The 1,153,433-nt window shown below is 42.6% G+C and overlaps 6 protein-coding genes and 2 non-coding genes across 8 annotated transcripts; 5 read left to right on the top strand and 3 right to left on the bottom strand.

The window, feature by feature from the left end:
* Nucleotides 1–173,768: 173,768 nt before the first annotated feature.
* On the bottom strand, nt 173,769–251,562 carry LOC126159970 (uncharacterized). The gene is made up of 4 exons (XM_049916777.1): nt 251,473–251,562; nt 212,597–213,173; nt 204,937–205,107; nt 173,769–174,150 (listed from the first exon to the last, which is right to left on the bottom strand). The coding sequence occupies exons 2-4, from the start codon at nt 213,160–213,162 to the stop codon at nt 173,769–173,771; spliced, it is 1,119 nt and encodes a 372-aa protein (XP_049772734.1). The 5' UTR covers nt 213,163–213,173; nt 251,473–251,562.
* Trnas-cga (transfer RNA serine (anticodon CGA)) lies at nt 204,481–204,555 on the top strand. Its single transcript has one exon. It is a non-coding gene; the product is annotated as a tRNA-Ser (tRNA).
* Nucleotides 251,563–292,114: 40,552 nt separating the features above from the next.
* LOC126159969 (uncharacterized) lies at nt 292,115–372,641 on the top strand. The gene is made up of 5 exons (XM_049916776.1): nt 292,115–292,213; nt 325,977–326,553; nt 334,000–334,167; nt 372,257–372,405; nt 372,505–372,641. The coding sequence occupies exons 1-5, from the start codon at nt 292,135–292,137 to the stop codon at nt 372,639–372,641; spliced, it is 1,110 nt and encodes a 369-aa protein (XP_049772733.1). The 5' UTR covers nt 292,115–292,134.
* Nucleotides 372,642–454,998: 82,357 nt separating this feature from the next.
* LOC126159966 (uncharacterized) lies at nt 454,999–946,751 on the top strand. Its single transcript, XM_049916772.1, has 4 exons — nt 454,999–455,117; nt 904,207–904,783; nt 912,579–912,746; nt 946,367–946,751. The coding sequence occupies exons 2-4, from the start codon at nt 904,218–904,220 to the stop codon at nt 946,749–946,751; spliced, it is 1,119 nt and encodes a 372-aa protein (XP_049772729.1). The 5' UTR covers nt 454,999–455,117; nt 904,207–904,217.
* LOC126159968 (poly [ADP-ribose] polymerase tankyrase-like) lies at nt 461,661–517,534 on the top strand. The gene is made up of 5 exons (XM_049916775.1): nt 461,661–461,749; nt 505,888–506,461; nt 510,594–510,740; nt 517,147–517,213; nt 517,280–517,534. Exons 2-5 carry the CDS (start codon nt 505,899–505,901, stop codon nt 517,532–517,534), a joined length of 1,032 nt encoding a protein of 343 aa, XP_049772732.1. The 5' UTR covers nt 461,661–461,749; nt 505,888–505,898.
* On the bottom strand, nt 722,896–766,121 carry LOC126159967 (protein roadkill-like). The gene is made up of 2 exons (XM_049916774.1): nt 765,556–766,121; nt 722,896–723,280 (listed from the first exon to the last, which is right to left on the bottom strand). Exons 1-2 carry the CDS (start codon nt 766,119–766,121, stop codon nt 722,896–722,898), a joined length of 951 nt encoding a protein of 316 aa, XP_049772731.1.
* Nucleotides 913,365–913,439, top strand: Trnas-cga (transfer RNA serine (anticodon CGA)). Its single transcript has one exon. It is a non-coding gene; the product is annotated as a tRNA-Ser (tRNA).
* Nucleotides 946,752–1,075,017: 128,266 nt separating the features above from the next.
* Nucleotides 1,075,018–1,152,927, bottom strand: LOC126159965 (uncharacterized). The gene is made up of 4 exons (XM_049916771.1): nt 1,152,835–1,152,927; nt 1,117,717–1,118,293; nt 1,109,746–1,109,913; nt 1,075,018–1,075,402 (listed from the first exon to the last, which is right to left on the bottom strand). The coding sequence occupies exons 2-4, from the start codon at nt 1,118,280–1,118,282 to the stop codon at nt 1,075,018–1,075,020; spliced, it is 1,119 nt and encodes a 372-aa protein (XP_049772728.1). The 5' UTR covers nt 1,118,283–1,118,293; nt 1,152,835–1,152,927.
* Nucleotides 1,152,928–1,153,433: the final 506 nt, after the last annotated feature.

The following is a 1,153,433-nucleotide window of genomic DNA, read 5'->3' as shown; positions in this document are numbered from 1 at the left end:
GTGTTAAAGACTGCGATGGAGCTTCGTATGCCATGGCAAACTGGCTGACACTGACGGCGGCGGTGCACAAATGCTGCGCAGCTAGCGCCATTCGACGGCCAACACCGCGGTTCCTGGTGTGTCCGCTGTGCCATGCGTGTGATCATTGCTTGTACAGCCCTCTCGCAGTGTCCAGAGCAAGTATGGTGGGTCTGACACACCGGTGTCAATGTGTTCTTTTTTCCATTTCCAGGAGTGTATATATAAACTATTAATGAATTGCTTATGCATGTTGGTGAAGGCGGATCGCTCTCCAATTGTACCGCCTCCATTTTTCCGTTTGTTTAACAGGCTGTACCAAAGCTCCCACGTCCGCACTGGTGTTTGGTTGCCTGTGGCGATGGTTCCATTCCCCTTTGTGGACAGTCCACCTACGAACATATTCCCTGGCTCCTTACCCTATTTGTTGTCGACCATCCGTCGGCTTCAAATATTTTTGGACTAGATGCATTTCGACAGTCTGGCTTTTCAATTTCCGATGAAGTTATGGCCATTTCCACGGCTGTTCCTTTTCAGGACATGGACGATCTGTGCTCGGCTTTTGCATCATTGTTTGTGACATATCTCGGTTGTGCTTCACGTTTTGAGGCACACATCACACTTCGGCCGGATGTGCAGCCTTGCCTTTTTCCAGGCCAGACCCATTCTGGTGGCCTCACAGCCAGCAGTCATGCAGGAACTTCATCGGCTCTAGGCTGCTGGCGTCCTCGAGTCTGCGACATACAGTGCTTGGGCGACACCTTTGGTGGTCGTACGGAAACCCAATGGGTCCCTTCAGCTGTTTTGGGACTTCAGTGCTACTGTCAATGCTCAGTCCTTAGTAGACACTTACCCCATTTCCCGACAGGAAGACCTTCTCGCCAAACTTGTGGGGACGAGTACTTTTCTAAGATCGACCTGGCTGAGGCATACCACCAGTTACCTTTGGATTCCAATTCCTTGAATATCTTGGTTATCAACACACCTTTTGGCTTATACAAGTACAAGCGCCTTCCATTTGGTGTCTCTTCGGTGCCAGCTATTTTGAAAATGGTTCCTGTAGCAGCTTATGCCGCAGCCTATCCCAGCCTGCGTTAATTATCTAGATGACATATCAGTCACCGGGCGTTCCCACCAGGAACATTTGCACAACCTCAGCACCTTATTTCACGCTCTGCAATCTGTGGGTTTACGCTGTCACCTGGACAAGTGTTGTTTTTTTTCCAACTAGAAGTGGAATACTTAGGCCACTGGCTTAGCAAAGATGGCCTTCACCCTTCGGATTGCAATGTCGCGGCCATTGAGGCCCTTCCTCATCCCAAGGACTTATCTGAACTCCAGGTGTTTTTGGGAAAGGTTACTTATTACTTAAAGTTCTTGCCCCAAGCTGCCTCTGTTGCTCAACCCTTCAATCACTTGCATCACAAAGGGGTACCTTTTGATTGGACTCCTGCCTGTGACCAGGCTTTTCTCCATTTAAAGGTGATGCTGAAGTCCGCCCCTTGACTTACTCCCTTCTCTCTGGATCGCACCTTGGTTGTGGTGGCTTATGCGTCGGCCTATGTCATTGGGGCAGTCCTCACACATCGGAATACCAATGGCTCAGAACAGCCCATCACTTATGCATCAAAGACGTTAAGAACAGCACAACAGAACTACTCCCAGATTGAAAAGGAGGCCCTGGCGATAATGTTTGCAGTCCAGATATTTCACATCTATCTCTTTGGGGCAAGACCATTAACTCTTAGTTACCCTTTTCGGACCCCACTCTCACTTTCCAGAGAGGATGGCTCAACGTCTCCACTGCTGGGCATTATTTTTACAGAATTATGCTTACACCATTCGCTATAAGCCCACCTCTCACTGTGCTAATGCAGACACTTTGTCACGTCTCCCATCAGGCCCCAATCCTGCATTTGACCAACAGGAGGTCCTCTGCTTTCACATTGATTCCGCCCGCCAGGATTCGCTGTACGGTCTGCCTCTTATGGCTGCTCACATTGCCACGGCTATGCACCGAGACTCTATCTTGCGGCAGGTTCTCTGCTACATGATCCATCTTTGGCCCTCCAATATTACTCGTCGGTTGAGGACTGACTTCAACACCTGGCACCACCTGTCCCACTGGCTATCCATGGTTGATGGTGTCCTTCTGTTGGCCACGGAGTTGGATGCCCATCGGGTGGTCATCCCTCCAGATTTTCGACATCATGTGCTCAGTTTGTTACACCCTGGGCACTGTGGTATGTCCCGCATGAAAGTTTTGGCTCGCCAGCATGTGTATTGGCCTGAAATTGATGGCGATATTGAACGCCTGGTTTGCGGGTGCACTGTGTGTGCCTGTCACCAGGCAAGCGCCCCCTCAGTCATTCGCACCCTAGCCTGTGCCTCGCCGGCCCTGGGATAGCATCCATTTCGGTTTTGTGGGCCCATTTTTGGGGTCCATGTGGTTACTTATCGTTGATGACTACTCCAAATACCCATATGTCATCCGCATGGCAGCCATGACCATAGAGGCCATGCTCACGGCCCTCACCTAGGTTCTCGCCATTGAGCGCCTGCCTCACATGTTGGTCTCCGATAATGGCCCCCAATCCACGACATTCTCCTTCCACGACTTCTGTCAGGTCAACGGTATCAAACATATCCGTAGCCTACCTTTCCACCCTTCCTCCGATGGCGCAGTGGAGAGGTTTGTCTGCACATTTAAACAACAGTTGACAAAGGTAGTGGAAACATCTCTAACCACATCAGCCCTCACCCTGTTCTTGAGCACATATCCCACCACACCAATTGACGGACATAGTCTGACAGAGCTCCTCCATAGGCGACAGCTGCAGACCCTGCTCCATTTGCTGAAGCTGTCAACTTCCCACCCCACTCCTAGCCATCTCAGCGTTACGCCCCCAGCATGGCCTTGTGGGCCCGCATGTAAGGCGCAAAGTGGGCTGTGCTCCTGCCATGGTCATCACGGCCCATGGTCAGTGTGTGATGTCAGTGCACATGTCGAAAGGATTCTAGCCCCACCATCATAACCAGCTCCATCCATGTACCCCTGTGGGACTACCGCTGCCATCTCCTCCTACACTACCTCCTTCGGGTACAGACATGGTCATCGAGTCGTTGCCACCGCCCTCGGTTGCTACATCCCCGCAAGCCTACCGCCAACCCTCCCCATCCTGAGGTGGATCGGAAGCTCCTTGTAACACCCTGCCCTCTGGCTTGGCTGACATGGACATCTCGGATGTCCCTTCCTCCCCGACAATGGCAGTTGACAAGCCTGGGTCTTCCCCCATCTGCCGAACACCGCAGCACAGACTGGGGCATTTTCACCCCAATGCACAAGTTTCAGGGGGGAAGGATCTGGTACCAAGCTCCACGCGTTTCAAATCCACAGGAGACCGCATGGAACTTGATGACCACTAGAGGTCTCTGGAGCAATCACCCCAAATGCTGTGGCTGCGCGTGCTCCTGGCCCCGAGTCTAATGTGGGGGCGCCACTGTGGAGCATGTGGCCCACTGGCCAATAGAAAAATACCCTGTCTCTCACTCAGTCAGGCAGTCTGGTGTTTGTATTGAGTCAGTTGACATCTCGCTTACAGACATCGTGTTTACATTGTGTGTGCTTGCTTCCCGTTTATGAGGGGGCATAGTTTGATTTCGTGAGGTTATCTCTTATGACCCTGTTCCTTAATACTTTGTTGTTGATCTTGGTATCCTGCTTGGTTGTCCGTCATCTTGATTGTCCTTCCATTCCATTCCTGTTTGTTCGCAGCCGCTCCAGTCGATACCACCACATTTTCATTAGCGGTAACCCGTGGCATTCCTGTTGCGGTTACAACAGGTGGCAATGTTTATTTTCACATCCACTGGGTGTTTGGTGTAAGGGAACCATCACATCCAGCATACTGACTACTGGAGAGACTGGGAAAATCTTCTTTCTTCTGGTATGTTCTCATTTACTTACATTCTTATCAGTTATATTCATCAAGTTCACAGTAGAATAATTTATTTGTTCTTTGAAATTTTGTAAATATTTTATCCTTTACAGCTGGGTAATGTTGTTGTTTGGCTACAATGTTTATTCTCACTTCAACAGGTTTTCAGTGGAAATGAGACACCACATGTACCATACTAACAGATTTTTTAAAATTGATAAATCGGCTTTGTTTAGGTATGTCCTTACTTTGTATTGTATTTTTGATAGTCATATCCCTATGTACACCAAGAACAATGTATTTGCAATACAAAACATAGTAAATGGTTCTTTCCTCACAGCAGGGAGATTCCATTGTATGGGTGCAATGTTTATTTTCCCATCGACTGTGTTTTGGTGAAGGGAACCACCACATCCATCATACTGACTACTGGAGATAACTGGAAAATCTTCTTTCTTCTGGTATGTTCTTCTTTTGCTTGGCATTCTTATCAGTTACATTCTTCCAGTCCACAGTGGAAAAATGTATTTGATTTGTGAAATGTTCAAAATTTTTTACATTACAGCAGGGTGATGTGGTTGTGTGGCTAAGTTGATTATTCTCTCTTGAATGGGTTTTGTGGTGGTAATGACATACCACATTCACCTTACTAACTAACAGATTATCAGAGCTTGATAAACAAGCCTTGATGAATTCTTCTCTGGTTATCAGCCGAGTGGTGGCATCATCTTGTCGCAACGTTTCAATGAGTTTCATACCCATCATCTTCTGGCAAAGTGACGCGATGCTGTGTTCTGCATATCTATATAGCTGCTTGGCTGTCATCCACTACTGCACGCCGGCCAATCACGTTCTTCCGGCAGGGAGTACCGCGTGGGTATTAGTGGGGGCAGGGGCTGCAGCGCCGCCCAGTATCTACACCAGGTGGCTATCCAATCTGTCTGCGGATGCCACTGCCTTCAGATCAGAGTGTTCCTGAGGTATTTTGTCAATTGTGGGATTCCAAGCTGCACTGAGCTGAAAACCGCTACCCCTGTTTACTAAATTGTTGTGCAGACGTATGTCCACTGCCTCTTTGAAGATCGAGCCCCAGAAACTGTTGGTGCTGCACAGCTTCTTCGAAGGTGTGTCCCTTGATAATGCTATGTTTTGCTACCGCAGACGTGTTTGTCTGTCCTAGTCATACATTTCTGATGTATCATTGTATCAACCCGACATATTCCATCCCACATTCGCACTCAATACTGTAAATGCGCAGTGTCTTCAACCCCAGCTGATCTTTGGTCGAGCCAAGAATATCTTTGACTTTTTAGGTGCACGAAAGATGGTCGTTATTTGGTGCTTCTTTAATATTTTTATGATCTCAGCTGTTGGCAGTCCAGCAAACGGCAGAAACGCCACACGTTCTGCTTCGTCTACTTCTTGTTTCTCCTCCCGCCTCTTGTCTGCACGCAAGGCGTATCTTATTTGTGTCTCAGTGTAGCTCTTAAAGAAGGTTTCCCGCAGATGTGCTAACTCACGCGGCAAACTCTCGCTGTCGCAGATCGACCAGGTTCTTTGTACTAAGGTGTTCATTACTGTGTTACATTTTGCTGGATGGTGGCAACTCCAAGCATTGAGATATAAGTCCGTGTGCATCTTCTTCCTGTAGACCGAATGTCCCAATGTACTGTCTGGATTTTTCCTGATCAAAATATCCAAGAAGGGAAGGCAGCCATTCTCTTCTACTTCCCTGATAAATTTGATGCTATCATTTACGTCACTGAGATGGTGTAGGAACTCCTATAGTTTTTTCTTGCAATGGGGCCACACTACAAAAGTGTCATCTACGTATCTGTAGAACACCTTTGATTTATGGCAGATGGTGTTCAATGCCACATTTTCGAAGTGCTCCATGCACAAGTTGGCATACCTGGGGTCAGGGGGGAACCCATGGCAACACCATCTGTTTGTTGATAGAATTTCCCACCACATTTGAAGTACATTGTGGATAACACAAGATAAAAGAGTCTGAGTGTGTCCTCATCGAAGTGATCTTCGAGTAGAGCTAAGGAATCATCCAGAGGCACACGGGTGAAAACAGAGGTGACATCAAAGCCAGCTAGTAGATCCTTCTCATCCAGGCGTAACCCTTGGAGTACCTTAACAAATTCGGTCGAGTTCTTGACATGGGGAGGGCAATGACCCACGAGTGGTTTTAACAGGTGTGCTAGGTGCTTGGCTACACCATACATCAGAGAATTTATGGTGTTCAATATAGGATGTAGTGGGACATTCTCCTTACGGATCTTTGGGAGGGCATACTGTTGTGGTGGAGCCGGTGCCCGAGGGTAAAGCTTCCTGATGGTGTTTCTGTAAAGTCCACAGCTATTGAGAAGATCGATGGTCTTGCCTGTAACAGAAGCAGTTGTGTCTTTCCCCACTTCTTTGTATGCTGGATCTTGTAGTAAGATGTAGATCTTCTACCAGTAATCTTCTGACTTCCGTAGGAATGTCGCATTCCTTTTGTCTGCTGCTAAGACCGCTATACCCTTGTCATCGCGTAGGTTCATCAGTGCCTTGTGCTCTTCTGCTGTAATGTTGTTCTTAGGCATTCTTGCTTTCTCGAGTACCCTGCTGGTCTCCCTCCTCACTTCCTCGGCTGATCTCAGCGGGAGTCCACATGTGGGTTGCTCGACATATAGATATACAGAACAAAGCACCCCGACACTTCACCAGAAAATGATGGGTATGAAACTCACTGAAACATTGCGACAAGACAACGCCACCACTCGGCTGATAACGCAAGAAGAATGCATCAGTGGAATACGCCAAGAAAGACTGCAATCGCATAAATATGCTTTGTTTAGGAATGTCCTTCCTTTGCATTATATTTTACATATTCATATCCCAATGTTCACTAAGAAGAAAATATTTCTCTCCTTGAAGCAGGGAAATTACATTGTATGTCTGCAATATTTTTTTTTCTATCAACTGGGTTTTTGGTGGAAAGGAACCACCAAATCCAGCATAATGCCTATGGGAATGACTAGGAAAATCTTCTTTCTATTGGTATATCTTTATAATGGGACACCACATGTACAATATTAACCAACAGATATTCCGAACTTGTAAATCTTCTTAATTAGGTATGTCCTTCCATTGCTTTATATTGTTATCAGTCGTATCAGTATGTTCACAAAGAAAAATTTATTTGCTTGACATGATGTAGTAAATCTATCTATCCTCACAGAAGCAAGATTACATTGCATGGGTGCAATGTTTATTATACCATAGAATGGGATTACGGTGAAAGGGAACCACCACATCCAGCATACTGAACACGGGAGATACTGGGAAAGTCTTCTTTTTTTGGTATGTCCTTCTTTTGAATTATAATCATATCAGTTATATTCATCAAGTTCACAGTGGAATAATTTATTTGAATTGTGAAATGTGGGAAGGTTTTGTTCTTTACAGCAGAGTTATCATGTTGTGTGGCAATAGAGTTTATTCACCATTCAATGTGTTTTCGGTTCAAATAAGACATAATGTGCACCTTACCAACTAACAGACTCTAGGATCTTAATAAATACATTTTTAGGTATGTCTTTCATTTACTTTATATGTTTAAAAATCATGTCAGAATGGTCACTAAGAACAGTCAATGTACATTACAAAATGTAGTAAATCTTACTTTCCTCACAACAGGGAGATTCCACTGTACTGGTGCAATGTTTATTTTCCCATCGTCTGGAAATCTGGTGGAAGGGAACCAAAATATGCAGCATACTGACTATGGGAGATACTAGAAAGCCTTCTTTCTTTTGGTATGTCCTTCTATTAAATTTTATTCTTGTCAGATATATTTTTCAAGTTCACAGTTGAATAGTTCATCGAACTGCAAAATGTTGTAATGTTTTATTTCTTTATAGCCGGGTGATGTGCTTGTTTTGCTACAAATATTGTTTTCCATTCAATAATGTTTTATGCAAGTGAGACATGGTGTGCACCTTACCATCTTGCAGACCTTCGGATCTTAATAAATATACTTTTTAGGTATGTCATTCATTTTCTTTATATATTTATAAATCATATCACAATGGTCATTAAGGACAATCAATGTATATTACAATATGTAGTAAATCTTTATTTCCTCACAGTAGGGAGATTCCATTCTACAGGTGCAATGTTCATTTTCCCATCGACTTGCAACCTGGTGGAAGGGAAACACCACAACCAGCATAATGGGTGTGGGAGATACTAGCTACCCTTCTTTCTTTTGGTATATCCTTCTTTAAAATTCAATTCTTTTCTGATATATCTCTCAAATTCACAGTTTACTAGTTTTTTCGAATTACCAATTGTAGTAAAGTTTTTTTTTTCTTTACAGCAATGTGATGTGGTTGTTTAGTACAATTGAGACATAACATGCTCCTTACAAAGTTACAGATTTCTGATCTTAATAAATATACTTTTTTAGATGTTCTTCATTTACTTTATATATTTGTTATACATATAAAAGGATCACTAAGAAGGATTAATGTACACTACAGTATGTAGTAAATCTTGATTTTTTCACAGCAGCGAGCTTCCATTGTACAGGTGCAATGTTTATTTCCCGATTTACTGCGAATCTGGTGGAAGGGAACCACCAGAACCAGCATAATGAGTGTGGGAGATACTAGCTAGCCTTCTTTCTTTTGGTATGTCCTTTTTTAAAATTTTATTCTTATCAGATATATTTCTTAAGTTCACAGTTTACTAGTTTATTGTAATTGCAAAATGTAGTAAGTTTTGTTCTATACAGCAGGTTGATGTTGCTGTGTGGCTACAAAGATTACTCTCCATTCAATGTGTTTTTGGTGAAAGTGAGACACAATGTGCACCTTACCAAATAGCAGATCTTCTGATCTTAATAAATATACTTTTTTAAGTTGTTGTATTGTTGTTGTTTTTGTTGTGGTCTTCAGTCCTGAGACTGGTTTGATACAGCTCACCATGCTACTCTATACTGTGCAAGCTTCTTCATCTCCCAGTACTTACTGCAACCTACATCCTTCTGAATCTGCTTAGTGTATTTATCTCTTGGTCTCCCTCTACGATTTTTACCCTCTTCCATTTCCATAATATTGTCCTCAAGTATATCGCCCTTGTATAGACCCTCTATATACTTCCACCTTTCTGCTTTCCCTTCTTTGCTTAAGACTGGGTTTCCATCTGAGCTCTTGATATTCATACAAGTGGCTCTCTTTTCTCCAAAGGTCTCTTTCATTTTCCTGTAGCCAGTATCTATCTTACCCCTAGTGAGACAAGCCTCTACATCCTTACATTTGCCCTCTAGCCATCCCTGCTTAGCCATTTTGCACTTCCTGTCGATCTCATTTTTGAGACGTTTCTATTCCTTTTGCCTGCTTCACTTACTGCATTTTTTTACTTTCTTCTTTCATCAATTAAATTCAGTATCGCTTCTGTTACCCAAGGATTTCTACTAGCCATCATCTTTTTACCTACTTGATCCTCTGCTGCTTTCACTACTTCATCCCTCAGAGCTACCCATTCTTCATCTACTGTATTTCTTTCCCACATTCCTGTCAATTGTTCCCTTATGCTCTCCCTGAAACTGTACAACCTCTGGTTTAGTCAGTTTATCCAGGTCCCATCTCCTTAAATTCCCACCTTTTTGCAGTTTCTTCAGTTTTAATCTACAGTTCATAACTAATAGATTGTGGTCAGAGTCCACATCTGCCCCTGGAAATGTCTTACAATTTAAAACCTGGTCCCTAAATCTCTGCCTTACCATTATATAACCTATCTGAAACCTGTCGGTATCTCCAGGCTTCTTCCATGTATACAACCTTCTTTTATGATTCTTGAACCAAGTGTTAGCTATGATTAAGTTATGCTCTGTGCAAAATTCTACCAGACGGCTTCCTCTTTCATTTCTCACCCCCAACCCATATTCACCTACTATGTTTCCTTCTCTCCCTTTCCCTACTGTCGAATTCCAGTCATCCATGACTATTAAATTTTCGTCCCTTCACTACGTGAATAATTTCTTTTATCTCATTATAGATTTCATCAATTTCTTCATCATCTGCAGAGCTAGTTGGCATATGAACTTGTACTACCATAGTAGGCATGGGGTTCGTATCTATCTTGGCCACAATAATGCATTCACTATGCTGTTTGTAGTAGCTTACCCGCACTCCTATTTTTTTTATTCATTATTAAACCTACTCCTGCATTACCACTGTTTGATTTTGTATTTACAAACCAGTATTCACCTGACCAAAAGTCTTGTTCCTCCTGCCACTGAACTTCACTGATTCCCACTGTATCTAACTTTAACCTATCCATTTCCCTCTTTAAATTTTCTAATCTATCTGCCTGGTTAAGGGATCTGACATTCCACGTTCCGATCCGTAGAACGCCAGTTTCCTTTCTCCTGATAATGACGTCCTCTTGAGTAGTCCCCATTTAGACATCCAAATGGGGGACTATTTTACCTCTGGAATATTTTACCCAGGAGGACGCCATCATCATTTAACCATACAGTACAGCTGCATGCCCTCAGGAAAAATTATGGCTGTAGTTTCCCCTTGCTTTCAGCCGTTTGCAGTACCAGAACAGCAAGACCGTTTTGGTTAGTGTTACAAGGCCAGATCAGTCAATCATCCAGACTGTTGCCCCTGCAACTACTGAAAAGTCTGCTGCCCCTCTTCAGGAACCACACGTATGTCTGGCCTCTCAACATATACCCTTCCGTTGTGGTTGCACCTACACCTATCTGTATCACTGAGGCATGCAGGCCTCCCCACTAACAGCTAGGTCCATGGTTCATGGGGGGGGGGGGGGGGGGGGGGACTAGTATGTCCTTCATTTACTCTATATATCTACAAACCATATCAAAATGATTTACTAGGAACAATCAAAGTACATTTCAATATGTAGTAAAGCTTTATTTCCTTACAGCAGGGAGATTCCATTGTACGGATGCAATGTTTATTCTCCCATCAACTGGGAATCTTAGATTAGATTAGTTTTTCGATCCATAGATCCATGCTGAGGAGATCCTCATGGATGTGGATCATGTCAAATATTTTTTATATTTTTTTATTTTATTTAAAGCTGAAATAACAATACTAATAGTGTGAGTATATACAAAACATCATTTGTTTCTATTAAAAAATTTGTCAATGGAGTTGAAAGAGTTGGCCACTAGTAAATCTTTCAGGCTCGTTTTAAACTGATCCTTATTTGTAACTAAATTTTTTATTTTTGCTGGCAAATTATTGAACATGAGTGTTCCTGAGTAGTGGACCCCTTTTTGTACTAAAGTAAGTGATTTTAAGACTTTGTGCAGATCATTTTTGTTTTTGGTATTGTATGTATGAACTGAGCTGTTTGTTGGAAAAAGACATAAATTATTTAAGACAAATTTCATTAAAGAGTAAATATACAGAGAGGCAGTAGCCTTTGACAAATCACAGAAAATACCTGCAACTCATAATTTGCTATTTAATGAATTAAGTACATTTTCACTGTAGGTGTAAATAGCCTTCTCGATTTCAGAACCCTTCAGAAATCCAAAGTATGTTCTTGATTATATGTTATTTGTGGTCAGATGGTTGAGAAGCTGCCTATACATTACTTTTTCTAAAATTTTTGAGAATGCTGGCAAAAGTGAAATCAGTCTGTAGTCTGATGGTATCTCTTTATCCCCACTCTTGAATAGAGGCTTAAAATCTACATATTTTAGCCAATCAGGAAATGTCCCAGTTATAATAGACTGGTTACACAACTAACTTCGAATTGTACTAAACTCACAAGAACATGCCTTAATTAACTTTGTTGATATGAATAGATTATAATTTCCTGCAGGTGCTTGGTAAATAGTCACTATTATATAGGATCTGTTATGGAACTCTACATCTGTTGCACATGCTTCTAGATGCTGCTCTAAATAGAATTTATTAATGTCATTATTCTTGAATTTATGGCAGTTTTTAATGAATGTGGCAACTCCTACTCCATCCATATCTACTCTGCAGAAGTAGGAAGCTAGCATAAATCCTTAAATCTGGTGGAAGGTAACCAACACTTGCAGCGTACTGAATATGTGAGATACTAGAAAGCCTTCATCCTTTTCGTTTGCCCTTTTTTAAAATTTTATTCTTATCAGATATATTTCTCAAGTTCACAGTTGAATAGTTTATTCGAATTGCAAAACGTAGTAAAGTTTTTTTCTTTACAGCAGGGTGATGTGGTTGTGTGGCTACAAAGGTTACTCTCCATTCAATGTGTTTTGGTTGCAAATGACACTCAATGTGCACCTACCAACTAACAGATCTTCGAATTGTAATAAATATACTTTTTGTAAGAATTTCCTTCATTTACTTTATATATTTACATATCATATCAAAATGGTCACAAAGAACAATCAATGTACATTACAATATGTAGTAAATCTTTATTTTCTCGCAGCAGGGAGATTCCATTGTACGGGTGATATGTTTATTTTTCCATCAACTGGGAATCTGGTGGAAAGGAACCACCACATGCAGCATACGGTCTATGGGAGGTACTAGAAAGCCTTCCTTCTTTTGGTGTTTTCTTTTTTAAATTTTATTCTAATCTGATATATATCTCAAGTTCACAGTTGAATGATTTATTCGGGTTGCGAAATGTAGTAAAGTTTTTGTTCCTTACAGCAGGTTTTATGTGATTGAGTTAGTGCAAAAATTATTCTCCATTCAATGTGTTTTTTGTGCAAATGTGCCACATAGTTGTAATGTAATGGACTACTGAAACTATCGATACAATCCACTGGCGAGCTACGCATTGCTGTGAATCGACATGAAAGAACAATTATATATAAAATTACAGTGAACTTTAATTACGTTAACGTAGACAGAAATATTATCGCTCTATTATAAAAACTAATAATTTTCAGGACAATAATATTATGTATTGCTGCAGAACTATTTGAGAACTCTATTCAATTTTCGTACTGTTTCCATAAGTGTATAAGTGTGATGTAAAAAATATGTATGCTCAATTCATGTTGGCACACCTGCGTACTATGAAAGGTCGTGGATTGTTGAGGCAGAAACAGTTACGTTATAAACAGTATCAGTCACGTAGCATACTACAAACCCAAGGACCCATTGTAGTAACAATTACATCAAATCCAGAAGTTACCCCTAGACAACGAGTATTCATGGTGAGGTAATTAAATTATTTCATGTTCGTACTGTGAAGTTACCTTCTCTTTGTCAAATATTAAGTCTCTTATGCTCTGTTAATAGAGTGAACAGACTGACGGGGACTTGTGGTCCACTATTGAAACCAAGAAGACCTCACAGGTTTTTAAACACGTGTCATAATTTGATATAAAATAATTGATGATATTTAATATTTGTTCCCCGGACGAGAGAGGTACAATACATATGGGAACACTCTGTCCGGGATTCAAATTGCATTGTTCGAACTGATACTTGTTCTATGTTCACAGATAACAATAGGTACAGTAACAGTAAATCGGCCAATAAAGAGGAAGAGGAAAAGGTATTCAATGAAGAAGGCAAATAACATATATTAAAGTATGGAAACAATTAAGCAACAACAAAATTAGGCCTACACTTTACGGCGGACGCAAGACCACGCGGAAAACAAGGTAAGTGCATATATTGATTTGTTCATATTGTTGACTTTTTTAGACGTATTTTGCGGGTTAATAAGTTTAAAAATCTCTTGCTTTAAAATGGCGATAACGGAGGATATTACAAACAATCTTGGCGGGGGGGGGGGGGGGGGGGGGGGGGTAGGCAAATTCGAATGCAAGTGGCGAGTTTAGTACCAGTACAGGAATGAATTGAAGAACGCAATTGAAAATAAAGTGTCTCGAATTGTTAGAAAACGCAAAATGTGTAGAAGAAAAACTTTTGAAAGAGGGGGGAAATGATTACCGGAATTGAGTTGCATATGAAAAATTTCTGTGGCAAATTGTCAATGCTTGAAAACAATGTTGTGGAAAAAGTAAAGACTGTTGGGAATGATGTAGTGTTGTAACGCTGTAATTAAAGACAATGAGCATGAGGTAGTACGATTAAAGCAACAACTGAGATTCGGGACAATTTAGTCATGAAATCGGTGGCGACTTCATTTAACGGATTTTGGCCAGGTGTTGTGCGTAATTTTCCAGGGGTCGGAAAATTACACCCGGTTGACTTGATTATGAATTGTAGTGACAATTTTCGTATGAAATGAAAGAATGAAAATTATCGAAGTAATTATAATAGGAACAATCAAAATTATCAGCAAAATCGACATGATAACTGTCAGGGAAATTCCAATACTCAAGACAAGTGCAAATGGAGACGAAATGAGAACAGGGCAAGAAATAATTATGGGTGAAACGGGAATAGACAATGGGAAAATTCAGAGAGAAGACAAGATGGGATTTTGCAAGGGCGGTTAAACAATGAGCCATCCCGATGAGGGCCTGTCAGTTTGGGACGAACAGATATAACTTCAGAAATCAGGCTATTAGAAACCAAAGTAGGCATATACATACTAACAGGTGATTACACAAGTAGGGCACCGGATGTTGTAAGAGACCATTTGATAAACAATTTTGGCACCAAATAAGTGATAGGGGGACAAGCAAAGATAATTGTAGACACATTAGTATTAGGAATCAGTGGGGATGTAACAAAGAATTTGTTTATGGAGAAAGAAAATGATATATGATGTGGGGGGCTGTTGCTATGTTAATAATACTAATGACACCTATGATAATTATGGAATTAATGTATTGTGATAAAATTGTAGTAAATTGTGATCTGAATTATGTGGAGGCTTCTGTGGCTTTGAATTAGGAAAAAGTACTGAATAATAGAGTTGCAGAATTGAAGGAAGGAGATCGTGTTGATGATGTGGGAGATAATGTTTGATAATGTAGATGTGGTTGATGGTAGGGAAGTTGAGTCATGTGTTGTGGTATTGAAGGATTCTGACGAAGAGGCTGTTGATGGTTGAAAAGTAGGTGCTTCTTTCTATTGAAATTCTTATCAGTTTAATTCATCATATTCACAGTGGAATAATTTATTTAAATTGCAAAATATGGTCAAATATTTGTTGTTTAGTGCAGGGTCATCTGGTTGTATGGCCACAAAGCAGATTCTCCATTCAATGGGTTTTTGTGCATATGGGATTTCACATGCACCTTACTGAATAACGGATGTTCGGAATGTGAAAAATCTCCTTGTTTAGGTATCTCCTTCAGTTGCTTTATACGTTTTAAAATCTTATTCCAATGGTCACTAAAAATAATCAATGTGCTGCACAAATTGTGGTACATGTTTCTTCCCTCTCAGCAGGGACATTCCGTTTGATGACTGCTATGTTTGCTCTACCTTTGAGTGTCATGTTGTTGGATGGGAACCACCACTCCCAGCATTCTGACTATTGGAGTTATTAGGAAAGACTTCTTTCTTTTGCTAGGTGCTTTGTTTGATTGATACTGTTATCACTTATATTCATCAATTTCACAGTGGGGTAATGTATTTGAATCGTGAAATGTGGTTAAGTGTTTGTTCTTTACAGCAGGGTCATCTGGTAGTATGGTCACAAAGCAGTTTCTACATTCAATGGTTTTTTTTGTACATATGGGACTTCACATGCACCTTACTGAATAACGGATGTTCGGAATGTGAAAAATCTCCTTGTTTAGGCATCTCCTTCATTTGCTTTATACGTTTAAAAATCTTATTCCAATGGTCACTAAAAATAATCACTGTGCTGCACAAATTGTGGTACATGTTTGTTCCCTCTGAGCAGGGAGATTCCATTTGATGACTGCTATGTTTGTTCTAAAATCGAGTGTGATTTTGTTGGATGGGAACCACCACTCCCAGCATTCTGACTATTGGAGTTATTAGGAAAGACTTGTTTCTTTTGCTAGGTGCTTTTTTTTTAATGATACCTATCGCTTTTATTCGTCAATTTCACAGTGCAGTAATCTATTTGGTTCGTGAATTGTGGATAAGTGTTTGTTCTTTACAGCAGTGTTATCTGGTGGTATGGCCACAAAGCAGATTCTCCATTCAATGGGTTTTTGATGCAGATGGGACACTTCATGCACCTTACTGAATAACGGATGTTCGGAATGTGATAAATCTTCTTGTTTTGGTACTTCCTTCATTTGCTTTATATTTTTAAAAATCTTATTCCAGTGGTAACTAATAACAATCAATATGCTGCACAAATTGTTGTACATGTTTCTTTGCTCTCAGCAGGGAGATTCCGTTTGATGACTGCTATGTTTGTTCTAACATCGAGTGTGATTTTGGTCAATGGGAACCACCACTCCCAGCATTCTGCCTATTGGAGTTATTAGGAAAGACTTCTTTCTTTTGCTAGGAGCTTCTTTTGATTGATACTGTTATCACTTATAATCATCAATTTCACATTGGAGTAATGTATTTGAATCATGAAATGTGGTTAAGTGTTTGTTCTTTATAGCAGGGTCGTCTGGTTGTATGGCCACAAAGCAGATTCTACATTCAATGGGCTTTTTGTGCATATGGGACTTCACATGCACCCTACTGAATAACGGATGTTCACAATGTGATAAGTGTTCTTGTTTAGGTATCTCCTTCACTTGCTGTATATTTTTAAAAATCTGTTTCCAATGGTCACTAAAAATAATCAATGTGCAGCACAAATTATGGTACATGTTTCTTCCCTCTGAGCAGGGAGATTCCGTTTGATGACTGCTATGTTTGTTCTACCAATGAGTGTGATTTTTTTGGATGGGAACCACCACTCCCAGCATTCTGACTATTGGAGTTAATAGGAAAGACTTCTTTCTTTCTCTAGGTGCTTCTTTTGATTGATACCTTTATCACTTATATTCATCAATTTTACAGTGGAGTAATGTATTTGGATCGTGAAATGTGGTTAAGTTTTGTTCTTTACAGCAGGGTCATCTGGTTGTATGGCCACAAAGCAGATTCTACATTCAATGGGTTTTTTGTGCATATGGGACTTCACAAGCACCCTAGTGAATAACAGATGTTGCTTTTGATTGATACCGTTATCACTTATATTCATCAATTTCTCACTGGAGTAATGTATTTGTATCGTGAAATGTGCTTAAATGTTTGTTCCTTAGAGCAGAGTCATCTGTTTGTATGGCCAAAAATCAGATTCTCCGTGCAGTGGTTTTTTTGTGCATATGGGACACCACATCCACCTTACTGAATAACGGGTGTTCAGAATGTCATAAATCTTCTTGTTTATGTATCTCCATCATTTGCTTTATATGTTTAAAAATCTTTTTCCAATGGTCACTAAAAATAATCAATGTACAGCACAAATTATGGTACATGTTTCTTCCCTCTGAGCAGGGAGATTCCGTTTGATGACTGCTATGTTTGTTCTACCAATGAGTGTGATTTTTTTGGATGGGAACCACCACTCCCAGCATTCTGACTATTGGAGTTATTAGGAAAGACTTCTTTCTTTCTCTAGGTGCTTCTTTTGATTGATACCGTTATCACTTATATTCATCAATTTTACAGTGGAGTAATGTATTTGGATCGTGAAAAGTGGTTAAGTTTTGTTCTTTACAGCAGGGTCATCTGGTTGTATGGCCACAAAGCAGTTTCTACGTTGAATGGGTTTTTGAGCATATGGGACACCACATCCACCTCACTGAATAACGGATGTTTGGAATGTAATATACCTTCATGTTTAGGTATCTCCTTCATTTGCTTTATATTTTTAAAAATCTTATTCCAATGGTCACTAAAAATAATCAATGTGCTGCACAAATTGTGGTACATGATTGTTCCCTCTCAACTGGGAGATTCGGTTTTACGACTGCTATGATTGTTCTACCATCGAGTGTGATTTTGTTGGATGGGAACCACCACTCCCAGCATTCTGACTGTTGGAGTTATTAGGAAAGACTTCTTTCTTTTGCTAGATGCTTCTTTTGATTTGGTACCGTTGTCACTTATATTCATCAATTTCACAGAGGAGTAATGTATTTGAATCATGAAATGTGGTTAAATGTTTGTTCCTTACAGAAGGGTCATCTGTTTGTATGGCCAAAAAGCAGATTCTCCATTCAATGGTTTTTTTGTGCGTATGGGACACCACACACACCATACTGAATAACGGATGTTCAGATAGTGATATATCTTCTTGTTTAAGTATCTCCTTCATTTGGTTTATATTTTTAAAAATCTTATTCCAAAGGTCACTAGAAATAATCAAAGTGCTGCACTAATTGTCGTACATGTTTGTTCCCTCTCAGCAGGGAGATTCCGTTTGATGACTGCTATGTTTGTTCTACCATCGAGTGTGATTTTGTTGGTTGGGATCCACCACTCCCAGCATTCTGACTATTGGAGTTATTAGGAATGACTTCTTTCTTTTGCTAGGTGCTTCCTTTGATTGATGCTGTTATCACTTATATTCATCAATTTCACAGTGGAGTAATGTATTTGAATCGTGAATTGTGGTTAAGTGTTAGTTCTTTGCAGCAGGGTCATCTGGTTGTATGGGCACAAAGCAGATTCTCCATTCAATGGGTTTTTGGTGCAGTTGGGACACCACATACACCTTACTGAATTACGGATGTTCAGAATGTGATAAATCTTCTTGTTTAGGTATCTCCTTCATTTGTTTTATATTTTTAAAAATCTTATTCCGACGGTCTCTAAAAATAATCAATGTGCTGCACTAATTGTGGTACGTGTTTGATCCCTCTCAGCAGGGAGATTCCATTTGATGACGGTGTCACGAACCCGCTCTACTGTTCAGGAAAAGTTACCTCCATAAGTACACCGTTGCAGTGTGGCTAATGACTGTATAGTACTTTAGTAGAGCTGGCCATGATGTCTCCTTTTTTGATGCTGCTGAGTCTGCGTTGTCCATGTGGTTTCTCGTTTTGTAGGCGATGATTCCTTTGCTGCTTTGGGTCCAAGAAAAGGTGCGGGTTTATTAATTATTTCTGGACTATCGACAAATGACGCAGTATTCCACGGTTTCTTTGTATCAAAACACATTTATTGCCAAAACTATATACACAACTACACTCAACCGCGGCCAACACTCTAGTGCCGAAAACCCGTTGTAGACGAAAGATCATGGTCATAAGCTACAAAGAACATACAATTCCAATATCGATTATTGATCGCAACACCCAACTTAGTATTATCTTAAGCAAAAGCTTTTTTTTAACACGACTTTAGTGTATAATAAAATAAAAATGACGTCTATTTGTCAGTTCCATTACAATAGCCCCCCAAGAATTTTGTAAGTATGAAAATGCGAACAAAATTCTGACACCAGAATAATGGAGCTGCCAAGAATATGTTTTTAAATAAATTAAAATTTTTAATAGGACTGTTTCCTTTGAATTATGCTAACACTGAAATTGTTATACTCAGTAAAGGAAAGCATACAATTTTTTAACCTTAGAGTAAATGAAATACGAAAGAAGATTCACAATTTTCACTTAGAAGGGTCCATAATGTTGTAGCACTTCACATGAAACCAGTGAAAGACTGTAACTTTTAACTGCAGGCTTGTTTTATTTTCTTTTGTTGCCCACTTTTCACACTACTCACAGTCTGCCCCACATTGTCCATCTGCACATAGGTGACGTCCGTTAGAAGGTCTGATTCCTGCTGGTCCTGCAGTGCGTCTGTTTCCAAAGGTTAGCTGTTTGTATTGCTTTGTTGACTATAATGCCATGTTATCTAAAAATCACATACAGAGATCACCTTTTGGTTACATAATGTTTATATGTAAGTACATGGTTAGGATGCATAGTTAACCTTCTGGTAATGTTTATCTAGTGGGAGAAGTTTACAGTATCTGTCTGAGTAATACTACACAGATATGAACTGGTCAAAAAAAAGATTCTTTAAATACTAATAAATTCTATAAACATGTAATACAAATGCATTAACATATTGGGTGTAAAATATCTTATCACAGAGACATTACTCCAAGGATAAAAAAATTCAATTGTTTTCAAAAGTAAAGTTACAGGCAGTTTGTTACGAGGGTTCATATTCACGGTAAAAGTGCAAAGGTAGAATCATGGATGAAAGTTTTGGAATGGTATGTATTTATCAAAATTAAAAAATATTACTGCCTTTGCATTTGCAGTGGCTGAGAGAGAAATATACAGTAATTCATGTGGTTTACTGAAAATGATTGTCTCCTTGTAGAGTTGGACATTTCAAGCACTTAAGTGTGTAGTAATTAGGACTCTGCCTTTAAGAGTAAAAAATTTAAAAAAACTTAATTGTTGCAAGACAGATTTAGTGCCGATTAGTGGCTTGCATTTTAAATGACGTCTCAACAAGTGTGGTGTGAGAGTTACACAAACTAAAATTACACAAATTATTAAACATCAATCAAATTGCATAAACATACAGAAATATCAAAAACTAACATGGCTAGCATATTACACAGAAAATTGATTGCAAACACTTCATACAGTGAATACATATTAAACAAATAATAAACATTTTCAAGGGCACAAAACTGTATCAAAATCAGACAATTTTTTACATACAAAATTTCTAGTGAAAACTTTTGTTTGAGTCACCTTTTAACTTTCTCAGACTAGTCTTATCCCTTTTGTTTATACAATTTCAACGAAACAATATTCCTCAGCCCGAGAACTTTCCTGGATTTAGGATACACCAACCGGTATGCATTTGGGTGTGGATGCTCTACAATCTCGAATGGACCCATGTATATATCAAAGAATTTCTTTATTTCAGAAGTTAGAATTTGATCTTACCATCATGTCATCTTTTTCTTTCCCCCTGTTTTATCATTGTTTCTTTGACTATAGCTTCACGTTCATGCATAGTGATCATTGTGCATGGTGGAAATTCTACGAGTTCAGTGATAATGTTGTCTGGTTTTAGATGAAATATAATTTCATAAGGTGAAAATCCTGTGGTAGTGTGTTGCAAGCTGTTCATAACATCTTCAAAGTCTCGTACATGGTCGTACCATGTAGGATGTTTATGACTGCAATATGTACGACATAAACGACCAATCTCGCGCATATACCTCTCAGCTGGGTTTGACGATAGATTATATACAGATATTTGAACATGTTTGATTCCCGATTTATCAACAAAGGCTTTCCAAACTTTTGACAAAAACTGAGAACCGTTATCTGACAAGATTGCTTTTGGTTTCCCAACATTTAAGAAATAGTGTTTTTCAACCTTTGTAACTATCTCTTTACCTGTGGCTTTTCTAACAGGATACAACTTGATTAGTTTAGAAAATACATCCACCATGACAAAAATGTAGCAGTGGCCACTCCTGCTCCTTGGAAGTGGCCCACAGAAATCAACAGCGACTAAGTCTAGAGGTTGTGCAGGAATAATGTTATGCATTTCACCTTGACATTTTCTGTTACTTACTTTGACTCGTTGGCACTTATCACAAGTTGACAATTCTTTTCTGACTTTCTTGGACATATTGTAGAAGTATATGTTTTCTTGTAATTTCTGCATGCACTTCTGTATGCCACAATGACCATAGCTCTCATGAGTATATCTAATTAACCTCTCAGCTTCCTCCTCAGGCCAGCATAGTTTCCAATTGTCCAAGTCTTCGTCAGTTCTCCTAAACAGAGTACCTTTAAACACCTTATAGTACTTATCTAATTTTTCATAGTTCTTTTTCCCTAAACAGCTCTTTACTAATTTCCAATTTGCATCACGGTTCTGGTTCCTCCTGATTTTATCACACAATGATCCAACAACTTTTTCATCTGTGACCCCTTTAATATACCTCATTTTAAACTGTTTTTCTTCATTCTAATCAAAAATTTCTGTTTCCCCTCCTACTGGTAGCCTTGATAGAGCATCCGCAACTATGTTGTCAGTGCCTTTAATATACTTAATTTCAAAGTTGAATTGTTGTAAATACAATGCCCATCTTGTAAGCCTATCATGATAGAGCTTGCATTCCTGTATATAGCAATTGTAGCATGAACTGTCTCCCCATTGACTTCTTTTACTTGAAATAATTCAGCACCTAGCCCATAATCACTGCTGTCAGTATGTAAACAGAAAGGTAAATTGAAATCTGGTCTATGTAACAGGTTCTGGTTATTCAGTTCCTTTTTTACTATGTCGAAAGCCTCTTGACAATCTTTACTCCATATCCAAACAGTGTCCTTCTTTAACACATTACTGAGACAGGGTGTGTTTAAGCTTTGTTTACTTACAAATTTTCTGTAGAAGCCACATAGCCCATAAAATGATTTCAGTTGTTTTCTGTTACGGGGTATAGGAAACTCTGCAATAGCTTTAATTTTGTCTGGATCATCCAAAATTCCTTTTTCTGTTATGACATGTCCCAAAAATTTTAACTCAGGTACTGCAAATTTGCGCTTTTCTAGTTTTAGTGGCATTCTCACTCTTCTAAGTTTCTCACATGCCTGTCTTAAAAGCCCAAAATGCTCATTCCAATCTTGTCCCGTTACTAAAATGTCATCTACATAAATCACTAATTTGGATACAAGTTCCTGCCCAAGAACATGGTCTAAAGCTCTAATGAATTCTGCTACCATTGAGTTCAAGCCAAACGGGGCTACACAATACTGATAGCAACGGCCGTTGTAAAGAAAAGCAGTGTATTTCCTAGATTTGGGTGCCAGGGGTACTTGGTGAAAGCCTGACGTTAATTCTAGACTTGACATTAATTTTATGTCCTTGAACTTGTGCAGCAGCTCATCAATGTTTTCAGGGTGGTCTGTTTCCCTGTATAAGATCTTGTTTAAAGGCCTGGAGTCAAGAACTATTCTCACTCCCCCATCCCTCTTTGACACAACTACCAGTGGGTTATTATAAGCACTGATACTGCTTTCAATAATGCCACACACTTCCATCTTATGTAATTCTTTCTCAACTGCTGTACGTTTTGCAACGGGCACACCATATGGTTTTATGAAAAATGGGTCATGTGGTCTTACTAGCAAAGTACATTCGTAACCCCTAACTTTCCCTGGAATATTGCTAAAGACATCACTGTATTCCCATAACAAAGACTCTAGTTCCTGTTTTTGCTCATCATTTAGACTGCTAGCTTCTGAAATCTTAGTGTTTACCAGAGTGTTGAAATCTACTTCACTTAAATCTAGCTCTGTTATGTGTTTGTCAACATATCTTTTCTCCTTTACAAGATTTATAGTGTTAAATTTATCATTACACAAAACTGTATTTGATCTGACAAACTTGGTGGAGATACACCCCCCATTTGGTGTTGTTATGATAAGTTTTTGTCCTCCCCAGTCAAATCTTGCATCTACACTCCGAATCCATGACATCCCGAGAATGCAGTCCTCACTGAGGCCTGGTATAATTAGGCATCCATGTGTAAATGTGACTCCCTCCATTGTAAAAGATAACAAAGTTTGTCTTTTCACAGTTTTACTATGTTTTCCTGTAGCCCCTCTTATTTTCACCCCAATGACTGGCATTTCAATGTAATCTTTCTCGCACTTCAGTTTTTTGCTTAGAATTTCAGATATTCCTGACACCTGACTCCCTGTGTCTATAAGGCACTTGCCTTCCCAGGTACCAACTTTTGCTCTAATGAACGGACTACCTATGTCACCACCTTTTTCAGGCTGAACATATTCATACAATAAATCATTTTGAATTTCACTGAAACAATGACGTTCTGACTTACAAGTACCTATATTACTGTCACCTTTATTATCTACGGTCATTACATTAACACACACATCATTAGCACTGTCACTTGCATTGATAATTTCCTTAATTCAAGTATTTTCATCCATATAACATTGTTCACCACTAAGGTATTTATCCTTCAGTTGTTCAACAATAATATGTTTAGTGTTTTGCGACCAATCAGGATATAAAATTTGAGACATATTAAGAATCACTTTTCTAAAATAGCTATCATTTTTAATTGCATCACTATTTAGCCACATATTATAAAGAAATAATTCACCTTTGTTCATTGCAAATGGTAGCCTACTTGCACAGTCAGTTTTACTGTTCAGGGAATCTTTATCAACTGCCCAGGTTCCTTCATAAGATGTTGGATTACAGAGCCTCTTGGTTGTGACACTGGCATTAACACCATTTAAACTGTTAATAACATCCTTGGGTACATTTACAACATGCTTATCGGTATCTCCCGCAACACCTAATGCCTCCATTTCCTCTTTCAAGCAAACAAAATATTTTTCACCATCATCATGTATCATTAAATCTTCATTTTCCCAAATACTACAATCATCAACCTCTCTCTCCCGAAAACTTAAAACGTTGCTTTCACACCCAAGTGTTTTTAATTCTTTGCTCGTTAAATCAGTGTCAACAATTTGCTCACTTGGTTCCCTCATCAGTGCATCAGTTCCTAAATCATTTAAATCATTAATCTGCATGTCCTCTGACAAACTACAAGCTTCTGCCCATTCATAAAATTCAACTAAGTCAATTATTTTCTCTGGCTCTTTATTACAACCAATGTGTTCATTCTTGACAGGTACTGTGTTTAGAGGGTAGTACACATTCATAAGATAACTACTCATTACTTGAGACGTATCTCTTGGTGCAACGTAGTCACTGTTATTGGTCCATCTATTATCTATGCTTTTCGCCCCTACCTTGTGGACCGACAATGGAGCACACGCTAGTTTTTTACTTCAGGACTTCCCATAGCATTTTGACCCCTGGTATCACTATGTTCACGCCAATTCCTGTTTTCGGAATCCCTGTAATTACTTCTGTTCCAATTGTTCCCAGATTGTCCTCTTGAATGGAAATTATAGTTTTCCCTTGAATGGAAATTATTATTAATATTGTGACTATTTTGTTCCCTATGATGAAAACTATGGTTGTTGGGCCTACTGCTTTCCCTCCTGTTAAAATTAGTGTTTCCCCAACTATGATCCCCACCTCTTTGTGCGTGATTGAAATAGTGTTTTGGTTTCCCCACTTTGTCTATAATCCTGTCAAGCTTGTCCACATAGTTTAGAAATTGTTCAATGTTGTCATCTGGTCTGTACACTAGGTCCCATTGCACATCTGTTGGCAACCTTCTCTTTAAAGCATCTATCTGTGTGAGCTCATTGAAGGGTTTACTCAAATGTACAAGTTTCTTCAGTTGATTCTTACAAAACTGTTTCATAGTCCCCTGTGTTTCTCTATAATTTGGCCCATTCAGGAACTCGCTCTTTATCCTGGCTTGTTCAGTTTCAGACCAGAACCGTTTTAAGAACTCAATTTCAAATTCTGCATAAGACATGTCCATAGAAAAATTTTGATTGGCCCATGACAAAGATTCCCCCTCCAAAAATTTTTTAACAAACTTAATTTTGAAACTTTCACTCATATTGGGCAAAAAATTGTCTCTACAACTCTGCAGAAAGTCAACAGGATGCAAACTACACTCATTAGAAAAGTTTTTAACTGGAATATTGGATAATAAGGTACATGTGTTCATAGAAAAATTTTTGTTAGCTACATCATTGCTAAATATTTCAAACTTTTGATTTAACTCTGATACTGTAATTTTTAATTCGCTAACATCTGTCTTAGTTTCAATCTCGTGGAGTTTTACTGTGTTACTGACTGTTTCCACTTTATCATTCACAACATTTAGTTTCGAGTCTACTCTCCTTTCAAGATCTACTGCCATAGCTTTTACATTTACACAAACTGTATCTATTTGGCTATTAACATTAACAAAACACTTTGCATTTTTCTCTTTGTCTGTGACCAGTTCATTTTTTACAGACTGAATTTTGTTACTCAGACTAGATTTTACTTCTTCCACTTTAGATTCTACTGCTAATATCTTTGTTTCTGCCTTGCTAAGTTTCTTGTCTATCTTTGATATATCGTTGCGAAGTTTATTACCCCAAAGTAAGACATTATCAAATTTTTTGTTCATAGCTCCCTCTAGACGCGACACTTTCTGATTTATAACCCGAAAACTGTCCGTGACCGTCTGATTCATGCTTTGCAATTGTTCTTCATTAGCTTGTAAGCAGGCTGCAACAGTCTGATTTAAAGCTAACGATTGTTCCATCATTTGTAACAGTGATTTAATGTCTGATGTCTCACGTTCTGATGAATTAAGACTCTGATCCGCTTCTTTGACTGACTCATCTTCCGTTTTTATCGGCATGTCTACGTCCCCAAAGACTAACAAATTTTCACAATCCTGTTCAGATTCAGCACCACTTTCCTCTTTGACAATGGCCATTTTCGTGGAATTTCACACACAAAACAATAAAACGAATAAACAGCACTAAACAAATGTACTTATCTTTTCAGTCTTGGTCCTCACTCATGTGGTTAGTCCACTTTACTGTTTCGTTTCGTCTCCCTTTACTTCCATGTATAGCACTTCTTTGTACCATGTGGTCATTAGATTTCGGCAAAACAGATTTCGTCAATCCAGTACATATAAATGTCTTGATCCTGGACGAGCCCCCAGTTGTCACGAACACGCTCTACCGTGCAAGAAAAGTTGTCTCCATAAGGACACTGTTACGGTGTGGCTAATGGCTGTATAGTACTTTAGTAGAGCTGGCCATGATGTCTCCTTTGTTGATGCTGCTGAGTCTGCGTTGTCCATGTGGCTTCTCGTTGTCTAGGCGATGATTCCTTTGCTGCTTTGGATCCAAGTAAAGGTGAGGGTTTTTTAATTATTACTGGACTATCCAAAAATGTCGCAGTATTCCACGGTTTCTTTGTATCAAAACACATTTATTGCCAAAAATATATACACAACTACATTCAACCGCGGCCCACACTCTACTGCCGAAAACCCTTTGTAGACCAAAGATCACGGTCATAAGCTACAAAGAACATACAATTCCAATATCGATTATTAATCGCAACACCTAACTTAGTATTATCTTATGCAAAAGCTTTTTTTAACACAATTTTAGTGTATAATAAAATAAAAATGACGTCTATTTGTCAGTTTCATTACAACTGCTATGTTTCTTCTACCATCGAGTGTGATTTTGTTGGATGGGAACCACCACTCCCAGCATTCTGACTATTGGAGTTATTAGGAAAGACTTCTTTCTTTTGCTGGGTGCTTCTTTTGATTGATACTGTTCTCACTTATACTCATCAATATCACAGTGGAGTAATGTATTTGAATCGTGAAATATGGTTAAGTGTTTGTTCTTTACAGCAGTGTCATCTGGTTGTATGGCTACTAAGCAGATTCTCCATTGTATGGTTTTTTTTGTGCATATGGGACTTCACATGCACCTTACTGAATAACGGATGTTCGGAATGTGATACATCTTCTTGATTAGGTATCTCCTTCATTTGCTTTATATTTTTAAAAATCTTATTCCAGTGGTCACTAAAAATAATCAAAGTGCTGCACAAATTGTGGTACATGTTTGTTCCCTCTCAGCAGGGAGATTTGCTTTGACGACTGCTATGATTGTTCTACCATCGAGTGTGATTTTGTTGGATGGGAACCACCACTCCCAGCATTCTGACTATTGGAGTTATTAGGAAAGACTTCTTTCTTTTGCTAGGTGCTTCTTTTGATTGATACCATTATCACTAATATTCATCAATTTCTCAGTGGAGTAATGTATTTGAATTGTGAAATGAGGTTAAGTGTTTGTTCTTTACAGCAGGGACATCTGGTTGTATGGCAACAAAGCATTTTCTCCATTTAATGGGTTTTTATGCGTATGGGACACCACATCCACCTAACTGAATAACGGATGTTCGGAATGTAATATATCTTCTTGTTTAGGTATCTCCTTCATTTGCTTTATATTTTTAAAAATCTTATTCCAATGGTCACTAAATATAATCAATATGCTGCACAAATTGTGGTAGATGTTTCTTCCCTCAAAGCACAGAGATACTCCATTCATGACTGGTATCGTTGTTCTACCATTGAGTGTGATTTTGGTCAATGGGAACCACTACTCTCAGCATTCTGACTATTGGAGATATTAGGAAAGACAGCTTTCTTTTGCTAGGTCCTTCTTTTGATTGATACCATTATCACTTATATTCATCAGTTTCACAGTGGAGTAATGTATTTGAATCGTAAAATGTGGTTAAGTGTTTGCTCATTACAGCAGGGTCATCTGTTTGTATGGCCACAAAGCAGAATCTCCATTCAATGGGTTTTCTGTGCATATGGGAGTCCACATCCACCTTGCTAAATAACGGATGTTCGGAATGTAATATATATGTTCTTGTTTAGGAATCTCTTTCATTCGCTTTGTATTTTTAAAAATCTTATTCCAATGGTCACTAAAAACTTTCATTATGCTGCACAAATTGTGGTACATGTTTGTTCCCTCTCAGCAGGGAGATTCCGTTTGATGACTGCTAGGTTTGTTCTACCATTCAGTGTGAATTTGTTGGATGGGAACCACCACTCCCAGCATTCTGACTATTGGAGATACTAGGTAAGCCTTCTATCTTTTGCTAGGTGCATCTTTTGATTGATACCGTTATCACTTATATTCATCAATTTCTCATTGGAGTACTTTATTTGAATCGTGAAATGTGGTTTAGTTATTGATCTTTACAGCAGTGTTTTCTTGTTGTATGCCCACAGAGCAGATTCTCCATTCAATAGGTTTTTTGTGCATATGGGACACCACATCCACCTTACTGAATAACGGATGTTCGGAATGTAATATATTTTCTTGTTTAGGTATCTCCTTCATTTGCTTTATATTTTTAAAAATCTTATTCCAGTGGTTACTAAAAATAATCAAAGTGCTGCACAAATTGTGGTACATGTTTGTTCCCTCTCAGCAGGGAGATTCGGGTTGACGACTGCTATCATTGTTCTACCATCGAGTGTGATTTTGTTGGATGGGAACAACCCCTCCCAGCATTCTGACTATTGAAGATACTAGGAAAGACTTCTTTCTTTTCTAGGTGCTTCTTTTGATTGATACCATTATCATTTATATTCATCAATTTCACAGTGGAGTAATGTATTTGAAGCGTGAAATGTGGTTGTGTTTGTTCCTTACAGCAGGGTCATCTGTTTGTAGCAGATTCTCCATTAAATGGTTTTTTTTGTGCATATGGGAGACCACATGCACCTTTCTGAATAACGGATGTTCAGAATGTGATATATCTTCTTGTTTAGGTATCTACTTCATTTGGTTTATATTTTTAAAAATCTTATTCCAATGGTCACTAAAATTAATCAATGTGCTGCTCAAATTGTGGTACATGTTTGTTCCCTCTTAGCGGGGAGATTCCGTTTGATGACTGCTATGTTTGTTCTACCATCGAGTGTGATTTTGTTGGATGGGAACCACAACTCCCAGCATTCTGACTTTGGAGTTATTAGGAAAGACTTCTTTTTTTTCTAGGTGCTTCTTTTGATTGATAACGTTATCACTTATATTCATCAATTTCACAGTGGAGTAATGTATTTGTGTCATGAAATGTAGTTAATTGTTTTTCTTTACAGCAGGGTCATCTTGTTGTATGGCCACAAAGCAGATTCTGCATTGAAAGGGTTTTTGTGCATATGGGAAACCACATCCACCTTACTGAATAATGGATGTTCGGAATGTAATATATCTTCTTGTTTAGGTATCTCCTTCATTTGCTTTATATTTTTAAAAATCTTATTCCGGTGGTCACTAAAAATAATCTGCGCGCCGCACAAATTGTGGTACATGTTTGTTTCCTCTCAGCTGGGAGATTCGGTTTGTTGACTGCTATGATTGTTCTACTTCGAGTGTGATTTTGTTGGATGGGAACCACCACTCCCAGCATTCTGACTATTGGAGATACTAGGAAAGACTTCTTTCTTTTGCTAGGGGCTTCTTTTGATTGATACAATTATCACTTATATTTATCAATTTCACAGTGGAGTAATGTAGATGAAGCGTGAAATGTGGTAAAGTGTTTTTTCTTTACTGCAGGGTTATCTGTTTGTATGGCCAATAAGCAGATTCTCCATTCAATGTTTTTTCTTGTGCATATGGGAGACCACATGCACCTTACTGAATAACGGATGTTCAGAATGTGATAAATCTTCTTGTTTAGGTATCTCCTTCATTTGGTTTATATTTTTAAAACTCTTATTCCAATGGTCACTAAAAATAATCAATGTTCTGCACAAATTGTGGTACATGTTTTGTTTGCTCTCAGCAGGGAGATTCCGTTTGATAACAGCTATGTTCGTTCTGCCATCAAGTGTGATTTTTTTGGATGGGAACCACCACTCCCAGCATTCTGACTATTGGAGTTATTAGGAAATACTTCTTTCTTTTGCTAGGTGCTTCTTTTGATTGATACCGTTATCATGTATATTCATCAATTTTACAGTGGAGTAATGTATTTGAATCGCGAAATTTGGTTAAGTGATTGTTTTTTACAGCGGGGTCACCAGATTGTATGGCCACAAAGCAGATTCTCCATTCAATGGTTTGTTTTGTGCATATTGGACTTCACATGCACCTTACTGAATAACAGATGTTTGGAATGTGATAAATCTTATTGATTAGGTATCCCCTTCATTTGCTTTATATTCTTAAAAATCTCTTTCCAGTGGTCACTAAAATTAATCAAGTGCCGCACAAATTGTGGTACTTGTTTGTTTCCTCTCAGCTGGGAGATTCGGTTTGACGACTGCTATGATTGTTCTAAATCGAGTGTGATCTTGTTGGATGGGAACCACCACTCCCAGCATTCTGACTATTGGAGATACTAGGAAAGACTTCTTTCTTTTGGTAGCTGCTTCTTTTGATTGATACCATTATCATTTATATTCATCAATTTCACAGTGGAGTAATGTATTTGAAGCGTGAAATGTGGTTAAGTGTTTGTTCCTTACAGCAGGGTCATCTGTTTGTATCGCCAAAAAGCAGATTCACCATTCAATGTTTTTTTTGTGCATATGGGACACCACATGCACCTTACTAAATAACGGATGTTCAGAATGTGATAAATCTTCTTGTTTAGGTATCTCCTTCATTTGGTTTATATTTTTAAAACTCTTATTCCAATGGTCACTAAAAATAATCAATCTGCTGCACAAATTGTGGTACATGTTTCTTCCCCTCTCAGCAGGAAGATTCTCCATTCATGACTGGTATCGTTGGTCTACCATTGAGCGCGATTTTGTTGGATGGGAACCACCACTCCCAGCATTCTGACTATTGGAGTTATTAGGAAAGACTTCTTTCTTTTGCTAGGTGCTTCTTTTGGTTGATACCGTTATCACTTATATTCATTAATTTCACAGTGGAGTAATGTATTTGAATCTTGAAATGTGGTTAAGTGTTTGTTCTTTACAGCAGGGTCATCTGGTTGTATGGCCACAAAGCAGATTCTCCATTCAATGGTTTTTTTTGTGCATATGGGACACCACATACACCATACTGAATAACGGATGTTCAGAATGTGATAAATCTTCTTGTTTAAGTATCTATTTCATTTGGTTTATATTTTTAAAAATCTTATTCCAATGGTCACTAAAAATAATTAACGTGCTGCACAAATTGTGGTACATGTTTCTTCCCTCTCAGTAGGAAGATTCTCCATTCATGACTGGCATCGATGTTCTACCATTGAGTGTGATTTTGTTGGATGAGAACCACCACTCCCAGCATTCTGACTATTGGAGATACTAGGAAAGACTTCTTTCTTTTTGTAGGTGCTTTTTTTGATTGATACCATTATCACTTATATTCATCAATTTCACAGTGGAGTAATGTATTTGAATTGCTAAATGTGGTTAAGTGTTTGTTCTTTACAGCAGGGTCATCTGTTTGTATGGCCACAAAGCAGATTCTCCTTTCAATGGGTTTTTTGTGCATATGGGACACCACATCCTCCTTACTGAATCATGGATGTTCGGAATGTAATATATCTTCTTGTTTAGGTATTTCCTTCATTCGCTTTGTATTTTTAAAAATCTTATTCCAATGGTCACTAAAAATAATCAATGTGCTGTACAAATTGTGCTACATGTTTCTTCCCTCTTGGCAGGGAGATTCTCCTTTCATGACTGGTATCGTTGTTCTACCATTGAGTGTGATTTTGTTGGATGGGAACCACCACTCCCAGCATTCTGACTATTGGAGATATTAGGAAAGAAATCTTTTTTTTCTAGGTGCTTCTTTTGATTGTACCGTTATCACTTATATTCATCAATTTCTCAGTGGAGTAATTTATTTGAATTGTGAAATGTGGTTTGGTTATTGTTCTTTACACCCGGGTTTTCTTGTTGTATGGCCACAAAGCAGATTCTCCATTCAATGGTTTTTTTGTGCATATGGGACACGACATACACCTTACTGAATAACGGATGTTAAGAATGTGATAAATCTTCTTGTTTAGGTCTCTCCTTCATTTGCTTTATATGTTTAAAAATCTTATTCCGGTGGTCACTAAAAATAATCTGTGTGCTGCAGAAATTGCGGTACATGTTTGTTCCCTCTCAGCAGGGAGATTCCATTTGATAACTGCTATGTTTGTTCTACCATCGAATGTGATTTTGTTGGATGGGAACCACCACTCCCAGCATTCTGACTATTGGAGTTATTAGGAAAGACTTCTTTCTTTTGCTAGGTGCTTCTTTTGATTGATACCGTTATCACTAATATTTATCAATTTCTCAATGGAGTAATGTATTTGCATTGTGAAATGTGGTTAAGTGTTTGTTCTTTACAGCAGGGTCATCTGGTTGTATGGCCACAAAGCAGATTCAACATTGAATGGGTTTTTTGTGCATATGGGACTTCACTTGCAACTTACTGAATAACGGATTTTCGGAATGTGATAAATCTTCTCGTTTAGGTATCTCCTTCATTTGGGTTATATTTTTGAAAATCTTATTCCAATGGTCACTAAAAATTATCAATGTGCTGCACAAATTGTGGTACATTCTTGTTCCCCCTCAGCAGGGAGATTCCGTTTGATGACTGCTATGTTTGTTCTACCATCGAGTGTGATTTTGTTGGATGGGAACCACCACTCCCAGCATTCTGACTATTGGAGTTATTAGGAAATACTTCTTTCTTTTGCTAGGTGCTTCTTTTGATTGATACCGTTATCATGTATATTCATCAATTTTACAGTGGAGTAATGTATTTGAATCGCGAAATTTGGTTAAGTGATTGTTTTTTACAGCGGGATCACCAGGTTGTATGGCCACAAAGCAGATTCTCCATTCAATGGTTTGTTTTGTGCATATTGGACTTCACATGCACCTTACTGAATAACAGATATTCGGAATGTGATAAATCTTATTGATTAGGTATCCCCTTCATTTGCTTTATATTCTTAAAAATCTCTTTCCAGTGGTCACTAAAAATAATCAAGTGCCGCACAAATTGTGGTACTTGTTTGTTTCCTCTCAGCTGGGAGATTCGGTTTGACGACTGCTATGATTGTTCTAAATCGAGTGTGATCTTGTTGGATGGGAACCACCACTCCCAGCATTCTGACTATTGGAGATACTAGGAAAGACTTCTTTCTTTTGGTAGGTGCTTCTTTTGATTGATACCATTATCATTTATATTCATCAATTTCACAGTGGAGTAATGTATTTGAAGCGTGAAATGTGGTTAAGTGTTTGTTCCTTACAGCAGGGTCATCTGTTTGTATCGCCAAAAAGCAGATTCACCATTCAATGTTTTTTTTGTGCATATGGGACACCACATGCACCTTACTGAATAATGGATGTTCAGAATGTGATAAATCTTCTTGTTTAGGTATCTCCTTCATTTGGTTTATATTTTTAAAACTCTTATTCCAATGGTCACTAAAAATAATCAATCTGCTGCACAAATTGTGGTACATGTTTCTTCCCCTCTCAGCAGGAAGATTCTCCATTCATGACTGGTATCGTTGGTCTACCATTGAGCGCGATTTTGTTGGATGGGAACCACCACTCCCAGCATTCTGACTATTGGAGTTATTAGGAAAGACTTCTTTCTTTTGCTAGGTGCTTCTTCTGATTGATACCGTTATCACTTATATTCATCAATTTCACAGTGGAGTAAGGTATTTGAATCGTGAAATGTGGTTAAATGTTTGTTCCTTACAGCAGGGTCATCTGTTTGTATTGCCAAAAAGCAGATTCTCCATTCAATGTTTTTTTTGTGCATATGGGACACCACATACACCTTACTGAATAACGGATGTTAAGAATGTGATAAATCTTCTTGTTTAGGTATCTCCTTCATTTGCCTTATATTTTTAAAAATCTTATTCCAATGGTCACTAAAAATAATCAATGTGCTGTACAAATTGTGGTACATGATTGATCCCTCTCAGCAGGGAGATTCCGTTTGATGACTGCTATGTTTGTTCTACCATCGAGGGTGATTTTGTTGGATGGGAACCACTACTCCTAGCATTCTGACTATTGGAGTTATTAGGAAAGACTTCTTTCTTTTGCTAGGTGCTTCTTTTGGTTGATACCGTTATCACTTATATTCATTAATTTCACAGTGGAGTAATGTATTTGAATCTTGAAATGTGGTTAAGTGTTTGTTCTTTACAGCAGGGTCATCTGGTTGTATGGCCACAAAGCAGATTCTCCATTCAATGGTTTTTTTTGTGCATATGGGACACCACATACACCATACTGAATAACGGATGTTCAGAATGTGATAAATCTTCTTGTTTAAGTATCTATTTCATTTGGTTTATATTTTTAAAAATCTTATTCCAATGGTCACTAAAAATAATTAACGTGCTGCACAAATTGTGGTACATGTTTCTTCCCTCTCAGTAGGAAGATTCTCCATTCATGACTGGCATCGATGTTCTACCATTGAGTGTGATTTTGTTGGATGAGAACCACCACTCCCAGCATTCTGACTATTGGAGATACTAGGAAAGACTTCTTTCTTTTTGTAGGTGCTTTTTTTGATTGATACCATTATCACTTATATTCATCAATTTCACAGTGGAGTAATGTATTTGAATTGCTAAATGTGGTTAAGTGTTTGTTCTTTACAGCAGGGTCATCTGTTTGTATGGCCACAAAGCAGATTCTCCTTTCAATGGGTTTTTTGTGCATATGGGACACCACATCCTCCTTACTGAATCATGGATGTTCGGAATGTAATATATCTTCTTGTTTAGGTATTTCCTTCATTCGCTTTGTATTTTTAAAAATCTTATTCCAATGGTCACTAAAAATAATCAATGTGCTGTACAAATTGTGCTACATGTTTCTTCTCTCTTGGCAGGGAGATTCTCCTTTCATGACTGGTATCGTTGTTCTACCATTGAGTGTGATTTTGTTGGATGGGAACCACCACTCCCAGCATTCTGACTATTGGAGATATTAGGAAAGAAATCTTTTTTTTCTAGGTGCTTCTTTTGATTGTACCGTTATCACTTATATTCATCAATTTCTCATTGGAGTAATTTATTTGAATCGTGAAATGTGGTTTAGTTATTGATCTTTACAGCAGTGTTTTCTTGTTGTATGCCCACAGAGCAGATTCTCCATTCAATAGGTTTTTTGTGCATATGGGACACCACATCCACCTTACTGAATAACGGATGTTCGGAATGTAATATATTTTCTTGTTTAGGTATCTCCTTCATTTGCTTTATATTTTTAAAAATCTTATTCCAGTGGTTACTAAAAATAATCAAAGTGCTGCACAAATTGTGGTACATGTTTGTTCCCTCTCAGCAGGGAGATTCGGGTTGACGACTGCTATCATTGTTCTACCATCGAGTGTGATTTTGTTGGATGGGAACAACCCCTCCCAGCATTCTGACTATTGAAGATACTAGGAAAGACTTCTTTCTTTTCTAGGTGCTTCTTTTGATTGATACCATTATCATTTATATTCATCAATTTCACAGTGGAGTAATGTATTTGAAGCGTGAAATGTGGTTGTGTTTGTTCCTTACAGCAGGGTCATCTGTTTGTAGCAGATTCTCCATTAAATGGTTTTTTTTGTGCATATGGGAGACCACATGCACCTTTCTGAATAACGGATGTTCAGAATGTGATAAATCTTCTTGTTTAGGTATCTCCTTCATTTGCTTTATATTTTTAAAACTCTTATTCCAATGGTCACTAAAAATAATCAATGTTCTGCACAGATTGCGGTACATGTTAGTTCCCTCTCCGCAGGGAGATTCCGTTTGATGACTGCTCTGTTTGTTCTACCATCGAGTGTGATTTTGTTGGATGGGAAACACTACTACCAGCATTCTGACTATTGGAGTTATTAGGAAAGACTTCTTTCTTTTGCTCGGTGCTTATTTTGATTGATACTGTTATATACCTATATTCATCAATTTCACAGTGGAGTAATGTATTTGAATCGTGAAATGTGGTTAAATGTTTGTTCCTTACAGCAGGGTCATCTGGTTGTATGGCCACAAAGCAGATTCTCTATTCAATGGTTTTTTTTGTGCATATGGGACACCACATACACCATACTGAATAACGGATGTTCAGAATGTGATATATCTTCTTGTTTAGGTATCTACTTCATTTGGTTTATATTTTTAAAAATCTTATTCCAATGGTCACTAAAATTAATCAATGTGCTGCTCAAATTGTGGTACATGTTTGTTCCCTCTTAGCGGGGAGATTCCGTTTGATGACTGCTATGTTTGTTCTACCATCGAGTGTGATTTTGTTGGATGGGAACCACAACTCCCAGCATTCTGACTTTGGAGTTATTAGGAAAGACTTCTTTTTTTTCTAGGTGCTTCTTTTGATTGATAACGTTATCACTTATATTCATCAATTTCACAGTGGAGTAATGTATTTGTGTCATGAAATGTAGTTAATTGTTTTTCTTTACAGCAGGGTCATCTTGTTGTATGGCCACAAAGCAGATTCTGCATTGAAAGGGTTTTTGTGCATATGGGAAACCACATCCACCTTACTGAATAATGGATGTTCGGAATGTAATATATCTTCTTGTTTAGGTATCTCCTTCATTTGCTTTATATTTTTAAAAATCTTATTCCGGTGGTCACTAAAAATAATCTGCGCGCCGCACAAATTGTGGTACATGTTTGTTTCCTCTCAGCTGGGAGATTCGGTTTGTTGACTGCTATGATTGTTCTACTTCGAGTGTGATTTTGTTGGATGGGAACCACCACTCCCAGCATTCTGACTATTGGAGATACTAGGAAAGACTTCTTTCTTTTGCTAGGGGCTTCTTTTGATTGATACAATTATCACTTATATTTATCAATTTCACAGTGGAGTAATGTAGATGAAGCGTGAAATGTGGTAAAGTGTTTTTTCTTTACTGCAGGGTTATCTGTTTGTATGGCCAATAAGCAGATTCTCCATTCAATGTTTTTTCTTGTGCATATGGGAGACCACATGCACCTTACTGAATAACGGATGTTCAGAATGTGATAAATCTTCTTGTTTAGGTATCTCCTTCATTTGGTTTATATTTTTAAAACTCTTATTCCAATGGTCACTAAAAATAATCAATGTTCTGCACAAATTGTGGTACATGTTTTGTTTGCTCTCAGCAGGGAGATTCCGTTTGATAACAGCTATGTTCGTTCTGCCATCAAGTGTGATTTTTTTGGATGGGAACCACCACTCCCAGCATTCTGACTATTGGAGTTATTAGGAAATACTTCTTTCTTTTGCTAGGTGCTTCTTTTGATTGATACCGTTATCATGTATATTCATCAATTTTACAGTGGAGTAATGTATTTGAATCGCGAAATTTGGTTAAGTGATTGTTTTTTACAGCGGGGTCACCTGATTGTATGGCCACAAAGCAGATTCTCCATTCAATGGTTTGTTTTGTGCATATTGGACTTCACATGCACCTTACTGAATAACAGATGTTTGGAATGTGATAAATCTTATTGATTAGGTATCCCCTTCATTTGCTTTATATTCTTAAAAATCTCTTTCCAGTGGTCACTAAAATTAATCAAGTGCCGCACAAATTGTGGTACTTGTTTGTTTCCTCTCAGCTGGGAGATTCGGTTTGACGACTGCTATGATTGTTCTAAATCGAGTGTGATCTTGTTGGATGGGAACCACCACTCCCAGCATTCTGACTATTGGAGATACTAGGAAAGACTTCTTTCTTTTGGTAGCTGCTTCTTTTGATTGATACCATTATCATTTATATTCATCAATTTCACAGTGGAGTAATGTATTTGAAGCGTGAAATGTGGTTAAGTGTTTGTTCCTTACAGCAGGGTCATCTGTTTGTATCGCCAAAAAGCAGATTCACCATTCAATGTTTTTTTTGTGCATATGGGACACCACATGCACCTTACTAAATAACGGATGTTCAGAATGTGATAAATCTTCTTGTTTAGGTATCTCCTTCATTTGGTTTATATTTTTAAAACTCTTATTCCAATGGTCACTAAAAATAATCAATCTGCTGCACAAATTGTGGTACATGTTTCTTCCCCTCTCAGCAGGAAGATTCTCCATTCATGACTGGTATCGTTGGTCTACCATTGAGCGCGATTTTGTTGGATGGGAACCACCACTCCCAGCATTCTGACTATTGGAGTTATTAGGAAAGACTTCTTTCTTTTGCTAGGTACTTCTTCTGATTGATACCGTTATCACTTATATTCATCAATTTCACAGTGGAGTAAGGTATTTGAATCGTGAAATGTGGTTAAATGTTTGTTCCTTACAGCAGGGTCATCTGTTTGTATTGCCAAAAAGCAGATTATCCATTCAATGTTTTTTTTGTGCATATGGGACACCACATACACCTTACTGAATAACGGATGTTAAGAATGTGATAAATCTTCTTGTTTAGGTATCTCCTTCATTTGCCTTATATTTTTAAAAATCTTATTCCAATGGTCACTAAAAATAATCAATGTGCTGTACAAATTGTGGTACATGATTGATCCCTCTCAGCAGGGAGATTCCGTTTGATGACTGCTATGTTTGTTCTACCATCGAGTGTGATTTTGTTGGATGGGAACCACCACTCCCAGCATTCTGACTATTGGAGTTATTAGGAAAGACTTCTTTCTTTTGCTAGGTGCTTCTTTTGGTTGATACCGTTATCACTTATATTCATTAATTTCACAGTGGAGTAATGTATTTGAATCTTGAAATGTGGTTAAGTGTTTGTTCTTTACAGCAGGGTCATCTGGTTGTATGGCCACAAAGCAGATTCTCCATTCAATGGTTTTTTTTGTGCATATGGGACACCACATACACCATACTGAATAATGGATGTTCAGAATGTGATAAATCTTCTTGTTTAAGTATCTATTTCATTTGGTTTATATTTTTAAAAATCTTATTCCAATGGTCACTAAAAATAATTAACGTGCTGCACAAATTGTGGTACATGTTTCTTCCCTCTCAGTAGGAAGATTCTCCATTCATGACTGGCATCGATGTTCTACCATTGAGTGTGATTTTGTTGGATGAGAACCACCACTCCCAGCATTCTGACTATTGGAGATACTAGGAAAGACTTCTTTCTTTTTGTAGGTGCTTTTTTTGATTGATACCATTATCACTTATATTCATCAATTTCACAGTGGAGTAATGTATTTGAATTGCTAAATGTGGTTAAGTGTTTGTTCTTTACAGCAGGGTCATCTGTTTGTATGGCCACAAAGCAGATTCTCCTTTCAATGGGTTTTTTGTGCATATGGGACACCACATCCTCCTTACTGAATCATGGATGTTCGGAATGTAATATATCTTCTTGTTTAGGTATTTCCTTCATTCGCTTTGTATTTTTAAAAATCTTATTCCAATGGTCACTAAAAATAATCAATGTGCTGTACAAATTGTGCTACATGTTTCTTCCCTCTTGGCAGGGAGATTCTCCTTTCATGACTGGTATCGTTGTTCTACCATTGAGTGTGATTTTGTTGGATGGGAACCACCACTCCCAGCATTCTGACTATTGGAGATATTAGGAAAGAAATCTTTTTTTTCTAGGTGCTTCTTTTGATTGTACCGTTATCACTTATATTCATCAATTTCTCAGTGGAGTAATTTATTTGAATTGTGAAATGTGGTTTGGTTATTGTTCTTTACACCCGGGTTTTCTTGTTGTATGGCCACAAAGCAGATTCTCCATTCAATGGTTTTTTTGTGCATATGGGACACGACATACACCTTACTGAATAACGGATGTTAAGAATGTGATAAATCTTCTTGTTTAGGTCTCTCCTTCATTTGCTTTATATGTTTAAAAATCTTATTCCGGTGGTCACTAAAAATAATCTGTGTGCTGCAGAAATTGCGGTACATGTTTGTTCCCTCTCAGCAGGGAGATTCCATTTGATAACTGCTATGTTTGTTCTACCATCGAATGTGATTTTGTTGGATGGGAACCACCACTCCCAGCATTCTGACTATTGGAGTTATTAGGAAAGACTTCTTTCTTTTGCTAGGTGCTTCTTTTGATTGATACCGTTATCACTAATATTTATCAATTTCTCAATGGAGTAATGTATTTGCATTGTGAAATGTGGTTAAGTGTTTGTTCTTTACAGCAGGGTCATCTGGTTGTATGGCCACAAAGCAGATTCAACATTGAATGGGTTTTTTGTGCATATGGGACTTCACTTGCAACTTACTGAATAACGGATTTTCGGAATGTGATAAATCTTCTCGTTTAGGTATCTCCTTCATTTGGGTTATATTTTTGAAAATCTTATTCCAATGGTCACTAAAAATTATCAATGTGCTGCACAAATTGTGGTACATTCTTGTTCCCCCTCAGCAGGGAGATTCCGTTTGATGACTGCTATGTTTGTTCTACCATCGAGTGTGATTTTGTTGGATGGGAACCACCACTCCCAGCATTCTGACTATTGGAGTTATTAGGAAATACTTCTTTCTTTTGCTAGGTGCTTCTTTTGATTGATACCGTTATCATGTATATTCATCAATTTTACAGTGGAGTAATGTATTTGAATCGCGAAATTTGGTTAAGTGATTGTTTTTTACAGCGGGATCACCAGGTTGTATGGCCACAAAGCAGATTCTCCATTCAATGGTTTGTTTTGTGCATATTGGACTTCACATGCACCTTACTGAATAACAGATGTTCGGAATGTGATAAATCTTATTGATTAGGTATCCCCTTCATTTGCTTTATATTCTTAAAAATCTCTTTCCAGTGGTCACTAAAAATAATCAAGTGCCGCACAAATTGTGGTACTTGTTTGTTTCCTCTCAGCTGGGAGATTCGGTTTGACGACTGCTATGATTGTTCTAAATCGAGTGTGATCTTGTTGGATGGGAACCACCACTCCCAGCATTCTGACTATTGGAGATACTAGGAAAGACTTCTTTCTTTTGGTAGGTGCTTCTTTTGATTGATACCATTATCATTTATATTCATCAATTTCACAGTGGAGTAATGTATTTGAAGCGTGAAATGTGGTTAAGTGTTTGTTCCTTACAGCAGGGTCATCTGTTTGTATCGCCAAAAAGCAGATTCACCATTCAATGTTTTTTTTGTGCATATGGGACACCACATGCACCTTACTGAATAATGGATGTTCAGAATGTGATAAATCTTCTTGTTTAGGTATCTCCTTCATTTGGTTTATATTTTTAAAACTCTTATTCCAATGGTCACTAAAAATAATCAATCTGCTGCACAAATTGTGGTACATGTTTCTTCCCCTCTCAGCAGGAAGATTCTCCATTCATGACTGGTATCGTTGGTCTACCATTGAGCGCGATTTTGTTGGATGGGAACCACCACTCCCAGCATTCTGACTATTGGAGTTATTAGGAAAGACTTCTTTCTTTTGCTAGGTGCTTCTTCTGATTGATACCGTTATCACTTATATTCATCAATTTCACAGTGGAGTAAGGTATTTGAATCGTGAAATGTGGTTAAATGTTTGTTCCTTACAGCAGGGTCATCTGTTTGTATTGCCAAAAAGCAGATTCTCCATTCAATGTTTTTTTTGTGCATATGGGACACCACATACACCTTACTGAATAACGGATGTTAAGAATGTGATAAATCTTCTTGTTTAGGTATCTCCTTCATTTGCCTTATATTTTTAAAAATCTTATTCCAATGGTCACTAAAAATAATCAATGTGCTGTACAAATTGTGGTACATGATTGATCCCTCTCAGCAGGGAGATTCCGTTTGATGACTGCTATGTTTGTTCTACCATCGAGGGTGATTTTGTTGGATGGGAACCACTACTCCTAGCATTCTGACTATTGGAGTTATTAGGAAAGACTTCTTTCTTTTGCTAGGTGCTTCTTTTGGTTGATACCGTTATCACTTATATTCATTAATTTCACAGTGGAGTAATGTATTTGAATCTTGAAATGTGGTTAAGTGTTTGTTCTTTACAGCAGGGTCATCTGGTTGTATGGCCACAAAGCAGATTCTCCATTCAATGGTTTTTTTTGTGCATATGGGACACCACATACACCATACTGAATAACGGATGTTCAGAATGTGATAAATCTTCTTGTTTAAGTATCTATTTCATTTGGTTTATATTTTTAAAAATCTTATTCCAATGGTCACTAAAAATAATTAACGTGCTGCACAAATTGTGGTACATGTTTCTTCCCTCTCAGTAGGAAGATTCTCCATTCATGACTGGCATCGATGTTCTACCATTGAGTGTGATTTTGTTGGATGAGAACCACCACTCCCAGCATTCTGACTATTGGAGATACTAGGAAAGACTTCTTTCTTTTTGTAGGTGCTTTTTTTGATTGATACCATTATCACTTATATTCATCAATTTCACAGTGGAGTAATGTATTTGAATTGCTAAATGTGGTTAAGTGTTTGTTCTTTACAGCAGGGTCATCTGTTTGTATGGCCACAAAGCAGATTCTCCTTTCAATGGCTTTTTTGTGCATATGGGACACCACATCCTCCTTACTGAATCATGGATGTTCGGAATGTAATATATCTTCTTGTTTAGGTATTTCCTTCATTCGCTTTGTATTTTTAAAAATCTTATTCCAATGGTCACTAAAAATAATCAATGTGCTGTACAAATTGTGCTACATGTTTCTTCTCTCTTGGCAGGGAGATTCTCCTTTCATGACTGGTATCGTTGTTCTACCATTGAGTGTGATTTTGTTGGATGGGAACCACCACTCCCAGCATTCTGACTATTGGAGATATTAGGAAAGAAATCTTTTTTTTCTAGGTGCTTCTTTTGATTGTACCGTTATCACTTATATTCATCAATTTCTCAGTGGAGTAATTTATTTGAATTGTGAAATGTGGTTTGGTTATTGTTCTTTACACCCGGGTTTTCTTGTTGTATGGCCACAAAGCAGATTCTCCATTCAATGGTTTTTTTGTGCATATGGGACACGACATACACCTTACTGAATAACGGATGTTAAGAATGTGATAAATCTTCTTGTTTAGGTCTCTCCTTCATTTGCTTTATATGTTTAAAAATCTTATTCCGGTGGTCACTAAAAATAATCTGTGTGCTGCAGAAATTGCGGTACATGTTTGTTCCCTCTCAGCAGGGAGATTCCATTTGATAACTGCTATGTTTGTTCTACCATCGAATGTGATTTTGTTGGATGGGAACCACCACTCCCAGCATTCTGACTATTGGAGTTATTAGGAAAGACTTCTTTCTTTTGCTAGGTGCTTCTTTTGATTGATACCGTTATCACTAATATTTATCAATTTCTCAATGGAGTAATGTATTTGCATTGTGAAATGTGGTTAAGTGTTTGTTCTTTACAGCAGGGTCATCTGGTTGTATGGCCACAAAGCAGATTCAACATTGAATGGGTTTTTTGTGCATATGGGACTTCACTTGCAACTTACTGAATAACGGATTTTCGGAATGTGATAAATCTTCTCGTTTAGGTATCTCCTTCATTTGGGTTATATTTTTGAAAATCTTATTCCAATGGTCACTAAAAATTATCAATGTGCTGCACAAATTGTGGTACATTCTTGTTCCCCCTCAGCAGGGAGATTCCGTTTGATGACTGCTATGTTTGTTCTACCATCGAGTGTGATTTTGTTGGATGGGAACCACCACTCCCAGCATTCTGACTATTGGAGTTATTAGGAAAGACTTCTTTCTTTTGCTAGGTGCTTCTTTTGGTTGATACCGTTATCACTTATATTCATTAATTTCACAGTGGAGTAATGTATTTGAATCTTGAAATGTGGTTAAGTGTTTGTTCTTTACAGCAGGGTCATCTGGTTGTATGGCCACAAAGCAGATTCTCCATTCAATGGTTTTTTTTGTGCATATGGGACACCACATACACCATACTGAATAACGGATGTTCAGAATGTGATAAATCTTCTTGTTTAAGTATCTATTTCATTCGGTTTATATTTTTAAAAATCTTATTCCAATGGTCACTAAAAATAATTAACGTGCTGCACAAATTGTGGTACATGTTTCTTCCCTCTCAGTAGGAAGATTCTCCATTCATGACTGGCATCGATGTTCTACCATTGAGTGTGATTTTGTTGGATGAGAACCACCACTCCCAGCATTCTGACTATTGGAGATACTAGGAAAGACTTCTTTCTTTTTGTAGGTGCTTTTTTTGATTGATACCATTATCACTTATATTCATCAATTTCACAGTGGAGTAATGTATTTGAATTGCTAAATGTGGTTAAGTGTTTGTTCTTTACAGCAGGGTCATCTGTTTGTATGGCCACAAAGCAGATTCTCCTTTCAATGGGTTTTTTGTTCATATGGGACACCACATCCTCCTTACTGAATCATGGATGTTCGGAATGTAATATATCTTCTTGTTTAGGTATTTCCTTCATTCGCTTTGTATTTTTAAAAATCTTATTCCAATGGTCACTAAAAATAATCAATGTGCTGTACAAATTGTGCTACATGTTTCTTCCCTCTTGGCAGGGAGATTCTCCTTTCATGACTGGTATCGTTGTTCTACCATTGAGTGTGATTTTGTTGGATGGGAACCACCACTCCCAGCATTCTGACTATTGGAGATATTAGGAAAGAAATCTTTTTTTTCTAGGTGCTTCTTTTGATTGTACCGTTATCACTTATATTCATCAATTTCTCAGTGGAGTAATTTATTTGAATTGTGAAATGTGGTTTGGTTATTGTTCTTTACACCCGGGTTTTCTTGTTGTATGGCCACAAAGCAGATTCTCCATTCAATGGTTTTTTTGTGCATATGGGACACGACATACACCTTACTGAATAACGGATGTTAAGAATGTGATAAATCTTCTTGTTTAGGTCTCTCCTTCATTTGCTTTATATGTTTAAAAATCTTATTCCGGTGGTCACTAAAAATAATCTGTGTGCTGCAGAAATTGCGGTACATGTTTGTTCCCTCTCAGCAGGGAGATTCCATTTGATAACTGCTATGTTTGTTCTACCATCGAATGTGATTTTGTTGGATGGGAACCACCACTCCCAGCATTCTGACTATTGGAGTTATTAGGAAAGACTTCTTTCTTTTGCTAGGTGCTTCTTTTGATTGATACCGTTATCACTAATATTTATCAATTTCTCAATGGAGTAATGTATTTGCATTGTGAAATGTGGTTAAGTGTTTGTTCTTTACAGCAGGGTCATCTGGTTGTATGGCCACAAAGCAGATTCAACATTGAATGGGTTTTTTGTGCATATGGGACTTCACTTGCAACTTACTGAATAACGGATTTTCGGAATGTGATAAATCTTCTCGTTTAGGTATCTCCTTCATTTGGGTTATATTTTTGAAAATCTTATTCCAATGGTCACTAAAAATTATCAATGTGCTGCACAAATTGTGGTACATTCTTGTTCCCCCTCAGCAGGGAGATTCCGTTTGATGACTGCTATGTTTGTTCTACCATCGAGTGTGATTTTGTTGGATGGGAACCACCACTCCCAGCATTCTGACTATTGGAGTTATTAGGAAATACTTCTTTCTTTTGCTAGGTGCTTCTTTTGATTGATACCGTTATCATGTATATTCATCAATTTTACAGTGGAGTAATGTATTTGAATCGCGAAATTTGGTTAAGTGATTGTTTTTTACAGCGGGATCACCAGGTTGTATGGCCACAAAGCAGATTCTCCATTCAATGGTTTGTTTTGTGCATATTGGACTTCACATGCACCTTACTGAATAACAGATGTTCGGAATGTGATAAATCTTATTGATTAGGTATCCCCTTCATTTGCTTTATATTCTTAAAAATCTCTTTCCAGTGGTCACTAAAAATAATCAAGTGCCGCACAAATTGTGGTACTTGTTTGTTTCCTCTCAGCTGGGAGATTCGGTTTGACGACTGCTATGATTGTTCTAAATCGAGTGTGATCTTGTTGGATGGGAACCACCACTCCCAGCATTCTGACTATTGGAGATACTAGGAAAGACTTCTTTCTTTTGGTAGGTGCTTCTTTTGATTGATACCATTATCATTTATATTCATCAATTTCACAGTGGAGTAATGTATTTGAAGCGTGAAATGTGGTTAAGTGTTTGTTCCTTACAGCAGGGTCATCTGTTTGTATCGCCAAAAAGCAGATTCACCATTCAATGTTTTTTTTGTGCATATGGGACACCACATGCACCTTACTGAATAATGGATGTTCAGAATGTGATAAATCTTCTTGTTTAGGTATCTCCTTCATTTGGTTTATATTTTTAAAACTCTTATTCCAATGGTCACTAAAAATAATCAATCTGCTGCACAAATTGTGGTACATGTTTCTTCCCCTCTCAGCAGGAAGATTCTCCATTCATGACTGGTATCGTTGGTCTACCATTGAGCGCGATTTTGTTGGATGGGAACCACCACTCCCAGCATTCTGACTATTGGAGTTATTAGGAAAGACTTCTTTCTTTTGCTAGGTGCTTCTTCTGATTGATACCGTTATCACTTATATTCATCAATTTCACAGTGGAGTAAGGTATTTGAATCGTGAAATGTGGTTAAATGTTTGTTCCTTACAGCAGGGTCATCTGTTTGTATTGCCAAAAAGCAGATTCTCCATTCAATGTTTTTTTTGTGCATATGGGACACCACATACACCTTACTGAATAACGGATGTTAAGAATGTGATAAATCTTCTTGTTTAGGTATCTCCTTCATTTGCCTTATATTTTTAAAAATCTTATTCCAATGGTCACTAAAAATAATCAATGTGCTGTACAAATTGTGGTACATGATTGATCCCTCTCAGCAGGGAGATTCCGTTTGATGACTGCTATGTTTGTTCTACCATCGAGGGTGATTTTGTTGGATGGGAACCACTACTCCTAGCATCCTGACTATTGGAGTTATTAGGAAAGACTTCTTTCTTTTGCTAGGTGCTTCTTTTGGTTGATACCGTTATCACTTATATTCATTAATTTCACAGTGGAGTAATGTATTTGAATCTTGAAATGTGGTTAAGTGTTTGTTCTTTACAGCAGGGTCATCTGGTTGTATGGCCACAAAGCAGATTCTCCATTCAATGGTTTTTTTTGTGCATATGGGACACCACATACACCATACTGAATAACGGATGTTCAGAATGTGATAAATCTTCTTGTTTAAGTATCTATTTCATTTGGTTTATATTTTTAAAAATCTTATTCCAATGGTCACTAAAAATAATTAACGTGCTGCACAAATTGTGGTACATGTTTCTTCCCTCTCAGTAGGAAGATTCTCCATTCATGACTGGCATCGATGTTCTACCATTGAGTGTGATTTTGTTGGATGAGAACCACCACTCCCAGCATTCTGACTATTGGAGATACTAGGAAAGACTTCTTTCTTTTTGTAGGTGCTTTTTTTGATTGATACCATTATCACTTATATTCATCAATTTCACAGTGGAGTAATGTATTTGAATTGCTAAATGTGGTTAAGTGTTTGTTCTTTACAGCAGGGTCATCTGTTTGTATGGCCACAAAGCAGATTCTCCTTTCAATGGGTTTTTTGTGCATATGGGACACCACATCCTCCTTACTGAATCATGGATGTTCGGAATGTAATATATCTTCTTGTTTAGGTATTTCCTTCATTCGCTTTGTATTTTTAAAAATCTTATTCCAATGGTCACTAAAAATAATCAATGTGCTGTACAAATTGTGCTACATGTTTCTTCTCTCTTGGCAGGGAGATTCTCCTTTCATGACTGGTATCGTTGTTCTACCATTGAGTGTGATTTTGTTGGATGGGAACCACCACTCCCAGCATTCTGACTATTGGAGATATTAGGAAAGAAATCTTTTTTTTCTAGGTGCTTCTTTTGATTGTACCGTTATCACTTATATTCATCAATTTCTCAGTGGAGTAATTTATTTGAATTGTGAAATGTGGTTTGGTTATTGTTCTTTACACCCGGGTTTTCTTGTTGTATGGCCACAAAGCAGATTCTCCATTCAATGGTTTTTTTGTGCATATGGGACACGACATACACCTTACTGAATAACGGATGTTAAGAATGTGATAAATCTTCTTGTTTAGGTCTCTCCTTCATTTGCTTTATATGTTTAAAAATCTTATTCCGGTGGTCACTAAAAATAATCTGTGTGCTGCAGAAATTGCGGTACATGTTTGTTCCCTCTCAGCAGGGAGATTCCATTTGATAACTGCTATGTTTGTTCTACCATCGAATGTGATTTTGTTGGATGGGAACCACCACTCCCAGCATTCTGACTATTGGAGTTATTAGGAAAGACTTCTTTCTTTTGCTAGGTGCTTCTTTTGATTGATACCGTTATCACTAATATTTATCAATTTCTCAATGGAGTAATGTATTTGCATTGTGAAATGTGGTTAAGTGTTTGTTCTTTACAGCAGGGTCATCTGGTTGTATGGCCACAAAGCAGATTCAACATTGAATGGGTTTTTTGTGCATATGGGACTTCACTTGCAACTTACTGAATAACGGATTTTCGGAATGTGATAAATCTTCTCGTTTAGGTATCTCCTTCATTTGGGTTATATTTTTGAAAATCTTATTCCAATGGTCACTAAAAATTATCAATGTGCTGCACAAATTGTGGTACATTCTTGTTCCCCCTCAGCAGGGAGATTCCGTTTGATGACTGCTATGTTTGTTCTACCATCGAGTGTGATTTTGTTGGATGGGAACCACCACTCCCAGCATTCTGACTATTGGAGTTATTAGGAAAGACTTCTTTCTTTTGCTAGGTGCTTCTTTTGGTTGATACCGTTATCACTTATATTCATTAATTTCACAGTGGAGTAATGTATTTGAATCTTGAAATGTGGTTAAGTGTTTGTTCTTTACAGCAGGGTCATCTGGTTGTATGGCCACAAAGCAGATTCTCCATTCAATGGTTTTTTTTGTGCATATGGGACACCACATACACCATACTGAATAACGGATGTTCAGAATGTGATAAATCTTCTTGTTTAAGTATCTATTTCATTTGGTTTATATTTTTAAAAATCTTATTCCAATGGTCACTAAAAATAATTAACGTGCTGCACAAATTGTGGTACATGTTTCTTCCCTCTCAGTAGGAAGATTCTCCATTCATGACTGGCATCGATGTTCTACCATTGAGTGTGATTTTGTTGGATGAGAACCACCACTCCCAGCATTCTGACTATTGGAGATACTAGGAAAGACTTCTTTCTTTTTGTAGGTGCTTTTTTTGATTGATACCATTATCACTTATATTCATCAATTTCACAGTGGAGTAATGTATTTGAATTGCTAAATGTGGTTAAGTGTTTGTTCTTTACAGCAGGGTCATCTGTTTGTATGGCCACAAAGCAGATTCTCCTTTCAATGGGTTTTTTGTTCATATGGGACACCACATCCTCCTTACTGAATCATGGATGTTCGGAATGTAATATATCTTCTTGTTTAGGTATTTCCTTCATTCGCTTTGTATTTTTAAAAATCTTATTCCAATGGTCACTAAAAATAATCAATGTGCTGTACAAATTGTGCTACATGTTTCTTCCCTCTTGGCAGGGAGATTCTCCTTTCATGACTGGTATCGTTGTTCTACCATTGAGTGTGATTTTGTTGGATGGGAACCACCACTCCCAGCATTCTGACTATTGGAGATATTAGGAAAGAAATCTTTTTTTTCTAGGTGCTTCTTTTGATTGTACCGTTATCACTTATATTCATCAATTTCTCAGTGGAGTAATTTATTTGAATTGTGAAATGTGGTTTGGTTATTGTTCTTTACACCCGGGTTTTCTTGTTGTATGGCCACAAAGCAGATTCTCCATTCAATGGTTTTTTTGTGCATATGGGACACGACATACACCTTACTGAATAACGGATGTTAAGAATGTGATAAATCTTCTTGTTTAGGTCTCTCCTTCATTTGCTTTATATGTTTAAAAATCTTATTCCGGTGGTCACTAAAAATAATCTGTGTGCTGCAGAAATTGCGGTACATGTTTGTTCCCTCTCAGCAGGGAGATTCCATTTGATAACTGCTATGTTTGTTCTACCATCGAATGTGATTTTGTTGGATGGGAACCACCACTCCCAGCATTCTGACTATTGGAGTTATTAGGAAAGACTTCTTTCTTTTGCTAGGTGCTTCTTTTGATTGATACCGTTATCACTAATATTTATCAATTTCTCAATGGAGTAATGTATTTGCATTGTGAAATGTGGTTAAGTGTTTGTTCTTTACAGCAGGGTCATCTGGTTGTATGGCCACAAAGCAGATTCAACATTGAATGGGTTTTTTGTGCATATGGGACTTCACTTGCAACTTACTGAATAACGGATTTTCGGAATGTGATAAATCTTCTCGTTTAGGTATCTCCTTCATTTGGGTTATATTTTTGAAAATCTTATTCCAATGGTCACTAAAAATTATCAATGTGCTGCACAAATTGTGGTACATTCTTGTTCCCCCTCAGCAGGGAGATTCCGTTTGATGACTGCTATGTTTGTTCTACCATCGAGTGTGATTTTGTTGGATGGGAACCACCACTCCCAGCATTCTGACTATTGGAGTTATTAGGAAATACTTCTTTCTTTTGCTAGGTGCTTCTTTTGATTGATACCGTTATCATGTATATTCATCAATTTTACAGTGGAGTAATGTATTTGAATCGCGAAATTTGGTTAAGTGATTGTTTTTTACAGCGGGATCACCAGGTTGTATGGCCACAAAGCAGATTCTCCATTCAATGGTTTGTTTTGTGCATATTGGACTTCACATGCACCTTACTGAATAACAGATGTTCGGAATGTGATAAATCTTATTGATTAGGTATCCCCTTCATTTGCTTTATATTCTTAAAAATCTCTTTCCAGTGGTCACTAAAAATAATCAAGTGCCGCACAAATTGTGGTACTTGTTTGTTTCCTCTCAGCTGGGAGATTCGGTTTGACGACTGCTATGATTGTTCTAAATCGAGTGTGATCTTGTTGGATGGGAACCACCACTCCCAGCATTCTGACTATTGGAGATACTAGGAAAGACTTCTTTCTTTTGGTAGGTGCTTCTTTTGATTGATACCATTATCATTTATATTCATCAATTTCACAGTGGAGTAATGTATTTGAAGCGTGAAATGTGGTTAAGTGTTTGTTCCTTACAGCAGGGTCATCTGTTTGTATCGCCAAAAAGCAGATTCACCATTCAATGTTTTTTTTGTGCATATGGGACACCACATGCACCTTACTGAATAATGGATGTTCAGAATGTGATAAATCTTCTTGTTTAGGTATCTCCTTCATTTGGTTTATATTTTTAAAACTCTTATTCCAATGGTCACTAAAAATAATCAATCTGCTGCACAAATTGTGGTACATGTTTCTTCCCCTCTCAGCAGGAAGATTCTCCATTCATGACTGGTATCGTTGGTCTACCATTGAGCGCGATTTTGTTGGATGGGAACCACCACTCCCAGCATTCTGACTATTGGAGTTATTAGGAAAGACTTCTTTCTTTTGCTAGGTGCTTCTTCTGATTGATACCGTTATCACTTATATTCATCAATTTCACAGTGGAGTAAGGTATTTGAATCGTGAAATGTGGTTAAATGTTTGTTCCTTACAGCAGGGTCATCTGTTTGTATTGCCAAAAAGCAGATTCTCCATTCAATGTTTTTTTTGTGCATATGGGACACCACATACACCTTACTGAATAACGGATGTTAAGAATGTGATAAATCTTCTTGTTTAGGTATCTCCTTCATTTGCCTTATATTTTTAAAAATCTTATTCCAATGGTCACTAAAAATAATCAATGTGCTGTACAAATTGTGGTACATGATTGATCCCTCTCAGCAGGGAGATTCCGTTTGATGACTGCTATGTTTGTTCTACCATCGAGGGTGATTTTGTTGGATGGGAACCACTACTCCTAGCATTCTGACTATTGGAGTTATTAGGAAAGACTTCTTTCTTTTGCTAGGTGCTTCTTTTGGTTGATACCGTTATCACTTATATTCATTAATTTCACAGTGGAGTAATGTATTTGAATCTTGAAATGTGGTTAAGTGTTTGTTCTTTACAGCAGGGTCATCTGGTTGTATGGCCACAAAGCAGATTCTCCATTCAATGGTTTTTTTTGTGCATATGGGACACCACATACACCATACTGAATAACGGATGTTCAGAATGTGATAAATCTTCTTGTTTAAGTATCTATTTCATTTGGTTTATATTTTTAAAAATCTTATTCCAATGGTCACTAAAAATAATTAACGTGCTGCACAAATTGTGGTACATGTTTCTTCCCTCTCAGTAGGAAGATTCTCCATTCATGACTGGCATCGATGTTCTACCATTGAGTGTGATTTTGTTGGATGAGAACCACCACTCCCAGCATTCTGACTATTGGAGATACTAGGAAAGACTTCTTTCTTTTTGTAGGTGCTTTTTTTGATTGATACCATTATCACTTATATTCATCAATTTCACAGTGGAGTAATGTATTTGAATTGCTAAATGTGGTTAAGTGTTTGTTCTTTACAGCAGGGTCATCTGTTTGTATGGCCACAAAGCAGATTCTCCTTTCAATGGGTTTTTTGTGCATATGGGACACCACATCCTCCTTACTGAATCATGGATGTTCGGAATGTAATATATCTTCTTGTTTAGGTATTTCCTTCATTCGCTTTGTATTTTTAAAAATCTTATTCCAATGGTCACTAAAAATAATCAATGTGCTGTACAAATTGTGCTACATGTTTCTTCTCTCTTGGCAGGGAGATTCTCCTTTCATGACTGGTATCGTTGTTCTACCATTGAGTGTGATTTTGTTGGATGGGAACCACCACTCCCAGCATTCTGACTATTGGAGATATTAGGAAAGAAATCTTTTTTTTCTAGGTGCTTCTTTTGATTGTACCGTTATCACTTATATTCATCAATTTCTCAGTGGAGTAATTTATTTGAATTGTGAAATGTGGTTTGGTTATTGTTCTTTACACCCGGGTTTTCTTGTTGTATGGCCACAAAGCAGATTCTCCATTCAATGGTTTTTTTGTGCATATGGGACACGACATACACCTTACTGAATAACGGATGTTAAGAATGTGATAAATCTTCTTGTTTAGGTCTCTCCTTCATTTGCTTTATATGTTTAAAAATCTTATTCCGGTGGTCACTAAAAATAATCTGTGTGCTGCAGAAATTGCGGTACATGTTTGTTCCCTCTCAGCAGGGAGATTCCATTTGATAACTGCTATGTTTGTTCTACCATCGAATGTGATTTTGTTGGATGGGAACCACCACTCCCAGCATTCTGACTATTGGAGTTATTAGGAAAGACTTCTTTCTTTTGCTAGGTGCTTCTTTTGATTGATACCGTTATCACTAATATTTATCAATTTCTCAATGGAGTAATGTATTTGCATTGTGAAATGTGGTTAAGTGTTTGTTCTTTACAGCAGGGTCATCTGGTTGTATGGCCACAAAGCAGATTCAACATTGAATGGGTTTTTTGTGCATATGGGACTTCACTTGCAACTTACTGAATAACGGATTTTCGGAATGTGATAAATCTTCTCGTTTAGGTATCTCCTTCATTTGGGTTATATTTTTGAAAATCTTATTCCAATGGTCACTAAAAATTATCAATGTGCTGCACAAATTGTGGTACATTCTTGTTCCCCCTCAGCAGGGAGATTCCGTTTGATGACTGCTATGTTTGTTCTACCATCGAGTGTGATTTTGTTGGATGGGAACCACCACTCCCAGCATTCTGACTATTGGAGTTATTAGGAAATACTTCTTTCTTTTGCTAGGTGCTTCTTTTGATTGATACCGTTATCATGTATATTCATCAATTTTACAGTGGAGTAATGTATTTGAATCGCGAAATTTGGTTAAGTGATTGTTTTTTACAGCGGGATCACCAGGTTGTATGGCCACAAAGCAGATTCTCCATTCAATGGTTTGTTTTGTGCATATTGGACTTCACATGCACCTTACTGAATAACAGATGTTCGGAATGTGATAAATCTTATTGAATAGGTATCCCCTTCATTTGCTTTATATTCTTAAAAATCTCTTTCCAGTGGTCACTAAAAATAATCAAGTGCCGCACAAATTGTGGTACTTGTTTGTTTCCTCTCAGCTGGGAGATTCGGTTTGACGACTGCTATGATTGTTCTAAATCGAGTGTGATCTTGTTGGATGGGAACCACCACTCCCAGCATTCTGACTATTGGAGATACTAGGAAAGACTTCTTTCTTTTGGTAGGTGCTTCTTTTGATTGATACCATTATCATTTATATTCATCAATTTCACAGTGGAGTAATGTATTTGAAGCGTGAAATGTGGTTAAGTGTTTGTTCCTTGCAGTAGGGTCATCTGTTTGTATCGCCAAAAAGCAGATTCACCATTCAATGTTTTTTTTGTGCATATGGGACACCACATGCACCTTACTGAATAACGGATGTTCAGAATGTGATAAATCTTCTTGTTTAGGTATCTCCTTCATTTGGTTTATATTTTTAAAACTCTTATTCCAATGGTCACTAAAAATAATCAATCTGCTGCACAAATTGTGGTACATGTTTCTCCCCTCTCTGCAGGAAGATTCTCCATTCATGACTGGCATCGTTGGTCTACCATTGAGTGCGATTTTGTTGGATGGGAACCACCACTCCCAGCATTCTGACTATTGGAGTTATTAGGAAAGACTTCTTTCTTTTGCTAGGTGCTTCTTCTGATTGATACCGTTATCACTTATATTCATCAATTCACAGTGGAGTAAGGTATTTGAATCGTGAAATGTGGTTAAATGTTTGTTCCTTACAGCAGGGTCATCTGTTTGTATTGCCAAAAAGCAGATTCTCCATTCAATGTTTTTTTTGTGCATATGGGACACCACATACACCTTACTGAATAACGGATGTTAAGAATGTGGTAAATCTTCTTGTTTAGGTATCTCCTTCATTTGCTTTATATTTTTAAAAATCTTATTCCAATGGTCACTAAAAATAATCAATGTGCTGTACAAATTTTGGTACATGATTGATCCCTCTCAGCAGGGAGATTCCGTTTGATGACTGCTATGTTTGTTCTACCATCGAGTGTGATTTTGTTGGATGGGAACCACCACTCCCAGCATTCTGACTATTGGAGTTATTAGGAAAGACTTTTTTCTTTTACTAGGTGCCTCTTTTGATTGATACCGTTATCACTTATATTCATTCATTTCACAGTGGAGTAATGTATTTGAATCGTGAAATGTGGTTAAGTGATTGTTCTTTACAGCGGGGTCACCAGGTTGTATGGCCACAAAGCAGATTCTCCATTCAATGGGTTTTTTTTGCATATGGGACACCACATACTCCTTACTGAATAACGGATGTTCGGAATGTGATAAATCTTCTTGTTTAGGTATCTCCTTCATTTGCTTTATATTTTTAAAAATCTTATTCCAATGGTCACTAACAATAATCAATGTGCTGCACAAATTGTGGTACATGTTTGTTCCCTCTCAGGAGGGAGATATCGTTTGATGACTGCTATGATTGTTCTACCATCGAGTGTGATTTTGTTGGATGGGGACAACCACTCGCAACATTCTGACTATTGGTGATATTAGGAAAGTCTTCTTTCTTTTGCTAGGTGCTTCCTTTGATTGATACCGTTATCACTTATATTCATCAATTTCACAGTGGAGTAATGTATTTGAATCGTGAAATGCGGTTAAGTGTTTGTTCTTTACAACGGGGTCACCAGGTTGTATGGCCACAAAGCAGATTCTCCATTCAATGGGTTTTTTGTGCATATGGGATTTCACATGCACCCTACTGAATAATGGATGTTCGGAATGTGATATATCTTCTTGTTTAGGTATCTCCTTCATTCGCTTTGTACTTTTAAAAATCATATTTCATGGGTCACTAAAAATAATCAATGTGCTGCACAAATTGTGGTACATGTTTCTTCCCTCTCGGCAGGGAGTTTCTCCTTTCATGACCGGTATCATTGTTCTACCATTGAGTGTGATTTTGTTGGATGGGAACCACCACTCGCAGCATTCTGACTATTGGAGTTATTAGGAAAGACTTCTTTCTTTTGCTAGGTGCTTCTTTTGATTGATACCGTTATCACTTATATTTATCAATGTCACAGTGGAGTAATGTATTTGAATCGTGAAATGTGGTTAATTGTTTGTTCCTTACAGCAGGAACAGCAGGGTTATCTGTATGGCCAAGAAACACACTCTCCATTCATTGGTTTTTTAGTGCATATGGGACACCACATACACCTTACTGAATAACGGATGTTCAGAATGTGATAAATCTTCTTGTCTTGGTATCTCCTTCATTTGCTTTATATTTTTAAAAATCTTATTCCAATGGTCACTAAAAATAATCAATGTGCTGCACAAATTGTTGTACATGTTTGTTCCCTCTCAGCAGGGAGATTCCGTTTGATGTCTGCTGTGTTTGTTCTACCATTGAGTGTGATTTTGTTGGATGGGAATGACCACTCCCAGCATTCTGACTATTGGAGTTATGAGGAAAGACTTCTTTCTTTTCCAAGGTGCTTATTTTGATTGATACCGTAATCACTTGTTGTTGTTGTTGTTGTGGTCTTCAGTCCTGAGACTGGTTTGATGCAGCTCTCAATGCTACTCTATCCTGTGCAAGCTTCTTCATCTCCCAGTACCTACTGCAACCTACATTTTTCTGAATCCGCTTAGTGTATTCATCTCTTGGTCTCCCTCTACGATTTTTACCCTCCACGGTGCCCTCCAATGCTAAATTTGTGATCCCTTGATGCCTCAAAACATGTCCTACCAACCGATCCCTTCTTCTAGTCAAGTTGTGCAACAAACTCCTCTTCTCCCCAATCCTATTCAATACCTCCTCATTAGTTACGTGATCTACCCACCTTATCTTCGGCATTCTTCTGTGGCACCATGTTTCGAAAGCTTCTATTCTCTTCATGTCCAAACTAGTTATTGTCCATGATTCATTTCCATACATGGCTACACTCCATACATCCATCTAACTGAATAACAGATGTTCGGAATGTAATATATGTTCTTGTTTAGGTAATTCCTTCATTTGCTTTATATTTTTAAAAATATTATTCCAATGGTCACTAAAAATAATCAATGTGCTGCATAAATTGTGGTACATGTTTGTTCCCTCTCAGCAGGGAGATTCCGTTTGATAACTGGTATGTTTGTTCTACCATCGAATGTGATTTTGTTGGATGGGAACCACAACTCCCAGCATTCTGACTATTGGAGTTATTACGAAAGACTTCTTTCTTTTGCTAGGTGCTTCTTTTGATTGATACCGTTATCACTAATATTCATCAATTTCTAAATGGAGTAATGTATTTGAATTGTGAAATGTGGCTAAATGTTTGTTAGTTACAGCAGGGTCATCTGTTTGTATGGCCAAAGAGCAGATTCTCCATTCAATGGTTTTTTTGTGCATATGGGATACCACATACACCATACTGAATAACGGATGTTCAGAATGTGATATGTCTTCTTGTTTAGGTATCTCCTTCATTTAGTTTATATTTTTAAAAATCTTATTCCAATGGCCACTAAAAATAATGTGCTGCACAAATTGTGGTACATTTTTGTTTCCTCTCAGCAGGGAGATTCCATTTGATGACTGCTATGTTTGTTCTACCATCGAGTGTGATTTTGTTGGATGGGAACCACCACTCCCAGCATTCTGACTATTGGAGTTATTAGGAAAGACTTCTTTCTTTTGCTAGGTACCAATTTTTGATTGATACCATTATCACTTATATTCATCAATTTCACAGTGGAGTAATGTATTTGAATCGAGTAATCTGGTTAAGTAATTGTTCATTACAGCGAGGTCACCAGGATGTATGGCCACAAAGCAGATTCTCCATTCAATTTTGTTTTGTGCATATGGGACGTCACATGCACCTTACTGAATAACGGATGTTCAGATTGTGATAAATCTTCTTGTTTAGGTATCTCCTTCATTTGGGTTATATTTTTGAAAATCTTATTCCAATGGTCACTAAAAATAATCAATGTGCTGCACAAATTGTGGAACATGTTTGTTCCCTCTCAGCAGGGAGATTCCGTTTGATGACTGCTATGTTTGTTCTACCATCGAGTGTGATTTTGTTGGATGGGAACAACCACTCGCAACATTCTGACTATTGGTGTTATTAGGAAAGTCTTCTTTCTTTTGCTAGGTGCTTCCTTTGATTGGTACCGTTATCACTTATATTCATCAATTTCACAGTGGAGTAATGTATTTGAATCGTGAAATGCGGTTAAGTGTTTGTTCTTTACAACGGGGTCACCAGGTTGTATGGCCACAAAGCAGATTCTCCATTCAATGGTTTTTTGTGCATATTGGACACCACATTCACTATACTGAGTACCGGATGTTCAGAATGTGATAAATCTTCTTGTTTAAGTATCTCTTTCATTTGCTTTATATTTTTAAAAATCTTATTCCAATGGTCACTAAAAATAATCAATGTGCTGCACAAATTGTGGAACATGTTTGTTCCCTCTCAGCAGGGAGATTCCGTTTGATGACTGCTATGTTTGTTCTACCATCGAGTGTGATTTTGTTGGATGGGAACCACCACTCCCAGCAATCTGACTATTGGAGTTTTTAACGAAATTGCTGTGTAAATTTCGTTAAAGAATTTTATTTGCTTTTAAGTTAATTTTCTTTACCTTACTTTCTTTGCGTGCGAACTTTGTTGTAGAACCTCTCTCTTATTTACGTGTGGTAATAAAAATTTTCAGTTTCAAAAGAATTACGTACATTAACAAATTACGTGAACTCATATTAACTGATTAAGAATATTTGGTTGAAAATTAAATTCTATACATCATTCGGCCTTGGCACACATTTTCTAAATGCAGTGGATATTTTTTTGTTAAATATTTTTACTGAATTCTTTCCCGGCGTTAGCCTTTGAACACAAGATTATCGCTATTAGCAGAAAATGGTTAATTATTACCAAGCCAACATTTAATTATCACTGATCAAACCTACTTCGCTATACATTAAAGTTATTTGAAAGAACCAAAATTGTTAAATTTCAATGTTAACTATCCGTCTAAGAATGCACAAATGTGTAACTTTTTTTTTTTTTTTTTAAATCTCAGTCAGTCTCTGGATCGCTGTAAAAGTAGAACATTCTCTTAGTTCACTGTTAATGTTTATGTATCTGTTTCCGATTTAGGGGTTTGGTTGATTTTTCCTTTAGCGGAACAATTTTTTAAATGTGCCGTCGCTGCAAATCGATCGGTCGCGGCACAGCCTAGCATCACCGCTAAAAAATGCTGAAAACTCTTTAAAGAAATATTATAGATGACAGGGGCATGCTAATTTACATTAATAATAGACACTTTTTATAAATTCTGATATATTTAGATCAAGCAATAATTCAACTCACAATAGTTCGTAATTTCTCCTTCAATGGCGGCTAAATCTAGATACAGACAAATGACGTCTACCCAATCACCAAATACATTGTTACAGCTTCCTACCACTTTCAGCTCTAAACGAGGAAGACCAAAGAATACATAGTGCATTGTGCTTTTATAGTATTGCTGACTATTAACATTTCTTTGTAATTTCACGACATTATTTCCCTCTGGCTGAATTTCACATCTCTGTTATCTCAGATATTGCCACATTGCACAATTACATATTTAATATAGAAATATTACCATCCTAAATACAGAGAGAATATCACTACAAAAAATATTACAATAATAACAAATGTCTTTTACGCAAAATTCAATACTATTTTTTGTTAAATAATTACATTATATACAAATTGCTCAGAGTGGCGTATATGGTACAAATAAATTTCAGTTTGTTAATGTGTGAGTTTGGCAGGGAACGTTACATTGCCCCCTGGCAGCATTTGGCAAAGAGTTTCTATACTTTGACACAATGGTGCCAGTAACGTTTTTTACAATTTTGTATTTTTATGGAATGGCTCTTTTAATTAGTCCCAGGTTTATATATGTTCATGGCTCCCCCATTTGGGCGAAGGCAGACAGAAAACCTGGGCAAAACTGTGCCGGAGCCCAGCCATCCCAGTTGGTTCATGATTAATCTTGTCTCCTTAGCAGTCATTCTTTTGAACTGATTTAACAGTTTGTCATCAACGGTTACATAATATCACTGTCACATACAGTTCAACGATATACTGCAAGGTCACTTGTCCTAGGATATATCACTTAGTTTTTTGAAATCATTTAGCACAGCATCACTTTTTATAATGTTCCCACTACCTACGTGTCACAAATCCATCTCCTACACTTGTTAGTGTTCATTTTCTCTTATCAGTTCACAGGTACACATAATAAATGTTCAATGTTTATCAAAAATGGAGTCATTGATATGTTATGCAGTTTGTGTAAATATTTTGGAAAATGACAACAATGCTATAGTCGGTGAGCGGTGCGGAATGATTGTTGAGCAGCGCTCGGCGCGGCGCGTCGGGTCCGTGTAGGTCACCGCCCCCGGTGTTGACAGCTACGGCGCGGAGGGGCGTGGCTGTCTGGTCTGCTACGGGCTGCTGCGGCCGCTGCATGGCTGATGTAGCCAGATGCGCGTTGGATATCAGCTCGCCCGTGTGACGTCTTCTTGCAGTGCTCCAGCAAACATGCAACAAGTTCACAAACAGTGTACTATCCTTATGGGCATTTTTCCTGCTGTGGGAAAGAACGCACACAGTTATTGGCAGTTATTATTCAGTAGGCCTTCACTAGTCTGGTTTGCACAATGTTTCGTTGTCACAGTAACACGTTTTATGGGCACACAATATTTTTCACCATGTCATGACTTGTCATTAGTCACACGCAAGTTTCACCTTAGGACAAAATGTATCTCTGTAGTCAATGCGCTTTTCTGGCGTCCCTTGGCACACAAAGAATTAAAGTTTGACACTAACTTGGTCCACCGTCCGTTATCGGCTCACTGTTCGTGTCGTGCAAGTTCCTTGTCCACTTGCACACACGGCGATTATACAGTTTTTTATTACTTATACACAACAACTTCGTGACGTATTGCTGCAGGTTTAACAGTCACTGTCTGTCTCTGCCACACAATACTGCACTTTTGTTTAAGTTCCTTTATTTTTATTTACAATGTCCACTGTGTGAATTTTTGTAACAGCACATTCGTAACTCTTTACCAAGGTGTGTGATATTTGCGGACATGGTAACAAATATTAAAATTTCGTATTAGTTTGCCCAAAAATCATCTATATTCATGTTTGAGTAGATTTTATTTGTGCATTCTAGCCGGATTCAGGCATATTGTTCAATAACTCCTTTGAAATCATGTCACACTTTACTATCAAGGTCCTACGTAACTACAGTGTAGTCTCTGTAGGTTAAAATTGACTTGGACTGTATCTGGCTAGTTCCCTTTTTTTTTTTTTTTTACTGATTGAATCTGCACATGCTTCAATTGAAGCTTCTCTGTGCGTAACTTTGTGTTACTTAAATTTGCAATAAGTTTGCCTCCCATGGTGCCCTCGGGTCACTACTGGGTGCATTATTCTCTCTGATAACATTGGTTAGATAATAAAGTTCTCAGGGCCTCATATTATTGATATTATTCTGGATTCGAATCTGTCAATCTGACAGCTACACATATATACATACATACATATATAATAGAAAAGATTGTGCCAAGAAATAATTCAATTTTGACACACATATAGAAAATTATGCAGTACACTATCTAATCATTACTAAAATGTTCCTCTTGACTGAACTCTGTCACAGCTTAACACTACAAATAATTGCACTAATCAGATTATCTGTGCAGACATTTAGAGCATGTTTTAGATAACACAAATTAAAAGAAGACATAACACAAATATTCATAAACAAAAGAGAAAGTCAATCATATTCTTATAACTAGATACTTCTACACTAGTACATTATGTCTACAGATCACACATCATTAATGTTCATTATTTACAAAAGAATGGTGTCCTCATAGGACTATGAGTCATTTACTGTAGGAATATTTTTTACATCCGTACTCTCCATGAGTGGGGATCTGCTAAGAGATAGCTACTATTTCCTTCTTGGACTAAGGAATGGAGTATGAGGCTCGACAGTAGGTTTTGTAAGGTTTCACCTCGATATTGTACTGATATCCCTTAACAGTTCCTGGTCGTTCTGAAAATACATCTGCATAATTAGATAATAACTGTACCAAAACCTGCTTTTGCATTGAATTCAAACTTTCGGACTGTGATACTTTGTTCACAAGTGCGTCCACATTTGCTTTTAATTGATCACTTTGTACATCTGGATAATAGAGATTTTGTCCTATAGAATGATTGTCTAAATGTAGTATCCACTGATTCCTACATTTTATGTTAATAGTATTACAATTAGGCACAGGTACCTCTTCAGATCTGAGCATGGGCAATTCTATCCTCCTACCAGCGTTCATCAAACTTAATTTTCCCTGAGAAAGGTCGATTACTGCGTCCCTTTCTCTCAAAAAATCTACCCCCAAAATGCAGGCTACCTTTAAACCCTTTACTACCAGGAATGAGTACGCTATGGCTTCTTCCCCTAAATACATCTCTACCCGCACTTGGAGTTTAATTATTTGTCGCTGTGCACTTATGGCTCCAGTGACTTTACAATTATTCACGGGAAAAGTCAGCATATGCTTTTCTTTCCCCAGTACTCTGAATAAGTCCATACTCATGACACTGACAGTAGCACCTGTATCTACGATTGCTTGCACATCAATATTGTTAATTTTGATCTCTATTATCGCTTGTACTTTGTCTTTGTGCTCCTTTATGCACGTGAATGGTTCAGTTATTAATTCATGTCCCATCTGTACCCCGTCATTATATCTAAGGATACAGATTCCCGATGTTTTGTTCTGTGTCGGGCTGCTCTCACTCCAAACCTCAGCCGACGGTGGAGAGCGTATCTCGGCTGAATCTAGTTTGTTGGATTATTGCTGGTGGATGGGTGTGGCTGCTCTGTGTCACTGACCTCTACTATGTGTAAGTTGTGTTGCGTCGGCCGCCACGGTTGCGCAATTGGCGCATTTTGTGGTGGCGGTCGGTTATTGTCATATCTTTCACTGTTTTGCTGGTCCGGACTGGGCCTCTGGTTCTGTGGCCAAGTTCGGTTTGCATCATTATAAGTATTAGTGTTCCACGGCCCCCTGGCATTTTTCCATCTACTATTGCTTGGTGGGCCTGTTTCATATCGGTCATCTGACCTCCTTTTCCGGTCATTATTCACCGGCGGACTATTGCCGTTCCGGTCTCTACCTCTATTCCCGTTTTGTACATAATCTTGTCTCCTATTGTTACCTCCGCCGTTTCCATTACTTGGTGGAGGCGTGTTATTTCGACCATTTCTGTAACCGTTTCCGTTACTTCTAGCCTGTTCAGAGGCTGCCTTAACATCCTCCTGAATCAGGTCAATTGAGTCCAGAACAGACAAGAAATGTTCCATATCGTTTTCGGGCACGTGTATAAGTTTTTCCTTTACATGTATCGGCAAGTGTGATTTCAAAAGTCTGATCAAATCCCAGGATGAAATCTGCTCGTCCCAATAACGGGTCTTATTAATGTACTTCTCAAAATATTTTCGCAAATTGCCTAATCGTGGAGAATACGGCTCTGGATTATATACCTCCTTCCGTAATCTCTCCTGAATACATGTTGACCAATATTTGGCCAAGAATGCCTTTTCAAATTGCTCATATGTATCGCAACTGTCAGTTGCTTCGGTTGCCCATAATGTAGCATCTCCTTGTATGTAAGACATAACGAACTGTATTTTCTGTGTATGACTCCAAACGCTAGGCAAAATGTTTCTAAATCCCTTGATAAACACTACAGGGTGAACAGATTTCTTCTCCGTTGTAAAGATCTGAAACTGTCGGTTTCTAATCAGACTTTCTTCAATCACTACTTTGGAATGACATTTATTTGTTTCGCTTACATTGGTTGCCTGTTCTGTCTCGCAGTCCCAATTTTTTACTGCTGTATTTATATGCCTATCATTGTTGGACCTGGCTGGCGTGACACACTCCTGCGCGTCGCCGTGCAGCAAGCTGATCTCCAGTTCGGCAAGACGACGGCTGACATTCCGCTGCCATAGCGGAATGTCAGTGTGCACCGCCTTTTTAAGGTCCTTTATTTCCACATTGGAGCCCACGTCTTTGGCTTCAATCGCGGCGTGCACTTGTTCGGGCACTTTGTGCTCAATTACTTGATTTGTGTCAATCTCTAATTGTTCCACCCTGTTGGTCAGTACACTGATTTCCTCTACGATACTGGCGTTAGCCACTTGGATACTATCTACTCTTTCGCTTAGTTCTTTCACCGCTTTGGGTAAGGTTTCATAGTTTTGCTTCATACTAACAATCTCACTTTGCATAGCTTCTAAAGACTGCATTAACTGCAAGTCTCTCTCATGCATGCGTCGATCACGCTCTGCTTGTTTAGCATCACATTCTCTATCACGCTCTGCTTGTTTAGCATCACGTTCACTATCGCGTTCTGCTTGCATACATGCAAATTCAGCTACCAATCTGGTCACGCTCTGCTTGCATACGTACAAATTCACTTTGGAAATTGAACATGCGCTTGAACATAACTCTTAATGATTGCACTTCTGACATCTCACCACTGTCTGGTCCGTGTCCAGTGCTTGCGGGTGGCACAGTATATCCGCTATCAACTGAATCACTGGGTGGCAGTGGCAACATTTCTTGCCCTTCTACCCCCAGATTCTCACATTGTACTTACTGAACTACGTCACTAACATTACTTTGTGTCCCACTTTCTAACTCGGTATCACTACTTACTAACTGTTGTTCATTATCCATGTTGATATCCTTCTTACTACGCAATCTAACCATAATAAACAAGAGAAATAAAATCTGAACTAAATATCCTAACACTCAGGTTTCACTGACATAATCACACAAGAAATGGTCATTTGTTAAAACACACTTATTATATACTACAATGACTAACTACTCAAATGTCCTGTTATTTTAAAACAAAGCACTAACAACAAGCACACCACTAATGATCCGAGAACACCGCACTGAGGCTACTTTACTACCCACAGGACAACTACACTGTAGCTTTACCTTTTGGTGATCTATCTTGGGTGCAGCTGCCCCCTGGTATTGTGGTAGCTAATTAATTTTTCGAAATAATGAGCTCTCTTCTTCAGCTTGCCTCTGGGTATATAGTGTTCTCATGCAAAAAATCATATACAGGTATTACCACACAATGTTGGTTATGCAATACATACAATACATGGAAAAATTATTAAATGTTCTCCAACAAAGTTCGACTATAATAATTCCCTAGTTATCTCATGGGTATTTAGTGGCCACTGCATATTCGGGCCCCACGTTGGGTGCCAATTTAACGAAATTTCCTGTGTAAATTTCGTTAAAGAATTTTATTTGCTTTTAAGTTAATTTTCTTTACCTTACTTTCTTTGCGTGCGAACTTTGTTGTAGAACCTCTCTCTTATTTACGTGTGGTAATAAAAATTTTCACTTTCAAAAGAATTACGTACATTTACAAATTACGTGAACTCATATTAATTGATTAAGAATATTTGGTTGAAAATTAAATTCTTTACGTCATTCGGCCTTGGCACACATTTTCTAAATGCAGTGGATTTTTTTTTTGTTAAATATTTTTACTGAATTCTTTCCCAGTGTTAGCTTTCGAACACAAGATTATCACTATTAGCAGAAAATGGTTAATTATTACCAAGCCAACATTTAATTATCACTGATCAAACTTACATCGCTATACATTAAAGTTATTTGAAAGAACCAAAATTGTTAAATTTCAATGTTAACTATCCGTCTAAGAATGCACAAATATGTAACTATTTTTCTTTTTTTTTTTTAATCTCAGTCAGTCTCTGGATCGCTGTAAAAGAAGAACATTCTCTTAGTTCACTGTTAATGTTTATCTATCTGTTCCCGATTTACGGGTTTGGTTGATTTTTCCTTTAGCGGAACAATTTTTTAAATGTGCCGTCGCTGCAAATCGATCGGTCGCGGCACAGCCTAGCAACACCGCTAAAAAATGCTGAAAACTCTTTAAAGAAATATTATAGATGACAGGGGCAAGCTAATTTACATTAATAATAGACACTTTTTATAAGTTCTGATATATTTAGATCAAGCAATAATTCAACTTACATTAGTTCGTAATTTCTCCTTCAATGGCGGCTAAATGTAGATACAGAAAAATGACGTCTACCCAATCACCAAATACATTGTTACAGCTTCCTACCGCTTTCAGCTCTAAACGAGGAAGACCAAAGAATACATAGTGCATTGTGCTTTTATAGTATTGCTGACTATTAACATTTCTTTGTAATTTCACGACATTATTTCCCTCTGGCTGAATTTCACATCTCTGTTATCTCACATATTGCCACATTGCGCAATTACATATTTAATATAGAAATATTACCATCCTAAATACAGAGAGAATATCACTACAAGAAATATTACAATAATAACAAATGTCTTTTACGCAAAATTCAATAATATTTTTTGTTAAATAATTACATTATATACAAATTGCTCAGAGTGGCGTATATGGTACAAATAAATTTCAGTTTGTTAATGTGTGAGTTTGCCAGGGAACGTTACAAGTTATTAGGGTAGACTTCTTTCTTTTGCTAGGTGCTTCTTTTGATTGATACTGTTATCACTTATACTCATCAATTTCACAGTGGAGTAATGTATTTGAATCGTGAAATGTGGTTAAATGTTTGTTCCTTACAGCAGGGTCATCTGTTTTTATGGCCAAAAAGCAGATTCTCCATTCAATGGTTTTTTTGTGCATATGGGACTTCACATGCACCTTACTGAATAATGGATGTTCAGAATGTCATAAATCTTCTTGATTACGTATCCCCTTCATTTGCTTTATATTTTTAAAAATCTTATTCCAATGGTCACTAAAAATAATCAATGTGCTGCACAAATTGTGGTACATGTTTGTTCCCTCTCAGCAGGGAGATTCCATTTTACGACTGCTACGTTTGTTCTACCATTGAGTGTGATTTTGCTGGATGGGCAACACCAGTCCCAACATTCTGACTATTGGAGATATTAGGAAAGACTTCTTTCTTTTGCTAGTTGCTTATTTTGATTGATACCGTTATCACTTATATTCATCAATTTCCCAGTGGAGTAATGTATTTGAATTGTGAAATGTGGTTAATTGATTGTTCCTTACAGCAGGGCCATCTGATTGTATGGCCAAATAGCAGATTCTCCATTCAATGGTTTTTTTGTGCATATGGGACACCACATACACCTTACTGAGTAACAGATGTTCAGAATGTGATAAATCTTCTTGTTTAGGTATCTCCTTAATTTGCTTCATATTTTTAAAAATCTTATTCCTATGGTCACTAAAAATAATCAATGTGCTGCACAAATTGTGGTACATGTTTGTTCCCTCTCAGCAGGGAGATTCCGTTTGATGACTGCTATGTTTATTCTACCATCGAGTGTGATTTTCTTGGATGGGAACCAGCACTTCCAGCATTCTGACTATTGGAGTTATTAGGAAAGACTTCTTTCTTTTGCTAGGTACTTCTATTGATTGATACCGTTATCACTTATATTCATCAATTTCACAGTGGAGTAAAGTATTTGAATCGTGAAATGTAGTTAAATGTTTGTTCCTTACAGTAGGGTCATCTGTTTGTATGGCCAAAAAGCAGATTCTCCATTCAATGTTTTTTTTTGTGCATATGGGACACCCCATACACCATACTGAATAACGAATGTTCACAATGTGATATATCTTCTTGTTTAGGTATCTCATTCATTTGCTTTATATTTTTAAAATCTTATTCCAATGGTCACTAAAAATAATCAATGTGATGCACAGATTGTGGTACATGTTTGATCCCTCTCCGCAGGGAGGTTCCATTTGATGACTGCTATGTTTGTTCTACCATCGAGTGCGATTTTGTTGGATGGGAACCACCACTCCCAGCATACTGACTATTGGAGTTATTAGGAAAGACTTCTTTCTTCTGCTAGGTGCTTCATTTGATTGATGCTGTTATCACTTATATTCATCAGTTTCACAGTGGAGTAATGTATATGAATCGTCAAATGTGGTTAAGTGTTTGTTTTTTACAGCAGGGTCATCTGGTTTTATGGCCACAAAGCAGATTCTCCATTCAATGGAATTTTGGTGCAGATGGGACACCACATACACCTTAATGAATAGTGGATGCTCGGAATGTGATAAATCTTCTTGTTTAGGGATCTCCTTCATTTGCTTTATATTTTTAAAAATCTCATTCCAATGGTCACGAAAAATAATCAATGTGCTGCACAAATTGTGGTACATGTTTGTTCCCTCTCAGGAGGGAGATATCATTTGATGACTGCTATGTTTGTTCTAAAATCGAGTGTGATTTTGTTGGATGGGATCCACCACTCCCAGCATTCTGACTATTGGAGTTATTAGGAAAGACTTCTTTCTTTTGCTAGGTGCTTCTTCTGATTGATACCGTTATCACTTATATTCATCAATTTCACAGTGGAGTAAGGTATTTGAATCGTGAAATGTGATTAAATGTTTGTTCCTTACAGCAGGGTCACCTGTTTGTATTGCCAAAAAGCAGATTCTCCATTCAATGTTTTTTTTGTGCATATGGGACACCACATACACCTTACTGAATAATGGATATTCAGAATGTGCTACATCTTCTCGTTTAGGTATCTCCTTCATTGTTTTATATTTTTTAAAATCTTATTCCAATGGTCACTAAAAATAATCAATATGCTGCATACATTGTGGTACATGTTTGTTCCCTCTCAGCAGCGAGATTCCGTTTTACGACTGCTATGATTGTTCTACAATCGAGTGTGATATTATTGGATGGGAACCTCCACTCCAGGCATTCTGACTATTGGAGTTATTAGGGAAGACTTCTTTCTTTTGCTAGGTGCTTCTTTTGATTGATACTGTTATCAATTATATTCATCAATTTCACAGTGGAGTAATGTATTTGAATCGTGAAATGTGGTTAAATGTTTGTTCCTTACACTTTTGTGCATATGGGACTTCGCATGCACCTTACTGAATAATGGAGGTTCAGAATGTGATAAATCTTCTTGTTTAGGTATCTCCTTCATTTGCTTTATATTTTTAAAAATCTTATTCCAGTGGTCACTAAAAATAATCAATTTGCTGCACAAATTGTGGTACATGTTTCTTCCCTCTCGGCAGGGAGATTCTCCTTTCATGACTGGTATCGTTGTTCTACCATTGAGTGTGATTTTGTGGATGGGAACCACAACTCCCAGCATTCTGACTATTGGAGTTATTAGGAAATACATCTTTCTTTTGCCAGGTGCATCTTTTGATTGGGACCGTTATCACTTAGATTTATCAATTTCACAGTGGAGTAATGTATTTGAATCGTGAAATGTAGTTAAATGTTTGTTCCTTACAGCAGGGTCATGTGTTTGTATGGCCAAAAAGCCGATTCTCCATTCAATGATTTTTTGTGCATGTGGGACACCACAACACCTTACTGAATAACAGATGTTCAGAATGTGATAAATCTTCTTGTTGAAGTATCTCCTTCATTTGCTTTATATTATGCAAAATCTTATTCCAATGGTCACTAATAATAATCAATGTGCTGCAAAAATTGTGGGACATGTTTGTTCCCTCTCAGCAGGGAGATTCCGTTTGATGACTGCTATGTTTGTTCTACCATTGAGTGTGATTTTGTTGGATGGGATCCACCACTCCCAGCATTCTGACTATTGGAGTTATTAGGAAAGACTTCTTTCTTTTGCAAGGTGCTTCTTTTGATTGATACCGTTATCACTTATTGTTGTTGTTGTGGTCTTCAGTCCTGAGACTGGTTTGATGCAGCTCTCCATGCTACTCTATCCTGTGCAAGCTTCTTCATCTCCCAATACCTACTGCAACGTACATCCTTCTGAATCTGCTTAGTGTATTCATCTCTTGGTCTCCCTCTACGATTTTTACCCTCCACGGTGCCCTCCAATGCTAAATTTGTGATCCCTTGGTGCCTCAAAACATGTCCTACCTACCGATCCCTTCTTCTAGTCAAGTTGTGCCACAAACTCCTCTTCTCCCCAATCCTATTCAATACCTCCTCATTAGTTACGTGATTTACCCACCTTTTCTTCAGCATTCTTCTGTAGCACCACATTTCGAAAGCTTCTATTGTCTTCTTGTCCAAACTAGTTATTGTCCATGTTTCACTTCCATACATGGCTACACTCCATACAAATACTTTCAGAAACGAGTTCCTGACACTTAAATCTATACTCGATATTAACAAATTTCTCTTCTTCAGAAACGCTTTCCTTGCCATTGCCAGTCTACATTTTATATCCTCTCTACTTCGACCATGATCGGTTATTTTACTTCCTAAATAGCAAAACTCCTTTACTACTTTAAGTGTCTCATTTCCTAATCTAATTCCCTCAGCATCACCCAACTTAATGTGATTACATTCCATTATCCTTGTTTTGCTTTTGTTGATGTTCGTCTTATATCCTCCTTTCAAGACACTGTCCATTCCGTTCAACTGCTCTTCCAAGTCCTTTGCTGTCTCAGACAGAATTACAATATCATCACGAACCTCAAAGTTTTATCTTCTACTCTACGAATTTTAATACCTACTCCGAATTTTTCTTTTGTTTCCTTTACTGCTTGCTCTATATACAGGTTGAATAACATCGGGGGAGGCTACAACCCTGTCTTACTCCTTTCCCAACCACTGCCTCCCTTTCATGCCCCTTGACTCTTATAACTGCCATCTGGTTTCTGTACAAATTGTAAATTCCCTTTCGCTCCCTGTATTTTACCCCTGCCACTTCAGAATGTGAAAGAGAGTATTCCAGTTAACATTGTCGTAAGCTTTCTCTAAGTCTAAAAATGCTAGAAATGTAGGTTTGCCTTTTCTTAATCTTTCTTCTAAGATAAGTCGTATGGTCAGTATTGCCTCACATGTTCCAACATTTCTACGGAATCCAAACTGATCTTCCCCGAGGTCGGCTTCTACCAGGTTTTCCATTCGTCTGTAAGGAATTCGCGTTAGTATTTTGCATCCGTGACTTATGAAACTGATAGTTCGGTAATTTTCACATCTGTCAACACCTGCTTCCTTTGGGATTTGAATTATTATATTCTTCTTAAATTCTGAGGGTAATACACCTGTGTCATACATCGTGCTCACCAGATGGTAGAGTTTTGTCATGACTGGCTCTCCCGAGGCCATCAGTAGTTCTAATGGAATGTTGTCTACTCCCAGGGCCTTGTTTCGACTCAGGTCTTTCAGTGCCCTGTCAAACTGTTCACGCAGCATCTTATCTCCCATTTCTTTTCATCTACGTCCTCTTCCATTTCCATAATATTGTCCTCAAGTACATCGCCCTTGTATAAACCCTGTATATACTCCTTCCACCTTTCTGCCTTCCCTTCTTTGCTTAGAACTGGGTTGCCATGTGAGCTCTTGATATTCATACAAGTGGTTCTCTTCTCTCCAAAGGTCTCATTAATTTTCCTGTAGGCAGTATCTATCTTACCCCTAGTGAGACAAGCTTCTACATCCTTACATTTGTCCTCTAGCCATCCCTGCTTAGCCATTTTGCACTTCCTGCTGATCTCATTTTTGAGACGTTTGTATTCTTTTTTGCCTGCTTCATTTACTGCATTTTTATATTTTCTCCTTTCATCAATTAAATTCAATATTTCTTCTGTTACCCAAGGATTTCCATTAGCCCTCGTCATTTTACCTACTTGATCGTCTGCTGCCTTCACTACTTCATCCCTCAGAGCTACCCATTCTTCATCTACTGTATTTCTTTCCCCCACTCCTGTCAATTGTTCCCTTATGCTCTCCCTGATACTCTCTACAACCTCTGGTTCTTTCAGTTTATCCAGGTCCCATCTCCTTAAATTCCCACCTTTTTGCAGTTTCTTCAGTTTCCATCTGCAGTTCATAACCAATAGATTGTGGTCAGAATCCACATCTGCCCCAGGAAATGTCTTACAATTTAAAACCTGGTTCCTAAATCTCTGTCTTACCATTATATAATCTATCTGATACCTTTTAGTATCTCCAGGATTCTTCCAGGTATACAACCTTCTTTTATGATTCTTAAACCAAGTGTTAGCTATGATCAAGTTATGCTCTGCGCAAAATTCTTCAAGGCGGCTTCCTCTATCATTCCTTCCCCCCAATCCATATTCACCTACTATGTTGCCTTCTCTCCCTTTTCCTACTGGCGAATTGCAGTCACCCATGACTATTAAATTTTCGTCTCCCTTCACTACCTGAATAATTTCTTTTATCTCGTCATACATTTCATCTATTTCTTCATCATCTGCAGAGCTAGTTGGCATATAAACTTGTACTACTGTAGTAGGCATGGGCTTTGTGTCTATCCTGGCCACAATAATGCGTTCACTATTCTGTCTGTAGTAGCTAATCCGCACTCCTATTTTTTTATTCATTATTAAACCTACTCCTGCATTACCCCCATTTGATTTTGTATTTATAATCCTGCAGTAGATACTGGGAGATGAAGAAGCTTGCACAGGATAGAGTAGCATGGAGAGCTGCATCAAACCAGTCTCAGGACTGATAACCACAACAACAACAACAACCCTGTAATCACCTGACCAGACGTCTTGTTCCTCCTGCCACCGAACTTCACTAATTCCCACTATATCTAACTTTAACCTATCCATTTCCCTTTTTAAATTTTCTAACCTACCTGCCCGATTAAGGGATCTGACAATCCACGCTCCGATCTGTAGAACGCCAGTTTTCTTTCTCCTGATAACGGCGTCCTCCTGAGTAGTCCCCGCCCGGAGATCCGAATGGGGGACTATTTTACCTCCGGAATATCACTTATATTCATCAATTTCACAGTGGAGTAATGTATGTGTGTCGTGAAATGTAGTTAATTGTTTTTCTTTACAGCAGGGTCATCTGGTTGTATGCCCACAATGCAGATACACCTTAGTGAATAACGGATGTTGGGAATGTGATAAATCTTCTTGTTTAGGTAAATCCTTCATTTGCTTTATATTTTTAAAAATCTTATTCCAATGGTCACTAAAAATAATCAATGTGCTGCACAAATTGTGGTACATGCTTCTTCCCTCTCAGCAGGGAGATTCCATTTGATAACTGCTATGTTTGTTCTACCATAGAGTGTGATTCTGTTGGATGGGAACCACCACTCCCAGCATTCTGATTATTGGAGTTATTAGGAAAGACTTCTTTCTTTTGCTAGGTGCTTCCTTTGATTGATGCTGTTATCACTTATATTCATCAATTACACAGTGGAGTAATGTATTTGAATCGTGAAATGTCGTTAAGTGTTAGTTCTTTACAGCAGGGTCATCTGGTGGTATGGCCACAAAGCAGATTCTCCATTCCATGGGTTTTTTGTGCACATGGGACTTCACATGCACCTTATTTAATAACGCATGTTCGCAATGTGATAAATCTTCTTGATTAGGTATCTCCTTCATTCGCTTTATATTTTAAAAAACTTATTCCAATGGTCACTAATAATAATCAATGTGCTGCAAAAATTGTGGTACATGTTTGTTCCCTCTCAGCAGGGAGATTCCGTTTGATGACTGCTATGTTTGTTCTACCATTGAGTGTGATTTTGTTTGATGGGAACCACCACTCCCAGCATTCTGGCTATTGGAGTTATTAGGAAAGACTTCTTTCTTTTGCAAGGTGCTTATTTTGATTGATACCATTATCACTTGTTGTTGTAGTTGTGGTCTTCAGTCCTGAGACTGGTTTGATGCAGCTCTCCATGCTACTCTATCCTGTGCAAGCTTCTTCATCTCACAGTACCTACTGCAACCTACATCCTTCTGAATCTGCTTAGTGTATTCATCTCTCGGTCTCCCTCTACGATTTTTACCCTCCACGGTGCCCTCCAATGCTAAATTTGTGATCCCTTGATGCCTCAAAACATGTCCTACCAACTGATCCCTTCTTCTAGTCAAGTTGTGCCACAAACTCCTCTTCTCCCCAATCCTATTCAATACCTCCTCATTAGTTACGTGATTTACCCACTTTTTCTTCAGCATTCTTCTGTAGCACCACATTTCGAAAGCTTCTATTGTCTTCTTGTCCAAACTAGTTATTGTCCATGTTTCACTTCCATACATGGCTACACTCTTTACAAATACTTTCAGAAACGACTTCCTGACGCTTAAATCTATACTCGATGTTAACAAATTTCTCTTCTTCAGAAACGCTTTCCTTGCCATTGCCAGTCTACATTTTATATCCTCTCTACTTCGACCATGATCGGTTATTTTACTCCCTAAATAGCAAAACTCCTTTACTACTTTAAGTGTCTCATTTCCTAATCTAATTCCCTCAGCATCACCCGACTTAATTTGACTACATTCCATTATCCTCGTTTTGCTTTTGTTGATGTTCATCTTATATCCTCCTTTCAAGACACTGTCCATTCCGTTCAACTGCTCTTCCAATTCTTTTGCTGTCTCAGACAGAATTACAATGTCATCGGTGAACCTCAAAGTTTTTACTTCTTCTCCATGAATTTTAATACCTACTTCGAATTTTTCTTTTGTTTCCTTTACTGCTTGCTCTATATACAGGTTGAATAACATCGTGGAGAGGCTACAACCCTGTCTCGCTGATTTCCCAACCACTGCTTCCCTTTCATGCCCCTTGACTCTTATGACTGCCATCTGGTTTCTGTACAATTTGTAAATTCCCTTTCGCTCCCTGTATTTTACCCCTGCCACCTTCCGAATTTGAAAGAGAGTATTCCAGTTAACATTGTCGAAAGCTTTCTCTAAGTCTAAAAATGCTAGAAACGTAGGTTTGCCTTTTCTTAATCTTTCTTCTAAGATAAGTCGTAAGGTCAGTATTGCCTCACCTGTTCCAACATTTCTACGGAATCCAAACTGATCTTCCCCGAGGTCGGCTTCTACCAGGTTTTCCATTCGTCTGTAAGGAATTCGCGTTAGTATTTTGCATCCATGACTTATCAAACTGATAGTTTGGTAATTTTCACATCTGTCAATACCTGCTTTCTTTGGGATTTGAATTATTATATTCTTCTTGAAGTCTGAGGGTAATACGCCTGTGTCATACATCGTGCTCACCAGATGGTAGAGTTTTGTCATGACTGGCTCTCCCGAGGCCATCAGTAGTTCTAATGGAATGTTGTCTACTCCCGGGGCCTTATTTCGACTCAGGACTTTCAGTGCTCTGTCAAACTGTTCATGCAGTATCTTATCTCCCATTTCGTCTTCATCTACGTCCTCTTCCTCAAGTACATCGCCCTTGTATAAACCCTCTATATACTCCTTCCACCTTTCTGCCTTCCCTTCTTTGCTTAGAACTGGGTTGCCATGTGAGCTCTTGATATTGATACAAGTGGTTCTCTTCTCTCCAAAGGTCTCATTAATCTTCCTGTAGGCAGTATCTATCTTACCCCTAGTGAGACAAGCCTCTACATCTTTACATTTGTCCGCTAGCCATCCCTGCTTAGCCATTTTGTACTTCCTGTCGATCTCATTTTTGAGATGTTTGTATTCCTTTTTGCCTGCTTCATTTACTGCATTTTTATATTTTCTCCTTTCATCAATTAAATTCAATATTTCTTCTGTTACCCAAGGATTTCTATTAGCCCTCGTCTGTTTACCTAGTTGATCGTCTGATGACTTCATTACTTCATCCCTCAAAGCTACCCATTCTTCATCTAATGTATTCCTTCCCCCATTCCTGTCAATTGTTCCCTTATGCTCTCCCTGATACTCTCTACAACCTCTGGTTCTTTCAGTTTATCCAGGTCCCATCTCCTTAAATTCCCACCTTTTTGCAGTTTCTTCAGTTTCAATCTGCAGTTCATAACCAATAGATTGTGGTCAGAATCCACATCTGCCCCAGGAAATGTCTTACAATTTAAAACCTGGTTCCTAAATCTCTGTCTTACCATTATATAATCTATCTGATACCTTTTAGTACCTCCAGGATTCTTCCAGGTATACAACCTTCTTTTATGATTCTTAAACCAAGTGTTAGCTATGATTAAGTTATGCTCTGTGCAAAATTCTACAAGGCAGCTTCCTCTTTCATTCCTTCCCCCCATTCCATATTCAACTACTATGTTGCCTTCTCTCCCTTTTCCTACTGGCGAATTCCAGTCACCCATGACTATTAAATTTTCGTCTCCCTTCACTACCTGAATAATTTCTTTTATCTCGTCATACATTTCATCTATTTCTTCATCATCTGCAGCGCTAGTTGGCATATAAACTTGTACTACTGTAGTAGGCATGGGCTTTGTGTCTATCTTGGCCACAATAATGCGTTCACTATGCTGTCTGTAGCAGCTAACCCGCACTCCTATATTTTTATTCATTATTAAACCTACTACTGCATTAACTCTATTTGATTTTGTATGTATAACCCTGTAATCACCTGACCAAACGTCTTGTTCCTCCTGCCACCAAACTTCACTAATTCCCACTATATCTAACTTTAACCTATCCATTTCCCTTTTTAAATTTTCTAACCTACCTACTCGATTAAGGGATCTGACATTTCACGCTCCGATCTGTAGAACGCCAGTTTTCTTTCTCCTGATAACAGCGTCCTGAGTAGTCCCCGCCCGGAGATCCGAATGGGGGACTATTTTACCTCCGGAATATCACTTATATTCATCAATTTCACAGTGGAGTAATGTATGTGTGTCGTGAAATGTAGTCAATTGTTTTTCTTTACAGCAGGGTCATCTGGTTGTATGCCCACAAAGCAGATTCTCCATTCAATGGTTTTTTTGTGCATATGGGACTTCACATGCACCATAGTAAATAACGGATGTTGGGAATGTGATAAATATTCTTGTTTAGGTATATCCTTCATTTGCTTTATATTTTTAAAAATCTTATTCCAATGGTCACTAAAAATAATCAATGTGCTGCACAAATTGAGGTACATGTTTCTTCCCACTCAGCAGGGAGATTCCATTCGATAACTGCTATGTTTGTTCTACCATCGAGTGTGAGTTTGTTGGATGGGAACCACCACTCCCAGAATTCTGACTATTGGAGTTATTAGGAAAGACTTCTTTCTTTTGCTAGGTGCTTCCTTTGATTGATGCTGTTATCACTTATATTCATCAATTTCACAGAGGAGAAATGTATTTGAATCGTGAAATGTCGTCAAGTGTTTGTTCTTTACAGCAGGGTCAGCTGGTGGTATGGCCATAAAGAAGATTCTCCATTGAATGGCTTTTTGGTGCAGATGGGACACCACATACACCTTACTGAATAACGGATGTTCAGAATGTGATAAATTTTATTGTTCAGGTATCTCCTTCATTTGCTTTATATTTTTAAAAATCTTATTCCAATGGTCACTAAAAATAATCAATGTGCTGCACACATTTTGGTACATGTTTGTTCACTCTCAGGAGGGAGATTTCGTTTGATGACTGCTATGTTTGTTCTACCATCGACTGTGATTTTGTTGGATGGGAACGACCACTCCAGGCATTCTGACTATTGGAGTTATTAGGAAAGACTTCTTACTTGTGCTAGGTGCTTCCTTTGATTGATAATGTTATCACTTATAATCGCCAATTGCACAGTGGAGTAATGTATTTGAATTGTGAAATGTGGTTAAGTGTTTGTTCTTTACAGGAGGGTCATCTGGTTTTATGGCCACAAAGCAGATTCACCAGTAAATGGTTTTTTTTTGTGCATATGGGACTTCACATGCACCTTACTGAATAACGGATGTTCAGAATGTGATAAATCTTCTTGATTAGGTATCTCCTTCATTTGCTTTGTATTTTTAAAAATCTTATTCCAATGGTCACTAAATATAATCAATGTGCTGCACAAATTGTGGTACATGTTTCTTCCCTCTCAGGAGGGAGATTCTCCATTCATGAGTGGCATCTTTGTTCTACCATTGAGTGTGATTTTGTTGGAGGGGAACCAACACTCCCAGCATTCTGACTATTGAAGTTATTTGGAAAGACTTCTTTCTTTTGCTAGGTGCCTCTTTTGATTGATACCGTTATCACTTATATTCATCAAATTTGCAGTGGAGTAATGTATTTGAATCGTGAAATGTGGTTAAATGTTTGTTCCTTACAGTAGGGTCATCTGTTCTTATGGCCAAAAAGTAGATTCTCCATTCAATGTTATTTTTGTGCATATGGGACTTTATATGCACCTTACTGAACTGAATAACGGATGTTGGGAATGTGATAAATCTTCTTGTTTAGGTAAATCCTTCATTTGCTTTATATTTTAAAAAATCTTATTCCAATGGTCACTATAAATAATCAATGTGCTGCACAAATTGTGGTACATGTTTGTTCCCTCTCAGCAGGGAGATTCCATTTGATGACTGCTATGTTTGGTCTACCATTGAGTGTGATTTTGTTGAATGGGAACCACCACGTCCAACATTCTGATTATTGGAGTTATTAGGAAAGACTTCTTTCTCTTGCTAGGTGCTTCTTTTGATTGATACTGTTATTACTTATAATCGTCAATTTCACAGTGCAGTAATGTATTTGAATTGTGAAATGTGGTTAAGTGTTTGTTCTTTACAGCAGGATCATCTTGTTGAATGGCCACAAAGCAGATTCTGCATTGAATGGGTTTTTATGCATATGGGACACCACATCCACGTTACTGAATAACGGATGTTCGGAATGAAATATGTCTTCTTGTTTAGGTATCTCCTTCATTTGCTTTATATTTTTAAAAATCTTATTCCAATGGTCACTAAATATAATCAATGTGCTGCACAAATTGTGGTACATGTTTCTTCCCTCTCAGCTGGGAGATTCTCCTTTCATGACTGGTATCGTTGTTCTACCATTGAGTGTGATTTTGTTGGATGGGAACCACCGCTCCCAGCATTCAGACTACTGGAGTTATTAGGAAAGACTTCTTTCTTTTGCTAGGTGATTCCTTCGATTGATGCTATTATCACTTATATTCATGAATTTCACAGTGGAGTAATGTATTTGAATCGTGAAATGTGGTTAAGTGTTTGTTCTTTACAGCAGGGTCATCTGGTGGTATGGCCACAATGCAGATTCTCCATTGAATGGGTTTTTGGTGCAGATGGGACACTACATACACCTTACTGAATAACGGATGTTCAGAATGTGATAAATCTTCTTGATTAGGTATCTCCTTCATTTGCTTTATATTTTTAAAAATCTTAGTCTGATGGTCACTAAAAATAATCAATGTGCTGCACAAATTTTGGTACATGTTTGTTCACTCTCAGGAGGGAGATTTCGTTTGATGACTGCTATGTCTGTTCTACCATCGACTGTGATTTTGTTGGATGGGAACCTCCACTCCCAGCATTCTGACTATTGGAGTTATTAGGAAAGACTTCTTACTTATGTTAGGTGCTGCTTTTGATTGATAACGTTATCACTTATATTCATCAATTTCACAGTGGAGTAATGAATTTGAATCGTGAAATGTGGTTAATTGTTTGTTCCTTATAGCAGGGTGATCTGTTTGTATGGCCAAAAAGCAGATTCTCCATTCAATGTTTTTTTTGTGCATATGGGACACCACATACACCATACTGAATAACGAATGTTCAGAATGTGGTATATCTTCTTGTTTAGTTTAGATTACATTAGATTTACTTTCATTCCAATTGATCCGTAGTGAGGAGATCCTCCAGGATGTGGAACATGTCAGAAAAACAACAATACATGACAAATATTTACAACTAAAACAAATAAGCTAATGTACCATTCCACAGGTCCCAAGTGGAATGATCGTCATATTTTAATGAACACTAAGAGTCATTTTACAAATACTAATGCACTGAATTTAAAATAAAGAAGTTTTTTAATTATTTATAAGGTAATAGACATGTAATACAACTACTGAAATACTTATTTACAATGAACACATTACTGCACTGAAATGGTGCAGAAGTTAGATTATACTTACACACAATCACACACACACACAGACACACAAATTTTCAGTGAACACATTACTGCACTGAAATTGTGCAGAAGTTATGTTGTACTTATATACAAATCAGTTGGTTTTACTAAGAAATTCATCAATGGAGTAGAAGGAGTTGGCCACCAATAAATCCTTTAGGCTTCTCTTAAACTGAATTTCATTGGTTGTTAAGCTTTTTATGGCTGCTGGCAAGTTATTGAAAATGTGTGTTCCTGAATAATGCACACCTTTTTGTACAAGACTAAGTGACTTTAAATCCTTGTGAAGATTATTCTTATTTCTAGTATTGATTCCATGAATTGAGGTGTTGGTTTGAAAAAGTGATATATTTTTAATGTGAAATTTCATTAAGGAATAAATATATTGGGAAGCTGTAGTTAGTATCCCTAGTTCCCTAAACAGGCTTCTGCAGGATGTTCTTGAGTTCACACCACATATAATTCTTACTGCACGTTTTTGTGCCCGGAAATCTTTAGCTTGGCTTGATGAATTACCCCAAAAAATAATCCCATATGACATTATGGAATGAAGGTAAGCATAGTATGCCAGCTTTTTCATTTTTATATCCCCTATGTCTGACAAAATTCACATTGCAAACAGAGATTTGTTAAGACACTTCAGCAGTTCTGTGGTGTGCTCCTCCCAGTTGAATTTATTATCAAGCTGTAATCCCAAGAATTTGACACTGTCCACTTCTTCTATCTTCTTGTCATCGTATGTTAGGCATATACTCTTGGGACACCCCTTACAAGTTCTGAACTGCATGTATTGTGTTTTTTCAAAGTTTAGTGACAATGAATTGGCTAGGAACCAGTGATTAATGTCCACAAATATTTTATTGGCTGATCTTTGTAAGACTACACTTGATTTGCTATTTATTGCAATGTTTGTATCATCGGCAAACAAAACAAACTGGGCGTCTGGTAATGTTACTGATGAAAGGTCATTGAAATACACAAGGAAAAGTAAGGGCCCCAAAATGGAACCTTGTGGGACCCCACATGTAATTAGCTCCCAGTTGGATGATGCCTGATAGCTTGATACATGTCTCTTTCCTAATAACACCCTTTGTTTCCTGCCAGAGATATAAGATTTGAACCATTTTGCAGCATTTCCTGTTACACTATAATATTCTAGTTTACTTAAAAGGATATTGTGATTTACACAGTCAAATGCCTTTGACAGATCACAAAATATGCCAGATGCCTGCAATTTCTTGTCTAATGAATTAAGCACATTTTCACTGAAAGTGAAGATAGCCCTCTCAATATCAGAACCTTTTAGAAATCCAAACTGTGACTTTGACAGTATGTTATTTGAGATAAGATGGTTATAAAGACGACTGTACATTACTTTTTCGAAAATTTTTGAGAATGCTGGCAACAGTGAAATTGGACGGAAATTTGATGCTATTTCTTTATCTCCCTTCTTAAACAGTGGCTTAACTTCAGCATATTTAAGCCATTCAGGAAATATTCTACTGATAAACGACTGGTTACACAGATAGCTTAATATGTTACTTAGCTCAGAATCACATTCTTTAATTAACTTTGTTGATATTTCATCATACCCACTAGATGTTTTTGATTTTAAAGATTTTATGATGGACATTATTTCTGTTGGGGTAGTGAGGGTCAAATTCATATTATGGAAGTTACTTGAAATGTCTGGTCTAAGGTAATCCATAGCAGCATCTACCGAACCTGACAATCCCATCTTTTCAGTAACAGTTATAAAATGTTTGTTAAAAAGTTCTGCAACACTATGCACATCTGTCACCAATGTATCATTTACTCTTAATGCTATTTGTTCCTCTTCATGTCTGGTTCCACCGGTCTCCTCCTTCACTATATCCCATATTGTCTTTATTTTGTTATCTGATATGACTATCTTTTCCTTGTAATATATTTGCTTTGACATCCGTATTACAGTCTTTAATATTTTGCAGTATTTCTTATAATGTGCTATAGCATCAACATTGGAAATGTTTCGGATTGACAGATACAGTTTTCTTTTTGTTTTACAAGATACCCCTATTCCTCGAGTAATCCATGGCTTCTTTGTAGACTTTGCTCTAACCTTGGTAAATTTTGGGGGAACGCAGTGTTCAAATAAGGTAAGCACTTCATTAGCAAAAATGTTATATTTTTCATTCATGCCATGAGCACTGTAAACATCAGTCCAGTGAATGTCTCTGAGGAGTGTCCTAAAATAATCAATTTTTGGCGTACTGATTACCCTCTTGAGCTCAGATTTAACAGATTTTATATCCTGTTCAGTATTAACATTTAACAGAAGGAACTGCATGTCATGGTCTGAGAGGCCATTGACTATTGGTTTTGTAATATAATTTTGTTCATTGGACTTTTCTATAAAGATATTATCAATGGCTGTTTGTGAGCAAGTGGCTATCCTAGTGGGGAACTTTACTGTGGGAATTAAGTTGAATGATAGTGTTACTAACTCAAATAAGTTCTTATTGGGAGAGTCTTTAAGGTAATCTACATTAAAAAAACCAGCAACCACTATTGCTTTGTTATTGGTTTTTAAATGGGCCAGTACAGCTTCAAGGTGGTTTACAAACAGATTAAAGTTACCTGCAGGTGCTCGATATACACTTAATATTATGAAAGATTTTTTGTGAAAATCTAATTCTGTTGCACATGCTTCCATATGCTGTTCTAGGCAAAATTTATGAATGTCTATGTTCTTAAATTTACGACAGTTCCTGATGAATGTGGCAACTCCTCCATTCTCCATTTCTGATCTACAAAAGAGAGATGCTAACCTAAACCCTGTAACACTTAAAAGTTCTATACCAGTGGTCACATGATGTTCCGAGAGGCAGATTATGTCAGCTGGGTTTGAAGACTCTAATTCATCTATGCAGATAGTTAATTCATTAATTTTATTTCTCAGTCCTCGAATATTTTGATGCAATAAAGATTGCTGACATTTCACTTTGACTGAGTTAAAATTGGGTGGAGTTAAAATATCTGCTGACAGTTGAAAATTCTTAACCAATGGCTGTTTATGTTGATGTAATAAGCTGGAATTGTGTTTTTTGATTTCTTTCTCAAACTGAAGGTTTGTCTCAGTTCTAACCTCTCTTAAAATTTGCTTTCTTTCTGTCCTCCCTACCCTAAAAGAGGGTCTTTTCTGAATCCTATAACCACTGGTATTTTACCACTCATGACAGTGCCTCCCCCCTTTAACTTTCCTGCTATTTCCCCAGCTAATTTACCCTTCCCCTTCCAGTTGAGGTGAAGGCCATGCCTAGTATAATCCCACCTACTGATAGAATCAACATGAACCACGCCAATGTGCGACCCCGCACCCGACATGAGTAGCAGTTCCAGCTCCAAATTAACTCTCTTGACAGAAGAGTTCAAATGAGGTCGGTCATGGCGCCCAAGAACAGATACAAACTCAACACTGGTATGCTTCGATGCTGATGCAATCTTCGCCAGGTCACACTCTATACTGTACCCAGGATCTCTGTCAATACTGTTACCTGCCCCACCCACTATAACCACGGTGTCTTCCTTAGTGAAATCTTTGCAAAGTGATCCTAAATCCTCTGTCACCTGCTCCAGACCAGCACTAGGTTTAAAAAAATTGGTGACCTTGTATTCTGATCATAGTTCATCCTGCAAGAGTTGGCCAACACCTCTTCCATGGGAACTACCTAACAACAACACCTTCTTTCTCTTTACTGATTTCCCTACATTCTTACTTTTCAATTTGCTGCTGAAAGTTTGTTGTGCCCTGTCTACACCTGTAACTGCTTGAGGCTCACCAGCTTCTAACTGAAGCAACAGGTCAAATCTATTTTCCACATTCACCATAAAGCTGTCAGACAAAGTTCTAGGCCTGTTCCTCCTGTTGCCTGTTGCCACTTCCCACCTATCTTTACCCTTCTCCCTCCTTAACCTGTCAAGATCTCCCCTGGCCTTGTCAAACTCAGCCTGAAGGGCAGCAATTTTCCCCTCCTGTTCCAGTATCTTCCTATCTCTACTACAAATCCTACAAAACCACAGATGAGTCTCATTTACTTCCCCTATTCCCACGCCACTACAGTCACCCACACGGAAAAAACTACAGCACCCATCACACCAAAGCCCCGACCTAACAATTCTACGGCAAGTCAAGCACTTTTCACTCATGATGAACGTAATAGTTTATTAAGAATAAGTCAGTTAAATTAGAGATAAACACGAAAATATGGTTACACAAATTTGGCCTATACGCAACTGTGTGTCAACAAAAACAAAAGTGCAAAGTTTCTAAAACAACAAGTTAAACATTATGCTACTTTCCGGAAATGCTAGTTAAATAATGAAGAGGTACGCTAAGTTACATTGCTGGAGAGAGCAAGGAACAACTAAACGAAATTTTATAGATTTGCTGCAGCAGAACGTAAACAGAAAATATGACTGTACGGTCTTTTTGCGTTTTCTGCTATATTACGTAAAGAAAAATGAAGCATTCAATGGTACACTTAAACGGCACACTAATACACTTATTTACCACGTAATCAGTACTAATCTATATGTTTTATAATCAAAAATAACATATCTTTACGAGAACACCAAAAATCACGTTAGTCGCCTGGCTGCAAGGCTCTCCTTCATTTGGTTTATATTTTTAAAAATCTTATTCCAATGGTCACTAAAAATAATCAATGTGCTGCACAAATTGTGGTACATGTTTGATCCTTATCAGCAGGGAGATTCCGTTTGATGACTGCTATGTTTGTTCCACCATAGAGTGTGATTTTGTTGGATGGGAACCACCACTCCCAGCATTCTGACTATTGGAGTTATTAGGAAAGACTTCTTTCTTTTCCCAGGTGCATCTTTTGATTGATACCGTTATCTGTTATATTCATCAATTTCGCAGTGGAGTAATGTATTTGAATCGTGAAATGTGGTTAAATGTTTGTTCCTTACAGTAGGGTCATCTGTTCTTATGGCCAATAAGCAGATTCTCCATTCAATGTTTTTCTTGTGCATATGGGACTTCACATGCACCTTACTGAGTAACGGATGTTGGGAATGTGATAAATCTTCTTGTTTAGGTAAATCCTTCATTTGCTTTATATTTTTAAAAATCTTATTCCAGTGTTCACTAAAAATAATCAATGTGCTGCACAAATTTTGGTACATGTTTGTTCACTCTCAGGAGGGAGATTTCGTTTGATGACTGCTATGTTTGTTCTACCATCGAGTGTGATTTTGTTGGATGGGAACCTCCACTCCCAGGATTCTGACTATTGGAGTTATTAGGAAAGACTTCTTACCTTTACTAGGTGCTTCTTTTGATTGATAACGTTATCACTTATATTTATCAATTTCACAGTGGAGTAATGAATTTGAATCGTGAAATATGGTCAATTGTTTGTTCATTACAGCAGGGTGATCTGTTTGTATGGCCAAAAAGCAGATTCTCCAATCAATGTTTTTTTTGTCCATATGGGACACCACATACACCATACTGAATAACGAATGTTCAGAATGTGATATATCTTCTTGTATAGATTAGATTAGATTAGATTTACTTTCATTCCAATTGATCCGTAGTGAGGAGGTCCTCCAGGATGTGGAACATGTCAGAAAAACAAATCTACATGACAAATATTTACAACTAAAACAAATAAGCTAATGTACCATTCGACAGGTCCCAAGTGGAATGATCGTCATATTTTAATGAACACTAAGAGTCATTTTACAAATACTAATGCACTGAATTTAAAATAAAAAAGTTTTTTATTTATTTATAAGGTAATAAACATGTAATACAACTACTGAAATACTTATTTACAATGAACACATTTCTGCACTGAAATGGTGCAAAAGTTAGATTATACTTACACACAACCACACACACACACAGACACACAAATTTTCAGTGAACACATTACTGCACTGAAATTGTGCAGAAGTTATGTTGTACTTATATACAAATCAGTTGGTTTTACTAAGAAATTCATCAATGGAGTAGAAGGAGTTGGCCACCAATAAATCCTTTAGGCTTCTCTTAAACTGAATTTCATTGGTTGTTAAGCTTTTTATGGCTGCTGGCAAGTTATTGAAAATGTGTGTTCCTGAATAATGCACACTTTTTTGTACAAGACTAAGTGACTTTAAATCCTTGTGAAGATTATTCTTATTTCTAGTATTGATTCCATGAATTGAGGTGTTGGTTTGAAAAAGTGATATATTTTTAATGAGAAATTTCATTAAGGAATAAATATATTGGGAAGCTGTAGTTAGTATCCCTAGTTCCCTAAACAGGCTTCTGCAGGATGTTCTTGAGTTCACACCACATATAATTCTTACTGCACGTTTTTGTGCCCGGAAAACTTTAGCTTGGCTTGATGAATTACCCCAAAAAATAATCCCATATGACATTATGGAATGAAAGTAAGCATAGTATGCCAGCTTTTTCATTTTTATATCCCCTATGTCTGACAAAATTCGCATTGCAAACAGAGGTTTGTTAAGACGCTTCAGCAGTTCTGTGGTGTGCTCCTCCGATTTGAATTTATTATCAAGCTGTAATCCCAAGAATTTAACACTGTCCACTTCTTCTATCTTCTTGTGATCGTATGTTAGACATATACTCTTGGGACACCCCTTACAAGTTCTGAACTGCATGTAGTGTGTTTTTTCAAAGTTTAGTGACAAAGAATTGGCTAGGAACCAGTGATTGATGTCCACAAATATTTTATTGGCTGATATTTTTAAGACTACACTTGATTTGCTATTTATTGCAATGTTTGTATCATCAGCAAACAAAACAAACTTGGCATCTGGTAATGTTACTGATGAAAGGTCATTGAGATACACAAGGAAAAGTAAGGGCCCCAAAATGGAACCTTGTGGGACCCCACATGTAATTAGCTCCCAGTTGGATGATGCCTGATAGCTTGATACATGTCTCTTTCCTAATAACACCCTTTGTTTCCTGCCAGAGATATAAGATTTGAACCATTTTGCAGCATTTCCTGTTACACTATAATATTCTAGTTTACTTAAAAGGATATTGTGATTTACACAGTCAAATGCCTTTGACAGATCACAAAATATACCAGTTGCCTGCAATTTTTTGTCTAATGAATTAAGCACATTTTCACTGAAAGTGAAGATAGCCCTCTCAATATCAGAACCTTTTAGAAATCCAAACTGTGACTTTGACAGTATGTTATTTGAGATAAGATGGTTATAAAGACGACTGTACATTACTTTTTCGAAAATTTTTGAGAATGCTGGCAACAGTGAAATTGGACGGAAATTTGATGCTATTTCTTTATCTCCCTTCTTAAACAATGGCTTAACTTCAGCATATTTATGCCATTCAGGAAATATTCTACTGATAAACGACTGGTTACACAGATAGCTTAATATGTTACTTAGCTCAGAATCACATTCTTTAATTAACTTTGTTGATATTTCATTATACCCACTAGATGTTTTTGATTTTAAAGATTTTATGATGGACATTATTTCTGTTGGGGTAGTGAGGGTCAAATTCATATTATGGAAGTTACTTGAAATGTCTGGTCTAAGGTAATCCATAGCAGCATCTACCGAACCTGACAATCCCATCTTTTCAGTAACAGTTATAAAACGTTTGTTAAAAAGTTCTGCAACACTATACACATCTGTCACCAATGTATCATTTACTCTTAATGCTATTTGTTCCTCTTCATGTCTGGTTCTACCGGTCTCCTCCTTCACTATATCCCATACTGCCTTTATTTTGTTATCTGATATGACTATCTTTTCCTTGTAATATATTTGCTTTGACATCCGTATTACAGTCTTTAATATTTTGCAGTATTTCTTATAATGTGCTATAGCATCAACATTGGAAATGTTTCGGATTGACAGATACAGTTTTCTTTTAGTTTTACAAGATACCCCTATTCCACGAGTAATCCATGGCTTCTTTGTAGACTTTGTTCTAACCTTGGTAAGTTTTGGGGGAAAGCAGTGTTCAAATAAGGTAAGCACTTCATTAGCAAAAATGTTATATTTTTCATTCATGCAATGAGCACTGTAAACATCAGTCCAGTGAATGTCTCTGAGGAGTGTCCTAAAATAATCAGTTTTTGACTTACTGATTACCCTCTTGAGCTCAGATTTAACAGATTTTATATCCTGTTCAGTATTAACATTTAACAGAAGGAACTGCATGTCATGGTCTGAGAGGCCATTGACTATTGGTTTTGTAATATAATTTTGTTCATTGGACTTTTCTATAAAGATATTATCAATGGCTGTTTGTGAGCAAGTGGCTATCCTAGTGGGGAACTTTACTGTGGGAATTAAGTTGAATGATAGTGTTACTAACTCAAATAAGTTCTTATTGGGAGAGTCTTTAAGGAAATCTACATTGAAATCACCAGCAACCACTATTTCTTTGTTTTTGGTTGTTAAATGGGCCAGTACAGCTTCAAGGTGGTTTACAAACAGATTAAAGTTACCTGCAGGTGCTCGATATACACTTAATATTATGAAAGATTTTTTGTGAAAATCTAATTCTGTTGCACATGCTTCCATATGCTGTTCTAGGCAAAATTTATGAATGTCTATGTTCTTAAATTTATGACAGTTCCTGATGAATGTGGCAACTCCTCCTTTCTCCATTTCTGATCTACAAAAGAGAGATGCTAACCTAAACCCTGTAACACTTAAAAGTTCTATACCAGTGGTCACATGATGTTCCGAGAGGCAGATTATGTCAGCTGGGTTTGAAGACTCTAATTCATCTATGCAGATAGTTAATTCATTAATTTTATTTCTCAGTCCTCAAATATTTTGATGCAATAAAGATTGCTGACATTTCACTTTGACTGAGTTAAAATTGGGTGGAGTTAAAATATCTGCTGACAGTTGAAAATTCTTAACCAATGGCTGTTTATGTTGATGTAATAAGCTGGAATTGTGTTTTTTGATTTCTTTCTCAAACTGAAGGTTTGTCTCAGTTCTAACCTCTCTTAAAATTTGCTTTCTTTCTGTCCTCCCTACCCTAAAAGAGGGTCTTTTCTGAATCCTATAACCACTGGTATTTTACCACTCATGACAGTGCCTCCCCCCTTTAACTTTCCTGCTATTTCCCCAGCTAATTTACCCTTCCCCTTCCTGTTGAGGTGAAGGCCATGCCTAGTATAATCCCACCTACTGATAGAATCAACATGAACCACACCAATGTGTGACCCCGCACCCGACATGAGCAGCCGTTCCAGCTCCAAATTAACTCTCTTGACAGAAGAGTTCAAATGAGGTCGGTCATGGCGCCCAAGAACAGATACAAACTCAACACTGGTATGCTTCGATGCTGATGCAATCTTCACCAGGTCACACTCTATACTGTACCCAGGATCTCTGTCAATACTGTTACCTGCCCCACCCACTATAACCACGGTGTCTTCCTTAGTGAAATCTTTGCAAAGTGATCCTAAATCCTCTGTCACCCTCTCCAGACCAGCACTAGGTTTAAAAAAATTGGTGACCTTGTATTCTGATCCTAGTTCATCCTGCAAGAGTTGGCCAACACCTCTTCCATGGGAACTACCTAACAACAACACCTTCTTTCTCTTTACTGATTTCCCTACATTCTTACTTTTCAATTTGCTGCTGAAAGTTTGTTGTGCCCTGTCTACACCTGTAACTGCTTGAGGCTCACCAGCTTCTAACTGAAGCAACACGTCAAATCTATTTTCCACATTCACCATAAAGCTGTCAGACAAAGTTCTAGGCCTGTTCCTCCTGTTGCCTGTTGCCACTTCCCACCTATCTTTACCCTTCTCCCTCCTTAACCTGTCAAGATCTCCCCTGGCCTTGTCAAACTCAGCCTGAAGGGCAGCAATTTTCCCCTCCTGTTCCAGTATCTTCCTATCTCTACTACAAATCCTACAAAACCACAGATGAGTCTCATTTACTTCCCCTATTCCCACGCCACTACAGTCACCCACACGGAAAAAACTACAGCACCCATCACACCAAAGCCCCGACCTAACAATTCTACGGCAAGTCAAGCACTTTTCACTCATGATGAACGTAATAGTTTATTAAGAATAAGTCAGTTAAATTAGAGATAAACACGAAAATATGGTTACACAAATTTGGCCTATACGCAACTGTGTGTCAACAAAAACAAAAGTGCAAAGTTTCTAAAACAACAAGTTAAACTTTACGCTACTTTCCGGAAATGCTAGTTAAATGATGAAGAGGTACGCTAAGTTAAATTGCTGGAGAGAGCAAGGAACAACTAAACGAAATTCTATAGATTTGCTGCAGCAGAACGTAAACAGAAAATACGACTGTACGGTCTTTTCGCGTTTTCTGCTATATTACGTAAAGAAAAATGAAACCTTTAATGGTACGCTTAAACGGCACACTAATACACTTATTTACCACGTAATCAGTACTAATCTATATGTTTTATAATCTAAAATAACTTATCTTTACGAGAACACCAAAACTCGCGTTAGTCGCCTGGCTGCAGGGCTCTCCTTCATTTGGTTTATATTTTTAAAAATCTTATTCCAATGGTCACTAAAAATAAGCAATGTGCTGCAAAAAATGTGGTACATGTTTGTTCCCTCTCAGCAGGGAGATTCGGTTTGACGACTGCTATGTTTGTTCTACCATCGAGTGTGATTTTGTTGGATGGGAACCACCACTCCCAGCACTCTGACTATTGGAGTTATTAGGAAAGACTTCTTTCTTTTGCCAGGTGCTTCTTTTGATTGATACCGTTATCACTTATTGTTGCTGTTGTGGTCTTCAGTCCTGAGACTGGTTTGATGCAGCTCTCCATGCTACTCTATCCTGTGCAAGCTTCTTCATCTCCCAGTACCTACTGCAACCTACATCCTTCTGAATCTGCTTAGTGTATTCATCTCTTGGTCTTCCTCTACGATTTTTACCCTCCACGGTGCCCTCCAATGCTAAATTTGTGATCCCTTGATGCCTCAAAACATGTCCTACCAACCGATCCCTTCTTCTAGTCAAAATGTGCCACAAACTCCTCTTCTCCCCAATCCTATTCAATACCTCCTCATTAGTTACGTGATCTACCCACCTTATCTTCAGCATTCTTCTGTAGCACCACATTTCGAAAGCTTCTATTGTCTTCTTGTCCAAACTAGTTATTGTCCATGTTTCACTTCCATACATGGCTACACTCCATACAAATACTTAAAGAAACGACTTCCTGACACTTTAATCTATACTCAATGTTAACAAATTTCTCTTCTTCAGAAACGCTTTCCTTGCCATTGCCTGTCTACATTTTATATCCTCTCTACTTCGACCATGATCGGTTATTTTACTCCCTAAATAGCAAAACTCCTTTACTACTTTAAGTGTCTCATTTCCTAATCTAATTCCCTCAGCATCACCCAACTTAATTTGACTACATTCCATTATCCTCGTTTTGCTTTTGTTGATGTTCATCTTATATCCTCCTTCCAAGACACTGTCCATTCCGTTCAACTGCTCTTCCAATTCCTTTGCTGTCTCAGACAGAATTACAATGTCATCGGCGAACCTCCAAGTTTTTACTTCTTCTCCATGAATTTTAATACCTACTCCGAATTTTTCTTTTGTTTCCTTTACTGCTTGCTCTATATACAGGTTGAATAACATTGGGGAGAGGCTACAACCCTGTCTCACTCCTTTCCCAACCACTGCTTCCTTTCATGCCCCTTGACTCTTATAACTGCCATCTGGTTTCAGTACAAATTGTAAATAGCCTTTCGCTCCCTGTATTTTGCCCCTGCCACCTTCAGAATTTGAAAGAGAGTATTCCAGTTAACATTGTCGAAAGCTTTCTCTAAGTCTACAAATGCTAGAAACGTAGGTTTGCCTTTTCTTAATCTTTCTTCTAAGATAAGTCATATGGTCAGTATTGCCACACGTGTTCCAACATTTCTACGGAATCCAAACTGATCTTCCCTGAGGTCGGCTTCTAACAGGTTTTCCATTCGTCTGTAAAGAATTCGCGTTAGTATTTTGCATCCGTGACTTATGAAACTGATAGTTCGGTAATTTTCATGTCTGTCAACACCTGCTTTCTTTGGGATTGGAATTATTATATTCTTCTTGAAGCCTGAGGGTAATACGCCTGTGTCATACATCGTGCTCACCAGATGGTAGAGTTTTGTCATGACTGGCTCTCCTGAGGCCATCAGTAGTTCTAATGGAATGTTGTCTACTCCCGGGGCCTTACTTCGACTCAGGACTTTCAGTGCTCTGTCAAACTGTTCATGCAGTATCTTATCTCCCATTTCGTCTTCATCTACGTCCTCTTCCTCAAGTACATCGCCCTTGTATAAACCCTCTATATACTCCTTCCACCTTTCTGCCTTCCCTTCTTTGCTTAGAACTGGGTTGCCATGTGAGCTCTTGATATTGATACAAGTGGTTCTCTTCTCTCCAAAGGTCTCATTAATCTTCCTGTAGGCAGTATCTATCTTACCCCTAGTGAGACAAGCCTCTACATCTTTACATTTGTCCGCTAGCCATCCCTGCTTAGCCATTTTGTACTTCCTGTCGATCTCATTTTTGAGATGTTTGTATTCCTTTTTGCCTGCTTCATTTACTGCATTTTTATATTTTCTCCTTTCATCAATTAAATTCAATATTTCTTCTGTTACCCAAGGATTTCTATTAGCCCTCGTCTGTTTACCTAGTTGATCGTCTGATGACTTCATTACTTCATCCCTCAGAGCTACCCATTCTTCATCTAATGTATTCCTTCCCCCATTCCTGTCAATTGTTCCCTTATGCTCTCCCTGATACTCTCTACAACCTCTGGTTCTTTCAGTTTATCCAGGTCCCATCTCCTTAAATTCCCACCTTTTTGCAGTTTCTTCAGTTTCAATCTGCAGTTCATAACCAATAGATTGTGGTCAGAATCCACATCTGCCCCAGGAAATGTCTTACAATTTAAAACCTGGTTCCTAAATCTCTGCCTTACCATTATATAATCTATCTGATACCTTTTAGTACCTCCAGGATTCTTACAGGTATACAACCGTCTTTTATGATTCTTGAACCAAGTGTTAGCTATGATTAAGTTATTCTCTGTGCAAAATTCTACAAGGCGGCTTCCTCTTTCATTCCTTCCCGCCAATCCATATTCACCTACTATGTTGCCTTCTCTCCCTTTTCCTACTGGCGAATTCCAGTCACCCATGACTATTAAATTTTCGTCTCCTTCACTACCTGAATAATTTCTTTTATCTCGTCATACATTTCATCTATTTCTTCATCATCTGCAGAGCTAGTTGGCATATAAACTAGTACTACTGTAGTAGGCATGGGCTTTGTGTCTATCTTGGCCACAATCATGCGTTCACTATGCTGTCTGTAGTAGCTAACCCGCACTCCTATTTTTTTATTCATTATTAAACCTACTCCTGCATTACCCCTATTTGATTTTGTATTTATAACCCTCCGATCACCCGTCTTGTTCCTCCTGCCACCGAACTTCACTAATTCCCACTATATCTAACTTTAACCTATCCATTTCCCTTTTTAAATTTTCTAACCTACCTGCCCGATTAAGGGATCTGACATTCCATGCTCCGTTCCGTAGAACGCCACTTTTCTTTCTCCTGATAACGACGTCCTCCTGAGTAGTCCCCGCCCGGAGATCCGAATGGGGGACTATTTTACCTCCGGAATACCACTTATATTCATCAATTTCACAGTGGAGTAATGTATATGTGTCGTGAAATGTAGTTAATACTTTTTCCTTACAGCAGGGTCATCTGGTTGTATGCCCACAAAGCAGATTCTCCATTCAATGGGTTTTTTGCGCATATGGGACTTCACATGCACCTTAGTGAATAACGGATGTTGGGAATGTGATAAATCTTCTTGTTTAGGTAAATCCTTCATTTGCTTTATATTTTTAAAATTCTTATTCCGATGGTCACTAAAAATAATCAATGTGCTGCACAAATTGTGGTACATGTTTCTTCCCTCTCAGCAGGGAGATTCCATTTGATAACTGCTATGTTTGTTCTACCATCGAGTGTGATTTTGTTGGAGGGGAACCAACACTCCTAGCATTCTGACTATTGGAGTTATTAGGAAAGACTTCCTTCTTTTGCTAGGTGCTTCTTTTGATTGATACCGTTATCACGTATATTCATCAATTTCGCAGTGGAGTAATGTATTTGAATCGTGAAATGTGGTTAAATGTTTGTTCCTTACAGTAGGGTCATCTGTCCTTATGGCCAAAAAGTAGATTCTCCATTCAATGGTTTTTTTGTGCATATGGGACTTCACATGCACCTTACTGAATAACGGATGTTGGGAATGTGATAAATCTTCTTGTTGAGGTAAATCCTTCATTTGTTTTATATTTTTAAAAATCTTATTCCAATGGTCACTAAAAATAATCAATGTGCTGCACAAATTTTAGTACATGTTTGTTCCCTCTCAGCAGGGAGATTCCAATTGATGACAGCTATGTTTGGTCTACCATCGAGTGTGATTTTGTTGGATGGGAACCACCCGTCCCAGCATTCTGACTATTGGAGTTATTAGGAAAGACTTCTTACTTTTACTAGGTGCTTCTTTTGATTGATTACGTTATCACTTATATTCATCAATTTCACAGTGGAGTAATGAATTTGAATCGTGAAATGTGGTTAATTGTTTGTTCCTTATAGCAGGGTGATCTGTTTGTATGGCCAAAAAGCAGATTCTCCATTCAATGTTTTTTTTGTGCATATGGGACACCACATACACCATACTGAATAACGAATGTTCAGAATGTGGTATATCTTCTTGTTTAGTTTAGATTACATTAGATTTACTTTCATTCCAATTGATCCTCCAGGATGTGGAACATGTCAGAAAAACAACAATACATGACAAATATTTACAACTAAAACAAATAAGCTAATGTACCATTCCACAGGTCCCAAGTGGAATGATCGTCATATTTTAATGAACACTAAGAGTCATTTTGCAAATACTAATGCACTGAATTTAAAATAAAAAAGTTTTTTAATTATTTATAAGGTAATAGACATGTAATACAACTACTGAAATACTTATTTACAATGAACACATTACTGCACTGAAATGGTGCAGAAGTTAGATTATACTTACACACAACCACACACACACACAGACACACAAATTTTCAGTGAACACATTACTGCACTGAAATTGTGCAGAAGTTATGTTGTACTTATATACAAATCAGTTGGTTTTACTAAGAAATTCATCAATGGAGTAGAAGGAGTTGGCCACCAATAAATCCTTTAGGCTTCTCTTAAACTGAATTTCATTGGTTGTTAAGCTTTTTATGGCTGCTGGCAAGTTATTGAAAATGTGTGTTCCTGAATAATGCACACCTTTTTGTACAAGACTAAGTGACTTTAAATCCTTGTGAAGATTATTCTTATTTCTAGTATTGATTCCATGAATTGAGGTGTTGGTTTGAAAAAGTGATATATTTTTAATGAGAAATTTCATTAAGGAATAAATATATTGGGAAGCTGTAGTTAGTATCCCTAGTTCCCTAAACAGGCTTCTGCAGGATGTTCTTGAGTTCACACCACATATAATTCTTACTGCACGTTTTTGTGCCCGGAAGTCTTTAGCTTGGCTTGATGAATTACCCCAAAAAATAATCCCATATGACATTATGGAATGAAAGTAAGCATAGTATGCCAGCTTTTTCATTTTTATATCCCCTATGTCTGACAAAATTCGCATTGCAAACAGAGGTTTGTTAAGACGCTTCAGCAGTTCTGTGGTGTGCTCCTTCGATTTGAATTTATTATCAAGCTGTAATCCCAAGAATTTAACACTGTCCACTTCTTCTATCTTCTTGTCATCGTATGTTAGACATATACTTTTGGGACACCCCTTACAAGTTCTGAACTGCATGTAGTGTGTTTTTTCAAAGTTTAGTGACAAAGAATTGGCTAGGAACCAGTGATTAATGTCCACAAATATTTTATTGGCTGATCTTTCTAAGACTACACTTGATTTGCTATTTATTGCAATGTTTGTATCATCGGCAAACAAAACAAACTTGGCATCTGGTAATGTTACTGATGAAAGGTCATTGATATACACAAGGAAAAGTAAGGGCCCCAAAATGGAACCTTGTGGGACCCCACATGTAATTAGCTCCCAGTTGGATGATGCCTGATAGCTTGATACATGTCTCTTTCCTAATAACACCCTTTGTTTCCTGCCAGAGATATAAGATTTGAACCATTTTGCAGCATTTCCTGTTACACTATAATATTCTAGTTTACTTAAAAGGATATTGTGATTTACACAGTCAAATGCCTTTGACAGATCACAAAATATACCAGTTGCCTGCAATTTTTTGTCTAATGAATTAAGCACATTTTCACTGTAAGTGAAGATAGCCTTCCCAATATCAGAACCTTTTAGAAATCCAAACTGTGACTTTGACAGTATGTTATTTGAGATAAGATGGTTATAAAGACGACTGTACATTACTTTCTCGAAAATTTTTGAGAATGCTGGCCACAATGAAATTGGACGGAAATTTGATGCTATTTCTTTATCTCCCTTCTTAAACAGTGGCTTAACTTCAGCATATTTCAGCCATTCAGGAAATATTCTACTGATAAACGACTGGTTACACAGATAGCTTAATGTTACTTAGCTCAGAATCACATTCTTTAATTAACTTTGTTGATATTTCATCATACCCACTAGATGTTTTTGATTTTAAAGATTTTATGATGGACATTATTTCTGTTGGGGTAGTGAGGGTCAAATTCATATTATGGAAGTTACTTGAAATGTCTGGTCTAAGGTAATCCATAGCAGCATCTACCGAACCTGACAATCCCATCTTTTCAGTAACGGTTATAAAATGTTTGTTAAAAAGTTCTGCAACACTATACACATCTGTCACCAATGTATCATTTACTCTTAATGCTATTTGTTCCTCTTCATGTCTGGTTCTACCGGTCTCCTCCTTCACTATATCCCATATTGTCTTTATTTTGTTATCTGATATGACTATCTTTTCCTTGTAACATATTTGCTTTGACATCCGTATTACAGTCTTTAATATTTTGCAGTATTTCTTATAATGTGCTATAGCATCAACATTGGAAATGTTTCGGATTGACAGATACAGTTTTCTTTTTGTTTTACAAGATACCCCTATTCCTCGAGTAATCCATGGCTTCTTTGTAGACTTTGCTCTAATCTTGGTAAGTTTTGGGGGAAAGCAGTGTTCAAATAAAGTAAGCACTTCATTATCAAAAATGTTATATTTTTCATTCATGCCATGAGCACTGTAAACATCAGTCCAGTGAATGTCTCTGAGGAGTGTCCTAAAATAATCAATTTTTGGCTTACTGATTACCCTCTTGAGCTCAGATTTAACAGATTTTATATCCTGTTCAGTATTAACATTTAACAGAAGGAACTGCATGTCATTGTCTGAGAGGCCATTGACTATTGGTTTTGTAATATAATTTTGATCATTGGACTTTTCTATAAAGATATTATCAATGGCTGTTTGTGAGCAAGTGGCTATCCTAGTGGAGAACTTTACTGTGGGAATTAAGTTGAATGATAGTGTTACTAACTCAAATAAGTTCTTATTGGGAGAGTCTTTAAGGAAATCTACATTGAAATCACCAGCAACCACTATTTCTTTGTTTTTGGTTGTTAAATGGGCCAGTACAGCTTCAAGGTGGTTTACAAACAGATTAAAGTTACCTGCAGGTGCTCGATATACACTTAATATTATGAAAGATTTTTTGTGAAAATCTAATTCTGTTGCACATGCTTCCATATGCTGTTCTAGGCAAAATTTATGAATGTCTATGTTCTTAAATTTATGACAGTTCCTGATGAATGTGGCAACTCCTCCTTTCTCCATTTCTGATCTACAAAAGTGAGATGCTAACCTAAACCCTGTAACACTTAAAAGTTCTATACCAGTGGTCACATGATGTTCCGAGAGGCAGATTATGTCAGCTGGGTTTGAAGACTCTAATTCATCTATGCAGATAGTTAATTCATTAATTTTATTTCTCAGTCCTCGAATATTTTGATGCAATAAAGATAGCTGACATTTCACATTGACTGAGTTAAAATTGGGTGGAGTTAAAATATCTGCTGACAGTTGAAAATTCTTAACCAATGGCTGTTTATGTTGATGTAATAAGCTGGAATTGTGTTTTTTGATTTCTTTCTCAAACTGAAGGTTTGTCTCAGTTCTAACCTCTCTTAAAATTTGCTTTCTTTCTGTCCTCCCTACCCTAAAAAAGGGTCTTTTCTGAATCCTATAACCACTGGTATTTTACCACTCATGACAGTGCCTCCCCCCTTTAACTTTCCTGCTATTTCCCCAGCTAATTTACCCTTCCCCTTCCTGTTGAGGTGAAGGCCATGCCTAGTATAATCCCACCTACTGATAGAATCAACATGAACCACACCAATGTGTGACCCCGCACCCGACATGAGCAGCCGTTCCAGCTCCAAATTAACTCTCTTGACAGAAGAGTTCAAATGAGGTCGGTCATGGCGCCCAAGAACAGATACAAACTCAACACTGGTATGCTTCGATGCTGATGCAATCTTCGCCAGGTCACTCTCTATACTGTACCCAGGATCTCTGTCAATACTGTTACCTGCCCCACCCACTATAACCACGGTGTCTTCCTTAGTGAAATCTTTGCAAAGTGATCCTAAATCCTCTGTCACCTGCTCCAGACCAGCACTAGGTTTAAAAAAATTGGTGACCTTGTATTCTGATCCTAGTTCATCCTGCAAGGGTTGGTCAACACCTCTTCCATGGGAACTACCTAACAACAACACTTTCTTTCTCTTTACTGATTTCCCTACATTCTTACTTTTCAATTTGCTGCTGAAAGTTTGTTGTGCCCTGGCTACGCCTGTAACTGCTTGAGGCTCACCAGCTTCTAACTGAAGCAACACGTCAAATCTATTTTCCACATTCACCATAAAGCTGTCAGACAAAGTTCTAGGCCTGTTCCTCCTGATGCCTGTTGCCACTTCCCACCTCTCTTTACCCTTCTCCCTCCTTAACCTGTCAAGATCTCCCCTGGCCTTGTCTAACTCAGCCTGAAGGGCGGCAATTTTCCCCTCCTGTTCTAGTATCTTCCTATCTCTACTACAAATCCTACAAAACCACTGATGAGTCTCATTTACTTCCCCTATTCCCACGCCACTACAGTCACCCACATGGAAAAAACTACAGCACCCATCACACCAAAGCCCCGACCTAACAATTCTACGGCAAGTCAGGCACTTTTCACTCATGATAAACGTAATAGTTTATTAAGAATAAGTCAGTTAAATAACAGATAAACACGAAAATATGGTTACCCAAATTTGGCCTATACGCAACTGTGTGTAAACAAAAACAAAAGTGCAAAGTTTCTGAAACAACAAGTTAAACTTTACGCTACTTTCCGGAAATGCTAGTTAAATAATGAAGAGGTACGCTAAGTTAAATTGCTGGACAGAGCAAGGAACAACTAAACGAAATTCTATAGATTTGCTGCAGCAGAACGTAAACAGAAAATACGACTGTACGGTCTTTTCGCGTTTTCTGCTATACTACGTAAAGAAAAATGAAACCTTTAATGGAACAATTAAACGGCACCCTAATACACTTATTTACCACGTAATCAGTACTAATCTATATGTTTTATAATCTAAAATAACTTATCTTTACGAGAACACCAAAACTCGCGCTAGTCGCTGGCTGCAGGGCTGCCAACCTGCTTTGATACTGCCGCTACTTCTACTGCCAGTGCCGAGCCGACAGAAGTGTGCTGATTGTTGAAACACAGCGACTGGCGGCTTGGCCGGTCAGCAGCGCCTCGTGAAGGCCCCATTAGAAGCAATGTTCCGCCAGCGGTGGCCCAGTGCGGCGACTACAGTGGGAAACTTGGTTTGGGAGTGAGGGGATGATGCAGACAGTTCGGTTAAGCGGTTGTTCGGTTGACCGACGTTCGGATAATCGACGCTCTACTATATTATATTACGGCGAACCATGCTAAAATACATGTTCTTGTAATCCCATAGTCTGGAGATGGGTGTAGAAAAACAAGCAAGCAAGCAGATCTGGACCATAGACAGTAATGCGTTTGTGTCATGGGGGAAACAAGCCCTAATTTGTAGAACAGTTCTGACAGTGACTTCGGTCCTCTGAGGGTACTCTGGTCACCCGTTGGGAGTGGATGACAGTCAACCTCACGGTAAATATCTAGTGCCATGGGTATATTCTAAACTCAGATTGGAATGTATACCGCAGAGACAGGCTGGACAGTGAAGGGGGAGGCCTATTTATAGCGATAAGAAGTGCAATAGTATGGAAGGAAATTGACAGAGATCCGAAATGTGAAATAATTTGGGTGAAGGTCACGGTTAAAGCAGTCTCACACATGGTAATTGGATGTCTCTATAGGCCCCCTGGCTCAGCAGCTATTGTGGCTGAGCACCTTCAGGATAATTTGCAATATATTTCGAGTAGATTTCGCCACCATGTTATAGCTCTGGATGGAGATTTTAATTGGCCAGATATAGACTGGGAGACTGAAACGTTCATAACGGATGGCAGGGACAAAGAATACAGTGAAATTTTTTTAAGTGCTTATTCTGCAAACTACCTTGAGCAGTTAAACAGAGAACCAACTCGTGGCGATAACATATTAGACCTTCTGGTGACAAACAAACCGAACTATTTGAAACAGTTAACGTAGAACAGGTAATCAGCGATCATAAAGCGGTTACTGCATCGATGATTTCAGCCGTAAATAGAAATATTAAAAAAGGTAGGAAGATTTTTGTGTTTAGCAAAAGTGACAAAAAGCAGATTTCAGAGTACCTGATGGCTCAACACAAAAGTTTTGTCTCATGTACAGATAGTGTTGAGGATTAGTGGACAAAGTTCAAAACCATCGTACAATATGTGTTAGATGAGTATGTGCCAAGCGAGGTCGTAAGAGATGGAAAAGAGCCACCGTGGTACAACAACCGAGTTAGAAAACTGCTGCGGAATTAGAGGGAACTTCACAGCAAACATAAATATAGCCAAAGCCTTGCAGACAAACAAAAATTACGCGAAGCGAAATGTAGTGTGAGGAGGGCTATGCGAGAGACGTTCAATGAATTCGAAATTAAAGTTCTATGTACTGACTTGGCAAAAAATCCTAAGAAATTTTGGTCTTATGTCAAAGCGATAGGTGGATCAAAACAAAAGCCCAGACACTCCGTGACCAAAATGGTACTGAAACAGAGGATGACAGACTAAAGGCCGAAATACTAAATGTCTTTTCCCAAAGCTGTTTCACAGAGGAAGACTGCACTGTAGTTCTTTTTCTAGATTGTCGCATAGATGACAACGAAATAGACGACAGAGGGATAGAGAAACAATTAAAATAGCTCAAAAGAGGAAAGGCCGCTGGACCTGATGGGATACCAGTTCGATTTTACACAGAGTACGCGAAGGAACTTGCCCCCCTTCTTGCAGCGGTGTACCGTAGGTCTCAAGAAGAGCGTAGCGTTCCAAAGGATTCGAAAAGGGCACAGGTCATCCTCGTTTTCAAGAAGGGACGTCGAACAGATTTATTGAACTATATACCTATATCTCTAACGTCTATCAGTAGTAGAATTTTGGAACACATATTATGTTCGAGTATAATGACTTTTCTGGAGACTAGAAATCTACTCTGTAGGAATCAGCATGGGTTTCGAAAAAGACGATCGTGTGTAACCCAGATCGCGCTATTCGTCCACGAGACTCAGAGGGACATAGACACGGGTTCCCAGGTAGATGCCGTGTTTCTTGACTTCCGCCAGGCGTTCGACATAGTTCCCCACAGTCGTTTAATGAACAAAGTAGGAACATATGGACTATCAGACCAATTGTGTGATTGGATTGAAGAGTTCCTAGATAACAGAACGCAGCATGTCATTCTCAATGGAGAGAAGTCTTCCGAAGTAAGAGTGATTTCAGGTGTTCCGCAGGGGAGTGGCGTAGGACCGTTGCTATTCACAATATACATAAATGACCTTGTGGATGACATCGGAAGTTCACTATGGCTTTTTGCGGATGATGCTGTGGTGTATCGAGAGGTTGTAACAATGGAAAATTGTACTGAAATGCAGGAGGATCTGCAGCGAATTGACGCATGGTGCAGGGAATGGCAATTGAATCTCAATGTAGACAAGTGTAATGTGCTGCGAATACATAGAAAGAAAGATCCTTTATCATTTAGATACAATATAGCAGGTCAGCAACTGGAAGCAGTTATTTCCATAAATTAACTGGGAGTACGCATTAAGAGTGATTTAAAATGGAATGATCATATAAAGTTGATCGTCAGTAAAGCAGATGCCATATTGAGATTCATTGGAAGAATCCTATGGAAATGAAATCCGAAAACAAAGGAAGTAGGTTACAGTACACTTGTTCGCCCACTGCTTGAACACTGCTCAGCAGTGTGGGATCTGTACCAGATAGATAGAAGAGATAGAGAAGATCCAATGGAGAGCAGTGCACTTTGTTACAGGATCATTTAGTTATCGCGAAAGCATTACGGAGATGATAGATAAACTCCAGTGGAAGACTCTGCAGGAGAGACGCTCAGTAGCTCAGTATGGGCTTTTGTTGAAGTTTCGAGAACATACCTTCACTGAGGAGTCAAACAGTATATTGCTGCCTCCTACGTATGTTTCGCGAAGAGACCATGACGATAAAATCTGAGAGGTTAGAGCTCACACGGATGCATACCGACAATCCTTCTTTCCACAAACAATACGAGACTGGAATAGAAGGGAGAACAGATAGAGGTACTCAAGATACCCTCCGCCACACATCGTGAGGTGGCTTACGGAGTATGTATGTAGATGTTGATATATGTACTGTGCTGTTTGTCTTCACATTACATGTACGAATGATGTAAAAGGGCGATTTTTGTATGGTGAAGGATAGGAATTGTATGTTTACGACATCGATACAGTATGCAGTGATATATTGATGGGTTGGAGATTGGCTCCACGTTCTAATATTCAAGTTCCTGTCCTGCGTGGGAGGGCAGTGTAATTGAGTAGGAATCTTTCTGTATTTGACAATATGTAGGGTACACTGTGATAGATTGATGGGTTTTGGGTCGGTTTCACATTCTAATATTCAAGTTCCTGTCCTCTGTAGGAGAGCAGTGTAATTGAATAAGTGTCTTTCCATATTTGACGATATGTAAGGTAGTTTGTAAGATTTAATTGCTGGTGCAATATAGCGATCTGTGTAAAATAACTGCTGAAAGTCTGGTCTTCAGAAAGATAGATAAAAAGGTAGAGGGTGCTTCCACACCTGCAGCATCAGTAATTCATAGTGTAAATTCGATAAGAGCCAATCATAGTTCTCTATTTATTTACATCCTTTTTGCTGGGATATAGGAATCTCTACACAGCGGTGAGAACGTTTGTGTATGTTGAAAGCAGGAAGGGTAAGACATAATGGTTGGGGTGCCATGTTAGGACCATGAGGAAGACCGCATTCGACGTTATTCTGCGTTATTTTCGTAAACAGGTTCTGTTAGGGCAAGACTTTCCGTGCATACAAGCTGGGACATCAAAAAAGCGAGCATCAACTCTTTCTGGGACACTATACAATTTCCGAGAGGTCTACCTGGCTGTTATTTTGCATAGCCATGTGACATCAGTATAACATTGAGAACCTTGTTAAATGCGCTTGTGATGGTTTGTAGCTATGCACGCACAATTCACGGCATTGCATCAGTCATGCTGGGTGGTTAAGCATGGTTACATGCATCTCACATGTTGTGCTAGGAACAATGCACCCTGTGCTATATGGTGATGTTAGTATCCTCAGGTATCACATTAGTAATGGGAAAACACGTTTGCTACCCAGAGGTGTCTTGCATATGGGAATGGCATGAACGCATGCTGGAGTTCTGTGATGTTAGTATAACACTTGGAGAACTCTAACTGTATACTCGAAAATATTCGCAACTTTCACCCGGTCAGTGTAGGCAGCAGCAGTGAGGGAGTGATGGATCGCACTGGCTTGCATCTGGTGGTGGCTTATGGTGGTGTGGAGGTGCATGCACCCCTGCGGTGTCTTCACTGTGCAAATAGGTCTTCGCTCCCATCAGGTCGTGTCAGCAACAGTGTCTAGGTGTTCACTTATTTTCAGGAGGAATTCCTTAGGTGTCAAGTATGAAAGGGATGTCGCTGCCTCATGCTTGAGGGCACCTGTCCATCGCTTGACAGCACACTCTGGTGGCAGTACTGTGTACTAGGTCAGTTGAACTCTAGATCTTGTGATGGACACACTTTCTGCAAAATAGAGACTTATGTACAGCTCAGACAGAGTCCTTTTCCCACCATTTCCCTCCCCCCCCCCCCCAGACCATCATCTTGGCTTACATCATGGAATGTATGACAAAACACTCTGGTGGTGGTACTGTGTACTAGACCCAGACCTTGTGGTGGACACACTGTTTCCCACCACATCATGGCAGTCATCTTGGATTATGGCATATATTAGAGCGCTCTCTGGCGGTGGTACTGTATACTAGATCAGTTGGAATCCAGACCCCATGGCGACCCCATTGTTTCCCTCCATTCCCTCCCACCATCTTCGATTATATTACAGGAGGATGACAGCACCCTCTGGTGGTGCTACTGTGACTAGGTGAGATGAAGTCTGGACACCTTGGCGACCACACTGGATGGTGGTAGTGCCTCTAATTGTTTAAATAAAATAGTGCTTGCAGAATAATAAAGACTTACATCAAGCACAGGTCGTGTCCACTCCCCACAAGTTCCTAGGAAGAGGTGGTGGTCAGTTGACGTAGGATAGTGGAGGTAGCCCAAGTGACCTATCTTCCTGCCATTTTCTTAGATTAGTATAGATAACTTTGGTGTGATGTGTTCGTTATCCTGTTGGAATCTGAACTTCCCCCCATTTTTCGGGGGGTTATGTCAGTGCAGGTAGCCCAGTTGACCATCTTCTCACTAAAATTCAAAGTTCCCACCCAAATCCGCCATCTTTGATGACATCACAGCCATCATCTTGGACGACGTCATCGCCGCCATCTTCGATACATCTGGCAACAATGGAAAGTGGCACAGAATGCAGGTTGTCTCAATACTCTTGTCTGCTTCATTCAGTTATCACTGTATGGTTTGCCTCATCTGGCAAATATGGACAGATGTTTAGTTAATATCTAACACAAAAAATATCTTTTCTCTCTCTTTTTCATCAGTTATTTGGTTTGTGTGTCCGTCTTATGAACCGTTTTTCCCTGGAACAATTTGGTGTATCAAGTTCAAACTTATGTCACAAACTGAGGTCGATGGTCTATTGGCGGTGTAAGAGTTTCGTGCTCCTAAGTGAAGTCAATCAGATGTGACTGCCACTTATGTTGCATGTTTTAAAACACGAAGAGACGCGCCATTGACGCCAGTAGTATGCTTTCTGTTGATCTAGAAGTATGAGACATGGATAGAATCAAGTGTTCACATTAAGGCAAATAACGGAAAGTTGTTAGCTTGCAATTATAGAAGACACAAAAAGCCAAGTGTGGGCATGTCACATACTTTGTCATTAAAAGTTGTGGTGAATAGTCTCTAAGGAATGTAAAGTAGAGTTGAGAGTGTGTCGTGCAGTAGGTTCGAGGTGTTTGAGACATGAGTTTCTCTCGCAGTCAGTTGCTTTTGGTGGTCAAATTGTTAGGGGGCTGGTATCAAGCAGAGCACAGGGGACAAGTCGCATGACAACTCGAGAATCCGTGAAAGGAACACTTCCTGTGCTGGGTAGCATGGAGTGCAACTATGAGCGGGCCAGAGGGACCACCACATATCCTGCCACACACATACTGTTGGCTGCAAAACTGTATTACGCATATATAGCAGGGATGGTATATGGTGCTCATTGTTGGACACACAATGCCATTAGGCGTATCTAGAAGGACTGGTATGTCATGCAGACTGTTGGACACACAACACCATTCGGCATATCTAGCAGGGCTGGTATGTCAAACACACTGTTGGACAAACAATGCCATTAGGCACATCTAGCAGGGCTGGTATCTCATGTGCATTGTTGGATGCACAATGCATTAGGCATATCTAGTGGGGCTGGTACACCTGTCGCTCACGTCCCACATTAGAGCAAATTGATTACCATCGATTCTCTTCTGAAAACTTCTCCACTGGCGTCACACAGCAGTGCTTGTGGTTTAAATACTGTAATGCTCCAATCTATGGCGATTTGTGCGTGTTTGATCTGTAAATTTCTGTTGCTGTCGTGACAGATAGCAGTTTGCAGTTTGGCACAGCTCCTATTCTACAACTTGGTGTCAACACTGTATTAATCGATGTCTCCCAACTTCATGGAAGATCACACTTTCGTATCACCAGAGAATTAGTGTGTGTTTGCTCCTCATCAGTCTCCATTTAGTTGCCTGGAAAACATGTTTGCATGACCGCAATTATAGTAAACATATTATTACCTACACTATATAAAACATATATAAACACTGTGTGAGTTATTTGTTAGTATACAGAATAGCAAGCTCAAATAACGGTTAATAATGACATGTACAGTATTGTACGCTTAATCATTGTACATATACATACATTTTGGAACATACTAGTATCGTTCCTATTTATGTAAACCAACGTTACCTGTCGAAGCAGTCCTACTAAGCACGCCAGGTGGCGCGAGTAGACCGCATGGCTATGCAGAGGTACGATGTTTATATTTCTGTTCACTTGTTGATGTGTTTGCATAAAGGAATAACACGCTGCGAAAGTAATTGAAAATGACCACAAAGTGCCAGATTCCTTATGTGCCAGAGTGACCGTTACAGTCTGGACCCACACGATAGCTATGGTCGCTGGTTCGAATCCTGCCTCAGGAATGGATGTGTGTGATGTCCTTAGGTTAGTTAGGTTTAAGTAGTTCTAAGTTCTAGGGGACTGATGACGTCAGAATTTAAGTCCCAAAGCGCTCAGAGCTATTTGAACCATTTGAACCTTATGAGTAACGGGTAATGATTATCACATTCCAGCAAGATGTCAATCGTGTCCGACAAATAGCAAAGAAACTGATGATTTACATCACCAGAGTTGTCAAACCCATACACCAGCGTCAAGAAACAGGCTCCTATGGAGATCGTCCTCGCTCACGAGCACTCAGGAAGATATCAGAAAGCCAAGGAAAGTATTTGGTAGTGACCAGAAAACGAAACAGGTTAGAAACTGTCCCTGAATTGACTGCTGAATAAACGTAACGAGAGATACTCCAGTGGGTGAGTCAACAGTGAGACGACGACTGGCAGATGACGAGGCTATGTAGCAACAAGGAAACCACTGTTGCGCCCTGTTAACAAGAAGAAAAGGCTTCAGTGGGCTAAGACACCCCAACATTGGACAGCGGAGGATTGGGAAAGGGTCTTACTAACTGATGAATCCAAGTTCCAAATATTTGGAAGTAAACTCCGTCAGTTTTTAAGCCATTTACGCCAAGAACGCTTGAATCCACAGCGCGTAATTCCAACTGTAAAGCATGGTGGAGGTTCTGTGATGGTATGGGGATCCTATGGAGGGAATAAAGTCGGATATTTGGTGAGAATAGATGGAAAAAATGATCCAAAAGGATCATCATGCCATTTACCAGCGACATGCTAAGACATCTGGTTTGTGTCTGATTGTGCAAGGGTTTAACTTCCAGCATGACAATGAGCCAAACCATACGTCTCGCTTGTGTCAGAACTATGTGAAGTCTCTATGGGTTCATAAAATATTGAAAAACATGGAAATACCGCCACAATCCCCTGATTGTAATGCAATCGAACTGCTATGGGATGAATTGGACAGGACGAGCCTAAAATGGGAAATCATGAGTGGATCACAATTGTGGGGGTTCCTACAGAAAGAATGGAGATTAATTCCAACTGAAATCTTGGTAAAACTGATGCAGCACATGCTGAGAGTGTGCAAGGCAGTGATGAAACCAAAGGGTGGCTAATTTGAGGAAACGAAAATTTAATGGTTGCACCTTCCTGTGTATTATTTGAGCTTAATAAACATTTGCAAAACAACAAAATGAATTTTTATACTGTTTTTTCTTTCTGTTGTCTATAATTACTAGGTGTTTCCAAGTTTCCAAACTAATGGAGGGTAGTATATATATATATATATATATATATATATATATATATATATATATATACACACTCCCTCCCTAAGTTCGGAAGCACCTAGTAATTATAGACAACAGAAAGGAAATACGGTATAAAATGCATTTGGTTGCTTTTTTCTCTATATCCCTCCATTCAGTCCCCCATCTGTCTTCCTGCTTCTTTTCCTCGCCCATTCCCTCCTCTACATCTACATCTACATGATTATTCTGTAATTCACATTTAAGTGCTTGGCAGAGGTTTCATCGAACCATAATCATACAATCTCTCTACCATTCCACTCCCGAACAGCGCGCGGGAAAAACGAACACCTAAACATTTCTGTTCGAGCACTGATTTCTCTTATTTTATTTTGATGGTCATTCCTACCTATGTAGGTTGGGCTCAACAAAATATTTTCGCATTCAGAAGAGACAGTTGGTGACTGAAATTTCGCAAATACTCGTAGATATCGCCGCGACGAAAAACGTCTTTGCTGTAATGACTTCCATCCCAACTCGCGTATCATATCTGCCACACTCTCTCCCCTATTACGTGATAATATAAAACGAGCTGCCCTTTTTTGCACCCTTTCGATGACCTCCGTCAATCCCACCTGGTAAGGATCCCACACCACGCAGCAATATTCTAGCAGAGGACGAACGAGTGTAGTGTAAGCTGTCTCTTTAGTGGACTTGTTGCATCTTCTAGGTGTCCTTCCAATGAAACGCAGCCTTTGGCTCGCCTTCCCCACATATTATCTATGTATTCTTTCCAACTGAAGTTGTTCGTAATTTTAACACCTAGGTACTTAGTTGAATTTACAGCCTTGAGAACTGTACTATTTATCGAGTAATCGAATTTCAACGGATTTCTTTTGGAACTCATGTGGATCACCTCACACTTTTCGTTACTTATCGTCAACTGCCACCTGCCACACCATACAGCAATCTTTTCTTAACCGCTTTGCAACTGATACTGGTCTTCGGATGACCTTACTAGACGCTAAATTACAGCATCATCTGCGAACAAACTAAGAGAACTGCTCAGATCGTCACCCAGGTCATTTATGTAGATCAGGAACAGCAGAGGTCCCAGGACGCTTCCCTGGGGAACACCTGATATCACTTCAGTTTTACTCGATGATTTGCCGTCTATTACTACGAACTGCGACCTTCCTGACCGGAAATCACCAATCCAGTCGCACAACTGAGACGATACACCATAGGCCCGCAGCTTGATTAGAAGTCGCTTGTGAGGAACGGTGTCAAAAGCTTCCGGATATCTAGAAATACGGAATCAACCTGAGATCCCCCGTCGATAGCGGCCATTACTTCGTGCGAATAAAGAGCTAGCTGCGTTGCACAAGAACGATGATTTCTGAAACCATGCTCATTACGTATCAATAGATCGTTCCCTTCGAGGTGATTCATAATGTCTGAATACATTATATGCTCCAGAACCCTACTGCAAACCGACGTCAATGATATAGGTCTGTAGTTCGATGGATTACTCCTACTACCCTCCTTAAACACTGGTGCGACCTGCGCAATTTTCCATTCTGTAGGTACAGATCTATCGGTGAGCGAGCAGTCGTATATGAGTGCTAAGTAGGGAGCTATTGTATCAGCTTAATCTGAAAGGAACCTAATCGGTATACAATCTGGACCTGAAGACTTGCCCGTATCAAGCGATTTGAGTTGCTTCGCAACCCCTAAGGTATCTACTTCTAAGAAACTCTGCTAGCAGCTGTTCCTGTTTCAAATTCTGGAATATTCCATTCGTCGTCCCTGGTGAATGAATTTCGGAAAACTGCGTTCAATAACTCCGCTTTAGCGGCACAGTCGTCGGTAACAATACCATCAGCACTGCGCAGCGAAGGTATTGACTGCGTCTTGCCGCTTGTGTACTTTACATACGACCAGAATTTCTTCGGATTGTCTACCAAATTTCGAGACAATGTTTCGTTGTCGAACCTATTAAAGGCATCTCGCATTGAAGTCCATGCCAAATTTCGCGCGTCTGCGAATTATAGCCAATCTTCGGGATTTCGCGTTCTTCTGAACTTCGCATGCTTTTTCCGTTGCCTCTGCAACAGCATTCGGACCTGTTTTGTGTACCATGGGGGATCAGTTCCATCTCTTATCAATTGAGATGTGAATCTCTCAATTGCTGTTGCTACTATATCTTTGAATTTGAGCCCCTCACTTCTTATCATCCATTTGCCCTATACCCTTCCTCCATCTTCTCACCATACCTCCGTCTAACTCCCCTCCTCCTCCCCTTATCTCTGTCACTTTCCCTCTCTCAAACCTCCCACCTCCTCTCCCTCTCTCCCTTCCTTCCAACCTCCCTCCCCACCTCCCTACCTCCCTCCTTCCCACCCTCCATCACGCCCTCCTACCCTCCCACCCTCCCTCCATTCTTTCTACTTCCTACTTTTCTCTCTCTGCATCTATTTCTTTCTGCATTACAGCATGCAAAGCAATTAATGCAAGCTCCATAGTTATTGCACACACATTAACTGAAAACAAGAGACTTACTGTACATGCAAGAGTCACTGTGCATGAAGGAGTTACTGTGTATCCAGGAGCTACTGCACAAGTGTGACTTACACTGCCCATTAGAAATACTGGGCATGCAAGAGATCCTGCACACACTATGGTTGCTACACTAGCTAGAATTGCTGAATGTGCAAGAGTTCCTGCACATTCCAGTGTAATTCTACATGCAAGTGTTACTGTGTACAGAAAAGTTGCCGCAAATGCAACAGTTACTGCACACCCAACAGTTACTGACTGCATTATAGGTATGGCATGCAAAAGAGTAACTATGAATGAGAGTTACTGCATGAACAATAGTTGTTGCACACACAAGACTTTCTGTATGTACATGATTTACAGCATGCACAAGAGTTACTGCACATGCAAAAGTTACTGCACCCATGAGAGTTACTGCACATACAAGAGTACAATTATTGTGCATGCAAGAATTACTACATCCACAAGAGTTACTGCATGTCCAAGAGTCATTGTGCACAAGAATTACTATGCACACAAGGCTTACTCCCTAGGTTACTGTATACCAGATAGATATCCAGATACAAAGAGGAGTTGAGGAGTTGATATCACACTATGCATCAGTCTCTGAGTCATCACTTCCACATCACAGAAGCAATAAAATTATATCGTCTTTACTCAGAATCACAGCAGCAATCCTACCAACACAAATTGTGTTTCATTTTCAATGCCTTGAGAACTGTCGAATGGTGCATAGTCCTTCGTTTCATTAATACCGATGCTGTAGGGTCTCATATGTTGCCCATAGTAACTGGACGTACCCTTTTGTCACGACATTTATACGTTCACTATTTCAGCTGATAACTTTCTGTAATGAAGAAACATATTTTACAACTTACATCGTAGCACCTTGGTTAAACGTATCTCATTTTCTGTCACGTAGTTACCATCTGGTAAATTTCAAAGCTATAAATCGCCATGAACGCATTATGTCATTTTGCCGTTTCCAGCACTTTCTATGGTCTCCTGGCAATTCGACCATCATTCTGTAACATCTAGTCTGGTATATGCAGTGTGCGGAGAAACAACATGACCAAAGGTGTGGGCAGAAAGACGGCATCAAAAATAATAATAATAGTCTGAGTATGGAAACTAGAGATCGTAGTTGAATATTTACGGCGCTATGCCAGCATAAAGTGGTAGTCTGTTTCAACCTTTGTTACAACATACTTAGTTAGGGGGACGCTTAATTATTATTTACTTCGAGCTTGTTAAGACATCTTGAAACATAAAACATGGACATGTGGTTGTTTCTAAAGAAGTGCTGTCTGGAACGTCAGCTGAGTATGTGATGTTTGAAGTTTTTCTTGATATCATCCTGGAGACTGGTTAGAGTGTGTTTGCGCATACATTTCATTTCGAGTGAAGATGTCAGTATGTCAGATTTTAATTGCGTTCCTGTAGCGCCGTAAATATGGATTTGCAACCGCTAGTTGCTGTACTCGAATTCATGTCTTTCATACTGTCTTTCCTCCCTACTCTTTTGGACAGATTGAATTTTCGCACTTTGTATAACTTTGCCGGATGGCAAACCTTGCTCAACCACCACTGCTTAAATTATACATTTTTTACGTACGGTACACATACGTCATTGAATGACTTCCAGCCCGGTCGTCTGGCTATTCGTCACTGCAAAGCCAACACGCGAAAAACAAAGTCACGAAAGCACCATCTGACCCGCATAATTACACTACTGACTGTGAGCACATTTAGACGTTAATCACAAAAGCCGATAGCAATAATGTAGAAGCTGATTTTGTTGTTGTTGTTGTGGTCTTCAGTCCTGAGACTGGTTTGATGCAGTTCTCCATGCTACTCTATCCTGTGCAAGCTTCTTCATCTCCCAGTACCTGCCGCAGCCCACATCCTTCTGAATCTGTTTAGTGTATTCATCTCTTGGTCTCCCTCTACGATTTTTACCCTCCACGCTGCCCTCCAATACTAAATTGGTGATCCCTCGATGTCTCAGAACATGTCCTACCAACCGATCCCTTCTTCTAGTCAAGTTGTGCCACAAGCTCCTCTACTCCCCAATTCTATTCAATACCTCCTCATTAGTTATGTGATCTACCCATCTAATCTTCATCATTCTTCTGTAGCACCACATTTCGAAAGCTTCTATTCTCTTCTTGTCTTACCTATTTATAGTCCACGCTTCACTTCAATACATGGCTACACTCCATACAAATACTTTCAGAAACGACTTCCTGACATTTAAATCTATACTGGATGTTTACAAATTTTTCTTCTTCAGAAACGCTTTCGTTGCCATTGCCAGTCTACATTTTATATCCTCTCTACTTCGACCATCATCAGTTATTTTGCTCCCCAAATAGCAAAACTCCCTTACTACTTTAAAAGTCTCATTTCCTAATCTAATTCCCTCAGCATCACCCGACTTAATTCGACCACATTCCATTATCCTCGTTTTACTTTTGTTGATATTCATCTTATACCTGTCCATTCCGTTCAACTACTCTTCCAAGTCCCTTGCTGTCTCTGACAGAATTACAATGTCATCAGCGAACCTCAAAGTTTTTATTTCTTCTCCATGGATTTCAATACCTACTCCGAACTTTTCTTTTGTTTCTTCTATTGCTTGCTCAATATACAGATTAAATAACATCGGGGATAGGCTACGACCCTGTCTCACTCCCTTCCTAACCACTGCTTCCCTTTATTACCCCTCGAGTCTTATAACTGCCATCTGCTTTCTGTACAAACTGTAAATAGCCGTTCGCTCACTGTATTTTACCCCTGCCACCTTAAGAATTTGAAAGAGAGTATTCCAATCAACATTGTCGAAAGCTTTCTCTAAGTCTACAAATGCTAGAAACGTAGGTTTGCCTTTCCTTAATCTTTCTTCTAAGATAAGTCGTAAGGTCAGTATTACCTCACGTGTTCCAACATTTCTACGGAATCCAAACTGATCTTCCCCGAGGTCGGCTTCTACCATTTTTTCCATTTGTCTGTAAAGTATTTTGCCGCTGTGACTTATTAAACTGATAGATCGGTAATTTTCACATCTGTGAACACCTACTTTCTTTGGGATTGGTATTATTATATTCTTCTTGAAGTCTGAGGGTATTTCGCCTGTCTCATACATCTTGCTCACCAGACGGTAGAGTTTTGTCAGGACTGGCTCTGCAAAGGCTGTCAGTAGTTCTAATGGAATGTTGCCTACTCCGGGGGCCTAGTTTCGACTCAGGTCTTTCAGCGCTCTGTCAAACTCTTCACACAGTATCATATCTCCCATTTCATCTCCATCTACATCCTCTTCCATTTCCATAATATTGTCCTCAATACATCACCCTTGTACAGACCCTCTATATACTCCTTCCACCTTTCTGCTTTCCCCGATTTGCTTAGAACTGGATTTACATCTGAGCTCTTGGTATTCATACAAGTGGTTCTCTTTTCTCCAAAGGTGTCTTTAATTTTCCTGTAGGCAGTATCTATCTTACCCCTAGTGAGATAAGCTTCTAAATCGTAACATCTGTCCTCTAGCCATTCCTGCTTAGCCATTTTGCACTTCCTGTCGATGTCATTTTTGAGACGATTGTATTCCTTTTTGCCTGCTTCATTTACTGCATTTTTATATTTTCTCCTTTCATCAATTAAATTCTATATTTCTTCTGTTACCCAAGGGTTTCTACTAGCCCTCGTCTTTTTACCTATTTGATCCACTGCTGCATTCACTATTTCATCCCTCAAAGCTACCCATTCTTCTTGTACTGTATTTCTTTCCCCCATTCCTGTGAATTGTTCCCTTATGGTCTCCCTGAAACTCTGTACAACCTCTGGTTCTTTCAGTTTATCCGGGTCCCATCTCATTAAATTCCCACCTTTTTGCAGTTTGTTTAGTTTTAATCTACAGTTCATAACCAATAGATTGTGGTCAGAGTCCACATCTGCACCTTGAAATGTCCTACAATTTAAAACCTGGTTCCTAAATCTCTGTCTTACCATTATATAATCTATCTGATACCTTTTAGTATCTGCAGGGTACTTCCATGTGTACAACCTTCTTTCATGATTCTTGAACAAAGTGTTACCTATGATTAAGTTATGCTCTGCACAAAATTCTACCAGGCGGCTTTTTCTTTCATTTCTTAGCCCCAATCCACATTCACCTACTATATTTCCTTCTCTCCCTTTTCCTACTCTTGAATTGCAGTCACCCATGACTATTAAATTTTCGTCCCCCTTCACTACCTGAACAATTTCTTTTCTTCTATCTCATCATACATTTCATCAATTTCTTCATCATCTGCAGAGCTAGTTGGCATATAAACTTGTACTACTGTAGTAGGCGTGGGCTTCGTGTCTATCTTGGCCCCAATAATGCGTTCACTATGCTGTTTGTAGTAGCTTAACCGTACTACTATTTTTTTATTTATTATTAAACCTACTCCTGCATTACCCCTATTTGATTTTGTATTTATAATCCTGTATTCACCTGACCAAAAGTCTTGTTCCTCCTGCCACCGAACTTCACTAATTCCCACTATATCTAATTTTAACCAATCCAATTTAGTTTTAAGTTAATCTTATGTATCCTTCAACCGATACAGCATTGTTGCTGTCTCAGCGACTGACTGTTGCTACCAGCACCGCGGAATGATGGCAGTTTTTAATTTTCTCGTGAGTAATGGCAGTTTTCTGAAGTAAATGAAAACGGAGAAATCATTCACATGCAAGTGTTCATCATCGAAATGAGAGTGAATCCCTACTTTGTGCGCGACTTCCCACATGAGAAGCTCGCGTATCCCTACAGTTGCGAGATGAGATGCGTGTCCGTTCCCACATGGGAGTCACACTCCTAGTCGCTGGCCAGTTGTACCATTTTAATGGATCCGGAGTGTGCTGTTTCGTACTCCGCACATTCATGGATAGCCTTCTGATACAGCTGCCTCCTGCTTATGTTAACTTACATGAGACGGAGGCGAGTGTATGAGAAAACCTTACGGAAAACTCGTAAATAAATCGTCAAAACTATCTTTAAAACGTTTTTATCCAAGCCAGTTAACTCACGTGATACTGTTTTATTATGCTCACCTTATTATGCTCACCTGGATGACATGCGTTGTGCAGAATATGCGAAGCGGTAAAAGGGGAAACGTGTTGACACTCCATGGTTATGATGTTTGGAGTGGCTAGAAATAGCCCTCTCGATTCAAGCCTATATCTTAGTAATGTATGTAGAATTAGTGTATTGTATAGACCCAACAAACAAGATAACAGTATCATGTGTTTTGTATCGATGCGAAATATAAACTTAGTGTGAGAACCAGTTTTACTTTGTGGCAATGTGTCCCGCTGTTCTCCCTCTGATTCTAAAAAAAGCATTCGTCAAACGGCAACAGATAAAAAACGATGTGTCGAGGGCCTTTACACAATGGAGGAGGACCGCATCCAAGTCGAGAATTAATTCACTGAAAAGGCGATGAAAAGAAAAAGAAACTTGTGTCAGCGATATTATTCGATCGTATCGCTGGGCAGCAGCGACAGCGAGAACGAAGGCCACCAAAGCTTTATTTTACGGTGCTTGACTGCGTTATACGCCCCTAGTTCTCGTATGTGGACAAACACCACCCTTCATGCCATGCAGAAACAGAAGACGCATGCTTCAGTCCCTGCTTGATGGTATCTGAAAGCAAATAGATCAGACAGTTGTAGTCTCTGTACCTCTGTTCCTAGATAACAGGACGCAGCATGTTATTCTCAATGGAGAGAAGTCTTCCGAAGTAAGAGTGATTTCAGGTGTGCCGCAGGGGAGTGTCATAGGACCGTTGCTATTCACAATATACATAAATGACCTGGTGGATGACATCGGAAGTTCACTGAGGCTTTTTGCAGATGATGCTGTGGTATATCGAGAGGTTGTAACAATGGAAAATTGTACTGAAATGCAGGAGGATCTGCAGCGAATTGACGCATGGTGCAGGGAATGGCAATTGAACCTCAATGTAGACAAGTGTAATGTGCTGCGAATATACAGAAAGATAGATCCTTTATCATTTAGCTACAAAATTTTGTCAGCAACTGGAAGCAGTTAATACCATAAATTATCTGGGAGTACGCATTAGGAGTGATTTAAAATGGAATGATCATATAATGTTGATCGTCGGTAAAGCAGATGCCAGACTGAGATTCATTGGAAGAATCCTAAGGAAATGCAATCCGAAAACAAAGGAAGTAGGTTACAGTACGCTTGTTCGCCCACTGCTTGAATACTGCTCAGCAGTGTGGGATCCGTACCAGATAGGGTTGATAGAAGAGATAGGGAAGATCCAACGGAGAGCAGCGCGCTTCGTTACAGGATCATTTAGTAATCGCGAAAGCGTTACGGAGATGATAGATAAACTCCAGTGGAAGACTCTGCAGGAGAGACGCTCAGTAGCTCGGTACGGGCTTTTATTGAAGTTTCGAGAACATACCTTCACCGAAGAGTCAAGCAGTATATTGCTCCCTCCTACGTATATCTCGCGAAGAGACCATGAGGATAAAACCAGAGAGATTAGAGCCCACACAGAGGCATACCGACAGTCCTTCTTTCCACGAACAATACGAGACTGGAATAGAAGGGAGAACCGATAGAGGTACTGAAGGTACCCTCCGCCACACACCGTCAGGTGGCTTGCGGAGTATGGACGTAGATGTAGATGTAGATGTAGATGGAATCAAGAACTGATTTCAACAACTGATCTCGTTGTTGTATTAGTGTCACACATGTAGTAATTCAGTTAGCCAAATTTCCCCAAGAGTCGCAGTATTAGTCCGATAACTATCCTTGTTACGTTTGGCTAGGTGTAACGACAGCAAACGTTTCAAACACTGTCCCGACAATTCGTTTTTTACACAAACGATACAACTGCAGTAATTCGACGATTTTCTGTTCTTGTTGAACTGTGGCTCATTTAGCTGGCCGTTTTCACAGGAGACCGAATATCGGTTTGACGGGAAGCACATGGTTTTCTGGCCATTTACTGAGGAGTACGGGTGATGTGTTTTGTTATGCTTTGTGAAGTAACATCCGTAATGTCTGATTTTTACAGGGAATAAAAGGGTGTGACTTCTCCTTAATCGAATACGGCTAACGATATAATATCGAGATAAGAAAGATGTGCCAGGATACGTTACTTGTAGAGGGAATTCATAATACTGGGTTAGAGATTGTTCTGTTGTGTCAAAAATTTTCGCCTTTCGTAGAGTTTTAGTTCTGACGACCGACGTAGCCTACATCTCTACTTTCATCGAAGCAAGGATTTTGGAATATGATGGCTGCGTAGGTCGTGCAGTCATTTAGCTCGAAATCCTCCCTTTTGAAAGAGAGTGACCAAATGTTCCCCGGTGCTTCGTCACTGGGCAAACTGTAACCACTTATGTTACACGGGTGCTTCTGATGGTCGGCGAGCGCTCGCACCTGTAGCAGTGTCGACAACTCACCGCTGTAAACCCAGCCCCGGAAACGCGTATGGAGATGTAGTCACTTACCTTAGAACATTTACACATACAATTCCACACTTCGCGGCAGATCTCGTTGTGTGATACAAAGCCGAGTCGTCATAACGTGGACGCTGTCGTCGTGTTTAGTACGACCGACTCTGCAACGCCACATACGCGGCCCCTACAATTGACAGAGCTTTTCCTTACACCCTTCTCACTGAAACAAGCCCTAATCGCAATTAAAACATTTAAATAGTGTACATTTAATCGATCGTTAGGGACAGGTTGGTTTACAAGTGACAAACGTAGGGATTTCCTTCGCTTTATTTTATGCTCGGCATTCGAATCGCGCAACTTCTGTTGCCAAAGTGGTTTCTTTCTAGTTGTTTCTTCCTCAGTGAAGTAGGACTGCGACATCGTTCACTCTCTGGCCTCGTACTTAAGCAGCACCGGAGTAGACTTGATGACGACAGAGGAGAAATCTGTCATTAGTAGCTACTCAAGGGGAATCTGATGTGCGCGTTTGAATTCTACATGATAGAAAACTACTAGGAACTGAAGTGAACCTAATCTTTGAAAACCGTGACCAAATTATGGCAATGACAACTGCTATGCTACAACTACTGTCTACTATTAAAAACTTTACTTTCTGTTCAATACACTGACTTCATGTACGAGAGCGTGTCATATACGTTGCCTTTTGGTGAGAAGAAACTGCTAGCACCTATTTCTCCCGGCGCATTATCCTTATCATTGCTGGAAGTAGACGACAACGTTAGGCAGATTATGTTACTCTTGTGCCATAAGTATATGTTGAGACGAGAAAGAAGGAAACGGTATCACGTTATATAACGCTTTCTCATTCATTTTTGGTTGTTTAACATTAACCAAAGTAGGTGAAAAACAATTAGAATGAGAGACTTGAAATTCTGTTCAACGCACAAGAGAGGGTACATCTTGGTCGACAGGCAGGACTTCCTGGAAACAGATACCCTCGATGGGAGTAACAACAGAAGGTCGGTCCCACGTCGCCTGAATGGGGGACGTCAACGGAACAGATAAATTTAGGAGCGCCTCGGTTTTCTGCTGTTTAGTCATTGCAACACCAGAAGGCTCAGCGACTTCCCCACCTTCGTATGTTTGTGCAGGAGTTACTGCAGCTGTGGGAGGGATACTAGGAGAGACGCTAGCCACCTCAGCTTCCATTTTCGCACCATCGACCCTGTTAGTAGTGCAGGAGTCAGCAGTACAGGATGCAGCAACCAACAGACTCACTTGAGGGGGCGGTGTGTGAGGGGTAGATGTATCCGACTCCTCACTGTCCTGCACACGACGTCTCCCATGTTGCACTGTCTGCACTGCCAGTTTGGCAACAACAATTTCAGGGCTGTGCTGTGATGGTGAGACTGCAAAGTGTTGTTCCATTGCCCACGGAGAACAGGTGGCACCAACCTCGCGAGCTGTAGAAACGAGACCAGCCGACCCCAGTTTCCGATGCTGTTCAGAGGAGACCTTCAACAAAAATACCTGCCTCTGAACATTAGGTCTAAGGTTCGTTGCAGAGAAAGCACGTCCCTACTTGCCCTTATTCGTTGCATGAGCGCGTAATCAGAGATCTGAAACGATGAAATCGCGGTCCATCTTAGCAGATTTAAATTTTTGTGCTTTCGGCAAACCACTGCAGACAACCAGCGTGGCTTTTCCATGAACACGGGTTCTCTTGATTCTTGCCCCCATCCTTGTCTAGTCAGAAACCATGTCACTGTTCGAATGGTCTCGATGACAAGAGAACTTTAAAGCTCAAACTTTCCTCCTTTTCTTCAGGAACAAATCTCGCTGTTTCGTTCGATACCTGTCACAGGCAATATGGTTTCGCTGAAGTAGCTACACTTAGTAATCCGTATATCAGCTGAGGGTCCTGCTCAAACTAAGTATACGAGAGCTTAGATTATGTAAGGGCCTGTGGAGACATGTCGGCTGATGCAGACGACCCCAGTTTTCTAAAAATATATATTAGTGCCCAAGAATGTCCATCTCCGCCTTAACCGTTAGTTTACGTCTGCCACTTCCCTCAGACAGCCCCTACTGGCCTATTCTATGTCAACATCAAGAATTTGTAGTTCCAGTAGGACTGAGGCACGCCTTACGGTGCTGGACAATCGACAGTAGACATTCATCTGATGTTTGGAGGGGGTGTCATAGGAATATCGGCGACACTCCAGGCCCTGGAAAATGAGACAAGGCAATTTCCAGCTTAGCAGGTGTGGAGTACACTACAAAGATCCAATTCTCATGTTTGATCGGTAAATGGCTACAGAAGTATTCGTCTGTTGTATAATTTTCCTGTACCATTTGTATGTGCAGATTTCATGTTAGTTTCCAGTCAATGGTTAGTCCTGTGCATTTTAGTGAGTTACTAAACTGGATAGGATGGTTTCATGAGGCAGTAGTTGTGGGGGTGAAAAGCGGCGATTTGTCATATTCAATTGTACGGACCTTGGTATGGCTGGTTTCAAGGTGTCTTTGGTTGCACCTGGTTGAGGTGGGGTCGTCAACAGATTGGAGGAAACGAGCAGGGTGATTGAACCCACCCGCTCCTACCATTTCCATAAAGAGTACATTTTTTTGTCAGCTTATCCACTAACTCAATATTAGCAAATTCGTCATCTCTGCAGCTCTTACCATTCTGTGTGTGTGTGTATAGAGGGTGAGGGACTAGTGTCTGTGCCCCTAGAACAGCATTGCACAGTTCCTCGTCTGCAGCATAGCGACGTGCAAATGCATGTGCCTCAATGACTCCCCATCACGTGTTGTCAGGTTTGGTGAGGTCAGGACTTCTTGGTGGCCATTTCAAAGGAGCCAGTGTTGCTGATGAGCCACGACCTGTCCAACAAATTGAGAAATTGTTCTATGTACACTTGTATTCGCAAGAGTAGCACGCGGCTAGAAATACTAAACAGCAACAACTGTGTACTGGCCTGCACCCTTTCCAGGAGGATATTGCAGCACCGACAGGCGTTACTCAGCCGGCCCACTGTTTCCGTGCTGACAACAAGACAGCGTCCCTGCACTCCGCGCAGCCGCTACGACACTGCCGTCGCGCTGCCGTCAGCTTCTTCTCGACTAATTTTCTTGACTACCACGTGGCAAGCTCACAAGCCCTCTCACTGCGCTCTCAGTGTGGTCTGCTAGCGTCGGTGTGATGGTGTATAACGTGGTCAGGTGCTGGGCTAACACTGATTCAGACGTATATGTGATTTCAGTCTTTCTCGGCGTATTCCACTGATGAATTCTGTAAGTAGGCTGTTTATGTTTTCTTTATGTAAGTAGGCTATGTAAGTAGGCTGTTTATGTTTTCTTATCGGCAACGTTACGTAGCGCTCGGTATGACAATCACTGGCTGTGCTGTGTGCAGTCTGTGGCTAGTTTGCATTGTTGTCTGCCATAGTAGTGTTGGGCAGCGGCAGCTGGATGTGAACAGCGCGTAGCGTTGCGCAGTAGGAGGTGAGCCGCCAGCAGTGGTGGATGTGGGGAGAGAGATGGCGGAGTTTTGAAATTTGTTATACTGGATATTATGAACTACTATATATATTATGATTATTAAGGTAAATACATTGTTTGTTCTCTATCAAAATCTTTCATTTGCTATCTATCCCTAACAGTAGTTAGTGACTTCCGTAGTTTGAATCTTTTATTTAGCTAGCAGTAGTGAGTGGCGCACGCTGTATTGCAGTAGTTCGAGTAACGAAGATTTTTGGTGAGGTAAGTGATTTGTGAAAGGTACAGGTTAATGTTAGTTAGGGCCATTCCTTTGTAGGGATTTCTAAAAGTCAGATTGCTTTGCGCTAAAAAAATATTGTGTGTCAGTTTAAGCACAGTCTTGTATAAATTTTTCTAAGGGGACGTTTCATATGTCGACCCTTAGCCGAGGATACCTCACTGGAATCTTCTGATTTTTTCTTGTAGTTTGTGTAATTAGTGTAGATTTTGTTTATTGCTAGCGCGTAATCGTAGAGAGAATCTCCTTTGTCGTTGCAGCCTTTCATTGTTGTACTGTAAAACACTTGTGGCATGCATGTAGATTTGCACCAAGTATTTCGCAGCTGCGCTTGCAATTAACTACATATTATTTTCAGTGCTATGTTAATGTGTTCTCTTATTTTTGCTCTTCAAATTGTGCTTTTCTGTGTAGTCGTGTGAAATATTGTGACAATAATGGCGTGTGAAAAACGTAATACTAGGCTCCAAAGTAAACTGAGAAATGACAGTGAAGACGAAAGCAGTGTGTTAGCGCCACCGTGTAATGAATTAACTAATGTTCAACATAGTAATTTGGTAATTGTGCATAGGGAAATGGAGCGGGCGGCAAACAATGGCGTAGGCAGTGAAACAATTAGTGAACAGGGAAGCATTATCGATCGATCGGTCGGCAACAGCTTGCCTCAGGAATCCGAAATGACAGGACACAATCTTGCAAATACTGTAGATTCAGGTTTTGCGTCCTCGCCGTTTTCTCAAATTAGTCAAGACACATTTTCTGCTTTTCAAAATGCGAATATTGGCGGTTCAAATGCATTTCCGAATAGCACTGAGGAACATGTTTCAGACACCAGTGCATTGTTATTACAATTAATGCAACAAATGGGACAAAAGCTTCAAAAGTTAGACACAATGGAACAAAATCTTCAAAAGTTAGACACAATGGATCAAATCTTCAAAAGTTAGACTCAATGGAACAACGCCAGAGGCAAACACAGCAACAGTTAGACACACTGGAACAAAAGCTTCGAAAGTTAGACTCAGTGGAACATAAGCTTGAACAAACACGTGAAGATTTAACTACTGAGTTACATAACATTGAATCGAAATGTCAAAAAGTCTGTAATGACGTAAAAAAACAAATTTGTGAGCATTTTCAACCTATTTTTTCGCGGCATGAAAATGCATTACAGAATCACGAAGCAGCCATACAAGAACTGCAAACCATTGTTCATGAAAATCATGAGACCTTGCAAGCTAAAATTGACTCAGTTGCATCTACCGATTTGGTTACGCAACTTTCAAAAACTCAAGAAAACTTAAAGGACACAGTAGATACTCTGAAAATTGGTTCAGAAAGACACATGGAGGAAATTAGTTCATTATCTGAGAAAGTAGTTGAACTTTCGGATCAGCTAAATAATTTATCTACGAAGGTAGATGATAATCTGAATGACACAAAACCGGTAGTCTTTAATGACACAGAAGAGTGCGAACAAATTAGGAAACTGAAACAAAATCTGAATCAAATTAATACGCAACACCAAAGAGAAATCCGGGAAGTACAAGATCAGCTGACTCAGGTAATACAAGAATTACGCATTTCTGAGGACACTCGCGCCCCAATATGGGAAGAGGGACATAGAAATACGGAACAGCCACAAAATAATAACACAGGGCACTTCGGAAATTATGAAAGAAATTGGCAAGGTACACCGAATTTTGAGATGGAACCGCCGAAACGATGTAACAATGACCGTCATGTGACTTTCTGACATGATGATTTTGACTATAAGCTGTTCATTACTACACGTAAATTCAAAACATTTAAGAATTCTGGCAACGACATTCATCCACAAGCATGGCTTCATCAATTTTCTCATTGTTTTCCTCCCAACTGGTCATTGGAGCACAGGTTAGAATTTATGTGTGGCTACTTGGAGAATGAACCAGCTGTAAGAATGCGATCGGTCATTCACGATTGTCACAGTGAAGGAGAATTTTATCATGCCTTCCTCTCAGCATATTGGTCTCAAGCTACACAAGACCGAGTAAAGCATAGCATCATAATGATGAAACATTTCGAACAATCTGAATTTTCCAGTCTTGTGAAATATTTTGAAGACATGTTGCACAAGAATCAGTACCTGTCAAACCCATACAGCCCCTCAGAACTCATCCGCATTTGCTTACTCAAATTACCTGAACATTTACGACATATTATTTTGACAGGACGGTGCAAAGACGACATTGAAGCCTTTCAGGGACTGTTACAAGAACTGGAAATTGACACTGACAATCGCGGAACGCGAAAACAGGGAAACAATTACAGATCACATCCGTCACAATTCCGCGATGACAGAAATAATATACGGCAAGGCTATTTTTTCAATGTAAATCGTGACCCAAACAGACACCACCCGTTTGACAACCACTGGCAGAGTAATAGTTACAGAGAAAGATCGCATTTCCGTAGTAATGAATATGACAGAGACAATCATAGAAACAGACAATATGGTAACCAGAACTATTATTATCAACGGAGACAGAATAATTTCAGACGCAACAGTTCAGCGGGCAGTTACGATTCAGGGAGAAATTCTCCACGACGTGACCGACAAGAAAGAAACTGTGGGATCTACCGACATGACGACAGACGATATAATCATAACGACAGACCTGAATTTTATCAGAACTGGCGGGATTCAAATAGAGCAGGGCACTTTCGACAACGTGAATTTGTAGAAGCTAGGTCTCCTAATCCCAGTAACGACGCGCGCCAACAAAGAAACAGACAATGACTTGCACTGCAGGCAGCCACCTGCGCCCGCTGGCTCAGGGAAAAATAACATAGACGCTAACCTTGAGAAAAATTTCAGTATTCTTTACCGACGTATACCACATGATAATTGCGTTAAAGTTGAAACTCTGCATACTAAGAAGAGCAAAGGTTTACACCACATTTCACATGTAAAACCGTTTATTGAAAGATAATCTGCTTTTTAACTTTGTCTTTGCCATAAAACGTTTCACTTCACATTTCTAGTATGCATTGTCAGACTTAGAAACTGTTACCATGCAACAATGTTTGAAGTTAAATATCCAGTCAAGAACCAATTAAAACTGGATATTATGAACTGCTATATATATTATGACTATTAAGGTAAATACATTGTTTGTTCTCTATTAAAATCTTTCATTTGCTAACTATCCCTATCAGTAGTTAGTGACTTCCGTAGTTTGAGTCTTTTATTTAGCTAGCAGTAGTGGCGCTCGCTGTATTGCAGTAGTTCGAGTAACCAAGATTTTTGGTGAGGTAAGTGATTTGTGAAAGGTACAGGTTAATGTTAGTTAGGGCCATTCCTTTGTAGGGATTTCTGAAAGTCAGATTGCGTTGTGCTAAAAAAATATTGTGTGTCAGTTTAAGCACAGTCTTGTATAAATTGTTCTAAGGGGACGTTTCAATTCTTCTCGGGTTATCAGCTGAGTGGTGGCGTGATGTTCGCCAGAAGATGATGGGTACTAAACTCATTGAAACGTTGCGACAAGACGACGCCACCCCTCAGCTGATAACCCGAGATGAGTTCATCACTGATTATTAACAAGTAGTTCCTACTCAATATTTACAAAAAATTCATGTCGTCCAACCCATTCTTTTCTTTAAAAAATGTGATCATTACAATACTCTTCATTAAATATTAATCCTGATCCAGTATTGATGGCAACTAGGGGTGATAGAATGACGTCAAATTTAAGATTATGACAATTACGACATTAGTGAAAGTTACTGCTAAAACTAGCTAACCGCTTAACATTAAAATTTAAATCCCAAAATCCCTCTTAATAATGTGTATAGTAAACCCTTAACAAAATATATAATCACAAGTTGACATCGAATTTCAAAGCATTTTTCATAGAAAATCAGTTTAATATCAGAAATTATAATTCACAGTGTAAATGACGTTGGGACTCCTACACAAGTTTACACCAATAACTTTCACTCGTTGCACAATTTAAGATTTACTCAACTACTGTTCGGAAGTAACAGTCGTCATATTTCTTTTCACTCCTGTACTGTGTGAACTTCTTGGTGATATATTAAAAACATAATTAAATTCGCATGACGAAATCTCTCTTTCTTTAACGCTGTGTGTTGTGCCTCTATCGAACTTTATACGGTAGACCGCTTTTCTCCCCTCTGTTGCCCATCTGAATGCGTGTATTTCCCTTTAGTGTTTGGAGTGAAGGGGGAACGCCACCTTCACGCTCACGAGAAAGCCGAACAAGAAGTACGAGCTGGTCGCACAGGGCAAGATATGAAAAAAGTATAAACTTTCACTCGCTGACAAACATAGGAAAAAGTGCCAGTGTGTTACAATATGTTTAAATGACGTTCAAGGCTTCATTTGACGAGTTGGCGCATAAAATCATGCCCATTAGCGTACATTCAATTGCTTTTCTTCATGATCAGACCCAGCCTTCGATATGTCGTCAAGCATGTGTTAGCAACCCCTGGACTCGTACATCCACAGTGTATATTCTAATACGGGGAGACATTTTAACTGAAAGTCGCTTGTCCAGTGTCTGCCGACAAATACCTTGTTGCAGTGTGTATGTTGTTCAGAAATACGATGCTGTGTTTCTTCGAACATGCATGCATGCATATATGCATGTATGTCAAGAACAACATTGCATTGTACTTCTGAAGAACACAGCAAGTGCATTTTTATACTCTCGTCAAAGGAAAAAACTTTGACCAAAATTTTAGTCACACTCTTTACATTGTGTAGATCCTGTGGGACACGTCCGGGTTGTCTGAGGGAAAGTTTGTATAGTCCTTTGTAATCAACAGGCCTAGTAATCATAAACAAATTAACTTGTACATCAGAATGTAACCTATAGATGCTAATATTTGTAAGTAATGCTTTTAGGTGTACTTAATGACATAAATAATTTTTGATACCTCCAACCGTTCAGTGCTTAGCTTTTCCGATGTTTATGTAATACCACACAATTCCTTCCGTTACGATTCTTTGATACTCGAGGATATATCCTACAAATCGATTCCTCCTATTTGTCAGATTGTACCAGTACTGATTTCTATTAGTTCGACCCAATACTTCTTCATTACGTATTCGATTTAGCCATCTTATCTTCAGCTTTGTTCTGTATATCATTTCAGATGCTGAATCGATGAGAGCATGACAGCTTTTTTCCGCTTGCCAACGCATGGAGGGCATGTGGGCTAATGTTGCAAGGCCAGACCGTCTGCCAGTCACCTGGACTGGTCCCCTTCTAGCGTTAAAAGGTTTTTTTGGCTTTTAACATTTAACCAAATATAACATTGATGTTGATAATTCATGGCAATGTTTGCCGACAAGATAAAGAATGCAACCTTTTAACACTAGATTGCGTACTCACGGCAGTTCTCCTTGGCCGTTTCTTGGTACGACTTGGAAAAAGAGAAAAATTAATGAATGATCGATGATGCGTCGGTTCTCGATTGTGTTTAGGAGACGTACGGATTGATTGCGTGAAAATAGTTTCTCAAATGACCTCTTAACCCGGATTGCTTTCACGCAATCAGACTCTTCAATGAAATTACCTAAGGGACCTACTTGAATAATAAAAAAATTGGAAATTAATGCAAAACAGTGAAATTTTGCAGAAAAAGTTGTCAGATCGTAAATTGAGCACGTTAATGGTCTCCCAAATACAATCGACACACCGCGATAAAGAGCGAACCTGTAACAAAGTTCATTTAAACATAAACATTATTTGTGGTTAATTTAAAGAAAAGAATAAGCATAGATTTTCTGTACAGTGGAGGAAAAGTATATTCTCAATGAAGAAAGGCGTTAAACTATAAACATTACCAAATTTACAATGAATACAAAACTTACATTTTTATGTTTTTCTCATACATGGAGCAGTCCAACAATCGCTGCTTCTGTATGTGTGATATTTTGTAAAAATTAAATGTCCTGGCGTGCGCGTAAGTATTTTTTTTATCGTCACTAGGTTTACAAAAGCGTTTTTGTTTTCTTGGTGATAACGTGGTTTTTCACACCAAACGAAATATAACTTGTAGCGGTGCTACACAACACGTCTTAACAAGTCGGCAACCAAACATCAAAGGTAATGAAGTACATATTAACATATCGGCGACCAGAAGTACAACTAACTATAAAGACTCTAGAATTTTCCTAACAAATGATAAATTGTTCTTTCTTCTGTTTCGCAGCTTCTTGCTATCAAGCGCTGCGGCAATGATTTTAAATATCTGCGCCCAGAGAGTCATAGTGTTTAAAAGTACCTTTTAAACGCTGGCCGCGCGTCTTGGTATAGGCGCACATTATAAACAGATTTTGTTTCTTTACTCTCGCGTTGTCATGCTTAGTATCATTACTAACTGCAGCTCGATGGCTATCCTTTTCTCATATGCAAAATGTCTGAAATCCAATAATATCACATTGCTTCCCGCGTGAGGAGCGATGACTCCGTCAGGATCATCGAGACTCACGCGTAGTCGTGATATTATTGCTTTCGAGAAACAAGTTAGTATTACTTGCAAAAATTCTTTACAATCGATTTTACACATTACATCAAGCAAAGTGGTTAACATACAGAGTATCAGGTAAGTATATTCGTACGACTGAAATTGATAGTAATTTGTCCATAGGGTAACTACATGACAATTGAACTGTGCCCTTTCTAATGTATTGTACAAGAATAACAAATGTTCATTTCTCGATAAAAGATAATGAAATTAAGATAAAGAGACACATACATAGATACACTATACATGGCATAATAAATATATAAAAAAAAAAAACAAAGAAATAAATTACTTGACTTCGCAGGAAGTCTGGGTGCTGTGTGCACTCGTGGAAAAAATATGTTACAAAAAATTGACATTCTTGTTTTACAGTGACATATTACAGGAATATTTTTGTCGTTGTTTCGTCGAAGATTTCTTGCAGTAAATACGTAGCACTTTACTTATTTGTGGCTTTTATGACCTGAAAAAAAAAATGTTTCACTACACTTGGGTAGGTATGAGTTGCACTGGGAGTGGTAGAACTTCGGGTATAAATGATAGCACTGCACTTGAGTGGGGAAATTGATTACACTTTCACAGTGGAGGAAAAGTAGGGCATCACTTTCACTGTGGAAGTTGGAGTAGTTGTCGGGGTGTGATGTTGCGTTGGAAATACGTCGTGGGTCAGGAACTGGAAGACTGATTCTGCAACATGTTGAGCCGTATGGTGGCGGTCTCTATTTCACTTGACACTTGTCCGTGCTTCCATTTATGTTTTCGTACATGAAAAATACAGAAAAAAATTTGTATTAGAACGTGCTTACTTTCTAATAACTTAGTCTAAAAGAAAATTGGGTTAGGTAAGGATAACAATTGTTTATGTACATAAGGTCTCATTCTCTTAGGAATGCTTAGTTCTCATATTTATCTATTTTCCTGGTTTTATTTGGTTCGACACGCTTTCGTCATTACTCGGCCTGGTCAGTAAATTCGGTAGCAATTGTGAAAATCGTGCTTAAGACTCTTCCGATTAGTGTCTTTATAATTTCACAAGGTACATGAGTGCTTAATTCATTGCTTTATCATATTTTATTTTGAATGCATTTCAAACACATTTGGCATCCGCGCTCGTTGTGCAAAGAAAAATTGATTGTAGAGCGCTCAGCGTACACAGTGTTACGTCCGTTGGTCACAATCACGTGATAATAACTTGACAGTTCCACAACGCTAGCAGCAGTATTCTGCGAGAAGCAGAGCGTTTGGTGTCTACTAGCCGTGGTGTGAGTTTTTACACAGTTTTTCGTCGACTCTGGATTACGGAAGCAGCCAGATGCGGCGACTCCCGCAGCTGTTTCCAAGAATGTGTCCGTGGAAAGGCGTACAGTACCGTTTGTGGTAAGTACAACACTTATTCACTTTCACTCTTCGGCTTTCTACATCGCGGTTTTGTGGTACAAGTACTTATAACATTACTTCACACGCGGTATTTCACACGTGCCCTTGGAGTCATCACCTTTTCAGTTCACACTTTATTATTAATTCGTGTTCACATTTATTTGGTCGTCATGTTAAGGTTCACACGCACCACTTTTATACGTGTCCGTTAATTACTTGTCTATAGTCGGTTCACACGCAGCAGCACATACGTGTCCATTTATTACTGACTGCATTATTACTACAAAGTACAGTTAACATTTAGTAGACATATCATGTCTAAAATTATTTACAAAGAAATATTTAGTCTCTGTGACTACAAGGCCTGACGAAAAGCGTGTCTCTTGTTCGTAGTTTGTGCTTCCAAGGCACTTTAGGTTTACACTTTGTTCGAAATCTTGTTATTCTTTTCTTTTTACAATAGTTACTCTTTTCGCAAGTTCAGCTCTTTTATTTTCTCTCTATTACGTCATTAGTTTGAAGACATAGTCAATGTGGCTTCGTTTACGTGATGAACAGTTCGTGTTCAAACTACCATTAGGGTAATTGGGAAGCTTGGTGTTCCCTGTCGTGCAATTGCACATAACAAATCTTAATTGAACTCGCAATTTGCGAAGAATAAGCATAGCCCGTCGACAACCAATGTGTCACGACTATCCATTCGTATAGCCTGCATGTATCAATCATGCAACCAGCTCGTAAAATTCACTTCTCTACTGGATAAGGTAGGATGGTAAGGATACTGGTTAGAGGAAAACACAAAAGACTTTTATGGAGTGAAGAGATTTGAAGACACAGTGTTAATGACGTATGATATGATGAGCTTAACATAAATTATTATCACCTTAGTTTTTCATGACAAATAGTATAATTAAATCGATACAGTAGTTTCAGTGTCATCTGATCCAGCTCTCTAAACAATTTTCTATGCATATCTAAAATTACTTAAACCATGCATTAGCAGTGAACTGTGTCTGTTAACTATCTTCTGTTCCATGTATCGTAAAATTGTTTTCTAAAAAAAATCGTCGTATCTCGAGGACCTGAAATAGATATTTCTAGTACTAAACTAATTTATTTATAAATGATCTTTGTATTTCAGCTGCACTGTGCCGTAAAATTGTTATGAGCGTATACGGTTTTCTCCGTATTATAATAAAATAATTGAGTTGCGCACTTCTTTCCTGCTACCTGGATCGTTATTGACTTACTTGATTCTTATATGCTAAGCTGCTGCTTTTTGCCTGCTGCGTTTCATAGGTGGTCTCATAAAATTTGTTGTCGCACACTCCTTATGCATAACATAACATTTACCTCATTAGAGTAAGCGACCTTGATAATTTATTTTATTTTATTTTTTTTTTACCTACGAGCAATCATTCTGGTCTGAATGATCATTTTAATTTATTTCATTCAAGAGGAGAGAGCTTTTTGCTATACTTAAAACCAGTGGTAGCAGGTGGCACTTAGCACGTCCCTACTATAATATATGTCAGCTCTTTCGGCTGTGGCCGTTCATGGCTCAATTAAGTTAAAACTAACTTACATCTAAGGCAAATCTTGCTCTCCTACAACAAATGTGTTTTACTTAAGGTACTCATATAAATTACTTATCTTGTTGTGGCAGGTCGACAGGGTGTTAGTCCTGTGCACTACTCTTACATACGTTGGTACTTCACACATAGTATGACAACTTATAGTGTGTGTGTATATTTTCTTTTAGCAGCTTAACTTAACAGATATTTTCAATGGTTGACTCGGTATTTCTTCAAGTCTGCGTGATGAAACACTCCTTTTATTCGTCCAGATACAGGGTCAGCTAATAGATAGCAACCAATGTGCGGCTTTCTTAAGATAATATATGGTCCTTCATACAAGTGCTGCCACTTGCGATTCTTATGATGAATCAAAGATGGCTTGAAGTGGGTCTTTAATAGCACTCGTTCATTTATACGATACGATAAGACTTTGCTAATGTGTTTGTCATGCGCCTTTTTTCTTAGGTTGGCATGAGTTGTTAGATATGAGAGCTTATTGGTTCCGCAGCTTCCCCGTGGAGGCCTAAAGAAGCTGCTAATGGTTTTCCGACTGGGGTGGAACTGAAATGTCAGTTATTTTTATTTGACTAGTATTTTGCGACCTACCAGGTTGAAAATTTGCGTTCGTATCCCATACGACTTGTGCATCTGTTGATTGCGTGTTATTTGACATCGCGTTTGGTGCTTGGTTCGCCTGTGTGTAAAAAATAGTCGGATTTCCTTGGCTATTATAACCGGCGGTGTCAGGAAAAGCATCCGACGAATTGTCCTGACTATTGTTCCTGAACTGTTGGTTGGGTTGGTGAGAAAATGTCGCATTTTTCGGTTGTGAAAAATTTATTTGCTGAGAGGGAGTGAAGTGACTCGGCTGACTGTACTGTTGTGGATTGTTATAATTGTTCCATTTCTTTCCCTTGTGACGATTTCCATTATTCGTCTTGTTGTTCTGGTACTGGTAATTACCGTTATGATCTATCGGTGAATTACCGTATTGTTGCTGTGTGTTTTGATAAATCGGATTGTACGTATTGTGGTGTGGATGTTTGTTATATTGTTTTCCATTACGGCGGTTGAAACTGTTATGATTGCCGTAAGGCTGAGCGTTTGGTTGTCCCGTGTTATGTTGGTACGACATTCCATTGACACTGTTTGTTATGTGCTGCTGCGGAGCGGGCGGTCCATTATTATAATTATTCCGCGCGCTCGCACGCACATCCTCATAGATCATATCCAAATTGTCAAGAACAGAAAGAAAGGCTGCTAGGTCTTCTTCACTCACATTAACTAGTTTTTCTCTTATTGACACAGGAAGTTTTGACTTTAAGATCATGATTACATCTTTGGTTGAAATGGGCGTGTCCCAATACTGAATTTTACGTAGATATTTTTCAAAATAACGTCTCAAACCTCCTCCTTTGGTGTTGAAAGGTTAGGCGTTGTAAACCGCTTTTCGGAGTCTTTGTTGTATACCTGAACTCCAGAATTTATTCAAAAAATGCTTTTCAAAATCTGCATAGGTGTGACATTTGTTTATTATTTCTGTACCCCAAATTGATCCTTCACCGTATACATAGCCTAAGATGAACTGTATCCGCTGCCTGTCGTTCCATGATTCTGGAAAAGCGCCTGTGAATGATTTTAGAAATACCATGGGATGTATATTTCGTTTTTCAGGTATAAAAGGCTGAAAAACTCTGTGTTTTAGCACACTCTCGTCTCGCATTAGTTCAACGAGTGTTAGTTGATCGGCATGACTACGTGACGTAGAAGTTTCGTCACGCGTATTATTTACTGTTGGTGAGAATTGTACCTGACACTCGGGATATTGACGACTATCGTGTTCTGGCGGTAGCGAATACTCACTTTGATTGTCACCTTGCAATTCCGTAACTTGTCGCTTCAGTTGATCTATATCATTGCTTAGCTGACGTTTCCATTCCGGGAGATCGTGGCTAAATGCTCGTCTGATTTCACCTAATTCACTGGTTAAAGTGTCACCAGGAGTACCGGGAGCGGTTAAGATTTCTGCTGTAGCAGATTTAGCCGCACCCTATAGTTCAGCGTGTACCTTGCTGACAATGTACTGTTCTTTGGATTGCATCCACTCTTCAAATTCCCTATTAAGTGTATTGCTTATACCGGTGTTGACATCTGCCATCTTTTTGTCAATATTGACATCGGATATTTGCTGAGCAAGGTCTTCGACTCGCTCGCCAACGTGGTTGACACTTTCTGTCAATTGGCTTACTCTCTTTGAAACATCACTGTAATGTTTCAAAGAGTCACTCGCAGTTGATTTACACACATCTATTTGGGCCTGCATATCTATGAACTTTCTACCAATATTGGTCTCGGCGGATTCCACCATCGAAAGAACACTATCAATTTTTGCGTGTACGCTTGCGTTTAGCTCGCTTGCGTAAGCAGTGGTAATGGCTTTAATTTTTTCCTCCATGGTGTCATTCGATTTTTTGATTTGTGCTTGGATGTCGGTAATAACAGAATTTATGTTGTTCATTCGCACTTGAGTGTCCTCTACCCTTGATTCTAAACTGTTGAACCTGCTGTCACTTTGGTTTGCTAACTGACTGATTTGCGTTTCAATATTGTCACTTTGGTTTGTCAACTGACTGATTTGCGTTTCAATATTGTCACTTTGGTTTGTTAACTGTGCCATTCGAGTGTCAAGATTACCCATGTTTGCTTCAAAACTGGTTTTCATATCAGCAAACAATTTTAGTATATCTGACAGCGAGCATTCACGTGACTGCGACGCGGTCTGTGGCACCGACAGCTCACGTGTCGCTTCGTCCTGTGTTGTTCCCTCACTACGAGATTCAGGTTTGTTTACACCCGCACGCGGTCTAAGTTGCCTTGGTTGCTCATCAGCCATCATAAATTTAAAGTAGTTACACTGCACGAGCTAGAAAAGATAATTTTTTTTTTTAATTATGATTTTCACTTGTCAGGTGCGCCAAGGATTTCGCGTCCTGATTTCTCAGATATTGCTTGCGCGTTATAAACAATTGAAACTCTGACACACGAAAATGCCAATATGGCAACGAGAGAGATAAAATAAATGAAAAACACTTATAGAGCACTGAAACTGGCGGCCATTGTGATTTACTAAAATGCACAACAATGGAATTCTTGCTAACTATTTCTAACTATTGTAAGCGAAATGATGTGATAGAGGCGGATCTAATAGCAAAAGGAAACAGAAATTTGGAAATTAAATTGCTTGAGGAAAAGGAAAAAAGCGTAGAGAGTGAATGTCACGAGCCGACTGAATGCTCGGTACGCAAAGCTTCAAACGTAATGAAACATCGTACTCACATTACCTTGCGCGCTGCTATTTATTGCTGTTGTGGATTCTTGCTGCGATTTTCTGCATATGCGTCCTTTTTTTATCACTGGTTTTGGCTTCCAATTTTCTCCAGATGGTAGCATGAAAATAAAAAGAACAAATTAGTTTTTTAGTTAGGTCCCTGTTCGGGCGCCACATCTAGCGTTAAAAGTTTTTTTTTTTTTTTGTTTGGCTTTTCAGATTTAACCAAATATAACATTGATGTTGAAATTTCATGGCAATGTTTGCCGACAAGATAAAGAATGCAATCTTTTAACACTAGATTGCGTACTCACGGCAGTTCTCCTTGGCCGTTTCTTGGTACGACTTGAAAAAGGAGAAAAATTAATGAATGATCGACGATGCGTCGGTTCTCGATTGTGTTTAGGAGACGTACGGATTGATTGCGTAAAAATAGTTTCTCAAATGACCTCTTAACCCGGATTGCTTTGACGCAATCAGACTCTTCAATGAAATTACCTAAGGGACCTATTTGAATAATAAAAAAAATTGGAAATGAATGCAAAACAGTGAAATTTTGTAAAAAAAGTTGTCAGATGGTAAATTGAACACGTTAATGGTCTCCCAAATACAATCGACACACCGCGATAAAGAGCGAACCTGTAACAAAGTTCATTTAAACATAAACATTATTTGTGGTTAATTTAAAGAAAAGAATAAGCATAGAATTTGTGTTACAAACACATTAATGAGAATTTTTGCGAAGGTAATTAAAAACAAACTGGAAAAAAATTTTAGAACCCAAGGAGAACAATGTGGATTCACAGCTGGGAGATCATGTGTAGACCATATTTTCACATTACGACAGATTTTGGAGAAACATAGGGAAAAATCAAAAAATATAGGATTAATTTTCATAGATCTAGAAAAAGCATATGATACTGTTCCAAGAAAATTACTTTGGAGAGCACTACATATGGCAAACATAAACCCTCCCTTGATTAAAATAATACAACAGATGTATAAAGATAACATTTGCCAAGTGAAAGTTGGTAATAAACTTTCACAGAAATTTAGAACAAGCAAAGGCCTTTTACAAGGCTGTCCCATGTCACCATCATTATTTAAAATCTATATAGATATTAGCCTTAGAACATGGTCTCGTAAATGTAATAGTATGGGATTAGAAATAAGAGATGGAGTTTACCTACATCATTTATTATTTGCTGATGATCAAGTAGTCGTAGCACAAGATGGAGAGGATGCTAACTATATGTGCAATCAACTAGCAGTAGCATACAAAACTTGGGGTTTGAAGATTAATTACCAAAAAACAGAATACTTGACTAATGATTCAGATGAGCTATACATTGAAGGAAAGAAAATCAAAAAGATAAACACTTTCTGTTATTTAGGATCCATCTTAGAAATCGAGGGAAAATCAGAGTCAGAAATCAATAAAAGAATTAGTAGCGGACGGAGGGTCATTGGGATGCTTAACTCAGTCTTATGGAGCAGGAATGTAATGAGCAGAACTAAAAAACTAATATACAAATCCATATTAGAGAGTGTGGTTCTGTATGGAACAGAGACCTGGACAATTAACATGAAGCACATTAAAAAATTACAAGCTTTAGAGATGGACTTTTGGAGAAGATCAGCAAGAATCTCCAGGAAAGAAAAGATAAGGAACACCGAAGTAATAAGGAGAATGGAAATAAAAGAAAGAATATATGACGTAATGGATAGGAAGAAATTACAGTGGTACGGGCATATACGACGAATGGAGAAAACCAGAATACCAAAATTGATACTGGAGTGGGAACCGGAGGGGAGAAGAAGAAGAGGACGACCTATGACAACCTGGCTCCAACATGTACAGCACACAATGAGGAGAATGGGCGCAGAGGAAGAGGACACACAAGATCGAAACACCTGGAGAAATATTTTGAGATTATAGTTTAAGAACGTTTATTGTTTGTATTGTAATTTCCAAGTAAATTATTATGTTGGAGATAAACCTCTGTAATGAGGAAAAGCTCAAAATAATAATAATATAGATTTTCTGTACAGTGGAGGAAAAGTATATTCTCAAAGAAGAAAGGCGTTAAACTATAAACATTACCAAATTTACAATGAATACAAAACTTACATTTTTATGTTTTTCTCATACATGGAGCAGTCCAACAATCGCTGCTTTTGTATGTGTGATATTTTGCAAAAATTAAATGTCCTGGCGTGCGCGTAAGTATTTTTTTTATCGTCACTAGGTTTACAAAAGCGTTTTCTTTCTTGATGATAACGTGGTTTTTCACACTAAACTTGTAGCGGTGCTACACAACACGTCTTAACAAGTCGGCAACCAAACATCAAAGGTAATGAAGTACATGTTAACATATCGGCGACCAGAAGTACAACTCACTATAAAGACTCTAGAATTTTCCTAACAAATGATAAATTGTTCTTTCTTCTGTTTCGCAGCTTCTTGCTATCAAGCGCTGCGGCAATGATTTTAAATATCTGCGCCCAGCGAGTCATAGTATTTAAAAGTACCTTTTAAATGCTGACCGCGCGTCTTGGTGTAGGCGAACGTTATAAACAGATTTCGTTTTTTTTTACTCTCGTATCGTCATGCTTAGTATCACTGCAAACTACAGCTTGGTGGCTGTCCTTTTCTCATATGCAAAATGTCTGAAATCCAATAATATCACACATCTGAGCTTAGTAGATTTAATTTAGCTTAAGAGGGGGTAGCCTATAAGAGAGTAGGTTGCGATGACTTTGAAGAAATGCATTGAGAGGTTATACGAGAAAAATACAGAAAGCATGCTTGCATAGGAATTTTTTGGCTGGAGCAAATATCGAAATAAGACGAAAGATCTATGGAATGAAGTTTTGGGTTGGACTGCAGTACCAAATGTTGCACTGAAAACGAACCCTGTCCTTTCCTTTTGTGTTATCCCACTATGTGTTTGTGTACCCTTGTGTATTTGTTTTCTTCCTGTCTCTGTGTAGTTTCATAGAATTTTTTTTCTTCTAATACTAAGCTACATTCACTATGATGAGGAATACTGTTATCCTCAAATATAATTGGCATTAATAATATGTTACTTACCTTGTAAATATGCTTAGACATTATTTATTCTGTTTTGTTTTAATGCTCATGTGTAAAGTTGATGTTTCAAAAGTTATTCTGATCATTTATGTATGTACTCATGTCATAATTCCTGTAACACTGATGTATATGTTATTTCGATTCTTTTGTAAAGCTTGTACTACAAATGTTATCTGTATTTTTATGTTCTTTAATGATGTATTTTGTACCTTGTAATTGTATTCTTATGTTATAAAATTGTAATTGACACCAGTTCATCATATTATTAACTTTTAAGTTCCATTTCACTGCACACGTTTCTTTTGGTCATAGTATATGGACAATATGTGAGAAGTAGGGACTGTTTGTGTTTGCACATGTGTTAATAATTCAGCAAGGGACTGGATAACAGCATTGCTGGTTCTAAGGACAATTCAAAAAAGTTTGTGAGTGCACAAGTGGTGGTTATGAACCTGCTATATTATCCGCAAGACTCTTCAATGGTGATTGTGCACCTGCACAGTCACAACAGATGGCTGCTGGCCATCTCTACAAGGACTACAGTGGGTCTGCATCTTTGATGACCCACCAATACCATTATTTCTACAAGGACTGCAGTGGGTCTGCACGTCTGGTGGTCCACCAATACCGTAATCTCTACCAGGACTACAGTGGGTCTACTCTGTGATGACCTACCTACCAATATTCTTCAAGTTCGAATGACTCTGCTGTGGGTTTGCTCTGTTGTGGCCCATTACCTGTCTGCATGTCAAGAATCAGCACTGTCTTTCCATTGGAAGGACAACACTACTTCTTCAACACTGCATGGAAATCCACTACTTCCATGTGCATTTTATTTTACTGCACAGACTTTGAGAAAAACACTGCAATTTTACTGTAATGAATGACCAGGACTGTCTTTATGGACTGTAAGAAAATTTTAGCTTTTGACCAACATTGTATTAATAAGTGTGTGCATTTGATATTTTTCTTACTGTAATTATGAAAATTTTTTTCAAATCTGTATTGGCCAGTGCCCAAAACAATTTGTAATATTTTTTGTGGGGAGCATGGGGGCTATGTAAGTAGGCTGTTTAGGTTTTTATATTGGTAACGCCACATAGCGCTCAGTATGAAAATCACTGGCTGTGCTGTGTGCAGTCTGTGGCTAGTTTGCATTGTTGTCTGCCATTGTAGTGTTGGGCAGCGGCAGCTGGATGTGAACAGCGCATAGCGTTGTGCAGTTGGAGGTGAGCCGCCAGCAGTGGTGGATGTGGGGAGAGAGATGGCGGAGTTTTGAAATTTGTAAGAGTGGATGTCAATTATGACTATTAAGGTAAATACATTGTTCGTTCTCTATTAAAATCTTTCATTTGCTAACTATGCCTATTAGTAGTTAGTGCCTTCAGTAGTTTGAATCTTTTATTTAGCTGGCAGTAGTGGAGGTAGCTGTATTGCAGTAGTTCGAGTAACCAAGATTTTTGTGAGGTAAGCGATTTGTGAAAGGTACAGGTTAATGTTAGTCAGGGCCATTCCTTTGTAGGGATTTCTGAAAGTCAGATTGCGTTGCACTAAAAAATATTGTGTGTCAGTTTAAGCACAGTCGTGTATAATTGTTCAAAGGGGACGTTACAACTTGCTTGCATAAACTGTGATAATAATTAATTTAATGCATGAAACTTCCTTGCACATTTAAACTGTGTGCCGGACCGAGACTCGAACTCGGGACCTTTGCCCTTCGCGGGCAAGTGCTCCACCAACTGAGCTACCCAAGCACGACTCACGCCCCCTCCTCACAGCTGTACTTCTGGCAGTACCTCGTCTCCTACCTTCCAAACTTAACAGAAGCTCTCCTGCAAACACAGGAAGTTTGGAAGGCAGGAGACGAGGTACTGCCAGAAGTACAGCTGTGAGGAGGGGGCGTGAGTCGTGCTTGGGTAGCTCAGTCGGTGGAGCACTTGCCCGCGAAAGGCAAAGGTCCTGAGTTCACTCATCAAACAACAGTGGACAATTGATACACTCGTTAATATTTCTGTCAAACTGATTTCGTGCCTAGTGCATGTCCCACTATGGTCTCGTTTTCAAGACCCAACGTGGAATGCCTTCCCCTTGTTTTCTAACACAAGGTTTACTAAGAAGATAGTAATAACTCAACATTATTGTAAAATGAATAGAGCACATCCACAACTCAAAATATCTACAAAAATAATAACACTAATAATAATACCATAACTAGTAATGAGTAAATTTTCCATAAAATAACTTTTTTTTGCTAATTTTTGTCTGTAAATGACTAGATCGTACAATCAATGCTTATTCCCAATCCTCTCTGCCACACGTACAGATGTAGTGTACAAAGACTCAGAAAAAGCTAAACTGCAACAATAAATAGTGCAAGAAACAACTAACGAAATGTGACTGACAGACTCTCGAAAAATATATATATATAAAGAAAAGCACCAAATGAAATAATTACCTGGACAGTACAGTAACAGAAATATAAAAGCAAAGAATGGATTGTCTCGTCTTTACAAGTAAAACGCAAACTGTAATTGTAAAACGAAAATTGTTATTTTGTAAATAAAAGTCTATATACGTTCCAAAAAAAAAAGTTCGAGTCTCGGTCCGGCACACAGTTTTAATCTGCCAGGAAGTTTCATATCAGCGCACACTCCGTTGCAGAGTGAAAATCTCATTCTGGAATTATTTTATGCCTGTTTGTTTTTAATGTTGTTGCTTTCTTTTTTCTTACCTCAATTTCTTTGCGATATAACTTGTGGCTATTTAATTCGCATGAGCTGCTATGAAATTTTATTGTATGTATGTCTATTATCTTTCTTTTCTGCGATACATTCTTTGCTTTACGAATAAACCTCATTGGCTTCAGATGTAGCGTCTGTGACTTAGATATGACGTCGGTCAAAGCCATAGAGTAGAAAAATCTCTGGAGTGTGCACTGCGTGATGCTCACGTTGTCAACATTAAGCAGAAATTATCACGTGATCTCGGCATGACTGTTTTTAAGAACAGTTCACCTTGCCCATTGAGTCCCGTCAAAATGTTCCACAATGCATTTCAAATGGCGGCATTCACTCAAGTCGTCAACAGACCGTCACATCTCGTCACATCACGGCAGGTCAAGGTTTCCCGGGAAGGAAATGTCGACAGTATCATCGTCTGCTAACATCGTAAGTTAACGTATTTTGCCGCATTCACGTATATTATTGTAGTGGATATTGTGCTTTTGTATCTTCTTAATCTTTATTTTATTATTGTGCTTTATTTTCGGGGCAAATTGTAAATGTTTCATGCCGACTTGCAAGTTTTTTGCATTGGATGTTCTTACACAAGCAATGTGAGATATCCGAAAGTGAAAAATTATTTAGGTTTGACAGTAACAGAACAGATGTCCACTATCCCACAGCGCAGAAATGTCGACGTTTTGAAATGTTGTTTCACGTCTCAGCACAAATGAAACTGATCAAGAACATGCCTTATGAGGTTTGCTTTGGCCATTAACAACCTTGTTTCCTCAATTGCAATACTATACTCTCACACAAACTAAGGGAATGGACGCTACATGACGTGACAGACAGTGTAAACACACGCTGACTTGACGGTGCAGTTAGATGACGCCCGCTCATTTTACTCATCTAAGCTGAGAGAAGAATTTATTCCAGGTATCGAATGCAAATTGTTATGGTGTCTACAAAACGCCTGTCCCAAATACACAGCGCATACGAAGGGACTCTGTCGGTACTAAGGATATGGCGGCATTCCAACTTTGTGGGACGTTTTACGGACAGACATACGCCGCCCCGAAAATCAAATCCGTGCATCCGAATGTTCACTCTGTGGTCAAAGCCAAGGGGGAAACGGGACACTAGAATTCATTCACTGCTTTTTTACCGTTTGTGTATCATTAAATGAGGCGTCTTTATCGTCCTTGCGCCAATGAAATTTGTATCCTTACCACTAGTGGAATACTGTCACGTTATCTTGGCTTCTCATCTCCCTAGAACTGAAATAGTAGAGACTGCACGAATTCGAGCTGCTGATACGTTGATTCGTTTCGCTGTCGTCTTTGGCATTCAGGCCATAGTCCTGACACTATAGTGGTTTGCAACATATCGGTTACAACGCAAAATATGTTAAAGGCAAACTCTCGTAATTTTCTGTAGTATGGTATGTATGACACATGGACATGTTTCCCATTTAAACCTGTGTGTGGTGTTGGTATTCCTTTCGGCATGCTGTCACATTTTCATGCTATGAATATGCTGTTTACACCTTGTAGTCACAAATAACACTGTTCTTCCAAAGATCTATTTGTAAGTGTATTCACAGAAAACATAGTTCTTCCAAAGATGTTTGACTTTATGTACCTATGATCTTCCTGTGAACATGTGTTATCGTACAGGGACATACAACCTATGCTATTCACCTTTGGGCATCAGTCAATCAGTATCTTCCATAGTATATTTTCAGACCAAATTCCCTACACATGTAACTACTGTACTAATGTTCATTATGTGGCTCAATTGTTTAATGACTGGAAAACATATTTGCTACCTGTTTGTCATATATTTAGACGATTTTGGATTTTCTGCATGCTGCACATCCATTTCAATAGATCTCAATGTTGACATCACTTAACAATGTCTAATTATACCGAATGAACCTGATAATGACTTAAGAACAAAACCATGATATTAATATAGAACAAGGAAGTCTGTACACTCAGAAGGCGGAAATATCATTCAAGAGCTGTGATCGTCATTGATTAATGCTGTGTTTCATTTCGGTGATATGTAATTTACAGCAGTGAGCATCATTTACCTGTGACCTCTTACACACTTGTGCATCCTATTATCTGACAGGTTCGCCGACGACGAGTTCATCTACCAGCCTACACATGAGCAATATCTCGCTGGCAATGCCACCAGCAGTTGTTGCTAGTGATTTGTCACAAAACACACCAGCGATTTATATAGCAATTTTAATCAGTAATTCGAACGATACAAAGTCTGGAACACCTGCTATCGAAAATTATCTGCAGTGATTAGCAAAACGTCGTATGTGGATTAATACTCGCAGAAAAACAAGAGTTGAAATGTAGTAACGTTGTTTTGGGATGTTACCGACTGGAAATTGAAACATGTCAATTAAAATGGCGTTCAGACTTAAACTATCTGCTCTTCTTCCTTTTCCATTATCTTGGTATTTCTAACAAGGGTTCAGGATTAACACATTGCAGCTAATATGTATTATGGATATTTTATGCTGTACTACATTGTTGTCAGTTAATTTTTCTCAAAATTTCCCTGGAAAGAACTACTCACAACAAATCAAACCAATTCGTGAAAATGCGTGTTTCTCCTAACTCATACACATTTTTAAGGCATAATATCTAGGAACCCATAAGAGAGAGAAAAAAAATCGTAGATGCAAGTTTGGAGAAAAATGCTCTACAAAATCTATTGACACTGCTTTTACCGAAATTTCCACTGGAAAGTAGACATATAGGGAAAAAGATTTTGTCGCGATTTCGGCTGGTTTTTCGAATGTCACCACATGCACACGTCCGCCCTAATGTCGAGACCTTAGATTTTACAGCAGGGGTAAGTTAATATAACATACTAAAAATCTGGAACTACCGGAATAAATGCGATCATGGATTATTAATGGCATTGAGCTACAGGTTGTTCGGAAATTCCCGTTACAAACTTCTAATACTTGTAGAGGGGAGTGGGTACATAATAGTTTGAACAAAAACTCAAGGCTGAAAACGTACGGTTTGTGTTCAGCTGTTGAATTCATCTCCTTCTACTTGAGGAATTGTATTATGCGTTGTTGTTGTGGTCTTTAGTCCAGAGACTTGTTTGATGCAGCTCTCCATGCAGCTATCCTGTGCAAGCTTCTTCATCTCCCAGTACCTACTGCAACCTACATCCTTCTGAATCTCCTTAGTGTATTCATATCTTCGTCTCCCTCTACGACTTTTACTCATCACGCTGCCCTCCAATACTAAATTGGTGATCCCTTGATGCCTCAGAACATGTCCTACCAACCGATTCCTTATTCCAGTCAAGTTGTGCCACAAATTTCTCTTCTCCACAATTCTGTTCAGTACCTCCTCATTACTTATGTGATATACCCATCTGATCTTCAGCATTCTTCTGTAGCACCACATTCCGAAAGCATCTATTCTCTTCTTGTCTTAACTATTTATTGTCCATGTTTCACTTCCATACATGGCTACACTCCATACAAATACTTTCAGAAACGACTTCCTGACACTTAAATCAATACTCGATGTCAACAAATTTCTCTTCTTCAGAAACGCTTTCCTTGCCATTGACAGTCTACTTTTTATACCCTCTCTACTTCGATCATCAACAGTTATTTTGCTCCCCAGATAGTAAAAGTCATTTACTACTTCAAGTGTCTCATTTCCTAATCTAATTCCCTCAGCATCACATGATTTAATTCGACTACATTCCATTATCCTCGTTTTGCTTTTGTTGATGTTCATCTCATATCCTCCTTTCAAGACACTGTCCATACCGCCCAAATGCTCTTCCAGGTCCTTTGCTGTCTCTGACAGAATTACGATGTCACCGGAAAACCTCAAAGTTTTTATTTCTTCTCCATGGATTTTAATACTTACTCTGAATTTTTCTTTCGTTTCCTTTACTGCTTGCTCAATATACAGATTGAATAACATCAGGGATAAGCTACAATCCTGTCTCTTTCCCTTTACAACCACTGCTTCCGTTTCATGCCCCATAACTCTTATAACTGCCATCTGGTTTCTGTACAAACTGTAAATAGCCTTTCGCTTCCTGTATTTGACCCCTGCCACCTTCAGAATTTAAAAGAGAGTATTCCAATCAACATAGTCAAAAGCTTTCACTATGTCTACAAATGCTAGAAACGTAGGTTTGCCTTTTCTTAATCTATCTTGTCAGGTAAGTCGTAGGGTCAGAATTGCCTCACGTGTTCCAACATTTCTATGGAATCCAGACTGATCTCCCCCGAGGTCGGCTTCTACCAGTTTTTCCATTCGTCTGCAAACAATTCGTGTTAGTATTTTGCAGCCATGACTTATTAAGCTGATCGTTCGGTAATTTTCATATCTGACAACACATTCTTTCTTTGGGATTGGAATTATTATGTTCTTCTTGAAGTCTGAAGTCTTGAAGGCCTGTCTCATACATCTTGCTCATCAGATGGTAGAGTTTTGTTGGGGCTTGCTCTCCCAAGGCTATCAATAGTTCTAATGGAATGTTGTCTACTCCTGGGGTCTTGTTTCGACTTACGTCTTTTAGTTCTGTCAGACTCTTCACGCAGTATCATGTCTCCCTTTTCATCTTCATCTACGTCCTTTTCCATTTCCGTAATACTGTCCTCAAGTACATCACCCTTGTATAGACCTTCTATATACTCCTTCCACCTTTCTGCATCACCTTCTTTGCTTAGAACTGGTTTTCGATCTGTGCTCTTGGTACTCATACAAGTGGTTTTCTTTTCTCCAAAGTTCTCTTTAATTTTACTGTAGGAAGTACCTATCTTACCTCTAGTGAGATATGCCTCTACATCCGTACATTTGTCCTCTAGCCATCTGTGCTTAGCCATTTTGCAGTCGCTGTCGGTCTCATTTTTGAGATTTTTGTATTCCTTTTCGCCTGTTTCATTTACTGCATTTTTATATTTTCTCCTTTCATCAATGGAATTCAATATTTCTTCTGTTATCCAAGAATTTCTACTAGCCCTTGTCTTTTTACCTACTTGATCCTCTGCTGTCTTCACTATTTCATCTCTCAAAGTTACCCACTCTTCTTCTACTGTGTTTCTTTCCCCCGTTCTTGTCAATCATTACCTAATGCTCTCTCTGAAACTCTCTAAAACCTCTGGTTCTTTCAGTTTATCCAGGTCCTATCTCCTTAAATGACCACCTTTTTGCAGTTTCTTTAGTTTTAATCTATAGTTCATAACCAATAGATTGTGGTCAGAGTCCACAGCTGCCCCTGGAAATGTCTTACAGTTTAAAACCTGGTTCCTGAATCTCGGTCTTACCATTATATAGTCTGTCTGAAACCTTCCAGTGTCTCTAGGCCTTTTGCATGCATACAACCTTATTTCATGATTCTTGAACCAAGTGTCAGCTATCATTAATTTACCCTCTGGGCAAAATTCTACCAGGCGGCTTCCTCTTTCATTCCTCACCCCCATTCCATATTCACCTATTACTTATCCTTCTCTTCCTTTTCCTACTATCGAATTCCAGTCACGCATGACTATTAAGTTTTCGTCTCCCCTCACTATCTGAATAATTTCTTTTATCTCATCATACATTTCATCAATCTCTTCGTCATCTGCAGAGCTGGTTGGCATATAAACTTGTAATACTGTGGTACACATTGGCTTTGTATCTATCTTGGCCACAATAATGCTTTTACTATGTTGTTTGTAGTAGCTTACCCATGCTCTTATCTTTTTATTCATGATTAAAGCTGCTCCTACAGTACCCCTATTTGTTTTTTTATTTATGACCCTGTATTCACCTGACCGGAAGTCTTGTTCCTGCTACCACTGAACTTCACTAATTCCCACTGAAACGTCCCCTTAGAACAATTATACATGACTGTGCTTAAACTGACACACAATATTTTTAGCGCAACGCAATCTGACTTTCAAAAATCCCTACAAAAGAATTGCCCTGACTAACATTAACCTATACGTTTCACAAATCACTTACCTCACAAAAATATTCGTTACCCAAGTTACTGCAATAGAGCGAGTGCCACTACTGCCAGATAAATAAAAGATTCAAACTACTGAAGGCACTAACTACTGATAGGCATAGTTAGCAAATGAAAGATTTTAATAGTGAACAAACAATGTATTTACCTTAATGATCATCAAAAGTCATAATATATATATCAGTTCATGACATCCAGTCTTACAAATTTCAAAACTCCGCCATTTCTCTCCCCACATCCACCACTGCTGGCGGCTCACCTCCAACTGCGCAACACTACGTGCTGTTCACATCCAGCTGCCCAACACTGCAATGGCAGACAACAATGCAAACTAGCCACAGACTGCACACAGCACAGCCAGTGATTTTCATACAGAGCGCTACGTAACGTTGCCAATAGGAAAACATAAACAGCCTACTTACACCAATATATCTAACTTTAACCTATCCACTTCCCTTTTTAAATTTTCTAACCTACCTGCTCGATTAAGGCGTATCACATTACAATTATTGTGTAACAGTTCGAAAGGAAGCATTGCGAAACATCCACTTATCACTATAATACGTTTGTTTGTATCAGAACACTACATCCTTCCTTACACAGCGGTGATTATATACCAGCATCGGAGTCATGCTGTTGTTGATAAAATATCCCCGAATACCGAACGTCCCTCCTGAGACACCCTCTGCATTTGTGTCTGTCAGGTATATTGTAGCGCAAACAGTAACCTGGCAGAGTCATTTCAGGCTTTACAATATAGTTGGCAGCACTGCTGCACCGACTGGTTGTCACAAACCCGACACCACACCACCACAGCTATCGATTCGTTCGAATTCAGATCATTCGTGTGCCACACAAGGTATGACGAAGATAAAAATATCGTCAACGTCAAAGTAGGTGCCATCAAATTCAAATTCGTACCATGTATTTCCTGATTCGCATATCGGATAAACCCAAGCCACGAAAGGCATTCGACATGACTAGAAAGGCATGCTGTTATGGCATTGACGACAACACATCCAAGTTTTCTATTTGTTGTGAAACACAATCAATGATAACTGTATCGGTTCTGTCTGTGAGTGATTGTAATGTATACCGACTGTTGTGGAGGAGGGATAAACAGAGAGAGACAGAACGCTAAAAACTATCTGCTTTTCGAGCACATATGTGATTCATACATGTTAACTGGCATAACACAAATGTCACGAACTACATACGAACATTTCAGCACATTTCCCAACTGATCTGGAGGCAAGTAACTCACACTGCAAAAATTCGCAACTGCGACTGGTCACCATCACAACTGTCTACGCTCTCCTACTGACTGCTGAATTATTCTTACCTTTACGCCGAGAAAACTTCCTTGTCCACACTGAGAACTGAAATTCAAATCTCGTGATACCGATTTGTTTAAAAGAAAACTAGTAACTTCGAATTCTCTTTTTATGCAGGTGTCTATTACAGAACAACCGTGACAAATGCCGAAAAGGAATAAATAAAATTTACTATTTCTTAGAGCCGAGTTTGTCGACGTTTCTTCCGACTCTTTGGCACACCAACTTACGTGACACCCCTGCATCTGACCATTTCTCGTAGATGCAGAAAAGCGAACACATTAAGTTCGTACAATACATCTTTTTATTATTATGCGTGTAATAACGATGAGTGATTTCTCACGAATTCAGCTATTCCACGAAATGGTTTGGCGATAAATTTTTTGTGGTCAAGATGTTTTATCTGCGGACCACGGGAACACAAAGGACTCCGCCCGAACACGCTTTGAAGGCACACCGGTTCCGACCGGCCGCCGTGTCGTCCGAGGCCCACAGGCACTGCTGGATGCAGGTAGGGACGGCCACGCGGAGAGCACCCCGCTCTCCAGGCTGTCGCCAGTCCTGGTGACCTGTGTCGCCGCCTCTCACCCGAGTAGCTCCTCGACTGGCCTCACGAGGGCTGAGGGCGCCCCGCCTGCCAACAGCACTCTGCAGACCCGGACAGTGACCCATCCAAGTGCTAGCCCAGCCCGACAGCGCTTAACTTAGGTGATCTGAGGGGAACCCGTGTCACCACTGCGGCGAGGCCGTTTGCTGGAAGATGAGAAGGCGCTGAGGATCCTACGACACACCTGACGTGTATTTGTGTATATCGCGTCGCAGCGGCTGAGTGTTGTCTAACCACAGTCTAGAGTTAACAGGTTACTCCCACCACACAGGTGCCCGTTTTCCTTATGCACAGCGACGGCAGCGCCCCAAGCGGACAGTAACCTGCACTCCTGAAGACGATAAGGGATGAGAGCCGGTTGTAGTGTGTGTGTGATGACTTACAACACAGTTTTCACAAGAGGCAGCGCATGTAGTGCAGTAAAAATCGGCATTAACTAAAAAACTACGCCGTATTTGTCTCTCTTTAGTTTGCTAAAGACCTCGGGAGGTACAGAGTGGTACATTAAGCGGGGTTTACACGGGCACGTATCGGTCGCACACGTCGACTTACACATGTAAAGGTGTGCGTGTGGGCGCCCAAAATAGCACGTCGTAGCAACTGGCGCATGTAGAGATGAAAACTGAAACCAGGTGTACCTAGTATCTTGGCTCATTTTGACTTTATCCATTTAGCTTCCTTCGTGCAAAATTTGAACCTATTTATACCAGTTAAAAGTACAGAAGCTGCACGTTTCAAAAAATTCCCGGATAAACGTGTTTTCTGCATGTTATTGCACACAAAGTGCTATTGGTGCAACTACAAATGGCACCATTAGCTGTGCATTACTTTCATCCCAACTAAAATCTTCTGCAAAACGAATTAATCGCATTGCACAACTTGCCTGGGCGCCAGCTCGGGGTCGTCGTTCGCACCTCGCTTAATACATTACTCTGTAACGTAGCTGCAGTAAGACAGATGTCGAATGGCTACACAAATGGCCGCCGGTTCGAAGTAAACCAAAGGCCGTTAACCCTAGGCAGCCAGCTCAGACAGGAACCGAGCACCAAAACCTCCCTCCCTCCCTCCCCCCACCCACACACACACACTATTACAGTGCTCCTGCGTTGTAACGATAAGTAGCCCGGGACGGGAAAAACAGTCTCGTAGCGAACGCCATTCAATGTTTACTGTCAGTGATAACAAAAAAGTTAAGCAAACTGTCGATTTGAAAACAGCTACCGTGATGGTACTAGTCCCATATTACCCAGTATACGTATTGGCAAAAATGTTACTCCAATTCTATCCAGTTAATGAATTTTTCGCCCCTGTATTTTGGACGGTGCGTCTTTTTCAGTAAGCCAAAATTAAACTTCCTGCCAGATTAAAACTGTGTACCGAGACTCGAACTCGGTCCGGCACACAGTTTTAGTCTGCCAGGAAGTTTTATATCAGCGCTGACTCCACTGCAGAGTGAAAATCTCATTCTGGAAGCCAAAATTAGACGCACCTGTGCAACTGTGTTTTGTTAGTTTGCTGAGGATGACAACCAGATTCGCAGTGTGTCTCAAACTAACCGGTGCTCTTTCACCCTGCACTCAACACAGAGCAGTTTCTTAGAGCAGGGTTGCCCAATCTGTGTCCTGTGGAGGATTGGTGCTCCGCGAGGACAGAAAATGTGCTCCACGAAAAAATGTTTATAACATGGCCAGTTTTTTCGTGAACACCTTGACGATATTAATTTTTATTTCATTTTATTATGATTACTGTGTTATTAGTCACGAGTTAAATTGAAGTAATCACTGAATAAAACAAATCCTTCTCATTTTTTAAAGTTTCATTAACATTCAAAACAAAAAAGGCGTTCCGTAAAAGTACCAGCATTCTCGAAGAGTTCCGTCAGAGGAAACGTTTGGAAACCCCTGTGTTAGATGCGTACTTGACATTACGTTACAGTGTTTGTGCCACGCCTTGTCCGTCTCTGCGCTATATTCCGAGTAGATAAAAGTGAGGCAAAGTACCTTAGGTTTCAGAGCAGTGTGTTCTGTACGAAGCTTAACAGAGCGGCACTACGAATGGAACCCTATACGAAATAGGCAGTGGCGAAAAACTCCGTGTTGGTGAAAGAGATGTAGGAGAGACGAGCACTACCGCAAAACACAATGACAACAGACTCTTTCTCTCTCAGGAGTTTTCCATCTTCAAGATGCCCTCTATGGAAATGGGTAGGTCGTCGATTTCTGATTAAAGACAGGAAAAGTAATATTGTTGAGTTTACTGGATTACAGCGAACGACATCGTGTGGTCCTTCTTCTACATTCGAGGCATACGAGGGTTTGTAAGGGTGAGTGACGCGTGTAGGTAGAGTGCACAACACGAGGACATTAAGGCAAGGAATGGAGAACTAAGCAGCCGGCTGCAGCAGCCCTCGAACTGGAAGCTTTGGACCGAAGTTCGCCCCGTGCGCAGCTGTGCGCCGCCGGTGTAGTGCAGTGCGCCGCTTCGTGAGGAAAGCCTTCGTACGGCGAGCAAGGCGCGGCCGAGTCCGCGGGGGGCGCAGCAGGGGCGCTGCTCCAGCGGCAGGGGGGGCTTACGTTCGGAGCAAGGTGCGGAAACTTAGGGACGGTACGTTATTGTAGTACACTCCGCAAACGAAAGTAAAGTAGAATAATACACATTACTTTGTTGTACCAACCAACTAGGAAAGTGTTTTCAAGGCCGTTCCGCTCCCCACACAGGGTGAAATGGACCTCGTCTTTTCCTCTTTTTTTTTTTAAGTTTCTTCGATGACACGTCTTAGAGGTGAGCTGGGATCTGCCTGTGCCAGCACACGAGTCACCAGCCCACTGTTTGCTCTTCTGTCGGGCAATCCGTCCCTCAGTTGGAGCCCAGTACAATTCCTTGCGATATGTTCATGCCGCATCTTCGCCGTCTTCGGATGTTTCATTTTCTGTAGAGTCAATTTGTTTTTCTTTTGTGTTCCTCTTCTTTTAAGGGAAGATATGTTTCTTTTCCTTTCTTCTTCTCTGCCGGCCGCGGTGGTCTAGCGGTTCTAGGCGCGCAGTCGGGAACCGCGCGACTGCTACGGTCGCAGGTTCGAATCCTGCCTTGGTCATGGATGTGTGTGATGTCCTTAGGTTAGTTAGGTTTAAGTAGTTCTAAGTTCTAGGGGACTGATGACCACAGATGTTAAGTCCCATAGTGCTCAGAGCCATTTGAACCATTTTTTCTTCTTCTCTTCTCCAGCCATCAGCCTGATCTCTGCTCTATTCTGTTCAGATTCTTTAGCTCAAGTGGTTTCTTGGTCGCTTGTTGTACCTCATTCTCGTAGGCAGATGATGTGACAATGGCGGTTCGACCTGTCTTTCTCGTCACTCTGAGCTGCTGATACTGCCGTGACATTTTCCGGGGTAAAACCAGTGACGGTTGACCCAGTGGAGTTACTTATGGACGAATTGGGAGTACCAGGCATCGATGAACACTGACGTCTTTGTTCCACCTCAGTATTTTGTAATCTGGCGCTGCAGGCAGCTTGCGCGAGTCCACGAGGTGCGTCTGGGGAGTCAGCGGGAGCGTCAGTGCGTGGGTTTTGCTGAACGGTCGGCTGAAGGCTTCTGCGTGGCTGCGGAATACCAGTCGTCGCGGCTGGTCGCAAGTCACCGCCTGAAAAGACGTCGAGGTTCGTTGGTCAAACACCAGTCTTCTGAAATCATTTCATTGCAGTTCTCATGTTGGCAGCAAACACGTAGGATGTGATTTGCCGCAACATAACATATTTCCCCGGGTTCAACCTTAACCACCTTCTCAGTTCGTCTTCATAATATGGGCATTTGGAGTCGAAGGCCCACAAACCTTTACGCCTGGCCTGGGCCCGTCAACACCGACATTGGACTGCTGATAACTCGAAACATGTTGCCTGGTCCGACGAGTCTCTCTTAAACTGATCGAGCGGATTGACGTGTGCAGGTGTGGACGCTGCGTGTCAGCAGTGGACTGTTCAAGCTGGTGGAGGCTCTGCATTGGTGTGCGGCGTGTGCAGTTGCAGTCACGTGGGACCAGTGATACTTGTACATACGACTCTGACAGGTGTCTGATAACATGCATCCATTCATGTCCATTGTGCATTCCAACGGTCTTGGCCAATTCCAGCAGGACAGTGCGACACCCCTCACGTCCAATATCGCTACTGAGCGGTTGCATGAACACACTTCTGAGTCTAAACACTTCCACCGGCCAAGAGACGCCCAGTCATGAACACTATTGAGCACATCTGCGATGCCTTGCAACGTGCTGTTCAGAGGAGATCTCCACCCCTTGTACTCTAACGGGTTTAAGGCCAGCCCTGGAGGATCCATGGTGTCACTTCCCTCCAGTACTACTCCAGACATTAGTCGAGCCCACGCCACGTCGTGTTGCGGCACTTCTGCGTGCTCGCGGGGGCCCTACACGACATTGGGCAGGCGTAGCAGTTTCTCTGGCTGTTGGGTGTATTATTCTCTGCTACTTCAAATACTCACTGCTCATTCATATATGAAATGTAGTAACAGAGTTGTCCTCCACTGATTTACCACAGCAGGTTACCAAGCGTCTTCCGGCTGCCACCATTTACTCTCCCATTGGCTGCTTTTTGTCTGCAAACAGAACATGCGATACTCGAAAGCTGGCTTCGATGGGTAGAGAAATGAGCACTTCTTTCTTTCATTTGATAAAAAAGATATCTACAGATTCCTATAAGAAATGTAGTACATCTACATAGGTACCCCTGAAGCCACCGTATGGTGCGTGGCCGAGGGTACCCTGTACAACTACTTGTCAGTTACTCTCCTGTTCCACTCGCAAACAGAGCGAGGCAAAAACTACTCTCCATATGCCTCTGTATGAGCTCTAATTTCTCGTATCTTCTCTTCGTGGACCTTACGAACAATGCTTGTTGGTGGCACTGGAATCGTTTGGCTGTCAGCGTCAAAAGCCTGTTTTCTAAATTTTCTCAATAGCGTTTCTCCAAAAGAACTGTTATATGCAGTACGTTTTATTTGGAAAGTGAACATGCCCTACTCAGAAAATAGCTTCAAGAGGTAGGGAAATGAGTACTTCCTTGATTCGTTTGGTAAGTAATAACGTCTGGTCTGCATTGTACGAAACGTAGTAATAGGGTTGTTCTCCTCTTCTTTATCAGCAGGTTAACGACCTTTTGACTGCCAATATTTACTCGGCAATCGACAGCCTTTTTCTTGCGAAGATGAAATGCGTTACACGAAATCTGGCTTTCAAATGTAGAAAAATGAGTACTTCCTTCTATCGGCTCTTAAGTAATTAGATCTGGTTAAAATTTTTAATATTACATTCTGCTACGTCAAATAATATCTACAGATTGCTATCTGAAATGTAATTTTGAAACTTTCCTTTAAAATAATTCCTTTCATTTTATTTGAGATTTCGTACTAGTTTCCTGTTGTTTAGCCTTCGCTGCATTTCCAACAGCGACAGAAACGTAATATAATTGTCTGCCAGAATACGACATGTTGCATAATCGTTCTGAACATATGAACTTTACTATTAATCTCTTTAATTAAATAAAGTTGTCCCTACGCGTTAATGATCTGCCAAATAATGCTGTTCATGAGATGGTCTCTGTGCTCTGATAATTTTCGTAGTAAACAAACAGATCGTGAAATGAAAATATCTCACCTGGTAATTTAACTGCTTGGAAATGCAGTGCTTGGTGCTCTCTCTGCAAGCCACTTGCGAATTTCTGACTACAGTTGCTGAGAGCCCAGTGCAATGCTCCAGACAGCAACTAAACTATTTCACACACATCACTGAGTGAGGCAGTCTTTAAATGAAAACGACTTGGATCGAGGTTGTGGACAATGCTTGTAGATGAAATGTCTCTTTAACCACCTTTTTTAAAAATTATCTGATATATTATTACTCGTACGTTGTTGATATTACAACATTTATTAACACTGACAAAAGACGAAACCGATACCAAACTCTCAATCTCACAAACGTTAGACAGATAATCAATAAACATGAAAAACAGCTCACAGTGAAAATTACAGAATCTTTAATGAAAAACCTAATGTTCCCTGATGTGGATGTCTCATTCAACAGTGGATCTAGCTACGTGCGACTGCGGTGTCACTAAATGAGGAATGTTGCCTTCATTCCCCCTCACACTCTTTTTTTGCTCTAATTTCATTCCAAATCACCAGTCAAGTCTTCCCCCCCTGTCTCACAATATCCAGACACAGTTCACTTTAACTCAGACGCACCCACGGCCACCTCCACGGCTGCTCTGCCACGAGTCCGCTGCTCGCCGCCTGCCCCGCTACCCCTCTGACGTCACAACTGCCCGTGAAGAATAAGAGACTCAAGATTGTCATTTGGCGTCTGAGACATACAGAGTACGTATTAAGTACTGAAATGCTAACGACAAACTCACAGAAGGTCGGAAGAAGAGTTTTAAGGAAAATACTGGAATATAAAAGAGACGATAATGCTGAGTACAGGTTAAGACCAGACAGAGTGCTGTACTTGAAAAATGAAAAACTAAGTGATGTAATGTGGAAGAGAAGACTACAGTTTTTTGGAGGTATATTCGGAATGGACAACAACAGACTAACGAAACGTATATTCACATTACTCTATAGCTACAAATCCAAACCCGCATGATTCATAGAGAGTGCAAAGGACACGGAAAACGCTGGAATTACAATACACACAACAGAAAACAGAATACATTTCAGAAAGTCAGCACAAAAGGCAGAATTTCAGGAGGGAAAGAAAACAACTAGACGAGAGTGGACCCAACAAGAAAGGGAACAACACTCTAAAAGGGTGAAGGAAATTTGGAAACTAAGGAAATCTAATACAATGAAGAGTAGCCAAAGCTGATTCATCGTACCCTGCAAATAGGTTATTTGAAAGAAGAGAAAGAAAAAGAAGAAAATCATAGTAGATCTATTTCACTATCTCACAGCCTCTCTGGCCAGAATTTTGCAGGAGGATTTTTACACATGCCAAAGATTGTACTGAAAACATTGTCTACGTAATATTACACGAAAATAGTAGTAAGCTATGAAGTGGTATAGGATACTATAAATAAATATATAGAGATAACAGAATATGCAATATATACATGTTAAGTGCATATATGCGCTATAAAGAAGTTTTGTAAGTAGCAGTGCTCTGTTGCTCATAAATTAATTTGCAAAAATCATCGTACATTTCGCGCTCAGCTGCACTCCAAATATAAAGCTGATTACACTGGTGCTCAGGTGTATTTAGAATGCGCTACATTCCGTTTGAAGGCAGTGTGCACAAGTTAAAGAAAATTGTCCACTAGATTAGTGTGCCCTAGTTATAAAGTCATTAATTGTGGGAAAAATGACACTGACGGCATTTTTCTTTGTCGTTATTCTGCACAAAATGTCGTGAGACCGGCTGTGATTACGTCGTGATTGTCGCAGCAGATGTGTATCGAAGCAATGTCTTTTCGTGGTTTTCGTACACGAAGCTGCTGGCACGAGTGTACGCAGTACGCTGTGCAGACCATGCCGGAGTGTCTCCCAGCACTCACTCACAGCGCTGTGGCGTCTGACCAGGTGAGAGAGGCGCACCCTGACTGTGTGGGGGGCGGCCGAGGGCGGACTCGGTGGACGCTGCGCCTGTCCACAATGAACCCAGAGACGACCCAGAGCCAGACCGCTCACAAGAGGTACCTCCACGTCACTTCGACAAAATGTCTGTGAAGCCATCTAAAATCACGGTAATCGATTTGGCATGCCGTCGTAAAGAAAACGTCCATAATACGTCCAACTGTCTCACTGTGCAGAGAATATCTCTACTCGAGTCCATCAATGTGCTGTTTTCGCAAAGTACGTGTATCCTGTCACAACGCAGTGAAAGAAAATAAATCTTTTACATTTATCTAAAACTACATAAATTATGGTGAATTCTCAGATTAAAAAACAAAGAATAACAAGCATGTCTTACGAATATTCAAATTACAATATACACTGCTGTGTCGGCAGTGACATGTCAGAAAGAATAATCAGAATCAAAATCAGTTTCAAGCTGTGAGAGAAAAGAAACATTAAAATATGGTAACCATTACACGTACAATGCGTTGTGAGAGTATCAATAGGCCAACATTGCCGTCAGTCTTCTTACTTTTCACACGAGCATGCGTCTGCCACTCGTGTTGTTATGCATGCGTACAATACTGATTTCTGCAGCATGTATGTTTTTATATACTCGAGTAGATGCCCATAAGGATACAGGCTAAAGGGAAGGAAATGAATGAAATGTGAACAATATTTTACTGCTGTAGAGAAAAAAAAAGAAATTATTACATCTGTCTTTTGCCTATGAGTCACAAAACATGAAGCAAATGAAAATGTGTTCACGAAACCTTAACCTATGCACGTGCCGATTACTTATAACTGCCCCAAATGCAAAATTTAAGTGGTATCAGGAAGAGTACTTAATATCTATGAACAAGTAAAGTCAACGTGCAGAATAAAAATAATTAAGAAATTATCTCTTTCCGATAAAGTCGATTAACTATAGACGAAAAATAGTGAGAAATTATATTATCCTGTGAATGAGAAGAAAATCCATTGGCGCAAGCAAAGTCACAAATTCATCAAATTACGTAAATGACAATCCTTCACGTTGCTGTTCACAGACAAAAAAATGTATATTTTTGAAAGGAAGTGTTTATCTTCCTGCAAATCTATAGCTTTGTATTATCGTTTTGCAACACCTTTTCTCAAACGATTACTACATTTCTTTTACGTTACATTTGTGGTTTTCCATCGATCCCTTGGAAAGGAGTCTCTGGGATGTGGAAAGAGTCAAATTTTTTTCTCACTCAGATACATGGATATTTCACAATTCTAATGAAGACAGAGTTATGAGCTATAATCCTTGTGAAGCTATTCATCAATGGAGTAGAAGGTGTTGGCCAACAGGAAGTTCTGTTGAAGAAATACTACTCGTCAGAGATACACACCAAAACACAAGCAACAAAGAATGCAACAAGGGCAAAATCATCAACTAGTCCCTGACAATCCCTAACATTGATATGCCACGTCATATCATAAATCATAAACGTCTGCATAATAATCATAAAAAATTCGCTATTCTCACTTCATATTATCTCATCATAAAAATCCATAAATCATTGGTACACATACTATAATTAAGCCTTAAGTCTTCAGTTCACATACGACACCTACAGTAAAATTCTTACAGTCAGTGAGGAAACCCTGGTTATAGCTCGGGGCATGAGTATCTCAGTGCAAGACGCTGAAATTTAATATCTCCTCAGATTACTGACAGGAGGTGTCATACCTGTTCAAAAATATATACTCTACCTGTTTTATCAGTACTGTCTGGAATCCGTTGTTGCATACTTCTGTACGTTACCCTGTAAGAGAAAATGCATTATGACGCGCAAAATTCGGTGTTATTTTTTCTCATGTTGCTTTTATCTTTCGTGATGCCTTTGTCTTTGGCGAAAAAATCGTTGCTGTCTTCTTTTACGAAACGTCTTTGGTTTCAAAATGATGTATGTTAGAACATGACGTGGCACATGATCTGTAACAATCATTGTATCCATTACATGAAAGTCACGAGACAGTGAAAATAAACACACAAAATGGCTTGTACTTATAGTACAGTATGAGAAAAAAAATGTTATTCTGATTTACACATACATCTGAATAAAAGGAAACCTGTAGGAAAAGCCTAACTACTACGTACAAACGGTTGACGTCATAAGAAAATGAAGTAAGTCTTGCCAGAACGTAACTGTTATATATCGGTATGGAGTTGTCAGCATTAACGAGTACAAAATAAAATAGTTGTTCAATGAAGGGTTTTATATTGGTGAGGTGATGCAAACTGTCGAAAATATCATTCTGAGTATTTCGAGATGTAGTTCGGGATCCGTCGAGTCCGAAATGGTCCGCTATACAGGAATACAAATTTCTGACACCTGTTGTTTGATTTACAAGACAATGGGTGTGCTCCAACTAAAACTTTTTGTCCAGCTTCGAATTTTATACTGTGACTTACCTTGTTTTGTAGCATGTTCTTTTTCTCAACTGTATTTTTTGTATTAGTAACTGCAGTGTCAGTCAGTTCACGAGGAAGTAAGCACTGTGACTTGGGGGATGAAACAAGATGTTTTACTTTGTCTGGCGGATTTTTGTTCTTCGAAACTAAATGTGCCGAGAGCGAAGTTGAATCATTAGGAAATGAATTGATGGTGTGCTGAAATATCTGTCCCATTAAGTGCGTTGTTTGGTTCGTCTATTGCTGCTTCACAAGTGTCTACCTTGGCTTCGATTCTTCATCTCCATTGTCGGTAGCAAAAGACGTGTCAGTGAAAAATTGTGTATACCATTGTGTATTGTTTGTGTGTGGAAAAAGCTCAAATCTGTTAATTTCCTGTTGTTCGATGCAAATGCTCTGCTGAAACTCTAATGCAACTTGGTCGTTATTGTTGCATAGTAGAATAGAAGAGTCTTTAAAGCGCAAAATCCCTTCATGTTCTGTCAAGAAATCCAAACCGAGCATAACTTCCGTTATTAAATGTGGGATGACAAAAACTCTGCATAAAATGTGTGGCCATGAAGAGTAAATTTTGAGTGTCTCTGTAGATTTACATCTACTCCTGTTGCTGAAACTGGTCCTCTTAACTTTAGTCCTTTGTAACGGGATCGTAGAGCAAGAATTACTGGCATTGCGTTTACTACATGCTGCATCACAAAACAGTGTAACTAACTGGAGAGCCGCAGTCAGCTGCTGCGGTGAAATTATGCGAGTCAGTTGGTACGTTTATAACCGGAGGGTACACATTCATTTGTTGCTGTTTCTTTGTCCTGCAATAGCGTGTGTCTTATGTCTGCCAAAGAGATGATACGTTCTGTTACTGTGTTCCTATTGTAAAAATGTGCAAACTCGTTAAATCCTGAACTTTACTGTTAATCTCTTGAATTAAACAAAGTTGTCCCTATGCTTCAGTGGTCTGCCAAATAATGTTGTAGATGAAATGGTCCCTATGCGCTGATCATTTTCGTAGCAAACAGATCGTGAAATCAAAATGTCTCACTTCGTAATGTAACTGCTTGGAGACGCAGTGCTTGCTTCTCTGCGCACGCCAGTTGCAAATTTCTTACTTCAGTTGCTGAGAGCTTACTGCCGATGCTCCAGCCAGCAAGTAAACTGTGTTGTACACACCACTGAGTGGGAGACTGCTTTAAACAAAAATGACTCGGACCGAGGATGTGGACAATGCTCTTAGGTGAAATATGCCTTTAACAAACAGTTTTTACATTAACTGATACATTATTAATTCTATGAAATTTATGTTACAATATGCACTAACATTGAAAAAGGACAACATTTATGTCAAATGCTTACTCTCACAATTGTTAGAAAAATAATTGACAGACATGAAAAAACCCTTACAGTGAAAATTAAACAATCTTTAATGAAAAATCTCAATTGCCCTCACATGGCTGTCTAATTCAACAATGAATCTAACTACGCGCGACTGCAGTGTCAGAAAATAAAAAAATGATTTCTTTATTCCAGCAGCGATGACAAAAACGAGCACACCTTCCAGCGACACAGTTGCTCTCAGCAAAGACTGCGAGCGAATAATAAGCGACTCAGAAGTGTCTCTCAGCGTCTGAGACACACGTAGTACGTACAAAATCCAGAAGTGCAAATAACAGACTCCCAGTAGACCTGTTCAGTGACAGGTTTGTTCTCCTGCTCTTTCTCGGCAGGTTAAGCTGTGTGTTCTGGCTGCCTCCATTTACTCTGCCACCTGCTGGGCTTTAACTGCAAATAAAGATGACCTACCGGAAAACTGGTTTTGACATATGGCCAAACAAGTACTGTCTTCTTTCATTTGGTAAGCGATTAAATCTTATTAACGATTGTAATATTACATCCTGGAACCTCGAATGCTGTCCTATATGAAATGTAGCAATGGGTTTGTTCGCCTTCTCTTTATCAGCAGCTTAATGAGCATCTTATGGGTGCCGCCACTTACTCTGCCATCGACTGCTTTTTATTTGCAAAGCTGGCTTTCAAATGTAGAGAAATGATTACGTCCTTCTTTACTCTGGTAAGTAATTACATCTGGCTACATTTTTAACATTACATGCTGCTATCTCCAATTCTGTCTACAGATTCCCTTATGAACTGCGCTAATAGCATTGTTCTCCTGTTGTTTTTCAGCACATTTATGAATTTATTCTGGCTGCCACTATTTTTTCTGTCAACAATTGTGTTTTATTTGCAAAATGAAGATGCTCTGCCCGAAAGAACGCTTTTAAACACACACAAGTCAGTATCTCCGTCTTTAATTTGGTAAGTAATTACATCTGGTTAACATTTTTAATATTACCTTCTGTATATTAAAAGCACCACCTAGGTTCCTAGAGTTCCGGAAACTGTACATTTCCGCCGTTTCTACTGCTCACGAAAACCAGATATATGCATGTTGTGCCACCATACGGCGAGACCTTCAGAAGTGGTGGTCCAGATTGTCGCACTCCTAAACGGCGATTCGGCGTAGATCCCTCAGAGTGGTTGGTGGGTCACGTCGTCCATAAAGAACCTTTCCGATCTATGCCAGGTATGTCCGATAGGGTCCATGTCTGGAGAACACGCTGGCCACTCCAGTCGAGTGATGTCGTTATGCTGCAGGAAGGCATTCACAAGATGTGCACGATGGGGGCGCGAATTGTCGTCCATGAAGACGAATGCCTCGCCGATACGCCGCCAATATTGTTGCACTGTCGGTCGGAGGACGGCATTCACGTTTCGCACATCCGTTACGGCGTCTTCCGTGACAACCAGCGGCGTACGTCGGCCCCACATAATGCCACCCCGAAACAGCAGGGAACCTCCACCTTGCTGCACTCGCTGCACAGTGTGTCTGAGGCGTTCAGCCTGACCGGGTTGTCTCTAAACACCTCTCAGACGATTGTCCGGTTGAAGGCATATGAGACACATCGGTGAAGAGAACGTGATGCCAATCCTGAGCGGTCCATTTGGCATGTTGTTGGGCCCATCTGTACCGCGCTGCATGGTGTCGTGGTTGCAAAGATGGACATCGCCACGGATGTCGGGAGTGATGTTGCGCATCATGCAGCCTATTGCGCACAGTTTGAGTCGCAACACGACGTCCTGTGGCTGTACGAAAAGCACTATTCAACATGGTGGCGTTGCTGCCAGGTTTTTCTCCGAGCCAAAATTCATAGACAGCGGTCATCCACTGCAGTAGTAGCCCTCGGGCGGCCTGAGCGAGGCATGTCATCGACAGTTCCTGTCTCTCTGTATCTCCTTCATGTCCGAACAACATCGCTTTGGTTCGCTCCGAGACGCCTGGACACTTCCCTTGTTGAGAGCCCTTCCTGGCACAAAGTAACAATGCGGACGCGATCGAACCGCGGTATTGGCCGTCTAGGCGTGATTGAACTACAAACAACACGAGCCGTGTACCTCCTTCCTGGTGGAATGACTGGAACTTTTAATATTTTTTGTGGGATCTGCAATTTAAAAACCTCTCTCACACCGGCCTGATTTAGCTTCACTGATCAGGATAGCAAAAAACATTCGTATATTCAGGGAATTTTCATTGACAAAGCAGGCTTATCACATTCACACAGTTCAATACTGTTCTATCCTGATTAAATTGAGCTTAACTTAAATTCCATAAGGCAGTGAAGCAATTTCGAAGTCTCGGTGCGACGAAAATTGTCAGTCCATCTCCTGAAAACATTTGTAATAATTATTAACTTTCGGTGACCACATGGGGAAGACCGGAGACCTGCTGGTAAGACGGTGTTAGCCCATTTATTGAAAGTAATAAACTGGATATCTTGAGCGTACAAAACGGCAGGTTCGTCCAGTGTAAATCAGACGTTCCCCACTCATCCCGTGCAACACAGCGTAGTAAGCAGACACTGTCAATAGTAATCAGTTAAATAACACGCGAACACACTTACCTTAGTTTAGTTCGTGTATTAAATTCCTTCTCATACAGAATCTCATCAAGATGGCGACTAGCTCAACAATACACACATATACATCTTCGTTCTTTCAGGGCTGATGGGCAAGATCTGAATCCTCGTTTTCATAAGAGAAAACGTAGACAGCAGAGGAGCTATTCCATGGAGTAAATGCACGCTCCAAGGAATAATAGAACTTGAAACTACTTTGCATTGATAATCATCGTATATTAGAGTTTGGGAATCGGTAAGATAAGAAGAGATATTTCGAGATATGTACTGAGTTATATAATTTATAAAATTTCTGAAAATTTTGCGGAGAGACCGTTGAAAGAGACATTTCAAACTGATCAGCTGTCGGACCCGCTCCATCTAATTGGCGCTGCTCATGCATGGTTGTTTACATGTTTGGGTCGGTTTAGTGACATCTCTGAACAGTCAAAGCGACCGTGTCTCTGATACAATATCCACAGTCGACGTCTGTCTTCAGGAGTTCTCGGAACCGGGGTGACGCAAAACTTTTTTTGATGTGTGTATTTTAAACAAAACATTTACTTCAAATCTACTGACCACATTTGCCTGCTTAGTCAGCTTCATACCTGTTATCGCCAATAGTGCGGAACGAAAGACTTGGTTTCAAATAAACTAACTGCCTCAACGGAAAAAAATTAATAGAAGCAAAGTTCTCCACAGATGTGACAGAAATAGCTTCATTAAGACATTAATGAATGATTGTTAATAACGTGGTAATAATATAAAATCAGAAAATTGAACCTACTGACTTATTTTAGTCTTTCATTGTTATGAGAATGTATATTAATTCACTTGATGGCTGCCAGACACAGAAATGTGTTTCGTTTTCATTTGGCGTGGGAGCTATAAAGGAAGGGAGACCGGCAATATCATGAATCATACACACAGGGGTCACGTGGAGAATGAGCCCCCACTATATCTCCTCTAGTCTGCGCATGGGCGAATCTGAGAGCTTGGGCGCGCCAGAAAATTTTATCTGGATAGCATCTGGCTACTCGCTGCTGCTGCTCATACGGCAAACAGCCGCGTCTCAAGTGGCCAGGAGCGGGAGAAGGCACTGCTCATACGCGAATTCAGCTCTGCGCATGCGCACCAACGCGCTGGCAGCTGCTCACAGGAACCTCGGGCTTCCTACGCAGTCGCCGCCGCGCGTGCGCAGTGGAGCCTGTTTCCCGGCGCTCTCTGGTAACTGGCTCAGACGGACGTAAGCAGTCGTAGCAAGACGAAAGGCCGCACAAAATTGTCGCCAGAAATAGAAAATACTTTTTTCGTTGCAGATGTGACACAGGCTGAACTTAATTTAATGTTTATCAGCGTATGACGCGGAATGTAGAAAGTAGCTGTTTAGCGGAAGAGTGGAACTGTTTTCTGGCAACATTTCGATGGTTAATTCTGGTTGTGAATGGCGGTAGCTTTTTAGTTTCATTTCTTTCAGCTAAACACAAATCTACAAAGAAAAGGGATTTGCTTTGTGAAAGCGGAAGAAAAGCGTGACGCATTACAACTGTGACAACACTCATGTTGCCATTTTTCCAGATGCCGATGAGCCTGTCACTCCATTGTCTGTGGGTGACGTTGACCTTTCCACAAGTCCTGCACTTTCCAGCCGATTGACACAGGTAACAATGGACATTGAGCCATCCAGAGTGATAATGTGTATTACCCTGTATAGAAATGTGGGTGCAGATGCTGGCTCCAAATCCGCCTCTTCACGCCTCTCGATGAAAGCGTCCTTTTATCGCAAATTCAGAGACTGGTTTCATTGTTCACGGTAGACTCACTGTGAACAGCGATCCTATTCTTTACATATCAGACAAAATGTACCAACACCTAAATATGAATTATATACGTTTAAGACCTTCTTCTCGGTACCTTCTTTATTATCTTTCTAGACGTGAATTTCTGCAATGTTTTGGGAGCGGATAGTCCAGCTTGGTGAAGCTACAAATTCTTTCGCTCCTTAAATCGCTAGCAATATCAGAAACCATGTCATACAAGATGGTGTTTCTGTCACTGATTGACTTTTCTATTGCTTCATAGGAATAGGTCCAAAGTGTGTATATTAAACGTCGCGATTATTAACGACCGGATTTCACGTTATTCTGCATCTCCCTATTCATCGGATTGCTTTCCACCAGGGCTACCAGTATGTAAGCATTCCTTACCACACACTTCTCAGCACGTTTTTTCATCCCATACAGCAAAACTTTCCGTACTTGCGGCATGGAAATTTTAGCTCTTAAATTTATTTCGGAGACATTTGCTGGTCATCTACGTCACTATCGTTGGCCGTTTCTTTACGAGAGTAACTGCCTACGATTTCTTCGTGTCAGAGAACCAGCAGTCTGTTTTATCGAGCATTTCAGTCCTAACGAACCACATATCGCACTATTCAAACCCTCATCTGAGAGGTTGACAACAATTTTGTTCTTCACACAGTCCTTACAGATGTTTGCCTTTGATCCGTGTTTCGTTTTGATGCATTCAGTTGGCGCCAATCCTAAATCTCCGTAGCGAGCTGCGAAACATTCACGGCACTCCCTGTGACCTGGGTGGCGAGACTGAATGCGAAGAATTTTTTTAACACAAATTACGCTCATGAGGTGATGGTACGGATTTATTCTTTGCTGGGCGTAGTGTAGCTGTGGCTGTGGATGAATGACGAAACATGCAAGCAGTGAGCATGGCGCGAATTGTGTACGACGTGAGATCGACTTAACGGCACTACTTTGAGTTCTGGAGGACACGGTGTGTGTTTTGCCGTAACCTCTCACACCTCGCTACAGCCGGCAGCTGGGTACAGGAGTGCGCTGTGTCGCCTCCACACAGGGTGTCCAGCACCACGGCGACGGTGTGGAAGATTGCGTGCGACGTGGTACGAAATGCTTAATGCAGTTACTACCGCAATATTGGGTATAAATAGCAGAGGACGCGAAAAAACAAGACTAAAGCCAACAGGCGCTCGCCATCCAGAGTAGCTTAACCTGGGTCGGCGGACGAGAATCGGTGTATGCAAAGAGGTACGGCCGTGTGGGCGTCTCTCCACACATACAGAATTCACAGCTGTCGGCCGAAACCGGGCAATATTTTATCCAAGGATGGCCTTCCTGCATTGTGTAGGATGCGGTAATGAAATTACGTGTGTAAGTGGTGGTGAAGTGTTGGTCTGTTTCTACTGTACGCTATTCGGTTCCACCCTCGATTTGATTCAGGAGATGATATTGCCGCTAAACTGGAGGCCCACGCTTTTTGGATAATGCCCACAATGTAGAAATATCTCGTGTCGGCACTTAAATGAGAAATGGAAACGCAGTGTCCTATTTGCTGTGCCAATTTTCAAGTACTTTGGGTCATAAATCTGAATGAACCTGTGAATTTGATAAATGAACTCAATTTCTGTAGTATCGTTGTAATCATATTCGTTGTAGGTCTGTTGCCGACACCACGGGTGTTGCTTCCTTTCACGGCAGTGGCAGGCAGTGTGTGTGTCGGGCGGTCTGGCTGTGTACTCGGCCTGCCGTGTGCTGGAGGCAGCGTCAGACCAGGGGGACTTTGTACCGACATACTCCGAGTAATGGAAACACGTCCGTATTTAGCATACTTGTAACTGTGTAGTTTGTTATTGTTATGACACTGCGTATGGCTCAAGTTTGCAGCAGAAATTTTATGATGCAACGTTTTGTCTCATAAGTGAAAGAACTGTTATCAAAATAGTGTTTAGTGTTAGTACACCGTATACGGCCATTAGGTAGATGTAACTTGCTGAGATACAACTGCGAAATTACTGGTACATCGGGGGAAAATATCTTTCTAATATCGTGACATTAACTGGCAGCCGGACGCTGGTGTCTGCAATCACGGCTGAATTTTGAATTGTTGAGTAGAACTGGAGCTCGAATCGCCAAACAGTGTTGCAGATTTTATATGCTAAGTGACAATCCCGATTTAGTTTCGGCCTTCCCGTCGCGTGGCCGGTCTTTTTTCTCTCTCTCTCTCTCTCCTCGTCTCTCTGCTCGCAGCGCCCCTACCGCCTGTTCCCGCCCCGCCCGCCGCTTCTGCGCATGCGCGGCCGGATTCGCTGCCCACATTCCGCGTCGCGCCCCGACCTGCGAGTTTCCCCGCGGCGTAAATGTCGCCCCCTGAAGCTACTCGTACGTGGATAAAAGTGCCGTAAGCATTTTTGCCTAAACTACCAGACCGAATGTTTACGCAGGTTTTCGTCACAGAGAGTAACGCAGCATGTTACAGGTGTGGATCGCTTCCCACAAAGAACTCTTTCTTTGGCTCGAGTGCCATTGTTGACATTCGGATCTCTGTCACTTCTGTACTCTTCTCTCGTGTTCTGGCGTGCGCCGAGGCGCACTTGTATGGAAATCAGTGGCCTTAAACTCATCGCTGTGATCCTACAGCGTACTGTACGATGCTCTTCAACTCCTTCCACTGATACCCACGCTTTTAGTACTCCAGAGGAAATTTTGGTGCTGACTGCTCAGGTAGTCTGAAGCCTGTTTCTTGTCGCTCTTGCTAGGCAGAACGACCTTCCCACATTTCTTTGTATTCCTGCTTACGGTCGTATTCAGTGATGCTGTAACGGCCTTGTGATCCACGATTCCCAGTTCTACCCCAACAGATTCGAAAAGTTCGGGTCTCTCTGTTACCGGCAGGTCTAAGATGTTATCTTCACCAGTCGCTTCTCAGATTAATGGCTCGAGGTAGTTTTTCGGTAAAGCACTTGGATTAATTTATCATGATTTTCTGGCCCTACCACCAGTTTTAGCCACCTGAGTCTCCTTGTATACATGGCAACATTAAGTTTCCACCTAAAACTATAACATGGCCAGCAAATTCACGCGAAATATTCTCCAGGTTCCCCTCAAACTGTTCCGCCATTGTTGCTGCTGAGTCTATAGAAGCGTCCGATCACCACGTTTGATCCAGCTTTAACGCTTGTCTTGACACAAATCATTTTACATCCGGGATCTCCACTGATCTCTCTAATGTAATGCTACTTTTCACTGCTTTAAACACCAGCGGTCGAACTCTCTTTAAGACCTACGTTGCGACCGGAATTTAGAATCTCGTTGCTACTGACTTCGCGTTTCACCCAGCTTTCCGTCCCTACTGCTGTGTGGACATTGTTACCGCTTATAAGCGAGATTAGTTCTGAGAACTTTCCGCAGACGCTGCTGCACTTAACTAATACCACGTTGAGACAGTGAGAACAATTCAAGGCCAAGTTCTCCAGATTATAGCGTGCTGCGTGCGTGACGGCGCTGGATCGGTTGTAATAAACACGTCACGAGTAGAGTGGATTCTGGGAGCAGTGGCCGCCCAACGTCGGTCTGTCGCCAAAGGACGAACAACCAGACAGAGCTCTTAACAGACGAGTAGTCCAAAGATAATTCTCGCACCGCCCCTGAGGACTAACCGGGCACGGCCTTTCACTTACCGAATATTCTAGAGTCCTCCGTTCCGAATCATTGATACATGGGAAGCATGCCAATAGAAACGACAGAATTTCAGCTCCATTCTCGATTGGTTCCTGAGTTACAGTAAGCCTAGCGTGAGAATGAACCTTGTCCACTACAGTTGTGAAGGAGCTTTTAGGAAGAGGAGGACAATGCAATTTCATAATCTCAATACAGTTCAACAGAAATGTATAAAAATTAAATTTTGAACGGAAGTACGTGAAGGATACGCTCGGCACTTCTGCTAATCGTAAAGGGAACTGATACTTTGAGATGAAACTTATGAAAGCTGTTTACTCTTGTGGACGTGAAGTTTTTCACTCGATTTCAAACTTTTTTAAGAGAGTACAACACATTGGCGACTGGAACAGGAAAAGGCTGAAACACCTGTGGTACTCAGAGTATCCTCCGTCACACACCAGAATGCATCTGTTAAGATATCACATCATTTGAGACGTTTCAGATCGGTAAATTGTTTCAGAAAGGTGTTATTTGTCAATTTTTTAAGCCGTTTGACACAAACTCAGATCTGTTAAATTTTATGTTCACTTGGACTATAAATACAAAAACACTTTTGGTACAGTTATTGTTTGCAAGTCTACAGATAAAGATTAACAGTATCCAGGGCCAACATTTTAATCAGAGTAATTTGTTTTGTAGACAAGTAGCGTATATAAATTACATCGAAAACCGCCTGCGCTCTCGCAGGCGAATTGTTTCATGTACTGGCTAGCCTGGGTTTCGCATCGTGTAGCGTGTTCTTCACATACTTTTGTTCAAAATTTTATTTTTACACATTTGTGATGCTCTGCACTGAGATTTACATATTTCGGTATCAAAATAAATTTCAATAATTTCTCAGACACCAGACAGACACTTTAAACGACGAGTTTGAATAAATACGAACACGTTTCAAAAGATATCACTTTAGTTTCATCGCCAGATATGTGCTGTGAATGCCGTTGTGTTTGGTGATGGGAAGACGCAGACGGAGTTCTGGGCTGTTTCCCCTCTGCTGAAGCGTGCCGTACCGTTGCAGTGCGCCGTAATACCAGAGAACAACAGACGAAGGCCGTTAAAGGAGCGTTCCGAATTTTCGGCAGTCGCCGTTCTTCAGCGCGCTCTAGCGCCGTCACCGCTCGCTGTCACAAAATCAGACCTGATTGGTGAGTTTTGTAGAAGAGTTTGGCTACTCTAATTTTGTGCTGGGTTTTCAACTCCGAGAAACGCATAGTCTTCGTGAAACGGACGAAAATCTGAGAAGAGAGTGAAAATTTTGAGGCTTTCTGGATCTCTCGTTGTGAAGCCAGTCTGCTACAAGGCAGCAACCACGAAATTATTATTTAGTAGGCCAAAACACGTCATTAAAACATCTTCCGCAGTTTCTTTATGGGACAACCTCCAGTTGACTGGGCTACATTCAGTTGCAGAGGTGAAAACAGACATACATACAACGTTGTATTTCAAGAATCTGCCAAAGGAAAGAGGTCTAAAACTAAACTTTGGAATATTTGTAGTTATTTAGCCCCATTACTTTGTAGATTTTTCCATTTTCTTCGATGGCGGTGCGCTCAACACCGATTATGTTTATTTTTCCACTTCAGCTCTAAGACATTTTTTGCACAATTAGACATCCGTTGCGTCATTTGAAATACATTACATTTTCGAAATTACGGTTGAACCTTTCTTCACCTGATTGTTCTCTAGTCTCCTAGAGATTGTCGCTACCTGTAAGAACTGTTCTATAACTGGAGATGCGAGAAAAACAAAGTATTTTTCCTAATATCAGCCTTTACTGTGCAGCTGTAAGTAAACATATACAGGGCTGATAATATTTCGTAATGATTTTCTCATGTAGGGTGTGGGCCGTGCAGCACTGCATTCAGACTCAGTTCTGGAGACATATTGTGCTGGAACAGCTGGAGGCTGTCAACCACAGACGTGTCAGTAAAAACACGAAATGTAGAAATTACCCCGAGACTAATAACATAACACAAAATATTTAAAATATGAAACGATGTAAACAATCATGGTGCCAAGGTGGACAATGTGTTTTTCATTACAGCACAGCGCCGTAGCCATCAACGGAGCGCGCGAAGTCACAGTAAATCCTCCAGTTCCTGCGTGGTGAGTCGTTTCAAGTATTTCACTCGTAGTGTGTAGGCGCGTCGCACCAGGGAGTGTGCTGACATGTGTAGTTGTGAGTAATTCATGGAAGGGTGTGTTGCTGTTGTGGCTTAGTGGAGCATAGTTATACTTGGAACCCTTCTCTCATTTGTCAGTCGTTAACTTCAGTTCCTCTTTTTTGGTTTTTGACAGTTCTGTCATTATACTAATACTAAATAGGTTGCAGAAGAAACGAACCTTCCGTTCTCAGAGGTAGGCCAACATATTTAATTACCATTGCCCACTGTCAGATAGTGTAATTGTCGCGATATATCTGTGAAAGTACATCATTTCAGAGGTTTCAAATCGGTAGATGATCTGAGACAGGTGTTACCTTGTGAGTTTTGGAACAGTTTTAACACAGAGTTGGATGCGTAAAATTTTGTGTTCATTTGCTCTGTAATTACCGTAAAACTGCTGGTACAGTGATTCATTGCGAGGCTGAAGATAAACATTAACAACATTCAGGGCCAACATTTTAACCTGAGTCATTTGTTTGCAATCAAATGGCACTTGTAAGTTTCATTGAAAACGTCATGCTCTCTCGCAGGCGAATTGTTTGACGTGGTGGCTCGACTGGATTTCGCATCGTGTAGCGTGTGCTTCACATACTTCCGATCAAAATTTAGTTTTAGAACAGTTCTGCTGTCCTGCTCTGAGATTAACCTATTTACATATCAACATAAATTTTACCAGTTTCTCAGATACCAACCAGACATTTACATACACGAGTTTAAACAGGAACACGTTTCAGACTATTTGGCGTCCGGTTGTTGAGCGATATGAGCAGTGAATTCCGGCGTGTTTGACGATGCGAGGATGGGGACGGAGTTCTGGGCTGTTTCCCCTCTGCTGTGCCGTTCCAGTGAGCCGCAGCAGCAGGCAGCACCAGGTGGAGGGCGTCAGGCGCGTGCCGAACTTTCGGCGAGATGCATAACATGGCCCTCTGTTACCTCCACTAAGAGCGTTTAATATCACGGCGGAGGCGTGTAAGATTTTGTCTGATACGGAAGTCATAGTTGCACACAGAGCAACGAAACGTCAGCTTACATGTGCCACATGTGGGGAAGACGTGGCAAAAAGAAGCACTCGAGTTAACTGCGATACTTCCCCATGACGTTTCTCGTCTGTTTTCAGTACAACTGCTGTTTCTCAGAAACTCATTTAAAATGAAAGTGGCAGCTACGGAAAGTTTTAAAAGAAAATATCGGCAACCAGAGGGTCTGTGTGGGTAGGTGCCATGCATCCATTTGCCGAGAATTGGCCAGGATTACAATGGGCGGTTGAAATTGCTAATAACTTGGACTGTAGGAGCAGCACATTGAACTAAGGAGCATTCATAAGTATTTGAAATTATTGGCTGCAATAAACATACTTAAAGTTGTACTTCAAACCGGAGAAACATATTTGAAGTAGTAGTAAGAAGAGTCTCGCGGAAGAATTAAATCAGCTGAGAAATGTTGGGATACTGTTTATGCATGAAGTTGCAAAGTAGGAGAAAATATTGGAATGTCACCTGAACTGAATGTAATGATTGATGACGGAGAGAAACGGCATGGCAGAAGAAAACGCTTTGTTGATGAAGCAGCAGGGGACGATTTAAACCATAGCTTCGAGGAACAGTTTTCAGCTAAATGTTTGCCTCGTTATTACACAGCTGTAGGGAACTTGACTGTACCACGTGCAGCCACACGCAACACGGACACATTCCGTTTCCCGTGGAACTACGTAAGCGAACACGATTCTCCGGTCCAAGAGCTTGTGGGAAACGACGAATCTTGCTACAGTGTAGACGTTAATAGCGAAGGTCTCGGAGAAGAAATTTTACTGTTGGAAAGATTGGTGAAGGCAATGTTGTGTCTGAGCATTTCTTCTGCGCCTTGTCAGTACCCTTTGTGAGTGAAGTGTGAGTGACGGCCTCACGGACTGTTGTGCCGTTTGCCTGCTGGCGCCTCACAAGCAGAGAGGCCGCTGACAGCTGTGGCAGGAGCCACGGAGTGGCGGGGAGCGGCGAGCTGCGTCAGCTGCGGCCGCAGGGAGTGAAGTGAGGCGACAGCAGCTGAGCTGACAGGCATATACACTCTCCACTACACTTATTTACTCGATGTATGAGTGAAGGTGAGTGTAGTTTTATTACCTGTAGTTGCACGACTTGCGTCACCGTCTCAGCTGTGCCGTTGTGACCGATGAGTGTGGAGACTCGTGTGCGTCGTTGCGAAATTGCTTTCGTGTGCTGAAACTCGGGCCTCGGTGTTCTGTCTCCAATACAACTAGAATTGCTTTGCTCGTTGCAATCTTTTACGTCAAGTAGAGACAACAGTACCAGATAGAGAGGATTTCCTTCACATTTTGTATGCGTGTCACGTTGTGGTCTCATTGTGTTTAGTTAAACGTAGACTGACTGTATGGTTCCAGATGATGGTCGCATAATGTGTTGTGAATACTGCTACTAATATCTCATTGTTATTAAACACAACAGGTACGGTAGAGTAGAATGTTTGCTGAATATGGAGAAGTAAATTGAGTCTGATATCAGGAGCGAGAATTCTGGTGATAGAAGTGATACAGCGTTAATCTCGGTATGTTGCAAATTAGAATAGTCTGATGTAGCACCTTGCTGACTGGTATGAAATACTTTTCAACGATCAGATATTATAGAGCAGTTGTGATTGTTCACAGTGAACTGTTGACTTTTGCCTAGTTTAGTCTGGAAGTGTACTCGAGAGATTTTTCTTGAAACAAGGATTGTCCGTTGTTACCTGGATTATTTTGCTGTTATCTGGCGTTGTCTGGGTTTTGCTACAACGTTCCTTAGAGTATGTGTGTGCTGTATGTTACTTGAAGAGGTCTGAAATTAGTGAGTCACAACACGATTCAGTTTTTTGGATCTTTGTTTAAAAAATTATGAATATTGCTCTCCTACAGATTCTTTCAGTTCCTGTTTTTTTGCACAGAGTTCGCTGGACTGTCTGCCTCATGACAGCATCCCCACCAGCCGCCTGTGCTTCTTCTGCCTGGCGAGGTCCAGCGCTGTCCGCCCATCACCATCTGTGGCCCCCCTGTCGGCACCCGCGGCGAGCAGCGCAGCCGCCACTTCTGCGCGGCCATTGAATGCCGCAACATGCAGCGGCGTCCACCCACCGTCACTCCTGGCGTCCACCGCCGCCCCCGCCCCCACCAGCAGCCTCGCCGCCTCGACGTCTCCCCTGCCCGCTGCCCTGTGCAGGGCGGTCCACCCAGCCCCGCCCCTCGCCCCCACGTCGGCCCCTGCGGCGATCAGCGCCCTCAGCTCCCCCACTGCCCCCTCGTCAGCCGCCTGGACCAGCCTCCTGCCCCTCTCCTCTGCAGAGAGGCTCCTGCACAAAACACACAAACTGCCACTCTCTGCTACAAACACACAACACACAGAACAAGGAAAACAGCCACACGAGGAAACAACTGTTGCGAATACAAATCTGTCCTGAAACAAACCTACCGTATTCCCCCTCCCACAGTACAAAGCAGTGCGCATTTGTGTATATGTATTAAATTACAGCAAATCTGTTCTCTCCCCCTCATAAGAAAATCTTCACTCATCGTCCATTACAAATAGCATTATACAACCTCTGAAAGAATTTCATTACCACGTTTCGTCGCACTCATTCCTGCGAGTCAGCTCCTTCTCTCTCGGGACGCTACGCCTAACCAGTCGCTCACCTCCACTACAGGACAGGCTTCTTGCAGCTGACACTGGTCTCTGTCTGCAGCTTCACTGCCAGACGTCACACACAGGAAGAATCCCCTCTCCTGGTTTTCAAACACACTTTCCTGCTATGCAGGCAAAAAAATTTCACTGCAGTTACCGGCAGTTTTCTTCATTCAGCTTCACCAAACACTGAAACTTTCTGACACACAGACAACAATTTATTCAAAACATATGAGAGATAAACACCAACTCGGCAACACCACCCCCATAAAAAACTGTGTGTGTGTGTGTGTGTGTGTGTGTGTGTGTGTGTGTGACATTTTATGGCCTCATAGCATACGCACATGTATTTAACATGTGCTATCATGCTCAAAATCATCTGAACGATCTCAGTTGTCATCCATCTTAATGTTTTCGCGGCGTAAGGACTGTTCCATAAAGTTTCTGGCGTGCAGCCGCATAAATTCAGTGGTTCGGTCCTCGGGTTTAAAAGGACGGACCCAGTGCGGCAGCGTCAGTCACCTCGGCTCGCTCTGGAGATGGCGGGACGGTGTTCGGCCGAAATATTAGCAGAAGAGGCTGAATCTATGCGGCTGCACGCCAGAAACTTTATGGAACGATCTGAATTGTGTTTCGCCTGATTTGTAATCAGTCCTCATAACATTGTTCCTCTGCTCTGTTTTCGGTACAGTCTTTGCCTGTACAAAATGTTCACTGCATGAGGCCACAAGAGACAACTGCTCTGTGTGATTATCGGTTTACATGCAAACTGACACTTCGATAATGCAAATACCAGAAAACGTGTTATTGGACATTACACAGCCATTACGCTTGCATATCCAAACTTATTGTAATAAATGAAACCTCAGAAAGCAGCATCCTCCTTTAAATGACACGACAAAAGTTTTCTTACTGCGCTACTATCCGGGAATGCAATCTAACAAGTAAAGACGAAATATCTCAAGTATGGTTTCAGTCACAAGTAACAAACAGTGTGCAAGCTGAAACTTGAAATGATCTGCCATAAAGTATTGTGTTTCCCGGAGATTCGATAGCAGCACTTAATCGGATGGTTAACTAAGCACAATGAAACGTCAGAAATCGTCGTTTTTAACCAGCAATGAGATGACAAACTGAAACCAGGAGACGAAAGTGTTTTCCGTTATGCGCACTCAAACTCAGCACCTATCGACACTGACCTCTAGTCACGCGTAGACGTTCTACACTGATTTACTTCATTAGCAGCGAAATGTGCGCATGTCTGTATTGTAAATACAATGATGAAAATTTTCTGCCGACTAGGAATGGAACCCTAGACACATCGTTGTTGACTACATACAAAGATACCTCGACTGTACTATATTCTCTTTCACCAGTAGCTAGGGGTGGCATGTTAGAAACTGACACGACAGGACGAAAAGCTGCCCGTGTGACTTGGGACTCGAAACGAGTACCACCATTATTGTTAACAAAGCCCAGAAAATCGGTAAAATCATAATAATATCTCAAATGTATTTTGCTGAGCTCATGCTGCAACTTAAAGTGACATGCCAGGATTCGAACCGAGAGATGTGTCTCTTGTGAATGTCTTTATCACTTTGCAGACAAGTGGAGAGAATGAAGCAGTGGAAATGCATCATCTGAAAGTGATCAAACGTGGCGAAAAGGGAGATCCGAGTTCGAATTCCAGTCCATCGTCAATATTTTCCACGTCTCAGGCTCGAATACAGTAAGAGTCAAGTGCGCTGCGGCCTTGTACAGCAATTGGCTCATTGATTTAAAAAAAATATCGCTTAAGAAAGGTGACTGGTGACAGAGTTTCGACCCGGCGTGACTTCCGCCTCTGTCAGGGCCCAACCTGTAGCGACTCTCCTCCAGGCTACCAGAGGTGGCAGAGATGCTGCTTATGCTTGTTAAAAATGATTTCCGGATGTGAGAAACGAACCCAGACCTTCAGCATATGTAGCAAGAATCATTTCAACTTTTTTTTAACTAGCAACTATTACCACGAATTAAAATTCATGCGAGTTGCGGTATTCGAATCCACTACATGCAGACTAGAAACTCGCGCCCTTAACCCCTTTTCTTTCATTTAATTTTTTAACCATTCCGAGGTCTGGCCACGACGCCTTCCCCATACCTGTCACCGAGTCGCTGCGCTATTTTCGCGCATAATTTTTTTATTTTTTTTTTCATTTCTAATTTTTTTTATTTTTAGCACTTCATCTGAAAGACCGTGTTTGCACACAAACTAACTCAGCTGAGAGCGACGCCTTCCAAGCTCTGTGTTAACGATGGTTTGCTTTCCGATTTATTTCTCAACATCTTGTAACTCGCCCAATGCCTCTGTTCCCGAGGCTCCTTTGGAAAGTTGGTCTTCTGCCATCCCTGAGCACTGCACGCGCTGGAATCTCCGTGCTGCGATTCCTGATACAGCGGGTGACGGTGAATGTAACGGAGAACAGCAGAAATCAGCGCAGTCGCTTCTGGCTAAAAGGACTTTCGACATACGGAACGAAGTGAAATAAAGTGTGCTAAAAAGTACCACGTTCTGTCGTGAGGACCAGCTTTTCCTCCGAGATTCCTTCAACACAAAATAGACTGCTTCTGACCTGTGTATTTTAAATTAGATTTCTGTTTCGTTAAAAATAAGTAAGTCAGTAAGAAATACCGTTTAACACAAAAGAGCTTAAGGACAATTCATTATGATGTTCTTGCGTTCACGCCTTTTTCTATTCACTTTGCACACTGTACCACGTAACTGTATGTACTGAAACATGTTGCGGAGTTCCTCTCGCAGTTTCCCGCTAATAGTAAACTCCAGGAGCGTCTACAGAAAGGTCCCAGAACTGCTCTCATTAATAAACGGTCACAACGCTCATATAGTACTAGGGACAGAAAGTTGGCTGAAACCGACGTATATAGTAATGAAATCCTAAATTCAGATTGGAATGTATACCGCAGAGACAGGCTGGACAGTGAAGGGGGAGGCGTGTTTATAGCCATAAGAAGTGCAATAGTATCGAAGGAAATTGACGGAGATCCGAAATGCGAAATAATTTGGGTGAAGGTCACGGTTAATGCAGGCTCAGACATGGTAATTGGATGTCTCTATAGGCCCCCTGGCTCAGCAGCTGTTGTGGCTGAGCACCTGAAGGATAATTTGGAAAATATTTCGAGTAGATTTCCCCACCATGTTATAGTTCTGGGTGGAAATTTTAATTTGCCGGATATAGACTGGGAGACTGAAATGTTCATAACGGGTGGCACGGACAAAGAATCCAGTGAAATTTTTTCAAGTGCTTTATCTGAAAAGTATCTTGAGCAGTTAAACAGAGAATCGACTCGTGGCGATAACATATTGGACCTTCTGGTGACAAACAGACCCGAACTATTTGAAACAGTTAACGCAGAACAGGGAATCAACTATCATAAACTGGTTACTGCATCGATGATTTCAGCCGTAAATAGAAATATTAAAAAAGGTAGGAAGATTTTTCTGTTTAGCAAAAGTGACAAAAAGCAGATTTCAGAGTACCTGACGGCTCAACACAAAACTTTTGATTTAAGTACAGACAGTGTTGAGGATCAGTGGACAAAGTTCAAAACCATTGTACAATATGCGTTAGATGAGTATGTGCCAAGCAAGATCGTAACAGTTGGGAAAGAGCCACCGCGGTACAACAACCAAGTTAGAAAACTGCTGCGGAAACAAAGGGAACTTCACAGCAAACACCAACATAGCCAACGCCTTGCAGACCAACAAAAATTACGCGAAGCGAAATGTAATTTCAGGAGGGCAATGCGAGAGGCGTTCAATGAATTCGAAAGTAAAGTTCTACGTACTGACTTGGCAGAAAATTCTAAGAAATTTTGGTCTTGTGTCAAAGCGGTAGGTGGATCAAAACAAAATGTCCAGACACTCTGCGACCAAAATGGTGCTGAAACAGAGGATGACAGACTAAAGGCCGAAATACTAAATCTCTTTTTCCAAACCTGTTTCACAAAGGAAGAATGCACTGTAGTTCCTTCTCTAGATTGTCGCACAGATGACAAAATGGTAGATATCGAAATAAACGACAGAGGGATAGAGAAATAATTAAAATCGCTCAAAAGAGGAAAGGCTGCTAGACCTGATGGGATACCAGTTCGATTTCACACAGAGTACGCAAAGCAACTTGCCCCCCTTCTTGCAGCGGTGTACCGTAGGTCTCTAGAAGAGCGTAACATTCCAAAGGATTGGAAAAGGGCACAGGTCATCCCCGTTTTAAAGAAGGGACGTCGAACAGATGTGCAGAACTATAGACCTATATCTCTAACGTCGATCAGTTGTAGAATTTTGGAACACGTATTACGTTCGAGTATAATGACTTTTCTGGAAACTAGAAGTCCACGAGACTCAAGAGGGCCATAGACACAGGTTCCCAGGTAGATGCCGTGTTTCTTGACTTCCGCAAGGCGTTCGATACAGTTCCTCACAGTCGTTTAATGAACAAAGTAAGAGCATATGGACTATCAGACCAATTGTGTGACTGGATTGAAGAGTTCCTAGATAACACAACGCAGCATGTCGTTCTCAGTGGAGAGAAGTCTTCCGAAGTAAGAGTGATTTCAGGTGTGCCACAGGGGAGTGTCGTAGGACCGTTGCTGTTCACAACATACTTAAATGACCTTGTGGATGACATCCAAAGTTCACTGAGGCTTTTTGAGGATGATGCTGTGGTATATTGAGAGGCTGGAGCGATGGAAAATTGTACTGAAATGCAGGAGGATCTGCAGCGAATTGATGCATGGTGTAGGGAATGGCAATCGAATCTCAATGTAGACAAGTGTAATGTGCTGCGAATACACAGAAAGAAAGATCCCTTATCATTTAGCTACAATATAGCAGCTCAGGAACTGGAAGCAGTTAATTCCGTAAATTATCTGGGAGTACGCATTAGGAGTGATTTAAAATGGAAAGTTGATCGTCGGTAAAGCAGATGCCAGACAGATTCATTGGAAGAATCCTAAGGAAACGCAATCCGAAAACAAAGGAAGTAGGTTACAGTACGCTTGTTCGCCCACTGCTTGAATACTGCTCAGCAGTGTGGGATCCGTACCAGATAGGGTCGATAGAAGAGATAGAGAAGATCCAACAGAGAGCAGCGCGCTTCGTTACAGGATGATGATAGATAAACTCCAGTGGAAGACTCTGCAGGAGAGACGCTCAGTAGCTCGGTATGGGCTTTTGTCAGAGTTTCGAGAACATACCTTCACCGAGGAGACAAACAGTATATTGCTCCCTCCTACGTCTCGTGAAGAGACCGTGAGGATAAAATCAGAGAGATTAGAGCCCACACAGAGGCATACCGACAATCCTCCTTTCCACGAACAATACGAGACTGGAATAGAAGGGAGAACCGATAGAGGTACTCACGGTATCCTCCGCCACATCATCTAACTTAAAACTAACTTTGTAAGTAGGCTGTTTATGTTTTCTTATTGGCAATGTTATCTAGCGCTCTGTATGAAAATCACTGGCTGTGCTGTGTGCAGTCTGTGGCTAGGTTTGCGTTGTTGTCTCCCATTGTAGTGTTGGGCAGCGGCAGCTGGATGTGAACAGCGCGTAGCGTTGCGCAGTTGGAGGTGAGCCGCCAGCAGTGGTGGATGTGGGGAGAGAAATGGCGGAGATTTGAAATTTGTAAGACTGGATGGCATATATATTATGATTATTAAGGTAAATACATTGTTTGTTCTCTATTAAAATCTTTCATGTGCTAACTATGCCTATCAGTAGTTAGTGCCTTCAGTAGTTTGAATCTTTTATTTAGCTGGCAGTAGTGGCGCTCGCTGTATTGCAGTAGCTTGAGTAACGAAGATTTTTGGTGAGGTAAGTGATTTGTGAAAGGTGTAGGTTAATGTTAGTCAGGGCCATTCTTTTGTAGGGATTTTTGGAAGTCAGATTGCGTTGCGCTAAAAATAGTGTGTGTCAGTTTAAGCACAGTCATGTATAAATTTTTCAAAAGGGGACTTTTCAACTTACGCTAAGGACGACACACACGCCCATACCAGAGGGAGGACTCGAACCTCTGACAGGGGCAGCCGCGCAGACCGCGCGGCGAACGGTGGAAAGTATCAACACAAAGGCATCAGACGTGACGAAAAGGGAGATCCGAGTTCGAATCTCAGTCCAGCACCGATATTTTCCACATCTCATGCCGAAATAAAATAAGAATCAGCTGCCCACTGATCTTGCACGATGGGTGGCACATTCATCAAAAAACACTCTCGCCAAAGAAAGCTCACTGGTGACTGACTTTCAACCTGGCATGAGTAGGCCTCCGCCATGGCCCACCCTATAAGGACTCTCGCGCAACAAGTAGCAAAGTGATGTCTCGTATGTCAGTTTGGAACCACAGTGCAACACTACATTTTTCGAATGATGTCACCAGAGGTGAAGATGTGCTGTTTGTACTTCTTAAATTGATTGCCTTAGTTTTTTTTTTTCTTTTTTTTTGTGGTTTTAGGGCGCACAACTTCAATGGTCATTAGCGCCCTGACTACTCTAAGAATGCACCGCGAGGCACAAGTTGACAACAACAACTAAAAGGGATAACACGATAAAAGACAGACTGACAGGCATAGGATTAAAAAACAGCATCATCAAATGTCCTTAGAAAGGTTTGTCAAATTGATAAAACGAAGAACACGAGCAGCTGCTCGTGGGTCATCCGCTAAAATGGCATCGAAAGTACTTGGCAGGTTAAGATCTAGACGCAGTGTGTTAAAATCTGGACAGGACATTAAAATGTGTTGAACCGTCAGCAAGTGCCCACATGGGCAGAACGGCGCCGGCGCAGCCGTCAGCAGATGGCGATGGCTGAACCGGCAGTGTCCAATTCTTAACCGGGCTAAAACGACCTCCTCCCGCCGAGAAGAGCGTGAGGAGGACGTCCAAGCCACGGGAAGAGGTTTTAAGGCCCGAAGCTTGTTGTCTGTAAGTGCAGCCCAATCGACATGCCACAGCGATAAAATGCGCCGACAAATGACCCTGCTAAAATCGGACGAAGGGACACAACAAGAAGCTGTCCGAGGCTGGAGGACCGCAGCCTTGGCCGCGGCATCTGCAGCTTCGTTCCCAGGGATACCGACATTGCCAAGAACCCACATAAAGCTAACCGGAGAACCGACGTCCACCAGCTGCTGAAGAGAGCGTTGGATCCGGTGTACGAAAGGGTGAACCGGGTACGGATCACTGAGGCTCTGGATGGCGCTCAGGGAGTCGGAGCAGATGACATAAGCAGAATGTCGGTGGCGGCAGATGTAAAGAACAGCCTGGTAGAGGGCAAAGAGCTCAGCTGTGAAGACCGAACAATGGCCATGGAGCCGGTATTTGAAACTTTGTGCCCCGACAATAAAGGAACACCCGACCCCGTCATTGGTCTTAGAGCCATCTGTATAAATGAAAGTCATGTTGATGAACTTCGAACGAAGTTCCAAAAAACGGGAGTGGTAGACCGAACCGGGGGTAACCTCTTTTGGGAGCGAGCTGAGGTCAAGGTGAACGCGGACCTGAGCCTGGAGCCAAGGTGGCGTGTGGCTCTCGCCAACTCGAACGGTTGCAGGGAGTGAAAAATTAAGGTGTTGAAGGAGGCGACGAAAGCGAACTCCAGGGGGTAGCAGGGCAGAGACATACAACCAGTATTGACGGTCGAGAGAGTCATCAAAAAAGGAACGATAAGACGGATGGTCGGGCATTGACAGCAGCCCACAGGCATATCGACAAAGCAGTATATCGCGCCGGTAGGTGAGTGGCAATTCGCCAGCGTCAGCATGAAGACACTCTACGGGACTAGTATAAAATGCTCCGATCGCAAGTCGTAAGCCCCGATGTTGTATGGAGTTGAGGCGGCGTAAGATGGATGGCCGTGCAGAGGAGTATACGAAGCTCCCATAATCCAGCTTGGAGCGGACGATCGACCGATATAGACGAAGTAGGACGGTTCGATCCGCTCCCCACGACATACCACTGAGAACACGGAGGACATTTAAAGAACGGGTACAACGGGCGGCCAAATATGACACATGTGGAGACCAGCTAAGTTTCCTGTCAAAGGTAAGGCCTAAAAACTTGGTTGTCTCCACGATTGGGAGAGCAACGGGACCGAGTCGTAAGGACGGTGGGAGAAACTCTTTGTAGCGCCAGAAGTTAATACAGACCGTCTTCTCGGCAGAAAAACGGAAGCCATTGGCGACACTCCAGGAGTAAAGACGGTCAAGAGAACGCTGAAGACAGCGCTCCAGGACACGTGTAAGGTGCGCACTGCAATAGATGGTAAAATCGTCCACAAAAAGGGAGCCTGATACGTCAGCTGGGAGGCAATCCATTATTGGATTGATCGCGATGGCAAAGAGAGCGACGCTCAAAACTGAGCCCTGTGGCACCCCATTCTCCTGGCGAAAGGTGTCGGACAGGACAGAACCCACACGTACCCTGAACTGTCGATCCATTAAAAAGGAACGAATAAAAAGAGGGAGGCGACCGCGAAGGCCCCATGTATGCATGGTGCGGAGAATGCCCGCCCTCCAACAGGTGTCGTAAGCCTTCTCCAAATCAAAGAACACAGCCGCGGTCGGGCGCTTCCGCAAGAAGTTATTCATAATGAAAGTCGACAAGGTAACCAGATGGTCAACAGCAGAGCGGCGCCTACGAAATCCACATTGTACATTGGTAAGTAGGCGTCGAGACTCGAGCAGCCAAACCAATCGAGAGTTAACCATTCGCTCCATCACTTTACAGACACGGCTGGTAAGCGAGATAGGTCGATAACTGGAAGGCAAGTGCTTGTCCTTCCCCGGCTTAGGAATCGGGACAATAGACTCGCGCCAGCATGCGGGAACATGTCCCTCAATCCAGATGCGATTGTATGTACGAAGAAGAAAACCTTTACCCGCAGGAGAAAGGTTCTTCAGCATCTGAATATGAATAGAATCAGGCCGTGGAGCGGAGGACCGTGATCGGCCAAGTGCGTTTTCGAGTTCCCGCATGGTGAATGGGGCATTATAACTTTCACAATTCAAGGAGCGGAAGTTAGGTGGCCTAGCCTCCTCTGCCTGTTTGCGGGGGAGGAAGGCAGGGTGGTAATGAGCGGAGCTCGAAACCTCTGCGAAAAAGCGGCCGAAGGCATTGGAGACAGTCTCAGGGGCCACAAGGACGTCATTCGCGACCTTCAAGCCAGAAACTGATGAGTGGACCTTAGTGCCAGATAGCCGGCGCAGGCTACCCCAGACAACAGAAGAAGGAGTAAAACTGTTGAAGGTGCTTGTGAAAGCAGCCCAGCTTTCTTTCTTGCTTTCTTTGATAATACGACGACACTGAGCACGTAATCGTTTATAATTGATACAATTCGCCACTGTAGGGTGGCGTTTAAATGTGCGTAAAGCACGTCGACGAGCACGTAAAGCATCTCTACATGCTGCGGTCCACCAGGGGACCGGTACGCGACGTGGAGAAGAAGTAGGGTGAGGGATGGAATATTCAGCAGCAGCGAGAATGACTTCCGTGAGGTGTGCGACCTGACGATCGCAGCTTTTGAAGGTTTGATCCTGAAAGGTCGCCCTGGAAGGGAAGAGCCCCCAGTCTGCCTTGGAGATGGTCCAACTAGAGTAGCACGGAGAGGGGGTATGCTGCAGGAGATGGATAACACACGGGAAGTGGTCACTCGAATATGTATCAGAAAGTGCTTGCCACTCAAACCGGCGTGCAAGTTGGGGAGTACATATAGAGAGGTCTAAATGGGAATAGGTGTGAGCTGTGTCCGAAAGAAAAGTAGGGGCGCCAGTATTGAGGCAGACAAGATTGAGCTGGTTGAAAAGGTCTGCTAACAGCGAGCCCCTCGGGCAGGATGCTGGAGAGCCCCAAAGGGGATGGTGGGCATTAAAGTCTCCAGTTTACAAAAATGGTGCAGGTAGCTGAGCAATAAGTTGCATCATGTCCGCCCTGGTAACGGCAGCTGACGATGGAGTGTAAACGGTACAAATGGAAAACGTAAAAGTGGGGAGAGTAATGAGGATGGCAACTGCCTGCAGGCCGGTGTGCAACGTGATGGGATCGTAGTAAATATCATCCCGGACCAGCAACATAACCCCTCCATGAGCTGGGATACCTACCACAGGGGGTAGGTCAAAATGCACAGAGGTGTAGTGTGCCAAGGCAATTTGATCGCATGGGCGTAGCTTCGTTTCCTGGAGGGCTACGACGAGCGGACGGTGCAAGCGGAGCAGCAACTTCAAGTCCTCTCGGTTGCAGCGAATGCTGCGAATATTCCAGTTAATAAGTGCCATCGTAAGAAAAGGAAGATGAAAGAAGGGGTCACCTCGAAGGCCGCTGAGGGCCTGGCTTCGAGCGAGCACTGCCGCCGCTATCAGTAGGCGGACAGTCATCGTCCATTGGGTCTATAGGTTCATCGGCCATCTTGGGAGGATGGCCGGGAGGGGGAGCTTCCTCCGCCAGTGAACGGCCAGATGTTCGGCTACCAGCGGTGCGGCCAGGCGAAACGGATGACGGCCTGGGGCGGCAACCGCTGGGTGGCGCAGGAGAAGAAATGCGCCGTGGCGGAGAAGGAGAACTGTGCTTCCTATGAGCCTTTTTGGAAGGACGTTTGGTGGAAGTACCGGTCGAAGGCTGGGAGGTCGAGATACGTAGGAAGTCTGCACGGGATGGTTCCTTCTTGAAGGCCCGTGCATCTGACTTCGGGGTCTTCGTCTTAGCAGAAGCTGATGAAGGATTGCCTTATGTGAGAACCTAGCCCCGACCATCACAAGAATCATTCCAAATGAACACCCGTCTGCACAGAGCACTGGTTCATGACTGTGTCGTAATGAAGGCCTTTGCACACTAATGGAAAATTCCGATTCCGTGGGGGTCGATTACAACCTGTTCGAAACATTTCTTTGTTTGTCCATATCGACAGTCTCTGGCCACCTTGGCTACCTAAGGCGTCCTCCTGACTTGGTTCTGTTATCGCCGAAATGAGATGACGTTAAGAGGCAGCTGCACGAACGGGCAACCCGGTATAGTGCGCAGATTTCTGCAGGACGTGCCTCTCCACTTGCGGTTCTACGCTCATAGTATTTCGGGTCTATTCACAAATTTGTGTAAACCCAAAGACCAGATATCGAACATACTCTCCTCTTTGGTTTCGAAATTGCATTTCGTCTCGCATAATTGCATTCCTGCAGAATTTTATGGGGAGCATGTAAGCAACCAGGATAGATTATACCTAAAATCTGGACAAGTTTCTGTCAAAACTTAAATCGTGTTTGCAGGTGCTAGTAAAATAATAATTGGTTGGATGAAAACGTGCACTTTTGAAATGCAGCAAACAGCTGCAAGGCGATTAAGGCCCAACTGTCAGGAAGGTGGAAATAAAATGAAATCTGAAACTAATAACACATTTTAGTCTACCGTACTCATATCAATGTACACTCCTGGAAATTGAAATAAGAACACCGTGAATTCATTGTCCCAGGAAGGGGAAACTTTATTGACACATTCCTGGGGTCAGATACATCACATGATCACACTGACAGAACCACAGGCACATAGACACAGGCAACAGAGCATGCACAATGTCGGCACTAGTACAGTGTATATCCACCTTCCGCAGCAATGCAGGCTGCTATTCTCCCATGGAGACGATCGTAGAGATGCTGGATGTAGTCCTGTGGAACGGCTTGCCATGCCATTTCCACCTGGCGCCTCAGTTGGACCAGCGTTCGTGCTGGACGTGCAGACCGTGTGAGACGACGCTTCATCCAGTCCCAAACACGCTCAATGGGGGACAGATCCGGAGATCTTGCTGGCCAGGGTAGTTGACTTACACCTTCTAGAGACGTTGGGTGGCACGGGATACATGCGGACGTGCATTGTCCTGTTGGAACAGCAAGTTCCCTTGCCGGTCTAGGAATGGTAGAACGATGGGTTCGATGACGGTTTGGATGTACCGTGCACTATTCAGTGTCTCCTCGACGATCACCAGTGGTGTACGGCCAGTGTAGGAGATTGCTCCCCACACCATGATGCCGGGTGTTGGCCCTGTGTGCCTCAGTCGTATGCAGTCCTGATTGTGGCGCTCACCTGCACGGCGCCAAACACGCATACGACCATCATTGGCACCAAGGCAGAAGCGACTCTCATCGCTGAAGACGACACGTCTCCATTCGTCCCTCCATTCACGCCTGTCGCCACACCACTGGAGGCGGGCTGCACGATGTTGGGGCGTGAGCGGAAGACGGCCTAACGGTGTGCGGGACCGTAGCCCAGCTTCATGGAGACGGTTGCGAATGGTCCTCGCCGATACCCCAGGAGCAACAGTTTCCCTAATTTGCTGGGAAGTGGCGGTGCGGTCCCCTACGGCACTGCGTAGGATCCTACGGTCTTGGCGTGCATCCGTGTGTCGCTGCAGTCCGGTCCCAGGTCGACGGGCACGTGCACCTTCCACCGACCACTGCCGACAACATCGATGTACTGTGGAGACCTCACGCCCCACGTGTTGAGCAATTCGGCGGTACGTCCACCCGGCCTCCCGCATGCCCACTATACGCCCTCGCTCAAAGTCCGTCAACTGCACATACGGTTCACGTCCACGCTGTCGCGGCATGCTACCAGTGTTAAAGACTGCGATGGAGCTCCGTATGCCACGGCAAACTGGCTGACACTGACGGCGGCGGTGCACAAATGCTGCGCAGCTAGCGCCATTCGACGGCCAACACCGCGGTTCCTGGTGTGTCCGCTGTCCCGTGCGTGTGATCATTGCTTGTACAGCCCTCTCGCAGTGTCCGGAGCAAGTATGGTGGGTCTGACACACCGGTGTCAATGTGTTCTTTTTTCCATTTCCAGGAGTGTACTTTACTTCGCTTGATAGCTCCCGGCCACAGAGATCAATTTTCTTTTCGTTTGACGTGACAGCAATAAATGAAGAGGAGACAGCAAAATCACTAAACGTAAACGCAAGCCACGTGGAGATCAGCCACCTCCCCACCATAACTCACAAGGAGACTGCACGACCACGGGGTCGGGGATTTGTCCGAAATTTTGCGTGGACCTCTAACACCTCACGTGGTTAAAATATTAGGACGCACTACTCGGAAAATCCCGTGAAAAATCGGTCCAAAGTTTCTCTGGTGCCTTATGAGTATTAAATGTTGGTCCAGTGCCGGGCTGCCGTGTGGTATTATTTTGTGAATAGGAAATTTTCTACGAACTCCAGACTACATTCCATTCATCTGGCTGATTCCCCTTCGCGTACCACTTGCAACCTGATTGACACAGATGAACATCAATTTGTCTGTGGAAATGCAAATAATATATGGTTGTCAATCAGAAAAAAATTAGCAATTATGCAGAGAAAACCGCCGTATTTGATAACGCCAACGTGGCTTTTATTCCCGGAAGAAGAATTATACCCCACCTCAAAGAAAAATGCCGTCAACTGGTTGAAGGGACACGCGGTATTTTACCTGCTGTCCAGTAAAGAAATGAGCAAAGGAGATTTTTGGACGTACATCTCCGACCGGCATCACAAGCTACTACGCATAAATAATTAATATGATACATACGCCAACTTCCTCAGAAGAAGCGTCATGTGAACTCCATTTTCGATTATGCAATTCAGAACATGAAGAAACGAGAGACAATTTAATCTTTGAAAAACAAATACGATCAAGTGACGAATATCACTATCTGGTTTAGGCCTTGATTTCTTCTAAAATGTCAAGGAACATGTAATTAATTTTCGTTAGTTTTATTGCGCTCGATGAAGCAACAGATCTTACAGATACAGCCCAAGTTGTGATATACATACGAGGTGTCGATAACGCACTTTGTGTAACAGAGGACGTTTTGGATTTAGTACCTTTGAAAGGGACTACTACAGGTGCGAACTTACTCCAAGCTGTCGAGCAAGCGATTGATGGTGTCGCTATGGATTGGAATCGGTGAGTCTCAAATGCTTCAAATGGCTCTGAGCACTATGGGACTTAACATCTGAGGTCATCAGTCCCCTAGAACTTAGAACTACTTAAACCTAACTAACCTAAAGACATCACACACATCCATGTCCGAGGCAGGATTCGAACCTGCGACCGTAGCGGTCGCGCGGTTCCAAATTGTAGCAACTAGAACCGCTCGGCCACCCCGACCGGCGCTGAGTCTCAGTGACCACAGATCGAGCACCATCAATGCAAGGCCACCGGAGAGGACTCATAGCACGGATGCGCCAAAAGCTACGGCGCACAAATGGGACGTTGTATGGAATTCACTGCATTCTGCATCGAGAGGCGCTTTGTGCAAAATCAGTAACGTTAGCAAACGTCACGCAAATTGTTGTGCATACTGTAAACTACCTGAAGATACATGGGCATAAGCATCGCCAGTTTCGGCGGTTCTTGGAGGAATTAGGAGCGGAGTACGGTGACATAGCTGACTATACTGAAGTATGCTGGATCAGTTGAGGTAAAATGCTGAAAATATTTTGTGATTTACGTTTGGTCATAGTAACATTCTTACACGAGAAGGGAAAAAGTGAACCTATGTTGGAAAACCCTTGTTGGATATCAGACCTTGAAATTCTTGTCTACATTACGTCTCACATGAACAGCCTGAATTTCAGTTTGCAAGGTGAAAATAATTTAATTTCTGACATGTTGGAAAAAGTAAATGCCTTTGAAAGGAAGCTTGCGTTTTGGGAGGGCCAGCTAATGACAGAAAACACTGCACATTTCCCGACTCTTGGACTGGTCCATGAAAGTGCTAGATTTCAAGAATACGTATCAATAATTGTAAAAATTAAGGAACAATTTCGAGCACAATTTGCAGATGATACGAGTTTGTCTCCTGCCATTCGCCTCTTTGCCCGACCGTTCTCGTCGTCAGTTGAAGATGCTCCGAATGATCTACAGATGGAACTGATCGACCTACAGTGCAATACAAGACTGAAGGACAAGTTCTTTGCAGTGCGAAGTACAGAAGAATTCTACGAAAATTTTTCACAACAAGAATTTCCACACCTGCACAAAGATGCCGCGAGACTTATGTCCATGTTCGGGTTGACATATGTTTGTGAAAGGTTTTTCTGGGTGATGAAAATGAATAAATCAAGGTTTATAATCAAGCATAAGTGATGAAAATCTTCACAACTGCTTGCGTTCGTCAATGAGCTGATCTTTTATGCCCGATATTAACTATATCATTTCTCATGACCAGTGATAAATGTGTTTGGATTTATTCCTTTCATAATAAAAAATTATTGTTTACTAACTGTGCATTATTGCATCATTCTGCTCCATGGTACATTATTATCAGGAAAATTGCTCATTAAACCGATTGTTCCAATGTATACTTACATTTACGGTTTTTTTTAATGTGTGAAGGGCTACGCTCAGCTGAAGTCGATAAACAATAACCATCTAATTGTTGGTTATTATGCCGATTTTAGATGGAACTGGAAATAGTATTGAAATAACAGGTGATCGAGGCGTCTGCGGTTATCATTCTGTTCAGAGGTCAGTGAGACAGAAATTATGTGGGTCTAACTGAGGGCACCGAGAATTAGTTACAGGAAACCTTGCATTAGTTTAATGTTATTTGTAATCATGAATAAGGTTCGCTGGAAGTCACTAACTGCTCTCTTTCTTAAATACTAGATCAAAAATGTTACGCGTATTTGCGAGCCGTCAGTCAAGCTGCCTTAATAAAAACCCACGGTTGTTAACTGTATTACTTTTCTTACTGGGTTAAACTGGTAACATAAGTAGACGTCTCAATGAGTAGATCGTGACAGTATTTTAAAGGTTTTAAAACGCAAAATACCTTCCCATGGTTGGCTTGCATGCTGTGGAAAGAGCACTAGAATGCACTGGTACAGAGCACCCCAGCAAGTGGATAAAGCGACATCTGTGCGTAGAAACGTGCACTATATGAACGCTGGCGGCTGCGGCATGCACGCTGTGACCCGGAAGTTGCACATGTGCAGGAGCACCACACGCGTGCAGAATTTCTGGCCGGCTCTGAGAAGGCGGAATTTATTACTATCTTAGAAAGCAACAGTAGATCACTTTCGGCTAACCTGGACTGGCTCAAAATTTTGGATACTGTATTGCAACTCTGGATCCATTCTTTGTGGAACCGTATTCGGTACCTTTTTCTAAAAAACAGGCCGTACAGAATGAAACAGATAAGATTATGGAATGAGAAGTGATATAACACAGTAACAGCGAATATATCAGTCCACTTATCATTGTAAACAAGGATGGAGGAGTACATGTGGCCATTGATGCACAAACTCTAAACAAAGTAAAAAGAGAGGTGCACAGGCCTGAAAATCTGGACAAAATGTTGCAAAAATTTCATAATGAGGCATTTAACCAGTTTCCACATGACTGCTGGCTATTGGCAAATCCCATTAAGTCTAGAATTGCATGAATATAAAGCAATCCTGTTTACTGGGAAATGTTATCGATACAAAGTAGTTCCATTTGGACTGAATACCTCTCTGGCAGTGTTTATTAGAGCTCTGGACTTTGTGTTAGGAGAAAAGTTGAGTTCCAGGTTAACTATCTATGTAGATGATTTATTTATCTACAATGAAAACTGGCAAAAAAAGCTCCAAATTGTTGCTCTTCAAGCAGGAGGCATCACTTTAAAATTATAGAAATGTGAACTTGTAAAATTAGAAATTAAATTCTTGAGCCATATAATTACTACTACCAGCATTAATAAGGACCTGGAGAAAGCTACATGCCTTAGAAAAATTTCCCCCACCAAAAAATAGGAAACAGGTGTAAGCCTTTTTAGGTTGGTGTGGATTTTACAGAAAATTTGTTAAGGGGAAACCCTTCAACAATCCACACTTGAACAATCTATAAAAAGATTTAGTGCTTTTGTTTGGACAGATCAGAGTCGGCAGGATTGTGAATCTTTAAAGATTAAACTTTGACATGATAATGTTTTACATCACCCAGTACTGTCAGAGACTTTCAATATGAATACTGACAGTAGCACCTATGGGATTGGTATTGAAATTTTCCAGGAGATAAATGGTACAGGAAATTTAGCACATAGAACTATAGCTTTTGCCAGCAGGGCATTGACAGGAAACAAAAGGAACCATACCATATCAGAGGAGATAGCCTTGGCCATATTATGGGACCTAGAGAAATTTATAGGTTGGTGGGGTTTTACGATCTTCACACATTGACCACAAAGCTCAAACATTCCTTAAAGGTTGTTGCCTTCTAAATGGCAGGCTCACCCAATGGGCTTAATACCTGGAACAATTTCATTATGAAATCTGCTATGTAAAGGGTACAAAAAATTATGTGGCAATGAATTGTCCCAATGGTACTGATGTACCCAAGGAATGCAATGGAGATGGAACTTTCCAAATTAATTACATGAAGAAGATCAGGCAAAAATGAATCTGAACAGATTTGCAAAACCATGCGATATCATCAAAATGAGCAACCAAATTGGAAATCTGTATAAGTAAATTTTGATTTTTAAAAGTATCTTGTATAAGAGGAAAGGCTTCATTACTGAAGAATGGATCGTGTGTTGGCCTACCCAATTTGATACAGATGTCAGATTATTTTCACTAGCATTGGGCCAAAGGAGTGTCTAGATAAATTGGCTAGTGTTATAGTGATTGCTAATAGTACGAGTCGAAAGGTAACTGAACGTATTAGGTCTTGTGACATCTGCCAGATAGCTAAGGTAACCAATAGAACTAATCAAGGCCCAATGCAGAACACGTTACCTAAAGATACCATGGATTTACTGTCTGTGGACCTGTATGGACCCCTCCCCACAACTTCTGGTAATTTTAAATGTATTTTAGTGATTTCGGAAGTATTTTCTACATTTATAAAATTGTATCTCCTGAAAAAGGTGACAGCAATGTCAGTATTCGATAGGATGATTCAGTATTTGAGAACCATTGGAAAACCCAGTGCAGTACCGCCCAATAATGGCCCCAATTTAATTTCAAAACCTGGAAAGATGGAATGGAGCAGAATGGTGTAGAAACTAAATATATTAATATATTAATGAAGACGTTGCCTCATGGGTTTACTGAGTTCACACCTGGGGAAATTCTGCTCAGTACTAAGAGCAAATGTTTAAATGAGGAAAAACTAGAGTTCCCACCGTTTACAGATTTGGGATTAGCCCAGAAGAAAGAATTGGTAAAAGAAAAAACAAAGCCGAAACGAGATCTAAAACGAGCAACCTGAAGTTTTCCATGTTCAAAATTGGAGACTATGTTCTTCTGAAGACCCATGAATAATCAGGTGAACTTAACCACGAAATTTCTAAATTTATGTATATATAATGGGCCATTCACAGTACAAGACACACCTCACAACAATGCCTACTATTTAATCTACCCAGAGTCGAAGAAGCTCCTTGATGTCCATAATGTAGTGGATCTCAAACTGTATGTACCTAGGAATGAATAAATGAAGAAATCATACCAGACTAAAAATGTGTATTATGCTGTAGATGAAATGTATCTATCTTATGAAGCTACCATACTGTATTTAACTGTAATTTATGTTCCTATAAAAATGTTGTTACCTATGTAAAATTGCTGTTACTATCTTAGAAGTTTCAGATTCTAAAAGCTGTTGTAAAATATGTGAAACCCTGTACTGAAAGGGCTACAAGCAAATGTTGCCAAATTGATAAGGAATGTGGAATGCCTTAAATACAGAACGGGCAGCATAGAAAACTTGCCAAACTGGGGAAAAAAAAACTGTTTATAATAGACTGCCAAAACCCAAAATGGGCAGCCAATTGATTAATGTGATATGTAATTTGTTAATGTTGTCAAATGCAGTGCAAGATGCTATTGCAGGTAGCAAAATTATTTTATTTTCATATCTGTTAGTGTTGTATGTGTTTTGCTACAGTTTTCAAAGAGGGACTGTGTTTCAAATAAAGGCAGTAAGAAAAGAATAGTAGGTTCAGTTTAAATATGTTTGTTTATGTAAATATCAAAGAATGGACTACTATTATTAGAATCAGCATTTCCTCCTTCGTAAATTCAAAATCATGCTATAGGATGTGTTGCATGTACAATGTCAAATTGCTTGTGATATTTGTAGGCGGTATACTTTTATGTGTATACCTACATTTCTTAATGCTTACAAAATGCTACTCAATATTCTTGGCAATACAGATAAATTTTGCTTACTACTCAACTTACTGTTTCACAAAATGAGAGTCAGATGTGACAGGTGTACATAATTGAATAATGTTGCTTATGTCTTGTTTTGGTAATTACGTGTATAGAGTGTATAGTGTTTTAATGTGTTTTGCAATGTATTCTTTTCATGCTCAACTCTGGATGAAGTGATTATTATTTTCGACTGCTTGGCACCATTAAGGTGTTATTGATGTTTGCGTAGCAGGAATCTTCAGTGAACCATGGGGCATATGTAACATCCATTTTTGACCTACTTTGTATTGATATTTCTATTTGTAGAGTTGCTTATGTAGAGTGCTGTATCTGTCATATGCAGAGTGTTTTACCTGTCACGGAAATTCTTAGACAATGTATACATATTTCAGTTATGTGAACTTTTTGAACAATGTTCAATTTATGCTTATGAATGAAAATAACTCCCGGAATGATTATTATATAATGTACTGTAAATGACTTGGTCCATAGTAAGGGAATGCAGGGTTGAATGTAAAAAATGTGGGGAATCCCTGCAGCTACAGAAGTAGCCTGGCAGAATGGAAAAGGTGTCGTTCACGCAAGCGGCAACTCGTCCCTTGCGACGGCTAAGGAGTCTGGCTTGAGCAGTGCTGTGGTTAATATCTCGCTAGCAGTAGCAGAACATTGTAGTTCATATTTTTGGAGTATTGAGGCAGAGGAACTTAAGAGTGTTACATATGGACCTCAGATGCTGCATTTGGTGATACCATGTATAAAGGCATTGTTTTTGGCCCTGCAAAAATATAATTCAAAAGGTCTATAACAGGGCGAGGCCAACAGTACTGCGATGACTAAATCGCTGCCATGTTAACAGCCACTGCAAATCATGCCACCAGTGGCAGTGCCACCAGCCTTCCAGCAAAATGTTTATATTTGGCACTCTGTAAATGGACCAGGTATTTGTGAAATTTGGTTGATTTTAATAATAATCACGGTATTGCTAAAAGCTCTATCTTGCACCTGTGATTATCCCAAATCACAAACCTCACCAGGAATCCTATCCTAGTGAATTTAATTCCGAGTGAGCTAATTTATTATGAAGAGACTATTCAGCAGCCGTAAAAATAGTTGTGATTGCTTTCTAATGTGTGGAGTTATTGTGTTTCAAGTTCAGTTTAATAATTTGAGAAATACACCATTTCCAGTGCATTTTTAAATCGATCTGCATTACTTTTCTTAAATACTTTGGCTTACTTAAAAGCTGTCCAAAAATAGTAAAGTTGTTAGTTAAAAGAATAATAATAATAATAATAATTAGAAGTGAAAAAGATTATTAATTGTTGCATTTATGCACTTTGATCAGAATTACAAAGTTTTATTACTGTTCATTCCATGAGAAGGTGTTTGAACTTGAATTTAATGGTGTTGGCATTTGCCCACCCAACTATATTTTGAGAAGGTTAAAAGACTACTTTTCAAAGCACATTTGTTATTTGAAGAGTTATAGTTTGTTGGGCTTCACTTAATGAATAATTATTGATGAGAATACTCACCATTTTCCATACACACTTGTGAAGATTTGTTAATGAGCATGGCTCTTCAAACCATGAAACTTTGAGGCCCTCATGTACTGAACTAGTTAGTTAATGAAGCAAAGCAAAGGTACCTCCACAGCCAGTGTAGTTAGATTTGCATTCTGTTTAATTGCTTCAAACTGTGTCCAATAAAGAAATATTTACTGCATTAGCTACTTAAATGTAAGCTGGGTAACGTAAAGGTATAGAGACCGTGTACTAGCATTGATGTTATATGGTAGGATCATAATAGACCTCCTGATTTAAATCAATCATTTCATGCTCTGCCCTGTTTAGTATTGCTATTAGTATCATGTGTGTTGGTGACTGGTTCTATTAACTGCTGCATCTAGTTCATTCAAGGCAGGGCTTAACTTTTAAACTTTTAGGTGCCGTAAGGCGCCCCCTTCTATCACTCCCCCCACTGACCACGGAGAGAGACTTGTGATAAGACTTACAATGAGAAATTCTTTCTTAAATACAGTTCTGAAATTCAGGTTTTTAAACCATAATATCTTATAATCAAAAACATAACACCACAAGGTTCCACCACCTGCCGTACCAGTGTCACTTTGCTCCATAGTTCTGCTTCACACGTATTGGCACCAAGTCATACTCACGACATCACGTTTTCAAATGCTGCCAGCCACAACGTTCAAACAGTTTCTTTGTAGCTGCTCTATGAACGTGTGTTCAGTATTCATCAACAAGGCATTTAGCAGTTAATGACTAAGATATTCCTGCTCCATCTGGGTCTAGTACAATTTCGATTTCCCACGTCTTCACGCAATGTTAATTCTGTGAGCATTTTGTGCCATAGCAGCTGATCGTTGCGTCGCGCCTGAGTTGATAACAATGCAAGATAAAGTTAAAACATTCCCCCCTCCCACTTCCTCACCCTGAGGCTGCCGTAATCTTTCTCCTCTCCTCTCCTCTCCTCTCCTCTCCTCTCGTCTCCTCTCCTCCCCACATGTTACACTGCCATGGGAAAAGACTATATGTAATGTTCTTCAGTCAGATTTTGTCATTTGAAACTTTCATGATAGTGAGTGAAAAAGAAATCACAAGTTTTATTTATACAGGTAATAAATAAATTCCCTTCTGAATGTAAAATGTAACTAATAGACTAAAAATATCTATGACTTAACTTTTACACTCGTAAAAAATTTAGTTGTTCCTATGTTACTAGCCAAAGAGAAAGGTCTTTGCCATTTAATTAACATGAGACCCTACGTGTAAAAATTGAACTGAAAAAACACTATTGTTCCCAGAATGAGATTTCCACTCTGCGGCGGAGTGTGCGCTGATATGAAACTTCCTGGCAGATTAAAACTGTGTGCCGGACCGAGACTCAAACTCGGGACCTTTGCTTTTTGTGGGCAAGTGTTCTTTATGTTATAATAATCAGGAAATGATAAACTCGTCATAGAGATGACAGATTTGTTCTTTTCCATAAGCCCATAGTGTCTTAACTGAGAAAAACATATTTCATGGGTAGCCACTGCAAACTGAATATTTATTTATTAAACCACAAAAAATCAAAAGGGACCTGTTATTATAAATGTTAACACATTTGCTGCAATCTGACCGAAAAATGTTTTACATGTAGAATACATCTTGTAGGAAAAGCAATCAATGCATTAGGCATTGGGAGAGAATTATTACAAAAATAAACATGCACTTATATTAAAATCAGCTTCACAGTGAAGTCGACCATTTCAGTCAAAGTCGCACTTATAACAATCATCCATCTTTGGCGAATATTTTACAAAAATGTCAAAGCTTCTTGAGTTCCATTATAGCTCTATTAAAATTACTTTTTCATTTCCAATAACATACTGTGTATATAAAAAATTAGTTTGTACGTTAAACCATTATTTAAACAATTTTACTTCAGCGGGCTGCACGAAGATGTTATACTGTTTCAAACAGCAGTTGAAAACTTCAAGAATCCCACATCTCAGTAGATTTTTAGCTCGATTTGCCGTTCAACAATTAAACCGCTAATGACCAATAAACTGAATCGGTGGGATTGAGTATCGATCTGTTAACTCATATATGATAAAATTACAAATGATTCCAAATCAAGAATATCACATTAATAATAAATTGTACCGAGCGTTAATTTTGAGATTACAGTTTTGTAGTTTGAAATATGAATTTAATTTCCCTTCACTCATAAAATAACAAGTCCTGTCAACATGCAGTATATATCTTTGACCTAAGGGTATACAACTTTGTTTAAATATTTCCCTTTAAATTTTATTACACTTTCAACATAGTGTATTAACTTAAAATGACAAACATCTGTTATCCTGACAAAAGTCAGTGGCATATGAGGAGTCAGTTTATACAGAATATACATTGTGTATTTATTGTTAAAAAGTACCTTTTTAGGATGTATTATTAACTGAACTCATAGTTTTAACTAAGTTCATACTCAGTGGCTCAAATAAAGGAAGAAAAAGTAAGCATTGTGAAATTACTTTAAACACAATCAATGGAGATGGATTACGAAAAACATTTCCATAATACAGAATTATCCTCATTATACACTTTATCAGTTCGTGCTTTTGACTGTGTAGCAAGTGCAGAATGATATCCCTTCACCATCCAAGACGCCCATTTTCATATCTAGCTACAGGTGGTCCCAGAAGTCTGATGCGTAATGAACTACAAACAGTGCAGATGTAGAGTGACGATCTCAGTGGTGTCATAATTAAGTTCATTGCAGAAATGCCACGTTCACACTCTGCAATCGACACTGCAATGCTGTTTATTATTGATACAAAATTTTTGAACATTGGTGGCTGTACAAGGACAGTTGGCACTTCTCCACTTAGTAGTGGTTTCAGACCCTGTTTGTACTCCCTGAAGTTCTTCATTATTTCAGAGGGCTATTAATCTTAAATCTTTCACACATTCGAAAAATCTCATTTTCTCCATAAGTGATCGATATGTTTTTAGGCCACAATTTCAGGTGAATGGCCTTCATGTAGTTCATATCATCATCGTAGCTTTCAGATGCATTCACTGTTGATAGCAACCTGGATCACAAATTATTTGCCAAGCTGCGATTAAACTGTTCATCAGGAATCTTAGAAATAATTGTTCTTTGAGAAAGTTTAACACATTGAAAGTTCATATTTTCCAGTGCAATGTTAGCTACATTTGCATGTTGTCCCATTGCATCAAACAGACTTTCCAACACTTTTAATAAAAGTGTAATGTCGTCGTGAGCTTGAGCAAGGTTAACACTTGATCTTTGAAGCTGTAGGGATAGATCGGCCAACTCTTCTAAGGCATCAGAGATTACAGCTAGGTTGGAGACGAAAGTTGTAGATGACAATTACAAAGCCCTTTGTAAGAAGACCGTTGTTTTGAGTCTCATTTCGTGTCCTCTGATACTTCTAAAAAATGACTGTACAGAGCCCTGCAATCTTTCCACACAGCTTTTACTGCCAATAAACTGGAGGCCAACCAACGAGTGTCAAAACACATGACCAATTTTTAAATTTCTAGCTCCAAACCTTTAGCAGCAACTGCCAACTCACTGCTGTTTTTCGGGGAGCAGCTGAAGATATTTCTAACTTTATCCATGAATATTTTAAAGTGATTAATTCCCACCACTTCTTCTATCGTGTCATGCATGGTGAGTTCTGAACGATGATTCAAACAATGCCAGATGAATAAGTTTGGAAACATCAGCTTTGCAAGGTCAGACTTTTTTCCTAACACGACAGAAGCTCCATCGCAAGTCAAAGCGATTAAATGGTTTTTCAAAAACTCACAGCCTAGTCCTAGTGATTCTAACTGCTTTAAAAGTTCTTTCAAGATATCAGATGCTGTTGTGTCATTTAGCCCAAGAAGTCGCAAAGAAATTGTCATGGCGTTTTCCCTTTTAACAATGTTCTGAACTAGACAATCAAAGCTTTTTTGTGTGAAAGTGAAGTGGCTTTATCCAAAAGAAGTGAAAATTTGGAGTCACTTTTTATTAAATTATTTATTAGATCTGATGTCATCTGGTCAGAAATATGAATCACTATATTAGATCAAGCAACATTTGAACATAGTATTCGGCCCATATCCAAACCAATTTTAATTTGGAGATCAATTTCTGTCTGAAACTCATTAAACAGTCTATTTAACTTTGCTTGCTTATAAGCTGTCCAAAAATACGCTCAGTAACAACTTTTTGTTCCTTTACTGTGGAAGCGACGGAGTTCTTAATGTGATATTTTTCTGCGTAGTCTGGATTTTGTTTGCTAAACCGTGAGCTTCAAATGTGCAGTGATCAAACAGTTTTTTCCTAAGAGACGTTATTTGATCATGTCCCACATGAGCTTACAGTTCCTAAAAGCCATTGCTCACTCAGTTTTAACCGTTTTGTTTTTTCAGCACCTAGTGTATATCTACAAACTTGGCCTTTTTTTAATAATCAACCACGGGTTTTTAGCTTTATAATCTGTACATTGTTCGACAGACCGACAATCTGGCTTTTCATCATCATTACAATTATCAATACTGTCTATAGATGTTTTGTCTGTATCCATATCCACCAACTTATACAAATTTTCATTTTGCAACAATGACATAGGAGAAGGATTGTCTGCTTTGTTGTTTGCATCTTCTTCTCCAGCCACAGCTGACGTCATGGATTCTACATCTAAACTGTGGTTTTCATTGCCCTCACTAACGTTTTGTCTTTTAGGTTTAAAGGAGTCACTAATTTTTGTAGAGATATACATTACTATTAAACTCTCCTGTCCACTGAGTCACAATGTGTAAATAAACACTACGAACAAACCAAAACAATGCTGTCGGTTCTGAGCAGAACAACTGCACTGCAAGCGATTGACGTACAGAGAGTGATTGAGTAATATTGTTGAACGTGAATTCCTGAAGTGCCTGTTGGATTGTTTGTTGGCTTCTCTGTGAGGCAGCGATGGCTAACAAGGTAAACTGATTCAAATTGAAAAAGCCATAGACACGACCTGTCTGAATCGTGGACTAAAAAGACTGAATTCACATAGAGACATACAGACAGGCAACTGTAATGCGAGAACCACTTATGGGATTTACTTGTTTCTTTCTTTAACTCACAGATATATTCATTTACTATCTATTATTATATATTTAGCTACTTTAGGTAGCACAAGACATAACCTGTGGCTATAATTGTAAGTCAAGTCGCAAGAAACTGGGCTGCCGTCGTGCTCCTTACACTATTAGAGCAAAATCATTTGATTTTTTAATGAATTGTAGACCTCAAAAAGAACCACAAAAAGTCAGCAAGAGCATATGTTTGTCTTTCACAGTTGAGTCACACTCAATTTTTCTGCTTTGTGGGTGTTTAAACAGCTGACTTCAGAAGACAAAAATCATCATTATTCTTCAACCTTAATCTTTTGTTTAGGTACATCTTTTTGAGCTCTACAGTTTGGTACTACATAACGTGATATAGTTCTTATGGATTCTGTAATGTATTTCAAGAGAGCATGCTGGCAGAAAACATTTTTACTTCATATAGCTGATGACATTTAAACAGCTGAACAGACTTTCAAAAATATAGTTAAGAACCGTCCCCATTAAACCAGCTTTCAAATAAAAAAACGGCTTTAAAATTGGAACTTTCGTTTGAGAACTATGTTGGGGCAGACAGACAGACTTAAGGGTCAAACATATACATGTCCGTTCTGCATTGGGAATTCAAATTTGCCCCCTGTGGGAGCTCCCCTCTACTGTATAGCGTCAACCATGTTCTAACGAGGGTGCGGGCAGATAAAGACAAAGGTCAAGAGTGCCGTGGGCAAAGGGACATATCGGGTCGCAAGGCTGCCAACTTTTAGTCATGTTTGCTCCATTCGCACATATGATTTTTAGCTGTGACGTAAATTACAACATGGAATAAAATGATTTCGTGAAAGCACATTATAAAGACGTTCACATTCAAACATGGCTTACATTATTTATTTCTCATTAACACACATAACATGAGATGTTGCCTTGCTACTACATTGCTGAGGTTGTTGGCAGTCGTATACAAAAGGCAATATGCACCAATCACAACTTTAGAATGATACTCCACTTATCTTGGGTATACTGTACGTGCGTGCACACACACACACACACACACACACACACACACACACACACACACACACACACACACTCTCTACCTCCTGCCCGTCACATCATGTTGGCGAGCCATTGTCATGTTCACTTGTGCTGGTGCAGCGGAAAATTACGGTTACGGTTTGATTTAATACACATGTACTACTTCAAATCTCCGGTACTGTACTGTTAAAAAAGGGGGGGGGGAGAAAAGAGAGAATTAGAAGAAAGGGAGTTTCTGGGAGGTGCCAGAATGCATTGTGGCCAAAATTAAGCCCTGATTCAAGGTACATGTTGTTGTTAGGCATATGCTACAGTTTGCAATCTTATTGGCCATTTGTTTGACCTCCAAATTAGTATTACATTTATCTGCAAGGTTACGTTGCTCTGGTGTAATGTGAACAGATATAAAGAAACAGGTGTGTGTGTGTGTGTGTGTGTGTGTGTGTGTGTGTGTGTGTGTGTGTGTGTGTGTGTCAAGGAAGGTTAGGTTAGCCTTAGCACTGCCTTCTGCTTTATTACATTGTTTGACAAGAATTCCTAATTAGGCTGGCGACTGATATTAATACATAACTAATATGTAATTAATAAGACTTGCTTTTGTGCTGGAGAACATCTGTTCCTCACACAAATGTTAAGTGTTGGTTATACTCTGCTGGAGTGTTTTGGAAATGAATCCCAGTCTGTTTGTCCTGTTCCCATTAGGTTATATTGTGGTCACAACTTTCTCAAAAATTCCTCACAGCGGTTTAAGGTTAGCATTGATTGCCTTTTATGGTTGGCCACATTACCGCTAAAAGCAGTCCCTTTGGAGGGGCCCTCCTGCACAATTCCACCACATGTGGGTGGCTGACTTTCTGCAAGGCTGTGCCCTGTATTCTGTGACATTTGTATGGCTGCTTCGGTATCTTGGCATTTTCAGCTCTTCAGGAGGAAGGCAGAGCTTTAGTTGGTAAAGACATTTCCAGCTGGAGTACATCACAACCAGACACACACTCTGGAGTCGGGTATTGAATTGTAAGGTGTATCCAGCAACAGATGTGCACTCGGAGCACAATTCAGGTATGATAATGAATGAACTAAATTTTAAGAGAACTGTTATGAGAATTCAGTGTGTAAATAAATAGGATAGCGAAGTACCCAGGAATGGAATGGGAATTTTAACTTCTACGAGGCTCTAGACAACGTGATAATGAACGGCAATCAAGCGAGTATCCACATTTGTCTGCATAATCCGTGAGACAGGAGTCATAGCAACAGAATGCCAGAGAAACACCATCCAGATACTACAGAAGCAACCAAGCACTTGTAAGTGCAATAGCTAAACAGCTCATGAATAGAGCTTTTTGAAAAAAAAACAACAACATGAAGAAGAATGGAAGACAAAGGTGATTATCTGTTTGAGGAAGATAAATTTGGAGTAAAGGATCCAGGGATAGTGGAAGGAATGTGTAAGAAAAATCAAGGTATCTTTATTGGATTTGAAGATCTTTACATGACATTTGACAGCATGAAATAATGAAAGTGTGTGAAATTTTTTTAAAAGGTACATATAAGATATATTGAACAGCAGGTAACATAGAATATGTACAATAATCAACAAGAATTGGTATTCTGAATTAAAGATTGTTAAAGATAAGGATGCAGGTAATCTCCACACACGTTCAGATGAACACTGAAGAATCATTGGTGGAACTGAAGAAACTTATAGCAATTTAATTAAAACTGAAGTTGAAAAGGATATCATTGATAAAATTCACTGGTGATATTTCTGTGTTCACCGAAAGTCAGACTGAATCACCAGAATTGGTGAATGTAATAAACAGTTGAATGAGTGCCAAATCAGGATTAATGAATGGAAGAAAGAGGAAAGTATTGGGGTGTGGCAGAAGTAACATTGGTGGCAAAGTTTACAGAATTAAGGACCACACAGTAGACCACTTGTACGGACTCTGGTACATGTGATGCTAATTTACACTGAGGGTCAAAGCACGGTTGTTATAAGGAATAATGTAGCATGGAAAAACAGGAGATTCCCCGCAAAACAAAGTTACTAATATCAAAGATATGCCTTAATTTGTGTTAGACATACATGAATGTATGCTTGGAGCAGAGTACTGCATAAAAATTAATCATGGATTATGGAAAAAACAAGAGGGGAATCGGAGCATTGTAAATGCGGTGCTATTGACGGATGTTTAAACTAGGTGAACTCTTAACAGAAGAACTATCGAACATCTCTGCAGAATAGGTGAGGATAGTGTGATATGTGGAAAACTGTGACAAGTACAAGGGTCAGCAGAGTAAGTTATATTTGAAGGCATCAGGGAATAACCGCTGTGGAACTAGAGGTGGTTGCTGAGGTTAAAAACTGTAGGGAAAGACAGAGATAGGAAGGCATGTAATTGTGGACTCTGGGAGCTCATGGCACTGCAATTCTGCTGCTCAGACAGACAGACACATTGTCAACAGAAGGCAGAGTTTCCCCTTTGCATGTCTGTGGTTACCGAGACTGGCTGTTACAGCAGTGGGGCAACCAAGGTGGTCCACACCCTGGCAAGCTGAGGCTCTGCTGGCGTTTGCTTCTGTTTGGTGATTGCCGAGTATATTTCTTGTTACTAACAGAAACTATAGCAAATTATTGGGTTCTTTCTCCTCTCTCATTCCTGACAAACACCAAAAATGGTCTCATAAATGTGTGTATGTGTGACCTCTGCTAGACCATTCCAATACATCTAAAGTAATAGACATTTATCTCATCTGACAGTGTTACACATTCAGTGCACTCATACTCTCCCCATCACTAAATTTTCTGGGCATGACATTGTCTGAATTATTGAAACTTCCTGGCAGATTAAAACTGTGTGCCAGACCGAGACTCGAACTCGGGACCTTCGCCTTTCGCGGGCAAGTGCTCTACCAATTGAGCTACCCGAGCACGACTCTCATTCTGGAAACATCCCCCAGGCTGTGGCTAAGCCGTGTCTCCGCAATATCCTTTCTTTCAGGAGTGCTAGTTCTGCAAGGTTTGCAGGAGAGCTTCTGTAAAGTTTGGAGGGTAGGAGCCGAGGTACTGGCAAAAGTAAAGCTGTGAGGACAGGGCTTGACTCGTGCTCGGGTAGCTCAGTTGGTAGAGCACTTGCCCACGAAAGGCAAAGGTCCCGAGTTCGAGTCTCGGTCCGGCAGACAGTTTTAATCTGCCAGGAAGTTTCATATCGGCGCACACTCCGCTGAAGAGTGAAAATCTCAGTCTGAATTATTGTTGGCATTGGTTTGCTGGTCTTGATGAATAAGACACTGAACTGTTGACAATAACTATTTTTCCTACCAACCTATTCTTAACCAATCTCTCTCCCATGATACTATGATCTAGTCGTGGGGATACCACCTCTGATTGTATGTTTTTATCTAGACTGAGCATTTACACTTTGCTTTTCAGTATTTATATCTTATCTACCATATAATGGTGTGTGTGTGTGTGTGTGTGTGTGTGTGTGTGTGTGTGTGTGTGTGTGTGTGTGTGTGTGTGCGCGCGGGCGTGCGCGCGGGCGTGCTGAGGGAACTCACCGCATTTGAGAGACAGTGGCCTCATCAGGTTGAGGAGTCGTGGGCCGCGCAGCAGCAGGTGTCTGGTGAGGTGCGCTGGCAGAGGTGGCGGTGGCAGCGGTGGTGGTGGTGGTTCTGGTTGTGGTTGTGGTGCTGGTGGTGGTGGTCCTCGGCTCTGTAACGACTGGTGCACTGCGCATACAGAGAGGCAGGGTGTGAGCTGGCTGGGCGTGTCCTCGTGGGGATGTGGAGGTGGCTCACCGTGGCCAGCACTGCTGAGGGACCGGACCATCCACACAGGGGATAGGTCTCCAGTTAATACAAGTGAATTACCAGTAAGCTAAGTTAAAAACAATCAGTCGTACCATCTGAGCTTTCCATGGCAGTCGCTCAACCCCATACAACAGGTAGTTCAAATCTAGGTGCAGCCAGAAGGTACATACAACGCCCAATACTTGCACAAAACATAATTACAGAATTACTGGACATGTTAGCTCAGGTGCTATCGCCATCAAAACTATCCAAACGGCCTGAATTCCACTCCACCTAAATTGTATGATGATGATGAAGTGCCATATTCCTCGACAGAGTGTAGGGGAACGACGAATGCACCCACATAATGTTACTGTCTTGCAGTTCCTCTGATCTCTTTTCGATATGGACATTTCACTCTACAAAATGATTACTACAAGACCCCACTTGAAGCAACTGATTTGTAACACTGAGTCCACAATCAGACTAATATCACGATAGTGTGAATATCGAAACCTGTTATAATTAGATGGCAGCTTGTAAACTCAAGTTTATTGCAATAAATGACTTTTTGGAAACTAAGTTTCAACTTGAAATTAAGTGACGAAAACATTTGTATTAAGACTACCATCCAGGATTCCAATTGAGCACCTATTGTCTCTGTTAACTAAGTACGAAAGATCTTAAATATCATTTCAGCCACAGGTAAGCATGTGTGTATGGGTGCATGTTGAAATGTTGAAATGACTTCGCATTGTGTTCGATTATTCAAACCTAGCAACTAATAGGATTGTTAACTAAGTGCAATAATACATTACATATGCAAATATAGCAATATGAGAATCTGAACTGTCGAGAAAAAGTATTTTGTTCCTTTGCTGGGATCTGAATCCACCACCTCTCATTGTTTTCTAACCACAAATACATGTTAAACATCTGCTTAGTTTAGCTGTAGCAGTATGTGCCCATGTATGTACTGGAAATAACCTAACGGAACATTCTGTGTAGGGTGGGAATCTATCCCCGCGTGCTGCATGCACCATCGTTGTTGACTGCACACAAGATGATGTTGATTATCGAATTCTTTTTCGCCACTTGCTACGAGGTACGTGTTTTAACTTTTCGAGCAATCATTTAAAGTTTTGTGTGACAGACTTGAAATCGACACCAGCTGTCATAGTTGACAAGACATGCAGAGGTGATAAAAATCAAAATCGCTTTTCTCCTCTGGTTTTATGTGCACGACACAATAAAAATCTTTGCAGACAACCATGAACACAATGGATGCTAATAACTATGGACATATCCGTGGGAAGAATTTCTTAACACGAAAGAGCTTCATTACACCAGATGTGTACTGTTACATTCTGAGGACTCACATTAGCCTTTGATTTTACGTTTTTTTGTCAGGACCAAACATTTTTGTTTTATGAAGGTAAAGCCAAATAGTTCCTGTTTTAAGTTTTCCTTTATTTTCTTAAACTAAGCAATGCAAATACTGTGACCTTTCCTTTGACATGGCACTATCTATTTCCTTTCTAACATTTGAGAGCTGTAGATTCTACTTTGTCTCTAATGGTCTTGCAGTCGATGGGATGTTTGACACTTAATTACTTCTTTCTTTCTTCCTCAACATTTCCTATTGAATTAAAGTGCCGCATGATGGCTAATTGGTCACATTTCATGACATTTGGCAGTAATCGATTGAGCCATACTTGTAAACCACCACATCAAAACTAACCAATTGAAAATGAGAAAATTATTTCCTGACGTAATTTCTTTGACACACTTACCACATACGCGCACAAAATAATACAACAAAACAAACACATTTCCAGAATACAAAAGGACTCACAAGCTGAAAACTTACAAACACACTCAACAAACACACACTGAGAGCACCACACAGAAAAGAACCAGATGGTACACCATGACCTACACACATAAACTAACACACACAAGCAGAGCCAAAATAAAAAAAATACCACACACACACACACACACACACACACACACACACACACACACACACACACACAAACGTGTACACAAACAGATAAACCAAAACATTGCATTGAAACAATCTTTCAGTTCATAGTGCTGTGGAGTGTGGGAAAAAACTGCAAATTGGCATTCATAAGAAGAACAACACCAAAAATGCAATGGGAGTGTAATATGTAAGAAATTGTCCACACAACCTGTAAGTACAGTTCAAAACATTACTACTTAATAGGAAATACCAACCACCAGAACTGTTTATAACCTATAGGCACAGTGACAAAAATGTAAATTAAATAGCTAACATATGTACATATTCCAGGCCACTGATAACGCCTTGCACAAAATAAACTCAAAACGCGTATGGCACTAAAATTGTGTTTTATTCAGTTGCTGTCAGATGGTCCATAAGTAAAAATTATCAATATACTGTGACGCACAAAATACTTCATGCACCATTTTCGAAGGTTTAAACAACAATCCTCATGACCTTCAAGAGTACAATATTCAATAAGTCACTCCATGAATACTTTATAGCTACAAATAAAAAATTATGATTGATAAATATACTTATTCCAACCTGCATGACAACATGTCAGACAAAAGTCTATGATATTATGCATGAATCTACCTGTTTCAGTTAAATTATGGGTGGTCCTTTTAGGCTACATGCATCAATGTAGTATGCTACATGAGGAAAATTTATGGACTTTCTTACGCACTTGCACGGTACATTTTTAGGCCTCCTTTTTCCACATGGAATTTATATGGAGGGATTATCTGTGCTACATGAGCTACATTTACTAAAGACAAGCCTCGTCTTTGCCAAGATTGATGGTGTTAATAATAAGAGAAGAAATTCTAATAATGCATCTCTTCTTTTAGTAAAATTATAAGCCTCTATCACAATAATAAAGAACTAGAAAATAATTAACGTTCCTTGACACAATGGCACACTACTGCAGTCATAAATGTGACAATGGAGAACATTCTGGAAGTTTGATTGATACTTGTTGCTGAGTTTGTTTTGTACGATCTAGTGTTGGTGTAACTTAAACTCTTACAAGATCACAGCAGCTCAGGTGGGAAAAAACACTTCCTGCAGAAATTTCTGTAGCCTACAATAATGCCAGTAGTGCAGCTGACAATTATGTGATTTTATTTCAGTGATTACAAAAACAACTCCAAAGTACATATTAGGTAGCTGAGGCAACTAGTGACCATTGATATGGATTAACAAGGAAAAGAATGTTTTGTAAAGGCTGTAATGAACCTCCAGGGAAACGGAACGCTCATCCAGTGACGAGCATCCTTCGTTAACAGCAAAACAGTGGCACTGCATTGAAAGTAGTTTGGTGGTCTGTTAAAATTGCTCTGGCTTCATTTGCTTAAGCTCTATATTCGAGTCACTGATCAGCCAAACACTTGACTAGTATTAACAGACCCTCTTTGCCTCCGGTGACTTCTGTTTAACAACATAAGGTTCCACTTTCCTTCCTAATCTACAATAAAGCCGACGCTCCTTCACTACCTGCTGGAGGAGAGTCGGTGTATGTTGGGCCATGACAGAGGCAGACGTCCAGCTAGTGGAAGCTCACCATTAACCTTTCTTGCACCAGAAATTTTATTTCATCCCTGAAACAATTGTCATGTAAAGTCACAGCACACTTATTTGAACTTGCAATGTTGAAAATGTTGGTGCTGAACTGGGAATCTAACTTGGATATCTCTTTCTGCCATCTTTAACACTTTTCGGACAATACAGTTCCATCGTTTTGTTGAGTCCCCAACATTCCACAGTTTTCCAGGTTTCAATGAAAGGGGAAGGTCTGGTTTTAAATACTGGTTGGGTACAAAAATTTTCGCTGTGTCATTTCACGTTGTAGCATTCGGATTGCAAATAACATGTGGAAAGCAATTACGATTTTTAGCATTTGTGCATGCTAACATCAACAATAACAATTGGTGCCAATTTTGACTATGAAACAGGCAGAGAACGTTTTATCCTATCATTTCAGATTTATAAATTCCACTCCTAGTGGCTGGTGGAAAAGAATTTGACAGGTGATAGCATATACAGGGTTAAGAGTCCCAGTCAGCACAGAACTTTTCCTCGCATAATTTCTAGTTCAGACATGAGCATATCTCACTGGTGGTGAAATGAACTGACATTGTGTATCTATATGTGGCTAGAAAACAACATGATACATGCTGGGTTCGAAATGCAGCAGGGGAATACTTTGTTGTATAATCATTTCAGTTTCATCATCCCTCTAGCGGTGAAAAATTTTGGTAGATAAAATTATAACAGTTTATTGTGCTTCATTCACAATCCCTGCCCAAAACAAAACTTTATGCCCCATCATATCAAGTTTGAAAAAGTGCATATGATGTTACATGCAGTTAAAATGATAGTTAAGATCTGTAGTGACCGGATTGGAGTCCTGGATCCCAGTCCAATACAAAAGCATGTAGTTTGAAGCTGAATCTTGCTTTTTGAAATCTCATTTATTGTAATTCACTTCAGTTTACAAGCACTGAGGACCATCATCTCTGATAAAGGGTTTTCTGATATTTACATTACTGTGGTATTGGTTTTCATATGGACGATAATAGACGAAGTGCAAGAAAGTTATGTGCCTGCATACAAACCAGGTGGAACGCAGTTCAGGAAATTTGGCTGCTTCTGAGCATGGTAACACACGCATATAAATTTGACAGGCACGACACTCGTCTGATTGTCAAACATTTCGTATTGTAATTAATGTGATACTTTGATCATCAGACATCGTTCAAAGCCTGTCTTAAAACTGGTCTTTGAAAGGTACAGCTAATGAAATGGTTGACAGCGTGTTTCAAATTGAGCTGGAGAAGGAAATCAGTACAGCGTGCAGTAAGGCACGGTGAAACTCGTGATTTGACAACAGAAAGAGACTGTGGGTGTGCAACAGTTACGTGTCATAACAGTATTACCACATTCATCTCAATTTCATTCATTAAATATGGTTGACAGGAATTTAAGTATTTTTCAAGTGAGCATCCTCACAGTGTAAGCACACATGAAACCATGGGGTAGTTAAAGTAAGCCGTGTCATTCCCCAGTGATGGAAAAACACACACTAATGTGTGTGTGTGTGTGGGGGGGGGGGGGTGATGAGCAATGTTTGTGATTGATGATGTAAGTTGTGCTGTAAACTTGCTACTGAAATAAAATTAAGTTTGTCCTCCACAAACAATAGGTATGACTGGTAAATTCCGTGAGAATCTGAAGTCTATCTAGAAGGGCTGGCATGGGTACAAGGGGGAGTAGGATGAACATGGGATAGTGAGACATCCTCCCCAAAAAATGGGAAAACACTGTATCACTTCACTGTGTGAAGTGGACACTGTATGAAGTAAAAAATAATTCTACTTACATGTGGTTTTATACGTCTTATTTTAATTATTAAAATCATATGTACCTGTGGTGTATAAAATTTGTGTGTAATACTATGTATAATTTTGAGAGGCTGGAGGGGGGGGGGGGTGTGTCAAGTAGAATCAGTGAAAGACAGAGGCAGTTCCAGAACCAAACATTGTATATCTGTCTGTAACTGACACCCAATAGTGTGGGAAGTATGAGGCAGTGAACTAGGTGAAGATCACGACAAGAATCTATTATATATCATCAAGAGAATTTTTAAAATGTACACAAAGATAACTGTTAGTAAAAAGATTCCCGTTAACAAAAATTTTTTCAAACATAAGAGCTCGAGTCATTTCCCACAGCGTGCATAACGAGTTTGGAATAATGTAATGTTTTACATTTTTTTCAAGAATGTAAATAACAATTGTAATATGTTTATTGCTTGAACAATGAATTTTGATGTTAATCTTTATAGAATAAAAGAGAAAGACACTGAATGATTTACAACACTGGCTCTATGTTCATTACAATTGGTTCAGGGAATGCACAGTGTCATCTCGAACACAAGATTTCCAATATGTCAAATAGCACATAAAATACTACATAAGTATTAAAATCTAAATGAAAAATAAATGATCATTTATCAGTGTTAGTGGCTATTAGACTTGTATGAACATATGTAACTGTAAGATGGTGCAGAAAAATGGTAACTCTGGTCGCACAGACACTTTAATGGTCACAGACTATCAGAGTTGGAACAGCAACAATGGATGGGACAGATAATGTCATAAGGTGTGCCACAGGAGAATGGAAGCCTGTAGTGTTCACTGGGTGGCTATAGTGAAGCCATAGATCCACTGAAACACACCCACACAGGGTGGACACCTGTTCATCGAATACACAGTAAGGCACGGTATTCTGTGTGTCACAGAAGGGAACGTATCCAAGCACTGCGTGAGCTTTATGTAATGCTGAGTACAGAGGTGAACAAAGCGAGGTGGGAAGACTCAACTTTATGGGACCAGCTGGAACTGCTGCTAGGTCTGGCCTGTGATCCTGCGAGGTGGTCTCAGGCTGCAAGAGGTGTGAGCAGTCAGCCACTGGGGCACCGATGCTTACTTCACCTGGTTTTCTGAACATCCTCCGTACAAGCCCTCACAGCAGAGCATTCTTTTATATTTTGTGCCTTTAGAGCAATTAACATCTTCCGTGTACTATCTGGATTTGGAGAGAACTAAGAATTATCTTGGGATAGTTACTGGCATATGGCTTGCACGTGGAAAGAAAGTGACCGACAACTACGTAAGAGCCAAAGCTGTAATACTAAGGTGTGAATAGTGATTACTCCGATAATCTGCTTTTATACAAGACGAAACTTCCACAGGTCAACATCAGCCATCTAAATTTGTAAAAATGTTACCACCATCCTCTATAATCATTCTGCAGTACACTACCTTGCTCGAGGTGTCGATTGTAAGTGACTTTGTCATCATCTTCATGCAGTGTGGCACTATTCAAAGGTGTCATCAGCCACAGAGGCAATGGACAACTTTAGAGACCACTTCATGGGAACAGGCCTACAGCAACCAGTACAGGCTGCCGGTTGCAAACTACACCCATCACTGTGTCTGAGCCTATGCTGGGCAATACAGCTTTGTGTCCACAGCAGTCTGCCTCGTGCTCTATTCACACAGTGAGTGTACCCTCTGTCATGACAGTTGATGCTAAAACCTAAACAACCACTTTCTGTATACATGTAGTTTAATATAATGCCCACAAACTGGCTCTTTGATGGTTTTTGTTAGCTAACATACCTGGTAATGAACACTGTTCAGTTTAGGGGTTCACTGAAACTGCTACACGAGGGTAATGATAGCATTGTGAGCTATCGTGAAATGACTGTCTACGATGGTGTATTTTACAGCAGACACACATCTGCGAAAATTCAGTGGGAAAAATTATACAGTTGGAAATACACACACCTAGAACCGAGAGACACGAATGAGTTGGTTGTCTCACACTTACCTGGTTTGTGGTGGTGGATCGTACAGCAACCGGCTCACTTCGATCAAGTCTTCCGGCTGCTTCCGCATCGCATCTGCCCACCCCTGAGTGGCCATCACCTCGTGGGTACGAGTCTTAATAAATTCGATGGCGGCTCGCCTGAGGTCACTGCAGGAGTGGCGGACTGCGAGGACGGCCGCGGCCGCCGCGGTCTCCACGGTCAGCTGAGCGGCCACCTGCCGCTCGCACTCCGCCTTCAGCCCCGACGCCCCGTACTTATCCGCTGCAGTCAGCAGCTGGGGGGCCGTGCCGGGCCGCTGGGGGGCCCGCTGGGTGTACAGGTAGGAGACCAGCTGCCTCAGCACCGGGCCCCCGATGTCGGCAATCCTCACCACGCCAGTGCAGGCCTCGAGGGTGTCGTGGGCGAACATGGCCGCAAATACGGGGCTCCTGTCCGCGAGGACGGCCCTGTGCACCACCAGCCGAGTGTCACCCGCCTCGAGCATCACCATGGCGTCGTCCCCGGCGTCCAGCAGGTCCCCCAGGTCGACAGCCACCGTCTCTGTGATGTCCTTAACTGCTTCCATTGCGGACGATTCTGAAACACGGCAACACGGAGCAGCCGTTTCAGCATACAGGTGACTGACAATACTTCTACGAGTGACAGCCACATCTGTTTCCAGCGACAGTTGATAAATACATGGTGAGTCACCTAACGTTACCGCTGGATATATTTCGTAAACCACATCAAATACTGAAGAACCGATTCCACAGACCGAACGTGAGGAGAGGGGCTAGTGTAATTGGTTACCACAAACCATAAAAAAATGCACGGAACTATGTTTTTTAACATAAAACTACATTTTTTAGTTGGAACCCCGTTGGTTTTGTTAGCACATTTGAACATACAAACAAATACGTAATCAGTGCCGTTTGTTGCATTCTAAAATGTTAATTACATCCGGAGATATTGTAACCTAAACTTGACGCTTGAATACCACTCCTCCGCTGTTCGATCGTCTGTATCGGAGAGCACCGAATTACGTAGGGATCCAAAGGGAACGGTGATGGACCTTAGGTACAGAAGAGACTGGAACAGCACATTATGTCCACATGCTAACACCTTTTTATTGGTCTTTTTCACTGACGCACATGTACATTACCATGAGGGGTGAGGTACACGTACACACGTGGTTTCCGTTTTCAATTACGCAGTGGAATAGAGCGTGTCCCGACATGTCAGGCCAATAGATGTTCACTGTGGTGGCCATCATTTGCTGCACACAATTGCAATCTCTGGCGTAATGAATGACGTACACGCCGCAGTACATCTGGTGTAATGCCGCCGCAGGCTGCCACAATACGTTGTTTCATATCCTCTGGGGTTGTAGGCACATCACGGTACACATTCATCTTTAACGTACCCCACAGAAAGCAGTCCAGAGGTGTAAGATCAGGAGAACATTTTCATTTATGACATCGGTAGCACCTATCATCACAGTGGGTAACGCAAAGTTGTTCAATGCGCTAACAGTTTCGCAAACCGTCGACTTTTACACGCATGTTCGGCACAAACTGTTCTCCTGGTTTTCTGACGACCGACTTTCTCTCTCGTGGTATAATCGTGTTTCGACGTCTGAGCTCCTGGTTCGGTTCTCGCCTGATTGGTTCGTGACTGCAGTCCAGAAAGGACTGCCGCTTCGATCGGGTGGTCTGTACGACCGGCAGAAACCTTTTTGTTCTAACTTAATCAGATTTTTACGTTCTGCACAAACTGCAACACCGTTACAGGTTTTCACGCTAATTAAGGCCGTGTAAGCATGGTCTCTTCCGAATGTAGTTTTGACCAAAATGCGATGCCGGTAGCTGGAGTCCAGAGTTTTTCTTTATCGTGCCTTTTGCGTTGCTCTGCAGATATTTCCATAGCAAGTTTGAAACGCGTACGTTTCATAGGCAGCGATGGCGAGCCACAGAATCTCTGACCAGAGAGCATGTAGTCAGTGCAGTTGCGAGAGAGTAATAGCGCGAGAGTTCAGTTCTGCTGCGAGGCAGTAGTGGTACGTAGCGAGTCGCGAGAGCATGTAGTTGCTGTTGCGAGTTAGCAGTTGTGTGTGAGGGGTCGGCGGGCGTCGACATGGCTCTATGGTCGAGATTCAGGACGAGGTATATTTTTTAAATCAGGTAATGAAGCAGCTTTGCGCACATCTGATAATGTAATGGATCTTAAGTGTAATTAATTTGTTCAAGAATCGCCCCAATAATAATTTTGTTTTCAGACCAAGCATTTTAACAAAACAAAGAATCCCTTTTTGAAATAATATTTTCCTTGCATTTCCTTAAAGAAAAGTCTCCCTTAAATTAAAAAAATATATATATATTTGCGATGCATTTCCTCCAAGCTATGCGAAAAATAAGAGCAGATGCAGTATTACTGACGTAAGAATTTGAGTTTAATCAGGGCCTAAAGATCGACATTTCGGTCTATTTGTGTTTTCATTGTCACTGAGATTTCATTTTTTATTGAATTCATATCAGCTGAGATTTCATTCATTTTTTGTTGAATTGACTTAACATTTTTGTGGGGAGGTTACACTTTGCTCCATTTATATTTAAACATTGTCTTTCAAATGTCACGGGGGAGGTTACAAGTTCCATACCGTGACAAATATTTCTTTATACCTAACCCAGAGGTGAAACAGCAACTTTCATAAATGCAGCTTTGAAACTTTTTAATGCAATGAAATATTTTCTTAAGAATTTTCATCCCCTATTCCACTCCTTTAGGGGTTGAATTTCGAGAAACACTCAAACACGTATTTTTTTATTTTCTGACTGAGAAATCAAACACTAGTTTTTGTAGTTCTAGCTCCAAAATGACCTTAATAGAGACATTTCTCAAAAATCCTTCATCCCAATTTCACCCCCTTATGGTTGAAATTTCGCGCAATCTCCTTACACGCACCTCCTGGAGATTTCCAGTTTCGGTTTGGGCTGGGACATGGGTCAGACGGGCAGGACATTCCCTTTTATGCAGAGAGATTACTAATTAATAATCATACAGTAATTTTTGCTCACGAATTGACCTGGCGACCGATCTCGAGTTATTTTCCGTCTAAGCTTATGGCCGATGCCGTTTATTTATTCCATACTTTTATCTTTCGTTACTGTGTAAAACCAGTCGCACAGTAACAATTCGCTTACAAGTGTATCTGGATTTTTTTCGTATTTTCATTATTCCTCGGAACACATGCGTTCCCAAAGTAACTGGGAAAATTAGGCGCACGCCTCATGTAAACATCCTAATTAAACGGAAGTCCAGCTCCGTTATAACTTGCGTGGTTACAGTTTAGCGCAAGCCGCACCTCGACACAAAAAAAAAAAAAAAAAAAAAAAAAAAAAAAGGTTCTGAGCACTACGGGACTTAACATCTGTGGTCATCAGTGCCCTAGAACTTAGAACTACTTAAACCTAACTAACATAAGGACATCACACACATCCATGCCCGAGGCAGGATTCGAACCTGCGACCGTAGCAGTCGCGCGGTTCCGGACTGAGCGCCTGAACCGCTAGACCACCGCTGCCGGCTCACCTCGACACATGTTCAGTCATTCTGCGTGTATTTCGGGTGACCTAACACAATTATACAACCGCTGTGAAGAACCGTAACCGAACTATGTGTGGCATCTGGAGCAGGGAACAAGTTTTCCAAGCATTTCTCAAGAGAACTTTCAGGGATTAACGATCTCTAAAACGTCGCTGCACTGCTGTTACGGTTTTCCGGCAGTGTCAGACGGCGTGCATCGCGTCAGCCCAGAGGGGGCGGCAGGGCAGCCGGCTGTGCTGGGGGCGGAGCCTGTGCGCATGCGCAGCGCCGGTCAGCTGGCTCGCCACAAGGAGTCAGGCATCACGTACCGCTCACGGATCGGGTCGGATTTATTTCAGTCACAGACGACACGAAATGAACTTTCATCGACATGGACTTTTAGTAACTTCCAATTTGGGTAGAAAATTCGACGTTGGCTACATAGATTTTATTTCTCATTTTATTATTTGTTATTATGCAGGAAAGCTCCCGAACCAGATATGCACGTTGGGTGCGACATTACACAAGTAAAGGCAGCAGAATGGGCGTTCTGTTCCTACTTGTCTGCGTTACTTGATGCACTTTTTTTTTATTTACATCATCTTCACTCCCCTGCCCCCCTCCCACACACACACACACACACACACACACACACACACACACACACACACAAAATGCGACACTGTAGTTCATCTCATATCTGCTACACGTTGTCAATATTTCGAAATTCTGCCGTCCGTTACCACTTTAACACACAGCGTGTCCTACAGAGAGTGGCATTCACGATTTGCGCAGCAGTTTCCGCAGTCCATGGTTTCGTGGTTAGTGTCCCAAGTTCGATTCCCGGCCGAGTCGGTGTTTTCCCTCTCTACGGGTCTCGGCGTTTGTTCAGCCACCATCATTGCCGGTCGGTTTCACCGCCGCGCAAACCGACAAATTCGAGTGAAACAGGAGGTCTTTCTCCTACCGGCCGAGCAACCCCAAACGGGATCATCTCCCGGTCAGTTCACTTCATTTTTAGGGTTCCAGGCTAGGCGCAAATTGAGACGCATATAGCGCGTGTGGCGCGACGCAGCGCAGCGCGCGTTTTCCTAACTTCAGGTTCAAATGGGGCCGCGCAAACTGCGACGCGACGCGACGCGACTGGGACGCGACGCGCGCCTGCGCCGGGTCGCGCGGCGTTGTGGTTGCGGCACAGTTTCTGGCGACGGGCGTCACGCGAGCACCGCGGGAGGGGGTGAGGGAGGGGGGGGGGGAAGGCAGTCCTGCCGTGTGCTCACCCCGGCATGGCGCGTATGGGCAGTGGAAGTATTGCCCGTCCCAGAAATACAGCCTTATGGTAAACCGAATTTTATTAACACTGAGTAGTGTTTCGTTTTTCGCCGTTCAAGCGCTCCATCTATTTACGTTACTACATAATAGTTTTCAGTTGCAAATATCTCTACAGTTCTTTTGGTTTGTTTCTTCTTTTGTCAAGAACAATGGACAATTCAGTAACTGGTGAGCCCCTAGCCACTGGCATTATTATCTTCTGCCTCCGCCATGTTTTCAGATCGTAAGAAGGGATAGACGATTCATCCTGAGGGTAGTGAATAAGGAACTAAGGAATAATTATAAAATCAAGTGATTTAGAAACGAGGTAGGAAATTAAAATAAGGGTATCTACTTGCTGCCTGTAATGCTGACGTATCTCTACGATCTGCTGCAAGAAGTCGAAAAGGCGTTATTTCCACAGGTATGACCTCTTTCTGCTTCTGATAAAACGTCGAAGATATGAAGTACGTAGCTTTGACTGTCGTTACTTGGATATAGGTGTAATAAGAGACATTATAGTATGTACCTGTGGACATTACATGTCCACTGCAAGCTAGAAACACTCGAAAAGCAGTCAGAAATAACAATGTTTCAATTGGCTCGCCAAGATGAGAAACAGCATTTCAATTCCAGAATGAGTTTCAGCATTTCAATTGTTGCATGCACATTATTCAGCATTAATAAACTAATTATACAAATGAAAAAAAAATGGTATTATTACGAAAGTAGGAATATCCTAAAAGAGTGTGGTGCTTAGATATATTTAATTTCTTGAAATGTAGTGCTGACAAACGGAGATCTACTTTGATGACAACGTTCTTCTAACTCAAGCTCACAAGGCACACATGGCCAGCGTCTGCATTCCTGTCGCGCGTATTATCCTCCGCTGCTGACAATACACTGACCAGTGTGTTGTGCGACAGATCGATTCTTTCCTTTTCTCAATAACAACTATTTCATTGGCGATCACACAGTTTGCCCAGCCGTAGGTGAGTAACCAGCATCCGGCAGGTGCTTATTATTCCGCCTGAAGGAACGCTCATCATTATTTTAATACTGCTCAGACAAGAGAAGGAATAAAATCCTTTGGTAAGTTTCCATTCCAGTCGCTCAGTGTTAGACACTATGGGTTACGGGGATTCGACCAAAACTCCAACAGAATTGGCACTTAATTTTTGTGTGAAACTTCCTGGCAGATTAAAACTGTGTACCCGACCGAGACTCGAACTCGAGACCTTTGCCTTTCGCGGGCAAATGCTCTACCATCTGAGCTACCGAAGCACGACTCACGACCGGTACTCACAGCTTTACTTCTGCCAATACCTCGTCTCCTACCTTGTAAACTTTACAGAAGCTCTCCTGCGAACCTTGCAGAACTAGCACTCCTGAAAGAAAGGATATTGTGGAGACATGGCTTAGCCACAGCCTGGGGGATGTTTCCAGAATGAGATTTTCACTCTGCAGCGGAGTGTGCGCTGATATGAAACTTCCTGGCAGATTAAAACTGTGTGCCCGACCGAGACTCGAACTCGGGACCTTTGCCTTTCGCGGGCAAGTGCTCTACCATGTATGGAAGTGAAACATGGACGATAAAAAGTTTAGACAAGAAGAGAAAAGAAGCTTTCGAAATGTGGTGCTACAGAAGAATGCTGAAGATTAGATGGGTAGATCACATGACTAATGAGGAGGTACTGAATAGGATTGGGGAGAAGAGGAGTTTGTGGTAGAGCTTGATTAGAAGAAGGGACCGGTTGGTAGGACATGTTCTGAGACATTGAGGGGTCGCCAATTTAGTATTGGATGGTAGCGTGGAGGGTAAAAATCGTAGAGGGAGACCAAGAGATGAATACACTAAGCAGATTCAGAAGGATGTAGGCTGCAGTAGGTACTGGGGGATGAAGAAGCTTGCACAGGATAGAGTAGCATGGAGAGCTGCATAAAACCAGTCTCAGGACTGAAGACCACAACAACAACAACAACAACAACAACAACTAGGAAAATCTTGTTTGGCTAGCTGTCGATAACTCAAGAAATTAGTACCAATGGAGTCAAAAAAATAAGAAGGGAAGTATAAGTACCGATATATCGCCAAAGATAAAGTTCCCTGTGTTTACGAATTAGGAAAATACTCTCCTTGTGTGCTATCATTCGCCAATCTTTCGTTTCGATGTCTCGAGCGGTTTAGGAGATACGAGAGATGTTGTGCGTATTTCATTCTCGTCTCGCGGGCGTGAGACTGTAAGTGAGCGCGCTACATAGGATCCGTTTTCTCGAGATCGGAGGCAGATAGAGACCTCCTCCCAAGTCTAAAAAATTCAACATGTTGGCTAAATTTCAAACGCAACAACATATGGTGTAACCAAACGCAAAATCGTAGCGACCCTTATTTTTCATTGCAGGCTTTTCGAATTTTGCGTAGCGTCTTACTATAATGTGTATATCGAAATAAGTATGACAATTAGCGAGATGATGGGCACTTCGCCAGGAAGCTGCCATATAACGCTACAAGCAAGTAAAAAGTGAAATATTTTTACTGAGTAGTTCCTGTAGAATCGTTTGAGAAAGAGTACAGTGTGCGCGCCCACTTCGTTTCTGTCAGCGGAGAGCGCCGTCAGCCGGCGCGTGCAAAACACGTGCACGCGTCTCGACGTGCGTTGAACACGCGTGATTCGTGCGCGTCGCGCTGTAGCGTCGTGTCGCGCCTCAATCCGCGCCCAGGCCTAAAGACGGCCCTTCCTCAGCAGCGGGAGGGCTGGCACCAGCGGGGCTCTGGTGGGAGTGTCGTGGACTCGGTGGCAGCAGGAACGCACTGCGGAAGCGTGGAGCAGGAAAGAGGACGCTGGCCGCCAATCGACGAACCACTTTCACCACAAAACCGTACAATTTGTGTTGTCAAAGTACGCCAGCATGCAAACAATTATATTATTTATACGATCTGAAGGAAACCGCTTCCTGCCGACAAACCGCAGTGCCGCAGTGCAAGCGTGTCTCCTCTACGCTTTCAGGCCTGCAGCGAAATGAGCGAGACGAGAAAATTCTAGAAACTGCAGCCCACACACGGGCCTACCGACGATGACGCCAGCCACGTACCACTCGCGAGCGGCACAGCCAAGGCGGATGGGAGCAGTCAGTGGTACCAGAGTACCCTCTGCCACACACTGCCACGCGGCTTGCCGGCACGTACATACAGACTTAGGTGCTGGACTTGCAAGTTTGCTGAAAGTCCTACAGGGGCATGAGGTACAGTGCAGAGGTCTCACAAGTCACAACCAGTATAAACCCCACGCCACGCCCGATTCTGTCAAGACTACAACTCGCACTTATACTACACGTGTAATCGATTACTTTACAAATGCGCCACTGTCTCGAATATTTGACGTTATGCATGGAAGCGAGAGAAACTTTTGAGAAGGTTTGAGATAATGTTCAAACTTTGTTGCAAGTTGCCATGTGCTGTCATTCCCACACGATGGATGAACGTATCGTGGGTTATTTGGGCTCCACGAGATGCGATGGCAATCCCCGTATCTGTCTCGTTCAGCGTAATACTTGCCTCGCTGTAAGAGGGCTTTAAACACAAGTTTCTACCTCTTAGCGAGCAGTTTACGATAGAACTTTTAAATTCGCCCGATAACAGCGCGAAATACTGAGAATAAAATTTTTGTTGCCTCCAGAAGTCGTTTGAGGCGCCTTAGTTAACGCCATAGGTTCACCTACGTAACTATTTGTAAGAGGCTTGTACAGACGACGTGGGCCATTTCTAGTTTGATGTAGGCTTGTCGATATAAATGAATTTTATTTAGCCAAGACGGAGTCCGAAGTATCCTACTTACGTCACCAGGGTACTTTCACAGTTTCACTTCTAAACATGGAATAAAATTTCCAAAATGAAATTTTCGCTCTGCAGCGGAGTGTGCACTGATATTGAACTTCTTGGAAGCTTAAAATTGGGTGCCCGACCGAGGCTCGAACTCCCGACCTTTGCCTCTCGGGAGCAAGTGCTCTACCACTTTTTTTTTTTTTTTTTTTTGCATTTTGTTCGTTGTTGATCGTTGTGTTTGTTCGTTGCGGACGTCACATGACATCCGGTCAGGTTCGTTTGTTGATCCTTGGACTCAGTTTTTTTTTAGTGCACAGGCCAAACAGGTCTCTGACGGAACACGCTGAGCTACCGTGCCGGCTTACCTGAGCTGCCGAAGCACAACTCAAAACACCGCCTCATAGCTGTACTTCCGCAGCAGAGCACTTGCCCGCGAAAGGCAAATGACCCGAGTTCTCGACTCTCGGCGCGGCACACAATTTTAATCTGCCAGGAAGTTGCGTGCAGTAAAATTTGTTTCGCGAGAGGCCGTGTCTGAGGGAACAAGTAATTTTCTTTCATTTCTATTCTATCACTTAGTAACAAGCTGAGTTTATTGTACCTAAATGAATTGTGAAATGCATGTTGCTGCCTTTTCAGATCACTACAACGAAAAAATTTGTTTGTTTTGAGATTAAACTGAGTAGATACTGTCAATTGTAACAGCTGTCTGTAGTTTGCGGCTCTTTATACTGAATTCAACTATTAGTACCGGCATCAGTTGCAACATTTTTTGCAAACAAACCTTGCACTCTTCAGACAGCACGAGGCGATTGCGCGTCGTCCCTACCTGCTGCTGCGCCCACACGCACACTCGCCCGCCCTGCCGTGGGAAAGCGACTCAGCGCCGCCTCGCTGTCCCACAACCGGCGGGCCGGGCCGCGGCAGCGGCTCTCAGGTCACGTGACCGCCTCCGCCGCCAGCAACGCCACGACCTTGGCGCTTCGTGGCAGCGTTTCATTCCCTTCTCCGAGAAGCGAGCACACGCAACGCTTACTGCGACAGAACGCTGCCTAACGAATGAACATCTCCGTCGCTCGCTTCTCCCTACGTTCAAAAATTGGCTCCGAGCACTATGCGACTTAACTTCTGACGTCATCAGTCGCCTAGAACTTAGAACTAGTTAAACCTAACTAACCTAAGGACATCACACACATCCATGCCCGAGGCAGGATTCGAACCTGCGACCGTAGCGGTTGCTCGGTTCCAGACTGCAGCGCCTAGAACCGCACGGCCACTCCGGCCGGCTTCTCCCTACGTCATCGCCTGTATTTTCCGTAGTTATTTTGATTTCAGTCTTAACCGAGAAGCTCATAGGTCACAAGTACATAACGTAATTAATTCGCATGATCTGGCCATTCATCTTATAGTGTTTCAGTTGACTGCCTGCTGCCCTGGTGTCCATGCAAGAGCTTAAAATTTTCTGTCTGCTCCTATGTACTGCGCAAAGTACGACGGTCGAAATGTTTATTTTGCAGCAGCAGCTTTTGCAGTAAGCGGTAGTAATTTTTAACAGTTCGTAATAAGAGGGTGTCATCTGTGCTGTGATTGGCTGAGGCAGAACACACTGAGCAGTCGCCGTATCCGGTTTCATACTATCGGCGCTTTGGTGCCACATTTGCCCACTTTGTATTGAAACTTACGTCCAAAGCAAAAAAGGCCACCCAACACTCGATATACCTGCGCAATTTCTTACAATACAACGGCGCAAAATAACGCAATACCAAAACGTCATCCCCGTAAGCTGCAGTTACTTTAGGGTCAAATACCAAGTTTAATTTCCGCCGCTTCAGTGTAAGGCCAACACTGTGGATCACCGCACAAAACTGTTGACGTCATAGTAGTTTTGTACACTCCTGTCTGAAAAATTTCGTTCCAGAAAAGCCAAGTTTATAAACTTTTGCATCAACTGGAAACACTGTACTATTCGTCATGTAAAGAGAGGGTATTGCATCACATAATGCGAGAAAAGACCCTACCACACCAATTACTACACTTTTTTCAAGACCTTCCCAGTGACCTCTGCTCGTGTTGAGACAGTATTTGACTGCCGTGTCCTCTACTGAGTCCTGACTACTGGACCGACGTAAGGGGTCGTGGGTTCCCTCCCAGCAGTTGCTTTCCTGCTCAGGAATCCGCGCCCCGCCGTGGTGTGTCAGGACGTGGCGGTATCTGCTGGACCGCGGCCACACAGGACGGGTCTGGGAATTATTTTTGCATTCTTCATTATTATTCACCATCGTTGTTGGTTCGAGTGTTTAGCTTTGCTGCCACTCGTTCTCGGCCGACGATAAACTGCTACAAAGATAATAAACATAAAATAAAAATTTGATTAATAAAAAGATAAAAAATCAGCTCCTTATTCTCATATCAAGTAGACAGACTTTCACCCCAATTAATTCTGAGACGACAGGTAAGACTGCGTACTTCCGCAGGTGATGTACATCGAAGATACCCCTAAAATATAGATACGCTTCTCGTCCAATTTCGCATCAAGAACTTACTTACATTTCACCATGCAATATGCAACAAAGTTTTCCAGATGAATCATTCATATAATTTATGCCACACAACATTTTCACCGTGTACATGATTACGGCGCGATTCACTCTTAAGAGCCTGGCAGAAGGTTCATCGAATTACCCTGCGACTAATTCTTTCCCGTTATACTTTGCCAAGAGAGCGCGAGAAAAATGCACACTTCAAGACGTTCCACGACAACTTCATTTCTCTTGTTTTATTACGATGGTCTTTTCACTCTATGCAGCGAAATATTCTGGTATTGGCAGGACAAAACTGGTGACTGAAATTTCGTGAAAAGATCTCGCCCCGACGAAATAGCCTTTCACTTATTGTCATCGCAACTCGCGTGTCATATCCGTGGCACTTTCTCCCCTACTTAGTAATAAAACAAAACAAACTGTCCTTCTTTGGACTTTTTCGATGTTCTCAGTCAATCGCATCTGGTAAGCACCCCTTCTCCACAGCAAACATTCCGAACGAGGAGACGTCAAGGGATCACCAATTTAGTAGCGTGGTGTCGGCCGTCTCTCCAGTAGCTCTATTGTATCTACTGAGTGTTCTGCCAATAAAATGCGCTCTTTGGTTCGCCTTCACAACAAGATTTTCTGTGTGTTCTTTCAAATTTAAGTTGTCCGTAATGGTAATTTCAGTCGGTTTTGCATATAGCTTAACATGTCATTATGTAGGATCAGTTGCCAGTATCCGTACAAACAAGTCACCGTCTCCAAATCATTTTGCATTTGGTTTCGATGTTCTGCTGACCTTACCTGCCGGTAAATGTCATCATTTTATACAGTCTAAAATGGCTGCTCACATTATCTAGTAAAGCAATTACGTACGTCAGGAACGGCAGAGGACCTTCAACACTTCCTCGGAGCACCATAGATGCACCTTCTGTTTTACTCGATGACTTTCCTCGAATGACTACGAACTGCGACCTTTCTGCGAGGAAATGACGAATCCAGTCGCACAACTGGGAAGGCACTCCCTGGACACGCCGTTTCAAATGGTTCAAATGCCTCTAAGCACTATGGGACTTAATATCGGAGGTCATCAGTGCCCTAGACTTAGAACTACTTAAACCTAACTAACCTAAGGCCATCACGCACATCCGTGCCCGATGCAGGATTCGAACCTGCGACCGTAGCAGCAACGCGGTTCCGGACTGAAGTGCCTAGAACCGATCGGCCACAGCGGCCGGCGACACGCAGTTCGATTACAAGTTGCATGTGAGGACCGCTCTCAAGAGCCTTCTCGAAATTCATAAATATGGAATACATTTGAGATCCTCTGTCGACAACGCTCGTTATTTGGTGTGAAAAAAGAGCTAGTTGTGCTTTACAAGAAATTTTTTCTGAACAAATCGCTTTCTTTGAGGTAACTCATTTTCGAACGGGGTATATATTCTGAAATTATTCTGCAGATTGATTCCAGTGATATGAGGCTGTCTTTCATCGCATTACTCCCATTTCCTTTCTTGAATATTGGTGTGACCCGTGCGACTTTCCTGTCTTTAGCTACGGATGTTTCTTCGTGTGAGTGGTTGTACGGGGTCCATCGGACGAGCCTTGATGCTGACTATTTACTTTACCAAAGTAGACTATTCAACAAGTAGAAGATTAATCACCTCTGAAGTATCACTGCACTGTTATGTTCCACAACGTCTGAAGCAAGAGATCAAACTGGTAACTGTATCTTTCAGCATCACTCAGTACGGCTGTAAATACGCATACAGAGGCAGGCAGGTTATGTGGGGGGTCAGCATGAAAATACCACCAGCGGCTGTCTTGAGCTCCAGTGGGCAGAGTTCGGCAGTACTGTGCGACACGCTTCCGGCACGGCTGCGCCGGCCAGAGTGGTGAGGGAGGAGGGCCGACACCCGCCGTGGCTCCGCACCAGCGTTAGGAGGCAAACACAGCTCCACTGCAGAACTACGCGCGGCCAGAACCCCACAGCAGAACTAAATTAGAGTAAGGAGAGCCTTATGTGCAGCATTCAACGAATTCAGAAGTCAAATCCTGTCTACCAACTTGACAGGATGTACTGGTACCAGGAAGTTTTAGTCCCACTTTAAGTGAATAAATAGGTCGAAACCATCTGTCCACCCCAACCCCCCTGTTTTACACTTCCCTCCACTACTAAATTGGGGATCCCTTGCTGCCTGAGAATGTGTCCTGTCAACTGATGCCTCCTTCTAGTCAGGTTGTGTCACAAATTTCTTTGCGCGGCAATTCTATTCAGTATCTCATTACTTCCGTGATCTACACATCAATTCTTGTGCATTCTTCTGTAGCACTGCAATCTAAAACCTTTGTTCCTTTTCCGTCTGAACTTTTTATCGTCGACATTTCACTTCCAGAATAGGCTACACACTAATACTGTCAGGAAAGACTTCTTAATATTTAAATTTATATTCGAATTTTAAACATTTCTCTTCTTCGGAAACGCTTTTCTCGCCCTTACCAGTGTGCATTGTATATCTTCTCTACTCTGTCTACCATCAGTTAAGCATAACTAGGAAAGGTCACCTACTACTTTTAGCGTCTCTTTTCCTAATCTAATTTCGTCAGAATCGCCTTGTTGATCTTGTATCTTCCTTCCACGACACTGTCCATTACGTTTAACTCCTCTTCCAATTCCTCAGAAAACCTCAAAACCTTGGATTACAGAGAAAAGCCCCAAATACTAAACGTCCTTTTCCAAAACTGTTTCACTGACGAATATTGGTCCGTAGTTCCGCCTTTAATAATCGCACAAACGTCAAAATAGCAGATATCGAAAGATGCGAGGATGTGATAGAAAACCAAGTGGAATCGCAAGAGAAAGTGCAACTGCGCTTTTTCTGAGAACTGTCTTGAGCCGCTATTTCGGGAACCCACACACATTGGGAATGTTTTAGACGATGAAACTACAAAGTGACCTGACGCTATAGATATTGTAACTATATGGACAGGAATTGATGATATCTATTTCAACGTAGGGACGATGGTTACTGAAGCTAATACATGCTTCACGAAGCCTAGGAGAATATCTATGATGGATATAGTAGATAGGCAGGTATTAGTATCTTGAGACAATGAATAGGCATCATTTAATTTCCATGTGATGGACGTGAAGGAATTATGGACAAGGTGTAAAATAATTGGAAATTGCGCTCTGAAGCAGTACGAGCCGAGTGAGTGGACTAAGGGCGGTTTAATCACAAAATTGCGGAAAACCCAAAGCATACAACTTCCATGTCATAACTCACTTTGCCAAGTACCTGAGAAAATTCTAATCCCACGGCACAGCTGGGGTGTGATCCAAAAGGAGAAAGTAACCTACTTCCAGCCGCTTTACGGTGTGTGGTGGAGGGTACTTTCAGCACCAGGGCCTTTCTGCGCTCCGCCGGCGCGCCGCCTTCTCTGCCGCACATTCCCCTTCCCCCGCTCCCCACCCTCATCCAACTGCAGCCAGTACTTTTCCGCGAGTGTTGCCGCACTGCGTCAGCTGCTCGGGGAAGTCCCGGCCTCTGTGCAGCCCGGGCTGGCCGCAGCGGAAGCAGGTGTCTCCACCGGCGGCAGACCGCTCTCTCCCGGCGGCTGTGCTGTGTGCCTCCCCAGTGTCCAGGCTTGCAGACACAGTGTTTACTTCCGCGCCTGTCTGTCAACAACAGGACGCCAGCCGCACCCGAGTATTCTGGCTGTTGTGTCGTTTGTGCCCCGAAAGAGGCTTCCAGTGCGGAACCTTCACTCTTGCCAGCTGAGCTAGCCGCCCACGCCTTAAAGACACAACTTTAAACATGTCCAGATAGGCAAGCTTGATCTGTCGTGCGTCACAAAATTAAAATGTCAGCAAGTTTTACAACAGTATAAACAACCCTGCAGCGTTCACGGTTCATTCTGTTACCTCCTTTATACGGAAGATATGCAAGCGTCACATCTGACACAATAAAAAAGCTTACAAAACTGCAATTTGTGATGTTTTTCCGATAGACAATCTGTTTGCGTGTGAGAAACATAACCTCAGTAGAAACGTTACCACCGATCTGTGGTTCATCTAGCTTGGAAAGAGTTTTACATTTATTGTGAAATTTATTCCCATTTCGCGAATCCGAATTGACGTCCGCTATTTGCGAAACATGAAACGTTTTGCCGGAGCGGGACTCGAACCCAAATCCCGCACAAACTTCCATGTGCCACAAACGGCTCACGTAAATCCAGATTCGTGAAATGGGAATCCATTTCGCTTTATTTACGCAGCTGTAATCGTGAGACGAGAGTGTATGCATCTCCCAAGGGCAGTGTAATGTGATACAGAGATGGTATTGACACAGCCATTGTAACCATCGAGTTCTATTTGTTTCAGAGCATCTAGGCGTTACTTTAGCTCGATTAGGGATCTAGTTGAATACACTGGAATATGCAGTTGGAACTATCGTGCATTGACGGAGACTATTGGGTTAAGATTTCCCACAGCAGTCTTGCCAGGGCGCGAACAAGCGCATACATCTGTGACGTGGCCCACTTATACTTTGATAGCGATTTGTCTCTACTTCGAAATTACGCTGTCTGCTTCGCGAGCGGTAGTTTCAACTCTCATTTCTTGCACAGAAGGACGTTTCTAAGGCAACCTGTAATTTTCTTTCATTTCCATTCCGAGCTCAGTAGCAAACTGCACTCGTGAATGACGCTAGCAAGACAGTGTCGTACACATTGATGTCTTCTGATGTCACTTAAACGATGTGAAAACGGCGTCTTCCTTATAGGTAAAACACAGCACATGTCGATAATTTTGAAATTCGTCTCTGCTTGTACGTATTTAAACTGATGTCTGCATGTAACTACCGAAAACAGGAATCACGTTTTTGTGAATAAAGTTAACACACTAGAGAGAACAAGACGGGCTGCATGTCGTACAGAGAAATGTGCCCGCCGATATGCAGCATGTAACACCATAGCTCTAATGCTCTACTGATTCATTTTGCCTTTTGTTTTATTTAATGTCACATCGTTGAGTTTCTGTAAATGATGTTTGATTGAATCGATGACAAAACTGTATAGTCCTTTCTTTGTAAAAACTCTGATGTCATGGTTTGATTCTATGCAATGTAGTGTATCTATCATTTAAATTCTTTGTCTCATTCGGAGGGAGACGGACCTTAATGTATATAATTGTAATTTTGTTTAAATAATTTTTTGTAGAAATGTCAATATATGCTAATGTTCTGTTTTTTTAACGTTTGTTTGCTGGTATGTAAACTGGTGACCTTCACTTAGGGTTCTGAAGTTATTTCATATGTAAAAGGTGTTGTGGTTCCCCTCGGGAACGGAACTTTGTAGCACGCGCTAAACGTGGTGGGCATGGACAGAAAGGTGGAACCAAGAGTCAGTCGGGGCCGAGCTACCAAACTGTCAACTGCTCACGTAAAAGTTGTGTACTGTGCTGGTACCGAGAGAGGCTTTCCGTGGCGCTTTCCAATGCCTCGGATGGATGGATAAAGAGCTGGAACTGTTCTTGAATTCACATCTATCATCGCCACCAAGAAATGACAGAGTCCAGCAGTTCTACCTGCAAATCCACCTACCTACATGCAATCGCCACCACATTGCGCAGCCACTGAAAAGGAACCAAGGAATAGTAGAAGTGTATGGCGAAGGATCAGCTCATTGGATGTTTTAGTGTGGACAAATACAAGGTAACATACTCGAACTCTTATACCTACCTTGATTTTTTTATCCTTAGTCACACAACCACTTAGGGTCCTTCCCATGCTAAAGTGATTACCGAGTGTCTTTATTGAAAGAACATTTAAAGCTCAGTGTTTTAGCAGAACTGCGTAATATAGTAAATAATGCTTGCTGAAAATAATTTCTCTATTAAAACTGCTTATTAAAATTTTATTGCCAACTTCTAAAGTGAAAGTCCTCAAAACTGAGGCTTATGAAGTTTGCTTAGTAAATGATGACAGTGCAGTCTGTTGAAAATCAACCAAAGGCGAGCTGTTGTCTTATAACCACATCGAGTTGTGTTCTACTGCAGTAAGAGTTGAGAACTAATACTATTGGAGGTTTACATGTTCATACTTGTTAAGACCTTGTTTCTTTAGTGTATTTAAATTGTGTTTAGTATGCTCTGCTACAGAGGTCATGATTAAGGGCACCTCTCCACTCAAAGTAGTTTCTACTATTCTTGCTATTCAAGTGAAATTGTGTACAATATTGGGTTCCTCTTGTGTATTAAAAGTGACCATTAATGGTGTAACAGGAGCAACAGTTTGTCTACTGTGCTCATGCTAGATAACGATTCATAAAAAGACCACTATCTATGAAAACAATAATTTCTTTATTCAAAAGACAGTGAGGAGTAATCTGTTAGTTAATTCCATTTAATTTTCATTTTAAGTAGAAAGGTGCTTAGTAGCGAAAGACTAAATCTACGCACAGTAACTAAATTTGCTGTGGACCATATCCATATTTCATGTCAGATAGGAATTTGTTTGAAAAGTAATATTAAATCTGTGTCCAATTTACGATTCTACAGTGAATATTAGTAGTAACGATATTGAGAGCATTCAATTTGACCAAGTCTTCAAGGTAATACTGTGTTTTGTTATGTGTTATATTTATGCAAATAGTTTGTTCTGATTTGGTAGCTCCAGCCTTAACGTGAACGTGCTGTATTCAGGTGCCAGAGTTCATTGCACTCGCGTGTGGCAAAGTATAGGCTGTGTTTGTCCAGTGAAGTTACTCACACCTACTTTCTTATACAAGAACGATAGTCTTTCTCTTGCCTAATTAGGCTGGTGACCGTTTTCTTTATTCTTTGAACAGTGTAGATCGGTAAGATATTGTTTGTTACTGTTTAAATATTTACGTAATTTTGTGTTTCACTTCCGATAAACCACCTCTGTAAGGTACAACACGGTCAACATAACAAAATTCCTGTCAGAAGGTAACACTGCTCTGCTTCTTTATACTATAATTGCTTGAATAAAAATAATTTCACTATACGAAATGCCTCCAGTTTTGAGGTTATAGTATAACAGTAGCTGTATTTGACAGAAGTGTTATACGTGGCTTTTCCGGGACAGGACTATTTGCCGTTTTCGGGCATAGTACGTAATATACCAAATTTGGTATCTGATTGCACACGCCACGTACAACCGGTTGCAGTGTTACAAGCAGCCTGTGTCGGCAGCTTCGGCAGCGTTTGGTCTGGACTGGGGATACGCCACGACGCTGCAGAAACAGTCTGTGTGTGCCTCGCGCCGCCCTGTACGACCGAAGGTGTACCACGTGTGGAGCAGCCGCCAACGGCACTCTTAAACCTCAACTCCAGAAAGTAAGTTGCTCATATACGAACGCCAATGAAGAAGAGACGAGATAATGTTTTCCTAACAGAGTATATGAATCAAAATCAACTGACAAAGTATTGGCGCATTTGTGGACGTCACGGACACGCGCACTCTGAGAATAGAGATTGGCCAGTGGCGAGTGTCTCAGAAACAGCCGTTCAGCAGCGATCCGGTAACATTCTCGCTCGCCACCCTGTCGTGACACGGGAATATTACTATCCGTGAGTTCAGCAGCGCAATTCGCCTGGAAGGGCTGAACAAACTGGCACTCGCCACCCCACTGCGTGGTTCGGCCTCTGCCAGGCCGGCTGCCGTCCCTCCACTCCTGAGGGCGTGGAGCGGCTCCCACTCCCTCCCTCCCACCCTCCCTCCCACAGCACGTCTCTGCGCTCAGCGTCCCGGGCAATTTCCCCGTCGGCGCTACGCGACACGGCGTTTTACCGCGGGGGAAGCTGTCAGGGCGTAGGCGGGAGCACGCGCATTTCCCGCCGCGGGTAAATTGTTCGCACGAAGCGCTGTTCCACAGGACACTTTCTCCCGGCAGAAAACGCGCGGATTTTCGGTGGCGGAACCGCTCGACCGCGGCTGCTCGCGCACCGACTGTCAGCCTGCTGTGTGGAGCGGGGCAGGGTGGGCGAGGACGTCGTTTGGCTGTCGCTGTGCGCACTTCCGGTTCTCAAACTATACGGCTGCTCGAGCAAGAAGAGGAGGAGGACACCAACATTTTCGACGAAGAAATGGCTGCAAAGAAGAGAGGAGAGTCTCTCACCTAGAAATGTTGCCAGTTTTGGAGTGTGGTGATTTCGACAATTACCTAAGAATGGATGGAGAAACTTAGCAGCACTTGCTCCCCCTTCGTGAGCCCTTTACTACAAAGACGGGAGACACAGATGGGGAGAGCTGCGGCACCGCATGAGAAATCAGCACCAACATTAAGGTACTTAGCTACTGGCCCTACATACCGTCATCTGCAGCATAGTGTTGCTATTTCACAACTGGGTCTCTCGAAAATTATGCCAGATACTTGTGCCGCTATGATAAATGAACACATGGAGGTAGGTGTAAATTAAAAAAAAGTTTACCTTATATGTAGCTGTGTTTTTCCTTCCTATGTTACAGTTCCCAAGGTCTCAAGAGGGATGGATTTACAATGCAAAAGAGTTCCGAAATGTCTCGATCATATCGACGGCGAACACGTGCGCGTTTATCCTCCCTCCTCTTGGAGAGTGGCAACTACAATGGCTACTGTAACATGGTGCTGCTTGCAACAGTGAACGCAAATTACGAGTTCACTATGGAGGCTTTGGAACCAATGACGGGATACCTGATGGTGGCGTTGTGCGAAACACAGTATTTTGCAACAAACCGAAGAAAAGTAAGTTAAGAATACCGTGTGAATCTTGTGTCATAGGTCACAAACTGCCGTATGTTTCTGCAGGAGAGATGCCTTCTGCGTAAGGCACGATTTTATTGATCCCTATAGTCTCAAGGTACTAAATTCTGAGAAGGTGGTTTGCTATTATCCCCAATCCCGTTGTCTAAGAACTGTGGAGAACGTGTTTCCGACTCTCTCTTCCACATTCCAGTCCTTTAAAAATCGATACAGAAAATATGCAGAATGCGGCGCCTGCCTGCTGTGCACTCTGTAACTACTTACGACGAAGATGCGGCCAGCTCTACGCACCACCAAGCACGTTTTACGCACAAAACCCGGAGGACGGTGCTTCTGCTGAAGTAGAGGTACCATGTTCTGAATATTGCCACTAATGGATGCGGGGAGCAGACTCGGCAGTCGCTGGGTTTATCTACCTGTTTGCGAAGCTATAATTTCGTATTTAATACTTCTGTTAGTCTCACTTGCGTATTACGACGATATGCAGTTTAACTTGTACACGACATTTCTGAACTCTTCAAAACGGGTCATTTTCATTACTTTTTGTCTTGCGTAAGTCTCAAGATTTGTAATGTCAGCGGCTGCCCATGTTTCCAAAACAGTGACTGACCATCAACGGTTAAGCCTTAGAGGGCTAAAAAAACTGAAATTTGTTATAGATTTGTATCGAACGTATGTAGCAAATACGTGCGCAAATGTTTTAATTCTGACGCCATTCAGTCTCTTCAGGAAAACTAATACCAGAGTAATCTACGCCTAGTCTTGCCGTTATTGCACTGGAAATGACAAAATTCTACCGTCGTTGTAGGCTGGACGTGAAAATTTACACTGCTCTTTAATCGTGTCATTTGAACCTCAAGTAAAGAAGTTTGTAAGTGACAGCGTCACAGTCGCCCATTCTTCCCTAACAAAGGATGCTATTAACGCCGAAGCACGATTGCGGCAAATTTTTTGCACAAAAAGCCACACAGAACTCGAGGCGTTTCGGAGATATCCCTTGTGCTTTGCTTTGTCAGCACGCCATGGACTTCTCACGCAAATTTTAACACAAGAACAGCCAAAACAAAGCACTGCAGCGTTGCATAGTACAAAAAAAAAGTGTTGTGTCTGATAGCTTCCCTTTCATCAGCTAATCTCAAAGCAGGAGACGTGACGTCACAGATGAAAAGAGAAGCATGCAATATTTGATTTCACGAAGCAAAACATCACGACAAAACTTCGAGAATTCGCCTGCTGCTAATCCAGCCTTCGCCTCAGTCTAACCGAGGTGCAAGGGAGCGCAGCAGGTTCCATAAAACTGTGAAAATACTGAAATGAAGAAGGTTATATACATAGAAGAATCCTGGAGATACTAGAAGGTATCAGATAGATTATATAATGGTAAGACAGAGACTTAGGAACCAGGTTTTAAACTGTAAGACATTTCCAGGAGCAGTTGTGGACTGACCGTAAGCTATTGGTTATGAACTATAGATTAAAACTCAAGAAACTGCAGAAAGGTGGGAATTTACGGAGATGGCACCTGCATAAACCGACTAAACCAGATGTTGCAGACAGTTTCAGGGAGAACATAAGGGAACAAAAACAGGAATGGAGGAAAGATATACAGTAGAAGAAGAATGGGTAGCTCTGAGGGATGAAGTAGTGAAGGCAGCAGAGGACCAAGCAGGTAAAAAGACGAGGGTTAGTGGAAAACCTTGAGTAACAGAAGAAATATTGAATTGATGAAAGGAGAAAATATAAAAATGCAGTAAGTGAAGCAGGCAAAAAGGAATACAAACGTCTCAAAAATGAGATCCACAGGAAGTGCAAAATGGCTAAGCAGGGATGGCTAGAGGACAAATGTAAGGATGTAGAGGCTTATCTCACGAGGGGTAAGATAGACACTGCCTACAGGAAAATTAAAGAGACCTCTGGAGAAAAGAGAACCACTTGTATGAACATCAAGAGCTCAGATGGAAACCCAGTTCTAAGCAAAGAGGTGAAAGCAGGAAGGTGGAAGGAGTATATAGAGGGTCTATACGTACTTGAGGACAATATTCTGGAAATAGAAGAGAATGTAGATGAAGACGAAATGGGAGATACAATACTGCGTGAAGAGTTTGACAGAGCACTGAAAGACCTAAGTCGAAACAAGGCCCCGGGAGTAGACAACATTCCATTATAACGATTGACGGCCTTGGGAGAGCCAGTCCTGACAAAACTCTACCATCTGGTGAGCAAGATGTACGAGCCAGGCGAAATACCGTCAGACTTCAAGAAGAATATAATAATTCCAATTCCAAAGAAAGCAGCTGTTGACATGTGAAAATTACCGAACTATCAGTTTAATAAGTCACAGCTGCAAAATACTAACGCGAATTCTTTACAGACGAATGGAAAAACTAGTAGAAGCCGACCTTGGCGAAGATCAGTTTGGATTCCGTAGAAATGTTGGAACATGTGAGGCAATACTGACCTTACGACTTATTTTAGAAGCTAGATTAAGAAAAGGCAAACCTACGTTTCTAGCATTTGTAGACTTACATAAAGACTTTGACAATGTTGGCTGGTATACTCTCTTTCAAATTCTAAATGTGGCAGGGGTAAAATACAGGGAGCGGAAGGCTATTTACAATTTATACAGAAATCAGATGGCAGTTATAAGAGTCGAGGGGCCTGAAAGGGAATCAGTGGTTGGGAAGGGAGTGAGACAGGGTTGTAGCCTCTCCCCGATGTTATTCAATCTGTATATTGAGCAAGCAGTAAAGGAAACAAAAGGAAAATTCGGAGTAGGTATTAAAATCCATGGAGAATAAACAAAATCTTTGAGGTTCGCCGATGACGTAGTAAATCTGTCACAGACAGCAAAGGACTTGGAAGAGCAGTTTAATGGAACGGACAGTGTCTTGAAAGGAGGATAAAAGATGAACATCAACAAAAGCAAAACGAGGATAATGCAATGTAGTCGAATTAAGTTGGGTGATGCTGAGGGAATTAGATTAGGAAATGAGACACTTAAAGTAGTAAAGGAGATTTTCTATCTGGGGAGCAAAATAACTGATGATGGTCGAAGTAGAGAGGATATAAAATGTAGACTGGCAATGGCAAGGAGAGCGTTTCTGAAGAAGAGAAATTTGTTAACATCGAATGTAGATTTAAGTGTCAGGAAGTCGTTTCTCAAAGTATTTGTATGGAGTGTAGCCATGTATGGAAGTGAAACATGGATGATAAGCAGTATGGACAAGAAGAGAACAGAAGCTTTCGAAATGTGGTGCTACAGAAGAATGCTGAAGATTAGATGGGTAGATCATATAACTAATGAGGAGGTATTGAATAGATTTGGGGAGAAGAGGAGTTTGTGGCAGAACTTGACCAGAAGAAGGGATCAGTTGGTAGGACATGTTCTGAGACATCGAGGTATCACCAATTTAGTGTTGGGAGGGCAGCGTGTAGGGTAAAAATCGTACAGGGACACCAAGAGATGAATACACTAAGCAGATTCAGAAGGATGTAGGTTGCAGTAGGTACTGGGAGGTGAAGAAGCTTGCACAGGATAGAGTAGCATGGAGAGCTGCATGAAACTAGTCTCAGGACTGAAGACCACAACAACAACAACAAACTGAAATGAACGCAGCACCACAACCATGTCGGCATGACGTCACGGGTTCTGATTCGCGAGTCGATTACAGGACACGCAATGCTAACACACGAAACAGCACCCGACGACTGGCTGCTTTATAAACGAGTTAACGCGTGTGATATCTTATGTTACGCATGTATTATGGGAGTTTAGGAATGGTTTGAAATTATTCTTAACGTGTGTTCGAGGTGGGCAAGTGCTCTCGTTCTGAAACACAGCGTGAATACAGTGTGGCTAGTTGACACTCCTTTTTAAACAAAAGAAAATCTCTCGCGCGACTAAATGTTCGACATGCCAATCTCCCAGTGCGCGCACATGTTTATGTGGGTGTGTGTATGTGTGTGGGGCGGGGTGACATTAGGGGAATTTATCTCAAGTGTTTGAAATGTTGTCTGAAGTTGGTTCCGGGTCGCTGACTGCCATCATTCTGAAGTACTGGGTGAATGACGACCAGGTATTTCAGCACTGTGAGTTACGTCACCTCGAGACACGCCAAGTTTCGAACTGTGATACATCCCATTTTCTTAGCAATCACGGAGACAACAAGAAGAACTGCACCACAAGATGATTATTTCTACACCAAGCCAGGTATTTCCATTGCAGCTCTTCAACAAATATCAGAACAACCATCAGACTTCATAAAACCATACTCAACATTAAGTTCAATAAACTATGTTTGGCTTATAAAATTGTACCTAACTATATAACAATAACTGTAAACAAGATGTCACCAGCAGCACAGCAGACAAAACGTGAGGCAGAAATCACGTGAATAAAGCAAGAAATCCGGTCTTTGTATTCCAAAAAACTGACTCTGAATATTGAATTATACAGATTGCATATAGAACTAGCTAATCACATAATGAACTAATGTACAGGGTTAGAGCATACACAGATACCATAATAGGCAGGAAACAGACAATCCAACAAAAGAAACTCACAAGAATGTTACATCACACAAACACCCACTAATACCACCACCAATACAACAAACACACCTTTCACAAAACAGTGATTAATCTAATGGACATAAAACTATCTGAACAAGAAAGCAGCCTACTTGAAAAGAGTCCCAAACATAACATTAACACAGTGGTGTCACACAGGACAGTAGAAAATATCATAACAGCAACTGAAAACATCATAAAGCAACAAGAAAGGCTAAACACACCTGTATTCAATGCAAACCTAACAAGAGAACTAATTGCTGAGGAAATAAGAAACATAATCAAAGAGAACAAAACCATCATAAAAGAAAACACTAGGACTCCTGAAGAAAAAGCCTACAGAATGCTACAGAATAAATTAACACAAGAAAATGCCATCATCACAAAATCTGACAAAGGTAATTCAATAGTAGTCATACAAACAGGAATACATTCACAAAAGATTAGAATTCATCCAAAGCAACAACATCACAGAATTAACCAGTGACCCAACAAACTGATACCAAAGTGAGTTACAGAAAACCCTGAGAAACATAAAAACAAATTTTCACAGAAACAGATTAAAAAAATGATACATAAAAATCCCAAGGCCCCCACCCTAAAATCATTGCCTAAAGTTCACAAACCCGGAATACCCATATGTCTATTAATAAACTTCACCAAAGACCCAAAATACCACTTAGCCAAACACACACACACTGCTACAGACAATATACAAATACACTGACAACAGAAGTCTTAGAAAAAGTAAGAAATGAAAACATACCAAACACGGCAACATTGGTTTCATTTGATATAATTTCAATGTACACACACACCCCAACAGAAGAAACCATCAACATAATAGAAAGAAACCTCCAACTGCAGGGAAACATACCCACAACAAACATACAAGAAATATTAGCCATACTCAGGCTCATCACAGAATAAAACTACTTCACATTCGACAGATTTTACTCTCAACAAGATGGACTACCCATTCGATCCCCAATCAGTGGTCTCATAGCTGACATTTTCCTCAGTCAGATAGAAAAACAAATCTTTGACAAAATAGTAATACCAAAACAGTACAATATAATATATTGTTACAGACACATAGATGACATAATTTGCTTAATAGATGAACCACTGTCTCGCATAAAAGAACTTCATGATAACATAAACTCCATCCATCCACAAATACAATTCACCATAGAAACACAAACAGATGAAAAACTTCATTTCTTAGATCTCACTATACACAAGAGAAACAACAAACATGAATTGACAATCTACAGAAAACCCACACCCACCAGCACCATTATTCATAACTAATCCAATCACCCCATAACTCACAAAGAAGCCAGCTTCAGATATTTACTTCACAGGCTGAACAAAATACCCAAGAACAAGCATGACTACACACAAGAACTGAACACGATACAGCGAATTGCACAGGAGAATGGATATGACGCAAAGAGAGTAGACAAAATAAACGAGAAAATACAAAAACAAACAGCACATAACCATCAAACACACACACATACAAACACAACTCACCACACAACAAATCAGCAGACAGTAAGCAACAAATGGCACATAATGACTTACAACAACAAGGTCACACACAGGGTGGGTAATATACTAAAGAAACAAGGACTCAACATAGCATACAGAACCAACTACACAATACAGAGCAGACTCGGAAGAAATACCACCAACACGGCCAATTTAGTTGCAACTGCTGTCAATCGGTATATGTGGGCCAAACATGCAGGACCTTCAGAACCAGATATAATGAACACCTCAGAGCACTGAAAAGCAATAGCACACACTCAACATTTGCAGACCACCTGGTAGCACACAACCACCACCCAACAACTGACCTTCACATCCTAAAAACTAGCAGCAGCCTACACCAAAAATTAGCTACAGAAGAAAACTACCACATCCAAAAATCAAGAGCCCAAGGAAGTAAAGTACTCAATGAATACACATCACTGTGCAACAAAACCCTCTTCGCTACAATAGAAGAACTATACAAATAACACACACACACACACAAAATATCCTCTCTCTCTCTCTCTCTCTCTCTCTCTCTCTCTCTCTCTATCTGTCTCTCTCTCTCTATGCCCCAGTACTCATCTCACACACACACACACACACACACACACACACACACACACACACACCACTAACGCCAAATGTAATTGAAGCTCGCGCGCCTCACCCAGCAGAACACGCTACGAAACAAATGAACGCCACACAGCCACAACAACACGTAATGGCAGCGAAAACTCCGCCCATGTTTTGACAAACTGCATTGCCACGCGAACAAAGGCACAGAAGTAAGCCTATTTACTTCGCCGACAATACAGGGAAGCGTACCACAACTTCAAAACTGTAAGTTACGGAAAGAAAACGCGATACAGTCTTATTTCCGTTCGTAAATGCATAACAAACAAAAAATCGTAACACAACACACACAAATGTAATACTTACTAATGTAAATCCACCCGATGATGGAGTTTAAACCTTCGAAACGCGTCGTGGAAATAAATAAAACGGTGACTGGTAACAGTGAACTTGTTGTTTCATTTAATGTCAGTAACAGTCACGGTAAAGCCTAACCTAAAAATGTTCGCATTTAAAATAAATTACGTTTTGCTGTTTGCAGGTGACAAGTAGTATATTGTGTAGCAGAACAGCTACCAAAATAAGTGGGCAATAATATCATGTAACGCATGTTACTCATGATTACACCCACTTTTCGCCAATTAAGTTATAAATGCAACTTTTACATAATGTTGTAAACGACACAAATGTTAATATGTCAAGAACAAATTTACAGTTAAAAACAGACATAGAACCCACTGACGACAGCACAAAAGTGTTGAAACATGTATGTGTGAAAGAAAGAAAAAAGGTGTCTCGCATAAGGCGGAACTTCTCATCCCATTTTCTTAGCAAGCACGGAGACGACAAGAAGAGCTGCACCACAAGATGATTATGTGATTCTTTTCTTACTGCGTGTCAGATTATACCTCTTAATCAGTACATTACAACATTTTAGATGTTTAAAGCCGGCCGAAGTAACCGAAATACGGAAGCTATAATTAACGAGTTCCCGTTATCGGCTTTCGTAACTAGGGCGCCATTATTCTCCAGTTTACGATTAAAACTTTTCACGGTTCTATAACGTAATGCTTTGATTGAGCGACAGACAATTCATTTCCTAAGATTTCACAGAATTCTTAGCCTGACCGCGTTTGAACATTCTTTGGCGTTTTGGTACACTCCAAACCTAATTTAAGGCCTGCTATGAAATTGTCTATCACGTGCGGTTCTTTAATCGCAGGTGCGATATTGAATTTCAGCCCTTTGGACAGTAACTGGGTCTTAGCTGTTGGAAATATTATACAAGTTTTACTAATAACACGTTCACAGAACGTGGGTTTAAAACTTTATTATTCGAACATCCTTGTTGGTTACCTCTGATAACACCCTTACACAAATTTGACGCTTTTTCGCATGACTTGCAGCGTGTTTCTTCTTTCTGTTTACCAATGAAATCATTGGCCAGTGCCCAAAAATCATCTATTCGATAATTTTAAGACTACGAATAGTGCATCAATATTTCAAGATACAACAAGTAAGCTTTCTCGTTTAACCCATCTTTCTTTGTATACAATTCCGCAATTCTGTTATTGAGGATCTGAGCTATGAATTTCTTTTTGAAAGTAGGCGATTTGTAAGATAATTTTCCTACGTAATTGCGAGTACTAGCATGGCCATTTGATTTATTAACACGTTTAAACAGAATAACGTGACCCCGAAGCTTGTCGGCGGATATTCCATGCCGCAAAACACAATCTTTCTTTCCGTTGAACGGACAGCACGGCTCTTATCAGAGACCCACCTGAGAAGAAATTCGCATGTTCTAGGTCAAAATGCGAGTAGATTTTTGTTTTGTAGAACATCTTCACATCCACCCCCCCTGGGCGCCCCCCCCCCCCCCCCCCACAGAGACAAAACGCGACGTTGTTAAGGCGGTAATGAACGGAAGAATTTCGGAACACTGACTGCTTCTAGCAGGAAAGAGAGGTGGTGAGCCCCACACAGCGTATCCCAGACCGACTCGTGTTCATGGTCGGTGCAGCAGTGTCCGCAGTCCGTGGTTAGCGTCCCAGGTTCGATTCCCGACGGAGTCGCTAATTTCCTTCTCTCGGGCTCTGGGTGTTTGCGCCGCCCCCGTAACTTCGGTTCATCTCACCGCCGCGCAGATGGGCCAAGTCGAGTGAAACGGGACGGCTTTCTCCTACCGGCCGAGCAACCCCGGGAGCAAATCTCCCGGCCAACACCGCCACCTCATTCTGTTTCCATGGCTCCGCAGCTCAGTCGGTAGAAACTAAACTCTTGTAGGACTACTCGTGTGTGTGTGTGTGTGTGTGTGTGTGTGTGTGTGTGTGTGTGTGTGTGTCCGCGCCAGTCCACAGACAACTTTTACTATATCTAAACAGGAACGAAAAATTTATACAATTACTGTTGTCAAATTATTCCAACATGTACACTTCTGTATGATGTATACAAGCTGAAGGAAACGTTCTTCTGCCTGAAAACTTCCTGTGGCGTACACATTTTACGCCCCAGTGTTTTCCGTATCAGCGTGAAACATCTTTCAAACGATATGAACCACACAAAATGCACCGCCATGAATGTACCTGTATACCCTCATGTGCATAACCGTAATACGTTATAGTGCTCTTTTCCAACACACTTCTCGTGTATCAATCAAATCTAAACATAAGCACCACAAAATTAATGTCTTGATGGGGTATGCAGTAAAACTAAGTAACCACCTACAGATTCAAACCTCACACCACTTTGCGGAATATGGAGGAAGGTACTTTGTTCACCGAAGCCGTTCATCGCTGCGCCGTGAAGTCAGTCTCGCTGCTGCCCCCCCCCCCCCCCTTCCTTCCTACCACTGTGTTTCTCACTGCAGTCGGTTTGCACCAGCCTCGCCGCGTGACGTCACACGCTGACCCTGGCCTGGCGACTCGGGAGTTGTCTGCACTGCGCGGACGCCCGCTTCCTGCCCACAAGCCGCTGCTCCGCAGCGCCAGCGCGTCTCCTCGAAGCTTCCAGGCTTGCAGCGAAATCACGACGACGAGAAAAATCGAGAAACTGCGGCCAATAAAGACGCCTTACCGAGGATCACCCTACCCACGCGCCATTCGTGGGCGGAAGAGGAACCTAAATTTTCCCTGTCTGTTCCCTTGTGCTGCGCCGAGTACGATGGCCAGAACTTATTTTATGGCGGCTGTTTTCTGCAGTAACCCTTATATATTTGCGCTGGTCACTTTCAGCGGTTCCCAGTAAGTGGCTGTTGTCTGCGCTCTGATTCGTTGATACAGAGGAGACTGACCGGTCGCCGTATTCGGTTTTATACTACCGGAGCACTGGTGCCCCATTTTGTGGCTTTGTATTGAAGAAAGAGCAAGGAAAAAAATCCCTCGAAATCCCTTAGTTAAATATACGAATTCTTACAATATAAACGCGCAAAATATCGCTATATGACGTCATCCCCGCAAGCTGCACTTACTTTAGGTTCAAATACCGAGTTTAATTTCTGACGCTTCAAACTAAGCACAGTAAGAAACTAACTACAGTAAGGTCCGCACTGTGGATCACCACACAAAAACTGCCAAGAGTGGACGGCATCGTTGTTTTCTTTAGTCCTGTCTGAAATATTTCGGTCGAGAAAAGTCACGTTAATAAAGCTTTGCGTGAGTTCATAAAAACAGGACCGTTCATCATGTAATGAATATGTTTTTGAAGCACCTACATAAAAGAGGACACAAAGATGGTAGTAATTCTCTTAGCCAAATTAGAGACTAACCGTCCATAGATATATTTTTCATGTTTTACGTCCATCTAGGTGGTAACGATTATTTGCATATTTTTATGTAAATAAGTAAAAAAGAGGAAATAATTTGTACACGCGGTAAGTATAAAGAAATACGCAATACTAATTTCTGTAGGAGAAAAAGAAAGAGAAACAGCTGTTTGAAACTCATAGATAAGGAGACAAAAATACCTGACTTGCCGGTCGTCTTGTTTCCTTGGAGTTGGCAAAATTTACACGACAGAAGAAAGAAGGCATGAAGGTCGGGGACATGTTTTGATAAACAGTAAGCAGAACGATATTTGCTATCAGCAGATTTGCCCAAGTATTAAGCATTTTAATCGTAAATAAAAGAGAGACGGAATTATTCGTGAGTGGTAACGAAAATTCATTGTATCAGCTGTGCAACTCAGAGACAAGCAAAGGTCCTGCAGTGCTTTATAGAGGACGTTACTTCACCTACTGTGGCATTTCGTAACTTGTAATCGCAATTTTACGTACGGAAAGGAACGACGCTTCAGTGATACTGTAAGTGAACTAAGGGTAGGCAGGGCGTGAATTACAAGTTAATGAACAGCAACACTGACAGCTCACCATACACTAGGTATTTACGCGTTAGAAAGCGCTTGTGTATAAATTTCTCAGCATTATTTTGAAAGAAGAATAAAGCCACTGATGCAGTGGTTTCCGTACTTGGCTCTCCACATAACGAACTTCTACATCCAATTTTAGAATTCAAACACTTACACTCGACCTATTAACGATACCTGCGTCTTTGTATACGTCAGTTACACGCGGAACTGCATCGGTTACATGTACGTACATAATTAACTTGTGTACCACAGAGGAGTAATATGGGTTCAGTAGAAGTAGGCATATACTCATCATTTACGTACATTATCTTTCATTGCTTACGGAAAGATTCCCGACACTAAGGTACACAGTGTATGTACTGGGATTAAAGTCAGCACGTGAAGTGTAACCAAGCGTGTTCAGAAAGTACCAGATCCTGTGAATTAAATATTAGGCGCTGCGGTGATTAATTGTAAGGGCACAGAAGTACTTTGATGGTTAACATTTCGCGGGTGTTCTTGGAGGCACATTACGTGTACAGATATTACGAACGTTATTGAAATGATTCGTACATGTAATATTGTGAACCAGACTGACTAAGAATTTAAAGAATTCTTGGCCTTGTGTAAAACGAGCAAGGGGATCGAGATCATGAGTTGAGCTGCTCAGCACCGTACTGGTGCAGAAACTAAGGACGACAGATGAAAGGCCAAACACAGGGCTACCAACAACGATTCACTCGTTTCCAGAATTCGAATTTTTCCGCAGTATTAAGTGTACGAATATGATTGCATGCCATTACGAATTCAGCGCCTTGCCAAAATGCCGACAAGGCAAGACTTTTCATGTGTTGGAACATGCGGGGTATTTGACCAAATGTGGCAGCTGCAAAAAACCGTGTAAGGGGTTGGGGGGGGGGGGGGCTGAACGAGATTTTTGTACGCAGTCCACACAAGTCAATAGCACGCAAAAGCCACGAACTCTTAACACGGCAGCAAAGTGTGTGGAAGACGGTGCGTCGGCGGTTACACTCCAAACCGTACCGTCTGGATCCCTTACAACAATTAAAAGCGGACTGTTACGGCCGGCGCCTCCACATTTGCGCCACATTGCAGGGATCAATTGAGGATGGACATTGCGCCCCCCACGCTGATATTCAGCGACAAAGCAACTAACACTTTACTGAAAAAGTTTATCTCCGCAATGTGAGCGAGTGGAGTACTGAAGAACCTCACGTAATTTCGGCGCATGAAGGAGATTCGCCGAGGGTTAATGTATCCTGTGCTGTGTGACAGGCGAAGCTGGTTGGGCCGTTTTAATACTGTGAGACAACTGTGGCGGGTACATCTAATCTCGAAATGTTGCAGTTGTGGTTGTTTCGACTACTCATTCCTTCAGGGAGCATCGATGTTTGTTGCTACCTAAACGACGAAATTTCGCATCGCTGGATTGGCCGTAGGCGGTTGGTTAACGCAAGTACTGATCAGCTTGCAAAAGCACTTAACAATGGATGCTTGAAAATCTGAAACTGGTCACGGGTTTGTGTAATTAAACTGTGTGTGTGTGTGTGTGTGTCGTAATTGCGGTTGGCTCCTATATTGAAGTTATAATGTTTATAATTCTACTACAGCCCTATTTCTCTTAATGTTTATTTTCGAAAATCTAGCGATTAAAATAGCGTTTCATTGCACTGTGGCTGACTGAAATGAACTTGAAATATTAGCAGAAGGCCACTCCATCACTGACTACACAAAGTAGAGGCCATACTGGATGTTACCGAGAACTCGCGCCACAGGTATGTATGCACGATGATCTTCAGAGCCATTTTGTTTCTGTTTAGACCACTCGGCCAATGGGCTTGCGAAAATTTGAAAGGGCGCGAAACACAGGAACGCAACAGTGAGACGCAGTACAAAAAAGTGACAAAAAAACACAGTGGACAGGAGAGCGCGGTCTGCGCCCGTCCGGAGAGTGGGGGCTGCCGCTGCCTGCCGTGCTCACGTGTCGGCTGGCCGGCCGGCTGCACAGGTGTGGACCTGACCTGCCCCCACACCGGGGGCAAGCGGCGCCCAGCACTGAACCTGCCGATTCCAACTGTGCGTCACCAAAACGGACATACGACACTCTTCCAAAGCTAACATGCGTGAAATACGTGCCACACAAAAATTGTTACTGTAACATTTCATTTCTTTGGCTCCGCTGACTGACAACCATACTGTAACCTGACAACCTGTACCAGAACTCTGGCCAAGCAACGGATCACTTTTCCACCACAACACTTTACAGAAAATAATATAGCAGCCACGCGTTCTGCTGTATCCGTGAGTGTGTGTGACGTCACGCAGCACACCATTGCGCCACGGGTCAATGTCGACGGCCGCTATCAGCAGCTGCGAGCTGCTCCAGTTTAGGCAGCCGCCTGTACTGGAAATACGGCTACTTGCAGAGCCTTGATGCTTTGAGAAAAGTGAAACACACGACGGAAGTCTGAGAAAACTGCAGATTTTTTTAACTGATTAACTACTGAATGGTCTATCACCAAATGGACCACCAAGGCGACAGCGAAATTTTCGCGAACCGTTTTTTTTTCTCCGTCTGAGACATTCAAGTACCAGGTGCTCGTAAGTAAAATGCAGCTACTGACCGAAGTCCACTGTGGTCTGTGAGTATGGTAAGGCAGCGAAACACTGTAGACGTGCTAGTGCGTTAACGCGAAACCAGTTGGCGCCGGAGGAAATCAATTCCAATGTTGGTTAGCAGGTGCGAATCTGCCACTGCGCAACACCTCGCGGAAGTCTCCGGTGCTCATACTGAACAAGTTCTGCAAGTGGCGGTTAGCAATATCGACATTCTGCCTTTCTCACTTGTTTGTCCCTTCCTGTCCACATTCCGTTCGCAATCCATTAGATATGGGAACATTTCTTTCCAGTGTAAATCGGTTCCGCAAGGGCGCATTAGCATACCAAGTTTCGCCGCCATACAGCAGTTACAGCCCACGATGGACCTCTGTGAGTGGCTCAACTTCAGATTACAAGCACACAGTGGTACAGCGAATGACGGACATTTGCCACGCCGGACATTTGCCACACTTGCCCCTTCGCCAGGTAGCTTGACTAGCGATCCCTCAGGTTAGGGACGCCCTTCCTCGTACTACTTCTGTCCGCTTTCAAACCGGCGTCTTCCCATCTTACTCGATGCAACCAGTACGTAAGGGGGAAATACAGAGCTGCTTCTCCGAAATCGAAACATTTACAACATTTGGGAAACGAAAGCAATACCGACGACTAAGTCGGTATGTGATTAGTTGTGCCAAGTATAAATACAGATCCCTCTATCTGTACGGGCCGGCCGGTGTGGCCGTGCGGTTAAAGGCGCTCCAGTCTGGAACCGCGTGACCGGTACAGTCGCAGGTTCGAATCCTGCCTCGGGCATGGATGTGTGTGATGTCCTTAGGTTAGTTAGGTTTAATTAGTTCCAAGTTCTAGGGGACTGATGACCACAGATGTTAAGTCCCATAGTGCTCAGAGCCATTTGAACCATTTTTTTTTGTCTGTACGGTAGCTTCCTTTCACGCTTACTTATTGAGATAGAAACAGTCTATTGCCATGGGAACAACAAGAACGGAAAGATGTAAAAGGGAGTGCGAATGTACGCTAATCATTTCTTTTTGGTCACTGCAATGTGCCTACTTTAATTACTACAACTGCATGCCCAAAAGACAATAAGGAAAGAAGAAATGGGTATGTGAACGTTTGAAAAGAAGAACGACATACTCCATATTAATTTACTCTCTAAAATCCGGTATCTCTTGCGGCGAAACATTAGTTAATAAAGTGTAGCGGGACAATGTTCAAAACATGACTGAAAATACGCTACTAAATAGACATAAGAACTTCTATGATGACATGTCATCTAAAGTCTACGTACATTTTGAAAAATGTTAGAAATAAAGAACTGTAGTAATACAGAATGCTATGCTTTTAACGTACGTTGTTCTACATTGTTTAGCTCTGGTATTTACAGAGTCACAGAGAAAACATCCTAGGTTCTGGAGGGAAAAACCGTAATTGTAATGATCTACACTAGAACAGAAACAAGAAGCACAACGTAAGCAAAAATAATGTAATGCCTGTTCCAACTCACAAGTGACATTGAAGCAGATAGTTCCTGTCACTTAGGGTGGGCAGCGGTTATATTCGACAACCTGAATAAATTAATAACTGGCTCCTTTTACCGACCCCCGGTCTCATATGAAACAGTTGCTGGACAGTTCAAAGACAACTTGAGCCTCATCACAAATAGGTACGCTACTCATACAATTATAGTTGGTAGCGACTTCAATCTACCTTCCATATGTTGTCAAAAGTTCATTTTCAGACCGTATACAAAACAACTTCTGTAATTGTTCTAAATGGTCTCTTTAAATTATTTTGAACAATTAGTTCACGAGACCATTCATATTCGAAATGGTTACGAAAACACACTTGACCTCTTAGCCACAAATAATCCCGAGCATCACGACGGATACAGGGATTAGTGAACAGTCGTAGCGAGGATCAATTCCGTAAAAAAGAAATTCACCAAAACTAAAGGCGAAATATATCTATTTATGAAAGCTGCTAAAAATTCGGTAGACTTCTTTCTAAGAGACACTCCCCAATCCTTGCAAACTATGTAAGTGAAGACCATATGAGGCTTAAAGTTCAAAGAAATGTTATCAACAGCACTCGAGAGATTCGTACCAAATAAATTAATAAGAGACGGAACTGATACCCCATGGTACACAAAACACGACAGAAAGCTGCCGCCGGAGCACCGAAAAAGGCAAGTATAATTTAGACGAACGCAAAATCTCCGAGATTGGTGAAGTTTTACTGTGGCTCGAAATTTGGTGCGAATTTCAATGCGAGATGCATTTAATAGTTTCCACAACGAAAGTATCTCTAGAAATGTGGCGGAAAATCCAAAGAGATTCTGGTCCTGTGTTAAGTAAATCAGCGGAAAGGCTCAGTAAGTGGCTTTACTACGCGGCGGGTGAGGAGGAGGGGGAGGGGGAGATAAAGGACCCAGCCCTTCGGAGCAGCTAAAATCGTGGCCAATGTCCGCACACCGGTACAGCACGGTTCCTCCTGCACGCAGGTTACCCTCAGCCGCGTGTCAGGGCGACACCTCGCCACCGTCTCCACGTTGAGTCACGTTTACTGCCGGCCCAAGTATCCTGTGAGACACCGCAGTGTGAAATTTTATGCAGCTATCACACATTTTACTGGTGGACAGAACACCTAATGAACTGAAAGCACCCGGAAACTCTGTACACATTCCCAAGTCACGAGTGGCCTTACTCCCTTATTATTGGATATCTATGTGTCACCTAAAGAGCTGATTCCACACAATCGCGATTAAATGGAGGCCTCCTCAGGAAACTGTTTTGGCTGCTGCTACTGTTCATCCGTGAACGCCACAGTTTTCTACAATTCAGCAAATCTTGTCTCGCTACACACGACACGTTTTGAACAGGTCTTTAATACGGCGTGCATCAATTGCGTTGCATATTTTGTGATAGGCGAGTATAAATACGAAAACCACCACACATAGTTCCACGTCACGAAAGTGAAGGGCATTTAGAGCACCGATTCCGGGTTACTTATTATACATGAAATTCGCGCAACTTTTATCAAATGATCCTGTCCCTCACGTGTGACGTCACGCGTTCTTTGCTGGCAGTGGATGAGGGGAACACACTGAACAGTCATGTTGATCTACCTGTTTGCGAAGTTAAAATTATCAATTTCATAGTTTTGATAGTGGAATTTGCGTTTTACGACGATGTGCAGTCTACCTGATACACGACATTTCTGAACTTTTCAAGACAGGTCATATTCAGTACTTTGTCACGCCCAAGTGCCTGTAAATGCGACGTCAGTGGCCACCCACGATTCCGAAACTGTGACTTACCATCAATAACGGGTAAGGCTTCTGTAACAGTATCTGGCTAAACGAAATAATGTTTACTGTAGGTTTCTGTCAAACATAATTAGCAAATGCCCCCACAAATGTTTTAATTCTGACGTGATTCAGCCCTCTGACGGAAACTAACAACAAATCTACCTCGATTCTCGCAATTGTTGCACTGGAAATGGCACAAATTAAATCTAGATTCTGCCGCCGTTACAGGCTGCACATAGAAATCTACACTGCACTTTAATCGTGTCATTTCAACGTCAAATAAAGAAGCTGCTAAGTGACGGCGTCAGAATCACCGACATTCATTCCTCCCTCACATAATATACGGCTGAAGCGCAGGCCGCACAGAACACGGCGCGCCTCACAGATGGCTGACGCGTTGCTTTGTCGACACACCGGGCTCTCTCATCAGACAAATAGTAACACGAGAACAGCCCAACAAAGCGATGCAGCGTTGTAGAGTGCTAAAAAAAATTTCATCAGCAAATCACAAACGAGGAGACGTGACAGAGCGATAAAAAATACGAAATGTTTATTTCGTGAAGCACAAACATTACGATAAATTCTCAAGAATTCGCCAACTACTACGCCTCTGTGTAATGAGGGCGTTGGGCAAAGCTACAGATTGCTCATTGACCACAACCTTAATTCCAGAAAATTGTGAAAATACGGAAATGAACGCGAGTGCTGCGTCTCATCGCCACAAGCGTGTCTGCGTGACGCCACGAGTGGTGATTCGCGAACGGATGTCAGGATCCGCAACGCCCGCGCACGAAACAGCTTCCTACGTCTGATTACTTTGCAGACGAGTTTACGTGTGTAACATCTGACGTTAAGCATGTAAGCGAGATAAAAGTTTACAAACGGTTTGAAATTGTTCTTAACGTGTGTTCGAAAGTAAGTGCTCATTCCGAAATACTGGGTAAACACAGTCTGCTTAATTTGCGCTGCTTTTTAAAGAAAATCCCGTTTATCGCGCGTCTAAATTTTTGACACGTCATGTCTACTGAAGTGTGGGCCGTACGACGATGTAATTTTTGCAGATACCCTACAGGGTGTGGCGATACTGTCTGCAAATTGCGTCGCGAATAGGTAGGTACTGATAAATTACAACGATACGTCTGATGTGTAAGTTGACTCCATGAACAGCGACAACGTGGCCGGGGGAGGGGGGTAGCGGAAAAATCTCTCCAGTTCTCGTAGTCTCGCGTGCAGTTTCTTGGAAGTCGGTAACTGCCCTCATTCTGAAATACTGTCTGACTAACGTCCGCGTATTTCAGCGCCCTTAGTCACGTTACCTCGCGACGCGCAATGTTTCCAACTGCGGTACTTCTCTTACTGTGTGACAACCGCAATTTAAGATTATACCTCTGAATGAGTACAATCTTGACAACATTTTAGATGTCTGAATTCGGCCACATTACGCGAAACATTAAAAAATAAATTTCTGCCACACCTGCAAGCCGCTACACGCCTTGTCGCACTAAAACTCGCTTACTGCAAAGTTCTGCGTTTGATGGTTTTCGTAAACTTGCGTCCTACGAACGTAAGAACGCGAGGTTTTCATTTTAAATACCTGTGCTACGTGAATTCTGGGGAAATCTACAGTGGCAGATCGGAACACTAGCCGACTGAATGTAGCGTTATTTTCCATTCGTTCCAAGTTATTCTCGCTCAAGTTTTCACAGACTGGAGCAATACCACAAGTAACGACCTGTAAAGTACTGAACACTCAAGACGGTCATTTAACACACTGTTAGCCACCCCTTTGTTCGTAGCGGTCGTAATTTTTCAAAGTAAGACAAAGTATTGGACAAGAGCAGTAAGTGAGTTACGCGACAAAAACCACACAAAAGCGTGCAGAACATCCGCCGCTCCCATAAATTCCTGCCTTACCTTTCTGAGGTATTCCCGTGCAGACACAAGATACACAAGCTCCGTCTGGGCAGGCAGGACAACGTGGCACGCCGCTTCCCTCCAGGCTGCTGCGTCACAACTGGGCCGCACAGGCAGCCGGCTGCCACACCCAGCGCTGACGTCACGGGGCGGCGTTGCCAGCTCGCGCGGCAGGCGAGGGAACGGCTGCAGCAGGGCGTCTACGTCTGTGTCGGCACTGCCGGACCGCCTGCGTCCCATCCACGCCACAGTCCGTTACCTCGAACCGCGCTATACAGCTGCCAACACACACCCCCTTCGCCTGGCGCCCCAAAAACCGGATTTCGTCAACCGATTTCCCAGAACCGCTTTTGGTCAACGCAAAGTTGGAACAAAGACGCTGCATTTTGGTCACGGGATGAGGAGAGGTGTGAACACAACATCTTCCATCATCGTGCTGAGTGCCAGTGACTTACGCGCGTGCTTCGCGATTCGTATAGATCATTTGCTACTCCAGAAATGACGGACGAGTGTGACAAGTTTTCGTTAAAGAACGTTACAGGGATATCAATGCTGAGGTCATCGGTGCCTGGGCTCACGTTCTACTTACTCTAACTTAAAATAAGTTACACTGAGCACGACACACATTTACCCACAACGTGTGGACCAACTGAAATCATTCTGTGATTTCGTTGATACTGGATACGGCAAAGTTCTAGGTAGTATTAAAACTAGATGGTTGTCATTGTTGCCAGGAGTTACGAAAGTTATTGAACCTTTGAAATCTTGTTTTCTATCTCAGAATAGGTGTCCCACGTTGCTGGAACAAATTTTCGAAAACCAACAGTCACTTCTTTGGCTTCATTTCGCACAACGCCCATTGAAAATGTTTTTAAATTCAATCCAAAAGTTGGAAATAACCACGGTTTCAGCTTGCTTCAAGAAATAATCAATACCATTTTAATTAACTTGGGAAAGGAAGGTACTTTCACTCGGTCAAAATACGAGCCTTTTACCAATTCTAAGACACTTCTACACTTTTGTGACTTGTTTGGAAAAGTAGAGTTCTCCACTTCAACCTCTGATATCATTTCATTGGAGAACACAAAAAAAATACTGTTTCTTGGGCTGAACTTTTAAATTTTCTGATAATTCTTAAGGCAGTAGACTCATGTGCAACATTTCAGACGAGATAGGATGCGTGAACAACATTGTATCCCAGAAACTTGAGGAATTGAAAAAAGCTAATTTGGAAACAGTTAAGAGACTGTGTGATACATTCCACACAAAAGTACAGGTACTTCAAGTAAAAATATAGACACGCTTGTAAGTTTTGCTCCTGCTGTACTATTCACAAATATTGTTGTGGAAAGAATATTTTCAACTGTGAAGTCACTTTGGAGGGTGGAATGTGTAGTGCTAGAACCACTTCATTCCCCACAGGTGTTGTATGTCTCATTAGAGGCCAAAAACGAACATAAAATTCTTTGTCAAGTACAGAGTAGAGTTGCTCTTATTCAGTAATTGTACTGTCTAATTATTGGATTTATAGTGAATTCTTGCAACGGGCCTTTGTCCTCAGAAGTTGACTGCCGAAAGTAGTTGCTCTCTGTCCCAGTGTACTTAAAAGCAGAATAAGCAAGCATTCTTCAAAACTATATAATGTATGCATGGTCAGTGTCTGCATCAAGTAAATCCTACCCCATATTTAGCAGATTGGGTTCCGCATTTGGAGGCTGCATTCGAGAGAGACGTACCATATGTCGAAGTTTAAGCACCATTTAATATTTTCGTGTGTTTTAATGCAGACATAAATGTCTAGTGGCTCTTTACATACCACCTCATAGAGCCACTCTGCTTCCTAGTCAAGCTCCCTCAAATCATTCAGTTCTTATCTTCCCTTAATAGCGATCAATCAATAAAATTGTAATATGTTGTCTTGTGTATCCACTACGAGGATGTTCATTCCTTAGCTCATACAACAGCCTGACAGGTGGTGGTTTTCTCGGCTATTTTTCCAGTACTTGAACGAATTTCAGCCACAATCTAAGTTTGTGTGTCTGGTGCGTGCTCAATGAAACGAAAATAACCTCTCTTTGCCTGGTGGCTGTTGGTATTTGAATTCAGGAACAGGTTTCATTCAGAACACCGACTTTGCCGTTAAATCTGAATTTTGCGGAGAACAGGCAGCCTTCATAATGGCGAGACCCTTTTGCACAGGGTTTCGGTCACCCCAGGGATCTTATGTTGATGCTGTGACATTGTTAGGGTGTACTAACATGTAAATTTTATTTTCTACAGATCTCACACAATTTCTTCATTGTGGTTGATCCGCGTTGTTGCTTGCTTTATGAAACAGTGTCGTCTTTGTTGTCTGTTTTGAATTTTGTGTGAAGTGTGTTTATGGTACTTTGGGAGCTTTTCGTCGTAATCCTTTTCATTGGGGAGTTTTTTTAAATGTAATTAATGCTCGTGTGACGATTTTGCGCTGCGAATTGCGTGTGAAGCTCATTTTCATTCTACTAGGTTGCTTGTGATGAATACTCTTGTTTAGCCAGTGTGATGAACTTAGTAAAAATTTAGCATGTTATTTAAGTGAATCTGTTTCAGGTAGTGTTTTTTTTGTATAAGGTTTTCATTTGCGTTATTCGAAAATAGTTGCGTGTAGTCGCTCCAAAAGCAGTACGAGGAGAAAAGAAAAAAGGTGGTGAGGAGTCAGCAGACGAAATGCCCAAAAAAGAGACTTCGAAGGCACAGAGACGTGTGGGAGATGGATTCTCCCCACTTTTAGCCACGAAAATGTGCAAAATGAAACAGCAGGTTCCTCCGATGCGAGGCAAATGAGTGAGGCAGACTTCAGGGGTGCAGCGGAGATGTTTAGAGTGAGGACGTGCACAGCCTGTTCCACTCACAGCTAGCAGTGTTTGGTGTCGAGTGCACAATTTACTAAGTGTGAGTGCGGGCGAGGCTGAAGCAACGATAAGTGAACAGAGGGCAGCAGAGCACGTAGCTCTGAGCAGAACATGATTGGCCAATTTGGCCACGCTGATAAAAAGAATAAGCACACAGCGAAGAGTTAAAGGCAGACTGCAGACTTCCTGGCGTCAAAGGAGGAGCTGAACTGAGATTTAGTTGCCGAATATGGCACCTTAACGACTACAGTAGAATCACTGAGCTCAGAAATTGATGATGATATGGAAGAAACGTTCAGAACTTAGCAACCAAAATCAAGGACGATATCGCTGTTGAAGTTACTGCGAAATCTGAAGAGGCTACGATGTCTCTGAGCACTATGGGACTCAACTGCTTAGGTCATTAGTCCCCTAGAACTTAGAACTAGTAAAACCCAACTAACCTAAGAACATCACACACATCCATGCCCGAGGCAGGATTCGAACATGCGACCGTAGCGGTCTCGCGGTTCCGGACTGCAGCGCCCAGAACCATTTGAAGAGGCGTGTGTGTGTGTGTGTGTGTGTGTGTGTGTGTGTGTGTGTGATTCGTAAGAGACCAAACTCCTAAGGTCATCGGTCTCTAGACTTACACACTACTTAAACTAATGTAAACTAACTTATGCTAAGAACAACACACACACCCAAGCCCGTGGGAAGACTCGAACCTCCGGCGGGTGGGGCCGCGCAATCCGTGACACGGCGCCTCAAACCTCGCGGCACTTGGAGAGGCAGGAAACAGGTTAAGTGGGATAGAAGGAGAACAGGAAAGAGTGAGCGGGAAAGGCTGGTTGCCAGGTGGCTAGAACAGGAGCATGGGGGATGTGACTAATGGTGATCATAGGGAATTCTTTAATCTACTAAAACGAATGCCGATGTTCACTGGCAACATACAGGGTGGCGCACGAAATGTGCTACCATTTTGTTTTTGAATGTGAACTTTACTGTCAATACGATCTGACAGGAACATATACTACAATGAAGAGCCGCCCATGGAGATTTGTTCTAACTCAGCGCATACTGAATATGTCCGCCATTTCGTTTCTGACCTTCCTTCAAACGAATACTGAAGTTAGTGATTACCCTACGGCACATGTCGTCCGTAATTTCACTGCAAGCTTGAAAAATAAGTTTTCTGAGCTCCATTAAATCAAGTGGACGTTTCGGGGAAATTTTTTCCTTTAGGTACCCAGAAAGAAGAAAGTCACATGGATTGAGGTCTGGACTATGAGTTTTTACACGAGCATTTCGACGTGCAGACCATTTCACTCAGGCTTCCAGGTCGCTTCAATTACGGACAAAATTGGCTCCCCAATGGCGGACATATTGAGCATGTGCTCAGAACAAATCTCCATGGACGGTTCGTCATTGTAGTATATGTTCCTTTCAGACTGTATTGACACAGTTTATATTCAAAAACAAAATGGTAACATTTCGTGCGCCACCCTGTATGTACGCCAAGTACGGACATTATCGAGACACTTGGGAGCGAACAAACAGCAGGAGTTTTGCAACTGGAAAGTACAGCTGAGGAAACGCTCGATGTTGCAGATACAGTAGATGCACAGAAGCCTTAGGCAAATCATAACAAATAGCTACAGCCAATCCACTTACACTGGAATCTTTAACATTTTATAGGAATCCACAGTATTTGCGAGCTGAAATGAGAAACAACATTAGGTAATTTTGAAAGAGAAAATGGGAGCTCAACTTGTAATCGACCGAAGTACACGTAGGAACAACTGTGGATGAATAGGCCAGCTCGAGAAAGTGCAGAAGAAATCTACAGCAGAATTCCTGTGTCTGTGATGAAACGAAAAATAAGAGGCACTGCGATGAAAAAAGAAAAGAAAATGACAACGCGAATTGCCCGAAACTTCGGAAGACGCTGTGATAATACGATGCTAAACAGCATCTTCTACATTTGCATCTGCATCTGCATCTACATCTACATCTGCATCTACATCTACATCTGCATCTACATCTGCATCTGCATCTACATCTGCATCTGCATCTGCATCTACATGCTCTGCAAACGACCGTGGCAGAGAGTGCGTCCCACAGTACCAGTTGTCAGGGTTTGTTCCTGTTACATTCACGTATGGAGCGCGGGAAGAATGACTATGACTGAATGCCTTTGTACGCTTAGTACTTATTGTAATCTTATCCTCACGATCTCTATGTGAGCGCTACGTAGAGGGTTGTAAGTATATTCCTAGCATTACCATCTAAAGGCGGTTTTTGAAACTTTGTTAATAGACTTTCTCGGGATAGTTTGGGTCTGTCTGAGTCTGGAAATTCAGTTACTTGGGTACTTCGGTTACACTCCCATGGGTCAAACAAATCCATGACAATTCGTGCTGCCCTTCTCTGTATACGTTCAGTATCCCTTGTTAGTGTTATTTGGTGCGGGTCCCACATACTTGAGCAACATTCTAGAACCGGTGGTACGAGTGGTTTGTAAGCAAAGTCCTTTGCAGGCTGACTGATCTCCGCCAGTATTCTTCCAGTAAACGGAAGTCTGTCACCAGCTTTACCCACAACTAAGCGTATGTCTTCATTCCATCCCATACCAGATACTTCTTATGTGTCGGACGATTCCAACAGTGACTCGTTGATATTATAGTCATAGAATACAATTTTTTTCGTTTTGTGGAGGCAGTCTTACATTTATGAACATTTAAATCAATTTGCCGTTTTTCCACCGCTTTGAATTCTTATCAAGATCTGACTGAATATTTATGCAGCTTCTTGCAGACAATACATTACAGATAACTGGATCATCTGAAAAACTCTGAGGTTACTATTATTATTAATACACTACTGACCATTAAAATTGCTACACCACGAAGATGACGTGCTACAGATGCGAAATTTAACCAACAGGAATATGCTGTGATATGCAAACAATTAGTTTTTCAGACCATTCACACAAGGTTGGCGCCGGTGGCGACACCTGCAACGTGCTGACATGAGGGAAGTTTCCAACCGATTTCTCATACACAAAAAGCAGTTGACCGGCGTTGCCTGGTGAAACGTTGTTGTGATGCCTCGTGTAAGGAGGAGAAATGCGTACCGTCACGTTTCCGACTTTGATAAAGGTCGGATTGTAGCCTATCGCGATTGTGGTTTATCGTATCGCGACATTGCTGCTTGCGTTGGTCGAAATCTAATGACTGTTAGCAGAAAATGGAATCGGTGGGTTCAGTTAGGTAATACGGAACGCCGTGCTGGATCCCAACGGCCTCTTATCACTAGCAGTCGAGATGACAGGCATCTTATCCGCACGGCTGTAACGGGTCGTGCAGCCACGTCTCGATCCCTGAGTCAACAGATGGGGACGTTTGCAAGACAACAACCATCTGCACCAACAGTTCGACGACGTTTGCAGCAGCACGAACTATCAGCTCGAAGACCATGGCTGCGGTTACCCTTGACGCTGCATCACAGACAGGAGCGCCTGCGATGGTGTACTCAACGACGAACCTGGATGCACAAATGGCAGAACATTTTTTCGGATGAATCCAGTTTCTGTTTACAGCATTTGTGTTTAGCGACATAGCGGTGAACGCACATTGGAAGCGTGTATTCGTTATAGCCGTACTGTCGTATCACCCGGCGTGATGGTATGGGGTGCCATCGGTTACACGTCTGTCACCCCATGTTCGCATTGACGGCACTTTGAACAGTGGACGTTACATTTTAGATGTGTTATGACCCGTGGCTCTACCCTTCATTCGATCCCTGTGAAACCCTACATTTCAGCAGGATAATGCACGACCGCATGTTGCAGGTCCTGTACGGGCCTTTCTGCATACAGAAAATGTTCGACTGCTGCACTGGCCAGCACATTCTCCAGATCTGTCACCAATTGAAAAGGTCTGGTCAATGGTGGCCGAGCAACTGGCTCGTCACAGTACGCCAGTCACTACTCTTGATGAACTGTGGTATCGTGTTGAAGCTGCATGGGCAGCTGTACCTGTACACGCCATCCAAGCTCTGTTTGATGCAATGCCCAGGCGTATCAAGGCCGTTATTACGGCCAGAGGTGGTCGTTCTGGGTACTGATTTCTCAGAATCTATGCACCCAAATTGCGTGAAAATATAAGCACATAGCAGTTGTAGTATAATATATTTGTCCATTGAATAACCGTCTATCATCTGCATTTCTTCTTGGTGTAGCAATTTTAATGGCCAGTAGTGTATTTCGTCTTCCGTAGAGTGTGGTCTTGCAGCTGTGTTAAGGGCAACCTACAGTTCACAGGAGTTTCTGCAAATGTGACGTTATTTTGACGGCATAAGTTTTGCATTCATGTGGACCGGGCTGTGGATAAGGGAGAGATTACAATGTTGGCAAGAATTAGCTCCGAAACTTACTGAAAAAGTTGTGCCAACTGCCTTTGCTAATACGCCTTCATCAACACCAAAAGTGAGACCAATAACTGATTTACAAGCAAAAAGAATCTTAAGCCAGCCTGCACAGATTCCAATATCCTGCTCATTCAAGTTTCTCAAGAAAATAAACTTATTTTTAAAACACCTGAAAACTGATGTGTGGAGTTGGTCCGTAGTCAGAAAAAAAAGGGGGGGGGGGGCAGCCATTCTAACAAGTGAGGTAAACCATCAGCTCACTTACCTTGTGTCCAGTAAGTAAAGCCGTTTCGAAACAACACAGCTAGCATCTCTCGAAAACACGTCACTATCTGTAGCATTTGGTGTAATAAAATCAAGAAAAGCGTAATATAAGTGGTTGAAGAGGTACTTTAATGGGAGATTTTTGTCTGGGAAAGAAGTGGCCTAGAAAAACTAGCCCGTAAATTGTATTTTGTACACTTCACATATGGCTACATTTTATGTATAGCTGAGACTACGCCACCTTTTTATTCTGTTGCAAATGTGTCAGTCAGTTCTATGCTTATTTTGAATGGTAATTAGCTTTGCCAGATGATCAACGTGTGAATATTTATTCGCATTTCCGAGTTTCACACTTAATATGTAGGCTTGTAAATTATTGACAATGACAACGCAGACCTGATACGCACACGCCCGGAGAGAGGGGGGAATGATTCAAATGGCTCTGAGCACTATGGGACTTAACTGCTGAGGTCATCAGTTCCCTATAACTTAGAACTACTTAAACCTAACAAACCTAAGGACATCACAGACACCCATGCCCGAGGCAGGATTCGAACCTGCGACCACAGCGGTCACGCGGTTCCAGACTGAAGCGCCTAGAACCGCACGGCCACTCCGGCCGGCAGAGAAAGTGAACTACTATATGTACACAATATCGAATATTTAAGAACTAACTGCAATTAACTTAATAAAGAAGTCCCAGAACCTTTGCAAACGTGAAGGTGAGATGGTAGGACGCGAGTCACCTCCGCAGCCACCCTCTGCTCTGTGACTCAACGCTTACAACCGCTGCCTCACAATCAACCGCTGGAAGATCAGCCTCCGTACCGTAAACTGAAAGTAATGAAGGCTTTAGCAGCCGATCCGTCCTTACATGACGTCTGATTATAACACATCAGAAAGAAAGTGTCGTGTTTTAAAAAATCTTCCATGTACAGTTGCCCTGAAACGGTGTGGTTTCATAATACGGAATTTAGGACCTCATATCCAGTAGCAGCCATGACAAATGACTACTTTTTTGATGGATAAATAATTATAACAGTCACGTGCAAATGTCGTCAACTCACGGGGTAACAGTGTGATAAGTTTCTTTTTTTAACCATTCTTGACGGCCCACATCAAGTCTGGTCTTCCGCCATTTCCTTTGTCTTCACAGGAACACAGCCGACCAAGCGAGCAGAACCGTTGTTCCAGCTCCAAGTACTGGAGACGCTGTCCAATGCTCCGTACTGCATGCCTGGACTGCACAATTGCGAAGGACGTTTCCGTTTTCCAATACCTATGTACCCTAAAATGTATCACTAAGAGTTTCGTGGCGTGCAATTTAGTAAGTAAGGACTACGAAATGCACCACTTAAGCTTCGCGGAAACTGAATGTAACCTGGCGTCTACTGCGGCTGCTGTTTCCCACCAACCACAACACGACACAACTGAAGTCATGGGAGAATTCACTGACTTCCCGCTAATTGAAAATGACGGGAAAATTCTCCGTACAACTTCGTATGCATTACGTAGCTAAAAATGAAATTTCCATCCAGGTGACAAATTTATTTCTGTTTGTTCATTTTTATACTGGTGAGTGAACCATCATTTGAATTCTCGGTTCCATATAACACTTTACAGGTTTGCATCAGAAGATCACATGATCAGAAGAAACACCTAATGAGTGAATAGTAAAGATATTGTTTTCCGACGCAGAGTGAATGCACATTTAACAGCACATGACGATTCTTGCTGCACGAATTTCGTGAAAGGAAATACGGACCAGTACTCTACAAGATGTGACCACACTAGGAATAAGAAAGTACCGCACCTGTTGCTACCGCTGCCCATCTTCTTTGACCGACGACGAAGGTGCCGGATAAACCACTCACGAAAACGCAGTATGCGTAAAATACGTGTAGTAACAAGGACTATTTAATTTGTTTCCATCACAACACATTCATACGGTTCGCAGATCACAAACTCTCCCGTTTCAGTCTAAGCTGCGGAAAAGTGTCAGCACACCCTGCCTTTGAAGCAACAATGTGGGATGGAAACAAACGTCAGTGCTGTGTTCTGCCTCTTTACTGGGAGTAGAGAGAGAGTCCCGTGAAATTACGGCACAGGTCAAAGCCAGTGTGTGGCATAGCTAGGACACTCGGTGGGGAGTCTTGTTTTACGGTACGTGGTTGTGCCCTAGCAGTTTAAGATTTTAATTTGGAAGGCATGATATATACGGAAAAAGTGCGTTGAATATATCGCAAATGTGGAAATCGGACTATAGTCCGTTCATCACATTAAACTTCATGTAAACATTACACTATGTACTCTTCCGCGTTTGCTGGAACCTCATTGGATTTAGTTTCAGGTGGAGCGGAAACCAAGCGGTCACAAGTGCAATCAAGTACGATGATGAGGGTTCCTTTTATGCTGTGCCTATCGACTTGCGCTGTAATACGGGGCAACAGCTTTACCGGCGCGTTTACCTTTGACAGCGTTGGCCGGGCAAGTGGTCCAGCTAACGTGCAGCAGTGGCAGTTCAGACGTAAAAAGAGACGAGCAGACGACAACACTGCTTTGGATGTGAATTTTTAAACAGAAGGAAATAATACATGGTAAAACTCGGGTGATTTTCTCCTTAGGTGACCGGACGGAAAGTATAACATGCCATCGATATTAGCGAACATAGTATTTTAATTAAAAGCAGGAGTGATGAAAATTCGTGACTAACGAGGGTAATTTTTCTACATGAGCTGCGTGTGGCGTAAAAGCGCACTGTAGTAGCGCAATGTAGTAAAATACTTAAGCCACTGAAGGTATCGGAGTCAGTTGTCTGGTAATCTCTGAACTCCTACCACATCGGACACCGCTGAACACACTTCAGTACCGCTACGTTGACGACGAGTCTATCAGAGACAGAACCCCAAGCCAGAAAAATGTCCACATTTCCTCCTCCTCCTACTCTTTCGTGACGTGCTGTTCTGCAGTTCGCCATCGTTAGGCAGCGACGTGTCACAAAGCTTCGCGCATTAGTTGCAGTACGTTTGACAGCGTAGTGTCTTGTTATTCCTCGCGACAAATCCCTTAACTTGGCTCCATATCAATTCTGCCGGGTTCAGACTGCAGTGTTACGACCACAACTCTAAAAATAATCCATTTGTACAGCGTGCTCGACGCCGTGAAAATTGTCTTCCATCTTTCTGCGACATTTATCACTCTGGCTCATGTGAGACCACATCTGTCCTACAAAACAATGGGCATATTCAAACAGAGTACTTTTTAATTTTTCTCCAAAAAATTAAATCACGTAATGTTTTATCTTCAACCATCTTCTGCAATCTTTTATAATGTATCTGTAATTAAGAATGTATACTTGCAATGAAAACCAGAAATTTTCGTGTGATATGTAATTGTAAACTACAAGATGTGCATTTTTTCTTAAAATTGGTGATGCACAATTTAATTGCCATATATGGCTCAAAACCATTTCAACCAAAACCACTAAAAATAAACGCAAAATATATCTATTTAAAACAGCAGATAAAAATTCGCTTGATGCCTTCCTAAGAGTGTCCATTCCTCCCAAGCTAATTATGTAAGTGTAGACCAGATATGGCTCAAATTCAAAGATAAGGTATCGACAGCAATAGATTCATACCGTCTAAGTTAATAAGAGACGGGACTGATCCATCATGGTACACAAAACACATCAGAACACTGTTGCAGAAGCAACGAAAAAAGCATGCCAAATTCAGAAGAACGCAAAATCCCCAAGACTGGCTAAGTTTCACGGAAGCTCGAAATTTAGTGCGGACGTCAATGCGAGATGCTTTTAATAGTTTCCACAATGAAATACTGTCTCAAAATATGGTAGAAAACCCAAAGAGATTCTGGTCGCATGTAAAGTACACCAGCGGCAGGTGTTGCGACACAACTCAAATCACTTAAAGGCAATTCTTCCGGTCCAGATGGTATACCAATCAGGTTCCTTTCAGAGTATGCAGATACAATACCGCCTTTCTTGGCAATCACATACAACTGCTCACTTGACGAAAGGTCTGTTCCTGAAGACCGGAAAGTAGCACAGGTCACACCAATACTCAAGGAAGGAAATAGGAGTAATCCATTTAATTACAGACCCATATCACTGACCTCAATTTGCAGGAGGATTCTGGAGCACATACTGTACTTTAACATTATGACTCACCTTGAAGAAAATGACTTATTGATAATATAGTTCTTGTGCAACACAGCTAGCTCTTTATTCCGATGAAGTAATGAGTGCTGCCGACAAGGGATGTCAGATCGATTCCATATTCCTAGATTTCCAGAAGGCTTGATACCGTTCCTCACAAGCGAGTATTAATCAAATTGCGTGCATATGGAGTATCGTCTCAGTTGGGTGATTGGATTCGTGATTTCCTCTCCGAGAGAGGTCACAGTTCGTGGCGATAGACGGTAAATCATGGAGTAGAACAGAAGTGTCATAGGGCCTCTGCTGTTCCTGATTTACCTACATGATCGAGGAGATATCTGAGCAGCCCCCTTAGATTGTTTGCACATGACGCTGTAATTTACAGTCTAGTGAAGTCATCAGACGATCAATTCCAACTAGAAAATGACCTAGAGAGGATTTCTGTATGGTGCGAAAAGTGGCAATTGGCACTATGCAAAGAAAAGTGCGAGGTCATCCACATGGGTACTAAAAGAAATCCGAGTAATTTTGGGTATACGATAAATCGCACAAATCTTAGGGCTGTTAATTCGACTAAATACCTAGGAATTACAATTACGAGCAACTTAAATTGGGAAGACCACATAGATAATATTGTACGGAAGGCGAAACAATGACTGCGCTTTGTTGGCAGATCACTAAAGAGAGAGCCTACATCACACTTGTCCATCCTCTGCTGGAATATTGCTGCACGGTAGGGGATCCTTACCAGGTAGGATTGACGGAGGACATCGAAAAAGTTCAAGGAAGGCCAGCTCATTTCGTGTTATCGCGAAATAGGGGTGAGAGCGTAACTGATATGATACGCGAGTTGGGCTGAGAGTCACTGAATCAAAGGCAGTCTTGATTGAGGAGAGACCTATTTACGAAATTTCAATCTCCAACTTTCTCTCCCGAATGTGTAAATATTTTGTCGACACCCAACTACGTAGGAAGAAATGATCATGATAATAAAATAAGAGAAAGCAGAGCTCGAACGGAAAGATATAGGTATTCCTTTTTCCCACGCGCCATTCGAGAGTGGAATGGTAGAGTAGTAGTATGAAAATGGTTCGATGAACCCTCTGCCAGGCACTTAAGTGTGAATTGCAGAGTAACCATATAGATGTATATGTGGATGTGATGAGTTTCATATTTAAATGCTTTAGGTATTGAAACCAAACAAAGAAAATTACGCACCACGTGGAGCGTAGAACCACCGCCTGTTGGCACACACGATGGTCAGTCTACGACCCTGTCTATCACGCCACGCATACAGTTAACACCTCCCTTATTTCTGATACATAGCCCTACTCGAAAAAAAGTCAAAAGCTGATTTTTGTCTGTAATCTTGTGAAGAACATTAACTACTTGTTTCTCGCCATTAACGGTGTTCCACGCGCGTGTTTCACTACGAAGCAGGAAGCAGTGTCGTCCATTTTCGTGGTACGTATGAACAGCGAGACAATCAGAGCACAAGTACTGGTTACAGAGACACTGTGACTGTACACAATTTTTAAGATAAAAGTTACGTAGGTAAAGTACGATTAAGATAGACGTTGATGGCTGTTAATACGTCAGAATGTCTGACAGGTTCTTCCGCACTGACACAGTAATAAGCTACCGAACACTTAAGTTGGACCTACTTCCAAGAGCGGAGCACCGCCAGTGGTAAAAGAGCTACGGCTGCTGACCAGCCACTGCGCTTGCGTTTGTTTACGTCTGGTTTGCTCTTATGATGAAGTACATGCTACATACGAACCCCGTAGCCCCACCCTTTATTTCGCATTCACGTTCATTGTCTTACCCGTCTCACAACCATACCACCTTATTCCATACCAACCTACATCTCTTGCTGTGCTACAGAGTACTGAAAGCTTGTTCGCAACAAATAAGTGGGATTCTCAGCCACACATGTATTTTTCCAGATAGACTGAAACACGCTGTTGTTCAGCAACTGCACAAAAAAGGGGACAGGTCTGATGATGCTAGCAACTACCACCCAACCCCACCTCTCATAGCTTTATCCAAAATTCTTGAAAAAGTAATGTATTCAGGAGTAGCATCACGTATCTGTAAAAATGAAGTACTAATCAAATGTCAATTTGGTTTTCAGAAAGACTTTTCAACAGAAAATGCTATATATGTGCTTTCACTGATCAAATATTAAATGCACTGAATAATCGAACTTCATCCATTGGAATATTTTGTGACCTCTCAAAGGCTTTTGATGGTCTGAATCGTGATTTTCTTCTAGACAAGCTTAAGGATTGTGGCATGAGTGGGACAGTGCACAAATGGTTTAATTCATATTTAACTGGAAGAAATCAGAAGGCTGTAATTAACAGCACAAAGAGTGTGCGAAAACCAGCAGAGTCCTTTAACTGGGGAGTTATCAAGAACGGTGTCCCATAGAGTTCAGTCTGTTTCCTTATTGGTCTTTATATACATTAATGACTCGCCACTCTATATTCATAAAGATGCAAGGCTAGTTCTTTTTGCTAATGATACAAATACAGTAATCACACCCAAGGAAATTGTAAATAATGTCTATCACAAAATTACTAAGTGGTTCTCTGCAAGAGGACGCTTAATAAATTGAGAAAAAACAGTGAATATAATTATGTGCAGTAAATGGCATAACAACACTTATAAATATAGGCTATGAACGCAAGTCTGTTGCTAAGGCAGGGCATTCAAAATTTCTGGATGTGTACACTGATGAGAAATTGAATTTGAAAAAACATCGATGATCTGCTGAAATAGTTAGGTTGAGCTACTTACGCTACTGCGGTTATTGCAAAATATTGGAGATGAACATCATTAAATTAGTCAAAATATCCACGGGTGTGCTGCCGGTCTATAGTGTCCAACGGGCACAATATTTCGGCGATCATACATGTCGCCATCATCAGGTGAACTGACGGACTGAGCTCCTGTGAACGTGCCGGCACGGAGATCCGTACGCTATGGCTGCTCAGAGGGAACTGGGTTCGGTCGCGGCGGCGGCCGATTTAAATACCCTCCGCCCGCGGCGCGCTCCCTCCGCCGTCCGCGCCCCGCGCCACGGTCGCGCGGTGGAACAGATTGCGACGGCGTCTGAGATGACGTCGGAGTGATGGCTCTGTCCGCCGTGGTCGTCACAACTATACGTTTGCTCGATTTACTCTTTATTAACCCGATCGCTGGTTCCCAAGCCTTGCTAAGATTATAGCCACAGTCACGGTTTATGAGGTCGTCATTGGTGCGAATTTCGATTGCCTCTCTAACAACGCTGTCCCAGTATCTCGACGTCTGTACCAGAATCCTCGTGCGGTCATATTCCATGGCGTGATTTTCCGACAAACAATGTTCAGCGACCGCCGACTTGCTCGGATACATCAGTCGAGTGTGCCTCTGGTGTTCACGGCATCGATCCTCGACGGTACGCATCGTCTGACCGATATACGACTTGCCACATTGACACGGAATCTGGTACACGCCGGCCTTCCTCAAACCGAGGTCATCTTTGGCGCTCCCCACCAGTGCACGAGTTTTATTTGGAGGACAAAACACAGTTCCGACCCGGTGTTTCTTCAGAATGCGAGCGATTTTCCCCGAGAGTGCGCCTGTGTATGGAATAAATGCAGTGCCTACCTCCTCCCTCGTGACTTCATCCATCTCAAGAGGTTGTGCTGCAGTGGTTGGGCGGAGAGCACGTTGAATCTGCCACTCTGAGTACCCATTTTTTCGAAATACAGTTCTCAGATGTTCCAATTCCTGGGGTAGACTCTCTGCGTCAGAGATAGTGCGCGCCCTATGTACTAGAGTTTTAAGTACCCCATTCCTCTGTGAAGGGTGGTGGCAGCTGTCTGCATGCAAATACAGATCAGTGTGCGTAGCCTTCCGATACACCCCATGACCTAGGGTGCCGTCAGCCCTTCTCCTGACCAAGACGTCAAGGAAAGGTAATTTACCCTCCGTTTCAGTCTCCATAGTGAATTTGATGTTGGGGTGTATGGAGTTTAGATGTGTAAGGAAGTCAAGGAGTTTATCCATACCATGTGGCCAGATGACGAACGTGTCGTCCACGTAACGGAAAAAGCAAGTAGGTTTCCATACGGATGACGACAGGGCTTCCTCCTCGAAGTTCTCCATGTACAAATTCGCTACCACCGGTGAGAGTGGGCTACCCATGGCGACTCCCTCCGTTTGCTCGTAGTATTCTCCATTAAAAAGAAAATACGTGGAAGTCAAGACATGCCTAAAAAGTTCAGTGGTCTTCTCATCAAACTTCTGACTAATCAATTCTAGTGACTCTGGCAGGGGTACCCTCGTAAACAAGGAAACGACATCAAAACTCACCATGATATCTGACTCATCCAACCTGAAGCTATCAAGGCGTTTAACAAAATCCACGGAATTACGGATGTGATGAGGGCATTTACCCACATAAGGACTTAATATTCCCGTCAGGTATTTGGCCAACAAATATGTAGGTGCCCTGATGTTGCTGACAATGGGGCGTAATGGTACCCCCTATTTGTGAACCTTCGGGAGTCCATATAGTCTAGGCGGTACCGGACCTTGGGGTAACAATTTCTTAGCGTCACCCTCCGGTAAATCTGCGTCTTTGAGAAGCGCCCTCGTCTTGTTCTCCACCTTCTTTGTAGGGTCAACGCTGATCTTCCGGTAGGAATCGTCATTTAGCAGGCTCTGCATCTTATCAGTGTAGTCCTTATGGGAGACAACAACTGTAGCATTGCCTTTGTCAGCTGGTAAGACAACAATTTCAGAGCGCTCCCTCAGATCACGAATGGCCGCCCTCTCTTTACTGCTGATATTTGACTTCATCGGCTTGGATTTCGTCAACGCACGACAAGTTTCACGACGTATTTCCTCGGCTGATTCTGGCGGAAGTCGAGCTGCAACCTGTTCAACAGCACTAACAATTTCTGCGACCGGAGTGAACTTGGGGGTGGGACGGGCAGCAGCGAGACTGACGTCACGGCGCAGCGAAGAACGGCTTCGGTGAACAAAGTACCTTCCTTCATATTCCGCAAAGTCGTGTGAGGTTTGAATCTGTAGGGGGTTACTTAGTTTTACTGCATGCCCCATCAAGACATTAATTTTGTGGTGCTTATGTTTAGATTTGATTCATACATGAGAAGTGTGTTGGAAAAGAGCACTACAACGTATTACGGTTATGCCCATGAGGGTATACAGGTACACTCATGGCGGTGCATTTTGTGTGGTTCATATCGTTTGAAAGATGTTTCACGCTGATACGGAAAACACTGGGGCGTAAAATGTGTACGCCACAGGAAGTTTTCAGGCAGAAGAACGTTTCCTTCAGCTTGTATAAATCATACAGAAGTGTACATGTTGGCATAATTTGACAACAGTAATTGTATAAATTTTTCGTTCCTGTTTAGATATAGTAAAAGTTGTCTGTGGACTGGCGCGGACACACACACACACACACACACACACACACACACACAAGAGTTTAGTTTCTACCGAATGAGCTGCGGAGCCATGGAAACAGAATGAGGTGGCGGTGTTGGCCGGGAGATTTGCTCCCGGGGTTGCTCGGCCGGTAGGACAAAGCCGTCCCGTTTCACTCGACTCGGCCCATCTGCTCGGCGGTGAGATGAGCCGAAGTTACGGGGGCGGCGCAAACACCCAGAGCCCGAGAGAAGGAAATTAGCGACTCTGTCGGGGATCGAACCTGGGACGCTAACCACGGACTGCGGACACTGCTGCACCGACCGTGAACACGAGTCGGTCTGGGATACGCTGTGTGGGGCTCACCACCTCTCCTCCCTGCTAGAAGCAGTCAGTGTTCCGAAATTCTTCCGTTCATTACCGCCTTAACAACGTCGCGTTTTGTCTCTGTGTGGGGGGGGGGGGGGGCGCCCAGGGGGGGGGGGGATGTGAAGATGTTCTACAAAACAAAAATCTACTCGCATTTTGACCTAGAACATGCGAATTTCTTCTCAGATGGGTCTCCGATAAGAGCCGTGCTGTCCGTTCAACGGAAAGAAAGATTGTGTTTTGCGGCATAGAATATCCGCTGACAAGCTTCGGGGTCACGTTATTCTGTTTACACTTATTAATAAATGAAATGGCCATGCTAGTACTCGCAATTATGTAGGAAAATTATCTTACAAATCGCCTACTTTCAAAAAGAAATTCATAGCTCAGATCCTCAATAACAGAATTGCGGATTTGTATACAAAGAAAGATGGGTTAAACGAGAAAGCTTACTTGTTGTATCTTGAAATATTGATGCACTATTCGAAGTCTTAAAATTATCGAATAGATGATGTTTGGGCACTGGCCAATGATTTCATTGGTAAACAGAAAGAAGAAACACGCTGCAAGTCATGCGAAAAAGCGTCAAATTTGTGTAAGGGTGTTATCAGAGGTAACCAACAAGGATGTTCGAATAATAAAGTTTTAAACCAACGTTCTGTGAACGTGTTATTAGTAAAACTTATATAATATTTCAAACAGCTAAGACCCAGTTACTGTCCAAAGGGCTGAAATTCAATATCGCACCTGCGCTTAAAGAACCGCACGTGATAGACAATTTCATAGCAGGCCTTAAATTAGGTTTGGAGTGTACCAAAACGCCAAAGAATGTTCAAACGCGGTTAGGCTAAGAATTCTGTGAAATCTTAGGAAATGAATTGTCTGTCGCTCAATCAAAGCATTACGTTATAGAACCGTGAAAAGTTTTAATCGTAAACTGGAGAATAATGGCGCCCTAGTTACGAAAGCCGATAACGGGAACTCGTTAATTACAGCTTCCGTATTTCGGTTACTTCGGCCGGCTTTAAACATCTAAAATGTTGTAATGTACTGATTAAGAGGTATAATCTGACACGCAGTAAGAAAAGTATCACATAATCATCTTGTGGTGCAGCTCTTCTTGTTGTCTCCGTGCTTGCTAAGAAAATGGGATGAGAAGTTCCGCCTTATGCAAGACACCTTTTTTCTTTGTTTCACACATACATGTTTCGGCACTTTTGTGCTGTCGTCAGTGGGTTCTATGTCTGTTTTTAACTGTAAATTTGTTCTTGACATATTAACATTTGTGTCGTTTACAACATTATGTAAAAGTTGCATTTATAACTTAATTGGCGAAAAGTGGGTGTAATCATGAGTAACATGCGTTACATGATATTATAGCCCAGTTATTTTGGTAGCTGTTCTGCTACACAATATACAACTTGTCATCTGCAAACAGCAAAACGTAATTTATTTTAAATGCGAACATTTTTAGGTTAGGCTTTACCGTGACCGTTACTGACATTAAATGAAACAAGTTCACTGTTACCAGTCACCGTTTTATTTATTTCCACGACGCGTTTCGAAGGTTTAAACCTCCATCATCGGGTGGATTTGCATTAGTAAGTATTACATTTGTGTGTGTGTGTGTGTTGTGTTACGATTTTTTTAACAGTTTTGAAGTTGTGGTACGTTTCTCTGTATTGTTGGCGAAGTAAATAGGCTTACTTCTGTGCCTTTGTTCGCGCGGCAATGCAGTTTGTCAAAACATGGGCGGAGTTTTCGCTGCCATTACGTGTTGTTGTGGCTGTGTGGCGTTCATTTGTTTCGTAGCGTGTTCTGCTGGGTGAGGCGCGCGAGCTTCAATTACATTTGGCGTTAGTGGTGTGTGTGTGTGTGTGTGTGTGTGTGTGTGTGTGTGTGTGTATGTGTGTGTGGCAAATTGGTATTTTGGGTCTTTGGTGAAGTTTATTAATAGACATATGGGTATTCCGGTTTTGTGAACTTTAGGTAATGATTTTAGGGTGGGGGCCTTGGGATTTTTATGTATCATTTTTTTAATCTGTGTTTCTGTGAAAATTTGTTTTTGTTTCTCAGGGTTTTCTGTAACTCACTTTGGTATCAGTTGGTTGGGTCACTGGTTAATTCTGTGATGTTGTTGCTTTGGATGAATTCTAATCTTTTGTGAATGTATTCCTGTTTATATGACTACTATTGAATTACCTTTGTCAGATTTTGTGATGATGGCATTTTCTTGTGTTAATTTATTCTGTAGCATTCTGTAGGCTTTTTCTTCAGGAGTCCTAGTGTTTTCTTTTATGGTGGTTTTGTTCTCTTTGATTATGTTTCTTATTTCCTCAGCAATTAGTTCTCTTGTTAGGTTTGCATTGAATACAGGTGTGTTTAGCCTTTCTTGTTGCTTTATGATGTTTTCAGTTGCTGTTATGATATTTTCTACTGTCCTGTGTGACACCACTGTGTTAATGTTATGTTTGGGACTCTTTTCAAGTAGGCTGCTTTCTTGTTCAGATAGTTTTATGTCTGTTAGCTTAATCACTCCTTTGTGAAAGGTGTTTGTTGTATTGGTGGTGGTATTAGTGGGTGTTTGTGTGATGTAACATTCTTGTGAGTTTCTTTTGTTGGATTGTCTGTTTCCTGCCTATTATGGTATCTGTGTATGCTCTAACCCTGTACATTAGTTCATTATGTGATTAGCTAGTTCTATATGCAATCTGTATAATTCAATATTCAGAGTCAGTTTTTTGGAATACAAAGACCGGATTTCTTGCTTTATTCACGTGATTTCTGCCTCACGTTTTGTCTGCTGTGCTGCTGGTGACATGTTGTTTACAGTTATTGTTATATAGTTAGGTACAATTTTATAAGCCAAACATAGTTTATTGAACTTAATGTTGAGTATGGTTTTATGAAGTCTGATGGTTGTTCTGATATTTGTTGAAGAGCTGCGATGGAAATACCTGGCTTGGTGTAGAAATAATCATCTTGTGGTGCAGTTCTTCTTGTTGTCTCCGTGATTGCTAAGAAAATGGGATGTATCACAGTTCGAAACTTGGCGTGTCTCGAGGTGACGTAACTCCCAGTGCTGAAATACGTGGTCGTCATTCACCCAGTACCTCAGAATGATGGCAGTCAGCGACCCGGAACCAACTTCAGACAACATTTCAAACCCTTGAGATAAATTCCCCTAATGTCACCCCGCCCCACACACATACACCCACCCACATAAACATGCGCGCGCACTGGGAGATTGGCATGTCGAACATTTAGTCGCACGAGAGATTTTCTTTTGTTTAAAAAGGAGTGTCAACTAGCCACACTGTATTCACGCTGTGTTTCAGAACGAGAGCACTTGCCCACCTCGAACACACGTTAAGAATAATTTCAAACCGTTCCTAAACTCCCCCAATACATGCGTAACATAAGATATCACACGCGTTAACTCATTTATAAAGCAGCCAGTCGTTGGGTGCTGTTTCGTGTGTCAGCATTGCGTGTCCTGTAATCGACTCGCGAATCAGAACCCGGGACGTCATGCCGACATGGTTGTGGTGCTGCGTTCATTTCAGTTTGTTGTTGTTGTGGTCTTCAGTCCTGAGACTAGCTTCATGCAGCTCTCCATGCTACTCTATCCTGTGCAAGCTTCTTCATCTCCCAGTACCTACTGCAACCTACATCCTTCTGAATCTGCTTAGTGTATTCATCTCTTGGTGTCCCTGTACGATTTTTACCCTACACGCTGCCCTCCCAACACTAAATTGGTGATACCTCGATGTCTCAGAACATGTCCTACCAACTGATCCCTTCTTCTGGTCAAGTTCTGCCACAAACTCCTCTTCTCCCCAAATTTATTCAATACCTCCTCATTAGTTATATGATCTACCCATCTAATCTTCAGCATTCTTCTGTAGCACCACATTTCGAAAGCTTCTGTTCTCTTCTTGTCCATACTGCTTATCATCCATGTTTCACTTCCATACATGGCTACACTCCATACAAATACTTTGAGAAACGACTTCCTGACACTTAAATCTACATTCGATGTTAACAAATTTCTCTCCTTCAGAAACGCTCTCCTTGCCATTGCCAGTCTACATTTTATATCCTCTCTACTTCGACCATCATCAGTTATTTTGCTCCCCAGATAGAAAATCTCCTTTACTACTTTGTGTCTCATTTCCTAATCTAATTCCCTCAGCATCACCCAACTTAATTCGACTACATTGCATTATCCTCGTTTTGCTTTTGTTGATGTTCATCTTTTATCCTCCTTTCAAGACACTGTCCGTTCCATTAAACTGCTTTTCCAAGTCCTTTGCTGTCTGTGACAGATTTACTACGTCATCGGCGAACCTCAAAGATTTTGTTTATTCTCCATGGATTTTAATACCTACTCCGAATTTTCCTTTTGTTTCCTTTACTGCTTGCTCAATATACAGATTGAATAACATCGGGGAGAGGCTACAACCCTGTCTCACTCCCTTCCCAACCACTGATTCCCTTTCAGGCCCCTCGACTCTTATAACTGCCATCTGATTTCTGTATAAATTGTAAATAGCCTTCCGCTCCCTGTATTTTACCCCTGCCACATTTAGAATTTGAAAGAGAGTATACCAGCCAACATTGTCAAAGTCTTTATGTAAGTCTACAAATGCTAGAAACGTAGGTTTGCCTTTTCTTAATCTAGCTTCTAAAATAAGTCGTAAGGTCAGTATTGCCTCACATGTTCCAACATTTCTACGGAATCCAAACTGATCTTCCCCGAGGTCGGCTTCTACCAGTTTTTCCATTCGTCTGTAAAGAATTCGCGTTAGTATTTTGCAGCTGTGACTTATTAAACTGATAGTTCGGTAATTTTCACATGTCAACAGCTGCTTTCTTTGGAATTGGAATTATTATATTCTTCTTGAAGTCTGACGGTATTTCGCCTGTCTCGTACATCTTGCTCACCAGATGGTAGAGTTTTGTCAGGACTGGCTCTCCCAATGCCGTCAATCGTTATAATGGAATGTTGTCTACTCCCGGGGCCTTGTTTCGAGTTAGGTCTTTCAGTGCTCTGTCAAACTCTTCACGCAGTATTGTATCTCCCATTTCGTCTTCATCTACATTCTCTTCTATTTCCAGAATATTGTCCTTAAGTACGTATAGACCCTCTATATACTCCTTCCACCTTCCTGCTTTCACCTCTTTGCTTAGAACTGGGTTTCCATCTGAGCTCTTGATGTTCATACAAGTGGTTCTCTTTTCTCCAGAGGTCTCTTTAATTTTCCTGTAGGCAGTGTCTATCTTACCCCTCGTGAGATAAGCCTCTACATCCTTACATTTGTCCTCTAGCCATCCCTGCTTAGCCATTTTGCACTTCCTGTGGATCTCATTTTTGAGACGTTTGTATTCCTTTTTACCTGCTTCACTTACTGCATTTTTATATTTTCTCCTTTCATCAATTCAATATTTCTTCTGTTACTCAAGGTTTTCCACTAACCCTCGTCTTTTTACCTGCTTGGTCCTCTGCTGCCTTCACTACTTCATCCCTCAGAGCTACCCATTCTTCTTCTACTGTATATCTTTCCCCCATTCCTGTCTTTGTTCCCTTATGCTCTCCCTGAAACTGTCTGCAACATCTGGTTTAGTCGGTTTATGCAGGTGCCATCTCCGTAAATTCCCACCCTTCTGCAGTTTCTTCAGTTTTAATCTATAGTTTATAACCAATAGCTTACGGTCAGTCCACAACTGCTCCTGGAAATGTCTTACAGTTTAAAACCTGGTTCCTAAGTCTCTGTCTTACCATTATATAATCTATCTGATACCTTCTAGTATCTCCAGGATTCTTCTATGTATATAACCTTCTTCATTTCAGTATTTTCACAGTTTTATGGAACCTGCTGCGCTCCCTTGCACCTCGGTTAGACTGAGGCGAAGGCTGGATTAGCAGCAGGCGAATTCTCGAAGTTTTGTCGTGATGTTTTGCTTCGTGAAATCAAATATTGCATGCTTCTCTTTTCATCTGTGACGTCACGTCTCCTGCTTTGAGATTAGCTGATGAAAGGGAAGCTATCAGACACAACACTTTTTTTTGTACTATGCAACGCTGCAGTGCTTTGTTTTGGCTGTTCTTGTGTTAAAATTTGCGTGAGTAGTCCATGGCGTGCTGACAAAGCAAAGCACAAGGGATATCTCCGAAACGCCTCGAGTTCTGTGTGGCTTTTTGTGCAAAAAATTTGCCGCAATCGTGCTTCGGCGTTAATAGCATCCTTTGTTACGAAAGGATGGGCGACTGTTACGCTGTCACTTACAAACTTCTTTACTTGAGGTTCAAATGACACGATTAAAGAAGAGTGTAAATTTTCACGTCCAGCCTACAACGACGGTAGAATTTTGTCATTTCCAGTGCAATAACGGCAAGATTAGCCGTAGACTACTATGTTATTAGTTTTCCCGAAGGGACTGAATGGCGTCAGAATTAAAACATTTGCGCACGTATTTGCTACATACGTTCGATACAAATCTATAGCAAATTTCAGTTTTTTTATCCCTCTAAGGCTTAACCGTTGTGATGGTCAGTCACTGTTTTGGAAACATGGGCAGCCGGTGACATTACAAATCTTGAGACTTACGCAAGACAAAAAGTAATGAAAATGACCCGTTTTGAAGAGTTCAGAAATGTCGTGTACAAGTTAAACTGCATATCGTCGTAATACGCAAGTGAGAGTAACAGAAGTATTAAATGCGAAATTATAGCTTCGCAAACAGGTAGATAAACCCAGCGACTGCCCAGTCTGCTCCCCGCATCCATTAGTGGCAATATTCAGAACATGGTACCTCTACTTCAGCAGAAGCACCATCCTCCGGGTTTTGTGCGTAAAACGTGCTTGGTGCTGCGTAGAGCTGGCCGCATCTTCGTCGTAAGTAGTTACAGAGTACACAGCAGCCAGGCGCCGCATTCTGCATATTTTCTGTATCACTTTTTAAAGGACTGGAATGTGGAAGAGAGAGAGAGAGTCGGAAACACGTTCTCCACAGTTCTTAGACAACGGGATTGGGGATAATATTTCCGTATTGCGGAAAACCGTACGGCAGTAGTAGCCGTCAATGCACGATAATTCCAATAGCGTATTCCAGTGTATTCAACCACATTTAAAAAAGTGGTTCAAATGCCTCTGAGCACTATGGGACTTAACATCTGAGGTCATCAGTCCCCTAGAACTTAGAACTACTTAAACCTAACTAACCTATGGACATCACACACATCCATCCCCGAGGCAGGATTCGAACCTGCGACCGTAGTGGTCGCGCGGTTCCAGACTGACGCGCCTAGAATCACTCAGCCACACAGGCCGGCTACATTTAAAATCGAACTACAATAGCACCCAGATATTCTAAAATAAATGCAACTCCACGGGTAAATGTTTGTGTTAATACTATCTCTGTATCAACGTACAGTGCCGCTGAGAGACGCACACACTCACTGACGGTTACGGCTGTATAAATATAACGAAATGGTTTCGCATTTCGCGAATCCGGATTGCCGTGAGCTGTTTGCGTCTCGAGGGAGTTTGTGCGGCACTCGGGTTAGTCCCGCTCAGGCAACAATTTCCATGTTCGCAAACAGCGGAAGTCAATCCGGATTCGCGAAATACGAATACATTACCCAATAAATGTAAAACTGTTTACCATCTAGATTCTAGACGAACCTACATGTCGATATGTAGGTATGTTCGTCACACCCTACCAACTTGTGTAACGGAAAAAATCGGAATTAATTGCGATTTCGTAAGTTTTTCATTAGTGCCAGGTGTTACGCTTGCCAATGTTGTCTATAAAGGAGGTAATTTACAGTGAACTGTGAATCCTGCAGGTTTGTTTATACTGTTGTAAAACTTGCTGACATTTTAATTTTGTGACGCACGCCAGATGAAGCTTGCTTATCTGGACATGTTTAAAGTTGTGTCGTTAAGGCGTGGGCGGCTAGCTCAGCTGGCAAGAGTGAAGCTCCGCGCTGGAAGCCTCTTTCGGGGCACAAACGACACAACAGCCAGAATACTCGGGTGCGGCTGGCGTCCTGTTGTTGGCAGACAGGCGCGGAAGTAAACACTGTGTCTGCAGGCCTGGACACTGGGGAGACACACAGCACAGCCGCCGGGAGAGAGCGGTCTGCCGCCGGTGGAGACACCTGCGTCCGCTGCGGCCAGCCCGGGCTGCACACAGGCCGGGACTTCCCCGAGCAGCTGACGCAGTGCGGCCACACCCGCGGAAAAGTACTGGCTGCAGTTGGATGAGGGGCGGGGAGCGGGGGAAGGGGAATGTGCGGCAGAGAAGGGGCGCGCCGGCGGAGCGCAGGACAGCTCTCGTGCCTCAAGTACCCTCCGCTACACATCTTAAAGTGCCCGGAAGTGGTTGGATCACACTCCAGGTCAACACTGATTTTGTACTGCTAGATTTAGAATATCGTATCAGAATGAAAGTTTATCGACGAAGCATGTTTGTCGTAAATGATAGTGAAATTTAAATATAGCTGTGTCATTGCTTAAGAGACACAATTTTGTTTGTTGTCCGCAGCTCGTGGTCGCGTTCTCGCTTCCCGCGCCCGGGTTCCCGGGTTCGATTCCCGGCGGGGTTAGGGATTTTCTCTGCCTCGTGATGACTGGGTGTTGAGTGATGTCCTTAGGTTAGTTAGGTTTAAGTAGTTCTAAGTTCTAGGGGACTGATGACCATAGATGTTAAGTCCCATAGTGCTCAGAGCCATTTTTTTTTTTTTTTTTGTTTCAGTTAAATCTTGCGGTCACTTTGTTAGCTTGCTAACTGTTCACTTCGCTTTAAAGTGACATCACATTTTTTAAGTAATTAATTATAGTTTTTGAGTAACAACAATAATTACGTAACCCAAAGCCTGAAAGACAGTAGCCATTGTGGTGCACAGTACTTTAGCAATTTCTACTGATCTTGTCTATAGCTACAGGTCAGTTACAAGGTAATTGAGTGATAGTGAACTCACTCCTGAAACATTATAGTTACGTTGCTCCTTCAGAGGTGCAGACCCGAATCTTCATTTTTAAAAAAAAATTCATTACAGGGACGAGGTAATAGCAGATTTCTTCATGTCTTTATAACTACGTAATGGTGTGTTGAGGATAACACGAAGTTGTAGGGAATAGATCTCATGTAGACAGTGAATTGAAGTGTCATTTATACTCTGAAGAACCGAAGAAACTGGTACCACTGGCGGATACAGAAAAACCTCAAGGAGGGGTGCTAAAGGTATCTTGAGCAATCTTTACTTTTACCGTAATAAAAAGTAATAAAGTCCCTTGATACTTCTCAATGAACTGATCACTTTCACTCTTGACTAATCTTCACTCTTGCACTTGCTGCAACTGGGACTTTTCCTTACCAGGCTTCAGTCTTAATATTTCTGCTTCTGAATGTAAACTAGCTTCCTATTCGGCGAATAGTTCGTATTTATAACGCTACGTATCGAATGTTCTCTGTACAAGAAAACAGAATATTCGCGACTTTCCTCGAGCAAATGCCAGACAGAATAAAACGTATCAAGATCACTAGAATGGCCGCGACATTTCTCGTAGGTATCTGTTAAACAGCAACGTATAAAATACGATGACGCGGACGCGCATGCTACATAGGAAAGTACGACTAGTCGATAACTCGATTCAGTCGAGACGACTGACGAAAGAAACAAACGAATAGCGTGCGGGCTGATTGGCGGGGGCGGCGCGGGTGGCAATGCGGGCGGCCCCGCAAGTGGGGGGAGGGGGAGGGGGGGAGGCGACACCGAGTGGTACACCTGCGTGATGTCGCCTAAGGCCACCGTGAGCACGCGGAAGTGCCGCTACAAGGGGTGGCGTGGACTCGAGTAATGTCCGAAGTAGTGCTGGGGGAACTGACACCATGAATCCTACGGGGCTGTCCACAAATCCGTAAGAGTACGAGGGGGTGGATATATCTTCTGAAAACCACGTTGCAAGGCACACCAGATATGCTCAATAATATTTAAACTCAAAAGTGTGTTGCTGGAGCCACTTTATAGCAATTATGGACGTGTGGGGTGTCGCATTGTCCTGCTGGAATTGCCCAAGTCCGTCGGAACGCACAGTGGACAGGAATGGATGCAGGTGACGGACAGGATGCTTACGTACGTGTCACCTGTCACACTCGTATCTGGACGTATCAGGGGTCCCATATCACTCCAGCTGCACACGACCCTCACCATTACAGAGCCTCCACCAGCTTGATAAGTCCCCTGCTGACATGCACGGTCCATGGATTCGTGGGGTCGTCTCCACAGCCGTACACGTCCACCCGCTCGATACAATCTGAAACGAGGCTCTTCCAACCAGGCAACACGTTTCCAGTCATCAACAGTCCAGCGCCGATGTTGACGGGCCCGGGCGAGGCGTAAAGCTTTGTGTTGTGCAGTGCCCAAGGGTACACGAGTGGGCCATAACGATGTTGTGTCGTTGAATGGTTCGCACGCCGACACGTGTTGATGGCCCAGCGTTGAAATCCGCAGCAGTTTGCCGAAGGGTTGCACTTCTATCACGCTGAACAATTCTCTTCGGTCGTCGTTGGTCCCGTCTTGAAGGATCTTTCTCCAGTCGCAGCCATGTCGGAGATTCGATTTTTACCGGCTTTGTGATATTCACGGTAGACTCGTGAAATGGTCGTACGGAAATTTCCCCACTTCATCGCTACCTCGGAGATGCTGTGTCCCATCGCTCATGCGCCGACTGTAACACCCACTCACTTAAACCCTGATAACCTGCCATTGTAGCAGCAGTAACCGATGTAACTGGACCACACAATTTTGTATAGGCGTTCGTGACCGCAGCGCCGTATTCTGCCTGTTAACATATCTGTGTATTTGAATACGCATGCCTATACCAGTTTCCTTGGCGCCTGAGTGTAAATCTGACCCCTTTTCCTCGTCACGCTTTGGAAAGGATAGTTTTCGATCGCCTCGACTATAATCTAAATTCCTACGTTCCACGTTGTCGATAGTACTTAAAAGTATTCGAAATACGTTCAGTGTAAGTGTATGCTCAGTGCAGAACAGAGTAAATCAATGTTGACGCGCGCCGCGAGTGGCAGGTTTTTTGTGACGCGCATGCGCAGTCTGCACGCCGCGGCCAGCGGCCTGCTCTGTGGAGTCCAGCCGCACCCTGTGAGGTGTTCAGAACACCTCTGCTGGTGGAACCAGTCAGCGCACATCAACTCGGAAACTTGAGCGTTTCTCCTGTTGCCTTTCATTGCCACGACATGCTCGTCGACGAGAGACTGTATAGAAACCGTTCAGCCGCTCAGTGATACTATGCAAGACTAGAACTTTCTCTAGCACCAGAATTCTCTCAGGTACTGGGCAAGATGAGGTATTATGGTGGAAGTTGTATGCTTCGTGCTTTGATGTGTTTAGCACACGAGTTTCCATCAACTTTTCCCTGCCGACGTTTCAGCTTTCTTTCATGACGCAAGACTGTAATAATCCTTGCTCCCTCAGCATTTTCCGAAATTTTGTTAGTAAACCAATCCTCTCCGTCCTTAATCGATTCACTCAGTTCGTACTGCTCCAGAGCGCTATTTACAGTCATTTGAAACTTTGTCCATAATTCCTTTACGTCTATCATATGGAATCAAAATGACCATTCATTGTCTCAAGATACGAACACTTGCTTATCTGCTCTTTCCATCATACGTAATCTCCTAACATTCCTGAGGGACTTACTGGGTTCTTAACCGTCGCCCCTACGTCGACATCATGATCATCAATCCCTGTCTCCATACTTAACAGTGCCGATACGTCAGGTGCCTTGGTAGCTACAGCGTCTAAAACATTTCCATTCTGTGTCGCCCAAAACAGTTGTCGGAAAATGTGCAACAGGGTTCCAAAAAAAAAATGTTCAAATGTGCGTGAAATTTTATGGGTCTTAATTGCTGAGGTCATCAGTCCCCAAGTTTACACGCTACTTAACCTAAATTATCCCAAGGAGAAACACACACACACCCACGCCCGAGTGAGGACTCGAACCTCCGCCGGGACCAGCCGGCAGCGTTCTCTCTCTTAGCTGACGCAAGTTGCCTTTCTATGACATACTCACATCTTTCAATTCGTCATTTTGACGTTCGTGCGATGGTTAGAGGAGGAACTACTGACAATATTAGTCAGTGAACAAGTTTCGGAAAAAGACATTCGGTATTTCGGCCTTCCCTCTGTAACACACTTTTCTATGCCCTGATGGTAAAATGCAATAACTCCAATTCCAAACGAAACAGGTGCTGGGAGGTGTGAATATTACCAAACTAGTATCAGTTTAGTGAGCCATACTTGTAAAATGCTGATACATATTATTTACAGAAGCATGGAAAAACTGGAAATAGTTGACCTCGGGAAAGATCAGGTTGCGTTGCAGACAATTGTGGGAACATGACAGCAGTGACCCTATGACTTTACTTAAGGAAAGGCAAACCTAATTTTATGGCGTTTTTGTACTTCAGAAGTGTTGACTGGAATACTCTTCGAAATTATGGAGGCAGCAGCTGTAAAATACGGAGCGAACGGTTGTTTACAGCGTGTGCAGAACCCAGACAGCAGTTACAAGAGCTGAATAGCATGAAAGGGAAGCAGTGGTTGAGCAGGGAGTGAGACAAGGATACAGCCTCTCCTCTATGTTATCGAGTCTTTGCATTGGGCAGTCAGTAAAGAAATGTGGAGAAGGAGTTACAGTTCATGGAACAAAATTAAAATTTTTGCGGTTTGCCGTGGACTTGGAAGAGGAGTTGAATGGGATGGACAGTACAACAAAAACGATGGAATGTACCAGAATTAAATTAAGCGATGCTGAGGATATTAGATACGGAAATGAGACGCTAAAAGCAGTAGACGAGTCTTGCTTTTTACGCATAACTGACGGTGGACCGTGTAGAGGGAAAAAAATGGAGATTGGTAACGGCAGAAATAGTATTTCTGAAGAGAAATGTTTAAAATTCGAATATAAATTTAAGTTGAGAGGCACCCACATGCCTTGCTCATACTGTGCCATCAAGCAGTCAGGCCTGCAAGATGAGTGGTCTGCCAAGCGAGTGGATTCATTTTTTATCTATCAAGTAACATGAGCTCTAGTACTCACAATTAAGTTACAAATGATTCTCCTGTTTGAATATTAACCAATGGAAACGGATAACGCACATCTGACTATTAATCATTTATACAACTCTGACTGTTCACCACGCACTGGCAATACCACATTTTCTTTCTTATTTAACGGCTTTGATCAACACGTGGCCATCGCACTGAATATGAATGGCGCACACCTTATAAATCCTGGGTATCATGACAACATACTATTCGAAGGAAAATGCCACCAATCTTTTTCTTTTCACTATCTTATTAATTCCGATAAATTCTATAACCTAAACACACAAATTCTATCACCTACAACAATAGCACATGAGAAATTCCGCCCAGTGGGCGTGGCTTTACATTGGTGATTCTCTATCTTATGGTCTTGTAATTATTTAACACTACAGTGCACTTTCTGGATAGGATGGTGGATCCTTTATTATTTCTCACACTTCGACACTCACAACCATCATCACGAAACTTTCCTCCAGACTGAGCGGTACAAAAGGAGCATGCATAACCCACTACCTCTGAAACTACCTTGCTACTCTCCCATGCAAACCACACATACTTAAATTACATGACATACACCACACTGCAACATGGAATACAACACAAGGAATAGTCACAACATTAAAATCACTCACTTTCAGCTTTCCCACTTCAATTAGTATTTATCCCAGTTTCACACGACACTGCCCCACTTCGTAATTTTTCTTTCCTACTATGAACACTGGAGGATATATGCACGCCTTCCTGTGCAATGCAACCAAAGTGACGTTGCTGGATAGACGGCCGACTCACCTTGCTTCTCTCTGAGTATTATAGTTTGAATCAAGCGTCACACGGAAACATAACACGCAAAGTAATATTAAGAGCATATTCATCACACACGCGAGTCCTCCACTGATACCATGGACGAGTACTTCTCTCTATCCTTTGTCTCATACACAGATTGAGACTCACACAGTACTCACCACATGGAAGTACTCGTCTCTAATTTCAAGTCCTGCACACGCCATTTCTTAAATATTTCCAACTTACAGTACAAACGCAAGTAATTCAGCTTAACTTAAGCACTCGGAAGTATTTCAACTTGTTGCTACACCTGGTTTCATTGTGACCGTTGATCACTTCCGAAGATTACTACGATCCCCTTAATATTACCTGCCTGGCATTTAATTCTCCCCACAAAAGTTCCTGAAATAGAGAAATTATTATTCCAAACTACTCTTAAGTATTTCACATGCATACCATGTCTCCACTCTTTTATCTTTACGGAGCACACCTAAGACACGTCTTACCAACACAAGATCCAGCGCTAGAGTGCTTAAACATGGCCGTTATTCAGGTCCTCTCGCACCTCTGCCGAAGTGGGGGAGCACCTTGCTACTGTATTGGTTAGCCACATATCAGTCACTCAAAACTCCGGTATATTTCATCTCATTGGTTCCACCAAAGGTAGCCAAAGGATCGTCTCAAAGATGATCATATATTCACATTCACTATCTGCGGTTAGTGGACGACCATACATTCATTCATTTCACAGATCTCACCAAACTGGATGTAGGGATTTATTTTGTGGGAGTGCACATGTGATCAATTAAATAAATAGTCATTCTTTCCCACACTGGTATCCGGCTTCACTGTATTAATTGAAATTGAGTTGTTATTAGAAAAAATATGTTGTACTGACAAGAATAACGAACAATGGTGTACCTATTTTCAATGTCGGGCGGTACTGTACCCTTTCAAAGTATGAGCAAGTCTTTCCTTGAAGGTATTTGTAGTGTAGCGATGTATGGAAGTGAAACACGGATGATAAACAATTTAAACAAGAAGTGAATAGGCTTTGGATTGCAGTGCTACAGAAGAATGCTCAATATTTGATGAGTAGATAACGTAACTAATGAGGTACTGGATAGAAACGGCGAGGAAAGAAATTTGTGGCACAACCTGGCTAGATGAAGGCATGGTTGACAGGACACATTCTGAGACAAGGGCTCACCGATTTTGTATTGGAAATGCGGAAGGGAAAGGGGGGATGGGGTGTGGATAGATGGCTTCGACACATTATTGACTTAAAATGGGAGCAGAAGTTAATAGTGCCAGTGCTTCTGTGAAGTTGGTGGACGGAATTTGACTCAAAATTCAGACTGCTGCACACAGGACTCTCTGCACGCTGATTTGGTGCATAACCGAGACTTTAAGGATAGAGTGAAGAAGATGAGAGAATTAAATGAAATCTCGTCAATATTCGACCCATCTATAAAAGAAGTACATAGAAAGTAGCATAACTTGAAGACACAACCCCTTTGCCACCTGCATCCACTCGCTTGTTGTTTTAGGTGTCTAGAAAAAGACGATGTGTAATTATTATATGTTCTATTTACTTAGCTTGTCACTTTCCATTTTATGAGCATTAAAAAAAACATTTTTATAAGCATATCATTCTGTAAAATGCAGTTTATTTCAATAAAAATTTAATTTCATTGTTGTATTTTCGCCCGCATCTCGTGGTCGTGCGGTAGCGTTCTCGCTTCCCACGCCCGGGTTCCCGGGTTCGATTCCCGGCGGGGTCAGGGATTTTCTCTGCCTCGTGATGGCTGGGTGTTGTGTGCTGTCCTTAGGTTAGTTAGGTTTAAGTAGTTCTAAGTTCTAGGGGACTTATGACCACAGCAGTTGAGTCCCATAGTGCTCAGAGCCATTTGAACCATTTTTTTTTTGTGTGTTTTCACATACCTTCAAATAATTTTCCCTTTTCGAGACGTTAAAAATGGCTCTACATACATCGGGCACGATCAGAGAAATCGTGCTGACGGGAATATGAAAGAAATACATTAGGGGCTTGTATGAGTCTCCTACAAAGAAAAGATTTCTAAATTCAAACTTTTTTTGGTTGTATGTTTCACATAAATAAATGAAATGCCTATTTTATTCGTAGCTCACTGGTACCTATAAATCATAGAGTGATTAGCAAACGTTCCTTTGCTGAAATAGCAGTACCGAAGTTTGTGTCTCGTTTTGATATGACGGGCGCTATTAACATCAACAAATATTCCAGATCATATGAGGACATTCTGCAAAAGTTTTCAAAGGTATCCACGCTCTCGATACTAAGTTCTTGCAAAAGGTTATCACAGGCACCATTTTGCGATCTTCTCATTATCTACTCTCTAACCCCTATACTTCTCTTTTCCTTTTTCACGTTTTGCATTACAATTGCAAGAGCTGCAGTATATCCCACCCGCCTACTTGTCATTTTACACTTCGGCTGACACTCGTAGTGATACTGAAAGCATATGTAAACAGTATCAGCAAGTTGTTGACGCAAGTTTCTTGCCAAAGAACTTGCGGAAAAATATTGCTTAATTCTTGCGCTGCTGTGTAAACACGGATGCAAGCGGCTAGCAATAACTTGCAGCAATAACTTCTGCAAGCGACTTGCTAGTGTAAACCCAGCTTTACATGCATATTTACAGGCGTATTCAGTGGCGCTGTAAGATAGTTACCAGTTTTATGGCTTGCTTCGGAAATTGTTGTGTAACATTACAGTACAGTGATATTCGAGACTATTAATCCGTCACTTGTTGAATATTCTATTCTGGTAAAGTCAATTTTTAGTGTCGAGACACGTCCCTTCGACCCCAATACAACCGCTTGCGCTATGGAAGATCCGTACCTGATGGCTGTAAAGTCTCACAGGTCACACCAGTACTCGAGAAATGAAACAGGAGTAATGCGATGAATTACAGACGCATATCACTGGAGTCGATTTGCAGTAGTATTTTGGAACATACACCCTGTTCGAACATGAATTACTTCAACGGAAAGGATTTGTTGACACATACATTGAGCGTGGATTCGGAAAAGTTTTCTTTACTCGCACGAAGTAATGAGCGTTGCCGACAGAGGCTCTCAAATTGATTCCATGTTTATGAATTTCGAGAAGGTTCTTGACAGCGGCCCTCGTAAGGGACTTGTAATCAAACGGCGTGCCCAGGGAGTGTCTTCGCAGTTCTGGGACTGGATCCGTGATTTTCTGCCAGAGGTCACAGTTCGTAGTAACTCAAGGAAAGTCATCGAGATAAATAAGGGACGTGTTGGAGGCCCTCCGCTGATCCTGAGCTGCGTAAATAGTTGAGAACACAATCAGAGCAGCGATCTTAGACTGTGTGCAGATGGTGGGGAGACGATGACCCGTTGGTGCGGATAGTGGGAACTGATGGTGAAAAGAGTGACGTCATCCACAGAAGCGACTAAATTACTTAGAGTAAATCACACGAATCTAAAGACAGTAAATTCGCATAAATAGCTGGGAAGTTCAGTTAGGAGTAACTTTAATAGTACCGAACACATGCAGAATGTTGTGGAGAAGGCGAACCAAGGACTGCATTTTATTGGCGGAACACTTAGTGGAACTAAGAGCTAGACCGAAAGACTGCCTACACTACGCTTGTCCGCTCTCTCCTGGAGTTTTTGTGCGCTATAAGCGATGCTTACCGGATCTGATTAACTGAGGATATCGAAAAACTGTATTAACCCAAACTGTGGGAGAGAGTCGCGCGTATGATACGCGAGTTGGGGTGGCAATCATTAAAAAGAATGCGTTTTTCGTTGCGGCGAGATCTTTTCACGAAATTTGAGTCACCAACTTCGCCCTGCGAATGCGAAAACATTTTGCTAACTAGCACCTACATAGTGAGATTATTCGTAGTGTTAAAAATCTGTCGACGGTAACTCTTCATTTCTCCTATTATGTGTTCATTTTTCCAGGGTGCTATTGGGAAGTGGAACGGAAAAGAAACAGGCTGAATGTAGTCAGGTGAACCCTCTGCCAGGCTCTTAAGAGTGAATTGCACCACTCACGTAGATGTAGGAAATGTGACCTGGCATAAATTATATGATTGTTTCATCTGACGACTTTGCTGTATGTTACATGATGAAATACACGTAACTTTTTGATACGAAATATCCTTACTGGTGCCACAGTACACACACACTGGTCACGCCAAAATAAGATAAGCGCATGCATGCATGTATGTATGTTAGGTGTATCTTTGATGGACATCATCGTTGGAACTACTCGATAAGCTTATACTAGAAATTTCACCCATGTTGAGTGTACGGCAGCAGAGAAACGTCTCCAGTAGGACGTCCACAACGACTGAAACTAATCTAGCAGCGGTTTTAGTTATAGTGGGCAGTGTTGCGAATGTTCTGATTGCATAATAAATACTTACAGCTGTGGAATTAGGACACAGAACAGTTTTTCAGCGGAGCTGATAACTATTGTGTACCATTGTAAGCAGCCATTGCAGAGGACTCGAACGACGCTCGCAAACCTCTTTCCCTGCGGCAGCGGGACAACTGCCACACCCGCCTGCCCTGTACGTCGGCACACAAGAGAGCCGGGTGCGGCCCGCGTGTTTGCCGCTGTGGCTGCCGCGTAGTCTTCAGGATGTCGACGTGGAGCGCCGATACGGGCCATGAAAGGACTCCGGACGGACGGCGCTGCAGACTCGTTGTTCTAATCTGCCCGTCGACCTTCATTGGGAACGGGAGTGGCCAGAGTTTCCTCAGTCGCCTGGTGCCAGCGACCTGCGGTGAACGGCTGCTGCGACGGGAGCGAGTTCTGCCGCACAGCCCCTGTGGAACACTGCGGGTACCTCACGCGGTCCACATGCCTCTCCACCGGTGTGCGTTTTCAGATGAATCTGTATTCCGCAACCACTCCACGCCTGCCATCTCGGCGTTAGTGCGAACACTGAAAGGAGCCATCTTACGATCTTCCACTGTCAAATAACTTGGAAAATACTCTAAACTATTAATTCGTTTTCAGAGATCCATACTTAGCGAATTATCGCGTGTAGAAATACGATGGATGCGTGAACGTAACCGTAAGCTGACTCAAGCTCGCATTTTTCACTAAACGAGTGCTCTAAGAGTGCCCTTGTGGTGACTCGAAACTCACGCAAGCTGTGGCCAAGATCGTTGCGTACCTCACGCAGCAGCACGCTGCCAGTGGCCAGCACACAAGCACTGCCGCCTTGTCTGGGCTGTTCCCGTGTTCTCGGCAGTGGCGCCACGTGCACACGGCCCTCAGTGAACCCCCTAAGGAAAAAGTCACAAGGCGTTACGCCAGGCGACCCGGAGGTCCAACATCATCTTCCACCCCTACGGCCAGTCCAGCGATGCGAAAGTTCGTCGTTTAGGTAGCGACAGACACCGATGCTCCCATAAGGGGTGGCTTCTCTCGTTGGAACATGAAATTCCTGAATCCGGACTCAGTTGTGGAAACAACTACAACTGCAACATACGGAAGTAAGAGGCACTCGCCATAGTTCTTATACAGAATGAAAACGGCGCATTCAGATCCGTCTGTGACGCTGCACAGGAAACATTAACCCTCGGCGGACGTCGTTCAAGAGAGGCTGTTTCATGAGGAATTTCAGTACGCCACACTCTTACATTGCGGAGATAAACTTTTCCAGATAAGTGTTAATTGCTCCGTTGCCGAATATCAGCATGGGGGCAAAATGCCCATCCCCAACTGTGGCGCAGATCTGAAGGCGCCGGCCGTAACATTCAGCTTTTACTTGTTGTGCGAGATGCAGACGGTGTGGTCCCAAGTGTTGCCGCCGACGCACGGTCTCCCACACACTTTGCTGCCGTATTTAGAGTTCCCGGCTTGCGCCTGCTGTTGACGTTTTTGGATTGCGTACAAAAATCTCGTTCACACCGCCCCCCCCCCCCCCCCCCCCCGTCAACGGCTGCAGCTGCCGCATTTGGTCAGATACCTCGCATCTCCCAACACGCGAACAGTCTCCCGTTTCCTTGTCGGCATTTTGGCAAGGCGCTGAATTATTAATGCCATCCAATCATATTTGTACACGTAATACTTCGGAAAATTTATAATTCGGGAAACGAGTCATTCATTTACGGTATATCTGTATTCCGCCTTCCATCTATCGTCCTTTGTTTCTACGCCGGTAACGCCACTGAGCGAATCAACTGGTGATTTCGATCCGCTTGCTGGTACTATGTAAGGCCAAGAATTATTTTGATTTTTACTCAGATCTCTTGACAAAATTGTATTTACGAATTCTTTCAATGATGTAGATAATTTCAGAACACACAATCTGCCTTCAAGGATACCCGTGACAATGTTTACAATCAAAGTACTTCTGTGTCTCTGTAATTAATCACTGCAGTGCCTGATACTTAATTCACAGAATGTACTACCACTTCGGTAGTTCCTGACCACACTGTGCTTAACACTCAATGCACTACTTTAGTATCAGTACATAGACTGTGTACGTTACTGCCGGGAATCTTCCCGTAGGCAATCAACGATTACGTACGTACACTGTGAGTATATGCTTACGTTTATCGGACCCATATTACTCCTTTGTGGTACACAATTTAATTATGTGCGTACATGCAACCTGCGCAATTTCGCGTCTCACTAACGTGTCCATATACAAAGATCCAGGTAGCGTTAAGAGGTTGGGTGCAAGTCTTTGAATTCCAAAATTAGATCTAGAACTACATTCTGCGCAGACTCGAGTATGAAAAACCACTGCACCAATGGCTTCATTCTTCTTGCAAAATAATGCTGAGGGATTTATATACCAGTGTTTTGTAACACGTAAATACCTCGCGGATGGTGAGCTATCAGTGTTGGTATTCAATAACTCGTAATTGACGTCTTACCGACCAATAGTCCACTTACAGTATCATTGAAGTGTGGTTCCTTTCCTTGCGTAATATTCCGATTAAAAGCTTCGAAATGCCACAGTTGGTGATGTGACGCTCTTTTAGGGGCAGTTGGACCGTCATTATATCGCTGGCTTGTACAGATAATGTAACTAATTTTCGTTACCACTCACGAATGATTCAGTCACTCGTTTGTTTACGGTTAGAAATGCTGAATAGTTAGTCAAATATCGTGATATCAGATATTGTTCTACTGACAGTTCAATAAAATATTCCCTCGACCTTGATGCCTTCTTTCTTTTGTCTTGTACATTTTTCCAACTCCAAGCCAACAAGTTATTTGCCAACTCAGAAGTGCAATTTTAGTTTACGTATTTATCAGTTTCAAACAGCTGTTTCTTTTTCTTTTCCTATTAAGAAAATTAGTATTGCATATTTCTTTATACCTGTTGGCTGTACAGATTATTTGCTCTTTTTATTTACATAAAAAATATGCAAGCGATCATTTCCACCTAGATAGACGTAAAACATGCAAGTTGTATTTGTGGACGGTTACTCTCTAACGCGGCTGAAAGAGAATTACTATCGTCTTTGTAATCTCTGTTTCCTAGGTGTCTTTAAAAATGTTAATTTAAGTTTTTTCTATTGGACTCGAGATTAATGAGGGAAAAATTGTGTTTACTTGAAATGAAGATGAGGGAGGTGATTTTTAATTTTTATTAATGAAATCTTCATTTGATGTTTATTATCTTTATAGCAGTTTATCGTCGGCCGAGAACGAGTGGCAGCAAAGCTAAACACTCGAACCAACAACGATAGTGAATAATAATGAAGAATGCAAAAATAATTCCCAGGCCCGTGCTGTGTGGCCGCGGTCCAGCAGATACCGCCACGTTCTGACACACCACGGCGGGGCGCGGATTCCTGAGCAGGAAAGCAACTGCCGGGAGAGAACCCACGACCCCTTACGTCGGTCCAGTAGTCAGGACTCAGTAGAGGACACGGCAGTCAAATACTGTCTCAACACGAGCAGACGTCACTGGGAAGGTCTTGAAAAAAGTGTAGTAATTGGTGTGGTAGGGTGTGTTCTCACAGTATGAGATGCAATACCTAGTCTTTACATGACGAATAGGACAGTGTTTCCAGTTGATGCAAAAGTTTATGAACGTGGCTTTTCTGGAACGAAATTTTTCAGACAGGACTATACAAAACTACTACGGCTTTAACACTTTCGTGTGGTGACCTACATTGTTGACCGTACTGCAGTTACACTGAAGTGGCAGAAATTAAACTTGGTGTTTGACGCTAGACTGAGACTCAGCTTGTGGAGATGGCGTTTTGGTATAACGATATTCTTGCGTTGTTGTTTTGTAAGAAATTGCGCAGGTATATTAAGTGTTTGGTGGATTTTTTTCTTTGGACCTAAGTTTCGATATAAAGGCAGTAAATGCGGCACCAAAGCGCCGATAGTGTAAAACCGGATACAGCAATTGCCTGAGCCAATGACGGCACAGGTAACGCCCTCTTATTACAAACTTTGTTAAATAAGCTGTGCGGAAATGACGGTTACTGCAGACACTGCTGCCACAAAATAACCGTTGCGGCCGCCGCACTTGGCCCACCACAAGGGAGCAGACAGAAAAATTTAAGCACTTGCATGGATACCAGAGCAGTACACAGTCAACTGAATCGCTAAAATGAATGGCCAGATCATACGAATTAATTACGCTATGTGCTGCATTCTGCGCAAGACTGTAATCAAAATAACTGTGGGAAATGCAAGCGGCGACCATTTAGAGTTAAAAGGACTTGTAATGCCGGAAGTGCATGTAATGTGTTTAAGGATACACTCTGAGTCTATGAATTGCTGTAGCCTTGACGATCGTATCCGATTTACACATACGGCGCTGTGTAGGTAATTTCTGTATCGACCAAAAAGGGGGGTGGACTGTTAGAGCATGGTTTGCATTAAATTGCAAAGTAGGGCCTCGAGGTATTAAAGTAGGCGCTTACGATCTCAGTCTCGTGAGTGAGCGAGGCTGAGCGGTTGTAGAGTCAAGCGGCGGACGGAATTTTTTATTCGGAATGCGGCGTTCTGCGGCAGGAAGCGTTGCGTGTGCTCGCTTCTCGGAAAAAAGAAATAAAAAGCTGCACGAGGCGCGAAGGCCACGGCTGGCGGCGGTAGAGGAGGGGGGAAGGGGGGTCACGTGACGCCGCCCCGCCAGTTCTGGAACAGTCGCTGGAGAGGCGGCGCTCGGCTGATGGACGGCGGCCCAGTTCTGACGGCGCAGCCGGGCTTCCAGCAGCTTTCCTGCCGCTCGGCGACAACACCAGAGGAAGGTGAGGCGGGCAGCTGGGCGGCTGGGGTCCGCTGGATTACTCGGAAGCGGCGGGTGTTGTTCTGCACGCTTTTCTCTCGTCTGTCGCGTGATTCGCGACAGAGCAACGTCAAGAAACTCCTCCCGTGTCTTACCTTAAAAAATTAGGGTCGGTTCGACTGGTGAATAGTGTGCTACATTAGCGTGTCGAGTGTTTAGTATTTTATTACTCGTTATCGCCTCGTTACAGTCGTTTAATCGCAGATAACTTGAGCGAGAATAACGCGAAACGAACGGAAAACAGCGCCACAATCAGTTGGGCGGTGTTTCGATGTGCCCGTGTAGATTCCTACAGAATTCTCGTGCCACATTGTCGGAAACGGAACCGACGCGTTCCTGATTACGTCACTGCAAAGAAACAACCAGTGTTCGTAGAACGCAAGTATGCGAAAATCATCGAAGTCATCACTTGGGACGGAGTGAGTTTCAGTGCGACACCGCGCCCTACGCCTTTGCCTCCTGTCCAGCAGCCGTGGCTACCTGGAACGCTGGACCTCTAGTCCCCCCCCCCCCCCCCCCCCCCCCAGCCATGGGCGATTCCAGGTTGCAATTTTTTTTTTCCGTATTTCGGTTACTTCGGCCGACTTTAAACGTCAAAAATGTGGTAATGTACTGATTAAGAGGTATAATCTGCCACGCAGTAAGAAAAGTATCACGTAATCATCTTGTGGTGCAGCTCTTCTTGTTGTCTCCATGCTTGCTAAGAAATTGGGATGAGAAGTTCCGCCTTATGCAAGACACCTTTTTTCTTTGTTTCACCCATACATGTTTCAGCACTTTTGTGCTTTAGTCAGTGGGTTCTATTTCTATTTTTAACTGTAAATTTGTTCTTAACATATTAATATTTGTGTCGTTTACAGCATTATGTAAAAGTTGCATTTATAACTTAATTGGCGAAAAGTGGGTGTAATCATGAGTAACATACGTTACATGATATTATTGTCCACTTATTTTGGCAGCTGTTCTGCTACACAATATACAACTTGTCATCTGCAAACAGCAAAACGTAATTTATTTTTTGTTTGTTATGCATTTACGAACGGAAATAAGACTGTATCACGTTTTCTTTCCGTAACTTACAGTTTTGAAGTTCTGGTACGCTTCCCAGTATTGTTGGCGAAGTAAATAGGCTTACTTATGTGCCTGTGTTCGCGTGGCAATGCAGTTTGTCAAAACATGGGCGGAGTTTTCGCTGCCATTACGTGTTGTTGTGGCTGTGTGGCGTTCATTTGTTTCGTAGCGTGTTCTGCTGGGTGAGGCGCGCGAGCTTCAATTACATTTGGCGTTAGGCTGCGTTCACACTGCCGGCCGGGCCGAGCCGAGCCTGGCCGGGCCGCCGCCCGCTTCGATATCAAACACATGGTTTTGAATTGCGGTGTTCACACTGGCGGCCGGGCCGCGCCGACACGGCGTGAGCCTCCCGGAGCCGAGCCGACGACATTCCGAGTGTTTAATATTGCCGGCGCGAGCCGACCGCAGGCGCTAGCCTGTGGAGCAGCACTACAGCTTCTGCAGTACACGCATCACACGTCTCCCTGCTGCTTTCATCACAAGTGTGACTGCACACGTCTTTTATTTTAAGATGTTACCTCACATTTCACAATCAGTGAGGAAAAATTACGTTTATTATAATGATACATGCGAAATTACTTTTATTTCATTTATTTAATCTACATGCATTTACAACAATAGCTTGCCAGCGTTCGCGGCATTGCCGCCACTGAATAGTTCGCATTTACTTGTAAACGGAGGCAGATATGAGTGTCACTGAGGGACGGAAATGTGTCCCTACCAGATGACAATGTATTGTAAAGTCATGTTGTGGCACGTTACTATAAGCTGTTGTCTGTGACATCTTTTTGCGATGTTCTTACTTCAATGGATGCAGAATAACATATACATGACATTAACTTGTGTCCATCAATTTGGTATCAGAATTTCGGCTAGTATGACAGTAATGATGCAGTTTCCAGATTATGGAACGAAGTAACCAAGGAGTGTGTTTCAGATAGTACGCACAAATATAAATTATTTTCCTTTATAATTCTATTTGTTTTATTTACAGTGAAATGAGATACAAAAAAATACAGTAAATAGCAAAGTAATTTCAATTCCAAAATTTATTTGAGAGGTTTTTTAATTATTTTAAGTTGCATTTTTAACGAAATATTCAACAAAAGTGTTCCTGACAGTTTTCGAACGTAATGTGGAATTTCTGTTGAATGTGGCACCAGCTGTCTGCATATCAGCATTGTTACAAAACTTTTCAGCTTCAACATTGCATCCTTCTCTGTCAATGACAATATTATTAACTAGACAAATGCAATTGACTATGTGATCAGCTACGTCAACGGATGTTTCAATTTCCTTCCTCAGTAGTCTTCATTTATTGGTCATTATACCAAATGCACATTCAACAACTTTTCTTGCTCTGGAATGCATATCATTGTATAGAATCTTCTCGTTGTCCAAATTTCTGCGAGGAAAAGGTCTCATCAAATTCTCTAATAAGGGGTAAGCTTCATCTCCCAAAATAACGTACGGTAGTTCCTGACACATTCCTTCAAGTCTTGTTGGTGGCGGTAATAACAGCTCCCCATTTGTAAGTTTCTTATATAACATACTTTCTTTAAACACGCCTGCATCAGACTGTTTACCGTAGGCACCAACATCCACAGCTATAAATTTGTAATTTGCATCAGCAACTGCTTGGAGTACAATCGAATAATACTGTTTGTAATTGTAAAACATGCTGCCAGAAAGTTTAGGACATTGGACACGTATGTGCTTCCCGTCTATACATCCAACACAGTTTGGAAATCCCCATCTCGTATGCATTTCACTGGCAATTTCTTTAAATAGAGAAACAGTTGGCGTTGGTAAATGAATGGGGGCAAGTGACTCCCATATGGCCATACAAACGTCTTTCACCAACACTGATACGGTGGACACTCCTAATCGGAATGACGATGCTAGTGCATGAAAGGAGATGCCAGTGGACAGATACCTGAGAAAAAAAATCGTAAAATGTGTTACTCAAGTGTGGTGTTGGGCGAAGTTTTTACAGTTTTCTTTGCACAGTAGATATTTACTTAGTCCATGTCATTTCATAGTTATACAACAATAAATAATTAAAGAGACATTTTCTTGCATCCTTCTATATTCTTTCAATTAAAATAATGAAATCGAAATGCAAAGACCTGAGAGACAGTTACAGAGAATAACTTGTATAACTTGGCAAAATAAGGTCATGTGATCCAGGGAATAGTATATTAAAATGCAATTCCACTCGGGCTTTGTTCTGTCATATGATTTTCCTAAGTTCCAAGAGCTATGCACAGTTCCTTACCAGTGGAAATAGAACCACTGAGTCAAAGGGCATATCAGTCTGTCTATCTTACAAGGTAATGAAAAGAATTCTGTGAGGTCATCAGTGGCTCCACATGATGAACCATCACCACTGCCAAGCGCTGCATCATGAAGAAAAACGAAGAAAAAGTTGGAAAATTCTGAAGGAGTGTATCTGCGATTCTTCGTTGAAGGCACAGCAAGACATTACCCAAAATGACGAAGCTAATTACTTACTGATGATTCTCAGGAGTCCCATAAACTCTCTTCCCCTCAGAGGTAAGCGTTTGTGAAATTTAAAATACAAAAGCATGACTACAATTAATTGGAGGTAGTGAATGCTGCACAAAGTTCTACTGCAAACCAAAAAGTGTGTACTAACGAATCTTACCCTATCGTTATACACAATTTTTCTTCTGCTGTTATACTTCTGCGAAAATTTGTGTTCTGTTTCGAAATTTTGTCTTGAATGTTCTGCAGCACATACTGAAATGTATTATGATTCATTCTGTAATATGAATAAAATTTTTCAGGATAGTTTTTAAATTCTTCGTGGAAAGAAATAAACTCTCCTAAATGTCTGTCGCTATTTATGGGATGAATCCATAACCTCCTAGTTCTTCTGTACTTCAAAACTCGACGAGTAACTGCAGAGTCAAAACAATACCAATAAAAGAGTGAAGACATTGTTCTACACGACAGCACACACTAGCCAAAGGCGAGCAACTGTTGACTGCAGCTGCGTTTTCTAGTGACTTGCTTGTCAGCTGTCGAAGGGTGGGGATTTTTTTTAATTTATTTATTTGGCCTTCGGCAACTAGCAGCCATTTAGCCAAAGAGTAGGGATTACCTTGACGGTGCAGCGCAGCCCGCCAAGGAAGGAAAAAAATAATGAAGAACAATGAAAGGCACGTCTGTGTCGATCTACAGTAGTTTCATTAACTCTCCATTATACAGAATTGCGCTTCAGTTTCTGCAGTAAACGTATCACAAATCTCCAGTTTGTTTTTGTGATTAGTTTTACACCACTGATCACTAGTAATTAGTTTTTTTTTCTGTCCTGCATTATATGACTACATTAAACCAAGCTGTAACCGCTCGAACTCCGTGGCTTGCGGACGCGGCACTGACGCCACTGAATATCTCGCATTACTTGTGACCAGAGACAGATATCAGTGTCATTATCATTTCAAAAACTTTTTGGTACTTTTAGCTACATTTCATACGCAACAATGTATGGTCTAAAACGGATCTAACAGTAAGCTGCCCGCTACATAACATTTTCACTACAAGATCTGTAAATCAAGTGCACAACGTTGACAAATAGCATCATTTAACAATGACTGTTAAGAAATACGAAAAGATAAATGATTCAATACGAAGCTAAGATGTTACACTAGCACGTGTACAAAAATCAGATTTTTTAGCCGCATAATTTCTTCAAAATCGGCTGGGAAGCGTTACGAAACTAAGAAATCACGCGAAACGAAAAGTAGACTTTTTCTTTTTTCACGACGTAAGTAACGCTTTTAAGAAAAAAATGAGTTCATAAAACGATGTGGCGCAGTCTTATATACCTCTAAGAATTTTTAGAACATGAAAATCGGAGAAGTGGATTTTCCCCCATTCCGCCGACCCGGCTCGGCGCGGCGCGCAGTGTGAATGCCCTACACGTCGGCCTGAGCTGGCTAGGCACGAGCCGAGACAGTACGCGTCAGCCCGGCCCGGCCCGGCCGGCAGTGTGAACGCAGCCTTAGTGGTGTGTGTGTGTGTGTGTGTGTGTGTGTGTGTGTGTGTGTGTGATGAGTACTGGGGCAGAGAGAGAGAGAGAGAGAGAGAGAGATAGAGAGATAGAGATAGAGAGAGAGAGATAGAGAGAGAGAGGATATTTTGTGTGTGTGTGTGTGTGTGTTATTTGTATAGTTCTTCTATTGTAGCGAAGAGGGTTTTGTTGCACAGTGATGTGTATTCATTGAGTACTTTCTTTCCTTGGGCTATTGATTTTTGGATGTGGTAGTTTTCATCTATAGTTAATTTTTGGTATAGGCTGCTGCTAGATTTTAGGATGTGAAGGTCAGTTGTTGGGTGGTGGTTGTGTGCTACCAGGTGGTCTGCAAATGTTGAGTGTGTGCTATTGCTTTTCAGTGCTCTGAGGTGTTCATTATATCTGGTTCTGAAGGTCCTGCATGTTTGGCCCACATATACAGATTGACAACAGTTGCAACTAAGTTGTCAGAGTTGGTGGTCTTTCTTCCGAGTCTGCTCTGTATTGTGTTGTTGGTTCTGTACGCTGTGTTCTTGTTTCTTTAGTATCTTACCCACCCTGTGTGTGGCCTTGTTGTTGTAAGTCATTATGTGCCATTTGTTGCTTACTGTCTGCTGATTTGTTGTGTGATGAGTTGTCTTTGTATGCATGTGTGTGTGTGTGTTTGATGGTTATGTGCTGTTTGTTTTTGTATTTTCTGGTTTATTTTGTCTACTCTCTTTGCGTCATATTGATTCGCCTTTGCAATTTGCTTTATTGTGTTCAGTTTTTGTGTGTAGTCATGCTTGTTTGTGGGTATTTTGTTCAGCCTGTGAAGCAAATATCTGAAGCTGGCCTCTTTGTGAGATATGGGGTGATTGGATTGGTTATGAATAATGGTGCTGGTGGGTGTGGGTTTTCTGTAGATTGTCAATTCATGTTTGTTGTTTCTCTTGTGTATAGTGAGATCTAAGAAATGAAGTTTTTCATCTGTTTGTGTTTCTATGGTGAATTGTATTTGTGGGTGGATGGAGTCTGTTATCATGAAGTTCTTTTATGCGAGACAGTGGTTCATCTATTAAGCAAATTAAGTCATCTATGTATCTGTACCAATATATTATTTTGTACTGTTTTGGTATTACTATTTTGTCAAAGATTTGTTATTCCATCTGATTGAGGAAAATGTCAGCTAGGAGGCCACTGATTGGGGATCCTATGGGTAGTCCATCTTGTTGAGAGTAAAATCTGTTGTTGAATGTGAAGTAGTTTTGTTCTATGATGAGCCTGAGTATGGCTAATATTTCTTGTATATTTGTTGTGGGTATGTTTCCTTGCAGTTGGAGGTTTCTTTCTATTATGTTGATGGTTTCTTCTGTTGGGATGTGTGTGTACATTGACATTATATCAAATGAAACCAATGTTGCCGTGTTTGGTATGTTTTCATTTCTAACTTTTTCTAAGACTTCTGTTGTCAGTATATTTGTATATTGTCTGTAGCAGAGTGTGTGTGTGTTTGGCTAAGTGGTATTTTGGGGCTTTGGTTTAGTTTATTAATAGACATATGGGTATTCCGGGTTTGTGAACTTTAGGCAATGATTTTAGGGTGGGGGCCTTGGGATTTTTCTGTATCATTTTTTTTCTGTGTTTCTGTGAAAATTGTTTCTATGTTTCTCAGGGTTTTCTGTAACTTACTTTGGTATCGGTTTCTTGGGTCACTGGTTAATTCTGTGATGTTGTTGCTTTGGATGAGTTCTAATGTTTTGTGAATGTATTCCTGTTTGTTTATGACTACTATTGAATTACCTTTGTCAGATTTTGTGATGATGGCATTTTCTTGTGTTAATTTATTCTGTAGTTTTCTGTAGGTTTTTTCTTCAAGAGACCTAGTGTTTTCTATTATGGTGGTTTTGTTCTCTTTGATTATGTTTCTTATTTCCTCAGCAATTAATTCTCTTGTTAGCTTTGCATTGAATTCAGATGTGTTTAGTCTTTCTTGTTGCTTTATGATGTTTTCAGTTTCTGTTATGATATTTTCTACTGTCCTGTGTGACACCACTGTGTTAATGTTATGTTTGGGACTCTTTTCAAGTAGGCTGCTTTCTTGTTCAGATAATTTTATGTCCGTTAGATTAATCACTGTTTTGTGAAAGGTGGGTTTGTTGTATCGATGGTGGTATTGGTGGGTGTTTGTGTGATTTAACATTTTTGTGAGTTTCTTTTGTTGGATTGTCTGTTTTCTGCCTATTATGGTATCTGTGTGTTCTAACCCTGTACATTAGTTCATCAAAAAATGGTGGGTGTGTTAGGTGATTAGCTAGTTCTATATGCAATCTGTATAATTCAATATTCAGAGTCTGTTTCTTGGAACACAAAGACTGGATTTCTTGCTTTATCCACATGATTTCTGCCTTACGTTTTGTCTGCTGTGCTGCTGGTGACATGTTGTTTACAGTTATTGTTATATAGTTAGGTATAATTTTATAAGCCAAACATAGTTTATTGAACTTAATGTTGAGTACGGTTTTATGAAATCTGATGGTTGTTCTGATATTTGTTGAAGAGCTGCGATGGAAATACCTGGCTTGGTGTAGAAATAATCATCTTGTGGTGCAGTTCTTCTTGTTGTCTCCGTGATTGCTAAGAAAATGGGATGTATCACAGCTGGAAACTTGACGTGTCTTGAGGTGATGTAACTCAGAGTTCTGAAATACATGCTCGTCATTCACCCAGTACTTCGGAATGATCGCAGTTAGCGACCCGGAACCAACTTCAGACGACATTTCAGACACTTGAGATAAATTGCCCTAATGTCACCCCGCCCCACAAACATACACACACCCACATAAACATGCGCGCGCCCTGGGAGATTTGCATGTCGAACATTTAGTCGTGCGAGAGACTTTCTTTTGTTTCAAAAGGGGTGTCAACTAGCCACACTGTAATCCAGCTGTGTTTCAGAATGAGAGCACTTGCCCACCTCAAACACACGTTATGAATAATTTCAAACCGTTCCTAAACTCCCCTAATACATGCGTAACATAAGATATCACACGTGTTAACTCATTTATAAAGCAGCCAGTCGTCGGGTGCTGTTTCGTGTGTCAGCATTGCGTGTCCTGTAATCCACTCGTGAATCAGAACCCGTGACATCATCCCGACATGGTTGTGACGATGAAACGCAGCACTTGCGTTCATTTCAGTTTTTTGTTGTTGTGGTCTTCAGTCCTGAGACTGGTTTGATGCAGCTCTCCATGCTACTCTATCCTGTGCAAGCTTCTTCATCTCCCAGTACCTACTGCAGCCTACATCCTTCTGAATCTGCTTAGTGTATTCATCTCTTGGTGTCCCTCTACGATTTTTACTCTCCACGCTGCCCACCAATACTAAATTTGTGACCCCTCGATGCCTTAGAACATGTCCTACCAACTGATCCCTTCTTCTGGTCAAGTTGTACCACAAACTCCTCTTCTCCCCAAATCTATTCAATACCTCCTCATTAGTTATGTGATCTACCCATCTAATCTTCAGCATTCTTCTGTAGCACCACATTTCGAAAGCTTCTGTTCTCTTCTTGTCCATACTATTTATCGTCCACGTTTCACTTCCATACATGGCTACACTCCATACAAATACTTTCAGAAACGACTTCCTGACGTTTATATATACTCAATGTTAACAAATTTCTTTTCTTCAGAAACGCTTTCCTCTCTACTTCGACCACCATCAGTTATTTTGCTCCCCAAATCGCAAAACTCCTTTACTACTTTAATTGTCTCGGTTCCTAATCTAATTCCCTCAGCATCACCCGACTTAATTCGACTACATTCCATTATCCTTATTTTGCTTTTGTTGATGTTCATCTTATATCCTCCATTCAAGACACTGTCCATTCCGTTAAACTGCTCTTCCAAGGCCTTTGCTGTCTCTGACAGATTTAAGGTATGTTGTCCAAGACGCGACGCACACTAGCGACTGCGACGGGTCGCTACGTGACGTCAGAAGTTGTCTGCTGGCGCATGCGCAGTTCGAGTTTGGGATGCGACGCGCGGCTGTTGCGGCAGCTGCCGCAGCACTGCACCAGTGAGCAGTGTTGCGACGGAAGTCGGACGACACAAAGACGTACAGCTGCCAGAAAGATGTCGAGCCAGTCAAGGAAAACTGAAATGAGCCACTCACAGGATGTGATTCCCTGTGAGCTGGTCTCGCAACACCCTTGCCTTCACAATTTGAAGAACCCTAAATATAGAGACACTACGTTCAGAGACAGAATTTGGGAAGAAATTAGTGCACTGTTGAAACTGGCAGGTGAGTGAAATATATAATATTTTCCCATTAATGCAAATTTTTCAGGCCTGTTATGAAAATCAGTATAATCCATGCAGATGTAGAATTAGAATGATGAAAATGAACTTGAAGGTCAATTTTCGCATTACTCTTTTTTGTGACGATAAAAATTGAAAACGGCAAGTACATTATACAATGAACAATCTAAAGTACAACGAGAAAGTTACATTTTACAATACCTTCACTTTGAAAGTAAACGGTAGATTGGTGTCTTGATGATACCTTCTAGTTGTGAAAAACCACCACCAGATTGTTGTACAGCTTTCTGTAATCAATAGATGCTCGTTTTTGAGGAAAGCGTTTCTCAACAGATTGCGCAAACAGTATGCTGCAATAAGTAATTTGTCACATTCACTTCAATTCATTGGTAGAAGATGGTGCTCAAAAAACTTGTGCCAAAAGTGCACTACTGTTTTACAAGGCCCTTTTGGTCTGACACAGTTCACAATTGAAATTCGTCTTTTGTAAATCCTGGAGTCATCTTTTGAGTGCAGCTTGGCAAGATTAAATGTTCATGTCATCCATAACGATGTATGCTGTCAGAATATAAGAATATGGAAGTTCATTTGGATGGGAATAAAGACTCAGTCGGCTATGAAAGTTGCCTTAGCTTGTTCCAAAAGTTTCTGCATGGCAGAAACTGACAAGTATAATTTGGGGAAATTTTGTGAACAAGCATGGACATTATTTCTTCCACATTTCTGCCAGTGTATACTGTAGACGTTCAGAATGAAAATTCTAGAGATGTTTAAGGTGTAACCCTATCTTGTTGTCAAGAACTTGAAACAATGCAATGACGCAAGCGTGCGCTTATTGTTAATAAACTTATCTTTCATTGGAATTTTAGGTGAAATGTGCAAAAACAGATGGAGGAATATTCGGGACTCGTATCAGAGAAATAAACGAGAAAGAAAGCTTGGAACAGGTTCAGATGCCTCAGCAAAACCACGAAAATGGGTTCTGCTTGATCACTTGGGTTTAAGAAACCTACGTTTCGTCGCATTTTAAATGAAATTGTCGTATTAGTAACTCATACAGGAGAAATATGACATAAAATGGTTTCATTAGGTCCAAATGTGTCAGCGAAACAAAACAAATGCATTCTCTATCGTGTGATGACCACACGATTCTCGTTGCGCGTCGCGTCGACAGAACTGGCGGCTAGTCGCGACGCTCCCGGAGATATATGAGCCCAAATCTCGGTAACGGAGTTCGATATCATTCTGATCTCAACTTTAAAAATAATTTCGATATGTTAGCTTCTTTTCATCGCCAACGATGTATGACCTAACGTGAACCATACGTAAAGTAGCCAGCGACCACATTTTTCACTGTACATAATTCAAATTTTATGCAGTAGGTTACTGGTAAATTAAGTATCGGGATAACTGAGACGAATATCGGAAAAATAGACACCTCATTATCAAACTGTGATGTGAAACTGTAAGATACGCAAACATCAATTTTTTGTGCCTTTTACTTTCCTCACAATTGATAGAGAAGTAATACACAGCGAGAAAAACACGCAAAACCGGAAGAGATACTTTTCAATTTTTTAAAGTAAAAGGAGAATCTGTATCGAAAAACTAACTCTGGGAGCCGATGTAACTTTGTTGCATTAACATACAGTATTTTTTACAGCAAGAAAATCGGAATTTTTATTTTTCTTATGTATTTGAATCCGCCGCCGCCGACCGGAGCTTGGGAAACAGCGACGACTCCAGTCGTCTTGCGGCCGTGTCGCCGTCTGCCAGGGTGGTGAAAGAGGAGGGGAGGGGGCAGCGTCGCAGTTGCAGCCAACTGTCGCGTCTTGCACAACGTAACTTTACTATGTCATCGGCGAACCTCAAAGATTTTGTTTATTCTCCATGCATTTTAATACCTACTCCGAATTTTCCTTTTGTTTCCTTTACTGCTTGCTCAATATACAGATTGAATAACATCGGGGAGAGGCTACAACCCTGTCTCACTCCCTTCCCAACCACTGATTCCCTTTCATGCCCCTCGACTCTTATAACTGCCATCTGATTTCTGTATAAATTGTAAATAGCCTTCCGCTCTCTGTATTTTACCCCTGCCACATTTAGAATTTGAAAGAGAGTATACCAGCCAACATTGTCAAAGTCTTTCTGTAAGTCTACAAATGCTAGAAATGTAGGTTTGCCTTTTCTTAATCTAGCTTCTAAAATAAGTCGTAAGGTCAGTATTGCCTCACGTGTTCCAACATTTCTACGGAATCCAAACTGATCTTCCCCGAGGTCGGCTTCTACCAGTTTTTCCATTGGTCTGTAAAGAATTCGCGTTAGTATTTTGCAGCTGTGACTTATTAAACTGATAGTTTGGTAATTTTCACATATGTCAACACCTGCTTTCTTTGGAATTGGAATTATTATATTCTTCTTAAAGTCTGACGGTATTTCGCCTGTCTCGTACATCTTGCTCACCAGATGGTAGTTTTGTCAGGACTGGCTCTCCCAAGGCCGTCAATAGTTCTAATGGAATGTTGTCTACTCCCGGGGCCTTATTTCGACTTAAGTCTTTCAGTGCTCTGTCAAACTCTTCACGCAGTATTGTATCTCCCATTTCGTCTTCATCTACATTGTCTTCTATTTACAGAATATTGTCCTTAAGTACGTATAGACCCTCTAATACTCCTTCCACCTTTCTGCATCCCCTTCTTTGGTTAGGACTGGGTTTCCATCTGAGCTCTTGATGTTCATACAAGTGGTTATCTTTTCTCCAGAGGTCTCTTTCTGTCCTGTAGGCAGTATCTATCTTACCCCTCGTGAGATAAGCCTCTAAATCCTTACATTTGTCCTCTAGCCATCCCTGCTTAGCCATTTTGCACTTCCTGTCGATCTCATTTTTGAGACATTTGTATTCCTTTTTGCCTGCTTCATTTACTGCATTTTATATTTTCTCCTTTCATCAATTAAATTCAATATTTCTTCTGTTACCCAAGGATTTCCACTAACCCTCGTCTTTTTACCTGCTTGGTCCTGTGATGCCTTCACTACTTCATCCCTCAGAGCTACCCATTCTTCTACTGTATATCTTTCCCCCATTTCTGTCAATTGTTCCCTTACGCTCTCCCTGAAACTCTGTACAACGTCTGGTTTAGTCAGTTTATCCAGGTCGCATCTCCTTAAATTCCCACCTTTTTGCAGTTTCTTCAGTTTTTAATCTACAGTTCATAACCAATAGCTTGCGGTCAGAGTCCACATCTGCTCCTGGAAATGTCTTACAATTTAAAACCTGGTTCCTAAATCTGTCTTACCATTATATAATCTATCTGATACCTTCTAGTATCTCCAGGATTCTTCTTTGTATACAACCCTCTTCATTTCAGTATTTTCACAATTTTATGGAACTAAGGCTGTGCTGAATGAGAGACCTGCTACGCTCCCATGCACCTCGGTTAGACTGAGGCGAAGGCTGGATTATCAGCAGGCGAATTCTCGAAGTTTTGTAGTGATGTTTTGCTTCGTGAAGTCAAATGTTGCATACTTCTCTTTCCATCTGTGACGTCACGTCTCCTGCTTTGAGATTAGCTGATGAAAGGGAAGCTATCAGACACAACACATTTTTGTACTATGCAACGCTGCAGTGCTTTGTTTTGGCTGTTCTTGTGTTAAAATTTGCGTGAGAAGTCCAAGGCGTGTTGATAGAGCAAAGCACAAGGGATCTCTCCGAAACGCCTCGAGTTCTGTGTGGCTTTTTGTGCAAAAAATTTGCCGCAATCGTGCTTCGGCGTTAATAGCATTCTCTGTTACGAAATAATGGGCGAGTGTGACGCTGTCACTTACAAACTTCTTTACTTGAGGTTCAAATGACACGATTAAAGAGCAGTGTAAATTTTCACGTCCAGCCTACAACGACGGTAGAATTTTGTCATTTCCAGTGCAATAACGGCAAGACTAGGCGTAGACTACTCTGTTATTAGTTTTCCTGAAGGGACTGAATGGCGTCAGAATTAAAACATTTGCGCACATATTTGCTACATATGTTCGAGAGAAATCTATAGCAAATTTCATTTTTTTTAGCCCTCTAAGGCTTATCCGTTGGTGGTCAGTCACTGTTTTGGAAACATGGGCAGCCGCTGACATTACACATCTTGAGACTTACGCAAGACAAAAAGTAATGAAAATGACCCGTTTTGAAGAGTTCAGAAATGTTGTGTATAAGTTAAACTGCATATCGTCGTAATACGCAAGTGAGAGTAACAGAAGTATTAAATACGAAATTATAGCTTCGCAAACAGGTAGATAAACCCAGCGACTGCCCAGTGTGCTCCCTACATCCAATCGTGGCAATATTCAGAACATGGTACCTCTACTTCAGCAAAAGCACCGTCCTCCGGGTTTTGTGCGTAAAACGTGCTTGGTGGTGCGTAGAGCTGGCCGCATCTTGGTCGTGAGTAGTTACAGAGTAAACAGCAGGCAGGCACCGCATTCTGCATATTTTCTGTATCACTTTTTAAAGGACTGGAATGTGGAAGAGAGAGTCGGAAACACGTTCTCCACAGTTCTTAGACAACGGGATTGGCGATAATAGCAAACCACCTTCTCAGAATTTAGTACCTTGAGACTATAGGGATCAATAAAATCGTGCCTTACGCAGAAGGCATCTCTCCTGCAAAAACTTACGGCAGTTTGTGACCTATGACACAAGATTCACACGGTACTCTTAACTTTTCTTCGGTTTGTTGCAAATACTGTGTTTCGCACAACGCCACCATCAGGTATCCCGTCATTGGTTCCAAAGCCTCCATAGTGAACTCGTAATTTGCGTTTACTGTTGCAAGCAGCACCATGTTACAGTAGCCATTGTAGTTGCCACTCTCCAAGAGGAGGGAGGATAAACGCGCACGTGTTCGCCGTCGATATGATCGAGACATTTCGGAACTCTTTTGCATTGTAAATCCATCCCTCCTGAGACCTTGGGAACTGTAACATAGGAAGGAAAAACACAGCTACATATAACGTCAACCTTTTTTTTTTGTTTTTTAATTTACAACCTACCTCCATGTGTTCATTTATCAAAGCATAGAAAATTGCGGCACAAGTATCTGGCATAATTTTCGAGAGACCCAGTTGTGAAATAGCAACACAATGCTGCAGATGACGGTATGTAGGGCCAGTAGCTAAGTACCTTAATGTTGGTGCTGATTTCTCATGCGGTGCCGCAGCTCTCGCCATCTGTGTCTCCCGTCTTTGTAGTAAAGGGCTCACGAAGGGGGAGCAAGTGCTGGTAAGTTTCTCCATCCATTCTTAGGTAATTGTCGAAATCACCACACTCCAAAACTGGCAACATTTCTAGGTGAGAGACTCTCCTCTCTTCTTTGCAGCCATTTCTTCGTCGAAAATGTTGGTGTCCTCCTCCTCTTCTTGCTCGAGCAGCCGTACAGTTTCAGAACCGGAAGTGCGCACAGCGACAGCCAAACGACGTCCTCGCCCACCCTGACGCGCTCCACACAGCAGGCTGACAGTCGGTGCGCGAGCAGCCGCGGTCGAGCGGTTCCGCCACCGAAAATCCGCGCGTTTTCTCCCGGGAGAAAGTGTCCTGTGGAACAGCGCTTCGTGCGAACAATTTACCCGCGGCGGGAAATGCGCGCGCTCCCGCCTACGCCCTGACAGCTTCCCCCGCGCATTTTCCCCCGCGGTAAAACGCCGTGTCGCATAGCGCCGACGGGGAAACTGCCCGGGACGCTGAGCGCAGAGACGTGCTGAGGTTGGGCGGGTGGGAGGGAGGGAGTGGGAGCCGCTCCACGCCCTCAGGAGTGGAGGGACGGCAGTCGGGCTGGCAGAGGCCGAACCACGCAGTGGGGTGGCGAGTGCCAGTTTGTTCAGCTCTTCCAGGCGAATGGCGGTGCTGAACTCACGGATAGTAATATTCCCGTGTCACGACAGGGTGACGAGCGAGAATATTACCGGATCGCTGCTGAATGGCTGTTTCTGAGACACTCGCCACTGGCCAATCTCTATTCTCAGAGTGCGCGTGTCCGTGACGTCCACAAATGCGCCAATACTTTGTCAGTTGATTTTGATTCATATATTCTGTTAGGAAAACATTATCTCGTCTCTTCTTCATTGGCGTTCGTATATGAGCAACTTACTTTCTGGAGTTGAGGTTTAAGAGTGCCGTTGGCGGCTGCTCCACACGTGGTACACCTTCGGTCGTACAGGGCGGCGCGAGGCGCACACAGACTGTTTCTGCAGCGTCGTGGCGTATCCCCAGTCCAGACCAAATGCTGCCGAAGCTGCCGACACAGGCTGCTTGTAACACTGCAACCGGTTGTACGTAGCGTGTGCAATCAGATACCAAATTTGGTATATTACGTACTATGCCCCAAAAGAGCAAATAGTCCTGTCCCGGAAAAGCCACGTATAACACTTCTGTCAAATACAGCTACTGTTATACCATAACCTCAAAACTGGAGGCAGTTCGTATAGTGAAATTATTTTTATTCGAGCAATTATAGTATAAAGCAACTGAGCAGTGTTACCTTCTGACAGGAATTTTGTTATGTTGACAGTGTTGTACCTAACGGAGGTGGTTTATCGGAAGTGAAACACAAAATTACGTAAATATTTAAACAGTAACAAACAATATCTTACCGGTCTACACTGTTCAAAGAATAAAGAAAACGGTCGCCAGCCTAATTAGGCAAGAGAACGATTGACATTCTTGTTCAACAAAATAGGTGTGAGTAACTGTAACGGACCAACACAACATATACTTTGCCACACGCGAGTGCAATGAACTCTGGCACCTGAATATAGCATGTTCACGTTAAGGCTGGAGCTACCAAATCAGAACAAACTATTTGCATAAATATAACAGATAACAAAACACACTATTACCTTGAAGACTCAGTGCTCTCAATATCGTTACTACTAATATTCACTGTAGAATCGTAAATTGGACACAGCTTTAATATTACTTTTCAGACAAATTCCTATCTGACATGAAATATGGATATGGTCCACAGCAAATTTAGTTACTCTGCGTAGATTAAGTCTCTCGCTACTAAGCACCTTTCGACTTAAAATGAAAATTAAATGGAATTAACCAACAGATTACTCCTCACTGTCTTTTGAATAAACAAATTATTGTTTTCATTGATAGTGGTCTTTCTATGAATCGTTATCTAGCATGAGCACAATAGACAAACTGTTGCTCCTGTTACACCATTAATGGTCACTTTTAATACACAAGAGGAACCCAATATTGTACAAAATTTCACTTGAATAGCAAGAATAGTAGAAACTACTTTGAGTGGAAAGGAGCCCTTAATCATGACCACTGTAGCAGAGCATACTAAACACAATTTCAATACACTAAAGAAACAAGGCCTTAACAAGTATGAACATGTAACCTGCAATAGTATTAGTTCTCAACTCTTACTGCAGTAGGACACAACTCGATGTGGTTATAAGACAACAGCTCGCCTTTGGTTGATTTTCAACAGACTGCACTGTCATCATTTACTAAGCAAACTTCATAAGCCTCAGTTTTGACGACTTTCACTTTAGAAGTTGGCAATAAAATTTTAATAAGCAGTTTTAATAGAGAAATTATTTTCAGCAAGCATTATTTACTATATTACTCAGTTCTGCTCAAACACTGAGCTTTAATGTTCTTTCAATAAAGACACTCGGTAATCACTTTAGCATGGGAAGGACCCTAAGAGGTTGTGTGACTAAGAATAAAAAAATCGAGGTAGGTATAAGAGTTCGAGTATAAGTTACCTTGTATTTGTCCGCACTAAAACATCCAATGAGCTGATCCTTCACCATACACTTCTACTATTCCTTGGTTCCTTTTCAGTGGCTGCGCAATGTGGTGGCGATTGCATGTAGGTAGGTGGATTTGCAGGTAGAACTGCTGGACCCTGTCATTTCTTGGTGGAGACGATGGATATCAATTCAAGAATAGTTCCAGCTCTTTATCCAGCCATCCGAGGCATTGGAAAGCGCCACGGAAAGCCTCTCTCGGTACCAGCACAGTACACAACTTTTACGTGAGCAGTTGACAGTTTGGTAGCTCGGCCCCGACTGACTCTTGGTTCCACCTTTCTGTCCATGCCCACCACGTTTAGCGCGTGCTACAAAGTTCCGTTCCCGAGGGGAACCACAACACCTTTTACATATGAAATAACTTAAGAACCCTAAGTGAAGGTCAGCAGTTTACATAACAGCAAACAAACGTTTAAAAAACAGAACATTAGCATATATTGACATTTCTACAAAAAATTATTTCAACAAAATTACAATTATGTACATTAAGTTTTGTCTCCCTCCGAATGAGACAAAGAATTTAAATGATAGATACACTACATTGCATAGAATCAAACCATGACATCAGAGTTTTTACAAAGAAAGGACTATACAATTCTGTGTCATCGATTCAAACAACATCTCCAGAAACTCAACGATGTGACATTAAATAAAACAAAAGGCAAAATGAATCAGTAGAGCATTAGAGCTATGGTGTTACATGCTGCATATCGGCGGGCACATTTCTCTGTACGACATGCAGCCCGTCTTGTTCTCTCTAGTGTGTTAACTTTATTCACAAAAACGTGATACTTCTTTTCGGTAGTTATATGCAGACATCAGTTTAAATACGTACAACCAGAGACGAATTTCAAAATTATCGACATTTGCTGTGTTTTACCTATAAGGAAGACGCCGTTTTCACATCGTTTAAGTGACATCAGAAGACATCAATGTGTACGACACTGTCCTGCTAGCGTCATTCACGAGTGCAGTTTGCTACTGAGCTCGGAATGGAAATGAAATCTGCGTCCCTCTGTGCAAGAAATGAGAGTTGAAACTACCGCACGCGAAGCAGACAGCGTAATTTCGAAGTAGAGACAAATCGTTATCAAAGTATAAGTGGGCCACGTCACAGATGTATGCGCTTGTTCGCGCCCTGACAAGACTGCTGTGGGAAATCTTAACCCAATAGTCTCCGTCTTCGTCAATGCACGATAGTTCCAACTGCATATTCCAATGTATTCAACTAGATCCTTAATCGAGCTACAGTAACGCCTAGATATTCTGAAACAAATAGAACTCGATGGTTACAATGGCTGTGTCAATGCCATCTCTGTATCACATTACACTGCCCTTGGGAGATGCATACACTCTCGTCTCACGATTACAGCTGCGTAAATAAAGCGAAATGGATTCGCATTTCACGAATCTGGATTTACGTGAGCCGTTTGTGGCACATGGAAGTCTGTGCGGGATTCGGGTTAGAGTCCCGCTCCGGCAAAACGTTTCATGTTTCGCAAATAGCGGACGTCAATTCGGATTCGCGAAATGGGAATAAATTTCACAATAAATGTAAAACTCTTTCCGAGCTAGATGAACCACAGATCGGTGGTAACGTTTCTACTGAGGTTATGTTTGTCACACGCAAACAGATTGTCTATCGGAAAAACATCACAAATTGCAATTTTGTAAGCTTTTGTAGTGTGTCAGATGTGACACTTGCATATCTTCCGTATAAAGGAGGTAACAGAATGAACCGTGAACGCTGCAGGGTTGCGTATACTGTTGTAAAACTTGCTGACATTTTAATTTTGTGACGCACGGCAGATGAAGTTTGCCTATCTGGACATGTTTAAAGTTGTGTCGTAAGGCGTGGGCGGCTAGCTCAGCTTCCGCGCTGGAAGCCTCTTTCGGGGCACAAACGACACAACAGCCAGAATACTCGGGTGCGGCTGGCGTCCTGTTGTTGGCAGACAGGCGCGGGAGTAAACACTGTGTCTGCAAGCCTGGACACTGGGGAGGCACACAGCACAGCCGCCGGGAGAGAGCGGTCTGCCGCCGGTGGAGACACCTGCGTCCGCTGCGGCCAGCCCGGGCTGCACAGAGGCCGGGACTTCCCCGAGCAGCTGACGCAATGCGGCAACACCCGCGGAAAACTACTGGCTGCAGTTGGATGAGGGTGGGGAGCGGGGGAAGGGGAATGTGCGGCAGAGAAGGGGCGCGCCGGCGGAGCGCAGAAAGGCCCTGGTGCTGCAAGTACCCTCCACCACACACCGTAAAGCGGCTGGAAGTAGGTTACTTTCTCCTTTTGGATCACACCCCAGCTGTGCCGTGGGATTAGAATTTTCTCAGGTACTTGGCAAAGTGAGTTATGACATGGAAGTTGTATGCTTTGGGTTTTCCGCAATTTTGTGATTAAACCGCCCTTAATCCACTCACTCGGCTCGTACTGCTTCAGAGCGCAATTTCCAATTATTTTACACCTTGTCCATAATTCCTTCACGTCCATCATATCGAAATTAAATGATGCCTATTCATTGTCTCAAGATACTAACTAATACCTGCCTATCTACTATATCCATCATAGATATTCTCCTAGGCTTCGTGAAGCATGTGTTAGCTTCAGTAACCATCGTCCCTACGTTGAAATAGAGATCATCAATTCCTGTCCTTATAGTTGCAATATCTATAGCGTCAGGTCACTTTGTAGTTTCATTGTCTAAAACATTGCCAATGTGTGTGGGTTCCCGAAATAGCGGCTCAAGACAGTTCTCAGAAAAAGCGCAGTAGCACTTTCTCTTGCGATTCCACTTGGTTTTCTATCACATGGTCGCATCTTTCGATATCTGCTATTTTGACGTTTGTGCGATTATTAAAGGCGTAACTACGGACTAATATTCGTGAGTGAAACAGTTTTGGGAAAGGACGTTTAGTATTTTGGACTTTTCTCTGTAATCCAAGTTTTTGGGGTTTTCTGAGGAATTGGAAGAGGAGTTAAACGTAATGGACAGTGTCGTGGAAGGAAGATACAAGATCATCAACAAAAGCGATACAATGTAGCCAGACTATATTAGGCGATTCTGACGAAATTAGATTAGGAAAAGAGACGCTAAAAGTAGTAGGTGACCTTTGCTAGTTATGCTTAACTGATGGTAGACAGAGTAGAGAAGATATACAATGCACACTGGTAAGGGCGAGAAAAGCGTTTCCGAAGAAGAGAAATGTTTAAAATTCGAATATAAATTTAAATATTAAGAAGTCTTTCCTGACAGTATTAGTGTGTAGCCTATTCTGGAAGTGAAATGTCGACGATAAAAAGTTCAGACGGAAAAGGAACAAAGGTTTTAGATTGCAGTGCTACAGAAGAATGCACAAGAATTGATGTGTAGATCACGGAAGTAATGAGATACTGAATAGAATTGCCGCGCAAAGAAATTTGTGACACAACCTGACTAGAAGGAGGCATCAGTTGACAGGACACATTCTCAGGCAGCAAGGGATCCCCAATTTAGTAGTGGAGGGAAGTGTAAAACAGGGGGGTTGGGGTGGGCAGATGGTTTCGACCTATTTATTCACTTAAAGTGGGACTAAAACTTCCTGGTACCAGTACATCCTGTCAAGTTGGTAGACAGGATTTGACTTCTGAATTCGTTGAGTGCTGCACATAAGGCTCTCCTTACTCTAATTTAGTTCTGCTGTGGGGTTTTGGCCGCGCGTAGTTTTGCAGTGGAGCTGTGTTTGCCTCCTAACGCTGGTGCGGAGCCACGGCGGGTGTCGGCCCTCCTCCCTCACCACTCTGGCCGGCGCAGCCGTGCCGGAGCCGTGTCGCACAGTACTGCCGAACTCTGCCCACTGGAGCTCAAGACAGCCGCTGGTGGTATTTTCATGCTGAGCCCTCACATAACCTGCCGGCCTCTGTATGCGTATTTACAGCCGTACTGAGTGATGCTGAAGGGTACAGTTACCAGTTTGATCTCTTGCTTCAGACGTTGTTGTGGACCATAACAGTGCAGTGATACTTTAGAGGTGATTAATCTTCTACTTGTTGAATATTCTACTTTGGTAAAGTAAATAGTCAGCATCAAGGCTCGTCCGATGGACCCCGTACAACCACTCACACGAAGAAACATACGTAGCTAAAGACGGGAAAGTCGCACGGGTCATACCAATACTCAAGAAAGGAGATGGGAGTAATGCGATGAAAGACAGCCTCACATCACTGGAATCATTCTGCAGAATAATTTCGAAAATGAGTTACCTCAAAGAAAGCGATTTGTTCAGAATAAATTTCTTGTAAAGCACAACTAGCTCTTTTTTCACACCAAATAACGAGCGTTGTCGACAGAGGATCTCAAATCTATTCCATATTTATGAATTTCGAGAAGGCTCATGACAGCGGTCCTCACATGCAGCTTGTAATCGAACTGCGTGTCGCCGGCCTCTGTGGCCGATCGGTTCTAGGCACTTCAGTCCGGAACCGCGTTGCTGCTACGGTCGCAGGTTCGAATCCTGCATCGGGCACGGATGTGTGTGAAGGCCTTAGGTTAGTTAGGTTTAAGTAGTTCTAAGTCTAGCGCACTGATGACCTCCGATGTTAAGTCCCATAGTGCTTAGAGGCATTTGAACCATTTGAAACGGCGTGTCCAGGGAGTGCCTTCCCAGGTGTGCGACTGGATTCGTCATTTTCTCGCAGAAAGGTCGCAGTTCGTAGTCATTCGAGAAAAGTCATCGAGTAAAACAGAAGGTACATCTATGGTACTCCGAGGAAGTGTTGAAGGTCCTCTGCCGTTCCTGACGTACGTAATTGCTTTACTAGATAATCTGAGCAGCCATTTTAGACTGTATAAAATTGACATTTACCGTCTGGTAAGGTCAGCAGAACATGGAAACCAAATGCAAAATGATTTGGAGACGGTAACTTGTTTGTACGGATACTGGCAACTGATCCTACATAATGACGTGTTAAGCTTTATGCAAAACCGACTGAAATTACCATTACGGACAACTTAAATTGGAAAGAACACATAGAAAATGTTGTTGTGAAGGCGAACCAAAGAGCGCATTTTATTGGCAGAACACTTAGTAGATACAATAGAGCTACTGGAGAGACGGCCGACACCACGCTTGTACCAAATTACTAAATTGGTGATCCCTTGACGTCTCCTCCTTCGGAATGTTTGCTGTGGTGAAGGGATGCTTACCAGATGCGATTGACTGAGAACATCGAGAAAGTCCAAAGGAGGACAGTTTGTTTTGTTTTATTACTAAGTAGGGGAGAAAGTGTCACGGATATGACACGCGAGTTGCGATGACAATAAGTGAAAGGCCATTTCGTCGGGGCGAGATCTTTTCATGAAATTTAGTCACCAGTTTTGTCCTGCCAATACAAGAATACTTTGCTGCATAGTGAAATGACCATCGCAAGAGAATTAAAGTTGTCGTGGAACGTCTTGAAGTGTGCATTTTTCTCGCGCGCTCTTGGGAAAGTATAACGGGAAAGAATTAGTTGGAGGGTAATTCGATGAACCTTCTGCCAGGCTCTTAAGAGTGAATCGCGCCGTAATCATGTACACGGTGAAAATGTTGTGTGGCATAAATTATATGAATGATTCATCTGGAAAACTTTGTTGCATATTGCATGGTAAAATGTAAGTAAGTTCTTGCTGCGAAATTGGACGAGAAGCGTATCTATATTTTAGGGGTATCTTCGATGTACATCAGCTTCGGAAGTACAGTCTTACCTGTCGTCTCAGAATTAATTGGGGTGAAAGTCTGTCTACTTGATATGAGCTGATTTTTTATCTTTTTATTAATCAAATTTTTATTTGATGTTTATTATCTTTATAGCAGTTTACCGTCGGCTGAGAACGAGTGGTAGCAAAGCTAAATACTCGAACCAACAACGATAGTGAATAATAATGAAAAATGCAAAAGTAATTCTCAGGCCCGTCCTGTGTGGCCGCGGTCCAGCAGATACCGCCACGTTCTGACACACCACGGCGGGGCGCGGATTTCTGAGCAGGAAAGCAACTGCTGGGAGAGAACCCACGACCCCTTACGTCGGTCCAGTAGTCAGGACTCTGTAGAGGACACGGCAGTCAAATACTGTCTCAACACGAGCAGAGGTCACTGGGAAGGTCTTGAAAAAAGTGTAGTAATTGGTGTGGTAGGGTCTTTTCTCGCATTATGAGATGCAATATTCACTCTTTACATGACGAATAGTACAGTGTTTCCACCTGATGCAAAAGTTTATGAACGCGGCTTTTCTGGAACGAAATTTTTCAGGCAGGACTATACAAAACTACTATGACGTCAACAGTTTTGTGCGGTGATCCACAGTGTTGGCCTTACACTGAAGCGGCGGAAATTAAACTTGGTATTTGACCCTAAAGTAACTGCAGCTTACGGGGATGACGTTTTGGTATTCGGTTATTTTGCGCCGTTGTATTGTAAGAAATTGCGCAGGTATATCGAGTGTTCGGTGGTCTTTTTTGCTTTGGACGTAAGTTTCAATACAAAGTGAGCAAATGTGGCACCAAAGCGCCGATAGTATGAAACCGGATACGACGACTGCTCAGTGTGTTCTGCCTCAGCCAATCACAGCACAGATGACACTCTCTTATTACGAACTGTTAAATATTACTACCGCTTACTGCAAAAACTGCTGCTGCAAAATAAACATTTAGACCGTCGTACTTTGCGCAGTACATAGGAGCAGACAGAAAATTTTAAGCTCTTGCATGGACACCAGGGCAGCAGGCAGTCAACTGAAACGCTATAAGATGAACGGCCAGATCATGCGAATTAATTATGTTATGTACTTGTGACCTATGAGCTTCTCGGTTAAGACTGAAATCAAAATAACTACGGAAAATACAGGCGATGACGTAGGGAGAAGCCGGCCGGAGTGGCCGTGCGGTTCTAGGCGCTGCAGTCTGGAACCGAGCAACCGCTACGGTCGCAGGTTCGAATCCTGCCTCGGGCATGGATGTGTGTGATGTCCTTAGGTTAGTTAGGTTTAACTAGTTCTAAGTTCTAGGCGACTGATGACGTCAGAAGTTAAGTCGCATAGTGCTCGGAGCCATTTTTGAACGTAGGGAGAAGCGAGCGACGGAGATGTTTATTCGTTAGGCAGCGTTCTGTCGCAGTGAGCGTTGCGTGTTCTCGCTTCTCGAAGGGAATGAAACGCTGCCACGAAGCGCCAAGGTCGTGGCTTGCGGCTTTCGTTGCTGCTGCCGGCGGAGGGGATCACGTGACCTGAGAGCCGCTGCCCCACAACCGGCGGGGCGGGCCGGGGCAGCGGCTCTCAGGTCACGTGATCCCCTCCGCCGGCAGCAGCAACGAAAGCCGCAAGCCACGACCTTGGCGCTTCGTGGCAGCGTTTCATTCCCTTCGAGAAGCGAGAACACGCAACGCTTACTGCGACAGGTGCAATAAAGTCAGCTTGCTACTAAGTGACAGAATAGAAATGAAAGAAAATTACTTGCTCCCTCAGACACGGCCTCTCGCGAAACAAATTTTATTGCACGCAACTTCCTGGCAGATTAAAACTGTGTGCCGGGCCGAGAGTCGAGAACTCGGGTCATTTGCCTTTCGCGGGCAAGTGCTCTGCTGCGGAAGTACAGCTATGAGGCGGTGTTTTGAGTTGTGCTTCGGTAGCTCAGGTAAGCCGGCACGGTAGCTCAGCGTGTTCGGTCAGAGAGCTGTTTGGCCTCTGTAATAAAAAAACTGAGTCAAAGGATCAACAAACGAAACTGACCGAATGTCATGTGACGTAGTGACGTACACAACGATCAACAACGAACAAAATGCAAAAAAACAAGTGGTAGAGCACTTGCTCGCGAAAGGCAAAGGTCGGGAGTTCGAGCCTCGGTCGGGCACCCAATTTTAATCTTCCAAGAAGTTCAATATCAGTGCACACTCCGCTGCAGAGCGAAAATTTCACTCTGGAAATTTTATTCCATGTTTAGAAGTGAAACTCTGACTGAAACTACTCTGGTGAAGTAAGTAGGATACTTCGGACTCCGTCTTGACTAAATAAAATTCGTTTATATCGACAAGCCTACATCAAACTAGAAATGGGCCACGTCGTCTGTCAAGCCTCTTACAAATAGTTACGTAGGTGAACCTATTTCGTTAAATAAGGCGCCTCAAACGACTTCTGGAGGCAACAAAAATTTTATTCTCAGTATTTCGCGCTGTTATCGCGCGAATTTAAAAGTTATGTCGTAAACTGCTCGCTAAGAGTGTTTAAAGCCCTCTTACAGCGAGACAAGTATTACGCTGAACGAGACAGATACGGAGATTGCCATCGCATCTCGTGGAGCCCAAATAACCCACGATACGTTCATCCATTATCTGGGAATGACAGCACTTGGCAACTTGCAACAAAGTTTCAACATTATCTCAAACCTTCTCAAAAGTTTCTCTAGCTTCCATGCATAACGTCAAATATTCGAGACAGTGGCGCATTTGTAAAGTAATAGATTACACGTGTAGTATAAGTGCGAGTTGTAGTCTTGACAGAATCGGGCGTGGGGTGGGGTTTATACTGGTTGTGACTTGTGAGACCTCTGCACTGCACCTCATGCCGCTGTAGGACTTTCAGCAAACTTGCAAGTCTAACACCTAAGTCTGTATGTACGTGCCGGCAAGCCGCGTGGCAGTGCGTGGCAGAGGGTACTCTGGTACCACTGACTGCTCCCATCCGCCTTGGTTGTGACGCTCGCGAGTGATACGTGACTGGCGTCATCGGCGCTAAGCCCTTGTGTAGGCTGCAGTTTCTAGAATTTTCTCGTCTCGCTCATTTCGCTGCAGGCCTGAAAGCGTCGAGGAGACACGCTTGCACTGCGGTTTGTCGGCAGGAAGCGGGCGTCCGCGCGGTGGGTGCAGATAAGTGCGTGTCGCCAGTTCAGGGTCGGCAGCGGCGGGAGGTGACGTCACGCGGCCACGCTGGTGATAGTCGGCGGGGGTGGGCGGGAAGCCAGCGAGGCGCAGAGTAGAATGGCCTCGGTGCACGAAATACCCTCCACCACACACCGTAAAGTGGCCTTAGGTTTGAAGATGCAGGTGGTAACTCATTCCTGCTACATTATGCATCGCAATATTAGTTTTTAGTACTTCATGTTTAGATTTGATTGCTACGGCTAAGGGGCGATGTAACGAATTAACAGTTATGCAGATGAGAGTATACCGGTACCTTCGTAACAGGAAACACTGGGACCACTTAAAATTTACGGTTTACGGGTGGAACATCAGTTTCCTTCAGATGGTATAAATAATATAATTGTTGACATGCTGGCGTACTTTGACAACACAAATTGTACGGTTTTGTGGTGAATGTGGTTCGTCGATTGGCGGCCAGCGTCCTCCTTCCTGCTCCACGCTTCCGCAGTGCGTTCCTGCCGCCACTGAGTTCACGGCACTCCCACCAGAGCCCCGCTGGTGCCAGCCCTCCCGCTGCTGAGGAAGGGCCGTCTTTAAGCCTGGGCGCGGACTGACGCGCGACACGACGCTACAGCGCGACGCGCACGAATCACGCACGCCGCGCGTGTCCAACGCGTGTCGAGACGCGTGCACGCGTTTTGCACGCGCCGGCTGACGGCGCTCCACGCTGACAGAAACGAAGCCCGCGCACACTGTACTTTCTCAAACGATTTTGCAGAAACTACTCAGTAAAAATATTTCATTTTTTACTTGCTTGCAGCGTTATATGGCAGCTTCCTGGCGAAGTGGCCATCATGTCGCTAATTGTCATACTTATTTCGATATACACATTATAGTAAGACGCTACGCAAAATTCGAAAAGCCTGCAATGAAAAATAAGGGTCGCTACGATTTTGCGTTTGGTTACACCATATGTTGTTGCGTTTGAAATTTAGCCAACATGTTGAATTTTTTAGACTTGGGAGGAGGTCTCTATCTGCCTCCGATCTCGAGAAAACGGATCCTATGTAGCGCGCTCACTTACAGTCTCACGCCCGCGAGACGAGAATGAAATACGCACAACATCTCTCGTATCTCCTAAACCGCTCGAGACATCGAAACGAAAGATTGGCGAATGATAGCACACAAGGAGAGTATTTTCCTAATTCGTAAACACAGGGAACTTTATCTTTGGCGATATATCGGTACTTATACTTCCCTTCTTATTTTTTTGACTCCATTGGTACTAATTTCTTGAGTTATCGACAGCTAGCCAAACAAGATTTTCCTAGTTGTTGTTGTTGTTGTTGTTGTTGTTGTTGTGGTCTTCAGTCCTGAGACTGGTTTTATGCAGCTCTCCATGCTACTCTATCCTGTGCAAGCTTCTTCATCCCCCAGTACCTACTGCAGCCTACATCCTTCTGAATCTGCTTAGTGTATTCATCTCTTGGTCTCCCTCTACGATTTTTACCCTCCACGCTACCCTCCAATACTAAATTGGCGACCCCTCAATGTCTCAGAACATGTCCTACCAACCGGTCCCTTCTTCTAATCAAGCTCTACCACAAACTCCTCTTCTCCCCAATCCTATTCAGTACCTCCTCATTAGTCATGTGATCTACCCATCTAATCTTCAGCATTCTTCTGTAGCACCACATTTCGAAAGCTTCTTTTCTCTTCTTGTCTAAACTTTTTATCGTCCATGTTTCACTTCCATACATGGTAGAGCACTTGCCCGCGAAAGGCAAAGGTCCCGAGTTCGAGTCTCGGTCGGGCACACAGTTTTAATCTGCCAGGAAGTTTCATATCAGCGCACACTCCGCTGCAGAGTGAAAATCTCATTCTGGAAACATCCCCCAGGCTGTGGCTAAGCCATGTCTCCACAATATCCTTTCTTTCAGGAGTGCTAGTTCTGCAAGGTTCGCAGGAGAGCTTCTGTAAAGTTTACAAGGTAGGAGACGAGGTATTGGCAGAAGTAAAGCTGTGAGTACCGGTCGTGAGTCGTGCTTCGGTAGCTCAGATGGTAGAGCATTTGCCCGCGAAAGGCAAAGGTCTCGAGTTCGAGTCTCGGTCGGGTACACAGTTTTAATCTGCCAGGAAGTTTCACACAAAAATTAAGTGCCAATTCTGTTGGAGTTTTGGTCGAATCCCCGTAACCCATAGTGTCTAACACTGAGCGACTGGAATGGAAACTTACCAAAGGATTTTATTCCTTCTCTTGTCTGAGCAGTATTAAAATAATGATGAGCGTTCCTTCAGGCGGAATAATAAGCACCTGCCGGATGCTGGTTACTCACCTACGGCTGGGCAAACTGTGTGATCGCCAATGAAATAGTTGTTATTGAGAAAAGGAAAGAATCGATCTGTCGCACAACACACTGGTCAGTGTATTGTCAGCAGCGGAGGATAATACGCGCGACAGGAATGCAGACGCTGGCCATGTGTGCCTTGTGAGCTTGAGTTAGAAGAACGTTGTCATCAAAGTAGATCTCCGTTTGTAAGCACTACATTTCAAGAAATTAAATATATCTAAGCACCACACTCTTTTAGGATATTCCTACTTTCGTAATAATACCATTTTTTTTTCATTTGTATAATTAGTTTATTAATGCTGAATAATGTGCATGCAACAATTGAAATGCTGAAACTCATTCTGGAATTGAAATGCTGTTTCTCATCTTGGCGAGCCAATTGAAACATTGTTATTTCTGACTGCTTTTCGAGTGTTTCTAGCTTGCAGTGGACATGTAATGTCCACAGGTACATACTATAATGTCTCTTATTACACCTATATCCAAGTAACGACAGTCAAAGCTACGTACTTCATATCTTCGACGTTTTATCAGAAGCAGAAAGAGGTCATACCTGTGGAAATAACGCCTTTTCGACTTCTTGCAGCAGATCGTAGAGATACGTCAGCATTACAGGCAGCAAGTAGATACCCTTATTTTAATTTTCTACCTCGTTTCTAAATCACTTGATTTTATAATTATTCCTTAGTTCCTTATTCACTACCCTCAGGATGAATCGTCTATCCCTTCTTACGATCTGAAAACATGGCGGAGGCAGAAGATAATAATGCCAGTGGCTAGGGGCTCACCAGTTACTGAATTGTCCATTGTTCTTGACAAAAGAAGAAACAAACCAAAAGAACTGTAGAGATATTTGCAACTGAAAACTATTATGTAGTAACGTAAATAGATGGAGCGCTTGAACGGCGAAAAACGAAACACTACTCAGTGTTAATAAAATTCGGTTTACCATAAGGCTGTATTTCTGGGACGGGCAATACTTCCACTGCCCATACGCGCCATGCCGGGGTGAGCACACGGCAGGACTGCCTTCCCCCCCCCCCTCCCTCACCCCCTCCCGCGGTGCTCGCGTGACGCCCGTCGCCAGAAACTGTGCCGCAACCACAACGCCGCGCGACCCGGCGCAGGCGCGCGTCGCGTCCCAGTCGCGTCGCGTCGCGTCGCAGTTTGCGCGGCCCCATTTGAACCTGAAGTTAGGAAAACGCGCGCTGCGCTGCGTCGCGCCACACGCGCTATATGCGTCTCAATTTGCGCCTAGCCTGGAACCCTAAAAATGAAGTGAACTGACCGGGAGATGATCCCGTTTGGGGTTGCTCGGCCGGTAGGAGAAAGACCTCCTGTTTCACTCGAATTTGTCGGTTTGCGCGGCGGTGAAACCGACCGGCAATGATGGTGGCTGAACAAACGCCGAGACCCGTAGAGAGGGAAAACACCGACTCGGCCGGGAATCGAACTTGGGACACTAACCACGAAACCATGGACTGCGGAAACTGCTGCGCAAATCGTGAATGCCACTCTCTGTAGGACACGCTGTGTGTTAAAGTGGTAACGGACGGCAGAATTTCGAAATATTGACAACGTGTAGCAGATATGAGATGAACTACAGTGTCGCATTTTGTGTGTGTGTGTGTGTGTGTGTGTGTGTGTGTGTGTGTGTGTGTGGGAGGGGGGCAGGGGAGTGAAGATGATGTAAATAAAAAAAAAGTGCATCAAGTAACGCAGACAAGTAGGAACAGAACGCCCATTCTGCTGCCTTTACTTGTGTAATGTCGCACCCAACGTGCATATCTGGTTCGGGAGCTTTCCTGCATAATAACAAATAATAAAATGAGAAATAAAATCTATGTAGCCAACGTCGAATTTTCTACCCAAATTGGAAGTTACTAAAAGTCCATGTCGATGAAAGTTCATTTCGTGTCGTCTGTGACTGAAATAAATCCGACCCGATCCGTGAGCGGTACGTGATGCCTGACTCCTTGTGGCGAGCCAGCTGACCGGCGCTGCGCATGCGCACAGGCTCCGCCCCCAGCACAGCCGGCTGCCCTGCCGCCCCCTCTGGGCTGACGCGATGCACGCCGTCTGACACTGCCGGAAAACCGTAACAGCAGTGCAGCGACGTTTTAGAGATCGTTAATCCCTGAAAGTTCTCTTGAGAAATGCTTGGAAAACTTGTTCCCTGCTCCAGATGCCACACATAGTTCGGTTACGGTTCTTCACAGCGGTTGTATAATTGTGTTAGGTCACCCGAAATACACGCAGAATGACTGAACATGTGTCGAGGTGAGCCGGCAGCGGTGGTCTAGCGGTTCAGGCGCTCAGTCCGGAACCGCGCGACTGCTACGGTCGCAGGTTCGAATCCTGCCTCGGGCATGGATGTGTGTGATGTCCTTATGTTAGTTAGGTTTAAGTAGTTCTAAGTTCTAGGGCACTGATGACCACAGATGTTAAGTCCCGTAGTGCTCAGAACCTTTTTTTTTTTTTTTTTTTTTTTTTTTTTTTGTGTCGAGGTGCGGCTTGCGCTAAACTGTAACCACGCAAGTTATAACGGAGCTGGACTTCCGTTTAATTAGGATGTTTACATGAGGCGTGCGCCTAATTTTCCCAGTTACTTTGGGAACGCATGTGTTCCGAGGAATAATGAAAATACGAAAAAAATCCAGATACACTTGTAAGCGAATTGTTACTGTGCGACTGGTTTTACACAGTAACGAAAGATAAAAGTATGGAATAAATAAACGGCATCGGCCATAAGCTTAGACGGAAAATAACTCGAGATCGGTCGCCAGGTCAATTCGTGAGCAAAAATTACTGTATGATTATTAATTAGTAATCTCTCTGCATAAAAGGGAATGTCCTGCCCGTCTGACCCATGTCCCAGCCCAAACCGAAACTGGAAATCTCCAGGAGGTGCGTGTAAGGAGATTGCGCGAAATTTCAACCATAAGGGGGTGAAATTGGGATGAAGGATTTTTGAGAAATGTCTCTATTAAGGTCATTTTGGAGCTAGAACTACAAAAACTAGTGTTTGATTTCTCAGTCAGAAAATAAAAAAATACGTGTTTGAGTGTTTCTCGAAATTCAACCCCTAAAGGAGTGGAATAGGGGATGAAAATTCTTAAGAAAATATTTCATTGCATTAAAAAGTTTCAAAGCTGCATTTATGAAAGTTGCTGTTTCACCTCTGGGTTAGGTATAAAGAAATATTTGTCACGGTATGGAACTTGTAACCTCCCCCGTGACATTTGAAAGACAATGTTTAAATATAAATGGAGCAAAGTGTAACCTCCCCACAAAAATGTTAAGTCAATTCAACAAAAAATGAATGAAATCTCAGCTGATATGAATTCAATAAAAAATGAAATCTCAGTGACAATGAAAACACAAATAGACCGAAATGTCGATCTTTAGGCCCTGATTAAACTCAAATTCTTACGTCAGTAATACTGCATCTGCTCTTATTTTTCGCATAGCTTGGAGGAAATGCATCGCAAATATATATATATTTTTTTAATTTAAGGGAGACTTTTCTTTAAGGAAATGCAAGGAAAATATTATTTCAAAAAGGGATTCTTTGTTTTGTTAAAATGCTTGGTCTGAAAACAAAATTATTATTGGGGCGATTCTTGAACAAATTAATTACACTTAAGATCCATTACATTATCAGATGTGCGCAAAGCTGCTTCATTACCTTATTTAAAAAATTTACCTCGTCCTGAATCTCGACCATAGAGCCATGTCGACGCCCGCCGACCCCTCACACACAACTGCTAACTCGCAACAGCAACTACATGCTCTCGCGACTCGCTACGTACCACTACTGCCTCGCAGCAGAACTGAACTCTCGCGCTATTACTCTCTCGCAACTGCACTGACTACATGCTCTCTGGTCAGAGATTCTGTGGCTCGCCATCGCTGCCTATGAAACGTACGCGTTTCAAACTTGCTATGGAAATATCTGCAGAGCAACGCAAAAGGCACGATAAAGAAAAACTCTGGACTCCAGCTACCGGCATCGCATTTTGGTCAAAACTACATTCGGAAGAGACCATGCTTACACGGCCTTAATTAGCGTGAAAACCTGTAACGGTGTTGCAGTTTGTGCAGAACGTAAAAATCTGATTAAGTTAGAACAAAAAGGTTTCTGCCGGTCGTACAGACCACCCGATCGAAGCGGCAGTCCTTTCTGGACTGCAGTCACGAACCAATCAGGCGAGAACCGAACCAGGAGCTCAGACGTCGAAACACGATTATACCACGAGAGAGAAAGTCGCTCGTCAGAAAACCAGGAGAACAGTTTGTGCCGAACATGCGTGTAAAAGTCGACGGTTTGCGAAACTGTTAGCGCATTGAACAACTTTGCGTTACCCACTGTGATGATAGGTGCTACCGATGTCATAAATGAAAATGTTCTCCTGATCTTACACCTCTGGACTACTTTCTGTGGGGTACGTTAAAGATGAATGTGTACCGTGATGTGCCTACAACCCCAGAGGATATGAAACAACGTATTGTGGCAGCCTGCGGCGGCATTACTCCAGATGTACTGCGGCGTGTACGACATTCATTACGCCAGAGATTGCAATTGTGTGCAGCAAATGATGGCCACCACATTGAACATCTATTGGCCTGACATGTCGGGACATACTCTATTCCACTCCGTAATTGAAAACGGAAACCACGTGTGTAAGTGTACCTCACCCCTCATGGTAATGTACATGTGCGTCAGTGAAAAAGACCAATAAAAAGGTGTTAGCATGTGGACATAATGTGCTGTTCCAGTCTCTTCTGTACCTAAGGTCCATCACCGTTCCCTTTGGATCCCTACGTAATTCGGTGCTCTCCGATACAGACGATCGAACAGCGGAGGAGTGGTATTCAAGCGTCAAGTTTAGGTTACAATATCTCCGGATGTAATTAACATTTTAGAATGCAACAAACGGCACTGATTACGTATTTGTTTGTATGTTCAAATGTGCTAACAAAACCAACGGGGTTCCAACTAAAAAATGTAGTTTTATGTTAAAAAACATAGTTCCGTGCATTTTTTTATGGTTTGTGGCAACCAATTACACTAGCCCCTCTCCTCACGTTCGGTCTGTGGAATCGGTTCGTCAGTATTTGATGTGGTTTACGAAATATATCCAGCGGTAACGTTAGGTGACTCACCCTGTATTTATCAACTGTCGCTGGAAACAGATGTGGCTGTCACTCGTAGAAGTATTGTCAGTCACCTGTATGCTGAAACGGCTGCTCCGTGTTGCCGTGTTTCAGAATCGTCCGCAATGGAAGCAGTTAAGGACATCACAGAGACGGTGGCTGTCGACCTGGGGGACCTGCTGGACGCCGGGGACGACGCCATGGTGATACTCGAGGCGGGTGACACTCGGCTGGTGGTGCACAGGGCCGTCCTCGCGGACAGGAGCCCCGTATTTGCGGCCATGTTCGCCCACGACACCCTCGAGGCCTGCACTGGCGTGGTGAGGATTGCCGACATCGGGGGCCCGGTGCTGAGGCAGCTGGTCTCCTACCTGTACACCCTGCGGGCCCCCCAGCGGCCCGGCACGGCCCCCCAGCTGCTGACTGCAGCGGATAAGTACGGGGCGTCGGGGCTGAAGGCGGAGTGCGAGCGGCAGGTGGCCGCTCAGCTGACCGTGGAGACCGCGGCGGCCGCGGCCGTCCTCGCAGTCCGCCACTCCTGCAGTGACCTCAGGCGAGCCGCCATCGAATTTATTAAGGCTCGTACCCACGAGGTGATGGCCACTCAGGGGTGGGCAGATGCGATGCTTCATCAACCTAAAGACTTGATCGAAGTGAGCCGGTTGCTGTACGATCCACCACCACAAACCAGGTAAGTGTGAGACAACCCACTGATTAGTGTCTCTCGGTTCTAGGTGTGTGTATTTCCAACTGTATAATTTTTCCCACTGAATTTTCGCAGATGTGTGTCTGCTGTAAAATACACCATCGTAGACAGTAATTTCACGATAGCTCACAATGCTATCATTACCCTCGTGTAGCAGTTTCAGTGAACCCCTAAACTGAACAGTGTTCATTACCAGGTATGTTAGCTAACAAAAACCATCAAAGAGCCAGTTTGTGGGCATTATATTAAACTACATGTATACAGAAAGTGGTTGTTTAGGTTTTAGCATCAACTGTCATGACAGAGGGTACACTCACTGTGTGAATAGAGCATGAGGCAGACTGCTGTGGACACAAAGCTGTATTGCCCAGCATAGGCTCAGACACAGTGACGGGTGTAGTTTGCAACCGGCAGCCTGTACTCGTTGCTGTAGGCCTGTTCCCATGAAGTGGTCTCTAAAGTTGTCCATTGCCTATGTGGCTGATGACAATGAGACACCTTTGAATAGTGCCACACTGCATGAAGATGATGACAAAGTCACTTACAATCGACACCTCGAGCAAGGTAGTGTACTGCAGAATGATTATAGAGGATGGTGGTAACATTTTTACAAATTTAGATGGCTGATGTTGACCTGTGGAAGTTTCGTCTTGTATAAAAGCAGATTATCAGAGTAATCACTATTCACACCTTAGTATTACAGCTTTGGCTCTTGCGTAGTTGTCGGTCACTTTCTTTCCACGTGCAAGCCATATGCCAGTAACTATCCCAAGATAATTCTTAGTTCTCTCCAAATCCAGATAGTACACGGAAGATGTTAATTGCTCTAAAGGCACATAATATAAAAGAATGCTCTGCTGTGAGGGCTTGTACGGAGGATGTTCAGAAAACCAGGTGAAGTAAGCATCGGTGCCCCAGTGGCTGACTGCTCACACCTCTTGCAGCCTGAGACCACCTCGCAGGATCACAGGCCAGACCTAGCAGCAGTTCCAGCTGGTCCCATAAAATTGAGTCTTCCCACCTCGTTTTGTTCACCTCTGTACTCAGCATTACATAAAGCTCACGCAGTGCTTGGATACGTTCCCTTCTGTGACACACAGAATACCGTGCCTTACTGTGTATTCGATGAACAGGTGTCCACCCTGTGTGGGTGTGTTTCAGTGGATCTATGGCTTCACTATAGCCACCCAGTGAACACTACAGGCTTCCATTCTCCTGTGCCACACCTTATGACATTATCTGTCCCATCCATTGTTGCTGTTCCAACTCTGATAGTCTGTGACCATTAAAGTGTCTGTGCGACCAGAGTTACCATTTTTCTGCACCATCTTACAGTTACATATGTTCATACAAGTCTAATAGCCACTAACACTGATAAATGATCATTTATTTTTCATTTAGATTTTAATACTTATGTAGTATTTTATGTGCTATTTGACATATTGGAAATCTTGTGTTCGAGATGACACTGTGCATTCCCTGAACCAATTGTAATGAACATAGAGCCAGTGTTGTAAATCATTCAGTGTCTTTCTCTTTTATTCTATAAAGATTAACATCAAAATTCATTGTTCAAGCAATAAACATATTACAATTGTTATTTACATTCTTGAAAAAAATGTAAAACATTACATTATTCCAAACTCGTTATGCACGCTGTGGGAAATGACTCGAGCTCTTATGTTTGAAAAAATTTTTGCTAACGGGAATCTTTTTACTAACAGTTATCTTTGTGTACATTTTAAAAATTCTCTTGATGATGTATAATAGATTCTTGTCGTGATCTTCACCTAGTTCACTGCCTCATACTTCCCACACTATTGGGTGTCAGTTACAGACAGATATACAATGTTTGGTTCTGGAACTGCCTCTGTCTTTCACTGATTCCACTTGACACCCCCCCCCCCCCCCCAGCCTCTCAAAATTATACATAGTATTACACACAAATTTTATACACCACAGGTACATATGATTTTAATAATTAAAATAAGACGTATAAAACCACATGTAAGCAGAATTATTTTTTACTTCATACAGTGTCCACTTCACACAGTGAAGTGTTTTCCCATTTTTTGGGGAGGATGTCTCACTATCCCATGTTCATCCTACTCCCCCTTGTACTTCAGATTCTCACGGAATTTACCATTCATACCTACTGTTTGTGGAGGACAAACTTAATTTTATTTCAGTAGCAAGTTTACAGCACAACTTACATCATCAATCACAAACATTGCTCATCACCCCCCCCCCCCCCCCCCCACACACACACACATTAGTGTGTGTTTTTCCATCACTGGGGAATGACACAGCTTACTTTAACTACCCCATGGTTTCATGTGTGCTTACACTGTGAGGATGCTCACTTGAAAAATACTTAAATTCCTGTCAACCGTATTTAATTAATGAAATTGAGATGAATGTGGTAATACTGTTATGACACGTAACTGTTGCACACCCACAGCCTCTTTCTGTTGTCAAATCACGAGTTTCACCGTGCCTTACTGCCCGCTGTACTGATTTCCTTCTCCAGCTCAATTTGAAACACGCTGTCAACCATTTCATTAGCTGTACCTTTCAAAGACCAGTTTTAAGACAGGCTTTGAACGATGTCTGATGATCAAAGTATCACATTAATTACAATACGAAATGTTTGACAATCAGACGAGTGTCGTGCCTGTCAAATTTATATGCGTGTGTTACCATGCTCAGAAGCAGCCAAATTTCCTGAACTGCGTTCCACCTGGTTTGTATGCAGGCACATAACTTTCTTGCACTTCGTCTATTATCGTCCATATGAAAACCAATACCACAGTAATGTAAATATCAGAAAACCCTTTATCAGAGATGATGGTCCTCAGTGCTTGTAAACTGAAGTGAATTACAATAAATGAGATTTCAAAAAGCAAGATTCAGCTTCAAACTACATGGTTTTGTATTGGACTGGGATCCAGGACTCCAATCCGGTCACTACAGATCTTAACTATGATTTTAACTGCATGTAACATCATATGCACTTTTTCAAACTTGATATGATGGGGCATAAAGTTTTGTTTTGGGCAGGGATTGTGAATGAAGCACAATAAACTGTTATAATTTTATCTATCAAAATTTTTCATCGCTAGAGGGATGATGAAACTGAAATGATTATACAACAAAGTATTCCCCTGCTGCATTTCGAACCCAGCATGTATCATGTTGTTTTCTAGCCACATATAGATACACAATGTCAGTTTACTTCACCACCAGTGAGATATGCTCATGTCTGAACTAGAAATTATGCGAGGAAAAGTTCTGTGCTGACTGGGACTCTTAACCCTGTATGTGCTATCACCACTGGCTACGCACCTGTCAAATACTTTTCCACCAGCCACTAGGAGTGGAATTTATAAATCTGAAATGATAGGATAAAACGTTCTCTGCCTGTTTCATAGTCAAAATTGGCACCAATTGTTATTGTTGATGTTAGCATGCACAAATGCTAAAAATCGTAATTGCTTTCCACATGTTATTTGCAGTGCGAATGCTACAACGTGAAATCACACAGCGAAAATTTTTGTACCCAACCAGTATTTAAAACCAGACCTTCCCCTTTCATTGAAACCTGGAAAACTGTGGAATGTTGGGGACTCAACAAAACGATGGAACTGTATTGTCCGAAAAGTGTTAAAGATGGCAGAAAGAGATATCCAAGTTAGATTCCCAGTTCAGCACCAACATTTTCAACATTGCAAGTTCAAATAAGTGTGCTGTGACTTTACATGACAATTGTTTCAGGGATGAAATAAAATTTCTGGTGCAAGAAAGGTTAATGGTGAGCTTCCACTAGCTGGACGTCTGCCTCTGTCATGGCCCAACATACATCGACTCTCCTCCAGCAGGTAGTGAAGGAGCGTCGGCTTTATTGTAGATTAGGAAGGAAAGTGGAACCTTATGTTGTTAAACAGAAGTCACCGGAGGCAAAGAGGGTCTGTTAATACTAGTCAAGTGTTTGGCTGATCAGTGACTCGAATATAGAGCTTAAGCAAATGAAGCCAGAGCAATTTTAACAGACCACCAAACTACTTTCAATGCAGTGCCACTGTTTTGCTGTTAACGAAGGATGCTCATCACTGGATGAGCGTTCCGTTTCCCTGGAGGTTCATTACAGCCTTTACAAAACATTCTTTTCCTTGTTAATCCATATCAGTGGTCACTAGTTGCCTCAGCTACCTAATATGTACTTTAGAGTTGTTTTTGTAATCACTGAAATAAAATCACATAATTGTCAGCTGCACTACTGGCATTATTGTAGGCTACAGAAATTTCTGCAGGAAGTGTTTTTTCCCACCTGAGCTGCTGTGATCTTGTAAGAGTTTAAGTTACACCAACACTAGATCGTACAAAACAAACTCAGCAACAAGTATCAATCAAACTTCCAGAATGTTCTCCATTGTCACATTTATAACTGCAGTAGTGTGCCATTGTGTCAAGGAACGTTAATTATTTTCTAGTTCTTTATTATTGTGATAGAGGCTTATAATTTTACTAAAAGAAGAGATGCATTATTAGAATTTCTTCTCTTATTATTAACACCATCAATCTTGGCAAAGACGAGGCTTGTCTTTAGTAAATGTAGCTCATGTAGCACAGATAATCCCTCCATATAAATTCCATGTGGAAAAAGGAGGCCTAAAAATGTACCGTGCAAGTACGTAAGAAAGTCCATAAATTTTCCTCATGTAGCATACTACATTGATGCATGTAGCCTAAAAGGACCACCCGTAATTTAACTGAAACAGGTAGATTCATGCATAATATCATAGACTTTTGTCTGACATGTTGTCATGCAGGTTGGAATAAGTATATTTATCAATCATAATTTTTTATTTGTAGCTATAAAGTATTCATGGAGTGACTTATTGAATATTGTACTCTTGAAGGTCATGAGGATTGTTGTTTAAACCTTCGAAAATGGTGCATGAAGTATTTTGTGCGTCACAGTATATTGATAATTTTTACTTATGGACCATCTGACAGCAACTGAATAAAACACAATTTTAGTGCCATACGCGTTTTGAGTTTATTTTGTGCAAGGCGTTATCAGTGGCCTGGAATATGTACATATGTTAGCTATTTAATTTACATTTTTGTCACTGTGCCTATAGGTTATAAACAGTTCTGGTGGTTGGTATTTCCTGTTAAGTAGTAATGTTTTGAACTGTACTTACAGGTTGTGTGGACAATTTCTTACATATTACACTCCCATTGCATTTTTGGTGTTGTTCTTCTTATGAATGCCAATTTGCAGTTTTTTCCCACACTCCACAGCACTATGAACTGAAAGATTGCTTCAATGCAATGTTTTGGTTTATCTGTTTGTGTACACGTTTGTGTGTGTGTGTGTGTGTGTGTGTGTGTGGTATTTTTTTTATTTTGGCTCTGCTTGTGTGTGTTAGTTTATGTGTGTAGGTCATGGTGTACCATCTGGTTCTTTTCTGTGTGGTGCTCTGTGTGTGTTTGTTGAGTGTGTTTGTAAGTTTTCAGCTTGCGAGTCCTTTTGTATTCTGGAAATGTGTTTGTTTTGTTGTATTATTTTGTGCGCGTATGTGGTAAGTGTGTCAAAGAAATTACGTCAGGAAATAATTTTCTCATTTTCAATTGGTTAGTTTTGATGTGGTGGTTTACCAGTATGGCTCAATCGATTACTGCCAAATGTCATGAAATGTGACCAATTAGCCATCATGCGGCACTTTAATTCAATAGGAAATGTTGAAGAAAGAAAGAAGTAATTAAGTGTCAAACATCCCATCGACTGCAAGACCATTAGAGACAAAGTAGAATCTACAGCTCTCAAATGTTAGAAAGGAAATAGATAGTGCCATTTCAAAGGAAAGGTCACAGTATTTGCATTGCTTAGTTTAAGAAAATAAAGGAAAACTTAAAACAGGAACTATTTGGCTTTACCTTCATAAAACAAAAATGTTTGGTCCTGACAAAAAAACGTAAAATCAAAGGCTAATGTGAGTCCTCAGAATGTAACAGTACACATCTGGTGTAATGAAGCTCTTTTGTGTTAAGAAATTCTTCCCACGGATATGTCCATAGTTATTAGCATCCATTGTGTTCATGGTTGTCTGCAAAGATTTTTATTGTGTCGTGCACATAAAACCAGAGGAGAAAAGCGATTTTGATTTTTATCACCTCTGCATGTCTTGTCAACTATGACAGCTGGTGTCGATTTCAAGTCTGTCACACAAAACTTTAAATGATTGCTCGAAAAGTTAAAACACATACCTCGTAGCAAGTGGCGAAAAATAATTCGATAATCAACATCATCTTGTGTGCAGTCAACAACGATGGTGCATGCAGCACGCGGGGATAGATTCCCACCCTACACAGAATGTTCCGTTAGGTTATTTCCAGTACATACATGGGCACATCCTGCTACAGCTAAACTAAGCAGATGTTTAACATGTATTTGTGGTTAGAAAACAATGAGAGGTGGTGGATTCAGATCCCAGCAAAGGAACAAAATACTTTTTCTCGACAGTTCAGATTCTCATATTGCTATATTTGCATATGTAATGTATTATTGCACTTAGTTAACAATCCTATTAGTTGCTAGGTTTGAATAATTGAACACAATGCGAAGTCATTTCAACATTTCAACATGCACCCATACACACATGCTTACCTGTGGCTGAAATGATATTTAAGATCTTTCGTACTTAGTTAACAGAGACAGTAGGTGCTCAATTGGAATCCTGGATGGTAGTCTTAATACAAATGTTTTCGTCACTTAATTTCAAGTTGAAACTTAGTTTCCAAAAAGTCATTTATTGCAATAAACTTGAGTTTACAAGCTGCCATCTAATTATAACAGGTTTCGATATTGACACTATCGTGATATTAGTCTGATTGTGGACTCAGTGTTACAAATCAGTTGCTTCAAGTGGGGTCTTGTAGTAATCATTTTGTAGAGTGAAATGTCCATATCGAAAAGAGATCAGAGGAACTGCAAGACAGTAACATTATGTGGGTGCATTCGTCGTTCCCCTACACTCTGTCGAGGAATATGGCACTTCATCATCATCATCATACAATTTAGGTGGAGTGGAATTCAGGCCGTTTGGATAGTTTTGATGGCGATAGCACCTGAGCTAACATGTCCAGTAATTCTGTAATTATGTTTTGTGCAAGTATTGGGCGTTGTATGTACCTTCTGGCTTCACCTAGATTTGAACTACCTGTTGTATGGGGTTGAGCGACTGCCATGGAAAGCTCAGATGGTACGACTGATTGTTATTAGCTTACTGGTAATTCATTTGTATTAACTGGAGCCCTATCCCCTGTGTGGATGGTCCCTCAGCAGTGCTGGCAATAGTGAGCCACCTCCACATCCCCACGAGGACACGCCCAGCCAACTCACACCCTGCCTCTCTGTGTGTGCAGTGCACCAGTCGTTACAGAGCCGAGGACCACCACCACCGGCACCACAACCACAACCAGAACCGCCACCACCGCTGCCACCACCACCTCTGCCAGCGCACCTCGCCAGACACCTGCTGCTGCGCGGCCCACGACTCCTCCACCTGATGAGGCCACTGTCTCTCGAATGCGGTGAGTTCCCTCAGCGCGCGCACTCACACACACACACACACACACACACACACATACACACCATTATATGGTAGATAAGATATAAATACTGAAAAGCAAAGTGTAAATGCTCAGTCTAGATAAAAACATACAATCAGAGGTGGTATTCCCACGACTAGATCATAGTATCATGGGAGAGAGGTTGGTTAAGAATAGGTTGGTAGGAAAAACAGTTATTGTCAACAGTTCAGTGTCTTATTCATCAAGACCAGCAAACCAATTCCAACAATAATTCAGACTGAGATTTTCACTCTTCAGCGGAGTGTGCGCTGATATGAAACTTCCTGGCAGATTAAAACTGTCTGCCGGACCGAGACTCGAACTCGGGACCTTTGCCTTTCGTGGGCAAGTGCTCTACCAACTGAGGTACCTGAGCACGAGTCAAGCCCTGTCCTCACAGCTTTACTTTTGCCAGTACCTCGGCTCCTACCCTCCAAACTTTACAGAAGCTCTCCTGCAAACCTTGCAGAACTACCACTCCTGAAAGAAAGGATATTGCGGAGACACGGCTTAGCCACAGCCTGGGGGATGTTTCCAGAATGAGAGTCGTGCTCGGGTAGCTCAGTTGGTAGAGCACTTGCCCGCGAAAGGCGAAGGTCCCGAGTTCGAGTCTCAGTCCGGCACACAGTTTTAATCTGCCAGGAAGTTTCAATAATTCAGACAATGTCATGCCCAGAAAATTTAGTGATGGGGAGAGTATGAGTGCACTGAATTTGTAAACTGTCAGATGAGATAAATGTCTATTACTTTAGATGTATTGTAATGGTCTAGTAGAGGTCAGACTCATACACACACATTTATGAGACCATTTTTGGTGCTTCTCAGGAATGAGAGAGGAGAAAGAACCCAATAATTTGCTATAAAGTTTCTGTTAGTAACAAGAAATATACTCGGCAATCACCAAACAGAAGCAAACGCCAGCAGAGCCTCAGCTTGCCAGGGTGTGCACCACCTTGGTTGCCCCACTGCTGTAACAGCCAGTCTTGGTAACGACAGACATGCAAAGGGGAAACTCTGCCTTCTGTTGACAGTGTGTCTGTCTGTGTGAGCAACAGATTTGCAGCCCCATGAGCACCTAGAGTCCAGTCATTTAAGGTATTCATTCCTATCTCTGTCTTTCCCTACAGTTTTTAATCTCAACAACCACCTCTAGTGCCACAGCAGCTATTCCCTGATGCCTTCAAATATAACTTAATGTGCTGGCCCCTGTACTTGTCACGGTTTTCCACATATCACACTATCCTCACCTATTTTGCAGAGATGTTCCACAGTTCTTCTGTTGTAAGTTCACCTAGTTTAAACATCCATCAATAGCACCACATTTACAATGCTCCGATTCCCCTCTTGTTTTTCCATAATCCATGATGAATTTTTATGCAGTACTATGCTCCAAGCATACATTCAGGTATGTCTAACACAAATTAAGGCCTATCTGTGATATTAGTAACTTTGTTTTGCGAGGAATCTCCTGTTATTCCATGCTACATTACTCCTTATAACAACCGTGCTTTGACCCGCAGTGTAAATTAGCATCAAGTGTACCAGAGTCCCTACAAGTGGTCTACTGTGTGGTCCTTAATTCTGTTAACTTTGCCACCAATGTTATTTCTGCCACACCCCAATACTTTCCTCTTTCTTCCATTCATTAATCCTGATTTGGTACTCATTCAACTGTTTATTACATTCACCAGTTCTGGTGACTTTCAGTGAACACAGAAATATCACCAGTGAATTTTATAAATTATATCCTTTTCACCTTCAGTTTTAATTAAATTGCTATAAGTTTCTTCAGTTCCACCAATGTTTCTTCAGTGTTCATCTGAACATTTGTGGAGATTACCTGCATCCTTATCTTCAACCATCTTTAATTCAGAATACCAATTCTTGTTGATTATTGTACATATTCTATGTTACCTGCTGTTCCATATATCTTATATGTACCTTTTAAAAAAATTTCATGCACTTTCACTGTTTCATGCTGTCAAATGTCATGTAAAGATCTGCAAATCCAATAAAGATCTCTTGATTTTTCTTGAACATCCCTTCCACTATCCCTTGATCCTTTACTCCAAATTCAGTTTTCTCAAACAGATTGTCACCTTTGTCTTCCATTCTTCTGCATGTTGTTGTTATTTTTTCAATAAATTCTATTCATGAGCTGTTTAGCTATTGCACTTATCGGTGCTTGGTTGCTTCTGTAGTGCCTGGATGGTGTTTCTCTGGCAGTCTGTTGTTATGACTCCTGTCTCATGGATTACGCAGACAAATGTGAATACTCACGTGATTGCCATTTATTATCGCATCATCTAGAGCCTCAAAGAAGTTAAAATTCCTATTCCATTCCTGTGTACTTCAGTATCCTATTATTTACACACTGAATTCTCATAACAATTCTCTTAAAATTTAGGTCACGAACTGGTCCGAGCATGGGGGTCACAACCCGGACCACACGCCACTGTTAAGCACTAATGAAGGACTGGATCTCTTACTTAGATTGCACATAATTCATTAAGGTCAATCCAACATATTCATTTCAAATACATAAATGAAGTTACATTTGAATCTGTCTGACATTAAACAGCAATAAAAAAAAAAAAAATTTCAATATCAGCTGATTTAGTGCGTGAAGTGCAAGTTAAGCCAGTAACCAGGTAAACTAAATTTGAATCTGTCTGGCATCAAACGGGAATAAAATACTTTTTTTTATGTTTAAACTACAGGATTAAGGAATTCCAAATCTTTCCCCTTACTAGGCGGAGGCTGAGCCAGAAACACAGAATGCCCCAAAATCTCAGTTTTGCTGTGAAATCTTACAGGACACCCGAAAGCAGTAACAGACAAGGGGTCGGCACCCACAAATAACATAGGCCAAGAGTCAGGCCGGGAGCACATCCCACGAGAACTTGTTCACACTATGCTCACCACAAACTGTACACATTCCGACCAAACATCTGCTTGCGGTGGCTCCCAGAAGGACGAAGCAACCAACAGCCCCATACCGTGCTTCTCACACAGGCACCTCAATTCGTACAAACATCTAGGCCAACTCCGGACTCCCCTCTCACTGCGAGGCTTGGCACAATTTATACGAAATGCCTTCCAGGCAACCAGTAACCGCCGCAGGAGTTTCACTATTCACAAACAGCCCCAGCGTAAGAGACATCACACATGTGCTTACGCCCGAGCTACAACTCAGCCAGTCTCACCGGCCGCCCCAAACCGACTGCCTTTTGCCGTCTCGTGCATCCCAGCCGAAAACGCAAAGATGCTCATGCCCGGGGACGCACCAAAGATAAGCCGATTGCTGATGATCGACCAGTGATCTGGCTCAGTCATTATCATAACTGAATTGTGATCTGAGTGCACATCTGTTCCTGGATACACCTTACAATTCAATACCTGACTCCAGAGTGTGTGTCTGGTTGTGATGTACTCCAGCTGGAAATGTCTTTACCAGCTAAAGCTCTGCCTCCCTCCTTAAGAGCTGAAAATGCTGAGATACCGAAGCAACCGCACAAATTTCACAGAACACAGGGAATAGCCTTGCAGCAAGTGAGCCATCCACATGTGGTGGAATGGTGCAGGAGGGCTCCTCCAAAGGGAGTGCTTGTAACGGTACCACCGACCACCATAAATGGCAGTCAGTGATTACATTAAACCTCTCTGAGGAATTTTGAGAAAGTTGTGACCGTGAGATAACCTAATGGGGACAGAACAAACAGACTGGGATTCGTTTCCGAAACACCCCAGCAGAGTATAACCAACACCAAACATTTGAGTGAGGAACAGATGTTCTCCAGCACAAAAGCAAGTCTTATTAATTAAATATTAGTTACGTATTAAAATTAGTCCCAGCCTAATTAGGAATTCTTGTCAAACAATGTAATAAAGCAGAAGGCATTGCTAAGGCTAACCTAACTTTCCTTGACACACACACACACACACAAAACTCTTTCTTTATATCTGTTCACATTACAACAGAGAAACGTAGCCTTGCAGATTAATGTAGTACTAATTTGGAAGTCAAACAAATGGCCAATGAGATAGCAAACAGCAGCATATCCCCACAACAACATGTACCTTGAATCAGGGCTTAATTTCGGTCAGAACACGTTCTGGCACCTCCCAGAAACTCCCTTTCTTCTAATTCTCCCTTTTTTCCCTTTTTTACAGTACAGCACTGGAGATTTGAAATAGTATTAAATCAAAACGTAACTATAATTTTCCGCTGCACCAGAACAAGTGAACGTGACAATGGGTTGCCAACGTGATGTGATGGGCAGGAGGTACTGTGTGTGTGTGTGTGTGTGTGTGTGTGTGTGTGTGTGTGTGTGTGTGTGTAAGATAAGTGGAGTATCATTCCAAAGTTGTGATTGGTACATATCGCCTTTTGTTTACAACTGCCAACCACCTCAGCGATGTAGTAGCAAGGCAACGTCTCGTGTGTCAATGAGAAATAAATAATGTAAGCCGTGTTTGAATGTGAATGTCTTTATAATTTGCTTTCATGAAATCATTTCATTCCATGTTGCAATTTATGTCACAGCTAAAAATCAAAAGTGCGTATGGAACAGACACGACTAAAAGTTGGCAGTCTTTCGATCCGATACATCCCTTTGTCCACGGCACTCTTGACCATTGTCTTTATCTGCCCGCACCCTTGTTAGAACGTGGTTGACACTATACAGTAGAGAGGAGCTCCCACAGGGGGCAAATTTGAACTCCCAATGCAGAACGGACATGTATATGTTTGACCCATATGTCTGTCTGTCTGCCCCAACATAGTTCTCAAACGAAAGTTCCAATTTTAAAGCCGTTTTTTTACTTGACAGCTGGTTTAATCAGGACGGTTCTTAGATATATTTCTGAAAGTCTGTTCAGCCATTTAAATGTCATGAGCTATATCAAGTAAAAATGTTTTCCGCCAGCATGCTCTCTTGAAATACATTACGTAGTCCATAAGAATTACATCACATTACGAAGTGCCAAACTGTAGAGCTCAAAAAGATGTACCTAAATAAAAGATTAAGGTTGAAGAATAATTATGATTTTTGTCTTCTGAAATCACCTGTTTCAGCACCCACAAAGCAGAAAAAGTGTGAGTGTGACTCAACTGTGAAAGACAAACATATGCTCTTGCTGACTTTTTGTGGTTCTTTTTGAGGTCTACAATTCATTAAAAAATCAAATGATTTTGCTCTAATAGTTTATGTAGCGTACTGTAAGAGAGCACGAAGGCAGCCCACTTTTTTGCGACTTGACTTAAAATTATAGCCACAGCTTATTTCTCGTGCTACCTAAAGTAGCGAAATATATACTAATAGATAGTAAATGAATATGTCTGTGAGTTAAAGAAAGAAACATGTAAATCCCATAAGTGGTTCTCACGTTACAATCGCCTATCTGTATGTCTGTCTGTGAATTCAGTCTTTGTAGTCCACAATTCAGACAGGTCGTGTCTATGGCTTTTTCAATTTGAATCCGTTTACCTTGTTAGCCATCGCTGCCTCGCAGAGAAGCCAGAGAAGCCAACAAACGATATTACTCAGTCACTCTATGTAGGTCAATTGCTTGCAGTTCAGTTGTTGTTCTGCTCAGAACCGACAGCATTGTTTCGATTTGTTCGTAGTGTTTATTTACACAGTGAGACTGTGATTGGACACGAGAGTTCAATAGTTACGTATATCTCTACAAAAATTAGTGACTTCTTTCAATCTAAAAGACAAAAAGTTAGTGAGAGTAATGAAAACCACAGTTTAGATGTAGAGTCCATGACGTCAGCTGTGGCTTGAGAAGAAGATGCAAACAACAAATCAGACGATCCTTCTCCTACGTCATGTAACAAAATGAAAATTTCTATAAGTTGGTGGATATGGATACAGACAAAACATCTATAGACAGTATCCATAATTGGAATGATGATGAAAAGCCAGATTGTCGGTCTGTCGAACAATTTACAGATTATAAAGCTAAAAACCTGTGGTTAATTATTAAAACAAGGCCAAGTTTGTAGAAGTGTATCTACACTAGGTAAAGAAACAAGAAGTTGTTACTGAGCGTGTTTTTGGACAACTTATAAGCAAACAAAGTTAGACTGTTTTATGAGTTTGAGACAGAAATTGATCTCCAAATTAAAAATAGTTTGGATATGGGCCGAATACTATGTTCAAATGTTGCTTGATCTAATACAGTGATTCATATTTCTGACCAGATGATATCAGATCTAATAAATAATTTAGTAAAAAGTGACTCCAAATTTTCACTTCTTTTGGATAAAGCCACTTCTCTTTCACACAAAAAAGCTTTGATTGTATACTTCAGAACATTGTTAAAAGGGAAAACGCCATGACTATTTCTTTGAGACTTTTTGAGCTAAATGACACAACAGAATCTGATATATTGAAAGAACTTTTAAAGCAGTTAGAATCACTAGGACTAGGCTGTGAGTTTTTGAAAGACCATTTAATCGCTTTGACTTGCGATGGAGCTTCTGTCGTGTTAGGAAAAAAGTCTGACCTTGCAAAGCTGATGTTTTCAAACTTATTCATCTGGCATTGTTTGAATCATCGTTCAGAATTCACCGTGCACGACACGATAGAAGAAGTGGTGGGAATTAATCACTTTAAAATATTCATGGATAAAGTTAGAAATATCTTCAGCTGCTCTCCGAAAAACAGCAGTGAGTTGGCAGTTGCTTCTAAAGGTTTGGAGCAAGACATTTAAAAATTGGTCATGTGTTTGACACTCGTTGGGTGGCCTCCAGTTTATTGGCAGTAAAAGCTGTGTGGAAAGATTGCAGGGCTCTGTACAGTCATTTTTTAGAAGTATCAGAGGACACGAAACGAGACTCAAAACAATGGTCTTCTTACAAAGGGCTTTGTAATACATTGTCATCTACATCTTTCGTCTCCAACCTAGCTATAATGTCTGATGCCTTAGAAGAGATTCAAAGATCAAGTATTAACCTTGTTCAAGCTCACAACGACATTACACTTTTATTAAAAGTGTTTGAAAGTCTGTTTGATGCAATGGGACAACATGCAAATGTAGCTAACATTGCACTGGAAAATATGAACTTTCAATGTGTTAAACTTTCTCTAAGAAGAAATATTTCTAAGATTCCTGATAAACAGTTTTATCGCAGCTTGGCAAATAATTAGTCATCCAGGTTGCTATCAACAGTGAATGCATCTGAAAGCTACGATGCTGTTAAGAATTACATGAAGGCCATTCACCTGAAATTCTGGCCTAAAAACATATCAATCACGTATGGAGAAAATGAGATTTTTCGAATGTGTGAAAGATTTAAGATTAATAGCCCTCTGAAATAATGAAGGACTTCAGGGAGTACAAACGGGGTCTGAAACCAGTACTAAGCGGAGAAATGCCAACTGTTCTTGTACAGCCACCAATGTTCAAAAATGTTGTATCAATAATAAACAGCATTGCAGTGTCGATTGCAAAGTGTGAATGTGGCATTTCTGCTTCATTATGACACCACTGAGATCTTCACTCTACATCAGCACTGTTTGTAGTTCATTACGCATCAGACTTCTGGGACCACCTGTAGCTAGATATGAAAATGGGCATCTTGGATGGTGAAGGGATATCATTCTGCACTTGCTACACAGTCAAAAGCACGAAGTGATAAAGTGTATAATGAGGATAATTCTGTATTGTGGAAATGTTTTTCTTAATCCATCTCCATTGATTGTGTTTGAAATAATTTCACAATGCTTACTTTTACTTCCTTTATTTGAGCCACTGAGTATGAACTTAGTTAAAACTATGAGTTCAGTTAATAATAAATCCTAAAAAGGTACTTTCTAACAATAAATACACAATGTATATTCTGTATAAACTGACTGCTCATATGCCACTGACTTTTGTCAGGATAACAGATGTTTGTCATTTTAAGTTAATACGCTATGTTGAAAGTGTAATAAAATTTAAAGGGAAATATTTAAACAAAGTTGTATACCCTTAGGTCAAAGATATATACTGCATGTTGACAGGACTTGTTATTTTATGAGTGAAGGGAAATTAAATTCATATTTAAACAACAAAACTGTCGCCGGCCGCGGTGGTCTAGCGGTTCTAGGCGCTCAGTCTGAAACCGCACGACTGCTACGGTCACAGGTTCGAATCCTGCCTCGGGCATGGATGTGTGTGATGTCCTTAGGTTAGTTAGGTTTAAGTAGTTCTAAGTTCTAGGGGACTGGTGACCACAGATGTTAAGTCCCATAGTGCTCAGAGCCATTTGAACAAAACTGTAATTTCAAAATTAACGCTCGGTACAATTTATTATTAATGTGATATTCTTGATTTGGAATCATTTGTAATTTTATCATAAATGAGATAACAGATCAATACTCAATCCGACCAATTCAGTTTATTGGTCATTAGAGGTTTAATTGTTGAATGGCAAATCGAGCTAAAAATGTACTGAGATGTGGGATTCTTGAAGTTATGAACTGCTGCTTGAAACAGTGTTACATCTTCATGCAGCCCGCTGAAGTAAAATTGTTTAAATGATGGTTTAATGTACAAACCAATTTTTTTATATACACAGTATGTTGTTGGAAATGAAAAAGTAATTTTAACAGAGCTATAATGGAACTCAAGAAGCTTTGACATTTTTGTAAAATATTCGCCAAAGATGGATGATTGTTATAAGTGCGACTTTGACTGAAATGGTAGACTTCACTGTCAAGCTGATTTTAATATAAGTGCATGTGTATCGTTGTAATAATTCTCTCCCAATGCCAAATGCGTTGATTGCTTTTCCTACAAGATGTATTCTAAATGTAAAACGTTTTTCGGTCAGATTTCAGCAAATGTGTTAACATTTATAATAACGGGTCCCTTTTGATTGTTTGTGGTTTAATAAATAAATATTCAGTTTGGAGTGGCTACTCATGAAATATGTTTCTCTCAGTTAATACAGTATGGGCTTATGGAAAAGAACAAATCTGTCATCTCTATGATGAGTTTATTTCCTGATTATTATAACATAAAGAACACTTGCCCACGAAAAGCAAAGGTCCCGAGTTCGAGTCTCGGTCTGGCACACAGTTTTAATCTGCCAGGAAGTTTCGTATCAACGCACACTCTGCCGCAGAGTGGAAATCTCATTCTGGAAACAATAGTCGTTTTTCAGTTCAATTTTTACACGTAGAGTCTAATGTTAATTAAATGGTAAAGACCTTTCTCTTTGGCTAGTAACATAGGAACTACTTAATTATTTTGCAATTGTAAAAGTAAGTCATAGATATTTTTTAGACTATTAGTTACATTTTACATTCAGAAGGGAATTTATTTATTACCTGTATAAATAAAACTTTTGATTTCTTTTTTACTCACTATCATGAAAGTTTCAAATGACAAAATCTGACTGAAGAACATTACGTATAGTCTTTCCTCATGGCAGTGTAACATGTAAGGAGGAGACGAGAGGAGAGAAGGAAGATTACGACAGACTCAGGGTGAGGAGGGGGAACGTTTTAACTTTATCTTGCATTGTCATCAACTCAGGTGTGACGCAACGATCAGCTGCTACGGTACAAAATGCTCACGGAATTAACGTTTCGTGAAGACGTGGGAAATCTGAATTGTACTAGACCCAGATCAATCAGGAATATCTTTATTGTCATTAACTGCTAAATGCCTTATTGATAAATACTGAACACAAGTTCATAGAGCAGCTACAAAGAAACTGTTTGAACGTTGTGGCTGGCATCATTTGAAAACATGATGTCGTGAGTATGACTTGGTGCCAATACGTGTGAAGCAGAACTATGGACAACGTGACGCTGGTACGGCAGGTGGTGGAACCTTGTGGTGTTATGTTTTTGATTGTAAGATATTATGGTTTAAAAACCTGAATTTTCAGAACTGTATTTTCTAAAAAAGAATTTCTCATTGTAAGTCTTATCACAAGTCTCTCTCCGTGGCCAGTGGTAGAAGGGGGCGCCTTACGGCACCTAAAAGTTTAGAAATGAAGCCCTGCCTTGAATGAACTAGATGCAGCAGTTAATAGAACCAGTCACCAACACACATGATACTAATAGCAATACTAAACAGGGCAGAGCATGAAATGATTGATTTAAATCAGGTCTATTATGATCATACCATATAACATCATTGCTAGTACAGGGTCTCTATACCTTTACACTAACCAGCTTGCATTAAAGTAGCTAATGCAGTAAATATTTCTTTATTGAGCTCAGTTTGAAGCAATTAAACAGAATGCAAATCTAACTACACTAGCTGTGGAGGTACCTTTGCTTTGCTTCATTACCTAACTAGTTTAGCACATGAGTGCCTCAAAGTTTCATGGTTTGAAGAGCCACACTCATTAACAAATCTTCACAAGTGTGTATGGAAAATGGTGAGTATTCTCATCAATAATTATTCATTAAGTGAAGCACAACAAACTATAACTCCTCAAATAACAAGTGTGCTTTGAAAAGTAGTCTTTTAACCTTCTCAAAATATAGTTGGCTGGGCAAATGCCAACACCATTAAATTAAAGTTCAAACAGCTTCTCATGGAATGAACAGTAATAAAACTTTGTAATTCTGATTAAAGTGCATAGATGCAACAATTAATAATCTTTTCACTTCTAATCAGTATTATTATTCTTTTAACTAACAACTTTATTTTTGGACAGGTTTTAAATAAGGCAAAGTATTTAAGAAAAGTAATGCAGATCGATTTAAAAATGCACTGGAAGTGGTGTATTTCTCAAATTATTAAACTGGACTTGAAACACAATAACTCCACACATTAGAAAGCAATCACAACTATTTTTACGGCTGCTTAATAGTCTTTTCATAATAAATGGCACACTCGGAATTAAATTCACTAGGATAGGATTCCTGGTGAGGTTTGTGATTTGGGATAATCACAGGTGCAAGATAGAGCTTTTAGCAATACCGTAATTATTATTAAAATCAACCAAATTTCATAAATACCTGGTCCATTCACAGAGTGCCAAATATAAACATTTTGGTGGAAGGCTGGTGGCACTGGTGGCGTGATTTGCAGTGGCTGTTAACATGGCGGCGATGTAGTCATGGCAGTACTGTTGGCCTCGCCCTGTTATAGATCTTCTGAATTATATTTTTGCAGGGCCAAAAACAATGCCATGATAATGGTATCACCAAATGCAGAATCAGAGGTCCATATATAACACTCTTAGCTCCTCTGCCTCAAAACTGCAAGAGTATGAACTACAATGTTCCGCTACTGTTAGCGAGATGTTAACCACAGCATTGGTCAGGCCCGATTCCTTACCTGTTTCAAAGGACACATTTCAGATTGCGCTAACCACTCCTTTTCCATTCCGCCAGGCTACTTCTGTAGCTGTAGGGCTTCCCCACATCTTTTACATACAACCCTGCGTTCCCTAACTATGGACCAAGTCATTTACAGTACATTATATAACAATCATTCCTGTAGTTATTTACATTCATAAGCATAAATTGAAGATTGTTCAAAAAGTTCACATAACTGAAATATGAATACATTGTCTAAGAATTTCCGTGACAGGTAAAACACTCTGCATATGACAGATACAGCACTCTACATAAGCAACTCTACAAATAGAAATATCAATACAAAGTAGGTCAAAAATGGATGTTACATATGCCCCATGGTTCACTGAAGATTCCTGCTACGCAAACATCAATAACACCTTAATGGTGCCAAGCAGTCGAAAATAATAATCACTTCATCCAGAGTTGAGCATGAAAAGAATACATTGCAAAACACATTAAAACACTATACACTCTATACACGTAATTACCAAAACAAGACATAAGCAACATTATTCAATTATGTACACCTGTCACATCTGACTCTCATTTTGTGAAACAGTAAGTTGAGTAGTAAGCAAAATTTATCTGTATTGCCAAGAATATTGAGTAGCATTTTGTAAGCATTAAGAAATGTAGGTATACACATAAAAGTATACCCCCTACAAATATCACAAGCAATTTGACATTGTACATGCAACACATCCTATAGCATGATTTTGAATTTACGAAGGAGGAAATGCTGATTCTAATAATAGTAGTCCATTCTTTGATATTTACATAAACAAACATATTTAAACTGAACCTACTATTCTTTTCTTACTGCCTTTATTTGAAACACAGTCCCTCTTTGAAAACTGTAGCAAAACACATACAACACTAACAGATATGAAAATAAAATAATTTTGCTACCTGCAATAGCATCTTGCACTGCATTTGACAACATTAACAAATTACATATCACATTAATCAATTGGCTGCCCATTTTGGGTTTTGGCAGTCTATTATAAACAGTTTTTTTTCCCCACTTTGGCAAGTCTTCTATGCTGCCCATTCTGTATTTAAGGCATTCCACATTTCTTTTCAATTTGGCAACATTTGCTTGTAGCCCTTTCAGTATAGGGTATCACATATTTTACAACAGGTTTTAGAATCTGAAACTTCTAAGATAGTAACAGCAATTTTACATAGGTAACAACATTTTTATAGGAACATAAATTACAGTTAAATACAGTATGGTAGCTTCATAAGATAGATACATTTCATCTACAGCATAATACACATTTTTAGTCTGGTATGATTTCTTCATTTATTCATTCCTAGGTACATACAGTTTGAGATCCACTAAATTATGGACATCAAGGAGCTTCTTTGACTCTGGGTAGATTAAATAGTAGGCATTGTTGTGAGGTGTGTCTTGTACTGTGAATGGCCCATTATATATACATAAATTTAGAAATTTCGTGGTTAAGTTCACCTGATTATTCATGGGTCTTCAGAAGAACATAGTCTCCAATTTTGAACATGGAAAACTTCAGGTTGCTCGTTTTAGATTTCGTTTCGGCTTTGTTTTTTCTTTTACCAATTCTTTCTTCTGGGCTAATCCCAAATCTGTAAACGGTGGGAACTCTAGTTTTTCCTCATTTAAACATTTGCTCTTAGTACTGAGCAGAATTTCCCCAGGTGTGAACTCAGTAAACCCATGAGGCAATGTCTTCATTAATATATTAATATATTTAGTTTCTACACCATTCTGCTCCATTCCATCTTTCCAGGTTTTGAAATTAAATTGGGGCCATTATTGGGCAGTACTGCACTGGGTTTTCCAATGGTTCTCAAATACTGAATCATCCTATCGAATACTGACATTGCTGTCACCTTTTTCAGGAGATACAATTTTATAAATGTAGAAAATACTCCCGAAATCACTAAAATACATTTAAAATTACCAGAAGTTGTGGGGAGGGGTCCATACAGGTCCACAGACAGTAAATCCATGGTATCTTTAGGTAACGTGTTCTGCATTGGGCCTTGATTAGTTCTATTGGTTACCTTAGCTATCTGGCAGATGTCACAAGACCTAATACGTTCAGTTACCTTTCGACTCGTACTATTGGCAATCACTATAACACTAGCCAATTTATCTAGACACTCCTTTGGCCCAATGCTAGTGAAAATAATCTGACATCTGTATCAAATTGGGTAGGCCAACACACCATCCATTCTTCAGTAATGAAGCCTTTCCTCTTATACAAGATACTTTTAAAAATCAAAATTTACTTATACAGATTTCCAATTTGGTTGCTCATTTTGATGATATCGCATGGTTTTGCAAATCTGTTCAGATTCATTTTTGCCTGATCTTCTTCATGTAATTAATTTGGAAAGTTCCATCTCCATTGCATTTCTTGGGTACATCAGTACCATTGGGACAATTCATTGCCACATAATTTTTTGTACCCTTTACATAGCAGATTTCATAATGAAATTGTTCCAGGTATTAAGCCCATTGGGTGAGCCCGCCATTTAGAAGGCAACAACCTTTAAGGAATGTTTGAGCTTTGTGGTCAATGTGTGAAGATCGTAAAACCCCACCAACCTATAAATTTCTTTAGATCCCATAATATGGCCAAGGCTATCTCCTCTGATATGGTATGGTTCCTTTTGTTTCCTGTCAATGCCCTGCTGGCAAAAGCTATAGTTCTATGTGCTAAATTTCCTGTACCATTTATCTCCTGGAAAATTTCAATACCAATCCCATAGGTGCTACTGTCAGTATTCATATTGAAAGTCTCTGACAGTACTGGGTGATGTAAAACATTATCATGTCAAAGTTTAATCTTTAAAGATTCACAATCCTGCCGACTCTGATCTGTCCAAACAAAAGCACTAAATCTTTTTATAGATTGTTCAAGTGTGGATTGTTGAAGGGTTCACCCTTAACAAATTTTCTGTAAAATCCACACCAACCTAAAAAGGCTTACACCTGTTTCCTATTTTTTGGTGGGGGAAATTTTTCTAAGGCACGTAGCTTTCTCCAGGTCCTTATTAATGCTGGTAGTAGTAATTACACGGCTCAAGAATTTAATTTCTAATTTTACAAGTTCACATTTCTATAATTTTAAAGTGATGCCTCCTGCTTGAAGAGCAACAATTTGGAGCTTTTTTTGCCAGTTTTCATTGTAGATAAATAAATCATCTACATAGATAGTTAACCTGGAACTCAACTCCTCTCCTAACACAAAGTCCAGAGCTCTAATAAACACTGCCAGAGAGGTATTCAGTCCAAATGGAACTACTTTGTATCGATAACATTTCCCAGTAAACAGGATTGCTTTATATTCATGCAATTCTAGACTTAATGGGATTTGCCAATAGCCAGCAGTCATGTGGAAACTGGTTAAATACCTCATTATGAAATTTTTGCAACATTTTGTCCAGATTTTCAGGCCTGTGCACCTCTCTTTTTACTTTGTTTAGAGTTTGTGCATCAATGGCCACATGTACTCCTCCATCCTTGTTTACAATGATAAGTGGACTGATATATTCGCTGTTACTGTGTTATATCACTCCTCATTCCATAATCTTATCTGTTTCATTCTGTACGGCCTGGTTTTTAGAAAAAGGTACCGAATACGGTTCCACAAAGAATGGATCCAGAGTTGCAATACAGTATCCAAAATTTTGAGCCAGTCCGGGTTAGCCGAAAATGATCTACTGTTGCTTTCTAAGATAGTAATAAATTCCGCTTTCTCAGAGCCGGCCAGAAATTCTGCACGCGTGCGGTGCTCCTGCACATGTGCAACTTCCGGGTCACAGCGTGCATGCCGCAGCCGCCAGCATTCATATAGTGCACGTTTCTATGCACAGATGTCGCTTTATCCACTTGCTGGGGTACTCTGTACCAGTGCATTCTAGTGCTCTTTCCACAGCATGCAAGCCAACCATGGGGAGGTATTTTGCGTATTAAAACATTTAAAATACTGTCACAGTCTACTCATTGAGACGTCTACTTTTACGTTACCAGTTTAACCCAGTAAGACAAGTAATACAGTTAACAACCGTGGGTTTTTATTAAGGCAGCTTGACTGACGGCACACAAATATGCGTAATGTTTTTGATCTAGTATTTAAGAGAGCAGTTAGCGACTAACAGCGAACTTTATTCATGATTACAAATAACATTAAATTAATGCAAGGTTTCCTATAACTAATTCTCGGTGCCCTCAGTTACACCCACATAATTTCTGTCTCACTGACCTCTGAACAGAATAACCGCAGACCTCTCGATCACCTGCTATTTCAGTACTATTATCAGTTCCGTCTAAAATCTGCATAATGACAGACAATTAGATGAAGGTTATTGTTTATCAACTTCAGCTGAGCGTAGCCCTTCACACATTAAAAAAACACTAAATGTAAGTATACATTGGAACAATCGGTTTAATGAGCAATTTTCCTGATAATAATGTACCATGGAGCAGAATGATGCAATAATGCACAGTTAGTAAACAATAATTTTTAATTATGAAAGGAATAAATCCAAACACGTTTATCACTGGTCATGAGGAATGATATAGTTATCGGGCATAAAAGATTAGCTCATTGACGAACGCAAGCAGTTGTGTAGATTTTCATCACTTATGCTTGACAGAAACCTTGATTTATTCATTTTCATCACCCAGAAAAACCTTTAACAAACGTTGTTGTTGTTGTTGTTGTTGTTGTTGTTGTTGTTGTGGTCTTCAGTCCTGAGACTGGTTTGATGCAGCTCTCCATGCTACTCTATCCTGTGCAAGCTTCTTCATCTCCCAGTACCTACTGCAACCTACATCTTTCTGAATCTGCTTAGTGTATTCATCTCTTGGTCTCCCTCTACGATTTATACCCTCCACGCTGCCCTCCAATGCTAAATTTGTGATCCCTTGATGCCTCAAAACATGTCCTACCAACCGATCCCTTCTTTTAGTCAAGTTGTGCCACAAACTTCTCTTCTCCCCAATCCTATTCAACACCTCCTCATTAGTTATGTGATCTACCCATCTAATCTTCAGCATTCTTCTGAAGCACCACATTTCGAAATCTTCTATTCTCTTCTTGTCCAAACTAGTTATCGTCCATGTTTCACTTCCATACATGGCTACACTCCATACAAATACTTTCAAAAACGACTTCCTGACACTTAAATCTATACTCGATGTTAACAAATTTCTCTTCTTCAGAAACGCTTTCTGTGCCATTGCCAGTCTACATTTTATATCCTCTCTACTTCGACCATCATCAGTTACTTTACTCCCTAAATAGCAAAACTCTTTTACTACTTCAAGTGTCTCATTTCCTAATCTAATTCCCTCAGCATCACCCGACTTAATTCGACTAAATTCCATTATCCTCGTTTTGTTTTTGTTGATGTTCATCTTATATCCTCCTTTCAAGAAACTGTCCATTCCGTTCAACTGCTCTTCAAAGTCCTTTGCTGTCTCTGACAGAATTACAATGTCATCGGCGAACCTCAACGTTTTTATTTCTTCTCCATGGATTTTAATACCTTCTCCGAATTTTTCTTTTGTTTCCTTTTCTGCTTGCTCAATATACAGATTGAATAGCATCGGGGAGAGGCTACAACCCTGTCTTACTCCCTTCCCAACCACTGCTTCCCTTTCATGCCCCTCGACTCTTATAACTGCCATCTGGTTTCTGTACAAATTGTAAATAGCCTTTCGCTCCCTGTATTTTACCTCTGCCACCTTTAGAATTTGAAAGAGAGTATTCCAGTCAACATTGTCAAAAGCTTTCTCTAAGTCTACAAATGCTAGGAACGTAGGTTTGCCTTTCCTTAATCTTTCTTCTAAGATAAGTCGTAAGGTCAGTATTGCCTCACGTGTTTCAGTATTTCTACGGAATCCAAACTGATCTTCCCCGAGGTCGGCTTCTACTAGTTTTTCCATTCGTCTGTAAAGAATTCGTGTTAGTATTTTGCAGCTGTGGCTTATTAAACTGATTGTTCGGTAATTTTCACATCTGTCCACACCTGCTTTCTTTGGGATTGGAATTATTATATTCTTCTTGAAGTCTGAAGGTATTTCGCCTGTTTCATACATCTTGCTCACCAGATGGTAGAGTTTTATCAGGTCTGGCTCTCCCAAGGCCGTCAGTAGTTCCAATGGAATGTTGTCTACTCCGGGGGCCTTGTTTCGACTCAGGTCTTTCAGTGCTCTGTCAAATTCTTCACGCAGTATCGTATCTCCCATTTCATCTTCATCTACATCCTCTTCCATTTCCATAATATTGTCCTCAAGTGCATCGCCCTTGTATAGACCCTCTATACACTCCTTCCACCTTTCTGCTTTCCCTTCTTTGCTTAGAACTGGGTTTCCATCTGAGCTCTTGATGTTCATACAAGTGGTTCTCTTATCTCCAAAAGTCTCTTTAATTTTCCTGTAGGCAGTATCTATCTTATCCCTAGTGAGATAAGCCTCCACATCCTTACATTTGTCCTCTAGCCATGCCTGCTTAGCCATTTTGCACTTCCTGTCGATCTCATTTTTGAGACGTTTGTATTCCTTTTTGCCTGCTTCACTTACTGCATTTTTATATTTTCTCCTTTCATCAATTAAATTCAATGTTTCTTCTGTTACTCAAGGATTTCTACTAGCCCTCTTCTTTTTACCTACTTGATCCTCTGCTGCCTTCACTACTTCATCCCTCAAAGCGACCCATTCTTCTTCTACTGTATTTCTTTCCCCCATTCCTGTCAATTGTTCCCTTACGCTCTCCCTGAAACTCTCTACAACCTCTGGTTCTTTCAGTTTATCCAGGTCCCATCTCCTTAAATTCCCACCTTTTTGCAGTTTCTTCAGTTTTAATCTACAGGTCATAACCAATAAATTGTGGTCAGAGTCCACATCTGCCCCTGGAAATGTCTTACAAACATATGTCAACCCAAACATGGACATAAGTCTCGCGGCATCTTTGTGCAGGCGTGGAAATTCTTGTTGTGAAAAATTTTCGTAGAATTCTTTTGGACTTCCCAATTCAAAGAACTTGCCCTACAGTGTTGTATTGCACTGTAGGTCGATCAGTTCCATCTGTAGAACATTCGGAGCATCTTCAACTGACAACGAGAATGGTTCAGCAAAGAGGCCAATGGCAGGAGACAAACTCGTATCATCTGCAAATTGTGCTCGAAATTGTTCCTTAATTTTTACAATTATTGATATGTATTCTTGAAATCTAGCACTTTCATGGACCAGTCCAAGAGTCGGGAAATGTGCAGTGTTTTCTGTCATTAGCTGGCGCTCCCAAAGCGCAAGCTTCCTTTCAAAGGCATTTACTTTTTCCAACATGTCAGAAATCATTTTCACCTTGCAAACTGATGTTCAGGCTATTCATGTGAGACGTAATGTCCACAAGAAATGCAAGGTCTGATATCCAACAAGGGTCTTCCAACATAGGTTCACTTTTTCCCTTCTCATGTAAGAATGTTACTATGACCAAACGTAAATCAAAAAATATTTTCAGCATTTTACCTCAACTGATCCAGCGTACTTCAGTATAGTAAGCTATGTCACCATACTCCGCTCCTAATTCCTCCAATAACCACCGAAACTGGCGATGCTTATGCCCATGTGTCTTCAGGTAGTTTATAGTATGCACAATAATTTGCATGACGTTTGCTAACGTTACTGATTTTGCACAAAGCGCCTCTCGATGCAGAATGCAGTGAATTTCATACGTCCCATTTGTGCGCCCTAGCTTTTGGCGCATTCGTGCTATGAGTCCTTTCCGATGGCCTTGCATTGATGGTGCTCCATCTGTGGTCACTGAGACTCACAGATTGCAATCCATACCGACACCATCAATCGCTTGCTCGACAGCTTGGAGTAAGTCCGCACCTGTAGTAGTCCCTTTCAAAGGTACTAAGTCCAAAACGTCCTCTGTTACACAAAGTGCGTTATCGACGCCTCGTATGTATATCACAACTTGGGCTGTATCTGTAAGATCTGTTTCTTCATCGAGCACAACAGAGAAAGCAACAAATTCTTTTGCCTTATTTATTAGCTGCCTGTGCACATTGCCGGCCATAGCACTGATACGTCTTGTCACTGTTTGCTTGGATAGACTGATTTCTTGAAACCTGCTAACGTTCGTGGGGCACACAAGTTCTGCAGCATCGGTGAGACACCCTTTCACAAACTCCCCTCCGTAAAAGGGTTTCCCAGATTGCGCAATTCTTAATGCGATTTTAAAACTTGCTTGCAGTGAAGTTGTGTGGTTGTCATTCTGGAAAATTGAAAACAGTACATTGTACAGCATACAGTAAAATAGACATAAATGTAACACAAGAAACTAAGAAGTATCAGCTACTCTGACGTACTGTAAAATCGAGTTGATGTGTCTCATCCATTTTCTTAAGGACATTTAATTTTGCTTGCTGTTCTTCACTGTTGAGTACACTACACTCGTCTTTGTGATATGTATTGTAGTGTCTTTCAATTGAAAACTTACGTTGGCTGCCTATTATTCGGTGGCACAGCACACACTGAGTTTTCACCAATGGCTACAAAAAAGAATTGCAGTACCCAGTCATTTTTAAACAACTGAGAACATAGATCTACATCTACATACATACTCCGCAATCCACTATACGGTGCATGGCGGAGGGTACCTCATACCACAACTAGCATTTTCTCTCCCTGTTCCACTCTCAAACAGAACGAGGGAAAAATGACTGCCTATATGCCTCTGTACGAGCCCTAATCTCTCTTATCTTATCTTTGTGGTCTTTCCGCGAAATACAAGTTGGCGGCAGTAAAATTGTACTGTAGTCAGCCTCAAATGCTGGTTCTCTAAATTTCCTCAGTAGCAATTCACGAAAAGAATGCCCCCTTTCCTCTAGAGACTCCCACCCGAGTTCCTGAAGTATTTCTGTAACACTCGCATGATGATCAAACCTATCAGTAACAAATCTAGCAGCCTGCCTCTGAATTGCTTCTATGTCCTCCCTCAATCCGACCTGTTAGGGATCCCAAACGCTCCAGCAGTACTCAAGAATAGGTCGCACCAGCGTTCTATAAGTGGTCTCCTTTACAGACGAACCACATCTTCCCAAATTTCTACCAATCAACCAAAGATGACCATCCGCACAACTGCCATTACATGCTTCTCCCACTTCATATCGCTCTGCAATGTTACGCCCAAATATTTCATTGACGTGACTGTGTCAAGCGCTATGTTAGTAATGGAGTATTCAAACATTACAGGATTCTTTTTCCTATTCATCTGCATTAATTTACATTTATCTATATTTCAAGTTAGCTGCCATTCCTTACACCAGTCACAAATCCTGTCCAAGTCCTCTTGTATCCTCCTACAGTCACTCAACGACGACACCTCCCCGTACACCACAGCATCATCAGCAGACAGACACACATTGCTATCCACCCTATCCAAAAGATCATTTATGTAGACAAAAAACAACAGCGGACCTACCACATTTCCCTGTGGCACTCCAGATGATACCCTCACCTCCAATGAACACTCACCATCGAGGGCAATGTACTGGGTTCTATTATTTAAGAAGTCTTCGAGGTACTCACATACTTGGGAACCAATCCCATATCCTCATACCTTAGTTAGGAGTCTGCAGTGGGGCACCGAGACAAACGCTTTCCCAAAGTCAAGGAACATGGCATCCGTCTGATACCCTTCATCTATGGTTCTCATGATATTATGTGAAAAAAGCGCCAGTTGCATTTTGCAGGAGCGGTGCTTTCTAAAGCCGTGCTGATTCATGGAGAGCAACTTCTCTGTCTCAAGGAAATTCATTATATTCGAACTGAGAATATGTTCAAGAATCCTGCAATAAACCGACGTTACGGATATTGGTCTGCAATTTTGAGGATCTGCCCTTCTACCCTTCTTACATACAGGCGACACCTACTGTTTTTTCCAGTCGCCCGGGACTTTACGTTGGGCAAGAGATTTGCGATAAAAGCAAGCTAAGTAAGGAGCCAATGCAGTAGAGTACTCTCTGTAGAACCGAATTGGAATCCCATCAGGACCTGGCGATTTATTTATTTTCAACCCATTCAGCTGCTTCACAACCCCAGGGATGTCTGTCACTATGTCCTCCATATGGGAATGTGTACGAGACTCAAACGGTGGTATGTTTGTACGATCCTCCTGCGTGAAAGATTTCTCAAATGCTCAATTTAAAATTTCAGCTTTCGTTTTGCTGTCTTCGGTTGTCAGGCGAGACTGATCAGTGAGTAACTGGATGGAAGCCTACGACACGCATACCGATTTTATGTAAGACCAGAATTTCCTTGGGTTTTCAGCAAGATCTTTTGCTAAGGTATGACGGTGGTAGTGGTTGAATGCTTTGCGCACCGCTTTTTTTACAGCAGTGCGAATCTCTACTAACTTTTGCCTGTCCTCATTCTCCTGATCTTTCTTGCACCGTGAGTGCAACTGCCTTTGCTTCCTGAGCATTCTCCGAATTGCGCTGTTAAACCACGGTGGGTCTTTCCCGTCCGTAACCCACATTTTCGGCACATACTTGTCAAATGCGTGATTTATAATGTGTTTAAAATTTGCCCGTAATACTTCCACGTCCATCGTACCGGAAGTCAATGAAGTCGATTCATTTACTAAGTGGGATGCTAACAACTGCTTATCTGCTCTTTCTAGTAAGAATACTCTGCTAGCCTTCTTCACCGAGTTTTTAACTTTCATAACCATAGTCGTAATGACAACATCATGATCACTAATCCCTGTCTCAACACTGACACCATAGATAAGGTCTGGTCTGTTTGTGGCTACCAGATCTAAGATATTTCCATTACGCGTTGGCTGTCAATTCAGCTGCTCAAGACAGTTTTTGGATAATGTGTTGAGAAGTAATTCACACGACGGCTTGTCTGTACCACCTGTAATGAATCCATAGAGATCCCAGTCTAAACTACGTAGGTTGAAGTCGCCTCCGACTAATATTGCATGATCCGGGTACTTCTGCGATACAGAATGTAGACTCCCTTTGAATGATTCTAGAACTGTCACGGTGGAACCTGGTGGCCGGTAATAACAGCCCACAATTAACTTTATTTCCCGTAGCCCTGTTAAACGTGTCCAGTAACTTCACTATCACACTCTACTTCGACCTCAGTAGACACGATATTTTTGTCAACTGCATTGAAGACACCACCTAGTATGGTGTCTAATCTGTCTTTCCGATACACGTTCCAACCCTCACTAAGTATTTCAGAACTTCCTGTCTTGGGGTTCAGCCAGGTCTCAACCCCGAGAATAATTTGCGCACCACACACTTCCTGGAGGGCAGTAAATTCAGAAACTTTATTCTGAACATTCTGAAAACTTACTGCCGATATCTTGATAGCTGAAGTGTCTTTACACAGAGCGCGTCCTGATTTCTCTGCCTGCACGTCGACTGGTGAGCGTTCATCAGGACACCTCGCACTACTGCCTAGCCTAAACAAAACCCATGTGCATGCCACAAGTACTCTGCTACCCGAGTAGCCGCTTCCTTTGTGCAGTGCACCCCTGACCTATCTAGGGGCGTCCTAAAATTCCCCACCCAAAAGTGGAAATCTAGAAATCTGCAGCCAAGACCGTCACAGAGTCAACGAAGCCTCTGGTTGAGACCCTCCACTCGGCTGCAAACAAATGGACCCCAATCTACTCTGGGAACGACGCTGCAAATAGAGAGCTCCGCTTGCACCCCGCGTGCGAGGCCAGCGGTCTTCACCAAATCCGCCAGCCGCCCGTACGAACTGAGGATCGTCTCAGAACCCTAGCGACAGGCATCATTGGTGCCAACGTGTGCAACTACTTGCAGGCAACTGCGCCCCGTACGCTCGATAGCCGCAGACAAGGCCGCCTCCACATCTCGGATGAGGCCCCCCGGCAGACAAACAGAGTGCACGTTGGAATTCTTTGCAGCCCTGTACGCTGCTTCCGTAAGGGGCTCCATTACCCGCTTAACGTTGGAGCTCCCAATAACCAGCAAGCCTTTGCCCCCGTGTGGCTGCTCGGGCCCTGCTGAAGGAGCGGCCACCTGCCCACTGACAGGACGAACGGGCGAGGCCAGCCTCCACATTGGCCCTCCGCCTAGAGAGACGCGAATGCGTTGCAGTCCGCCACTCACCCTGAGGTGAGTCCTTTGCTTTTTCGCAGTACCTGCCATTTCTCAGTACTTCTGTCAAGGTTTTGGACACCAGGGGTAAACGGGACTGGGTGTGTTGCCGTGTTGCTTGTACCACATAAACAGGGAAGTGGAGCCGCCGCCGTTCGTTTAGGACACACGTCTAATAACAGATGTGACTGTAGTTTGCTGCCGCACATGTGCGCACATGATCAGCACATCCGCATGTCTGCACACTCATTTCCACTTTGACCTTTTTAATACATGACACATGGTCGTGTGACTGTTTTCATTTCTGAAGAAGTCCAAAGTACGATACATGTGAATGTGATGCTTTCAGTTTATCTTGTTCTCATCGTGACAGCTGGTTAGTCCAAAGACTGTGTTTATGCATACATTTTATGGGAATTACCTTTTATTTTGAGTAAAGAGGTCCACGGGACAGTTTTAGATTATGCTCCGGTAGCGCCGAAAATAAGCTGTTGCGATCCCGCAGTTGCTATACTCAAATTCCTATGTTTCATGCTGTCCATCCACCCTACACTTTTCGTCAAACTCTTTTTCCGCGCCCTTTATAATGTTGTTGGATGGCAAACCTCGCTCAACCAGCACTGCTTAAATTATTCATTTCTTAGGTGCGTTATGCATTATCACTGAATGACCGCCAACCCGGGCGTCCGCCTGTATTCTGCCAAGCGTCAGCAGCTCGTGGTCTTGCCGTAGTGTTCTCGGTTCCCGCGCTCGGAGTCCCGGGTTTGATTTTCGGCGAGGCCAGGGATTTTCTCTGCCTCGAGACGATGTTGTGTGTCCATCATCATGTCATCATCATTGGCGTCAACTGAAAAGGATTTGCAGTACGGCGGCCGAACTCCCACGCGTGGGGCCTCCAGCCCAACAATGCCAAATGATCATATCATTTCATTCCGCCATGTCACTAGAAAGCCAGCACACTATCTACAAAATCACGAAACCAGCACCATACTTGAATAGTGACACATTACTGATTGTGAGCACATTCAGACATTAATCACAAATTCACGTGGTACTAATGGAGAAGCCGAGTTGACTTTTCCGTTAATTCCCCGTGTAATGCAGCCCACAGACCTTTGTCGCTACCTCAGCGAATGATTGTTGCCGCTAGCGCCGAGGAAAGTTGGAATTTTAAACTCTCCCGCAAGGACCTAAAAAACTCTAAAGTTAGCACATACTCACAGCACTGCGTTGGGCGAAGTTCGAACATAATGTACGAGGTGGGACTGGCAGCTTGCATTACCAAATACAATTTTTTCTTCTGTTTGACACAGTTGCACTCAAAGATTTTGATTTGTGGGGGCAATTTCTACATAACATTGTCCATCTCAAACACGTGCCTGCAAACAATTTATAGCTGTTGATGTGATCTTCACAAAATGTTTCATTCCAGAAAATATTAGATGTTTCCCATTAGTGTAAATAACATTGGACTCTGTCGTTGCAAATGCTAATGTACAAAGCAATTAGGGCACGCGTATATAATAGCAATAACTGGTATTTTTATATTTGTACGGATTAGTAACGCTTATTCAGGTTCCAGTAACGTTACTAAGACAACTGGTGTAAGTTTCACCTAAACGTACTTGTTGTACAATATACTGAATACGACACTGCAGAGCCCGTGTTATTCCGAATCACAGTGCGAAGTTCCGCTGCATACGCTTGCGTCTCCAGTGGAACAGGCACTACGGCGGCTACAGCGTGTACTCGTACATCTGTACAGGTGAGGCATTTTACCTGGAAGTCGTTTGCCTGATGTCGGCGAATAAATACGATATTGCGACCGGTCGCGATAAGCGGGAAACACGGCTTCGAGTCCCGGTCCGACACAAACTTTCACTGTCGTCATTCCACTGTACATCTGATGGTTGTCCGTATTCGCGACTGCGGAAGCGTTTCTCGTATTTCATAGCACCTGTAGTCGCCGCTTCACCCGTTCCTTCGGAGGTGCACAGGAACTTTGCATCGTAATTCGGAATACTACAGGCACTGCAATAACGCAAGTAAATTCGATGTTAGTCTGTATCCGTAAAGATAAGATTGTGGCGGTAACTCTGTCATTGACGCAAAGTTCCGATTACCCTTCCAGGGAAAAAAGTCAAATGTAAATACAACGCATCGAAAGAAGCAGAGCAATGGGCAATTCCGTTAAGCTTTTAGTACTCAAAGCGACATAAGTGAACTCCTGTATCGTAGATCGTATCTCTGCTTAGCAACGTAAACAGAGATCGCAGTTTGGTTCGCACTGCTAAATAATTTAAAAATATATTTATATTACGGACAGTTGTGCTTTGGGCGGTGTCCATTATCGTTCATAGCCTTTCGACAAGCAATTACACAAAAGTTTCGTTTGTCTGGGACCAGAATAGCGGCTTTTCCGGCCGTCCTGAGCGGGCGCGCTGTGGCGCTTCTGTTTGGGTTTTAAGACTTTACGTTCAGTCTCTGCGTTACAATGTTGTATAAAATTGATTCTGGTGATGCAGCATTTTAGTTTCCTTGTTTTCCCGAGCTGTTAACTGCTAACATGGCAACCACGTTTCTCAGAAAGCTTACCCCAAGATTTGGATTTGACAAAGCAGGCCGTAATGTTCAGCCAAGTTAACTGGAAACTCGTGACTGGATCGTTGACGTTATTGGCGTTACTTCGGACCAGACGCACACTGCTTATTATAACTTGGAGCAATACTGCTTTTTTGTGAAGTTGCTTTCCTCGTTGGTGCTGAAACGGATTTTGCAGAAATTTGAAGGAAAAGCCGAATTCCGCCATCGCGATAATTCGGTGAGTAGAGTTACCATTTCAAATGCAGATGTTGATTATAAACAAGTCAGAGAATTTAATTTGCCCCCTGAGGTAGAAAACTGCTACTTAAAAGACGTATTATCTAAATAAGGTGACATCAGGCAAATTTGTAATGAACGATGGTCCAGCCAGCATAGATAGTGATGCTTTAGTGGCGTTTGTTCTGTCGATATGCATGTCAAACAAAACATTCCATCTCATATTTTGGTTTGTGGCTACAAAGCGCAGACTTTGACTTGTCATATATGAAAGTGGGGTTTATATTGCAGAATAATTTACAACAGCCTCAAAGGTCATCACTGGCTAATCTTGTGACCGAAAATCAATGACGGGTGGTGACCTTTACAGCATTACGGGAAATGTGAACGATAGGCCACAAAATACTCTTGAAGCATTTCCACCTTTACTCAGGAAAGACACTGTAGACAATCCGGCTGGAAAAAGTAGTATAGCCACTAACAAGAGACGTCGAACTTGTAACGGCAGTAGCACAGATGAAGAAGATATCAGCCTGTCGCTGAAAGCTGTAGGTGACGTTCAGAAAACAGTACTGGGAACTACTGTTTAAGACAATATTGTCAGCATAGATTCAAACTCTTGAGTCAAGTACATCAGTAGACAAATCGAACCCGCCACCATCACCCGAACAGGTCAAAGTGACACTACAGCCCCACTCTGTAGCGCTGGGCGCGCCGGTAGATGGCAATGCGCTCGTCTCGGTGACGCCACAGCCCCGCGCTGCAGTACCCGTACGTCGACCAGCGCAGACAGATTCACTCGCAGATGCAACTGAAAGCAAACGTGACGAGGTAGCGAGTGATTGTCAACAACAGGCGACGTCACAGCCCAAATCCCAAGGCGAAGAAGCCTAGTTTTACAGCAATAACACACAAACAGCAAACGAAAGTGATCATAGAAGTGACGGGGCGTTGGAAGAACGTTCGCAAACTGCGTCTGCGCCGCCTTTGGCAGACGAGACGAGATGGTGGCACACGACTGCCCCTCAGATCCACTGACACCGCCCTCAGTGGAAAACTGCTCAGGGGGTGGGCGGAGCAGACATTCGGTGAAGGCCAGAGTCAATGCAAATCGCAAGAAAAGTATAAAGAAAGGTTGTAATGCAAACCGGGACGGTGGTCTCCAGTCAGATTCTCAGGAAGTATCCGGCATGGAGTGGCATCAAATGATAGACTAGCGGGAAAAGAGGTCACTCCCCTATGTTAGTCATATACGATTACCACGCTAAACATTAATAGGATACAGTCGGATGTTAAAATAGCTGCTCTGAAACAGTTTCTGTATGAGTCAGCGACGGATATTGCTCTCCTACAGGAAGTGGTATTCCCACAATTAAATTTGTCCAGTTACGTCGATTTTTACAATATTTCCACTGAAACGAGTGTTGCACGGCCATTTTAGTTAGAGAAGGCATCCCCGTACATAACGTTGATAAATTAGAATCGGGATGAGGTATTGGAATAAACGTAGCAGGAGTCAATATAGTCAGTTCATATGCTCCTTCTGGCAGCAGTAATAAAGCTGCAAGAGCCACATTCTTTATTGAAAGCGTCATTTCTTTACTGAGGAAACACCCCCTCCAACTTAATAGGGGGAAATTTTAATTGTGTATTGAGTCGAAAGGATCAAATCCCCAACTTCAATTACTTGAGACATCTCGTTGTTGATTTAAAATATGCGTGGGAAATAAAATAACCAACAATGGTGAACTTCACTCATTGTTGCGAATTAATGTAGTAGAATTGACAGAATTTACGTAACGGAAAATTTAGCAGATAAAGTACTGAAAACAGAAGCTGTTCCCGTTAGTTTTTCCGATGACAGTGTGTTGTTGACCTGCGTAAATTTAACACCACAACCTACCAGAAGAGTAAGAAGCCAGTGGAATCTAAATATTTCGTTATTATCAGAAGAAGACTTAGAAGATGCCCTAACCAGAGCTTGGCAAATGTCTCCATTCACTCAACAACTTTCCAAGTGTGATAGAATGGTGGACCCAACGAGCGAAACCGAAGTTAAGGAAAGTTTTAATATCTTTCAGTATAGATATGGCCAGAGAAAGGAAACAGACTGTAGAATTCTACTACAGCGTGCTAAGGGAACTCTACGATCAGACAGATGCAATTCCTACAAGATTAAAAGACATCAAGCAAATAAAAGCAAAATTATCAAGTCTGAAACGTAAGAAACTGGAGGGACTTGAAATGAAAAGCAAAGCAGAGTCAGTCACTGAAGATGAGACTGCTGCACTGTACCACCTTGTCAGACACGCCAAGAATAGTAGTAGTTTCGTGGATGAACTTCAGATCGACGATGGTACCATATTCACCACCCAGAAGGAAACAGAGAGATCTCAGTGTATTATGAACGTATGTATGCGTCAGGGGAAACAAACGAAGAAGAATACGATGAGCTCTTTGGTGCATATCTTCCACGAATATCGCGAGGAGATGATGATAACATTTCTTCGGACATCACCAAGGAAGATGTATTAGAAATCGTGTGCAGCTCCCCCGCTAGGAAATCTCCAGGAGCTGACAGACTGCCCATTGAATTCTATAAACGATTTTGGACCCTAATAGGAGAAAAGTTCACCGAAATTGTCAATGAAGTCTTACAGGGGAAGCCAGTGCCTGCAGAGTTCAAACAATGCAAAATCGTGTTGATCCCGAAGAACACAGGCTGCAAAAAAATAAGTAACCTACGGCCGATTTCGCTTTTAAATTCGGATTATAGAATTATAGCTCGAGTAATTAACAAGCGCTTTACACCATGCACCGCCGACATCATAGGCCAACAGCAGACTTGTGCTTTCAGAAGGACGATTTTACAAACTGTGGCTTTGTGTCGCGATGCCATTGCGCTAGCGCAGGCAAGTAACATAAAATGTGGACTGCTTTTCATAGACGTCCATAAGGCATTTGATCAAATTAATCACAAATACCTGATAGAGACAATGCATCGAATGGACTTCCTGCCAAGAACCTTCGACATCCTCAAGAACGTGACAATGGGTGTTCCAGCACAAATCTCCGTTAGCTGTCAACTGACAAAACAAATTGACATAAAAAGGGGTGTTACCCAAGGAAGCCCCTTATCCATGCTCCTGTTCGTTATATCGCTGGAACCTTTCTTGAGACAGCTACAGCACAGGCTGATAGGCATTACTTTTCAAGGAACAAAGACCGTGGTAGGCGCTTACGCTGACGATGCAGGCGTAATCATCAGAGACCAAACAGATGTGACGCAACTAGAGATGGTACTTGCAAAATACTGTTCCGCATCAGGTGCCGAGGGTAAATGGAAACAAAAGTAAATTTCTAGATATAAAGCGGCTTGCTAACTTGCGCATTGAGTGGGCGAACCATGTTAATGAAAGCAAGCCCTTGGAATAGCATTGACAACTTCCCTTTTACAAATGATCGCAATAAGTTGGCGGGAGGTGGCAAGAAAAATCAAGGGAGCTTTGATTGAAAACTGTCAACGTAGCATAGACCAGTTCAAGAGAATACTGTTCATCAACACGTATATTTTATCCAATGCCTACTACATAGCACAGGTTCTCCCCATTCCATCAATGGTGGAGAAGGCGATCATGTCCACTTTAGCAAAGTTCTTGTGGATAGGGGAATTGTTTCGAGTGCCGGTGAAGACAGCAGTTTTGGATCCAAGCAATGGAGTAATGGGTCTGACATAAAGTTTAAAGCGATGGCATTGTATGTTAAACGAACATGGGGCATAATGTGTAACGATCCAGGGTGCACTACAGCGAAACTATAAGACATTGTCAGGCCAGAAAGTGTAGAGCCGCCGATAAATATACAAAAAATAAGTTTTAAGCTAAAACACATTCGGGAGTATAATGTTGAACTAAGTTATCTCAGCAAAAAGCTTTTAAACTCCAAAAAAGTTACAGCAAAGGTGATTTTAGCTGAAAGACGGAAGCATGAAAATACGGAAAATGAATTCGAGAAAATACTGAAATATCAGAATCACAATAAGAAATGTGGCAACATGCTCCGAATTGTCTTCAGAAGAATGGGTATTGGTTAGGAACTGGATTCCTAGTAGAGAGGGAATGGGTTGGGTTCACGTTCCCAACCTCACCTGCAAGTCGCACATGAAAAATAAATCAGTAGTACAGCAGATACAAGGATATGACGGCAAACATCTGGTGTCTGATATGAAGGAAGATCTTGACTCCCCAAGGATGCGTTTAGAAGGCTGGAACTGACAAACATAACAAGGCAGTGAAGGATTTTGCGATGTCGCTGTTCGGGACTGCTCCTCTGTCCACATAATTTACCCTGGAAGGAACACACGTCAAGGATTTACTGAATGATTAATTTGGGTCCGGGAAATTATGATGAGGAACCTCAGGCTGCAAAAGAAGAAAATGTGCGTGCTGAACTGCCGCCAGCTGAAGGTGACAGTGAAGGTGCTAAATGTGTGCTACTGCTAAAGACTCATTCTTCGATCACTGTAATTTATGACTGCAATTATCTGTCACCTCATCTATGTCATTTCTTTCTTTTTGTCCAACAACACAAATCATGGCGGTGGGTTTTCCATTTTCCATTGTAAAGTATATGAGGAGAAACATTGGTTTTTTAATCAGAATAACAAAGTCGATTGGGAAAAATTCAATTTTTATACATATAATAATTATAAACAAGAACCGCAGTGGTAATTATCGTAAAAACAAACAAAGCAGTAATTTTTGCGACATCTTGCGCAACATATAAAAATGGGCGTTCGCAATAAATCTGTACAAAAACATGCCCCATTAATATTTACGAAAATGTTTCTAGTTTCTGATAATTTTGAGGCAAACCAGTCATACTGAATCATGTCTCGGAATATTGGTGACGATGATTGATGGAGAATTATAGAATGAATTTTGATGCAATCTTCCCGGGAATTAATTTCACGATTCTCCTGTTACAATGCGCTGCTATTTTGCAAGCGGTTTACGAAATTTTTAACTTGCCTGTAAAAGTAAACATCACAAGGTTGCACCAAAGAAGTGCATTTTTGAGGTATGACTTTGAGACCAAGTTGGCATATTTCCGTCATCTTGAAAAATTGCATCATATGTCTCCGGAATCGTTTGACCTCCCCAAGAGTCAATGAGAAGCAAATATTTACTCTCCCCGACGAAAGATTTTAAACATTTGCGGAAAAAATCCATGTATAAAACTGTTGTTCCTTTTCCGGACTGCGATGGTTACGATGACGTTCGTATAAGTATTGCCATAGCCATCTATTAATTAGTGAATACGAGGTCCGAAACGACCGGTCGCTTCTTGTAAGCATATGAAGACATGTGGCAGCAGTTTTCCGGATAATGTTATTGAATATTGTGCGGTGTACGAATGCGTCACTTCATTCAAATCCGACTTTTTCACGAAAACTGTTTTACTTTTTCAGTGAGATTGATATTGGTATCCTAAAACAATAGTATTTTTAATATTAAACAATATTCGAATGTGTATGTAAATATATTTTTCTATAATTAAATTTGAATTGATATATTTTACATCGGTAAAAACATTTTGTACGCACAAAACATGTATTTACCTGTTTGGTCAGTATTTATCGCGTAATCCTCGTCGTGGTATTGAGGGATTAACCGGCACGTCTGCCGACGAAAGGCCTCCGCAGACGCCTGGATGGCCTCCATTGACGCCGCTTCTTTTTTCGAAACCAGTTTCGTGAGCTTGCGTTGTGAAATTCTGTGCTTCTGTTTAAATGCCGTGACCTATCGATCAGACGCCTTGAATTTGAAATCGACGAATTGTGCAGCCGCAGCCAATGTCCATTGTCGCAACTTGCTGATGTTGCTGTCTTGCTTCCACAAAACGGTCGTAGGTCCACGAATCTATCGCCTCAGATTTTAAAAGTGGTGGTACGCGAATGGATAAATTTGTCTTCCATTGTGAAAGATATTCTTTTCGCATCAATTGGCTTTTTTTGCAATGTCGCCAAGGACCACGTGAGGTGCGCCTTAGCAATATTCACGACTTTGACTTTGTAGGCAAAGGGAATCATGTTACCTTTAAATCTTTTCGGTGACTGTTTATATTCGTCTGGAGACGAATCATTTTGTGGCACTTCGAACTGTTCGTCGTTCTCCTCACATTCTTCGCAATCCTCATGAGCGTGAATTAATTCCTCTTCAGTTACGAATGTTTTTGCGCCCAAAAGTTCCAGTGTATAAAGTTCTCCGGCCAATAACATAGCATCGTGAGAGATTTCTTCCGAAGATGTCGATGCAATTAAAATATTTTCCGTCAACAGCTTTTCATAATACACCACTGCGCCCTTCAATCGTAATTTTGATAGGTCACTATGAACGGACTCTTCAGGAATTTATTCTCCTATTCCAGATGAGCCAGCAACTTCTTCAGTCGACGTGTTTAACCTCGGATCGGAATAACACGTCGAAATTTCCAAACGGACATACGAGACGTCACTTTGCTACTTGTTGCGCGAGAGTCCTTCTAGGGGGGGCCATGACAGAGACCTAATCATGCCAGGTTGAAAGCCAGTCACCAGTAACCTTTCTTACGCGAGAGTGTTTTTTGATGAATGTGCCACTCATCGTGCAAGATCACTGGGCAGCTGAATCTTATTTTATTTCGGCATGAGATGTGCAAAATATCGGTGCTGGACTGAGATTCGAACTCGGATCTCCCTTTTCGTCACGTCTGATGCCTTGGTGTTGATACTTCCCACCGTTCGCCGCGCGGTCTGCGCGGCTGCCCCCGTCAGAGTCCTCCCTGTGGTATGGGCGTGTGTGTCGTCCTTAGCGTAAGTTAGTTTTAAGTTAGATGATGTGGCGGAGGGTACCGTGAGTACCTCTATCGGTTCTCCCTTCTATTCCAGTCTCGTATTGTTCGTGTAAAGGAGGATTGTCGGTATGTCTCTGTGTGGGCTCTAATCTCTCTGATTTTATCCTCACCGTCTCTTCACGAGACGTAGGAGGGAGCAATATACTGTTTGACTCCTCGGTGAAGGTATGTTCTCGAAACTACAACAAAAGCCCGTACCGAGCTACTGAGCGTCTCTCCTGCAGAGTGTTCCACTGGAGTTTATCTATCATCTCCGTAACGCTTTCGCGATTACTAAGTGATCCTGTAACGAAGCGCACTGCTCTCCTTTGGATCTTCTCTATCTCTTCTATCAACCCTATCTGGTACGGATCCCACACTGCTGACCAGTATTCGAGCAGTGGGCGAACAAGCGTACTGTAACCTACTTCCTTTGTTTTCGGATTGCGTTTCCTTAGGATTCTTCCAATGAATCTCAGTCTGGCATCTGCTTTACCGACGATCAACATTATATGATCATTCCATTTTAAATCACTCCTAATGCGTACTCCCAGATAATTTACGGAATTAACTGGTTCCAGTTCCTGAGTTGCTATATTGTAGCTAAATGATAAAGGATCTATCTTTCTGTGTATCCGCAGCACATTACACTTGTCTACATTGAGATTCACTTGCCATTCCCTGCACCATGCGTCAATTCGCTGCAGATCCTCCTGCATTTCAGTACAATTTTCCATTGTTACAACCTCTCGGTACACCACAGCATCATCTGCAAAAAGCCTCAGTGAACTTCCGATGTCATCCACAACGTCATTTATGTATATTGTGAATAGCAACGGTCCTATGACACCCCCCTGCGGCACACCTGAAATCACTCTTACTTCGGAAGACTTCTCTCCATTGAGAATAACATGCTGCGTCCTGTTATCTAGGAACTCCTCAATCCAATCACACAATTGGTCTGATAGCCCATATGCTCTTACTTTGTTCATTAAACGACTGTGGGGAACTGTATCGAACGCCTTGCGGAAGTCAAGAAACACGGCATCTACCTGTGAACCCGTGTCTATGGCCCTCTGAGTCTCGTGGACGAATAGCGCGAGCTAGGTTTCACATGACCGTCTTTTTCGAAACCCATGCTGATTCCTACAGAGTAGATTTCTAGTCTCCAGAAAAATCATTATACTCGAACACAATACGTGTTCCAAAATTCTGCAACTGATCGACGTTAGAGATATAGGTCTATAGTTCTGCACATCTGTTCGACGTCCCTTCTTGAAAACGGGGATGACCTGTGCCTCGAACACAATACGTGTTCCAAAATTCTGCAACTGATCGACGTTAGAGATATAGGTCTATAGTTCTGCACATCTGTTCGACGTCCCTTCTTGAAAACGGGGATGACCTGTGCCCTTTTCCAGTCCTTTGGAACGCTACGCTCTTCTAGAGACCTACGGTACACTGCTGCAAGAAGGGGGGCAAGTTCCTTCGCGTACTCTGTGTAAAATTGAACTGGTATCCCATCAGGTCCAGAGGCCTTTCCTCTTTTGAGCGATTTTAATTGTTTCTCTATCCCTCTGTCGTCTATTTCGATATCTACCATTTTGTCATCTGTGCGACAATCTAGAGAAGGAACTACAGTGCATTCTTCCTTTGTGAAACAGGTTTGGAAAAAGAGATTTAGTATTTCGGCCTTTAGTCTGCCATCCTCTGTTTCAGAACCATTTTGGTCGCAGAGTGTCTGGACATTTTGTTTTGATCCACCTACCGCTTTGACACAAGACCAAACTTCGCAACATGTTTCAGTGCATACAGTTACGTGGTACAGTGTGCAAAGTGAATAGAAAAAGGCGTAAACGCAAGAACATCATAATGTATCGTCCTTAAGCTCTTTTGTGCTAAACTGATGTTTCTTACTGACTTACTTATTTTTAAGGAAACAGAAATCTAATTTGAAATACGTAGGTCAGAAGCACTCTATTTTGTGTTGAAGGAATCTCGGAGGAAAAGCTGGTCCTCACGACAGAACACGTGTACTTTTTAGTACACTTTATTTTACTTCATTCTGTATGTGAAAAATCCTTTTCACCAGAAGCGACTGCACTGATTTCTGCTGTTCTCCGTTACATTCATCGTCACCCGCTGTATCAGGAATCGCAGCGCGTGCAGTGGTCAGCGATGGCAGAAGACCAACTTTCCAAAGGGGCCTCGGGAACCGAGGCATTGGGCGAGTTACAAGATGTTGAGAAATAAATCGGAAAGCAGACCATCGTGCACACGGAACTTGGACGGCGTCGCTCTCAGCTGAGTTAGTTTGTGTGCAGACACGGTCTTTCAGATGAAGTGTTAAAAACAAAAAAAAACAACAAAAAAACAAAAAAAATTAGAAATAAAAAAAATAAAAAAATTATGCGTGAAAATAGCGCAGCGACTCTGTGACAGGTATGGGGGAGGCGTCGTGGCCAGACCTCGGAATGGTTAAAAAATTAAATGAAAGGAAAGGGGTTAAGGGCGCGAGTTTCTAGTCTGCGTGTACTGGATTCGAATACCGCAACTCGCATGAATTTTAATTCATGGCAATAGTTGCTAATTAAGGAAAACTTGAAATGATTCTTGCTACATATGCTGAAGGTCTGGGTTCGTTTCTCACATCCGGCAATCATTTTTAACAAGCATAAGCAGCATCTGTCCCACCTCTGGTAGCCTGGAGGAGAGTCGCTACAGGTTGGGTCCTGACAGGGGCGGAAGTCACGCCGGGTCGAAACTCTGTTACCAGTCACCTTTCTTAAGCGATATCTTTCTAAATCATTGAGCCAATCGCCGTACAAGGCCGCAGCGCTCTTGACTCTTACTGTATTCGAGCCTGAGACGTGGAAAATATTGACGATGGACTGGAATTCGAACTCGGATCTCCCTTTTCGTCACGTTTGATCACTTTCAGATGATGCATTTCCACTGCTTCATTGTCTCCACTTGTCTGCAAAGTCATAAAGACATTCACAAGAGACATCCCTGGGTTGGAATCCTGGCATGACACTTTAAGTTGCAGCATGAGCTCAGCAAAATAAATGTGAGAAATTATTCTGATTTTACCGATTCTCTGGTCTTTGTTAACAATAATGGTGGTACTGGTTTCGAGTCCCAAGTCAGACGGGCAGCTTTTCGTCCTGTCATGTCAGTTTCAAACATGCCACCCCTAGCTACTGGTGAAAGAGGATATAGTACAGTCGAGGTATCTTTGTATGTAGTCAACAACGATGCGTCTAGGGTTCCATTCCTAGTCGGCAGAAAATTTTCATCATCGTATTTACAATACAGACATGCGCACATTTCGCTGCTAATGAAGTAAATCAGTGTAGAACGTCTACGCGTGACTAGAGGTCAGTGTCGATAGGTACTGAGTTTGAGTGCGCATAACGGAAAACACTTTCGTCTCCTAGTTTTACTTTGTCATCTCATTGCTGGTTAAAAATGACGATTTCTGGCGTTTCATTGTGCTTAGTTAACAATCCTATTAAGTGCTGCGTTCGAATCTCCGGGAAACATAAAACTTTATCGCAGATCACTTCAAGTTTCAACTTGGACACTCTTTGTTACTTGTGACTGAAACCCTACTTGAGATATTTCTTCTTTACTTGTTAGATTGCATTCCCGGATAGTAGCGCAGTGAAAAAACTTTCGTCGTGTCATTTAAAGGGGGATGCTGCTTTCTGAGGTTTCATTTATTACAATAAGTTTGAATATGCAAGCGTAATGGCTGTGTAATGTCCAATAACACGTTTCCTGGTATTTGCATTATCGAAGTGTCAGTTTGCATGTAAACCGATAATCACACAGAGCAGTTGTCTCTTGTGGCCTCATGCAGTGAACATTTTGTACAGGCAAAGACTGCACCGAAAACAGAGCAGAGGAACAATGTTATGAGGACTGATTACAAATCAGGCGAAACACAATTCAGATCGTTCCGTAAAGTTTCTGGCGTGCAGCCGCATAAATTCAGCCTCTTCTCCTAATATTTCGGTCGAACACCGTCCAGCCATCTCCAGAGTGAGCCGTGGTGACTGACGCTGCCGCACTTGGTCCGTCCTTTTAAACCCGAGGACCGAACCACTGAATTCATGCGGCTGCACGCCAGAAACTTTATGGAACAGTCCTTACGCCGCAACAACATCAATATGGACGACAACTGAGATCTTTCAGATCATTTTGAGCATGATGGCACATGTTAAATACATGTGCGTATGCTATGAGGCCATAAAATGTCACACACACACACACACACACAGTTTTTTATGGGGGTGGTGTTGCCGAGTTGGTGTTTATCTCTCATATGTTTTGAATAAATTGTTGTCTGTGTGTCAGAAAGTTTCAGTGTTTGGTGAGGCTGAATGAAGAAAACTGCCGGTAACTGCAGTGAAATTTTTTTGCCTGCATAGCAGGAAAGTGTGTTTGAAAACCAGGAGACGGGATTCTTCTTGTGTGTGACGTCTGGCAGTGAAGCTGCAGACAGAGACCAGTGTCAGCTGCAAGAAGCCTGTCCTGTAGTGGAGGTGAGCGAGTGGTTAGGTGTAGCGTCCCGAGAGCAAAGGAGCTGACTTGCAGGAATGAGTGTGACAAAACGTGGTAATGAAATTCTTTCAGAGGTTGTATAATGCTATTTGTAATGGACGATGAAGATTTTCTTATGAGGGGGAGAGAACAGATTTGCTGTAATTTAATACATACACACAAATGCGCACTGCTTTGTACTGTGGGAGGGGGAATACGGTAGGTTTGTTTCAGGACAGATTTGTATTCGCAACAGTTGTTTCCTCGTGTGGCTGTTTTCCTCGTTCTGTGTGTTGTGTGTTTGTAGCAGAGAGTGGCAGTTTGTGTGTTTTGTGCAGGAGCCTCTCTGCAGAGGAGAGGGACAGGAGGCTGGTCCAGGCGGCTCAGCAGGGGGCAGTGGGGGAGCTGAGGGCGCTGATCGCCGCAGGGGCCGACGTGGGGGCGAGGGGCGGGCCGTGGGGGTTCACCGCCCTGCACTGGGCAGCGCGCAGGGGAGACGTCGAGGCGGCGAGGCTGCTGGTGGGGGCGGGGGCGGAGGTGGACGCCAGGGCTGGCGGTGGGTGCACGCCGCTGCATCTTGCGGCAGGCAATGGCCGCGCAGAAGTGGCGGCTGCGCTGCTCGCCGCGGGTGCCGACAGGGGGGCCACAACTGGTGATGGGCAGACAGCGCTGGACATCGCCAGGCAGTACAACAGGAGGCGGCTGGTGGAGATGCTGTCATGAGGCAGCCCGTCCAGCGATCTCTGTGCAAAGAAACAGGAACTGAAAGAGTTTGTACGAGAGCAATATACATAATTTTTTAAATAAAGATGCAAAAAACTCAATCCTATTGTGACTCACTAATTTCAGCCCTCACCAAGTAACATACAGCACACAAATACTCTAAGGAACGTTGTAGCAAAACCCAGACAACGCCAGGTAATAGAAAAATAATTCAGGTAACAACGGACAATCCTCCTCTAAACAAAAATGTCTCGAGTAAAACTTCCAGACTAAACATGGCAAAAGTCATCAGTTCATTGTGAACAAACACAACTGCTCTATAATATCTGATCGCTGAAAAGTATTTCACACCAGTCTACAAGGTGCTACATCAGACTATTCTAATTTGCAACATACCGAGATTGACGCTATATCAGTTCTATCACCAGAATTTTCGCTCCTGATATCAGACTCGATTTACTTCTCCATATTCAGCAAACATTCTACTCTACCCTACCTGTTGTGTTCAACAACAATGAGATGGTAGTAGCAATATTCACACTACATAATGCGACTATCATCTGGAACCATACAGTCAGTTTACATTTAACTAAACACAATCACACCACAACATGACACGCATACAAAATGTGAAGGAAATCCTCTATCTGGTACTGTTGTCTCTAGTTGACGTAAAAGATTGCAACGAGCAAAGTAATTCTAGTTGTATTGGAGACAGAACACCGAGGCCCCAGTTTCAGCACACGAAAGCAGTTTCGCAACGACGCACACGAGTCTCCACACTCATCGGTCACAGCGGCACAGCTGAGACGGTGACGCAAGTCGTGCAACTACAGGTAAGAAAATTACACTTACCTTGAGTCATACAATACATCGAGTAAATAAGTGCAGTGGAGAGTGTATACGCCTGTCAGCTCAGCTGCTGTCGCCTCACTCCACTCCCTGCGGCCGCAGCTGACGCAGCTCGCCGCTCCCCGCCAGTCCGTGGCTCCTGCCGCAGCTGTCAGCGGCCTCTCTGCTTGTGAGGCGCCAGCAGGCAAACGGCAGAACAGTCCGTGAGGCCGTCACTCACACTTCACTCACAAAGAGTACTGACAAGGCGCAGACACAACATTGCCTTCACGAATCTTTTCAACAGTAAAATTTCTTCTCCGAGACCCTCGTTATTAACGTCTACACTGTAGCAAGATTCGTCGTTTCCCACAAGCTCTTGGACCGGAGAATCGTGTTCGCTTACGTAGTTCCACGGGAAACGGAATGTGTCCGTGTTGCGTGTGGCTGCACACGGTACAGTCAAGTTCCCTACAGCTGTGTAATAACGTGTCAAACATTTAGCTGAAAACTGTTCCTCGAGCTATGGTTTAAATCGTCCCCTGCTGCTTCATCAACAAAGCGTTTTCTTCTGCCTTGCCGTTTCTCTCCGTCATCAATCATTACATTCAGTTCAGGTGACATTCCAATATTTGCTGCTACTTTGCAACTTCCTGCGTAAATAGTATCCCAACATTTCTCAGCTGATTTAATTCTTCAGCGTGACTCTTATTAATACTACTTGAAACATCTGTTTCTCCGGTTTGAAGTACAACTTTACGTATGTTTATTGCAGCCAATAATTTCAAATACTTATGAATGCTCCTTAGTTCAGTGTGTTGCTCCCGCAGTCCAAGTTATTAGCCAGTTCAACCGCCCATTGTAATCCTGGCAAATTCTCGGCAAATGGACGCATGGCACCTACCCACACAGACCCTCTCGTTGCCGATATTTTCTTTCAAAATTGTCCGTAGCTGCCACTTTCATTTTAAATCAGTTTCTTAGAAACAGCAGTTGTACTGGAGACAGAGGAGAAACTTCATCGGGAAGTGTCGCAGTTAACTCGAGTGCTTCTTTTTGCCGCGTCTTCCCCACATGTGGCACATGTAAGCTGACGTTTCGTTGCTATGTGTGCAACTACGACTTCCACATCAGACACAATCTTACACGCCTCCGCCGTGATATTAAACGCTCTTAGTGGAGCTAACAGAGGGCCATGTTGTGCATCTCGCCGAAAGTTCGGGACGCGCCTGACGCCCTCCAGCTGGTGCTGCCTGCTACTGCGGCTCACTGGAACGGCACAGCACGCCACAGCAGAGGGGAAACAGCCCAGAACTCCGTCCCCATCCTCGCATCGTCAAACACAACGGCATTCACAGCATATATGTTGTGATAAAAGTAAAGTGATATCTTTTGAAACGTGTTCGTATTTACGTAAACTCGTCTTTTAAAGTGTGTCTGGTATCTGAGTAATTGTTGATATTTGATACCGAAATGCGTAAATCTCAATACAGTGCAGCAGAACTGTATAAAAATGTATGTGAAGGACACGCTACACGATGCGAAATTCCCTGTAGCCAGTTCATCAAAAAATTTGCCTGCGAGAGAGCAGGCCGTTTTGAATGTAATTTATATACGCAACTTGTCTACAAAACTAATGACTTAGATTAAAATTTTGGCCCTGGATACTGTTAATCCATATCTTTAGACATGGAAACAATGACTGTACCAGAACTGCTTTTGTATTTATAATGCAAATGAACATAACATTTAACACATCTGAGTTTGTGTCAAACTGCTTAAAAATTGACAAATAACACCTTTCTGAAACAATTTACCGATCAGAAACGTCTGAAATGATACGATATCTTCACAGATGCATTCTGGTGTGTGACGGAGGATAGTCTAAGTACCACAGGTGTTTCAGCCTTTTCCTGTTGCAGTCGCCAATGTGTTGTACTCTCATCAAAAGGTTTGAAATCGACTGAAAAACTTCCACGTCCACAAGAGTTAACAGCTTTCATAAGTTTCAGCTCAAAGTATCAGTTCCCATTACGATTAGCAGAAGTGCCGAGCGCATCCTTCACGTACTTCCGTTCAAAATTTAATTTTTATACAGTTCTGTTGAACTGTATTGAGATTATGAAATTGCATTGTCCTCCTTTTCCTAAAAGCTCCTTCACAACTGTAGTTCAAAAGGTTCATTCTCACGCTAGGCTTACTGTGACTCAGGAACCAATCGAGAACGGAGCTGAAATTCTGCCGTTTCTGTTGACATGCTTCCCATGTATCAATGATTCGGAACGGAGGACTGTAGAATATTTGGTAAGTGAAATGCTGTGGCAGATTAGCCCTCAGGGACGGTGCGAGAAATATCTTTGGACTACTCGCCTGTTAAGAGCTCTGTCTGGTTGTTCGTCCTTTGGCGACAGACCGACGTTGGGCGGCCACTGCTCCCAGAATCCACTCAACTCGTGACGTGTTTATTGCAACCGATCCAGCGCCGTCACGCATGCAGCACGCTATAATCTGGAGAACTTGGCCTTGAATTGTTCTCACTGTCTCAACACGGTATTAGTTAACTACAGCAGAGTCTGCGGAAAGTTCTCAGAACTAATCTCGCTTAAAAGCGGTAACAATGTCCACATAGTAGCAGGGACGGAAAGCTGGGTGAAACGCGAAGTCAGTAGCAACGAGATTCTAAATTCCGGTCGCAACGTAGGTCGTAAAGAAGGGTCGACCCCTGGTGCTTAAAGCAGTGAGAAGTAGGATTACATTAGAGAGATCAGTGGAGATCCCGAATGTAAAATAATTTGTATCGACAGAAGTGTTAAGGTTGGCTCAAATGTGGTAGTGAGATGCTTCCATAGACTCAGCGGCAACAGCGGCGCAACAGTTTGAGGGGAACCTGGAGAATGTTTCGCGTGAATTTGCTGGCCATTTTAGGTGGAAACTTTATTCTGCCATCTATACAGGGAGACAGGTGGCTAAAACTGGTGGTAGGGCCAGAAAATCATAATAAATTGATCCAAGTACTTTACCCAAAAACTACCCCGAGCCATTAGTCTGAGAACCGACTGGTGAAGATAACATCTTAGACCTGCCGGGAACAAAGAGACTCGAACTTTTCGAATCTGTTGGTGTAGAACTGGGAATCGGCGATCACACGGCCGTTACAGCATCACTGAAGACGACTGTAAACAGGAATACAAAGAAAGGTGGGAAGGTCGTTCTGCCTAGCAAGAGCGACGAGAAACAGGCTTCAGACTACCTGAGCAGTCAGCACTAAAATTCCCTCTGCAGCACAAACAGCGTGGGTGTCTGTGGGAGAAGTTGAAGAGCATCGTACAGTACGCTTTAGGATCACAGCGATGAGTTTAAGGCACCGATCTGCATACAAGTGCGCGTCGGCGCACGCCAGAACACGAGAGAACAGCACAGAAATGTCAGAGATCCGAATGTCAACAATGGAACTCGAGCCAAAGAAAGAGTTCTTTGTGGGAAGCGATCCACACCTGTGACATGCTGCGTTACTCTCTACGTGACGAAAACCTGCGTAAACATTCGGTGTGGTGGTTTAGGCAAAAATGCTTACGGCACTTTTATCCACGTACAAGTAGCTTCAGGGGGGCGACATTTACGCCGCGGAAAAAGTCGTAGGTGGGGGCGCGACGCGGAATGCGGGCAGCGAATCCGGCCGAGGGCCGCGCATGCGCAGAAGCGGCGGGCGGGGCGGGAACAGGCGGTAGGGGCGCTGCGAGCAGATAAGAGAGAGAGAGGGAGAGGAAAGACCGTCCACGCGACGGAGAGGCCGAAACTAAATCGGGATTATCACTTAGCATATAAAATCTGCAACACTGTTTAGCGATACGAGCTCCAGTTGCACTCGACAATTCAAAATTCAGCCATGATTGCACACACCAGCGTCCGGCTGGCAGTTAATGTCACGATATTACAAAGATATTTTCTCCCGATCTACCAGTAATTTCGCAGTTGTATCTCAGCAGCTTACATCTACCTAATGGCCGTATACGGTGTACAAACACTAAACACTATTTTGATAAGAGTTGTTTCACTTATGAGACAAAACGTTGCATTATAAAATTTCTGCTGCAAACTTCAGACATACGCAATGTCATAAAAAAAGAAAACTACACAGTTTCAAGTATGTGAAATAAGGACATTTTTCCATTACTCGAAGTATGTCGGTACAAAATCCCCCTGATCTAACGCTGTCTCCAGCACACGGCAGGCCGAGTACACAGCCAGACCGCCCGACACACACACTGCCTGCTGCTGCCGTGAAAGGAAGCAACACCCGTGGTGTCCGCAACAGACCTACAACGAATATGATTACAACGATACTACAGAAGTTGAGTACATTTGTCACATTCACAACTTCATTCAGATTTGTGGCCCAGACGTCTAGAAAATTGACACAGCAAATAGGACACCCCGTTTCCATTTCTCATTTAAGTGCGGACACGAGATATTTCTGCATTATGGGCATTTTCCAAAAAGCGTGAGCGTCCAGTTTAGTGGCAGTATCATCTACTGAATCAAATCGAGGGTGGAACGGAGTGGAGTACAGTAGAAACAGACCAACACTTCACCACCACTTACACACGTAACTTCATTACCGCATCCTACACATTGCAGGAAGGCCATCCTTGCATAAAATATTGCCCGGTTTCGGCCGACAGTTGTGAATTCTGTATGTCTGGAGAGACGCCCACACGGCCGCACCTCTTTGAATACACCGATTCTCGTCCGCCGACCCAAGTTAAGCTACTCTGGATGGCGAGCGCCTGTTGGCTTTAGTCTTGTTTTTTCGCGTCCTCTCATATTTATACCCAATATTGCGATAGGAACTCCATTACACATTTAGCATCACGTCGCACGCAATCTTCCAGACCGTCGCCGTGGAATTAAACGCTCTGTGTAGAGGTGACACAGCGCACTCCTGTACCCAGTTGCTGGCTGTAGCGAGGTGTGAGAGGTTACGGCAAAACACACACCGTGTCCTCCAGAACTCAAAGTAGTGCCGTTAAGTCGATCTCACGTCGTACACAATTCGAGCCACGCCCACTGCTTACACGTTTCGTCATTTATCCATAGCCACAGCTACACTACGCCCAGCAGAGAATAAATCTGTACCATCACCTCATGAGCGTAATTCGTGTTAAAAAAATTATCTGCATTCAGTCTCGACACACAGGTCATAGGGAGTGCCGTGAATGTTTCGCAGCTTGCTACGGAGATTTAGGATTGGCGCCAACTGAATGCATCAAAATGAAACACTCATCAAAGGCAAACACCTGTAAGGACTGTGTGAAGAACAAAATTGTTGTTAACCATTCAGATGAGCGTTTAAATAGTGCAGCATGTGGTTCGTTGGGACTGAAATGGTCGATAAAACCGACTGCTGGTTCTCCGAAGTGGAGAAATCGTAGGCAGTTACTCTCGTAAAGAAACGGCCAACGATAGTGACGTAGATGACCAGCAAATGTTTGCGAAATAAATTTAAGAGTTAAAATTTCCATGCCGCAAGTACGGAAAGCGTTGGTGTATGGGATGAAAGAACGTGCTGAGAACTGGGTGGTAAGGAATGCTTACATACTGGTAGCCCTGATGGGAAGCAATCCGATGAATAGGAAGATGCAGAACAACGTGGAATCCGGTCGTCAATAGTCGCGACGTTTAATATACGCACTTTGGACCTATTCCTATGAAGCAACAGAAAAGTCAATCAGTGACATGGTTTCTGATATTGCTAACGATATAAGGAGCGAAAGAATTTGTAGCTTCACCAACTTGGACTACCCGCTTCGAAAACATCGCAGAAAATCACGTCTAGAAAGATAATAAAGAAGGTAGCGAGAAGAAGGTCTTAAAACTGTATAATTCAAATTTCGGTGTTGGTACGTTTCGTTTGATATGTAAGGAATAGGACCGCTGTTCACAGTGAGTCTACCGTGAACAATGAAACCAGTCTCTGAATTTCCGCTAAAAGGACGCTTTCGTTGAGAGGCGTGAAGAGGCGGATTTGGAGTTAGTATCTGCACCCACATTTCTATACAGGGTAATACACATTATCACTCTGGGTGGCTCAATGTCCACTGCTGCCTGTGTCAATCGGCTGGAAAGTGCAGAACTTGTGCAAAGGTCAACGTCACCCACACACAAAGTAGTGATAGACTCATCGATATCTGGAAAAATGGTAACATGAGTGTTGTTACAGTTGTAATGCGTCACGCTTTTCTTCCGCTTTCAGGAAGCACATCCCTCTTCTTTGTAGATTTGTGTTTAGCTGAGCAAAATGAGACTAAAAAGCTACCGTCTTTCCCAACCAGAATTAACCATCGAAGTGTTGCCAGAAAACAGTTCCACTCTTCCGCTAAACAGCTACTTTGTACAATCCGCGTCATACGCTGATAACAATTAAATTAAGTTCAGCCTGTGTCACATCTGTAACGAAAAAAGTATTGTCTATTTCTGGCGACAATTTTTTTGTGGCCTTTCGTCTTGCTACGGCTGCTTACGTTCGTCTGAGAGCGCCAGGAAACAGGCTCCACTGCGCACGCGCGGCGGCGACTGCGTAGGAGTGCCGAGGTTCCTGTGAGCAGTTGCCGGCGCGTTCGTGCGCATGCGCAGAGCTGAATTCGCGTATCAGCAGTGCCTTCTCCCGCTCCTGGCCACTTGAGACGCGGCTGTTTGCCGTGTGAGCAGCAGCAGCGAGTAGCCAGATGGTACCCAGAAAATTTTTTTATTAATGCCAGATTCGCGCATGCGCAGAGCAAGCTGAGTGACAGTGGGGGGTCATTCTCCACGTGACCCGTGTTATGTTTCGTGATATTGCCGGTCTCTCTTCCTTTACAGCTCCTACGTCAAATGAAAACGGAACACATTTCTGTGTCTGGCAGCCATCAAGTGAATTAATATACATTGTCATAATAATGAATGATTAAAGTAAGTTAGTAGTTTCATTTTTCTGATTTTGTATTATTTCCACCTTATTAGCAATCAACCATTAACGTCTTCATGAAGCTATTTCTGTCAGTTCTGTGGAGAAATTTGCATCTATTGATTTTTTCCGTTTAGGCAGTTAGTTTATTTGAAACGAAGTCTTTCGTTCCGCACTATTGGCGATAACAGGTATGAAGCTGACTAAGCAGGCAAATTTGGTCAGTAGTTTTGAACTAAATGTTTTGTTTCAAATACATACATCAAATAAAGTTTTGCATCACCCCGCTTCCCAGATTTCCTGAAGACAGACGTTGGCTGTGGATATTGTATCACAGACACGGTCCCTTTGATTGTTCAGAGATGTCACTAGACCGACCTAAAGATCTAGACAACCATGCATGAGCAGCGCCTATTAGACGGAGGGGGTCCGACAGCCGATCAGTCCCAGTCGTTCCACCAGGAAGGAGGTACACGGCTCGTGTTGTCTGGAGTTCAACCACGCCTAGACGGTCAATATTGCGGTTCGATCGCGTCCGCATTGTTACTTTGTGCCAGGAAGGGCTCTCAGCAAGGGAAGTGTCCAGGCGTCTCGGAGCGAACCAAAGCGATGTTGTTCGGACATGGAGGAGACACAGAGAGACAGGAAGTGTCGATGACATGCCTCGCTCAGGCCGCGCAAGGGGTATTACTGCAGTGGATGACCGCTACCTACGGATTATGGCTCTGAGGAAACCTGGCAGCAACGCCACCATGTTGAATAGTGCTTTTCGTACAGCCACAGGACGTCGTGTTACGACTCAAACTGTGCGCAATAGGCTGCATGATGCGCAACATCACTCCAGACATCCCTGGCGATGTCCATCTTTGCAACCACGACACCGTGCAGCGCGGTACAGATGGGCCCAACAAGATGCCGAATGGACCGCTCAGGATTGGCATCACGTTCTCTTCACCGATGAGTGTCGCATACGGCTTCAGCTGGACAATCGTCTGGGAGGTGTTTGGAGGCAACCCGGTCACGCTGAACGCCTTAGACACACTGTGCAGCGAGTGCAGCAAGGGGGAGGTTCCGTGCTGTTTTGGGGTGGCATTATGTGGGGCCGACGTACGCCACTGGTTGTCACGGAAGACGCCGTAACGGAGGTACGAAACGTGAATGCCGTCCTCCGACCGACAGTGCATTAATATCGCCAGCATATTGGCGAGGCATTCGTCTTCATGGACGACAATTCGCGCCCCCATCGTGCACATCTTGTGAATGCCTTCCTTCAGCACAACGACATCACTCGACTAGAGTGGCCAGCGTGTTCTCCAGACATGAACCCTATCCAACATACCTGGCATAGATTGGAAAGGGCTGCTTATGGACGACGTGACCCACCAACCACTCTGAGGGTCTACGCCGAATCGCCGTTTAGGAGTGCGACAATCTGGACCGACAGTACCTTGATGAACTTGTGGAAAGTATGCCACGATGAGGACAGGCAGGCATCAATGCAAGAGGACGTGCTGCTGAGTATTAGAGGTAGCGGTGTGTACAGCAGTGTGGACCACCGCGTCTGAAGGTCTCGCTGTATGGTGGGACAACATGCATATATGTGGTTTTCGTGAGCAATAGAAAGGGCGGTAATGTACAGTTTCCGGAACTCTCGGAACCGAGGTGATGCTTTTAATATATAGAACGTAATAGTAAAAATGTTAACCAGATGCAATTACTTACCGAATGAAAGAAGGAGGTACTGATTTCTGTGTGTTTAAAAGCGTTCTTTCGGGCAGAGCATCTTCATTTTGCAAATGAAACACAGTTGTTGACAGAAAAAATAGTGGCAGCCAGAATAAATTCATAAATGTGCTGAAAAACAACAGGAGAACAATGCTATTAGTGCAGTTCATAAGGGAATGTGTAGACAGAATTGGAGATAGCAGAATGTAATGTTAAAAATGTAGCCAGATGTTATTACTTACCAGAGTAAAGAAGGACGTAATCATTTCTCTACATTTGAAAGCCAGCTTTGCAAATAAAACGCAGTCGATGGCAGAGTAAGTGGCGGCACCCATAAGATGCTCATTAACCTGGTGATAAAGAGAAGGCGAACAAACCCATTGCTACATTTCATATAGGACAGCATTCGAGGTTCCAGGATGTAATATTAAAATCGTTAATAAGATGTAATCGCTTACCAAATGAAAGAAGACAGTACTTGTTTGGCCATATGTCAAAACCAGTTTTCCGGTAGGTCATCTTTATTTGGAGTTAAAGCCCAGCAGGTGGCAGAGTAAATGGTGGCAGCCACAACACACAGCTTAATCTGCCGAGAAAGAGCAGGAGAACAAACCTGTCACTGGACAGGTCTACTGGGAGTCTGTTATTTGCTCTTCTGGATTTTGTACGTACTACGTGTGTCTCAGACGCTGAGAGACACTTCTGAGTCGCTTATCAATATTCGCTCGCAGTCTTCGCTCAGAGCAGCTGTGTCGCTGGAAGGTGTGCTCGTGTTGGTCATCGCTGCTGGGGTGAAGGAAACATTTTTTTTATTTTGTGGCACTGCAGTCGCGCGTAGTTAGATTCATTGTTGAATTAGACAGCCATGTGAAGGGAATTGACATTTTTCATTAAATATTGCTTAATTTTCACTGTAAGGGTTTTTTCATCTATGTCAATTATTTTTCTAACAATTGTGAGAGTAAGCATTTGACATAAATGTTGTCCTTTTTCAATGTTAGTGCATGTTGTAACATAAATTTCATAGAATTAACAATGTAACAGATAATGTAAAAACTGTTTGTCAGGGCATATTTCACCTAAGAGCATTGTGCACATCCTCGGTCCGAGTCATTTTTGTTTAAAGAAGTCTCCCACTCAGTGGTGTGTACAACACAGTTTACTTGCCGTCTGGAGCATCGGCAGTCAGCTCTCAGCAACTGAAGTCAGAACTTTGCAACTGGCGCGCAGAGAAGCAAGCACTGCGTTCCCAAGCACTTACATTACGAGGTGAGACATTTTCATTTCACGATCTGTTTGCTACGAAAATGATCAGCGCACAGGGACCATTTCATGTACAACATTATTTGCCAGATCATTAAAGCACAGGGACAACTTTGTTTAATTCAAGAGATTAATAGTACAGTTTCAGCAGAGCATTTCCATCGAGGAACAGGAAATTAACAGATTGGAGCTTTTTCCACACACAAACAATACACAATGGTATACACAATTTTTCACCGACACATCTTTTGCTCTCGCCAATACAGGTGAAGAATCAAAGCCAAGGCAGACACTTGTGAAGCAGCAACAGACGAACCAAACAACACACTGAATGGGACAGATATTTCAGCACACTGTTAATAGAATTGCTAATGATTCAACTTTGCTCTCGCCACATTTAGTTTTGAAGAATAAAAATCCGCCAGACAAAATAAAAGAACTTGTTTCTTTCCCCAAGTCACAATGTTTACATCATCGTGAATTGATTGACATTTCAAAAATGGCTCTGAGCACTATGGGACTTAACTTCTAAGGTCATCAGTCCCCTAGAACTTAGAACTACTTGAACCTAACTAACCTAAGGACATCACACACATCCATGCCCGAGGCAGGATTCGAACCTGCGACCGTAGCGGCCGCGCGGTTCCAGACTGTAGCGCCTTTAACCGCTTGGCCACCACGGCCGGCGATTGACATTTCAATTACTAATACAAAAAAGGCAGCTGAGAAAAGGAAAATGCTAAAAAAGAAGGTAAGTCACAATAGAAAATTCAAAGTTGGACAAAAAATTTTAGTTCGAGCACACCCTTTGTCTTCTAAAGCAAAGAACAGGTGTCAAATATTTGTATTCCTGTATAACGGACGATTTCGGAGTCGACGAATCCCACTTCCGAACGTAGTACATCTTGAAACACTCAGAACGAAAGTTTCCAGAGGTTTCCATCACCTCACCAATATAAAACCATTCATTGCATAATTATTTAACTTTCTTCTCTTCCTTGAGATGACTACACCATACCAATATATAACACTTACGTTCTGACAACACGTATTTCATTTTCCTATGACGTCAAGCGTTTGCGAGTAGTAGTTAAGCTTTTTCTACAGGTTTTCTTTCACTGACATGTATGTGTACATGAAAATAACAATTTTTTCTCATACAGTACTATAAGTATAAGCCACTTTGTATGTTAATTTTCACTGTCATTTTTATGTAATAGATACAACTGAACACATATCACGCATGCTCTAACATAACTCACCCCGATCTTTACATTACATCATTTTACAAGCAGAGATTACGTAAAAGAAGAGGGCAATAATTTTTTTCGTCAATGACAAAGGCATCACAGAAGATAAAAGCAACACGAGAAACAATAACTCGAATTTTGCGCGTCGTAAAGCATTTTCTCTTACAAGCTAACGTACAGAAGTATGCAACAACGGATTCCAGACAGTACTGATAAAACAGGTAGAGTATATATTTTTTCACAGGTATAACACGTGCTGTCAGTAATCGGAGGAGATATTGAATTTAAGCGTCTTGCACTGAGATACTCAAAGACTGAGATATAATCAGGATTTCTCCATTCACTGTCAGAATTTTATTGTAGGTGTCGTATGTGAAGTGAAGACTTAAGGCTTCATTATAGATGAAGTATGTGTAGCAATGATTTATGGATTTTTTATAATGAGAATACGATGAGATAATAGGAAGTGAGAATAGTGATCTTTTTATGATTATTATGCAGACGTTTATTATTTATGACATGAAGTGGCATATTGATGTTAGGGATTGTCACGGACTACGTGATGATTTCGCCCTTGTTGCATTCCTTGTTGATTATGTTTTGGTGTGTATCTCTGACGAGTAGTACTTCTAATGGTTTGAGAAAAGGTGTTGCTAAACGATAATACAAGGCTATGAATTTACAGGAAGATAAACACATTGTTTCAAAAATATACTTTTTTTGTGAACAGCAATGAGAAGGTTTGAAGACGCTTATTACGATGTACTTGTTTTGATGAATTTCTGACTTTGCTTGCGCCAGTGTATTTTTTTCTCATTTACAGGATAATACCATTTCTCATTCTTTTTCGCCTCTAGATAATAGACTTAATCGGAAAGAGATAAATTCTTAATTGTTTTCGTTCTGCACCTTGACTTTACTTGTTCATAGATATTACGTACTCTTCCTGATACCACTTAAATTTTGCATTTGGGGCAGTTTTAAATAATTGGCACGTGGATAGCTTAAGGTTTCGTGAACACATTTTCATTTGCTTTATGTTTTGTGTCACAGGCAAAAGACATATGAAATAATTTCTTTTTCTTTTCTCTGCAGAAGTAAAATATTGTTTACATTTCATTCCTTTCCTTCCCTTTAGCCTGTATCCTTATGGGCATCTACTCGAGTACATAAAAACATACACGCTGCAGAAATCAGTATTGTACGCATGCATAACAACACGAGTGGCAGACGCACGCTCGTGTGAAAAGTAAGAAGACAGACGGCAATGTTTGCCTATTGATACTCTCACAACGCATTGTACATGTAATGGTTACTATATTTTAATGTTTCTTTTCCCTCACAGCGTGAAACCGATTTTGATTATGATTATTCTGTCTGACATGTCACTGCCGACACAGCAGTGTATATTGTAATTTGAATATTCGTAAGAAATGCTTGTTATTCTTTGTTTTTTAATCTGAGAATTCACCATATGTAGTTTTAGATAAATGTAAATGATTCATTTTCTTTCACTGCGTTGTGACAGGATACACGTACTTTGCGAAAACAGCACATTGATGGACTCGAGTAGAGATATTCTCTGCACTATGAGACAGTTGGAGGACGTATTATGGACGTTTTCTTTACGACGCCATGCCAAATCGATTATCGTGATTTTAGATGGCTTCACAGACATTTTGTTAAAGTGACGTGGAAGTACCTTTTGTGAGCGGTCTGGCTCTGAGTTGTCACTGGGTTCATTGTGGACAGGTACAGCATCCACCAAGTCCGCCCTCAGCCGCCTCCCACACAGTGACGGTACGACGCTCTCACCTGGTCAGATATTACAGCGTTGTGAGTGCTGGAAGACACTTCAGCATGATCTGCATAGCGTACTGTGTACACTCGTGCCAGCAGCTTCGTGTACGAAACCCACGAAAAGACATTGCTTCGATACACATTTGCTACGACAAAAAGACGACGTAATCACAACACGTATTTTGCGCAAAATAACTGCAAAGAAAAATGCCGTGAACGTCATTTTTTTCCCACAGTTAATGACTTTACAACTAGTGCACACAAATCTAGTGGACAATTTTCTTTAACTTGTGCACACTGCCTTCAAACGGAATGTAGCGCATTCTAAATACACCTGAACGCCAGTGTAATCAACATTTGTAACTTTACTTGGAGTGCACCTGAGCAAGAAATGGACGATGATTTTTGCAAATTAATTCATCAGCGACGGCGCACTGACACTTACAAAACAAAAAAAGTTTTTCATGACTTGTTTACACTGCGTATACAATATACTACACTACTTCCTAGTTTACTACTATTTTTGTGTAATAGTACGCAGACTAAGTTTTCAGTACAATATTTGGCATGTGTAAAACTCCTCCTGCAAAATTCTGCCCAGAGAGGGCGTGAGATAGTCAAATAGATAGTAAAATAGATCTACTATGAGTTTCTTCTTCTTCTTTCGAATTACCTATTTGGAGGGTACGATGAATCAACTTTGGCTATTCTACATTGTATTAGATTTCCCTAGTTTCCAAATTTCCTTCCTCCTTTTAGTGTGTTATTCCCTTTCTTGTTGAGTCCACTCTCCTCTAGTTGTTTTCTTTCCCTCTGTGTTCTGTTTTCTATTATGTCTATTGTAATTCCAGCGTTTTCCTTGTCCTTTTCAGTCTCTATGAACCATGTGGGGTAGGATTTGTAGCTATAGAGTAATGTGAATATACGTTTGGTTAGTCTGTTGTTGTCCATTCCGAATATACCTCCAAAAAACTGTAGTCTTCTCTTCCACATTACATCACTTAGTTTTTCAGTTTTCAGGTACAGCACTCTGCTCTTAACTTGTACTCAGCATTATCGTTTCTTTTAGCCCCCAGTATTTTCCTTAAAACTCTTCTTCCGACCTTCTGTGAGTTTGCCATTTGCATTTCAGTATTTTATACGTACTATGTGTGCCTGAGACGCCAAACGACAATCTCGAGTCTCTCATTCTCCACGGGCAGTCTTTGGCCAGAGTCTGCCTGGCAGCGGGGGGTGCGGGAGTTGTGACGTCAGAGGGGTAGCGGGGCAGGCGGCGAGCAGCGGACTCGTGGCAGAGCAGCCGTGGAGGTGGGCGCGTCTGAGTTACAGTGAACTGTGTCTGGATATTGTGAGACAGGGGGGGAAGACTTGACTAGTGATTTGGAATGAAATTAGAGCAGGAAAGAGTATGAGGGGGAATGAAGGCAACATTCCTCATTTAGTGACACTGCAGTCACTCGTAGTTAGATCCACTGTTGAATGAGACATCCACATCAGGGAACTTTAGGTTTTTCATTAAAGATTCTGTAATTTTCACTGTGAGCTGTTTTTCATGTTTATTGATTATCTGTCTAACGTTTGTGAGATTGAGAGTTTGGTATCGGTTTCGTCCTTTGTCAGTGTTAATAAATGTTGTAATATCAACAGCGCACGAGTAATAATATATCAGATAATTTTTAAAAAAGGTGGTTAAAGAGACATTTCATCTACAAGCATTGTCCACAACCTCGATCCAAGTCGTTTTCATTTAAGGACTGCCTCACTCAGTGATGTGTGTGAAATAGTTTACTTGCTGTCTGGAGCATTGCACTGGGCTCTCAGCAACTGTAGTCAGAAATTCGCAACTGGCTTGCAGAGAGAGCACCAAGCACTGCATTTCCAAGCAGTTAAATTACCAGGTGAGATATTTTCATTTCACGATCTGTTTGTTTACTACGAAAATTATCAGAGCACAGAGACCATCTCATGAACAGCATTATTTGGCAGATCATTAACGCGTAGGGACAACTTTATTTAATTAAAGAGATTAATAGTAAAGTTCACATGTTCAGAACGATTATGCAACATGTCGTATTCTGGCAGACAATTATATTACGTTTCTGTCGCTGTTGGAAATGCAGCGAAGGCTAAACAACAGGAAACTAGTACGAAATCTCAAATAAAATGAAAGGAATTATTTTAAAGGAAACTTTCAAAATTACATTTCACATAGCAATCTGTAGATATAATTTGACGTAGCAGAATGTAATATTAAAAATTTTAACCAGATCTAATTACTTAAGAGCCGATAGAAGGAAGTACTCATTTTTCTACATTTGAAAGCCAGATTTCGTGTAACGCATTTCATCTTCGCAAGAAAAACGCTGTCGATTGCCGAGTAAATATTGGCAGTCAAAAGGTCGTTAACCTGCTGATAAAGAAGAGGAGAACAACCCTATTACTACGTTTCGTACAATACAAACCAGACGTTATTACTTACCAAACGAATCAAGGAAGTACTCATTTCCCTACCTCTTGAAGCTATTTTCTGAGTAGGGCATGTTCACTTTCCAAACAAAACGTACTCGATATAATAGTTCTTTTGGAGAAACGCTATTGAGAAAATTTAGAAAACAGGCTTTTGACGCTGACAGCCAAACGATTCTAGTGCCACCAACATGCAATGTGTGTAACGTCCACGAAGAGAAGATACGAGAAATTAGAGCTCATACAGAGGCATATGGAGAGTCGTTTTTGCCTCGCTCTGTTTGCGAGTGGAACAGGAGAGTAACTGACAGGTAGTTGTACAGGGTACCCTCGGCCACGCACCATACGGTGGCTTCAGGGGTACCTATGTAGATGTACTAAATTTCTTATAGGAATCTGTAGATATCTTTTTTATCAAATGAAAGAAAGAAGTGCTCATTTCTCTACCCCCTCGAAGCCAGCTTTCGAGTATCGCATGTTCTGTTTGCAAACAAAAAGCAGCCGATGGGAGAGTAAATGGCGGCAGCCGGAAGACGCTTGGTAACCTGCTGTGGTAAATCACTGGAGGACAACTCTGTTACTACATTTCATATATGAATGAGCAGTGAGTATTTGAAGTAGCAGAGAATAATACACCCAACAGCCAGAGAAACTGCTACGCCTGCCCAATGTCGTGCAGGGCCGCCGCGAGCACGCAGAAGTGCCGCCACACGACGTGGCGTGGGCTCGACTAATGTCTGGAGTAGTACTGGAGGGAACTGACACCATGGATCCTCCAGGGCTGGCCTTAAACCCGTTAGAGTACAAGGGGTGGAGATCTCTTCTGAACAGCACGTTGCAAGGCATCGCAGATGTGCTCAATAGTGTTCATGACTGGGCGTCTGTTGGCCGGTGGAAGTGTTTAGACTCGGAAGTGTGTTCCTGCAACCGCTCTGTAGCGATATTGGACGTGTAGGGTGTCGCACTTTCTGCTGGAATTGGCCAAGTCCGTTGGAATGCACAATGGACATGAATGGCTGCATGTTATCAGACACCTGTCAGAGTCGTATGTAGAAGTATCACTGGTCCCACACGACTGCAACTGCACACGCCCCACACCAATGCAGAGCCTCCACCAGCTTGAATAGTCCACTGCTGACACGCAGCGTCCACACCTGCACACGTCAATCAATTTAAACGAGGCTCGTCCGACCAGGCAACATGTATCCACTCATCAACAGTCCAATGTCGGTGTTGACGGGCCCAGGCCAGGCATGAAGGTTTGTGTCGTGCAGACATCAGTGGTACACGAGTGGGCCTTCTGCTACAAATGCCCGTATTATAATGACGAACCGAGAAGGTGGTTAAGATGGAACCCGGGGAAATACGATATGTTGTGGCAAATCTCATCCTACGTGTTTGCTGCCAACATGAGAACTGCAATGAAATGATTTCAGAAGACTGGTGTTTGGCCAACGAACCTCGACGCCTTTTCAGGCGGTGACTTGCCACCAACCGCTACGACTGGTATTCCGCAGCCACTGAGAAGCCTTCAGCCGACCGTTCAGCAAAACCCACGCACTGGCGCTCCCACTGACTCCCCAGACGCACCTCGTGGACTCGTGCAAGCTGACTGCAGCGCCAGATTACAAAATACTGAGCTGGAACAAAGACGTCAGTGTTCATCGCTGCCTGGTACTCCAAATTCGTCCATAAGTAACTCCACTGGGTCAACCGTCCCTGGTTTTACCCTGGGAAATGTCACGCCAGTACCCAGAGCAGCTGAGAGTGACGAGAAAGACAGGTCGAACCGCCATTCTCACATCATCTGCCTACGAGAATGAGGTACAACAAGCGACCAAGGAACCACTTAAGCTAAAGAATCTGAATAGAATAGAGCAGAGATCAGGCTGGTGGCTGGAGAAGAGAAGAAGAAAGGAAAAGAAACATGTCTTCCCTTACAGAAGAGGAACACAAAAGAAAAACAAATTGACTCTACAGAAAATGAAACATCCGAAGACGACGAAGATGCGGCACGAACATATCGCAAGGAACTGTACTGGACTCCAACTGAGGGACGGATTGCCCGACAGAAGAGCAAACACAGTGGGCTGGTGACTCGTGTGCTGGCACAGGCAGCGAGGACGGTGGATACCAGCTCACCTCTAAGACGTGTCATCGAAGAAACTTAAAAAAAAAAAAAAAAAAAAAGAGGAAAAGTCGAGGTCCATTCCACCCTGTGTGGGGAGCGGAACAGCCTTGAAAACACTTTGCTAGTTGGCTGGTACAACAAAATAATGTGTATTACTCTATTTTACTTTCGTTTGCGGAGTATACTACAATAATGTACCGCCCCTAAGTTTCCGCACCTTGCTCCGAACGTAAGCCCCCCCGCCCCCCCTGCCGCTGGAGCAGCGTCCCGGCTGCGCCCCCCGCGGACTCGGCCGCGCCGTGCTCGCCGCACGAAGGCTTTCCTCACGAAGCGGCGCACTACACCGGCGGCGCACAGCTGCGCACGGGGCGAACTTCGGTCCAAACCTTCCAGTTCGACGGCCGCCGCAGCCGGCTGCTTCGTTCTCCATTCCTTGTCTTAATGTCCTCGTGTTGTGCACTCTACCTACAAGCATCACTCACCGTCACAAACCCTCGTATGACTCGAATGTAGAAGAAGGAGCACAGAATGTCGTTCGCTGTAATCCAGTAAACTCAACAATATTACTTTTCCTGTCTGTAAACACAAATCTACGACCTACCCATTTTCATAGAGGACATCTTGAAGATGGAAAACTCCTGAGAGAGAAAGAGTCTGTTGTCATTGCGTTTTGCGGTAGTGCTCGTCTCTCGTACATCTCTTTCACCAACACGGAGTATTTCGCCACTGCCCATTTCGTATAGGGTTCCATCCGTAGTGCCGCTCTGTTAAGGTTCGTACAGAACACACTGCTCTGAAACCTAAGGTACTTTGCCTCACTTTTATCTACTCCGAATATAGCACAGAGACGGACAAGGCATGGCACAAACACTGCAACGTAATGTCAAGTACCCATCTAACACAGGGGTCGAGTCTCGGCGCACAGTTTTTATCTCCCAGGAGGTTTAATTTTGGCTTACTGAAAAAGACGCACCGTCCAAAATACAGCGGCGAAAAATTCATTAACTGGATAAAACTGGAGTAACATTTTTCCCAATACGTATACTGGGTAACATGGGACTAGTACCATCGCCGTAGTTGTTTTCAAATCGACAGTTCGCTTAACTTTTTTGTTATGACTGACAGTAAACATTGAATGACGTTCGCTACGAGACTGTTTTTCCCGTCCCGGGCTACTTATCGTTACAACGCAGGAGCACTGTAATAGTGTGTGTGGGTGGGGGGAGGGAGGGAGGGAGGTTTTGGTGCTCGGTTCCTGTCTGAGCTGGCTGCGTAGGGTTAACTGCCTTTGGTTTACTTCGAACCGGCGGCCATTTGTGTAGCCATTCGACATCTGTCTTACTGCAGCTACGTTACAGAGTAATGTATTAAGCGAGATTCGAACGACGACCCCGAGCTGGCGCCCAGGCAAGTTGTGCAATGCTATTAATTCGTTTTGCAGAAGATTTTAATTGGGATGAAACTAGTGCACAGCTAATGGCGCCATTTGTAGTTGCACCGATAGCATTTTGCGTGCAACAGCATTCAGAAAAAACGTTTTTCCCCGAATTTTTTGAAACGTGCAGCTTCTGTACTTTTAACTTGCATAAATGGGTTCAAATTTTGCACGAAGGTGGGTAAATGGCTAAAGTCAAAACGAGACAAGATACTAGGTACACCTGGTTTGAATTTCCATTTCTACGTGAGCCAGTTGCTACGACGTGCTATTTTAGGTGTCCACACGTGCACCTTTACATGTGTAAGTCAACGTGCGCGACCGATACGTGCCCGTGTAAACCTCGCTTAATGTACCACTCTGTACCTCCCGAGGTCTTTAGCAAACTAAAGAGAGACATATACGGTGTAGTTTTTTAGTTAATGCCGATTTTTACTGCACTACACACGCTGCCTCTTGTGAAAACTGTGTTGTAAGTCATCACACACACACTACTACTCTCATCCCTTCTCGTCTTCAGGAGTGCAGGTTACTGTCCGCTTGGGGCGCTGCCGTCGCTGTGCATAAGGAAAAGGGGCACCAGTGTGGTGGGAGTAACCTGTTAACTCTAGACTGTGGTTAGACAACACGCAGGCGCTGCGACGCGATATACACAAATACACGTCAGGTGTGTCGTAGGATCCTCAGTGCCTTCTCATCTTCCAGCAAACGGCCTCGCCGCGGTGGTGACACGGGTTCCCCTCAGATCACCTGAGTCAAGCGCTGTCGGGCTCGGCTGGCACCTGGCTGGGTCACTGTCCGGGTCTGCAGAGTGCTGTCGGCAGGCGGGGCGCACTCAGCCCTCGTGAGGCCAGTCGAGGAGCTACTCGAGTGAGAAGCAGCGACACAGGTCACCAGGACTGGCGACAGCCTGGAGAGCGGTGTGCTCTCCACATGCCCATCCCTACCTGCATCCAGAAATGCCTGTGAGCCTCGGATGACACGGCGGCCGGTCGGAACCATTGTGCCTTCAAAGCGTGTTCCTTTTTGTCCTTTTTGTTCCCGTGGTCCGCAGATAAAACATCTTGACGACAAAAAAATTTATCGCCAAACCATTTCTTGGAATAGCTGAATTTGTAAGAAATCACTCATCATTATTACACACATAATAATAAAAAGATGTATTGTACGAACTTGATGTGTTCGCTTTTCTGCATCAACGAAAAATGGTCAGATGCAGGGGTGTCACGTAAGTTGGTGTGCCAAAGAGTCGAGAAGGTCGACAAACTCGGCTCTAAGAAATAGTAAATTTTATTTATTCCTTTACGGCATTTGTCACGGTTGTTCTGTAATAGACACCTCCATAAAAAGAGAATTCGAAGTTACTAGTTTTCTTTTAAAGAAATCGGTATCACGAGATTTGAATTTCAGTTCACAGTGTGGACAAGGAAGTTTTCTTGGCACAAAGGTAAGAATAATTCAGCAGTCAGTAGGAGAGGGTAGACAGTTGTGATGGTGACCAGTCGCAGTTGCGAATTTTTGCAGTGTGAGTTACTTGCCTCCAGATCAGTTGGGAAATGTGCTGAAATGTTCGTATGTAGTTCGTGACATTTGTGTTATGCCAGTTAACATGTATGAATCACATATGTGCTCGAAAAACAGATAGTTTTTAGCGTTCTGTCTCTCTCTGTTTTTCCCTCCTCCACAACACTCGGTATACATTACAATCACTCACAGGCAGAACCGATACAGTTATCATTGATTGTGTTTCACAACAAATAGAAAACTTAGATGTGTTGTCGTCAATGCCATAACAGCATGCCTTTCTAGTCATGTCGAATGCCTTTCGTGGCTTGGGTTTGTCCGATATGCGAATCAGGAAATACATGGTACGAATTTGAATTTGATGGCACCTACTTTGACGTTGACGACATTTTTATCTTCGTCATACCTTGTGTGGCACACGGATGATCTGAATTCGAAACTGTTGTACTGAACGAATCGATAGCTGTGGTGCTGTGGTGTCGGGTTGGTGACAACCAGTCGGTGCAGCAGTGCTGCCAACTATATTGTGAAGCCTGAAATGACTCTGCCAGGTTACTGTTTGCGCTACAATATACCTGACAGACACAAATGCAGAGGGTGTCTCAGGAGGGACGTTCGGTATTCGGGGATAGTTTATCAACAACAGCATGACTCCGATGCTGGTATATAATCACCACTGTGTAAGGAAGGATGTAGTGTTCTGATACAAACAAACGTATTATAGTGATAAGTGGATGTTTCGCAATGCTTCCTTTCGAACTGTTACTCAATAATTGTAATGTGTTACACCTTAATCGAGCAGGTAGGTTAGAAAATTTAAAAAGGGAAGTGGATAGGTTAAAGTTAGATATAGTGGTGTAAGTAGGCTGTTTATGTTTTCCTATTGGCAACGTTACGTAGCGCTCTGTATGAAAATCACTGGCTGTGCTGTGTGCAGTCTGTGGCTAGTTTGCATTGTTGTCTGCCATTGTAGTGTTGGGCAGCGGCAGCTGGATGTGAACAGCGCGTAGCGTTGCGCAGTTGGAGGTGAGCCGCCAGCAGTGGTGGATGTGGGGAGAGAAATGGCGGAGTTTTGAAATTTGTAAGACTGGATGTCATGAACTGATATATATATTATGACTTTTGATGACCATTAAGGTAAATACATTGTTTGTTCACTATTAAAATCTTTCATTTGCTAACTATGCCTATCAGTAGTTACTGCCTTCAGTAGTTTGAATCTTTTATTTAGCTGGCAGTAGTGGCACTCGCTGTATTGCAGTAGCTTGAGTAACGAATATTTTTGTGAGGTAAGTGATTTGTGAAACGTATAGGTTAATGTCAGTAAGGGCAATTCTTTTGTAGGGATTTTTGAAAGTCAGATTGCGTTGCGCTAAAAATATTGTGTGTCAGTTTAAACACAGTCATGTATAATTGTTCTAAGGGGACGTTTCAGTGGGAATTAGTGAAGTTCAGTGGTAGGAGGAACAAGACTTCCGGTCAGGTGAATACAGGGTTATAAATAAAAAAAACAAATAGGGGTACTGCAGGAGCAGCTTTAATGATGAATAAAGAAAATAGGAGCATGGGTAAGCTACTACAAACAGCATAGTAAACGCATTATTGTGGCCAAGATAGATACAAAGCCAATGTGTACCACAGTAGTACAAGTTTATATGCCAACCAGCTCCGCAGATGACGAAGAGATTGATGAAATGTATGATGAGATATAAGAAATTATTCAGATAGTGAGGGGAGACGAAAATTTAATAGTCATGCGTGACTGGAATTCGATAGTAGGAAAAGGAAGAGAAGGATAAGTAATAGGTGAATATGGAATGGGGGTGAGGAATGAAAGAGGAAGCCACCTGGTAGAATTTTGCCCAGAGGGTAAATTAATGATAGCTGACACTTGGTTAAAGAATCATTAAATAAGGTTGTATACAAGCAGAAGGCCTAGAGACACTGGAAGGTTTCATACAGACTATATAATAGTAAGACCGAGATTCAGGAACCGGGTTTTAAATTGTAAGACATTTCCAGGGGAAGATGTGAACTCTGACCACAATCTATTGGTTATGAACTGTAGATTAAAACTAAAGAAACTGCAAAAAGGTGGTCATTTAAGGAGATGGGACCTGGATAAACTGAAAGAACCAGAGGATTTAGAGAGTTTCAGAGAGAGCATTAGGTAATGATCGACAAGAACGTGGGAAAGAAACACAGTAGAAGAAGAGTGGGTAGCTTTGAGAGATGAAATAGTGAAGGCAGCAGAGGATCAAACAGGTAAAAAGACAAGGGCTAGTAGAAATTCTTGGATAACAGAAGAAATATTGAATTCCATTGATGAAAGGAGAAAATATAAAAATGCAGTAAATGAAACAGGCGAAAAGGAATACAAAAATCTCAAAAATGAGACCGACAGGGACTGCAAAATGGCTAAGCACCGATGGCTAGAGGACAAATGTACGGATGTAGAGGCATATCTCACTAGAGGTAAGATAGATACTTCCTACAGTAAAATTAAAGAGAACTTTGGAGAAAAGAGAACCACTTGTATGAATACCAAGAGTACAGATGGAAAACCAGTTCTAAGCAAGGAAGGGAAAGCAGAAAGGTGGAAGGAGTATACAGAGGGTCTATACAAGGGTGATGTACTTGAGAACAATATTATGGAAATGGAAGAGGACGTCGATAAAGATGAAATACGAGACATGATACTGTGTGAACAGTTTGACAGAGAACTAAAAGACCTAAGTCCAAACAAGGCCACGGAAGTAGATAACATTTCATTAGAACTATTGATAGCCTTGGGAGAGCTAGCCCTCACAAAACTCTACCATCTGGTGAGCAAGATGTATGAGACAGGCGAAATACCCTCAGACTTCAAGAAGAATAAAGTAATCCTAATCCCAAAGAAATCAGGGGTTGACATATGTGAAAAATACCGAACTATGAATTTAATAAGCCACGTCTGCAAAATATTAACACGAATTATTTACAGACGAATGGAAAAACTGGTAGAAGCTGACCTCCGGGAAGACCAGTTTGGATTCCATAGAAATTGACCCTATGACTTATCTTAAAAGACAATTTAAGGAAAGGTAAACCGACGTTTCTAGCATTTGTAGACTTGGAGAAAGCTTTTGACAATGTTGACTGGAATACTCTCTTTCAAATTCTGAAGGTGCCAGGGGTAAAATACAGGGAGTGAAAGGCTATTTACAATTTGTACAGAAACCAGATGGCAGTTATAAGATTCAAGGTGCACAGAAGGGAAGCAGAGGTTGGGAAGGGAGTGAGACAGGGGTGTAGCCTCTCCCTGATGTTATTCAATCCGTATATTGAGCAAGCAGTAAAGTAAACAAAAGAAAAATTCGGAGTAGGAATTAAAATCCATGAAGAAGAAATAAAAACTTTGAGGTTTTCCGATGACATCGTAATTCTGTCAGAGTCAACAAGGGACCTGGAAGGGCAGCTGAGCGGTATAGACAGTGTCTTGAAAATAGGATATAAGATGAACATCAACAAAAGCAAAACGAGGATAATGACATGAAGTCGAATTAAATCGGGTGATGCTAAGGGAATTAGATTAGGAAATGAGACACTTCAAGTAGTAAATGAGTTTTGCTATTTGGGGAGCAAAATAACTGATGATGGTCGAAGTAGAGAGGATATAAAATGTAGACTGGCAATGTGTAAGGAAAGCGTTTCTGAAGAAGAAAAATTTGTTAACATCGAGTATGGATTTAAGTGTCGGGAAGTCGTTACTGAAAGTATTTGTATGGAGTGTAGCCATGTATGGAAGTGAAACATGGACAATAAATAGTTAAGACAAGAAGAGAATAGATGCTTTCGAAATGTGGTGCTACAGAAGAATGCTGAAGTGTAGATGGGAAGATCACATAACTAATGAGGAGGTACTGAATAGAACTGGGGAGTAGAGAAATTTGTGGCACAAGTTGACTAGAAGAAGGAATGGGTTGGTAAGACATGTTCAGAGGCATCAAGAGGTCATCAATGTAGTATTGGAGGGCAGCGTGGAGGGTAAAAGTCGTGAGAAAGACTAAGAGATGAATACACTAAGCAGATTCAGAAGGATGTAGGTACTGGGAGATGAAGAAGCTTGCACAGAAAATAGAGTAGCATGGAGAGCTGCATCAAACCAGTCTGAGGACTGGAGACCACAACAACAAAGCATAATTCAATTCCTCAAGTAAAAGTGGGTGAATTCAACCGCTGGACACAAACCGTAAGTTTTCGGCTGTGGGTTTCTGTTCAAAATATTATGTACCCTCTCACATCTACAAGTATCAGAAGTTTGTAACAGGAATTTCCGTAGACCCTGTAGCTCAATGCAATTAGTAATCCACGATCGAATTTATTCCGGTAGTTCCAGATTTTTAGTATGTTATATGAACTTACCCCTCCTGTAAAATCTAAGGTCCCGACATTAGAGTGGACGTGTGCACGTGGTCACATTCGAACAACCAGCCGAAATCGCGACAAAATCTTTTTCCCTGTATGTCTTTTTTCCAGTGGAAATTTCGGTAAAAGCAGTGTCAATAGATTTTGTAGAGCATTTTTCTCCAAACTTGCATCTACGATTTTTTTTCTCTCTCTTATGGGTTCCTAGATATTATGCCTTAAAAATGTGTATGAGGTAGGAGAAACACACATTTTTCACAAATAGGTTTGAATTGTCGTGAGTAGTTCTTTCCAGGGAAATTTTGAGAAAAGTTAACTGACAATTATGTAGTACAGCATAAAATATCCGTAACACATATAAGCTGCAATGTGTTCATCCTGAGCCCTAGTTAGAAATGCTGAGATAAGGGAAAAGGAAGAAGAGCAGATAGTTAAAGTCTGAACACGATTTTAGTTGACATGTTACAATTTCCAGTCGGTAACATCCCAAAACAACGTCAATACATTTAAAATCTTTTTTTTCTGCGAATATTGACCGACATGCGAGATTTTGCTCATCACTCCAGGTAATTTTCGATAGGAGGTGTTCCAGACTTAGTGGCGTTCGAATTACTGATTGAAATTGCTATATAAATCGCTGGTGTGTTTTGTGACCAATTACTAGCAAGAACTGCTGGTGACATTGCCAGCGAGATATTGCTCATGTGTAGGCTGCTAGATGAACTCGTCGTCGGCGAACCTATCAGATAACAGGATACACAAGTGTGTAAGAGGTCACGGGTTAATGATGCTCACTGCTGTACATTACATATCACCGAAATGAAACACAGCATTAATCAACGACGATCACAGCTTTTGAATGATATTTCCGCCTTCTGTACAGACTTCCTTGTTCTATATTAATATCATGATTTTGTCATTATCAGGTTCATTCGGTATAATTGGACATTGTTAAGTGATGTCATCGTCGAGATCTATTGAAATGGATGTGCAGCATGCAGAAAATCCAAAATCGTCTACATATATGATAAACAGGTAGCAAATATGTTTTCCAGTCATTAAACAATCGAGCCACAGAATGAACATTAGTACAGTAGTTACATGTTTAGGGAATTTGGTCTGAAAATATACTATGGAAGATACTGATTGACTGATGCCCAAAGATGAATAGCATAGTTTGTATGTCCCTGTACGATAACACATGTTCACAGAAGATCATAGGTACGTAAAATCATACATATTTGGAAGAACTATGTTTTCTGTCAATACACTTACAAATACATATTTGGAAGAACAGTGTTTTCTGTGTCTACAAGGTGTAAACAGCATGTTCATAGCATGAAAATGTGACATCATGCCGAAAGGAATACCCACATCATACACAGGTTTAAATGAGAAACATGTCCATGTGTCATACATACCATACTACAGGAAATTACGAGAATTTGCCTTTGCCAAAGTCGACAGCGAAATGAATCAAAGTATCAGCAGCTCGAATTCGTGCAGTCTCTACTATTTCAGTTCTAGGGAGATGAGAAGCCAACATAACGTGACAGTATTGCACTGGTGTTAAGGATACGAATTTCATTGGCGCAAGGACGATAAAGATGCCTCATTTAATGATACACAAACGGTAAAAAGCAGTGAATAAATTCTAGTGTGCCGTTTCACCCTCGGCTTTGACCACAGAGTGAGCATTCGGATGCACGGATTTGATTTTCTGTTGTCGACACACACTGCCACAGTGGGCACGTGGCCTCGGGGCGGCGTATGTCCGTCCGTAAAACGTCCCACAAAGTTGGAATGCCGCCATATCCTTAGTACCGACAGAGTCCCTTCGTATGCGCTGTGTATTTGGGACAGGCGTTTTGTAGACGCCATAACAATTTGCATTCGATACCTGGAATAAATTCTTCTCTCAGCTTAGATGAGTAAAATGAGCGGGCGTCGTCTTACTGCACCGTCACGTCAGCGCGTGTTCACACTGCCTGTCGCGTCATGTCACGTCAGTTCGCTTAGCCTGTGTGAGAGTATAGTATTGCAACTGAGGAAACAGGGTTGTTAATGGCCAAAGGAAACCTCATAAGGTATGTTCTTGATCAGTTTTGTTTGTGCTAAGACGTGAAACAACATTTCAAAACGTCGACATTTCTGTGCTGTGGGAAAGTGAGCATCTGTTCTGTTACTGTCAAACCTAAATAGTTTTGTCGCTTTCGGATATCTCACACTGCTTGTGTAAAAACATCCATTGCAAAAAACCTCCAAGTCGGCATGAAACATTTACAATTTGCCACGAAAATAAAGCACAATAATAAAATAAAGATTAAGAAGATACAAAGCACAATATCCACTACTATAACACGAGCAAGCGCCGCAAAATAGGTTAACTTACGATGTTAGCAGACAATGATACTGCCGACACTTCATTCCCGGGAAACCTTGAGCTGCCGTGACGTGACGTGACGTGGCAGTCTGTTGACGAGTTGTCTGAATGCCGCCATTTGAAATGCATTGTGCAACGTTTTGACGGGACTCAATGGCCAAGATGAACTGTTCTTAAAAACAGTCATCCCGAGATCACGTGATAATTTCTGCTTAATGTTGACAACGTGAGCATCACGCAGTGCACACTCCAGAGATTTTTCTACTCTATGGCTTTGACTGACGTCATATCTAAGTCACAGGCGCTACATCTGAAGGCAATGAGGTTTATTCCTAAAGCAAAGAATGTATCGCAGAAAAGAAAGATAATAGACATACATACAATAAAATTTGATAGCAGCTCACGCGAATTAAATAGCCACAAGTTATATCGCAAAGAAATTGAGGTAACAAAAAAGAAAGCAACAACATTAAAAACAAACAGGCATAAAATAATTCCAGAATGAGATTTTCACTCTGCAACGGAGTGTGCGCTGATATGAAACTTCCTGGCAGATTAGAACTGTGTGCCGGACTGAGACTCGAACTTTTTTTTTTTTTTTTTGGAACGTATATAGACTTTTATTTACAAAATAACAATTTTAGTTTTACAATTACAGTTTGCGTTTTACTTGTAAAGACGAGACAATCCATTCTTTGCTTTTATTTTTCTTTTACTGTACTGTCCAGGTAATTATTTCATTTGGTGCTTTTCTTTATATATATATTTTTCGAGAGTCTGTCAGTCACATTTCGTTAGTTGTTTCTTGCACTGTTTACTGTTGCAGTTTAGCTTTTTCTGAGTCTTTGGGCATTACATCTGTAGGTGTAGCAGAATGGATTGGGAATAAGCATTGATTGTACGATCTAGTTATTTGCAGAGAAAAATTAGCAAAAAAAAGTTATTTTATGGAAAATTTACTCATTACTAGTTATGGTATTATTATTATTGTTATTATTTTTGTAGATCTTTTGAGTTGTGGATGTGCTCTATTCATTTTACAATAATGTTGAGTTATTACTATCTTCTTAGTAAATCTTGTGTTAGAAAACAAGGGGGAGGCATTTTACGTTGGGTCTTGAAAACGAGACCTTAGTGGGACATGCACTAGGCATGAAATCAGTTTGACAGAAATATTAACGAGTGTATCAATTGTCCGCTTTTGTTTGATGAGTGAACTCGGGACCTTTGCCTTTCGCGGGCAAGTGCTCTACCGACTGAGCTACCCAAGCACGACTCACGCCCCGTCCTCACAGCTGTACTTCTGGCAGTACCTCGTCTCCTACCTTCCAAACTTCCTGTGTTTGCAGGAGAGCTTCTGTTAAGTTTGGAAGGTAGGAGACGAGGTACTGCTAGAAGTAAAGCTGTGAGGAGGTGGCGTGAGTCGTGCTTGGGTAGCTCAGTCGGTAGAGCACTTGCCCGCGAAAGGCAAAGGTCCCGAGTTCGAGTCTCGGTCCGGCACACAGTTTTAATGTGCAAGGAAGTTTCATGCATTAAATTAATTATTATCACAGTTTATGCAAGCAAGTGAAAGAACCATAGACGGCCTTTCAAGTCCGTAATATCACTCGTAGTAAACCCTTAATCTATATTTACACCTACAGGGATACTTTGCAAATTACATTTACGTGCCTGGCAAAGGGTTTATCGAACCACCTTCACGATAATCCTCTATTATTCCAGTCCCAAACAGCGTGCGGAAAAAACGAACACCTATATCCTTCTGAGCGAGCTCTGATTTCCTTATTTTATGATGATGATAGTTTCTTCCCGTGTAGGTCGGCGTCAAAAAATATTTTAGCATTCTGAGGCGAAAGCTGGTGATCGAAATTTCGTGATAAGTTTCTGCCGCAACGAAAAACGCCTATGTTTTAATTATGTCCGCCCCAAATCCTGTATCGTGTCAGTGACACTGTCTCCTCCATTTCTCGATAATGCAAAATGTGCTGCTCTTCTTTGAACACTCTCGATGTAGTCCGTTTATTCTGTCTGGTAGGGATCCCACACCGTACAGCAGCGCTCCAGAAGAGCACGGACAAGCGTGGTGTAGGCAGTCTCTCTAGTAGATCTGTGGCATCTTCAGCCAATAAAACGCAGTCTTTGGTTCACGTACCCACAACATTTCCTATGTGTGCTTCCCAATTAATTTGTTCATAACTGTGATTCATAGATGTTTAGTTGAATTTACAGCCTTTAAATTTGACTGATTTATCGTCTAACCGAAGTTTCACCGATTCCGTTTAGCACTCATGTGGAGAACCTCACACTTTTCGTTATTTAGGGTCAACTGCCAATTTTCGCTACATACAGATATCTTTTCTAATCGTTTTGCAAATTGGTTTTGATATTCTGATGACTTTACTAGATGGTAAATGACAGCATCATCTACAAACAAGCCGGCCGGAGTGGCAGAGCGGTTCTAAGCGCTTCAGTCTGGAAATGCACGAGCGCTACGGTCGCAGGTTCGAATGCTGCCTCGGGCATGGATGTGTGTGATGTCCTTAGGTTAGTTAGGTTTAAGCAGTTCTAAGTTCTAGGGGACTGATGACCTCTGAAGTTAAGTCCCATAGTGCTCAGAGCCCATCTACAAACAACCTCAGACGATTCATCAATTGTCTCCGAAATCGTTTATATAGATAAGGAACAGCATTACCTTGGTATCATTAAGTGCATAAGAATCACGTTGGGGAATTTATAACGGAATGCAGAGTTCAGTAAACAGTTCATTCGCATATCGCCTCACGGCAGCAAAGCAGAACTCGCAGGTCGCTTCTGAGCACAACAGGTCGAATCGCCAGACTGACGTACAACTTAGCAGTCAGGGTGCATGGAGTAACCACTAGAGTCACCCTGCAGTCACACGAAGTCCCACGGCAGACCGCAACCCCGGGTGTCTAGCAGGCGGGCAGGTCGGCTGCAGGCACTCAAGTCGCCTCCTCCTAGTCGACTCCCGGCCATCACTGGCACCGAGGTGGAACCAGCCTCCACCAGGAAACACACGACACCTCCACCCTGCTGCGCTCCACTGACTTCTCGCTTGACACCACTCAACTCTCCAACGTCGCTGGTCTTGCGGGCAGTGGTACGCACGCTACAAGGCATCCACCTCGGACCTGTACCTGAAGTAACCACTTTGTAACAGCTCATTGTGTCGTTGTGGTGTCAACTTCCACCTAAGCTGCCGCTGCAGATGCAGTACGGTACGCCAGAGCCATACGCCAAACACAATTGTTCTCCCTCTCTGTAGTCCCACGTCGCCGTTTGCAGTCCAATCTCATTGGCTCCGCAGTACATTGTCGTGGCCGCCTGTGGCAACAATGATGTACAGTGGCAACATTCCGGCCAAGTTTTCCTGTAACGTTGCAGAAGGAACACGGACCTTCTTGTAGCCATGATACACAACCTCTTTCAGCCCCAGTGACAGACATCAAATGGCAAAGTCCAATTTCAAAGATAAATGAAATGTCATGTGACTAGGGCCTCCCGTCGGGTAGACCGTTCGCCGGGTGCAAGTCTTTCGATTTGACGCCACTTTCGCGACTTGCGCGTCGATGCGGATGAAATGATGATAATTAGGACAACACAGCACCCAGTCCCTGAGCGGAGAAAATGTCCGACCCAGCCGGGAATCGAACCCGGGCCCGTAGGATTGACATTCTGTCGCACTGACCACTCAGCTACCGGGGGCGGACAGTTTCAAAGGTAATTACCGCTCACGAACGTTGCAGAAAGTATTTAAAGGAAACTTGATTTGCATCCCCATAGAGGCGCTGCTAGCCACACTCTTGTGCGACTGGCAGTGCTCTTAAATCTGGATAGACATCATCATTCTGAAGCAGAAAGACGCCTCCCAACTTACGTTTCAGTTGCAGAACTGCTCCTTGGTGTTGCGATTTTCAGATCCGACTATAGGGGTGCAGCTTTCTCCATTTCGAAGGAATCCCCCCCCAGGCGTACCCCCCCTCTCCACCCCTCCCCTCACAACCACCACCCACTCTCCCCCGCCCCCCCGCTGATGTGGTGGCTTCGTCTTTTCAACTAATATCCTAGTAGCGCAGTTTTCTCGCCAATAGTAGCCATCTCGACACCTCACACTTACTACAGTACATACACACACTAAGCGGTACCTGGCGGCATTCAACTTCCTGGACTGCCGTGGTGGTCATGTGTTCGGTCATTAGCGTATTTCTTGCATAACGTATCCATCGACAATGATTTTGATCAACAAATTTATTTTTGTTACAGACGCAGCTATCGACGGGTTTATATAACGATACGATATTGCAGTGCCTGTGTTATTCCGAATTACGACGTGAAGTTCGCTTCGACGTGCCTGCATCGTAATTCGGAATAACGCAGGCACTGCAGTGGCGTATTCATCCTCCGACTGTAGGCAGGCGACTTCCTACAGAAACGTCTCCCCTGTGTTGGAGTACACTTAATGGAGGTAAGAGTACAGCTTGCCGACACATGGTTGACAACAAAAAAGGCGTTTGCGGCTGGCCGCGGGTCTCGCTCGGATAGCCTAGTGGTAAGGCGGCCACTCGCGACGAGTGGGACGTCCGGGTTCGAGTCCCGGTCCGGCACAAATTTTCACTGTCGTCATTCCACTCCACAGCTTATGGTTGTCCATGTTCGCAATTTCGAATACATTTAATGTACAAAGGGCGTTCAAAAAGTTTTGCACAGTCGTCTCTATTTTTTTTTATTTTTTGAAGGAGGAGAATGAAATTTTTTGTGAACATACTTGGAACATTTAGCTCTACATTGAGCCTACACTATGTAGCTTCCATCAGCTGTGACGCATCTGGCCCAACGTTCTTTCCATGACGTAAATGCACTTTGGTAAAATTCTGGGGATTGACTTTTAACCATTGCGTGGCACAAGAAATAAGTCTCACTATCAAATGTTTTACCGCGCAGGTGGGCCTTCTGACGATCAAAGAGGTAAAAATCAGATGGAGCCAAGTCCGCACCGTACGGAGGATGAGGAACAATTTTCCAACCCATTGTCCTGATTTTTTTCTGAGGCATAAGAACTGTATGGGGTTTGGCGTTGTCACGGTGTAGTCTGATGAGCTGACGCTGAAGCTGTGGTCTGTGGGTCTTGACGGCACGTCGCAGCTTGTCCATTGACAAACAGTAATGGTCCCGATTAACTGTGGAGCTAGGTTCCAAAAAGTCAATGAAAACGACACCACACTGATCCCAGAAGAACGAGGCCATCACCTGTCACCCTGCTGTTCGTGAACGTCTTTGTTTCTACTTCCGAGGGGAACCTGGATGGCGCCGCTCCATGGATTGGACTTTGCTCTCAGGTTCGGACAAAAACAGCCATGTTTCATCCTGTGCAATGACGCCGTCAAGACACTGTTTCCACTCTTCAGTGAAGGTCTTCATGAGACCCTAGCACACATTCTTCCTCATCGGTTTCATTCCGCTTGTCAGCAATCTAGGCACCCAACGTGCAGAGACTTTTCTGTACCCTAGTGACTGTACCAGTGATACCACACTACCCAATGACAAACGAGTCATTTCAGCAACCTGTCGTGTCGTCACACATCTGTCATTTTGGATGATTTGGTCAATGGTCTCCTTATTCACATCACTCACTGCCGTCGATGGTCTACCGCATCGTGGATTTCCCAGTAGAGAGAAATCAACTTCTTTAAACCTCTGCAACCATCGCTGGATACTGCTGCGATCCACAGTGTCCCCCCCATAAACAGGGAGCAACTTTCTGTGAATCAATGTGGCAGAGTCATCGCCTGTCTTGAAGGGGAACTCCATCATCGACCGTTCTCGCAACCTGACATCTACTTCACGGTCCATTATCGCTCACCTGTAAAAAAAAGGAAATACTTTTATATACCAACTTATATCTGAATGTTCAAAGTATGTTCACAAAGAATTTAATTCTCCTCCTGCAAAAAATTAAAAAAATTTAAGACGACTGTGCAGAACTTTTTGAACGCCCTTTGTAGATCTACAATGCAGCGCCAAAGAAACTGTTATAGGCATGCATATTCATATGCAGAGATATGTAAATAAGCAGAATGCGGCGCTGCGGTCGGAAGCGCCTATATAAGACAACAAGTGTCTGGCGCAACCATTACATTGGTTATTGCTGCTACAGTGGCAGGATATCGACATTTAAGTGAGTTTGTACGTGGTGCTATAGTCGGCGTACGAGCGATGGAACACAGCATCTCCAAGGTAGATAGGAAGTGAGGAGTTTTCCCCGTACGATCATATCGCGAGTGTACGGTGAATATCAGGAATCGGGTAAAACATCAAATCTCCGACATCGCTGCGGCCGACAAAACATCGTGCAAGAACGGTACCAACGACGACTGAAGAGAATAGTTTAACGTGACAGAAGTGCAACACTTATGCAAATTGCTGAAGATTTCAATGCTGCACCACAACAAGTATCAGCGTGCGAACCATTCAACAAAACATGATCGATATGGGCTTTTGGAACCAAAGGCCCACTCGTCTACCCTTGGTGTCGGCACAACACAAAGCTTTACTCCTCGCCAGGGCCCATCAACACCGACGTTGGACTGTTGATGGCTGGAATCATGTTACCCGGTCGGACGAGTGTCGTTTCAAGTTCTAGCGACGGATCGATATGTACAGGTATGGAGACAACCTCAGGAATCCCTGCATGTCAGTAGCGAGGGTTCAAGCTGCTGGAGGCTCTGTAAGGATGTGGGGCATGTGTACTTGGAGTGATATGGGACCCCTGATACGTCTGTGGATTGTCTCCTAAATGATTCATGTAGATCAGGAACAGCAGAAGTCCCATAAATATTCCTTGGGAATTACTCGATGAGATTTAAATGTTGATTTCTCCCGGAAGCTGTTCGAGAGTGGAACACTAGCCACGTAACTTGAAAGTACAATGTAGTTCGATGAACTGCTTAAATATCAATTGTAGAGTGATCATACAGATGTAGACGTATGATGTACTCCTTCGCTGGTGGGCTGTGAACGTTTGACAGCACTATGTGTAAGTCAAACAGCCTGTTTGCAGATAATAACTGTGTACTGCGTAACGTCGAGTGGGTCGACACTGTACGAAGATGTACTCACCGAGGTCTTGGCAGTACGTCTCCCACATCAGTCCATCGCCGTAACTCATTTCGTCGGTGACGTTGGCGACGTGGTTACAGACACAGTCGAGCATCGAGGAGTTATTTGCTGCCAGCATAAACCAGCAGCGACGTAGCTATTTGTTTCACAAATACGCCTGCAATGTGGGCTTACGACGACATCGAGTTACACTAAGAGACTTGTAGCAGATGTCCAGGCATACTGGTTTACTATTACGACACAAAAATCTCATGACGTGCCAGTCTTTAATAATGAATTGGCAACTGATGCACATTCAAGTGCCAAAGAAACTGGTACACCTGCCTAACACCATGTAAGGCACCAGCGAACAGGCACAAGTGCCGCAGCACTCGATGAGTTTCCGTCGATTACTACGAACTATGGCCTTACCGACATGAAATCACGAATCCACTCGCACAACTGAGACGATAATCCATACACACGTAATTTGATAACAGTGTCAAAAGCCTTCTGAAAATATAAAAACATTAAATCAATTTGACATCCCCTTTCGATATCAGTTATTACTTCGTGAGAATAAAGAGCGTGTTGTTTCTTCACAAGAACGCCATTTACTGAATATGTGTTAGTTATCTCTCGATAAAACGCCTTCTTCCAGGTGATTCATAATGTTCGAGCGCAGTGTATGTTCAAAATCATACCGCAAATCGTCGTTACTGATATGGATCTACAATGCACAGGATTACTCCTCTTTCCGTTCTTAGTACTGGCGTGACTCGTGCAACTTTCCAGTCTTCGGGTAGGGCTCTTCCGTGGAGGGGGCGGCTGTATGCGACTTCTAAGTACGGAGCTGTTGCATCAGCGTAGCCTGGAAGGAACCTGACTGGTATACAGTCGGGACTGGAAGAGTTCCCTTTATCAAAAGATTTGAGCTGCTTCGCTACAGCGAGGACAACTACTTCTAAGTTACTCATGTTGACAGTTGTTCTTTATTCGAATTCTGGAATATTTACTTCGACTTCTTCTGTGAACGAACGTGGAAAAACGATGTTTAGCAACTCTTATTTACTGGCACTGTCATCAGCAACATCACCATTGTTAACGCGCAGTGAAGGTACTGATTGCGTCTTGCTCCTGCTGTACTTTACATATGACCGGAATCTCTCTATTTTCTTTCAGATTTTGAGAAAACTATTCAAGACATGTCCGCCAAATTTCGAGCTTTTGTAAAACTTTGACGATCTAGTTGTTCTTTCCTTCTTTTCAAAATTTGCGTGCTTTTTTTCTGATGCTTCAGCAACACCGTTCTGATATGTTTCGTGTATCATGGGGAAACTGTTCGATACGTATCTCTCAACAGTGGTCGATGCCATTTCCTAGCATTCAAACCTCGTCTTGTCTGTATTTACATATTGAGATCGAAAAGAGTGGAGACTGCGTGAAGCGGACTTTTATCTGCTCGTTAAAGTAGATGTATTTTGCATGTACACTATGTGCTCAGAAGTATCCGGACATCCCTAAATACATACGTGTTTCATATTGGATGCATTGTGCTGCCACCCACTGCCAGGTACTCCATATCAGCGACCTCAGTAGTCATCAGACATCGCGAGAGAGCAGAATGGGGCGCTCTGCGGAACTCACGGACTTCGAACGTGGTCAGGTGATTGGGTGTCAGTTGTGTCATACGTCTGCACGCGACATTTCCACACTCCTAAACGTCCCTGGGTCCACTGTTTCCGATGCGATAGTAAAGTGGAAACGTGAAGGGGCACGCACAGCACACAAGCGTACAGCCCGACCTCGTCTGTTGACTGACAGAGACCGCCCACAGTTGAAGGGCGTCGTAACGTGTAATGGGCAGACATGTATCCAACCATCACACAGGAATTCCAAACTGCATCAGGATCTACTGCAGGTACTGTGGCAGTTCGGCGGGAGGTGCGAAAACTTGGAGTTCGTGCTCGAGCGACAGCTCATAAGACACACATGACGCCGGTAAATACCAAACGACGCGTCGCTTGGTGTAAGGAGCGAAAACAATTCTACGATTGAACAGTGGGAAAACGTTGTGTGGAGTGACGAATCACGGTACACAATGTGGCGATCCGATGGCAGGGTGTGGGTACGGCGAACGCCCGGTGAACGTCGTCTGCCAACGTGTGTAGTGCCAACAGTAAAATTCGGAGGCGGTGGTGTTATGGTCTGGTCGTGTTATTCATGAATGGGGCTTGCACTCCTTGTTGTTTTGCGTGGCATTGTCACAGCACACGCCAACACTGATGTTTTAAGCTTCTTCAAAAATGGTTCAAACGGCTCTGACCACTATGGGACTTAATTTCTGAGTTCATCAGTCCCCTAGAACTTAGAACTACTTAAACCTAACTAATCTAAGGATAACACACACATCCACGACCGAGGCAGCATTCGAACCTGCGACCGTAGCCTTCGCGCGGTTCCAGACTGTAGCGCCTAGAACCGCTCGGGCTGGCTTTAAGCATCTTCGTGCTTCCCACTGTTGAAGAGCAATTCGGGATGGCGATTTATGGTTAAAACACGATCGAGCACCTGTTCATAATGCACGGCCTGTGACGTAGTGGCTACACGACAACAACATCCTTGTAATGGACCGAGCTGCACAGAGTCATGACCTGAATCCTACAGAATACCTTTGGGATGTTTTGAAACACCGACTTGTTGCCCAGCCTCACCGACTGACATCGATACCTTTCCTTAGTGCAGCACCCCGTGAAGAATAGGCTGCCAATACCCAAGAAACGTTTCAGCACCTGACTCAACGTACGCTTGCGAGAGTGGAAGCTGTCATGAAGGCTAAGCGTGAATTCCAGCATTACCACGAACTTGTAAGTCATTTTCAGCCAAGTGTCCAGATACTTCTGGTAACATGGCATATTTTTGGTGCGTTTAGGTGTTACGGTATTCAGTCTCGCTACAATAACCTTGTAATCACTAATCTGTGTATCAGCCACTGTGCTCTTTATTTGCTCACCATTATTTGTTGCTAAGAGTTAAAATATAGTTTCGCAACCATTAACACTTCGAGTGCGCTCCTGAACTAACAGTTCAAAATAGTTTTCTAAGAAAGCATTCAGTGGTATATCGAAATAAGTTTCTTGCATGCCACCGACTGTAAACATATATTTTTTTCCAACGTATCGAAGGTAGATCGAAGTCACCGTCACCTATAATTGAACGTATGGGTGGCCTGTTTGACATGAGACTCAGGCTTCCTTTGAAGGACTACGTTTATTAGGACTGAGCTTTTTAGAGGAAACCGACACCTCAGGCCTACAGATCTATGGACTTTGTCTAATCTGTTTTTCAGGCGAGACGATATCTTGAAGTATTTTTGGGAAAGCCTGCAAATTAACCGTGTAGATCAATCAGAAAGAAAGAAATTGTAGAAGGTAGTTGAAGATTGCGATCTTTTTGCAGGGGCAAGGAATCGCAATTCGGTGCATGCGCAGTGATAGACAAAATGTAAATTTCCATGTCATAAGCGAAAATGGCGAACGGCATTCTGCGTGTTACAATTTATCAGTTATCTGTCTGTCATGACAGTACTGAGCAGGTATCATCAACGATTCAGTTAAGCGCCTCCTAATGCCGACAATATGAGCGTTCTCAGGCGGCATCGGCAGTCTGAGGGACAGAACGTTCGTACAAAGAAAGAACAACCGGCTGGCGCGAAGCAGATTATCCTAATGTGTTCTCCATGAAAGCCACGCATAACACCTGTTAAGCATGAACGCTTTTTTGATGTCTTTTACACTGAAAAGCCAAAGAAATGGTACGCCTGCCTAATATCGTGTAGGGCCCCCGCAAGCAAGCACAAGCGCCGCAGCACGGCGTGGCATCGACTCGCCTAGTATCTGAAGTAGTGCTGCAGGGGACTGACACCGTGAACCCTGCAGGGCTGTCCGTAAATCCGTAAGTGCACTACGGGACGGAGGTCTCTTCCGAGCAGCACGTTGCAAGCCATCCCAGATATTCTGAGTAATGTTCATGTCTGAAGAGTTTGGTGGCCAGCGGAAGATTCATAAGAGTGTTCCTGGAGCCGCCCTGTAGCAATACTGGGCGCGAGGGGCGTCACGTTGTCCTACTGGAATTGTCAAGTCCGTCGGAATGCACAATGGACATGAATGGATGTGGGTGATCACGCAGGATCCTTACGTGCGTGTCACTTGCCAGAGTCGTGTCTAGACGCACCAGTGGTCCCATATCATTCCAACTGCACATGGTCCACATGATTAGAGGGCCTCCACCAGCTTGAACAGTCCACTGCTGACATACAGAATCCATGGATCCGTGAGGTTGTCTCCATACTCGTACACGTTCATCCACTCGATACAATTTGAAACGAGAGTCGTCCGACCAGAAAACACGTTTCCAGTCATCAGCGGCCCAATGTCGGTGTTGTCCACACCACTTTCTTTGGCGCTCCAGTGTATATTCTCTGCAATTCCTGTCGGTATGTACTGGTGAGCATTGAACAGCTTCAGCCGTTTCCAACAGCTGTATTAGTTTTCCAGTGCCCTCTGCTGTTTCGAGCAGTGGTTTGTAGTGCTACCAGTGTTTTCCAATGGCCGGTGAATGTGCTTATCTGACATGGCGAGTCAGACTGCGTGGTGCTTACAGCAGGCCGTAGTTGTGAGGGGTGGAACGGTACTTGAGAAGACCTCTTGCCTGCATACACTCATGTAGATCGCGGATCACCCAGAGAAGGGGCGGGAAACATCGTAGTTATAATAATCTACACACACACACACACATATATATATATATATATATATATATATATATATATATATATATATAATTAATGGCGTAAACGCATGTAGTTGAAAGTACACGATACTAGAAGCAAAAAAGTCTCAGTAAACATAGCGTCGTCAATGCATACCTTAAGAGCTACGAGCAATTTTTCATCTTCGATACTGTGAAGCAGATCTCATCTACTGCAGGCTCTTTGCTTTCCACATTTTGGGAAGTATGTCCAGTAACATTTGCTATAAAATGCAAACCTGTAAAGTTATAAGCAATTGTTCATTAGAAGAGTTGTGTTTCCAAGTAGCGAACATGAGCACGTGCTCATAGCTCTTAAGGTGTACATTTTAGAGCCAATGTTTACTGGACATCTTTTCTTGGTTTGGTCCGTACTACTACTTCCCAAAATGTGGAAAGCAAAGAGCCTGCAGTAGATGAGATTTGCTTCACAGTATCGAAGATGAAAAACTGCTCGTAGTTCTTAAGGTATCCATTATCGACCCCATGTTTCCTGAGACTTCTTTGCTTCTAGTATCGTGTACTTTCAACTGTATGCGTTTACACTATTAATTATGATACACGGTGTATAGTGTTCGTTTCATTGTAATTCATACAAATCTACAGTATTATTCCGATCTTCATGAAATTTTGCACACTTTACCTTCAACGGAAGAGGATGGTCACTGTCTGCATAATATTTCGTAATCTGGCTTTAAATATATGTGTTTGTGGTACATATAGAGGAAAGGTTTTTACGAAATCTCTAAAAGTTCTTCGCCGATTTACTTCAAATTTCTACATGATCCCCTAATGAACGTTTGGGAGGACGTAGGCTATATATATTTGTAGCAAGAGCTGGTATTGTCATTTGGAGAGCAAAACCGGTAGATAAATAATACGAACTGCGACCTGTGGCTCTTTTCAGAAACTTGTACACGTACCTACACACGAGCAGTGGCGGATACAGAAAAACCTCAAAGAGGGGTCCTAAGGATATCTTGAGCTACCTTTACTTTTAGCGTAATATTAAATAATAAAGTGACACGGAAAGTTTAAGAAAGTTTCATTTAAACTGATTATACACATATGCAAGAGCATGCCATTTTATTATATAAAAAAGTTACAATTGCGGTTCTCTTCCTTAAATGAAGAATTGTATGCGCCTATTCTTCCTGGCAAATTGATTAATTTGCATAACATGCGTTATTGGGCAAGTGAAAATCCATGTTGCCTGCGGCAAGTTGCACACAAGAACCGTGGTCGGTGAATGTATGGTGTGGGATTCTGAAGGACAGAATTATAGGCCCCTATTTCATCGAATGAAATCCTAATGTTAGGAAGTACACCACGTTACTGGAAGAAACATTAGGTCTGTTATTGGAAGAAATACTTTCAGGAACAAGGAACAGAATGTTGTATCGACACGATGGATGTCCGCCACATTTTTCGCTGATGGCTAGAAACGAGTTGTAGAGACAATTCCCAGATGGGATTTTCACTCTGCAGCGGAGTGTGCGCTGATATGAAACTTTCTGGTAGATTAAAACTATGTGCCCGACCGAGACTCGAACTCGGGACCTTTGCCTTTCGCGGGCAAGTGCTCTACCAACTGAGCTACCAAAGCACGACTCATGCCCGGTACTCACAGCTTTACTTCTGTCAGTACCTTGTCTCCTACCTTCCAAACTTTACAGAAGCTCTCCTGCGAACCTTGCAGAACTAGCACTTCTGAAAAAAAATCCCCCAGGCTGTGGCTAAGCCATGTCTCCGCAATATCCTTTCTTTCAGGAGTGCTAGTTCTGCAAGGTTCGCAGGAGAGCTTCTGTAAAGTTTGGAAGGTAGGAGACGAGGTACTGGGAGAAGTAAAGCTGTGAGTACCGGGCGTGAGTCGTGCTTCAGTAGCTCAGTTGGTAGAGCACTTGCCCGCGAAAGGCAAAGGTCCCGAGTTCGAGTCTCGGTCGGGCACACAGTTTTAATCTGCCAGGAAGTTTCAATTCCCAGATGGTTGGATTGGACGCGGAGGAGACGAGTCGTGGCCGGCTCGTTCGCCAGGCTTGACACCTCTGGAGTTTTTCTTGTGGGGATTCATAAAGGACATTGTTTATAAAGACGTTCCTACTACAGCTGAAGATATGCGAGAGAGAATTGTCAGAGCATGTGGTTCGATAAGTGCCGAAGTGAGAAGGAATACCACTCAATCCACGATGAGAAGATTGCAGCACTGACTTGATACCAATGGTCATCAGTTCGAACACCTTCTGTACATGGACGTTCACGCCGCGTTTTTGACCTTCGTTGATCTTCAAAGACCTTACTGTTACACGTCATTCGATTCGTCTCGATAGCCGCTGTCAACTAATAAGTACCAAACTATAGCATCCCATTTAAGAAAACGAAGTTGACCTTTATATCTCTGACACGACACCACCTAGTAACAAACAACCAACGTCATATTAGGGCCACCGTTGTCCCATGCAACATCTGACCCACAAACTTTTCAGCTACTATCATACTTTCGGAGTTATTTTTGGTGGCAAGAATTAGTGACTCACCCTGTATATTAGTATGCGACTTTCATTTTCCATTCATCTGTATCTGTAATTTGATTAATTTCTAAATCAACCTCTTGTATTTTGACTTACATAACTGTCGATCTGTCTTTTATTGTACAAAACGTAAATTTTGTGGCAGCTGCCATGTCCAGCTTTTGTAATACTTTTGTAACATTTTTCCTCTCATTTGACTGAATCGCGGCAAATTATACCCGCTGACGATCCAACCTAAGCCCATACATTGGCGGGGGGTGGGGAGGGGGGTGGAGGAGAGGGAAGCAACAGTAAGGAAGAAAAAAAGTTGATTACTGTTTCCGAAGTGAGTTGATTTCGCTGTGGGTATCAACAAGTCACAGGGCCAATCACTTTGTTGACAGATATTAAACATCTTGGGCAACGTCGGGAATTGCAGTTACTTACAAGTAGAAATAAGTATGATTAATTTTTGTTGTAAAAAATGTCAGGCAATGTCTTTCAGCCCCTGCGACGCTACTCCGATCCAGTAAACTTCCAGCCTTCTCCAAACAAATGACGAGGACAGTGACCAGACGAGAGGCCACGCAGTCGTACCAACCTACGCAGTGGGCTGTGCTGCGTGCGAAGTGGATTCCTTGGCTCTCAGACACAATGCAGCCAAGATCTGTGTGTCGATGAGGACCTCGAAGCTTTCTGCATTTACAAGTTAACTAATATCTCATGTACATTACTGTAAAGTTCGCACTGATTATTTGCAATGTACACACTATGATGGCATCCCGATGTTTCGGCTGTTGATGATAGCTGCCTATCAGAAGCCTCGCTTCATGAGTTTACTTCACGGCAGTGCTACCGACTGCGAGGAACATCGCAACGAACAGTAACACGGAGCAGGTACGAAACAGCTTAAATGTTCTCTCGCGAGATTATCTCTCAACCGAGATAAACTTTATCGGATGGCTCCGAGGTCGCTTCTCTCGAGCTCAGCGTTGTTTGCTTCCACAGACACTGAATTTTCTCCTGTATTTCTTAGTCTAGGGCTCTTATTGCTCTTTCTTGGTGCTTTTCCTAAAGGAGACTTGAGTCGCCCTTTTAAAATATTCTCCTATCCTTCGTAACGGAGCTAGTGGGGAGAATGTCTTTCGCGTGCTAGAATAACCTGACCATAAATTTTTGGGCAGATGAATATAATTTTTGTTATTTTTTTATTTACTGTGGGTCCACTTGCTGCCATTCAATCCTCTGCTGCTTCATTTTCGGCGTGTCTCATGTGTCAGCCACACTACTACAAATAAAGGCAGATCTTGTTGGATTATTGTTTTAACCGATCCGAAGACTATTGAGTAATTAGCTATCATATTAGCTTACTGTCAACCGTGTAAGTGTACGTGGAAAAAATACTGTAACACTGTGATTCTCTTACACGAGCAAAAAAAGAGGAATGGCAGTGCGTCAGGTAAATATACCTGACGAGATATTCAACGTATGCAGCTCAGCGGCGCATCACAGAAATTAAAACCACTACACTAGGGGCGTTCAATAAGTAATGCAACACACTTTTTCTCGGAAAATTTCGATTGAAAAAATACGTAATTTTGTATGGTACATATTGGAATATTCCCGCCTATTGCCTCATGGAGCTCCGATAGTTGGTGCGGGACAAAACGTAGCCTTTAAAATGGCGTCTGTAATAGAGGTGCGTTCCAAGCAGAGAGAATTTCTAATTTCTATTGGCGGAACACCAGAGCGTCGCAGATACTCACAGGCGCGTGCAGAATGTCTACGGTGACGTGGCAGTGTGTAACCTCCCCACAGTAAAATAATATGAATAAGATTCACATTTAGTGTAACCTCTCAACAGTAAAAGTTCCGAATCCTCCCAACAGTAAAAAATATAACCATAACATTGACATTTAGCGTAACTTACCAACAGGTAAATTCCGTAACCTACCAATAATAAAAATGTGACTAATCTCTCAATAAAATTGTCGCTCACTTATAACCTTTCAATAATGACTGTGAATTTAAACTGGTAAATTTTGGACGTCAGCAGTGCTGCGTCATGGCCCTGAAAATTCATTCTGAATAAATTGAAAAATCTTACCTTAATTAGGTCGCCGGATAACGCGTATATATCTGCTCCTATAAGAAATTTTTCTGGCGCAGCCGAGTGCAATTCTGGCCGATAGATTTGTCATGTATAAAAAGAAACAAATGATTTTTCTTTTCAATAATCAGGATGACCAAGGATTGGAGAAGTTAGTAAATTCTTTAAATTGAAATGAATGATTGTCAAAAGTTACTTTTTATGAGAAAGATTATTATTAAGAGATTTTTTTTTAAACATTTACATGGGACTTGATATAAGAATACTACAAATGCGCGAGGCTGCTTTCACCTTATACTACAACGCTCAGGCTCCGCCATCGCTGCACCAAGGCCGGCCCAGCCAACACGATACACCATACTGCTCGCTACCAACTACTTACTCCTGCTACTACATAGTTCCTACTGCAGTCATCACTGCTCTTTGGTCTCAGATTCTCTTATAGCTCACATATCGCAGGCAGCGCGAGCAATCCATCGAAATTACATCTGCTCGAGTGCGCCAGCAACAAATTCCTTAATCGTGGACCTCTTACAAGTGAACGAAAGCACGGTGAGTCGTTGGGCGAGGCATCTAACGTCATCGCAACGAGGTCGCGCAAAACGTTCCGATCTGCCGCGTGCCGGCCGTCCACACACAGCTGTGACTCCTGCAGTGCTGGAACGTGCGGACACTCTCATTCGAGGTGATCGGCGGATCACACTCAGACATCTCGCTGCAGAACTGGACGTCCGTGTTGTTAGCGCTGACACACTCGTCCACCAGGTGAACTACTCAAAGGTGTGCGCCCGCTGGGTTCCTCGTCACCTAACAGAAAGAGTGTTCTACCAGCAGTGGACACGGGAAGATCCTGAAGAAGATCCCAGCAGAGGGGTCGAAACGTCGATTATTTTAGAGGAGATATGAAGCGGCCTAATAGCCCAGAAGATTTTAACTTCACGCAAGGACCGTCTGTGCGGAAATGCTTCCACATTACGTGACTGATAGTTACAATTTTTTGTTGGACATCGTCACATGCTATGAAACTTGGATTCATCACTTCGAAACGAAGAAAAACGGCAATCCATGGAGTGGCGCCACACAGCCCTACTTCTGAAGAAAAAACTGAAAACCGTACTGTCAGTTGGTAAAGTAATGGCGTCGGTCTTGTCGGAGTCTGAAGGGGTGAAGGGGTTATTCTGTTCGATCTTCTCCCTCATGGTGCGAAGGTCAAATCTGAACCGTGCTGCGCTACATTCAGTGAACTGAAGAAACGACTCCTGCATATTTGCCGTCACAAAAATGTGAACTGAATTTAACATTTGCATCTACATGGATACTCTGCAGATCACATTTAAGTGCCTGGCAGAGGGTTCATCGAAGCACAATTCTCTATTATTCCAATCTCGTGTAGCGCGCGAAAAGTACGAACACCTATATCTTTCCGTATGAGGCCTGATTTCCCTTATTTTGTCGTGGTGACCGTTTCTCCTTATGTAGGTCGGTCTCAATAAAATATTTTCCCATTCGGAAGAGAAAGTTGGTGACTGGAATTTCGTGAGAAGACTCCGTCGGAACGGTAAACGACTTTCTCTTAATGATGTCCAGCCCAAATCCTGTACCATTTCAGTGACACTTTCCCATATTTCGCGATAATAAAAAACGTGCTGTCCTTTTTTCAACTTCTTCGATGTACTCCGCCAAATCCATCTGGTAAGGATCCCAGACAGCGCAGCAGTATTCTAAAAGAGGACGGACAAGCGTAGTGTAGGCAGTCTCCTTAGTAGGTCTGTGTCCTGCCAATGAATCGCTGTCTTTGGTTAGGCTTCCCCCACGACATTTTCTATGTGTTTCTTGCAATTCAAGTTCATCGTAATTGTAATTCCTAGGTTTTCTTCGACGTAATTCATAAATTTCGAACACAACATATGTTCCAAAATCCTGCTGCATATCGACATTAACGATATGGGCCTGCATTGTAGTGGATTACTCCTACTACCTTTCTTTAATATTGGTGTGACCTGTGCAACTTTCCAATCTTTGGGTACGGATCATTCGTCGAGCAAACGGTTGTATGTGATTGTTAAGTTGGGAGCTAATGCATGAGCATACTCCGAAAGGAACCTAACTGGTACACAGCCTGGACCAGAAGACTTGTTTTTATTAAGTGATTTAAGTTGCTTCACTACTCCGAAATATTTACTTCTACGTTGCTCATGTTGGCAGCTGTTATTGATTCGAATTCTGCGACATTTACTTCGTCTTCTTTTGTGAAGATATTTCGGAAGACTATGTTTAGTAACTCTGCTTTGGCAGCACTGTGTTCGATAGTATCTCCGTTGCTATCACGCAGAGCACACATTGATTGTTTATTGCCATTAACATACTTCACATACGACCAGAATCTCTTTGGATTTTCTGCCGGGTTTCGAGACAAGGTTTCGTTGTGGAAACTACTGCAAGCATCTCGCATTGAAGTCCGCGCTTAATTTGGAGCTTCTGTAAAAGATCGCCAATCATGGGGATTTTGCGTCTGTTTAAATTTGGCATGTTTGTTTCGTTGTTTCTGCAACGGTGTTCTGACCCATTTTGTGTACCAAGGAGGATCAGCTCCGTCGTTTGTTAATTTACTTGGTACAAATCTCTCAGTTGCTGCCGATACTATTTCTTTGAATTCAAGCCACATCTGGTCTACATTTATATTATTAATTTTGAATGAGTGGATATTGTCTGTCAGGTAGGCGTCAAATGAATTTTTTTCTGCTTTTTTGAATAGGTATATTTTTCGTTTATTTTTGGAAGATTCGGGTGTAACAATATTCAGTCTCGCTACGACAACCCTGTGTTCACTAATCCATGTATCCGTTTTGATGCTTGTTATTAACTCAGGATTATTTGCTGCTAAGAGATCAAGTGTGTTTTCACAACCGTTTAGTATTCGTGTGGGTGCACGAACTAACTGCTCGAAATAGTTTTCAGGGAATGCGTTTAGCACAATTGCCGATGATGTTTTATGCGTACCTCCGGAGTTAAACATGTATTTTCGCCAACATATCGAGGCTAAATTAAAGTCACCACCAACAATGATCGTATGAGTCGGGTTGGTGTTTGAAATCAAACTCAAGTTTTCTTTGACCTTTTCAACAACTGAATCATCTGAATTGGGAGGTCGGTTAAAGGATCCAATTATGATTGTATACCGGTTGCCAACAATGACCTCTAGCTCACAGGTAGTATCTACTTCAGTTCTGCGGCATGTTGAACTACTTCTGACAGCAACAAACACGCCGCCGTCATCCATGATTGTGTAAGTCCTTAGACAAGTCTACACACCCGAGACGAGCTGACAGACCTTTATGGGACTGTTCTTCCTCGTGCATACTACATCACGGAATTCACACATTCCTATTGCCATCTGTTTGGCCCAATGAAGGATAACCACTGCATGAAGCAGTGCGTGGATGATGGGGGAATTATCGATGCAGCAGGAGGCTGGCTCCGTCATCAGCCAGTAGAGTGGCGCCATGAGGCCCTCCCAATGAGGCGGCGTAAGGGTGTCGTGCTGAACCGACGTTGTGTTCAGAAATAGAGTTTAGGAGCCAGAGAACTGGGGAATAGTATGGTGTCTTGGTACCCCGAATAAAACATAACTGTTGGCATAGAAACAGTGTTGCGTTACTTACTGAACACCCGTCGTATGTCCATTGTAATGATGAGGATTTTTGGTTTCCTGTATAAATGTGGGCAGACAGGCCATGGTGGGGGATGTAAAGAGGGTGTCATTCCAGGAGGTGAGAGCATGTTGGGAGGCAGGCGGGAAGTCGACGGCAAAGGCTGCAGAGTAGGCCGGACTCAAGCTCTGGAGTTGGCAGCACCTGTCAGGGAATGAAGACTCATACGCCATCTGTTGGTGTTCTGTTAAGTCTCTACATTGTACTGCCCTCTGCTGCGGATATATTTCAACTATAACTGTAAAATGGACGTGTGAGAATAAAGGTGTGTGTGAGGAGAAGTTTTACTGTGTCCTTGATTTCACTAGTGTGTAGCAACATTTTGGTGCCGAAACCCGGGAGAACATGAAGAGATAGAGTGCTACTACACATTAAAGAGGACTCGACGCCGGCGGAGAAGGTTTTGAGCGACTTCAATCTCAAAATCCGGTCACGTCACGCCACGTTCAGCTCACACAGATAAGTTGCGGCATTGCTCTGAAACTGTAGCAAAGGACACTGCGAGGCGATTGATTTGTATGTGATGTTACTTGGTGCATGTTTGTTGGTGGCAGAGCAATAGAGGGCAGTTGGCGTATTATTTGCAAGGCACAAATGGGACTTGCTAAAGTATTGGTAGACTGCAGCGCCATCTGTTAGCAACAGCGACCACTACTAAAGGTTGCGGAAGTTGAAAACTGCACGATCGCGTCATCTGTTGAGAACTACAAACACCACTAGGGGGCTGCTAACGGTTCACACCTCCAGGACAGCGCCATCCCTTAGCGATAGCATCCAACTGACCTTGAACGCACTCTCGCGACAGAAAGCAAAACCATCAACTCACCATGGCAGAAGCAGTAGCTACGAAGTTGGGGAGGCTGCGCCGGAAGCGACGACCTTGCGATCGAATGCGACGCGTTTCGTCAGCCAAATAAACGCCTTCGATGGTTCTACAGCTGCAGAAGAAGTAGAACACTTCCAGGAACGCCTTCAGGAAACAGTAAAAGAGTTGACCCGACTCAACGATACAATACAGGACTTTCTGGATGACTCTGAATACGAAGCCGACACGGAAGCTTGTGAGGAATATACTGATAAATGCAAATGGGCCCTCCGAAAGGCGAAAGGCCTTCTAGGAGGAGCGCGCTCAGGAGACGGAAACGCGACGTCAACGGCTCAACAACACGCCTGTATGGACATAAAATTGCCTACTATCAAACTGCACCCATTCTCAGGGGACATAGAAGCTTGGCCTCGATTTTGGGAGCAGTTCACAGTTTCCATAGACGAGAATCCGATGGTGTCAACAATGAACAAGCATGTATTGCTCCGTGGTTACATTGATGGGGAACCTAAGGACTTGGTCGATGGCATTGCAGTTACAGCTGATACATATGAGCAGACTAAGCAAATTTTGAAATCCAAATACGGGGATAAGAACAGAATTATCCAAAGTCACCTGGATTTCTTGGAGAATCTTAACACTTCGACTTCAGGCAGTCCAGAGGCTCTCAATTCCACCTACATTGAGTGCCATAGGCGCATCCAAGCACTACGAGCACTAGGAGAAAATGTGGACTCTTATGGGAGAGTGCTTGCACCCAAACTTCTTCGAGCCTTTACTGAAGAAATTTGCAAAAATTGGCTTGTTCATGCCCGAAGGCAAAAGATTGAAGAAGGGAACCTCACCCACCTTATGGAGTTCTTAAATGAAGAGGTGGAAGGAGCTATCAACACACGCAAAATTCGTGGAGATACTGTACCACGCGAAAATTACGTACCAACAGCATCTGCCTTCCATGTAAAGGTTAAAACGAAGAGGGACAAGAAAAAACAACAGAATTCAGAGCCCTTCTGTGTGTATTGCGGCGAAAGAGGGCACTGGGGCCAAGACTGCCAAAAGATTGCAAGCTTGCAGGCGAGAATCGACGCCCTCAAGACAATGAACCGTTGCTTTCTATGCCTGAGACGTGGCCACAACAGAAATCAGTGTTTCAAACGGGGAAAAGCGTCCTGTGCGAAATATAAGGGGGAGCATCACATTTCTATCTGTAGTAGCCATACCACAACAGTAAATAAAATTGAAACTATGACCTCTAACTTCACATACCTGCAGACTGCTCGTGTGAGTATCACAGGACCCACTGGTAAGAGCAAACAGACACGTGCCATCCTGGACACAGGGAGTCAATCGAGTTTCATTCACCATTCACTGATCGAATCTCTCCAACTAAGTGTCATTGGAAGCACTACTCTCGAGATAACTACTTTCGAAGCCAGTTACAGTTCATCACTCTCAAGGAAGAAGGTGCAGTTTAATATGATGGGGTGCCCCACTAATTTCTACATATCAGTAACAGCCTTTGAAAGCACAAATAATTTTTCACAGCAACCAACAGTGCCACAAGAGGTAGGAGATATGGCCTTGAGGGGTGGTACGCCACTTGCAGATCCTAAAGGAGACAGTGAAGATCTACCTATTGAGATCCTGGTTGGAGCTGATTATTACTGGAGAATCGTGACTTTGGAACAACCAGTCAAGGTCACCATCATTGGTTCTTCTCCCAACAATCTTTGGATATGTTCTCAGTGGAAACAGATCTAGCACCACCATCAACAGAGCAACTGACAACTTTATTCAGGGCAGCTGCAGTGATATATCTGATGAGTCAGTGCGCCGATTTTGGGACCTGGAGACAATCGGGATAACAGGACATCAAGAGCGAGCATTAAAACCCATGGACCACCCTATTTATCAGGAATTCCGAGAATCATACTGTGTGGAATATGGCCGCAGAGTTGTATCTCTGCCTCGAAAGAAGGATATGCCTCTCTTATGCAACCGCACAACTGCTGAAGCGCGTCTTCGCTCCTTACAAAACAAGCTGCGAGGGAATGAAGAGCTGAAGGTCATTTACCACGAGACCATGTCGAAATATATTGAGAAGAACCAGGTAGAGGTAGCACCTGAGGACTGTACTGCTGGAAACACATTCTACCTACCACACCACATTGTGAAGAAATGCATCAGTGGAACTGTGAAGTACAGAATATTCTTCGATGCATCCTCACATGAGCCAGAGTCTCTATCGCTGAATGATGTCCTCGAAAAGGGACCAAATTTACTTCCGGATATTCTAGCAATCTTACTACGATTCCGCACACTTCCGGTGGGTTTAGTGTGTGATGTGGACCAAGCTTTCCTGCAGTTGACGTCTCTGATCACCATCACTGAACCACTACTGGACATTGCAAGGTTTTGTTCATATTGGCGAGTACTGCATATAACTGCTTTTGTATTTCGATTTATCAGCACAACAAGAAACAAAAATAGAATCTCTGGCAGTTTTAGTGCTTTGGAATTACAAAATGCCCGCACCTACTGGATCAGAAGAGTTCAAGAGGAACTATTCACTAGTGAACTGTCTGCATTGCGTAAGGGAGAACAATTGCCCAAGGAATCAAAGATTGCTCGATACAATCCCTTTATATCAGATGGCAATGTGCTGCACTGTCACACTCAGAGAAGCATCCAGTTATATTGGATGGACGTCACCATTTCACTGAGTTTCTCATCAGACACACACATGTAATGTAACGCCGGAAATGCATATCCTCCTATTTCCATCTATTGTACTATTATTTTTTTTCCTTGTTTTGTTACCTCAAGATATGACATTTCTGTCTCTTTATATATTGTAATTGTTTTACTGTTTGTATATATATATTTATGCACTTATGTCGATGTATAATTGGTTTGTTTCGTAAATATTATTTGTAATTCTACGCTGGGTCTTGCCTAGGGAAAACTGCTATCGAACGATTACATCGATAGGCCGTGTGAAGAATCAAAGTGTTTAGGATCTTTGCTAGTGTTAACTCTGTCGCGTGGAGCGCGGGCTTAGGAGAGAGGGAGTCTGGCTGGAATAGCGAGTGGAGCAGGTGTGTTGTGTGAAGCTCCCGCGAGTTGCCGCGCTTTCGGGGTTTGGCAGCATGTAATTGCGCTCGACTTGCGATGATAGTTTCTGACATGGTAACGTGGACGGGAAGCATTAGCTGGCGCACATCAAGAGCCCGTTTCGTCTGGTGACCGTGTCGAGAAGAAGGCACACCAACATCCAGCTTCTGCAGCAGCGACGACCGACAATGAGTGACTGTCGCCACCTCCTCGATCGACGGCTTCAAACCTTCAATCATCCAACAAGGATGACTGGGAGCACGTAAAGTTTTAGAACTGTATGGCAGACCTCAGCTTTTCAAACTTTACTATTTTCGTAACTATAATTACAGCAACTTAGCATGAACATTTGTTGCTCATTGTCCCAATTGCATTACCAAGCAGGGTCCCTTCCTTTCCCGGAATGAACCCGAGTGTCGTTGAAATTCAAACGCCAGCATTAAAATAATGTTATAGCATTCCACTGCTTAGATTTCAAAGTTCAGTTAAGGCATTCATAGCTGGCTACAGTATTTAGATTGCACAAGCACAAATTAAGAGTGCAAGTTTTGTTACCGTATTTTAGTTACCTGTGACCGCAGCTCAGCTTGGTACGTACTAAATTTTACTATTGTTAATTGTTCAGAATCATTTAATTCAAGTTCAAAGTTAAATCTCTTATTTCTAAATGGCGTAGATTCAAGTAGCTTTTGAAATGATTGTTGAGGTAGTCCAAGACTAACCGTATTTTACTGAATTTCGATGTGCTTCAGAAAGAAAGCTCACTATTAACTTCAGTCACTAAATTAACTTGCGATTTACCGGTTTTATTAATTCTTTTGCTAAATTAAGTCAGAGTGTAGCGAAATTTATTACTTCTGACAAACCTTCAGTTTTCACACTACATGTGTCAACCTTCAGTGGCCACGCTTCTAGTGATAGTTATATGTGTAATAACCTTTCTTTTTCAGCTACTATAGTAATTGTCCTTAGGACTGGCGACCGTAATTTCCCCCAAATCTCAAATATCTAATTACCTCTAGTTAATTGTTAATTTAACGGCCGCACATTTACTTTCTTGATTAACTTTACCCCTTTTCAAAATTAATTTCCACCAGTGGCATTTGCATTTTTCCTTTCATTTAGATGTAACCCTTTCCTCCCTCTTTACCGACAGATTAACTTCGGTGACGATTGCTTTTCCAAAATTTCCATTAGGTACACGCGGTTTAATTTTTCACTGGCATTAAGGTCGATAAGTGAGGGGGAGGTTACATGTGGCGACCTGGTGACAGGACAATCTTCGGATTTGAGGTTGTTCTGGACACGAATTTTGCATTGTGCAAATCTCGTAACAAAGTACTGGTTACGAAATGTTCGATACGTCAGCCAGAATATTAGTGTGAGGAATCCTAATTAGATTTGAGATTTGGCATTTATATTGAAAATTATTAAAATGAGTGAAGGCAACAATTACCAAAATTTGGTATTCTTGGATACGGAACAATCGGTCGAACAGTGGGAAACGCGCACCGTGGTACCCATTGTTCAGGGGCAGGCGGCTAGCATGAAAGACGCGACCGCCGAAACGCAACAAAGAGCAGAAATGGAATTCCAAACTTTAGAAAATGTTTCGGAATCGGAAGTGCAAATCAAATCTGAATCCCTTGATGGCGAGTACGGGTGGACAATTAAAGAGGAAGCCGCTACGGAAGTAAAACCGGTAGTTTCCGGGAATTTAACTGATTTATTGAATGTTTTGATTAACGAAATCAAGAGTCAATCGGCCAAGCAAGAAGCTGTCTGAAAAAATTGAACGAAAGCTAGACAGTCAGAACAAAGCTATTAATGTTGTTAACAACAATGTTGGAGTTGTTAACACAAAAGTTGATAAAATCAAAAAAGATATTGTTGTGATTAATACCGAAATCGGTAATCTTAAACAGGAAATGATAGGCGTTCAGGCGGAAATTGCGAGCATAAATACTCGTTTTGATTCCGAAATTAGCAGAATCGAGAAATGTGTAGGAGAATCAGTTGCTCCGATCATCGAGAATAAGGTGATGGAACAAATTCAATTAGTGGAAAAAGAGGATCAAAAGAAGGTGGAAACTTTAAAGGCTTTAGTATCCGAAGTAGATACCAAAGTGACGAAGCAGGCTAATACCTGCGAAGAGAAAAAAAGGGAAGTAGAAACGATTGCGACAACCACTTGCCAAGTAATTACGAGAGTGTCGGGATTAGAAAAGAAACTTGACAAAAAACAGAGCTATGTGCCAATCTAATTGTTGACGAAAGAGGAGCGGTTCGACCCCTTGAAAAAAGGCGGTATACACGCGACGGATTTCATTAAGAATTGTGAAAGAGTTTTACCCAGATCATGGACTAATGAGAGAAAAATTAATGCGATTATTGATGTGTTGGCTGGTGATGCCAAGCGTTGGGGCTTAAACCTCAACATTACGAACCTGACTTTTGACGAATTTAAAAATTTGTTTCTGGCTGAATACTGGTCAGAGCAAAAACAGCAAAGTGTCTGGCGCGAATTTGTCGTATCGAGGCCTTTCGATGCGAAGTCGCGGGGTTCAATGAAGGAGCTTTGTGAGGGATGGATCCGCAAGTTGGAATATTTGCGTGATCGCCGCACGAAATCCGAAATAGTCTGGGAACTCTACAAAAAGCTTCCAGATGATACAAAACGCTACGTAGGAAGCAATTACAGGACAATAAATGATCTCCTGGAAAGAGTGGAGGACGAGGACAATTGGCGTAATAATCGCGACAGTGGTAGAGGCCGTGGTAACAACGACGGGTACCACAGCAACCACAACAACGATAACCATGGGAATAATGCATACCGCAACTATGGCAGCAGTAACAATAATGGTTCGGACCATAATAACAATCGGTACAATGCAAATAATAACAGGAATGACGGAAACCAGTATCATACTAACGTGATACGGGCTTCACAGGATAGTAATAACGCCAGAGGGTGTGATCAGCTGCCTCAGCAGCATCCGGGGAGCGTATGTGCTGGGGCGAGACAGGGAAACCATTAGCCTCGCCGGTGAGGGGCCGACCGGGCGTGGAGAAATTTTGGCGGCCCAATAACAGGAGAAAACCCAGGTGTCGTCGTTATGAAAATTCCGTATGGAATAATCAACGGCGGGAGAGTGTGCCAGTGTTAAGAGAAAGGAGTGCGCCCACAAGTAGTAGGTCAGCTGTATACACGGCAGTAGAAAATACATTCACTGTCAGTGAGAACAATTTAAGTAGTGTTCCGGAAATCGATTATAAAGTGGCAGCTGTAATACCCACAGCAGAACTGGAGATTGAGTTTAAGAATGATTCGCAAGTGTTGATAGAAGATCAGATGTCGGATAAAACGTCCGTCATCAAGCGAGGGGATGCAGAGAGGGATGAGATCTGGTTAAGGCAGTTCGGTCGCTTATACGACGAACTAAGAGATTATAGGGGTCTGTATGGGGAGCACATGCAGGATTTGCCGCGTCTCGTCCCGCAGGAAGATAGTGTTTGTGAAATGATAGAAAGTTCTGGCACTAACCGGCAGACTTTACTAGAAATAGTTGATGTTAATGGGGAGCACGAGCAAGATTCGTCGTGTTTCGTCCCGCAAGAGTTGGATGTTGAAGTAGTAACGGAAAGTTCTAGCCCTAACCGGCAGACCTTACCGAAAGTTTCAGTGGTAGAAGTAGCCGACCCATCCGACACAAACCTCCATTTTAAACATTGCGAGAGTATTAAGGAGAAAGATTACGAAAATTTCAGTGATAGCCGGACACGATTGGTAGAGAAGCACATAGATTACAGCGTGTATGAGGTTAGAGCTGACATTATACGGTCAGACGATAGCAGTGTGGGTTGCGCGGATCTAGAGGAAGTAATTGCAGAAACTACTGGGCACATTTCTCCAGGTAGATTGACAGATGAGATCAATCTGACCAAAGAGGAATCAACGAAGGTGACAATTAGTGAATTGGTAGCAAAGCAACACTGACTAGTTGACGAGTTAGAGGAAAAGGTTTCGGTATTGGAGGCAAAGCTACAGACTAAGCCTCAGGGCAAACGTGTTGAAATTAAAACTGTATTTGAACAGAGGCTGAAAAAGCCGCCAGATAAGCCGGATTTAGGATCAAAGCCGGATGGTTTTTTCTGGAATGACCTGGATATAGACGAGGATTTACTGTGGGAAAATAAAGAAACAGTCGAGGACAAGTGTAGACAGATAGTAGTGTCTGTTAATATGCACGACCTACAACTAAACGTGTTGATTGACACCGGTGCAGAATTGAGTGCTGTATCTGGGAAAATATTTGAGTTACTGAAAGACAGACCTGGCATCGTGGTTATGCCAGTAACAGGAGTGAAAATTATCGGTGCTACTGGGAAGGCCAGTAAACCGGTCACAAAACAGATTTTTGTCCACTTCGAGATATGTGGGGCACGATATGAACAAGAGTTTGTCCTCGTGCCAGACTTAACTACGGAAGTAATTATTGGGTTGGATTGGCTATTAAAGTACCGTACAGTGATTAATTGCGAAAGCAAAACTTTGACATGTACGTCACAAGATAAAACAATAGTAGTTGGTTTTGATGAGGCAGGAGATGGTGTGCATAGGCAATACCAGCCTATACACATTGTTAACTGGCCGGATGACATTGACGTAGGAATGAATTTGAACTGCCGTAACGTGAGGAATTTCGGCATTGACAAAAGTGTAGAAAGTGAATTGGAAGAGATTCAAATTCCCTCCACGGATTAACATTAGTATTGGTGTGAAAAAAAGATCGTTTGCGAGAAGTAATGAAGCTAAAAGCCGATGCTCGCATATGTCGTCATAACGCTAAAGCGCGTTTTGCTAAGTTTGCAATCGGAGACTTAGTACTTGTAAAAGCTCATGAGAAATCGAGCGAGATAGACAATCAAATCTCTAAATTTAAGTTTGTTTATAATGGACCATATAAAGTCATTGGTATACCTCACACAAATGCTTATTGCTTAGAGTATCCAAGCTCTGGAAAACTATTAGGTATACGGAACATTGTAGACTTGAAATTGTACTAACCTAGGACTGATTAATACCACAGAATGGGTAATTTGTACTGTATGTAAATATAGAGTGTAAGATTTAAACGATCTGCTAGATTGCCATCCTGACCAAGAGGACATTAAAGAAGTTGTAATTAATAAGTAATTAATTTTTACTAAATGATTTAAGAGAAATTGATTATTAATCTACTGAAAAATCCAAGCTGCTAGTTTAAGTTTTCAGCTGAGTCACAGTAGATTAAGGAATGGAAATATGATTTTGTAACAAGCTGTAAGACTTCATGAATATGTGTTTTACTAGTCATTGCCGATGTACTTAGACGATGTTTTAAGTTTCAGGCTTGTACATGTGTGATGATGGACAGTGTTGAGTTATCCACTGTGATAGTGTTAATGGACTCCTTGAGATTACTCGGGAGTGAGTTTTTCCGAAAGAATCCAGTGAAAATGTTCATGACCCTAGGTATTAGAAAAGGCAGTTAGTCCTGAGTACACATTACATGTTTACCGTTACTGTTTGATCAATGTAAACCGTACCTGAATCGTCTGATAAAGAATATTGCCATCAAAAGGATGTGAAGAAAGGCGGTAGAGAGGTCAGACAATTTACACCAAATAGCTAAAAGGGTTGTCACTAAGACGATATCTGAAAGTGAAACGTCCTCTTACAACAATTATACACGACTGTGCTTAAACTGACACACAATATTTTTTTTAGCGCAACGCAATCTGACTTTCAAAAATCCCTACAAAAGAATGGCCCTGACTAACATTAACCTATACGTTTCACAAATCACTTATCTTGGTTACTCGAACTACTGCAATACAGCGAGCACCACTACTGCCAGCTAAACAAAAGATTCAAACTACGGAAGGCACTAACTACTGATAGGCATAGTTAGCAAATGAAAGATTTTAATAGAGAACAAACATTGTATTTACCTTAATAGTCATAATATATATAGCAGTTCATAACATCCATTCTTACAAATATCAAAACTCCGCCATTTCTCTCCCCACATCCACCACTGCTGGCGGCTCACCTCCAACTGCGCAACGCTACACGCTGTTCACGTCCAGCTGCCCAACACAACAATGGCAGACAACAATGCAAACTAGCCACAGACTGCACACAGCACAGCCAGTGATTTTCGTACAGAGCGCTACGTAACGTTGCCAATAAGAAAACATAAACAGCCTACTTACATAGCCCCCATGCCACCCACAAAAAATTATACAAATTGTTTTGGGCAGTGGCCAATAATGATTTGATAAAATTTTTCATAATTACAATAACAAAGATATCCAATGCACATACTTATTAATACAATGTTGGTCAAAAGCTAAAATTTTCTCACAGTCCATAAAGACAGTCCAGATTGTTCATTACAGTAAAATTGCAGTGTTTTTCTCAAAGTCTGAGCAGTAAAAGACAATGCACACGGAAGTAGTTTTCCATGCAGTCTTGAAGAAGTAATGTTGTCCTTCCAACTGAAAGACAGTGCTGACTCTTGACATGCTGACAGGTAATGTGCCACAATGGAGCAAACCCACAGCAGAGTCATTCGACGTTTTGAAGAAGATTGGTAGGTAGGTCATCACAGATCAGACCCACTGTAGTCCTGGTAGAGATTACGGTATTGGTGGGCCATCAAAGATGCAGACCCACTGTAGTCCTTGTAGAGATGGCCAGCAGCCATCTGCTGCGACTGTGCAGGTGCACAATCACCATCGAAGAGTCTTGCAGAGAAGATAGCAAGTCCATAAACCACCACTTGTGCACTCACAAAGTTTTTGGAATTGTCCTTAGAACCAGCAATGCTGTTATCCAGTCCCTTGCTGAATTATTAACACTCGTGCAAACACTAACAGTCCCAACTTCTCACATATTGTGCATTACTATGACCAACAGAAATGTGTGCAGTGAAATGAATACTTACAAGTTACTTAATTTGATGAACTGGTGTCAATTACAAGTTTATAACATAAAAATACGATAACAAAGGTACAAAATACATCATTAAAGAACATAACAATACAGATAACATTCGTAGTACAAGCTTTACAAAAGAATCGAAATAACATATACATCAGTGTTACAGGAATTATGACATGAGTACATACATAAAAGATCAGAATAACTTTTGAAACATCAACCTTACACATGAGCATTAAAACAAAACAGAATAAATAATGTCTAAACATCTTTACAAAGTAAATAACATATTATTAATGTCAGTTATATTTGAGGATAACAGTATTCCTCATCATAGTGAATATAGCTTAGTATTAGAAGAAGAAAAAATTCTATGAAACTACACAGAGACAGGAAGAAAACAAATACACAAGGGTACACAAAAACATAGTGGGATAACACAAAAGGAAAGGACAGGGATTGTTTTCAGTGTAACATTTGGTACTGCAGTCCAACCCAAAACTTCACTCCATAGATTTTTCGTCTTATTTCAACATTTGTTTCCACCAAAAAATCCTATCCAAGCATGCTTTCTGTATTTATATATTCACATTTTTCTTACGTCATTATTTATTTTTCATTATCTTACCTCATCATTTATTTCCAAGAAAATCCTACCTATACCTGCTTTCTGTACTTATTTTGTATAACCTCTCAATGCATTTCCTCCAATTAATCGTAACTCATTCTCCTATAGTCTACCCCCTCTTAAGCTAACTTAAATCTACTGAGCTCAGATGCTAAACTAAGGGATGAGGCAATGCAGCAGCACAATACAATTAACGCAAACAGCAGCAGTAATTCTAAATTAACAGAGAAAATGCAACATTACAACTAATATGAGCCAATGTTTAGCAACAAGAAAAATAAATCAGTAGTAAAACTAGCTTGACAGAGTAATACAAAGTGAAATTTAGTAGCACTATGCCTGGCAAACAGCAGCAGAAATAACTTGTATCTAAACATGACATAGCTCAAGCAGAAAAAAAACATTACACTAAAGATAACAATGCAGATAAGGGAAATGTATATTCACATCTTAATGTCTATGTAATTAAAGTGGTGCACCACAACTTATTCTACGAAAAATATTACCAAGTAGTTGAAAAGAAAATTATGTATGCAAGTCCTGTGATGGGAAATGTCTTTTTGTGCTCCTTCGTTTTTTTTAAGTTATTGTTTACTGGATCTGTAGGCAATAAATATATATATTAGTACATTCATAAAATTTTATTTTAAACAACGCTGCAGTGCAGCTAGAAACTAGATATTACAGAAAATGAGCAAATAAATACATAATGCAAGCCATATGGCATTTCTCTCAACTAGAAAGACAGCAGTCATAATCAGGTGTATAGACATAAAAATATTTCAGAGCAAAGCAGAACCAAAAAGGACTTAATGAGTCTCCTTGGTATATTCCACGCTTAATCTGTATTGGCTGTGATGTAATATTATTTGAATTTGTTTGGATGTTGTGGTTTTCCTATTCTTCATTACTATGTTTAGGAATTGTATCAATTTAGGATCCACTTTGTATATTTCCAATATTTGTAGTAACCGTGAGTGGGGTACACTATCAAAAGCTTTTTGGTAATCAATGTATGTGTAGTGTAGCGACCTTTGTTTAGTTTTCGATTGGTATGTCACCTCTGCATCTATTATCAGTTGCTCTTTACATCCTCGTGCTCCTTTGCAACAGCCTTTTTGTTCTTCATTTATAATTTTGTTCTGTGTTGTATGTGTCATTAATTTCTGTGTAATGACTGAAGTTAATATCTTGTATATTGTTGGTAGGCATGTTATGGGGCGATATTTAGCTGGGTTTGCTGTGTCTGCTTGATCTTTAGGTATCAGATAAGTTATTCCATGTGTAAGTGTATCAGGGAATTTGTATGGGTCTGCAATGTAACTGTTACATAATTTAGTTAGATGTGAATGTTTTGAGGTGAATTTCTTTAGCCAGAAATTTGCTATTTTATCTTTTCCAGGAGCTTTCCAGCTGTGAGCAGAATTAATTGCTCGCGTGACTTCATGATGCAAAATTATCGCTTCAGGCATATGTTGTATCATCTTGTGTCTGTTTCTGCTTGTATCCACCATGCATGCCTGTTATGTTGTACTGGGTTTGACGATATGTTGCTCCAGAAGTTTTCCATGTCTGTTATGTTTGGTGGATTGTCTATTTTAATGTGTGTGTTATCTATTGTCTGGTAAAATTGCTTTTGGTTTGTGTTGAATGTTTGGTTTTGTTTCCTTCTATTTTAACTTTTTTTGTATCTTCTAAGTCGTTTGGCCATTGCTTGTAATTTCTGCTTCTTTTCATCTAATTGCTCTATCGCTTCTTGTTGTGAGACTTTACCTAACCTTTTTCGTTTTTTGTCTGATATTTCATTTCTTGTAAATTGTGTTAGCTGTCCGATGTCTTTTCTCAGTTTTTCTATTCTGATTTTTAGCCTGTGTTGCCATGCTGGTTTTGTGGGTTTCTTCTGTGCATTGGTTGGTTCTAATCTTTGCCTAGTGTATATATTTAGTGGAGTGAGAGCTCCTATATAAACCAGCAGTTGTAACTCATTCATAGTTGTATTTTCATTTATTTCGTTGTGTATGATTGTGTTGATAGTTGTTATTGTTGTTTCGACCTGTGGGTTATTTGGTGGTCTATGCAAGAATGGTTTAATGTCTGTATTTGTGTCTTTGTACTCTATATATCTCAGCTGAAATTTTTTCTATAATGTGTGTGTCACTTTGTGTTCTATTTGTGCTTGTTCTGGTGGCTGTCTTAAGATTTCGTTTTCCTCTTATTGTTTAATTGATGCGTGTTGTTCTTTGTTTGTTTGCTCTGGGATGTTTGAGTCCATTACTGTATTTTCTTCTTCTTCTGATTGCACATTATTTTGTTCCAGTAGATGTTGTACTTGTTGTTTGATGTTTTCTAATTCTGACTGGGGTATCCTGTTATTTTTTATTATTACACGGATCTGATCAGCTAGTCGTTGTTCTGTTAAAAATTTTAATTCTGGGTATCTGGTAATAAATGTTGTGTACACTTGTGATCTGTATCCAGTTGTGTTGGTTTCTAAGTTTGTTGCTTGGTAATAACAGAACATGAGGTGTCAGTTAACTTCATCTGACAATCTCATCCTCTGTCTTTGTTTTCCTTCTAGAGTGGTTGCAAGAGGCATATCCTGCAAAACACCTCTATTTGGATTTAAAATCATTTTCCGTGTGGCTAGCAGTGTCGTTACCATTGTGGACGGGCATATGATTCAAGCGTCATCCCCGATCATGACATCGCTTGTCCGAGGCTTCATTAGTTCTGTCCTGAACCAACTAATCACACTAAAAGGGGGGTTAGCCCTATTAGTGGTTTCTTCTTTTCGTCACCTTTTACAACTGGCAGAACATACCAGGTGCCCCACGGGGTTTATTATTATTATTTCTTTCTATTCTCAGACGTTATGTCTGGTCAAAAATGGACAGTGACGCGGACCTTGATCAAGCGTCACTTCCTTTTAACTTTACGGTATATGTTATATTGCATTTAGGAACTTTCGGGTCATTGAACATGTATCAATAATTACAGATTTTTGTAGTTGTATATATATGTTTGGATGTAGCTGTATTGCATTGATGTACTGGTGGATATTGTGGGGTATGACTCCTGTAGTTGATAGTATAATTGGTATAATGTCAACTTTATCCTGATGCCACATGTCCTTGTCTTCCTCAGCCAGTTGGATGTATTTTTCAATTTTTTCTCCTGTTTTCTTCTGTATATTTGTTGTGTTTGGTATGGATATTTCAATTAGTTGTGTTAATTTCTTCTTTTTATTGGTGAGTATGATGTCAGGTTTGTTATGTGGTGTTGTTTTATCTGTTATAATCGTTCTATTCCAGTATAATTTGTATTCATCATTCTCCAGTACATTTTGTGGTGTGTACTTGTATGTGGGAACGTGTTGTTTTATTAGTTTATGTTTTATGGCAAGTTGTTGATGTATTATTTTTGCTACATTGTCATGTCTTCTGGGGTATTCTGTATTTGCTAGTATTGTACATCCGCTTGTGATGTGATCTACTGTTTCTGTTTGTTGTTTGCAAAGTCTGCATTTATCTGTTGTGGTATTTGGATCTTTAATAATATGCTTGCTGTAATATCTGGTGTTTATTGTTTGATCCTGTATTGCAATCATGAATCCTTCCGTCTCACTGTATATATAACCTTTTCTTAGCCATGTGTTGGATGCGTCTTGATCTATGTGTGGCTGTGTTAGATGATACGGGTACTTGCCATGTAGTGTTTTCTTTTTCCAATTTCTTTGTATCTGTTGATGTTATGTGATCTAAAGGGTTGTAGAAGTAGTTATGAAATTGCAATGGTGTAGCTGATGTATTTATATGAGTGATTGCTTTGTGTATTTTGCTAGTTTCTGCTCGTTCTAGAAAGAATTTTCTTAAATTGTCTACCTGGCCATAATGTAGGTTTTTTATATCTATAAATCCCCTTCCACCTTCCTTTCTGCTTAATGTGAATCTATCTGTTGCTGAATGTATGTGATGTATTCTATATTTGTGGCATTGTGATCATGTAAGTGTATTGAGTGCTTCTAGGTCTGTGTCACTCCATTTCACTACTCCAAATGAGTAACTCAATACTGGTACAGCATAAATATTTATAGCTTTTGTCTTGTTTCTTGCTGTCAATTCTGTTTTAAGTATTTTGTTAGTCTTTGTCTATATTTTTCTTTTAGTTCTTCTTTAATATTTGTATTATCTATTCCTATTTTTTGTCTGTATCCTAGATATTTATAAGCATCTGTTTTTTCCATCGCTTCTATGCAGTCGCTGTGGTTATCCAATATGTAATCTTCTAGTTTAGTGTGTTTTCCCTTGACTATGCTATTTTTCTTACATTTGTCTGTTCCAAAAGCCATATTTATATCATTGCTGAATACTTCTGTTATCTTTAGTAATTGGTTGAGATGTTGATTTGTTGCTGCCAGTACTTTTAGATCATCCATGTATAGCAAATGTGTGATTTTGTGTTGGTATGTTCCAGTAGTATTGTATCCATAATTTGTATTATTTAGCATGTTGGATAGTGGGTTCAGAGCAAGACAGAACTAGAAAGGACTTAATGAGTCTCCTTGGTATATTCCACGCTTAATCTGTATTGGCTGTGATGTGATGTTATCTGAATTTGTTTGGATATTAAGTATGGTTTTCCAGTTTTTCATTACTATGTTTAAATACTGTATCAATTTAGGATCTACTCTGTATATTTCCAATATCTGTAGTAACGATGAGTGGGGTACACTATCAAAGGCTTTTTGGTAATCAATGTATGCGTAGTGTAGGGACCTTTGTTTAGTTTTACCTTGATATGTCACCTCTGTATCTATTATCCATTGCTCTTTACATCCTCGTGCTCCATTGCAGCAGCCTTTTTGTTCTTCATTTATAATTTTGTTCTGTGTTGTATGTGTCATTAATTTCTGTGTAATGACTGAAGTTAATATTTTGTAGATTGTTGGTAGGCATGTTATGGGGCGATATTTAGCTGGGTTTCCTGTGTCTGCTTGATCTTTAGGTTGAAACGTCCCCTTTGAACAATTTATACAAGACTGCGCTTAAACTGACACACAATGTTTTTAGTGCAACGCAATCTGACTATCAAATATCCCTGCAAAAGAATGGCCCTGAGTAACATTAAACTATACCTTTCAGAAATCACTTACCTCAGAAAAATCTTCATTACTCGAACTACTGCAATACAGTGAGCGCCACTACTGCCAGCTAAATAAAAGATTCAAACTACGGAAGGCACTAACTACTGAAAGGGATAGTTAGCGAATGAAAGATTTTAATAGAGAACAAACAATGTATTTACCTTAATAGTCATAATATATATAGCAGTTCATGACAAATTTCAAAACACCGCCATCTCTCTCCCCACATCCACCACTGCTGGCGGCTCACCTCCAACTGTGCAACGCTACGCGCTGTTCACATCCAGCTGCCGCTGCCAAACACTACAATGGCAGACAACAATGCAAACTAGCTACAGGCTGCACACAGCACAGCCAGTGAGTTTCGTACAGAGCGCTACATAACGTTGCCAATAAGAAAATATAAACAGCCTACTTACATAAAGAAAACATAAACAGCCTACTTACATAGAGAAAACATAAACAGCCTACTTACATAGCCCCCATGCTCCCCACAAAAAATTTTACAAATTTATTTGGGCAGTGGCCAATACAGATTTGAAAAAAATTTTCATAATTACAATAACAAAGAAATCAAATGCACACACTTATTTATACAATGTTAGTCAAAAGCTAAAATTTTCTCACAGTCCATAAAGACAGTCCAGATTGTTCATTACAGTAAAATTGCAGTGTTTTTCTCAAAGTCTGAGCAGTAAAAAACAATGCACACGGAAGTAGTTTTCCATGCAGTCTTGAAGAAGTAGTGTTGTCCTTCCAACTGAAAGACAGTGCTGACTCTTGACATGCTGACAGGTAATGTGCCACAATGGAGCAAACCCACAGCAGAGTCATTCGACGTTTTGAAGAAGATTGGTAGGTAGGTCATCACAGATCAGACCCACTGTAGTCCTGGTAGAGATTACGGTCTTGGTGGGCCATCAAAAATGCAGACCCACTGTAGTCCTTGTAGAGATGGCCAGCAGCCATCTGCTGCGACTGTGCAGGTGCACAATCACCATCGAAGAGTCTTGCAGAGAAGATAGCAAGTCCATAAACCACCATTTGTGCACTCACAAAGTTTTTGGAATTGTCCTTAGAACCAGCAATGCTGTTATCCAGTCCCTTGCTGAATTATTAACACACGTGCAAACACTAACAGTCCCAACTTCTCACATATTGTGCATTATTATGACCAACAGAAATGTGTGCAGTGAAATGAATGCTTACAAGTTACTTAATTTGATGAACTGGTGTCAATTACAAGTTTATAACATAAAAATACGATAACGAAGGTACAAAATACATCATTAAAGAATATAACACTACAGATAACATTCATAGTACAAGCTTTACAAAAGAATCGAAATAACATATACATCAGTGTTACAGGAATTAAGACATGAGTACTAACATAAAAGATCAGAATAACTTTTGAAACATCAACCTTACACATGAGCATTAAAACAAAACAGAATAAATAATGTCTACACATCTTTACAAAGTAAATAACATATTATTAATGTCAGTTATATTTGAGGATAACAGTATTCCTCATCATAGTGAATATAGCTTAGTATTAGAAGAAGAAAAAATTCTATGAAACTACACAGAGACAGGAAGAAAACAAATACACAAGGGTACACAAAAACATAGTGGGATAACACAAAAGGAAAGGACAGGGATTGTTTTCAGTGTAACATTTGGTACTGCGATCCAACCCAAAACTTCACTCCATAGATTTTTCGTCTTATTACAACATTTGTTTCCACCAAAAAATCCTATCCAAGCATGCTTTCTGTATTTATATATTCACATTTTTCTTACGTCATTATTTATTTTTCATTATCTTACCTCATCATTTATTTCCAAGAAAATCCTACCTATACCTGCTTTCTGTACTTATTTTGTATAACCTCTCAATGCATTTCCTCCAATTAATCGTAACTCATTCTCCTATAGTCTACCCCCTCTTAAGCTAACTTAAATCTACTGAGCTCAGATGCTAAACTAAGGGATGAGGCAATGCAGCAGCACAATACAATTAACGCAAACAGCAGCAGTAAATCTAAATTAACAGAGAAAATGCAACATTACAACTAATATGAGCCAATGTGCAGCAACAAGAAAAATAAATCAGTAGTAAAACTAGCTTAACAGAGTAATACAAAGTGAAATTTAGTTGCACTATGCCTGGGAAACAGCAGGAGAAATAACTTGTATCTAAACATGACATAGCTCAAGCAGAAAAAAAACATTACACTAAAGACAACAATGCAGATAAGGGAAATGTATATTCACATCTTAATGTCTATGTAATTAGCGTGGTGCACCACAACTTATTCTACGAAAAATATTACCAAGTAGTTGAAAAGAAAATTATGTGTGCAAGTCCTGTGAAGGCAAATGTCTTTCTGTGCTCCTTCGTTTTTTTTAAGTTATTGTTTACTGGATCTGTAGGCATAAAATATATATATTAGTACATTCATAAAATTTTATTTTAAACAATGCTGCAGTGCAGCTAGAAACTAGAGATTAAAGAAAATGAGCAAATAAATACATAAAGCAAGCCATATGGAATTTCTCTCAACTAGAAAGACAGTAGTCATAATCAGGTGTATAGACATAAAAATATTTCTCGTCATTTCATTAGGCATTGCAGTAAATATCATAAATTAAGAGCTCCACAGTGTTATCATGTTTTCAAGTTTGAGGGTGTCATATTTACGATGCTTTCTACAAAGGAATGTCAATAGCGAGGATAATGGCCTCCCCTTTTTTTTCTACCTGTGCCTCTGGAAAGGCACACCCTAATGGCTTTTTCTCCAGGCGTCTGACACAGCTGGGTGCCCACGACGCATTACGTGCAGGTGGTCACTTAACTTTCTTACGGAAATATTTACGACAGCAGTTTCTGCTACAGTGATAGTCTCATATACAAAATATCACGGGTCGAGAATTAGTGTTGCAAATGTTTACAAACAAAATCTTTTGAATATAACAGTGTCCAAAAAATTTTCGCCGGCATTGTGATACATTCACGCATTTACATACATTTCACAACTCTTAAAGTACGATTCTTGGTTTCCAACAACCTTATTCACAAACTAGAGTCCCTAACCACTACTCATTATTCCTCACATTATTACATATGTACATATTCGTCGACACTTCTTCTATATTTCATGATAACAGATATGTAGCATAATCAAATAACTCATATAGCATCAGCTTATTAATCATAAACATACCTCGGCAGCATAATACACATCGTCGTCATAAAAATAACATCATAACACCTCAGTCAAATCTCAAAATCGTCGAGGCTTCCTCCAATAATTTCAAAACCTAAAAAAAATTCTCTGCTCATTTCAAAAGTGTCATCTGCCTCAAACGTACTTCAAAAATCAAGATCCCTTACCAAATACACTCCTGGAAATTGAAATAAGAACACCGTCAATTCATTGTCCCAGGAAGGGGAAACTTTATTGACACATTCCTGGGGTCAGATACATCACATGATCACACTGACAGAACCACAGGCACATAGACACAGGCAACATAGCATGCACAATGTCGGCACTAGTACAGTGTATATCCACCTTTCGCAGCAATGCAGGCTGCTATTCTCCCATGGAGACGATCGTAGGGATGCTGGATGTAGTCCTGTGGAACGGCTTGCCATGCCATTTCCACCTGGCGCCTCAGTTGGACCAGCGTTCGTGCTGGACGTGCAGACCGCGTGAGACGACGCTTCATCCAGTCCCAAACATGCTCAATGGGGGACAGATCCGGAGATCTTGCTGGCCAGGGTAGTTGACTTACACCTTCTAGAGCATGTTGGGTGACACGGGATACATGCGGACGTGCATTGTCCTGTTGGAACAGCAAGTTCCCTTGCCGGTCTAGGAATGGTAGAACGATGGGTTCGATGACGGTTTGGATGTACCGTGCACTATTCAGTGTCCCCTCGACGATCACCAGTGGTGTACGGCCAGTGTAGGAGATCGCTCCCCACACCATGATGCCGGGTGTTGGCCCTGTGTGCCTCGGTCGTATGCAGTCCTGATTGTGGCGCTCACCTGCACGGTGCCAAACACGCATACGACCATCATTGGCACCAAGGTAGAAGCGACTCTCATCGCTGAAGACGACACGTCTCCATTCGTCCCTCCATTCATGCCTGTCGCGACACCACTGGAGGCGAGCTGCACGATGTTGGGGCGTGAGCGGAAGACGGCGTAACGGTGTGCGGGACTGTAGCCCAGCTTCATGGAGATGGTTGCGAATGGTCCTCGCCGATACCCCAGGAGCAACAGTGTCCCTAATTTGCTGGGAAGTGGCGGTGCGGTCCCCTACGGCACTGCGTAGGAGCCTACAGTCTTGGCGTGCATCCGTGCGTCGCTGCGGTCCGGTCCCAGGTCGATGGGCACGTGCACCTTCCGCCGACCACTGGCGACAACATCGATGTACTGTGGAGACCTCACGCCCCACGTGTTGAGCAATTCGGCGGTACGTCCACCCGGCCTCCCGCATGCTCACTATACGCCCTCGCTCAAAGTCCGTCAACTGCACATATGGTTCACGTCCACACTGTCGCGGCATGCTACCAGTGTTAAAGACTGCGATGGAGCTCCGTATGCCATGGCAAACTGGCTGACACTGACGGCGGCGGTGCACAAATGCTGCGCAGCTAGCGCCATTCGACGGCCAACACCGCGGTTCCTGGTGTGTCCGCTGTGCCGTGCGTGTGATCATTGCTTGTACAGCCCTCTCGCAGTGTCCGGAGCAAGTATGGTGGGTCTGACACACCGGTGTCAATGTGTTCTTTTTTCCATTTCCAGGAGTGTACTTACCTCATGATACACAAAAGTGAAATGCTTTGCGTATAGATAACTTAGTTATTACGCTTATTGCCGTGATGATGAAAGTACTGTGCTGTAACGTATTGTTGTGCTACGGAAAAGGCTGTCTCCTTGTAGCTATACCACAAAAGTTACTACGAAACATGTTTTACTTTCCAGAATAATTCAGAAAAACTGTGCAGATATAAAACAAACACCGCAAAATCAACATTGTAAATTGTCACTCATTAGTAGCGTCGTGATAAAATCGTGTAGCTGTCACATAAACTAACCACTGTCTCATCTGGTATCTCACAGAAAGTACTTTAAATCCAGAATGTATTTTCAAGTAAAGCAAAATGTTGCATTAAAATCTCATTAGCAGTATATGTTCTAAGTATGTAAGCCGTATATTCGTTACGTAATCGTGCAACTAACAAGGAAGAATGTATAAATAACAACACTGTGTCGTCTGTTCGCAATAACAATGCATTCGCAATTACTTGTCTAAGTTACCTATGTTGTTGACTGGATAGTTAGTTAGCGTTAAAACATAGTTGCATGTTAACAGTTTGTAAGTGTGACAAAGAGTACTAGTAACGTGAAATGAAAAATTTTATAGCAAAGATTAAATTAAAAAAACAGTTTATCTCTCAATAAACGGTTTTACATGTGAGATGTGGTGTAACCCTTTGCTCTTCTCAGTACGCAGAGTTGCAACTTTAATGCAATTATCATGTGATATACGTCAGTAAAGAATCCTGGAATTATTCTCAAGGTTAGCGTCTATGTCATTTTTCTCTGAGCCAGCCGGCACAGGTGGCTGCCTGCGGTGCGAGTCATTGTCTGCTATCTCTTTGTTGGCGCGCGTCGTTATTGGGGTTAGGAGACCTAACTTCCACAAATTCACGTTGTCGAGAGTACCCTGCTCTGTTTGAATCCCGCCAGTTCTGATGAAATTCATGTCTGTCGTTATGATTATATCGTCTGTTGTCATGTCGGTAGTTCCTGTACTTTCTTTCTTGTCGGTTAAGTGGTGGAGAATCTCTCCCTGAATCGTAACTGCACGCTGGACCATTGCGTCTAAAGTTATTCTGTCTCCCTTGATAATAATTATTTTGGTTCCCATATTGTCTGTTTCTCTGATTGTCTCTGTGATAGTCATTACCGCGGAGAGGTGATCTTTCCCTGTAATTATTACTATTCTGTCAACGGTTGTCATACGGGTGGTGTCTGCTTCGGTCACGATTTACATTGAAAGAATAACCTTGTCATATATTATTTCTTTCATCGCGGAATTGTGACGGATGTGATCTGTAATTGTTTTGCTCCTGTTTTCGCGTTCCGCGATTGTCAGTGTCAATTTCCAGTTCTTGTAACAGTCCCTGAAATCTTTAATGTCGTCTTTGCAACGTCCTGCTAAAGTAATATGTCGTAAATGTTCAGGCAGTTTGATTAAGCAAATGCGGATGAGTTCTGAGGGGCTGTATGGGTTTGAAAGATACTGATTCTTATGCAATATGTCTTCAAAATATTTCACAAGACTGGAAAATTCAGATTGTTCGAAATGTTTCATCATTATAATGCTATGTTTTACTCGGTCTTGTGTAGCTTGAGACCAATATGCTGAGAGGAAGGCATGATAAAATTCTCCTTCACTGTGACAATCGTGAATGACCGATCGCATTCTTACAGCTGGTTCATTCTCCAAGTAGCCACACATAAATTCTAACCTGTGCTCCAATGACCAGTTGGGAGGAAAACAATGAGAGAATTGATGGAGCCACGCTTGTGGATGAATGTCGTTGGCAGAATTCTTAAACGTTTTGAATTTACATGCAGTAATGAACAGCTTATAGTCAAAATCATCGTGTCGGCGAGTAGCATATCGGTCATTGTTACGTCGTGTCGGCGGTTCCATCTCAAAAATCGGTGTACCTTGCCAATTTCTTTCATAATTTCCGAAGTGCCCTGAGTTATTATTTTGTGGCTGTTCCGTATTTCTATGTCCCTCTTCCAGTATTGGAGTGCGAGTGGCCTCTGAAATACGTAATTCTTGTATTACCTGTGTCAGCTGATCTTGTACTTCCCGGATTTCTCTTTGGTGTTGCGTATTGATTTGATTCTGATTTTGTTTGAATTTCCTAATTTGTTCGCACTCTTCTGTGTCAGTGATGGCTACAGGTCTTGTGTCATTCAGATCATCATCTACCTTTGCAGATAAGTTAGTGAACTGATCCGAAAGTTCGGCTACTTTCTTCGATAGTGTACTTATTTCCTCAGTGTGTTTTTCTGAACCAAGTTTCAGAGTGTCCATTTGTGTTGAAATCGTATCTACTGTGTCCTTTAAGTTTTCTTGAGTTTTTGCAAGTTGCGTAACCGAATCGGTAGATGCAACTGAGTCAATTTTAGCTTGCAAGGTCTCATGATTTTCATGAACAATAGTTTGCAGTTCTTTTATGGCTGCTTCGTGATTCTGTAATGCATTTTCATGACGCGAAAGAATAGGTTTAAAACGCTCACAAATTTGTGTTTTTACGTCATTACAGACTTTTTGACATTTCTGTTCAATGTTATGTAACTCAGTAGTTAAATATTCATGTGTTTGTTCAAGTGTGATGTCTAACTTTTGAAGATTTTGTTCCATTGTGTCTAACTTTTTAAGATTTTGTTCCACTGTGTCTAACTTTTTAAGATTTTGTTCCATTGTGTCTAACTTTTGAAGATTTTGTCCCATTTGTCTCTGATTTTGTTCCATTTGTTGCATTAATTGCAATAATAATGTATTAGTGTCTGGAATCTGTTTCTCTATGCTTTTTGGCAGTACATTTTCACCGGCAACATTCACATTTTGACAAGCAGAAAATGTGTCTTGACTCATTTGAGAAAACGGTGAGGACCCAAAACCTAAGTCTACAGTATTTGCAGTATTGTGTTCTGTCATTTCGGATTCCTGAGGCGAGCTGTTGCCGACCGATCGATCGATAATGCTTTCCTGTTCACTACCTGTTTCACTGTCTACACCATTATTTGCCGCCCGCTCCATTTCCCTATGCACAATTACCAAATTACTACTTCGAATGTCTGTTAATTCACTACACAGTGGTGCTGATAAGCTACACTCTTCATCACTATTATTTCTCAGTTTACTTTGAAGCCTAGTGTTACGTTTTTCACACGCCATTATTGTCACAATATTTCACACGATAACACAGAAAAACACAATTTGAAGAGCCGAAATAGGGGAACACATTAACATAGCACTGAAAATAATATCTAGTTAATTGCAAGCGCAGCTGCGAAATACTTGGTGCAAATCTACATGCATGCCACAACTGTTTTACTGTACAAGAATGAAAAACTACAACTACAAAGGAAATTCTCCCTACAATTACGTGCTAGCAATAAACAAAAGCTACACTAATTACACAAACTAGAAGAAAATATCAGAAGATTCCAGTGAAGTATCCTCGGCTAAGGGTCGTGATATGAAACGTCCCCTTAGAACAATTATACACGACTGTGCTTAAACTGACACACAATATTTTTTTTAGCGCAACGCAATCTGACTTTCAAAAATCCCTACAAAAGAATGGCCCTGACTAACATTAACCTATACGTTTCACAAATCACTTACCTCACAAAAATCTTGGTTACTCGAACTACTGCAATACAGCAAGCGCCACTACTGCCAGCTAAATAAAAGATTCAAACTACAGAAGGCACTAACTACTGATAGGCATAGTTAGCAAATGAAAGATTTTAATAGAGAACAAACATTGTATTTACCTTAATAGTCATAATATATATAGCAGTTCATAACATCCATTCTTACAAATATCAAAACTCCGCCATTTCTCTCCCCACATCCACCACTGCTGGCGGCTCACCTCCAACTGCGCAACGCTACGCGCTGTTCACGTCCAGCTGCCCAACACTACAATGGCAGACAACAATGCAAACTAGCCACAGACTGCACACAGCACAGCCAGTGATTTTCGTACAGAGCGCTACGTAACGTTGCCAATAAGAAAACATAAACAGCCTACTTACAAAAGTAACTCGTACAAAAATTTTATAATGCACCCCTGTTAAAATCTGAAGCACTTTGGAATTACTATAAAGGTCCCCTAAAGCTTGGGAAACCTATATGGAAAATCCCCGACTTATCCATGTCAAAGACGATGGAATACACAACATAACCACGGGACCTGTGCGAAACACGCTCGCTGTTACAGTTTTAAATAATGTCAGTATTTGGAATAAGTTTAGTCATTGGTATAAGGGTAGTTGTGGGAATAACAGGATACATTTTTAAAAACTAACCGAACGACGTGAAATAATAATCGTGGATTATGTATGATACGTTCATGTTTCCAGAAATGTGTTTTGCATTCGGACTGTTTGTCCCGGTCTGTACGAGTGGCAGAGGTCAGGGACTGTCAGTGCATCCACGTAACCTGTAACTTCCACTCGAGAGGCATTTTCAGTTACAGTAAGCACGTTAGATCATGGTGGCTCTAGGTAAATCAGAATTGAAGGTGGCAATGGCAGATATGTCTGTCGTTTCAGAAGGTATACTCGATTAGGAAAGTCATGAACAATGGCAGATATAGCGGATAACTGCAGTGGCCACAGACATTATCTGTTACTGTGCTGTATACAAACTGTCCAGTTAATAAGTGCTTTACAACAAATAAAATTATTTTTGTAGCAAGGTGGTATGAAAAGGGAGACTGTTATTCCTGTTTAATAACTTAGCTTCGTAGACTATAGATGCTCGCCATCCGCGATATCCTTTTGCGTGTGACAGTTGAAAGTGTCCTTTAACCTAAATTTTCCGCAAGTAGCAAAATTTTAGTGCAATGCTAATATGCAGTGTCAGAATCCGGTTAAAAAAAAACTTTCTAACGATACCTCATTTACCCCCGTACGATTAGAATATGTCGAGAAAAAGAGATGTTGTCTAGGATTAAAAATAGGTCTTAATTATGAGGAAGAAATCTCTCAGGGTGTACGTTTGGAGCACAGCTTTATATGACCGTGAGACGCGGACTGTCTGAAACCCAGAACAGAAGAGAACAGAAGCATGTAAGTCGTGGTGCTACAGGAGAGTGTTGATAATTAGGTGGACTGATAAGGTAAGGAATGAGGAGGTTCTCAGCAGAGTCGGCGAGGAAAGGAATATATGGAGAAAACAATGACAACAAGAAGGGACAGGATGGTAGGACAGCTGTAAAGACTTGACGGAATAACTCGCACAGTATTAGAGGGAGCTGTAGAGGGTAGAAACTGTAGAGGAAAACAGAGACTGGAGTACAGCCAGCAAACAGTTGAGGACCTGGGCTGCCTGCGGTGCTCTGAGGTGGAGAGGTTGGCACAGGAGGGGAATTCATGGCGGACCGCATCAAACCAGTCAGAAGAGTGATGAGTGAAAAAATAAATAAATAAAAGCTACGGAGTGTGGAGTAGTTGTGAAGACAGCGATGATAGTGACTCAATGACAATGACTCAGAAACGTCAAGATGTGAAGGGGACGTCAGACAAGAAGCGATAAATGATTACAATGGTTCCGGTTCGGTAATTTCGTGGTCCGCTAATTGCAGTGTAGGTAGCTAGGAGTAAATTCCGTTCGACACGAAATCTAGATGTAAAATTTTCTTTGGAGATCCTCCACAATCACTTTTTTATGGGAGCTTGCTAGTAAAGATGGCGAGCGAGAGGAACAAATGTGCTGAACAGTTCATAAACGCACACGCAGGACACATTAAAACAGCGATCGTGTGTTCGCAGATGGATAGAAAAAAGTATTGGGGAATTGTAATCTTTATCCGCTATCTTATTCCTCTCAGGGTTTATTTAAAGACTGAATTTTGAAATGTACTATTTGAGGTTCCTTCATTTTAATGACAAGAGTGTTTATTCAAAATGACTCTGGTATTCCCGCTGAATTGGGTAGATACAGATCTGTCATTGATCATCTATAGAAAACATTTGAGGAGGCCTTTTACTCCCGGACATGAGTTATGCCATCATAAATCGCTGTTAATTGTGGAAAGGGCGGGACGTCTATCAATCTCGCTTTGATATTAAATAGTTTCGCTTGTGTAAAGCAGGTAGCGATTCTTTGTGACACTTTGTAACTTGCAGTGGAAAAGACATTGTGTTTAAGCCACAGTATAGTGAATATCCTCTAGTGTCTAAAGTCTTTGCTTCACCGATGTTTTAACAATGGATATACTTTGTCTACCGACAGGTTCTATATTATTAATGAGCGGCTCGATTTTCTCGTTTCTAAAAGCAGTGGCTGCATTGGAACTGTTAGTATTAATGGGAAAGAAGTGCTGACAGCTCTGAAGGAGGCAAAACTCGAGAGAGGTAAATGTAAGACCTCTTACAGAGGGAAGCTGATGGCAGTGCGGTGGCGAGACATCAGAGGCGTGTACACGCTTCCCTGTGTTTACAGTGGCGAGCTGAGGCAGACTGAGGACATAAAAGTGCAGTGGAAACCTGCAGTGATACAGAAGCGCAGGGAGAGAACGGCTGGCGTTGATTCAGCTGACCAATACGGGACCAGTTATTCGGCCACGAGCAAACGTCTTCGAAAATATATATGCAGCGATTTGGCCATTTCATGGACGTAGCAGCTCTGAATCCGTACCTGTTGTACAACCGACTTGGTGGTAAAATTCCGAAGACTTGAGTTTCAAGTGAACCTCACAGAAAGAGGCAGTATCGACGTCAGCTGATGCTCTCAGCACGGAACCTTGCCAGGTGTCAGTACCGACTTCTTCCAGAATATCACACACAGTCTTTCGCGCAAAAGCAGGCGCCGACGCGAAAATGCCGTGTGTGTTGCCAATCGGGAATAAGCGAGAAGAAAAGCACGTGTGTTTTGTGTAGAGTGCGAAGTTGGGGTTTGTGGAACACGATGCTTTGAACAGTATCATACAAAATCTACTTTGTAATAAATTCGTTCGACAAAGCTGCACATACACTGATTCCACCAATATTATACTCCAGAATATCGAAACAAATACGAATTATATTTATTTTTATAAAAAGATCGTTATTGTGGAAAGCTGGAAACTATTTTCTAATAACAGTCGCCCAGTTTGAAAAACTCGCGCCAAAGCACCGACCGAGGTGATTCTGTGGCGTAACCTACAATTTACTCGTGAAGCAATAATTTGTATAACTGCAGCTTGCTCCTCTTAAAGGAAGAGAACGTAAACACAAATTTGAAGCATGAGAAAATATATCTCGTTTGCTCTCTGTTCCTGTCATGATGGACAGTCTCTTTGACACGTAACAATTTTATATGCAGCGTAATGATTCACAGATACTTACACTTCTATCGGTGTTCCAGTAGACGAATATTTCTTTCAGTGTAATTGTTTTTGCTTCAAGAGCGAATCTGTTGTAATATTCTTGCCGTTTTTGGCAGAGATGTAGCAACAATTGTGGAATTGATGTCATCCGTGTTGGAAAAAGTTTCATTGTTTTTGATGTCTTATTACCACATTTGTGTGTTTTTCATTTCATCAACAGTTGTGTTGGCTTATTTGGTACCTTACGTAACGCAGATACTGCATTCCATAGAAGTTTCCCATGTCTCGCGTTCATTGATCCGACTTCAGGTGTTGTGAACAAAACTTCACGTCGTCGAATAAATATACGACGTCTTTCTGCTGAAGGTCAAGTCTTCCGCTGTTTACTAGCCATTTTTGATTCCGTTGTAAGAAAACGACATCCTTCATTAAATATCTGTTACTTACAAGAGAATCGTAAGTAAAACGTCCCGAAATGTACCACTTCATAGCTCTCATGGTCCTTAGGAAAATCGAGAAAGAAAAATGAGCTGTAATATTTTAGTTACAGACGTTCTCTTCCGTAAAAACTGTGTAACAAATCAATATAAATGATACTATTCGCTTTCCTCGTATATCCCATTCAAAACTATAGCATAGTGTCCGCTTTGGCGGCTGCTGTCAGGGGTGTATAGAGAGCGGGAAGGAGTGTCGGCAGTGTGTGTGTCGGACTGCGGCGACATTCACCACGAGGGGGGAGAGGCGGGGGCCGCCCCCTGCACGCGGATGAGGCGCTTCTGTCTCCATCTCTGCCTCTCTCCCTCCCTCCCCCCACTTTCCCCGTCTCTGTCCATCTACCTGTCCATCTGTCTAGGTATCTGGAGGACGCAGCATGGTATCTCAGAAGGAGACTTATCAACAGGTGTGGGAGTAGCTTGAGACACGCCTCAGGGATGTGTGTTGCATGCACTGCTGTCCACGTCGTATGCTACTGACATTGGAGGCAATGTTAACAGTAAGGTTACAGTTTGTGGAGATGATACATTATCTATAACGAAGGAGTGTCTGAAAGAAGCTGTACAAATATTTATTCATATTTTCACAAGATTTCAAAGTAAAGGAGGCTTTGACAAATTGCTGTAAGCGGGAAGAAATGTAAAATCGTGTGATGGTGGCTAGACGAACACCCTGCCATCCACTCCAGTCTGTTTGTCAGAGAAGTTACGTACAAAATTGTGCTCTTAAAAACACGCAAAAACGTCGTATTAATGAGTCACTTTTGGAATCAGTCAACTCATACAAAGACATGGGTGTGGCACACTGAGGTGATATAAAATGGAAGTATCACATAGTCTCAGTTGTAGGCAAACTAGGTGGCAGAGTGGACGAGACACTGGATGAATGCGGTGAGTCTACAAGGGAGACACCTTACGAAACACTCGTGTGGTCCATCCTAGACTATCGCTCGGGTGTGTGGGATCCATTACAAAGAGAACTAACAGGGAATATTGAACGCGTACAGAGAAGGGTAATGCGAATAGGCAAAGTAGTGTTGGCGTGAAAGCCTGCTTACAGAAAATTCCAGAGCCAGCAGTGGGTGAGCAGGGCTGAGCCGGCGTGGGGACGTGTGCCCAAGTTCTGCGAGGGGCTCTCCCCCCCCCCTCCTCCCCCCCCCCCCCCCCCAACCTCTCAGTCCCTCCTCCAACACAGCTCACATATCTCCGTGACGTTCAAAAGAAATCTAACTTCCGTCATTAACGTAGTACCAGTGTATCAGCAGACTGTTACCGCAGGGGACCTACTGTCGTTGTAGGAAAATAGTTAGTTGGAGAAGACATCTTAACAGCTATGGTTATTACAAAAATGTTAATAATAAGACTGCTACGGGAATCCTTCCAATTCAATGAAATTCAAAATCAGGTAAGGTTCACAAATTTTGTTCAGGATATACGCTTCAATGTTTTCATCACTCGACTGTGCTCTGTGTTCACAAGAAATAAACTGAGTTGTAGGTTATAAACACAAAGGGTATACACAAAACATCTTTTCCTCCCTATTTGAAGAGCAAATTCATGAATAGTATCTTCAGAACTCAGTTTTGGAACCACGCCGTTTTCTATTGACAACATGGCCGACATGCCGCTTCGGAAATAATTCTTGACGAGCTCTGAACGTGGAAAGCTTGTTTCAGCAGAGGCGACAGTTCCTGACACGGCTGGCAAAATACTGTGGGCGATGTAAATCCCGCTAAACGGGTTTGCAGAATCATTCGAGTATTTCAGTATTAACGTAGGAGTTTTCACGTCATAGGGCGCCATTTCTCTGAGCACATTAATTTCTGTCAAGAGAGCTGAAGCAACAATGTCTTTCGAACATTCACAATTTATGTTTACACTTAGCTCTTTCTCAAGGTTTGTAGACAGCATTTTCAATCCTTCGCCCTGTATGTATTTTAAACTGTCTAGAGAAAACAAAAAGTCGAGTACTCCGGAATACTTAGCCATTTGGCGAAACCTCTCTTCCAAACTTTTTAACACTGTGTCAACGACAGGTTAGAGAAAGTCGATTATATATCTCTCCTCTGAACGTTGAGCTCTGCAAACCAAATCGTCACCGTCATAATCAAATTGCTTCGCCTTCTTGCCAGTTCTCCTTTCTCCAAATTTTGGTCAAGTCTGCGAAGTTTCAGTTATCTCTTTCGCTGTTAACTGCACATTAACGAAAACTCCTTCGCGTAAATTCCCAATAAACGTAATTAGACTTTCGAGAGATTTAGTTGCTACTTCCACGTCAACGTTTGCTGCTTAAACTGCCTTAATTGTTGCGCTAATGGCAAAGTGAAGACCATACTATACGACAACGCCTCTAATAAACTTGAAGCTTTTCAAATCGTTCACAGCAAGCGAGTGAGCTTCGCTCTTTGTTTTCGTTTCAACAGCTCTGTCGCTCACCTCAAAGAAGGGCGCCTCTGACTTCTTTCGTCTGGCACTTTAACAACTTTGACACTCTACACCATACTTTGAATCTGAAAGATTCACCGCTGTTAAAGTTGGCGCCCTGCGCAATAATATTTCCCATCTCTGAGTGGATGCACTGAAAATAATGTATATGCTTTGAATTACTCCAGAAAATCTGATTGCTTTTTTGCAGTAGATTCCGCCGCATCTGATATCACAATATTAAGACTGTGGCTGTCACATGGCATATAAAATGCTCTTGGTTTGCACCTTAATATTCTGGCTTGAACACCAGTTCGATAACCTTTTATAATCGATAACGTTGGCTTCTGCAATCATCAATATCGAGCCCTAGTTCATCTAATTTCGACAAAACGGTTTCAGTCAAACTTTCTCCTGTTGTTGAAGTGACGTTCAGGAAGTCGAGGAAGTGTTCTTCTACAGTCGCTGCGTCTTCTGACAAACTTACAGACCTAACAATCAGTGTCATTTGTTCCTTGTGGCATGTATCAGGAGTACAATCAAGCACGTCAGAAAAATATTTACTTTCGATTACAGAATTAACAATGCTGTTTTTTACTTTGTTGGCAAGCAAATTTATGAGTTCATTTTGAATGTTATTTTCCAAGAAAATGGTCATGACTTGCTTGAGCCTTTACCCACCTCTAATGTTCCTGCAAAACGGGGTCAAATTCTGCTGTCTTTCGATCAAACCAAGAAAACTACCATTATTTCCTTGATATAGCTTATCGCTGCTTCCCTTTAAGGCAATATTACTTTGAACTAGGTACCTGATGGTGAGTATAATTCATATTAGAATCTAACGCTAATGTTCTTTCTCTTTTTCCAGTAGTTCAAGGTCAGTATGATCAATACCACTTTGTTGTTTCAAATTACCTCGCATTCTATCCACTTTCTTGTACTGTTTATGTTGTTAAATTATTGTTCATGCTCTTGAAGCCGATTTCCTAAATGAACCCAGTCACAGAGTCCATCACCTGATAGCTTGTTTGAAGGAGATCGAATATGTTTACAATAAAAACAAAGAACTTTGTCAGTAGATTTCGAATACTTAAGGCATTTACGATCATTGTTTTTCTCAATTTGGTAAACTTCTTATGTTAAAAATGAGTTGAAAATTTTCTTCCATTCTCGTTTAAAGGATACTCAAAACTTACAATTTTAGTAGGGCCTTTATGTAAAATTTCATTTATCATTGTGGATGTTAACCTATTAGGCCAAGTGCCTGGGTCCAAACTCGTGATTGCTTCACAACTGCTAGCAGTAGGCCTACCCGAGTGTGGGACAGCGGGAGGTCCGTATTCCAGTGCTTGTGTTCACTTGCATCTGGAGCACCACACGATGAGAGGCTGCTGTTAAGGACATGGCCTTTTAAGCACGCTTAAGTCTCACTGTCTGACGTTGTTGGTCGGAGAAATTTTTAAGAAGCGCCTTTTTGTGAGTTCAAAAACTGTTCAGTTGTTGCTTTTTCTTGATCTTTTGAGCACGTGAATCGTATTTTTTAAATCTGTCGTATCACGAAACGTTTCCCTGTTCGCACTTTGAACTAAACGGGGCGGGGAAAAACACTGTATCTTCACACACAATGCAAACCCTACACGTGAAGTGGGAAAGTACGGCAGGCATTTGTTTAAACCGACGACAATAAAAAAATCATTCTGTGGGAAACAACCTGCTGACGGGTGGGATCTAATGCTTGATTGTTATTCACAGCAATGACTAGAAATGGTGCGGAGAGGCAGCGAGCAGCAATGAATCGAATCGACGCATGGGCAGCGGCCGTGTGTTGACAACAGATACTGCTGCGGCGCGTCCGTGTCACAGCCGCTGGTTCCCTCGACGCCGGTGCGGGCATAATTTTCTGAGAGGTACTCCAGTGGCCACAGCAGTGTCACAGTGAGCGTAGAATTGGATTACATAGCTCTAAAAGTACCTTCACAAACGTGTTACTTTATTTTTTTCAGCTTGTCCGCAATAACAAAATTAGCACGACAGTCTTCGTATTACATTCGCATGTTCTGCGCGGGGTCCCTGGAAGCGCTGCCCCCTGTGTGAGGCCCCCGTAGCAGACTGCAGTTGGTACCTGCCGGCCTCGCAGCCGTTGGCAGCACTGACTGCGTGACACAGCCCTGCCGCTTCAGGCGTCTGTCGCATTTGTAGCGAGTCGTGTCCAGTGTGACGTTCTGCGTTGGGATTTCGTGCTGCTGTTTCTGCGCCGAGAATTTCTTCTGCTACACCCACACCCTTAATAAGGTAAGGACGACTGTTTTCATGCGTTCCCGCAGTGTTGAATTATTTTCTTTGTTTTCTTTTGGTTTGTTTTTGCAAAGTCATGGTAGCTGTAAGGTTTCATTTACGTTCACTGTGGAGACTATCACTTACAAAGCAAACCGCAACAGAAACATCCGATCTCACGCGTCGGCTTTGACCCGTGACGTAAGGGTGTTGTGGTGTGTGACGTCATTACGGCGCGGAGTTTGGTTTGTGATTGTGGCGTGTTTGTAGATGTCGTGTTGTTGTTTGTTGTGCCCTCTGGCGGTGTGTTCATGGTTTTCGTTTGTTTGGTGTGTTGGGCTCAGTTTGCTGTTGGTCAGTGGTGAGTGCTGCGTGCGTCTTTTTGAAGCGGAATTTGTATTAGTGAGTTAACGGTTTTGTGTGATGGTTAATGTAATGATGATTGCTGTACGTCGGCTGAGTTTGTTATTAAGTGTATTCGGTTGTGGTTTTTGTTCAGGAATGGATATGAAAGACCGGATTAATAGTTCTCGGTTGAGGGCTATTTTCGTCTTTATGATACGTATGCGACGTTTTTATATCCGCCATATTTGGTATTCGTACTGGGAGATGTTTTTGAGTTACATAGGTCAAGGGTAGTGGTCGATCCTAAGTTATGGTATTGGTAGCTGCTGTTGAGCTATATAGTTGGAGGGAAGTGTTCAATCTCAATGTTTGGTGGAGTATGTTGATTTTTGTAATGGGAGATGGGATCGGGAGTTGCTGTTGAGCTATATAGGTCAAGGGAAGTGTTCGATCCCAATTTATGTGGTCGGGAGCTGCTGTAGATATATGTAGGTGAAGGGAAGTGTTTGTTCGCAATGTTTTGCGGTGTATTTTGATTTTTGTATTGGGGGATGGGATCGGGAGATGCTGTTGAGCTATATAGGTCAAGGGAAGTGTTCGATCCTAATTTATGGGATCGGGAGCTACTGTAGATCTATATAGGTCAAGGGAAGTGTCCGATTCCGGATAAGAATGTGTTTTGTGGTATTTGGTGAGTTTTGTGATGTCGATTTTTTTCGTTGTCTTGCGTGGTTTTGTACGGCGGTGGGTGGCTAAGTTTGTGTGTATTTAGTTTCTCCCCACCCAAAAACCCCCAATTTCCCACGCTTGTCCCGTTAGAGTCATTAGGCTTTTTGTGAAACTTGTGTGTGTGTTGTTTTTCTATGTATTTTCGTCTTTATGATACGTATGCGACGTTTTTATATCCGCCATAATGGCATTGTCGTTTATGGTCGTTTCCGCCATATTTGTGACGTCATGGGTCAAAGCCGACGGGTAGGATCGGACGCTTCTGTATTTCCGAGGAATTAAACAATTACTTTACGTCAGGATAGTGCGTAGACCTAGGGACAGTCTGATCCAATTCCTAATGGCTTGAAATGAAACAAAGCTAGACGCATTTTGACAGTTCGATAGTGGAGCATTGAATCCGGTATTTTCCGAAGCAGTCAGCTCCACGAAAATTGCCGAATGTAGTACAACTAGTCTGTTAGCTTCTTTCTCCCAGTCCTGCATTATCAATCGTCAGCACGTTAAGTCACGCAAATGTGTTTTAGTACAGAACGCTGTCCCATTGAATTTCGATATTTTCACTTTTCTAGAGTAATGTTTTTGGTGACAAGGTAGTCTGTTGGTTAGTCAGTAAGACAGATAATGTTATCGTCCATTTCGTCTTTGTTCTATATGTGTAAGTGCAGAAATTAATGAATTATTACGTTGACCTAAAATTGATCCTCTTGCTAGAAAAGTTGTCAAAATTCCCGGCGTTAGGGGCTTCGTCTTCACTTCTGTTAATAATCGTGCATCGCCAGGCAGTGACTGTGCCGTACACGTACCAAAAAAGTAGTCGGTTTTCTGCTAAGGGGGTATCTGGATGTGTGAAGCAGTGCCCCACGTAAAGGACCAGCACTGAAACACTTTACCAGAGATAAACTGTGGCTGTCGTCTTCTTGTAGCAAGAAAGACGACTGACTAAATTTTTCGGAACGCTAACTGCGCGGCAGATGTGTCGCCACGAGAGAGCGGCAGCAGAGCCGGCGGCACGGGCTGAGGGGGAGCAGGCGCTCCGTATCCAGCACGTGGTTCCCGAAACACACGAAAACTTTCCATTACGAGGTACATAATATTTAAATCAAAAAAATTACGTCAGCGTAACGAATGTAAACACAACAATTTGCAATAAACCTGTCACGAGTACTCACGACGGCCACTTTAACCCAGAAGCCATACTTCCCCATTCATCGCATCTTTCAGAGCGATTCTTGGGTAGGTGCCTTACCAGGATAATTTCTTCTCATACTTTTTTATTTAGTCTTATTCCTTCCAGGCCGTTATCGTAAGATTCCGATCTCGCCGTTTCTCCTCTTACAAAGATTGTTCTTCAGATATGACTCAATGGCCTTGTGAAACCTTTACATAGATATCGAAACATACGGTTGATGACAATCTTACCACCGATATACGGGTGTACAGAATATTTTATACCATGCGAGGGTGTTCCAGCCTTCTGACTGCCTACGCTCTTATCTTGGCTTCCAACGTTACCGGCACGTAGTGGCGTTTCCCGGACAACACTTGACCTTCCCGTACTGGATCTGTGCAATACGCTTTTGCATTACACGTGTCTGACGCAGATCCATTTTCCGGTGTTTAAGTTAGAATTCGCATCACTCTTCCTTTTAATTACACCACTATGTTAGCTAATAACGAGAGAATCCTACGCATTCTGTTCGGTCCGCGAAGAAGCGTGCGGTATTGCTGGAATAGTGCCGAACATTACTTCATTCTCTTCAAAAACTAAATGACATTCTAAGCTACGTATATTGTCTGCTCGTCCCTTCTTACGATTTAACTGCAGGGTTCAGATCACGGCAGGTTGGTTGGACCAGCTCGCTGGACAGTGCTGTACAAGTTAGATCCGCAGCTAAACCTGTGGCCCCTTATTAGCGCTCAGCCGACGTACGGGTAACGCACGGCGCAAAACGTATCCTTACTGCACTGCAGTCAGCTCGGCTGCCGCTCCTCGTCAAACGCGACTCAACGAGATCCCAGCAGAAGCGGAACAACACACAGTGTAATGTTTACATCCGGTTTACTCTCATGCTGGTCGTAGAATAACGGCCAGCTAATGTATTTGATACTGTAAATTGCAGAGCTTCTCATGGCAACAGTCCTGGGCCTCATTTCCGACATGAGGAAACGTGGTATTTGCGGAAATTGCGATAAAAAAAGGGACACTAGGCAAAAAGAAATTATCCTGCATATGACTGCATTGCTTTACTAACATACATACAAACTAAACTTCATACACATAAAGAGACACATTCTAACAATGCACTTCAAAACATGCTTGTAATGCCACTGCTTCATTTCATAATTAATTGTTTTTCCAGAAAATGATTACAATTGAAAATCCTGAGAAGATGATAGAACGATTTCTGACAAATGAACGATAATGCAGACATCAAAAATAAGCAAACAGTTCAGCTACTGTACGGCGTGCACTGCTGCTAACTTGGTACTTATCAGAAGACCTAACAGCTTTCGAAAGCTTTGACTAGGTTAGTAGCAGATTGCAGAAATCCTTGCAGGGAAGATCTTCATAACGAGTCTATAACAATTGCTTCAACAGTTTGTCGTAAAACGGTTTTTCTTAACAATCCAAAAGGAATTCACAGTTGAAAATGCTCTTTCCACAACAGCATTTGTGCCTGGTAAAGCACGAGCAAACCTCACATGCGTCTCTATATTTTTACGTGAAGTACCTGTACTTTAAAGTGTATGGAATACATCACACCATCTCTCAAGAATTTCCAAATTAGTTTTTTCCCATTCCTAAAGTTTCTGGGATACAATTTTGTTCAGGCATCCTGTCTCAACTGAAATGTTGCACCTCAGTCTACTGTCTTAAGAATTTCAGACAATTTAAAAGTTAAGCCCAAGAAACGGAAATTTTCAGTGTTACCCAATGAAACTATTTCAGAGGATGAAACACACAAGTTCCCTTCTCTAAATAAGTCACAAAAGTGTCCTAAAACAAATTGATAACAGGCTCGTACCGGACTGAAAATGCCTTCCTTTACCCAGTTAATTGAAATCGAAAAACTAACTGAAGTTTGAAGTTTACCAAATTTCCTGTCACCGATTATTTTCTTTAAGCAGCTCTAACTCTTCAGCTGAATGTGTAACTGAAATCGTGGTTCTTTCAAACTTTTGGATTGAATCTCAAAATATTTTCATTAGCTTTGTGTGAAATGAGGGCAAAGACGTGTCCGTGGGTTCTCACAAAATTTGCACCAATGTAAGACACCTATCCTGAGACAGAAAATAAGATTTCAGAGGTTTATACACATCAATAACTCTTGTGACTCCCGGCAACAATGACGACCATCTAGTGTTAATACTACGTAGAACTGTTTGTATTCAGTATCAACGAAATCACAGAAGTATTTCAGTTTCCCCACACGCTGAGTGTAAATGTGAAAATACTGGAAAAATTTAATTCGCTCTTGTTTCTGTGTCAGTGGGAGAACGCTGTTCAGTTTGCAATAAACATTGTTTGTTCCTGCCATCTTGTGCCTACCAACATTGAAATTACAATTATATGCACAAAATGTGACAGTCTCGTAAACTATATTTTTCTTTTTTAAAACAGCCAGACTACATTGTTCTGAAGAGAGATTACGTTGCACTGACCAACTTTCTGCACGAATGAATTATCTAGCTGTAATCTGCACCAGCTTCCAGGTTTTGCCATTTGATGCATCATCAGCCATCACAGGGACATTGCATCTTCAAATCCTGACTGAACTTAACGTACTGCGTAAGGCCATAAAATGTTCACCAAGATGGACTCGCATTTTGTCCTAGAACATATGCGTTTCTTCTCAAACAGGTCTCTGATGACAAGAACTATGTAGTCCTTTAACGGAAAGAACGTGTGTGTTTTGCGGTAGCGATGCTTTCATCTTCGTCTGTTTTTAGTTCATTCGTACTAACAAAGCAAGAAGTTGCACTGTCAGTTCCCGAAGAAACTGCACACAGGTACTTCTTTTTCTTCGTGTGATGCGTTATATCGGCAAGCCCTCCATGTTTGTTCAGTGGAAAAAACTGAACGTCGCAGCACACATTTTACCTTCGTATAGTCGTGGTTTCCTTCAAAAAAGCGAACTCGTCTTCCATGGTTTTAGAGCAAGACGAGTTTCGTTTCCCCGTTTTAACGGGCTCAAGCTAGTTTCACACAACGGACAACAGAGAATGGAGCGCACTGAAGCAAGTTTGCCAAATCTAGTGTTGAAACTGCCGCCTGCTTCTCATTGTTCTCTCACAGTCCGAAGACATTGTGTCGGTCGCATCTACTGCAAATGTACGTCATCTACCAGTGAATAGCTAGTTCGTAACTGCAAGTACAATTGCACGTTGATAGCCCTGTAACGTTCTTTAACGAAAAGTTGTTACATCCGTCCGTTATTTCTGCAGTAGTAAACGATGGATACGAATCGCGAAGCTCAACGCCTGAGTCACTTTCACCGAGCGTGATGACGGCAAATCTTCTGTTCACACCTCTTCTCATCCTGTGACCAAAATACAGCTTCTGTATTCCATCTTTGAATTATAGACAAAGTAAGACTCACGGAAACGTTAAAAAAAAGCCTGTCATGGGAAATTCACGTAGAAATAATTAAAAACACTAAATGAAACAAAATGTCACTTCTGATTACGAAAAAGCCGGGGCATTTTGCCTCCCATTGGATAGTCAACGGGACACAGAACGAAAAAAATGGCCATTCCCATTAAAGACGGGGCTTCTGGTGACGCTAGCCTAGGTCCTAGTGTGTACATGCCTTAAAATGGCTTCTACATGCGACACCTCGTCGGAAAGACGAAAACAGAATTTCGCAAACTGCTTTTCGACCTCGTGGTTACATGTTAAGGCCTTAAACGCATTTGCTGCCCAGTTAAATATGGCACCAGGAAAAGAGCTGTTACGGTATCTGATTTAGTCTGTGAAACTGCTATTCCTATGCACGTAGACGAGGTGTATATAGTTGGTCTAATATTTCTACTTGTCCTTCACTACAAAAAGTCACTCCGTCCATATTACCTGAAAGTTTTTAAAAATAAGAAGAAACCTCTCAGCCCAAGCACGTTTCAAAACGAGATGCGTTTACATGGAAGCGAAAATAGATTGCGGTATTGGAAAACAGGCAACTAGAAGCGGTTTCCAAAAATCGATTTTTAAGGCTGTATATAACCACCCAGAAGCGGCATCGGGAAGTCGGCATAAGAACGTCGGTTTTTGGAACGCCATGCGAATGGGGTGTGTGCCGCCAGCTGTATAGCGCGGTACGAGGTGAACGGACTGCGGCGGGGGTGGAGGCAGGCGGCCCGGCGGTGCCGACACCGACGTAGACGCCTCGCCCACCCTGCCGCAGCCGTTCCCTCGCCTGCCGCGCGAGCTGGCAACGCCGCCCCGTGACGTCAGAGCTGGGTGGGGGCAGCCGCGCGCCCCGGCTGTCGGTGCGGCCCAGTCGTGACGCAGCAGCCGTGTAGGGAGAGCAGTCCGCCGCCAGAGCATCTCTTCTCCGCGAGAGTTCCAGGGGAAGGTAAGGCGGGCAGCTGGCCTGTGCTGGAATTTCAGGGAGCTGTGGATGCTGTTCTGCACGCTTTTGTCTGGCTTGTCGCCTAACTCTCGGCAGACCTGCTCCTAATCCATTGTCGTACTTTAATTACAAAATAGAATTGTTGCGAACAAACGAATGGCGAATAGTGTGTTAAATTACCCTGTCGAGTGTTTAATAATTCGCTGCTTGTTATTTGACGTAATGCTACAGTCATCTGATCGCTGAAAGCTTCCATTAGAATAATGTGGAACGAACGGAAAATAGCGCCACATTCCGTCGGGCATTGTTTCGATGTGCCTGTACTCCCTCGCAGGTATACGTTCTGGGTGTTCACAAATTTTTAAATAAAATAAATGTGATAGCTCGAAATTAATAACGTCTGCTATCTAACAGCTATGCTCATCAACACATTCATCAGCAGCTGTCCATAATAATAATAATAGTAATAATAGGAGTCACTTCTCTGCAAAGAGGAAGAAATGGTTTTGTTGTTCTGTCCATAATTAAGTAGTTTATGGTAAGAACGGAATAATGTTTGAGCTTCCACTACCCTTAGTTTCGCGTTTTTAGTGTAACTGAGTTTTCGTGGTTTTGTATTTTTTTCGGCAAGGTTCCTAATTCATGTGTTGTTAGTTAACTAATAAACTTCTGGGCCGAAAATCGGGCGTTCTTACGTTGCATCCACTACAAAACTTACGGTTATTATACGCTTCCCTGTTGGCTTGTAGTCACGCTTGATTTCGTCACTTTATGTGACAACGGATTTCGTCTTGAATGCCGTAAATTCTTTGCGGCCAACTTTTCCAGGTAATTTTCTTTTCTGTTAGCACTTAATACACGTTCAATAGAGTTCATGTTGCTACTCCACTGGAAACCCGATTTCTTCACAGTAGACAGCCAACTCCAGACATAAACAGCAGTTTGCGTAAAAGATTAAATTTAGTTGGTGCCATCTGCCGACAAGGTGAAACAAGAGCACAAGTGAGGCGCTAAGAGCCGTAACGGCCAAGAGCACTTGGTCTTCAACCCCCTATATTTAAGTGAATATCAGAGAAACCAGTGACAGCTCTCAGTGAGCGTTCAGATATAAGTACAATGTGGCCCTACAGTACAGATAAACTGACCCAACAGATGTCAGAAGCATGAATAAATGCAACAATCGACGATTAGGTGCTTCATGGTTCTCAGCCCCACAAATGTATTACTGTACGATAAATTCCAAAACACCTCGTTCAGAATCTCAAAAAGTGTTTTTTTCCCCCTCAGTGTAACATACGTTGATGTCCGATCTGATTTTGCTATGTATAGTGTGTGTCTGTGGTGTATGCTGCCGCTAGCGGGATTCATGGCGAACGTAGATAAATTTGCTGCCGGGTGCTACCAAGTGGTGGCATTGACGTAACAAGAAATTGTTCATCAAACCCTATGTATCAGGCCGGTAGGGAATTATATGTCACGCCAGTTGGGCATGTGCAGAAACTTGTGTAAGGCCCGTTCCCACCAAAAAACCGCGGGGCTGGGCCTCGGTTGCCACGTGCGTCGCTGTTTGCACACGAACCGCTGCCGCGCCGCCAATCACAGAACGCTCTGAGCGTGACGTCACCCACACAACCACGGGCCGCACGAACTTTTCGCCGAAGCGCTCTGGCGTAGACGCGGCGGCAGGTATGAAACACTTACCATCCGATTTAAAGGAAACGGTTCGGTGAAAAAATTTTATTCTTCTGCGTCTTACGGCGTGATGCCTTTTGTCGATAAAGAACTGAATTTCTTTTCGTTATTCGTCGTGGTTGCGTGCTGTATTTACGTAAACCATTACACGAATTTTTAATGAGCTTTCAGAGGTGAAAGTCCATTGCGTGGGCTTCGCCTATAGTTCATTTCAGGTAATACATTATTCCGTATGAAATACAGTCAACATACCGAAATTGTTTCTAAAGTTGAGAGCAGAGCGGTAGCTATCAGAGTTCTCGAGATACTCAGTGGTTCGTCGGCGGGCCGCCCGCCATGCGGCACACACTTGGCCCTGCTCCTCGTCAACCACGTGGCTGTTACCGGCCCCAGATTTTCTAAACAGTTCAAGAAATCGAAACTTTTTTTTGCGATTGATAACTTCTAATGAGTCCAATATTTCGCCGCATGATAAATATCCAAAATTTATTTACCTATCGAGATGTGAAGGTAACTACAGTTTTTCAGCATGGATTGAGTTAATTTTTTAAACGGCATTTGATAACAACTGAAATGAGAATTGCAGTGACATGGAACACTTTAATATTTACCATACTCTAAATTGACATACAGAAGTTAAATAGAAACTAATTTGACGGTATGTCATAAGATGTAATTTGCTAAGTATCTACAGCTGTTGATAGTTTCCTTCGGTAAGTAATGAATCCTTTTTTCTTGCTGCAGTGTACTGTACTTGCTAAAGACGCGTTTTGCCCTTTGCTTTAAGGCATCTTTGGTGGAATGTTGAATGATTTTGTTTTGATATGTGACCCTTGTAGATTATAAAAGTTAATCGTATTTTTGTGTCAAAAGGTAATTACTTAAAGTTAAATAGTTTTTGGCGGAAATCTGCGTTTCTTCTCACCTGGTCAACACAGTTTTGTGTTCACTCTTTTTTCTCCTGTCAGTAGCTGTTGACATTTTACCAAAAGCTGTAATTTAAGGTCGTAACTACAGTGTGTTCAATGCATGTCTCCTCTTCTTTCGTTTATGTACATGCTGCCAACCTAACGAATTATATGCTGAAAACTGTTTACTTCTGTTCAGTGAGTTATAGAAAGATGAAAGTGAATGCAATAATTGTCAGAGTGGTTGAAAAGTTTGGTGTTCAGCTGATTGCAGTTTTGGTTTAAGTGTTTTGTGGAGGAGTTCATGTAAGAGTAATTCACTACTTACATTAATAGACACAATAGTGGAATAACATTTCAAAGGATGATGATTATCAGAATATTTAAACAAAAAATCGAAAATCAGCTGAACATGAAAACTCTTAACTACGCTCTGGCAAATACTACATTCACATTCAACGTCCTACAACGCACCCTAACTACACACACACACACACACACACACACACACACACACACACAAAGGGAACAGACTTCAGTTTCAGCATATACTTCGTTAGGTTGGCAATGTGTAGATAAATCAAATAAGAGACGTAAATTGAACACACGGTAGTTAAGACTCTGAATCAATTTTTGGCAAAATATCCACCGCTAGTGATAGAAGATTAATTGTGGTCCACACCAAATAGCGCAAAGAATATTAAAATTGTAAAGAAAAAAAATTAACGTGAATATGTGCTTATATCGCAGCTTTCAGTCAGTTCATACTCTGTAGAAATCAAACCTGCATTTGGATCGGACTTTCTTAACTCTTGTGGAGGAAGGTGTGCAGTATACTGCTGCATCCATTTTCAATAAGCTACCGCTCGAATTCAAAAATCTTAGTAGTACATCACGCGTTTTCAAATCGAAATTGAAGTGTTTCCTCATGGGTCCAGTCCTATTCTGTCGAAGATTTCGTTGAAAAATTAAGGTGATTGTTGTATTGGTGATTGACTTTATGGATTGACTTTTTCGCGTTGGTTAAAATTTTATTTTTGTCATCACTTTTATGTTGTAATTTCATGTACTGACAGGCTCCATGACCGTGGAGATTTGCTGCTCAGTTTGGCTCCTACGGAGCTTGACGTGTAAACAAAAAATAAACAATAAGAAAAACTGTCTGTGTACTGCCAGTGCATTCTAAAGTCATGGATAATACGTAACCATTCATTGTTTGTTGCCTCGTGAAGGAATACATGTCTTATGGAAAATGATACAAATGGCAGAGTGGCCAAAATAGTTATTAACGTGTGTGTGTGTGTGTGTGTGTGTGTGTGTGTGTGTGTGTGTGTGTGTGTGTGTGTGTGTGACCTGGGAGATGAGGGAAAAATCCGGGAATTTTTTCATCCGGGGAAAACCCGTAAATATTTTAGAATTCCGGGAATTTTTCATTGTTTTAGTTTTCAGTTAAATTTTTATAACTTCGATTGGTAAGAACCAACGCTCTAACAAAGGCTGTTGCTGTGTCTCGCCACTGCAGAATAATACTGCAGCAACAAAACGTGAACGAGAGAATAGAAAACGAAAATAACACTGGAGTTGCGAAGGGAATGCGCCGTGTACAAAATAAAAACACAGTGCTCATAGAGGCGTCTGCCAATAGCAAATTGTGCGAGAGGCTTTAGAAAGACCTCGTGACGACAAATTGCTTCCGATGAGCGTGACGTCACAACTGCTTACATTAGATTCTTTTGAGCAGTTGCGAGCGAGCTGTAGCGCAGCGGAGTCGCGTATGAGCAGTACCTCCTCCCGTTTCTGGTCACAGAAGTGTGGCAGTTAGTTGTATGAGCCATAGCAGCAAGCAGCCAGGTGCTGCCCGGAAAAATTTCACTGACGCGCGCCTAAGCTGGCACATTCACGCATGCGTAGCAGGCCCGGGTCTAGGGGACGAGTGGCAAACGGCGCTATCTGTCCTGGGCGGCAATTTCGTGTGTGGGGGGGGGGGGGGGGTAAAATTTCTATTCTTGACGGAAAAGACATCGTTTCTCAAAGTGCCTAGCATCCAGCGCACGTTGGTCTATCGAGTCTTCATATGATTTTGAAACGCATCACTGTAGGATTTTGAACAAATTATAAGTCGATTTCTGAATTAATCATAAGTTGAATTTTTGTATGCGTGCGTAGTGTACGTGATGTGTATGCCAGGGGAATGCCCGTCGCATGTAGAAATAAACTTTCCTGCAGGCAAAAGGGGACAGGGCTACACAAGCTGAGCGGAACAAAGCCGAACGGGTGAATGCCAATCGCTGTTTATATGGTTGACTAGGATTGCGAATGATCACCGTTGTTATAATTACTAGCGAAATCCACAGGCTGAGACTACCAGAGTGGAAATAAACGAGTAACAGGAATAAGAGGTAAGAAAGATTACTTACCTTCTGTCTATCCATGAAAAGGAAATTTTGATAGGAAAGTTTTGGCCACACCGTTAGACTAGTAAGGGCCAGTCGCACAGTCCCCAGATAGCAGCCGCTAAAGCTGTATTCTGGTAGTGGCGCGGAAAACGCGTTTTACGAACGCGTAATTACGCCTGACCGGAGAATAAACGTGGGATAACTAAACCGGTGATTGTGGTAGGGTTAGTGGAGTTAACCGGAGAATAATTTTTGACACTGGCAGGAAAAGTTACAAAATAAGTGATAACAAGGTTGTTTGTTCGGACGAGGAAGGAGAAGAAACGGGGACATCACACATATTACGGAAAAATATGAAGATTCCAAATTTATATCAAGTTTCGTACTACTACTTTTCGATCTCGTGCTTGACAAGCTAGAGAGTGTGATTGAAATGTGTAACTGTTTCCTAACACAAAAACGTTTTGCTTGTAGGTCGCCTAATTACGAATTTGATATTGGTACTTTGTGAATTATATTGTGTGGTGGTATAAAAAAATGCCAAAACATCTTGTTTATTTGGTGTGTGTAAAAACTGCTGCAATATTAGGCAGGCCTATTTCGTCTAGCAGACAGTGACAAAATACGCGTAATCATATCGAGAGACCACAGTAGTCTTAGTTACTATTTGTATTAACAGCTTTTTCAGTACTAGACAGCGACATGTCGTTTTCTCATGTAGCAAAACGTTTGACGGACTTTGATGAGGTAATAGATTCTTTCCCAGAAAAGAAATCACGCCATGTAAAGCTGTAGCAAGAGTAGGGAGAAAAATGCTAGGACTTACGGATTGAAGAAATGTGTACTGTCTTGCTTGTCTCTTGTCTTTACTGGTTTTATGTACCCTATATATAATTTTGTCACAAAACAGCACGTTGTCGGCTAATAAGCAATAAAGAGTGCAAATTTTGTAAAGAGTTTTTGGTCTTCTGGTTACAAATAATCCCATCCAATATTAATTCAGAGTTTTTTTAGGAGGGGCAGGTGAGACAGCGCAGGACATTTTAATTTCCACTGTCTTGAATATAGTTTGGTGGCTTCCGTTACACAATACTCCACGTTTGAATTTCACAGAGCGAAATACTGTGACGAGCGACAGAAAAATGCTGTGTGGAGAGGCGTGGCACTGCACTTTGGCACACTGCTGACCAAATAACATGTCTCACATTTCCTCGAACACGTGTGTTTCATGGATCAGACCCTTCAGGAAGATGTGCGCTACAAAATGAACATATTTTTTGAAAATATGAAAAAAAACACTCTTGTATTACCCCGGTTCGGAAATATCGTAGATACGGGGGCTATGCACAGAGCAGTCTTGAGTTGTGGTGGAGAGGTGGGTAGTCTCCACGTGGCTGTTTGGTTTTAGTGATTTTGCTGTTCCTCTTCGTCTATTCCTCTCGCGTCAAATGAAAACAAAACGGATTTTTTCTGTGCCCGGGAGCTATCAAGTGAAATAAAATATTCACATAATTACGGAAGGCTAAAGTTTGTTATTACTTTCATACTACACTCCTGGAAATGGAAAACAGAACACATTGACTCCGGTGTGTCAGACCCACCATACTTGCTCCGGACACTGCGAGAGGGCTGTACAAGCAATGATCACACGCACGGCACAGCGGACACACCAGGAACCGCGGTGTTGGCCGTCGAATGGCGCTAGCTGCGCAGCATTTGTGCACCGCCGCCGTCAGTGTCAGCCAGTTTGCCGTAGCATACGGAGCTCCATCGCAGTCTTTAACACTGGTAGCATGCCGCGACAGCGTGGACGTGAACCGTATGTGCAGTTGACGGACTTTGAGCGAGGGCGTATAGTGGGCATGCGGGAGGACGGGTGGACGTACCGCCGAATTGCTCAACACGTGGGGCGTGAGGTCTCCACAGTACATCGATGTTGTCGCCAGTGGTCGGCGGAAGGTGCACGTGCCCGTCGACCTGGGACCGGACCGCAGCGACGCACGGATGCACGCCAAGACCGTAGGATCCTACGCAGTGCCTTAGGGGACTGCACCGCCACTTCCCAGCAAATTAGGGACACTGTTGCTCCTGGGGTATCGGCGAGGACCATTCGCAACCGTCTCCATGAAGCTGGGCTACGGTCCCGCACACCGTTAGGCCGTCTTCCGCTCACGCCCCAACATCGTGCAGCCCGCCTCCAGTGGTGTCGCGACAGGCGTGAATGGAGGGACGAATGGAGACGTGTCGTCTTCAGCGATGAGAGTCGCTTCTGCCTTGGTGCCAATGATGGTCGTATGCGTGTTTGGCGCCGTGCAGGTGAGCGCCACAATCAGGACTGCATACGACCGAGGCACACAGGGCCAACACCCGGCATCATGATGTGGGGAGCGATCTCCTACACTGGCCGTACACCACTGGTGATCGTCGAGGGGACACTGAATAGTGCACGGTACATCCAAACCGTCATCGAACCCATCGTTCTACCATTCCTAGACCGGCAAGGGAACTTGCTGTTCCAACAGGACAATGCACGTCCGCATGTATCCCGTGCCACCCAACGTGCTCTAGAAGGTGTAAGTCAACTACCCTGGCCAGCAAGATCTCCGGATCTGTCCCCCATTGAGCATGTTTGGGACTGGATGAAGCGTCGTCTCACGCGGTCTGCACGTCCAGCACGAACGCTGGTCCAACTGAGGCGCCAGGTGGAAATGGCATGGCAAGCCGTTCCACAGGACTACATCCAGCATCTCTACGATCGTCTCCATGGGAGAATAGCAGCCTGCATTGCTGCGAAAGGTGGATATACACTGTACTAGTGCCGACATTGTGCATGCTCTGTTGCCTGTGTCTATGTGCCTGTGGTTCTGTCAGTGTGATCATGTGATGTATCTGACCCCAGGAATGTGTCAATAAAGTTTCCCCTTCCTGGGACAATGAATTCACGGTGTTCTTATTTCAATTTCCAGGAGTGTATTTTGTTTTCACCTTTCTGACAGTCAACCATTAATCGCCTTGCAGAACAATGAAGTTACTTTTGTCAGTTTGCTAAAGAAATTTGGCTTTATTAACCTTTTTCGCAGAGGCAGTTACCTTATTTGAAACGAAGTGTATATTTCCACATTATTAGCTAGTTTTAACTGTTCACTGAATTTCAAGTGCACATTTTCATCTTCTAGCACGTTTGGCATTATGCCATAATAAAGAACCAAACATGAGATAATACAGTACCGGTACTCCAAAAAAAATTTTGATCCGAATCAGGGCATGCAAATGTGCACTTCAAGCCGAATTATGCATTTTAGTACGGTGCACGAAATTCCCATGCTCCTAGAGTATTCTCTAATGTCTTTTTTTCTTTTATGACATAGTCTAAGATCTTTCAATGTTTTACACATACGAACATTCGGGCTTCCTGCGTCATCGTAGCTGCGCAAGCGCGGTGACGCCCCTTACCTGTCGCTCTCTGGCAACTGCTGAAACGATCCTATTTCTAACAGGTCGCGGGAAAATAATGCGAATCATTGATTGAAGAGCGTTACTTCACAGTAAATTTCCTTTTACGCAAGATGATGTATGTGCGAGAATGTACGATGTGTTTCTTAAATCACGGAGCATTTGATCTCATTTAAAAATCAACCTTTTCAGGACGACCATTCAGAATAATTTCGAGCCCAGAGGATAAGACATTTATGTCGTTACAAATTTTACTGGTCCGTTTGTGTAGTGTATCTTACAAGTGACACGCGCTAAAAAAAAAAGAAAATAAACATTATATGTAAAAGTTTAACTTCTCTTGCAGTTTATTAATCTTAGACACTAATAGGTGAAAGCTTTCCTTTTCTTGTAGCAACACTATGTATGTTAATGTAAACCATGAACGTTTCCTGTTTGTGTGTTCGCGCAACTTAACAGTAATGTTTCTGTTAGCTGCCTACATCACGTGTCCTGTGCTCTGAATATCCACTACATCGACTGGCGAGATCACGTGACATGAGCTATGACAGACTTTGAAAAGCGCATTGCAATCTCAATTTCAATGCTTCAGAAAGTAACATGCTGTGTTTGGTGGCATTCGAATTGATAATTTCGTAACACGAAAATATAGAGTGTACATGTTGCTGCGCATCAGCCATCTTTCCGATACGTGTTTTTTTCCCTGAATTTCGTTTCCTAAAGTGCCAGGAAATTATACGCCGGTGTATAAAACCACAACCATTCAAAGGATTGATAAGTTTTACGGTTTTGAGGAATAGTATAATGTCACTTAACACGGAAAAAAGGGTATTTTCACCCGGGAGAAAGTTTATTTTTTACCGGAAAGTCTGGGAATTCTTTTTCGTTGTGCACGTATACACCCTGTAATAATCTTCATCATTTGCTAACAGTCGCCATAAGAAAACTGCGTTAGTCATAACTTTTTCCTAACCTAAGGCCGTTTGCAGAAACTAACAGAGATATATACACAAATACATCACAAGTATATGTGCTAGAGGCTACATTAAACAAATATTCTGGCAATAAATACGCAACTGACCGACGTAATGAAAAGTGATGTTATTTGCTGTTGGGCTTCATTAATAAGAAAAATAATTCGTCTGTGTGTTGACAGTGTTCCACAGTAGTCTATCCTCTGCAGGCCTCTTCAGCGCCACGTAATTACTTCATCCTACATCCATTCTAATCTGCTTACCATTGGCAAGCCTCGGTCTTTCCTTACAATTAAGCCTCCATTACCAAACCTTGATGCTTCATAATATGCCCTGTCAACCAACTCCTCTTGTAGGCAAGTTTTACCATAATTTCCTCTTCCTCTAATTCAGTAACTCTTCTTTAGTTATACGATCTTCGTATCTAATCTTCAGCATTCTTATTTATTATCACGTTTAGAAAGCGTCCATTGTCTTCTTGACAGAACTGTTCATCGTCCATGTTTCACTTACATAGCTGAAAGAGGCTACGCTCCACACAAATACCATTATGAAATGCCACTCAACCATTAAAATTTATTCGATGTGGACAAATGTTCTTTTTCAGAAACGCTTTTCTTGCTACTGACAGTGTGCATTTTGTATCCTCTCTACTCCTGCTTTCTCAATAACTGCTTCACTTCAAAGTCATTGGAGTTTGGTTTCTTTACAAGCTGTAGATAATCTTGCGTCCCTGTTTTTTACCACTGATACCTCCGGAGCTTCAAAGAGTGTCTTTCAGTTTATTTTGTCAAACCTGTCTCTAAATATGCAAATGCTATAAACACAGGTTTGCCTTTCTTCAGTCTGCCTAATTAGCTAAGTGGTAGGATCAGTATTGTCTCTCGTGTTCAGACATTTTACAGGAATCTAACATCGCGTTCATATCAGTTCGTGTAGCCTCTCTCCCTCTCCTCTCTACATACTCCTTCCGCCATATATCCTTCTCTTATTTGCTTAGTTCTGGGTACCCAAATGAGCTTTCGGCAGTTGCTTCTCCTTTGAGCAAAGTTTTCTTTCTTATTTAATGTCGGCACCCAAGTTTTCCAAGTGCAAAATCGCTTTCGCGATTTTCGACTCTGTCAGCGTATTTTTAGACCTCTCTGTTCCCCATGGTCTACTTTATTTGCTAAGTTTTTATATTATTTTGTCTATTAAATTAAACATTCGTGTTTCATCCAAAGTTTGAACTGTACCTTTTTCCGATTAACATTCTCTGCTGCATTCACCACTTCTTCTCTCAATGAAGATATCTATTCGTATTGTAATCGATTCCTTTCTCTGTTTCAATCAGCCGTTGCCTGTAACATTAACGAAAAACTCTGCGCCTTAACTTATTCAGGCTCTACGTCCTTAATCGCTTCCGTTTACTGTCACTTTGCGTAGTTGTAAACTGCAGTCTGTAACCAATAAATTATCGTCTGTGTGCGTCTGTACCAGGAAATGGCTTACAGTTTAAAATCTGGTTCGAAAACTCTGTTCCAAGGCCGGCCGCGGTTGCCAAGCGGTTCTAGGCACTTCATTCCGGAACCGCGCGACTGCTACGGTCGCAGGTTCGAATCCTGCCTCGGGCATGGCTGTGTGTGATGTCCTTAGGTTAGGTTTAAGTAGTTCTAAGTTCTAGGGTACTGATGACCTCAGATGTTAAGTCCCATATTGCTCAGAGCCATTTAAACCATTTTTTTCTGTTCGAAGTATGTATTATTCTTTCATAGTTATCGAGCAAAGTGTTTGCGGTCATTACATTATGGTCCGTGCAGAATTCTATCAGATGGATTCCCCTTTCATCCCTTCCCCCTAAGTCTATATTTTCTTACTATTTCCTCTTTTTATACCTGCTACCGTATTCCAGTCTCCCACCACATTTTAAATTTTTGTCCCGCTTAACTGAGTAATCTTTCACCGTACATTGTTTCAGTCTGTTCATTGCCTGTGGTGTGAGTGATAGCGTTATGTCCATCTTGGTAATGATATCAACGTTAATGGCAATTTGGAGACGGAGCTGAATGTTGTGGTTCTCTTCATTGGTAGTTGCAACAACCAACTCACGCTACTGTCAAGTAGTAAATGTGAGGGCAATCGTAGCATGTTTTCGACTGCGACAGTAAACGCAAATTACATTATTGTAGACTTCGGAAGCAGTTGCCGGATATCTGGTGGTGGTGCTGTTACAGTGAAACACCGAAATCTGGAGAATGTCGACTTTCACTGGTGAATGTCAACATTCACGTAGTCGCTTAGTGTATGTCCGAAATATTTGCTAAACACCCTTATTTCTGACTTAAACCGGTAAATGTTGACATTCCCCGTGCACTAATGGTGAAAGGTGAACATGTTGGAGATTTATATTTTCTTCTCCGTAATTCAGTCGCTATAAAACGTCACAAGTGTGACGCAACTTTTTCGCCTCTTTCTGAAAGGAATGACCAAGAACTTAAAATACACAGTGAATTCTACATGAGAAAAGAAAATAAGTTATAAAAAATTACTTAATTATATGATTCAAATCTTATTTATTGCAACAACTTGAACTATTATGACACTTTGAACTATTATGACACTTTGAATTGCACGAGTCCCTTACTTTTACAACTGCATTTGTTTGTGGAACTCTTCCTTTTGCAATGACGCCTTGTCCCCCGCTTCTAGAATTAGCTGCAGCTGCATCTCCCAGCGACATCTCTTGAAAAGAAATCTCATCTATGGAAAGTAACTTTTGTCTACAAATTACGAACTGATTACGTGTGTAAAGCTGCATGAAGGTACCATTTTTATTTGCCAGTTTATAGAAGTGGGAGTCTTCTATTCCCGCAACAACCGCTAACACATTTCGGCTATCTGTACGTCCAGGGTCGACGTCAGGGCCTCGTATTTGTACGTTATCACCAATTTAAGCAGGAGGAAATTGTTGTTGTGAGGTTCGTAACATCTTTGTTGCTTGCAGTAGAAGATTTTATTTCGCGGCCGCTCGTTTTCTAGAAATCAACTCGTTTTTTTCAGACAGAATTTGATGTGAAGACGTTGTAGGTCCTCTTCAATATTTTTCTTTGGAATGTGATTTTCGGTATGACCACAGCTCCAGTTTTTTTATATAAGCATTAACAGCTTCTTCAAGCTATCTTTCGGTTTCAGAAGGATTGGCACTTTCTTAGGGTTCTTCAGTTTCAATATTTGCGATGTGTTCGCCAGGCAAAAAAGACGATGCTATGCCTCTTCTTGTTTTAACGCCATACATGGCTTCATAAGGACTTTGGCGTATTCCTTCGTGGTATGTAGTGTTCTTAGCAAATTGAACAAAGGATAAACCATCTGATCATTTATTTGTGTCGTTACCGTTCATCTATGCAGTTAGCGTGTTCTGTATATCCTGAATGGCCCTTTCAACTGAGTCTTGTTTGACTGTGACGAGGCTTTCCATGAACTATTTTAACATCTTTCCACATAGCGCATATTTCGGATATGACTTGATTACTAAAGTCTCTACCATTATCTGACTGCAATATTGCTGGTGCACCAAATGTTAAAAATATTCAAAGAACGTGATGCGCTACTTCTTCAGCTCTTTTAGTTTTCAAAGGTCGTAGCTGGACAAACTTAGTTAAATGATCTTGACACACTATTATGAACGTATATCCGCCGTCTCTGTTGGACTGCAGATCTATCAGATCAACTTGACATCTTGAGTTTAATTCAGAACTAACCATTGGCTTCACAACAATACCTTTCTTAGGTGCACTGCGTTCCATTTGACCCTGTTTGCATAAATTTAAATACTCCATTACAAGCCCATACGTAATATTTTTGTATTTCACTTGCAACTCTTTAAGCATGGGTGTTCTTCCTCGGTGGCCTATTCTGATGTGAGTTTCATATACTAGACTACACTGTACAATTCTTCATTGGTAAGATAATACTGTATGTTCATTTCCCCTTGTTTTAATGGTACAATTAACTTCTCTTCATCATTAATTTTTAAAACATCAAAACGTTGTAATCGTCAGTGATCCAAAGGTGTGTTGCATTTAATTTTAGCGGAAACCACTTCAGAAAGGGTTGTAGAACATTATCTTGAGAAAAATAAAAACAGTGCCTTCTCCATTACCCGCAATTAATGCATTTAACTTCACATGAAAAACACGATTTACTGCAGTATCCATTTAGTATAAATTAGGGTTGCTGGCGTTATCAAAGCTTGCGTAAGACTGACAAAGCTGATTGACTCCGAGCAGAACAAAGGATTTGGCGGGAGAGAGCCAGTCGCTTGTTTTTTTTTGACTCTTCCGTTTTGGACCTCCACCAGAGCATATCTGTGACTGTCGACACACACCGGACAGGGTCCGAATGTACAACAGTGTAATGAAATATTCGATCTTTCACCGACGTATTTGGTATCTGTTGGCATTCACCGGAGAAAGTCGACATTCTCCAATTTCGGTCATTCACGGTAACAGTGATATTGGAAACAGAATATTTTACAAAAAGCTGAAGAAAAATAAGTTAAAAATGACATGTGAATCTTGTGTTACGGGTTACGAACTACCGTATGTTTTGTAGGACATGAAGCCTTCGCCATAAGACGTATTTCATGAACACCTGTAGTCGGGAGGTGCTAAATCGTGAGAGGATAGTTTTCAGTTATCGGCTGTCCGGTTCTGAAAAATTATGGAGAAATAAAGTTGCTTATACTCGGCACCAAGGAGTCTATCAGTAGTTCATCATCCGAAAGTGACGCGAGAATGTAAGAGAGAGAACGTTTTTGCAACAGAATATCAAAATAGATTAACAAAATATTTGTACCTTTATGAACGTCACGGACAAGCGCACTTTGGAAAAAAAAAATAAATAAATACTTAAGACGGCCGGGGCCAGTGGCGGGTGTCTGAGAAACATCCACTTGCCTGGTCGCGGCAACACCGACTCAGAGGAAGGCCTCGCCGCTTGTTGGTGACGTCACGTCAGCTGGCCACGGCGAACGCCAGGTCTGTCGCAGGCAGAAACGTAATGGTGGTGTCTCCCTCCCTGACCAAGGAAAATGTGAAACTATTGGCTGTAGTTGACCAACAGACGTTGTTCTGAGAGATTTCTGCAATCAATTAATTGTGCAGTTCATTACACTTCTTAACAAATAGTGTACTCCTGAACTTAAATTTCCACCTGTTTTAGGGGTTGACGTACAAAAACAACTTCATGGACCAGAAGCAACAGAATTCGTGCTTCTCTATCTTATTTGCAAATCTGAGGAAGTTACTTTTGTACTGTGTTACTTTTACAAGAAACTGTGAACATATTGGTGCTCTTCTTTAGGTATCTTGGTTGACTATGGGGTGAGGAGCACTGAATGTTAATGAAATATCTTGCGATTGTACACGCTGGAGGAGGGGGTGGGGGATAGAAGAAGAGGCAAGAGAGATGCTTTTTTTATCAAATAAATTTTTTTTTATCTTATAAAGTTTCTTCTTTCAGTTGCAAGAGGGGAATATTTATCTTTTCTAATCTGCATGTTTAAAAAAGTTTAAGCTCAGCAGTATTTTCGATGTATGAAGCTATTTTATTTCCTGTTTAGAATTCGTTTCGTTGAAAACGACTGTAATCTAATGACTGGCAACAGTTGGACATTGACACATGTAAATTATTTCACATTTTCAGTGAGGATGTCAAACGAAAATAAAGAAAAGAAAAGAGTTCATTGTAAGGGGGTTGGGATAAGTTTCGATCACAAATGGATCAAGTAAATATAGTTTCTTGAATGTAAAATTTCCGAAGCTTGCAGTGGGGCAAATCACCTTCTCATATTGATCTAAGTTTGTTTCAACAGGATTCAGTAATTCAGAAGTATGATCTTTATTTGTAGCTGTAGGATAGTAAGAAAATGTTTCATCTAAATAAAACTGCAGAATCCAAAACAACACCAAACAGTTGGTCCAAAAATAAGAGATTTATAGTGATAAGCACGCCCAGGCGTTTCTGCCTGCAGCAGACCTGGCGTTCGCCGTGCCTAGCCGACGTGACGTCACCAACAAGCGCCGAGGCCTTCCTCTGAGTCGGTGTTGGTCGCGACTGCTCCAGACATTTAACTACTGGTCGTCCTTCGTGTTTCGAAAGGGCGGTTTACACGTCGCCTGGAGAAAGTGCACGACAGGGACTAAGAAACTGAAAATTGCGAATTCTCGTGAAATGTGCCGAGTGATGCGTTTGTTTCGGAGCAACGTTGCGGCAATATTGTTGCGTCCCGCTTCCTGGTGACACGGAAATACTACGTTGGGCCAGTTTCCCAACAGAGTTCACCAGCGCAATTCGCTCAGAAGAGCTGCGTTCGCCTAAGAATGTGGCACTTGTTGAAGCAGGAATGACGTGTGCCGCCCCCCCCCCCACCTCTGGCGGCGCCACCTCGCCACCCCACTGCGTGACCCGCCCCCGCAGTGGAGCTGACCGCGCCAGCTGCGGCGTGCAGCGGGTCTCCCTCCTCCCTGCCACAGCAGGTTTCAGCGTGCGGCATGCTGGGCTGTTTCCCCCGTCGCCGCGCAGACCGCCGGTCTGCCGTGTGGAGTGGGGCAGGGCGGACGATGGCGTTACTTTGCTGCCGGTGTGTGCAGGAACTGTGTGACTGCGTGAAGAAAAGAAGAGACCAGAGTTTGGGGTGAAGAAATGGCTGCGAAGAAGAGACCAGTTCTGTCACTTAAAGCTGCTACCAGTTCTTGAGAGTGACGATTTCAGTGACGATCTAAGGATGGCTGAGGAAACATACCAGCCGCTTTAGACCCGTACACCTCTGGTCGGACAGGGGTGCACGGAAACTGTCGCTGACAGGTACAGATTGTTTCTACAGCTGAAACCAGGGTCATCTCGTATTCCCCAGACTAAGTGCAGTCGAAGCTGCCGACACAGACTGCAGCATATCGAAGGGCGTATCTGTCAGTGCGACATGCAGTCCGTCTTGTTGTCTGGAGTCTGTTACCTTCGTTCACAAAAAAATGTGATACCTGTTCTCGGTAGTGATATGCAGACATCAGTTTATTTTTATTTATTTATTTATTTATTTAACCTGGCAAGATTAGGGCCATCAGGCCCTCTCTTACATCTAACCAGGCATTCTACTTATTTTACATTCATACGTTTTAGTAGGCATGTTAAACTACATCTAGTACAAAAAGTGAAATAAACAATTAGAAATACATACATATAGAGTTTATATTCGTAATAAGTACTGTTATAATTAGACAGTATTGAACAGACAGATTTTAGATAGGAGTGCTGGCAGCAGGGAGTATGAGGGAGACTCATGGTGAAGGGAGCAGAAGAATAGAGAGACATGATGAAACATAATTAGGGAAATATAAAGGAAAAGAAGATTGCGTGGCTAATAGAGATAGATGAAGAGGAAGGCATCTCAGGAGCAAGATAGGAGACGCTAGCTTTGCTATTTGACAGATCAGAGGATTGGCCTGGTACATTAATTTTGTGGAGAGCTTTATGAAGATGATAGTAGGAAATGCTTCAACTTCTTCTTAAAAGCAGCAGGAGATTGAATTTTGCGCAAGGTAAGGGGCAGTTTGTTCCAGAGGCGGACAGCGGCAACTGAGAAGGAGTTTGCAAAAGTTTAAAGAGATAGAAGCACAAATGAACTTCATAATGAACTATATTTGCTGCGTTTAACCTCTAAGGAAGACGTCGTTTTCAGATTGTGTAAGTGGTGCCACGCAGCAGGAATGAACACGAAACTCTCCTGCTAACGCCATTTGCGAGAGCAGCTTGCTACTGAACTCAGAATAGAAACGAAAGAAAATCGCAGCTTCTCTCAGAAAAGTCCTCTTGCGTAAGAAATGTTACTGCGTCTCTGCGAAACAAAACCAGAGCTAAAACTGCCGCTGCCCAGCGTGGTTTGGAGTAGAGAAAAACCTTTATCAAAGTGGGCAAGCCACAGCTCCAGTCGCGTGTTCACGCCGTGACAACAGTATTGTGGGAAATCGTAACCCATTAGTCTCCGTCAATGCACCATAATTCCAATTGCATATTCCAGTGTACTGAATGAGATTCGTAATGGAAATACAGTGGTACGTAGTTATTCTGAAATACGTTCACCTCGAGGTGACAACGTCCGTGTTAATACCGTCTCCGGGTCACACTGCAATGCCCTTCAGAGGTGCAGGCACTCTCCTCTCGCGATTACAGCTGTGGTAAACATTTCGAAATGGATTCGCATTTTACGAATCGGAATTGACGTGAGCTGTGGAGGTTTGTTCGGCATTCGGGTTAGTTCCGCACCGGCATAAATTTTAGTGTTTCGCAAACAGCGGCAGTCAAGCCAGATCCGGAAAATACGAATACTTTCCGAAATAAATGTAAAGCTGTTTCGCATCCAGATGAACTTAAGAACGTTTTTACTACACATACTTTTGTAGCGCCTACCAACTTGCGTATCGTGAAAAAATCAGAATAAATGACGATTTCGGAAGTTTTTCATTAATGTCTCACATCTTATGCTTTTAATCTTCTGTATAAACGAGGTAACTTAACAATGAATCGTGAACACGGCAGGGTTGCTTATACTGTTGTAAAACATAGCTGACATTTTAATTTCGCAAAGCACTATAGATGAAACTCGCATATATACATTCTTTTAAGGTTGTCAAAAGGCGTGAGCGGGTAGCTCAACCGGCTTCCACGTCGGAATCCTCCTTCGGGATATAAACTCAAAAGCCAGAGTACGCGGGTGTCGTTGACGCTTTGCTGATAGGCGCAGAAGCAAATACTCCGGCTGCAAGGCTGAAACACAGAGGAGACACACAGCCACTGCGAGAGAGAGAGAGAGAGAGAGAGAGAGAGAGCGGTCTGCCACCGGGGAGCGGGCAGCCCAGGCTCCACAGAGGCCGGGACTTCCCCGGGCAGCTGGCGCAGTGCAGCCACACCCGCGGACAAAAAGTACCTGTTGCCGTGGGGGAGAGGAGTGTGCGGCAGCGAGGCTGACGGGACGACGGAGCACAGAATGGCCTTCCTGCCCCCAGATTCCAGTTAGGGAAAATGGGAACGGATGTATCGAAACCGACACTTTTTAAAATAATTGTTTTTTGCACATTTTCTTCAGAACACACTCAACACAATGAAGAGTACTTTTCAGCTGAGCGTGCAAATCTCAACACTTTCCATGAGACAATGCTGTCTTGAAATCACGGCAGCTTACATTTTAATTGAAATAAGTGTACAATCCGTTTTTAGTAGATCAACTGAAGCTCTGTTTCGCTCATCCCTCAGTGTAATGTTCGTCATGGAGAAAACTTTCTTCATGAATGCATTTGAAGAAAATGTACTTTAAAACACTGCACAGTGTTGATGCGCCAATCATTTCTATAATGCAGACTCACCTCAGTAGTGTTGTCACAGCAGCCAACTTTGCTCTCCTCAAGTGCTCGTTCCATCCCCCAAAAGAAATGGGAAATCATAGCATTATCTACACCAAGGAAATCAACAATGCCAAGTGATCCGTCTAATTTCAAAGTATTTTGAAGCACAGGATTTTTCCAAGTGATATGCAATCCATTAAGGACAGAAAGTTAGTCATAAAAAAAACGAACTATTTATTTCAATATTTCACACAGAATTTATATATGTCTGCATTTTTCCAGTCTTGTTTCTCTTTCATGTGAGATCTGGTCCTCCAATTTGTCTAGCAACTGTTGCACCTTATAACAAAAACGATAATTTATCCTACGTTCTACCTCCATTTTTATTTTCTCCATCACACGGTATATTTCACAAATTTTCTTCTTCTTCTTTTTTTTTTTTTATTCAAAGTTGACTACACCCTTCGAAGAAATGTCATTTCAGTTTAATAAGTCACAGCTGCAAAATACTAACGCGAATTCTTTACAGACGAATGGAAAAACTGGTAGGAGCCGACCTCAGGGAAGATCAGTTTCGATTCCGCAGAAATGTTAAAAAACACGTGAGGCAATACTGACCCTACGACTTATCTTAGCTAGATTAAGGAAAGGCAAACCTACGTTTCTAGCATTTGTAGACTTAGAGAAAGCTTTTGACATAGTTGACAGGAATACTCTTTCAAATTCTGAAGGTGGCAGGGGTAAAATACAGGGATCGAAAGGCTATTTACAATTTGTACAGAAAGTAGATAGCAGTTACAAGAGTCGAGGGACATGAAAGGGGTTGGGAAGGGAGTGAGACACGTTTCTAGCCTCCCTCCGATGCTATTCAATCTGTATATTGAGCAAGCAGTAAAGGAAACAAAAAAGTTCGGAGTAGTTATTAAAATCCATGGAGAAGAAATAAAAACTTTGATGTTCGCCGATACATTGTAAATGTCAGACAGCAAAGGACTTGGAAAAGCAGTTGAACGGAATGGACAGTGTCTTAAAGGGAGGATATAAGATGAACATCAACAAAAGCAACACTAGGATAATGGAATGTAGTCGAATTAAATCGGGTGATGCTGAGGCAATTAGATTACGAAATGAGACACTAAAAGTAGTAAAGGAGTTTTGCTATTTGGGGAGCAAAATAACTGATGATGGTCGAAGTAGAGAGGATATAAAATGTAGACTGGCAATGGCAAGGAAAGAGTTCCTGAAGAAAAGTTTAACATCGAGTGTAGATTTAAGTGTCAGGAAGTTGTTAGTGAAAGTATTGGTATGGAGTGTAGCCATGTATGGAAGTGAAACATGGACAATATATAGTTTAGACAAGAAGAGAATAGAAGCTTTCGAAATGTGGTGCTACAGAAGAATGTTGAAGATTAGGTGGTAGATCACGTAACTAATGAGGAGGTATTGAATAGGATTGGGCAGAAGAGTTCATGCACAACTTGACTAGAAGAAGGGATCGGTTGGTAGGACATGTTCTGAGGCATCAAGGGATCACCAATTTAGTATTAGAGGGCAGCGTGGAGGGTCAAAATCGTAGAGGGAGACCAAGAGATGAATACACTAAGCAGATTCGTAGTGGGAGATGGAGCTTGCCCAGGATGGAGTAGCATGAAGAGCTGCATCCAACCAGTCTCAGGACTGAAGACCACAGTAACAAGTGCAAGGAAAATTCCACTAAAATAAGTTGTATTCCTGAACTACACACACCCATCAAGTTGTTTTTGATGTAGCTGGGGCACTCATCTACACTAGGAAAGTATGGTATAATTATTTTGTATCAACAAATTGAAAGAACACTTTCAACTTGGATAACCTTTTAGATGAATTTAAGAAATAGTTGAAAGTCTTTATTACTAACATTTCAGTATCTTTTGACATAGCGTTCGTACCACATTTAAATCAATTATGGAGTATATGTGCGCAGCAATTTGATTTCACTCTCCCACGATTTTCCTTTTTTAAGTGAACATAGTTCCTCTTCCCACAGTTTGCATTTGCATTGTGTACAGTAAAACTTGAAACCTTGTGTTTTGGAATCGAGAATTCTGTGCTTACGCATGGAAGCAGCTTACATAAATTGGATAACTTTTTTGATTAGGCTACCTTTGTTGGAAGCGTCATATAATGCCTCACATTTTGTTTTCCCACTCGTGATTTTACTTGCAGTTGTCGAATTCGGGCATAACTGAGAAGCCGGCCGGTGTGGCCGTGCGGTTCTAGGCGCTTCAGTCTGGAACCGCGTGACCGCTACGGTCGCAGGTTCGAATCCTGCCTTGGGCATGGATATGTGTGATGTCCTTAGGTTAGTTAGGTTTAAGTAGTTCTAAGTTCTAGGGGACTGATGACCTCTGATGTTAAGTCCCATAGTGCTCAGACCATTTGAACCAATAACTGAGAAAAACACTTTTACATTGCAGTGAGAGCTGACATAGCTATGAAGTTGTTCAACTGCGTGAAATGCGAATGTAAGCTCAGACTAGTTATCTGTAAACGAAAAAGAAGTAATAGTAATAGCGTTTTTGTAATCGCCTAGGCAGGTCTCTTATCACCTTGAAAATTAGAAATGTTTAATTAGCATTCAACTATTACATTCTTCTTGAAGTCTGAGGGTATTTCACCTATCTCATACATCTTGCTCGCCAGATGGTAGTTTTGTCAGGACTGGCTCTCCCAAGGCCGCCAGTAGTTCTAATGGAATGTTGTCTACTCCCGGGGCCTTGTTTCGACTTAGGCCTTTCAGTGCTCTATCAAACTCTTCACGCAGTATCGTATCTCCCATTTCATGTTCATCTACATCCTCTTCCATTTCCATAATACTGTCCTCAAGTGCATCGCCCTTGTGTAGACCCTCTATATACTCCTTCCACCTTTCTGCTTTCCACTCTTTGCTTAGAACCGGGTTTCCATCTCAGCTCTTGATATTCATACAAGTGGCTCTCTTTTCTCCAAAGGTCTCTTTAATTTTCCTGTAGGCTGTATCTATCTTACCCCTAGTGAGATAAGCCTCTATATCATTACATTTGTCCTCTAGGCATCCCTGCTTAGCCATTTTGCACTTTGTGTCGATCTCATTTCTGAGACGTTTGTATTCCTTTTTGCCTGCTTCATTCACTGCATTTTTATATTTTCTCCTTTCATCAATTACATTCAATATTTCTTCTGTTACCCAAGGATTTCTACTAGTCCTCGTCTTTTTACCTACTTGATCCTCTGCTGCCTTCACTACTTCATCCCTCAGAGCTACCCATTCTTCTTCTACTGTACTTATTTCCCCCGTTCTTGTCAATTGTTCTCTTGCGCTCTACCTGAAACTCTGTACAACCTCTGGTTCTCTCCAATTATCCAGGTCCCATCTCCTCAAATTCCCACCTTTTTGCAGTTTCTTCAGTTTTAATCTACAGTTCATAACGAATAGATTGTGGTCAGTCCAAATCTGCGCCTGGAAATGACGTAAAATGTAAAACCTGGTTCCTAAATCTGTCTTACCATTATATAATCTATCTGATACCTTTTAGTATCTCCAGGATTCTTCCAGGTATACAACCTTCTTTTATGATTCTTGAACCAAGTGTTAGCTGTGATTAAGTTATGCTCTGTGCAAAATTCTAAAAGGCGGCTTCCTCTTTCATTTCTTCCCCCCGAATCCATATTCACCTACTATGTTTCCTTCTCTACCTTTTCCTACTGACGAATTCCAGTCACCCATGACTATTAAATTTTCGTCTCCCTTCACTACCTGAATAATTTCTTTTATCTCATCATACATTTCATCAATTTCTTCATCTGCAGAGCTAGTTGGCATATAAACTTGGCCTTCGTGTCTATCTTGGCCACAATAATGCGTTCGCTATGCTGTTTGTAGTAGCTTACCCGCACTCCTATTTTTTTTTTATTCATTATTAAACCTACCCCTGCATTACCCATATTTGATTTTGTATTTATAACCCTGTATTCACCTGCCCAAAAATCTTGTTCCTTCTGCCACCGAACTTCACTAATTCCCACTATATCAAACTTTAAACTTTCCATTTCCCTTTTTAAATTTTCTAACCTATCTGCCCGATTAAGGGATCTGACATTCCACGCTCCGATCCGTAGAACGCCAGTTTTTTTCTCCTAATAATGACGTCCGCTTGAGTAGTCCCCGCCCGGAGATCCGAATGAGGGACTATTTTACCTCCGGAATATTTTACCCAAGAGGACGGCATCATCATTTAACGATACTTTAAAACTGCATGCCTCCGGGAAAAATTACGGCTGTAGTTTCCCCTTGCTTTCAGCCGTTCGCAGTACCAGCACAGCAAGGCCGTTTTGGTTAATGTTACAAGGCCAGATCAATCATCCAGACTGTTGCCCCTGCAACTACTGAAAAGGCTGCTGCCCCTCTTCAGGAACCACACGTTTGTCTGGCCTCTCAACAGAAACCCCTCCGTTGTGGTTGCACCTACGGTACGGCCATCTGTATCGCTGAGGCACGCAAGCCTCCCCACCAACGGCAAGGTCCATGAAGATATGCAAACGCATTAACAGCCACCAACGTTTCTCTTAACCACGCTTCAGCTACGTTGTTTTTATTTCAGACATCGTGTGCAGTCACGGGCCCTGCATCGTTGTGCTCCCACTGTCGCGCTGTACGAAAATGGCCGAGGCCGCTTCCTGTTGCGTGGTGAGGCGCGCGCGTGGAACACGGGTAAGAAGTGACGATAAATTGGCTGTTCTTGCTGTTTGTCATAAATTCAGAGATAATCGGCTTTGAAGTTTTCCGAGGGACTGTCACATAACTACAACGTAACTAAAAGTGAATGTACAGCGGAGGGTAATGGCTTGGTGATATATTGCAATACATGGTTCACTGGTTCAAGTACGGCCTCGGGCAGGTTTGTCTCGTTCAATTTGAATTACCTGCATCTCGTATTTGTAAAATTCATTTTTTATGGATAATGCACAACTTCTTGTTTTTAAGTGCATATTGCACGCGAAATTTCTTTTCCACGCGAAATTTCATTTCCAATTTAACAAATTAGGAAAAAAACAATTTAATTATTCAGTGCAAAAATGAAAAGCTAGATACTCTTTATTTGCACGGTGTCCGTTGTTCTATGCCACAGATGTGTGTCGTAGAAACATGAATAACAATCATTTAGTATGAACCCAACAGAACTGACCTGGAGCCGAGTGAAGTTATTTGGCCCCAGAAATGAAAAGACTGTTAAGCTCCCAGACGTACTGGAACTAACGCACGCAGCTCTTTCACAGGATCGGCCCGCGCAGAGCCAGCGTGGAATTGTGCCGACTTTGAGCTGTAATATCTCGGGCAATCGTTTTTGTAAAGAAATAAAATTTGGCCTGCCATCTTGGACAACTTTATGCGTTCTCCCAAGAACAATAATGAAAAGAACTTTACGAGCCATATTCAGCCAGAAAATTGTAGGTAAATCGGCCAAAAAATTAGGCACCCGAAAAAATTTCAGTTTGGCTTCTTGCATCTCCTGAACTAATGCTATGACGAACGTGAAACTTGCCATGTAGTAATCTAACAACAGGTTCTTAAATACAAAGTTACATTTCCAAAGCACTTTTCAGTACTGAATGAATTAAGCAAAGAATTGAGGATTTCGTAAAAACGTCAAAAATGCGGTATTTTCATTCCGATTTTGCTAAAAAGAAAAACTGTGCTCCATAGAATATACCAAGCTGTACAACTGGAATGAAAGTTGGGCGCGAAAATCAGGCCCAAAAACAATGTAAACTTGGGCTTAGCATGTCTAGTAGTGTGAACGCATGATGAAAATGAAATTTAGAGTGCAATAGATTGACTGCACAACGATAAGGAATATAAATTTTTATTCCCCTACTATTTTCCAATAATCCACAAATTAGTCGAAAAATGGTGTATTAGACACTCCTTTTTCAAACACAGTTTTCTATTAATGATTCAAAGCCATTCTCATTCGAGCAACAAATTTTAAGCCCCCACCCTCCCCAGAACAAAGAGTTTAATTTTCAGTATTCACGGATAACAGAGGCAAAGTAGCAAGAAAAATCGCACTGAGAAAAGAGTTTTAACTTTGGCGTGTTGTTTCTCGTTGATCGAAGCCGTTTAAATCAGTTACGGAAAACATGTTTTGTACAAGTAGACTGTGATATACATTTGTACTGTTAAGGATGGAAGAATATAAGTGTCCATGTTACGTGTTAATAATTTAAATGTACCGTAGCAGATTAATGAAGGGTTTTGTTATACTGGCGCAATGTACTCGGCGTAATTAAATTTCCCACAGTACAGATATTGCGCCATCTCAATCACCAAGTCCGTTGATTTGCTAATAAACTGCTACATATGAAGAAGTCAGGCTTCGTTTAAATAATTTTACACCTGGTTTGCCCTTTTTTAGTGATTCACTCAGAAGTGTGAATAAATTTTCTCAGATTTAGTTCCCAATGATGAGTAATGCTTGTTTGTATGATTAGTCTCAAACCAGGGTGCAACACGTAATGGAGCGTCGCAAGTTTCGCATCGGTCTCTATTTGTTTCCGGCGCACTTACTGTTTCGTGCAAACCACGCATCTGCGCATTAGCGTACTTTCCTGCGAATGTTCTCTCACAACAGCCGGGAAATGCCTCCGTGTGAATCGCAGAGGATTCTCGTCATCCTAGTACCTTCCCCTACCAGCTTTCTTCCGCTCTGTAGCATATTTTTCTACAATCTCCCTTACGAGAGAAAGGTGAAACTCTGCGGGTGCCAGTTTTCGCCCTGTTACCACCGGTGGAGAGCATAACATTTAGAATGCACAAGTCCAGAATGTGAAAAAAACACTTCTTACACCATTTCACAGTCTTACGCGCTGATTCCACTGAGCTGAGTTACATGTCACAACGGTCAACTGCACCCATACTCGAATTGTTCTCTACAATACACTGCGGTTTCTCTATTATTTCGTTAGGATTTGTCAGTCTTCTCTGTTTCAACCATTCGTGTTGTGTGACTTGCGGTCAACATGTACACGTCTCTCGTATCGCACCACTTGATAGCAAGGACCTTGTCAGTGGACCTAAACTCAGTTTCTCCTCGTTTTAATTTCGTCTGCAGTTTTGACACGTTACGCCTGTTCTCACGAACAGTGCCACATGCGGCTGTTCCATGACGTGAAGCCAGAGGAGCAGGTCCGGCTGCGGTACCAGCCAGTCACTGACATACAGAATATGACCCTGTTCCAAATATGGTCCCATAAAACTTCCCACTTCGTCGCCACTTTGTCGCAAATTGTAGAACTCAATTTCTGTTGGTGCGTCTGTATACACAAATTTAAAATATATCCACTGTGACAGTTACACAGTCCGAATGTCTTTATTCCGAACCTACTTCGCTTCGTTGGAATAACTTGCTTAGAAGATAATCGTCCTTCGAACAACAAGAGACTTTCATCTATACAAATCTTGTGATGTGCGAGACATGAATTACGAAATGTCTTACGAACTTTGCCAACACTAGCCCTAATTTTAAATAGACTGTCGCTTCCAGTACTCGCAGAGTTATCACTGAAGTGTAAGATTCTCAGAAGTCGACAAAAACGGTCTCGGGACATAATTTCGCCGAAAACTGGTGTGTTCAAGCGAATCTCTGGACAATAAGCAGTTAATTTTAACGTAACTTGCGCCACCAGAAGGCAAACAGCAACAAAACGATACATTTCCATTTTGACAGTAGAGAATTCACAAAAAAATAGTTCAAATGGCTCTGAGCACTATGGGACGGTCACGCGGTTCCAGACTGAAGCGCCTAGAACCGCACGGCCACACCGGCTGGCCCAGGAGAATTCAGATTCTGTAGTATTTTCTCTGGTGTAAACCTAAAAACGAATTTGTTTCGTCTGCAATAAATTGAAAGTTCTTGAGACGTAAATATCACAAAAAATGAAAAAATGTTTGGGTCAGTATCTGGTATTTGTGTCCTGAACTCGTCATCGAAGTAATGGTTTAATGGGCTGAAATCTCTTTCCAGTCAAATGTGTCACGTAAGTGCGCATTTTTCTGAACCGTTTCACTGTCGCTTTCAGAGGATTCAGAGGAACTGCTGACTAACTCTCGCTCTCCCCTCTGACGTAAATGGCTGAGGACTACAGCTTCGAGATTCTGTTGAAGACCCATCACTGTTGGCAACGTCAGATAATTCACACTCACCGTCGCTCTTAGTGCGCATATCCAGGATTTCTTTATCTGTGCAACCACGGCGACGTGACATTTCTCACGTAGGAAACAAGAAAACTGACCGAATTACAGGAATATAAGTCGGATTCTGCAGAGAGCGAACACAGCAACATGCACTCTCGAACTACACAGTCAGACCACTGAACAGCTACGAGAAGAACAGGGCGGAAGAACGTCCGTAGCGCCCAGGAAGCTGTGACTCGGCGCGCCTCAACTAGTGGTGTACATGTTCCGCTTTTAAGCCGCCCATGCTTGCCTGGTGGCCAGGCGGGCAGGCCGCCGCGCGTTGTCAACAGAACGGGCAGGCTGGTTCACTCCCAGCCAAGCCAAGCAGAACCCAACCCAGGCGGGCTGCGGGAAACTCGCTTGCCTGCCCATATTACTGCTGAGCTGCGCTACGCAGCCGTTTAGTCTGCGCGCGTCATTGTATTATGAACGTTAATCAAAAGTTTTTATTTTACCTGAGCACCAAAAGACAAACCCCAACATTATATATATATATATATATATATATATATATATATATATATATATATATAAATTGCCAAATGTGTTGATAAGCGTAAAACTCGAGAACGCCTGGACCAGTTCGGCTAATTTTTTTTTGCTGTGTTCGTAATTCTCAGGACAAGGTTTTTATGAAATAAAATTTTTTGAAAATCGACCGAAAAATTGGAAAATTTGACAAAAACTGAAAGTGCGTTTTCATTGTGTCCGTGTGTTTGTATTGCATACAATCTTGATGAAATTTTGCACACTATACCTTGAAACCAAGAGGAAGGTCACAGTCAACATAAAATTTCATATGGTGCATGGCAGAGGTTCCTTTACATAACGGAATTCGACAAATTGTACGTATTTATTCCGATCTTGAAGAAATTTTGCACACTTGACCATCAAGAGGAACATCACTGTCTACATAATATTTCGGACAGTACATTGAATAGAGTACCTTACAAAAGATTTTGACATCGTATGCGGGTTACCATGAAAGTTCACTATGTACGCATGTTTCCATGGAGAAGGTTTTTGAAAATATATATATATATATATATACACACACACACACACACATATATATATATATATATATATATATATATATATATATATATGTGTGTGTGTGTGTGTGTGTGTGTGTGTGTGTGTGTGTACGTACATATATGTGTATATGTATGTATATATGTACATATATATGAAACTTCCTGGCAGATTAAAACTGTGTGCCCGACCGAGACTCGAACTCGGGACCTTTGCCTTTCGCGTGCAAGTGCTCTACCATCTGAGCTACCGAGGCACGACTCACGTCCGGTACTCACAGCTTTACTTCTGACAGTACCTCGTCTCCTATCTTCCAAACTTCAGGATGTACATATATGTATGTGTATATATATATATATATATCTTTTAAACGAAATGTCTCTATGATCGTTTTGAAATTTGAGAGCTGTCTGACACATTCACAGTCATTGTGTTGGACAATTCGCGCACAGCATATGTCGTTTAAGAGTTGCAAACCATTTTTGGTTGAGTGAAAGTGTTATATTGGCTGCAAAAAACCTTGATGTTAACGAAATGAATTTTCAGATTCAAAATATGACGCTTGGCGAATTGCTGACATACAAGTCGGTTTATTCCGTTACTAACCAAGATGATGTAGTCAACTATCCTACGGAGTTTTTAAATTCGCTAGATTTCCCCGGATTACCGCCTCCCAATCTGTAATTAAGTCGGATCGGCAATCATGTTGCGAAAGGTAAACCAGCCACGTCCTTGTAATGGCACCCGGCTTGCGGGGAAAAAGTTAAAGAACAACGTAATCGAAGCCACAATTTTAAAAAGAAAGTACAAAGGCGAGGACAGTTTGATTCCAGTAGCACTAAGACTCCGACCGACATGACATTCGACTTTAAACGGTTATAATTTCCAGTGCAGTTTACATTTGCCATGTAGATACATAAATCGCAAGGGCAGTTGTTATATGTTTGTGGCATCAATCTTGAAAATCATGTTTTTCACATGGCCATTTGTATGTCGCATATTCCCCTGTCGGGACACCTTCAACTTCATTTGTTTACGCACCAGAAAATAAAACTATCAATGCTGCGTATCAAAAGGTATTACAATAAATGCTAACTAGCAATAAACTTTGACACTGATTCACTGATCACCACAAAAGTTGACAGATATATATGAGTTTTCATAGATAGGTGAAGAGGAGATGAACTGAGGTGGCGGAATCCAACAGAGAGAGGACGAGGAGAAGGATAGAGGGTAGGGGGAGGGGGGGAGATGGGCCAAGGGATGGGTTCAAAAATGGTTCAAATGGTCCTGAGCAATATGGGACTTAACTTCTGAGGTCATCAGTCCCCTAGAACTTAGAACTACTTAAACCTAACTAACCGAAGGACATCACACACATCCATGCCCGAGGCAGGATTCGAACCTGCAATAGTAGAGGTCGCGCGGTTCCAGACTGTAGCGCCTAGAACTGCTTGGCGACTCCGGCCGGCCAAGGGATGGGGAGGGGGGGGGGAGGTGATCAAAGAGATAGTGGGAGAGGACTAAATGGATAGAGAGAAAATACGGGAGGGAAGATGGTCTACGAGAGTATGGAATAAATAAATGCCCAGGCAACGCAATGCAGTCTGTGCTGCACTTTTCAACAGCGAAACGGATGGATATTTGTACTAAAGAAGTGAACCTCCACCCCCCCAAAAAGAAGATTCGTCACCTACCCAGAAGAATAAATTACCTACGCCACTATTAACCACTGTACTGCAATGAGAACCAAATTAAGATTTTGGAAGCCTAGATTCTTTAAGTTTAGTATGTTTCAGCCAAGTATGACACCAATTATATAAATATTTAACTACGTTTCCAGGATGTATTTTACTGGTTCTGTGAATTCATTCGAAGTTGGCAAATCATTCTAAATTGCCAAAATGCATTTTAACAAAATCGAAGGACTTGTTTCGTATCCAGTTCGTCTAAAAACTGTAGTATTGGGAATACCATGGCGACCCTGAGCCATTTTTCGCGGCTCCTACGTTTGCGTCATGAGAGTCCACACTTGTAGTCCAGGTCTGCATCATGAGGGACCATATTTCGGACCATCATGATGCAGACTAAGACGACGAGTGTTTACTTACATTACGCAAATCTAAACGACGACTCTAGACCCTCATAACACAGACCTAAACGACGAGTCTGAATCCTCATGACGCAGATATAGACGCTGTGGAGAGTGGCTCAGAGTTTCCCATCTTGACTCTGCATGTGGGATTCCCCTTAATATAGAAATACAAGAATAAAATTACATTTTGCAATGTGTGTGGAACTCAACAAAATAAATTGTAATTTAAACTCATAACGTGTATTGCCTTAATCCACAAATGAATATTTTATTTTGCAGAACACTTTTCAACACAAAATCTTTACAAATTTTCCTTCAGTTCCCCTGAAAGTATTATTTAGGCCAAACCAGATACTCCTAAAGATATTTGGCTACTTTTGCAAACGCAAGTAACAGAAAATGGTTTACAAACAATAATTAATGTCACTTGGGAGGATTGAAATCAAAAAGTTTAGTCTAAAATAAAAATGAACTGTATGCATTACAAAATTTCTATCTCAGAAATTGACGCCCAGAAAGCACAAGAAAGAAATCTGCACTCTTAATTAGTAAATTTGCGCTCAAACTCATAGTTTCCCGTTTAATGTTCTACTGTATTTTTAATATGTCTGCTGATTAGTGTTTGAATTAATTATGACGAGATCGTTAAGGCTGTCTGCATTAAGACGTGATCGTTTTTCGCTAATTAGGTTTCCAGCGCAACTAAAAATTCTCTCACTAGACGCACTAGTGGCTGGTATATTTAATATTTTTCTTGCCACACACACAAGTCGAGGAAGTCGTTGGGAGTTATTTTTCCACCACTGTAGAATATCTCCCTCGTTCACACAGTGTTCTTGCAAGTATCTGCTGACTTCATCATGTAGGAGAGGAGGCTCTTCTGCCCAGTCCTCAAATTTCGCCATTTTGTACGGCCCTGGATTTCTTTCTTGGGTGCTGTGATTGGGCACTTGTACTGAAACTGTACAGGTTCCAATTAATATTTGCAGAATAATGTGAAGATCGTACTACACATAGTTGAAATTATAATAGGTTTTAGATGATGCTATCATTTATCGTCCTGTAAAGTCACCAGAAGATCAAAACTAACTGCAGGACGATTTAAATAAGGTATATATTTTTGGTGTGAAAATTAGCAGTTGGCAATAAATAATGACAAGAGCGAGGTTATCCCTGTGTGTACTAAACTAAGTCCGTTAAACTTCGTTTACAAGATCAACCAGTCAAATCTAAAGGCTGTAGATTCTACTTAATACCTCTGATTACAATTACGACCTACTTAAATAGGAATGGACACACAGAAAATGCTGTAGGCGTTTTAATGACAAAACACTCTTTTGGAGCATTGCTACGAAGTTGGAGAGCCTTACTATTGACGGAAGAGGTCGAAAGAGTCTAAATAAGGGCAGCTGGTTTGGTATTATCGTGAAACAGGGGAAAGAGTGTCGCGGAAATTACACAAGAGTTGGGGTGGGAATCATTACAACAATGGCGTTTTTTGACGTGGCGCGATCTATATATGAAATTTCGATCACCAACTTAACACCTCCGAATTCGAAGATATATTGTCGAGTCCCATCTACATTGGAAGAAATGATCATCAGAATAAAATACAAAAAAGCAGCGCTCATACGGAGAGATGTAGATGTTCTATCCCGCGCGAAATTCGAGAAAAGGAGACAAATAAGTTGAAAGTGGTTCGATGAACCCTCAACCAAGCACTTGCGTGCGTCTTGCAGAGTACCCATGTACATGTAGATGAAGAATATATGCATTATCTTAGGAGCTTACCTTCAGCACACATCTGTCGTGCTGCTTGGTTAACTTCAATTTTTTCATCCTCGGTGAACTTTCTTATGTGCGGTAGTTAGCCACCATAAACGTTGCAATTTTATGCAACATACTGACGCACATTTTCTGTTCTAGGAAGGCATCGGCGGCTTGTTTCAAAGGTTTCATGTCCTGAAGATACATTTTCTCAACATACATATTTCACAAGTGGTTCTATAATATTCAGATGGAATAAAATTACAAACCTCTTCATCGTTATCCCGTACGGTACAGTTGAGTTTTAAGGCATAAAACCACGGTAGAACTAAATGTAGGGTTGGATCCTTGTCAGCCTCTAGATCAACTGTGGCTTCTTTAAACGGCTTAAGAAACTCTATAAGCTGGCCAGTTATATGGTGGTCATAACCCAGCATCTTATCAGAGGCACCTTCATTATGTAAAACAGCCTTCACTGAATCAATCTGAGAATGGACTGGTACAAGCATGTCAAAATAACTATTCCAACGAGTTGAAACCCACTGCTTTAAAGATGAGTTCAGTCTCACACAGAGACCTCTTCTCTTGAAGTACGAAACCGTAGCCCGCACTGTATTAAGAATGGCTAATATATTTGGAACATTTTCTTTCAAAAACTGTTCGCTCAGAACATGTTTCAAGACTGTGTTTGTACTATGAGCCATGCATGGAAGACGCTGATATATTTCGAGAGCTTTGACAATGTTACTGCCCTGGTCTGTGACAAACGTAATTTTGGCAATGTCTTCACGAGAAACACCCATAGTTTCTAAGCCATCTTCCAACTCGTTTCGAATATTCGAGCCAGTTTTTGGGCAGTCAGGAAACGCAGAGCACATCAGTACATATTTATTCAAACGCCAGTCTGAATTTATGTAATGCATTGTCACGGACATATAATGCACCCCTTTGTAATTGTCTGTCCATAGATCAATTGTACTGGCGCATATACCAGAACGAATCGCATGCACTATGTCTGGGAGCATTTTGCTGCGCACTTTTATCAGCTAAGGTTTGAACTTTCCTAGCTACTGTCACTCGGGAAGGCAAAACATTTTTAATATCAACTGAGCCATATTTTTTACCTATGTCGATCAGTGTCTGCCCTAAATTAAGAAATCCTCCCTCTATACTGCTAAATGGTCTCAGGTCCTTAGCACACATTTCGACGCACTTTTCGGCCACTAAATCTTTGTCCTCTTTCAAGATATTTACGGAGTGAGGGAACTGCTTGTCAAATTTGCACACATGTCGTAACATACTCGAGGTTCCCGAATAAGTACTTAAGAGCTTTTTACATAGTTTGCATTGAGACACACCTACCGATTTATTTGAAGCGGCCTCATAAACACACGAAAACGTTTCCCATGCTGCACTTGTGCTCTGTTTCGTTACCAGCATGTATTCGCCAGTTGTCAATTTTGTTTCAATCTCACTAAAGTTCGACCTATTCATTGTGCTGCCTCCACCGTTGCGATAAATGAACTGCAGGCTAACTACCTGGCTACCCTAGTCACGGTAGCTTGACAGCGCAACCTGTTGTCAGGCGCAGCAAGCTGACCGGGTCCCGTGAAGCTTGGCAGGCTTGCGGGAAGCCAGGTAGCCCGGGCTTGCGGGAGCCCGTGTCGGGCGCATTGCCCACTATGCCTCAGTACACGCGCACTCTTGTGTTTACGTCGCGGCAGGCTGACCTGCATGAATGGTTGCAGAGGAGCTAGGGGCAAGCAGGCTGCAAGGGGAATTTGTACACCTCTAGCCTCAACTCTGCCGGTGGCGCGGCCCGCGTCAGCACTGCCCGTGGCGCCGCAGGCAAGGGGGCGGGGCCGCGCGTGTCCAGGGGAGGCGTGGCGAGCTGACGGGGCTGCCGCCGATGCACACCGTCCCCACACTGACCCAAGTTCGTAACGTGGAATGTAAACACTAAACACAATTAACGACGTTTACCCTCTCATGTGGATATTAAAATGAGATTTTTAATGGTTTGTTCACTGTTACTCTTCCCCATGTCCTCACAAATGTTTCATTCCCCTACCATGGCTCACTTTTCATGGGAGCTCTCTCGTGCGGTGAGCGTAACTACAACCCCCCCCCCCCCCCCAAAACACACACACACACACACACACACACACACACACACACACACACACACACACACACCAAAAGTTTTGCGGTTCCCAGAACTCCTCAAGATAGACGTTCACTGTCGATATCGTATCACAGACACAGTCCCTTTGACTGTTCAGAGACGTCACTAAACCCACCCAAAAATGTAAACAGCTATGCATGGGCGGCGCCTGTTAGACAAAGCGGGTCGGACAGCCAATCAGTTCGTCATTCCACCTCCGGAAGGCGATACACGGCTCGTGTTCTATGTGGTTCAACCATGCCTAGACGGTAAACATCGCGGTTCGGTCGCGTCCGCATTGTCCCTTTGTGCTGGGAAGGGCTCTCAACAAGGGAAGTGTCGAGGCGTCTCGGTGTGAACCAAAGCGACGTTGTTCGGACATGGAGGAGATACAGAGAGACAGGAACTGTCTATGACGTGCCTCGCTCAGGCCGCAGTGGGTGACCGCTGCCTACGGATTATGCGTCGGAATAACTCTGACAGCAACGCCACCATGTTGAATAATGCTTTTCGTGCAGCCACAGGACGTCGTGTTACGACTCAAACTGCGCGCAATAGGCTGCACGATGCGCAACTTTACTCCCGACGTCCTTGCCGAGGTCTACCTTGTCAACCACGAGACCGTGCAGCGTGGAACATATGGGCCCGACAACATGTCGAATGGGCCACTCACGATTGGCATCACGTTCTCTTCACCGATGAGTGTCGCATATGCCTTCAATCAGACTGCCGCCTGAGACGTGTTTGGAGGCAAACCGGTCAGTCTGAACGACGTATGCCGCTGGTGATAACGGAAGGCGCCGTAACTGCTGTAACATACGTGAATGCCATTCTCCGACCGATAGTGCAACCATATCGGTAGCATATTGGCGAGGCATTCGTCTTGATGGACGACAATTCGCGCCCCCATCGTGCAGATATTGTGAATGTCATCCATCATGATTACGACATCGCTCGACTAGTGGCGAGCACATTCTCCAGACATGAGCCCTACCAAACATGCCTGGGACAGATTTAAAAGGGCTGTTTATGGACGACGTGACCCCCCAACCACTCTGACAGATCTACGCCGAATCGCCATAGAGGAGTGGGACAATCTGCACCAACAGTGCGTTGATGAACTTGTGGATAGTATGCCACGACGAATACAGGCATGCATCAATGCAAGGGGACGTGCTACTGGGTATTGGAGGTATTACAATCTGGACCACCACCTCTGAAGGTCTCGCTGTGTGGTGGTACATCATGCAATGTGTGGCTTTCATGAGCAATAAAAAGGGCGGAAATGATGTTCATGTTGCTGTCTACTCCATTTTCTGTACAGGTTCCGGAACTCACGGAACCCAGGTGAGGCAAGACTACTTTTGGTGTGTGTGTGTGTGTGTGTGTGTGTGTGTGTGTTCACTTCAAATAACTGACATTAGCAGTTGAAAAATGATTATTTCGTGAGATTAACGATTCTTCCCTTTGACTTTTATTGAAGTTAGAATTTTGCCTCGTGTAGGTTTTTCAGAGGCATTTATTATACAGAGAAACTTACGACCAAAAAGTCTGTGGCAAAAAAGTCAGTAGAATGGGAAAGCAGTCGAAGTAGCAAATTTTTACATTTTATTTACTAGATGACTAATTACGGACCGAGATCCATTTTCAAATCATAGCATTTACGAACATGTCAAAAATGCTCGTAGTACATTTTTGAAACGTTCGGAAATCCCATTTCCGATTATGTTACGACGATTTCAAAATTGGTCTCGGCTCGAAACTGGTCATCGAATGAATAAAAAGTAAAAATTTGCAACTTGGGCTGGTTTTTTATGTACTGATGAACAGTACTTGTTGCACTAAGGTACTGCAACATGCTGGAAGTTCGCAAAAGAAAATGTTTGTAAGGTGCAGTAGCTGCTGTTAATTTTTTCCAGAGGAAATGTTTCTCACATGTATAACACTGCAGAATGATTGCAGCGTGCCATACTTCAGACATTTGGTGGGTGATATGATAGATGTAATAGATACCTCTCGACTTTTCACTAGCTTTTTCCACTCAACTGTTTAGTCATTCGACGGCTCTTCACTGATGAGGGATCTGACTTTGAGCCACGAACAGGTTTTAAGCAGTCCTTTCAGGACTGCATGGTTTTCGGAGGTTGGTGGTTAGAGTCGGGAAGCAGAGCCACTTTGCCGGAGGACAGGAGAATCTCGCGTGTGTCTTTTTCAGCAGGAAGGCCGTCCTGGTTTTTAGCCGGGCGAAGTGTCTCATATGTTACCTACAATGCAATAGTGTTGCACAATCGCAGATCCCCGACTAAGTGCATAATGAAACTCATCGTATGTGTCAGTATGGGCACCGACTCTGTTGTGAGTAATTCTGCCCATTGATCACTTTACGATGTCTGCATACAGGGAAAAAAACCAAGTGACGAAAACTGACGTTTGATAGACACACAGCCGTCCATTTATGTAGCCTCACAGTTGCATTTGTGTGCGCTGATGACGTGATGACGTTCAGACGGAGCACATGGTCGTAATAAGGACTGAAAAAGCCACACACTATGGGTTTCTTCCAGTATTTAACGACCGTTAGGTTCTAAATGTTCCTTTCAGCTCTGCAGGAAGTTTCAGTACAGTAATGCAAAGTCTATAGTTACCGCAGATGGATGATGTATTGCTCATAATTACGGACTCGTTATGTATTACCCGAGTTGTTTACGTGTGAGAGCAGCAAGGCTCTTATATTTACTGGAGAAACCAATCAGTTACAGTCTTTTAAAAGGTAGTGTGATTCTTCCTCCTCCCAAACTGAGTCTCATTTATCTACACCATTGAAACGACTGTAAAGTGCATGGCAGTGGGTACATCCATCGTATCACTTACTGGGAGTTTCTCATGGTCCATTCACGTTCAGGGGTGTGTGAAGAATCATTAAAGTGCCTCTGTGTGTGCAGTAATCAGTCTAAACTTGTCTTCGTGATCTGTGCGAGAGCCATACGAATGGAGTTAAGATGTATTCGCAGAGTCAGGATTTGACGTTGGTTCTACAGACTTTCTAAATGTGGTTTTATGGAATATTGTCTCCTCCAAAAATAACCTGCACTCGGTGCAGTACTTAGCTCCTCGAAAAGCATGCAGAATGACAAAATTCTGGGCTGATTTAACAATTGCGGCATTCCAATAAACCTTGAAAACAAAAGTCAGTGAAATCACTCACCCAGACTCAGTATAGAAACATTCCTATAATGCATATAATGTCTCGTAATCTGCACGAAAGACGCCGCGCAGTGTTTGTGTACGAAATAAAATGTTCACATGCGAATGTCTCCTAAAATAAATCACTCTCAAATCTCAAGCTTTCACAAAATATTCAGTACTGTAGTCGCTCTTTGTCAACGACAAGAGAAGCAATAAAACGCGCAAATTTCTTTATTTTGGAATAAATTTGATCAGCGCGATTTAACACAGGCGTTTACTGGAAGATGGCTCCCGAACGACTTCATCGGCTCCTAGATCGGAGGCACAAAGCCATACTGATACGCACGGGATATGCTTAATTCCTATTGGCTAATGTGTTAAACAGCCAATCAGATCATTTCGAGCACTTGTATACTTCAGGTATTTTTAATGTCAGCCAATCAGATTACTGCAGGTAATTTAGACGAGAAATCACGTAATTCCGAAACTAAATAAAATTTAATGAAGACAAAATTAGATTCCATTCCGCATCATAAATTACTTACAAATTTAATACTCGACGCCCCTTCTGGCTGCCTTTCACAAAATCTACCGAAGTCAGACATACGGCAAAAATTCTACTATTGTACAAGAAACTTTCTCACACATACATTTACTTAATTTCCATAAAATTTCAACGTATCTCCTCAGACGCTGCAAAACACTTAAATAACCCAAACACGATGAAATAATTGATTTCCAAAGTACTTTTTATTTAGTCAGAAATCTGTGGTAATGAAACGAAGGAAAATTCCAGACAGTTAGATCTTATGGACCTGTACTTCTGGTTGTAGTTTCAATTGGTGCTATAGATGAATCCATCACAGTCGTCCCTTAGGTAAAAATTTATATCTCCGAAAGTACTGAAGTTATTCACTTGAAATCAGCTGTGCCAGCATGAGAACCAAAATTCTGCTCTCCTTCCAGCTCCGTGGTAAGCTACGCTTTCGATGTAAGATGACAATTCGTAATAATTAGCTACATTGAAAACCCAGAGTGTGGTTGAAAAAGTGTTCATATAGCCGACATGGCCAGTTTCATCTGGTTGTTTCATTCAACTGACAGAGTGAGTAAACAGTTGACCAGCCACTCACGTCTTGCTGCATCAGTGACCTGCCGTCACCCGTGTACTGCTTGCCGTGGAGTGCATCCTTCGTTGGACCAAACAGACGGAAGTCGGAAGGTGCGAGATGCGGGTTGTTCAGCTCTGAGTGATCCACCGGTCACCTTGAATGAGAGCACGTTCCCACATCGCAGGAGTCACAGCCGTCTGCAGCTGGCCGACACGTGGAGGTCGGCCAGATATGCGCAACCTTGCTGCGACGATGGCGCTGCTAGGCCAGGCGTTGATCACCAGTAAGCCCTTCTGACGCTGACAGACACCTCGCACTAAGATTCGCGGTGCTTCTGTTCACTGCCAAATCTCCTCAGACATTCTGCAAGCGGGTATGAACATCTCCGATGCTCTGGTTTTCATCCGAAAGAAACTCGGTGACAGCTCTCTGCTTGGGTCGCACCTCCTTTACGGACGCCATTTTGGAGGCTACATACGGTGCTGTCAGCTGATGGAATTCTATGAAGCTGTAGGGGCTGAAGCGGGAATATTCCACGATGTCTCAAAAATTTCGCATTTTTCCAACAGAAATTGGCCAAGAAAAAAGTGTAGCGTTGCAGATCGAACGCCCCCGTAATTTTATAAGTAGCTCAGTTGGACGATGATTGTGCTTATGTATTTTAGTCTGGGTCCTTGATCTTTATGTGGCTAGATTCTTCACAATGCCTGTCTTCGTCTCAGCATCTGGTAGCAAGAAATGCGTGTGTTTGAGAATAGCTCCTCCTTAGATTTCTCCGTGAGGTCACTGGAAATTTGTTTAATATCGTTCTCGGCCGAAAACACTAACGTCTTACTGCTATCTGAGCTGCACAGTGAAGTCGCTACCACAGCCAGGACAGACACACAGCCAAACCAGTTACAGAAGTACTGGCTTGCGCGTCAACTAGTTCCGAAAATGACGAAGAGATTAAGGAAATGCTTTTTGAGAGAAAAGAAATAGGTCAGATCACTAAGCGAGATGAAAACTTGTGATGGGGCTCTCGAAATCGATAGTCGGAATACGAACTGGAAGAAAAGTTTGGGGAGAAAAGAACTGAAGTAAGGGAATGAAAGGGGAAACAGCCTGGCAGAATTTTGCACAGAGCACAATTTAACCACTAACAGTTTGTTTGAATCATGAAAGACAATTGTGTACATGGTAGGAGTCAGAATGCACCTCACTATTTGATACGTACTACATAGTCCTAATATTTACTATTACTTAACAAATAAAAATGTGCTCGGATGGAACCTTCTTCTCTCATAATGACTCTGGAAGTTGCTAATGTCCATTCCAATCAGCTGGAAATTTATTTCCTGAACCAGAGATTACGAGTTGCAATTTTCATTTTAATCAACGACGTGGAAAGAAGTCCCCCTCTTAAGAAAAATGAAGAAAGACATTGTTATCTAACAATCTATACAGAGTACGATATATTGTCTTAGAAATATTGGATCATGGTTGGCAGTCTATTCAGAAAATACTGTCTGAAAAACTAGTTTCGTCGATTATTGGACTATTTCTGGACCAGTTGCCATCAGATATGTCGAATTACAGTGGAAGGCCCCATCACATCGAAAACGCCTCTGAGGGGTGGAAGAAAGTGATCTATTAATATCAAAAGCTCAGTCAAATGTTTTCTCATTAATAAAAAGCCTTAGAGAGGGCGTCGAGTGCTTTCGCTGATTAATTTCGAATTTTATATGGAAAAAGAATAAAGAAGTCTGCAATTCATACTGATGAGGCGACTGTAAAGATTCCAAATTGATGGCACCGTGAAATCGTTTCTGACTTGTGACCCACACACAGAAATTACACTGTAGAAGGAAACATCACCACCATTGGAAGTTATATAAATATTGAAAAGTAGTTTAATGCTCGTCGTACTCATTGGAAAACTTGTAAACAACTTTAATGATGGACGAAATGAAACCACTTCCTCGCGGTTTTCCTGGGAAACGACACACCGACAGCTAAATACCTGTTGCAGTTTGTGGAACATTCGGTAATGAAGACCGCTAGGGCTACCTTAGTCATGCCTCTCCTAGGGCACCATCACGGCACTCCTATTGAGAGAGACTCTATGAAGAAAAACCTGTGTGGGTGGACAGCAAACAGAAAGCCGGTGCAGAAGACACAAATGACAAGCAGCCACGTCCACTCATTCGCCCTTCGTCTGCAGACCTGCTGCACAGTGTGTGGTCGAACCACTGTCCTCCCGAATGTGAGCCCAGAGTGTCTCACCGCCGCGCCCTGCATATCCAGTCCACTACTTGCATTTCACACACGTTTCTCTGCCGGTTACACGGTGCAGACACGCACGAAGATTGTGTCTCCAAAATATGCTGAAGGTGATCGGGACCATGGCTCTCTGTCTACTAATAATTCAGACGCGATCCCGCTCAGTATCTTGGCAAATTTGTGATTACCTAGAAAACCGTCTGAGTGAAAGGATCTGCGAAAGCTCAGTGTAAACTACAGTCGCATTGAGAGTGTCACAATAAAGTAGAATACTACACCACTGATCTCAGGATACATTAAAGATTTATAAGACAATGACGTCTGTTTCTTAGACGAGGAACAAGTCGATGCTCGAAGACTGTATGGAAACGTAAACGGCTTTACAGCTTTTACCACTTCGTTTATTGACATGCAGCAGCACTTGGATGTAGGAAAATACGGTAACAATACCTGTAAACAACAGTGAAATGTCGTTCATTATGCGATTACAACGCCAGTGTCCAAAGTTTTGAGCCTATAACATTGAGTGCATACTTGGAATGGGGAGGCGAAAAAAACCGCAAAGCGATATAAAACGGAAGCAAATGTACAACTAACTAATGAGGGATGGGAAAGGAAGACTTGGGTTGGTCGGGTGGCTTCCAGAAGCCTGCAGTGCACGTGTTGGCCTGCGACCCTGCGTTGACCTCCGGCGCTACGCTCTGTACAGCACTGCCTCGGCGTCTCCATCTACGTCGAGCTGGCGTGACAGAAGCCTTGGGACGAATTCTTAGGCGCTCTCCTGGCACTGTAATGGCCCGGCAGACGTCTTACGCTGGTGGAATGGAGGTGCTAATTCGGGATGATTCGAAAAAAGTGGATGCCGTTCTCGCGAAACCCACTTGTCTGAATTTACGAAACCAGTTTACACTGTAGGGTGTGGAACTATTTCACTGACTCCGTCGTTTGCCCCCTCATACGACCAGGAGAGTCGAGAGTGATGTCGGAGCTGTGATAGAGCTTACTTTGGTTTAGCCATGATGTATCTGTCATCTAATAAGTATCCGAACGTTCTGTGGGGCAAAGATGCTATACAAACACGTCCACGCCAAAAGGAGATACAAATATACACTCCTGGAAATGGAAAAAAGAACACATTGACACCGGTGTGTCAGACCCACCATACTTGCTCCGGACACTGCGAGAGGGCTGTACAAGCAATGATCACACGCACGGCACAGCGGACACACCAGGAACCGCGGTGTTGGCCGTCGAATGGCGCTAGCTGCGCAGCATTTGCGCACCGCCGCCGTCAGTGTCAGCCAGTTTGCCGTGGCGTACGCAGCTCCATCGCAGTCTTTAACACTGGTAGCATGCCGCGACAGCGTGGACGTGAACCGTATGTGCAGTTGACGGACTTTGAGAGAGGGCGTATAGTGGGCATGCGCGAGGCCGGGTGGACGTACCGCCGAATTGCTCAACACGTGAGGCGTGAGGTCTCCACAGTACATCGATGTTGTCGCCAGTGGTCGGCGGAAGGTGCACGTGCCCGTCGACCTGGGACCGGACCGCAGCGACGCACGGATGCACGCCGAGACCGTAGGATCCTACGCAGTGCCGTAGGGGACCGCACCGCCACTTCCCAGCAAATTAGGGACACTGTTGCTCCTGGGGTATCGGCGAGGACCATTCGCAACCGTCTCCATGAAGCTGGGCTACGGTCCCGCACACCGTTAGGCCGTCTTCCGCTCACGCCCCAACATCGTGCAGCCCGCCTCCAGTGGTGTCGCGACAGGCGTGAATGGAGGAACGAATGGAGAGTGTCAGCGATGAGAGTCGCTTCTGCCTTGGTGCCAATGATGGTCGTATGCGTGTTTGGCGCCGTGCAGGTGAGCGGCACAATCAGGACTGCATACGACCGAGGCTCACAGGGCCAACACCCGGCATCATGGTGTGGGGAGCGATCTCCTACACTGGCCGTACACCACTGGTGATCGTCGAGGGGACACTGAATAGTGCACGGTACATCCAAACCGTCATCGAACCCATCGTTCTACCATTCCTAGACCGGCAAGGGAACTTGCTGTTCCAACAGGACAATGCACGTCCGCATGTATCCCGTGCCACGCAACGTGCTCTAGAAGGTGTAAGTCAACTACTCTGGCCAGCAAGATCTCCGGATCTGTCCCCCATTGAGCATGTTTGGAACTGGATGAAGCGTCGTCTCACGCGGTCTGCACGTCCTGCACGAACGCTGGTCCAACTGAGGCGCCAGGTGGAAATGGCATGGCAAGCCGTTCCACAGGACTACATCCAGCATCTCTACGATCGTCTCCATGGGAGAATAGCAGCCTGCATTGCTGCGAAAGGTGGATATACACTGTACTAGTGCCGACATTGTACATGCTCTGTTGCCTGTGTCTATGTGCCTGTGGTTCTGTCAGTGTGATCATGTGATGTATCTGACCCCAGGAATGTGTCAATAAAGTTTCCCCTTCCTGGGACAATGAATTCACGGTGTTCTTATTTCAATTTCCAAGAGTGTATATTTGTGCGAAAGTTCCACAACACACGTTCTGGAAATGGAGGCAACGAGTTTAATTCCTAAACTGCTCAACCTGGAAATACCTGGGTACACCATAGCTTGCAACATTCGGACAAAATGGCGACATGATTTATGATTGTATTATGCAGCATTGTTTACCACGGAGGTGGGCGCTGAATCTTTTTCTTAAGAAAGAAGACACAGATATCAGTCTGTTAAAAGGAGAGTTAAACGTACGAATGAATTTAGACCCTTACAGTGGTTCAGAACGGTTCAAATGGCTCTGAGCACTATGGGACTTAACATCGGAGGTCATCAGTCCAATAGAACCTAGAAATACTTAAACCTAACAAACCTAAGGACGTCACACACGTCCATACCCGAGGCAGGATTCGAACCTGCGACCGTAGCAGGCGTGCGGTTCCTAATTGAAGCGTCTAGAACCGCTCGGTCAAGGCGGCCAGTAAAGTTTAATCGTGCCTACCCTGAGACATTCACCGAGGAAACTGATTTCTGCATTACATGTACATTGCTTCTGATGAGGTGTCACGGATCTGTGGAATTTGAGATAAGGAGGAAGAAAATATTTCTCAGAGGTGCCACGAGCTTGGATTTAAATATAAGTCCTGTAACTTTAGGGCTGAAAGACGTTTGTTGCTTTGCCAATTTTTTTGCTATGACATAAATAAACCATCTTTTGACTGAGAACGATAACATTTTTAGAAGGTGAAAGCAGTTTATCGTAGCACCGCGCTGGTAGTTACAAACCTTAGGTGATCACGAAGCAGTACGGACCCTTGTCATTTTAAGGAAACTGGTGACGTTGCAATTGGTTTAGGGTGTACAACACTTTAACAGCTGTTGTTTCATACAGGTCTGCATGCGCCTCGTACAAGTGTTGAGGGTGCAGTGTGAGGGCTGCTCAGTGGCACTGTGTTTCAGGACCACCCACCATGTCGGCAGTTGCGGAGGTTCAGAACACCACAACCGAGGCCCTGGCCGCCCTGCTAGACGGGGGTGACGGCGCCCTGGTGACGCTGGTGGCGGGCGAGACGAGGGTGGCGGCTCACAGGGCCGTGTTGGCAGCCGCGAGCCCCGTGTTTCAAGCGATGTTCGCGCACGGCATGCTGGAGGCCAGCTGCGGCCAGGTGAGCATCGACGACGTGGAGGGCCCGGTGCTGAGGCTCCTGGTGGCCTACACGTATACCCTGCAGGCCCCCCAGCTGCCCGACACGGCCGCCCAGCTGCTCTCGGCGGCCGACAAGTACGGCTTGTCGGGCCTGAAGGCTGCCTGCGAGCGGCAGCTGATCTCGCAGTTGGCCGTCGAGACCGCAGCGGCGACGGCCGTCAGGGCAGTGAGGCACTCGTGCCCGGACGCCACCAGGGCTGCCGTCGCCTTCATAAAGGACCACCCGCAGGTGATGGCCACGCGGGGCTGGGCGGACGCTGTGCTCGAGTGTCCACAAGAAGTCAACGAAGTCATCCGTCTAGTCAGTGAGCCACCAGCAGAAGCCAGGTAAGCACGATTCCCTTTTTGGCAGTGTTAGTGTGAATTAGACATCGTCCTTGATTTGTTCGTCATGGGTTTCTTTGCTGCCCATGTTGCGTAACACCTTAACTTGATCTAATTACTGATCGTCAGTCACGATGCTAAGTATCTCGCTGTTTTCACTTCTACTGCTTCTATCAATTTCGCCTTTCTCAGATTTACTCTGATTCCCTATTCTGTACTCATTAGACTGTTCATTCCATTCAGCAAACCCTGTAATTCTTCTTCACAGTCACTGAGGGAATCAGTCATCAACAAATCTTATATCATTTCACCCTGAATTTTAATTCCACTTTTCAATCTTTCCTTTATTTCCGTCATCGCTTCTTCGGTATATAGATTGAACAGTAGAGGCGAAAGATTACATCCCTGTCTGACACCCTTTTTAACCCGAATACTTCACTCTTGGTCTTCCACTGTTATTTTACCTTCTTGTCTCTTGTACATATTGCAAATTACTCTTCTCCTCTGCCTTACCCGTATTTTTCTCAGAATTTCAAACATCTTGCAACATTTGATATTGCCGAAGGCTTTCGCCAGGACCACAAATCATATAAACGTTACCGAACGTCAATTTTCTTTTCTGTTCTCCTGTGTATTATCCTTCTTAGCAACTGGGATGCTTGAGCTGTTAAGCTGATTGTGCGATAATTCTCACACTTCTCTGCTCTTGCAGTCTTCCAAATCGTGCAGATTATATTTCTCTCAAAGTCAGATTGTATATTGCCAGACTCATACATTCTACACAACAGTGAGAATAGACCTTTTGCCACCTCCTCCAATGATTTTAGAACTTCTGATTGAATGTTGTCTATACCTTTTGCCTTCTTTGATCTTAAATTTTCCAAAGCGCTTTTAAAATCTGATTCTAATCACCAATATTTTCCATACCGACTCCTGCTTGTTCTTCTGTCACGCCATCAGACAAGTTGTTCCAATCAGAGAGGCCTTTAGTGTACTCTTTCCAACTATCCAATCTCGCCTCTGTATTTAACACTGGAATTCCCATTGTGCTCTTAATGTTACCACGCTTGCCTCTAATTCCGTGGAAGATTGCTTTGACTTTTCTATATGCTGCGTCAGTCGTCCCAAGAATTATTTCTTCTTTGATTTCTTCACATTTTTCGTGCAGCCGTTTCACCTTAGCTTCTCTGCACTTCCTATTCATTTCATCCTTAAGTGACATATTTCTCAATTACTGAATTTTCCTGAATGTTTTTGAACTTCTGTCTTTGATTGATGAACTGAAGGATTTCTTATGTTTTCCATGGTTTCTTCGCAGTTAGCTTCTTTGTACCTACGTTTTTCTTTCCAACTTCTCTTACTGTCGTTTTTAAAGATCTCCATTCCTCTTAAACTGAACAACCTATTGAGCTGTTTATTATCGCAGTATCTGTAGTCTCGGAGGACATAAATCTCATCTCTTCTTTCCTTAGTACTACTGTATTCCACTGCTTCGTACATCGATTGCTCCTGACGAGTCTCGTAAAATTCAGCCTACTCTTAATCACTGCTAAATTGTTAAGAGTCTATATGTAGTCCTGGGTATGCTTTACAGTCCAGTATCTGATTTCAAAATCTGACTTTAAACCTCCCATGTTTCGGTCCTTTCCCAGGTATACCCCCTTGTCTCAAGATTCTTGAATAGACTATACCAGCTATTACTAGGATAAATTTACTATAGAACAACTAGCCTTCCTTCTCTCCTATTCCCATTATCAAGTACATTTTCTCGTGTAACTCTTTCTTCTACTCCTTCCCCTACGGTTGCGTTTCAATCCCTCCATGACTATTACATATGTACCGAATTACTTGTTCAATATCCTCATACTTTCTCTCTCTTCACCAACTTGCGACGTCATCATGTATACCTGAACTATGGATGTTGTTGGTTTGCTTTCGATTCTCACGAGAACATCTATACTCATCCGTTCACAGTATCTCACTTTCTGCCCTGCCTTTCTATTGATACTGAATCCTACTCCTGTTATCTGCTGCTGTTGCTACAACCCTATTCTTTTCTTTCCTTTCCGCATCACTGACACCCACTACAGCTAGATACGTCCTCAGCATTTCCCTTTTCTTATGGCTCTGAGCACTTTGCGACTTAACTTCTGAGGTCATCAGTCGCCTAGAACTTAGAACTAATTAAACCTAACTAACCTAAGGACATCACACACATCCATGCCCGAGGCAGGATTCGAACCTGCGACCGCAGCGGCCACGCGGTTCCAGACTGAAGCGCCTTTAACCGCACGGCCAACCCGGCCGGCCCCTTTTCTAATTTTCTAGCTTCCCAACCACATACAAATTCCTTACTTTCCACATGACGACTCGTAGAACGTTATCCTTTTGTTGATTACTCAACTTTTTTCTCATGGTCACCTCCCTCTTGGGCCACCTCGCCTGGAGGTTTGAATGGGGGACTAGTCTTTTGCTAATGGAGAGACCGTTATGGCTCTTATTGAATCACATGCCACATGTCATGTTGATGCACGTTATGTATCTTTAAGCAGTGGTTTACATTGTCTTCTGTATCCTCACGTTGTTGATCATTGCCAATTTTTCCTCATTTAGGACCAGTTTCCGACCTCAAGAGAAAGAGAGTGCCCTGAAACTCTGTCGGCCCCTCCGCCCTCTTTGGAAAGGCTGTTGGCTGAAAGAGGGTGACACCTGATGCTGGAAGTCTTCAGACACCAATGCTGCTGATTCTTATTCAAAATTCAAGTGATGGTGAGGTTCCAACCCGGGACTGAGGACTTTCCCGATTACTAAAAAAAGACGCTACCCCTAGGTGACTGGCCCCAAAGAGCAGGGTGTGACTCCCTGAGATATCCAGTAAAGCAGGAGCTATGAGCACTGGAGCTAGTCGCACACACCGGGGGGAAACAAGAAGAGAATAATCGAGCCAGCACAGTAACATTGTCACACTCAAGGCTGTGCCTTACAATCACACTTCTTTCTCGTCTGTTCAACTATCGCCCTGAATATTTTCCGTGCATTCCCTTTCACTAAACACAGGCAATCTCTGCCCCCCCCCCCTGTCTTGTTTGAAGTTCTCCTTGCGTTATCAGAGGTCGTACAGGGAATCCTATCAGGTTTCCTGCTACTGGGATACAGCAGATTATATTTGCTGTCCACCTACAGGTGTATGACATACCTCCCACAACGTCAGTATTGATGTGACATTTTCATCCAGCTATCATTTGTTGCCTCTGTCTCTTAGATACATTTACTCCATACAAGTCTATTTCGTTTCCTTTTCAACTTTTTTAAAATCCATATTCAATAGACTACAGGTTACTTCACAAGTTGGAACCAGTGTCCATCAGATAAAATTGCATACACGGCCTAACCCATTTTCTTCTTTTAATAGTGGTCTGTACTGCAAACTGCTCAACAAGAAAATTGTTTAAGAAACACATCACCACTGCTGTCTTTTCAAGGAATCGAATTATGAAGACGTTAGATACATATAGTCCTATATGCTTTACTGAAATGCTAATTTTGAATATACTCTCGATAAATTTTATAGCATAGCTCTTGTAATTCTTGTCCATCTTCTTCATTCCCTCAGGCTCCATATCAAACAACCCCTGCATATCCATGACCACGTAGTTTCAACAGTAAGTTGCTGCCCCAACTTATCAGTTTGTTTCCCTATCACTGGCTCTCTCTCTCTCTCTCTCTCTCTCTCTCTCTCTCTCTCTCCCTCCAGTGATATAAATCAGCATACTTATATCAGTTTTCAGATTACCTCACAATCAAAAGTAGCAGCCAGTTGACTTTAACAGCTTCTAAATTCTGTCTGATAGTTGTTTTGTCAGGGCAGCAAAATTGTTTGCCCTTATGTTTGGGATTTGGTTTGTGCTTCATTTTGAACAATTTGTTGTTTTGCATCTTAAGCTACGCCAGTGGGGAATATAGCAGAAGTAGTGCAGAAAAAGACCAGTTAATTGGTGGCACAGTCACATTAAGTGACGGGCTGGTGTTGTTGGCACGGAGTGTTCTGTTGCCCTGGTGGACAGTCCCTCAGCTGTACCGCCTGCAGTGAGCCCCTGTGTGAACACGCCCATCCACACAGTGTTTCTCTGTGCAGCTCGCCAACCGCCACAGGGGGCGGGTCCACCCCCAACTCTGACCGTCAACCCCGCAGCGGCCACAGCCGGACTCCTGCTGCAGCTGCGCCTCCCACGTCTGCCCGACACACCCCTCCACCTGATGACGCAGCCGTCTCTCGCTTCCGGTGAGTTGTGTTGCCACACGTGCCCAAGTCTTACCCTCACAGTACTGCTTATTTTGGCATTAACCAGACGATATAGTAAATAAAATAAAATACAGATTCCTTCAGTTTTTGGATAGAGGTTACAGTTGCCATTAAACATTACTCCTTTCTCACTTTTTTGGCTATGATATTTTGAAGATTGAGCACATATGCAGAAGATTCCTCGTTCTCTGTATTTGCTGTGAGAATGAGGTTCAGTTCAGAGTCACTCAACTGTAGTTACGTAGGAAGTGTTGCTTACAAATCATACCCATTTCCAAAGATTCTTTATATATTGATGTGTTGAATCTAGATTTTGTTTTTAGTGATGATTGTGTGTCTTACAAATTGGTTCTGAATTAAATGGGTGTGGAAACGGGATTTTTTCACACAATTCCACTCAACAAAACTTATGTGAATGGTTGTAGATATAAGTTATTGAAGACACTGAGGAAGAAATGGCGAAAATAAGGTAAACAGAAATAGAAGTAATAATGACAAAAAGTTAATATTTAGTACTGGAATGAGGATACAGATTGTTTTGGGTATGTCTTAAAATGTAATTCGAATATTCCTTAAATGGTTCCCTGGTCAGTTACATCTGTAGTGACTATTGGAAATCTGTGCCGCACAGGAACAGGAACCCAGATTTGCTGTTAATTGCAGGAAGTCTCCTTGACCAGTAGGCTGCCTGAGCACACCTCATCGACACTTGCACTAGAATTTATCCCGGGGGACTTGTGGGAAGAGTAGCGAGAGGGAAGTCGAATTGGTGGGTGTGTTATCCTACTTCAAAGGATGTATATGAGGACCTCTGGTGGTGGGTGTTGGCAAACCATGGGTAAAAAACATCATCCACAATGGTAATTCCATATACGCCAGCAAACGCACTCAGCTGGTCTAATGGTTGAGGTATCTGCTCTCGAGAAGTGAGAAATGCAGTGGGTGTCGCTGAGTGGAGATGCATACAGCACTGTATGGCTCGTCACTCGTAAACAAACTCCTGCAACTGACGGATGATGGAGGTCACCAGGTGTGATGAGTAGTACATTCTGCCTTGCTCGTCCAGTTACGTTTAAGTGCGCACCAGTAATGTGGTGTGTTATCGTTAAGTCACTCTTCTGATGCTTTAAAAGTTCCTGTGTAGCTGCCTTAGATATTTTGGATCCATTAGGTAGCGTAATGCCTGCACCCAAGAAACGGTTCTGTAATAACTTTAACAGGTGTGGTACATCGAAGAAGACCCATACATTCGTGGTGTCGTCTGCTTGATTTACGAAATAAGTTCTCTCTGTATCTACAGACAGTTCCTTCCTAACTTTTATATTTTTTCCGCCCATATCACTCGTCACAGCAACAACACAGGTTCCAGATTCCTCAACTGCATTAATGATGCTCTGAAGCAAATTACCGGTAATCACAGTGCCAAAATCATAGTAAACTGGTTGCTTCCACTGCTTACACAACCCACGTATCGTGCAAACTTGTACATTGGAATGTGGTCCGACTACTACGTCTTCAGACGAATCGTAACATATGCGGCCATCAACATTGATTTCGTCAAATGTCACAACAGCTTGTCTCTCTCTAGAGTAGTAAAAGTGTATGACTTGGCTTTCAATAAATGCAGGATATCTTCAACAATACCCAGTCTGTGTTTAAATTCCTTCGTGCATTTCTGAAGGAAAGGAATTTTTCGCTTTCGCAAATAAGTGTATACTTTAGGTGACAGAGCATGGTGACAGAGTTAATGCATGGGTTATGTCCTCTGAATTCCACTTTACCTTTTCATTTTCGTTTAATAGACATCTTATTTGCGCCGGTGTAAAACAATTTGACAATACACTATTTACACTTTTGTGCAATTTGACTTTTTCTTTCGCGTCAGATGACTTTTCTGCCCGCTTCAGCGAAAGAACAGGTCGGAGATCGCTCGTTTCACTTTGTAAGGCTGCATCACATTTTCTTAGTGCCGCTTCTTTCTGTGCATTCAGTTTTTTAAAAGTTCAGTCTCAGCCCTCAGTTCCTTAATTTCCAAATCCTTATTCACTACTTCAGTGGGTGCATGAACGCAATCTGTACATGTGGTTCGGTCAACTTTTTTTTTTTTTTTTTCGGTGACACAGTTTCTAAAGCCGTCAAAGCTCGCTTTTGCAAACTTCTTGCTCCACAGCGTTGTGCATGACTTCCGGATTCCTAAGGAATGAATTTAATTTTAATCTTATTATTCCTAAAATTATTTACGGAGTAGGCCTACTATGCCTAAAATTTTTTACTAAGTACTATGCAACTGCATTAATTTCTCACTAAAAATCAGATAGATTGACAAAAGCGATTAAATATCAGTGCCATAAATGGCTACAATAGCTCACTTTGATAAAATGTAAAAATAAAAACGTAATAGCAAAAACAGGTATACGAACCCATAACCTCCAACATGGGAGTCGGAACCATACCACTATGCTACGAAGTCAACTGATCAGCATCAGCTATCCTTACAGAAGTAAATCTAAACAAATTACGGGAAATATGCTGATTTTGTCATTTGAAGTATATACTAGCTTGAAAATAGTTAACATATCGAGAGTACGAAAAAAATGGCTATTTCTAAGACAAATGTAGCTACTACATCCAGGAGAAAAAGCAAATACACTTGAGCAACCTTATTTATTGCCTGTACAATATAGCGAGTCATTTACTCCCGTAAAGCAATTTAGTAATGTGTCAAAAAGCATTGCATTTATGAATTCGTTTGTATTACGGTAATTTTTCAGTTTCAATTATTGAAAGTGTTATGTATGTGCAGACGTCTTACCCTTTCGTTTGCATCACCGCTTTCCACAATTTCTTGTCCACGCCAGTTCGGAATATTTATGCAGGGGATTGCTGCTGGTAATAACTTCTTCCTTGAATGTAACCCTAGAAGCTCATTTCTCAGATCCCGTTCATAATCTTCTGGCAGGTAATCAGCTGGCCACACACGCGCAGTTTTCACATTCACTTTGTCCTTGCATTTGCATCGAACTATCCATTCACATCGCAAGTGCTCATCCTTGGGAAAAACGTGATACGTAACGTCCGTCGTAGTTTGAGCACTATTGATGCAATGTGGCCACGGCGCAGCTACAGCGAGCCTTGCTCGTGGCTCTCTCAAAACTGAATGCTCGCCACTGCAGCCTCCTCTCCGTGACGTCAAGGCGCGCGAGGGCGTCTGCGAGTTTTTTTTTTTACTCGCTTGGGGCCGGAATGGCCGGCCTGCTTTTTCTATACACCTCAGTTCCGAAATGCCGTGACGGTGCTTCCGCGGCGCGCGCCTTAAATCGGTGGCGATGCACTGTGCAGGCCCATCCGGGCAGCGTTCATTTTTAGGTAAATGAGTTGGCACCACTGCGAGACAGCAGTCGATAGACCTCACCCGAAACACAACATTGTGGAGTAAATTACATCAACACAGGATCAGAAATCAAAAGCCAGGGTTGCTACATCTATTACAAATATATGTCAGAACCGAATGGCTGTTCCCCTGTATGCATTTTCATCTACAATTCCCTCCTAAATGGATGGATATATTCCGAAGTGATTATAAATGAAATGTGGTGTAGTTATAATGGAGAACAGAAGACTTGCTTTTCCATTGTGTTTCGTCTAAAAGGTACAAGTTCCCCTTGATTGGTTGGATTGAAACGCAACCACTCTTGTGATACGGGAAACTCGTCATTTCACGTGTTTTATTACTCAGATTCCTACTTCCTTTTGTCATTGTGTGTACAACGTTAAGCGTATGTTATTTAGTGTGTTGTCAGGTGTTAGAAAGATTACTGGTATTTTAAGAGTATCAGCGATTATTTGTTTACTGTAAAAACGGATTAGCGCATTTGTATTAAAATTTGCCATGAGAACGGATTAAATTGCATCGTGGTTTTAGAAATATTATATACTGCTTTTGGTGAGTATACTACGAGTGAAATAGATGTTTACGGCCGGTATAAACATTTCGAAGAAGATGAGGACGACGAGAAGGTCATAATAGAAGACGAACTGAGTCAAACCAAACGATGCGAAACAAACACTCGATCGTCTCGGTGACAGATGGCCAAGACCACTGAAATGTGAATGTTACGTTTCTGACAGTAATCTTCCGTTTTGACAGTACAGTGCACCACGACTCCTTGTGCCAAGATGAAACGGCCAGTAGGCAGTACTTCTCACCAGCTCAAGCCCGATGGCCTGAAGCAACCCGGAAAGAATTCCGGCTTTGTGGCGGAACAGTTCATTGCTTCTGCACTGCGATAACGCACCTGCTCACAGTTCGTTGCGTGCTTGTGCATGTTTGCCCAGAAACAATACTGTAGTGATGTCCTTGGCCCCACGTTCGCTCCATGTGTGACATTTTGTTCTCAAAAATAAAGAGAAACCTTAAAGAGCTGTTTTTTACATACGAGATGAGATTAAAACTGCACCTCTGAGAGAACTAAATGCTACCATAAGGATTGTTCCAGAATAGTTTTAAGCATTGGAAGAAGCACAGGAATAAACCTATTATATGTAATGCGAAATATTTTGATGAAGACGATACTGATGTAGACTAATAAATAAACCAAGTATTGGTTTCATCATTCACCGCTGTTGCTTCCACTATCATATTGTCCATTTTGGTGCCAATGTCACGACCCTGTCATAGTCTTCTAACAGGAATGTCGTTGGTTCACCACCCAAGTTTCGTCGACATAAAAGAATTGTGTTAATTTCCTGACTTGTATCAAGTATTTGCATCGCCAGTCAGTAATGACTTCCCTCTAGAGGGATGTTTCCTTTACTTAGAGGTCTGTTCCAGGTAACTCGCATTTCATGCAGTGTCTTATGCTAAACAGCTTTCTTCGAAGGAAAATAATTTTTTTTTTATGGCAACAACTAATTTGTGTAATGTCAGCACTATTTTTTAGCCATACAAAAGTCCCTATGGTTAATCAAATTACCGATTTTGAGGAGCTGCCTGCAATGATGGATTTATTCCCCAAATTTCGTAGTGCACTTTCTTGGCGGTTCTGGCAAAGGGCGTGGTTTGTTTTCGGTCGCCTTTCTGATGCCTCCAATAGCGGCAAGGCTGACTTTTGTGTAAACTACAATCCTTTTATTGTGACAGGCAACATTAGCCCCCAGTTCTCTCTGTGCTGACTCTTGCTTCGATTAGCCTTTAACTTGCATCAGCTGTGGGGAGAGGTTCTTGTGACATCGGTTCAAGTTCAGCAATGCCAGATCTGTACATGTTTTGATATTTGTAAGTGAACATGCGATAATGAATCAACACTGTCTGTTTCTATTTCTTACACGCACCTGATTTCTTTCTGGCATGATCTAATTTATGCATAGCATTAGATGCAGGGAATATAGTACATTTTTGAGACTGATCTAAAGTTACGGTTTAAGTGTTCCTACTACTACTGAAACAGAAATTTTACTCGAGAGCAACATAGTTGGTGTACGTTTACAGTTCCAAAGACCTTCTTAACTATAAATGTAAAGTGTTACGCTGCCTGTAGCGGTGTGTAACTTAGTTTGTGTCCAGAATTTTCAAAAATTGCAAAAGTTACACAAAGTTAACATGACTGAGTATAGTAGTTGTGCAGGATACCGTCTGCCACAGACCATATGGTGGCTTGCAAAGTGTGTAAGTAGATCGAGATGAATGTTCAAGTGGATGTATCTCTTGTTGCATGCAAGATTATATGAGCACATGTGACGATTATTATGCAGCGGGTAGTGTGTGTGTGTGTGTGTGTGTGTGTGTGTGTGTGTGTCAGGGAGAATCGACCTGGTGCCCTTGTTGTATTTCAGATATGTCGACCAACTTATTGTGTACGAAGCAGTGACTTTTATATTTTTTGTCGGCATGTCAGAAAATTTCCGTGTTACTGGTCTGAATCACTTAGCTGTCTGGTGAGGAAGTAGTATTTCAGTGCTTACAGATATGTTTAGTTTCTAGTGTTTTCTTCCTAAGTGACAGAAGGAATTGGTACCCAGAGAAGGTAGTTTAAGGGGTGTGTTTGAATGTAGATGAAGGATTGGGTAGCAACTGCATGCCGAGGTGAAAGGAGGTGGATCTGTGGAGTGAATTATGAGGAAATGTGCCAAATGAATTTGTTAGGAGATGGAGTGCACCTATTTTTAATGGCAGATGGCTGAAGTTTTTGATTATGGGCTAGTGCTGTGGATCTGTCTGTAATACGCTGGTTAACCCGTATCGCAGAAGCGAGATTTCTAGACTTTTGACTTGTTGCTCGGAAGAAGTGTATTCCGAATTGTTGGCAGTTTTGTGACTGTGACAGTTTCTTTCATTTGGTGTGTGTGTCTCGATAGTAGAGAGTAAGTGTGTCGATGTTTTGTGCAGGAGCCTTTCTGGGGCACAGCGAGGCAGGTGGCTGATACAGGCGGCTAAGGTGGGGACGGTGGAGGAGGTGCGGCTGTTGCTGGCGGCTGGGGCGGACGCGGGGGCGAGGGACGGGGGCGGGTGCACCACCCAGCACTGGGCTGCAGAGAGAGGCCACGCGGCTGTGGTGCGGCTGCTGCTCTCTGCGGCGTCCGACCCCAACGCCAGGTCTCAGAAGGGGTGGACGCCGCTGCACTTCGCGGCATACTGTGGCCGCGCAGAAGCGGCGGCTGCGTTGCTGGAGGCCGGAGCCGACAGGGGGGTGTGGACTAATGACGGGAGGACCCCCCTGGACTACGCCGTACTGTGCAACCATCGTCAGCTCGTCCAGATGCTAACAGAGCCTTAATACGTGCCAGTAGGGGAAATGACATCATGTACTTCATTGTACACGATATTAAAATAAAAAAAATTGAAAAAATGAACACTTTCTCTATTCATTTCTACCTTTTGCAGTCCACACAATTCCTCCAGTAACACAACAACTATTGCAACAACAGGAGATACCTGTAAACCAGCGTGACAAACCTTCCTTTTGAGAATTCACTCTGTAAAACATTTCAGAAGCAATGTCTGCAAAAGCTCAGCAACAATTGACAAATACTCATTCATAAACTCCACTTCTCTCTCCCTCTCTGTCTTGTGTTTCTCGTCCCACATACAATATTCAAACAGCTTACAAGAATACAGCTGACGTCTTTCACAACCGCCTGTATTTCGAAACACGAACGCCCAATCTCTTCCAAGACACAAATGCGAGAATACCGGTTGCTGTGTGACACGTCGCCCAGCCGCAATAACGTCACTTCTTCCCACCAGTCCGCTACATTACCTACTTTACTGCGAACTGTTTGCTAGCAGTGTCTACGGTGCTGCATCACATCACTGCGAACTGCACCATACTCAGATTACTGCCACATAAGCTGTTCAGTTAGAATGTATCTTAACTTCAGATTTCACACTGAATTCACTTCTGTGCGTGCACTGCACAAGTACTTTTCGTGTTTAACTGCAATGTCACATTTGTAGCAGTGCTCACACCACATCACGCTCACACCATCTGCAGCAGTCTTCCGAGCTCACCTTCAAATAAAGAGAATTGAAGAACCATCTAAAACATTCCTCTCCCACACACCTCGCTTGCTGCTCTTACAGAACAAACTACCATCTCTCATGGAATTATACTCAATCACGTGGGACATGCAGCCATCACTGGAATTATGCGGCAGTTTCCCAAATTACACTGTCGCATCTCTGTAGGCGTTTTGGAAGCAGACCACATTAGGAACATTCATTCCCCTTTCTGCTGTGATACAATTAGACTTGGCATACCCGTGCGTGCATGTGTGACCAAAGTGGCAGACTGCATTCTGAACAAGACCTTCTGTGGCCCTCATGTGGCGGCGTTACACACGGAAGCGCCTTAACATTCTCTGTGAGGAAGTAGCGACGCCAGGAGACAGTATTGACTTGCTGAGTGACCTCCACAGCATTGATGAATGCTTCAGGCTCTGCCAGTTGATCCTCAACATAAATAAATGTAACATACTGTGCAGAAACCGGAAAAGAAATCCACTACTGTAAAATTACACTGCTGATCACAAATTGCTGGAAACAGTAAGTCACCTACCGTAAAATATCTAGCAGTAACTATCCAGAGCCATCCTGCGTGCAATGACCAAAAGATACCAATTGGTAAGAAACTGCAATAGATCTTTTCTCAGCGATTCCACAATCATATGTTTTGGGCTCCTAAATCCAAATTTCGTGCTTCCTGCCCTGTAGTATGTTGGCTTCACAACGAAAGCCTCAAAATTTTCCGACTTTTCTCAGATTTTCATTTATTTCACAAAGACTACGTGTTTCTCAAAGTTGAAAACCCAACACAAAATTAAATTGGACAAACTCTTCTACAACATGCAGCAATCAGCAGTGATTTTCTGACGGCGAGTGGTGACCGCACTAGAGCGTCCTAAAAAAAACGGTGACTCCCCAAAATTCGGATCGCGCCTAACGCCATTCACCTGTTGCACTCTGCTATTACGGCACTTTGGAACGGTATGGCACGCGTCAGCAGACGGAAAACAGCCCAGAGCTCCATCTGCGTTCTTCGCATCGTCAAACACAGTAGCACTCACGGCAGACATCCGCTGTCGAAACGGACGTCATATATTTTGAAACGTGTTCGCATTTATTTAAACTAGTGCTTGTAAGTGTGTGGTTGGTATCTGAGAAATGGCTAAAATTTATTTTGATATATAAATACGTAAATCTCAGTCCAGTGCGACAGAAAAGTCTAAATATTGAATTTTGTACCGAAGTATGCGAAGCACATGCTACACGATGCGAAATCCAGGCTAGCCGGTACATCAAACAATTCGCCTGCGAGAGAGGAGGTCGTTTTCTACGTAATTTATACATACCATTTATCTGCAAAACAGATAACTCAATTTAAAATATTGAGTCCTGAATATTGTAAATCTTTATCTTCAGACTTGTAAACAATAAATGCACCAGATCTGCTATCATATTTATAGTGCAAATGAAGATAAAATGTAATGCATCCCGCTTTGTGTCAAAACTGCTCCAAAATTCACAAGATAACGCCTTTCTGAAATAACTTTCCAAATCGGTAAGTCTGAAATATGATGATTTCACAGATACATTCTGGCGTGTGGCGGAGGACAGTTTGAGTACCACAGCTGTTCCGGCCTTTTCCTGTTGCAGTCGCGGTGTGAAACACTGCTGGTAAGCCACCGTGTGACTTCCATTCTCCTTAATTTTTACTTTCACGCTCCCTCCTTAATTTTTACTTTCACGCTCCCTGCTTAATTTTTACTTTCACGCTCCTCCCGAGACGCGCGCAGCAGGTAGCAATATATCGGTTGAGTCAGGTGTAGAGAAACTGAAATAGAGCTAAAGTCTCCTTCATGTCCCTGTTGTACTCTCATAAAAATGTTTGCAATCGACTGAAAAATTTCACGTCGACAAGAATAAACAGTTTTGATCTGTCTTTGCTCAACTTATCGGTTCCCGTTAAGACTAGCAGAAGGGCCGAGTACATCTTTCAAACACTGACTGTGAAATTGCATTGTCCTGCTTTTCCTAAAAGCTGCCTCAGAACAGTAGCAGGCAGGGTCCTTTCGCACACTAGCCTTACTGTAACTCAGCCACCAATCAAGAACCGAGCTGAAATTTTGCCATTCGTATTGACGTGCTTCCCAAATATCAGTGATTTCGGAATGGAGGATTGTAGAATATTATGTAAAAGACCGCCTCAGGTTAGTCCTCACTGACGATTCGAGTCGAGAAATATCGTCTATGAAGAGCTCTGAATAGAAAGTAAGAACATCTGGCGTGCACTTCCTAGTTATTCATAGTTTTAGATGGAACCTTTAACCTGCCACCTCTGCAGTGGGAGACTCGGGTAGCCGGGCCTGGTGGCAGGGCCAGAGAATCATGACAAACTGATCCAAGTGGTTTACCCAAAAACTGCCTCGAGCCATTCATCTGAAAACCGACTCGTGAAGATAACATCTTAGGCCTGCTGCTAACAGATGGACCGGAACTTTTCCAATCTGTTAGGGCAGAAGAGGGAATCAGCGATGACAAGACTGATACAGTATCACTGAATACGAGCTTTAACAGAAACAGAAAGTAAGTTGGGAATATTATTGTGCGTTTTCAGTTAAATTTTTGTAACTTTGACTGATAAGAACCAATACTATAACGAAGAATAGTACTGTATATCGCTACTGCAGAATAATACTGCAGCAATAAAACGCGAACGACAGAAAAAAAGAATATAAAACTTAAGTTGCAAAGGAAATGCGCCGTATACAACAAGACAGTGCTCATACAAGCGTCTGCCAACAGCAAGATGTGTCAAAGGCTTTACGAAGACTATGCAATACTTCATAACAACAAATTGCCTCCGATGTTGGAGCGAGCTTATGCGCATGTGCAGTTGAGTCGCGTATGAGTAGTACCTTCTCCCGCTTCTGGCTGCAGAAATGTGGCAGTTAGCCACATGGAAGCATAAGCAATAGCAGCAAGCAGGCAGATGCTATCAGCAAAAATTTTACTGGTGCGCCTAAGCTGCCAGATTCACGTATGCGCACCAGGCCCGGAACTGGGGGTAGGGAGCGAGGACAAACCGGGTATCTACCCCGGATGGCAGTTTCGGGGGGGGGGGGGGGGGGTTGAGAGGCAAATTCATATTATTGAGGAAAAAGACTGTTTCACAAAGCTCCTAGCATGCAGCACACGTTGGTCTATCGATTACTCATATGGTTTTCAACGCATCCCTGTTGGTTCTTTTAACATTTTTGATCAAATTTTAAGTTGATTTCTGAATGCGTGCATAGTGTACGTGATGTGTCTGCCAGGGGAATCCCCGCCGCACCTACAAATAAACTTCCCTGCAGACAAAAGAGGATGGGGCTATACGAGCTGAGCGAATAGAGCTCAACGGGTGAATGCCAGTCACTGTTGATGTGGTTCAGTGGGTTTACAAATGATCAGCATTGTTATAATTACTAGCGAATTCCCTAGATTGAGACCACCAGAGTGGAAATAAATAAATGACTGACAGGAATAACAGGCAACGAAGATTATGTATTGTCTTCTCCGAGTATCCAAGGAAATGAAATTTCGACAGAAAATTTTTGGCCAGACTGCTACACTACTAAGGGCCAGTTATACAATCCCCAGCTAGCAGCCGCTAAAGTTCTGTTCTGGGAGTCGCACGGAAAACGCGTTCTACGAACACATAATAACGTCTAGCCGGAGAATAAATGCGGGATAACTTAACTGGTGATTGTGGCAGGGTCGGTGAAGTTAACCAGAGAATAAGTTTTGACACTGGCAGGAGTAGTTACAGAGTTAGTGATGACAAGATTGTTTGTTAGAACATGGAAGGAGAAGAAAAGGAGACTCACACAAATTACGGAAGAATATGACAATTCAAAATGTATATAAAGATTTCGTACTACTACTTTTCGATCTCATGCTTCAGAAGCTAGAGAGTATGAATAAAGTGTGAAACTACGAGGGTTATTCCAAAAGTAAGGTCCGATCGGTCGCGAAATGGAAACGACTATGAAGATCCGATAAAGCTTTGCACAGATGTGTTGGGTAGTGTCTCTAGTATAACCCCAGTTAGCATCACGTCGCTCTTCTCATTTCTGAGCTCGCAGTGAGTGCGTAAAGATGTCTAGAAAATAGTGTCTGCCGCCAAGTACGAGGGCCTGGTGAGAAATTTCGCCTGAAGCTATGCAGCCAACATTACATAACTGTCGTGCTGTTTCGTCTTCACGACAATTCTCAGCCGCATTCTGCAGGGGCAATGAAGATGCTCCTGCATCGTTTTCAAATGGAAATGTTAGATTACCCACAATACAGTCCGCAATTGTCTCCCCCTGAGTTTCATCTCTGGTCACATGAACCGCTGTCTTTGAAGACAACATTTTGACACAGACAACGAGGTGTAGGCCAGCGTGGAGAATTGGCGGAAAGCACTGGCGGCTGCCTTCTATGATGAGGCTATTGAAAAGTTGGTACAACGCTATGACAAAAGTCTAAGTCAGAACGGCGACTACGTAGAGAAGTAGCTGAAAGGTGTAGCTAATTGTTACAAGTAAAACATTTCTGATGTTCACTGTGGTTTCAATTTGGCAATCAATCGGACCTTACTTTTGGAATAACCCTCGTATTTCCTAACACAAAACTTTTTGCTTGTAGTATGCCTAATAGGCATTTGATATTGGTACTTCATGAATTATATTCTGTCGTGTTATAAAAATGACCATTTATGCCAAAACAGTCTCGTTTATTTGGTGTGTGTAGCAACTGCTGCAATATTAGCCAGGCCTATTTCGTTTTATCTATCAGACAGTGACAAAATACACGTAATCAGACCGAGAAACCACACCAGTCTTGGGTAATATTTGTATTAACAGAGTTTCTAGTATTAGACAACGACATTTCGTTTTTTTCATGTAGAAAAATGTTGACAAACTTTCCCAGAAAGGAAACTACGCCATATAAAGCTGTGGCAAGATTAGAGAGAAAAAAAATGCTAGGACTTAAGGATTGAAGAAATGTGTTCTATCTTGCTTGGCTCTTGTTTTCACTCATTTTATGTATCCTATATTTAATTCTATGTCACAAAACAGCAAGTTGTTAGCTAACAGGCAGCAAAGACTGCAAATTTTGTTCTTCCGGTTGCAAATAATACCATCCAGTATTAATTGCGAGATTTTTTTTAAGAGGGGCAGGATGTCGAACCGGCCTACTGGGAGCAGGAGAGGCACCACAGGACATTTTAATTTCCACATGCCTGAATATAGTTTGATGGGCCCTTTACAAAATTTTGCACGTTCGAATTCCACAGAGCGAAATACAGAGACGTGCGATGGAAGAATGCTGTGTGAAGAGGCGTGGCACTGCACTTCGGCACACTGAAGACCAAATAACATGCATTACGTTCCCTCGAACATACATGTTTTATGTAGCAGACTCTTCAGAAAGATGAGCTACAAAATGAAGATATTTTTGAAAAGTCGATTTTTTAAATTTTTGGCTTCCTACGTCAAACGCTCGAGGGAGGGGAGTGCCACTATCTAATACTGCCGCGGTTCGGGAATATTGTAGATTTGGACTTGATGCACAGAGCAATCTGAGTTGTAGTGGGGAGGTGGTAGTCTCCATGTGACCTGTGTTTACGTTTAGTGATTTTGCTCTTTCTTCTTCGTTTATTGCTCTCACATCAAATGAAAACAAAACGGATTTCTGTGGGCGGGAGCTATCAAGTGAATTAAAATACATTCACATATTACGGAAGGGTAAAATATGTTATTACTTGCAGATCATATTTTGTTTCCACCTTTCTGAGAGTCAAGCGTTAATCGCTTTGCAGAACAGTGAAGTTATTATTGTCGGTTTGTTAAAGAAATTTGACTTTTATTAATCTTCTCTGCTGAGGCAGTCAATTTATTTGAAACAAAGTGTTTAATTCAGCACTATTGGCTAGTTTCAACTGTTCGCTACATTTCAAGTTCACCTTTTCGTCTTCTAGCACGTATGGCGTTATGACATAATAAAGAACCAAACATGAGATAATACAGTACTGGTACTCCAAAAAAATTTACATCTGAATCTGGACATACGAATGTGCGCTTTAAGGCGAATTGTGCATTTTAGTTTGGTTCGCAAATTCCCATGTCTAGTTTCTTTTATGATATAATGTAAGATATTTTAATGTTTTATACACACGAATGTACGGACTTCCTGCGTCATCGTAGCTGCGCAAGCACGGCGACGGCTGTCATCTGGCGCTCTCTGGCAACTGCTGAAACGGATCCGTTCCTAACAGGTCGCGGGGAAGTATTCCGAATAGTTGTTTGAAGAGCGTTACTTTCAAAGTAAATTTCCTATTTCGCAAGATGAACTCTGTGCTCGAATGTCGAATCAATTTTTAAAATCAGAGCGTTTGAGTCTCATTCAAAAATCAAATCTTTGAGGATGGCAATTTAGAATATTTTCGAGCCCAAAAGATCAGACAATTATGTCGTCGTTAAAAATTTTATTGGCACATTTGTGTGATCTATCTTAAGATGAACATCAATAAAAGCAAAACGAGGATAATGGAATGTAGTCGAATTAAGTCGGGTGATGCTGAAGGAATTAGATTAGGAAATGAGACACTTAAAGTAGTAAAGGAGTTTTGCTATTTGGGGAGCAAAATAACTGATGATGGTCGAAGTAGAGAGGATATAAAATGTAGACTGACAATGGCAAGGAAAGCGTTTCTGAAGAAGAGAAATTTGTTGACATCGAGTATAGAGTTAAGTGTCAGGAAGTCGTTTCTGAAAGTATTTGTATGGAGTGTAGCCACGTATGGAAGTGAAACATGGGCGATAAATAGTTTGGACAAGAAGAGAATAGTTTTCGAAATGTGGTGCTACATAAGAATGCTGCAGATTAGATGGGTAGATCACATAACTAATGAGGAGGTATTGAATAGAATTGGGGACAACAGGAGTTTGTGGCACAACTTGACTAGAAGAAGGGACCGGTTGGTAGGACGTGTTCTGAGGTATCAGGGGATCACAAATTTAGCGTTGGAGGGCAGCGTGGAGGGTAAAAATCGTAGGGGGAGACCAAGAGATGAATCCACAAAGCAAATTCAGAAGGATGGTAGGTTTCAGTAGGTACTGGGAGATGAAGAAGCTTGCACAGGATGGAGTAGCATGGAGAGCTGCATCAAACCAGTCTCAGGACTGAAGACCACAACAACAATCTTAAAGTGTAACTCGCGCAAAAAATATCAACTTTATGTGTGACAGCGTAGCTTCTCTTGCACATTATTAATCTTAGAGACCAATATTATACGCGACAGCTTTCCTTTTCTAGTAGCAGCGCTATGTATATTAATTTAATCCATTACCTTTTCCTATTCGCGGTTGTTGACAATGCTGTTGCTGTTGGGTGACTACTTCACATGTCCTGTGCTCTGAATATCCTCTGTCATCGGCTGGCGAGATAGCTTGACATGAGCTATGACTGGCTTACAAAAGTGCATAGCAATCTCGATTTCAGTCCTTCGGAAAGTAACATGCGGTGTATGCTGGAATTCGAATTTATACTTTCGTAATACGAAAACATGCAGTGTACATGTTGCTGCACATCAGACATCTTGCCAAAACGTGTTTTTTTCCCCTGAGTTTCGTTTAAAGTGCCGGGAAATTCTATGCCGGTCTATAAAACCGCTACCATTGAAAGGATTGATAAGTTAAACAGTTCCGAGGAAATGTATACTGTTACTTAAGACGGAAAAAATGTATTTTCACCCGGAAGAAAGTGTATTTTTAAGCGGGAAATCCGGGAATTTTTTTTCTCCTCGTCCACGTATGCACCCTGAATACGCTTCAGACAGGTGTGTACCGACCAAATGCGTCTCAGGCCTGGTTTGACAGACATGAGTTTACGGCACTGGTTTTCATTTCAGTGCACATATCCGCACGCCAGATCACGAGATAACAAAGGAATTTCCGAGATCCGAATTTCATCGATAAAAATGACGCCAAAGAAACAGTTATTTCCGGAAACAGCAACATATCTTATCTGTAACATGTTGCGTTACTCTCTACGTAACGAAAGCCTGTGTAAACATTCGGTCTTGTCTCTTAGGCAGAAATGCTTGGAACACTTCTATTCAAGTGCAAACAACAACAGGTGGCGTCAGACTGCCCGCGCAAACGGCCGAGGGGGAACTCGCAGGTGGGGGCGCGACGCAGAATGCGGGCAGCGAATCCGACAGAGGGCCGCGCATGCGCAGAAGCAGCGGCGGGGCGGGAACAGGCGGTAGGGGCGGTCCGACCACGGCGGCGGAGAAAAGACCGGCCACACAACAGGGGGGCCGAAACTAAGTCAGGACGATCACTTCCCGCATAAAATGTGTAATACTGTTTAGCGATCAGAGCTCCAGTTGTACTCAACAATTTCAAAGTCGGTGATGATCGCAGACACCGGTGTCCGGCTGCCATTTAATGTCCCGGTATTACAAAGATATTTTCTCCCGCTCTCCCAGCAGTTTCGCAGTTACGTCACAGCACGCTACATGGCAGTCCACTATATACTAACACTAAACATTATTTCGATAACAACCTCTGTTACAATTAGTGCGCTAGATGATTTAATACATGTAATGTATTATTTTCGCAGCAAGTCTCAATGACAGGTATAGGAACATCCTCTGACTTTCAAGTTGCCATTACTATCGATCCAGAAATCAACAGTGCAACGGCAGTTCTTTTAAGGGATGGGTTTACACCTGAAAACGTCCAACTTTATGGTTCAAATGGCTCTGAGTACTATGGGACTTAACATCTGTGGTCATCAGTCCCCTAGAACTTAGTCCCCATGCGGGACTGACGTTACACATGCACGATCGGTCTATTTTTTAATCAGGATGTCCCACGTCTTTTGGCAAATACGTGCATGTGTAGCACACGCTACACGATGCGAATTAGAGGCTAGTCAGTACATCAAACAATTCGCCTGCGAGAGAGAGCAGGCCGATTTCAGTGTAATTTGTATATGTCATTTGTCTGCAACGCAAATGACTCTGATTAAAATGTTGGCCCTGAAGATGGTTAATCTTTGTGTTTAGACTTCATTTACCCGTTTGAAACATCTAAAATGATATATTTTCACAGATAGATTGTGACAATCATTGTACCTTACAGTGATGGTAATTAAATTTGTTGGCCTAGCTGTGCGAACGGAACGCTCCTCTGTTCTGTAACCAGTTACTATTAAGAGAGTGACGGAGCTGTCAAAAACGTACGGTGCAGGCCAGCGCGACAGCCGTCTGGAGGCAGAAAGGGTGCCAGCATCACAGAATCAGCAGAGGGATTCGATACGCCCGCGAATGCGCAGAAGTACCCGTTCTGCTTCTCGCTCGTGTGGCAACCGGCCAAGTGCAGAGTTTCGTAATGCAGATTTTGCGCCTTTTGCGGTGAGTAACTCTTCACGAACACAGTAACTAAATGATGTAGAAAAAGAGCCGGGAGGACGCATTGTCAAAGGGGTTCTGAATGTGTTCACCTCTCTAAACCTCTGCAGACCCTCCGCATCAAACAAGAGAGCTGCTAGGGAAAGATTTTTCAGTGATCGATTCCCGTATTTTCTGAGACAGGCAAAAAAAAAAAAAAAAAAAATTGTTCAAATGCCTCTGAGCACTATGGGACTTAACATCTGTGGTCATCAGTCCCCTACAACTTAGAACTACTTAAACCTAACTAACCTAAGTATATCACACACATCCATGCCCGAGGCAGGATTCGAACCTGCGACCGTAGCGGTCCCGCGGTTCCGGACTGAAGCGCCTAGAACCGCACGGCCACCGCGGCCGGCAATTCGCATATACTTATTCTTAATTGTCACATCAAGAAAAAAGTTTTTTATCAGTCGTCCTATATTGATTTTCCACTTTAACGAAATACAAGACTTGACTGTTCTTTTATAAACCGAAATAACAACTTCTGCCAAAGTGAAACAAAGACTGCTGTGTGCGCATTCACGCCAAAACGGTTACAAGTAAGTCCAAGATTATGAGTCTCACAGAAATGAATACACACAAGAACCGTATCACTGTAACAGATCGATACATCGGAGTACCTATACACTAATAAAACCAAATGTGAATATTGTCACAAAAATATGTCTGTTACTTCGCAGAAAAGCAGTACGATATTAGTGGCATCGAGAACTGGGGTTGGAGTGCCGTAATGGTCACGTAAATAAAGAACCATTACAACACGGAAGCCAATTACGTATACAAATTATTTATAAAAAAATGTAAATTAATTTAGTTGTGTATTGCGATATTTTTTAATAAATGCATTTCAGTTTGTTTTTTATAAAACATAAACCAGTCCAATATTCTTTCTACCTACAATAAATACTGCTGTAAAACTTTTTTATTTTTCTTGTTTCAGCTACAAACTTGCAATAACAGTGTAAACTTAAGTGAAGTTGGTTACTATAATGTGTTACTTCATTTTAAAGTTTAATGTACAAGGTTAGAACGGAACAAGTGTGACGATTTATCTCTAACCGTTTGTGAATTTTGATTTTTTAGGAAAACGACAGAAAACCCCAGTCTGACGAGCTAGAATGTCGTTAAGAGTCCCAGACTTCAAAGTGTTGATTTGTTGTTCCGGTGAGAGGCAACAAGGCCAGGCTCACTCGATTACGGGGCGAGCGAGTGTGGGCGGTGGGGTTGTGACGTCACCACAGTGTGTCAGCAAGACGCGCCTGCCGCGGCCTTCACTTGACGACAGACTGAAGCAAAGAAACTGCAGGGACACTCACTGAGGTCTTGGTGACGCGACACAAAATTACAACGTTTTTCTTTTCCATTATCGTCACAATTATTGTAACATTTTCAATATGTGGAATGTAATATTGAAAGTTGAGAGGTGGCATGAGCCCCCTCTCATATTTCTATCTTACGATTCTCCTCTCTAATTGCATGCAGTGGAAAGTCGCTATTCCTTCACACGCGGACTTCCCACGCAGCGCCTCTCGTCACCCGGGTGGTCCGGTGACAGGCGGGCTCTGCTGGTCTGGAAAGCTTTAAGCCGACGGGTGTGAGGAAGTCGAGTGAATGCTTTGCAGACACCGACATTGTCAAGAGGCACGCCCGCAGAGCCTGAAGTAGCGGCTGGGCTAGAGGTTCCGTTACTTCGCAGAAACTTAGTGAAAACACTTTCTGGCGGGCTACCCGCGAGGCGTGGGAATGACTTGTGTACCCAGGCAGCTGTGGCGGGAAAATTCCCGCACTTTCTGCAAAATAGTAACTTTGATTGGCTTGATCAGGGCATAGCTCCGTGACGTAGCAAGATCGGCGCAGAAATTGGCGCCAAGAATCTCCATTGGTGGAATGGTAGCGTTCCGGCAATGGAGTGGAATTTTCCGCCGGTTTTCGAGTTGCTGATTGGAACGTTTAACCACGGCCACTGTCGTGGGGGCGGGAATGTTCTGTGTTCGGTTTTTGTACGGGTGCTCTTGTAAGTAGTCGGCTCTCGCCTCTCGGTCGAGGACGTCGAAGCAACCAGCCAACAGCTCCAGTACGCAAGATCGTGTCCTGGCAGTTAAGAAGACAGTTTGGTAAGGTATGTCCGCAGCACCGGCAGACAGGGATTTTCCTAGGTGATAATCAGAGCTCAGCAGAGCGCGCCTGTTCGTCTTTTTTCTAACCTTGTTCTGTCATGGGTAGCAGCAATTAATGTTGGGTTGGCTATGTGTTTTCTCTAAGATTTGACTTGGAAGGAATTGGCTGCACATACCACTTCGTCATAATCCTCGCAATCTAGTTTAGGGACAACTTCACATTCACAGCGTTTGTCTGAGTATCCAATTTGAGCCAATTTGATGTATTGTTTCATGTGTTTTTGTGTATTATTTTGTGTTTAGTCTTAATAAATCATATTGTTATTTTGGACAGAACTCTCATTCTGTTAATCGGTAGACCAACCCCATCATTCCTCACTATGTTAATGAAACCTTCGTTTATTTAACTTATTTATCAAATTAAATTATTGCAGGTGCCAAACTCTCTTCTACTCCACTGGCAGGGTTGATTAGAGTCAGTTCGCGTATTTTTTTTATCCTTGTGCAACAGCAAAAGTTGGAGTTAGAATAGGGGGGGCTTAGAGCATCATGTACATATGTAAATTCTAGAAGAATTGAGTGTTAAAAACACTGCTAGCCCCGGCACCTCGCATAAAATGGCGACCCTTAGCGTCGGATCTTCCCTGTGAATCTTCTGATAAGCAAGTATTATTAGTAGTAGGGACACTCAGAATTTTTTTGCTTAATTTTTTTTATTGATTAATACCCAAGTTTTTTCTGGTAGTTCCGCGTTTAGTTTTAAGTAGCGGCGCATGATTACTGTTTTTGTTTTCAGTGTATATATTTTTTTTGGTCATTGTTTTTGTGTTCCTTTGATGGTGTGTCCGTATCACATCACACTTTGTTGGGTTTGTGTGCGGTTTCTGTACCACAACAAATCGTGCGTATAATTACAGCGTTGGAGCGGCGTTGTTGAAACTTTATGTCTATGTGTAAAAATATATGGAGTAGATTAATTTTATTGTGCATTTTAGATAAATTTGTTTTTTCATGAATGATAACGAGAAGTAAGGCACGACTATTATCGAGCGACGCTAAAACAAAAGAGGATAGCATAATGGATAAGGGGCAGTTTACCGACGGGAATAGGTTCGGAGATGAGATGGGCACATTTTTAGCAGGACAGGACGCCAGGGTCATTGATGAGGAAGGTGATTTGGACGCGATCTTAGAGCACCGTTGCGGCCGTGATTATGATAGTGAGGTAGAGGATGAAACGGAGACAGTCACACAGGTCGAGACGGTAGCAGAAGTTTATAATCAAACGAACGAGAGCAGACAGGGGCCAGCTCGGCCACGTCAGAGCTCTAGCGCCCAGGTGTCGAGAGTTACATCACCCATGGGTGACGAGGATCAAAATGATGACATTAACCCAATACTGAGCTTCCTATGATCAATGAAAGAAGAAGCTGACGAACAACGTAAGAGGGAGAAGGAAGAAGAGGAGAAACAACGTAAGAAGGAGAAGGAAGAAGCTGACGAACCAGCGTAAGAAGGACACTGAGGCAATAATTTCGCATATAGGGGAAATTCGTGGGGAATTACTAACAATAAAGAAAGAATGTGAAGAAGCAAAACAAATGTCAATGGTAGCACAAAAAGTAGCAGGCCTAGCCAAAACGGCAGCAACAGGGGCAATGAAAATCGCAAAAGTAACTTCTAAACTCGCAGGGCGCTTGCGACGTGCGACACAAGTGCACTCAAAATCCCTAGCGGCCTTAAAGACTCAAGGTAATATTGTGGTTACGAACATCACGAAACGAATGAAAGAAGTAGAGAGTCGGATAGCAAAACTAGAGCAAAACGGGCACACGAGCACTGCGCGTTCGGATACCAATGATGGAGTACACAGAATTGTGTCTCCGAGGAAAAGCCTGCCGTGCTCTAGCCCAGTGACAGAGTGCGGAACCAACAATGCACACGCAGAAACAGAGAGTAATAGCTCCAATAATTGCAGCCCACTTAGAAGAGTGAATGCTGAATGCCACGTCCACTGTGATACAGAGGTAGCAAATCACAGTTATCAGCAAGATAGATCAGGACACTCAGCAGACGTGCAAGTATCGGAAACGAGTGACAACAGAAGTGCGAGGATCGGACAGGATTTTGATCACAATCACTTCCTGTCGATACTAAAATTCCAGAAGTTCAAAGATAATGGAGGGTCGATGCATCCGAAAAGCTGGGTGATGCAGTTTACAAATTCATTACCGTCGTCATGGCCAACTCAGGCAAAATTAGAATTCATGTGTGGACACATCGAAGGCCAAGCCGCGGAAAAGATGCGGGGCGTGGCAGCGACGTGTCGGACTTATCAGGAATTTGTTGGTGCATTCCTGCGGACCTACTGGTCAAAGGAAACGCAAGATAGGATTAAAGAGGAAATAATATTTTGTCCTGAACTGGAAGTGTCCGGGTATAGGAACGCAACCAAATTTTTTGATGATTTACTCAAGAAGAATCAGTTTTTAGATAGTCCATATAGCAACGGAGAAATCATTAAATTTTGCTTTTCCAAATTGCCTGTTAGGTATCAACAGATACTTGTCGGCAAGTGCGGATCTGACGTAGAAGCATTCAAGAGTCTATTGCGCGAACTCGAAGTAGTCTTCGATAAACAAGACGCAAAGGACAGGAAGAAGGCGCAAAATAACAAATACCACGGGCCAGCAAGGGCAGACGACAACAGATCGCATAATCGCGCTCGTCAGTTAGGAAACCAGGGTTACGGAAATCAAGGTTACGCATTTCAAGATTATGGAAACCAGAGACACGGAAACCAGAACGTCAGGGAACAGGGTCAATCTAGACAAGGAATCTGGGACAGGAGGAATAACGAACGGCAAAGCGACCGTAACTGGAGAGAGCGAAATCAAGGCCCACAGGAGAACCAGGAGATTGAAATTAGACCTGCAAATCCTAATGCACGTCAGAGGAGGGGGAGTCTGACAAGGGATTGGCGCTAGTCCGTAGGACTCCACCACATCTCTCACACATAGAAGTTCGTGGAATAATAGTAGATTAAGTGGTGTACATAATAAAATAGGCAAATATATGAACCTTTTTTTTCGGGGAACAGTAATCGGTGGATTAATAGATTAAGATTGTTAAAGTATTAACACGCCGCGTTTTCTCGCATAAGAATTTACTGTTGTTAATTTTTTTGTCTATGTTCGGGATCTCCTCTGTCATTGCGATAAGAGGCACTACCTTTCCATGAGCAATGTTTTTGTCCTTTCCTATCTGGTGTCCATGTTAAGGGATAAGGATGAGTGACGAGATGTCGCACAAACGGGCGCATACAAGAACGTGCTCTTAGAAGCGTTCTGAGAAGTCGTGATACGCTCCATAGCGGCCACAGCCAGTTCGTGAGACGTTCATACCTATGCTTGCAGGCACGCGTCAGTGCACTGCAAGATTGTGGTATATTGCGTGATTTCGAGGATGAATATTGGTAGTATAGTTTTTACAGTGATGCGCCAACATCGTTGTCTTGCAAGTCGGGGTGAACCTGTGAGCGTTTGACTCCAATGGTGCCCTAGGGCCTAGACGGTAGAAATGCGGGCATAAAGCCTACCATGTGGAACAAAAATGGAAAAAATTCAGAAACATCGTCCAGTACGCCTTAGATAAGTTCGTACCGACTAAGGTCCAAAGCGAGGGGAAAGATCCACCGTGGTATAACAATCATGTACGAAAGGTACTACGGAAACAAAGAAAGCTTCATCATAGGTTTAAGAGTAGTCGAATCATAGCTGATAAGGAAAAGCTGAACGAAGCGAAAAAGAGCGTAAAGAGAGCAATGAGAGAAGCATTCAACGAATTCGAACATAAAACATTGGCAAACAATCTAAACAAGAACCCTAAAAAGTTTTGGTCATATGTAAAATCGGTAAGCGGATCTAAATCCCCTATTCAGTCACTCGTTGACCACGATGGCACCGAAACAGAGGACGACCGAAGAAAGGCAGAAATACTGAATTCAGTGTTCCGAAACTGTTTCACTGCGGAAAATCGTAACACGGTCCCTGACTTCAGCCATCGCACGGACGCCAAAATGGAAAATATTGAAATAAACGATATCGGAATTGAGAAACAACTGCTATCACTTAGTAGCGGAAAAGCATCCGGACCAGACGAGATACCCTTAAGATTCTACAGTGATTATGCTAAAGAACTTGCCCCCTTTCTATCAGCAATTTATCGTAGATCGCTGGAAGAACGTAAAGTACCTAGCGACTGGAAGAAAGCGCAGGTCGTTCCCATTTTCAAGAAGGGTCATAAATCAGATGCGAATAATTATAGGCCTATTTTGCTTACGTCAATCTGTTGTAGAATAATGGAACATGTTTTGTGTTCTCGTATTATGACGTTCTTAGATAATACAAACCTCCTTCATCATAACCAACATGGATTCCGCAAACAGAGATCATGTGAAACTCAGCTCGCCCTATTTGCCCAAGAAATTCACAGTGCCGTAGACACTGGCGAGCAGATTGATGCCGTATTCCTGGACTTCAGGAAGGCATTTGATACGGTTCCGCACTTACGTTTAATGAAAAAAATACGAGCTTACGGAATATCGGACCAGGTTTGTGATTGGATTCAGGATTTCCTAGAAGAAAGAACACAACATGTCATTCTTAACGGTTCAAAATCTGCAGATGTAGAGGTAATTTCGGGAGTACCGCAAGGAAGCGTGATAGGACCTTTATTGTTTACAATATACATAAATGACTTAGTTGACAACATCGGTAGCTCCGTGAGGCTATTTGCAGATGACACGGTTGTCTACAAGAAAGTAGCAACATCAGAAGACTCGTACGTACTCCAGGAAGACCTGCAGAGGATTAATGCATGGTGCGACAGCTGGCAGCTTTCCCTAAACGTAGATAAATGTAATATAATGCGCATACATAGGGGCAGAAATCCATTCCAGTACGATTATGCCATAGGTGGTAAATCATTGGAAGCGGTAACGACCGTAAAATACTTAGGAGTTACTATCCGGAGCGATCTGAAGTGGAATGATCACATAAAACAAATAGTGGGAAAAGCAGGCGCCAGGTTGAGATTCATAGGAAGAATTCTAAGAAAATGTGACTCATCGACGAGAGAGGTAGCTTACAAAACGCTTGTTCGTCCGATTCTTGAGTATTGCTCATCAGTATGGGACCCTTACCAGGTTGGATTAATAGAAGAGATAGACATGATCCAGCGAAAAGCAGCGCGATTCGTCATGGGGACATTTAGTCAGCGCGAGAGCGTTACGGAGATGCTGAACAAGCTCCAGTGGCGGACACTTCAAGAAAGGCGTTACGCAATACGGAGAGGTTTATATTCGAAATTACGAGAGAGCACATTCCGGGAAGAGATGGGCAACATATTACTACCGCCCACATATATCTCGCGTAATGATCACAACGAAAAGATCCGAGAAATTAGAGCAAATACGGAGACTTACAAGCAGTCGTTCTTCCCACGCACAATTCGTGAATGGAACAGGGAAGGGGGGATCAGATAGTGGTACAATAAGTACCCTCCGCCACACACCGTAGGGTGGCTCGCGGAGTATAGATGTAGATGTAGATGTAGATGTAGATGCCAATGTGCTGGTTGGGGATTTAGCATGCTGCTTGCGACTGTCACAGATGAATAACCAGTGACTCATACTAGGATATTCATGACATACTGTGTAACTGGCGTGTGGTGGGCGACTGAATCCTCAACAGGAACCAGACTTGGCTGGGTCAAATTACATTGCCTCTGGAAAGGTGCGCTTTCATTGCTAAGACTGCATCACATGCAAAATTAAGTTCAACTATAAATTTATTGTCTTGTATAGCCATGGCTAACCCAGTCTCCGGAGTTTCAGTGAGGCGTAATGAAAACTTGGAGGTCATGTCGTACGGCGCGCACATCACTGTCGTCAATAGCGGCGAGCAGCGAGACATCTCAACGTAACAGGAATTATGTAAGAGTATTGTATAAGGTAAACAAAATAAATAAATAAATAAATAAAATAAATAAATAAATAAATAAATAAAAGTGAAAGTACGTTATACTAGGATAAGTTAAACTGGAGGATTTAACAATAACTAGATTAATATTGTGGGGGTTTTCTACCACAAGTGTGGCGCGCGCCTGTTCGGATGCTATTTTTCAGGTCATCAAATCACAGACCCGAGATGGAGGGACGACCGGCGAGCGAAGTTGCATGTTCTTTATAGCTCAGTAAAACTTAGACCTGCATAACAACATAATTGAATTAAAAGACATAGAATGTAGATCGTTGGCAAATGGTAGTTAATTCTTGAACATGTCTACTGTCGATCTATATAATTAATAGTAATATTAGTGCGGGCCCGCACATTTAGTTCTTCATCCAATATAGCGTCACACACCATGTACAATAGTGAGATCGGTCTCTACACAAATATCAAGATAAATTATTTCCATTTTTTGTTATGATAGCTACAGATAAATAACTATAAAATTAAAATTACAGTGTCTGAAATGACAGACCATCAATGTATCGTTATGTAAATTTATTATAACATAGAAGGTCATGGGGAAAAGTTAGGCATAGGATTTTTGTAAGAATTGTGCAGAGGACGGGGATCGTGGCAACGCAGAGGCCAGCCGGAGGTCATCGGCTACCTGCAAGAGGAGAGCGTCGGCGCGCTACCTGACGTGAGGGGCGCGAGGGCGTCCGGTCCTACAAGCTGACAGTCACCGGGCCGTGTACCTGAGGGATTAGGCGGGATCCTCGCTGGGCCACAAGCGAAAGTGAGGCTGGCCGTTGACACTGACACGCGACCCACACGCGACAGCCCGCTAGCTCTCCGGACGCGGCGGCCGTTTGGAGGGATTCCCTGCGGCAGGCAACGTTGTCGTGAGTACACGAAGAAGATCACATATCGTGTCAGAACCTGCGCCTCATGTGCCTCAGGACAGAAAGGGACACTATATACTCACCTGTTTGGGTTTTTACAACTCACTAGCATAGGCCGATCTGCATACACAAAGCAGTATCGTGCCACACTAACAAATGTATGGTCTCATTTCTAACTTCTCCTCTCTATTAGAGAGCAGTTTTAGCAATCGTCGCTCCTAGTTCGATCCTGTATGGATGACCTCACACACATGTGGAGTCACTCCACGTGCCATCATCCCTCGTCGAACTGCAATATTGGGAAACGTAAAGTACTGTCCAGCGAGAGAAGAGACCTAGACTAGTGATGTATCCCAACAAGTAGACCTCAGAGACAATTAATCGACGTGAGGAGGGCCTATCACTGTGTCTTCCTACCGTACTGCCGTGATCATATGCGTGGGTCTGACTACAATCTCAACAGCGTACTGCAGACGCTCCAGCACTCCCTATTGCTGTTGCAACAACGTAGCAACAACACCCGACGTTTAGCCCTATGTGATGTCAGTACTGTGGCCCCATCCCAAAAGCCCCCCTCCAATGCTGAAGACATGGAACCACGTGCATCAATGCATATGACTCAACATGCCAGCCCCCTCAGAGAAACTAATGAATTTGTGAAGTGCTTCGAACATTTCTAACAATGTGATTTAGTGCCTCATTCTCAGCACAGTCGTGAACAGTGTGCAATGTGCACGCACAACTTAATGTCCCATGAACCTTGTTTTTTTTAAATTTCTTTCTCTAGTGTTGTTTTTGTAATGTACATGATACCTTGTATGTGTTTGTTTTACACTGTAATTCTTAATACAAATTACTGTATTGTTCTCCACACCATTTTTTTGTCTTGTATTTATTGTTGAGTGTATGGAAACAGTGTGCCTGAAGTCCCCATAAACTGAAGCAGATACCACCACTGTCATTGTGAATGGACCATCAGTTCAGGGAACATTTTGTAAAGGTTATTCTTGCTGCAGGGAGACAGAATGAATCAGAGGTTGTAATTACACTCCTGCAAATTGAAATAAGAACACCGTGAATTCATTGTCCCAGGAAGGGGAAACTTTATTGACACATTCCTGGGGTCAGATACATCACATGATCACACTGACAGAACCACAGGCACATACACACAGGCAACAGAGCATGCACAATGTCGGCACTAGTACAGTGTATATCCACCTTTCGCAGCAATGCAGGCTGCTATTCTCCCATGGAGACGACCTTAGAGATGCTGGATGTAGTCCTGTGGAACGGCTTGCCATGCCATTTCCACCTGGCGCCTCAGTTGGACCAGCGTTCGTGCTGGACGTGCAGTCCGCGTGAGACGACGCTTCATCCAGTCCCAAACATGCTCAATGGGGGACAGATCAGGAGATCTTGCTGGCCAGTGTAGTTGACTTACACCTTCTAGAGCACGTTGGGTGGCACGGGATACATGCGGACGTGCATTGTCCTGTTGGAACAGCAAGTTCCCTTGCCGGTCTAGGAATGGTAGAACGATGGGTTCGATGACGGTTTGGATGTACCGTGCACTATTCAGTGTCCCCTCGACGATCACCAGTGGTGTACAGCCAGTGTAGGAGATTGCTCCCCACACCATGATGCCGGGTGTTGGCCCTGTGTGACTCGGTCGTATGCAGTCCTGATTGTGGCGCTCACCTGCACGGCGCCAAACACGCATGAGCCCCCCTCTCATATTTCCATCTTACGATTCTCCTCTCTAATTGCATGCAGTGGAAAGTTGCTATTCCTTCACACGCGGACTTCCCACGCAGCGTCTCTCGTCACCCGGGTGGTCCGGTGACAGGCGGGCTCTGCTGATCTGGAAAGCTTTAAGCCGACGGGTGTGAGGAAGTCGAGTGAATGCTTTGCAGACATCGACATTGTCAAGAGGCACGCCCGCAGAGCCTGAAGTAGCGGCTGGGCTAGAGGTTCCGTTACTTCGCAGAAACTTAGTGAAAACACTTTCTGGCGGGCTACCCGCGAGGCGTGGGAATGACTTGTGTACCCAGGTAGCTGTGGCGGGAAAATTCCCGCACTTTCTGCAAAATAGTAACTGTGATTGGCTTGATCAGGGCATAGCTCCGTGACGTAGCAAGATCGGCGCAGAAATTGGCGCCAAGAATCTCCATTGGTGGAATGGTAGCGTTCCGGCAATAGAGTGGAATTTTCCGCCGGTTTTCGAGTTGCTAATTGGAACGTTTAACCACGGCCACTGTCGTGGGGGCGGGAATGTTCTGTGTTCGGTTTTTGTACGGGTGCTCTTGTAAGTAGTCGGCTCTCGCCTCTCGGTCGAGGACGTCGAAGCAACCAGCCAACAGCTCCAGTACGCAAGATCGTGTCCTGGCAGTCAAGAAGACAGTTTGGTAATGTATGTCCGCAGCACCGGCAGATAGGGATTTTCCTAGGTGATAATCAGAGCTCAGCAGAGCGCGCCTGTTCGTCTTTTTTCTAACCTTGTTCTGTCATGGGTAGCAGCAATTAATGTTGGGTTGGCTATGTGTTTTCTCTAAGATTTGACTTGGAAGGAATTGGCTGCACATACCACTTCGTCATAATCCTCGCAATCTAGTTTAGGGACAACTTCACATTCACAGCGTTTGTCTGAGTATCCAATTTGAGCCAATTTGATGTATTGTTTCATGTGTTTTTGTGTATTATTTTGTGTTTAGTCTTAATAAATCATATTGTTATTTTGGACAGAACTCTCATTCTGTTAATCGGTAGACCAACCCCATCATTCCTCACTATGTTAATGAAACCTTCGTTTATTTAACTTATTTATCAAATTAAATTATTGCAGGTGCCAAACTCTCTTCTACTCCACTGGCAGGGTTGATTAGAGTCAGTTCGCGTATTTTTTTTATCCTTGTGCAACAGCAAAAGTTGGAGTTAGAATAGGGGGGGCTTAGAGCATCATGTACATATGTAAATTCTAGAAGAATTGAGTGTTAAAAACACTGCTAGCCCCGGCACCTCGCAAAGTCTAAACCAGATGTAATCACTAACCAAATGAAAGGAGGTACTGATTTCTGTACGTTTCATAGTGTGCTTTTGGGCAGGGCATCTCCACTTTGCAAATAAAACACAGTTGTTGACAGAGAAAATGGTGGTAGCCAGAACACATTCATGACATGCTGGAAAATAACAGTGCTATTACTACAATTCATGTGGGGCTCTGTAGATAACATGTGAGGCAGCAGAATGTAATGTTTAAAACGTTAACCAGATGTTATTTGTTATAAAATGGAAGTAAGAAGTACTCACGTTCCCTACTTCTCAAAAAGAGTGTTCGAGTAGGGCATCTTCCATATGCAGATAAAATGCAGTCATCGGCAGAGTAGAGTAAAAGACGTCCGCTAGATGCTGATAAAGAACAGCAGAATACCCCCCTGTTACTTCAAAATAGGAAGCTATAGATAATAGCCTTTCACTTTGCAGAGGGTAATATTAAAAAATGTTAACCACATGTAATTACTTACCCAGTGCTGGAAGGAAGTACTTATTTCTCTTCATTTAAAAGCCTCCTTCCGAGCAGGACAGGGGATCTTTCCTTGGCAAAAAATAAATAAAAAAATGCAGTCGATATCAGAATAAATGGCGGCAGCGACGTGGCGCTCATTAACCTGCTGGTAAGGGACAGGAGACAGCATTTGAGGCAGCAGGGTCCCATATGAACAGTGTCTAACCAGGTCTGTTTACCTACCAAGCGGAAGAAGGGAGGAGCAGCTGCGTCGCTGGAGGGTGTCCACGTGTTTGTCGTCGCTGCTGGGGAGAGAGAGGGGCGCTGGAGTTCCAGCGTCAGGGGGGTAGTTGTGAGTTGAGACGCCGAGCAGGGGACTCTGGGCAGTGCAGGCGTGAAGTTAAGAGCGCCTGCGTTTAAGTAAAGTGCTCTGTGTTTGAATGCTGTGAAACAGAGGAGAAAGATACGATTAACGGTTCAGAATGAAATGAGGTGTAAGGATCTCAGAAAAGAGTATGAAGAGGAATGAAGGTAACATTTTTTTTATTTAGTGGCACTGCAGTCGCGCTAGTTACATTAGTTTCATTGTTGAATTAGACAGTAATATCAAGGAAATTGAGATTTTTCATTAAAGATTGTTTAATTTTCAGTGTGAGGGTTTTTTCATGTCTCAGTTATTTCACTGACGTTTGTGAGAGTAAGATTTTGGTATCGGTGTCTTCCTTTGACAATGTTAATAAATGTTGTAATGTGAAGTGCATACATGTGTTAATATATCTGATAATGTAAAAACATTTTGCTAAAGGCGTATTTCACCACATCCTCGGTCCAAGTCACTTTTATTCAAAGCAGTGTCTCACTCAGTGGTGTGTGTAAAACAGTTTGCTCGCTGTCTGGAGCATTGCACTGGGCCCTCAGCAACTGGAGTCAGAAATTTGCAACTGGAGCGCAGAGAGCAGGCAAGCAGTGTGTTTCCAAGCAATTACATTACGAGGTGAGATATTTTCCTTTCAGGATCTGTTTGCTACGAAAATAATCAACGGAAAGGGAACATTTCACGAACAGCATTACTTGCAGACCATTAACACACGGGGACCGCTTTGCTTTTATTAAAGAGATTAATAGTAAAGTTCAGGTTTTAATCAGTTTACCGTTTTTACGGTATCAATACAGTAGAACAACATATCATCACGTTGGAACCCATAAGAGACACATTATTGCAGGGAAAAGAACAGCCACAAAAGAATGTGCATCATGCGGTTAGAAGCATACCAACTGACTTACATAATTTCACCGCACTGGCTGACTACGGATCTCCAGTTACATCGATTAGTGATGCAGCGGGCAATAAACACAATGCGAATAATTCTTGCTCTACAATCCCATTACAAAAGACGAAAGTTAGAGGAGCAGTTTCAGGAAAAAGAATAGATGGAAAAACCACTCACACACACTTAAAATTTGCTGTTCACAGCCACACAATTTATGCAGATTTTTGGATCGTCCAACTTTTTAAAAACTGAAGCTAAGCTACGTATGGGTTTTTTAACAGAACATGATGCCATTTCGGACTATGAAGATGCATTACACTTTCAGCAGAGCATTTCAATACACGAATGGGAAATTAACAGATTAGAACTTTTTCATACACAAAAAATAACCAATGGTACACACAATTTTTAACTGACACGTATTTTGCCACAGTCAATGCAGATGAAGGACTAAATTTCGACGTTTCGCAGTCAGTCAGACCCAAGGAAGACAGTTGTGAAGCAGCAACAGACGAACCAAACAACACACTCCATTGGACAGATTTTTCAGATCACCACTAATTCAACAGCTATTGATACAACTTTGCTCTCGCCACATTTAATTTTGAAGGATAAAAATTCAGCCAGACAAAGTAAAAGAACTTGTGACTTTCCCCAAGTCACAGCGTCTACGTCATCGTTAACAGACAGACACTGCAACAGTTACTACAAAAGAGACAGCTGAGAAGAGGAAAAAGATACAACAGAAGGTAAGTCACACTAAAAAATTTCAAGTTGGACAGTAAGTTTTAGTTCAAACACGCCCATTGTCTTAGTAAAGCAAAGAACAAGTGTCACAAATTTGCATTGCCTTATAACGGACCATTTCGGAATCGACGAATCCGACTTCGGAACGCAGGACATCTTGAAACACTCAGAACGAAAGCTTCGACAGGTCTTCATCACATCACCAATACAAAACCGTTCACTGTGCAATTGTTTGATTTTGTACTCCTCATGAAGACAAAACCATACCGATATACTACACTTCGTTTCCTCATAACGCCAACCGTTTGTACGTAGTAGTTAAACTTTTTCTACAAATTTTCTTTCATTGACATGTATGAGTACATGACAATAACATTTTTATCTCATACAGCACAAGCCATTTCGGATGTTTATTTTCACTGTGTCATGATTGTTACAGAGTATATACCATTCCGTGTTCTAACATAACTGACCCCGATCTTTACAATACATCATTATAAAAGCTGCTACGGTCGCAGGTTCGAATCCTGCCTCGGGCATGGGTGTGTGTGATGTCCTTAGGTTAGTTAGGTTTAAGTAGTTCTAAGTTCTAGGCGACTTATGACCTAAGATGTTGAGTCCCATAGTGCTCAGAGCCATTTGAACCCTTATAAAAGCAAAAGTTACGTAAAAGAAGACAGTAACGACTCCTTCGCCAAAGACAAACGCATCACAAAAGATAAAAGCAACGTGTGAAACAATAACATAGAATTCCGCCCCAGCTAATACATTTTCTCTTACAGGCTAACGTACAGAAGTATGCAATAACGGATTCCAGATAGTACGGATGAAACAGGTAGAGTATGAATATTTGCACAGGTATGACACGTACTGTCAAGTATCGCAGAAGATATTTAATTTCTTCGTCTTCCACTGCGATACTCTAATCCTGAGCTATAACCAGGATTTCTTCATTGACTGTAAGAATTTTACTCTGTGTCGTACGTGAAGACTTAAGGATTAATTATAGATGGAGCATATGCAGCAATGACTTATGGATTTTTACAACAAAGATATGGCGAGACAACAGGAAGTGAGGATAGCGAACTTTTCATTACTATTATGCAGACGTTTATGATTTATAATACGAAGTGTGGCACACTGATGTTTGGGAGTGTTAGGTATTACGTGATGATTTAACCTTTGGAGCATGTTTTGTTGATTGTGTTTTGGTGTGTTTCTCTGATGAATAGAATTTCTAATGAAACTCCCCAGCAGATAAAAACTGTGTACCTGACCGAGACTCGAACTCGGGACCTTTGCCTTTGGCAGGAGAGCTTTTGTGAAGTTTGGAAGGTAGGAGACGAGGCACTGGCAGAAATGAAGCTGTGAGGACGGGGCGTGAGTCGTGCTTGGGTAGCTCAGTTGGTAGAGCACTTGCACGCGAAAAGCAAAGGTCCCGAGTTGGAGTCTCGGTCCGGCACACAGTTTTACTCTGCCAGGAAGTTTGATATCGGCGCACACTCCGCTGAAGAGTGAAACTCTCATTCTGGAACTTCTAATGGTTTGCGATAAGGTGTTACAAAGCGGTAAGACAAAACTATGAATTTACAGGAAGATAAACACTTTCTCTCAAACATATGCCTTTTTTTCTTTGGGAATAACAACCTGAATGTTTGAATACGCTTATTACGATTTATTTGCTTTGATGAAATTTGTGACTTTGCTTCCACTAATCGATTTTCTTCTCATTCGCAGAATAATATCTTTTATCATTCTTTTTCGCCCATATTTAATCGACTTCATCGGAAAGAGATAATTTCTTAATTATTTTTGTTCTGCACGTTGACTTTAGTTGTTCATAGGTATTAAGTACTCTTCTTGATAACACTTAAATTTCGCATTTGGGGTAATTATAAGTAACTGGCACGTGCATAGGTTAAGGTTTTGTGGACACATTTCCATTTGCTTTATCTTTTTTTGTGTGACTGACAGACAACTGAGAAAAACTATTATTCAGATTCCATTCCATTCCATTCCTTTCCTTTAGCCTGTATACTTCTGCGCATTTACTCGAGTACACAGAAACACACACTCTGCAGAAATCACTATTGTACTCTTGCATAACAACACAATGTTTACCTATTGATATTTTCATAATGCATTATACATGTAATGATTACTGTATTTTAATGTTTCTTTTCTAGCACAGTCTAAAACCAATTTCGATTATGATTTTTCTGTTTGACATGTTACTACGGACACATCTGTCTAAACTGTAATGTCGATATTCCTGAGAAATGTTTGTTAATCTTTGTCATTTAATCCGAGAATCTACCATACGTAGTTTTAGATAAACGTCTTAGCTTTATTTTCTTTCACTGTATTGTAACAGAATACACGTACTTTGTGAAAGCGGCACATTCGTGGACTCGAGTATAGTTATTGTCTGCGCTGTGAGAAAGTTGGAGGTATTATTAACGTTTTCTTTACCACGACATGCCGCATCGATTATCGTGATTTTAGGCGACTTCACAGACATTTTGTTAAAAGTGACATGGAGGTACCTTTTGTGAGCGGCCTGGCTCTGAGTTGTCACTGGGTTTGTCTCTGACACGCACGGAGTGCACCAAGTCTGCCCTCAGCCGCCTCCCAGACAGTCACGATACGACGTCATGAGTGCTGGAAGACACTGCAACATGTGCCGCATAGCGTGCTGCGTACTCTGACAAACAGCTGCGTGTGTGAAAACCGCGAAAAGACATTGCTTCGAAACATACTTGCTGCGACTAAAAGACGACGTAATCACAATTAGTGTCACGAGATTTTGTGCAGAATAACGATAAAAAAAATAGTCATGAATGTAATTTTTTGCCTCAATTGATGACTTTATAGCTTATGCACAATAATGGAGTAGACCATTTTCTCAACTTGAGCACACTTCTTTCAAACGAAATGTAACATATTCTGAGCACATATGTAAACAACATTTCTAAATCGACTTGGCGTTCACCTGAGCACAAAATGGACGAAGCTTTCTGCAAAATAATTTGAGAGAGTAGGCGTCACTACTTGAAAAACAAGTACGTTTCGAGGTGAGATATTTTCATTCCAGGATCTGTTTGCTACGAAAATCATCAATGAACAGGGATCATTTCACCAACAGGAGCATTAACACACGAGGATCACTTTGTTTTTATTAAGTAGATCAATAGTTAATTTCAGGACTTAATCAGTTTGCACATTTTTACAATATGGACACAGTAACAGAACGTTTATCACGTTGGAGGATATAATAGACACGTTATTGCAGGGAAAAGAACAGCCACAAGAGAATGTGTATCTTGCGATTATAAAGATACCAACTGACACACATAATTTCACCGCGGGAATTGACTAAGGATTTCCAGTTACATAGATTACTTATGCAGCATGTAATCATGTAATAAACTCAGTCCGAATAATTCTTGCCCTACTGTCCCATTAGAAAAGAATAAAGATAGGGGAGCAGTTTCAGGAAAAGGAGTAGATGTAACCTTAAAGACACACTTAATATTTGCTGTTCAAGTCGACATATTTTATGCACAAGTGTTGCAACACGACGTGGTATGGACTCGCCTAATATCTGAAGTATTGCTGGAGGGAACTGACACCATGAATCCTGCAGGGCTGTCCATAAATCCGTAAGAGTACCCGGGAGTGGAGATCTCGTCTGAACAGTATGCTGCAAGTTTGACAGCCGGCGGAAGTGTTTAAAATCAGAAGAGTGTTCCTGGAGCCACTCCGTAGCAGTTCTGGAGGTGCGGAATGTCGCATTGTCCTGCTGGAATTGGCCAAGTCAGTCGTTGTGCACAACGGACGTGAATGGACGCAGGTGATCAGACAGTATGGTTACGTACTTGTCACCTGTCAGGGTCGTATCTAGACGTGTCACGGGTCCCATATCACTCCAGCTACACCATTACAGCGCCTCCACCAGCTTGAACAGTCCCCTGCTGAAATTCAGGGTCCACAGATTCATGAGGTTGTATCCACATCCGTACACGTCCATCCACTCGATACAATGTGAAACGAGATTCGTCCGACCAGGCAACGTGTTTCCAATCACCAACAGTCCAGTGACGGTGTTGACGGGCGTAAAGCTTTGTGTCGTGCAGTCATCAAGGGTACACGAGTGTGCCTTCGGATCCGAAACCCCTTTTCGATGATTTGTCGGTGAGTGGTTGCCACACCGACACCTGCTGATGGCCCAGCATTGCAATCTGCAGAAATTTGCGGAAGGGTTGCACTTCTGTCACGTTGAGCGATTCTCTTCAGTCGTTGATGCTCCTGTTCTTGCAGGATGTTTCTTAGACCGCAGCGACGTCGTAGATTTGATGTTTTCCTGTATCCTGATATTGTAGGTACACCACTGAAATGGTCGTCCCGGAAAATCCCCACTTCACCGCTACCTCGGAGTTGCTGTGTCCCATCGCTGGTGCGCCGACTATAACACCGCGTTAAGACTCACTTGAATGTTGATAAGCTGCCATGGTAGCAGCAGTAACCCATCTGTGTAGATGAACTACACTTCGTATAGGAATCTGTAGATATCATTTTTATCAAATTAAAAAAAAAGGAAGTATCAGAAACATCAGAAACATCTGAGTCCAAGCCAAGAACTTAAATTATTGTATTGTTACGCGAGTGCATTCTTATACTCAAAATGTTTATGGAAAGCAGTTTGTCGCGAGTTTTCTGTTTTCTCTATCAAGAAATGATGCCTAGTTTGCCTACTCCCAGATCTTTGCGAATGTTATGACCTGCCCCCTCCCGCCACAATTGCTCTAGTTTATGTCGTGGGTACTCCCTTCGATTTCGCATTCATGGGGAGAAATCGTGAGGATAAGGAGTCGTATACATAAAAAGACATCTTTCTCCGGAGAAGATCATCAGAGCAAAAGAATATTCTCTCAAAGTTTTCAGTTTCGCTTGAATGAAAAATCGGAAGCGTATTCTGTGCCGAGAGAGTTTCCTCCCCACTGCCTCCCCACCTCCCTGAGAAGGTTCTCTGTGTGTGTCGTCCGCCGTGTCACGCGTAACGTCAGACTTCATTCAGCTCGCTCAAACAGGCAAACCGTTCAGTGTACAAAGATGAAACTGGCGTCAGTGTGTTCAGTAAAGATTTGCACTGCGTTTAGATTTCAGTTTTATGTGCGGCAACAAATAGTTAAGACGATTAAAGACCATTTAGAAAAATGCATTATCTGCGATCGTGTTGAATTTACGACATGTGGGAACCTTTTCTGTTACTGAAGTTAGGTCAGCAGATTATGTGAATGTAATCTTACAATTACATCATCTTTCATCTACTCCAAACCGGAACTGTGGCAGAGTTTTCTAAGACGAGATAACTTTGTTTAAATACGACGCAGAATGGCGTGGTCGCGTGTCAAGGACGCAAGCGATCGCCCGTGGGGTTCGTTACGACAAGCAGATCGCTAGGTTTGTAATCAACCAGCTGGTAATTTTTCTGGTTGGCCTATATTTCTAACGTAAGAAACTGTAAGATCTGCGGTGTGAGAAGACATGATGATGAATATCCGGAAACGTCAGCTGCACAGGTGTTCTGTGTATACCAGTCTTCTCGTACATCAGTGTGAAAACTTGGGTCTGCTAAATAGCAACAAAAACATTTTAATTTTCACTTCTTTTGAAAGGTCGCTCATCTCTTCTTTCATGATTTTTTGGAAGGAAATTCGCCATGCAAATAATGTTTTTATTGTAAAACTCGTAGAAGTTTCTACGGTTCCTCTCTTTTGTATTTCTTCGGGTACGTATACCTTCTTGCCTTCCAGGCAATATAAACTCTGCCTTTAATACCAAAAAGTCTGCAAAAGCTAACGCCATCAAAACTTAATCATTTCGATGTATGCTACAGACCACACTTCAAAAAACGGAGAATGTTCACGGTTCGTGATCGCTCCTCTAGTTTTATTCATACGAGCATGTTCTTTGTTTTTAGCGACTTCTTCCACTCATTTACTCAAGCTGAGAAATTTCTCGGGTGAAGTATATTTTCCGACTCGTTTTATTCGCGCGAACCTGGGAATGTTCTCCACAATTCCCAGTATAAAGTACATTCTCCGTTTTATTCATACGACCAAAGGTCGCGATTCTGTAAGTTGCACCAAACCATGATCACGCACACTTAGAGAGGTAATTCGGCTCAAAGTTTTCGCTCTGGACGGCGGCAAGTACTGGGCGTCCAGCAGGTTGTTTCAGAAACTGTTACACTATTCACTCTGAAGCTGCAAATCGAACTATACAAGTGTATCCCAAACACAGCAATACTACTTGTGGGGAACGTTTACCCTACAGGAAGCAATGTACTGTTTTTCTACGACGTTAATACCACATACCTGTCAATTTCTGCGGGTTTTCGGCAGAATCGGGTCGGGCCAAAAAGTTATTTAGGTCCTTTCCAATTAATGGGGTCCAACACTGGATTGTCAATCGCCAGAAACGTTGTATTAGATAGTGTTTCCGTGTTTATTTCTGTTTCCTTTCTCTTTAATCTTCCCTCCTCCCACTTTGGGATTCTGAGATCGACCCCTTTTTCTCTCCCGTTTTCCTCATCAGCGACGTCCCTGCAACAGTGCCGCTCTCACTTCAGCCTAGCGACTGGAGAACTGAAGTCGGTGTCTGAACGAGATCTCTGTCACGGCTGGAGTTTAGCGTGGAATACGACTGAGTAAGTGCTGCCAAGCTTAGCCCGAATTATGCACAACTTTTCTCCTGTTTTTTAATTTACGATTTCCCAAGACCATTTGAAATTTAATTTTCAAGGTTACTGCAACCCCATGTGGTGATTAAAGTACTTTAAAGAGAAAGCGTCTAATCCATTTGGAGTTGTGGATGATAACAAATCGAGCACCACATAGCATTCCAGCATTGCTGATGTGGGGCGCCACGAACTTGTGACCATAGAGTGAGGATTCACATGCACAGAATTTATTTTCTGTTGTCGACACACATTGCCACAGTGGTTGTGTATTTTTGGGTTGGCATAGGTTTGTGCGTCAAACGTCCTATAAATTTTGAATGTCGCCAAATCGTTAGTTCAGATAGATTCCAATCGTATGTGCTGTGTATTAGGGACAGGTGTTTTGTAGAGACCATAACAACTTGCATTTGATACCTGCAATAAATTGATCTCACAGTTCTGATGAGCAAAATGAGCAGACATCACGTCAGCGTGTATTCACACTGTCTGTCACGTCATGTAACGTCAATTCGCTTATTCCGTGTCAGAGTACAGTATTTCAATTGAGGAACTAAGGTTATGAATGGCCAAAGCAAACCTCATAACTTGTGTTCTTGATCAGTCTTGTTTGCTGAAGTGCTGAGGCGTGAAGAAACACCTCAAAACATCGACATTTCTATGTTATGGGTGAGTGGCCGTCTCTTCTGTTATTGCCAAACCTAAATAATTTTTCGCTTTCAGATATCTCACATTGCTTGTGTGAGAACATCCAGTGCAAAAAACCTCCAAGTCGGCATCGAACATTTACAATTTGCCACGAAATCAAAGCACAATAAGAAAATGAACAGTAAGAAGTTACAAAAGCACAATATCCACTACTCTACAACGAGTTAACTTACGCTGATAGCAGATGATGATACAGTCGACACTTCATTCCCTGGAAACCTTGACGTGACGTGACGTGACGTGACGTGACGGTCTGTTGAAGACTTGTCTGAATGCCGCCATTTGAAATGCATTGTGGAATGTTTCCACATGACGAGACTTGACGCCATCCCGAGATCATGCGACAGTTTCAGCTTAATGTTGACAACATGCACACCAGAGATTTTTCTACTCAATGGCTTTGATCGACGTCATATCTGACTCACAGATGCTACTTAGAGGCGACATCTAAAGGCAATTATGTTCATTCCTAAACCAAAGAATGTATCACAAAAAAGACAGATAATGTACACACATACAATAAAATTCGATTGCAGCTCATGCGATTAATTACATAGCTATAAGCTATATTGCAAATAAATTGAGGTAACAAAAAAGAAAGTAACAACATAAAAAACCATACATGCATGAAACAAATTATCACAGTTCATGTGTGCAAGTGAAAGAACGATGCATGTCCTTTAAAGTCCACTACAATATCACTCGTAGTAAACTCGTAATTTACATCTACATGGACAGTTTGCAAATCACACTTACGTGCTTGGCAAAGTGTTCATCGAACCATTTTTCACAATAATCCTCTATTATTCCAGTCTGAAACAGAATGCGGAAGAAACGAACAGATGTACCTTTCCGAGCGAGACCTGATTTCCTTATTTTATGATGATGATCGTTTCTCCCTGTGGATGTCGGCGACAAAAAAAAATGCTTTCGCATTCGGAGGAGAAAGTTAGTAATCGAAATCTCGTGGTAAGGTTCTGCCGCAACGAAACATGCCTTTGTTTTAAATATGGCAGCCCCAAATTCTGTATCATGTCAGTGACACTCCCTCCCCTATTTCTCGACAATACAAAATGTGCTGCTTTTCCCTGAACATTCTCGATGAAGTCCGTTAATTCTAACTGGCAATGATCCCACACTGCACAGCAGTATTCTAGAAGAGGACGGACAACCATAGTGTAGGCAGTCTCTCTAGTAGATCTGTTGCATCTTCAGGCAATAAAACGCAGTCTTTGGTTCTCCTCCCCCACAATATTTCCTATGCGTTCTTTCCAATTTATGTTGTTCGTAACGGTGATTCCTAGGTATTTAGTTCAATTTCCGGCCTTTAGATTTGACTGATTTATCGTCTAACCGAAGTCTAACCGATTCCGTTTAGCACTCATGTGGATGACCTCACACTTTTCATTATTTAGGATCAATTGCCAATTAATACGAATTGTGAACTCTGTGACAGGAAATCACGAATCAAGTCACTGGCCAGCCTGTGACGATATTCCATAACCACGCAATTTGACTACAAGCCGCTTGTGAGGTACAGTGTCAGATGTCTTCTGGAACTCTACAAAGACGAAATCAATGGGAAATCCCTTGTCAACGCCACTCAATACTTCGTGTGAATAAAAGCTAGTTGTGTTGACTGTGTGTTAATAGACCGTTCTCTTCGAGATAATTCATAATGTTCGAACACAATATATGTTCCAAAATCCTGCTGCAAATAGACGTTGGTAATATGGCCCTGTAAACTGATGGATTACTCCTACTGCATTTCTTAAGTATTGGTGTGACCTGTGCAAGTTTCCAGTCTTTGGGTTACGAATCATTCGCCAGGGAGTTACAACACTCAGTTTCGCTACGACAATCCTGCGTTCACTAATCTCAGTACATGGTTTGGTGCTCGTTATGGGAAAGTGGGTGTTTCTGGCAGGGACAATTTAAAATCAAACACAACAATGGCAAAATGACATAATTAGGAACACATGGGAAACGTATACATACAGACTCCAGACAGAACAACGCAAGGGACTTCTAAAAAGTTTTAAGAGCAGTAATAACAGGGTACAAGCAGTTGTACTTCAAAGATTCAAAAGGCAAACTGACTACCAACAACAAACACAACTCTGTATTACTAGCAAAATGCTTCAACAACCTTCTGAACTGCGAGGAACCAACACAAAGACAATCTTTCAGACAGCCTCTAAAGGAAATCCCGCCTTGAGAGCCATATAACTGCATTAGACTGAAAAATACAGTGGCCAGCCGAAAAACAACAGGGCGCCAGGAGAAGACGGGGTATTGGCTGAGATGTGAAAACTAGGAGGGAGCGGGCAGCTGAAACCTTTCACGAGGTTACGAAATACTGCTGGGAGAAAGGAGGAGTACCGGACGACTGGAAGCAAGCCACAATCCATCCGCCACCTAAGAAGGGAGACAGGACAGGCACACACATATGTTGTTCAAGTGTGTGTGAAATCTTATGGGACTTAACTGCTAAGGTCATCAGTCCCTAAGTTTACATACTACTTAACCTAAATTATCCTAAGGACAAACACACACACACACCCGTGCCCGAGGGAGGAGTCGAACCTCCGCCGCGACCAGCCGCACAGTTCATGACTGTAGCGCCTGAGACCGCTCGGCTAATCCCGCGCGGCACCCGCATCTACCGAGCTCCCTACTGAGTAAGACAGAAGACCAAGGAGAACGCACAACTGGCGAGTACCAAGCGGGGTTGAGGAAAAATAGTTTTTCCCCAGCGCAAATTCTTAACTTGAAAACAATTATCAGGATCAGGACAATGAAGAACCTCAACACAGTCGTTACATTCACTGATTTCAAAAAATCTTACAGTTCTGTAAATAGACAGAGTATCCTTAACACTGGAAGAAGCAGGTGCTGACAAAATCAGCGGACAGTCAGTCAAACAGACACTTACAGAAACAACTTCATAAGTTAAATTCCTAATGAAATTTCTGAAGCCTTCAGAATTAGCGCAGGAGTTCGGCAGGGCGACGGCGTCTCACAGATCCTCTTCAGTATGATCTCGGACAAGGTCACGAGAGAGAGGAATAAAGAACTACAAGAGAAAAACATCGACCGAATCCATCTAGTAGAATGGGCAAGAACTGGCGTGAAATATCTTGTTTCTTTTCTGGCTGTATTGCTATGATTTCTAAGGATAAAACCGATGCAAAGATAATGATAGGAACACTGTACAAAATTGCATCTCCAACCTGACTACAAATACCGAAAACGAAAACAGAATGCATTGAACATAAACACAATAGAGAAAAATATATGCAAACACAAGATGGAAACGTCCAAAGAGTTGATAAGTTTAAGTATCGAAGAGAATGGATACAATCAAATGGGTTAGATAACACTACAAGCAAAGAAAGATCGAGGAAAATTGAATTAGCAAACAAACTCACCCAAAACCGATTTAATAAAAAATCAGTATCATTCCAGGCAAAAATTTAACACCACGCAACAGTAACTACACCGGATGCACCATGGAGATCTAAATGCCTAACACCGAGTACAAGAGGTGAAGGAGAAGAACTGGAAATGCAGAAAGACTTCAGGGCCACAAAAGAACTAAACTAATAAATAGCTTGACGAAGAGGATAAATGAAGAGCTATAGAGAAATATAGGAACAATCGCAGACTCAATAAGAAAGAGGAGATGAAACTTTTACGGTCATTGTACGAATGACTACTGGCTATTGGATAAAAATTTTAATCCCGTATTTCGAAATTAAAAAACATCACGAGGTGACTGGAACAGCCAAGAAAGGACATGACAAAACCGAACGTCACAGAAGACACCAGACAAGACAGGGAAAATTTCAGGCTACAGGTCAGTAGTGTAAAATTTCTTGTCCGACAACAAAACTCACAACCTAGGAGGCTGATGTCAAATGAACAGAGCCAGGCCGCCAGCCAATGCATAAAGAGATTCTGGGAAGAAGAGAAACGACGTACCATTGTCTTAGGTTCTAAGCTGTCTATAGTTGATCAAATTCAATTATAAAAAATGGAAAACTTAAAGAGGTCATAAGCAGGAAATAAGGAGAAATAAACACAGAATTCCAAAAAGAAGCACTGTAGAGGTAAGGAAAATTCACAAAAAGTGACAAATGTTCGAACCGGTCACGAGAATTGAGCTACATATTTCAGTTCAACATATCGAGTCCAAGTTTCATTATTTTCAGCGTTTTTGCAATTGGTTAGTGGTGTTCTGTGTCACAGTATTTCTGTTGCTGTTGCTGTATTTCTCTGTTTCTTGAGACTCTGCTGGCAACGGGGACAGCAACAGCCGCCTTGCTCGCCTTTCGACTCAAACCGTTGCTGGGATACGGCGTGGGCCGATGACGAGAGCCGTGTATTGTTGACAACTGCGTCACGTCACGGTTTGTCTTGTTTACTGTAATGGGGTACAGTTGACTGAAGAATCATTTTTGAAAGGGCCTTAGTCCAAATTTTGACAAAATGAGTTAAGCACGGTCACAGATCCTATACACACAGATAGATATTTTTGTAAGAAAATGGCTTTATGGCCGATACCTCAAATGTGTTACTGTGACTCAGTTACAGTGGCATCAATTATGAAAGGGCTTTACTCCTGGAATAGCGCCCTTTCATTGGTGATTGTATTAGCATGCCATCTACCGAATACTTAATGCACTATATCTTTACGTTTCTCTTTCCGTAGTTGAACCGTTGCTATTTCTGAAGAAGTGTTGTGAAACGTAAAATGACTCCAAGTATTGTGTTGGAGAGTAGTGACAGTACCAAGAAAAGAAATAAAGAAAGAAACAAAAACGTATTGTTGGAACACATGAGCAGAACGCTATAAGAACAGCCACAGTAGTTTGTCATGAGTACACTAACCCTTTCAGCCATGTTCCTTTATACATTTTGAACACAGTAGTTACAATCAGATGTGGCTTCTAAACACACATATTCACGTCCAATTCCAAAGTTCAGGAATTTTTGAAGGCTGTCGCCCTGTTTCCTGTATCTTTTTGTTTTTGTACTCTACGTTAATTCATGATTACTTGGGCACGAATCAGGGCTGCACAGTCTCCTCAGACATGTAGATAGCGGTTGCACAGAATGTATTGTTACAGTAAGTAGAGCAATGCAGGGCCGATGCGAGTCGACTACTTAAGTCGCATACGTGACGGCGCAGCAATAAATGCGCCGTTGAGTGGCAGCGTTAGGCGAGGTGAGACGCGTACAGCGCGTGTCACGTGACACTAGACTACAGCGCGACACGCACGTGCTGCACGGGCGCAGCGCGTATTGCGACGCGTACACCACACCTCGCACGCGCCGGCTGGCGACGCTCTGCGCTGACAGAACCGAAACGCGCGCAACCTGTTATATTCCTCAAACGATTTTACAGAAACTATTCACTGAAAATATTTGATTTTTGCCTTACTTGTATCGTTATGAATCAGCTTCGTGTCGAAGTGCCCATCATCTCGATAATGACCATTCTTATTGTGATGTACACGGCCGGCCGGTGTGGCCGTGCGGTTCTAGGTGCTTCAGTTTGGAACCGCGTGACCGCTACGGTCGCAGGTTCGAATCCTGCCTCGGGCATGGATGTGTATGATGTCCTTAGGTTAGTTAGGTTTAAGTAGTTCTAAGTTCTAGGGGACTGATGACCACAGATGTTAAGTCCCATAGTGCTAAGAGCCATTTGAACCATTTGTGATGTACACGTTTTAGTAAGACACTACGCAAGACTCAAAAAGTTTGCAACGAAAATTAGGGGTCGCTGTGATTTTGCGTTTGGTACGTATTACACCATATGTTGCTGTGTATGAAATTTAGCTAACATGCTGAATTTTTGTTTAGACTTGGGAGGAGGTCTCTATCTGCCTCCGATCTCGAGAAAATGGATCCCATGTAGTGCGCTCACTTCCGATCTCACGCCTGCGAGAATGAAATACTCGCAACATCTCTCATATCTCCTAAACTGCTCGAGACATCGAAACGAAAGTTTGGCGAATGATAGCACACAAGGAGGAGAGTGTTTTGTCAACTCTTAAGCACACGGAACTCTCTTATCTATGCCGATATATCAGTACTTATACTTCCCTTTCTATTTATTTCACTCCAGTGACTGTAATTTTTTAAGAGTTATTGACAGCTAGCGAAACAAGAGCTTCCTAGTATGAAAATAAACATGAAATTTCTTCTTGTATGTTACTGCAAACCGACACTATGAGGTTTTTCGTAAGCTATTGTTGCTCTGTGATTGCCAATTACTTGTTTAATGAGGCACTCCGTTTCGGAATTCTGTCGCAATAGCTGCTGTGAGATGAGTTTGGCAAATTACACTGTGACAAAGGACGTACAATTAAACCAGTCACCAAGAGAAATGTGGCCGTTACTCACAAACGGTAATGCTTCTTCGAATGAGAAAAGGTTAACGATCAACACAAAAATAGATTGCCAATTCTGTTGGAATTTTGGTGGAATTCCAGTAACCCATCGTATTTTTAACACTGAGCCACTGGAATGGAAACTTACCAAAGGATTTTATTCCTTCTCCCGATCTGAGCAGTATTAAAATAATGACGAACGTTCATTCAGGCGGAATGATAGGCACATGCCAGATACTGGTTACTCACCTACGGCTTGCCAAACTGACAATGTGCGATCGCGAATAAAATAGTTGTTATTGAGAAAAATAAACAATTGATCTGTCGCACAACACAATGGTCAATCTATTGTCAGCAGCGAAGGATAATGCGCGCGACCGGAATGCACAGCTAGCCATGTGTGGCTTTTGAGTTGGGGTTCGAAGAACATTGTCATGAAAGTAGGTCTGCCTTTGTCAACAGTACAGTTCAACAAATTAAATATATCTAATCATAACATTCCTACTTTCGTAATAATACCGACCATTTTCTTCTCTTGTGTAACCTGTCGTATAATTTGTTTATTAATGCTGATAATGCGCACGCAGCAACTGAAATGCTTTTTCTCATCACGTCGAACCAATTATAACATTGTTATTTGCGACTGCTTTTCGACTGTTTCTAGCTTGCAGTGGAAATGTGATGTTCACATCCACGTAGTACAGTGTGTCGTATTACATTATTACATCCATATCTAAGTAATCACAGAGAGACTTCTATGCTTCAGATCTTGGACGCTTTTTACCAGGAACACAAACGGGTCACACATGCGGAGATTATCCCTTCCTAAATTTTTGTAACTGATCGTACAGATACACCAGCATACTAGGCAGCGAGAAGAGAACCTTCTTTTACTCTCCTGCCTTGCTTCTTAATCACATGATAATATTCCTTGCTTCCTTATTCACTACCCTCTGTCCCTTCTTGCGATCTGAAATCATCGCGGAGGCATATGATACAATTCCAGCGGCCAGTGGCGCATCAGTTACTGAAGTATGCATTTTTTTTACAGAAGAAAAACAAAACGAAACAGAACTATACAGATATAAATAAGAGAAAAGTATAATGTACTAACGAAGGAAGCTGGATCGTTTAAATGGCGAAAACGAAACACTACCCAAAGGCAATAAAATTTAGTACACAGTAAGACAAAATTTATCGTATGGGCAGTACTACTACTGCTGATATGCGCCGTTCCGATGTGAGCAAATGGCCGGGCTACTTTTCCGTTCCCCTCCTCAAATTTCCCACGCTGCTAGCTTGCCAAGCGCGACGCGCTGCGCGAGAAACTGTGCCGCAACCTCAACGCCGCGCGACCTGGCACAGACGCGTGTCGCGTCCCAGTCGCGTCGCGTCGCAGTTTCCGCGGTCCCATTTGAACCTGTGGAGTTACAAAAACAGGCGCTGAGCTGCGTTGAGTCGCGCCACACGCGCTATACGCGTCTCAATTTGCGCCTAGCCTAAACTAAATCAGGATGACCACTTCTCATACAAACTCTATAATACTGTTTAGCGGTTCGAGTTCCAGTTCTATTCAACAGTTTAAAATTTACTCGTGATCAAAGACATCAGCACCCAGCTGTCAATTAACGTCACAATATCACAAAGATATTTTCTCTCGGTCTCCCAGCAATTTCGCAGTTATGTCACAGGACTTTACATCTGTGTAATTTCACTCTATCGTGTGCTAACACGATATACTAATCCGAAAACAACCTGTGTTGCAATTGGTGCGCTAGATGATTTAATACAACATGGCACGTTTAACGTGATATTTCTGCAACAAGTCTCAAGGATAGGGATGGCCACTTGGAAGCTATCATTAATATCGAACCAGTAATCAAATGAGAAACGGCTATTCTTTTAAGGGATAATTTTACTGTTAAAAATTTCCAACTCTAGCCCAGCGGAGACGCAGTTGCATGTTCTGTCGGTGAGGCATTCATTATAAATATTGACGCGCCATCGGGGCTAACTTTACACGTGCACGGTCCGATGTTTTTAGTCAGCATATCTCAACTCTCCTCGCAAATTAAAATAGTAGCATAATATGACGTAGGGATTTCAATTATTTGCTGGATCTGCAGACGAAATTATAACAATAAATATGCAGAACTACAGCAACTAATTAGTTATTTTCTCTTAACTGACGTATGGCGCATTCTCCATTAAGATCAAAATAATGTTGCACATTTTTGAAAGTGTGGCGAATTGAATAGATGGAAAGTACATTTCACGAAGTCTAACCGGTTATCTAACGCAAGCTGAAATTTTGCCTGCTGAGTTTACGGACGATTGTGGCTTCGAAATGCGCCTAAAATTAAGATTACCTTCACAAACAGACCTGCTTCTCTTTAGAAATTCAATACCAGCTATCTTCCTCTTCGGGACCTCTGTTCCGAAATCGCTGATACCATGAAAATTTGTCAACACAAACGGCAAAGTTTAAACCCAGTCACAGTGCAGAGGCGAGTTACGCCAGGCCTGCTGTACGAAAGGCCCTCACCGGCTGCTGTTGTGACGCAGCTTTGTGATGAGAAACTGCAGCCGAACTTCACAGACACTGCTTCAGGTGTCGCTAGGCCTTCTGCTGCTCCTGGTAGCGACCCACACTGTCAACGTAAACAGATCAAGGCAGAATTAATGCGCTTCAAAACACAACACAAGAGAGGGTGAGTTTCTAGGCAAGGCCTGAAGGGAAATTTCCAGATGAAAATATCGCACTGAAGCACTTTGAAAACGAAACACACAATATGCACAACAGCTTGCTTCCGTGTGTTCAGCTCGAGAATGGCGATCGTTTCACAACGGAAACCGCTGTAAGTAAACACGTCGAGTCGTCTTCCGCATTTCTTTTCGCTCACAGCCCGACTGACCCTTCTGCAGTGTCTTCCCCGTCACTGCAGGCTCAAACCTCACTCAGCTCGAAACACGGCGAATGCCCGCAGATCGTAGTTGACAGTGATGACTTCAGACAATTTATAAAACAATATCCAAAACTTCATCAGCAGGTCTACTGACATACAGACAACACCGATTTAGAAAACATCGTTCTTGTGAAACACAACTATCCCTTTACTCACACAAAGTGTTGAGTGCTATTGTCACGTGATTTCAAATTGATTCCGTATTTCTGGATTTACAAAAGTGTTTCGACGCTTTACCTCACAAGCGACTTGAAATCAATGTGCATGATTATGGAATATCGTCTCAGATATGCGACTGTATTTTCTTATTTCCTGTCAGATAGGTCACAGTTCGTACTAACTGACGGAAAGTCATCCAGTAAAACCGAACTTATTTCTGCTGATCCGCACAGACCCCCTGTTGTTGCTTATCTATTCAGAAGGCAGGTGGAGCAGCTGTCTTGGGTTGTTTGCAGGTGATGCTGTCGTTTATCGTCTAGTAAACACATCAGAAGATCAAAACGATTTAGAGAAGGCATGTGCATGGTGCGAAAATGGGCAATTGACGCTAAATAATGAAAAGTGTGATATCATCCACATGAGTGGTAAAAGAATTCCGCTACACTTCGATACACGATAAATCAAACAAAGCTGAAGGCCGTAAACCGAACTAAATACCAAGGAATTACAATTACGAACAACTTAAATTGGAAAACACAGAGAAAATATTGTGACGAAAGCCAACAAAGACTGCAATTTATTGGCGGAAAACTTAGGAGACACAACACATGTACGAAAGAGATAGCCTACACTACGCTTGGCTGCCCTGTTTTGGAGTACGGCTCGCGGTGTGGCATCCGTACCAGATTGGATTTAAGGAGTACATCGAAAAAGCTCAAAGAAGGGCATCACGTTTTGTCTTATCGACAAATAGAACAGACAGTGTCACTGACATGGTACAGGGTTTGTGGTGGACATCACTGAAGCAAAGGCGTTTCTCATTGCGGCGAACTCTTTTCACGAAATTTCAGTCGGAAACTTTCTCCTCCGATTGCGGAAATACTTCGTTCTCCTACATAGGGGGAAACGATAATCGCAATAAAATAAGGGAAATCGGAGCTCGCACGGAGAGATACAAGTGTTTGTTTCCTCTACTCTGTGTTCGAGATGGACTAACAGAGAACTATTGTGAACGTGGTTCGATGAGCCCTCTGCCAAGCACTGAAGTATGATTTGCAGAGTATCTATGTAGATGTGGATGTAGACGTGTGTCCAAATCAATTTTATCAAACGCATTGGGACGTTATTCGAACATTTTTTACAGGGAATGTGAATGAAGTTATTGCTGCCACCGAATTTCAGAATTACTTGGACGAAACGATTATTGTGCTACCAAAACGAACATGTAGTCATAGGGAGGGACATCTTCGCCCAATAACTCTCCTAAATACCGATTACAAACTCGTTGTAAAAATGCTAGTATCGAAATTAAAACCTGCAATTCGTGAACCTATTAGGCCTCACCGTCAATGCGGACCTGCACGGAGGAGCAGCCCCCAAGCCGTCTGTGCGTACACACGCGTGATGCCACGCACAGCAGCAGCAGGTGACCCAGCCGCGGTTCCTCCGCTCCACTTCCACACGTTTACTGATAGTGTCAGACACAAACTGCTACGTCAACTCGTGCACAGACTTAGATTTGGCGATCGATTTACTGAGCAACGCAAGTACCACAAAAATACATACCAACTGTTGAAAAACAGGTGCTGTGGCAACTCGTAGGTCTGTCAGGCAGGGCTGTCTGCCTTCAGTGCTCGTGTATGTCTCAGCCTCGTTCGTCTTCTTCATATTGGTTGAAAAAACAATAAATGGAATTTCAGTAGAAACAAGAAAAGTAACATGCACAGCATACGCTAATGATGTGGGCCTCTTTCTAAAAGACGAATCTCACTTTCATCCAGTACAAACTTTACTCTCTATTTCAACAGGCAACAGGCACAACGATAAACTGGAGCAACAAGTTTCCACTGCCCACTGTGTCCTGTACTCCGTTCCGCCAGTCGTTTTGGAGCTGCGCCGCCAACACATTCAAAGTGCTGCGTGTGCAGATGTCATATACGACAACACTAAACTGGCTTTAAATACTGATTACTGTCACGGCTGTAACGAACAGCAAGCTGCACCTAATTCAGAAATCAGAGCCACTTAACGTATTTCTGCTGCCAAGGGCCTGGTACGTCGCCCACACGTTGAACGTGTCGAAACAAATGGGCAGGGCGATTAGCCACGCTGTAGTCTGAGTTCTGTGGTGGCTGAATTTCGATGCTGTTCGCCGGGTTCCTTCATTCGACTCACAGCCCCAAGAACTGTGCAAGAGCCACACCAGTTTCTTACAATGCCATAAAATGCACAAAATAGACCACCATTTTTAGTATTAGAATACTACCAAGTAGTGATGTACGTACATGAAACAAAAGCTTACTTGCTAATGTTGCTTAGGATACTAAACACGATACTCTTCAGACTGCCGGCCTGTGTGGCCGTGCGGTTCTAGGCGCTTCAGTCTGGGACCGCGCGACCGCTACGGTCGCAGTTTCGAGTCCTGCCTCTGGCATGGACGTGTGTCATGTCCTTAGGTTAGTTAGGTTTAAGTAGTTGTAAGTTCTAGGGGACTGATGAGCTCAGAAGTCAAGTCCCATAATGCTCAGAGCCATTTGAACCTTTTTTTTTTCTTTTGACAGCCATTACACACCTGTAGAGGCTAATAGCTTCATCATGGAGTTTGCAAAACGTTCACTAAAAGTTTTTGCAAGAGTTGTGCCATATGTTTTCATGGCTGACACAATCGTAAGCCTTAAGGAAGAGCTGGTGACGTCACACGTGTTCCTTACTGCGTGAGCTGCCACACCCCTGTACGCACAAACGACTTGGCAAATGTTGTTTTGTGCATCTCCGCAATTCCGGTAAAAACTAATGCATTTATCATTTTTAGTTCTGACACGAAGCGTTTCATAAAGAGTTTGTAGTCTACATTTAGTTGAGAGCTTCGCTCAATATCTCCCACCGTGTGAACGTAAGTTTTCTTTGGTAGGAGTGTAATGATCTCTTCATGAAACATGACAGGAGTATGGAAGGCAGCGGTAACTTCATTCACAATCTCTGTAAAAGTGGGTCCAGTTATGTCCAGACATGTGTGAAAAAATCCGATGAGCATGCCATCGAGAGCTGTTGATTGACTTTTGGCACACCGAAAATTAGTCTCAGGTCCTCACTGTCAACTGTGTCTCGTGCTGCGAGGTCAGTGAGGTTTGAACCTGCAGTAACAGGGAAGACGTCACAGACGGCCTGTGTGTGGAAAGATGAACGAAATATGAGAGCACGTGTTTAGTTATGATCGTTTCATTTGTTACGGGATCGCTCATCTCATGTTGACTATAAGCAAGGGACAGCTACTGGTACCTGTGCTCCTCGTGTTGAAAGTGGTACGATGCGAGTTTTTCATCTGGAAAATTCCCTGCTGGCCTTTCCCGAATAACTGGACCTCTCACTTACTGTTCTTCCGTGAACATTAATTCTGGTTTGATCTGTTGTAGCTGAGTTCCCACTATGACTGGACGAAGGGCTGAACGCGTCACTGAAACACTGAGTGTGAAATTCGAGTTCCCAGAGAGCCGCCTCGGGACAGTAGCGGATGGGGCCCTGTCCTCCGCCATGTGTGACTCGCCCACCCGTCAACAACTCGAGTGAAATGTTGCCGTTTGTGCTGACACATTTCCCAGGCTTCAGTGGTCTGGGAACGGGGGTGCTGAAGACGAGGATAACTTGTACTGAATTACCAGAAGAGACGGACGCCTGTGTGTGGTGATATTTGGTAACTTGTTGTCCACTGGAAGCCGCGAGCCGCCCGGAGTGGCCTCGCCGCTAGAGGAGCCACGTCGCGGGCTGCGCGGCCCCTCCCGCCCCAGGCTCCAGTCCTCCCTCGGGCGTGGCTGTGAGTGTTGTTCTCAGCAGCAGTTAGTTTAAGTAGTGTGTGAGTCTAAGGACCGGTGACCTCAGCAGTTTGGTCCCTTAGGAATTTGGACATTTGAGCATTGGAAGCCGCAGTGCTCCGTAAAATAAACAGGCGAATATTTGCTTTGTAAATAAAAAATGCCTTCCCTTGCTCCAGATGCGTTTCGCCCTTTTTTTAGTTTAAGGCATCATCAGGATCAATAATGATGCCGTTATGCTACACTTCTGATTTGATATGTATCATTCTTAAAGAACAAAATTAAAAGTGAAATAAAAGCAGAAAGCACGAAACCAATGACAACATCACAGTAGAACCAAACAGAATCACTACACTCAGTACCATAACTACTACACAGAATACTCGGGAAAGTATACGAGAAAACACAGGTTGGCGCACAGTGATATAAAAACAGAAACTCGCACATAAAATCACCAACATTTTGAAAAGTCAGAAAATTAACATGGCAAACATAACAGATAATTCTGCCAAAAAATACACCTCGAAGCTGACAAAAAACAGACATATATATACCAGAAAGCAGGCATGCATCAATTACAGTGTAACACTTTTGCTGGCAGATACATAGGATAAACAAGCAGAACAGCTGATGTCAGGTACAAAGAAGACATGAGAGCTGGGAAGCATGGGACAAATCACTCCACATCTCCAGAATACCTGAGAGAACACAATCTCAAACCAACCACTAGAGAAGAAGACATGAAAATAATACGAATCAACAATAGAAGCAGACATCCTAACCCTGGAAGAAAATTACCACACACAGAAAATGAAAGCAGAAAAGAAAGTCCTGTTGACTGATCAAGTGCATATGCTAAACAACTCATTGTTTACGTTAACAGATAAAATAATAGAGTAAAACTGCAATAGAGGACTGTAATAGGAATAATAATGATAACAATACAATACATTGACCCAAAACTCAGCTCAACTGAACACAAAAAACTTAAACTATTCTTTGACAGCTATTACATTCATATTCAAAATTCTACAGAAGAAAATCATTGCATGTATACTCTCTCTCTCTCTCTCTCTCTCTCTCTCTCTCTCTCTCTCTCACACACACACACACACACACACACACACACACACACACACACAGATAGACAATAGTTTCCGGTATACACTTCGTTAGGTTTGCCACATGCATGTTAAAAAACTAAACTCCGAGATACACAATGAACTCAAAGCAGTTAAGTCTTGAAGTCACAGTTTGCCATCAAATATCTGTATTAGTGACAGAAGACTGACACTACATCACAACAACAACGGCGAACAAAATGAAAAGTTTGGAGAAAAATGTTCGAAACATAAAAACGTGCCTACGTTTCGTGAATAGAGCGGTAGTGCGGCCTCCAGCATGTAACCAGATGAGAGGAGACGCAGATGCCAACTAAAAACACGCAGAACTGCAATTATAAAAAGCAGAACTAAGTCTGTTTTGTAATCTACGAATAGAACAGAGCAAAACAAACATGTATGATAACTCCAGAATGAGATTTTACTCTGCGGCGGAGGGTGCGTTGATATGAAACTTCCTGGCAGATTAAAACTGTGTTCCCGACCGAGACTCGAACTCGGGACCTTTGCCTTTCGCGGGCAAGTGCTCTACCAACTGAGCTACCCAAGCACGACTCACGCCCGGTCCTCACAGCTTTATTTCTGCCAGTACCTCGTCTCCTACCTTCCAAACTTTACAGAAGCTCTCCTGCGAACCTTGCTCAGATGGTAGAGCACTTGCCCGCGAAAGGCAAAGGTCCCGAGTTCGAGTCTCGGTCGGGGACACAGTTTTAATCTGCCAGGAAGTTTCATATCAGCGCACACTCCGCTGCAGAGTGAAAATCTCATTCTGGAAACATCCCCCAGGCTGTGGCTAAGCCATGTCTCCGCAGTATCCTTTCTTTCAGGAGTGCTAGTTCTGCAAGGTTCTGTAAAGTTTGGAAGGTAGGAGTCCAGGTACCGGCAGAAGTAAAGCTGTGAGGACCGGGCGTGAGTCGTGCTTGGGCAGCTCAGTCGGGCACAGTCTGCGTTCGGCAGGGCAGCAGTGCGCACCGCGCTCGGCCGTCCACGCCGCTGCGCGCGCGGAGTGTTTTGTTTACTTCCTCGTCACAGCGCTTCTCAGTCGAACAAGCTCTGATGGCCAACTCTCACAGGAAGAACACTCTTAAGTTCACCTTCTCAAATGAATACGCACGACCCAAAGCAGTGGCCGTCGAACGCTTCCTACGCGAAGACGTGAAGATCCCCCGTGACGACCTCATCGGCATACACCTATCGATCATTAGCAGCGTCGTTTATGTTGAGATGACTCCTGACGCTGCCTGCAACGAGATTATTCAAAGGACGCGTCATGGACTAAAATTTCGGCACTCCGACGGAAACGTCGGGCCCGTGGATGTCGACCATGCAGGACTTGGCCTTCGGAAGATCCGTGTATTCGAACTGCCTTTCGAAGTGAATGAAGATGAAGTCATCGCGACGCTAAGCCCGTTCGGAAAAGTCCAGAGCCACGTAGCCGAGACATGGGCGCCGTTTACGGCGTATCCGGTGCTAAATGGTGTGAGACAAGTGCGAATCGATCTCAAACGGCACGATCCATCGTACATTTCTATCGGCGGCTGCCGTGCGGTGGTCATTTACGACGGACAACCTCGAACATGTTCCGGTTGTGGCAAAGAAGGCCACGTCCGTAATGAATGCCTGCAACGCCGCATCACACAACTACGGCCCGACGATACGAACACCGACAGAGCCACGACCACCCTTCCAGTCACCTATGCGGCGACACTGCACGTCCAGCCCTCACAAGACGCCGTTCATGAGCGTCTCTCTGGTCCGATACACCCGGAGGCGTCCCAGCACCTTGACACCGGCGACGCCGCCCGTGAACATGTCCAACAGCCGGACACGCCCACGCTAGAAGATCACAAGGATACCAACGAGAGTGTTCTGGAGAATGACGACCGCATCGTAGCACCCGCGGCTTTTGTAGCGGAACGACGTGAATCTCTTCCTTCCTCAGACACCGAAACTCATTGCCGAAAGCAGAAGTCGCCCAAACGACGAAAAAAACGCCGCAAGACATCATAATCGACCATTGAGCCCCCTCCGCAGGATGATGAGAAGCCACATCACTCCGACGGAGAACACGATAACACTTTCTCCTCCGCCACGGAGACGCGTCATCCGCAAGACGGTGAACCGTCCAACAGAGATCGTGCGCAAGTCCCGCCCCCAGAACCCATGGAACATAGCACGCCTGTTGTCACCGACGCATTGAGCCGACTCGGCCAGCGCTGCCACCTCTCGCCGATGTCAAAGCTGTCGGACATTTTTCATGGGCGGATGACACGGATTTCCCACCTCCATCCGATGCGGAAATGAGATCTGTTTCTCCGTTAGACCAACACTAAAATGGGGGAAGTTTCTAAGGCGACTCCTGCGACTTCTATGGACTTCCAGCATCCACCACAACAATCTTCACCAGCTACGAACCTATCGGCAGCACGGATCTCCCACCAGGCGTACCGAATAGCTACTATCAATACTAATAACATCGGCTCCCACGCTAAACTTCAACTGCTCCGTGACACGCTAAGAGCAGCGGACATCGACATCGCCCTGTTACAAGAACTGAGGACAGCGACTTGGACTGGGTGTTACGGATATGAGACGTACGCCGCCCCTGCAGCTATGGAACACACAGGCGCAGCCATCCTCCTCCGAGAAGGGATTGCAGTTTCCGATGTCGCATACCTCCCAACAGCGCGAGGGGTGGCCATAACAGTTGAAGGACTCAAAATCATAAATCTCTACGCCCCATCGGGCACCGATAAACGGAGGGATCGCTCCCAGTTCTACGCAGAAGATATCACGCCTTTATTCGTCGGTCGATACGATCATCTCATCGTAGGTGGAGATTTGAACTGTGTTCTCGAGCGCACAGACCAATACCCCCATTTCACCACATGTCTCGAACTTCGCTTCCTCGTCCGCCGCCTTCGTCTCCTCGACACTTGGCGAGTGGTACACGGCGACCGCCCGGGGTATACACACATCACGAGTCACTCCGCCAGCCGCCTTGATAGAATATACATCTCTGACGCTCTAAAATCAGTTCTCCTCGACGCGGAACGTTGGCCGTCTGTCTTTTCGGATCATGACATCTACATCTGTACCATGAACCTACGTTGGCAATCTATATGGCGCAGTGCAGGACCTTGGAAACTCAATGTCGCGCTACTGCGGGACCCTGAATGTCGACAACAGGTCACCGACACGTGGTACACCTGTGTTCAACGCATTATGCGTTACGAGACCACACTGCAGTGGTGGTTGCTGTGCGCCAAACCGGTCATCCGACGCACATTGACACACTATGGCAGAGCCAAAGCCAGGTGGAATCACCATACAACTGATTTCTACTATAGCGCTCTACGTGAACTCATGGATTATCCTCCATCCCCGGATCGTCTAAAAGAAGCTCAACACATCAAGGCAAAGATTTTAACCTTGACCAGATGCCATCTAGAGGGAGCCATTGTACGAGCACGCAGCCAAGATAGGATCAACGGTGAAGAACCTCCTATGCATCATATTGTTCAAAATGTTCATCGACGCCGACAGGCTTTAATGACAACTTTAGACTTACCTGATGGACGACGGCTGACTTCGCGAGCTACCACTGCGGATGCATTCACAACGCACTATAGACTTTTCTATCGAGAAGTACCTGCCGGCGCAGAGGCCATTGCTGAGGTTGCCCAGGAGACACTTGGTACTCTAAATGCAGCAGCTGCAGCCCTCCTGACTTCTGAAGTGACCACCGACGACGTCCAAGGCGCTGTGGCCAAAGGGTCTCTGAATCGATCTCCCGGCCCGGATAGTTTGCCCCTCGAATTTTACAGAACCTTCCAAGATCTGATGATGCCACGATGGAGGGACATGTACTGGGAACTTTTGTCCGGCGCGGCGAACCCGCCACCAATGTTCATGGAAGGTTTACTTGTACCAGTCCCGAAACCCGCAGGAGGAACACGACTCGACAGTTATCGGCCGATCACGTTACTCAATTCCGACTTCAAGATTTTCACACGCCTTCTAGCAGTGCGACTCAAACGTGTCTTACGAGACATTGTTTCCCACGAACAAACATCCTTAGGCGGCGATCGTAATATACAGACAGCCCTCAGTGAATATCGAGATGTGATCTCTGTGGCAACACACTCGCGACTGCCAAGCGCTTTAATCTCCATCGACTTCAAACAAGCACATGACCACGTCAATCATGCATTCCTCAACGCAGTGATGGACCGAATGGCGATTCCCCCGACGTTCACGCAGGTGATTATGCGGCTCCTTCGCGGAGCAACGTCCAGACTTCTCGTCAACGGCAGACTTACAGAACCTATACGGACTGAACGCCCAGTACGGCAGGGTTGCCCTTTGTCGACAGTGCTTTATGCCATTGCGATGGAACCCCTCATTTGCCGATTACGGCGACGTTTGGCAGGTATTCCACTCCGTGATCATATGTTCCGCTGCCGAGCTTACGCGGACGACTTGGCCCTCGTCGTACGTTCAGCGGCTGACGTACAAGCTGTGATGCAGTGGATTACCCGTTACAGTGCAGGGGCAGGGAGCGCTATGAACGTGGCAAAATCATGCGCCATGAAGATCGGCCGCGGCCTTCCCGCAGACAGCGTAGTCCCATTTCAACTGGTGGACACCCTCCGTTGTCTCGGATTGGTGTACACGCGAGACATTCGCCGCACCTCGGCGATCAATTTTCGGGTGCTGCTGCAACGCATCCGGGCCAACATACAGAATCACGCTGAATATGTGCCAGAGAGTCACCTTCGTCAATACCCATCTGGCAGCCCGGATACCCCATATAGCGCAGATTCTGCCCATCACTGCGACAATGGCGGCCAGATTACAAGCGGCTTTCGGCTATTTTATTTGTTCTGGACACATCTTCAAAGTCCAGTATGAGGCTCTCACCTTACCGAAGCGGGATGGTCGCTTCGATCTGGTTAATGTGAGAGCCAGGACTATGGCACTTTACACCAATACTATGCTCCGGTTATGGAAAAGCCAAAATGCTAGTTTTACTGGAATGTTGACCACCGAGCTCGCACCTATTTCGAGACGCCCACCGACGTCTCTGGCACACATCCCACCTCCGATGTCACATATCGGCCGTTTCTTTTGGGAGTACAGCTACATATGCACCGAGCTCCCCAGGACCAGGAAGACGACCACCCGCGACATCTACCGCCTTCTCCGAAAGTCTCCACCCCGCAACCCCGTCGAAACACGTCACCCCCAGGTTTCATGGCCTACAGTTTGGAAAATGATCCACCGACCATATTACACCACTGACACCACCTCTATGTGATACCTCCTCGTCAACGGCAAGTATACTACAAGACAGAAACTGGATCGCATCGCACTGGTGGACTCACCCCTGTGCCTCAAGTGCAATGTCGAAGATGCAGATTTACATCGTTTTGAGTGTGCGCCAGCAGCAGCTGTCTGGACCCTCGTACAGAAGATTGTGGCTTTCTACCTCCGAGTACCACCACATATCGTTTCTCCCACCATGATGATATATCCCGACACGACCTACTTTTCATCGGCTAGGTGGCACGCCATCACATGGATCAGTGGCATGGCTGTCAACTGCCTCTTCCGGGACGACATCGTCGATCCGGTGGACTTTTGGACACGCCTCCAAGTACATCACCACACCCTTCGCCGACATCGACACTATCGGGCCACTTTCGCGAACTATTTACAGAGTATTTTCACCAACCCGCCTCAAAGCTGGAGTCTCAACGAACCGTGCCAGCCAAGACTGGACGATCCCACGTTCCCCTTCAATGGTCAATGATAGAATGCATTTTGTTCTGATAGCGCGCCAAAGTGGAGCATGGCGCGGAAAGTATTCCTATTTTATTTCGCTTCTCTTTTATCCTCCTCTTCTAAGTTTTTTTTTTTCTCCTTACACATGTTTATCCTTTTCACACATAGCTCTCTATCTGCAGCCTATTTGTTTTCTTTCTCCTGTGCTCCCAAAAATAAAAAAAAAGAGGTTGCTGCTGATGGTGAGACTGTATTCTCAGTTATGTTAACAAAAAAAAAATAAAAAAATAAAAATAAAAAAGAATAAAAAAAGAAGGCCGTTGCGGACATATAGCTACCTTTTATGTTTTAGGTTTTCAAAGGATATTGTGTTATTTTATGAAGAACGTCATCTTTTATTTTCATACACAAGAAGTTTTTATTTGTTTTTCTTTTAAAAAAAGGAAGGAGAGTCCTTGGTTCAAACGTTTCCTCGAGTGAACAGTTTATTTTCGCGAGCTATATTTGCTGGATTCATATTGCCCACGGAATACTTTCATGCTCCATTAAAAATAAATAAATAAAAAAGTGTTTAGCTGCCAAGTGAAAGATTTTGAGTTCAAACCTTGTTCAGTGCTTAATATTTTGTTTATTTAAAAATAATATCTAAGTGTCTTACTTCATGATTTTTATTCGTTTGAATGTAATTTTTTGAAATTTCTAGTGGCAACTGAAATCAACCATACGGAAAGTATACGCTATGGACTTTTACCTCTGCAAAGTCTTCAAAATTTCGTGCAGTGGTTTACTACATCTAATGCTGCACAATAACTGCGTGAATATCGAAACAAAATTAAGTCATTTATGGGGGGAAGGTATCAGTCAAGAAGATATGTAAAAATCAAATTTTTGGGCTGAATAGTTTTTATGAAATCGAATGATAAAGTGTGTCAAAGCAGTCGAAACACCATGTGTCTGCACAGTCGAGCAATGCAATGCTGACAAAATCGCGCACATCGCCGAATGCGGGGGAGCACGTCTCCGTAGCAGCGAAAGGCTTAATGCGGCCGTGGTGGCTTTACTTCTTAAACTGCGCGCTCCCCCCTAAACGTAAGTTTGCGAACTATACTATGGCGCTGCTTCTCTTGGTTCGTGCAACTGGCAACGCAGCAATCTGCCGCGTCTGGGCGGGCATGCGCGAACCGCCAAGATAAAAGAATTGAATTATAACGCATCAGCATACTCTTAAAGGAACCTAATTCGTATAGAGTCTGGACCAGTAGACTTGCTTGCTTTTATTAAGTGATATGAGTTGCTTCACTACTCCAAGGATATTTACTACTACCTTACTGACGTTGGCATATGTTCTCGATTCGAATTGTGGAATATTTACTTCGTCTTCTTTTGTGAAGGCATTTCGGAAGCCTGTGTTTAGTAACTCTGCTTTGGCAGCTCTGTCTTCGATAGTATCTTCATTGCTATAGCGCAGAGAAGGCATTGATTGTTTCTTGGCGCTAACATACTTCACATACGAGGAGAATACTGTAACTGTCTGATGTATTTGGTTTCAGACATTATGAGGGCACGGACAGAGGCGAGCTCCGTCTGTCTGTGTATCTGTACGGTCAATGGTATGAAGCTTGGTGTGTGACCACAGTTCCACACACCCCAACGAGGAGCGGATGACGCAGTCGAGCACTGCAAGCTGAAGCTTTGCTGGCGTCTGTCGCCGCGGTCGGCGCTGCGCAGCGACACGACACAGTGGAACCGCTCGCACAGGCTTCTCCCTCTTTATCGCCTTTTCAGGGAATTAATGGTTGACCTGGATGCGGTCCTTCTCCTGTCACGTGCAGTCTGCAAGAGGCTTCGACGGATCGTTTTTATCTGTCACCATCTAACGAACGCAATTTGTAGAAACGGAAGGTGAACGGGTGGACACGTTGCCACGAAGTAAAACAGGTTCTCACACAGGCTTCAAATTTCACATCCATACAAAGCAAACAATGCTGTCAACTTTTTTATTATTTGTTATCAAGCGATGGTTGGTGACAACGCATCCCTTAATTCTAGATATACGATTAAGATGTCGCTTTGACCCGAGAGGGTTTTCTGTAGCCCTTATACATCTTCAGAACCATGGAATTTACGTAGTTCCAGCTCTTACCGCTTCACATATTTCGCTCAACGCGTGTCACGCACGTGAGCATAATAAAACAGCATCAAGGAGTTATTTGGCCTGGACAGCAACGTTTTGACGGTACATTTTTTTTACGATTCCCATGAGTTTTTAATGGAAGATTTCCTCAAGCAATCGCCTTCTTCTCAAGAGTGCAGGGTAACATCAGCAGGGAGGCAGCTGTGACAGAAGACCATCCATGAACGTGCGGAGAGTAAAAGAGCACAGTTCGGATTCGTTACAGTGGTACAACTGGCCAGCGACTAGGAGCGTGATTCACATGTGGGAACGGACACGCACCTCGCAACTGGAGGGATAGGCGAGGTTCTGCTGTGGGCAGATATTAAAAATTAAGTCGCTGCTCCAAATTGGTATTCACCCTCGTTTGTGCGGTTCTGGCGCTGCAGTCCGGAACCGCGGGACTGCTACGGTCGCAGGTTCGAATCCTGCCTCGGGCATGGGTGTGTGTGATGTCCTTAGGTTAGTTAGGTTTAAGTAGTTCTAAGTTCTAGGGGACTTATGACCTAAGATGTTGAGTCCCATAGTGCTCAGAGCCATTTGAACCATTTCATCCTCGTTTCGATGATGAACACTTGCTACTAAATTCTTTCCCGTTTTCGTTTATTTCAGAAAACCACCATCACTGGCCGGACAGCTAAAACTGCCGACATTCCGAGATGCTAGCAGCAACGATCAGTCGCTGAGGCAGCGACAAAGCTCTGTCGATTGGAGGAGACGGAAAACCGACAGAAAAGTAATTTCACCTTCTAAGTTACTGCAGACTGCAACTGTGACTAACGTCTAATTGTGCTCACAAGCATTACAGTGTAATTACGCGGTTCTGACGCTGGTTTCGTGATTCTGTGTGTCGCGCTCTGACTATCCAGTGACGCTGAGCAATATGGGCGGACGACCGAGCTGGAGACATTCAATGACATGTATGTAGCGTACGTTGTTGTGGTCTTCAGTCCTGAGACTGCTTTGATGCAGCTCTCCATGCTACTCGATCCTGTGCAAGCTTCTTCATCTCCCAGTACCTACTGCAGCCTACATCCTTCTGAATCTGCTTCTGATTCTGAATCTGAATCTCTTGGTCTCCCTCTTCGATTTTTACCCTCCACGCTGCCCTCCAATATTAAACTGGTGATCCATCGATGTCTCAGAACACGTCCTACCAACCGATCCCTTCTCCCAGTCAAGTTGCGCCACAAGCTCCTCTTCTCCCCAATTCTATTCAATACCTCCTCATTAGTTATGTGACCTACCCATCTAATCAGCATTCTTCTGAAGCACCACATTTCGAAAGCTTCTATTCTCTTCTTGTCTAAACTATTTATCGTCCACATTTCACTTCCATATATGGCTACACTTCATACAAATACTTTCAGAAACGAGTTCCTGACATTTAAATCTACACTCTATGTTAACAAATTTTTCTTCAGAAACACTTTTCTTGCCATTCCTAGTCTATATTTTATATACTCTATACTTCGACCATCATCAGTTATTTTGCTCCCCAAATAGCAAAACTCCTTTACTACTTTAAGTGTCTCATTTCCTAATCTAATTCCCTCAGCATCCCCCGACTTAATTCGACTACATTCCATTGTCCTCGTTTTGCTTATGTTGATGTTCATCTTATATCCTCCTTTCAAGACACCATCCATTCCATTCAACTGCTCTTCCAAGTCCTTTGCTGTCTCTGACAGAATTACAATGTCATCGGTGAACCTCTAAGTTTTTATTTCTTCTCCATGTATTTTAAAACCTACTCCGAACTTTTATTTTCTTTCCTTCACTGCTTGCTCAATATACAGGTTGAGTAACATCGGGGATAGGCTACAACCCTGTCACACTCCCTTCCCAACCATTGCTTCCCTTTCATACCCTTTGACTTTTATAGCTGTCATCTGGTTTCTGTGCAAATTGTAAATAGCCTTTCGCTCCCTGTATTTGACCCCTGCCACCTTCAGAATTTGAAAGAGAGTATTCCAATCAACACTGTCAAAAGCTTTCTCTATGTCTACAAATGCTACAAACGTAGGTTTCCCTTTCCTTAATCTTTCCTCTAAGATAAGTCGTAGGGTCAGTATTGCCTCACGTGTTCCAACATTTCTACGGAATCCAAACTGATCTTCCCCAAGCTCGGCTTCTATCAGTTTTTCCATTCGTCTGTAAAGAATTCGCGTTAGTATTTTGCAGCTGTGACTTATTAAACTGATAGTTCGGTAATTTTCACATCTGTCAACCCCTGCTTTCTTTGGGATTGGAATTATTATATTGAAGTCCGAGGGTAGTATTTCGCCTGTATCATACATCTTGCTCACCAGATGGCAGAGTTTTGTCAGGACTGGCTCTCCCAAGGCTGTCAGTATTTCTAATGGAGTGTTGTCTACTCCGGGGGCCTTGGTTCGACTCAGGTCTTTCAGTGCTCTGTCAACCTCTTCGCGCAGTATCAGCGGACGTAAAAAATAAAAAGCGTGAGCAGTGCTGATTCAGCGAAGTTTGCCATCCAGCAGCGCTATACGGGGTGCATAAAAACAATATCACCAATAGTGTGCTGTGGAAAGATAGCTACAGGGACGTAATTAAAATCTGACATACGGAGTCTTTACTCAAAATGAAAGATAATTCACAGAAAATGTGTGCCTAAACACAGTCTTTGGACCAACCAGTGAAGGATGATAACATGAAAAACTCAAAGCATCACATACACGTGTGTAATACTTAGTCGACGTTCGAGACAATATTTCTTTAGACATGGAGAGAGTCTCATGTCCATGTTTTCTGTTTCAAGATGTCTTAGAAAAGTCAAAGTAAATGTAAAGTGAGCCACCACTTAATTAACGTAAATGTGTCGTAGCAAATGTTCAGAGTGACCACCGGTTTCATTCTGGCATAGTGCTGTAAATATTCAACAGCGACATCTAGTTCCTATACTCAGATTACTTTTCTTAATGCTGCCCTACACCTTTTGTCAGTCCGTTTTTCGCATGTTATATATGCCAGACAAGACGTGACAGAATGAAGTTAGAATATTCAGGAGTGCATAGAAAGTGCTCGAAACGGCCAAATGACGGAATGAGTTGGTAGCGATTTATGACTTTGAAATTCAGTAGACGATAATTAAGTGAAAGAAAATGCGATACGTTTAACCGAGGCGCTACGATGTAAGATGTAAAATACGTTTCTTGATTACAAAAAGCCCTCGACTGAAATGATAAATGTATAAATGTCGTGACAATAACGTCTGTCACGTTATTATGGGGCAACATATTAGACCATACAGCATCGGTATTCATGAAACGGGAGAGAATGCAGCCCTGGTCAGTTCACAAAGCACTGAAAATGAAACTCAACTTTTAACGGAGTTGTCGCTTTGCTCCTATCATCGTGAGTAAAGACGAAGTATTTTTATAGCTGAAAAGAGAGACAGCCTTGGTCGTATATTTTTATTATCGCAAAATCGATTTTCTGTCACTGAGTGACCATCTTCAGTGCTGTATTATATAACTTAAATTAGTAAGCACTGGTGTCAATAAGCTTACGGCAATCACATAGACTCAGTCTATGTGATTGCCGTAAGCTTATTGACACCAGTGCTTACTAATTTAAGTTATATAATACAGCACTGAAGATGGTCACTCAGTGACAGAAAATCGATTTTGCGATAATAAAAATATACGACCAATGCTGTCTCTCTTTTCAAGTATACCCATTATCTGGTCGTAGTGCACAGGACACTATGGAGTCGCCAATCAATAATTTTTATAGCTTCTGTGATGTGGAAGTGATGACTCAGAGGCCGATGAATAGTGTGATATCAACTGCTCTCTGTATCTCCATATATACCTGCGACACGGTAACCTATGGAACAAAGTAGCCCTCATTTCTTCTCCTGACCAGAGGCAAACTATATTCTATTTATTTGCTATTTTCGCTGTAGTAAAATGTGGTGACTTTTGCCTCTAGTCCTCCATCAAGGTGGGCAAACAGTATCTGATACCTGCTGTGAGTTTCCATGTGTGTACTGAGCAGTCAAGGTGAACAGAGACGAGGATTACACGGGACACAATATTCAGGTGACGAAAATTTCGGAAACTGCGACTATGCGGGACACAACATTCAGATGACGAAAATTTCGGAAACTGTTTTTGTCTAATCATGTTGTTACATGTTAAACTGTAATCAGCTATTCTAGGGTGAACAAACGTCGACGTCGCGAGGTTGACATGTTTTACGCCCATCGTCTCTGCAATGCAGCTGTCCTTGACAAAGTGAACTTAACCAGTCTTTTCAGTAAACAGTGGGGAATATGCATTCCTTACGGACGGCAGTGAAATCCTGATGTGGTGGAGTGTGAGGAGGAGACTGCACGTAGAGGAATGTTCAGAAGTTTCGTGCGCGGCCACTGAGGCATTCATAGCTGCTTTATTAAGCGACCAGGATTACGCTCTTTGTGGAAAGAATGTTACACAAAAAAAAAAAAAAGAAATGGACGTTTAGGGATGGCGACAAAACTTCTCAAAGGGTAAAGACACACTCACACCGCTGGGCACGGGGTTAGGGGAGCTCATGTCACCGCCCACTGTGTGTTGAAGTTGTCGATCCTAAGTGAGAGGCTGGCTGCCGTTATAAGCACATTTCCAGGATCAATGCAGCAGTGTTTGCGTGATAAGACAAAACTGCAATTGGCAGATCGGTTTGCAAAGACGGCCCTATGTGCTATTGATATGTGTCATGTATAATTCTGCTTTATGAATTTTTGGTATCTGAATCGATGGTGAGCGAGCAGCGATGTTGTAAGCTGTATCGCAGAAGTTAAGTGAGTATCTTTGAGCTGCATGAGGGCGCAGTGGAAGCAGACAATGTTTAGCTTTGGTAGTGAGTGGAGTCGAAGTGCAGCTGTGTTAAGAGTTAGGCTGATAATGTAAAACAGTGTTATTTAGGAAGCTATTGCAATATTATGATTCAAATTTAATGTCTCAATTTATCATTTTGTTCAATCATCATGATTATGATCAAGAAGCAGTAGCCGACCGCGACAGACGCAGCAACATATAAGTAAACCGCTTTTGTGAGATTTACAAGTTCCTAACCCGGAGCGAATTTTATTATATTATCCGTGTGCTTTAGTTTCTTGAGTTTCTGTGTGTAAATTTAAAATCTAATAGCCACTGTCCTCGCGTTTTCGTTTGCGTCAGAAAGTAAACCGATTTTGTGACATACACTCCGGGAAATGGAAAAAAGAACACATTGACACCGGTGTGTCAGACCCACCATACTTGCTCCGGACACTGCGAGAGGGCTGTACAAGCAATGATCACACGCACGGCACAGCGGACACACCAGGAACCGCGGTGTTGGCCGTCGAATGGCGCTAGCTGCGCAGCATTTGTGCACCGCCGCCGTCAGTGTCAGCCAGTTTGCCGTGGCATACGGAGCTCCATCGCAGTCTTTAACACTGGTAGCATGCCGCGACAGCGTGGACGTGAACCGTATGTGCAGTTGACGGACTTTGAGCGAGGGCGTATAGTGGGCATGCGGGAGGCCGGGTGGACGTACCGCCGAATTGCTCACGTGGGGCGTGAGGTCTCCACAGTACATCGATGTTGTCGCCAGTGGTCGGCGGAAGGTGCACGTGCCCGTCGACCTGGGACCGGACCGCAGCGACGCACGGATGCACGCCAAGACCGTAGGATCCTACGCAGTGCCGTAGGGGACCGCACCGCCACTTCCCAGCAAATTAGGGACACTGTTGCTCCTGGGGTATCGGCGTGGACCATTCGCAACCGTCTCCATGAAGCTGGGCTACGGTCCCGCACACCGTTAGGCCGTCTTCCGCTCACGCCCCAACATCGTGCAGCCCGCCTCCAGTGGTGTCGCGACAGGCGTGAATGGAGGGACGAATGGAGACGTGTCGTCTTCAGCGATGAGAGTCGCTTCTGCCTTGGTGCCAATGATGGTCGTATGCGTGTTTGGCGCCGTGCAGGTGAGCGCCACAATCAGGACTGCATACGACCGAGGCACACAGGGCCAACACCCGGCATCATGGTGTGGGGAGCGATCTCCTACACTGGCCGTACACCACTGGTGATCGTCGAGGGGACACTGAATAGTGCACGGTACATCCAAACCGTCATCGAACCCATCGTTCTACCATTCCTAGACCGGCAAGGGAACTTGCTGTTCCAACAGGACAATGCACGTCCGCATGTATCCCGTGCCACCCAACGTGCTCTAGAAGGTGTAAGTCAACTACCCTGGCCAGCAAGATCTCCGGATTTGTCCCCCATTGAGCATGTTTGGGACTGGATGAAGCGTCGTCTCACGCGGTCTGCACGTCCAGCACGAACGCTGGTCCAACTGAGGCGCCAGGTGGAAATGGCATGGCAAGCCGTTCCACAGGACTACATCCAGCATCTCTACGATCGTCTCCATGGGAGAATAGCAGCCTGCATTGCTGCGAAAGGGGGATATACACTGTACTAGTGCGGACATTGTGCATGCTCTGTTGCCTGTGTCTATGTGCCTGTGGTTTTGTCAGTGTGATCATGTGATGTATCTGACCCCAGGAATGTGTCAATAAAGTTTCCCCTTCCTGGGACAATGAAATCACGGTGTTCTTATTTCAATTTCCAGGAGTGTATTACAAGTTCCAAATCAGGGGAAAATTATTTAGTTTCGCCTGACTGCTTCGGTAGTTAGGTTCTTGAATATCTGCATATTACTAGACACAGCTCGTGCGTTTTCCTCAGGGTCTAAGAGGTGCGCAGCACGTGCCGATAGTCCATTTATCTGCAAAGTTCAGTTTTCCACGGTCTTTAGTATGGACAGGGACTGCGATTGTTGTGCGCGGATGCGAGCCGAGTAGGTGACACTTTGCTCTCAGCTTCAGGCTGTGATGGCTTCGGTTACACAGTTTGATTGAAGCTTCAGTGGATGGGCACCACTGGTGTGGGCCGGCCGTGGGGATCCAACGAACATCCAGCACGCCTGAGTCCTCCGATGGGTCCTCACCGGTGTCCAACCAAGTTACTGCTGGCGCTGAGGCTGACCCCTCACCTGTGGTCGAGTGGGAGGTCGCCCCAGGGCGAAGCAGGCGGCGAAAGACTTCCCAGGTGGCTGCACGTAAGGCCTCTCCAGTTTGTCTGACAAACGGGTTCCAGGTGCTGTCGCCTGTCCTGTTTCAGAGCAAAACCACTCAGCCTGCAAGATCCGGGCAATTGCAGAGGGTTGGATTATTGGTAGTTGGGAACTCCAACGTTAGGCGCGTTGTGGGGCCCCTTAGGGACTTGGCTGGCAAGCAGAGTAAGAAAACCAATGTGCACTCCGTGTGCATACCGGGTGGAGTCATTCCAGACCTGGAAAGGGTCCTCCCGGATGCCGTGAAGAGCACACAGGGTGCAGCGAACTGCAGGTGGTTGCTCACATCGCTACCAATGATGTGTGTCCATTTGGATCAGAAGAGATTCTCTCTGGTTTCGAGCAGCTAACGGAAGTGGTAAAGGCTGCCAGTATTGCTTGCAAGATGAGAGCAGAGCTGACCATTTGCAGGATAGTCGGCTGGATCGATTGCGGACCTCTGGTACAGAGCCGAGTGGAGGGTCTGAATAAGAGGCTTAGACGGTTCTGCGACCGTGTAGGCAGCAGATTCCTCGACTTGCGCCAAAGGGTGGTTGGGTTTCAGGTTCCACTGAATAGGTCAGGTGTCCACTATATGCAGGAGGTGGCTACACGGGTAGTAGGGGCTGTGTGGTGTGGGCTGGGCGGTTTTATAGGTTACAGGGTCTCGGGAAAACACAAGAAGGGCTTCAGTCACAAAGGGTGCAGGCTGAACACCGTAAGAACATAGATACAGGAACCGTTGGTATAACAGTTGTAAATTGTCGTAGCTGTGTTGGGAAAGTAACAGAGCTCCAAGCATTAATAGAAAGCACTCATGCTCAAATCGCTGTTGGCACTGAAAGCTGGCTGAAGCCGAATATAAGTTCAGCCGAAATTTTTGCGAAGAACCTAACGATGTTCCGAAAAGATGGGCTACACACAGTTGGCGGTGGTGTGTGTTTGTTGCTGTCAGAAGTAGTATAATTTGTCCCGAAATTGAAGTAGATACTTCCTGTGAGTTAGTATGGGCAGAGGTCATTGTTGGCAACCGGAATAAATTAATAATTGGATCCTTTTACCGACCCCCCAGTTCAGATGATACAGTTGCTGAAAGGTTCAAAGAAAACTTGAGTTTCATTTCAAACACGTACCAGACTCATACGATAGTAGTTGGTGGTGACTTTAATTTACCCTCGATATGTTGGCGAAGATATATGTTTAATTGCGGAGGTACGTATAAAATATCATCCGAAATTGTGCTAAGCGCATTTTCTGAAAATTATTTCGAGCAGTTAGCTCAAGAGCCCACGCGAATAGTAAACGGTTGTGAAAACACACTTGACCTCTTAGCAACAAATAATCCTGAGTTAATAACGAGCATCAAAACCGATACAGGGATCAGTGAACACAGGGTTGTGGTAGCGAGATTCAATATTGTAATCCCCAAATCCTCGAAAATTAAGCGAAAAATATACCTATTCAAAAAAGCAGATAAAAATTCACTTGACACCTTCCTGAGAGACAATCTCCACTCATTCCAAATTAATAATATAAGTGTAAACCAGATGCAGCTTAAATTCAAAGAAATAGTATCGGCACCAATTGAGAGGTTTAGACCAAATAAAGTAACAAACGACGGAGCTGATCCTCCTCGGTACACAAAACGGGTCAGAACACTGTTCCAGAAACGACGAAACAAACGTACCAAATTTAAACAAACGCAAAATCCCCAAGATTGGCGATCCTTTACAGAAGCTCGAAATTTAATGCGGAGTCCAATGCGAGACGCCTGTAACAGTTTCCACAACGAAACTTTGTCTCGAAACCTGGTAGAAAATGCAAAGAGATTCTGGTCGTATGTGAAGTATGTTAATGGCAAGAAACAATCAATGCCTTCTCTGCGTAAACAATGGAGATACTATCGAACACAGTGCTGCCAAAGCAGATTTACTAAACACAGCCTTCCGAAATGCCTTCACAAAAGACGACGAAGTAAATATTCCAGAATTCGAATCGAAAACAGCTGCCAACACGAGTAACGTAGAAGTAAATATCCTCGGAATAGTGAAGCAACTCAAATCACTTAATAAAAGCAAGTCTTCTGGTACAGACTGTATACCAGTTAGGATCCTTTGGGAGTACGCTGATGCATTAGCTCCATACTTAAGAATCATGTACAACCGTTCGCTCGACGAAAGATCCGTACCCAAAGACTGGAAAGTTGCACAGGTCACACCAATATTCAAGAAAGGTATTAGGAGTAATCCACAAAATTACTGACCCATATCGTTAACGTCGATATGCAGCAGGATTTTAGAACATGTATTGTGTTCGAACATCATGAATTACCCGGAAGAAAACGTACTATTGACACACAGTCAACATGAGTTTAGAAAACATCGTTTCTGTGAAACACAACTAGCTCTTTATTCACATGAAGTGTTGAGCGCTATTGACAAGGGATTTCAGATCGATTCCGCATTTCAGGACTTCCGGAGCACTGTACCACACAAGCGGCTCGTAGTGAAATTGCGTGCTTATGGAATATCGTCTCAGCTATGTGATTGGATACGTGATATCCTGTCAGAGAGGTCACAGTTCATAGTAATTGACGGAAGGTCATCGAGTAAAACAAAAGTGATTTCAGGCGTTCCCCAAGGTAATGCTATAGGTTATAAAGGCACATTTGCATGCCGAGCGTGAGTTTCCTCGGAAACGCGAAATATTAATTAAATAAATAATCAGTGACAAATAAATAAAGCCTATGGCACACAACTGCAGCGCTGTGTCGCTGATAAAACAAAAGCACAATTACGTTACTCTTATGTTTGATTAAGAAAGAGGAGAGCTCTGGTAGAAGTGGTGCGAGAAGCACGTATTTTATTCTATTGTCTGGCACACCGCCATATTTCATGTTATAGAAGAATACTGCGAGTTGCAACCAGACTAGGCACTCGATTCTGTAAAGAATTTATATTTATAAAAGTAAGTAGGATTATGAACTGTAGGCTTATTCATTGAATATATCTGATTTAACTAACAGTGTAACTTTTTTATGTTTAGTAAACAATCACCTCTGTACGACGTATTGGCATGGCTGGCAAATTATTGAAATATTGAGATTTAGATTATGAGTCCGCACCTACCGCAGCAGTCTTTGGAAACGATTTAATTACGAAGTCCGATTATTTCAGTTTTATTTCACGGTCAACTACGAGTAACATTGCCTTTACGAAAAAGCCATTGTCAAGCGTCTGATACCGAATAATTAAACGTCCACGTTCCAGATAAGCAAATATCAATTACAATTACAATCACCATCATACAGATAGAATAATTAATATTTAAATAATATTTTTTATTTTATTTATTTTATAAGGTCCTTTGCTGTTGCTCATCTATATCAACGATTTAGGACACAATCTGAGCAGCCGTCTTCGGTTGTTTGCAGATGACGCTGTCGTTTATCGACTAATAAAGTCATCAGAAGATCAAAACAAACTGCAAAACGGTTTAGAAAAAATATCTGAATGGTGCGAAACGTGCTAGTTGACCCTAAATAACGAAAAGTGTGAGATCATCCACATGAGTGCTAAAAGGAACCCGTTAAACTTCTTATGCTTATCCATTACGGATATTTTAGAACCGTGACTGTATATTGAATGTAAATAAGTTATAAGAACTGCAACCAGTCACTTTTTGAATAATAATGCTTTATTCCATGAACCGGTTTTCGAACGTTTTCAGGTTCATCTTCAAATGGTTTCGGGAGGATCCGGGAAGTTACATCATTGCTGGTAGTAGCATAATGCTGGGTGCTGGTTTGCGACAGTTGTAAAGCGCATGCTGGATGCTGGAAAAGTGTCACTGTCAAAGTGTGAATTAATATTGTTTGTGTGAAAGTGTTATGGACATCAAAATGGAGGCAGACAGATTGACACTAACCGAAAAAAGCCGCCTATACTGCCGCAAACCAGCACCCAGCATTATGCTACTACCAGTAATGATGTAACTTCCCGGATCCTCCCGAAACCATTTGAAGATGAACCTGAAAAGGTTTGAAAACCGGTTCATGGAATAAAGCATTATTATTCAAAAAAGTGACTGGTTGCAGTTCTTATAACTTATTTACATTCGTTAAACTTCGGTTACACGATAAATCAATCTAATCTAAAGGCCGTAAATTCAACTAAATACCTGGGTATTACAATGACGAACAATTTAAATTGGAAAGAACACGTAGAAAATGTTGTGGGGAAGGCTAACCAAAGGCTGCGTTTTATTGGCAGGACACTTAGAAAATGTAACAGACCTACTAAGGAGACTACGCTTGTCCGTCGTCTTTTAGAATACTGCTGCGCGGTGTGGGATCCTTACCTGGTAGGACTGACGGAGTACATAGGAAAAGTTGAAAGAAAGGCAGCACGTTTTGTATTATCGGGAAATACGGGAGAGAGAGTCACAGAAATGATACAGGATTTGGGCTGGAAATCATTAAGAGAAAGGCGTTTTTCGTTGCGACGGAATCCCCCATCACCAACTTTCTCCTCCAAATGCGAAAATATTTTGTTGACATCGACCTACGTAGGGCGGAACGATCACCACGATAAAATAAGAGAGTTGTTCATTCATCCAACGCGCTATACGAGATTGGAATAATAGAGAATTGTGGAGGTGGTTCAATGAACCCTCTGCCAGGCACTTAAATGTAATTTGCAGAGTATCCATGCAGATGTAGATGAAACTCATTTCTGAAGGAAGAAATCTAAGGAATGTCAAGTAAATACAAGAATGGTGTTACCTTTTTTTCACAACTGCTGCGCCACCGAACTAACTTGGTTATTGTACTCCGAGTTGTAAGATTTGAGAGATAGGAGAGTGTATTGTTTGGATCTTGAGAAGTTCATTAAATTGAAAATCTGCCTTGAGCACTTGTTCTTAATACACGAAAGAAGATAGTGTTGTCATTTTTGCGCATATTTCATTTCTTAACAACCTTTCTCTTACAATTCTTTTTAATGGATGATCCAACCAAGTATGTTCGATAAACTGTTCGATTTCCAATTAACAGAGAACTGATTGCACCTCCCGAGTGCCTCTGTGCAGATACAGTAATTTGCAGCTTTAGCACAGCGGCGCGCAAGACAGAGCAGTACTGCAATGCGTTGTCGAGATTTGCGCAGAACAGAGGCAAGGAGAAAACATTATAAACTTTTTATTTATTGAATCAGGGCCAACATGTGTTATTCAGAGACAGGTTTTGCGATCAAATTTTGCAAAGCCCGTTACTCAAGGTTTCATGTCCAAGTCAATTATTCAGGCAGTTTCTACTGTTCAGAATTCCTGGAGTCAGTTTGCTAAATCTTGCTGTATGAAAGACTTCCCTTTTCATTATGACAATTAATCATTATGACGGTGCAGCTTTGCTTTCACAATACGACCGTTGACTTATTATCACAGACTTACAATGACAAATAGTGCACTTCAGTCGATGTATTTATTTATTCAGATAACTTTCACTTAGCGATGTCCTTGTACAGTATGGGCGACGTAAGAATATTTTGAGAAACAGTCAGAAATTGTATACTGCTCTATCTTACTTTAATTATCATTGTACTTTACTACAACGGATTTTTGCTAATACTGTGTTTTGCCCTTGGGCTTTGATATTATTGTTCTTGATTTTGTCTTTTAGATCTGTGATTTTGTGACTTTTTGTTTTTTCTTATTTCTCTGCTATTATAACGCACAGTAGGTTTGTCAGCAAGTCAAGCACTATGATGAATTCGCAAAACTATGATTTGCAAAATGCAGCCGACAGCAACAGTAGTACCTTTGTCGCTCATCCTGTTGCTACTAATGCTGTCCACAGCCCACCCGGCTAGCCGCGCGGCCTGACGCGCCGCTTCCCGAGCGGGAAGGCGCGCCGGTCCCCGGCACCAATCCTCCCGGCGGATTAGAGTCGAGGTCCGGTGTGGCGGCCGGCCAGCCTGTGGATGGTTTTTAAGGCGGTTTTCCATCTGCCTCGGCGAATGCGGGCTGGTTCCCCTTATTCTGCCTCAGTTACACTGTGTCGGCGATTGCTGTGCAAACAGCCTCTACGAACGCGTACACCATAATCACTGTACGATAGAAACATTTGGTGTACACGTGTCTGGTATGAGACGTTCCCGGAGCAGCGGAGGGACAGGGGTCCACTGGGGGCCGAACCGCAGAATAACCCTGGGTTCGGTGTGGGGCGGCGTTGGGGTGGGTGGACTGCTGTGGCCCGTTGTGAACCGCTGAGGGCTACGGCGGCACGAAGCCTCTCCGTCGTTTCCAGTTCCCCGGTTTAATACACAGTACGCAGTACTAACCACATCTCTGACATCTCATCTTTGCAACAGGATAGTCAAGTCACGAACATTGTAGACGCTCTTCATGCTGACAAGACAGCATTCAGATAACAAAGTTTGTGGTGATTCTGATATTTTACTTTCTGAGAATACTAATATCACACATATAACTACGGAAGATTCACTACCTTTGCGAAAATCCGACACCCAGCCTTTTCGGAATTTTTCCGACACTACTGTTACGCAACAGCTTCATTCGACTACACTCAGTATGAATTCCCTGCCACAACCTCAGTTCGATTGTTTGTTTCAGTTCTTAGGTGAAATGCAAAAACAGAATAATCAACGTTTTGATGAACAATTCAATCGTTTTGACGAACTTAAAAATAGCAATAACGAACTTAAAGAAGACAACAAGAGACAAAATGTTTTGAGGAACAATCCGCTCGTTTTGCTGACGAGCTCAGAGAAAGCAACAACACACTTACGAAACGTTTTGAGGACCTTAAAAACAGCAACGAGTCCCTTACAATAAAATTTCAAGAACTTAATGACAAATGCACTAAAAATCACGAATCTCTTACAGAACGTTTTGATGCACAGGCTACTCATTTGGAATTCGAATATCGTAAAAGAATCCTTAGATGCGCTCCGTGACTGTCAAAAGGCACCCTTGACGACTTAAAAGACAGCCACGCAACTTTAACAGACCGTATAAATGATATAACAACAGAGGACATCAATGCCACATCTCGTTTAAGCGAGCTAACTACAGCTTATGACAACCCTAACTGCCGTGTGTCAGACGGGGAAGTAGCCGTTGATGAACAACTTAATACCATTGCTGAAACTCAGCGGCGAGATAAAGTCCTACTTTTCGCCAAAATTAGAAAGTTGGTATCCAGTGAAATTGTTGTTACTCTGCAAAAGAAAACGCGTAGTCATGCTGTAAAGTTATAATCACTTAAAGATAATACTGCAAAAATTCACGACCAGTACGACAATCTGAAAGCTGAATGTGATGAACTCGACGACACAGCAGCACAATTAAGATTAAATCATGGCAGTCACTTTGAAAGTACGCTACCGGCACTCTTCGCTGACACTGAACAATTTCAATCACTTGAAAACTTTCGACAGGGGCAGATGCAAATCAATCGCCAGATCAGACAGGCACTCAATAAACGTAATGCTCGCCTGTCTGACAATAAGCTCGGTGCCATTTCTCGGGACTGCTCGTATAACTTTGCCTCGCATTGTGTCGATCAGGGTAGAGAACATTCTACTGGTCAGAGAAAGAGACTTTTTGACACTCACATGACAAGTCTCGCACTTTTTTCAGTCCACAACATTCTTTTGATAATTTTAGAAACGATGGATTTGACTACAAGCATTTTTTATCTGTCAGAAAATTCAAAGTATTTCGTAATGGACTAATTGTTTGCATCCCTTGGAGTGGATTCAGCAATTTACGTTTCCTTTACCTCCAAATTGGCCTGTTTCTCATAAATTAGAATTTATTTGTAGCTTCTAGGAAGGGAAACCGTCGACGAGAATGCGACCTATTACACTCCAGTGTTTTTCAGTTGAAGAATTTCGAAGCGCTTTCCTCGCAGCGTACTGGTCTGAGACGACACAGCCTGCAGTAAAAGACAAATCGACGCCGATTTTTTGAAACGTTAACACCGAACTTTGAATGCGTGGTACAACAAAACCAGCATTTGCTTGAGCCATTCAGCCCGTCAGGTTTGATGCACCTCTGTATTTCGGAACTTCCAGCAAATTTTAAATGTGCGTTAAGAGCACTCCAACAGTCATCTAACATACATGCTTTTCGTGACGTTTTACAATCACTTCAGGTTGGTCAGTCATTTTCACAGCAAAATAACTTTTCTAACAACAATCGCAATTTTCAATACAGACACAACGGTGGTGATTCTGGTACGTTTTTCAGTCACAAAAATAGTGACTACTTTGCAAATGAAAGACGTAACAGGAATTTTGACAACAGCAACCAGAATTTCAATGGTAAACAGCAACGACATTTTCAGCAGAACCGAAGTCGTCCTAATAACTATCAACAGCAAAAATCACAATTTTCAACAGTCTACTCAGCAACATGTTAATTCCGCACAGCACATAAATCAGCTTTTGCCGCAACAACTGTCAGAACAGCAATCGTTGTCGCAAAACGATTCTAGTAATAATTTTATTCACACAAAAACTTTCCGTAATTACAGACAACAGCCACACCAGCAAACCTCTTGTGGCAATCACCAGCATTTTCAGGGTCACAATGGAAATAAGCAGGGAAGTAGAAATTTTAATCAGAATTTCAGTACTAAAAGGCATTTTAATAACAACCAGTCTTTATGCTTAAATGAACCAGACTCACATTTTCATGGGCATCAAGGTAATCGAAGTCCTTCACAACCCCAGCGCACTGTTCACAGAACGGTGCAGACGCTACGCAACAATGACTGTCGGGTCGGGCGTCAGATGACGCCGACGACGCGCCAGCACGGGTCACGTCGCATTCTGCGAACACTGTAGAGCATGACGACCCGCTTAGTAGATGATACCAGGGGTTTACTGTTGTGTGAAACTGAACTGCCTCTGAAGCATCTTTATCATCCTGTTGTCACCACTGAAGTAGGCGAACACGTGCTAAAAGCAGTTCTGGATTCTGTTTCTCCCGATACTGTCATGAGTGACGCAGCATTCGACCGCTGCTATTCTGGTGATTCTTGTCCGATGTTGGCTTCCAACAAAATCGAAATAAGTAGTGCTGCACCTGGTAAAAGCGTTGAAGTCAAATCTCAAAACTCATTTACAATTTTCTACTCAAGGTCACACGATATTCGCCAACTTCCTTATCGTTCCACTGTTAACCACTCAAGTCATTCTAAACATCGATTTCTTAAACCAACATAAAGCAGTGCTGAATTTTAAATGGCTCTGAGCACTATGGGACTCAACTGCTGTGGTCATCAGTCCCCTAGAACTTAGAACTACTTAAACCTAACTAACCTAAGGACATCACACACATCCATGCCCGAGGCAGGATTCGAACCTGCGACCGTAGTGCTGGATTTTAACAAGTTTCGTATTACGGTACAAAACGACAACAATATATCTTAACATTTTCATCAGAGCCTATCTAGCGAGGGACAAAATATCAACCGCCAGCATTTCCTTTCTTCAAATAGAAACGTCGACTGGTACACCACACAATTTGATTCTGCTGACCCGCACTGTGAGCACACCGTTGCCGGCGCTCTGGTTGATATTTTCGACACGATTCAGGACAAAGTTGACAACTGTGAAGCCACCTCCGATTTACATAACCAACAATTACAGAAAATGTTACAAACTCATGACCACGTTTTTGGTAATGTACCTGACACTATTCGTGGTTTTGTCTATGAATTTTAAGTTGAGCCACACAATACTTTTGTTGGACGACACTACCCCATTTCTTTTATTTATCGTCAGAAAAGTAAAGAAGAAATTAATTCAATGCTTCAACAAGGTATTACTGAGCCGGCAGCCAGGCCATTATAACAGTCCGCTTCATATTGTGCGAGAGAAAGATGGTTCACTGAGGCTCGTTCTCGATTCGAGACAAATTAACAAAATTATTAATGCGGAAATCGATAGATCGCAAACCTTGGAAGAGATTCTTCAGAAATGTAATGGCGTCCCAGTTTTCTCCTCCCTTGATTTAAAATCTAGTTTCTGGCAGATTGAAATGCACCCTAATTGCCACAAACATACGGCCTTTCTCTGTTTTGGAATATCCTATCAGTTCTGTAAACTTCCTTTTGGATTAAACATTTCGTCTGCAGCATTCATCAGAGGTTTAAATTCTATTTTACGGAGAATTTGAAAAATAAGATTACCACTTATGTCGATGATATTCTCATATCCGAAAAGACCTGGGATGAGAACAATGATACCTTGAATTCTTTATTACAAGTCTTTTCCGACTCAGCAAATCTAAATTCGGCAAATCTAACATAAAATTTTTAGACCACGTCATATGTGTCTCTGCCATTGAACCCGAGCCGAATGAGTTGCAAGCTATCTGTGACATCATCACAACCACTTCAAAACGTCGAGTCAGATGTTTTCTCGGTTCGGTCATTTTTTTCCGGCTTTTTGTGCGCTATAAGGCTCTCGATACCGCACGTTTGTGCCAACTTGACGGCAAAAACTCCAGCTGGTTCTGGGACGACCGAGCTCAACAAGAAGTTGTCAATTTAAAACAAGCTTTATTGAACGCTCCTCTACTTTCTCATTCCGATTTTTCACATGAGTTCTGTTTGGCCACTGACAGTTCTAAAACGGCCATTGGTGTCTATGTGTTTCAAGAGATCGAAGAAGATGGCATTGTTGTGAAGAAAAGCATTGGTTTCGCTAGCCGCGTTCTGTCTCAAGCTGAACGTAACTATTCTATAACAGAACTTGAATGTTTAGGAGTCGTGAGGGCCTTTTCCAAATTCCGTCACTTCTTATTTGTTAGACATACCAAGATTTATACTGATCACAGACAGCTGCAATTTTATATGTCACCAAAACTTTCTCACGATCGTTTACTTCGTTGGGCTTTCTATTTACCACAACTTCGCTGTACGGTCATGTACATTCCCGGTGTTGAAAATATTGTCGCTGATGCATTATCTCGCTCGCTAGGTGTTACTCCGTCTGGTTCTTCAACAGAATTTCGTCACGCCAATTTCAGTGTGCTATACATTGAACAGGTAGCTTTCGAAAACTTTATTTCTTCGGCGATGACCGACATTGCTAAAGAGCAAGACAAGGATCCGATCTGGAAAGACATCAACCGGCAATGGCGCGACAAAACTAAACCTTCTGTCAGACTCTGCTATCTCGTTCGGAACAACATCTAGTTTAAACGGTTAACACCTGACAGTACAACCTGGCTTGTCTGCATTCCCAGGCATCTAGTTAATATAATTATATGGTACACACATCTCATTTACGCTCATTATGGAGCCCGGAAAAGTTTTTACATTCTTCGTCAAACGTCTTATTTCTTTAATATGGAGAAACTCATTCGTCGTGTTCTTATGAAGTGCAAATTATGCCAGGAAGCCTAGACAACAACATCTTCCTTTCATGTTCAGTTGTATCCCATCATTCCTGTGATATGACTTCATCTAGCAGCCGTTGACTTATACGGTGCTGTTGTTATCAGCAGACAAGGCTTCTCTTATATTTTCGTAGCTGTAGAGCTCATGTCGAAATTTGTGTCACGCCTTTGCGTAAAGAATTTTTTAACAGAATTTGGTCACGCTGACAAGGTCATTTCAGACAAGGGTCCGCAATTTAGGTCAAGTTACTGGACCCGCACTCTCTCAAGCAGGAAAATCAAACCGATTTACATTTCCCACTATCAAGCTCCTTCAAATCCAGCTGTACGCATTATGAAAGAGATAAGTGAACTATGCAGATTGTACTGCCACAAGAAACACAAAGATTGGGACAAATACATTTACACATTTCAAGATGTTGTCAACTCTATTCCCAACTATTCTACCTTACTTTCTCTGTACCTTGTACTGAAACACAAACTGCCACCTGACAGAAACAAAGAACTTGTACCGTTACCGAAGTCACGTTGCTTACCACACGACGAAACTGAGGAAACAGCTTTTCGCAATATCAAACGAGCTGCAGACTCGTAGATGGTCTCATAAAGGAAAACGCTTGTTTAGAAAATTCTTTCTTCTCAATGATGGACCATTCAGAATTCCTCATATCTGTCATCCGAATGCTTTGGAAGTGGGAAGTCTGAGAACCAGACGCAGAATGGGTGTACACCACATTATGAATGTCAAAGAATTTCACGAACAGGACACACTCACACAGCTTTATAGACAACGTATCTACACCGAGAATTTTTTTACTGTGGGATTTTTATGACCACAACCTACTTTACTTATTGTTTTATAATGTTCGATTTTCCCTGATTTTGTAACTTGCACAGAATTCTATGAATAGGACACACATACACAGCTTTACAGACAACACACACTGTGATCTGGGTTACTACCGGACAGCCTATTTGTCTTTTCATATCTCATAACTTGGGATTTGCACTTATATTTGCATTTACTTTGCTGTTTCCTATGTTCCAAAGCCGGCTTTCATGTGAGGCATTCTCCGCTTGCAGCTAAATTACAATAATCGACAGAGTAAATGGCAGCACTCATAGGATGTTCAATAACCTGCTGTTAGAAGACTGGAGAACACCCCTGTTACCGTATTTCATGTACAATGCTCAGATATATTTGAAGTAGCAGAATGTAATGTTTCAGATAGTTGCCAGATGTAATTACACATCAGATGAAAGTAAGAGGTACTCATGTTCCCTACTTCTCAAAGCCAGTTTTCGAGTAGTGCATCTTCCACTTGCAGATGAAATGCAGTCATCGGCAGAGTAAACCAAAAGACGTCCGTTAACATGCTGATAAAGAACAGGAGAATAGCCTTACTACTTCATTTCGTATGGTAATCTGTAGACAATATTTCAAGCGGCATAATGTAATGTTTAAAATGTTAATAGGCTGTAATTACTTTTCAAATGAAAAAAGACATAATCATTTCTTTACATTTCAAAGCCATGAGCTTCCCTTTAAAGGAAACATCCAGTCGATGGCAGGGTGAATGGTAGCAACCAAAACACGCTCGTTAACCTGCTTTGATGAAGTAGAGGAGAAGAACAGTGTTATTACATTCCAAATAGGAATATGTAGATAGCCTTTGGCGTAGCAGAATGTATTATTAAAAATCGTCAACCAGATGTTATTACTTATCCAATGATAGACGGAAGTAGTCATTTGCCTTCATTTAAAAGCCTCCTCTGAAGCAGGGCATGTTCCCATTGAAAATAAAACGTAGTCGACAGCAGAGTAAATGGCGGCACCCATAAGACGCTCATTAACCCAATGATACATTTCATATGGGAGTCTGTAGACAGCATTCGAAGTTGCAGAATATAATATTGAAATCGTTAGTCAAATGTAATTACTTACGAATGAAAGAAGGAAGTTCTCATTGACTGCATCTCAGTGCCAGTTTTTCAGGTCATCTTTATTTAGAGTTAAAGCCCAGCAGGTGGCAGAGTAAATGGTGGCAGCCAGAATACACAGCTTAACCTGCCGAGAAAGAGCAGGAGAACAAACCTGTCACTGAACAGCTCTACTGGGAGCCTGTTATTTGCACATATGGATTTTGTACGTACTACGTGTGACTCAGACGCTAAGAGACACTTCTGAATCGCTTATCATTATTCGCTCGCAGTCTTTGCTCAGAGCAACTGTGTCGCTGGAAGGTGTGCTCGTTTTTGTCATCGCTGCTGGGGAGCGAGGGCACAGGACTTCCAGCGTTAGGAGGGTAGTTGTGTGTTAGACGGCGAGCAGGGGACTCTGGGCAGTGTAGACGTGAAGTGCACCTGTGTTTAAGTAAAGTGATTTGCGTCTGAATGTTGTGAAACAGTGGAGAAAGATTCGATCAATGATGTAGAATGAAGTGAGATACAAGGATATTAGAAGAGAGTATGAAGGGGAATGAAGGTAACATTTTTTTATTTTGTGGCAGTGCAGTCATTGTTCAATATCATTGTTCCATATCAAGGAAATTGAGATTTTTCATTAAAGAGGGTTTAATTTTCACTGCAAGGGATTTTTCATGTCTATTAATTATTTTTCTAACATTTGTGAGAGTGAGTGGTTCATGGTGTGGGTTCCTGTAGTCATGTCCTAGTTCATGAACCACGGGCAACGTATGAGTAGCCAAGTAAGTTGTCCCGACAGTCGGGATACCAGCTACTTTGGAATAAGGCTGGGCATCTCGGACATATTCCGAGTCGTGGTCACCTTTGTGCTCATACGGCAGAGACTGCAAAATACACCGGTTAGTCCCTCAACCGTTAGGGGTAAAACTCAATGGGACTCGGGGCAAGTAAGGCTAGCAACCTGCTTCCCTGGTACTTTAACTATGATGCTGGCAACAATCAGAGCAAAATACCTCGGACCTTTGGAGGTGACACAGTCCCACCTCTAACTGACAAACCAGGGACTCCTAAGATACGACTTGGCAAACAAATGGTAATGAGATGGGGACTTATTAATATCAATGGGGGCTACTCTGGGAAGAAGGTAGAGCTGGCAGAGGCTGCAAGTAAGATGGGACTGGACGTTTCAGCTGTTAGTGACATTCGGGTAAGGGGTGAGAAAGAAGAGGAAGTGGGAGAATACAAGGTCTACCCGTCAGGAGTCAAAGCAGGAATAGCACAATGGGGTGTAGGCCTTTACATCAGGAAAGGAATGGAACCCAGCGTAGTTGCAGTAAGGTATGTAAACGAACGACTGATGTGGATAGATTTGACAGTGTCTAGCAAGAAAATTAGGATTGTGTCGGTATATTCGCATTGTGAAGGGACAGATCAAGATAAGATGGATAGTTTTTATGAAGCACTCAGTGATGTAGTTGTTAGAGTAAAGGACAAGGACAGTGTTCTGCTCATGGGTGATTTTAATGCCAGGATTGGAAATCGAACAGAAGGGAATGAAAAGGTTATGGGTAAATTTGGAGAGGATATGGAGGCCAACAGGAACGGGAAACAACTCTTGGATTTCTGTGCCAGTATGGGCTTAGCAATCACAAACTCCTTTTTTAACATAAGAACATTCACCGGTATACTTGGGAAGGCAGGGGAACCAGATCTGTCATTGACTATATAATAACAGATCAGGAATTCAGGAAGGCTGTGAGGGACACACGTGTATTCAGGGGATTCTTTGATGACACTGATCATTATTTAATCTGCAGTGAAATTGGGATTGTGAGGCCGAAAGTGCAGGAGGTCAGGTCCATATGTAGGAGGATAAGAGAGGAGAAACTTCAGGATAAGGAAATCAGGCACAAGTACATAACAGCGATCTCAGAAAGGTACCAGTTAGTTGAATGTAGTCAATTACAGTCATTGGAAAAGGAATGGACAAGGTACAGGGACACAGTACTAGAAGTGGCTAAAGAATGTCTTGGAAATGTAGTGTGTAAAGGTAGGACGAAGCAAACAGCTTGGTGGAATGACACAGTCAAGGCAGCTCGTAAAACGAAAAAGAAGGCGTATCAAAAATGGCTACATACTAGAACTCAGGTAGACAGAGAAAGTTATGTTGAAGAAAGAAACAAAGCCAAACAGATAATTGAAGCATCCAAGAAGAAATCTTGGGAAGACTTTGGAAACAGGTTGGAGACTATGGGTCAAGCTGCTGCAAAACCATTCTGGAGTGTAATTAGCAGTCTTCGAAAGGGAGGTAAGAAGGAAATGACAAGTATTTTGGACAGGTCAGGAAAACTGTTGGTGAATCCTGTGGATGCCTTGGGCAGATGGAGGGAATATTTTGAAGAGTTGCTCAATGTAGGTGAAAATACGATCAGCAATGTTTCAGATTTCGAGGTAGAATGAGATAGGAATGATGATGGAAATATGATCACATTTGAGGAAGTGGAGAAAATGGTCAATAGATTGCAGTGCAATAAAGCAGCTAGGGTTGATGAAATTAAGTCGGAACTCATCAAATACAGTGGAATGTCAGGTCTTAAATGGCTACACAGGATAATTGAAATGGCCTGAGAGTCGGGACAGGTTCCACCAGACTGGACAAAAGCAGTAATTACACCAATCTTTAAATATGGAAACAGGAAAGATTGTAACAACTACAGAGGTATCTCTTTAATCAGCGTTGTGGGTAAAATCTTCTCAGGTAGTGTCGAAAGGAAAGTGCGATTATTAGTTGAGGACCAATTGTATGAAAATCAGTGTGGGTTTAGGCCTCTTAGAGGTTGTTAGGACCAGATCTTTAGCTTACGGCAAATAATGGAGAAGTGTTATGAGTGGAACAGGGAACTGTATCTATGCTTTATAGATCTAGAAAAGGCATATGACCGGGTTCCTAGGAGGAAGTTATTGTCTGTTCTACGAAATTATGGAATAGGAGGCAAACTTTTGCAAGCAATTAAAGGTCTTTACATGGATAGTCAGGCAGCAGTTAGAGTTGACGGTAAATTGAGTTCATGGTTCAGACAAGGTAAGGGGTAAGACAAGGCTGCAACCTGTCTCCACTGTTGTTCATATTATTTATTGATCATATGTTGAAAACAATAGACTGGCTGGGTGAGATTAAGATATGTGAACACAAAATAAGCAGTCTTGCATATGCGGATGACTTAGTTGTGATGGCAGATTCGATTGAAAGTTTGCAAAGTAATATTTCAGAACTAGATCAGAAATGTAAGGACTATGGTATGAAGATTAGCATCTCCAAAACGAAAGTAATGTCAGTGGGAAAGAAATATAAACGGATTGAGTGCCAAATAGGAGGAACAAAGTTAGAACAGGTGGACGGTTTCCAGTACTTAGGATGCATATTCTCACAGGATGGCAACATAGTGAAAGAACTGGAAGCGAGGTGTAGCAAAGCTAATGCAGTGAGCGCTCAGCTACGATCTACTCTCTTCTGCAAGAAGGAAGTCAGTACCAAGACTAAGTTATCTGTGCACCGTTCAATCGTTCGATCAACTTTGTTGTATGGGAGCGAAAGCTGGGTGGATTCAGGTTACCTTATCAACAAGGTTGAGATTACAGATATGAAAGTAGCTAGGATGATTGCAGGTACTAGTAGATGGGAACAATGGCAGTAGGGTGTCCACAATGAGGAAATCAAAGAAAAACTGGGAATGAAGTCTATAGATGCAGCAGTCAGGACGAACAGGCTTAGATGGTGGGGTCATGTTACACGCATGGGAGAAGCAAGGTTGCCCAAGAGACTCGTGGGTTCAGCAGTAGAGGGTAGGAGGAGTCGGGGCAGACCAAGGAGAAGGTACATGGATTCGGTTAAGAATGATTTTGCAGTAATAGGTTTAACATCAGAAGAGGCAGCAATGTTAGCACTGAATAGGGGATCGTGGACGAATTTTATAAGGGGGCTATGCTCCAGACTGAACGCTGAAAGGCATAATCAGTCTTAAATGATGATGATGATGATGATGATGATGATGATGTTGTGAGAGTGAGCGTTTGATATCAATGTTGCCCTTTGTCGTTGTTAATGCGCGTTGTAACATGAATTTCAGACAACTAATAATATGTCAGATAATGTAAAAACTCTTTGTTAAATGCATATTTCACCTAAGAGCATGGTCAACATCCTCGGTCCAAGTCATTTTTATTTAAAGGAGTGTCTCTCCCAGTTATGTCTCTAAAATAGTTTACTTGCTGTGTGGAGCATTGGCAGTAAGCTCTCAGCAACTGTAGTGAGAAATTTGCAACTGGCTCACGGACAGCAGCAAGCACTGCGTTTCCAAGCAGTTACATTACGAGGTGAGACATATTCATTTCACGATCTGTTTGCTACGAAAATTTCTGGTTTAGTTATTACCAGCCATTCTTATCTGACACTTACGTTAATCATTTGAGTATCTTTAATGAATGTGCACCTTATTATTCCTGTGTGCCAGTTTTGCGATCTTGGTTGGCCCACTTTGCATTTTTAGTATAAGCATGCTTCACTGTGGACCTTTATGTGGGCAGTTCAGTTTTATTAAGCTTTATGATCTTTGTTCTTTTAATGATGTTGTGTTATGTGGCCTTATAACTTTGGGTTGGAAGTATATAGTGTTACCAGTCTTTGAGATATGTTTAAACAAGAAGGATTGTTTGTTTGATTATTCACGTCGCCTACTATCTATGATTTTGGTTGCAGACGCCAAATATGATTCTTATTCATGTTTATGTAATTCAATTAAAGTGAAGATTTGTATATAGCATCAGTAAGAGGACAAATGTCCGAACTGAAGTTTATATAATAAAGTCTGTTTAGAGTCAAACTAAAATTCTAAAACAATCACAAGTTTGTCCATCACCAGTGACCCCGCGATTACTATTTCAGCGGTGAGATTGTAATTTTGATTTTCTAAAGAACTGAGTAGCACATCGGTTCATGCATAATTTGTTATTTTTGGCGCTTAAGCACGCATTGCGTTTGTTTTCGTGGTTAATGTTTTGGCTAGCAGTAATCTCTTTGGTAGTCGGTAATCTCTTCGCATTTTCCTGTACAATATTTTCTACTTCTTCACATTAGCTTCGGTTTTGTGTCCAGACGTTTCCCTCACTATTACGCTCATTACTACGCCCTAAATCAGCACCGGTGGAGGGCAGATTCAGATTTGGAACAGCCATTCGAAGAAATGTTCAACAGTTCTTTTCAAATCTCTTTCATAATACAAAGAAGACAACAGCGTTTTCAACTGAAAATGAATCTCGACGTGTATAAGCATTTAACAATCTTCTTTTCGTTTCACCGATTTTAGGACGCGATGGAAGCCATTCTTTTCCACATCAAAAGACTTACTCTAAAAACTCCTCACTAACCGATAATTACGGTTTAACTCTGTAAACAATCGCCAGTCACAAATAAAATGGCTGTGAGCACTATGGGACTTAACTTCTGAGGTCATCAGTCCCCTAGAACTTAGAGCTACTTAAACCTAACTAACCTAAGGACATCCACACATCCATGCCTGAGGCAGGATTCGAACCTGCGACCGTAGCGGTCGCGCGATTCCAGACTGAAGCGCCTAGAACCGGCCGCCTTGTTCTGTGTGTGGTATGTTCCTTGTTTCTCCCCTGTGAACTGAGGTATTAAATTCCCTTGCACATTGCTTCCTCCTTGCAGTTGTGCCTCGAGAATGGCAGGGTGTGCTCCTGTCGAAATATCGGCTGTGGGCGACGACGTCACCAGGCAGCAAACCCGGAAGTTATTTGAACATTCAATTCGCCGGGAAAAGTTAAGGTCTCACATGACTGGGACAGATTGAAAAGGGTTGTTTATGGATGACTTGACTCACCAACCACTCTGAGGGACCTACGTCGAATCGCCGTTGAGGAGTGGGACAGTCTGAACCTACAGTGCCTTGAAGAACTTGTGGATAGTATGCCACGACGAATACAGGCATGCATCAATGAAAGAGGGCATGCTTCCAGGTATTAGAGGTACCGGTGTGTATAGCAATCTGGACAACCACCTCTGAAGGTCTCGATGTATGGTGGTACAACATGCAATATGTGATTTTCATGAACAGTAAAAAGGGCGGAAATGATGTTTATGTTGATCTGTATTCCAATTTTCTGTACAGGTTCCGGAACTCTCGGAACCGAGGTGGTGTAAACGTTTTTTTGAGTTGTGTATGTGTACTGGTTCACAATATTAATGTTTCTAGACTCTAGGTGCACACAATCATTTGTGGCTATCCATGTGCGCCTTTCTCGTCATTTGAACCAATTTACTGCCGCATGTTGGAGGGGATTTTCGCCAATCGTCTTAGGTGGGTCAGTGGTAGCCTACTTGATGGGCTTACTGGGAGGGTAATTCCCACACGACCGCCGCTGCAGGTAAGGTTCTGAACGTCCTGCCAGAAGGAATCACCTTACAGGAGAGTCAGCAAGCAGCAGCAGGGAGTGGCCAGTGATGTGCCTTCCAGTCGGCTCCTTATTCCGACAGGCTGAATGGGCTGTGTGCTGGATGTTACCGTGGAGAAGTTTAGAGCTCGCGAAGTCGGCAAGTCGGCGGTCAATTCTCTTGGGATGGATGTGCTAAGTCGCGGGTCCCACTGAGGCGTAGTTTGTGTTTGACATGATTACTACATCGGTGTTCTGGAGGGAGTGATCCTCCACGATTAACGGAGTGACAAAGTATTAGAAAGTGTGTTCCCGTGTGCTGGGCGTCTATTGGCTTTGACATACTTCCCTGTGATTTGGGAAATTTGGAAATTTGTAGTAAGTTTCTATGGGACCGAACTGCTGGGGTCATCGGTCCCTCGGCTTACACACTACTTGATCTAACTTAAACTAACTTACGTTAAGGACAACAAACACACCCATGTCCGGGGGGAGGACTCTAACCTGTGACGGGGGGAGCCGCGCGAGTTGTGGCAAGGAGCGCTAGACGGTGCGGCTACCCCGCGCGGCCCTGTTGTTCTCTGTGTGAATGTTCTGGACCGCTCTTAAGTCCATCGTAAAAATGTATTTACACTGACCCAAGTTGTGCAAAATCTCTTTTGCATTCAATCTTGGATGTGCACCAGTGATAGTCCTTGTGCTGAGCTATCTGTAGTCACAGCATAATCTGTACATTCTTGTACCATTCGACAACATTTTTGGGAACAGTTAAAACATCTACACCTCTTCAACAGTCCCCTCAGACAATAATTGCAATTATTTCTGATGGAGGAATTCTTCTATTATTGGCTGTAGGTGTTCTGGAAGCCTGGATGGTTTCCTGTAGACAGGAGCGTTATTGTCGGTGAGCTCAGGGGAAACGTGGACATGTTAGGTAGCTGGAAGTAGTGGTTAGGTAGAAAGTGACTGGCGTGGCTAGGGTGAATTCACATGTATAAACTGAACTTTTCCCGTGCAGATCTGAGAGTGATGTTTTCTAAGTCACCATTTCCCTGTTGGCTTTGAATTGTATATTGCATGCAGCCAATTCAAGTGCATTTATTCAACTTAGATGGTTATCTCCCCAGTCCTGTGGTCTGATCTTGGAGTCTTACTCGATAGTAGTAACGTTACTACACTGAAACGCCAAGGAAAAAAAAACAGCATTTCCGAGGTAGCGAAGAACTGGGGATTTTCCAGTACGACGATTTCTCGAGTGTACTGTGAATATCAGGAATCCGCTAAAACATCAAATCACCGACATCGCAGCGGCCGGAAAAAGATCCTGCAAGAACGGGAGAGAGCGACGACTGAAGAGAATCGTTCAACGTGACAGAAGTGCAACCGTTCCGCAAATTGCTGCAGATTTCAATGCTGGGCCATCAACAAGTTTCAGTGTGTGAACCATTCAACGAAACATAATCGATATGGGCTCTCTGAGCCGAACGCCCACCCCTGTACCCTTGATGACTGCGCGACACAGAGCTTTACGCCTCGCCTGGGCGTCAGCACCGACATTGGGCTGCTGATGGCTGGAAACATTTTGTCTGGTACGACGAGTCTCGTTTAATATTGTATCGAGCGGTTGAACGTGAATCGGCACCGAGACAACCTCATGAATCCATGGGCCCTGCATGTCAGCAGAGGACTATTCAAGCTGGTGGAGGCTCTGTAATGGAGTGCAGCTAGACTGATACGGGACCCCTGATACATCTAGATACGACTCTGACAGCTGACACGTATGCAACTATCCTGGCCGATCCCCTGCATCCATTCATGTCCATCGTGCATTCCGACGGACCTTGGTAAATCCAGCAGGACAATCTGACACCCCACACGTCCAGAATTGCTATAGAGTGGCTCCAGAAACACTTTTCTGAGTTTAAACACTTCCACTGGTCACCAAACTCCCCGGATATGAACATTATTGAGCAGATGTGGGATGTAACGTGCTGTTCAGAAGAGATCTCCATCCCTCGTACTCTCACGGATTTATGGACAGCCCTGCATGATCCGTGGTGTCAGGTCCCTCCAGCACTACTTCAGACATCATTCGAGTCCATGCCACGTCGCGTTGCGGCACTTCTGCGTGCTCGCGGGGGCGCTACACGATGTTAGGCAGGTATACAGGTTTCTTTGGCTCCTCAGTGTACTAACAGTGCTGGCAATTGCTGGTGCTGAACTTAGAGTGGTGAAGTTTAACTATGTCTCGCTGATCAAAGCGAAGATGGCGACGTCAAATTTAGAGCGGCTTTACTAGTGTAGGAAATTTATCCGGGTCCGCCAGTAAACTGCTTGCAACTAAACACGCGGAGTAGAGCGTCACGTGATGTGTTTGACGCGGGGCAAACCACGATTGTGTGTTTTCGCGACGCTGCGGGGGTTCCGAAGAAACGACGGAAGGAGTCCATCACTTTGTTTCGATTCTGCAGCGTGCTCGAGCGCGCGCACGTGTGTGTGTGTGTGTGTGTGTGTGTGTGTGTATGTGTGTGTGTGTGTGTGTGTGTATGTGTGTGTGTGTGTGTGTGTGTGTGTGTGTGTGTGTGTTTGAGAGTGAGTGAGTGTGTATGTGATCAAATAGGTATGCAGGTAAGCTGAGCTGCACGTCACACCTACCTCGTTCCATACGAAGATGGAGAGGGATGGTGCAATCTCTAGTTCCTCTATATCCAAAATAGCAATCCTCCCTCCATGAAATTCACCGTTAAGGTTCGCTGTAATTTGACAGTTTCTGCAAAAATGACTCTATGTAATACCGTCTGTGGCAGTGATGCTCAGTAGGAGTGTATATTAAATTCACACAGGGATCGGTTTCATTTACACTGTTCGCTCACTCTGTTTTTATTCGAACAAATTGGCCATCATCTATTGATCACAAATCACACTAAATTCGAGGTACTACGCCCTTACTGTATAACCTGCCAGACATATGTTCTTTCACATTAACGTCTGACACATTTTATTCCCTTCCACTATATTAATTGTAAAAATACACTTTTAAGCAACATGGTTTCTTCTTTACAAGTGCTACACAGTATATGCATTAATTTTTAACGTTTTCTTTAATACCTCACTGTATTTCTCAATCAGTATGTCAATATCCTGTACAACAACTGCTCTTATTCCTGTGTCCTGTGGAATTGTCCTTTAACACTATGCATTCACTTCAAACAACATGTCACAACGACACTTGTTTGTTACTGTCTCATACTATAACATTTTGTGCCCCTCTGACCAATCAGAACACTAATCAGCGCGACGAACACCATTACCTGTTCTTCCACACAGTTGAGTTATCTCCATCTTCCTGCTCCTCTGGTTTGACACTGATATTAATTTTTCTTGGCATCGTACTGAACATGCACATAATACACAAACACAATTCTTATTTAAGACTTGCATATTTCATAAAAAATAAATAATGTTATTGAACAAAGTAATAAGCAAATAAATTCGCAACAAAAAATTCCATATCAAGCTGAAGTTTAATATGGTACAAGGGAATAATTTTCAGATATACAATGCGTTGCCAGAGGTGAAAGTCATGTAAAATTGTCATAAAATAATTCCTGGTACTAGTCGAAGGCAGAATTTTGGATTGAGCCATCTAGTGTGAGACATAAGACGAAGCACAGTTCTGCAGTTATTTGCAAAATAAGAAGGGTAACGTAGACATCTTTTTAAAGCTTTGTAGGAATCAATGGAAAGGGCAAATATTCCTGTAAAGGCATTGCAAAATGGTTCAAATGGCTCTGAGCACTGTGGAACTTAACATCTCAGATCATCAGTCCCCTAGACTTAGAACTACTTAAACCTAAGGACATCACACACATCCATGCCCGAGGCAGGATTCGAACCTGCGACCGTAGCAGCGGCGAGGTTCCGGACTGGAGCGCTTATAACCGCTCGGCCACCCCGGAAGGCCAAAAACATTGCAAGAGTATATTCCGTTCCCTTCACTATATTTTTTCATATGCAAGAAGTTCTTGCATTATTTTCGTTTTTATCATATGCTATGGGTAACAAAATGTTTTTGTGAAAATTTCGGAGACCAAGTTAACATGTTATCACAGGGTGGGTTGGAAGAAATAGAACAAAAACATTCTTATTATCTTCCAGCAAATTATATCTTAATAATAGTTACTTAATGTCAATTCATAAAATTAATTAGACAAACACAGACATGTAGAAATGGGCATTTATAATTAATTAAGAACAAGTGAGAAAAATACGACACTGGTTTTGCGTTAGCAGTAGGAGTTAATTTTGTGTTGTCAGCTGGATTCAACCACTATGACTGGTCGGTGGCTTTAGTGCTGTCCACAGTCAAGACAGCCCTTTGGAAACAACACCCATGTAACTTACAACGAGGATTGCGCAAGGAGAGACCGTTCATTTCCCCTCCTTTCCAGATTTCTCTCGGCTGTTGAACAGAGCTCCTGTCCTGGGCGGATGATATCCGGACTCCACCACGACAGCACTCTGTTCCTGAGCAGAGGCAGCGTCGTTCCATTACAAATGAAGAAAACGAACTGCAGTGGTCCCTGCACCATCGTGGCTATGTGTACGTAGTACACAAACTGCGCTATGCCTTGTGCCTGGTGGAAACCAATTCTAATAATTATACCTATCCCGCTTAAAATAACGGCCTTAACTGACATAAAAACATATTGTTTCTTAGAGGCAAATTTATCGTTACTAAAAATGTTGAGTTGCCGCATGGAGTTCCGAGCACGTAAGTACATGTATCCCACCGACCCAAGACAAACCAAATTGAAAGTTATCGATAGAGCAATCCCCGCAAGGAATATTATCCGACTGTGCATCAGGTAATATTTGCTCGTCTTTTCGAAAGCAATAGTTGCTGTGCACACCACACTACAGGGTATCAGTGCGTACAGCGCTTGACCACGGAATACCCTTCTGGCTTCAGCAGGTGGCAGGTCGTCAGGGAGCCTAAGATGACGGACACACGCGTACATTTGGTAGCAGAATAAGTTTAGCCAGATACACCTTAGAAGTGTGAGGGCGCTATCAATGTGGACCATCGTAGATAGGTCGGGGACACCTGTCACACGATAAATGACCTCAGAACACAAGATCTGCGTTATACCCGTGATCTGAACGGACAAGAATATCTTTCCGGGGACATTACGTAACTGGGGCAGGTACATGTATACAACAGTGGTCAAAAAGCGGAAAATAATATTTATGGCTATAAATGACATTTCTAAAGGTTTTAAGCTGTCGATTTTGAAATCTTTGTATTTCAAGGTGGCACTGTTCAAGCTGTCTTTGTACTTAAGAGCCCTTTCTGTTGGCCTCACATACCCTTTGTAGAACTCTCTTTCCCACGTTAAATTGTACGTCGTGAAGTGCGATCCATTTGTGTAGAAACTGACGCCGCATAAATCGAAAGACTTATGGAAAGAAAAATCGCCACACATCAGCAACAGGACTGCTCTGGAAACAGAGCAGATGGCGTCTGTAGCGTTCGACTGCAGGCAGGACTGATCGTCAGGGCTGTCGAAATAGCAGCGAGCATCATGTACGGATTGTAGCATACTAAATGGGACGTCCTGACAAACGCCGAACGAGTTGGCTGTCATCCAGGCCAGCAGGCAGAGGTTGACGTTTATCCTCTGCGTGTAGGCCAGGTAGCTGGTGACGGGTACGTGGGGTGACCTCTGCACCACGTCGTCCCACAGCTGCACGCGGCACCGCTCGCGCAGGTTTTTGGTTTCCGGTGGCAGGTCTTCCAGCGGACACGTGGGGTGGTCGAGGGCGTTCGCCAACAGCTGCACGCAGTCAGTGTCCACGGAGAGCATGGCGTTGCTTCTGTCCTCCCTCTGCCACTCCTCATCTGCAAAAGAATCACTGCGAGTTGAGTGGTGCTCACACACCAAATGTATGTAGAAGCAGATGTACACATCTGATCCCAGAGGCTCCTCTGGATCACAAGACCAGGTGTATTTTAACTACATCATCGATGATAAATAATGTCAACAAAATTTTTTGTATTTGGAAAGATATATACCAGAGTTGAATCGAGAGAAGAGTACGCAATTCGTTTTCATCTACAGAGTATCCAGGAAGTCCCCAAAACCCTCTCGACTATCTACAGTAACTCTTCATCATTTCCTTGTGCCTTTGTCCCACGTCAACGCAGCGTCGGCGTTGTTACTATGGATTTGCCATTGTTAGTGCAGAGGGCATCCAGATCCCCTTCCTATCCCCACCCCATAACCCCCCTCCCCAAGATGGAATTAGTGTACCCCAGCTGTCTGCGTCTAGTGAAAGCTATGGAATAGTGGGAACGTGTTCAGATGTCTGGGAGTCGCGTAATGGAGGCGGGGCGTCGGGACCGCCCGGTATTCACCTAGTAGGATGTGGAAAACCGCCTAAAAACCATATCCAGGCTGGCTGGCACACCGACGCTCGTCGGTAATCCACCAGGCGGATTCGATCTGGGGCCGGCGCGCCTACCCTAGTCCAGGAAGCAGCGCATTAGTGCTCTCGGTTAACATGGTGGGTGACTTTGTGCAATCATTGAGGACATACATTCGTTTGCTTGGTATCCCTCCTTTGAAGCTGACGAAAAGCGTTGGTGTAATTACTACTCTTTTGTTTCACTACAGCGCCATTTCAGTTGCGACCTGCCGTGTCTGCCGTGTCTGGGGGTAGCGATATGCACAATTACAGGTGGCGACAGTATCACGTACACGAAGTTTAAAAGGGGAGTGCTTTGGTGTAGCTGTTATTTGTAATCAGGCAGTTCACGTGAGGAGGGTTTCTACTCGATTACGATCGCATGACAGGTATCACCAGACTCTGAACACGGAATGCTAGTTGGATCTGGACGCATAGGCATTTCGGGAATCGTTAGAGAATTCAATATTCCGCGATTCACAGTTCCATGAGAGTGTGCCAAAAATACCAAATATCCGGCATTACTTCTCATCACGGACAACACAGTGGCCGATGGTCTCAACCACAGAGAACAGCACTGTTTGCTTAGAGTTGTCAGTGCCAACAGGCAAGCAATTCTGTGTGAAACAACCGCAGAAATCAGTGTTGGACGTAAGACGAACGTATCCGTCAGGAAAGTGAAATGGAATTTGTTGTCAATGGGGAATGATAGTAGAAGATGCTGCTACTGCTCCTGCGCTAGTGACCATATTGGTTGCGCCCTAGAGTAAGGGAAACTGTGGCCTTTTCAGATGTTTCCCGATTTCATTGTGTAGGAGCTGATGGTAGGGTCCGAGTGTAGACCAGACACCATAAAGCCGTGAACCCAAGTTCCCAACAAGGCAGTGTGTAAGCTGATGGTGGGTCCATAATGGAATGAACAGGGTCCTCTGGTCCAGCTGGACTGATAAATGACTGCAAACGGTCTCGTCCGGCTACTTGGAGACCATTTGCAGTCGTTCATGCAGTAATGTTCCCAAACAAGGTTGGAAATTTTATAGAGCACCGTGCACCATGTCAGTAGCGGGACAGAGGGGTAGTCAGGTTGTCTACATCAGAGGCAGGTATGCACTCAGGGCAATCCTATTGTTCTCCTTTGTTTGACAGGTACTTAACGTATTATTCTGCTAAATGCTTTACCATGTTGCTGCACTTAACCTATTGTCCCTTCCAGCCCCTCCCACTCCCCTCCCCCCTCAGGAAGGGGATGCTGGTGCATTTTGTCAGTGCAGGTTACCTACATCGGGGGCAGTATGCATTCAGAGGCAATCCTATTGTTCTCCTTTGATTGACAGGTACTTAACCTATTGTCCTGTTAAGTGGTTTTCCATGTCACTGCAGTTAACCTATTGTCCCCCCCCCCTACCCACTCCAACTCCCCTACCCCCTCTCTGCTACAGGTACACTTTGAGGTCTGTCACTACTATTTCACATGATGACACAAGTACCATTAGACCTGTGACGTCACAGACATACTGATGGGGCTCCCATCGCATATTCAGGATGGGGGCCATGATGGCGCACGTACTGTTACCGAAGATGGCGGCGGTGGGAAATTCAAAAAGTGCCATTCCCCCCTTGCGGATGGGAAATTCAAATTTCGTCGGTTTTTCGCGAGGGCCACGCTCACCTGGACTTGGAATGAGTTTTTGTGAGCACCACGCCCACCTGAACTTGGAAGGAAATAGCTAAAGTCTCCACTACAAACCTCAACCAACTGCCACATCCCCTTACCAACCCATGTTAGCAGGGTAACAGGTACTAACGTGCACTAACATGTACTAACGTACACAGTGCAAGATGTCATCTAAGATGGCGTCTGTGATATCAGTTGATGATGGAAGTGCCACACACTCACTAGGGGGAAGTTGGAATTTCGACAGGAAGATAGGTCAATTGGGCTACCTCTGCTAACCTAACACCCCTCCTCTCCCCGCAGAAAAATGTTGGGAAGTTCAAATTCCAACAGGATAATGCAACATACCTAAGAAAATGGCAGGAAAAAAGAGCACTTCCACTGCCCTAAGTCACCCAACCAACACCTCTTTCTAGGAATTGGTAGGAAAAAGACTCAGTTGATCGATCATTTGGAGGGTATTTGATTGCTCTGTATATTGTTTAAACAATTAAGAAAATTTATGTAATATATGGAAAAGGTATATTGTTTATTTATAAGAAATTCAGTTTGTGGGGGTTGGATTTCTCTGGTTCAACATTCTCTGCTCTTTGGAAACATCTAGGTCTTGCAATAATCAATTACATGGGAAAAACATGTTGCGTAATGTGATGTTCAGCACTGTACTCTGGTTGTTTAACCTAATTTTTGGCCCTTTGTCGGCAGTTAACCTGTTGTTCTGTTAAATGGGTTTCATTGTCATCCCCATCCCCTTAAACTATTGAACTGCATTTCACATAAAAATTATTCATATTAACTTAGTGTTCTGCAGTTAACCTGCTGTTCTGCTCCATGTCACCCCTCCCCTTGACTATTGTACCGCTAATACCACACTGACATAAAAAATTTATGCAAATTAATTAAATCGATATTCTTCACATGTATGGTGTGGTTGTTTTTAATTTGTGGCATCCTATTGGTCTTAGGGTATTGTTTGTCTGTATGGGGTTCTTACTAGTTGGGTCTCATTCAAGAGATTGAGAAGGTTCAGAGAAGAACAGCAAGATTCGTCATTGGTACCTTTAACCATCACGAGAGTGTTACAAATCTCATTGAAAATTTGAAGTGGAACACACTTGCAGATAAAGTACGCACCAAATGGAAGGGCTGCACACTAAATTCAAAATCCTATCTCTGCCGAGGATGCAGAGCATATATTATTACCACCAACTTTCATATCGAACAATGATCACCATTCAAAGATAAGGGAAATTGGAGCTCTTACTGAGGTGTTCAGACAGACGTTTTTCCCACACACGAACTGGGAGTGGAACAGTAGGAGGGAAATATAACTTTGGTGTGAATAGTGCCCTCCACCACACACCGCTTGGTGGCTAGCAGAGGAGGTGTCATGGCGGCGAGTGAGTGACGTGCGTTAGCTTGGCTCGCAAGTTTACGTGAAATCTGGAGGTGTTTTAAGCAGTTAGGCTAGTCTACATATACTAAAGCCGTATATCTACTGCCAAGTGTCGTATTTTACATCACATACTGAGCACCAATTACACGGAATCGCACTCAAAATGGAAAATCGCCGAACAACGCGCAGTGCAGCCAACGGCCAGGCCGGAGACAGCGCAGGCGTGGAGTCCACACCGGGAGCTGCGGCCGCGCCGCCCGGCATCGCTGGCATCGCCGCACTCGTGAAGGCTGAGGTTGGGTGACGTGCTGCAGGCTAAGGAGACGCTCGGGCTCGTTGTTCAAACCATCACTGATGCTGTCACTGCAGCAGTGACGGACAAAATACAGAAAACTCTGGAGGCGAATGCGAGCGAGATCCGCGCACTGGACGCATCGTTAAAAGCAAGTGAGGAGAAAGCGCGACTGCTCGAACAGAAATTGATTGAGAAGACGCACGAGCTCGAACAATATCAGAGACGCAATAATCTCAGACTGTTCGGCATTCCAGAGAGCAGCAGAGAGAACACAGATGAACAAGTGATAAACCTTGTCAAAGAAAAGCTAGGCGTGCAGGTGACTCTGAGTGACATTGACAGAAGTCATAGAGTGGGTCGTAGGTCGCCAAGTTCTACAAAACCAAGACCTATAATAGTGACATTTGTGTCCTATAGGAAAAGATCTTAAATCTTCAGAGCAAAGAAGAATCTCGCGAAGTCGGGTCTGACAGTACGCGAGGATCTGACATCTGAAAGACTAAACATTTTGAAGAGAGCGATTTCGAAATTTGGCCTACAGAATGTATGGACAAATGACGGCAGGATAATGGTTAAGACCGAAAACGGAAAGAGAACAATTTGCAGTGTTAATGAACTCGAAAGCCTGTGCTTTAGAAGCTAAATCATGTCTAATCTTGCTGCCACTAACCTGTATGTTTATATTGTTTACATTGTCAACCATAACTTAACTAATGTATTATCAAATTTTTCGTTTCTCCACATATCTATTTTTTATCTCTAATTGTTTTCTAATGTAATTTTGTTATTATTTGTATTATCAACTTTTCGTTTCTCCACATAACTATTTTAATCTATAATTGTTTTCTCATGTAATTTTGTTAATTATTACATAAGGTAGTCTCACTTCCATCTTTAACTAGCAAGCCACCATCATACTTTAGCTGTTATCCTCATAAGTGCAATTAATATCACACTCTCCCGTCTCGTGCAGATTACTCCCGTTGTGTTTAGCGAAATTCCTTCCCCTGCCGGCCCACGGCTACTTCCAGAACCGTTGCAGACCTCGCTGACCTTGGCCGCAGTTCAAGTTGCCTCCCCGGGGACCCAACCCCTCCCCCCCTCGGCCGCTGTCCCTGCTCAGAACTGGGAGGACACTCCCTCACCCCCTCTCCTTCACACGCCTTCCGCATTCCTCATGCCAGGCCCTCTTGTCATCGCTAACCACGGCCCGCAAACATCTGTCCACAGTCTCCTCGGGAAATCAACACCCGAACGCACCAAGCTGCATATTGCACATGCAAATGTCCAATCTCTGCCAGCTCACTTCGACGAGTTCAAATATATATTTCAGACTACTGATATACACGTAATACTTTTGTCAGAGACTTGGCTGAAACCAAGTATTCCTACAACTTCCGTAAACCTAGATGGCTATATCTTCCTCAGGCACGACAGAAGCAACAGACGAGGGGGCGGAGTAGGGGCCTACATACGCTCTGATTTGTCACCTACTGTACTACACACATCCGACAACAATGTAGATAAACAAGAGGAATATATGTTCATAGAGATCAAATCCCTTAACAGAAAGTGCTTAATATGTGTCCTTTACAAACCTCCTAAAGTAGGCGGGCTCGCCTGCTTCGAAACTGCCCTCTCTAGTCTCGAATCGTCATATGAGCATGTAATTATAGCAGGTGACACTAACATTAATTTTCTGTGCAATAGTCCTTCCACTGGGAAATTTAAGAGGATGCTTTCTTCCTCAAATATGACGCTACTTCAGCTGGCACCTACTCATCACACGACTACCAGTCACACTTTCATAGATATATTCACAACTAAATCTCCAAACAGAATAATCCGCACCTCTCAAATATCTGCACCTGGCATGTCTGCCCATGATATCATTTTCATGACGTATTCACTAGAATGTCCTAGAAAAAAACAAAAACTGTCTACATACCGAGACTTCAAACGCATAAATTTGCCTGAAATCGAAACTGAGACACAAGAAATAGTTTGGGGGATGACCTCTATTTCCCTCATGGACATAAACGACAAACTCCAAGATTTCAATACCAAAATTACTAAACTATATGATAAATACGCTCCAAAAAAGACCAGAAAAGTAAAAAGGAAACCTGCACCTTGGCTGACTGATGAACTAAAACAGCTCATGAATCTCAGAGACGCTGCACATCGAGCATACAAGATACACCCTACACCTGAAAATCACATTGTAAACAAGCAGAAGCGAAACAAAGTCAGTCAAGTGGTGAGAAACGCTAAGCTCAGGCATGCCCGTACATTAGCTGACAATAGATGTAGACCAGCTATCCTGTGGAAAAATCTCCGTAGTCTCGGTTTAGGCAAAATAAAAGTTGCAGAAAATCCCATGGTCCCAGCTGAAGAACTAAACCGATTCTTCACATTACCTGCAACCACAATTGAACCGCAAAAAAAAACAGAATCATCGATTACTTCATGGGGATGAACGACTGTAGCAAAGAAAAATTCTATCTACGGCACGTCACTTGCAATACTGTCAAGAAAGCCATAATGCGGATTAGATCAGCATCTACTGGACATGATGGCATCACTACCCAGATGGTAAAACTTATTATTGATCAACTACTGCCCTCTATAACAGACAGTTTCAACGACTCATTAATCACAAGTGTTTTCCCTGAGGCCTGGAAACTGGGACAAATTAAGCCACTGCCTAAAAAGGACATCGCCACACCACCCTCTGACTACCGCCCCATCTGCCTTCTTGCTGCACTATCAAAGGCCTTAGAATATATAGTCCATGACCAGCTCACCAACTACCTAACTACTAACAACCTACCAGACGATTACCAATCAGGTTTCCGTAAACATCGAAGCACAACATCCGCACTGATAAAGGTGACAGATCACCTGAAACTTGCCATGGACAGACAAGAAGCGACTATCATTTGCTTCTTAGATTTCAGCAAAGAATTTGATACTGTCGACTTCGACAACTTTCTAGCCAAACTTAGCGGTCTAAATTTCTCACCAAGTGCAGGGCAATGGTTTCGCTCATACCTGACGTCTCGTCAGCAACGCGTCCTGACCGGGAATATAAAATCACAATGGCGGCAGATAGTGTCAGGCGTTCCCCAAGGCTCAGTACTAGGTCACATACTCTTCTCTCTGTATGTCAATGATGTGTCATCGGTCCTGACTTACTGCAAATATCCATGCTGATGACCTTCAGTTGTATCTAAGTGCAAAACCAAACAATCTCAAGAAAGCTATCGAAAACTTCAATACTGATCTCCATGCACTATCAAAATAGGCACAGAACATAGGACTAAAACTAAACCCATGTAAAACCCAAGTGGTACTTGTTGGTCACTCTAAGCTCATTAGCTGAAAACATCCGGAATCCGTACCATCTCTTATCCTAAATGGAACAAATATTATCTTCTCTCCCTCAGCAAAGAGTTTGGGAGTAATAGTAGATGAAAATCTAAATTGGACAGAGCACGTAACTGCAGTGTGGAAAAAAGCATCAGCATCCCTTCATGTCCTACAAAAATATAAAAAACTCTTCCCTTTCGATCTGAAAAAGAAATTAGTACAAACGCTTATACACCCAATCATTGATTACAGCGATATTATCCTACAAGGCCTCTCTCAGGAAAACTCGCGACGGTTGGAACTGGTCATGAATGCCTGTGTCCGATATATCTGTAACGTTCGACTTTTTGATCACATTTTACCAGCATATGCAAAATTGTCCTGGCTGCGTGCAGACAAACGCAGAGATTTTCATACACTCTGTCTCATCTACTGCCTTAGAAATGTACACTGTCCCACATATCTCTCCTCGTCCTTAACGCTTATGTCGAAACAACATGACAGAAACACACGTTCCCATCATAATAAAATCCTCTCTGTTCCACTGCATCGCTCAGTCACCTTCTCCAAGTCCTTTACAGTAGCGGGAACCCGACTCTGGAATAACCTCCCTCGGCATGTTCGAGAACTTAAAAACATGTCCAGCTTCAAAAAACAGTTAATGACGTATCTACTTAAGCAACAGTAATGCTTTCCTTTGTACACGAATGCACTTCACCTCATTACTTCCCTCTTTCCCCCTTCTTAAGTCTCCCTCCCCCAAAACTCGCTATGCTAGTAAACATCTACTTTACACACCAAGATATTAATGTACATCTGCATAAATCTTCATTACTATTGCCCATTTTTCTCATGTTTATCATTATTATATTTTTTTTTACTGTTACTATTATTACTTTCATCATAATTTGTATGAATGGCACCTGTTGTAAAAATACTGCCAGTACTTACTTTATTAGGTCTTAGTCATTACTCTTTATTCATATTGTGCTTACAGTAATCTAATTTTCTTACTTAAAGTATTGTCATGATGTAACTCTGATGTGTGAAATGCTGTATGTGTGAAACACTGGTCCGATGTAAGAGAGGGCCTCATGGCCCTAACCTGATCAGGTTAAATAAATAAATAAATAAAATATATACACTCCTGGAAATGGAAAAAAGAACACATTGACACCGGTGTGTCAGACCCACCATACTTGCTCCGGACACTGCGAGAGGGCTGTACAAGCAATGATCACACGCACGGCACAGCGGATACACCAGGAACCGCGGTGTTGGCCGTCGAATGGCGCTAGCTGCGCAGCATTTGTGCACCGCCGCCGTCAGTGTCAGCCAGTTTGCCGTGGCGTACGGAGCTCCATCGCAGTCTTTAACACTGGTAGCATGCCGCGACAGCGTGGACGTGAACCGTATGTGCAGTTGACGGACTTTGAGCGAGGGCGTATAGTGGGCATGCGGGAGGCCGGGTGGACGTACCGCCGAATTGCTCAACACGTGGGGCGTGAGGTCTCCACAGTACATCGATGTTGTCGCCAGTGGACGGCGGAAGGTGCACGTGCCCGTCGACCTGGGACCGGACCGCAGCGACGCACGGATGCACGCCAAGACCGTAGGATCCTACGCAGTGCCGTAGGGGACCGCACCGCCACTTCCCAGCAAATTAGGGACACTGTTGCTCCTGGGGTATCGGCGAGGACCATTCGCAACCGTCTCCATGAAGCTGGGCTATGGTCCCGCACACCGTTAGGCCGTCTTCCGCTCACGCCCCAACATCGTGCAGCCCGCCTCCAGTGGTGTCGCGACAGGCGTGAATGGAGGGACGAATGGAGACGTGTCGTCTTCAGCGATGAGAGTCGCTTCTGCCTTGGTGCCAATGATGGTCGTATGCGTGTTTGGCGCCACAATCAGGACTGCATACGACCGAGGCACACAGGGCCAACACCCGGCATCATGGTGTGGGGAGCGATCTCCTACACTGGCCGTACACCACTGGTGATCGTCGAGGGGACACTGAATAGTGCACGGTACATCCAAACCGTCATCGAACCCATCGTTCTACCATTCCTAGACCGGCAAGGGAACTTGCTGTTCCAACAGGACAATGCACGTCCGCATGTATCCCGTGCCACCCAACGTGCTCTAGAAGGTGTAAGTCAACTACCCTGGCCAGCAAGATCTCCGGATCTGTCCCCCATTGAGCATGTTTGGGACTGGATGAAGCGTCGTCTCACGCGGTCTGCACGTCCAGCACGAACGCTGGTCCAACTGAGGCGCCAGGTGGAAATGGCATGGCAAGCCGTTCCACAGGACTACATCCAGCATCTCTACGATCGTCTCCATGGGAGAATAGCAGCCTGCATTGCTGCGAAAGGTGGATACACACTGTACTAGTGCCGACATTGTGCATGCTCTGTTGCCTGTGTCTATGTGCCTGTGGTTCTGTCAGTGTGATCATGTGATGTATCTGACCCCAGGAATGTGTCAATAAAGTTTCGCCTTCCTGGGACAATGAATTCACGGTGTTCTTATTTCAATTTCCAGGAGTGTATTTAGATGGACTATAGTTTAAATAAAAGATCGCTAATAATAAAAAACTCATCCCACCACCTGACACCTGACGCTGCACTGGCACTCCCAGCGAAGCTATGACGCAACAGTTCGGGCTCTGTGAGTATGAGACGCTGTCATCTCTTTCATACTTTACACTTGAGAAATTCCTATCGAAATACGTGTTCACCTAGGCACCATTGCTGGTGTGATGACACATAGCTGCAGTTCCGTCCACCAGATAGAGATGTTGCAATGCTTCCCCGGGCACATTCCTAACAGGAGATCCTGTCCACCAGTGAACTTACCCGTCAAACTGCTCGTCTGGGAGTACCATCTGCCATTGTTTCCTGCAGACAAGACTTTCAGAGACAAAATTATTTTGCACGGATCGCTACATTGCACTGAGATTTAAACCCTGCAAAAATTGTCTACAGATCGTCAAATACATACGAGACTCAAAAGAATATTTAACAGTCTAATTACAATTAAATATTAGGATTGCAACTGCAGTCTGACACCGACAAATGTACAGCTAATGTTTCCTCTGGAACGAATCTCATTATCTACAGTGCACATAATTTCCCATGTAAAAAATCGCTTGTGGTTATCGATGTCCATAATATTTACGTCCCTCACGATAGGACACACAGTCATCTTCTCTAGTCATGCCACACCATAAACCACAGTAACTTCACAGTGCAGTATATACACATTTTGCACAAACAGTGCAGTTATCGTTTGTATCTGCGCAGCACCCAAAACAAGGCCCACACTCACACTGGCTACATGTCTCGATTCTCCTCAGTCCTAGGAAATTACCTGGCAGAGTCGTCGAATCATCGCTTCTGGAAGGTGCTGCACCCTGCCGAGATTCTTCAAACCAGTGTTATGAAGGGCAGGCGCCTGGCACTGTGTGGTAATGAATACCCCATCCGCGGATGTAATGCTAAGAAAGGCATCACAGATGCGGGTTGGTGTACTGAATCAATATCACTTCAGACAGACAACAAGGAAAATACTAGGGTACACTTATGGGGTGCCGATGAGGGGATGTATTGTAACAGCTGTATTGACTGTCCTGTTTGTACACTATAGCAGGTCCAGATGAACACTTGCATTGCTATATTGTGCAGCTGCTTACGAAATGAATCTATCATCACCTATGCTCGGATATACTTCTCGATGCATTGAAATCACAATTCACCATGTTCAATCCACCATTCTGTTATGACTAGACATACACAATCCTTTTTGTTTTTACGTGAATAGTAGTTTGATTACTTCCCACAAACGTATGTCAGAACATAAGCCATGGTACCTTCACATTCATCAGAGGACTTCCATCTCATGTGTGATGAGACGTGACACATCCCTCTAAACGAACTTTGATTTATGTGATGTACTCCATCCTCCTGCCGCATCTTGGGTGTAAAATCTGGACTTCAACGTCATAACTAAGTTAGTGATAGGTGCCTGTGAGACACTGCATTCCCAGTGTACACATTTGCCTGACAGGTGTGCTGTTTACAGAGTTAGTGACGGATGGACTTAACATCTAAGGTCATCAGTCCCCTAGACTAAGAACTACTTAATCCTAACTAACGTAAGGACAGCACACACATCCATGCCTGAGGCAGGATTCGAATCTGCGACCGTAGCAGCAGTGCGGTTCTGGACTCAAGCACCTAGAACCGCTCAGCCACAATGGCCAGCCGTTGGTGATGGAATGACTGGTAATTTTCACATGTCAGGCGCTGCTGCTGTACGTTTATCTGTTTCCTTGTAAGAGGTATTCGGAGGTACTAGCAATCATTTTATATAGGGCTGATGCAGGCACAGTAAAATTTTGGAACCATGATCGGATGTGTACAGTGGGTGCTATACATCACCTGAAAACAATATTGTACCCGTATTAAACAGAGTCTAGTTTTAAGGAAGTAGTTTTTTCGTTTTATGGCCCGATAACATAGTTTATCATAGAGAACCCGAGAAGAAGGATGTGTGTGCCATGCTTGAAATATATTTCTTAAATTGGAGTATTAACAGTGCTACATTCCATACAACCGATAGGTTGGAAATGCAGGCGACCTAACATTATAGCCCGTTTTAAGTGCAGAACGTTGTAGCCCTAGAAGTGTGTGTGTCTATGTTCTCTCTTACCAGTACCTTCCAGGTACTGATCCTAGACTCTAGAACAATACTTTAGAGCATGCTCTGTGACTCTCATAGGCAGAGAGATAGACCATAAATTAAGCACTGTGCTCAAGGTGTTAGAAATATCTAGAGCTCTGCCATTTTCTTAGGTGTGATGCATTAACCTGTAGGAATTTGAGCTTTCTACCATTTTTCTGGAGTGAGGTTCAAATGGTTCAAATGGCTCTGAGCACTATGGGACTCAACATCTTATGTCATAAGTCCCCTAGAACTTAGAACTACTTAAACCTAACTAACCTAAGGACATCACACACACCCATGCCCGAGGCACGATTCGAACCTGCGACCGTAGCAGTCCCGTGGTTCCGGACTGCAGCGCCAGAACCGCACGGCCACCGCGGCCGGCCTGGAGTGAGGGGAGGGGGGTTAAGTTAGGGGAGGTAGCCCAGTTGACCTATCGTCCCACCGAAATTTCAACTTCCCGCCAGTGGGGTGTGGCACTTGCATCATCAACTGATGTCACAGCCGCCATCTTAGATGACGCTATGCACTGTGCACGTTAGTACACGTTAGTGCACATTAGAACACGTTAGACCACCAAGGATGTGGTGGTCAGTTGAAGATCGTGGTGGAGGCTTTAACTATTTCCTTCAAAGTCTAGGTGGGTATGGCACTCACAAAAACTCATTCTAAATCTAGGTGAGCATGACCCTCGCGAAAAATTGACAAAATTTGAATTTCCCACCTGTGAGGGGGTATGGCACTTTTTGAATTTCCCACCACGACCATTTTGGGTAACGATACTTGCGCCATCACGGCAGCCATCTTGGATTTGCGATGGGAGGTCAATCAGTGTGTCTGTGACATAATAGGTCTAATTGTACTTGTGTCATCATGTGAAATAGTAGTGACAGTTTCTATTCCAGTAACTCAGACTTCAAAGTGTACCTGTAGCAGTGAAAGGGGCAGGGGAGTTGGAGTGGGGGGGGGGGACAAAAGGTTATCTGCAGTGACTTGGAAAACCACTTAATGGGACAATAGGTTAAGTATGTGTCAATCAAAGGAGAAAAATAGGATTGCCTCTGAGTGCTTACCTGCCCCTGATGGAAGCAACCTGCAGTAACAAAATGGCCCCACACTCCCATTGTCCCACTACTCATGTCATCAGGTAATAATTATTTGCAACTGGTTCAAAGGACATTCTGGACAATCAAGGACATGAGTGCCATGGAACACTAATTTAACATAATTGTGAGGTCAGTTTGTGGACAAAATCGTGCACTGGAAACACTTTCACTATTATGGATGGTCAGAGAGGCAGCATGATTCAATATTTCTGCAGGGAATTTCCAATCAATCAATGCCACATGTAGCTGCTGCACTACTCCAGGCAAATGGAGACCTGATACGATATTACGAGGTATCCCATGACTTTAGTCTCTTCAGAGTACAAATTCCAATGCAAAAATTTACCCTTATCAACACACCCTTCAAATTATACCCATAATGCATGGAATATTTTGGGGTAAGGCGGCAGTAACAGTATCCATTTAGGAGAGGAGCGAAGTAGCTGATCGTCACGTCAATCATGAGATGCCCAGTGACTTCACCAAAGGTCTGTTTATTGTCCTTTACATTCAAAACAATTTTAGAATAGGGGTTTTATGCGCCCATTAGGGCACCTGTTGAGACATACGTTGTATCGGTATGAATTAGCAGGGCCAGTAAAATAGGAAGAATAACCATTACTGAAGGAGTGGCGGTGGTGCATGGCAGTAGCTGTTAGAACGCACCAAGGCGGCGTGGGAGTCGCTGCTGGAGTACTCGTTGTTCTTCTTGCTAGTAAATATCGATTAAAGTGAATGTAGACTAAAGAGGGAATACTCTATTGAACGTAGGCAGAAAATTTCGATTTTAAAAAAAAATGTATGTAACGTGAAAGGAACTACTGAGACAACCTAATGAATCCATGGACCCTGTATGTCAGCAAGGGCTGTTCAAGCTGGTGGGGGCTCTGTAATGGTGTGGGGCGTGTGCAGTTGGAGTGATGTGGGATCCCTGATGAGTCTAGATACGACTCTGACACGTGACACATACATAAGTAGCTTGTCTGTTCACCTGTGTTCATTCATGTCCATTGTGCATTCTGACAGACTTGGACAAATCCAGTAGGACAGTGCGACATGCCTGAAATATTATGTAAGATTACAGAGTGTTTGAGGCATACAAGCCTACAATAGCTTGTTTAAATCTAATGTGGTGTCGTTACCGAATGAAGTTCACTTAGAAATTTCAGTTTGTCTTGTAGACACTGCATCAGCATTTCATAGGAAATGACCAAAAACTGGTGGCTTTAGAAGTTAATGACGTTCAGTTAATTAAAAAACAAATGAAAAACGAGAATTGTCACATTTAACATAAGCAGCAGTGATTCACTGGATAGAGTGTATGCAAATCTCTTTCTAGTATAAGAGATCTATTTAAAATCAAATGTAATGAGGTTGCAGGTGAACTGTCTTTTGATCTAATATTGCGGTGAAATAAGGATTAGGTAAGTTGAGGATATGGATTTGATAGCTATTTTCGCCAGCCATCGTTAGGTAGCTATCTAAGGCGCCCTGAAAAGCGAACCATTGTGCACTTATGGAATAACGTACAATTACCGGAAATTAAATTTACCTGACTCAGTCAAAAATTACACACGTCACACCACATGGAAATACACTCCTGGAAATTGAAATAAGAACACCGTGAATTCATTGTCCCAGGAAGGGGAAACTTTATTGACACATTCCTGGGGTCAGATACATCACATGATCACACTGACAGAACCACAGGCACATAGACACAGGCAACAGAGAATGCACAATGTCGGCACTAGTACAGTGTATATCCACCTTTCGCAGCAATGCAGGCTGCTATTCTCCCATGGAGACGATCGTAGAGATGCTGGATGTAGTCCTGTGGAACGGCTTGCCATGCCATTTCCACCTGGAGCCTCAGTTGGACCAGCGTTCGTGCTGGACGTGCAGACCGCGTGAGACGACGCTTCATCCAGTCCCAAACATGCTCAATGGGGGACAGACCCGGAGATCTTGCTGGCCAGGGTAGTTGACTTACACCTTCTAGAGCACGTTGGGTGGCACGGGATACATGCGGACGTGCATTCTCCTGTTGGAACAGCAAGTTCCCTTGCCGGTATAGGAATGGTAGAACGATGGGTTCGATGACGGTTTGGATGTACCGTGCACTATTCAGTGTCCCCTCGACGATCACCAGTGGTGTACGGCCAGTGTAGGAGATCGCTCCCCACACCATGATGCCGGGTGTTGGCCCTGCCTCGGTCGTATGCAGTCCTGATTGTGGCGCTCACCTGCACGGCGCCAAACACGCATACGACCATCATTGGCACCGAGGCAGAAGCGACTCTCATCGCTGAAGACGACACATCTCCATTCGTCCTTCCATTCACGCCTGTCGCGACACCACTGGAGGCGGGCTGCACGATGTTGGGGCGTGAGCGGAAGACGGCCTAACGGTGTGCGGGACCGTAGCCCAGCTTCATGGAGACGGTTGCGAATGGTCCTCGCCGATACCCCAGGAGCAACAGTGTCCCTAATTTGCTGGGAAGTGGCGGTGCGGTCCCCTACGGCACTGCGTAGGATCCTACGGTCTTGGCGTGCATCCGTGCGTCGCTGCGGTCCGGTCCCAGGTCGACGGGCACGTGCACCTTTCGCCGACCACTGGCGACAACATCGATGTACTGTGGAGACCTCACGCCCCACGTGTTGAGCAATTCGGCGGTACGTCCACCCGGTTTCCCGCATGCCCACTATACGCCCTCGCTCAAAGTCCGTCAACTGCACATACGGTTCACGTCCACGCTGTCGCGGCATGCTACCAGTGTTAAAGACTGCGATGGAGCTCCGTATGCCACGGCAAACTGGCTGACACTGACGGCGGCGGTGCACAAATGCTGCGCAGCTAGCGCCATTCGACGGCCAACACCGCGGTTCCTGGTGTGTCCGCTGTGCCGTGCGTGTGATCATTGCTTGTACAGCCCTCTCGCAGTGTCCGGAGCAAGTATGGTGGGTCTGACACACCGGTTTCAATGTGTTCTTTTTTCCATTTCCAGGAGTGTACAAATGGAGACAGGAGAGTGATGGGTAACGTATCAGGTTCGTATGAAGTCCGATCATGTACATTAACGACAAAGGGATTGCACAAAGTAAAATTCTTGAAGGTACCAAGGAGAGTAAAACAGAAACGGCCCAAGAAAATAGTATGGTTTAACGCATATGGAAACGAAACCAATCACCCATGTGAAGAGAACATGGACACCGTAAATACGTGTATGGGGATTGAATAAAGGAGTCTGCTAAATACAGGGAGGACACTAGTATTGTCTCGTGCGACTGTGTTGTAGAAGAGGTATATTTCAACAAGCCAAGAATGAATCCACTGAAAGATAAGTCGCTAAACATTTGCAATTCAGAAAATGATATTTATGAGAGAAGGGAGAAGTATAAATCAGATTATAAAGAAATGGCAAACGAGAAACAAAAGTAAAGTCGAAGCTACAGCGATCTGATACCTGATGAAGAGAAAATGGATACATTTGACGAGAAAAAGTATTTATTAGAAACTAGTGAAGAGTAAAAAATTTAAACTGATCGCGGTAGTCTATACTAAGTAACCTCAGGGGACGCACAACTGTTCGCAGCTATGAAATTCGCCATTATAGGGCCCATAGCTACGGTGGTGCTATCTAGTTTACATCACAATTCTGCACGACTGCCAACTCTCCTATCAAGAGTACTCTTTAATCGTGGATCTAAGGGGACTGAAGTAGAAGTAAGTGTGACACTCAATTATGGAGTAATAGATTGAGTCTCAGCATTAAACAAAATCTCTGCGCTGTGCAGCTATACAGAACATGCGGATAAGGAGCATAAGGGCTCAATTTTATGTTTGGTAATCTCTCCATTTAGGTTTTTTTATGATTCTTCAAATATCGTGTCAATCTTTAAAGCATAAACCTAAATTCTTTTAACTATACCTAATAACAAAAATGCTAAACAAATGGAAGTCATAGAAATCATGAACATAAAATAGATCAAGAGACACGATAGTCTTTGACAGGTGCATATATGTGAAAATATGAAGTCACATGGGTGGATAAGATGTACTCAGAAACATGCAAAATATATCCTGTAGTATCAACGACACAGCACCTAAAAAATCACTACTACCCTATGGAGACGTAATTGACACTAAAGTTTGATGAGTATACAGAAGTAAACGTGAAAGAATAAGGATTAGAAGGTAAAAGGCAAAGAACAGATAAGTGAATAACACTATAAGGATAGTAGATATTTGCGTTAATAAGTCAAAAAAGTAGGACTTGGGAGGAAACCAGCTGGAGCAGGCAGTTCCGATCATTAAAGTGTGTAAAGGAGTCGAAAGTAACAGAACACTAAATAGCGTTAACAACTTGCAGTGGACTACAGATTAATAAGATATGTGAAGGGGAAGGAAGTGAGAGAATATCCAATAATGTAGACAACTGGCACTTGTTTAAAACGAATTCATTTTGTAGGTGTTCAGGTAAGCCTCGCCACCTCCCAAGATAGTAAGAGGATATTGGGTAGGAGGAGTCAGAACCATGTTGGTGTTGCTGTGGTCTTCAGTCTGAAGACTGGTTTGATGCATCTCTCCATGTTATTCTATCTTCTGCGAGCCTCTTCATGCCCGAGTAACTACTGCAACCTACACCGCTCTGAATCTGCTTGCTGAATTCATCCCTTAGTCTCCCTCTATGATTTTTATCTACCACGCTTCCTTCCAGTACTAAATTGGTGATCCCTTTATGCCTCAGAACGTGTCCTGCCAACCGATCCCTTCTTCTAGTCAAGTTGTGCCACAAACTCCTCTTCTCCCCAATTCTGTTCAGTACTTCCTCATTAGTTATGTGATCTACCCTACCTAACAATCACCTAACAATCACTGCCTATATCTTTCTGAGTTGTCGTACACTATTTCCTTGCTCACTTTGATTAACCCTTCTACATCTACATTATCGTTGTGGACCTGTATATCCACAGCAGTTACCATGTTGAACGTAACTGAGGACAAATGATCTACTTCCTTTCATGTCTCAACTCCCCTATCACTGAAATGATTCGTCTGTCTACCTCCTCAGACGCATAACTGCACATATCCTTCATCTGATTGAAAGTGATCACGAGTTCATGCAAAAGTCAACCCTTATTCTCACTCCATGTCATATCCACCTCACAATAACCCACGTAAAATATTTCTAGAACAGTACCATAAAATCTAGGACGTTTACTGGAAGCTTGTACAGACTCAAATCAGAAGATACCTTGTCACTCTCCATATCCCGAAGGTATATCCGATACTAATTCCTTCTGCAGCAAAGTTCAACGAAAGCCACTATCACACAAACACACACACACACACACACACACACACACACACACACACACTCATCCCAGCTATCAGTCCCATTTGAATTCTCCATACTCCTTGACCTCTTGAAATATTCAAAGAATCTCATGGGTACTACTGTTCCTTCTTCTTCACCAATGTCTTGAACACACTAACTCGCCACTGGGAATTAGAGAGATGCCACAGAAATATACTTCACACAAAAAGGCGCCTGGACTGACGATAGACAAGCTCTGAGTATACCAACTATAAACTCAAGTACTGGCAAGCTTTCTATTGACTTACCAGCCATGATCCACTCAACATTACCGTCTCTTTCTCAGCAATCACTCCTGACGGACAGTCTAACAAGGACCCTCTTCAGTCCATGATCACAACTTCAGTCTTTAGTAAAGCTAATCGAAAGCGTTGTGTTAACAATTCTGACAGGAAGAACATCACCTGCTAATGACTCACCATGTGCATCAGGAGGGTGACAGAAAATAAGTGTCCAGGAGGTGCACAGATCATACTTCTATGGCACGTAATGTATTATGCTTCAAAGACAGACATTGTCGATATTCAAGACATGTTAAAAGCAAACCATGAAATTGCAATATGAACACCAAATGAAAAATAGTGCGTCATAGTCATCAAAGAGGTGTCAACCATCAAGATCCAAGGCGAACTTCTTTGGGGTTACAAACCGAAAAGGACGTCCAACTACATATTCACTCTTAAAGAAAGCATACAGAATCATATTGGTGTAATAGGGTGGTGAAAACAGATGGAATGTGATTCATCCAGCCTAATGCAAAACAGCTCGCCGAAGAGCTTATTGTGAAACTGAAATCCTAGAAGACATAGCTCCAGAAAGTGCTATAATATGGTTTATAGACGTGCAAAAAGCAAACATCCAGAGGTCGAATTTACACAGTGGTTCCAGGTGGTGTGAAATGCATTGTCACACATTTTTTGGGAGGAATAGTTTGCTCTAAAGGAGCATGATTTTTATCTGGAGACGAGGAATCAAGCAAAAGCAAGTTAAATGGACCAGCGATTGGCCCAAACCACTGCTCTTACCATAGCTGTTGTTTTCTTACGCCGCTATTCCATTCTTGCTTTCTGTGACATAAGTATATCCTACTGCCCTTGCAAGATCACACACACGAGGAAGAGTCGTAGGGAGCAGAGCACCTTCAGCTTGTCGCAGCACAGTAAATAACTTCATAGCCGATTTACCATCAAGTTAAACAATCGGTATAATTGTATACTAATGTATTGAGGCATTGATTTTACTCGACTTTGACACAACTCTCTTAGTACCTCTAATTTCCTGGATTCCTCTTAAATGCATTTCTTCCCCAAACAAATTCCTTACTGAAGGATAGAATAATCATCTACAAATTTTCAGGTCGATTCCACAGTTTGCTGTGCATATCAAGTGGACACTTCGTTTGAAATGTCGTTATCTTATGTCTTCCAATTCTATAGCACTGTTTCAAGTTATGCAACCATCTACTACTTCCCTTGAAATCACTGTAATCTACGTCACACACAATTTGATGTGCATAACGTGGTAGGTAACTATCATGCACATCTCATACATCGTATCAAGAATCCTTGAAACGCGCGGAGATCAGTTTGTGGAAAAAGTGCTTCTTGTTCTCCCCTGAATATTTGTCCTTTTTCTTATGCAGAACACGGTCATACTGCTGTGGAATTATTCGAAATTTATTCATAGTTGCGTTATTCCTATGCTACGGATGATCTTCCATGTATATAATTATGTTTAATACCCGCTCCTTGCACAACGATTGGTCTTTACTACGTTCCAATGGAGCCGGGATTTCTTACTCCCTGCCCTACAAGTATGATGAACTACTTAGCTGGGACTCGTTTCAGTAACAGTTTCACTTGTTAAGCACATATTATCATCATTGCACTCGTTATTTATACCATCTGTACAGTCAAACATATACGATGCCACACATCTCACTGAATCATTTTGCAGAAATCTTAATATTTCATCTGCCACTTCTTTCTCACTCTGCAAAAATCCCTGTGTTTCTTTCTGACGAATTATCAACTTCGTGAAGTGTTGTTGTAGCTATATTGCAATGTTTGTTTCTTTATTATTGCCATTTCTCTGCTTCATATCAGCACCACTAGCATTGTAACACTATTGCGAGTTACTCGTTGACTAAGCAGTTCAGTTATGTTCCATAGCCTCTTGTTGTGCTCGCAGCTGGAGACCTCCAGTCCCACCCCTGTTGCCATTGGCAGTCAATATTGTGGTTGCATGATAGACAATATGTGGGGAGTCGAATGCCATAAACATCATTGGCCTTTTGCCACCTCGCACTCAAAGGGGTCGTCGTAAGTAAAGTAAAACTTTTCGCCCTCTACCTCTAACACACACTCACCATCTTCGACAATCCTAAGTTGGCCACCCCGTGACCCCACATGCCCAGTGGTGGAGAGGCATACACGTTGTACCTCTCACTTCTATCTTCCAGTATTTATGCACTGTGCTATGAGCAGATTTAAAACCGCACGCCACAGTGTAAGACATGAAAACCATGACCAATTACCACCCCACACCCTCCAGTCGACACCTCTTCATCTTTTGTTTAATCGTTGTCGCTGGTTAGCCCTTAGATTAATATAACTTTTGTACGCTCTTCCTTCCGTAATTGGTGCCATCATCTAGGCTCGATGTGGAAATACACGTTATTAGCATGACTTTCCTCGATTAGACAAGTAGTTTTAGCCCTGTATGACATTTTACTCTGTTTTTGTGTCAAGTACCACCAATTTTTCCATGTTCTCATTGTTTCCTTAAATTATGAAAACTTAGGTAGTATCAGGCAGCAACGGTATTTCACTATTGTCCACCAGTCACATTTTCTGCTCAGTCCTGAATTAAATTATCGCAGCTATTTACGTAACTGTAAAAAATACGAAATAGGGGAAGAAATTGAATAAAAATTCATGAATCGTAATGAGTTCGACGGAAGTTACAAAGTATACATGCTTTTACCTAAGTATATAAGTCCCGGTCCTGTTCTTGCGTTCTTCCACTTTGTAGTACGCCATCTGCTCGCTGACGGATTGCACATCATGGACCCAGCCGCTTAATTTCGTGTGCAGCATGTCTCTCAGATGTTTCATGCTGTTAATCCATCCGTGGAGTTGCAGATCATTTGAGTGGATACCCTGAGAGACACAGAAGGTGGTTCAAATTACTTACAGTATTCACAATTAGCAGCCAACTTTAAGTTACACGTGTAGGTGCGACTATTGCATAATGCTTAAATTAATGCCAGCTTATGACTAAACATTCAGTTTTGTACAGCATATTATAACATTAATGCAAAGTGTGTTGCAGTTACGTCTTATCAAACACACGATTCTCAACCTACAAAGTCAGATGAGAGAGTTGCATTTATTTATACACAGTGGAGTCGAATCAATGTGACCACCGCCTTTGTTCGACATCAACATACACTAGCAATGGATGATCTATGGGTAGTTATAGATTTAACAGATTATAAAATAGGAACTAAGTACCATAAGAGTATGAAACTTGGTAGCATTAATGTCCAGAGTGCGGGGTGCATGATTTCCTCGCGTCACAGCACCACTGTCCAGTTCCAACTACGGCCACCAGGTGTGATCAGTCATCGTGATTCATAGTTTCCTACACCTAATTAGTCGCAGTGCAGTTGTTGAAATGTCAACATAACCTTGGACAAAAGGAGGAGGGCATTATTGGTGAATCTCTATTGTCAAAACAACAGTAATGCTGTAGCTGCACTTTGAAAATATCGCCAGCTGAAAGGATTATGGAAGGGTCCTCTTTGGCCATCTGCTGTTTGGAGCGGGATGAAGGAGTTTGAATCAACTGAAGAACTGGGCGTCGCTCCAGGAAGGGTCTGACAACCGGTTGCACCACAGGTGGTTGATGAAATCGCTATTGCTATGGCAGTCAAGGCTGCGAGCAACTCCCGATCGTCTGGCAGTGTGCACACTATGCCACACCAGTTAAACATTCAGCCGGCCAAGGTGGCCGAGCGGTTCTAGGTGCTACAGTCTGGAACCGCGCGACTGCTACAGTCACAGGTTCGAATCCTGCCTCGGGCATGGATGTGTGTGATGTACTTAGGTTAGTTAGGTTTAAGTAGTTCTAGGGGACTGATGACTTCAGAAGTTAAATCCCATAGTGCTCAGAGACATTTGAAACAATTAAACATCCCATGGCCACAGTACAGAAGGGATTTAGAACCATTCTCAACAGGTATCCATACAAGATACGTATCACACTGCAGCTTCCACCACAGGACACACATCAATGTGTTGACTTCTCTCTCCACTTTCTTGCAAGTATTGAAGTTGACGAGAGCCATCCTATGGGACCATCCTATGGACAGACGAATCTCATTTTTCTCTGATGGGTGAGGAGAACATACAGAATAGCCGAGTGTGGGTACCTTCACCTCCAGTCACTGTGCATGATGTTTCTCTGTATGGTGAAAGTGTCACCGTATGGTGTGGCTTCACGGCTATATTCATCATTGGTCCATCCTTTTTTGAACATGTTGGTGCTCAAGGACCAAAGATGTGCAGTGAGGCTGGCCAGCACTACTGTGATACGCTTCGCCAGAATGTCATACCCGCCCTACAGGAGGGAGACGCATTGAACTCAACAGGTTGCTTGCAAGAGGGGGCCCCCGCCACACATCGGTCTTGAAGTGCACATGCTTCTCCGGAAAACATTTGGAAACGATCCAATTATCAGCCGATCGTTTCCAAATGCATGGCTGGCACAATCACCTCATCTCACTCCCCGTGATTTCTGGCTGTGGGGCTACCTGAAGGAGAGGAAACATTCACACATCAGCAGATCTGCAGCGCAGCATGTCAAGAGAGGTAGCCATCATACCTACAGACATGCTTTGTTCTGCTGTGTAGAATGAAATCCTGCGCCTTCAGATTCTTTTGGGCACAGATGGGTTCCATATTGAGCACCTTTTGTAGAAGTTCTTTCTTTCTTTCTTTCGCTACTGCCTTTATCCCACATTGGGCGCAGGGTTGGCGGGGTTAAGTACGGATTTGGCATGGTTAAGTTAAGGGGTGGCCGGATGCCCTTCCTGCCGCCACCCCGTACCCACCGGGACGGAATTAGCGGACCCCAGCTCTCTGCATCTAGTGTATATCGTAAAATAGTGTGAACGTGTTTCAAATGTCCGCGAGTCGTGTAACTGAAGCGACATGGAAACAAGAAGCCTCCGATTATCATCCTTAGCGATTTTTGCTGCGTCTAAAGCTCATTCTATGTCAGTTTTTGAAGACTGTTGTCTGGAAGCTATTGCGAAACTTCACATCTTCTAATCACACCCCAGACATATCCTCTGTGTGATACATAAGGGGAACCTGCAGGCAAGACAGAGATTGCCTGTTCCTCAATATATGCATGATTTGAAGTGAAGTGTGAGGATTTGGATTATTCAGTTGGAATTTACATTTTTTTTTACCCAGTTCGTGAGGTTTGCAAGTCTTGCCAGACTTGCAAGCATCTGTCCTCCCTTCAGCAAATTACCAAATTACTGTTGTTACCATACACAATAGCACCTCACGCCACGGGCATGCACGTCGAAATTCGCTGAAGAGGATCATAAATGATTAGCGAGCAGTAAATGGAAGATTTACTTATATTTCTCTACTAAGAATGTAACAGGAAACAGTCCAGCTCTCACAGTGTCAACCAAGACGAGGCAGAGGTGAAGGTATCGAAGCATAATGGAAGTGCAAGTGGGCATTCGTGGTACAGAGCCACTGGACGTGTGGCTTAGTGGATGTATGCCACTGAGTCTGCCAGGTCCAGAGCGACTGCTATCAGTGTCTGACGGAAACTTGCAATTCCGTTACCAACATCCCAGAGCCTGTGGGGTGGTACTGATATGTGATACCACACAGTCACATTCAATGTCTCAGCTGACTCTGTTCCTCCACCATGCTGGTGTTTGCGGTATGGTGACAGAGGTAAATGACGCAAGGCATTTCGAAATAACGCATCTTCCACTAATTTGTTCCCGACCGTTTGGTGCGAATACTTTTGTTGTATCCTCCACCAGAATTTCATCTTTAGTTATAGCTATATTTGTCAAATCTCGTAGGACATTCCTACAAAGCTGTCTTCATGTACTCCTGCTGGAAGGGAAGTTTTTGCACTACCGACTGTGCGATCTGTCGCTATGATGTTCCTGTGACCTTTCTACTCAAGTTGCTATAGTTGCCGATAGGCTGCACATCCATGTCCACTGACCATGCACTGTTATGCCATCCCCGTGGAAAGTTCCAGTAATATTACACGCTCCCATTCTGTACTGAAAAACTGAAATTACACTGCAGCGACGAAAGTCGGGGGATACTTACTAAAATCGTGTTGGGCCCCCTTTTGCCTGTTGTAATGCAGCAACTCGACGTGGCACGGACTAGACAAGTCTTTGAAAGTCCCCTACAGGAATATTGAGTCATGCTGCCTCTATATCCGTGTGGCCAGGGCAGAATTTGTGCACTAAATGACCTCTAGAATATGCCCCATAAAGGTCCGATGGGATTCACGTGGCGCAAAGTGGGTTACCCAGCCATTGGCTCGAATTTTCCAGAATGTTCTTCGGACAATCACAGACAATTGTGGCCTAGTGACATAGCGCATTATCATCCAGGGAAATTCCATCGTCGTTTGGGAAGATATAGGCCATTAGCGGCTTCAGGTAGCCCGACATAAGCATTTCCAGTCAATGATCGGTTCAGTTGGACCAGAGGATTTAGTCCATTTCACGTAAACACAGGCCACCATAATTATCAAGTCGAGACCAGCTTTCAGAGTGCCTTGTTGACAGCTTGGGTCCACGGCTTCGTGGGGTCTGCACCACACTGGAACCCCGCCATCAGTTCTTACCTACTGAAACTGGGACTCAGTTGAAGAGGCCACGGTTTTCCAGTCGCCTGCAATCCAACCGCTATGATCACGGGATCACGAGAGGCGCTACGGGCGATGTCTCGCTGTTGGCAAAGGCACTCGCGTCGGTCGTCTGCTGCCACAGCACACTGACGCCAAATTTCGCCGCGCTGATCTAGTGGATACTGAAACGTCCCCTTAGAACAATTTATACAGGACTGTGCTTAACCTGGCACACAATAATTTTAGCGCAACGCAATCTGACTATCAAAAATCCCTGCGAAAGAATGGCCCTGAGTAACATTAAACTATACCTTTCAGAAATCACTTACCTCACAAAAATCTTCATTACTCGAACTACTGCAATACAGCGAGCGCCACTACTGCCAGCTAAATAAAAGATTCAAACTACTGAAGGCACTAACTACTGATAGGGATAGTTAGCAAATGAAAGATTTTAATAGAGAACAAACAATTTATTTACCTTAATATTCATAATTGACATCCAGTATTACAAATTATCAAAACTCCGCCATCCCTCACCCCACATCCACCACTGCTGGCGGCTCACCTCCAACTGCGCAACGCTACGCGCTGTTCACATCCAGCTGCCCCTCTACAATGGCAGACAACAATGCAAACTAGCCACAGACTGCACACAGCACAGCCAGAGCGCTACATGGCATTACCAATATAAAAATCTAAACAGCCTACTTACATAGCCCCCATGCTCCCCACAAAAAATTTTACAAATGGTGTTGGGCACTGGCCAATACATATTTAAAAAATTTTTTCACAATTACAGTAACAATGATATAAAATGCACACACTTATTGATACAATGTTGGTCAAAAGCTAAAATTTTCTCACAGTCCATCAAGACAGTCCTGATCATTCATCATAATAGTAATTACAGTTTTTTTTCACAAAGTCTCATTAGTAAAAGAAATTGCACACAGAAGTAGTGGATTTCCATGCAGTCTTGAAGAAGTAGTGGTGTCCTTCCAACGGAAAGACAGTGCTGACTCTTGACATGCTGACAGGTAATGGGCCACAATGGAGCAAACCCACAGCAGAGTCATTCGAAGTTCTGACGAATATTGGTAGGTAGGTTATCACAGAGCAGACCCACTGCAGTCCTGGTAGAGAGTATTGGTGGGCCACCAGAGATGCAGACCCACTGCAGTCATTGTAGAAATAATGGTATTGGTGGGCCATCAAAGATCCAGACCCACTGTAGTCCTTGTGGAAATTGTGGTTGTTCCGTATTTCTATGACACTCTTCTCGTACTGGAGTGCGAGTGTCCTCTGAAATATGTAATTCTTGTATTACTTGTGTCAGCTGATCTTGTACTTCCCGGATTTCTCTTTGGTGTTGCGTATTAATTTGATTCTGATTTTGTTTGAATTTCCTAATTTGTTCGCACTCTTCTGTGTCATTAAAGACTACTGGTTTTGTGTCATTCAGATTATCATCTACCTTCGTAGATAAATTATGTAGCTGATCCGAAAGTTCAACTACTTTCTCTGATAATGAACTAATTTCCCTCATGTGTCTTTCTACAGTGTCCTTTAAGTTTTCCTGAGTTTTTGCAAGTTGCGTAACCGAATCGGTATATGCAACTGAGTCCATTTTAGCTTGCAAGGTCTCATGATTTTCATGAACAGTAGTCTGCAGTTCTTTTATGGCTGCTTCGTGATTCTGTAACGCATTCTCATGACGCGAAAAAATAGGTTGGAAATGCTCACAAATTTGTGTTTTTATGTCATTACAGACCTTTTGACATTTCGATTCGATGTTATGTAACTCAGTAGTTAAATCTTCACGTGTTTGTTCAAGTGTGGTGTCTAACTTTTGAAGCTTTTGCTGTGCTTGTCTCTGATTTTGTTCCATTGTGTCTAACTTTTGCAGCTTTTGCTGTGTTTGTCTCTGATTTTGTTCCATTGTGTTTAACTTTTGAAGATTTTGTCCCATTGTGTCTAACTGTTGCTGTGTTTGTCTCTGATTTTGTTCCATTTGTTGCATTAGTTGTAATAACAATGCATTAGTGTCTGGAATCTGTTCCTCTACTCTTTTCGGCAGTGCATTTGCACCGGAAACATTCACATTTTGACAAGCTGAAAATGTGTCTTGACTTATTTGAGAAAACGGTGAGGACGCAAAACTTGAATCTACAGTATTTGCAAAATTGTGTCCTATCATTTCGGATTCCTGAGGCGGGCTGTTGCCGACCGATCGATCGATAATGCTTCCCTGTTCACTACCTGTTTCACTGCCTACGCCATTGTTTGACGCCCGCTCCATTTCCCTATGCACAGTTACCAAATTACTACTTTGAATATTAGTTAATTCATTACATGGTGGGGCCAACACACTGCTTTCGTCTTCACTGTCATTTCTCAGTTTACTTTGGAGCCGAGTGTTACGTTTTTCACACGCCATTATTGTCACAATATTTCACACGATAACACAGAAAAGCACAATTTGAATAGCAAAAATAAGAGAACACATTAACATAGCACTGAAAATAAAATGTAGTTAGTTACAAGCGCAGCTGCGAAATACTTGGTGCAAATCTACATGCATGCCACAACTGTTTTACAGTACAACAATGAAAGACTGCAACTACAAAGGAGATTCTCTCTACAATTACGCGCTAGCAATAAACAAAAGCTACACTAAATACACAAACTACAAGAAAAAATCAGAAGATTCCAGTGAGGTATCCTAGGCTAAGGGTCGACATATGAAACGTCCCCTTAGAAGAATTTATACACGACTGTGCTTAACCTGACACACCATATTATTTAGCGCAACGCAATCTGACTATCAAAGATCCCTGCAAAAGAATGGCCCTGAGTAACATTAAACTATACCTTTCAGAAATCACTTACCTCACAAAAATCTTCATTACTCGAACTACTGCAATACAGCGAGCGCCACTACTGCCAGCTAAATAAAAGATTCAAACTACTGAAGGCACTAACTACTGATAGGCATAGTTAGCAAATGAAAGATTTTAATAGAGAACAAACAATGTATTTACCTTAATATTCATAATTGACATCCAGTATTACAAATTATCAAAACTCCGCCATCTCTCACCCCACATCCACCACTGCTGGCGGCTCACCTCCAACTGCGCAACGCTACGCGCTGTTCACATCCAGCTGCCCAACACTACAATGGCAGACAACAATGCAAACTAGCCACAGACTGCACACAGCACAGCCAGAGCGCTACGTGGCATTACCAATATAAAAATCTAAACAGCCTACTTACATTACGTTCGTCATACGCCCTGCACTGATTCCTGCCGTTATTTCACGCAGTGCTGGTTGTCTGTTAGCACTGACAGCTGTAATCAAACGCCGCTGCTCTCGATCGTCAAGTGAAGGGTGTCAGCCACTGCATTGTCCGTGGTGAGAGGAAATCCCTGAAATTCGCTATTCTCGGCACAGTCTTTATACTGTAGGCAGCAGGATACTGAATTCTCTGACGATTCCCGAAATGGAATTGCCCGTGCATCTAGCTCCGACTACTATTCCGCATACAAAGCCTGTTAATTGCCGTGGTGCGATCATAACCACGTCAGACACGAATCACCCGAGTACAGTCGGCAGCTGCGCCAATGCACTGCCCTTCCACGCCTTGGGCACGCGACATTACCACCATCAGTAAGTGAGCACATCGTTACCCCGTGTCTTGTCATTTCAGTGTAATTTTGCAGAATGAGCAGGAAATACTGGAGTGTGAGGTAGGTAGTGGTTGGTCAAGAAGTCCACGGTGAATAAGATTAAGTTTGCGCCCATTACATTCTTCACGTGTGGATAGACATTCTCCAAGTTATTTCTGAACGATGAAGCCTTTAAAAAACCGCCATAGGCTGACTGATTCTATTATGCAAGATGATCTTTATCGCAGACCGTAATCCCTGACCCCTCTCTCCCGCGTATTACCAACAGAGTAATAGACTCCAAATAAGCAGGTTCTCAGATAGTGAGATAAAGGACGGTTTAGTAATATCTGGAACATTGCCTAAGAAATATGTAGCCATCTTCTACCGTACGATCTGACAGGAACTTTTCCATCTGCTTTAGAAAGTTACGAGAAATTACGAACAAGAAAGATACAGATGACTTTCTTCCCTATCCTTAACCGTTCTGACTGTGCTTTCTTTGCCTAATAACCGCACAAGGCAGAGGGGGTCAGATCTCTTGCAGTGAGTTAACATTGCAGTCAGAGCGGCGGAATTAGCGACAGTGTAAGCCACGTAAGCCAGTAAACAGACTAAGAGGACTGACCACGTACTCGTGGCTGTGCGTATCACTTTCTCATCCCGCGTATTTATAACGAATCTCAAAAGACTAGAAGAAACTCCACTTACCATGTGCTCGAAAGCGAGGGGGACGAGCAGCTGAGAGAAATGTTTCACACCCAGTGAGAGCAGCTGCGCCGAGTCCCGCCAGTAGTCAGAGAGGTGCTCCAGGAAGACCGGTATCTCGGCCTGGAATTCTGGACAAGAAGACAGACGACAAAGTGGTGAAGAGGTCAGTGAATCAGATTTATATGCAAGCACAACATTCACTTTCTGCATTCACAAGGATGCAGAGCGTATGAAAGTAAAATTTACTAAATATGTATACACTGTCAGACTACAGTCACACTACAGTATGGACACCTTTTTCGAACCCACGCGATACACGAAAAGTATATCTATGCTTGTTGCGTATTCTGATGGAAATGCCATCTCTATGTAAGCTTACTTTTAGTATTTTAAATACTGGCGTCACCAGCACTAAATTCCAGAGGGGAAGAGCGGCGGGGGGGGGGGGGGGGGGGGGAGGGGGGGAATGGGGACCAAATAGATAGTTTTACATCACAAAAGAGTCTAAATGGGAGGTCTCCTTTAACAATGTAGAAAAACTAGGAGCTAAAATCACTTTCTGGAGCGTTGGTAAGATTTCAGACCATATAAACTGCCGGAAGAAAACGCAACCCCAAGAAAGAATTGTGCGACATAAACGAAAGTAGGAGTGTTTCTATATCTTAATGATGATACCTATGCCATTTCGCGCCAGTCGCCTATGACGATACAAATTACATTTATTTAAATACACAATGTAACGGTTCTGATGGGCAGTTACCTTTGAGACGGGATGTGTTAGATTGACGTTAGTCAAGAATATCTTTAAGGCGACAGACACGCTATTATCAACACCTCACAGCGTTTATAATAGGGCTATGGGAACCTGGATGTTCCGTTGTGATATTGCAGAAAGACTTGACAGGTAGGTAGGTAGGTAGCCACAATACGTGACTGCTGGCCACGGTGGGCACGAGAATGCACGGTCTCGAGAAGACTGGGTCCTGGAAGACCACGTGGCTCTATGGAGAGGGAAAACCATCGTGTCCAGCAGATGGCTGAAGGAATGTGAGCAGCAGTTGGAACGACAGAAACTCAATGACCTGTTACAAACTGGTTACTTCAAGGACAGCTCCGAGCAAAACTCCCTGTACTGTGCATTCTCTTGACCCCAAAGCACCGCAATTTGCGACTTCTGTGCTGACAAGAGAGAGCTGACTGGGGGCAGGGTGGAGATCTGTCGTGTTTTCTGATGAGAGCTGGTTCTGCCGCGGTGCCAGTGACGGCCGTGTGTCAGAAGGAGGCCAGTCAGAGGCCCGCAGCCAGCTTGTCTGTGTGCTACACACATTCAGCCTACACCTGGAGTTATGGTAGGAGGTGCGATTTCGTATAGTAGCAGGAACTCCCTCGTGGTTATCACATGCCTCTGACGCAAATTTGTACGTCGGTCTGATGACTCGACCTGTTGAACTGCCATTCATGAACAGCGTCCTAAAGGGTGGTTTCCAACAGGATAACGCTTGCTGTAGGGACCCCAACATGCTCTACTGTCGACATGTTGCCTTGGGCTGTTCGACCATCACATTTCCGATCGAGCACGTATGAGACATCAGCAGCGTCACCCACACCCAACTTTAACCGACCTTGCATTGAGTGAGCACGTGCAACAGGCACGGAACTCCATACGACAAACTGAAATCTGGTACCTCTACAACACAACGGATGCTCGTTTGCATGCTTGCATTCTAAATTCCGGGAGTTACACGTTTACTAAAGTGCCAGCATTTTACATTTGCAATAGCTTTCGCCCTGCTTACATTAAGCTGAGATCTACCAGCGCTAATCATCTAAATATGGTACCTAGACTTTTGTATTCCCGAAATTTAGTCTACATTAATTAATTTCTTGTGTTGCAATTTTTTTCAATCACTTTGCTTCAGTAGCTTTTTAAACTTCTACAGCTCTCCAATTTAAACCCAGATTAAAACTTGTTTTGCTATTACCTAGTATAAAAACATATATGATATTAATATATGCACTGTCAGGGCTGTGTGTATGATTAAAGTGTTATTACCTCCTAAACCAACGTGGAAACCATTTCAGACTTTACCATTTTTCAAAGCAAATAAAAGATTCGTCCATCCACGATTTCGTCTCAGTCGGTTGAGTAAAACAGTAAGAGGTGGAGACCACATTTTTAAATACTGTATTAGTTTCATCATTAAAACCAGCTTAAGAAAGTGAAAACAACCCGTCAGAAAAGACAATGTACTTCATAGTTTCAAGTACAGACCTATGCTTTAAAAGCCTGGAGATCGCTGGAAACCTGTTATTTTACAAGAATTTCTTTTTTCTGTGTTAGACGGGTGAAGCTGCGATATGTAAAGCGCTAGTTTATTATAAACCTTCTTCTAGGGAACATTCAAGGAATGATAATAATTACAAATGTAATTTTCTATACGCTGTCTTTCAGTCACTTTAAAAAACAGTTAATAAATTCCTACAGGCTTGGTAGTCACTCCCTTGCCTTTCAGGAAATGAAGTAGCAATCAGTTGCCTGTAACACTTTTCATAGCAATTGCTTTTGACACAATCAATAACTACAACATTATTATTATACAAACATCAGGCTGTAAATGATTGTTGCATGGAATTCAGATGGGTGCCTCCTTGCCATCCCTTCGAAAAAGCTTTCAGCAAAACCAATGAGTTTCACGTTCATCTACCCTTATCTTTCGTCCCACGTAGTCATACTAACACAGCTCAAAATATTTTCTTTTTATTGAATAATATAAGAGGATTTGCTTACTGACACGTTAGTCAATCCTACAAACCATTACTAATCACTGCATAAGAGCTTTTGATATGTGTAATTCGTTACAGTTTGGAAATATTCGTTCAACAACGTCATTCTTTCTTTGTCAGCTAACAAGGAGACGTCTACAAGCGGTGATATGGACTTTCAGAAATCTTCTGTAGGGCGATACATGCTGTGCAGTGTAACGGTGAAGCTACAGGCGTCAAGTGCTGCCGTTGGTGGGGAGGCTTGCGTGACTCAGCGATGCAGATAGCAGCACCATAGGTGCAACTGCAACGGAGGGGTATCTGCTGAGAGGCCCCTCCTGAAGAGGAGCAACAGCATATTAACCCATTTTATCCAACTGCTCCATTTTTGGAACAAAAGTATGTAATTTTTTTGTGTACAGTGATTTTAGTTTTTGGTAAGTTTGTTACACTGCTGGCCTTCTACATGCTCCTTGCTTTTACACAAGACTGCCAGTTATGCTGCGAGTATCTGCATAGGAACAGTGTCTGTGCTGTAGTAATTGCTGTTTATGGAAAAATGACTACAAAGAAAGGGCAAGTACGTTTTACTATATTTGACAGTGGATAACAATATTATAGTTTCCAAATATGAGGTATAAATACAAGAATGATAGTGTGTGTGTGCGTTTTATTTGTTCATATCTGTTCTCAACAATGGGTTATAATGCATTACAGCTGAGTGTTACATTTTTGGAACGGTAGGGTTGAGTAGTTACATTGAAATAACAGTAAAGCACTTGCATTTTAGGTTGACTGTCGATGAAATTATAGCATTATTGGAAGAGGATATTGATTTTTATGTTGTTGACTTGTACATAAATCCCCCTGATGACCCATAGCGGTCAGATGAAGACTCAGGTGACAAGTGTGAAAGTGATATAAATCATAGCGGCAACCAGATAGAATCTGTTGCAGAAGCAAAACTAGCAAAGAATTGTGAATGGGAAATTGTTATCCAAGAGGTAAATATTACACAGTACTATGAATTGAAGATTTTGATTAGGAAATACGCTTATTAGAATCTCCTACATTATTTATCCGTAACTATTTAAATATTATTTATAGTTTCTAGAAAGCTGATGTTTTTATATTACAGGAAGGTCATAGGGTGTCTAATGGGCCATCATGTTCAGCTTCTGGTGCTGCTGATGTTGATAGTGTTCTCAGTCCCGAATGTTCTACATCAAACACTGTTCGTGTTACTGGCAGAAGAAAGAGGGTTGATAAGAGATGGGCTCAGAATGACATAAATGAAGTGCAGATGAAGACATGGACACTTGCAGAATTTTTGATGGAAGAAATGTCACCAGTACAGCTACTTGAATTGTTTTATGACGACATTATTGTTGACATGCTAGCCCATTCCACAAATATTTACGTTCATCAGTAGGGAGATACATCAGTCAATGTGTCAAGTGTAGAAATAAGAGTATTACTGGCCATTTTTCTTCTGGCAGGTTACAACCCTTTACCTTTAGAATGTACTGAGAAATGAACGAGGATTGCCATAATCTATCTGTGTCAAAAGCAATGACAAGGGGAAGATTTGAAAAAATTGTGAAATGCATACATGCCTGTGATAACAACAGCTTATCCAAATATGACAGATTTTCAAAATTGGAAACTCTTGAATGATAGGTGGCTAAGAGCTTTCAATAACGAAAGACTGCTATGTACTGATGAGGCTATAATTCCGTATTATGGTAGACATGGAACAAAGCAACAAATGGTAGGTAAACCGATTAGCTTTGATTATAAAGTTTATTGTCTTTGCCAAGACTAGGGTACCTAGTTCAAGCAGAACCATATCAGGGTGTTGCAACAGGAAACACAAGACCTGAGTTTGTTGTATGTGGTTCAGCTGCGTTAGACCTAGTATCAAAACTTCCATTTGAGAACGAACAGACATATGATTTTTTTTGATAACTTCTTTACTTCATTGCCACTTTTGTATGCACTAAAGGAAAGGGCTGCACTGGAACAGGAACAATTCGCTCAAGTAGAACAGAGGGTGCTCCTCTGCAAGACCTCCATAAAATGAAAAAAGCTCCAGGAGGAACATATGACCAAGTAACCGATAATAAATCGGGTTTGACTCTGATTCGCAAGCATGACAACAGCATTGTTACCATAATTTCAAATGGAAGTGGAGTTCAACCAACTGGACAATCCAAATGATAGAGTAGGAGTGAGAAAAACTTTATTGATATAATTACTCCTGCTGCTGGTGTCAACGACAACACTTACATGAGAGGAGTGGGCAGACTTGATGAGAATATTATAAAATACAGGATGAATTTCAGAACAAAGAAATGGTACTACCACCTTCTTTTCTGTTAACTGCAACAACAAACAATGCTTGATTGTTGTATAGAAAAACAATACAGTATAAGGGCAATCCACTCGATCTTCTTGGCTTCAGAAGGTATGTGGTCAACTGCTACTTTCAAAAGTATAGCTCACGACAATCACCTGCCCATCCAGTGTGAAATCCAAAAGCCTTACATAAAAGGATGCTCAATGATGTACGCTACGATGGACAAGATCATCTGATTGTACCATTAGGCAAACAACTAAGATGTGGCCAGTGCAAGAAGAACACAGCAAAACAATGTAAGAAATTTAAAATTCCTTTGCATGCAAATTGTTTTGAGCAGTTTCATACAAACTAAAGTTGAAACTGAGCTCAGTAAAAAACAGTGTATTTTTGTTTATTTCTTATTTGGTTATACATTCACATTTTGTATAATCTGTAAATGAGCTGTTTCAAATACGTAGTGAGAAAAATGAAAGTAAATATGAAAAATTTACATTCTTTTCTCATAGTATTACCATGCACAGTACCTGTACCCTCCCATTCCCACTGTTCAATTTTGGGGTCGTCCATTTTTTTATACTAAATATTTTGTTACAATCATGAAAGTGGTATTTATGGTTTATCTACACTCCACAAATAAGATGTAAACAGGAATTGGTAAGAGATTTGAATGGAACACCTTCTTGGGATCAAACAGGTTAAGTAGTTGCAGGGGCAAAAGTCTGGAAGATTGACTGATCTGGCCTTGTAACATTAATGAAAATGGTCTTCCTGTTCTGGTACTGCGAACGTCTGAAAGCAAGGGAATACTACAGCTGTAATTTTTCCCATGCGCATGCAGCTTTACTGTATGGTTAAATGATGGTGGTGTCCTCTTGGGTAAAATATTCCAGAGGTAAAATAGTACCCCATTCGGGTTTCTAAGTGGGGACTACTCAGGAGGATGTCATTATGAGAAGAAAGAAAACAGGCGTTCTGTGGATCAGACCGTGGAGTGTCATATCCCTTAATCAGGCAGGTACGTTATAAAATTTAAAGAGGGAAATGGATAGGTTAAAGTTAGATATAGTGGAAATTAGTGAAGTTCGGTGACAGGAGGAACTTTTGTTCAGGTGAATACAGGGTTATAAATACAATCAAATACGTGTAATGACTAGGTTTAATAATAATGTATAAAAAATAGGAGTGCAGGTAAGTTATTATGAAAAGCATAGTGAACGCATTATTGTAGACAAGATAGACACGAAGCCCATGCCTACTACAGCAGTACAAGTTTATATACCAATTAGCATCGCAGATGACGAAGAGGTTGAGGGGATGTATGATGACATAAAAGGAATCATTCAGATAGTGAGGGGGGGGACGAAAATTTAATAGTCATGGAGGACTGGAATTAGACAGTAGGAAAAGGAAGAGAAGGAAAAATATTGTAGGTGAATATGAAATGGGGGTAAGGAATGAAAGAGGAAGCCACCTGGTAGAATTCTGCACAAAGCATCACTTGATCACAGCCAACACTTCGTTCAAGAATCATGAAAGAAAGTTGTACGCGTGGGAGAGGCCTGGAGACACTGGAAGATTTCAGAAACATTATATAATGGTAAGAGAGAGACTTAGTAACCAGGTTTTATATTGTAAGACATTTCCAGAGGCAGATGTGGAGTTGGATCACAATGTATCGGTTATGAACTGTAGATTAAAACTGAAGAAACAGCAAAAAGGTGGAAATTTAAGGATATGGGACCTGGATATACTGAAAGAATCAGAGGTTGTAGAGAATTTCAGAGACAGCATTAGGGAACAACTGACAAGAATGCGGGAAAGATATACAGTACAAGAAAAAATGGTTAGCTCTGAGAGATGAAATAGTGAAGGCAGCAGAAGATGAAATAGGTAAAAAGATGAGGGCTATTAGAAATCCTTGGGTAACAGATGAGATATAGATTTTAACTGACGAAAGGAGAAAATGTAAAAATGGAATAAATGAAGCAGCCGAAAAGGAATACAAACGTCTCAAAAATGAGATCGAAAGAAGTGCAAAATGACAAAGCAAGGATGGTTAGAGGACAATTGTAAGGATGTAGAGGCATATATTACTAGGGATAAGATAGATGCTGCCTAAAGGAAAATTAAAGAGACCTTTGGAGAAAAGAGAACCACTTGTATGAATACCAAGAGCTCAGATGGAGCAAAGAAGGGAAAGCAGAAAGGTGTAAGGAGTATATAGAGCATCTATATAAATGCAATGTACTGGAATGCAATATTATGGAACTGGAAGAGGACGTAGGTGAAGATGAAATGGGAGACATGATACTACTTGAAGAATTTGACAGGACACTGAAAGGCATAAGTCGAAACAAGGTCCTGGCAGTAGACAGCATTCCATTAACTCCTGAAAGACTTGGGAGAGCCAGCCCTGACAAAAAGCTACCAGCTGGTGAGCAAGATGTATCAGACAGGCGAAATACCCTCACATTTCAAGAAAAATATAATAATTCCAATCCCAAAGAAATCAGGTGTTGACAAGTGTGAAAATCACCGAACTATCAGTTAAATAAGTCACAGCTGCAAAATATTGACACGAATTCTTTACAGACGAATGGAAAATTTGATAGAAGCTGACGCTGGGGAAGATTAGTTAGGATTCCATAGAATTGTTGGAACACGTGAGGCAATACTGACCCTACGACTTGTCTGAGAAGACTGATTAGGGAAAGGCAAACCTACTTTTGTAGCATTTGTAGAGACAGGGAAAACTTTTGACAATGTGGGTGGAATGGTCTCTTTCAAATTCTGAAGGTGGCAGGGGTCAAATACAGGGAACGAAGGACTATTTACAATTTGTACAAAAACCAGATGGCAGTTCTAAGAGTCGAGGAACATGAAAAGGAGGCAGTGGTTGGGAAGGGAGTGAGACACACTTGTAGCCTATCCCCTATGTTATTCAATGTATACATTGAGTAAGCAGTAAAGAAAACAAAAGAAATATTTGGAGAAGCAATTAAAATCCATGGAGGAGAAATAAAAACGTTGACGATTGCCAATGTCATTGTAATTCTGTCAGAGACAGCAAAGGGCCAGGAAGAGCAGTTGAATGCAATGGACAGTGTCTTAAAAGGTCGATATAAGATGAACATCAACAAAAGGAAAACGAGGATAATGGAATGTATAATTAAATCAGGTGATCCTGAAGGAATTAGATTAGTAAATGAGAAGCTTAAAGTAATAGATGAGTTGCTATTTGGGTAGAAAAATATTTGATGATGGTCGATATAGAAAGTATATAAAATGTAGACTGACAATGGCAAGGAAAGCGTTCCTGAAGAACAGAAATTTGTTAACGTCGAGCATTGATTTAAGTGTCAGGAAGTCTTTTCTGAAAGTATTTGTACAGAGTTTAGCCATGTATGGAAGTGAAACGTGGACGATAAACAGTTTGGTCCAGAAGAGAATAAAGGCTTTTCAAATGGTGATACAAAATAACGTGGAAAATTAGATGGATAGGTCACATAACTAATGAGGATGTACAGAATATAACTGGCAAGAAGTGGAGTTTGTGACACAACTTGACTAGAAGAAGGGATCGGTTGGTACAACATGTTCTGAGACATCAAGGTATCACCAATTAAGTATTGGAGGGTAGCGTGGAGGGGAAAAATCGTAGAGCGAGACCAAGAGGTGAGTACAGCAAGCAGATTCAGAATGATGTAGGTTGCAGTAGCTACTTGGAGATGAAGAAGCTTGCACAGGATAAGGTAGCATGGAGAGCTGCATCAAAGCAGTCTCTGGACCACAACAATAACAACACATCAACGTTTACAATTTGTCTCATTCTTTTCTTTTTTATTTTCTTTTCCCAACTGGGATCATTTCGGAAGTGTTTTGATTATTTTTATTTATCTCTCATAATATTCAAACATTTGAAACAATGGATGAATCGTTTAAAAACAAAAGACGGAATAGTCTCTTTACACTGGCTGTGCATTTGTGCCAAAAATGTATATTTCGATCTAAGATGTTCCTTCTTTGGAAGGTTCACGTCATAAAAACATTTCAAAAATTTATTCTTATGCCATTAGCGATTAAGTAACGCAGATGATGATTTAAACAGAAGAACGGATTACAAATGAAACGAAATCCAAGCCAAATGAGGAATGGAAATAATGAATGCAATAACATGGTGAGAAACATAGAATGATAAAGAAGAATTTGAGTCGAAGTTAATACATAAAAATAATAAAATGAAATGTAAATAAATTCCAAGTTCAAAAAGCATCAGAAGTAGAAAAAGTGAGAGCAATTTTAAAAATATATTGATTAAAATGATGTTACAAAGGAATGGAAATAAAAAAATTGAACCGAATTAATTGAACAAAAATAATGATTAAAGCCATTTCAAAAAACATTTTAAAATAAAAAATTTTTATCTACCTGACGAGTTCTGAACTCTTAACTTCCTACATGTGAGGTCTGTATATTAACAAATACGCTGTGCAACCAGTCTGTTTAAAAGTATCTTCTTTAAAGTTGAAGATAATTACGAGAAATTCCGAATTTTTTCGTCGATTGCTCGTAAATGAGGGCCTGTCATGGTGAATGCCTGCAGCGTCTGAAACTTGAGATCTTGACGTATATCACTGTATAAATGATTTCAGATAGTCGATCCCATCGCTGGGAACTTCTCCTTGTGAGCCTCAAAAACTTGGAATTGCTTTTCAAAAAACCTTTGCGGACATGTCCCCATTGTCGCCCCCTCTCTCCACAATCGGTGGTGACACCCATGATTTTAAATAAAGGAAGATTAATTTTCCCAGCAGTTTAAAACTATGAGCTAGTCTAGCACTTGAAACCAGGACCTTTGCCTTTTATGGACAAGTGCGCAGCTGACTGATGTATTCAAGCACGTCTCACAACCCACTGCGAGAACCTGCCAGGAAGTTTCAAATGCTACAGAGCAGACAGACTTCCGCAGTCAACTGGGACAAACAGAGGCGTTCAGTGGTGGACACTGAAGGAAGTCGCTTCTCATTGCGGTGGTCAGATCGGCGCTGCTTTGTCCTCAGACGACGTGGCGAAAGGTCGCTGAAAGCAGTGATTCTTAAGATGTATACCGCCCCAACTCATGGAATCATAGTGTACGTAGCTGCTGGATATATCACAGGAGTGATTTCAAAGTACATGACGAGAACTGGAAACACTATGGTCAGTTCATTGACGTGCATAATGTAAAATGGCAAATCAAGCAGAACAATGCATGACCTCACATATCAGAAACGCCTTGAGAAATGCACGAATCTACGAGCGACCTTCCCGGTTCCCCAGGTGTGGCACACTCAGTCTGGGATGCGATAGGATGACATAAATTCATACCAGGTTCCACCCAAAAATACTTATGAAATGCCATGTCATACATTTTAAGCGCGGTAATAAGTTGTTCAAGAGGACATTTGGAGAGAGTTTATGGTGATGGACACTAGTTCCGAATAAAATTAATGTTTAACCCCTTAATACCGATTAATGATAAACATTTGCGCAAAGTTAAGCAAAAATCTGACTGGTGTTTTATGGTAAACAGTTTCCATTTTCGACACTGTATGTCCACATAGGCGTGAAACGTTCACTGTAACTCCTTCTATCACTGATCAGTTAATCGCTTCTCGAGATTCAGTTCTCTCCATGTTTCTGCGAAGCCGTTCTATTAGTTTGCAGTAAATTCGATTTGGTACAAAAGTGTAAGTCGCACAGTGTATGGGGATGCTGGGCCTCTTTCATTACATTATACATATGTTCTGGACTACTTTCTTTATATCATGTGACCCACGTCATAATCTAAGATAGCGACAGCCACGCCCCCTTGCCTATCAAATGACAACCCACGCTCCGCCCCCCCCCCTTCTCCTCTCCCACCACCATCTCATCACCCTCTACAAACAGCCACACCGTGGTATTAAAATCAAGCATAATGATGTCGCTAATTACAAAGATGTGCAGTAAAAAATTACGTAACAAACTTGAATGGGAACCAATGTGAAAGACAGGCATCATTTGCTTAGTAATATTTCGTTCACACACACACATTTCTCTGAATTTAATCACTTAATTGTGTAAATCACGCGTAAAAATGGTGTTTAGCTGCAGTATTTCGATAAGTTTCACATTGAAGTCAGAGTTAGTTACGTAAGACATTTTTGTACACAAACACTCGAACTATCTTTCTCTCTCTCTCTCTCTCCCTCCCTCTCTCTCTCTCTCTCTCTCTCTCTCTCTCTCTCAGTCTCTCTTTCTCTCTCTCTCTCTCTCTCTCTTCCTCTCTCTCTCTCTCTCTCTCTCTCTCTCACACACACACACACACATACACATACACACAGATATTCGGCAAAACTGGTTCGAAAACAAGATTTTGAAGCTTAAAATAAGAGCTCCAATGCCATAAGCATGCCTAAATAGTTTGAAGTTGGTCTAAAAGATCGAAACTAATTTGACCAATGTGTGTATACAAGAAAGACGGTCAGCTTGTGTATTGTAACTTACACCAAGTACATGTACAATTAATTAAAATCTTCTAGTAATTCAGACTGTCAATTTGTGAATTTGTCTGCTTAGCATGGTATTTTAGTTAAGATGTATTTTCCCATATCATTCCAACTGCACACGCCCCACACCGTTACAGAGACTCCACTAGCTTGAACAGTCCCCTGTTGACATGCAGGTTCCATGGATTCATGAAGTACACGTCCATTCGCTCGATTCAATTTGAAACCAGAGTCTTGCGACCAGGTAACATCTTTCCAGTCAACAACATTACAATATCTGTACACATCCATCCACTCGATACAATTTGAAACAGGACTCTTCCGACAAGGTATCATGTTTCCAGTCATCAACAGTCCAATGTCGGTGTTGACGGGACCAGGCGAGGCGTAAAGCTTTGTATCGTGCAGTCATTGTCTCCGAAGGCCCATTTAACAACTGCGCCAGAGATTTGTTGTCTTATGAAGGCATTGTCGACAGGAGCGCCGTATTTGCTTGTTTACATATCTCTGCATTTGATTACACATGCCTATACCAGTTTCTTTGGCGCTTCAGTGTAGTTCATAATAAGTTGAGCCACTCTATAATAGAATTAAAAATATCAGGAGCCATTGTGTACTGAACATAAAATTCAGTCTGTACATCCAGTTTCATGTAAACAGAGGGAAGAGCTTAGGCAGGTGTTAGTCAAGCATAACAATGTGTTTTCAAGTGTATGGAAACGTATTACTAATGTAATTTAAATGTAAGATGTTGGAAATATTTTTCAAGAAACCATACCCAATTATGGCCAGTTGCCAAGAACCTGTTAAAAAAACGATTCAACTGAAGTTAGATTGGGGGATATTGGAACAGGCGATACATATTTTTAAAAATCCACTGGCAGTAGCACTGAAATGTGATAGAATTGTAAGGCTGGTACTGAATGCTCATAGTTTAAACAAAATTTAATGAGGGACAGTGCACAAAATACACAAAGTTATCGCAAGAATTCAGAGGAGCTACTTGGTTCATATGAATGGTTGGATATAATTTGGAGTTATTGGAATCTGCCATTGGCAAAAGATTAAAGAAAATATGTGTCCCGTATATATAATGGAATTTCTCATGGGTATAGAGTACTTCCCTCTGCCTTTAATATATCGGTCTTTGCCATTTTGAGATCTATGGCGCTGATACAGGGACAGGAACCATTAGGGCAAGTGACATTTTACGTAGACAACCTGAAGTTGCATGTCCTACATGGGAAGAATATTTTAGTTTTCTGGACAACGTATGAGATGAAGTAGGAAAAGGTGGCATGAAACTGAATTAAGAAAGTATGGCATGCACTAATAATCAATTGAATTTCTCGCTCCTCGTGTTTAGCAGAGAACGTATTTTAGCGAAACCATCCAGGTTCTCAGTGACTGAGCTGTTTGAAACGTCAAAGAAAAAGCAACAACGTAAAGCCATGTTTGGCCTGTTTGTGTTTTATCGGTGATTTGTAGAAGGAGTCATTCTACGCTTCTTACACGCATCAGTTGTTAAAAGCGGAAAGCCCCTGGGTTCAGAATGAAGAATATCAGTCCACATTTTAAAAGCTGAAAAATGGTTTCTTAAATAACCTGCTGCTGAATGACTCAGATTTTTAGAAGACTTCTTTTATTTTAGTGAACTTTAGTGCATATTGTATAAGAGTGTAGATGTTTAAAATAAAAAAGGAGGGGATGTTAAAGTGCATAAGATGATAGCTGCTACGACTTAATCAGTGCAATCATTGGAGCATAATAACGGAGTATCAGAGCTAGACGCACTGGCCATCGTATGTGGAACGAAGAAATTTGAGCATTCTTTGTTGAATCACCAAGTAATAACATGCAATGATTTTAAAGCATTAACATTTTTGCAAACTTGTCAGTTAGAACATGCAAGGTGAGCAATGGTGCTGCAACAGTTCGATCATGAAATTAAAAACATATGAAGGAAGTGTACTTTGGCGGCCAACAGGTTGCCTAGAAATGCTGAGCTATATAAGGCGTCTGAACTTACATTAACTAAAAACGATTCGGTACCCACTTTTGCTATAAATGAAATCAAGGCAGAAATTGCTTTGAAGAAAATATGTCAGTACTCTGAAAGAGAGCAGAATAGGGTGATCTTCGGATATTAGTAGACCCAAATTATCCCATGGTAGCAACATCCGTCAAGGAATTTGTGCAGGAGGAGGAACAAGGATTTGCCAGAACGGATACTATGCTTCCCCTCCAAAAATCTGCGCTTTTAATAGACTAAGTGTATTTATGGTAAGAGCACTAAGGGACTAAGCAATGCATTGCATACTTCAGTGACAGAGTAATCTTAGAAAAAAAGCGTTTTGAGTTAAATAGAAGATCAGTAAATAGCACTGTGCAAGGGAATAAGCAATCCCTTGAAGACCGTGGAATTATTAGCATTAGATCATTGTCGACCTACCCCTAGATCAGTAAATACATTGAGCTATTTCTGGACAGAAGAGCTAATGCCACAACACCTATAGAAAAGCAGGGTAACTACAATTTAGTTGATTTAGGTTGGCCTGAGAGTATTTTAGTGAATAAAGGTAAACGGTTTGATGCAAAAAATTTAAGAAATGTTGTCGGGATACGATACATAATTATCTTAGGGTTTTCCCTTAGATAAATATGAGTGGTAGGGTTATAGGGGATTTTTCAGGAGATGTAGAGGAAACATTCCACTTGGGGTAATAATATTAAGTATTTAGAAGGCATCATTAACAACCACAAGCCTGATGCAACCGTATTTGCATCGTGCAAATTAATATGTAACCATAAACCAGAGCTGACTGACTTTCTTGTTTTGTTCTATATCTCATTAGGCAACAATCAAGCACAAAAAAGGGTAAACATAGGAGAAAGATTTTTAGATGCGAAATGGTGACATGATGTAAAATCTGTAATCCCCCTCTAGTTTCAAAGTACGATAACTGGTACTAGTAAAGACTGATGAATAAAGCAGAATGGAACAAACTAAAATGAATATGCAGGTATATAAGCAACCATTCAGAATTGTACGAAACCTCACGTCAATGTCTCTCGAATATCTGAAAATTTGGAAGGAATTGAGACTCAGGAATATTATAGCCCTGATAAAAATTATAAATAACACTAACCAAGAGTCTGTTGGGAAGGTACTGCTGCATGGTAGTTACACAGTTTGGCGAACTAAGAGGTCTGAGCTCAATGAAATTTTATTTCCAAATTCTAGTTTCATACTTCCGTTTATCTTTTGTTCTTATTAATTACGTGTTATTTGTCTTTATTTTCGACTATCTTGATTAGAATGGTGCAGCTGAAACAATTACATCATACTGACCACCTTGAATCAAGACAGATATCTGAAAAGAGAGTTTGCATCTGAGAACTACATAAACAAATATATGTACATTTATATCTTACGTAGATAGTAGAGAATGTGTATGGAGGCACAGAGCCGTATTATCTCAGATCTACGTACGGTGCGTGAAAGATGAAGCTAGTAAAAGCCTGAAGATGCCACTAAGTGTAGTTATTAGGTACTACGTAAAATAACAGAAGACGTAATGAAGTAGACGCCCCTATACGTTGAAAGGGGTCAGAATAATGATGATGTTTGGAGTAATATTGAATAAAAAGAGTATATTGAGGAGAAAAAGAGGTTTGGGGCAGTAGGGAGAAGTTTTCACTTCTGGGAAATGTCTCAGGAAAACGCAGATAATTGCAGAGTTTCAAGAGGTGATGCAGACAAATAAAGGGAAAGTACAGCCAGAATTAATGTCTGAATTGTATATGTGACGATCAAAAAGTTTCCATCTGAAAGGTCTCGCTACAGTATATCTGCAATGTAGCATGACTCTGACGCGGGTATACAAGCACCGACATGTAGGCAAGGGAGTAGTGTACCATTCGTGTCTCTTCGAGGAGTGTGCGGTAAATACAGCCACATAATCTATATGTTCTTTATCTTAGACAAGATTTACTTCCTAACATAACTTAAAGGGCAAATTCCGCTTCATTTAACAACTATCTTAGCACCCACTACTTCTCTTGTGTGGAGTGTATGGTCTACACCGATTAATTCTTTATCGAATTTTTACGTGATTCAAAAATCTACATTTACATATATGCTCCGCTAGCCACGAATCGGTGTGTGGCGGAGGGCACAATTCGTGCCAAAGTCATACCCCCTCCCCCCCTCTCTGTTCCACTCGCGGATCGCGCGAGGGAAAAACGACTGTCTGAACGCCTCGGTGCGAGCACTAATTTCCCTTACCTTTGAATGGTGATCAATGTGCGATATGAAAGTTGGTGGTAATAATATATGCTCTACATCCTCGGTGAAGATCGGATTTCGGAATTTAGTGAGCAGCCACTTCTGTTTAGCGCACTGTCTGTCTGGAAGTGTGTCCCACTTCAAACTTTCTGTGAGATTTGTAACGCTCTCGTGATGGCTAAATGTACCAGTCACGAATCTTGCCGTTCTTCTTTGGATCTTGTCAATCTCTTGAATCAGACCCAACTGGTAAGGGTCCCTTACAGATGTACAGTACTCCAAGACTGGACGAACTAACGTATTGTAAGCTATTTCCTTTGTTGAAGGACTGCATCGATTCATAATTCTACCAATAAACCGTAATCTAGAGTTCGCCTTACCTGTTACTTGTGTAATCTGATCATTCCATTTGAGATCATTTCGAATAGTCACACCCAGATACTTTACGGACGTTACCGCTTCCAAAGACTGGGCATTTATTTTGTACTCGTACATCAATGGGGATTTTCGCCTTGTTATATGCAGTTGGTTACACTTACTAGTATTGAGAGATAACTGCCAGTCGTTACACCAGCATTTATATTCTGCAAATCCTCAGTGATTTGTTCACAACTTTCGTGTGATACTACCTTCCTGTATACATCGGCAAACAGTCTCAGGCCGTTACATCTTCTAAGCTTTTCACACTAATTAAGGCCGTAGAAGCATGGTCTTTTCCGCATGCACTTCCGACCAGAAATCAATTCTGGTAGCTGGAGTCAGAGATCCTCGTTAAACCACCCCTTTGAGTTCTTTCGGTGACATTTACTTTCATCAAAACTTTCATTCCCTAACGCATGTTTCTGTACAAGTCAGATACCAATTTTCATAGATTTAACTATAAATATGTTTTAATATAAAGAAATTTTGTATAAAACTTTTCGTCCCCTATTTCACCCCTTAGGGGTTGTATTTCCAGAAAACATTTAAACATGAATTTCTTTACGTCTAACTGAGAAGCCAAATACAAACTTTCAGACATTTTATTTGAAAAAATTCTTTCGGAATCAAATATTTCCAGAACCGTTTTCATTCCCAATTTTACCTCCTTAGCAGCTGAATTTCCTGAAACACCGAAACACATAATTTTTTAGATTTTCAACCAAGAGCACAAATACAAATTTTCTTAGAATTAGCTTTAAAAAAGGATTACTTAATGAAATACTTTCATAAAAATTTTCATCGGTTGTTTCACCCCCTTAGGGGCTAAAATACCAAAAATACCAAAAACACCAAAACACACACATTTTCATTTCTAACCAAGTAGTCCTACACCATTCTTCAGAGATACGCCTTTAAAAATGCTTTAGTAGTACTGTAATAATGATTTATTTTCAAAATAAACTTTCACCGACTATTTTAACATCTTAGTGGTTAAATCTCCAAAAATACCGAAGCTTGTAATTTCTTTTATTTCTGAGTGAGAAACCAAATACCAGTTCTCAAACTCTAAAATCACAATGAACATAATAGTGACATGTCATCAAAAAACATTTTATCCCCTACTTCACCCTCTTATGGATGGAATTTCAAACAATGCCTCACTAAATGGTGGTAACAGTGTAAGACCAGCACCCATTCCAGTAGTTCAAGTTTGTCTCATTGGCAGTTTGGGCTGATGCATGAAGAGTCACTGAATCAGTCACACACTATTTCATTCACGTAGGGGCTGAATTTCCAAAAACACCGAAACACGTATTTCTTCTTTCTAACCGAGAATCGAAATACAAATTTTCAGTAATTTAGCTTTAAAATGCTTTCATAAAGAAATAATTTCATGAAACATTTCACCGCCTATTTCACCCTCTTAGGCGTTGAATTTCCAAAAATATTGAAAACCGTATTTCTTTATATTTCCAAGCAAAAATTCAAGTGACATAGATGTAGCTTCAATAATTGCTTTAACAGTTCTTTAATAAAGATTTATTTAAAAAAGACAGTCACACACTATTTCTTCCCCCCCCCCCCCCCCCACAGGAATTCAATTCCCAAAAGTGCTGAAGCACTGTTTCTTTACCCTCTCCAAATTTCGAATTTCTATCCTTGGTGGTTAAAGCTGGATAGTGACGAGTCAGTCACTCACGACATGGCCCTTCATATATAGAGATAACAAGCTTTCAAAGAAGATACTCACCAGTTTTGCTGATGTTGTGGCCATTATGAAGAAATTCCCAATTATAATCCAAGACAAGGCGATTCCTGTGGTTTATGGCTCTTGTGATCTGCTGTACAGCGTGCAGTAACTTGGTGAGGGTCGCACTCCTCAGCTGATCCGTTTGCAGTGTCTCCAGGTTCCATTCCATGTCATCCAACCTTAAACAATGAAATGCGGTCACCTGATGTGACAAGTGACATTTTGGTACTTGACTGTCTTTTGTTGAACAGAGCAATGAAACCAAACTCAGGCAGCCACTTCTCAAGTTTTTATGTCGCCCTTCGACATGGATATCCAAGTCATTAGGTATGAATCAAGATGTTAGACTGAGTTATTCAAGTGTGATTTATGAATGGTATGCGAGTCTGTTGACATGTTTTGGTAAAGTGAGCGGTCTTTGTTGAAATACAAGAATACTTGTGCATAAATTCATCAAATACTATGATAGAACAAGTACAAACTCTGGTACAGATAGATCATTACTAACGTACTCCTTATAGAACATACAAACATACAGGGTGAAAAGCATTTAAACCGGCAAACTCTGGGAGGTTGTAGGGGACATCAAAATAAGTATTTTTCCCTAACGTCATTTTTTCCTACGAGGATTATTTAAACTGTTGGAGGCCGTATTACGCTCTTCAGTTGATAGAGGCCGTATTACGCTCTTCAGTTGTAGGCAACTGCTGTCCACCAGTGTAGCAGTGCACTGTCTCTGTTTACTAGTGGAGCGATACACCTGCAGTGAGTACACCGATATGGTTGGTGCGTACTACGTAGCGCACCACAACGGACGAGCTGCACAGCGGGTTTATCAACAACAATATCCTAATCGCCGCATCACACGACCTCTGCTGCTGTGTACCAACGTCTGCGTGAGACCGGGTCATTTAGCAGATTACCTGGAGAGGGACGCCGTCGCACGGTAAGAAAGCTGCAATTTGAGGAAGCTGTCTTGCAGCATGTGGAGCGGAATCCTTCAATCAGCACTCGTGCAATGGTATGTCACACGGGGATGAATCAGACAAATGTAAGAACAGTCCTTCGAGAGCAATTGTTACGTCCATTTCACTTGCAGCGTGTCCACACCCTGGAACCAGTTGATTATCCACCCAGAGCACAGTTTCCGCAGCGGTACCTGGAACAGTGTGAAATGCATCCTACATTTCTGTCCTCTGTATTGTTTACCGATGAAGCAACGTTCAGGCGTGACGGAGTCCTCAACATGCACAATTCGCATGTTTGGGGTGAGGATAACCCACATGCCACAGTTACTAGCGCTCATCAAGAGCGGTTCTTCGTTAATGTATGGGTCGGTGTTGTTGGAGACTGTTTAATTGGGCCGTATCAGCTACCTACTTGTTGTCTCTTGGTCATAAAAAATGGAAAAGTGTTTGTTGGTTTAATTAATTTGCCGCCAGAGAAATCTTCCTGTACCGGTTTAAATACTCCTCATAGGAAAAAATGACATTAGGGAAATATATTTGTTTTGATGTCCCCTACAACCTTCCAGAGATTGTCGGTTTACTTTTCACCCTGTATACATTGTGTTTATTGGTGAATGTTCAAATTTCATAACCAGATTACATCACTCGGTGTCACTTGACGCAAGTCTTTCAGACAAAGTTTAGAAACATGCCGTTGACAGTTCTCTACAAGTGTCTGTTCGTCCACAGCACAGTCACATGCAATACTTTCACTATAAAGCCAAAACTTCATCAAGACGTGGCCATATCTCCCTTGAACCGCTTGGATGCAGCTGAGTCATGAGCATTCACCACAAAGAAGATCAGACTCTGGACGCTTCACCTTTGATTTCTGAATAAGATGCGCCTTTTGGGTGGACGTTCATTCCCACATTCTTTCTACATCTCGGTGGCATGGAAGATAAATCCGAAAATAAACATTAAGTGGCGTGTGTGGCTTTCTTCAGGTGTGCAATCAGTGGATTTATGGAATACTGTACTTAGAACTGAGTTCATACGGGGCTTCAAAATTTGCACCTCTGTCACTTTAGATCTCAGGTGAGCAGGAGCAATGTTGGATAGGACAGGCAACCACTGTGTGGCACTTGATCTGGCAGTGCCACTAACGGTTCTCAAGGCCTCATTGCGCATAATGGTCACTACATTTTCATGCTGGGGCTTTGCGTAGCATATCTGCATTTAATCCCCAGTCGTTTCCTGAAAACTGGTTCACTGTTGTGCCAAACTTTGTCAGGTTCATGAAGTGCAGCACAAATCACAGAGATAGATAAAGGGAGACTCCTACAGTAGGTGTTTAGGGAAGCAGTTAAAGGGGACTATTATTCAATTTAGTAGCATCTGGAACTTGCTGCGTACCTCTTCATTGTGGAGATGTAACGCTGTGATCTTTACTTTATTTGGATTTGGAGAGGGTCAGCGCACTGGTCAACCAAAGCACTGTGACCACCAAACTACTATCGATATGAAACCGTCCAGACTGTAGCAGCGTTACCTGGGAAGGGACGTGTGCTAGTCACACACACACACACACACACACACACACACACACACACACACGCTTCATGTGGCATCAGTGAGCATGCTGTCTGCGTGTAGGATGGGAAGGCACGCAGTCCGTCTGAGTTCCTCCAAGGCCGGATTGTGATGGCCCAGAGGCTCGGCACGAGCATTTCAGAAACTGCACGACTCGACGGATGTTCCGGGAGTGCTGCGGGAGTGTCTTTAATGCGAGGCGAAACTAAGGCGGAACCACATCCTGACATCCTACAACTCCAGCACCTGATCAGACCAGAGTAACTCCCTGCAGATTATCTTACCGCCCTCAATTAAACGGGAAAGTATAAAATTAAAAAGACTGAAAATCGAACGAGATATGAATAATGAAACAGATGTCTTTGCCACACCAAGAAATGGAGGAACACAGGGCTGCTGGCCTGGATGATATCTGCAATACAGGAATAACGCATTTTGGTACTACAGCATTAAAATGTAATGTACGGTTAATGAATAGCTGTATCACTAGCATGCACATTCCGAAACTCTAGAGGAAAGCCAGAGTGGTAGCCCTGATAAAAACCCTACAGATCCTCAAACTTCTCTTCTTTGTCACATTTGTGTCATCTCTATTGGGCCAATGAAAGAATACGTTTTGAAAGACTTTTTGTAGCATTAGAGACCAAATTCATACCAGAACCAGTAGGATTTATGCTTGGTGGTTGTGGTAAAAATAGTCTGATTCAATATATAGAGGACGGCCTCCAACAGAAACAGATAATGGGACTCGCTTTTACAGATCTCTCGGCTGGCTATGATACTGTCAGTCACCAACGGCTGCTCGATAAATTTTATAACAAGAACTTCCGAATGACAAAATTAGGGGAACGTCTATTTCAAAATAGATTTTTTATGTGACGCTACAAACAAGAAATAGGCACAGGAGAAGGCGAAAAAATGACACACACACACAAAATTGACTCAAATGGCTCTGAGCGTTATGGGGCTTAACTTCTGAGGTCATCAGTCCCCTTTAACTTACAGCGACTTAAACCTAACTAACCTAAGGACATCACACACATCCATGCCCGAGGCAGGATTCGAACCTGCGACCGTAGCAGTCGCCCAGTTCCAAACTTAGCGCCTAGAACTGCTCGGCCACTTCGGCCAGCCTACACACACACACACACACACACACACACACACACACACATATATATATATATATATATATATATATATATATATCGACGATATTGCCATGGGCTCACAAGGAAAATCGTTTGTGGTGTGAATTCTCAAAGACATACTATGGAGAACACTTCCGCACATCAAATCCCAGTAGAACTCTGATTTGTGTCTTTCACTTTAGAAATAAAGACGCACATACACAATTTAAAGTGGCGAGGCTGGGTCAAGAACCAAACCAGATGAACCGCTGAAATATTTGGGTATCCGACTTGACAACATGTGACATTTTGGACGTTAAGGGAAAAGTTTGTATGAGTAATAATATCATCCAAAAATTCAGCGGCACGAAATTGGGGAGTTCATCCTCAAATTCTGAGAACATCGGCTCTCGTCCTATGTTTCTCTGCAGCTGAGAATGCGACAAATGCCTGGTACCACTCTGCAGTTGCCACATATGCCGACGTGGCAAACAATGAGAAAGAGCGCGTAGTGTCTGTCTCCTAAAATCAAAGCTAGTTCGGCAAATTTACCCAACTTTCGACATAGCTCGACCCATAAACAGAAAGTAAGTTGCAGTCCAATTATCACCGGCACCATTTATACGGTTACCAAATACAGCACAGGCTACTGATATCCCAGTGGAGTTTAATGCGAAGGACTAATTCTGTAAACGAGCCTCCTGAAATAGGATAAAAAATGTATTGCAAAACTGTACTGATCAGATGCTCATAAAGACTGAAGAACCACTGGCTGCTGCGAATCATCTGTTGATTCCGACATGGCAGATGCTTCACCACTTAAGAACTACCATCACACACTGCAATACCAATCTGAGAAAATGGAGATGTAAGAAGAACAACTCCTGTGAATGTGCTGCAACACAAGACTTAACGATATGTCCAAAAACAGGCAAAACGATCACAGTGGCATATATTATGATGGCAAATGACAAAGCCACCCACGTGTCTCAGTACTGGAAATTCAATTATCAGCCAGAACATTATGACTACTACCTTACAGCCTGTATGTTCACGTTTGGCATGGATAATAGTGGAGCCTTATCATGGTATGGAAGCAGTGAGGCCTTTGTAGGCCGCTGAACGGAGTTGAAACTACATCTGCACACACAAATCCCCAATTCCCGTAAATTCCGGGGAGGATGTCCATGAGCTGCGACGCCACGTTCAAGCACATGCCAGATGTTTTCGACCAGGTTCAGATCTGGTGAGTTGGAGGGCCAGCAAACCAATTGGGACTTGTCCCTGTGTTCCTTGAACCAGTCCATCACTCCCCTGGCCATGTGACATGGTGCATTATCTAGCTGAAAAAAAAGCTGTCAGAAAACATGGTCGTCATGCAGGGGTGTATGTGGTCTGCAAACCAGTATACTATTCTCCTTGGCGGTCATGGTGCCTTACACGAGCTCCATTGGACCTTCGGATGTCCATGTAAGTGTTCCCTGAAGCATAATGGAGCCGCCATCAGTCTGTCTCCACCCCACAGTACACGTGTCCCCTGGAAGACGACGGATTGGGGCCCTTCCCTTCCAGCGGAATGATGAGGAAGGTATCGGGATTCAGCAGATCATGCCACAATATACCACTGCGCCAAGTTCCGGAGTCGATGGTAGTGTGCCCACTTCAGTCGCAATTGCTGACGTCGTTAACATTTGCAGAGACACAGGCTGTCAGCTGTGGAGGCCTGTCACTAGGAGTGTTTGGTGCACTGTGTGTCTAGACACACTTGAACTCTGGCCAGCACTAAAGTTTGGTGTTAGTCCCGCCACAGTTCGCTGCCTGTCCTGGTTCACCAGTCTGCACAGCCTACGACGTACGACATCTGTAATGATGGGTGGCCACCCAACCCCACGACGTGTGGACGTGCTTTCACCATGGTGTCGCCACATGTTGAACACACTAACCACTGCAGTCCCAGAACACCCGACAAGTTTCCGTGCTGAACCTCCGGGCCATCACACTCTGTCCTCAGTCACACTCAGGTATATCACGTGCCTTCCTCATTATAAACATGCACAGAATACTCACTGATACTAGAGATGCCCCGTGCATGTGTCGACTGGCAATTATTCCTCGCAGGGTGACAGTTCCATCGCCTGGGTGGGCTTATATCACTGGTAGGTCGGTGGTCACAATGTTCTGGCTGATCAGATCTAAAGAACAGCAATCTGAAGTAAGTAAGTATTGACATAAAGCCTGAGGTTATTATGAATCATGCTCCCAGGTCGTTAATACCAAACATGAACAACAATGGCCCTAACACGCTTCTGTGGGACACATTGCTAGTGACTCTTGGCATGCTGTCTGCAAAGTGGCCGATTCATCACTGCCCAGGCCTACCACACTCTTCGATGGAGGCATTCCTGAGACCATCGAATGATTATGGAGAGAGTTCTCGTGATGGTAGACTCACACTTTCACCTAGTCTTAAGCATGCTCAACCCGGTTCATGTAACAGCTGGAATGGTTGTTTTATTCCTGTGTGGATCAATATCTTAAGGATGTTGTACATGCCGTTGTTTTACAGCTTGAAGACAACAAACATAATTCTTACGATTCTTATGGACAAACATTTCGATATTTGCACATCTATTTTGACAAGAAGGGGCAATTAGTCAGCAGGGGCCTCATAGCAGAAACCATATGGGCATTTGCCTGAAGTGATTTAGGGAAAACAGAATACTGAAGTCAGAATATCTGGGTGGTGAATAGAGCAGACTCGTGGTGTACTGTTCGTTCATCTCTTGGTGACAGACCTGCATACTCGACCTACACAATATCAACTGCTATCAACACTATGACGATGATGTTAGGTTTTAATTTCATGTACCATAACTTCCCATCAGCTTGCTGGAAAATATTGAGCCATCATCCCTCCACAATGAGTCAGCTGTTGGGCTCTGAGAGATGTCAGTATTTTCGAGTAAAGAACACTGAGATCAAGTTTTACATAAAAACAAAATGCAGATAGAAAGTTTGCTGTGACATGACTGTGGTGTACTATTATTATTTACTTTTGTCTTCTTAAGCAATCTATTGAATGTTTTTATTCCTCCGTACATACCCATGTTCATGAACACAGCAATTCCTGCTCTAATTAACTGACTGATAAATGTACTCACTACTGTTCTTGCTTCATGTTGATGATCTGTTATTGTACGTGCATCAGCAGACAAAATTATTGATTTTCACTGATGATACACGTGTTATTGTGAAGGCTAGTAAAAAATCATTAGCAGAAAAATAGTAAATTGTGCTTTTGGAAAAGTTACTGACTTGTAGCCTCTAATGGGCTGCCTTTAAAATTTGAAAACACACACACACACACACCAACTAGTTTTGTACTGTAGAAAGCATCCTACCACTGATTAACCGAAAATACAGAACAGAAATAGTTAACAGTTTAGAAGTTTTAAGTTGTTAAATGCCCATACTGATAAAAAGTTGAATGGGAAAATCCGTTGAATAGACTTTAATGTTTAGCTTTGTTTACTGTTGCAATGAGAATAATTTCCAACTCTGGGGATATAGAAATTAGTAAGTTGATATACTTTCCATACTTTCATTCACTGATGTCTTAATGGAAAATATTCGTGGCTAACTCCTCAGAGAGGCAAAAAGTATCATATCCCCAAAGAAATTACTTACAATTACGTGAGTGGTCCTCAGACATACGTCCAGAAACTATCCCTTTAATAACCCGAGAATATTAATCACAGCCTCATAATTCATTTATGAACTTTAAAACTTGTTACATTCAAATGAATCCGAGTTTGAAAGTAACAGAGATATTCATAACACTAGGAGGATTTGCTTTGCCCTTCATGCAACCTTGGCACAGAAAAACTGAAATATACACCATCTGAAAAAAAATTTCATATCAGAGAAGAGTTTTTCAATGTAGATTCAAGATGTGTCTCCTTAACAACTCCTTTTATCCCATGGTGGAATTCTTCAATTGAGTAGCCCATAGTCATGTGAATATTTTAGTTTGAAAATTGTGTCCTATTTTGTGAGATGGTTCACATCATCAAAACGTTTATTTATTTATTTATCGTGACTATGATGTATGGAACACGTCACTAAGTAACTTGACATGCTAGAGCCGTTTCTTTTTCTAATGTATCTTAATAACAACTTAACAACTGCAGCAGATGACTCTGGAGACGTTGCTCTTGTGGATGAGATAGACACTATCTTTACACACTCGAATTAGGAACTGAATAATATAGTAAACTATATTCAGGAGGAAGTAGCTTTTGGTTTATAGCGAACAGACATGATACGTGAATTGGAGTGGCAATCATTAAAACAAAGGCGTCCTTCGTTGCGACGGGATCTTCTCCTGAAATTTCAATCAACAGTTCCCTCCATCGATTGTGGAAACATTCTGTTGTCACTCACCTACATAGGGAGAAATGATCTTCACGATAAGATAAGAGAAATCAGGTATCGCACAGAAGAATTTAAGTGCTCGTTTTCCTAGCGCGCCATTCGAGAATGGGACGGTAGAGACATAGCTTGAAGGTGGTTCGTTGAACTCTCTGCCAGGCACTTTATTGTGAACAGCAGAGTAATCACGTAGATGTAGATGTCCAAGTATCAGAACTCATCAGCTACTTCTAGTGACTCATTTCCAAATTTAGTTACACCTTTACATTTCACAGTACAGACTGATTTGTTCACTGAATAACCTAAGGACAGGTAACTTTGGTTTCTACGATTTAATATCATTGAGATATAAGACCATTTGAAACAAAAGAAAATGAATTAACGGTACTCCGTGTTTGACAGAACATGACAGGAAAATCGTACTGCAAACACTTTCTTGGTGTTTATTTAATCACAATGCGGCTCTCAGTTTGTAGGTCAGCGTCACATTGACACTTGACCATGAGTTATGGAGCTAAAAGCCAGTTTGTGATTAAGCGAATAACAGCTGCCGAACATCAGGAAGGTGTTTTCTTTATGATTTTAAAATAAAATTATGTCGGCATGGGGAACTAAGGCACGAGATTTATAAATATTCGGTGAAAAGTTGTCGTAACCTCACTCATATACGAATGTCACTAGCAGTAAGAATAAACTTACGCTAACAAACTCTGCGCTCTTGTCCTGGCGCCCCAGGCGGACAGAGCGGTCGCCGCGTCATCTTCCGCCAGTGGCGTCGTGGGAGGGGCATGGAGGAGTGTGCGACCGCCACACCGCTCTCCAGCACACTGTAGACATTCAGGACCTGGAGCCGGTCTTTCGGACGCAATCATCTCGTGAAATGACATCACCAGGCTGAGGACACCCCATTCCAGTCCGCCGAGGTAAAATACTTCGCAGTATTTGGAACCGAACACAGACCCCTTCTATACCAGGTCTACAAACTGAGCATTGATTTGCTTTGGTCTTTGTAGAAAGAAATTAACCTGTTGATAACTTTTCTGAGTGAAATTAAAAACAAAGTGGGCAATCACTTCTTGATTTCCAACATGATGCTCACTATTAGCCAAAATAGGTGTACTCAAAAATTTTGCAAGCCTCATACAATTTGCAAAACGTGACATAAACCCACCAGACAAAATGTTGTTTACCAGCTTAACTGAGGACACGTGTTGCTTTGGAATGCTACAAATATTGCAGGACTGGTACCATGCAGTCACGTGACCCCCGCCACTGACTTCAGCCACAACACTGAGGTGGTAATCGTGGTGTGCTCGTGCAGGTCGCTTGTGACAGATCAGTAAATTAAGACGGGTCGACGTGTAGATCTTACGGAATGGCAGAAGTGATCTATCACTTTTGGACAAGCACATTAACAGACCATGGATGAAGTTACCCAGGGTACTGGTTTGTCAACGCTCACTGTGCATGTGTCTGGAGGGAACGATGTGCCAGTCACAGCGACAAAAGTCAGCGTAACAGTACTGTTCTTAAAGAGACTCTAACCGCCAGGACTGAGAACGACTGTCACCCTGAGTGAATGATGAGTCGTTTCACACGTTACACCAACTGCTGCTGTCAGTGAATGTGAGACGTGTGATGTGTCATCTTACTACACACGTTCTATTCACAGTGATTAAGTTTGCAAATTAAAATATTGGTTAAGAGTAGGTAGCAGAGGAAACCTATACTATATGATCAAAAGTATTCGGACACCTGGCTGAAAATGACATACAAGTTCGTGGCGCCCTCCACCAGTAATGCTGGAATTCAATATGGTGTTGCCCCAACCTTAGCCCTGATGACAGCTTCCACTCTCGCAGGTATACGATCAATCAGGTGCTGGAAGGTTTCTTTGGGAATGGCAGCCCGTTCTTCACGGAGTGCTGCTCTCAGAGAGGTATCGATGTCGGTCGGTGAGGCCTGGGACGAAGTCGGCGTTCCAAAACATCCGAAAAGTGTTCTGTAGGATTCAGATCAGGATTCTGTGCAGACCAGTCCATTACAGGGATGTTATTGTCGTTTAACCACTCCGCCACAGGCCGTGCACTATGAACAGATGCTCGATCGTGTTGAAAGATGCAGTAGCCATCACCGACTTGCTCTTCAACAGTGGGAAGCAGGAAGGTGCTTAAAACATCAGTGTACGCCTGTGTTGTGATTGTGCCAAGCAAAAAAACACCATAACACCAACGCCTCCGAATTTTACTGTTCGCACTACACACGCTGCCAGATGACGTTCACTGGGCATTCGCCATCCCACCCGCTGCCATCGGATCGCCACATTGTGTACCGTGGTTTGTCACTCCCACTGTTCAATTGTCCAATGTTTACGCTCCTTACACCAAGCGAGGCGTCGTTTGGCATTTACTGGTGTGATGTGTGGCTTATGAGCAGTCTCTCGACAATGAAATCCAAGTTTTCTCACCTCCTGCCAAACTGTCATAGTACTTGCAGTGGATCCTGATGCAGTTTGGAATTCCTGTGTGATGGTCTGGATAGGTGTGTGCCTATTACACACTACGCTCCTCTTCAACCGTCGGCAGTACGCTTTTGTGCTGTACGTGTCCCTTCACATTCCCACTTCACTATCAAATTGTAAACAGTGGTCCTAGAGATGTAAAGGAGTGTGGAAATCTCGCGTACAGACATATGACACAAGTGATACCCAACGACCTGACCAAGTTCCAAATTCATGAGTTCCACAGAGCGCTCCATTCTTCTCTCTCACGCTGTCTAATTACCACTGAGTTTGCTGATATGGAGTACCTGGCAGTAGGTGGCAGCATAATGCACCTAACATGTAAAACGTTTGTTTTTGGGGGTGTCCGGATACATTTCAGAAAAATGGCTCTGAGCACTATGGGACTTAACATCTATGGTCATCAGTCCCCTAGAACTTAGAACTACTTAAACCTAACTAACCTAAGGACAGCACACAACACCCAGCCATCACGAGGCAGAGAAAATCCCTGACCCCGCCGGATACATTTGATCACATAGTGTATGTAGATGGATGTAAACCTTTATTAAAGAGAGGTTAGCGAAAACTACATCATGATCCAAACCTGGAATCAAAAGGGATTAGAATTTTGTTTCTAACTGCATAATTTTCACAATATGACAGCTACAAGAAATCATTGAAACGCAGGAGGAAGACAGTGCCCACAAAAATCCCAAGTCATCGTGGCAGTAGTTTGGCTTGTCGTGTCAGGACAAAAAATACTGTGTAATTTGCAGAGACTGATACCCCCTGAGGTGCTAACAGGTGAAACAGTCACAGGCAGTGTAGAACTGAAAGGAAAAATAGTACCTCCCACGTTGTCAGCGTTGGGAGGTATAAAAAATTATTTAATGGATGGTCAGGAGAGTGTTTCATTGGGGCCATCGAATTAGGCCATTATAGTATGAAAAGCGTTATTTGTCCTACGGTGGACTGTCTGACGTCACTGCAGCCAAAAAATGTGAGCAGAGAGGATGGCAACCAGCTCTTCAGTGAGAACACTCCAGGTGTTGGAAGAAACTGGACAGGCGAATAATTGGTGCTTCACCTCTATGGCATAACAAGCTTTTCTTGCTCATTCTCAGTTAACAAACTGCCATGAAATACAGTTTCATAGGAAGTGAGTCTCTTTGACATTGATGAAGTATATTTTGTTTTGTGACAATCTACACAGACTTAAAAGATGATACATAATGAGCAAAGCTAACGCAGTGCAATACACCATCACTCCAACTTTAAATGGTAAGTGGGACGATGTAGGGTGCCAAGTTGTCGACTGGGAGAATGTTGTGACTATATCATCGTGCGTGGCCTCTTGGTCATGATGACAGGCTTAAATCAGTTTGTGTCATGTTATTACTTGCCAGCAGATCCAAAATCATGTGGACTTTGTGGACTTAAGTCCCATTCGGTGGACCACTCAGTACAGAAGTATTGTTGCAGGGTAGAACTGTAAACTCATCTACACACATATGACTACCACTGTGTCTGATGGGAGAAGCAATCCGTGAGTGCTGGTGGTAAGTAGGAGGGTGGGGAAGGAGGAAGTATAGCAAGGAAGCTGTGGGGGAGGGTGCAGTGTTGCTTGTGGAACACGCAGGAATATGATGGGGACATGACAAAAAACAAGCTGTCAGTCCGCATGACAAACTCTGACCAAGAGGCAGCTGGACACCCAGTTGCCGAATACACTGCCCAATACATTGGACCTCAGTTCAGTGACTGCTTCACACCTGGGCCATCTGGATCCTTACTAACAGCACCAGCTTTTCCCTAACTGAGCTGGTGGGAACTCTGCTGCAATTATCTTGCCTTCCCATCTTTGCTATTCCTTTTGCTCCACACTCCTATCCCATTCCTGCTCCCACTCCAGCTCTACACAGCCTTCTGTTTCATCAATGCCTTTCCTACTCTGTTTCCTCTCATCTCCCTTTGCCATTCCCCTTCCCACCTGCTCAACTGGTAACTTTAAGGGAAGTTCAGCTCCGTATGACAAACCTGAAGAGTCTTATGAACTCCAGCGGTCATTATCAAGTTCTCAGCCGGTGTCACAAGGTGTTACCTTTATGTCTCCTAGATGATCAAAGTTTCGTCCCGTCTACTCACTAACTAATATTAGTCACGGAAAATAGAGGTAGTAAAGGTAGCTTAGAGAACAAATATGAGAACTGGAGAAGAGGATTACACGTACGACTATGGGTTGGTTCTTTCAGTGGCGTACGTACCCTTGTACGGAGCAAGAGCGAATGCAGTCGGCAGCGACGCCGCGGACGAGGCCCCTGGTGAGCTCCCTGGAGCTGTCCTCCGTGAGGTGGCGGACCTCCGCGAGGGCGCGGCCGCACTCCTCGTCCTCCTCGTGGCCTCTGCGCGGCACCAGCCGTGTGGCGGCCGGCACCGCGGCGGACGGCGCCTCCAGGCTCTCGCACGTTTCGAACAGATAGTAATTTCCTGCGAAACGATTTCCAGTACCCATTAGGCTGGCACACTGGCTGATCAGACAGGTTCTTGTTGACTACTACTGTCTACACGGTCACTGGCACACATTGAAATTGCAACACAAAAATTCGACTCCACCGTGACCGAAGGTTGCCAGGTTGAACTGGTCGCTCTCATATATGCCTGGCACCTGGCGTCATCGTACGCGGAGCCATTTGCTACACAGTAAATGGCTGGCAAGTTTGACAATAATCGTTAAATTTCTGGCATGTTAAGACCGGTCAGTGTTCTCTATCTTCGAGATCTCCATCATTCTGTCTCCAGCAAAATATTAAGTTAGATGAAAATCGTGTGCCGGACGGAGACTCGAACTCGGGACCTTTGAATTCGCGGGCAAGTCCTCGATTGGTAGAGCACTTGCCCACGAAAGCCAAAGGTCCCGATTTCGAGTCCCAGTCTGGCGCACCGATTTTATCTGCAAGGAAGTTTCAGGTCAACAGTTCGAGTCTCAATCAGGCACACAGTTTTAATCTGCCAGAAAGTTTCATATCTGAGCACACTCTGCTGCAGAGTGAAAATCTCATTCTATGTTACCCATGCTCTCCAAACGTACATCAATACAGAGAGTGTTGGGCACGTCCTGCAGACCTCTCACCCATTCAAAGCACCTTGTCACGTGTTGCTAAGAAACAGGCACGTCAAAACTCACCAGCCATTGAGCTCTGGTACAGAGTTGAAGAGGGCTAGAATGTAACTACACCTGTCATCTAAGCTTTAGTTCGACTCAACGTCCAGTCAGACCACAGCCACTGTTGATGGCACAACTGGAGGCTCTGTGTGCTACAGCTTGTATAGTCTTCAATCAGCTAACAACGTAATCATATAATCTGCCTGTATTCAGAATACACACAGAAAGTACAATTTAGTTATTTTCTGTACCTTCTGCTGTTACGAATCTAGTATCCAAATGTGAGCTTCTACATCCATAATTCAGCGACGACTTTGGTGTACAGCAAACCAGCTACTTGGAATTTCCTGAAGCAATGATACTGCGAGCCGGACCGGGACTCGAACTCGGAAACTTTACTTTTTGCTCTCCGGACTGAGCCATCCAAGCACGACTCACGACCCCTCCTCACACCTTTACCTCCGCCAGTACTTCATAGAAGTTTTCCTGCTAAACTTACGGGATTAGCACTCCTGCTTCATCCAGTTTTTCTCATTTTGCACATTTTCTGCAGTTTTTGAGGTGTGACATGAATCACTCGTCTTTTTTAAACAAAAATCTTGTTCAGTACTGCAGCATTTTCAAGAACAGTCTCAAATGTCTTCATTCGTTAAAACACCTCAGCGTCGATTCTAATGATACGTTCAGTACCATACCTTTTATCTCCGACACATAACGCTTCAGCTTAGTGAAGCATTGTACACTTAAGCGGCAAAGAAACTGGTATAGGTATGCGTATTCAAATGCAGAGATATGTAAACAGGCAGAATACGGCGCTGTGGTCGGCAAGGCCTATATAAGCAAAAAGTGTCTCGCGCAGTTGTTAGGTCGGTTACTGCTGCTACAGTGTCAGTTAATCAAGACGAGTTTGAATGTGGCGTTACAGTCGGCGCGCGAGCGATGGGACACAGCACCTCCGAGATAGCGATGAAGTGGGGATTTTTCCGTACGACCATTTCACTACTGTACCGTGAATATCTGGAATCTGGTAAAAGTCAAATCTCCGACACCGCTGCGAACGGAAAAAGACCCTGGAAGAACGGGACCAACGACGACTGAAGAGAATAGTTCAACGTGACAGAAGCCCCAACCTTCTGCAAATTGCTGCAGATTTCAGTTCTGCGCCATCGACAACTGTCAGTGTGCGAATCATTAAACGAAACGCCATCGATATGGGCCTTCGGAGCAGAGCGCCCATTCGTGTACCCTCGTCACCGCACGATACAAAGCTTGACGCCTCGCTTGGGCCCGTCAACACCTGCACTGGACTGTTGACGACTGGGAACATGTTGCCTGGTCGGACGAGCCTCGGTTCAAATTGTATCGAGCGGATGGACGTGTACGGGTGTGGAGACAAGCTCATGAATCCACGGACCTTAGCTTGTCAGTAGGGGACTGTTCAAGCTGGTGGAGGCTCTAGATACTAGATACGACTGCTGTTCAGAAGAGATCTTCACGCCGTAGTACTCTTTCGGATTTATGGACAGCCCTGCAGGATTCATGGTGTCAGTTCCCTTCAGCACACCTTCAGACATTAGCTGACTCCATATGACGTCATGTTGCGGCACTTCTGTATTGCTCGCGTGGGCCTTACACGATATTAGTCAGGTGTACCAGTTTCTTCGTCTCTTACGTGTAAAATAAATGAGATGTTGTGGTTGGCATTGTTGTGGATAGGGAACTGTTGGCGGTGTTTTCTGTGTTCATTTTCGTAACGTCTTTTTGTAATCTCCATTGTTGTATGTGTGGTTAGCTAACATTTTGGGAGAGAGAACCTATATCCATGTTGAAGCAGTAACGAAAGAACTGATCAGTGAAATTCCTAGAAGTAGCGCTGCAAAGCGATGAGGAATGGAGCGAGCTCGTAAGGACGGTAACAAGTAAGGCGAATGGTCGACTTCGGTTACAGTAAAGCGTAGCTCATCTGCAAAGGAGGCCGCGTATAGAAGAATTGTGCGGTCCATTCTTGAGTACTGGTCGTGTGTGTGGTACGTCCGCCAAGTCGAACTGTAGGAAGATGTCGAGGCAAATCAGAGGAGTGCTCCTGGACTTGTTACCGGTAGGTTCGATAAACACGCGAGTGCTACTAAGATGCTTGGTGACGTCAAATGGGAACTCATGGAGTCAAGACGCGAAAACCTGCTGAGAAAATTCGCGAGTGGAACGGAAATGACTAGCAGTGGCGGACTGAACCCTCCTGCATTCACCGTGCGGTGGCCGGGGCAGTATCTATGTAGATGTAGATGGAATGCTTGTTACAGGCTGCTTTCCCTTGAACTACACATGAGGGGTTCCTCAATGCTTTGCGTATTGCACACGAATGAAATACGTAGGTGGCTCTAGTTTAATCTCTGATTCCAAACTTTTTCACTGGATCGTCACCCTATATAGGCTATCGAGTAATAGCTGAGACTAGTTTGGCCTTGACAGCGTTCCCCTTACGCGACTCAGAGAAGCCTGTGGCCATTCGAATTGCTCTCTTCGATGTTGCTGTTGTGTTCTTCAGTCCGAAGACTGGTTCGATGCAGCTCTCCATGCTACTCTATTCTGTGCAAACCTCTTCATCTCCGAGTAACTACTGCAACCTACATCCCTCTGCATCTGCTTACTGTATTCATCTGTTGGTCTCGCTCTACAGTTTTTACATCACACGATACATGATCCACTCATCTAATCTTGAGCATTCTTCTGTAGCACCACATTTCAAAAGCTTCTATTCCTTTCTTGTCTAAACTATTTTCCAGCCATTTTTCACTTGCATACATGGCTACACTCTATACAAATACTTTCAGAAAGGACTTCCTGACATTTAAGTCTATACTCGATGTTAACAAATTTCTCTTCTTCAGAAACGCTGTTCTTGCCATAGCCAGGCTGCATTTCATATCCTCCCTACTTCGACCATCATCAGTCATTTTGCTTCCCAAACAGAAAAACTAATTTCTAGTTTAGTATTCAAGTGCCTCATTTCCTAATATAATTCCCTCAGCACCATCTGATTTAATTCGACTACATTCCATTATCGTCGTGCGGTAGCGTTCTCGCTTCCCACGCCCGGGTTCCCGGGTTCGATTCCCGGCGGGGTCAGGGATTTTCTCTGCCTCGTGATGACTGGGTGTTGTGTGATGTCCTTAGGTTAGTTAGGTTTAAGTAGTTCTAGGTTCTAGGGGACTGATGACCATAGATGTTAAGTCCCATAGTGCTCAGAGCCATTTGAACCATTATCGTCGTTTTCCTTTTGTTGATGTTCATCTTATAACCTCCTTTGTTCTCTTCGCCTACCTTCGGTATCCCCACTTAATCCTTTTTGGTATGCGTCCCATACATTTCAACAGTAAGCAGGGCTGGGTTGCACGACCGTTTTGTAAGGAAGCTCCCGTATAGACTAATTAGTCGTTAGACACAGCTGTACCCCCATACCCATGGTTATGTTGTAATGAGTAACGGAGCAGTATACGGACTTCACAGTTCGGCCCTCGGCGCATGGGCAGGGTGAATCACTTCTTTGTAATCTCCTCCTAGCATTTTCTCCAATGCAGTTTTAAAATTGGTAATTAGGTGATTGTATTCACACAACATTCTCTTTTTTCCACGCCTCGCATTTATCCCTACACGCTGCTTCATTGGTTCCATTCCCCACTATGCCTGTCTGTAGGGACTGATGGTGATGGTTACGTGGAGGACGCAAAGAGGCAATTACGGTAAATTTCACCTTGAATCGTAAGAGTAGGTGAAAACCTGGCATTTTTACCTCCGTACCCGTAGCAAATGAAGTCGTCTCAAAGCATGCATTGCATTTCCCATTTATATTTTAACAACACATCGATTCACGACATTCCGTCAAAAATGCAGTTTTTAGGGGTTCCTCTGGCTTTCCTAGGAATGTAAGTGAGAGCTCGTCTCCAGAGCAAATCAGACCAACCATTTCTTCCTACGATTTCAACGCGTTACGATGTTTACATTTTTGATGTATCCTCCCTAAGATGACCAATCGATGATTAACGTAGTCAGTTAAATGATTTATAATTAAATGCAGCTCACTAAATGCTTCTCACATTTTACATATAAAGGTACGTAGTCTCTCTGTTTCTTATATCGCATTTAAATAACGCCGTCGCTCAGAGTGTTCAAGCGTCTCGGAAGCTGTAAGACACCTGTGACACTCAGTGTCTAAAATGCAGCGTGTCAGTGACTGGTCTGCCTCTGCAGCTGTTACGGCCGCATGACGTTCTGAGACTGCTTCGAGGCTTGAGGAGTTCGAGAAACTTTCACAGACCGAGCTATCTTAGAAAATACTCTAAATCACACTTACGTTTACGAAGCGTAGCATGAAATAAACGATAATTAATCGGTGCGCATCTGGCAGCACGCCAACCTAATATACTCCAGAACTCTGCGTATAAAAACAGGACCTTAAAGTTCTCGTACCTGAGGTTATGTTAGTGATAAAAAGGTAGGGCCCAGTGTTGTGGATGGACCTTGGGCTAGAGGCCATTTGCATACCCAGCAGAAGGTTCCTCTCAGCGCCACTATCCTGCAGTACAGGATCAAAGTACGAATAGTACACACTTCATCCTGCTTAGGCAAATGGACAAAATCGGTTGGCTCTTTTTGCATTTGACATGGTCTATAATGTGTTTGGGCAACGGCCTTGCCGCAGTGGATACACCGGTTCCCGTCACAAGTTAAGCACTGTTCGGCATGGCCAGCATTTGGATGGGTGACCATCCGGGCCGCCATGCGCTGTTGCCATTTTTCGGGGTGCACTCAGCCTCGTGATGCCAATTGAGGAGCTACTCGACCGAATAGAAGCGGCTCCGGTCAAAGAAAACCATCATAACGACCGGGAGAGCAGTGTGCTGACCACACTCACTTCCTATCCCCATCCTCAACTGAGGATGACACGGCGGTCGGATGGTCCCGATGGGGCACTTGTGGCCTGATGACGGAGTGTTTATAATGTGTTTGATGAAACTGATGGAGGCACCGTTAGTTTATATGCGGTTCCTTGGAAAACCATACAAAAAAGGCTTTTTACTATATTTTCGCCTGCACCGGCTGACCAGAACCCAGCTGAGGATTCCAAGACAGCGATGCACAGCAAATATCCCAAAGATGCCGGTCTCGAACAAACTTGAAAATTGTTTTCATAATTTTTTACATTCCGAGATACAGAGAGGTTAAAAGATATCCTACTAGTACACGCAAAAAACGCACCTATAATCCGGTTTGAGACGAAACCATGACGTAACAAGAAGAAATGTGCTGTAAGGTGTCTCCGTTATCATCTGGGAACTTCATGTTCTAAAACTAAAATCCATTTGCTCCTAAAAATCAGGTCTGAAGGCGAAACTCAGTTTTGCGTTATTTCAGTTTCACATACTCTATGTGGACAAAAGTATCCGGACACCTGGTTGAAAATGACTTACATGTTCGTCGCGCCCTCCATCGGTAATGCTGGAATTCAATATGGTATCGGCCCACCCTTAGCCTTGATGACAGATCCCACTCTCGCACACATATGTTTGATCAGGGGCCTTTGGGAATGGCAGCCCATGCTGCACTGAGGAGAGGTATCGATGTCGGTCGGTGAGGCCTGGCACGAAGTCGGCGTTCCAAAACATCCCAAAGGTGTACTATAGGATTCACGTCAGGACTCTGTGCAGACCAGTCTATTACAGAAATGCCATTCTCATGTAACCACTCCGCCACAGGCAGTGCATTATGAACAATGCTCGATCGCATTGAAAGATGCAATCGCCATTCCAGAATTACATTTCAACAGTGGGAAGCAAGAAGGTGCTTAAAACATCAGTGTAGTCCTGTGCTGTGACAGTGCCACCCAAAACAACAAGGGATGCAAGCCCCCTCCATGAAAAACACGACCACACCACAATACCACCGCCTCCGAATTTTACTATCGGCACTACACACGCTGGCACATGACATTCAACGGGCATTCGCCATTCCCACACCCTGCCATCGGATCGCCACATTGTGTACTGTCATTCGTCACTAAACACAACGTTTTTCCGCTGTTTAGTCGTGCAATGTTTACGCTCCTTACACCAATCCAAGGCTCGTTTGGCATTTACCGGCCTCATGAGTGGCTTATGAGCAGCCTCTCGACCATGAAATCCTCCCGCCTAACTCTCGTAGTACTTGCAGTGGATCCTGATGCAGTTTGGAATTCCTTTGTGATGGTTTGGATAAATATCTGCTTGTAACGCCTCTTCAACTGTCAGCGGTCTCTGAGTCGGCCTGTACGATTTTGTGCTGTACGTATCCCTTCACGTTTCCACTTCACTATCACATCGGAAACAGTAGACCTAGGGACGTTAAGAGTGTGGAAATCTCGCGTACAGATTCATGACACGAGTGACCCCCAATCACCTGACCACGTTCCAAGTCCGTGAGTCCCGCAGAGGGCCCCATTCTGCTCTCTCACGATGTCTAATGACTACTGAGGTCGCTGATATGGAGAACCTGGCAGTAGGAGGCAACACAATGCACCAATATGAAAAACATATGGTTTCCGGGTGTCCCGATACTTTTGATCACGTAGTGTAAGTAAAGTATCTATATTTTATTGGCCAATAACTTTCGTTTCAAATAAGTTACATGCCCTGTTGCAGCAGGGAAAGGAAAGAAAACAACTGAGAAATGTTCATATCGGATAGAAAAAATGCGAATATGTCCCTGTTTATTTAAAAGACTCTGACTGAAAACTGAGTGCTATCTGGCCACGCTAAGTTCCTCAGCATCTTTAAAGATTTAGACATGCATACATACTCACGCTCTTTTATGCTAACAGAGAAGAGAGTAGCAGTTGCGAAGAGACAGAAAAGTAATAAATGCTGAAAGATGGTAGAAAGTGGTTGTGCTATAGAAAATACAAACGAGACAGTGGCAGTGTGGGGGGAACAGAGAAGCTCAGAGCCAGTGGAGCATAGTTGAGAGTGACAGAACAGTTCTTTGGAACGAGTGAAGGAGACAGTCCCAGGGTGATAGGGCGTGGCCGGGGGGGGGGGGGGGGAGTGGAGGAGAGCCAGCGATATTAAGAGACAGAGTGAATGAAGTGTATGACAGTGACAAAGAAAAAGAGACACAAGCAGTGGGGAGGAAGAAATAGTATATTAGCAATAAGAAAGAGCAAGAGGGAGACTGAGACAGTGACAGAAGGGTGTAGTAGTAGGACAGAATGAAAGGGAGTGTAGCTGTGAGACATTAGAGAATGACAGAGATACACAAAGTTATAATAGAGATGATGGGCTGAATGGGTGGGTGAGGAAGGACATCTGGAAGCGGATGAGTATTAGCCGTTTACAGGGGTGGACTACTGGATGTGAGCGAGTTACAGGTAGTGGAACTTTTGGAAGTCTGCATGTCATCCAAAAAGAGCGAATATGTTCGCATGCCTATATTTTTGAGTAAAATTTTACAGGTGCAGAAGAAAGTAGCTGCTAACCCACTATTGAGTGAGAGCCTTTTAAGGAAATGATTTTTTTTTTGTGCTCCGGTAGGAGCGATTTTTCCACTGCTAGTGGTATGTTTCTTATAGCTTTCCCAGCGTAATATCCGGCCGATGTGGCTGAGCGGTTCTAGGCGCTTCAGTCTGGAACCGCGCGACCGCTACGGTCGCGGGTTCGAATCCTGCCTCGGGCATGGATGTGTGTGATGTCCTTAGGTTTAAGTAGTTCTACGTCTAGCGGACTGATGACCTCAGATGTTAAGTTCCATAGTGCTCAGAGCCATTTGAACCGGTGTAATAGTTTTAAACACGGTTCTCGGGCTTACCTTAGCATTTTATCATTGCATCTCCACAATATTACGCCGTAAAAATCGTACGGCTTCACCAGGTGGCGTAGCAGTTATTTTTAAAACTGCAGAAACCGCACGCACGAGCAGACCTCGGTTTCGCACTGTAACGGTTTAATCTATAAACACTTGTAGTCGTCGACATCTGCTGGAGTGTCGTCTGCGTGATACTCACGTATACCATGTTTAAAAATGTGCATAATACTTATAAAGATAATACAACTACCCAGCTTAAAAAAAGATGGAAAGGATGTTCTACAAATAGATAATATTGGAAACATTTTAGAAACTGAAAAAAAAGATAGTGTTAGAGAAACAAAGAAACATTAGATGCTGAACAGCTACACAATTTAACAGGATTTTTTTTTCTTCTTCCCTGAGTTTACCACGTTTTCCTTCGGGGTACAAGCTATCTCCATACCAGAGTTTATCCAAATTGGTTCAGCGATTTAGTCGTAACAATGTAACAGACAGAGTTACTTTCACATTTGTAATATTTGTATGGGTTGTACGTTCCCTGTACTGTACCCGTTAACCAATGTTTACCACCGTCTTGGCGTACGACTGAGCACATGTGACCATTCCAATATGTTTACAAGTTGTAACACCCAGATGTTTCTGCGACATGAGTGATTCCTATGTGTGAAGTGCACGATTTTATACTTCTGAACGTTTAATACAAGTTGCCATTCTTTGTGCCAGTTTGAAATCATATCGATTTTCAACATATGGTTAGACGTTTGTGCCGGTTCTTTCGGGTAGCACTTCATTATAGATAACTGCGTCATGTGAGGTTATTGTCAATATTTTCCACTGCATAATCAACATTCAATACGAACATAAATTTCTCAAAGTACACTCTAACACAAAGAAGAAACAACGCACCATGAAGAAATTATCCGAATCGGTAGATGTGGTGTACAGATATAAACAAACAAGTGGTGACAAGTGAAGAAAACAATTGATGGTTTTTTCAAGAGAAAGAGCTTCACAAATTGAGCAAGTCAGTAACGTGCTGTACACCTCTGGTCCTCATGCTGGCAGATATTCGGCTTAACACTGACTGACAGAGTTGTTGGATGGGCTGCTGAGGGACATCGTGCGAAATTCTGCTCAGCTGGCAAATTAGATCGCCAAAGCCTCGAGACGGTGGGAGGGCTCTTTCCACAATGCTCCTTACGTTCTTTATTGGGGAGAGATCCGGCGACATTGCTGCCCAAGGAAGTGTTTGGCAAGCAGGAATACGAGTAGTAGAAATCCTCGCCGTCTGCGGGAGAGCATTATCTTGCTGAAATATAAGCCCAGGATGTGCTGCCATGAAAGGCGACAAAAGTGGGCGTAGAAAATCGTCGACGTACTACTGTGCAGTAAAGGCGGTGCAGATGGCTACCAAAGAGTTCCTGCTACGAAGAGAAAAGAAACGTCGCCCCAGACCACTCCTGGGTGCCGCGCCACGTGGCGGGCGACATTCTGGTTGGTGTCCCGCCATTGCGCGGGACGTCTGTAGACACGTCTTTGGTCTGAGAGCTCAGTGACTGGAGTAGAATCGTATTCACTGATGAATTCTGCCTCGAACTGAGCCCCGATGGCCAGTGGAGAGGTGTCTGGAGGCGCCCCAGACAGTGGTAAGGTGAGCCAAACAACTGCTTGCATAAGGCCAGAGGTTGATCAACGTGTTATTGACTTGCATAACTCGTGAAGTTATGTTTTTTTCAATAAATCATCCAATTACATGTTTGTCTGTCCATATACATCACATCTTGGTGTGTCGTATTTATTTGTAGTGTACTTCTGACTGATCTGATGTGGCCCGCCATGAATTCCTCTGCTGTGCTAACTTCTTCATCTCAGAGTAGCACTTGCAACCTACGTCCTGTATTATTTGCTGGACGTATTCCAATCTCTGTCTTCCTATACAATTTTTGTCTTCTACAGCTCCTCTAGTACAATGGACGTCATTCCCTCATGTCTTAACAGATGTCCTATCATCCTGTCCCTTCTCCTTACCACTTTTTTACCACATATTCCTTTCCGATTCTGCACAGAAGTTCCTCACTCCTCACCTTATCAATACACCTAATTTTCAACAATCGTCTGTAGCACCGCATCTCAAATGCTTCAATTCTCTTATGTTCCTGTTTTCTCACAGTCTGGAGTGCTATACTCCAGACGTACATTCTCAGAAATTTCTTCCTCAAATTAAGGCCGATATTTGATATTAGTAGACTTTCTCTTGGCCAGGGATAACCTTTTTGCCATTACTTGTCTACTTTTGATGTTCTCCTTGCTCCGTCCGCCACTCGTTATTTTACTGCTTAGGTAGAGGAATTCCTTAACTGCATCTGCTTCGTGACCATCAATCCTGATGTTATACTGTGTACTCATCAGACCATTCCATTCAGCAGATCGTGTAATTCTTCTTCACATTCATACAGTATAGCAATGTCATCAACGAATCACATCATTGATATGCTTTCACCTTGAATTTTAATTCCCCTGTTGAACCTTATTTCCATCATTGATTCCTCAATGTACAGATTGAACAGTAGGGGTGCAAGACTACATCCTTGTCTTACAACCTTATAATACGAGCACTTCGTTTTTGGTCGTCCACTCTTATTATTCCCTTTTAGCTGTTGTACATATTGTATATGACCCGTGTCTCCCTATAGCTTACCCCTATTTTTTCTCAGAATTTCGAACATCTTGCACCATTTTCCACTGTCGAACGCTTTCTCCAGGTCGACAAATCCTGTGAATGTGTCTTGATTTATCTTTAGTCTTGCTTCCACTATTAACCGTAACTTCAGAATTGCCTCTCTGGTGCCTATACCTTCCCTAAAGCCAAACTGATTGTCATCTAGCGCATTCTCAATTTTCTTTTCCACTCATCTGTATATTATCTTTGTCAGCAAGTTGGATCCATGAGCTGTTAAATCTCGCTCTTGTCAGCTCTTGCCGTCTTCGGAATTGTGTGGGTGATGTTTTTCCGAAAGTCAGATGGTATGTCGCCAAACTCATAGATTCTACACACCAATGTAAATAGTCGTTTTGTTGCTACTTCCCCCATCGATTTTAAAAATTCTGATGAGATATTATCTAGCCCTTCTGCCTTATTTGATCTTAAGTCCTGCAAAGCTCTTTTAAATTCCGACTCTAATACCGGGTCCACTAACTCTTCTAAATCGACTCCTGTTTCTCCTTCTATCATATCTGACAATTCCTCCTCACAGAAACTTTCATTGTATTCTTTCCGCCTATCCGCTCTCTCCTCTGCATTTAACAGTGGAATTCCCGTTGCACTCTTAACGTCACCGAAGATTGTTTTGACTTTCTTGTATGCTGAGTCAGTCCTGCCAACAATCATTTCTTCTTTGATTCTTTCACATTTTTCATGCAGCCCTTTCGTCTTAGTTTCCCTGCACTTCCTATTTATTTCGTTCCTCAGCGACTTGTATTTCTGTATTCCTGAGTTTCCCAGAACATTTTTCTGTTTGCTTCTTTCATAGATCAATTGAAATATTTTTTTTCTGTTACCCTCGGTTTCTTCGCAGTTACCTTATTTGTACTTGTGTTTTCCTTCCTAACCTTTGTTATCGCCCTTTTTAGGCACGTCCGTTCCTCTTCAACTGTACTGCCCACTGAGATATTCCTTGTTGCTGTATCTATATATTTTCTACCCAGCATGGAAGTTTGATGCCAGAGCCTCCACAGTTCGCTGCCTGTCCTTTTTACCAGTCTGAACAGCCTACGATGTCCGACACCTTTAATGAGGGGTGGCTGCGCAACCTCTGCATGTAGTTCCACTCTGGTTTCGCCACGTTCTGAAGACACTCACCACCGGACTCCTCTAACACCCGACAAGACGTGCCGTTTCCGAAATGCTGGTGCTGGGCTTGTAGGCCATCACAGGCTGCCCTCGGTCAAACCCAGATAGATCGCACGCCTTCCCCATTCCACACATGGACAGCAGGCTCATTCATACTACATGCACTGTGCATGTGTCTGACCACCAGGTGGCGCTGTTGTCGCCTGGACGGGGTTACAATGTGTTGGCCGATCAGTGTATGGTGAAGTGCTTCCAGAAAAATATCTGCAGAAGTATGATGCCAGGCTGACAACATGCTTTAAATGTTGATAGATGTTTCGACACAGTATGTACTAAATACAGCACAGTGTTAAACAGATAATTTTAATACCCACTGTCGTAGTGGATTCAGATGGCACGGAGCAGGAGTATTTCCACTTGCTGTCTATAGATAGTTTGAATTGCAGCTTTATCCGAAATAACTCGTACTAGCGCAATGTGTAACGCGAGCACAGAGAGTGTTTTCCAAGTCGAAAACGTAGCTGTTGCTCAGTGATTTGATTGGCAATTTGGAGAATTCGAGCTGGCTAGGCAGATGTATGCACACGCCGATGGGAAACTTTTCAGAACGACAGGGATGAGATACCGGTACGTCAGTGAGCGAGAGGTCTGTTCAAGGCTTCGTGAGAGACGCCGGACTGCACCTGTGGCACCTGAACTGCCGCTCGCAGGAGCCCCAAGACTTGGCTCGTCTGTACACCGGCGGCCAGCGGGGGTGGGTGCCGCCAACTCCAGAGCTTGAGTCCGGCCTGCTCTGCAGCCTTTGCCGTCGACTTCCCGCCTGCCTCCCAACACGCTCTCACCTCCCGGAATCACACCCTCTTTACATCCCCCACCATGGCCTGTCTGCCCACATTTATACAGGAAAACAAAAATCCTCATCATTATAATGGACATACGACGGGTGTTCAGTAAGTAACGCAACACTGTTTCTATGGCAACAGTTATGTTTTATTCAGGGTACCAAGACACCATACTATTCCCCAGTTCTCTGGCTCCTAAACTCTATTTCTGAACACAACGTCGGTTCAGCACGACACCCTTACGCCGCCTCATTGGGAGGGCCTCGTGGCACCACTCTACTGGGCGATGACGGAGCCAGCCTCCTGCTGCATCGATAATTCCCCCATCATCCACGCACTGCTTCCTGCAGTGGTTATCCTTCATTGGGCCAAACAGATGGCAATCGCAGTGTGTGAGTTCCGTGATGTAGTGTGCACGAGGAAGAACAGTCCCATGAAGGTCTGTCAGCTCATCTCGGGTGTGTAGACTTGTCTAAGGCCTTACACAATCATGGATAAAAACGGCGGCGTGTTTGTTGCTGTCAGAAGTAGTTCAACTTGCCGCGAAACTGAAGTAGATGCTTCCAGTGAGCTAGTGTGGCCGGAGGTCATTGTTGGTAACCGGAATAAAATAATAACTGGATCCTTTTACCGACCTTCCTATTCAGATGATACAGTTGCTGAAAGGTACAAAGAAAACTTGAGTTTGATTTCAAACACCAACCCGACTCATACGATTATAGTTGGTGGTACCTTTAATTTACCCTCGGTATGTTGGCGAAAATACATGTTTAATTCCGGAGGTACGCATAAAACATCATCCGAAATTGTGCTAAACGCATTCCCTGAAAACTATTTCGAGCAGTTACTAAACGGTTGTGAAAACACACTTGATCTCTTAGCAGCAAATAATCCCGAGTTAATAACGAGCATCAAAACCGATACACGGATTAGTGAACACAGGGTTGTCGTAGCGAGACTGAATATTGAAAAACCCAAATCTTCCAAAAATAAACGAAAACTATACCTATTCAAAAAAGCAGATAAAAATTGATTTGACGCCTACCTGACAGACAATATCCACTCATTCCAAATTAATAATATAAGTGTAGACCAGATGTGCCTTGAATTCAAAGAAATAGTATCGGCAGCAACTGAGAGATTTATACCAAGTAAATTAACAAACGACGGAGCTGATCCTCCTTGGTACACAAAATGGGTCAGAACACCGTTGCAGAAACAACGAGACAAACATGCCAAATTCAAACAGACGCAAAATCACCACGATTGGCGATCTTTTACAAGCTCGAAATTTGGCGCGCACTTCAATGTAAGATCCCTATAACAGTTTCCATAACAAAACTGTCTCTAAACCTGGCAGAAAATCCAAAGAGATTCTGGTCGTATGTGAAGTATGCTAGCGGCAAGAAACCATCAATGTGTGCTCTGCGTGATAGCAACGGAGATACTATCGAAGACAGTCCTGCCAAAGCAGAGTTACTAAACACAGCCTTCCGAAATGCCTTCACAAAAGAAGACGAAGTAAATATTCCAGAATTCGAATCCAGAACAGCTGCCATCATGACTAAATATCCTCGGAGTAGTGAAGCAACTTAAATCACTTAACAAAAGCAAGTCTTCTGGTCCAGACTGTATACCAATCAGGTTCCTTTCGGAGTATGCTGATGCATTAGCTTCATACTTAACAATAATATACAACCGTTCTCTCGACGAAAGGTCCGTACCCAAAGACTGGAAAGTTGCACAGGTCACACCAATATTCAAGAAAGGTAGTAGGAGTAATCCACTAAATTACAGGCCCATATCGTTTACGTCGATATGGAGCAGGATTTTGGAACATATAGCCTATTGACACACAGTCGACATCGATTTAGAAAAGATCGTTCTTGTGAAACACAACTAGATCTTTACTCGCCCGAAATGTTGAGTGCTATTGGCAAGGTATTTCAGATTGATTCCGCATTTCTGGATTTCCGAAAGGCTTTTGACACTGTACCACACAAGCGGCCTGTAGTGAAATTGCGTGCCTATGGAATATCATCTCAGTTATGTAACTGGATTCATGATTTCATGTCAGAGAGGTCACAGTTCGTAGTAACTGACGGAAAGTCATCGAGTAAAACAGAAGCGATTTCTGGCGTTCGCCGGCCGAAGTGGCCGTGAGGTTAAAGGCGCTGCAGTCTGGAACCGCAAGACCGCTACGGTCGCAGGTTCGAATCCTGCCTCGGGCATGGATGTTTGTGATGTCCTTAGGTTTAACTAGTTCTAAGTTCTAGGGGACTAATGACCTCAGAAGTTGAGTCCCATAGTGCTCAGAGCCATTTGAACCATTTCTGGCGTTCCCTAAGGTAGTGTTATAGGCCATGTGGTGCTCCTTATCTACGTAAACGATTTGGGAGACAATATGAGCAGCCGTCTTAGGTTGTTTGCAGATGTCGCTGTCGTTTATCGACTAATAAAGTCATCAGAAGATCAAAAGAAATTGCGAAACGATTCAGAAAAGATATCTGACTGGTGTGAATATTGGCAGTTGACCCTAAGTAACGAAAAGTGTGAGGCCATCCACATGAGTGCTATAAGGAATCCGGTAAACTTCGGTTACACAGTAAATCAGTAAATCTAAAGACCATAAATTCAACTAAATACCTTGGAATTACAATTACGAACAACTTAAATTGGAAGGAACACAGAGAAAATGTTGTGGAGGAAGGCTAACCAAAGGTTACGTTTTATTGGCAGGACACTTAGAAAATGTAACAGACCTACTAAGGAGACTGCCTACACTGCGCTTGTCCGTCCTCTTTCAGAATTCTGCTGCGCATTGAGATCCTTACCAAATAGAATTGACGGACTTTATCGAAAACTTTGAAGGAAGGGCAGCACGTTATGTATTATGGCGAAATAGGGGAGAGAGTGTCACTGAAATTATACAGGATTTGGGGTGGACGTCATTAAAACAAAAGCGTTTTTCGTTGCGGAGGAATCTTCTCACGAAATTCCAGTCACCAACTTTCTCCTCCGAATACGAAAATATTTTGTTGACACCGACCTACATAGGGAGGAACGATCACCACGACAAAATAATGGAAATCAGAGCTCATACGGAAAGATATAGGTGTTCGTTCTTTTCGCGCGCTACACGAGATTGGAATAATAGAGAATTATGAAGGTTGGTCGATGAACCCTCTGCCAGGCACTTAAATGTGATCTGCAGAGTATCCATGTAGACGTAGATGTAATATTACGTTTACATTTTTGTGATGGCAAACATGCAGAAGTCGTTTCATCAGTTCGCTGAATATAGCGCAGTACGCTTCAGATTGGACCTTTGCACCACGTGGTAGAAGATCAAACAGAATATCCCCTTCAGAATCCGACAAGACCGACACCATTATTTTACCAACTGACCGTACGGCTTTCAGTTTTTTCTTCAGAAGTGGGGTTGTGTGGCGCCACTGCATGGACAGCCGTATTGTTTTCGTTTCGAAGTGATGAGTCCAAGTTTCACAGCATGTGACGATGTCCATCAAAAAATTGTAACTATCAGTCACGTAATGTGCAAGCAATTGCGCACAGACGGTCCTTGCATGAAGTTAAAATCTTCTGGGCTATTATGCCGCTTCATATTTACTCTAAAATAATCGACGTTTCGACCCCTCTGCTGGGATATTCCTCAGGATCTTCCCGTGTCCACAGCTGCTAGAACACTCTTTCTGTTAGGTGACGAGGAACCCAGCGGGCGCACACCTTTGTGTAGTTCACCTGGTGGACGAGTGTGTCAGCGCTAACAACACGGACGTCCAATTCTGCAGCGAGATGTCTGAGTGTGATCCGTCGATCATCTGGAATGAGAGTGTCCGCACGTTTCAACACTGCAGGAGTCACAGCTGAGTGTAGACGGCCGGCGCGCGGCAGATCGGAAGGTCTTGCGCGGCCTTGTTGCGATGACGTCAGATGCCTCGCCCAACGACTCACCGTGCTTTCGTTCACTGCCACGTCACCGTAGACATTCTGCCCGCGCCTATGAGTATCTGCGACGCTCTGGTGTTCCGCCAATAGAAATGAGAAATTCTCACTGCTTGGAACGCACCTCTGTTACAGACGCCATTTTAAAGGCTACGTATTGTCCCCCACCAGCTATCGGAGCTCCATGAGACAATCGGCGGGAATATTACAATATGTACCATACAAAATTCCGCATTTTTTCAATCAAAATTTTCCGAGAAAAAGTGTGTTGCATTACTTATTGAACGCCTCTAGTGTTGTGGTTTTAATTTCTGTGATGCGCCTCTGAGCTGCATACGTTGAATATCTAGTCAGGTATATTTACCTGACGCACTGCCGCCATTCCTTGTTTTTTACTAGTGTAAGAGAGTCACAGTGTTACAGTGATTTTCCACGTAGACTTACACAGTCGACAGTAAGCTAATGCGATAGCTGATTTCTCAACAGTCTTCGGATCGGTTGACACAATAATCCAACAGGATCTGCCTTTATATGTGGTAGTGTGGCTCACAGATGAGTACACGCCGGAAATGAAGCAGCAGTCAGAGCATTGAATGGCAGCAAGTGGACCCACAGTAAATAAAAAAAAGGAAAAAATTATATTCATCTGCCTAAAAATTTATGGTCAGATTATTCTAGCACGCAAAAGACATTCTCCCCGCTAGTTACGTTACGAAGGATAGGAGAATATTTTAAAAGGGCGACTCAAGTCCCCTTTAGGAAAAGCACCAAGAAAGAGCAGTAAGAGCCCTAGACTAAGAAATACAGGAGAAAATTTAGTGTCTCTGTAAGCAAACAACGCTGAGCCCGAGAGAAGCGACCTTGGAGCCATCCGATAATGTTTATCTTGGTTGAGAGATAATCTCGCAAGAGAACATTTAAAGTGTTTCGTACCTGCTCCGTGTTACTGTTCGTTGCGATGTTCCTCGCAGTCGGTAGCACTGTCATAAAGTAAATTCATGAAGCGTGGCTTCTGATAGGTAGCTATCATCAACAGCATGAGAGGAAAATTTTAGAAAAGTATTATAAAAGCTGGACATGGCAGTTGCCAAAAAATTTACGTTTTGTACAATAAAAGACAGATCGACAGCTATGTAAGTCAAAATACAAGAAGTTGATTTAGTAATTAATTAAATTACAGATATAGATGAATGGAAAATGAGAGTCGCATACGAATGTATAGGATGAGTCACTAACTATTGCCACCTAGAATAACTCCGAAAGTATGATGGTAGCTGAAAAGTTTGTGGGACAAAAGTTGCATAGGACAACGGTGGCCATAATATGACGTTGGTTTTTTGTTGCTAGGTGGTGTCGCGTCAGAGATATGAAGGTCAACTTCGTTTTCTTAAATGGGATGCTATAGTTTGGTACTTATTAGCTGATAGCGGCTATAGAGACGAATCCAATGACGTGTAACAGTAAGGTCTTTGAAGATCAACGGAGGTCAAAAACGCGGCATGAGCGTCCATGTACAGAAGGTGTTCGAACTGATGACCATTGGCATCAAGTCAGTGCTGCAATCTTCTTATCATGGATTGAGTGGTATTCCTTCTCACTTCGGCACTTATCGAACCACATGCTCTGACAATTCTCTCTCGCATATCTTCAGGTGTAGTAGGAACGTCTCGTCTCCTCCGCGTCCAATCCAATTATTTCGGAATTGTCTCTGCAACTCATTTCTGGCCAGCAGCGAAAAATGTGCCGGACACCCAACGTGTCGATACCACATTCTGCTCCTTGTTCCTAAAAGTATTTCTTCCAATAACAGACCTAATGTTTCTTGCAGTAACGTGGTGTACTTCCTAACATTAGGATTTCATTCGATGAAATAGGGGCCTATAATTCTGTCCAGAATCCCACACCGTACAGTCACCGACCACGGTTTTTGGTGTGCAACTTGCCTCAGCCAACATGGATTTTCAGTTGCCCAATAATGTATGCCAATTAATCAATTTGCGCATACAATTCTTCATTTAAGGAAGAGAACCACATTTGTAACTTTTTATATCGTAAGATGGCATGCTCTTGTATATGTGTATAATCAGTTTAAATGAAACTTTCTTAAACTTTCCGTGTGACTTGATTATTTAATTGTTCAAATGGCTCTGAGCACTATTTGACTCAACTTCTGACGTCATCAGTCCCCTAGAGCTTAGAACTACTTAAACCTAACTAACCTAAGGACATCACACACATCATTGCCCGAGGCAGGATTCGAACCTGCGACCGTAGAGGTCGCTCGGTTCCAGACTGTAGCGCTTACAACCGCTCGGCCACTCCGGCCGGCGATTATTTAATATTAAGCTAAAAGTAAAGGTAGCTCAAGATATCTTTATCGCCGCTCTTTGAGGTTTTTCTGTATCCGCTACTGCTCTTGTGTAGGTATGTATACAAGTTTCTGAAAGAGCCACAGGTCTCAGTTAGTATTATTTATCCACCGGTTTCGCTCTCCAAATGACAATACCAGCTCTTGCTAAAAATATATGTAGCTTACGTCCTCCCAAACGTTCATTAGGGGATCATGTAGAAATTTGAAGTAAATCGGCGAAGAACTTTGAGAGTTATTTCGTAAAAATCTGTCCTCTGTATGTACCACATACACATATATTTAAAGCCAGATTACGAAATATTATGCAGATAGTGACCTTCCTCTTCCCTTAAAGGTAAAGTGTGCTAAATTTCATGAAGATCCGAATAATACTGTAGATTTGTATGAATTACAACGAAACGAACACTATACGCCGTGTATCATGATTAATAGTGTAAACGCATAGAGTTGAAAGTACACGATACTAGAAGCAAAAAAGTCTCAGGAAACATAGGGTCGATAATGGATACCTTAAGAACTACGAGCAGTTTTTCGATACTATGAAGCAAATTTCTTCTACTGCAAGCTCTTTGCTTTCCACATTTTGGGAAGTAGTAGTAGGGACCAAAACAAAAAAAGTGTCCAGTAAACATTTGCTCTAAAATGCACACCTTAAGAGCTATGAACACGTGCTCATCTTCGCTACTTGGAAACACAACTCTTCTAATGAACAATTGCTTATATCTTTTCAGCTTTGCATTTTATAGCAAATGTTACTGGACATACTTCCCAATGTGTGGAAAGCAAAGAGCCTGCAGTAGGTGAGACCTGCTTCACAGTACCGAAGATGAAGAATTGCTCGTAGCTCTTAAGGTATGCATTTACGACGCTGTTTTTACTGAGACTTTTCTGCTTCTAGTATCGTATACTTTGAACTACATGCGTTTACGCCATTAATTATGATCCACGCTATATATATAAAGACACACACACACACACACATACATATATATATATATATATATATATATATATATATATATATATTATTGGTGTTTTGCCCTTAAAGAGCGCATTTGGACTGAACTACATGGCCAGTTCCTTTTGCTGCCTTCCTTGCTGCCCAAACTTCCCTCATTCGCTCGCTGTGTTTCTGTTTCCGGTCCTCTGTCCATGCTTCTTGTCGGCTTCGTATCTTCGGCTTCATCTTGATTGCCTTTTTGGTTGCCCATATTTCTTTCATCTTCTGGCTGTGATCTTGCTTTCGTTCTTCGGTCCATTTTATGCCTGTTCGTTTGTCGCATTGTATCTCATGTAGTTTACTTTTCTTAATGATGTTTCTGAACTTTATTCTGTCGTTTATTGTGTCTGCTGTTATGTTGAGCTGGTTCAGGTCGTTTTCTACCTCTGCCACCCATTTGTTGTTTCTAGTGGTTACCCAGTCAAAGATCTGTTTGGTCAGCCTGTGTGATGCCATTCTGTATAGGTGTCCGTAGAATTGTAGTCTGCGTTTTCTAATCTTTTCTGTGATTGTCTCCGTATGTTTGTACAGTTCCTCTGTAGGTTTCTTGATCCATATTTCATTGTTGTTAGTTGCGCCAAATATTTTCCTAAGTATTTTCCGTTCTACTTTTTCTAATTGTCTGATACGTGTATGCCCTAGGATTAGTGTGGTCTCTGCTGCATATAGTGCCTCGGGGAGCACCACCGTGTCGTAATGGCGTAATTTGGCTTTTTGTGAGATAGACTTCTTGTTGTAATGATTCCACACTACTTTGTATGCCTTGTCCAGTTTAGTCTTTCTTTCTTCATTTGAGTCTCTGTTATGTCCACTCATTTGTAGTGTTTCACCGAGGTATTTGAAGTTTGCTGTTTTGTAAATCGTGCCATACTTTGTGTTCAGAGATGAGAGTTTCTTTGTGCTCATAAACTGTGTCTTTTCGTAAGAGATCTGTAGTCCAGTTTTGGAAGCGATTTCGTGCAGTTTTTCAATAGCGTCTTTTGTTTCCTCTATACCTTTCGTGACAATCGCCAAATCGTCTGCAAAAGCCAGGCATTTAATCTGTAGGTTTCCTAAGGTTATCCCCTGTTGTGATGTCGATAAACATCATCTGCAAGCAACCAAGGGCGGCTGCTCAGACTGTCTCCCAAACAGTTTACGTAGATGAGGAACAGCAAAGGGCCGATAACACTAACTTGGGGGCGCTAGAAATCACTTGTATTTTTCTAGATGACTTTCCGTCAGTTACTACGAATTGCGACCTCTCTGACAGGAAATTACGAATCCAGTCGCATAACTGAAACGATATTCCGTCAGCACTCTATCTACAAGCCACTTGCTGCTGATGCTGTAATTTACGATTGTCGTAAGTCATAAGATGATCAAAAACAATTTCAAAATGATTTAGGCAAGATCTCTGTATGATCTGAAAAGTGGCAACTGGAAAGTGTGAAGTCATTAACATGAGTTGTAAAATATATCCGCGAAATTTCAGTAACACGATAAATTGCGGAAATCTAATTGAGTTAAACAATTAGAGATTAGGATTACGAGTAAATTAAATTGGAAATGTCACATAGGTAATGTGTGTGGGAAGGCTAACCAAAGGCGTCGATTTATTGGCAGAAGATTATAAAACTGCAACAGGTCTACTAAAGAAACAGGCTACACTACGCTTGTCCTCCCTGTTCCGGAATATTGCTGTATTGAGTGGGATTCTTACCAGGTAGGATTGACGGACATAGTAAATGTCCAAACAAGGGCACTCATTCTGTATTACCACGAAATAGGGGAGGGTGTGCCACGGATATAATAGCCGGCCGGGGTGGCCGAGCGGTTCTAGGCGCTACAGTGTGGAACCGCGCGACCGCTACGGTTGCAGGTTCGAATCCTGCCTCGGGCATGGGAGTGTGTGATGTCCTTAAGTTAGTTAGGTTTAAGTGGTTCTAAGTTCTAGGGGACTGATGACCTCAGAAGTTAAGTCCCATAGTGCTCAGAATCATTTGAACTGATATAATACAGGAATTGGGGTGGCTGTCATGAAAAAAAAAAAATACGTTTCACGTTAAGACGGGTTCTTCTCATGAAACTGCAATCACCATCTTTCTCCTCCGAGTGTGGGAATATCTTTCTTGGCGCCCACCTACACAGAGAAGACGAAGAGAAATCAGGGTTCTCATGGAAAGATTTAAATGTTTATTTCTCCCGCAGGCTGTTCGAGAGTGGAACACTAGCAACGTGACTTGAAGGTACAATGTAGTTCGGTGAACTGCTTAAATGTGAATTGTAGAGTGATCATACAGATGTAGATGTATGGTGTACTCCTTCGCTGGTGGGCTGCGAACGTTTGACAGTACTATGTGTAAGTCAAACAGCCTGTTTGCAGATAATAACTGTGTATTGCGTAACGTCGAGTGAATCGACACTGTACGAAGAAGGGAAATGCAAAGGCTCAATCTAGATATAGTAGGGGTCAGTGAAGTGAAGTGGAAGGAAGACAAGGATTTCTGGTCAGATGAGTATCAGGTAATATCAACAGCAGCAGAAAATGGTATAACAGGTGTAGGATTCGTTATGAATAGGAAGGTAGGGTAGAGGGTGTGTTACTGTGAACAGTTCAGTGACCGGGTTGTTCTAATCAGAATCGACAGCAGACCAACACCAACAACGACAGTTCAGGTATACATGCCGACGTCGCAAGCTGAAGATGAACAGATAGAGAAAGTGTATGAGGATATTGAAAGGGTAATGCAGTATGTAAAGGAGGACGAAAATCTAATGGTTATGGGCGACTGGAATGCAGTTGTAGGGGAAGGAGTACAAGGAAAGGTTACAGGAGAATATGGGCTTGGGACAAGGAATGAAAGAGGAGAAAGACTAATTGAGTTCTGTAACAAGTTTCAGCTAGTAATAGCGAATACCCTGTTCAAGAATCACAAGAGGAGGAGGTATACTTGGAAAAGGCCGGGAGATACGGGACGATTTCAATTAGATTACATCATGGTCAGACAGAGATTCCCAAATCAGATACTGGATTGTAAGGCGTACCCAGGAGCAGATATAGACTCAGATCACAATATAGTAGTCATGAAGAGTAGGCTGAAGTTCAAGACATTAGTCAGGAAGAATCAATACGCAAAGAAGAGGGATACGGAAGTACTAAGGAATGACGAGATACGTTTGAAGTTCTCTAACGCTATAGATACAGCAATAAGAAATAGCGCAGTAGGCAGTACAGTTGAAGAGGAATGGACTTCTCTAAAAAGGGCCATCACAGAAGTTGGGAAGGAAAACATAGGTACAAAGAAGGTAGCTGCGAAGAAGCCATGGGTAACAGAAGAAATACTTCGGTTGATTGATGAAAGCAGGAAGTACAAACATGTTCCGGGAAAATCAGGAATACAGAAATACAAGTCGCTGAGGAATGAAATAAATAGGAAGTGCAGGGAAGCTATCGCGACACCACTGGAGGCGGGCTGCACGATGTTGGGGCGTGAGCGGAAGACGGCCTAACGGTGTGCGGGACCGTAGCCCAGCTTCATAGAGACGGTTGCGAATGGTCCTCGCCGATACCCCAGGAGCAACAGTGTCCCTAATTTGCTGGGAAGCGGCGGTGCGGTCCCCTACGGCACTGCGTAGGATCCTACGGTCTTGGCGTGCATCCGTGCGTCGCTGCGGTCCGGTCCCAGGTCGACGGGCACGTGCACCTTCCGCCGACCACTGGCGACAACATCGATGTACTGTGGAGACCTCACGCCCCACGTGTTGAGCAATTCGGCGGTACGTCCACCCGGCCTCCCGCATGCCCACTATACGCCCTCGCTCAAAGTCCGTCAACTGCAAATACGATTCACGTCCACGCTGTCGCGGCATGCTACCAGTGTTAAAGACTGCGATGGAGCTCCGTATGCCACGGCAAACTGGCTGACACTGACGGCGGCGGTGCACAAATGCTGCGCAGCTAGCGCCATTCGACGGCCAACACCGCGGTTCCTGGTGTGTCCGCTGTGCCGTGCGTGTGATCATTGCTTGTACAGCCCTCTCGCAGTGTCCGGAGCAAGTATGGTGGGTCTGACACACCGGTGTCAATGTGTTCTTTTTTCCATTTCCAGGAGTGTATAATACGTACAACAACCAAGAGGGAATAATAGGAGTGGACGATCAAGAACGAAGTGCTCGCGTTAAGAAGGGTGTAAGACAAGGCTCTAGCCTTTCGCCCCTACTCTTCAATCTGTACATCGAGGAAGCAATGATGGAAGTAAAAGAAAGGTTCAGGAGTGGAATTAAAATACAAGGTGAAAGGATATCAATGATACGATTCGCTGATGACATTGCTATCCTGAGTGAGAGTGAAGAAGAATTAAATGATCTGCTGAACGGAATGAACAGTCTAATGAGTACACAGTATGGTTTGAGAGTAAATCGGAGAAAGACGAAGGTAATGAGAAGTAGTAGAAGTGAGAACAGCGAGAAACTTAACATCAGGATTGATGTTCACGAAGTCAATGAAGTTAAGGAATTCTGCTACCTAGGCAGTAAAATAACCAACGACGGACGGAGCAAGGAGGACATCAAAAGCAGACTCGCTATGACAAAAAAGGCATTTCTGGCCAAGAGAAGTCTACTAATATCAAATACCGGCCTTAATTTGAGGAAGAATTTTCTGAGGATGTACGTCTGGAGTACAGCATTGTAATGAAACATAAACATGGACTGTGGCAAAACCGGAACAGAAGAGAATCGAAGCATTTGAGATGTGGTGCTACAGACGAATGTTGAAAATTAGGTGGACTGATAAGGTAAGGAATGAGGAGGTTCTATGCAGAATCGGAGAGAAAAGGAATATGTGGAAAACACTGATACGGAGAAGGGACAGGATGATAAGACATCTGCTAAGACAGGAGGGAATGACTTCCATGGTACTAGAGGGAGCTGTAGAGGGCAAAAACTGTAGAGGAAGACAGAGATTGGAATACGTCAAGCAAATAATTGAGGACGTAGGTTGCAAGTGCTACTCTGAGATGAAGAGGTTAGCACAGGAAAGGAATTCGTGGCGGGCCGCATCAAACCCGTCAGTAGACTGATGACCAAAAAAAAAAAAGAAAACGAAGATGTACTCACCGAGGTCTTGGCAGTACGTCTCCCACATCAGTCCATCGCCGTAACTCATTTCGTCGGTGACGTTGGCGACGTGGTTACAGACACAGTCGAGCATCGAGGTGTTGTTTGCTGCCAGCAAAACCAGCAGCGACGTAGCTACGCCCGCTGCGTCCGTTGTCAGCTACTCACGCTGAGGTGGGAACGAACACACGCGGTGCGTACCGCAGGGAGCACTGACTGAGTGCGCGCTACGTGCAGCGGAAGTGTTTCCGCAGGAAGGTTAAACCACAGGAAGCGTGACGTCTCCCACCCGTGACTCGCTCATTTCTCCCTTTACTTTATCAGACATCAACTGCGGACACGCATTCGTCACAAAAGAGTATTTGTTTCACAAATACGCCTGCAACGTGGACTTAGGGCGACATCGAGTTACACTAAGAGACTTGTAGCAGATGTCCAGGCGTACTGGTTTACTATTCCGACACAAAAATCTCATGACGTGCCAGTCTTTAATAATGAATTGGGAACTGATGCACAGTCAAGTGCCAAAGAAACTGGTACACCAGCCTAACACCATGTAAGGCACAAGCGAACACACAGAAGTGCCACATGCACTCGACTAATGTCTGAAGAAGTGCTGGAAGGAATGAACACCATAAATCCGCAAGAGGGAGTGGAGATGTCTTCTGGGTAGCACGTTGCAGCACATACCAGATGTGGTCAGTGATGTTCATGTCTGGGGAGTTTGGTGGCCAGCGGAGGTGTTTAAACCCATAAATGTGTTCCCGAAGCCACTCTGTAGTAATTCACGACGTGTGGGACGTCGCATTGTCCTGCTGGAATTGCCCGAGTCCGTCGGAATGGAAAATGGACATGAATGGATGCAGGTCATCAAGCAGGGTGCTTACGTACGTGTCACCTGTCAGTGTCGCATATAGACGTATCAGAGGTCCCATATCACTCCAAGTACACATGCCCCACATCCTTACAAAGCCTCCAGCAGCTTGAACCCTCGCTACTGACATGCAGGGATTCATGAGGTTGTCTCCATACCTGTACACATCCGTCCGTCGCTATAACTTGAAACGATACTCGTCCGACCAGGTAACATGTTTCCAGCCATCAACAGCCCAACGTCGGTGTTGACGGGCCCTGGCGAGGAGTAAAGCTTTGTGTTGTGCCGGCACCAAGGGTAGACGAGTAGGCCTTTGGTTCCAAAAGCCCATATCGATCATGTTTTGTTGAATGGTTCGCACGCTGATACTTGTTGATGGTGCAGCACTGAAATCTGCAGCAATTTGCATAAGTGTTGCACTTCTGTCACGTTAAACTATTCTCTTCAGTCGTCGTTTGAACCGTTCTTGCAGGATGTTTTGTCGGCCAAGCGATGTCGGGGATTTGATGTTTTACCCGATTGCTGATATTCACGGTACACTCGCGATATGATCGTACGGGGAAAACTCCCCACTTCATCGCTACCTCGGAGATGCTGTGTTCCATCGCTCGTACGCCGACTATAGCACCACGTACAAACTCACTTAAATGTCGATAACCTGCTACTGTAGCTGCAATAACCAATTTAATGATTGCGCCAGACACTTGTTGTCTTACATAGGAGCTGCCGACCGCAGCGCCTTGTTCTGCTTATTTACATATCTCTGTATTTCAATATGCATGCCAATACCAGTTTCCTTCCCGCTTCATTGTAGATCTGCAAAGGGCGTTCAAAATGTTTTGCACAGTGGTCGCTAATTTTTTTATTTTTTGCAGGAGGAGAGTTAAATTTTTTGTGAACATACTTGGAACATTCAGCTATAAGTTGGTATATAAAAGTATTTCCCTTCATTTACAGGTGAGCCATAATGGACAGTGAAGTAGATGCCAGGTGGCGACAACGGTGGATGATGGAGTTCCCCTTCCATACAGGCGATGACTCTGCCACATTGATTCACAAGATGTTGCTCCCTGTTAATGGGGAGGACAGTGTGAATCGCAGCAGTATCCAGAGGTGGTTGCAGAGGTTTAAAGAAGTTGATTTCTCTCTACTGGACAATCCACGATGCGGTAGACCATCGACGGCAGTGAGTGACGTGAATAAGGAGACCATTGATCAAATCATCCAAAATGACAGATGTGTGACGACACGACGATGACTCGTTTGTCATTGGGTAGTGTGGTATCACTGGTACAGTCACTAGGGTACAGAAAAGTCTCTGCACGTTGGGTGCCCAGATTACTGACAAGCGAAATGAAAACGATGAGGAAGAATGTGTGCTAGGGTCTCATGAAGACCTTCACTGAAGAGTGGAAACAGTGTCTTGACGGTGTCATTACACAGGATGAAACATGGTTGTTTTTGTCCGAACCTGAGAGCAAAGTCCAATCCGTGGGGCGGCGCATCCAGGTTCCCGTCGGAAGTAGAAACAAAGACGTTCACGAACAGCAGGGTGACAGGTGATGGCCTCGTTCTTCTGGGACCAGTGTGGTGTCGTTTTCATCGACTTTTTGGAACCTAGCTCCACAGTTAATCGGGACCAACACTGTTTGTCAATGGACAAGCTGCAACGTGCCATCAAGTCCCACAGACCACAGCTTCAGCGTCAGTTCTTCAGACTACACCGTGACAATGCCAAACCCCATACAGTTCTTATGCCTCAGAAAAAAATCAGGACCATGGGTTGGAAAATCGTTCCTCATCCTCCCTACGGTGCGGACTTGGCTCCATCTGGTTTTTACCTCTTTGAAGGCCCGCCTGCGCGGTAAAACATTTGATAGTGGGACTTATTTCCTGTGTCACGCGATGGTTAAAAGTCAATCCCCAGAATTTTACCAAAGTGCATTTACATCATGGAAAGAACGTTGGGCCAGATGCGTCACAGCTGATGGAAGCTACATAGTGTAGGCTCAATGTAGAGCTAAATGTTCCAAGTATGTTCACAAAAAATTTCATTCTCCTCCTTCAAAAAATAAAAAAATTAGAGACGACTGTGCAAAACTTTTTGAACGCTCTTTGTGTATTAAATATATATTCGAAATTGCGAACATGGACAACCATAAGCTGTGGAGTGGAATGACGACAGGGAAAGTTTGCGCCGGACCGGGACTCGAACCCGGACGTCCCACTCGTCGCGAGTGGCCGCCTTACCATTAGGCTATCCGAGCGGGACCCGCGGCCAGCCGCAAACACCTGTTTGTTGTCAACCATGTGTCTGCAAGCTGTACTCTTACCTCCATTATGTGTATTCCAACACAGGGGAGACGTTTCTGTAGAAAGTCGCCTGCCTACAGTCGGAGGATGAATACGACACTGCAGAGCCTGCGTTATTCCGAATTACGATGCAGGCACGCCGAAGCGAGCTTCACGTCGTAATTCGGAATAACACAGGCACTGCAATATCGTATCGTTATATAAACCCGTCGATAACTGCGTTTGTAACAAAAATAAATTTGTTGATGAAAATGATTGTCGATGGATACGTTATGCAGGAAATACGCTAATGAGCGAACACATGACCACCACGGCAGTCCGGGAAGTTGAATGCCGCCAGGTACCGCTTAGTGTGTGTATATATTGTAGTAAGTGTGAGGTGTCGAGATGGCTACTATTGGCGAGAAAACTGCGCTACTAGGATATTAGTTGAAAAGACAAAGGCACCACATCAGCTGAGGGGGGGGGGGGGGGGGGAGAGTAGGTGGTGGTTGTGAGGGGAGGGGTGGAGAGGGGGGGATTCCTTTGAAATGGAGAAAGCTGCACCCCTATAGTCGGATCTGAAAATCGCAACACCAAGGAGCTGTTCTGCATCTGAAACGTAAGTTCGGAGGCGTCTTTCTGCTTCAGTATGATGATGTCTGTTGATGTCTATGCAGATTTAAGAGCAGTGCCAGTCGCACAAGAGTGTGGCTAGCAGCGCCACTATGGGGATGCAAATCAGGTTTCCTTTATATACTTTCTGCAATGTTCGTGAGCGTTAATTACCTTTGAAACTGTCTGCCCCCGATAGCTGAGTGGTCAGTGCGACAGAATGTCAATTCTACGGGCCCGGGTTCGATTCCCGGCTGGGTCGGACATTTTCTCCGCTCAGGGACTGGGTGCTGTGTTGTCCTAATTATCATCATTTCATCCGCATCGACGCGCAAGTCGCGAAAGTGGCGTCAAATCGAAAAACTTGCACCAGGCGAACAGTCTACCCGACGGGAGGCCCTAGGCACATGACATTTCATTTATCTTTGAAATTGGACTTTGCCATTTGATGTTTGTCACTGGGGCTGAAAGAGGTTGTGTATTAGGGCTACAAGAAGGTCCATGTTCCTTTTGCAACATTACAGAAAAACTTGCCCCGAATGTTGCCACTCTACATCATTGTTGCCAGAAACGGTCACGACAATGTACTGCGGAGCCAATAAGATTGGACTCCAAACGGCCACGTGGAACTACAGAGAGGAAAAACAATTGTGTTTGGCGCATGGCTCTGGCGTACCGTACTGCATCTGCAGCGGCAGCTTGGGTGGTAGTTGGATACGTTATGGATGCCTTGTAGCGTGCATTCTACTACCTACAGACCAGCGACATTGCAGAGTTGAGTGGTGTCAAGCGAGAACTCAGTGGAGCGCAGCAGGGTGGAGGTGTCGTGTGTTTCCTGGTGGAGGCTGGTTCCGTCTCGGTGCCAGTGACGGCCGGGAGTCGACTAGGAGGAGGCGACTTGAGTGCCTGCAGCCGACCCGCCTGCCTGCCAGACACCCGGGGTTACGGTCTGCAGTGGGGCTTCGTGTGAAGGCTGGATCACTCTCGTGGTTACTCCATGCACCCTGACTGCTAAGTTGTACGTCAGTCTGGCGATTCGACCCGTTGTCCTCAGAAGCGGCCTCCGAGTTCTGCTTTGCTGCCGTGAGGCGATATGCGAATGAACTATTTACTGAACTCTGCATTCCGTTATAAATTCCCCAACGTGATTCTTATGCACTTAATGATACCAAGGTAATGCTGTTCCTTATCTATATAAACGATTTCGGAGACAATTGATGAATCGTCTGAGGTTGTTTGTAGATGGGCTCTGAGCACTATGGGACTTAACTTCAGACGTCATCAGTCCCCTAGAACTTGGAACTGCTTAAACCTAACTAACCTAACGACATCACACACATCCATGCCAGAGGCAGGATTCGAACCTGCGACCGTAGCGCTCGTGCGCTTCCAGACTGAAGCGCCTAGAACCTCTCTGCCACTCCGGCCGGCTTGTTTGTAAATGATGCTGTCATTTACCATCTAGTACAGTCATTAGAATATCAAAACCAATTTGCAAAACGATTAGAAAAGATATCTGTATGTTGCGAAAATTGGCAGTTGACCCTAAATAATGAAAAGTGTGAGGTTCTCCACATGAGTGCTAAACGGAATCGGTGAAACTTCGGTTAGACGATAAATCAGTCAAATTTAAAGGCTGTAAATTCAACTAAACACATAAGAATCACAATTAAGAACAACATTAATTGGGAAGCACACATAGGAAATGTTGTGGGTAGGTGAGCCAAAGACTGCGTTTCATTGGCTGAAGATGCCACAGATCTACTAGAGAGACTGCCTACACCACGCTTGTCCGTCCTCTTCTGGAGCGCTGCTGTACAGTGTGGGATCCCTACCATTCAGAATAAACGGACTACATCGAGAGTGTTCAAAGAAGAGCAGCACATTTTGCATTATCGAGAAATGGAGGAGACAGTGTCACTGACACGATACAGGATTTGGGGCGGACATCATTAAAACATAGGCGTTTTTCGTTGCGGCAGAAATTTATCACGAAATTTCGATCACCAGCTTTCGCCTCAGAATGCGAAAATATTTTTTGACGCCGACCTACACGGGAAGAAACTATCATCATCATAAAATGAGGAGATCAGAGCTCGCTCAGAAGGATATAGGTGTTCGTTTTTTCCGCACGCTGTTTGAGACTGGAATAATAGAGGATTATCGTGAAAGTGGTTCGATAAACCGTTTGCCAGGCACGTAAATGTAATTTGCAAAGTATCCCTGTAGGTGTAAATATAGATTAAGGGTCTACTGCGAGTGATATTACGGACTTAAAAGGCCGTCTATGGTTCTTACACTTGCTTGCATAAACTGTGAGAATAATTAATTTAATGCATGAAACTTCCTTGCACATTAAAACTGTGTGCCGGACCGAGACTCGAACTCGGGACCTTTGCCTTTCGCGGGCAAGTGCTCTACCAACTGAGCTACCCAAGCACGACTCACGCCCCCTCCTCACAGCTTTACTTCTGCCAGTACCTCGTCTCCTACCTTCCAAACTTTACAGAAGCTCTCCTGCAAACACAGGAAGTTTGGAAGGTAGGAGACGAGGTACTGGCAGAAGTACAGCTGTGAGGAGGGGGCGTGAGTCGTGCTTGGGTAGCTCAGTCGGTGGAGGACTTGCCCGCGAAAGGCAAAGGTCCCGAGTTCACTCATCAAACAACAGCGGACAATTGATACACTCGTTAATATTTCTGTCAAACTGATTTCATGCCTAGAGCATGTCCCACTAAGGTCTCGTTTTCAAGACCCAACGTGAAATGCCTCCCCCTTGTTTTCTAACACAAGATTTACTAAGAAGATAGTAATAACTCAACATTATTGTAAAATGAATAGAGCACATCCACAACTCAAAATATCTACAAAAATAATAACAATAATAATAATACCATAACTAGTAATAAGTAAAATTTCCACAAAATAACTTTTTTCTACTAATTTTCTCTGAAAATAACTAGATCGTACAATCAATGCTTATTCCCAATCCATTCTGCCACACGTACAGATGTAGTGAACAAAGACTCAGAAAAAGCTAAACTGCAACAGTAAACAGTGCAAGAAACAACTAACGAAATGTGACTGACAGACTCTCGAAAAATATATATAAAAAAAAAGCACCAAATGAAATAATTACCTGGACAGTACAGTAACAGAAAAATAAAAGCAAAGAATGGATTGTCTCGTCTTTACAAGTAAAACGCAAACTGTAATTGTAAAACGAAAATTGTTATTTTGTAAGGAAAAGTCTATATACGTTCAAAAAAAAAGTTCTAGTCTCGGTCCGGTACACAGTTTTAATCTGCCAGGAAGTTTCATATCAGCGCACACTCCGTTGCAGAGTGAAAATCTCATTGTGGAATTATTTTATGCCTGTTTGTTTTTAATGTTGTTACTTTCTTTTTTATTACCACAATTTCTTTGCGATATAACTTGTGGCTATTTAATTCTCGTGAGCTGCTATGAAATTTTATTGTATGTATGTCTACTATCTTTCTTTTCTGCGATACATTCTTTGCTTTAGGAATAAACCTCATTGCCTTCAGATGTAGCGTCTGTGACTTAGATATGACGTCGGTCCAAGCCATAGAGTAGAAAAATCTCTGGAGTGTGCACTGCGTGATGCTCACGTTGTCAACATTAAGCAGAAATTATCACGTGATCTCGGCATGACTCTGTTTAAGAACAGTTCATCTTGGCCATTGAGTCCTGTCAAAACGTTCCACAATGCATTTCAAATGGTGGCATTCAGTCAAGCCGTCAACAGACCGTAACGTCTCGTCACGTCACGGCAGGTCAAGGTTTCCCGGGAAGGAAATGTCGACGGTATCATCGTCTGCTAACATCGTAAGTTAACCTATTTTGCCGCACTCACGCGTGTTATAGTAGTGGATATTGTGCTTTGTATCTTCTTAATATTTCTTTTATTATTGTGCTTTATTTTCGTGGCAAATTGTAAATGTTTCATGCCGACTTGCAAATTTTTGCATTGGATGTTTTTACACAAGCAGTGTGAGATATCCGAAAGCGACAAAATTATTTAGGTTTGACAGTAACAGAACAGATGCTCACTTTCCCACAGCACAGAAATGTCGACGTTTTGAAATGTTGTTTCACGTCCCAGCACAAACGAAACTGACCAAGAACATGAGGTTTGCTTTGGCCATTAACAACCTTGTTTCCTCAGTTGCAATACTATACTCTCACACAGACTAAGGGAACTGACGCGACATGACGTGACAGGCAGTGTGAACACACGCTGACGTGACGGTGCAGTGAGACGACGTCCGCTCATTTTACTCATCTAAGCTAAGAGAACAATTTAATCCTGGTATCGAATGTAAATTGCTATGGTGTCTACAAAACGCCTGTCCCAAATACACACCACATACGAAGGGACTCTGCCGGTACTAAGGATATGGCGGCATTCCAACTTTGTGGGACGTTTTACGGACAGACATACGCCGCCCCGAATATCAAATCCGTGCATCCGAATGTTCACTCTGTGGTCAAAGCCGAGGGTGAAACGGGGCACTAGAATTCATTCACTGCTTTTTACCGTTTGTGTATCATTAAATGAGGCATCTTTATCGTCCTTGCGCCAATGAAATTCGTATCCTTAACACCAGTGCAATACTGTCACGTTATGTTGGCTTCTCGTCTCCCTAGAACTGAAATAGTAGAAACTGCACGAATTCGAGCTGCTGATACGTTGATTCGTTTCGCTGTCGTCTTTGGCAAAGGCAAATTCTCGTAATTTTCTGTAGTATGGTATGTATGACACATGGACATGTTTCTCATTTAAACCTGTGTATGATGTGGGTATTCCTTTCGGCATGGTGTCACATTTTCATGCTATGAAGTGCTGTTTACACCTTGTAGACACAGAAAACACTGATCTTCCAAAGATGTATTTGTAAGTGTATTCACAGAAAACATAGTTCTTCCAAAGATGTATGATTTTATGTACCTATGATCTTCCTGTGAGCATGTGTTACGGTACAGGGGCATACAACCTGTGCTATTCATCTTTGGGCGTTAGTCAATCAGTATCTTTATAGTATATTTTCAGACCAAATTCACTACACATGTAACTACTGTACTAATGTTCATTCTGTGGCTCAATTATTTAATGACTGGAAAACATATTTGCTACCTGTTTGTCATATATTTAGACGATTTTGGATTTTCTGCATGCTGCACAACCATTTCAATAGATCTTAACGATGACTTCACTTAACAATGTCTAATTATACCGAATGAACGTGGTAATGACTTAAGAACAAAACCATGATATTAATATAGGACAAGGAAGTCTGTACAGTCAGAAGGCGGAAGTATCATTCAAGAGCTGTGGTCGTCATTGCTTAATGCTGTGTTTCATTTCGGTGATATGTAAAGTACAGCAGTGAGCATCACTTACCTGTGACCTCTTACACACTTGTGCATCCTGTTATCTGATAGGTTCGCCGACGACGAGTTCATCTAGCAGCCTACACATGAGCAATATCTCGCTGGCAATGTCACCAGCAGTTGTTGCCAGTAATTGGTCACAAAACACACCAGCGATTTATATAGCAATTTTAATCAGTAATTCGAACGCCACTACATCTACATCTACATCTACATTTATACTCCGCAAGCCACCCAACGGTGTGTGGCGGAGGGCACTTTACGTGCCACTGTTATTATCTCCCTTTCCTGTTCCAGTCGCGTATGGTTCGCGGGAAGAACGACTGTCTGAAAGCCTCTGTGCGCGCTCTAATCTCTCTAATTTTACATTCGTGATCTCCTCGGGAGGTATAAGTAGGGGGAAGCAATATATTCGATACCTCATCCAGAAACGCACCCTCTCGAAACCTGGCGAGCAAGCTACACCGCGATGCAGAGCGCCTCTCTTGCAGAGTCTGCCACTTGAGTTTGTTAAACATCTCCGTAACGCTATCACGGTTACCAAATAACCCTGTGACGAAACGCGCCGCTCTTCTTTGGATCTTCTCTATCTCCTCCGTCAACCCGATCTGGTACGGATCCCACACTGATGAGCAATACTCAAGTATAGGTCGAACGAGTGTTTTGTAAGCCACCTCCTTTGTTGATGGACTACATTTTCTAAGGACTCTCCCAATGAATCTCAACCTGGTACCCGCCTTACCAACAATTAATTTTATATGATCATTCCACTTCAAATCGTTCCACACGCATACTCCCAGATACATCTGGAACACCTGCTAACGGAAATTATCTGCAGTGATTAGCAAAACGTCGTATGTGGATTAATACTCGCAGAAAAACAAGAGTTGAAATTTATTAACGTTGTTTTGGGATGTTACCGACTGGAAATTGTAACATGTCAACTAAAATGGCGTTCAGACTTAAACTATCTGCTCTTCTTCCTTTCCCATTATTTTGGTATTTCTAACAAGGCGTCAGGATTAACACATTGCAGCTTATAAGTGTTATGGATATTTTATGCTGTACTACATTGTTGTCAGTTAATTTTTCCAAAATTTCCCTGGAAAGAACTACTCACGACAAATCAAACCTATTCGTGAAAAATGCGTGTTTCTCCTAACTCATACACATTTTTAAGGCATAATATCCAGGAACCCATAACAGAGAGAAAAAAATCGTAGATGCAAGTCTGGAGAAAAATGCTCTTCAAAATCTATTGACACTGCTTTTACCGAAATTTCCACTGGAAATTAGATATATAGGGAAAAAGTTTCTGTCGCGATTTCGGCTGGTTTTTCGAATGTGACCACATGCACACGTCCGCTCTAATGTCGAGACCTTAGATTTTACAGCAGGGGTAAGTTAATATAACATACTAAAAATGTGGAACTACCGGAATAAATGCGATCGCGGATAATGGCATTGAGCTACAGGTTGTTCGGAATTTCCCGTTACAAACTTCTAATACTTGTAGAGGGGAGTAGGTACATAATATTTTGAACAAAAACCCATGGCCGAAAACGTACGGTTTGTTTTCAGCTGTTGAATTCATCCACTTCTACTTGAGGAATTGTATTATGCGTTGTTGTTGTGGTCTTCAGTCCAGAGACTTGTTTGATGCAGCTCTCCATGCAGCTATCCTGTGCAAGCTTCCTCATCTCCCAGTACCTACTGCAACCTACATCCTTCTGAATCTCCTTAGTGTATTCATATCTTCGTCTCCCTCTACGACTTTTACCCACCGCGCTGCCCTCCAATACTAAATTGGTGATCCCTTGATGCCTCAGAACATGTCCTACCAACCGATTCCTTATTCCAGTCAAGTTGGGCCACAAATTTCTCTTCTCCACAATTCTGTTCAGTACCTCCTCATTACTTATGTGATATGCCCATCTGATCTTCAGCATTCTTCTGTAGCACCACATTCCGAAAGCATCTATTCTCTTCTTGTCTTAACTATTTATTGTCCATGTTTCACTTCCATACATGGCTACACTCCATACAAATACTTGCACAAACGACTTCCTGACACTTAAATCAATACTCGATGTCAACAAATTTCTCTTCTTCAGAAACGCTTTCCTTGCCATTGCCAGTCTACTTTTTATACCCTCGCTACTTCGATCATCATCAATTATTTTGCTCCCCAGATAGCAAAAGTCATTTACTACTTCAAGTGTCTCATTTCCTAATCTAATTCCCTCAGCATCACATGATTTAATTCGACTACATTCCATTATCCTCGTTTTGCTTTTGTTGTTCATCTTATATCCTCCTTTCAAGACACTGTCCATACCGCTCAAATGCTCTTCCAGGTCCTTTGCTGTCTCTGACAGAATTACGATGTCATCGGAAAACCTCAAAGTTTTTATTTCTTCTCCATGGATTTTAATTCCTACACCAAATTTTTCTTTTGTTTCATTTACTGCTTGCTCAATATACAGATTGAATAACATCAGGGATAAGCTACAATCCTGTCTCTTTCCCTTTACACTCACTGCTTCCGTTTCATGCCCCATAACTCTTATAACTGCCATCTGGCTTCTGTACAAACTGTAAATAGCATTTCGCTTCCTGTATTTGACCCCTGCCACCTTCAGAATTTGAAAGAGAATATTCCAATCAACATAGTCAAAAGCTTTCACTATGTCTACAAATGCTAGAAACGTAGGTTTGCCTTTTCTTAATCTATCTTCTCAGGTAAGTCGTAGGGTCAGAATTGCCTCACGTGTTCCAACATTTCTATGGAATCCAAACTGATCTTCCCCGAGGTCAGCTCCTACCAGTTTTTCCATTCGTCTGTAAAGAATTCGTGTTAGTATTTTGCAGCCATGACTTATTAAGCTGATCGATCGGTAATTTTCACATCTGACAACACATTCTTTCTTTGGGATTGGAATTATTATATTTTTCTTGAAGTCTGAAGTCTTGAAGGCCGGTCTCATACATCTTGATTACCAGATGGTAGAGTTGTGTCAGGGCTTGCTCTCCCAAGGCCATCAATAGTTCAAATGGAATGTTGTCTACTCCCAGGCCTTGTTTCGACTTAGGTCTTTTAGTTCTCTGTCAAACTCTTCACGCAGTATCATGTCTCCCTTTCCATCTTCAACTACGACCTTTTCCATTTCCGTAATATTGTCCTGAAGTACATCACCCTTGTATTGACCCTCTATATACTCCTTCCACTTTTCTGCATCCCCTTCTTTGCTTAGAACTGGTTTTCGATCTGAGCTCTTGATATTCATACAAGTGGTTCTCTTTTCTCCAAAGTTCTCTTTAATTTTACTGTAGGTAGTATCTATCTTCCCCTTAGTGAGATAAGCCTCTACATCCTTACATTTGTCCTCTAGCCATACCTGCTTAGCCATTTTGCACTTCCTGTTGATCTCATTTTTGAGACGTTTGTATTTCTTTTTGCCTGTTTCATTTACTGTATTTTTATATTTTCTCCTTTCATCAATTAAATTCACTATATTTTCTGTTACCCAAGGATCTCTACTAGCCCTCGTCTTTTTATCTACTTGATCCTCTGCTGCCTTTACTATTTCAACTCTCAAAGCTACCCATTCTTCTTCTACTGTATTTCTTTCTCCCATTGTTGTCAATTATTACCTAACGCTCTCTCTGAAACCCTCTATAACCTCTGATTCTTTCAGGTTATCCAGGTCCCATCTCCTTAAATGCCCACCCTTTTGCAGTTTGTTTAGTTTTAATCTACAGTTCATAACCAATAGATTGTGGTCAGAGTTCACATCTGCTCCTGGAAATGTCTTACAATTTAAAACCTGGTTCCTAAATCTCTGTCTTGCCATCATATAATCTACCTGAAGCAGTCCAGTGTCTCCAGGCCTGTTCCATGTATACAACTTTCTTTCACGATTCTTGAACCAAGTGTTAGCTATGATTAAGTTATGATCTGTGCGAAATGCTACCAGGCGGGGTCCTCTTTCATTCCTTACCCCATTCCATATTCACCTACTACTTACCCTTCTCTTCCTTTTCCTACTATCGAATTCCAGTCACCTATGACTATTAAATTTTCGTCTCCCTTCACTATCTGAATAATTTCTTCTATCTCATCATACATTTCATCAATCTCTTCGTCATCTTCGGAGCTAGTCGGCATATAAACTTGTACTACTGTGGTAGGCGTGGGCTTAGTGTCTATCTTTGCTACAATAATGTGCTCACTGTAATGTTTGTAGTAGCTTACCCGCGCCCCTATTTTTTTATTCATTATTAAACCTGCTCCCTATTTGATTTTGTATTTATAACCCTGTATTCACCTGACCTGAAGTCTTGTTCCTCGTGCCACCGAACTTCACTAATTCCCACTATATTTAACTTTAACTTATCCATTTACCTTTTTAAATTGTCTAACCTACCCGCTCGATTGAGACGTAACACATTACAATTATTGGGTAACAGTTCGAAAGGAAGCATAACAAAACATCCACGTATCACTATAATACATTAGTTTGTATCAACACTCTACGCCCTTCCTTACACGTCGGTGATTACATACAAGCATCGGAGTCATGCTGGCTTTCATATTCTTTGCAGCAACACCCTCATACTGAAATTTTTAGATCGCTATTTACAGCTCCTCTCAAAATACGGAAAGTAAAGAGCTGGCCGTAGAAGCGATTTGCTTCACGGTATCGAAGATGAAGAAGAGGTCACAGCTCTTAAGGTAAGTGCTTTAGAGCACACGTTTGCTAAGGCTTTTTTGTTTCGAATGATTGCCGCTGGAATATCCGCGAATATCGAACGTCCCTGCTGAGACACCTTCTGCATTTGTGTCTGTCAGGTATATTGTAGCGCTAACAGTAGCCCGGCAGAGTCATTTCAGGCTTCACAATATAGTTGGCGGCACTGCTGCACCAACTGGTTGTCACCAACCCGACACCACAGCACCACAGCTATCGATTCGTTCAGTACAGCGTTTTCGAATTCAGATCATTCGTGTGCCGCGCAAGGTATGATGAAGATAAAAATGTCGTCAGCGTCAAAGTAGGTGCCATCAAATTCGTAACACGTATTTCCCGATTCGCATATCGGATAAACCCAAGCCACAAAAGGCAATCGATATGACCAGAAAGGCATGCTGTTATGGCATTGACGACAACACATCAAAGTTTTCTATTTGTTGTGAAAGACAATCAATAGTTACTGTATCGGTTCTGCCTATGAAGGTTGTAATGTATACTGACTATTGTGGAACAGGGAGAAACAGAGAGAGAGAGAGACAAAACGCTAAAAACTATCTGCTTTTCGAGCACATATGTGATTCATACATGTTAAATGGCGTAAGACAAATGTCACGAACTACATACGAACATTTCAGCTCATTTCCCACCTGATCTGGAGGCGAGTAACTCACACCGCAAAAATTCGCAACTGCGACTGGTTACCATCACAGCTGTCTCCGCTCTCCTGCTGACTGGTGAATTATTCTTACCTTTGCGCCGAGAAAACTTCCTTGTCCACACTGAGAACTGAAATTCAAATCCCGTGTTACCGATTTCTTTAAAAGAAAACTAGTAACTTCGAATTCTCTTTTTATGCAGGTGTCTATTACAGAACAACCATGACTAAAGCCGAAAAGGAGTAAATAAGATTTTAGAGCCGCGTTTGTCGACCTTTTCGACTCTTTGGCACACTAACTTACGTGACACCCCTGCATCTGACCATTTTTCGTAGATGCAGAAAAGCGAACACATTATGTTCATAGAATACATCTTTTTATTATTATGCGTGTAATAATGATGAGTGATTTCTCACGAATTCAGCTATTCCAAGAAATGGTTTGGCGATAAATTTTTTGTGGTCAAGATGTTTTATCTGCGGACCACGGGAACAAAAAGGACTCCGCCCGAACACGCTTTGAAGGCACAACGGTTCCGACCAGCCGCCGTGTCATCCGAGGCTCACAGGCATTACTGGATGCAGGTAGGGATGGGCATGTGGAGAGTACACCGCTCTCCAGGCTGTTGCCAGTTCTGGTGACCTGTGTCTCACTCAAGTAGCTCCTCAACTGGTCTCACGAGGGCTGAGTGCGCCCCGCCTGCCAACAGCACTCTGCAGACCCGGACTGTGACCCAGCCGGGTGCCGGCCCAGCCCGACAGCGCTTGACTCAGGTGATCTGAGGGGAACCCGTGTCACCACTGCGGCGAGGCCGTTTGCTGGAAGATGAGAAGGCACTGAGGATCCTACGACACACCTGACGTGTATTTGTGTATATCGCGTCGCAGCGGCTGCGTGTTGTCTAACCACAGTCTAGAGTTAACAGGTTACTCTCACCACACTGGTGCCCGTTTTCCTTATGCACAGCGACGGCAGCGCCCCAAGCGGACAGTAACCTGCACTCCTGAAGACGATAAGGGATGAGAGCCGGCAGTAGTGTCGTGTGTGATGACTTACAACGTAGTTTTCACAAGAGGCAGCGCATGTAGTGCAGTAAAAATCGGCATCAACTAAAAAACTGCGCCGTATTTGTCTCTCTTTAGTTTGCTAAAGACCTCGGGAGGTACAGAGTGGTACATTGAGCGGGGTTTACACGGGCACGTATCGGTCGCGCACGTTGACTTACACATGTAAAGGTGCGCGTGTGGGCGCCCAAAATAGCACGTCGTAGCAACTGGCTCACGTAGAAATGGAAATTCAAACCAGGTGTCCCTAGTATCTTGTCTCGTTTTGACTTTAGCCATTTACCTACCTTCGTGCAAAATTTGAACCCATTTATGCAAGTTAAAAGTACAGAAGCTGCACGTTTCAAAAAATTCGCGGAAAAACGTTTTTTCTGAATGCTGTTGCACGCAAAGTGCTATCGCTGCAACTACAAATGGTGCCATTAGCTGTGCACTAGTTTCATCCCAATTAAAATCTTTTGCAAAACGAATTAATCGCATTGCACAACTTGCCTGGGCGCCAGCTCGGGGTCGTCGTTCGAATCTCACTTAATACATTACTCTGTAACGTAGCTGCACTAAGACAGATGTCGAATGGCTACACAAATGGCCGCCGGTTCGAAGTAAACCAAAGGCAGTTAACCCTACGCAGCCAGCTCAGACAGGAACCGAGCACCAACACCTCCCTCCCTCCCTCCCCCCGCCCACACACACACTGTTACAGTGCTCCTGCGCTGTAACGATAAGTAGCCCGGGACGGGAAAAACAGTCTCGTAGCGAACGTAATTCAATGTTTACTGTCAGTCATAACAAAAAAGTTAAGCGAACTGTCGATTTGAAAACAACTACGGCGATGGTACTAGTCCCACGTTACCCAGTATACGTATTGGGAAAAATGTTACTCCAGTTTTATCCAGTTAATGAATTTTTCGCCCCTGTATTTTGGACGGTGCGTCTTTTTCAGTAAGCGTAAATTAAACCTCCTGGGAGATTGAAACTGTGCGCCGAGACTCGAACTCGGTCCGGCACACAGTTTTCGTCTGCCAGGAAGTTTTATATCAGCGCTGACTCCGCTGCAGAGTGGAAATCTCAGTCTGGGAGCCAAAATTAGACGCACCTGTGCAACTGTGTTTTGTTAGTTTGCTGAGGATGACAAACAGATTCGCCGTGTGTCTCAAACTAACCGGTGCTCTTTCACCCTGCACTCAACACAGAGCATTTTCTTAGAGCAGGGTTGCCCAATCTGTGGCCTGTGGAACATTGGTGCTGCGCGAGGACAGAAAATGTGCTCCACGAAAAAATGTTTATAACATGGCCAGTTTTTTCGTGAACACCTTGACGATATTAATTTTTATTTCATTTTATTATGATTACTGTGTTATTAGTCATGAGTTAAATTGAAGTAATCACTGAATAAAACAAATCCTTCTCATTTTTTAAAGTTTTTTTTAACATTCAAAACAAAAAAGGCGTTCCGTAAAAGTACCAGCATTCTCGAAGAGTTCCGTCAGAGGAAACGTTTGGAAACCCCTGTGTTAGATGGGTACTTGATATTACGTTGCAGTGTTTGTGCCACGCCTTGTCCGTCTCTGCGCTATATTCGGAGTAGATAAAAGTGAGGCAAAGTACCTTAGGTTTCAGAGCAGTGTGTTCTGTACGAAGCTTAACAGAGCGGCACAACGAATACGTCCAACTGTCTCACTGTGCAGAGAATAACTAAACTCGACTCCATGAATGTGGTGTTTTCTCAAAGTACGCGTATCCTGCTACAACGCAGTGAAAGAAAATGAATCTTTTACATTTATTTAAAACTACATAAATTATGGTGAATTCTCAGATTAAAAAACAAAGAATAACAAGCATTTCTTACGAATATTCAAATTACAATATACACTGCTGTGTCGGCAGTGACATGTCAGACAGAATAATCATAATGGAAATCGGTTTCACGCTGTGAGAGAAAAGAAACATTAAAATACAGTAACCACTACACGTACAATGCGTTGTGAGAATATCAATAGGCAAACATTGCCGTCTGCCTTCTTACTGTTCACACGAGCATGCGTCTGCCACTCGTGTTGTTATGCAAGCGTACAATACTGATTTCTGCAGCGTGTATGTTTTTATATACTCGAGTAGATGCCCATAAGGATACAGGCTAAAGGGAGGGAAAGGAATGAAATGTGAACAATATTTTATTTCTGTAGAGAAAAGAAAAAGAAATTATTACGTATGTCTTTTGCCTCTGAGTCACAAAACATAAAGCAAACGAAAATGTGTTCACGAAACCTTAACCTATGCACGTGCCAATTACTTACAACTGCCCCAAATGCAAAATTTAAGTGGTACCAGGAAGAGTACTTAATATCTGTAAACAAGTAAAGTCAAGGTGCAGAGCGAAAACAATTAAGAATTTATCTCTTTCCGATTAAGTCTATTATCTAGAGGCGAAAAAGAATGAGATATGGTATTATCCCGTAAATGAGAAAAAAATACACTAGCGCAAGCAAAGTCAGAAATTCATCAAAACAAGTACATCGTAATAAGCGTCTTCAAACCTTCTCATTGCTGTTCACAAAAAAATGCATATTTTTGAAACAATGAGTTTATCTTCCTGTAAATTCATAGCCTTGTATTATCGTTTTGCAACACCTTTTCTCAAACCATTAGAAGTACTACTCGTCAGAGATACACACCAAAACATAATCAACAAAGCATGCAACAAGAGGAAAATCATGGTGTAGTCCGTGACAATCCCTAACATCAATATGCCATTTCATATCATAAATAATAAACGCCTGCATAATAATCATAAAAAGATCACTATTCTCACTTCCTATTATCTCATCGTATTCTCATTATAAAAAATCCATAAATCATTGCTACACATACTTCATCTATAATTAAGCCTCAAGTCTTCGCTTCACATACGACACCTACAATAAAATTCTGACAGTGAATGAAGAAATCCTGGTTATATCTCAGGGTTTGAGTATCTCAGTGCAAGGCGCTTAAATTGAATATCTCCTCCGATTACTGACAGTACGTGGTATACCTGTGAAAAAATATATACTCTACCTGTTTTATCAGTACTGTCTGGAATCCGATGTTGCATACTTCTGTACGTTAGCTTGTAAGAGAAAATGCTTTATGACGCGCAAAATTCGATTTATTGTTTCTCGTGTTGCTTTTATCTTCTGTGATGCCTTTGTCATTGACGAAAAAAATCATTGCTGCCTTCTTTTACGTAATCTCTGCTTGTAAAATGATGTAGTGTAAAGATCGGGGTGAGTTATGTTAGAGCTTGCGTGATATGTGTTCTGTTGTATCTATTGCATAAAAATAATGACAGTGAAAATTAACATACAAAGTGGCTTGTACGTATAGTACTGTATGAGAAAAAATTGTTATTTTCATGTACACATACATGTCAGTGAAACAAAAACTGTAGAAAAAGCTTAACTACAACGCGCAACCGGTTGACGTCATAAGAGAATGAAATACGTGTTGTCAGGACATAAAAGTGTTATATATTAGTATGGTGTAGTCATCTCAAGGAAGAGTAGAAAGTCAAATAATTATACAATAAAAGGTTTTATATTGGTGAGGTGATGGAAACCTCTGGAAACTTTCGTTCTGAGTGTTTCAAGATGTACTACGTTCGGAAGTGGGATTCGTCGACTCCGAAATCGTCCGTTATACAGGAATACAAATATTTGACACCTGTTCTTTGCTTTAGAAGGCAATGGGTGCGCTCGAACTAAAACTTTTTGTCCAAATTTGAATTTTCTATTGTGACTTACCTTTTTTATTAGCATTTTCCTTTCCTCAGCTGCCTTTTTTTGTATTAGTAATTGCAATGTCAATCAATTCACGATGACGTAAACATTGTGACTTGGGGAAAGAAACAAGTTCTTTTATTTTGTCTTGCGGATTTTTATTCTTCAAAACTAAATGCAGCGAGAGCAAAGTTGAATCATTAGGAATTCTATGAACGGTGTGCTGAAATATCTGTCCCATTCAGTGTGTTGTTTGGTTCGTCTGTTGCTGCTTCACAAGTGTCTGCCTTGGCTTTGATTCTTCACCTGTATTGGCGAGAGCAAAAGATGTGTCAGTGAAAAATTGTGTATACCATTGTGTATTTTTTCTCTGCCTCGTGCTGACTGGGTGTTGTGTGATGTCCTTAGGTTAGTTAGGTTTAACTAGTTCTAAGTTCTAGGGACTGATGACGTCAGAAGTTGCGTCCCACAGTGCTCAGAGCCATTTCAGCTTGCTGCTCTCCGCGCGCCAGTTGCAAGTTTCTGACTTCAGTTGCTGAGAGCTGACTGCCGATGCTCCAGCCAGCAAGTAAACTGTGTTGTACACACCACTGAGTGAGACTCCTTTAAACAAAAGTGACTAGGACCGAGGATGTGGACAATGCTCTCTTAGGTGAAATATGCCTTTAACAAACTGTTTTTACATTATCTGATATATTATTAATTGTATGAAATTTATGTTACAACATGCACTGACATTGAAAAAGGACAACATTGATGTCAAATGCTTACTCTCACAATTGTTAGAAAAGTAATTGACAGACCCCTACAGTGAAAATTAAACAATCTTTAATGAAAAATCTCAATTCCCCTCACATGGCTGTCTGATTCAACAATGAATCTAACTACGCGCGACTGCAGTGCCGCCAAATAAAAAAATGTTTCCTTCATCCCAGCAGCGATGACCAACACGAGCACACCTTCCAGCGACACAGCTGCTCTGAGCGAAGACTGCGAGCGAATAATAATAAGCGATTCAGAAGTGTCTCTCAGCGTCCGAGTCACACGTAGTACGTACAAAATCCAGAAGTGCAAATAACAGACTCCCAGTAGACCTGTCCAGTGACAGGTTTGTTCTCCTGCTCTTTCTCGGCAGGTTAAGCTGTGTGTTGTGGCTGCCTCCATTTACTCTGCCACCTGCTGGGCTTTAACTCCAAATAAAGATGAGCTACTGGAAAACTGGTGTTGACATATGGCCAAATAAGTACTTCAGTCTTTCATCTGGTAAGCGATTACATCTTATTAACGATTTTAATATTACATCCTGGAACCTCGAATGCTGTCTACAGATTCCTGTATGAAATGTAGCAATGGGTTTGTTCGCCTTCTCTTTATCAGCAGGTTAATGAGCATCTTATGGGTGCCGCCACTTACTCTGCCATCGACTGCGTTTTATTTGCAAAGGGAAGACGCGCTGCTGCAAAGCTGGCTTTCAAATGTAGAAAAATGATTACTTCCTTCTTTACTCTGGTAAGTAATTACATCTGGCTACATTTTTAACATTACATCCTGCTATCTCGAATGTTGTCTACATATTCCCTTATGAACTGCACTAATACCATTGTCCTCCTGTTGTTTTTCAGCAGATTTATGATTTTATTCTCGCTGCCACTATTTTTTCTGTCAACAACTGTGTTTTATTTGCAAAATGAAGATGCTCTGCCCGAAAGAACGCTTTTAAACACACAGAAATCAGTACCTCCTTCTTTCATTCGGTAAGTAATTACATCTGGTTAACATCTTTACTATTACGTTCTATATGTCAAAATGATCACCTCGGTTCCGAGACTTCCGGAAAATTAATAGAAGCAAATTTCTCCACAGAACTGACAGAAATAGCTTCATTAAGACATTAATGGTTGATTGCTAATAAAGTGGAAATAATATAAAATCGGAAAATTGAAACTACTGACTTAATGAAAGACTAAAATATCATGAGAATGTATATTAATTCACTTGATGGCTGCCAGACACACAAATCCGCTTTGTTTTCATTTGATGTGGAAGCTGTAAACGAAGAGAGACCGGCAATATCACGAAACATACACACGGGTCACGTGGAGAATGACCCCCCACTGTAACTCAGCTTGCTCTGCGCATGCGCGAATCTGGCATTATTAAAAAAAATTTCTGGGTACCATCTGGCTGCTCGCTGCTGCTGCTGCTCATACGGCAAACAGCCGCGTTTCAAGTGGCCAGGAGCGGGAGAAGGCACTGCTCATACGCGGATTCAGCTCTGCGCATGCGCACGAACGCGCTGGCAACTGCTCACAGGAACCTCGGGCTTCCCACGCAGTCGCCGCCGCGCGTGCGCAGTGGCGCCTGTTTCCTGGCGCTCCCTGGCAGCCGCTCAGACGGACGTAAGCAGCCGTAGCAAGACGAAAGGCCCCACAAAATTGTCGCCAGAAATAGAAAATACTTTTTTCCGTTACAGATGTGACACAGGCTGAACTTAATTTAATGTTTATCAGCGTATGACGCGGAATGTACAAAGTAGCTGTTTAGCGGAAGAGTGGAACTGTTTTCTGGCAACACTTCGATGACTAATTCTGGTTGGGAAAGACGGTAGCTTTTTAGTTTCATTCCGTTCAGCTAAACACAAATCTAGAAAGAAGAGGGATTTGGTTCGTGAAAGCGGAAGGAAAGCGTGACGCATTACAACTGTAACAACACTCATGTTGCAATTTTTCCAGATGTCGATGAGTCTATCACTACTTTGTGTGTGGGTGACGTTGACCTTTGCACAAGTCCTGCACTTTCCAGCCGATTGACACAGGTAACAATGAACACCTGACCCACCCAGAGTGATAATGTGCATTACCCTGTATCCGCCTCTTAACGCCTCTCAATGAAAGCGTCCTTTTATCCCAAATTCAGACACTGGTTTCATTGTTCACGGTAGACTCACTGTGAACAGCGGTCCTATTCTTTACATATCAAACAAAACGTACCAACAGCTAAATATGAATTATATACTTTTAAGACCTTCTTCTCGGTACCTTCTTTATTATCTTTCTGGACGTGATTTTCTGCGATGTTTTGGGAGCGGATAGTCCAACTTGGTGAAGCTACAAATTCTTTCACTCCTTATATCGTTAGCAATATCGGAAATCATGTCATGCAAGATGGTGTTTCTGTCACTGATTGACTTTTCTATTGCTTCATAGCAATAGGTCCAAAGTGTGTATATTAAACGTCGCGATTATTAACGACCGGATTTCACGTTATTCTGCATCTTCCTATTCATCGGATTGCTTTCCATCAGGGCTACCAACATGTAAGCATTCCTTACGACACACTTCTCAACACGTTCTTTTATCTCATACACCAATACTTTCTGCACTTGCGGCATGGAAATTTTAACTCTTAAATTTATTTCGGAAACATTTGCTGGTCATCTAAGTCACTATGGTTGGCCGTTTCTTTACGAGAGTAACTGCCTACGATTTCTTCACTTCGGAGAACCAGCAGTCGGTTTTATCGAGCATTTCAGTCCCAACGAACCACATGCTGGACTATGTAAACGCTCATCTGGGAGGTTAACAACAATTTTGTTCTTCACACAGTCCTTACAGGTGTCTGCCTTTGATGCGTGTTTCACTTTGATGCATTCAGTTGGCGCCAATCCTAAATCTCCGTAGTAAGCTGCGAAACATTCACGGCACTCACTATGACCTGGGTGGCGAGACTGAACGCGAAGAATTTTTTTAACACGAATTACGCTCATGAGGTGATGGTGCGGATTTATTCTTTGCTGGGCGTTGTGTAGCTGTGGCTGTGGATAAATGACGAAACGTGTAAGCAGTGGGCGTGGCGGGAATTGTGTACGACGTGAGATCGACTTAACGGCAGTACTTTGAGTTCTGGAGGACACGGTGTGTGTTTTGCCGTAACCTCTCACACCTCGCTACAGCCGGCAACTGGGTACAGGAGTGCGCTGTGTCACCTCCACACAGGGTGTTCAGTACCACGGCGACGGTGTGGAAGATTGCGTGCGACGTGGTACGGAATCCTTAATGCAGTTCCTATCGCAATATTGGGTATAAATAGCAGAGGACGCGAAAATACAAAACTAAAGCCAACAGGCGCTCGCCATCCAGAGTAGCTTAACTTGGGTCGGCGGACGAGAATCGGTGTATTCAAAGAGGTACGGCCGTGTGGGCGTCTCTCCAGACATACAGAATTCACAACTGTCGGCCGAAACCGGGCAATATTTTATCCAAGGATGGCCGCCCTGCATTGTGTAGGATGCGGTAATGAAGTTACGTGTGTGAGTGGTGGTGAAGTGTTGGTCTCTTTCTACTGTACTCCACTCCGTTCCACCCCTGATTGGATTCAGGAGTTCATACTGCCGCTAAACTGGACGCTCACGCTTTTTGGAAAATTTCCATAATGCAGAAATATCTCGTGTCGGCACTTGAATGAGAAATGGAAACGGGGTGTCCTATTTTCTGTGTCAATTTTCTAGAAGTCTGGGCCACAAATCTGAATGAAGTTGTGAATTTGATAAATGAACTCAATTTCTGTAGTATCGTTGTAATCATATTCGTTGTAGGTCTGTTGCCGACAGCACGGGTGTTGCTTCCTTTCACGGCAGCAGCAGGCAGTGTGTGTGTCGGGCGGTCTGGCTGTGTACTCGGCCTGCCGTGTGCTGGAGACAGCGTTAGATCAGGGGGACTTTGTACCGACATACGTCGAGTAATGAAAACATGTCCGTATTTCACATACTTGTAACTGTGTAGTTTGTTATTGTTATGACACTGCGTACGGCTGAAGTCTGCACAAGAAATTTCATATTGCAACATAACGTTTTGTCTCGTAAGTGAAACAACTGTCGTCCAAATAGTGTTTAGTGTTGGTACACCGTATACGGTCATTAGGTAGATGTAACCTGCTGAGATACAACTGCGAAATTACTGGTAGATCGGGGGAAAATATCTTTGTAATATCGTGACATTAACATCGAGCCGGACGCTGGTGTCTGCGATCACGGCTGAATTTTGAATTGTTGAGTAGAACTGGAGCTCGAATCGCCAAACAGTGTTGCAGATTTTATATGCTAAGTGATAATCCCGATTTAGTTTCGGCCTCCCCGTCGCGTGGCCGGTCTTTTTTCTCTCTCTCTCTCTCTCTCTCTCTCTCTCTCTTCCTCTCCCCCCCCCCCCCCCATCACTGCTCGCAGCGCCCATACCGCCTGTTCCCGCCCCCACCGCTGCTTCTGCGCATGCGCGGCCCTCGGCCGGATTCGCTGCCCGCATTCTGCGTCGCGCCCCCACCTACGACTTTCCCCGCGGCGTAAATGTCGCCCCCTGAAATTACTTGTACGTGGATAAAAGTGCTGTAAGCATTTTTGCCTGAACCACCAGACCGAATGTTTACGCAGGTTTTCGTCACGTAGAGAGTAACGCAGCATGTTACAGGTGTGGATCGCTTCCCACAAACAACTCTTTCTTTGGCTCGAGTTCCATTGTTGACATTCGGATCTCTGACATTTCTGTGCTGTTCTCTCGTGTTCTGGCGTGCGCCGAGGTGCACTTGTATGGAAATCAGTGGCCTTAAACTCATCGCTGTGATCCTACAGCGTACTGTACGATGCTCTTCAACTCCTCCCACAGACACCCACGCTGTTTGTGCTGCAGAGGGAATTTTGGTGCTGACTGCTCAGGTAGTCTGAAGCCTGTTTCTCGTCGCTCTTGCTAGGCAGAACGACCTTCCCACCTTTCTTTGTATTCCTGTTTACAGTCGTCTTCAGTGATGCTGTAACGGCCTTGTGATCGCCGATTCCCATTTCTACCCCAACACATTCGAAAAGTTCGGGTCTCTTTGTTACCGGCAGGCCTAAGATGTTATCTTCACCAGTCGCTTCTCAGATTAATGGCTCGAGGTAGTTTTTGGGTAAAGCACTTGGATCAATTTATTATGATTTTCTGGCCCTACCACCAGTTTTAGCCACCTGAGTCTCCCTGTATACATGGCAGCATAAAGTATCCACCTAAAACTATAACATGGCCAGCAAATCCACGCGAAATATTCTCCAGGTTCCGCTCAAACAGTTGCACCGCTGTTGCTGCTGAGTCTATAGATGCGTCCCATCACCACGTTTGATCCAACTTTAATGCTTGTCTTGACACCAGTTATTTTACATTCGGGATCTCCACTGATCTCTCTAATGTAATCCTACTTTTCACTGCTTTAAACACCAGCGGTCGACCTCTCTTTACAACCTACGTTTCGACCGGAATTTAGAATCTCGTTGCTACTGACTTCGCGCTTCACCCAGCTTTCCGTCCCTACTGCTGTGTCGACATTGTTACCGCTTATAAGAGAGATTAGTTCTGAGAACTTTCCGTAGACGCTCCTGCAGTTAACTAATACCACGTTCAGACAGTGAGAACAATTCAAGGCCAAGTTCTCCAGATTATGGCGTGCTGCATGCGTGACGGCGCTGGATCGGTTGCAATAAACACGTCACGAGTTGCGCGGATTCTGGGAGCAGTGGCCGCCCAACGTCGGTCTGCCGCCAAGGGACGAAAAACCAGACAGAGCTCTTAACAGGCGAGTAGTCCAAAGGTATTTCTCGCACCGTCCCTGAGGACTAACCTGCCACAGCATTTCACTTACCAAATATTCTACAGTCCTCCGTTCCGAATCATTGATACATGGGAAGCATGTCAACAGAAACGGCAGAATTTCAGCTCCGTTCTCGATTGCTTCCTGAGTTACAGTAAGCCTAGCGTGAGAATGAACCTTGTCCACTACAGTTGTGAAGCAGCTTTTTGGAAAAGGAGGACAATGCAATTTCATAATCTCAATACAGTTCAACAGAACTGTATAAAAATTAAATTTTGAACCGAAGTACGTGAAGGATGCGCTCGGCACTTCTGCTGATCGTAATGGGAACTGATACTTTGAGCTAAAACTTATGAAAGCTGTTAACTCTTGTGGGCGTGAAGTTTTTCAGTCGATTTCAAACTTTTTGATGAGAGTACAACACATTCGCGACTGCAACAGGAAATGCTGAAACACCTGTGGTACTGACAGTATCCTCCGCCACACACCAGAATGCATCTGTGAAGGTATCATATCATTTCAGACGTTTCTGATCGGTAAATTCTTTCAGAAAGGTGTTATTTGTCAATTTTTAAGCAGTTTGACACAAACTCAGATGTGTTAGATTCTATGTTCATTTGAATTATAAATACAAAAGCAGTTCTGGTACAGTCATTGTTTCCATGTCTTAAGATAAGTATTAACAGTATCAAGGGCCAACATTTTAATCTGAGTCATTAGTTTTGTAGACTAGTTGCGTATATAAATTACATTCAAAACGGCCTGCTCTCTCGCAGGCAAATTGTTTGACGAACTGGCTACAGGGGATTTCGCATCGTGTAGCGTGTCCTTCACATACATTTTTATACAGTTCTGCTGCACTGTATTGAGATTTACGCATTTCGGTATCAAATTTCAACAATTTCTCAGATACCAGCCACACACTTAAAACGACGAGTTTAAATGAATACGAACACGTTTCAAAAGATATCTCTTTACTTTTATCACAACATATATGCTGTGAATGCCGTTGTGTTTGGTGATGCGATGAACGCAGACGGAGTTCTGGGCTGTTTCCCCTCTGCTGAAGCGTGCCGTACCGTTGCAGTGCGCCGTAATACCAGAGAACAAAAGACGAAGGCCGTTAAAGGAGCGTTCCGAATTTTCGGCAGTCGCCGTTCTTCAGCGCGCTCTAGCGCCGTCATTGCTCGTCACAAAATCAGACCTGATTGTTGCGTTTCGTAGAAGAGTTTGACTGCTGTAATTTTGTGGCGGGTTTTCACCTCCCAGAAACGCATAGTCTTCGTGAAACGAACGAAAATCTGAGAAAAGAGTGAAAATTTGTGGGATCTTTCGTTGTGAAGCCGATCTCCTACAATGCACCAAACACGAAATTCGGATTATAGAATCACAAAACACGTAATTATAGAAGCTCTGAGAAATGATGTTCCGCAGTTTCGTTATGGGACAACCTCCAGTTTTCTGCGCTTCATTCAGTTGCAGAGGTAAAAACAGGCATACACACAACGTTGTATTTTAAGAATCTGCCAAAGGAAAGACGTCTAAAACTAAACTCTGGAATATTTGTAGTTATTTAGCTCCATTACTTGGTAGATTTTTCCATTTTCTTTGATGGCGGTGCGCTCAACACCGATTATGTTAATTATTTTTCCACTTCAGCTCTAAGACATTTTTTGCACAATTGGATATCCGTTGCGTCATTTGAAATACATTACAGTTACGAAATTACGGTTGAACCTTTCTTCGCCTGATTGTTCTGTAGTCTCCTAGAGACTGTCGCAACATGTAAGAACTGTTCTATAACTGGCAATGGGAGAAAAACAGAATACTTTTCCTAATATCAGCCTTTACTGTGCAGCTGTCAATAAACATATACAGGGCTGATAATATTTCGTAATTATTTTCTCATGTAGGGTGTGGGTCGTCCAGCACTGCATTCAGACTCAGTTCTGGAGACATATTGTGCTGGACCAGCTGGAGGCTGTCAACCACAGACGTATCAGTAAAAACACGAAATGTAGAAATTACCCCAAAACTAATAACATAACACAAAATATTTAAAATATGAAACGATGTAAACAATCATGGTGCCAAGGTGGACAATGTGTTTTGCATTATAGCACAGCACTGTAGCTATCAACGCAGCACGCGAAATCACAATAAATTCTCCAGTTCCTGCGTGGTGAGTCGTTTTAAGTATTTTACTCGTAGTATGTAAGCGCGTCGCACCAGGGAGTGTGCTGACATGTGTGGTTGTGAGTAATTCACGGAAGGGTGTGTTGCTGTTGTGGATTAGTGAAGCATAGTTATACTTGGAACCTTTCTCTCATTTGTCAGACGATAACTTCAGTTCCTCTTTTTTGGTTTTTGACAGTTCTGTCATTATACTAATACTAAATAGGTTGCAGAAGAAACGAACCTTCCGTTCTCAGAGGTAGGCCAACATATTTAATTACCATTGCCCACTGTCAGATAGTGTAATTGTCGGGATATATCTGTGAAAGTACATCACTTCAGAGGTTGCAAATCGGTAGATGATCTGAGACAGGTGTTGCTTTGGGGGGGGGGGGGTGTTTGGAACAGTTTTAACACAAAGTCGGATGCGTAAAATTTTGTGTTCATTTGCTCTGTAATTACCGTAAAACTGCTGGTATAGTGATTCTTTGCGAGGCTGAAGATAAACATTAACAACATTCAGGGCCAACATTTTAACCTGAATCATTTGTTTGCAATCAAATAGCACTTGTAAGTTTCATCGAAAACGCCATGCTGTCTCGCCTCTCGCAGGCGAATTGTTTGACGTGGTGCCTCGACTGGATTTCGCATCGTGTAGCGTGTGCTTCACATACTTCCGATCAAAATTTAGTTTTAGAACAGTTCTGCGGGCCTGCTCTGAGATTAACCTATTTACATATCAACATAAATTTTACCAATTTCTCAGATACCAACCAGACATTTACATACACGAGTTTAAACAGGAACACGTTTCAGACTATTTAGCGTCCGGTTGTTGAGCGATATGAGCAGTGAATTGCGGCGTGTCTGACGATGCGAGGAAAGGGGACGGAGTTCTGGGCTGTTTCCCCTCTGCTGTAGCGTGCTGTACCGTTCCAGTGAGCCGCAGCAGCTGGAGGGCGTCAGGCGCGTGCCGAACTTTCGGCGAGATGCACAACATGGCCCTCTGTTACCTCCACGAAGAGCGTTTAATGTCACGGCGGAGGCGTGTAAGATTGTGTCTGATGTGGCAGTCATAGTTGCACACAGAGCAACGAAACGTCAGTTTACATGTGCCACATGTGGGGAAGACGCGGCAAAAAGAATCACTCGAGTTAACTGCGATACTTCCCCATGACGTTTCTCCTCTGTCTCCAGTACAACTGCTGTTTCTAAGGAACTCATTTAAAATGAAAGTGGCAGCTACGGACAGTTTTAAAAGAAAATATCGGCAACGAGAGGGTCTGTATGGGTAGGAGCCATGCATCCATTTGCCGAGAATTGGCCAGGATTACAATGGGCGGTTGAACTTGCTAATAACTTGGACTGCGGGAGCAACACATTGAACTAAGGAGCATTCATAAGTATATGAAATTATTAGCTGCAATAAACGTACGTAAAGTTGTACTTCAAACCGGAGAAACATATATTTCAAGTAGTATTAATAAGAGTCACGCTGAAGAATTAAATCAGCTGAGAAATGTTGGGATACTATTTACGCAGGAAGTTGCCAAGTAGCAGAAAATATTGGAATATCACCTGAACTGAATGTAATGATTGATGACGGAGAGAAACGGCAAGGCAGAAGAAAACGCTTTGTTGATGAAGCATCAGGGGACGATTTAAACCATAGCTCGAGGAACAGTTTTCAGCTAAATGTTTGCCACGTTATTACACAGCTGTAGGGAACTTGACTGTACCGTGTGCAGCCACACGCAACACGGACACATTCCGTTTCCCGTGGAACTACGTAAGCGAACACGATTCTCCAGTCCAAGAGCTTGTGGGAAACGATGAATCTTGCTACAGTGTAGACGTTAATAGCGAAGGTCTCGGAGAGGAAATTTTACTGTTGGAAAGATTCGTGAAGGCAATGTTGTGTGCGAGCATTTCTTCTGCGCCTTGTCAGTACCCTTTGTGAGTGAAGTGTGAGTGACGGCCTCACGGACTGTTCTGCCGTTTGCCTGCTGGCGCCTCACAAGCAGAGAGGCCGCTGACAGCTGTGGCAGGAGCCACGGACTGGCGGGGAGCGGCGAGCTGCGTCAGCTGCGGCCGCAGGGAGTGAAGTGAGGTGACAGCAGCTGAGTTGACAGGCGTATACACTCTCCACTACACTTATTTACTCGATGTACGAGTGAAGGTAAGTGTAGTTTTATTACCTGTAGTTGCACGACTTGCGTCACCGCCTCAGCTGTGCCGTTGTGACCGATGAGTGTGGAGACTCGTGTGCGTCGCTGCGAAATTGCTTTCGTGTGCTGAAACTCGAGCCTCGGTGTTCTGTCTCCAATACAACTAGGATTGCTTTGCTCGTTGCAATCTTTTACGTCAAGTAGAGACAACAGTACCAGATAGAGAGGATTTCCTTCACATTTTGTATGCGTGTCATGTTGTGGTCTGATTGTGTTTAGTTCAATGTAGACTGACTGTATGGTTCGAGATGATAGTCGCATTATGTGGTGTGAATACCGCTACTACTATGTCATTGTTATTAAACACAACAGGTACGGTAGAGTAGAATGTTTGCTGAATATGGAGAAGTAAATTGAGTCTGGTATCAGGAGCGAGAATTCTGGTGATAGAACTGATATAGCAGTAATCTCGGTATGTTGCGAATTACAAGACGCTGATATAGCAACTTGTAGAGTGGTGTGAAATACTTTTCAGCGATCAGATATCATAGAGCAGTTGTGTTTGTTCACAGTGAACTGTTGACTTTTGCCAAGTTTAGTCTGGAAGTGTACTCGAGACATTCTTGTTGACAGAAGGATTGTCCGTTGTTACCTGAATTATTTTGCTGTTATCTGGAGTTGTCCGGGTTTTGCTACAACGTTCCTTAGAGTATGTGTGTGCTGTATGTTACTTGAGGAGGCCTGCAATTAGTGAGTCACAATGGGATTGAGTTTTTTGGATCTTTATTTAAAAAATTATGAATATTGCTCTCGTACAAACTCTTTCAGTTCCTGTTTTTTTTGCACAGAGTTCGCTGGACTGTCTGCCTCATGACAGCATCTCCACCAGCCGCCTGTGGTTGCACTCCCTGGCGATGTCCAGCGCTGTCTGCCCACGAGGAGTTGTGGCCGCCCTGTCGGCCCCCGCGACGAGCAGCGCAGCCGCCACTTCTGCGCGGCCATGGAGTGCCGCGTAATGCAGCGGCGTCCACCCATCCCTATCCCTGGCGTCCACCGGCGCCCCCGCCCCCACCAGCAGCCTCGCCGCCTCGACGTCTCCCCTGTACGCTGCCCAGTGCAGGGCGGTCCACCCCCACCCCCCGCCCCTCGCCCCCAGGTCGGCCCCTGCGGCGATCAGCGCCCTCAGCTCCCCCACTGCCCGCTGCTCAGCCGCCTGGACCAGCCTCCTGTTCCTCTCCTCTGCAGAGAGGCTCCTGCACAAAACACACAAACTGCCACTCTCTGCTGCAAACACACAACACACAGAACGAGGAAAACAGTCACACGAGGAAACAACTGCTGCGAATACAAATCTGTCCTGAAACAAACCTACCGTATTCCCCCTCCCACAGTACAAAACAGTGCGCAGTTGTGTGTATGTATTAAATTACAGCAAATCTGTTCCATCTCCCGCATTAGAAAATCTTCATTCATCGTCCATTACAAATAGCATTATACAACCTCTGAAAGAATTTCATTACCACATTTTGTCACACTCATTCCTGCAAGTTGAAAGGTGGCTACACTGAGCCACAGCGCCAGAGATTGCGCCAAAGAGTTTTATTCCGCCGCCTCCACTGGCAGTTCTTGTCGAGATCTGGCAGTAGTCAGTGCTTGCTGAGATGTCGTAGTAAAGAGTTCTTGTCGAGATGTCGTGCTGGAGTGTGCTTGTTGAGATGTGGTAGTAGCGAGTCGGTGTTGAGATGTTTTAGTAGGGAGTGCTTGTTCCATGTTTTATGCAGTTGTTTGATGGGCTAGACAGCAGATGTTGTTCTAATGGAGATATTGTAATGATTAGAGTGCTTTTCATCAATGTATATGAAGGTAACAAAACTCGCTTTTTTTCTCATTATTTCAATGTCTTGAATAATGCGTCATTACAGGTTCAGTCAACAAAGCATCTGGCTTGTCTTCTTGTATTAGAGTGTAATTCTGGTTTTCTTGCGTAATTATAGTATTTCTATTTTCTTTAATTACTTCAGTATAAATGATATTTAAAATTTCTTGCCTTATTGAAGAAGAACTGTGCCAGATGTGTACGTTGAATCACACTTCCACACACAGAACAGCTACACTTGTGCTTTGTTGGCTTCGTGATGAATGTAACGCAGAACAGCAGAAATCAGCGCAGTCCCTTATGGTTAAAAGGAGTTTTAACATACAGAATGAAGTGAAATAAAGTGTACTAAAAAGTACCACGTGTTCTGTCGTGAGGACCAGCTTTTCCTCCGAGATTCCTTCAACACAAAATAGAGTGCTTCTGACCTGTGTATTTCAAATTAGATTTCTGTTTCCTTAAAAATAAATAAGGCGGTAAGAAACACCGTTTAGCACAAAAGAGCTTAAGGACGATACATTATGATGTTCTTGCGTTCACGCCTTTTTCTATTCACTTTGCACACTGTACCACGTAACTGTATGTACTGAAACATGTTGCGAAGTTCCTCTCGCAGTTTCCCGCCTCAGCGACGCACGCGCCGCCCCGTGGCCCGCTTGTGCCCGGCGTGCGTGCGGCGACCCACCCAGCGCCCGCCCGCCTCGCTTCCCTCTGCTGGCAGGCGGTGCGTTGTCTGTCCTCTTAGCCAGTTTACAGCATTCCTTTATTCACGCGGCACGTCGCTACGATTAAAAAAAATTTGGAAGGCAAGCTACTGGGAGTAGAGTTCGCGTTATTGTGGCTAACAATTGTCCGATAACTCACCAGATGTCCTTCACTTGAGCGCGTACCAACCTCGCCTGCTGTCAGGTCTTAATTCCCTCACGTGCTGCCGACCACCCAGGTGGACTGCCTCAAGTTTCGCTTTGGTTGCTACTTTCCTGTTTACTGCCCTCTACCGAGTAGTTTTCACACTCGTAGGTAGGTGAGGGGTGCCGATGTTTGTCCAGATGGCCCTCCAGCCGTAGTGCGGCTACTTTTGTACAGTCACGTTTCCGCTTTTGCTTCTCATTAATTCCACGTACATGTTCTTGACTTTTACCATATTCGACGGCCAACTCTGGTTTGAGTATAACTGAGTTGGAATCAAAATTGTTCAAAATGATGAAAGCCATTGGCGACGTGCCGTACATCTGTGGGTGGATTCCAGACAGTGGGAGTAATTTCGTCTGGTAAGTGCGGCGTGAGGGCCGTGTGTGTGTCTTCTTCCGCATGTCGTGTCTCGAACACACGAATATAGTTTCTCACTTTCTCCCAAAGTCGGCGATATTTAATCCCCCCCCGTTTCCGCCCGAGATGGTCAACGTGTCAAACTTTATCTTAAAAATATTACCACGAGTTACAAAATGGCGCAAAGCTGACAGAAATCTTGCTGCTGTTTCACCTGTTATGGGTAAAACTTGTGCCACACAGTTGACTTTAGAGACCATCTACATATGTGCAAAGTGTGGCCTTTGGATGTCGTCAAGCCTTCTCTATGTTCTTTGACTCCAACTGGCACGCTGGCAAGCACTTTCTTAGTTTGCAGCTGCAGTACGATTTACGTTAGACCTGTAGTCCAGAGCCAGAACTTGGACTGAGGTATCGCGTGTTTCGCAAAGATATTCCGCACCCCACATTCATGACGTGTGCTTTAGTGTTGCTTAGCTTTGAACCTGATGCAAGTTGGTATTTGCTGGTGACCTGCAGTGCCTTCTGCGACTCGCTCTCGCCGGAGATCACGACACCCCGTCACCTGTGTACGCCCTACACACGATACTCTGGCGACATGTGTGTGTGTGTGTGTGTGTGTGTGTGTGTGTGTGTGTGTGCGCGTGTGCGTGTGCGTGCGTGCAGCCCTCGTAGCTGTTTCTGCAGAGCGGCTAGCAGGGCCTCAGCGGCAGTGGCGAACGAGGCCCTCCACACAGGACCACCTCGGCGCACACAACTCTTTGAGTGCGAGCTGCCTGGTTAGCCGACCACTCACTGACCATGACTTGCAAACTGCTGTTCTTCAACATTATACCAATTACCTTGACAAAATATTGCAGAAAATCCAGTACGGTCATTGTTTCAAGAAGGCACTGGTGACTCTCCCTATCGAAAGCATTCCCGAAATCGAGCGACATTACGGCGCACTCGAGCGTGACAACATGTGCCGCAGCTACCATGTCGCTATATTCACGGACAGTTTGAATACTTTATCTGCCTCTACCCACCGTAGTTCGATACGGGCCAGTCACCTCATGCATTATCATTTTCACTCTCCAGCAAGAACGCGCACCATTAATTTTGTAACCACCATTCAGGACAATAACTCATCTCAAGAGTCCCTTTAGTCAGCCATAGTGCCAGCAGTGCTAGTGTTTTCAATACAGTCCTTAGACAGGTAGTGCTTTTTTATTGTTTTCTACAAGAAGTGTCTGGTAACCACAGTTTAGTCAGCTATCAGCCGCCTTTAGTGAATTAGCAGTCTAGTTAAAAGTTGATTAACTCTCTACAGTAAATTGATTCCTTAGGACGGACAGGATGTGTGACTGCTGTGTATGGACGCAGGGGGAGCTGGCCACTGTCCGCGAACAGCTGAGGCTGTTGATGGCCGCGGTCAGCCGTCTTCAGGCTGCTGCCTCGGAGTGTAGCGGCAGTGGGGAGTCTGGTGCGTCGCAAGGTACACCCCAGGTGTTACACAAGCGTCACCCACTGTCCCTGCTGTCGAGAGATCTTCGCGGGTACCGGGCGCGGTTGGGCCACCCTCTCCCCAAGGGGAGTGGCGGGTTCAGCGGCGTCCGCGGCGCACGAGGCGGAGGGTCAATGTGGAGGCTGGCCGTGTGGCATCGCCCGCTCTGCCTGTGAGTGGACATGTGGCCGCTCCTTCAGCAAGGTCCGAGCAGGCACACGGGGGGAGGGAGCTCCAACGTTAGGCTTAGGGAAAAAGCGGAAAGGTCTGAGAAATAGGCCAGCGTTCACTCTGTCTGCTTGCCGGGGGGTCTCACCCGAGATGTGGAGGAGGCCCTGCCGGCGGCGATAGAGAGCACTGGGTGCACCCGACTGCAAACTGTTGCTCATGTCGGCACCAATGACTCCTGCCGTCTGGGTTCAGAGGTCATCCTCAGTTCGTACAGGCGGTTGGCGGAGTTGGTGAAGGCGGAAAGCCTTGCTCGCGGGGTGGAATCAGAGCTAACTATTTGTAGTATCGTTCCCAGAACCGATCGCGGTCCTCTGGTTTGGAGCCGAGTGGAAGGCTTAAACCAGAGGCTCAGACGTTTCTGCGGAGATCTGGGGTGCAAATTTCTCGACCTCCGCTATCGGGTGGAGAAATGTAGGGTCCCCCTGAATAGGTCAGGCGTCAGGAAGCGGCTACAAGGGTAGCGGAGTATGTGTGGAGCGCACATGTGGGTTTTTTAGGTTAGAGAATTCCCTCCCTAGGCCCGACAAGACCCCTCTTGAGACGCGACAAGGTAGGAGTAGGCAAAACGCAATGGGCAATAACAAGGTCCCAGAAATGCTCTCATTAATAAACGGTCACAATGCCCACATAGTACTAGGGACAGAAAGTTGGCTGAAACCAGATGTAAACAGTAATGAAATTCTAAACTCAGATTGGAATGTATACCGCAGAGACAGGCTGGACAGTGAAGGGGGAGGCGTGTTTATAGCGGTAAGAAGTGCAATAGTATCGAAGGAAATTGACGGAGATCCGAAATGCGAAATAATTTGGGTGAAGGTCACGGTTAAAGCAGGCTGAGACATGGTAATTGGATGTCTCTGTAGGCCCCCTGGCTCAGCAGCTGTTGTGGCTGAGCACCTGAAGGATAATTTGGAAAATGTTTAGATGTTATAGTTCTGGGTGGAGATTTTAATTTGCCACATATAGACTGGGAGACTCAAACGTTCATAACGGGTGGCAGGGACAAAGAATCCAGTGAAAATTTTTAAGTGCTTTATCTGAAAAGTACCTTGAGCAGTTAAACAGAGAACCGACTCGTGGCGATAACATATTGGACCTTCTGGTGACAAACAGACCCGAACTATTTGAAACAGTTAACGCAGAACACGGAATCAACTACCATAAACTGGTTACTGCATCGATGATTTCAGCCGTAAATAGAAATATTAATAAAGGTAGGAAGATTTCTCTGTTTAGCAAAAGTGACAAAAAGCATATTTCAGAGTACCTAATAGCTCAAAACAAAAGTTTTGATTTAAGTACAGACAGTGCTGAGGATCAGTGGACAAAGTTCAAAACCATCGTACAATATGCGTTAGATGAGTATGTGCCAAGCAAGATCGTAACAGATGGGAAAGAGCCACCGTGGTACAACAACCGAGTTAGAAAACTGCTGCGGAAACAAAGGGAACTTCACAGCAAACACAAACATAGCCAACGCCTTGCAGACAAACAAAAATTACGCGAAGCGAAATGTAATGTGAGGAGGGCCATGCGAGAGGCGTTCAATGAATTCGAAAGTAAAGTTCTATGTACTGACTTGGGAGAAAATCCTAAGAAATTTTGGTCTTGTGTCAAAGCGGTAGGTGGATCAAAACAAAATGTCCAGACACTCTGGGCCCAAAATGGTACTGAAACAGAGGATGACAGACTAAAGGCCGAAATACTAAATCTCTTTTTCCAAACCTGTTTCACAAAGGAAGAATGCACTGTAGTTCCTTCTCTAGATTGTCGCACAGATGACAAAATGGTAGATATCGAAATAAACGACAGAGGGATAGAGAAACAATTGAAATCGCTCAAAAGAGGAAAGGCCGCTGGACCTGATGGGATACCAGTTCGATTTTACACAGAGTACGCGAAGGAACTTCCCCCCTTCTTGCAGCGTGGTACTGTAGGTCTCTAGAAGAGCGTAGCGTTCCAAAGGATTGGAAAAGAGCCCAGGTCATCCCCGTTTTCAAGAAGGGACGTCGAACAGATGTGCAGAACTATAGACCTATGTCTCTAACGCTGATCAGTTGTAGAATTTTGGATCACGTATTGTGTTCGAGTATAATGACTTTTCTGGAGACTAGAAATCTACTCTGTAGGAATCAGCATGGGTTTCGAAAAAGACGGTCATGTGAAACCCAGCTCGCGCAATTCGTCCACGAGACTCAGAGGGCCATAGACACGGGTTCCCAGGTAGATGCCGTGTTTCTTGACTTCCGCAAGGCGTTCGATACAGTTCCCCACAGTCGTTTAATGAACAAAGTAAGAGCATATGGACTATCAGACCAATTGTGTGACTGGATTGGAGAGTTCCTAGGTAACAGAACGCAGCATGTCGTTCTCAATGGAGAGAAGTCTTCCGAAGTAAGAGTGATTTCAGGTGTGCCGCAGGGGAGTGTCGTAGGAACGTTGCTGTTCACAGTATACTTAAATGGCCTTGTGGATGACATCCGAAGTTCACTGAGGCTTTTTGAGGATGATGCTGTGGTATATCGAGAGGCTGGAACGACGGAAAATTGTACTGAAATGCAGGAGGATCTCCAGCGAATTGATGCATGGTGTAGGGAATGGCAATCGAATCTCAGTGTAGACAAGTGTAATGTGCTGCTAATACACAGAAAGAAAGATCCCATATTATTTAGCTACAATATAGCAACTCAGGAACTGGAAGCAGTTAATTCCGTAAATTATCTGGGAGTACGCATTAGGAGTGATTTAAAATAGAATAATCATATAAAGTTGATCGTCGATAAAGCAGATGCCAGACAGATTCATTGGAAGAATCCTAAGGAAACGCAATCCGAAAACAAAGGAAGTAGGTTACAGTACGCTTGTTTGCCCACTGCTCGAATACTGGTCAGCAGTGTGGGATCCGTACCAGATAGGGTTGATAGAAGAGATAGAGAAGATCCAAAGGAGAGCAGTGCGCTTCGTTACAGGATCACTTAGTAATCGCGAAAGCGTTACGGAGATGATAGATAAACTCCAGTGGAAGACTCTGCAGGAGAGACGCTCAGTAGCTCGGTACGGGCTTTTGTTGAAGTTTTGAGAACATTCCTTCACCGAGGAGTCAAACAGTATATTGCTCCCTCCTACGTCTCGTGAAGAGACGGTAAGGATAAAATCAGAGAGATTAGAGCCCACACAGAAGCATACCGACAATCCTCCTTTCCACGAACAAGACGAGACTGGAATAGAAGGGAGAACCGATAGAGGTACTCACGGTACCCTCCGCCACATCATCTAACTTGAAACTAACTTACGCTAAGGACGACACACACGCCCATACCACAGGGAGGACTCTGACGGGGGCAGCCGCGCAGACCGCGCGGCGAACGGTGGAAAGTATCAACACCAAGGCATCAGACGTGACGAAAAGGGAGATCCGAGTTCGAATCTCAGTCCAGCACCGATATTTTGCACATCTCATGCCGAAATAAAATAAGATTCAGCCGCCCAGTGATCTTGCACGATGAGTGGCACATTCATCAAAAAACACTCTCGCGTAAGAAAGCTTACTGGTGACTGGCTTTCAACCTGGCATGATTAGGCCTCCGCATGGCCCAACCTATAAGGACTCTCGCGCATGTTACCATACTTCTTATTGTGATTCTGATATTTAAGTATTTTCTCGAATTCATTTTCCATATTTTCATGTTTCCGTCTTTCAGCTAAAATCGCCTTTGCTGTAACGTTTTTGGAGTTTAAAAGCTTTTTGCTGGGATAACTTAGTTCAATATTATACTCCCGAATGTGTTTTAGCTTAAAACTTATTTTTTGTATATTTATCGGCGGCTCTACACTTTCTGGCCTGACAATGTCTTATAGTTTTGCTGTAGTGCACCCTGGATCATTACACATTATGCCCCATGTTCGTTTAACATACAATGCCATCGCTTTAAACTTTATGTCAGACCCATTACTCCATTGCTTGGATCCAAAACTGCTGTCTTCACCGGCACTCGAAACAATTCCCCTATCCACAAGAACTTTGCTAAAGTGGACATGATCACCTTCTCCACCATTGATGGAATGGGGAGAACCTGTGCTATGTAGTAGGCCTTGGATAAAATATACGTGTTGATGAACAGTATTCTCTTGAACTGGTCTATGCTACGTTGACAGTTTTCAATCAAAGCTCCCTTGATTTTTCTTGCCACCTCCCGCCAACTTATTGCTATCATTTTTAGAAGGGGAGTTGTCAATGCTATTCCAAGAGCTTTGCATTCATTAACATGGTTCACCCACTCAATGCGCAAGTTAGCAAGCCGCTTTATATCTAGAAATTTACTTTTGTTTTCATTTACCCTCGGCACCTGATGCGGAACAGTATTTTGCAAGTACCATCTCTAGTTGCGTCACATCTGTTTGGTCTCTGATGATTACGCCTGCATCGTCAGCGTAAGCGCCTACCACGGTCTTTGTTCCTTCAATGGTAATGCCTGTCAGCCTGTGCTGTGGCTGTCTCAGGGGAGGTTCCAGCGATATAACGAACAGGAGCATGGATAAGGGGCTTCCTTGGGTAACACCCCTTTTTATTTCAATTTTTTTTGTCAGTTGACAGCTAACGGAGATTTGTGCAGTAACGCCCATAGCCACGTTCTCGGGGATGTCGATGGTTTTTGGCAGGAAGTCCATTCGACGCATTGTCTCTATCAGGTATTTGTGATTAATTTGATCAAACGCGTTATGGAAGTCTATGAAAAGAGCGTTATGGAAGTCTATGAAAAGCAGTCCACATTTTATGTTACTTGCCTGCGCTAGCGCAATGACATCGCGATACAAAGCCGCAGTTTGTAAAATCGTCCTTCTGAAAGCACAAATCCGCTGTTGGTCTATGACGTCAGCGGTGCATGGTGTAAAGTGCTTGTTAATTTCTCGAGCTATAATTTTATAATCCGAATTTAAAAGCGAAATCGGCCGTAGGTTGTTTATTTTTTTCAACAACGAGACGTCTCAAGTCTCTTGAGTAAGTGAAGTTGTGGATTTGATCCTTTCGACTAAATACACAATTAAAATTTCCTCCTATTAAGTTGGAGGCGGTTTTTCCTCAGTAAAGAAGTTACGCTTTGATTAAAGAATGTGGCTCTCGCAGCTTTATTACTGCTGCCAGAAGAAGCATATAAACTGACTATAGTGACTCCTGCTGCGTTTATTCTAATACCTCACCCCGATTCTAATTTATCAACGTTATGTACGGGGACAGGGACATGTCCCTCGACATGATGTCGAGGGACATGAAAGGGAAGCAGTGGTTGGGAAGGGAGTAAGACAGGGTTGTAGCCTCTCCCCGATGTTGTTCAATCTGTATATTGAGCAAGCAGTAAAGGAAACAAAAGAAAAATTCGGAGTAGGTATTAAAATTCATGGAGAAGAAGTAAAAACTTTGAGGTTCGCCGATGACATTGTAATTCTGTCAGAGACAGCAAAGGACTTGGAAGAGCAGTTGAATGGAATGGACAGTGTCTTGAAAGGAGGATATAAGATGCACATCAACAGAAGCAAAACAAGGATAATGGAATGTAGTCTAATTAAGTCGGGGGATGCTGAGGGAATTAGATTAGGAAATGAGGCACTTAAAGTAGTAAAGGAGTTTTGCTATTTGGGGAGCAAAATAACTGATGATGGTCGAAGTAGAGAGGATATAAAATGTAGGCTGGCAATGGCAAGGAAAGCGTTTCTGAAGAAGAGAAATTTGTTAACATCGAGTATTGATATAAGTGTCGGGAAGTCATTTCTGAAAGTATTCGTATGGAGTGTAGCCATGTATGGAAGTGAAACATGGACGATAAATAGTTTGAACAAGAAGAGAATAGAAGCTTTCGAAATGTGGTGCTACAGAAGAATGCTGAAGATTAGATGGGTAGATCACATGACTAATGAGGAGGTGCTGAATAGGATTGGGGAGAAGAGGAGTTTGTGGCACAACTTGACTAGAAGAAGGGATCGGTTGGTAGGACATGTTCTGAGGCATCAAGGGATCACCAATTTAGTATTGGAGGGCAGCGTGGAGGGTAAAAATCGTAGAGGGAGACCAAGAGATGAATACACTAAGCAGATTCAGAAGGATGTAGGTTGCAGTAGGTACTGGGAGATGAAAAAGCTTGCACAGGATAGGGTAGCATGGAGAGCTGCATCAAACCAGTCTCAGGACTGAAGACCACAACAACAGCATGTACGGGGATGCCTTCTCTAACTAAAATGGCCGTGCAACACTCGTTTCAGTGGAAATATTGTAAAAATCGACGTAACTGGACAAATTTAATTGTGGGAATACCACTTCCTGTAGGAAAGCAATATCCGTCGCTGACTCATACAGAAACTGTTTCAGAGCAGCTATTTTAACATCCGACTGTATCCTATTAATGTTTAGCGTGGTAATCATATGACAAACTTAGGGGAGTGACCTCTTTTCCCGCTAGTCTATCATTTGATGCCACTCCATGCCGGATACTTCCTGAGAATCTGACTGGAGACCACCGTCCCGGTTTGCATTAGAACCTTTCTTTATACTTTTCTTGCGATTTGCATTGACTCTGGCCTTCACCGAATGTCTGCTCCGCCCACCCCCTGAGCAGTTTTCCACTGAGGGCGGTGTCGGTGGATCTGAGGGGCAGTCGTGTCCCACCATCTCGTCTCGTCTGCCAAAGGCGGCGCACACGCAGTTTGCGAACGTTCTTCCAACGCCCCGTCACTTCTATGATCACTTTCGTTTGCTGTTTGTGTGTTATTGCTGTAAAACTCCGCTTCCTCGCCTTGGGATTTGGGCTGTGACGTCGCCTGTTGTTGACAATCACTCGCTACCTCGTCACGTTTGCTTTCAGTTGCATCTGCGAGTGAATCTGTCTGCGCTGGTCGACGTACGGCTACTGCAGCGCGGGGCTGTGGCATCACGAAGACGAGCGCATTGCCATCTACTGGCGCGTCCAGCGCTACAGAGTGGGGCTGTAGTGTCACTTTGACCTGTTCCGGTGATGGTGGCGGGTTCGATTTGTCTACTGATGCACTTGACTCAAGAGTTTGAATCTATGCTGACAATATTGTCTGAAACAGTAGTTCCCAGTACTGTTTTCTGAACGTCACCTACAGCTTTCAGCGACAGGCTGATACCTTCTTCATCTGTGCTACTGCCGTTACAAGTTCGACGTCTCTTGTTAGTGGCTATACTACTTTTTCCAGCCGGATTGTCTGCAGTGTCTTTCCTGAGTAAAGGTGGAAATGCTTCAAGAGTATTTTGTGGCCTTTCGTCCACATTTCCCGTAATGCTGGAAAGGTGACCGCCCGTCATTCATTTTCGGTCACAAGATCAGCCAGTGATAACCTTTTACGCTGTAGTAAATTATTCTGCAATACAAACACTTTTTTTGGACAGTTTTGCCGGAGTTGCCCACTTTCATATGTGACAAATCAAAGTCTGTCCATTGTATATAACGTGCGCTCTGTAGCCACAAACCAAAATATGAGATGGAATGTTCTGTTTGACATGCATATCGACAGAACAAATCTATGCTGGCTTGACCATCGTTCATTACAAATTTGCCTGATGGCACCTTATTTAGATAATAAGTCTTTTAAGTAGCAGTTTTCTACCTCAGGGGGCAAATTAAATTCTCTGACTTGTTTATAATCAACATCAGCATTTGAAATGGTAACTCTACTCACCGAATTATCGCGATGGCGGAATTCGGCTTTTCCTTCAAATTTCTGCAAAATCCGTTCCAGCACCAACGAGGAAAGCAGCTTCACAAAAAAGCAGTATTGCTCCAAGTTATAATAAGCAGTGTGCGTCTGGTCCGAAGTAACGCCAATAACGTCAACGATCCAGTCACGAGTTTCCAGTTAACTTGGCTGAACATTACGGCCTGCTTTGTCAAATCCAAATCTTGGGGTAAGCTTTCTGGGAAACGTGGTTGCCATGTCAGCAGTTAACAGCTCGGGAAAACAAGGAAACTAAAATGCTGCATCACCAGAATCAGTTTTACACAACACTGTAACGCGGAGACTGAACGTAAAGTCGTAAAACCCAAACAGAAGCGCCACAGCGCGCCCGCTCAGGACGGCCGGAAAAGCCGCTATTCTGGTCCCAGACAAACGAAACTTTTGTGTAATTGCTTGTCGAAAGGCTATGAACGATAATGGACACCGCCCAAAGTACAACTGTCCGTATCCAAATATATTTTTAAATTATTTAGCAGTGCGAACCAAACTGCGATCTCTGTTTACGTTGCTACGCAGAGATACGATCTACGATACAGGGGTTCACTGATGTCGCTTTGAGTACTAAAAACTCAACGGAATTGCCCATTGCTCTGCTTCTTTCGATGCGTTGTATTTACATTTGACTTTTTTTCCTGGAAGGGTAATCGGAACTTTGCGTCAATGACAGAGTTACCGCCACAATCTTATCTTTACAGATACGCACTAACATTGAATTTACTTGCGTTATTACAGTGCCTGTGGTATTCAGAATTACGATGCAAAGTTCCTGTGCACCTCCGAAGGAACGGGCGAAGCGGCGACTACAGGTGCTATGAAATACGAGAAACGCTTCCGCAGTCGCGAATACGGACAACCGTCAGATGAACAGTGGAATGACGACAGTGAAAGTTTGTGTCGGACCGGGACTCGAAGCCGTGTTTCCCGCTTATCACGACCGGTCGCAATATCGTATTTACTCGCCGACATCAGGCAAACGACTTGCAGGTAAAATGCCTCACCTGTACAGATGTACGAGCACACGCTGTAGCCGCCGTAGTGCCTGTTCCATTGGAGACGCAAGCATATGCAGCGGAACTTCGCACTGTGATTCGGAATAACACGGGCTCTGCAGTGTCGTATTCAGTATTGTACAACAAGTACGTTTAGATGAAACTTACACCAGTTGTCTTAGTAACGTTACTGGAACCTGAATAAGCGTTACTAATCCGTACAAATATAAAAATACCAGTTATTGCTATTATATACGCGTGCCCTAATTGCTTTATACATTAGCATTTGCAACGACAGAGTCCAATGTTATTTACACTAATGGGAAACATCTAATATTTTCTGGAATGAAACATTTTGTGAAGATCACATCAACAGCTATAAATTGTTTGCAGGCACGTGTTTGAGATGGACAATGTTATGTAGAAATTGCCCCCACAAATCAAAATCTTTGAGTGCAACTGTGTCAAACAGAAGAAAAAATTGTATTTGGTAATGCAAGCTGCCAGTCCTACCTCGTACATTATGTTCGAACTTCGCCCAACGCAGTGCTGTGAGTATGTACTAACTTTAGAGTGTCTTTGGTCCTTGCGGGAGAGTTTAAAATTTCAACTTTCCTCGGCGCTAGCGGCAACAATCATTCGCTGAGGTAGCGACAAAGGTCTGTGGGCTGCATTACACGGGGAATTAACGGAAAAGTCAACTCGGCTTCTGCATTACTACCACGTGAATTTGTGATTAATGTCTGAATGTGCTCACAATCAGTAATGTGTCACTATTCAAGTACGGTGCTGGTTTCGTGATTTTGTAGATGGTGTGCTGGCTTTCTAGTGACATGGCGGAATGAAATGATACGATCATTTGGCATTGTTGGGCGGGAGGCCCCCGCGTGGGAGTTGGGTCGCCGTATTGCAAATCCTTTTCAGTTGACGCCAATGATGATGACATGATGATGGACACACAACATCGTCTCGAAGCAGAGAAAATCCCTGACCTCGCCGAAAATCAAACCCGGGACTCCGAGCGCGGGAACCGAGAACACTACGGCAAGACCACAAGCTGCTGACGCTTGGCGGAATACAGGCTGACGCCCGGGTTGGCGGTCATTCAGTGATAATGCATAACGCACCTAAGAAATGAATAATTTAAGCAGTGCTGGTTGAGCGAGGTTTGCCATCCAACAACATTATAAGGGGCGCGGAAAAAGAGTTTGACGAAAAGTGTAGGGTGGATGGACAGCATGAAACATAGGAATTTGAGTATAGCAACTGCGGGATCGCAACAGCTTATTTTCGGCGCTACCGGAGCATAATCTAAAACTGTCCCGTGGACCTCTTTACTCAAAATAAAAGGTAATTCCCAGAAAATGTATGCATAAACACAGTCTTTGGACTAACCAGCTGTCACGATGAGAACAAGATAAACTGAAAGCATCACATTCACATGTATCGTACTTTGGACTTCTTCAGAAATGAAAACAGTCACACGACCATGTGTCATGTATTAAAAAGGTCAAAGTGGAAATGAGTGTGCAGACATGCGGATGTGCTGATCATGTGCACACATGTGCGGCAGCAAACTACAGTCACATCTGTTATTAGACGTGTGTCCTAAATGAACGGCGGCGGCTCCACTTCCCTGTTTATGTGGTACAAGCAACACGGCAACACACCCAGTCCCGTTTACCCCTGGTGTCCAAAACCTTGACAGAAGTACTGAGAAATGGCAGGTACTGCGAAAAAGCAAAGGACTCACCTCAGGGCGAGTGGCGGACTGCAACGCATTCGCGTCTCTCTAGGCGGAGGGCCAATGTGGAGGCTGGCCGGCTGGCCTCGCCCGTTCGTCCAGTCAGTGGGCAGGTGACCGCTCCTTCAGCAGGGCCCGAGCAGGCACACGGGGGCAAAGGCTTGCTGGTTATTGGGAGCTCCAACGTTAGGCGGGTAATGGAGCCCCTTACGGAAGCAGCGTACAGGGCTGCAAAGAATTCCAACGTGCACTCTGTTTGTCTGCCGGCGGGCCTCATCCGAGATGTGGAGGCGGCCTTGCCTGTGGCTATCGAGCGTACGGGGCGCAGTTGCCTGCAAGTAGTTGCTCTCGTTGGCACCAATGATGCCTGTCGCTAGGGTTCTGAGACGATCCTCAGTTCGTACGGGCGGCTGGCGGATTTGGTGAAGACCGCTGGCCTCGCACGCGGGGTGCAAGCAGAGCTCTCTATTTGCAGCATCGTTCCCAGAGTAGATTGGGGTCCATTTGTTTGCAGCCGAGTGGAGGGTCTCAACCAGAGGCTTCGTCGACTGTGACGGTCTTGGCTGCAGATTTCTAGACTTCCACTTTTGGGTGGGGAATTTTAGGACGCCCCTAGATAGGTCAGGGGTGCACTACACAAAGGAAGCGGCTACTCGGGTAGCAGAGTACTTGTGGCATGCACATGGGTTTTGTTTAGGCTAGGCAGTAGTGCGAGGTGTCCTGATGAACGCTCACCAGTCGACGTGCAGGCAGAGAAATCAGGACGCGCTCTGTGTAAAGACACTTCAGCTATCAAGATATCAGCAGTAAGTTTTCAGAGTGTTCAGAATAAAGTTCCTGAATTTACTGCCCTCCAGGAAGTGTGTGGCGCGCAAATTATTCTCGGGGTTGAGACCTGGCTGAACCCCAAGACAGGAAGTTCTGAAATATTTAGTGAGGGTTGAAACGTGTATCGGAAAGACAGATTAGACACCATACTAGGTGGTGTCTTCAATGCAGTTGACAAAAATATTGTGTCTACTGAGGTCGAAGTAGAGTTTGATAGTGAAGTTACTGGACACGTTTAACAGGGCTAGGGGAAATTAAGGTAATTGTGGGGTGTTATTACCGGCCACCAGGTCCCACCGTAACAGTTCTAGAATCATTCAAAGGGAGTCTACATTCTGTATCGCAGAAGTACCCGGATCATGCAATATTAGTCGGAGGCGACTTCAACCTACGTAGTATAGACTGGGATCTCTATGGATTCATTACAGGTGGTACAGACAAGCCGTCGCATGAATTACTTTTCAACACATTATCCAAAAACTGTCTTGAGCAGCTGAATCGACAGCCAACGCGTAATGGAAATATTTTAGATCTGGTAGCCACAAACAGACCAGACCTTATCTATGGTGTCAGTGTTGAGACAGGGATTAGTGATCATGATGTTGTCATTACGACTATGGTTACGAAAGTTAAAAAGTCCGTCAAGAAGGCTAGCAGAGTATTCTTACTAGAAAGAGCAGATAAGCAGTTGTTAGCATCCCACTTAGTAAATGAATCGACTTCATTGACTTCCGGTACGATGGACGTGGAAGTATTACGGGCAAATTTTAAACACATTATAAATCACGCATTGGACAAGTATGTGCCGAAAATGTGGGTTACGGACGGGAAAGACCCACCGTGGTTTAACAGCGCAATTCGGAGAATGCTCAGGAAGCAAAGGCAGTTGCACTCACGGTGCAAGAAAGATCGGGAGAATGAGGACAGGCAAAAGTTATTAGAGATTCGCGCTGCTGTAAAAAGAGCGGTGCGCGAAGCATTCAGCCACTACCACCGTCATACCTTAGCAAAAGATCTTGCTGAAAACCCAAGGAAATTCTGGTCTTACGTAAAATTGGTAAGCGTGTCGTAGGCTTCCATCCAGTTACTCACTGATCAGTCTGGCCTGACAACCGAAGACAGCAAAACGAAAGCTGAAATTTTAAATTGAGCATTTGAGAAATCTTTCACGCAGGAGTATCGTACAAACATACCACCGTTTGAGTCTCGTACACATTCCCATATGGAGGACATAGTGATAGACATCCCTGGGGTTGTGAAGCAGCTGAATGAGTTGAAAATAAATAAATCGCCAGGTCCTGATGGGATTCCAATTCGGTTCTACAGAGAGTACTCTACTGCATTGGCTCCTTACTTAGCTTGCTTTTATCGCAAATCTCTTGCCCAACGTAAAGTCCCGGGCGACTGGAAAAAACAGTAGGTGTCGCCTGTATGTAAGAAGGGTAGAAGGGCAGATCCTCAAAATTGCAGACCAATATCCGTAACGTCGGTTTATTGCAGGATTCTTGAACATATTCTCAGTTCGAATATAATGAATTTCCTTGAGACAGAGAAGTTGCTCTCCATGAATCAGCACGGCTTTAGAAAGCACCGCTCCTGCAAAACGCAACTGGCGCTTTTTTCACATAATATCATGAGATCCATAGATGAAGGGTATCAGACGGATGCCATGTTCCTTGACTTTGGGAAAGCGTTTGTCTCGGTGCCCCACTGCAGACTCCTAACTAAGTTATGAGGATATGGGATTGGTTCCCAAGTATGTGAGTACCTCGAAGACTTCTTAAATAATAGAACCCAGTACATTGCCCTCGATGGTGAGTGTTCATTGGAGGTGAGGGTATCATCTGGAGTGCCCCAGGGAAATGTGGTAGGTCCGCTGTTGTTTTTTGTCTACATAAATGATCTTTTGGATAGGGTGGATAGCAATGTGTGTCTGTTTGCTGATGATGCTGTGGTGTACGGGGAGGTGTCGTCGTTGAGTGACTGTAGGAGGATACAAGAGGACTTGGACAGGATTTGTGACTGGTGTAAGGAATGGCAGCTAACTTGAAATATAGATAAATGTAAATTAATGCAGATGAATAGGAAAAAGAATCCTGTAATGTTTGAATACTCCATTACTAACATAGCGCTTGACACAGTCACGTCGATGAAATATTTGGGCGTAACATTGCAGAGTGATATGAAGTGGGAGAAACATGTAATGGCAGTTGTGCGGATGGTCATCTTTGGTTGATTGGTAGAAATTTGGGAAGATGTGGTTCGTCTGTAAAGGAGAACACTTATAGAACGCTGGTGCGACCTATTCTTGAGTACTGCTGGAGCATTTGGGATCCCTAACAGGTCGGATTGAGGGAGGACATAGAAGCAATTCAGAGGCAGGCTGCTAGATTTGTTACTGATAGGTTTGATCATCATGCGAGTGTTACGGAAATACTTCAGGAACTCAGGTGGGAGTCTCTAGAGGAAAGGGGGCATTCTTTTCGTGAATCGCTACTGAGGAAATTTAGAGAACCAGCATTTGAGGCTGACTACAGTACAATTTTACTGCCGCCAACTTGTATTTCGCGGAAAGACCACAAAGATAAGATAAGAGAGATTAGGGCTCGTACAGAGGCATATAGGCAGTCATTTTTCCCTCGTTCTGTTTGAGAGTGGAACAGGGAGAGAAAATGCTAGTTGTGGTATGAGGTACCCTCCGCCATGCACCGTGTAGTGGATTGCGGAGTATGTATGTAGATGTAGATCTATGTTCTCTGTTGTTTAAAAATGACTGGGTACTGCAATTCTTTTTTGTAGCCATTGGTGAAAACTCAGTGTGGGCTGTGCCACCGAATAATAGGCAGCCAACGTAAGTTTTCAATTGAAAGACACTACAATACATATCACAAAGATGAGTGTAGTGTACTCAACAGTGAAGAACGGCAAGCAAAATTAAATGTCCTTAAGAAAATGGATGAGACACATCAACTCGATTTTACAGTACGTCAGAGTAGCTGATACTTCTTAGTTTCTTGTGTTACATTTATGTCTATTTTACTGTATGCTGTACAATGTACTGTTTTCAATTTTCCAGAATGACAACCACACAACTTCACTGCAAGCAAGTTTTAAAATCGCATTAAGAATTGCGCAATCTGGGAAACCCTTTTACGAAGGGGAGTTTGTGAAAGGGTGTCTCACCGATCCTGCAGAACTTGTGTGCCCCATGAACGTTAGCAGGTTTCAAGAAATCAGTCTATCCAAGCAAACAGTGACAAGACGTATCAGTGCTATGGCCGGCAATGTGCACAGGCAGCTAATAAATAAGGCAAAAGAATTTGTTGCTTTCTCTGTTGTGCTCGATGAAGCAACAGATCTTACAGATACAGCCCAAGTTGTGATATACATACGAGGCGTCGATAACGCACTTTGTGTAACAGAGGACGTTTTGGACTTAGTACCTTTGAAAGGGACTACTACAGGTGCGGACTTACTCCAAGCTGTCGAGCAAGCGATTGATGGTGTCGGTATGGATTGCAATCTGTGAGTCTCAGTGACCACAGATGGAGCACCATCAATGCAAGGCCATCGGAAAGGACTCCTAGCATGGATGCGCCAAAAGCTAGGGCGCACAAATGGGACGTATGAAATTCACTGCATTCTGCATCGAGAGGCGCTTTGTGCAAAATCAGTAACGTTAGCAAACGTCATGCAAATTATTGTGCATACTATAAACTACCTGAAGACACATGGGCATAAGCATCGCCAGTTTCGGCGGTTATTGGAGGAATTAGGAGCGGAGTACGGCGACATAGCTTACTATACTGAAGTACGCTGGATCAGTTGAGGTACAATGCTGAAAATATTTTTTGATTTACGTTTGGTCATAGTAACATTCTTACATGAGAAGGGAAAAAGTGAACCTATGTTGGAAGACCCTTGTTGGATATCAGACCTTGCATTTCTTGTGGACATTACGTCTCACATGAACAGCCTGAACATCAGTTTGCAAGGTGAAAATAATTTCTGACACGTTGGAAAAAGTAAATGCCTTTGAAAGGAAGCTTGCGCTTTGGGAGCGCCAGCTAATGACAGAAAACACTGCACATTTCCCGACTCTTGGACTGGTCCATGAAAGTGCTAGATTTCAAGAATACATATCAATAATTGTAAAAATTAAGGAACAATTTCGAGCACAATTTGCAGATGATACGAGTTTGTCTCCTGCCATTGGCCTCTTTGCTCAACCGTTCTCGTCGTCAGTTGAAGATGCTCCAAATGTTCTACAGAGGGAACTGATCGACCTACAGTGCAATACAAGACTGAAGGGCAAGTTCTTTGAAGTGGGAAGTTCAAAAGAATTCTACGAAAATTTTTCACAACAAGAATTTCCACGCCTGCACAAAGATGCCGCGAGACTTATGTCCATGTTTGGGTTGACATATGTTTGTGAAAGCTTTTTCTGGGTGATGAAAATGAATAAATCAAGGTTTCTGTCAAGCATAAGTTATGAAAATCTACACAACTGCTTGCGTTTGTCAATGAGCTAATCCTTTACGCCCGATATTAACTATATCATTCCTCATGACCAGTGATAAACGTGTTTGGATTTATTCCTTTCATAATTAAAAATTATTGTTTACTAACTGTGCATTATTGCATCATTCTGCTCCATGGTACACTATTATCAGGAAAATTGCTCATTAAACCGATTGTTCCAATGTATACTTACATTTAGGGTTTTTTTAATGTGTGAAGGGCTACGCTCAGCTAAAGTCGATAAAGAATAACCTTCATCTAATTGTCTGTTATTATGCAGATTTTAGACGGAACTGATAATAGTATTGAAATAGCAGGTGATCGAGAGGTCTGCGGTTATCATTCTGTTCAGAGGTCAGTGAGACAGAAATTATGTGGGTGTAACTGAGGGCACCGAGAATTAGTTATAGGAAACCTTGCATTAGTTTAATGTTATTTGAAATCATGAGTAAGGTTTGCTGGAAGTCACTGACTGCTCTCTTTCTTAAATACTAGATCAAAAACGGTACGCATATTTGCGTGCCGTCAGTCAAGCTGCCTTAATAAAAACCCACGGTTGTTAACTGTATTACTTGTCTTACTGGGTTAAACTGGTAACGTAAAAGTAGACGTCTCAATGAGTAGACTGTGACGGTATTTTAAATGTTTTAATACGCAAAATACCTCCCCATGGTTGGCTTGCATGCTGTGGAAAGAGCACTAGAATGCTCTGGTACAGAGTACCCCAGCAAGTGGATAAAGCGACATCTGTGCATAGAAACATGCACTATATGAACGCTGGCGGCTGCGGCATGCACGCTGTGACCCGGAAGTTGCACATGTGCAGGAGCACCGCACGCGTGCAGAATTTCTGGCCGGCCCTGAGAAAGCGGAATTTAATACTATCTTAGAAAGCAACAGTAGATCATTTTCAGCTAACCCGGACTGGCTCAAAATTTTGGATACTGTATTGCAACTCTGGATCCATTCTTTGTGGAACCGTATTCGGTACCTTTTTCTAAAAAACAGGCCGTACAGAATGAAACAAATAAGATTATGGAATGAGGAGTGATATAACACAGTAACAGCGAATATATCAGTCCACTTATCATTGTAAATAAGGATGGAGGAGTACATGTGGCCATTGATGCACAAACTCTAAACAAAGTAAAAAGAGAGGTGCACAGGCCTGAAAATCTGGACAAAATGTTGCAAAAATTTCATAATGAGGTATTTAACCAGTTTCGACATGACTGCTGGCTATTGGCAAATCCCATTAAGTCTAGAATTGCATGAATATAAAGCAATCCTGTTTACCGGGAAATGTTATCGATACAAAGTAGTTCCATTTGGACTGAATACCTCTCTGGCAGTGTTTATTAGAGCTCTGGACTGTGTTAGGAGAGGAGTTGAGTTCCAGGTTAACTATCTATGTAGATGATTTATTTATCTACAATGAAAACTGGCAAAAAAGCTCCAAATTGTTGCTCTTCAAGCAGGAGGCATCACTTTAAAATTATAGAAATGTGAACTTGTAAAATTAGAAATTAAATTCTTGAGCCATATAATTACTACTACCGGCATTAATAAGGACCTGGAGAAAGCTACGTGCCTTAGAAAAATTTCCCCCACCAAAAAATAGGAAACAGTTGTAAGCCTTTTTAGGTTGGTGTGGATTTTACAGAAAATTTGTTAAGGGGAAACACTTCAACAATCCACACTTGAACAATCTATAAAAAGATTTAGTGCTTTTGTTTGGACAGATTAGAGTCGGCAGGATTGTGAATCTTTAAAGATTAAACTTTGACATGATAATGTTTTACATCACCCAGTACTGTCAGAGACTTTCAATATGAATACTGACAGTAGCACCTATGGGACTGGTATTGAAATTTTCCAGGAGATAAATGGTACAGGAAATTTAGCACATAGAACAATAGCTTTTGCCAGCAGGGCATTGACAGGAAACAAAAGGAACCATACCATATCAGAGGAGATAGCCTTGGCCATATTATGGGACCTAAAGAAATTTATAGGTTGGTGGGGTTTTACGATCTTCACACATTGACCACAAAGCTCAAACATTCCTTAAAGGTTGTTGCCTTCTAAATGGCAGGCTAACCCAATGGGCTTAATACCTGGAAAAATTTCATTATGAAATCTGCTATGTAAAGGGTACAAAAAATTATGTGGCAATGAATTTTCCCAATGGTACTGATGAAATACCCAAGGAATGCAATGGAGATGGAACTTTCCAAATTAATTACATGAAGAAGATCAGGCAAAAATGAATCTGAACAGATTTGCAAAACCATGCGATATCATCTAAATGAGCAACCAAATTGGAAATCTGTATAAGCAAATTTTGATTTTTAAAAGTATCTTGTATAAGAGGAAAGGCTTCATTACTGAAGAATGGATGGTGTGTTGGCCTACCCAATTTGATACAGATGTCAGATTATTTTCACTAGCATTGGGCCAAAGGAGTGTCTAGATAAATTGGCTAGTGTTATAGTGATTGCCAATAGTACGAGTCGAAAGGTAACTGAACGTATTAGGTCTTGTGACATCTGCCAGATAGCTAAGGTAACCAATAGAACTAATCAAGGCCCAATGCAGAACACGTTACGTAAAGATACCATGGATTTACTGTCTGTGGACCTGTATGGACCCCTCCCCACAACTTCTGGTAATTGTAAATGTATTTTAGTGATTTCGGAAGTATTTTCTACATTTATAAAATTGTATCTCCTGAAAAAGGTGACAGCAATGTCAGTATTCGATAGGATGATTCAGTATTTGAGAACCATTGGAAAACCCAGTGCAGTACTGCCCAATAATGGCCCCAATTTAATTTCAAAACCTGGAAAGATGGAATGGAGCAGAATGGTGTAGAAACTAAATATATTAATGAAGACGTTGCCTCATGGGTTTACCAAGTTCACACCTGGGGAAATTCTGCTCAATACAAAGAGCAAATGTTTAAATGAGGAAAAACTAGAGTTCCCACCATTTACAGATTTGGGATTAGCCCAGAAGAAAGAATTGGTAAAAGAAAAAACAAAGCCGAAACGAGATCTAAAACGAGCAACCTGAAGTTTTCCATGTTCAAAATTGGAGACTATGTTCTTCTGAAGACCCATGAATAATCAGGTGAACTTAACCACGAAATTTCTAAATTTATGTATATATAATGGGCCCCCGAAATTTCTAAATTTATGTATATATAATGGGCCATTCACAGTACAAGACACACCTCACAACAATGCCTACTATTTAATCTACCCAGAGTCAAAGAAGCTCCTTGATGTCCATAATGTAGTGGATCTCAAACTGTATGTACCTAGGAATGAATAAATGAAAAAATCATACCAGACTAAAAATGTGTATTATGCTGTAGATGAAATAATGTATCTATCTTATGAAGCTACGATACTGTATTTAACTGTAATTTATGTTCCTATAAAAATGTTACCTATGTAAAATTGCTGTTACTATCTTAGAAGTTTCAGATTCTAAAACCTGTTGTAAAATATGTGAAACCCTGTACTGAAAGGGCTACAAGCAAATGTTGCCAAATTGAAAAGAAATGTGGAATGCCTTAAATACAGAATGGGCAGCATAGAAGACTTGCCAAAGTGGGGAAAAAAAACTGTTTATAATAGACTGCCAAAACCCAATATGGGCAGCCAATTGATTAATGTGATATGTAATTTGTTAATGTTGTCAAATGCAATGCAAGATGCTATTGTAGGTAGCAAAATTATTTTATTTTCATATCTGTTAGTGTTGTATGTGTTTTGCTACAGTTTTCAAAGAGGGACTGTGTTTCAAATAAAGTCAGTAAGAAAAGAATAGTAGGTTCAGTTTAAATATGTTTGTTTATGTAAATATCGAAGAATGGACTACTATTATTAGAATCAGCATTGATAGTTTCCTCCTTTGTAAATTCAAAATCATGCTATAGGATGTGTTGCATGTACAATGTCAAATTGCTTGTGATATTTGTAGAGTGTATACTTTTATGTGTATACCTACATTTCTTAATGCTTACAAAATGCTACTCAATATTCTTGGCAATACAGATAAATTTTGCTTACTACTCAACTTACTGTTTCACAAAATGAGAGTCAGATGTGACAGGTGTACATAATTGAATAATGTTGCTTATGTCTTGTTTTGATAATGAAGTGTATAGTGGTTTAATGTGTTTTGCAATGTATTCTTTTCATGCTCAGCTCTGGATGAAGTGATTATTATTTTAGACTGCTTGGTACCATTAAGGTGTTATTGATGTTTGCCTAGCAGGAATCTTCAGTGAACCATGGGGCATATGTAACATCCATTTTTGACCTACTTTGTATTGATATTTCTATTTGTAGAGTTGCTTATGTAGAGTGCTGTATCTGTCATATGCAGAGTGTTTTACCTGTCACGGAAATTCTTAGACAATGTATACATATTTCAGTTATGTGAACTTTTTGAACAATGTTCAATTTATGCTTATGAATGTAAATAACTCCCGGAATGATTATTATATAATGTACTGTAAATGACTTGGTCCATAGTTAGGGAATGCAGGGTTGAATGTAAAAAATGTGGGGAATCCCTGCAGCTACAGAAGTAGCCGGGCAGAATGGAAAAGGTGTCGTTCACGCAAGCGGCAACTCGTCCCTTGCGACGGCTAAGGAGTCTGGCTTGAGCAGTGCTGTGGTTAATATCTCGCTAGCAGTAGCAGAACATTGAAGTTCATATTTTTGGAGTATTGAGGCAGAGGAACTTAAGAGTGTTACATATGGACCTCAGATGCTGCATTTGGTGATACCATGTATAAAGGCATTGTTTTTGGCCCTGCAAAAATATAATTCAGAAGGTCTATAACAGGGCGGGGCCAACAGTACTGCGATGACTACATCGCTGCCATGTTAACAGCCACTGCAAATCATGCCACCAGTGGCAGTGCCACCAGTGGCAGTGCCACCAGTGGCAGTGCCACCAGCCTTCCAGCAAAATGTTTATATTTGGCACTCTGTAAATGGACCAGGTATTTGTGAAATTTGGTTGATTTTAATAATAATCACGGTATTGCTAAAAGCTCTATCTTGCACCTGTGATTATCCCAAATCACAAACCTCACCAGGAATCCTATCCTAGTGAATTTAATTCCGAGTGAGCTAATTTATTATGAAAAGACTATTCAGCAGCCGTAAAAATAGTTGTGATTGCTTTCTAATGTGTGGAGTTATTGTGTTTCAAGTTCAGTTTAATAATTTGAGAAATACACCACTTCCAGTGCATTTTTAAATTGATTTGCATTACTTTTCTTAAATACTTTGCCTTACTTAAAAGCTGTCCAAAAATAGTAAAGTTGTTAGTTAAAAGAATAATAATAGTGATTAGAAGTGAAAAAGATTATTAATTGTTGCATTTATGCACTTTAATCAGACTTACAAAGTTTTATTACCGTTCATTCCATGAGAAGGTGTTTGAACTTGAATTTAATGGTGTTGGCATTTGCCCAGCCAACTATATTTTGAGAAGGTTAAAAGACTACTTTTCAAAGCACACTTGTTATTTGAGGAGTTATAGTTTGTTGTGCTTCACTTAATGAATAAATTAATGATGAGAATACTCACCATTTTCCATACACACTTGTGAAGATTTGTTAATGAGCGTGGCTCTTCAAACCATGAAACTTTTGAGGCACTCATGTGCTAAACTAGTTAGTTAATGAAGCAAAGCAAAGGTACCTCCACAACTAGTGTAGTTAGATTTCCATTCTGTTTAATTGCTTCAAACTGAGCTCAATAAAGAAATATTTACTGCATTAGCTACTTTAATGCAAGCTGGTTAATGTAAAGGTATAGAGACCCTGTACTAGCAATGATGTTATATGGTATGATCATAATAGACCTCTTGATTTAAATCAATCATTTCATGCTCTGCCCTGTTTAGTATTCCTATTAGTATCATGTGTGTTGGTGACTGGTTCTATTAACTGCTGCATCTAGTTCATTCAAGGCAGGGCTTCATTTCTAAACTTTTAGGTGCCGTAAGGCACCCCCTTCTACCACTCCCCCCACTGGCCATGGAGAGAGACTTGTGATAAGACTTACAATGAGAAATTCTTTTTTAGAAAATATAGTTCTGAAAATTCAGGTTTTTAAACCATAATATCTTATAATCAAAAACATAACACCACAAGGTTCCACCACCTGCCGTACCAGTGTCACTTTGCTCCATAGTTCTGCTTCACACGTATTGGCACCAAGTCATACTCACGACATCAAGTTTTCAAATGCAATGTAAAATGTAACTAATAGTCTAAAAAATATCTATGACTTACTTTTACAATTGTAAAATAATTAAGTAGTTCCTATGTTACTAGCCAAAGAGAAAGGTCTTTACCATTTAATTAACATGAGACTCTACGTGTAAAAATAGAACTGAAAAACCACTATTGTTCCCAGAATGAGATTTCCACTCTGCGGCAGAGTGTGCGCTGATATGAAACTTCCTGCAGATAAAAACTGTGTGCCAGACCGAGACTCGAACTCAGGACCTTTGCTTTTCGTGGGCAAGTGTTCTTTATGTTATAATAATCAGGAAATGATAAACTCGTCATAAAGATGACAGATTTGTTCTTTTCTATAAGCCCATACTGTATTAACTGAGAGAAACATATTTCATGAGTAGCCGCTGCAAACTGAATATTTATTTATTAAACCACAAACAATCAAAAGGGACCTGTTATTATAAATGTTAACACATTTGCTGCAATCTGACCGAAAAACGTTTTACATGTAGAATACATCTTATAGGAAAAGCAATCAATGCATTTGGCATTGGGAGAGAATTATTACAACAATAAACATGCACTTATATTAAAATCAGCTTCACAGTGAAGTCGACCATTTCAGTCAAAGTCGCACTTATAACAATCATCCATCTTTGGCGAATATTTTACAAAAATGTCAAAGCTTCTTGAGTTCCATTATAGCTCTGTTAAAATTACTTTTTCATTTCCAATAACATACTGTGTATATAAAAAAATAAGTTTGTACGTTAAACCATTATTTAAACAATTTTACTTCAGCGGGCTGCACGAAGATGTTATACTGTTTCAAACAGCAGTTGAAACTTCAAGAATCCCACATCTCAGTAGATTTTTAGCTCGATTTGCCGTTCAACAATTAAACCGCTAATGACCAATAAACTGAATCGGTGGGATTGAGTATTGATCTGTTAACTCATATATGATAAAATTACAAATGATTCCAAATCAAGAATATCACATTAATAATAAATTGTACCGAGCGTTAATTTTGAGATTACAGTTTTGTAGTTTGAAATATGAATTTAATTTCCCTTCACTCATAAAATAAGTCCTGTCAACATGCAGTATATATCTTTGACCTAAGGGTATACAACTTTGTTTAAATATTTCCCTTTAAATTTTATTACACTTTCAACATAGTGTATTAACTTAAAATGACAAACATCTGTTATCCTGACAAAAGTCAGTGGCATATGAGCAGTCAGTTTATACAGAATATACATTGTGTATTTATTGTTAAAAAGTACCTTTTTAGGATGTATTATTAACTGAACTCATAGTTTTAAGTAAGTTCATACTCAGTGGCTCAAATAAAGGAAGAAAAAGTAAGCATTGTGAAATTATTTTAAACACAATCAATGGAGATGGATTACGAAAAACATTTCCATAATACAGAATTATCCTCATTATACACTTTATCACTTCGTGCTTTTGACTGTGTAGCAAGTGCAGAATGATATCCCTTCACCATCCAAGACGCCCATTTTCATATCTAGCTACAGGTGGTCCCAGAAGTCTGATGCGTAATGAACTACAAACAGTGCTGATGTAGAGTGACGATCTCAGTGGTGTCATAATGAAGTTCATTGCAGAAATGCCACGTTCACACTCTGCAATCGACACTGCAATGCTGTTTATTATTGATACAAAATTTTTGAACATTGGTGGCTGTACAAGAACAGTTGGCACTTCTCCACTTAGTAGTGGTTTCAGACCCTGTTTGTACTCCCTGAAGTCCTTCATTATTTCAGAGGGCTATTAATCTTAAATCTTTCACACATTCGAAAAATCTCATTTTCTCCATAAGTGATCGATATGGTTTTAGGCCACAATTTCAGGTGAATGGCCTTCATGTAGTTCTTATCATCATCGTAGCTTTCAGATGCATTCACTGTTGATAGCAACCTGGATCACAAATTATTTGCCAAGCTGCGATTAAACTGTTCATCACGAATCTTAGACATAATTGTTCTTTGAGAAAGTTTAACACATTGAAAGTTCATATTTTCCAGTGCAATGTTAGCTACATTTGCATGTTGTCCCATTGCATCAAACAGACTTTCAAACACTTTTAATAAAAGTGTAATGTCGTCGTGAGCTTGAGCAAGGTTAACACTTGATCTTTGAAGCTGTAGGGATAGATCGGCCAACTCTTCTAAGGCATCAGAGATTACAACTAGGTTGGAGACGAAAGTTGTAGATGACAATGTATTACAAAGCCCTTTGTAAGAAGACCGTTGTTTTGAGTCTCGTTTCGTGTCCTCTGATACTTCTAAAAAATGACTGTACAGAGCCCTGCAATCTTTCCACACAGCTTTTACTGCCAATAAACTGGAGGCCAACCAACGAGTGTCAAAACACATGATCAATTTTTAAATTTCTAGCTCCAAACCTTTAGCAGCAACTGCCAACTCACTGCTGTTTTTCGGGGAGCAGCTGAAGATATTTCTCACTTTATCCATGAATATTTTAAAGTGATTAATTCCCACCACTTCTTCTATCGTGTCATGCATGGTGAGTTCTGAACGATGATTCAAACAATGCCAGATGAATAAGTTTGGAAACATCAGCTTTGCAAGGTCAGACTTTTTTCCTAACACGACAGAAGCTCCATCGCAAGTCAAAGCGATTAAATGGTCTTTCAAAAACTCACAGCCTAGTCCTAGTGATTCTAACTGCTTTAAAAGTTCTTTCAAGATATCAGATGCTGTTGTGTCATTTAGCTCAAAAAGTCTCAAAGAAATTGTCATGGCGTTTTCCCTTTTAACAATGTTCTGAACTAGACAATCAAAGCTTTTTTGTGTGAAAGAGAAGTGGCTTTATCCAAAAGAAGTGAAAATTTGGAGTCATTTTTTATTAAATTATTTATTAGATCTGATGTCATCTGGTCAGAAATATGAATCACTATATTAGATCAAGCAACATTTGAACATAGTATTCGGCCCATATCCAAACCAATTTTAATTTGGAGATCAATTTCTGTCTCAAACTCATTAAACCGTCTATTTAACTTTGCTTGCTTATAAGCTGTCCAAAAATACGCTCAGTAACAACTTCTTGTTCCTTTACTGTGGAAGCGACGGAGTTCTGAATGTGATATTTTTCTGCGTAGTCTGGATTTTGTTTGCTAAACCGTGAGCTTCAAATGTGCAGTGATCAAACAGTTTTTTCCTAAGAGACGTTATTTGATCATGTCCCACATGAGCTTACAGTTCCTAAAAGCCATTGCTCACTCAGTTTTAACCGTTTTGTTTTTTCAGCACCTAGTGTAGATACACTTCTACAAACTTGGCCTTTTTTTAATAATCAACCACGGGTTTTTAGCTTTATAATCTGTACATTGTTCGACAGACCGACAATCTGGCTTTTCATCATCATTACAATTATCAATACTGTCTATAGATGTTTTGTCTGTATCCATATCCACCAACTTATAGAAATTTTCATTTTGCAACAATGACATAAGAGAAGGATTGTCTACTTTGTTGTTTGCATCTTCTTCTCCAGCCACAGCTGACGTCATGGATTCTACATCTAAACTGTGGTTTTCATTGCCCTCACTAACGTTTTGTCTTTTAGGTTTAAAGAAGTCACTAATTTTTGTAGAGATATTCATTACTATTAAACTCTCCTGTCCACTGAGTCACAATGTGTAAATAAACACTACGAACAAACCAAAACAATGCTGTCGGTTCTGAGCAGAACAACTGCACTGCAAGCGACTGACGTACAGAGAGTGATTGAGTAATATTGTTGAATGTGAATTCCTGAAGTGCCTGTTGGATTGTTTGTTGGCTTCTCTGTGAGGCAGCGATGGCTAACAAGGTAAACTGATTCAAATTGAAAAAGCCATAGACACGACCTGTCTGAATCGTGGACTAAAAAGACTGAATTCACATAGAGACATACAGACAGGCAACTGTAATGCGAGAACCACTTATGGGATTTACTTGTTTCTTTCTTTAACTCACAGATATATTCATTTACTATCTATTATTATATATTTAGCTACTTTAGGTAGCACAAGAAATAAGCTGTGGCTATAATTGTAAGTCAAGTCGCAAAAAACTGGGCTGCCGTCGTGCTCCTTACACTATTAGAGCAAAATCATTTGATTTTTTTAATGAATTGTAGACCTCAAAAAGAACCACAAAAAGTCAGCAAGAGCATATGTTTGTCTTTCACAGTTGAGTCACACTCAATTTTTCTGCTTTGTGGGTGTTTAAACAGCTGACTTCAGAAGACAAAAATCATCATTATTCTTCAACCTTAATCTTTTATTTAGGTACATCTTTTTGAGCTCTACAGTTTGGTACTACATAACGTGATATAGTTCTTATGGATTATGTAATGTATTTCAAGAGAGCATGCTGGCGGAAAACATTTTTACTTCATATAGCTGATGATATTTAAACGGCTGAACAGACTTTCAGAAATAGAGCTAAGAACCGTCCCCATTAAACCAGCTTTCAAATAAAAAACGGCTTTAAAATTGGAACTTTTGTTTGAGAAATATGTTGGGGCAGACAGACAGACTTAAGGGTCAAACATATACATGTCCGTTCTGCATTGGGAGTTCAAATTTGCCCCCCGTGGGAGCTCCCCTCTACTGTATAGCGTCAACCATGTTCTAACGAGGGTGCGGGCAGATAAAGACAAAGGTCAAGAGTGCCGTGGGCAAAGGGACATATCGGGTCGCAAGGCTGCCAACTTTTAGTCATGTTTGCTCCATTCGCACATATGATTTTTAGCTGTGACGTAAATTACAACATGGAATAAATGATTTCGTGAAAGCACATTATAAAGACATTCACATTCAAACATGGCTTACATTATTTATTTCTCATTAACACACATAACATGAGATGTTGCCTTGCTACTACATTGCTGAGGTGGTTGGCAGTCTTATACAAAAGGCAATATGCACCAATCACAACTTTAGAATGATACTCCACGTATCTTGGGTATACTGTATGTGCGTACACACACACACACACACACACACACACACACACACTACCTCCTGCCCGTCACATCATGTTGGCTAGCCATTGTCATGTTCACTTGTGCTGGTGCAGCGGAAAATTACGGTTACGGTTTGATTTAATACACATGTACTACTTCAAATCTCCGGTACTGTACTGTTAAAAATGGGGGGGGGGGGGGGGAGAGAAAAGAGAGAATTAGAAGAAAGGGAGTTTCTGGGAGGTGCCAGAATGCATTGTGGCCAAAATTAAGCCCTGATTCAAGGTACATGTTGTTGTGAGGCATATGCTACAGTTTGCAATCTTATTGGCCATTTGTTTGACCTCCAAATTAGTAATACATTTATCTGCAAGGTTACGTTGCTCTGTTGTAATGTGAACAGATATAAAGAAACGGGTGTGTGTGTGTGTGTGTGTGTGTGTGTGTGTGTGTGTGTGTGTGTGTGTGTGTGTGTCAAGGAAGGTTAGGTTAGCCTTAGCACTGCCTTCTGCTTTATTACATTGTTTGACAAGAATTCCTAATTAGGCTGGTGACTGATATTAATACATAACTAATATGTAATTAATAAGACTTGCTTTTGTGCTGGAGAACATCTGTTCCTCACACAAATGTTAAGTGTTGGTTATACTCTGCTGGGGTCTGCTGGGGTGTTTTGGAAACGAATCCCAGTCTGTTTGTCCTGTTCCCACGAGGTTATATTGTGGTCACAACTTTCCTAAAAATTCCTCACAGCGGCTTAAGGTTAGCACTGATTGCCTTTTATGGTCGGCCACATTACCGCTAAAAGCAGTCCCTTTGCAGGGGCCCTCCTGCACAATTCCACCACATGTGGGTGGCTGACTTTCTGCAAGGCTGTGCCCTGTATTCTGTGACATTTGTATGGCTGCTTCGGTATCTTGGCATTTTCAGCTCTTCAGGAGGAAGGCAGAGCTTTAGTTGGTAAAGACATTTCCAGCTGGAGTACATCACAACCAGACACACACTCTGGAATCAAGTATTGAATTGTAAGGTGTATCCAGCAATAGATGTGCACTCAGAGCACAATTCAGGTATGATAATGAGTGAACTAAATTTTAAGAGAACTGTTACGAAAATTCAGTGTGTAAATAAATAGGATAGCGAAGTACCCAGGAATGGAATGGGAATTTTAACTTCTACGAGGCTCTAGACAACGTGATAATGAACGGCAATCAAGCGAGTATGCACATATGTCTGCATAATCCGTGAGACAGGAGTCATAGCAACAGAATGCCAGAGAAACACCATCCAGATACTACAGAAGCAACCAAGCACTTGTAAGTGCAATAGCTAAACAGCTCATGAATAGAGCTTTTTGAAAAAATAACAACAACATGAAGAAGAATGGAAGACAAAGGTGATTATCTGTTTGAGGAAGATAAATTTGGAGTAAAGGATCCAGGGATAGTGGAAGGAATGTGTAAGAAAAATCAAGGTATCTTTATTGGATTTGAAGATCTTTACATGACATTTGACAGCATGAAATAATGAAAGTGTGTGAAATTTTTTTAAAGGGTACATATAAGGTATATTGAACAGCAGGTAACATAGAATATGTACAATAATCAACAAGAATTGGTATTCTGAATTAAAGATTGTTAAAGATAAGGATGCAGGTAATCTCCACACACGTTCAGATGAACACTGAAGAATCATTGGTGGAACTGAAGAAACTTATAGCAATTTAATTAAAACTGAAGTTGAAAAGGATATCATTGATAAAATTCACTGGTGATATTTCTGTGTTCACTGAAAGTCAGACTGAATCACCAGAATTGGTGAATGTAATAAACAGTTGAATGAGTGCCAAATCAGGATTAATGAATGGAAGAAAGAGGAAAGTATTGGGGTGTGGCAGAAGTAACATTGGTGGCAAAGTTTACAGAATTAAGGACCACACAGTAGACCACTTGTACGGACTCTGGTACATGTGATGCTAATTTACACTGAGGGTCAAAGCACGGTTGTTATAAGGAATAATGTAGCATGGAAAAACAGGAGATTCCCCGCAAAACAAAGTTACTAATATCAAAGATATGCCTTAATTTGTGTTAGACATACCTGAATGTATGCTTGGAGCATAGTACTGCATAAAAATTAATCATGGATTATGGAAAAACAAGAGGGGAATCGGAGCATTGTAAATGCGGTGCTATTGATGGATGTTTAAACTAGGTGAACTCATAACAGAAGAACTATCGAACATCTCTGCAGAATAGGTGAGGATAGTGTGATATGTGGAAAACTGTGACAAGTACAAGGGTCAGCAGAGTAAGTTATATTTGAAGGCATCAGGGAATAACCGCTGTGGAACTAGAGGTGGTTGCTGAGGTTAAAAACTGTAGGGAAAGACAGAGATAGGAATGCATGTCATAAATAATTGTGGACTCTGGGAGCTCATGGCACTGCAATTCTGCTGCTCAGACAGACAGCCACATTGTCAACAGAAGGCAGAGTTTCCCCTTTGCATGTCTGTGGTTACCGAGACTGGCTGTTACAGCAGACTACAGTGGGGCAACCAAGGTGGTCCACACCCTGGCAAGCTGAGGCTCTGCTGGCGTTTGCTTCTGTTTGGTGATTGCCGAGTATATTTCTTGTTACTAACAGAAACTATAGCAAATTATTGGGTTCTTTCTCCTCTCTCATTCCTGACAAGCACCAAAAATGGTCTCATAAATGTGTGTGTGTGTGTGTGTGTGTGTGTGACCTCTGCTAGACCATTCCAATACATCTAAAGTAATAGACATTTATCTCATCTGACAGTGTTACACATTCAGTGCACTCATACTCTCCCCATCACTAAATTTTCTGGGCATGACATTGTCTGAATTATTGAAACTTCCTGGCAGATTAAAACTGTGTGCCGGACCGAGACTCGAACTCGGGACCTTTGCCTTTCGCGGGCAAGTGCTCTACCAATTGAGCTACCCGAGCACGACTCTCATTCTGGAAACATCCCCCAGGCTGTGGCTAAGCCGTGTCTCCGCAATATCCTTTCTTTCAGGAGTGCTAGTTCTGCAAGGTTCGCAGGAGAGCTTCTGTAATGTTTGGAGGGTACGAGCCGAGGTACTGGCAAAAGTAAAGCTGTGAGGACTGGGCTTGACTCGTGCTCGGGTAGCTCAGTTGGTAGAGCACTTGCCCACGAAAGGCAAAGGTCCCGAGTTCGAGTCTCGGTCCATCAGACAGTTTTAATGTGCCAGGAAGTTTCATATCAGCGCACACTCCGCTGCAGAGTGAAAATCTCAGTCTGAATTATTGTTGGCATTTGTTTGCTGGTCTTTGTGAATAAGACACTGAACTGTTGACAATAACTATTTTTCCTACCAACCTATTCTTAACTAACCTCTCTTCCATGGTACTATGATCTAGTTGTGGGGATACCACCTCTGATTGTATGTTTTGATTTTATTCCCAGTTCACTTTGCTGACCCTCATTAAGTCTAGACTGAGCATTTACACTTTGCTTTTCAGTATTTATATCTTATCTACCATATAATGTTGTGTGCACGCGCGTGTGCGTGTGTGTGCGCGTGTGTGTTTTGAGGGAACTCACCGCATTTGAGAGACAGTGGCCTCATCAGGTGGAGGAGTCGTGGGCCGCGCAGCAGCAGGTGTCTGGCGAGGTGCGCTGGCAGAGGTGGCGGTGGTGGTGGTGGTGGTTCTGGTTGTGGTTGTGGTGCTGGTGGTAGTGGTGGTCCTCAGCTCTGTAACGACTGGTGCACTGCACATACAGAGAGGCAGGGTGTGAGCTGGCTAGGCGTGTCCTCGTGGGGATGTGGAGGTGGCTCACTATGGCCAGCACTGCTGAGGGACCATCCACACTGGGGATAGGGCTCCAGTTAATACAAATGAATTACCAGTAAGCTAATAACAATCAGTTGTACCATCCGAGCTTTCCACGGCAGTCGCTCAACCCCGTACAACAGGTAGTTCAAATCTAAGTGCAGCCAGAAGGTACATACAACGCCCAATACTTGCACAAAACATAATTACAGAATTACTGGACAGGTTAGCTCAGGTGCTGTCGCCATCAAAACTATCCAAACGGCCTGAATTCCACTCCACCTAAATTGTATGATGATGATGAAGTCCCATATTCCTTGACAGAGTGTAGGGGAACGACGAATGCACCCACATAATGTTACTGTCTTGCAGTTCCTCTGATCTCTTTTCGATATGGGCATTTCACTCTACAAAACGATTACTAAAAGACCCCACTTGAAGCAACTGATTTGTAACACTGAGTCCACAATCAGACTAATATCACGATAATGTGAATATCGAAACCTGTTATAATTAGATGGCAGCTTGTAAACCCAAGTTTATTGCAATAAATGACTTTTTGGAAACTAAGTTTCAACTTGAAATTAAGTGACGAAAACATTTGTATTAAGACTACCATCCAGGATTCCAACTGAGCACCTATTGTCTCTGTTAACTAAGTACGAAAGATCTTAAATATCATTTCAGCCACAGGTAAGCATGTGTGTATGTGTGCATGTTGGAATGTTGAAATGGCTTCGCATTGTGTTCGATGATTCAAACCTAGCAACTAATAGGATTGTTAACTAAGTGCAGTAATACATTACATATCCAAATATAGCAATATGAGAATCTGAACTGTCGAGAAAAAGTATTTTGTTCCTTTACTGGGATCTGAATCCACCACCTCCCGTTGTTTTCTAACCACAAATACATGTTAAACATCCGCTTAGTTTAGCTGTAGCAGGATGTGCCCATATATGAACTGGAAATAACCTAACGGAACATTCTGTGTGGGGTGGGAATCTATCCCTGCATGCTGCATGCACCATCGTTGTTGACTGCACACAAGATAATGTTGATTATCGAATTCTTTTTCGCCACTTGCTACGAGGTACGTGTTTTAACTTTTCAAGCAATCATTTAAAGTTTTGTGTGACAGACTTGAAATCGACACCAGCTGTCATAGTTGACAAGACATGCAGAGGCGATAAATCAAAATTGCTTTTCTCCTCTGGTTTTATGTGCATGACACAATGAAAATCTTTGCAGACAACCATGAATACAATGGATGCTAATAACTATGGACATATCCGTGGGAAGAACTTCGTAACACAAAAGAGCTTCATTACACCAGATGTGTACTGTTACATTCTGTGGACTCACATTAGCCTTTGATTTTAAGTTTTTTGTCAGGACCAAACATTTTTGTTTTATGAAGGTGGAGCCAAATAGTTCAAATGTCCATCCAACCATCCTGTTTTAAGTTTTCCTTTATTTTCTTAAACTAAGCAATGCAAATACTGTGACCATTCCTTTGAAATGGCACTATCTATTTCCTTTCTAACATTTCAGAGCTGTAGATTCTATTTTGTCTCTAATGGTCTTGCAGTCGATGGGATGTTTGACAATTTCTTCTTTCTTTCTTCCTCAACATTTCCTATGAATTAAAGTGCCGCATGATGGCTAATTGGTCACATTTTATGACATTTGGCAGTGATCGATTGAGCCATACTGGTAAACCACCACATCAAAACAAACCAACTGCAAATGAAAAAATTATTTCCTGACGTAATTTCTTTGACACACTTACCACATACACACACACAAAATAATACAACAAAACAAACACATTTCCAGAATACAAAAGGACTCACAAGCTGAAAACTTACACACACACACACACACACACACACACACACACACACACTGACAACACCACACAGAAAAGAACCAGCTGGTACACCATAACCTACACACAAACTAACACACGTAAGCAGAGCCAAAATAAAAAAAAAAAATACCACACCATTACACACACACACACACACACACACACACACACACACACACACACAAATGCATGCACGCACAAATGCGTACACAAACAGATCACAGATACTTCAATAATTACACTTGAAAGTTTTGCAATAACATTCGATATTTGGCAAAAACATTTGACAGTCGGCAACAGAAACCAAAACATTGCATTGCAACAATCTTTCAGTTCATAGTGCTGTGGAATGTGGGAAAAACTGCAAATTGGCATTCATAAGAAGAACACCAAAAATGCAATGGGAGTGTAATATGTAAGAAATTGTCCACACAACCTGTAAGTACAGTTCAAAACATTACTACCTAATAGGAAATACCAACCACCAGAACTGTTTATAACCTATAGGCACAGTGACAAAAATGTAAATTAAATAGCTAGCATATGTACATATTCCAGGCCACTGATAACGCCTTGCAGAAAATAAACTCTAAACGCGTATGGCACTAAAATTGTGTTTTATTCAGTTGCTGTCAGCTGGTCCATAAGTAAAAATTATGAATATACTGAGATGCACAAAATACTTCATGCAGCATTTTCGAAGGTTTAAACAACAATCCTTATGACCTTCAAGTGTACAATATTCAATAAGTCACTCCAAGAATATTTTATAGCTACAAATAAAAAATTGTGATTGATAAATATACTTATTCCAACCTGCATGACAACACGTCAGACAAAAGTCTATGATATTATGCATGAATCTACTTGTTTCAATTAAATTATGGATGGTCCTTTTAGGCTACATGCATCAATGTAGTATGCTACATGAGGAAAAATGATGGACTTTCTTACGCACTTGCACAGTACATTTTTAGGCCCCCTTTTTCCACATGGAATTTATATGGAGGGATTATCTGTGCTACATAAGCTACATTTACTGAAGACAAGCCTCATCTTTGCCAAGATTGACGGTGTTAATAATAACAGAAGAAATTATAATAATGAATGATCTCTTCAAAAAACTATTATAGTGGATAAACATGGCTGCTTAGTAGCTTAATACCACTTTAAAGTAAAAAATAAATTCCTTCTGAAATTATAATAAAGGGAAGCCACTTCAAGAATAACAATGGACGCATTCTCAAACAACAGTCACTGCCTATGATTGACTTCCTTATATATCAAATGACCTCTCTTCTTTTAGTAAAATTATAAGCCTCTATCACAATAATAAAGAGCTAGAAAATAATTAACGTTCCTTGACACAATGGCACACTACTGCAGTTATAAATGTGACAATGGAGAACATTCTGGAAGTTTGATTGATACTTGTCGCTGAGTTTATTTTGTACGATCTAATGTTGGTGTAACCTAAACTCTTACAAGATCACAGCAGCTCAGGTGGGAGAAAACACTTCCTGCAGAAATTTCTGTAGCCTACAATAATGCCAGTAGTGCAGCTGACAATTATGCGATTTTATTTCAGTGATTACAAAAACAACTCTAAAGTACACATTAGGTAGCTGAGGCAACTAGTGACCATTGACATGGATTAACAAGGAAAAGAATGTTTTGTAAAGGCTGTAATGAACCTCAGGGAAACGGAACGCTCATCCAGTGATGAGCATCCTTCGTTAACAGCAAAACAGTGGCACTGCATTGAAAGTAGTTTGGTGGTCTGTTAAAATTGCTCTGGCTTCATTTGCTTAAGCTCTATATTCGAGTCACTGATCAGCCAAACACTTGACTAGTATTAACAGACCCTCTTTGCCTCCGGTGACTTCTGTTTAACAACATAAGGTTCCACTTTCCTTCCTAATCTACAATAAAGCCGACGCTCCTTCACTACCTGCTGGAGGAGAGTCGGTGTATGTTGGGCCATGACAGAGGCAGACGTCCAGCTAGTGGAAGCTCACCATTAACCTTTCTTGCACCAGAAATTTTATTTCATCCCTGAAACAATTGTCATGTAAAGTCACAGCACACTTATTTGAACTTGCAATGTTGAAAATGTTGGTGCTGAACTGGGAATCTAACTTGGATATCTCTTTCTGCCATCTTTAACACTTTTCGGACAATACAGTTCCATCGTTTTGTTGAGTCCCCAACATTCCACAGTTTTCCAGGTTTCAATGAAAGGGGAAGGTCTGGTTTTAAATACTGGTTGGGTACAAAAATTTTCGCTGTGTGATTTCACGTTGTAGCATTCGCACTGCAAATAACATGTGGAAAGCAATTACGATTTTTAGCATTTGTGCATGCTAACATCAACAATAACAATTGGTGCCAATTTTGGCTATGAAACAGGCAGAGAACTTTTTATCCTATCATTTCAGATTTATAAATTCCACTCCTAGTGGCTGGTGGAAAAGTATTTGACAGGTGTGTAGCCAGTGGTGATAGCACATACAGGATTAAGAGTCCCAGTCAGCAAGGAACTTTTCCTCGCATAATTTCTAGTTCAGACATGAGCATATCTCACTGGTGGTGAAATGAACTGACATTGTGTATCTATATGTGGCTAGAAAACAACATGATATATGCTGGGTTCGAAATGCAGCAGGGGAATACTTTGTTGTATAATCATTTCAGTTTCATCATCCCTCTAGCGGTGAAAAATTTTGATACATAAAATTATAACAGTTTATTGTGCTTCATTCACAATCCCTGCCCAAAACAAAACTTTATGCCCCATCATATCAAGTTTGAAAAAGTGCATATGATGTCACATGCAGTTAAAATGATAGTTAAGATCTGTAGTGACCGGATTGGAGTCCTGGATCGCAGTCCAATACAAAAGCATGTAGTTTGAAGCTGAATCTTGCTTTTTGAAATCTCATTTATTGTAATTCACTTCAGTTTACAAGCACTGAGGACCATCATCTCTGGTAAAGGGTTTTCTGATATTTACATTACTGTGGTATTGGTTTTCATATGGACGATAATAGACGAAGTGCAAGAAAGTTATGTGCCTGCATACAAACCAGGTGGAACGCAGTTCAGGAAATTTGGCTGCTTCTGAGCATGGTAACACACGCATATAAATTCGACAGGCACGACACTCGTCTGATTGTCAAACATTTCGTATTGTAATTAATGTGATACTTTGATCATCAGACATCATTCAAAGCCTGTCTTAAAACTGGTCTTTGAAAGGTACAGCTAATGAAATGGTTGACAGCGTGTTTCAAATTGAGCTGGAGAAGGAAATCAGTACAGCGGGCAGTAAGGCACGGTGAAACTCGTGATTTGACAACAGAAAGAGGCTGTGGGTGTGGAACAGTTACATGTCATAACATTATTACCACATTCATCTCAATTTCATTAATTAAATACGGTTGACAGGAATTTAAGTATTTTTCAAGTGAGCATCCTCACAGTGTAAGCACACATGAAACCATGGGGTAGTTAAAGTAAGCTGTGTCATTCCCCAGTGATGGAAAAACACACACTAATGTGTGTGTGTGTGGGGGGGGGGGGGGGGGGGGTGATGAGCAATGTTTGTGATTGATGATGTAAGTTGTGCTGTAAACTTGCTACTGAAATAAAATTAAGTTTGTCCTCCACAAACAGTAGGTATGAATGGTAAATTCCGTGAGAATCGGAAGTCTATCTAGAAGGGCTGGCATGGGTACAAGGGGGAGTAGGATGAACATGGGATAGTGAGACATCCCCAAAAAATGGGAAAACACTGTATCACTTCACTGTGTGAAGTGGACACTGTATGAAGTAAAAAATAATTCTACTTACATGTGGTTTTATACGTCTTATTTTAATTATTAAGATCATATGTACCTGCGGTGTATAAAATTTGTGTGTAATACTATGTATAATTTTGAGAGGCTGGAGGGGGGGGGGGGGGGGTGTCAAGTAGAATCAGTGAAAGACAGAGGCAGTTCCAGAACCAAACATTGTATATCTGTCTGTAACTGACACCCAATAGTGTGGGAAGTATGAGGCAGTGAACTAGGTGAAGATCACGACAAGAATCTATTATACATCATCAAGAGAATTTTTAAAATGTACACAAAGATAACTGTTAGTAAAAAGATTCCCGTTAACAAAAATTTTTTCAAACATAAGAGCTCGAGTCATTTCCCACAGCGTGCATAACGAGTTTTTCATTTTTTCAAGAATGTAAATAACAATTGTAATATGTTTATTGCTTGAACAATGAATTTTGATGTTAATCTTTATAGAATAAAAGAGAAAGACACTGAATGATTTACAACACTGGCTCTATGTTCATTACAATTGGTTCAGGGAATGCACAGTGTCATCTCGAACACAAGATTTCCAATATGTCAAATAGCACATAAAATACTACATAAGTATTAAAATCTAAATGAAAAATAAATGATCATTTATGAGTGTTAGTGGCTATTAGACTTGTATGAACATATGTAACTGTAAGATGGTGCAGAAAAATGGTAACTCTGGTCGCACAGACACTTTAATGGTCACAGACTATCAGAGTTGGAACAGCAACAATGGATGGGACAGATAATGTCATAAGGTGTGCCACAGGAGAATGGAAGCCTGTAGTGTTCACTGGGTGGCTATAGTGAAGCCATAGACCCACTGAAACACACCCACACAGGGTGGACACCTGTTCATCGAATACACAGTAAGGCACGGTATTCTGTGTGTCACAGAAGGGAACGTATCCAAGCACTGCGTGAGCTTTATGTAATGCTGAGTACAGAGGTGAACAAAGCGAGGTGGGAAGACTCAACTTTATGGGACCAGCTGGAACTGCTGCTAGGTCTGGCCTGTGATCCTGCGAGGTGGTCTCAGGCTGCAAGAGGTGTGAGCAGTCAGACACTGGGGCACCGATGCTTACTTCACCTGGTTTTCTGAACATCCTCCGTACAAGCCCTCACAGCAGAGCATTCTTTTATATTATGTGCCTTTAGAGCAATTAACATCTTCCGTGTACTGTCTGGATTTGGAGAGAACTAAGAATTATCTTGGGATAGTTACTGGCATATGGCCTGCACGTGGAAAGAAAGTGACCGACAACTACGTAAGAGCCAAAGCTGTAATACTAAGGTGTGAATAGTGATTACTCTGATAATCTGCTTTTATACAAGACGAAACTTCCACAGGTCAACATCAGCCATCTAAATTTGTAAAAATGTTACCACCATCCTCTATAATCATTCTGCAGTACACTACCTTGCTCGAGGTGTCGATTGTAAGTGACTTTGTCATCATCTTCATGCAGTGTGGCACTATTCAAAGGTGTCTCATTGTCATCAGCCACAGAGGCAATGGACAACTTTAGAGACCACTTCATGGGAACAGGCCTACAGCAACGAGTACAGGCTGCCGGTTGCAAACTACACCCGTCACTGTGTCTGAGCCTATGCTGGGCAATACAGCTTTGTGTCCACAGCAGTCTGCCTCATGCTCTATTCACACAGTGAGTGTACCCTCTGTCATGACAGTTGATGCTAAAACCTAAACAACCACTTTCTGTATACATGTAGTTTAATATAATGCCCACAAACTGGCTCTTTGATGGTTTTTGTTAGCTAACATACCTGGTAATGAACACTGTTCAGTTTAGGGGTTCACTGAAACTGCTACACGAGGGTAATGATAGCATTGTGAGCTATCGTGAAATGACTGTCTACGATGGTGTATTTTACAGCAGACACACATCTGCGAAAATTCAGTGGGAAAAATTATACAGTTGGAAATACACACACCTAGAACCGAGAGACACTAATCAGTGGGTTGTCTCACACTTACCTGGTTTGTGGTGGTGGATTGTACAGCAACCGGCTCACTTCGATCAAGTCTTCCGGCTGCTTCCGCATCGCATCTGCCCACCCCTGAGTGGCCATCACCTCGTGGGTACGAGTCTTAATAAATTCGATGGCGGCTCGCCTGAGGTCACCGCAGGAGTGGCGGACTGCGAGGACGGCCGCGGCCGCCGCGGTCTCCACGGTCAGCTGAGCGGCCACCTGCCGCTCGCACTCCGCCTTCAGCCCCGACGCCCCGTACTTATCCGCTGCTGTCAGCAGCTGGGGGGCCGTGCCGGGCCGCTGGGGGGCCCGCAGGGTGTACAGGTAGGAGACGAGCTGCCTGAGCACCGGGCCCCCGATGTCGGCAATCCTCACGACGCCAGTGCAGGCCTCGAGGGTGTCGTGGGCGAACATGGCCGCAAATACGGGGCTCCTGTCCGCGAGGACGGCCCTGTGCACCACCAGCCGAGTGTCACCTGCCTCGAGTATCACCACGGCGTCGTCCCCGGCGTCCAGGAGTGCACCCAGGTCGACAGCCACCGTCTCTGTGATGTCCTTAACTGCTTCCATTGCGGACGATTCTGAAACACGGCAACACGGAGCAGCCGTTTCAGCATACAGGTGACTGACAATACTTCTACGAGTGACAGCCACATCTGTTTCCAGCGACAGTTGATAAATACAGGGTGAGTCACCTAACGTTACCGCTGGATATATTTCGTAAACCACATCAAATACTGACGAACCGATTCCACAGACCGAACGTGAGGAGAGGGGCTAGTGTAATTGGTTACCACAAACCATAAAAAAATGCACGGAACTATGTTTTTTAACATAAAACTACATTTTTTAGTTGGAACCCCGTTGGTTTTGTTAGCACATTTGAACATACAAACAAATACGTAATCAGTGCCGTTTGTTGCATTCTAAAATGTTAATTACATCCGGAGATATTGTAACCTAAACTTGACGCTTGAATACCACTCCTCCGCTGTTCGATCGTCTGTATCGGAGAGCACCGAATTACGTAGGGATCTTATTCTGGTACGGATTTTGCTATTTTAGGCGTCTTCGAAAAGAAACGTTCACTTTAAAAATATATGGCTTGTGATGTATTTGTATGAGGTTAATGAAATTTTAATACGTTATAGCCAAATATATTGTTAATGTAAATCTCAAGTTACAACATTTTCCGATCACCCAAAAAACCACGATAGTGCAAAATAAATCAATAATCAAAAACTTTGTCATATCGTGGAAATTTCAATAAACAATACAAAATTCTTACTCATTATCTGTTTTACTTCAAAATAGGATCAAATAAGATCAAAATACAGGTATAGTACTGGAATAAACCAAGTTTAAAGGGCAATGTGCCTTCCATTTATTTTATATTGTAAATGAGTGGTGAGTTATGAAAAAGAGCTAATTCATTTCAGGGAGTGAACATTTCTGATCCAATCTCTGAAAAGAACAGTTTTGCCCATCTCTAGTGCTCACCCCGGCATGGCGCGTATGGGCAGTGGAAGTATTGCCCGTCCGAAAAATACAGCCTTACGGTATACCGAATTTTATTAACACTGAGTAGTGTTTCGTCTTTCGCCGTTCAAGCGCTCCATCTATTTACGTTCCTACATAATAGTTTTCAGTTGCAAATATCTCTACAGTTCTTTTGGTTTGTTTCTTCTTTTGTCAAGAACAATGGACAGTTCAGTAACTGGTGAGCCCCTAGCCACTGGCATTATTATCTTCTGCCTCCGCCATGTTTTCAGATCGTAAGAAGGGATAGACGATTCATCCTGAGGGTAGTGAATAAGGAACTAAGGAATAATTATAAAATCAAGTGATTTAGAAACGAGGCAGAAAATTAAAATAAGGGTATCTACTTGCTGCCTGTAATGCTGACGTATCTCTACGATCTGCTGCAAGAAGTCGAAAAGGCGTTATTTCCACAGGTATGACCTCTTTCTGCTTCTGATAAAACGTCGAAGATATGAAGTACGTAGCTTTCACTGTCGTTACTTGCCTATAGATGTAATAAGAGACATTATAGTATGTACCTGTGGACATTAGATTTCCATTGCAAGCTAGAAACACTCGAAAAGCAGTCAGAAATAACAGTGTTTCAATTGGCTCGCCAAGATGAGAAATAGCATTTCAATTGTTGCATGCACATTATTCAGCATTAATACACTAATTATACAAATGAAAAAAAAATGGTCGGTATTATTACGAAAGTAGGAATATCCTAAAAGAGTGTGGTGCTTAGATATATTTAATTTGTTGAAATGTACTGCTGACAAAGGGAGATCTACTTTCATGACAATGTTCTTCGAACTGCAGCTCACAAGGCACACACTATCCTCCGCTGCTGACAATACACTGACCAGTGTGTTGTGCGACAGACCAATTCTTTCCTTTTCTCAGTAACAACTATTTCATTCGCCATCACACAGTTTGGCCAGAGCAGTAGGTGAGTAACCAGCATCCGGCAGGTGCGTATTATTCCGCCTGAAGGAACGCTCGTCATTATTTTAATACTGCTCAGACAAGAGAAGCAATAAAATCCTTTGGTAATTTTCCATTCCAGTCCCTCAGTGTTAGACACCAATGGGTTACGGGCATTCGACCAAAACTCCGACATAATTGGTAATTAATTTTTGTGTGAGTTAACCTTTTCTCATTCGAATAAGCGTCACCATTTATGAGTAACGGACACACTTCTGTTGACAATTTTAATTGTACTTTGTCAAAACACAGTGTAATTTGCGCAAACTCATCTCACAGCAGCTACTGCGGCAGAATCCTGAAACAGAGTGCCTGAGAAAACAAGTAACTGGCAATCACACAGATCAATAGCTTACGAAAACCTCAGTGTCGGTTTGTAGTAACATAAGAGAAGAAATTTAATTTTTTTTTTCATACTAGGAAAATAAAATGAGACAGGGTTGTAGCCTATCCCCGATGTTATTCAATCTGTATATTGAGCAAGCAATAAATGAAACAAAAGAAAAGTTCGGGGTAGGTATTAAAATCCATGGAGAAGAAATAAAAACTTAGCGGTTCGCCGATGACATTGTAATTCTGTCAGAGACGGCAAAGGACTTCGAAGAGCAGTTGAACGGAATGGACAGTGTCTTGAAAGTAGGATATAAGATGAACATCAACAAAAGCAAAACGAGGATAATGGAATGTAGTCGAATTAAGTCGGGTGATGCTGAGGGAATTAGATTAGGAAATGAGACACTTAAAGTAGTAAAGGAGTTTTGCTATTTGGGGAGCAAAATAACTGATGATGGTCGAAGTAGAGAGGATATAAAATATAGACTGGCAATGGCAAGGTAAGCGTTTCTGAAGAAGAGAAATTTGTTAACATCGAGTATAGATTTAAATGTCACGAAGTCGTTTCTGCAAGTATTTGTATGGAGTGTAGCCATGTATGGAAGTGAAACGTGGACGATAAACAGTTTAGGCAAGAAGAGAATAGAAGCTTTCGAAATGTGGTGCTACAGAAGAATGATGAAGATTAGATGGGTAGATCACGTAACTAATGAGGAGGTACTGAATAGGATTGGGGAGAAGAGGAGTTTGTGGTACAACTTGACTAGAAGAAGGGATCGGTTGGTAGGACATGTTCTGAGACATCGAGGGATCACCAATTTAGTATTGGAGGGCAGCGTGGAGAGTAAGAATCGTAGAGGGAGACCAAGAGATGAATACACTAAGCAGATTCACAAGGATGTAGGTTGCAGTTGGTACTGGGAGATGAAGAAGCTTGCACAGGATAGAGTAGCATGGAGAGCTGCATCAAACCAGTCTCAGGACTCAAGACCACAACAACAACAACAACAACAACTAGGAAAATCTTGTTTCGCTAGCTGTCAGTAACTCAAGAAATTAGTACCAATGGAGTCAAAAAAATAAGAAGGGAAGTACTGATATATCGCCAAAGATAAAGTTTCCTGTGTTTACGAATTAGCAAAATACTCTCCTTGTGTGCTATCATTCGCCAATCTTTCGTTTCGATGTCTCGAGCGGTTTAGGAGATACGAGAGATGTTGCGCGTATTTCATTCTCGTCTCGCGGGCGTGAGACTGGAAGTGAGCGCGCTACATAGGATCCGTTTTCTCGAGATCGGAGGCAGATAGAGACCTCCTCCCAAGTCTAAACAAAATTTCAACATGTTGGCTAAATTTCAAACGCAACAACATATGGTGTAACCAAACGCAAAATCGTAGCGACCCTTATTTTTCATTGCAGGCTTTTCGAATTTTGCGTAGCGTCTTACTATAATGTGTATACCGAAATAAGTATGACCATTAGCGAGATGATGGGCACTTGGCCACATAGCTGCCATATAACGCTACAATCAAGTAAAAAATGAAATATTTTTACTGAGTAGTTTTTGTAAAATCGTTTGAGAAAGAGTACAGTGTGCGCGCGCCTCGTTTCTGTCAGCGGAGAGCGCCGTCAGCCGGCGCGTGCAAAACACGTGCACGCGTCTCGACATGCGTTGGACACGCGCGATTCGTGCGCGTCGCGCTGTAGCGTCGTGTCGCGCCTCAGTCCGCGCCCAGGCCTAAAGACGGCCCTTCCTCAGCAGCGGGAGGGCTGGCACCAGCGGGGCTCTGGTGGGAGTGTCGCGGACTCAGTGGCGGCAGGAACGCACTGCGGAAGCGTGGAGCAGGAAAGAGGACGCTGACCGCCCATCGACGAACCACACTCACCACAAAACCGTACAATTTGTGTTGTCAAAGTACGCCAGCATGTCAACAATTATATTATTTATACGATCTGAAGGAAACTGTTGTTCCACCCGTAACCCGTAAATTTTAAGTGGTCCCAGTGTTTCCTGTTACGAATGTACCGGTATACTCTCATCTGCATAATTGTTAATTCGTTACATCACCCCTTACCCGTAGCAATCAAATCTAAACATAAAGTACTAAAAACCAATATTGCGATGCATAATGTAACAGGAATGAGTTACCACCTACATCTTCAAACCTAAGGCCACTTTACGGTGTGTGGTGGAGGGTATTTCGTGCACCGAGGCCATTCTACTCTGCGCCTCGCTAGGCTTCCCGCCCACCCCCGCCGACCATCACGAGCGTGGCCGCGTGACGTCACCTCCCGCCGCTGCCGACCCTGAACTGGCGACACGCACTTATCTGCACCCACCGCGCGGACGCCCGCTTCCTGCCGACAAACCGCAGTGCCGCAGTGCAAGCGTGTCTCCTCGACGCTTTCAGGCCTGCAGTGAAATGAGCGAGACGAGAAAATTCGAGAAACTGCAGCCTACACACGGGCCTACCGACGATGACGCCAGCCACGTACCACTCGCGAGCGGCACAGCCAAGGCGGATGGGAGCAGTCAGTGGTACCAGAGTACCCTCTGCCACGCACTGCCACGCGCCTTGCCGGCACGTACATACAGACTTAGGTGTTGGACTTGCAGGTTTGCTGAAAGTCCTACAGCGGCATGAGGTACAGTGCAGAGGTCTCGCAAGTCACAACCAGTATAAACCCCACGCCACGCCCATTCTGTCAAGACTACAACTCGCACTTATACTACACCTGTAATCTATTACTTTACAAATGCGCCACTGTCTCTAATATTTGACGTTATGCATGGAAGCGAGAGAAACTTTTGAGAAGGTTTGAGATAATGTTCAAACTTTGTTGCAAGTTGGCAAGTGCTGTCATTCCCAGACAATCGATGAACGTATCGTGGGTTATTTGGGCTCCACGAGATGCGATGGCAATCTCCGTATCTGTCTCGTTCAGCGTAATACTTGTCTCGCTGTAAGAGGGCTTTAAACACAAGTTTGGACCTCTTAGCGAGCAGTTTACGACATAACTTTTAAATTCGCCGGATAACAGAGTGAAATACTGAGAATAAAATTTTTTTTGCCTCCAGAAGTCGTTTGAGGCGCCTTATTTAACGAAATGGGTTCAACTACGTAACTATTTGTAAGAGGCTTGTACAGACGATGTGGGCCATTTGTAGTTTGATGTAGGCTTGTCGATATAAACGAATTTTATTTAGCCAAGACGGAGTCCGAAGTATCCTACTTACTTCACCAGAGTACTTTCAGTCACAGTTTCACTTCTAAACATGGAATAAAATTTCCAGAGTGAAATTCCAGAGTGTGCACTGATATTGAACTTCTTGGAAGATTAAAACTGGGTGCCCGACCGAGGCTCGAACTCCCGACCTTTCCCTCTCGCGACCAAGTGCTCTACCACTTTTTTTTGCGTTTTGTTCGTTGTTGATCGTTGTGTTTGGTCGTTGCGGACGTCACATGACATCCGGTCTCGTTCGTTTGTTGATCCTTCGACTGAGTTTTTTTATTGCAGAGGCCAAACAGCTCTCTGACCGAACACGCTGAGCCACCGTGCCGGCTTACCTGAGCTACCGAAGCACAACTCAAAACATCTGCTCATAGCTGTACTTCCGCAGCAGAGCACTTGCCCACGAAAGGCAAATGACCCGAGTTCTCGACTCTCGGCCCGGCACACAGTTTTAATCTGCCAGGAAGTTGCGTGCAGTAAAATTTGTTTCGCGTGAGGCCGTGTCTCAGGGAGCAAGTAATTTTCTTTCATTTCTATTCTGTCACTTAGTAGCAAGCTGAGTTTATTGTACCTAAATGAGTTGTGAAATGCATGTTGCTGCCTTTTCAGATCACTACAAGGAGAAAATTTGTTTGTTTTGAGATTAAACTGAGTACATGCTGTCAATTGTAACAGCTGTCTGTACTTTGCCGCTCTTTATACTGAACTCAACTATTAGTACCGGCATCAGTTGCAACATTTTTTGCGCACAAATCTGGCACTCTTCAGACAGCACGGGGCGACTGCGCGCCGCCCCCTCCTGCTGCTGCTGCGCCCACACGCACACTCGCCCGCCCTGCCGTGGGAAAGCGACTGAGCGCCGCCTCGCTGTCCCACAGGGGCAGCGGCTCTCAGGTCACGTGACCCTCCCCCCCTCAGCCGCCAGCAACGAAAGCCGCAAGCCGCGACCTTGGCGCTTCGTGCAGCGTTTCATTCCCTTCCCCGAGAAGCGAGCACACGCAACGCTTACTGCGACAGAACGCTGCCTAACGAATGAACAACTCCGTCGCTCGCTTCTCCCTACGTTCAAAAATGGCTCCGAGCACTATGCGACTTAACTTTTGACGTCATCAGTCGCCTAGAACTTAGAACTAGTTAAACCAAACTAACCAAAGGACATCAAACACATCCATGCCCGAGGCAGCATTCGAACCTGCGACCGTAGCGGTTGCTCGGTTCCAGACTGCAGCGCCTAGAACCGCACGGCCACTCCGGCCGGCTTCTCCCTACGTCATCGCCTGTATTTTCCGTAGTTATTTTGATTTCAGTTTTAACCGAGAAGCTCATAGGTCACAAGTACATAACGTAATTAATTCGCATGATCTGGCCATTCATCTTATAGTGTTTCAGTTGACTGCCTGCTGCCCTGGTGTCCATGCAAGAGCTTAAAATTTTCTGTCTGCTCCTATGTACTGCGCAAAGTACGACGGTCGAAATGTTTATTTTGCAGCAGCAGCTTTTGCAGTAAGCGGTAGTAATTTTTAACAGTTCGTAATAAGAGGGTGTCATGTGTGCTGTGATTGGCTGAGGCAGAACACACTGAGCAGTCGCCGTATCCGGTTTCATACTATCGGCGCTTTGGTGCCACATTTGCCCACTTTGTATTGAAACTTACGTCCAAAGCAAAAAAGGCCACCCAACACTCGATATACCTGCGCAATTTCTTACAATACAACGGCGCAAAATGACGCAATACCAAAACGTCATCCCCGTAAGCTGCAGTTACTTTAGGGTCAAATACCAAGTTTAATTTCCGCCGCTTCAGTGTAAGGCCAACACTGTGGATCACCGCACAAAACATTTGACGTCATAGTAGTTTTGTACACTCCTGTCTGACAAATTTCGTTCCAGAAAAGCCAAGTTTATAAACTTTTGCATCAACTGGAAACACTGTCCTATTCGTCATGTAAAGACTAGGTATTGCATCTCATACTGTGAGAACACACCCTACCACACCAATTACTACACTTTTTTCAAGACCTTCCCAGTGACCTCTGCTCGTGTTGAGACAGTATTTGACTGCCGTGTCCTCTACAGAGTCCTGACTACTGGACCGGCGTAAGGGGTCGTGGGTTCTCTCCCAGCAGTTGCTTTCCTGCTCAGGAATCCGCGCCCCGCCGTGGTGTGTCAGAACGTGGCGGTATCTGCTGGACCGCGGCCACACAGGACGGGCCTGGGAATTATTTTTGCATTTTTCATTATTATTCACTATCGTTGTTGGTTCCAGTATTTAGCTTTGCTGCCACTCGTTCTCGGCCGACGATAAACTGCTATAAAGATAATAAACATCAAATTAAAATTTGATTAATAAAAAGATAAAAAATCAGCTCCTTATTCTCATATCAAGTAGACAGACTTTCATCCCAATTAATTCTGAGACGACAGATAAAGTACGACAGGTAGAACTGCGTACTTCCGAAGCTGATGTACATCGAAGATACCCCTAAAGTATAGATACACTTCTCGTCCAATTTCGCATCAAGAACTTACTTACATTTCACCATGCAATATGCAACAAAGTTTTCCAGATGAATAATTCATATAATTTATGCCACACAACATTTTCACCGTGTACATGATTACGGCGCGATTCACTCGTAAGAGCCTGGCAGAAGGTTCATCGAATTACCCTGCGACTAATTCTTTCCCGTTATACTTTCCCAAGAGCGCGCGAGAAAAATGCACACTTCAAGACGTTCCACGACATCTTTAGTTCTCTTGTTTTATTGCAATGGTCATTTCACTCTATGCAGCGAAATATTCTGGTACTGGCAGGACAAAACTCGTGACTGAAATTTCGTGAAAAGAGGTAACGTGACGTCACAGAACGATGAACAACAATACGAAAGGTTTATTTCATGAACCACAAGCATTACGGTAAATTCTCAAGAATTCGCCAACTACTAACCATATCTTCGCCTCACGCTAGCGAAGGTACTGGGGAAAGGAACAGATGGCCCGTGCATCACAACCTCAGTTCCAGAAAACTGTGAAACTGCTGAAATGAATGCGAGTACTGTGTTTCATCGCCAGAAGCATGTCGGCATGGCGCCACGACTTCTGATTAGCAACGCCCTTGCACAAAACCACTTCCGACGTCCGATTACATTGCGGGTGAGTTAACGTGTGATTACTTTGCGGGTGAGAGTGTAATATCTGACGTTAAGCTTGTAAGCGAGAAGTTAAGGGAGGGTTTGAAATTATTCTTAACGTGTGTTCGAAGTCGCCGAGTATCCTAATTCTGAAATACTGGGTGAATACAGCCTGGCTAATTTGCTCTCCTTTTTGAGAAAAAGCCAGTTTTTCGCGCGCCTAAATGTTTGAAACGTCATATATCCTGACGTGTGTCTCGTATGGCGATATAATTTTGCAGATACTTTCTATTAGGTGTGCGGGCACCGTTGCGAATAGTCTGTTTTATTAAGCCGGCCGAAGTGGCCGAGCGGTTCTAGGCGCTACAGTCTGGAACCGCGAGACCGCTACGGTCGCAGGTTCGAATCCTGCCTCTGGCATGGATGTGAGTGATGTCCTTAGGTTAGTTAGGTTTAAGTAGTTATAAGCTCTAGGGGACTGATGACCTCAGAAGTCCCATAGTGCTCAGAGCCATTTGAACCATTTTTTTGTTCTTGTAAATTAATAAATGAAAACGTCACGTCTGATGGCGAAGTTGACTGCTACGTCACGTGTGTGTGTGTGTGTGTGTGTGTGTATGTGTGTGTGTGTGTGTGTGTGGAGGGGTGGGTGAGGAATTAGCAGAAAAGTATCTCAAGTGTTTGAAGTGACGTCTGGAGTTTATTGCAAGTCACTAACTGCTCTCTGACTGAATAACGTCCGCGTATTACAGCACTGTGAGTTACGTTACGTCGAGACACGCCAAGTTCCCAACTGATACATTTCTTAGTGTGTAAAACCCTACTGTCAGGTTATACCTCTGAATGAGTACATTACGAGAACATTTTAGATGTTCAAATTCGGCCAAATTAAGAGATATATTGAAAAATAAATTTCTGTTAGCCCTGCAAGCCGCTACATAGGCAACCTGTAATCGGTCTCCGATTCCAGGCTGGCGGTCCTGTGTTACAGGCAACCACGGCTGCTGGAATCAGTGGCGGAAGACGCCGCGTCGCACTAAAACTCACGTAGTCCCAAGTACTGAATTTAATGGTTTTCACAAACTTGCGTCCTACGAACATAATCAAGAGCGCGAGGTTTTCATATTAAATACCTTTGGTACGAGAATCCTGGCAAAACAATAGTCGACTGACTGTGGTGTTATTTTCCATTCGTTCCACGTTCCACTCGCTCAAGTTTTCACCGATTAAAAGACTGGAGCAAGGCGATAAAGTAGCGAACAATAAATTACTGAACACTCAAAGCGGTAATTTACCACACTAGACAGGAGCAACCTTGGCGTTGCTCTGTTGTGAGTCACTCGACAAAGCACACAAAAGCATGCAGAAGATGCGCAGCTTCCAGAATTTCCTGTAGACGCCAGATGCCTGCCTCACCTTTCTGCGATATTTCCACGGAGTACACGAGATGTGGGTGGGCTGGACTGCGTCGCACGCTCCGTGTCGCCTCGGCCGCTCCCTCACAACTGGGCCGCACAGACAGACAGCCGCGGCGCGCGGCTGCCCCCAACTAGCGATGACATCACGGGGCGGCGTTGCCAGCTCGGCCCGCGGCAGGCGAGGGAACGGCTGCGGCAGGGCGGGCGAGGCGTCTACGTCGGTGTCGGCACCGCCGGACCTGCCTGCCTGCTTCCCCGCCACAGTTCGTTTATCTCGTACCGCGCCGTACAGCTACGTGGGGCTCCAAAAACCGGAGGTCGTAAACTTACTTGCCAATACCGTTACTCGGTAGGCGCGTGAAGACTACAGAATCAGCTCTGGAAATCCGCTTCTAGTTGCCGGTTTTCCAATTTGACAATCTGTTCTCGCTCCCATGCAAACGCAACGGGTCCTCAAATGTTCTTGGGCTGTCAGGTTTCGTCTTATTTTTAAATATTTTCCGGTAACTTGGATGGAGTGGCTTTTTGTACAGTGAAGCGTGTAAGTGTAAATGTTGAATTAACTATTTCCAACTTGTCTTATTGAACAGAAATTGCCATTGTCCAGACTAAACCAGATACCGTAACAGCTCTTTTCCGGGCGCCATATTGAACTGGGCAGCAAATGCGCTTCAGACCTTAACATGTGAACACGACAGCAAAAAACAGTTTTCGAAATTCGGTTTGCGTCTTTCGGAAGATGTGTCGCACGTAAACATTTGACGGGGGCCATTTTAAGTCGCGCAAACAACGGGGGGCCAGGCTAGGGCGACGAGACGTCCCGTTCTTAACGAGGCTCTCCCTTTTACCGTTGTGTGTCCCGTTGCCCAGCAGAGTATCGAACGGGATGCCAAATGCCCACGTGCCCTTACCGCTAGGATTTCACCCGGAACAAGTCCCGCCCATTCACCCCCTCTACGCCTATCCATGCTGTAAGGCCCTCCCCTAAACAGCCGCCACATCCATAAACTGGAAGCTACATCAAAGTTGTTATCGTCACAGTTCAACACACCTTAGACTGTGATGAAATTCAGTAATCATAAGAAATTTAAGTTTTTCTGCATAGTAATATAATATGAATGTACATTATTAAAGAAATAAAAATATTTATTGAGAATGGAAAGCATCGGCAGCAATAGAAAACAAAAAATAACGTGATGTTATTTAAAGAGAATAAGGACACATTTTCATTAACTAATTCACTTATAATAATACATTTATTTGAGGGAAACAGCAGAGTAAACGTACAACTCGAATCGTACAACTCCAAAACAATGATCTTGAATCTGTTATGTCGGTACTAAAGCCACGGATGCAGTCGAATAACTAAAATCAAAGTTATATAGAAATAAGTCGAGGTCGTTTTGTTTATGTAGGCCCTCATAGGAGCTGACGATAATTAAAGAATATAAGAATGCCATAAAGTAGAAATGCCTAATGAATGCAGTAAGATATTTGCTTATATGACATATTTCGTTAGTATTTGCATGGGTGATGGGTAAATTCTTCCAATTCTTCTGACCTACGCGTCATAAAGAATTGTGACTGTTTCTGTGTGATTAGTGTCCTATTGCTGTTGCAAACGTCTCAGGAAAATAATCTGTCGTTATTCTCTGCCCTGTCTGTTTATAACCAAAACATTTATTAATTTTGTAAATGTCATTGAAACCATTTTTTAAAAATAATAATGATGATGTTTATGTTTGTCACAGAGCAGTTATGGAGGAAATAAATGCTGCAGTGTTTCACGGCTGTAAAACGTCCTTCATGCTGTGCTAGTTCTTCTTCCGTCCCTAAAACTTTTCAGCAAAACTATTCAGTGAATAAAACGCAAAAACAGCTTGGATCGATCTAGCAGGAACAACGTAATTTTGATGCCCTTTGGAAGCATAGTGAACATTGGTGCTCGTTTCACATATACTGTCTGAGTTCTGAAACTCAAGTGTCAAGTATACTGTGGTTCCTCTTTCTCCAAGCAAATTATTCTTTGAGGGGAGGTTTATCCTGTTTTAGCTTTGGGTTTGTTTCTTCATAGGCTATTCATCTGACTACTGAGTTTTAGTATTTAAGGAATTCAGTGCTAAATTGTTTTCTCTTACGTTTGCTGTGGAAGTATCTGGCACACCTGAGGCCAATTGTGCACTTTTTTGTAACGTGTCTTTTAATTATCTGGCAAAACTTAAGACCTAGCAAGATGTTAATTTAACATTCACTGCAAGTGCAGCCGAACGCGGTAAACCACGTGCGTCAACTGAAACGATGCCCAGGAGCCAAACAAAGACCGGGAAAACCGGGGGTGAGTGGTCGGGACTTGTTCCAGGTGAAATCCTGGCGCTTAACGATTCCTCAAATGCCCAGTTTCTTCGTATTATTTTTTGTTTCATCTTGTGCTTTTATTTGTTTTTACGTCAATTTTGCATCACAGGCATGATTCTTAGCATTTTCACGAGTCTTGCTTTGTCTTGAACTCAAAGATGGAATAAAGAAGCTGTATTTTGGTCACGGGATGAACAGAGGTGTAATCACAGGATTTTCCGTCATCGTGCTCGGTGAAATTGACTTACGCGTTTGCGTCGCGACTCTTGTCGTTCACTTGCTACTGCACAAATGATGGACGGACGTAACAAGTTGTCAAAGAACGTTACAGGGCTATCAACGTTCAACTTTATTTCGAGTTACGATTTAGCTATTCACTGGTAGATGACATAAATTCCCAGTAGATGCAACCGACACGATGTCTTCGGACTGTTACAGAGAAGAATGAGAAGCACGCGGCAGTTTCAACACTGGATTCGTCAAACCTGATTTAGTGCGGTCCATTGTCTGTTGTCTGCTCTTTGTGAAGCTAACTCGCGCCCATTAATACGGGGAAACGAAAGTTTTCTTCCTCTAAAACCATGAAAAACGAGTTCGCTTTCTTGAAGGAAGGCAGAATGTGCGCTGCGTCGTTCAGTTTTTTCCACTGAACAAACATGGAGGCCGTGCTGGTAGAAACGCATCAGATGAAGAACAAGAAGCGCGTGTTGGCAGTTCCGGCGGGAACGTCTAGCAGCGTAGCTTGCGAGTGAACTACAAACAAGCAGACGAAGACAACAGCATCGCTGCGGAAGAAGAGCTGTTCGGGTTCCAAACCGCAAAACACGGTCGTTCTTCCCGTTCAACGGCCTGCTCGGCTCTTCTCGTCAGAGACGAATTTGAGAACAAATTCACACATTCCATGACAAAATGCGAGTCGATCTTTGTGAACTTTTTATCGCTATACGCAGTGCGTGAAGTTCAGGCAGAATTTGAAGTACATGCCTGTGATGACAGACGCATCAAATGACAAAAGCTGAAAGCTGGTGCCGATTCTAGTTGGATATTTCATTCGTGCAGAAAGTTGGTCAGTGCAAAGTAATCTTTCATCGGAACACTGGCGGAGAAACGACAGCATTATCAGCTAGATATAGTCTGGATATTTTTTTTAAAAAAAAAGAGAAATATAGTTGGCAAGATTGTCACGTTTTGTGCATATAATTGTAAAACCAACTATGATGGGTACAAGAGGGCAGGAACAAACAATGTTTATTCCAAACTGAACAATCTTCTTGAGATGAGCATTCTCCGTTGGGCAGTCCATGTGGTACACCACGGAGTTCAAGTGCAAAAGTTCTTCCCATTGACCTAGAATCAACAGTGAATTAAATTTTTCAGTATTTACACATTAACACTCAGCATATGGAGGAACTGAAATCATTCCGTGATTTCGTTGATGCTGAATACAAACAAATTGCAGGTAGTATTAAAACTAGAGGGTTGTCATTGTTGCCAGGAGTTATAAGAGTTATTGAACCTTTGAAATCTTATGTTCTGTGTCAGGATAGGTGTCGTACATTGCTGAAAATTGTTTGAGAACCCACAGACACTTCTTTGGCTTCACTTCACACAAAGGTAATTGAAAATGTTTTCAAATTCAGTCCAAAAGTTGGAAAGAACCACGATTTCAGCTACACAGTCAGCTGAAGAGTTAGAGCTGCTTAAAGGAAAAAAATCAGTAACAGGAAATTCGGTAAACTTCAAATTTCAGTTATTTTTTCAACTGTAATTAACTTCGAAAAGGAAGGTATTTTGACTCTGCTACTTGACGGTTATCGATTTATTTTGCGACACCTTCGTGATTTATTTATAAAAGTGGACATCTCCATTTCAACCTGTGAAATCATTTCATTGGACAAAACTGAAAAATTCCGTTTCTTGGGCTTAACTTTTAAATTGTCTGACAATTCTTAAGACAGTAGACTGATGTGCAACATTTCAGATGAGATAGGATGTATGAACAACATTGTATTCCAGAAGCTTGAGGAGTGGGAAAAAGCTAATTTGGAAACAGATAAGAGATTGTGTGATATATTGCATACACTTAAAAGTATAGGTACTTGATGTAAAAATATAGAGACGCTCGTGAGTTTTGCTCTTGCTGTACCAGGCATAAATGCTGTTGTGGAAGGAGTATTTTCAATAAATTGTGAGTTCCCTTTGGAGGCCGGAATGTGTACTGCTATAACCACTTCATTCACCACACATGTTAGTGTATCTCATATTAGAGGCCAAAACCGAAAATAAAATTCTTTGACAAGTAGGGAGTAGAGGTGCTCCTATTTGATAATTGTGCCATCTAATTAGTGCATTTATACTGACTTCTTGGAATGGGCCTTGGTCCTGAGAGGTTGATTGTCGAAACTAGTTGCTCTCTGTCCCAGTGTAGCTAAAAGTAGAATATGCAAGCATTCTTCTAAACTATGTAATGTATGGATGGTCAGCGTGCGCATCGAGTAGATCTTACAATATTTTCGTGTGTTTTTCTCCCGACATAAATGTTCAGTGATTCTTCACTTACAACTGTTATATCTCGTTGCACAACTCTGCTTCCTAGTCAGGCTCCCTAAAATCATTCAGTTCTTATGTTCCCTTAATACCGATCAATAAAATATAAAATTGTAATACGCTGTCTTGTGTATCCAGTACGAGGATATTTAATTCCTTAGCTTATACAACAGTCTGACAGGTGGTGCTTTTTTCGGCTATTTGACGTGTACTAAATGAATTTCAGTCACAATCTATGTTTTCGTGTCTGGTGCGTGTTCAACGAAACGAAAATACGCTCTGTTTGCCCGGTGGCTGTTGGTATTTAAAGTCAGGTACAGGTTTCATTCAGAATACCGACTTTACCATTAAATCTGAGTTTTGCGAACAACAGGTAGCCTTCATAATGGCGAGACCCTTTTGCACAGGATTTCGGTCACCCTAGGGATCTTATGTTGATGCTGGAGATTGTTAGGGTGTACTAATATACAAATTTTATTTTCTACAGATCTCACATAATTTCTGCATTGTGCTTCAACAGCTTTATCACCTGCGTTATGAAACAGTGTCCTCTTTGTTATCTGTTCTATATTCTGTGTGAAGTGTATTTGTTACTCTGGGAGTTTTTTAGTTGCAACCCTTTTGATTGGGTAGACTTTCCAATGTAATTAATGTGCATGTGACGATGTTTTTGCGGTGGGTATTGTGTGTGAAGATAATTTTCATTCTATTATGTTGTTTGTGATGAATACCATTGTTGTTGTATTTGCGGTGGGAATTGTGTGTGTAGATCATTTTCATTCTATTAGATTGCTTGTGAGGAATACCACTGTTTAGCCAGTGTAATGAACTTCATAAAAATTTAACATGTTGTTTAAGTGAATCTATTTCAGACACTGTATTTTTCTGTACTATATTTTCATTTGCGTTATTGCAAATAGTTACGCGTAGTCGCTCCAAAAGTGGTACGAGGAGAAAAGAAAAAAGGTGGTGAGGAGTCAGTAGCCGAAATGCCCAGAAAAGAGACTTCGGAGGTACAGAAAAGTGTAGGAGATGAGAATCTCGCCACTTTTAGCCACTGAGCCGTGGTAAACATGCTGTGTTGAAGAGCGCCCCGCAGCGCGTAGTGTGAAGCAGTCGCCCTCCGTTTCTGGCGGTGCCGCCGCTGTGGCAGTCGCAGCTTTGGTGTCTCCCCCTGGTGGGAAAGGGGAGAGGTAGCCAGTCCACGTGCATTTAAGAGGCGCTGTCAGCTCGCCAGTGAGTCAGTCTGGGTCAGTCTCTCGTCTCCAGCTTGCTAGTCTGTCTCTCGTCCCCAGCTTGCTAGTCCGTCTGTCGTTCGGAGTGCTAGTCTGCCTGTCGTTCGGAGTGATAGTATGCCTGTCGTTCGGATCAACCTTTAAAGCCGGCACAATGAGAGTCTTTCGACTCCGCCTGTAAGAGAACTCAGCGAGTGGTCGCCCTGTCGTGGCTTAGTTCCTGCTTCTGAGTCTGCGCGTTAGCCCGCCAGTCTGCTCGAGTTTCCTCAGGCAATGGTCATTGGCGGTTGGATCGATCGGTCGGTCGGTCGCGCACTGAGACACGAGATGACTTGTCCGTCTTGAGCGTCGGCGCGGGTGATGTCGCCACGTGGGTCCAGTGGGCCGCGCCGTATAGCGAGGGGTAGTGGCTTCGGGGCCGACACGAGAGCAACTGGAGTCAACCCACGACATCGGTCTGGTCGGTGCGAGCTGCGACGCCGTGAGACGGGAGACGGCGCGCCTTCCTGCGTCCGTTGAAGCGGCTGGCAGCGGACGGTGCGGGAGAGCGATTTTGGAGGGGGGTGGGGTTGCGCCAGGTCTTCTCGAGAAACCGCAGTTTATTAGAAGTTAAGTGATTGATGATATTTTGTTGATTTACTCTTGCTCAATTCTACATGTTTTCTTGGTGAGATCACCAGCCGTTTTGCTTTGGGGTCGTCCCAACATTCTTCTCCGTTGGCCCACCCGCGGGACGGTGGTTGTTTATAAATTGGGCGGTCCGTCTTTCCCTTGTGGAGTAGGGGTGGGTTAGAGCAAGCTGCAGTCCGGGTTGTTCGGTAATCTCCCTATCAATCTACCGTACATTAGTAGCTGCCTCTGTCATGTTTGTCGGATCTGGTGTGTTAACGAATTTATTGCTTGGAGTGTAACGGCCTAATACGTGAAATATGTTTTGTTCTTTGGAAACTTTGATATTATTGTCTATGATCTTGAGAGGCGGTATCTGTGTACTGTAGAGCGTCTTAACTATTGTTTGGCCAACCTTGTAGAATTTTATATAAGATTGCATTTCATGGGCTTTTATTTAAATGATCATTTTAGTATATAAAGTTGCCACCCTTTCACCGTAAGATTTTTCTTCAAAGTTAAAATCAAGTTGCACCTTTGGTGGCAAGGTTAACATTTTATTTGTTAGCGTTTTCTACCATTTCCATCCCTCCTACAAGGGGTGCAGAGTTTGTGTGCTTGTGTAAATTGTTAAAACTCTTAGTTTAAAGTTATGTTTCAGATTTAAAGTGTGTTGCAGATTTGCACTAGTGTAGTCCTTCAGAGGGTGTTGTGAGCGGTCGTAACTACGGCTGTGTCAAAAGGGAGCGGCAAGGTTCTCTGTCCGAAAGCTCGTAGAGTCAAAACTCGTTTCTTTGTGCCTCTCAATAAATTGTGACTTTGATATCTAGAGGGTGCTTTCTGATTATGATTTTAAATCTGTTTCTTTAAAAAAATGATTTTAGGCACTATTAAAGCGAATAAAATTCCCATTTATTAAAAGGAATTTGATTAGGATTTCATCAGTTACTCCCTGGCAACTACTTCCATGCTTACATAGTGTGATTAAATGTGTTAATGTTCTTGATGAATCGCTATTAAATAAAATAAATTCTTAAGAATATTGTTTGAAAATAAATCACGGTTCAGCCACGAAGATGTGCAAAATGAAACAGTAGGTCCTTCCGATGCGAGCCAAAAAGTGAGCCGAACTTTATTGGCTCAGTGGAGATACATAAATTTAGGATATGCACAGTCTCATCCACTAAAAGCTAGGATTGTTTCGGGTCAAGTGCAGAATTTGCTAAGCGTGAGTGTGGACGAGGCTGAAACAACGATAAGTGGACAGGGGCCACCGGTACATGTAGCGCAAAAGCACATGGTTGGCCTGTTCGGCCAAGCTGATACAAAAATAAGCGCAGAGCAAAGAGAAGTGTTGCACTCCCTAACGTTACAGGAGGAGCTAAAAAGAGATTTAGTTGCGGAATATCGTGCCTTAAAGAATACGGTAGAATCATTGAGGGCAAAAATTGATTGAATGGCACAAAAGTTCAAAAACTAAAAAATCGATATCAAGCAAGATGCCGTTGCTGAAGTTGATGCGAAATTTGAAGAGGTAGGAAACCGATTAAGTGTGATAGAAGTAGAACAGAAAACGATGAGTGGTGAAGTTAGGTTGCCAGGTGGAGGGTTAGAACATGTGAGCCGAGCCGGCAAAGCGCGTTGCGTGCAGGGGAGCACGCAGAGCTGCTGGGCGGGTCCGCGTGCCGATTGCGCTCTTTAGGCCTTCCTCTCGGTCTTCTTCGGCAGCAGGACGGCCTGGATGTTGGGCAGGACACCACCCTGTGCGATGGTGACGCCCGACGAGAGCTCGTTGAGCTCCTCGTCATTGCGGATGGCGAGCTGCAGGTGGCGCGGGATGGTGCGCGTCTTCCTGTTGTCGCGGGCGGCGTTTCCGGCCTGCTCGAGCACCTCAGCCGCGAGGTACTCCATGACGGCGGCGAGGTAGACGGGCGCCCCGGCGCCGACGCGCTCGGCGTAGTTTCCCTTGCGCAGGAGGCGGTGGATTCTGCCGACCGGGAACTGGAGCCCGGCCCTGCTTGAGCGGGACTTTGACTTGCGCTTGACTTTGCCTCCCTTTCCGCGTCCGGACATGGCGATGGGCTAGTGGCGAGCGAGCGACGGTGTAAACGGTGCGAGCCGCAGCGAGTCGAGCAGAGATGTGACTGATTGTGATCATAGGGAAATCTTGAATCGAATAGAATGTTCTGAATCAGTTAAGGATAGGGTAGAAGCGGAAAGTGCCGCCATTCTCGAACTGCAAGAAAAATTCAAGGTGTTAAAAGGTTATGAGGAAAATTGGAAGTTCAAAGCGGAGCTGAAGAAGGTCACAGACAGGGTGGAAATTTTGACTGCATCGGAGAGCAGCGATAGGAGGGCACCGGTGAATGTTGTGGAAAGCGAAGAAGTCAGGTGCTTGCTTAAATGCCAGCAAGGGCAATGTGAAATTAACAGGAGGCAACTGGGGGCTGTTAACGAGTTGAACGAGCGCGCGTCTGACGTGGAGAATCTACTCTGGAGTGATGTTGAGAGCAGGACGCATGCGCGCTAGGACAGGAGCGAAACTCGTGATGAGGGAGGTTCGGATCGTGAAGACGACTATGCATTTAGACACGAATTAAAAAATGGGGATGAAGTAGGTGAGAGAGACGGAAAAAGGTTTGCAATAGATAGCAGAGTGAGGAAGTGCGAGGTTCTTATTATAAGCATTTCCTCTCTTTACAAAAATCCTAAATGTTTCGAAATTCTTCAAGCGCTTGGCTTGAACAGTGCCAATATTCTCTCCCTCCTACGTGGCCGAGCGAATATTAAACTGAAGTTATGAGCGGATACCTCGATGCCGAACTAAGAGTACGACTGAGATCGGTGGGACGAATGTGCACCACTGTGCAAGATTTCCACCTCTCGTTCTTGTCGCGATTTTGGTCCGAGGTCGCTCGAGACAGGCTGGGGCACGGGACAGTGATGCTGCCAAACCTAAGTCAGTCCGGATTTACGAGCCCAGCCTCTCTCTCTCTCTGAACACGGCGATTCAGAGTAACCAAGTTTTTATGTAATCCCTTCAGTCTGGGCGAGTTGATTCGTATTCGTATAACTGAACTGCCAAACACTTTAGCCATATGTGGCTGGACGGTGCAAGGATGACGAGGAAGCGTTTGAGTGTGTAGCGCAGCAGCAGCTGGAACCCGGCACTGGGCGGCGCCGCCAGTGCAGTCGCGGCCGCAGTGGGACCCGGCGACGCGGGACGCGAGAGTGGGAGGAACCGTAGGAGAAGTGGCGGAGGCAGGCCAGATTGGCACAGGAGTGCTGACGCAGCTGGAGAGCGGAACTGTGAAGAGCGGGGCTACAGTAATAGTGGGCTTGTTATTCCAGAGGGTGCTGAGATTAGGCCGGCCGACCCCCGAAATAATCCACCGGCGAACAGAGGGCAGCCTCAGCTATGACCGGCACCTGTCGAGGAAGGCGCTGTTAGACGAGGACCACTGGCAGAGGCATGCGGTGTGCGCCACACCGGCCAGGACGGTGCGAGACAGGCACTGCTGCACGAACCAAACAGTGCTGTTACTACCTCTGTCAGGAAGGCATCTCTGTCCCGCATTATCGACACAGCCCTTTTTCCATCATTAGTGAGGACGGGAGCTTGAAAAACCTTGCGACTGCGGGGAACGAAGGTGGAGGGAGCAGTTCATTGAGAGAGTGTAGGGGTCAAATGGCAGACTCTTATGTGTCAGGGAATTGAGTTTGGAGTTAATTTTTTAATTGTTCCTCTGATGAATATCGAAGCGATGTTGGAGACCGACTTTACGACTACAGACCGTGGCACAATAGGTTTAGGTGGTGGTGTGATGACCTTTAGTGTGGAGGTAAACCACGTTGTATTCACATTTGGTGACTGTGTACTGACAGGTTGAGTCGGAGGCGAGCTGCCTGCGGTTTCTTGTTGGACCTGAGTTTATACCGGAACCTGAGGTCCTTCTCAGTTGCATGTGTGGGGAAGCTTTTCCGCTTTCAGAGCGTGGAAGGAAACAATTTTGTACGCGGATCTGAGGGGAGGATTTTGCTGGATGTGGGCGACACGTCAGAGGTTGAGCGAACGAGTCTGTGGCGCAGGGCTGGCGAGCCTGCTCGCGTGTCCTGCAGTGCGCCTGGCGCAGCTGCTGGTTCCGCTGGAGAGTTCCAGCACGGGGACGACAAGTGTTGTTCGGGGAACCTCACTCCATGCCGGCTACGTTGGAGGCCAAGATAAGGGTGGAGGTAGTCAGGAGGCTGAAATAGCGTCGTCTGGTATAAAATATTTAGCATGTATCAGTGTTAAAACTGTCAGTAACCACGTGTGTTCAGACTCGTGTAAAAGTTTCAGAAGTCCATCGAAGGGTCAGATTGAAAAAATAAATGATAATTAATTGAGACCCTCCGCTGCCGACAGGCGTTGTTGATATACCTCGATGGGGACAGCTGAAAATGTGTGCCCCGACTTGGACTGGAACCCGGGAATTTCTGTTCTCGTGGCAGATACTCTATCCGTCTGAGCCACCGAGGACACAGGTGAATAGCCCACTGCAGGGACTTATCCTTTGCAGGCTTCCCGAGAGACCCATACTCCCAACTGTCCACAATCCACATTCGTAATGTACGTAATAGATATTTGCCCATCCACTCATTACTCGCGCCCACTAAAGTGACGATTGCCACTGATTCTAGAGAAGCTGCACGGTCATCAATGGTATCTGTTTTTCCGAGAACAGTTACTGTCCTCATATGTACTTAAAAGAATACATTTTTTTGGGAGGAGAAACGACGAGATCAGAATCCGATGATGATGGCTTCGGAGGAATAAGAGGAAATAAGAAGATATAAGGAGAAATTAGCCTGGTTCGGTACCTAGCCAGGTATCGTCGTAACTGCCGCCTGCTTCACGTCTGCTGTGCAGCGAGCTACCTTAATTTAAGTATTAACTGTATTTTTCTTACTTGTCACTTCTTCTTCCGTGTGTATTTGCTTTTAGGAAGCTTTAATTTTCGAGTGCTCTTAATAGTGTTCCATAGATTTCGTGTTTGTTTTGAATACAGTCAGAGAGAGTCCCTTTAGTCAGCCATAGTGCCAGTAGTGTCAGTGTCGTCGTAACTGCCGCCTGCTTCACGTCTGCTGTGCAGCGAGCTACCTTAATTTAAGTATTAACTGTATTTTTCTTACTTGTCACTTCTTCTTCCGTGTGTATTTGCTTTTAGGAAGCTTTAATTTTCGAGTGCTCTTAATAGTGTTCCATAGATTTCGTGTTTGTTTTGAATACAGTCAGAGAGAGTCCCTTTAGTCAGCCATAGTGCCAGTAGTGTCAGTGTCGTCGTAACTGCCGCCTGCTTCACGTCTGCTGTGCAGCGAGCTACCTTAATTTAAGTATTAACTGTATTTTTCTTACTTGTCACTTCTTCTTCCGTGTGTATTTGCTTTTAGGAAGCTTTAATTTTCGAGTGCTCTTAATAGTGTTCCATAGATTTCGTGTTTGTTTTGAATACAGTCAGAGAGAGTCCCTTTAGTCAGCCATAGTGCCAGTAGTGTCAGTGTCGTCGTAACTGCCGCCTGCTTCACGTCTGCTGTGCAGCGAGCTACCTTAATTTAAGTATTAACTGTATTTTTCTTACTTGTCACTTCTTCTTCCGTGTGTATTTGCTTTTAGGAAGCTTTAATTTTCGAGTGCTCTTAAGTGTTCCATAGATTTCGTGTTTGTTTTGAATACAGTAAGAGAGAGTCCCTGTAGTCAACCATAGTGCCAGTAGTGCTAGAGTTTGTTTTCAATACAGTCCAGAGACAGGTAGTGCTATTTTCATTGTTTTCTACAAGAAGGGGCTAGCAACCACAGTTTAGTGAATAAGCAGCCGCCTTTAGTGAATTAGCAGTCTAGTTAAAGGTTGATTAACTCCCTTCAGTAAATTGTTTCCTTAGGATGGATAGGATGTGTGACTGCTGTGTACGGACGCAGGAGGAGCTGGCCACTGTTCGCGAACAGCTGAGCGTGTTGATGGCCGCGGTCAGCCGTCTTCAGGCTGCTGCCTCGGAGTGTAGCGGCAGTGGGGAGTCTGGTGCGTCGCAAGGTACACCCCAGGTGTTACATGCTTCACCCACTGTCCCTGCTGTCGAGACATCTTCGCGGGTACCGGGCGCGGTTGGGCCACCCTCTCCCCAAGGGGAGTGGCGGGTTCAGCGGCGTTCGCGGCGCACGAGGCGGAAGGTCAATGTGGAGGCTGGCCGTGTGGCATCGCCCGCTCTGCCTGTGAGGGGACATGTGGCTGCTCCTTCAGCAAGGTCCCAGCAGGCACACGGGGGGAGGGGTTTATTAGTTATTGGGAGCTCCAACGTTAGGCGGGTGATGGAGCCCCTTAGGGAAATAGCGAGAAGGTCGGGGAAGAAGGCCAGTGTTCACTCTGTCTGCTTGCCGGGGGGTCTCATCCGAGATGTGGAGGAGGCCCTGCCGGCGGCGATAGAGAGCACTGGGTGCACCCGACTGCAAATTGTTGCTCATGTCGGCACCAATGACTCCTGCCGTCTGGGTTCAGAGGTCATCCTCAGTTCGTACAGGCGGTTGGCGGAATTGAAGGCGGAAAGCCTCGCTCGCAGGGTGGAATCAGAACTAACTATTTGTAGTATCGTTCCCAGAACCGATCGCGGTCCTCTGGTTTGGAGCCGAGTGGAAGGCTTAAACCAGAGGCTCAGACGATTCTGCGGAGATCTGGGGTGCAAATTTCTCGACCTCCGCTATCGGGTGGAGAAATGTAGGGTCCCCCTGAATAGGTCAGGCGTGCACTACACGCCGGAAGCGGCTACAAGGGTAGCGGAGTACGTGTGGAGTGCACATGGGGGTTTTTTAGGTTAGAGAATCCCCTCCCTAGGCCCGACAAGACGCCTCCTGAGACGCGGCAAGATAGGAGTAGGCAAAATGCAACAGGGAATAACAATATTAATGTGCTAATAGTAAACTGCAGGAGTGTCTATAGAAAGGTCCCAGAACTGCTCTCATTAATAAACGATCACAACGCCCATATAGTACTAGGGACAGAAAGTTGACTGAAACCAGACGTAAACAGTAACGAAATCCTAAACTCAGATTGGAATGTATACCGCAGAGACAGGCTGAACAGTGAAGGGGGAGGCGTGTTTATAGCGGTAAGAAGTGCAATAGTGTCGAAGGAAATTGACGGAGATCCGAAATGTGAAATGATTTGGGTGAAGGTCGCGGTTAAAGCAGGCTCAGACATGGTAATTGGATGTCTCTATAGGCCCCCTGGCTCAGCAGCTGTTGTGGCTGAGCACCTGAAGGATAATTTGGAAAATATTTCGAGTAGATTTCCCCACCATGTTATAGTTCTGGGTGGAGATTTTAATTTGCCGGATATAGACTGGGAGACTCAGACGTTCATAACGGGTGGCAGGGACAAAGAATCCAGTGAAATTTTTTTAAGTGCTTTATCTGAAAACTACCTTGAGCAGTTAAACAGAGAACCGACTCGTGGCGATAACATATTAGACCTTCTGGTGACAAACAGACCCGAACTATTTGAAAAAGTTAACGCAGAACAGGGAATCAGTGATCATAAAGCGGTTACGGCATCGATGATTTCAGCCGTAAATAGGAATATTAAAAAGGGTAGGAAGATTTTTCTGTTTAGAAAAAGTGACAAAAAGCAGATTTCAGAGTACCTGTTGGCTCAACACAAAAGTTTTGTCTCAAGTACTGATAGTGTTGAGGATCAGTGGACAAAGTTCAAAACCATCGTACAATATGCGTTAGATGAGTATGTGCCAAGCAAGATCGTAAGAGATGGAAAAGAGCCACCGTGGTTCAACAACCGAGTTAGAAAACTGCTGCGGAAGCAAAGGGAACTTCACAGCAAACATAAACATAGCCAAAGCCTTGCAGACAAACAAAAATTACGCGAAGCGAAATGTAGTGTCAAGAGAGCTATGCGAGAGGCGTTCAATGAATTCGAAAGTAAAGTTCTATGTACTGACTTGGCAGAAAATCCTAAGAAATTTTGGTCTTGTGTCAAAGCGGTAGGTGGATCAAAACAAAATGTCCACACTCTGTGACCAAAATGGTACTGAAACAGAGGATGACAGACTAAAGGCCGAGATACTAAATGTCTTTTTCCAAAGTTGTTTCACAGAGGAAGATTGCACTGTAGTTCCTTCTCTAGATTGTCACACAGATGACAAAATGGTAGATATCGAAATAGACGACAGAGGGATAGAGAAACAATTAAAATCGCTCAAAAGAGGAAAGGCCTCTGGACCTGATGGGATACCAGTTCAATTTTACACAGAGTACGCGAAGGAACTTGCCCCCCTTCTTGCAGCGGTGTACCGTAGGTCTCTAGAAGAGCGTAGCGTTCCAAAGGATTGGAAAAGGGCACAGGTCATCCCCGTTTTCAAGAAGGGACGTCGAACAGATGTGCAGAACTATAGACCTATATCTCTAACGTCGATCAGTTGTAGAATTTTGGAACACGTATTGTGTTCGAGTATAATGACTTTTCTGGAGACTAAAAATCTACTCTGTAGGAATCAGCATGGGTTTCGAAAAAGACGGTCATGTGAAACCCAGCTCGCGCTATTCGTCCACGAGACTCAGAGGGCCATAGACACGGGTTCACAGGTAGATGCCGTGTTTCTTGACTTCCGCAAGGCGTTCGATACAGTTCCCCACAGTCGTTTATTGAACAAAGTAAGAGCATATGGACTATCAGACCAATTGTATGATTGGATTGAGGAGTTCCTAGATAACAGGACGCAGCATGTTATTCTCAATGGAGAGAAGTCTTCTGAAGTAAGAGTAATTTCGGGTGTGCCGCAGGGGAGTGTCATAGGACCGTTGCTGTTCACAATATACATAAATGACCTGGTGGATGACATCGGAAGTTCACTGAGGCTTTTTGCAGATGATGCTGTGGTGTATCGAGAGGTTGTAACAATGGAAAATTGTACTGAAATGCAGGAGGATCTGCAGCGAATTGACGCATGGTGCAGGGAATGGCAACTGAATCTCAATGTAGACAAGTGTAATGTGCTACGGATACATAGAAAGATAGATCCTTTATCATGTAGCTACAAAATAGCAGGTCAGCAACTGGAAGCAGTTAATTCCATAAATTATCTGGGAGTACGCATTAGGAGTGATTTAAAATGGAATGATCATATAATGTTGATAGTCGGTAAAGCAGATGCCAGACTGAGATTCATTGGAAGAATCCTAAGGAAATGCAATCCGAAAACAAAGGAAGTAGGTTACAGTACGCTTGTTCGCCCACTGCTTGAATACTGCTCAGCAGTGTGGGATCCGTACCAGATAGGGTTGATACAAGACATAGAGAAGATCCAACGGAGAGCAGCGCGCTTCGTTACAGGATCATTTAGTAATCGCGAAAGCGTTACGGAGATGATAGATAAACTCCAGTGGAAGACTCTGCAGGAGAGACGCTCAGTAGCTCGGTACGGGCTTTTGTCAAAGTTTCGAGAACATACCTTCACCGAAGAGTCAAGCAGTATATTGCTCCCTCCTACGTATATCTCGGAGAAGAGACCATGAGGATAAAATCAGAGAGATTAGAGCCCACACAGAGGCATACCGACAATCCTTCTTTCCACGAACAATACGAGACGAATAGAAGGGAGAACCGATAGAGGTACTCAAGGTACCCTCCGCCACACACCGTCAGGTGGCTTGCGGAGTATGGATGTAGATGTAGATATCGAGCTGAAAGATACGACGAATGGTGAAGTATGACTTGTGGGTGTAAGTGTCAATCTTGAGTATTGATGACAGGTTTATTGCCAATTGTTGCATTTAGTATTGGTTAAGTTGAAGTAAATTTCTGGTTTAAATATTATGAACCTTGTAACGCAATGTTTTTGTGTTTCCCAGGAATATGTTCGTTTGACTGATGTTCATGCCGTAATCCGACTGTACCGATTACTGGAATCATGTTCTAGGTATCCAACACCTTCTCCCTCGCTCCCTCGCGCACAGTAGCCACGTGCGGCTGCCTCTGCTGCCGCCTTCTGCTGACAAAACTTCCGCTCTCTCTCACGTCGACAAATCTCCCGCACACTTACCGTCAGGAGAACTTTCTGCAGTGACCTTTCTTACTACAAGGAAACGACAGCCACATTTTATGTCTGTCCGACGAGACGTCTTAGCCCAGAGCCGACCGTCAGACTGGACCCTGGCCTTCCTCGACGAGTTTACTTCACGGTCGAGCTATCCGGCCGCGCCCCACCGAGTCTCACAAGGCGGACTAACCGGCCACTCTGCCCTCCCTGACTTTCCACATACTTACAGGGTCTGAAAATCAGTCTTCGGAATTCAGTTTCCTAATGAAGTACGCTTGAGTTCTCAACGAAACTGCAAAAAATAGTCTTTGAAGATTGCCGAGTACCATTAAGAAATAGTGTTCTTTTTATTTCTAACAGTGCCAAAATGCTGATGATCGTAATTAAAATGTTTGTACTAAATTGCAAAATTTATTATTGTAAATGAAGAAACTATAATGCATATGAACAGTACTACTCAGATCGAGGAATCAGGTTGTGTTTGATTTAAAATTTAACAATTTGCACTTTATACGTCTAATTTTAACTTCTTCTGATTAAGCGCGTTTTCGTTCCAGTAGGAGGCAAAAATAAAAATGTTCTGTATTCATTACTTAAAACTTGAAACTGATTATAAAATTAGAAGTTAACTGATGCAGATTCTTACTAGCGGAAACTGAATTAGTTTACTCTGTTACACCATTGCACGGCAACGTTCTCATATTCAGGCAGTTTGATTTTAAATGCTCGCAATGTTTTGTACTTAGACGCCTTGCGAGGTCTTGAACGTCGATATTTTCGGGTGTAAGTGAAAGTGTGTCGTAATACTGTAGCGAAATGATCTCTAGGCACTGCACTTCCGTTCTTTTTGTTTTTTTAGTTTTTGAAGAAAGTCAGCTACACGATCCCCGGCGGAGTGCGTCCCTTTGCGGCGCGTGAATTGGTGCAGAGTTGACCGTTCAGTCAGCGCGCTTCGTCATGAAGGATAATTCAATGTTTTCTTCAAACTTCAAGGGGGTTTCAGAAGAAAAATAGTCGGTGTGGGCTACGCTACACGCAACGCTATCGATATTTCAGCACATCTCTTACCAGTGGACGTCGAAAATATAGTTACGGAGACTTATTCGTAGCTTTGTATAGGCACACACAACGCGTGTAGAAGCAGAGTCATCAGTACAATCAACTCCGAACATGTAAGTCCATTGAGATGAAAGAAAGTCTGGAATGGGCAGACTGACCAACATTCTGAGGTGCGGGTGTGTCTGTGACGGCTGCGTGTGTTGCAGCTGGAGTCGCAGGCGACGGCGGTCGGCCTCACGCTCGTCCTGCGCGCCTGCGTGACGCACTCTCCGACAGCCAGTGAGCGTCCAGTGGAGTTCTGGGAGCTCTGCTGTGACCGTAGCGAGACACTTACTGAACTTTAATCCCGTTTGCTGCGACTTGTCACGCTTGGTGGTGGTGTCAGGCGACGCGTTCTACGCAGTGGAGTGGGAGACGCGGTTTGCGAGACTCACGGCCTCGCGTGGAGCGCAGAGCCCGCCCTGCAGCCGCAGTCCGCCTCTCGACCTGCGCGATCCGCCATCGTCCGTGGGCCGCACTGTAGCCAAACTGAACTTATTCGACGAAGTAAGTCACGCCACAAATCGCGCGGACCACGGTGTTCTGAAGAGGGAGGCCGAGACGGAGGCCGCTACGCAGCAGCAGTGGTGAGAGGCGTTCCGAAAGCCGGACGCCCGGCAGACGCCGGAGGCAGCCGGCCCGGTCGGCGCCCGCCGCCTTCTCTCGTCTGCCAGCCACGGCCCCACCTGCTGGCGGGTATCTCCGCTGATCGGCAAATAAGCGACTCGAAGCTGGAACGCTGTGTCCAGTGTTTACAGTAAAACAATGTGGGGAGCTATGAATAATGCAGTGAAATTATAAACCAAAACCCAGAGTCAATAAAATTTCACTCATGTCAGAAATATGTATTTAAAACAAATTAGTGCTTCAGTAACGTATATTCCTTGCCTCCGTTCAGCGCATCCGACACCCTCAATGGCTTGTCCTCAATCCCCACAGACATCGACGAGTTGTTCCGCATTTACTCTCTATTAAGCGGCCGCCTTAGAGAAAGAGAAGTTGCGGCAGGAAAGACGTGTAAAGCCGAACTGTATTCCGTCCAAGGAAAGGTAAGGAACGAATTGCTCCCGCACACACCAATAGTTTCATCAGAAACTGAAGTGTGAGGAACCAGAAGTTGTGGGACTACGAAATACACTGAGAAGAGCCAGAGCTGGAAGAATCGACTGCAGAAACGCGTCTCGAATGGGAACCGCAAGAAAGCCCTATCACTTCTCTGTGAATATTGTGAAAGTAGTAAGAAGCGGAAAATACTGCCGGACACTATGTGAAATTCCAACAGCGAAATACGGAAATGAGCTTCAACAACTAATTTCTTCTGGACGGCGTACGTTTAACAAAGTAAGTAGCCCGAACGGATGTGCAATTTGAAGCTTAAATTCTTGCCTCTGCCCTTCGACAACAGATTGTCGAATTCTAGTAAACGCCAATACACCTTAGTACACATGCCGTAGATGCGATCAGTAACAATTTTTAGGTACAAGATAAAAAAGGATTCGGTGGTCCGAATTTCGTAAAAGAGTGAAGAAAAATTACAATTTATTAACACTTGTCTGAGAGTGAATGGTTTCCTTCCTCGCCAAGTAAAATTAAGATAGGCACAAACATTTCAACAACGCAATCGTATTAAATTATAATTAATTCAAAAATCTTCTTTTTAATATGTATTACAACTGTCGACCTCTGTGCCTGGACTTCAGGGCACCGGTCATGAGTAGTGTTTGTTAATTATTGTTATTGTGAGAAATTCCTATGACATTGTTATGAATTATAGAAACTAATTGCCTGTATTTTCCCCTTGCATGAATCACGACGGGGAGCAAGTAACGCAAAAAGTCACAACTGAGGAGAAAGATTTTGAAAGGAATAAGAAGTGGACCCACGTCACGTCAAATTTTCCATAGTACGTTGTTTTGCTTGGCGCAAGTTCCTTGCATGGTTACGCTTGGTAGTGTCTCCTTTGATGTACGTAGAATCCTTTTCCTCATTATTCTCTTCCCTGAATTTTATTGGCGAAAAATTTACTGGCATTTTTTAGTGTGATACAGTGTCAGTAAAATATAAAGAATTGTGACGCAATAGTTCGCACGTTATAATAGACGAAATACAGGCTTTGACATTACGTAAATTGCATTTATGAAGTGTAATAAGCAGCATATGAAATTTCAACATTTTCGTGAAATTTCTGTTTTGGCAAATTCATATAACATGGCCGAAAATATATACCAATTGTTGAGAACAATAGCGAAAACGCAATCAGCCAAGATCGCGTAAAATTGCGAGATCGAACAATTGAAGTTCAGGCGCCATAAATGCCTACTGTAGAAGGCTTAAATAGATCATAGATGAGTGTCGCAGGACTGACAAATGATAGCGACGCTCCACAACAGAGTAACCTTGACGACACAATGTTTACAGTTGACTAGACAATGTCACACATCTCCCAGAGCGACACATCGCTCATGAGTGAACCGTCGGTAAGACGGGTTTTACGATTAATCAAGGAAAACCCCCACTTGGGAAACGGTGCCAAAATTAGTTGGTTACTGTCGAGTTGCAATTTACAATTTATTTATTGATTACTTCAACCATTAAAAGTCATTTCTTTATCACTTGACCAGGAACAGATCCAAAAAGCTAGTGGGCATGACTGCCTTTTCAAAACAATTTACTTTACAGTTAACGGTCAAGTCACTTTTCTTAAAACCGACTCTGATAAAACATTTGATAACAAATCAAAATTTTCCAAGTAATGAAATTAAAAACTTTACTTTACCGTTAATAGCCAAGCCATATTACTTAAAACAGACTTTGATAAAGCATTTAATAACAAAATTAAAGCCTTACAAATAATGAAACAAAAAACACCAATTTACGTACAATTTCGCTACCGAACATGTAGGGAGCCAACTTCTTTGGCACAACAAGATATTAAATTACAAGGGCTCGCTAAGAGGGAGGCAGAACAAGCATTTTCAAAATTGGATCAAATGGCTCTGAGCACTATGGGACTCAACCGCTGAGGTCATCAGTCCCCTAGAACTTAGAAATAGTTAAACCTAACTAACCTAAGGACATCACACACATCCATGCCCGAGGCAGGATTCGAACCGGCGTCCGTAGCGATCGCGCGGCTGCAGACTGCAGCGCTTAGAACCGCTCGGCCACTCCGGCCGGCCACTAGCATTTTCAAAGGATGCCAAGTAGATTAAAACAATCAAAGTAAAGATACACTCATTCACCTTTTACAATAACTAACAATTTTAAAGCCTCGTAATTTTAAAAACCCACAAGTGAAAGGCAAACTTAACCTTTTTAAACAGTGGCCAAAAAACAATCAGAGTAAAATACAACCATTTAACATTTTACAATAACTAACAACTTTAATAGCATGTCCTGCCGCCAAAATGTCCTGGGATAGAAATAATTAAACGACCGGGTGTAAGGGAGGCCACCATTGTCTCCCGAAGGATGCTCAGGCTAGAAGCGGACTAACAGACCCACGACACCTCACATTCAGCAATCACATCGACCTCACGCGAGGCCAGGGGAGGAGGAGGAATCAAATCAGGAACCATAATCTCTGCCCAAAAACACACTTCCTCCCAGGCAGTACTAATAAGAAGCCAAAAGATCACTGTCTATAATTACACCGGCGACAGGGACAGGAAATCCGAACGCAGGAGGCCACAAGGCATAAAAGACGCTGATTGCACAAACCGAAATTCTCCAATTAACATCTAAACCTTTAACCAACTTAACTTGCAGTTTATCAGAGAAACAGCAGGTGAACTCCGATGCAAAGGTTCCTCACACCCGACCGTGTCCGCGTCGCCAGCGTACCCAACCGGGCACAGTCACGCAGCCACGCGCTCTGTCACCGGAGCCCTCGTCTTCTCTGCACCCACGGCGGCGAAACACCACTCCTCAGGTAGGCGAGTTTCTAGTCCATCATTCCCGCCTCCAGACGGAAAATTTAAAATCCCACCAAGTAGTGACTCGGAACCACAGCCGTGGCCCCCGGGTGCTCACAGCAAGAGCTTACAGCCTCGTCCCGTCAGCTCGTCCCACTCGTCTCGCACCGCCAGGATAGACCACGCGGCTTCTCGCAACAACAGCCAACTCTCCACCGCCACGCCACGCCGCGGTCTCCTCTGCGACATTCTCTAATTCCCGATTTTAAAAACCGACCGACCGACTCGTCACCGCTAGGCAACCAACCGGCCATTCCCCCAAAGATGTTCTTCCCTTACACAAGGCTAACAGAAAGCAACGACTCGAAGATCGATAAGACCAGACACGCCGCCAGAGAGGAATATCAACAGAATCGTACGCAGTATAACGATATATATGAAAGAATCAATTAACGATGGAATGGAAGGACTCAGAACGAACTTTACAGCGCGATATATGTTGAGAGCCGACACACGGCTCAGTCGGAGAGTGATCTAAATATGAATCTTGACAACACGTTACAAACACCACTTGGTCACAACAGAAACATTAACTTGGGAAGTACAGGTGACAGCAACTACAGTAGTACAAGTGAAGCTCTGCTACGGCAGCTACTATCTAACATAAATATGATGATATGAAACACAATATAAACACCAATTTCAGTAATTTGACACAAGATATCAACATGATAAAACAGCAGAAAAACACTGTTACACAAGATGTGAACACGGTAAAACGGCAACAAAACACTGTTAGACAAGATCTAAATACAACGAAGCAAGGGCAACAACAAGTATTTAAGATTTTGCAAGACACGGTCTCACAGAAGTTCGATGACTTAGCCAAAAATTTTCGTACTGTAATCGACGAAGAATTGAATGATATGAAAACACAGATTGAAGTACTTTCTGAAGTTAACGGTAACGTTATGGAGTTAAAACAGAAGGTAGATTCTTCCAATGACTATCACGATCGAGTAGAGCAACAGGTAAGGAAAATCACAGACGTAAGCACAAACATTGAGACCACACCCCTTTGTTGCCTGACGGTACTTAAAAGTACCAGTGAGTTTTGACTCTCATTATTTTCTCGTGGTGCAGTTTCGTGATCTGAGAGCCTGTCGGTACGTAACAGTAACTCTGCTCTACTGTTTCATAGACGTTATTGTGCAATACATAGACCTCTCTGGCGGTCAGAGCTTGAAATTGTTTTTCACGCGCTGCTGTGAAAACACAAGATTGTATGTGCTTGTTTCCATGGTGTTGCCTGAATTTGTGCGCAATTTATTGAAACTTCCGGTGAGTTTTCCCTTGTAAGCACTTACCTTCTTTGTTTTTTATAATAGTTTGAAGCATTACGTTACAAGTAAATGAGATAAAGTGGAAAATATAAAGCGGACTTATTAGTACCGTCAGGTTGTGCGAACACTTTATTGTAGCAACAATGCGTTACCTGTCACTAGTTGTTCTGTCCACTTTTTCTCACACAGATGGACGAAAATCATAACACTGGTGGCTACTTTCGACCTTAGAGTGATGCAGAGATTGAAGCAATTTTGTATGAGGACATTCCCTCTGATGTAGAGGATACTGAGATCGAAGATGATGAAGAAAATGTTAATAATTTTGACAAAGCTTTTTCGTGCAATTTGCAAGAGGCAGATTGTGAAACAAACTCCACTTGTTGGGATAATGATTCCTCAGAGAGTTCTTTGCCGTTTACACCTTCACTTCAATGTGGATATCGGACAAACAGAATGTGGAGAGACAAACACATTGAAACAAGGAACTGTGAATACAGATATAGTGAAGGTATCTTCTTACACTTAGATTATCATAAATTCTTTTTCAGCATTAGTCAATTTCTTCTTTTTCATTTCACGAATTGCTCTAGAATCCTGTTCCGTCTGTGACAACTGCAGTACTATTTCCATTCATGTATTCGTTTTGCAGGGCCTATGGAAGGATTATTTCAGGATTGACACATAGCTACTGATGTTTTTATTTTCATTTTGAAGCCAATTGTAGAAGACACAATTTTCCAGAGCAATGTTCACACAACAAAGAAGGAAAAAATTTTAAATCTGAAGGAACATGAGCTGTTTGTTTTTTTGGGAATTAATTTATTTATGGGTTACCGCAAGCTGCCGTCGTGGAAACACTACTGGTCTGCATGTGATGACCTTGGTATTTCTATTGTAAGGCGATGCATGAGTAGGGACAGGTTTGATTTTATTTTGAGTAATTTACATCTTAATGATAACACAAAAATTCCAGAAAGAAACACTGATAAATAGTATAAAATACGCCCGCTTCTGACTGCTTTGAATAAGCAATTTATGTCTATATTCAGGGGCACTAGAGAACTCAGTATTGATGAATCAATGATTGTCTTCAAGGGAAGAAGTAGCATAAAGCAATATAACCCATTGAAACCAATCAAAAGAGGCTATAAACCATGGGCAATTCGTAATCAAAAAGGATACACACTCAATTTTGAAGTGTATCAAGGTAGAAATGAGACACTGGAGAAGGGCACGGTTTAGGGGAGAGAGTAGTACTGAAATTATCTAAACCGTATTGGGTTCAGTACAGAAAGTTGTACTTTGACAATTTTTTTACTTCTATTCCACTTTTGGGAAAATTAAAATCCGTAAATACATTTGCCTGTGAAACAATTAGAACAAACAGGAAAGGTTAGCCAGTGAATTTACCTAAAGAAAAATGTCTAAAGCGTGGGGAATCTAATCACAGAGTGTCATCTTTAGACCTAACAGTATTTCAGTGGAGGGACAATAAAGCGGTGCATTTTGCGTCAAACTTCCATGGCAGTGAACAGAGCGTGGTGTCAAGAAAACAGGTTCATGGAACTAGTATGACTATACCATGTCCAGTTATTGTATGTGATTACAATAAAAATATGGGTGGTGTGGATCATGCAGACAGAAGGAAAGATAACTTTTCTGTTCCTAAGGATGTACGTCTTGGCAACCGAGGAAACCATTTTGCAGTGTTCAGTTGTAAAAGAGGACGATGCGAAATGTGTGCCAAAAATAAAATTCAGTCGAGACCACTTTCACATTGTAGTACATGTAAAGTGTATTTGTGCTGCAATGAGAAAAAGAACTGTTTCCTACAATTTCATGAGGTATCACTAAATATGTGGTATGTATATACTGTCAAAAATGTATAGCTAACTTACTATGTATTGTGAAGTTGCTGTAGAAGGAAAATTTATGCGAAATTAAAAAAAAATTCAGAAATGCCGGATTTTAGTTAATTAATTTTCTAATGTAAAAATATTTAATATTTATGTGGAATAAAGTTCAAGTTATAAAAATTGGAGCATTTTTATGCGCATGTTGTGATCCTGTCCATGGAGTCTGACGGTACTTCTGAGTACCAGGAGTGAAAAAGAAATTGTAAAAAATAAAATAAAATTTTACAAAAAATTCTACCGTCATTTGAGGCCACAATAGCATAAATTCTGCAAAGAAAATATTAAAAAGTAAATTTTTTCTTATGTCAGGAAACAAAGGGTTAAACCAGTTGCGTTTGACAGTAAAAAAGGTAACCACTGTCGTTAACAAAATAAATAGAGACTAAAAAGGTGTACCTCTAGTTGTAGAAGAGATTACGTTAAGGGTAGCAACATTAGAATTTAACTCAGCATGTGCTAAGAAGGAGAGAGAGATTAATGAAAATCTGAGTGATATCATTAGTCAAGCTGAAGCAGGAACGGTAGATAAGGGTAACACTGTTGCAGAGAAGTTAGTAAGCGATTGTAAGTTATACACGTATCTAGTAGAAAAGCCTATTCAGAAAAAAGAAAACGAGTGCACACACGTGCAACGGTAGCACACAGAATGTTGACAGTTGGCAACTAGTTATTGCCGCCAAATCAACCAGTGCGCCAGCGCGAAACCTGGCATGAGAATGAAGCAAACTGGACATTATTGTTAGCACGCTAAATTTAAATATGTTAAGTAATCACATATTATGTATATAATATTTTAATTTCTTGTAGAACTTTAACATACATGGGATAAGCTGACATATCCATTCCATTAACTAAAAAAAGAAGCTGACAATAAAGGGCATCGACCTTTATCAGCAAATGTAAGTAAAAAACACTGTACATCTCCGTAACATGCCAATGTACAGTGTGGGGGCAATTGTATCAGTACATAATGACAGGCCCCCAGTATGCCGTAAAATGAAGATTTATTAGGAAACACAAAATTTAAACACCGAGTAACCAGAAGGTTGGCAAAGACGTTGATTATAAATGTGCGGTAAGGCGCAGACAAATGAACGAAAACACAGTCAACTACTGTACAGTTTGTTTTTTGTTTTCTTCTCTCTTACAGACTCTCTCGTATGTAGAAGAACGATGAAGATTGCGAGCTTTGTGCATCACACGTGCGCGTGAATAATGTTATATGGAAAAACAGTATCAAGTATCTTTTATTTATTGAAGTAAGTGAAGAGGAAAGTTACAGGAAGAAGATTTTTGGGACCACGACAAGCACCTGTGTTGCCGGAGCCCTCCGCCGCCTGCAGCTTCAGCTAGAAGGTCAGCGAAGTCTGACCGCCAAGAAAAATTAAGATAAGCACAAACATTTTAACAATGCAATCATATCCAATTATAATTTATTCAGAAATCTTCTTTTAATATATATTACAATCTGTAAATACGTTATTGTCTTCCAGTGGACGCTATGAATATAAATGTCAGTATTCATTGACAACATATGTACAGACACTACCGAGACACTTGGGAAGGAATAAGCAGCAGGAGTTTAGGAACTGGAAAATACAGTTGAGGAAACGCTCCATGTTCCAGATACAGTACCTGCACAGAAGCCTTAGGCGAATGATAAATACCTACACCCAGTCCACTTAAACTGGAATAATTAAAAATCTATAGGAATCCAGAGTTCTGTAAGGTGGCAGAATAAATGGTCAGATTCACACCTTAAATGAGAGCTTTATACATCGCAACAGAAAGATGAATTTGACACCTAGGTTAATTCGGTGGTAACGAGCAAATTTGCCTATCAGTATGTAATGCAAAAAGGGAAGACACTCAGTTGACAGTAATTAACACACCGTTCCTAGAATGCATGTTTGAGTCGAAGGTGAAACAGGCAGCGAGAGGCGTTTTAGTTTGGAATTCAGAGGGACGATGTCAGAGGCAAGGCCGCCCTACAGGGGGTACCACGGAAACCACTTAAAGGGGTGTCCCAGGCGGAAAGTCAACGACCGACCAGGTCACTCAGACGGGGAGAGTGAGTGTAACGGCCCATCTGAGGGAGGACAGGAAAGAAAGCTTTTAGAAAACTGCGTTTCGGAATTCCAAATGGATACAAAACAAGACCAGCGACGCATTTTCGATCACGTGTCCAGTGTGTGGTACACATGTGATAGAGTCGATGTACGTAATTAGGCATCAGGAATTGCTTGAAAAGCGCTCCGAAGTAGAAAAGAGCCAAAGTTTCGACGCAATTTAATGGTAGGGACTCTGCGATTGGTAGAGAGAGTTTCCACAAAATAAGAGGAAATAATGTGACAAATTCAGCAAAAGATTACCCAAGGTCGCTCGAGTTTACGGCGGACGCAAGCTGGTGAAGCAACAAGTTTATGCCTCTGCAAGCGGTATTTTCCTTAATCTGCGATGAGCTGTCGTCTGCTAGGCCGCTCTCTTCCGCTGAAATTCCTATAAAACTAATTACACCTTTGCTAAATTTTCCACCAGAAACTTTCCCTATGTTTCTAGTTATCTGAGACAACATGTACTCATCCCTAGTCTTAGAAGGTGGTGATATACACGCGCATGGTTGGAGCAGCATGCATATTATAACGCCCTCTCAGTTCTCGCAAGAACAATTAATTAATTGGCTGGTATGTTTCTCCACAGTTGGAGCTAAACGATGTTACAGCTCATTTCTAGTTGGATATCGGCCGCTATGAACGGAGACGGAAATTTTAGGGTGGACTCTTCTCTGAACTGGTGTCAAGTGCAGAATGGAGTGCATAACGCTCTGTACGAAGCAGACGAGTAATTTGTGTGACCTCTCCGTTCGTAGCGGCCGATATCCAACTAGAAATGAGCTGTAACATCGTTTAGCTCCAACTGTGGAGAAACATACCAGCCAATTAATTAATTGTTCTTGCGAGAACTGAGAGGGCGTTATAATATGCATGCTGCTCCAACCATGCGCGTGTATATCACCACCTTCTAAGACTAGGGATGAGTACATGTTGTCTCAGATAACTAGAAACATAGGGAAAGTTTCTGGTGGAAAATTTAGCAAAGGTGTAATTAGTTTTATAGGAATTTCAGCGGAAGAGAGCGGCCTAGCAGACGACAGCTCATCGCAGATTAAGGAAAATACCGCTTGCAGAGGCATAAACTTGTTGCTTCACCAGCTTGCGTCCGCCGTAAACTCGAGCGACCTTGGGTAATCTTTTGCTGAATTTGTCACCTAACTAACCATCCACCATAGACTTGAGTGTCATCCTAAAAATAGTAACCGAACTTTGAACCGAAATCGGATGATTTTTTTAGTACTGACCAACATCATAACGTAAGTGTAGGAACAATTTTGTAAAGAAACTTCTAGTTAAACTTTAATATTGTCATGTTTAGGATAATTTAACCTTCTGGAAGTTAATTATTAATATTGTTGTGTTTAGGATTATTTCACTTTTTGTTGTTGGTTCAAATTCAAATGGTTGAAATGTTTCTGAGCACTTTTGAACTTAACATCGCAGGTCTTCGGTCCCCTAGAACTTAGAACTACTTAAACCTAACTAACCTAAGGACATCACACACATACATGCCTCAGGCAGGATTCGAACCTGCGACCGCAACGGTCGCGCGCCTCCAGACTGAAGCACCCAGAACCGCTCGGCCACACCGGCCGGCTTTTTGTTGCTGACGAGATGCGTTATCCTGACAACTGTTTTCTGTTGTCACATTGGAAACTGTGTAAAAGAGTGTATTTTTGTGCTGATATTCAACATGTCATTCAACTTACACAGTTGTCTTCAATTCTAGAGTAAGTAAACCACAAATGTTGCACCTTACAGTACTCGCGAGTTGAAACGAGAAACAAGATTAGATAATTGTGACACAGAAAATGGGAGCTCAACTGGATTCGACCGAAGTACAAGTAGGAACAATTGTGGATGAATAGCCGGCTCAAAAAAGTGCAGAAGAAATCTACAGCAGAATTCCTGCATCTGTGATGAAAAGAAAATTGAGATGCACGGCGATAAAAAAACAGAAAAGAAAATGAGAAGGAGAATGGCCCGAAACTACGAAAGACACTATGATAATACGATGCTAAACAGCAACTTCTACATCCTCATCTTCATCTACATATACAATTATATACTCAGCAAACGACTGTGCTTGTTCCTTTTCCATTCACGTATGGAGCGCTTGAAGAATGACTGTTTGAACGCGTCTCTGCGTGTGGTAATTATTCTAATCTTGTCCTCACGATCCCTATGTGAGCGATACATAGGGGGTTGTAGTATACTCCTAGCATCACCATGTAAAAGCGGTTCTTGAAGCTTTGTTAATAGACTTTCTTGGGATAGTTTACGTCTGTCTTTAAGGGTCTGGAAGTTCAGTTCCTTGCGTATCTCTGTTACACTCCCACGGGTCCAACAAACCTGTGACAATTCGTGCTGCCCTTCTCTGTATACATCCAGTATCCCGTGTTACTCCTATTTGGTGCTGGTTCCTCTCACCTGAGCGATATTCTAGAACTGGTGGCACAAGTGGTTTGCAAGCAATCTCCTTTGTAGGCTGACTGCTCTTCCCCAGTACTCTACCAATAAATTGAAGTCACCTGCTTTACCTACAACTGAGTGTGTGTCATCATTCCATTTCATACCAGCTACACTTTGTGTGTTGGCCGATTCCAACAGCGATCCGTTGATATAATCATAGTACTCTACTTTTTTTTTCATTTTGTGAAGTGCACAGTTTTACATTTATGAACATTTAAAGCAAGTTGCCGTCTTTCCAACACTGTCGCAGAGTTAGCGCTGTGGGCCGACCTTGCAGCTGTGTGAAGGGCAACCTACAGTTCACAGGAGATTCTGAAAACGTGACGTCATTTTGACGACACAGGCTGAATCGAAGGAGAAACGAGTTGTCTGTCGACTTTCGAGATCGTTCGGTTCACAACACGCCAGGCGAACGTGACGTTCAAAACAATAGCATTCATCTCCAGTAGAGGTAATTCGAGGATAAGCTTCTTCTTTACTGCTGAGTGCGTTAACCCCGAAGTCACACCCTTTATAAACGTGTTACGTGCCCGCCTGCTTAGTTGGGTGGTAACGTGCTTGCCTCCCATGCACTGGGCCCGGGTTCGATTACCGACCGGGTTGGAGATTATCTCCGCCCAGGGACTGGGTGTTGTGTTGTCTTCTTCATCATTTCACCCTCATCACCGGCCGCAAGTCGTCGAGTGTGGCGCCGAATGAAATAAGACTCGCACTTGGAGGCCAAACCCGACTGGGACATCCTTGCCAACAATGCCATACGATCCTTTCCTTTCATTTTTTCCATGTGTTACGTTCTGCATTCATGTGGACCGAGATGTGGACAGGGGAGAGATGTGTTGGTAAGAATTAGCTGCGAAACTTACTGAAAAAGTTGTGTCAACTGTTTTCCCTAATACTCCTTCATCAACACCAAAAAGACTGATTTAGAGGCAAAAAGAATCTGAAGCTATCCAGCACAGAATGCAGTAACGTGCTCATTAAAGTGTCTCAACAAAATAAACTTATTTTTAAAAGCTCTGAATGCTAGTGTGAGGAGTTGATCTGTAGTCAGAAAGGTCGGGCAGCCATTGTAACAGGCGAAGTAAAGCATCAGCTCATTTACCTTGTGCCCAGTGACTAAAGCCGTTTCGAAAAACCAACACAGCTAACATATCTCGAAAACACGTCACTATCGGTAACGTTTGCTGTAAAAAATGAAGAAAAGCGTAATATTGGTGGTTAAAGATGTACTTTAATCGGAGACGTTTGTTTGGGAAAGAAGTGGCCTAAAAGAACTAGCCCATAAATTGTCTTTTATACACTTTACATATGGCTACAATATATGTATGGCTGATATTACGTTACCTTTCTATTCCGTTGCAAATGTGTCGGTCATATGTGTGCCTTTTATTTTGAATGGTAATTTGCTTTGCCAAATGATCAATGTGTGAATGTAGAGGGAGAGCTAGTAGATGCACATATCATCGCATATTTCAGAGCATACTGCTGTAACTTAATAATGAAGTCCCATACCATTTTTACAAACGCGAAGGCGAGAAAAAAAAACAACTACTTTGATATGGCAGGACGCGAATCTCCTCCGTAGCTACCCCCTGCTCTGTTAACGCTTGCTACCGCTGCCTCACAATGAACTTCTTGAAGCTCAGCCCCCGTACCGTAACATGAATGTAATGAAGGCTGTAACAGGCTTATATGACGTTTAATTATAACAAATTGGAAACAAAGTGAGGTGTTTTTACAACCTTCTCCTTGAGACGGTATACTTTCATAATACGCAATTTAGGACACGAAATCCAACATGGCGTCTACAAGGACCGTGCATCGGACGCTGACGAGTCTAATAACAGTTGCTGGGATCATCGACAGCCTGCCTGTGACGTCAAAGCGACGTGACGTTTGCACAATGACGTGTGAACTGCAGGTTCGCCCTGTCTTAACTGGGCAGGAACCACCTGTTGAGACAGTCTGCCGCTCGGTGCTGGCTGCACACGTGCACACGGTGGCCGGAAGCAGGGGGGCGTTTACGGACGTGTCGCCATCTTAAGGGCGAGAGGGACGCGGTAAGTGGGCGCAGAACGTCAAAGCAATGCAGCTCGCCTCATGACGAACTACTTTCAGTGGAATATACCCTAGAAGAATTCACACAATACGTCAAGTCAAACTACTTCAAAACGGAAGCCACTGTTTGTCAATGATTATTCTTTCAGACAAGTTTGTGTACCGTACACCCTTGTTATTTATGCCGCAATATTTTTCTCATTATTGTGGAACATTGTTCTCAAATGATAACGAAACACATGAAATGCACTGTAATGAGTATACTTTCATATTCTGACCCACAAAATCATAATACTATTGAATAAATCGAAGTGTCGCTAATCACGCACCTTGTGTAAAAACGAAACCTAAACATTAATACGAACCTGGAGCGCGTCGCAAAAACGAAAACATTTCGGCACAAAAAGCACCACCAAGTAACGTACATCTGTACGTAACTGAATACTATGACTGCTGCTGATAATAATAATAAGAATAATAAAAAATACATACTTCCTCAAATCTTCACATTCCAGTCAGGCAAAGTTGTTTATGCTGTCCTTTCTGTGTAGGAAATTCGTGGAACACATCTTCACATTCTGGTTGCTGTGTTATGCTGGGGTTCACTGAGAGGATGGCAACACTGTTGACTCATTCCTGCGACGTGGACGACCGCAAGTTGGCCCTCGAGTCTTTCGAGGAACGAGAAAGAGAGCACCGGGTGTCCACGCAACACTCTGCACCGAGGACTTTGGGAGGAGGTTTCAGTTTCGTTGCTCTTCACGAACGCCCTAAAATGAATATCCTCATCACTCAAAAATTCTACCAAGTTGCCTTTGCAACGGTTTGCAGTTTTCTAGCACATTTCAGTGGTTCAGTGTTGTCTCGTCCAGAAAAATTAGTTAGGGAGTCAAAATTGCTGAGTACATCTACTTTTGCACTTTTTGGTTATCGCCTTGTTGCACTTTTTGGTTATTGCCTTGTGTTTCCAGGGTTTCAAGTACCGAGAACTACTTACTCTTCCCAGAATGTCAATTTAATTAACACTGAAATATAAACCACAAACTAAGCAGTGAACAGCTGCACTCTTTATAGAACCAAATTTAATTGAACCTCGGCCAGGCAAGTGGCCGGCTGTTGGAATGACTGGCGGTGCACTCTCTCAGTTTGAGTGGATACTGCTGAGTGTCGACGCTGGCTGCTGCTGTGTCAGTGAGTGTTAGCGGCGTCTCCCGTCACGAAGCTGAACTGCCAGCAAAGGGACTTACTTGCCTCTCTGACGTACACCACATGTCAAGTAACGGTACCGAAGTTAGTCAGTAATGGGCACATCGTCACTACGTAACATCATTACTGAAACAAAACCCACTTTTTTCCTTTGCCTAATCAGCTGATTCAATTCAGGAGCCGTCAACAGAACGCTTTTTTAAAAAGAAAAAAGAAAAGCAACCGCCCATAAACCGCCTCTTAAACTCTGCCATCCTAGACGCCTGCCTCGTCTGCCTAGGCCTAAATACACCTCTGGTGTGTGGCGGAGGACACTTAGGGCACCAAAGTCATTCTGTGCTCCGCCGTCGCGTCAGTCTCGCTGTTGCTATTTCCCTCCCCCCCTCTACTTTTTCGCCAGTGTGGCAGCACTGCGTCAGCTGCTCGGGGAAGTCCCGGCCTTTCTCGACTCTGGGCTGGCCGCAGTAGACCAAGTTGCATCATGGCGACATATTTCCTCACAGCTTCCATAAAAAGTGCTTACTGCAGCGTCCAGGGAAAGAACTTCTGGAGGATCAGACGGGTGTGACGTCCACGAGGCTCCAACGTTAACCCCTGACTTGTACCGTCCGAGCTGGCTGTGGATGCCTTACGACACATCCAGACGTGCAGTGCTGACATATCGTGTGCTTCACAAATGTAAACTGTCTGGAAAGTTTGTGGCATAAACTACACTGCAGACTTGGACATTTATTATAATTTTCGATGAAGTAATTGGGACCCATTTGTTTGGAAGATACTGAAGAAGCTTCACACCCTTGTGACGCAGTGAAACAGTAAAAATTTATGTTGAAACAACTTCTTCCGGTAAAGAAAGAGGTAGGTGAACGACAAATTGAGACGCATACCCGCAGTAAAAACGCTACGTTCGCATAGCAGGTTCATCTAAATGGCATGTGGTTTTATACAGGGTGAGTCCGGGGGAATAGTGCGTACTTCGAGAAGTGATACTACTGGTGATTCTGAACAAAAGAAATCTTCATATCGACACACACCCCTATGAGAATGGTTTCCCTTTAATGTACGTTGTTATTTACTACATTATTATCATGTACATTGTAATTGTTCCCTAAGTGGTACAGCGATGTAGAGGAATTCGAAACGAACAATATCAGATGGGAAACTTGTAGTGTGTAAAGTTTCGAAACTATCTGAAACTGGTGTACGAGACCTACCTAAAATACAGTACAGCGCATGCGAGTCACTCGAGATTGTCAGTATTCTGTCGCTCTCTTCACGCAATCTGTTAGCCCCAGAGAAAATGAATCGAGCCTTTTAAATAGGGAATTTAATGTACTCTGACCCGTTTCAGACAGAGGGCAGAATTTTGGTGTCATTCAAGAAAGAAGTACAAAACTGACATTTAGCGTGCTCTATATTGGAAACCACTGGGTGGGTTCTCATAATGCTGTGGTTGATCAGTGTAGATAGAACCGGAGTGGTTCACGTTAGGTAATATCTTGGCCGCAGAGCGTGTCAAAGATTTTACATTCGGTTCCTGCATTACGCGTACATCGAAGTCAAAGTATTTTCCGGATTTATTTTGTTTCAAAGCTTTTCGACAAACAGATGCGTTGCAAGTGTGCAGCGAAATTGATTCCTATGAACTGGCGATACAGATCACTGGAACGCTGAAGCAGCCTGTACGTACTGCGTGTCCCTCCCCGCATGTACTCCCGGCTGCTCTCAGCGCTTTTGTATTCTGTGTCGGCTCCCTTGTGGAGCGACCAGTAACGGCTGAGATGGGCAGGCGGCTTGTTTATTGCAGTAACTCTTATTGCTGGTCGTATTTTAATGCCACAAAGTTTGAACCACTTTCAGTAAGTCTCTGCTGTGATTGGTTAATGGACGACAGTCAACATGTTTAGTTGCACCACTCTTAATGTTACGTGCCGTATTTTGCGGATTCTGTACGAAACACTCGCCAAATAGTCGCACTTCTCTGTACGATTTCTTTAAACAGACTGCCGCAAAATGCGATCAGGTTATACAGAAGCGTTACCTCTGCAAGTATCAGTTAGTGGAGATAAAGTTCCAAGGTTAATTTCTGCAGCTAAAAACTGGCTGCATTGCGTGTGAGACTGTCGATCGCTACAAAAGAGAACAAACTGACGTCTCTTGAAAGATTTGTTTACACCCGGGCGAGGTATTCGGTACCGAGAATAGGTACTGCAAGTACAGTGATAGACCTCTGTATCAAGTTAAAAAACTACACGATTTTGTTAGTTAAGCATTGTGTGTTACATTTAATACTGCAACGGTAAGTGCTGGTAAACACACACTGCACGTTTTCAAAGTCCCCAGAGTGTTCTCTGCAGACGCAGACTGTGGCATCGGTCACCTAGACCGTAATCCACCACACAGCGGGAAGTAAAACAGCTTCTCGAGTATCTTTCGGCGCACGGCCGAAATAACTCTGCCCTCGGCCTCGGCGTCGGGAAGTGCGGCGCGGCTCGCTGACTGCCGCCGCAGGGGGTGCCAGGAGGGCGGCAACTGGGGGCGGCGGTTGCGGGCGAGGGAGAGCCCAGCAGACACGGGCTCCGGCAGGCCTGCCTGCCTCGACAGCTGCGCGCACTGCTTCCTCTCCGGTACTGCGAAGCGTCTCCTCAGCTGAGGAGGTGCTCGTAGCTCGTAAGGTGTGCGTTTCAGAGCTCGTGTCTACTGGACTTTTGCTCCGAATAATCCTTCCTGTCACGTCCTCGCATCCTGACAATTCCTGCGGGGACATCCTGTATACGAATAACGTGTCCGGGGGATGTCTACGGTCGACAGATTCCTGTAACTGATGGGACACCGGCGATACGAGAAATTTTAGCGCCCACGCCAGCCAGCTACATACAGAGCTACACTTTATAGAAGGCTTCTTCCCGCGTAGCACAATCGACCAAGGAAAAATTAAAAATAAAAGACCTTTGAAAAGACAAATTAAGTGTGTTACATCCAGGGACAGGAAACACAGTGGTAGACCACTTTAGAAAATACTAGGAGAAGGTCGCGTGCAAGTTTCCTGACCAAATTAAATTGTAGATGGATTTCAGCGAGCCAGATACAGAATGGAGGGTCATGCTATGAAAGCTTTTGTCCGAGACAGGTACTTGTCAGAAATTTGGAAGTCTTATTCGAAAATTGTTGTGAGCAGAGCGTCACAGAACCGACTCCTGAGCATCTGTGGTCTAAGGCCGTTATAGCGTATGTGCCCACAGATGTCGTAATGCATATTAAAAGAAAAAGAAAAAAAAATAGAACAGAAAGCCACCTGATCTGAGGCGCCTTGCCACGGTTCGCCCGACTCCCCCCGTTCGAGTCCTCGCTCGCGCATGGGTGTGTGTGTTGTCCTCAGCGTAAGTTAGTTTAAGTTAGATTAAGTAGTGTGTAGGCTTGGGGTGCGATGACCTCAGCAGTTCCTTCCCATAAGACCTTACCACAAATTTCCAAATTTTACGAGCACTGACACAGGCTTTGCAATTTGTTTACTAACGGAGGAAAAGTAACCAAGTCCTTTGTTGCGGAAGATGTACCCAAGATTGATGTGTCAGGTACAACAACTCACTTCTTTTATTCTGAAGATGCTGCTGAAACATGGATGTGGATGCTACTCTGGAAGAGGAGAATGGAGAAGCACTCCCGTATTCAAAAGACTAGTGATCGTTGCAGATGCACGCCATGCCGTACGCCATCTGGATGAGCAGCCATGTTTATCAGTTGCAGAACAGGAAGGCCTGCTGACGATGTCGCCATTTCTTTCTAAACTGTAAAAGGACATCTACACTAAACGTTGCAACATTTCATCTCCAGAATGGTGTTGTCAAAGAACTTCTACACTCCGTGCTAACAGTCCTTGTAAGGCCTAACAATACCGACCGGGCGCCGTGTCATCCTTAGCCCACAGGCAACACTAGATGGGGACATTGAAGGACATGTGGTCAGCATACGTCTCACCCGGCCGTACGTCAATTTCAGAGACCGGAGCCGCTACTTCTCAGTCAAGCAGCTCCCCAGTTTGCCTCAGAAGGGCTGAGTGCCAACAGCGCTCGGCAGACCGGATGGTCACCCATCCTTGCGCTACCCCGGCCCGACAGCGCTTAACTTCGGTGATCTGACGGGGACCGGTGTTACTACTGCGGCGAGGTCGTTGGCGTTGTGAAAGAAACAGCGGTCGATAGTGAGACATTTATTTCGTGAACTTTAATTTTGTTCTTCTCTTGTAAAAATTTAAACTAAATCAGAAACTGTTTCTGTTGACAACAGCTTGAAACTTCCCCTTTGGAAAATTAATGAATTATTGTGCTACGTTAAGTGATTGTCAAACAGCTGAGCAAAACTGAACGCACTCAGACATTACTCTCTTTACTTATTCTGATCAACACTAAACTGACACACAATATTTTTAGTGCAACGCAATCTGGCTTCCAAAAATCCCTACAAAAGAATGGCCCTGACTAACAATAACCTATACCTTTCATGAATCACTTACCTCACAAAAATCTTCGATACTCCAACTACTGCAATACAGCGAGCGCCACTACTGCCAGCTAAATAAAGGATTCTAACTACTGAAGGCACTAATTATTGATAGGCATACTTAGCAAATGAAAGATTTTGATAGAGAACAAACAATGTATTTACCTTAATAGTGTGCAAAAGTCATAACACATATATCAGTTCATGACATCCAGTCTTACAAATTTACTCTTTCTGATGGACACACGTCCAGATCATCCGCTCTCAAAACTCCGCCATCTCTCTCCCCACATCCACCATTGCTGGCGGCTCACCTCCAACTGCACAACACTACACGCTGTTCATATCGAACTGCCCAACACTACAATAGCGAATATTCCAACAATGCCAACCAGCCGCAAACTGCACACAGCACAGCCAGCGATTTTCATACAGAGCGCTACGTGACGTTACCAACATAAAAACCTAAACAGCCTACTTACATAGCCCCCATGCTCCCCACAAAAAATTTTACAAATTGTTTTGGGCAGTCGCCAATAATGATTTGATAAAAGTTTTCATAATTACAATAACAAAGATATCAAATGCACACACTTATTGATACACTATTGGTCAAAAGCAAATATTTTCTCACAGTCCATAAAGGCAGTCCTGATCATTCATCACAGTAGTATTTGTAGTTTTTTTTTTCAAAGTCTGAGCAGCAAAACAAAATGCACACGGAAGTAGTGGATTTCTATGCAGTCTTGAAGAAGTAGTGTTGTCCTTCCAAAAGACAGTGCTGACTCTTGACATGGAGACAAGTAACGGGCCACAACAGAGCAAACCCACAGCAGAGTCAGTCGAAGTTTTGAAGAATATTGGTAGGTAGGTTATCACAGAGCAGACCCACTGTCGTCCTGGTAGAGAGAATGGTATTGGTCGACAATCAAAGGTGCAGACACACTGCAGTCCTTGTAGGGATGGCCAGCAGCCATCTGTTGCTACTGTGCACGTGCACAGTCACCGTCGAAGAGTTCTGCGGACAATATAGCAAGTGCATAAACCACCACTTGTACACTCACAAAGTTCTTGGAATTGCCGTTAGAACCAGCAATGCTTCCCTTGCTGAATTATTAAAACACGTGCAAACACTAACAGTCCCAACTTCTCACATATTGTGCATATACTATGATCAACAGAAACGTGTGCAGTGAAATGGAACTTAATTTGAAGAACTGGTGTCTATACAACTATAAATTTGCAACATAAGAATACAATTACAAAGGTACAGAAAACATCATTAAGAACATAATAATACAGATAACATTTGTGGTAATACAGGATTTATAAAAGAATAGAAATAAACATGTACATCAGTGTTACAGGAATTACGACATAAGTAAATAAATCAGATAATGAGAATAGTATTCGAAACATTAATTTCACATATGAGCATTAAAACAAGACAGAATAAATAATGTCTACACATCTTTACGAGGTAAATAACACATTATTAGAAAAATTATACAACATAACTCTTATCAGATTGTTCGTCAGGATAGAGGTCAGGAGCGATGGGTGTTGAAAATGAAAAGTAATGAAGTTGGAATGGACGCTGTTTATTCATGTAACGACGGTACACGGGTGCCTACGTAGGGCTGAGCAGCCCCAAGAGGGGTTGCCGTCTGCTCATCAGGAGGTTTGAGGAGAGAGGCAGAGGATAGAGGAGCGACTACTCGGGGCCTAGGTCCGAAGCTAAGAGAGCGCGGAGCTGTTTCCGAGCCGCCATCGCCGCTCCCGGCCGCGTCCCCACGTGATCACACGACTGGTCTCTGATTGGAGGGTCGATTCCTCAACGCGCCTTGCTAGTAGCGTACCCTCGTCAGCGCAACCAACCCGTGGGACTAGTCACAGAAATTAACATCCATAACATAGTGATATCAATATGTGCAAAAGTTACAGAGTGGCCTGAAGGGTCTGAAGGAAGGCTCTTGAATAGCAGACTTGTGAAGTTGGGGCGACGCCATGGTGTGCGTGCGTGTGTCGGCGGTATGAGTGGTGGTGGGTACCCAGGCGATGGTGAGGGACACCGGAGCACGGCACACTGAAACACTCCACCCTCGTGGGGGTGAGAGGATGCTCCCAGGCCGGACAAGGGGGCTTCTGCCCCGTAAAATTCTTTGAGTTCTTAAATCTAGGATAACAATGGTAATTGCCCAAGTGGGTGAATCAGAACATTACAAAATGATAATAATTTAAAGAGAAAACAAAATGAATTACATGAGTGTTAAGACTCGAGAATTAAATTAGGATTCCATAGACTTTACATAGAAATACAAATTCATTACAATATCAGTTCATTGCCTGACACCTAGACTACAACTTAATTCTAAGGATTGAGGGTGGGGGGGGCTGGGTTCATGCCTGATCACATGCACCAAGGTTGGCAGGTAGGTTCAGGTGTGATATTCACCTTCAGGTTGTGGGGGTTGTACTACTTCTAGGAAGGAAGTGGAACATTTCGAAAACCCTCTTTTACAGAATATCCAGGATACTATAATCAGAATCATTATAGTGATGATTACCGAACCAGCGCTGGGTAATACAGCGGTGGTTAATCGCTTGGTTTGCTGCCAATCAGCAATATGAGGCCACTCAGTCAAGAACAACTTGGTTATGTTCCTGGGTAAGGAGGTGATTGATCGATTGGATAGATCTGAATCATTGGTATTCGGTAATTTCTTTAACTTCTCATGGTAATGGAGTTTAAAAGAGAGTTCAGGAAGATATAAGATAAATGTGGGAATGGTGACATGAAGAATGGTGTGCAATTGAGTTGATATCCTCATAGAAGCAGCGTATACGTCACATCTTGAACTATTATACACTAGGTCACTATTATTCAGTGTTAGCTCTGACATTGAACGGTGGCACACCAGGGTGGCGGTGACACTCTGTGGAACAGCGAATAGAAAACTGTTGCCAACAGGTTGAATTATTGGTTGACGAAGTGAGACTAGAACACGAGGACATGGAGGTGTAGTAGTTTCGGCTAAAAACTGTGACATCTCTCACTCAGTGGTGTTAGTGCATAACATCAGCTTGGAGCATAAGTAATGTGTTGTGTGGGTGCAACTGGATAGCTCAGCGCGAGAGAGAGTGGCGTGGGTTTGTCGATCCCGACTAACTATTAAAAATTCTTGAGTCTGCCAAACAACATGGTGGTGAAGGGTGGCCCAAGAGACTGGAAAAGTGTATATTTGATAGCACTGATATTCGCAATTTGCTCACGTGATTGGCAAACCTCATTCGCATCGGAATACCAAGCGAATTACCGGTAAGTCGGACCTCCAACGCAGCATAGGAAAAGAGGAGGTGGCTTTCCCGCACGGCATAAAGCATTTGCTTAGGGGCCAAAATTTGCGACGACACATTGTGTAGGATGTGCAAGAAGGGCTCTGAGGGTAACAGGTGTGGACTGAGCTTTCCTTGCAGTCCGAGTTGAATGGCCGAGTGTAACATGTGCACGTGTAACTGTGCTGTGTGTATATTAAATAAAAGAATCTGCGTGGTCTTCACAATGTCCAGTGTGATAGTCAGATTACGTAATCCCGAGCGAAGATGAGTCCACTCTTGGTTAAAGGATTGTTAATCTGTCGGCTGCAACTTGTATTTCTCTAGTTGTGGCTAACAGGTTATTCTCAAGATGTGTCAGGCGCACCTGTTGATGTACCAACACACCGTGATTAACTTGTGTTTCCGAAAGCGCTTTGTGTGTGTCCAAATTCCAGCGTTTTGCGTCTGTTTCGTCAGGAGTCCCAAAGACAGTTTTTAATAATGTACCTCCAACGGGCAACCAGGCTCGTTTGAAACGAGGCCGTGGTACTGCATCCCTAATAGTGTTCAGTTGACTCCGAAGAGTTGAAATACTTCTAGTCACTTCCCACAAAGATCGGAGAAACTCATGTTCCCTCGTCTGCGTCAAAAAGGTTTCATATTTTGACAATTGCTGAGCTGTATCATATAAAGCACGGTCTTCCTCTTCTAATAACGTTAAGTTAACATTAGCTGACACAATAGCATAATGTGGAGTATGCACCAGATTATGACGACGGCCAAAAAGCACGCCAGACGTGGAAGGGTAGACATGAAATGGAGGCGCCTTAACGGCGACGACGACAACCACTGAGATTAACATGCTTCCCATTTCTGGTGATAAATTGACAGCCGTTTGAATGGAGGTTGCTTTCACCTTCCAATGTTGACAACGGTCGACTGCGAGGGAAAGTATTAGTGACCCTACAAGTAAAAATTTCTTGGCTTACTTGAGGAGTAATTCAGAGATGACAGACGAGGTACAACGTTGTAGCAATAGTTACCTGGCAAGTAGCGACGATGGACCAGTTCAATCACGCTTACTGATGAAGAAGGCCACAAAGTAGAATCACGGCAGGCAACCAACAGCTTGGCAGCCGTGGGGTAGCAAGGCGGCAGGACAACGGTGTAAGTCAACACTGAGTATCCGCTGATCAATCACGCGTCAGCAAAAAAGACGCTGAGCGCGGAGGCAGTACTACGCAGCGCAGACTAAGCGTAACTCGCTGGAAAACATTTTCCAATCTGCTATGGCAAGAAGGCCAAGTGTCGTTAATTAATTTGAGATTTTGTACGAAGAAGGTTTTTTTTTAATGAACATAAATGGGAAGGAATCCTGTGATCGCGGTGTAAACCTGCACGGCCTATGCACCTCCCACGCAATGGCCACTGCGAAGCGGTACCCACCACGCTAAGGCTGGACATGTGAAGTAATTCATAAATTTCAGAAATAATATTCAGTGGTTTTTCAGCTGTAGAAAACCCGAATGAGGGTAGGACACCTCAAGCTAACTCAATAATCATAGGATGTTTACTTAAAGAAGTGATCAATAGCGGGATTAAGTGTACTGAAGTCGGAAATGAATGTTAGCGAGAGCGAGTCTGTTGCTCATGAATACAGAGGCTGGTATGTGAAGCCGTGGAGGCGGCGCAGCGTAGCTTTGTCAGCGCTGAGCCGGCAGAGTGCTGAGCTCAGATAACAGCGTCGGAGAGCGCTAGAGGCTCTGCGTCCGAGACTAAGACACTGTAGGTGCAACTTAAAAGTAGCAGTTTATTGCAAAGCAATAATAAACGAATAGCTCATGTCACAGAGACGTTTCATTCCACGTTAACAGAACAACTTAAATGTTCAACAAGTAAATTGATATTGAATATTGAACGTTGTTGATTAAAAGAAACTGCTAGTGAATGCAGTGTATCTCTCTCGCAAAATATCGAGCAAGACGTATCACCTTGGAACGGATACTACGCGGAGTGAAGTGATCTTAGAGGAAGCCGAGTACCGTCAATTTATGTCTTTATCAGAGGGGTTAACCCTCGCATAGGGGTTCATGTTAAAGTTGTTTAAAAGTTACAGCTACTTAACATAACGTACATACGTACGTACTTCCCCTTCCGAAGAGTGGAGGGCATAAGCGGTAAAAGCCTTGTTCATGTACTTCGTATACGACAATAGGTCTGGTAACATCAACAAGTTACACCAAGGTAGTGTGAATATGAACAGTGTGAGTGTGTTGTAAGCGTGTTATTGTAAGTATGAAGTGTTGTGTAAATGTGTGACTAATGGTAGCTGATGGCGGATACGAATTGAAGGCCAATAGGTGCTATCAGAGATACTTACTGTCGAGAAAACAATGAAAATTAAAAGGGAATACCGAATATGACACAAAAATGACCATTACCATAAAATGTACTGAACATGAATCATAACTATAAATTGATAATAACAAAACATGACATTGGAGTAATAATAATTGACAAGAAATAAAATAAAGGGAATATTTCCCGAACATAAACTTCCGAATCGGATACGAAATCCGTCAGGGGATGTTGTTTTTTGGTCGGTTGACGAAGTGTATAAGGCACTACGTCAGTAGAATCCGACAGAGTGTGTGTGTATAACAACAGTGGCGTTATATAAAATTTAATAAACGAACGTCTGGGGCTCAGTTCATTTGTGGCTGAGTGCCAAAGGCGTAGTGTGAGACAAAATTGTCTCACGGTAATTGATATATGAATTGTATTGTGGTCAACCGAGGAGCCTAGGATTCGGTGACGTGTAAGTACAAGTTCGCGGTGCGAATGAGCTACCCGCGAGTGACTCGACTAATAAGTTCAGCAGTGCATTAGTGAAATCTGCAGACTTGGATTGATGATTACATAATTTCCACAGCAATGGAGCAACCTGCGGACAGTGCTAAGGCAACCTGTCTAATAATTGATGGGCAGGCAGTGCATCGGAGCTATCTGCGATATCGTGGTTCAGCGGGCCGAAGGGCGTCCGTCTGACTTAATAAAGAATTAGTGCAGGCACGTGGGTCTCCTGCGATACACGGAATAAAAGTATCAGCGGCGTTATTAGCGACCTGCTGTACTAGGAAAATGTCGACTGTTCAAGCAATAAAAACAGCTCTGAAGCTAGAATAGCATACATGCATAAATAGCGTCACTTTTTGTGCGCGCAGTACATAACACTACATAAAATGAAAATCATGAACTATAAATCACTAGCGCTAGCATAATGACATAATTAAACACAATGAAATATATTGACAGGAAAATAAAAACACAATGATGTATAATAATAACGCTGTAATTAGTCGGAACGCTCAACGTCAACATGTGAAACGTCCCCTTAGAACTACTTATACAAGACTGTGCTTAACCTGGCACACAATAATTTTAGCGCAACGCAATCTGACTATCAAAAATCCCTGCAAAAGAATGGCCCTGAGTGTAACATTAAACTATACCTTTCAGAAATCACTTACCTCACAAAAATCTTCGTTACTCGAACTACTGCAATACAGCGAGCGCCACTACTGCCAGCTAAATAAAAGATTCAAACTACTGAAGGCACTAACTACTGATAGGGATAGTTAGCAAATGAAAGATTTTAATAGAGAACAAACAATGTATTTACCTTAATATTCATAATTGACATTCAGTCTTACAGATTATCAAAACTCCGCCATCTCTCTCCCCACATCCACCACTGCTGGCGGCTCACCTCCAACTGCGCAACGCTACGCGCTGTTCACATCCAGCTATAGCAGTTCATGACAACAATGGCAGTCAACAATGCAAACTAGCCACATACTGCACACAGCACAGCCAGTGATTTTCATACAGAGCGCTACGTAACGTTGCCAAAAAGAAAACATAAACAGCAAAATTACTTAAAGAAAACATAAACAACCTACTTACACATGTAGCACTGGCCACCTGGGGCTGGCTGCTGGGCTGCGTGTGTGTTAGTTTTAAAACTGACGACAACAAATTGAACTGAAAGGACAACTAGGCACAGTTCCCGTAGCGCTTACATCACCGGCTAATTAGAGGCAAAGTACGTATCTCACAATGGATCGTCGGCCGATATTTTGGGGCAAGACTGCCACAAGGGAGAGCAATATCTCGGTGTAAATGGGTGGTAAGATTAAAAGACCGGTACTGTCGGAAGAGGGTACCTAACATGTTGTAGGGGCCTCCTCATCGACAGAAGAAGGAAAACAGGATAGAACAATGACCACGGCGGTAGAGTAAAATAAATGGGGAGGGCAAAAATAACTGCGTAGCAACCGAGGAACAATCGCCCACCGATATACGGCAGCCCGGACGATTGGTCGTTTGTGCCTCGTCAGTAGCGTGAAAAACCCGTGGCATTGCATTGGTTTGCCCATATCTGGCCTTGTCCTAGAAAGATAACGTTAAATGTCCTCATAGTTCGATGTGTAAGAGGGTTAGGGCTGTAGCTTGTAGCTTATACAGTGAATCAAAGCAGTAGTGAAACTTCACTTATAGGATTGGCAGACTAAGGTATGCAGAATAATGTAAATCGTTAAGAACTTCGTGTGATTTACCCAGCTAATGTGAAACAAAACAAGGAAAAGAATTTAAACAATGAATCACATCTACTTAATATTTATGTTAAGATTTATTGGGATGTTTGAATGAATTTTGTTTGCCGCGTCTTCCGGCTGCATGAAAGAAACCAGCTCGGAGCTGTTGGCGAGCGCGCAGCGCACGCGTAGCTGCGGAGTGGGCAGCGGCACGCCGGCGGTCACGTGGGACGGCGTGTAGCCGCGGGAGGCCGGCCGCTACTGCAGCGACAAATATCACGCGCTCAGCGTGTACAAGAAATAACGACCAATTAGAAATTGCTTATTATCTAGCATAAGAGTTTTTTTAAAAAGGCTGTTAGTTATATAAAATGATGGTAAATGCATTGTAGTCTGTCATACACGGGGGATAGGGCAGTAATCTGCGGTTTGTTTTTGTAACTACTCGGACGCGCCGCGTGTCGAGACGCTGGAGGCGGCAGCGCACGTGGTGATAAGATACGTCATCGCGCGGAGCGCTGTTACTGGCTGAGAAAAAATGATGGCCGCTGGCCAGTTCTTGGCGAGGAGAAGGGACAGCGCTGAAGAGAGGAGGGGAGGCGACACCTGATGTGTTGCCCCGCCAACAGCTGGTCCCGTGAACAAAGCGTACGAGGCGTATGCATTTCAAGTCCTGGCTTTATCTGTTCCGATTACTTACGGTTAGCTGCAGCAAATACAGAACTACGACATATAGTACAATACACTAGACGTCAACGTAACAAGTATTAAGAAAAGCTCGGAGTAAAAATACTCCACATGTACTGGTTTGCCAAATAGATGGCAATAGATGACATTGAAGAATATTATTCGGAGTTAGCAGCCGCGGTTCTGCCGACACCGAGTGTAATGGTTGCATTTGAAGCAAGTCAGTTGCGTGACGTCTAATGCGTGGCATTGCTTGCAAAGCATAAAACATAATCATACATATGAAAATGAGCAAAAATACATGACTTGACTGGAAATTGACAATTGAGAATGGCTGGGAACTCCGTGGTGGCCAGGCACGTCTTGCTTCCAAGTCCCTGGAGAGAATGACTTAAACTAAGCTGCAATAAAACATAACATAAAACTCTAATTAGGTGTGATTAATCACGCGACCTCAACCCATAAGGGTGTCGATTCCGCAAAGGGTATATCTACAACCCTGTGGAGGTAATCTCCTCCGTTTTTTCTTTCGTCTTTGTTCCACAGGCGGATGGGGGGCTGCGACCTGTTGTGGTGACACAGCCCTACCGTGGTAAGGTTGCAGGCGGTCAAAGTGCACTATCACCGTACGATCGGTTAATTGCAGTTCTGCATTGACTGGTGAGGTCCACCGCACAATCCGATACGGGCCTTCAAAGCGGGGAGAGAACTTTTTAGTTCGTCCCTTTTTGATTGCCAGGTTTCGTAGTAACACTAAATCACCTGTTTGATAAGTCGGTAAATTTGTTCTGCCTGTGCAACTGTTTATTAGTAGCTTTGATATTATTCCTCTTTACCTTATACCAGATCGCTTTTAGCCGGCGGGCTAAACCTTTTACTTCCTTTATTTCTACACCCTGAGGTAGTTTATTTCGAATGGCGAATTCATCGGCCGTCCAAACACAGCTTCGTAAGGGGTATACCCCGTGGATTCATGTATTCGGGTGTTGTATGCAGAAGAGATATACGGTACATATCTGTCCCAATCAGCGTGCGTTTTTGCAACATAATAGGATAACATTTTACAAATTGTACGGTGTACGCGTTCAACGCGACCGTTGACTGTAGGATGGAAGGGAGTTGTACGCCATTTTTTGATTCTTAGCAATTTACAAACTTGTACAAATAAAGCAGACATGAAATTGGTTCCTTGATCCGTTAAAATGGCATCAGAACTTCCAAAAGGTAGTATCACACGATTTACAAACTCTCACGACACAGTTTCAGCTGTCATGTCGGGAAGGGGAACCAAAATTAGATAACGTGAAAAGTGATCAATAACAGACAAAATGTATTTGTTACCTTGTTGCGACTGTGGAAAAGGACCTTGGAAATCTAAAGCAAGAATTTCGAAGGGTGAAGATGCCTGAGGAAGTGTTTGCAGCCGCACTCGCGGATGCCTATTTTGTGCCCGTTGTGCACACGGCAGGCAAGATCTTACATACCTGTCCACGTCGCGTTGTCGGTATTGCCACCAATAACGTGTCGCAACTCTTGCAGCAGGTTCTGAAAGCCACTAACTTCGTCCATGCCTCTTCCCGCAATTGTAATTTCTTTACGCAGTTTGCTCGGGAGTTTAGTACGACAGATTCTGTTGAGTTCCTTAGGATCATACGGTGCGTCAAGGAACTGATTGCTCTCGACCATGTCTTTGTAGTACTCTACCGGGTGCCTGAACGTACTGTCTACGTAGTTCTCTCGCGTTAAGTTGCCCAATTTCACCCGCTCTTGCATGCTCCGAGACCAGAACTCGCTGAGGAAAGCCGCCTTAAAGTCCTCGTACGTTCGACAGTCCTTAAGCATTATTTGTAATCGGGGTAGCCGCTTCACCTCTCGGGTGGCTGCACGAGAATTTTATTCTTAGCACATCTCCCCAGGAGCGAGGCAGCGAGTGTTCAAACTGATTGAGCCACATCGAGGGCGCTACGTCGTGGGTCGGGTCGGGGAAAAGAAAATAAGATTGCACTGAGACAAAGTGTCTCCTGCATTCTTCCTCGTCAGTATCAAAGTTCATACCATGATCAGTCGTCCGAGTAGGCGGCTCCGGATTACGCCTTAAATTACCGAGTCTCCCTTCAAAATCACGGTATTCCTCTTCTGCTCTACGTCTACGTTCACTGCTCCCCTAGCCGCATTACTAACAGAATTACTGCCGTTGGCGCTTTCATTTTCCTGCAGCTTATTATGCAGGTCAGCTATCATATCCCGATTGCATTTGTTAATATCCGCCTGCGCCCTTTTAAACTGCAGAAGTGACTGAATTTCTGCGGATTCCGCGACAGGTACTGGCCGTGTCCTATCCGAGTCCGTTCCATTATTCAGCGCGATTTCCTCTACCGCACTCGTCAGGACGCCTACCTGATTGATAACCCTATCAATCTCGTCTGCTTGCGCCGTTAGCTGCTCACCGTGAGCGGCCACCTGTTCGCTCATACGAGCAACCACTTCCCTCTGTTCCGTGCAGACGCTCTCCTATACTTCTCTAACTTGCGACTCGGAAGGAAGCACTATTTCTCGCAGGGACAGATCACTTTCAAGCACTGTGACCCGGTTTTCGAGTCTGCTTGTGGCCTCGCTGACTTCGGTTTGCACAGACTGTATCTCCTTTAACATGGAGTCAGCCAGTGCCTGGTTTCCAGCAGTGGCTCTTTCGACTCGGGTTTATAACGCTTCTAGGCGTTCCTGTTGGTGCCCTAGCTTGCGTTCTTGTTCGTCGAAACGGCTATTAATTGCGCCTATCTGTTCGTCTAATTTTCTTGTTAGTTCCTCGCGTAATGCCTTATTTGAGCTATTAATTTGTAAGGTCAAATTATATTCTAACGCCTTGTTTGAGTCCAGTATTGTCTTATTTGAGTCTTCTAACGCCTTATTTACCCTCTTCTGCTCATCGGCTTGCAGTGGGTTCTCGTGGCCCGTATTTCCCGCGCTAGCCTGTGCTGTGAGAGTTGGCTCGGATGCGCATTCCTGAGTCGCACCCTCACTCGTGCTGGTGGCTTCCGAGGTCGCCTCCGCACTGCCTGCCTGGGGCCCGAGTCCCGCTACGAACGCACTGGGCTCCACTGTTTTGTTTGTCCGTGGCCCGCGGTCAGCTCGCCCCGGTTTGGTACTCCGCACCAGCCGGCAATCCCTGCGTGCTGCACACACCACTGTTTTCGTCGTGCAACATATCCATCCCTGCTATGCTTTTCGCGCGCACTCTAGTAATAATCTGACTCATTACCTATGTTCACGGTTTTAATCACTGTCCCCTACACACTATACAACGTACAATAAAATAACCAGAAATATCTAATTAACCGATCTCATGTACCAAAACACCCGTAAATTCAACTATAGGTCAAGACACAACAAAATCAGCAGAACACAACAAAGATAGAAGCAACGCTCTATTCAGCGCAAGCAGAATTGTGCTCCACTATACAAGGAAAAAAAACTATTATTTCATTCAATTTTGTTAATTTAATGCAACCTAATTACTGAACAAAAGGACCTGTGACTCGATATCCAGGCGGGGTCGCCACGTGCAACATAACCTTCTAGTACTGGTGGTGGTAAAAGTCTACCTACGTAGGTAGATTACCGTCGCTTTGACATGTCCTACCGCTCCTGCAAGCTACCATCTGTAGTAAATGGTTTCTTAAGTTCGTGTGGTCCACGAAATTACTGGCCCCTGCGAGTTATGGCTGGGTATTAATAATTTCTAGCGGAAGGTTTTAATGAACCGGTAAAAACTGGAACGCAACGGATTAACGCTTTTTTTTTTTTTTTTTAACCACTACAGAAGGCACCTATACAGGGCTTAATAGGCAGTATATAGCTTTTATTTGCTTTCATGACCCACAATTCGACTGTGGTACTGACTGCCACCTGTTCTTTATGATGGACGGAGTAAATAATCAGTCGAGGGTAGAGATTAATTGATACACTCCTGGAAATTGAAATAAGAACACCGTGAATTCATTGTCCCAGGAAGGGGAAACTTTATTGACACATTCCTGGGGTCAGATACATCACATGATCACACTGACAGAACCACAGGCACATAGACACAGGCAACAGAGCATGCACGATGTCGGCACTAGTACAGTGTATATCCACCTTTCGCAGCAATGCAGGCTGCTATTCTCCCATGGAGACGATCGTAGAGATGCTGGATGTACTCCTGTGGAACGGCTTGCCATGCCATTTCCACCTGGCGCCTCAGTTGGACCAGCGTTCGTGTTGGACGTGCAGACCGCGTGAGACGACGCTTCATCCAGTCCCAAACATGCTCAATGGGGGACAGATCCGGAGATCTTGCTGGCCAGGGTAGTTGACTTACACCTTCTAGAGCACGTTGGGTGGCACGGGATACATGCGGACGTACATTGTCCTGTTGGAACAGCAAGTTCCCTTGCCGGTCTAGGAATGGTAGAACGATGGGTTCGATGACGGTTTGGATGTACCGTGCACTATTCAGTGTCCCCTCGACGATCACCAGTGTTGTGCGGCCAGTGTAGGAGATCGCTCCCCACACCATGACGCCGGGTGTTGGCCCTGTGTGCCTCGGTCGTATGCAGTCCTGATTGTGGCGCTCACCTGCACGTCGCCAAACACGCATACGACCATCATTGGCACCAAGGCAGAAGCGACTCTCATCGCTGAAGACGACACGTCTCCATTCGTCCCTCCATTCACGCCTGTCGCGACACCACCGGAGGTGGGCTGCACGATGTTGGGGCGTGAGCGGAAGACGGCCTAACGGTGTGCGGGACCGTAGCCCAGCTTCATGGAGACGGTTGCGAATGGTCCTCGCCGATACCCCAGGAGCAACAGTGTCCCTAATTTGCTGGGAAGTGGCGGTGCGGTCCCCTACGGCACTGCGTAGGATCCTACGGTCTTGGCGTGCATCCGTGCGCCGCTGCGGTCCGGTCCCAGGTCGACGGGCACGTGCACCTTCCTCCGACCACTGGCGACAACATCGATGTACTGTGGAGACCTCACGCCCCACGTGTTGAGCAATTCGGCGGTACGTGCACCCGGCCTCCCGCATGCCCACTATACGCCCTCGCTCAAAGTCCGTCAACTGCACATACGGTTCACGTCCACGCTGTCGCGGCATGCTACCAGTGTTAAAGACTGCGATGGAGCTCCGTATGCCACGGCAAACTGGCTGACACTGACGGCGGCGGTGCACAAATGCTGCGCAGCTAGCGCCATTCGACGGCCAACACCGCGGTTCCTGGTGTGTCCGCTGTGCCGTGCGTGTGATCATTGCTTGTACAGCCCTCTCGCAGTGTCCGGAGCAAGTATGGTGGGTCTGACACACCGGTGTCAATGTGTTCTTTTTTCCATTTCCAGGAGTGTATTTATGCAATACCGATGGTATTTCAACAACTAGTCGTGTTTCTCTTGATATGTACATCATCAAAACCGGTCTCTAGTTAACATGCTTCAGTTTCGCCACGTAATTATGAAATGGGACAGATGAGCGCAGACCTGGCTTCAATGTAATTTTATACAACCGCACAGTTATACCTAAACCCTCGGTTATTACATTCAGTTGCTATAGATTACTCAGATCAAGTTCCGCACAGACAATACAAGCAAAACTTGGTCAGGGTGGAAGAGTATTTCGCAAATTTTTATCAAATCAGTGGGCATTAAAATCCGATACTTTTCCTAGTGGCACGAGTATTTTACTTAACGCACAACATCGCCAACAAATCAGATCGTTATGGGGGTGCACAAGACACATCACTGCAATGCTGTTCAACCCACATGGCCAAGTTTCAGTAGCCAACAGAAACCCAGAAGAAATATGGACACACACGATTATTCCTTCCCTATTTTACACTCGCTCACTATCGTATGATTATTCATCGTGTACAATATATTTTCAGACCGAAACTACAATTTATCAATGCGGCGGTTGCTCCAACCGACCACGTGGCGCGAAAGCATATTAACAAAGAAAACATATGGAAAATAAATAAAAATCCCCAAAACATTACTGTAAATGGAAGAGCAGATTAAAATACATTGAATGAGTGAATTTCCGTTAAGCACAGAGCAGTAACGTGACCGTGAGCTTAAGGCACATGGTGCGTTGCCTGAACAAGGCACTGACGCAAGGCCTACTGAAATTCGAGTAAGTTAAGAAAATCAATTCCCTTATGGTGTTCAGTGGTAATCTCGCACCTGATTTCAACATCTGGACTTCATTACATAGCAGATTTGAGACAATCTAATACCTATGTTAACATTACCAAAACGGGAGCTGCGTCTCCATGTCTGTCCCGCACCACGACCCAGGAGCAAGTGCTCTTCCAACCGAATTCGCCTAACCGTTCCGCTTACAAACGTGGTGGGGGTGGCGCGCCAACCTGACAGAGCCAGTACGCGCGCCTACGTGTCATCTTTGCCCTGAACTGCAAACTTGGTCTCTGCTAAACTTGTTCACGTTTGGGGGGTTGGTACTACCCTAAGCCAGGACGACCATTCGTGCAGTGTTTCAATCTGTGCCTAAAGCTTTCTGCTAGTTCACACATTCACTCATTTATACCGTCCAGGCCGCACAAATGAAAGGAAAATGGGAAACGTGGGACACAACATAAAATAATTCGATAAATAACACTGTTTAGTCCATTCTCTCGTTTTGGACACCAGCTATTTATTACCTGCAAGAGAAGAAACTCTTGCAAATAATTTCTGCGTGCTAGCAATTTAATAAAACATTGGAACGGTGCAACAAGTTCCGTTTCAATAGGAACAATGATACATTTCTGGAAGTCTGTCGGTATCTCTCCTGTGTTATAGATGGACGTAATAAGTTTAAGCAGCATCATTTTCGTGCTGTCTCCAACGTTCTTTATTAGTTCTGCAGGGATGTCATCAATACCCATTGCTTTGTTGTCTCGTAGTTCTTTTAGAGCTCTGTAAAATTCTTCTTGCAGAATGGCTTCTCCCTTGTCACCTTCATCTTCTTGCTCTTCTCTTCCTATTACTTCCTCGGAAAGAGGTGTTCCGGCGTACAACTCCTCTATGTATTCTTTCCGTCTCTTCACTAAGTCTTCACCAAACAGCAATTTCCCCTCTTTATTTTCTATTGTGCCTAAGAGTGTTGTTTTACGTTTGTTAAAAAAGTGATTTGCCTTTCTATCTTTGCATATTTTCTTCCACTTCCCTGCACATTTCTGTAGAGTGAAAATTTCATTCCAGAAACGTCCCCCAGGCTGTGGCTAAGCCATGTCTCCGCAATATCCTTTCTTTCAGGAGTGCTAGTTCTGCAAGGTTCGCAGGAGAGCTTCTGTAAAGTTTACAAGGTAGGTACACTCAGGTACACTCAGAAGTAAAGCTGTGAGGACGGATCGTGAGCCGTGCTTGGGTAGCTCAGATGGTAGAGCACTTGCCCTTGAAAGGCAAAGGTCCCGAGTTCGAGTCTGGGTGCGGCACACAGTTTTAATCTGCCAGGAAGTTTCAAATTTTCTTTTGCTTTCCTAGATTCTCTATTAACTAAATTCCCTAGTCTTCTGTATTCAGCTTTTCTTTGTTCATCAGTTGCATTTTTGTATAATCTCCTGTTTTCTATAAGCTCAATAATAATACAGGTAGTGCTTCATTAAAAAAAAGAAACAGAAAAACAGGGGATACTGGTAGTGGTCAAAATCACATATACTTGTCCGCAATTGCAAGTCAAACCCTGATACATGAAATCAGCCCCTAACTGGTTTTCATCAGTCATTTTTAGCCTACCATGCAGTCTCATAATCATTCTACATTTTGTTTGACCAGTACTTAATTATCAGCTAGTTGTCTCATCGTTTCCAGTGCGAGAAACCGCCTGCTCTAATCCAATAGTTTCTGAGTCACTGAGTTACTTTTCTGTGATGGACATTTCTATTGGTAACTCCGCACCTCTGTGTGATTGGCTGTTAAGAGGCGGTTAACTAGATTATGTGATCAAAAGTATCAAGATACCTGGCTGAAAAGGACTTACAAGTTCTTGGCACTAGCCATCGCTAATACTGGAATTCAAAATGGTGTTGGCCCACCCTTAGCCTTGATGACAGCTTCCAGTCTCGCAGGCATACGTTCAATCAGGTGCTGGAAGGTTTCTTGCGTAGTGCAGCCCATTCTTCACGGAGTTCTGCGCTGAGGAAAGGTAGTGACGTCGGTCGGTGAGGCCTGGAACGACGTCAGCGATCCACAACATCCCAAAGGTGTTGTATAGGATTCAGGTCAGGACTCCGTGTAGGCTAGACCGTTGCACGGATGTTACTGTCGTGAACCACTCCGCCACAGACCGTGCATTATGAACAGGTGCTCGATGGTGGTGAAAGGTGCAATCGCCATCCCCGAATTGCTCTTCAACAGTGAGAAGCAAAGAGGTGCTTAAATCATCAGTGCAGGCCTTTGCTGTGAGAGTACCACGCAAAACAACAAGGGGTGCAAGCTTCCCCTCCCGCCATGAAAATCCCGATCACACCGTAACACCACCGCCTCCGAATTTTACTGCTGGCACTGCACACTCTGACAGATGATGTTTACCGGGCATTCGCCATACCCACTCCCTGCCATCAGATTGCCAGATTATGTACTGTGATTCGCTACTCCACACAACGTTTTTCCACTGATCAATCGTCAAATGTTTACGCTCCTCACACCGAGCGAGGCGTCGTTTGGCATTTAGCGGCGTGATGTTTGGCTTGTGAGTAGCCGCTCGACCGTGAAATCCAAGTTTCATCACCTCTGACCTGACTGTCATAGTACTTGCAGTGGATCCTGGTGCAGTTCGGAATTCCTGTGTGATTGTCTGGACAGATGTCTGCCTATTACACATCACGACCCTCTTCAACTGTCCGTCGTCTCTGTCAGTCAACAGACGAGGTCGACCTGTACGCTTCTGTGCTGTACGCGTCCCTTTGCGTTCGAAAACATTGGACTTAGGGGTGTTTAGGAGAGTGGAAATCTCGCGTGCAGACGTATGACACAAGTGACATCTGTCACCTGACCATATTCGAAGTTCGTGAGTTCCGCTGATACGGAGTAGCTGGCAGTAGGTGGCAGCACACTGCACCTAATATGAGAAACGTATGTTTTTGGGGGTGTCCGGATACTTTTGGTCACATAGTGTAGCAGCGCTGGCCCGCCGTGGGACCGAATGACGTCAGCTGGAACGAGCGGCCGCCGCCACGTTTGAAGCTGCCGCTCCCGTCTCTCTGAAAACGTCGAGCGCCCACCGTTGTTTCCTTTCAACATACAGTGCCCGCCCCCACGCCCTAATAACTGTGTTCCCCTCATCTCTCTTAAAACTGTTGCTGTCCACTCTAATCTCATTCAAAAAATGGTTCAAATGGCTCTGAGCATTATGGGACTATATTCTGAGGTCATCAGTCCCCTAGAACTGAGAACTACTTAAACCTAACTAAGGACATCACACACATCCAGGCCCGAGGCAGGATTCGAACCTGCGACCGTAGTGGTCGCGCGGCTCAAGACTGAAGCGCCTAGAACCGCTCCACCACTCCGGCCAGCTAATCTCATTCATCTCTTTTGTAACGGAAACCCAGTATGTTGACGCGTGAGCTAGGGCTCCCGTATTTTCGAACTGTAGTTCACGTCTGTTTTCCAAGTAAAGTTCAGTTATGGTCAACTTGACAAGCTCCCTTTGTTTAATATCTTATACTCAGTACAACGCTCTGCAACTGAGAATTGTGTGACGCATGTAAATGCTGCCACATTTACAAGGAACGCCGCACATACTGGGCACATGAACAGCTGTGCTGCCTTTAAGGGGGCAGGACGTCAAACGGCCCAACTTGTAGCAGGAGGGGCACCACAGGACACTTTATTCGGAAATCACACTCACAGCAGTGGAAGTTCAAAAACATAACAAAATAATTTTCTTTTTACATGTGGAATTTCAACATTTTTCACCCACTATTGGCTGCATTTGTTGCTATAGGTATACTTTTCTTCATAAGTAAGAGAGATTCTACTATGAATTTGGCACAGCATACAAACCATACTTACAGCTGTATGAAGCTCTACAGTTTACTTAATTTATGAAAAAATGAGTAAGCTGTTACATTTTAAACTTTATGTTTAGATAAAAAATCTAATTTTATTGTCAATTATCTCAGTTTTTACCAGAGTTTTTATAGATTTGGAAAATTCTAGATTTTCATTCACCTGTAAGCATGGTTTGTACGCTGCGCCAAACTAACCGAAGAGTCCGTCTTACCTATGAAGAAAAGCCAGTAGCAAGTGAAAAAATGATGAAATTTAATTACTTTATTTTTCTGAATTTATCAGCAATAACAAAATTAGGACGACGGTCTTCGTATTACATTCGCATGTTCTGCGCGGGGCCCCTTTAAGCGCTGCCCCCTGTCCGAGGCCCCCGTAGCAGACTGCAGTTGGTACCTGCCGGCCTCGCAGCCGTTGGCAGCACTGACTGCGTGCCACAGCCCAGGCGTGTGTCGCATTTGTAGCGAGTCGTGTCCAGTGTGACGTTCTGCGTTGGGGTTTCGTGCTGCTGTTTCTGCGCCGAGAATTTCTTCTGCTACACCCACACCCTTAATAAGGTAAGGACGACTGTTTTCATGCGTTCCCACAGTATTGAATTATTTTCTTTGTTTTCTTTTGGTTTGTTTTTGCAAAGTCACGGTAGCTTAAGGTTTCATTTAGGTTCACTATGGAGACTATCGCGTATAAAGCAAACCGCGTTCGTTTATTACGCTCTCAAAATACTAACGAATTTCGTATTACAAATCTTATTTTAAAGTCCTACCGACATTCCTATTAATTCTGCTGTTCTACGGACTTTAGGCATGAGTGAAAAGCGTAGGCTCGGACGAGATTTCTACTCGTATCCGCGCCATTTTGTTGAATTTTTTTCCCCGAAATACAGGTTCGTATTTGTACACATGTGATCCATAAAAGAATTATTCTGCGTGTTAGGAATAACAGAACAGAATGACGGAACACTGCTTCTGCAAGTAGATAAGGTGCTACTATGGCAACTTGGACTATTGAGGAATTAAACAATTACTTTCCGTCAGGATAGTGCGTAGACCTTGGGACAGTCTGATCCTATTCCTAATGGTTTGAAATCAAACCAAGCGAGACGCATTTTGACAGTTCCATAGTGGAGCACTGAATCAGATATTTCCAGACGTAGTCAGCTCCACGAAAACTGCCGAATTTAGTACAACTAATCTGTTAGCTTCTTTCTCCCAGTCCTGCATTAGCAATCGTCAGCACGTTAAGTCACGCAAATGTGCTTTAGTACAGAACGCTGTTCCATTTAATTTCGATATCTTCACTTTTCTAGAGCAATGTTTTTGGTGACAAGGTAGTCTGTTGGGTAGTCAGTAAGACAGATAATGTTACCCTCCATTTCGTCTTTGTTCTATATGTGTAAGTGCAGAAATGAATGAATTCTTACGTTGACCTAAAATTGATCCTCTTGCTAGAAAAGTTGTCAAAATTCCAGGCGTTAGGGACTTAGTCTTCACTTCTGTTAATAATCGTGCATCTCCAGGCAGTGACTGTGCCGTACACTTACCAAAAAAGTAGTCGGTTTTCTGCTAAGGGGGTATCTGGACGAGTGAAGCAGTGCCCCACGTAAAGGACCAGTACTCAAACATTTTTGCAGTAAAACCAGCCATCCTCAGAATCCTTTCCGACAAGTGTTTGTCATTGCTCATAACGATATCAAAATACAGAGTATCAGTTACAAATCTCGCTGCAGAACTCAACTGTTATACATATTCTTGATGGAACAGTCCATAGCTGTACTTTCGGTTCATAGCGTGCACGCTGGACACTACGAACAGGCAGTTCACCTGTGGACTGTTCCATCAAAAAATAAGTTGGGAGAAACTGAAGATTCACATATATGTTCTTGTCAAACCAAACGGGTGCTCCTGAGTAATACTTTATTAGGACAAATAAAGAATTATTCAACTGTTGCGGCTTTAAGAAGAACGCATTGTTACATCTGTAGTTGCCTACAGTATAAAGTGTGTTGCTGTTGCGTAGAGAAAGGAATACACAGTTTATATCACAGCAAGCGGATCTCTTGTCATTAATACGTTGGGAGTAATTTCATCGTCTTTTGTGTAAGTAAATGAAAAATAGCAATGCAGGTGGTTGTAGACAAACTTCCACAAAGAAGGGCTGATAAGATAGCCACCTCCCTGAAATATGGGTTGTGTTGACAAATTGGTCTGCATCCATAGATACATACATACATTGATCCTTGTTGCGTAGAGCATTAATACATTTCGTAATGATGTGGGATGTGTCACTTGAACATAAGTTTTCTTTACACAAAATAGTAAATATTTCATGTCTTTTATTCATCTGTTCAGTAAAGTCAAGGGAAGTGTCCGATTCCAGATGATATTGTTTAGTGGTATTTGGGGAGTTTTGTGATGTCGGTTTTTTCGTCTTTGTGTGGTTTTGTAAGGGGGTGGGCGTCTAAATTTGTTTATATTTAGTTTGCCCCCCCACCAAAAACACCCCATTTCCCGCGCTTGTCCCGTTAGTGTCATTACGCTTCTTGTGGAAAGTGTGTGTGTGTGTTTGTTTTTCGATGTATTTTCGTCCTCACAATGTGTACATAGCGACTTTATATGCGCCATATTGGAATCGTGGTTTATGGTCGTTTCCGCCATATTTGTGACGTCATGGGTCAAAGCAGACGGGCGGGATCGGACGCTTCCGTATTTCCATAATTTTCTTTTCTTTTAAATGTTGGTTAGATATCTGCCGGATTTTTAATGCTATTTGGCAAATGACCAAATATTTTTGTGGCAACATGGTTCACACCTTTTTGTGACAAAGTGAGATTTAATCCAGAGTAGTGAAGATAATGGTTTCTTCTAGTGTTGTAGCTATGCACTTCACTGTTACTTTTGAATTGGGGTGGGTCATTAATGACAAATTTCATAAATGAATATATGTACATCGAAGGTACTGTGAATATCTCAAGTTCATTAAATAAATGTCCACAAGATGATCTTCGGTGGGCTCCAGCTGTTAGCCTGATGCTATGAATAATTTTCCTCTTAGTGACGAATTGCCCCCAAATACGATACCATGTGTAAGCAGTGAATGAAAATAGGCATAGTAGGCTAATTTAATGACGTTCATCACCAATATTTTGCAATAACCCCAGTAGCATAAGTAGCTCAACCTAACTATTTCAGCAGATCACCGATGTTTCTTCAAATTCAATTTATCAGTGTACACATCCAGAAATTTTGAATACCCTGCCTTAGCAACAGACTTGCGTTCATAGCCTATATTTATCAGTGTCGTTACGCCATTTACTGCACAGAATTATATTCACTGTTTTTTCTCAAAATTTAATAAGTGTCCACTTGCAGAGAACCACTTAGTAATTTTGTGAAAGACATTATTTACAATTTCCTTGAGTGTGATTACTGTACTTGTATCATTAGCAAAAAGAACTAGCTTTGCATCTTCATGAATATAGAGTGGCGAGTCATTAATGTATATTAAGACCAATAAGGAAACAGACTGAACTCTGTGGGACACCGTTCTTGATAGCTCCCCAGTTAAAGGACTCTGCTGATTTTCGCAGACTATTTGTACTGTTAATTTCAGTCTTATGACTTCTTCCAGTTAAATATGAATTAAACCATTGGTGCACTGTCCCACTTATGCCACAATACTAAAGCTTGTCTAGAAGAAATTCATGATTCACACCATCAAAAGCCTTTGAGAGGTCACAAAATATTCCAATGGATGAAGTTCGGTTATTCAGTGCATTTAATATTTGATCAGTGAAAGCACATATATAGCATTTTCTGTTGAAAAGTCTTTCTGAAAACCAAATTGACATTTAATTAGTACGCCATTTTTACAGATAAGAGATTCTGCTCCTGAATACATGACTTTTTCAAGAATTTTGGATAAAGATGTCAGAACTAAGACTGGGTGGTAGTTGTTAGCATCAGACCTGTCCCCCTTTTTATGCCGTTGTTGAACAACAGCGTATTTCAGTCTATCTGGAAAAATTCATGTGGCTGAGAATCCTACTTATTTGTTGGGAACAAGCTTTCAGTACTCTGTAGCACAGCAAGAAGTGTAGGTTGGTGTGGAATAAGAAGATACGGCTGAGAGACGGATAAGAGAATAAACGTGAATGCGAAATAAAGGGTGGGGCTACGGGGTTCGTATGTAGCATGTACTTAACCATAAAGAGCGAACCAGATGTAAACAAACGCAAGCGCGGTGACTGGTCATCAGCCGTAGCTCTCTTACCACTGGTGGTGCTCCGCTCTTGGAAGTAGGTCCAACTTAAGTGTTCGATACCTTACTACTATGTCACTGTGGAAGAACCTTTCAGACATTCTGACGTATTAACAGCCATCAACGTCTATCTTAATCGTACTTTACCTACGTAACTTTTATCTTAAAAATTGTGTACAGTCACAATGTGTCTGTAACCAGTACTTGTGCTCTGATTGTCTCGCTGTTCATACGTACCGCGAAAATGGACGACACTGCTTCCTGCTTCGTAGTGAAACACGCGCGTGGAACACCGTTAATGGCGAGAAACAAGTAGTTAATGTTCTTCACAAGATCACAGACAAAAGTCAGCTTTTGACTTTTTCGAGTAGGACTATGTATCAGAAATAAGGGAGGTGTTAACTGTATGCGTGGCCTGATAGACAGGGTCGTAGACTGACCATCGTGTGTGCCGGCGGGCGGTGGTTCTACGCTCCACGTGGTGCGTAATTTTCTTTGTTTCGTTTGAATACGTAAAGCATTTAAATATGAAACTCATCACATCTACATATACATGGTTACTCTACAATTCACACTTAAGTGCCTGGCAGAGGGTTCATCGAACCATTTTCATACTACTACTACTACTCTACCATTCCACTCTCGAATGGCGCGTGGGAAAAAGGAACACCTATATCGTTCCGTTCGAGCTCTGATTTCTCTTATTTTGATATCATGATCATTTCTTCCTACATAGTTGGGTGTCGACAAAATATTTACACATTCGGGAGAGAAAGGTGGAGATTGAAATTTCGTAAACAGATCTCTCCTCAATCAAGACTGCCTTTGATTCAGTGACTCTCAGCCCAACTCGCGTATCATATCAGTTACACTCTCACCCCTATTTCGCGATAACACGAAATGAGCTGGCCTTCCTTGAACTTTTTCGATGTCCTCCGTCAATCCTACCTGGTAAGGATCCCCTACCGTGCAGCAATATTCCAGCAGAGGATGGACAAGTGTGATGTAGGCTCTCTCTTTAGTGATCTGCCAACAAAGCGCAGTCATTGTTTCGCCTTCCGTACAATATTATCTATGTGGTCATTCCAATTTAAGTTGCTCGTAATTGTAATTCCTATGTATTTAGTCGAATTGACAGCCCTAAGATTTGTGCGATTTATCGTATACCCAAAATTACTCGGATTTCTTTTAGTACCCATGTGGATGGCCTCCCACTTTTCTTTTGCTTAGTGCCAATTGCCACTTTTCGCACCATACAGAAATTCTCTCTAGGTCATTTTGTAGTTGGAATTGATCGTCCAATGACTTTACTTGACTGTAAATTACAGCGTCATCTGCAAACAATCTAAGGGGGCTGCTCAAATATCTCCTAGATCATGTAGGTAAATCAGGAACAGCAGAGGGCCTATGACACTACCTTGCGGATCGCCTGATATCACTTCTGTTCTACTCGATGATTTACCGTCTATCGCCACGAACTGTGACCTCTCTCGGAGAGGAAATCACGAGTCCAGTCACACAACTGAGACGATACTTCATATGCACGCAATTTGATTAATAGTCGCTTGTGAGGAACGGTATCAAAAGCCTTCTGGAAATCTAGGAATATGGAATCGATATGAGATCCCTTGTCGACAGCACTCATTACTTCGTCGGAATAAAGAGCTAGCTGTGTTGCACAAGAACTATATTTTCTGAATCCGCGTTGGTTATGTATCAATAAGTCATTTTCTTCAAGGTGAGTCATAATGTTAAAGTACAGAATGTGCTCCAGAATCATCCTGCAAATTGAGGTCAGTGATATGGGTGTGTAATTAAATGGATTACTCCTATTTCCTTTCTTGAATATTGGTGTGACCTGTGCTGCTTTCCAGTCTTTAGGAATAGACCTTTCGTCAAGTGAGCAGTTGTATGTGATTGCCAAGAAAGGCGGTATTGTATCTGCATACTCTGAAAGGAACGTGATTGGTATACCATCTGGACCGGAAGAATTGCCTTTCTTAAGTGATTAGAGTTGTATCGCAACACCTAAGATAGCTACTTTTATGTCACGCATGGTAACAGCTGCTGTGGTTTTTCAGTGGCACCATCATCGGTAACTTTTCCATCGCTATCGCGCAGTGACGGTTTGACTGTTTTCTGCCACTGGTGTACTTTACATACGACCAGAATCTCTTCGGGTTTTCTACCGTGTTTTGAGACAATATTTCATTGTGGAAACTATTAAAAGCATCTCGCATACACGTCCGCCCTAAATTTCGAGCTTTCTTGCAACTTTGCCAGTCTTGGGGATTTTGCGTTCTTCTGAATTTGGCATGCTTTTTTGGTTGCTTCTGCAACAGTGTCCTGATGTGTTTTGTGTACTATGATGGATCAGTCCCGTCCCTTATTAACTTAGACGGTATGAATCTATTGCTGTCGATACTGTATCTTTGAATTTGAGCCATATCTGGTCTACACTTACATAATTAGCTTGGGAGGAATGGAGACTCTCTCTTAAGAAGGCATCAAGCGAATTTTTATCTGCAGTTTTTAATAGATATATTTTGCGTTTATTTTGTGTTTTTAGTTGATATGGTTTTGAGCCATATATGACAATTAACTTGTGCATCACCAATTTTAAGAAAAATGCACATCTTGTAGTTTACAATTACATATCACACGAAAATTTCTTGTTTTCATTGCAAGTATACATTCTTAATTAGAGATATATTATAAAAGATTGTGAAAGATGGTTGAAGATAAAACATTACGTGATTAAATGTTTTGGAGAAAAATTAAAAAGTACTCTGTTTGAATATGCCCATTGTTTTGTAGGACAGATGTGATCTAACATGAGCCAGAGTGATAAATGGCGCAGAAACATGGAAGACAATTTTGACGCCGTCGAGCACGCTGTACAAATGGATTATTTTTAGAGTTGTGGTCGTCACACTGCAGTCTGAACCCGGCAGAATTGATATGGAGCCAAGTTAAGGGATTTGCCGCGAGAAATAACAAGACATTACGCTGTCAAACGTACTGCAACTAATGCGCGAAGCTGTGTGACACGCCACTGCCAAACGATGGCGAACTGCAGAACAGCACGTCACGAAAGAGGAGGAGGAGGAGGAAATGTGGACATTTTTGTGGCTTGGGGGTTCTGTCTCTGATAGACTCGTTATCAACCTAGCTGTACTGAAGTGTGTTCAACGGTGTCCGATGTGGAAGGAGTTCAGAGATCACCAGATGACTGACTCTAATGCCTTCGGTGGCTTAAGTATTTTACTACATTGCGCTGCTACAGTGCGCTTTTACGCCACACACAGCTCATGTAGAAAAATTACCCTCGTTAGTCACGAATTTTCATCACTCCTGCTTTTAATTAAAATACTATGTTCGCTAATATCGATGGCATGTTACATTTTCCGTCCGGTCAGCTGAGGAGAAAATCACCCGAGTTTTACCATATATTTCCTTCTGTTTAAAAATTCACATCCAAAGCTGTGTTGTCCTCTGCTCGTCTCTGTTTACGCCTGAACCGCCACTGCTCACACCAGAGCACGTTAGCTGGACCACTTGCCCGGCCAGCGCTGTCATAGCTAAACGCGCCGGTAAAGCTGTTGCCCCGTATTACAGCACAAGTCGATAGGCACAGCATAAAACGAAACCTCATCATCGTACTTGATTGCACTTCTGACCGCTTGGCATCTGCTCCACCTGAAACTAAATCCAAAGAGGTTCCAGCAAACGCGGAAGAGTACATACTGTAATGTTTACATGAAGTTTAATGTGATGAACGGAGTATATTCCGATGTCCAGATTTGCAATACATTCAACGCACTTTGCCGTATATATCATGCCTTCCAAATTAAAATCTTAAACTGGTAGGGCACAACGATGTGCCGTAAAACAAGACTCCCCACCGAGTGTCCTAGCGACGCCACACACTGGCTTTGACCTGTGCCGTAGTTTCACGGGACTCTGTCTCTCTCTCTACTCCCAGTACAGAGGCAGAACACAACACTGACGCTTGTTTCCCTCCCACATTGTTGCTTGGAAGGCAGGGTGTGCGGACACTATTCTGCAGCTGAGACTGAAAGGGCAGTTCGTGATTTGGTGAAGTGTATGAATGTGCTGTGATGGAAACAAACTAAATAGTCCTTGTTACTACACGTATTTTACGCATACTGCATTTTGGTGAGTGGTTTATCCGGCGTTTTCGTCGTCGGTCAAAGAAGATCGGCAGCGGTAGCAACAGGTGCGGTATTTTCTTATTCCTAGTGTGAACACATCTCGTAGAGTACTGGTCCGTATTTCCTTTCATGAAATTCGTGGAGCAAGAATCGTCATGTGCTGTTAAATGTGCATTCAGTCTGCGTGCAGTGCCGACACAGACGTAGACGCCCTGCTGCAGCCGTTCCCTCGCCTGCCGCGCGAGCTGGCAACGCTGCCCCGTGACGTCAGCGCTGGGGGGGGGGGGCAGCCGGCTGTGTGCGCGGTCCAGTTGTGACGCAGCGGCCTGGAGGGAAGCAGCGTGCGACGTTGTCCTGCCTACCCAGACAGCTTGTGTATCTTGTGTCTGCACGGGAATACCTCAGAAAGGTAAGGCAGGAATTTATGGGAGCGGCGGATGTTCTGCAGGCTTTTGTGTGGTTTTTGTCGCGTAACTCACTTACTGCTCTTGTCTAATACTTTGTCTCACTTTGAAAAATTACGACCGCTACGAAGAAAGGGGATGGCTAACAGTGTGTGAAATTACCGTCTTGAGTGTTCAGTACTTTATAGGTCGTTACTTGTGGTATTGCTCCAGTCTGTGAAAACTTGAGCGAGAATATCTTAGAACGAATGGAAAATAACGCTACATTCAGTCGGCTAGTGTTCCGATCTGCCACTGTAGATTTCCCCAGAATTCACGTAGCACAGGTATTTAAAATGAAAACCTCGCGTTCTTAAGTTCGTAAGACGCAATTTTACGAAAACCATCAAACGCAGAACTTTGGAGTAAGCGAGTTTTAATGCGACAAGGCGTGTAGCGGCTTGCAGGCGTGGCAGAAATTTATTTTTTAATGTTTCGCGTAATGTGGCCGAATTCGGACATCTAAAATGTCGTGATCTACTCATTCAGAAGTATAATCTTAAATTACGGCTTTCACACAGTAAGAGAAGTACCGCAGTTGGAAACATTGCGCGTCGCGAGGTAACGTGACTAAGGGCGCTGAAATACGCGGACCTTTAGTCAGACAGTATTTCAGAATGAGGGCAGTTACCGACTTCCAAGAAACTGCACGGGAGACTACGAGAACTGGAGAGATTTTTCCGCTACCCCCCCCCCCCCCCCCCACCCGGCCACAAAACAGGCGACCATTTGCGTAGTAGTTGGCGAATTCTTGAGAATTTATCGTAATATTTGTGCTTCACGAAATAAACATTTCGTATTTTTTATCACTCTGTCACGTCTCCTCGTTTGTGATTTGCTGATGAAATTTTTTTTAGCACTCTACAACGCTGCATCGCTTTGTTTGGCTGTTCTCGTGTTACTATTTGCCTGATGAGAGAGCCCGGTGTGTCGACAGAGCAACGCGTCAGCCATCTGTGAGGCGCGCCGTGTTCTGTGCGGCCTGCGCTTCAGTCGTGTATTATGTGGGGGAGGAGTGAATGTCGGTGATTCTGACGCCGTCACTTACCAGCTTCTTCATTTGACGTTGAAATGACACGATTAAAGTGCAGTGTAGATTTCTATGTGCAGGCACTAATGGCGGCAGAACCTAGATTTAATTCGTGCCATTTCCAGTGCAACAATTGCGAGAATCGAGGTAGATTTGTTGTTAGTTTCCGTCAGAGGGCTGAATCACGTCAAAATTATAACATTTGTGGGGGCATTTGCTAATTATGTTTGACAGAAACCTACAGTAAACATTATTTCGATTAGCCAGATACTGTTACAGAAGCCTCACCCGTTATTGATGGTAAGTCACAGTTTCGGAATCGTGGGTGGCCACTGACGTCGCATTTAGACACTTCGGCATGACAAAGTACTGAAGACGACCCGTCTTGAAGAGTTCAGAAATGCCATGTGTCAGTTAAACTGCACATAGTCGTAAAACGCAAATTTGAATACCAAAACCATAAAATTGACAACTTTATCGTCGGAAACAGGTAGATCAACACGACGACTGTTTAGTGTGCTCCTCTTATCCAGTGGCAGCACAGAACGCGTGACGTCACGGAAAAGTGACTGTCGTCACACGTGAGGGACACGATGATTTGATAAAAGTTGCACGAATTTTATGTATAAAAAGCAACCCGGAATCAGTGCTGTAAATGCCCTTCACTTGTGTGACATGGAACTGTGTGTGGTGGTTTTCGTATTTATACTCGCCTATCACAAAATATACAACGCAATTGATGCACGCCGTATTAAAGACCTGTTCAAAACGTATAGATAAGATTTGCTGAATTGTAGAAAATTGTGGCGTTCACGGATGAACAGTAGCGGCAGCCAAAACAGTTTCCTAAAAAGGCCTCCATTTAATCGCGATTGTGTGGAATCAGCTCTTTAGCTCGCACACAGATATCCAGTAATAAGGGAGTAAGGTCACTCGTGACTTAGGAATGTGTACAGAGTTTCCGGGTGCTTTCAATTCATTAGGTGTTCTGTCCACCAGTAAAATATGTGATAGCTGCATAAAATTTCTCACTGTGGTGTCTCACATGATACTTGGGCCGGCAGTAAACGTGACTCAACGTGGAGACGGTGGCGAGGTGTCGCCCTGACACGCGGCTGAGGGTAACCTGCGTGCAGGAGGAACCGTGCTGTACCGGTGTGCGGACATTGGCCACGATTTTAGCTGCTCCGAAGGGCTGGGTCCCTTATCTCCCCCTCCCCCTCCTCCTCACCCGCCGCGTAGTAAAGCCACTTACTGAGCCTTTCCGCTGATTTACTTAACACAGGACCAGAATCTCTTTGGATTTTCCGCCACATTTCTAGAGATACTTTCGTTGTGGAAACTATTAAATGCATCTCGCATTGAAATTCGCACCAAATTTCGAGCCACAGTAAAACTTCACCAATCTCGGAGATTTTGCGTTCGTCTAAATTATACTTGCCTTTTTCGGTGCTCCGGCGGCAGCTTTCTGTCGTGTTTTGTGTACCGTGGGGTATCAGTTCCGTCTCTTGTTAATTTATTTGGTACGAATCTCTCGAGTGCTGTTGATAATATTTCTTTGAACTTTTAGCCTCATATTGTCTTCACTTACATAGTTTGCGAGGATTGGGGAGTGTCTCTTAGAAAGAAGTCTACCGAATTTTTAGCAGCTTTTATAGATATATTTAGCGTTTAGTTTCGGTGAATTTCTTTTTTACGGAATTGAGCCTCGCTACGACTCTGTGTTCACTAATCCCTGTATCCGTCGTGATGCTCGGGATTATTTGTGGCTAAGAGGTGAAGTGTGTTTTCGTAACCATTTCCAATATGAATCGTCTCGTGAACTAATTGTTCAAAATAATTTAAAGAGACCATTTAGAACAATTACAGAAGTTGTTTTGTATAGGGTCTGAAAATGAACTTTTGACAACATACGGAAGGTAGATTGAAGTCGCTACCAACTATAATTGTATGAGTAGCGTACCTATTTGTGATGAGGCTCAAGTTGTCTTTGAACTGTCCAGCAACTGTTTCATATGAGACCGGGGGTCGGTAAAAGGAGCCAGTTATTAATTTATTCAGGTTGTCGAATATAACCGCTGCCCACCCTAAGTGACAGGAACAATCTGCTTCAATGTCACTTGTGAGTTGGAACAGGCATTACATTATTTTTCCTTACGTTGTGCTTCTTGTTTCTGTTCTAGTGTAGATCATTACAATTACGGTTTTTCCCTCCAAAACCTAGGATGTTTTCTCTGTGACTCTGTAAATACCAGAGCTAAACAATGTAGAACAACGTACGTTACAAGCATAGCACTTGTATTACCACAGTTCCGTATCTCTAACATTTAAAAAATGTACGTAGACTTTGGATGACATCTCAATGATAGAAGTTCTTATCTCTATTTAGTGAACGTATTTTCAGTCATGTTTTGAACATTGTCCCGCTACACTTTATTAACTAATGTTTCACCGCAAGAGATACCGGAATTTAGAGTAAATTAATATGGAGTATGTCGTTCTTCTTTTCAAACGTTCACATACCCATTTCTTCTTTCCTTATTGTCTTTTGGGCATGCAGTTTTAGTAATTAAAGTTGTCACAAATGCAGCGATCAAAAACAAATGATTAGCGTACATTCGCACTCTTTTACATCTTTCCGTTCTTGTTGTTCCCTTGGCGATGGACTGGTTTTATCTCAATAAGTAAGCGTGAAAGGAAGCTACCGTACAGACAAAGGGATCTGTATTTATACTTGGCACAGGTGATTACATACTGACATAATCGTCGCTATTGATTTCGTTTCCCAAAAGTTATAAATGTTTCGATTTCGGAGAAGAAGCTCTGTATTTCCCCAAGATGTCGATGGAGGAGGTCGCTTATGTACTGGTTACATAGAGTAAGACGTGAAGACGGCGGTTCGAAAGCGGACAGAAGTAGTACGAGGAATTGCGTCCCTAACCTGAGGGATCGCTAGTCAAGCTACCTGGCGAAGGGGCAAGTGTGGCAAATGTCCATCGTGGCAAATGTCCGTCATTCGCTGTACCACTGTGTGCTTGTAACTGAAGTTGAGCCACTCACAGAGGTCCATCGTGGGCTGTAACTGCTGTACGGCAGCGAAACTTGGTATGCTAATGCGCCCTTGCGGAACCGATTTACACTGGAAGAAATGTTCCCATCTGTAATGGATTGGGAACGGAACGTGCACAGGAAGGGACAAACAAGTGAGAAAGGCAGACTGTCGATATTGCTAACCGCCACTTGCAGAACTTGTTCACTATCAGCAGCGGAGACTCCCGCGAGGTGTCGCACAGTGACAGATTCGCACCTGCTAACCAACATTGGAATTGATTTCCTCCGGCGCGAACTTGTTTCGCGTTAACGCATTAGCACGTCTACAGTGTTTCGCTGCCTTACCATACTCACAGACCACAGTGGACTTCGGTCAGTAGCTGCATTTTACTTATGAGCAGCTGGTACTTCAGTGTCTCAGATGAAGAAAAAAAAACTGTTCGTGAAAATTTCGCTGTCGCCTTGGTGGCCCATGTGGTCCTAAACCATTCAGTAGTTCAATCAGTGAAAAAACCTGCAGTTTTCTCAGACTTCCGTCGTGCGTTTCACTTTTCTCAAAGCATCAAGGCTCTGCAAGTACCCGTATTTCCAGTACAGGCGGCTGCCTAAACTGGAGCAGCTCGCAGCTGCTGATAGCGGCCGTCGACATTGACCCGTGGCGTAATGGTGCGCTGCGTGACGTCACACACACTCACGGATACAGCAGAACGCGTGGCTGCTATATTATTTTCTGTAAAGTGAGTTGTGCTGGAATAGTGATCCGTTGCTTAGCCAGAGTTCTGGTACAGGTTGTCAGGTTACAGTATGGTTGTCAGTCAGCGGAGCCAAAGAAATGGAATGTTACAGTAACAGTTTTTGTGTGGCACGTACTTCACGCATGTTAGCTTTCGGAGAGTGTCGTATGTCCGTTTCGGTGACGCACAGTTGGAATCGGCAGGTTCGGTGCTGGGCGCCGCTTGCCCCTGGTGTGGGGGCAGGTCAGGTCCACACCTGTGCGGCCTGTGCGGCCAGCCGACACGTGAGCACGGCAGACAGCGGCAGCCCCCACTCTCCGGACGAGCGCAGACCGCGATCTCCCGTCCACCGTTTTTTTGTCTGTTTTTTTGTACTGCGTCTCATGGTTACGTTCCTGTGTTTCGCGCCCTTTCAAATTTTCGCAAGCCCATTGGCCGAGTGGTCTAAACAGAAACAAAATGGCTCTGAAGATCATCGTGCATACATACCTGCGGCGCGAGTTCTCGGTAACATCCATTATGGCCTCTACTTTGTGTAATCAGTGATCGAGTGGCCTTCTGCTAATATTTCAAGTTCATTTGAGTCAGCCACAGTGCAATGAAACCCTATTTTAATCGCTAGATTTTCGAAAATAAACATTAAGAGAAATAGGGCTGTAGTAGAATTATAAACATTATAACTTCAATATAGGAGCCAACCGCAATTACGACACACACACACACACAGTTTAATTACACAAACCCGTGACCAGTTTCAGATTTTCAAGCATCCATTGTTAAGTGCTTTTGCAAGCTGATCAGTACTTGCGTTAACCAACCGCCTACGGCCAATCCAGCGATGCGAAATTTCGTCGTTTAGGTAGCAACAAACATCGATGCTCCCTGAAGGAATGAGTAGTCGAAACAACCACAACTGCAACATTTCGAGATTAGATGTACCCGCCACAGTTGTCTCACAGTATTAAAACGGCCCAACCAGCTTCGCCTGTCACACAGCACAGGATACATTAACCCTCGGCGAATCTCCTTCATGCGCCGAAATTACGTGAGGTTCTTCAGTACTCCACTCGCTCACATTGCGGAGATAAACTTTTTCAGTAAAGTGTTAGTTGCTTTGTCGCTGAATATCAGCGTGGGGGGCGCAATGTCCATCCTCAATTGATCCCTGCAATGTGGCGCAAATGTGGAGGCGCCGGCCGTAACAGTCCGCTTTTAATTGTTGTAAGGGATCCAGACGGTACGGTTTGGAGTGTAACCGCCGACGCACCGTCTTCCACACACTTTGCTGCCGTGTTAAGAGTTCGTGGCTTTTGCGTGCTATTGACTTGTGTGGACTGCGTACAAAAATCTCGTTCAGCCCCCCCCCCCCCCCAACCCCTTACACGGTTTTTTGCAGCTGCCACATTTGGTCAAATACCCCGCATGTTCCAACACATGAAAAGTCTTGCCTTGTCGGCATTTTGGCAAGGCGCTGAATTCGTAATGGCATGCAATCATATTCGTACACTTAATACTACGGAAAAATTCGAATTCTGGAAACGAGTGAATCGTTGTTGGTAGCCCTGTGTTTGGCCTTTCATCTGTCGTCCTTAGTTTCTGCACCAGTACGGTGCTGAGCAGCTCAACTCATGATCTCGATCCCCTTGCTCGTTTTACACAAGGCCAAGAATTCTTTAAATTCTTAGTCAGTCTGGTTCACAATATTACATGTACGAATCATTTCAATAACGTTCGTAATATCTGTACACGTAATGTGCCTCCAAGAACACCCGCGAAATGTTAACCATCAAAGTACTTCTGTGCCCTTACAATTAATCACCGCAGCGCCTAATATTTAATTCACAGGATCTGGTACTTTCTGAACACGCTTGGTTACACTTCACGTGCTGACTTTAATCCCAGTACATACACTGTGTACCTTAGTGTCGGGAATCTTTCCGTAAGCAATGAAAGATAATGTACGTAAATGATGAGTATATGCCTACTTCTACTGAACCCATATTACTCCTCCGTAGTACACAAGTTAATTATGTACGTACATGTAACCGATGCAGTTCCGCGTGTAACTGACGTATTCAAAGACGCGGGTATCGTTAATACGTAGAGTGTAAGTGTTTGAATTCTAAAATTGGATGTACAAGTTCGTTATGTGGAGAGCCAAGTACGGAAAACCACAGCATCAGTGGCTTTATTCTTCTTTCAAAATAAAGCTGAGAAATTTATACACAAGTGCTTTCTAACGCCTAAATACCTAGTGTATGGTGAGCTGTCAGTGTTGCTGTTCACTAACTTGTAATTCACGCCCTGCCTACCCTTAGTTCACTTACAGTATCACTGAAGCGTCGTTCCTTTCCGTACGTAAAACTGCGATTACAAGTTACGAAATGCCACAGTAGGTGAAGTAACGCCCTCTATAAAGCACTGCAGGACCTTTGCTTGTCTCTGAGTTGCACAGCTGATACAATGAATTTTCGTTACCACTCACGAATAATTCCGTCTCTCTTTTATTGACGATTAAAATGCTTAATACTTGGGCAAATCTGCTGATAGCAAATATCGTTCTGCTTACTGTTTATCAAAACATGTCCCCGACCTTCATGCCTTCTTTCTTCTGTCGTGTAAATTTTGCCAACTCCAAGGAAACAAGACGACCGGCAAGTCAGGGATTTTTGTCTCCTTATCTATGAGTTTCAAACAGCTGTTTCTCTTTCTTTTTCTCCTACAGAAATTAGTATTGCGTATTTCTTTATACTTACCGCGTGTACAAATTATTTCCTCTTTTTTACTTATTTACATAAAAATATGCAAATAATCGTTACCACCTAGATGGACGTAAAACATGAAAAATATATCTATGGACGGTTAGTCTCTAAATTGGCTAAAAGAGAATTACTACCATCTTTGTAGCCTCTTTCATGTAGGTGCTTTAAAAATATATTCATTACATGATGAACGGTGCAGTTTTTTATAAACTCACGCAAAGACTTATTAACGTGAGTTCTCTCGACCGAAATATTTCAGACAGGACTAAAGAAAACAACGATGGCGTCAACTCTTGACAGTTTTTGTGTGGTGATCCACAGTGCGGACCTTACTGTAGTTAGTTTCTTACTGTGCTTAGTTTGAAGCGTGAGAAATTAAACTCGGTATTTGAACCTAAAGTAAGTGCAACTTGCGGGGATGACGTCATACACCGATATTTTGCGCGGTTATATTGTAAGAATTCGTACATTTAACTAAGAGATTTCGGGGGATTTTTTCCTTGCTCTTTGTTCAATACAAAGCCACAAAATGGGGCACCAGTGCTCCGGTAGTGTAAAACCGAATACAGCGACCGGTCAGTCTCTTCTGCATCAGCGAATCAGAGCGCAGACAACAGCCACTTACTGGGAACCGCTGAAAGTGACCAGCGCAAATATATAAGGGTTACTGCAAAAAACAGCCGCCACAGAATAAGTTCTGGCCATCGTACTCGGCGCAGCACAAGGGAACAGACAGGAAAAATTTAGGTTCCTCTTCCGCCCACGAATGGCGCGTGGGTAGGGTGATCCTCCGTAAGGCGTCTTTATTGGCCGCAGTTTCTCGATTTTTCTCGTCGTCGTCGTCATTTCGCTGCAAGCCTGGAAGCTTCGAGGAGACGCGCTGGCGCTGCGGAAGAGCGGTTTGTGGGCAGGAAGCGGGCGTCCGCTCAGTGCAGACAACTCCCGAATCGCCAGTCCAGGGTCAGCGGGTAACGTCACGCGGCGAGGCTGGTGGAAACCGGCTGCAGTGTGAAAAACAGTGGTAGGAAGGAAGGGGGGGGGGGCAGGGGGGGAGATGTGAAGATGTTCTACAAAACAAAAATCTACTCGCATTTTGACCTAGAACATGCGAATTTCTTCTCAGATGGGTCTCTGATAAGAGCCGTGCTGCCCGTTCAACGGAAAGAAAGATTGTGTTTTGCGGCATGGAATATCCGCTGACAAGCTTCTGCGTCACGTTATTCTGTTCACACTTATTAATAAATGAAATGGCCATGCTAGTACTCGCAATTACGTAGGAAAATTATATTACAAATCGCCTAGTTTCAAAAAGAAATTCATAGCTCAGATCCTCAATAACAGAATTGTTCTGATATTTGTTGAAGAGCTGCGATGGAAATACCTAGCTTGGTGTAGAAATAATCATCTTGTGGTGCAGTTCTTCTTGTTGTCTCCGCGATTGCTAAGAAAATGGGATGTATCACAGTTCGAAACTTGGCGTGTCTCGAGGTGACGTAACTCACAGTGCTGAAATACGTGGTCATCATTCACCCAGTACTTCAGAATGATGGTAGTCAGCGACCCGGAACCAACTTCAGACAACATTTCAAACACTTGAGATAAATTCCCCTAATGTCACCCCGCCCCACACACATACACACACCCACATAAACATGTGCACGCAATGGGAGATTGGCATGTCGAACATTTAGTCGCGCGAGAGATTTTCTTTTGTTTAAAAAGGAGTGTCAACTAGCCACACTGTATTCACGCCGTGTTTCAGAACGAGAGCACTTGCCCACCTCGAACACACGTTAAGAATAATTTCAAACCGTTCCTAAACTCCCATAATACATGCGTAACATAAGATATCACACGCGTTAACTCATTTATAAAGCAGCCAGTCGTCGGGCGCTGTTTCGTGTGTTAGCATTGCGTGTCCTGTAATCGACTCGCGAATCAGAACCCGTGACGTCATGCCGACATGGTTGTGGTGCTGCGTTCATTTCAGCTTGTTGTTGTTGTTGTGGTCTTCAGTCCTGAGACTAGTTTCATGCAGCTCTCCATGCTACCCTATCCTGTGCAAGCTTCTTCATCTCCCAGTACCTACTGCAGTCTACATCCTTCTGAATCTGCTTAGTGTATTCATCTCTTGGTGTCACTGTACGGTTTTTACCCTACACGCTGCCCTCCAACACTAAATTGGTGATACCTCGATGTCTCAGAACATGTCCTACCAACTGATCCCTTCTTCTGGTCAAGTTCTGCCACAAACTCCCCTTCTCCCCAAATCTATTCAATACCTCCTCATTAGTTATATGATCTACCCATCTAATCTTCAGTATTCTTCTGTAGCACCACATTTCGAAAGCTTCTGTTCTCTTCTTGTTCATACTGCTTATCATCCATGTTTCACTTCCATACATGGCTACACTCCATACAAATACTTTGAGAAACGACTTCCTGACACTTCAAACTATACCCGATGTTAACAAATTTATCTTCTTCAGAAACGCTCTCCTTGCCATTGCCAGTCTACATTTTATATCCTCTCTACTTCGACCATCATCAGTTATTTTGCTCCCCAGATAGAAAATCTCCTTTACTACTTTAAGTGTCTCATTTCCTAATCTAATTCAATCAGCATCACCCAACTTAATTCGACTACATTCCATTATCCTCGTTTTGCTTTTGTTGATGTTCATCTTTTATCATCCTTTCAAGACACTGTCCATTCCATTAAACTGCTCTTCCAAGTCCTTTGCTGTCTGTGACAGATTTACTACGTCATCGGCGAACCTCAAAGATTTTGTTTATTCTCCATGGATTTTAATACCTACTCTGAATTTTCCTTTTGTTTCCTTTACTGCTTGCTCAATATACAGATTGAATAACATCGGGGAGAGGCTACAACCCTGTCTCACTCCCTTCCCAACCACTGATTCTCTTTCAGGCCCCTCGACTCTTATAACTACCATCTGATTTCTGTATAAATTGTAAATAGCCTTCCGCTCCCTGTATTTTACCCCTGCCACCTTTAGAATTTGAAAGAGAGTATTCCAGTCAACATTGTCAAAAGCTTTCTCTAAGTCTACAAATGCTAGAAACGTAGGTTTGCCTTTTCTTAATCTAGCTTCTAAAATAAGTCATAAGGTCAGTATTGCCTCACATGTTCCAACATTTCTACGGAATCCAAACTGATCTTCCCCGAGGTTGGCTTCTACCAGTTTTTCCATTCGTCTGTAAAGAATACGCGTTAGTATTTTGCAGCTATGACTTATTAAACTGATAGTTCGGTAATTTTCACATCTGTCAACAGCTGCATTCTTTGGAATTGTAATTATTATATTCTTCTTGAAGTCTGACGGTATTTCGCCTGGCTCGTACATCTTGCTCACCAGATGGTAGAGTTTTGTCAGGACTGGCTCTCCCAAGGCCGTCAATCGTTATAATGGAATGTTGTCTACTCCCGGGGCCTTGTTTCGAGTTAGGTCTTTCAGTGCTCTGTCAAACTCTTCATGGAGTATTGTATCTCCCATTTCGTCTTCATCTACATTCTCTTCTACTTCCAGAATATTGTCCTCAAGTACGTATAGACCCTCTGTATACTCCTTCCACCTTCCTGCTTTCACCTCTTTGCTTAGAACTGGGTTTCCATCTGAGCTCTTGATGTTCATACAAGTGGTTCTCTTATCTCCAAAGGTCTCTCTAATTTTCCTGTAGGCAGTATCTATCTTACCCCTCGTGAGATAAGCCTCTACATCCTTACATTTGTCCTCTAGCCATCCCTGCTTAGCCATTTTGCACTTCCTGTGGATCTCATTTTTGAGACATTTGTATTCCTTTTTGCCTGCTTCATTTACTGCATTTTTATATTTTCTCCTTTCACCAATTCAATATTTCTTCTGTTACTCAAGGTTTTCCACTAACCTTCGTCTTTTTACCTGCATGGTCCTCTGCTGCCTTCACTACTTCATCCCTCAGAGCTACCCATTCTTCTTCTACTGTATTTCTTTCCCCCATTCATGTCTTTGTACCCTTATGCTCTCCCTGAAACTGTCTGCAACATCTGGTTTAGTCGGTTTATGCAGGTCCCATCTCCTTAAATTCCCACCTTTCTGCAGTTTCTTCAGTTTTAATCTATAGTTCATAACCAATAGCTTACGGTCAGAGTCCACAACTGCTCCTGGAAATGTCTTACAGTTTAAAACCTGGTTCCTAAGTCTCTGTCTTACCATTATATAATCTATCTGATACCTTCTAGTATCTCCAGGATTCTATGTATACAACCTTCTTCATTTCAGTATTTTCACAATTTTATATAACTAAGGCTGTGGTGAGTGAGAGACCTGCTGCGCTCCCCTGCGCCTCGGTTAGACTGAGGCGAAGGCTGGATTAGCAGCAGGCGGATTCTCGAAGTTTTGTCGTGATGTTTTGCTTCGTGAAATCAAATATTGCATACTTCTCTTTTCATCTGTGACGTCACGTCTCCTGCTTTGAGATTAGCTGATGAAAGGGAAGCTATCAGACACAACACTTTTTTTTTGTACTATGCAACGCTGCAGTGCTTTGTTTTGGCTGTTCTTGTGTTAAAATTTGCGTGAGAAGTCCATGGCGTGCTGACAAAGCAAAGCACAAGGGATATCTCAGAAACGCCTCGAGTTCTGTGTGGCTTTTTGTGCAAAAAATTTGCCGCAGTCGTGCTTCGGCGTTAATAGCGTCCTTTGTTACGAAAGAATGGGCGACTGTGACGCTGTCACTTACAAACTTCTTTACTTGAGGTTCAAATGACACGATTAAAGAGCAGTGTAAACTTTCACGTCCAGCCTACAACGACGGTAGAATTTTGTCATTTCCAGTGCAATAACGGCAAAACTAGGCGTAGACTACTATGTTATTAGTTTTCCGTAAGGGACTGAATGGCGTCAGAATTAAAACATTTGCGCACATATTTGCTACATATGTTCGATAGAAATCTATAGCAAATTTCAGTTTTTTTAGCCCTCTAAGGCTTAACCGTTGATGGCCAGTCACTGTTTTGGAAACATGGGCAGCCGCTGACATTAGATATCTTGAGACTTACGCAAGACAAAAAGTAATGAAAATGACCCGTTTTGAAGAGTTCAGAAATGTCGTGTACAAGTTAAACTGCATATCGTCGTAATACGCAAGTGAGACTAACAGAAGTATTAAATACGAAATTATAGCTTCGCAAACAGGTAGATAAACCCAGCGACTGCCCAGTCTGCTCCCCGCATCCATTAGTGGCAATATTCAGAACATGGTACCTCTACTTCAGCAGAAGCACCGTCCTCCGGGTTTTGTGCGTAAAACGTGATTGGTGCTGCGTAGAGCTGGCCGCATCTTCGTCGTAAGTAGTTACAGAGTAAACAGCAGGCAGGCGCCGCATTCTGCATATTTTCTGTATCGATTTTTAAAGGACTGGAATGTGGAAGAGAGAGAGAGAGTCGGAAACACGTTCTCCACAGTTCTTAGACAACGGGACTGGGGATAATATTTCCGTATTGCGGAAAACCGTACGGCAGTAGTCGCCGTCAATGCACGATAATTCCAACAGCGTATTCCAGTGTATTCAACCACATTTAAAAAAGTGGTTCAAATGGCTCTGAGCACTATGGGACTTAACATCTGAGGTCATCAGTCCGCTAGAACTTAGAACTACTTAAACCTGACTAACCTAAGGACATCACACACATCCATCCCCGAGGCAGGATTCGAACCTGCGACCGTAGTGGTCGCGCGGTTCCAGACTGACGCGCCTAGAATCACTCAGCCACACAGGCCGGCTACATTTAAAATCGAACTACAATAGCACCCAGATATTCTAAAATAAATGCAACTCCACGGGTAAATGTCTGTGTTAATACTATCTCTGTATCAACGTACAGTGCCGCTGAGAGACGCAGACACACTCTTCTGACGGTTACGGCTGTATAAATATAACGAAATGGCTTCGCATTTCGCGAATCCGGATTGCCGTGAGCTGTTTGCGTCTCGAGGGAGTTTGTGCGGCACTCGGGTTAGTCCCGCTCAGGCAACAATTTCCATGTTCGCAAACAGCGGAAGTCAATCCGGATTCGCGAAATACGAATACATTACCCAATAAATGTAAAACTGTTTACCATCTAGATTCTAGACGAACCTACATGTCGATATGTAGGTATGTTCGTCACACCCTACCAACTTGTGTATCGGAAAAAATCGGAATTAATTGCGATTTCGTAAGTTTTTCATTAGTGCCAGGTGTTACGCTTGCCAATGTTGTCTATAAAGGAGGTAATTTGCAGTGAACTGTGAATCCTGCAGGTTTGTTTATACTATTGTAAAACTTGCTGACATTTTAATTTTGTGACGCACGCCAGATGAAGCTTGCTTATCTGGACATGTTTAAAGTTGTGTCGTTAAGGCGTGGGCGGCTAGCTCAGCTGGCAAGAGTGAAGGTTCCGCGCTGGAAGCCTCTTTCGGGGCACAAACGACACAACAGCCAGAATACTCGGGTGCGGCTGGCGTCCTGTTGTTGGCAGACAGGCGCGGAAGTAAACACTGTGTCTGCAAGCCTGGACACTGGGGAGGCACACAGCACTGCCGCCGGGAGAGAGCGGTCTGCCGCCGGTGGAGACACCTGCGTCCGCTGCGGCCAGCCCGGGCTGCACAGAGGCCGGGACTTCCCCGAGCAGCTGACGCAGTGCGGCCACACCCGCGGAAAAGTACTGGCTGGAGCTGGATGAGGGGCGGGGAGCGGGGGAAGGGGAATGTGCGGCAGAGAAGGGGCGCGCCGGCGGAGCGCAGGACAGCTCTCGTGCCTCAAGTACCCTCCGCTACACATCTTAAAGTGCCCGGAAGTGGTTGGATCACACTCCAGGTCAACACTGATTTTGTACTGCTAGATTTAGAATATCGTATTAGAATGAAAGTTTATCGACGAAGCATGTTTGTCGTAAATGATAGTGAAATTTAAATATAGCTGTGTCATTGCTTAAGAGACACAATTTTGTTTGTTGTCCGCAGCTCGTGGTCGCGTTCTCGCTTCCCGCGCCCGGGTTCCCGGGTTCGATTCCCGGCGGGGTTAGGGATTTTCTCTGCCTCGTGATGACTGGGTGTTGAGTGATGTCCTTAGGTTAGTTAGGTTTAAGTAGTTCTAAGTTCTAGGGGACTGATGACCATAGATGTTAAGTCCCATAGTGCTCAGAGCCATTTTTTTTTTTTTTTTTTGTTTCAGTTAAATCTTGCGGTCACTTTGTTAGCTTGCTAACTGTTCACTTCGCTTTAAAGTGACATCACATTTTTTAAGTAATTAATTATAGTTTTTGAGTAACAACAATAATTACGTAACCCAAAGCCTGAAAGACAGTAGCCATTGTGGTGCACAGTACTTTAGCAATTTCTACTGATCTTGTCTATAGCTACAGGTCAGTTACAAGGTAATTGAGTGATAGTGAACTCACTCCTGAAACATTATAGTTATGTTGCTTCTTCAGAGGTGCAGACCCGAATCTTCATTTTTAAAAAAAAATTCATTACAGGGACGAGGTAATAGCAGATTTCTTCATGTCTTTATAACTACGTAATGGTGTGTTGAGGATAACACGAAGTTGTAGGGAATAGATGTCATGTAGACAGTGAATTGAAGTGTCATTTATACTCTGAAGAACCGAAGAAACTGGTACCACTGGCGGATACAGAAAAACCTCAAGGAGGGGTGCTAAAGGTATCTTGAGCAATCTTTACTTTTACCGTAATAAAAAGTAATAAAGGCCCTTGATACTTCTCAATGAACTGATCACTTTCACTCTTGACTAATCTTCACTCTTGCACTTGCTGCAACTGGGACTTTTCCTTACCAGTCTTCAGTCTTAATATTTCTGCTTCTGAATGTAAACTAGCTTCCTATTCGGCGAATAGTTCGTATTTATAACGCTACGTATCGAATGTTCTCTGTACAAGAAAACAGAATATTCGCGACTTTCCTCGAGCAAATGCCAGACAGAATAAAACGTATCAAGATCACTAGAATGGCCGCGACATTTCTCGTAGGTATCTGTTAAACAGCAACGTATAAAATACGATGACGCGGACGCGCATGCTACATAGGAAAGTACGACTAGTCGATAACTCGATTCAGTCGAGACGACTGACGAAAGAAACAAACGAATAGCGTGCGGGCTGATTGGCGGGGGCGGCGCGGGTGGCAATGCGGGCGGCCCCGCAAGTGGGGGGAGGGGGAGGGGGGGAGGCGACACCGAGTGGTACACCTGCGTGATGTCGCCTAAGGCCACCGTGAGCACGCGGAAGTGCCGCTACAAGGCGTGGCGTGGACTCGACTAATGTCCGAAGTAGTGCTGGGGGGAACTGACACCATGAATCCTACGGGGCTGTCCACAAATCCGTAAGAGTACGAGGGGGTGGATATATCTTCTGAAAACCACGTTGCAAGGCACACCAGATACGCTCAATAATGTTTAAACTCAAAAGTGTGTTGCTGGAGCCACTTTATAGCAATTATGGACGTGTGGGGTGTCGCATTGTCCTGCTGGAATTGCCCAAGTCCGTCGGAATGCACAGTGGACAGGAATGGATGCAGGTGACGGACAGGATGCTTACGTACGTGTCACCTGTCACACCCGTATCTGGACGTATCAGGGGTCCCGTATCACTCCAGCTGCACACGACCCTCACCATTACAGAGCCTCCACCAGCTTGATAAGTCCCCTGCTGACATGCACGGTCCATGGATTCATGGGGTCGTCTCCACAGCCGTACACGTCCACCCGCTCGATACAATCTGAAACGAGGCTCTTCCAACCAGGCAACACGTTTCCAGTCATCAACAGTCCAGCGCCGATGTTGTCGGGCCCGGGCGAGGCGTAAAGCTTTGTGTTGTGCAGTGCCCAAGGGTACACGAGTGGGCCATAACGATGTTGTGTCGTTGAATGGTTCGCACGCCGACACGTGTTGATGGCCCAGCGTTGAAATCCGCAGCAGTTTGCCGAAGGGTTGCACTTCTATCACGCTGAACAATTCTCTTCGGTCGTCGTTGGTCCCGTCTTGAAGGATCTTTCTCCAGTCGCAGCCATGTCGGAGATTCGATTTTTACCGGCTTTGTGATATTCACGGTAGACTCGTGAAATGGTCGTACGGAAATTTCCCCACTTCATCGCTACCTCGGAGATGCTGTGTCCCATCGCTCATGCGCCGACTGTAACACCCACTCACTTAAACCCTGATAACCTGCCATTGTAGCAGCAGTAACCGATGTAACTGGACCACACAATTTTGTATAGGCGTTCGTGACCGCAACGCCGTATTCTGCCTGTTAACATATCTGTGTATTTGAATACGCATGCCTATACCAGTTTCCTTGGCGCCTGAGTGTAAATCTGACCCCTTTTCCTCGTCACGCTTTGGAAAGGATAGTTTTCGATCGCCTCGACTATAATCTAAATTCCTACGTTCCACGTTGTCGATAGTACTTAAAAGTATTCGAAATACGTTCAGTGTAAGTGTCTGCTCAGTGCAGAACAGAGTAAATCAATGTTGACGCGCGCCGCGAGTGGCAGCTTTCTTGTGACGCGCATGCGCAGTCTGCACGCCGCGGCCAGCGGCCTGCTCTGTGGAGTCCAGCCGCACCCTGTGAGGTGTTCAGAACACCTCTGCTGGTGGAACCAGTCAGCGCACATCAACTCGGAAACTTGAGCGTTTCTCGTGTTGCCTTTCATTGCCACGACATGCTCGTCGACGAGAGACTGTATAGAAACCGTTGAGCCGCCCAGTGATACTATGCAAGACTAGAACTTTCTCTAGCACCAGAATTCTCTCAGGTACTCGGCAAGATGAGGTATTATGGTGGAAGTTGTATGCTTCGTGCTTTGATGTGTTTAGCACACGAGTTTCCATCAACTTTTCCCTGGCGACGTTTCAGCTTTCTTTCATGACGCAAGACTGTAATAATCCTTGCTCCCTCAGCATTTTCCGAAATTTTGTTAGTAAACCAATCCTCTCCGTCCTTAATCGATTCACTCAGTTCGTACTGCTCCAGAGCGCTATTTACAGTCATTTGAAACTTTGTCCATAATTCCTTTACGTCTATCATATGGAATCAAAATGATGACCATTCATTGTCTCAAGATACGAACACTTGCTTATCTGTTCTTTCCATCATACGTAATCTCCTAACATTCCTGAGGGACTTACTGGGTTCTTAACCGTCATTCCCTACGTCGACATCATGATCATCAATCCCTGTCTGCATACTTAACAGTGCCGATACGTCAGGTGCCTTGGTAGCTACAGCGTCTAAAACATTTGCATTCTGTGTCGCCCAAAACAGTTGTCGGAAAATGTGCAACAGGGTTCTCAAAAAAATGTTCAAATCTGCGTGAAATTTTATGGGTCTTAATTGCTGAGGTCATCAGTCCCCAAGTTTACACGCTACTTAACCTAAATTATCCCAAGGAGAAACACACCCACACCCATGCCCGAGTGAGGACTCGAACCTCCGCCGGGACCAGCTGGCAGCGTTCTCTCTCTTAGCTGACGCAAGTTGCCTTTCTATGACATGCACACATCTTTCAATTCGTCATTTTGACGTTCGTGCGATAGTTAGAGGAGGAACTACTGACAATATTCGTCAGTGAACAAGTTTCGGAAAAAGACATTCGGTATTTCGGCCTTCCCTCTGTAACACACTTTTCTATGCCCTGATGGTAAAATGCAATAACTCCAATTCCAAACGAAACAGGTGCTGGGAGGTGTGAATATTACCAAACTAGTATCAGTTTAGTGAGTCATGCTTGTAAAATGCTGATACATATTATTTACAGAAGCATGGAAAAACTGGAAATAGTTGACCTCGGGAAAGATCAGGTTGCGTTGCAGACAATTGTGGGAACATGGCAGCAGTGACCCTATGACTTTACTTAAGGAAAGGCAAACCTATTTTTATGGCGTTTTTGTACTTCAGAAGTGTTGACTGGAATACTCTTCGAAATTATGGAGGCAGCAGCTGTAAAATACGGAGCGAACGGTTGTTTACAGCGTGTGCAGAACCCAGACAGCAGTTACAAGAGCTGAATAGCATGAAAGGGAAGCAGTGGTTGAGCAGGGAGTGAGACAAGGTTACAGCCTCTCCTCTATGTTATCGAGTCTTTGCATTGGGCAGTCGGTAAAGAAATGTGGAGGAGGAGTTACAGTTCATGGAACAAAATTAAAATTTTTGCGGTTTGCCGTGGACTTGGAAGAGGAGTTGAATGGGATGGACAGTACAACAAAAACGATGGAATGTACCAGAATTAAATTAAGCGATGCTGAGGATATTAGATACGGAAATGAGACGCTAAAAGCAGTAGACGAGTCTTGCTTTTTACGCATAACTGACGGTGGACCGTGTAGAGGGAAAAAAATGGAGATTGGTAACGGCAGAAATAGTATTTCTGAAGAGAAATGTTTAAAATTCGAATATAAATTTGAGAGGCACCCACATGCCTTGCTCATACTGTGCCATCAAGCAGTCAGGCCTGCAAGATGAGTGGTCTGCCAAGCGAGTGGATTCATTTTTTATCTATCAAGTAACATGAGCTCTAGTACTCACAATTAAGTTACAAATGATTCTCCTGTTTGAATATTAACCAATGGAAACGGATAACGCACATCTGACTATTAATCATTTATACAACTCTGACTGTTCACCACGCACTGGCAATACCACATTTTCTTTCTTATTTAACGGCTTTGATCAACACGTGGCCATCGCACTGAATATGAATGGCGCACACCTTATAAATCCTGGGTATCATGACAACATACTATTCGAAGGAAAATGCCACCAATCTTTTTCTTTTCACTATCTTATTAATTCCGATAAATTCTATAACCTAAACACACAAATTCTATCACCTACAACAATAGCACATGAGAAATTCCGCCCAGTGGGCGTGGCTTTACATTGGTGATTCTCTATCTTATGGTCTTGTAATTATTTAACACTACAGTGCACTTTCTGGATAGGATGGTGGATCCTTTATTATTTCTCACACTTCGACACTCACAACCATCATCACGAAACTTTCCTCCAGACTGAGCGGTACAAAAGGAGCATGCATAACCCACTACCTCTGAAACTACCTTGCTACTCTCCCATGCAAACCACACATACTTAAATTACATGACATACACCACACTGCAACATGGAATACAACACAAGGAATAGTCACAACATTAAAATCACTCACTTTCAGCTTTCCCACTTCAATTAGTATTTATCCCAGTTTCACACGACACTGCCCCACTTCGTAATTTTTCTTTCCTACTATGAACACTGGAGGATATATGCACGCCTTCCTGTGCAATGCAACCAAAGTGACGTTGCTGGATAGACGGCCGACTCACCTTGCTTCTCTCTGAGTATTATAGTTTGAATCAAGCGTCACACGGAAACATAACACGCAAAGTAATATTAAGAGCATATTCATCACACACGCGAGTCCTCCACTGATACCATGGACGAGTACTTCTCTCTATCCTTTGTCTCATACACAGATTGAGACTCACACAGTACTCACCACATGGAAGTACTCGTCTCTAATTTCAAGTCCTGCACACGCCATTTCTTAAATATTTCCAACTTACAGTACAAACGCAAGTAATTCAGCTTAACTTAAGCACTCGGAAGTATTTCAACTTGTTGCTACACCTGGTTTCATTGTGACCGTTGATCACTTCCGAAGATTACTACGATCCCCTTAATATTACCTGCCTGGCATTTAATTCTCCCCACAAAAGTTCCTGAAATAGAGAAATTATTATTCCAAACTACTCTTAAGTATTTCACATGCATACCATGTCTCCACTCTTTTATCTTTACGGAGCACACCTAAGACACGTCTTACCAACACAAGATCCAGCGCTAGAGTGCTTAAACATGGCCGTTATTCAGGTCCTCTCGCACCTCTGCCGAAGTGGGGGAGCACCTTGCTACTGTATTGGTTAGCCACATATCAGTCACTCAAAACTCCGGTATATTTCATCTCATTGGTTCCACCAAAGGTAGCCAAAGGATCGTCTCAAAGATGATCATATATTGACATTCACTATCTGCGGTTAGTGGACGACCATACATTCATTCATTTCACAGATCTCACCAAACTGGATGTAGGGATTTATTTTGTGGGAGTGCACATGTGATCAATTAAATAAATAGTCATTCTTTCCCACACTGGTATCCGGCTTCACTGTATTAATTGAAATTGAGTTGTTATTAGAAAAAATATGTTGTACTGACAAGAATAACGAACAATGGTGTACCTATTTTCAATGTCGGGCGGTACTGTACCCTTTCAAAGTATGAGCAAGTCTTTCCTTGAAGGTATTTGTAGTGTAGCGATGTATGGAAGTGAAACACGGATGATAAACAATTTAAACAAGAAGTGAATAGGCTTTGGATTGCAGTGCTACAGAAGAATGCTCAATATTTGATGAGTAGATAACGTAACTAATGAGGTACTGGATAGAAACGGCGAGGAAAGAAATTTGTGGCACAACCTGGCTAGATGAAGGCATGGTTGACAGGACACATTCTGAGACAAGGGCTCACCGATTTTGTATTGGAAATGCGGAAGGGAAAGGGGGGATGGGGTGTGGATAGATGGCTTCGACACATTATTGACTTAAAATGGGAGCAGAAGTTAATAGTGCCGGTGCTTCTGTGAAGTTGGTGGACGGAGTTTGACTCAAAATTCAGACTGCTGCACACAGGACTCTCTGCACGCTGATTTGGTGCATAACCGAGACTTTAAGGATAGAGTGAAGAAGATGAGAGAATTAAATGAAATCTCGTCAATATTCGACCCATCTATAAAAGAAGTACATAGAAAGTAGCATAACTTGAAGACACAACCCCTTTGCCACCTGCATCCACTCGCTTGTTGTTTTAGGTGTCTAGAAAAAGACGATGTGTAATTATTATATGTTCTATTTACTTAGCTTGTCACTTTCCATTTTATGAGCATTAAAAAAAACATTTTTATAAGCATATCATTCTGTAAAATGCAGTTTATTTCAATAAAAATTTAATTTCATTGTTGTATTTTCGCCCGCATCTCGTGGTCGTGCGGTAGCGTTCTCGCTTCCCACGCCCGGGTTCCCGGGTTCGATTCCCGGCGGGGTCAGGGATTTTCTCTGCCTCGTGATGGCTGGGTGTTGTGTGCTGTCCTTAGGTTAGTTAGGTTTAAGTAGTTCTAAGTTCTAGGGGACTTATGACCACAGCAGTTGAGTCCCATAGTGCTCAGAGCCATTTGAACCATTTTTTTTTGTGTGTTTTCACATACCTTCAAATAATTTTCCCTTTTCGAGACGTTAAAAATGGCTCTACATACATCGGGCACGATCAGAGAAATCGTGCTGACGGGAATATGAAAGAAATACATTAGGGGCTTGTATGAGTCTCCTACAAAGAAAAGATTTCTAAATTCAAACTTTTTTTGGTTGTATGTTTCACATAAATAAATGAAATGCCTATTTTATTCGTAGCTCACTGGTACCTATAAATCATAGAGTGATTAGCAAACGTTCCTTTGCTGAAATAGCAGTACCGAAGTTTGTGTCTCGTTTTGATATGACGGGCGCTATTAACATCAACAAATATTCCAGATCATATGAGGACATTCTGCAAAAGTTTTCAAAGGTATCCACGCTCTCGATACTAAGTTCTTGCAAAAGGTTATCACAGGCACCATTTTGCGATCTTCTCATTATCTACTCTCTAACCCCTATACTTCTCTTTTCCTTTTTCACGTTTTGCATTACAATTGCAAGAGCTGCAGCACATCTCACCCGCCTACTTGTCATTTTACACTTCGGCTGACACTCGTAGTGATACTGAAAGCATATGTAAACAGTATCAGCAAGTTGTTGACGCAAGTTTCTTGCCAAAGAACTTGCGGAAAAATATTGCTTAATTCTTGCGCTGCTGTGTAAACACGGATGCAAGCGGCTAGCAATAACTTGCAGCAATAACTTCTGCAAGCGACTTGCTAGTGTAAACCCAGCTTTACATGCATATTTACAGGCGTATTCAGTGGCGCTGTAAGATAGTTACCAGTTTTATGGCTTGCTTCGGAAATTGTTGTGTAACATTACAGTACAGTGATATTCGAGACTATTAATCCGTCACTTGTTGAATATTCTATTCTGGTAAAGTCAATTTTTAGTGTCGAGACACGTCCCTTCGACCCCAATACAACCGCTTGTGCTATGGAAGATCCGTACCTGATGGCTGTAAAGTCTCACAGGTCACACCAGTACTCGAGAAATGAAACAGGAGTAATGCGATGAATTACAGACGCATATCACTGGAGTCGATTTGCAGTAGTATTTTGGAACATACACCCTGTTCGAACATGAATTACTTCAACGGAAAGGATTTGTTGACACATACATTGAGCGTGGATTCGGAAAAGTTTTCTTTACTCGCACGAAGTAATGAGCGTTGCCGACAGAGGCTCTCAAATTGATTCCATGTTTATGAATTTCGAGAAGGTTCTTGACAGCGGTCCTCGTAAGGGACTTGTAATCAAACGGCGTGCCCAGGGAGTGTCTTCGCAGTTCTGGGACTGGATCCGTGATTACTGCCAGAAAGGTCACAGTTCGTAGCAACTCAAGGAAAGTCATCGAGATAAATAAGGGACGTGTTGGAGGCCCTCCGCTGATCCTGAGCTGCGTAAATAGTTCAGAACACAATCAGAGCAGCGATCTTAGACTGTGTGCAGATGGTGGGGAGACGATGACCCGTTGGTGCGGATAGTGGGAACTGATGGTGAAAAGAGTGACGTCATCCACAGAAGCGACTAAATTACTTAGAGTAAATCACACGAATCTAAAGACAGTAAATTCGCATAAATAGCTGGGAAGTTCAGTTAGGAGTAACTTTAATGGTACCGAACACATGCAGAATGTTGTGGAGAAGGCGAACCAAGGACTGCATTTTATTGGCGGAACACTTAGTGGAACTAATGGGTCTAAAGAGCTAGACCGAAAGACTGCCTACACTACGCTTGTCCGCACTCTCCTGGAGTTTTTGTGCGCTATAAGCGATGCTTACCGGATCTGATTAACTGAGGATATCGAAAAACTGTATTAACCCAAACTGTGGGAGAGAGTCGCGCGTATGATACGCGAGTTGGGGTGGCAATCATTAAAAAGAATGCGTTTTTCGTTGCGGCGAGATCTTTTCACGAAATTTGAGTCACCAACTTCGCCCTGCGAATGCGAAAACATTTTGCTAACTAGCACCTACATAGTGAGATTATTCGTAGTGTTAAAAATCTTTCGACGGTAACTCTTCATTTCTCCTATTATGTGTTCATTTTTCCAGGGTGCTATTGGGAAGTGGAACGGAAAAGAAACAGGCTGAATGTAGTCAGGTGAACCGTCTGCCAGGCTCTTAAGAGTCAATTGCACCACTCACGTAGATGTAGGAAATGTGACCTGGCATAAATTATATGATTGTTTCATCTGACGACTTTGCTGTATGTTACATGATGAAATACACGTAAGTTTTTGATACGAAATATCCTTACTGGTGCCACAGTACACACACACTGGTCACGCCAAAATAAGATAAGCGCATGCATGCATGTATGTATGTTAGGTGTATCTTTGATGGACATCATCGTTGGAACTACTCGATAAGCTTATACTAGAAATTTCACCCATGTTGAGTGTACGGCAGCAGAGAAACGTCTCCAGTAGGACGTCCACAACGACTGAAACTAATCTAGCAGCGGTTTTAGTTATAGTGGGCAGTGTTGCGAATGTTCTGATTGCATAATAAATACTTACAGCTGTGGAATTAGGACACAGAACAGTTTTTCAGCGGAGCTTGATAACTATTGTGTACCATTGTAAGCAGCCATTGCAGAGGACTCGAACGACGCTCGCAAACCTCTTTCCCTGCGGCAGCGGGACAACTGCCACGCCCGCCCGCCCTGTACGTCGGCACACAAGAGAGCCGGGTGCGGCCCGCGTGTCTGCCGCTGTGGCTGCCGCGTAGTCTTCAGGATGTCGACATGGAGCGCCGACACGGGCCATGAAAGGACTCCGGACGGACGGCGCTGCAGACTCGTTGTTCTAATCTGCCCGTCGACCTTCATTGAAAACGGGAGTGGCCCGAGTTTTCTCAGTCGCCTGGTGCCACTTGTTGCAGCGACCTGCGGTGAACGGCTGCTGCGACGGGAGCGAGTTCTGCCGCACAGCCCCTGTGGAACACTGCGGGTACCTCACGCGGTCCACGTGCCTCTCCACCGGTGTGCGTTTTCAGATGAATCTGTATTCCGCAACCACTTCACGCCTGCCATCTCGGCGTTAGTGCGAAGACTGAAAGGAGGATCCTCCACTGCCAAATAACTTGGAAAATACTCTAAACTATTAATTCGTTTTCAGAGATCCATATTTAGCGAATTATCGCGTGTAGAAATAAGATCGATGCGTGAACGTAGCCGTAAACTGACCAAGCTCGCATTTTTCACTAAACCAGTGCTCTACGAGTGCCCTTGTGGTGACTCGAAACTCACGCAAGCGGTGGCCAAGATCGCTGCGTACCTCACGCAGCAGCACGCTGCCAGTGGCCAGCACACAAGCACTGCCGCCTTGTCTGGGCTGTTCCCGTGTTCTCGGCAGTGGCGCCACGTGCACACGGCCCTCAGTGAACCCCCTAAGGACAAAGTCACAAGGCGTTACGCCAGGCGACCCGGAGGTCCAACATCATCTTCCACCCCTACGGCCAGTCCAGCGATGCGAAAGTTCGTCGTTTAGGTAGCGACAGACACCGATGCTCCCATAAGGGGTGGCTTCTCTCGTTGGAACATGAAATTCCTGAATCCGGACTCAGTTGTGGAAACAACTACAACTGCAACATACGGAAGTAAGAGGCACTCGCCATAGTTCTTATACAGAATAAAAACGGCGCATTCAGATCCGTCTGTGACGCTGCACAGGAAACATTAACCCTCGGCGGACGTCGTTCAAGAGAGGCAATCTCATGAGAACTTTCAGTACGCCACACTCTCACATTGCGCAGATAAACTTTTCCAGATAAGTGTTAATTGCTCCGTCGCCGAATATCAGCATGGGGGCGGAATGCCCATCCCCAACTGTGGCGCAAATCAGAAGGCGCCGGCCGTAACATTCAGCTTTTACTTGTTGTGCGAGATGCAGACGGTGTGGTTCCAAGTGTTGCCGCCGGCGCACGGTCTTCCACACACTTTGCTGCCGTATTTAGAGTTGCCGGCTTGCGCCTGCTGCTGACGTTTTTGGATTGCGTACAAAAATCTCGTTCACCCCCCCTCAACGGCTGCAGCTGCCACATTTGGTCAGATACCTCGCATCTCACAACACGCGAACAGTCTCCCGTTTCCTTGTCGGCATTTTGACAAGGCGCTGAATTCTTAATGCCATCCAATCATATTTGTACACGTAATACTTCGGAAAATTTATAATTCGGGAAACGAGTCATTCATTTACGGTATATCTGTATTCCGCCTTCTATCTATCGTCCTTTGTTTCTACGCCGGTAACGCCACTGAGCGAACCAACTGGTGATTTCGATCCGCTTGCTGGTATTATGTAAGGCCAAGAATTATTTTGATTTTTACTCAGATCTCTTGACAAAATTGTATTTACGAATTCTTTCAATGATGTAGATAATTTCAGAACACACAATCTGCCTTCAAGGATACCCGTGACAATGTTTACAATCAAAGTACTTCTGTGTCTCTATAATTAATCACTGCAGTGCCTGATATTTAATTCACAGAATGTACTACTACTTCGGTAGTTCCTGACCACACTGTGCTTAACACTCAATGCACTACTTTAATATCAGTACATAGACTGTGTACGTTACTGCCGGGAATCTTCCCGTAGGCAATCAACGATTACGTACGTACACTGTGAGTATATGCTTACGTTTATGGGACCCATATTACTCCTTTGTGGTACACAATTTAATTATGTGCGTACATGCAACCTGCGCAATTTCGCGTCTCACTAACGTGTCCATATACAAAGATCCAGGTAGCGTTAAGAGGTTGGGTGCAAGTCTTTGAATTCCAAAATTAGATCTAGAACTACATTCTGCGCAGACTCGAGTATGAAAAACCACTGCACCAATGGCTTCATTCTTCTTGCAAAATAATGCTGACGGATTTATATACCAGTGTTTTGTAACACGTAAATACCTCGCGGATGGTGAGCTATAAGTGTTGGTATTCAATAACTTGTAATTGACGTCTTACCGACCAATAGTCCACTTACAGTATCATTGAAGTGTGGTTCCTTTCCTTGCGTAATATTCCGATTAAAAGCTTCGAAATGCCACAGTTGGTGATGTGACGCTCTTTTAGGGGCAGTTGGACCGTCATTATATCGCTGGCTTGTACAGATAATGTAACTAATTTTCGTTACCACTCACGAATGATTCAGTCACTCGTTTGTTTACGGTTAGAAATGCTGAATAGTTAGTCAAATATCGTGATATCAAATATTGTTCTACTGACAGTTCAATAAAATATTCCCTCGACCTTGATGCCTTCTTTCTTTTGTCTTGTACATTTTTCCAACTCCAAGCCAACAAGTTATTTGCCAACTCAGAAGTGCAATTTTAGTTTCCCTATTTATCAGTTTCAAACAGCTGTTTCTTTTTCTTTTCCTATTAAGAAAATTAGTATTGCATATTTCTTTATACCTGTTGGCTGTACAGATTATTTGCTCTTTTTATTTACATAAAAAATATGCAAGCGATCATTTCCACCTAGATAGACGTAAAACATGCAAGTTGTATTTGTGGACGGTTACTCTCTAATGCGGCTAAAAGAGAATTACTAGCGTCTTTGTAATCTCTGTTTCCTAGGTGTCTTCAAAAATGTTAATTTAAGTTTTTTATGTTGGACTCGAGATTAATGAGGGAAAAATTGTGTTTACTTGAAATGAAGATGAGGGAGGTGATTTTTAATTTTTTATTAATGAAATCTTCATTTGATGTTTATTATCTTTGTAGCAGTTTATTGTCGGCCGAGAACGAGTGGCAGCAAAGCTAAATACTCGAACCAACAACGATAGTGAATAATAATGAAGAATGCAAAAATAATTCCCAGGCCCGTCCTGTGTGGCCGCGGTCCAGCAGATACCGCCAGTTTCTGACACACCACGGCGGGGCGCGGATTTCTGAGCAGGAAAGCAACTGCTGGGAGAGAACCCACGACCCCTTACGTCGGTCCAGTAGTCAGGACTCAGTAGAGGACACGGCAGTCAAATACTGTCTCAACACGAGCAGAGGTCACTGGGAAGGTCTTGAAAAAAGTGTAGTAATTGGTGTGGTAGGTTCTTCTCTCGCATTATGAGATGCAATACGCACTCTTTACATGAGGAATAGTACAGTGTTTGCAGTTGATGGAAAGTTTATAAATGTGGCTTTTCTTGAACGAAATTTTTCAGACAGGACTTTACAAAACTTATACGACTTTAACACTTTCGTGTGGTGACCTACATTGTTGACCGTACTGCAGTTACACTGAAGTGGCAGAAATTAAACTTGGTGTTTGACGCTAGACTGAGACTCAGCCTGTGGAGATGGCGTTTTGGTATAACGATATTCTTGCGTTGTTGTTTTGTAAGAAACTGCGCAGGTATATAGAGTGTTTGGTGGATTTTTTTCTTTGGGCCTAAGTTTCGATATAAAGGCAGTAAATGTGGCACCAAAGCGCCGATAGTGTAAAACCGGATACGGCAATGGCCTGAGCCAATGACGGCACACATAACGCCCTCTTATTGCAAACTTTGATAAATAAGCTGTGCGGAAATGACGGTTACTGCAGACACTGCTGCCACAAAATAACCGTTGCGGCCGCCGTACTTGGCTCACCACAAGGGAGCAGACAAAAAAATTTAAGCACTTGCATGGATACCAGAGCAGTACAGTCAACTGAATCGCTAAAATGAATGGCCAGATCATACGAATTAATTACGCTGTGTGCTGCATTCTGTGCAAGACTGTAATCAAAATAACTGTGGGAAATGCAAGCGGCGACCATTTAGAGTTAAAAGGACTTGTAATGCCGGAAGTGCAGCTAAAGTGTTTAAGGATACGCTGTGAACGTCTGAATTGCTGTAGCCATGACGATCGTATCCGATTTGCACATACGGCGCTGTTTAGATAATTTCTGTATTGACCAAAAAGGGGGGTGGACTGTGTAGAGCACGGTTTGCATTAAATTGCAAAGTAGGGCCTCGAGGTATTAAAGCAGGCGCTTACGATCTCAGTCTCGTGAGTGAGCGAGGCTGAGCGGTCGTAGAGTCAAGCGGCGGTCGGAATTGTTTATTCGGAATGCGGCGTTCTGCGGCAGGAAGCGTTGCGTGTGCTCGCTTCTCGGAAAAAAGAAATAAAAAGCTGGACGAGGCGCGAAGGCCACTGCTTGCGGTGGCAGTGGTGGGGGGGAAGGGGGGTCACGTGACGTCAGAGCCGCCGCCCCGCCAGTTCTGGAACAGTCGCTGGAGAGGCGGCGCTCGGCTGCTGGACGGCGGCCCAGTTCTGACGGCGCAGCCGGGCTTCCAGCAGCTTTCCTGCTGCTCGGCGACAACACTAGAGGAAGGTGAGGCGGGCAGCTGGGCTCCGCTGGATTACTCGGAAGCGGCGGGTGTCGTTCTGCACGCTTTTCTCTCGTCTGTCGCGTGACTCGCGACAGAGCAGCGTCAAGAAACTCCTCCCGTGTCTTACCTTAAAAAATTAGGGTCGGTACGACTGGCGAATAGTGTGCTACATTAGCGTGTCGAGTGTTTACTATTTTATTACTCGTTACAGTTGTTTAATCGCTGATTTGGGCGAGAATAACGCGAAACGAACGGAAAACGGCCCCACAATCAGTTGGGCGGTGTTTCGATGTGCCCGTGTAGATTCCAACAGAATTCTCGTGCCACAGTTGTCGGACACGGAAACCACGCGTTCCTGATTACGTCACTGCAAAGAAACAACCAGTGTTCGTAGAACGCAAGTATGCGAAAACCATGGAAGTCAGCACTTGTGACAAAGTGAGTTTCGGTGCGACACGGCGCCCTACACCTTTGCCTCTTGTCCAGCAGCCGTGGCTGTCTGGAACGCTGGACCTCCAGCCCCCCTCCCCGCAAACCGAGGGCGATTGCAGGTTGCAACTTATTTTTCCGTATTTCGGTTACTTCGGCCGACTTTAAACATCTAAAATGTTGTAATGTACTGATTTCTAAGAGGTATAATCTGACACGCAGTAAGAAAAGTATCACATAATCATCTTGTGGTGCAGCTCTTCTTGTTGTCTCGGTGCTTGCTAAGAAAATGGGATGAGAAGTTCCGCCTTATGCAAGACACCATTTTTCTTTGTTTCACACATACATGTTTCAGCACTTTTGTGCTATCGTCAGTGGGTTCTATTTCTATTTTTAACTGTAAATTTGTTCTTGAAATATTAACATTTGTGTCGTTTACAACATTGTGTAAAAGTTGCATTTATAACTTAATTGGCGAAAAGTGGGTGTAATCATGAGTAACATGCGTTACATGATATTATTGTCCACTTATTTTGGTAGCTGTTCTGCTACACAATATACAACTTGTCATCTGCAAACAGCAAAACGTAATTAATTTTCTGTTTGTTATGCATTTACGAAAGGAAATAAGACTGTATCGCGTTTTCTTTCCGTAACTTACAGTTTTGAAGTTGTGGTACGTTTCCCTGTATTGTCGGCGAAGTAAATAGGCTTACTTCTGTGCCTTTGTTCGCGTGGCAATGCAGTTTGTCCGATTACTCAAAACATGGGCGGAGTTTTCGCTACCATTACGTGTTGTTGTGGCTGTGTGGCGTTCATTTGTTTGGTAGCGTGTTCTGCTGGGTGAGGCGCGCGAGCTTCAATTACATTTGGCGTTACTGGTGTGTGTGTGTGTGTGTGTGTGTGTGTGTGTGTGTGTTTTACTTGTATAGTTCTTCTATTGTAGCGAAGAGGGTTTTGTTGCACAGTGATGTGTATTCATTGAGTACTTTACTGCCTTGGGCTCTTGATTTTTGGATGTGGTAGTTTTCTTCTGTAGCTAATTTTTGGTGTAGGCTGCTGCTAGTTTTTAGGATGTGAAGGTCAGTTGTTGGGTGGTGGTTGTGTGCTACCAGGTGGTCTGCAAATGTTGAGTGTGTGCTATTGCTTTTCAGTGCTCTGAGGTGTTCATTATATCTGGTTCTGAAGGTCCTGCATGTTTGGCCCACATATACAGATTGACAGCAGTTGCAACTAAGTAGTCACTGTTGGTGGTATTTCTTCAGAGTCTGCTCTGTATTGTGTAGTTGGTTCTGTATGCTATGTTGAGTCCTTGTTTCTTTAGTATATTACCCACCCTGTGTGTGACCTTGTTGTTGTAAGTCATTATGTGTCATTTGTTGCTTACTGTCTGCTGATTTGTTGTGTGATGAGTTGTCTTTGTGTGTGTGTGTGTGTGTGTGTGTGTGTGTGTGTGTGTGTGTGTGATGGTTATGTGCTGTTTGTTTTTGTATTTTCTGGTTTATTTTGTCTACTCTCTTTGCGTCATATCCATTCACCTGTGCAATTTGCTGTATCGTGTTTAGTTCTTGTGTGTAGTCATGCTTGTTCGTGGGTATTTAGTTCAGCCTGTGAAGTAAATATCTGAAGCTGGCTTCTTTGTGATATATGGGGTGGTTGGATTGGTTATGAATAATGGTGCTGGTGGGTGTGGGTTTTCTGTAGATTGTGAATTCATGTTTGTTGTTTCTCATGTGTATAGTGAGATCTAAGAAATGAAGTTTTTCATCTGTTTGTGTTTCTATGGTGAATTGTATTTGTGGGTGGATGGAGTTTGTTATCATGAAGTTCTTTTATGCGAGACAGTGGTTCATCTATAAAGCAAATTATGTCATCTATGTATCTGTACCAATATATTATTTTGTACTGTTTTGGTATTACTATTTTGTCAGATTTGTTTTTCTATCTGACTGAGGAAAATGTCAACTAGGAGGCCACTGATTGGGGATCCCATGGGTAGTCCATCTTGTTGAGAGTAAAATCTGTCGAATGTGAAGTAGTTTTATTCTGTGATGAGCCTGAGTATGGCTAATATTTCTTGTATGTTTGTTGTGGGTATGTTTCCTTGCAGTTGGAGGTTTCTTTCTATTATGTTGATGGTTTCTTCTGTTGGGATGTGTGTGTACATTGAAATTATATCAAATGAAACCAATGTTGCTGTGTTTGGTATGTTTCCATTTCTTACTTTGTCTAAGACTTCTGTTGTCTGTGTACTTGTATATTGTCTGCAGCAGAGTGTGTTTGGCGAAGTGGTATTTTGTGGCTTTGGTGAAGTTTATTAAGACATATGGGTATTCCGGGTTTGTGAACTTAAGGCAATGATTTTAGGGTGGGGGCCTTGGGATTTTTCTGTATCATTTTTTTAATCTGTGTTTCTGTGAAAATTGTTTCTATGTTTCTCAGGGTTTTCTGTAACTTACTTTGGTATCGGTTTGTTGGCTCACTGGTTAATTCTGTGATGTTGTTGCTTTGGATGAATTCTAATGTTTTGTGAATATATTCCTGTTTGTATGACTACTATTGAATTACCTTTGTCAGATTTTGTGATGATGGCATTTTCTTGTGTTAATTTATTGTGTAGTTTTCTGTAGGTTTTTTCTTCAGGAGTCCTAGTGTTTTCTTTTATGGTGGTTTTGTTCTCTTTGATTATGTTTCTGATTTCCTCAGCAATTAGTTCTCTTGTTAGGTTTGCATTGAATTCAGGTGTGTTTAGTCTTTCTTGTTGCTTTATGATGTTTTCAGTTGCTGTTATGATATTTTCTACTGTCCTGTGTGACACCACTGTGTTAATGTTACGTTTGGGACTCTTTTCAAGTAGGCTGCTTTCTTGTTCAGATAATTTTATGTCTGTTAGATTAATCACTCCTTTGTGAAAGGTGTGTTTGTTGTATCGGTGGTGGTATTGGTGGGTGTTTGTGTGATTTAACATTTTTGTGAGTTTCTTTTGTTGGATTGTCTGTTTCCTGCCTATTATGGTATCTGTGTATGCTCTAACCTTGTACATTAGTTCATCAAAAAATGGAGGGTGTGTTATGTGATTAACTAGTTCTATATGCAATCTGTATAATTCAATATTCAGAGTCAGTTTTTTGGAATACAGAGACCGGATTTCTTGCTTTATTCACATGATTTCTGCTTTACATTTTGTCTGCTGTGCTGCTGGTGACATGTTGTTTACAGTTATTGTTATATAGTTAGGCACAATTTTATAAGCCAAACATAGTTTATTGAACTTAATGTTGAGTATGGTTTTATGAAATCTGATGGTTGTTCTGATATTTGTTGAAGAGCTGCGATGGAAATACCTGGCTTGGTGTAGAAATAATCATCTTGCGGTGCAGTTCTTCTTGTTGTCTCCGTGATTGCTAAGAAAATGGGATGTATCACAGTTCGAAACTTGGCGTGTCTCGAGGTGACGTAACTCACAGTGCTGAAATACGTGGTCGTCATTCACCCAGTACTTCAGAATGATGGCAGTCAGCGACCCGGAACCAACTTCAGACAACATTTCAAACACTTGAGATAAATTCCCCTAATGTCACACCGCCCCACACACATACACACACCCACATAAACATGCGCGCGCACTGGGAGATTGGCATGTCGAACATTTAGTCGCGTGAGAGACTTACTTTTGTTTAAAAAGGAGTGTCAACTAGCCACACTGTATTCAGGCTGCGTTTCAGAATGACAGCACTTGCCCACCTCGAACACACATTAAGAATAATTTCAAACCGTTCCTAAACTCCTCTCATACATGCGTAACGTAAGATATCACACGCATTTACTTATTTATAAAGCAACCAGTCGTCGGGCGCTATTTCGTGTGTCGGCATTGCGTGTCTTGTAATCCACTCGCGAATCAGAACTGGTGACGTCATCCCGACATGGTTGTGGCGATGAAACGCAGCACTTGCGTTCATTTCAGTTTGTTGTTGTTGTTGTTGTTGTTGTGGTCTTCAGTCCTGAGACTGGTTTGATCCAGCTCTCCATGCTACTCTATCCTGTGCAAGCTTCATCATCTCCCAGTACCTACTGCAGCCTAGATCCTTCTGAATCTGCTCAGTGTATTCATCTCTTGGTCTCCCTCTACGATTTTTACTCTCCACACTGCCCACCAATACTAAATTGCTGACACCTCGATGCCTCAGAACATGTCCTACCAGCCGATCCCTTCTTCTGGTCAAGTTGTGCCACAAACTCCTCTTCTCCCCAATTCTATTCTGTACCTCGTCATTAGTTCTGTGATCTACCCATCTAATCTTCAGCATTCTTCTGTAGCACCACATTTCGAAAGCTTCTGTTCTCTTCTTGTCCATACTATTTATCGTCCTTGTTTCAATTCCGTACATGGCTACACTCCATAAAAATACTTTCAGAAACGACTTCCTGGCATTTAAATCTATACTCGATGTTAACAAACTTCTTTTCTTCAGAAACGCTTTCCTCTCTACTACGACCATGATCAGTTATTTTGCTCCCCAAATCGCAAAACTCCTTTACTACTTTTAGTGTCTCATTTCCTAATCTAATTCCCTCAGCATCACCCAACTTAATTCGACTACATTCCATTATTCTCGTTTTGCTTTTGTTGATGTTCATCTTTTATCCTCCTTTCAAGACACTGTCCATTCCGTTCAACTGCTCTTCCAAGTCGTTTGCTGTCTCTGACAGATTTACTATGTCATCGGCGAACCACAAAGATTTCGTTTATTCTCCATGGATTTTAATACCTACTCCGAATTTTCCTTTTGTTTCCTTTACTGCTTGCTCAATATACAGATTGAATAACATCGGGGAGAGGCTACAACCCTGTCTTACTCCGTTCCCAACCACTGATTCCCTTTCATGCCCCTCGATTCTTGTAACTGCCATCTGATTTCTGTATAAATTGTAAGTAGCCTTTCGCTCCCTGTATTTTACCCCTGCCACATTTAGAATTTGAGAGAGAGTATACCAGCCAACATTGTCAAAAGCTTTCTCTAAGTCTACAAATGCTAGAAACGTAGGTTTGCCTTTTCTTAATCTAGCTTCTAAAATAAGTCGTAAGGTCAGTATTGCCTCACGTGTTCCAACATTTCTACGGAATCTAAACTGATCTTCACCGAGGTCGGCTTCTACCAGTTTTTCCATTCGTCTGTAAAGAATTCGCATTAGTATTTTGCAGCTGTGACTTATTAAACTGATAGTTCGGTAATTTTCACATCTGTCAACACCTGCTTTCTTTATGATTGGAATTATTATATTCTTCTTGAAGGCTGTGGGTATTTCGCCTGTTTCATACATCTTGCTCAGCAGATGGTAGAGGTTTGACAGGACTGGCTCTCCCAAGGCCGTCAGTAGTTCAAATGGAATGTTGTCTACTCCGGGGGCCTTGTTCCGACTCAGGTCTTTCAGTCCTCTGTCACTCTCTTCACGCAGTATCATATCTCCCATTTCATCTTCATCTACATCCTCTTCCATTTCTAAAATATTGTCCTCAAGTACATCGCCCTTGTATAGACCCTCTATATACTCCTTCCACCTTTCTGCTTTCCCTTCTTTGCTTAGAACTGGGTTTCCATCTGAGCTCTTGATGTTCATACAAGTGGTTCTCTTTTCTCCAAAGGTCTATTTAATTTTCCTGTAGGCAGAGTCTATCTTACCCCTCGTGAGATAAGCCTCTACATCCTTAAATTTGTCCTTTAGCCATCCCTGCTTAGCCATTTTGCACTTCCTGTGGATCTCATTTTTGAGACATTTGTATTCCTTTTTGCCTGCTTCATTTACTGCATTTTTATATTTTCTCCTTTCATCAATTAAATTCAGTATTTCTTCTGTTACCCAAGGTTTTCCACTAACCCTCGTCTTTTTACCTGCTTGGTCCTCTGCTGCCTTCACTACTTCATCCCTCAGAGCTACCCATTCTTCTTCTACTGTATATCTTTCCCCCATTCCTGTCTTTGTTCCCTTATGCTCTCCCTGAAACTGTTTGCAACATCTGGTTTAGTCGGTTTATGCAGGTCCCATCTCCTTAAATTCCCACCTTTCTGCAGTTTCTTCAGTTTTTAATCTACAGTTCATAACCAATAGCTTGCGGTCAATCCACATCTGCTCCTGGAAATGTCTTACAATTTAAAACCTGGTTCCTAAATCTCTGTCTTACCATTATATAATCTATCTGATACCTTCTATTATCTCCAGGATTCTTCTATGTATACAACCTTCTTCATTTCAGTATTTTCACAGTTTTATGGAACTAAGGCTGTGGTGAGTGAGAGACCTGCTGCGCTCCCCTGCGCCTCGGTTAGACTGAGGCGAAGGCTGGATTAGCAGCAGGCGAATTCTCGAAGTGTTGTGATGTTTTTCTTCGTGAAATCAAATATTGCATGCTTCTCTTTTTATCTGTGACGTCACGTCTCCTGCTTTGAGATTAGCTGATGAAAGGGAAGCTATCAGACACAACACTTTTTTTGTACTATGCAACGCTGCAGTGCTTTGTTTTAGCTGTTCTTGTGTTAAAATTTGCGTGAGAAATCCATGGCGTGCTGACAAAGCAAAGCACAAGGGATATCTCCGAAACGCCTCGAGTTCTGTGTGGCTTTTTGTGCAAAAAATTTGCCGCAGTCGTGCTTCGGTGTTAATAGCGTCCTTTGTTAGGAAAGAATGGGCGACTGTGACGCTGTCACTTACAAACTTCTTTACTTGAGGTTCAAACGACACGATTAAAGAGCAGTGTAAATTTTCACGTCCAGCCTACAACGACGGTAGAATTTTGTCATTTCCAGTGCAATAACGGCAAGATTAGGAGTAGATTACTCTGTTATTAGTTTTCCTGAAGGGACTGAATGGCGTCAGAATTAAAACATTTGCGCACATATTTGCTACATATGTTCGAGAGAAATCTATAGCAAATTTCAGTTTTTTTAGCCCTCTAAGACTTAACCGTTGATGGTCAGTCACTGTTTTGGAAACATGGGCAGCCGCTGACATTACATATCTTGAGACTTAACGCAAGACAAAAAGTAATGAAAATGACCCGTTTTGAAGAGTTCAGAAATGTCGTGTATAAGCTAAACTGCCTATCGTCGTAATACGCAAGTGAGAGTAACAGAAGTATTAAATACGAAATTATAGCTTCGCAAACAGGTAGATAAACCCAGCGACTGCCCAGTCTGCTCCCCACCCCCAATCGTGGCAATATTCAGAACATGGTACCTCTACTTCAGCAGAAGCACCGTCCTCCGGGTTTTGTGCGTAAAACGTGCTTGGTGCTGCGTAGAGCTGGCCGCATCTTCGTCGTAAGTAGTTACAGAGTGCACAGCAGCCAGGCGCCGCATTCTGCATATTTTCTGTATCGATTTTTAAAGGACTGGAATGTGGAAGAGAGAGAGTCGGAAACACGTTCTCCACAGTTCTTAGACAACGGGATTGGGGATAATAGCAAACCACCTTCTCAGAATTTAGTACCTTGAGACTATAGGGATCAATAAAATCGTGCCTTACGCAGAAGGCATCTCTCCTGCAAAAACGTACGGCAGTTTGTGACCTATGACACAAGATTCACACGGTATTCTTAACTTACTTTTCTTCGGTTTGTTGCAAAATACTGTTTCGCACAACGCCACCATCAGGTATCCCGTCATTGGTTCCAAAGCCTCCATAGTGAACTCGTAATTTGCGTTTACTGTTGCAAGCAGCACCATGTTACAGTAGCCATTGTAGTTACCACTCTCCAGGAGGAGGGAGGATAAACGCGCACGTGTTCGCCGTCGATATGATCGAGACATTTCGGAACTCTTTTGCATTGTAAATCCGTCCCTCTTGAGACCTTGGGAACTGTAACATAGGAAGGAAAAACACAGCTACATATAACGTCAACTTTTTTTAAATTTACAACCTACCTCCATGTGTTCATTTATCAAAGCATACAAAATTGCGGCACAAGTATCTGGCATAAATTTCGAGTGACCCAGTTGTGAAATAGCAACACAATGCTGCAGATGACGGTATGTAGGGCCAGTAGCTAAGTACCTTAATGTTGGTGCTGATTTCTCATGCGGTGCCGCAGCTCTCCCCATCTGTGTCTCCCGTCTTTGTAGTAAAGGGCTCACGAAGGGGGAGCAAGTGCTGGTAAGTTTCTCCATCCATTCTTAGGTAATTGTCGAAATCACCACACTCCAAAACTGGCAACATTTCTAGGTGAGAGACTCTCCTCTCTTCTTTGCAGCCATTTCTTCGTCGAAAATGTTGGTGTCCTCCTCCTCTTCTTGCTCGAGCAGCCGTATAGTTTGAGAACCGGAAGTGCGCACAGCGACAGCCAAACGACGTCCTCGCCCACCCTGCCCCGCTCCACACAGCAGGCTGACAGTCGGTGCGCGAGCAGCCGCGGTCGAGCGGTTCTGCCACCGAAAATGCGCGCGTTTTCTCCCGGCAGAAAGTGTCCTGTGGAACAGCGCTTCGTGCGAACAATTTACCCGCGGCGGGAAATGCGCGCGCTCCCGCCTACGCCCTGACAGCTTCCCCTGCGGTAAAACGCCGTGTCGCATAGCGCCGACGGGGAAACTGCCCGGGACGCTGAGCGCAGAGACGTGCTGTGGGGAGGGAGGGAGGGAGGGAGGGAATGGGAGCCGCTCCACGCCCTCAGGAGTGGAGGGACGGCAGTCGGGCTGGCAGAGGCCGAACCACGCAGTGGGGTGGCGAGTGCCAGTTTGTTCAGCCCTTCCAGGCGAATTGCGCTGCTGAACTCACGGATAGTAATATTCCCGTGTCACGGCAGGGTGGCGAGCGAGAATATTACCGGATCGCTGCTGAATGGCTGTTTCTGAGACACTCGCCATTGGCCAATCTCTATTCTCAGAGTGCGTGTGTCCGTGACGTCCACAAATGCGCCAATACAGTAATGACAGTGGCACGTAAAGTGACCTCCGCCACACACCGTTGGGTGGCTTGCGGAGTATAAATGTAGATGTAGATGTAGAATACTTTGTCAGTTGATTTTGATTCATATACTCTGTTAGGAAAACATTATCTCTTCTCTTCTTCATTGGCGTTCATATATAAGCAACTTACTTTCTGGAGTTCAGGTTTAAGATTGCCGTTGGCGGCTGCTCCACACGTGGTACACCTTCGGTCGTACAGGGCGGCGCGAGGCGCACACAGACTGTTTCTGCAGCGTCGTGGCGTATCCCCAGTCCAGACCAAATGCTGCCGAAGCTGCCGACACAGGCTGCTTGTAACACTGCAACCGGTTGTACGTAGCGTGTGCAATCAGATACCAAATTTGGTATATTACGTACTGTGCCCCAAAAGAGCAAATAGTCCTGTCCCGGAAAAGCCACGTATAACACTTCTGTCAAATACAGCTGCTGTTATACCATAACCTCAAAACTGGAGGCAGTTCGTATAATGAAATTATTTTTATTCAAGCAATTATAGTATAAAGAAGCAGAGCAGTGTTACCTTCTGACAGGAAGTTTATGTTGATCGTGTTGTACCTTACGGAGGTGGTTTATCGGAAGTGAAACACAAAATTACGTAAATATTTAAACAGTAACAAACAATATCTTACCGATCTACACTGTTCAAAGAATAAAGAAAACGGTCGCCAGCCTAATTAAGCAAGAGAATGATTGACATTCTTGTTCAACAAAATAGGTATGAGTAACTGTAACGGACCAACACAACATATACTTTGCCACACGCGAGTGCAATGAACTCTGGCACCTGAATACAGCATGTTCACGTTAAGGCTGGAGCTACCAAATCAGAACAAACTATTTGCATAAATATAACAGATAACAAAACACACTATTACCTTGAAGACTTAGTGCTCTCAATATCGTTACTACTAATATTCACTGTAGAATCGTAAATTGGACACAGGTTTAATATTACTTTTCAAACAAATTCCTATCTGACATGAAATATGGATATGGTCCACAGCAAATTTAGGTACTGTGCGTAGATTGTCTTTCGCTACTAAGCACCTTTCTACTTAAAATGAAAATTAAATGGAATTAACCAACAGATTACTCCTCACTGTCTTTTGAACAAAGAAATTGTTTTAATAGATAGTGGACTTTCTATGAATCGTTATCTAGCATGAGCACAATAGACAAACTGTTGCTCCTGTTACACCATTAATGGTCACTTTTAATACACAAGAGGAACCCAATATTGTACAGAATTTCACTTGAATAGCAAGAATAGTAGAAACTACTTTGAGTGGAGAGGGGCCCTTAATCATGACCACTGTAGCAGAGCATACTAAACACAATTTCAATACACTAAAGAAACAAGGCCTGAAAAAGTATGAACATGTAAACCTCCAATAGTATTAGTTCTCAACTCTTACTGCAGTAGAACACAACTCGATGTGGTTATAAGACAACAGCTCGCCTTTGGTTGATTTTCAACAGACTGCACTGTCATCATTTACTAAGCAAACTTCATAAGCCTCAGTTTTGAGGACTTTCACTTTAGAAGTTGGCAATAAAATTTTAATAAGCAGTTTTAATAGAGAAATTATTTTCAGCAAGCATTATTTACTATATTACTCAGTTCTGCTCAAACACTGACCTTCAATGTTCTTTCAATAAAGACACTCGGTAATCACTTTAGCATGGGAACGACCCTAAGAGGTTGTGTGACTAAGGATAAAAAAATCAAGGTAGGTATAAGAGTTCGAGTATAAGTTACCTTGTATTTGTCCACACTAAAACATCCAATGAGCTGATCCTTCACCATACATTTCTACTATTCCTTGGTTCCTTTTCAGTGGCTGCGCAATGTGGTGGCGATTGCATGTAGGTAGGTGGATTTGCAGGTAGAACTGCTGGACCCTGTCATTTCTTGGTGGAGACGATGGATATCAATTCAAGAATAGTTCCAGCTCTTTATCCACCCATCCGAGGCATTGGAAAGCTCCACGGAAAGCCTCTCTCGGTACCAGCACAATACACAACTTTTACGTGAGCAGTTGACAGTTTGGTAGCTCGGCCCCGACTGACTCTTGGTTCCACCTTTCTGTCCATGCCCACCACGTTTAGCGCGTGCTACAAAGTTCCGTTCCCGAGGGGAACCACAACACCTTTTGCATATGAAATAACTTCAGAACCCTAAGTGAAGGTCAGCAGTTTACATAACAGCAAACAAACGTTAAAAAAAAAACCAGAACATTAGCATATATTGACATTTCTACAAAAAATTATTTAAACAAAATTACAATTATGTACATCAAGTTTTGTCTCCCTCCAAATGAGACAAAGAATTTAAATGATAGATACACTACATTGCATAGAATCAAACCATGACATCAGAGTTTTTACAAAGAAAGGACTATACAGTTTTGTCATCGATTCAATCAAACATCATTAGAGAGACTCAACGATCTGACATTAAATAAAACAAAAGGCAAAATGAATCAGTAGAGCATTAGAGCTATGGTGTTACATGCTGCATATCGGCGGGCACATTTCTCTGTACGACATGAAGCCCGTCTTGTTCTCTCTAGTTTGTTAACTGTATTCACAAAAACGTGATACCTCTTTTTGGTAGTTATATGCAGACATCAGTTTAAATACGTACAAGCAGAGACGAATTTCAAAATTATCGACATGTGCTGTGTTTTACCTATAAGGAAGACGCCGTTTTCACATCGTTTAAGTGACATCAGAAGACATCAATGTGTACGACACTGTCCTGCTAGCGTCATTCACGAGTGCAGTTTGCTACTGAGCTCGGAATGGAAATGAAATCTGCGTCCTTCTGTGCAAGGAATGAGAGTTGAAACTACCGCTCGCGAAGCAGACAGCGTAATTTCGAAGTAGAGACAAATCGTTATCAAAGTATAAGTGGGCCACGTCACAGATGTATGCGCTTGTTCGCGCCCTGACAAGACTGCTGTGGGAAATCTTAACCCAATAGTCTCCGTCAATGCACGATAGTTCCAACTGCATATTCCAGTGTATTCAACTAGATCCTTAATCGAGCTACAGTAACGCCTAGATATTCTGAAACAAATAGAACTCGATGGTTACAATGGCTGTGTCAATACCATCTCTGTATCACATTACACTGCCCTTGGGAGATGCATACACTCTCGTCTCACGATTACAGCTGCGTAAATAAAGCGAAATGGATTCCCATTTCACGAATCTGGATTTACGTGAGCCGTTTGTGGCACATGGAAGTTTGTGCGGGATTTGGGTTCGAGTCCCGCTCCGGCAAAACGTTTCATGTTTCGCAAATAGCGGACGTCAATTCGGATTCGCGAAATGGGAATAAATTTCACAATAAATGTAAAACTCTTTCCAAGCTAGATGAACCACAGATCGGTGGTAACGTTTCTACTGAGGTTATATTTCTCACACGCAAACAGATTGTCTATCGGAAAAATATCACAAATTGCAATTTTGTAAGTTTCTTTAGTGTGTCAGATGTGACGCTTGCATATCTTCCGTATAAAGGAGGTAACAGAATGAACCGTGAACGCTGCGGGGTTGCGTATACTGTTGTAAAACTTGCTGACATTTTAATTTCGTGACGCACGACAGATGAAGCTTGCGTATCTGGACATGTTTAAAGTTGTGTCTTTAAGGCGTGGGCGGCTAGCTCAGCTGGCAAGAGTGAAGGTTCCGCGCTGGAAGCCTCTTTCGGGGCACAAACGACACAACAGCCAGAATACTCGGGTGCGGCTGGCGTCCTGTTGTTGGCAGACAGGCGCGGAAGTAAACACTGTGTCTGCAAGCCTGGACACTGGGGAGTAGTGGTGGGCAGGAAATCGCGTATCTGTTAGAAATCACAGTGACTGAGAAGTCACAGATATCACAGTAGCAACTTTACAGAATCTAACTGCGATTTCAGTCACAGTTAGCAGTCGCAAGTACTATTTTATATTCAAAGACGTGAGCCATCTATTGCTCGAATTTAGCACTGCTTTCTGCGATTTCAGTGACAAGTCGCAGCTAAGAGTCGCAAGTAGCAACTAAAAAGCGCAGTTAACATACTTTTCCTAGTGTCATCTGTTGACCGACGTACGTACTTCGTTATGAGAGCCTTGTGCCTCACGAGTTCGATGTGCTGTGTGTGCATATGAAGGGCTTATTTCAATAGTGGTACAAGTCCATTTTCGTTCATTTTGAGATACAGACTCGTAAAGTTAAATGAGCGCTGACAAATCTGCATTTGAGATACCAGAAATATTCAAGCATATGGCTTCTTGCTAGAGATGAACCTTTATTTATGTTTGTTTGGATCACTAATTTCAGACGCATTATAGACAGGAAAGTGGAGGTGATGGACTTGTACCACTATTGAAATAAGCCCTTCATATTATATGACGACATGCACATTCAGCATCAGTTATGGTTGGTCAAATACTGCTGTGACTCTGAATGTATTATATTAATAAGAAACAACATTGCCTTTTTCTCCTGAAAATATCAAGTAACGTAACAAATGTGTTTGATTCTGCTTCCAATATGACAGTTTTGGTTAATACTCCACATGCCTACAGGACTTTGTAGTGTTAACACAGCAGAACTCAGACATCTGTATAAGTGTAGAGAAATGAAAACAGTCATATGAATGCCTCACTTTTGTTCCGACACAGTTCAAGACTCGGGAGAAAAGTTTTACACCTGGTGTTCTACATGGCAACTTCACACACAAGAACTTTTTGCCGACACTACTACCACCTACATAAGTAAGCTTTTCCTGTGTTACTTTCAAGTGATGCACTTAAGCTATTCCTGATTTAACTGGAAGATCTGTACTTCCCACTTTCATATCAACAGCCTCAAAATGCATATTGTAGACTTCAGGATAAGTTACAGGTCAGTGTCACACCAAGATTATGGTGAAAGGGAGGGTGGGGGGGGGGGGGGCGGCATGTCACTTTGCAATAAGTAAGTGGCGGAAAATTATGGGTATAGGGCGGCTTAAACATGTGGAAAATGAGATTTGTATTATTCACTCACTGTATTTGACATTTATTATTCCTTTAAAATCGCACAACAGCTTCAATAAAACACAGTTTAATCATTCACACACTTATTTCACAATTATTTCACTTTTAAACTGCAAATCCTCTAAGAACTGTCTTGAATCTTCACGAGTCTCTCTCAAAAACAGCCTTGATGTGGATAGATACGTACAGCAACCAGAAATCAGAGTCAGAACTGTGTCTGCAAAAACACAAGGATTATTAAACAATTTTTGCTGTCATTAATTACTAGCAATATAATTGACAGAGTAGATTGCTAATATTTGCTATAATGAATATCACACTTGCAAGAACGATCACACAGAAGTAATTAAGTCCATCGAAACGCTTAGAAACTAACCTCTCGTCTGACGAAAACGGTCTAAAGACGCAGTGGCAATTTCTTCGGATCTGTTGACAATGATATTTTGAGTTATCACTTTACTGAGTGACTGAAATGTAGTTCAGGTACCTGTGAACATAACAATATGTTACAATTCATTTTCTAAATACGAACTATTACGGTACTGTACGTCTACTTACATATTAATTACACTATTAATATTTTCACAGTTGTTTCTTTAATACAAAATTAAAGCCAACGGAAGAAAAAACGTAAAACATACTTGCCAAAGACAGGTTTGTTGAGATGCAATTTTCTGTGTTGACAGATGTAACTTTCTCATACGGTGGTAAGTCGCAGAAATCGCAGGAATCACAGAAATCGCAGAAGTAGCAGAAGTCACGGAAATCGCAGAAATCGCAGAAGTAGCAGAAGTCACGGAAATCGCAGAAGTAGCAGAAGTCACAGAAATCGCAGAAGTAGCAGAAATCGCGGAAGTAGCAGAAATCGCAGAAATAGCAGTGGCGGAGGGATACACGACCTATGTTCCTTAACTGCGACTCTTAACTGCGACAAATCACAGTTAAGAATCACAGATACTCAAAAGTAGCATTCACAGAAATCACTGATATCGGAAAATCGCAGTTTAGCCCATCACTACTGGGGAGGCACACTGCACAGCCGCCGGGAGAGAGCGGTCTGCCGCCGGTGGAGACACCTGCTTCCGCTGCGGCCAGCCCGGGCTGCACAGAGCCCGGGACTTCCCCGAGCAGCTGACGCAATGCGGCAACACTCGCGGAAAAGTACTGGCAGTAGTGGGGGAAGGAGGGAGGGGGGGGGGGAGGGGAATGTGCGGCAGAGAAGGCGGCGCGCCGGCAGAGCGCAGAAAGGCCCTGGTGCTGAAAGTACCCTCCACCACACACCGTAAAGCGGCTGGAAGTAGGTTACTTTCTCCTTTTGGATCACACCCCAGCTGTGCCGTGGGATTAGAATTTTCTCAGGTACTTGGCAAAGTGAGTTATGACATGGAAGTTGTATGCTTTGGGTTTTCCGCAATTTTGTGATTAAACCGCCCTTAGTCCACTCACTCGGCTCGTACTGCTTCAGAGCGCAATTTCCAATTATTTTACACCTTGTCCATAATTCCTTCACGTCCATCACATGGAAATTAAATGATGCCTATTCATTGTCTCAAGATACTAATACCTGCCTATCTACTATATCCATCATAGATATTCTCCTAGGCTTCGTGAAGCATGTGTTAGCTTCAGTAACCATCGTCCCTACGTTGAAATAGAGATCATCAATTCCTGTCCTTATAGTTGCAATATCTATAGCGTCAGGTCACTTTGTAGTTTCATCGTCTAAAACATTCCCAATGTGTGTGGGTTCCCGAAATAGCGGCTCAAGACAGTTCTCAGAAAAATCGCAGTAGCACTTTCTCTTGCGATTCCACTTGGTTTTCTATCACATGGTCGCATCTTTCGATATCTGCTATTTTGACGTTTGTGCGATTATTAAAGGCGGAACTACGGACTAATATTCGTGAGTGAAACAGTTTTGGGAAAGGACGTGTAGTATTTTGGGCTTTTCTCTGTAATCCAAGTTTTTGGGGTTTTCTGAGGAATTGGAAGAGGAGTTAAACGTAATGAACAGTGTCGTGGAAGGAAGATACAAGATCATCAACAAAAGCGATACAATGTAGCCAGACTATATTAGGCGATTCTGACGAAATTAGATTAGGAAAAGAGACGCTAAAAGTAGTAGGTGACCTTTGCTAGTTATGCTTAACTGATGGTAGACAGAGTAGAGAAGATATAGAATGCACACTGGTAAGGGCGAGAAAAGCGTTTCCGAAGAAGAGAAATGTTTAAAATTCGAATATAAATTTAAATATTAAGAAGTCTTTCCTGACAGTATTAGTGTGTAGCCTATTCTGGAAGTGAAATGTCGACGATAAAAAGTTCAGACGGAAAAGGAACAAAGGTTTTAGATTGCAGTGCTACAGAAGAATGCACAAGAATTGATGTGTAGATCACGTAAGTAATGAGATACTGAATAGAATTGCCGCGCAAAGAAATTTGTGACACAACCTGACTAGAAGAAGGAATGAGTTGACAGGACACATTCTCAGGCAGCAAGGGATCCCCAATTTAGTAGTGGAGGGAAGTGTAAAACAGGGGGGTTGGGGTGGGCAGATGGTTTCGACCTATTTATTCACTTAAAGTGGGACTAAAACTTCCTGGTACCAGTACATCCTGTCAAGTTGGTAGACAGGATTTGACTTCTAAATTCGTTGAATGCTGCACATAAGGCTCTCCTTACTCTAATTTAGTTCTGCTGTGGGGTTTTGGCCGCGCGTAGTTTTGCAGTGGAGCTGTGTTTGCCTCCTAACGCTGGTGCGGAGCCACGGCGGGTGTCGGCCCTCCTCCCTCACCACTCTGGCCGGCGCAGCCGTGCCGGAAGCGTGTCGCACAGTACCGCCGAACTCTGCCCACTGGAGCTCAGGACAGCCGCTGGTGGTATTTTCATGCTGAGCCCCCACATAACCTGCCGGCCTCTGTATGCGTATTTACAGCCGTACTGAGTGATGCTGAAAGATACAGTCACCAGTTTGATCTCTTGCTTCAGACGTTGTTGTGGAACATAACAGTGCAGTGATACTTTAGAGATGATTAATGTTCTACTTGTTGAATATTCTACTGATGGAACCCATACAACCACTCACACGAAGAAACATCCGTACCTAAAGACAGGAAAGTCGCACGAGTCACACCAATACTCAAGATAGGAAATGGGAGTAATGCGATGAAAGACAGCCTCACATCACTGGAATCAATCGGCAGAATAATTTCGGAATATATACCCTGTTCGAAAATGAGTTACCTCAAAGAAAGCGATTTGTTCAGAATAAATTTCTTGTAAAGCACAACTAGCTCTTTTTTCACACCAAATAACGAGCGTTGTCGACAGAGGATCTCAAATCTATTCCATATTTATGAATTTCGAGAAGGCTCTTGGCAGCGGGCCTCACATGCAACTTGTAATCGAACTGCGTGTCGCCGGCCGCTGTGGCCGATCGGTTCTAGGCACTTCAGTCCGGAACCGCGTTGCTGCTACGGTCGCAGGTTCGAATCCTGCATCGGGCACGGATGTGTGTGATGGCCTCAGGTTAGTTAGGTTTAAGTAGTTCTAAGTCTAGGGCACTGATGACCTCCGATGTTAAGTCCCATAGTGCTTAGAGGCATTTGAACCGTTTGAAACGGCGTGTCCAGGGAGTGCCTTCCCAGTTGTGCGACTGGATTCGTCATTTCCTCGCAGAAAGGTCGCAATTCGTAGTCATTCGAGGAAAGTCATCGAGTAAAACAGGAGGTGCATCTATGGTGCTCCGAGGAAGTGTTGAAGGTCCTCTGCCGTTCCTGACGTACGCAATTGCTTTACTAGATAATCTGAGCAGCCATTTTAGACTGTATAAAATGACATTCACCGTCTGGTAAGGTCAGCAGAACATCGAAACCAAATGCAAAATGATTTGGAGACGGTAACTTGTTTGTACGAATACTCGCAACTGATCCTACATAATGACGTGTTAAGCTATATGCAAAACCGACTGAAATTACCATTACGGACAACTTAAATTGGAAAGAACACATAGAAAATGTTGTTGTGAAGGCGAACCAAAGAGCGCATTTTATTGGCAGAACACTTAGTAGATACAATAGAGCTACTGGAGAGACGGCCGACACCACGCTACTAAATTGGTGATCCCTTGACGTCTCCTCGTTCGGAATGTTTGCTGTGGAGAAGGGGTGCTTACCAGATGCGATTGACTGAGAACATCGGGAAAGTCCAAAGGACAGTTTGTTTTGTTTTATTACTAAGTAGGGGAGAAAGTGCCACGGATATGACACGCGAGTTGCGATGACAATAAGTGAAAGGCCGTTTCGTCGGGGCGAGATCTTTTCACGAAATTTCAGTCACCAGTTTTGTCCTGCCAATACCAGAATATTTCGCTGCATAGAGTGAAAAGACCATCGTAATAAAACAAGAGAAATAAAGTTGTCGTGGAACGTCTTGAAGTGTGCATTTTTCTCGCGCTCTCTTGGGAAAGTAGAACGGGAAAGAATTAGTCGCAGGGTAATTCGATGAACCTTCTGCCAGGCTCTTAAGAGTGAATCGCGCCGTAATCATGTACACGGTGAAAATGTTGTGTGGCATAAATTATATGAATGATTCATCTGGAAAACTTTGTTGCATATTGCATGGTGAAATGTAAGTAAGTTCTTGATGCGAAATTGGACGAGAAGCGTATCTATATTTTAGGGGTATCTTCGATGTACATCACCTGCGGAAGTACGCAGTCTTACCTGTCGTCTCAGAATTAATTGGGGTGAAAGTCTGTCTACTTGATATGAGAATAAGGAGCTGATTTTTTATCTTTTTATTAATCAAATTTTTATTTGATGTTTATTATCTTTATAGCAGTTTATCGTCGGCCGAGAACGAGTGGCAGCAAAGCTAAACACTCGAACCAACAACGATAGTGAATAATAATGAAGAATGCAAAAATAATTCCCGGGCCCGTCCTGTGCGGCCGCGGTCCAGCAGATACCGCCACGTTCTGACACACCACGGCGGGGCGCGGATTTCTGAGCAGGAAAGCAACTGCTGGGAGAGAACCCACGACCCCTTACGTCGGTCCAGTAGTCAGGACTCAGTAGAGGACACGGCAGTCAAATACTGTCTCAACACGAGCTCAGAGGTCACTGGGAAGGTCTTGAAAAAAGTGTAGTAATTGGTGTGGTAGGGTCTTTTCTCGCATTATGTGATGCAATACCCTCTCTTTACATGACGAATAGTACAGTGTTTCCAGTTGATGCAAAAGTTTATAAACTTGGCTTTTCTGGAACGAAATTTTTCAGACAGGAGTGTACAAAACTACTATGACGTCAACAGTTTTGTGCGGTGATCCACAGTGTTGGCCTCACACTGAAGCGGCGGAAATTAAACTTGGTATTTGAGCCTAAAGTAACTGCAGCTTACGGGGATGACGTTTTGGTATTCGGTTATTTTGCGCCGTTGTATTGTAAGAAATTGCGCAGGTATATCGAGTGTTGGGTGGCCTTTTTTGCTTTGGACGTAAGTTTCAATACAAAGTGGGCAAATGTGGCACCAAAGCGCCGATAGTATGAAACCGGATACGGCGACTGCTCAGTGTGTTCTGCCTCAGCCAATCACAGCACAGATGACACCCTCTTATTACGAACTGTTAAAAATTACTACCGCTTACTGCAAAAGCTGCTGCTGCAAAATAAACATTTCGACCGTCGTACTTTGCGCAGTACATAGGAGCAGACAGAAAATTTTAAGCTCTTGCATGGACACCAGGGCAGCAGGCAGTCAACTGAAACACTATAAGATGAATGGCCAGATCATGCGAATTAATTACGTTATGTACTTGTGACCTATGAGCTTCTCGGTTAAGACTGAAATCAAAATAACTACGGAAAATACAGGCGATGACGTAGGGAGAAGCCGGCCGGAGTGGCCGTGCGGTTCTAGGCGCTGCAGTCTGGAACCGAGCAACCGCTACGGTCGCAGGTTCGAATCCTGCCTCGGGCATGGATGTGTGTGATGTCCTTAGGTTAGTTAGGTTTAACTAGTTCTAAGTTCTAGGCGACTGATGACGTCAGAAGTTAAGTCGCATAGTGCTCGGAGCCAATTTTTGAACGTAGGGAGAAGCGAGCGACGGAGATGTTCATTCGTTAGGCAGCGTTCTGTCGCAGTAAGCGTTGCGTGTGCTCGCTTCTCGGAGAAGGGAATGAAACGCTGCCACGAAGCGCCAAGGTCGTGGCGTTGCTGGCGGCGGAGGCGGTCACGTGACCTGAGAGCCGCTGCCGCGGCCCGGCCCGCCGGCTGTGGGACAGCGAGGCGGCGCTGAGTCGCTTTCCCACGGCAGGGCGGGCGAGTGTGCGTGTGGGCGCAGCAGCAGGCGGGGACGACGCGCAGTCGCCCCGTGCTGTCTGAAGAGTGCAAGATTTGTTTGCAAAAAATGTTGCAACTGATGCCGGTACTAATAGTTGAATTCAGTATAAATAGCGGCAAAGTACAGACAGCTGTTATAATTGACAGTATGTACTCAGTTTAATCTCAAAACAAACAAATTTTTTCGTTGTAGTGATCTGAAAAGGCAGCAACATGCATTTCACAACTCATTTAGGTACAATAAACTCAGCTTGCTACTAAGTGACAGAGTAGAAATGAAAGAAAATTACTTGCTCCCTCAGACACGGCCTCACGCGAAACAAATTTCATTGCACGAATCTTCCTGGCAGATTAAAACTGTGTGCCGGGCCGAGAGTCGACAACTCGGGTCATTTGCCTTTCGCGGGCAAGTGCTCTGCTGCGGAAGTAGAGCTATGAGGAGGTGTTTTGAGTTGTGCTTCGGTAGCTCAGGTAAGCCGGCACGGTAGCTCAGCGTGTTCGGTCAGAGAGCTGTTTTGCCTCCGCAATAAAAAAACTGAGTCCAAGGATCAACAAACGAACCAGACCGAATGTCATGTGACGTAGTGACGTACACAACGATCAACAACGAACAAAATGCAAAAAAAAAAGTGGTAGAGCACTTGCTCGCGAAAGGCAAAGGTCGGGAGTTCGAGCCTCGGTCGGGCACCCAGTTTTAATCTTCCAAGAAGTTCAATATCAGTGCACACTCCGCTGCAGAGCCAAAATTTCACTCTGGAAATTTTATTCCATGTTTAGAAGTGAAACTGTGACTGAAAGTACTCTGGTGAAGTAAGTAGGATACTTCGGACTCCGTCTTGACTAAATAAAATTAGTTTATATCGACAAGCCTACATCAAACTAGAAATGGCCCACGTCGTCTGTACAAGCCTCTTACAAATAGTAACGTAGGTGAACCTATGGCGTTAAAACTAAGGCGCCTCAAACGACTTCTGGAGGCAAGAAAAATTTTATTCTCAGTATTTCACTCTGTTATCCGGCGAATTTAAAAGTTATGTCGTAAACTGCTCGCTAAGAGGTCCAAACTTGTGTTTAAAGCCCTCTTACAGCGAGACAAGTATTACGCTGAACGAGACAGATGCGGAGATTGCCATCGCATCTCGTGGAACCCAAATAACCCACGATACGTTCATCCATTATCTGGGAATGACAGCACTTGGCAACTTGCAACAAAGTTTCAACATTATCTCAAACCTTCTCAAAAGTTTCTCTAGCTTCCATGCATAACGTCAAATATTCGAGACAGTGGTGCATTTGTAAAGTAATCGATTACACGTGTAGTATAAGTGCGAGTTGTAGTCTTGACAGAATCGGGCGTGGGGTGGGGTTTATACTGGTTGTGACTTGTGAGACCTCTGCACTGTACCTCATGCCGCTGTAGGACTTTCAGCAAACTTGCAAGTCTAGCACCTAAGTCTGTATGTACGTGCAAGCAAGCCGCGTGGCAGTGTGTGGCAGAGGGTACCACTGACTGCTCCCATCCGCCTTGGCTGTGCCGCTCGCGAGTGGTACGTGGCTGGCGTCATCGGCGCTAAGCCCGTGTGTAGGCTGCAGTTTCTCGAATTTTCTCGTCTCGCTCATTTCGCTGCAGGCCTGAAAGCGTAGAGGAGACACGCTTGCACTGCGGCACTGCGGTTTGTCGGCAGGAAGCGGGCGTCCGCGCGGTGGGTGCAGATAAGTGCGTGTCGCCAGTTCAGGGTCGGCAGCGGCGGGAGGTGACGTCACGCGGCCACGCTCGTGATGGTCGGCGGGGGTGGGCGGGAAGCCAGCGAGGCGCAGAGTAGAATGGCCTCGGTGCACGAAATACCCTCCACCACACACCGTAAAGTGCAGGTGGTAACTCATTCCTGCTACGTTATGCATCGCAATATTTGTTTTTAGTACTTCATGTTTAGATTTGATTGCTACGGGTAAGGGGCGATGTAACGAATTAACAATTATGCAGATGAGAGTACACCGGTACATTCGTAACAGGAAACACTGGGACCACTTAAAATTTACGGGTTACGGGTGGAACAACAGTTTCCTTCAGTTCGTATAAATAATATAATTGTTCGAATGCTGGCGTACTTTGACAACACAGATTGTACGGTTTTGTGGTGAGTGGTTCGTCGATTGGCGGTCAGCGTCCTCTTTCCTGCTCCACGCTTCCGCAGTGCGTTCCTGCCGCCACTGAGTCCACGACACTCCCACCAGAGCCCCGCTGGTGCCAGCCCACCCGTTGCTGAGGAAGGGCCGTCTTTAGGCCTGGGCGCGGACTGAGGCGCGACACGACGCTACAGCGCGACGCGCACGAATCACGCGTGGCGCGCGTGTCCAACGCACGTCGAGACGCGTGCACGTGTTTTGCACGCGCCGGCTGACGGCTCTCCACGCTGACAGAAACGAAGCGCTCGCACACTGTACTCTTTCTCAAACGTTTTACAGAAACTACTCGGTAAAAATATTTAATTTTTTACTTGCTTGTTGCGTTATATGGCAGCTTCGTGGCCAAGTGCCCATCATCTCGCTAATGGTCATACTTATTGCGGTATACACATTATAGTAGGACGCTACGCAAAATTCGAAAAGCCTGCAATGAAAAATAAGGGTCGCTATGATTTTGCGTCTGGTTACACCATATGTTGTTGCGTTTGAAATTTAGCCAACATGTTGAATTTTTGTTTAGACTTGGGAGGAGGTCTCTATCTGCCTCCAATCTCGATTAAACGGATCCTACGTAGCGCGCTCACTTCCGATCTCACGCCCGCGAGAATGAAATACTCGCAACATCTCTCGTATCTCCTAAACCGCTCGAGACATCGAAACGAAAGATTGGCGAATGATAGCACACAAGGAGAGTATTTTGCTAATTCGTAAACACAGGGAACTTTATCTTTGGCGATATATCAGTACTTATACTTCCCTTCTTATTTTTTTGACTCCATTGGTACTAATTTCTTGAGTTATCGACAGCTAGCGGAACAAGATTTTGCTAGTTGTTGTTGTTGTTGTTGTTGTGGTCTTCAGTCCTGAGACGGGTTTAATGCAGCTCTCCATGCTACCCTATCCTGTGCAAGCTTCTTCATCTCCCAGTACCTACTGCAGCCTACATCCTTCTGAATCTGCTTAGTGTATTCATCTCTTGGTCTCCCTCTACGATTTTTACCCTCCACGCTGCCCTCCAATACTAAATTGGTGGTCCCTCGATGTCTCAGAACATGTCCTACCAACCGGTCCCTTCTTCTAATCAAGTTGTACCACAAACTCCTCTTCTCCCCAATCCTATTCAGTACCTCCTCATTAGTCATCTGATCTACCCATCTAATCTTCAGCATTCTTCTGTAGCACCACATTTCGAAAGCTTCTATTCTCTTCTTGTCTAAACTATTTATCGTCCATGTTTCACTCCCATACATGGCTACACTCCATACAAATACTTTGAGAAACGACTTCCGGACACTTAAAACTATACTCGATGTTAAAAAATTTCTCTTCTTCAGAAACGCTCTCCTTGCCATTGCCAGTCTACATTTTATATCCTCTCTACTTACACCATCATACGTTATTTTGCTCCCCAAATAGCAAAACTCCTTTACTATTTTAAGTGTCTCATTTCGTAATCTAATTCCCTCAGCATCACCCAACTTAATTCGACTACTTTCCATTATTCTCGTTTTGCTTTTGTTGAGTTCATCTTATATCCTCCTTTCAAGACACTGTCCATTCCGTTCAACTGCTCTTCCAAGTCCTTTGCTGTCTCTGACAGAATTACAATGTCATCGGCGAACCTCAAAGTTTTTATTTCTTCTCCATGGATTTTAATACCTACTCCGAACTTTTCTTATGTTTCATTTATTGCTTACTCAATATACAGATTTAATAACATCGGGGATAGGCTACAACCCTGTCTCATTTTGTTTTCCTAGTATGAAAATAAAAATGAAATTTCTTCTTTTATGTTACTACAAACCGACACTGAGGTTTTCGTAAGCTATTGACCTCTGTGATTGCCAGTTAGTTGTTTTCTGAGGCACTCTGTTTCAGGATTCTGCCGCAGTAGCTGCTGTGAGATGAGTTTGCGCAAATTACGCTGTGTTTTGACAAAGTACAATTAAAATTGTCAACAAGAGAAATGTGGCCATTACTCATAAATGGTGATGCTTCTTCGAATGAGAAAAGGTTAACAACTCACACAAAAATTAATTACCAATTATGTTGGAGTTTTAATCGAATGCCCGTAACCCATTGGTGACTAACACTGAGGGACTATAGTTCAATTCTTTTATCTTGGCGGCTCGCGCATGCCCGCCTAGACGCGGGAGATTGCTGCGTTGCCAGTTGCACACGACGCACGCGCCAAGAGAAGCAGCGCCATAGTATAGCATAGTTCGTAAGCTTGCGTTTAGGGGGGAGCGCGCAGTTCATGAAGTAAAGCCACCACAGCCACAGTAACCCTTTCGCTACTACAAAGACGTGCTCCCTGCATTCCGCGCTGTGGGCGATTTTGTCACTGCACTGCTCGCCTGTGCAGACACATTGTGTTCCGACTGCTTTGACACTCTTTATCATTCGATTCCACAAAAACTATTTGGCTCAAAAATTAGATTTTTACCTATATTCTTGACTGATACCTTCCCCCCATAAATGACTTAATTTTGTTTCGATGTTCAACGCAGTTATTATGCAGCATTAAATACAGTAAACCATTGCACGAAATTTTGAAGAGTTTGCAGAGGTTAAGTCCATAGAGTATACTTTCCGTATGGTCGATTTTAGTTGCCACGATGTTGAGAATGAAATGTGGACAAGATACCTATATATTTCATTTAATTTAAGTACCACATAAGTGTCGTATGTAATATTGAGAAATATTCGACCTTTCGCGACTGTAACGAAAGTTTTACTTACACTGGGCACGTTTGGCTTTATTTTAAAGCACTTCAATCAATCAAAAGGAAGTAGACAAAATACATTAAACAAAACTGTGGACTTAAAAAACATTAGGATTTGAATATACCGTCTGTCAGTGAAGTGCTCAGAGCTATGTCAAATATAATTTTGTGTGTGGCACACACAAACAGCATTTATTTGCTAAAACACTGATGAGCCAACACAAACGTTGAATATTGTGCTACCGCAGCACAAAACTACGAAAGGTGACTTGGCAATGGAGGACACAAAATACAGTCCTCTTATGATGCTTCAAAAGAGAGAAACGCGTCTGGTCTAAATAAGTCGCTTATTACAGTTGCAGAAGAGGGATATATTTCAATTCCATTGGTGAAACTGCGACTGTGGAACAAAAACAAGAAATAGAACATGAATACCATTGTGTATGTGCCATAGCTTTCACCGATGGAAGTGCTTTAAAATAAAGGCAAACGCGCCCTGGGGAAATAAAACTTTTATTACAGTCGCGAAAGACGGAATATTTCTCAATATTACATACGACACCTATGTGGTACTTAAATGAGATATTGTTATACAGTAAATATTATATGAAATTTAGGTATCTTGTCCACATTTCATTCTCAACATTGTGGCAACTAAAATCGACCATACGGAAAGTATACGCTATGGACTTTTACCTCTGCAAACTCTTCAAAATTTCGTGCAATGGTTTACTACATTTAATGCTGCACATCAAAACAAAATTAAGTCATTTATGGGGGGAAGGTATCAGTCAAGAAGACGTGTAAAAATCAAATTTTTTGGCCAAATAGTTTTTGTGAAATCGAATGATAAGTGTGTCAAAGCAGTGGGAACACCATGTGTCTGCACAGGCGAGAAGTGCAGTGATAGCAAAATCGTGCACAGCGCGGAATGCGGGGAGCACGTGTTTGCAGCAGCGAAAAAGTTGATGAAGAGGCAAAGCACTAGAAATTTCATTCAAACGAATAAAATTCGTGAAGTAAGGCACTCCAATATTGTTTTAAAATAAAGAAAATATTAAGCACCCCACAAGGTTTGAACTCATAACCTTTCACTTGGCAGCCAAACACCTTAACCGTTCCGCTACCTCTGCTCATCGAACAGTGTAACTCCATAAGGACTCTAACACTCAAGCAACTACTTATAAACACTGTTGGCATGACTATTTCCTATTGTACTTCGACGAAGCATGAGTAATTCATAAACAATTACCGCTGTTCTTTATTGCGAAAAAGCAGTTCGTGAGATTGAAACAAACACCTTTCCTTGCTATCGCCTGAATTAGGAGTCTTATTGCTTGTTTGGTTTAATTAATTAATAGAATATGAAGCAGTTGGTATAAAGAATGCTTTTTCCAAACTTTCTATAAAAGAAAATCTGCTATCAAGACATTGCTTTTGTTCTATTACTTTATTTATGACTGAACGTTTCTAAAACTGAAGACACTTGTCCGTGATCTGCACTGCAGTCGAGATCTGGCAACGTCGTTCTCTGTTCATTGGCTGACTGTGTTTTGTGACGTCAGATGCGCAGAACGAACCTAAACTCGGCCGCCAAGATATATGACGCGCACTATAGTATGGAAACTTACCAAAGGATTTTATTCCTTCTCTTGTCTGAGCAGTATTAAAATAATGACGACCATTGCTTCAGGCGGAATAATACGCACATGCCGGATGCTGATTACTCACCTACTGCTCTGGCCAAACTGTGATTGCGAATGAAATAGTTGTTACTGAGAAAAGGAAAGAATTGATCTGTCGCACAATACACTGGTCAGTGTATTGTCAGCAGCGGAGGATAATACGGGCGACAGGAATGCAGACGCTGGCCATGTGTGCCTGGTGAGCTTGAGTTAGAAGAACATTGTCATGAAAGTAGATCTCCCTTTGTAAGCAGTACATTTCAACAAATTAAATATATCTAAGCACCACACTCTTTTAGGATATTCCTACTTTCGTAATAATACCGACCATTTTTTTCCATTTGTATAATTAGTTTATTAATGCGGAATAATGTGCATGCAACAATTGAAATGCTGTTTCTCATCTTGGCGAGCCAATTGAAACATTGTTATTTCTGACTGCTTTTCGAGTGTTTCTAGCTTGCAGTGGACATGTAATGTCCACAGGTACATACTATAATGTCTCTTATTACACCTATATCCAAGTAACGACAGTCAAAGCTACGTACTTCATATCTTCGACGTTTTATCAGAAGCAGAAAGAGGTCATACCTGTGGAAATAACGCCTTTTCGACTTCTTGCAGCAGATCGTAGAGATACGTCAGCATTACAGGCAGCAAGTAGCTACCCTTATTTTAATTTGCTGCCTCGTTTCTAAATCACTTGATTTTATAATTATTCCTTAGTTCCTTATTCACTACTCTCAGGATGAATCGTCTATCCCTTCTTACGATCTGAAAACATGGCGGAGGCAGAAGATAATAATGCCAATGGCTAAAGGCTCACCAGTTACTGAACTGTCCATTGTTCTTGACAAAAGAAGAAACAAACCTAAAGAACTGTAGAGATATTTGCAACTGAAAACTATTATGTAGTAACGTAAATAGATGGAGCTCTTGAACGGCGAAAGACGAAACACTACTCAGTGTTAATAAAATTCGGTATACCATAAGGCTGTATTTTTCGGACGGGCAATACTTTCACTGCCCATACGCGCCATGCCGGGGTGAGCACACGGCAGGACTGCCTTCCTCCTTCCCCCCCCCCCCCCCTCCCGCACCCCTCACGCTGTGCTCGCGTGACGCGCGTCGCCAGAAACTGTGCCGCAACCACAACGCCGCGCGACCCGGCGCAGGCGCGCGTCGCGTCCCAGTCGCGTCGCGTCGCAGTTTTCGCGGCCCCATTTGACCCTGAAGTTAGGAAAACGCGCGCTGCGCTGCGTCGCGCCACACGCGCTATATGCGTCTCAATTTGCGCCTAGCCTGGAACCCTAAAAATGAAGTGAACTGGCCGGGAGATGATCCCGTTTGGGGTTGCTCGGCCGGTAGGAGAAAGACCTCCTGTTTCACTCGAATTTGTCGGTTTGCGCGGCGGTGAAACCGACCGGCAATGATTGTGGCTGAACAAACACCGAGACCCGTAGACAGGGAAAACACCGACTCGGCCGGGAATCGAACTTGGGACACTAACCATGAGACCATGGACTGCGGAAACTGCTGCACAAATCCTGAATGCCAGTCTCTGTAGGACACGCTGTGTCACATGCTGTGTGTTAAAGCGGTAACGGACGGCAGAATTTCGAAATATTGACAACGTGTAGCAGATATGAGATGAACTACAGTGTCACATTTTGTCTTTGTGTGTGTCGGAGGGGGGGAGGGGTGTGAAGATGATGTAAAAAAAAAAAAACAGTGCATCAAGTAACGCAGACAAGTAGGAGCAGAACGCCCATTCTGCTGCCTTTACTTGTGTAATGTCGCACCCAACATGCGTATCTGGTTCGGGAGCTTTCCTGCATAACAACAAATAATAAAATGAGAAATAAAATCTATGTAGCCAACGTCGAATTTTTTACCCAAATTGGAAGTTACTAAAAGTCCATGTCGATGAAACTTCTTTTCGTGTCGTCTGTGGCTGAAATAAATCCGATGCGATCCGTGAGCGGTACGTGATGCCTGACTCCTTTTGGCGAACCAGCTGACCGGCGCTGCGCATGCGCACAGGCTCCGCCCCCAGCACAGCCGGCTGCCCTGCCGCCCCCTCTGGGCTGACGCGATGCACGCCGTCTGACACTGCCGGAAAACCGTAACAGCAGTGCAGCGACGTTTTAGAGATCGTTAATCCCTGAAAGTTCTCTTGAGAAATGCTTGGAAAACTTGTTCTCTGCTCCAGATGCCACACATACACTCCTGGAAATTGAAATAAGAACACCGTGAATTCATTGTCCCAGGAAGGGGAAACTTTATTGACACATTCCTGGGGTCAGATACATCACATGATCACACTGACAGAACCACAGACACATAGACACAGGCAACAGAGCATGCACAATGTCGGCACTAGTACAGTGTATATCCACCTTTCGCAGCAATGCAGGCTGCTATTCTCCCATGGAGACGATTGTAGAGATGCTGGATGTAGTCCTGTGGGACGGCTTGCCATGCCATTTCCACCTGGCGCCTCAGTTGGACCAGCGTTCGTGCTGGACGTGCAGACCGCGTGAGACGACGCTTCATCCAGTCCCAAACATGCTCAGTGGGGGACAGATCCGGAGATCTTGCTGGCCAGGGTAGTTGACTTACACCTTCTAGAGCACGTTGGGTGGCACGGGATACATGCGGACGTGCATTGTCCTGTTGGAACAGCACGTTCCCTTGCCGGTCTAGGAATGGTAGAACGATGGGTTCGATGACGGTTTGGATGTACCGTGCACTATTCAGTGTCCCCTCGACGATCACCAGTGGTGTACGGCCAGTGTAGGAGATCGCTCCCCACACCATGATGCCGGGTGTTGGCCCTGTGTGCCTCGGTCGTATGCAGTCCCGATTGTGGTGCTCACCTGCACGGCGCCAAACACGCATACGACCATCATTGGCACCGAGGCAGAAGCGACTCTCATCGCTGAAGACGACACGTCCCCATTCGTCCCTCCATTCACGCCTGTCGCGACACCACTGGAGGCGGGCTGCACGATGTTGGGGCGTGAGCGGAAGACGGCCTAACGGTGTGCGGGACCGTAGCCCAGCTTCATGGAGACGGTTGCGAATGGTCCTCGCCGATACCCCAGGAGCAACAGTGTCCCTAATTTGCTGGGAAGTGGCGGTGGGGTCCCCTACGGCACTGCGTAGGATCCTACGGTCTTGGCGTGCATCCGTGCGTCGCTGCGGTCCGGTCCCAGGTCGACGGGCACGTGCACCTTCCGCCGACCACTGGCGACAACATCGATGTACTGTGGAGACCTCACGCCCCACGTGTTGAGCAATTCGGCGGTACGTCCACCCGGCCTCCCGCATGCCCACTATACGCCCTCGCTCAAAGTCCGTCAACTGCACATACGGTTCACGTCCACGCTGTCGCGGCATGCTACCAGTGTTAAAGACTGCGATGGAGCTCCGTATGCCACGGCAAACTGGCTGACACTGACGGCGGCGGTGCACAAATGCTGCTCAGCTAGCGCCATTCGACGGCCAACACCGCGGTTCCTGGTGTGTCCGCTGTGCCGTGCGTGTGATCATTGCTTGTACAGCCCTCTCGCAGTGTCCGGAGCAAGTATGGTGGGTCTGACACACCGATGTCAATGTGTTCTTTTTTCCATTTCCAGGAGTGTAGTTCGGTTACGGTTCTTCACAGCGGTTGTATAACTGTGTTAGGTCACCCGAAATATACGCAGAATGACTGAACATGTGTCGAGGTGCGGCTTGCGCTAAACTGTAACTACGCAAGTTATAACGGAACTGGACTTCCGTTTAATTAGGATGTTTACATGAGGCGTGCGCCTAATTTTCCCAGTTACTTTGGGAACGCGTATGTTCCGAGGAATAATGAAAATGCGAAAAAATACAGATACACTTGTAAACGAATTGTTACTGTGCGACTGGTTTTACACAGTAACGAAAGATAAAAGTATGGAATAAATAAACGGCATCAGCCATAAGCTTAGACGGAAAATAACTCGAGATCGGTCACCAGGTCAATTCGTGAGCAAAAATTACTGTATGATTATTAATTAATAATCTCTCTGCATAAAAGGGAATGTCCTGCCCGTCTGACCCATGTCCCAGCCCAAACCGAAACTGGAAATCTCCAGGAGGTGCGTGTAAGAAGATTGCGCGAAATTTCAACCATAAGGGGGTGAAATTGGGATGAAGGATTTTTGAGAAATGTCTCTATTAAGGTAATTTTGGAGCTAGAACTACATAAACTAGTGTTTGATTTCTCAGTCAGAAAATAAAAAAATACGTGTTTGAGTGTTTCTGGAAATTCAACCCCTAAAGGAGTGGAATAGGGGATGAAAATTTTTAAGAAAATATTTCATTGCATTAAAAAGTTTCAAAGCTGCATTTATGAAAGTTGCTGTTTCACCTCTGGGTTAGGTATAAAGAAATATTTGTCACGGTATGGAACTTGTAACCTCCCCCGTGACATTTGAAAGACAATGTTTAAATATAAATGGAGCAAAGTGTAACCTCCCCACAAAAATGTTAAGTCAATTCAACAAAAAATGAATGAAATGTCAGCTGATATGAATTCAATAAAAAAATCTCAGTGACACAAATAGACCGAAATGTCGATCTTTAGGCCCTGATTAAACTCAAATTCTTACCTCAGTAATACTGCATCTGCTCTTATTTTTCGCATAGCTTGGAGGAAATGCATCGCAAATATATATATTTTTTTTAATTTAAGGGAGACTTTTCTTTAAGGAAATGCAAGGAAAATATTATTTCAAAAAGGGATTCTTTGTTTTGTTAAAATGCTTGGTTTGAAAACAAAATTATTATTGGGGCGATTCTTGAACAAATTAATTACACTTAAGATCCATTACATTATCAGATGTGCGCAAAGCTGCTTCATTACCTGATTTAAAAAATATACCTCGTCCTGAATCTCGACCATAGAGCCATGTCGACGCCCGCCGACCCCTCACACACAACTGCTAACTCGCAACAGCAACTACATGCTCTCGCGACTCGCTACGTACCACTACTGCCTCGCAGCAGAACTGAACTCTCGCGCTATTACTCTCTCGCAACTGCACTGACTACATGCTCTCTGGTCAGAGATTCTGTGGCTCGCCATCGCTGCCTATGAAACGTACGCGTTTCAAACTTGCTATGGAAATATCTGCAGAGCAACGCAAAAGGCACGATAAAGAAAAACTCTGGACTCCAGCTACCGGCATCGCATTTTGGTCAAAACTACATTCGGAAGAGACCATGCTTACACGGCCTTAATTAGCGTGAAAACCTGTAACGGTGTTGCAGTTTGTGCAGAACGTAAAAATCTGATTAAGTTAGAACAAAAAGGTTTCTGCCGGTCGTACAGACCACCCGATCGAAGCGGCAGTCCTTTCTGGACTGCAGTCACGAACCAATCAGGCGAGAACCGAACCAGGAGCTCAGACGTCGAAACACGATTATACCACGAGAGAGAAAGTCGGTCGTCAGAAAACCAGGAGAACAGTTTGTGCCGAACATGCGTGTAAAAGTCGACGGTTTGCGAAACTGTTAGCGCATTGAACAACTTTGCGTTACCCACTGTGATGATAGGTGCTACCGATGTCATAAATGAAAATGTTCTCCTGATCTTACACCTCTGGACTGCTTTCTGTGGGGTACGTTAAAGATGAATGTGTACCGTGATGTGCCTACAACCCCAGAGGATATGAAACAACGTATTGTGGCAGCCTGCGGCGGCATTACACCAGATGTACTGCGGCGTGTACGACATTCATTACGCCAGAGATTGCAATTGTGTGCAGCAAATGATGGCCACCACAGTGAACATCTATTGGCCTGACATGTCGGGACACGCTCTATTCCACTGCGTAATTGAAAACGGAAACCACGTGTGTACGTGTACCTCACCCCTCATGGTAATGTACATGTGCGTCAGTGAAAAAGACCAATAAAAAGGTGTTAGCATGTGGACATAATGTGCTGTTCCAGTCTCTTCTGTACCTAAGGTCCATCACCGTTCCCTTTGGATCCCTACGTAATTCGGTGCTCTCCGATACAGACGATCGAACAGCGGAGGAGTGGTATTCAAGCGTCAAGTTTAGGTTACAATATCTCCGGATGTAATTAACATTTTAGAATGCAACAAACGGCACTGATTACGTATTTGTTTGTATGTTCAAATGTGCTAACAAAACCAACGGGGTTCCAACTAAAAAATGTAGTTTTATGTTAAAAAACATAGTTCCGTGCATTTTTTTATGGTTTGTGGTAACCAATTACACTAGCCCCTCTCCTCACGTTCGGTCTGTGGAATCGGTTCGTCAGTATTTGATGTGGTTTACGAAATATATCCAGCGGTAACGTTAGGTGACTCACCCTGTATTTATCAACTGTCGCTGGAAACAGATGTGGCTGTCACTCGTAGAAGTATTGTCAGTCACCTGTATGCTGAAACGGCTGCTCCGTGTTGCCGTGTTTCAGAATCGTCCGCAATGGAAGCAGTTAAGGACATCACAGAGACGGTGGCTGTCGACCTGGGGGACCTGCTGGACGTCGGGGACGACGCCATGGTGATACTCGAGGCAGGTGACACTCGGCTGGTGGTGCACAGGGCCGTCCTCGCGGACAGGAGCCCCGTATTTGCGGCCATGTTCGCCCACGACACCCTCGAGGCCTGCACTGGCGTGGTGAGGATTGCCGACATCGGGGGCCCGGTGCTCAGGCAGCTGGTCTCCTACCTGTACACCCAGCGGGCCCCCCAGCGGCCCGGCACGGCCCCCCAGCTGCTGACTGCAGCGGATAAGTACGGGGCGTCGGGGCTGAAGGCGGAGTGCGAGCGGCAGGTGGCCGCTCAGCTGACCGTGGAGACCGCGGCGGCCGCGGCCGTCCTCGCAGTCCGCCACTCCTGCAGTGACCTCAGGCGAGCCGCCATCGAATTTATTAAGACTCATACCCACGAGGTGATGGCCACTCAGGGGTGGGCAGATGCGATGCGGAAGCAGCCGGAAGACTTGATCGAAGTGAGCCGGTTGCTGTACGATCCACCACCACAAACCAGGTAAGTGTGAGACAACCAACTCATTCGTGTCTCTCGGTTCTAGGTGTGTGTATTTCCAACTGTATAATTTTTCCCACTGAATTTTCGCAGATGTGTGTCTGCTGTAAAATACACCATCGTAGACAGTCATTTCACGATAGCTCACAATGCTATCATTACCCTCGTGTAGCAGTTTCAGTGAACCCCTAAACTGAACAGTGTTCATTACCAGGTATGTTAGCTAACAAAAACCATCAAAGAGCCAGTTTGTGGGCATTATATTAAACTACATGTATACAGAAAGTGGTTGTTTAGGTTTTAGCATCAACTGTCATGACAGAGGGTACACTTACTGTGTGAATAGAGCACGAGGCAGACTGCTGTGGACACAAAGCTGTATTGCCCAGCATAGGCTCAGACACAGTGATGGGTGTAGTTTGCAACCGGCAGCCTGTACTGGTTGCTGTAGGCCTGTTCCCATGAAGTGGTCTCTAAAGTTGCCCATTGCCTCTGTGGCTGATGACACCTTTGAATAGTGCCACACTGCATGAAGATGATGACAAAGTCACTTACAATCGACACCTCGAGCAAGGTAGTGTACTGCAGAATGATTATAGAGGATGGTGGTAACATTTTTACAAATTTAGATGGCTGATGTTGACCTGTGGAAGTTTCGTCTTGTATAAAAGCAGATTATCGGAGTAATCACTATTCACACCTTAGTATTACAGCTTTGGCTCTTACGTAGTTGTCGGTCACTTTCTTTCCACGTGCAAGCCATATGCCAGTAACTATCCCAAGATAATTCTTAGTTCTCTCCAAATCCAGATAGTACACGGAAGATGTTAATTGCTCTAAAGGCACAAAATATAAAAGAATGCTCTGCTGTGAGGGCTTGTACGGAGGATGTTCAGAAAACCAGGTGAAGTAAGCATCGGTGCCCCAGTGTCTGGCTGCTCACACCTCTTGCAGCCTGAGACCACCTCGCAGGTTCACAGGCCAGACCTAGCAGCAGTTCCAGCTGGTCCCATAAAGTTGAGTCTTCCCACCTCGCTTTGTTCACCTCTGTACTCAGCATTACATAAAGCTCACGCAGTGCTTGGATACGTTCCCTTCTGTGACACACAGAATACCGTGCCTTACTGTGTATTCGATGAACAGGTGTCCACCCTGTGTGTGTGTGTTTCAGTGGATCTATGGCTTCACTATAGCCACCCAGTGAACACTACAGGCTTCCATTCTCCTGTGGCACACCTTATGACATTATCTGTCCCATCCATTGTTGCTGTTCCAACTCTGATAGTCTGTGACCATTAAAGTGTCTGTGCGACCAGAGTTACCATTTTTCTGCACCATCTTACAGTTACATATGTTCATACAAGTCTAATAGCCACTAACACTGATAAATGATCATTTATTTTTCATTTAGATTTTAATACTTATGTAGTATTTTATGTGCTATTTGACATATTGGAAATCTTGTGTTCGAGATGACACTGTGCATTCCCTGAACCAATTGTAATGAACATAGAGCCAGTGTTGTAAATCATTCAGTGTCTTTCTCTTTTATTCTATAAAGATTAACATCAAAATTCATTGTTTAAGCAATAAACATATTACAATTGTTATTTACATTCTTGAAAAAAATTTAAAACATTACATTATTCCAAACTCGTTATGCACGCTGTGGGAAATGACTCGAGCTCTTATGTTTGAAAAAATTTTTGTTAACGGGAATCTTTTTACTAACAGTAATCTTTGTGTATATTTTAAAAATTCTCTTGATGATGTATAATAGATTCTTGTCGTGATCTTCACCTAGTTCACTGCCTCATACTTCCCACATTATTGGGTGTCAGTTACAGACATATATACAATGTTTGGTCCTGGAACTGACTCTGTCTTTCACTGATTCCACTTGACACCCCCACCCCCCCCCCCCCTCCCTTCGCCTCTCAAAAATTATGCATAGTATCACACTCAAATTTTATACACCGCAGGTACCTATGATTTTAATAATTAAAATAAGATGTATAAAACCACATGTAAGCAGAATTATTTTTTTACTTCATACAGTGTCCACTTCACACAGTGTAGTGATAGTGTTTTCCCATTTTTTGGGGAGGATGTCTCACTATCCCATGTTCATCCTTCTCACTATCCCCTTGTACCCATGCCAGCCCTTCTAGATAGACATCAGATTCTCACAGAATTTACCATTCATACCTACTGTATGTGGAGGACAAACTTAATTTTATTTCAGTAGCAAGTTCACAGCACAACTTACATCATCAATCACAAACATTGCTCATCACACTCACTCACTCACTCACTCACTCAGTGTGTGTTTTTCCATCACTGGGGAATGACACGGCTTACTTTAACTACCCCATGGTTTCCTGTGTGCTTACAAAGTGAGGATACTCACTTGAAAAATACTTAAATTCCTGTCAACCATATTTAATGAATGAAATTTAGATGAATGTGGTAATACTGTTATGACACGTAACTGTTGCACAACCACAGCCTCTTTCTGTTGTCAAATCACGAGGTTCACCGTGCCTTACTGCCCGCTCTACTGAATTCCTTCTCCAGCTCAATTTGAAACACGCTGTCAACCATTTTGTAGCTGTACCTTTCAAAGACCAGTTTTAAGACAGGCTTTGAACGATGTCTGATGATCAAAGTATCACATTAATTACAATACGAAATGTTTGACAATCAGACGAGTGTCGTGCCTGTCAAATTTATATGCGTGTGTTACCATGCTCAGAAGCAGCCAAATTTCCTGAACTGCGTTCCACCTGGTTTGTATGCAGCCACATAACTTTCTTGCACTTCATCTATTATCGTCCATATGAAAACCAATACCACAGTAATGTAAATATCAGAAAACCCTTTACCAGAGATGACGGTCCTCAGTGCTTGTAAACTGAAGTGAATTACAATAAATGAGATTTCAAAAAGCAAGATTCAGCTTCAAACTACATGCTTTTGGTATTGGACTGGGATCCAGGACTCCAATCCGGTCACTACAGATCTTTACTATCATTTTAACCACGTGTAACATCATATGCACTTTTTCAAACTTGATATCATGGGGCATAAAGTTTTGTTTTGGGCAGGGATTGTGAATGAAGCACAATAAACTGTTATAATTTTATGTATCGAAATTTTTCACCGCTAGAGGGATGATGAAACTGAAATGATTATACAACAAAGTATTCCCCTGCTGCGTTTCGAACCCAGCATATATCATGTTGTTTTCTAGCCACATATAGACACACAATGTCAGTTTATTTCACCACCAGTGAGATATGCTCATGTCTGAACTAGAAATTATGCGAGGAAAAGTTCTGTGCTGACTGGGACTCTTAACCCTGTATATGCTATCACCACTGGCTACACACCTGTCAAATTCTTTTCCACCAGCCACTAGGAGTGGAATTTATAAATCTGAAATGATAGGATAAAAAGTTCTCTGCCTGTTTCAGGGTCAAAATTGGCACCAATTGTTATTGTTGACGTTGCATGCACAAATGCTAAAAATCATAATTGCTTTCCACATTTTCTTGCAGTGCGGATGCTACAACTTGAAATCCCACAGCGAAAATTTTTGTACCCAACCAGTATTTAAAACCTGACCTTCCCCATTCATTGAAACCTGGATAACTATGGAATGTTGGGACCCAACAAAACGATGGAACTGTATTGTCCGAAAAGTGTTCAAGATGGCAGAAAGAGATATCTGGGTTAGATTCCCAGTTCAGCACCAACATTTTCAACATTGCAAGTTCAAATAAGTGTGCCGTGACTTTACATGACAATTGTTCCAGGGATGAAGTAAAATTTCTGGTGCAAGAAAGGTTAATGGTGAGCTTCCGCTAGCCGGACGTCTGCCTCTGTCATGGCCCAACATACACCGACTCTCCTCCAGCAGGTAGTGAAGGAGCGTCGGCTTTATTGTAGATTAGGAAGGAAAGTGGAACCTTATGTTGTTCAACAGAACTCACCGGAGGCAAAGAGGGTCTGTTAATACTTGTTAAGTGTTTGGCTGATGAGTGACTTGAACACAGAGCTTAAGCAAATGAAGGTAGAGAAATTTTAACAGACTACCAAACTACTTTCAATGCAGTGCCACTGTTTTGCCATTAACGAAGGATGCTGCTCACTGGATGAGCGTTCCGTTTCCCTGGAGGTTCATTACAGCCTTTACAAAACATTCTTTTCCTTGTTAATCCATATCAATGGTCACTAATTGCCTTAGCTACCTAATGTGTACTTTAGAGTTGTTTTTGTAATCACTGAAATAAAATCACATAATTGTCAGCTGCACTACTGGCATTATTGTAGGCTACAGAAATTTCTGCAGGAAGTGTTTTCTCCCACCTGAGCTGCTGTGATCTTGTAAGAGTTTAGGTTACACCAACATTAGATCGTACAAAATAAACTCAGCGACAAGTATCAATCAAACTTCCAGAATGTTCTCCATTGTCACATTTATAACTGCAGTAGTGTGCCATTGTGTCAAGGAACGTTAATTATTTTCTAGCTCTTTATTATTGTGATAGAGGCTTATAATTTTACTAAAAGAAGAGAGGTCATTTGATATATAAGGAAGTCAATCATAGGCAGTGACTGTTGTTTGAGAATGCGTCCATTGTTATTCTTGAAGTGGCTTCCCTTTATTATAATTTCAGAAGGAATTTATTTTTTACTTTAAAGTGGTATTAACTACTAAGCAGCCATGTTTATCCACTATAATAGTTTTTTGAAGAGATCATTCATTATTATAATTTCTTCTGTTATTATTAACACCGTCAATCTTGGCAAAGATGAGGCTTGTCTTCAGTAAATGTAGCTTATGTAGCACAGATAATCCCTCCATATAAATTCCATGTGGAAAAAGGGGGCCTAAAAATGTACTGTGCAAGTGCGTAAGAAAGTCCATCATTTTTCCTCATGTAGCATACTACATTGATGCATGTAGCCTAAAAGGACCATCCATAATTTAATTGAAACAAGTAGATTCATGCATAATATCATAGACTTTTGTCTGACGTGTTGTCATGCAGGTTGGAATAAGTATATTTATCAATCATAATTTTTTATTTGTAGCTATAAAATATTCTTGGAGTGACTTATTGAATGTTGTACACTTGAAGGTCATAAGGATTGTTGTTTAAACCTTCGAAAATGCTGCATGAAGTATTTTGTGCATCTCAGTATATTCATAATTTTTACTTATGGACCAGCTGACAGCAACTGAATAAAACACAATTTTAGTGCCATACGCGTTTAGAGTTTATTTTCTGCAAGGCGTTATCAGTGGCCTGGAATATGTACATATGCTAGCTATTTAATTTACATTTTTGTCACTGTGCCTATAGGTGATAAACAGTTCTGGTGGTTGGTATTTCCTATTAAGTAGTAATGTTTTGAACTGTACTTACAGGTTGTGTGGACAATTTCTTACATATTACACTCCCATTGCATTTTTGGTGTTCTTCTTATGAATGCCAATTTGCAGTTTTTCCCACATTCCACAGCACTATGAACTGAAAGATTGTTGCAATGCAATGTTTTGGTTTCTGTTGCCGACTGTCAAATGTTTTTGCCAAATATCGAATGTTATTGCGAAACTTTCAAGTGTAATTATTGAAGTATCTGTGATCTGTTTGTGTACGCATTTGTGCGTGCATGCATTTGTGTGTGTGTGTGTGTGTGTTATGGTGTGGTATTTTTTTTTTTTATTTTGGCTCTGCTTACGTGTGTTGGTTTGTGTGTAGGTTATGGTGTACCAGCTGGTTCTTTTCTGTGTGGTGTTGTCAGTGTGTGTGTGTGTGTGTGTGTGTGTGTGTGTGTGTGTGTGTGTGTGTGTGTAAGTTTTCAGCTTGTGAGTCCTTTTGTATTCTGGAAATGTGTTTGTTTTGTTGTATTATTTTGTGTGTGTGTATGTGGTAAGTGTGTCAAAGAAATTACGTCAGGAAATAATTTTTTCATTTGCAGTTGGTTTGTTTTGATGTGGTGGTTTACCAGTATGGCTCAATCGATCACTGCCAAATGTCATGAAATGTGACCAATTAGCCATCATGCGGCACTTTAATTCATAGGAAATGTTGAGGAAGAAAGAAAGAAGAAATTGTCAAACATCCCATCGACTGCAAGACCATTAGAGACAAAATAGAATCTACAGCTCTGAAATGTTAGAAAGGAAATAGATAGTGCCATTTCAAAGGAATGGTCACAGTATTTGCATTGCTTAGTTTAAGAAAATAAAGGAAAACTTAAAACAGGATGGTTGGATGGACATTTGAACTATTTGGCTCCACCTTCATAAAACAAAAATGTTTGGTCCTGACAAAAAACTTAAAATCAAAGGCTAATGTGAGTCCACAGAATGTAACAGTACACATCTGGTGTAATGAAGCTCTTTTGTGTTACGAAGTTCTTCCCACAGATATGTCCATAGTTATTAGCATCCATTGTATTCATGGTTGTCTGCAAAGATTTTCATTGTGTCATGCACATAAAACCAGAGGAGAAAAGCAATTTTGATTTTTATCGCCTCTGCATGTCTTGTCAACTATGACAGCTGGTGTCGATTTCAAGTCTGTCACACAAAACTTTAAATGATTGCTTGAAAAGTTAAAACACGTACCTCGTAGCAAGTGGCGAAAAAGAATTCGATAATCAACATTATCTTGTGTGCAGTCAACAACGATGGTGCATGCAGCATGCAGGGATAGATTCCCACCCCACACAGAATGTTCCGTTAGGTTATTTCCAGTTCATATATGGGCACATCCTGCTACAGCTAAACTAAGCAGATGTTTAACATGTATTTGTGGTTAGAAAACAACGGGAGGCGGTGGATTCAGATCCCAGTAAAGGAACAAAATACTTTTTCTCGACAGTTCAGATTCTCATATTGCTATATTTGGATATGTAATGTATTACTGCACTTAGTTAACAATCCTATTAGTTGCTAGGTTTGAATCATCGAACACAATGCGAAGCCATTTCAACATTCCAACATGCACACATACACACATGCTTACCTGTGGCTGAAATGATATTTAAGATCTTTCGTACTTAGTTAACAGAGACAATAGGTGCTCAGTTGGAATCCTGGATGGTAGTCTTAATACAAATGTTTTCGTCACTTAATTTCAAGTTGAAACTTAGTTTCCAAAAAGTCATTTATTGCAATAAACTTGAGTTTACAAGCTGCCATCTAATTATAACAGGTTTCGATATTCACATTATCGTGATATTAGTCTGATTGTGGACTCAGTGTTACAAATCAGTTGCTTCAAGTGGGGTCTTTTAGTAATCGTTTTGTAGAGTGAAATGCCCATATCGAAAAGCGATCAGAGGAACTGCAAGACAGTAACATTATGTGGGTGCATTCGTCGTTCCCCTACACTCTGTCAAGGAATATGGGACTTCATCATCATCATACAATTTAGGTGGAGTGGAATTCAGGCCGTTTGGATAGTTTTGATGGCGACAGCACCTGAGCTAACCTGTCCAGTAATTCTGTAATTATGTTTTGTGCAAGTATTGGGCGTTGTATGTACCTTCTGGCTGCACTTAGATTTGAACTACCTGTTGTACGGGGTTGAGCGACTGCCGTGGAAAGCTCGGATGGTACAACTGATTGTTATTAGCTTACTGGTAATTCATTTGTATTAACTGGAGCCCTATCCCCTGTGTGGATGGTCCCTCAGCAGTGCTGGCCATAGTGAGCCACCTCCACATCCCCACGAGGACACGCCTAGCCAGCTCACACCCTGCCTCTCTGTATGTGCAGTGCACCAGTCGTTACAGAGCTGAGGACCACCACTACCACCAGCACCACAACCACAACCAGAACCACCACCACCACCACCGCCACCTCTGCCAGCGCACCTTGCCAGACACCTGCTGCTGCGCGGCCCACGACTCCTCCACCTGATGAGGCCACTGTCTCTCAAATGCGGTGAGTTCCCTCAAAACACACACGCGCACACACACGCACACGCGCGTGCACACAACATTATATGGTAGATAAGATATAAATACTGAAAAGCAAAGTGTAAATGCTCAGTCTAGACTTAATGAGGGTCAGCAAAGTGAACTGGGAATAAAATCAAAACATACAATCAGAGGTGGTATCCCCACGACTAGATCATAGTACCATGGAAGAGAGGTTAGTTAAGAATAGGTTGGTAGGAAAAATAGTTATTGTCAACAGTTCAGTGTCTTATTCATAAAGACCAGCAAACAAATGCCAACAATAATTCAGACTGAGATTTTCACTCTGCAGCGGAGTGTGCGCTGATATGAAACTTCCTGGCACATTAAAACTGTCTGCTGGACCGAGATTCGAACTCGGGACCTTTTCCTTTCGTGGGCAAGTGCTCTACCAACTGAGCTACCCAAGCACGAGTCAAGCCCAGTCCTCACAGCTTTACTTTTGCCAGTACCTCGGCTCGTACCCTCCAAACATTACAGAAGCTCTCCTGCAAACCTTGCAGAACTAGCACTCCTGAAAGAAAGGATATTGCGGAGACACGGCTTAGCCACAGCCTGGGGGATGTTTCCAGAATGAGAGTCGTGCTCGGGTAGCTCAGTTGGTAGAGCACTTGCCCGCGAAAGGCAAAGGTCCCGAGTTCGAGTCTCGGTCCGGCACACAGTTTTAATCTGCCAGGAAGTTTCAATAATTCAGACAATGTCATGCCCAGAAAATTTAGTGATGGGGAGAGTATGAGTGCACTGAATGTGTAACACTGTCAGATGAGATAAATGTCTATTACTTTAGATGTATTGGAATGGTCTAGCAGAGGTCACACACACACACATTTATGAGACCATTTTTGGTGCTTGTCAGGAATGAGAGAGGAGAAAGAACCCAATAATTTGCTATAAAGTTTCTGTTAGTAACAAGAAATATCCTCGGCAATCACCAAACAGAAGCAAACACCAGCAGAGCCTCAGCTTGCCAGGGTGTGCACCACCTTGGTTGCCCCACTGCTGTAACAGCCAGTCTTGGTAACGACAGACATGCAAAGGGGAAACTCTGCCTTCTGTTGACAATGTGTCTGTCTGTGTGAGCAACAGATTTGCAGCCCCATGAGCACCTAGAGTCCAGTCATTTAAGGTATTCATTCCTATCTCTGTCTTTCCCTACAGTTTTTAATCTCAACAACCACCTCTAGTGCCACAGCAGCTATTCCCTGATGCCTTCAAATATAACTTAATGTGCTGGCCCCTGTACTTGTCACGGTTTTCCACATATCACACTATCCTCACCTATTTTGCAGAGATGTTCCACAGTTCTTCTGTTACGAGTTCACCTAGTTTAAACATCCGTCAATAGCACCGCATTTACAATGCTCCGATTCCCCTCTTGTTTTTTCCATAATCCATGATTAATTTTTATGCAGTACTCTGCTCCAAGCATACATTCAGGTATGTCTAACACAAATTAAGGCATATCTTTGATATTAGTAACTTTGTTTTGCGGGGAATCTCCTGTTTTTCCATGCTACATTATTCCTTATAACAACCGTGCTTTGACCCTCAGTGTAAATTAGCATCACATGTACCAGAGTCCGTACAAGTGGTCTACTGTGTGGTCCTTAATTCTGTAAACTTTGCCACCAATGTTACTTCTGCCACACCCCAATACTTTCCTCTTTCTTCCATTCATTAATCCTGATTTGGCACTCATTCAACTGTTTATTACATTCACCAATTCTGGTGATTCAGTCTGACTTTCGGTGAACACAGAAATATCACCAGTGAATTTTATCAATGATATCCTTTTCAACTTCAGTTTTAATTAAATTGCTATAAGTTTCTTCAGTTCCACCAATGATTCTTCAGTGTTAATCTGAACGTGTGTGGAGATAACCTGCATCCTTATCTTTAACAATCTTTAATTCAGAATACCAATTCTTGTTGATTATTGTACATATTCTATGTTACCTGCTGTTCAATATATCTTATATGTACCTTTTAAAAAAATTTCACACACTTTCATTATTTCATGCTGTCAAATGTCATGTAAAGATCTTCAAATCCAATAAAGATGCCTTGATTTTTCTTACACATTCCTTCCACTATCCCTGGATCCTTTACTCCAAATTTATCTTCCTCAAACAGATAATCACCTTTGTCTTCCATTCTTCTTCATGTTGTTGTTGTTTTTTCAAAAAGCTCTATTCATGAGCTGTTTAGCTATTGCACTTACAAGTGCTTGGTTGCTTCTGTAGTATCTGGATGGTGTTTCTCTGGCATTCTGTTGCTATGACTCCTGTCTCACGGATTATGCAGACAAATGTGGATACTCGCTCGCTATCCTATGTATTTACACACTGAATTCCCATAACAGTTCTCTTAAAATTTAGTTCACTCATTATCATACCTGAATTGTGCTCCGAGTGCACATCTGTTGCTGGATACACCTTACAATTCAATACCTGATTCCAGAGTGTGTGTCTGGTTGTGATGTACTCCAGCTGGAAATGTCTTTACCAACTAAAGCTCTGCCTTCCTCCTGAAGAGCTGAAAATGCCAAGATACCGAAGCAGCCATACAAATGTCACAGAATACAGGGCACAGCCTTGCAGAAAGTCAGCCACCCACATGTGGTGGAATTGTGCAGGAGGGCCCCTCCAAAGGGACTGCTTTTAGCGGTAATGTGGCCGACCATAAAAGGCAATCAGTGCTAACCTTAAACCGCTGTGAGGAATTTTTGAGAAAGTTGTGACCACAATATAACCTAATGGGAACAGGACAAACAGACTGGGATTCGTTTCCAAAACACTCCAGCAGAGTATAACCAACACTTAACATTTGTGTGAGGAACAGATGTTCTCCAGCACAAAAGCAAGTCTTATTAATTACATATTAGTTATGTATTAATATCAGTCGCCAGCCTAATTAGGAATTCTTGTCAAACAATGTAATAAAGCAGAAGGCAGTGCTAAGGCTAACCTAACCTTCCTTGACACACACACACACACACACACACACACACACACACACACCTGTTTCTTTATATCTGTTCACATTACACCAGAGCAACGTAACCTTGCAGATAAATGTAATACTAATTTGGAGGTCAAACAAATGGCCAATAAGATTGCAAACTATAGCATATGCCTAACAACAACATGTACCTTGAATCAGGGCTTAATTTTGGCCACAATGCATTCTGGCACCTCCCAGAAACTCCCTTTCTTCTAATTCTCTCTTTTCTCGCCCCCCCCCCTTTTTTTAACAGTACAGTACCGGAGATTTGAAGTAGTACATGTGTATTAAATCAAACCGTAACCGTAATTTTCCGCTGCACCAGCACAAGTGAACATGACAATGGCTCGCCAACATGATGTGACGGGCAGGAGGTAGAGAGAGTGTGTGTGTGTGTGTGTGTGTGTGTGTGTGTGTGTGTGTGTGTGTGTGCACGTACAGTATACCCAAGATAAGTGGAGTATCATTCTAAAGTTGTGATTGGTGCATATTGCCTTTTGTATACGACTGCCAACAACCTCAGCAATGTAGTAGCAAGGCAACATCTCATGTTATGTGTGTTAATGAGAAATAAATAATGTAAGCCATGTTTGAATGTGAACGTCTTTATAATGTGCTTTCACGAAATCATTTTATTCCATGTTGTAATTTACGTCACAGCTAAAAATCATATGTGCGAATGGAGCTAACATGACTAAAAGTTGGCAGCCTTGCGACCCGATATGTCCCTTTGCCCACGGCACTCTTGACCTTTGTCTTTATCTGCCCGCACCCTCGTTAGAACATGGTTGACGCTATACAGTAGAGGGGAGCTCCCACAGGGGGCAAATTTGAACTCCCAATGCAGAACGGACATGTATATGTTTGACCCTTAAGTCTGTCTGTCTGCCCCAACATAGTTCTCAAACGAAAGTTCCAATTTTAAAGCCGTTTTTTTATTTGAAAGCTGGTTTAATGGGGACGGTTCTTAGCTATATTTCTGAAAGTCTGTTCAGCCGTTTAAATGTCATCAGCTATATGAAGTAAAAATGTTTTCTGCCAGCATGCTCTCTTGAAATACATTACATAATCCATAAGAACTATATCACGTTATGTAGTACCAAACTGTAGAGCTCAAAAAGATGTACCTAAATAAAAGATTAAGGTTGAAGAATAATGATTATTTTTGTCTTCTGAAGTCAGCTGTTTAAACACCCACAAAGCAGAAAAATTGAGTGTGACTCAACTGTGAAAGAGAAACATATGCTCTTGCTGACTTTTTGTGGTTCTTTTTGAGGTCTACAATTAATTAAAAAATCAAATGATTTTGCTCTAATAGTGTAAGGAGCACGACGGCAGCCCAGTTTCTTGCGACTTGACTTACAATTATAGCCACAGCTTATTTCTTGTGCTACCTAAAGTAGCTAAATGTATAATAATAGATAGTAAATGAATATATCTGTGAGTTAAAGAAAGAAACAAGTAAATCCCATAAGTGGTTCTCGCATTACAGTTGCCTGTCTGTATGTCTCTATGTGAATTCAGTCTTTTTAGTCCACGATTCAGACAGGTCGTGTCTATGGCTTTTTCAATTTGAATCAGTTTACCTTGTTAGCCATCGCTGCCTCACAGAGAAGCCAACAAACAATCCAACAGGCGCTTCAGGAATTCACGTTCAACAGTATTACTCAATCACTCTCTGTACGTCAATCGCTTGCAGTGCAGTTGTTCTGCTCAGAACCGACAGCATTGTTTTGGTTTGTTCGTAGTGTTTATTTACACATTGTGACTCAGTGGACAGGAGAGTTTAATAGTAATGTATATCTCTACAAAAATTAGTGACTTCTTTAAACCTAAAAGACACAACATTAGTGAGGGCAGTGAAAACCACAGTTTAGATGTAGAATCCATGACGTCAGCTGTGGCTGGAGAAGAAGATGCAAACAACAAAGCAGACAATCCTTCTCCTATGTCATTGTTGCAAAATGAAAATTTCTATAAGTTGGTGGATATGGATACAGACAAAACATCTATAGACAGTATTGATAATTGTAATGATGATGAACAGCCAGATTGTCGGTCTGTCGAACAATGTACAGATTATAAAGCTAAGTACCCGTGGTTGATTATTAAAAAAAGGCCAAGTTTGTAGATATACACTAGGTGCTGAAAAAACAAAACGGTTAAAACTGAGTGAGCAATGGCTTTTAGGAACTGTAAGCTCATGTGGGACATGATCAAATAACGTCTCTTAGGAAAAAACTGTTTGATCACTGCACATTTGAAGCTCACGGTTTAGCAAACAAAATCCAGACTACGCAGAAAAATATCACATTCAGAACTCCGTCGCTTCCACAGTAAAGGAACAAAAAGTTGTTACTGAGTGTATTTTTGGACAGCTTATAAGCAAGCAAAGTTAAATAGACTGTTTAATGAGTTTCAGACAGAAATTGATCTCCAAATTAAAATTGGTTTGGATATGGGGCGAATACTATGTTCAAATGTTGCTTGATCTAATATAGTGATTCATATTTCTGACCAGATGACATCAGATCTAATAAATAATTTAATAAAAAGTGACTCCAAATTTTCACTTCTTTTGGATAAAGCCACTTCACTTTCACACAAAAAAGCTTTGATTGTCTAGTTCAGAACATTGTTAAAAGGGAAAACGCCATGACAATTTCTTTGCGACTTTTTGGGCTAAATGACACAACAGCAACTGATACCTTGAAAGAACTTTTAAAGCAGTTAGAATCACTAGGACTAGGCTGTGAGTTTTTGAAAGACCATTTAATCGCTTTGACTTGCGATGGAGCTTCTGTCGTGTTAGGAAAAAAGTCTGACCTTGCAAAGCTGATGTTTCCAAACTTATTCATCTGGCATTGTTTGAATCATCGTTCAGAACTCACCATGCATGACACGATAGGAGAAGTGGTGGGAATTAATCACTTTAAAATATTCATGGATAAAGTTAGCAATATCTTCAGCTGCTCCCCGAAAAACAGCAGTGAGTTGGCAGTTGCTGCTAAAGGTTTGGAGTTAGAAATTTAAAAATTGGTCATGTGTTTTGACACTCGTTGGGTGGCCTCCAGTTTATTGGCAGTAAAAGCTGTGTGGAAAGATTGCAGGGCTCTGTACAGTCATTTTTTAGAAGTATCAGAGGACACGAAACGAGACTCAAAACAACGGTCTTCTTACAAAGGGCTTTGTAATACATTGTCATCTACAACTTTCATCTCCAACCTAGCTGTAATCTCTGATGCCTTAGAAGAGTTGGCCGATCTATCCCTACAGCTTCAAAGATCAAGTGTTAACCTTGCTCAAGCTCACAACGACATTACACTTTTATTAAAAATGTTTGAAAGTCTGTTTGATGCAATGGGACAACATGCAAATGTAGCTAACATTGCACTGGAAAATATGAACTTTCAATGTGTTAAACTTTCTCAAAGAACAATTATTTCTAAGATTCCTGATGAACAGTTTAATCGCAGCTTGGCAAATAATTTGTGATCCAGGTTGCTATCAACAGTGAATGCATCTGAAAGCTACGATGATGATATGAACTACATGAAGGCCATTCACCTGAAATTGTGGCCTAAAAACATATCGATCACTTATGGAGAAAATGAGATTTTTCGAATGTGTGAAGATTTAAGATTAATAGCCCTCTGAAATAATGAAGAACTTCAGGGAGTACAAACAGGGTCTAAAACCACTACTAAGTGGAGAAGTGCCAACTGTTCTTGTACAGCCACCAATGTTCAAAAATTTTGTATCAATAATAAACAGCATTGCAGTGTCGATTGCAGAGTGTGAACGTGGCATTTCTGCAAAGAACTTAATTATGACACCACTGAGATCGTCACTCTACATCTGCACTGTTTGTAGTTCATTACGCATCAGACTTCTGGGACCACCTGTAGCTAGATATGAAAATGGGCGTCTTGGATGGTGAAGGGATATCATTCTGCACTTGCTACACAGTCAAAAGCACGAAGTGATAAAGTGTATAATGAGGATAATTCTGTATTATGGAAATGTTTTTCGTAATCCATCTCCATTGATTGTGTTTAAAGTAATTTCACAATGCTTACTTTTTCTTCCTTTATTTGAGCCACTGAGTATGAACTTAGTTAGAACTATGAGTTCAGTTAATAATACATCCTAAAAAGGTACTTTTTAACAATAAATACACAATGTATATTCTGTATAAACTGACTCCTCATATGCCACTGACTTTTGTCAGGATAACAGATGTTTGTCATTTTAAGTTAATACACTATGTTGAAAGTGTAATAAAATTTAAAGGGAAATATTTAAACAAAGTTGTATACCCTTAGGTCAAAGATATATACTGCATGTTGACAGGACTTGTTATTTTATGAGTGAAGGGAAATTAAATTCATATTTCAAACTACAAAACTGTAATCTCAAAATTAACGCTCGGTACAATTTATTATTAATGTGATATTCTTGATTTGGAATCATTTGTAATTTTATCATATATGAGTTAACAGATCGATACTCAATCCCACCGATTCAGTTTATTGGTCATTAGCGGTTTAATTGTTGAACGGCAAATCGAGCTAAAAATCTACTGAGATGTGGGATTCTTGAAGTTTTCAACTGCTGTTTGAAACAGTATAACATCTTCGTACAGCCCGCTGAAGTAAAATTGTTTAAATAATGGTTTAACGTACAAACTAATTTTTTTATATACACAGTATGTTACTGGAAATGAAAAAGTAATTTTAACAGAGCTATAATGGAACTCAAGAAGCTTTGACATTTTTGTAAAATATTCGCCAAAGATGGATGATTGTTATAAGTGCGACTTTGACTGAAATGGTCGACTTCACTGTGAAGCTGATTTTAATATAAGTGCATGTTTATTTTTGTAATAATTCTCTCCCAATGCCAAATGCATTGATTGCTTTTCCTACAAGATGTATTCTACATGTAAAACATTTTTCGGTCAGATTGCAGCAAATGTGTTAACATTTATAATAACAGGTCCCTTTTGATTTTTTGTGGTTTAATAAATAAATATTCAGTTTGCAGTGGCTACCCATGAAATATGTTTTTCTCAGTTAAGACACTATGGGCTTATGGAAAAGAACAAATCTGTCATCTCTATGACGAGTTTATCATTTCTTGATTATTATAACATAAAGAACACTTGCCCACAAAAAGCAAAGGTCCCGAGTTCGAGTCTTGGTCCGGCACACAGTTTTAATCTGCCAGGAAGTTTCATATCAGCGCACACTCCGCCGCAGAGTGGGAATCTCATTCTGGGAACAATAGTGTTTTTTCAGTTCAATTTTTACACGTAGGGTCTCATGTTAATTAAATGGTAAAGACCTTTCTCTTTGGCTAGTAACATAGGAACAACTAAATTTTTTACGAGTGTAAAAGTTAAGTCATAGATATTTTTAGTCTATTAGTTACATTTTACATTCAGAAGGGAATTTATTTATTACCTGTATAAATAAAACTTGTGATTTCTTTTTCACTCACTATCATGAAAGTTTCAAATGACAAAATCTGACGGAAGAACATTACATATAGTCTTTTCCCATGGCAGTGTAACATGTGGGGAGGAGAGGAGACGAGAGGAGAGGAGAGGAGAAAGATTACGGCAGCCTCAGGGTGAGGAAGTGGGAGGGGGGAATGTTTTAACTTTATCTTTCATTGTTATCAACTCAGGCGCGACGCAACGATCAGCTGCTATGGTACAAAATGCTCACAGAATTAACATTGCGTGAAGACGTGGGAAATCGAAATTGTACTAGACCCAGATGGAGCAGGAATATCTTAGTCATTAACTGCTAAATGCCTTGTTGATGAATACTGAACACACGTTCATAGAGCAGCTACAAAGAAACTGTTTGAACGTTGTGGCTGGCAGCATTTGAAAACGTGATGTCGTGAGTATGACTTGGTGCCAATACGTGTGAAGCAGAACTATGGAGCAAAGTGACACTGGTACGGCAGGTGGTGGAACCTTGTGGTGTTATGTTTTTGATTATAAGATAGTATGGTTTAAAAACCTGAATTTCAGAACTGTATTTAAGAAAGAATTTCTCATTGTAAGTCTTATCACAAGTCTCTCTCCGTGGTCAGTGGGGGGAGTGATAGAAGGGGGCGCCTTACGGCACCTAAAAGTTTAAAAGTTAAGCCCTGCCTTGAATGAACTAGATGCAGCAGTTAATAGAACCAGTCACCAACACACATGATACTAATAGCAATACTAAACAGGGCAGAGCATGAAATGATTGATTTAAATCAGGAGGTCTATTATGATCCTACCATATAACATCAATGCTAGTACACGGTCTCTATACCTTTACGTTACCCAGCTTACATTTAAGTAGCTAATGCAGTAAATATTTCTTTATTGGACACAGTTTGAAGCAATTAAACAGAATGCAAATCTAACTACACTGGCTGTGGAGGTACCTTTGCTTTGCTTCATTAACTAACTAGTTTAGTACATGAGGGCCTCAAAGTTTCATGGTTTGAAGAGCCATGCTCATTAACAAATCTTCACAAGTGTGTATGGAAAATGGTGAGTATTCTCATCAATAATTATTCATTAAGCGAAGCACAACAAACTATAACTCTTCAAATAACAAATGTGCTTTGAAAAGTAGTCTTTTAACCTTCTCAAAATATAGTTGGGTGGGCAAATGCCAACACCATTAAATTCAAGTTCAAACACCTTCTCATGGAATGAACAGTAATAAAACTTTGTAATTCTGATCAAAGTGCATAAATGCAACAATTAATAATCTTTTTCACTTCTAATTAGTATTATTATTATTATTATTATTCTTTTAACTAACAACTTTACTATTTTTGGACAGCTTTTAAGTAAGCCAAAGTATTTAAGAAAAGTAATGCAGATCGATTTAAAAATGCACTGGAAGTGGTGTATTTCTCAAATTATTAAACTGAACTTGAAACACAATAACTCCACACATTAGAAAGCAATCACAACTATTTTTACGGCTGCTGAATAGTCTTTTCATAATAAATTAGCTCACTCGGAATTAAATTCACTAGGATAGGATTCCTGGTGAGGTTTGTGATTTGGGATAATCACAGGTGCAAGATAGAGCTTTTAGCAATACCGTGATTATTATTAAAATCAACCAAATTTCACAAATACCTGGTCCATTTACAGAGTGCCAAATATAAACATTTTGCTGGAAGGCTGGTGGCACTGCCACTGGTGGCATGATTTGCAGTGGCTGTTAACATGGCAGCGATGTAGTCATCGCAGTACTGTTGGCCCCGCCCTGTTATAGACCTTCTGAATTATATTTTTGCAGGGCCAAAAACAATGCCTTTATACATGGTATCACCAAATGCAGCATCTGAGGTCCATATGTAACACTCTTAAGTTCCTCTGCCTCAATACTCCAAGAATATGAACTACAATGTTCTGCTACTGCTAGTGAGATATTAACCACAGCACTGCTCAAGCCAGACTCCTTAGCCGTCGCAAGGGACGAGTTGCCGCTTGCGTGAACGACACCTTTTCCATTCTGCCAGGCTACTTCTGTAGCTGCAGGGATTCCCCACATTTTTTACATTCAACCCTGCATTCCCTAACTATGGACCAAGTCATTTACAGTACATTATATAATAATCATTCCGGGAGTTATTTTCATTCATAAGCATAAATTGAACATTGTTCAAAAAGTTCACATAACTGAAATATGTATACATTGTCTAAGAATTTCCGTGACAGGTAAAACACTCTGCATATGACAGATACAGCACTCTACATAAGCAACTCTACAAATAGAAATATCAATACAAAGTAGGTCAAAAATGGATGTTACATATGCCCCATGGTTCACTGAAGATTACTGCTACGCAAACATCAATAACACCTTAATGGTGCCAAGCAGTCGAAAATAATAATCACTTCATCCAGAGTTGAGCATGAAAAGAATACATTGCAAAACACATTAAAACACTGTACACTCTATACACGTAATTACCAAAACAAGACATAAGCAACATTATTCAATTATGTACACCTGTCACATCTGACTCTCATTTTGTGAAACAGTAAGTTGAGTAGTAAGCAAAATTTATCTGTATTGCCAAGAATATTGAGTAGCATTTTGTAAGCATTAAGAAATGTAGGTATACACATACAAGTATACCCCCTACAAATATCACAAGCAATTTGACATTGTACATGCAACACATCCTATAGCATGATTTTGAATTTACGAAGGAGGAAATGCTGATTCTAATAATAGTAGTCCATTCTTTGATATTTACATAAACAAACATATTTAAACTGAACCTACTATTCTTTTTTTTACTGCCTTTATTTGAAACACAGTCCCTCTTTGAAAACTGTAGCAAAACACATACAACACTAACAGATATGAAAATAAAATAATTTTGCTACCTGCAATAGCATCTTGCACTGCATTTGACAACATTAACAAATTACATATCACATTAATCAATTGGCTGCCCATTTTGGGTTTTGGCAGTCTATTATAAACAGTTTTTTTTCCCCACTTTGGCAAGTCTTCTATGCTGCCCATTCTGTATTTAAGGCATTCCACATTTCTTTTCAATTTGGCAACATTTGCTTGTAGCCCTTTCAGTACAGGGTTTCACATATTTTACAACAGGTTTTAGAATCTGAAACTTCTAAGATAGTAACAGCAATTTTACATAGGTAACATCATTTTTATAGGAACATAAATTACAGTTAAATACAGTATGGTAGCTTCATAAGATAGATACATTTCATCTACAGCATAATACACATTTTTAGTCTGGTATGATTTCTTCATTTATTCATTCCTAGGTACATACAGTTTGAGATCCACTAAATTATGGACATCAAGGAGCTTCTTTGACTCTGGGTAGATTAAATAGTAGGCATTGTTGTGAGGTGTGTCTTGTACTGTGAATGGCCCATTATATATACATAAATTTAGAAATTTCGTGGTTAAGTTCACCTGATTATTCATGGGTCTTCAGAAGAACATAGTCTCCAATTTTGAACATGGAAAACTTCAGGTTGCTCGTTTTAGATTTCGTTTCGGCTTTGTTTTTTCTTTTACCAATTCTTTCTTCTGGGCTAATCCCAAATCTGTAAACGGTGGGAACTCTAGTTTTTCCTCATTTAAACATTTGCTCTTAGTACTGAGCAGAATTTCCCCAGGTGTGAACTCAGTAAACCCATGAGGCAACGTCTTCATTAATATATTAATATATTTAGTTTCTACACCATTCTGCTCCATTCCATCTTTCCAGGTTTTGAAATTAAATTGGGGCCATTATTGGGCAGTACTGCACTGGGTTTTCCAATGGTTCTCAAATACTGAATCATCCTATCGAATACTGACATTGCTGTCACCTTTTTCAGGAGATACAATTTTATAAATGTAGAAAATACTTCCGAAATCACTAAAATACATTTAAAATTACCAGAAGTTGTGGGGAGGGGTCCATACAGGTCCACAGACAGTAAATCCATGGTATCTTTAGGTAACGTGTTCTGCATTGGGCCTTGATTAGTTCTATTGGTTACCTTAGCTATCTGGCAGATGTCACAAGACCTAATACGTTCAGTTACCTTTCGACTCGTACTATTGGCAATCACTATAACACTAGCCAATTTATCTAGACACTCCTTTGGCCCAATGCTAGTGAAAATAATCTGACATCTGTATCAAATTGGGTAGGCCAACACACCATCCATTCTTCAGTAATGAAGCCTTTCCTCTTATACAAGATACTTTTAAAAATCAAAATTTACTTTCACAGATTTCCAATTTGGTTGCTCATTTTGATGATATCGCATGGTTTTGCAAATCTGTTCAGATTCATTTTTGCCTGATCTTCTTCATGTAATTAATTTGGAAAGTTCCATCTCCATTGCATTTCTTGGGTACATCAGTACAATTGGGACAATTCATTGCCACATAATTTTTTGTACCCTTTACATAGCAGATTTCATAATGAAATTGTTCCAGGTATTAAGCCCATTGGGTGAGCCCGCCATTTAGAAGGCAACAACCTTTAAGGAATGTTTGAGCTTTGTGGTCAATGTGTGAAGATCGTAAAACCCCACCAACCTATAAATTTCTTTAGATCCCATAATATGGCCAAGGCTATCTCCTCTGATATGGTATGGTTCCTTTTGTTTCCTGTCAATGCCCTGCTGGCAAAAGCTATAGTTCTATGTGCTAAATTTCCTGTACCATTTATCTCCTGGAAAATTTCAATACCAATCCCATAGGTGCTACTGTCAGTATTCATATTGAAAGTCTCTGACAGTACTGGGTGATGTAAAACATTATCATGTCAAAGTTTAATCTTTAAAGATTCACAATCCTGCTGACTCTGATCTGTCCAAACAAAAGCACTAAATCTTTTTATAGATTGTTCAAGTGTGGATTGTTGAAGGGTTTCCCCTTAACAAATTTTCTGTAAAATCCACACCAACCTAAAAAGGCTTACACCTGTTTCCTATTTTTTGGTGGGGGAAATTTTTCTAAGGCACGTAGCTTTCTCCAGGTCCTTATTAATGCTGGTAGTAGTAATTACACGGCTCAAGAATTTAATTTCTAATTTTACAAGTTCACATTTCTATAATTTTAAAGTGATGCCTCCTGCTTGAAGAGCAACAATTTGGAGCTTTTTTTGCCAGTTTTCATTGTAGATAAATAAATCATCTACATAGATAGTTAACCTGGAACTCAACTCCTCTCCTAACACAAAGTCCAGAGCTCTAATAAACACTGCCAGAGAGGTATTCAGTCCAAATGGAACTACTTTGTATCGATAACATTTCCCAGTAAACAGGATTGCTTTATATTCATGCAATTCTAGACTTAATGGGATTTGCCAATAGCCAGCAGTCATGTGGAAACTGGTTAAATACCTCATCATGAAATTTTTGCAACATTTTGTCCAGATTTTCAGGCCTGTGCACCTCTCTTTTTACTTTGTTTAGAGTTTGTGCATCAATGGCCACATGTACTCCTCCATCCTTGTTTACAATGATAAGTGGACTGATATATTCGTTGTTACTGTGTTATATCACTCCTCATTCCATAATCTTATCTGTTTCATTCTGTACGGCCTGGTTTTTAGAAAAAGGTACCGAATACGGTTCCACAAAGAATGGATCCAGAGTTGCAATACAGTATCCAAAATTTTGAGCCAGTCCGGGTTAGCCGAAAATGATCTACTGTTGCTTTCTAAGATAGTAATAAATTCCGCTTTCTCAGAGCCGGCCAGAAATTCTGCACGCGTGCGGTGCTCCTGCACATGTGCAACTTCCGGGTCACAGCGTGCATGCCGCAGCCGCCAGCGTTCATATAGTGCACGTTTCTATGCACAGATGTCGCTTTATCCACTTGCTGGGGTACTCTGTACCAGTGCATTCTAGTGCTCTTTCCACAGCATGCAAGCCAACCATGGGGAGGTATTTTGCGTATTAAAACATTTAAAATACCGTCACAGTCTACTCATTGAGACGTCTACTTTTACGTTACCAGTTTAACCCAGTAAGACAAGTAATACAGTTAACAACCGTGGGTTTTTATTAAGGCAGCTTGACTGACGGCACGCAAATACGTGTAATGTTTTTGATCTAGTATTTAAGAAAGAGAGCAGTCAGTGACTTCCAGCGAACCTTATTCGTGATTTCAAATAACATTAAACTAATGCAAGGTTTCCTATAACTAATTCTCAGTGCCCTCAGTTACACCCACATAATTTCTGTCTCACTGACCTCTGAACAGAATGATAACCGCAGACGTCTCGATCACCTGTTATTTCAATACTAGTATCAATTCCGTCTAAAATATGCATAATAACCGACAATTAGATGAAGGTTATTGTTTATCGACATCAGCTGAGCGTAGCCTTTCACACATTAAAAAAAACCGTAAATATAAGTATACATTCGAACAATCGGTTTAATGAGCAATTTTCCTGATAATAATGTACCAAGGAGCAGAATGATGCAATAATGCACAGTTAGTAAACAATAACTTTTTATTATGAAAGGAATAAATCCAAACACATTTATCACTGGTCATGAGAAATGATATAGTTAATATCGGGCATAAAAGATCAGCTCATTGACGAACGCAAGCAGTTGTGAAGATTTTCATCACTTATGCTTGATAGAAACCTTGATTTATTCATTTACATCAGCCAGAAAAACCTTTCACAAATATATGTCAACCCGAACATAGACATAAGTCTCGCGGCATCTTTGTGCAGGTGTGGAAATTCTTGTTGTGAAAAATTTTTGTAGAATTCTTTTGTACTTCGCACTGCAAAGAACTTGTCCTTCAGTCTTGTATTGCACTGTAGGTCGATCAGTTCCATCTGTAGATCATTCGGAGCATCTTCAACTGACGACGAGAACGGTCGGGCAAAGAGGCGAATGGCAGGAGACAAACTCGTATCATCTGCAAATTGTGCTCGAAATTGTTCCTTAATTTTTACAATTATTGATACGTATTCTTGAAATCTAGCACTTTCATGGACCAGTCCAAGAGTCGGGAAATGTGCAGTGTTTTCTGTCATTAGCTGGCCCTCCCAAAACGCAAGCTTCCTTTCAAAGGCATTTACTTTTTCCAACATGTCAGAAATTAAATTATTTTCACCTTGCAAACTGAAATTCAGGCTGTTCATGTGAGACGTAATGTAGACAAGAATTTCAAGGTCTGATATCCAACAAGGGTTTTCCAACATAGGTTCACTTTTTCCCTTCTCGTGTAAGAATGTTACTATGACCAAACGTAAATCACAAAATATTTTCAGCATTTTACCTCAACTGATCCAGCATACTTCAGTATAGTCAGCTATGTCACCGTACTCCGCTCCTAATTCCTCCAAGAACCGCCGAAAGTGGCGATGCTTATGCCCATGTGTCGTCAGGTAGTTTACAGTATGCACAACAATTTGCGTGACGTTTGCTAACGTTACTGATTTTGCACAAAGCGCCTCTCGATGCAGAATGCAGTGAATTCCATACAACGTCCCATTTGTGCGCCGTAGCTTTTGGCGCATCCGTGCTATGAGTCCTCTCCGGTGGCCTTGCATTGATGGTGCTCGATCTGTGGTCACTGAGACTCAGCGCCGGTCGGGGTGGCCGAGCGGTTCTAGTTGCTACAATTTGGAACCGCGCGACCGCTACGGTCGCAGGTTCGAATCCTGCCTCGGGCATGGATGTGTGTGATGTCTTTAGGTTAGTTAGGTTTAAGTAGTTCTAAGTTCTAGGGGACTGATGACCTCAGATGTTAAGTCCCATAGTGCTCAGAGCCATTTGAAGCATTTGAGACTCACCGATTCCAATCCATAGCGACACCATCAATCGCTTGCTCGACAGCTTGGAGTAAGTTCGCACCTGTAGTAGTCCCTTTCAAAGGTACTAAATCCAAAACGTCCTCTGTTACACAAAGTGCGTTATCGACACCTCGTATGTATATCACAACTTGGGCTGTATCTGTAAGATCTGTTGCTTCATCGAGCGCAATAAAACTAACGAAAATTAATTACATGTTCCTTGACATTTTAGAAGAAATCAAGGCCTAAACCAGATAGTGATATTCGTCACTTGATCGTATTTGTTTTTCAAAGATTAAATTGTCTCTCGTTTCTTCATGTTCTGAATTGCATAATCGAAAATGGAGTTCACATGACGCTTCTTCTGAGGAAGTTGGCGTATGTATCATATTAATTATTTATGCGTAGTAGCTTGTGATGCCGGTCGGAGATGTACGTCCAAAAATCTCCTTTGCTCATTTCTTTACTGGACAGCAGGTAAAATACCGCGTGTCCCTTCAACCAGTTGACGGCATTTTTCTTTGAGGTGGGGTATAATTCTTCTTCCGGGAATAAAAGCCACGTTGGCGTTATCAAATACGGCGGTTTTCTCTGCATAATTGCTAATTTTTTTCTGATTGACAACCATATATTATTTGCATTTCCACAGACAAATTGATGTTCATCTGTGTCAATCAGGTTGCAAGTGGTACGCGAAGGGGAATCAGCCAGATGAATGGAATGTAGTCTGGAGTTCGTAGAAAATTTCCTATTCACAAAATAATACCACACGGCAGCCCGGCACTGGACCAACATTTTATACTCATAAGGCACCTGAGAAACTTTGGACCGATTTTTCACGGGATTTTCCGAGTAGTGCGTCCTAATATTTTAACCACGTGAGGTGTTAGAGGTCCACGCAAAATTTCGGACAAATCCCCGACCCCGTGGTCGTGCAGTCTCCTTGTGAGTTATGGTGGGGAGGTGGCTGATCTCCACGTGGCTTGCGTTTACGTTTAGTGATTTTGCTGTCTCCTCTTCATTTATTGCTGTCACGTCAAACGAAAAGAAAATTGATCTCTGTGGCCGGGAGCTATCAAGCGAAGTAAAGTACACTCCTGGAAATGGAAAAAAGAACACATTGACACCGGTGTGTCAGACCCACCATACTTGCTCCGGACACTGCGAGAGGGCTGTACAAGCAATGATCACACGCACGGGACAGCGGACACACCAGGAACCGCGGTGTTGGCCGTCGAATGGCGCTAGCTGCGCAGCATTTGTGCACCGCCGCCGTCAGTGTCAGCCAGTTTGCCGTGGCATACGGAGCTCCATCGCAGTCTTTAACACTGGTAGCATGCCGCGACAGCGTGGACGTGAACCGTATGTGCAGTTGACGGACTTTGAGCGAGGGCGTATAGTGGGCATGCGGGAGGCCGGGTGGACGTACCGCCGAATTGCTCAACACGTGGGGCGTGAGGTCTCCACAGTACATCGATGTTGTCGGCAGTGGTCGGTGGAAGGTGCACGTGCCCGTCGACCTGGGACCGGACTGCAGCGACGCACGGATGCACGCCAAGACCGTAGGATCCTACGCAGTGCCATAGGGGACCGCACCGCCACTTCCCAGCAAATTAGGGACACTGTTGCTCCTGGGGTATCGGCGAGGACCATTCGCAACCGTCTCCATGAAGCTGGGCTACGGTCCCGCACACCGTTAGGCCGTCTTCCGCTCACGCCCCAACATCGTGCAGCCCGCCTCCAGTGGTGTGGCGACAGGCGTGAATGGAGGGACGAATGGAGACGTGTCGTCTTCAGCGATGAGTCGCTTCTGCCTTGGTGCCAATGATGGTCGTATGCGTGTTTGGCGCCGTGCAGGTGAGCGCCACAATCAGGACTGCATACGACCGAGGCACACAGGGCCAACACCCGGCATCATGGTGTGGGGAGCGATCTCCTACACTGGCCGTACACCACTGGTGATCGTCGAGGAGACACTGAATAGTGCACGGTACATCCAAACCGTCATCGAACCCATCGTTCTACCATTCCTAGACCGGCAAGGGAACTTGCTGTTCCAACAGGACAATGCACGTCCGCATGTATCCCGTGCCACCCAACGTCTCTAGAAGGTGTAAGTCAACTACCCTGGCCAGCAAGATCTCCGGATCTGTCCCCCATTGAGCGTGTTTGGGACTGGATGAAGCGTCGTCTCACACGGTCTGCACGTCCAGCACGAACGCTGGTCCAACTGAGGCGCCAGGTGGAAATGGCATGGCAAGCCGTTCCACAGGACTACATCCAGCATCTCTACGATCGTCTCCATGGGAGAATAGCAGCCTGCATTGCTGCGGAAGGTGGATATACACTGTACTAGTGCCGACATTGTGCATGCTCTGTTGCCTGTGTCTATGTGCCTGTGGTTCTGTCAGTGTGATCATGTGATGTATCTGACCCCAGGAATGTGTCAATAAAGTTTCCCCTTCCTGGGACAATGAATTCACGGTGTTCTTATTTCAATTTCCAGGAGTGTACATTGATATGAGTACGGTAGACTAAAATGTGTTATTAGTTTCAGATTTCATTTTATTTCCACCTTCCTGACAGTTGGGCCTTAATCGCCTTGCAGCTGTTTGCTGCATTTCAAAAGTGCACGTTTTCATCCAACCAATTATTATTTTACTAGCACCTGCAAACACGATTTAAGTTTTGACAGAAACTTGTCCAGATTTTAGGTATAATCTATCCTGGTTGCTTACATGCTCCCCATAAAATTCTGCAGGAATGCAATTATGCGAGACGAAATGCAATTTCGAAACCAAAGAGGAGAGTATGTTCGATATCTGGTCTTTGGGTTTACACAAATTTGTGAATAGACCCGAAATACTATGAGCGTAGAACCGCAAGTGGAGAGGCACGTCCTGCAGAAATCTGCGCACTATACCGGGTTGCCCGTTCGTGCAGCTGCCTCTTAACGTCATCTCATTTCGGCGATAACAGAACCAAGTCAGGAGGACGCCTTAGGTAGCCAAGGTGGCCAGAGACTGTCTATATGGACAAACAAAGAAATGTTTCGAACAGGTTGTAATCGACCCCCACGGAATCGGAATTTTCCATTAGTGTGCAAAGGCCTTCATTACGACACAGTCATGAACCAGTGCTCTGTGCAGACGGGTGTTCATTTGGAATGATTCTTGTGATGGTCGGGGCTAGGTTCTCACATAAGGCAATCCTTCATCAGCTTCTGCTAAGACGAAGACCCCGAAGTCAGATGCACGGGCCTTCAAGAAGGAACCATCCCGTGCAGACTTCCTACGTATCTCGACCTCCCAGCCTTCGACCGGTACTTCCACCAAACGTCCTTCCAAAAAGGCTCATAGGAAGCACAGTTCTCCTTCTCCGCCACGGCGCATTTCTTCTCCTGCGCCACCCAGCGGTTGCCGCCCCAGGCCGTCATCCGTTTCGCCTGGCCGCACCGCTGGTAGCCGAACATCTGGCCGTTCACTGGCGGAGGAAGCTCCCCCTCCCGGCAATCCTTCCAAGATGGCCGATGAACCTATAGACCCAATGGACGATGACTGTCCGCCTACTGATAGCGGCGGCAGTGCTCGCTCGAAGCCAGGCCCTCAGCGGCCTTCGAGGTGACCCCTTCTTTCATCTTCCTTTTCTTACGATGGCACTTATTCACTGGAATATTCGCAGCATTCGCTGCAACCGAGAGGACTTGAAGTTGCTGCTCCGCTTGCACCGTCCGCTCGTCGTAGCCCTCCAGGAAACGAAGCTACGCCCATGCGATCAAATTGCCTTGGCACACTACACCTCTGTGCATTTTGACCTACCCCCTGTGGTAGGTATCCCAGCTCATGGAGGGGTTATGTTGCTGGTCCGGGATGATATTTACTACGATCCCATCACGTTGCACACCGGCCTGCAGGCAGTTGCCATCCTCATTACTCTCCCCACTTTTACGTTTTCCATTTGTACCGTTTACACTCCATCGTCAGCTGCCGTTACCAGGGCGGACATGATGCAACTTATTGCTCAGCTACCTGCACCATTTTTGTAAACTGGAGACTTTAATGCCCACCATCCCCTTTGGGGCTCTCCAGCATCCTTCCCGAGGGGCTCCCTGTTAGCAGACCTTTTCAACCAGCTCAATCTTGTCTGCCTCAATACTGGCGCCCCTACTTTTCTTTCGGACACAGCTCACACCTATTCCCATTTAGACCTCTCTATATGTACTCCCCAACTTGCACGCCGGTTTGAGTGGCATGCACTTTCTGATACATATTCGAGTGATCACTTCCCGTGTGTTATCCATCTCCTGCAGCATACCCCCTCTCCGTGCTACTCTAGTTGGACCATCTCCAAGGCAGACTGGGGGCTCTTCCCTTCCAGGGCGACCTTTCAGGATCAAACCTTCAAAAGCTGCGATCGTCAGGTCGCACACCTCACGGAAGTCATTCTCGCTGCTGCTGAATATTCCATCCCTCACCCTACTTCTTCTCCACGTCGCGTACCGGTCCCCTGGTGGACCGCAGCATGTAGAGACGCTTTACGTGCTCGTCGACGTGCTTTACGCACATTTAAACGCCACCCTACAGTGGCGAATTGTATCAATTATAAACGATTACGTGCTCAGTGTCGTCGTATTATCAAAGAAAGCAAGAAAGAAAGCTGGGCTGCTTTCACAAGCACCTTCAACAGTTTTACTCCTTTTTCTGTTGTCTGGGGTAGCCTGCGCCGGCTATCTGGCACTAAGGTCCACTCATCAGTTTCTGGCTTGAAGGTCGCGAATGACGTCCTTGTGGCCCCTGAGACTGTCTCCAAGGCCTTCGGCCGCTTTTTCGCAGAGGTTTCGAGCTCCGCTCATTACCACCCTGCCTTCCTCCCCCGCAAACAGGCAGAGGAGGCTAGGCCACCTGACTTCCGCTCCTCGAATTGTGAAAGTTATAATGCCCCATTCACCATGCGGGAACTCGAAAACGCACTTGGCCGATCACGGTCCTCCGCTCCACGGCCTGATTCTATTCATATTCAGATGCTGAAGAACCTTTCTCCTGCGGGTAAAGGTTTTCTTCTTCGTACATACAATCGCATCTGGATTGAGGGACATGTTCCCGCATGCTGGCGCGAGTCTATTGTTGTCCCGATTCCTAAGCCGGGGAAGGACAAGCACTTGCCTTCCAGTTATCGACCTATCTCGCTTACCAGCTGTGTCTGTAAAGTGATGGAGCGAATGGTTAACTCTCGATTTGTTTGGCTGCTCGAGTCTCGACGCCTACTTACCAATGTACAATGTGGATTTCGTAGGCGCCGCTCTGCTGTTGACCATCTGGTTACCTTGTCGACTTTCATTATGAATAACTTCTTGCGGAAGCGCCCGACCGCGGCTGTGTTCTTTGATTTGGAGAAGGCTTACGACACCTGTTGGAGGGCGGGCATTCTCCGCACCATGCATACATGGGGCCTTCGCGGTCGCCTCCCTCTTTTTATTCGTTCCTTTTTAATGGATCGACAGTTCAGGGTACGTGTGGGTTCTGTCCTGTCCGACACCTTTCGCCAGGAGAATGGGGTGCCACAGGGCTCAGTTTTGAGCGTCGCTCTCTTTGCCATCGTGATCAATCCAATAATGGATTGCCTCCCAGCTGACGTATCAGGCTCCCTTTTTGTGGACGATTTTACCATCTATTGCAGTGCGCACCTTACACGTGTCCTGGAGCGCTGTCTTCAGCGTTCTCTTGACCGTCTTTACTCCTGGAGTGTCGCCAATGGCTTCCGTTTTTCTGCCGAGAAGACGGTCTGTATTAACTTCTGGCGCTACAAAGAGTTTCTCCCACCGTCCTTACGACTCGGTCCCGTTGCTCTCCCAATCGTGGAGACAACCAAATTTTTAGGCCTTACATTTGACAGGAAACTTAGCTGGTCTCCACATGTGTCATATTTGGCCGCCCGTTGTACCCGTTCTTTAAATGTCCTCCGTGTTCTCAGTGGTATGTCGTGGGGAGCGGATCGAACCGTCCTACTTCGTCTATATCGGTCGATCGTCCGCTCCAAGTTGGATTATGGGAGCTTCGTATACTCCTCTGCACGGCCATCCATCTTACGCCGCCTCAACTCCATACAACATCGGGGCTTACGACTTGCGATCGGAGCATTTTATACTAGTCCCGTAGAGTGTCTTCATGCTGACGCTGGCGAATTGCCACTCACCTACCGGCGCGATATACTGCTTTGTCGATATGCCCGTGGGCTGCTGTCAATGCCCGACCATCCGTCTTATCGTTCCTTTTTTGATGACTCTCTCGACCGTCAATACTGGTTGTATGTCTCTGCCCTGCTACCCCCTGGAGTTCGCTTTCGTCGCCTCCTTCAACACCTTAATTTTTCACTCCCTGCAACCGTTCGAGTTGGCGAGAGCCACACGCCACCTTGGCTCCAGGCTCAGGTCCGCGTTCACCTTGACCTCAGCTCGCTCCCAAAAGAGGTTACCCCCGGTTCGGTCTACCACTCCCGTTTTTTGGAACTTCGTTCGAAGTTCATCAACATGACTTTCATTTATACAGATGGCTCTAAGACCAATGACGGGGTCGGGTGTTCCTTTATTGTCGGGGCACAAAGTTTCAAATACCGGCTCCATGGCCATTGTTCGGTCTTCACAGCTGAGCTCTTTGCCCTCTACCAGGCTGTTCTTTACATCTGCCGCCACCGACATTCTGCTTATGTCATCTGCTCCGACTCCCTGAGCGCCATCCAGAGCCTCAGTGATCCGTACCCGGTTCACCCTTTCGTACACCGGATCCAACGCTCTCTTCAGCAGCTGGTGGACGTCGGTTCTCCGGTTAGCTTTATGTGGGTTCCTGGCAATGTCGGTATCCCTGGGAACGAAGCTGCAGATGCCGCGGCCAAGGCTGCGGTCCTCCAGCCTCGGACAGCTTCTTGTTGTGTCCCTTCGTCCGATTTTAGCAGGGTCATTTGTCGGCGCATTTTATCGCTGTGGCATGTCGATTGGGCTGCACTTACAGACAACAAGCTTCGGGCCTTAAAACCTCTTCCCGTGGCTTGGACGTCCTCCTCACGCTCTTCTCGGCGGGAGGAGGTCGTTTTAGCCCGGTTAAGAATTGGACACTGCCGGTTCAGCCATCGCCATCTGCTGACGGCTGCGCCGGCGCCGTTCTGCCCATGTGGGCACTTGCTGACGGTTCAACACATTTTAATGTCCTGTCCAGATTTTAACACACTGCGTCTAGATCTTAACCTGCCAAGTACTTTCGATGCCATTTTAGCGGATGACCCACGAGCAGCCGCTCGTGTTCTTCGTTTTATCAATTTGACAAACCTTTCTAAGGACATTTGATGATGCTGTTTTTTAATCCTATGCCTGTCAGTCTGTCTTTTATCGTGTTATCCCTTTTAGTTGTTGTTGTCAACTTGTGCCTCGCGGTGCATTCTTAGAGTAGTCAGGGCGCTAATGACCATTGAAGTTGTGCGCCCTAAAACCACAAAAAAAAGAAAAAAAAACTAAGGCAATCAATTTAAGAAGTACAAACAGCACATCTTCACCTCTGGTGACATCATTCGAAAAATGTAGTGTTGCACTGTGGTTCCAAACTGACATACGAGACATCACTTTGCTACTTGTTGCGCGAGAGTCCTTATAGGGTGGGCCATGGCGGAGGCCTACTCATGCCAGGTTGAAAGTCAGTCACCAGTGAGCTTTCTTTGGTGAGAGTGTTTTTTGATGAATGTGCCACCCATCGTGCAAGATCAGTGGGCAGCTGATTCTTATTTTATTTCGGCATGAGGTGTGGAAAATATCGGTGCTGGACTGAGATTCGAACTCGGATCTCCCTTTTCGTCACGTCTGATGCCTTTGTGTTGATACTTTCCACCGTTCGCCGCGCGGTCTGCGCGGCTGCCCCTGTCAGAGGTTCGAGTCCTCCCTCTGGTATGGGCGTGTGTGTCGTCCTTAGCGTAAGTTGAAAAGTCCCCTTTTGAAAAATTTATACATGACTGTGCTTAAACTGACACACACTATTTTTAGCGCAACGCAATCTGACTTCCAAAAATCCCTACAAAAGAATGGCCCTGACTAACATTAACCTACACCTTTCACAAATCACTTACCTCACCAAAAATCTTCGTTACTCAAGCTACTGCAATACAGCGAGCGCCACTACTGCCAGCTAAATAAAAGATTCAAACTACTGAAGGCACTAACTACTGATAGGCATAGTTAGCACATGAAAGATTTTAATAGAGAACAAACAATGTATTTACCTTAATAATCATAATATATATGCCATCCAGTCTTACAAATTTCAAATCTCCGCCATTTCTCTCCCCACATCCACCACTGCTGGCGGCTCACCTCCAACTGCGCAACGCTACGCGCTGTTCACATCCAGCTGCCCAACACTACAATGGCAGACAACAACGCAAACCTAGCCACAGACTGCACACAGCACAGCCAGTGATTTTCATACAGAGCGCTAGATAACATTGCCAATAAGAAAACATAAACAGCCTACTTACAAAGTTAGTTTTAAGTTAGATGATGTGGCGGAGGATACCGTGAGTACCTCTATCGGTTCTCCCTTCTATTCCAGTCTCGTATTGTTCGTGGAAAGGAGGATTGTCGGTATGCCTCTGTGTGGCCTCTAATCTCTCTGATTTTATCCTCACGGTCTCTTCACGAGACGTAGGAGGGAGCAATATACTGTTTGTCTCCTCGGTGAAGGTATGTTCTCGAAACTCTGACAAAAGCCCATACCGAGCTACTGAGCGTCTCTCCTGCAGAGTCTTCCACTGGAGTTTATCTATCATCTCCGTAACACTTTCGCGATTACTAACTGATCCTGTAACGAAGCGCGCTGCTCTCTGTTGGATCTTCTCTATCTCTTCTATCGACCCTATCTGGTACGGATCCCACACTGCTGAGCAGTATTCAAGCAGTGGGCGAACAAGCGTACTGTAACCTACTTCCTTTGTTTTCGGATTGCGTTTCCTTAGGATTCTTCCAATGAATCTGTCTGGCATCTGCTTTACCGACGATCAACTTTCCATTTTAAATCACTCCTAATGCGTACTCCCAGATAATTTACGGAATTAACTGCTTCCAGTTCCTGAGCTGCTATATTGTAGCTAAATGATAAGGGATCTTTCTTTCTGTGTATTCGCAGCACATTACACTTGTCTACATTGAGATTCGATTGCCATTCCCTACACCATGCATCAATTCGCTGCACATCATCCTACATTTCAGTACAATTTTCCATCGCTCCAGCCTCTCAATATACCACAGCATCATCCTCAAAAAGCCTCAGTGAACTTTGGATGTCATCCACAAGGTCATTTAAGTATGTTGTGAACAGCAACGGTCCTACGACACTCCCCTGTGGCACACCTGAAATCACTCTTACTTCGGAAGACTTCTCTCCACTGAGAACGACATGCTGCGTTCTGTTATCTAGGAACTCTTCAATCCAGTCACACAATTGGTCTGATAGTCCATATGCTCTTACTTTGTTCATTAAACGACTGTGAGGAACTGTATCGAACGCCTTGCGGAAGTCAAGAAACACGGCATCTACCTGGGAACCTGTGTCTATGGCCCTCTTGAGTCTCGTGGACTTCTAGTTTCCAGAAAAGTCATTATACTCGAACGTAATACGTGTTCCAAAATTCTACAACTGATCGATGTTAGAGATATAGGTCTATAGTTCTGCACATCTGTTCGACGTCCCTTCTTTAAAACGGGGATGACCTGTGCCCTTTTCCAATCCTTTGGAATGTTACGCTCTTCTAGAGACCTACGGTACACCGCTGCAAGAAGGGGGGCAAGTTGCTTTGCGTACTCTGTGTGAAATCGAACTGGTATCCCATCAGGTCTAGCAGCCTTTCCTCTTTTGAGCGATTTTAATTGTTTCTCTATCCCTCTGTCGTTTATTTCGATATCTACCATTTTGTCATCTGTGCGACAATCTAGAGAAGGAACTACAGTGCATTCTTCCTTTGTGAAACAGGTTTGGAAAAAGAGATTTAGTATTTCGGCCTTTAGTCTGTCATCCTCTGTTTCAGCACCATTTTGGTCGCAGAGTGTCTGGACATTTTGTTTTGATCCACCTACCGCTTTGACACAAGACCAAAATTTCTTAGAATTTTCTGCCAAGTCAGTACGTAGAACTTTACTTTCGAATTCATTGAACGCCTCTCGCATTGCTCTCCTGAAATTACATTTCGCTTCGCGTAATTTTTGTTGGTCTGCAAGGCGTTGGCTATGTTGGTGTTTGCTGTGAAGTTCCCTTTGTTTCCGCAGCAGTTTTCTAACTTGGTTGTTGTACCGCGGTGGCTCTTTCCCAACTGTTACGATCTTGCTTGGCACATACTCATCTAACGCATATTGTACGATGGTTTTGAACTTTGTCCACTGATCCTCAACACTATTTGTACTTGAGACAAAACTTTTGTGTTGAGCCGTCAGGTACTCTAATCTGCTTTTTGTCACTTTTGCTAAACAGAAAAATCTTCCTACCTTTTTTAATATTTCTATTTAAGGTTGAAATCATCGATGCAGTAACCAGTTTATGATAGTTGATTCCCTGTTCTGCAGTAACTGTTTCAAATAGTTCGGGTCTGTTTGTCACCAGAAGGTCCAATATGTTATCGCCACGAGTCGGTTCTCTGTTTAACTGCTCAAGGTACTTTTCAGATAAAGCACTTAAAAAATTTTCACTGGATTCTTTGTCCCTGCCACCCGTTATGAACGTTTGAGTCTCCCAGTCTATATCCGGCAAAGAAAAATCTCCACCCAGAACTATAACATGGTGGGGAAATCTACTCGAATTTTTTTTCAAATTATCCTTCAGGTGCTCAGCCACAACAGCTGCTGAGCCAGGGGGCCTATAGAGACATCCAATTACCATGTCTGAGCCTGCATTAACCGTGACCCTCACCCAAATTATTTCACATTTCGGATCTCCGTCAATTTCCTTCAATACTATTGCACTTCTTATCGCTATAAACACGCCTCCACCTTCACAGTCCAGCCTGCCTGTGCGGTATACATTCCAATCTGAATTTCATTACTGTTTACATTTGGTTTCAGCCACCTTTCTGTCCCTAGTACTATGTGGGCATTGTGACCGTTTATTAATGAGAGAAGTTCTGGGACATTTCTATAAATGCTCCTGCAGTTTACTAATAGCTTATTAATATTGTTATTCCCCGTTGCGTTTTGCCTACTACTACCTTGTCACGTCTCAAGAGGGGTCTTGTTGGGCCTAGGGAGGGAATTCTCTAACCTAAAAAACCCCCATGTGCACTCCACACGTACTCCGCTACCCTTGTAGCCGCTTCCTCACGCCTGACCTATTCAGGGGGACCCTACATTTCTCCACCCGATAGCGGAGGTCGAGAAATTTGCACCCCAGATCTCCGCAGAATCGTCTGAGCCTCTGGTTCAAGCCTTCCACTCGGCTCCAAACCAGAGGACCGCGATCGGTTCTGGGAACGACACTACAAATAGCTAGCTCTGATTCCACCCCGCGAGCGAGGCTTTCCGCCTTCAACTCCGCCAACCACCTGTATGAACTGAGGATGACCTCTGAACCCAGACGGCAGGAGTCATTGGTGCCGACATGAGCTACAGTTTGCAGTCGGGTGCACCCAGTGCTCTGTATGGCCGCCGGCAGGGCCTCCTCCACATCTCGGGTGAGACCCCCCGGCAAGCAGACAGAGTGAACACTGGCCTTCTTCCCCGACCTTTCCGCTTTTTCCCGAAGCCTAACGTTGGAGCTCCCAACAACTAATAAACCCCGCCCCTCCGTGTGCCTGCTCGGACCTTGCTGAAGGAGCGGCCACATGTCCACTCACAGGCAGAGCGGGCGATGCCACACGGCCAGCCTCCACATTGACCCTCCGCCTCGTGCGCCGCTGAACCCGCCACTCCCCTTGGGGAGAGGGTGGCCCAACCGCGCCTGGTACCCGCGAAGATGTCTCGACAGCAGGGACAGTGGGTGACGCGTGTAACACCTGGGGTGTACCGTGCGACGCACCAGACTCCCCACTGCCGCTACACTCCGAGGCAGCAGCCTGAAGACGGCTGACCGCGGCCATCAACACGCTCAGCTGTTCGCAAACAGTGGCCAGCTCCCCCTGCGTCCGTACACAGCAGTCACACATCCTATCCGTCCTATGAAATCAATTTACTGTAGATAATTAATTAACTTTTAACTAGACTGCTAATTCACTAAAGGCGGCTGATAGTTGACTTAACTGTGGTTACCAGACACTTCTTGTAGAAAACAATGAAAAAAGCACTACCTGTCTAAGGACTGTATTCAAAACACTAGCACTGCTGGCACTATGGCTGACTAAAGGGACTCTTGAGATCAGTTACTGCCCTGAATGGTGGTTACAAAATTAATGGTGCGCGTTCTTGCCTGGAGAGTGAAAATGATAATGCATGAGGTAACTGGCCCCTAACGAACTACGGTGGGTAGAGGCAGATAAAGTATTCAAACTGTCCGTGAATGTTGCGACATGGTAGCTGCGGCACATGTTGTCACGCTCGAGTGCTCCGTAATGTCGCTCCATTTCGGGAATGCTTTCGATAGGGTGAGTCACCACTGCTTTCTTGAAACAATGACCGTACTGTATTTTCTGCAATATTTTGTCAAGGTAATTGGTATAAGGTTGAGGAACAGCAGTTTCCAAATCATGATCAGTGAGTGGTCAGCTAACCAGGCAGCTCGCACTCAAGAATTGTGTGGGACGTGAGGTGGTCCTGTGTGGAGGGCCTCGTTCGCCACTGCCGCTGAGACCCTGCTAGCCGCTCTGCAGAAACGGCTACGAGGGCTGCACGCATGCAGACACACACACACACACACACACACACACACACACACACACACACACACACACCGCCAGAATGTCGTGTGTTGGGCGTACACAGGTGATGTGGATGTAGTGATCGTTGGCGACAACGACTGGGAGAAGGCACTGCAGGTCACCAGCAAATCCGAACTTGCATCAGGTTCAAAGCTAAGCAACACTAAAGCACACGTCATGAATGTGGGGTGCGGAATATCTTTGCGAAACATGCGAGACCTCAGTCCAAGTTCTGGCTCTGGACTACAGGTCTAACGTAAATCGTACCGCAGCTGCAAACTCTTACGTGCTTGCCAGCGTGCCAGTCGGAGTCAAAGAACATAGGGCGAGAAGAGTTGACGACATCCAAAGGCCACAGTTTGCGCATATGTAGATGGTCTCTAAAGTCAACTGCGTGGCACATGTTTTACCCATACCAGGTGAAACAGCAGCAAGATTTCTGTCAGCTACGAATCATTTTCTAACTCGTGGTAATATTTTTGAGATAAAGTTTGACACGGACCATCTCAGGCGGAAACAGGGGTGGGGATTAAATCTCACCGACTTTGGGAGAAAGTGAGAAACTTTATTCGTGTGTTCAACACATGACATGCGGAAGAAGACACAGACGACCCTCACGCCGCACTTACCAGACGAAATTACTCCCACTGTCTTGAATCCACCCACAGATGTACGGCACATCGCCAATGGCTTTCATCATTTTGAACAATTTTGATTCCAACTCAGTTATACTCAAACCAGAGTTGGCCGTCGAACATGGTAAAAGTCAAGAACATGTACGTGGAATTAATGAGAAGCAAAAGCGGAAACGTGACTGTACAAAAGTAGCCGCACTACGGCTGGAGGGCCATTTCGACAAACATCGGCACCCCTCACCTACCAACAAGTGTGAAAACTACTCGGTAGAGGGCAGTAAACAGGAAAGTAGCAACCAAAGCGAGACTTGAGGCAGTCCGCCTGGGTGGTCGGCAGCACGTGAGAGAATCACGGCCTGACAGCAGGCGAGGTTCGTACGCGCTCAGGTGAAGGGCATCTGGTGAGTTATCGGACAACTGTTGGCCACAATAGCACGAACTCTACTCCCAGTACCTTGCCTTCCAATTTTTTTGAATCGTAGCGACGTGCCGTGTGAATGAAGGAATGCTGTAAACCGGCTAAGAGGACAGACAACGTACCACCTGGCAGCAGAGGGAAGCGAGGCGGGCGGGCGCTGGGTGGGTCGCCGCACGCACGCCGGCCACGAGCGGGCCGCGGGGCGGCGCGTGCGTCGCTGAGGCGGGAAACTGCGAGAGGAACTCGGCAGCATGCTTCAGTGCACACAGTTACGTGGAGCAGTGTGCAAAGTGAACAGAAAAAGGCGTAAACGCCAGAACATCATAATAAATCGTCCTTAAGCTCTTTTGTGTTAAACGGTGTTTCTTACTGCCTTATTTATTTTTAAGGAAACAGAAATCTAATTTGAAATACATAGGTCAGAAGCACTCTATTTTGTGTTGAAGGAATCTCGGAGGAAAAGCTGGTCCTCACGACAGAACACGTGGTACTTTTTAGTACACTTTATTTCACTTCGTTCCGTATGTCGAAAGTCCTTTTAGCCAGAAGCGACTGCGCTGATTCTGCTGTTCTGCGTCACACTCATCGCCAACCGCTGTATCAGGAATCGCAGCACGGAGCTTCCAGCGCGTGCAGTACTCAGGGATGGCAGAAGACCAACTTTCCAAACGAGCCTCGGGAACCGAGGCATTGGGCGAGTTACAAGATGTTGAGAAATGAATCGGAAAGCAAACCATCGTTAACACGGAGCTTGGAAGGCGTCGCTCTCAGCTGAGTTAGTTTGTGTGCAAACACGGTCTTTCAGATGAAGTGCTAAAAATAAACAAAAATAGAAATAAAAAAATTACGCGCGGAAATAGCGCAGGTATGGGGGAGGCGTCGTGGCCAGACCTCGGATTGGTTAAAAAATTAAATGACAGAAAAGGGGTTAAGGGCGCGAGTTTCTAGTCTGCATGTAGTGGATTCGAATACCGCAACTCGCATGAATTTTAATTCGTGGTAATAGTTGCTAGTTAAGAAAAAGTTGAAATGATTCTTGCTACATATGCTGAAGGTCTGGGTTCGTTTCTCACATCCGGAAATCATTTTTAACAAGCATAAGCAGCATCTCTGCCACCTCTGGTAGCCTGGAGGAGAGTCGCTACAGGTTGGGCCCTGACAGGGGCGGAAGTCACGCCGGGTCGAAACTCTGTCACCAGTCACCTTTCTTAAACGATATCTTTCTAAATCAATGAGCCAATCGCCGTACAAGGCCGCAGCGCACTTGACTCTTACTGTATTCGAGCCTGAGACGTGGAAAATATTGACGATGGACTGGCATTCGAACTCAGATCTCCCTTTTCGTCACGTTTGATCACTTTCAGATTATGCATTTCCACTGCTTCATTGTCTCCACTTGTCTGCAAAGTCATAAAGACATTCACAAGAGACATCCCTGGGTTCGAATCCTGGCATGTCACTTTAAGTTGCAACATGAGCACAGCAAAATACATGTGAGAAATTATTCTGATTTTACCGATTCTCTGGGCTTTGTTAACAATAATGGTGGTACTGGTTTCGAGTCCCAAGTCAGACGGGCAGCTTTTCGTCCTGTCGTGTCACTTTCAAACATGCCACTCCTGGCTACTGGTGAAAGAGAATAGTACAGTCGAGGTATCTTTGTATGTAGTCAACAAGGATGTGTCTAGGGTTCCATTCCTAGTCGGCAGAAAATTTTCATCATTGAATTTAAAATTATGACATGTCCACATTTCGCTGCTAATGAAGTAAATCAGTGTAGAACGTCTACGCATGACTAGAAGTCAGTGTCGATAGGTACTGGGTTTGAGTGCGCATAACGCAAAACACTTTCGTCTCCTGGTTTCAGTTTGTCATCTCATTGCTGGTTAAAAATGACGACTTCTGGCGTTTCATTGTGCTTAGTTAACCATCCTATTAAGTGCTGCGTTCGAATCTCCGAGAAACACAAAACTTTATGGCAGATCATTTCAAGTTTCAACTTGCACACTCTTTGTTACTTGTGACTGAAACCATACTTGAGATATTTCTTCTTTACTTGTTAGATTGCATTCCCGGATTGTAGCGAAGTAAGAAAACTTTCCTCGTGTCATTTAAAGGAGGATGCTGCTTTCTGAGCTTTCATTTACTACAATAAATTTGAATATGCAAGCGTAATGGTTGTGTAATCTCGAATAACACGTTTTCTCGTATTTGCATTATGGAATTATTAATTTGCATGTAAACCGATGGTCGCACAGGGCAGTTGCCTCTTGTGGCCTCATGCAGTGAACATTTTGTACAGGCAAAGACTGTACCCAAAACAGAGCAGAGGAACAATGTTATGAGGACTGATTACAAATCAGGCGAAACACAATTCAGACCGTTCCATAAAGTTTCTGGCGTGCAGCCGCATAAATTCAGCCTCTTCTGCTAATATTTCGGCCGAACACCGTCCCGCCATCTCCAGAGCGAGCCGAGGTGACTGACGCTGCCGCACCTGGTTCGTCCTTTTAAACCCGAGGACCGAACCACTGAATTTATGCAGCTGCACGCCAGAAACTTTATGGAACAGTCCTTACGCCGCGAAAACATCAAGATGGACGACAACTGAGGTCGTTCAGATGATTTTGAGCATGAAAGCACATGTTAAATACATGTGCGTAAGCTATGAGGCCATAAAGTCTGACACACACACACACACACACACACACAGTTTTTTTATGGGGGTGGTGTTGCCGAGTTGGTGTTTATCTCTCACATGTTTTGAATAAATTGTTGTCTGTGTGTCAGAAAGTTTCAGTGTTTGGTGAGGCTGAATGAAGAAAACTGCCGGTAACTGCAGTGAAATTTTTTTGCCTGCATAGCAAGAAAGTGTCTGTTTGAAAACCAGGAGATGGGATTCTTCTTGTGTGTGACGTCTAGCAGTGAAGCTGCAGACAGAGACCAGTACCAGCTGCAAGAAGCCTGTCCTGTAGTGGAGGTGAGCGACTGGTTAGGTGTAGCGTCCCGAGAGCGAAGGAGCTGACTTGCAGGAATGAGTGTGACAAAGTGTGGTAATGAAATTCTTTCAGAGGTTGTATAATGCTATTTGTAATGGACGATGAATGAAGATTTTCTTATGAGGGCGATAGAACAGATTTGCTGTAATTTAATACATCCACAGAATTGCGCACTGTTTTGTTCTGTGGGAGGGGGGAATACGGTAGGTTTGTTTCAGGACAGATTTGTATTCGCAACAGTTGTTTCCTCGTGTGGCTGTTTTCCTCATTCTGTGTGCTGTGTGTTTGCAGCAGAGAGTGGCAGTTTGCGTGTTTTGTGCAGGAGCCTCTCTGCAGAGGAGAGGGGCAGGAGGCTGGTCGAGGCGGCTATGGAGGGGGCAGTGGGGGAGCTGAGGGCGCTGATCGCCGCAGGGGCCGACCTGGGGGCGAGGGGCGAGTGGGGGTGGACCGCCCTGCACTGGGCAGCAGCCAGGGGAGACGTCGAGGCGGCGAGGCTGCTGGTGGGGGCGGGGGCGGCGGTGGACGCCAGGGAGAGTCTGGGTGGGTGGACGCCGCTGCATGTTGCGGCATTCAACGGCCGCGCAGAAGTGGCGGCTGCGCTGCTCGCCGCGGGTGCCGACAGGGGGGCCACAACTGGTGATGGGTGGACAGCGCTGGACATCGCCAGGCAGAACAACCAGAGGCGGCTGGTGGAGATGCTGTCATGAGGCAGCCAGTCCAGCCAACTCTGTGCAAAAAAACAGGAACTGAAAGAATTTGTACGAGAGTAACATTCATAAGTTTTTAAATAAAGATGCAAAAAACTCAATCCTATTGTGACTCACTAATTTCAGCCCTCACCAAGTAACATACAGCACACAAATACTCTAAAGAACGTTGTAGCAAAACCCAGACAACTCCAGATAACAGCAAAATAATTCAGGTAACAACAGAAAATCCTTCTCTCAAGAAAAATGTCTCGAGTAATACTTCCAGACTATACTTGGCAAAAGTCAACAGTTCACTGTGAACAATCACAACTGCTCTATAATATCTGATCGCTGAAAAGTATTTCACACCACTCTACAAGTTGCTATATCAGCGTCTTCTAATTTGCAACAAACCGAGATTAATGCTATATCAGTTCTATCACCAGAACTTTCGCTCCTGATGTCAGACTCAATTTACTTCTCCATATTCAGCAAACATTCTACTCTACTGTACCTGTTGTGTTTAATAACAATGACATATTAGTAGCAGTATTCACACCACATAATGCGACTATCATCTGGAACCATACAGTCACTCCACATTTAACTGAACACAATCAGACCACAACATGACACGCATACAAAATGTGAAGGAAATCCTCTCTATCTGGTACTGTTGTCTCTACTTGACGTAAAAGATTGCAACGAGCAAAGTAATCCTAGTTGTATTGGAGACAGAACACCGAGGCCCGAGTTTCAGCACACGAAACCAATTTCGCAACGACGCACACCAGTCTCGACACTCATCGGTCACAACGGCACAGCTGAGACGGTGACGCAAGTCGTGCAACTACAGGTAATAAAATTACACTTACTTTCACTCGTACAATACATCGAGTAAATAAGTGTAGTGGAGAGTGTATACGCCTGTCAGCTCAGCTGCTGTCGCCTCACTCCACTCCCTGCGGCCGCAGCTGACGCAGCTCGCCGCTCCCCGCCAGTCCGTGGCTCCTGCCACAGCTGCCAGCGGCCTCTCTGCTTGTGAGGCGCCAGCAGGCAAACGGCAGAACAGTCCGTGAGGCCGTCACTCACACTTCACTCACAAAGAGTACTGACAAGGCGCAGACACAACATTGCCTTCACGAATCTTTTCAACAGTAAAATTTCTTCTCCGAGACCTTCGCTATTAACGTCTACACTGTAGCAAGATTCGTCGTTTCCCACAAGCTCTTGGACAGCAGAATCGTGTTCGCTTACGTAGTTCCACGGGGAACGGAATGTGTCCGTGTTGCGTGTGGCTGCACACGGTACAGTCAAGTTCCCTACAGCTGTGTAATAACGAGGCAAACATTTAGCTGAAAACTGTTCCTCGAAGCTATGGTTTAAATCGTCCCCTGCTGCTTCATCAACAAAGCGTTTCCTTCTGCCGTGCCGTTTCTCTCCGTCATCAATCATTACGTTCAGTTCAGGTGATATTCCAATATTTTCTGCTACTTCGCAACTTCCTGCGTAAATAGTATCACAACATTTCTCAGCTGATTTAATTCTTCCGCGAGACTCTTCTTACTACTACTTGAAACATATGTTTCTCCGGTTTGAAGTACAACTTTACGTATGTTTATTGCAGCCAATAATTTCAAATACTTCTGAATGCTCCTTAGTTCAATGTGTTGCCCCCGCAGTCCAGGTTATTAGCAAGTTCAACCGCCCATTGTAATCCTGGACAATTCTCGGCAAATGGACTCATGGCACCTACCCACACAGACCCTCTCGTTGCCGATCTTTTCTTTTAAAACTTTCCATAGCTGCCACTTTCATTTTAAATGAGTTTCTTAGAAACAGCGGTTGTACTGGAAACAGAGGAGAAACGTCATGGGGAAGTATCGCAGTTAACTCGAGTGCTTCTTTTTGCCGCGTCTTCCCCACTTGTGGCACATGTAAGCTCACGTTTCGTTCCTCTGTGTGCAACTATGACTTCCACATCAGACACAATCTTACACGCCTCCGCCGTGATATTAAACGCTCTCAGTGGAGGTAACAGAGAGCCATGTTGTGCATCTCGCCGAAAATTCGGCACGCGCCTGACTCCCTCCACCTGGTGCTGTCTGCTACTGCGGCTCACTGGAACGGCACAGCACGCTACAGCAGAGGGGAAACAGCCCAGAACTCCGTCCCCTTTCCTCGCATCGTCAAAGACGCCGGAATTCACTGCTCATATCGCTCAATAACCTGAGGCCAAATAGTCTGAAACGTGTTCCTGTTTAAACTCGTGTATGTAAATGCTTGGTATCTGAGAAACTGGTAAAATTTATGTTGATATGTAAATAGATTAATCTCAGAGCAGGGCAGCAGAACTGTTTTAAAATTAAATTTTGATCGGAAGTATGTGAAGCACACGCCACACGATGCGACATCCAGTCTAGCCACCACGTCAAACAATTCGCCTGCGAGAGAGCATGGCGTTTTCAATGACACTTACAAGTGCCATTTGATTGCAAACAAATGACTCAGGTTAAAATGTTGGCCCTGAATGTTGTTAATGTTTATCTTCAGCCTCGCAAAGAATCACTGTACCAGCAGTTTTACGGTAATTACAGAGCAAATGAAGACAAAATTTTACGCATGCAACTTTGTGTTAAAACTGTTTCAAAACTCACAAGGTAACACCTGTCTCAGATCATCTACCGATTTGAAACCTCTGAAATGATGTACTTTCACAGATATATCCCGACAAATACACTATCTGACAGTGGGCAGTGGTAATTAAATATGTTGGCCTACCTCTGAGAACGGAAGGTTCGTTTCTTCTGCAACCTATTTAGTATTAGTATAATGACAGAACTGTCAAAAACCAAAAAAGAGGAACTGAAGTTATCGTCTGACAAATGAGACAAAGGTTCCAAGTATAACTGTGCTCCACTAAGCCACAACAGCAATACACCCTTCCATGAATTACTCACAGCTACACATGTCAGCACACACCCTTGTGCGACGCGCCTACACACCACGAGTGAAATACTTGAAACGACTCACCACGCAGGAACTGGAGGATTTACTGTGACTTCACGCGCTGCGTTGATGGCTACGGCGCTGTGCTGTAATGAAAAACACATTGCCCACCTTGGCACCATGATTGTTACATCGTTTCATATTTTAAATATTTTGTGTTATGTTATTAGTCTCGGGGTAATTTCTACATTTCGTGTTTTTACTGACACGTCTGTGGTTGACAGCCTCCAGCTGGTCCAGCACAACATGTCTCCAGAACTGAGTCTGAATGCAGTGCTGCACGGCCCAGACCGTACATGAGAAAATAATTACGAAATATTATCTGCCCTGTACATGTTTACTTACAGCTGCACAGTAAAGGCTGATATTAGGAAAAATACTTTGTTTTTCTCGCAACTCCAGTTATAGAACAGTTCTTACAGGTAGCGACAATCTGTAGGAGACTAGAGAACAATCAGGTGAAGAAAGGTTCAACCGTAATTTCGAAAATGTAATGTAATTCAAATGACGCAACGGATATCCAATTGCGCAAAAAATGTCTTAGAGCTGAAGTGGAAAAATAAACATAATCGGTGTTGAGCGCACCGCCATCGAAGAAAATGGAAAAATCTACAAAGTAATGGAGCTAAATAACTACAAATATTCCAAAGTTTAGTTTTAGACGTCTTTGCTTTGGCAGATTCTTGAAATACAACGTTGTATGTATGTCTGTTTCCACCTCTGCAACTGAATGTAGCCCAGTCAACTGGTTGTTGTCCCATAACGAAACTGCGGAAGATCTTTTAATGACGTGTTTTGGCCTACTAAATAATAATTTCGTGGTTGCTGCCTTGTAGCAGACTGGCTTCACAACGAGAGATCCAGAAAGCCTCAAAATTTTCACTCTCTTCTCAGATTTTCGTTCGTTTCACGAAGACTATGCGTTTCTCGGAGTTGAAAACCCAGAACAAAATTACAGCAGTCAAGCTCTTCTACAAAACGCACCAATCAGGTCTGATTTTGTGACGACAAGCGGTGACGGTGCTAGAGCGCGCTGAAGAACGCCGACTGCCGAAAATTCGGAACGCTCCTTTAACGGCCTTCGTCTGTTGTTCTCTGGTATTACGGAGCACTGCAACGGTACGGCACGCTTCAGCAGAGGGGAAACAGCCCAGAACTCCGTCTGCGTTCATCGCATCACCAAACACAACGGCATTCACCGCATACATCTGGTGACGAAAGTAACGTCATATCTTTTGAAACGAGTTCGTATTTATTTAAACTGGTCGTTGAAAGTGTCTGTCTGGTATCTGAGAAATTGTTGAAATTTGATACCGAAATGCGTAAATCTCAATACAGTGCAGCAGAACTGTATAAAAATGTATGTGAAGGACACGCTACACGATGCGAAATCCCCTGTAGCAAGTACATCAAACAATTTGACTGCGAGAGAGCAGGCCGTTTTGAATGTCATTTATATACGCAACTTGTCTACAAAACAAATGACTCAGATTAAAATGTTGGCCCTGGATACTGTTAATCCTTATCTTTAGACATGGAAACAATGACTGTACCAGAACTGCTGCCGGCCGAAGTGACCGTGCGGTTAACGGCGCTGCAGTCTGGAACCGCAAGACCGCTACGGTCGCAGTTTCGAATCCTGCCTCAGGCATGGATGTTTGTGATGTCCTTAGGTTAGTTAGGTTTAACTAGTTCTAAGTGCGAGGGGACTAATGACCTCAGCAGTTGAGTCCCATAGTGCTCAGAGCCATTTGAACCAGAACTGCTTTTGTATTTATAACGCATCTGAGTTTGTGTCAAACTGCTTAAAAATTGACAAATAACACCTTTCTGAAACAATTTACCGATCAGAAACGTCTGAAATGATATGATATCTTCACAGATGCATTCTGGTGTGTGGCGGAGGATACTCTGAGTACCACAGGTGTTTCAGCCTTTTCCTGTTGCAGTCGCGAATGTGTTGTACTCTCATCAAAAAGTTTGAAATCGAGTGAAAAACTTCACGTCCAAAAGAGTAAACAGCTTTCATAAGTTTTAGCTCAAAGTATCAGGTCTACTTACGATTAGCAGAAGTACCGAGCGCATCCTTCACGTACTTCCGTTCAAAATTTAATTTTTATACAGTTCTGTTGAACTGTATTGAGATTATGAAATTGCATTGTCCTACTTTTCCTAAAAGCTCCTTCACAACTGTATTGGACAAGGTTCATTCTCAGGCTAGGCTTACTGTAACTCAGGAACCAATCGAGAACGGAGCTGAAATTCTGCCGTTTGTATTGACATGCTTCACAGGTGTGAATGATTTCGGAACGGAGGACTCTAGAATATTCGGTAAGTGAAAGGTCGTGCCAGGTTAGTCCTCAGGGACGGTGCGAGAAATACCTTCGGACTACTCGCCTATTAAGAGCTCTGTCTGGTTTTTCCTCCTTTGGCGACAGACCGACGTCGGGCGGCATTGCTCCCAGAATCCACTCAACCCGTGACGTGTTTATTGCAACCGATCCAGCGCCGTCACGCATGCAGCACGCCATAATCTGGAGAACTTGGCCTTGAATTGTTCTCACTGTCTCAACGTGGTATTAGTTAACTGCAGGAGCGTCTGTGGAACGTTCTCAGAACTAATCTCGCTTATAAGCGGTAACAACGTCCACACAGCAGTAGGGACGGAAAGGTGGGTGAAACCCAAAGTCAGTAGCAACGAGATTCTAAATTCCGGTCGCAACGTAGGTCGTAAAGAGACGTCGGCCGCTGGTGCTTAAAGCAGTGAGAAGTAGGATTACATTAGAGAGATCAGTGGAGATCCCGAATGTAAAATGATTTGTATCAAGAGAAGTGTTAAAGCTGGATCAAAAATGGTGATCGGACACTTCCATAGACTCAGCAGGAACAATGGCGTAACAGTTTGAGGGGAACCTGGAGAATATTTCGCGTGAATTTGCTGGCCATGTTATAGTTTTAGGTGGAAACTTAATGTTGCCATGTATACAAGGAGACGCAGGTGGCTAAAACTGGTGGTAGGGCCAGAAAATCATAATAAAATAATCCAAGTACTTTCTCCAAAAACTACCTCGAGCCATTAATCTGAGAACCGACTGGTGAAGATAACATCTTAGACCTGCCGGTAACAGAGAGACCCGAACTTTTCGAATGTGTTAGGGTAGAACTGGGAATCGTGGATCCCAAGACCGTTAGAGAGTCACTGAATACGACCGTAAGCAGGAATACAAAGAAATGTGGGAAGGTCGTTCTGCCTAGCAAGAGCGACAAGAAACAGGCTTCAGACTACCTGAGCAGTCAGCACCAAAATTCCCTCTGCAGCACAAACAGCGTGGGTATCAATGGAGGAAGTTGAAGAGCATCGTACAGTACGCTGTAGGATCACAGCGATGAGTTTAAGGCACCGATTTCCATACAAGTGCGCCTCGGCGCACGCTGTACACGAGAGAACAGCACAGAAATGGCAGAGATCCGAATGTCAACAATGGAACTCGAGCCAAAGAAAGAGTTCTTTTGTGGGAAGCGATCCACACCTGTAACATGCTGCGTTACTCTCTACGTGACGAAAACCTGGGTAAATATTCGGTCTGGTAGTTTAGGGAAAAATGCTTACGGCACTTTTATCCACGCACAAGTAGCTTCAGGGGGCGACATTTACGCCGCGGGGAAAGTCGTAGGTGGGGGCGCGACGCGGAATGCGGGCAGCGAATCCGGCCGCGCATGCGCAGAAGCGGCGGGCGGGGCGGGAACAGGCGGTAGGGGCGCTGCGAGCAGAGAGACAGAGAGAAGACGGGCCACGCGACGGGGAGGCCGAAACTAAATCGGGATTGTCACTTAGCATATAAAATCTGCAACACTGTTTGGCGATTCGAGCTCCAGTTCTACTCAACAATTCAAAATTCAGCCGTGATTGCAGACACCAGCGTCCGGCTAGCAGTTAATGTCACGATATTACAAAGATATTTTCCCCCGATCTACCAACAATTTCGCAGTTGTATCTCAGCAGGTTACATCTACCTAATGGCCGTATACGGTGTACTAATACCAAACACTATTTCGACAACAGTTGTTTCACTTACGAGACAAAACGTTATGTTGCAATATGAAATTTCTTGTGCAAACTTCAGCCATACGCAGTGTCATAACAATAACAAACTACACAGTTACAAGTATGTGAAATACGGACATTTTTCCATTACTCGACGTATGTCGGTACAAAGTCCCCCTGAGCTGACGCTGCCTCCAGCACACGGCAGGCCGAGTACACAGCCAGACCGCCCGACACACACACTGCCTGCCACTGCCGTGAAAGGCAGCAACACCCGTGGTGTCGGCAACAGACCTACAACGAATATGATTACAACGATACTACAGAGGTTGAGTGCATTTATCAAATTCACAGGTTCATTCAGATTTATGACCCAAAGTACTTGAAAATTGGCACAGCAAATAGGACACCGCGTTTCCATTTCTCATTTAAGTGCCGACACGAGATATTTCTACATTATGGGCATTTTCTAAAAAGCGTGGGCCTCCAGTTTAGCGGCAATATCATCTCCTGAATCAAATCGAGGGTGGAACCGAATAGCGTACAGTAGAAACAGACCAACACTTCACCACCACTTACACACGTAATTTCATTGCCGCATCCTACACAATGCAGGAAGGCCATCCTTGCATAAAATATTGCCCGGTTTCGGCCGACAGTTGTGAATTCTGTATGTCTGGAGAGACGCCCACACGGCCGTACCTCTTTAATGCACCGATTCTCGTCCGCCGACCCAAGTTTTGGTTTTTCGCGTCCTCTGCTATTTATACCCAGTATTGCGGTAGTAACTGCATTACACATGTCGTACCACGTCGCACGCAATCTTCCACACCGCCGCCGTGGAATTAAACGCTCTGTGTAGAGGTGACACAGCGCACTCCTGTACCCAGCTGCCGGCTGTAGCGAGGTGTGAGAGGTTACGGCAAAACACACACCGTGTCCTCCAGAACTCAAAGTAGTGCCGTTAAGTCCATCTCACGTCGTACACAATTCGCGCCACGCCCACTGCTTACACGTTTCGTTATTCATCCACAGCCACAGCTACACTACGCCCAGCAAAGAATAAATCCGTACCATCACCTCATGAGCGTAATTTGTGTTAAAAAAATTCTTCGCGTTCAGTCTCGCCACACAGGTCATAGGGAGTGCCGTGAATGTTTCGCAGCTTGCTACGGAGATTTAGGATTGGAGCCAACTGAATGCATCAAAATGAAACACGCATCAAAGGCAAACACCTGTAAGGACTGTGTGAAGAACAAAATTGTTGTCAACCTCTCAGATGAGGGTTTGAATAGTGCGGTATGTGGTTCGTTAGGACTGAAATGCTCGATAAAACAAACTGCGGGTTCTCTGACACGAAGAAATCGTAAGCAGTTACTCTCCTAAATAAACGGCCAATGATAGTGACGTAGATGACCAACAAATGTTTCCGAAATAAATTTAAGAGTTACAATTTCCATGCCGCAAGTACGGAAAGCGTTGGTGTATGGGATGAAAGAACGGGCTGAGAAGTGTGTGGTAAGGAATGCTTACATACTGGTAGCCCTGGTGGAAAGGAATCCGATGATATCCTTACTGACCGCGAAATACGTCGGTGGAGAAACGAAGGTGCAGAATTACGTGGAATCCGGTCGTTAATAATCGGGACGTTTAATGTACACACTTTGTACCTATTTCTCTGAAGCTACAGAAAAGTCAATCAGTGACAGAACCACCATCATGCATGACATGGTTTCTGATATTGCTAACGATATAAGGAGCGACAGAATTTGTGGCTTCACCAAGCTGCACTATCCGCTCCCAAAACATCGCAGAAATTCACGTCTAGAAAGATAATAAAGAAGGTACCGAGAAGAAGGTCTTAAAAGTATGTAATTCATATTTAGGTGTTGGTACATTTTGTCTGATATCTAAAGAATAGGATCGCTGTTCACAGTGACTCTACCGCGAACAATGAAATCAGTCTCTGAATTTGCGATAAAAGGACGCTTTCACTGAGAGGCGTGAAGAGGCGGATTTGCAGTCAGTATCTGCACCCACATTTCTATACAGGGTAATACACATTATCACTCTGGATGGCTCAATGTCCATTGTTACCTGTGTCAATCGGCTGGAAAGTGCAGGACTTGTGCAAAGGTCAACGTCACCCACACACAAAGTAGTGACAGACTCATCGACATCTGGAAAAATGGGAACGTAAGTGCTCTTACAGTTGTAATGCGTCACGCTTTTCTTCCGCTTTCAGGAAGCAAATTCCTCTTCTTTCTAGATTTGTGTTCAGCTCAACGGAATGAAACTAAAAAGCTACCGCCATTCACAACCAGAATTAACCATCGACGTGTTGCCAGAAAACAGGTCCACTCTTCCGCTGAACAGCTACTTTGTACATTCCGCGTCATACGCTCATAAAAATTGAATCAAGTTCAGCCTGTAACGAAAAAAGTATTTTCTATTTCTGGCGACAATTTTTTGGGGCCTTTCGTCTTGCTACGGCTGCTTACGTCCGTCTGACAAGGGAACCTCCCCATCGCACCCCCCTCAGATGTAGTTATAACTTGTCACAGTGGATAGGCCTCGAAAAACTGAACACAGATCAATCGAGAAAACAGGAAGAAGTTGTGTCGAACTATGAACAAAATTAGTAAAATATACAAACATAGTAGTCTATGCGAAACACACACGACATCAAGGTGAATGGGATACAAGATACGCCGTGGTCCCGTGGTTAGCGTGAGCAGCTGCTGAACGAGAGGTCCTTGGTTCAAGTCTTCCATCGACTGAAAATCTTAGTTTCTTTATTTTCGGAAAGTTATGATCTGTCCGTTCGTTCATTGACGTCTCTGTTCACTGTAATAAGTTTAGTGTCTGTGTTTTGCTACCGCGCCGCAAAACCGTGCCATTAGTAGACGAAAGGACGTGCCTCTCCAATGGGAACCGAAAACATTTGATCGCAAGGTCATAGGTCAACCGATTCCTCCACAGGAAAACACGTCTGATATATTCTGTACGACACTGGTGGCGGCATGTGCGTCACATGACAGGAATATGTTGTCGACCCACCTAACTTGTACACTTGACGAATAGGTAAAAAGATTCTTCTACCTTGCCCCATTTAGGTTTTCTTGTCGATGTGATAATCACTCCCAAAAAAGTGATGAAAACATAACAGTTGGTCACATAAACTCAAAATAAAAATTTAAACTTCTCACTCGAGGGAACACTTGAACCTAGGACCTCTCGTTCCGTAGCTGATCTCGCTAACCACGGGACCACGGCCCTCCGTGACTCCCACTGTCCTTAATGTGGCCTATCTTGCGCATGGAATACTCAGTCTGTATATTTTAGTAATTTTTTTCGTACTTCCACACAACTTATTCCTGTTTTCTCGCTTGATCCGTGTTCAGTTTTTCAAGGCCTATCCACTGTGCCAACTTATAACTAAATCTGAGGGGGGTGCGATGGGGAGGTTCCCTTGTGAGCAGCTGCCAGGGAGCGCCAGGGAACAGGAGTCAACTGTGCGCACGCGCGGCCGCGACTGCGTTGGAAGCCCGAGGTTCCTGTGAGCAGTTGCCAGCGCGTTCGTGCGCATGCGCAGAGCTGAATTCGCGTATGGGCAGTGCCTTCTCCCGCTCCTGGCCACTTGAGACGCGGCTGTTTGCCGTATGAGCAGCAGCAGCGAGCAGCCAGATGCTACCCAGAAAAATTTTCCTGGCGCGCCCAAGCTGCCAGATTCGCGCATGCGCAGAGCAAGCTGAGTTACAGTGCGGGGTCATTCTCCACGTGACCTGTGTGTATGTTTCGTGATACTGCCGGTCTCTCTTCCTTTACAGCTTCCACATCAAATGAAAACGAAACGGATTTCTGTGTCTGGCAGCCATCAAGTGAATTAATATACATTTTCATAATAATGAAAGACCAAAATAAGTTAGTAGTTTCAATTTTCTGATTTTATATTATTTCCATTTTATTAGCAATCAACCATTAATGTCTTAATGAAGCTATTTCTGTCAGTTCTGTGGAGAAATTTGCTTCTATTAATTTTCCGGAAGTCTCGGAACCGAGGTGATGCTTTTAATATATAGAACGTAATAGTAAAAATGTTAACCAGATGTAATTACTTACCAAGTGAAAGACGGAGGTACTGATTTGTGTGTGTTTAAAAGCGTTCTTTCGGACAGAGCATCTTCATTTTGCAAATGAAACACAATTGTTGACAGAAAAAATAGTGGGAGCCAGAATAATTTCATAAATGTGCTGAAAAACAACAGGAGAACAATGCTATTAGTGCAGTTCATAAGGGAATCTGTAGACAGAATTGGAGATAGCAGAATGTAATGTTAAAAATGTAGCCAGATGTTATTACTTACCAGAGTAAAGGAGGACGTAATCATTTCTCTACATTTGAAAGCCAGCTTTGCAAATAAAACGCAGTCGATGGCAGAGTAAGTGGCGGCACGCATAAGATGCTCATTAACCTGCTGATAAAGAGAAGGCGAACAAACCCATTGCTACATTTCATATAGGAATCTGTAGACAGCATTCGAGGTTCCAGGATGTAATATTAAAATCGTTAATAAGATGTAATCGCTTACCAGATGAAAGACGGAAGTACTTATTTGGCCATATGTCAACACCAGTTTTCCAGTAGCTCATCTTTATTTGGAGTTAAAGCCCAGCAGGTGGCAGAGTAAACGGAGGCAGCCACAACACACAGCTTAACCTGCCGAGGAAGAGCAGGAGAACAAACCTGTCACTGGACAGGTCTACTGGGAGTCTGTTATTTGCACTCCTGCATTTTGTACGTACTACGCGTGTCTCAGACGCTAAGAGACACTCCTGAGTCGCTTATTATTATTCGCTCGCAGTCTTCGCTCAGAGCAGCTGTGTCGCTGGAAGGTGTGCTCGTGTTGGTCATCGCTGCTGGGATGAAGGAAACATTTTTTTATTTGGTGGCACTGCAGTCGCGCGTAGTTAGATTCATTGTTGAATTAGACAGCCATGTGAGGGGAATTGAGATTTTTCATTAAAGATTGTTTAATTCTCACTGTAGGGGTCTGTCAATTACTTTTCTAACAATTGTAAGCATTTGACATAAATGTTGTCCTTTTTCAATGTCAGTGCATGTTGTAACATAAATTTCATACAATTAATAATACATCAGATAATGTAAAAACAGTTTGTTAAACGAATATTTCACCTTAGAGCACTGTCCACATCCTCGGTCCAAGTCATTTTTGTTTAAAGGAGTCTCTCACTCAGTGGTGTGTACAACACAGTTTACTTGCCGTCTGGAGCATCGGCAGTCAGCTCTCAGCAACTGAAGTCAGAAACTTGCAACTGGCGCGCGGAGAGCAGCAAGCTGAAATGGCTCTGAGCACTGTGGGACGCAACTTCTGACGTCATCAGTCCCCTAGAACTTAGAACTAGTTAAACCTAACTAACCTAAGGACATGACCCACATCCGTGCCCGAGGCAGGATTCGAACCTGCGACCGTAGCAGTCTCGCGGTTCCAGACTGCAGCGCCTAGAACCGCACGGCCACTTGGGCCGGCGGAGAGCAAGTACTGCGTTTCCAAGCACTTACATTACGAGGTGAGACATTTTCCTTTCACGATCTCTTTGTTACGAAAATGATCAGCGCACAGGGACCATTTCATGTACAACATTATTTGGCAGATCATTAAAGCACAGGGACAACTTTGTTTAATTCAAGAGATTAACAGTAAAGTTTTAGCAGAGCATTTCCATCGAGCAACAGGAAATTAACAGATTGGAGCTTTTTCCACACACAAACAATACACAATGGTATACACAATTTTTCACTGACACGTCTTTTGCTCTCGCCAATACAGGTGAAGAATCAAAGCCAAGGTAGACACTTGTGAAGCAGCAACAGACGAACCAAACAACACACTGAATGGGACAGATATTTCAGCACAGCGTTAATAGAATTCATAATGATTCAACTTTGCTCTCGCCACATTCAGTTTTGAAGAATAAAAATGCGCCAGACAAAATAAAAGAACTTGTTTCTTTCCCCAAGTCACAATGTTTACGTCATCGTGATTTGATTGACATTGCAATTACTAATACAAAAAAGGCAGCTGAGAAAAGGAAAACGCTAAAAAAGAAGGCAAGTCACAATAGAAAATTCAAAGTTGAACAAAAAGTTTTAGTTCGAGCACACCCGTTGTCTTCTAAAGCAAAGAACAGGTGTCAAATATTTGTATTCCTGTATAACGGACGATTTCGGAGTCGACGAATCCCACTTCCGAACGTAGTACATCTTGAAACACTCAGAACGAAAGTTTCCAGAGGTTTCCATCACCTCGCCAATATAAAACCTTTCATTGTATAATTATTTGACTTTTACTCTTCCTTGAGATGACTACACCATACCAATATATAACACTTTGGTTCAGACAACAAGTATTTCATTTTTTTATGACGTCAACCGGTTGCGAGTAGTAGTTAAGCTTTCTCTACAGCTGACATGTATGTGTACATGAAAATAACAATTTTTCGTCATACAGTACTATAAGTACAAGCCACTTTGTATGTTAATTTTCACTGTCATGATTTTTATGTAATAGATACAACAGAGCACACATCACGTGATGCTCTAACATAACTCACCCCGATCTTTACACTACATCATTTTACAAGCAGAGATTACGTAAAAGAAGGCAGTAATGATTTTTTTCGTCAATGACAAAGGCATCACAGAAGATAAAAGCAACACGAGAAACAATAAATCGAATTTTGCGCGTCGTAAAGCATTTTCTCTTACTGAGTGAACAGATACGAGCTTCGCCAGTTTCAGACTAGATCTGCCACAGGATACGAGACTTCCTTACGGAGAGAACAGTACGTACCGAAGAATATCTAGGAGAGAATGTACAGAGCGATCCTACGTGGAATGACCATATAAACCAATTAGTAGGAAAAGCGGACCCAGATCAGATTCGTAGGGAGAATCTTACGCAAATGTAAGTCGTGGATTACGAGGCGCTTGTGCGACCAGTTCTTCGCTGCCGTTCATCAGTGTGGGACGCTGACCGGGTAGTTCTGGCAGGAGAGGCGGGGAAGATCCGGCGGAGAGCGGGACGGTTTGCTCGGCGCGATGGAAACAACAGACCCCAGCACCAGACGCTGCGAGAGGGGCGTGCTGTGCGCCACGGAGAGGGTCGCCACTGAAACTTCGGGGCAGCTCTTGCCGGAAGAATCGGACGGCGTGTCGCTTCCCCCCACACACACCTCGCGATAGGACCGCGACGAGAAAACGCGAGCCCGTGCAGCAGGGGCTCGCCAGCAGCCGTTCTTCCCGGCGCCATTCGCCACTGGAGAGGGGGAGGGGGGACCAGTGAGTGGTACAGGAGTTACCCTCCGTATGTTGTACATGTAGATTAGTCTTACGTTCTAATTTAACTCCGTATCGCTACGCACGCATATTCCAAGACATTTTACGGAAGTGACCGCTTCCACTGACTGTTCAGTAATTTCGTAATCACACACTAAAGTGTCTCCCAGTGTAACTACTCGCAACACGTCACATTTGTCTGTTTTGAGGGTTAACTGCCACCCGCTGCACCAAGCGTCGCTTCCTTGCACGCCTTCCTGCATTTCGCTACAAATTTTACAGCGTACCGACTCGTCTGTATACATCATTGTACGCGTAAAGCCTCATTGAACTTCCTTCTTTGCGCACTAGGCCATGTATATATGTATTATGAAAAGTAACGGTCCTATAATATTCGCCTGCGCCGGGCGCGAAGGTTCTTTTACGTCCGAAGACTTCTCAAAATCGGTTCAAATAGCTCTGAGCACTATCGGACTTGACATCTGAGGGCATCAGTCCCCTAGAACTAGTTAAACCTAACTAACCTAAGTACAGCACACACATCCATGCCCGAGGCAGGACTAGAACCTGCGACCGTAGCAGTCGCGCGGTTCCGGACTGAAGCGCCTAGAACCGCTCGACCACAGCGGCCGGCCGGGGTTTGCATTTTCTGCGACCAGAGACGCCGCACAGAAAACTTTTTGCAACCATAGTTTCAGCATGGGAAGCGGCTATTGTCTTAGCGTTGACTGAGTACAGAGAAATTCGCCGGAGTTTATTGTCTCCGTGTGTGGAAACAGTGCAGCAGACATCGCCAGCTTCTCCGGCAGCACGACGGCAGTAATACGGTCCCGAAAAAAAAAACTAAGAAAACGAGGCGGTGGAGATTCTCGTCCTCATCTCGATCTGTTACTCAAGTGTAACTCGGCACGGACACGGACAGCGCCTGACGCAAGAATGCCTTTGTGAGCAATCCCGTTCCCAGCTGTAACGGAATTCTCAGCGGCAATTCATAAACACCGCCTGATTTTAATTGTTCGTTAATCTGACGCTGATGAATTGCACACCAGCGAACTCGAAAGAAATGCGATTCCAAACATGATTTGGTGAAGGTTTTTTTCTTTTCTATTGGTAAACCGGGAGACTGTGTTTTCTGTGGGTTAAGGGAGAGAAGACAATGCACTTCCAGTCTCTTTCCGCATCACTGAAACTTAAAACCGGAAGATTTAAACGAGATGGTCAAATCACTTCATCGCCTTGTTAGCAAGGCGACCTCAGTTAATAGCGTCTCTGGTTTGGAAACGGAGATCGACAGCGAAAGTTTGCTGCCGTCACTGACTACAGAGGCGTCCTTAGTGCCCAGGGAAAGCAGAGCACGCGGCGAGAGGTGAATGAGTGAGACGTCGATATATGGTGACATCAAGCGGTTTCTCTCATTCTCGACTCTGTGTATATCTATGCACAAGAGTAACGTAATCTCTGTGATGTTGTCGTCTACGTGGCGGGATGAATAAGCATATGTGTCGGAACAAACAGGTGCTATCAGTTTCTTATGAGCAGAAGGCAACGTAGCTTCGTATATGATCAATGCTAGCTGCTAAGTACTGCCTCCAGACGCATGTGTGGATACGTTCCAGAACTTTAATGGTAGCCGGAAGGTTCGATGTTTACATCGAAGCGCCGATCGGAACGAAACAGAAGAGTCGTTGTATCCGTCATTCACAGAAATGTTCAGAGTACCGGAGACGCTCTCCTAGATAAAGTCAGTGTACTAAACAGAAATTAAAGATTTTAATAGTACGCAGTAGTTGTAGCATAGCAGTTGTCTTTACTGTAATTGTCCTCTGGTTTTCAAACTTTATATTCACTCCAATTCCTAGTAGTTTTCTACTACGGAGAATTAAAACACGGCGGAGTGCGGACTCTAAATTCCGCATGAGCAGCTACTAATGATACACCTCTCCTCTGTCGTCATCAAGTCTAATTGTTAAAGTACGTGGCCAGAAATTGTGAGACGTTGCAGGCCTACTTCGCGGAGGAAGAAGCAGCTGGAACGAAAACACTTTGCCAACAGAGGTTGTGCGATTCGCATGCCGAGCAGAAAATAAAGCGACGGAAATCTCTACGTTTGACGCTTGTAACCCGCGGTGTTCCAAACGATCGATTACGTGTACCCCAATTTAAAGGTTTCGAAATCGTCTTAGACCTTGTCTTAGTGAGAAGGACGTAAGGACAAGCTCTGTCAATTGTAGGGCCGGCATATGTGGCGTTGCAGAGTCGGTCGTAATAAACGCGACGCGAGGTCCGTGTTATGACGTCACAGTTGTTTATCACAGAACGAGGCCTGAAGCGAGGTGTTTAGAATTCCAAGTGTAAGTTTTCTAAAGCAGGTGACTACATCTTCATACGCGTTTCCACGGCGGTGAGGTGTCGGGTCAGCTTAAGCTGCAAGTGCTTGCCGACCACCACGAACACACGTGAAACAAAACTCGTTACGATTTAGCCAGTGACGAAAATTTGGACACTCTCTTTCAAAAGGGAGAATTTCAAGCCAGTTGACTGCACAAGCTATGCAGCAATCCTGTTTCAGAATCCTTGCATGGGTTGAAAGTAGAGGTGTACGTCGGTCGTCAGATCTAAGACTCTACGAATGGCGACGGTTTTCGACACGACTGAACGTATTCTCTAACCCATTATTAGGATGTCCTGTAGCATAATAGAACGTGTCACATGCATAGCTGAGGAAGTTGCAAGAAAACTATATGCCTCCTGCCAAACCGATATTTGGTATTGTCACTGTGGAGGCGTTCAACTAAATGAGTCACAGTCCACCATGAAAAGGAATTCATCGAATAAGTAAACGTTTGCTGTCGTCCCAAGTAAGAAGAATAGCCATCACAATAACAATGCGAGTTTTGGGGAATTTACGATAACTCAGTTACTACATGGGTAGCATTAAAACAACAAGGAGATCAGTCCAGAATCAGATTTTCACTCTGCAGCGGAGTGTGCGCTGATATGAAACTTCCTGGCAGATTAAAACTGTGTGCATCCATAAAAAACAGATGATGCTGTCAACTTGATTATTATATGTTCACAAGCAGTGGCTAGAGAAAACATATCCGCTAATCCTACTTAGATGATTAAGACTTTGCCTTGACTCCCGAGCAATTTTTCTATCCATTATATATGTATTCAAAACCATGGAGTGTAAATACGTTCCACCCATTACAGCTGTTCCTATTGCGTACAACGCGTGTCATCAAAGTGAGCATAATAAAACTATCACATGTGTTAATTGGTTGATGCTTACTGTGTGTAGAAAGAGGAAAGGCGGCAGCTAGTGAATAAGTATCCGACAAAAATTGAATGTAAAATTGTTTATGATAATACTGCTCGTAAAAAAGTATAATACAGTGCGTTTAAATTGAGTGTATTGATGCCGAGAAAATATACTGGAGTTGAAAGGTGAGTGAATATAAAAGTGATCGATAAAGACGATTAAATGATTAGATACAGCGAAACACGTCCCGCTTCGACTACGGAGACAGGGGTGCCGTGTGACGTCACACGTCAGTGTGGGCTGCTGCTACGTCTGTAGGCGCGCCTCAGCCGCTGTGACCGTCGTTAAGATTTCACGTACGACTCAGCTGTCACTACAGCCCTATGATGGCGGACTTCTGAAGCCAAGTCTTAGTATTTTGTGCCTATTTCTCGCTGTTGCCGCCAAAATTGCAGCATTCATTCACACTATGCAGTACGTAATTCGGTTCGCCCTTCTACTAAATATTCAGTTCATAAATATGAATTACATGTAGAGGTAATTGTCGGATCATGCCTGTGTCGGAAAAGGAAATGTTCAGGCTGGAGGAAATGTGTCCCGGATGATTGCATGACAGACGCAAGACTGCCATCTCGCGTGAGCATTTTGCTCATTCGTTAAGAAAAATACGAGAAGTAGTGGTAATAATCAGCTTCATCATGCTCAGTTACGTGTAGTTCCTAAGAAATTGTGTAATTCAGTAGTGTGTAATATGAAAGTTGGCAAGGACGATAACTTTAGTGGTTTTGTCTGTGGAGGGCGCAAATTAAAACCTGGGTTTGTGTAATTGCTGTTAACTCAATCAGCCGGCCGGTGTGGCCGAGCGGTTCTAGGCGCTTCAGTCGGGAACCGCGCGGCCGCTACGGTCGCAGGTTTGAATCCTGCCTCGGGTATGGATGTGTCTGGTGTCCTTAGGTTAGTTAGGTTTAAGTACTTCTAAGTTCTGGCGGACTGATGAGCTCAGATGTTAAGTCCCATAACGCTCAGACCCATTTTTATTAACTCAATCGCATTACGAAAGTTATCGTTCAAAATTGTCTTCGCATTAAACTACCAGAAACGTACTGTTTGATTCCTATTTGCCCCGTTCGTTACTTCTTTCTGTTTTCATTCCTTTAAAAGAAGCCCAATTACTCCGGAGGAAGTCCGAATTCAACTGCCATCATTCCGTGGCGCCTACGGCAACAATCGACCGCTGATGCAGCGATAGAGCTCTTGTGTTTCGCAGGAGACGGACAACAAACGGAAAAGATAAACTCGGCTTCTACATTACTACGATCTGCATTTGCGATGAATGTCTGAATGTGCTTACGATCAGTACAGTGTCACTACGCGAATCTGGTGCTGGTTTCCTGATTTTGTGGATGGTGTGCTGGCTTTCCGGAGACGTGGCGGGATACAGGTGGACAACCTGGCTGGGTGTCATTCAGTGACGTATGTGTGACGAACAAATGAAGTAAATAATTTAAACAGTCCTGTTCGAGGGAGGTTTGCCATCCAGCACCGTTGTACAGGGTGTGGAGAAATAATTTGACCAAAAATGCAGGGCGGAAGGACAGCACGAAACAGAGGAATGTGTGTATGGCAACTAAGAGTCGTAAATGCGTATTTTCAGCGCTACAGAAACGCAACTGAAATCTGACATACGGAGGTCATTGTTCGAAATGATAGGTAATTTACAGAAAATGTATAGGTGAACAGAATGTTTGGACTAACTAAGCGTCATGATAAGAACAAGATAAATTTAAACCCTCACTAACACCTGTATCGTATTTGGCTGACGAACCAAATAGTACTTCGTCGCAAATGAGGACCATCAGATGTCCATGCTTCTTGTTTGGATACATGGGCGTATCCAGCGACGGGCAGGGGCTGGGGGCAGCTGCCCCCTAGAAGATATTCGCAGTTTTTCACTGGTTTACTGTTTTATTTAATAAGAAGTGCTGTATGTTGTCTCGAGTCCTTGTTTCCTGAGACTGGTATGACCTGCATCCCCCCCCCCCCCCCCTAGTAAAATTCCCCTCGAAAGTAAAATTCTATGTACCGACTTGACAGAAAATCCTAGGAAGTTTTCTGGTCTTACGTTAAATCAGTAAGTGGCTCGAAACAGCATATCCAGACACTCCGGGATGATGATGGCATTGAAACAGAGGATGACACGCGTAAAGCTGAAATACTAAACACCTTTTTCCAAAGCTGTTTCACAGAGGAAGACCGCACTGCAGTTCCTTCTCTGAATCCTCGCACAAACAAAAAAATGGCTGACATCGAAATAAGTGTCCAAGGAATAGAAAATCAACTGGAATCACTCAACAGAGGAAAGTCCACTGGACCTGACGGGATACCAATTCGATTCTACACAGAGTACGCGAAAGAACTTGCCCCCCTTCTAACAGCCGTGTACCGCAAGTCTCTAGAGCAACGGAGGGTTCCAAATGATTGGAAAAGAGCACAGGTAGTCCCAGTCTTCAAGAAGCATCGTCGAGCAGATGCGCAAAACTATAGACCTATATCTCTGACGTCGATCTGTTGTAGAATTTTAGAACATGTTTTTTGCTCGAGTATCATGTCGTTTTTGGAAACCCAGAATCTACTATGTAGGAATCAACATGGATTCCGGAAACAGCGATCGTGTGAGACCCAACTCGCGTTATTTGTTCACGAGACCCAGAAAATATTAGATACAGGCTCCCAGGTAGATGCTATTTTTCTTGACTTCCGGAAGGCGTTCGATACAGTTCCGCACTGTCGCCTGATAAACAAAGTAAAAGCCTATGGAATATCAGATCAGCTGTGTGGCTGGATTGAAGAGTTTTTAGCAAACAGAACACAACATGTTGTTATCAATGGAGAGACGTCTACAGACGTTAAAGTAACCTCTGGCGTGCCACAGGGGAGTGTTATGGGACCATTGCTTTTCACAATATATATAAATGACCTAGTAGATAGTGTCGGAAGTTCCATGCGGCTTTTCGCGGATGAAGCTGCTGTATACAGAGAAGTTGCAGCATCAGAAAATTGTAGCGAAATGCAGGAAGATCTGCAGCGGATAGGCACTTGGTGCAGGGAGTGGCAACTGTCCCTTAACATAGACAAATGTGATGTATTGCGAATACATAGAAAGAAGGATCCTTTATTGTATGATTATATGATAGCGGAACAAACACTGGTAGCAGTTACTTGTGTAAAATATCTGGGAGTATGCGTGCGGAACGATTTGAAGTGGAATGATCATATAAAATTAATTGTTGGTAAGGCGGATACCAGGTTGAGATTCATTGGGAGAGTGCTTAGGAAATGTAGTCCATCAACAAAGGAGGTGGCTTACAAAACACTCGTTCGACCTGTACTTGAGTATTGCTCATCAGTGTGGGATCCGTACCAGATCGGGTTGACGGAGGAGATAGAGAAGATCCAAAGAAGAGCGGCGCGTTTCGTCGCAGGGTTATTTGGTAACCGTGATAGCGTTACGGAGATGTTTAATAAACTCAAGTGGCAGACTCTGCAAGAGAGGCGCTCTGCATCGCGGTGTAGCTTGCTCGCCAGGTTTCGAGAGGGTGCGTTTCTGGATGAGGTATCGAGTATATTGCTTCCCCCTACTTATACCTCCAGAGGAGATCACGAATGTAAAATTAGAGAGATTAGAGCGCGCACGGAGGCTTTCAGACGGTCGTTCTTCCCGCGAACCATACGCGACTGGAACAGGAAAGGGAGGTAATGACAGTGGCACGTAAAGTGCCCTCCGCCACACACCGTTGAGTGGCTTGCAGAGTATAAATGTAGATGTAGATGTAGATCAGATCCTGGGTACGCCCTTGTTTGGATATATCTTAAAAGGTCAAAATGAGTGAAAAATGAGCCACCACTTAATTAACATGAGTATGTACAGAAAATGTTGTAACTGATCACCGTTTTCATGCTGGCATAGCGCCTTAAATATTTAACAGCGACCTGCATTTTTTGTACTCAGATTCCTTCATTTGATACTGTCTTTGTGACCCACACTTTTGTCCAAATTATTTTTCCCCGCCCTGTATATGCCAGATGGTGCGTTACAAATGTTGTTCGAATTCTCAAGAGTCCAGTACACTTTATCTTTGGTAGAAAGTGCCAACAACGGCAAAATGGCGGAATTCGTTGGTAGAGATTTGTAACTTTACAATTCAGTAGACAGTAACTACTTAAAAGGAAATGTGACATGTTTATCGAAGCGCTAGGGAAGTAGACGTGACATACGTTCCTTGATTACAAAGAGTGAGTCCTCCAGTAAAGAGTGTCTGACACGCTGTTATGAGGCAACGTACGAGACCCCACAGAATCGGCGTTACTGAGAGCGTGCACCGTTGGTCAGTTGCCGAAGCGATCAAAATTAAACAACACATTTAAATGGGTCGACCACATTGCATTTATCATCGTGAATGAAGACGAAATAAATTTATAGCGTCTATCTACATCTGCACCGACATGATTATTCTGCAATTCACACTTAAGTGCCTGGCAGAGGGTTCATCGAACCATTTTCATACTACTTCTCTACCATTCCACTCTCGAATGGCGCTTGGGATAAAGGAACACCTAAATCTTTCCGTTCGATCTCTGATTTCTCTTATTTTATTACGATGAACATTTCTCCCTACGTAGGTGGGTGTCAACAAAATATTTACGCATTCGGAAGAGAAAGTTGGTGACTGAAATTTCGTAAATAGATCTCGCCACAAAGAAAACTGCCTTCGTTTCAGTGGCTGCCGGTCCAACTCGCGTATCGTATCAGTCACACTCTCACCCCTATTGCGCGATAACACGAAACGAGCTGCCCTCCTTTGCACTTTTTGGATGTCCTCCGTCAATCCTACCTGGTAAGGATCCCATACCGTGCAGCAATATTCCAGCAGAGGACGGACAACGGTAATGTAGGCTGCCTCTTTAGTGGGTTTGTCGCATCTTCTGCCAACATAGCGCAGTCTTTGTTTCGCCTTCCCCACAATATCATTTATGTGATCTTTCCAATTTAAGTTACTCGTAATCGTAATTCCTAGGTATTTAGTCGACTTGACAGCCCTTAGATTTGTGCGATTTATCGTATACACAAAATTTATAGGATTTCTTTCAGCACCCATGTGGATGACCTCTCACTTTTCTTTGTTTAGTGCCAATTGCCACTTTTCGCACCATACAGAAATTCTCTCTAGGTCATTTTGTAATTGGAATTGATCATCTGATTATTTTACTAGACGGTAAATTACAGCGTCATGTGCAAACAATCTAAGGGGCCTGCTCAGATTGTCACCTACATCATTTATCTAAATCAGGAACGGCACAGGGCCTATGACCTATCTTGCGGAACGTCAGATATCACTTCTGTTCATGATTTACCGTCTATCACTACGAACTGTGACCTCTCTGAGAGTAAATCACGAATCCAGTCACATAACTGAGACGATAGTGCATACGCACGCAATTTGATTAATACTCGCTTGTGAGGAACGGTATCAAAAGCCTTCTGGAAATCTAGGAATATGGAATCGATCTGAGATTCCTTGTCGACAGCACTCATTACTTCGTGGGAATAAAGAGCGTACTGTGTTGCACAAGAACGATATTTTCTGAATCCGTGTTGGTTATGCATCAATAAGTCATTTTCTTCAAGGTGACTCATAGTGTTCGAGTACAGTATATGATCCAAAATCCTACTGCAAATTGATGTGGAAGTGAGGTTCCAGAGACTGATGAATACAGTGTTAATTCGAAATATATCTGCGACACAAGGACGATACTCCAGGGAACCAAGTAGCTCAAAATGGTTCACATGGCTCTAAGCATATGGGACTTAACATCTGAGGTCATCAGTCCCCTAGACTTAGAACTACTTAAACCTAACTAACCTAAGCACATCACACAAATCCATGCTCGAGGCAGGATTCGAACCAGCGACCGTGAAAGGTCCCCTTTTAGCAACTTATACATGTGAAACGTCCACTTAGAACCATTGTACATGACTGTGCTTAACCTGGCACACAATAATTTTAGCGCAACGCAATCTGACTATCAAAAATCCCTGCAAAAGAATGGCCCTGACAAACATTAAACTATACTTTTCACAAATCACTTACCTCACAAAAATCTCCGTTACTCGAACTACTGCAATACGGCGAGCGCCACTACTGCCAGCTAAATAAAAGATTCAAACTACTGAAGGCACTAACTACTGATAGGGATAGTTAGCAAATGAAAGATTTTAATAGAGAACAAACACTGTATTTACCTTAATATTCATAATTGACATTCAGTCTTACAGATTATCAAAACTCCGCCATCTCTCTCCCCACATCCACCACTGCTGGCGGCTCACCTCCAACTGCGCAACGCTATGCGCTGTTCACAGCCAGCTGCCCCTCTACAATGGCAGACAACAATGCAAACTAGTCACAGACTGCACACAGCACAGCCAGTGATTTTCATACAGAGCGCTACGTGGCATTACCCATATAAAAATCTAAACAGCCTACTTACATAGCCCCCATGCTCCCCACAAAAAATTTTACATAATATTTTTGGGCAGTGGCCAATACATATTTGTTAAATTTTTTTTTTTTTTTTTTTACAATTACAAGAACATCGAAATCAAATGCACACAATTATTGATACAATGTTGGTCAGAAGCTAAAACTTTCTCACAGTCCATAGAGACAGTCCTGATCATTCATCATAATAGTAATTACAGTTTTTTTTTCACAAAGTCTCATTAGTTAAAAAATTGCACACAGAAGTAGTGGATTTCCATGCAGTCTTGAAGAAGTAGTGGTGTCCTTCCAACGGAAAGACAGTGCTGACTCTTGACATGCTGACAGGTAATGGGCCACAATGGAGCAAAACCCACAGCTGAGTCATTCGAAGTTCTGACGAATATTGGTAGGTAGGTCATCACAGAGCAGACCAACTGCAGTCCTGGTAGAGAGTATTGGTGGGCCACCAGAGATGCAGACCCACTGCAGTCCTTGTAGAAATAATGGTATTGGTGAGTCATCAGAGATGCAGACCCACTGTAGTCCTTGTAGAGATAATGGTATTGGTGAGTCATCAGAGATGCAGACCCACTGCAGTCCTTGTAGAAATAATGGTATTGGTGGGTCATCAGAGATGCAGACCCACTGTAGTCCTTGTAGAGATAATGGTATTGGTGGGTCATCAGAGATGCAGACCCACTGTAGTCCTTGTAGAGATAATGGTATTGGTGGGTCATCAGAGATGCAGACCCACTGCAGTCCTTGTAGAGATGGCCAGCAGCCATCTGTTGCGACTGTGCAGGTGCACAATCACCATCGAAGAGTCTTGCAGAGAAGATAGCAAGTCCATAACCACCACTTGTGCACTCACAAAGTTTTTGGAATTGTCCTTAGAACCAGCAATGCTGTTATCCAGTCCCTTGCTGAATTTGTAACACACGTGGAAACACTAACAGTCCCTACTTCTCACATATTGTCCATATACTACGACCAACAGAAATGTGTGCAGTGAAATGAATGCTTACAAGTTAATAATACCATGAACTGGTGACAATTACAATTTTATAACATAAGAATATAATAGCAAAGGTACAAAATACATCATTAAAAACATAACAATACAGACAACATTTGTAGTACAGGCTTTACAAAAGAATAGAAATAAACAGATACATCAGTGTTACAGGAATGATGACATGAGTACAAAAATAAAAGATCAGAATCACTTTTGAAACGTCAACTTCACACATGAGCATTAAAACAAAACAGAATAAATAATGTCTAAGCATCTTTACAACGTAAATAACATATTATTAGAAAAAGTCTACAACATAGCTCTCATCAGCTAAACACATAAAGACAGGAAAAACACAAATACACAAGGGCACACAAACATATAGCGGAATAACACAAAAGGAAAGGACAGGGTTTGTTTTCAGTGTAGCATTTGGTACTGCAGTCCACCCCAAAACTTCATTCCCTATATCTTTCCTCGTATTTCATCCTTTGTTTCCACCAAAAAAATTCTATCTATGCATGCTTTCTGTATTTATATGTTCACACATTGCTTACCTCATCATTTATTTCCAAGAAAATCCTACCTATACCTCGTTCCTGTATTCTATTCATATTTCTTTCAAAATAATTATTTCTGATTGTACAATACTCATTGGGGCCCAAATCTCTCTTCGCAATGCATTCTTTACCTATTCTCCATAGTCAGTTTCTTATATAGTCTACCCCCTCTTAAGCTAACTTAAATCTACTGAGCTCAGATATATATACCAAGGGACGAGGCAATGCAGCATCACAAAACACAGTTAATATAAACAGCAGTGAAAAAAAACGCAGATTTGCGAAGCAAGCAGCATTAAGAAATTAGCAAAAGTCAAATTCAATAACACTATGCCTGGCAAACAGGAGCAACTTATACCTAAACATTACATAGCGCAAGCAGAAAAAATATTACACTAAAGACGATAATGCAGACAAGGGAAATGTATATTCACATCTTAATGTCTATGTAATTAAAGTGGTCATCTTAATGTCTATGTAATTAAAGTGGTGCACCATAACAACTGATTGTAAAAAAATATTACCATGTACTTGAAAAGAAAATTATGTGTTACTGTTACTAGTTTCTTCTTATTGTTCTTTCCTTTCCAAGTGCTCCTTTTTTTTTTAAAGAATGTGGATCATAAAATAATTATTTAATAGATCTGTTGACAGAAAGTGCTCACATTAGCAAATGCATTTTATTTTATGAAAGCAATGCTGCAACACAGCTGGAAACCAGATATTAAATGAAATAAGCAACTATGAAAAGCAAAGCATAAAAATATCATTCAATAGTCATGTGGCATTTCGTAAGTCAGTAGCACTCAACTCTCGGAGAAAGACACTTGTCATAATCAGGTGTGCAGATGTACGAATATTTCCCATCAATTCATAAGCATTTCAGTAATTAGCACAAAGTGCGAGTAATCATATGTTTTCAAGTAACGAGGGTGTCACATTAGCGATGAAAGGCACACCCTAATGGCTTGTTCTCTAGGTGTTTCACACAGCTGTGTGCCCACAACGCATTACAAAAATCATATGTTTTCAAGTAACGAGCGTGTCGCATTAGCGATGAAAGGCACACCCTAATGGCTTGTTCTCCAGGTGTTTGACACAGCTGTGTGCCGACGACGCACGTGCAGGTGGTCACTTAACTTTCTTATGGAAATATTTACGACATTTTTCCGCTACAGTGACAGTCTGATATAAAAATTTCACAGGTCGAGAATTCACGTTGCAAATGTGCAGAAACAAAATCCTATGAATATAACAGTGTCCAAAAAAGTTTCGCCGGCATTGTGATACATTCACGCATCCACACACACATTTCATAATTCTTAAAGTACGATTCTTGGTTTCCAACATCCTTTTTCACAAGTCAAGAGTCCCTAAACATCACTCATTATTCCTTACCTTATTCGTCAATACCTCTTCAACATTTCATCGTAACACACGTGGCACAATCAAATAACTCATACAGCACTAGCTTATTGATCATAAACATACATCAGCAGCATAATACACATCGTCGTCGTAATAATAACATCATAACACCTCAGTCAAATCTCAAAAACGTCGTAGCTTTCTGCAATTGTTTCAAAACCTAAAGAAAATTCTCTGCTCATGTCAAAAGTGTCATCTGCCTCAAATGTACTTTAAAATCATGCTCCTTTACCAAATACATCATTCAAAGCTCTCATAGTATCACAATGGTTCCGAAAAAATATGAACAGTTCACAAAGTATAGACAAAGTACAATTTCTTAAGTGTGAAGTAATCCAACTCTGTAATTGCGTAAACATGTGTCACTGACGTAGTAAAAGGATGTTTGTTTCTCTGTTAAATGATCAGATAGGTGTGTAATTTATGTGTTAGAGAAATATGGTACCGATGTGTAAAGTTGTATAAGCAAATACCATATTAGCTAGGGCTCCTTGTGCTTGCCAAACACATGGTACACAAAGTAGGCGTGTACCCCCCTGAGGTTTATTGTAATTATACCCTCAGGTGTTACAGATTACAGCAATGGAATGAAATTTATCACGGAAAACTTTCTTTGTAATTCAAAAATCTTTAAAAATAAATGTTTTAAGTACAAAATTAATCACTCAAATACGTGTCCAGTAGCGCTAAATCTGCGTCTTGCTGTAAGATAATCTCTGGGAAGTGTCGTAGTTATTGTCCTCCGAAAGCTAAGTTCTGCAGAAGTCAATGTACTTACCTCATGATACACAAAAGTGAAATGCTTTGCGTATAGATATCATACTTATTACGCTTATTGCCGTGATGAAGAAAGTACTGTGCTGTAACGTATTGTTGTGCTACAGAAAAGGTTGTCTCCTTGTAGCTATACCATAAAAGTTACTACTAAAACATGTTTTACGTTCCAGAATAATACAGAAAAACTGTGCAGATATCAAACAGATACACCGCAAAAGCAACATTGTAAATTGTCACTCATTAGTAACGTCGTGATATAATCGTGTAGCTGTCACACAAACCAACCACTGTGTCATCTGGCATTTCACAGAAAGCACCTCAAATCCAGAATCCACTCGTAAGCAAACCAAAATGTTGCATGAAAATTTCATTAGCAGTGCTGGTATATGTTCTAAGTATGTAAGCTGTATATTCGTTATGTAATCATGCAACTAACAAGGAGGAATGTATAAATAACAACACTGTGTCGTCTGTTCGCAATAAAAATGCATTCGCAATTACTTGTCTAAGTTACCTATGTTCTTGACTGGATGGTTAGTTAGCTTTAAAACATAGTTGCATGTTAACAGCCTCTCAGTGCGACAAACCGTACAAGCAGCGTGAAGTGAAAATTGCAAAGACTAAGTTAAAAAGCAGATCATCTGTCAATAAATGGTATTACATGAGAAATGTGGTGTAATCTTTTACCCTTTGCTCTTCTCAGTACGCAGAGTTTCAACTTTAACGCAATTAACATGTGGTATACGTCGGTAAAGAATACTGGAATTTTGCTCAAGGTTAGCGTCAATGTTATTTTTCTCGGAGCCAGCCGGCGCACGCGGCAGCCTGCGGTGCAAGTCATTGTCTGTTTCTTTGTTGGCGCGCGCCGTTACTGGGATTAGGAGGCCTAACTTCCACAAATTCGCCTTGCCCAGAGGGCCCAGCTCTGTTTAAAACTCGCCAGTTCTGATGCAGTTCAGGTCTGTCGTTACGATCATATCGCCTGTCGTCATGTCGGTAGTTTACATAGTTTCTTTCTTGTCTGTCACGTGGTGGAGAATTTCTGCCTGAGTCGTAACTGCGTGCTGGACCGTTGCGTCTAAAGTTATTCTGTCTCCCTTGATAATAATTGTTTTGGTTCCCATATTGTCTGTTTCTCTGATTGTCTCTGTGATAGTCATTACCGCGGAAAGGTGATCTTTCCCTGTAACTATTACTCTGCCAGTTGTTATCATATGGGTGGTGTCTGTTTTGGTCACGACTTACGTTATAAGAATAGCCTTGTCGTGTATTATTTCTGTCATCGCGGAATTGTGACAGATGTGACCTGTAACTGTTGTACTCCTGTTTTCGCGTTCCGCGATTGTCAGTGTCAATTTCCAGTTCTTGTAACAGTCCCTGAAAAGCTTCAATCTCGTCTTTGCAACGTCCTGCTAAAATAATATGTGGTAAATGTTCAGGCAGTTTGATTAAGCAAATACGGATGAGTTCTGAGGGGCTGTATGGGTTTGACAGGTACTGATTCTTGTGCAACATGTCTTCAAAATATTTGACAAGACTGGAAAATTCAGATTGTTCAAAGTGTTTCATCATCATGATGCTATGTTTTACGCGGTCTTGTGTAGCTTGAGACCAATATGCTGAGAGGAAGGCATGATAAAAATCTCCTTCACTGTGACAATCGTGAATGACCGATCGCATTCTTACAGCTGGTTCATTCTCCAAATAGCCACACATAAATTCTAATCTGTGTTCTAATGACCAGTTGGGAGGGAAACAATGAGAGAATTGATGGAGCCACGCTTGTGGATGAATGTCGTTGGCAGAATTCTTGAATGTTTTGAATTTACGTGTAGTAATGAACAGCTTATAGTCAAAGTCATCGTGTCGGCGAGTAGCATATCGGTCATTGTTACGTCGTGTCGGCGGTTCCATCTCAAAATTCGGTGTACCTTGCCAATTCCTTTCATAATTACCGAAATGCCCTGTGTTATTATTTTGTGGCTGTTCCGTATTTCTATGTCCCTCTTCCCTTATTGGGGCGCGAGTGTCCTCTGAAATACGCAATTCTTGTATTACCTGTGTCAGCTGATCTTGTACTTCCCGGATTTCTCTTTGGTGTTGCGTATTAATTTGATTCTGATTTTGTTTGAATTTCCTAATTTGTTCGCACTCTTCTGTGTCATTAAAGACTACTGGTTTTGTGTCATTCAGATTATCATCTACCTTCGTAGATAAATTATTTAACTGATCCGAAAGTTCAACTACTTTCTCTGATAATGAACTAATTTCCCCCATGTGTCTTTCTACTGTGTCCTTTAAGTTTTCCTGAGTTTTTGCAAGTTGCGTAACCGAATCGGTAGATGCAACTGAGTCCATTTTAGCTTGCAAGGTCTCATGATTTTCATGAACAATAGTTTGCAGTTCTTTTATGGCTGCTTCGTGATTCTGTAATGCATTTTCATGCCGCGAAAAAATAGGCTGAAAATGCTCACAAATTTGTGTTTTTACGTCATTACAGACCTTTTGACATTTCGATTCAATGTTATGTAACTCAGTAGTTAAATCTTCACGTGTTTGTTCAAGTGTGGTGTCTAACTTCCGAAGATTTTGTTCCATTGTGTCTAACTTTTGCAGCTTTTGCTGTGTTTGTCTCTGATTTTGTTCCATTGTGTCTAACTTTTGAAGCTTTTGCTGTGTTTGTCCCATTTGTTGTATTAATTGTAATAACAATGCATTGGTGTCTGAAACATGTTCCTCAGTGTTTTTCGGCAGTGAATTTGCACCGGCAACATTCACATTTTGACAAGCGGAAAATGTGTCTTGACTCATTTGAGAAAACGGTGAGGACGCAAAACCTGAATCTACAGTATTTGCAGTATTGTGTTCTGTCATTTCGGATTCCTGATGCGAGCTGTTGCCAACCGATCGATCGATAATGCTTCCCTGTTCACTACCTGTTTCACTGCCTACGCCATTGTCTGACGCCCGCTCCATTTCCCTATGCACAGTTACCAAATTACTACTTTGAATATTAGTTAATTCACTACCCAGTGGTGCTGATAAGCTACGCTCGTCGTCACTATTATTTCTCAGTTTAGTTTGGAGCCTAGTGTTACGTTTTTCACACGCCATTATTGTCACAATATTTCACACGACAACACAGAAAAGCACAACTTGAATAGCAAAAACAAGAGAACACATTAACATAGCACTGAAAATAATATCTAGTTAATTGCAGCAGCGAAATACTTGGCGCAAAGCTACATGCATGCCACAACTGTTTTACTGTACAACAATGAAAGACTGCAACTACAAAGGAGATTCTCTCTACAATTACGCGCTAGCAATAAACAAAAGCTACACTAAATACACAAACTACAAGAAAAAAATCAGAAGATTCCAGTGAGGTATCCTAGGCTAAGGGTCGACATATGAAACGTCCCCTTAGAACCATTTATACTGACTGAAACGTCCACTTAGAACAATTGTACATGACTGTGCTTAACCTGGCACACAATAATTTTAGCGCAACGCAATCTGACTATCAAAAATCCCTGCAAAAGAATGGCCCTGACAAACATTAAACTATACTTTTCACAAATCACTTACCTCACAAAAATCTCCGTTACTCGAACTACTGCAATACGGCGAGCGCCACTACTGCCAGCTAAATAAAAGATTCAAACTACTGAAGGCACTAACTACTGATAGGGATAGTTAGCAAATGAAAGATTTTAATAGAGAACAAACACTGTATTTACCTTAATATTCATAATTGACATTCAGTCTTACAGATTATCAAAACTCCGCCATCTCTCTCCCCACATCCACCACTGCTGGCGGCTCACCTCCAACTGCGCAACGCTATGCGCTGTTCACAGCCAGCTGCCCCTCTACAATGGCAGACAACAATGCAAACTAGTCACAGACTGCACACAGCACAGCCAGTGATTTTCATACAGAGCGCTACGTGGCATTACCCATATAAAAATCTAAACAGCCTACTTACAACCGTAGCAGCAACGCGGTTCCGGGCTGAAGCGCGTACCAAGTAGCCCTTATTTCTTCTCCTGACCAGAGGCAAACAGTATTCTACTTATTAACTGTTTTGAGTATACTGAAATGTGGTGAAATCCCCAAATTTATGTTTTAAAGATGAAGAGAACAAGCTAGGTTTGACAAACAAGACTAATTGTGAAATATTAGCAAAATATTTCGAGAATCTACTAAATTGTGAACCACCCAAAGATAAAATGAGTTTTGAAAACCACCGAAATACTAATACCGAGTATTAGACGCTGAAGAAATAAAACACATAATACACAGTTTAAAAAACAATAAAGCCCCAGGTGAAGACTCCATAGTACCAGAAATCCTAAAAATAATGGATACCAACCTCCCACAAGTTTTGGAACATATGTTTAAGAAGATCTGGGACGAAGAAAGAATTCCTGAAGACTGGCAGTGTGCCCTGATACACCCACTACACAAAAAGGGGGATAAGATGAATGTTAATAATTATAGAGGGATCTCGCTACTACCAGTAGGATACAAAATTTTGTCAAGGAAATTACTTCAAATCGTGGAGCCAGTTCTGGATAAAAAAATAGGTGAATATCAAGCAGGTTTTAGACAAGGTAGATCCTGTGTTGAACAAATATTTAACCTGAAAACACTAATTCGTTACAGAATCTCAAGAGGCCAGAGATTTGCAATAGTATTTGTAGATTTCAAAAAAGCATACGACTCGGTAGATAGAGAAACATTACTGAAAGTATTGGAAGAATTTGGGGTCGATAAGAAAACAATTCAAATTATCAAACAGACGCTAACAAACAGTAAGGCCAAAGTTAAATTTATGGGTGAAATTTCAAGGAAGTTCGAAATTAAAACAGGTGTTAGACAAGGTGATGGTTTATCCCCAATCCTCTTCAACTGCGTACTGGAAAAGATATTGAGAATATGGAAAGAAGAACTCAAAGGCACCAAGAATGACATCAGAATTGGAACAAAAAAAGAAAAAATAGAAGTGGGCTGTTTAGCTTTTGCAGACGATCTGGCAATAATTACAGAAAACGAAGAAATAGCTCAGAACTACTTGGAGAAACTACAAGAAGTTTCGGCCAGAGCTGGACTGCAGATTTCATTTGAAAAAACCGTGTATATGTCTAATCATAGAAATAACAGGAAAAATCTTATTACTAAATACGGCAATATTAAGAGAGTAGAAAAATTTAAGTATTTAGGTGAAATAATTCAAGTGAATGGTTTAGACAAGAGTGCAAACCAGGCGAGAGCAAGGAAAATGGAATTTGCTTTTCAAAAAACCAAAGACATATATAACAAAAAAAACATTTCGATTCAAGCTAAATTAAGACACTATAAAACTGTCATTAGACCAGAATGCCTGTATGCATCGGAGTGCCTAACTCTTAACAAAAAGGGGGAAATAGAAAACATGGAAAAGAAAGAAAGGAAAATTTTGAGAAAAATATTAGGACCGAGAAAGATTGGAGAAGAGTACAAGCTAAAGAGTAATAAGGAAATATACAAAACTATTGAGAAAGTGAGTGAGGCAATGCGTAAACGCAGACTAACGTTTTATGGTCACCTGTCGAGGATGGATGGAAACAGACTAACAAGAAAAGTGTTTGAACATAGTAACAGGAACGAAAAAACCAACAATAAATGGATACAGATGGTGAAAAAGGATTTGGCCTATTTTAATGTCACCCGTGAGTCAATCAGGGACAGGGAAAAGTTTAGACAAATAGTGAACGAAATTAAGTGTTTTCCAGAAGAAACGAAACTAAAGAATAATAACAGGAAATGGTCGAAAGAGCGGAGGAGGAACCACTCGAAAATGATGAGGAAATATTGGGAAGAGAGAAAAAAAGATCAAAAAGCCGGGCAAGTGAATTGTTGAACGTGGTCCAAAGATGGCCGAAATCGAAAGAAGAAGAAGAAGAAATGTGGTGAATATTGCTTCTAGTCCTCCATCAAGGTGGGCTAAGAGAATCTGGTACTTGATGCGAGTTTCCATATTTGTATTGAGCAGTAAAAATGAAGGGCGCGAAAGAGACGGCGACTACGCGGGACACAACATTAAGATGACCAAAATTTCGGAAACCAATTTTCTGTAGTCACGTTTACATGTTAAAGCTTAATCGATTCCACTAGCCGGAACGAACGTCTGCGGTACGTTGCAAGCTTCATACGTTTTACACCCAGGGTCTCTGCTGAGCAACTGTCGAGGATGGAACGAACTTGGCGGTGTTTCCGTATTGTGAAAGGAGGAAGTCGACAAGTACTGTAGAGTACGAATTCCTTAGGGAAGCCAGTGAAAATATAAGATGGAGGAGTGTGAGGAGCAGATCACGCGTGAAAGGATGTCCGGAAGGCTTATCCAGGCCCATCAAAGCGTTCGTGGCTGCTTTATTAACCGGCCAAGATCACGCTCGTTGTCGAAAGAAATGCGGGGCGGGCGCAGGTGGAAGCGTTTTGCATCTGAAGAGATTGAGCGTTTAGGGAAGGCAGGAAGACTTCTGGTCGAGTAAAGACACATTCACACCGCCGTACACGGGGTAAGGGGATGTTTTTGTCACAAGTCACTGTTGTGTGCCGGAGCCTTTGCCACTAAGCGAGAGGTTGGCTGTGGTTGTAAGGACATTTCCAGCATCGACATCGCAGTTTTTCCCTGTGAGACTGAACTGCTATTGGCAGATCGATTTGCAAAGACGGCCCTGTGTGGACTGTGTTAACAGACCTGCTATTTTACTGTCACAGAAACGATTTGAAGATCGCGTGCACCTCCCTAAATACACTCCTGGAAATGGAAAAAAGAACACATTGACACCGGTGTGTCAGACCCACCATACTTTCTCCGGACACTGCGAGAGTGCTGTACAAGCAATGATCACACGCACGGCACAGCGGACACACCAGGAACCGCGGTGTTGGCCGTCGAATGGCGCTAGCTGCGCAGCATTTGTGCACCGCCGCCGTCAGTGTCAGCCAGTTTGCCGTGGCATACGGAGCTCCATCGCAGTCTTTAACACTGGTAGCATGCCGCGACAGCGTGGACGTGAACCGTATGTGCAGTTGACGGACTTTGAGCGAGGGCGTATAGTGGGCATGCGGGAGGCCGGGTGGACGTACCGCCGAATTGCTCAACACGTGGGGCGTGAGGTCTCCACAGTACATCGATGTTGTCGCCAGTGGTCGGCGGAAGGTGCACGTGCCCGTCGACCTGGGACCGGACCGCAGCGACGCACGGACGCACGCCAAGACCGTAGGATCCTACGCAGTGCCGTAGGGGACCGCACCGCCACTTCCCAGCAAATTAGGGACACTGTTACTCCTGGGGTATCGGCGAGGACCATTCGCAACCGTCTCCATGAAGCTGGGCTACGGTCCCGCACACCGTTAGGCCGTCTTCCGCTCACGCCCCAACATCGTGCAGCCCGCCTCCAGTGGTGTCGCGACAGGCGTGAATGGAGGGACGAATGGAGACGTGTCGTCTTCAGCGATGAGAGTCGCTTCTGCCTTGGTGCCAATGATGGTCGTATGCGTGATTGGCGCCGTGCAGGTGAGCGCCACAATCAGGACTGCATACGACCGAGGCACACAGGGCCAACACCCGGCATCATGGTGTGGGGAGCGATCTCCTACACTGGCCGTACACCACTGGTGATCGTCGAGGGGACACTGAATAGTGCACGGTACATCCAAACCGTCATCGAACCCATCGTTCTACCATTCCTAGACCGGCAAGGGAACTTACTGTTCCAACAGGACAATGCACGTCCGCATGTATCCCGTGCCACCCAACGTGCTCTAGAAGGTGTAAGTCAACTACCCTGGCCAGCAAGATCTCCGGATCTGTCCCCCATTGAGCATGTTTGGGACTGGATGAAGCGTCGTCTCACGCGGTCTGCACGTCCAGCACGAACGCTGGTCCAACTGAGGCGCCAGGTGGAAATGGCATGGCAAGCCGTTCCACAGGACTACATCCAGCATCTCTACGATCGTCTCCATGGGAGAATAGCAGCCTGCATTGCTGCGAATGGTGGATATACACTGTACTAGTGCCGACATTGTGCATGCTCTGTTGCCTGTGTCTATGTGCCTGTGGTTCTGTCAGTGTGATCATGTGATGTATCTGACCCCTGGAATGTGTCAATAAAGTTTCCCCTTCCTGGGACAATGAATTCACGGTGTTCTTATTTCAATTTCCAGGAGTGTATGTATATTACTGACAAAACAGAGATTCGAATACTAGATGATAATTGTATCATAACAGATGTCCCGTAGATGTGCTTGTCCCATAGTGGGCAATGATTTAGAAAGAGTACGTAGACATACAAACCGCACTGACTTGTGGGACAACTTTGCCGTGTCGACTGTCGAAACACGACTGATAGCACGTTTGATAAGAGGAAATCAAAATAATAATAACTTTTGTTTTACGTGATAGTCAAGAAATTTGTGAGAATGTTTTAATATATCGCAAGCATATGAGGGACACTACGGCAGAATGTCGAGACTGGCCGAAGCTACGAAACATGGTTTGTGTCCAAAGTTTTACACAGGCCGACGACCGGCATATAACGCATTCACGCACCGTCAATAAAGCTTTTGTGGCCTTCGATCTCGCGACCGGCTCTGCCCAGCAAACACGACAAAAGAATATGGAAGAGACACATTTTTTGTTTCAATTTTCTACCGACTTGTCAGTGAATTACTGTTTGACTTGAACGTGTTCTTTGTCCTCACAGGTGCAGTGTGTGAAGGTCCTGGATAGATATTTTTTTATCTGTTGCCAGTTACGAATGGAATCTGTCGAAACAGAGAGGCAACTGATGGACACACTGCGTTTAAATTCCGCATCGACACAAAACAGGTGATATTGTCGACTACTTTTTATACATGTTCACAATCGATGTCTGTTGACAGCATACACGCTGATAATGCGTATGTGATTAAGACTTGGCCTTGACTCAAGACGAATCTTTCTAGCCATTACAAGTCTCCATAACCTTGGAGGGTAAATACGTAACATTTCTTACAACGCAACGCGTGTGATCCAGGAGAGCATAATAAAACAGAATCTCGTGCATTAACTGACCCGGATAAAAATGTTTTGACGGTGTTTTTTGACGATTTCTATACGTGTTTCCTGGAAGGCTTTCTCACACAACCTCCTCCTCCTCAGAAGTTTAGGATACCATCAGCTGGAGGCAGCTGCAACAGAAGGCCAGCCATGAATGTGCGGACTGCGAGACAGCAGTGTCCGGATGCTTTAAAATGGTGCAGCTGGCCAGCGGCCAGGCGTGTGATTCACGAGTTGGAATGGATACGCATCTCGCAAATGGCGGGCGACGCGACGTACTGCTGAGGGTAGATTTAAAAAAAATTTCCCGTTTTCACTCACGTCATAAAACAGCCATCACTCGCGAGAGAGTCGAACCGCCGACCTTTCGGAGCGCCAGCAGCGACAGTCAGTCGCTGAGGCAGTGGCAAAGCTTTGTCGGCCGCAGGAGATGGCGAACTGACGGAAGAATATATTCGGCTTAACTATGTATAATATTTCGCACTTGTGTTTTAAGCAAAAGTATTGACAGTACTGTTATCGACGCAAAACCGAGGGATCCAGACTTCTTTGTTTCAGACGAAGGCTTCCCGTATCCTGTCATGAGAGAGGCCGCACAGATCAGATTTCGCAACTGCAGTTTCAGCCTGGAAAGCGGCTGCACTCCAGAGTAATTCGTCGAATCATTGACGCCCCGACGTGGGGAAACAGCGTCGCAGACATCGACATCTTCCCTGGCAGCACGATGACAATGATACGGTCCCCCCCCCCCCCCAAAAAAAAAGGGCGATGGACCTTTATAAGATAATCCTGAATCGCTACACAAGTTTAACTCGGCGAGAACACGGACAGCGTCTGACGCAAGAATGCCGTCGCGAGCAACTCCGTTCCCTGTAGTAACGAAATTTTCAGCCCACAGCAGGTTTCGCGGCAATTTATAAACACCACGTCATTTTAATTGTCCGTTTGTCTCATGCTGAAGAGCTACAGACCGAAGAACGAGAGAGAATTGCGATTACGATGATCAATTGAAGGCTTTTCTTAATTGTAGTTTACTCGGAAGACCGTAATATTTCTTATCGTGTTTCCTATTGGTTAAGGGAGACAACACTATGCTCTTTCCGTGAATTCCCCTAAGCAATGAAAGTAGAGAAACAGAAGATTTACCCACACCTCGGAAATCGATTCATCGCCTCACTAGTAAAGGCGACCTCATTTCATGGCAGCTGTGGTTTGGAAACGGAGTTTCAGCTGTGGGCAAAAGTTTGCTACCGAAACTAACTAGAGACGCTCCTTACTTCCGAAATGAAGCATTGCGTAACCCGATAAGTGAATAACGTGCAAAGAAATGAATGAGAGGACCTCATATATAATGATTTAATCCTATTTTTTTCCCTTTCTGGTCTCAATGAATAACTGCGACGCAAGACTAGCAAACCGTGTGTGACGTCGTGATCCACGTGGAGGAGCGGTTAAGGATAATCTGTCGGAACAAAGGGGTGCTATTCTTAAGACCAGAAGACAACGCATCTTCATTTGTTACCCACCTTGATTAGACTGAAAGCTGCTACATATTGCCTCGGGAATCGTATGTGGATAAACTCCAAAACAGTAACTGCAAGTCTCATATTTGCTTCTAAGTATCATTCAGAACGAAACAAAAGTAGGATACGTCATTCACAGAAATATTCTGAGTAGGTGGGACGCTTTCGCGTGTAAAGAGAGTGTATTAAAGATAAATTAAACATTTTATTAGTACACAGTAGTTTTAGATTAGTAAGTCTGTTTGCCGCAATTGGGACAAGTTTTTCAAAGATTAGCTACTAGACAATGCGTGCCAATTTGTAGTACAGTTTCCTAGTATGGACTTTTCGGACACGTCGGAGAGCGATCACCAAAGTTCGTACAAGCACCTAGTACTGATAAATCTCTTCTGTATTGTCATCAAGGTAACTTTCATGCTGATATGATACGTGATGGGATGCGTAAGAAATCACAGCACTACATCGCAGAGGATGAAGCAAACCACAACGAAAAGCCTTTGGCAACAAAGGATGTGCGATTCGACTGTCGATGCATAAAATAAAGCGATGGAAATTTGTGCGTTTGGCACTTGTAACCCCCGTTTTCCTAACGATCGATTAGATGTACTCCATATATACGTTTTCGAGAGTATATTAAAGCTTAACAGAAAAAGAAGTACATCATTTAAATACTAAAACATAATAATGGGACAAATATTTTGCAATACTAATCACTTCATCTTCAGTAAGAAGACTGTAAGGCCGAGCTCTGTCGATTTCAGGGGCTCCACGTGTGGCACTGCAGAGTCGGTCGTAATGAACAGGACGAGTGTGTCCGTGTTATGACGTCACGGTTGTGTATCGCGCAACGAGGCCTGCCGCGACGGGTATAGAATATGTGGAAATTTTCTAAAGCAGGTGTCTACATCCGCGTATTGTGTTTCCAGGGCTGCGCTGACGGCAGTGAAGTATCGGCACCGCTTGGTATGCAAGTGATTGCAGACCGTCACAACGCACGTGGAACAAAAGCCGTTAGAGTTGGCCCAGTGACGGAGCACTGCGGAACGTTTGAAACCTCTCTTTGGAAAGGGAGAATTGTAACCCGAACGACTCCACAAGCTACGCAGCAAACCTGTTTCAAAACCCTTGTATTGGTTTATAGTAGGAATTCGCGTCGGTCGTCAGATCGGAAATGATTTTGAGACGACAGGTTGTTAATCTCTAACTCAGTATGCTACGGTCCTCCATGAGTAACGTATTCGGCACATCACGCTTCATAAGTCGATGCTGTGTCGACGTCTGTACTGGATTCAGCAGAGGTCATAATACGCACATCACGGATGTTACTTCTTAGAGCATAACAACACACGTCACACGTACTCCAGAGAGAACGGCCAGAAAACTGTATGCTTCCCGCCAGGCCGATATTTGTTCTTCTGTAGAAGCGGCCAGCTAAATGAGCCACAGTCCAACAAGAACAGGAATTCTATCGTTTGTGGAAATAAAGAGTTGTCGGGACAGTGTGTGAAACGTCTGCTGTCGTTCCACCTGGCTAAACGCAACAGGGATAGATACCGGATTAGCACTGCGAGTCTCGGGGAAATTAGCTTATCTGAATTGCTACACGTGTGACACTAATACGACAAGGAGGTCACATGTTGAAATCACTGCTCGATACTGCAACTGTCGTATCCACCTGGTTTCGAACCTCATCACGGCAAGGATAGATGCATGTGCCGTCTACCAGTGTATCTCTATGGTCTAAGGTATGAAACGTGTTGTGTGTCCAAAGTTTCACACGCGCCAACGAGCGGCGTACAACGCAATCAGGCGCCGTAAAATAAAATAAACCTTTGGTGGCCTTCGTTCTCGCGTTCGGCGCTGCCCAGCGACAAGACACAACAATATCGGTGATGTAAGTTCATTTTTTATTTTTATTGCCTTTCCAGTAAATTAGTTGTTACTCTCAATGCGGTACTCCACATGTTGTGTGTGTAAAGGCCGACGATAGATCTTTTTCCTTATCCGTTACCAGATACGAATGCAGTTTGTAGAAACACAAAGACAGCAGCTGGACACATTGCCACGAAGTAAGACAGGTTCTCACACTGCGATTATATTCCGCATCGATACGAAACAGACGACGCTGTCAACTTCTTTATTATAGCTTCACAATCGATGGGTGGTGACAACAAATCTGCTAATCCTATGAACTTGCTTAAGGTTTCGCCTCGACTCGAAGGAATTTTTCTAGCCATCATACGTCTTCAAAACCATGGAGAGTAAATACGTTCCACCCCTTACCGCTACGCATATTCCGCACGACGCGTGTCATCCAAGGAGCATAAGTGGCTTGGATAAGAACGTTTTGATGGTATTTTTTGACGATATCAATACGTGTTTTCCGGTAGATTTTCTCACAGAATCGACTCCTCAGGGATGTAGAGTAACATCGGCTGGAGACAGCTGTGACCGAAAGCCACCGACGAACGTGCGGAGTCCGAAACAGAGCAACTCGAATGCGTTACAAAGGTACAACTGCCAGCGACTAGGAGTGTGATTCACGTGTGGGAATGGACACGCATCTCGCAACTGGAGGGCTACGCGAGGTTGTGCTGTGCGTAAATATTAAAAACTAAGTCGCTGCGTCAATTAGGACTTCACTATGGTTTCCATGACGAACACTTGCATATAAATTTCTCTGCCGTTTTCGTTTATTTCGGAAAACCGCCATTACTCGCAGGAGACTTAAAAAATAATAAGAGTGTGTGGCCAGGGTCACTCGATTACAGGGGTGGCGTGTTTGGCAGGGCAGGTTCGTTCGTAGTGAGTGAGTCGCGAGTGTCGATGTTGCGACGTCTCCGTAGTGTATCAGCAAGAGACGCCCTCCCCAGACCTGAATATGTGTAACACACCTGAAGCGAAGGGGGAACAGTTAATTCTGCCAAGCGCGTCATAGTTATAACTTTTTCCGTAGTATTCTACTTGCCTCATCTAAGTGTAAGACTTAGCCAAGCGTTTTACGCAAAAATCTTTAGAGTACTGTTATCAACGAAAAATCGAGGAATACAGACATTCTTTTACATAAAAAAGGGGCTTCACATTCCTCTGGTATCAGAGAGGCCGCAAAGATCAGATTTCGCAAAAATAATTTCAAGCTGTACAGATGCTCTTGTACAGAGCAATTTGTCGAATCATTTGCGTCCCGACGTGGGGAAACAGCGTCGGCCATGTCGACACCTTCTCTGGCAGCATGAGGATAATGATACGGTGCCGAAAAAAAGGCGATGGACATTTTCAAAATAATCTTGACCTGGTAAGTAAAGCTTAACTCCCAAGAACACGGGCAGCGTCTGACGCAAGAATGCCGTCGCGAGCAACTCCGTTCCCAGTTGTAACGGAATTTTCGGTCCAAAGCTGTTTCCGCGGCAATTTATAAGCACAGCGTCATTGCAATTGTCCATTTATATAATACTGACGTATTATAGAGCGATTCAGGGAAATACGGAAAACCTAAACGAGGATGGCCGCATGAGGGTTTTAACCGTGGTCCTCCCGAGTGCGAGTCCAGTGTGCTAACCGGCGCATCACCTCGTCCTGTCTACCGTTTTAAGCACATTCATTTAATCGAGGAGTGAGTGCGGAGCTCTTGAGATTGCGGGCAGCACGTCATGTGTAACGGTGCCGGATGACAAAACATCGCTCCAACAACACTGCTCACGTTTGCTTTTTCTCACATACGTCACTGAATGACTTCTAGAAGAGACGCCCGCCTATGTTACTCCAGGCCACTGGAACGCCAGCACGGGTTCCACAAAATCGTAAAAGCAGCGTCGGATTCACAATGACACGGTACTGACTTTGAACGCATTTAATCGCGATCGCAGACCGTAGAAATGTAGAAGGTTGGGTTTATTTTTCCGTTAATTCTCCGTCTCATGCGGACCACAGAGCTTTGTCGCTGCTTCAGCGACTGATTGTTGCTGCTGGCGCTCCACAATATCGGCAGTTCGTAACATTCTATTCTCGCGAATGATGGCGGTTTCATGGAGAAAATGAAAACGGGAAAAAACTTATAAGAAATGCACAATCACCAGTCAAACTTTACGTTTATCCAAGTTGTAAGCGAGTAAACTTTTAAACTGTAAATTACCTCGGTGGGGCATGCCTAACTGTATGTAGTCTATACAAACCAGCATTTAGAGTTAGGTCTTCTACACACAAACTCGAAAAGGTATCGTTCCGTCCAATCGAAATTACGCGTCGTATTCTTCAATGAAAAATGCTACTGACTTCCACTAATGACTTGCGGTGTCATACTTGCATAACACTTCCACCTTTCGAAAGCAAACGATTGTGTACTACTTTACACACTCTGTCCGCAGATAAAAGCACTTCAATATTTCGCAGTAATAATGGGCGAACTATAAAGATTTATCGCTTCTTAATTATCGTGTCGGCATTCTCATACGTAATGTGAGCTTCGAGCACCGGTTTGTTAACATGCGGTGATAACGTTTTATTGCTGTGAAATAGCGGTTAAAACTCGATTGCAGACGTGGAAAGCGAACCGCAAAAGTCGTCGTTCGTTCCAACAGAAACTACCTACCGTATTCATCACTAGAAAATGATATTAACTGATATAAGCCACAATAATCTACATAATCGTTCTCTTTCCAAAGCTAATTGGTTTGTGGGCTCATCATCGTAGAATGAGGAAAGACAGGAACTGACGAATAAGTACCCGACAAAAATTGAATATAAAATGGTTAATAATCATTCCGGTCGTAACAAAGTATTATAAACATCGTTTAAATTGATTATATTGATACCTACAAAATATACTGGTGTTCGAATGTGATGATATGCTCGATAACGAGACATAAGTGATTAGATACAGCGAAACACGTGGCGCGTGCTCCAGGGAGACAGGGGTGCCATGTGACGTCACACGTCCGTGTGGGCTGCCGCTACGTCTGTAGCGGACATCAGCCGCTGTGGCCGCCATTAAGACTTGACGGACGTCTCGGCTGCCACTACGGCCCTATGGTGGCAGACATCTGTAGCCGAGTCTTAGTATTTTGTGCTCGTTGATCTTTGTTGCCGCCAAAATTGCAGCATTCATTCACACTATGCAGTACGTAATTCGGTTCGCCCTTTTACTAAATATTCAGTTTATAAAGTTCAATATGAATTACATGCACAGGTAACTGTAAAATCATTCCTGTGTCGCAAAAAGAATTGCTTTGGCTGGAGGAATTATTTCCTGGATGATTGCATGACAGACGCAAGACTGCTGTCTCGTGTGAGCATTTTGCTCATTCCTTACCTAAGAAAAATACGAGAGTGGTAGTAGAAATAGTCAACTTCGTCATGAATTACTGGCTCGGTTATGTGTAGTTCATAAGAAATAGTGTAATTTAGTTGTGTGTAAAATGGAACTTGGCACGGACGATAACTTTAGAAAACTTGGGTTTGTGTAATTGCTGTTAACTCGATCGCATCACGAAGCTCATCCTTCAAAATTGTCACCGCATTAAACTAACAGAAACGTACTGTTTGATTCCTAGTGGCCCCGTCCGTTACTTCTTTGTTTTCATTGCTTTAACAGAAGCCCAGTTACTCCGGAGTAACTCTGGACGTAACTGCCTTCATTCTGTGGCGCCAGCAGCAACAATCGACCGCCGATGCAGCGACAGAGCTCTGTGGTCTGCAGTAGACGGAGAATTGACGGAAAGATAAACTCGGCTTCTACATTACTATCATCTGCATTTGCGATTAATTTCTGAATGTGCTTACAATCAGTACAGTGTCACTATGCGAATCTGGTAGTCGTTTCGTGATTTTGTGGATCGCGTGCTGGCTTTCCTGAGACGTGGCGGAACATTGGGGGACAACCTGGCTGGGTGTCATTCAGTGACATACGTGTAACGAACATATGATGCGAATAACTTGTACAGTGCCGTTTGAGCGAGGTTTGCCAGCCAGCACCGATATACAGGGCGTGGAGAAACCATTTGACGAAGATTGCAGGGCGGAAGGACAGCATGTAACGTAGAAATTTGTGTATGGGAACTAAAAGTCTTAAATGTGTATTTTCAGCGCTCCAGGAACGTAATTGAAATCTGACATACTTAGGTCCGAAATGATAGGTAATTTACAGAAAATGTATCCGTAAACAGAACGTTCGGACTAACCAGTCGTCACGATGGGAACAAGATAAATTTAAAACATCACTAACACGTGCATCGTATCTAGCAGACGAACGAGATAGTACATCTTCAGGAATGAGGACAATCACAAATTTAGCATTGGAGGGCAGCGTCGAGGGTAAAAATCGTAGAGGGAGACGAAGAGATGAATACACTAAGCAGATTCAGAAGAACGTAGGTTGCAGTAGGTACTGGGAGGTGAAGAAGCTTGCCCAGGATAGGGTAGCATGGAGAGCTGCATGAAACCAGTCTCATGACTGAAGACCACAACAACAACTTTGTATAATATTTCGCACTTGTGTTTTGGGCAAAAATATTTAAAGTACTGTTATCAACGCTAAACTGAGGGATGCAAACTTTTTTATTTCATACAAAGGCTTTACGTATTCTGCCATCAAAGGGGCCGCACAGATCAGATTTTGCGACAGTAATTACAACCTGGACGGCAGCTGTAGTCCAGAGCAACTCGTCGAATCATTTACGTCCCTGCGCGGGGTAACAAGAGTCGGAGACATCGGCATGTTCCCTGGCAGCACGGCGGCAGTGATACGGTACCCAAATAAAAGGGGCGATGGAACTTTATGAAATAATCCTGAACTGCCACTTAAGTTTACCTCGGCATGAACACGGACAGCGTCCGACACAGGAATGCCGTTACGAGCAACTCCCTTCCCAGTTGTAACGGAATTCTCGGCCCTCAGGAGGATTCACGGCAATTTATAAACACCGCGTCATTTTGGTTGGTCGTTTATCTCGTACTGACGAATGACAGAGGTGTGACGCGGAGAGAAATGCGACTACGGTGGTGAGCTGCGGGCTTTTCTTAGCTGCGGCGTAATCGGAGGGGCGCAACACTTCTTATCGTGTTGTCTGTGGATTAGGGAGGACAACACTGTGCTCTTTTATTCTGCAAGTTTTGATATTTACTTCGAAACATCGTTCTCAACGAAACAAAAGTAGTAGGCGACATTCCCTGAAATGTTCAGAGTGCCTGTGACGCTATCTGTGTAGAGTCAGGCAGGCGAAAGGTTCTAATACTGAACAGTAGTTTCGACTCAGTGACTGCGTTTGCCCTAATTGGGACACGGTTTCCAAAGAATTGCATTACATATACGGCGTGTGCCAATTTGTAGTACAGATTCCTAGTAGTATGGACTTTTCGGACACGTCGAGCAGCGGACACCAAACTTCGTACGAGAACCTTGAAATGAAAAAATTACTTCTCTATTGTCATCGAGGCGACTTTCATACTGAGCTGATACGTGGCTGGAATGTGTAAGAAATCACAGCACTACTTCGCAGAAGAAGAAGCAAACTACAACGAAAACTCTTTGGCAACAAAGGGTATGCGATTCGATTGCCGATGCAGGAAACAAACCAGCGGAAATTTGTGCGCTTGGAACTTGTAATTCCTTTTTTCCTAGCGATCGATCAGATGTACGCCATTTATATGTTTTGATAGTATATTAAAGCAGTAGCAGTACACAATTTAGATGCTAAATCTTCATAATAGGACAAACCTTTTGCAATACTAAACGTACCGCCCGCATCTCGTGGTCATGCGGTAGCGTTCTCGCTTCCCACGCCCGGGTTCCCGGGTTCGATTCCCGGCGGGGTCAGGTATTTTCTCTGCCTCGTGATGGCTGGGTGTTGGGTGATGTCCTTAGGTTAGTTAGGTTTAAGTAGTTCTAAGTTCTAGGGGACTGATGACCATAGATGTTAAGTCCCATAGTGCTCAGAGCCATTTGAACTAAACGTATCGTCTTAGTAAGAATACTGTAAGGCCGAGCTCGGTCGACGGCAGGGGCTGCACGTATGGCGCTGCAGAGTCGGCCGAGATAAACAGGGCGAGTGTGTCCGTGTTGTGACGTCACGGTTGTGTACCACGTGACGGGGCCTGCCGCGATGAGTACAGAATGTGCGTACGCTTTCCAAAGTAGGTGCCTACATCTGCGTATTGTGCGTTTCCCGGGCTGGGTGGACGGCAGTGAATTATCAGCGCTGCTTACTATGCAAGTGCTTGCAGACCGTCTCAAACACACGTGAAACAAAAGTCGTTACAGTCTGCCCCGTGGCGGAGCACTGAGGAATGTTTGGACACTCTCTTTAGAAAGGGAGAAATTTAACCCAACTGACACCACAAGCTACGCACCAAACCTGCTTCAGAATCGTTGCATAGGTAGAAAGTAGGGATGCGTGTCGGTCGTCAGGTCTAAAACGCTACGAATGGCGAAGATTTTGAGACGACAGGATGTTAATCTCTGACTCGGTATATTAATGTCTTCCATGAGTGACGTATTCGGTACATCACGCTTCATATCTCGATACTGTGTCTGTATCTGTACTGGAGTATGCAGGGATCATAGCCTCGTATTCTGTGTAAATTCGGACATCACGGATGTCAGTTCTTAAAGCATAACAACACACCTCACACGTACTCCCGATGAAACGGCCAGAAAACTATATGCTCCCCGCCAAACCGATTCTGTAGAAGCGGCCAGCTAAATGAGCCACATTCCAACAAGAACAGCAATTCGTCGTATTCCTGTATTCTGTCGTTTGTGAAAATAAAGAATTGTCAGGGCAGTGTTTGGAACGTTTGATGTCGTTTCTCGTGGCCAACTGCAATAAGGACAGTTATCGGATTAACACTGCGAGTCTTGGGGAAATTAGCTCAACTTCATTACTACGTCTGTGATACTAATACAACAAGGAGACCAGTTGTAGAAATCAGTCCTTGATTCTACGTATAAATACTGCAGAATGAAATTTTTATAAATACTGCAACTGCCTTGGTTTCGAACCCCAACACAGTAAGGATATGTGCACGTGCCTTAATATGTGTATCTCTATGGCCTAAGGTGTGAAACGTGGTGTGCCGGCCGAAGTGGCCCAGCGGTTCTAGGCGCTACAGTCTGGAACCGCGCGACCGCTACGGTCGCAGGTTCGAATCCTGCCTCGGGAATGGATGTGTGTGGTGTCCTTAGGTTAGTTAGGTTTAAGTAGTTCTAGGGGACTTATGACCTCAGCAGTTGAGTCCCATAGTGCTCAGAGCCATTTGAACCATTTTGAAACGTGGTGTGTGTCCGCATGCGCCAAAGAGCAGCGTATAACGCAGTCAGGCGCCGTAAAATAAAGCCTCGATGACTTTCGTTCTCGCGGTCATTGCTCTCCGGCGACATGACAGAGTAATATCGCGGACAGAAGATTTTTTGTTTTTTGTTTTTATCGCCTTTCCAGTAAATTAGTTGTGACCTTCACTGCGGTTCTCGTCTTCACATATGCAGTGTGTAAAAGCTGACGACACATCTTTTTTCTTATCCGTTACCAGATACGAACGCAATCTGTAGAAACGGAAGGACAACAGCTGGACACATTGTACGAAGTAAAACATGTTCTGACACCGCGTTTATAATCCGCGTCGATACGAAACACACGACGCTGTCAACTTCTTTATTATGTCTTGACAATCGATGGGTGGTGACGACATATCTGCTAATCCTATGTACGTGTTTAAGGTTTCGCCTTGACTCGAGAGGAATTTTTCTAGCCATGATACGTCTTCAAAACCGTGGAGCTCCGTCCCTTACCGCTACGCATACTCCGCACAACGCATGTCATGCAAGTGAGCATAATAAAAGTATCACATGCAGTAATTGGCTTGGATAAAAACGTTTCGACCGTATTTTTTGACGATTAGTATACGTGTTTCCGGGAAGATTTACTCACGGAATCTCCTCCTTCTCAGGAGTGCAGGGTAAGATCAGATGAGACAGAAGGCTATCCATGTAGGTGCGGAGTGCGAAACAGCACACTCCGAATGCATTACAATGGTACAACTGCCAGCGACTAGGAGTGTGATTCACGTGTGGGAATGGACACGCATCTCGCAATTGGCGGGCAACGCAAGATTCTGCTGTTCCTAAATATTTAAAAATTAAGTCGCTGTGCCAATTAGGGATTCACTATCGTTTCGATGACGAACACTTGCATATATATTTTCCTCCCGTTTTCATTTATCTCAGAAAACCGCCATTACTCGCGGGAGAGCTAAAATTGACACCGATCCTCGTGGTAGCAGCAACAATCAGTCAGTGAGGCAGCGACAAAGCCCTGTCGGCTGCAGGAGACGGAAGACTAGCAGAGAAAGAAATTCAGCTGCTACATTACTACTGTCTACATTTGTGATTAACTTTTAAATTTGCTCCCACTCTGTACAGTGTAGTTATGAGGAGCTGATGCTGGTTTCACGGTTTGTGTGTCGCGTGCCAGCGTTCCAGTGACGTAGCAAAATATAGGTGGACGATCGGCGTGGGAGTCATTGAATGACACATGTGCAGTGTACGTAAAAAATTAAAAATTTAAGCAGTGCTGATTCAGCCAAGATTGCCATCCCGTATCGTTGTACAGGGTACATAGAAAATATATGATGAAAAGTGTAGCCTGGAAGCGCTGCATGAAACAGAAATTTGAGAATAGCATTTAGGCGTCGCAATTGCACATTTTCAGCGGTACCGGAACGTAATTAAAATCTCACACACGGGCATCTTGGCACCAAATGATGGTTAATTTACCGAAAATGTATACCTATGAGATGATCGATAAAAATAAATGATTAATTGCAGCGGATACAAGAAGACTTGGTTGCCAAGTGACGTCACACGTCAGTGTGGTCTGCTGCCGTCTCTAAACGCCCCTCAGCCGCTGTCGTCACCACTAAGACGTCACGGAAGACTCGGCTGTCACGACAGCCCTATCATGGCAGACATCTATAGCCAAGTCTTTCTATTTTTTTGCTTGTTTATCGTTGTTGCCGAGAAAACTGCCGCATTCATTCACGCAATGTAGTAGGCCTACGTAATTCAGTTTGGAAGGTCACATATGAATTACAAAAAATCATTCATGTGTCGGAACAGGAAATGCTCTGCCTGGGGGTATTGTTTCCTGGGCGATAGCGTGCTAGACTCAAGACTACTATCTCATGTGAGCGTTTTGCTCGTTCGTTACGTAAGGAAGGTACAACAGTAGGAATAGTAACAGTCAACTTCGTCATGAATTACAGGCTTAATTATGTGTAGCTCATAAGAAATAGTCTGATTCAGTTGAGTGTAAAATGAAATGTGGCAAGGACGATAACTTTTAGTGAGTTTGTCCGTTGCGAGCGTAACTTTAAACTTTGATTTTTTTAATAGATAAAACTCTTTATCTTTTAAAATTGTCGTCGCATTAACTAAAAGAAAAGTGCTGTCTGACTGCTAGCTGCCGCGTTCGTTACTTCTTTCTGTTTTCATTTCTTTAATAGAACCCCAGTTACTCCAGAGAAAGTCAGAATCTAACTGCCATCTTTCCGTGGCGCCTACAGCAACAATCGACCGCTGATGCACCGACAGAGCTCTGTCGTCTGCAAGAGATGAAGAATTAACGGAGAGATAAACTCGGCTTCTATATTACTACGATCTGCATTTGCAAAACGTGTATACCTAAACGGAATATTTGAAGAACAGGATAAATTTAAAGTATCACACGTGTATCGGACTTGGCTGACGCACCATGTTTCGTTTTTCAATATCTCATAAAAGAGCCAAAATGAATGACGGATAAGCATCCACTTAATTAACATAATTATCTGTAGCAGATGTTCAAACCGACCACCGTTGTCATGCTGACATAGCGCCTTAAATATTCACGTGCGGCCTCTGGCTTCTATATTGAGATTCTTTCATTTGATGCCGCCGATGTGCCCTACACTTTTGGTCAAATTGTGTTTCCGCACCCTGCATATGCCAGACGAGGCGTGACAGAGGGTTGGTCGAATTCTCTAGAGTCCAGTACACTTAATCTTTGATGGAAAGTGTGAAAAACGGCAAAATGACGGAATGCGTTGGTAGCAGTTTGTAACTTTAAAATTCAGTGGATGATAACTATGATAAGTTTAACAAAGGCGCTAAGGAGATAGATGTGAAATACGTTTCTTGATTACAAAATGTCCTCAGGTAAAGTAGTAAATGTACAAGTGTCGTGACAAGCGTATCAGTCACGCTATTATGGGGCAACACGTGAGACCGCACAGAGTCAATATTAATGAAAGCAAAGACTATGCACCGTCGGTCAATTGCCAAAGCATTGAAAACGAGGCAAAATTTTTAACTGCGTTGGTCGCATTGTTACCATCAACGTGAGTAATGGCGGTACTCTTTTTTATCGTCTGTGATTCGGTACTGATGACTCAGAGGCTGTTGAATACGGCGATATTAACTTCTCTTTGTATTTCAATAAACATCTGAAACATGTGGACAACATTCACAGGACGAAACTTTGGGCAACTGGTTTTCTCTAGTCACGTCTGCGTATGAAACGTTAGTCCGAAGAAGCCTCTATTTTGCGAGCTTCATAACATTTACGCTCATAGCGTCTGCAGTGCAACTATCCTCGGTACAGCGAACTTTTCGGTGTTTCCCTAATATCGAGAGGAGACACTAACAAATGGTGGAGGGTACGGACTTGTTACGGACGCCGGTGAAAACATGGGGAGCAGCAGGATGTTGCACGTAAACGGGTGTTCAGAAGTATCCACGTCCGTTAAAGCGCTGGAAGGTGCCGTATTCAGCGACAAAAGTTACGTTTACTGGTGCACGGCTGTGAACTAAGTGTAGATACAGGTTGCGCACTTATTTTTTTTACGGCTTTGTGGTACCCACTATTCAAACAGGATAGAGAATGGACAGCATACTTGACAACAGGTGACAAAAAGGATAACTTTACGTGTTTCCATATTGTCAAGAAGACGGGTACTGGCCTGTTTTTATACACGACCGGAATGTACAGGAGACCACAGCACCACTTCCGGAAAGAAGACGTCACAGCGATGTAAACATGGCGTCTACTCGACTCGCGCGATCCTTTTGCACAATCACCAGACAGAGAGATTAATAATTATATTAGTTGGCAGCTGTAGCTAGCAGAGTTGAAACCAGTCGGAAAGATGTCCGCCTTTTACGTTTTCAAGGTGTATTAAGCGTATAGTAGAGCAAAAATGAGACACACTGAAATGGAAAAAAATTGTTTCTTCAGTACTTTAGTAATAAGAATGTGAGGCCAGGGTCACTAGATTACAGGCGTGGCGTGTTTGCCAGTGCAGGATCGTCGGTAATGAATGAGTCGCGAGTGTCGATGTTGCGACGTATCCGTAGTGTACCTGCAAGAGACGCCCTCCCCAGACCTGAACATGTGTAACGCAACTGAAGCGAAGGGAACAGTCAATTCTGGGAAGCGCGCCATATTTATAACATTTTCCCTCGTTTGCCACTTGCCTCATCTAAGTGTAATACTTTGCCTAGCGTTTTACGTAAAAATATTTAGAGTACTGGTACCAACAAAAAATATAGGAATACAGACAATCTTTTGTATAAGAAAAGGGCTTCACATTTTTCTGTCGTCAGAGGTGCCGCAAAAACCAGATTTCCCAAAAAAAAATTCAATTTGTGCAGCGGCTACTCTACGGAGCAGTCGGTCGAATCATTTGCGTCCGGACGTGGGGGAGCAGCGTCGCAGACGTCGACACCTCGTCTGGCAGCACGACGACAGGAGACGAATCTTTCTAAAGTAATCCTGAACAGATACAAAAGTTTAACTCGGCAAGAGCACGGGCAGCGTCTGACGCAAGAATGCCGTCGCGAGCGACTCCGTTCCCCGTTGTAACGGAATTTTAGGCGCACAGCTGTTTTCGCAACAGTTTATTGTAAACACTGCGTCATTTGAATTGTCCGTTTATCTGATTCTGACGAATTACAGGGCGGTGAACTGGAAGGAACTGCGATTACGATGAGAAGTTGAAAGTTTTTCTTAGCTGTAGATTAATCGGAAGAACGTAACATTTCTTATCGTATCTTCTGTGGATTAGGGGAGACCACACTATGCTGATTCGGTCTATTCACCTATGAGATGATATAAAAAAAATTAAACACATTTACCCCTAGTTCGCAAATGCCTTCATCGCCTCGCTAGTACGGACGACCTCCAGATTCAGCCGTTGACAAAAGTTTGCTACCGACGCTTCCTCCTTTCCCAAACAGAGCAGGGCACACAGCGAGAGGTGAATAACGTACACAGAAATGAATGACTTCGTTACATATACTGATATCAGCTGTCTTTTTTTTCCTTTCTGCTCTCACTATAAAGCTACGGCACAAGAGTAACACACGCTGTGTGACGTGGTGGTTGTACGTGCAGGAACGGTAAAGTATAATCTGCCGGAAGTAAGAGGTGCTATCAGTTTCTTCTGACCAGAAGGCAAAGTAGCTGCAGATGTTACCAATACTGACTAAACTGAAAGCAGCAAAATACTTCCTCCAGAACCACATCTTCACTGGCTCCAAAACTTTAATAGCAACTGGAAGTTTCGATGTTTACGTCGAGGCATCGGTCTGGAAGAAACAGAAGTGCCGTAGTATGCATTATTCATGCGACAGACGCTTTGTTACGCCAAAGTCAGTGTATCAATGACAAATTAAAACTTCTAGTAGTAGGCAGTGGTTCTAGTACGGCAACTGTGTTTCCTGTAATTGGGTCACAGTTTTCAAAGATTACGTACATGTATGACTGGCGCCAGTTTCTACTACAGTCTTCTAGTAAGGACCATTTAAACACGACGGAGAGTGCACAAAGCGTTTTGTAGAAGCAGATATTAATGAGTAATTTACTCTGTGTCGTCATCAAGGCAACTCTGATATTGATTTGACACGTGGTCGGAATGTGTGAGATGTCGCAGAACTACTTTGCGGAGGAAGATGCAACTACAACGTTAACACGGAGGAATCTTTTGGAACACTGAACGTATCGTCTTGGTGAACAGGGGATGAGGTAGGGGCTGCATATGTGGGTTGTGACAATCTCCCGTAATAAACAGGACGGGAGTGTGGATGTTATAACGTCACGGTTGTGTATCATGGAACGCCATGTGTATGGAACATATGTAAATTTTCCACAGTATGTCTACACATCTGCATATGCGTTTCTAGGGCTGGGCTGACAGCGATGAGTTCCCGCGCTTGCCGACCATCACAAAGACACGTGAAACAAAAGTCGTTACAGTTTGCCCACTGACAGATCACTGAGGAATGTTTGGACACTCTTTCAAAAGGGAGACTTTCAACCCAAATGACAAACTCTACGAATGGCCAGAATTTTTGACACGACAGAATGTTAATCTCTAACCCAGTGTTATGAATTTACTCTACAAGCAACGTTTTCTGGTACAACACGCTTCTTATCTCGATATTGTGTCTGCATCTGTACTAGATCAAGCACAAGTCGTAGCTTTTTATTCCGTCTAAAAATAGGGCGTTACGGATGTCACTTCTTATAGCATAATGCCACACATGAGACGTAGTCGTCAGGAATGGCCACAAAACTATATGCATCCCGCCAACCGATTCTGTGGAAGCGGCCAGCTAAATGAGCCACAGTGCAACAATAACAGGAATTGCTCGCATTACTGTAAGTGTGCCATTTGTGAAAATAAGGAGATGACAGGACATTGTTTGAAACGTTTGCTGTCGTTCCACGTGGCCAAACGTAACAAGGATAGTTACCGCATTAACGTCGCGAATGTTTGGAAAAGTAGGTTAACTGAATTGGTAGATGTGTGCCATTAATACAAAAAGATCAGCTGTTGAAGTCAGTACTTGATTCCAGTTACAGATAATGTAACCGTCTAATCCATTTGGCTTCCAACTTGAACACGGCAAGGATGGACGAATGCTCCGTGTATGTGAGTATTTCTATGGTCGAACCTATGAAACGTGGTGTGTGTTCACAGTTTCACATACGCCGGCGAGGAGCATACAACGCATTCGGGCACCGTAAACCAAAGTTGTGGCGGCCTTCGTTCTCGCGGTAGCCGCCACCCAGCTACACGACAAAATAATACCGCTGGCGCAACCTTTTTCCTTTTCTTTGCCTTTCCAGTGAATTAATTGTTGATTTGAATGTGGTCGTCTTCCTGTCGTGTGCAGTGTGTAAAGGCCCTCGACAAATGCTTTTCTATCTGTTACCATTTAACGAATGCAATTCGTAGAAACACAAGGCGAACGGCTAGGCACGTAGGCAGGAAGTAATACAGGCTCTCACACTCAGTTTTAATTTCACATCGATACAAAGCCGACGATGCTGTCCACTTCCTAATTACATCATCATAAACGATGTCTGGTGTGAACATATTCGCTAATTCTACGTACCCGACTAAGACTTGGCCTTGACTCTAGAGCAATTTTTCTACCCATTATACGTCATCAAAACGGTGGAGTGCAAATACGTTCCAGCTCTAACCGCTTCGCATATTCCGCACAACGCGTGTCATCCACGTCAGCATAATAAGACAGCATCATTGAGTTATTTGGCTTGGATAAAAACGTTTTGACGGTGCTTCTTTACGATTTCCTTACATGTTTACCGGGAGATTTTTTGACTCGATCGCCTCCTTCTCCGGGGTGTAGCGTAACATCAGCTGGAGGCAGCTGTGACAGAAGGCCATCCACGAATGTGCCGAGTACGAAACAGCACAGTCCGGCTGCGTTACAGTGGTACAACTGGCCAGCGACTAGGAGTGTGATTCACACGTGGGGAAGGACACACACCTACGCGAGTTCTGGCTGTGGGTAGACATGCGTCAAGTAGGGATTCACTCTCATTTCGGTGATGAACACTTGCATCTGAATTTTTCTCCCGTTTTCGCTTATTTCAGAAAAGCGCCATTACTCGCGGGAGAGTTAAAACTGCCAACATTCCGCGGTGCTGGCAGCAACAATTGGTCTCTGACGCAGCGACAAAGCTCTGTCGGTTGCAGGAGACGGAAAATTAACAGAAAAATAAATCCAGCTTCTACATTACTACTATATGTATTTGTGACTAACGTCTAAATGTGCTGACAATCAGTACAGAGTAATTATGCAGATCTGATGCTGGTTTCCTGATTTTGTGTGTCGCGTGCTGGCTTTCCAGTGACGCGACGCAATATGGGCGGACGACCGGGGTGGGAGTCATTCAGTGTAGCGTACGTTAAAAGTGGACAATTTAAGCAGTGCTGGTTGAGCAGGGTTTCGCCATCCAGCATCGTTATACAGGGTCCGGAGAAACGATTTGACCAAAGGTGTAGGGCGGAAAGACAGTGTGAAACTTAGTAGTTTGAGTACAACAACTCGGGGTCGAAAATTCGTATTTTGGGAGCTACAGGAACGTAATTAAAATCTGACACGTGGACGTCTTTACTCAAAATGAAAGATAATTCACACAAAATGTAAGTGTAATCACAGTCTATGGACTAACCACTCTCAGGACGATAACAAGAAAAACTCAAAGCATCACATACACCTGTGTAATACTTAGCCGACGTTCTAGACAACATTTCTTTAGAAATAAAGACAATCACATGTCCATGTTTTATATTTCAACATGTCTTCAAGAGGACAAAGTAAAGGAAACGTGATCCACCACTTACTTAGCGTTAAGTATGTCGCAGCAAATGTTCAAACTGCCCACCGTTTTCATGCTGGCATAGCGCTGTAAATATTCGACAGCCATTTCTAGTTCCTATACTCGGATTGCTTTTTTTAATGCTGTCTTTCTGCCCTACACTTTGGGTCAGACTGTTTTCTCACACACTGTATACGTGAGACAAGACATGGCAGAATGATGGTCAACTTCTCAGGAGTCCATAGAAAGTGCTGGAAACGGCAAAATGACGGAATGCGCTGGTACCGATACACAACCTTAAAATTTAATAGAAAAAATGCGATACGTTTAACCATGTAGCTAGAATGTAAGATGTAAAGTACGTTTCTTGATCACAAAAAGTCCTCAACTGAAGTGGCGAATGTATAAATGTCGTGACAATAGCCTCCGTGACGTTACTATGGAGCAACATACGAGCCCCTGCAGCATCGGTATTCATGAAACGAGGGACAGTGCACCGGTGGACGGTTCCCAAAGCACTGAAAATAAAACACGATTTTTAACTGTGTTGTTCCCATTGCTCCTATCATCGTAAGTAAAGTATTTTTACAGCTTCTGTGACGTGGAAGTGATGACAGAGACCGATGAATACCGTCATATCAACTCCCCCCACACGTTAACCTATGGAACCAAGTAGCCCTCATTTCTTCTTCCGATCAGAGGCAAACCACATTCAATTTATTTACGTTTTTGACTGTACTCAAACGTGGTGAATTTTGCCTCTGGTCTTCCGTCAAGGTATCTGACACCTGCTGCGATTTTCCATGTTTGTATTCGGCAGTTAAGATGAACGGTACGACAGAGACGACGACTACACGGGAAACAACATTCAGGTGAGGAAAATTTGGGAAACCATTTCTCTCTAATGATAAGGTTGCATGTTAAACATTAATCGGCTTTGATAGGATGAACAAACGTCGATGTCCAGAGATTCATAATTTTTACACACATCTCTCTGCAATGGAGCTGCCCTTGACGAAGCGAACTTGTCATTTTGTGTAGTATGAAGAGGAAACATTAACAAGTAGTGGAGAGTACGGAATGCTGGCAGACGCCAGTGGAGTCGTGATATGGGGGAAGGTGAGGAGCAGATTGCACGTAAAGGGATGTCCAAAAGCCTCGTGCTCGGCCACTGGAGCGTACGTAGCTGATTTATTAAACGATGAGGATTACGCTCGTTGCGGAAAGAAGCGCGAGATGGGCACTGCTGCAAACACATCTCACCAAAAAGCGTTTGGCGTTTACGCACGGCGGCAAAACTTCTCAAAGACTGAACACCCATTCAGACCGCTGTGCGCCGAGTCAGGGGGTGTCTTGCCTCCGGCCACTGTTTGGCGCAGCCCTCGCCACTGAGCGAGAGGCTGGCTGTGGCTGTTGGCACATTTCCAGGATCCATATCGCAGTGTTTGCGTGATAAGACAGAACTGCTACTGGCAGATCGGTTTGCAAATACTGCCCTACGTACTATGTAGTAGCACTCCTACTATTTGACGGTATATTGATGATTTTTACTTATCGACCGTCTGACAGCAACTGAATAAAACACAATTTTAGTGCCTTACGCGTTTCGCCTTTATTATCTGCAAGACATCATCAGTGGACGATTTCTTACATATTACGCTCCTGTTGCATTTTCGGTGTTCTTCTTCTTACGAATGCGAATTTGCGGTTTTTTTCCCACATTCCGCAGCATTATGAACAGAACGCTTGTTTCAATGCAATGGTTTGGCTTCTGTTGCCGACTGTCAGACGGTCCATAAGTAAAAATTATCAATATACCGTAATATTACACGCAACTGAGGAAGACAGGACTACAAAAGTTGAAGATGTCTACTACTGTATTTGACGTTCACAGAAACGGACTGGGTACCAGATACGCTTCCTAATGTAAGTATATTACGGAGAAATCGAAGATTCGAATACTAGAGAACGATTCTATCATCGCAAATGTCCCGCAGACGTGTTTGTCCCATATTGGGCAATGACTTCGAGAGAGTATCTAGGAATACAAATCGCACAGATGTGTGGTACAGCTTTGCGACGCCGTCTGTTGAAACACGACGAATGGCACGTTTAACAAGAGGGTATAAATAATGACAACTTTTATTTTCGTGGTTTTTCCTAAAACATTACGGAATTGTTTAACTATATACCAAGAATGTGAAACAGACCACGTTAGAATTTTGAAAGCATAAGGAGTATAAGGTTTGCGCTTGTAGCCCAGTGACTTAAAAACGATCGGCCAGACATCCGCCATTTGCACGCTTTCAAAGAGGGTTAACACATACACTAGAAAAAAAAGTGTCGTACTAAACGGAAACAATCACCTCTTCAGAAAATCATCCATCTGGGAAAACATGTCAAGCAGTCAGACCTTACAACACAAGTAAGGCCTGAGTAAATACATGTAAGCGACAGAGTTGCAAACGGTTACGTACCCACCACTGAGATGTTTCTAAGAGTGTACTAAAGCCAGAGACAAACGAAAAGTATGCTCTTGAAATTCCTTAACTTCCTAAAACGACGGAACTTTTCGAGTGCCAAATGTATTTTCTTAGCGTGGCCAATAACAGACCAAGCTGTGTCGGTTCCAGAGTACATAATGTCATAGGCAGCTTTCCAGGTAAGCAAATTCGGCTCTGGTTTTACGGTGGTGAGTTTCCTGCTCTGCTAATGGTGCAATTTGCTTGCCCACGGCCAAAAACACATGTGAAAACAGAGAGGGTATTACGAAACCTGAATATGCTTTGGACGATAATGCGATAAAACAGTTAGCAATAAATGTAAATATTCGCTGTAGTATTTTAGGTAAAATTAGTTGCGTTATTTATATTGACGTAAAACCAAGGTTCATCAGTTCCGTGGAAAGGCAGGCCGCAAGAGATGGGAACGTAGAGCAGAAACTTGCGCCGGCACCGCGGCTACCGTCTTTCCTTTAGAGGCAGCAGAGGATTTTCCCGACTTGGTTGCGATTGGAGCATGGGGGGGAAGCAGCGCCGCAGACATCGACGCCTTCTTTGGCAGCACGGTTGCAGCCGGCTGGTGCAGAGAGAGGCGATGGAGAGATTCGTCCGAATCTTGATTTCTTATTCAAATCTAACGCGCCAAACACGCCGACAGCATTTGTGTCCAGAATGCCGCTGCGACACACTCCGTTCGCAGTTGTAACGAAATTTTCGGCGCAGTACTGCTTTCGCGACATTTCAAAAGTTCACCTCTTTGTAATTGTTCGTTTATGTACTGCTGAAGAAACGAAAACCTCCGAACTAATTACGATGATGAGTGTACGAAACATTTAGCTTTGGAAAGAGAACGATTATGGAAATTATTGTCGATTACATCAGTTCGTATCATTTCCTGGTGACGATTACGATAGATTGTTACTGTCCACGTCTGCATACGAGTTTTAGCCGCTGTTTCAGAGCAGTAAATCATTGGCTCTCCACGTGAACAAATCGCTGCTCGGCACTCACATTATGTATGTGAATGCCGACAAGATAAGTAAGAAGGAAGAAGCGTTGAATCTTTATAGCTCGTCCATTACTATTGCGAAAATACTGAAATGCTTTCAAATGCGAACAGAGTGTGTAATATAGCACAATAGTTTGCTGTAGGGAGGTGGAAGTGTTATGCAAGCATGACGCCACAAGTGATTACTGGAAGTCAGTGGTATTTTTCATTGAAGAATACGATGCGTAATTTCGATTGGACAGAACGATAACTTTTGCGAGTTTATGTCTGAAGGGCCTAACTCTAAATGTGGGTTTATATAGATTAAATAGTCATGTGGGTTCCATTGACGTTATTTATCGCTTAAAGGTTTACTCGCTTATAACTTCCATAAATGTAAAGTTTGACTGACGCTTGTGCACTTACTATCCCTTTTCCTTTTTCATTTTCTCCATAAAACCGCCATTATGCGCGCGAAAGTTAAAACTGCCGACATTGTGGAGCGCCAGCAGCAACAATCAGTCGCTTAGACAGCGACAATGCTGTGTGGGCCGCGGGAGACGCAGAATTAACGGAAAAATAACCTCAGCCTCTGTCTTTCTACGATCTGCACGCGCGATTAAAAATGCCCAACGTCAGTACCGTGTCATTATGCGAATGCGACGCTGGTTTTACGAGTTTGTGTAACCCGTGCTGGCGTTCGGGTTGCGTCCCTTTTGGTAGTCTGTGACGTGTGTGAAAAAATGCAAACGTAAGCAGTGGCGGTTGGGCGGGGTTTTGACATCCTGCACCGTTACACATTATCGGACATGACACGACAAGGGTGCTGACCGCAGTCTCAATTCTTCGATAAAATTAAAGTGCTTAAAACCGTAAAATGATGGAATGCTGTGGTGTTTTTTCTCGCTTCAAAATACAGTACGAAATCCGGCATCGGTGACCATGTTTCGGGAATCGATGTGATAGCGTTTACATGTCGGACCAGCAGCGGTAGTGGCAGATTCGGTTTATGAAAAGCACATTCGGTAGCCGTCTCTAGCACTGTTAAATAACGTTTTATATTTTGTTTGACACAATGAAAGCGATCATTAACATACAGTTTCTTTTTCGAAGCGGAAACACAGAGAAACAAAGATTTTATTTTTACGCCTAACATTTCTCCTTCGTTCGACATTTATAATTTTCTGCAACAAGATCCATTACTATATACAAGGTCCTTGATCGTTGAGTGACACAATGCCGCCCGTAAACATACTCTTTTTCACGCTGTTTATTCCTTTCCAACTTCTTATTCGGTATATCAAAGCTAAACACGGCAAGTCGCATGCTATCGACTACACTGCGTCCTCCTTTCGCAGTTGACTTATTCTGCAACACGGGGCGCCATCAGAATGTGTCTTTCGATACCGCTGGTTGGGGTGCGATTCACGCACTTTCAAGAAATAAAAACAGAACATCTGTACATCGAAATCTCTTCTGGGCAACGAGGGAAGGCTGTAGCGTGTTTGTATGACAGAAAGTAAAATGTGATGACTGTGAGCGGACGAGACAGCCACATCGGAAAAACAGGCGGCAGCGGCAGCGATTCCAAATCCGCCTCCACACAGCCCCAGAGAATATCGTATAGCGCAATCAGGCGGTGTAGAATAAATTCTAGATGGTTTTCGTTCTCGAGCGAGGCGTTGGTCAGCGCTTTCAAATAAGTGGTAACATATTAAAACATAAAATAAGTTTATATTTTCTATGTCCTATGAAAAAAATGGAAATAAATAAAGTTTTTTTTTTCGTCACGTTCCAACTCAAACAGGAACATCTTTTCTTTTTTCGTGAGAGGAAAAAAATTGATTTCAATGTCAGGTGCAAGTGTATTCCCTGCCAAGCGTACTTTTCAACTACTTAATATAATACGCGGCCTTAATTTTTATTTAGTTCCTCAGTGACAGGGCACATTTCGATGCATGCAGAACAAGACACATAAGCAGTTAGGTGCGGCGCTGGAAGATACATCATGTGAATGGAGAAAGAGCTGAAGTAACAACCGGCGGCAGTCTTCAGAGAAAGCGGTCGCGAATCAGGTGTCGAGTGCGACGGACTACCTGGCGGATCTTGAAACGGAAAATCTGAACATCAACAGTAGCGGGAGGCAAAGGCCGGGCAAGTTCTGGTAGGTAGGAAGAGTATCCAGCAATCTGTGGGCGGCGATATGGCACCGTGTGACAGATTACAATCGGCGTAACTGGTCAGTGAGTGGGACAGGATACTGGAATGCATCTGACAACTGGCGGCAGACGCAGCATTATGCTGTGCTCACAGTTTTGGACATTAGTTCGCTGGCTCGAGTAGGGAGAGACTCCAATGTTTCTCTTAAGCAGCTACACGGATTGAATGTGTCTTTTTCGTGGAAGATCGGAATTTGCATATGAATTATAAAGATATGTTATGCGCCTAATACCAGTAAAGATGTAGCCGGTAATAGTGGGGCACCTTTGAAATGTACAATCAAAAATGATTGACGTTCACTGAGTGTAGAATGAGGAAAGTCAGCAACAAGGGTGAGAAAGTATCGAAACGCTCGATAAAGATAAATAAATGATTGGATGCAGCGAGACACGTCGCGCGTGCTCTACGGAGGCAGGGGAGCGACGTGGCGCCTCAGCCGCTGTGGCCGCCATTAAGACTCGGGGAGCGACTCAGCTGCCACTGCAGCCCTATGATGGCGGACATCTGTGGCCGAGTCTTAGTATTTTGTTCCTGTTTATCACGGTTGCTCAAAAAACTGAAACATTTATTCACACTAAGCAGTATGTTATTGGGCTCGCCCTGTTACTAAATGTTCAGTTTATAAAGAAAAATATAAATGACACGAAGGGCATTTCTGCTCTGGCTGGAGCAATTGTCTCCTCCACGGTTGCATGATAGACGTAACACTTGTATCACGTGTGAGCATTTTGCTCAATCTTTACCTATGAAAAATACGGGACTAGTAAAATTAATAGTAAACTTCGTCATGAATTACAGGCTCAGTTGTGCGTAGTTCGTAGGAACGTGGCAGGGACGATATGTTCAGTGAGTTTGTCTGTGGTGGACGCAACATAAAACCTGGGTTTCTGTAATTGCTGGTAACTCAATCGCATCACGAACATTATCGTTCAAAATTGTCATCGCATTAAATTAACAGAAACGCACTGTTTGACTGCCAGTTGCCGCTTTCGTAACTCCTTCCTGTTTTCATTCCTTTAACAGCATCCCAGTTACTCCGGAGAAAGCCTGAATCTAACTGCCATCACCCCGTGGCGCCAACAGCAACAATCGACCGCGGATGCAGCGACAGAGCTCTGTGGTCTGCAGGAGACGCAGAATTAACGGAGAGACAAGCTCGGCTTCTGCACACTACGACCTGCGTTTGCGATTAATCTCTGAGTGTGCTTGCAATAAGTACGGTGTCACCGTGCGAATCTGGTGCTGGTTTGGTGATTTTGAGGATCGCGTGCTGGCTTTCCAGTGGCGTGGCGGAATGTAGGCGGTCAACCTGGCTGGGTGTCATTCAGTGAGATACGTGCAGCGTCTGCAAAAAGTGAATAATTTAAGCGGTGCTGGCTGAGCGACGTTTGCCATCCAGGAATGTTGTACAGGGTGCGGAAAAACAATTTGACCAAAAGTGCAGGGCGGAAAGACAGTACGAATCGTAGGAATTTGAGTGCCGCAAGTGAGAGCCGCAAATGCGTAATTTCGGCGCTACGGGAGTGTAATTAAAATCTGACATGGGGACCTCTTTACCCAAAATGAAAGGCAATTTATAGAAAATGTACGGGTGAACACAGTCTTTGGACTAACCAGTCTTCAGGATGAGAACAAGAAAACTTTAAAACATGACATACACGTTCATCATACTTAGACGACGTACCACACAATATTTCCTTAGAAATGAAGACAATCGCATGTCCATATTTAATACTTGAAGATGTCTTAAAAAGATCAAAGTAAATGAAAAATGAGTCACCACTTAATTAAGTAAGCAAGTGACATAATAGTCGAACTGTCACGACTCCATGGAAAGTGCTGGAAACGACAAAATGACGGAACGCGTTGGTAGCGATATACAACTATAAAATTTAGTGGACGGCAAGTACGTGAAAGAAGATGCGAAACGTTTCAGCAAGTAGTAAATGTATAAATGTGGTGAGAAAAGCGTCTGGCACATTATTATGGGGCAACATATTATGAGCCCCTACAGCGTCGGTATTAATGGAACGAGAGAGACAATGCACCATTGGTCAGTTCCCTATGGACTGAAAATGAAACACAACTTTTAATGGCGTTGGTCGCATTGCTCCTATCATAGAGATGAATTAATTTTATAGTTTCTGTGATGTGGAAGTGATGACTCAGAGACCGATGAATAGCGTGATATCAACTGCTCTCCGTATCTCGATATATACCTGCGACACAGTAACCCACGAGACCGAGTTGCCCTGATTTGTTCTCCTGGCAGAGGCGAACTATATTCTATTTACGGTTTTCACTGTACTGAAATGTCGTGAAATTTGCCTCAGGTCCTCCGTGTAGGTATCTGACACCTGCAGCAAGTTTCCATGTTTGCACTGAGCAGTCGGGATGAACGGTACGACAGAGACGACGACTACACGGAAAACAACATTCAGGGGAGGAAAATTTCGGAAACAGTTTTAATCATGTGGTTACACGTTAAACAGTAATCGACTTTGCTAGAGTGAGCAAACGTCGATGTCCCGGGCTTCATAATTATTACACGCGGGGTCTCTGCTATGCAGATGTCCTTCACGAAGCAGACTTATCAGTCTTTGCGTAATACGCGGTGGAGACATTAACAAGTAGTGGAGAGTACGGCTTCCTGGCAGAGATGTGGTGGAGGGTGAAGAGGAGATTGGAAGTAGAGCAACGTTCAAAAGTCACGTGCTCGGCCATTGAAGCGTTCGCAGGTGGTTTCTCGAGCGATCAGGATTACGCTCGTTGTGGAAACAAGTGCGAGATGGACACTGTTGCAAACACATTTCACCAAAAAGCTTTAGGCGTTTAGGCACGGCGACAAAACTTGTCAAAGACTACAAACCCACCCACACGGCTGTGCACAGAGTCAGGGGGTGTCTTGTCTCCGGCCACTGTTTGCCGTGGCCCTCGCCACTAAGCGAGAGGCTGGCTCTGGCTATAAGCACATTTCCAGGATCCATATCGCAGAGGTTGCGTGATAAGACGGAACTGCTATTGGCAGATCCGTTTGCAGAGCCTGCTCAATGTAATAAATAGTACCTGTCCCACTACTTGACGATCACAGAAACGGACTGAGTACCAGATACGCTCCCCTACGCAAGTATATTACTGGGAAATCGGAGATTCGAATAGTAGAGAACAATTGTATCATCGCAAATGTCGTGGCAGTTGTGTTTGTCCCGTATTGGGCAATCGCTTCGAGAGAGTGTGTACATATACAAATGGCGCCGATCTGTGGTACAGCTTTGCGATGTCGCTGTTGAACCGCGACGAATGGTACGTTTAAGAAGAGGAAATAAAAATGACAACATCTGTATTCGTGGTCATTCAAATAAATCGCGGATTGTTTTAATATATACCAAGAATGTGGAACCGACTACGGTAGAATTTCGAGATATGAAGACGCTGCAGGAATAAAATCAGCATGTTGGCAACAGACGTCACGTAATCCGTTTGTCGAGGCGAACACAAAGCCGTGAGGGGTACAAGTTTTGCGCTTGTAGCCCGTGAGTTAGTCACGATCGGACAGATATCCGCCGATTACACGCTTTCCAAGTGTGTAGTAAAAGAAAAGTTGTATTAAATGGAAAAAATCGTCTGTCCAGAAATGCATGGCTCTTTTTAGAGTAGTTGCCGTGTTATTCTGGTGAGACGCAAAGAGGCCGGGCTCGCCCGATTTCAGGGCTAGCACACGTGGCAGTGCGCAGCCGTAATGAATGAGACGCGAGTGTGGATGTTATGACGTCACTGTGGTGTACGAGCAAGTAACGCCGGCCGTGGTCTCTAGTTAATGAAGTCCTGTCGCAAAGAGACTGCACAGCTACGCACGATAATAACAACAACTCGTTCTCTATCCATTACCATCACGACAATTGTAACACTCTTTTAGTGTGTGGCCGAATATGTAAAGGGCCACAGCACAACGTCGCAATGGAAGGTGCCAAATTAAGCAAAACATCTCAAGCAGTCAGTTCCTAAAACACAGGTTTAGGCCAGATTAATTATATATAAGCTACAGAGTTGCAGACGGTAACATAAACACCTCTGAGACGATTTTAGAGTGTATTGAAGCTAGAGCCAAACAAAACGTATGCCCTCGAAATTCTTTAACTTCGTAAAACGACGGTCTTTTTCGACTGCTACATGTCTTCTCTTAGTGTGGCCAACAACAGGCCAAGCTGTGTCAGCTGTAGAGTAGATGTAAACCTTCACAAGTTGCTTTCTCGGTAAGCAAATTTGTCTCCGATGCTGAATTGACGACGGTGAGTTTCCTGCACTGCTAATGGCGCGTTTGATTGCCGGCGGCCACAAACACGTGTGAAAGCAGTGAGGGTATTAAGAAACCTGAATATGCTTAGGACGATAATGCGAGAAAACAGTTAGTAATAAATGTAAATATTCGCCGTAGTGTTTTGGCAACATTATTTACGTTATTTATATTCAGGTAAAACCAAGGAACATGTGTTCCGTGAGAAGACAGGCCGCAGGGACGAGGGTGTACAGCAGTAACTTGTAGCGACACGGCGGCTGCTGGGAAGCTGCAGACGCTCTCCTAGACTTGATAACTTTTAACCCGTGGTGGAAGCAGCGTCGCAGACATCGACACCTTGTTTGCCAGCACGGCTGTAGTCGGCTGGTCCACAAAGAGGCGACGCAGAGATTCGCGCGAACCTCGGTTTGTTATTCGCGGCTAATCCGGCGAAGAACGCCGAAAGCGAGTGTCTGAGCAATGTCGCTGCGACACACTCCGTTCCCATTTGTAACGAAAGTTTCGGCACGGTTCCAAGTCTGTAATTGTTCATTTACGTATTGCTGAAGAAACGAAAGCCTCTGAACTAATTATGATGATGAGTTTACGAAACATTCAGCTTTGCGAAGACAACGGCTATGGAAATTAGTCTCGCTTATATAAGTTAATATCATTTTCTAGCGACCAGTATGATATAGGTAGTTTCTGTTGGAACGAACGACGACTTTTGCGATTCGGCTTCTACGTCTGCATACGAGTTTCAGCCGCTGTTGCAGAGCGATAAAACATTATCAATCCTTGTTAACAAACCGGTGCTCGAAGCTCACATAACGTTTGTGAATGCCGACATGATAATTAAGCAGTAACAAGACGATAAATCTTTGTAGCTCGTCAATTACTATTGCGAAAATATTGAAATGCTTTTATGTGCGGGCAGTGTTTAATATAGCAGACAATCATTTGCTACAGGGCGGTGGAAGTGAGTACCAGTTGTCATTGAAGAATACGATGCGTAATTTCGATTGGACAGAACGATAACTTTTGCGATTTTGTGTGTGGAAGGCCCAACTCTAAATGAGGGTTTATATGGACTACGTACAGTTATGTGTGCCCCACCGACGTTGTTTATCGTTTAAAGGTTTATTTTTAACGCCGAAAAATGTAAAGTTTGAGTGGCGGTTGTGCATATACTATCATTTTTTCCCGTTTTCATTTCCTCCTTAACACCGCCATTGTTCGCGAGTTATAAACTGCCGACATTTTGGAGGGCCGGCACCAACAATAGGCCACTGAGGCAGCGACAAAGCTCTGTGGGCTGCAGCAGACGCAGAATTAACGGAAAAATAAACTCAGCTTCTGTCTTGCTACGATCTGCAACCGCGATTAAAAGTGCCCGACGCCAGTACCGTGTCATTATGCGAATGCGACGCTGGTTTTACGATTTTGTGTAACCCGTGCTGGCGTTCGAGTGGCGTCCCTTTTGGTAGTCAGTCACTGACGTGTGTGAGAAAACGCAAACGTAAGCAGTGTTGGTTGGATGGGGGGGGGGGGGGGGTTCGCCATCCTGCACCGTTACACATTATCAGACATGACACGACAAGGGTGCTGACCGCAGTCTCAATTCTTCGATAAAATGAATGTGCTTAAAACGGTAAATTGATGGAATATTGTGGTGGTGTTGTTTCCCTTCGAAATACAGCAAGAAATCCGGCATCGGTGACCAGGTTTCGGGAGTCGATATGATAGCGTTTACATGACGAACCAGAAGCGGTAGCGGCAGTTCGGTTTATGGAAAGCACATTCGTTAGCCGTGTGTAGAACTGTTAAATAACGTATATATTTTGTTTCACAGAATGGAAGCGATTATTAACATACCGTTACTTTCTCGAAACGTAAACACAAGAGATTCAAAAATTTTATTTTTACGCTAAACTTTCTCCTCCGTTCGACATTTATAATTTACTATAAAAAGGCATCAGAATTTCAGTGTCCATATTATACACAATGGAGCCCTTATACATCTTTTTCGCGCTGTTTATTCCGTTTCACCGGCATATTCCCTATATCAAAGCTTAACACGGGAAGTCGCATGCTGCCATCTGTCGGCCATCGACGACACTGCGTCCTCTGTAACTCCTTTCGCAGTTACCTTCTTCTGCAACACGGGGCGCCATCACACCGTATACCGCTGATTCGGGTGCGAATCACGCACTTCCAAGAAATAAAAACAGAACATCCGTACATCGAAATCTCATGTAGTGGGCAACGAGGGAGGGCTGTAGCCTATATGTATGATAGAAGATAAAAGGAGATAACTGTGAGCGAACAAGACCGCCACACCAGAGAAACAGGCGGCTGCGGTTCCAAATTCGCCTCCAGACAGCACCAGAGAATATCGTATAACGCAGTCAGGAGCCGTAGAATAAATTTCAGACTGTTATCGTTCTCGAGCGAAGCGTTGCTAAGCGCTTTCAAATAAGCAGTAGCATATTAAAACATAAAATAAGTTTATATTTCGTATTTCTTTTGCAAAGAATGGAAATAAATAAAGTTTTTTTCGTCACATTCCAACACTCCCGGGAACATCTTTTCTTTTTTCCTGAGAGGAAAAAAATTTATTTCAATGTGAGGTGCAAGTATATTGCGTACGAAGTGTACTTTTCAACTACTCAGAGTAAAACGTGGCATTAATTTTTCTTTAGTTCTTCAGTAAAAGGGCACAATTCATAGCATGGAGTAATAAGAGGCATAAGCAGTTAGGTGCGACGCTGGAAGATACATCATCTGAATGGAGAAAGAGCCAAATTAACAACCGGCGGCAGTCTATAGAGAAAGCGGTCGCGGACCGCGTGTTACGAGCGATCGACTGTCTGGCGGATCTTGAAACGGAAAACCTGAAGTACATCGACAGCAGCGGGAGGCAAAGAGCGGAAAAGTTCTGTTACGTAGGAGGACTATCCAGAAATCTGTGGGCGGCGATATGGCACTGTGTGACAGATTAAAATCGGCGTAACTGGTCAGTGAGTGGGACACGTTACTGGAATGCATCTTACAACTGGCAGCAGACACGAAATGACGTCTGCCTTTTTCATAGAAGATCAAAATCGCAGCATTCATTCACACTATGCAGTACTTAACTCGGTTCGCCCTTTTACTAAATATTGAGTTTATGCAGTAAAGTATGAATTACATGCAAAGGTAATTGTAAAATCATTCCTCTGTCGGAAAAAGAAAAGCTCTGGCTGGAGGAATTGTTTCCAGGATGATTGCGTGACAGACGCAAGACTGCTTTCTCGTGTGAGCATTGTGCTAATTCTTTACCTAAAAAAAAAAAAATACGAGAGTAGCAGTAGTAGTAATAGTCAACTTCGTCATGAATTACAGGCTCAGTTATGTGTAGTTCATTGGAAATAGTACAATTCCGTTGTGTTTAAAATGAAACTTGGCACGGACGATAACTGTAGTGAGTTTGTCTATGGAGGGCCCAACTTAAAACCAGGGTTTCTGTAATTGCTGGTAACGCAGTCGCATCACGAAAGTTATCATTCATAATTGTCATCGCATTGAACTACCAGAAACGTACTGTTTGATTCCGAGTTGCCTCATTCGTCACTTCTTCCTGTTTTCATTCCTTTAACAGAGCCCCAGTTACTCCGGAGAAAGTCCGAATCTAACTGCCATCATTCCGTGGCGCCAGCAGCAACAATTGACCGCTGATGCAGCGACAGAGCTCTGTGGTCTGCGGGAGACGGGGATTTAACGGAAAGACAAACTCGGCCTCTACATTACAACGATCTGCAATTGCGATTAATGTCCGAATGTGGTTACGACCAGTACACTGTCACGATGCGAATCTGGTGCTGGTTTCGTGATTTTGTGGATCGCGTGCTGGCTTTCCAGTGGCGTGGCGGAATATAGGCGGACGACCTGGCTGGGTGTCATTCAGTGACGTATGTGTAACGAACGTATGAAGCGACTAATTTAAACAGTGCTGTTTGAGCGAGGTTTGCCATCCAGCACCGTTATACAGGGCGTGCAGAAACAGTTTGACCAAAAATGCAGGGCGGAAGGACAGCATGGAACATAGGAATGCGTGTATGGCAACTAAGGGTCGTAAATGCATATTTTCAGCGCTACGGGAACGTAATTGAAGTCTGCGATACTGAGGCCCTTGTTCAAAATGATAGGTATTTTACAGAAAGCGTATACGTAGACAGAATGTTTGCACTAACCAGTCGTCACGACGAGAACAAGATAAATTTCAAGTGTCACAAACACGTGTATCGCATTTAGCTGACGAACGAGACAGTACTTGTTCAGAAATGAGGACAATCACATGCCCATGTTTCTTGTTTGAGTATATTTAAAAAAAGTGAAAAATGAGCCACCACTTCATTAACAGGAGTATGTATGGAAAATGTAACTGACCACCGTTTTCATGCTGCCGCAGCGCCTTAAACGTTTAACTGCGACCTGTATTTTCTATACTCACATTCCTTCGTTTGACGCTCTCTTTGTGCCCTACGCTTTTGGTCAAATAGTTTTTCCGTCCTGTATATGCCAGACGATGCGTTACAGAATGTTGTTCGAATTCTCAGGAGTCCAGTACACTTAATCGTTCGCAGGATGTTCTAACAATGGCAAGATGTCAGAATGCGTTGGTAGCGATTTGTAACTTTAAAGTTCAGTAGACAGTAACTACGTAAAAGGAAATGTGACACGTATAACGAGGCACTACGGAATTAGACGTGTAATATGTTTTCTGATTACAAAAAGTTCTCTAGTGGAGCGGTAACCGCATAAATGTCGTGACAAGTGTATGTGTGTCACGCTATTATGGAGCAACGTATGAGACGCCACAGAATCGGTAGTAGTGAAAGCATGTAAGGTTGCTCAGTTGCCAAAGCGTTCAAAATTAAACAAAACACTTAACTGGGTGTATGACATTGGAACTATCATCGTGAATGAAGACGAAAAAAATTTATAGTGTCTATGATGTGGAAGTGTGGATTCAGAGACTGATGAATACCGTGAAATTAGTTCCTCTATTTTTTTTTCTTCTATAAATATCTACGACGCTATGGAACCAAGTAGTCCCTATTCCTTCTCCCGACCAGAGGCAAACACTATTCTACTTTAATACTGAAATGTGGTGAATATTGCTTGTAGCCCTCCATCAAGGTGGGCTAACACAATCTGATACCTGCCGCGAGTTTCTTTGTTTGTACTGAGCAGTCAAGATGAAAGGCGCGGCAGAGACATCGACTACGCGGAACACAACATTTAGATGACCAAAATTTCGGAAACCAATTTTCTGTTGTGGTGGTCACATGTGAGACCTTAATAGATTCCACTAGCCGGAACGACCGCCTGCGGTGCGTTCCAAGCTTCATACGTTTCACACCCATGGTCTCCGCTGAGCAACTGTCGACGATGAAACAAACTTGGCGGTGTTTTCGTATTGTGAAGGGAAGACGTCAGTATGTGATGTAGAGTACGAATTCCTTACGGACGCCAGTGAAAATATAAGGTGGAGAAATGTGAGGAGGACATGACACGTAAAGGGTTGTTCAAAAGTCTTATCCAGGCACATTAAAGCGTTCGTGGCTGCTTTATTAGTAGACCGGAATTACGCCCGTTGTCGAAAGAAATACGAGGCGGGCACTGGTGGAAGCGTTTTGCACCTGAAAAGATTAGGCGTTCAGATATGGGCAGGAGACTTGCAGTAAATTCACATTCCCACCGCTGTACGCAGGGCTAGGGGACGTTTCTGTCACCATCCACTGTTGTGTGGCGGAGCCTTTGCCACTAAGCGAGAGGCGGCTGCGGTTGTAGGGACACATCCAGCATCGACATTGCAGATGTGGAATGTAGTAGCAGTCCTACTATTTTACTGTCACAAAACGGTTTCAAGGCCGCATACACCTCCCGAAATATGTATATAACCGACAAATCAGAGATTCGAATACTAGATAATAATTGTATCATAACGAATTTCCCGCAGATGTGCTTGTCCCACACTGGGCACTTATGCAGTTTAGCAGGTACGGAAAAAATTTTTCATTTTTTTTCAAAATTTGATCGATTATAGTCAAATTTGATACGCTGATTACGAATACGATATTTATTTTCGCCCCAGTCAATTATTTACATCAAAAAAATTGTTTTAAATTTTTTTTAATTTTTTTATTTTTCAATATTTTGTCGATATAGTGAATTCTGATGCGCTGATTTCGAATATAACATCCATTTTCATTTTCCCTTGACCGTCGGCGATATCTTCTGCCCGATAAGCGCGGCGCTGCCGATGACGCAACATTGCGTAATACACTAACTAATCAGTATTTTCAAATCATAGGCGGCCGCTGCCGCGGCCGCATTCCAAAAAAAAAACTCCCAACCTAACCTCAAGTGGGCTACGCTACAGATCACTTTATTTATGAAAATACAAAGTACAATAACCAACAAACTTTACATATTCACCCACAAAGCTCTCCAAGCCAGATACATTTGGAATGAAAAATTTTTTCCGTACCTGCTAAACTGCATAAATTGATCTGTAGCGTAGCCCACTTGAGGTTAGGTTGGGAGTTTTCTTTTTGGAATGCGGCCGCGGCAGCGGCCGCCTATGATTTGAAAATACTGATTAGTTAGTGTATTACGCAATGTTGCGTCATCGGCAGCGCCGCGCTTATCGGGCAGAAGATATCGCCGACGGTCAAGGGAAAATGAAAATGCATGTTATATTCGAAATCAGCGCATCAGAATTCACTATATCGACAAAATATTGAAAAATAAAAAAATTTAAAAAAAATTTAAAACAATTTTTTGATGTAAATAATTGACTGGGGCGAAAATAAATATCGTATTCGTAATCAGCGTATCAAATTTGACTATAATCGATCAAATTTTGAAAAAAAATGAAAAATTTTTTCCGTACCTGCTAAACTGCATAAGTGCCCCACACTGGGCAATCATTTACAAAGAGTACGTAGGCATACAAATCCCACTGGCTCGTGGGACAACATTGCGATGTCGACTATTGAAACACGAGTGATAGCACGTTTAATAAGAGACAATCAAAATACTAACTTTTGTTTTACGTGACAATCAAAAAAAATTTGCAAGATTGTTTTAATATATGGCAAGAATATGAAGGACACTACGGCAGAGTTTCGTGATTGGCCGAAGGTACGGAACACGGTTTGTGTCCAAAATTTTGCACAGGCGGACGTGCAGCGTGTAACGCATTCAGGCACCGTCAAGAAAAAGCTCCTGTGGCGTTGGTTCTCGCGACCTGCTCTGCCCAGCAACAGGACAAAAGATTATGGATGAGACACGTTTTTTTGTTTTAATTTTCTACCGCCTTGTCAGTCCCCTAGAACTTAGAACTACTTAAACCTAACTAACCTAAGGACATAACACACATCCATGCCCGAGGCAGGATTCGAACCTGCGACCGTAGCAGTCGCGCGGTTCCGGACTGCGCGCCTACAACCGCTAGACCACCGCGGCCGGCTAAACACGTAAAGAAATCGTCAAAACTACCTTTAAAACGTTTTCATTCAAGCCAGTTAACTCACCTGATACTGTTTTATTATGCTCACCTGGATGACATGCGTTGTGCAGAATATGCGAAGCGGTAAAAGGGGGAACGTGTTCACACTCCATGGTTTTGATGTTTGGAGTGGCTAGAAATATCCCTCTCGATTCAAGCCGATATCTTAGTCATGTATGTAGAATTAGTGGATATGTTGTCACCAGCTATCGCTTGTCTAGACACAACAAAAAAGATAACAGCATCACCTGTTTTGTATCGCGACGAAATATACTCCGTGTGAGAACCAGTTTTACTTCGTGGCAATGTGTCCCGCTGTTCTCCCTCTGTTTCTATAAACAGCATTCGTCAAACGGCAACAATAAAAAACGATGCGTCGAGGGCCTTTACACAATGGAGGAGGACCGCATCCAAGTCGAGAATTAATTCACTGAAAAGGTGATCAAAAGGAAAAGAAACTTGTGTCAGCGATATTATTCGGTCGTATCGCTGGGCAGCAGCGATCGCGAGAACGAAGGCCACCAAAGCTTTATTTTACGGTGCTTGACTGCGTTATACGCCCCTAGTTCTCGTATGTGGACAAACACCACCCTTCATGCCATGGACCATAGAGATGCAGAAACAGACGGCGCATGCTTCAATCCCTGCTTGATGGTATCTGAAAGCAAATAGATCAGACAGTTGTAGTCTCTATACCTGGGATCAAGAACTGATTTCAACAACTTATCTCGTTGTCGTATTAGTGTCACACATGTAGTAATTCAGTTAACCAAATTTCCCCAAGAGTCGCAGTATTAGTCCGATAACTATCCTTGTTACGTTTGGCTAGGTGTAACGACAGCAAACGTTTCAAACACTGAACCGACAATTCGTTTTTTACACAAACGATACAACTGCAGTAATTCGACGATTTTCTGTTCTTGTTGAACTGTGGCTCATTTAGCTGGCCGTTTTCACAGGAGACCGAATATCGGTTTGACGGGAAGCACATGGTTTTCTGACCATTTACCGAGGAGTACGTGTGATGTGTTTTATTATGCTTTGTGAAGTAACATCCGTAATGTCCCATTTTTACAGGGAATAAAAGGCTATGACTTCTCCTTAATCGAATACGGCTAACGATATAATATCGAGATAAGAAAGACGTGCCAGGATACGTTACTTGTAGAGGGAATTCATAATACTGGGTTAGAGATTGTTCTGTTGTGTCAAAAATTTTCGCCTTTCGTAGAGTTTTAGTTCTGACGACCGACGTAGCCTACATCCCTACTTTAATCGAAGCAAGGATTTTGGAATATGATGGCTGCGTAGCTCGTGCAGTCATTTAGCTCGAAATTCTCCCTTTTGAAAGAGAGTGAACAAATTTTTGCCCGGTGCTTCGTCACTGGGCAAACTGTAACCACTTATGTTACACGGGTGCTTCTGATGGTCGGCGAGCACTCGCACCTTCAGCAGTGTCGACAACTCACCGCTGTAAACCCAGCCCCGGAAACGCGTATGGAGATGTAGTCACCTACCTTAGAACATTTACACATACAACTCCACACTACGCGGCACATCTCGTTGTGTGATACAAAGCCGAGTCGTCATAAGATGGACGCTGTCGTCGTGTTTAGTACGACCGACTCTGCAACGCCACATACGTGGCCCCTACAACTGACAGAGCTTTTCCTTACACCCTTCTCACTGAAACAAGCCCTAATACGCAATTAAAACATTTAAATGGTGTACATTTAATCGATCGTTAGGGACAGGGTGGTTTACAAGTGACAAACGTAGGGATTTCCTTCGCTTTGTTTTATGCTCGGCATTCGAATCGCGCAACTTCTGTTGCCAAAGTGGTTTCTTTCTAGTTGTTTCTTCCTCAGTGAAGTAGGACTGCGACATCGTTCACTCTCTGGCCTCGTACTTAAGCAGCACCGGAGTAGACTTGATGACGACAGAGGAGAAATCTGTCATTAGTAGCTACTCAAGGGGAATCTGATGTGCGCGTTTGAATTCTACATGATAGAAAACTACTAGGAACTGAAGTGAACCTAATCTTTGAAAACCGTGACCAAATTATGGCAATGACAACTGCTATGCTACAACTACTGTCTACTATTAAAAACTTTACTTTCTGTTCAATACACTGACTTCATGTACGAGAGCGTGTCATATACGTTGCCTTTTGGTGAGAAGAAACTGCTAGCACCTATTTCTCCCGGCGCATTATCCTTATCATTGCTGGAAGTAGACGACAACGTTAGGCAGATTATGTTACTCTTGTGCCATAAGTATATGTTGAGACGAGAAAGAAGGAAACGGTATCACGTTATATAACGCTTTCTCATTCATTTTTGGTTGTTTAACATTAACCAAAGTAGGTGAAAAACAATTAGAATGAGAGACTTGAAATTCTGTTCAACGCACAAGAGAGGGTACATCTTGGTCGACAGGCAGGACTTCCTGGAAACAGATACCCTCGATGGGAGTAACAACAGAAGGTCGGTCCCACGTCGCCTGAATGGGGGACGTCAACGGAACAGATAAATTTAGGAGCGCCTCGGTTTTCTGCTGTTTAGTCATTGCAACACCAGAAGACTCAACGACTTCCCCACCTTCGTATGTTTGTGCAGGAGTTGCTGCAGCTGTGGGAGGGATACTAGGAGAGACGCTAGCCACCTCAGCTTCCATTTTCGCACCATCGACCCTGTTAGTAGTGCAGGAGTCAGCAGTACAGGATGCAGCAACCAACAGACTCACTTGAGGGGGCGGTGTGTGAGGGGTAGATGTATCCGACTCCTCACTGTCCTGCACACGACGTCTCCCATGTTGCACTGTCTGCACTGCCAGTTTGGCAACAACAATTTCAGGGCTGTGCTGTGATGGTGAGACTGCAAAGTGTTGTTCCATTGCCCACGGAGAACAGGTGGCACCAACCTCGCGAGCTGTAGAAACGAGACCAGCCGACCCCAGTTTCCGATGCTGTTCAGAGGAGACCTTCAACAAAAATACCTGCCTCTGAACATTAGGTCTAAGGTTCGTTGCAGAGAAAGCACGTCCCTACTTGCCCTTATTCGTTGCATGAGCGCGTAATCAGAGATCTGTAAATGAGAAGGAATGTTTTGTTTGACTACCATGTCCACTGAACGGATCCTGCTATAACATTACAACCAGTATTGAACGGACTAGCTTCGCAACGTACACCCCTCACACGACTATAAGAAAGAAATGTCAACTGTTGTCAGCTTCTTGCGGGAGATTAAACACTCAGACAGTTGTATACTTCAGTTCCTCGTTACCAGGAAGCAGCATACTTCTGGAACCATCTCAGTGCATAAACGGAACCTGAGAACATGGAGGCTAAAGCAACCTATCTATTTGTAGTTGATCCAAAAACTTAATGAAAAAGACATATCAGAATGAAAATAGACTGTATGAACCTGATCAGATGTTTCATGAATTCAGCCAGTTGTGAATCTCCAAAGACCCAGGCTGGAAGGAACCAGTGCGTTTGTCGAAGCTGAAGCTGTCTTTACCTTTTCCCAGAACACCCATGGCCGATATTATGGGCGGACTACTCTGTTATCAGTGGACTCACACAACAACTGACACTAACGTCCTGACGACGATGTGCTTCACACGACGACACGAAAGACACCGAGAGAAAGCTGTCCAGGTGCGCGCGTACTGTGGTGAGGCAGTAAACTGGCGACCCTCCCATCTGGCGCTCGATGCGGAACTACCCCTGGACCAAGGCTGCAGAAATATCGCAGAAGAATCTGTATCTTATGACATCACATTTGAAACTCAGATTTCTCTGGTCACGCTGTTGCAGTGAAGCTTTCACGAGTTCCTGGATGACTAATGACACTACTAGCCTGTAGAGTGTGGCAAACTCATGCTTTGGCAAACAGTTTCTCCAAACAATATTCCACAAATATTTCTTTTGTGCACGTTTGTGTGCGTGTTCCAAGCGAGGTATACAGCTAGGGTGCCTGACATTCCCTCACTATGACCATACGCGGAATGTCGACAGAAACCACAAACGTGTAGCAATAGCCGTGGTATATTCGGCGCCGCGTTTACGAGAGGTAACGATGAAATCGCGGTCCATCTTAGCAGATTTAAATTTTTGTGCTTTCGGCAAACCACTGCAGACAACCAGCGTGGCTTTTCCATGAACACGGGTTCTCTTGATTCTTGCCCCCATCCTTGTCTAGTCAGAAACCATGTCACTGTTCGAATGGTCTCGATGACAAGAGAACTTTAAAGCTCAAACTTTCCTCCTTTTCTTCAGGAACAAATCTCGCTGTTTCGTTCGATACCTGTCACAGGCAATATGGTTTCGCTGAAGTAGCTACACTTAGTAATCCGTATATCAGCTGAGGGTCCTGCTCAAACTAAGTATACGAGAGCTTAGATTATGTAAGGGCCTGTGGAGACATGTCGGCTGATGCAGACGACCCCAGTTTTCTAAAAATATATATTAGTGCCCAAGAATGTCCATCTCCGCCTTAACCGTTAGTTTACGTCTGCCACTTCCCTCAGACAGCCCCTACTGGCCTATTCTATGTCAACATCAAGAATTTGTAGTTCCAGTAGGACTGAGGCACGCCTTACGGTGCTGGACAATCGACAGTAGACATTCATCTGATGTTTGGAGGGGGTGTCATAGGAATATCGGCGACACTCCAGGCCCTGGAAAATGAGACAAGGCAATTTCCAGCTTAGCAGGTGTGGAGTACACTACAAAGATCCAATTCTCATGTTTGATCGGTAAATGGCTACAGAAGTATTCGTCTGTTGTATAATTTTCCTGTACCATTTGTATGTGCAGATTTCATGTTAGTTTCCAGTCAATGGTTAGTCCTGTGCATTTTAGTGAGTTACTAAACTGGATAGGATGGTTTCATGAGGCAGTAGTTGTGGGGGTGAAAAGCGGCGATTTGTCATATTCAATTGTACGGACCTTGGTATGGCTGGTTTCAAGGTGTCTTTGGTTGCACCTGGTTGAGGTGGGGTCGTCAACAGATTGGAGGAAACGAGCAGGGTGATTGAACCCACCCGCTCCTACCATTTCCATAAAGAGTACATTTTTTTGTCAGCTTATCCACTAACTCAATATTAGCAAATTCGTCATCTCTGCAGCTCTTACCATTCTGTGTGTGTGTGTATAGAGGGTGAGGGACTAGTGTCTGTGCCCCTAGAACAGCATTGCACAGTTCCTCGTCTGCAGCATAGCGACGTGCAAATGCATGTGCCTCAATGACTCCCCATCACGTGTTGTCAGGTTTGGTGAGGTCAGGACTTCTTGGTGGCCATTTCAAAGGAGCCAGTGTTGCTGATGAGCCACGACCTGTCCAACAAATTGAGAAATTGTTCTATGTACACTTGTATTCGCAAGAGTAGCACGCGGCTAGAAATACTAAACAGCAACAACTGTGTACTGGCCTGCACCCTTTCCAGGAGGATATTGCAGCACCGACAGGCGTTACTCAGCCGGCCCACTGTTTCCGTGCTGACAACAAGACAGCGTCCCTGCACTCCGCGCAGCCGCTACGACACTGCCGTCGCGCTGCCGTCAGCTTCTTCTCGACTAATTTTCTTGACTACCACGTGGCAAGCTCACAAGCCCTCTCACTGCGCTCTCAGTGTGGTCTGCTAGCGTCGGTGTGATGGTGTATAACGTGGTCAGGTGCTGGGCTAACACTGATTCAGACGTATATGTGATTTCAGTCTTTCTCGGCGTATTCCACTGATGAATTCTGTAAGTAGGCTGTTTATGTTTTCTTTATGTAAGTAGGCTATGTAAGTAGGCTGTTTATGTTTTCTTATCGGCAACGTTACGTAGCGCTCGGTATGACAATCACTGGCTGTGCTGTGTGCAGTCTGTGGCTAGTTTGCATTGTTGTCTGCCATAGTAGTGTTGGGCAGCGGCAGCTGGATGTGAACAGCGCGTAGCGTTGCGCAGTAGGAGGTGAGCCGCCAGCAGTGGTGGATGTGGGGAGAGAGATGGCGGAGTTTTGAAATTTGTTATACTGGATATTATGAACTACTATATATATTATGATTATTAAGGTAAATACATTGTTTGTTCTCTATCAAAATCTTTCATTTGCTATCTATCCCTAACAGTAGTTAGTGACTTCCGTAGTTTGAATCTTTTATTTAGCTAGCAGTAGTGAGTGGCGCACGCTGTATTGCAGTAGTTCGAGTAACGAAGATTTTTGGTGAGGTAAGTGATTTGTGAAAGGTACAGGTTAATGTTAGTTAGGGCCATTCCTTTGTAGGGATTTCTAAAAGTCAGATTGCTTTGCGCTAAAAAAATATTGTGTGTCAGTTTAAGCACAGTCTTGTATAAATTTTTCTAAGGGGACGTTTCATATGTCGACCCTTAGCCGAGGATACCTCACTGGAATCTTCTGATTTTTTCTTGTAGTTTGTGTAATTAGTGTAGATTTTGTTTATTGCTAGCGCGTAATCGTAGAGAGAATCTCCTTTGTCGTTGCAGCCTTTCATTGTTGTACTGTAAAACACTTGTGGCATGCATGTAGATTTGCACCAAGTATTTCGCAGCTGCGCTTGCAATTAACTACATATTATTTTCAGTGCTATGTTAATGTGTTCTCTTATTTTTGCTCTTCAAATTGTGCTTTTCTGTGTAGTCGTGTGAAATATTGTGACAATAATGGCGTGTGAAAAACGTAATACTAGGCTCCAAAGTAAACTGAGAAATGACAGTGAAGACGAAAGCAGTGTGTTAGCGCCACCGTGTAATGAATTAACTAATGTTCAACATAGTAATTTGGTAATTGTGCATAGGGAAATGGAGCGGGCGGCAAACAATGGCGTAGGCAGTGAAACAATTAGTGAACAGGGAAGCATTATCGATCGATCGGTCGGCAACAGCTTGCCTCAGGAATCCGAAATGACAGGACACAATCTTGCAAATACTGTAGATTCAGGTTTTGCGTCCTCGCCGTTTTCTCAAATTAGTCAAGACACATTTTCTGCTTTTCAAAATGCGAATATTGGCGGTTCAAATGCATTTCCGAATAGCACTGAGGAACATGTTTCAGACACCAGTGCATTGTTATTACAATTAATGCAACAAATGGGACAAAAGCTTCAAAAGTTAGACACAATGGAACAAAATCTTCAAAAGTTAGACACAATGGATCAAATCTTCAAAAGTTAGACTCAATGGAACAACGCCAGAGGCAAACACAGCAACAGTTAGACACACTGGAACAAAAGCTTCGAAAGTTAGACTCAGTGGAACATAAGCTTGAACAAACACGTGAAGATTTAACTACTGAGTTACATAACATTGAATCGAAATGTCAAAAAGTCTGTAATGACGTAAAAAAACAAATTTGTGAGCATTTTCAACCTATTTTTTCGCGGCATGAAAATGCATTACAGAATCACGAAGCAGCCATACAAGAACTGCAAACCATTGTTCATGAAAATCATGAGACCTTGCAAGCTAAAATTGACTCAGTTGCATCTACCGATTTGGTTACGCAACTTTCAAAAACTCAAGAAAACTTAAAGGACACAGTAGATACTCTGAAAATTGGTTCAGAAAGACACATGGAGGAAATTAGTTCATTATCTGAGAAAGTAGTTGAACTTTCGGATCAGCTAAATAATTTATCTACGAAGGTAGATGATAATCTGAATGACACAAAACCGGTAGTCTTTAATGACACACAAGAGTGCGAACAAATTAGGAAACTGAAACAAAATCTGAATCAAATTAATACGCAACACCAAAGAGAAATCCGGGAAGTACAAGATCAGCTGACTCAGGTAATACAAGAATTACGCATTTCTGAGGACACTCGCGCCCCAATATGGGAAGAGGGACATAGAAATACGGAACAGCCACAAAATAATAACACAGGGCACTTCGGAAATTATGAAAGAAATTGGCAAGGTACACCGAATTTTGAGATGGAACCGCCGAAACGATGTAACAATGACCGTCATGTGACTTTCTGACATGATGATTTTGACTATAAGCTGTTCATTACTACACGTAAATTCAAAACATTTAAGAATTCTGGCAACGACATTCATCCACAAGCATGGCTTCATCAATTTTCTCATTGTTTTCCTCCCAACTGGTCATTGGAGCACAGGTTAGAATTTATGTGTGGCTACTTGGAGAATGAACCAGCTGTAAGAATGCGATCGGTCATTCACGATTGTCACAGTGAAGGAGAATTTTATCATGCCTTCCTCTCAGCATATTGGTCTCAAGCTACACAAGACCGAGTAAAGCATAGCATCATAATGATGAAACATTTCGAACAATCTGAATTTTCCAGTCTTGTGAAATATTTTGAAGACATGTTGCACAAGAATCAGTACCTGTCAAACCCATACAGCCCCTCAGAACTCATCCGCATTTGCTTACTCAAATTACCTGAACATTTACGACATATTATTTTGACAGGACGGTGCAAAGACGACATTGAAGCCTTTCAGGGACTGTTACAAGAACTGGAAATTGACACTGACAATCGCGGAACGCGAAAACAGGGAAACAATTACAGATCACATCCGTCACAATTCCGCGATGACAGAAATAATATACGGCAAGGCTATTTTTTCAATGTAAATCGTGACCCAAACAGACACCACCCGTTTGACAACCACTGGCAGAGTAATAGTTACAGAGAAAGATCGCATTTCCGTAGTAATGAATATGACAGAGACAATCATAGAAACAGACAATATGGTAACCAGAACTATTATTATCAACGGAGACAGAATAATTTCAGACGCAACAGTTCAGCGGGCAGTTACGATTCAGGGAGAAATTCTCCACGACGTGACCGACAAGAAAGAAACTGTGGGATCTACCGACATGACGACAGACGATATAATCATAACGACAGACCTGAATTTTATCAGAACTGGCGGGATTCAAATAGAGCAGGGCACTTTCGACAACGTGAATTTGTAGAAGCTAGGTCTCCTAATCCCAGTAACGACGCGCGCCAACAAAGAAACAGACAATGACTTGCACTGCAGGCAGCCACCTGCGCCCGCTGGCTCAGGGAAAAATAACATAGACGCTAACCTTGAGAAAAATTTCAGTATTCTTTACCGACGTATACCACATGATAATTGCGTTAAAGTTGAAACTCTGCATACTAAGAAGAGCAAAGGTTTACACCACATTTCACATGTAAAACCGTTTATTGAAAGATAATCTGCTTTTTAACTTTGTCTTTGCCATAAAACGTTTCACTTCACATTTCTAGTATGCATTGTCAGACTTAGAAACTGTTACCATGCAACAATGTTTGAAGTTAAATATCCAGTCAAGAACCAATTAAAACTGGATATTATGAACTGCTATATATATTATGACTATTAAGGTAAATACATTGTTTGTTCTCTATTAAAATCTTTCATTTGCTAACTATCCCTATCAGTAGTTAGTGACTTCCGTAGTTTGAGTCTTTTATTTAGCTAGCAGTAGTGGCGCTCGCTGTATTGCAGTAGTTCGAGTAACCAAGATTTTTGGTGAGGTAAGTGATTTGTGAAAGGTACAGGTTAATGTTAGTTAGGGCCATTCCTTTGTAGGGATTTCTGAAAGTCAGATTGCGTTGTGCTAAAAAAATATTGTGTGTCAGTTTAAGCACAGTCTTGTATAAATTGTTCTAAGGGGACGTTTCAATTCTTCTCGGGTTATCAGCTGAGTGGTGGCGTGATGTTCGCCAGAAGATGATGGGTACTAAACTCATTGAAACGTTGCGACAAGACGACGCCACCCCTCAGCTGATAACCCGAGATGAGTTCATCACTGATTATTAACAAGTAGTTCCTACTCAATATTTACAAAAAATTCATGTCGTCCAACCCATTCTTTTCTTTAAAAAATGTGATCATTACAATACTCTTCATTAAATATTAATCCTGATCCAGTATTGATGGCAACTAGGGGTGATAGAATGACGTCAAATTTAAGATTATGACAATTACGACATTAGTGAAAGTTACTGCTAAAACTAGCTAACCGCTTAACATTAAAATTTAAATCCCAAAATCCCTCTTAATAATGTGTATAGTAAACCCTTAACAAAATATATAATCACAAGTTGACATCGAATTTCAAAGCATTTTTCATAGAAAATCAGTTTAATATCAGAAATTATAATTCACAGTGTAAATGACGTTGGGACTCCTACACAAGTTTACACCAATAACTTTCACTCGTTGCACAATTTAAGATTTACTCAACTACTGTTCGGAAGTAACAGTCGTCATATTTCTTTTCACTCCTGTACTGTGTGAACTTCTTGGTGATATATTAAAAACATAATTAAATTCGCATGACGAAATCTCTCTTTCTTTAACGCTGTGTGTTGTGCCTCTATCGAACTTTATACGGTAGACCGCTTTTCTCCCCTCTGTTGCCCATCTGAATGCGTGTATTTCCCTTTAGTGTTTGGAGTGAAGGGGGAACGCCACCTTCACGCTCACGAGAAAGCCGAACAAGAAGTACGAGCTGGTCGCACAGGGCAAGATATGAAAAAAGTATAAACTTTCACTCGCTGACAAACATAGGAAAAAGTGCCAGTGTGTTACAATATGTTTAAATGACGTTCAAGGCTTCATTTGACGAGTTGGCGCATAAAATCATGCCCATTAGCGTACATTCAATTGCTTTTCTTCATGATCAGACCCAGCCTTCGATATGTCGTCAAGCATGTGTTAACAACCCCTGGACTCGTACATCCACAGTGTATATTCTAATACGGGGAGACATTTTAACTGAAAGTCGCTTGTCCAGTGTCTGCCGACAAATACCTTGTTGCAGTGTGTATGTTGTTCAGAAATACGATGCTGTGTTTCTTCGAACATGCATGCATGCATATATGCATGTATGTCAAGAACAACATTGCATTGTACTTCTGAAGAACACAGCAAGTGCATTTTTATACTCTCGTCAAAGGAAAAAACTTTGACCAAAATTTTAGTCACACTCTTTACATTGTGTAGATCCTGTGGGACACGTCCGGGTTGTCTGAGGGAAAGTTTGTATAGTCCTTTGTAATCAACAGGCCTAGTAATCATAAACAAATTAACTTGTACATCAGAATGTAACCTATAGATGCTAATATTTGTAAGTAATGCTTTTAGGTGTACTTAATGACATAAATAATTTTTGATACCTCCAACCGTTCAGTGCTTAGCTTTTCCGATGTTTATGTAATACCACACAATTCCTTCCGTTACGATTCTTTGATACTCGAGGATATATCCTACAAATCGATTCCTCCTATTTGTCAGATTGTACCAGTACTGATTTCTATTAGTTCGACCCAATACTTCTTCATTACGTATTCGATTTAGCCATCTTATCTTCAGCTTTGTTCTGTATATCATTTCAGATGCTGAATCGATGAGAGCATGACAGCATTTTTCCGCTTGCCAACGCATGGAGGGCATGTGGGCTAATGTTGCAAGGCCAGACCGTCTGCCAGTCACCTGGACTGGTCCCCTTCTAGCGTTAAAAGGTTTTTTTGGCTTTTAACATTTAACCAAATATAACATTGATGTTGATAATTCATGGCAATGTTTGCCGACAAGATAAAGAATGCAACCTTTTAACACTAGATTGCGTACTCACGGCAGTTCTCCTTGGCCGTTTCTTGGTACGACTTGGAAAAAGAGAAAAATTAATGAATGATCGATGATGCGTCGGTTCTCGATTGTGTTTAGGAGACGTACGGATTGATTGCGTGAAAATAGTTTCTCAAATGACCTCTTAACCCGGATTGCTTTCACGCAATCAGACTCTTCAATGAAATTACCTAAGGGACCTACTTGAATAATAAAAAAATTGGAAATTAATGCAAAACAGTGAAATTTTGCAGAAAAAGTTGTCAGATCGTAAATTGAGCACGTTAATGGTCTCCCAAATACAATCGACACACCGCGATAAAGAGCGAACCTGTAACAAAGTTCATTTAAACATAAACATTATTTGTGGTTAATTTAAAGAAAAGAATAAGCATAGATTTTCTGTACAGTGGAGGAAAAGTATATTCTCAATGAAGAAAGGCGTTAAACTATAAACATTACCAAATTTACAATGAATACAAAACTTACATTTTTATGTTTTTCTCATACATGGAGCAGTCCAACAATCGCTGCTTCTGTATGTGTGATATTTTGTAAAAATTAAATGTCCTGGCGTGCGCGTAAGTATTTTTTTTATCGTCACTAGGTTTACAAAAGCGTTTTTGTTTTCTTGGTGATAACGTGGTTTTTCACACCAAACGAAATATAACTTGTAGCGGTGCTACACAACACGTCTTAACAAGTCGGCAACCAAACATCAAAGGTAATGAAGTACATATTAACATATCGGCGACCAGAAGTACAACTAACTATAAAGACTCTAGAATTTTCCTAACAAATGATAAATTGTTCTTTCTTCTGTTTCGCAGCTTCTTGCTATCAAGCGCTGCGGCAATGATTTTAAATATCTGCGCCCAGAGAGTCATAGTGTTTAAAAGTACCTTTTAAACGCTGGCCGCGCGTCTTGGTATAGGCGCACATTATAAACAGATTTTGTTTCTTTACTCTCGCGTTGTCATGCTTAGTATCATTACTAACTGCAGCTCGATGGCTATCCTTTTCTCATATGCAAAATGTCTGAAATCCAATAATATCACATTGCTTCCCGCGTGAGGAGCGATGACTCCGTCAGGATCATCGAGACTCACGCGTAGTCGTGATATTATTGCTTTCGAGAAACAAGTTAGTATTACTTGCAAAAATTCTTTACAATCGATTTTACACATTACATCAAGCAAAGTGGTTAACATACAGAGTATCAGGTAAGTATATTCGTACGACTGAAATTGATAGTAATTTGTCCATAGGGTAACTACATGACAATTGAACTGTGCCCTTTCTAATGTATTGTACAAGAATAACAAATGTTCATTTCTCGATAAAAGATAATGAAATTAAGATAAAGAGACACATACATAGATACACTATACATGGCATAATAAATATATAAAAAAAAAAACAAAGAAATAAATTACTTGACTTCGCAGGAAGTCTGGGTGCTGTGTGCACTCGTGGAAAAAATATGTTACAAAAAATTGACATTCTTGTTTTACAGTGACATATTACAGGAATATTTTTGTCGTTGTTTCGTCGAAGATTTCTTGCAGTAAATACGTAGCACTTTACTTATTTGTGGCTTTTATGACCTGAAAAAAAAAATGTTTCACTACACTTGGGTAGGTATGAGTTGCACTGGGAGTGGTAGAACTTCGGGTATAAATGATAGCACTGCACTTGAGTGGGGAAATTGATTACACTTTCACAGTGGAGGAAAAGTAGGGCATCACTTTCACTGTGGAAGTTGGAGTAGTTGTCGGGGTGTGATGTTGCGTTGGAAATACGTCGTGGGTCAGGAACTGGAAGACTGATTCTGCAACATGTTGAGCCGTATGGTGGCGGTCTCTATTTCACTTGACACTTGTCCGTGCTTCCATTTATGTTTTCGTACATGAAAAATACAGAAAAAAATTTGTATTAGAACGTGCTTACTTTCTAATAACTTAGTCTAAAAGAAAATTGGGTTAGGTAAGGATAACAATTGTTTATGTACATAAGGTCTCATTCTCTTAGGAATGCTTAGTTCTCATATTTATCTATTTTCCTGGTTTTATTTGGTTCGACACGCTTTCGTCATTACTCGGCCTGGTCAGTAAATTCGGTAGCAATTGTGAAAATCGTGCTTAAGACTCTTCCGATTAGTGTCTTTATAATTTCACAAGGTACATGAGTGCTTAATTCATTGCTTTATCATATTTTATTTTGAATGCATTTCAAACACATTTGGCATCCGCGCTCGTTGTGCAAAGAAAAATTGATTGTAGAGCGCTCAGCGTACACAGTGTTACGTCCGTTGGTCACAATCACGTGATAATAACTTGACAGTTCCACAACGCTAGCAGCAGTATTCTGCGAGAAGCAGAGCGTTTGGTGTCTACTAGCCGTGGTGTGAGTTTTTACACAGTTTTTCGTCGACTCTGGATTACGGAAGCAGCCAGATGCGGCGACTCCCGCAGCTGTTTCCAAGAATGTGTCCGTGGAAAGGCGTACAGTACCGTTTGTGGTAAGTACAACACTTATTCACTTTCACTCTTCGGCTTTCTACATCGCGGTTTTGTGGTACAAGTACTTATAACATTACTTCACACGCGGTATTTCACACGTGCCCTTGGAGTCATCACCTTTTCAGTTCACACTTTATTATTAATTCGTGTTCACATTTATTTGGTCGTCATGTTAAGGTTCACACGCACCACTTTTATACGTGTCCGTTAATTACTTGTCTATAGTCGGTTCACACGCAGCAGCACATACGTGTCCATTTATTACTGACTGCATTATTACTACAAAGTACAGTTAACATTTAGTAGACATATCATGTCTAAAATTATTTACAAAGAAATATTTAGTCTCTGTGACTACAAGGCCTGACGAAAAGCGTGTCTCTTGTTCGTAGTTTGTGCTTCCAAGGCACTTTAGGTTTACACTTTGTTCGAAATCTTGTTATTCTTTTCTTTTTACAATAGTTACTCTTTTCGCAAGTTCAGCTCTTTTATTTTCTCTCTATTACGTCGTTAGTTTGAAGACATAGTCAATGTGGCTTCGTTTACGTGATGAACAGTTCGTGTTCAAACTACCATTAGGGTAATTGGGAAGCTTGGTGTTCCCTGTCGTGCAATTGCACATAACAAATCTTAATTGAACTCGCAATTTGCGAAGAATAAGCATAGCCCGTCGACAACCAATGTGTCACGACTATCCATTCGTATAGCCTGCATGTATCAATCATGCAACCAGCTCGTAAAATTCACTTCTCTACTGGATAAGGTAGGATGGTAAGGATACTGGTTAGAGGAAAACACAAAAGACTTTTATGGAGTGAAGAGATTTGAAGACACAGTGTTAATGACGTATGATATGATGAGCTTAACATAAATTATTATCACCTTAGTTTTTCATGACAAATAGTATAATTAAATCGATACAGTAGTTTCAGTGTCATCTGATCCAGCTCTCTAAACAATTTTCTATGCATATCTAAAATTACTTAAACCATGCATTAGCAGTGAACTGTGTCTGTTAACTATCTTCTGTTCCATGTATCGTAAAATTGTTTTCTAAAAAAAATCGTCGTATCTCGAGGACCTGAAATAGATATTTCTAGTACTAAACTAATTTATTTATAAATGATCTTTGTATTTCAGCTGCACTGTGCCGTAAAATTGTTATGAGCGTATACGGTTTTCTCCGTATTATAATAAAATAATTGAGTTGCGCACTTCTTTCCTGCTACCTGGATCGTTATTGACTTACTTGATTCTTATATGCTAAGCTGCTGCTTTTTGCCTGCTGCGTTTCATAGGTGGTCTCATAAAATTTGTTGTCGCACACTCCTTATGCATAACATAACATTTACCTCATTAGAGTAAGCGACCTTGATAATTTATTTTATTTTATTTTTTTTTTACCTACGAGCAATCATTCTGGTCTGAATGATCATTTTAATTTATTTCATTCAAGAGGAGAGAGCTTTTTGCTATACTTAAAACCAGTGGTAGCAGGTGGCACTTAGCACGTCCCTACTATAATATATGTCAGCTCTTTCGGCTGTGGCCGTTCATGGCTCAATTAAGTTAAAACTAACTTACATCTAAGGCAAATCTTGCTCTCCTACAACAAATGTGTTTTACTTAAGGTACTCATATAAATTACTTATCTTGTTGTGGCAGGTCGACAGGGTGTTAGTCCTGTGCACTACTCTTACATACGTTGGTACTTCACACATAGTATGACAACTTATAGTGTGTGTGTATATTTTCTTTTAGCAGCTTAACTTAACAGATATTTTCAATGGTTGACTCGGTATTTCTTCAAGTCTGCGTGATGAAACACTCCTTTTATTCGTCCAGATACAGGGTCAGCTAATAGATAGCAACCAATGTGCGGCTTTCTTAAGATAATATATGGTCCTTCATACAAGTGCTGCCACTTGCGATTCTTATGATGAATCAAAGATGGCTTGAAGTGGGTCTTTAATAGCACTCGTTCATTTATACGATACGATAAGACTTTGCTAATGTGTTTGTCATGCGCCTTTTTTCTTAGGTTGGCATGAGTTGTTAGATATGAGAGCTTATTGGTTCCGCAGCTTCCCCGTGGAGGCCTAAAGAAGCTGCTAATGGTTTTCCGACTGGGGTGGAACTGAAATGTCAGTTATTTTTATTTGACTAGTATTTTGCGACCTACCAGGTTGAAAATTTGCGTTCGTATCCCATACGACTTGTGCATCTGTTGATTGCGTGTTATTTGACATCGCGTTTGGTGCTTGGTTCGCCTGTGTGTAAAAAATAGTCGGATTTCCTTGGCTATTATAACCGGCGGTGTCAGGAAAAGCATCCGACGAATTGTCCTGACTATTGTTCCTGAACTGTTGGTTGGGTTGGTGAGAAAATGTCGCATTTTTCGGTTGTGAAAAATTTATTTGCTGAGAGGGAGTGAAGTGACTCGGCTGACTGTACTGTTGTGGATTGTTATAATTGTTCCATTTCTTTCCCTTGTGACGATTTCCATTATTCGTCTTGTTGTTCTGGTACTGGTAATTACCGTTATGATCTATCGGTGAATTACCGTATTGTTGCTGTGTGTTTTGATAAATCGGATTGTACGTATTGTGGTGTGGATGTTTGTTATATTGTTTTCCATTACGGCGGTTGAAACTGTTATGATTGCCGTAAGGCTGAGCGTTTGGTTGTCCCGTGTTATGTTGGTACGACATTCCATTGACACTGTTTGTTATGTGCTGCTGCGGAGCGGGCGGTCCATTATTATAATTATTCCGCGCGCTCGCACGCACATCCTCATAGATCATATCCAAATTGTCAAGAACAGAAAGAAAGGCTGCTAGGTCTTCTTCACTCACATTAACTAGTTTTTCTCTTATTGACACAGGAAGTTTTGACTTTAAGATCATGATTACATCTTTGGTTGAAATGGGCGTGTCCCAATACTGAATTTTACGTAGATATTTTTCAAAATAACGTCTCAAACCTCCTCCTTTGGTGTTGAAAGGTTAGGCGTTGTAAACCGCTTTTCGGAGTCTTTGTTGTATACCTGAACTCCAGAATTTATTCAAAAAATGCTTTTCAAAATCTGCATAGGTGTGACATTTGTTTATTATTTCTGTACCCCAAATTGATCCTTCACCGTATACATAGCCTAAGATGAACTGTATCCGCTGCCTGTCGTTCCATGATTCTGGAAAAGCGCCTGTGAATGATTTTAGAAATACCATGGGATGTATATTTCGTTTTTCAGGTATAAAAGGCTGAAAAACTCTGTGTTTTAGCACACTCTCGTCTCGCATTAGTTCAACGAGTGTTAGTTGATCGGCATGACTACGTGACGTAGAAGTTTCGTCACGCGTATTATTTACTGTTGGTGAGAATTGTACCTGACACTCGGGATATTGACGACTATCGTGTTCTGGCGGTAGCGAATACTCACTTTGATTGTCACCTTGCAATTCCGTAACTTGTCGCTTCAGTTGATCTATATCATTGCTTAGCTGACGTTTCCATTCCGGGAGATCGTGGCTAAATGCTCGTCTGATTTCACCTAATTCACTGGTTAAAGTGTCACCAGGAGTACCGGGAGCGGTTAAGATTTCTGCTGTAGCAGATTTAGCCGCACCCTATAGTTCAGCGTGTACCTTGCTGACAATGTACTGTTCTTTGGATTGCATCCACTCTTCAAATTCCCTATTAAGTGTATTGCTTATACCGGTGTTGACATCTGCCATCTTTTTGTCAATATTGACATCGGATATTTGCTGAGCAAGGTCTTCGACTCGCTCGCCAACGTGGTTGACACTTTCTGTCAATTGGCTTACTCTCTTTGAAACATCACTGTAATGTTTCAAAGAGTCACTCGCAGTTGATTTACACACATCTATTTGGGCCTGCATATCTATGAACTTTCTACCAATATTGGTCTCGGCGGATTCCACCATCGAAAGAACACTATCAATTTTTGCGTGTACGCTTGCGTTTAGCTCGCTTGCGTAAGCAGTGGTAATGGCTTTAATTTTTTCCTCCATGGTGTCATTCGATTTTTTGATTTGTGCTTGGATGTCGGTAATAACAGAATTTATGTTGTTCATTCGCACTTGAGTGTCCTCTACCCTTGATTCTAAACTGTTGAACCTGCTGTCACTTTGGTTTGCTAACTGACTGATTTGCGTTTCAATATTGTCACTTTGGTTTGTCAACTGACTGATTTGCGTTTCAATATTGTCACTTTGGTTTGTTAACTGTGCCATTCGAGTGTCAAGATTACCCATGTTTGCTTCAAAACTGGTTTTCATATCAGCAAACAATTTTAGTATATCTGACAGCGAGCATTCACGTGACTGCGACGCGGTCTGTGGCACCGACAGCTCACGTGTCGCTTCGTCCTGTGTTGTTCCCTCACTACGAGATTCAGGTTTGTTTACACCCGCACGCGGTCTAAGTTGCCTTGGTTGCTCATCAGCCATCATAAATTTAAAGTAGTTACACTGCACGAGCTAGAAAAGATAATTTTTTTTTTTAATTATGATTTTCACTTGTCAGGTGCGCCAAGGATTTCGCGTCCTGATTTCTCAGATATTGCTTGCGCGTTATAAACAATTGAAACTCTGACACACGAAAATGCCAATATGGCAACGAGAGAGATAAAATAAATGAAAAACACTTATAGAGCACTGAAACTGGCGGCCATTGTGATTTACTAAAATGCACAACAATGGAATTCTTGCTAACTATTTCTAACTATTGTAAGCGAAATGATGTGATAGAGGCGGATCTAATAGCAAAAGGAAACAGAAATTTGGAAATTAAATTGCTTGAGGAAAAGGAAAAAAGCGTAGAGAGTGAATGTCACGAGCCGACTGAATGCTCGGTACGCAAAGCTTCAAACGTAATGAAACATCGTACTCACATTACCTTGCGCGCTGCTATTTATTGCTGTTGTGGATTCTTGCTGCGATTTTCTGCATATGCGTCCTTTTTTTATCACTGGTTTTGGCTTCCAATTTTCTCCAGATGGTAGCATGAAAATAAAAAGAACAAATTAGTTTTTTAGTTAGGTCCCTGTTCGGGCGCCACATCTAGCGTTAAAAGGTTTTTTTTTTTTTGTTTGGCTTTTCAGATTTAACCAAATATAACATTGATGTTGAAATTTCATGGCAATGTTTGCCGACAAGATAAAGAATGCAATCTTTTAACACTAGATTGCGTACTCACGGCAGTTCTCCTTGGCCGTTTCTTGGTACGACTTGAAAAAGGAGAAAAATTAATGAATGATCGACGATGCGTCGGTTCTCGATTGTGTTTAGGAGACGTACGGATTGATTGCGTAAAAATAGTTTCTCAAATGACCTCTTAACCCGGATTGCTTTGACGCAATCAGACTCTTCAATGAAATTACCTAAGGGACCTATTTGAATAATAAAAAAAATTGGAAATGAATGCAAAACAGTGAAATTTTGTGAAAAAAGTTGTCAGATGGTAAATTGAACACGTTAATGGTCTCCCAAATACAATCGACACACCGCGATAAAGAGCGAACCTGTAACAAAGTTCATTTAAACATAAACATTATTTGTGGTTAATTTAAAGAAAAGAATAAGCATAGAATTTGTGTTACAAACACATTAATGAGAATTTTTGCGAAGGTAATTAAAAACAAACTGGAAAAAAATTTTAGAACCCAAGGAGAACAATGTGGATTCACAGCTGGGAGATCATGTGTAGACCATATTTTCACATTACGACAGATTTTGGAGAAACATAGGGAAAAATCAAAAAATATAGGATTAATTTTCATAGATCTAGAAAAAGCATATGATACTGTTCCAAGAAAATTACTTTGGAGAGCACTGCATATGGCAAACATAAACCCTCCCTTGATTAAAATAATACAACAGATGTATAAAGATAACATTTGCCAAGTGAAAGTTGGTAATAAACTTTCACAGAAATTTAGAACAAGCAAAGGCCTTTTACAAGGCTGTCCCATGTCACCATCATTATTTAAAATCTATATAGATATTAGCCTTAGAACATGGTCTCGTAAATGTAATAGTATGGGATTAGAAATAAGAGATGGAGTTTACCTACATCATTTATTATTTGCTGATGATCAAGTAGTCGTAGCACAAGATGGAGAGGATGCTAACTATATGTGCAATCAACTAGCAGTAGCATACAAAACTTGGGGTTTGAAGATTAATTACCAAAAAACAGAATACTTGACTAATGATTCAGATGAGCTATACATTGAAGGAAAGAAAATCAAAAAGATAAACACTTTCTGTTATTTAGGATCCATCTTAGAAATCGAGGGAAAATCAGAGTCAGAAATCAATAAAAGAATTAGTAGCGGACGGAGGGTCATTGGGATGCTTAACTCAGTCTTATGGAGCAGGAATGTAATGAGCAGAACTAAAAAACTAATATACAAATCCATATTAGAGAGTGTGGTTCTGTATGGAACAGAGACCTGGACAATTAACATGAAGCACATTAAAAAATTACAAGCTTTAGAGATGGACTTTTGGAGAAGATCAGCAAGAATCTCCAGGAAAGAAAAGATAAGGAACACCGAAGTAATAAGGAGAATGGAAATAAAAGAAAGAATATATGACGTAATGGATAGGAAGAAATTACAGTGGTACGGGCATATACGACGAATGGAGAAAACCAGAATACCAAAATTGATACTGGAGTGGGAACCGGAGGGGAGAAGAAGAAGAGGACGACCTATGACAACCTGGCTCCAACATGTACAGCACACAATGAGGAGAATGGGCGCAGAGGAAGAGGACACACAAGATCGAAACACCTGGAGAAATATTTTGAGATTATAGTTTAAGAACGTTTATTGTTTGTATTGTAATTTCCAAGTAAATTATTATGTTGGAGATAAACCTCTGTAATGAGGAAAAGCTCAAAATAATAATAATATAGATTTTCTGTACAGTGGAGGAAAAGTATATTCTCAAAGAAGAAAGGCGTTAAACTATAAACATTACCAAATTTACAATGAATACAAAACTTACATTTTTATGTTTTTCTCATACATGGAGCAGTCCAACAATCGCTGCTTTTGTATGTGTGATATTTTGCAAAAATTAAATGTCCTGGCGTGCGCGTAAGTATTTTTTTTATCGTCACTAGGTTTACAAAAGCGTTTTCTTTCTTGATGATAACGTGGTTTTTCACACTAAACTTGTAGCGGTGCTACACAACACGTCTTAACAAGTCGGCAACCAAACATCAAAGGTAATGAAGTACATGTTAACATATCGGCGACCAGAAGTACAACTCACTATAAAGACTCTAGAATTTTCCTAACAAATGATAAATTGTTCTTTCTTCTGTTTCGCAGCTTCTTGCTATCAAGCGCTGCGGCAATGATTTTAAATATCTGCGCCCAGCGAGTCATAGTATTTAAAAGTACCTTTTAAATGCTGACCGCGCGTCTTGGTGTAGGCGAACGTTATAAACAGATTTCGTTTTTTTTTACTCTCGTATCGTCATGCTTAGTATCACTGCAAACTACAGCTTGGTGGCTGTCCTTTTCTCATATGCAAAATGTCTGAAATCCAATAATATCACACATCTGAGCTTAGTAGATTTAATTTAGCTTAAGAGGGGGTAGCCTATAAGAGAGTAGGTTGCGATGACTTTGAAGAAATGCATTGAGAGGTTATACGAGAAAAATACAGAAAGCATGCTTGCATAGGAATTTTTTGGCTGGAGCAAATATCGAAATAAGACGAAAGATCTATGGAATGAAGTTTTGGGTTGGACTGCAGTACCAAATGTTGCACTGAAAACGAACCCTGTCCTTTCCTTTTGTGTTATCCCACTATGTGTTTGTGTACCCTTGTGTATTTGTTTTCTTCCTGTCTCTGTGTAGTTTCATAGAATTTTTTTTCTTCTAATACTAAGCTACATTCACTATGATGAGGAATACTGTTATCCTCAAATATAATTGGCATTAATAATATGTTACTTACCTTGTAAATATGCTTAGACATTATTTATTCTGTTTTGTTTTAATGCTCATGTGTAAAGTTGATGTTTCAAAAGTTATTCTGATCATTTATGTATGTACTCATGTCATAATTCCTGTAACACTGATGTATATGTTATTTCGATTCTTTTGTAAAGCTTGTACTACAAATGTTATCTGTATTTTTATGTTCTTTAATGATGTATTTTGTACCTTGTAATTGTATTCTTATGTTATAAAATTGTAATTGACACCAGTTCATCATATTATTAACTTTTAAGTTCCATTTCACTGCACACGTTTCTTTTGGTCATAGTATATGGACAATATGTGAGAAGTAGGGACTGTTTGTGTTTGCACATGTGTTAATAATTCAGCAAGGGACTGGATAACAGCATTGCTGGTTCTAAGGACAATTCAAAAAAGTTTGTGAGTGCACAAGTGGTGGTTATGAACCTGCTATATTATCCGCAAGACTCTTCAATGGTGATTGTGCACCTGCACAGTCACAACAGATGGCTGCTGGCCATCTCTACAAGGACTACAGTGGGTCTGCATCTTTGATGACCCACCAATACCATTATTTCTACAAGGACTGCAGTGGGTCTGCACGTCTGGTGGTCCACCAATACCGTAATCTCTACCAGGACTACAGTGGGTCTACTCTGTGATGACCTACCTACCAATATTCTTCAAGTTCGAATGACTCTGCTGTGGGTTTGCTCTGTTGTGGCCCATTACCTGTCTGCATGTCAAGAATCAGCACTGTCTTTCCATTGGAAGGACAACACTACTTCTTCAACACTGCATGGAAATCCACTACTTCCATGTGCATTTTATTTTACTGCACAGACTTTGAGAAAAACACTGCAATTTTACTGTAATGAATGACCAGGACTGTCTTTATGGACTGTAAGAAAATTTTAGCTTTTGACCAACATTGTATTAATAAGTGTGTGCATTTGATATTTTTCTTACTGTAATTATGAAAATTTTTTTCAAATCTGTATTGGCCAGTGCCCAAAACAATTTGTAATATTTTTTGTGGGGAGCATGGGGGCTATGTAAGTAGGCTGTTTAGGTTTTTATATTGGTAACGCCACATAGCGCTCAGTATGAAAATCACTGGCTGTGCTGTGTGCAGTCTGTGGCTAGTTTGCATTGTTGTCTGCCATTGTAGTGTTGGGCAGCGGCAGCTGGATGTGAACAGCGCATAGCGTTGTGCAGTTGGAGGTGAGCCGCCAGCAGTGGTGGATGTGGGGAGAGAGATGGCGGAGTTTTGAAATTTGTAAGAGTGGATGTCAATTATGACTATTAAGGTAAATACATTGTTCGTTCTCTATTAAAATCTTTCATTTGCTAACTATGCCTATTAGTAGTTAGTGCCTTCAGTAGTTTGAATCTTTTATTTAGCTGGCAGTAGTGGAGGTAGCTGTATTGCAGTAGTTCGAGTAACCAAGATTTTTGTGAGGTAAGCGATTTGTGAAAGGTACAGGTTAATGTTAGTCAGGGCCATTCCTTTGTAGGGATTTCTGAAAGTCAGATTGCGTTGCACTAAAAAATATTGTGTGTCAGTTTAAGCACAGTCGTGTATAATTGTTCAAAGGGGACGTTACAACTTGCTTGCATAAACTGTGATAATAATTAATTTAATGCATGAAACTTCCTTGCACAAAACTGTGTGCCGGACCGAGACTCGAACTCGGGACCTTTGCCCTTCGCGGGCAAGTGCTCCACCAACTGAGCTACCCAAGCACGACTCACGCCCCCTCCTCACAGCTGTACTTCTGGCAGTACCTCGTCTCCTACCTTCCAAACTTAACAGAAGCTCTCCTGCAAACACAGGAAGTTTGGAAGGCAGGAGACGAGGTACTGCCAGAAGTACAGCTGTGAGGAGGGGGCGTGAGTCGTGCTTGGGTAGCTCAGTCGGTGGAGCACTTGCCCGCGAAAGGCAAAGGTCCTGAGTTCACTCATCAAACAACAGTGGACAATTGATACACTCGTTAATATTTCTGTCAAACTGATTTCGTGCCTAGTGCATGTCCCACTATGGTCTCGTTTTCAAGACCCAACGTGGAATGCCTTCCCCTTGTTTTCTAACACAAGGTTTACTAAGAAGATAGTAATAACTCAACATTATTGTAAAATGAATAGAGCACATCCACAACTCAAAATATCTACAAAAATAATAACACTAATAATAATACCATAACTAGTAATGAGTAAATTTTCCATAAAATAACTTTTTTTTGCTAATTTTTGTCTGTAAATGACTAGATCGTACAATCAATGCTTATTCCCAATCCTCTCTGCCACACGTACAGATGTAGTGTACAAAGACTCAGAAAAAGCTAAACTGCAACAATAAATAGTGCAAGAAACAACTAACGAAATGTGACTGACAGACTCTCGAAAAATATATATATATAAAGAAAAGCACCAAATGAAATAATTACCTGGACAGTACAGTAACAGAAATATAAAAGCAAAGAATGGATTGTCTCGTCTTTACAAGTAAAACGCAAACTGTAATTGTAAAACGAAAATTGTTATTTTGTAAATAAAAGTCTATATACGTTCCAAAAAAAAAAGTTCGAGTCTCGGTCCGGCACACAGTTTTAATCTGCCAGGAAGTTTCATATCAGCGCACACTCCGTTGCAGAGTGAAAATCTCATTCTGGAATTATTTTATGCCTGTTTGTTTTTAATGTTGTTGCTTTCTTTTTTCTTACCTCAATTTCTTTGCGATATAACTTGTGGCTATTTAATTCGCATGAGCTGCTATGAAATTTTATTGTATGTATGTCTATTATCTTTCTTTTCTGCGATACATTCTTTGCTTTACGAATAAACCTCATTGGCTTCAGATGTAGCGTCTGTGACTTAGATATGACGTCGGTCAAAGCCATAGAGTAGAAAAATCTCTGGAGTGTGCACTGCGTGATGCTCACGTTGTCAACATTAAGCAGAAATTATCACGTGATCTCGGCATGACTGTTTTTAAGAACAGTTCACCTTGCCCATTGAGTCCCGTCAAAATGTTCCACAATGCATTTCAAATGGCGGCATTCACTCAAGTCGTCAACAGACCGTCACATCTCGTCACATCACGGCAGGTCAAGGTTTCCCGGGAAGGAAATGTCGACAGTATCATCGTCTGCTAACATCGTAAGTTAACGTATTTTGCCGCATTCACGTATATTATTGTAGTGGATATTGTGCTTTTGTATCTTCTTAATCTTTATTTTATTATTGTGCTTTATTTTCGGGGCAAATTGTAAATGTTTCATGCCGACTTGCAAGTTTTTTGCATTGGATGTTCTTACACAAGCAATGTGAGATATCCGAAAGTGAAAAATTATTTAGGTTTGACAGTAACAGAACAGATGTCCACTATCCCACAGCGCAGAAATGTCGACGTTTTGAAATGTTGTTTCACGTCTCAGCACAAATGAAACTGATCAAGAACATGCCTTATGAGGTTTGCTTTGGCCATTAACAACCTTGTTTCCTCAATTGCAATACTATACTCTCACACAAACTAAGGGAATGGACGCTACATGACGTGACAGACAGTGTAAACACACGCTGACTTGACGGTGCAGTTAGATGACGCCCGCTCATTTTACTCATCTAAGCTGAGAGAAGAATTTATTCCAGGTATCGAATGCAAATTGTTATGGTGTCTACAAAACGCCTGTCCCAAATACACAGCGCATACGAAGGGACTCTGTCGGTACTAAGGATATGGCGGCATTCCAACTTTGTGGGACGTTTTACGGACAGACATACGCCGCCCCGAAAATCAAATCCGTGCATCCGAATGTTCACTCTGTGGTCAAAGCCAAGGGGGAAACGGGACACTAGAATTCATTCACTGCTTTTTTACCGTTTGTGTATCATTAAATGAGGCGTCTTTATCGTCCTTGCGCCAATGAAATTTGTATCCTTACCACTAGTGGAATACTGTCACGTTATCTTGGCTTCTCATCTCCCTAGAACTGAAATAGTAGAGACTGCACGAATTCGAGCTGCTGATACGTTGATTCGTTTCGCTGTCGTCTTTGGCATTCAGGCCATAGTCCTGACACTATAGTGGTTTGCAACATATCGGTTACAACGCAAAATATGTTAAAGGCAAACTCTCGTAATTTTCTGTAGTATGGTATGTATGACACATGGACATGTTTCCCATTTAAACCTGTGTGTGGTGTTGGTATTCCTTTCGGCATGCTGTCACATTTTCATGCTATGAATATGCTGTTTACACCTTGTAGTCACAAATAACACTGTTCTTCCAAAGATCTATTTGTAAGTGTATTCACAGAAAACATAGTTCTTCCAAAGATGTTTGACTTTATGTACCTATGATCTTCCTGTGAACATGTGTTATCGTACAGGGACATACAACCTATGCTATTCACCTTTGGGCATCAGTCAATCAGTATCTTCCATAGTATATTTTCAGACCAAATTCCCTACACATGTAACTACTGTACTAATGTTCATTATGTGGCTCAATTGTTTAATGACTGGAAAACATATTTGCTACCTGTTTGTCATATATTTAGACGATTTTGGATTTTCTGCATGCTGCACATCCATTTCAATAGATCTCAATGTTGACATCACTTAACAATGTCTAATTATACCGAATGAACCTGATAATGACTTAAGAACAAAACCATGATATTAATATAGAACAAGGAAGTCTGTACAGTCAGAAGGCGGAAATATCATTCAAGAGCTGTGATCGTCATTGATTAATGCTGTGTTTCATTTCGGTGATATGTAATTTACAGCAGTGAGCATCATTTACCTGTGACCTCTTACACACTTGTGCATCCTATTATCTGACAGGTTCGCCGACGACGAGTTCATCTACCAGCCTACACATGAGCAATATCTCGCTGGCAATGCCACCAGCAGTTGTTGCTAGTGATTTGTCACAAAACACACCAGCGATTTATATAGCAATTTTAATCAGTAATTCGAACGTCACTACGTCTGGAACACCTGCTATCGCAAATTACGTGGAGTGATGAGCAAAACGTCGTATGTGGATTAATACTCGCAGAAAAACAAGAGTTGAAATGTAGTAACGTTGTTTTGGGATGTTACCGACTGGAAATTGAAACATGTCAATTAAAATGGCGTTCAGACTTAAACTATCTGCTCTTCTTCCTTTTCCATTATCTTGGTATTTCTAACAAGGGTTCAGGATTAACACATTGCAGCTAATATGTATTATGGATATTTTATGCTGTACTACATTGTTGTCAGTTAATTTTTCTCAAAATTTCCCTGGAAAGAACTACTCACAACAAATCAAACCAATTCGTGAAAATGCGTGTTTCTCCTAACTCATACACATTTTTAAGGCATAATATCTAGGAACCCATAAGAGAGAGAAAAAAATCGTAGATGCAAGTTTGGAGAAAAATGCTCTACAAAATCTATTGACACTGCTTTTACCGAAATTTCCACTGGAAAGTAGACATATAGGGAAAAAGATTTTGTCGCGATTTCGGCTGGTTTTTCGAATGTCACCACATGCACACGTCCGCCCTAATGTCGAGACCTTAGATTTTACAGCAGGGGTAAGTTAATATAACATACTAAAAATCTGGAACTACCGGAATAAATGCGATCATGGATTATTAATGGCATTGAGCTACAGGTTGTTCGGAAATTCCCGTTACAAACTTCTAATACTTGTAGAGGGGAGTGGGTACATAATAGTTTGAACAAAAACTCAAGGCTGAAAACGTACGGTTTGTGTTCAGCTGTTGAATTCATCTCCTTCTACTTGAGGAATTGTATTATGCGTTGTTGTTGTGGTCTTTAGTCCAGAGACTTGTTTGATGCAGCTCTCCATGCAGCTATCCTGTGCAAGCTTCTTCATCTCCCAGTACCTACTGCAACCTACATCCTTCTGAATCTCCTTAGTGTATTCATATCTTCGTCTCCCTCTACGACTTTTACTCATCACGCTGCCCTCCAATACTAAATTGGTGATCCCTTGATGCCTCAGAACATGTCCTACCAACCGATTCCTTATTCCAGTCAAGTTGTGCCACAAATTTCTCTTCTCCACAATTCTGTTCAGTACCTCCTCATTACTTATGTGATATACCCATCTGATCTTCAGCATTCTTCTGTAGCACCACATTCCGAAAGCATCTATTCTCTTCTTGTCTTAACTATTTATTGTCCATGTTTCACTTCCATACATGGCTACACTCCATACAAATACTTTCAGAAACGACTTCCTGACACTTAAATCAATACTCGATGTCAACAAATTTCTCTTCTTCAGAAACGCTTTCCTTGCCATTGACAGTCTACTTTTTATACCCTCTCTACTTCGATCATCAACAGTTATTTTGCTCCCCAGATAGTAAAAGTCATTTACTACTTCAAGTGTCTCATTTCCTAATCTAATTCCCTCAGCATCACATGATTTAATTCGACTACATTCCATTATCCTCGTTTTGCTTTTGTTGATGTTCATCTCATATCCTCCTTTCAAGACACTGTCCATACCGCCCAAATGCTCTTCCAAGTCCTTTGCTGTCTCTGACAGAATTACGATGTCACCGGAAAACCTCAAAGTTTTTATTTCTTCTCCATGGATTTTAATACTTACTCTGAATTTTTCTTTCGTTTCCTTTACTGCTTGCTCAATATACAGATTGAATAACATCAGGGATAAGCTACAATCCTGTCTCTTTCCCTTTACAACCACTGCTTCCGTTTCATGCCCCATAACTCTTATAACTGCCATCTGGTTTCTGTACAAACTGTAAATAGCCTTTCGCTTCCTGTATTTGACCCCTGCCACCTTCAGAATTTAAAAGAGAGTATTCCAATCAACATAGTCAAAAGCTTTCACTATGTCTACAAATGCTAGAAACGTAGGTTTGCCTTTTCTTAATCTATCTTGTCAGGTAAGTCGTAGGGTCAGAATTGCCTCACGTGTTCCAACATTTCTATGGAATCCAGACTGATCTCCCCCGAGGTCGGCTTCTACCAGTTTTTCCATTCGTCTGCAAACAATTCGTGTTAGTATTTTGCAGCCATGACTTATTAAGCTGATCGTTCGGTAATTTTCATATCTGACAACACATTCTTTCTTTGGGATTGGAATTATTATGTTCTTCTTGAAGTCTGAAGTCTTGAAGGCCTGTCTCATACATCTTGCTCATCAGATGGTAGAGTTTTGTTGGGGCTTGCTCTCCCAAGGCTATCAATAGTTCTAATGGAATGTTGTCTACTCCTGGGGTCTTGTTTCGACTTACGTCTTTTAGTTCTGTCAGACTCTTCACGCAGTATCATGTCTCCCTTTTCATCTTCATCTACGTCCTTTTCCATTTCCGTAATACTGTCCTCAAGTACATCACCCTTGTATAGACCTTCTATATACTCCTTCCACCTTTCTGCATCACCTTCTTTGCTTAGAACTGGTTTTCGATCTGTGCTCTTGGTACTCATACAAGTGGTTTTCTTTTCTCCAAAGTTCTCTTTAATTTTACTGTAGGAAGTACCTATCTTACCTCTAGTGAGATATGCCTCTACATCCGTACATTTGTCCTCTAGCCATCTGTGCTTAGCCATTTTGCAGTCGCTGTCGGTCTCATTTTTGAGATTTTTGTATTCCTTTTCGCCTGTTTCATTTACTGCATTTTTATATTTTCTCCTTTCATCAATGGAATTCAATATTTCTTCTGTTATCCAAGAATTTCTACTAGCCCTTGTCTTTTTACCTACTTGATCCTCTGCTGTCTTCACTATTTCATCTCTCAAAGTTACCCACTCTTCTTCTACTGTGTTTCTTTCCCCCGTTCTTGTCAATCATTACCTAATGCTCTCTCTGAAACTCTCTAAAACCTCTGGTTCTTTCAGTTTATCCAGGTCCTATCTCCTTAAATGACCACCTTTTTGCAGTTTCTTTAGTTTTAATCTACAGTTCATAACCAATAGATTGTGGTCAGAGTCCACAGCTGCCCCTGGAAATGTCTTACAGTTTAAAACCTGGTTCCTGAATCTCGGTCTTACCATTATATAGTCTGTCTGAAACCTTCCAGTGTCTCTAGGCCTTTTGCATGCATACAACCTTATTTCATGATTCTTGAACCAAGTGTCAGCTATCATTAATTTACCCTCTGGGCAAAATTCTACCAGGCGGCTTCCTCTTTCATTCCTCACCCCCATTCCATATTCACCTATTACTTATCCTTCTCTTCCTTTTCCTACTATCGAATTCCAGTCACGCATGACTATTAAGTTTTCGTCTCCCCTCACTATCTGAATAATTTCTTTTATCTCATCATACATTTCATCAATCTCTTCGTCATCTGCAGAGCTGGTTGGCATATAAACTTGTACTACTGTGGTACACATTGGCTTTGTATCTATCTTGGCCACAATAATGCTTTTACTATGTTGTTTGTAGTAGCTTACCCATGCTCTTATCTTTTTATTCATGATTAAAGCTGCTCCTACAGTACCCCTATTTGTTTTTTTATTTATGACCCTGTATTCACCTGACCGGAAGTCTTGTTCCTGCTACCACTGAACTTCACTAATTCCCACTGAAACGTCCCCTTAGAACAATTATACATGACTGTGCTTAAACTGACACACAATATTTTTAGCGCAACGCAATCTGACTTTCAAAAATCCCTACAAAAGAATTGCCCTGACTAACATTAACCTATACGTTTCACAAATCACTTACCTCACAAAAATATTCGTTACCCAAGTTACTGCAATAGAGCGAGTGCCACTACTGCCAGATAAATAAAAGATTCAAACTACTGAAGGCACTAACTACTGATAGGCATAGTTAGCAAATGAAAGATTTTAATAGTGAACAAACAATGTATTTACCTTAATGATCATCAAAAGTCATAATATATATATCAGTTCATGACATCCAGTCTTACAAATTTCAAAACTCCGCCATTTCTCTCCCCACATCCACCACTGCTGGCGGCTCACCTCCAACTGCGCAACACTACGTGCTGTTCACATCCAGCTGCCCAACACTGCAATGGCAGACAACAATGCAAACTAGCCACAGACTGCACACAGCACAGCCAGTGATTTTCATACAGAGCGCTACGTAACGTTGCCAATAGGAAAACATAAACAGCCTACTTACACCAATATATCTAACTTTAACCTATCCACTTCCCTTTTTAAATTTTCTAACCTACCTGCTCGATTAAGGCGTATCACATTACAATTATTGTGTAACAGTTCGAAAGGAAGCATTGCGAAACATCCACTTATCACTATAATACGTTTGTTTGTATCAGAACACTACATCCTTCCTTACACAGCGGTGATTATATACCAGCATCGGAGTCATGCTGTTGTTGATAAAATATCCCCGAATACCGAACGTCCCTCCTGAGACACCCTCTGCATTTGTGTCTGTCAGGTATATTGTAGCGCAAACAGTAACCTGGCAGAGTCATTTCAGGCTTTACAATATAGTTGGCAGCACTGCTGCACCGACTGGTTGTCACAAACCCGACACCACACCACCACAGCTATCGATTCGTTCGAATTCAGATCATTCGTGTGCCACACAAGGTATGACGAAGATAAAAATATCGTCAACGTCAAAGTAGGTGCCATCAAATTCAAATTCGTACCATGTATTTCCTGATTCGCATATCGGATAAACCCAAACCACGAAAGGCATTCGACATGACTAGAAAGGCATGCTGTTATGGCATTGACGACAACACATCCAAGTTTTCTATTTGTTGTGAAACACAATCAATGATAACTGTATCGGTTCTGTCTGTGAGTGATTGTAATGTATACCGACTGTTGTGGAGGAGGGATAAACAGAGAGAGACAGAACGCTAAAAACTATCTGCTTTTCGAGCACATATGTGATTCATACATGTTAACTGGCATAACACAAATGTCACGAACTACATACGAACATTTCAGCACATTTCCCAACTGATCTGGAGGCAAGTAACTCACACTGCAAAAATTCGCAACTGCGACTGGTCACCATCACAACTGTCTACGCTCTCCTACTGACTGCTGAATTATTCTTACCTTTACGCCGAGAAAACTTCCTTGTCCACACTGAGAACTGAAATTCAAATCTCGTGATACCGATTTGTTTAAAAGAAAACTAGTAACTTCGAATTCTCTTTTTATGCAGGTGTCTATTACAGAACAACCGTGACAAATGCCGAAAAGGAATAAATAAAATTTACTATTTCTTAGAGCCGAGTTTGTCGACGTTTCTTCCGACTCTTTGGCACACCAACTTACGTGACACCCCTGCATCTGACCATTTCTCGTAGATGCAGAAAAGCGAACACATTAAGTTCGTACAATACATCTTTTTATTATTATGCGTGTAATAACGATGAGTGATTTCTCACGAATTCAGCTATTCCACGAAATGGTTTGGCGATAAATTTTTTGTGGTCAAGATGTTTTATCTGCGGACCACGGGAACACAAAGGACTCCGCCCGAACACGCTTTGAAGGCACAACGGTTCCGACCAGCCGCCGTGTCATCCGAGGCTCACAGGCACTGCTGGCTGCAGGTAGGGATGGGCATGTGGAGAGCACACCGCTCTCCAGGCTGTCGCCAGTCCTGGTGACCTGTGTCGCCGCTTCTCACCCGAGTAGCTCCTCGACTGGCCTCACGAGGGCTGAGGGCGCCCCGCCTGCCGACAGCACTCTGCAGACCCGGACAGTGACCCAGCCAGGTGCCAGCCAAGCCCGACAGCGCTTAACTCAGGTGATCAGATGGGAACCGGTGTTACCACTTCGGCGAGGCCGTTTGCTGGAAGATCAGAAGGCACTGAGGATCCTACGACACACCTGACGTGTATTTGTGTATATCGTGTCGCAGCGGCTGCGTGTTGTCTAACCACAGTGTAGACTAACATGTTACTCTCATCACACTGGTGCCCGTTTTCCTTATGCACAGCGACGGCAGCGCCCCAAGCGGACAGTAACCTGCACTCCTGAAGACGATAAGGGATGAGAGCCGGTAGTAGTGTCGTGTGTGATGACTTACAACACAGTTTGCACAAGAGGCAGCGCGTGTAGTGCAGTAAAAATCGGCATCAACTAAAAAACTACGCCGTATTTGTCTCTCTTTAGTTTGCTAAAGACCTCGGGAGGTACAGAGTGGTACATTAAGCGGGCTTTACACGGGCACGTATCGGTCGTGCACGTTGACTTACACATGTAAAGGTGCACGTGTGGACACCTAAAATAGCACGTCGTAGCAACTGGCGCACGTAGAGATGAAAATTGAAAGCAGGTGTACCTAGTATCTTGGCTCGTTTTGACTTTAGCCATTTACCTACCTTCATGCAAAATTTGAACCTATTTATACCAGTTAAAAGTACAGAAGCTGCACGATTCAAAAAATTCCCGGATAAACGTGTTTTCTGCATGTCGTTGCACACAAAATGCTATCGGTGCAACTACAAATGGTGCCATTAGCAGTGCATTAGTTTCATCCCAATTAAATTCTTTTGCAAAACGAATTAATCGCATTGCACAACATGCCTGGGCGCCAGCTCGGGGTCGTCGTTCGAACCTCGCTTAATACAGTACACTGTAACGTAGCTGCAGTAAGGCAGATGTCGAATGGCTACAGAAATGGCCGCCGGTTCGAAGTAAACCAAAGGCAGTTAACCCTACGCAGCCAGCTCAGACAGGAACCGAGCACCAAAACCTCCCTCCCTCCCTCCCCCCACCCACACACACTATTACAGTGCTGATGCGTTGTAATGATAAGTAGCCCGCGATGGGAGAGACAGTCCCGTAGCGAACGTCATTCAATGTTTACTGTCAGTCATAACAAAAAAGTTAAGTGAACTGTCGATTTGAAAACAGCTACGGCGATGGTACTAGTCCCATGTTACCCAGTATACGTATTGGGAAAAATGTTACTCCAATTCTATCCAGTTAATGAATTTCTCGCCCCTGTATTTTGGATGGTGCGTCTTTTTCAGTAAGCCAAAATTAAACTTCCTGGGAGATTAAAACTGTGCGCCGAGACTCGAACTCGGTCCGGCACACAGTTTTACTCTGCCAGGAAGTTTCATGTCAGCGCTGACTCCGCTGCAGAGTGAAAATCTCATTCTGGAAGCCTTTATTAGACGCACCTGTGCAGCTGTGTTTTGTTAGTTTGCTGAGGATGACAACCAGATTCGCAGTGTGTCTCAAACTAACCGGTGCTCTTTCACCCTGCACTCAACACAGAGCATTTTCTTAGAGCAGGGTTGCCCAATCTGTGTCCTGTGGAGGATTGGTGCTCCGTGAGGACAGAAAATACGCTCCACGAAGAAATGTTTATAACATGGTGGTTTTTTCGTCAACATCTTGACGATATTAATTTTTACTCTATTTGATTATGATTTCTGTGTTATTAGTCATGAGCTAAATTGAAGTAATCGCTGAATAAAACAAATCCTTCTCATTTTTTGAAGTCTCATTAACATTCAAAACAAAAAAGGCGTTCCGTAAAAGTACCAGCATTCTCGAAGAGTTCCGTCAGAGGAAACGTTTGGAAACCCCTGTGTTAGATGGGTACTTGATATTACGTTAAAGTGTTTGTGCCACGCCTTGTCCGTCTCTGTGCTATATTCGGAGTAGATAAAAGTGAGGCAAAGTACCTTAGGTTTCAGAGCAGTGTGTTCTGTACGAAGCTTAACAGAGCGGCACAACGAATGGAACCCTATACGAAATGGGCAGTGGCGAAATACTCCGTGTTGGTGAAAGAGATGTAGGAGACACGACCACTACCGCAAACACAAGGACAAGAGACTCTTTCACTCTGAGGAGTTTTCCGTCTTCAAGATGTCCTCTATGGAAATGGGTAGGTCATCGATTTCTGATTAAAGACAGGAAAAGTAATATTGTTGAGTTTACTGGATTACAGCGAACGACATCGTGTGTTGCTTCCTCTACATTCGAGTCATACGAGGGTTTGTGACGGTGAGTGACGCGTGTATGTAGAGTGCACAACACGAGGACATTAAGACAAGGAATGGAGAACGAAGCAGCCGGCTGCGGCGGCCGTCGAACTGGAAGGTTTGGACCGAAGTTCGCCCCGTGCGCAGCTGTGCGCCGCCGGTGTAGTGCGCTGCTTCGTGAGGAAAGCCTTCGTGCGGCGAGCACGGCGCGGCTGAGTCCGCGGGGGGGAAGCAGCCGGGGCGCTGCTCCAGTGGCAGGGGGGGGGGGGGCCTTACGTTCGGAGCAAGGTGCGGAAACTTAGGGACGGTACGTCTTTGTCGTATAATCCGCAAACGAAGATAACATAGAATAATACACATTACTTTGTTGTACCAGCAAACTAGGAAAGTGTTTTCAAGGCCGTTCCGCTCCCCAGACAGGGTGGAATGGACCTCGACTTTTCCTCTTTTTTTTTTTAAGTTTCTTCGATGACACGTCTTAGAGGTGAGCTGGGATCTGCCTGTGCCGGCACACGAGTCACCAGCCCACTGTGTTTGCTCTTCTGCCAGGCAATCCGTCCCTCAGTCTGAGTCCAGTACAATTCCTTGCGATATGTTCGTGCCGCATCTTCGCCGTCTTCGGATGTTTCATTTTCTGTAGAGTCAATTTGTTTTTCCTTTGTGTTCCTCTCCTGTAAGGGAAGACATGTTTCTTTTCCTCTCTTCTTCTCTTCTCCAGCCAGCAGCCTGATCTCTGCTCTATTCTGTTCAGATTCTTTAGCTTAAGTGGTTCCTTGGTCGCTTGTTGTACCTCATTCTCGTAGGCAGATGATGTGAGAATGGCGGTTCGACCTGTCTTTCTCGTCACTCTCAGCTGCTCTGGGTACTGGCGTGACATTTTCCGGGGTAAAACCAGGGACGGTTGACCGAGTGGAGTTACTTATGGACGAATTTGGAGCGTCAGGCGTCAAAGAACGCCTTTGTTCCAGCTCAGTATTTTGTAATCTGGCGCTGCAGTCAGCTTGCGCGAGTCCACGAGGTGCGTCTGGGGAGTCAGTGGGAGCGCCAGTGAGTGGGTTTTGCTGAACAGTCGGCTGAAGGCTTCTGGGTGGCTGGAATTCCAGTCGTAGCGGCTGGTGGCAAGTCACCGCCTGAAAAGGCGTCAAGGTTCGTTGGACAAACACCAGTGTTCTGAAATCATTTCATTGCAGTTCTCATGTTGGCAGCAAACACGTAGGATGAGATTTGCCACAACATAACATATTTCCCCGGGTTCGACCTTAACCACCTTCTCAGTTCGTCATCATAATATGGGCATTTGGAGCCGAAGGCCCACAAACCTTTATGCCTGGCCCGTCAACACCGACACTGGACTGTTGATGACTCGAAACATGTTGCCTGGTTGGATGAGTCTCTTTTAAACTGATCGAGCGGACTGACGTGTACAGGTATGGACGCTGCGTGTCAGCAGTGGACTCTTCAAGCTGGTGGAGGCTCTGCATTGGTGTGGGGCGTGTGCAGTTGGAGTCATGTGGGACCAGTGATACTTCTACATACGACTCTGACAGGTGTCTGATAACATGCATCCATTCATATCCATTGTGTATTTCGACGGACTTGGGCAATTCCAGCAGGACAGTGCGGCACCCCTCACGTCCAATATCGCTACAGAGCGGTTGCAGGAACACTTTTCTGAGTCCAAGCACTTCCGCTGAGCACCAAACGCCCCTTAGTGAGCATATCTGGGGTGCCTTGCAACGTGCTGTTCAGAAGAGATCTCCACCCCCTCGTACTCTAACGGGTTTATGGCCAGCCCTGGAGGATCCATGGTGTCACTTCCCTCCAGCACTACTCCAGACATTAGTCGAGTCCACACCACGTCGTGTGGCGGCACTTCTGCGTGCTCGCGGCGGCCCTGCACGACATTGGGCAGGCGTAGCAGTTTCTCTGGCTGTTGGGTGTATTATTTTCTGCTACTTCAAATACTCACTGCTCATTCATATATGAAATGTAGTAACAGAGTTGTCCTCCACTGATTTACCACAGCAGGTTACCAAGCGTCTTCTGGCTGCCGCCATTTACCCTCCCATCGGCTGCTTTTTGTCTGCAAACAGAACATGCGATACTCGAAAGCTGGCTTCGAGGGGTAGAGAAATGAGCACTTCTTTCTTTCATTTGATAAAAAAGATATCTACAGATTCCTATAAGAAATTTAGTACATCTACATAGGTACCCCTGAAGCCACCGTATGGTGCGTGGCAGAGGGTACCCTGTACAACTACTTGTCAGTTACTCTCCTGTTCCACTCGTAAACAGAGCGAGGCAAAAACGACTCTCCATATGCCTCTGTATGAGCTCTAATTTCTCGTATCTTCTCTTCGTGGACGTTACACACAATGCATGTTGGTGGCACTAGAATCGTTTGGCTGTCAGCGTCAAAAGCCTGTTTTCTAAATTTTCTCAATAGCGTTTCTCCAAAAGAACTATTATATCGAGTGCGTTTTATTTGGAAAGTGAACATGCCCTACTCAGAAAATAGCTTCAAGAGGTTGGGAAATGAGTACTTCCTTGATTCGTTTGGTAAGTAATAACGTCTGGTTTGTATTGTACGAAAAGTAGTAATAGGGTTGTTCTCCTCTTCTTTATCAGCAGGTTAACGACCTTTTGACTGCCAATATTTACTCGGCAATCGACAGCCTTTTTCTTGCGAAGATGAAATGCGTTACACCAAATCTGGCTTTCAAATATAGAAAAATGAGTACTTCCTTCTATCGGCTCTTAAGTAATTAGATCTGGTTAAAATTTTTAATATTACATTCTGCTACGTCAAATAATATCTACAGATTGCTATGTGAAATGTAATTTTGAAAGTTTCCTTTAAAATAATTCCTTTCATTTTATTTGAGATTTCGTACTAGTTTCCTGTTGTTTAGCCTTCGCTGCATTTCCAACAGCGACAGAAACGTAATATAATTGTCTGCCAGAATACGACATGTTGCATAATCGTTCTGAACATGTGAACTTTACTATTAATCTCTTTAATTAAATAAAGTTGTCCCTACGCGTTAATGATCTGCCAAATAATGCTGTTCATGAGATGGTCTCTGTGCTCTGATAATTTTCGTAGTAAACAAACAGATTGTGAAATGAAAATATCTCACCTGGTAATTTAACTGCTTGGAAACGCAGTGCTTGGTGCTCTCTCTGCAAGCCAGTTGCGAATTTCTGACTACAGTTGCTGAGAGCCCAGTGCAATACTCCAGACAGCAAGTAAACTATTTCACACATATCACTGAGTGAGGCAGTCTTTAAATGAAAACGACTTGGATCGAGGTTGTGGACAATGCTTGTAGATGAAATGTCTCTTTAACCACCTTTTTTAAAAATTATCTGATGTATTATTACTCGTACACAGTTCATATTACAAATTTATTGACGCTGACAAAAGACGAAACCGATACCAAACTCTCACTCTCATAAACGTTAGACAGATAATCAATAAACATGAAACATACCTCACAGTGAAAATTACAGAATCTTTAATGAAAAATCTGAAGTTCCCTGATGTGGATGTCTCATTCAACGTGCGACTGCGGTGTCACTAAATAAGGAATGTTGCCTTCATTCCACCTCATACTCTTCCCTGATCTCATTTCATTCCAAATCACTGGTCAAGTCTCCCCCCCCCCCTCCCTGTCTCACAATATCCAGCCACAGTTCACTTTAACTCAGACGCACCCACGCCCACCTCCACGGCTGCTCTGCCACGAGTCCCCTGCTCGGCGCCTGCCTCGCTACCCCTCTGACGTCACAACTCCCGCGCTCCTCGCTGCCACGCAGACTCTGGCCAAAGACTGCCCGTGGAGAATGAGAGACTCAAGACTGTCGTTTGGCGTCTCAGGCACACATAGTACGTATAAAATACTGAAATGCAAATGGCAAACTCACAGAAGGTCGGAAGAAGAGTTTTAAGGAAAATTCTGGGGGCTAAAAGAAACGATAATGCTGAGTACAAGTTAAGACCAAACAGAGTGCTGTACTTGAAAACTGAAAAACTAACTGATGTAATGTGGAAGAGAAGATTACAGTTTTTTGGAGGTATATTCGGAATGGATAACAACAGACTAACCAAACGTATATTCACATTACTCTATAGCTACAAATCCTACCCCACATGGTTCATAGAGACTGCAAAGGACAAGGAAAACGCTGGAATGACAATAGACATAATAGAAAACAGAACACATTTCAGAAAGTCAGTACAAAAGGCAGAATTTCAGGAGGAAAAGAAAACAACTAGACGAGAGTGGACTCAACAAGAAAGGGAACAACACACTAAAAGGAGGAAGGAAATTTGGAAACTAAGGAAATCTAATACAATGAAGAGTAGCCAAAGCTGATTCATCGTACCCTCCAAATAGGTTATTCTAAAGAAGAGGAAGAAGAAGAAGAAGAAGAAGAACAAGAAGAAGAAACTCATAGTAGATCTATTTCACTATCTCACAGCCTCTCTGGGCAGAACTTTGCAGGAGGATTTTTACACATGCTAAAGATTGTACTGGAAACTTCGTCTACGTAATATTACACGAAAATAGTAGTAAGCTAGGAAGTGGTATAGTATACTATAAATAAATATATAGAGATAACAGAATATGCAATGTATACATGTTAAGTGCATATATGCGCTATAAAGAAGTTTTTTAAGTAGCAGTGCTCTGTCGCTCATGAATTAATTCGCAAAAATCATCGTACATTTCGCGCTCAGCTGCACTCCAGATATAAAGCTGGTTACACTGGCGTTCAGGTGTATTTAGAATGCGCTACATTCCGTTTGAAGGCAGTGTGCACAAGTTAAAGAAAATTGTACACTAGATTTGTGTGCCCTAGTTATAAAGTCATTAATTGTGGGAAAAATGATACTGACGGCATTTTTCTTTGCAGTTATTCTGCACAAAATGTCGTGAGACTGGCTGTGATTACGTCGTCTTCTTGTCGCAGCAAATGTGTATCGAAGCAATGTCTTTTCGTGGTTTTCGTACACGAAGCTGCTGGCACGAGTGTTCACAGTACGCTGTGCAGACCATGCCGGAGTGTCTCCCAGCACTCACTCACAGCGCTGTGGCGTCTGACCAGGTGAGAGCGGCGCACCCTGACTGTGTGGGAGGCGGCTGAGGGCGGACTCGGTGGGTGCTGTGCCTGTCCATAATGAACCCAGAGACAACCCAGAGCCAGACCGCTCACAAGAGGTACCTCCACGTCACTTTAACAAAATGTCTGTGAAGCCATCTAAAATCACGATAACCCATTTGGCTTGCCGTCGCAAAGAAAACGTCCATAATACGTCCAACTGTCTCACTGTGCAGAGAATATCTCTACTCGAGTCCATCAATGTGCTGTTTTCTCAAAGTACGTGTATCCTGCTACAACGCAGTGAAAGAAAATGAATGTTTTACATTTATCTAAAACTACATAAATTATGGTGAATTCTCAGATTAAAAAACAAAGAATAACAAGCATTTCTTACGAATATTCAAATTACAATATACACTGCTGTGTCGGCAGTGACATGTCAGACAGAATAATCATAATGGAAATCGGTTTCACGCTGTGAGAGAAAAGAAACATTAAAATACAGTAACCACTACACGTACAATGCGTTGTGAGAATATCAGTAGGCAAACATTGCCGTCTGCCTTCTTACTTTCCACACGAGCATGCGTCTGCCACTCGTGTTGTTATGCAAGCGTACAATACTGATTTCTGCAGCGTGTATGTTTTTATATACTCGGGTATACTCGGCCCATAAGGATACAGGCTAAAGGGAGGGAAAGGAATGGAATGTGAACAATATTTTACTGCTGTAGAGAGAAAAAAGAAATTATTACATATGCCTTTTGCCTGTGACTCACAAAACATAAAGCAAATGAAAATGTGTTCACGAAACCTTAACCTATCCACGTGCCAATTACTTAAAACTGCCCCAAATGCAAAATTTAAGTGGTATCAGGAAGAGTACTTAATATCTACGAAAAGGTAAAGTCAAGGTGCAGAACGAAAACAATTAAGAATTTATCTGTTTCCGATTCAGTCTATTATCTAGAGGCGAAAAAGAATGAGAAATGGTATTATCCTGTAAATGAGAAAAAAATACACTAGCACAAGCAAAGTCAGAAATTCATCAAAGCAAGTGCATCGTAATAAGAGTCTTCAACCCTTCTCATTGCTGTTCACAAAAAATTGCATATTTTTGAAACAATGTGTTTATCTTCCTGTAAATTCATAGCCTTGTATTATCGTTTTGCAACACCTTTTCTCAAACCATTGGAAGTACTACTCGTCAGAGATACACACCAAAACATAATCAACAAGGAATGCAACAAGAGTAAAATTATCATGTAGTCCGTGACAATCCCTAACATCAATATGCCACTTCATATCATAAATAATAAACGTCTGCATAATAATCATAAAAAGATCACTATTCTCACTTCCTGTTATCTCATCGTATTCTCATTATAAAAATCTATAAATCATTGCTACACATACTTCATCTATAATTAAGCCTCAAGTCTTCAATTCACATACGACACCTTCAATAAAATTCTGACAGTGAATGAAGAAATCCAGATTATATCTCAGTCTTTGAGTATCTCAGTGCAAGGCGCTTAAATTGAATATCTCCTCCGATTACTGACAGTACGTATTATACCTGTGAAAAAATATATACTCTACCTGTTTTATCAGTACTGTCTGGAATCCGTTGTTGCATACTTCTGTACGTTAGCTTGTAAGAGAAAATGCTTTACGACGCGCAAAATTCGATTTATTGTTTCTCGTGTTGCTTTTATCTTCTGTGATGCCTTTGTCATTGACGAAAAAAATCATTGCTGCCTTCTTTTACGTAATCTCTGCTTGTAAAATGATGTAGTGTAAAGATCGGGGTGAGTTATGTTAGAGCATGCGTGATATGTGTTCTGTTGTATCTATTACATAAAAATAATGACAGTGAAAATTAACATACAAAGTGGCTTGTACTTATAGTACTGTATGAGAAAAAATTGTTATTTTCATGTACATATACATGTCAGTGAAAGAAAACCTGTAGAAAAAGCTTAACTGCTACTCGCAAACGGTTGACGTCATAAGAGAGTGAAATACGTGTTGTCAGGACATAAGTGTTATATATTAGTATGGTGTAGTCATCTCAAGGAAGAGTAGAAAGTCAAATAATTATGCAATGAAAGGTTTTATATTGGTGAGGTGATGGAAACCTCTGGAAACTTTCGTTCTGAGTGTATCAAGATGTGCTACGTTCGGAAGTGGGATTCGTCGACTCCGAAATCGTCCGTTATACAGGACTAGAAATATTTCACACCTGTTCTTTGCTTTAGAAGACAATGGGTGCGCTCGAACTAAAACTTTTTGTCCAACTTTGAATTTTCTATTGTGACTTACCTTCTTTATTAGCATTTTCCTTTTCTCAGCTGCCTTTTTTGTATTAGTAATTGCAATGTCATTCAATTCACGATGACGTAAACATTGTGACTTGCGGAGAGAAAGAAGTTCTTTTATTTTGTCTGGCGGATTTTTATTCTTCAAAACTAAATGCAGCGAGAGCAAAGTTGAATCATTAGAAATTCCATGAACGGTGTGCTGAAATATCTGCCCCTTCAGTGTGTTGTTTGGTTCGTCTGTTGCTGCTTCACAAGTGTCTACCTTGGCTTTGATTCTTCACCTGTATTGGCGAGAGCAAAAGACGTGTCGGTGAAAAATTGTGTATACCATTGTGTATTGTTTGTGTGTGGAAAAAGCTCCAATCTGTTAATTTCCTGTTCCTCGATGGAAATGCTCTGCTGAAACTGTACTGTTAATGTCTTGAATTAAACAAAGTTGTCCCTGTGCTTCAATGGTCTGCCAAATAATGTTGTACATGAAATTGCCCCTCTGCGCTGATCATTTTCGTAGCAAACAGATCGTGAAATGAAAATGTCTCACCTCGTAATGTAAGTGCTTGGAAACGCAGTGCTTGCTGCTCTGCGCACGCCAGTTGCAAAGTTCTGACTACAGTTGCTGAGAGCTTACTGCCGATGCTCCAGCCAGCAAGTAAACTGTGTTGTACACACCACTGAGTGAGAGACTGCTTTAAATAAAAACGACATGGACTGAGGATGTGGATAATGCTTTTAGGTGAAATATGCCCCGACAAACAGTTTTTACATTAACTGATACATTATTAATTCTATGAAATTTATGTTACAACATGCATTAACATTGAAAAAGGACAACATTGATGTCAAATGCTTACTCTCACAATTGTTAGAAAAATAATTGACAGACATGAAAAAACCCTTACAGTGAAAATTAAGCAATCTTTAATGAAAAATCTCAATTCCCTTCACATGGCTGTCTAATTCAACAATGAATCTAACTACGCGCGACTGCAGTGCCACCAAATAAAAAAATGTTTCCTTCATCCCAGCAGCGATGACAAAAACGAACACACCTTCCAGCGACACAGTTGCTCTGAGCGAAGACTGCGAGTGAATAATAAGCGACTCAGAAGTGTCTCTCAGCGTCTGAGAGATACGTAGTAGGTACAAAATCCAGAAGTGCAAATAACAGACTCCCAGTAGACCTGTCCAGTGACAGGTTTGTTCTCCTGCTCTTTCTCGGCAGGTTAAGCTGTGTATTCTGGCTGCCACCATTTACTCTGCCACCTGCTGGGCTTTAACTCCAAATAACGATGAGCTACTGGAAAACTGGCGTTGAGAAATGGGCAAATAAGTACTTCAGTCTTTCATCTGGCAAGCGATTACATCTGATTAACGATTTTAATATTACATCCTGGAACCTCGAATGCTGTCTACAGATTCCTATATGAAATGTAGCAATGGCTTTGTTCGCCTTCTTTTTATCAGCAGGTTAATGAGCATCTTACGGGTGCCGCCACTTACTCTGCCATCGACTGCGTTTTATTTGCAAAGGGAAGACGCGCTGCTGCAAAGCTGGCTTTCAAATGTAGAGAACTGATTACTTCCTTCTTTGCTCTGGTAAGTAATTACATCTGGCTACATTTTTAACATTACATTCTGCTATCTCGAATGCTGTCTACAGATTCCCTTATGAACTGCACTAATAGCATTGTTCTCCTGTTGTTTTTCAGCACATTTATGAATTTATTCTGGCTGCCACTATTTTTTCTGGCAACAACTGTGTTTTATTTGCAAAATGAAGATGCTCTGCCCGAAAGAACGCTTTTAAACACACAGAAATCAGTACCTCCCTCTTTCATTCGGTAAGTAATTACATCTGGTTAACATTTTTACTACTACGTTCTATATACTAAAAGCATCACCTCGGTTCCGAGACTTCCGGAAAATTAATAGATGCAAATTTCTCCACAGAACTGACAGAAATAGCTTAATTAAGAGATTAATGGTTGATTGTTAATAACGTCGAAATAATATATAATCAGAAAATTGAAACTACTGACTTATTTTAGTCTTTCATTATCATAAGAATGTATATTAATTCACTTGATGGCTGCCAGACACAAATCCGTTTTGTTTTCATTTGATGTGGAAGCTGTAAACGAAGAGAGACCGGCAATATCACAAAACATACACACGGATCACGTGGAGAATGACCCCGCACTGTAACTCAGCTTGCTCTGCGCAAGCGCGAATCTGGCATTATTAAAAAAAATTTCTGGGTACCATCTGGCTGCTCGCTGCTGCTGCTCATACGGCAAACAGCCGCGTTTCAAGTAGCCAGGAGCGGGAGAAGGCACTGCTCGTACGCGAATTCAGCTCTGCGCATGCGCACGAACGCGCTGGCAACTGGTCACAGGAACCTCGGGCTTCCCACGCAGTCGCCGCCGCGCGTGCGCAGTGGCGCCTGTTTCCTGGCGCTCCCTGGCAGCCGCTCAGACGGACGTAAGCAGCCGTAGCAAGACGAAAGGCCCCACAAAATTGTCGCCAGAAATAGAAAATACTTTTTTCCGTTACAGATGTGACACAGGCTGAACTTAATTTAATGTTTATCAGCGTATGACGCGGAATGTACAAAGTAGCTGTTTAGCGGAAGAGTGGAACTGTTTTCTGGCAACACTTCGATGACTAATTCTGGTTGGGAAAGACGGTAGCTTTTTAGTTTCATTCCGTTCAGCTAAACACAAATCTAGAAAGAAGAGGGATTTGGTTCGTGAAAGCGGAAGGAAAGCGTGACGCATTACAACTGTAACAACACTCATGTTGCAATTTTTCCAGATGTCGATGAGTCTATCACTACTTTGTGTGTGGGTGACGTTGACCTTTGCACAAGTCCTGCACTTTCCAGCCGATTGACACAGGTAACAATGAACACCTGACCCACCCAGAGTGATAATGTGCATTACCCTGTATCCGCCTCTTAACGCCTCTCAATGAAAGCGTCCTTTTATCCCAAATTCAGACACTGGTTTCATTGTTCACGGTAGACTCACTGTGAACAGCGGTCCTATTCTTTACATATCAAACAAAACGTACCAACAGCTAAATATGAATTATATACTTTTAAGACCTTCTTCTCGGTACCTTCTTTATTATCTTTCTGGACGTGATTTTCTGCGATGTTTTGGGAGCGGATAGTCCAACTTGGTGAAGCTACAAATTCTTTCACTCCTTATATCGTTAGCAATATCGGAAATCATGTCATGCAAGATGGTGTTTCTGTCACTGATTGACTTTTCTATTGCTTCATAGCAATAGGTCCAAAGTGTGTATATTAAACGTCGTGATTATTAACGACCGGATTTCACGTTATTCTGCATCTTCCTATTCATCGGATTGCTTTCCACCAGGGCTACCAGTATGTAAGCATTCCTTACGACACACTTCTCAACACGTTCTTTTATCTCATACACCAATACTTTCTGCACTTGCGGCATGGAAATTTTAACTCTTAAATTTATTTCGGAAACATTTGCTGGTCATCTAAGTCACTATGGTTGGCCGTTTCTTTACGAGAGTAACTGCCTACGATTTCTTCACTTCGGAGAACCAGCAGTCGGTTTTATCGAGCATTTCAGTCCCAACGAACCACATGCTGGACTATGTAAACGCTCATCTGGGAGGTTAACAACAATTTTGTTCTTCACACAGTCCTTACAGGTGTCTGCCTTTGATGCGTGTTTCACTTTGATGCATTCAGTTGGCGCCAATCCTAAATCTCCGTAGTAAGCTGCGAAACATTCACGGCACTCACTATGACCTGGGTGGCGAGACTGAACGCGAAGAATTTTTTTAACACGAATTACGCTCATGAGGTGATGGTGCGGATTTATTCTTTGCTGGGCGTTGTGTAGCTGTGGCTGTGGATAAATGACGAAACGTGTAAGCAGTGGGCGTGGCGGGAATTGTGTACGACGTGAGATCGACTTAACGGCAGTACTTTGAGTTCTGGAGGACACGGTATGTGTTTTGCCGTAACCTCTCACACCTCGCTACAGCCGGCAACTGGGTACAGGAGTGCGCTGTGTCACCTCCACACAGGGTGTTCAGTACCACGGCGACGGTGTGGAAGATTGCGTGCGACGTGGTACGGAATCCTTAATGCAGTTCCTATCGCAATATTGGGTATAAATAGCAGAGGACGCGAAAATACAAAACTAAAGCCAACAGGCGCTCGCCATCCAGAGTAGCTTAACTTGGGTCGGCGGACGAGAATCGGTGTATTCGAAAGGTACGGCCGTGTGGGCGTCTCTCCACACATACAGAATTCACAACTGTCGGCCGAAACCGGGCAATATTTTATCCAAGGATGGCCGCCCTGCATTGTGTAGGATGCGGTAATGAAGTTACGTGTGTGAGTGGTGGTCAAGTGTTGGTCTGTTTCTACTGTACTCCACTCCGTTCCACCCCTGATTGGATTCAGGAGTTCATACTGCCGCTAAACTGGACGCTCACGCTTTTTGGAAAATTTCCATAATGCAGAAATATCTCGTGTCGGCACTTGAATGAGAAATGGAAACGGGGTGTCCTATTTTCTGTGTCAATTTTCTAGAAGTCTGGGCCACAAATCTGAATGAAGTTGTGAATTTGATAAATGAACTCAATTTCTGTAGTATCGTTGTAATCATATTCGTTGTAGGTCTGTTGCCGACAGCACGGGTGTTGCTTCCTTTCACGGCAGTAGCAGGCAGTGTGTGTGTCGGGCGGTCTGGCTGTGTACTCGGCCTGCCGTGTGCTGGAGACAGCGTTAGATCAGGGGGACTTTGTACCGACATACGTCGAGTAATGAAAACATGTCCGTATTTCACATACTTGTAACTGTGTAGTTTGTTATTGTTATGACACTGCGTACGGCTGAAGTCTGCACAAGAAATTTCATATTGCAACATAACGTTTTGTCTCGTAAGTGAAACAACTGTCGTCCAAATAGTGTTTAGTGTTGGTACACCGTATACGGTCATTAGGTAGATGTAACCTGCTGAGATACAACTGCGAAATTACTGGTAGATCGGGGGAAAATATCTTTGTAATATCGTGACATTAACATCGAGCCGGACGCTGGTGTCTGCGATCACGGCTGAATTTTGAATTGTTGAGTAGAACTGGAGCTCGAATCGCCAAACAGTGTTGCAGATTTTATATGCTAAGTGATAATCCCGATTTAGTTTCGGCCTCCCCGTCGCGTGGCCGGTCTTTTTTCTCTCTCTCTCTCTCTCTCTCTCTCTCTCTCTCTCTTCCTCTCCCCCCCCCCCCCATCACTGCTCGCAGCGCCCATACCGCCTGTTCCCGCCCCCACCGCTGCTTCTGCGCATGCGCGGCCCTCGGCCGGATTCGCTGCCCGCATTCTGCGTCGCGCCCCCACCTACGACTTTCCCCGCGGCGTAAATGTCGCCCCCTGAAATTACTTGTACGTGGATAAAAGTGCTGTAAGCATTTTTGCCTGAACCACCAGACCGAATGTTTACGCAGGTTTTCGTCACGTAGAGAGTAACGCAGCATGTTACAGGTGTGGATCGCTTCCCACAAACAACTCTTTCTTTGGCTCGAGTTCCATTGTTGACATTCGGATCTCTGACATTTCTGTGCTGTTCTCTCGTGTTCTGGCGTGCGCCGAGGTGCACTTGTATGGAAATCAGTGGCCTTAAACTCATCGCTGTGATCCTACAGCGTACTGTACGATACTCTTCAACTTCTCCCACAGACACCCACGCTGTTTGTGCTGCAGAGGGAATTTTGGTGCTGACTGCTCAGGTAGTCTGAAGCCTGTTTCTCGTCGCTCTTGCTAGGCAGAACGACCTTCCCACCTTTCTTTGTATTCCTGTTTACAGTCGTCTTCAGTGATGCTGTAACGGCCTTGTGATCGCCGATTCCCATTTCTACCCCAACACATTCGAAAAGTTCGGGTCTCTTTGTTACCGGCAGGCCTAAGATGTTATCTTCACCAGTCGCTTCTCAGATTAATGGCTCGAGGTAGTTTTTGGGTAAAGCACTTGGATTAATTTATTATGATTTTCTGGCCCTACCACCAGTTTTAGCCACCTGAGTCTCCCTGTATACATGGCAGCATAAAGTATCCACCTAAAACTATAACATGGCCAGCAAATCCACGCGAAATATTCTCCAGGTTCCGCTCAAACAGTTGCACCGCTGTTGCTGCTGAGTCTATAGATGCGTCCCATCACCACGTTTGATCCAACTTTAATGCTTGTCTTGACACCAGTTATTTTACATTCGGGATCTCCACTGATCTCTCTAATGTAATCCTACTTTTCACTGCTTTAAACACCAGCGGTCGACCTCTCTTTACAACCTACGTTTCGACCGGAATTTAGAATCTCGTTGCTACTGACTTCGCGCTTCACCCAGCTTTCCGTCCCTACTGCTGTGTCGACATTGTTACCGCTTATAAGCGAGATGAGTTCTGAGAACTTTCCGTAGACGCTCCTGCAGTTAACTAATACCACGTTGAGACAGTGAGAACAATTCAAGGCCAAGTTCTCCAGATTATAGCGTGCTGCATGCGTGACGGCGCTGGATCGGTTGTAATAAACACGTCACGAGTTGCGCGGATTCTGGGAGCAGTGGCCGCCCAACGTCGGTCTGCCGCCAAGGGACGAAAAACCAGACAGAGCTCTTAACAGACGAGTAGTCTGAAGATATTTCTCGCACCGTCCCTGAGGACTAACCTGCCACAGCATTTCACTTACCAAATATTCTACAGTCCTCCGTTCCGAATCATTGATACATGGGAAGCATGTCAACAGAAACGGCAGAATTTCAGCTCCGTTCTCGATTGCTTCCTGAGTTACAGTAAGCCTAGCGTGAGAATGAACCTTGTCCACTACAGTTGTGAAGCAGCTTTTTGGAAAAGGAGGACAATGCAATTTCATAATCTCAATACAGTTCAACAGAACTGTATAAAAATTAAATTTTGAACCGAAGTACGTGAAGGATGCGCTCGGCACTTCTGCTGATCGTAATGGGAACTGATACTTTGAGCTAAAACTTATGAAAGCTGTTAACTCTTGTGGGCGTGAAGTTTTTCAGTCGATTTCAAACTTTTTGATGAGAGTACAACACATTCGCGACTGCAACAGGAAATGCTGAAACACCTGTGGTACTGACAGTATCCTCCGCCACACACCAGAATGCATCTGTGAAGGTATCATATCATTTCAGACGTTTCTGATCGGTAAATTCTTTCAGAAAGGTGTTATTTGTCAATTTTTAAGCAGTTTGACACAAACTCAGATGTGTTAGATTCTATGTTCATTTGAATTATAAATACAAAAGCAGTTCTGGTACAGTCATTGTTTCCATGTCTTAAGATAAGTATTAACAGTATCAAGGGCCAACATTTTAATCTGAGTCATTAGTTTTGTAGACTAGTTGCGTATATAAATTACATTCAAAACGGCCTGCTCTCTCGCAGGCAAATTGTTTGACGAACTGGCTACAGGGGATTTCGCATCGTGTAGCGTGTCCTTCACATACATTTTTATACAGTTCTGCTGCACTGTATTGAGATTTACGCATTTCGGTATCAAATTTCAACAATTTCTCAGATACCAGCCACACACTTAAAACGACGAGTTTAAATGAATACGAACACGTTTCAAAAGATATCTCTTTACTTTTATCACAACATGTATGCTGTGAATGCCGTTGTGTTTGGTGATGCGATGAACGCAGACGGAGTTCTGGGCTGTTTCCCCTCTGCTGAAGCGTGCCGTACCGTTGCAGTGCGCCGTAATACCAGAGAACAAAAGACGAAGGCCGTTAAAGGAGCGTTCCGAATTTTCGGCAGTCGCCGTTCTTCAGCGCGCTCTAGCGCCGTCATTGCTCGTCACAAAATCAGACCTGATTGTTGCGTTTCGTAGAAGAGTTTGACTGCTGTAATTTTGTGGCGGGTTTTCACCTCCCAGAAACGCATAGTCTTCGTGAAACGAACGAAAATCTGAGAAAAGAGTGAAAATTTGTGGGATCTTTCGTTGTGAAGCCGATCTCCTACAATGCACCAAACACGAAATTCGGATTATAGAATCACAAAACACGTAATTATAGAACCGCTGAGAAATGATGTTCCGCAGTTTCGTTATGGGACAACCTCCAGTTTTCTGCGCTTCATTCAGTTGCGGAGGTAAAAACAGACATACACACAACGTTGTATTTTAAGAATCTGCCAAAGGAAAGACGTCTAAAACTAAACTCTGGAATATTTGTAGTTATTTAGCTCCATTACTTGGTAGATTTTTCCATTTTCTTTGATGGCGGTGCGCTCAACACCGATTATGTTAATTATTTTTCCACTTCAGCTCTAAGACATTTTTTGCACAATTGGATATCCGTTGCGTCATTTGAAATACATTACAGTTACGAAATTACGGTTGAACCTTTCTTCGCCTGATTGTTCTGTAGTCTCCTAGAGACTGTCGCAACATGTAAGAACTGTTCTATAACTGGCAATGGGAGAAAAACAGAATACTTTTCCTAATATCAGCCTTTACTGTGCAGCTGTCAGTAAACATATACAGGGCTGATAATATTTCGTAATTATTTTCTCATGTAGGGTGTGGGTCGTCCAGCACTGCATTCAGACTCAGTTCTGGAGACATATTGTGCTGGACCAGCTGGAGGCTGTCAACCACAGACGTATCAGTAAAAACACGAAATGTAGAAATTACCCCAAAACTAATAACATAACACAAAATATTTAAAATATGAAACGATGTAAACAATCATGGTGCCAAGGTGGACAATGTGTTTTGCATTATAGCACAGCACTGTAGCTATCAACGCAGCACGCGAAATCACAATAAATTCTGCAGTTCCTGCGTGGTGAGTCGTTTTAAGTATTTTACTCGTAGTATGTAAGCGCGTCGCACCAGGGAGTGTGCTGACATGTGTGGTTGTGAGTAATTCACGGAAGGGTGTGTTGCTGTTGTGGATTAGTGAAGCATAGTTATACTTGGAACCTTTCTCTCATTTGTCAGACGATAACTTCAGTTCCTCTTTTTTGGTTTTTGACAGTTCTGTCATTATACTAATACTAAATAGGTTGCAGAAGAAACGAACCTTCCGTTCTCAGAGGTAGGCCAACATATTTAATTACCATTGCCCACTGTCAGATAGTGTAATTGTCGGGATATATCTGTGAAAGTACATCACTTCAGAGGTTGCAAATCGGTAGATGATCTGAGACAGGTGTTGCTTTGGGGGGGGGGGGGGGGGGGGTGTTTGGAACAGTTTTAACACAAAGTCGGATGCGTAAAATTTTGTGTTCATTTGCTCTGTAATTACCGTAAAACTGCTGGTATAGTGATTCTTTGCGAGGCTGAAGATAAACATTAACAACATTCAGGGCCAACATTTTAACCTGAATCATTTGTTTGCAATCAAATAGCACTTGTAAGTTTCATCGAAAACGCCATGCTGTCTCGCCTCTCGCAGGCGAATTGTTTGACGTGGTGCCTCGACTGGATTTCGCATCGTGTAGCGTGTGCTTCACATACTTCCGATCAAAATTTAGTTTTAGAACAGTTCTGCGGGCCTGCTCTGAGATTAACCTATTTACATATCAACATAAATTTTACCAATTTCTCAGATACCAACCAGACATTTACATACACGAGTTTAAACAGGAACACGTTTCAGACTATTTAGCGTCCGGTTGTTGAGCGATATGAGCAGTGAATTGCGGCGTGTCTGACGATGCGAGGAAAGGGGACGGAGTTCTGGGCTGTTTCCCCTCTGCTGTAGCGTGCTGTACCGTTCCAGTGAGCCGCAGCAGCTGGAGGGCGTCAGGCGCGTGCCGAACTTTCGGCGAGATGCACAACATGGCCCTCTGTTACCTCCACGAAGAGCGTTTAATGTCACGGCGGAGGCGTGTAAGATTGTGTCTGATGTGGCAGTCATAGTTGCACACAGAGCAACGAAACGTCAGTTTACATGTGCCACATGTGGGGAAGACGCGGCAAAAAGAATCACTCGAGTTAACTGCGATACTTCCCCATGACGTTTCTCCTCTGTCTCCAGTACAACTGCTGTTTCTAAGGAACTCATTTAAAATGAAAGTGGCAGCTACGGACAGTTTTAAAAGAAAATATCGGCAACGAGAGGGTCTGTATGGGTAGGTGCCACGCATCCATTTGCCGAGAATTGGCCAGGATTACAACGGGCGGTTGAACTTGCTAATAACTTGGACTGCGGGAGCAACACATTGAACTAAGGAGCATTCATAAGTATATGAAATTATTAGCTGCAATAAACGTACGTAAAGTTGTACTTCAAACCGGAGAAACATATATTTCAAGTAGTATTAATAAGAGTCACGCTGAAGAATTAAATCAGCTGAGAAATGTTGGGATACTATTTACGCAGGAAGTTGCCAAGTAGCAGAAAATATTGGAATATCACCTGAACTGAATGTAATGATTGATGACGGAGAGAAACGGCAAGGCAGAAGAAAACGCTTTGTTGATGAAGCATCAGGGGACGATTTAAACCATAGCTCGAGGAACAGTTTTCAGCTAAATGTTTGCCACGTTATTACACAGCTGTAGGGAACTTGACTGTACCGTGTGCAGCCACACGCAACACGGACACATTCCGTTTCCCGTGGAACTACGTAAGCGAACACGATTCTCCAGTCCAAGAGCTTGTGGGAAACGATGAATCTTGCTACAGTGTAGACGTTAATAGCGAAGGTCTCGGAGAGGAAATTTTACTGTTGGAAAGATTCGTGAAGGCAATGTTGTGTGCGAGCATTTCTTCTGCGCCTTGTCAGCACTCTTTGTGAGTGAAGTTTGAGTGACGGCCTCAGGGACTGTTGTGCCGTTTGCCTGCTGGCGCCTCACAAGCAGAGAGGCCGCTGGCAGCTGTGGCAGGAGCCACGGAGTGGCGGGGAGCGGCGAGCTGCGTCAGCTGCGGCCGCAGGGAGTGAAGTGAGGTGACAGCAGCTGAGTTGACAGGCGTACACTCTCCACTACACTTATTTACTCGATGTACGAGTGAAGGTAAGTGTAATTTTATTACCTGTAGTTGCACGACTTGCGTCACCGCCTCAGCTTTGCCGTTGTGACCGATGAGTGTGGAGACTCGTGTGCGTCGCTGCGAAATTGCTTTCGTGTGCTGAAACTCGAGCCTCGGTGTTCTGTCTCCAATACAACTAGGATTACTTTGCTCGTTGCAATCTTTTACGTCAAGTAGAGACAACAGTACCAGATAGAGAGGATTTCCTTCACATTTTGTATGCGTGTCATGTTGTGGTCTGATTGTGTTTAGTTCAATGTAGACTGACTGTATGGTTCCAGATGATGGTCGCATTATGTGGTGTGAATACCGCTACTACTATGTCATTGTTATTAAACACAACAGGTACGGTAGAGTAGAATGTTTGCTGAATGTGGAGAAGTAAATTGAGTCTGGTATCAGGAGCGAGAATTCTGGTGATAGAACTGATATAGCATTAATCTCGGTATGTTGCGAATTAGAATAGTCTGATGCAGCACCTTGCTGACTGGTATGAAATACTTTTCAGCGATCAGATGTTATAGAGCAGTTGTGTTTGTTCACAATGAACTGTTGACTTTTGCCATGTTTACTCTGGAAGTGTACTCGAGACATTCTTGTTGACAGAAGGATTGTCCGTTGTTACCTGAATTATTTTGCTGTTATCTGGAGTTGTCCGGGTTTTGCTACAACGTTCCTTAGAGTATGTGTGTGCTGTATGTTACTTGAGGAGGCCTGCAATTAGTGAGTCACAATGGGATTGAGTTTTTTGGATCTTTATTTAAAAAATTATGAATATTGCTCTCGTACAAACTCTTTCAGTTCCTGTTTTTTTGCACAGAGTTCGCTGGACTGGCTGCCTCATGACAGCATCTCCACCAGCCGCCTGTGGTTGCACTCCCTGGCGATGTCCAGCGCTGTCTGCCCACGAGGAGTTGTGGCCCCCCTGTCGGCCCCCGCGACGAGCAGCTCAGCCGCCACTTCTGCGCGGCCATTGAATGCCGCAACATGCAGCGGCGTCCACCCATCCCTATCCCTGGCGTCCACCGCCGCCCCCGCCCCCACCAGCAGCCTCGCCGCCTCGACGTCTCCCCTGCGCGCTGCCCAGTGCAGGGCGGTCCGCCCCCACGGCCCGCCCCTCGCCCCCACGTCGGCCCCTGCGGCGATCAGCGCCCTCAGCTCCCCCACTGCCCCCTCCTCAGCCGCCTGGACCAGCCTCCTGCCCCTCTCCTCTGCAGAGAGGCTCCTGCACAAAACACACAAACTGCCACTCTCTGCTGCAAACACACAACACACAGAACGAGGAAAACAGTCACACGAGGAAACAACTGCTGCGAATACAAATCTGTCCTGAAACAAACCTACCGTATTCCCCCTCCCACAGTACAAAACAGTGCGCAGTTGTGTGTATGTATTAAATTACAGCAAATCTGTTCCATCTCCCGCATTAGAAAATCTTCATTCATCGTCCATTACAAATAGCATTATACAACCTCTGAAAGAATTTCATTACCACATTTTGTCACACTCATTCCTGCAAGTTGAAAGGTGGCTACACTGAGCCACAGCGCCAGAGATTGCGCCAAAGAGTTTTATTCCGCCGCCTCCACTGGCAGTTCTTGTCGAGATCTGGCAGTAGTCAGTGCTTGCTGAGATGTCGTAGTAAAGAGTTCTTGTCGAGATGTCGTGGTGGAGTGTGCTTGTTGAGATGTGGTAGTAGCGAGTCGGTGTTGAGATGTTTTAGTAGGGAGTGCTTGTTCCATGTTTTATGCAGTTGTTTGATGGGCTAGACAGCAGATGTTGTTCTAATGGAGATATTGTAATGATTAGAGTGCTTTTCATCAATGTATATGAAGGTAACAAAACTCGCTTTTTTTCTCATTATTTCAATGTCTTGAATAATGCGTCATTACAGGTTCAGTCAACAAAGCATCTGGCTTGTCTTCTTGTATTAGAGTGTAATTCTGGTTTTCTTGCGTAATTATAGTATTTCTATTTTCTTTAATTACTTCAGTATAAATGATATTTAAAATTTCTTGCCTTATTGAAGAAGAACTGTGCCAGATGTGTACGTTGAATCACACTTCCACACACAGAACAGCTACACTTGTGCTTTGTTGGCTTCGTGATGAATGTAACGCAGAACAGCAGAAATCAGCGCAATCCCTTATGGTTAAAAGGAGTTTTAACATACAGAATGAAGTGAAATAAAGTGTACTAAAAAGTACCACGTGTTCTGTCGTGAGGACCAGCTTTTCCTCCGAGATTCCTTCAACACAAAATAGAGTGCTTCTGACCTGTGTATTTCAAATTAGATTTCTGTTTCCTTAAAAATAAATAAGGCGGTAAGAAACACCGTTTAGCACAAAAGAGCTTAAGGACGATACATTATGATGTTCTTGCGTTCACGCCTTTTTCTATTCACTTTGCACACTGTACCACGTAACTGTATGTACTGAAACATGTTGCGAAGTTCCTCTCGCAGTTTCCCGCCTCAGCGACGCACGCGCCGCCCCGTGGCCCGCTTGTGCCCGGCGTGCGTGCGGCGACCCACCCAGCGCCCGCCCGCCTCGCTTCCCTCTGCTGGCAGGTGGTGCGTTGTCTGTCCTCTTAGCCAGTTTACAGCATTCCTTTATTCACGCGGCACGTCGCTACGATTAAAAAAAATTTGGAAGGCAAGCTACTGGGAGTAGAGTTCGCGTTATTGTGGCTAACAATTGTCCGATAACTCACCAGATGCCCTTCACTTGAGCGCGTACCAACCTCGCCTGCTGTCAGGTAGTAATTCTCACGTGCTGCCGACCACCCAGGTGGACTGCCTCAAGTTTCGCTTTGGTTGCTACTTTCCTGTTTACTGCCCTCTACCGAGTAGTTTTCACACTCGTAGGTAGGTGAGGGGTGCCGATGTTTGTCCAGATGGCCCTCCAGCCGTAGTGCGGCTACTTTTGTACAGTCACGTTTCCGCTTTTGCTTCTCATTAATTCCACGTACATGTTCTTGACTTTTACCATATTCGACGGCCAACTCTGGTTTGAGTATAACTGAGTTGGAATCAAAATTGTTCAAAATGATGAAAGCCATTGGCGACGTGCCGTACATCTGTGGGTGGATTCCAGACAGTGGGAGTAATTTCGTCTGGTAAGCGCGGCGTGAGGGCCGTGTGTGTGTCTTCTTCCGCATGTCGTGTCTCGAACACACGAATATAGTTTCTCACTTTCTCCCAAAGTCGGCGATATTTAATCCCCCCCCGTTTCCGCCCGAGATGGTCAACGTGTCAAACTTTATCTTAAAAATATTACCACGAGTTACAAAATGGCGCAAAGCTGACAGAAATCTTGCTGCTGTTTCACCTGTTATGGGTAAAACTTGTGCCACACAGTTGACTTTAGAGACCATCTACATATGTGCAAAGTGTGGCCTTTGGATGTCGTCAAGCCTTCTCTATGTTCTTTGACTCCAACTGGCACGCTGGCAAGCACTTTCTTAGAGTTTGCAGCTGCAGTACGATTTACGTTAGACCTGTAGTCCAGAGCCAGAACTTGGACTGAGGTATCGCATGTTTCGCAAAGATATTCCGCACCCCACATTCATGATGTGTGCTTTAGTGTTGCTTAGCTTTGAACCTGATGCAAGTTGGTATTTGCTGGTGACCTGCAGTGCCTTCTGCGACTCGCTCTCGCCGGAGATCACGACACCCCGTCACCTGTGTACGCCCTACACACGATACTCTGGCGACATGTGTGTGTGTGTGTGTGTGTGTGTGTGTGTGTGTGTGTGTGTGTCTGTGTGTGTGTGTGCGTGTGCGTGTGCGTGCGCGTGTGCGTGTGCGTGCGTGCAGCCCTCGTAGCAGTTTCTGCAGAGCGGCTAGCAGGGCCTCAGCGGCAGTGGCGAACGAGGCCCTCCACACAGGACCACCTCGGCGCACACAACTCTTTGAGTGCGAGCTGCCTGGTTAGCCGACCACTCACTGACCATGACTTGCAAACTGCTGTTCTTCAACATTATACCAATTACCTTGACAAAATATTGCAGAAAATCCAGTACGGTCATTGTTTCAAGAAGGCACTGGTGACTCTCCCTATCGAAAGCATTCCCGAAATCGAGCGACATTACGGCGCACTCGAGCGTGACAACATGTGCCGCAGCTACCATGTCGCTATATTCACGGACAGTTTGAATACTTTATCTGCCTCTACCCACCGTAGTTCGATACGGGCCAGTCACCTCATGCATTATCATTTTCACTCTCCAGCAAGAACGCGCACCATTAATTTTGTAACCACCATTCAGGACAATAACTCATCTCAAGAGTCCCTTTAGTCAGCCATAGTGCCAGCAGTGCTAGTGTTTTCAATACAGTCCTTAGACAGGTAGTGCTTTTTTATTGTTTTCTACAAGAAGTGTCTGGTAACCACAGTTTAGTCAGCTATCAGCCGCCTTTGCTGGATTAGCAGTCTAGTTAAAAGTTGATTAACTCTCTACAGTAAATTGATTCCTTAGGACGGATAGGATGTGTGACCGCTGTGTACGGACGCAGGGGGAGCTGGCCACTGTCCGCGAACAGCTGAGCGTGTTGATGGCCGCGGTCAGCCGTCTTCAGGCTGCTGCCTCGGAGTGTAGCGGCAGTGGGGAGTCTGGTGCGTCGCAAGGTACACCCCAGGTGTTACACAAGCGTCACCCACTGTCCCTGCTGTCGAGACATCTTCGCGGGTACCGGGCGCGGTTGGGCCACCCTCTCCCCAAGGGGAGTGGCGGGTTCAGCGGCGTCCGCGGCGCACGAGGCGGAGGGTCAATGTGGAGGCTGGCCGTGTGGCATCGCCCGCTCTGCCTGTGAGTGGACATGTGGCCGCTCCTTCAGCAAGGTCCGAGCAGGCACACGGGGGGAGGGAGCTCCAACGTTAGGCTTAGGGAAAAAGCGGAAAGGTCTGAGAAATAGGCCAGCGTTCACTCTGTCTGCTTGCCGGGGGGTCTCACCCGAGATGTGGAGGAGGCCCTGCCGGCGGCGATAGAGAGCACTGGGTGCACCCGACTGCAAACTGTTGCTCATGTCGGCACCAATGACTCCTGCCGTCTGGGTTCAGAGGTCATCCTCAGTTCGTACAGGCGGTTGGCGGAGTTGGTGAAGGCGGAAAGCCTTGCTCGCGGGGTGGAATCAGAGCTAACTATTTGTAGTATCGTTCCCAGAACCGATCGCGGTCCTCTGGTTTGGAGCCGAGTGGAAGGCTTAAACCAGAGGCTCAGACGTTTCTGCGGAGATCTGGGGTGCAAATTTCTCGACCTCCGCTATCGGGTGGAGAAATGTAGGGTCCCCCTGAATAGGTCAGGCGTCAGGAAGCGGCTACAAGGGTAGCGGAGTATGTGTGGAGCGCACATGTGGGTTTTTTAGGTTAGAGAATTCCCTCCCTAGGCCCGACAAGACCCCTCTTGAGACGCGACAAGGTAGGAGTAGGCAAAACGCAATGGGCAATAACAAGGTCCCAGAAATGCTCTCATTAATAAACGGTCACAATGCCCACATAGTACTAGGGACAGAAAGTTGGCTGAAACCAGATGTAAACAGTAATGAAATTCTAAACTCAGATTGGAATGTATACCGCAGAGACAGGCTGGACAGTGAAGGGGGAGGCGTGTTTATAGCGGTAAGAAGTGCAATAGTATCGAAGGAAATTGACGGAGATCCGAAATGCGAAATAATTTGGGTGAAGGTCACGGTTAAAGCAGGCTGAGACATGGTAATTGGATGTCTCTGTAGGCCCCCTGGCTCAGCAGCTGTTGTGGCTGAGCACCTGAAGGATAATTTGGAAAATGTTTAGATGTTATAGTTCTGGGTGGAGATTTTAATTTGCCACATATAGACTGGGAGACTCAAACGTTCATAACGGGTGGCAGGGACAAAGAATCCAGTGAAAATTTTTAAGTGCTTTATCTGAAAAGTACCTTGAGCAGTTAAACAGAGAACCGACTCGTGGCGATAACATATTGGACCTTCTGGTGACAAACAGACCCGAACTATTTGAAACAGTTAACGCAGAACACGGAATCAACTACCATAAACTGGTTACTGCATCGATGATTTCAGCCGTAAATAGAAATATTAATAAAGGTAGGAAGATTTCTCTGTTTAGCAAAAGTGACAAAAAGCATATTTCAGAGTACCTAATAGCTCAAAACAAAAGTTTTGATTTAAGTACAGACAGTGCTGAGGATCAGTGGACAAAGTTCAAAACCATCGTACAATATGCGTTAGATGAGTATGTGCCAAGCAAGATCGTAACAGATGGGAAAGAGCCACCGTGGTACAACAACCGAGTTAGAAAACTGCTGCGGAAACAAAGGGAACTTCACAGCAAACACAAACATAGCCAACGCCTTGCAGACAAACAAAAATTACGCGAAGCGAAATGTAATGTGAGGAGGGCCATGCGAGAGGCGTTCAATGAATTCGAAAGTAAAGTTCTATGTACTGACTTGGGAGAAAATCCTAAGAAATTTTGGTCTTGTGTCAAAGCGGTAGGTGGATCAAAACAAAATGTCCAGACACTCTGGGCCCAAAATGGTACTGAAACAGAGGATGACAGACTAAAGGCCGAAATACTAAATCTCTTTTTCCAAACCTGTTTCACAAAGGAAGAATGCACTGTAGTTCCTTCTCTAGATTGTCGCACAGATGACAAAATGGTAGATATCGAAATAAACGACAGAGGGATAGAGAAACAATTGAAATCGCTCAAAAGAGGAAAGGCCGCTGGACCTGATGGGATACCAGTTCGATTTTACACAGAGTACGCGAAGGAACTTCCCCCCTTCTTGCAGCGTGGTACTGTAGGTCTCTAGAAGAGCGTAGCGTTCCAAAGGATTGGAAAAGAGCCCAGGTCATCCCCGTTTTCAAGAAGGGACGTCGAACAGATGTGCAGAACTATAGACCTATGTCTCTAACGCTGATCAGTTGTAGAATTTTGGATCACGTATTGTGTTCGAGTATAATGACTTTTCTGGAGACTAGAAATCTACTCTGTAGGAATCAGCATGGGTTTCGAAAAAGACGGTCATGTGAAACCCAGCTCGCGCAATTCGTCCACGAGACTCAGAGGGCCATAGACACGGGTTCCCAGGTAGATGCCGTGTTTCTTGACTTCCGCAAGGCGTTCGATACAGTTCCCCACAGTCGTTTAATGAACAAAGTAAGAGCATATGGACTATCAGACCAATTGTGTGACTGGATTGGAGAGTTCCTAGGTAACAGAACGCAGCATGTCGTTCTCAATGGAGAGAAGTCTTCCGAAGTAAGAGTGATTTCAGGTGTGCCGCAGGGGAGTGTCGTAGGAACGTTGCTGTTCACAGTATACTTAAATGGCCTTGTGGATGACATCCGAAGTTCACTGAGGCTTTTTGAGGATGATGCTGTGGTATATCGAGAGGCTGGAACGACGGAAAATTGTACTGAAATGCAGGAGGATCTCCAGCGAATTGATGCATGGTGTAGGGAATGGCAATCGAATCTCAGTGTAGACAAGTGTAATGTGCTGCTAATACACAGAAAGAAAGATCCCATATTATTTAGCTACAATATAGCAACTCAGGAACTGGAAGCAGTTAATTCCGTAAATTATCTGGGAGTACGCATTAGGAGTGATTTAAAATAGAATAATCATATAAAGTTGATCGTCGATAAAGCAGATGCCAGACAGATTCATTGGAAGAATCCTAAGGAAACGCAATCCGAAAACAAAGGAAGTAGGTTACAGTACGCTTGTTTGCCCACTGCTCGAATACTGGTCAGCAGTGTGGGATCCGTACCAGATAGGGTTGATAGAAGAGATAGAGAAGATCCAAAGGAGAGCAGTGCGCTTCGTTACAGGATCACTTAGTAATCGCGAAAGCGTTACGGAGATGATAGATAAACTCCAGTGGAAGACTCTGCAGGAGAGACGCTCAGTAGCTCGGTACGGGCTTTTGTTGAAGTTTTGAGAACATTCCTTCACCGAGGAGTCAAACAGTATATTGCTCCCTCCTACGTCTCGTGAAGAGACGGTAAGGATAAAATCAGAGAGATTAGAGCCCACACAGAAGCATACCGACAATCCTCCTTTCCACGAACAAGACGAGACTGGAATAGAAGGGAGAACCGATAGAGGTACTCACGGTACCCTCCGCCACATCATCTAACTTGAAACTAACTTACGCTAAGGACGACACACACGCCCATACCAGAGGGAGGACTCTGACGGGGGCAGCCGCGCAGACCGCGCGGCGAACGGTGGAAAGTATCAACACCAAGGCATCAGACGTGACGAAAAGGGAGATCCGAGTTCGAATCTCAGTCCAGCACCGATATTTTGCACATCTCATGCCGAAATAAAATAAGATTCAGCCGCCCAGTGATCTTGCACGATGAGTGGCACATTCATCAAAAAACACTCTCGCGTAAGAAAGCTTACTGGTGACTGGCTTTCAACCTGGCATGATTAGGCCTCCGCATGGCCCAACCTATAAGGACTCTCGCGCATGTTACCATACTTCTTATTGTGATTCTGATATTTAAGTATTTTCTCGAATTCATTTTCCATATTTTCATGTTTCCGTCTTTCAGCTAAAATCGCCTTTGCTGTAACGTTTTTGGAGTTTAAAAGCTTTTTGCTGGGATAACTTAGTTCAATATTATACTCCCGAATGTGTTTTAGCTTAAAACTTATTTTTTGTATATTTATCGGCGGCTCTACACTTTCTGGCCTGACAATGTCTTATAGTTTTGCTGTAGTGCACCCTGGATCATTACACATTATGCCCCATGTTCGTTTAACATACAATGCCATCGCTTTAAACTTTATGTCAGACCCATTACTCCATTGCTTGGATCCAAAACTGCTGTCTTCACCGGCACTCGAAACAATTCCCCTATCCACAAGAACTTTGCTAAAGTGGACATGATCACCTTCTCCACCATTGATGGAATGGGGAGAACCTGTGCTATGTAGTAGGCCTTGGATAAAATATACGTGTTGATGAACAGTATTCTCTGGAACTGGTCTATGCTACGTTGACAGTTTTCAATCAAAGCTCCCTTGATTTTTCTTGCCACCTCCCGCCAACTTATTGCTATCATTTTTAGAAGGGGAGTTGTCAATGCTATTCCAAGAGCTTTGCATTCATTAACATGGTTCACCCACTCAATGCGCAAGTTAGCAAGCCGCTTTATATCTAGAAATTTACTTTTGTTTTCATTTACCCTCGGCACCTGATGCGGAACAGTATTTTGCAAGTACCATCTCTAGTTGCGTCACATCTGTTTGGTCTCTGATGATTACGCCTGCATCGTCAGCGTAAGCGCCTACCACGGTCATGGTAATGCCTGTCAGCCTGTGTTGTGGCTGTCTCAAGAAAGGTTCCAGCGATATAACGAACAGGAGCATGGATAAGGGGCTTCCTTGGGTAGCACCCCTTTTTATGTCAATTTGTTTTGTCAGTTGACAGCTAACGGAGATTTGTGCAGGAACACCCATTGTCACGTTCTTGAGGATGTCGAAGGTTCTTGGCAGGAAGTCCATTCGACGCATTGTCTCTATCAGGTATTTGTGATTAATTTGATCAAATGCCTTATGGACGTCTATGAAAAGCAGTCCACATTTTATGTTACTTGCCTGCGCTAGCGCAATGGCATCGCGACACAAAGCCGCAGTTTGTAAAATCGTCCTTCTGAAAGCACAAGTCTGCTGTTGTCCTATGATGTCGGCGGTGCATGGTGTAAAGCGCTTGTTAATTACTCGAGCTATAATTCTATAATCCGAATTTAAAAGCGAAATCGGCCGTAGGTTACTTATTTTTTTGCAGCCTGTGTTCTTCGGGATCAACACGATTTTGCACTGTTTCAACTCTGCAGGCACTGGCTTCCCCTGTAAGACTTCATTGACAATTTCGGTGAACTTTCTCCTATTAGGGTCCAAAATCGTTTATAGAATTCAATGGGCAGTCTGTCAGGTCCTGGAGATTTCCTAGCGGGGGAGCTGCACACGATTTCCAATACATCTTCCTTGGTGGTGTCCGAAGAAATGTTATCATCATCTCCTCGCGATATTCGTGGAAGATATGCACCAAAGAGCTCATCGTATTCTTCTTCGTTTGTTTCCCCTGACGCATACATACGTTCATAATACACTGAGATCTCTCTATTTCCTTCTGGGTGGTGAATATGGTACCATCATCCATCTGAAGTTCATCCACGAAACTACTACTATTCTTGGCGTGTCTGACAAGGTGGTACAGTGCAGCAGTCTCATCTTCAGTGACTGACTCTGCTTTGCTTTTCATTTCAAGTCCCTCCAGTTACTTACGTTTCAGAGTTGATAATTTTGCTTTTATTTGCTTGATGTCTTTTAATCTTGTAGGAATTGCATCTGTCTGATCGTAGAGTTCCCTTAGCACGCTGTAGTAGAATTCTACAGTCTGTTTCCTTTCTCTGGCCATATCTATACTGAAAGATATTAAAACTTTCCTTAACTTCGGTTTCGCTCGTTGGGTCCACCATTCTATCACACTTGGAAAGTTGGTCAGTGAACGGAGACATATTTCCCAAGCTCTGGTCAGGGCATCTTCTAAGTCTTCTTATGATAATAACGAAATATTTAGATTCCACTGGCTTCTTACTCTTCTGGTAGGTTGTGGTGTTAAATTTACGCAGGTCAACAACACACTGTCATCGGAAAAACTAACGGGAACAGCTTCTGTTTTCAGTACTTTATCTGCTAAATTTTCCGTTACGTAAATTCTGTCAATTCTACTACATTAATTCGCAACAATGAGTGAAGTTCACCATTGTTGGTTATTTTATTTCCCACGCATATTTTAAATCAACAACGAGATGTCTCAAGTCTCGTGAGTAATTGAAGTTGGGGATTTGATCCTTTCGACTCAATACACAATTAAAATTTCCCCCTATTAAGTTGGAGGGGGTGTTTCCTCAGTAAAGAAATGACGCTTTCAATAAAGAATGTGGCTCTTGCAGCTTTATTACTGCTGCCAGAAGGAGCATATGAACTGACTATAGTGACTCCTGCTACGTTTATTCCAATACCTCATCCCGATTCTAATTTATCAACGTTATGTACGGGGATGCCTTCTCTAACTAAAGTGGCTGTGCAACACTCGTTTCAGTGGAAATATTGTAAAAATCGACGTAACTGGACAAATTTAATTGTGGGAATACCACTTCCTGTAGGAGAGCAATATCCGTCGCTGACTCATACAGAAACTGTTTCAGAGCAGCTATTTTAACATCCGACTGTATCCTATTAAAGTTTAGCGTGGTAATCGTATATGACTAACATAGGGGAGTGACCTCTTTTCCCGCTAGTGTATCATTTGATGCCACTCCATGCCGGATACTTCCTGAGAATCTGACTGGAGACCACCGTCCCGGTTTGCATTACAACCTTTCTTTATACTTTTCTTGCGATTTGCATTGAGTCTGGCCTTCACCGAATGTCTGCTCCGCCCACCCCCTGAGCAGTTTTCCACTGAGGGCGGTGTCGGTGGATCTGAGGGGCAGTCGTGTGCCACCATCTCGTCTCGTCTGCCAAAGGCGGCGCACACGCAGTTTGCGAACGTTCTTCCAACGCCCCGTCACTTCTATGATCACTTTCGTCTGCTGTTTGTGTGTTATTGCTGTAAAACTCCGCTTCTTCGCCTTGGGATTTGGGCTGTGACGTCGCCTGTTGTTGACAATCACTCGCTACCTCGTCACGTTTGGTTTCAGTTGCATCTGCGAGTGAATCTGTCTGCGCTGGTCGACGTACGGCTACTGCAGCGCGGGGCTGTGGCGTCACCGAGACGAGCGCATTGCCATCTACCGGCGCGTCCAGCGCTACAGAGTGGGGCTGTAGTGTCACTTTGACCTGTTCCGGTGATGGTGGCGGGTTCGATTTGTCTACTGATGCACTTGACTCAAGAGTTTGAATCTATGCTGACAATATTGTCTGAAACAGTAGTTCCCAGTACTGTTTTCTGAACGTCACCTACAGCTTTCAGCGACAGGCTGATATCTTCTTCATCTGTGCTACTGCCGTTACAAGTTCGACATCTCTTGTTAGTGGCTATACTACTTTTTCCAGCCGGATTGTCTGCAGTGTCTTTCCTGAGTAAAGGTGGAAATGCTTCAAGAGTATTTTGTGGCCTTTCGTCCACATTTCCCGTAATGCTGGAAAGGTGACCCCCCGTCATTCATTTTCGGTCACAAGATCAGCCAGTGATAACCTTTTACGCTGTAGTAAATTATTCTGCAATACAAACACTTTTTTTGGACAGTTTTGCCGGAGATGCCCACTTTCATATGTGACAAATCAAAGTCTGTCCATTGTATATAACGTGCGCTTTGTAGCCACAAACCAAAATGTGAGATGGAATGTTCTGTTTGACATGCATATCGACAGAACAAATCTATGCTGGCTTGACCATCGTTCATTACAAATTTGCCTGATGTCAGCTTATTTAGATAATACGTCTTTTAAGTAGCAGTTTTCTACCTCAGGGGGCAAATTAAATTCTCTGACTTGTTTATAATCAACATCAGCATTTGAAATGGTAACTCTACTCACCGAATTATCGCGATGGCGGAATTCGGCTTTTCCTTCAAATTTCTGCAAAATCCGTTCCAGCACCAACGAGGAAAGCAGCTTCACAAAAAAGCAGTATTGCTCCAAGTTATAATAAGCAGTGTGCGTCTGGTCCGAAGTAACGCCAATAACGTCAACGATCCAGTCACGAGTTTCCAGTTAACTTGGCTGAACATTACGGCCTGCTTTGTCAAATCCAAATCTTGGGGTAAGCTTTCTGGGAAACGTGGTTGCCATGTCAGCAGTTAACAGCTCGGGAAAACAAGGAAACTAAAATGCTGCATCACCAGAATCAGTTTTACACAACACTGTAACGCGGAGACTGAACGTAAAGTCGTAAAACCCAAACAGAAGCGCCACAGCGCGCCCGCTCAGGACGGCCGCAAAAGCCGCTATTCTGGTCCCAGACAAACGAAACTTTTGTGTAATTGCTTGTCGAAAGGCTATGAACGATAATGGATACCGCCCAAAGTACAACTGTCCGTATCCAAATATATTTTTAAATTATTTAGCAGTGCGAACCAAACTGCGATCTCTGTTTACGTTGCTAAGCAGAGATACGATCTACGATACAGGGGTTCACTGATGTCGCTTTGAGTACTAAAAACTCAACGGAATTGCCCATTGCTCTGCTTCTTTCGATGCGTTGTATTTACATTTGACTTTTTTTCCTGGAAGGGTAATCGGAAGTTTGCGTCAATGACAGAGTTACCGCCACAATCTTATCTTTACAGATACGCACTAACATTGAATTTACTTGCGTTATTACAGTGCCTGTGGTATTCAGAATTACGATGCAAAGTTCCTGTGCACCTCCGAAGGAACGGGCGAAGCGGCGACTACAGGTGCTATGAAATACGAGAAACGCTTCCGCAGTCGCGAATACGGACAACCGTCAGATGAACAGTGGAATGACGACAGTGAAAGTTTGTGTCGGACCGGGACTCGAAGCCGTGTTTCCCGCTTATCACGACCGGTCGCAATATCGTATTTACTCGCCGACATCAGGCAAACGACTTGCAGGTAAAATGCCTCACCTGTACAGATGTACGAGCACACGCTGTAGCCGCCGTAGTGCCTGTTCCATTGGAGACGCAAGCATATGCAGCGGAACTTCGCACTGTGATTCGGAATAACACGGGCTCTGCAGTGTCGTATTCAGTATTGTACAACAAGTACGTTTAGATGAAACTTACACCAGTTGTCTTAGTAACGTTACTGGAACCTGAATAAGCGTTACTAATCCGTACAAATATAAAAATACCAGTTATTGCTATTATATACGCGTGCCCTAATTGCTTTATACATTAGCATTTGCAACGACAGAGTCCAATGTTATTTACACTAATGGGAAACATCTAATATTTTCTGGAATGAAACATTTTGTGAAGATCACATCAACAGCTATAAATTGTTTGCAGGCACGTGTTTGAGATGGACAATGTTATGTAGAAATTGCCCCCACAAATCAAAATCTTTGAGTGCAACTGTGTCAAACAGAAGAAAAAATTGTATTTGGTAATGCAAGCTGCCAGTCCTACCTCGTACATTATGTTCGAACTTCGCCCAACGCAGTGCTGTGAGTATGTACTAACTTTAGAGTGTCTTTGGTCCTTGCGGGAGAGTTTAAAATTTCAACTTTCCTCGGCGCTAGCGGCAACAATCATTCGCTGAGGTAGCGACAAAGGTCTGTGGGCTGCATTACACGGGGAATTAACGGAAAAGTCAACTCGGCTTCTGCATTACTACCACGTGAATTTGTGATTAATGTCTGAATGTGCTCACAATCAGTAATGTGTCACTATTCAAGTACGGTGCTGGTTTCGTGATTTTGTAGATGGTGTGCTGGCTTTCTAGTGACATGGCGGAATGAAATGATACGATCATTCGGCATTGTCGGGCGGGAGGCCCCCGCGTGGGAGTTGGGTCGCCGTATTGCAAATCCTTTTCAGTTGACGCCAATGATGATGACATGATGATGGACACACAACATCGTCTCGAAGCAGAGAAAATCCCTGACCTCGCCGAAAATCAAACCCGGGACTCCGAGCGCGGGAACCGAGAACACTACGGCAAGACCACAAGCTGCTGACGCTTGGCGGAATACAGGCTGACGCCCGGGTTGGCGGTCATTCAGTGATAATGCATAACGCACCTAAGAAATGAATAATTTAAGCAGTGCTGGTTGAGCGAGGTTTGCCATCCAACAACATTATAAGGGGCGCGGAAAAAGAGTTTGACGAAAAGTGTAGGGTGGATGGACAGCATGAAACATAGGAATTTGAGTATAGCAACTGCGGGATCGCAACAGCTTATTTTCGGCGCTACCGGAGCATAATCTAAAACTGTCCCGTGGACCTCTTTACTCAAAGTAAAAGGTAATTCCCATAAAATGTATGCATAAACACAGTCTTTGGACTAACCAGCTGTCACGATGTGAACAAGATAAACTGAAAGCATCACATTCACATGTATCGTACTTTGGACTTCTTCAGAAATGAAAACAGTCACACGACCATGTGTCATGTATTAAAAAGGTCAAAGTGGAAATGAGTGTGCAGACATGCGGATGTGCTGATCATGTGCACACATGTGCGGCAGCAAACTACAGTCACATCTGTTATTAGACGTGTGTCCTAAATGAACGGCGGCGGCTCCACTTCCCTGTTTATGTGGTACAAGCAACACGGCAACACACCCAGTCCCGTTTACCCCTGGTGTCCAAAACCTTGACAGAAGTACTGAGAAATGGCAGGTACTGCGAAAAAGCAAAGGACTCACCTCAGGGCGAGTGGCGGACTGCAACGCATTCGCGTCTCTCTAGGCGGAGGGCCAATGTGGAGGCTGGCCGGCTGGCCTCGCCCGTTCGTCCAGTCAGTGGGCAGGTGACCGCTCCTTCAGCAGGGCCCGAGCAGGCACACGGGGGCAAAGGCTTGCTGGTTATTGGGAGCTCCAACGTTAGGCGGGTAATGGAGCCCCTTACGGAAGCAGCGTACAGGGCTGCAAAGAATTCCAACGTGCACTCTGTTTGTCTGCCGGCGGGCCTCATCCGAGATGTGGAGGCGGCCTTGCCTGTGGCTATCGAGCGCACGGGGCGCAGTTGCCTGCAAGTAGTTGCTCACCAATGATGCCTGTCGCTCGGGTTCTGAGACGATCCTCAGTTCGTACGGGCAGCTGGCGGATTTGGTGAAGACCGCTGGCCTCGCACGCGGGGTGCAAGCAGAGCTCTCTATTTGCAGCATCGTTCCCAGAGTAGATTGGGGTCCATTTGTTTGCAGCCGAGTGGAGGGTCTCAACCAGAGGCTTCGTCGACTGTGACGGTCTTGGCTGCAGATTTCTAGACTTCCACTTTTGGGTGGGGAATTTTAGGACGCCCCTAGATAGGTCAGGGGTGCACTACACAAAGGAAGCGGCTACTCGGGTAGCAGAGTACTTGTGGCATGCACATGGGTTTTGTTTAGGCTAGGCAGTAGTGCGAGGTGTCCTGATGAACGCTCACCAGTCGACGTGCAGGCAGAGAAATCAGGACGCGCTCTGTGTAAAGACACTTCAGCTATCAAGATATCAGCAGTAAGTTTTCAGAGTGTTCAGAATAAAGTTCCTGAATTTACTGCCCTCCAGGAAGTGTGTGGCGCGCAAATTATTCTCGGGGTTGAGACCTGGCTGAACCCCAAGACAGGAAGTTCTGAAATATTTAGTGAGGGTTGAAACGTGTATCGGAAAGACAGATTAGACACCATACTAGGTGGTGTCTTCAATGCAGTTGACAAAAATATTGTGTCTACTGAGGTCGAAGTAGAGTTTGATAGTGAAGTTACTGGACACGTTTAACAGGGCTAGGGGAAATTAAGGTAATTGTGGGGTGTTATTACCGGCCACCAGGTCCCACCGTAACAGTTCTAGAATCATTCAAAGGGAGTCTACATTCTGTATCGCAGAAGTACCCGGATCATGCAATATTAGTCGGAGGCGACTTCAACCTACGTAGTATAGACTGGGATCTCTATGGATTCATTACAGGTGGTACAGACAAGCCGTCGCATGAATTACTTTTCAACACATTATCCAAAAACTGTCTTGAGCAGCTGAATCGACAGCCAACGCGTAATGGAAATATTTTAGATCTGGTAGCCACAAACAGACCAGACCTTATCTATGGTGTCAGTGTTGAGACAGGGATTAGTGATCATGATGTTGTCATTACGACTATGGTTACGAAAGTTAAAAAGTCCGTCAAGAAGGCTAGCAGAGTATTCTTACTAGAAAGAGCAGATAAGCAGTTGTTAGCATCCCACTTAGTAAATGAATCGACTTCATTGACTTCCGGTACGATGGACGTGGAAGTATTACGGGCAAATTTTAAACACATTATAAATCACGCATTGGACAAGTATGTGCCGAAAATGTGGGTTACGGACGGGAAAGACCCACCGTGGTTTAACAGCGCAATTCGGAGAATGCTCAGGAAGCAAAGGCAGTTGCACTCACGGTGCAAGAAAGATCGGGAGAATGAGGACAGGCAAAAGTTATTAGAGATTCGCGCTGCTGTAAAAAGAGCGGTGCGCGAAGCATTCAGCCACTACCACCGTCATACCTTAGCAAAAGATCTTGCTGAAAACCCAAGGAAATTCTGGTCTTACGTAAAATTGGTAAGCGTGTCGTAGGCTTCCATCCAGTTACTCACTGATCAGTCTGGCCTGACAACCGAAGACAGCAAAACGAAAGCTGAAATTTTAAATTGAGCATTTGAGAAATCTTTCACGCAGGAGTATCGTACAAACATACCACCGTTTGAGTCTCGTACACATTCCCATATGGAGGACATAGTGATAGACATCCCTGGTGTTGTGAAGCAGCTGAATGAGTTGAAAATAAATAAATCGCCAGGTCCTGATGGGATTCCAATTCGGTTCTACAGAGAGTACTCTACTGCATTGGCTCCTTACTTAGCTTGCTTTTATCGCAAATCTCTTGCCCAACGTAAAGTCCCGGGCGACTGGAAAAAACAGTAGGTGTCGCCTGTATGTAAGAAGGGTAGAAGGGCAGATCCTCAAAATTGCAGACCAATATCCGTAACGTCGGTTTATTGCAGGATTCTTGAACATATTCTCAGTTCGAATATAATGAATTTCCTTGAGACAGAGAAGTTGCTCTCCATGAATCAGCACGGCTTTAGAAAGCACCGCTCCTGCAAAACGCAACTGGCGCTTTTTTCACATAATATCATGAGATCCATAGATGAAGGGTATCAGACGGATGCCATGTTCCTTGACTTTGGGAAAGCGTTTGTCTCGGTGCCCCACTGCAGACTCCTAACTAAGGTATGAGGATATGGGATTGGTTCCCAAGTATGTGAGTACCTCGAAGACTTCTTAAATAATAGAACCCAGTACATTGCCCTCGATGGTGAGTGTTCATTGGAGGTGAGGGTATCATCTGGAGTGCCCCAGGGAAATGTGGTAGGTCCGCTGTTGTTTTTTGTCTACATAAATGATCTTTTGGATAGGGTGGATAGCAATGTGTGTCTGTTTGCTGATGATGCTGTGGTGTACGGGGAGGTGTCGTCGTTGAGTGACTGTAGGAGGATACAAGAGGACTTGGACAGGATTTGTGACTGGTGTAAGGAATGGCAGCTAACTTGAAATATAGATAAATGTAAATTAATGCAGATGAATAGGAAAAAGAATCCTGTAATGTTTGAATACTCCATTACTAACATAGCGCTTGACACAGTCACGTCGATGAAATATTTGGGCGTAACATTGCAGAGTGATATGAAGTGGGAGAAACATGTAATGGCAGTTGTGCGGATGGTCATCTTTGGTTGATTGGTAGAAATTTGGGAAGATGTGGTTCGTCTGTAAAGGAGAACACTTATAGAACGCTGGTGCGACCTATTCTTGAGTACTGCTGGAGCATTTGGGATCCCTAACAGGTCGGATTGAGGGAGGACATAGAAGCAATTCAGAGGCAGGCTGCTAGATTTGTTACTGATAGGTTTGATCATCATGCGAGTGTTACGGAAATACTTCAGGAACTCAGGTGGGAGTCTCTAGAGGAAAGGGGGCATTCTTTTCGTGAATCGCTACTGAGGAAATTTAGAGAACCAGCATTTGAGGCTGACTACAGTACAATTTTACTGCCGCCAACTTGTATTTCGCGGAAAGACCACAAAGATAAGATAAGAGAGATTAGGGCTCGTACAGAGGCATATAGGCAGTCATTTTTCCCTCGTTCTGTTTGAGAGTGGAACAGGGAGAGAAAATGCTAGTTGTGGTATGAGGTACCCTCCGCCATGCACCGTGTAGTGGATTGCGGAGTATGTATGTAGATGTAGATCTATGTTCTCTGTTGTTTAAAAATGACTGGGTACTGCAATTCTTTTTTGTAGCCATTGGTGAAAACTCAGTGTGGGCTGTGCCACCGAATAATAGGCAGCCAACGTAAGTTTTCAATTGAAAGACACTACAATACATATCACAAAGATGAGTGTAGTGTACTCAACAGTGAAGAACGGCAAGCAAAATTAAATGTCCTTAAGAAAATGGATGAGACACATCAACTCGATTTTACAGTACGTCAGAGTAGCTGATACTTCTTAGTTTCTTGTGTTACATTTATGTCTATTTTACTGTATGCTGTACAATGTACTGTTTTCAATTTTCCAGAATGACAACCACACAACTTCACTGCAAGCAAGTTTTAAAATCGCATTAAGAATTGCGCAATCTGGGAAACCCTTTTACGAAGGGGAGTTTGTGAAAGGGTGTCTCACCGATCCTGCAGAACTTGTGTGCCCCATGAACGTTAGCAGGTTTCAAGAAATCAGTCTATCCAAGCAAACAGTGACAAGACGTATCAGTGCTATGGCCGGCAATGTGCACAGGCAGCTAATAAATAAGGCAAAAGAATTTGTTGCTTTCTCTGTTGTGCTCGATGAAGCAACAGATCTTACAGATACAGCCCAAGTTGTGATATACATACGAGGCGTCGATAACGCACTTTGTGTAACAGAGGACGTTTTGGACTTAGTACCTTTGAAAGGGACTACTACAGGTGCGGACTTACTCCAAGCTGTCGAGCAAGCGATTGATGGTGTCGGTATGGATTGCAATCTGTGAGTCTCAGTGACCACAGATGGAGCACCATCAATGCAAGGCCATCGGAAAGGACTCCTAGCATGGATGCGCCAAAAGCTAGGGCGCACAAATGGGACGTATGAAATTCACTGCATTCTGCATCGAGAGGCGCTTTGTGCAAAATCAGTAACGTTAGCAAACGTCATGCAAATTATTGTGCATACTATAAACTACCTGAAGACACATGGGCATAAGCATCGCCAGTTTCGGCGGTTATTGGAGGAATTAGGAGCGGAGTACGGCGACATAGCTTACTATACTGAAGTACGCTGGATCAGTTGAGGTACAATGCTGAAAATATTTTTTGATTTACGTTTGGTCATAGTAACATTCTTACATGAGAAGGGAAAAAGTGAACCTATGTTGGAAGACCCTTGTTGGATATCAGACCTTGCATTTCTTGTGGACATTACGTCTCACATGAACAGCCTGAACATCAGTTTGCAAGGTGAAAATAATTTCTGACACGTTGGAAAAAGTAAATGCCTTTGAAAGGAAGCTTGCGCTTTGGGAGCGCCAGCTAATGACAGAAAACACTGCACATTTCCCGACTCTTGGACTGGTCCATGAAAGTGCTAGATTTCAAGAATACATATCAATAATTGTAAAAATTAAGGAACAATTTCGAGCACAATTTGCAGATGATACGAGTTTGTCTCCTGCCATTGGCCTCTTTGCTCAACCGTTCTCGTCGTCAGTTGAAGATGCTCCAAATGTTCTACAGAGGGAACTGATCGACCTACAGTGCAATACAAGACTGAAGGGCAAGTTCTTTGAAGTGGGAAGTTCAAAAGAATTCTACGAAAATTTTTCACAACAAGAATTTCCACGCCTGCACAAAGATGCCGCGAGACTTATGTCCATGTTTGGGTTGACATATGTTTGTGAAAGCTTTTTCTGGGTGATGAAAATGAATAAATCAAGGTTTCTGTCAAGCATAAGTTATGAAAATCTACACAACTGCTTGCGTTTGTCAATGAGCTAATCCTTTACGCCCGATATTAACTATATCATTCCTCATGACCAGTGATAAACGTGTTTGGATTTATTCCTTTCATAATTAAAAATTATTGTTTACTAACTGTGCATTATTGCATCATTCTGCTCCATGGTACACTATTATCAGGAAAATTGCTCATTAAACCGATTGTTCCAATGTATACTTACATTTAGGGTTTTTTTAATGTGTGAAGGGCTACGCTCAGCTAAAGTCGATAAACAATAACCTTCATCTAATTGTCTGTTATTATGCAGATTTTAGACGGAACTGATAATAGTATTGAAATAGCAGGTGATCGAGAGGTCTGCGGTTATCATTCTGTTCAGAGGTCAGTGAGACAGAAATTATGTGGGTGTAACTGAGGGCACCGAGAATTAGTTATAGGAAACCTTGCATTAGTTTAATGTTATTTGAAATCATGAGTAAGGTTTGCTGGAAGTCACTGACTGCTCTCTTTCTTAAATACTAGATCAAAAACGGTACGCATATTTGCGTGCCGTCAGTCAAGCTGCCTTAATAAAAACCCACGGTTGTTAACTGTATTACTTGTCTTACTGGGTTAAACTGGTAACGTAAAAGTAGACGTCTCAATGAGTAGACTGTGACGGTATTTTAAATGTTTTAATACGCAAAATACCTCCCCATGGTTGGCTTGCATGCTGTGGAAAGAGCACTAGAATGCTCTGGTACAGAGTACCCCAGCAAGTGGATAAAGCGACATCTGTGCATAGAAACATGCACTATATGAACGCTGGCGGCTGCGGCATGCACGCTGTGACCCGGAAGTTGCACATGTGCAGGAGCACCGCACGCGTGCAGAATTTCTGGCCGGCCCTGAGAAAGCGGAATTTAATACTATCTTAGAAAGCAACAGTAGATCATTTTCAGCTAACCCGGACTGGCTCAAAATTTTGGATACTGTATTGCAACTCTGGATCCATTCTTTGTGGAACCGTATTCGGTACCTTTTTCTAAAAAACAGGCCGTACAGAATGAAACAAATAAGATTATGGAATGAGGAGTGATATAACACAGTAACAGCGAATATATCAGTCCACTTATCATTGTAAATAAGGATGGAGGAGTACATGTGGCCATTGATGCACAAACTCTAAACAAAGTAAAAAGAGAGGTGCACAGGCCTGAAAATCTGGACAAAATGTTGCAAAAATTTCATAATGAGGTATTTAACCAGTTTCGACATGACTGCTGGCTATTGGCAAATCCCATTAAGTCTAGAATTGCATGAATATAAAGCAATCCTGTTTACCGGGAAATGTTATCGATACAAAGTAGTTCCATTTGGACTGAATACCTCTCTGGCAGTGTTTATTAGAGCTCTGGACTGTGTTAGGAGAGGAGTTGAGTTCCAGGTTAACTATCTATGTAGATGATTTATTTATCTACAATGAAAACTGGCAAAAAAGCTCCAAATTGTTGCTCTTCAAGCAGGAGGCATCACTTTAAAATTATAGAAATGTGAACTTGTAAAATTAGAAATTAAATTCTTGAGCCATATAATTACTACTACCGGCATTAATAAGGACCTGGAGAAAGCTACGTGCCTTAGAAAAATTTCCCCCACCAAAAAATAGGAAACAGTTGTAAGCCTTTTTAGGTTGGTGTGGATTTTACAGAAAATTTGTTAAGGGGAAACACTTCAACAATCCACACTTGAACAATCTATAAAAAGATTTAGTGCTTTTGTTTGGACAGATTAGAGTCGGCAGGATTGTGAATCTTTAAAGATTAAACTTTGACATGATAATGTTTTACATCACCCAGTACTGTCAGAGACTTTCAATATGAATACTGACAGTAGCACCTATGGGACTGGTATTGAAATTTTCCAGGAGATAAATGGTACAGGAAATTTAGCACATAGAACAATAGCTTTTGCCAGCAGGGCATTGACAGGAAACAAAAGGAACCATACCATATCAGAGGAGATAGCCTTGGCCATATTATGGGACCTAAAGAAATTTATAGGTTGGTGGGGTTTTACGATCTTCACACATTGACCACAAAGCTCAAACATTCCTTAAAGGTTGTTGCCTTCTAAATGGCAGGCTAACCCAATGGGCTTAATACCTGGAAAAATTTCATTATGAAATCTGCTATGTAAAGGGTACAAAAAATTATGTGGCAATGAATTTTCCCAATGGTACTGATGAAATACCCAAGGAATGCAATGGAGATGGAACTTTCCAAATTAATTACATGAAGAAGATCAGGCAAAAATGAATCTGAACAGATTTGCAAAACCATGCGATATCATCTAAATGAGCAACCAAATTGGAAATCTGTATAAGCAAATTTTGATTTTTAAAAGTATCTTGTATAAGAGGAAAGGCTTCATTACTGAAGAATGGATGGTGTGTTGGCCTACCCAATTTGATACAGATGTCAGATTATTTTCACTAGCATTGGGCCAAAGGAGTGTCTAGATAAATTGGCTAGTGTTATAGTGATTGCCAATAGTACGAGTCGAAAGGTAACTGAACGTATTAGGTCTTGTGACATCTGCCAGATAGCTAAGGTAACCAATAGAACTAATCAAGGCCCAATGCAGAACACGTTATGTAAAGATACCATGGATTTACTGTCTGTGGACCTGTATGGACCCCTCCCCACAACTTCTGGTAATTGTAAATGTATTTTAGTGATTTCGGAAGTATTTTCTACATTTATAAAATTGTATCTCCTGAAAAAGGTGACAGCAATGTCAGTATTCGATAGGATGATTCAGTATTTGAGAACCATTGGAAAACCCAGTGCAGTACTGCCCAATAATGGCCCCAATTTAATTTCAAAACCTGGAAAGATGGAATGGAGCAGAATGGTGTAGAAACTAAATATATTAATGAAGACGTTGCCTCATGGGTTTACCAAGTTCACACCTGGGGAAATTCTGCTCAATACAAAGAGCAAATGTTTAAATGAGGAAAAACTAGAGTTCCCACCATTTACAGATTTGGGATTAGCCCAGAAGAAAGAATTGGTAAAAGAAAAAACAAAGCCGAAACGAGATCTAAAACGAGCAACCTGAAGTTTTCCATGTTCAAAATTGGAGACTATGTTCTTCTGAAGACCCATGAATAATCAGGTGAACTTAACCACGAAATTTCTAAATTTATGTATATATAATGGGCCCCCGAAATTTCTAAATTTATGTATATATAATGGGCCATTCACAGTACAAGACACACCTCACAACAATGCCTACTATTTAATCTACCCAGAGTCAAAGAAGCTCCTTGATGTCCATAATGTAGTGGATCTCAAACTGTATGTACCTAGGAATGAATAAATGAAAAAATCATACCAGACTAAAAATGTGTATTATGCTGTAGATGAAATAATGTATCTATCTTATGAAGCTACGATACTGTATTTAACTGTAATTTATGTTCCTATAAAAATGTTACCTATGTAAAATTGCTGTTACTATCTTAGAAGTTTCAGATTCTAAAACCTGTTGTAAAATATGTGAAACCCTGTACTGAAAGGGCTACAAGCAAATGTTGCCAAATTGAAAAGAAATGTGGAATGCCTTAAATACAGAATGGGCAGCATAGAAGACTTGCCAAAGTGGGGAAAAAAAACTGTTTATAATAGACTGCCAAAACCCAATATGGGCAGCCAATTGATTAATGTGATATGTAATTTGTTAATGTTGTCAAATGCAATGCAAGATGCTATTGTAGGTAGCAAAATTATTTTATTTTCATATCTGTTAGTGTTGTATGTGTTTTGCTACAGTTTTCAAAGAGGGACTGTGTTTCAAATAAAGTCAGTAAGAAAAGAATAGTAGGTTCAGTTTAAATATGTTTGTTTATGTAAATATCGAAGAATGGACTACTATTATTAGAATCAGCATTGATAGTTTCCTCCTTTGTAAATTCAAAATCATGCTATAGGATGTGTTGCATGTACAATGTCAAATTGCTTGTGATATTTGTAGAGTGTATACTTTTATGTGTATACCTACATTTCTTAATGCTTACAAAATGCTACTCAATATTCTTGGCAATACAGATAAATTTTGCTTACTACTCAACTTACTGTTTCACAAAATGAGAGTCAGATGTGACAGGTGTACATAATTGAATAATGTTGCTTATGTCTTGTTTTGATAATGAAGTGTATAGTGGTTTAATGTGTTTTGCAATGTATTCTTTTCATGCTCAGCTCTGGATGAAGTGATTATTATTTTAGACTGCTTGGTACCATTAAGGTGTTATTGATGTTTGCCTAGCAGGAATCTTCAGTGAACCATGGGGCATATGTAACATCCATTTTTGACCTACTTTGTATTGATATTTCTATTTGTAGAGTTGCTTATGTAGAGTGCTGTATCTGTCATATGCAGAGTGTTTTACCTGTCACGGAAATTCTTAGACAATGTATACATATTTCAGTTATGTGAACTTTTTGAACAATGTTCAATTTATGCTTATGAATGTAAATAACTCCCGGAATGATTATTATATAATGTACTGTAAATGACTTGGTCCATAGTTAGGGAATGCAGGGTTGAATGTAAAAAATGTGGGGAATCCCTGCAGCTACAGAAGTAGCCGGGCAGAATGGAAAAGGTGTCGTTCACGCAAGCGGCAACTCGTCCCTTGCGACGGCTAAGGAGTCTGGCTTGAGCAGTGCTGTGGTTAATATCTCGCTAGCAGTAGCAGAACATTGAAGTTCATATTTTTGGAGTATTGAGGCAGAGGAACTTAAGAGTGTTACATATGGACCTCAGATGCTGCATTTGGTGATACCATGTATAAAGGCATTGTTTTTGGCCCTGCAAAAATATAATTCAGAAGGTCTATAACAGGGCGGGGCCAACAGTACTGCGATGACTACATCGCTGCCATGTTAACAGCCACTGCAAATCATGCCACCAGTGGCAGTGCCACCAGTGGCAGTGCCACCAGTGGCAGTGCCACCAGCCTTCCAGCAAAATGTTTATATTTGGCACTCTGTAAATGGACCAGGTATTTGTGAAATTTGGTTGATTTTAATAATAATCACGGTATTGCTAAAAGCTCTATCTTGCACCTGTGATTATCCCAAATCACAAACCTCACCAGGAATCCTATCCTAGTGAATTTAATTCCGAGTGAGCTAATTTATTATGAAAAGACTATTCAGCAGCCGTAAAAATAGTTGTGATTGCTTTCTAATGTGTGGAGTTATTGTGTTTCAAGTTCAGTTTAATAATTTGAGAAATACACCACTTCCAGTGCATTTTTAAATTGATTTGCATTACTTTTCTTAAATACTTTGCCTTACTTAAAAGCTGTCCAAAAATAGTAAAGTTGTTAGTTAAAAGAATAATAATAGTGATTAGAAGTGAAAAAGATTATTAATTGTTGCATTTATGCACTTTAATCAGACTTACAAAGTTTTATTACCGTTCATTCCATGAGAAGGTGTTTGAACTTGAATTTAATGGTGTTGGCATTTGCCCAGCCAACTATATTTTGAGAAGGTTAAAAGACTACTTTTCAAAGCACACTTGTTATTTGAGGAGTTATAGTTTGTTGTGCTTCACTTAATGAATAAATTAATGATGAGAATACTCACCATTTTCCATACACACTTGTGAAGATTTGTTAATGAGCGTGGCTCTTCAAACCATGAAACTTTTGAGGCACTCATGTGCTAAACTAGTTAGTTAATGAAGCAAAGCAAAGGTACCTCCACAACTAGTGTAGTTAGATTTCCATTCTGTTTAATTGCTTCAAACTGAGCTCAATAAAGAAATATTTACTGCATTAGCTACTTTAATGCAAGCTGGTTAATGTAAAGGTATAGAGACCCTGTACTAGCAATGATGTTATATGGTATGATCATAATAGACCTCTTGATTTAAATCAATCATTTCATGCTCTGCCCTGTTTAGTATTCCTATTAGTATCATGTGTGTTGGTGACTGGTTCTATTAACTGCTGCATCTAGTTCATTCAAGGCAGGGCTTCATTTCTAAACTTTTAGGTGCCGTAAGGCACCCCCTTCTACCACTCCCCCCACTGGCCATGGAGAGAGACTTGTGATAAGACTTACAATGAGAAATTCTTTTTTAGAAAATATAGTTCTGAAAATTCAGGTTTTTAAACCATAATATCTTATAATCAAAAACATAACACCACAAGGTTCCACCACCTGCCGTACCAGTGTCACTTTGCTCCATAGTTCTGCTTCACACGTATTGGCACCAAGTCATACTCACGACATCAAGTTTTCAAATGCAATGTAAAATGTAACTAATAGTCTAAAAAATATCTATGACTTACTTTTACAATTGTAAAATAATTAAGTAGTTCCTATGTTACTAGCCAAAGAGAAAGGTCTTTACCATTTAATTAACATGAGACTCTACGTGTAAAAATAGAACTGAAAAACCACTATTGTTCCCAGAATGAGATTTCCACTCTGCGGCAGAGTGTGCGCTGATATGAAACTTCCTGCAGATAAAAACTGTGTGCCAGACCGAGACTCGAACTCAGGACCTTTGCTTTTCGTGGGCAAGTGTTCTTTATGTTATAATAATCAGGAAATGATAAACTCGTCATAAAGATGACAGATTTGTTCTTTTCTATAAGCCCATACTGTATTAACTGAGAGAAACATATTTCATGAGTAGCCGCTGCAAACTGAATATTTATTTATTAAACCACAAACAATCAAAAGGGACCTGTTATTATAAATGTTAACACATTTGCTGCAATCTGACCGAAAAACGTTTTACATGTAGAATACATCTTGTAGGAAAAGCAATCAATGCATTTGGCATTGGGAGAGAATTATTACAACAATAAACATGCACTTATATTAAAATCAGCTTCACAGTGAAGTCGACCATTTCAGTCAAAGTCGCACTTATAACAATCATCCATCTTTGGCGAATATTTTACAAAAATGTCAAAGCTTCTTGAGTTCCATTATAGCTCTGTTAAAATTACTTTTTCATTTCCAATAACATACTGTGTATATAAAAAAATAAGTTTGTACGTTAAACCATTATTTAAACAATTTTACTTCAGCGGGCTGCACGAAGATGTTATACTGTTTCAAACAGCAGTTGAAACTTCAAGAATCCCACATCTCAGTAGATTTTTAGCTCGATTTGCCGTTCAACAATTAAACCGCTAATGACCAATAAACTGAATCGGTGGGATTGAGTATTGATCTGTTAACTCATATATGATAAAATTACAAATGATTCCAAATCAAGAATATCACATTAATAATAAATTGTACCGAGCGTTAATTTTGAGATTACAGTTTTGTAGTTTGAAATATGAATTTAATTTCCCTTCACTCATAAAATAAGTCCTGTCAACATGCAGTATATATCTTTGACCTAAGGGTATACAACTTTGTTTAAATATTTCCCTTTAAATTTTATTACACTTTCAACATAGTGTATTAACTTAAAATGACAAACATCTGTTATCCTGACAAAAGTCAGTGGCATATGAGCAGTCAGTTTATACAGAATATACATTGTGTATTTATTGTTAAAAAGTACCTTTTTAGGATGTATTATTAACTGAACTCATAGTTTTAAGTAAGTTCATACTCAGTGGCTCAAATAAAGGAAGAAAAAGTAAGCATTGTGAAATTATTTTAAACACAATCAATGGAGATGGATTACGAAAAACATTTCCATAATACAGAATTATCCTCATTATACACTTTATCACTTCGTGCTTTTGACTGTGTAGCAAGTGCAGAATGATATCCCTTCACCATCCAAGACGCCCATTTTCATATCTAGCTACAGGTGGTCCCAGAAGTCTGATGCGTAATGAACTACAAACAGTGCTGATGTAGAGTGACGATCTCAGTGGTGTCATAATGAAGTTCATTGCAGAAATGCCACGTTCACACTCTGCAATCGACACTGCAATGCTGTTTATTATTGATACAAAATTTTTGAACATTGGTGGCTGTACAAGAACAGTTGGCACTTCTCCACTTAGTAGTGGTTTCAGACCCTGTTTGTACTCCCTGAAGTCCTTCATTATTTCAGAGGGCTATTAATCTTAAATCTTTCACACATTCGAAAAATCTCATTTTCTCCATAAGTGATCGATATGGTTTTAGGCCACAATTTCAGGTGAATGGCCTTCATGTAGTTCTTATCATCATCGTAGCTTTCAGATGCATTCACTGTTGATAGCAACCTGGATCACAAATTATTTGCCAAGCTGCGATTAAACTGTTCATCACGAATCTTAGACATAATTGTTCTTTGAGAAAGTTTAACACATTGAAAGTTCATATTTTCCAGTGCAATGTTAGCTACATTTGCATGTTGTCCCATTGCATCAAACAGACTTTCAAACACTTTTAATAAAAGTGTAATGTCGTCGTGAGCTTGAGCAAGGTTAACACTTGATCTTTGAAGCTGTAGGGATAGATCGGCCAACTCTTCTAAGGCATCAGAGACTACAGCTAGGTTGGAGACGAAAGTTGTAGATGACAATGTATTACAAAGCCCTTTGTAAGAAGACCGTTGTTTTGAGTCTCGTTTCGTGTCCTCTGATACTTCTAAAAAATGACTGTACAGAGCCCTGCAATCTTTCCACACAGCTTTTACTGCCAATAAACTGGAGGCCAACCAACGAGTGTCAAAACACATGATCAATTTTTAAATTTCTAGCTCCAAACCTTTAGCAGCAACTGCCAACTCACTGCTGTTTTTCGGGGAGCAGCTGAAGATATTTCTCACTTTATCCATGAATATTTTAAAGTGATTAATTCCCACCACTTCTTCTATCGTGTCATGCATGGTGAGTTCTGAACGATGATTCAAACAATGCCAGATGAATAAGTTTGGAAACATCAGCTTTGCAAGGTCAGACTTTTTTCCTAACACGACAGAAGCTCCATCGCAAGTCAAAGCGATTAAATGGTCTTTCAAAAACTCACAGCCTAGTCCTAGTGATTCTAACTGCTTTAAAAGTTCTTTCAAGATATCAGATGCTGTTGTGTCATTTAGCTCAAAAAGTCTCAAAGAAATTGTCATGGCGTTTTCCCTTTTAACAATGTTCTGAACTAGACAATCAAAGCTTTTTTGTGTGAAAGAGAAGTGGCTTTATCCAAAAGAAGTGAAAATTTGGAGTCATTTTTTATTAAATTATTTATTAGATCTGATGTCATCTGGTCAGAAATATGAATCACTATATTAGATCAAGCAACATTTGAACATAGTATTCGGCCCATATCCAAACCAATTTTAATTTGGAGATCAATTTCTGTCTCAAACTCATTAAACCGTCTATTTAACTTTGCTTGCTTATAAGCTGTCCAAAAATACGCTCAGTAACAACTTCTTGTTCCTTTACTGTGGAAGCGACGGAGTTCTGAATGTGATATTTTTCTGCGTAGTCTGGATTTTGTTTGCTAAACCGTGAGCTTCAAATGTGCAGTGATCAAACAGTTTTTTCCTAAGAGACGTTATTTGATCATGTCCCACATGAGCTTACAGTTCCTAAAAGCCATTGCTCACTCAGTTTTAACCGTTTTGTTTTTTCAGCACCTAGTGTAGATACACTTCTACAAACTTGGCCTTTTTTTAATAATCAACCACGGGTTTTTAGCTTTATAATCTGTACATTGTTCGACAGACCGATAATCTGGCTTTTCATCATCATTACAATTATCAATACTGTCTATAGATGTTTTGTCTGTATCCATATCCACCAACTTATAGAAATTTTCATTTTGCAACAATGACATAAGAGAAGGATTGTCTACTTTGTTGTTTGCATCTTCTTCTCCAGCCACAGCTGACGTCATGGATTCTACATCTAAACTGTGGTTTTCATTGCCCTCACTAACGTTTTGTCTTTTAGGTTTAAAGAAGTCACTAATTTTTGTAGAGATATTCATTACTATTAAACTCTCCTGTCCACTGAGTCACAATGTGTAAATAAACACTACGAACAAACCAAAACAATGCTGTCGGTTCTGAGCAGAACAACTGCACTGCAAGCGACTGACGTACAGAGAGTGATTGAGTAATATTGTTGAATGTGAATTCCTGAAGTGCCTGTTGGATTGTTTGTTGGCTTCTCTGTGAGGCAGCGATGGCTAACAAGGTAAACTGATTCAAATTGAAAAAGCCATAGACACGACCTGTCTGAATCGTGGACTAAAAAGACTGAATTCACATAGAGACATACAGACAGGCAACTGTAATGCGAGAACCACTTATGGGATTTACTTGTTTCTTTCTTTAACTCACAGATATATTCATTTACTATCTATTATTATATATTTAGCTACTTTAGGTAGCACAAGAAATAAGCTGTGGCTATAATTGTAAGTCAAGTCGCAAAAAACTGGGCTGCCGTCGTGCTCCTTACACTATTAGAGCAAAATCATTTGATTTTTTTAATGAATTGTAGACCTCAAAAAGAACCACAAAAAGTCAGCAAGAGCATATGTTTGTCTTTCACAGTTGAGTCACACTCAATTTTTCTGCTTTGTGGGTGTTTAAACAGCTGACTTCAGAAGACAAAAATCATCATTATTCTTCAACCTTAATCTTTTATTTAGGTACATCTTTTTGAGCTCTACAGTTTGGTACTACATAACGTGATATAGTTCTTATGGATTATGTAATGTATTTCAAGAGAGCATGCTGGCGGAAAACATTTTTACTTCATATAGCTGATGATATTTAAACGGCTGAACAGACTTTCAGAAATAGAGCTAAGAACCGTCCCCATTAAACCAGCTTTCAAATAAAAAACGGCTTTAAAATTGGAACTTTTGTTTGAGAAATATGTTGGGGCAGACAGACAGACTTAAGGGTCAAACATATACATGTCCGTTCTGCATTGGGAGTTCAAATTTGCCCCCCGTGGGAGCTCCCCTCTACTGTATAGCGTCAACCATGTTCTAACGAGGGTGCGGGCAGATAAAGACAAAGGTCAAGAGTGCCGTGGGCAAAGGGACATATCGGGTCGCAAGGCTGCCAACTTTTAGTCATGTTTGCTCCATTCGCACATATGATTTTTAGCTGTGACGTAAATTACAACATGGAATAAATGATTTCGTGAAAGCACATTATAAAGACATTCACATTCAAACATGGCTTACATTATTTATTTCTCATTAACACACATAACATGAGATGTTGCCTTGCTACTACATTGCTGAGGTGGTTGGCAGTCTTATACAAAAGGCAATATGCACCAATCACAACTTTAGAATGATACTCCACGTATCTTGGGTATACTGTATGTGCGTACACACACACACACACACACACACACACACACACACACACACACTACCTCCTGCCCGTCACATCATGTTGGCTAGCCATTGTCATGTTCACTTGTGCTGGTGCAGCGGAAAATTACGGTTACGGTTTGATTTAATACACATGTACTACTTCAAATCTCCGGTACTGTACTGTTAAAAATGGGGGGGGGGGGGGGGGGAGAGAAAAGAGAGAATTAGAAGAAAGGGAGTTTCTGGGAGGTGCCAGAATGCATTGTGGCCAAAATTAAGCCCTGATTCAAGGTACATGTTGTTGTGAGGCATATGCTACAGTTTGCAATCTTATTGGCCATTTGTTTGACCTCCAAATTAGTAATACATTTATCTGCAAGGTTACGTTGCTCTGTTGTAATGTGAACAGATATAAAGAAACGGGTGTGTGTGTGTGTGTGTGTGTGTGTGTGTGTGTGTGTGTGTGTCAAGGAAGGTTAGGTTAGCCTTAGCACTGCCTTCTGCTTTATTACATTGTTTGACAAGAATTCCTAATTAGGCTGGTGACTGATATTAATACATAACTAATATGTAATTAATAAGACTTGCTTTTGTGCTGGAGAACATCTGTTCCTCACACAAATGTTAAGTGTTGGTTATACTCTGCTGGGGTCTGCTGGGGTGTTTTGGAAACGAATCCCAGTCTGTTTGTCCTGTTCCCACGAGGTTATATTGTGGTCACAACTTTCCTAAAAATTCCTCACAGCGGCTTAAGGTTAGCACTGATTGCCTTTTATGGTCGGCCACATTACCGCTAAAAGCAGTCCCTTTGCAGGGGCCCTCCTGCACAATTCCACCACATGTGGGTGGCTGACTTTCTGCAAGGCTGTGCCCTGTATTCTGTGACATTTGTATGGCTGCTTCGGTATCTTGGCATTTTCAGCTCTTCAGGAGGAAGGCAGAGCTTTAGTTGGTAAAGACATTTCCAGCTGGAGTACATCACAACCAGACACACACTCTGGAATCAAGTATTGAATTGTAAGGTGTATCCAGCAATAGATGTGCACTCAGAGCACAATTCAGGTATGATAATGAGTGAACTAAATTTTAAGAGAACTGTTACGAAAATTCAGTGTGTAAATAAATAGGATAGCGAAGTACCCAGGAATGGAATGGGAATTTTAACTTCTACGAGGCTCTAGACAACGTGATAATGAACGGCAATCAAGCGAGTATCCACATATGTCTGCATAATCCGTGAGACAGGAGTCATAGCAACAGAATGCCAGAGAAACACCATCCAGATACTACAGAAGCAACCAAGCACTTGTAAGTGCAATAGCTAAACAGCTCATGAATAGAGCTTTTTGAAAAAATAACAACAACATGAAGAAGAATGGAAGACAAAGGTGATTATCTGTTTGAGGAAGATAAATTTGGAGTAAAGGATCCAGGGATAGTGGAAGGAATGTGTAAGAAAAATCAAGGTATCTTTATTGGATTTGAAGATCTTTACATGACATTTGACAGCATGAAATAATGAAAGTGTGTGAAATTTTTTTAAAGGGTACATATAAGGTATATTGAACAGCAGGTAACATAGAATATGTACAATAATCAACAAGAATTGGTATTCTGAATTAAAGATTGTTAAAGATAAGGATGCAGGTAATCTCCACACACGTTCAGATGAACACTGAAGAATCATTGGTGGAACTGAAGAAACTTATAGCAATTTAATTAAAACTGAAGTTGAAAAGGATATCATTGATAAAATTCACTGGTGATATTTCTGTGTTCACTGAAAGTCAGACTGAATCACCAGAATTGGTGAATGTAATAAACAGTTGAATGAGTGCCAAATCAGGATTAATGAATGGAAGAAAGAGGAAAGTATTGGGGTGTGGCAGAAGTAACATTGGTGGCAAAGTTTACAGAATTAAGGACCACACAGTAGACCACTTGTACGGACTCTGGTACATGTGATGCTAATTTACACTGAGGGTCAAAGCACGGTTGTTATAAGGAATAATGTAGCATGGAAAAACAGGAGATTCCCCGCAAAACAAAGTTACTAATATCAAAGATATGCCTTAATTTGTGTTAGACATACCTGAATGTATGCTTGGAGCATAGTACTGCATAAAAATTAATCATGGATTATGGAAAAACAAGAGGGGAATCGGAGCATTGTAAATGCGGTGCTATTGATGGATGTTTAAACTAGGTGAACTCATAACAGAAGAACTATCGAACATCTCTGCAGAATAGGTGAGGATAGTGTGATATGTGGAAAACTGTGACAAGTACAAGGGTCAGCAGAGTAAGTTATATTTGAAGGCATCAGGGAATAACCGCTGTGGAACTAGAGGTGGTTGCTGAGGTTAAAAACTGTAGGGAAAGACAGAGATAGGAATGCATGTCATAAATAATTGTGGACTCTGGGAGCTCATGGCACTGCAATTCTGCTGCTCAGACAGACAGCCACATTGTCAACAGAAGGCAGAGTTTCCCCTTTGCATGTCTGTGGTTACCGAGACTGGCTGTTACAGCAGACTACAGTGGGGCAACCAAGGTGGTGCACACCCTGGCAAGCTGAGGCTCTGCTGGCGTTTGCTTCTGTTTGGTGATTGCCGAGTATATTTCTTGTTACTAACAGAAACTATAGCAAATTATTGGGTTCTTTCTCCTCTCTCATTCCTGACAAGCACCAAAAATGGTCTCATAAATGTGTGTGTGTGTGTGTGTGTGTGTGTGTGACCTCTGCTAGACCATTCCAATACATCTAAAGTAATAGACATTTATCTCATCTGACAGTGTTACACATTCAGTGCACTCATACTCTCCCCATCACTAAATTTTCTGGGCATGACATTGTCTGAATTATTGAAACTTCCTGGCAGATTAAAACTGTGTGCCGGACCGAGACTCGAACTCGGGACCTTTGCCTTTCGCGGGCAAGTGCTCTACCAATTGAGCTACCCGAGCACGACTCTCATTCTGGAAACATCCCCCAGGCTGTGGCTAAGCCGTGTCTCCGCAATATCCTTTCTTTCAGGAGTGCTAGTTCTGCAAGGTTCGCAGGAGAGCTTCTGTAATGTTTGGAGGGTACGAGCCGAGGTACTGGCAAAAGTAAAGCTGTGAGGACTGGGCTTGACTCGTGCTCGGGTAGCTCAGTTGGTAGAGCACTTGCCCACGAAAGGCAAAGGTCCCGAGTTCGAGTCTCGGTCCATCAGACAGTTTTAATGTGCCAGGAAGTTTCATATCAGCGCACACTCCGCTGCAGAGTGAAAATCTCAGTCTGAATTATTGTTGGCATTTGTTTGCTGGTCTTTGTGAATAAGACACTGAACTGTTGACAATAACTATTTTTCCTACCAACCTATTCTTAACTAACCTCTCTTCCATGGTACTATGATCTAGTTGTGGGGATACCACCTCTGATTGTATGTTTTGATTTTATTCCCAGTTCACTTTGCTGACCCTCATTAAGTCTAGACTGAGCATTTACACTTTGCTTTTCAGTATTTATATCTTATCTACCATATAATGTTGTGTGCACGCGCGTGTGCGTGTGTGTGCGCGTGTGTGTTTTGAGGGAACTCACCGCATTTGAGAGACAGTGGCCTCATCAGGTGGAGGAGTCGTGGGCCGCGCAGCAGCAGGTGTCTGGCGAGGTGCGCTGGCAGAGGTGGCGGTGGTGGTGGTGGTGGTTCTGGTTGTGGTTGTGGTGCTGGTGGTAGTGGTGGTCCTCAGCTCTGTAACGACTGGTGCACTGCACATACAGAGAGGCAGGGTGTGAGCTGGCTAGGCGTGTCCTCGTGGGGATGTGGAGGTGGCTCACTATGGCCAGCACTGCTGAGGGACCATCCACACTGGGGATAGGGCTCCAGTTAATACAAATGAATTACCAGTAAGCTAATAACAATCAGTTGTACCATCCGAGCTTTCCACGGCAGTCGCTCAACCCCGTACAACAGGTAGTTCAAATCTAAGTGCAGCCAGAAGGTACATACAACGCCCAATACTTGCACAAAACATAATTACAGAATTACTGGACAGGTTAGCTCAGGTGCTGTCGCCATCAAAACTATCCAAACGGCCTGAATTCCACTCCACCTAAATTGTATGATGATGATGAAGTCCCATATTCCTTGACAGAGTGTAGGGGAACGACGAATGCACCCACATAATGTTACTGTCTTGCAGTTCCTCTGATCTCTTTTCGATATGGGCATTTCACTCTACAAAACGATTACTAAAAGACCCCACTTGAAGCAACTGATTTGTAACACTGAGTCCACAATCAGACTAATATCACGATAATGTGAATATCGAAACCTGTTATAATTAGATGGCAGCTTGTAAACCCAAGTTTATTGCAATAAATGACTTTTTGGAAACTAAGTTTCAACTTGAAATTAAGTGACGAAAACATTTGTATTAAGACTACCATCCAGGATTCCAACTGAGCACCTATTGTCTCTGTTAACTAAGTACGAAAGATCTTAAATATCATTTCAGCCACAGGTAAGCATGTGTGTATGTGTGCATGTTGGAATGTTGAAATGGCTTCGCATTGTGTTCGATGATTCAAACCTAGCAACTAATAGGATTGTTAACTAAGTGCAGTAATACATTACATATCCAAATATAGCAATATGAGAATCTGAACTGTCGAGAAAAAGTATTTTGTTCCTTTACTGGGATCTGAATCCACCACCTCCCGTTGTTTTCTAACCACAAATACATGTTAAACATCCGCTTAGTTTAGCTGTAGCAGGATGTGCCCATATATGAACTGGAAATAACCTAACGGAACATTCTGTGTGGGGTGGGAATCTGTCCCTGCATGCTGCATGCACCATCGTTGTTGACTGCACACAAGATAATGTTGATTATCGAATTCTTTTTCGCCACTTGCTACGAGGTACGTGTTTTAACTTTTCAAGCAATCATTTAAAGTTTTGTGTGACAGACTTGAAATCGACACCAGCTGTCATAGTTGACAAGACATGCAGAGGCGATAAATCAAAATTGCTTTTCTCCTCTGGTTTTATGTGCATGACACAATGAAAATCTTTGCAGACAACCATGAATACAATGGATGCTAATAACTATGGACATATCCGTGGGAAGAACTTCGTAACACAAAAGAGCTTCATTACACCAGATGTGTACTGTTACATTCTGTGGACTCACATTAGCCTTTGATTTTAAGTTTTTTGTCAGGACCAAACATTTTTGTTTTATGAAGGTGGAGCCAAATAGTTCAAATGTCCATCCAACCATCCTGTTTTAAGTTTTCCTTTATTTTCTTAAACTAAGCAATGCAAATACTGTGACCATTCCTTTGAAATGGCACTATCTATTTCCTTTCTAACATTTCAGAGCTGTAGATTCTATTTTGTCTCTAATGGTCTTGCAGTCGATGGGATGTTTGACAATTTCTTCTTTCTTTCTTCCTCAACATTTCCTATGAATTAAAGTGCCGCATGATGGCTAATTGGTCACATTTTATGACATTTGGCAGTGATCGATTGAGCCATACTGGTAAACCACCACATCAAAACAAACCAACTGCAAATGAAAAAATTATTTCCTGACGTAATTTCTTTGACACACTTACCACATACACACACACAAAATAATACAACAAAACAAACACATTTCCAGAATACAAAAGGACTCACAAGCTGAAAACTTACACACACACACACACACACACACACACACACACACACACACACACACTGACAACACCACACAGAAAAGAACCAGCTGGTACACCATAACCTACACACAAACTAACACACGTAAGCAGAGCCAAAATAAAAAAAAAAATACCACACCATTACACACACACACACACACACACACACACACACACACACACACACACACAAATGCATGCACGCACAAATGCGTACACAAACAGATCACAGATACTTCAATAATTACACTTGAAAGTTTTGCAATAACATTCGATATTTGGCAAAAACATTTGACAGTCGGCAACAGAAACCAAAACATTGCATTGCAACAATCTTTCAGTTCATAGTGCTGTGGAATGTGGGAAAAACTGCAAATTGGCATTCATAAGAAGAACACCAAAAATGCAATGGGAGTGTAATATGTAAGAAATTGTCCACACAACCTGTAAGTACAGTTCAAAACATTACTACCTAATAGGAAATACCAACCACCAGAACTGTTTATAACCTATAGGCACAGTGACAAAAATGTAAATTAAATAGCTAGCATATGTACATACTCCAGGCCACTGATAACGCCTTGCAGAAAATAAACTCTAAACGCGTATGGCACTAAAATTGTGTTTTATTCAGTTGCTGTCAGCTGGTCCATAAGTAAAAATTATGAATATACTGAGATGCACAAAATACTTCATGCAGCATTTTCGAAGGTTTAAACAACAATCCTTATGACCTTCAAGTGTACAATATTCAATAAGTCACTCCAAGAATATTTTATAGCTACAAATAAAAAATTGTGATTGATAAATATACTTATTCCAACCTGCATGACAACACGTCAGACAAAAGTCTATGATATTATGCATGAATCTACTTGTTTCAATTAAATTATGGATGGTCCTTTTAGGCTACATGCATCAATGTAGTATGCTACATGAGGAAAAATGATGGACTTTCTTACGCACTTGCACAGTACATTTTTAGGCCCCCTTTTTCCACATGGAATTTATATGGAGGGATTATCTGTGCTACATAAGCTACATTTACTGAAGACAAGCCTCATCTTTGCCAAGATTGACGGTGTTAATAATAACAGAAGAAATTATAATAATGAATGATCTCTTCAAAAAACTATTATAGTGGATAAACATGGCTGCTTAGTAGCTTAATACCACTTTAAAGTAAAAAATAAATTCCTTCTGAAATTATAATAAAGGGAAGCCACTTCAAGAATAACAATGGACGCATTCTCAAACAACAGTCACTGCCTATGATTGACTTCCTTATATATCAAATGACCTCTCTTCTTTTAGTAAAATTATAAGCCTCTATCACAATAATAAAGAGCTAGAAAATAATTAACGTTCCTTGACACAATGGCACACTACTGCAGTTATAAATGTGACAATGGAGAACATTCTGGAAGTTTGATTGATACTTGTCGCTGAGTTTATTTTGTACGATCTAATGTTGGTGTAACCTAAACTCTTACAAGATCACAGCAGCTCAGGTGGGAGAAAACACTTCCTGCAGAAATTTCTGTAGCCTACAATAATGCCAGTAGTGCAGCTGACAATTATGCGATTTTATTTCAGTGATTACAAAAACAACTCTAAAGTACACATTAGGTAGCTGAGGCAACTAGTGACCATTGACATGGATTAACAAGGAAAAGAATGTTTTGTAAAGGCTGTAATGAACCTCAGGGAAACGGAACGCTCATCCAGTGATGAGCATCCTTCGTTAACAGCAAAACAGTGGCACTGCATTGAAAGTAGTTTGGTGGTCTGTTCAAATTGCTCTGGCTTCATTTGCTTAAGCTCTATATTCGAGTCACTGATCAGCCAAACACTTGACTAGTATTAACAGACCCTCTTTGCCTCCGGTGACTTCTGTTTAACAACATAAGGTTCCACTTTCCTTCCTAATCTACAATAAAGCCGACGCTCCTTCACTACCTGCTGGAGGAGAGTCGGTGTATGTTGGGCCATGACAGAGGCAGACGTCCAGCTAGTGGAAGCTCACCATTAACCTTTCTTGCACCAGAAATTTTATTTCATCCCTGAAACAATTGTCATGTAAAGTCACAGCACACTTATTTGAACTTGCAATGTTGAAAATGTTGGTGCTGAACTGGGAATCTAACTTGGATATCTCTTTCTGCCATCTTTAACACTTTTCGGACAATACAGTTCCATCGTTTTGTTGAGTCCCCAACATTCCACAGTTTTCCAGGTTTCAATGAAAGGGGAAGGTCTGGTTTTAAATACTGGTTGGGTACAAAAATTTTCGCTGTGTGATTTCACGTTGTAGCATTCGCACTGCAAATAACATGTGGAAAGCAATTACGATTTTTAGCATTTGTGCATGCTAACATCAACAATAACAATTGGTGCCAATTTTGGCTATGAAACAGGCAGAGAACTTTTTATCCTATCATTTCAGATTTATAAATTCCACTCCTAGTGGCTGGTGGAAAAGTATTTGACAGGTGTGTAGCCAGTGGTGATAGCACATACAGGATTAAGAGTCCCAGTCAGCAAGGAACTTTTCCTCGCATAATTTCTAGTTCAGACATGAGCATATCTCACTGGTGGTGAAATGAACTGACATTGTGTATCTATATGTGGCTAGAAAACAACATGATATATGCTGGGTTCGAAATGCAGCAGGGGAATACTTTGTTGTATAATCATTTCAGTTTCATCATCCCTCTAGCGGTGAAAAATTTTGATACATAAAATTATAACAGTTTATTGTGCTTCATTCACAATCCCTGCCCAAAACAAAACTTTATGCCCCATCATATCAAGTTTGAAAAAGTGCATATGATGTCACATGCAGTTAAAATGATAGTTAAGATCTGTAGTGACCGGATTGGAGTGTTGGATCGCAGTCCAATACAAAAGCATGTAGTTTGAAGCTGAATCTTGCTTTTTGAAATCTCATTTATTGTAATTCACTTCAGTTTACAAGCACTGAGGACCATCATCTCTGGTAAAGGGTTTTCTGATATTTACATTACTGTGGTATTGGTTTTCATATGGACGATAATAGACGAAGTGCAAGAAAGTTATGTGCCTGCATACAAACCAGGTGGAACGCAGTTCAGGAAATTTGGCTGCTTCTGAGCATGGTAACACACGCATATAAATTCGACAGGCACGACACTCGTCTGATTGTCAAACATTTCGTATTGTAATTAATGTGATACTTTGATCATCAGACATCATTCAAAGCCTGTCTTAAAACTGGTCTTTGAAAGGTACAGCTAATGAAATGGTTGACAGCGTGTTTCAAATTGAGCTGGAGAAGGAAATCAGTACAGCGGGCAGTAAGGCACGGTGAAACTCGTGATTTGACAACAGAAAGAGGCTGTGGGTGTGGAACAGTTACATGTCATAACATTATTACCACATTCATCTCAATTTCATTAATTAAATACGGTTGACAGGAATTTAAGTATTTTTCAAGTGAGCATCCTCACAGTGTAAGCACACACGAAACCATGGGGTAGTTAAAGTAAGCTGTGTCATTCCCCAGTGATGGAAAAACACACACTAATGTGTGTGTGTGTGTGTGGGGGGGGGGGGGGGGTGATGAGCAATGTTTGTGATTGATGATGTAAGTTGTGCTGTAAACTTGCTACTGAAATAAAATTAAGTTTGTCCTCCACAAACAGTAGGTATGAATGGTAAATTCCGTGAGAATCGGAAGTCTATCTAGAAGGGCTGGCATGGGTACAAGGGGGAGTAGGATGAACATGGGATAGTGAGACATCCCCAAAAAATGGGAAAACACTGTATCACTTCACTGTGTGAAGTGGACACTGTATGAAGTAAAAAATAATTCTACTTACATGTGGTTTTATACGTCTTATTTTAATTATTAAGATCATATGTACCTGCGGTGTATAAAATTTGTGTGTAATACTATGTATAATTTTGAGAGGCTGGAGGGGGGGGGGGGGGTGTCAAGTAGAATCAGTGAAAGACAGAGGCAGTTCCAGAACCAAACATTGTATATCTGTCTGTAACTGACACCCAATAGTGTGGGAAGTATGAGGCAGTGAACTAGGTGAAGATCACGACAAGAATCTATTATACATCATCAAGAGAATTTTTAAAATGTACACAAAGATAACTGTTAGTAAAAAGATTCCCGTTAACAAAAATTTTTTCAAACATAAGAGCTCGAGTCATTTCCCACAGCGTGCATAACGAGTTTTTCATTTTTTCAAGAATGTAAATAACAATTGTAATATGTTTATTGCTTGAACAATGAATTTTGATGTTAATCTTTATAGAATAAAAGAGAAAGACACTGAATGATTTACAACACTGGCTCTATGTTCATTACAATTGGTTCAGGGAATGCACAGTGTCATCTCGAACACAAGATTTCCAATATGTCAAATAGCACATAAAATACTACATAAGTATTAAAATCTAAATGAAAAATAAATGATCATTTATGAGTGTTAGTGGCTATTAGACTTGTATGAACATATGTAACTGTAAGATGGTGCAGAAAAATGGTAACTCTGGTCGCACAGACACTTTAATGGTCACAGACTATCAGAGTTGGAACAGCAACAATGGATGGGACAGATAATGTCATAAGGTGTGCCACAGGAGAATGGAAGCCTGTAGTGTTCACTGGGTGGCTATAGTGAAGCCATAGACCCACTGAAACACACCCACACAGGGTGGACACCTGTTCATCGAATACACAGTAAGGCACGGTATTCTGTGTGTCACAGAAGGGAACGTATCCAAGCACTGCGTGAGCTTTATGTAATGCTGAGTACAGAGGTGAACAAAGCGAGGTGGGAAGACTCAACTTTATGGGGCCAGCTGGAACTGCTGCTAGGTCTGGCCTGTGATCCTGCGAGGTGGTCTCAGGCTGCAAGAGGTGTGAGCAGTCAGACACTGGGGCACCGATGCTTACTTCACCTGGTTTTCTGAACATCCTCCGTACAAGCCCTCACAGCAGAGCATTCTTTTATATTATGTGCCTTTAGAGCAATTAACATCTTCCGTGTACTGTCTGGATTTGGAGAGAACTAAGAATTATCTTGGGATAGTTACTGGCATATGGCCTGCACGTGGAAAGAAAGTGACCGACAACTACGTAAGAGCCAAAGCTGTAATACTAAGGTGTGAATAGTGATTACTCTGATAATCTGCTTTTATACAAGACGAAACTTCCACAGGTCAACATCAGCCATCTAAATTTGTAAAAATGTTACCACCATCCTCTATAATCATTCTGCAGTACACTACCTTGCTCGAGGTGTCGATTGTAAGTGACTTTGTCATCATCTTCATGCAGTGTGGCACTATTCAAAGGTGTCTCATTGTCATCAGCCACAGAGGCAATGGACAACTTTAGAGACCACTTCATGGGAACAGGCCTACAGCAACGAGTACAGGCTGCCGGTTGCAAACTACACCCGTCACTGTGTCTGAGCCTATGCTGGGCAATACAGCTTTGTGTCCACAGCAGTCTGCCTCATGCTCTATTCACACAGTGAGTGTACCCTCTGTCATGACAGTTGATGCTAAAACCTAAACAACCACTTTCTGTATACATGTAGTTTAATATAATGCCCACAAACTGGCTCTTTGATGGTTTTTGTTAGCTAACATACCTGGTAATGAACACTGTTCAGTTTAGGGGTTCACTGAAACTGCTACACGAGGGTAATGATAGCATTGTGAGCTATCGTGAAATGACTGTCTACGATGGTGTATTTTACAGCAGACACACATCTGCGAAAATTCAGTGGGAAAAATTATACAGTTGGAAATACACACACCTAGAACCGAGAGACACTAATCAGTGGGTTGTCTCACACTTACCTGGTTTGTGGTGGTGGATTGTACAGCAACCGGCTCACTTCGATCAAGTCTTCCGGCTGCTTCCGCATCGCATCTGCCCACCCCTGAGTGGCCATCACCTCGTGGGTACGAGTCTTAATAAATTCGATGGCGGCTCGCCTGAGGTCACCGCAGGAGTGGCGGACTGCGAGGACGGCCGCGGCCGCCGCGGTCTCCACGGTCAGCTGAGCGGCCACCTGCCGCTCGCACTCCGCCTTCAGCCCCGACGCCCCGTACTTATCCGCTGCTGTCAGCAGCTGGGGGGCCGTGCCGGGCCGCTGGGGGGCCCGCAGGGTGTACAGGTAGGAGACCAGCTGCCTGAGCACCGGGCCCCCGATGTCGGCAATCCTCACGACGCCAGTGCAGGCCTCGAGGGTGTCGTGGGCGAACATGGCCGCAAATACGGGGCTCCTGTCCGCGAGGACGGCCCTGTGCACCACCAGCCGAGTGTCACCTGCCTCGAGTATCACCACGGCGTCGTCCCCGGCGTCCAGGAGTGCACCCAGGTCGACAGCCACCGTCTCTGTGATGTCCTTAACTGCTTCCATTGCGGACGATTCTGAAACACGGCAACACGGAGCAGCCGTTTCAGCATACAGGTGACTGACAATACTTCTACGAGTGACAGCCACATCTGTTTCCAGCGACAGTTGATAAATACAGGGTGAGTCACCTAACGTTACCGCTGGATATATTTCGTAAACCACATCAAATACTGACGAACCGATTCCACAGACCGAACGTGAGGAGAGGGGCTAGTGTAATTGGTTACCACAAACCATAAAAAAATGCACGGAACTATGTTTTTTAACATAAAACTACATTTTTTAGTTGGAACCCCGTTGGTTTTGTTAGCACATTTGAACATACAAACAAATACGTAATCAGTGCCGTTTGTTGCATTCTAAAATGTTAATTACATCCGGAGATATTGTAACCTAAACTTGACGCTTGAATACCACTCCTCCGCTGTTCGATCGTCTGTATCGGAGAGCACCGAATTACGTAGGGATCTTATTCTGGTACGGATTTTGCTATTTTAGGCGTCTTCGAAAAGAAACGTTCACTTTAAAAATATATGGCTTGTGATGTATTTGTATGAGGTTAATGAAATTTTAATACGTTATAGCCAAATATATTGTTAATGTAAATCTCAAGTTACAACATTTTCCGATCACCCAAAAAACCACGATAGTGCAAAATAAATCAATAATCAAAAACTTTGTCATATCGTGGAAATTTCAATAAACAATACAAAATTCTTACTCATTATCTGTTTTACTTCAAAATAGGATCAAATAAGATCAAAATACAGGTATAGTACTGGAATAAACCAAGTTTAAAGGGCAATGTGCCTTCCATTTATTTTATATTGTAAATGAGTGGTGAGTTATGAAAAAGAGCTAATTCATTTCAGGGAGTGAACATTTCTGATCCAATCTCTGAAAAGAACAGTTTTGCCCATCTCTAGTGCTCACCCCGGCATGGCGCGTATGGGCAGTGGAAGTATTGCCCGTCCGAAAAATACAGCCTTACGGTATACCGAATTTTATTAACACTGAGTAGTGTTTCGTCTTTCGCCGTTCAAGCGCTCCATCTATTTACGTTCCTACATAATAGTTTTCAGTTGCAAATATCTCTACAGTTCTTTTGGTTTGTTTCTTCTTTTGTCAAGAACAATGGACAGTTCAGTAACTGGTGAGCCCCTAGCCACTGGCATTATTATCTTCTGCCTCCGCCATGTTTTCAGATCGTAAGAAGGGATAGACGATTCATCCTGAGGGTAGTGAATAAGGAACTAAGGAATAATTATAAAATCAAGTGATTTAGAAACGAGGCAGAAAATTAAAATAAGGGTATCTACTTGCTGCCTGTAATGCTGACGTATCTCTACGATCTGCTGCAAGAAGTCGAAAAGGCGTTATTTCCACAGGTATGACCTCTTTCTGCTTCTGATAAAACGTCGAAGATATGAAGTACGTAGCTTTCACTGTCGTTACTTGCCTATAGATGTAATAAGAGACATTATAGTATGTACCTGTGGACATTAGATTTCCATTGCAAGCTAGAAACACTCGAAAAGCAGTCAGAAATAACAGTGTTTCAATTGGCTCGCCAAGATGAGAAATAGCATTTCAATTGTTGCATGCACATTATTCAGCATTAATACACTAATTATACAAATGAAAAAAAAATGGTCGGTATTATTACGAAAGTAGGAATATCCTAAAAGAGTGTGGTGCTTAGATATATTTAATTTGTTGAAATGTACTGCTGACAAAGGGAGATCTACTTTCATGACAATGTTCTTCGAACTGCAGCTCACAAGGCACACACTATCCTCCGCTGCTGACAATACACTGACCAGTGTGTTGTGCGACAGACCAATTCTTTCCTTTTCTCAGTAACAACTATTTCATTCGCCATCACACAGTTTGGCCAGAGCAGTAGGTGAGTAACCAGCATCCGGCAGGTGCGTATTATTCCGCCTGAAGGAACGCTCGTCATTATTTTAATACTGCTCAGACAAGAGAAGCAATAAAATCCTTTGGTAATTTTCCATTCCAGTCCCTCAGTGTTAGACACCAATGGGTTACGGGCATTCGACCAAAACTCCGACATAATTGGTAATTAATTTTTGTGTGAGTTAACCTTTTCTCATTCGAATAAGCGTCACCATTTATGAGTAACGGACACACTTCTGTTGACAATTTTAATTGTACTTTGTCAAAACACAGTGTAATTTGCGCAAACTCATCTCACAGCAGCTACTGCGGCAGAATCCTGAAACAGAGTGCCTGAGAAAACAAGTAACTGGCAATCACACAGGTCAATAGCTTACGAAAACCTCAGTGTCGGTTTGTAGTAACATAAGAGAAGAAATTTAATTTTTTTTTTCATACTAGGAAAATAAAATGAGACAGGGTTGTAGCCTATCCCCGATGTTATTCAATCTGTATATTGAGCAAGCAATAAATGAAACAAAAGAAAAGTTCGGGGTAGGTATTAAAATCCATGGAGAAGAAATAAAAACTTAGCGGTTCGCCGATGACATTGTAATTCTGTCAGAGACGGCAAAGGACTTCGAAGAGCAGTTGAACGGAATGGACAGTGTCTTGAAAGTAGGATATAAGATGAACATCAACAAAAGCAAAACGAGGATAATGGAATGTAGTCGAATTAAGTCGGGTGATGCTGAGGGAATTAGATTAGGAAATGAGACACTTAAAGTAGTAAAGGAGTTTTGCTATTTGGGGAGCAAAATAACTGATGATGGTCGAAGTAGAGAGGATATAAAATATAGACTGGCAATGGCAAGGTAAGCGTTTCTGAAGAAGAGAAATTTGTTAACATCGAGTATAGATTTAAATGTCACGAAGTCGTTTCTGCAAGTATTTGTATGGAGTGTAGCCATGTATGGAAGTGAAACGTGGACGATAAACAGTTTAGGCAAGAAGAGAATAGAAGCTTTCGAAATGTGGTGCTACAGAAGAATGATGAAGATTAGATGGGTAGATCACGTAACTAATGAGGAGGTACTGAATAGGATTGGGGAGAAGAGGAGTTTGTGGTACAACTTGACTAGAAGAAGGGATCGGTTGGTAGGACATGTTCTGAGACATCGAGGGATCACCAATTTAGTATTGGAGGGCAGCGTGGAGAGTAAGAATCGTAGAGGGAGACCAAGAGATGAATACACTAAGCAGATTCACAAGGATGTAGGTTGCAGTTGGTACTGGGAGATGAAGAAGCTTGCACAGGATAGAGTAGCATGGAGAGCTGCATCAAACCAGTCTCAGGACTCAAGACCACAACAACAACAACAACAACAACAACAACTAGGAAAATCTTGTTTCGCTAGCTGTCAGTAACTCAAGAAATTAGTACCAATGGAGTCAAAAAAATAAGAAGGGAAGTACTGATATATCGCCAAAGATAAAGTTTCCTGTGTTTACGAATTAGCAAAATACTCTCCTTGTGTGCTATCATTCGCCAATCTTTCGTTTCGATGTCTCGAGCGGTTTAGGAGATACGAGAGATGTTGCGCGTATTTCATTCTCGTCTCGCGGGCGTGAGACTGGAAGTGAGCGCGCTACATAGGATCCGTTTTCTCGAGATCGGAGGCAGATAGAGACCTCCTCCCAAGTCTAAACAAAATTTCAACATGTTGGCTAAATTTCAAACGCAACAACATATGGTGTAACCAAACGCAAAATCGTAGCGACCCTTATTTTTCATTGCAGGCTTTTCGAATTTTGCGTAGCGTCTTACTATAATGTGTATACCGAAATAAGTATGACCATTAGCGAGATGATGGGCACTTGGCCACATAGCTGCCATATAACGCTACAATCAAGTAAAAAATGAAATATTTTTACTGAGTAGTTTTTGTAAAATCGTTTGAGAAAGAGTACAGTGTGCGCGCGCCTCGTTTCTGTCAGCGGAGAGCGCCGTCAGCCGGCGCGTGCAAAACACGTGCACGCGTCTCGACATGCGTTGGACACGCGCGATTCGTGCGCGTCGCGCTGTAGCGTCGTGTCGCGCCTCAGTCCGCGCCCAGGCCTAAAGACGGCCCTTCCTCAGCAGCGGGAGGGCTGGCACCAGCGGGGCTCTGGTGGGAGTGTCGCGGACTCGGTGGCGGCAGGAACGCACTGCGGAAGCGTGGAGCAGGAAAGAGGACGCTGGCCGCCCATCGACGAACCACACTCACCACAAAACCGTACAATTTGTGTTGTCAAAGTACGCCAGCATGTCAACAATTATATTATTTATACGATCTGAAGGAAACTGTTGTTCCACCCGTAACCCGTAAATTTTAAGTGGTCCCAGTGTTTCCTGTTACGAATGTACCGGTATACTCTCATCTGCATAATTGTTAATTCGTTACATCACCCCTTACCCGTAGCAATCAAATCTAAACATAAAGTACTAAAAACCAATATTGCGATGCATAATGTAACAGGAATGAGTTACCACCTACATCTTCAAACCTAAGGCCACTTTACGGTGTGTGGTGGAGGGTATTTCGTGCACCGAGGCCATTCTACTCTGCGCCTCGCTAGGCTTCCCGCCCACCCCCGCCGACCATCACGAGCGTGGCCGCGTGACGTCACCTCCCGCCGCTGCCGACCCTGAACTGGCGACACGCACTTATCTGCACCCACCGCGCGGACGCCCGCTTCCTGCCGACAAACCGCAGTGCCGCAGTGCAAGCGTGTCTCCTCGACGCTTTCAGGCCTGCAGTGAAATGAGCTAGACGAGAAAATTCTAGAAACTGCAGCCCACACACGGGCCTACCGACGATGACGCCAGCCACGTACCACTCGCGAGCGGCACAGCCAAGGCGGATGGGAGCCGTCAGTGGTACCAGAGTACCCTCTGCCACGCACTGCCACGCGCCTTGCCGGCACGTACATACAGACTTAGGTGTTGGACTTGCAGGTTTGCTGAAAGTCCTACAGCGGCATGAGGTACAGTGCAGAGGTCTCGCAAGTCACAACCAGTATAAACCCCACGCCACGCCCATTCTGTCAAGACTACAACTCGCACTTATACTACACCTGTAATCTATTACTTTACAAATGCGCCACTGTCTCTAATATTTGACGTTATGCATGGAAGCGAGAGAAACTTTTGAGAAGGTTTGAGATAATGTTCAAACTTTGTTGCAAGTTGGCAAGTGCTGTCATTCCCAGACAATCGATGAACGTATCGTGGGTTATTTGGGCTCCACGAGATGCGATGGCAATCTCCGTATCTGTCTCGTTCAGCGTAATACTTGTCTCGCTGTAAGAGGGCTTTAAACACAAGTTTGGACCTCTTAGCGAGCAGTTTACGACATAACTTTTAAATTCGCCGGATAACAGAGTGAAATACTGAGAATAAAATTTTTTTTGCCTCCAGAAGTCGTTTGAGGCGCCTTATTTAACGAAATGGGTTCAACTACGTAACTATTTGTAAGAGGCTTGTACAGACGATGTGGGCCATTTGTAGTTTGATGTAGGCTTGTCGATATAAACGAATTTTATTTAGCCAAGACGGAGTCCGAAGTATCCTACTTACTTCACCAGAGTACTTTCAGTCACAGTTTCACTTCTAAACATGGAATAAAATTTCCAGAGTGAAATTCCAGAGTGTGCACTGATATTGAACTTCTTGGAAGATTAAAACTGGGTGCCCGACCGAGGCTCGAACTCCCGACCTTTCCCTCTCGCGACCAAGTGCTCTACCACTTTTTTTTGCGTTTTGTTCGTTGTTGATCGTTGTGTTTGGTCGTTGCGGACGTCACATGACATCCGGTCTCGTTCGTTTGTTGATCCTTCGACTGAGTTTTTTTATTGCAGAGGCCAAACAGCTCTCTGACCGAACACGCTGAGCCACCGTGCCGGCTTACCTGAGCTACCGAAGCACAACTCAAAACATCTGCTCATAGCTGTACTTCCGCAGCAGAGCACTTGCCCACGAAAGGCAAATGACCCGAGTTCTCGACTCTCGGCCCGGCACACAGTTTTAATCTGCCAGGAAGTTGCGTGCAGTAAAATTTGTTTCGCGTGAGGCCGTGTCTCAGGGAGCAAGTAATTTTCTTTCATTTCTATTCTGTCACTTAGTAGCAAGCTGAGTTTATTGTACCTAAATGAGTTGTGAAATGCATGTTGCTGCCTTTTCAGATCACTACAAGGAGAAAATTTGTTTGTTTTGAGATTAAACTGAGTACATGCTGTCAATTATAACAGCTGTCTGTACTTTGCCGCTCTTTATACTGAACTCAACTATTAGTACCGGCATCAGTTGCAACATTTTTTGCGCACAAATCTGGCACTCTTCAGACAGCACGGGGCGACTGCGCGTCGTCCCCTCCTGCTGCTGCTGCTGCGCCCACACGCACACCCGCCCGCCCTGCCGTGCGAAAGCGACTGAGCGCCGCCTCGCTGTCCCACAACCGGCGGGCCGGGGCAGCGGCTCTCAGGTCACGTGACCCCCCCCCCCGTCCACCGCCAGCATCGAAAGCCGCAAGCCACGACCTTGGCGCTTCGTGCAGCGTTTCATTCCCTTTTCCGAGAAGCGAGCACACGCAACGCTTACTGCGACAGAACGCTGCCTAACGAATAAACAACTCCGTCGCTCGCTTCTCCCTACGTCATCGCCTGTATTTTCCGTAGTTATTTTGATTTCAGTCTTAACCGAGAAGCTCATCGGTCACAAGTACATAACGTAATTAATTCGCATGATCTGGCCATTCATCTTATAGTGTTTCAGTTGACTGCCTGCTGCCCTGGTGTCCATGCAAGAGCTTAAAATTTTCTGTCTGCTCCTATGTACTGCGCAAAGTACGACGGTCGAAATGTTTATTTTGCAGCAGCAGCTTTTGCAGTAAGCGGTAGTAATTTTTAACAGTTCGTAATAAGAGGGTGTCATCTGTGCTGTGATTGGCTGAGGCAGAACACACTGAGCAGTCGCCGTATCCGGTTTCATACTATCGGCGCTTTGGTGCCACATTTGCCCACTTTGTATTGAAACTTACGTCCAAAGCAAAAAAGGCCACCCAACACTCGATATACCTGCGCAATTTCTTACAATACAACGGCGCAAAATAACCTAATACCAAAACGTCATCCCCGTAAGCTGCAGTTACTTTAGGGTCAAATACCAAGTTTAATTTCCGCCGCTTCAGTGTGAGGCCAACACTGTGGATCACCGCACAAAACTGTTGACGTCATAGTAGTTTTGTACACTCCTGTCTGAAAAATTTCGTTCCAGAAAAGCCAAGTTTATAAACTTTTGCATCAACTGGAAACACTGTACTATTCGTCATGTAAAGAGAGGGTATTGCATCACATAATGCGAGAAAAGACCCTACCACACCAATTACTACACTTTTTTCAAGACCTTCCCAGTGACCTCTGAGCTCGTGTTGAGACAGTATTTGACTGCCGTGTCCTCTACAGAGTCCTGACTACTGGACCGGCGTAAGGGGTCGTGGGTTCCCTCCCAGCTGTTGCTTTCCTGCTCAGAAATCCGCGCCCCGCCGTGGTGTGTCAGAACGTGGCGGCATCTGCTGGACCGCGGCCACACAGGACGGGCCTGGGAATTATTTTTGCATTCTTCATTATTATTCACTATCGTTGTTGGTTCGAGTGTTTAGCTTTGCTGCCACTCGTTCTCGGCCGACGATAAACTGCTATAAAGATAATAAACATCAAATAAAAATAAGATTAATAAAAAGATAAAAAATCAGCTCCTTATTCTCTTATCAAGTAGACAGACTTTCACCCCAATTAATTCTGAGACGACAGGTAAGACTGCGTACTTCCGCAGGTGATGTACATCGAAGATACCCCTGAAGTATAGATACGCTTCTCGTCCAATTTCGCATCAAGAACTTACTTACATTTCACCATGCAATATGCAACAAAGTTTTCCAGATGAATCATTCATATAATTTATGCCACACAACATTTTCACCGTGTACATGATTACGGCGCGATTCACTCTTAAGAGCCTGGCAGAAGGTTCATCGAATTACCCTGCGACTAATTCTTTCCCGTTCTACTTTCCCAAGAGAGCGCGAGAAAAATGCACACTTCAAGACGTTCCACGACAACTTTATTTCTCTTGTTTTATTACGATGGTCTTTTCACTCTATGCAGCGAAATATTCTGGTATTGGCGGGACAAAACTGGTGACTGAAATTTCGTGAAAAGATCTCGCCCCGACGAAACGGCCTTTCACTTATTGTCATCGCAACTCGCGTGTCATATCCGTGGCACTTTCTCCCCTACTTAGTAATAAAACAAAACAAACTGTCCTTTGGACTTTCCCGATGTTCTCAGTCAATCTCATCTGGTAAGCACCCCTTCTCCACAGCAAACATTCCGAACGAGGAGACGTCAAGGGATCACCAATTTAGTAGCGTGGTGTCGGCCGTCTCTCCAGTAGCTCTATTGTATCTACTAAGTGTTCTGCCAATAAAATGCGCTCTTTGGTTCGCCTTCACAACAACATTTTCTATGTGTTCTTTCCAATTTAAGTTGTCCGTAATGGTAATTTCAGTCGGTTTTGCATATAGCTTAACACGTCATTATGTAGGATCAGTTGCGAGTATTCGTACAAACAAGTTACCGTCTCCAAATCATTTTGCATTTGGTTTCGATGTTCTGCTGACCTTACCAGACGGTGAATGTCATTTTATACAGTCTAAAATGGCTGCTCAGATTATCTAGTAAAGCAATTGCGTACGTCAGGAACGGCAGAGGACCTTCAACACTTCCTCGGAGCACCATAGATGCACCTCCTGTTTTACTCGATGACTTTCCTCGAATGACTACGAATTGCGACCTTTCTGCGAGGAAATGACGAATCCAGTCGCACAACTGGGAAGGCACTCCCTGGACACGCCGTTTCAAATGGTTCAAATGCCTCTAAGCACTATGGGACTTAACATCGGAGGTCATCAGTGCCCTAGACTTAGAACTACTTAAACCTAACTAACCTGAGGCCATCACACACATCCGTGCCCGATGCAGGATTCGAACCTGCGACCGTAGCAGCAACGCGGTTCCGGACTGAAGTGCCTAGAACCGATCGGCCACAGCGGCCGGCGACACGCAGTTCGATTACAAGTTGCATGTGAGGCCCGCTGCCAAGAGCCTTCTCGAAATTCATAAATATGGAATAGATTTGAGATCCTCTGTCGACAACGCTCGTTATTTGGTGTGAAAAAAGAGCTAGTTGTGCTTTACAAGAAATTTATTCTGAACAAATCGCTTTCTTTGAGGTAACTCATTTTCGAACAGGGTATATATTCCGAAATTATTCTGCCGATTGATTCCAGTGATGTGAGGCTGTCTTTCATCGCATTACTCCCATTTCCTATCTTGAGTATTGGTGTGACTCGTGCGACTTTCCTGTCTTTAGGTACGGATGTTTCTTCGTGTGAGTGGTTGTATGGGTTCCATCAGTAGAATATTCAACAAGTAGAACATTAATCATCTCTAAAGTATCACTGCACTGTTATGTTCCACAACAACGTCTGAAGCAAGAGATCAAACTGGTGACTGTATCTTTCAGCATCACTCAGTACGGCTGTAAATACGCATACAGAGGCCGGCAGGTTATGTGGGGGCTCAGCATGAAAATACCACCAGCGGCTGTCCTGAGCTCCAGTGGGCAGAGTTCGGCGGTACTGTGCGACACGCTTCCGGCACGGCTGCGCCGGCCAGAGTGGTGAGGGAGGAGGGCCGACACCCGCCGTGGCTCCGCACCAGCGTTAGGAGGCAAACACAGCTCCACTGCAAAACTACGCGCGGCCAAAACCCCACAGCAGAACTAAATTAGAGTAAGGAGAGCCTTATGTGCAGCATTCAACGAATTTAGAAGTCAAATCCTGTCTACCAACTTGACAGGATGTACTGGTACCAGGAAGTTTTAGTCCCACTTTAAGTGAATAAATAGGTCGAAACCATCTGTCCACCCCAACCCCCCTGTTTTACACTTCCCTCCACTACTAAATTGGGGATCCCTTGCTGTCTGAGAATGTGTCCTGTCAACTCATTCCTTCTTCTAGTCAGGTTGTGTCACAAATTTCTTTGCGCGGCAATTCTATTCAGTATCTCATTACTTACGTGATCTACACATCAATTCTTGTGCATTCTTCTGTAGCACTGCAATCTAAAACCTTTGTTCCTTTTCCGTCTGAACTTTTTATCGTCGACATTTCACTTCCAGAATAGGCTACACACTAATACTGTCAGGAAAGACTTCTTAATATTTAAATTTATATTCGAATTTTAAACATTTCTCTTCTTCGGAAACGCTTTTCTCGCCCTTACCAGTGTGCATTCTATATCTTCTCTACTCTGTCTACCATCAGTTAAGCATAACTAGCAAAGGTCACCTACTACTTTTAGCGTCTCTTTTCCTAATCTAATTTCGTCAGAATCGCCTAATATAGTCTGGCTACATTGTATCGCTTTTGTTGATGATCTTGTATCTTCCTTCCACGACACTGTTCATTACGTTTAACTCCTCTTCCAATTCCTCAGAAAACCCCAAAAACTTGGATTACAGAGAAAAGCCCAAAATACTACACGTCCTTTCCCAAAACTGTTTCACTCACGAATATTAGTCCGTAGTTCCGCCTTTAATAATCGCACAAACGTCAAAATAGCAGATATCGAAAGATGCGACCATGTGATAGAAAATCAAGTGGAATCGCAAGAGAAAGTGCTACTGCGATTTTTCTGAGAACTGTCTTGAGCCGCTATTTCGGGAACCCACACACATTGGGAATGTTTTAGACGATGAAACTACAAAGTGACCTGACGCTATAGATATTGCAACTATAAGGACAGGAATTGATGATCTCTATTTCAACGTAGGGACGATGGTTACTGAAGCTAACACATGCTTCACGAAGCCTAGGAGAATATCTATGATGGATATAGTAGATAGGCAGGTATTAGTATCTTGAGACAATGAATAGGCATCATTTAATTTCCATGTGATGGACGTGAAGGAATTATGGACAAGGTGTAAAATAATTGGAAATTGCGCTCTGAAGCAGTACGAGCCGAGTGAGTGGACTAAGGGCGGTTTAATCACAAAATTGCGGAAAACCCAAAGCATACAACTTCCATGTCATAACTCACTTTGCCAAGTACCTGAGAAAATTCTAATCCCACGGCACAGCTGGGGTGTGATCCAAAAGGAGAAAGTAACCTACTTCCAGCCGCTTTACGGTGTGTGGTGGAGGGTACTTGCAGCACCAGGGCCTTTCTGCGCTCCGCCGGCGCGCCCCTTCTCTGCCGCACATTCCCCTTCCCCCGCTCCCCACCCTCATCCACCTGCAGCCAGTACTTTTCCGCGGGTGTGGCCGCACTGCGTCAGCTGCTCGGGGAAGTCCCGGCCTCTGTGCAGCCCGGGCTGGCCGCAGCGGACGCAGGTGTCTCCACCGGCGGCAGACCGCTCTCTCCCGGCGGCTGTGCTGTGTGCCTCCCCAGTAGTGATGGGCTAAACTGCGATTTTCCGATATCAGTGATTTCTGTGAATGCTACTTTTGAGTATCTGTGATTCTTAACTGTGATTTGTCGCAGTTAAGAGTCGCAGTTAAGGAACATAGGTCGTGTATCCCTCCGCCACTGCTATTTCTGCGATTTCTGCTACTTCCGCGATTTCTGCTACTTCCGCGATTTCTGCTACTTCCGCGATTTCTGCTACTTCCGCGATTTCTGCTACTTCTGCGATTTCTGCTACTTCTGCTACTTCTGCGATTTCCGTGACTTCTGCTACTTCTGCGATTTCTGCGATTTCCGTGACTTCTGCTACTTCTGCGATTTCTGTGATTCCTGCGATTTCTGCGACTTACCACCGTATGAGAAAGTTACATCTGTCAACACAGAAAATTGCATCTCAACAAACCTGTCTTTGGCAAGTATGTTTTACGTTTTTTCTTCCGTTGGCTTTAATTTTGTATTAAAGAAACAACTGTGAAAATATTAATAGTGTAATTAATATGTAAGTAGACGTACAGTACCGTAATAGTTCGTATTTAGAAAATGAATTGTAACATATTGTTATGTTCACAGGTACCTGAACTACATTTCAGTCACTCAGTAAAGTGATAACTCAAAATATCATTGTCAACAGATCCGAAGAAATTGCCACTGCGTCTTTAGACCGTTTTCGTCAGACGAGAGGTTAGTTTCTAAGCGTTTCGATGGACTTAATTACTTCAGTGTGATCGTTCTTGCAAGTGTGATATTCATTATAGCAAATATTAGCAATCTACTCTGTCAATTATATTGCTAGTAATTAATGACAGCAAAAATTGTTTAATAATCCTTGTGTTTTTGCAGACACAGTTCTGACTCTGATTTCTGGTTGCTGTACGTATCTATCCACATCAAGGCTGTTTTTGAGAGAGACTCGTGAAGATTCAAGACAGTTCTTAGAGGATTTGCAGTTTAAAAGTGAAATAATTGTGAAATAAGTGTGTGAATGATTAAACTGTGTTTTATTGAAGCTGTTGTGCGATTTTAAAGGAATAATAAATGTCAAATACAGTGAGTGAATAATACAAATCTCATTTTCCACATGTTTAAGCCGCCCTATACCCATAATTTTCCGCCACTTACTTATTGGAAAGTGACATGCCGCCCCCCCCCCCCCCCCACCCTCCCTTTCACCATAATCTTGGTGTGACACTGACCTGTAACTTATCCTGAAGTCTACAATATGCATTTTGAGGCTGTTGATATGAAAGTGGGAAGTACAGATCTTCCAGTTAAATCAGGAATAGCTTAAGTGCATCACTTGAAAGTAACACAGGAAAAGCTTACTTATGTAGGTGGTAGTAGTGTCGGCAAAAAGTTCTTGTGTGTGAAGTTGCCATGTAGAACACCAGGTGTAAAACTTTTCTCCCGAGTCTTGAACTGTGTCGGAACAAAAGTGAGGCATTCATATGACTGTTTTCATTTCTCTACACTTATACAGATGTCTGAGTTCTGCTGTGTTAACACTACAAAGTCCTGTAGGCATGTGGAGTATTAACCAAAACTGTCATATTGGAAGCAGAATCAAACACATTTGTTACGTTACTTGATATTTTCAGGAGAAAAAGGCAATGTTGTTTCTTATTAATATAATACATTCAGAGTCACAGCAGTATTTGACCAACCATAACTGATGCTGAATGTGCATGTCGTCATATAATATGAAGGGCTTATTTCAATAGTGGTACAAGTCCATCACCTCCACTTTCCTGTCTATAATGCGTCTGAAATTAGTGATCCAAACAAACATAAATAAAGGTTCATCTCTAGCAAGAAGCCATATGCTTGAATATTTCTGGTATCTCAAATGCAGATTTGTCAGCGCTCATTTAACTTTACGAGTCTGTATCTCAAAATGAACGAAAATGGACTTGTACCACTATTGAAATAAGCCCTTCATATGCACACACAGCACATCGAACTCGTGAGGCACAAGGCTCTCATAACGAAGTACGTACGTCGGTCAACAGATGACACTAGGAAAAGTATGTTAACTGCGCTTTTTAGTTGCTACTTGCGACTCTTAGCTGCGACTTGTCACTGAAATCGCAGAAAGCAGTGCTAAATTCGAGCAATAGATGGCTCACGTCTTTGAATATAAAATAGTACTTGCGACTGCTAACTGTGACTGAAATCGCAGTTAGATTCTGTAAAGTTGCTACTGTGATATCTGTGACTTCTCAGTCACTGTGATTTCTAACAGATACGCGATTTCCTGCCCACCACTACTCCCCAGTGTCCAGGCTTGCAGACACAGTGTTTACTTCCGCGCCTGTCTGCCAACAACAGGACGCCAGCCGCACCCGAGTATTCTGGCTGTTGTGTCGTTTGTGCCCCGAAAGAGGCTTCCAGCGCGGAACCTTCACTCTTGCCAGCTGAGCTAGCCGCCCACGCCTTAAAGACACAACTTTAAACATGTCCAGATAGGCAAGCTTGATCTGTCGTGCGTCACGAAATTAAAATGTCAGCAAGTTTTACAACAGTATAAACAACCCTGCAGCGTTCACGGTTCATTCTGTTACCTCCTTTATACGGAAGATATGCAAGCGTCACATCTGACACACTAAAAAAGCTTACAAAACTGCAATTTGTGACGTTTTTCCTATAGACAATCTGTTTGCGTGTGAGAAACATAACCTCAGTAGAAACGTTACCACCGATCTGTGGTTCATCTAGCTTGGAAAGAGTTTTACATTTATTGTGAAATTTATTCCCATTTCGCGAATCCGAATTGACGTCCGCTTTTTGCGAAACATGAAACGTTTTGCCGGAGCGGGACTCGAACCCAAATCCCGCACAAACTTCCATGTGCCACAAATGGCTCACGTAAATCCAGATTCGTGAAATGGGAATCCATTTCGCTTTATTTACGCAGCTGTAATCGTGAGACGAGAGTGTATGCATCTCCCAAGGGCAGTGTAATGTGATACAGAGATGGTATTGACACAGCCATTGTAACCATCGAGTTCTATTTGTTTCAGAGTATCTAGGCGTTACTTTAGCTCGATTAGGGATCTAGTTGAATACACTGGAATATGCAGTTGGAACTATCGTGCATTGACGGAGACTATTGGGTTAAGATTTCCCACAGCAGTCTTGCCAGGGCGCGAACAAGCGCATACATCTGTGACGTGGCCCACTTATACTTTTATAGCGATTTGTCTCTACTTCGAAATTACGCTGTCTGCTTCGCGAGCGGTAGTTTCAACTCTCATTCCTTGCACAGAAGGACGCAGATTTCATTTCCATTCCGAGCTCAGTAGCAAACTGCACTCGTGAATGACGCTAGCAGGACAGTGTCGTACACATTGATGTCTTCTGATGTCACTTAAACGATGTGAAAACGGCGTCTTCCTTATAGGTAAAACACAGCACATGTCGATAATTTTGAAATTCGTCTCTGCTTGTACGTATTTAAACTGATGTCTGCATATAACTACCGAAAAGAAGTATCACGTTTTTGTGAATAAAGTTGACACACTAGAGAGAACAAGACGGGCTTCATGTCGTACAGAGAAATGTGCCCGCCGATATGCAGCATGTAACACCATAGCTCTAATGCTCTACTGACTCATTTTGCCTTTTGTTATATTTAATGTCAGATCGTTGAGTCTCTCTAAATGTTGTTTGATTGAATCGATGACAAAATTGTATAGTCCTTTCTTTGTAAAAACTCTGATGTCATGGTTTGATTCTGTGCAATGTAGTGTATCTATCATTTAAATTCTTTGTCTCATTCGGAGGGTGACAAAACTTGATGTACATAATTGTAATTTTGTTTAAATAATTTTTTGTAGAAATGTCAATATATGCTAATGTTCTGTTTTTTTAACGTTTGTTTGCTGTTATGTAAACTGGTGACGTTCACTTAGGGTTCTTAAGTTATTTCATATGCAAAAGGTGTTGTGGTTCCCCTCGGGAACGGAACTTTGTAGCACGCGCTAAACGTGGTGGGCATGGACAGAAAGGTGGAACCAAGAGTCAGTCGGGGCCGAGCTACCAAACTGTCAACTGCTCACGTAAAAGTTGTGTACTGTGCTGGTACCGAGAGAGGCTTTCCGTGGCGCTTTCCAATGCCTCGGATGGATGGATAAAGAGCTGGAACTATTCTTGAATTGATATCTATCATCGCCACCAAGAAATGACAGGGTCCAGCAATTCTACCTGCAAATCCACCTACCTACATGCAATCGCCACCACATTGCGCAGCCACTGAAAAGGAACCAAGGAATAGTAGAAGTGTATGGTGAAGGATCAGCTCATTGGATGTTTTAGTGTGGACAAATACAAGGTAACTTATACTCTAACTCTTATACCTACCTTGATTTTTTTATCCTTAGTCACACAACCTCTTAGGGTCCTTCCCATGCTAAAGTGATTACCGAGTGTCTTTATTGAAAGAACATTAAAGCTCAGTGCTTGAGCAGAACTGAGTAATATAGTAAATAATGCTTGCTGAAAATAATTTCTCTATTAAAACTGCTTATTAAAATTTTATTGCCATCTTCTAAAGTGAAAGTCCTCAAAACTGAGGCTTATGAAGTTTGCTTAGTAAATGATGACAGTGCAGTCTGTTGAAAATCAACCAAAGGCGAGCTGTTGTCTTATAACCACATCGAGTTGTGTTCTACTGCAGTAAGAGTTGAGAACTAATACTATTGAAGGTTACGTGTTCATACTTGTTAAGGCCTTGTTTCTTTAGTGTATTGAAATTGTGTTTAGTATGCTCTGCTACAGTGGTCAAGATTAAGGTCCCCTCTCCACGCAAAGTAGTTCAAATGCACAAAGTTAGTTAATTATAGCAAGTTTCTACTACTCTTGCTATTCAAGTGAAATTCTGTACAATATTGGGTTCCTCTTGCGTATTAAAAGTGACCATTAATGGTGTAACAGGAGCAACAGTTTGTCTATTGTGCTAATGCTAGATAACGATTCATAGAAAGACCACTATCTATGAAAACAATAATTTCTTTATTCAAAAGACAATGAGGAGTAATCTGTTGGTTAATTCCATTTAAGGTGCTTAGTAGCGAGAGACTTAATCTACGCAGAGTAACTAAATTTGCTGTGGACCATATCCATATTTCATGTCAGATAGGAATTTGTTTGAAAAGTAATATTACAGCTGTGTCCAATTTACGATTCTACAGTGAATATTAGTAGTAACGATATTGAGAGCATTCAATTTGACCAAGTCTTCACGGTAATAGTGTGTTTTGTTATCTGTTATATTTATGCAAATAGTTTCTTCTGATTTGGTAGCTCCAGCCTTAACGTGAACGTGCTGTATGCAGGTGCCAGAGTTCATTGCACTCTCGTGTGGCAAAGTATAGGTTGTGTTGGTCCAGTGAAGTTACTCACACCTATTTTGTTGAACAAGAATGTCAATCATTCTCTTGCCTAATTAGGCTGGCGACCGTTTTCTTTATTCTTTGAACAGTGTAGATCGGAAGATATTGTTTGTTACTGTTTAAATATTTACGTAATTTTTTGTTTCACTTCCGATAAACCACCTCCGTTAGGTACAACACGGTCAACATAACAAAATTCCTCTCAGAGGGTAACACTGCTCTGCTTCTTTATACTGTAATTGCTCGAATAAAAATAATTTCACTATACGAACTGCCTCCAGTTTTGAGGTTATGGTATAACAGTAGCTGTATTTGACAGAAGTGTTATACGTGGCTTTTCCGGGACAGGACTATTTGCTCTTTCGGGGCACAGTACGTAATATACCAAATTTGGTATCTGATTGCACACGCTACGTACAACCGGTTGCAGTGTTACAAGCAGCCTGTGTCGGCAGCTTGGGCAGCGTTTGGTCTGGACTGGGGATACGCCGCGACGCTGCAGAAACAGTCTGTGTGCGCCTCGCGCCGCCCTGTACGACCGAAGGTGTACCACGTGTGGAGCAGCCGCCAACGGCACTCTTAAACCTCAACTCCAGAAAGTAAGTTGCTCATATACGAACGCCAATGAAGAAGAGACGAGATAATGTTTTCCTAACAGAGTATATGAATCAAAATCAACTGACAAAGTATTGGCGCATTTGTGGACGTCACGGACACGCGCACTCTGAGAATAGAGATTGGCCAGTGGCGAGTGTCTCAAACAGCCGTTCAGCAGCGATCCGGTAACATTCTCGCTCGCCACCCTGTCGTGACACGGGAATATTACTATCCGTGAGTTCAGCAGCGCAATTCGCCTGGAAGGGCTGAACAAACTGGCACTCGACACCCCACTGCCAGCCCAACTGCCGTCCCTCCACTCCTGAGGGCGTGGAGCGGCTCCCACTCCCTCCCTCCCTCCCGCCCGCAGCACGTCTCTGCGCTCAGCGTCCCGGGCAGTTTCCCCGTCGGCGCTACGCGACGCGGCGTTTTACCGCGGGGAAAGCTGTCAGGGCGTAGGCGGGAGCGCGCGCATTTCCCGCCGCGGGTAAATCGTTCGCACGAAGCGCTGTTCCACAGGACACTTTCTGCCGGCAGAAAACGCGCGGATTTTCGGTGGCGGAACCGCTCGACCGCTGCTGCTCGCGCACCGACTGTCAGCCTGCTGTGTGGAGCGGGGCAGAGTGTGGTGATTTCGACAATTACCTAAGAATGGATGGAGAAACTTACCAGCACTTGCTCCCCCTTCGTGAGCCCTTTACTACAAAGACAGGAGACACATATGGGGAGAGCTGCGGCACCGCATGAGAAATCAGCACCAACATTAAGATACTTAGCTACTGGCCCTACATACCGTCATCTGCAGCATAGTGTAGCTATTTCACAACTGGGTCTCTCGAAAATTATGCCAGATACTTGTGCCGCAATTTTCTATGCTTTGATAAATGAACACACGGAGGTAGGTTGTAAATTTAAAAAAAAGTTGACGTTATATGTAGCTGTATTTTTCCTTCCTATGTTACAGTTCCCAAGGTCTCAAGAGGGACGGATTTACAATGCAAAAGAGTTCCGAAATGTCTCGATCATATCGACGGCGAACACGTGCGCGTTTATCCTCCCTCCTCCTGGAGAGTGGCAACTACAATGGCTACTGTAACATGGTGCTGCTTGCAACAGTAAACGCAAATTACGAGTTCACTATGGAGGCTTTGGAACCAATGACGGGATACCTGATGGTGGCGTTGTGCGAAACACAGTATTTTGCAACAAACCGAAGAAAAGTAAGTTAAGAATACCGTGTGAATCTTGTGTCATAGGTCACAAACTGCCGTATGTTTCTGCAGGAGAGATGCCTTCTGCGTAAGGCACGATTTTATTGATCCCTATAGTCTCAAGGTACTAAATTCTGAGAAGGTGGTTTGCTATTATCCCCAGTCCCGTTGTCGAAGAACTGTGGAGAACGTGTTTCCGACTCTCTCTCTCTTCCACATTCCAGTCCTTTAAAAAGTGATACAGAAAATATGCAGAATGCGGCGCCTGCCTGCTGTGTACTCTGTAACTACTTACGACGAAGATGCGGCCAGCTCTACGCACCACCAAGCACGTTTTACGCACAAAACCCGGAGGATGGTGCTTCTGCTGAAGTAGAGGTACCATGTTCTGAACATTGCCACTAATGGATGCGGGGAGCAGACTGGGCAGTCGCTGGGTTTATCTACCTGTTTGTGAAACTGTAATTTCGTATTTAATACTTCTGTTACTCTCACTTGCGTATTACGACGATACGCAGTTTAACTTATACACGACATTTCTGAACTCTTCAAAACGGGTCATTTTCATTACTTTTTGTCTTGCGTAAGTCTCAAGATATGTAATGTCAGCGGCTGCCCATGTTTCCAAAACAGTGACTGACCATCAACGGTTAAGCTTTAGAGGGCTAAAAAAAACTGAAATTTGCTATAGATTTCTATCGAACATATGTAGCAAATATGTGCGCAAATGTTTTAATTCTGACACCATTCAGTCTCTTCAGGAAAACTAATACCAGAGTAATCTACGCCTAGTCTTGCCGTTATTGCACTGGAAATGACAAAATTCTACCGTCGTTGTAGGCTGGACGTGAAAATTTACACTGCCCTTTAATCGTGTCATTTGAACCTCAAGTAAAGAAGTTTGTAAGTGACAGCGTCACAGTCGCCCATTCTTCCCTAACAAAGGATGCTATTAACGCCGAAGCACGACTGCGGCAAATTTTTTGCACAAAAAGCCACACAGAACTCGAGGCGTTTCGGAGATATCCCTTGTGCTTTGCTTTGTCAGCACGCCATGTATTTCTCACGCAAATTTTAACACAAGAACAGCTAAAACAAAGCACTGCAGCGTTGCATAGTACAAAAAAAGTGTTGTGTCTGATAGCTTCCCTTTCATCAGCTAATCTCAAAGCAGGAGACGTGACGTCACAGATAAAAAGAGAAGCATGCAATATTTGATTTCACGAAGAAAAACATCACAACACTTCGAGAATTCGCCTGCTGCTAATCCAGCCTTCGCCTCAGTCTAACCGAGGCGCAGGGGAGCGCAGCAGGTCTCTCACTCACCACAGCCTTAGTTCCATAAAACTGTGAAAATACTGAAATGAAGAAGGTTGTATACATAGAAGAATCCTGGAGATAATAGAAGGTATCAGATAGATTATATAATGGTAAGACAGAGATTTAGGAACCAGGTTTTAAATTGTAAGACATTTCCAGGAGCAGATGTGGATTGACCGCAAGCTATTGGTTATGAACTGTAGATTAAAAACTGAAGAAACTGCAGAAAGGTGGGAATTTAAGGAGATGGGACCTGCATAAACCGACTAAACCAGATGTTGCAAACAGTTTCAGGGAGAGCATAAGGGAACAAAGACAGGAATGGGGGAAAGATATACAGTAGAAGAAGAATGGGTAGCTCTGAGGGATGAAGTAGTGAAGGCAGCAGAGGACCAAGCAGGTAAAAAGACGAGGGTTAGTGGAAAACCTTGGGTAACAGAAGAAATACTGAATTTAATTGATGAAAGGAGAAAATATAAAAATGCAGTAAATGAAGCAGGCAAAAAGGAATACAAATGTCTCAAAAATGAGATCCACAGGAAGTGCAAAATGGCTAAGCAGGGATGGCTAAAGGACAAATGTAAGGATCTGCCTACAGGAAAATTAAAGAGACCTCTGGAGAAAAGAGAACCACTTGTATGAACATCAAGAGCTCAGATGGAAACCCAGTTCTAAGCAAAGAAGGGAAAGCAGAAAGGTGGAAGGAGTATATAGAGGGTCTATACAAGGGCGATGTACTTGAGGACAATATTTTGGAAATGGAAGAGGATGTAGATGAAGATGAAATGGGAGATATGATACTGCGTGAAGAGAGTGACAGAGGACTGAAAGACCTGAGTCGGAACAAGGCCCCCGGAGTAGACAACATTCCATTTGAACTACTGACGGCCTTGGGAGAGCCAGTCCTGTCAAACCTCTACCATCTGCTGAGCAAGATGTATGAAACAGGCGAAATACCCACAGCCTTCAAGAAGAATATAATAATTCCAATCCCAAAGAAAGCAGGTGTTGACAGATGTGAAAATTACCGAACTATCAGTTTAATAAGTCACAGCTGCAAAATACTAATGCGAATTCTTTACAGACGAATGGAAAAACTGGTAGAAGCCGACCTCGGTGAAGATCAGTTTAGATTCCGTAGAAATGTTGGAACACGTGAGGCAATACTGACCTTACGACTTATTTTAAAAGCTAGATTAAGAAAAGGCAAACCTACGTTTCTAGCATTTGTAGACTTAGAGAAAGCTTTTGACAATGTTGGCTGGTATACTCTCTCTCAAATTCTAAATGTGGCAGGGGTAAAATACAGGGAGCGAAAGGCTACTTACAATTTATACAGAAATCAGATGGCAGTTACAAGAATCGAGGGGCATGAAAGGGAATCAGTGGTTGGGAACGGAGTGAGACAGGGTTGTAGCCTCTCCCCGATGTTATTCAATCTGTATATTGAGCAAGCAGTAAAGGAAACAAAAGGAAAATTCGGAGTAGGTATTAAAATCCATGGAGAATAAACGAAATCTTTGTGGTTCGCCGATGACATAGTAAATCTGTCAGAGACAGCAAACGACTTGGAAGAGCAGTTGAACGGAATGGACAGTGTCTTGAAAGGAGGATAAAAGATGAACATCAACAAAAGCAAAACGAGAATAATGGAATGTAGTCGAATTAAGTTGGGTGATGCTGAGGGAATTAGATTAGGAAATGAGACACTAAAAGTAGTAAAGGAGTTTTGCGATTTGGGGAGCAAAATAACTGATCATGGTCGTAATAGAGAGGAAAGCGTTTCTGAAGAAAAGAAGTTTGTTAACATCGAGTATAGATTTAAATGCCAGGAAGTCGTTTCTGAAAGTATTTTTATGGAGTGTAGCCATGTACGGAATTGAAACAAGGACGATAAATAGTATGGACAAGAAGAGAACAGAAGCTTTCGAAATGTGGTGCTACAGAAGAATGCAGAAGATTAGATGGGTAGATCACAGAACTAATGAGGAGGTACAGAATACAATTGGGGAGAAGAGGAGTTTGTGGCACAACTTGACCAGAAGAAGGGATCGGTTGGTAGGACATGTTCTGAGGCATCGAGGTGTCAGCAATTTAGTATTGGTGGGCAGTGTGGAGAGTAAAAATCGTAGAGGGAGACCAAGAGATGAATACACTGAGCAGATTCAGAAGGATGTAGGCTGCAGTAGGTACTGGGAGATGAAGAAGCTTGCACAGGATAGAGTAGCATGGAGAGCTGCATCAAACCAGTCTCAGGACTGAAGACCACAACAACAACAAACTGAAATGAACGCAAGTGCTGCATTTCATCGCCACAACCATGTCGGGATGACGTCACCAGTTCTGATTCGTGAGTGGATTACAGGACACGCAATGCCGACACACGAAACAGCACCCGACGACTGGCTGCTTTATAAATGAGTTAACGCGTGTGATATCTTATGTTACGCATGTATTATGGGAGTTTAGGAATGGTTTGAAATTATTCTTAACGTGTGTTCGAGGTGGACAAGTGTTCTCATTCTGAAACACAGCGTGAATACAGTGTGGCTAGTTGACACTTCTTTTTAAACAAAAGAAAGTCTCTCACGCGACTAAATGTTCGACATGCCAATCTCCCAGTGCGCGCGCATGTTTATGTGGGTGTGTGTATGTGTGTGGGGCGGGGTGACATTAGGGGAAATAATCTCAAGTGTTTGAAATGTTGTCTGAAGTTGGTTCCGGGTCGCTGACTGCCATCATTCTGAAGTACTGGGTGAATGACGACCACGTATTTCAGCACTGTGAGTTACGTCATCTTGAGACACGCAAAGTTTCCAGCTGTGATACATCCCATTTTCTTAGCAATCACGGAGACCACAAGAAGATCTGCACCACAAGATGATTATTTCTACACCAAGCCAGGTATTTCCATCGCAGCTCTTCAACAAATATCAGAACAACCATCAGACTTCATAAAACCATACTCAACATTAAGTTCAATAAACTATGTTTGGCTTATAAAATTGTACCTAACTATATAACAATAACTGTAAACAACATGTCACCAGCAGCACAGCAGACAAAACGTGAGGCAGAAATCATGTGAATAAAGCAAGAAATCCGGTCTTTGTATTCCAAAAAACTGACTCTGAATATTGAATTATACAGATTGCATATAGAACTAGCTAATCACATAATGAACTAATGTACAGGGTTGGAGCATACACATATACCATAATAGGCAGGAAACAGACAATCAAACAAAAGAAACTCACAAGAATGTTACATCACACAAACACCCACCAATACCACCACCAATACAACAAACACACCTTTCACAAAACAGTGATTAATCTAATGGACATAAAACTATCTGAACAAGAAAGCAGCCTACTTGAAAAGAGTCCCAAACATAACATTAACACAGTGGTGTCACACAGGACAGTAGAAAATATCATAACAGCAAATGAAAACATCATAAAGCAACAAGAAAGGCTAAACACACCTGTATCCAATGCAAACCTAACAAGAGAACTAATTGCTGAGGAAATAAGAAACATAATCAAAGAGAACAAAACCACCATAAAAGAAAACACTAGGACTCCTGAAGAAAAAACCTACAGAATGCTACAGAATAAATTAACACAAGAAAATGCCATCATCACAAAATCTGACAAAGGTAATTCAATAGTAGTCATACAAACAGGAATACATTCACAAAAGATTAGAATTCATCCAAAGCAACAACATCACAGAATTAACCAGTGACCCAACAAACCGATACCAAAATGAGTTACAGAAAACCCTGAGAAACATAAAAACAAATTTTCACAGAAACACAGATTAAAAAAATGATACATAAAAATCCCAAGGCCCCCACCCTAAAATCATTGCCTAAAGTTCACAAACCCGGAATACCCATATGTCTATTAATAAACTTCACCAAAGACCCAAAATACCACTTAGCCAAACACACACTCACTCTGCTACAGACAATATACAAATACACTGACAACAGATGTCTTAGGAAAAGTAAGAAATGAAAACATACCAAACACAGCAACATTGGTTTCATGTGATATAATTTCAATGTACACACACACCCCAACAGAAGAAACCATCAACATAATAGAAAGAAACCTCCAACTGCAAGGAAACATACCCACAACAAACATACTATAAATATTAGCCATACTCAGGCTCATCACAGAACAAAACTACTTCACATTCAACGACAGATTTTACTCTCAACAAGATGGACTACCCATGGGATCCCCAATCAGTGGCCTCCTACCTGACATTTTCCTCAGTCAGATAGAAAAACAAATCTTTGACTAAATAGTAATACCAAAACAGTACAAAATAATATATTGGTACAGATACATAGATGACATAATTTGCTTAATAGATGAGCCACTGTCTCGCATAAAAGAACTTCATGATAAACTCCATCCACCCACAAATACAATTCACCATAGAAACACAAACAGATGAAAAACTTAATTTCTTAGATCTCACTATACACAAGAGAAACAACAAACATGAATTCACAATCTACAGAAAACCCACACCCACCAGCACCATTATTCATAACCAATCCAGTCACCCCATAACTCACAAGGAAGCCAGCTTCAGATATTTACTTCACAGGCTGAACAAAATACCCACGAACAAGCACGACTACACACAAGAACTGAACACGATACAGCAAATTGCACAGGTGAATGGATATGACACAAAGAGAGTAGACAAAATAAACGAGAAAATACAAAAACAAACAGCACATAACCATCAAACACACACATACAAAGACAACTCATCACACAACAAATCAGCAGACAGTAAGCAACAAATGGCACATAATGACTTACAACAAGCTCACACACAGGGTGGGTAATATACTAAAGAAACAAGGACTCAACATAGCATACAGAACCAACTACACAATACAGAGCAGACTCTGAAGAAATACCACCAACACGGCCAATTTAGTTGCAACTGCTGTCAATCTGTATATGTGGGCCAAACATGCAGGACCTTCAGAACTAGATATAATGAACACCTCAGAGCACTGAAAAGCAATAGCACACACTCAACATTTGCAGACCACCTGGTAGCACACAACCACTACCCAACAACTGACCTTCACATCCTAAAAACTAGCAGCAGCCTATACCAAAAATTAGCTACAGAAGAAAACTACCACATCCAAAAATCAAGAGCTCAAGGAAGTAAAGTACTCAATGAATACACATCACTGTGCAACAAAACCCTCTTCGCTACAATAGAAGAACTACACACACACACACACACACACACACACACACACACACACCAGAACACGCTACGAAACAAATGAACGCCACACAGCCACTACAACACGTAATGGCAGCTAAAACTCCGCCCATGTTTTGACAAACTGCATTGCCACGCGAACAAAGGCACCGAAGTAAGCCTATTTACTTCGCCAACAATACTGGGAAGCGTACCACAACTTCAAAACTGTAAGTTACGGAAAGAAAACGCGATACAGTCTTATTTCCGTTCGTAAATGCATAACAAACAAAAAATCGTAACAACACACACACGCAAATGTAATACTTACTAATGTAAATCCACCCGATTATGGAGGTTTAAACCTTCGAAACGCGTCGTGGAAATAAATAAAACGGTGACTGGTAACAGTGAACTTGTTGTTTCATTTGATGTCAGTAACAGTCACGGTAAAGCCTAACCTAAAAATGTTCGCATTTAAAATAAATTACGTTTTGCTGTTTGCAGATGACAAGTTGTATACTGTGTAGCAGAACAGCTACCAAAATAAGTGGACAATAATATCATGTAACGCATGTTACTCATGATTACACCCACTTTTCGCCAATTAAGTTATAAATGCAACTTTTACATAATGTTGTAATTAAAGCCGGCCGAAGTAACCGAAATACGGAAGCTATAATTAACGAGTTCCCGTTATCGGCTTTCGTAACTAGGGCGCCATTATTCTCCAGTTTACGATTAAAACTTTTCACGGTTCTATAACGTAATGCTTTGATCGACCGACAGACAATTCATTTTCTAAGATTTTACAGGATTAGCCAAACCGCGTTTGAACATTCTTTGGCGTTTTGGTACACTCCACACCTAATTTAAGGCATACTGTGAAACTGTCTACCACGTGTGGTTCTTTAATCACAGGTGCGATATTGAATTTCAGCGCTTTGGACAGTAACTGGGTCTTAGCTGTTGAAAACATTATAGAAGTTTTATTAATAACACGTTCACAGAACGTGGGTTTAGAACTGTGTTATTGGAACATCCTTGTTGGTTACCTCTGATAACACCCTTGGACAAATTTGACGTTTTTTCGCATGCTTTGCAGCGATTTATTCTTTCTGTTTGGTAATGACATCAGTGGCCTGTGGCCAAAAATCATCTATTTGATAATTGGAAGACTTCGAATAGTGCATTAATATTTCAAGATACAACAAATAAGCTTTCTCGTTTAATTAATCTTTCTTTGTATGCAATTCCACAACCACAATTCTGTTATTGAGGATCTGAGCTATGAATTTCTTTTTGAAAGTAGGCGATTCGTACTATTTTCCTACATAATTTCAAGTACTAGCATGGCCATTTCATTTATTAACAAGTGTAAACAGAATAACGTGACCCCGAAGTTTGTCAGCGGATATTCCGTGCCGCAAAACACAATCGTTCTTTCCGTTGAACGGACAGCACGGCTCTTATCAGAGACCCATCTGAGAAGAAATTCGCATGTTCTAGGTCAAAATGCGAGTAGATTTTTGTTTTGTAGAAAATCTTCACATCCCCCCCTGGGAGCCCCCCCCCCCCCCCGCACACACAGAGACAAAACGCGACGTTGCTAAGGCGGTAATGAACGGAAGAATTTCGAAACACTGACTGCTTCTAGCAGGGTAGAGAGGTGGTGAGCCCTACACAGCGTATCCCAGACCGACTCGTGTTCACGGTCGGTGCAGCAGAGTCCGCAGTCCGTGTTTAGCGTCCCAGGTTCGATTCCCGGCCGAGTCGCTAATTTCCTTCTCTTGGGGTCTGGGTGTTTGCGCCGCCCCCGTAACTTCGGGTCATCTCCACCGCCGAGCAGATCGGCCAAGCTGAAGGAAACGTTCTTCTGCCTGAAAACTTCCTGTGGCGTACAGATTTTTTACGCGCCAATGTTTTCCGGCTCAGCGTGAAACATCTTTCAAACGATATGAAGCACACAAAATGCACCGTCATGAATGTAACTGTATACAGTCATGTGCATAACCGTAATACGTTACGGTGCTCTTTTTCAACAGACTTCTCGTGTATCAATCAAATCTAAACCTAAAGCACCACAAAATTAATATCGTGATGGGGCATGCAGTAAAACTAAGTAACCACCTACAGATTCAAACCTCACACGACTTTGCGGAATATGGAGGAAGGTACTTTGTTCACCGGAGCCGTTCTTCGCTGCGCCGTGACGTCAGTCTCGCTGCTGCCCCCCCCCCCCCGTCTCGCTGCTGCCCCCCCCCCCCCCCCACTGTGTTTCTCACTGCAGCCGGTTTCCACCAGCCTCGCCGCGTGACGTCACCCGCTGACCCTGGACTGGCGACTCGGGAGTTATCTGCACTGCGCGGACGCCCGCTTCCTGCCCACAAACCGCTGTTCCGCAGAGCAAGCGCGTCTCCTCGAAGCTTCCAGGCTTGCAGCGAAATGACGACGACGACGAGAAAAATCTAGAAACTGCGGCCAATAAAGACGCCTTACCGAAGATCACTCTACCCACGCGCCATTCGTGGACGGAAGAACTAAATTTTTCCTGTCTGTTCCCTTGTGCTGCGCCGAGTACGATGGCCAGAACTTATTTTATGGCGGCTGTTGTTTTGCAGCAACCCTTATATATTTGCGCTGGTCACTTTTAACAGTTCCCAGTAAGTGGCTGTTGTCTGCGCTCTGATTCGTTGATGCAGAAGAGACTGACCGGTCGCCGTATTCGGTTTTACACTACCGGAGCACTGATGCCTCATTTAGTGGCTTTGTATTGAACAAAGAGCAAGGAAAAAATCCCTCGAAATCTCGTAGCTACAGGTACGAATTCTTACAATATAACCGCGCAGAATATCGCTATATGACGTCATCCCCGCAAGCTGCACTTACTTTAGGTTCAAATACCAAGTTTAATTTCTGACGCTTCAAACTAAGCACAGTAAGCAACTAACTACAGTAAGGTCCGCACTGTGGATCACCACACAAAAACTGTCAAGAGTTGACGCCATGGTTGTTTTGTTTAGTCCTGTCTCAAATATTTCGGTCGAGAAAAGTCAGGCTAATAAATCTTTGCGCGAGTTTATAAAAACTGCACCGTTCATCATGTAATGAATATATTTTTAAAGCACCTACATGAAAGAGGCTACAAAGATGGTAGTAATTCTCTTTTAGCCAATTTAGAGACTAACCGTCCATAGATATATTTTTCATGTTTTACGTCCATCTAGGTGGTAACGATTATTTGCATATTTTTATGTAAATAAGTAACAAAGAGGAAATGATTTGTATACGCGGTAAGTATAAAGAAATACGCAATATTAATTTCTGTAGGAGAAAAAGAAAGAGAAACAGCTGTTTGAAACTCATAGATAAGGAGACAAAAATCCCTGACTTGCCGGTCGTCTTGTTTCCTTGGAGTTTGCAAAATTTACACGACAGAAGAAAGAAGGCATGAAGGTCGGTGGCATATTTTGATAAACAGTAAGGAGAACGACATTTGCTATCAGCAGATTTGCCCAAGTATTAAGCATTTTAATCGTAAATAAACGAGAGACGGAATTATTCGTGAGTGGTAACGAAAATTCATTGTATCAGCTGTGCAACTCAGAGACAAGCAAAGGTCCTGCAGTGCTTTATAGAGGGCGTTACTTCACCTACTGTGGCATTTCGTAACTTGTAATCGCAGTTTTACGTACGGAAAGGAACGACGCTTCAGTGGTACTATAAATGAACTAAGGGTAGGTAGGGCGTGAATTACAAGTTAATGAACAGCAACACTGACAGCTCACCATACACTAGGTATTTACGCGTTAGAAAGCACTTGTGTATAAATTTCTCAGCATTATTTTGATAGAAGAATAAAGCCACTGATGCAGTGGTTTCCGTACTTGGCTCTCCACATAACGAACTTCTACATCCAATTTTAGAATTCAAACACTTACACTCGACCTATTAACGATACCTGCGTCTTTGTATACGTCAGTTACACGCGGAACTGCATCGGTTACATGTACGTACATAATTAACTTGTGTACCACGGAGGAGTAATATGGGTTCAGTAGAAGTAGGCATATACTCATCACTTACGTACATTATCTTTCATTGCTTACGGAAAGATTCCCGACACTAAGGTACACAGTGTATGTACTGGGATTAAAGTCAGCACGTGAAGTGTAACCAAGCGCGTTCAAAAAGTAAGAGATTCTGTGAATTAAAATTAGGCGCTGCAGTGATTAATTGTAAGGGCACAGAAGTACTTTGATGGTTAACATTTTGCGGGTGTTCCTGGAGGCACATTACGTGTACAGATACTATGTACGTTATTGAAATGACTCGTACATGTAATATTGTGAACCAGACTGACTAAGAATTTAAAGAATTCTTGGCCTTGTGTAAAACGAGCAAGGGGATCGAGATCATGAGTTGAGCTGCTCAGCACCGTACTGGTGCAGAAACTAAGGACGACAGATGAAAGGCCAAACACAGGGCTACCAACAACGATTCACTCGTTTCCAGAATTCGAATTTTTCCGAAGTATTAGATGTACGAATATGATTGCATGCCATTACGAATTCAGCGCCTTGCCAAAATGCCGACAAGGCAAGACTTTTCATGTGTTGGAACATGCGAGGTATTTGACCAAATGTGGCAGCTGCAAAAAACCGTGTAAGGGGTGGGGGTGGGGGGGCTGAACGAGATTTTTGTACGCAGTCCACACAAGTCAACAGCACGCAGAAGCCACGAACCCTGAACACCGCAGCAAAGTGTGTGGAAGACGGTGCGTCGGCGGTTACACTCCAAACCGTACCGTCTGGATCCCTTACAACAATTAAAAGCGGACTGTTACGGCCGGCGCCTCCACATTTGCGCCACATTGCAGGGATCAATTGAGGATGGACATTGCGCCCCCCACGCTGATATTCAGCGACAAAGCAACTAACACTTTACTGAAAAAGTTTATCTCCGCAATGTGACAGTGTGCCGTACTGAAAAACCTCACGTAATTTCGGCGCATGAAGGAGATTCGCCGAGGGTTAATGTATCCTGTGCAGTGTGACTGGCGAAGCTGAATGGGCCGTTTCAATACTGTGAGACAACTGTGACGGGTACATCTTACCTCGATATGTTGCAGTTGTGGTTGTTTCGACTACTCATTCCTTCAGGGAGCATCGATGTTTGTTGCTACCTAAACGACGAAATTTGGCATCGCTGGATTGGCCGTAGGCGGTTAACGCAAGTACTGATCAGCTTGCAAAAGCACTTAATCGATGTTTGAAAATCTGAAACTGGTCACGGGTTTGTGTAATTAAACTGTGTGTGTGTGTCGTAACTGCGGTTGGCTCCTATATTTAAGTTATAATGTTTATAATTCTACTACAGCCCCGTTTCTCTTAATGTTTATTTTCGAAAATCTAGCGATTAAAATAGGGTTTCATTGCACTGTGGCTGACTCAAATGAACTTGAAATATTAGCAGAAGGCCACTCGATCACTGATTACACAAAGTAGAGGCTATAATGGATGTTACCGAGAACTCGCGTCACAGGTATGTATGCACGATGATCTTCAGAGCCATTTTGTTTCTTTTTAGACCACTCGGCCGATGGGCTTGCGAAAATTTGAAAGGGCGCGAAACACAGGAACGTAACAGTGAGACGCAGTACAAAAAAACAGACAAAAAAAAACGGTGGACGGCAGAGAGCGCGGTCTGCGTCCGTCCGGAGAGTGGGGGCTGCCGCTGTCTGCCGTGCTCACGTGTCGGCTGGCCGGCCGGCTGCACAGGTGTGGACCTCCACTGCCTCCACACCGGGGGCAAGCGGCGCCCAGCACTGAACCTGCCGATTCCAACTGTGCGTCACCAAAACGGACATACAACACTCTTCCAAAGCTAACATGCGCGAAATACGTGCCATACAAAAATTGTTACTGTAGCATTCCATTTCTTTGGCTCCGCTGACTGACAACCATACTGTAACCTGACAACCTGTACCAGAACTCTGGCCAAGCAACGGATCACTTTTCCACCACAACACTTTACAGAAAATAATATAGCAGCCACGCGTTCTGCTGTATCCGTGAGTGTGTGTGTGTGACGTCACGCGGCGCACCATTACGCCACGGGTCAATGTCGACGGCCGCTATCAGCAGCTGCGAGCTGCTCCAGTTTAGGCAGCCGCCTGTACTGGAAATACGGGTACTTGCAGAGCCTTGATGCTTTGAGAAAAGTTAAACACACGACGGAAGTCTGAGAAAACTGCAGATTTTTTTAACTCATTAACTACTGAATGGTGTATCACCAAATGGACCACCAAGGTGACAGTGAAATTTTCGCGAACCGTTTTTTTTTTTTTCATCTGAGACACTGAAGTACCGGGTGCTCATAAGTAAAATGCAGCTACTGACCCAAGTCCACTGTGGTCTGTGAGTATGGTAAGGCAGCGAAACACTGTAGACGTGCTAATGCGTTAACGCGAAACCAGTAGGCGCCGGAGGAAATCAATTCCAATGTTGGTTAGCAGGTGCGAATCTGTCACTGTGCAACACCTCGCGGGAGTCTCCGGTGCTCAGACTGAACAAGTTCTGCAGGTGGCGGTTAATAATATCGACATTCTGCCTTTCTCACTTGTTTGTCCCTTCCTGTCCACATTCCGTTCCCAATGCATTAGATATGGGAACATTTCTTTCCAGTGTAAATCGGTTCCGCAAGGGCGCATTAGCATACCAAGTTCCGCTGCCATACAGCAGTTACAGCCCACGATGGACCTCTGCGAGTGGCTCAACTTGAGACTGCAAGCAGCCAGTGGTAGAGCACGGTTCCTCCTGCACGCAGGTTACCCTCAGCCACGTGTCAGGGCGACACCTCGCCACCGTCTCCACGTTGAGTCACGTTTACTGCCGGCCCAAGTACCATGTGAGACACCACAGTGTGAAATTTTATGGAGCTATCACATATTTTACTGGTGGACAGAACACCTAATGAATTGAAAGAACCCAGAAACATTGTAGACACTCGTCAGTCACGAGTGATGTGGCTACCTTATTATGGGCAGTCGACGTGTGACTCAAAACGGGGATTCCACACATTCGCGATTAAATGGCGGCCTTTTTAGGAAACTTTTGACTGCAGCTACTGTTCATCCGTCAACGTCAGTTTCCGACAATTCAGCACAACTAATCTCGCTACACACGAGACATTTTGAACAGGTGTTTAATACGGTGTGTATCAATTGCGTTGTATATTTTGTGATAGGCGAGTATAAATACGAAAGCCACCACACACAGTTCCACGTCACGAAAGTGAAGGGCATTTAGAGCACCGATTCCGGGTTACTTATTATACATAAAATTCGCGTAAATTTTATCAAATCATCCTGTCCCTCATGTGTGACGACAGTCACTTTTCCGTGACGTCACGCGTTCTTTGCTGGCAGTGCATGAGGGGAGCACACTGAACAGTCGTCGTGTTGATCTACCTGTTTGCGAAGTTAAAATTGTCAATTTTATGGTTTTGGTATTCAAATTTGCGTTTTACGACGATGTGCAGTCTGACACATGGCATTTTTGAACTCTTCAAGACGGCTCGTCTTCCGTACTTTGTCACACCCAAGTGTCGGTAAATGTGACGTCAGTGGCCACCCACGATTCCGAAACTGTGACTTACCATCGATAACGGGTAAGGCTTCTGTAACAGTATCTGGCTAAACGAAATAATGTTTACTGTAGGTTTCTGTCAAACATAATTAGCAAATGCCCCCACAAATGTTATAATTTTGACGTGATTCAGCCCTCTGACGGAAACTAACAACAAATCTATCTCGATTCTCGCAATTGTTACACTGGAAATGGCACAAATTAAATCTAGATTCTGCCGCCGTTACACGCTGCACATAGAAATCTACACTGCACTTTAATCGTGTCATTTCAACGTGAAATGAAGAAGCTGGTAAGTGACGGCGTCAGAATCACCGACATTCATTGCTCCCTCACATAATACACGACTGAAGCGCAGGCCGCACAGAACACGGCGCGCCTCACAGATGGCTGACGCGTTGCTTTGTCGACACACCGGGCTCTCTCATCAGGCAAATAGGAACACGAGAACAGCCAAACAAAGCGATGCAGAGTTGTAGAGTGCTAAAAAAAAATTTCATCAGCAAATCACAAACGAGAAGACGTGACAGAGCGATAAAAATACGAAATGTTTATTTCGTGAAGCACAAACATTACGATAAATTCTCAAGAATTCGCCAACTACTACGCCTCTGTGTAATGAGGGTGTTGGGGAAAGCTACAGATTGCTCGTTGACCATAACCTTAATTCCAGAACATTGTGAAAATACGGAAATGAACGCGAGTGCTGCGTCTCATCGCCACAAGCGTGTCGGCGTGACGCCACGAGTTGTGATTCGCGAACGGATGTCAGGATCCGCAACGCCCGCGCACGAAACAGCTTCCTACGTCTGATTACTTTGCAGACGAGTTTACGTGTGTAACATCTGACGTTAAGCATGTAAGCGAGATAAAAGTTTACAAACGGTTTGAAATTGTTCTTAATGTGTGTTCGAAAGCAAGTGCTCATTCCGAAATACTGGGTAAACGCAGTCTGCTTAATTTGCGCTGCTTTTTAAAGAAAATCCCGTTTATCGCGCGTCTAAATTTTTGACACGTCATGTCTACTGAAGTGTGGGCCGTACGACGATGCAGATACCCTTAGTCACGTTACCTCGCGACGCGCCATGTTTCCAACTGCGGTACTTCTCTTACTGTGTGAGAACCGCAATTTAAGATTATACCTCTGAATGAGTACATCTTGACAACATGTTAGATGTCTGAATTCGGCCACATTACGCGAAACATTAAAAAATAAATTTCTGCCACGCCTGCAAGCCGCTACACGACTTGTCGCACTAAAAACTCGCTTACTCGAAAGTTCTGCGTTTGATGGTTTTCGTAAACTTGCGTCCTACGAACATAAGAACGCGAGGTTTTCATTTTAAATGCCTGTTGTACGTGAATTCCGTGGAAATCTACACTGGCACATCGAAACACTAGCCGATTGAATGTGGCGTTATTTTCCATTCGTTCCACGTTATTCTCGCTCAAGTTTTCATAGGCTGGAGCAAGGCCATAAGTAACGACCAATAAATCACTGAACACTTAAACGGTAATTTAACACTCTGTTAGCCACCTCCTTTGTTCGTAGCGGTCGTAATTTTTCAAAGTGAGACAAAGTATTAGACAAGAGCAGTGAGTTACGCGACGAAAACCACACAAAAGCGTGCAGAACATCCGCCGCTCCCATAAATTCCTGCCTTACCTTTCTGAGGTATTCCCGTGCAGACACAAGATACACAAGCTCTGTCTGGGCAGGCAGGACAACGTGGCACGCCGCTTCCCTCCAGGCTGCTGCGTCACAACTGAGCCGCACAGACAGCCGGCTGCCCCACCCAGCGCTGACGTCACGGGGCGGCGTTGCCAGCTCGCGCGGCAGGCGAGGGAACTGCCGCAGCAGGGCGTCTACGTCTGTGTCTGTGTCGGCACTGCCGGACCGCCTGCGTCCCATCCACGCCACAGTCCGTTACCTCGAACCGCGCTATACAGCTGCCAACACACACCCCCTTCGCCTGGCGCCCCAAAAACCGGATTTCGTCAACCGATTTCCCAGAACCGCTTTTGGTCAACGCAAAGTTGGAACAAAGACGCTGCATTTTGGTCACGGGATGAGGAGAGGTGTGAACACAACATCTTCCATCATCGTGCTGAGTGCCAGTGACTTACGCGCGTGCTTCGCGATTCGTATAGATCATTTGCTACTCCAGAAATGACGGACGAGTGTGACAAGTTTTCGTTAAAGAACGTTACAGGGATATCAATGCTGAGGTCATCGGTGCCTGGGCTCACGTTCTACTTACTCTA

Source organism: Schistocerca cancellata, unplaced genomic scaffold, assembly GCF_023864275.1.
Source record: "Schistocerca cancellata isolate TAMUIC-IGC-003103 unplaced genomic scaffold, iqSchCanc2.1 HiC_scaffold_1150, whole genome shotgun sequence".
Classification (NCBI taxonomy): Eukaryota; Metazoa; Arthropoda; class Insecta; order Orthoptera; family Acrididae; genus Schistocerca; species Schistocerca cancellata.
This window is presented reverse-complemented; position numbering and strand designations above follow the sequence as displayed.

Bases quoted from the DNA above. Each gene is read 5' to 3' on its own strand.
- LOC126159970 (XM_049916777.1), bottom strand. From the start codon at position 213,162: ATGGAAGCAGTTAAGGACATCACAGAGACGGTGGCTGTCGACCTGGGG. The intron at 205,108-212,596 runs GTAAGTGTGAGA...CTGTATGCGCAG, and splicing joins GATCCACCACCACAAACCAG to TGCACCAGTCGTTACAGAGC. The intron at 174,151-204,936 runs GTGAGTTCCCTC...TGTTTTGTGCAG, and splicing joins GCCACTGTCTCTCAAATGCG to GAGCCTCTCTGCAGAGGAGA.
- LOC126159969 (XM_049916776.1), top strand. From the start codon at position 292,135: ATGGACGGCGGCCCAGTTCTGACGGCGCAGCCGGGCTTCCAGCAGCTT. The intron at 326,554-333,999 runs GTAAGTGTGAGA...CTGTGTGTGCAG, and splicing joins GATCCACCACCACAAACCAG to TGCACCAGTCGTTACAGAGC. The intron at 334,168-372,256 runs GTGAGTTCCCTC...TGTTTTGTGCAG, and splicing joins GCCACTGTCTCTCGAATGCG to GAGCCTCTCTGCAGAGGAGA.
- LOC126159968 (XM_049916775.1), top strand. From the start codon at position 505,899: ATGTCGGCAGTTGCGGAGGTTCAGAACACCACAACCGAGGCCCTGGCC. The intron at 506,462-510,593 runs GTAAGCACGATT...TTCTCTGTGCAG, and splicing joins GAGCCACCAGCAGAAGCCAG to CTCGCCAACCGCCACAGGGG. The intron at 510,741-517,146 runs GTGAGTTGTGTT...TGTTTTGTGCAG, and splicing joins GCAGCCGTCTCTCGCTTCCG to GAGCCTTTCTGGGGCACAGC.
- LOC126159967 (XM_049916774.1), bottom strand. From the start codon at position 766,121: ATGGAAGCAGTTAAGGACATCACAGAGACGGTGGCTGTCGACCTGGGT. The intron at 723,281-765,555 runs GTAAGTGTGAGA...TGTTTTGTGCAG, and splicing joins AATCCACCACCACAAACCAG to GAGCCTCTCTGCAGAGGAGA.
- LOC126159966 (XM_049916772.1), top strand. From the start codon at position 904,218: ATGGAAGCAGTTAAGGACATCACAGAGACGGTGGCTGTCGACCTGGGG. The intron at 904,784-912,578 runs GTAAGTGTGAGA...CTGTATGTGCAG, and splicing joins GATCCACCACCACAAACCAG to TGCACCAGTCGTTACAGAGC. The intron at 912,747-946,366 runs GTGAGTTCCCTC...TGTTTTGTGCAG, and splicing joins GCCACTGTCTCTCAAATGCG to GAGCCTCTCTGCAGAGGAGA.
- LOC126159965 (XM_049916771.1), bottom strand. From the start codon at position 1,118,282: ATGGAAGCAGTTAAGGACATCACAGAGACGGTGGCTGTCGACCTGGGT. The intron at 1,109,914-1,117,716 runs GTAAGTGTGAGA...CTGTATGTGCAG, and splicing joins AATCCACCACCACAAACCAG to TGCACCAGTCGTTACAGAGC. The intron at 1,075,403-1,109,745 runs GTGAGTTCCCTC...TGTTTTGTGCAG, and splicing joins GCCACTGTCTCTCAAATGCG to GAGCCTCTCTGCAGAGGAGA.